Source organism: Globicephala melas, chromosome 3 (genome assembly GCF_963455315.2).
Source record: "Globicephala melas chromosome 3, mGloMel1.2, whole genome shotgun sequence".
Taxonomy (NCBI): domain Eukaryota; kingdom Metazoa; phylum Chordata; class Mammalia; order Artiodactyla; family Delphinidae; genus Globicephala; species Globicephala melas.
This window is the reverse complement of record NC_083316.1, coordinates 71,725,913-72,879,345: the sequence shown is the minus strand read 5'-3', so window position 1 is coordinate 72,879,345 and position 1,153,433 is coordinate 71,725,913. Positions and strand designations below refer to the sequence as shown.

The 1,153,433-nt window shown below is 37.4% G+C and overlaps 6 protein-coding genes, 2 long non-coding RNA genes and 1 pseudogene across 18 annotated transcripts; 6 read left to right on the top strand and 3 right to left on the bottom strand.

Annotated features, from left to right (window-relative positions):
- Positions 1–30,802: 30,802 nt before the first annotated feature.
- ARRDC3 (arrestin domain containing 3) lies at positions 30,803–45,160 on the top strand. Of its 4 annotated transcripts, none has more exons than XR_004037421.2 (8): positions 30,803–31,316; positions 35,248–35,329; positions 37,474–37,621; positions 38,686–38,788; positions 39,137–39,393; positions 39,723–39,885; positions 40,118–40,310; positions 42,415–45,160. XR_004037421.2 is itself a non-coding variant. In XM_030847613.2 (8 exons), the coding sequence occupies exons 1-8, from the start codon at positions 31,037–31,039 to the stop codon at positions 42,469–42,471; spliced, it is 1,245 nt and encodes a 414-aa protein (XP_030703473.1). In that variant the 5' UTR covers positions 30,803–31,036; the 3' UTR covers positions 42,472–45,160. The 4 variants fall into 4 exon arrangements, 3 of the variants coding, with proteins under 3 accessions (XP_030703473.1, XP_030703491.1, XP_060151991.1); XM_030847613.2 differs by having other exon boundaries at positions 40,156–40,310; XM_030847631.3 differs by lacking the exon at positions 37,474–37,621 and having other exon boundaries at positions 31,300–31,316; positions 40,156–40,310.
- Positions 45,161–206,511: 161,351 nt separating this feature from the next.
- On the bottom strand, positions 206,512–771,326 carry ADGRV1 (adhesion G protein-coupled receptor V1). Its single transcript, XM_060296007.1, has 91 exons — positions 771,216–771,326; positions 730,988–731,172; positions 728,604–728,753; positions 727,420–727,515; positions 724,568–724,672; positions 723,048–723,161; positions 720,197–720,762; positions 719,554–719,824; positions 718,855–719,184; positions 712,253–712,429; positions 709,832–710,055; positions 705,056–705,182; positions 703,902–704,087; positions 702,967–703,147; positions 702,082–702,245; positions 700,649–700,772; positions 699,352–699,618; positions 689,050–689,176; positions 688,190–688,407; positions 686,930–687,673; positions 684,080–684,453; positions 668,297–668,473; positions 664,554–664,734; positions 663,369–663,571; positions 655,675–655,804; positions 652,950–653,030; positions 651,401–651,540; positions 647,074–647,683; positions 643,354–643,569; positions 641,689–641,904; positions 640,738–640,982; positions 639,293–639,474; positions 637,656–638,467; positions 635,173–635,382; positions 626,924–627,054; positions 625,759–625,858; positions 624,937–625,116; positions 624,138–624,301; positions 620,488–620,581; positions 620,025–620,057; positions 617,297–617,375; positions 617,054–617,192; positions 616,267–616,408; positions 614,978–615,240; positions 612,710–612,885; positions 611,776–611,900; positions 608,949–609,106; positions 608,712–608,858; positions 608,270–608,377; positions 604,934–605,198; positions 604,064–604,186; positions 598,122–598,344; positions 597,585–597,789; positions 592,488–592,634; positions 590,011–590,266; positions 588,133–588,335; positions 586,891–587,067; positions 586,339–586,521; positions 584,042–584,221; positions 580,744–580,908; positions 577,600–577,717; positions 575,658–575,781; positions 568,126–568,264; positions 567,768–567,953; positions 567,268–567,500; positions 564,946–565,094; positions 562,902–563,103; positions 562,161–562,380; positions 559,873–560,112; positions 558,044–558,193; positions 549,211–549,684; positions 546,071–546,214; positions 543,453–543,627; positions 542,660–542,795; positions 540,158–541,194; positions 536,436–536,553; positions 535,409–535,580; positions 530,083–530,325; positions 525,728–526,135; positions 510,466–510,650; positions 505,193–505,442; positions 504,527–504,666; positions 502,838–502,998; positions 495,481–495,581; positions 376,571–376,687; positions 366,395–366,573; positions 291,246–291,403; positions 264,613–264,734; positions 219,055–219,246; positions 216,497–216,674; positions 206,512–206,965 (listed from the first exon to the last, which is right to left on the bottom strand). Exons 1-91 carry the CDS (start codon positions 771,235–771,237, stop codon positions 206,847–206,849), a joined length of 18,891 nt encoding a protein of 6,296 aa, XP_060151990.1. The 5' UTR covers positions 771,238–771,326; the 3' UTR covers positions 206,512–206,846.
- LOC115847586 (uncharacterized) lies at positions 291,596–376,682 on the top strand. 3 transcript variants are annotated; one of them, XR_009563421.1, is made up of 6 exons: positions 291,596–291,745; positions 296,665–296,744; positions 297,392–298,803; positions 299,787–299,867; positions 341,657–341,785; positions 376,486–376,682. It is a non-coding gene; the product is annotated as an uncharacterized lncRNA (long non-coding RNA). The 3 variants fall into 3 exon arrangements; XR_009563419.1 differs by lacking the exon at positions 376,486–376,682 and adding an exon at positions 357,961–358,317; XR_009563420.1 differs by lacking the exons at positions 296,665–296,744; positions 376,486–376,682 and adding an exon at positions 357,961–358,317 and having other exon boundaries at positions 298,695–298,803.
- A 19,081-nt stretch (positions 771,327–790,407) lies between the features above and the next one.
- Positions 790,408–854,708, bottom strand: POLR3G (RNA polymerase III subunit G). Of its 6 annotated transcripts, none has more exons than XM_060296002.1 (8): positions 854,589–854,708; positions 846,886–847,007; positions 844,512–844,641; positions 832,306–832,362; positions 829,660–829,710; positions 823,976–824,058; positions 819,912–820,058; positions 790,408–791,067 (listed from the first exon to the last, which is right to left on the bottom strand). In XM_060296002.1, exons 2-8 carry the CDS (start codon positions 847,000–847,002, stop codon positions 790,846–790,848), a joined length of 807 nt encoding a protein of 268 aa, XP_060151985.1. In that variant the 5' UTR covers positions 847,003–847,007; positions 854,589–854,708; the 3' UTR covers positions 790,408–790,845. The 6 variants fall into 6 exon arrangements, with proteins under 6 accessions (XP_060151985.1, XP_060151988.1, XP_060151986.1 ...); XM_060296005.1 differs by having other exon boundaries at positions 823,976–824,055; XM_060296003.1 differs by having other exon boundaries at positions 854,546–854,622.
- LYSMD3 (LysM domain containing 3) lies at positions 799,612–812,664 on the top strand. Its single transcript, XM_030847589.2, has 3 exons — positions 799,612–799,936; positions 803,922–804,187; positions 808,654–812,664. Exons 2-3 carry the CDS (start codon positions 803,933–803,935, stop codon positions 809,317–809,319), a joined length of 921 nt encoding a protein of 306 aa, XP_030703449.1. The 5' UTR covers positions 799,612–799,936; positions 803,922–803,932; the 3' UTR covers positions 809,320–812,664.
- A 140-nt stretch (positions 854,709–854,848) lies between the features above and the next one.
- MBLAC2 (metallo-beta-lactamase domain containing 2) lies at positions 854,849–865,793 on the top strand. Its single transcript, XM_030847536.2, has 2 exons — positions 854,849–855,767; positions 862,245–865,793. Exons 1-2 carry the CDS (start codon positions 855,314–855,316, stop codon positions 862,628–862,630), a joined length of 840 nt encoding a protein of 279 aa, XP_030703396.1. The 5' UTR covers positions 854,849–855,313; the 3' UTR covers positions 862,631–865,793.
- A 6,214-nt stretch (positions 865,794–872,007) lies between these two features.
- Positions 872,008–873,534, top strand: LOC115848497 (phosphatidylinositide phosphatase SAC2 pseudogene; annotated as a pseudogene).
- A 10,143-nt stretch (positions 873,535–883,677) lies between these two features.
- Positions 883,678–908,911, bottom strand: LOC132597082 (uncharacterized). The gene is made up of 3 exons (XR_009563417.1): positions 908,705–908,911; positions 886,151–886,313; positions 883,678–883,861 (listed from the first exon to the last, which is right to left on the bottom strand). It is a non-coding gene; the product is annotated as an uncharacterized lncRNA (long non-coding RNA).
- Positions 908,713–929,576, top strand: CETN3 (centrin 3). Its single transcript, XM_030847521.3, has 5 exons — positions 908,713–908,844; positions 910,668–910,803; positions 912,394–912,508; positions 918,665–918,856; positions 924,219–929,576. Exons 1-5 carry the CDS (start codon positions 908,828–908,830, stop codon positions 924,260–924,262), a joined length of 504 nt encoding a protein of 167 aa, XP_030703381.1. The 5' UTR covers positions 908,713–908,827; the 3' UTR covers positions 924,263–929,576.
- Positions 929,577–1,153,433: the final 223,857 nt, after the last annotated feature.

Below are 1,153,433 nucleotides of genomic sequence, written 5' to 3'. Positions count from 1 at the left end.
GAAGTCTCCCCTGAAACCACTGCTTTCTGGCTCTCCTCTGCCCACTCAGCCACTGGCCTCACACCCTACCTGCACTCAGCTTTCTCAGTTACATCCAGGAGAAGCACAAAGAGTGGAACTGGGAGTGAAAATGAAGCAAAAACTTTCCCATATACTACCTTCCCAGCAACTTCTTATGCAATTTATAAAAACTAAGAGGAAAAAGGCTGGAAGAAAATACACTCACAGAAGTAGGTGTACCACATAGAAATTTTATGGGTGGGGACATTGTTATTTCTACAATTTCCAAATATTCTAAAATGAATACACATGATTTTAATAAACAAGAAAGTTACATGTTGTTATTCATTTTAAAGCCAGCTGTTGGCTGCTCGTATGCTATTTTAAAAGTCTATGCTTATTATTGGCTGAAATGTGTCACAGGCTTTATAAATGATAAATAAGTTACTATTAAGATTTAGTTTCAATTAATTAGAATACACTTCTAATCCAAATTACTGAATTAAAGATGAGGATTAAAATGAGATCCAACAAATATTTCACCATAACATACCATAAATTGTTATAGATCATGATTGACTACAGATAATTTTATATAGATTTCAGTATTCAAGCATATCTATTGGAATTCCTAAGGATCATTCTGTTAGCAGTAGCTCACTTTCATAATTTACCAATGAAAATTTTCTATTTCAATAGGTGAAACAATATTTTGGAAAAATGTCTGCCCTGAGTGAATATTTACCTCTATATATTCTTAATTTTGAACTTTTTCTTTGCAATTAAAAAGTACACATGCATGATTTAAAATTTCAAACAGTACAAAAAGGTACATAGTGAGGGCTTCCCTGGTGGCGTAGTGGTTGAGAGTCCGCCTGCCGAAGCAGGGGACACAGGTTCGTGCCCTGGTCTGGGAAGATCCCATATGCCACGGAGTGGCTGGGCCCGTGAGCCACATGGCCGCTGAGCCTGCACGTACGGAGCCTGGGCTCCGCAACAGGAGAAGCCACAACAGTGAGAGGCCCGTGTACCGCAAAAAAAAAATAAAAGAAAGAAAAAGGTACATAGTGAAAATGAGGCTTATGGACCACTCATTTTGCCCCTCACCAAGTACTAACAGTTTCTTGAGTATCACTCCAAAAAATGTACATATCTCACCAGGTTCTAGGCTGGAGCGATGAGGGAAAACACTTAGTATATCATGATAAAATCTCTGAACTCCAATCATTAATAGAAAATGGTACATGACTTCAGGCAGAAAGAGCAGGTTCTACAAGGAGGAAAATCTCAGACTGATAACAGAGTTCTCTCTTACCACACTGGAAGCCAAAGTATACAAGTATACATGTGCTTATACATCCTTTTTAAAAATGCAAGCATACAGTAATACTGTCCTGCACCTTGCTTTTTTCCAAGCAGCAACATATCTTGGAGATCATTCCTTTTTTTCAATGGCTGTGTAGTGTTCCATTTCTATGAAATCATTCAGTGGGTTTCCCTGATCACCCACAAGGGTAATTATTATCTCCACTTTACTGATAAGGAACTGGGGTTCGAGGTTTCACAGACAGGAGAGTCAGAATTCAGAAAAGATTTGAAATATTGCAATATCCTATCTTAATTTTCAGTTTTATGCTTCAGAAATGTACTTGATTTAATCATTATGCTTCTGTGTTGAAAAAGATACTGCCAAGTGATTCTTTTCATTTCACCAACTGCTACTATTTCTGGTGTGATTTTGTTTTCCTAAGCAGAATTCCTTTCCAATTCCACATGCCTCTCTTGCGGGGCTGTAACCGGTGCACTGGTACTGGCCTGTAGAGGGCACAGCTGTTGAAGACCCTAGCAATACTTCCATCTCTCAGGCCATTTCCTCACACAGTCTTGATTTCCTTTTCCCCAGCACCGGAGACTCCTCCAGCTCTTTCCCTTTAACAGGACAAGTATACTGACAAACTCTTCTCATAGGGTGGTGGGTGCTAGACTAAGCTATTTGACTATAAGTTAAAGTAAATTTGGGTGGCCAGCATTTCTAGGTCTCATGCTTATTTTCATTGTGTTCTGCAGTTACCACAAGGAAAGAGCTGCAGAGTTAGCTACAGAAAGAGGCTTGGCGGTGGCTTCAGGGCCTGTGTAGCCCCAGGCAAAAGGAAAGCCACCACTCCTTATTCACCTTCCCAAGGTAGACATCAGGTATTCAATCCCTGCACTCTATGCTGCTGAGACCTGATTAGGATTCACAGTCTCTCAATACAGCATTCTAGGCAGGCACTCCCAAGTGATTGCCAATGACTAGGAAGATTACACTCTCCCAGGTTTCACCTAAAGCACAGATGAGGCAAATTCCATTCTTCCACAGTGACATGTCTTTCTCATTATACACAAAGTGATTCTTATTACCTCTCCTGGTGGTGTTTTTTTGAACTTGATTTTTGATGGGTATAATATTATTATTTTATTCAGTCCCCAATTATGAACAATTTGCTTTTTTTCGATTATCTGACGCTTTCAAGTGTAATATTAACCACCATTACAGTTTAATTACTGAGTTCTCATATCTAATCTAAATAAATCTATTTAAGTAACTGATCTGTGATCAGGGCTTTGCTGAATTTATCTATGATCTCATTGGTGCAATACAGCTCAGAGATGCACATTTACAAGAGTATCAGATGGGGTAGTTGCACTTGCTGTGAAATAATATTATGCATTTTTATATCTTACAAGGATGTATGCTTTTAGTTTATTGCAAGTATATAACGAACCATCTAATATACCCTGGATTCTGGACACTAGAGGATAATGTTCAGCCTAAAAAGGTGAATAAAAATTTGTTCACATTCTATTGTAACTGAAATGGAAACAGATCTACATGACAGGAGGATGTTAACTAAGTTTTAGCAAGAGGCCCATAGTCTAGAGAATCCTGGCTCCTTTAAGGCCCTAGTTTACCTTATAGTGGAGCTGCCTCTGCAAGGCACTTCCCTAAAAGAACGGGAAAGGGTGTGACCCTTGTCAACAGTTGAAAGAGCTGGGCTTTGGAATTAATCACTGCTCAGTGTCTTACCAGCTGTATGATACTGAGCAAGTTATTAATCTTTAAAAGTCTCAGTTTCCTCATATGTAAGAAGGAAGTAATATCTTCTAACTTGCAAGGATGATGTCCTAAAGATGAGAAATAGGTTTAAAAAGTTTTTAAGACAAAGTTTTTTTGGTTTCTTATGAAGTTGCTGTTTCTGATGTTTTTATTAGAATTAAAGCTGAGCAGGCAGTGTTGCACAGGCCTGGGTCTGGGAAGTGACTCCAGGGTTAATTAGCAAGAGGTCCACAGACTACTGAGTAGTTTTCCTCCTATGTGGTTTGGATCTCTGACCCAGGCTCTGAAACCCAGAAATTGGCTTATTCTTTCCAGGTAGACGTGATTCACCAGATGCTGATCCTTGGGGATGTATGCACAAAACATTTCTTTCCATTCTGTCACTGGGTACCCATTGAGGCTTCCCTGATGCTCTGGCACCTGTAACTGTAAATGCTGTCACTATGCTTTATTCTCTCTGTAGCTTTTTTACTACTTGAAATTGCATTCTAAGCTGATAGGTTAACTTGTTCATTATTTGACTCCACCATTAAAAATATAAATTCCATGAGGGGAGGCAATTTGTCTCTCATTTTTACCATTTGATCCTCAGTGTCTAGAAGAGTGGCTGGAATGTACAGTGATTTCAACAGATAATTTGTTAAATGAATAAATGATTTAAATAATTGTACTCACTCTGTGCAGCTGAACATAAAACTCAGCTCTGATTCAAGAACTACTAAATAATTCACTCATACAAAAATACTATTGGGCAATGTTGATTTTACTGAACATTTTGTATGGGAAATGAAGATAGGGTTTATATTGGTACTCTTCATTAAAAATTGCTCAGCCTAACTACAACAAAAAGAATATAAATTAAAACTGCACCAAGGGACTTCCCTGGTGGCACAGTGGCTAAGAATCTGCCTGCCAATGCAGGGGACATGGGTTCAAGCCCTGGTCCAGGAAGATCCCACATGCCACGGAGCAACTAAGCCCGTACACCACAACTACAAAGCCTGAACTCTACAGCCTGCGAGCCACAACTACTGAGCCCATGCACCACAACTACTGAAGCCCACACACCTAGAGCCCATGCTCCGCAACAAGAGAAGAGAAGCCACTGCAATGAGAAGCCTGCGCCCCGCAACGAAGAGTAGCCCCCACTCACCACAACTAAAGAAAGCCCACGTGTAGCAACAAAGACCCAACGCAGCCATAAATAAATAAATAAATAAATTTATAGGACAAAAAAAAAAAACTACACCAAGAAGCTTGAGGAGCCAATGAGGAGTGAAGAGAACTTCCTCAGGAGATGGGGGGAGGGAATATGGAAGGGGAAACAAAAAGCCCACGTGGAGTGTAGGAAGTCTTTATGTGGGAGAGAGGCAGTGATGTGAGATGCGTTACACACAGGGGAACGATCAAGTAAGTAAATATGTAAGGATAACGTGAGCTAGCTTTCTCACTGTCAGAGAAGGGAATTAAAAATATGGAAAGGGAGAAAACTAAAATCAATCATGTGGTGTGGTATAGGTATATGAAGGTATGGTATAGACTCATAATTTTAATATAGAAGTAAATAAACAAATATAGATGTAAATATGTGTCTGTTTATTAAGAGGGCCTGGGAACAGAGACACCCCAATAGGAAGGAGCACACCTAACGCCAGATCTTGACTTCCAAACACCATTCTCCACTAAAAGCTTCCTTGAAGAAATTAATAATTCCAAGTCCGAAAAAAAAAAGAAAAAAAATAATAATAATTCCAAGTCCGGGTCAGAAAAAGTACAAGATGACCCTGGGACATCTCTCTGAATCAGAATATAAGGAAATGCTCACAGAATGATGGAAATAAGTCAAAAGGACAGAGGAGCCAGCTTTAAAGAGCTCCCACTGACCAAATCTAGGATAATTTGACCAACAAAATAAATAATGATAATAAAAGATTATAATTCATTGAACATAATAGAAACTAATAAGTCCATAGTGATATAACTAAAAGAAACAAATTAATAAATCAAAATTTTAATACTGAAAGAGATAGTTACATAATTTCAAAGTACCCTACCACAAAACATTACCTATTACAAAAAGAAAAGACTAAATTTACAGTGGAGAATCCTAGCAGCCATGACTTCAATCAGATGGCCAGAATGAACATCATCATTAATACAATAATTCAAAATTATGCACCATCTGGGCTTCCCTGGTGGCGCAGTGTTTGAGAATCTGCCTGCTAATACAGGGGACACGGGTTCGAGCCCTGGTCTGGGAGGATCCCACATGCCGTGGAGCAACTAGGCCCGTGAGCCACAACTACTGAGCCTGCGCGTTTGGAGCCTGTGCTCCGCACCAAGAGAGGCTGCGATAGTGAGAGGCCCGCGCACCGCGATGAAGAGTGGCCCCCACTTGCCACAACTAGAGAAAGCCCTCGCACAGAAACGAAGACCCAACACAGCCAAAAATTAATTAATTAATTTAAAAAAAAATTATACACCATCTGATAGGTTACAATGAGAACACAGCATCATTTCTGTGATATCCCTGCCAAAGATGTATAATCTGAATTGAGTCAAAAGGAAACATCAGGCAAACCCAGATTAAGAGAAATTTTACAAAATATCTACCCTATAATTTTAAAAGTATCACGGTAAAGAAAACAGAAGGAACCATTTCAGATTGAAAGAGGTTAAAGACTCCCAGCAGCTAAGCACAACACATGATTCTCACTGGATATTTTTGCCATAAAGAACGTATTACAGATAATGAGCAAAACATAAATGGAGTCTGAGGGTTAGATGGTAGTAATGTATCAAAGCTAATGCCCTGAGATTGATGCCTTTATTTTGGTTACAAAAAGAATGTATTTGTTTGTAAAATATATACCCTAAAGTTTTCCAGAGTGCAGGGATATCATGTTGGCAACTTACTCTTAAATAGGGAAAAAAAGTTTTTTGTACTTGCAACTTTTCTATAAGTTTGAGATAGCTTGAAATTTTTGAAAAATTGAACTTGAGAATTGAACCTAGACACCAAGATGCCATTTGTTACCTACCAGATTTGTGGAAATGTAAAAGTCTGACAATATATTGTGCTGGCAAAGATTTGGGAAAACAGGAACTTTCATTTATTTCTGTCGGGAGTATAAATTGGTACAACTCCTTAAGAGGGAAATGTAGCAATGTCAATCAAAATTCCAACTGCATATATCATATATGTTGTCCAACAATACCAACACTGGAAATTTATTCTGTGGGTATGCATGTGCTAATGCAAAATAAGCTCTATATAAGTGTACTCAATATTGTAAATTCAAACCATTGGAAATAACCCAATGTCCACAAATAGGTTCAATTAATTATGATATATCAATAAAATGGAATACAGTGAGACAATAAAAAGAATTAAAAAGCTCTCTATGTGGTGATAGGAAAGATGTCCAAAATATACAGTATAATGAGAAAAAATTAAGGTACAGAACAATGTATGTAGTAAGCTAAATTCGGTGTTTAAAAAAAGCACAGAAGGAAAATAAAAAGCAATATTCATATTTGCTTTTATGTGTGTAAAGAAATTTTAAAGCTTACATAAAAAAACAATAACAGTGGTTAGCTGGTGGAGAGAGGGGTGAGCACTGAGGTACCAGGATATTAAGGAAACTTTATAGTCCGTGTTTCTATACTTCTGCTGAAACATGTGTTTCTATCTTCTATTTAAAAAATTAATTTTAAAAATCCCTCATTAAACATTTTTGTTTTTCAAAGTCTTTCTTTTAACCTAGTGGTTACTTCCCTTTACTCCTTCTCTAAAGGGTCCGGTAAGCTGGCTCTTCACTCCTCCCAGTATTCCTCAGAAACTCATATTCCATTCTCCTCAAATATACCCCAGAACTCAGCCCTCTCCTAAATTCTACCTCCAAACCTACTTACCAACTCTTTAGGGAAGTGACCAAAACAAAGGGCCCTATGTGGAAGGCAATGATGCTCCCTTAATGGTAGGGGGAGGAAGGCGGGTTCTGACAACTACTCCCAAGTAGTTTATCAAAGCATTTTTTTCTAAATACATACATTCTTTGCCCAAGAGAAACTCCAACGAATGGGATTTCCTCCACCTCATGAAGTACTCATTTACCCACTAGTGGTGACCCTCTGTCTACACACACAGCATTATTTGCCCCTGCTCTTCATTTTGGTGGGTCCTGATATGCATGGGCCACCATCCCTCTTGTCTAACATGAACTAAGTTTCATCTACATCTAAATAGGCCAAAGGCTCTACCCAAATTGGGAGAAACATTTAAGAACTAGTCAAAACTTAGGATTTGGGGCTCAAACTCAAGATGAGAAGGATAAACAAATCCTCTCCAAACGGAATCTAGTTCTGATATATTTTCCTGCTTTCTAATTAAAGCCAAATATTTCAATATATCCCAAACTACCTCTGATGAAATTCACTGCAAATTCTGTCTTTTAAAAGCAGATGAACTTATATGTACATTGTTAATAGATTTATTTCAATGCATGCTAGTTTTCAGTGTGTTTGTCACAGGGTGTCATGGACCTCTACCACAGATGGCCCAAGCTCTAATCTTTGATGGACTGACACATTTGCTCCCTGGACCACACACATACCAAAGAATTGTGGGAGCCACAAGTGGTCAGAATACTCTCTCACACAACATTTTACCATGATTTTTCTCCCTGCCAATGATACAGGGGATCCAGTGAAAAAGACTCCATGATATCAGGGGTTAGTTAACACCAACACTGGAAAAAGTAAAGTCCTCTGACTTGATCACATTTCAAAATAATCTCAAACATTTCAGCAGGGCATTAAGAATCTACTGTAGGTGTTATCCCATTTGATCTCCACAACTTGAGGTGGCTATAATTATCCTTATTCTCTGAGTCAGGAAATGAAGACTCAGAGATGATCACTGAATTTCCCCAGATCACACATCTAGGAAGGAACAAGGCTGTGAGGTGCATGAACTAGGCTTACCTTCAGTGATCTCAGAGTAAAGCTCTGATTATCAAGTGTAATAACTCTATCAGTAATGGGTATTTCTAAATTCAAATGAGTTTAAAATTTTATGAGACTAATGCCTCAAGAAGAGAGTCTGCAGAGGCTGGGAATTCCACAAAATAGAAGCTAAAAAGGTTAATTTATTCTGACAAAAGGATGATTAATATAAGATAAGATTACCTATCTCTAATTAACCTAGTCATTATTGAATCCTTAACAAGAACGATATGGATAACAGAAATGTCACTCAGAAAGAATTCAGCTGAGACAGTCTGAAGACAGTACCATTCTGGGAATGATAATCATTATATTTGTTGGCCACTGGGAACACTAAAAATCATCTTCATATTTAAGCCAGAACCTAAAATACTTCTTTATTCAAACCTCTCTTAAGGGGACTATGAGGTGTAAGATTAACAAGTACATTTTAACATCTACTTAAATAAAAAAGTGTCTTTCAAAGGTCTAAGCGAAGATCTATTTATTTTTTTTAACTGACGCCAATTCTACTTATTATATTCAAAGCCCTTCTAATAAAAATAGTTAAACATTGTTCTGATCTATATTCTTAACTGACCAGTGATTAATAATAGGCCTAACTTCTCTCCCTCATTGACCCCTCTTATACCTGCCATATTCCAATAGGAAGTCAGACAAAACAACTATAATATTATTCATTAATAATATTTCTGATGACTGTGGAAAATCAATGGTACTTTAAACATGCCTAACTAAAAATCTTAGGCACTGAAAAGATCTGGTTTGCCATATCCTATGGGCTAGAGTTTGTGTGTTTTTTTTTTCTTTTCATTGTAAACTGCAGAATCAAATAAGAATAAAGGTTATCATTTACTTTAGTTTTATAATAATAGAATGTTGAATGGAACTTTTTCTGTTGTCTTGAAATTAGTTATTCTGGCAGAAAAATGATGACAAAAAGGCACAAGGATTTCATGCTTTTAAAGGCCTCTCCAGACTCCCTCTTGTGAGAGCACCAGAATCATAACTAATTGCTGAACAATAATTGACAGGAAGACACTGGAATTCACTGAAAAAGATACCCCACATCCAAAGACAAAGGAGAAGCCATAATGAGATGGTAGGAGGGGCACAATCACAAAAAAATCAAATCCCAAAACCTCTGGGTGGGTGACTCACAAACTGGAGAACAATTATACCACAGAAGTCCACCCAGTGGAGTGAAGGTTCTGAGCCCCATGTCAGGCTTCTCAACCTGGGGGTCCGGCAACAGGAGGAGGAATTCCCAGAGAATCAGACTTTCAGAATTTGATTGCAGGACTTTGACAGGACTGGGGGAAACAAGACTCCACTCTTGGAGGGCACACACAAAGTAGCATGTGCATCAGGACCCAGGGGGAAGGAGCAGTGACCCCACAGATTGAACCAGACCAACCTGCTAGTGTTGGAGGATCTCCTGCAGAGGCAGTGGTTGGCTGTGGCTCACCTTGGGGACAAGGACACTGGCATCATAAGTTCTGGGAAGTACTCCTTGGTGTGATCCTCCCATAGTCCATGATTAGCCCCACCAAAGAGCCTGTAGGCTCCAGTAATGGGTCGCCTCAGGCCAAACAACCAACAGGGAGGGAACCCAGCCCCACCAATCAGCAGACAAGTGGATTAAAGTTTTACTGAGCTCTGCCCACCAGAGCAACAGCCAGCTCTACCCCCACCAGTCCCTCCCATCAGGAAGCTTGCACAAGCCTCTCAGATAGCCTCATCCACCAGAGGGTAGACAGTAGAAGCAAGAAGAACTACAATTCTGCAGCCTGTAGAACAAAAACCACATTCACAGATAGACAGACAAAATGAAAAGGCAGAGGACTATGTACCAGATGAAGGAACAAGATAAAACCCCAGAAAAAAACAACTAAGTGAAGTGGAGATAGGCAACCTTCAGAAAAAGAATTCAGAATAATGATAGTGAAGATGATCCAGGACCTCGGAAAAAGAATGGAGGCAAAACAAAGACAGAGAAGATGCAAGAAATGTTTAACAAAGACCTAGAAGAATTAAAGAACAAACAAACAGAGATGAACAGTACAATAACTGAAATGAAAAATACACTAGAAGGAATCAATAGCAGAATAACTGAGGCAGAAGAACGGATAAGTGACCTGGAAGACAGAATGGTGGAATTCACTGCCATGGAAGAGAATAAAGAAAAAAGAATGAAAGGAAAAGAAAAAAACCCAGGAGACCTCCGGATCAACATTTAATGTACCAACATTCACAGTATAGGGGTCCCAGAAGGAGAAGAGAGAGAGAAAGGACCCAAGAAAATATTTTAAAAGATTATAGTCGAAAACTTCCCTAACGTGGGAAAGGAAATAGCCACCCAAGTCCAAGGAGCACAGAGAGTCCCAGGCAGGATAAACCCAAGGAGAAACACACTGAGACACATAGTAATCAAATTGACAAAAATTAAAGACAAAGAAAAATTATTAAAAGCAACAAGGGAAAAATGACAAATAACATACAAGGGAACACCCATAAGGTTAACAGCTGATTTCTCAGCAGAAACTCTACAAGCCAGAGGGGAGTGGCACGATACATGTAAAGTGATGAAAGGAAGAACCTACAACCAAGATTACTCTACCCGGCAGGGATTTCATTCAGATTCGACAGAGAAATCAAAAGCTTTACAGACAAGCAAAAGCTAAGAGAATTCAGCACCACCAAATCACCTCTACAACAAATGCTAAAGGAACGTCTCTAAGTGGAAAACACAAGAGAAGAAAAGGACCTACAAAAACAAACCCCAAACAATTCAGAAAATGGTAATAAGAACATACATATCAAAAATTACCTTAAATGTGAATGGATTAAATGCTCCAACCAAAAGATACAGGCTTGTTGAATGGACACAAAAACAAGACCCATATATATGCTGTCTACGAGAGACCCACTTCAGACCTAGGGACACATACAGACTGAAAGTGAGGGGACGGAAAAAGCTATTCCATGCAAATGGAAATCAAAAGAAAGCTGGAGTAGCAATACTCAAATCAGATAAAATACATATTAAAATAAAGAATGTTACAAGAGACAAGGAAGAACACTACATAATGATCAAGGGATCAATCCAAGAAGAAGATATAACAATTATAAATATATATGCACCAAACACAGGAGCACCTCAACACATAAGGCAAATGCTAACAGCTATAAAAGAGGAAATCAACAGTAACACAATAATAGTGGGGGACTTTAACACCTCACTTACACCAATGGACAGATTATCCAGACAGAAAATTAATAAGGAAACAGAAGCTTTAAATGACACAAAAGACCAGATAGATTTAACTGATATTTACAGGACATCCCATCCGAAAACAGCAGATTACACTTTCTTCTCAAGTGCACATGGAACATTCTCCAGGATAGAACACATCTTGGGTCACAAATCAAGCCTTGGTAAATTTAAGAAAACTGGGAATTCCCTGGTGGCGCAGTGGTTGAGAGTCCACCTGCCAATGCAGGGGACACGGGTTCGTGCCCCAGTCCGGGAACATCCCACATGCCACGGAGCGGCTGGGCCCATGAGCCATGGCCACTGATCCTGCGCGTCCAGATCCTGTGCTATGCAATGGGAGAGGCCACAACAGTGAGAGCCCACGTACCACAAAAAAAAAAAAAAAGATTTAATGAAATTGAAATCATATCAAGCATCTTTTCTGATCACAATGCTATGAGATTAGAAATAAATTACAGGGGAAAAAAAAGAAAAAACACAAACACATGGAGGCTAAATAATACGTTACTAAATAACCAAGAGATCACTGAAAAATTCAAATAGGAAATCAAAAAATACTTAAAGACAAATGACAACAAAAACACGACGATCCAAAACCTATGAGATGCAGCAGAAGCAGTTCTAAGAGGGAAGTTTATAGCAATACAATCCTACTTCACAAGATAAGAAAAATCTCAAATAAACAATCTAAACGTACACCTAAAGGAACTAGAGAAAGAAGAACAAACAAAACCCAAAGTTAGTAGATGGAAAGAAATCATAAAGATCAGTGCAGAAATAAATGAAATAGAAACAAAGAAAACAATAGAAAATATCAATAAAACTAAAAGCTGGTTCTTTGAGAAGATAAAATTGATAAACCTTTAGCCAGACTCATCAAGAAAAAGAGGGAGAGGACTCAAATCAAAAAAATTAGAAATGAAAAAGGAGAAGTTACAACAGACAACACAGAAATACAAATCATCCTAAGAGACTACTACAAGCAACTCTATGCCAATAAAATGGACAACCTGGAAGAAATGTACCAATTCTTAGAAAAGTATAACCTTCCAAACTGAACCAGGACGAAACAGAAAGTATGAACAGACCAATCACAAGTAATGAAATTGAAACTGTGATTAAAAACCTTCCAGCAGGGGCTTCACTGGTGGTGCAGTGGTTGAGAGTCCGCCTGCTGATGCAGGGGACACGGGTTTGTGCCCCGGTCCGGGAAGATCCCACATGCCGCGGAGCGGCTGGGCCGTGAGCCATGGCCGCTGAGCCTGTGCGTCCGGAGCCTGTGCTCCACAATGGGAGAGGCCGCAACAGTGAGAGGCCCACGTACCCCCCCCAAAAAAAAATAACCTTCCAGCAAACAGAAGTCCAGGACCAGACAGTTTCACAGGTGAATTCTATCAAACATTTAGAGAAGAGCTAACACCCATCCTTCTCAAACTCTTGCATAAAATTGCAGAGGAAGAAACACTCCCAAACTCATTCTACGAGGCCACCATCACCCTCATACCAAAACCAGACAAAGATACTACAAAAAAAGAAAATTACAGACCAATATCACTGATGAATATAGATGCAAAAATCCTCAACAATATACTAGCAAACAGAATCCAACAACACATTAAAAGGATCATATACTGTGATCAAGTGGGATTTATCCCAGGGATGCAAGGATTCTTCAGTATACACAAATCAATCAATGCGATACACCATATTAACAAGTTGAAGAATAAAAGCCATATGATCATCTCAATAGATGCAGAAAAAGCTTTTGACAAAATTCAACACCCATTTATGATAAAAACTCTCCAGAAAGTGGGCATACAGGGAACCTACCTCAACATAATAAAGGCCATATACGGCAAACCCACAGCAAACATCATTCTCAATGGTGAAAAATGGAAAGCATTTCCTCTAAAATCAGGAACAAGACAAGGATGTCCACTTTTGCCACTATTATTCAACATAGTTTTAGAAGTCCTAACCATGGCAATCAGAGAAGGAAAAAAAAGGAAAAGAATACAAATTGGAAAAGAAGAAGTAAAACTGTCACTGTTTGCAGGTGACATGATACACTACCTAGAAAAACCTAAAGATGCCACCAGAAAACTACTAGAGCTAATCAATGAATCTGGTAAATTTGCAGGATACAAAATTAATGCACAGATATATCTTGCATTCCTATACACTAACAACGAAAGATCAGAAAGTGAAATTAAGTAAACAATCCCATTCACCACTGCAACAAAAAGAATAAAATACCTAGGAATAAACCTACCTAAGAAGGTGAAAGACCTGTACTCAGAAAACTATAAGACACTGATGAAAGAAATCAAAGGTGACACAAACAGATGGAGAGATACCTGGAGAGATACCTTCTTGGATTGGAAGACTCAGTATTGTGAAAATGACTATACTACCCAAAGCAATCTACAGATTCAATGCAATCCCTAGCAAATTACCAATGGCATTTTTTACAGAACTAGAACAAAACATCTTAAAATTTGTATGGAGACACAAAATAACCCACATATCCAAAGTAATCTTGAGGGGAAAAAAAAAAAACGGAGCTGGGGGAATCAGACTCCCTGACTTCAGACTATACCAGAAAGCTACAGTAATCAAGACAGTACGGTGCTGGCACAAAAACAGACATATAGATCAATGGAACAGGATAGAAAGCTCGTGCAGCTCAATAGTCAAAAAACAAACAACCCAATCCCAAAATGGGCAGAAGACCTAAATAGACATCTCTCCAAAGAAGACCTACAGATGGACAAGAGGCACATGAAAAGCTCCTCAACATCACTAATTATTAGAGAAATGCAAATCAAAACTACAATGAGGTAATCACCTCACACTGGTTAGAATGGGTATCATCAGAAAATCTACAAACAACAATTGCTGGGGAGATGTGGAGAAAAGGGAACCCTCTTGCACTGTTGGTGGGAATGTAAATTGATACAGCCACTATGGAGAACAGTATGGAGGGTCCTTAAAAAACTAAAAATATAATTACCATATGACCCAGCAATCCCACTATATACCCAGAGAAAACCATAATTCAATAAACACATGCACCGCAATGTTCACTGCAGCACTATTTACAATAGCCAGGTCATGGAAGCAACCTAAAGCCCATCGACAGATGAATGGATAAAGAAGATGTGGTACATATATACAATGGAATATTACTCAGCCATAAAAAGGCACGAAATTGGGTCATTTGTGGAGATGTGGATGGACCCAGAGACTGTCATACAGAGTGAAGTAAGTCAGAAAGTGAAAAACACATATCTTTTATTAGCGGATATATGTGGAATCTGGAAAAACGGTATAGATGAACCGGTTTGCAAGGCAGAAATAGAGACACAGATGTAGAGAACAAATGTATGGACACCGAGTGGGGAAAGCAGGGGGGGAGTGGGGGGGTGGGATGAATTGGGATTGACATATATCATATAATTGACACTAATATGTATAAAATAGATAACTAATAAGAGTCTGCTGTAGAAATAAATAAAATTTGAAAGTAGAAAAAAAAGGCTTCTCCAACCACTGGGGCCAAAAACCTCCTGAAGGACTAACTCAGAACCACCTCTGCTCCTCCCAATCAACATCTCAGTCCTAGGTCAGCCGAAAGGTATTTCCCATCAACCCTCCAGAAGCCAAGGGAGCATGGAGTTTCAATGGAAAACAGAAAGTGAGTACTGGCAAAGAGGGAAGGTTGACAGCCTGCTACCTGGCTGAAGACTTGCAGAGTCAGGTACCTAGAGACCAACCTGATGCCTGCCTTCAAAGTGCAGTGAGCCCCGTGGGAGAGTCTGGGGGAGAATTTGACTTGTGTCCTTTGGAATTTGGGAACATATGTGAACACCAAGAATTGTGCCTGCTTCTTTTCTGGAGATTTTGAAGGAAGAGGACTTACTGTCTGAGCCCAGGAAAGTGGAACAAAAAGAGACCATGTTATAGGGAACTTAAGAAGAAGGTGAGAAAACCTCCAACCCATTCCAGGTCTCCTCGTCTTTCAGAGGGTACAGACGAGAACTACCATATTTGACACCATATGAAGGAATGTAAAGAAGAGAGGAGAAATGGTTGGGATGTGGACCAAAGGCAAGACTACAGGAAGACATGGGTGCCCCCTCTGCAGGTGACCCAAGGTGAAGCTAAACAACTCTAAAAATTGCACAAAGTTATGAGGAGACCACCACATCCTCAAAGAATACCAGCAGCAACAGAATCATGTAGTCTTGTGGGGAGGGGCACTCTTCATCTCCAGTAAGCAACCCGTGCCATCTCTCATATTCCTCCTCCCCAACAAAGGAGTTAGATGCTAGTAGAGGGAATTGAGAGGATTACATTTGAATCAGATTTGAGATTGGATTTTTACACTGGAGTGAAATTAGTCTGGTTCTGCTTTGTTTTTTTAATAACTGAAAGTGATGAGAAAGTTGTGGAATGTACCCAAGAAATTGTCTTGGGAGATTCTATATAGCACTATCGGGAATTGTGATTGGGGAAAAATAAAAACATTACTGTGTTAATATGCACAATGTAGAGTCTACTCAATAAACTGTTTGCATGAAAATGTCGACTTCTGAAAGCAAGCTGGGAGGGGTTGTTTTAGGGGGGAAAGGAGGTTACGCATTGTCTCAAAAATAATGAATAAAAAGAACAAAGATAAAAAAGAAGTCAATTCTTTTTTTTTTTTTTTAAAGTCAATTCTTAAATGTAGGGTTTATGGAAGGAGATTTTAAAAGAATAAAAAATCATATAAATTTATTTTATCATATAAGTTGAAGACACATACTTACTTATGTCTTTTCCAAAAGGAGACATTTTTAGTAAAACCAACTTTGGATTTGTATTGACTTTAAAGTTTTCAATGCACTGCTTTGTACTTTAACTTATGAGCAAGAGACCAAACTCTCATTATGCACTTTCCTATCCACAGTACACCTGACAGACCTGAACCACAGAAAATGTTCAAGCCATGACTTTCAAATCAATCTATCACCTTCTACCCAGTTCTCCCCTTTGCTGTCATATCTTGGTCATTGTTACACAGTCACAAAAGACTTGGGGAAAAGGAGATATCTTTAATTATTTTTACTATGTACATTTATTATTTTTGTGATTAAGGAAAATAAAAGTAAAAAAAACAAGGATTAGTATTTTATTCATCATCTTCCCTTCTGTATCAAATCATGCTTTATCCTGCGTAAATTCAATACCACACATGCAATCTACTAGTGCTGAACATCTTTTGTTTTTGCCGGCATAGCATCCATTCTCCTCCTTCTCTTAACAGCACCTTTGTTTTCTTTTGAGGAACTACCCCTATCCCATTTCAGGCAGTCTTGGTAGAACCCTCAACCACCTAGCTGACCCAAGCAAAGCCATGAAACTTTAACCTTTCCCTCAGTATTTGAATCCTGAGCAGTAACATAAGAATAAATGATGATAGAGCAGATTCCTAAAACCTCTAACACCAAAGCTGCATGCTTCCTGTATCTTTGAGGCATGATTGTTCAGCCTGATTTTAAATTCTGTGAGTTACTCAATATACATATAATAAATCCTTTCCCTTCCCACCTCTACACACATACCTTTAAGTTAGACAGAGTTGGTTTCTTACTGTTTGGGACCAAATCACACAAGGACCTTGGGATAGGCATGACCCATCTACTGTCCCTATTCCAGAACCCTCCTTTCTTTCCTTACTTTTCTAACAGTTTAAAGAACTATTAATTTCAGGATAAAGAAGATGTGGTAATATATATACAATGGACTATTACTCAGCCATAAAAAAGAATGAAATAATGCCATTTGCAGCAACATGGATGGGCCTAGAGATTATCATACCAAGTGAAGTAAGTCAAACAGAGAAAGACAAATATCATATGATATCGCTTGTATGTGGAATCTAAAATGATGATACAAATGAACTTATTTACAAAACAGAAATAGACTCACAGACACAGAAAATACACTTATGGTTACCAAAGGGAAAAGAGAGGGAGGGATAAATTAAAAGAGCTTTGGATTAAAATATACACACTATTGTATATAAAATAGATAACCAACAAGGACATACTTGTTGCACAGGGAACTATACTCAGTATCTTGTAATCACATATAATGGAAAAGAATCTAAATATACATAATTATATATATAATTGAATCACTTTGCTGTACACCTGAAACTAACACAGCATTGTAAATCAACTACACTTCAATAAATTTTTCTTTACAAAAGAACTATTCAACATTCAATATTCATTTCCTTCATGTCAACCTCTCTCTAGCCAATATCCTCAACTTACTTGCACCATGTCTTTCTATTTAACTGTTTGCCTGATAAAAACTGCCTTCTCCACTCCTAGTGCTGGGACTGCTGGAGAAAATACTGCAACCGTTTGGGTTAGTGTCTTCACTCATTTTCAGTTTCTATTTTCAGTCAGATTTTCCATGCCACACAGAAATCTTCCTGTGTTTTTGCTCATTTCACTTCTCATTTTCCACAGTGATTTTAGAACCTTCTCCACTCTCCTCAAATCTCCAAGTAAATGACTCCTTCTCAAGAATGTCCATACAGAGAAAGTAAAAGCCATAGGATGGAAATTTACTCCTCTCCCAGGCAGGAAACTCTCAAACAAACCTGTATTAAACCCATTCTTCCCTCCTGGTCTCTGCTGGAGTGGGAACATGGTCTTTTCTCATACTTAAAACTAATCCTTAGGATTACGCTCTTAGATCCCATTCTTTTCTACCTTCTGAGAGAAGCAGCTTTATCAATTATCTCTGTCTCTTCTATTGATATATCTTTAAACTTACCCTCCAGATGGGCATCTTATAAAAAAACAATTCTTTCCTGAATGAGTCACCTTTTAGCTACTGCCCTTTCTCTTCTCATTCACAACTAAATTAAAGTAGTTGTATATCTGCCCTGCTTGTGGAAGGAAGGGCCCAGGAAGAAGAAACAATGGCAGCATGCGAGTCAGAGCCCACCTGGTACAGGGTGAAGACAGCATCACAGAAAGGTCAGTCCAGTGTGGAGAGGCCCAGCCTGAGTAGGGTGAGGATACATCCATGTAGAGGGGCAGTCTGATGTGGATAACAGAGCCCACACAGGAGAAAAGTGCATCTATATGGGAGAAGGGATGGCAGTGGAAAGGAGAGATTGATTACATACAGGGAGATTGGCTAAACAAGTAAATCTAATAAGGCCAAAGGGAGCCAGGTTTCTCAGCATCAAAAAAGGGGGTAGGGCTTCCCTGGGGGCGCAGTGGTTGAGAGTCCACCTGCTGATGCAGGGGACACGAGTTCGTGCCCCGGTCCTGGAAGATCCCACATGCCGCAGAGCGGCTGGGCCCATGAGCCATGGCCACTGAGCCTGCGCGTCTGGAGCCTGTGCTCCGCAACGGGAGGGGCCACAACAGTGAGAGGCCCGCGTACCGCAAAAAAAAAAAAAAGGGGGGTAACATATATGTAAAGGAAGATAATTAGAAGAAACTCTGAGGTACTAGATTAGAACTAATGGTATCAGTGTACATTCATGGCCAGATAGATAGATATAATGCAAAGGTGTATACATACATTCATATATACATGCATATATGTCCTAGCTCTCTTCACTGAGCCTTCAAGCACCATACTCCAAAAGCAAAGAGCACACCTAGTGCCCAGATCCTGTCTTCTAAATATTATTCGCCACTAAAAAGACTCAGGTCTAAAATGGCTGATTCCAGGGCTAGGGTAGGGAAAGTACAAGATAAACTTGTTAATATCTTGTACCAGAAAGAAAGAAAGTAGTCAAAAAGTGATGGAAACATGTCAAGAGACACACAAGCTACCTGGAAGGGGTTTCCTGTAGCTAAATTGGGCACAATTTGAACATCAAGATAAATAATGATAGCAATGAATTAAGGCCCAATAGTACTACAAATAAATAAATGAGTATACTGAAAGTTTGATTAGGAATGATATACTTGCAGTCTCAAAGAACTTCCCTGCAAAATACTTACTAGTTACCAAAAAAAAAAAAAAAAAAAACTTCATTGTTAAGAATCTTGACAGACACATCCTTAATCAAGTGACCATTAGTAATGGGACAAATCAAAATTGTATGTCATCTAATAGGGTTCAATGAGAAGAAAACATCATCACTTTCGAGGTATTCCTGTCAAAATCTAATAATTTAGCTTTCTTCAGCTGAGCCTGTGAACACAGTGACTATTTCCTCAACTCTCTCAAGAATGCTTCATAACTAATACTGTTTTAGGTGTACTGAGAGAAGTTAATTTTTTCATACAATAGATGCTCTAGGATGTTAGGGTTTCATTCCCTTCCAGAACCCAGGCTGGAAAAGGCCCAGAGGTATAGTCCATAAAACAACCGATCTGTAATCTTCAAAATGTCAAGGTCATTAAAAACCAGGAAAGATTGTTTTGCTGCTCCCAACTGAAGGAGACTAAAGAGGCATGATAACTATATGCAGCAGGTGATTCTGAACTGTATCCTTTTGCTCTAAAGGATAGTATTAAGACAACAAACTTGATTGGGATTTGTGGAGTAGATGGTAGTCATGTATAATGTCAATGACCTGATTTCCACGGTTGTGTTATGTTTATGTAGGCAAATGTCCTTATTTATAGGAATACACAGTAAAGTATTCAGGGGTAGTGGAGCAGCATACTGGCAAATTACTTCCAAATGGTTCAGGAAAAAAAGTCTTTGTACTTTTTTATGCCTGGAAATTTTCTATCAATTTTTAATTGTTTCAGAATTATAAAAATCAAAAAAATTTTAAATGAACAAATATGAAACTGAACAAATACAAATTCACTATCATCCTCACTCCTTCTCATGTTCCTCATCTCAGTGAATTCCTGGTTTGCCCAAACAGGTTTTGTTCATTTCTGTTGTACCAACACAGACATTATTGGCCTCCTTTTCACTCTCAAGTGTCCCAACCAGGACAATCATAATATAAATGTTCTCACTGTAAGGTTCTGAAAATCTGGCCTCTGTTTACTTCTCTAGCTTGATCATTAAGCACTCCCCCAATTTCCCTCTCCTCGCTAGTGAATCTCAACTCTTTTGGGAAAGCTCTGCCTGAACACTGGATCAGGCTTCACTATATTTGCTAGATGCTCCCTAACGCTATACTAATCCTACTAGTAACTCTGTCTATTGCATACATATCTCTATTGTAACTATTTGTTTATATTCCCTCTTAAACTGCATTTCTGTACAGATAACTCTGCCACTCAGGGTGTGACCTTGAACAAGTTACTCAACCTTTCTAAGCCTCAATTTCCTCATCTGTAAAACAAGGATAACTGTATTGTTGTTAAGATCAAATGATATAAAGCGCATGAAGAGCTTAGCCCACCACCTTCATCATTTTATGTTTTAAGAATTATGTAAATAGTCAAACGTATTTTTTCTCTCTAGAGCTCCTTAGCTGTCTTCTTTTCATACCTAATCTTTTTATGTACCCTATTTATCAAGCAAGTAAAGATTGTTTCTTCTTAACACAAATATCACAAGTCTCTATGATAGAGTTTTTTTTTTTTTTTTTTAAATTTTGGCTGCGTTGGGTCTTCTTTGCTGCGTGCAGGCTAGAGTTCTTTTTAATTTTATTTACTTTTTTAAAGAAAACACATGTTCTTACAGAAAGTTATCTTCTGGGAAATAATACCAGAAACTATTAGCTCTGCTCAGGCAATGGGATATTTCTTTCCTTCCTTTCTAGTGAATAAACACATGTAAGTCCCCACGGCAAATTCTACATATATATAGTATAGCAAATATAGTGTGTGTGTGTGTGTGTGTGTGTGTGTGTGTGTGTGTATATATATACACACAAATATATAAATATATATATAAGAAAATACACTTTTAACATATTACAAAACAATGAGTGCCAAATATATAAATTTGTGGAAAACAATGTTTTCAATCACTTAAAGAGTTGTTTATTAATAACTAAACATTGTTTTGGGAAAGAAAGCCCTCTTGTAAAAAGGAATAACCATTCAACAGTAACAATTAATGAGTCCTACATTGACAGACTGGACATTGAATATAATATATTTAAAGCTCTTTGGAGTCTCATAATTGTGAAGAAAAATATGTGGGTATTTTGAAGCTCTCTACCTTATATTGTGTTTCGTCTTCCAGAAGTGAAAATTCAGAATTACATGATTGTATATTTCTACTCACTGACTATACTTTCTCTAAATTTAACTATCATTGTTTTATCTTTGTTAATTATATGATTTAATCATAGATCCCCTTTGCTTAATAAAGCATATAAATACACTAACCACATCCCTAAAGCTTTTCTTTTCATTATTAAAGAAAAAGTAATTCATATTTTCAGAGTTAAATTTATACAAACAAATTTAATCCACGGTACTAACCATTGCTCATGCTTTGTAATATCTTGCAAGCATCTAGAATGTTACATCTCAAGTCATAAATGCATAAAAATCTGCTTCTCCACAGCAAAAATTGCACTATTTTCCACCTAATTGTTTCATTATTTTTAAAAATAAAAACATACTTAAAAATATAGGTGATCCTTGAGCAACATGGGTTTGAACTGCATGGATATGGGGATTTTTTTCCACTAAATACATACTAGAGTACTAGGCTATCCAAGGTTGCCTAGGGTTGGTTGAATCAGAGGTTGCAGGACCTTGGATTTGGAGGAACCTGGGAAATGGAGGGCTGACTATAAAGTTATACACGGATTATATGCACAGGGGAGGGGGAAGGTTGGTGCCTATAACCCTCAAGTTGGTCAAGAGTCAACAATGTATGTAGTCATTTTAAAATAATATATATTTTTAATGACCAGGGTTTCACATACCAGACTGATGAATTTACCAAACGTATGAATGAAGAAGTGTTTGTCTTCAGAAATGTTTTTAGTGATTTTATTTCTAAGAGAGATATCACCGATACATAATCTAAATATATGTAGCAAATAAAATATTACATAATTGAAATCTTTGAAATAAACCTATTACCTACTTGCAAATCTGTTCAGAATACTTTATTAAATGTCAGCTGTGAAACACTGTTAAAATACAGATAAACAATATTACAAGTTTCATTTAACTTCCCAAATTCTTACAGTCTTGTATTTTGCTCTCTGCTGTGGCACACAACTGGATTTTTCCTAAGCAATCAAAAGCAGGCTGGAAGACTCTTTGTTCATCAGTTGTAAACAATATACCAAATGTAATATAAGTAGAAAAATGCCCAAAGAGGATATATGAATTTTAATATGATTATTACTTTATAACCATAAAACTTTAGCAAATAGTAATCCTTATTTGCTTTAACTAGTATTGGATAATACATCATGATGGTGACCTTGTGGCAATCGGCATACTTTTATAAAATGATGGTTTGAAACTTAAATCTTATTTTTAATTCTTCAGTCTCATGTGGTCCTCTGGGAAAACTTCCCATAAGATTCTACAATCTTATAGGGGCTTCCCTGGTGGCGCAGTGGTTGAGAGTCCGCCTGCCAGTGCAGGGGACACGGGTTCGAGCCCTGGTCTGGGAAGATCCCACATGCCGTGGAGCAAATAAGCCCGTGAGCCATAACTGCTGAGCCTGAGTGCCACGACTACTTGAGGCCCGCGCACTCAGAGCCTGCGCTCCGCAACGGGAGAAGCCACGGCAATGAGAGGCCCGCGCACCTCAACGAGGAGTGGCCCCCGCTCACCGCAACTGGAGAAAAGCCCGTGCACAGCGGCGAAGACCCAACACAGCCAAAAATAAATAAATATAATAAATAAATTTAAATAAATAAGTAAAAATCAAGCTGTAAATTTACAATTTGTGCACTTTACTATGTGTATGTTAAAAAAAAAAGATTCTACAATCTTACAATGGAAAATTGCTTAAAGGTAACACTCCATTATCAATATATCACATATCAATAAATACTTATTGAGCGTGTATTATTTGCCAGGCACTACGCTAAGTGCTGGAAATATAAAAATGATTAACGCTTGAGCACTAGATAAGATATGGAGACTGCCCTTGAGAGGCTTGGAGTATTATGCAAGAGGCAATTAATGTACAAACTATATAAAAGATTGTTAAGGAACAGGGTCTTAAAAGGTGCTGTGTACAAAGAAGAGAAATATATAATCCAAACTAGGGGAGGAAAGGATGGTTACAGGAGCCTTCTTGGAGGAGTTATTAACAAATAAGCCTACTGACTTGCTTGCAGTATGGCCTAATGATTTAAGAGCACAGGTTCAAATCCTAGCACCACCTTTTACCAACTGTATACGTTTGGACAACTTACTTCATCATCCCAAGCTTGTTTCCTTGTTTACAAAATGGATATAATAGTATTCACTTCATTGGGCTGTTAAGAGGACTAAATAAGATAAGAGTAGAAACACCAAATAAGAGTAGAAAGCACAATGGCTGCTGTAAGATATGCTAGTATTCTGGTTGTTATAATGATGATCTCTTTCTCACATACACACCCCACTCAGTGAACCTGGTAGTTTCTGGACTTCTTGGCCAATGTATGCATGTGCCACACAGCTATAAAAGAAAAAACTGCTCCATCCTCACCCCCATCTTCTGTTATCATCCAGGCTTCCCAGTCCCCTGAAAAGTCTGCTTGACTTGCTGTCATTACCAGACATGACTGCGCCATGCCCATTCGTTGAACGTGAGTCTGACCACAGAGGCATCTCTGGACTACCTGTCCACCACCACTCTCCTCTCATCCTTCACTGTCCCCCATATCCACCAGGAGACAGATCTCTTGGCTTTCAGCCCCACACTAGTCTCTGATGGGTCTTTCTTACCAGTGTTTTGGTGATTTTTATGCATTTCACTTAATCAGCTTTGCCCTCTAACTATTGGCCACCACTGTCTCCAAGCCAGTGGCCAACATTTCATTTCATTTGGAGTTACCATCATTGCAGAGACAGAAAAAAAAAAAAAAAAAAATATATATATATATATATATATATATGATTAGAACAAAATCATCAAGCTTTGTGAGGTTGAGAAAAGCTAGTGCTAGAAAAAGAATAACATTTGGGTCTTTTGTTCTTTCCTACTTTATCCTCTTTAGGATCATGACTATTTTACAATCCAGTGTTTGCCTGCAATAATCTCCCACTGGCTAGTTTTCTATCAAGTGACCCTTTCTGAAAGGTTTTCTCCCTCCTATTCATTTGCAGAAAGACCTATGGGAGGGGCAGGGCTCAACTCAATTTCTTCTTACACATTCACCTTTCTGAGGGCTTTTACCAAGTTTCACCAAAACAGATTCAAATGATAGCAATAAATAATAATAATAATAAATGACAAATTAAAGTTAAAAGATGTTTCCCTATTCAAGTGGCTCACTGGTAGAACTAAGTGTTCCTTATTTCTAAGAGTGCAAAAGATATGATTTGGACATTATAAGTATTGGGTAAAAGGGCATCTACTCTAGCTTCCAAATTCTGTTTTTAACACATACCTTACAAAATTGTTTTGGCTTTATCTAAGCACTACTCCCACTTTCTAAAAACCAAGACACACTGTATTATTTTAATTTGTAAATTATTCATGATTTAATTCTGTTCTTCACTTTGGATACTTTGCTTTATACATCTTCACGACAGCATGTGTACCTCCCTGCCAACAAAATCCTTCATATATGTTTCAAAGTCCAAAATATTAAAGCATTAAATTTCTTTCAATCAGATTCTCTGCAGCAAAATAATTTGAAACTCTTACATGACCACAAAATGTTATAGCAAGTTGAGGAAGAAAATTTTAGTTGCCTCATGTTTCCACTGAAATGTATTAAGAAGTTTATACAAGAACTACAAAGATGTTTATGTTACAAAAACGAAAAATATAAAGCTAATTGCTGATGATCCACATATGAATTTACTATGTCATAGACTGAAACTGTGATTTTAAGGTTTAGCTATCACCTAACCTGTTCCATAATCCTGAAACAAGGTCATTTGAAATTCGTAAAATTCTGGAGACAGTGAGTCCTCAGCAAACTTTTAAACTTAAATTGCCCCTCCTCCTTACAGCTTTTCACATGAAACACTTCCTTCATCATAGCTACTTCTTCAGTGTGGTAGCAAGTAAAATTCCCCAACAACAGAAATGAAAGTAACATGAAAACTGAGCTGATTACAGATGGGTGAGGAGCAAGAATTCTCTCTTACAATTTTTAAATTACGATATTAATAATAATTAACCACAATAAATAAAACTAACCTTAGATGGCAGACCTTTGTAAAATGCTTCCATTAAACAGTATTGAAAAGGTAGTGGCAGTGAGTAACAAGTTTTGGGTTTTTTAAATCATTCATAATGATCCTCAACATCAAAAGAAAAAATGTAGATGACTGGAAGGGTAAAATTCTCCAAGTAAGATATTGAACATGAAATTCCAGTTAGCCAAATATGAGTTTTATGTAAAAAACTGAGAACTCGTTCCTTTCAATTATACTTTGCCACTAAAACCCAATATCCATCAGAAAATATGAGTTATTATAATTAGAATTCTTTTACCCTCATTACATAATGCTGTGCCTGGTCAAAAATCATAAAATAGTTCAGAAAAGAAATTTAGCGTTTCTGATCCTTCTTGTAGGCCTGATGCCACTTTGAGCCTGGATGAATAAAGTTTTTCAACTCATCTAACTTAGCAGGGCCTAAGTGTTACAAATTAATTAAAGAGACTATACCTTTGGAGCTACTAATCAAATCTGTTGTCAAAATAGCCTACTGGACTCAACAACGAGAAAACAAACAACCCGATTAAAAAATGGGCAGAGGGTCTGAATAGACATTTTTCCGAAGAAGACATACAGATGGCCAACAGGCAGATAATTTCCTAATTATCAGGAAACGCAAACAAAAACCACAATGAGATCTCACCTCACGCCTGTTAGCATGGCTACTATCAAAGAGACAAGAAATGACAAATGTTGGAGAGAATGCAAAGAAAAAGGAACCCTCATACATTGTTGGTGGAACTGTAAATTGGTGCAGCCACAGTGGAAACCAGTAGGGAGATTCCTCAAAAAATTAAGAACTACCATATGACCCAGCTATTCCATGTCTGTGTATTTACTCGAAGCACACGGAACCACTAATTTGAAAAGATACGTGCACCCTCATATTCACTGCAGAATTGTTTATAATTGCCAAAATATGGATACAACTTAAGTGTCCATAGATGGATGAATGGATAAAGGTGCGTTACATATACAAAGCGGATTATTACTTGGTTATAAAAAGAGAAGGAAATCCTGCCATCCGCAACGACATGAATGGACCCGGACAGCATTATGCTAAGTGAAATAAGTCAAATGGAGAAAGACAAATACCTTATGATTTCACTCATATGTGGAATCTAAAAAGACAAAACAAGTGAACAAACAAAATAAAATAAAAATAAACTCATAGATACAGAGATCAGCTTAGTGGTTACCAGAGGGAAAGGGGGTTTGGAGGGTGGGTGAAAATGGGGAAGGGGATGGTGGTGAATGGCAATTAGACTTGTGGTAGTGATCACTTTGTCATGTGTACAGGTGTCAAATTATAATGCTATACACCTAAAGCTTATGTAATTTTTTTAAAGTTTAAAAAGTGTACTTGATAAGAAGCACTATCATTGCTTAACTGGTAATGCTTTTCTTTCTTAGTTGTACATCTAGATGGAAATGTACCAAAATGTTAACAGTGGCATCTCCGGGTGAATAGTAGAATTACGAATGATTTTATATTAAATCGAAAATCAAAAATAAGAAGATTAAATGGCATTCACATAACACATACCACACTATTTAACGATGGAAAACAGAAACCAAATTTGGTACTGAATTTTATCACAAAATCCACAAGACATTAAAACATGTATTAAGTACAAAGAATGTAACAAACATATATAAAATTAACATAAAAAACAAATCTTACTCATTTTGCTAATACTATGTATAGCAAATCTTACCTCTAATCTCCACATCAAAGTCAAATTTGCTGCATCTTGAAGATGTTAGAGTTGAGCCAGAGTTGCAAAATCTTGAAAGGCAGAGTTAAGACTTAAAAAACAAACAAACAAAACCTCCCTTAGTTCTACAGCACTCAAGCCTGTCAGGTGTTAGTTAAAATAAGGAGTAAGCATGGATTTCATATTTTTCCTTAAGAAATAGGTTTCGACTGCTGATACAGTTTTTCTTACAACCACAAAGCAAAACTTTCAGTTGAGATGGATTGTTGGGTTTTTTTTAATGATACTGAGCATTTTGATATAATGTGAAAAACTCTAGACTTGGCAGTAATTTTCACATGTTGCCTCAGTATTATATACCGTGATAGCAATTATCATTTGTCTGTTTTTGACAGAGTTCTTGAGATTGAGTTTAAACCTTTATACAGTAAGGTGGAACAGCCATGGAGTTTAAAATCCAAGAAACAAATACCATAAGAAGAGCTTCCCATATAAGTTCTGAAGCAGCTATAAAAAGGGGAGGGAACTGGTTACTCTGCCTAGTCAGAGTTTTATTCAGTTGTGCCAGAAGGAGGGAGACAACACAGCCGTGGGATACTGTTCTGGGCACGGAAAGCAGCTTGTAACTGCATGTTGGCAAGGGGGAGACAGGCTAACAAAGGGGACAGAAGATGTACTTGACAGTAGAGAGGGTTAGCAGATGAGTAGGAGGAGATGGCATATGAGACGTAGGCTGGGGTGTGGTAGGAAAGAGCCTTGGTGGTAAAGATGAACAGCTTCAATTTCACGCAAAATACAATAAAGGCCCAGTAAAGCAAGTCCAGAAGCCGCAAATAATGGCTACAGTACAGCATTTCAAGCTGTTTACAGGGTAGATATTTAGATAAGGAGTCTTGAAAAGGGGAGGTTATAAAAGTCATGAGAGAAAACATTCAAAACTTAGTCCAAGTGTTTTCATGGAAATGAAAACACAAGCAGGGATTTAGAGGTGCCAGAGTTGGTTGTTTGTTTCTGATGTTTTCATAGTTTGAATAATAGGAGGAGGAAAACAGAATGAAGCAAGTAAACTCAAGTTTAGGTGTTTAAGAAATAGTCACATGACTGAATCCAAAGAGAAGAAAGGTGATAATTAGGGTAAGTGAGAAGGATCTTAAGTAAAAATTATAGGGGATAAGAATTTCTTGGCAACTTGTCAGTTACTAAAGTGTTTAGGAAGACATTGTAAAAAAAAAAATAAAGAGAAGTAGAAAAATAAATAATGATTTATAATATCCTAAAGGGTTCAAACAGAAGGAATAATGTAATAGAGTGACAGGGTTGAATCATTTAATGTGCTTAAACAATTTTCCAAACTACGAGTAAATCTCAAGTTTTTGGTTAAATGGAATTCTAGTTTGATTTAAACAGCTGATTCTTATTTTTTCAAAAATAAGTTATATTCCAACTGGAGAGATTTTACTAAAAATTCTGAAGAATTCAGCAATTGTTCACTAGCCCTTAATAATTTAAAACAGCTTTGGTAATAAAGGCATCATTGTGAACTGTGCTTTTAAATCCACACCCAAAGTTGTTTGAATGGTTAGTATATTTGACCTTAACGCTAACACTTTAACAAATTTACCACTAGGTGGCGAAAAAAACCCAAATAGTATCTGTTAACAAAGCTAGTACAAGATCCCAAGTACTTGAACAACTAAAATAGCCACCAGGTGTCATCCAAGAGAGGAAAAAAAAAAAAAAAAAAGACTATTCTCCCCACTCAAATACAAAAATTCAGTTTTAAGCACAACCATCTAAGCTCTATCAGAGGTAAATACCCTGTCCATTAACTGTCTAAATAGTTTGCATATTTATACGCTATATAATTTATACAATGCTCTTGACTCCAAGATACTGCCTTTCAACTAAAACCCAACTAAGTAAAATTTAATTTCTTTAAAAAAAACAACAAAAAAACCAGCAAGACCAATGAACGAGCTCAATGTATTGTGACTCATAGTTTCAACCTATCCAAATACACTGCACAAAAGAACCTAAAACGGCTTAGACACAGACAGCCAAGAATCTTCCAAAGTGTATTTGGTTATGTATATATACTTCCAGATTCATATTCTTTTCCCCTATATTTCTCTCCTATAAGCAATTTCATTGATTGCAAAAAAATCTAGATAATTATGCTGTTATGCCTTGAATCCCGGTGTGATTTTACAAAAGCACTGAAATTTGTTACCAAAACGTTCACAGTAAAGAGACAAATGTACCTGTCCTTAAGAAAGATGTATAATGAGAATTATGTTGAACAGTCCAAAGCTGAAAATTAAAATTAAAGCTTTACAGAATTAAGCCCTATTTATATAACAAACCATGCTTTTTAAAAAAACATTCTGCACTTCACTAACTTCTAACAAAGATTTTTCAACGCTGTTGTAAACATTATGTCAGCTAAAACACTATGTCATGCTGCCTTTTATAAGGGGATACTTTTTTAGGCCGAATCCTATTCTTAATCCTCTGGACACAGGTGTTGTAATCATGTCATACCCTGCAAATCTAGCGGTAGGTGGTGTCTCAAAAAAGGACGTTTTCTTCCTTCTAGGAAGTGGTCAAACCTTGTTTTTCCCTCGCAACTTGATTGTTTTTCGTTGCTATCGAATTAAGAGATGGAAGAGAAAGCAGTTCAGGAGAAAGCAAAATATACTGATTAAACTATACTTGCTTCTCTTCCTTGCTCCTTATAGTATTCTCTTTTAAGGTCTCGACCTGACCTCGACTGGGCTCATTTCCACCCTGCCTACAAAGCACTGGTTTTAAAAAGAAAAAATTCCAAGCCAAGAATGCTCTTGTCTATGAACATTATCTCTTCTCTGGTTTTTATTACATTTTCTTTTGAAATTCGTTAGATTATGTTCAACAACCAGCCCTTGCCCAACCGGTTTCTCCCCTTCCCCCATCTCTCTACACACATCACTTTTTCCTCCTCCCATCAGGGCAGTGGGCAAAACACTGCAGTGCTGGGAACGCATGTTTCGGGCCGGTCACTCAGCAGTTTATTCTCACTTGTCTTTGCAAACAGCTCCCCACCCAACCTTGTCCCCCAGTTCCCTCCCTCGGCCATTATCTTTCTACTAGACTGTGCTCAGTAAGGGACTCCAGCTTGCACGTCGAGGGTTTACGGTAGCCTGCCTACCAATAGGAGCCTACAATGAAGAGAAGTCAGGTTCAGCCTCCCGGCAGCCCCAGTGTCTTCTTCCCCTGGCTGTACACCTACTGTACCCGCGAGCGAGCCGGGCGCGGGGCGGGAGGGGGTGCGCAGGGAGGGCGGACAGCAGCCGCGGCGTGCGCATGCGCACTGGGGTTGTTTTTCACAAAGCTGCTCTTAAAGTGAGCTGGCAGCTTCCAGCCGCCCGTCTTTGTAAGGAGACCACTGAGACTAGCAGGATCGCGGAGCAGCAGCCTGTGTGCTGCCCTGAGTTTTTAAGAAATCTCAATGAACTATTTGTAAAGAATCACTGATCCTGCCTGCAAGCTCTTTGCACGGCAAAGACATCGATCAGTGTTAAGTGAAGATCACATTTTATATGTGATCTTGACTTTTTTGTCTTACATTATATTTTTTATAGATTTTGTTATAAACATGGTGCTGGGAAAGGTAAAGAGTTTGACAATAAGCTTTGACTGTCTTAATGACAGCAATGTCCCTGTGTATTCTAGTGGGGATACAGTCTCAGGAAGGGTGAATTTAGAAGTTACTGGGGAAATCAGAGTAAAATCTCTTAAAATTCATGCAAGAGGACATGCGAAAGTACGCTGGACCGAATCGAGAAACGCCGGCTCCAATACTGCCTATACACAGAATTACACTGAAGAAGTAGAATATTTCAACCATAAAGACATCTTAATTGGACACGAAAGAGGTAAGTTTTTTACATTATTCAGAAATTATTAGACCTGTTTTCTTTGGCAAAGTACCTTTTCAATTTTCCTGAATTAATATAATCCTACTCCTACCATAACGTATAGCTGTTTGATAAAGGTTGGAAAGGTGGAAGATTTGAATTCTCCTTGACATTCATCGTGTGTTAAGCCGTAATGCATGCAGGCATCTGCAAAGTGACTGCAAACTGCACTTATTCCACTACCTCTATACCCGGCTTGGTCTGTGCCATACACACTTGCAATCCATTTCCACCTTACGTATAAATTCTGCTTATGTGCGATTCAGTAATTTTACTAATATGTTTTCAAATGAATTGCTAAAAGCTGCAATCCAATATTAGGTTTTTCCCTTGTACTCTGCAACCTTAGATCTTAAAAACTAAGCTTCAGTGAAGAAATGGAGTAACATTTTTAAGTGGGTTAATAGGTGTATTTCATTTTTAATATTGACACGCAAAAGACTTAAGAGAATTGATCGTTGTTCTTTGATAATGGGTTTCTGTGGTTTATTTTGACATATGGTATCAACACCCCACGTGTTTTTTCCTATTCTTTCCAGTTCCTTTAGAAATTTACATCAAGCATTCTCTATTTTAAAGGACAGCACCTATCATTATGATATGTTTAAAGTCAGTTTTAGAAGCCATTTAGGGTCAGAAATTTTCTTTTCCAAGCATCATGCCTAACTTTGGAACGTGCATTCAATGAAACCCGTGCCAGTCAAATGGAATTGAAAAGTATTCGGCTCGTTGGATATGATTTTTGGTTAGAAACTGGAGATGAAGGGTTGTCAAAGGGAGAAGGGGTCCTGAGATTTCAAATCTATTGTTTAAATGGTTACATTGTGGAAATATAGCAGACTCTAAGCTTGTTTTTCTAAGTTTCCACCCTTTGTTAGAAGCGGTTCAATCCTGTTTCGGACCAGTTCTGGGGGGTGGTGAGGAGGGGCGCTTGTTCTGCTCTCAGCAGATTGGTTACACGCGTCAGGTGGTGGCGATGACTTAATTCCTAGCCCAAGAAGAATATAGTGTTAAAACTGGTTATGTAATTTTGTCCTTCTCCTTTTTAATGCAGTATTTAACTCGAATGTTGATGACTTTTCAGAGTAGAGCACATTTTTACCTCCATTTTTAATTAAAAACTACACATCCACGAGGAAGTGCTAATTGAACTAAGGCAAATGTAGAAACGTAGGGTGCTTTGAGTTACAGCATGAATGCATTATTTTTAAAATATTAAGATGAAATCAATCTTTAATTGGATTTTCAGTTACACATAGGTAATTTGCATCCTGAAATAATTTTTAGTTAACCTCTCTAAGCAGTGACAGTGATAAGAAATGCAACTGCCTAATGACAGTCCTGGTATTTGTTGAACAGGACACACAAGTTTGTATTTGATCCTTCCTGGACTGGCAGCTTTTTATAAGATGAGTGAGAAGAAACAAAGGTTTTTAAGGAGTTGAGGTTTGCAGTGGGGTAAAAGTACAATAACGACTTATGGGGACAATTTCATTAATTGCGCCACGATTTCATAGTAAAGAACACTACGTGCCCCGCACCCCCACGAGACACCCCTCAACCCCTGCAAGCTAGAACGAGCTTCGCTTGGAATAGTTTCAATGACTTAAAACTGGGACCTCTCAAACTAGCCTGGTAACTGAGACCCCGCCCCGGGCGGCCGGCGATAGGCGGAGCCGGGTTTGTTAGCCTGTTGCTAAGGCGATGCCAGGCTCTGATTGGATTGGGAGCGAGCGGGTGGGGAGAGTGGGCTCGCCGGCTGGGGCGAGGCTTGGAACCGGCGTGCGCCGGTAAAGGTTCCTCCTGAGCTGCGGCCCCCGCCCCTACTCGCATCCCTGCCCGGGCTTCTGGAGGCGCGCGGGGCTCATATCACATACCGTTCTGTTGTCCCTCACCTGGGCCCGCTTGCAGCACCGAAAGGAGCGTCTATAGGTTTCAACAGAGTGGAGAGGAGAAGCTTCCGCCGGCCTTACAGGTGCCGGATGGCCCTGGGCGCAACTTTTTAGCTGCCAGTTCTATTCACGGAGAAATTGGGTGGGCAGCGTTAGCAGGACCCCATTTTCCACGTTTTCGGGTGGAAGTTGTCAGGCAGCTTCTGTAAGCGCTTGTCTTCTTAGCTGAAACAGCGTGTTTCCCTTTCTATGCAGTCAGTAGACTGGCTACCTTGATGTGACCCGAGTGGGGAGAGAGCGCCAAGACTGGCCGGGACGGGGAAGGAAAAGTGACACTAACATTGAAAGCGGGGTGAGGTGGGGGCTTCGGCGAGTATTCCTTGCCCACTTGTCATTGTTTCTTTGGGGCTCTTGCACCCCGCGCACCATTCCCCGCCGCCGTCACCGCAACTGTAAAGGTGTCGGGGTGGCCCGAGCCAGATCGAACCGGTCACCGGCCGGGGCGTGTAAAGCGGAAGCGCCGCAGCGTGCTCGCCCCGCCCCACGTCAGCAGGCTAGGCTGCGCGGCCGCGAGCGCGAGCGCCGTGCGACATATGCCGTATGTATAGCGGGGCGCGCGGGCGGCGGCGGCGGCGGCGGCGGCGCGCGGGCGGGCCGGCTGGGATCTGCTCGCGCCGGTTTAGGCCGGTCCTCTCCTGCTCCGGTCTAGTTCTTGATTGACAGCCCGGCACTTGTTTACCACGGCGCGGCCGCCGCCGCTCGCCTCGATGAGACTGCTGAGCTGGCACAAAAAAGGGAGCGAGACGGGAAGAAAGGGAGAGGGAGACAAACTTTGGGCGCTGTCGGGGGGAGCGATTTTAAATGGCCCCCAGCTCGTCAGCGGGATTTCCGTGCTGAAATACCGTAGAGAGGATTTGCACGGGGGGAGAAGAAAATACTGCTGAGATAGAAGGGAGTCTTGGTGATTTTTTTTGAATACAAGTTTCCACATATAGGCGCTTTTTTCCTTTTCTCCTGCGGTGGAAGGGAAGCATCACGGTTTTTGTGTGAATTCATTACTTTGGTGAGGGAAAGTTAAATGATAATACCCGTTTCTCTTAGTCTCCTGGTTAATGATAAAGGTTTCTACACCGAGAAAACTGCGCTAGTAGACGTTTATGTAATTAAATTACCCGGTCGGAACGCTTTAGAAAATCATTTTAAGAATCCAGAACACCCTCCCACATTTCGTTATATTTGTTTTGGAGATAAACCTATTTGAGCAAAAGAAATTGGTTGTAAAATAAAGTCATCCCGTTTTTTCTAGCAATGGGAAACAAACCTAGTCTTCATTTTTCAAGGATGTGTGACAGTTGTTTCCCATTAAGCAGGCACCTTTTAAATCTAAGGTATATTTTATATATATGCGAAATTTTAGCTGTTGCTAGGACAGACTGAGATTGTCATAATTTTAGGTTCAATAAGAATTTTTATTTTTAGCTATGAAACTGACATTAAAATCACTGTTCCTTTTTTTTTTAATTCCAACATCTATTTGACAGAGTTTTCTAATGGTTTTAGAGCTTTAACATTCACATCTTCTGCATCAAAACTGACATATTTTAAAAGGCTTACATGAACAGTTTTCATTTTATATATAGTCTATTTAAGTAAGTGGATGAAGAGAAAGGTAACATCTTAGTATGAGATTTGAAATCTGGATCTTTTGTTGAGCCTGTATTGTCACACATAGATGCTTTACAGTTTAGGTTGTTTTCCATTGAAAAACCAACTATGGGGTATAAGTATTAATTATCCCCATTCTACAGATGAAGCAACTGAAGACAGGACTTTTATTTTACCCAGAGGAAGTGATGAAGTTGGAATTAGAACTCAGATCTCTCACACTCTAAAGTTTGTGGCCTTAATTACTATGTGAGCATCTTTAAAGTTCTGCCACCAGGAAGAGAGTGTAAAGGTTTAACAAGTTTTTTGTTTTCTTTTTCTGTTTGTTTTAGATGATGATAATTCCGAAGAAGGCTTCAACACTATTCATTCAGGAAGGCATGAATATGCGTTCAGCTTCGAGCTTCCACAGACGTAAGTATTTTGTAACAGGCATTTTTCATAAACATCCATTCTTTTCAAATGAAACATTCTAAATTTAAATATTTTTAGTTTAAAAAAAAAACCCTTTTCATTACTGAAACTTGCTAGAGGAAAACATATACTCAGAAAAGAAGCTATTTTTTTAATCTAGAGTGGCAATATTATAGAAAGCAAAGCTCAATTCTTAGTATGCTGTCTCAAGTTTTATATGGTTTTTAAAACTTGAATAGTATTTCATTTAAAGTGAGTGAATTGGAAGGTGCCAGTAAAATAGCAAGCATTTAATAGTTTATCATCAGCATTAGCAGAAAAGGTAGAACATAACAAGTCTCTCATTTAGTAGTTTATAAAAATTCAGTGATCATTTTCTCTACTGATGGTACCCAACAGCAGTAAGCTAAGAAAGTCAAAATAATTAAGAATATCCTCACTTTAGAAGTGATGTGTTTTTTCTGTTATGAATTCATTAGCTTCTGTGCAAAGAGCTATTGAGAAGGTCACTCGAGATATTATGACCTGTACTTAAAAGGAAACATCCGTCAGAGATACCTTAATATAAGGCTTGGAATCTAGTATGAAAGGAAGAAGGAAAGTAGTATATTCTTTTTTTTTTCTTTTTTGCGGTACGCGGGCCTCTCACTGTTGTGGCCTTTACCGTTGCGGAGCACAGGCTCTGGACGTGCAGGCTCAATGGCCATGGCTCACGGGCCCAGCCGCTCCACGGCATGTGGGATCCTCCCGGACCGGGGCACGAACCCGTGTCCCCTGCATTGGCAGGCGGACTCTCAACCACTGCGCCACCAGGGAAGCCTGTGTATATTGTTAATGTAATAATAAATCATTAGAGGAAATTATACAAAGAGTAATTTTTGAAAAAAATGCCTGAACAGATATTAAAACATGCAAAGTGGCACTTGTACTGTTTGCTCTGAAAGGTAAACTTGCATTACATAAGAACGTCAAGTGCCAAATGTACATAATTCTGTATTTTTTTAAATTTTAGTACTTGTTATATATGGATAGAGTTCATAAAGGGTATTTTTCAGAGTATCCTGTGTATCATATTGCTTAAGAACATGATTTTTAATATAATGCCCTAATTACTTTCTGAGAGAACTATTTTAAGTCTGAATACAATAGGACTAATACATTTGGGCCTGAATATTTTCAAAGCATGGAAGTAATTTAATATATTTTTTAAAAATTCTATCTATAAACCAGTCATTTAAAGTAAACTCTAGAAGACTAACATAGATCCTGCGTTTTATTTCTCTGCTATACAAGTTAATGCAGAAGTCTAAAATACAAAACAAAAACACCACTACTCCTCATAAAAAGCACTCTACCTTGTAAATAAATGAACCTTGTGCATTTTTCTAATGAAATTATGAAAAAGAGACTAAATTCACTAAAATAAAATCTTCCACAAGTAATAAAATCTGGGAGAGTTGAAAAAGAATTATGATTCTCTTGATACAGGTCAACAGAAAAAATTCTTTTTCTTTTTAAGTCTATAGTATAGTTAGAAAGCATGGCCAAAAAGAGTTAGAACATAAGTAAACTGGGAAATGTAAAAGCATTTTTTTAGAGCTTCAGTGGATTTAATGAAATGTGAAAAACTTTTGAAACTATAACGACTATTCCAGGCCTTTTCTAAATCTTAGTTAGTTACTATAATAAGAGATAATAATAATTCTTAGTTAATGAAAAATGGAACGCCATAGGGAGTCGTTTGGTCTGAGTGTTTAACCAGTGTCCAGAATATCTCAATAGAAATAGTTAAACCATTCTTAACTTTATTTTTAAACTAAAGTCTTGACCTTTTCAAGAATTGTTCATTTCCAGACTTTCGTAATTTTGCCACCAGCATTAAAAGTAGCCTCTTCTTAGTTTAAAGAGATTGTATTCTTCTGGCTTTTTTAACCAAATTTCTGTAATATTTAACAACTTTGTGTTATTATTTGGAAACAGAAGGTTTTTTCCCCAGTGACTTATCCCTTTGGAAATGTAAATTATGCCTTTGATAACTCATTGATGTATAAACTTACAATATATTAACACTTCTATGATGAGCTACTGTATAAATATTAAAAAGAGGTGTAAGATTAATATATTGACCTTTATATTCTGCACAGACCACTTGCTACCTCATTCGAAGGCCGACATGGCAGTGTGCGCTATTGGGTGAAAGCCGAATTGCACAGGCCTTGGCTTCTACCAGTAAAATTAAAGAAGGAATTTACAGTCTTTGAGCATATAGATATCAACACTCCTTCATTACTGGTAAGAACTAACTGAATTCTTCATTTTTTGTTTTTGGCATATAAATATTAAAGAATAATCACCTAAACTACATACACATTCTTTATAATTTTTAAATAGTAACTTCATTTTTGAATTAAATAAATACCACTTTCAAAAAAATAGTTAAGAGCACAGAAATTAATACAGGATATGCTCACATTTTCTGATACTGTAATAACTTTAAGTAAATTTTTAAAGTAAGACCAGTATTTGGTATGAAATATCTTCCTCAGAAGGTAACAGCAATAACAAAAGAATAGATCTGTTCCCTAAATAATTTTAGTGGAAAAAGAAGAGTAGTATCAATTATTATTATAACAATATCACTTAACTTGAAAATATCATAATCTAAAATTTGTATTATTTATTGCATTATTCCAATATAGGGATAGTTGTCAAATGATGGGGAGATAATTATTTTCATGAAAAAACTTAAATTCTATTTTAAAGGAAATCTTTTTTAATTGTATTTTTTCACAAGATTCAAATTTGATTTCAAAAACTTTACTTGGTTTAAACAAATAATAACATCTTTAAGCAAGTAAAATTAATCTTAAAAATGAGCAGTTTTCTTTTTTTATGTATTGAGTTTTACAGTCTCAGAGAAAGATGTTATCATTTGGGATTATAACCAAGTTGCTTTCCAAACTGCTTTTTTTTTTTTTTAAAGGCAGTTTAAATGGAATGTGGAAAGGGTTTTTTTTTTTTTTTCTGTTTTTTTGGTTGTTTTTTAATTATTGTGTATGTAAATAGCCTGGGCTAAAACTATGTTTATGAAATATGGTGTTAAACCCTGTACCCTTTTTTCTTTAATTGAATGGAAACTTGTATAAAGACAAAAATACTAATATATGTATAAAGACAAAAGTACTAATATAAATCAGAAGCCCATTGGTTAGTGGAAAAGTATATTTGGATACTGAAAAGAAAACAACACTACTTTTAATGTTAAATTCTTCAAGAATTTAAGATTGTATTTTAAAACATTCTATTACTGTCTCAATTCATACATTGATCATTTTCTATAAATTTATTTCTTACAGTCACCCCAAGCAGGCACAAAAGAAAAGACTCTCTGTTGCTGGTTCTGTACCTCAGGCCCAATATCCTTAAGTGCCAAAATTGAAAGGAAGGGCTATACGCCAGGTATGTATGAGGTGGATTCCCACAAAAAATGATCTTTCTTCACTTAGCTCTTGTGTATAAATTTACATTATTTCTACTAAATGAAGACATGATACAGTATTCTTTGGTAAAATATCATAAATTGTGCTTATCCAGTTTCCTTTTATAAATTGGAATGTAGTCTTCTTTTTTAAATTGCTACTGTAAATGTGTTTATTTTTATAACTATAAGTTATTTGCCACTCTTAGGATAGCTTTTTATCCATGTAGTTCATTGAACTTTCAGACTTTAGCCTGAGAGTCTACATTTGTTTTGGGGTTGGTTGGTTGGTTGGTTTTTAACAGTAGATATATTTTTTTTTCCTGTAGGTGAATCAATTCAGATATTTGCTGAGATTGAGAACTGCTCCTCCCGAATGGTGGTGCCAAAGGCAGCCATTTACCAAACACAGGCCTTCTATGCCAAAGGGAAAATGAAGGAAGTCAAACAGCTCGTGGCTAACTTGCGTGGGGAATCCTTATCATCTGGAAAGACAGAGACGTGGAATGGCAAGTTGCTGAAAATTCCACCAGTTTCTCCCTCTATCCTCGACTGTAGTATAATCCGTGTGGAATATTCACTAATGGTATGTATAGATTTAAGGGTTTGGGGTGGGGTTTTTTTAGGTTTTAAAGTCATAAGGGTATCATTTTGTCTTATCCAGGATTTGATTTTTTTTTATTCCATGTGTGATATATATAATTATATGTAATTCTTTATATAGTTTGGAATATAATTACTAATTTTACCTGAGGTAAATGTACACGATGGAGAAACTTTTCAAGTATATCATATGTATATAAATTAAAAAATGAAGTAAATGAGAGCCTCAAATAACATTAGATTGGGTTATTCATTTTTTTAGAGGAAATAGTACTTGGCATTCTAAACCTAACATCTCCTTTCATTGTTTAGGTATACGTGGATATTCCTGGAGCTATGGATTTATTTCTTAATTTGCCACTTGTCATTGGTACCATTCCTCTACATCCATTTGGTAGCAGAACCTCAAGTGTAAGCAGTCAGTGTAGCATGAATATGAACTGGCTTGGTTTATCCCTACCTGAAAGACCTGAAGGTAATAATTTGATAATGCATATCTAAGCTTAATCTGTTATTTTCAAGAACATAATTTTGCTTCTGATATTTTATGATTAAAGTTTGTCTATACTTGAAGAGAGAAGATGTGCCCCTAATGTTAGGTTTTAAATGTATATCCCCCTAGTTGTGATCACAAGACAGATTATTATTATGTTACCTTGACAGTCCTTTTTAATACCTTCTATTCTGTGTATTTTGACATGCATAAGAACGTGCTGTTCGAATTGCGTGTATCTTTTTCCTTCAGCACCACCCAGCTATGCAGAAGTGGTAACAGAGGAACAAAGGCGGAATAATCTTGCACCAGTGAGTGCTTGTGATGACTTTGAGAGAGCGCTTCAGGGACCACTGTTTGCATATATTCAGGAGTTTCGTTTCTTGCCTCCACCTCTTTATTCAGAGGTAAGCATCAAACCCTCAAGTACAAAATGGGCTGTGACTCTCTTAGAAAACAGTATTGCAGACTTTTTAAAAACACAGCTAGGTTTTGATTATCATAAGAGAAAAACAAATAATTTTGAACAACAGATTAAAAGTTAGATCATAAAGTTGTCACTATTTACTAAGTTTGACCCAGAGGTAGGACTGGTCTCTTATATTATTGGGGAAATAAAGATAATGATCTGACCTCATACTTCCAAAATGCCAGTTAAAGGAATAAATCATCTTTTAAAGCATCTATAGAACTGGCATTTTACAGTCATTGATTAAATAGCTAGAATTTATCTTATCATCCTTTTCCAATTTAATATTCATATTTTAATATTCTCAGTCATAAGGGAAAATAACATATGTAATAACATCTTAAACAGCATTCCTGTACTCTTAGATTATTTTTATTCATCTCAAGTAACTAAGCACTTACATGAATAAAACATGGCCCTTGGGAGAAGCGTACAGACTGGTGAGAAAAAACAAACTTAGAAGCAAAATATTACCTAACAATGTAATAGTAATGCACAGTTCATTTGAGGAGCAGCTTGCTGGGTCTTGAGAATCAGGAGGGGCTTCCCTAAGAAGGTGATTGTTAAACTGATTCTTGAAGAGTAAGTATTCTCAAAATGTAGAATGTTCCAGGCAGGAAGAAAAATATGTGCAAAGGAAAGGAGGTAGGGAGCAATACAGCAATGTCGGGATACTAAAGAATATATATATACATAATAACACATTGTAGGGACTTTAGAGTTGGCCTTGATACCAATGTTAATACCAAATGATTTTGTAAATCACTAGCATCAGCTTTTTCTTTTTGGTTGCTGTAGTTTAGATAGCTATTTTACAGTGAAATATTACTCCCAAGAAAGACATAAAAGGATTGTTTCACTCTTCAACGAATTGCTTTTATTTTTTTTCCCCTTAATACCATGACTAGAAGAGTTAATTTTCCTTTGGATATGATTAATATGAAATCCACTTTATTCATTTATTATAGGATGTTCAGAATCTGTTCTGTTCTCTGCAGATTCTTGATTGGACATAATTTTTCTATCCCACTATTTCAATTCATAAAATTATTAGATGCTAAAAATGTCCTCCCACTTTTTAGAAACATTGTCACTACATTTTTATTCTGACGTTTCTGTCTTGCTTATTAAGTCCCTCATTTGTGATTTGATCTGACAGGCATTTTAAAAGAATGGCAATCTAAGTATCCACTTTTAAGCAATTTGTCATAAAATCTACCTCCTTCTTTTAAAATGAACTAAAGATAATTAAGAGAATTCAAAACTTTTAAAACCCTATATTGGTTCACAGTGTGATTTAATTATTTTACATCTAGCCACATAGAGGGGGCAAAGTATTGTAAATGGGTCTTGTCCAAAAGATCTTTCAGTAAAAGAAATGTATTAAACCGAACAATTTGCCTTCCTGTGCCCATTCTCTTTGTACCTGAGAAGCAACTAAAATATGTTCACTTTTATTAAGTGTATGTGCATATGAAAGTCTCTACAGAAAGAGGCAAGGTGGGAAGCCTCTAGAGCATTTTGGGTTCACCATTCCTATTTCTTGATATACACTGTATTCCTAGGCCCTCCCTAGGGCTTTACACCCATGAGTTATTACCTCACGTAAGCACCAAGAACTTTGTTTACACAACTACATTCTTCCCAAAGCTCGGGAAAAGATGAGTTGACTTTTTTGTAACAGGATGAAATGGATACTTTACAGAAGAAAATCACCGCTATGAAAATGTTGGCCAATTGTGTATTTGAGTCTTAAGTATGACTAAGTGCTGAGTAAAACTCCATTCTCTGATAGAATGTTACCTTTAGCTTTTGTCAAATAAAACTATTCCAGCATACCTTTCTAAATTTAATTGTTAATCTAGTGATTGAATAGCAAGTACTTTATAGATGATACTAATACCCTTTCTTCCCCATACAAACTCTGTACTTTCTGATTACATTTCTCAACCAGTACTCAGAATATTAGTGTATTTGCTGCATTCTTACTAAACCTTATCAATTAACTTTGGTTTGGGTTTTTTTTTCTCTTTTCTTTCTAGATTGATCCAAATCCTGATCAGTCAGCAGATGATAGACCATCCTGCCCGTCTCGTTGAAGGAATACTTGATTAAATCAAGTTGATGTGGGTTCCGAACTGTATCTCTTCCCTTCCCGGCTGAGGACAGAGAAGTATCTTGGAGACACGTTTTCAGAGGAAGTGGAATTGCTTTTGCCCAGAAAAATGGCGAATACATGAAACAACCAGTGATCATGCTTTAGAAGCCTACAGCAACGTTCTGGGACTGCTCCAACATGCTTGAAGATCTAAGCTTTTTTCCTTTAAAACTGGCACATACTAAGAGCAGTCTTCTTAGCCTATGGTCATACGTGTCAAGACACCACGTTGTAAAGAGGGATGATTTCCTTCTTTTGATTTGAAAATTTGCACATGCTCAATGCTTACATTGTGCGGTTCCATGTCACTACAGCTTTTTTTTTTTCCATTTATGCCAGACTCTTGATACTCTCTTAAAACTTGTTTGCAGTGAGCACAACAAGGAACAAAAGAAAGCTTTGAAAAAAACTTTAACATGAAAAAAACGCACTGACATTTTTTTTTTTTTAATTTAATATAGCCTGGACTTTACCTGCGTATGCACATGCTCAGAATTGTCCTACTAGGCTGACCATGTATCACCTCTTCAGCTTGGATCCTATTGTGGATTTATTTACAAACATCAAATGCCTTCAAGCCAATCCTTCTTGCTGTATGTTTTGCAGCCTACTGTAGTAGATACGCAACAGATATGTGGGAAAAGAGATAAGAGGAGGAAGCTAATAAGAGACTGTCAAGATTGTATACCTTCTTGGTTTCTTTTAAGAATTTGTTGCCTTTCTACTATTACAGCAAAGCAGCATTTTGTTACTGACTGCCTAAAATCACTTAATCTCAGGTGAACGCATCACTTGCCAAACTGTTGGAATGCTATTTGTGTTTTGTTGCACTGTTGAGTTTTTTTGTTTGTTTGTTTGGTTGGCTTTTTGAAGAGGGAAATTTGGAAAAGGGACATACACAAAAGTGATAACCCACCCGCATTGCCTTTTTATCATTACATATGAGAAGAAACTAGCAGAGCTAAGAATGGAGTAAAGAGAGGCAGTATGGCAGGCACCAGCAAAGAGTTAAGGGCTGTTGCTCTTTAAAATTATTGTTATTTTTTATTATTATTTTAAAAGTATGGAAGTTTTCCAGTCACTGGAAAGGAGGAGAAAGTGCATTTATTTTTATACAGAGTTACATAATTACCTCCAAAACACATATGTTGGAAATCGTTTTTGCTGGTGCAGAGTATTTTCATGAGCAGGAATATATATGTTCAGATTATGATTAGAGAGCTCAATTTATACATTTCCTATCCTGCTCAAGCTTGACAGAGCTTGAAAACCCAAGTTTATTCTAAAAGTGTATAACTTCAAAATTACAAATACTAGAATATGTGCTGGAATAATAACTTTTATATTTTTGTGGTTCTTTTAATGAAAGTATTTTCTTCCATTACCTAAAGAAGATTTTGCTAAGCATGAGAAATCATACACTTTGAGTATATATAGTTATGAAGAACGATCACATCAGTAAATTATAGCTTATATTAAAGATAATTTACAGTTGGCTCATAAATATACCAGCATTCATGAAGACACTTATAACTGCATTTTCCAAGGTACCAAGCTGTACTGATTGTCTTATTCTAGAAGGAATTCAGCTCTGATGTATCTTAATGAAAATCAGCATCTCTGGTGTTGCAACATATGCGTGAAATGGGTCTTAACATCTATCCTGCCATTTAATCCCACAGTTAATAAAGTGGCTGAAAATAATAGTAACTCTGGCTTGGTGCTTGACCTGGTTAAATACTGTCTTAAAGCTTCATACAAAACAAATAGGCTTTTCCATAAGTGGCCTTTAAGAAAACATGGAAGACAATTCATGTTTGAAAAATGCTGACAGGGTGAAGAAAGCCCATGTAAAAATGAATCGCGTTTTAAGTGATTCGGTTAAAGGGTTTGGGCTCCCATAGCAAACTAATACTAGATAATAAGGAAATGGGGGTGAAATATTTTTTTATTGTTGTTAAATCATTTTGTGAATGTCCCCCTCAAAAGAAGCTAATGGAATATTTGGCATAAAGGGCATTTGGTGGTTTTATTTTTGTTGGGGCGGGGGGTGGGGGGATTGTCAGAAAATCCCTTTTCTCTTCTTATGTCTAACTGACTAGGGAACAATTATTGATATGCATAGCATTGGAATACTTATCACCATGTACTCTTTTAAATAACACATGAGGAAAGAATGACCAATATTCTGATAATTGGCACTGGGTTACAAAATGTGATAAAGTTTCAAATATATAAAACTTTATCCAATAAAGTTTTATTTTCCCCATTAAAGTATTCCTTTACTTTCTTACTTAGAGGCATTACTCTTTCTAAATATTGGTCAATTCTTGATATAAGATGTGAGGTTCACAGGTGTATTCCAGTATTCAAGATAGATTCCTGATTTTTCAATTAGGAAAAGTAAAATCCAAAACGTTAGCAAAACGAAGTGCAATATTAAATGTTTGCTTTATAGATTATATTCTGTGGCTGTTTGTAATTTCTCTCTTTTTTTCTTTTTTATTTGGTGCTGAATATGTCCTTGTAGGCTGTTTTAAGAAAACAATATGTGGGAAATGATTTAATTTTTCCTATTGCTCTTCCTTGTGGAAAATAAAAGTGTTTTCGGTTTTTTTCCTTTTTGTAAACTTGTTTGGAGATTTATTTGAATCTGATCATATCAGTAACTCATCATACGTGCAAACACAATTAAGACTACAATTAGGGAGTTCCCTGGTAGTCTAGTGGTTAGGATTCAGTGCTTTCACTGCCATGGCCTGGGTTCAATTCCTGGTCAGGGAACTGAGATCCCGCAAGCCACACAGCATGACCAAAAATTTTAAAAAAATAAAATGAAGACTACAATTAAACTCTTAAGCCATTCTGGGTAAGAATTGTTTCTAGCTCTCTGCTAAAGAAAATTACTGAAGGCTTACAGGAATTTTTAGTACAAATTATCGTTTTCCTTAATGATTCATTAAGCTATGGATTTTTTTAATAAAATTTAAAAGTTAGAAAAAAGATATATAAATTTCCATCTTATATATGAACCAAACTTAACCAGGTATAGTTTCAGGTACTAATTCCTTCTCTCTGTGATGTGTCCAAGTTTCTAATATTTTAAGAGCACATAAATTTAAAAGTTGTATTAATCTAATCTTAAAACAATTTTTCTAAATTTTAAAATGTCCTTTTTCTCAAAGAATGTCTGAATTTTATAGTGATTTGTAACATTAAGAAGTACGTTTGGAATCACATTTAGAAGTTATCTTCTTTCAGTGTTTATACATTCACGGATCAACTATCAAGTTGTATATGTGCCTTAGTATATGATTCTCCACTCTTCTCAAATGTATACACACATGGAAAAAACTGTGTTACAAAGAGACATTTAGAGACAGACATTTATATTGTATTTTATAGAAATACTATACTATCATCCTTGTTAACAGCAATCTACATAATATCTTAATACGATAAGAAAATAAAAATGAGTAGAAGAAGAGGAATCATAGCATGAGAAGGGGAGACCTAGGTTCTGGGTTCTATGGCTTTAGATGTAGCCTTGAACAAGATATGTGAATTTTGATTTCTTCATCTGCAAAGTGGAAAAGTAGCTATCCAAAGTCCTTTTCGTGACTGCAGATATGAGGTTATAATACATATTTAGGTAAAGAAATAATGCTCTGTCAATTATTAAAACATTGGAAATTAACCATGCTGCTTCTAAATTTGCATTTGAATACTTTTAGACAGTTCAGTACATGTCTCATTATATAAAAGACAGTTATCTCGGTCTAATTTTTGCCTTATATCACCTATACTCATCAAACTCCCTTTGTCATTAATTATAATTTATTGAATGGCCAACATTGGTATATTTATCAGGACTTTTGATTGTAAACAGAGGGAGAAACTCAGACTAGCTTAAGTAAAATGTATTAAATAGTAATTCCAGGGATGAAATATATTAAGCACATTTGGATCCAGAAATCCAAATAATCCTCTGGGGACACCCTCATCTCTCATCTCCATTCACTTACCCTTTTTCATATTAGCAGTATTTTTTCCTATCAGCCTATTCTTTCATGTTTGATGGGTCAGAAAAGATGACCTCAGCGTTTATAGCTCACTGAAGAAATACTATCTCAAGTCCCCAAATCACTTGTTAGGGAAAATCCTGGTTGGCCAATACCTGAGTCATGTTTCATGCTACCTAGAATGGATTTCCCAATAGAAAGAGTTCTGTTTCCAGAAGAAGGAAGAAAAGAGATCACTATATTCTTACTATTCAAGTGCTGTCCAAACCAGCAGCAATGGCATCACCTGAGAGCTCATTAGAAGAGGAAAATATCAAGATCTATCACAGAATATTGACCCAAAACACCTGTTTACATGATTCCCAGGTGATTTGTACAATAAGTACAGCAATGTTTGAGAAACTGCAGCACACCAAACAAACGTTATGAGACGAAAACAATAGGCAGCTGTTTTCATGAATCCCAAGGTTTAACAGAGCTGAGGATTTGGGCCACTTAATATGTGAAAAATAACCATGCCATTTTAAATCCCAAGGCATATTTACGGCTTGATATTTTTGAGATAGAACTTTGTAACTACTGAGATGGTGGCAATTTTTTTTCTTTATTTTTTAAAATTTATTTATTTTTGGCTGCATTGGGTCTTCACTGCTGTGCGCGGGCTTTCTCTAGTTGCAGCGAGCAGGGGGCTACTCTTCGTTGTGGTGTGCGGGCTTCTCATCGCAGGGGATTCTCTTCGTTGCAGAGCACGGGCTCTAGGCACACAGGCTTCAATAGTTGTGGCATGCGGGCTTCAGTAGTTGTGGCACACAGGCTCAATAGTTGTGGCTCGCGGGCTCTAGACCGCAGGCTCAGTAGTTGTGGCTCACGGGCTTAGTTGCTCCGTGGCATGTGGGATCTTCCTGGACCAGGGATCGAACCCATGTCCCCTGCATTGGCAGGCAGATTCTTAACCACTGCACCACTAGGGAAGTCCCTGGTGGCAATTATTATACCTTTGGAACTCCCATGTCAACAATCGGCATTTCTCAAAACTTCCATGACTGAATAACGAAATTTGCCTTTTCATTTCTTGATATCAAATCAAGACAGAGGGGAAATACATTTTTCAATTCATGAGAAAAGAATTATTGATATAAGAAATTTTATTTTTACTTTTTTTTTTTGACTTTTGAGGAATGTAAGTCTGCAATATTCTGAAGAAAAAAATTTTAGGGAAATAACCCAGAGATGTGGTAAACACATGAATGTGGAAAGATCACCTCAAATCTAAGACAACTAGTAGTTTAAAAATCCAAAAGCACATGCCCAACTGGAAATGGAACCAGTATCACTGTCTTTGACTGTTGAACAGCACAAAGGTAAACATAAAAGGATAAGATTTTTTTTTTCAAACTAGCTTCACAAATAACCAACTTAGACAAATAATGTCAAGGTAATATATAGAGCCAAAAAGCAACAGTTTATAGCATTTATATGTTAAAAGTGTATAGTCTAGGGACTTCCCTGGTGGTCCAGTGGGTAAGACTGCGCTCCCAATGCCGGGGGCTGGTGTTCAATCCCTGGTCGGGGAACTAGATCCCACATGCATGCCACAGCTAAGAGTCCACATGCCGCAACTAAGAAATCCGCATGCCGCAACTAAGAAGTTCACATACCGCAACAAAGATACTGCGTGCCACCACTAACACCCGACACAGCCTAAATAAATATTAATAGGGCTTCCCTGGTGGCGCAGTGGTTGGGAGTCCGCCTGCCGATGCAGGGGACGCGGGTTCCTGCCCCGGTCCGGGAGGATCCCGCATGCTGCGGAGCGGCTGGGCCCGTGAGCCATGGCCGCTGAGCCTGCGCGTCCGGAGCCTGTGCTCCGCAGCGGGAGAGGCCACAGCAGTGAGAGGCCCGCGTACCGCAAGGAAAATAAATAAATATTTATAAATAAATAAAAATAAATATATTTTTTGAAATTAGTTTTTAAATAAATAAATTTATAAAAAAAAAAAAAAAGAGGGACTTCCCTGGTGGCGCAGTGGTTAAGAATCCGCCTGCCAATGCAGGGCACACAGGTTCAATCCCTGGTCCGGGAAGATCCCACATGCCACGAAGCAGCTAAGCCCGCGCGCCACAGCTACTGAGCCTGCACTCTAGAGCCCATGAGCCACAACTACTGAAGCCTGCGTGCTCTAGGGCCTGTGCTCCAGAGCCCGTGCTCCACAGCAAGAGAAGCCACCACAATGGGAAGCCCGCACACCATAACGAAGAGTAGCCCGTCTCGCCACAACTGGACAAAGCCTGCGCGCAGCAACGAAGACCCAATGCAGCCAAAAATAAATAAAATAAATAAATAAATTTATAAAAAATTAGTTTTAAAAAATCATCCCTTTAAAAAAAAAGTGTATAGTCTAATGTGATTCAAGAAAACAAATATGTATGACACCTATATTAAGAACTTCTGATACATCATAGCTAATTCTAACTGGAAATGGATTTTTGCTAGTTCTAAATTCAAGACTTACATATGCTTTCAACATTAATTTCCAATCTAAACAAAATAATTATTACCTCTGGCACTAGTAAGTCTCTGGGAACACTAATAAAGTTAAAATAATGAGTTAGAACATCACTTTGTATAATTTAGAGGTCTGTTTACCAGTTACACAGAACAGTCTTAACAGTGAACAGAAGGTTGCGAAAAATTAAAATATACTGCCCTAATTTTTAACCTTATAAGATGATGTTACTTTTGCCTTGTAGGCAACTTGTAGGTCTAACAGTGATGATACAACTAGTGAAAATCAAAGTATTACACTGTTATTACTTTAGATGATAAGAATTTTTGTCTAAAGCAAAAGCGATCTGATTCTTACTGAGTATAGGAATTTGGATTTATTAGGTCAATTTTGTCACATGAATTAGTAGCTTAAACAATGATAGAAATGCAAAAAAATGTTAGAATAAGCAGTCAGTTTCTGCCTTTTAAAAAAAAAAAAATCAATATTTCCATCTTCTAGTACAAGGCCCACTTTGATAATCTAGACATCTTGACAGGTCTGAAACCCAAAAAGTAGTACTCAAGATGTTTAGAATATTAGGAAAATAATAGGAAACTCAAATACAGCACATGGATCTTGCAAACAAAACAGTATGCCAGCAGCCTATAAAAACATACCCAGAACCTACAACAAAATCACACAGGCATTCTCCAAACTGTCAATTCCAAAATTACAAAAGCAGCGCTGGTGGTATAGTGGTAAGCATAGCTGCCTTCCAAAATTACAAAAGCAGAGGAGAAAATGTTCCTTCCCCTTCACTATTCCTCCTCCCATTTGGAAAGCCAATTCTACAAAACCCTTGCGAAGAAACAGCCATAGGAGTACATGCTGTGTAGGGAAGCAGTAGACAAATGCCTCAGGCTGGTGAGTTTTTATGAGTGCCTTGAGCAGACTGATCTGAAAAAGCCAAATAAATTGCCTCGTTACATTGCCGTGTGTATTCGTTTCCTGCAGCTGCTTTAACAAAGTACCACAAACCAGGAGACTTAACCGAAATTTATTTGCTCATAGTTCTGGAGGCTAGAAGTACAAAATCACAGCAGGGCCAAGTTCCATCTGAAGCCTGGAGAGGAAAATCTGTCCTTGCCTGGTAGCGGGTGTCAGTCTTTGGCCTTCCTTGGCTTGTAGATGCATCACTGGAATCTCTGCCACTGTAATCTAATGACCATCTTCTCTCTGTGTATCTCCGTCTCTTCATGTGGCATTCTCTCTGACTCTCTCTTCTCATTAGGACACAGTCATATTGGATTAAGGACCCACCCTGCTCCAGTATGACCTTATTATACTAACTATTACATCTATAAGAACGGTTTTCCAAATAAGATCACATTCTGAGATGTTGGGGATCAGAGCTTCAACATATCTTTTTGGGAGATGCAATTCAACTCATACCATCTTCCTTCCATTCAAAAATGAAACCATAATAACAATGCAGTATTTATAAGGAAAAGCTACCACTTTTTTTTTTTTTTTCCTGATTAGATACTGTGGTAGGCAACCACTCATCTGGGAGATAAGAAACCTAAGTTCTGGTCCAGAGACACAAAGTAGCTGAATGAACTTGCACAAGTCATTTGAGTTTTCTGGGGCCCCCATTTCCTGTTTCCTCATTTAAGAAACAAAAGTCTTTTGGGGCCCTTCCAACAATACCTTTCTACTTGGGTTACCTGATATAATGGAGTGAAAATACCTAGCCTTGCGTTCAGGCTCTGGTGTTCAAGATTTTATAATTATTACAAAATTTATAATTTCCATATACTTAAACCAATACTATAGCTTAAAACTTATACAATTGAATTTCACTCTCAAAAATAATTTGTAGTAGTATGTAGGCCAATACTTTACTTCAAAACAGTAAAACTCACCATTTTCGTTTAAAGCTAGCCCAGGATATCATCGAATAGCCACTGTGTTTTAGAAAGCAGACTGCGTCAGGAATTGAGAATCCTAGATCCTAGTCCTCTAACTAGCTAGCTGATCATAGTACACACATCAGTAAACTCTCATGACCTCAGTTTCTTCATTCTCCAACAGTAAAAGTGAAACTTTTCCATGACTTCTGCAATTTCTTCTAGACATACCTCTTTCTTATTCAGTGGGTATGAAACGCAGGTGAGACCCTGCTTTCAGAGTACCACATAATCAAACTGTGTGATTTGGGATGGGTTCGATTATTAAGGCAAAAGTCTCTTTCTTACTAGTTACCTAGATTCTAGGTAACTAGAATCTTCCCAATTCCAGCACAACGATGTGTGTTTTTACCTAGCATTGAGCAATTTTTTTTTTTTGCATTGAGCAATTTTAATACGTATTCCTAATGCTAAGATAGGGATATCATTTTTTAAATTTTAGGATATGACTATTAAATAAGAAATATATTTGGTTTTATAAGATTTATGACAGCAAACATTAATTCATAGAAAGAGCCATTGAGTCTTCGTTGGTATAAGAGTCAGAAGAGAGTAAAACTCCCCGAGAAGATTTGGCTAGTACTCAGGAGCAGCTTCAAGGCCACCTGCCTGCTTATTTACGGTGAAGACACTGGTGACCCTGGCTTCCCTAAAAGGAGGGAGGAAGATGATAAGTCGAAACATTCCTTCTAAGGGAAACTGAATATTTCTCTGTTCACCTTAATGTAGATTACTTCAAAGATAATCTCCAATTTAGTGTTAACAGGAGATTCTTTCAAGAGGAAAAATTAACCTGGGACATTTCCATTTGGGACAATGTTACTATGGTACAAAGTAGAAAAACCTGGAAAAATGCAGTATAAAATTTGAGCTACAATGCCCCCTTATTACACAGCGAAATTTCCTTCCAAAATACCCTTGGCTCGGTGCTAATGGAATACAGCATAATAGAGTTTTGTTACCTTAGAGCATTATCTACACCGTTCTATGTCTCTTTGACAGTTAGCTTTCTTGATTCAATAAAGGAGAAGAAAATTGCTCCAATTCAAGGAAAATCTATTAACTCCTTTCATTCTCTAAGGTACTATTCTTCTGTATGCCGAAGCACTAGCTTACAAAAGAACATCATAGAAATCAAAAATCTCTGACCAGGTAGAGCCTGGAGTACATATTCCTAAATTAGGGGAAAGATTGTATGTCTGTCTGCCTTAATCTTCTTTTTCCTAAGCCTGTGTAGAATGATTTGTGAAGTGTAGAAACGGCACATGTGTGTTTTTCTTTGGCCTGTCTTGTAAATACCATCCTACGAAGCTCCTACAATGTGTCAGGTACTGTTCAAGGTCTCTTTATGTATATTTTCTTAATCATCCTTCCAGCCACTTTCAAAGATAATTATTACATGTAGTATTTTTTAGTTGGGGAAACCATTTTAAAGAAAGTTTGAGCAACTGTCTCAATCCACACACCTGTCACGTTAAAGACCAGTGATTCACATCCAGGATTGTTTGGATTTAAAGCCCTGGCATTTTGCTATAACACTACGTATATAATTAATTAACCCCTTATCTGAACCAAGGCTTTGTCTTCAGAAAGCTCCCAGTTAGAATTTATCCTCACCAGGAGCCCTGAAGAACTAGACACTAGAAGGGTGAATGTTGCATGTAGGAAGGCAGAAGTGGTTGGAGGATCTAAATGCTGGGGGCAGGTGTAGGCAGTCCTGAGCTCCTAGGGGAGGAATAGGAAGTTTAAGGGCAGACTACTACACACTGTCTTCACGGAGGGAACCAGAGCCTGACTGTCGGCAGCAGCTACTAGTACAGGAAAAAAGTCAGTGAGAGCGGAACTGCCAGGGGGAGAGACCACAGTAGGCCCAGGAGACAGGACCTGATTCCAAGGGGAAAACTACGTCACAGTGCAGTGCCGCACTGTCCCAGGCTCCCTGCCCGCTGGGAGTGCCTCAGTGAATGTACCTGGACTAGTCTGACAGTCAGATGACTCCTTTGAAAACTGAGCTAATTAATCCCTTCATGTGATGGCAGAACTCATCATTTCTTCAGCTAATTTCGAAAATGAATTTCATTTCATTCAGCTAATCATTTCTTCAGTGCAGGAGTAATAAATAATAAATAGTGCTCAGAACACTCAGTTCAATGGAGGTGGGAAAGCTGCTTGACTTCAAAACATCCCTGATGCCCACTAGGCATTTTGGATTTTAAACTTCTAACATTCACTCATTCAATCATCAAGCCAACCAACAAATATTCATTTTGTGTAGCACTAAGTGCTGTGTAGGTCCTGAGAAAAATCAGAACTAAGTCCATTGAATTTTCTATAGTTTTACACCACTACGTCATTTGCTATTGCTAGATTTTTCAGGGTAATGATGATGGCTAATAGCTCTTTGCTTTCCATACATCTCTCTACATATTTTCTCAAACAAACCTTTCATTTCCCTAGCTTCCATTATCAACTCTATGATAATGATTCAAATAACCATTATCTGTGGTCTCCATTATCTACTTTTTCTTATCTCTTTGCTCTTAATCTCAAAGACATTAAAGATATTTTACTTAGTAAATTCTTCAGTTCCTAAAAACTGATATTTCTCACTGATGTGTATAAAATTGATGACTAATAAGAACCTGCTGTATAAAAAAATTAATTAAATAAAATGAAAAAAATTAAAAGAAAACAAACCAAAAAACCCTGATATTTCTAAAATGAAGTCATCTTTCCCCAGGTAGCTAACCACCACCACTCCCCTACCCTCCCTTTTTCTGGAATTTCTGATCTCTCTTAAAAGAACTACTCTCCTCACTCATTTACTCCATGCTTCAATTACTGAGGTTTTCTGCAGGCCAGTCAGTTATGAAGTTTTCTCGGTCTTCTCGGTAAGACCAAGAAGGTCTTCATGGTGAGACGTCAGTAAGGTCCCTGTCCCTGTCCCTCCACTCACATTGCTACCCTCCTGGTCTAGGTTTTCATCGTGTCACACACTTCTTTCTTCCTTCTACCCATTTTAAAATCCCAGCTTATGCTTCAACTCCTTCATAAAGTTTTCTGGACTGTTCCAAACACTCATTGATCTCTGCTCCTCTGGAGTTCCCTCAGCATTTATTCTAGTTTGTGATTTACTGCTCTTACCTCCCCAATGAGTATTTCACCCCACCCCATTCCCAGCTTTCTCAATGCCTATTCCAGCCTGGTCCAGGACAGATGCTCAAAAAATACAAGGCAATGGTTAATGTCTGGGCACTGCTATGGACTGAATGTGCCCCGCCCTCTCCAATTCATATGTTGAAGCTCTAACACCCAATGTCATTATCTGAAGATATGGTCTTCAGAAGGGAATTAAGGATAAATGAAGTCCTAAGGGCCGGGCTCTGTTCTGATGGGTCTCTGGTCTTTTAAAGATGAGAGATCTCTCCCTGTGTCTCTCCCTTTCTCTCTCTCCTTCTCTCTCTCTCTCTCTCTTTCCCTCCTGCCCCCTTTCTCTCTCTCTCTGTACCATGTGAGGACACAGCAAAAAGGCAGTCTTCTGCAAACCCGGAAGAAAGCTCTCACCAAAACCCAGCCATGCTGGCACCCTGATCTTAGACTTCCCAACATCCAGAACTGTGAGAAAAAAATTTCTGTTGTTTAAGTCACCCAGTCTATCTTATTTTGCTACCCAACACCTTTTAGCCACATGGTATGAATAAACTAATAAAAAGTAAGCCTTGGTCAGCTTAGTCTTGTTACATTGACCACAGTGAATCCTTCAAGGATAAGTAAATGATCCAATACCAACTAGAGGGATATAACAAGAATTTTGTGAGAATTTTTGGGAAAATTCCTTGCTCTCAACAAAGAATTGTCAGAACAGCTATTCTTTCTTCACATTAAGTTGTTGTGTGTGGAATTACTTTGACTGTTTATTTACTGTGTGGGAAGGTAGGCTAAAAATGAAGCAGACCCAGAGAGAGGGGCAGAGCTGAGAGAGAGAAGAGAAGTAGAGCTGGAGCCTTGATCAGATGACACCTGAATCTTGACCTCCCCCTGTACTTTTTAGTTCTGTGAGCTAATAAATTTCCTTCATTGTCAGTGTGAGCTTGGCCTTCAAATACTTGCAACCAGAAATATCTTTCTTATAGAAAGGAGAGCTAAACCCATTACAATTGGGAAATTATTATTCACAGGAGAAAATTCAGACCTCACTTTGTATCTCAATCTGACCCAATTCATCCCCCAAATGCTTTGTAAGGACATTTGTCCTAACCCTCCAATACTGTATCTCTGTGAGTGCTGGCCCATCCCAGAGCCTGAGGCACTTTACTGAGTACACTAGATAGAAATTACATAAATTTGTCCTCTCAGAACAAACTAAAGTCTCTGATAAAATAAACAGAACAACGGAATGAACAATTGAAGAAGCAAAGCAGGGGCATATATTAGAAGAACCGAAACTCCATGAAGAAGAATTGAGAAATAATTGTAAAACCACTGAGAAAAGTCTGGGTCCCGCTTTCTTAGCAGAAGAATGGGAGTCAGCAGTGTAAAAACTGTGGAAGCCAATTGCAAACACAAGAGGTCCAGAGCCATATATTTTTGTCATGGTTGCAATAATACACTCTAACTAAACTCTGTTGCTGATTCATGGGTCAGACGCCTAATTTTTAAAAAAATAATAATAATTTTAAAAAATAAAGTCCAAAGAGGACCTAACGACTGCAGATTAAGATCTACGAAGGAAAGTTTAAAACTGGAATAATGTAGCTCAGAGATCACAAAAATCAAATGCCACCAGTGACCAGGCAGGTATTGCACATGAGTGAACTGTGAGCAGCGGGGAGTGCAGAGGGCTGAGGATTAGTGCTCTGTTCAAAGTGCACAGGGGCTACTTAGCTCTAGAACTTTGTTGCCCTATAGAAATGTTACCCTTGTGTTGTCGGATTTTCCATTTTTTTCAAGAGAAGCTGAAAATGTGTGTATATGGAGTGTGTGCGTGTGTGTCTGTAAAAGTAACTAATCAGAAAAAGAAAATCAGTGTTCATTCCAAAGAAAGGAAAGAGGGGGGGAAAAGAAAGAGGGGAAAAAAGAAAGTCAGTGAGCCATTTCTCTAAGTTATCCTTTAGAGAGGTCATCTTCAAGGAGCCTGAGGGGCAGATCATCTGAGCATGATTTTCAAACTATTCTCACATCTCCTCTCCCCCACACCTGAGAGTAGCCCTCCAGGTATCATTAGGCAGAAAATGGCCAGCCCCAGAACAAGGCTTCTTGACCTCCAAAGTGCAAATGAGAGTCACCTGGGGATCCTGTTAAAATGTAGATTCTGACTTGAGCCTGGTCTAGGGCGGAGACTGAGAGTCGCATTTCTAAGGAGTTCCCAGATGTTGCAAAACTGCTGGTTCACACTTTAGAGTAGGTTTTTCCAACTTTTTTGACCACAGTCTAAAATAAGAAATAAATTTTACTTGGCAACCTAGAACATATACAAAAAAGACATATAATTGAAACAGAGACAAAAGTTATTTTATGGAGTGTACCTTTATATTTTTATCCAGTTCCACTATTTTATTTAGCCTATTGTATTTTTTTAATTTTGATCATTACTCATTAAAGAGTTTTTTTGACCCACTAATAAGTGATGATACAAAGCTTGAAAAATACTTCCACTAAATTTGTATTCAAACCCCTTATATTACACTTTTTCAAATGTATCTTTCCATCTCTTCAAAGAACAAAACAAGAAGACAAAAAAAACCCGTAAATGTTGCTGGAGGAATGTAGATCAGCAGAGATGATAGTAATAGCTAACAGGGGTTGAGCATTTCTATTTTTTAGGAGTATGGTCAAGCACATGTGCTGTCGGACAAGACTGCAGGATTCTAATCCCAGCAAAGCCACTTAAAAGCTGTGAAACTTGGGCAAGTTACTTAACTTCTCTGTTTCCACATCTGTAAAACAGATATAACAGTAATACAAATGCCTCATGGGGCTCTTGTGAGGATTGCTGTATATATAAATCTGAATATGTGTAGGACAACGTATTGCACACAACACGTGTCATAGAAGTGTTTGTCATTGTCATTATTATTACTAAGTACTTCGTAGGAGTCGTATCACTTAGCTTTCTAATAATCCCATGGGATAGTATAGCAGAACTGTCAGGTGGTCCAGTTTACACCTGTTCCCACCTACTTCTTTGTTGACAGAATTCCAATCTACTCGGGGCATCCATTCCTTACAAGTGATTCAGGAGTGAATTCTAGTTGGTAAGGTGATCACAATAAACCCTCCTCCCTTGCCAGTGATGGGTTAAAGAAGAGCATGTGATTCATCTCTGACCAGTGAACCAAGAGGCATCTGGGAAATGTTTCCTCTCCCTTAAAGTAAAACAGAAGAAAGAAACATCCTATCTTCTTGCACTGTGTGGTTGTTATGTCTAGATGTGATGCCAGAAACTGCAGCATTCATTTGGCAACCATGAGGGAAGCCAAAGAGAACAAAGTGAAAGGCATGCACGTGGACGCAGGTAGGTACGGTTACCCTCTCCACTGTGAAAGGGGAAGGTGTGGGATCAAGCAAGTACAGGAAATTTCCAAAAGTCACACTAAGGAAGCCACCTATTCTTTATCCACTATGCTACCATAGCCTCATCTTTAAAAAATACATAATAATTTTCTTTAAACACCCTGAAGTTATGAACTGATACATTTGGAAAACATTTCCAGAATCAGTTGTCCATCTCAAGACCATTAAGGTGGGTTAAGATGATCATTTGTTGGGAGTAGGTAGGTTGTGATCTTGTTAATACGCACAGCATGTACATATTTACTTTGTGCCACACTCTGCCACTTGGTACATGTTTATTACTTTGCAATTATTCTCTTCTTATTACACGTCTATGGATTAGTTTTTCTCTAACTGGGCTGTCGATTTCATAATTATTCTGATAAACAATCTTAATCCAAGGTGTTATTGACTAATAATAGATTAACATATCCCTATTTTCAGACTGTTTATGTTCTTAACATGCATCTTCCCTAAAAGAATTTAAATACTCTGCAATTTCAGAGACTCTATCAGGGATATAAGAGATACTTAGCAGGCAAGGTGACCACTTTGATCCCTAAAATTAGCACCCCTCAAGGAGCTGCCTTGGACTTTGAGTCCTACATTTCTCTTCCAAAACCTAGCAGGCATAATATTCTTCATGGCAAACTCTCTTATTACTTCAGTGAACACAGGCATACCTAAATAAAAAAGCATTACAGAGACAGGATGTTTAACATTTACTAAGTCATTTTACAGACTCACAACAACTTCATTTAGGTTTTTAAATCAATATTTTGATTTTAAGAAACACACTGTTGGGCTTCCCTGGTGGCGCAGTGGTTGAGAATCTGCCTGCAAATGCAGGGGACATTGGTTTGAGCCCTGGTCCTGGAAGATCCCACATGCCACGGAGCAACTAAGCCCGTGCGCCACAACTACTGAGCCTGCACTCTAGAGCCCGCGAGCCACAACTACTGAGCCCGTGTGCCACAACTACTGAAGCCCGCGAGCTCTAGGGCCTGTGCTCCACAGCAAGAGAAGCCACTGCAATGAGAAGCCCACGCACCGCAATGAAGAGTAGCCCCCGTTCGCCGCAACTAGAGAAAGCCCGTGAAGCAACAAAGACTCAACGCAGCCAGAAACAATAAATAAATAAAATAAAATAATAAAATAAATAAATTTATTTTTAAAACATTAGGGGCTTCCCTGGTGGCGCAGTGGTTGAGAGTCCGCCTGCTGATGCAGGGGACACGGGTTCGTGCCCCGGTCCGGGAAGATCCCACATGCCACGGAGCGGCTGGGCCCGTGAGCCATGGCCGCTGAGTCTGCGCGTCCGAAGCCTGTGCTCCGCAACGGGAGAGGCCACAACAGTGAGAGGCCCGCGTACCTCAAAAAAAAATTAAAAAATAAAAAAAAATAAAGAAAAAAAGAAACACACTTTTATTTCACATTTTAGAGTCTTTGAAATTGGATAGTATCTTGCAATTTTTGTTGGCCAAGCAGGAACTGTGATGCAGTTGCCATTGACTGTGCACAGACTTTTAGTTATTTCTGATGGCAAGACTGGAAAAGTTCTAAACTCATGTCATTTTAGGCCCACTTGAGTTGTGCTTATTGTCTAAAAACTTTCTGTTGATGTCTTTTGGTAAGATGAAAAAAGCTACAGCATAAAAACTTGTAAACAGGTGTCAGAAGCTTGGGGGGAAGATGTATAATGACAACAGTAAAGCAGTCTTTTTGAAAATGCTGCATCAACATCCACAGGCATTGATAAATCTGATTCAAAAGTGAATCTGAAGGGACTTCCCTGGTGGCGCAGTGGCTAAGAATCTGCCTGCCAATGCTGGGGACAAAGGTTTGAGCCCTGGTCCAGGAAGATCCCACATGCTGTGGAGCAACTAAGCCCATGCACTACAACTTCTGAGACTGCTCTCTAGAGCCCGTAAGCCACAAATACTGAGCCCACGTGCCACAACTACTGAAGCCCGCGTGTCTAGAGCCCATGATCCGCAACAAGAGAAGCCACCGCAATGAGAAGCCCACGCACCGCACCAGAGAGTAGTCCCCGCTCGCCATAACTAGAGAAAGCCCATGCACAGCAACGAAGACCCAATGCAGCCAAAAATAAATTTTTTTAAAAAAATGAATCTGAAAGGCTGACTCCAAAAAACTTTAAGAATACCTTAACTAATTATCTGGCTTCTATTTTCCTTTTTCTATTTACAAGAGTAAAATATGACAAAAATCTATATCTAAGTCTAAAAGAACTCTTTAAACTACAAAAATAATAATTCTAAGTGATAAAAAGATTTCAGTTTAATTGGCATCATTTTTTTCCTTTCTTAATGAAACCTAAAATTATGATGCATCTTCACATCAATGACATCTTGAAGTCTTTGAATATGATATTATTCATAGAAGAACAAACAGAATCAGAAAAGCTAAATGATTTACACACACATACATACATGCACACACATGCACACAGTTTCCGCAGGACTAGAAGACGGGTCTTTCCTCTACACTGCAATATTTTGCCTCTCCTTTGGTGAGACGCTGAGCATGAAGCAGATTCCTTAAGGTTTCCTCTAATCCAAGGATTCAGTTTGGAGACAGTACTTGCCACGTGTGGAATGTTATGTGTATTTTTTCTCTAAGACCCAGTGCCGGTGAAATGTAAAATGACATAGCAAGGATCATGCTTTCTTTTAATGTACATCACTGTGAAGGAAGAACTTGATTGTCCAGATTGTAGGCAGGAACTGCAGTCATGTGAGACATAGACTGTATATGTTAAGGGGAAAGCCACATTGTACACACATGCTCTGCTGCTATCACATGTATGTTACCCCAGCAAGAGCATGTCAGCCCCTGGAGAAAATGACAAGCTTTTGCTAGGCTGACGTGCAAAACACATAGTGCAAAATGTTCTGAGGATCTCTAGATTATGTTTCAGAGTTTAGCTTCAGGGATCAAGGATGTGAAGGAGTGATCAAAATCTTCCCAAATTTAAAATCTGAAAGTGCCTAAAGGGAATTCTAGTTTGATCCCACAGTGTTTGTAAGCTCAGATTCTTATAAGCTCCTGCTGGACCACAAGTAAACATTTTCTTTGAAAGAAAAATACATCCTGGGAGAGAAGCTGGAAACCATAAAGGAGCTCCTGGACCGCGTGATGGTGCCGAAGTGCTCGGGGTTTAAGAAAGAGGTCTATCAAGGATTATACTTTGTAATCTACGTTCAGAATGCAGTGCTTTAAATTGAAAACAATAAATCTTTCTAAACTTCAGTTATCCGCCAGTAATGATTTGGAAACTGAAGCACAGATCATTCCGTTGAGCAGATCTGTGGAAGGGAAAGGACAAAATCCAAGAGAATTTTTCCTGCCGTGAGGCCTGTGAGAGCCGTCTGCCAAGTGGACAGTTTTTTGGCTGTGCTACTTCGGGAGAGGGCGAGGTAGGAGGCAGGGAGAAAGGAAAACCTTATGCACCATAAAAATCCTAACAGGTCCACTCTGAGTCAGACCAAAGATATTAAAATCCTTACACTGATCGAATGTTACTATTGTTAAAGCAAATTATGAACTATTTAAAAAACTATTTTGGGGCTAGATGTTTTCTCTCAATGCAATCTCAACAGCTAGTCAAATGTAGAGATTTTCAGATAGTAAGTAATGTATTCAACACAATTTTTTGCCAGTCCTCAATTAGAAAGTGTTAGGTGTAATCTCCAATGCCCTTCAGCCTGAACTATTTTTAGTGTGAATCTAAAACATCCAGGCCCTATGTTCAAGAAGGGGAAATAATCAGCAGCAGCAAAAATTCTTCTAAGTTACTGTCTGTATCTGTGTTTACAAAGTACCCACTTCCTCTTAAGGAAATGTTACGTAAGTAATCAGGAGCACATCTCAGTCATTCTTGGACATTATGTCGGAGGTGAAAGAAGAAAACCTTGAGCACTAAATTCTTATAAAAGTTAGGCAAAACAAGTTTTTTGGTAATTTTTCTCCTACAGTAATAGAAGGCATATAGAAAATTTAGTTTGAAAAACCAAACATAAAATATGCTAATAGACAAAACACCCCTTTTCCAAATCACTTTCCTTTTTTCCTTATTATTTGCGCAAACTGAAATGTTATTGTAGAATACTTCCAAACACATTCAGGTCTGCTGTGACTTTCATCTCAATTATTTTCAGAGAAGCCAGTTTGAAAATTTGTAACATTTCTGGGATAATTCCAAATAAAAAAATAGTTACGTTCATATAGACCAGCGGTTTGCAACAGGGACAATTGTGCCTCCTCCCACCCCTAACACTTACCATACCCTAGGGGAAATTTGGCAAAGTCTAGATTCATTTTTGGCTGTCAAAACTGGGGGAGAGGGGCTTCCCTGGTGGTGCAGTGGTTGACAGTCCGCCTGCTGATGCAGGGGACACGGGTTCATGCCCCGGTCCAGGAGGATCCCACATGCCGCGGAGCGGCTAGGCCTGTGAGCCATGGCCGCTGAGCCTGTGCGTCCGGAGCATGTGCTCCGCAACGGGAGAGGCCACGACAGTGAGAGGCTCGCGTACCGCAAAAAAAAAAAAAAAAAAAACTGGGGGAGAGGAGGAGGTGCTACTGGCATCTAGTAGGCAGAGGTCAGGGAAGCTGCTAAACATCCTACAATGCACAGCACAGCCCCTTAACAGAATTGGCCCACCCCAAATGTAGAGAGTACTGAGGTTGACTAACCTTGACATGACACATCTTTGTTTCTCTTTATTTGAACTTTGTGATGTGCCACAGGGCCCATGGGACAGAATTTAGTGCACAAGGAGCAAAAACAATTTAACACACACCCTTTCCGCCATGTGCACTGCCTGTACCTTAGACCATTCCACCATACGTTCTTGCACGGACTACTCCCGTAGCCTTCCCACTGGCCTCCCTGTTTCTACTTCTGCTCCCCCCTATTCCAGTCTTCCCCAGAGCAGCCAGAATGGCTTAAATGATGGGGGGTTCCCTTGCTGTAGACCCTACTGAGGTCAATGTCCTATGAGACCCTGCAGGAGCTCCCTCCTGCCCCCTCTCTCCTCAACACACACGGGCCTGCTAGTTGCTCCCATCACCTTGATCCCTTGCACCTCAGAGCCTTCCAGTTTTGCACACACCCCTCTTAATTCCTTCTTACCTTTCAGATCTAATCTCAATTCGAGGAAGCCTTCCTTAATCCATCTTCACTAGATAAAGTCAATCTGCTATAAACTCTCATAGCCCCCTGTACTTTTTCCTTAATACTCTACCTAACTGCATTATACACTCGTGTAAACCAGCTCTGCTAGTTGACCGTAAGTCTGTGACTGCAGAGTCACTTTGCCCATGGTTTCCTCTCCAAGGTCCAGCATGGTACCTGATATAGTAGCTCAGTTATACAACTGAATGAACGAATCCCAGGTTTTGCCTTCTAAGAGTTAATGTAACTGATGGTGATTGGAATAAATGTCTTTATCAGCATACTACTATGTATTGGCTTGCAGTGATAGTTTAGATGGGAAGAAAGTATTAAACTGCTTTGTATGATGAAATAAGAATTAGAAGATTTGGAGGTGGGGGAGGTGACTTGAGAGAGGAGAGACCTGGGGGCACAAAAGTATGTTCAGGAGACACTGAAATTCTCTGTGACAGGGACTAACTGCCAGACTTTTGGAGAGTTCTGGTAATGATTTTGAAGTTGTTTCCTATACCGTACAGCTCTGTAACATTTAATTATTAACATGAATTCCAGTAAACACTTTGCACTCTCAACCTTGTATTAGTGGTGCTCTGTGAAATGGGAGTATAATCCAGGCTGTGTCCAATGTTGGGAACAGGATGTAAAAAAGACATCAGAGAGGGGAGTAGCCTGAGATCTCAGCAGATAACAGAAAATTGGAGTAGACTGATGAGAAAGGTACGCCCCTCGAGGACTACTGAAGATATTGAGATAGATGCTGGGTTTTCCCCATATTTATATAAAGGGCTTGAGTCAATCTTACTTTAATATTAGAGGTCTAGTTGCTCCCAAGCAGGTGACACCTGGGCACTGGCCTCTGTGCTACATAACAATGTGGAATGAATAAAGGAAGGGTGAAGCTAGATGATATCTAAGGTCTCTTTTTCAAACATTTCCCCTCTTTATTCTTTCTAACATTAAAGGCTGAAGCATGAATCTGAGAATAATTGCTTTTGGTTTTAACATTTGAATGTGTATACATTTTCTCTGGCATGTCCAAGTATTATTTCTTTTGTTCCTTGAATTCTCATCTCACAAATTGGCAAATGGAAATCATACTTACCCTTTATTCTGAAGTTCCCAGAAAGGTTTACAACTTCCTAACTAAAATTCACCAATGACTCATTATGGAAAGAAATGGGAAAAACCAACTCCAATGAAGTGTGGGAATAAGAGATGCAACTTCTTCACAGCTAGTATTTAAATTGTTCTGTTTTTAAGTGCTTTCATATATCAATTCATTGAATTGCATCAACTCTGTGAGGTAGGTACTGTCACTATCCCCATTTCACAGAAAAAATATTTGAGGCACAGAAATGTTAAGTAACTTGCTCCAGGTTACATAGCTAGTAAGTGGTGAGCCAAGATTAGAACCTAGGCAGTCAGCCTCCAGAGGTTACACATTTAACCAATGTAGGCTTTTGAATACGGTACATTGCTAGGCAAAACACAGGATGACATCTCAGTTAATGCCACCTCTGTCCTTCCTTTGCTTAATCCAGAGAAACATCCTTGAATTCTGTCTTTCTCTTACATCCCACTTCAATTTGTCAGAAAACTTCAAAATATACCCAGATTCCAACTGCTTCTCACCATCTTCACTACCACCATCCTGGTCTAAATCACTGCCTTCTCCCCACTGGATTACTGCTCTAACCTCCCAAATATTTTCTAGGCTTGCCCTCTAACAGGCTGCTTTCAACACGGTAGTCAAGAGTGATCCTTTAAAACCAAAAGTCAGATCAAGTCACTTCTCGGCTCATAACCATTCGGTGGCTTCCTAATCCATTCAGAGTGAAAGCCAAGCTTGTTACAATGGCCTACAAGGCCACATACGCTCTGCTCTGCTCTTCCTCCCTCTTTGGAGGGACCTCGTCCCCTCCCACGTACACAGCCACCCTGCCACACCGGACTACTTGTTCCTCCTGTCCTCGAATATCCCACACAGGCTCTCTGTCTTAGGGCTTTAGCACTGGCCAGTCCCTCTACCCAAAATTCTGCATGGTCATTTTTCTCACTTCCTACAAGTCTTTTTTTTTTTTTTTTTTTTTGCGGTACGTGTGCCTCTCACTGTTGTGGCCTCTCCCGTTGCGGAGCACAGGCTCCGGACACGCAGGATCAGCGGCTCCACGGTATGTGGGATCCTCCCGGACTGGGGCACGAACCCGTGTCTCCTGCATCGGCAGGCGGACTCTCAACCACTGCGCCACCAGGGAAGCCCCCTACAAGTCTTTATTCAAATGATAAGCCTACACTGAAAACCCTAATTAAAATTATAAACTACTACTCTCCCTGGACCTGCTGAACCCCAACTCTCTCTTTCACTCTCTGTTTTCCCATGGCTCTTACCACTTTCTAATATAATATCTAATTTACTACTTACTTATTGTTTGTCTTCGCTACCAGAATTTAAGCTTGTCAACATTAATGTATCTTAAATGCCATACAGATTTGTTGAATGAATGAAGGAAAGAGTAAGTGGTCATAGTTAGTGGCCCTAAAGAATGAGTACAGCTGGTTTTTAAAGTCAATAATTTGTCTACGGAAGTATGTGAAATATATTACTATTGAGTGCATCCGTTTTTGGCATGCAGACATAAGTGTTTGGAATTTTAGGACTTAAATTTTTTCCCCATGAATCAGCAACATTAAAATATAAATTTAGAAGCAATGAATGTTACAGCTTTAATCATGAAATTCCACGTTCCAGCAAAAAATCCAAATACCCTCTTCCTATTCACCTTATAGGCCCCCAAAAGGAATGGGAACAGTTATAAAAAAAAAAATTATACATGAGCACTGTTTTTCAGAACCCTTCATCCTCTCAGTCTGTTCAGCATATCCTTGTAAGTTTTCCTCTCCCAGAGAATCACTCCATTTGTGCGTTATATCCTCGAGATAATGCATAGGAACATATTCAGGTGAGTGGTGAGGGCTCTATCAGCAGGCGTCACAGCTCCTCCAAGCTGGATGGCCATCCCATCAGCACCCAGTGTGGTCCAGGACAATCTCATCTGGGTTCCCGGTGCTCCAACTACTCCTACTAATTTAGAATCCAAGAGGTGGGGCTGGGTATTTGTGTTTTAGTTTGGTCTAGTGTGATACTTAAATCCCACTGATGTTTAAGAACCACCATCTTGGCCTAGACTTTTCCTGACCTTTCTCCCAGGTACAAATTTGCCCTTCCCTCTTCTCACTTCCTTGTGCCCAATTCTCTGTCAAAACTAATCTTCTGAGAGATGTTGAGGCAATAATTATGGATAATGTTTTAGTGTGCTAGTTCCCAAGATTTCCTTTCCATAATTGCATTCAATACTTTGACGCAAACTAGTAACCAATGCCACGACTGTGTAAACTCGCAGGCTCAGAAGGGGAGAGAATTTATGACAACATCTCTCTTATTCAAGGCATTTCTTTCTCTCTAATGTTCTGCCCTGGTGCAGGTTTGACTGAGGGGAAGGATGCTTCTCTCTGTAAGAAATAATCTTTCTTCTTTCCAAAATGTCTTTTCATTTAAGTCATATATTTGGAAATAAAAACTATTTTCTTGTACACTATGTTTATGCTTTATTTTTCCAGCTACCAGGTTGACAAGACAAAACCAGGGAAACCCTAGTTAGAGTGACATAAATTAAATTTGGCCTTGATCCTTAATATTTGCTGGGTTATATCAAATATTGATATAGGTAGGTACTTCTGGTATTTATAAGAATAAAGTTATTCTGAGAATTCCAGTAGTCTTGTTTGTGTAGAAGTCCACTAAATAGCAGGTGCTTTTTAAAGCCAGACTCGAATAGAGATATAGTTGATTCTCATTATTCTTGGTAGTTACGTTCTATAAAGTCACCACAAACACTGAATTAGTGAACATTGAAACATTGCTCTTAGAGGAGACACAGGGTTAGGTTCTACAAGACTTTGGTCACAATATTTTTATCAATTGATCAATATATAACTATGTTTACATGTTTTTCTGCTTAAATACAACTTAATAATAATGTCATGGTCATCAGCACTATAATTCATGCCTGATTGAAGCTTATCTAACACATGTATTTTGTCTGTAAGATACATCACAGCCTTCTTGCTCTTAGGAATAGCACTACTGCACAATGCTTGGTGGCCAGCATAAACACTGATATCGTCAACAAAAAGCACAGAAATGGGAAAACATGGCTAAACAGATCACATAAAGGACATCTGTTTACACTGTGAGAGCTGAAACAAGAAGACATAAGGGGGGCTTCCCTGGTGGCGCAGTGGTTGAGAATCTGCCTGCTAATGCAGAGGACACGGGTTCGAGCCCTGGTCTGAGAGGATCCCACATGCCGCGGAGCAACTAGGCCCGTGAGCCACAACTACTGAGCCTGCGCGTCTGGAGCCTGTGCTCCGCACCAAGAGAGGCCGCGATAGTGAGAGGTCCGGGCACCGCGATGAAGAGTGGCCCCCGCTTGCCACAGCTAGAGAAAGCCCTCGCATAGAAACAAAGACCCAACACAACAAAAATAAATAAATAAATAAATAGACAAATAAATAAATAAATAAATAAGAAGACATAAGGTCACCTTGTTTGACTTCAGCTGGGAACATGCATTTCAGGTAACAATTTGTTCACTGCTCTCTCCATGCACATATCTGCAAACAACTGTAGATACCACAAGTATTGATTTTAGGGTTACAAATAAATTGTAGCAAGTAGACAAATTCGTAAATATAGACTCCAAGAATAATAAGGATTGAGCATATTTTCAAAATAAAACACTAATAATGATAATATAGTTACCACTTATTGAGGGCTTGCATTTTACCAAGCACAGTCATTAAATCACTTAATTCTTAACCCAAGTATATACCTGAAGAATTTGGACTTTAGAAAGATTATTAATTTTCTCAAGATCATAGCACTCTAAATATCAAAGTGAGATTCAAGAATTCAAAATTTATTTCAGACAACTTAAATATTCTTTCAAAACATACAAGGGGTTTATTTGATTTTTTTCTTTTTTCTTTTTTTACATTTAAAACCTTAATTCAAACATCATTAGTTTGAAGTTAATAGACTTTAATAGACATTACTTTATATCAATGGGAAAACCAAAGCACAAAGACATTAAGTTACTAACCAGTCTCACAAATTCAATTTTTAAGAACAGCAGTTTCAACATCCAATGGCACAGCCCAGTCATAATGACAATCATACTCTGTGGATACAAACAGGATAGCAGTTCTACTAAAATAAGTGGCATGCCATTTAAATGTGCATTTGCCAAACTATTCCTATTCCTAACATCTTATTAAATGAGACTGGGTAATGCTTTTCCTTCAGAGGATATCTGAAGGATCATTGTAATCACAGCAGAACATAAGCTTCACAAGGTAGCACTTTTACTATATAAAACTACTGGATAAGCGAGTATTGGTTTTTGTTTGTTTGTTTTATACAGCAGGTTTTTATTAGTCATCAATTTTATACATATCAGTGTATATGTGTCAATCCCAATCGCCCAATTCATCACACCACCCCCTGGACAGCTTTCCCCCCTTGGTGTCCATACATTTGTTCTCTACATCTGTGCCTCAATTTCTGTCCTGCAACACGGTTCATCTCTACCATTTTTCTAGATTCCACATATATGCATTAATATACGATACTTGTTTTTCTCTTTCTGACTTACTTCACTCTGTATGACAGTTTCTAGATCCATCCACGTCTAAACAAATAACCCAATTTCGTTCCTTTTTATGGCTGAGTAACATTCCATTGTATATATGTACCACTTCTTTATCCATTCATCTGTTGATGGGCATTTAGGTTGCTCCCATGACCTGGATATTGTAAATAGTGCCTCAGTGATCATTGGGGTGCATGTATCCTTTTGCATTATGGTTTTCTCTGGGTATATGCCCAGTAGTCGGATTGCTGGATCATAAGGTAATTCTATATTTAGTTTTTTAAGGAACCTCCATACTGTTCTCCATAGTGGCTGTATCAATTTACATTCCCACCAACAGTGCAAGAGGGTTCCCTTTTCTCCACACCCTCTCCAGCATTTGTTGTTTGTAGATTTTCTGATGATGCCCATTCTAACTTGTGTGAGGTGATACCTCATTGAAGTTTTGATTTGCATTTCTCTAATAATTAGTGATGTTGGGCAGCTTCTCATGTGCTTTTTGGCCATGTGTATGTCTTCTTTGGAGAAATGTCTGTTTAGGTCTTCTGCCCATTTTTGGATTGGGTTGTTTGTGTTTTTAATATTGAGCTGCATGAGCTGTTTATATATTTTGGAGATTAATCTTTTGTCCATTGATTCGTTCACAAATATTTTCTCCCATTCTGAGGGTTGTCCTTTCGTCTTGTTTATGGTTTCCTTTGCTGGGCAAAAGCTTTCAAGTTTCTTTAGTACCATTTGTTTGTTTTTATTATTATTTCCATTACTCTAGGAGGTGGATCAAAAAAGATCTTGCTGTGCTTTATGTCAAAGAGTGTTCTTCCTATGTTTTCCTCTGAGAGTTTTATAGTGTCCAGTCTTACATTTAGGTCTCTAATCCATTTTGAGTTTTTTTTTTTTTTTTTTGTGGTACGCGGGCCTCTCACTGTTGTGGCCTTTCCCATTGTGGAGCACAGGCTCTGGACGCGCAGGCTCAGCAGCCATGGGTCACAGGCCTAGACGCTCCGCGGCATGTGGGATCTTCCCGGACCCGTGTCCCCTGCATGGGCACGTGGACTTTCAAACACTGTGCCACCAGGGAAGCCCTTGAGTTTATTTTTGTGTATGCTGTTAGGGAGCGTTCTAATGTCATTCTTTTACATGAACTGTCCAGTTTTCACAGCACCACTTATTGAAGAGACTGTCTTTTCTCCATTGTGTATCCTTGCCTCCTTTGTCATAGATGAGTTGACCATAGGTGTGTGGGTTTATCTCTGGGCTTTCTATCTTGTTCCATTGATCTATGTTTCTGTTTTTGTGCCAGTACCATATTGTCTTGATTACTGTAGCTTTGTAGTGTAGCCTGAAGTCAGGGAGTCAGATTCCTCCAGCTCCGTTTTTTTCCCTCAAAACTGCTTTGGCTATTTGGGGTCTTTTGTGTCTCCATACAAATTTTAAGATTTTTTGTTCTAGTTATGTAAAAAATGCCATTGGTAATTTGATAGGGATTGCATTGAATCTGTAGATTGCTTTGGGTAGTATAGTCATTTTCACAATATTGAGTCTTCCAATCCAAGAACATGGTATATCTCTCGATCTGTTTGTATCATCTTTAATTTCTTTCATCAATGTCATATAGTTTTCTGCATACAGGTCTTTTGTCTCCCTAGGTAGGTTTATTCCTAGGTATATTATTCTTTTTGTTGTAATGGTAAATGGGAGTGTTTCCTTAATTTCTCTTCCAGATTCTTCATCATTAGTGTATAGGAATGCAAGAAATTTCTGTGCATTAATTTTGTATCCTGCAACTTTACCAAATTCATTGATTAGCTCTAGTAGTTTTCTGGTGGCATCTTTAGGATTTTTTATGTGTAGTATCATGCCATCTGCAAACAGTGACAGTTTTACTTCTTCTTTCCCAATTTGTATTCCTTTTATTTCTTTTTCTTCTCTGATTGCCATGGCTAGGACTTCCAAAACTATGTTGAATAATAGTGGTGAGAGTGGACATTCTTGTCTTTTTCCTGATCTTAGAGGAAATGCTTTCAGTTTTTCATCATTGAGAATGATGTTTGCTGTGGGTTTGTCATATATGGCCTTTATTATGTTGAGGTAGGTTCTCCCTATGCCCACCTTCTGGAGAGAGTTTTTATCATAAATGGGTGTTGAATTTTGTCAAAAGTTTTTTCGGCATCTATTGAGATGATCATATGGTTTTCTTCTTCAATTTGTTAATATGGTGTATCACATTGATTGATTTGCATATATTGAAGAATCCTTGCATCCCTGGGATAAATCCCACTTGATCATGGTGTATGATCCTTTTAATGTGTTGTTGGATTCTGCTTGTTAGTATTTTGTTGAGGATTTTTGCATCCAAATTCATCAGTGATATTGGTCTGTAATTTTCTTTTTTTGTAGTACCTTTGTCTGGTTTTGGTATCAGGGTGATGGTGGCCTCATAGAATGAGTTTGGGAGTGTTCCTTCCTCTGCAATTTTTTGGAAGAGTTTGAGAAGGATGGGTGACAGATGTTCTCTAAATGTTTGACACAATTCACCTGTGAAGCCATCTGGTCCTGGATTTTTGTTTGTTGGAAGAGTTTTAATCACAGTTTCAATTTCATTACTTGTGATTGGTCTGTTCATATTTTCTGTTCCTTCCTCGTTCAGTCTTGGAAGGTTATACCTTTCTAAGAATTTGTCCATTTCTTCCAGATTGTCCATTTTATTGGCATAGAGTTGCTTGTAGTAGTCTCTTAGGATGCTTTGTATTTCTGTGGTGTCTGTTGTAACTTCTCCTTTTTCATTTCTAATTTTTTTGATTTGAGTCCTCTCCCTCTTTTTCTTGATGAGTCTGGCTAATGGTTTATCAATTTTGTTTATCTTCTCAAAGAACCAGCTTTTAGTTTTATTGATCTTTGCTATTGTTTCCTTTGTTTCTATTTCATTTATTTCTGCACTGATCTTTATGATTTCTTTCCTTCTGCTAACTTTGGATTTTGTTTGTTCTTCTTTCTCTAAGTCCTTTAGGTGTAAGGTTAGATTGTTTATTGGAGATTTTTCTTGCTGCTTGAGGTAGACTTGTATAGCTATAGACTTCAGTCTTAGAACTGCTTTAGCTGCATCCCATAGGTTTTGGATCGTTGTGTTTTCATTGTCATATGTCTCTAGGTATTTTTTGTTTCCTCTTTGATTTCTTCAGTGATCTGTTGGTTATCTAGTAACGTATTGTTTAGCCTACATGTGTTTGTGTTATGTTTTTTTTCCCTGTAATTCATTTCTAATCTCATAGCGTTGTGGTCAGAAAAGATGCTTGATATGATTTCAATTTTCTTAAATTTACAGAGGCTTGATTTGTGATCCAAAATGTGATCTATCCTGAAGAATGTTCTGTGTGCATTTGAGAAGAAAGTTAATCTTCTGTTTTTGGACGAAATGTCCTATAAATATCAATTAAATCTATCTGGTCTATTGTGTCATTTAAAGCTTCTATTTCCTTATTAATTTTCTGTTTGGATGATCTGTCCATTGGTGTAAGTGAGGTGTTAAAGTCCCCCACTATTATTGTGTTACTGTCAATTTCCTCTTTTAGAGCTGTTAGCAGTTGCCTTATGTATTGACGTGCTCCTATGTTGGGTGCATATATATTTATAATTGTTATATCTTCTTCTTGGATTGATCCCTTGATCACTATGTAGTGTCCTTCCTTGTCTCTTGCAACATTCTTTATTTTAAAGTCTATTTTATCTGATATGAGTATTGCTACTCCAGCTTTCTTTTGATTCCATTTGCATGGAATAGCTTTTTCCATCCCCTCACCTTCAGTCTGTATGTGTCCCTAGGTCTGAAATAGGTCTCTTGTAGACAGCATTTATATGGGTCTTGTTTTTGTACCCATTCAGCGAGCCTGTGTCTTTTGGTTGGAGCATTTAATCCATTCACATTTAAGGTAATTATCGATATGTATGTTCCTATTACCATTTTCTGAATTTTGGGGGGTTTGTTTTTGTAGGTCCTTTTCTTCTCTTGTGTTTCCCACTTAGAGAAGTTCCTTTAGCATTTGTCGTATAGCTGGTTTGGTGGTGCTGAATTCTCTTAGCTTTTGCTTGTCTGTAAAGCTTTTGATTTGTCCATCGAATCTGAATGAGATCCTTGCAGGGTCTAGTAATCTTGGTTGTAGGTTCTTCACTTTCATCACTTTAAGTATATCATGCCACTCCCTTCTGGCTTGTAGAGTTTCTGTTGAGAAATCAGCTGTTAACCTTATGGGAGTTCCCTTGTATATTATTTGTTGTTTTTCCCTTGCTGCTTTCAATAATTTTTCTTTGTCTTTAATTTTTGCCAATTTGATTACTATGTGTCTCAGTGTGTTTCTCCTTGGTTTTATGCTGTATGGGACTCTCTGTGTTTACTGGACTTGGGTGGCTATATTCTTTCCCCTGTTAGGGAAGTTTTTGACTATAATCTCTTCAAATATTTTCTCGGGTCCTTTCTCTCTCTCTTCTCCTTCTGGGACCCCTATAATGCGAATGTTGTTGCGTTTAATGTTGTCCCAGAGGTCTCTTAGGCTGTCTTCATTTCTTTTCATTCTTTTTTCTTTATTCTTTTCCACAGCAGTGAATTCCACCATTCTGTCTTCCAGGTCACCTATCCGTACTTCTGCCTCAGTTATTCTGCGATTCATTCCTTCTAGTGTAGTTTTCATTTCAGTTATTGTATTGTTCTTCTCTGTTTGTTTTTTCTTTAATTCTTCTAGGTCTTTGTTAAACATTTCTTGCATCCTTTCGATCTTTGCCTCCATTCTTTTTCCGAGGTCCTGGATCATCTTCACTATCATTATTCTGAATTCTTTTTCTGGAATGTTGTCTATCTCCACTTCATTTATTTGTTTTTTGGGGGTTTTATCTTGGTCCTTCATCTGGTACATAGCCCTGTGTCTTTTCATCTTGTCTATCTTTCTGTGAATGTGGTTTTTGTTCCACAGGCAGGATTGTAGTTCTTCCTGCTTCTGCTGTCTGCCCTCTGGTGGATTAGGCTATCTAAGAGGCTTGTGCAAGTTTCCTGATGGGAAGGACTGGTGGTGGGTAGAGCTGGCTGTTGCTCTGGTGGGCAGAGCTCAGTAAAACTTTAATCCACTTGACTCCAGAGTATTGTTAATGAAATCTTTCATTAATTGTTTCAGATCTAATAGACATGAGGAATCTCCATGTCACTCCCACAGCACTTTGCACTGATCTCAATTTTACCACATATTACATGGAATCATAATTATATGCTCACATATCTGACTGTCTTATTACAATATGAGATCCTCAATGGCTAGGACCCAATTTTCCTCACTTTTGCATTTTCTAGAACAGTGCTTAACTCATAGTACTGCTCAGTGAAAGTTATTGAGTGAGTTTCAGAATGCAAGGATGGATGAATGGATGAATGACTGACCGTGAGGTTTGCATATTACCATATTTGAGGTCTTGAAGAGTGAGACTGGGTCGAATGTTTTTTGTTTTCATTTTGTTCACACATTTAACACATTTCTTGAGCACTGCTATGTGCTGGCCACTGTACTAGGCATAGGTGTAACTCAGTACAAAAGATTTAAAAGGTCCCTGTCTTAATAAAACTTAATATTTTAGTATTTTTAGTGGACGGGAGGACACTAAATGACTTCATTTACATAAACATGCAAATTACTTCAAATAGCAAATAATGTAATAGAGATAGAAAAATTAAAAAAAAAAAAAGGGATCTTGTGGGTGGAGTGACTGCACTAGACGTGAGGAGACTCCCTGAGTGTGTGACATTTGAATCAAGACCAGAATGATAATGGAGAATTGTACAAATCAGAGAGCCCTTGGCCTCAGCCCAGAAGAAACACATCTTCCTTCTGCTCATATTTCACTGGGCTAGCACTGGTCACATGGCCTCAAATGACTACAAGTGAGCTGGGAAGTAGAGTCTCCTATGAGCCCAAGAAGGAGGGGAAGAGGATCATGGTGAACCCGTAGTATCTACCCAGTGGCTCAAAGAAAAGGGAATGGCTAAATGATAACTTACCTGTTTGCAAATGTAATCAGTGTTTAGTACTTAGTGTGGCTTAAAAAAACCAGAAGAACAATTGTTCCAAGCAAAGGGAGCAGCAAGTGGTTGGCATAGTAAAGGAACAGGGAAGAGCCCAGGGCATGGCTGGGACACGGTGAATGAGAAGCAACATGATAGGACATGAGGAGTTAGAGGATGTAGCACAGGAAGGCCAAGCAAGGGGTATGGATTTTTACTTTAAATGCAATGGGATGCCTTTGGTTTTAAGAAGAGTCAGGTAATCTGACTTAAATTTGTAAAATATCTCTTTGGCTATTGGGTGCTGAATAGATTTAGGTGGGGGTTGGGGGAGAGTATAAAGGTGGGAAGACAGGAGGCTCTGCACTAGTGACAGAAGATGGTAACTAGGCCTGTGGGAAAGGAACAAAGGAGATGAAACGTAGATCTTTATTTAGAATAGAAAGGACTTTGTGGTAGATTGGATGTGAGGAAGTGGAAAATACAGAAATCCTTCCCCGGTAAATAGTGCTGGATACTCGTTTTTCTTCCCATCCTTATTTCCATCTATAAACGTGAAGATGCCAGGATATATGCTGTACTATGTTCTTCACTGCAAAATTTTATGAACTGTATGAAATAACGCAGATGAGACCAATTTTTTAAAGGAATTATTATTATTATTATTGAAAGATGAGACCAATTTTTAACTTGAAAACAAAATAGACTTACTAGTCCTGGTCAAGCCAATAGTCATCTTTTAAAAAAATAGAGATTATTTTTGAGTTTGGATTTTAGAATATATCTTATAATTCAGGGTGCACAACCACAGAATGTGAACTTGTATTGAAAGTTTTCTAGAAGTTAGTTTATGACTGCCTGATGTGGTCCAAGTTTTAGTACAACAATTGAATTTTATAAACCTCTGCATTTGTTGTCAATGACAATCACACGCTACAAATGCAGATTCTTAACTCACAATAATCATTGGTGGCTTTGTAATTACACTGCAAGAGCAACGTGTCTAAACTTTTTATAGAAATGCTAACTCCAGCATTCTATCCTTTTACTTTCTCTATAGAAACACAGAAGTTATTTTTATAACATTTTTAAAAACATTCACATCTTAATGAATGGAGATGTAGGGAAAAATGAAATTTAAGCATTAGCTCTTCAGATATATTGAGGTTTACATGTGTGTTATGTTCCAAACAAGGTTGAGGTGCAACAGAATGGGTTGCTTGCTGTGTAAGCCACCAATATACGAGACTAGACTGCAGTAGAGATATGGAACTACCTGTTGATTTTGTTGTGTAACATGACCAGATGTGTTTAAAATACAACAGAAGCTGAGTCACATCTTCCATGAGGCTGAGCACCAGTGAGAAGGAGCTGTATGCTGTGGTCAGAAGACAAGGCTCACAATAAGAGGCTGCTTGCAATATTTTAGCTCTTTTTCCATATTTTAAAAGGGGATTCTCAGTGCCAGTTCTATCTACATACATTTTCCTGAATCACATTATACACTACTTTCTTAGGTGTGGAAATGGTCCCAGGAAGCTTGAGCGGGCCCCAATTTGATCCAGAGACCTGTGAACCTGTCTTGCCCTTTGCTTGTGAGAGACAGGCTTGTTCTGTGAGTGAGCAGGACTCATTCGGCTGGAGGGACAGACAACTCCCGGGGTTGCCTAGCCTGTATGGAGGAGACTAGACTGCTTTCAATAACACTGCCCATGGGAGAAAAGAAATTTTTTTTTTTAATTTAAAATAGTGAGGATGTAAGGGGATTTACCAAGATGAAAGATACAGTGGAGAGAGAAATGGAGTGCCAACATCGATGAGGAGAGGAACATTAGGGAAAGGGGATATTCCAGGTTTTGAGGGTTTGGTTTTGTTTTGGTTTGGTTTGGTGTTTTTGAGAAATGATTTTGTAACTTTTGGCATCGGGGGGCGGATTTTATATCTTCCTCTTTTTTAGATTTGGAATGTGTCTTTCCATGAGGTAAGGAGGAGTTACTGTAAATACATATGTCTATTTCTCCTCTTTCTGCTAAGAAAATTGCCGTTAAACACGCTGCTGCTACTCCCTTATTTTGCACCAAGTAAATGTTTAAATATTTTAAAATAAACATGTTTCAGCTGACTGCTGGGTGAGATTCATTACAGCCAGAAGGAACTCAGTGGAACTGTTCAAGGAGATCTGGTTAGTATCACCATGATTTATGCCTGTGGTGGAAATTGCACTAATATTTACACAAAGGGCATGGTTTGGGGGCAATGGTAAGGCCCGACTGAAGTGGGAATTTGCACAGTCAATGCTTACTAATGAAAATAGCTACAGTTCAGTGCTCTTTCCAAAAGCATAATTAGGCCCTTCAAATGACATGTTATTTTCACATTTTTACTCTTAAGCTACAAACTTTTTCTTGCCATCCTCTGCCTGCATTGAGATTACTCCTTTGCAAAAACAATTAAGCAAAATAATACTAGGCTACAGGATAACTTCTAAAAAATGTATTTTGGCTTTTTTTTTTTTTTTTTTTTATGGCTGCATCAGGTCTTTGTTGTGGTGCACGGGCTCTACATCGCATGCAGGCTTCTCTCTAGTTGTGGCACAATGGCTTAGTTGCCCCATGCCAATGTGGGATCTTAGTTTCCCAACCAGGGATCAAACCCACATCCCCTGCATTGGAAGGCGGATTCTTAACCACTGGACCACCAGGGAAGTCCCAATTTTGGCTATTCTTTGATAAGATTTACCGATGGAAAAAAGTCATGATTTTCTTGATTAGTTATATATATTTTTAAATGATCTATGAGTTATCTTTATAGTGTCTGAGTAGCATTGTAAAACTGCATTTCTTGGCACTGTGAACACTTAAATGAGTTCCACGTGGGTGGAGAAGAAATTTCAGACCAAAAATTACACTGAAAATACAGTTCTGCTAAAGTCCTGTGGGTTTCCTCATTTAAGTGACGAGTGAGCCAGTGGGAAATCTCTGACACTGAGTTTGCCAGGTTTTCACTTTTTCTTTATTCTTTCTTTCCCAGTTCAATGGTTTTCTAATTTGTTTCTAAAGCAGAACACCCTAGAAGTCAAGGTGCTCTTCGTGTCACGTGATGAAATACAGATATATTTATTCTGATTTAGTACAGAAAGACTGAACTATGTATCTCTCTCTAGAGACAGATCTCTACAGAGATATATAAAAAGTTATGCATTTATTTTACTTGTTTTTCAAGATTATTCAATGCTGGTGTTGTAAATAGCATTCTCTTGATCTTATATTTATAAATACAACAAGGCTGTTTCTTGGTTTCCAATTAGGGCTGCTTCCATCTTTTCCTGTTAGTTCTTGTTTGTTACTTGTTCACTCACTTTTGTACCCAGCAAATAAGATGGAATAGCTGATGTTTTAAGAAAAATTTATGAGAGAAAAATCTAAAATTTCTAAGATTCTATCTATTTTGAGATTTTTCTGAGTTGGGAAAATTCCATTTTTTGATTTTAGCACTGAAGACATTAGTCCAGCAATAATAGATTTGAGCATAGCTTGAGAACTGTTCCTCTAATTTTAAATTGAGACTGCATTACATCTAATTGCTGCTCAGAAGGTAGAGACAAGGTATTAATATAGGCCAAGGTTAACTAGAAGGCATCTATGGGCAGCTTCCTTTTTTTTGTTTAATCTTTATTGAGTGCTTAACTATGTACCAGGCACTGATTTAAACACTTTATGTGTATGAATATTAGAAGCATATAATATCATCCCTTCATTTATTAATACACGTATACTAAGTGCCTGGCACTATTTTTTGCCCTGGGGGTAGAACATGAACAAAACAAAGTCCCTGCTCTGCTATAGTTTATAATTCTCATCAGGAGTACAACTCTGTGTTTAAATCTCTGTGTTTAAATCTCTGCTATATGTGTTTAAATCTCTGCTTCACCTCTTACAAACTCTGTGACCTTGAGCAGATTATGTAATCCCTCTGTGCCTAAACTGCTTTATCTGTAAAGTGCAGAGAATAACAGTTCCTACCTTAGAAGGCTGATATGAAGTGATATGGTATGATATTAATGAGTCAATAGTTATAAAATAAAACTGGGTATGGAAAAGAGAGAAGGACTAGAAACAGATATGGGGGGGTTGTTCATGTTATACAGGTGGTTGGTTGAGAAAAGCCTCACTGTGACTAGGACATCTGAACAGATACCTGACAGAAGTGAGAGCCCAGATCACATGGCCATCTAGGGGAGGAAGGGTCTGGGTGGAGGGAACAGCAAAGGACAGAGGAGGAGGTGTGCGCTATATGTTCGGAGAACAGAAAGGAAGCCAACACAACCAAGAAAGGGAGTATGGTGGGAGATGAGGACAGAAGGAAGCAAGGACCGTGATCAGGAAGAGACTTGTAGGCTATGATGAGAACTTTCTATTTTAATTAGAACTTTAATCTGAATAAAGAGAAAGGCCTCAGAAGAGATCCCCAGTAAGCTGCCTCCCCCTTCCCCACCCAGTTTTTAAATAATTGGTGAAATAAAGCAAGGGATTTTTACCTGATTCTCCTTTTTTTCCCCCTCTCTAATGTATCACAAGCAGCAGAACAGTATCTGGCATAGAGTAGGATCTCAACAAATATTTGATGAGTGAATGAAAGAAGAAACTCTGTTTTAAAGTAAAGATGGAAACCAACACATCAGCTTTATTACTGATAGAGGTGCAGCTGTTAGATGCTGCTTTGGGTTAGTTAGCCAAGTGGACTTACTAATATTGAATCCCAGTATTGGGCAGAAAGAACCAATGATCAGTGCATCAACTGAAAGGGGCAGAAGTGAAACCATGCCACTCAGATTGGGACTTGAACCCACAGTCTTTTAACTGAGGTAACACACCTGATCTCAGGACTTAATGAAGCTCAGGTTCTTGATGTCTCCTCACAGAAAGAATTCAGTGAGAGACAAAGTGGATAGGTAAGAAGTGGATTTATTTAGAGAGAAACACACTCCACAGACAGAGTGTGGGCCATCTCAGAAGGTGAGAGTGACACCAGGGTATGGGGCTGTCAGTTTTTATAGCAGTGGGTAATTTCATAGGCTAATGAGTGGGAGGAGTATTCCAGCTATTTTGGGAAAGGGGTGGGGATTTCCAGAAATTGGGCCACCGCTCACTTTTTGACCTTTATGGTTGGCCTTGGAATACTGTCATTGTGCCTGTGGGTATGTCATTTAGCTTGCTGATGTGTAACAATGAGTGTATACTGAGGCTTAAGGTCTAGTGGAAGTGGACTTGTCCTCCTTCTTGGACCTATTAGGTTCTAATCAGTTCATGTCGTGACCTCAGGCTGTCATTCTTTTAAAGAATGTGCCCTGCCCCCTTCCCTCCTGTTTCAGAAGCAGCCTGAGGAAGAGTTATGTGATGGCAGAGCAGAGGAGAGAGCCCAAGGGGATGAAGTACCAGGCCTGGTTTATCAGCCCGGACTTATCAGATAAGTCAGTCCGTCTTCCCAGGAGCAGAGTGTCTAGAGACGGAAGCCAGGAGTGTGCTTAGTAATACTTCCTCCTTATGGAAACCAGGAGAGGGGAAAAAGTAGATCCTCAAATGACTAAGATAAACACACATTCGAGGATCTGGAACAGGGAAGGACACTTTCTGATTTACATTTTTGAGGATTCCTTCTATTTGCCCCTCCAGATCCACTCTTCACTCTCCTCCTCTGGCTGGGTGATCCAGGGTGAATGGGATTGGACTGTAAGGGGGGCATCAAAGAGCTCAGGCTGGGCGAGGTCTGAGTATTCCCCTTTCTGGATTCTGGTAACCACTTCCTGTGCTCTGAGATACCATGTCATTTCTTTCTGATTTCCCTCAAACCTGTCCTTACCTTTGTAAATTGTTCCTTTATTAAACTTTTCAAATTAGTTTGTTGAGTGTCATCTGTTTCCTACTAAGACCCTGATATCATTGAGATATAGTCGCCCTGGCTGTTTTGTAGGGAAAAGATTACTTGGCTGGGGGGGAAGGGTGCTGGAGGAGGCTATAAAAGCAGATCAGTTAGAAGTCGATGGCGACAATCCAGGTGAGAGAGGTTGGTGCTGGGCACCACAGTAGTAACAACAGATGTAGTGGGAAACGGTCAGAGTCCGGAATTCATTGAATGTAAATAGAACCAACAGGACTTGCTGATGCATTAATTACGGGCACGAAGAAAAAAGTGCCAGAAAAGACTCCTCATTTTATAAATCTGTGGAACAAAATGGTGCTATTTAGAGGCCTGACAGAAAGGGAATTGACTGGGGGTTTTTTCAGAGGTGGGAAGATACCCTCCAAGAATTTTCAAGATTGCTTTAGCAAGAGTTTTCCTATTGGTAGTGTTCATCTCAAAATTGGAATTCCTAGAATCTGTCCTGGGGCCTTCTGCAGTTTCTCCAATCATCTCTAGACTGTTGCAGATATTTCCACCCAAGGGAATGAATTTTAACCCATTTTAATTAAAAAAGCAAACCTGCACACATGTCACACAGCCTTTCTGGAAAAAGGAGGAAAAGGAATATTTTAAGCCAAATTACCAAGGGATGTTGCAATTGCAAAACCTAAATTTCTGAGCACTGAATCTTCTCACTTAGAAACACTGGCCATACAATCTTCTGACTACTACTGTCTACATATGCTGAGCAAATATGCATGGTATATTCAATAATACCTCAATAACATACAGCTGCGTGCGTGTGTATGATGAAGCAAAAATTGAAAAGATAAAAACCAAATTGCTAAGATTATGGGTAATTTTTAATTTTCTGCTTATACTTGTCCACATTCAAAGATTTCTGAGTTAATCAGGTATTAGTTTTAGAAACAGTTTCTATTTTGATATCGCACCCTTAGACTGGGCTTACTCGGCCATCTATCTAAAATAGTGATCCCTCCCTCCTGCCCTACTTTCACACGAATGCCTACGCAAAACACTTTACCCTTCTTTACAGCATATATCACAGATATATCATATATATATCATATATTATATATATCATATATAAGCCTGAACTTATATTATTTGCTTATTGTTCAATCCCATCAATAAAATTTAAGCTCTCTGAGACAAGTCCTTGCCTGACTTGTTTATTCTTCCGGTGCCTAGAACCAAAGCTGGCCATGAGGAAGAGGCTCAAAAAATTCTATTAATTCACACACACACACACTTTTATTTCAAAGGTATGTGATGGCAAAGATTGTCATGGTGATTTTAAAAAATCTACACCATGTGTAGAAATAGAAATTGACTCAAAATTTCTAAGGAGAAATTTTACCATATATTAAAAAATAAACAAGAAAAATCATGACTTTTGATTCAGAAACTCCACTTGTAGGGCTTAATAGAAGATTCATATATTTATTTACAAAAGTGTCTTTGCAGCATCTCTGTAATAGCATGGAAAATAAGGAGGCTTGCATAGCACAGGGAGATCAGCCCGGTGCTTTGTGACCACCTAAGGGGTGGGATAGGGAGGGTGGGAGGGAGACTCAAGAGGGAGGAGATATGAGGATATATATATATATATGTATAGCTGATTCACTTTGTTATAAAGCAGAAGCTAACACACCATTGTAAAGCAATTATACTCCAATAAAGATGTTAAAAAATAATAATAATAAAATAAAATAAAATATCCTATATTTGATTCAAAAAAAAATAAGGAGGCTTGGTTAGATATATTATGAAGAAGCCATAAAATATTAAATCATTATAGCAATTAAATTGCTGTAGAAAGAGGTATATTATATATTATTAAATTTTAAAAGTAGGTAACAAAGTAGCATGCTCAGTCTAATTCCTTACACATGGAAAAACTTTGGGAATTCCAGAATATTAACTGCGGTTATCTCTGGGTTGTGAGAGTATAGACATTTCAGAGTTTCTTTTGTGTGCTTATCTACACATTTTTAAATGTCTACAATAAACTATTGAAACAAAGTATTGCTTCATTTTATTTCATTTTTCAATAGTGTTAAAAATTATTATAAGCAATCCAGAACGGATTTCCTAAGGACTCGTAACTACAGCATATCTCAAAGTGGAAAAATGAAATTTTCAAGTGAGTTGGAATCACAAAAATGTCTGAATATTTTCTCTATTTCTGTTATCCAATATTTATCTCAAGTGGAACACATTTCTCTCTGGTCTCCAAAAGGGATTTGTAGAATTACCACCATCTGCCAACAGAAATTATTATTACAAACAATAATTAGGCTGACATTGAAAACCCTGGGGGGTAAATACAAAACCCACAATTCACCATTATCCTTGAGTGGAATCTGCGGAGGTTAGTGAAGACGTCCTCTGTCAAATTCAAATCAAATAAATGGTAGTAAGCACCCTGCCAATGCTGGACCCACAGAACTAAGCCCTAAGAAACACAGAACGTGTGTTGCAAAGTGCTTGCTGACCAGTGACTATTCTCGTGCAGCCGAGAACCTTCTCATCAGGAAGGCTGTTTTGAGTATGTGGGAAGGATGGTGCTAGAGATGAAGAGTGGAGTTGTGGATGGTGTGTGTTACTTCCTTAATCTGAGCCAAGGGTTGCAAAAATGTGATTTGAAAGTTGACTCAGTCCTGCAGGTATTTTAAACACTTAGAGCGCTTAAAAATAAAGGCTTGAAATCTTATTTAGTTCTTTTCAGGCATAGCACTTTGCAGCTAGTCCAATTCTAAAGTTTAATTTATGTGCTCCTATAGGTATAGTTTTTTGTTTGGTTTGGTTTGTTTTTTAGGTATAGTTTTTGATCCTTGTATCTGAGCTATTCTTGGATCCCTACTTGAAAAGTGACTAGCATCTGTCAAACAAAAAATCCAGAGAACACAGTTCTCTCTGACCAATATGAATAATGCTAACTTCCACAATTCTCAGGAAATAACTACTAGGTAGGATTTCCTCCCAGGCCTCTTTCTTAAAGCTTTGTCTTGCTCCTGTTTATCTGCCAGCGACAAAAACAAAGAAACAAAAAGTAGCAAGCCAGTGTTAAAGGAAAACAACAAACCAAACACTGTGAGGGTCTATGGTGCTGGGAAGCAGGGGCAGATCAGTTTCTGCAGGATCTCAATTGCCAGGAGATGGGATTTTGTCTTTACCCTGAAGATAATCAGAGGTCCTTGATAAGGAGATAGAATAAAAAAAAAATTTCGGAATCCGTTGATAAGAGTTCATTTGAAATAGGGATACACTTGGTGCATGAGATCAGGCCTGTCAAATAGTTTCTGTCAGTCTCCAGATTAGTAATGGGTGACTTGGCATCCAGGCAGATGGGCTGGCGAGAAAGGAGCTATATCAGAGACCGCCACAGACACCCGGGGCAATGTGATTTGTCAATTACAGGAGGAGGAAGCCTGAGAGTGTCCCATCGCGGCTGCTGAGTCATCCTACTCTGGTAGCTATTTAAACAGAAGCCTCCAGCAGACATACAATCAACACTCCACGCAGACAATGCCCAGACCTCCAGAAACCGTGTCCACCCTGGATTGCCCACGACAAGGACAATTTCCAAAAACAGTTTCCATCCTCTTTTCCCAGTATTGTCACGCTAGGGCGTTCTGACTTCTGGCTCCTTTCCTCAAAATGAGCCTATCCAGCCGATCCTCCAATGGGACCTTGGCCCCAGAGGCCACCAATTCCTGTTTCAAGTTTTTTCATAGTCTTTCTAATATTTCTGTCAAGTCAGCAGACATTGGTTGAGCACTTGTTATGGGTCGGGCACTGACCTACAGGTAAGGGCTGGTCAAAGGATAAACGAGACATATTCCTTGCCTTTAGAGGCTAAAGTGGAAGAGACAGGTAACCAGGCAACAACAATTTATGGAGTGATGGCTCCAAGATAGGTAAGTACAAGATGATATTTTGGGGAAAGAGGAAGGTACCACTACTCTTCTTTAAAAGCTATCACCCTCTGTGTGTGGCTCTCTGGGAGGAATTGAAGGGATGTGGGAGACATCAAAGCGATGTGGGAGGATGGACGTTTTAGAAGGGCTTTTCAAATCTGAGTGTATTTGCATTTCCACCTGTCTGCCAGCCATCACCGTGTTTGACCTGGGCCCTCACGGCTGCTCTGTCTGGCTGTGAGTACTGTTGATTCTTTTCCTTGCCCATCCTCTAGGTGATCCCTTTAGTGTGTCAGATGAGGACTCTCTTCACATTTGGCTCTCTTCTATCAGCCATGACTGTCCAGAAAGCTTTGGCTTTCAAGCCTGCTTCCTGGCTGGGCTTCTGCACCACTACATTAAGGATACTGTTTGGTATCACATGTGCTACAGGTGCTGTTGATGAAAGTGCTAAAGTTGCTGGATATGACTGACGTCTTTGGGAAGGACGGGACTGCGTGCCCATGCAGTTGTTGTGTCCAAATGCTGTCCTTACCTCCCAACAGAAAGGTACTGTAAATAAAGGGAAAGGGCACTACCTTATTTTAAACACCAAATAGGAACTAGGAGCTGTCCTAGGCACTATGTAAAAGATTTATTTAGTTCTCACAGCAATAGTGTCTGTATGTCAGAATCCCATTTTATAGATTGAGAAACTGTGGCTCAGAGAGGTCAAGAGGCTTACCCAAGGTCACACAGTTTTACAGTTTTTTGTTGAGCTTGAATCTGAACACAGGACTATGTGACTTTGACTCTTGTATTCTTTAAACTACTGGAAGAGTTCACAGAAAGAGCTGTGGAATATTAATATGGCAATAAAATTTCTGATTCCAGTCTGATTATCAGTCTTCTCAGAGTGATATAAATATAGGATGTATAGCACAAGTTTCTGAATCTTTGCTCTGAAACATGAAAACAATTGGAATAAATTGGAGTAGAAGGAAGCAAAGAACATAGAGTAAAATCTAATTCATCAGATGAAAATATGGATAAATATGTTTATGTTCGCAGAACTTTTAATATTGAAGAATGAAAGACCCACTGGGAAAAAGATGAGGGGAAAATATGTCTGTTTTTATGACTTGTTGATATCTATGGGGTTTTTCCTTAAGCCTCAAAACAATTTACAACATTGCCAACAGCATTCAGTACATTCAGAACAGGATCATTTCACCCACAGCTGAACTAGGGCCATGCTTGGGACAGCACTGAGAACAGCCTTCCAGCAGACATGCCAGGGAGTAATCCAGGGTCAGTGAGTGAAGTGGAGAGCAGGGCCATTTAAAGCAACACGGTTTATGTAAGTGTGATCTAATTGCTTCCACTGGAAATGGGTCATATTTGAGTCAAGAGAACCAGGAGCCTTAATGACCCCAGTGAAATCAGATTATGGCTTTTCTTTCCATCTCCTCAGAGACTATGGCCCTCTGATGAAATAATAATGCTTCAATTCATTATAATCTGTGAGGTTTCCCACTCCCTTCCTGCTTCCTTGTAGTTGACTTTTTTGTTGTTGTTTTTTTTGGTTTTTTCTTTTCAGTTAAACACACTAAACTAAACGGGATATATCATATGACAGACTGTGATAAATTGACTACTGGGAATAGGGAAAAAATATGGGATAAAGAAATAGGTCTTTCTCGCCTCTCACAGCTGTGATTCAGTTCTGACTCAAAAGGAAGTGTGCCACCTACTGAATCACGGAAACCACTTCCTGTAGCTGTTTGGTTTATTCTGGAGGGGCATCAGGCCAAGTACTGCCCTGCCCTGACCCTGACTGGCTCTACAGAGCCCAGGCGTTTACAACTTGAGGTGGTTTGGCCTCAGACTCTGAGAACACTGCATATTAAATTACAAGTGTTTCATTTCCTAGCAAGGAGTCTTCAGCAACATAAAAACGAACATGTGTTATTTGCAAACCAAGTGTGTCATTACTCAACCTGCATATCCTTACCACTTCATAGGGTATGTATTCTGGATGACCACTCTCAAGATCTGAATGTACACTAGTTCTGTTTTTCCTGAGGGCAACTTGAACAGTCTGTAGGGTGTCTTTACCCAGATGAAGTGGCAAGATTACCTTGCAATGAAGCAACACTAGACTTGTATTCATTCAATGTATTTTTGAGCACGTGCTCATTGCCAGGTTTTGTCCTGGGTAGGTGTAGAGGATACAGTGGCAAACAGTCCAGCTCCTGACCTCATGGTGCTGATACTCTATGCTCTACGGAATTTATACTCTCCCCTCTAGAGGCAGGGGCTGTACTTTGTATACCATTAAAAGGAACATCAACTAAAGGAAAACTGTTGTTTCCTCTCTACCCACAGAACATTTCTGACAGCAAGATGTGTGGGTTTTTCCACACCAAGAAATTCTCCAATTCTTGGCAAATACTGAGTATCCTACTCTTTAACTCAATTCTGACACTAAATGCCTGGAGTTAGCACAGACCCTTCAGGTTAAGGGCTCAGTCCCATAAGACTAGCCTCAACTTCAAACAGCAAGTCCCAGTTATCACCTGTACTTATGACTAAGTGGCTCTAGCAAGCATTCCCACGATCCCCTCCTCAGGTTTGATAAGTTGCCAGAATGGCTCACAGAACTCAGAAAAAAACACATATGTTCACCAGTTTATTATAAAGGATACAACTCAGGAACAGCCAGATGGGAGAGTTACATGGGACAAGGTTGGAGCGGGGTGGAGGGGTGAGCAGTGGAGCTTGCATGTCCTCTCTGGACACATCACCCTGTTAGTAACTTGACTTGTTCACCAACCTAGTACCTCTCCAAACGCCTAGTTTAGGATATTTATGGAGACTCCATTATGTAGGCATGATTGATTAAATCCATCTCCAGCCCTCTCCCTGCCCTGGAGGTCAGGGGGTGGGGCTGAAAGTTCCAACCCTCTAATCACATGCTTGGATCCACTGGCAGCCAGCCCCCATTTTCCAAGCGTTACCTTATTATCATAAAATCAAGTATGGTTGAAAGGAGCTTACCATGAATAGCAAAAGATGTTCCTATCACCACGATCACTCAGGAAATTCCAAGAGTTTTAGGAGCTCTGTGCCAGAAACCAGGGATGAAGACCAAAATACATATTTCTTGTTCTATCACAATCATGCAGTCTCAGCATCTAGCACTGGGCCTTACATGAAGGAGCCTCTTCAATACTTGTTTGTGGAATAAATATATGAAAGAAGAAAGAAAGAAGAAAAGAAATAAGGAAGGAAGAGAGGGAGGAGGGAAAAAAATCATCTCACTATTATTTTTTGCTGTATTTGGAAGATGAAAGCATCAGTTAGTTTTTTTTTTTTCCTTCTGTAATGAGAATTTCAAATAGACTACAGGTTTCTGCTCTTAGGTGGAGAGTCTATAGTGCCTCAGGACACTTGCAGCCTCTTAACCAGGGGCCTTCTGGAATCGAGGAGGCCCATTCTGAGATTAGGTCAACACTTAAAGTCCTGAGAATCCCCTCTGAGAGTAAAAGGCTCTTTGTTCTTCTCCTCAGAATGGGTCAGAATCCCTAATGGTAGAAAATCTATCATTTCTCTGATGGTCCATGCCCAACAGATGTGTCAAAGAATGGCTGCAAATCTGTGTAACATTAAGAAATAATTTACCCACCTCATAAAAGAGTTGTGAGAATTCAATGAAACAATGTTTAGAATGGTGCCTGGCACACAATAGGCTCCTTGTACACAGAAGCCATCACAACTGCAACTTCTCTTATTATCATTATGATCACTACTTATACTACTATTACTTAGATTGCCCGTATAAAGCCAGCAATTTTTCTAGGGTATGACCAGTGGTCTTATGTTTAATGATAGAATTCTATGGTTCAGTGTGTCTCATCCTTTCTTTCTCTTTTTTGGCTTCACTGCACCAGGGATCGAACCCGTGCCCGCTGCAGTGAAATCACGGAGTCCTAATCACTGGATGGCCAGGGATTTACCTCTCTCATCCTTTCTAAATCCATATTCTTCTCTGAACAATCATAAAAACTCAAAATTGACCTTCAGTTGAAAATCCCAGTCAAGAAGATATTGTCTGGGTTACTTACAACGTTCAATTTATGAGAGCAATATTTTTTCTCAAACATAAAATTATAATATTGAATTTTTCTAAATTACATGTAACTCAAATATAGTAGTGTTAAAAGATAAACAGAGGCATATTAAAAAGATTTAAAGAATTTATTTGAGCAAAGATTGAACTAAATGGGGCAGTGCCAAACCAGAAATGGTTAGGAGCTCTCCACCAACAGGAGCCAGGGGAAAGAGTTTTATAGAAAAGAGGTGGAAGAAAGCAAGGAAATTATTGGCTATAGATTAAGTGGTTGCCTAATTTGGAAAAGCCTGGTTTGCTGTTTGTGACTGGGTGTCCTTAGGTTTTGATTTCTTAACCTTGAGACATTTACAGGCTTATGTTTTGGTTTGTTTACTAGGCTGCTAAAGCATTAGAACCACCTCAGACTAACGACCTCCTAATTTAATTAAGGTAGTTTGTTTTGCCCCTGCCCTAAGGTCTATTCTCTGCACATTTGACCTAAAAGAAGAGGAAGGGAAAAAAAAGAAGAAAAAGAAGAGGAGGAGAAGTAAGAAAAGATACAAAGGGGGGAAAAAAACATCCCCAGCAAAAATACTGAAGAGAAAGGGAGGTTTTATTGGAGTTTTCTTAAGTACTGCTGAGGCATTTATACTGTACCTCACACCACAAAGATAATGAATACCTTGTTGAAATCTTGAACAGTTTTTCTCAGAATTTCTCTTTCTATAGAAATCCCTTGAGGACACGGGGAGGTAGCAGGGTAAGCTGGAACGAAGTGAGAGAGTGGCATGGACTTATATATACTACCAAATGTAAAATAGGGTAAGCCTGAACAAAGTGAGAGAGTGGCATGGACATATATACACTACCAAATGTAAAATAGATAGCTAGTGGGAAGCAGCTGCATTGCACAGGGAGATCAGCCCAGTGCTTTGTGACCACCTAGAGGGGTGGGATAGGGAGGGTGGGAGGGAGGGAGACGCAAGAGGGAAGAGATATGGGGACATATGTATATGTATAACTGATTCACTTTGTTATAAAGCAGAAACTAACACACCATTGTAAAGCAATTATACTACAATAAAGATGTTAAAAAAAAAAAAGAAATCCCAACATCTCCCTTCATATAGGTTCTTCCTTACCTGGATGACAATTTTCTTCCCCTGTTTCCTCCAAATTATCCCAGTTTGCCCCTCTGTTTTCACAAAGATCAGTTTAACCTCCTCTCAGCCTCCCTGTCATGTCATTTGGCTCACAAAGGACAGGAAGTTAGATCCCAAGTGAAGTTTTCCCAAAATCAAGACATTATAGTAGACAACAATTATTACAGCAATCATAGCAAGCAAATAAATTAGTTCACAAAAGAGTCTCAGAAGCCCAACAATAATTTAAACCCTCATTCCCACGTACAGTTTTGCTACTGGTTTTGTTCTGTTCACAGGTGTATCCTAAGTGCCTATAAGAACACCTGGCATAAACACGTATTGAATAAATAAATTAGTTTGAGAGTTAACATTTGAAGTAAAACAAAATATCATTAGTTCACCTTTTCTATTTTTTTCTCTTAATGTGTATGAGACAAGTTGTCACACATGCATCCATACGAAAGCATACAATTTTCTGTCATTAATTTTTTATTATGTCACTTTAGGTCAAATGTTACAGAAAATTATACTGAACTCTTGACCAATCTATCTATTGTTTCCATTGGAATATTGGCCCAGCTAAGAAATAACATCAAGGAAAAATTATTTTTTGGCAGAAAAATGTCCTCTCTAAACTCCTGTGTGTTTTGTTTTGATTTTTCCTTAGTGACTGGAGGTCAGTTTCAATCCACTAAAGCACAGATTCCAAATTTTCAATCTGGTTTTCTTGAGTACAGACCGAGGGCCAAGAATGAGGCAATGATACAACATCACTACCAAGGCAGACACAGACACAGAGTCCAGGGCATGTTCTGGTGACTTGCAAGCTTCTCCCCTCTGAAATTTACTCTCAAAATCATACACTTTAATTTCAAATGGATCTATTCTCTCTCTCTCTCTAGCCCATTCTTATGCAATTTTTTGTCTAATACCCTGGTCAGGGTATTCCAGACCCTAAAAGATATCATAATGGAATCATCTATTGACTAAAGGTAGTGTGTCCTCTACTTATCCTTTCTTGCTTCCTTTTAAAACTTGGATTTTAACATGCTTGGGAGTGAATCAATGAATATAAATGTAATTATTGAAAAAACAATTTTGTTTTAGCCCAATAAAAAAGGAACTAAAATTTTTTGGCAGCCCCAAAAGAATCACATGTTATTAAACATGTGATGTAGAGGAGGGGCAGGGCCCTAAAGGAAAGAGTAGCATGCCTGACAGCCAAAGGAACAGACGTCCCCTATAAGTAATATGAGTGCCAGGTTTGGATGAGAACCATCTCTGCTATGAGACTGGGGACAGTTCACTTAATATGAGCCTTAGTTTCTTCAGCTATGACTAAAGTATTGATATACTTGATTCATTGTATAACTCTCCTTACTAAAGTAAAGTTAACTGTGTCTGTTGTTTCATGAGCTGTCAATTCTCAGAATAATCTTTTCCTGTTCCAGCCACATTCTCTATCATTGACAGAGATATTCACCTGGTTATTTTGGCTTCTCTAATCCTGCTGGTGAGAACACCTCCAAGGGAGCTTTTGGTCAGTAGTTGACCATGGCATTTAAGGTCACTTGTGCTCTTGGCAGAGAAAGAGAATTCGAAAGGAAACCAGGGTCCAACCACCAATAATATACACTTTTAAAAATCTGGACCTAGTAACTTCCCTGATAATGATATTTAGCTCATATTTGTTATGTCCTTATTAAGGCCAAGGTTGCTTTTTTTTTAATGCATCACCTCATTTAATTCTTATAGTAATCCTTTAAGATAGGGTATCAGGGTGTTTGACTATAAGTGACAGGAAAAAAAATACAACCACCTCCAACTGACTTAAACAGTAAGGGCATTTGTTGGCTCACATAACTGGTAGTCTAAAGAGAGGGCAGCTTCGGGAATGGTTTATGGATCCAGTAGCTTCACATTGTCACCAGCTCCCCAGGTTCTATCTCTGTCCTGACATCCAGTGTTGGATTCCTCCTAGCACCAATTCCCCTCTGTAGGATGGCCATCAACAGGAAACCTGGGGACTTCCCTGGTGGTCCAGTGATTAAGACTCCATGCTTCCAAGGCAGGGGGCACTGGTTCGATCCCTGGTCAGGGAACTAAGATCCCACATGCCGGGAGGTGTGGAAAACAAACAAAACAAAACAAAACAGGAAATCTGCTTCCTTATTTATAACTAGCAAACGTGAGGTAGTGCCCGCACAAACAATGAAAAAATTGCTTTCTCCTCCTCACGATCTGCCTAACTAGTCAGCTGCTTAGCTCTGAAACAGTAGCTATTGTGGATGGAAGTCAGGGGAAGGAGGAATATTATCATATAATTAACTCATCTTCCTGAATCCAATTATCCTGATTGATTTGGATGATTTAGAATTTATTCCTGGAGGTGGGGAGATTCTCTGAACCACATTGCCTAGTACACAATGGAAGAGGAATAGAGCAGATTTGGGGGAGCCAACTACAATGTGCATTACAAGTAAATACTGCTAATTCCCAATTTACAGATGAGAAAATTGAGGCATAGAGGAGGAAGGTTAAGTAATTTGCCCAAGATCATAATTGAATCTTAAAAGTCTATCTCCATTCTAACAATTAAATTATCTTCCGTGTGCATTTCTTGAAAGCTTATGACGTATAGGAAGAATTAAGGGAAAGACCACAGCACTAGGCATCAAGAGATGAGATTACAATCTTGCCCTCCTTCCCACCACCGCATTACTAGCTGTATAACTTCTTTGAAAATGAGGATTATAAAGCCTACTTACTGAAATAGTAGCAAATATTCAAATAGAAACAATGCAGAAGAGTGGCATTACTTGGGAACTTGTTTGAAATGTAAATTCTCTGCCCTACCCGAGACCCACTTAATCAGAAGCTCTGGGGGTGGAGTCCAGCAAAAAAAACTTTAACAAGCTCTGCAGGTGATTCTGATGGTTGCTAAAATTTGAGAGCTGCTGGTCTAACACATTGCCTGGTGCCTAAGCTTTTATTTCTCGTTATTGTTCCAAAGACAAGTATATTGACTTCTATCTCCAAGAGTTCAAAATCTAGGGAAAGACAGAGTTCTTTATTAAGTTCTTTAATCAGGACCATACTGTTTGACAAATGTTCTAATACAGGTTTAATTTGCTTTTTTAAAAAATTTATTTTATTTTTTACATCTTTATTGGAGTATAATTGCTTTACAATGGTGTGTTAGTTTCTGCTTCATAACAAAGTGAATCAGTTATACATATACATATGTTCCCATATCTCTTCCCTCTTGCCTCTCCCTCCCTCCCACCCTCCCTATCCCAACCCTCTAGGTGGTCACAAAGCACTGAGCTGATCTCCCTGTGCTATGCAGCTGCTTCCCACTAGCTATCTATTTTATGTTTGGTAGTGTATATATGTCCATGCCTCTCTCTCACTTTGTCACAGCTTACCCTTCCCCCTCCCCATATCCTCAAGTCCATTCTCTAGCAGGTCTGTGTCTTTATTCCTGTCTTACCCCTAGGTTCTTCATGACATTTTTTTTCTTAAATTCCATATATATATGTTAGCATACAGTATTTGTCTTTCTCTTTCTGACTTACTTCACTCTGTATGACAGACTCTAGGTCTATCCACCTCATTACAAATAGCTCAATTTCGTTTCTTTTTATGGCTGAGTAATATTCCATTGTATATTAATTTGCTTTGAAAGCTCTTAAGGGGTTGAATTTATTTCTAACAAGATGAATCTCAGAAGGCTTTATAGAATAGATAAGAAATGGAAAAGGGGAAAATAGCTATGAACTAAAAGCAGCAGAGATAGTTAAACTTCTAGTAGTTACAGCAAAGTTCTATCTAGACAGTTAATTTAAAATACAGTTGACCCCTGAACAATGCGAGAGTGAGGGGCGCTGACCCTCTGTGCAAAGATCCAGGTATAACTTACATCTGGCCCTCTAGCAACTTAGTCCCGCATCCTCAGATTCAACCAATCCAGGATTGTGTAGTACTGTGGTGTTTATTATTGAAAAAATCCATGCATAAGTGATCCCTCACAGTTCAAATCTGTGTTGTTCGAGGGTCAACTCTATAACAATGCAAACTATCAATCATAGTAGGGGAATAACAACCCATCAGAAGATGAGGATTTTAGTCCTGATGTTACACTTAGCAGCTGGCCCTTAATGTGCTATTTCATAAAGAAGGAAAGAGGTTGGATCCTTGGTTCTTACCTAGGAGAAAATAAGGTGCAGACAGGGCATGTGTAGACTTAAAGATTCCACAGGGGAGTGTGGACACAGCCTGGTTAAGAAGCGCTAGACTCAATGGTCTCTAATCCGTGGCTGTGTATTAAAGAATTATTGAATATAAAGTTAATACGTTAAGGTAGAAGCATGTAAATGCCATTAAAAATCTATAAGCCAGACTCTGCTTTTTGTTGTTCCTGTTGTTTGCTTAACATCTCTGAAAGTGCTTTAGTACCTGAATACCCAATTAATCAAAGGGAAACATCGGTATTAGGTACCAACTAAAATGTCACCTTCCCTGCGTGGATCGCAAAGTCCTTGGCAATCACTTCCATACCAGACTAGTGAGTATTGTTGTTCTCATTTTCCAGATGGATAAACAGAGGATAAAGGCCTTGTCATGTGTCACACATTTCATGCACCAAATGAAACACAATGGATATCAGTCTTCTCATCCCTTTAACAATAAAGAGCTGTTAAGCTCTTGCCGTCAACAAGAACTTCTGGAAAGATTACACTGGCTGAAAAGGCATATATATGAATGACATCCACAAATAGGAGGAAAATCAAGTTAAAGCTGAGTGTCTACTCTCACTGACTCAGCAAAAGAGACGGAAGAAATGTAAAGTTTTAGCAAAGAAAGGTCTGAAAGAAAATAAATATAGCTGATTATTAAGTGCTATTTTTACACAGTAAAACAAGGGCAAAATTACTCTTTAAGTAGTAATTCTTAACTCTTGATTAATTGAGTCATTCATTTATTCATTCAACAAATACTTATTGATTGCCTTTTACGTGCCAAGTACTAATCTCTGTACTGGAAATGTAACAATGATCAAAAGCAGATGATAATAATAATAATAACAGCTAATGAGCAAGTACTAATAATATATCAATAAATAATAATAATAGTTTGCTGAATAAGATGTCAGAACTCAGTATGAACTAACATTCTTTTGGGGGCTGCATCCGTTGACTATAAGACAGCTAATCTACTTTGAACTTCTCCAGGTTTAGGGCCCTCTATCAAAAGCAGCTGTTGTTGGGCCTGCCTCTTGCTGGTGATGCGTCTACCAATGAGAACGGACTTATGCTCACTGTCCTTGGAGAGGCAACTGGAACTGAGTGTTGTGACTTTTTTTTACTGTGATTTTTTAAAATTACTAGAACCAGCTCTTCTAACTTTACTTCTTTGTTTCCTACTTACTCAAATACTGGAAGAGATATATAAAATAAAAGCCATCTTAACATTGTTTTAGCACAAAACAACAGTGTCCTTTCAACTCGGCTTGAGATGGAATAATGCACATGCATATTTGAGATTAACTTTTTTTAAGATTAATTAATTAATTAATTTTCTGCCACACTGGGTCTTCATTTCTGCACACGGGCTTTCTCTAGTTGCGGCGAGAGGGGGCTACTCTTCGTTGCGGTGCGCGGGCTTCTCATTGCAGTGGCTTCTCTTGTTGCGGAGCACGGGCTCTAGGCCCATGGGCTTCACTAGTTGTGGCTCGCGGGCTCTAGAGCTCAGGCTCAGTAGTTGCGGCACACGGGCTTTGTTGCCTGCGGCATGTGGGATCTTTCCGGACCAAGGCTCGAACCTGTGTCCCCTGCATTGGCAGGCAGATTCCTAACCACTGCCACCGGGGAAATCCTTTGAGATTAACTTTCAATGGTAAATTCATTCTATATATGGTTTTTAAGAGTAAATGCTTTGGGGGCTTTAAAAATCTCTTCATCTTTTTAAATGTCAGTTTACTCACACTGATGATGCTTTCAGATGTTAGGAAATCTTTTGAGACAGAAAGTGGGAATAAAGTGATGCAATATTTCTGAGTGTCATGTAATTTCACAATTTGTTTTTCCATCTGTTTGGACTTCCAAAAAGGAAGATTCTCATACGTCAACAAGCTCGTGAATTGAAGCTTAAAATGGTATAAACAAAGCCCCAGAGTTTTAATTATATGAATATATATAATCATGTTCTTTAATGGGATGCTGGCTTGCATTAATGTTCAGTCTCCTGAGAAACATTAATTTTTCTCTGACAAATTTACTAGCTTGCTTCATCTGAACACATGAACCATAAACAATGCCTAACAAGAAAACTTTCCGTCTTCTCCAAGGTCAAAATTGGAACAAGTAGAGGGAATTCAGTTTTCCTTACTTGACATTCTTCATCATTCTTGTAGTCAGTATTCTCATAAAGAATGCAAACCTCTTATAGTTAGTACAAAGATACAACAAATTTCCAGAGCTAATATATAAACTGATGAAATTGGAAATATGTAAAAAATGGTTATTAACTTCTTCCATTCCCATATTTAAAGTTTGAATTCTCTGCTCTCATCGTTGTGACAAAGCCAATGTAACTGTAAACAAGCAAACACATTCTTGTTTTCTCATGTTTTACTACTCCAAGCACCTATGAGAATTTTTGCTGGTACGTAAGCTGTTAACCTACTCATGCTTTCCAAGGTTCTATGTGTTTTTCCAACCTCTGTTGAGCATTTCTTTTACAGTAGAGATGGCTCAGTGATAACAGGTAAGTGAGGAGGAAAGAAAAAAAAATAAAGTTTCGAAATGGCATTAAGAATAGCAGCAATAAAACATAATTGCCTGGGAATCAGAGCCTTGGAGGCAGGTTGGTCAAATAAAATGCATCATATTTGTTTTGGAGTCAGGAGACGGTTGGAATTTGTCTCTATTGAGCATTTATTTGGTAAACTTTAGTCAAAGTTTCGTGACTCGATTTTCAAAATAAAGCAAAAAGAACATGAAGATATGAATTAATTTTTAAAAGTAAAGTTGCCAATTAAAATGGCACAAATAGATTATATGGAAATAAAATGCAAATTAAGTGTATTATTGCCAGAACCAGAAACAAGGCTTTAAGAAATCTTCATTATTATAATTGCAGAATCCTTCACTGCATATTCTTTCAATATTCTTAGATTTTTCTCATCTTTACTATACCACATTGTATTAATGGGTACCACAACCATGTTTATTTAGTTTAGTTGAGTCACAGTCAACTTTTCCAAAGAGATTAAGAATTATCCTCCCATACAGCTGTGGCCTGATCAGAGCATTTTAAGTCCCATGCATTTAACACTTCCATGTAAAAAAACAAAAACAAAAACACCACTACACTAGAATTGCAATGATGATATGATGAATTACATCAGTAGCAACTTATATGAAGTTTTAAACTTGTTAGAGCAGATATGGTAGTAAAAATAAAATTCCACCTCCCCTAAAACTCTTCTAGTCCCTAAGGCCGTCATTTTAAAATAAATGCCGTATGAATTTCTTCCACATCTTGCTAGTGTAAGAGTATTAATACACTTTACAAAGTGCATAACTCATTAGCAGGTAGTAACTCAAGCAAAGGAAGCAATCTGGCTGGATCAGTGATTTGTCAGCAAGACCTGAATCAAAGGAGGTTGGTCTCTAGTGTATCCTCTTGGTCCAGAAAGTGGGAGGCGGTGGTCCAATGAGCCAGGAATTGCCTGGCAGCATCAACATCCTGGCTGTTGCTCAGGGTAGGTTGCATTTTTTGGCTCTCACTCCTGAACTGGAAAGTTCAAGTGTGAAAACCAGGACTGAAGCTTCTTCTCTGCTGGAGCCAGGACATCCCCAGTTCAGCCAGAAGTTAGTTTGAGGGTGGAGTGGCCCAACATTCCAGGAGTGGCACATGTCAGCAGGAGGTGTGCCAGGGCTGTGTCCCAACTGCAGAGCTGGGCATGCCACACATCCTTCCCTTCATTAATATACTGAATTTCTGGGCGACTGGGCAGAGATGCTGTTGAGACAGAGTCAAGATGTGACTTACGTGCTGAGTCTATTATCTCAGCCTTGGGAGGCATGTTTTGGAGAAGAGTCAGGCTGTAGCCTGTAGATTTCAGCCCACCTGTCTACATCATGTACCTGAAAGTTTCTCCTGGACCCTTTTGTTTCATCATTCTTAAGAGTAAAGCGTTCATGTTTCTCCCTTGCTCCTTTTGTATAACCAAATGCTTCTACAACAGCAGTTCCCAGAGCTGACTCTGCATTTGAAGGAAGGAAACATCTTCTAACCTCCCCCTCTGGCATGACCTATTCCCTTATAATGCTGGCACTGATGTTCTCTTTCGTAAAATATACATATTAAACCATTACTAGGGGACTTCCCTGGTGGCGCAATGGTTAAGAATCTGCCTGCCAATGCAGGGACACAGGTTTGATCCCTGGTCTGGGAAGATCCCACATGCCATGGAGCAACTAAGCCCATGAGCCACAACTACTGAGCCTGCGCTCTAGAGCCTACAAGCCACAACTACTGAGCCCACGTGCCACAACTACTGAAGCCTGCATGCCAAGAGAAGCCACCGCAACGAGAAGCCCGTGCACTGCAACAAAGAGTAGTCCCCTCTCGCCGCAACTAGAGAAAGCCCACGCGCAGCAACAAAGACCCAATGCAGCCAAAAATAATAATAATAATAAATTAATTAATTAATTTAAAAAAGACAGCTATTGAATTGCGTTGATGGGTATAGTGGTGTTCATTGCATTATAAAAAAGATTACTAGACTGTACTTATGGGGAAAAAAGTCAGAATAGCCCAGAGTATACAAATTGAAGGTAGAAGTCCACCTTTCTGCCCTTCTGTACCCCCCAGTGTCTTGGTGTTTTCCTAGACTTTTCTCTAAATACATGCAAATATATACATATGTGTGTGTGTATATGTATGTGTGTATATATATATATATATATGTAGGTGATTCTATGAGTCTGCGATTTTGGGGGCTTATTTTTACAAAAATGGGCTCTCAATGTTCACTTTATCTGCTAAAATGTGTGTGGACAGCAGGTGGAAGAGACTCAGGTGCAATTTGCCTTCCTCCCCTCCCTCTCAGGCTTGCCCCATGAGCTGGTTCTGGGTGACCTCATGATAAAGGAGAGCTCTCTGGTGTAGCATCCAGGATCTGGCCGTGCAGCAGAGGTATGTCCAATGGCACAAAGAACATCTGGTTTTCAAATACAAGTCATGCAGCCAAGTGTCAGGTACTTGTGTTTCAGGGCCCAACACAGGCCAGCATCAGACCGACTTTAACCAGCCAGGAGGGAACATGCGAATGAATCCGTGATATGTGATTCAGCTGAAAATGTCAATGATTTGAATGCAGTGAAATTGTAATGAAACTTCCCAGTGGCTAAAATTTTATGGCTCACTTTTGCACGGGCTCTTAGCACAAAAGGCAATTATGATGTATGTGCAAAATGGTAGCCTGACTAGTTCTCACACACACAAATATAGTGCTTATCACACATCTTAACTGCTTTTCTGCTAAGGAAAGTGAAACCGCAGATCATAAAAGTGTGGCATCCTTCATTTAATTAACAGGTAACATATCCTGAATACTGTTGAAAAATGATTAAAAGACACACGTTTATAGGGAAAGTTGAGGTTAAGACACTGATGTCATAGAAGACAATTATAAAGTATTGTTCACACTCACAAAATACATATCTCTGTACAGAAATTTTATGAGTTACTATTTAGAGATAAAGTTTAAGGTTTTTAGTTTTTGCATTTCTCTTGTTTGCCCACATCGACCTGTAAGTTAGGGGAAAATATTGCCTCAGAAAGCAGGAAGATACAGACTAGAGTAAAAAAGTAAATTAAAGTACTCAGTAGCTTTTATGAATTTTCAGATAGATAGAATTATCTTGAAAGCCAACATTTACAAAAGAATAAAGGGTGTTTTAAGTTCCATAAGGCTTAGAGCCTGAAGGAGCCAGAGCCTCACAGAGTTTCTATGTAAGACATAAAGTGGGTAAAATGGCTAGTGTCCTTATCATTAAGATAGGAGATAGGGCTTCCCTGGTGGCGCAGTGGTTGAGAGTCCGCCTGCTGATGCAGAGGACATGGGTTCATGCCCCAGTCTGGGAAGATCCCACACGCCGCGGAGCGCCTAGGCCCGTGAGCCATGGCCGCTGAGCCTGCGCGTCCGGAGCCTGTGCTCCGCAGCGGGAGAGGCCACAACAGTGAGAGTCCCGTGTACCGCAAAAAAAAAAAAAAAAAAAGATAGGAGATATATGTTCCTCCAGCTTGAAGGGGTGAGAAATTCAAAGGGAGACCTAGTTAGTGCCTAGGTCCCTGAGAGGGGGCAGTAGAAGCCACATACAGACTTAGGAAGACTGGAGATGGAGAATGTGGGAAATCTTGCCTCTATTTGTAGAGTATGCCCAGAGGAGACTCCAGACATTTCAGAGAACTGTTACATCCAGCAAGGCAACAGAGTGGATGAGGGAGGGTCTGGGTGGTCAGAACTGAGGCAAGTCTCACCCTACACAGAGCAGGAAAGGACCCACCAGATCCCCCAGTTCTCAAGAGCACTGGGGTGGCTGAGAATAGCCAGGGGACCCAAAGGAGCCTGGGGTGGGATGAGGAGGATACAGAATGCTGGACATGACATCTGCAGTATATGGACTGTAAGCAGCAGAGGCCAGCGGGGCCAAGCAGATTGGGTTCGCCATCAACCAAGGCCAGCAGGAACAGAGAATGATGGAAGACCAAGGGCCCCATTCCCGTCAGATGTCAGGATGATGTATATGCTTTACTCTCCTCTCTTCAATATCTCATCCCCAGAAAAGGGGATAGGAAAGATAGAGAGAGTAATCTTGAGTTCAGTGAGAATTACTCAATAGAAAATGAGTTTTGAATTAGCAAAATGCAGTTTTCCACTGGCAGTGGAAGTAGGGCTAGGCTAAGATTAATGATAGAGAAATAAAACTACATGCTGTTACCATGGCTGTTAGCCTTCAGCTCTAACCCTCCCTCTTCCTCCAGGGAAAAATGTAGGCTGTGGAGAAGCATTATCCTTGTCTTACAGGAAACCACCAGAAATGAAAAACAAGAGTCCACCAGAACTGGTTGAACCAAGTAGGCCCAAGATGGCAGAAGACCTGACCTCCAGTTGACCTTGACCTCATAATAGACTCACTGTAATATATTACCATGCCATACAATACACCCACCAGTGCCATGACAGTTAATTGCCATGGCAACAGCCAGAAGAGCCCTACAAGGACTGTTAAGTCACGAATATTTCTCTCTCTTTACTCAGTTCCCTCCCTATTACCTGGACCCTCCTATGTATATGGTGTCTCAGCCCAAGTGGGGTTGAGAAGTTGATTTGCAAACTAAGTCCTCCTTCTCCATTCTCTGGCCATTGAATAAAGCTTGTACTGTTTCAGTCTCAGCAACGGTTTCCTTATTGGCTGTGTGAATCTGAACAGAGAAAGAACCTTCCCAGCTGAGGCAGGGGGCTTCTGTCGGGCTAGGGCCCAAGGGGGGGCGTCTATATGACCAATTCAGTAACAATGCTATACCTGAGTCTGTGTTTGGAATTTCATGCCCAGTGAAATATATATGCCCAGTCATAATATCATAGACCCTAGTGGCAAACAAATAGCTGGATAACATTGGGCAAATTTTTTGATCCAAGATTCTGCTTCTGTAAGACTAGGAATAATAGCGTCTTCTAGGCTTATTGCGAGGATTAAATGAGATATAGATGTTACCCTAAGATCTGGCATACGGTAAGCCCAGAGTAAATGTTATTTGTCGTGATCATGACAATAATTATCATTGTACATTTGCTCATTTTGACTGAGTATGAACTTTTGATTGGTAGGATTTAATTACCTGTAGTACACATAGCATTGCACATCCAGCTACCAAGATTGTAAATGCTTAGAGGTGAAGGGACGTTCATGCATGTGTCTTTAGTGACAGTATGTAATGTGCACCCCCTTTTACATGTTGGTTTATTGTTTAATTCCGTGAGTTTGTTCTGAAGGAGGGATATGTGCCTCTAGATTTGGGGACATTTGAGGTAAAATTCCTTTTGAGCCAAGATAAAAATCTAAATTTTAAACAAGGAAAGTCTGTTTCCAGCTCCACACCGCTCCCCCCACCCCCCCAACCACCCCCACCCCCACCCCCGCCATCACTTAGGTGGAAGTACGGTGGGTGGCCCAAAGGTTCACATTTGGTTTCCTCTTTGCCAAACTCATCAGAGGCACAGTGCCCTTGAATTTCACCCCAGCACACACTCGAGAGCACTGCTTTGCTCCTGGCATCCTGAAGGCTCCTTTAGGACATTCAGTCCTGTTGTGGTTCTATTAATGTATTGCCCTTATATAGTAACCAGGTATTTACTATACTTCAACGTGTTTGATGTGGCAGCAATATCCATGCCTCTGGGCTTCCTTCTGATTTGAGAAACTTCACGGGACAAAGCATTCAAGATGCCTCACCACACCTCTGGCCTAAACACCCTGCACCTCTTATTCAAGAGTGGGTGGGCAATCCTAGTTTCACCCCCTAAGGCTATCAAAGTACAAAGTCTGCAGGAATTGCCATGTCCTCAGGTAATAAAACAACAGCCGCAGGGGCCAGTAGTCTGTATTTGGCTTTGCTTGATCTCTGGGTGGCCTCAAAGCTTCCAATCTCTTGACTTAGTTAATTTATCTACAAAGGGAGGATAATGATATCATGCCAGTTTGCCTCAGAAGGGTATTATGTAAAACTAAAGATTGCACTGTCGCAGGACAAAGCACTATGCAAATGCTGTGATTATCATTAACCAGCACTGGTTAATGGTGAATCCATTTGTTTACTGTTTACTACAGCCATTCCCTATATTAATGTAAAGTGTGGATAACAGCATTTTCAATGTGGGTCTCTAGATTTTATTCAAGATAGACATAGAACTCATTTGGGCCTCTGAGTCTTTCTCCTAGATTCTGAAACAAAACAAAACCAACCTTTTCCATTAGAAAGGAGGTTCTGTCCCACAAAGTCTGAAGTTTAGAGGCAAAGTCTTGGCCATATGAAAGAGGACAAATGCAAGTGGCCAGATGTCAGCTGAATTAGGGCCTGCCCTCACACACAGATCTTTCATTTCATCTGATTATATTGTTGAAAAGAAAATATGTATATAGACTAACATTTGGGAAGTGCTTTAATAAGCAGAACTGTGCTTTCTGACAATTATTAATAAGAATAAACGTTCCTTGCCATATACATATGTTATTCAAGCTACCCAGAAGTTCATCTTTAAAACTCATCTGGAAATGTTGGTGAATCATTCTCCAGTCATACTTATAAATACACGTTATGTACACTTGTAGAAAAAACACACACAAAGTTGCAAATGATCATTTTTAACTCTAAGGGCAACGCTCTGACGTTTGAAGCCATGGGAGAGTCTGTTTTTTCACTATTACTTAAGTTTCCTCAGGGTCTGTCAAATTGCTGAGGAGACTCAAAACAAGCCCTGGTCTACTGGGATGAATGCCAGCTTTATGCTTTGGTCTGGCTGTGGAAAATCCCAGGGTAGCTCTAGGAATAACTTGGTTGGGACACGTGATTAGATCATCACTGTCATCATCCTTCTAGTGTTGATCTCTCCCTTCAAAATTGTTTCTTTCTCACAGAGGGCTCTCCAGAAGGTTTTTGTCACCTTAATGCTGCCCTCATTGACTTCAGACCTGAGAAACCAGAAGGCCTGAGATGCTGAGTGGGGCCCAGGCCTGCTTGGCTTCACAGAGCACCCAGCAAGGTCATTTCAGGGGACTTATTCAAAGGACAGAACGTGATCAAGGATAGACCTGTTAGGCCCTAGAATTCCTCTCTTACTTTGTTTCCTAAAGTAGATTACAAATTCCTGCAGGTGTGGGGGGGTCCATGCTTTTCTTTTATGTATTTCATGGGCTACACCCTGAGAGATTCTCCTTCCCTGAGGAAAAGTGGGTTCTGGGGTGATCCACATCATAGTTTGAACTTAGGGCAGGGAACCACGTTTATTCTTCCTTGGAGATAGAGATGACATAAACTAGGTCATTCCCTGTCGACGTGATTAAGAGGGAATATAATTTATACTCTACTCTTCTCAACAAACTGCCCGCAGAGGCTGTCTCCTATACTATAGTGATGACGGCCACCCCTCACTCTCCAGGGTGTTCCCACAGTTACTTACTGGAATCTATCAGTTACTTGCCTTTTCACTGACTTTGACATAGAACTGGTGAAGCATAGAGGTATTTTGTAAACTAGAAGATAAACTCATTTATTTATTCAACAAACACAATCGACTATGTTCATTGTTGAATTATATTCAATACCGGTATATTCATTGAAATAGGTTAAAACTACCCCCCATTCTGAATACTTATTGATAAAATTGATACCTGAAGCATGTTATAAAGGAAAGAGAGCTGGTGTTGGAATCCAGGCCTACCTCTACCAGTTCTTAGATGTGAAGTTCTGAGTAAAATATCTAACTTTTCTCAGTCTCTATAAAAATGAAGAGTGTAGAAATGAGGCAGCATAGCATTATGATGAAGATCTCAGCCTTTGCAGTTGGACAGGCCAGGATTCCAATTCAAATATATTCTGCTGCTTATTACTTGAGTACTCTTGGGCAACTTACTTAAACTTCCTATTTCTTAGTTTCCCAGTCTGTGAAAATGAGAATAGTACCGTCTCACCTCACAAAGTTGCTTTTACAAGAATTAAGTAAAAGCATGTCTAAAGTGCTTACTTCAGTATCTGGCTCATAACAATAGACAGTAAACTATGGTTTAAAAAAAAGAAATCCTAAAAGAACTTTTGGGGTCACAAGGTGTAAACTCCTTCTTGTTTAAAATGAGAAATGGAGGCCCAGAAGTAAAGGATCCCACTTAAGGTGACTGAGCCCACATGTTTGTGATGTATATTCCCAAACATTCTATGAGTTCTATGATCTGGACAGAGTACTATCTCTTTGTGACCTAATTTATTTACCAAATATATGGACTCTTAGACTGGGTGATCACCAAGTTTCCATCCAGGTAAAAATGCCAGTGATTGCATTGCTACTGAGCCCGTCCTATGTTCAAAACATGCTGCTGATACTGTGGGTGCTATAATGGGTGTATGAGAATCTGTCTCTGGTCTTAAGAGGGTTTAAAGTTCAGTTGGAAAGACATTTATATAGACATTTATGAGACATGTAAACCTTTGGTATAGCCATATGACAAGGCCAAAGTTCAAGTGTCAAGCGGATTGGACATGGACAGCAAGATCCATTTGACCTGGCTGTTAGTGATGGCTTCATAGAGAAAATAGGACTTTACCTGTGCATGAATATTGAGCTGGATTTGAATACACAGATTCAAAGGGGAGAGGAGAGGAGAGGGGAAGGTATTATGTGCCTTGCAACTTTATGTGCCTGGACAAAAGTACAGAGGTAGAGACAAACATCATTAAGTGTGGGGCATTCACTTAAGCGTTCACTTGGTCATTCCTTATGTGGAACTTAGTTCTCTAGTGGCAGTGGGAGTTTTCACAAGTGTGTATGTGTGTGTACGTATGAGCACACATTTCAGAACTCTCAACTTTAAATACTGGCGGGGAAACACCACCAAGAACTTGGTGACTCCCCAAGTGCTTAGTACCCAGAAAAGCAGAGGTCATCTTTGATTCCTCATGCTCCTGGCTCTCACTCTAATCTATCAGCTCATTCTGGCTCTCCTCCCTCCAGCATATATCTCAGATTCCTCCACTTCTCTCTATTTCCACTGCCTCAATATCAGCCTTCACTAGCCATTGTTGTACCAATGCTAAAGGAACCCCCATTCCACTCCTGCTCCCTGCGATGCATTTTCCACAGGGCAGTCTTCTGACAATGTAAATCACGTCATGGAACCCTCTGCTAAAACCTTTCAACCAGCTGCCAATTTTACTGAGCATATAATCCAGAATGTTTACTATGGCCTTCAAGGCTCTGCAGAATCTGGCCTCTCAAACCTAACGTCATGTTACTCATCCCCTCATTTGCAGTTCTTTGAACAAAGTGCTTTCAGGCTCAAGGTCTTTGTCTTTGTGATCCCTGTGCCCTCTGCCTGAGCTGTTATTCCCTCTGCTTTATGCAACCCTTCTTACCCTTCAAGCTTCAGCTTAAATGTCACCTCCTCTGAGAGTTCTTCTTTGATCTAACTATATAAATAATTTCCTTCTGGGATTCTAGATGGCAGCCTATGAATTTTCCTTTTTAGCACTTATCAATTTTTTGAGAATTTTTGATACTTACTGAATTTGTTAGTTTCTTAACTTTTAAAATGTTTGTTCTCCCTACCAGAACATAACCTCGACGATTAGGTCTTGTCTGTCTTGTTCATTTTTCAGTCTCCAGGATCTATACTGAAGATTGCAGAGAATACTCAATGGATTAGCAAAAGGAAATAAATGGAAAACTATTATAGAGAGTAACTATCATAAAATGCAGTTGCTTTCGTGACCATGTTCACCTCTTGATTCTGTAAATGTGAGACTACAATCATGTACAAAACAGTTGCTTTATTTGGGAGGGACGTAATTATAAAAGAAATATTTATTTTATTATTTCAAGAGAATGACTATTACGTCTTATAGGTGGGGGGCTCAGAGCTGCTTGGAGATTGGCCGCTAATCTCCATTAATAGCTAAGCTCATTACTTTATACGTGGAAAGAACTAAATTTCTGTCTCTGCAAAATAATGAATAATCGCATGTCAAGGGAGTTGATCTATAATTTAAAGGGCAAATGTTATATTCTCTTTGCCTAGTGACTGCTATTCTACACTGCCAACTTGTTCTCTCTGAGAACAGAAGAAAAGGGCTCTTGCTTGGCTATTCTGCATCACCTTTCTGGCCAACTGATGACTGTAGGCATTCTCTTTCAGCTCTCCTTTCATAATCAAAGAACATCAAACACTCACCCAGCTGTTTTACAATCTTACCCAAATATCTTGCCTAAGGTCAGTTTGTGATGTATATTCCCAAAGTCTTTATTAGTTCTGTGATCTGGACAAAATACTACCTCTTTGTGACCTAATCTATAGTTTAATCAAGTTCAATAACAATGACAGCAGGATGCAAGCATTCATTTACTGAAGGAATCTGTTTGTTTTAATGTGCCTAGCAGTGTGCTAAATCTTTTACAGGCATCATCTCTTTTAATCCTGTCTAACAAGCCCATGAAATAGTGATTTTAATCTCCATTTCACAGAGGAGGAAACAGGTTTAGTGAAGCCAAGTAAGTAGCCCAAGTTCGCACTGTTATAACGTGAACTTGGGTTTCAAACTGAAGTTTGTATGACTCCATAAAGTGCCAAGATAGTATCAATATTGATAAGGTAGTAAGAAAGAATCAGAACCATGCACAGTTTTTTAAACAAATGATGTACAGAGGATCCCCTACCTACAATGGTTCAAATTATGATGTTTTGACTTTACAATGGTGAGAAAGTGATACACATTCAGTAGAAATGGTACTTGGAATTTTGATCTTTTCCCGAGCTCATGAGCTATGAGGTGTAGACTCCCCATGACAATGGCAGAGGCAGTGAGTAGTAACCCCCAGTGAGCCACACGATCACGAGGGTGAACAACCAACACACTTACGACCATTCTGTTCTTTGCCTTCAGTATTCAATACATTACATGAGATATTCACCACTTTATTATAAAATAGATTTTGCCCAACTGTAGGCTAATGTAAGTGTTCTGAGCATGTTTAAAGTAGGCTGGGCTGAACTATGATGTTCAGTAGGTTAGGTATCGTAAATGCATTTTTGATTTATGTTATTTTCAACTTACAATGGGTTTTTTGGGATATAAGCGCATTGTAAGTTGAGGAAGATCTGTATATGCTTAGTTAAAATTTTAGATATTTTATACGAGAATAACATGCTTTTTTAAAAGCCTTGCACACAAGTATATCTCTGGTTATGAACAGTTCAAGTATAATAGATTCTACTTCTGGTTGAAACTACTCATTTTGCTTTTCTGGGCTCTCATATCTTCATGTTTCCTTATTATTTTTTCAGTTTGGTGGCTTTTCCCTCCTTTTAAAAAATTGGATAGTCATGCTTCTCTGTAACCTTGGTGAGTCAGTTCAACCTCTAATTACTTCAGTCTCCTTCCCTGCAGGAAAGGCTGTCAAAATACAAAAACACTCCAATGTTTTGCATCATCTTGCACGCACACAGGGATAAGGAGGGATATAATTCTCCCAAAGAAGCAAAACAACTGGCAACAGCCGGTACAACAACTTCTAAAGATCCAGTCTGACTCTGTCTTGAAAATCAGCCTCAAACTGCCCTTAAATAATAATTACCCCATCTGCATCAGGACTATCTCATTGACTAGCCACTCAATGACATAATACCTGCTATCAACTTTCAGCACAAATGCAATCACTGCCATATTTTGTAAGACCAACAAAGTATCATCTGTACCTCAGGACAGTGGGATATAATAGGATACACAAAGACATGGCTCCCCGTTCTTTGGTAACCTCACATCAAATCGCTACCAAACACATCTCCAGTCTTCAAAATAATTTAGTTATTAGAAAGGTGATTGGACAAACCAGCAAAGATTTTTTTTCACTAACAAAAAGCAAATCAGAACAGAGTTAGTCTTTTTCTCCAGTTACCCAGCATTCAAAGCTCTAACTGTAGTCACATTGTAATAATTTTAGACCCCAAAGCAGTGTGACCATTTGATGCATAATTTTCAACACATGTTTTATTAATCCATTCTTCCTGAGCTTCATTTAAAATACTGGAAACTATAAAAAGATCAGTGTGTTACTCCCCTGCCAGGAAAAAAAAAAAAAAAAAAGAAAAGAAATGAAAAAAAACTAAACACGAAAAAAGCCAGAGCAACTGGAATCTCCGTCTTGAGGAAACACATGGGATTGAAGCATCCGCCGGAGCTCTGTCACCGACTGTCATCTGTGACTCTTCGGTGCTGAAGTCTAGATGTCACCAGGCTGGGACGAGAAGGCGTGCGTGCAGGCGAGTGAGTGTGTGACGGCGGGGGTCCGGGATGGGGACCTGGGGGCAAACGGCTCGGGGAGGGTTTTCCAGGAAGCCCGGAGCTCGGCTGCGCGAGCGGCTGCGCGTCGGGCTGGGGCGCCTTGGCCGGCACGTAGCGCCCGGCGTGACTCAGCGCTGACTCACCGCACCCGCTGCCGGTGGATTTCCCGGTCCGCGCGCTCAGCCACTTCTCGAAGACGCCTGCTCCCCCGTCCTTTCCTGCACGCGGACCAGTCCTGGCGCTTTCAACAGAGCGGGACAGATTTTTATAGCTTTTGAATTCCGATCAAGCAGGGAATTAACTGGCTTTGTTGTCTTTGACTTTAAGAGCTCCATAGTCCACTGATGAAATTCTTTCAAAGGCTTGTTGGAACAAATCCCTAACGTCGTCCTTCCACAGTGACTTAGAGATGACCTCCACTCAGATTTTTGCTTCAGGCGCACCGAGCTCGCGTCTTATTTTGTCCCACATTTGGGGAGGTTATCTTTTCAATACGTCTGATAACTAGCCTTGGCTCAAACCCACAACTGTGGTGACGCAAATCAGGTTGGAACTTGGCATTATGTGTGGGCCTTGAGTGGCTTACTGTAAAAACCAGGGAACACTTCATAAAGACGTCCTTATCTGCCATCTCGCTTGTTGATTAGATGCCATGCTCATTTTCAGTCTGTCACTACCCTTTGCAAGGTCCTGGGATAGATTTAGATTGTTAACAGCCAGATTCTTGAGCAGTCATGTTCATTTCTTCCTCTGCAGGGTTCAGCACAGAGGGCAATAACAAGGCAGTATTTCTCCAGCTGTAGCCCACCGGCCACCTGTATGGAGAGTGCCAGCGGTACGTGGTCAAAAGGCATGTTCTTAGACCCCACTTCGAAGTGCCGACTCAGAATGTCCTGGGCTTGGGCCTGGAAATCAGCCCATATGGAATTCCAATGTACACTTAGGTTTGTAAACTACTAGGCAGAGGATGAGGGTATGAGATATTATTCTGTGAAGACTAGGAGAAATCTTTATAATCAAGAACGCTCTGTTCTAAAATTGATATTGAAGTTCTGATGCCAGGTAATCATATTTCTAAAATTAGTTTTATATATAATACTGTGTTTGCTTTAACTGTGTATTAATATAGGCAGATTTTTTTTCTTTTTAATTAGAAATTCAGGTATAGAATAAAATGAAGTACCTATTGAGTAAATTTTCTTATTTCGGACCAGTATTTCCCAAACCTGACTTTGCAACAGAATTACCCACAGAGCCTTAAAACATTCTAATCCCTGGGCCAGACTCTAGGCCTAAAGAACCACTATCTGAAGGTGAAGTCCAAGAACAGGCAGTTTGAAAAGCTCTGAAAGTTAGTCTCTGTTCCTTTGCAAAAGGCGACTATTCCCAAATACAATAGAAATGTCATTAACTGCAGGGTGGTTGGCCTGTGTTGTTCTATGGTGTTCACTCATCTCTCAGTCTGCACTGTTTGCTTTTTTTTTTTTTAATTATTATTTATTTATTTGGTTGCACTGGGTCTTAGTTGCGGCAGGCGGGCTCCTTAGTTGGGGCACGTGGGCTCCTCAGTTGTGGCAGGCAGCCTCCTTAGTTGTGGCATGCGAACTCTTAGTTGCAGCATGCATGTGGGATCTAGTTCCCTGACCAGGGATCAAATCTGGGCCCCCTGCATAGGGAGTGCGGAGTCTTATCTCCTGTGCCACCAGGGAAGTCCCCTGCACTGTTTGCTTTTGAAATCACCATTTAAAAAATAAAGTTAAAAGTGACCACATAAAATATCAACTTATTTTTATATTGGTAAATTCACTTCTTCAGAAAGCAAGTTTGAAATATTTGTATTCTAAATCTTTGGAGGGGAGCGGGTGGGGAGAATGGTGGATGATTGGAGAATAATCTGAGAGTTGATTTTGAAATTTTTCTTATTCTTTTTCTTTGGATATTCTATTTACTCATTTTCTTTTTGTCTCACTGGATAGATTTTTCACTTCATCATTGTTAGCATTGTGTCAAAAAGCTTAGATCTGACACACACCTGACAGAGGCATCTCCATGCTGACTTTCTTATATAGCCTTGCTTCTCCAAGTGAGGTTTCTGGACCAGCAGCATGTACATTACCCGGGAACTTATAAGAAATGCAGACTCTCAGGTCCCACCTAGAACTACTGACTTAGAATCAACACTTTAGTAAGATCCTCAAGCAATTTGTATGCATATTAAAATTTGGGAGGTGCTGTCTTACAGTAATGGTAAGAGTTATAATCTGGGGCTGGTGGAAGAAAAGAGAAGAGACAGAAGTGGGGTATATTTGTTTCCTAGGGCTGCTGTAACAAAGTACCATAAACTAAGTGGTTTATAACAATAGATATTTATTCTTCCACAGTTCTGGAGGCCAGAAGTCAAAATCAAGGTATCATCAGGGCCATGCTTTCCCTGAGACTGAGTAGAATCCTTCTTAGCTTCTAGTGATAGTCATGGTGGATCCTTGGTATTCCTTGGCTTATAGCTGCATCATTCCTATCTTTGCCCCGTCATAACATGGCATTCTTCCTGTGTGTCTCTCTCTGTCTTCTTATAAGGATATCAGTCATATTGGATGATGGCCCATCCTAATGAACTCATGCTAAATTGATTACATCTCCAAAGACTCTATTTCCAAATAAGGTCATACACAGGTATCAGGGGTTAGGGCTTCACCATATCTCTTTGGGGGACACAATTCAACCCACGACAGGAAGATGTGGAAATTCCATTTTCAATAAGTAAAATGCATTATGTGAAAAATAACATTAAAAATAATTATTGTTTTAAAATAACCTGATCACATTTTATAAAATAATTATAAACTATTCTCTCCCATTGGCTGTTATTTCACACTTTTATCTTGTATTCTCTCAGCTGGATAATGAACTCTTTCCAAAACCAACTTTCTTTGCCACCCTTTCTAATGATGCTGAGTTCATAGTAAGAACTTAGTAGTTATTAATTATGATAATCAAGCTATGAGATACTATTGGACAAATATACAAAATCTCACATGTTTTAATCTATTAATGGTACAGGGTAAGAGAAAATTCTACCACAAAGATTAGTTTGACCATAAAAATTAAGCCCTAAAATAAAGGAAAAAAAATACTTACAGCTAAAACTATAACCACATTGATGGGCAAACTGAAAATACCTTACGACCAGGGCAAGAAAATGAAGGGAATCCTTATAACCGCAGGAAAGGATAAGAATAGGACCAGAGAGGCAGCTCCAAGAAAGTGACGTCTTTTTAAGAGCCCTTGACAGTTTGTAGTGGGCACCTGATTTTGTTTGCTCATCATGCATTTTCCCTCTTTCCTTTGAGAAAGCTCTCGTCATCCACTCCAACATTTTTGTGCCGGACTGTCAACCGCAGGGTTTCCCTTCCCCCTTCCTCCCAAGGCTAAAACACATGACTGTTTACTTTCTGAATCTGAATCTGGGTGAGTCTCAAAACTGTAGAAGTGGTTGAAGCTGAGTCATTTCAGTGGTAGTGCTCAAAGACACCAACAAGGTCTTTTTGTTTGTTTGTTCGTTTCAGCACGGAGAATACCAGAGTAACCCTAGTCACAGTCTTCCCAAGTCCCAATTGTTTAACTCTTCCTTTTATTCTGAGAGCTACTCAGTATCTTTCCAAATATTAATTTATTTAAAAATGTAAAATTTCAATGTTTATTTTTAACTTACTCTTTTCAGTTCATTATTTTCTATTATTTCATTACAATTTATTACTAACTATTTTTTAATGGGGCCAAGAGTTAGCTCCAGCTGGTTTCTATTGCTTACAACCAAAGGAACATAACTACCATGAATATATTGATGGGGAGAACACATATTGCCTACAGCCGCCATACTAAGACAACCTGAAATAGTCGTCTGCATTCATGATGAACAAAATATGCACTCTTGAAATGTAATGAAGCTCTTTTCAGCTTATTTCAGTTGATTTTTTCAGCTATCATTATTGTCCTGTGTTTCAAGCTGAATCATTCTTCCCTTCTGGACCATCCAAATTGCCAATGGGTGCAAAAGGGAGAATCACTCTTGTTATGCTACTTGTGGACACCAATAATCTTCTTTATGTTGCCTCCAGCTCCTCACTGTGGTTTTCATGATATTTGCAGTATTAAGGAGATTAAAGAAGAGTACTCCAAAGTTTCTAATTAGAGCTCTTTACTGGGGGCTAACTGGCAAAATAGAAACAGAGTCCCTGTTATGCCAGATTAAATGTGATCTTTTCTTTGCAAGCTTCGTATTGGCCAATACTAAATAAATGTGTGTCTTTTGAGTTCTACAGATGAAATTTTATTTCATCAAGGTACATCAGCTTCCCAGAATCCTTAAGTCTTTACTCTTACTAATCTCTCTCCCACCACATGCTTGTATCAATAGTTGCATGGTGGATATGGTTTCATTTGGCTGGAGTAGGGAGTTTATAGGGAGAATAAGCCACCAAGGTAGCTGTTTTGAAATTATAGTGAATCATGAATATCATGGAGAGGTACGTAAACATAATTCTTTAATGGTTTTTGATCAAGATAGTGACATTTATTGAGTACATATTATATGCCTGGAACTACATTATCCATTGATTTCCTGCTTATGATAGGTGGATTTCACGCTCTTACACCACCTATGACTTTATGTAAAATATTTAAGACTCAAAAAATTTTTTTTATCAATGACAGACAATATGAATATTTACTTTGTTAGAAGAGGGTATATGCTCCGCATTCTTTACCTTTCTCTTCTTTCTGTTAAATTCTGTCATCTGTATATTTCCTTTTATCTTATTGAGATTGATAACATTTATATACTTGTTCTGAGGTTTGTCTATAGATTTGACACAACTAAAAAAAATTCTTAAACAGCATTTTCATTATATTATGACTGTATGACTAGTCACAGCAGAGAAAATAGTGTAGTATGATTACATATCCTTTTCTACAGTCTCTTGTTTTTCCTAAAGTTTCTTATTGTCTTGCCCTTTTATTTTTTTCTTCCATTATCTCCCATAATTTTTTTAAAAAATTGTCAAACATACTACCTGGTCTGTGGAAACCTCTTTTTCTAGGACATTTCCAGCCTCCGGTCCCCCTTCAGCGTCTGAACTGATTGCTCTCTAGGCCTGGTGCACAGCTATCCCTCTGAGACTCCTGTGCATTGTAGCAGTAGGTTACAGCCACTGTTTGCTGGATCTCATATCTTTGTTCCTTAACTTACTCCCTTCACTCTCAAATATCTTTTAAAGAGAGAATGCTTGGGAGATACATGTACTAATTCTTGCATATTTGAAAATGTTTCTATTCTGCCTTTACATCTAATTGATATTTAAGCTGGCTATAGAATTCTTGGTTGAAGATAACTTTTCTTCAAAAAGCTTGAGAGCACTACTTTATTTTCTTGTAATAATATTGCAGATGAGAAATCACATGAAAGCCAGAATCTCAATCTTTTTTTTCTCTTCTCCAACCTTTGAATCTCTTTTTATTCTTAACTTTCTGTAAGTTCATGGAGTTTGTAGGCATTTTCTCATTTATTCTATTTATCATTTAGTAAAAACTTTTAGTCTGAGGACTCACGGCTCCCTTCAGTTCTTTAAATACTTCCTGTTTCTATTTTCTCTGATGTTTCTTTATGAAACTGTTATTATTTAGATCTTGGATCTGGATGAACTCTCTATTTTTGTTATAACTTTCTTCTATCTTATGTTTTCTTGATTTTTTTCTATTTTCATGCATTTACTTAATTTTATCTTTTAATCCTTCCAATTATGTTTTCACTTTGGCAAATATACTTTTAGTTTCTGAGAACTTTTACTTAGTGTCTGATTGTTCTTTTATTATAACATCCTATCTGCTCGAATTTCTCTGATAAACTTATTAGAGTTTTTTTTTTTTTTTTAAGAGTTCTTTGTTCCCTGAATTATTTATGTTTACTTATGCTGGGTTTTCTATTGATGCATTTCTTTCATTTTGCAGGTTTTCTTCTAATGTCTAGGAATCGTTGATTGTGTTTTTGTATTATGAAAAGCACCAGAAATACATCAATTTAGGATACATAAGCCCCTAGGTCCTCAAATTCCAAAATGATCTTATTTTAGGGCATCGAGAATCCAGTTTGCTACTAGCTGTCATAGTTCTCCCAGGCAATGTTTGTTTTCAATGCCCCTAGATGAAAATCTTCAGTTTTTGCTTTTTGTTTTGGATTAGCACAAATGCCTGATGGTTACATGTTTTGAGCTAGATGGCTGGAAGTAGGGAAATGGGGAACATTGTTCATTCACTGTTCTCCACAGGACTTTCACTTTCTCTCGATGTTTTTGTCCCACTTTTCACTGTTATCCTTTCTTACATCTCTCAGTCTCTAAGAAGAGAGACTGTTTGGGTGGTACAAATAGGCAGCCTTCTGCATTTTCCTAGAAACTCTCAAAAAGTACAGATTCCTGGGCTCGACCTAGGGATCCTGATTCAGCACATCTGGGATGGGTCTAGATATCTGTATTTTTTTTAATACCTTCCCTGGCTCATGCACACATTCAGTTTCCGGCACTACCAAGAAGTTACTAGTTTCCTGAGGAGGAGGTAACTATATAAGATAAAGCAGATGTAGGAGGCTCAGGACTGGGCAAATGACTGGGTACAGAAAGAACAAAGAGGAAGGAATCAAAACTGTCTACTAGGTTTTAAGCCTGAGTTGACTCCCAGAGTGATAGTGCCATTAGCATAAAAAGGAAAGTGATCAGAGGGGTAGGTTTTACTTTCTTCCTGATTTTTACATCCAGATATTGTACTAAGTGCCACTCCCACAAAATATTACTAAAGTGCTCTTTTTGTAGAAAGATTACTAATAAGAATGATGTTAGATACAATAGAATGATGAATAAATAGATGTGTAAATACATTTTCAGGCTGGAGAACTAGTATTTATATGCACAAACAAAACAATCTATTCACTTTAAACAACTTACAAAGGTAATTAAAAAGCATATATAGAGCATTCTAAAACTAAATGTGAGTAAACTACTGGTGGGAAGTTCCTGCTTTCCTTTCAATCAAGTGTCTTAATTTTGCAAATGTAAAAGAGCAACATTCAAGTATACAATAACTCTTATACTTACTACATTTGAACACAAATGCAAAGAAAAAAAATCAACCAAAACCCACAACAGTATCTACAGCTATTTATGTCTTATATCCTTACTAAAATATTGCTATTCACACATTTCAATTTCTATTAATAGAACAGCCTGATGACTCATTTTGTACACTGACAGTCTAATGAGGATGTTTAGATATGTAATACCTATGATGACCATTAATAGCTCCTTCGCATTAAAATACATTTTTGGGGAAATAGTTCTAGGAAAATACTGATTTTTTTTCTTTTTAAAAATTCAGGTATAATTTACATGCAGTATTTTTTACCCTTTTTAGTGCACAGTTCTGTGAGATCTGACGAATGCATACAGACACACAGCCACCATCACAGTCAAAATACAGAACAATTTCATTATTCCTCAAAGTCTCCTCCAACTCATTTAAAGTCAAGTCCTACCTTCCCCCAGCCTTCAGCAGTGAGTGATCTGTTTTTTCTACATATAGTTCAGGATTGGTGCCAGTGGAAAAAAGTAATCTGAAATACAGATCTCAGGCCTGACATGATGAAAATCTAATGCCACAGCTATTGTCTCTCACAACTGTCACTCATCATGTTTTAATTTCACAGTTTTGATTTAATCTTTTCTAAATACGGCACTAGATAAGTACAGAACAAGATAACAAGAATTCCCAGCAAAGGAGCCAGGTTGGTATTAGCACTATCCCCCTTTCGCCACCTCCCCAACCTTTTGGGTTTTATTCTTTGTGACATTGCATCTCTAGGACACTGCTTTGTATGTTCACAAGGACCAGAGCTTCTGTACTAGCTCAGAAGCTTAACAGGAATCACAGCTTTGATTTCAGGGTGACTTCTTCACTTTTCTTATCACGCCAACTAGGATGCTTTTACCAGCCATCTTAAGTTGTAATGCACAGTGAAATTGTATTTGAAAAAAAGAATAAACATTTTCAATGATGTACCCTCAGATCCCCCCCTTTTCTAACATATATAGTTAAAAATACTGTTTTCAGCCATGGATTATATTCTTTTTCTTCTCATGAAGCCTCCTTTAAAAAATAAACCCTATATTGAGTTAGAGTTTACATACAATAAAATACACCCATACTGCGTGTACCATCTTGACAAATGTATATACTTGAGTAAACCATCACTACAAATAAGAGCATCTCCCCCCTCAAAGCCTTCCTAATACACTTTTCAGTCAATGCTACCTCCACTCCCAATCTCAGGCAATTGATCTGCATTCTAACATGATAGATTAGTTTTACTTTTTCCAGAATTTCCTACAAACAGCATGTATTCTTTTGGGTCTGGCTTATTTACTTAGCATAAATTTATGGAGATTTGTCAGTGTTGTTGCATGTATCTGTAACTTGTTCTTTCTTTTCCCCTCTGAGAAGTATTCCATTTTATGGATATACCATTTGTTTATCCATTTGCTTGTTGAGGGACATTTGGGTTGTATCCATTTGGGGGCTGTTATGAGTAGAGCCACTATGGACCTTTGTGTATAATTCTCTGTGTAATATATTCCTTTTTCCTGGGCAAAGTTCTAAGAGCAAATGGCTGAGTTGTATGATTAGTACCCATTTAAGCTTTTAAGAAACTACAACCTGTTTTCTAGAGTGATTGCATCATTTTACATTCCCACAAGTAATATATGAGAATTCAAGTAGCTTTGTATCCTCAGCGCCACTTGGCTTTGTCAACTTTTTAAAATTTTAGCCATTCTAGTGGGTTTATAGAGCTGTCTCATTGTGATTTTAATTTGCAGTTTTCTGAAGACCAAGGACATCAAACAATTTTTTCATGTGCTTATTGGCCCTTTGGATAGCTTCTTTAATAAAATGTCTGTTCAAATCTTTTGCCGATATTGTTTTGGATTGTTATTTTCTTACTGAGTTGTGAAAGTTCTTCATATATTCGGAAAACCAGCCCTTTATCAGATATATGTATTACAGATATTTTTCCTACCTTTTGGCTTGTCATTTCATTTTTTTAATGGTGTCTTTCAAGGAGCAAAAGTTTTTAATTTTGAGAAAGTTCAATTTATCAATTTCATTCTTTTATGACTTGTATGCTTTATGCCCTAAGAAAGCATTGCCTATCCCAAGTTTGCCATGAACATTTATGCTTTACTCAAGAAGTTTTATGATTTTAGCTCTTATATTTAAGTCTCTGATCAATATCCAGTTATATATATATATATATATATTTTTTTTTTATATGTATATATTTTTTGCGGTATGCGGGCCTCTCACTGTTGTGGCCTCTCCCGTTGCAGAGCACAGGCTCCGGACGTGCAGGCCCAGAGGCCATGGCTCACTGGTCTAGCCGCTCCGCGCCATGTGGGATCTTCCCGGACCGGGGCATGAACCCGTGTCCCCCGCATCGGCAGGCGGACCTTCAACCACTGCACCACCAGGGAAGCCCTCCAGTTATATTTTTGTTTACGGTATAAAGTACGTGTTGAGGTTCATTTCAAGTAGTATTTGATTAAAAGATAAGCTTTGTTGAAAATCAATTAACAATATCGTTTGAGCCAATTTTTTAAAATTTACTGTTGATTATATTGAAATATATGTGTATAGAATGGAATCATGGAATCATATATACTGATTCCAGTAACAGACTGCCTAAACTACTCTAGCTTTATAGTAAATGTTGAGATCAGTCAATAGAAGTCTTGAAATGTTATGCTTCTTTAACAGAAGTGTTTTCTAGGTTGTTTGCAACCTCATGTAAACTTAAAAATAATTGACTTTAAATTTCTACAAAAAGCCTGCTGAGCTATTGATTAAGATTGCATTAATTAATTTGAGGAGAATTTCCATCTTAACAATACTGAGTCTACTAATCTATGAATCCAGTATATCTTTCTATTTACCTAAGTCTTTTAAAACTTCTTTCATTAGTATCTTGAAATTTTTAATGTACAGGTATTACACATATTTTGTTAATTTTATCCCTAAGTATTTCATGTTTTTCTGTGCTGTTGTGAATATAATTTTTCTTTAATTTCACTTCCAGAGGATAATGACTAGCATGTAGAAATGCAATTGCTTTTTTATATTAACCTTGTATTATATAACTTTGCTAAATTCACTTGTCACAGTAGTTTATTTGTGGATTCCTTTTAATTTTCTATTTCTATAATCATGTTATTTGTAAGTACAGCGTTACTTCTTCCTTCCCAATCTTGTCTTTTACTTCTTTTCCTTGCCTTATTGCAAAGGCTAGGCCCTCTAGTCAAGGTTGAATATATGTGGTGAAAGCAGACATCCTTGCATTTTTCCTAGTCTTTGTGGGGAAATACTCAGTATTTCAATATGAAGTATGATGTTACCTGTAGGTTTTTTATAGTTGCCCTTCATTACACTGAGGATACTCCTTTCTTTTCTATTTGCTGAGAGTTTTACTATAAGTGGATATTGAATTTTGTCAAATACCTTTTTGGCATCTACTGAAGTTATCACATGGTCCTTGGCCTATGGAACTTACATTCTAATGGAGAAAATCAGATTATAAACTAATAAATAAATATATAATATATTCATTGAGAATAAGTGCTATAGAGAGATGTAAAAAAGGCCTAGATGATACATTGTTATTTGCAGAAGATGGTAAAAAAAAATGCTTTCTAGACATTTGAGTGAAGACCTGGAGGAAGTGAAGGAGAATACCATGAAAATATCTCGGGGAACAGCATTCAGATGGCAAAGAAAACAGCATGTACAAAAGAGCTTGGTGTGTTTGAGGAATATCAGGGAGGCCAAGGGGGCTGCAGTGGAGTGAGAGAGGAGCACAGGAAATGAGGTCAGAAAGGTAGGAAGCCCAGCTCATAAAGGGCTTTTAGGAGAATGAACTTTGGAATGAATGAAATAGGAAGTCATTTTAGGATTTTGAACATTAAAAAGATACAATGTGTCTTGTATTTTAGAAGGATCACTCTGATATGGGAAATAAATTATAGGAGGCAAGGGTTGATGTAGGTAGACCAGTTAGGAGGTTATTACAATTGCCCAGATGAAAGACTGGACCAGTATGGTAGCAGTGAAGCTGAAGAGAAGTAGTGGGGTTCTGGACATATTCTGAAGGCAGAGCTGACAATATACCCAATGGATTGGAAGTATTCTGTAAAGAAGAGCCAAACTCAGATCAATTTAATTCCAAACCTATACTTTCTCTAAGTATAGGAAAAAAATCTGTTTAAAGAAGAAAAAGGGAGAAAAAACCCACACAGTTGGTATGCTTAAAAACTGTAAGAAACTAAGTTGAAACTCATGGTCACTGGTGAATCCAAACCATTTTAATCACCCCAAATATTTTCAATCTAAATGGCTCATGGTGTCTGCCTAAAGTAAATTCAATGTTATGAAAAAATGTAATATACAGGTTGTATGTTGATTTGTGAATGCTTTAGAGTTCTGAGCATATAAAAATACTTTACTTAAAGTTTGGAAAATAACTAATAATAGAGTAAAATGAGAATCATAGCAATCCTACAAAATATGAGAAGAACAACTATTAGTCCTACTATTCTATAGGTTATAAATTTAAAAACGAGATAAATATATGGCCAAATCTAATGAGTCAGAGACTAGGATCAGAGTCTACTGATTCGAATTCTAGCTCAGTTATACTCTTTGATCAATTGCTGACTGCTGCTCAGGGCTGCCTATCATTTCTGCCAATTTTAATGAAGGATATCAAATATCAATATCTTTAATACCCATGACATATGTCCTGAAACCTCAATAGATGACTATGAGAAGATTCTACATGTTAGCTCATTTAGTAAGATCCACAAAATGACAGCTCAGTGAAGTACAAAGAACTTGGACAAACCAATTTCTAGGAAAACTATGATCTGTATCAGTAACTCTAAGTATTTTAAAACATCTAATGCTACTACAATTGTGTAGATTTATTTTGCAATGGCAAAATATGTCCAAATATGTGTGTGTTGCTGGTAGTGGAGTGAGGGGGATGTTTAGAAATCCACACAGAAAGAACATTTGCAAACACATTTAAACAAAGCAGGGTTGAGAACTGTAATTTTTACTTCTTTGATGCTGAGCATGCATTTCCCCTAAAATTAAAAATTAAAAATTAAAAAAGAGAGGGCTGTAGAATTTATCTGTACCAAAGCAATTGGGATGTGTGGATTCTTTTATTCCACTGTAAATATTTTGCATACGTTTAGAGCAAGCACCAGTAATTAGTCCATAATTGTAACTTGTCACTCTTAAACACAAGAGCTGTGTATATTTGGAAAGATTAAGGATAACTAGGTTAAGTAATTCTCAGAGCCTTGTTTATCAAAGCAAAGATGGCTAGCAAGACTCTTATTGTTTACTTGATATGATATAAACATATTTTATTAAATAGTGAAGACTACATAGTTTAAAATTTTATAAAGAAAGCTTTTTACCTAATTTTGGGGAAAATTAAAGGAGAACATTTCTTTCCAAGGCTGAATTTTTTTTTTTTCTTGGCCACGCCACACAGCATGAGGGATCTTAGTTCCCCAAGCAGGGATTGAAACTGCGCATCCTGCAGTGGGAGCACAGTCTTAACAAATGGACCGCCAGGGAAGTCCCTAAGGCTGAAATTTTAACCTTCTTTATATTACCTAATAATGTGCCACATACAATTTGATACTTGATCATTTTTTTCTGTAATCAATCATGACTCATTACATCAATACACACACATATATTTTAGTATTAAAATGGATCTTCTTGGTTATTCCTTGAAACTATTCAGGAGGTAGTATTTCTATTTTACAGACAGAGGTATAATTATTTAAATGTGGTACAACAAGCTAAAAATCACACAAACAGTAGAATGAGTACCAGAACATGATTCACTAATTTTAGATTTACAGATCAGTGAGCCCCAAATATCTCTGTTTCTGGGCTGTTCTTTTGGCAAAGATGTTTGCTGAATCTGCTGATGGAGAGATTACAAATGCACATTCTATACTGGTGTATATTGAGAGTGGAATAAATTGTTAGTGGGAAGGATCTCCTTTTCCAAATAAAATGCAGGCTTCTAAGAACAAGCAAAATTGGGATTCATGTAATTCTGGAATATCAGAATAGGCAGAATAAATAAAATAATAAGCAAAGTTTCTTAGTGACTTTTCTAACCTTTGTGCTGATTTAACATCAAATTCATTTTGCTAAACAACTTTGGAAAACTTACTAACCAGTAGAAATGTGAATTATAGCTCTTCCTCAATGAAGTAACAAATTAACATTGCCCAGGTAGTAAATTTCAATAAAATCCATTTAAAATTGGAAAAGATAAGCCCTTTTGGAAACTGCTTATTCAGCCAACAAGGGCATTGAACATCTATTTTATGTCCATCAGTGGTTTAGAGTGATGAAGAAATATGAGAGATAAAATGAAATTGTTTTTGCCCTCAAAGGATTTATAATCTAGTTAGTTCTTAGTGACGGTTTTGCTTCAGATTGGTAGATAAAAGCTTTAGGTGCTTCTTGATACCCTTCTTTAGAGAACCAAATTTTGTCAGAATCACAGGACTCCTTCAGACAATACCATGGAATAAATAAACAATATTGAAAACATTTGCTTCAAACAAGGTTCTTATTTTATTCAGTGAGTAAAGATTCCACATACCTGTTTGAAATATCTCAGTGTGGAAGAAGCCTTGACCAGCCAGGTGGCCTACGTGAACTTCTTCACCCTTAGAAAGAAAAAAACATTGAGTAATATTGGTTCTGCTACCTGGTGCTGGCCAGGAACACATGAGACAATGTGCAATTGTACACCAAGGACTCCAATGTCACTAACAAAGAGATTCCCAAAACATCAAAGAGGAAAGCTTTTAAGTTTTAGGAAAACAGCTTAAAAATAAAATTTGACTAACTATACAATCTTATTGGACATTCTGCCCAATCATCTCTCCTAATCCCTACATAGTCCGAAATGCTTCCTCTTGTTCTTTAGAAGGAAAAAAAATAATCATTTTTTGGTTCCAAACTTTTGGTAAAAATTACCTAGAGACTGGTAAAGGTTTAATCTGTTAGATTTCTTATATGTAATCCTGACTTATGATCATTATGCTGAATATCAATTGCACTTCAATAATCATTTATTGTCCAAGTTCGAGGTACAATTCACTGTGCTAGACATGGAAAGAAACACAAACATTAACCTATATTTGATGTCCAGATGCTTACCATCTAGCAGAGATAATCCCATAAATTCTATAAAGTTGAATTTATACTAAGATGTACCTGAAAACTGCACTTTTGAATATGTTATTGTCAAACTAAATAGACTAATATTACTTTTATCATTAAAAATTGAATGAGGACTGAAGGGAAAACAGTTTTTAGAGCTTGCTCATTGTTTATATGCCATAAAAAAATTATATATATGTTTAAGTATATATATATATATATATATATATATACACACACAGATATTTTGGTGAAAACAGATTTGAAAATATTCTCTTATGTTAGTGAAACAATCTCCTATTGAATTCAAAATATGGAGGAAATTATGTATAGAATAAATCAGTTTTAGGGCTTCCCTGGTGGCACAGTGGTTGAGAATCTGCCTGCCAATGCAGGGGACACAGGTTCGAGCCCTGGTCTGGGAAGATCCCACATGCCACGGAGCAACTGGGTCCGTGAGCCACAATTACTGAGCCTGTGCGTCTGGAGCCTGTGCTCCGCAACAAGAGAGGCCACGATAGTGAGAGGCCCGCACATCGCGATGAAGAGTGGCCCCTGCTTGCCACAACTAGAGAAAGCCCTCACACAGAAACAAAGACCCAACACAGCCATAAAATAAATTAATTAATTTAAAAAAAAGAATAAATCAGTTTTAGGACCTAGAAAATGAGAGGGGAACTTTTTCTGAGTCAATTTAAGAAATTCATAAACTGCTATAAAAGCTAATAATACTCAATAAAATTTTGGCGGCCAAATAGGAGTTTCCATGATTTGCCTAAATCTGCTCAATCTAAACCATTTAAAAGATATCTATCTTCAGATATTTTATATAAACCTAATATCTATAGTTTTAGGGTGCTTGCTATAAAAGCTAAAATGATGAAAAATTGAGATTAGACTTCTAGATAATGGACCAAATATAGGTACTTGTGTTTGCTTCCTTTCTATAATATCATCAAAATGATAGAGAGTGATTTAAAAAGAACAAAACCATAAAGACAAAGAGGATGGAAGAGGAGTCAATACAAGAAAATTCTAGAAACTGAGAAGCGGACTCAGAAGTGGTAACTGCCTATTAAAACTTTAGAAAGCAACTGTGGGGAAAGTCAAGAAGCAAATTAATTTACATTTCAGATTTTCTGAGGGCTCAAAATTATTGGCACTAGGTGATTTTGAACTGTGTTAAATGTGAGGCTACAAACAGGAGAATGGGTTGAATGTCAGTGGGATGCAGTTGGACACTTCCCCCCACAGAGCTCTCTCCCTATCTGTAAAATGGACCACTTGAGCATTCCTAATTAGTACAGAAGATCACAGGTTTATTCTAAAGAGGAGTTTTGAAAAGAAGGACACTAGGCAAAATCGTAGTTACTGGTACCTTGCTAAAAAGTAGAATTAAGTGAACTTTAACATATGGAATTCTAAGAACACCCATCTTGTCTTCTCACACTTGGTTCCTAAAGTGCTCGCTTCCACCCACTACTTCCTAGGCCTAGGAATGGAAAAGTCACCTCTGGGGAATCTGATCAGCCCTAGGATCCTGACATCAGGGTTCCTTCAATGACATGAGTCACCCAAATCACCCACCAAAAGCAAAGCCCCCCTCAGCATACTGTACCCAGAAGTGCTCAGAGCTTCCCATCAGCTTTCTAGTCCCCCCACTCTTAGAAAACCAGAGGTCACTCAATATTTGAGGGGAGCCTCTGTGTGAAAGACAAAGATGGAAACAATCAGATAAAAGCAGCATTGAAGAGATGAACATAGGCAAGGGAAGAAAACGAAAATACTGTCTTTCGTATCCCAGATCGACAAGAGGTAGTACGGCAGCCATAAATTAGAACAGGGTGACTGACTATCTATCTATCATCTATCTAACTATTTATCTACCTTCCTATCTATCTATCATCTATCTCATCTCTAAGGAGAACAAATAAAGAGCTCCTAAAAATTCAAATTATGAGAGTAGAAATTTAAAACAAAAATAATAAAAGGGTTGAAATATAAAGAGATAAGTTGAGGACATCTCTCTGAAAGTGGAGGAAAAAGACAATGAGAGGATAAGAAGGAAGAAATGATTTTGAAATCAGAGGACTACAGACCATCCAGGAGGTCCAATATCTGAGTAACAGAAATTTAAGAAACAGAAGTAAGAGAAAATGGCTAGAAGAAAATAATCAAATAAGTAAATCAAGAACATTTTGCAGAAATGAAAGATTTGAATTCCCCCATTAAAAGGGATTACCAACTATGCACAACAAAGATTACTAAATCTTCCAGTGGTTTTTCTGGGGGGGATGGGGGGTAATTTTTTGCCATATTCCAGTATAATGTGCTTATATTGCTGCTTCTTGATTTTGCAGCTTTAGGTATTATCTATTGACTCCCTAACGTGATAGATGTAGATTTAGTGTTGTTTCACCGTTACCTGTCTTCATCTGTCTCTCTCTTCTCATCCTCAAATCCACCTAATATATTTATATTGCAATTTTGGTTAAATCAATATTTACATTATTATGACTATGTACAAGCTATTCACAGCTGATCCCTGTAGCATTTTATAATTTCTTTTCTTCTTTCCTGCATAATTTTTTGTTTTCCTTAGAGTCGGTCTTTGTCTTGTTTCTTCATTTGTGAAATTGGGAAGTTTGTGGTTTGACCTACTTCAGATACAGAGATTCAGACATTGTCATTAAGAAACGATGTCACTCCTCTGATCTGCTCTGTTTTCTTCTGAGTTACCTTCGTTCTCAGGCAGGCAATCCCAGCAAACATACTCTAAGTAGCTCCAGACTTATATGCTAATGGTTTAGAAACCTCAGCAGATAAAGGGAGGTTTTTTTCTCAGTAGCTCCAGTGAGGGAAGCAATCTCTTGCCCAAGAGGATGTGCTATTCTTTTTGTTTTCTTGAGTCAACACTTTAGCCAGTGGTGATGTCAGTTTTATCTGAGCCTCATGGATTGAGAATGAGCAGAGTCTGGTCAGACAAAAAAAAGATAATAGGCTTGGAAAATTTTTAATGAATTTTGTATTTGCATCTATAACTATAGTATAACTCAAACTCAAAAAAGTCTTAGGATTGCACAGGCCAGAAAGGACAAGAGTTCATTTAATATTTTCCTCTGATGTAATCAGGATCATAACCAAATTATTCCAGATTTACCACCAAAATTCACTAATGTTAAGCTCTCTATAATTGATGCCTTCAGGTTAAGGAAGTATTATATAAGTTTTTGAGTTTAAACAGCATTATAATTTTAGAGTTTATTCAGGAATATTGTACTAATAGTCAAAGAGCAGAAATTGCTATATAATTAAAAATTAAGACAATATGAATTTATGACAAATTTTAGTACTACCAACATGTTTATATGCAGTTTACTTGATCTTTTTTTTTTTTTCTTTTTTCTTTTTTTATTTTTTTTGCGGTACACGAGCCTTTCACTGTTGTGGCCTCTCTTGTTGCAGAGCACAGGCTCCGGACGCGCAGGCTCAGCGGCCATGGCTCACGGGCCCAGCCGCTCTGCGGCACGTGGGATCTTCCCAGACCGGGGCACGAACCCGTGTCCCCTTCATCGGCAGGTGGACTCTCAACCACTGCGCCACCAGGGAAGCCCCGCTTGATCTTTTAAATGTTGTATTTAATATTATTTTTGATGAGTATTGTGACCTACACAACCTGTTATGAGGCAACCGTTGGCTATAGGAAATTTAGTATTTAGGCTATCCTACTGCTCTGTAAGACTTCAGCCAAACAATTCCTGTTTGGTAGAAATAATTGCAATTTTGGTTTCCAAGGAGGTAAGGCCATCTTCATTTATTCCCTCTTTTTTGGTAATATATTTTTTTAGCAAACCAAAAGTCCTTAGCTGTCCTTCAACTACCTTGCACTGTAAGAAGTAAAGAGTATTGATTGGGGAAAAACCCCAAAATTCCATGCTAACAAAATTATTTCAAAAGTAATGAACAGTGCCGTAGTTCAGAGAGACCCTTTTAGTACTGATGTATACCAATCTTTAGTGTTGTCATATTTATATTTGTCTTAGTATTATTTTATTGTCTCTCTGCAATATGACTATGTTTACATCTAAGCTTACAAGTCAAAATACTCATTATGCATTTATTTAACAATGTTAGAGAACTATGATGACCACTTTTAGTTTATGACAATACAACTCTGCCATTTGCAAATAGTGATAATAACAATAGCTAACATTAATCCTCACAAAACCCCTACAAGTCAGACACTGTTATTATTCCCAGTATACTGGTGAGGATACTGAAAAAGAGGATAGACACTTACTAAGAAATTTATGACTAAGTGGTTAGAACCCAGCTAGTCTACACAAGGTAAAAACTGTACGAACATAATGACAGCATTGCATGGATCATGACAGCCTGCCTATTTCTAGTGTAGAATACGGGAAGAAGAAAGACTCCAACATGAATTTTGAATGGCATATGCAAAAAGCCAAGAGTCAATAAGTTGATAGAAGAGGTCATGTTGTGGTTTGTAAGTGGAATAGACTACTCATTGAGTCCACTGCTTAGGATTACACCTATAAAAATGGTAAAGATAAGGTAGTAAGGATCAGAGCCCACCATGAAGAAGAGTCTTTTTATAATTCGGGACAGAGAGAACGTTCTTTTGGTGTGCTGTCACTCATTCTCTCACTCTTTCTCCACACCAGCTCCCCTCGAAACCTTTATTCTTTGAAAAAAATTTTTTTAATATTTTATCATAATATCTATTAAGTATACAAAAAGTACAGAGAATACCATAACACACATATACATACCCATCATTCAACTCCATCAAGTTCTTAAATTTTGCCTAACATTTTGTTTTAACATTAACATTACTTGTTCATTTTTAAAAATTATTCTTTTAAACTATGTGCTAGATTAGACAGTTTAAATAGTATATTTAAACTGACTTAAAGAGTAATAAAATGACTACTCATGTACTCTCCAGCAAGTTTAAAAGATAAAACATTACTCCTATCTTAGAAACCCCTGTGTTTCCCTCTCCAATGCTGATAGTTTGACAGAGTATAGAATTCTAGGTTGGAAAGAATTTTACCTCAGGATTTTGAAGGCACTGTTCCATTGCCTTCTGGCTTCCAGTGTTGCTGTTCAGACACCTGATGCCATTCTGATTCTTTATCCTTTGTATGTAACCTGCTTTTTGCTCTCTGTGGAAGCTCTTTGTCTGCAGTGTTTTGAAATTTCACAACAATGTCTCAGTGTGGCTTTATTTTTATCCATGTGCTGAGCAGTCTTTGAACCCTTCCACTCTGGAAATTCATGAACTTCTGCTCCATGAAATGTTATTAGATTACTTTTTTGACGATTACCTATGTTCCCTGCTCTTAATTTAAATTTTGGATGCGATGGGCTGGTGTCCTAACTTTTTAAACATTTTCTCTCTTTTTTTTTTTTTTTTTTTATCTCTTTGCCTTTTTGTTGTACTTTCTGGGACATTTTCTTAATTCTATCTTTAAGCCCTTCTAATTTCTTTCTATCATGTTTATAATTTCCAATGGCTCCTATGAGATAATAGAAAAATATATGTATTGGTCTCTGCCCCTGGTTCCTGGCACAGAGCTCCTAAAACCCTTGTAATTTCCTACGTGATAAGAGCACTAGGAGCATCTCTTGTTCTAATGAGGTGACTCTAGGAAAGACAAAGCCATGATTAGAAGCTTTAGAGTTTTCAGCCCTGTCCCCCACTTCCCTAGAGAGGGCAAAGAGGCTGAAAATGGAGTTAATAACTGATCATGCCTACGTAAAGAAGCCTCCATAAAAATCCCAGTAGTAAGGGGTTCAGAGAACTTCTAGGTTGGTGAACACATCCACATCAGGAGGGTAATGTACCCCAAACTCCATGGGAACAGAAGCTCCTGCTCTCGGACGCTCCCAGACCTCACCCTGTGTATCTCTTCGTATGGCTGTTCATCTGTATCCTTTATCATATCCTTTCATAAACTGGTAAACATAAGTTAGTGTTCCCCTGAGTTCAGTGAGCTGCTCTAGTGAAATGATCAAGCCTGAAGAGGGGGTCATGGGAACCTTCAATTTGTAGACAAACTGGACAGAAGTTGTGGGTAACCTGGGAACCTACTACTTGTGATTGGCATCTGAAGTGGGGTGGGAGCAGTCTTGTGGGACTGAGCCTTTAACATGTGGCATCTGACACTATCTCCAGGTAGAATTAATTTAAAAAGTAGGACACCCAGTTGAAGTCATGGAGAATTGCTTGATGTGGGGAAAAACCTCCATGCATTTGGTGACCAGAATGTCAGAAGTGAAGTGTTCTATGTGAGTAGTAAAGGAGAGACACAGAAGGGAAAATGGGGTGATTTTTCTTATACAGTGCCTTTTCCTCATCTGTTCTTTCACTAAAGTCTCAGATGCTTTTATGGCTACACTATCTTATTTATTTCTCTGAATATATAAGTAACTTGAAAAATATTTTTCTCCTCTTTGCGTGGTCTCTATTTTCTTGGAAATGTTTTCTGTTTCTTTGTTTTGGTGACTCTTTCTCACATTCTTCAGTATCTTATAGTGATCCTTGTCCTAAGAATGGGGCATTAAAAATGTGTTCAGAGTTCCATATTCATGTCTTGGACTTATTGACTGTGAGCTTATTTTAAGATGTTTTGGCTAAACAATTTTATTGGGGAATCTCTGACATCTTACCTATCAGTGTTTTTATGAGAGCTGGAAGATTCCCCAGAAGAGATTCTTCCTTTCTCCTCCCTTGCCTGTAAAACCTGACTGCTAACGTTTCAGAGTCAGGAGGATGGTGGGGGATGGTGGTATCTCAATAGCCAGTTTGTAAACATTTCATTTAATCCCTCTGTTTTCAGGGTGGTAGCCAGTTCTGTCCTCAGCTGTGCCCTGAGGCCTCCAGTCTAGAAACACTCTGTTCTATCCTTTCCAGGGGATAAACCTCCAGTGTTCTGCTGGGGTAGGAAAACAACAACCCCCTGGCTACAAAGAGCTGCAAGGCTCTAGGTAGCTAGGTCCTCCTTTTTTAGGCCTAACTTTACTCCCACTTCCAAAATGATCAGATACTAGCAATGCTGAGATATCAGTGAGTTTGGGGTATATACTGGATTGCTCTTTTTACTTTCTCTACTGTCATTTTAGAGTAGGAAGCTTCTTGAGTTCTGCTAAATTCATCTAGTTTTCTGAGTCCTATTTAGACTCCCCCCCCCTTTTTTTTTGTTCTTGGTGTTCTGTAATTTAAATACAAGTTTAGGTGTAGATTTCATTTGTCTTGCTTGGGGTTCCTTATGTTCCTGAATGTGAAGATTTGTATCTTTTCTCAATCCTAGCATATTCTCATTTACATCTTTAAAAATTATCTTCTACTAACAGTTTTAATGTACACAAAGCTGTGCACAATTCTGGGCAATTTCTTTAAAGTAACAAGCTAGCCCACTAATTCACCTTTCAGCTCTGTCTATAAACGGCTTTAAACTGAATGTGGAGCTTCTATTTTAATTATTATATAATTTCTAGAATCTATTTAGTTCTTCTAAAAATAATTACTTTAAATACATTAAACATGCTTATTATCTCATATTCTATAGCCTATAATATCAGCATCTTCAGCCTTTGCAGTTTTGATTCTGCTGTGGTGATGCCATTTTGTTTTCTTCTTCTTGTTTCTCCTGTTCAGAGTGGCCTCTTGTGTTATATGTTTTGAGATTTCTCATTTTGTACTCCTGTTCCTTGGAAATGTATCTGTAAGTACTCTTTGAGACCTGGATTTGAACCCCCTACATTTCCTTCTATCAGTGCTACCTGGGAACATTGTCAGCCTAGGACCACTTTGATGTAAATTTTTAGGTTGGGCATTTTGAGTGACACTGAGTATAAAGTTTGACCTAAACTCAGGTTGAGGGCTAGCTTGAGGTTAAATATTGTCAAGGAAGAATTCCCACCCTCATCCAGAGTTAAGATCAAGAGAGTCAAGTTTCTTTCTTTCTTTTTTTTCCTTGTGGAGTGTTTTAATAATGACTTTTTACTTAGGTAATAGTAATGAGTGCTAATTATAGAAATTTGGACAGCCTAGAAAAACTAGAATAAAAAATTTATCCATAGACTTACCACATAAAGATAATATTGGTAATCATTGCTATCTTTCATTTGTCCCATTAATATTTATTTTTGTAATAAGTGTGCTTTAAAAAAATTTTTTAAATTTATTTTTATTTATTTATTTATTTATTTTATACAGCAGGTTAAGAGAGGCAAGTTTCTTTATTATTTTCTTTTTTCTTAGTTGTCTTATTGAGGGGAACAAATTTTAATTGTCGGAGGAGTGTCTCATAAAAGAATTTCTATATTGAATGGATCCTATCTCTTGTACTAAACCATTAAATCTGAAGTTCTAGACTCTTTAGAATTAGTAGATCACAGTCTGCCATGCACTGCCCCGCCCCACCCAAGAGCTGAGGAAATTAACAAACTTCCTGGTCTATATCACAGCCCTGTTCCATGGTTCATATTACTGTGAATCAGATCACATGAGTTATAAGGGAAGAAAGATGATCTCTAACCTTAACCAGCTTTATCTCAAAAAGAGATAAAAAACACATCTAAGTGCATACACAAATATACAAAGAACATATTTAAATTTAAGTATACGAGTATTATTAAGCGTAAAGGAGGGAAAGACGGAGGCGACTGGTGGGGGAAGGAAATCTATGACGTGAGCTGAACATACAGAGGCAACTGTGACAGTGTACCCAGCCTGGCTGTCTTCATTTACCCCTCAGCTGCATGCTGACAAAATATTCACTCCCTCTGGCAGCTGGAACATTTTTAGCAGTCTTGGAGTCCAGACATGCACACGTTTAGATCCTCAATTCTGTTCCTGATTGACAGTCCCTAAAATGAAAATCGCTGGAAATCTGGTCATTTATGAGTCTAATGTCTTATCAGAAAGAATTAAAAAGCAAAGCATATTGGTCCTTTTTTCCAGCCGATGTTATTCAACTGCATTCTTCTATCACACAGCCTTGAGATTTTATGGTGCTAAGCATGGACTTTTCCATTAACTCTAATGTTAATCTCTTTCTCAATGACCTCAAATGGTGGGGAAGAGCATCACAATCTTTGGAGTCATAGTGGTGGAGTTAGCTACTTGTAGGGAAACAATTTTATCTATAGAGGAGTTGGATTATTAGAGGGAAAAAAGGGCATTTATTTTTTGTTTTTCTTCCTTTTGCCTGACACAAGTTAGCAGAGTAGCCCAAGTTTGTAGGTGTGGATCTCTCGACCACTGTACTTTACATGCCCCACAAAACCTCCCAATCTCTCTTCCCATTCTCCTTCCCAGTACACTTTTCCATCTTCCATTCCAATTCTAGCGTGTGCATATGACTTAATAAGCTGAGTCTGTAATTTCCATGAAAATACAAAAGGCCAAGTGTAAGTAAGACACATATGGCAAACAAGGTAAGAAGAATTCTACTCGACATCACACAAGAAAAAATATAATGTAAGAAGGGGGAACCCTCAAAACATCAACATTTAAGAAGGTAAAAGGAGAAAAGCATTCAAAGGAGATTTCATAATATATCCATAAAATCTGGGGGAAGGCTCTAGTAATAGGTTCTGAAATAAATGCTGTTTTCAACAAGTGTTATAAAATGCTTTGAATTTGTAGTTAAAAACAATCTGCACTTCAGTTCTAACTCATCACACATCACGAGTGTGTACGTGTGTAAATGGGAATAAAAATTCTAGAATCACTGGAGCAAACATTTCTAAAGTGAAAAGTATTAGTATTAAGCTCAGTCTCCTTTGAGATAAGACCAATAAGAGTTTTAAGCTAGTGATTTTGACAGGAAATTTTAGCTAGTTTGTGAGAAAAACACTTAAATTTTGGAGGGGTGATAGACCAATAAAATTAAATGAAAAAATTTTCCATTTTCAGATAATTTTGTAGGACATGTATAGATGGAAATTATCAAATGAATTAATGTCTGTCTAAAAATGTAATGGAAAACAAAAATACTGTGTTTTCGTCTACTTCCAATTCATAGTTCAAGTAATTAGTAGTTGAAATAAAAATATCTCATATATTTCTACTAAGTGTGATACTGATTAACAAACATTTTCTGAACAGTTTCTTCACTTCCAGCTCAGCACAAGCAACATTCTGCATGTATGTGTTGCTTGTGTTTGCATGTTACTATCAGTGATACTTGTGCAAAGGCCACTGTCAACTATATACTCTCTCCCAGGCATGTAGACAGACTGCAAATGGAAGGTCATGCATATCTGTGCAGTGACAAAAAATTGTGTGTTTGTGTGATTTCATGCGTAATTTATAAGCATGAGGTAGAACTTAATGTATTGTGTAATATTTCGAAAGTTTAAAGTGTTGCTATTTCTAAATTCAGTTTGCTGGAATTGTCAAAATACTTGTTATTGGAGACTGTATAAAATTTCAAAATAGCTCATTTTGAGTTATCTTCAAGAAAAACACACTTTTCTCCTTCAACAATGAAAGTAACCCAACATCATTGTAATTAAATATTGTTATGTTTATAATACTTTTTATGTTAATCATGAGCTGGCCAGCTGATGGTGAACTGGCTAGTATTTCTGTGTGAGGATGCCAAGAACAAAATTTCATAAGGCCTTTACCTCTCAATGAAAAATAATAGTTTTTTTTTTTTTTATCAAGAATGTATTTGGGGGTATTTGAAGATCAGGAATTTGTAATTCAAATAAATCTTTAGTTCTTTCTTTTGAGATGTAAAATTATCATTAATAATCATTATTATTGATACTAAAAAAGACTGTATCTTGGGCAGTTGTCTGGTTTATAAACTAGATACCAGATCCGAATATCTTATGCCCAACCTTCTCAACTACAACCCCCAAAGCTGCCTGAAACAGTTAAACAAAAATTTTCACAGGTCAAATTCTGTGTACCTTCCAGTGCGATATAAAGAGGTATGTTATGTCCATGGTGTGTTAGAGCTGGTGCAGACTGACTCTTGAGAACCAATGTGGGTGTTTTCTAACCCCACATTCAGTGACATCATACTGATAGTTCGAATCAGCCCTGGCAAGAGGAGTTATACCACAGAAATGGGAAAACACTATAAATCCGGTCTTCTTACCCTGGAGTATCAGCTGTTAAACATTGACCTGCATATCACTATTTAGGGGGGAAAAACGAAAAGAAAACATGGATGTGGTTTTAGTTGTAGGAAGGCAATGGAATTTGGAACTGGAGTTTAGAATGACTAGTCAGATTTAGAATTGGAGTATATTCAAAATGTCATGTACTTGAAGAATATTTTCAGCATTGTGAGATCAATTAGTTTTGGAAAATTTGGAAGCAGCTACTCGGAATTTTAAGTTATGGGAAGTTCTGAGGAATCCAGTATGTTTGTAAAAGGGATGTGCAATGTAATTAAATGAGTATCTTATCAAGCACCTTGGTTCTGGTCTGCTGCAGGTTATCCTGATTTGAAACAAGACTAGTCTTCCCTAGAACCTCAGCCAAACCTGATGTGGAGGACCAGAAGTCCTTCAAATGTAGGGTGTAGGTTGGTGTACACTGGAAAGTAAATGCATACTCATTGGCAGGGGCCAGGTAATTATATTCTTCACTTTGTAGAGCCAACAGAAGTCAGCTTTCACTTCAGAGCAATGAAAACAGACAAAGTTCTAAGATGTTATAATTTGACTCTGGTTGAGTTTCACAGTGGAAATTCACAAAGAAAGACTCATTCTTATAGTTATCATAGCTCAATTTCAATATGTAATTTGATTGATTATATATAAAATATAGAACCAGTTATTCTGAATATAATATGAACCCATAGGACATCCTAGCTGATATCAAAAATATTTATAAGTAATAAACAGATGTATATTCAAGTATGTGAAGCCACCGTGATTTCCAGATAATTAGGTCTATTCTTGTAATTACTGTTCTATTATTAATCACCATGCTGTATCTCCTTTCCTGGATTATTTTTTCTCCATGCACTTATCACATTACATAGTTTTCTGACTGTTCTTATACTATGTATTTCCATCCACTAGAATGTGCAGGCTTATGCAGGCAAGGGCCTTTTCTGTTTGCTCATTACTTTATTGCCACTGCTATGTTCTTATACCAACTGGCACATGATAGATAATGAATATTTGCTGAATAAGTAGATGAAATAATTAACACAGAGATTGATGAAGAAATTTCAATGATTAAAAATTTTCAGGATTCTACTCTATTTGAGATTCCACAGCAACCATTAAAATCAGAAATAGAGAAGATACACAAATAAACCCAGCATAAAAATGTTGCTCACTTGCACCTAGCTTACTAAACACTGAAAGTATGTTTCAGATGTCACATGTCTTTGTCGCTGCGCGTCAGGCTTTCTCTAGTTGCGGCAAACGGGCTACTCTTCGTTGCAGTGCGTGGGCTTCTGATTGAGGTGGCTTCTCTTGTTGCAGAACACGGGCTCTAGGCACGCAGGCTTCAGTAGTTGTGGCACACAGTCTCAGTAGTTGCAGCACGCGGGCCCCAGAGCACGTGGGCTTCAGTAGTTGTGGTGCATGGGCTCAGTAGTTGCAGCTCGTGGACTCTAGAATGTGGGCTCGGTAGTTGTGGCGCACCGACTTAGTTGCCCCGCATCATGTGGGATCTTCCTGGACCAGGGATAGAACCCGTGTCCCCTGCATTGACAGGAGGATTCTTAACCACTGGACCACCAGGGAAGTCCTAATTAACCTTGTTTTAAAGAACAAACTCAGTCATCCCTAAAAGTCCCAGAGATCAGACACTTTTCAACAATGAAATGAAATAAGATGATTTTCCTTCCTTATGTTGGAGATCCATATTCTCATTGAGAGTTTTTTTAAAAAATATTTAAAGGTGGTCTTAGGGAAATTTATTCCCATGTAGATATGATGCTGTCATTTTCAACAACTTTCCCTATTTACTTATTCTTACCATTATTATATTATAAAGGAAATGTGAAAAATCATTTTAGATCCACTGTAGAAACAGATTAAAATTGATAACTAACTAGCAGACATGGGTTGGATAGTGGGAAGATAGCCAACCCATATGAATTCAGATTATCCAGATTTACAAGATATGTAAATCCATTAGAAAATAGCCTATTTTTTTCGCTTGGCTTTGATTACATAAAGCTAGTAGAAAAAAAAAAAAAGCCATACTTCTATCTCTTTCTTATATGATACTTAAAAAATTGAGTTATCTGTGTGTTTGTAGGGCTTAAATTGCTGAATGGTTAACAAAAAGTCTCCATCTGATAGTCTGTGAGTTCCTTGGAGGGCAACGGCTTTGTCATCCTTAACACCTAGCATGGATCTGAGACCATAATCAGTTCTCAATAAATATTTATGGAATGAACGTTGCATAACTGATTTAATAATGAAGTATCTTTGCAACTAGGCCTATAACTTTGAATTCAGAGCTGGACCCGGTACTTTGGTCCCTACAACCCATTTTCTTCATGCATCTCACTTTATGCTTTGCTTGCCGTATGAGAGAAATGTAGAATCTGGAGCCAAAAAGGAAACAGAAATGTACAAAATAGCATTTTTAATACAGGAGTCCATGTGACCTTTAAGAAGAGTCCAAGCTCTATTGGCTGAAAAGTTTTCTGTGGGCAAAGCATTTTCCCAAGGTCAGGAGAGTTCAAAGAACACAGCAAACTTTGAGGAACATGCCAATGAATTTTGTAAAAGTTGTTTTTTGGTGTGTGTGAAGACACAGGGCTTGGCTGGTCATTCTGATCTCCAGATGGTCACAGGATGCAGCCAGTAATGACCATGGAACATCCTGAAACATTATTAGTTTAGTCAAGCAACATAGTCTCATTTGTTTGCTTGTAAGAGAGAATTTGTCAGAGATCTTGACTCTGTTCTTTATCATTCCTACCACCATGCCAGACTAAGTGACCATTGTTTTTCAGCTGGATTATTGTAATGACTTACTAACTGGTTGCCTCTTTAATAATCTTGCTTCCCTGAAGTCTATTCACACTTTAGTCTTAGAGATCATTTTAAAACCTAATTTGGATCTTGTCACTAGACAAGAGACTGAAAAGTTTTGCCTCCCATTGCAGTTAAGATAGAATGCAAAAATTTTGCCATAAGCTATAAGACCCTGCTTGATTAGGACCCTGCCTTCTTCAATTGTTTCTCCAGCCACTGTCCCTTTGACTCCAGGCACTTGGAGCTCTTGTGGTTCTTCCTTATCTTAAGGCTTTCCCCTGTGCTTTTCCCTCTCCCTGGAATATGCTTCTCATTCACAATTTAGTGCTGCATGTACTATTCTAGACATCTCTTTAAGGGTCAGGAGGCAGTGGTTAGTTTTACTGGGCCAGGCTGGTAATGCTTCATGACAGAGTGATTCTCAAACTTGAAGATGAATAAGCCTTCCTAGTCAGACATGTGGGACAAAAGTGTAATTTCAGCAGAGGGAACAGAATAGATAAAATACAGATGGCAAGAAACCTTTTGACATAGAAATATCACTGACATTTGTTAAAATAAGAAAAATAGACTGAGGATTAAGTTTTGAGAGATAGAATGATCTCTGCTTTGGACATGTTGAGTTTGATTTATCTGAGACTGCAGGATAGAGATTGATAGAGATAGGCAACTGGGTATGTGGGGAAGATTATGGGATGGATACATAAAAGGCAGGGAAGGATATAGAGATCTAGGAGTTATCAGCACATACAATTTCCTAGGAAAATTTGCAGAGTAATAAAAAAGAAATGCCAACATTTAAATATCAGGCAGCAGTAAAGAAGATAAAGAAGTGGTCAGAGAAATTGTCTCTGGAGACAAGGGAGATGAGGGTTTCAAAAAAGGATTGGTCCACTTCTTACCACAGAAACACAGAAGATAATTTAATTAAGGTGAAGACTAAAAGGACACAGGGATTTAGAAATAGGAAAGTCTTTGATGAGTTTTACCAGGAAAATATGAGAAACTGAGCCACACGGAAAGTAGCTGGAGATTGAGGAGGAACTGGGATATACAGAAGTGGAGCCAAAACAGAAACAGATTCAGATGTAGAAAACAATTTATGGTTACAAGAGAGGAAAGGGGTGGGTGGAGGGATAAATTAGGAGTTTGGGGTTAACAGATATACACTACTATATATAAAATAAATAAACAACAAAGACCTACTGTATAGCACTGGGAGCTACTATGTTCAATATCTCGTAAAAACCTATAATGGAAAAGAATCTGAAAAAGAATATATATATATATATATATATATATATATATATATCTGAGTCACTTTGCTATACACCTGAAACTAACACAGCATTATAAATCAACTATACTTCAATTAAAAAAAAAAAAAGAAATGTAGACAGAGATTGAAGACCATTCTTTTGTGGAGCTGGGCTGTGAAGGGTAGAGGAACAGGGCGGCCAGCTATGAAGTGGGTACAAAGTTGAGGAAGAGTGTTTTAATTATATTTTTTATAGTAGTGAGACTAAATCTGTTTTACAGGGGAAAGAAGTGTGATACTAAAATACAGTTTTTGAGGAAATAATTTATGAAACAAAATATTGCAAGAGAGAGTAGGGGATCTACTTTTTTTTTTTGCAGTACACGGGCCTCTCACTGTTGTGGCCTCTCCTGTTGCAGAGCACAGGCTCCGGACGCGCAGGCTCAGCGACCATGGCTCACGGGCCTAGCTGCTCCATGGCATGTGGGATCTTCCCGGACTGGGGCACGAAACCGCATCCCCTGCATCAGCAGGCGGACTCTCAACCACTGCGCCACCAGGGAAGCCCGGGGATCTACTTTTGAATCAAGAAGAATTGCCTTTTAGTGCAGGAACAAACTCTTGAGATGGGAAAAAAGGTGAAATGAGTCATGGGCTTCTTACACATCTGTTAACTGCAATTCTCCTCAGTGGGGTAGGAGATGTGGTCACTGCTAAGAGGCCAGAGGATGTGAGAGTAGCAACTTGATCTCAGTAACTTTACAGATATATCTCATGGTGCTAAGCCATAATGGTATTATATATAAATGGTTATGAGGACTTGACCCACACATAAAATAAAATATTCAAGGCTGTGACATTGCCGCAGACATGTCTCTCTTGGACCAGAAATAGGGATGCAAGGCCAGAGGAGGAGGTTCCAAGATCAAGGATGTGAAAGTAGCTGGGACAGAAGGTGAGATCCCCTCTGAATGTGCACATCAGACTGTCATAGAGACTGATTCTTTTTTGGTGTAGGCCTTGACACCACCTTCTTTTTGCCATTAGAGTGCATTTAGGAATCACTACAATTTGAGGCATTGTCTGATAATGCTTGACTGTACTCAAATTTCAACTTTTAAATGTTTTTAAACAACTGCTTAATTTTGAGAGGAATGAGAAGTTTGGGGGGAGGGGTGATGTATGGAATTTTCTATCATCAAAATAAATAGCTAGGCAGTTCCTATTGTTCTCAATAGAAATAACAAGCAAAACACTTAAAAAATATATATATATATTCATTCAATGCTTTTAGCATATGTTTGATAGGTACGTTTAGATTATAGCTGTGGATGATTCTTTTTTTGTGGCCTCTCCCGTTGCGGAGCACAGGGTCTGGACGCACAGGCCCAGCAGCCATGGCTCACGGGACCAGCCGCTCCGCGGCATGTGGGATCCCCCTGGACCGGGGCATGAACCCGTGTCCCCTGCATCGGCAGGCGGACTCCCAACCACTGCACCACCAGGGAAGCCCCGATTCTTTACTTCATGTATTTGTGAATATAATTATCTCCTACTTTTTAGTGGTACTAAAATTTTCTTCAGTGAAATATGATTTTCTATTCTCAGTTTTTGTTCCTTTGCCTTTTTGTTTTCTTGCCTCTAACTTTTTGCCTTGCCTGTGTTATCCTGCTGAGTTAATAGCCTCTGGACACCAAGTAAGCACCGGATAAATACCTGCTGATTCACTGACCCAAGTTCTGTGAGGATGCTTCGGTCACAGGGTCAAAGCAGGAAAATGATGTTGCCAATTTAAACCTGGCTTCCTGGTTGCTTCAAGCCACCCATTCCTGGCTAAGCAGGGTGTGTGAGCAAACTATCTTGCAGCATTGCTCATAGTGGCAGTGCTACTGCTGTTAGGAGAATTTACTAAAGTACAGAAATCTCTAGCTGGGTTTTTTTTTTGTCTCCAGCTGCTAATCTTAATTACACTCTCAACCTGAAAGTATCACAGATACATGCTATTTGGGTTTTTTTCCTTTTTTTTTTTTTTTTTTTTTTTACTATAGCTTCATTATCAAAAACAAAAATTTTGGGGATGAGATGAGTGGGTTAAAGCTATAACCACAGGTTAAGAAATTGTTCAAGGCAACTATATTTGAACACCTATTTTTCTTTTTTAAAATTTGTTTTATTGAAGTATAGTTGATTTACAATGTGTTAATTTCTGCTGTACAGCAAAGTGATTCAGTTATACACACACACACACACACACACACACATATATATACATATATATAGTCTTTTCCATTATGGTTTATTACAGGATATTGAATATAGTTCCCTGTGCTCTACAGTAGGACCTTGTTGCTTATCCATTCTATATATAATAGTTTGCGTCTGCTAACCCCAAACACCCAATTCACCCCTCCTCTACCTCCCCTCCCCTTTAGCAACCACAAGTCTGTTCTCTATGTCTGTCTGTTTCATAGGTAAGTTCATTCATTTTACACCTATTTTTAATAGTCCCTTAAACATAATTTTTAAGGTGTTTCTATCATAAATAGTACACCAAGGGCTTTTCCTTTCTATGGATTTCTGATGAAGTCATGCTATGCATTACTCTGCAGTGTTACATTTTTAGCACAATGCTTGACTTAAAATGTTATTGATTTTTCCTAGAAAGTTTTCATTACTCTGTTTAACATGTAGTTTTTAAAACTTTGCCTGTTGTTTCATGTGCAAAAGTTTTTTTTTTTTTTTTTGGACTATGCATGGCTTTTTAAAACCAATATCTGGAAGGCTAGAATTTTCAATAGGAATATGTACATTCCTATAATACACTAGTATACAAGACAGGCTACATTCTTGCCCCGATGGAGTTTATCTTCCAGTGGGGGAGATACTTTAGGAAAACAAGTAAAATGATAAATAAACAATTTTAGGTGGGGATTAGAATTACAAAGAAGAATAGAACAGAGTGAGAGGATAAAATGATGGAGCATGAGTGAAAATGGGAGTTGCTGTTTTAGATGAGGTGGTCAGAGAAGATCTTTGTGAAGAGAAGATTTTACACGGAGACCAAGTGAGGAACTGAGACATTGGAGGGCCTGAGGAAGCTGACTCAAGCAGAGGGGAAGCAAGTGCACAGCCCATGAGATGGGACTGAACTGGACATGGTGTGTTTAAGGAACATCGAGAGGGCCAGTGTGCCTGGTGCTAAGTCAATGCAGGAGAAGCTGGTCACAAACAAGTTAGGATAATGTTGGCCTCCTTTAGTAACACTGAGAATTCTGGATTTTGTTCTTCATGTAAAAGTGGGGAGTCGTATTAGTGAGCTGGGGCTGCCATAACAACATACTACAAACTGGATGGCTTAAACAACAGAGATTTAGTTTCTGACAGATCTGGAAGCTGGAAGTTTGAGTTCGGGGTGCCAGCATGGTTGCTTTCTGGTGAGGACTCTCTTCCTGGCTTGCAGACAGCCCCCTTCTCACTGTGTCCTCACATGGCCTTTCCTCCATATGTGCTTGCATGGGGGAGGGAGAGTCAGCATGTGAGCGAGCTCTGGTATCTTTCTTAGTTTTCCAGCTTTATTGAGATATAATTGACATAAAACATTTTGTGGGTTCAAGGTGTACAACATGATGATTTGATGCACTTATACATTGCAAAATAATACCACAATTGGATTAGTTAACACCTCCATCACATCACATAATTACCTTTTTTTTGTGGTGAGAACATTTAAGATCTCTCTTAGCAATTTTCAAGTGTATAATACAGTATTGTTAATTAGAGTCATTGTGTTATACATTAGATTCCTAGAATTTATTCATTTTCTAATGGGAAGGTAGTAACATTTGACTAACATCACCCCGTTTTCCCCACCCCCCCAGCCCCTGGCAACCACCATTTTACTCTCTGTTTAGGTGAGCTTGGCTTTTTCAGATTCCAGATATAAGTGCGATCATCTAGTATTTGTCTTTCTTTTTCTGGCTTATTTCACTTAGCATAATGCCTTCAAGTTCTATCCATGTTGTTGAAAATAGCAGGATTTCCTTCTTTCTCATAGCTGAATAATATTTCATTGTGTGTGTGTGTGTGTATATATATATATATATATATATAATCTTCTTTGTCCATCTGTTGATGAACATATAAGTTGTTTCCAGACCTTGGCTATTGTGAATAATGTTGCAGTGAACATGGGGGTGCAGATGTCTCTTCGAGATCATATTTTCATTTCTTTTGGATAAATACCCAGAAGTGGAATTGCTGGATCATTGTTGATAGCTCTATTTTCAATTTTCTGAGGAACCTCCACACTGTTTTCCATAGTGGCTGTACAAATTTACATTCCCACCAACAGTGCACAAGTGTTCCCTTTTCTTTACATCCTCACCAATACTTGTGATTTCTTGTCTTTTTGATAATGGCCATTCTAATAGATGTGAGGTGATATCTCATTGGGGTTTTGATTTGCATTTCCCCGATGATTTGTGATATTCAGCACCTCTTCATGTACCTATTGGCCATTTATGTACCTTCTTTGGAAAAATATCTATTCAGATCTTTTGCCCATTTTTTAATTGGATTGTTTGTTTTTTTGTTACTACATTATATGAGTTCCGTATATATTTTGGATACTAACCGCTTATCAAATAGATAATTTGCAAATATTTTCTCCCATTCTGTAGGTTGCTTTTTCATTCTGTTGATTATTTCTTTTGCTGTACAGAGCTTTTGGTCTGATGTAGATCCATTTATTTATTTTTGCTTTTGTTGCCTGTGATTTTGGTGTCATATCCAAAAAATCATTGCCAAGATGAATGTAAAGGAGCTTTCTTTTCCCATTTTCTTCTTCAGGTTTTACAATTTCTGGTCTTATGTTTAAGTCTTTAATCCATTTTGAGTTAATATTTGTGAGTGGTGTAAGATGGAGTCCAATTTTATTCTTTTGCATTTGATTATCCAGTTTTCCCAACACCATTTGTTGAAAAGACTATCTTTTGCCCAATGAGTATTCTTGGCACTCTTGTCAAATATTAGTTGACGGTACATGCATGGGTTTATTTCTGGGCTCTTGATTCTATTCTATTGATCTCTGTGTCTATTTTAATGCCAGTACCACACTGTTTTGATTTCTATAGCATTGCAATATAGTTGGGATCAGGAAGTGTGATGCCTCCAGCTTTGTTCTTTCCTAGGATGGCTTTGGCTATTTGGGATCTTTTGTGGTTCCATATAGGTTTTAGAATTATTTTTCATATTTCTGTGAAAAATGACATTGAAATTTTGACAGGGATTGCATTGAATCTCTAAATGGCTTTGAGTAAACATTTTAACAATATTAATTCTTGAATTAATATTAATTAATATTAATATTAATCCATGAATATGGGATATCTTTCCATTTGTTTGTGCGTTCTTCAATTTCTTTCATCAAAGTCTTACAGTTTTTAGTGTACAGATCTTTTACCTCCTTGGTTAAACTTATTCCTAATTTTTTTTGTAAATGCTATTGTAAATGGGATTGTTTTATTTCATTTTCAGATATTTTATTGTTAGTGATATCTCTTTTTATAAAGACACTAATCACATTGGAGCAGGGCCTCCATCCTTCTGACTTCAGTTAAATTTAATTACCTTTTAGAGGCCCCATCTATGGTATGGCCACACTGTGTAAGGCTTTAGCATATGAATTTGGAGGTGGGTACACAAACATTCAGGCCATAACAGGAATAATATGATCTGACTTAACTTTTAAAAATATCACATTGGCTCCTGTGTGCTGAATGGACCACATGGGGGAAAGAGTGAAAACAGAAAGACTAGTTATAAGTCTAAGGCAATGGTCCAGGTAAGAGATGATAAAGCCTCTGAACAGTATGACAGTGGTGGAAATTGGGATGATATGTAGATTCAGATTATATTTTGTTTGTTTGTTTGTTTGTTTGTTTGTTTGTTTTTGGCCGGGCTGCGCAGCATGTGGCATCTTAGTTCCCGGACCAGGGATCAACCCCATGCCCCTTGCAGTGGAAGTGCAGAGTCTTAACCACTGGACCGCCAGGGAAGTCCCAAGTTCTTTTTTTTTTTTTTTTTTTTTTTTGCGGTACACGGGCCTCTCACTGTTGTGGCCTCTCCCGTTGCGGAGCACAGGCTCCGGACGCGCAGGCTCAGCGGCCACGGCTCACGGGCGCAGCCGCTCCGTGGCATGTGGGATCTTCCCAGACCGGGGCACGAACCCGTGTCCCCTGCATCGGCAGGCAGACTCTCAACCACTGCGCCACCAGGGAAGCCCCCAGATTATATTTTGAAAGCAGAGCTGTAGAAACTTGCTAGATGTGGGTGGATAAAACAATGAGAAGAAGCAAGGAAGAAAAAGATCATGGTTTGGGGCCTGAGCATGAGGGAGCATGGTGGTATCATAACCTAAGATAAACAGGACTAGGGGAGGAAAGGCAGAAAAATCAAGAGTTACATTTTAAACATGTTAAGATTGAGGTGCATATTAGACAGTCATTTGGTGACTTGGAATAAGCAGTTAGATGAATATTCAATTTGTGGAATGTTGATTCATAACCAACTTTCATAAAAGCATCTATTTCAGGGAGGTTACTTATGACTTAGTTATAAGCACTTGAAATTAACTGTTGTTGAATTAAGCAGTTATGGTAGCATATTGGGTACCTCACGGCATTATTGGGAGGGCTGAAGAACCAGAATTTGGCATAATTAATCAAGAAAATCTCCCCCAAACACCCAAAACCAGAACTGGCCCTGGGAAGAAAACTGCTAAGTACATTTTAGGATGATATTGCCCCCAGCTGGGCTTGAACTACCAACATTTCAGTTTCCATACTGTCTGGAGACCAGCCAGCCTCCTGGTGGCCTGTTGAATATATTGGACTCCTTCCATAATGAAGAGCACAATTATTTGGGAATAAATGATTAGATGATTATTTTATGTTTGTATTTGCTTTTCCTGCCCATTCTGCCAGAATCACCATTCATAGATTTAGTGTATGTATTCTCCATCATGAAACACCATACAACATAACTTCCAATCAAGAAACTTACGGTGAAAGAAGTAGGAAAATGGACTAGTGTTTACAGTACTACTGGCTTTACCATGTATTCCCGTTATCCAGCAGCAGTTGACCTTACAGAATTTTGGAACAGCACAGGAAATACTCAGTTCTTATGTTAGCTTGGAAGTTGGGGTGCTAGTATATATGGTACACTATATACCATAGTATACATATGGTATGTGCTCTGAACCAGTAAACATTTATGGCACTGATGCTTCCACAGCCAGAATACATGAATCAGGTAAGCAAGGGGCAAAAGTGGAAGTGACACCTCCCACAAATTCACCTAATGGCTCATTCACAAAAATTTTGCATCCTATTCCAGTCCCTTTAGGCTCCATGGGTTTAGGGGTCTTAGTAGGCTCAGGGAGGCTGCTGCCATGAATCAAGTAAAGACTGGTTTAACTGAATTGGAAGCTGAGATTGCCACTTTTCTATTTCTGATTCTGAAACCACAGGATGAATAGTCAAAAAGAGGATTACGGTATGACAGGAATGATTGATCCTAGCTATAATGGGGAAACAGTGCTGCTATTACAAAATGGGATCACAAAGGTGTTAATGGAAACCCAGTGATCTTCTGAGGTGCCTTCTAATACTGCCATTTCCAGTGTTAAAAGTTAAAGGGGAGGGGGAAGGGTAAGCTGGGACGAAGTGAGAGAGTGGTATGGACATGTAAATGTAAAATAGATAGCTAGTGGGAAGCAGCTACATAGCACAGGGAGATCAGCTCAGGGCTTTGTGTCCACCTAGAGGGGTGGGATATGGGGAGGGTGGGAGGGAAACGCAAGAGGGAGGAGATATGGGGATATATGTGTACATATGGCTGATTCACTTTGTTATAAAGCAGAAACTAACACACCATTGTACAGCAATTATACTCCAATAAAGATGTAAAGAAAAAAAAAAAGTTAAAGGAAATCCACAACAACCCAATAGGGGAAAGATGGTCCAGGGGCCCCTTTTCTCAGGGATTAAGGTATAGGTAAACTCTTGGGTAAGGGCAAAAGAAACATGAAATTGATGATAGAGGAGGCAAGCCAACAACATAAATACAGCACCAACGATGAGTTGCAGAAATAAGGATTGCATCTACGCATATATTCTTTCAGGTGTGTATTTATATATCTTATCAGGTTTTCCTACATTTTCCCTCCATTTCTCCTGAGATTTATGTAGTGTATTTTACTGATGGTTAGCTTAAATATTAGTAGATATTTTATAGAATATTGAGACAAGACCATGGCACAACTCCAGAAGAATTGGACATCTTCCAGAAAGCCTGGATTTCAATTTGGATAAGACTTCAGCTCGTTCCCTTTATATGGGGAAAAGTAGTTACTTTAGGCTAAGTGCAAGAGAAGGCGTAAATTGATGTTGGGCTGCAAAAGGTTTGACTTATAGAGGACATTTGTGATTCATTTGGCTATATAGCAACCAAGCCCCTTTCTATATTTGGGGAATTCTCCACTTAGGAGTATTAGAGTGGGGCAAAGAGCCTATTGCTATAGAAGCTGAGAATGTTAGATACTTAGCAATTTCCCTTAAAGATAGAACACTACTATGAGACTTAAATTCATAGCTGGACTTTGACCAAGTAGTTAGTAATGCAAGAAACCAAGAATAGGAGGCTTTTTTCTGTGTGTTTGTGACCGTGTCAATGACAGCAGTAATTTCCTTACGAAAAACAAGACTGAGATTTAGTTTGGAGGTTTTCCTTTGGATTCTTAGCCTGAAATTGGGCTCCCTAGCCCTCCCAGTGTGTCTGTAAACTAGTCAATGTCCTTTTAATAAATTCTTTTTCTACTTAACTCTAGCTGGAATTGTTAGAAATCAAGAGTCCCAACTAATATATCATCTGTTGAGGTACTTTCCAACATTTTGTCAACCTTATGAATCACTTTTTAAAAATACCTTCAAAACAATCCTTTTAAAAAAAATCTGTTTTAAAAAGTCAGTCACAGACCTCATATTTTAAAGTATTTTAATATTAAGCAAAATGCATTTATTAAGTCTGTGCAACTTTAGCTCAGATGAAATTACACCATTCATCAGTTTAAAAATCCTAAAAATAAGATATATGCCTTCATCACTACTTTTAGATTGAGGATCACCAGGTTGAGATAATGTACACACTATGCAACAAAGCCTCATTAGTTCAAATTAAACAGGAGGAAGGACTTTCCATGTCAATGTAAAAATACCAATTTTTAAAGTAATGAACGTTTATAATTTCCAAGTATTTACAATAAGTAACTACATCTAAATACCATCAAAGCATTACTAGAGATGATAGAAATCTACTAGAAATTACTAGAAATCTGCCAAGCTAGATTTATAGAATACATGACCACACAATCAAGTTTTGTTGAGCGGGACCTGTATTTTTCAGGGTTCTTCCTGTTTCAAATAATAGAAACTCAATTCAACTGGCTTAAATTTTAAAAGGAAACGTGTTTGGCATACAGAACTGAAAAATCCAGTTAGTCTGGCTTCAGGCATCGCTGGATGTAGGGGCTAAACATCACTAGAACTCAAGTCTACTCTCCCCATTGTTGGGCTATACTTTCCTCTGTATTGGTTTCATTCCTGGGCAAGCCCTCCCCTACTGCTCGCAAGTTGGCTGCCAGAAGTTCTGGGCCTACGTCGTTTTCTTCCAGCAATCTTTTCAAAAAAAATTTCTTTTCCCCAATAGTTTTTTAAAAAGTCCTAGGTCTGACACAGATTTACCCAACATGATCCATGTGCCATTTTTGGCCAAGAATATGGAGGACACTGAATGCCTGTATTGGGATCACATTCCCATTGCTAGAACCCTAGGATGACTTCAGCTCTATCAAACCTCAAACCTCGTAGAAGTGGAGAAGTTGTTCAGCAAAGAATATTGGGATGCTACTACCAGAAGAAGAAGGAATGGGATGCTGACCAGGCAGAAATAACAGCCATTTCACTAGAGGACCTTGGATTCTAAGAACCACCTGGAGCATCAGGCTCCTCTCTAACACCACTGACTGTTACTCAGCTTCCACTTGTACACTCCTTGTGTTGATACACCTTTTTTCTCATTTGGCAATCCATTCTGTTGCCAATAAGTGATAAAGTTCTTCCTTATAATGAATTAAAATTTGCTTCCTTGGACTTTGAAACCATCAATCTATCTACGCTCTGCTCTCTGGAGTATAGCATTTGCCCCTTCCTACTTTAAAATGACGTTCTTGGGCTTCCCTGGTGGCGCAGTGGTTGAGAATCTGCCTGCTAATGCAGGGGACACAGGTTCGAGCCCTGGTCTGGGAGGATCCCACATGCCACGGAGCAACTAGGCCCATGAGCCACAACTACTGAGCCTGTGCGTCTGGAGCCTGTGCTCCGCACCAAGAGAGGCCGCGATAGTGAGAGGCCCGCACACGGTGATGAAGAGTGGCCCCCACTTGCCACAACTAGAGAAAGCCCTCACACAGAAATGAAGACCCAACACAGCAAAAATAAATAAAATAATTAATAAACTCCTACCCCCAACATCTAAAAAAAAAAAAATGATGTTCTTTCAAGTGTAAGAGGTCAGATACGATGCAAATCATGCTTCCCATCCAGTATTGTTTCCTCAGCCATTTCTCAAATGACACATTTTCTACTACCTTCATTGTCTTGGACACTTTTCCTCAAGACATTTTCTTATTTCTCTATGTTCCTTTTACTAGGGTATCAAAAATATGCTCCTATAAAAGAATGCTTTGGGAAAGGATAAATGAAACAACAAGAAAACAAGATTACACCATGAAATACAGACTGTCATTTTGTTAAATGGGGCCCATCTTTCTACAAGCAGTCCAGTTGGGTTAGGATACCAATCCTTGGACTTAGACATAAAGTGGCTGCAATAGGCCACTTCATATTTTGTCTTGACTAGAGTGACCATAGTCTGCATTGCCTAGGACAGCCCCAGTTATGCCTTCTGGGGTAGTGTAATTATGATTGGTGCCCTTTTCACTTTCAGAATCTCATGTTGGTCACCCTAGTCTTGAACCACTACCTATTACTGATGTGACAGGTTATTCCACAGGCACAGGTGCACTAGGCTTTGAGCTACTTGAGGGACTATGTTATATTTGACCTTGTATTCCTAGAGCTTAGCTCAGTTCCAGGATATAGTAGATATTTAAATACATGCTTATTGAATAAGGGGGTGGATAAATCTAATCATATTGTTTTTAGCTTAAACACAAAACTTTGCACTTGCCCTTAAAAATACACATATAACTGGCAGATGCATGCTTTAAAACAAGTGATATGTTTTGATATGTTTAAGTGCTTAAAAATAGTTTGCTACATATTTTTCAAAATAGCCTAAATATTTCATAGATAATGCCATAGAGAGTGAACAATGGCCAAATAAATGAAATTTAATTAGTAAAAACTTAACTACTAGAGTATCCATGTGCCCAGGACAGAGTTTCACAGATAGTAAATATTAAATAAATATTGCTGGAATCAAGACTAACTTCAAAAATATTTAACTATCCCATGTATAGATTATGATGGTAAAGTAAAGACTGAAAAAGTGAATTCAATAGATTTGGTTTTAGATATATATGAGCTTAGTTTAAAACAGTGCAGAAGTACAGAACTGGCAAAACATTGGTTAAAATAAAATGCTTAGAGAAAGTAGCAATGTAGACTGTCAGAATTGTCACTCAAAGAATGATAGAGACCACCTAGTTTAATCTACTCTTTTTTCAAAGGAGAAAACTTGATCACAAAGAATAGACTTCTTGTTCAAGGCCACGTGGTTAGTTTCTAGCAGAAATAGATAAAGAAAGCAGGTTTTAAGTTGAAAAAGTACAGGGTTTTTACTTTCGTTTAATGGGATCTTCTGTGTTAATGGAGTTAAACAGGAAAATATTTTAGAAATCTCTATTATTTTGTATTTAAAGAAGGAATATTGATCAGCTGATTGATATTTCAATGATCTTACTTTCATGTATAGCTATAGGAGCATTCTAAATATAAAGGGGCCACACTCCAATCATGAGTTTTCCCTATAATACTTGTAGAGGGAATGCAGATTGAGTGAGCTATATGTAGGGTGACCAGATAATTTATCACCCAAATGGAAACATTTTTGAGAATGAGAGAGGGTGCTATCAATAATTATGCTTGAACAATAGGCATAAACCAGGACTGCCCTAGGTAAACCAGGATGTATTGCCACCATAGACAAATGTGTACTTGTTTCATAGTTAATTGCTTTTTATTAGGGAGCTGTGGACAAGAATTCTGAAAATGGAAGTTGGGAGTAGGGGCTTTGTTGTATTTGCTGTATTAAGAATATACCTTAGGGCTTCCCCGGTGGCACAGTGGTAAAGAATCCGCCTGCTAGTGCAGAGGACACCGGTTCGAGCCCTGGTCCGGGAAGATCCCACATGCCGTGGAGCAACTAAGCCTGTGCGCCACAACTACTGAGCCTGTGCTCTAGAGCCCGCAAGCCACAACTACTGAGCCTGCGTGCTGCAACTACTGAAGCCCGTGCACGTAGAGCCCGTGCTCCGCAACAAGAGAAGCCACTGCAATGAGAAACCCGTGCTCCACAACAAAGAGCAGCCCCTGCTCACCGCAACTAGAGAAAGCCCGCGCATAGCAACAAAGACCCAATGCAGCCAAAAGTAAATAATAAATAAAATAATTAATTAATTTAAAAAAAAGAATATATCTTAAATAATAAATGAGTTTCTGGATTTGGATTTAGTCCAAGCAAATTACACATCTAGAGTTACATATCCAGAAATTATACATTTGCTATATCATTTGGGAGCATCAAAGTTAGTAAATAACATGAATCATCTCTCAAATAGGTTGGGAAAATTACAAGTTCTTTTGAGACACCTCAACCCCTCTCCAATATCATTACTAATCATGAAAGCGATGCAAATGTTTTAATTTTGTTCTTAACTTGGGTCACATTCCATTGTGGAATGATGTAAGAGTTTTAACCAAGCATAGAATAGTAATGAGCAATTTGGGAGATCCAGTTCTAAAACCTTGCCTTTGGTCACACAACTAGCACTTAGAATCTAAAAACATGGAACCTTTTGATTTGCAAGGTTAATCGTACACCTGTTTACTTTTGGCATATTTTCTAAGAGGTTAAACTGTAAAAGCAAAGAGTAAGTTATGGTCCACTTGTCCAAGAAAAAAAATAAGCCTATGAGTCATGTAGTATTTTTCCTAGCTCATTGAATTATACAAGCTTGGCCCTCATATCTCTCCTCCACAAGCAGTAGAGGGCTCTTGACTTTTGCTTGTAGCCGGTGGTTTCCAGCTTGGCTACACATTAGAATTACCTGGAGGGCTTCTTAGAAATACTGAGGCACAGGCCACACCTCAGGCCAATGAAATGATCAGCTCTGGTAGCAGAACCCCGGCACCAGTATTTTTAACACTACAGATAATTCCAGTGTGCAGGCAAAGTTGAGAAACACTACTGCAGACCCAGCTCCATCCCTAGCTCTGGAATCATTTAAGGGGTGATTTGAGGAGTGCTAGCACAGTGCTCTGAGGAGTCTGGAGAAGTCAAACTCAAGTTACAAAGCTAGTTTGACTTACTAGTTCCAGTAACTGATTTCCTAGATTTGCAAGTGGAAGTAAGAAAAAGAGGGATAATTAGCTTTAGACTGTAGTAGGCTTTATTTTTAAACCTGGGATCAGAGACTTAAATTAGCTGTAAGGCTTTGGACATGTTACTTATTCTCACTGAGCCTCAGCTTCCCCATCTGTAAAAGGACTAATAACACCTGTTGCTGATCTGCTACAATTGCTTGCCTTGTTAATGAAACCAAACCTCTTCTCCTGTTTAACCTAGCTTTGGAAGCTTCTATTCCTAAAATATCTAGAGTCCTGTCTTGATCATCTGATATTCTAGGACTTAGCCTCTGCCTTCTTTGTATGGATGCTTTCTCAATGACTATCTCTCCTTGACACCAGCTTGAGGTTCGGATTTTGCTGCCTGCTGACAGATTATCCTGATCTTATTTTTCCATGCACATATACATTTGTGTGCTGCCCCTTCTAGATTTCTTGTTTCTGGGCTCGTGCCACTCAACCACTGGCACATTCTAGAACTACTTTCTGGATATCACTGATACCTGTTGCCTCTAAGTACACGTATTTGGCACCAAGTTCCACCGCCCAACTAGACTTCTTCTTAGTACCTCTGATTGGGCTATCACCACAAATACTGCCTCGATCTTAGGGAATATATTGGATTTATTCATTAAATCAGTATTTGTCGAGCATTTGCCAAATCAAATCACTTTGGCTCTGCACTCACAATTTACAGAATTGTGGGGGAAGATGGACAACAGAAGGTGTAATAAGTACAGGGGCAGGGACTGTTGTAGGCCTTGATCATCCCTATATCCTCTTTTCTCAACAAAGCTTAACACTTTTACATTTGTTTATGTCACAAAATAGGATCGTTGTTTAAAAAATTATTTTAAATTCTTGTGGGGGGAGAATGGCAAGGAAAATGGTTATTGGCTATATTAAGTTATGTTGGATTCTCATGTTTTGCTCTACACGATCGGGATGATTTAGATTTTTTTTTTTTTTTTTTTTTTTTTCTGGCCGCACCACGCAGCATGCAGAACTTCCCTGACCAGGGATCGGACCTGCGCCCCCTGCAGTGCGATCACACCGTCTTAATCACTGGTCCACCAGGGGGAAGTCCAAGGATTAATTTTGTTTTGATACATTTTCAAAGTTCATTTCCTACTCCTTGACATAGTGCAAGCACACACTCAATTCTAATTCTGCGATCATCTTCGTGAATGTAAAGCAAACTCCATGCTTCTCCTTAGAAATAATTTAGTATGCGTGCAGATAAGGTATCCTTTGGCTCTCTAAAAACCAATCTGGCTTCATTTGTCAGTTTCTATAAAGAACTTACAGGTATGTGTGCAAACAGGTCTAAAAGAGAAAAGGAATTTGATGGCTTTTCCAGCAATAGACATTATGGAGCAATCAGCGAGAATGTTATCTAAGCTACCCTTTGACTATTTTCCCTTGACTGTGCTTATCAGTCCTGACTCCCCTCTGTGCCTTCTTAATTATCTTTCTTTATGTTTTCTGTGGCTGCCAGCAACTTTATATCACATACCAGAGGAATGAAAATGACTGATTCTACCAGAGGCAATTGAGAAGTTATATATGGCTCACAGGAGTGATGGTGATGATGATGATGATGACTGTTGTTATCTTAGTATTTTACAGAATTCAGAAGTGATTGGCTGCCTCCTGACCACTCTACTCATGACCATTTAACCTTGAAGTTGTCCAGTTTGCTTTGTGGTGATCAGGGCTGGCTTAGCAAAAATTACAAAGGAGAAAAAGGTTAGGTTTAGTAAATCTGTCTCCACTACTATATATCTAGTCTCCTTGTGTTGGTTTCCTAGGGTGCCCTCTGCTGGGCTCCAACCAGGAGTTCTAATTCTGGGCAATAGCCCATGAAACCCATGGCTCAACACTCATTAAAAACTTACCACTTTATGTCGTATGTCATCGGAATCTTAGATTTGTTTTCCAAGCTGACAATTAATCCAGGTAAATTAACCCGTGTCAATGAGTAATGTATTTTATTGTATAAATGGGAAAAAAAACAACACCCCTCCCAGATCACTTAAGTATATGTTTCCACAGTGACCTCATGGAGATAACACTTCAACTTAGAGTCTAATTTATTGGTGATTAATGGTGGGACTAGAGGCCAGGCATATGAAGAAGGCTATGTTCTGAGAAATCAAATTAAACTGTGCGGGCAGCTGTGCACTCCAGCTATCTATATGGCCAACCCTCACAGAGGTAATTTTTAATCTGCTAAGCAGGAAAAGATTGAACAACTTTGTTTACTTTTAATTTTTATGAAGAATACCTCTTTTAGAGGGTATTATCTAAATACTAATAATAGGTAAGTATGTGGCATTGTTTGGTGGATTAGTTTGTCCATAAAGATGTGTATAGGGTGTACATTCACTGGCATGACCTCTGTTGCCCTATGTACTTTCTTGTCTACTGAAATCAGTTGGGCAATCCCCGTCTGCAAGCACATTTCCCAAGAACCGGTTAGAGCCAGTCTTCGTAAGAGGAACCTATTATGAAACCAGCTCCAGAGGATATTTACTTCGTTGAAGATCTACTGAAAGATACACTTGCCTGAAAATGAAATTGCTTTCTTTTGGCTCCCACCCAGCCCCTTGAAAACCAGAGAACCTTGGGGCTCAATTAGAATTAGATAGAGAGGGGAGATGACAGCTGGACTTGATGTGCTTTTTTAAACTTTCTCATTGTTTAAGCTGGTATTCTCATAACTGTTGAATGCATGTGTTTCATGAAGATCAGCTAAATCCATAACACATTATCAAACTAATAATGTGCCTGAGATTGGGAACCTGGAAAACATAGCTCAAATTTTTTGAAGGCTTACCTTTTTTTTAAAAGTTTAATGTGAAAGTTGTATCTTTCTCTTTAACCTATCCGTGTTTAAGACAAAAATAACGTGTAGGTTGCTTTCAGGTAAGTTATTAAATCTTCAGTTAAATAAATGTTCCAGTAAGAAACATCACTATTAACCTGTGGCTCCTATGATCTAAAATTGTGTATCCCCAGGATTATATGTATTCAAATTTGAGAAGCACAAACTTAGAAGAATAGTGAGGGAGAGGATCTAGTCAGGGAAGAATGGGTATTAATGATTAATCTGTTGGTAAGGAGGATTAGCCCTCTGCTGTGGATGACATTCACAGGGGAACAGTGGCTTTTGATGATAAGATCTAGTACATAGTTGTAGGAGACAGGGATGTTAAGAGTATCTAGATAGCACTGGAGTTGAAGAGACAATAAAGTCAAAATACAGAGTCATAAAGATGGATGGGGAAGAGGCAGAAATGTGATTAAACCAGTGCACATTTCCTAGATTCCTTATAGACCTACGGCAATTGCAGCTGTACGAAGTCAATGGCATGGCAAATAAATAAAGGAGAAAATCCTGCATGTTAATTTTTGCATGATAGCATCTGAAATATTAAAGTACATATCTTTTTAATCTTCAAAGTGCTATATAGTTTTTGTCACTAGTGTTTTATATTTATTATCTGGAATACATTTGTTCCAGAAGTTAATTTGTCTATAGGTTTTTTGAAACTCAGAGCATGCTTTCCAATACAAAAAATCTTATTAACAGTGAGTTTTTCACGCCAGTCCCCAAAGTATTCAGCACATAGGATATCTGGAATAGATGAGGGGTAAGGGCCTGAGTATCTGTATTTTTTTTTTTTTTTTTGTAAACACACTTTGATGCAAGTGATCTGAACAATACTGTGAGAAACACTGTTATAAAAGGGTGAAGACCCTTGTGATAAGGGCAGGAGACTGAGGACATTGGCTGAGAGCCCAAGACAGGGTTACCAGGGGGTGTAGAAATATATTAAGTCGACTGCCTTCCCTACTACGATATCCAACAAGAGTAGTTACTTTGGCAATTAGGCGAAAACTGATGGAACCATGGGTGGACACATGACCTAAGGTAAGTCAACCAGATACTTTAACTTAAGAGTTTGCAAATGGGGACAGATACACCAGTTAACCCCTGCTCGTTATCTGAAATGAAGAGATTTCCAGGGGCTACAAGGGGGCCAGTCATTTCAATGGAATGGACCAGCAGGGGGCCAGCATCCATGGAAAAAGAATGAGAGACACAGAGAGAGAGAAGAGATGAGGAACCATGCGTTGTGGGTGGGGAAGGAGAGGGAGAAAAAGTAGACAAGGGAGAGAGAAAGAGCGAAAACAAACAAATAAAAAAAATAGAGGGAGAGAGTTTTCCTTGAAACCTGTCAATTTGTTGCTGTAGATGCCAGTCCCTCCTGTGGTCTGGGTTTTCTGTGAAATATCTTTTGTGTCCTTCCAGTTAATTCCTCTTTTTCACTTAAGCTAATTTAAATGTGCTCCTGATGACAGGACAACAAGGTTTTGGGAGAAGAGAAGACAAAATTGTATCTTATTCTCTCTGCTGCCTCCTCCATCTCACTTTTCTTTCTCCCTTTCCTCTTTCTCCAGCTCCTTGATTCTTTTGATGCTCTTCCTTTCCTACTATTAACATTCTTCTGTTCTCCCTTTCAAAGAGCAAGAGGACCTTTTTTCCTTTTCCCACCTCTGTTCTTCTACAAGTATTGACTCTTTCTGCCCTAAATAGAAATAAATGGCCAGGATGGAGAGGAAAAGAGCAGAGGGACATTCCTAGGACCACTCGGGCACAAATGAGAAAGTGACTGCTTATACTAAAATATAATACGTGGAGTATATTTATTTAAAATAGCCCATTTGTTAAGTACACTGAATTTAAGAAGCAGCTTCAGGCTGGCTTGACAGTCTTTATATGTAGCAACTGAAAATGCTTGTTACTATCTTTGAAATTTAACCTTTTGTAATGTTTGACTTGATGAAACACTTCTCTGGCTCAATCAGCTTCAGTGGCACTAACTGGTCTTTAAAAATTAGATGCTCTTCATTGAACTGAGAGAAAAAGAATTGCAGATGAGGAATAAAGGTCTAGATTTGTTATTAACTTGAAATATAATAGGTCATCTATAAGATTTATGACTTTAGATCATGAAAATCCTCACTATGCTGTGAGGGAGGGCTGAGCTAAAAATGCCCCAGTCACAATTCCCCTGGGTCTCAATTTTCTCATTTTATAAAGTGTGAAATCCTTTCTTCAAACAAAGCCACAAATAGGTACTTTGTGGATATGATGAAGATAGACTGCCCCAGGTCCAGTCGGGGTGGGTTGGGCTGACAAGGCCAGGACCCTCTTCCCCTGGCTCCCTTCCCAATGCCCCACTACTCTACCCATGCCCCACCCCCCCATCTACCTCCAGTCCTTGGGACTCCCATGGACTCTGACAGTTCTGCTGAGCATACCTGGAAATTCCCCAGACCAGATAACCTCCACAATTGCTTCAAGCTCATTAATTCTACAATTCTATGAGGTCTTTAATGAAAACCCTACAGAAGAAGAGAAAATATGTCTTTTGTTCCAGTTAGTGTTTGTCAAGGCTCTTTGATGACTGTGATAGTTATGATTTAAAGGACCAGATGATGTGGGAAATCAGGTTTTTATTGAAGCTGTTATTTTAATTGCTAGATATCAGTTAGTATATGTGTTTGTTGAAAAGAGAAGATTCCTCATGTATTTTCATTTAGATGGAACTTCAGGGGAATAAAATGTACTCATAAAGAACAGTTGATATTGACTTTCCAGTCAAAGCAAAGTACTCTACCTTGGTTTCCAAATATGTCTCTTCTAAGAGCTCAGTATCAGTTGTTGGGAAGGTAGTTTTTTTTTTTTTTTTTTGGTCATAGAATTATTTTATTTGTAGTTTTAAGATCCATAAGCATTAAAATAATACAAATTTTCTCTGATAATTCGAAATTATAAAATTTGAATAAGGGCTAAACTCACATTTTCTTGTACTGACTAGCCCTTTTCTTCTTAAATGCTTGAATTAATCCAAGCTACAGATCCATCATCAGAAATGATTCATTGTACTACATAAAAAAAAGAGTGCTTTATATCAGGTCTTCAGTATGTTTTATGCCTCTCTGACCAATTTGAAATTTGTACCAGACTTACAATGGGCATTTAGAGGTTTAATTAGTTCTGTTTCAAAGGAAGAAAGTAATCTGGGAAGGTTAATTCTTAGTATTGTTGTTGCAAGTGGGGCTTGTGCACTTGGTGTCAGGGTTGCCTTCCATCTCATCGTCCCTCTTCAGCTAGTAAGGTCCTTTGGAATCACAGTTTGCTCTTTAACAGAAAAGAGTCTAATCCAGATGGGGAGATTCTTTTTAAGTGTTATGTCAAGGTAAGGATAAATTGGGAGGCTAACACATCTGAACTTCACAAATATTACTGTTATCAGTTGAACTATGTCCTTCAAAAATTCACAGGATGAAGTCCTAACACCCAGTACCTCAGAGTGTGACCTTATTTGGAGATAGGGTCATTGGCTGCAGATGTAATTAGTTAAGATGAGGTTATATTGGAGTAGGGCGGGTCCTGATTAAAAGAGGAAATCTGGACAAAGGCATGCAGGGAGAATGGCATGCTAAGATGAAGGCAGAGATCAGGGTGATATAGCAGAGGCCAAAGAATGCCAGCAAATCACCAGAGCTAGAGAAGAGACATGGAACAGATTCTCCCTCACAGCCCTCAGAAGGAAGTGTTACCAAGGCTGTAGCCCCAGAATCATACTCCTGCCCCTCCCTCGAATAGAAACCAATCACTCTTATCTAAGTTTCAGAAGGAGGCTGCAAAGAGAAAAAAACAAGGACTGGTTAGAACCAGCTAGGTCCAAGATGGAGGAAGATTTGACTTCCAGTAGACCTTAAGCCTCATTGTACGCTCATTGTAATACATTAGCATGCTGAAAGACACACCCACCAGCACCATGACAATTGACTGTTGCCATTACAACAACCAGAAAAGCCCATACAAGGATTGAAAAGGAGAGTTGCCATGAGTTCCAGGTCCAAAACACACCCCTGTTCTCATGAATATTCCTCCCACTCTTTCCAATTCTCTCTCTTTTACCTGGTCCCTCCTATGTATTTGGTGCCTCTACCTGAATTGGGTTGGGAAGTTGATTTGCAGCGAACAAGCTTCCACTTCTTCATTCTTTAGCTGTTGAATAAAGCTCATGCTGTTCTAGTCTCAGCATCATTACTGGCTGTGTGAATCCAATTGGAAAAAGAACCTCCCTGGCCTATAAAGGGGGTCTTGGCCCAGGCTAGGACCCCAGCGTGGGTCCAGTTGACCAATTTGGTAACAGAACCAATACTGCCAACATCTTAATCTCACACTTCTAACCTCCAGAACTGTGAGACAATTTTTTGTTTGCTTTCTTTAAGCCACTCACTTTGTTATGACAGTGCCAGCAAATGAATACAACTACCATTACTGTTAATTTTCTAGAGGGGATTTGTTTTTTTTAAAATTTTATTTATTTGTTTATTTATTTTTGGCTGTGTTGGGTCTTCGTTGCTGCACACAGGCTTTCTCTAGTTGTGGCGAGCAGGGGCTACTCTTCGTTGCAGTGTGCGGGCTTCTCATTGCAGTGGCTTCTCTCGTTGTGGAGCATGGGCTCTAGGCACGCGGGCGTCAGTAATTGCGGCACGTGGGCTCAGTAGTTGTGGCTCATGGGCTCTAGAGCACAGGCTCAGTAGTTGTGGCACATGAGCTTAGTTGCTCCGCGGCATGTGGGATCTTCCCGGGCCAGGGATCGAACTTGTGTCCCCTGCATTGGCAGGCGGATGCTCAACCACTGTGCCACTGGGGAAGCCCCAGAGGGGATTTCTTAAATGTCATTTGAGTAACATTTTCATGACTTTTGCTACAGTACACATCACCGGTATTGTTTATTTTACATTTTCCTTAAAAAAAAAGTTTTGTTTTGGTTTTCTTTTTTAGGTAATTGGATAGAAGAAGACGTTTAAGTGGACTTGTGGTCTAAGTGTTCTTAAAAAACCATTAGAGGTACTGAGTTAAAATATAATAAATATCCTTTAAAATGCATAATTGACTTCTTAGGGAAATAAGAGAAATTTCCAGGATTCAAAAAGAACTTGTGAATCCATTCACTGTTTTCTATTTCCCCTGCATGCCTCTTTCAAGCCACCACCATCTTTCACTCTGGACCACTGTAAAAGGTCCTAACTCCCCTAATGACTCTTGCTTCCTCCAAACCACTCTCCTAGTTGCAGCCAGAATGAGGTAAATTTTTAAAATTTAATTTTCAAAATACAAACACAATCAATTAACTTCCTCGTTTAAATCCTTTCTATGATCTGCCACAGCTATTAGGATAAAGACAAAAATCTTCTCACGTCCCCTGCCAACCCCTTTAGCATAGCCAGATTCTAGTTATACTGGTTATCTCTGCATCTCCGAGCAAAGAGGTTCCTCTGCTTGAAACATACCCCACTTTGCTCTCTCCTGCCCCACCTTTCTTAATTAATTCCAGCTCATCCTTCAGAGCTCTGCTCAATGACACTTCATTTAAAGCCTTTCTCTGATCCTCCCAAACCAAGAGAGTCTCCGTGATTATATTCTATCAATTTTCTGTACTTCTTCCTAGCATGTCACAATTCCAATTAAACAAATAATTAAGGATTTCATTGTTTCATATATGTCTCTCCTTCTAAAATTTAAGCTCCATGAAGGGAGGGGCTGTTTCTATCTTGTTCTGTATAATATTAACCTGTACCAAGCATGGTATCTTCCATAGGTGATTAAAAGTATGTTGAGTGAATGACCTATAGGTACCCAAGCATAGAATTGATATTAATTTCTCTCCACCTCACTCTTTATATTCCACCCACTAAACATTTTAAGAGTAACATTAGCCTGTTACAGCTTTTCTTTTAGCCTTTCTTATAATGCCTACATAAAGAAGTTTTACTCCACACTCCCTGACAAAATTTCATCACTCTTCTGCAATTTGAAAGAAATATCCAGGGCGATATACTTCACATACTCCTAATTGTGGCCAGGGACCTATTATTTTAAGCTCTTATTATGAGTGAATATCAGTTGAAATATAGAAGTAAATTTAATTATTTAGGTTTTTCTCTGGCTAGTGGTTGTGGCTGATATAATTGATTTTACCTTTACCTGAAGCAAGTGTGGTTGTAACTGAAATATTAATTTTTGCATTATAAGCAGATTGTGTGTGTGTGTGTGTGTGTGTGTGTATGTGTGTGACCAGCTTCCCAATGTAGCAAAGCCTAATTTACTAAGGATTTCCTTTGCCTATAGTCCTCTTATTTTATCAATTCAGATATAAGACTTGAGATCTTTAAAACTAGAGATAATGGAAAAAAGAATCCTATAGAAACTGAATCTGAATGCCTGTAAAATTAGCTCTGGAATTAAATAAGCCATTCTCGTGTTTAACAATTACAATTAATGAAAAAGACATTCTTCGGCATTTAAATAACCCATTTTTCAATGTTATGGTTTTTTCTTTGTGAAAGTGAGAATCAAGTAACCTCTGTCTTGTGAGGTTGTTTGCAATTCAGTGTTCTTGGAGACTTTTTAAAAAAAATTTATTTGGTTGCACCGGGTCTTAGTCGAGGCTCATGGGCTCCTTAGTTGTGGCATGCGAACTCTTGGTTGCGGCATGCATGTGGGATCTAGTTCCCTGACCTGGGATTGAACCCGGGCCCCCTGCACTGGGAGTGCAGAGTCTTAACCACTGGACCACCAGGTAAGTCCTCTTGGACACTCTTTCATGCTAAATTATTTGCCCACAAATTAGCATCAGCAGCCAGATGAGTGCAGAATTGTTTTTAATACATATGAGCTTAAGTGTATAAGATAGTCAACAAAGGGCCAGGCCCTGAATTTAAAGCTTTATATCCATCATCTCATCTTACTTTCACACAAACTATTTGCAAGGCAGTGGGTCATTTTATTATACCCTCATTATCCTCATTTCCTGAAGCTTGGAGAGATTAAGTAACTTCCCCAATGTCACACATTTAGTATATGTTAGGTTCAGGAAGTAAACTCAGTTTATTTGATTCCAAAGCCCCATCTTTAAACCACTACGCTTTAGTGCTTTTACATGAAAAGCTCTATATTGCCTAGTATTCAGATACCTAGGACTTATAACCATGACACTTTTAGATGAATTCAATTTTATACTTATTAGGATTACACTGTTTATGCCAGAACTGGGAGAAGAACTCAGGTGTCCTGATTTCCATACCAATTATTTTCCCATTAGATTACGCTTCTTGCAATTATACAGCTTACCCATGTACATTTTAGTTGAGACATAAACTAGAGCAATATTACTGGGCTCTATGCTTAAAGAGATTATATATACCAAAAATAATTCCTGAGTTAAAGTTTGATGTCTTTGTCTTATATATTTAATTGTCATTCACATGGTTAACAGGAGGCAGATTTTTTTTTTTTTTTTTTTCTTTTTGTGGTACGCGGGCCTCTCACTGTTGTGGCCTCTCCCACTGCAGAGCACAGGCTCTGGACGCGCAGGCTCAGCGGCCATGGCTCACGGGCCCAGCCACTCCGCGACATGTGGGATCCTCCCGGACCGGGGCACAAACCCGTGTCCCCTGCATCGGCAGGCGGACTCTCAACCACTGCCCCACCAGGGAAGCCCAGGAAGCTGATTTTTAAAAGTGCTCCTGTCTAAAACCCTGACCATGATCTTGAAAAAAGACATCTTCTGCGACTAAGATCTCAACCTCAGAACTTTAGACCAACCAAAGTATCAGCACTCTCTTCATTTTTTCCTCCTCTCTCTCATGCAAGAGACAAAACTGCTAGTGAGAAGAAAATCACACAGAAATTCTACCCTAGTTCATTATGCCTAACTTTTCTGCTCTTATTGCACACGGTAGAAGCAAGCAGAAAAAAGAATCATTATACAGCACCAACAGAGTGAATTCCTATTCCAGATTTTATTTTTTAATCTGAAAACTTACTTCTTTTTCTACAATTAAAAAAAAGGTAAGTATGTCCCTACCTGGCATTTCCAAAGATCCACAGATCAGATGTTACTTGAGATTTATATATCATGACCTTCTTTCAGCAAATCTCATATCACCTGCACATTTTAAAAATTACCAAAGGTATTATCTCTTGTTAGAAATCCTAGTTATACCTCCCAAACTCTTCAACAACCAAGAAACAAAGCTTGGTGGTGGAATGATTAAGTATAATATTTGAAGTACTTTTATTAGACTGATAACTTTTAGGAACACAATGAATTTTTTTCTCGGGCTATTTTATTCCATGAATAACAATCCAGAACTTTTCATTGTTCCACAGATACCTATTTTCCAATTGCTTAGTAATCTCTTCTTGTTCTTCTCTGAATCTTTCCAGATTCTCCATGGGCTTCTATTTACGGATTATTGTACTTGTTTGCTCAGGGCTGAGAACTGGAAGCTCTATTACCTTCCAATCACTCACCCATTCAACTTCTACTGTCAGGCTTATGACAGGCACTGGTGATAGAGATAAAAAGTAGTGTCTAACTCCAGCAGAGACTGGATGACTGTTACTCAAGTCATTTGCTCTTCTTCCAGGGTGCACAGCTAGACCACTTTTCCCAGCCCCTCTAATTAGGTGTGGCCGTGCGCCCAAGCTCAGTGGCTTGTGGGCGCTAGTCAAGTGTGATGTTAGCAGGCCTGATCCGTAGCACTTCCTTCCCCTTTCTCAAAGTAAATATGTATTGAAACTGGATGAGCCACAAGATAGAACTTAAGACCCTGACTCCTGCTTGGAGAAGAGCCACCTGACAATTAGCAACATCTGTTTTGGACTTCTTATGGGCAAGAAATAAACGTCTATTGCATTAAACTTCTTAGATGTAAGAGTTTATCTCCTACAATAACTAGCCGTGCCCTAATTAATACACTGCACCCAAAACCAAACAGGATGACAGATTAAAAAAAACCCACTATATAGTACAGTGCTCTGATAGTGGTAAAACATGCTCTGATCCAAGAACAGAGGATGGCCTGGGGAGTCAGGGGTAGAGGAGATAACATCTGAACTGAATTTTGAAGGCTGAGTAAATGTCAGGCAAGCTAAGTATGGAAGGAGTGTTCAAGACAGACTTGTATGTACAAAGTCCCCCAGGCAAGAAAGAGTAATGTCAAAGGACTAAAAGACATTTGGGATGGGTTAAATGCTGACTTACTTTAAGGAGAATGGTGAGACAGGAGCCTAGAAGGGTAAAGTGGAGCTAGCTAATGAGAGAGGAATAGACGTCTGACAGGCAAAGAACAGGTGGGAAGACAACATTCTGGGCAGAGAAAACAGAAAGTACAAAGCCCAGAGTTATTAAAGAGCATAGTGATCTCTAGAGATTTAAACACTAATTAGCAGAGATGGAGTGAGGTAGGAGTGGGAAATAAGGTCAGTAAGAAATTGAGACGGGAGTGGAAGATAAGACCATCTAAGGAGTTTTCAGCAGGGAAGTAATGGAACTTATGTTCACCTTACAAATATTCCTCTGGCAGGGAGTCATGTGGAAAACACTGGTGTTCGGGAAGACTTTCAATATGGCAGTGTTTTGGTTTTTTTTTCCCCTATCAAAAATGTTATTGAGATGAGCTTTCCCACTGAATTCTACCTTATCATTTGATAAGAAATAATAGTTTTGGTGCTCGTGGATCACCATGGGGATCATCATGCACTGGTTTAGGAAACATTGGAAGTGAGGGGACAATTTAGGAGGCTACCAGTATTGTTCAGAACTCTGGTGCTGAGAGTCTGAGCTCAGGTGGAGTCAAAGGAAAGAGAGAAGAGGAGAAGAACTCGAGATGCAGATTAAACAACTTAAGGAGGGACCTTAGGTGGAAGCAAGTATCGAAGATGACTTAAGTTCTCGATTTTGAATGAACAGGGAGATGGCAATGCTATTCACCCAAGAAGGGCCCAAGACATAGGAAAAGAAAAATTGGGGGGACAGAACATTTGATTTTTGGAAAACTGATCCTGAGGTATCCAAGGGGAAATGTTGAGCTTTTATTTGGAAAGAAATACAGGCTCAGGCTCGCAAAGATCAGGGAAGTGGGGGATAAATTGCAGAGGGTCATCAGTATATAGAAGTCCCCGTAGAAGCCTGCATGAAAGCAAGAGAGATTGTCCACGGTGAGCAGAAAGAAAGGAGGGCCAAATATGGAGGCTTAGGAGCCACTTACATTTCAGCACCCAACTAAGTAAAAGGAGAGACTAAAGGAGAAGGAGGAAAGCAGCTGTGAAGCAAGCCTTCGAGTTCAGAGCAAGGCTGTCATGGCAAGCCGCCAGGCGCTTGAAATGCCACAACAGGAAGGACCAGAGGCTTCCATGCTTACTAATACAAAGCCCTTGGAGACCTTTTGGGGAAAAAATTTATTAGAATGGAGGAAAGCCAATTATGGTGACTGAGAGGGAAGTATAGATGTGGAAGCATCAGATATCACTATTCTTTCTAGAAATTTTGCAAACTGGCTGGAGATTGAAAGCAATCTATGATAAAGATGAAAAAGCCTGGGGATAAGGGGCAAACTCTTAAATGAGCCATGAGGTACATGTGAGGCCTCTTTCCATTACTCAGAATCATTCTGGCAGCTTCCAGTACTTTAGCTCTGAAATGAAACCATTTCTTGTGAAGGTTCTACAGAGAAAGTCCCTTCTGTACTAACCATTCTGTGCTCTTCAGAGCCAGTGGGACCTCTGGCATAAAACTGAAAGGGGGGAGACGTCACCATAGACAGAGCTGTAAACTCAACATATGCATTAAATGTTGATTTATTGGATATACCTGACTCATCTGAAAAGAAGCATAATATCAAAAGTTTGCAGTTAAATTAGCGTAGTGAGGCAAAATTAATGTTGAAAGGATTGTTTTAGAGGCTATAGCACAGTGTTTTTTTGTTGTTGCTGTTTTGTTGTTTTGGTTTTCTTTAATTCTCTAAAATCCCAAAAGACGTGTATCTGAAGTACAAACCAAGTGCATTTTATTTGCTTTTTTATCTTGTGAATTAATGGCAGAGAATAGAAGCCATTTCTCATGGGAAAAACAATTCTTTTTTAGACTATCTGTGGATCCATGTTGCTTCATTCCTACTTTTCAACTGGTTCTCTAAGAATTTTTTATTATAATTCATAATTTAAAGAAAATAAAATATTTTGTATTTCAATGCCACTAATTTTGTGTCATTTTAGTCAAGTCAATAAAAAACCCCTTTTCTCTTTTCTTTCTACTTCTCTAACGCTTATAATAAGTTACTGCTACTTATCTGCTGTGCTAGACAGTTAATAAGATAGTTTTATTCTAGTTTTGAATGCTACATAAAACAGAGGTGACAAATCTAGAGTCAGAGAAGTCAAGTTTGAGTCCCAGCTCTACCTTACACTAAATGTGCATAGCTTCCCTATCTGTACCATAGGAAGAATAAATACATGTCCTTTTTGGACGATTGTGAGACATGTGTGAAAAAGGTCCATACAAATATAGACTGCTAAGAAACTAGTGGGATAGTATCCTTATTAAACAGGAAATAACATCATTTCTACAGATAATATCTAGTTCATTAGGTAAACAGCAAAAATCACCCAGCAAAGAGAAGTGAGCTTTAAGAAAATGTCCTTTGAAGTTTGCCACAGGGATTGCTGCTATCTGGGCAAATGTAAGGAAAGTAAGATTTGGACAAATAGTCTCTATCCTTCAGTGAAATATTGACGCCGTTGAGAATTTAAAGCCCAAAGATAGAAAACGGACACACTGACCCAAAATTAAGTGTCTTTGTGGCTTGGCATTTTATATCTTTATGTGGATATATTTTACATAAACAAAAATTTAACTTTCAGTTTGCCTTTATTTCTTCTTTTTTCATATAAATTTAACACTTGACTCGATTACACCAGCTGCCCTAGAGCTCATTTAAACTTTGATCTTTAAACAGTGTATATGCTTCCTCTCACCTATTTTTTATCTACTTATTATCTGTTTCTTCTTTTGCTGCCTGGAATACTGTGTTTTTATTTTCTCAGAAGGCAATGCAACATCTGTGCTGTAAGCAACCTGATATATATTATAGAGTCTTAATGAACATTTTTTGATTGGTTTTATTTGCTCTGTTAGAAATGTTCACATTTGACTCAGTTAAATAATGATTCTGATTATTATAATAAAAAATAAGAATAGTACATAGGGCATCTCTCCAGGTTTATATGTTTAGGGACAATCTTTTCTTGAACTAAAGTGAGCTCATACTGACACACACTCTCAATATTGGGCTTTCCTGAACTTGTTTCGTTTTTTGTTTTATTTGGGACTGTACCTTAGACTATACCTGAAGATTCCTCAGATAAGTCCAACCCACATTGGCCTTCCCATACTTTGAAATTTTTCCTAAGAACCATTGTTATCTGTTTTATCTGTTAATTGTTTTATCCTTGTCTCTCACATAATCTCACTGAATATAGCTTTTTCTTTTTTCTTTTTTTTTGGGTGTTTCCCACAACTTTCACCTCACTGCTTTGTACATATAGTCAGCAATACATAATGTGCTTAACCGTAAGCATTTAACTGTTTTCCTGCCCACTAGTGCAAGCCTTAAGATTACTACTACTTGATCAGAATGGCCAAACTACAAGGTACGGAGCCTGGATACTAATTCAATGAGGCAGCCAGAAGACTATTTCAGTCAGGATTACCAATGCTGGCAGGTTTAACACAGACTCCTAAAATCTCAGTGGTTTAATATAACAAAGAATTTCTCCCTCACTTTCTGGTCTGATACAGATCTGGTGGCTTCCACCATTGTAGTTTCACAATTGTACCAGTGCCTCCAAAGGGGAAGGCAGGGAAGAGCTGGAGGGATGGGGATATTAAGGAGCCAGGCCTGGAAGTGACTGTGTTCCTCTGCCCTTATCCTATGTATAGAGCTAGCCACATGGCCCAGATCTACTGTCAGGGAGCCTGGGAAATGTGGAAAGCACATGGATATTTGTTGAGTACTATAATCGCTAGGCCAAACTGTGATTTTCTTTTTTTTTAACTAAAACTGAGAAAAACCTTGGCAACTTTGCCACTGCAGCTCCTTTAAGACTCAGGAACATTAGGAAAGGTCACATTCTGTGACCTGGAAGACAGAATGGTGGAATTCACTGCTGCAGAACAGAATAAAGAATGAAAAGAAATGAAGACAGCCTAAGAGACCTCTGGGACAAAATTCAACACAACATTTGCATTATAGGGGTCCCAGAAGGAGAAGAGAGAGAGAAAGGACCCAAGAAAATATTTGAAGAGATTATAGTCAAAAACTTCCCTAACATGGGAAAGGAAATATCCACCCAAGTCCAGGAGGCACAGGGAGTCCCAGGCAGGATAAACGCAAGGAGAAATACACTGAGACACATGGTAATCAAACTGGCAAAAATTAAAGACAAAGAAAAATTATTGAAAGCAACAAGGGAAAAATGACAAATAACATACAAGGGGACTCCCATAAGGTCAACAGCTGATTTCTCAGCAGAAACTCTACAAGCCAGAAGGGAGTGCCATGACATATTTAAAGTGATGAAAGGGAAGAACCTACAACCAAGATTACTCTACCCGGCAAGGATCTCATTCACATTTGACGGAGAAATCAAAAGCTTTACAGACAAGCAAAAGCTAAAAGAATTCAGCACCAACACACCAGCTCTACAACAAATGCTAAAGGAACTTCTCTAAGTGGGAAAAACAAGAGAAGAAAAGGACCTACAAAAACAAACCCCCCAAAATTCAGAAAATGGTAACAGGAACATACATATCAATACCTTAAACGTGAATGGATTAAATGCTCCAACCCAAAGACACAGGCTCACTGAATGGGTAAAAAAATAAGACCAATATATATGCTATCTACAAGAGACCCACTTCAAACCTAGGGACACAAACAGACTGAAAGTGAGGGGATGGAAAAAGATATTCCATGCAAATGGAAGTCAAAAGAAAGCTGGAGTAGCAATACTTATATCAGATAAAACAGACTTTAAAATAAAGAATGTTACAAGAGACAAGGAAGGACACTACATAATGATCAAGGGCTCAATCCAAGAAGAAGATATAACAATTATAAATATATAAGCACCCAACACAGGAGCACCTCAATACATAAGGCAATTGCTAACAGCTCTAAAAGAGGAAATCGACAGTCACACAATAATAGTGGGGAACTTTAACACCTCACTTACACCAATGGACAGATCATCCAAACAGAAAATTAATAAGGAAACAGAAGCTTTAAATGACACAATAGACCAGATAGATTTAATTGATATTTATAGGACATTCCATCCAAAAACAGCAGATTACACTTTCTTCTCAAGTGTGCACGGAACATTCTCCAGGATAGATCACATCTTGGGTCACATATCAAGCCTCAGTAAATTTAAGAAAATTGAAATCATATCAAGCATCTTTTCTGACCACAACGCTATAAGATTAGAAATGAATTATAGGGGAAAAAACGTAAAAAACACAAACACATGGAGGCCAAACTATACGTTACTAAATAACCAAGAGATCACTGAAGAAATCAAAGAGGAAATCAAAAAGTATCTAGAGACAGGGCTTCCCTGGTGGTGGGGTGGTTAAGAATCCTCCTGCCAATGCAGGGGACAGGGGTTTGAGCCCTGGTCTGGGAAGATGCCAAATGTTGCGGAGTAACTAAGCCCGTGTGCCACGACTACTGAGCCTGCGCTCTAGAGCCCACAAGCCACAACTACTGAAGCCTGCACACCTAGAGCCCGTGCTCTGCAACAAGAGAAGCCACCGCGATGAGAAGCCCGCACACCGCAACCAGAGAAAGCCCGCGTACAGCAACGAAGAGCCAACGCAGCCAAAAGAAAAAAATTAATTAAAAAAAAATACCTAGAGAAAAATGACAATGAAAACACGACGATCCAAAACCTATGGGCTGCAGCACAAGTAGTTCTAAGAGGGAAGTTTATAGTGATACAATCCTACCTCAAGAAACAACAAACATCTCAAATAAACAACCTAACCTTGCACCTAAAGGAACTAGAGAAAGAAGAACAAACAAAACCCAAAGTTAGCAGAAGGAAAGAAATCATAAAAATCAGAGCAGAAATAAATGAAACAGAAACAAAGAAGACAATGGCAAAGATCAATAAAACGAAAAGCTGGTTCTTTGAGAAGATAAACAAAATTGATAAACCATTAGCCAGACTCATCAAGAAAAAGAGGGAGAGGATTCAAATCAAAAAAATTAGAAATGAAAAAGAAGTTACAACAGACACCACAGAAATACAAAGCATCTAAGAGACTACAAGCAACTCTATGCCAATAAAATGGACAACCTGGAAGAAACGGACAAATTCTTAGAAAGGTATAACCTTCCAAGACTGAACCAGGAAGAAATAGAAAATATGAACAGACAAATCACAAGTAATGAAATTGAAACTGTGATTAAAAATCTTCCAACAAACAAAAGTCCAGGACCAGATGGCTTCACAGGTGAATGCTAACAAACATTTAGAGAAGAGCTAAAACCCATCCTTCTCAAACTCATCCCAAAAACTGCAGAGGAAGGAACACTCCCAAACACATTCTATGAGGCCACCATCATTCTGATACCAAAAGCAGACAAAGATACTATAAAAAAAAAGAAAAATACAGACCAGTATCACTGATGAATTTAGATGCAAAAATCCTCAACAAAATACTAGCAGACAGAATCCAACAACACATTAAAAGGATCATACACCATGATCAAGTCGGATTTATCCCAGGAATGCAAGGATTCTTCAATATACACAAATCAATCAATGTGATACACCATATTAACAAACTGAAGGAGAAAAACCATGTGATCATCTCAATAGATGCCGAAAAAGCTTTTGACAAAATTCAACACCGATTTATGATAAAAACTCTACAGAAAGAGGGCATAGGGAGAACCTACCTCAACATAATAAAGGCCATATATGACAAACCCACAGGAAACATCATTCTCAATGGTGAAAAACTGAAAGCATTTCCTCTAAGATCAGGAACAAGACAAGGATGTCCACTCTCACCACTATTATTCAACATAGTTTTGGAAGTCCTAGCCATGGCAATCAGAGAAGAAAAAGAAATACAAATTGGAAAAGAAGAAGTAAAACTGTCACTGTTTGCAGATGACATGATACTATACATAGAGAATCCTGAAGATGCCACCAGACAACTACTAGAACTAATCAATGAATTTGGTAAAGTTGCAGGATACAAAATTAATGCACAGAAATCTCTTGCATTCCTATACACTAAAGATGAAGAATTTGAAAGAGAAATTAAGGAAACACTCCCATTTACCATTGCAACAAAAAGAATAAAATACCTAGGAGTAAACCTACCTAGGGAGACAAAAGACCTGTATGCAGAAAACTATAAGACAGTGATGAAAGAAATTAAAGATGATACCAACAGATGGAGAGATATACTATGTTCTTGGATTGGAAGAATCAATATTGCAAAAATGACTATACTACCCAAAGCAATCTGCAGATTCAATGCAATCACTATCAAATTACCAACGGCATTTTTTACATAACTAGAACCAAAAATCTTAAAATTTGTATGGAGACATAAAAGACCCTGAATAGCCAAAGCAGTCTTGAGGGAAAAAAAATGGAACTGGAGGAATCAGACTCCCTGACTTCAGACTATACTACAAAGCTACAGTAATCAAGACAATATTGTACTGGCACAAAAACAGAAATATAGATCAATGGAACAGGATAGAAAGACCAGAGATAAACCCACCCACCTATGGTCAACTAATCTATGACAAAGGAGGCAAGGATACACAATGGAGAAAAGACAGTCTCTTCAATAAGTGGTGCTGGGAAAACTGGACAGCTACATTTAAAAGAATGAAATTAGAACACTCCCTAACACCATACACAAAAATAAACTCAAAGTGGATTAGAGACCTAAATGTAAGACCAGACACTATAAAACTCTTAGAGGAAAACATAGGCAGAACACTCTTTGACATAAATCACAGCAAGATCTTTTTTGATCTACCTCCTAGAGTAATGGAAATAAAAACAAAAATAAACAAATGGGACCTAATGAAACTTCAAAGCTTTTGCACAGCAAAGGAAACTACTAACAGGAGGAAAAGACAACCCTCAGAATGGGAGAAAATATTTGCAAACAAATCAATGGACAAAGGATTAATCTCTAAAATATATAAACAGCTCATGCAACTCAATATTAAAAAAACAAACAACCCAATCCAAAAATGGGCAGAAGACCTGAAGAGACATTTCTCTAAAGAAAACATACAGATGGCCAAGAAGCACATGAAAAGCTGCTCAACATCACTAATTATTAGAGAAATGCAAATCAAAACTACAATGAGGTATCACCTCACACTGGTCAGAATGGCCATCACCAAAAATGTATGAACAATAAATGCTGGAGAGGGTGTGGAGAGAAGGGAACCCTCTTGTACTGTTGATGGGAATGTAAATTGATACAGTCACTATGGAGAACAGTATGGAGGTTCCTTAAAAAACTAAAAATAGAATTACCATATGACCCAGAAATCCCAGTACTGGGCATAGATCCAGAGAAAACCATAATTCAAAAAGACACATGCACCCCATTTTTCATTGCAGCACTATTTACAATAGCCAGGTCATGGAAACAACCTAAATGCCCATTGACAGAGGAATGGATAAAGAAGATGTGGTACATATATACATTGTAATATTACTCAGCCATAAAAAGGAATGAACTTGAGTCATTTGTAGTAACCTGGATGGATCTAGAGACTGTCATACAGAGTGAAGTACGTCAGAAAGAGAAAAACAAATATCGTATATTAACGCATATATGTGGAACCTGGAAAAATGGTACAGATGAACCGGTTTGCAGGGCAGAAATTGAGACACAGATGTAGAGAACAAACGTATGGACACCAAGGGGGGAAAGTGGTGGGGGGCGATGAATTGGGAGACTGGGATGACATATATACAGTAATATGTATAAAATGGATAACTAACAAGAACCTGCTGTATAAAATAACAAATAAAATTCAAAAAAAAAGGAAAGGTCACTTCCATCTCCATAGGTTTCCTGAGCAAAAGCTATGGGAGATTGCTTCCATGTCTTGGCTATTGTAAGTAGTGCTGCAATGAACATTGGGGTGCATGTGTCTTTTTGAATTATGGTTTTCTCCAGATATAGGCCCAGGAGTGGGATTGCTGGATCATATGTTAGCTCTATTTTTAAGGAACCTCCATACTGTTCTGCATAGTGGCTGTACCAATTTACATTCACAACAGCGTAGGCAACCTAAATGTCTATCAACAAATGAATGGGTAAAGAAGATGTGGCATATATATATATATATATATATATATATAAAATAGAATATTACTCAACCATGTAAAAGAATGAAATAATGCCACTTGTAGCAACATGGATGGACTTAGAGATTATCATACTAAGTGAAGTAAGCCGAAGACAAATATCATATAATACTGCTTATATGTGGAATCTTAAAAAAAAAAATTTAAAAAAAGATAAAAATGAACTTATTTACAAAACAGAAATAGACCCACAGACATAGAAAACAAACTTATGGTTACCAAAGGGGAAAGGGAGGGGAGAGATAAATTAGAAGTTTGGGATTAACATTTACATACTACTACATATAAAATAACCAACAAGGAACTGTATAGCACAGAGAACTATACTCAGTATTTTTGTAATAACCTATAAGGGAAAAGAATCTGAAAAAGAATATATATACCTATATATATCTATAGATAGATATATGTGAATCATTGTTGCTGTGCACTTGAAACTCACACAACACTCTAAATCAACTATACTTCAATTAAAAAAAACACTCAAATTTAAAAAAAAAAGCTGCAGGAGATAACAGAGACACAGTGGGGTGGGGATACATTCATGGGTGATGACCATGTAGATCTCATCTAGGGCTCTGTGTTTTAGGGCTCCTTCAGGCTTTTCAGAGATTGCACTAGGAGAGCAAAGGCTGGGGTAGAATCCTACGTTTGGGGCTACTTGTAGGCTTCTCAGCTATCCCAGACCTACGATCAGTTAGCCCATGAATCTAGGCTGCAGGTTTGAAAACCTCTCATTCTTGAGGTCAGAGGTTCGCTTTGATGCAGCCCTGGGAAACTGATTAGAAATCAGTTGTCATTCACTTAATATTGCAAGGGTAGGATGCTTTTCTTCATTAATCTGAACTGAGAAATAAGACTGGACAGATTCAAACATCTGACAAAAAATGAGGGTTTTTTTTGTTTTTTTTGTTTTTTTGCAGGCCTCTGTGTTCCTCAGAAGGAAAAATAAATACTGAGTGAACTGTGAAACTGGTATCCTAGAAATAGTCTAGAATTAGTTGTATTAGGAATAGTGTAGAATAGTAATATATAATAGTAATAGATATATAATAGTAATAGATATATAATAGTAATACATCTGTGCCTCACTACAGCCTCATTACAGCCTGTTGCCCAAAGTATGGCCACAAAATTGGACAGGATAAGTCAGCCTATCTGCAATTTTGCTTCGTTGGGAAATTTAAATAATTTAAAGTTAACTGATTTGATTTTCAGTTGGATTTAAACCCACTGTTACATAGTCCAGCACAGGGACAGGCAGCTGGCACAGGTCTGTGCAATCGCTCTCCAGGCAGAAATAATCATCACAATATTACCTCTCGCTTATAGCAGGTGTCTCCAAGGAGCTCCAGCACCAGAATTCTGTTTAGCAGGTAGAAATACAGCCCTTTAATATGCTCAGTGCATTGAGAAACAATTGAAACATAACCATAATGATGGTAATCGTTTTATGACATGGCTATTACATTATCTCCATTGTTGTAATGGGGTATCATTGGCTACCATTCATCGGTACGTTCGTGTGGTTCACAGTGATCTAATAAATTGCAGCAGATGGCGTTTTGAGTCTCCTCGGAGAACTGACTAATCCTACATCCTGTGGAACTACTCTCTTTACATTTAAGTCTTGGTCTTTCTCAGAGACCGAAAATGAATATGACAGGGAAACTGACAGAAGGAAAACTAGCTGCCAGAGTGTAGAAGCTGTTCTTTTTTTTTTCTTCTTCTGCGGTACGCGGGCCTCTCACTGTTGTGGCCTCTCCCGTTGCGGAGCACAGGCTCCGGACGCGCAGGCTCAGCGGCCATGGCTCACGGGCCCAGCCGCTCTGCGGCATGTGGGATCTTCCCGGACCGGGGCACGAACCCGTGTCCCCTGCATCGGCAGGCGGACTCTCAACCACTGCGCCACAAGGAAAGCCCAGAAGCTGTTCTTTTGTCTGTACTGTTCAGGAGCTGAATTTTATTCCAAACCATAGTAACTTCCTTCCCATGCCAAGCACACTCACGACTTTGTTTGTTCACACTGGAAATTAGAACTCTGCATAGTACCTAGATTAGCTAATTCAGTAAGGGAATATTTCTGGACCCTACCACACCCCACAGGTCATTTTTCGCTTTCTGGTTGGTTCTGTCAGTCTGCTCAGACTGCCATAACAAATACCATAGACTGGTTGGCTTAAACAACAGGAGTTTATTTTCTCACAGTTCTGGAGGCTGAAGTCTACGATCAGGGTGTCAGCATGACCAGGGTTCCTGGTGAGGGCCCTTGCCCTGGCTTGCGGATGGCTGCCTTCCAGCTGTGTCTTCACAAGGCAGAGGGAGAGACACAAAGCAAGCTCTCCAGTGTCTATTCTTAAAAGGTATCTAATTCCTATTCTTAATTCTCCTAAGGGCCCTACTCTCATGACCTCATCCAAATCTAATTACCTCCCAAAGGCCAATCTCCAAATACTATCACATTGGGGGTTAGGGCTTCAACATGCTAATTTGGGGCAGGACACAACTCAGCGCAAACCACTAACATAATACATGAATAGGAGTATTCTACTAGTTTTCCTGATGGATCTTCCTCTTCCTCACTACACCCTATAATCTATTCTCAGAGACAGATTTTTGAAAAATATAGATCGGATAACATCACTCCCCTGTTCAAAATCCTCCAATGACTTCCAATCACACTTAGAAACCATTGTTCAGTGGATTACAAATTTCCATATGATTCAGACCCTCTTCCTTTGTCCAGTTCCTTGTTGTTCACCTCACTCGGCCACACCAAGTCTCTTGCCACTCCTCAGACACACCTACTCACTTCTCCTTCAGGGACTCTGCGATTGCTGGCTCCTTGCTCTGGAGCACACTTTTCCACATCTTTGAATGGCTTGTTTTCCATCTTCATCTTTACCTTCTTAATTGTCACCTTGAGGCACTCCTCTTTCTCTAGTTCTCTCTAACTGTATATTCTGGTTACTATAAGCACTGTGCCTTCAAAGGACTTCATATATGAAATTTTGCTTTTGTTTTGTTTCTCTTTATATCCTCAGTGACTAGAACAGTGCCTGGCATATAGTAGGTACTAAGTTAGCATTTATTACAAAAACTGAAATACGATGCACATGCCAATGTCTTACACATACATTGTCCCCCTTGACTCTTTCATAGACACCTCAAAGTGAAAGTTTCCAAATTGATTAATCTATCCCGTGAAACATATGTCTTCTCCCATGCTCCCCTTCATATAGTGGTTCAAACAAAATCTGGGAGTCACCTTTCATTTCCCCTTCTTCCTTGCCTCCCCACATCCAGTCAATAAGCAATCTTCTTATTCTATCTCCAAAACACATCATGACTCTGTCCTCTTTGGTCCATTTCTACCACTGCTGTCCTTAATGCCATCATCTCTGGCCTGGAGCACAGCTTCTTAACAACAGATCTTCCCACTTTTAGTCTTGGCACACCTTTCCAACTATTTTCTAAGCAGTAGCCAGAGTGATGCTGGGTATTTCATCACAGTAGTGAACGGGTATTGGATTCCACTATGTGTTACTCTACTGGCACTTGAAGATGAATAAACTCAACATGGGTTTGGGCTCCCCTGGAGATTAAAAATGCAAATCTGTTCATGTAACTACTCTATAAAAGTCCTTAAAGATTAGTTCTCATTGCCCTTAGAATAAAGGACAATATTCTTACCTGGCCACCAGGCCCTGTGTGGTCTGGCTCTGCTACTTCTACAGTTTCAGCTTGTAGAGCTCTCCTTCAACCTCTCTGCGTTCTGACTGCAATAGCCTCACAGCCCTTTGAAACTTCCACCTGCCTCTCCCTTCAGAGTTTTCATATAGGATCCTCCCAGTCTGGGGAAAATTCACTCTTGTCCTGAGTAACTGCCACTTCTTTTAGGCCTTGACTAAAATATCACTCTTCAAAGATGCCTCCCGTGAAACACCTCATCAAAACTGAGTCTCCCTGGGCTTCCCTGATGGCGCAGTGGTTGAGAGTCCGCCTGCCGATGCTGGGGACACGGGTTCGTGCCCCGGTCCGGGAAGATCCCACATGCCGCGGAGAGGCTGGGCCCGTGAGCCATGGCCGCTGAGCCTGCGCGTCCAGAGCCTGTGCTCCGCAACGGGAGAGGCCACAGCAGTGAGAGGCCCGCGTACCGCAAACAAACAAACAAACAAAACAAAACAAAAAAACCTGAGTCTCCCTAATGCATTCTCTTTACAGCACTTACATTTAATTTTATCATGGTTGGTAATTACAGATTTATCTGTAACTGCCCAAGAGCCGCCTCTGCCGTGAGATTGTAAACTCTATGAATTCAGAAGTCATGGTCTATTACTTTTTAACATATCTCCATATCTTCAAGGGCTGAGTTGAGTACCAGGTACACAGTGGGCAATCATTATTTATTACTGTAGCCAAAATAAATGGAACACTCTCCCTCACCCCAAAAAGTACCCTTCGGGCTTTTATCTCTGGTCCCTTGAATGGCTTAAAGTAAAATCCAATAACAGGTTACTACAAAATGTACAATACGCCAAGTAACTGAGAAAAGGGAAGGGTGTTTCAACCATGGCTTTCATTGAAATTGTTTCGTTTTTGGTTCAAGAAAACTTTCCTGTAAATAGTGTGAAAGAATCATGTTTTCTGGTAAGGAACTTACCTGCATTTAGTAATTATTTGTCATCAATTGTGCATTTGCAAAGCACACCCTTTTTTTTTTTTTGCGGTACTTGGGCCTCTCACTGTTGTGGCCTCTCCCGCCGCCGGAGCACAGGCTCCAGACGCGCAGGCTCAGCGGCCATGGCTCACGGGCCCAGCCTCTCCGCGGCATGTGGGATCTTCCCATACCGGGGCACGAACCCGTGTCCCCTGCATCGGCAGGCGGACTCTCAACCACTGCGCCACCAGGGAAGCCCAAAGCACACCCTTTTAGATCTATTCCTTATGATAAACTGCCAGTTTATTAAGGGAGGTGTTGGGATTTCATTATCAAAGTGAAATGCTGCTACACAAAGTGTGAGCAAACGTGTTCTATCCAGTGATTCAGTTCTTCTTTGCCAAAACTACTTTGCCATATTTAACATAGGGCTTTGACATAGATTTTTAAAGCCCAAAATACTATTTTGTTTTAACAACAACAATTATTATTACTACCACCACAAAAGGCCGCGTGTCTAAATCCAGGCATTTTTAATCAAAATAAAAAGATAAAGTAGCCAACCATAATAGAAGGCTATTCTGGGACCAAGTCTCAGGCAATTGGTTATAACTGATTGCATCAAGTTGAAAGTCAAAACCAAGAAGATATCTTAATCTGGGTAGGCAATCTACACAGGGCTCATGGGCTAATAATGATTTTATATATTTAAATGGCTGAAAAGCACAAAAGAAAATATTTTGTGATATGTAAAAATTAGTATGAAATACAAATTTCAAACACCGATGCCCATTCATTTGTTATCAATGTCTTCTTTCACATTATAATGGCAGGGTTAAGTAGCTGCAACAGAAACTTTCAAATTTTTGAAATTTGAGGACTGTAATCCTCAGTAATATATTTTATTTATTTATTTATGGCTGTGTTGGGTCGTCGTTGCTGTGCGCGGGCTTTCTCTAGTTGCAGCGAGTGGGGGCTACTCTTCGTTGCGGTGCGTAGGCTTCTCATTGCGTTGGCTTCTCTTGTTGTGGAGCACGGGCTCTAGGTGTGCGGGCTTCAGTGGCTCGCAGGCTCTGGAGCGCAGGCTCAGTAGTTGTGGTTCGCGGGCTCTAGAGCACAGGCTCAGTAGTTGTGGCTCGCGGGCTCTAGAGTGCAGGCTCAAGAGCTGTGGTGCACGGGCTTAGTTGCTCCGTGGCGTGTGGGATCTTCCCGGACCAGGGCTTGAACCCGCGTCCCCTGCATTGGCAGGCAGATTCTTAACCACGGCGCCACTAGGGAAGCCGCCTCAGTAATATATTTTACACTGAGAGCTATATATTGACACAGACACACAGCTGAAAAGTTTTACAAAACAATCTTTACACTAAGAATTGAGCAGAACACAGTAGAACACATTATATTTCAGTATTTCTAATGTTATTTCTGATTCTGACCCACTAATGATTGCTACTCATAGTTTGAGAAACATTAATTTATTTGTTTTATCAATCCTGGTTGCATAATAAATCACTTAGGAAGTTCTTTGAAAGCTACTAGGCTCCACTCCAGAGCAGTCGAATCAAAATCTCTGGGTACCTGGGTATTAGTCTCAAAAAAGAGCAAACAAACAGCCCCCTCAGGGTGATCTTATTGAGGAGCCCAAGTTGAGAACTAATCCCTTTGCTACTCAAAGCCTGGCCACCTAAAGACATTTCTCCAAAGAAGATATACAGACTGCCAACAAACACATGAAAGAATGCTCAACATCATTAATCATTAGAGAAATGCAAATCAAAACTACAATGAGATATCATCTCACACCAGTCAGAATGGCCATCATCAAAAAATCTAGAAACAATAAATGCTGGAGAGGGTGTGGAGAAAAGGGAACACTCTTGCACTGCTGGTGGGAATATGAATTGGTTCAGCCACTATGGAGAACAGTATGGAGGTTCCTTAAAAAACTACAAATAGAACTACCATATGACCCAGCAATCTCACTACTGGGCATATACCCTGAGAAAACCATAATTCAAAAAGAGTCATGTACCAAAATGTTCATTGCAGCTCTATTTACAATAGCCAGGAGATGGAAACAACCTAAGTGTCCATCATTGGATGAATGGATAAAGAAGATGTGGCACATATATACAATGGAATATTACTCAGCCATAAAAAGAAACGAAATTGAGCTATTTGTAATGAGGTGGATAGACCTAGAGTCTGTCATACAGAGTGAAGTAAGTCAGAAAGAGAAAGACAAATACCATATGCTAACACGTATATATGGAATTTAAGAAAAAAAAATGTCATGAAGATCCTAGGGGTAAGACAGGAATAAAGACACAGACCTACTAGAGAATGGACTTGAGGATATGGGGAGGAGGAAGGGTAAGCTGTGACAAAGCGAGAGAGAGGCATGGACATATATACACTACCAAATGTAAAATAGGTAGCTAGTGGGAAGCAGCCGCATAGCACAGGGAGATCAGCTCGGTGCTTTGTGACCGCCTGGAGGGGTGGGATAGGGAGGGTGGGAGGGAGGGAGAGGCAAGAGGGAAGAGATATGGGAACATATGTATATGTATAACTGATTCACTTTGTTATGAAGCAGAAACTAACACACCACTGTAAAGCAATTATACTCCAATAAAGATGTTAAAAAAAAAAAAAAAAAAAGCCTGGCCTTCAGAACAGCAGCATCAGCACTTGGGAGTTTGTTAGAAATGCAGAATCTCAGACCCCAATCCAGACCTACTGAATCTACGTTACAGGATCCTCAGATAATTTACACGCACACTGAAGTGTCAGAAGCACTCACATAAACCCAGAAAATGTTTGATTAAGCACTGCAGCGTTAGGTTATACTCTCCTCGTTGCTGTGGAAAAGACAATTAACATATTTGCCTCTGGTTAGTATTTGATTTGGACCAGCAAGGGCAAATGTGAAATGGCAAAGAATAAGATGTATCCAGAAAGAAAAACTGTTTCAGGGGTGGGAGTTTCTACCTGCAGGAGGCCATCCAAGTCCAAAACAGGGGAGTCTGGGAGCTGGATTCCAAGAACATAACAAGAGTGACTTTGATGTACCAAACCCAGCCAGACATCTAAACTGGATCCAAGTGTGTTCTAACCCTGCCTGCCTCTCTCCTGCTACTGCAGTGGGACCCATGACACAGCTTTCTCTAATCTCAACCTCTGCACCTGGGCCAGAATCAGACTGATTTCTAGGAATCGGAGTATTGGCTCTGCTACCATCTTTTTTTTTTTTTTTTTTTTTTTCGGTACGCGGGCCTCTCACTGTTACGGCCTCTCCCGTTGAGGAGCACAGGCTCCTGACGCACAGGCTCAGAGGCCATGGCTTACGGGCGTAGCCGCTCCGTGGCATGTGGGATCTTCCTGGACCGGGGCACAAACCCGTGTCCCCTGCATCGGCAGGCGGACTCTCAACCACTGTGCCACCAGGGAAGCCCTACCATCTGTTTGATCAGAAACATCCATGTTTTAGAAACCAAGCTCTCTGGTGCATCCCAGTGAGATCAAAGGCAGTTTCTGAGTTCTCTCTGGTTGCTGAATATGAGGCTTCCCAGGGACACAGGGAGTCACAGAGGAGCCATGGAGGGGTGAGGTCTCCAGCAACCTACACAAACTCCTTGGCAAATGGAACCTTGGACGGCAAGTTTTCCTGCTGTAATTTCCTCAGGCCTCTTCTACAGTTTAAACTATTTGTGTTCTCACAGCATTTCCAAATGCTGGTTTTACCCTCCACTAACCTGAGCGATTCTGTTTGGTGCTGTTGTTAACTTTTTAAGTTCTGGTAAGAGACAACATTCAGTTTAGATTTTTGCTTTGTTTTGTTCTGTTTTGAGTGGAGGGAGAAGATGTGAGTGGAGATACTGGATTTAGAAGCAGGCATCGATAGAAATTCGATCAAGTAACAAAAGAACTAGATACGAGTATTAGAAGCTATCTTTTTTTCCTTCATAGCTCCCTTCCAAGACAAATAATATACAAACGATAAGAAAGCAAACAAAAACCAGATCTAATTTAAAATGACCACATATGAACCTCTCTGGAGAAGTTTATACAACTTCCCTTGGATGTTTTTGCCCTCAGTCCCACTGGTGGGAGTGTGCAATTCCCAGGGCAGTGGTTCTCAAAGTATTGGTGCCAGGAGAATCCACTTCACCTGGAAACTTGATAGAAATGCACCATTTGGGGCTTCCCTGGTGGCGCAATGGTTGAGAGTCCGCCTGCCGATGCAGGGGACGCGGGTTCGTGCCCCGGTCAGGGAGGATCCCATATGCCGCGGAGCGGCTGGGCCCGTGAGCCATGGCCGCTGAGCCCCTGCGCGTGCGGAGCCTGTGCTCTGCAACGGGAGGGGCCACAACAGTGACAGGCCCGCGTACCGCAAAACAAAACAAAACAAACAAACAAACAAAAAAAAGAAATGCACCATTTGGGGCGTCTTCCTAGACCTGCTGAATCTGAAGCTCTGGGGCCCAGGTCCAGCCCTCCAGGTGACTGCAGGCATGCTAAAATTTGAGGACCTCTGTTCCAGGGAACAACTGAATTCACACCAGCTATAATTTAAACTGGTCTCAAACACAGGTTGACCTTTTTGGAAAACAGCAACTTGCTAACGCAAACTACTTTTGGAAAAAAGTTGAATTTGTGAAAGACATTCTTATTCTAAGCATAGATAGATTAAGGTCAACTTTTTATGGTCATCAAAGCACTTTTCCAATAAGAGCTTAAAGTTGTATAAACATTGCCAAACCTTGTTAACCCTCAGAGTCACCTCTTGGGTTGGTCATCTTTTGTTGAAGATTATGTACTCTGATGGACATGAATCTGTCAGAAGGAAGAGAACAAGCTGCTCTCACTTTGCAGTTGAATTTTAACTCCAGTCAATCAACTAGGTAAATTAACATCTATTTGGAAAGGATTAAAATACCTCCAAACAAGGAGGAGTTCACCAGTCAAGATTTAGTTAGCAGAAGGAAACCTGTTCCCACAACTAGTGCTTTAGAAGCCAAAAGATAAGCGAATCTGCATACAAATACAAAGACACAGGCAGTGTCCAAGATATGTTCGTCCAGTGAACCATAAAATATGGCCTAGCATGAATTTCTGAACAAAGTGAAGATAGAAAGTTCCTGCCCAATCCTTTGGGACAGCAGTATTTCCTAAAGGAGACCAAGCCCAACATCCACATAGGCTCTAAGTAGAAATATCTTGAGATTACACTGTGTGTATGAAGGGTTGCTAAACAACAACAAAGGGATAAGAGGCAAATGATTTTCCATTTAGAAAGATTTAAGAAACCAAGGTTAAATTTTGAGTAATGTTTTTTAAAAAAACAACCTACAGGTTTTAGTGGAAAGCAGGAAAAGTAAATTCCAAGTGGTGAGAATTTCTTTCTTCCTGTAATTTACATACCATGCATTCATTCATCAGTCTGTCATTTGTTCATTCCTTCCCTTGTCCTCTTCACACTTTGAGCTCTCCTTGCCTAAGGGATTGAAAATCATCATTGGTGGTAAGTATTCTGACTTCTTATTGACAACCAAAGAAACACAAAAGGTTTGGTTATTTACAAGTTGTGTGATATTGAACAAGTTATTTAAGTTCTCAAGGGCCTGTTATTTCTGCAACAAAATTATCATAGTTCTTTTATATGGTTCTTGTTAGACATCCCATAAGTCCTACCAACAGGATTTCCTCATAATGAAGTAAAATATTGTACAGAAGTCCAGCAAACATTCATTTGGGTATTTAGTTTTGCTTTGCAAACAATATCAATATATCAAGTATCTTGGTTTATTCTAGATATCCTTTAAATTCAAAACATCCAAAGAGGAGTTATTCCCCCACCCAGCAAAACCTCTACTCTTCAGTAAGAACCTAAATGGTTTAGTAACTAAACTTTGATGTGGGAAATACATTTATCATTTCCGTCTTTTTCGCTCTCTCTCAAAAAAAAAAAAAGCAGCCTGTAAAACAGTATGAAAATGGTGCAGTCATTTTGGAAAATAGTTTGGAGATATCTAAAAATTTTAAACATAGAGTTATTATATGACCAAGCATTTCTGCTCCTAGGTATATACCCAAGGGAATTGAAGACATAGTCACAAAAAACTGGTACATGCATTCACAGCAGCATTATTCCCAATAGCCAAAAGGTAGAAACAATCCAAATGTCTAATAACTACTGGATGGATAAGTAAAAAGTGGTATATCCATACAACGGAATTTTATTCAGCCAAAAAAGGAATGAAGTACTGATACATGCTACTCATGGATAAACCTTGAACACATTATGCTGAGTGAAAAAGTCAGTCACAAAAGTCCACATATTGTATGATTCCATTTATATGAAATGTCCAGAATAAGCAAAGAGACACAAAGTAGATTAGTGGCTTCCAAGGTCTGGGGGAGTGACTGCTAATAGATACAAGAGTTTATTTTTGGAGTGATGAAAATGTTTTAAAATTGATTACGATCATAGCTGAACAACTCTGTGAATTGTACATTTTAAAAGGGTAAATGTTATGTTACAAATTTTATGCTAAGGTAAATTATATCTTTAAAAAAGGCTAAGAAATGAAACATTGTATGTGATATGACTCAAAATTTTTGAAAAAAATAGTCTATGCATGGAATAAAGATTGAAAGGAAATTTACCAGAAAACAAACAAACAAAAAACCTCTACTCTTTTATCAATGTTTACCAGTTTATCAGTGTCGATTAATTACTATTAATCAAGCTAATCATATCTAGTGCCCTCTTTACAACCTGACAAATCCATGGAACATCACAATCCTACTATTTCTCCCTTTGTAACATTTTCCTTACTGCCAACCCCTTCCATTTGCCTCATCCTCTTGTGTCTGGACTATTGCAATAGTCAGTTACATCATTTTCCTGCTTTCAGTATCTTTTTCTAGTCAATCTAGTCTTGATAGTATAGTGGATGATCAAACAACCTTCAGCACTACTTGCAGAGGTTTGACTCACCTCCACCTTTTTATAGTTACATGAACTTGGACAAGTTATTTCAATAAAAATAGATCCTATTTTTTCACCTGGAAAATGGGTATTATAAAAGTATCTACTTTACATATATTGTTTTGAAAATTCAGTGATATAATCAATATAAAATACTTACTGTGCTCAGTTCAGAGCAAGCACTATGTAAATGTTATTTTATTCATTGCACAATCTTTCTAAAGCATATTTTATCATGTCATCGCTTGCTCAAAAAAATCCAAATAGGGCTTCCCTGGTGGCGCAGTGGTTGGGAGTCCGCCTGCCGATGCAGGGGACACGGGTTCGTGCCACGTTCTGGAAAGATCCCACAGGCTGCGGAGCGGCTAGGCCCGTGAGCCATGGCCGCTGGGCCTGCGCATCCGGAGCCTGTGCTCCGCAACGGGAGAGGCCACAACAGGGAGAGGCCCGCGTACCGCACACACACACAAAAAAAATCCAGAATAGCTTCCCAATACCAACAAGTTAGATTCTAGAATGTTCATAAATAACTGATAATTTTATTGGAAAACAGGTATTCCAGAAATCCCTTAGAGTAGTGCCCTTACCTTAAGCAACTGTGTCAACTAATGCAAAAATGGAAACTAATATTTGGATGCTAATACAGGGGAGAAAAATCGGTAAATTAAAGACACCTCATAATGCAACCTGGAGGACCCATGTGCTAGGAATCCTCTCCATTTCTTGCAGGTACCATGTCATTTTTGCCCCTAACTAGCCATTGCTTAAACCTCTGAATTTACCAGTTCTAAGCCCCCCTGCTTTCACACCCTCTGTCACAACCCTGTGATTGTTTTTTTTGTGCTCTACCTAGTTCCAAAGAATTTGAGAAAGCTTACAAAAATATGTACAGCAGGAGAAAAAATACATAGCACACTGTTAAATAAAATTAAATTGGAAATGTAGCCAAATAAGCCCTCTTAAAATCTAGGATGTTCAAACTGATTTTCCCTGTGTGTTTGTCTGACCTAGGCCCAATAGAATGTATGTATCTGTCTACCAATTTACCTGCGTATCTGTCTCTATATTTCTACATCTACATCTATATATAAACTAGGCAGGCAAGTGACCCATGGGGCGGGGGCTGGAAAATTAAACTGTAAATTAAACAGTAAACTGCTGATATACTCAGGTACCTGATATACTCAGGTACTCAAAGTTCCTCCCAAAGGTAAGTCCATTGCTCTACTAAATACTGGAGCATTTTAGGGAAAACCTGACACTTTACTTCCAAAATAAACTTTGAATTTGTTCAAAATAAAACTAAAATCTTTGAATAAATGTTGAAATCAGGGGAAGGACTTCAAGTATTTTAAAATAATCTTCTGAAGGGTTCACAGAAACTTATGTATGTGGGAAACCTACAGCTCAGTTTCACAGAAGTAAATTATACGATGAACAGATTAGTGGAGATTTAGAATGTAGGATTATTTTTCAAGAAATTAGAACACATCCACTTCTCAGTATAAAAAAAGAAAGTGAAGATCCTTGCCACACTCTACTGTAATAAAAATATTATTAGAAACAGAGAAAAACTGTTTTAAATATTCACTGATGGGTGGGTTGACCACATGTTCTATTTTGCCTGGGGCAGTCCAGGTTTGTATCTGTTGTCCTGGTGTGATTGTTATTAGTGGTCTCTCTTGATCTTAAGTATCTTGCTTTAAATGATAAATTTTATATTCACTCTATAAAAGTAAATATGTTTTATATATATTACTTTTATTATTATACATTTTATATGTTGACTGATTAAAATGCTTATTTGCCCGATTAGCAGAGCTCTAACTGAAACTACCTGCTTGAGTTGGAAACAAATCAGTTTACCTTTCTAAATGGGTGTTGCTTCTAGGAGCTGTGAGGGCTTCCCAAGTTTGTATTATATATAATGATAAAAATTCTGTGAGCATCTGGAAATTCCAGAGCCTGGTAGGAATTACCATTTGGTTCTTTCCATTGATAAAGCACCTCTAAAAGACCTCTGGGAAGGCCTGGGACTGCTGGCAGGAGTGCAGGGCTGCTGGGAACAGGTAGCTAAACAAAAGTCCCCTTGAGGTAGGGATTAAGGGGAGTGTATTAATCTCATGCCAGTGCCCTTCACAGATCCTAGAGACATCAATATATTGAAAGGTCACAAGCTGACTGTAAAGATTAATTAAACCCTTAGGTTCATTCTCAAAATCCAGTTTCTCAATTTTCCATAAAAATAAGTCTTTCCAAGTCTTTGTAACTTTAAGATCTCTCCTGTTCATGAGCTATGTAGAAAATCAGTGGAGGGGCTTCCCTCGTGGCGCAGTGGTTAAGAATCCACCTGCCAGTGCAGGGTACACGGATTTGAGCCCAGGTCCGGGAAGATCCCACATGCCGTGCAGCTACTAAGCCTGCATGCCACAACTACTGAGCCTGTGTGCCACAACTACTGAAGCCAGGGCACCACAACTACTGAAGCCCACAAGCCTATAGCCCGTGCTCCGCAACAAGAGAAGCCACCGCAGTGAGAAGCCCGTGCACCGCAACAAAGCGCAGTCTCCGCTCGCCGCAACTAGAGAAAACCCATGTGCAGCAACGAATACCCAACGCAGCCAGCCAAAAATAAAATAAATAAATTTATAAAAAAAAAAATCAGACGGCTTCCGGAAAGATGGCGGAAGAGTAAGACGCGGAGATCACCTTCCTCCCCACAGATACACCAGAAATACATCTACACGTGGAACAACTCCTACAGAACACCTACTGAACGCTGGCAGAAGACCTCAGACCTCCCAAAAGGCAAGAAACCCCCCACGTACCTGGGTAGGGCAAAAGAAAAAAGAATAAACATAGACAAAAGGGTAGGGACAGTACCTGCACCAGTGGGAGGGAGCTGTGAAGGAGGAAAGGTTTTCACACACTAGGAAGCACCTTCGCGAGCGGAGACTGTGGGTGGCGGAAGGGGAAAGCTTCGGAGCCGCGGAGGAGAGCACAGCAACAGGGTGTGGAGGGCAAAGCAGAGAGATTCCCGCACAGAGGATCAGGGCCGACCGGCACTCACCTGCCCGAGAGGCTTGTCTGCTCACCCGCCGGGGCGGGTGGGGCTGGTAGTTGAGGCTCGGCTTCGGTTGGAGCGCCGGGAGAGGACTGGGGTTGGCGGCGTGAACACAGCCTGCAGGGGTCTAGTGCACCGCGGCTAGCCGGGAAGGAGTCCGGGAAAATTCTGGACCTGCCGAAGAGGCAAGAGACTTTTTCTTCCCTCCTTGTTTCCTGGTGCACGAGGAGAGGGGATTAAGAGCGCTGTATAAAGGAGCTCCAGAGACGGCTGCGAGCCGCGGCTAAAAGCGCGCACCCCAGAGACGGGCATGAGACGCTAAGGCTGCTGCTGCCGCCACCAAGAAGCCTGTGTGCGAGCACAGGTCACTATCCACACCCCGCTTCTGGGGAGCCTGTGCAGCCCGCCACTGCCAGGGTCCCGGGATCCAGGGACAACTCCCCCGAGAAAACGCACGGCGCGCCTCAGGCTGGTGCAACGTCACGCTGGCCTACGCCACCGCAGGCCCGCCCCGCACTCCGTGCCCCTCCCTCCCCCAGGCCTGAGTGAGCCAGAGCCCCCCGAATCAGCGGCTCCTTTAACCCCGTCCTGTCTGAGCGAAGAACAGACACCCTCCGGGGACCTACACGCAGAGGCGGGGCCAAATCCAAAGCTGAACCCCTGGGAGCTGTGAGAACAAAGAAGAGAAAGGAAAATCTCTCCCAGCAGCCTCAGAAGCAGCGGATTAAAGCTCCACAATCAACTTGATGTACCCTGCATCTGTGGAATACATGAATAGAAAACGAGTCATCCCAAATTGAGGAGGTGGACTTTGAGAGCAAGATTTATGATTTTCTCCCCTTTTTCTCTTTTTGTGAGTGTGTATGTGTATGCTTCTGTGTGAGATTTTGTCTGTATAGCTTTGCTTCCACCATTTGTCCTAGGGTTCTATCCGTCCGTTTTTTTTCTTAATAATTATTTTTTTATTTTAATAACTTTATTATATTTTATCTTAGTTTATTTTATTTTACTTATCTTCTTTCTTTCTTTTTTCCTTCCTTCCCTCCTTCCTTCCTTTCTTCCTCCCTCCCTCCCTCCCTCCCTCCCTCCTTTCTTTCTTTCTGCTTGTACTAATTCTTTCTTTCTACTTTTTCTCCCTTTTATTCTGAGCCCTGTGGATGAAAGGCTCTTGGTGCTGCAGCCAGGAGTCAGTGCTGTGCCTCTGAGGTGGGAGAACCAACTTCAGGACACTTGTCCACAAGAGACCTCCCAGCTCCACATAATATCAAATGGCGAAAATCTCCCAGAGATCTCCATCTCAACACCAGCACCCAGCTTCACTCAACGACCAGCAAGCTACAGTGCTGGACATCCTATGCCAAACAACTAGCAAGACAGGAACACAACCCCACCCATTAGCAGAGAGGCTGCCTAAAATCATAATAAGTCCACAGACACCCCAAAACACACCACCAGACGTGGACCTGCCCACTAGAAAGACAAGATCCAGCCTCATCCACCAGAACACAGGCACTAGTCCCCTCCACTAGGAAGCCTACACAACCCACTGAACCAACCTTAGCCACTGGGGACAGACACCAAACACAACGGGAACTATGAACCTGCAGCCTGCAAAAAGGAGACCCCAAACACAGTAAGATAAGCAAAATGAGAAGACAGAAAAACACACAGCAGATGAAGGAGCAAGATAAAAACCCACCAGACCTAACAAATGAAGAGGAAATAGGCAGTCTACCTGAAAAAGAATTCAGAATGATAGTAAAGATGACCCAAAATCTTGGAAATAGAATGGACTAAATGCAAGAAATATTTAACAAGGACCTAGAAGAACTAAAGATGAAACAAACAACGATGAACAACACAATAAATGAAATTAAAAATACTCTAGATGGGATCAATAGCAGAATAACTGAGGCAGAAGAACAGGTAAGTGACCTGGAAGATAAAATAGTGGAAATAACTACTGCAGAGCAGAATAAAGAAAAAAGAATGAAAAGAACTGAGGACAGTCTCAGAGACCTCTGGGACAACATTAAATGCACCAACATTTGAATTATAGGGGTTCCAGAAGAAGAAGATAAAAAGAAAGGGACTGAGAAAATATTTGAAGAGATTATAGTTGAAAACTTCCCTAATATGGGAAAGGAAATAGTTAAACAAGTCCAGGAACCACAGAGAGTCCCATACAGGATAAATCCAAGGAGAAATATGCCAAGACACATATTAATCAAACTGTCAAAAATTAAACACAAAGAAAACATATTAAAAGCAGCAAGGGAAAAACAACAAGTAACACACAAGGGAATCCCCATAAGGTTAACAGCTGATATTTCAGCAGAAACTCTGCAAGCCAGAAGGGAGTGGCAGGACATATTGAAAGTGATGAAGGAGAAAAACCTGCAACCAAGATTACTCTACCCAGCAAGGATCTCATTCAGATTTGATGGAGAAATTAAAACCTTTACAGACAAGCAAAAGCTGAGAGAGTTCAGCACCACCAAACCAGCTTTACAACAAATGCTAAAGGATCTTCTCTAGGCAAGAAACACAAGAAGAAGGAAAAGACCTACAATAACAAACCCAAAACAATTAAGAAAATGGGAATAGGAACATACATATCGATAATTACCTTAAATGTAAATGGACTAAATGCTCCCACCAAAAGACACAGATTGGCTGAATGGATACAAAAACAAGCCTTTAATTGTTGTGTCATATGAAGAGGACTGCTGTACAGTAGAACCAGAAGATGATATACACATCACAGTCTTTGTGCATTGAGTGCCCTAAAGCTAAACAATTCAGAGCCTGTGTGGCAACACAAAATAGTGGATCAGATAGAGACAGAGACAGAAGACAGAGACAGACAGATGGATAGGTAGATGGATGAGCCATTCCTTGGGAATCTTCGTCGTGGTTGTGAGTTGTCTGAGGAGGCCAATGATGCAACTAGTACATTAACCTGGCTCTTTAAGTAGCTCATTGAGATTGTGTGTAATGTGCTACTAAAGCTGACAGCTAATCAGCCAGATTAATAAATAATTTTAGTTAAGGTGGTTGATTCATCATTGTGCAAGCTTACTTTTCCAGCCTTTAATGCTAACATTGTTCTTGCCCTTGTTTATTACTGTATATTGTGTTTTTCTTGAACTGTACCAGCAGTGCACCTTTAACCCCCATTTGTATGAAATGACCCAGCCCCAAATTTGATTGAATCAGAGGTTGAAACCCTGATTCAAACTGCAACAACCTGAGATTCATTTGCAGGAATTAAGAATTGGGACTTGATTGAGATACTTTCTTTTTTTAAATTTATTTATTATTTATTTTTGGCTGTGTTGGGTCTTCGTTTCTGTGAGAGGGCTTTCTCTAGTTGCGGCGAGCGGGGGCCACTCTTCATCGCAGTTCGCGGGCCTCTCACTATCGCGGCCTCTCGTTTCGGAGCACAGGCTCCAGACGCGCAGGCTCAGTAGTTGTGGCTCACGGGCCTAGTTGCTCCGCGGCATGTGGGATCCTCCCAGACCAGGGCTCGAACCCGTGTCCCCTGCATTGGCAGGCGGATTCTTAACCACTGTGCCACCAGGGAAGCCCGAGGTACTTTCCTAAACGGAGGATAGGTTGGTATATTTTGTCAGCCACATTTTCTCTCATAGCTACCCAGGAAGCACAGAAATCTAGTCTGAAGGGAGACAGAGGGGTAGAGAAAAGAGTTCCATACCATGACCAGTAATTTTATAATAAATTGTCAATTTCCTGTTATCACAGAAGCTGGTTATAGGTGGATCTTTCTGCAACCAAAAGAATCTATCACACTATTCATGATTTTACAGTTCAGACTTATTAACAATAAGAATGACTCGAACTTTGTCTCTGGCATATTATGATAAGGTCCCAAGAGCAAAGCATCTATTCTCTTGCGCTTTAAATGATTTTCTTTTTCCTAAATTGAATAACTTCCCAGAGAAATGGCACAAATGAAAGAATTTATAAACATCTGCCTAGCTCATGTTATTGGTTATTTGTGTAAAAATTTGTCTTATTACTCACACAAGCTTGTTTTTTTACCCTTTGGAAAAGAATAATCTATGATTTCCTGTACGTAAAAGAGCCAGGGAAAATTTTTTATTCTGATCTAAGTTGTTTCTTCACTTTTAATTATAATACCTACTATTGCCCCAATCAGCCAAGAAAAATCTGACCTGGTGTAAAGCTTTAGAATAATTTTGATCAAAAAAAAGTTTCAATAGCAACAAGTCAATCTAAATCAGAAGGACTGTTATACTCCCTTAAGTTATTCAAGAGATACAGATAAAGAAGTTAATAAGATAAACCTAAACAAAGTTTGAAAAACTATAAAATGCCTTATAACGAAAAGTCAAATTTGACTTATTATAAAGTCAAGTAGGAACATTTTAATTTTATTGTATATGATTAATTTAATGGATACAAGCAAAGGCTAGGAAATCCCTTAGTACCTCCCTCTATTTATTTTTCCAGCAGTGTTTGTATGATTTTGAATTCCAGAAGAGCTGTGAGGTCTTTTCATCATGGTTTTTTTTTTTTGTTTCCGGGGAAGAAAAATATCTGGTTTAGTAGTGACGTCTGGTGTAAGAGATTGTATTTCAGAATATTTCAACTCATCTTTGGGTCATTGACCTCAGGTCTGAAAATTGCAAGATGTTTCCTCATGTAGCTTGTTCTTTGGAGCACTTCTCTTTCATAACTCTAGTTTCTACCCCCAGGCATTCTATTCTGGCACTGAGGATTTACCTTTTCATCTCAGGGAATTTTGAAGGATTGTAGACCTGTATCAGAGTATCAAGTAATATTGTGTTAATCTTTTATGAAAAACTCTAAGTTCTTACTTCAGCTTCTCTCTTCTCTAGAATTTTCATCATAGCCATTTTTATTGTTTCTTATTCTTAGTATTAATAGTTTCCTATGGTGGCTGGTGATGATTCTACTGGCTTATTTCTCCATCATTTTTTTGTTCTTTACAAACACTGAAAGGATAAACACAAACTGAGGCAAGGATATTAGCTTTGGAAGTGTTTGATTCTTACCTGGAAATTGAAGTACAGTGGTGAGGGTTGGCAGGAAGGAATTTACTGGGATTGTGGGACGAATAGCTATGGGTGAGTTAAAATGATAGTGCCAGAGAGGTAAGACAGAGAAGGCAACAGGGTGGCTTGGATGGTAAGAGGAGGGTGTGCATAAAACATGTCCCAGATAAGGGTTGGTCACCTGAGATGGTGTGATTATGGAAAGAATTGAGTGGTATAGGCTCTTGGTGTTTACCTAGATACACTCCTTCATGGTGCACAGTTCAACATATTTCCTGGCCCCTCTTGTACTCAGTCATGTGACTGAGCTCTGGCCAATGAACTTGTAGTTCTGATCACAACATATCCCATGAAGATTTCTACTCTCTCTCTCTTTCCCAGGCCACTCTGCTAAAAATGAAGGATTCTGAGGGTCTGAAAGATGATGCTACCACAAGATAGAAGGAGCTGGGTCTCCTAAGTCATTGTTTGGAGGGGAGGAATATTGAATTTTGCAAAACAAGAAATAAACTTAAGCCACTGAAAGTTGCTATTTGTTTCTTACAATAGCTAACATTAATTATCCTGATTAACATAGTATCTCTTTGGTTATGATATTGTCTTTGATATTGTCACAGTAAGAGAATAAAAGAAAGAATAAAGAACCCGAAAAATATTACTCAGAGAGAGAATATTCAAGGGGAGGGGGGTGGGTTGAAGAGCAGGAGAAAACAGATGGCATCAGGCATGGAGGGCCTCCCTAGATAGAAAACACTTTGTGGATGTACTGATCTAATTTTAGAACTGAGCAGGACACCTCTCAATGGACCTCAATTTGTATAAAAGTAGACTGACTTATTTTTGACAACTATAATTAAAAGAATATCTATTTCATACAACTGTAAATGAAGCACAATCTATTAAGTTTATTTAAAAATATAAGATAGGAAAAAATCAAAGAACTATAAAGTTCTTAAATATAGAAAAAGATTTTTTAAAACAATACTGAGTTATGCTACATGTATTTCAAAATAGGAGAGGCTGGAAGCTGTGAGCTTGCTGAGTAGAGGGTGCTGTGAGGATGGGAACTGTATGAGGAGAAGGTGTGGATTGCATGCAGTTAGATATGAAGCATGCTGGGCCTGGGAGTCCAGAGAAAGTGGCAGAAGAGGACCCGTTTTTCCCTTTGCTTTTTAGTACTTAAATACAGTGACTTAAAAGTCAGTTTCTGTGCAACAAAAGAAATATTTAGTGATCAGATTTGGAGCAGTTATTTGAAATTTCCAAACATCTGAAGGGTAAAAAATTAGAGCTAACAGTTTCTTTAAAATATAGAAGTTTTTTGTTTTTTTTTTCCTGAAACATATAAAAAATCCAAACATCTAAAATAATACCCCAAATGTTCACTCTTCGGTGAATAACCACCAAATATATGTCATTATCTTTAAAGTATGCTAACATTGTGGCACGCACTGATTGGGATAAAAGCACTCCTTTGTTCCGTCTATAAACTGCCAGTGACAGACCTTTCCTGTGGGTTGGAGCTTCCCTTTTCTTTTCCCCCTTGCTTTCCACACACAAATTCAAGATTTCCTTAGGCTGAGAGGGAAGTCTAAGAGCTTATGAGTAGAGCTCCCCAAGACTCTAGCGCCCATGGCTCCAGTGGTCCCGAGGCTCATGGTGGTCACTGTGAGTCAATCACTGTGGTCTCCTAATATCATCTACGGAGCAGATTATAAAAGCAGGTAATTTCCTCCAGGAACAGGGTGTTCAAGGTCCTCACCTCAGTCTAAAAATCTCACCAGCCAGGGGTAGGGGTGAGTGGTGGAGAGAGAAATAGGTAGAGCACAGAAGATTTTTAAGGCAGTGAAAATACTATGTATGAGTTAATAATGATGGATTACATCATTATATATTTATCCAAACCCAGAGAATTACAACATCAAGAGTGAACTGTAAGGTAAACTTTGGATATTGGATGATTATGATGTGTCAGCGTAGGTTCCTCAGTCCTAACAAAGTACCATTCTGGGGAGTGATGTTGATAATAGGGGAGACTATGCAAGTATCAGGGCAGGAGGTATATGGGAAATCTCTGTCCCTTCCTCTCAATTTTATTGTAAACCTAAAACTGCTTTTAAAAAGATCTCACTAGCTATAATTGTTTCACTAGAAATTGAGCAAAAAAAAAGAGGTGTCTTAAATACCACCTGTGCTAAATTCAGGGCTAAAATAATTTCGAAAAAGCTATATACTTTCTCTGATTTCAAAGATAATACGTGTTCTTTGTAGAAAACTTGAAAAATACACGAAAACCTAAGAAAAAATGGAAAATCTCTGAACACTATTAACTTGTTTTATATATATATGTATGCTGTGTGTCTGTGAAGATGTGTGTAAATATATACTTACATTGTAAGTGTAATATATAAATGTATATGTTATATATTTATATACATATAATATAGAAATATATTTTTATATTTGCATATATGTAAATATGTAGAATTTTACTGTATATAACTTTGTTAGCTATAAACTTTGGTTGTATTATAAAAGTTGTCTTATTCATTCATATTTTTTAAATAAATAAATTTATTTATTTATTTTGGCTGTGTTTGGTCTTCGTTGCTGCGTGGCGGGCTTCTCTAGTTGTGGTGAGCGGGGGCTACTCTTCGTTGCGGTGCGCGGGCTTCTCATTGCAGTGGCTTTTCTTGTGGCAGAACAAGGGCTCTAGGCGCATGGGCTTCATTAGTTGTGGCACATTGGCTCCATAGTTGTGGCTCATGGGCTCTAGAATGCAGGGTCAGCAGTTGTGGCGCACAGGCCTAGTTGCTCTGCGGCATGTGGGATCTTCCCGGACCAGGGATCAAACCCGTGTCCCCTGCATTGGCAGGCAGATTCTTAACCACTGTGCCACCAGGGAAGTCCTATTCATTCATATTTTTAAGACACTCTAAAAATATTCTCTCTCAAGTGACTTCACAAGAGCTTTCTTCCTACATTTATTTCACTGTCCATAAAATTTGTACCGTAGAAGGGCACGTATCATGTGTAAATTTCTAATCTTACCCCTGTTACATTTTTCTTTAAAACAAATGATGGTCTCTTCTTTGAAATGAAGCTTTAGAGTTATTAGAGAAAACTGAACTACAGCTCATCAATGTCATCGAAAGAAAGCTTATAAAATCTTTTATTATGTGTACTTCTTCGCATGCCATGAACATACGTACTGCCAAGGTGGTCATTGTAGAAGCCATATTTTAAAAAGCCTACCTATTTGGGAAATTCATTTGGGAATGAATTTAATAGTTTGCACCATTGTCTATGATTCTTTTACAGTTCCTGAAGGGTCAATTACTGCCTGAGGGGAATCAGGGTTCTCCCTGTTTTTCCCATAATAAAAATGATAAACGATAAACCATTTTAATGGTTTCCTATTTTATTGGAAACCTTGGCACTGTCAAAATCTATTTATAAAGAATGCTCACATAAGTCACTTGTAAATATGTGATGACATGCTGAGCTTAATTTTTACTTTGCCTTGAAGCAGGCAGAGTGTGAGCAATTCCCCACTCTGCTTCACATTACACAGTTTAGTCCTAAAACAGTAACCAACTATTGTGTATTCCAAAAGCCATACAGGGCCTTGGTTTCTAAGATTGTACCATATGACAACTGGAATCGAGTTGATGAAATGCATGAAATTTATTATATATCCGATTGGCATTTTTCCACTCTGAAGGTCTAAGTCTTCAGCAACTATGCTTTGGAGGTGTGGATGCAAAGAGAAGTACAAATCACTGAAATTAAAAGGCTTGTCATCTTTGAGAGTTTCTAGCTTGTGGTCTCAGTGTTATTTATTGCGATCTAAGTCCTGCAAAGAATGGCTGTTCTCCAAGGACAGCAAAACAAATAGCTAAAGTGCTGGAAAGTGAAGGAATCTTTTAATTCCAAATGGACAACCCTGTATTCTAGAGATAATATTTGAGCAAAATACAAAATCCACTGAACTTTGCCTATAAACTTCTGTTGATTGGATGAGATAGGAGTATATAATCTCAAGTACGGTACCATGAAACCAAGAAAAGTAAGCAGTTGTATGTGTTTTAATAGAAAATATAAGCTACTCTCTTGTAGAAATGAAGCAGCAGGCTAAATCCAATAGAATTTTAGAAAATTTTGGGCGTTTGCAAAGAGAGCTTTTCAGAGTAATCACTTAGTGAATAATTCTGTTTCTAAGCTCACCTTTAAGTAAAATAGGCAGACATTAATCTGCCATTTTCCAACACAAATCTTTTGTGTTCCAAATTTGTCAGATATGTTATAGTGCTTTTGTCTTTTACTCCTTGACTTCAATAATTGTATTGCAAAATAAATCCAATTTACCTTGTCTTTAAGATGATGTTGGGGGTAGGAGTTTATTAATTAATTAATTAATTTTTGCTGTGTCGGGTCTTCGTTTCTGTGCAAGGGCTTTCTCTAGTTGTGGCAAGTGGGGGCCACTCTTCATCGCGGTGTGCGGGCCTCTCACTATCGCGGCCTCTTTCGTTGCGGAGCGCAGGCTCCACACGCGCAGGCTCAGTAGTTGTGGCTCACGGGCCTAGTTGCTCCGCGGCATGTGGGATCCTCCCAGACCAGGGCTTGAACCCGTGTCCCCTGCATTAGCAGGCAAATTCTCAACCACTGTGCCACCAGGGAAGCCCTACCTTGTCTTTAAAGCATGTTCAATTCCTACTTTATTTCTAATAACTGCATCTACTTGTGACCCTTCAAAAAATAAATTTCTCCACCTGTTGGGATTCATTCCTTTTATTGTTTGCTCTATTATGAAAATCCAGTATATGTTCTATACATTTTTCTTTAGTTGTAGAGTATACAATTGGTCATATTTATTTGTATAAGTTCCTTTCAAGTCCAAGAAAGTAATTTCCTTATAGGGTTTCCTAGCTATTAACAAGCATAGTCTACTAGTCTGAATGTCATAAGGAAACTGATCACTGTTTAAATAAAATAAATCATTATTAAACTTACTATGAATAATTGTTTGGACTTGCTAATTTGTTAACCCCTAACAACTACCTCAGAGAACCTAAAGGGAGGAGGAGGAAGAAAGGAGGGGAGGAGAGGGGAGGGGAGGGGAGGAGAGTATCCCCAAACCTCCTGAGCTGAGGAGAGAGCAAAGAGGTTCATCCCATCTCGCCTCTTGTCTCTATCTTATATCAAAATAATTCACCCACATACAGAAAAATCTTGCCTGTCTTTACCAAAAACACAACTTGCATTGAGAACACTTACAGTTAAGTGTCTTTCTGCCTCATCTACGCTGAAAACATAGTTTGTTGGTGAAAATCCTAGAAGGTAGAAAACACCAACTGCTTTTCACTTCCCTAAAGGCAGTAATGGAGTGGAGGTATTTATGAAATGAGTTTCTAAAAATCCAGTGTGGATTACATACCCCATATTTCAACACTCAGTGGGGAGGATATAGGTGGGAACGGTGAAAGGAAAAAAATTACCTGGTATTTCCAGCTACAAAGTGGAAGTGATGTGAGGTGAGAAGAACATGCTGACCGTTTTGGTCCTTTACTTGTTCTGAGCACGATCAGCACACAAAAGTGGGCCTTTCTGGCTCTCAAATATCCCCAAGCACCTGAGGCACAAATGCAGGTGCCTGCATCGGGGCAGCTGAGGTTGGGAGGGGAGAGATTCTCGTTCTGGGCTGCAGATCTCCAACGTCAATCTGTTCTCTGGGGACAGAAGACCTTCCTTGCTGTGAAGAAGTTAGTGTGATTGAATACTGTAACAGTGCCTCTAATGCAGTAGCTAATCCAATCTAAGGGTCAACATCTCTGTGTTAAGGAGTAAACTGCAATATTTTAGAGCTGCTATCAGCCTTAAACAAACCCTAACGATAAGATAAAAACACAAATAGAAACATTTTCTATTGCTCTGCTCTCCCTGTCTGGCTGTCTAGCCTCTAATGCATGCTTTTGTACTTGAGCCTACAGCTCATCTCCAGCAGATGAATCATGATCAGGTGGTGACTTAGGCTCTCAGGAGAACTGGCTGAACATCACCCATCTCCATTTTTTGTCTTTTTTCTCTTTTCTTTTTGATGAGCAAGCAGGTGCACTTCATCTTAATATAAGCTAAACTTTTATCAGAATCCTTATTTTTTTTCCTTTTAAAAAAAATTGAAGTCTAGTTGATTTCCAATGCTGTGCCAATGTCTGCTGTAAAGCAAAGCGACTCAGTTATACACATGGAGACATTCTTTTTTCATATTCTTTTCCATTGACTATAGTTCCCTTGTTATACATTAGAACCTTGTTGTTTATCCATCAGAATCCTTATTTATAATCAAACTTTCTCATATGGAGTGAAAAATGTGATATACTTTATTTAAATGCATGATTTTATTTATTTTATTTATTTATTTGAATGTTTGGGTTTTTTAAAATAAATTTATTTATTTATTTTTGCCCGCATTGGGTCTTCGTTGCGGTGCGTGGGCTTCTCATTGTGGTGGCTTCTCTCGTTGCGGAGCACGGGCTCTAGGTGCGCAGGCTTCAGTAGTTGTGGCGCATGGGCTTTGTTGCTCCATGGCATGTGGGATCTTCCCAGACCAGGGCTCGAACCCGTGTCCCCTGCATTGGCAGGCGGATTCTTAACCACTGCGCCACCAGGGAAGTCCAAAATACATGATTTTAATATAAATTTTAAGAAATTGTTTCTCATATAAAATAAGTGTGCCAGTATGAGGAAAAGGGGAAACGGTAAATAGGAAGACAAAGGGTAAAGATCCAAAACCTTCTTTACTATGTGAGCAGTCTTACAAGCTAAGACAAAAAGGGAGATTTTGTAGAATTAAACAAATGTTTTTTCTCTCTTTCAAAATATTTTATACAGTTCTAATTTACAGAGTTTTAAAATACTTGGACCAAAGATAAATTCAAATAAAATCTGTTCATCTTTCTGTTCATCCTTCCAATCTGGCAATTCTGTTATATAGTCTATAGCATCTACACAGGCAAACTGTGATTTTTGAGCAATTTATCAACTATTTTTGGCTGACTTTGAAATGTTTATTTAAAAAATTACTTGTTTTCTTCAAACATATTTTTGTCCTTTGCCAGAAAGAAAGTCTACTTTCCACAGATCAGTCTTTATCTTGGATAATGACAAGAAACAATGACTTTTGACTCATAATCTTTTGGGTTGTCTTGAGAAATCACGAAGTGGTTGAATATGGGAAGGTCTTGACTCTTATTCATAATTAGTTCTTAACAGCATGGGGTAAAGGCATGCTCAGTTATGAAGATGATAGTGTGTTCTTCTGAACCTTGGACACTAACAATTAATCTGGTAGACACTGACTTCTTAGCTTCAGAGTACAATTAGTCTTATTCCCTTGGCTCACTAAGATTAGAAATTATATGTTATCTAGGTTTGACTGTTACAATGCAGACCGTTATTTCAAATATATTTAGTACGGGCATAATGAATCAACCATGAAATGACACATATATACTTCTTTGACTTCCTACTGTGGAACCAATTAAGTATGAGAAAGATTGTAGATTATAACCCTTTGGTTACAAAATATTCATGCATATGTAATTTCCCACACAAAGCCCTTATGACTAACAGGTCATGGAATAACAATGAGATATGAAGAGTAAACATCACCTCTTGTTGTCTGTTTACTTTTGGTTTGGCCTCCTCCTTGCCTAGTAAGCCTTAAAAAAACTATCCTAGTTTGAAACTTGTTATATAGACTACTGCCAAAATGAAAATGACAAGTTTTTCATAGTCTTCAGTGGTTTTCAAGACTCCTTGGATGACTAGGAAGCAGCATGAATTACATATATATAATTCAACAAATTATAGCTGTGGAAATGAAAGCTGTTGGTAATGTGAAGATGATACGGCATCTGATTTGTGCAATAACTGCCATTCATTTTGATTCTTAAAGGCAAAACATCTGTAACTAAAACTATAAAAGATCAAGAAAAATTATTCTCTAATTAGCTATCCGAATAGGGTAATTATTTTTCAGTTGAACAAGTATTTATTGGTCATCAACTTTGTTCCAGGCATTGTGCTAGGTGCTCAGGATACCAAAACGAGTAAGACGTAGTTCCTGCTCTTCAGGAGCTTACAGGCAAATGTGCGTTTCTCTTTTGGGGCTCTGCAGATGTCATTAGGGGTTCTGTGACAGGTTAACTAGGAGTTCCAGAAGAGACTGGACAACATTTAAAAAAATGGTTTGAACTTCCTTCTCCATGCAATGCTAGCACTTGCAGTGAAGAACAGTGAGCAAGCAGTCCTGCTAACAGTTTAAAAAATTGTTTATTTTATTGTGGTAAGAACACTGAACATGAGGTCTACCCTTCTTATAAAACTTTAAATGTACAATACAGTGTTGTTGCCTATAGGTACAACATTGAAGAACAGATCTCTAGAGCTTATTCATCTTGCCTAACTGAAGCTTTATGTCTGTTTACTAGTAACTCCCCATTTCTCCCTGCCCTCAGCCCCAGGCAACAACCATTCCACACTTTGATTCTGTGAATTTGACTATTTTAGATAACTTATAAGTGGAATCGTGCAGTATTTTTTTTTTTTTTTTGGCCGTATGCGGGCCTCTCACTGTTGTGGCCTCTCCCGTTGCAGAGCACAGGCTTCGGACGTGCAGGCTCAGCGGCCATGGCTCACGGGCCCAGCCGCTCTGCGGCATGTGGGATCCTACCGGACCGAGGCACAAACCCATGTCCCCTGCATCGGCAGGCGGACTCCCAACCACTGCACCACCAGGGAAGCCCTCCCAGAATTCTTTTATTCTTTTTTCAATCTCTCTTTCTTTTCCTACTTTCCCTCCCTCCCTTCCTTCCTTTTTCTTTTCTGTTTCTCTCTCTCATGAGCATACACCCTTACCTTTGAAATAAATATAATCAAATAAGTGATATTGAAATGATTTGCATTGCCTCTTCCCTTCATTCTTATTATAAAACAAATGGTATCAATACATTCTTAAATTTTAAAAAAATATCAAATCTGTGATTTTGCTCAGACTCCTAAAGGCTAATCACAGGGAAGAACATAGTTTACCCTGCTTAAGTTGGAATCCTTTTATCTGTTAGAAAACAGTGAGTACTTATCTTTTCTCACAGGACTAACATACCATTTCATGCCCTGCAAATGCTAACAGTTTCCTTGAGCTGAGTCTTTCTAGGGACTTCAGCACTAACCCTGGTGCTCACAGCACTGCCTAAGCTATTGGGCCCCATTGCTGAGTCCCTGGCAGGGGCAGGCTGGGCACTGAACTGAAGCATCCCATAGTGCTCCCAAGGACCATGGCAACAGTGTTTGATAACTGCATCCCATTGTCATAGATGATGGGCAACAAAGTTATTCTCCATTTGCTTCTTTTCCTGAAACCATGTAAGTTACTTAAGTAAAAGATGTTTATTAACCATAATTGTTAAACTCTTTTATCTCCAGTGTAGTAATTTTTAATTAAGAGGGTTGCCAAACTTGTCAGGGTGATTTGAATAGTTACAGACCACAACAGAAGTAAAGTTTCTTCCCCCTCAGGGCTATTATTTCTTAAAAATACTGTGCATGTATTCATTGTATGTGCTAGTATGTGTTATAGTTTAATAAAGCATCTGGGGCTTTGTAGATTTTTGCAAAGGTGAGTTTGGTTTTCTATTATGATGCTGAAATTATTTTTATGAGTGAAAAGTTTAGGTACGTGAGATGTATTGAATAACAACATCAATGTACCAACTAAATCTTACCAATAAGAATATCATTCACCTTTATTTCACTAGTCAATTAGACTAAAAGAGATTCAAGATAATGGAAGAGTTCCAAGCCTCAGTCACTTGGTCCATTCTTTAAATATGTTACTTATAGGCAATGTGGTCCTTTGACTTACATCCTGCTAGAGCAGTACTGGGGAACTGAGTCCATGCCATTAACAATTAAAAACAACATGAAACACAGAATTTCCCATGTTGCTTTCTCTGTTCCTATCAAGGTCAGGCTGTCTAGAGGAGATCCACTCTGCCACCCAGCTGCTTTGAAAACTCAACATTACCTACCGATCTGATTGAGACCTACCCTCAAACGATCTACCCAGAGTACTTAAGGCTAAACTCAAGGTGGATCTTAAGTGCTGGTAAACACAAGGCTAAGTTGTTTGGGAGCTATATTCCTGAATGGCATTTTCTTTTTCCAGCCATACCCCCATTGCGTATTGAAACTTCTCTGGTCAGATTTAGGAACCATGGAAAGTATTAATTAAACCCTAAAACACCTCAAGAGATTGAAAGCCAACACAAAGATACAGTTCCAGGGTGGAATTCGTTCTGTGTTTTGCTTACTATGATTTTCATTTGCCTAGGCTCCTGTCTTGGTTGGAATTCTGTGGGCTCTACTGCTGCTCCATACCTCAAATGCATACCTGTCTGCACTTGCATCCAAATTAGGAAAATCCTTCTTTTTTGCCTTAACATTCTAAAAAAAAAAAAAAAAAAAAAAAGTTGAGAAAAAAACTAAAGCAACAAGAAAAACAAATTTTAAATAGTTACAAAAGTGCAGAAGCAGAGACATTTCCCAAAGAAATGTTAGGTGTCTACTGACAGAGGGAAGGAAATGTCAAAGAGATGGGATGAATACACAGTTTCTGTCTGAGGGTGATAAAAATGTTTTGGAAATAGAGGTAATGATTATACAACATTGTGAGTATAATTAATATCACTGAATTTAAAAACTACATTTAAAGATGGCTAAAATGGCAAATTTGGTGTTACACATATTTTACAACAATTAAAAAAACCCCAATATGAGAACCTACTGTATAGCACAGGGAACTCTACTTAATCCTCTGTGGTGACCTAAATGGGAAGGAAATTTTAAAAAAGAGGGGACATATGTATACGTATAACTCATTCACTTTGCTGTACAGCAGAAACTAACACAACATTGTAAAGCAACTATACTGCAATAAAAATTAATTGTAAAACCCCCCAATAATGAAATATAATCAAATACCACTAAATTGCACATTTTAAATGGGTGAGTTGTATTGAATGTGAATTCTATCTTAATAAAGCTATTTTAAAAATGTCATGGAGAGGGGCTTCCCTGGTGGCGCAGTGGTTGAGAGTCCGCCTGCCGATGCTGGGGAAACAGGTTGGTGCCCCCGTCTGGGAAGATCCCACATGCCCCGGAACGGCTGGGCCCGTGAGCCATGGCCGCTGAGCCTGCGCGTCCGGAGCCTGTGCTCCGCAACGGGAGAGGCCACAACAGTGAGACGCCCGCGTACCGGAAAAAAAAAAAAAAAGTCATGGAGAAAGGGAGCATAAAACCTCCTGAAAAAGAAAGATCACAAGGTGTTTTAGTTCTAGTCTTCGAGTTTTCATTTTTAAGACTTTGATTTGATCTGCTTCCTCCTACCTGGTACTATCCTTCCCTGGCTGATGTCCCATCTCACTCTACATTGAGAGGAAACCGGATGGCAAAATATTGCTGCTGTTGGAATATGAAGCTTATTTGTTTTCGCACTGCGGCTTCTAGAAATCTTGCCCTTTCCTTCTAATGTTTAAAGAATCATGCTGATCAGTGGCAGGAGTTTCTTTTGATTCTTTATCAAGACGGCGTTTGGGATAACAATAGAAATTCAGTAAGCTGAAGTAAGAAAGGTGTCTGTGATTGGTCATGTTTTTGGTCAGATTTTCCCAAATTCTGACAACACGTAGAAATGAAAATAGCTATTGACAATTGTCTTTGTTAGAGAATTCATTATGGTGTAGTTATAATCCATTTAGGCACTTCAAAAATGCTGATAATAACTTTACCTTAAGTGACAAATAGGAATCAAGGAATCTGCAAAAAAAATGTTATAGTAATTATGACTCATGGATTCCACACCATGAAATCTCACATTTCTGTAATCATTATCTTAGCCTCAAATTCATTAAAACCTATTAACAATTTTAAAATGCTTATTACCAATTTTAAAATTTTCATGTTAAATTTTTATTTTATAACCAATTCCATCAATTGCTTCTTATTTTGGAAGAGACTACAGTACAATGCTGTAGGTTGAGAGAGACACTAACTTATTTGTCATATAACGTAAATTCAATCTTATTAGCACCATTTCTAAACTTCCTAAAAAGGATTATAACTCTGCCAACGATGCTGCCTTTGTCTTTTAGGCTGTTTGATTTTGTTGTGCAGCTTCTGTTTCCTACCTAAAAAGTCACTGATCAAAGCTTAATATATGAGGAAATGGAAGTAGGGGAGGACCAACAGGAAGAAGAAAGGAGAGTCATTTTATAATTCATCAAGATCAGTAATGCCACCTTATTTTATAAAAAATAAAGCCATGCTTCACAGTGATGATAGAACACTTGGGTGTTTTAATTATGTTTTTAAGTGAAATGATTAACAGAACAAAATTTTCCCTTAGGCAGATTTTCAAATTTTTTCTTGAAATGACTACTGATTTTCCCCCAAATACTTAGGAATTCAAAAATAAAAGGTCAAAAAGGCTTTCTTAGAACAAACTTGTTCTGTTCTTAATGATTCCTCTGGAACCATAGTCAATGAAATCATCTTGAACATAATAGGGTTTGTTCTAGGACAGACTTGCTGATTTCTCATTCCAAGACAAAGACTGAAAAATCCAAACCAAGAAATATTTCTCCCAAACAAACTCTGCACTGTTTGGATGATCCTCTTCTTAGCTGTACTAAAATGCTTGATGGAGTTATTTTTAACCGGGAACAGAACATTCATTCTGGAAAATGTTCAGATCCCTAATTTCTTTTTTAATTTGTTTTTAATTTTTTTGTTTTTTTTTTGCAGTACGCGGCCCTCTCACTGCTGTGGCCTCTCCCGTTGCGGAGCACAGGCTCCGGACACGCAGGCTCAGCGGCCATGGCTCACGGGCCCAGCCACTCCGCGGCATGTGGGATCTTCCCGGACCGGGGCACGAACCCGTGTCCCCTGCATCGGCAGGCGGACTCTCAACGACTGCACCACCAGGGAAGCCCCAGATCCCTAATTTTATAATGAGCAGAAATACATACTTTTGATGAAAGACTATGTAAACTACAGTACTCCGTCGACACTCAGGTACAAAATCAACAGACAATACATTTTACGGTTTTTAGGAATGAAGGTGAAGTCTTCAATCTGGATCACCTGTATCAATGCGGGAAGAAATGGGGTGCTGGACATCATCTAGATAGAGTTTGTTTCTTTGCTCAGGCACAGTATTTCCTCATAAATAATGAGCCTGGGTCATGCCAAATGGATTCTATGGTTTTTATTGATTGTTATTACTTTTATTAAACAATGTTAGCCATGTAGCATCATTAAAAAACAACTAATACTCTTGGAATATGTACATTCTATTAACTGACATGCCAATCCTATTAACTGATACAAATCAATCCAGTCTTTCATTATAGCAGTTAATTTTCAGATTGCACAAAGATAAGTAATTTATATTCCAAACACAACAATCACCTCTGGGTTAGTCATCCAGTACAATTCACAGAGTCCTATTATACGGCTGCATGTACTTAGAAAGTTTTAGCACAGAGCCAATACAAACAGGGAAGTACCCTCATTCTAATGGTTACTGAGGTGCTAGAGGTGGGTGTCGGCGATGGGGATCCTTCTGAGTTCTACGATCTGGGAGTCAGTCAAGGTGCCTCCCTCCTGGCTGCCTTGACCAGATTCATTATCACTGACACTGATACCAGCTCCTGCAATAGAAAAAGAATAAACACAAAACGCCCAACTATTAGTCCAGCAAATTAACGGTCAAGTTACAGTAAGTCAACACACGTTTACTTCTATTATATTAGTAAAAAGTGAGCTATACATTTAGAATAAATATTATTAATACCTAGCAATTATAAAACTGTATTTTAAATTCCTTTTGGTAGTTTTTATAAGTACAAATTAATTTCTAAAGACATGAATTTGGCTTCTCAATCTTTTTTTCTGTTTCTACATGGCTGACAGGTATAACTTACTCCAAAGAATAGCATTTCTTAATGGGGAGATTACTAAAATAAAAAAGATCAGGCAAGTTATTAGAATTTTTCAGCAGGGGGGTAGGATTTGCTGTTAGAAAACATATAACCTCCAACCCTACATGTACCAAACCTAGTAAGTCCTTCAGCTGAGACTCTGTGGCAGGCATCCGAGAAGAAAACTGTGCATGACAACACCTGGTATCATATCAGTGCCCAGAAGACACTGGCTCTCAATGACTCAGATCTGCTCCTAAGATAAAAATAATTATGTAACACAGTGCCAAAACAGATCTGCACAAGAATCCCACAAAGCTAGCTGTTAACTGAAGATAGCGCCTGGAATCTCTGTTTTGAGGACGCTCCACTGTTTACTACTTTTTTCACGACTCAGAATAATTCAGAAAACTTGACACTATGTTAGACTAACACCTTGTTGTTTTCTTCTGTAATGTGCAGAGGAACACATAAACACACACACACACACTCTCTCATGCGCGCGCGCGCGCGCGCACACACACACACACACACACACACACACACATACACGCGGACTAGGTATGTGGTCACAGGGTGTGCTGTTGGCTGAATCACCAGAGATTACAGTTCCCAGCCCCACCCCCTCTGCTGGGCACAAGACTGCAAACAAGAAGGGAAGTGAAAAACCAGTTGCCTGGGCAGCTGAGACTTCCCTATCTGTCTGAGATGTAGGAAAGGCAATTCTGCAGTTAGTAGCTATGGGAAGATAGTGGATTAGCTTCTTCTTAACCTGTTCGGAGATGGAAGCAGGAGCCCACTAATGACCTCTTTCTAGCCAAACCCTCCTTCTTTTGGGTCTCTGTCCTTCCCACCCTCTCTCTGTTAAAGGCTGCTGCTGAAACTCCACTTCCTGGCTTTGTTTCTCTGACACTGCACTGGCCCATCTCATCCACTCATCCACTGACCTGTTGACTCTTTCTTTCTTTCCTTTTTTAAATAAATTTATTTATTTATTTTTGGTTGCGTTGGGTCTTCGTTGCTGCGCACAGGCTTCCTCTAGTTGTGGCGAGCGGGGGCTACTCTTCCTTGTGGTGCTCGGGCTTCGCATTGCAGTGGCTTCTCTTGTTGTGGACCACAGGCTCTAGGTGTGTGGGCTTCAGTAGTTGTGGCACGTGGGCTCAGTAGTTGTGGCTCACGGGCTCTAGAGTGAAGGCTCAGTAGTTGTGGCTCGCGGGCTCTAGAGTGCAGGCTCAGTAGTTGTGGCACATGGGTTTAGCTGCTCCGCGGCATGTGGGATCTTCGTGGACCAGGGCTCGAACCCGTGTCCCCTACATTGGCAGGTGGATTCTTAACCACTGTGCCACCAGGGAAGTCCTCTGTTGACCCTTTCCAAAGCTATTCTGCTTTCTTTTGCATCTCCTCCTGCGGTCTGACCTCTGGAGGGCTTGTCTTCAGCCCAGCTTCAAGGCACGATCCACCTGATTCTTGCCTGCTCTCTAGCCTAATGTCTCACTAGAGCTGTTGGTCACTCCCTTTCCCCACCGTGTTATTATTCAAGCATTTCTGCCTAGGATGCTCCTTCCCTGCCCCCTCAACGCTTTAGCTTGGCTGCTTCCACTCTTCCTATAAATTATCAACTCAGGTAGTATCCCCTCTGCTACCCTTGGAAACATGATGATTCTCTTTTAAAATTTCAGATTCTCCCATTGGATTATGTCTCTTAGCTAATAGGACAGTGCCCAGCACACTGTGAGTGTTCAGTAAATGTTTGCTCAGTGTATTAATAAATTATGCTCTGCATCCTAGTTCTTGAAAATTCCTCTTCCATTTGTATTGCCTGTTCTGTTCCTCTGATCCATTCTGCATTCCACTGTCTTCTCAAGAACAAACATTAGTTCCTATTGTCAACTGCGTCAGCCTGGAACCCTCTGCCTTGCCTTTCAAGATACTCCTAACCCGGCTGGACCTCACCAGATAGACATATTCCAACTTTTGCCCATTGGAGAGCTTTCTCAAAGTGATTTCTCTTGACTGGTCCTGCAGTGCCATGTAAATCCAGCCTGAGCGTCTTCCTACCTATCCGTCAAGGCCCATTTCCACACCCTTTCACAAATACTTCTTTCACTATTCCTTCAAGCAGGGAGCTGGAGGATGCAATATTTGAAAAGAAAAGTCCTAGTTTATACCTGAAAAAATTATTAATCACATCCCTTTTACTCTCTTGAATTGTCCTGGTATGGATGATAAATTGTAGGGTACCTCTATATATAATGTACATGTAAGTCATGAAGCAAAACCTGACAAACACCTGTGAACTCTTTCCTCAATTAAGAACTAGCATATTACCAATGACAATGTATATTCAAAAATTTAGTTAGTTGCCATGATTTAAAAATGAATACATTTAAAATAAAAAATCAGATTTGGGGGTTCTCTTTAAAAAGCAGAAGACAAGGCAACACTGGGCCAGTATTTCTGGATTATATAAAACAACCACCACCAAAACATGGACCAGGTACTACCTTTTGGTATGCCACTGTTTTTATCAGCTCTCTTGAATCAGTTATGGTGTTTGGCCCTACATGTGAGTAACATTTGAGTTTGCCACACTGCCTTTGAAGGACAAAGGGCCCATGTTTCTCTGCCAGGGAAGCAGAGGAACTGTCTGACTTAGAAGAACCTCCAAGTGGACCAGTGACACATTGCCATTTTATAAAGAGAAGGTGACTGAGGCCCTGAGGCCTATAGCAGCTTGATCTCGGTGAGTAACAGAGTTGCCCAATATGGGGTCAACTACAGAGAAACAGCGAGGACCCCAGCATTAGCACCAGGGAAGAGTGGGGTTTAATGAACAAATGAGCACCAACTTCCTCGGTTTCAAGGTTGGCCTGCTCTAAATGCCACTAGGAATGCATAAGCATCTGCCCAGCATGGAGACAAAGCACATTAGAAGTTCTGAACTAAGAGCCTGCTGAGCAGACTGTGAGGGACGAAGCACACTGGGCTGGAAGGTTCAACGTGGGGTGCAGCTTTACAAGCGACTGGGTGTCACCAGCTTGTTCAGTAGCCCAGAGCCCTGGAAGATGTCAGCAAGTTCTAGATACAGCCTCCCCTGAGTCACCACATCTGTATGATCCACCTCATCCTCCTTTTCAATTTCCTCCCAGTTGACATAAATGCACAATACCCAAATCCTAATCCCTTGCTGAGACTCAGAAAGGACACATTCTACATACAAGTATAACACGGCGGAACTGGGAACACAGCCCAGGTTTCTTGTCTCTTTGTAATTCATTCAATGGTCTAGGAAGGTATTTGGCAGTAAGTATCCTGATTTTCTGCAAGGTATTTTCATATTTAAATTTTAAGCCAAAAATTCACGAAAAATCCAGCAACTGTGATAACAGTTAACTCTCCCCCTTGGTAGACTGAACGGGCAATGTCAAAGGAACTACAAGTAATAATTCACATTCATCTAGAGTCTCTCCTTTCCTCAACATTTCAAACATGCTTTAATTAGGAAAGCATGATTATTAGTCCTGTTTTACAGACATAGGGACTGAATGGGGATCAGAGGTGTTCACTGAGTTGCCCACGTCACACAGCAGGGAAGTCACAGAATGAAGATATCCAACTGGACTTCTTTTCTTTTTTAATTTTTTAAAAACAATTTTCTTTGTTTGCCTGCGTCGGGTCCTAGTTGAGGCATGCGGGGTCTTCGCTGAGGCGTGCGGGATCTTTTGTTGTGCGGGCTCTTCCTTATGGTGCGTGGGCTCCTCTGTAGTTGTGGCGTGCGGGTTTTCTCTCTGTAGTTGTGGCGTGTGGGTTTTCTCTCTGTAGTTGTGGTGTGTGCTCCAGGGCGTGTGGGCTCTGTAGTCTGTGGCACGTGGGCTCTAGTTGAAGCGCGAGCTCAGTAGTTGTGGCACGTGGGCTTAATTGCCCCGCGGCATGTGGGATCTTAGTTCCCTGACCAGGGATCAAACCCGTGTCCCCTGCATTGGAAGGCAGATTCTTTACCACTGGACCACCAGGGAAGTCCCCCAACTGGACTTCTGACCCCAGATGTAGGGTGTTGTCTTTTACATCCTACAGCCTCTTATGGGGGCAGCTCTATTCGTGTGACTTCTTTGTCCCACAGGTTTCACGTGTTCATATTTGTCTATAGAATAAATTTCAAACTCCTTGGCACACATTCAAGCACGAACCTCCCTCACTCAATAGTTATGGTGCAGTGAACACCCAGGTGTTACAGAACACATTATGAATAGTTAAAACTGTTTTTAAACATAACAACAAATCGAACCCAACAAATAATTTATACCACATACTGAATTTAAATTCTGCCAGACACTGTGGTAGAATTTTCACATAGACAATCTCCAAACTTCATGAAAACTTACAATAAGAACACTTATTTGATGGGCTTCCCTGGTGGCACAGTGGTTAGGAATCCACCTGCCAATGCAGGGGACACGGGTTCGAGCCCTGGTCCGGGAAGGTCCCACATGCTGCAGAGCAACTAAGCCCATGTACCACAACTACTGAGCCTGCATGCCACAACTACTGAAGCCCGCGCTTCTCGAGCCTGTGCTCCGCAAACAAGAGAAGACACTGCAATGAGAAGCCCACACGCTGCAAGGAATAGTAGACCCCGCTCGCTGCAACTAGAGAAAGCCTGCGTGCAGCAACAAAGACCCAATGCAGCCAAAAATAAATAAATAAAATAAATAAAATTTTTAAAAAAGAACATTTGATAAATGAGGAAACTGAAAGGTTGAGTTAGTTACTGAAAGTCACACAGGTAGTTGACTGCAGAGCTAGGATTCCAACACAGAGCTCTCTGAACCCTCTTTGAGCCCATTCTTATTTTCTATGGCCTTTTAAAATGTGGCAGTGATACAAAGATCATACTCCTTCAATCTTCTTCTGAGGAAAAAAAAAAATCAAAATCTTTCCAAATTTGGGCTTCCCTGGTGGCACAGTGGTTAGGAATCCACCTGCCAATGCAGGGAACACAGGTTCGAGTGCTGGTCCAGGAGGATCCCACATGCCACAGAGCAACTAAGCCCGTGCACCACAGCTGCTGAGCCTGCGCTCTAGAGCCCACGAACTACAACTACTGAGCCCACGTGCCACAACAAGAGAAGCCACTGCAGTGAGAAGCCTGTGTACTGCAACGAAGAGTAGTTCCCGCTCGCCACAACTACAGAAAGCCCATGCACAGCAATGAAGACCCAACGCAGCCAAAAATAAAAAAAACAAAACAAAAAAACAAACAAAACGTTTCCAGTATGGAAAAGTTTACCATGACTTTAGTGTCATTGGTCTGAGGTAAAATAAGGAAGTTAAGGGACTAAGGATGATGGAGAATCAGATTAGTCCCTCTGGGAGAAGCCCCTGTGGAAAAACACCCTGTTTCTAAGCCCAACAGGCTCCCAGATTGACATTTTCTAGAGTCTTGTCAGCTTTGGATCAACATAAAAATGCCATGATTTAAAAATGAATACATTTAAAATAAAAAATCATTTTTATTACATTAAAATAAAAAAACACTTCTTGTTAGGGATGTAAATAGAGCACATGCCCCTCCATCCTGGACTCACACTCTGTGTAGGCTGAATCTGTTCTAGTTAGCTCTCTACCTTCTCCTCTTCCCTAAATGGAGGCTGTCCCAGGGTGACTGTTCTCATTCTCCCACAGTCCTGGCTGGGGACACTGATGATACATTGGAAAGTTCTATTAAAATAACTAATAATAACCATGGCATCACTAGTCTAGAACTGAGTGTCTCATTTGCCTGTGGAGAGGCTGATGCATTTCAAGAACAACTAATTGAAAGATATGATGTCCTCTTTTTAGAGTGAAATGTGAATTTCTCATAGAAAGATAATTTATTTTAAAAATGAAAAAAGGTCAAGTGTTTTCCTTTGTGTCCTTTTTTTTTTTTTTTTTTTTTTTTGCTTTAAGGAATTCAATATGGCTAAAATTCAAATGGAAAAACAAGTCCATGAGTGGCTTTGGGACAAGGGCTTCTATTTTATACCAATTAAATGAATTTCAAACATAAAATATATTACATTAGGATAAAATTCTGTGTCGGGAGTAGAATGGTAATACAAGTTCAAAGAGAATAGTGTAAAATCCCCAAATGTAAAAGAAGAGCTTTCTTGTACATATTTAAAATAAAATGAATAGCAGTGGTATCAAATTGCTCTGGTACTTAGGCCCTTAAACCCTAAAATTTATAATAGAAATGACATTGTTTGATTCTATTTAAACTTATGAAAACCTTTGGATGTTTATTTAGATATATGCAAAGGGTAATATAACTTTTCAAAGTTGTTTAGGGGTTCAAATGAAAAAGACTTGGAAGTCCCACTGTTCCCAGTAGTTGACTTGGTGTGGCCCGCAGTTAAGGTGGACCTGAGATAGGTCAAGGTTTGCAAACTCAAACATCACAGGTGCCAGGGAGGCTCACATAAATCATTGACACAGGTCTGGTGGGCACTGGACAAACTAAAGAGCTCATGTCCTGTCTAAAGGGGCAGCCATTACTCAGCTCCAATCAAGCAGTGTTGTGTTAGATTTTAAGCACTCTATTGGTAGATTTTGTTTTAAAACATATTCTGGATTTTTACAGGATATCTCTGAATTTTAAAATTTTGCCACAAAAAATTGTTAAAGTGCAATGAAGGTCAAATAAAACTCCCTGGTGGTCCACATCTGGCCTATGTATCAATTGTGAATTCCACTGTGGATGGAGTGGCAGGTGGACTGCTCCTTTGATTTGACCATATTGTATGATGGAAAGCATCTAGGGGGTGGAACTTGATTATTATCGTACCTTTTCTAAAAATAGAGGGGGCCAGTGTTAGAGACTGCTATTGTGGTCTTTTAAAGTATTTACTTCCTAAAGAGTTTAGTGAACTCTAAGGAATGCTAAACGCAGACTATAAGTAAGTAAGCCATTCCATACATTCCGGAATGGAATGCATTTAGTACTTGTTATATATATATAGGACCCAGATCTAATTTAATTACGTCGCAAGAATTCATTTTATGCTTCCAGTGCTGTAACATCAACTGACTGCATTGCAGTGCTGGGGACATAATCTACCCTGGGAACTATTTGTAATCTGAAAGCCCCCTTTCAGTCCTAGCTCGAATGGGCATTCTATACAGTTGTTCCTTCCTCCTTCATGAAACACTTCTCTCTAGTTTTCATGCTGACCATGCTACAGTGTCCTCTGTGGGACCCTCTTCTATTTACGCTTAAACGTAGGTATCATCTTAGATGTTCTTCTTGTTCCTTTTCCTTTCTCGTGTTTTCCCTTCTTCCCTCTCCCTCCCTCACTTCTTTTCTTCTCATCTCTTAGCTTCCACTCTTCCAGACTAAATTTATTCATCCCCATAGCTTCAAATGTAATCTCTGCATGATGCCTTTCAGACCATTACTTCCAACCCCGATCCCTCGCCAAAGATCCCAACTTGACTCCTGAAGAGCCACCAGGCAGAATGATCAAATTATCCAAGTCTGAACTCATCAGTTTCCCCTTGAAAACAAATAAACAAGCAAATGCTCTATGTATGATCCCTCAGTCACCTAGGTGAGAAGCAGGAGCCTTTGGTGACTGTCCTCTCAGTGTTTCCTCAGCATTCTTCTTGTCCTTTTTCTTTCCACTCACCAGATTTGAGGTCTAAACCTTATTCCCTGGGACCATGGTAAACACCTCTCAGCCTTTCTGATTTTGTTTCTAAATTTATTCTTCAGACTTCCCTAAGAGTTATTTTGCCTCAAAACCAGTGGGAACATGTTGTGCCTCTCCTCAAAAACCTCGATGGCTCACTGAGTTCTATAAAAATCCCATCCCTTAGCATGGCATCTGAAGAGCATTTTAATATTATGCAGGGTATCAGGAAGTCTTCTGCTCCCCCAAATGAATCTACCACTAAATGTATTCTGGAAGCCCCAAGTTAAATTAAGTGAAGTGGTTTTCTTTACTCTAGGACTTTTTAGAGCTGCTAAAATGCTCAAGTGAGTTGTGAATCTCTGCAGTTTCCCAAATATACTTGGTCAGGGGATCCTTTCACCAAGGATGTCTAGGAATATCCCAAGGAGGGTGCTTGCTGAAACCCAGTGGAGGAACTACAGTAACTTATTAACAATGTAGGTAAACTACTTTCTGGGCTTTTCTCCTGCTGCCTGGCTTTACTCACCCTCCCTCCCAGCCACACTGCATGCTTCTTCTCCCCAAGCAGGTCATGCACCTGCAGCCCTGGGCTTTGGCTAATTCTATTCCCTCAGTCTGCAATGCTTTTCTTCCACTCTTTACTTACTTAAGCTCTATATATCTTCAAGAATCAGCTGAGCAGGTTTTTAAAAACATTTCCTTGAATTCTCAATAATTAATAACTCTTTCCACTACTTATTTTACTCTTCTTTATGTCATGTTTATCTAATGTCTACTCCTCCAAGCAAACTCTAAGTTTCATTTTTCTTTCACTCATTCATGAAATGAATTCATTCATTCATTCTCCAACAACATCTACAAAAGGTTTACCAACTGCCAAGCACTGATCTGACATGGGAATATATATATAGTAGCATGCACTTTTGAATAACTATTTCAATAGGTTCATCTGAGCACGGACACATCTTCTTGCATGTTTGTACATCTAGAAATGAAAAAGTTCACTGAACTTTTTCTAACAGTGACAGTTCAACATTTTTCTGAGGGAAAAAAGAAAAGAAAAAAGTTGCATATTTGATTTGAAAACAACTCTCCATTGGGGTCACAGGTTGAGTGGAGTTGAACGTATAGGAAGAGCCAATGAAATACTATATATATGATGGCACTTTGAAAACTGTAGAACTATATGAGGCCCATTATGTTGCCTTTGAAAGTTTCTGCTCCAAAGATACTCCATAAGAAATTCTCTTTGGTAGGTCAGAGGCAACACTCTCTCAGGGAGATCACTACCAGATTCTTATGACTCAGCAGTATCTTGGTGTTCTAGCAAGATTCCAGTGCAGAGAGAGTTACATCTGGTTAGAGTATTCCTTTTTCTTAAAAGCAAATTGTCAATTATTTTTAGGTTGTCTCATATTTGGTGCCAAGAACAAAATATCCTAGAATTCGGCTAGGATTAGGAATGGGTCATGAGAATTGGGATGTGGTACGGGTGACTGATTGTACTTTTGCAACTTCATGGGAAGAAGATACAAATTGTAGCATAGCGAGAGTGCCTACTTCCAAGGGGGTCTGTGGGTTCACATACCAGTTTTTAATGCAAATATCAAGTCATCAAACTCCTGCGACTCCTCATCGGCTATTAGTGACCCCTGGCCATATCCTCCAGAGGAAGGGAACGTGGCGCCATTCTGTGGGCTTGGCTTTAAGTCAGGGCTGGCCTGGCTGGCTTGTCGGAAGGATGCTCTCTCCCAGTCAGGTGGCACCTTTTTGGGTGGGGGTTGGGAGAAAAGGAAACCATAATATGAGTACATACATACTTACCCTGAAATCTGTATGAGCTATTTATCTCTGCATCTCATTACAAAGACTGAGTGAAAGGGCTGTTGAACTGTTTAGAATTGACCTTTAATTTTACCTTTGTTCCTTAGAAAAGTAAGTCTCTCCATGAGACCGTCTAATCTGGCGATGCTAAACAATTTCTCTACGAGGATTACTTGTAGATTTCTAAGCTGTCATGCGTGGAAGAAGAGAATTATTTTTTAACCCAATCAATACGTTAAATTTTTTCATAGAATATGTGCAAACAAAGCTGTTAAAAATATAAGAACTGGAGAACCCTCCTAAATCTTTAAGATACAACATATAATTTTAAGTATAGTAGCTATCTATGAGGATATACTGAATTGAAAAGAAAAGCTCTTTGATAGAATGCTAAAGTCCTCCTTTTTAAAAATTAAATGATTAAAAAGATAGTTCTATCTTGAAATGAGTAAATGTATTTGCTTCCCTTGTGGTTACTGGTAAACACCCCTTAATCTTTCCTTTCCTAATGCTTTCCCTTCTCTGCGTGGCTTTCTGGAATGTCTCTGCCAGTGCCTCATTGACAGCTGGATCAAGGCCAATTCTAAGCCGCTGAGGAATGCAGAGCACACTTTAGGGTATGCCACTGCGCTCCACCCCCAGTGAACATTTAAGTAGTGGCTCAGGCCAGGAACTGAACTGTCACAGCTGCTGCCTCCCAATATAAGGTTCTCTGAGACACTGCGGGGATGCCTCGCACTGAAAAAAATGATTTGAGTGCTGGAGAAATAAATTTGAGAGAACATGAAACCTTAAAGGATTTTACGAAGAAGTGGAACATCTGGACTACCACTGTTCAACACAGCGATGGTTCAATACAGTTCAGTATAGCACTGTGATGCCACAAATGTTTTAGACATTTGTTCTCCATTACGGTAGCTACCAGATATATGTGGCTATGGAACACTAGAATGTGGCCAGGGTGACTGATGAAGTGAATTTTTTTTTTTTTTTTTTGCGGTACGTGGGCCTCTCACTGTCGTGGCCTCTCCCGTTACGGAGCACAGGCTCCGGACGCGCAGGCTCAGCGGCCATGGCTCACAGGCCCAGCCGCTCCGCGGCATGTGGGATCTTCCCAGACCGGGGCATGAACCCGTGTCCCCTGCATCGGCAGGCGGACTCTCAACCACTGCGCCACCAGGGAAGTGAATTTTTATTGTTATTTAATTGTGGCTAGTTTAAATTTAAACAGACATACATGGCTAATGGCTAATGTATAGTGTCGATCTAGACAAATGCTAAACTGGGTAGCCAAGTAAAGAGACAAAAACCATTATTTTAAAGATTTACTCCCACACTGCTGATCTTAAAAATATCTGTTTCTATTGTTACCACCTGGGATGTGAAAATAATTCAGTTTTAAGAGCTTATGGGATATAGAAATGGTACTAGATTGCTGAACCCTTTAGGGTACTAAACACATATCAAGATTTTTAAATATGGTACTTTATTTGTGATCACTTACCTTAATTTTCGCCTGACATGAATAAAGTTACTTTCTAAATTAACACGGAAGACAAAAAAAATATCACTGAGCAGGTAGATTATCTATTTACCTACTTAACTATGTATAAACTGTTTTCTTTTCAGACATATGCACTTTGATTTCCTGCCGTTTTGCAGGATGCAAACACAAATACTGTTCCCCTTGGCTCCTTCATACAGAGACACTAACATGGGCTGTGTAAGGAATGGTAGGCAAGCACATCTCAGGCACTGCAGAAATTGTCAGGGACCTGTTTACCATCTCTTCCTGGACAAATGTCTTCAGGTATGTTTCAAAATACAAGCAGTGGTACCAATGCTATGGGTGGCACTACTGAGAGGTTGGTGGCAATGTGATTTAGACACAAGAACCCAAAATGACGTGGAGGGAGAACATTGGGAGGTTTATTTGTTTGTTGGGATTGAAGTAGTGGATTGGCACGAGTAAAGGAAGAGAGCTGTGAAAATATTTTCAGGAAGAAACGGTATTTGAAAAACCATTTCTGAAGCAGATTCAGTCACTGCCGTAACCAATTAGGAAGCTTTTGAAGAAAGAGCTCTGATTTCCCGGTACAAACTGCAGGTTAATAGAGCTCACAAAGCAAGGAGGAAAAAGAATTAGATAACAGACATGATACCATGGTGAGCACAGCAAATACCAGAGATCAGAGAATGTCAGTAGGAAAAGGATTTAAAAGTTACATGGCACCATTTAACTTGTACTCCATAAAATGGAAAGGTTGTATATCAAAGAGTGAGAGAGAGAAACAGAGAAGGAGAAAGGGCAAGGGCAGGCACCTCCTCCATAGCGCTGATCAGATTCTGGGTAGACTTGCTGATCTCCCCTCCAACAGGAGGCATTCCACTCCCGGGTGTGAAGAAGGCTGTGCTGGGTCCCGGGTGCCCATTCATTTCCACTGTGTAACTGGCCTTCATAGGGCAACACGTCTGATTGTGCAGAATGAAATAAACCACAAAAACGTACAGTCCCTGCAAAAGAAGAGAACACTAGCATATTAAAGGAAGTCCTGCTACCATAGCTAAAGAATAAACATGATTGTAAGCATAGCTGATTTTCTACAAGTGTTCTCCAAATGCTACCCAAAGCTGGGAATGACAGAACATGTTCGAAGTCTACCAACAGGCCCCTGTAAATTTCTGAATGTCACAAAAGTTCTTCAGTGTCATTTGAGAAAACTGCTCTCTCACTTAGAAGTCTTTTTTTTTTTTTTCTTGGTTAGAACATCAGTAACTGAATCCAGCTCTACGAATACATGAAAACAGAATTGCAGAAGTATATCTGATTAGCTGTGTACATTTTGTTTTAGAGGGCAAACCTCTTGCCTTCTGAAAAATTACTATCTTTTCCCACCTATCTCACTTAATCTCATTTTTTTTCCTTAGCAAAATGGGGAGTAATGCTCCAGCCACCTTGGCGACTCAGGGAAGGGCAGCACTAATTAAGCCTTCTAATTCTGTTTAAATATCTCACCTACTTATCTCAGTTGGAAATAAAATCGCTGGGTAGGGACTCAATATGGATTGCTTAATATTTAGCATGCCTTGCTTCTCAGTAAACGTTACATGAGAATGACAAAGCTATCTTGTGCATTCTTAAACATCTGCAGGCCCTTTAAATTCTTTTGCAATCTAGTCAAACTCTTGACAATTGCTCTGCTTCCGTCACAGAGAGCAACTCACATTTTACAGTTGTGTTCCAGACACTGCCTACACTGGCTTTCCTTCATGATTTCTACAAGGGATCTACTGTATACTTCTAATGGTGCTTCTACAAAGCTTGGTAATTTTGACCTTTACACAGCCAATAAAATATGTTAAGTTGTGACTTTTGTGTCTGTTAATCCTGGTGTTTAAGTTTTGGAAGCAAATAAGAATCTCCTTAATTACTAAAATTTTAAAATTAATCCACAAAAATGAAAGCAAGACACTCAGCTTGTTAAAGAAAAAAAGGAGTTAATGTCAAGATCTTCATAAAACACAAATAAGTATGGTCATTTTTTTTTAAGTTTGCATTCTCCCATATCTCCTAATATTTCTGGCAGTGTAGAAGCAGTAAAGCAAACAATATTGTGGGCTTAAAACTTGTATCTGCTGGAATAAATAGTAAAAAGTCTATTAGAAAATCCTCAAGGCACAAGAATTACAACTAACTTTTAATGTAAAATGAAATTAGAGGACAGTCTGCAAGGTAGGAATGCTAGCATTTGCCATTTCTGGAATATTGTTATAAATTAGGCCTTTCTCCTCTTTCTACTGGAATGACCCCTTCCTGAGTTGGCTTCCAGTCTATGTAATTAACAAATATGTTTTAAAATCAGTGGTTTACCTGCTAAAAATATTTTAAAATGTAACCATTTACATTTAAAATGTAACCATGATATAAAATTAGTAACAGAAACATTCATTTCCTTTTGAATTGGGCTCGTTTTGGTTTTTTGGAAACAACATTAATATTCTAAATTATGTAGGGTAAGTGAATTACTTTCACATGCAAATGATGTCATGTACATTAGCAGAAACAAATCTTCCTGAAAATATACACATCCAAAATTTTTCTTGTACAAGTAATTTTTCACATGGGTATGACCTAATTATATTGGCCACAGACAAAACAGGAAAAAAATTAAACTGTCAGCCTTAAAAACTGTGAGAATGTCACCGATTTATTTCAGGATTTCTCTTAGCGTTACTAAGTGATAGGGTAAAAGCTGGATCAGGAAAAAAAAAAAGTCCTAAAAATCCATCTCCAAGGATCCATTTGTTAAAACAGCACTTCTCTCTTGTTTGTTTTTATATCTAGTCTTTTGTGTTTCAGAGAAGGAACTGTCTGCTGAAAACAACTTGCATGTGAAAACTGCATGTTTTTTTTTCCTTAAAAGCATATTTACATATATAGTAAATATTCTGAATCTTTTAGATGTGTGCCAGGAAACATAAACACTGTTAAAATGGAAAGAAAAGAATGTTTAAACGCAGATTGTATGACATTTGCCTGTGCCCAGCCCAGGCTGGGCGAATATAGAAAAAGGACCTTCATTAGCCAAAGTACTCAGCTGTGGAGGTTTCTGACCTCACAGTAAAAACAAGTCCCTACTCCAAACGCTGTATATTAAATCTCAGGCTCTCCTTTGTATGATGTTCCGTGAAAGAATTTTAAGAGAGAATCTAGAATCTCAATTATTCAATCCAATCTGCAGACCACCCCTATGTGCACTGCCAGATAATGAGATGCAAGGATAGAACATTGCCTGCTACTCCCAAGTTGCTCACAAAGACAATATCCTACAAAATAATAGGTTAACTGTTCCAGAAGCAGGACGTATATAATTCATCTGTCCTTCCTTTTCCTTATTTAGTGAAAGCTTACAGAGAAGGAAATTCTTTCTGTGCATTGCTGTTTTGATTATTTTGTTGGGTCTCCTACTTACAATGATGAAAAATGCTTTCAAAAGTCTTTAGTTAGATTGTATCTGGATTGGCCAACCTTGGATTCCTTTTGATTCAGGAATTTAAACCTATTAGCAGAGACACAAACGAGACCAAAATGATCTAAAGGAGTTAATAAATACTCTTAACATCTGAAGGAGCCAATAAGTACAGAAGATTTTGGCTGCCTATCTCAAAAATTTATGTTGGTTCCATATGAGGTGCGAAAGAATCAACATTGCCATTTGCCAAATTTACCCGAGAAGTGATGGCAGAGGAGAAGTGGGTAAAATGGGAAGCTGATTAAGCTGCCTATCTCTGAAGGAAGTGAAGTCTCAAGGCTTCATACTGATCTGAGTATCCCCTCTGAGGACTAAGATACAGCCCTTAAGTAAGAATAGTTAAGCTTCTCAGGACTTGTAAAAAGATCTCAGAGGAGGGTTAAACCAGGTATCAAACCAGGAATTTGGAAAATTCCTGGTCATCATTATAGTCACCTAATAGTTATGAGGATTACTTATGGATGAAGTTTGAAGTGACTTTAAAAGTTTTTAATCTTTTTATTATTTGTTTCAATTCTTTATAATAAATATTTATCATTTTTCCAAAAATAATAATGATTAAAAAAAAGTCTAAGCAAATTTGTCAGTATATTAGTAATAAAGGGAACATGGACACAGGGACCGTTTATTACTGCTGCTTTTCTTTTCTATGTTTTTAAAACTTTGAAGCACAAAGATATTAAAATAATAGGAATATTGTTTTTGGAGACCCAGGGAAAGTGTGCAATTTCAAAATCTCTAGGTATATGTTAATTCTGTTATGAAAACTAGTTAAGAAATAGGCAGTGTAATCCTACAAATGGCCTAATCAAAACCACCTATATTTTGGATAGCCTAAGAGCACAAAACAATGTAGGATAAAGGACTTAGAGGAATGAAATCTTCATTAAAATTAGGCTTTTTTTTTTTAACTCAAAATTTACAAATTTGGGATTACAAAAAGAATATCTTTCATTAAATTGTAACCTCCTAGAAAGTAAGAGATTATGTCCAGTTAGCTCAAAGTTGTATTTTTTAGTTTATAGCATGGTCCCTGGCACACAGGAGGAGCTTAAGAAATATCTGTTAAATAAGAAATTCTGGTGTTTAAGTTTCATCAGTGGGAGAGAGTACGATGGAGTGGGGACAGGCAAGTGTTCGTTTTAGTCCTCTAATTTTCTCACTATAGTTAGGTAATTTGGTAGTTGCTCAATAAAATTTTGTTTTGGCTCAGTCTTTGTGTTTTATACATTACATGTGCCAAGACTCTCTTATGGGAGAGTGAAGCATCCACTGTTGGCTGGGTCTCTGCTCTTCTGGGTCTGTGACCCTCTGGTGGTAGGCTTGTTTGGTGCTGAATCCCCAGGTGACTTCCTGGCTGTCTCTGCCTTCTCTGCTGGGACTGGGTTTGCATAATGCTGCTGCTTTTTCTTGTGACTACTTCTCCTTACAGGGCTTCACAGCTTCTGCTTTTGTTCTCCCTTGGTAGACACCCCTGTGAAGTCTCTGTGATTTCTTTTTTTTGGCTTCACACAGCTTTTGGGCTGCTGACCTACTGCTGTTTTGCATCACCAGTGACTAAGCAGCAAAGACTGGATGTCATGCCAATGACAGAATTGAAAAGACAAATGCAGTATATGCATTTGTACATTTTTTTCAGGTGTGAGAAAAGGAGGAATTTCATTTCTCATCACTTCATATTTTTTGAACTGCTCTTATTTTTCACAGTTTAAGTTGCTTTTGTTAATGTTCTTATTTACAGTAAGAATCTTCAATCTAACATGTGCATTAAATATACAGAGAAAGGAAACAAGTGAGTCATCTTGATGGCCATTGGTTATCAGTGCAATTGTAACATTTAGAAATCTCTGGGAACAATTATCACCCAACTGCTCTTAAAAATATTTGGATGGGATCAGTAATTACCTAGTGTTCACCATGAGCTATGTCAAGTTCTTCTAAAATTTCTTATTAACTTAAGGGACACGATTTATTCAGAACAAGGAGAGTCAACAGAAGTTCAGTTAACTTAGTCTGCTGGCTTCAGACATGTCTGTGACTGAAATATCTGGGTAGCAGGGCTTCACTTTCAAGGTTGGGGCTTCGAAAGACGTCTATTCTAAATATTGTTAAGTCCTAGGAGCAACAATTCTATGTGTTCTTTTTAATCATCAATATCCAGAGCATAGACAAGATATTTTTTCTTTTATACAACTGAAGTTTCTATCTGCAATTTAAGAACATATTTCTGTGTGTGTCACTTATGGACAGGAGAAACATTTGGTCAGTCTTTTTTGAGATTAATACTCATGAATCAAAAGACAATTATTAGGTTATGCCTCAGCAATTTCATCTCCAGATGGTATGGTCCCTTTTCCTTCAGCTTTTCTTCTTGAAACTTGTTCTACAGGACTTCATCACAGAGACTCTCAATGTTCTTTATGCTTCTGTTAAGTTTCAAAGCATGGAGTGCTAATCAATCATGACACTACTTATCAGGAGCCAGACTATTTTTGACAAGATAGAAGGAACTGAAAATTAAGGTTGTTTTTTTTTTTTTAAGTTACAACAACACAAACCCCTGATCCCACCAACACCCTGCTTTGAGAGTTCCTAGATAAGAAAATTTTCAGAAGTACAAATTGAGTTGGTGGTAGGACTGAGGGGCAGAGAAGGCTGGAAGTGGTCATGACAGTACTGGGATGGAACTAAATAATGGAGAAGAGGTTTGGAATCTGAGGATAATTTTTTTTAAAGGTTTTAATAAAAAGTGGAGAAGAGATTCAAGTTGGATTAAGCTTTGAATGTGAAAAATGTTTTTAACTTAAATGACAAAAATGCCAAATTGTACCATGACTATTTATTTAAATATTGTTATATTTATAAGTACTTAAAAAATAATTTGAACCATTTTTGGTTTACTCTGAGAAATCTCTGCCACAGGCACTGGAAATACCTAGAGTCTGCAGAATAATATTAATAATAATAATAACAATGACAATAGTAAAATAAAGTGAGCTGTTTCCTTGTCCTCTGGGGTGGTTTTCCTATGCAGAAGAGATTATTCAAAAGTTTACTATTTGTTTTGTCTAACAGTAAAAAGTCGGCAGCGTGTCCAACAAACTATGGTGATGGGTCAAATCGGCCCACTGCCAATTTGTACACTTATAGCAAATCACCAAGATGTACACTTTAAATATCTTACAATTTCATTTGTCAATTATACCTCAATAAAGCTGAAAAAAAAAACCCATAATAATAAAAAGGACAAACTACTGATACACATAACAATATGAATGAATCTCAAAGTCAGTATGCTGGGTAAAAAAAAGCCAAACATAGGGCTTCCCTGGTGGCACAGTGGTTGAGAGTCCGCCTGCTGATGCAGGGGACACGGGTTTGTGCCCCGGTCTGGGAAGATCCCACATGCCGCAGAGCGGCTGGGCCCGTAAGCCATGGCCGCTGAGCCTGCGCGTCCGGAGCCTCTACTCTGCAACGGGAGAGGCCACAACAGTGAGAGGCCCGCGTACGGCAAAAAAAAAAAAAAAAAAAAAAGCCAGACATAAAGGAGTACCCACTGTATGATTCTATTTATACAAAGTTCTAGAAACTACAAATTAATATACAGTGACAGAAAGCAGATCAGTATTTGCCTGGCTATGGATGCAAAGGGAGGGATGTTCTGCAAGGGGGCCTGGGGAATCTTTTGGGGGTGATGGAAATGTCCTGTATCTTGACTGTGGTTTCATAAGTGTGTAACCACCTGTTTTTTTTAAAAGCTGAAGAACAAACTAGAGTTTTGAATTTGTTGTTTTAATAAAGTGAACATTAATCTTTTAAACTAAGGGTCAGCAAACTTTTTTCTTGAAGGGAGTCACATAGTAAATATTTTAGACTTAGCAGGGCATATGGTCTCTGTCGAAACTACACTGAAATTTGAATTTCATACAATTTTCACATGTCTCAAAATATCATTCTCCTCTCTATTTTTTCCAGCATTTAAAAATGAAAAAACCATTCTTAACCCTATAAGGACTTTTTAACATAGTTTTGGTCAGCATCTTTTAAATTGCTTTTTCTAAAGGCCTTAAAAATTTAGCATTCAGGTATCTGTTAACAAGTCTATGGATTAATCTTGTTTGTGCAGTGATAGGAGACCAAAGAATAATGTTGATGATGATGAAAAGGGAAAATTAAATGACCCAGTGATAATAAAAATAAGAGAGGAGAAGCGATCATTTTGCTGTGGAAACTAAATTACATACCATCCATGCTGAAGTGAAAATAAGATTATTGTAAGTACTAGACAGGAGATCAGGAGAGAAGGCAAGGTTAGAGACATAAGTGTGCAAATAGCTGTGCAGTGGTAAAAGCTGAAGCCATATGGTATATAATTTTTTTAAGGAAGACACTATGTAGAGGAAAATGCTGAGTGCTCAGGATTCGGCACAGCTGGAGAACACGAACAGGAAGAGGAACAAGTGAAGTAAACAAGGAACGACCGACTGGTCAGGCAGGTCAGATGAGAGAACAGCCACAGCTCACTATATCAGGGACCCCAAGAGAAGACTCTGTTCCAGGAGAGCGAGGTGGTCCACATCAGCACAAACAGACATTAAGAAGAAGTGAAAAGAGGCATTTCTTCACTGCAGATGTAACTGATATCTTTGGGAAAAACACAACCAGATCATTCCCTAACCTAAGGGTAGCTTTTCCTTGATAGCACTATACATTATATATTGCAGTCTACTGTCACCCCTATCCAGAGAGCAATGAGAAGAGACTGAAATACATAATACACAGAGTTGTCAAGAAAAAGGTACCCTTAGGCTACGGAATGATCTGACACACGACATGAGATCAGCCAGTTTGATAACTACATGCTGACACTGGATGGGGGGTTTTCCTCCTTCCTCCTCATCTACTTCATTCATTATTATTCTTAGAGCAAAAGACTATATAGCACAGAGTTTAATTCCTTTAAACTACAAACTTCAGGCATTCCATCTGAAGATACTCAATGAACATTGAATATTTCACATTTTCTACGATGGGTGTGCCTGCCTGCCAATATTAAGTCAACTCTGATACCAAGGCCCCTTTGGGAAATGCCCAAGTTTTGTACTTTTGACTTATTCCTGTCCCACAGGTTGCTGAAGGCGGACAGTCAGCCAATGACATGTAACTACTGGGCTTCTACATCTTTTATGTCACTTTTGAAAGGAAAAAAATCTAGTAAGCTTCTAAGAAATTATTCATTTCATTATAACATGGTTAATCAAATATCAAAGGTGATCTAAATGGCCTTGTTTTAGAAACATTCTTGATGAGTCAATTCCAAAATAAGGATACAGTCCATAGAGACTTTTATAGAAATGTGGAACTCAACATCCTATGATTTGCTGTACTGAAACTCACAGGTTATAAATCATGCACTGAGGAGAAAGAGATTTCTTATAACTGGCAAAACTGGCAAATTCTGAGACATCTCACCAGCAGACAGAAACTCTGAGTTACCACACTTCTGGGAATCTTTGCCTTTATAGATTTGAGATAATATAGCATGTAAATGGATATCAATAATAATTCTAGATATTAAGAACCAGATTACATATTATCAAAATATTATTTGTTATTATTTTCAAATACTCTTTTCTGATGATTAATGAGCTACTTAATAGGGAGAAATCATTTAGTATCTTTTTATTGCAATTTTCTAGTCAGTGAAACAAGGACACTAAGATAGCTCTAGGAATGCTCTACGGAATAATTAATTTACTAACAAAACTCTAAAAATGTATGGATATTTTAATTTTAAAGAGCAAAAATTTAAAGCAGCCCAAGTTCAATTGTTAACATTTATTGCAGAAGGGGGAAGAAGAAAGAAAAGAAAATACAGAGAAGTCACCCCCCTGCACCCCAAATTTATACCAGATCTTAACACTCAGAAATACCACTCTATCTTGTCTATGACCTTTCTTAAAACTACAATTTCTAGAGAGGGTTTATTTTCCCCACGCTGTTAATTATGTAAGGACACATTTTTATATGTAAGCATTTTTGGCGGAAAGAGAGCTGAAGGTTGGATTTACAATTGGGCGATAGCTGAAGAAACCTCAGATCTCGGTTTGCCTGGAATAGTCCCGGTTTGCTTGGGATTCCTGGTTTAGCCTGCTGTCTCAGCATTTTTATTAACATCACCCCCTTTCACTCAAGTGTCAATGACAGTGAATTATATGGCAATTTAGTAGGGCTAGATAGGGCTCAAGAAGGATCCTGCATTGTGGAAGAAATCCTATTTGAAACAACAGAGCTATTGAGTATATCCTAATAAAAATCCAGATTCTAACCAGCCCTCTTTACGTAAGGATGGTCTGCAATTTAAATTCTCTCCTAACAATCTTCAATTCATTCATTAATACATAATAGCTGAGTGTCCACCAAGAAGTGCACTTAGGTTCCACACAGGCAGTGGACAGACAGGCTCAGTGCTTTCTCGAGTATTTCATGCCCAGTCTCATGGTTCAATGCTTGGAGCTCCACCAGGAGCTCCTCTGCTTCCTAAATCTCAGATCGCTGCCTGAGGGGGAAATAAGTGAAGTAGAAGATGGGTCCAGTGACTGGCCTTACCTAAATTTGGGGATACTCTTCCAAATATTTTATCTTTCTTACTCAAAATAATGTTGTATACTATTCTTTGAAAAGTTTTTGAGGGTCTAGTATAGGAAAATTCTGTGATTCGTAAAATAATATAAAAGATGTGGTATCTGTTTCAAAGAGTTTACACTAGAGTTAAAAATATGAGGCATATAAATTAATTAAGTCCTGTGGCCTAAAATGCTTCCTATGATGCAGGTCCACACTCCCAAACTTCTTTCACAACAGAAATTTTCAACTTTGTGATAGTCGGTAAGTTTAAAATGTGGGCATGTATTATCTCTTGTGATGAAAGTCAAAGGAAAAAAAGATTTCGTTTCATGTATTGATTCCATAGCCAATATTTCAGAACACAAATTTATATATATGTTATACTGGTAGTAAAAGATAAATTTTTTAGTTAGTGCCTCTTTTAATGACCATGACCTTAAGTCAATCACTTAACTTTTCTTTTTTTTTAAAAAAAGAACACTTTACATGGACATATATACACTACCAAATGTAAGGTAGGTAGATAGTGGGAAGCAGCTGCATAGCACAGGGAGATCAGCTCGGTGCTTTGTGACCGCCTGGAGGGGTGGGATAGGGAGGGTGGGAGGGAGGGAGACGCAAGAGGGAAGAGATATGGGGACATATGTATATGTATAACCGATTCACTTTGTTATAAAGCAGAAACTAACACACCATTGTAAAGCAATTATACCCCAATAAAGATGTTAAAAAAAAAAAGAACACTTTAAACAGAGCATTTCTCTTCCTTAGACCAAAACAAGTATACCAAGCAGCAAAGTGTGTATTATATTGTTTTATATTTGGAGTCCAAGAACACTATGTATTATCTTCTACTCTTTTAGGAAGTAGAGTGTTTAATTCTTACGATTGATAATTTAACAAAAACTTGAAATAAGGATTTTATTCTAGCCCTAAACTTAATTTTCTTGACTGGTTATAATCATTCTCTTGTGGAGAATGGGATTTAAAGTCATATATCTTAGAATTTAATGTGTAATAGGTAGTATTAGTAAATAAGTATAATTATATACCAATTAGTATAATTAGTATATGTTGCTTTGCTATTTGCTAAATACTGTTATATTGAGTTATATTTTATATGAACCTCAGTTTCTTCATCTATAAAATGGGAATCAATAACTTTTACTTCCATGGATTATTATAAGGCTCAGATAAAAGAAATGCAAGGTATATTTGTAAACTGTAAATCTGCTTTATAAATATAAGGTGATACTGTTTTTATGCTAAAAGGATTTGCACAAAGTTAGTCTCATCCTTAACCTGGTTGGTTTATTCCTTTGTGTAGCACATTCCTACCAGTTGAGGTGGCCCGCCACAAGGTCGTGTTCCGAGAGATAATGTCACACTATAAAGCCAAGCAGGCTCTTGGTGGCTGAACATTTTACATGGCTAAGAACCACTTCTTTCCCAGAACTGGTAGAGAATACAAACCGTGGTGCTGTTCTGCCTTAGTGTGATTACAGATACAAGTCTTGACCATCTTTCTTAAGGCATGGGCATCAGTTTCTTCACTGATACGGTTTATTCTTTATTGAGTCATTTCACAAAAATGTGAAGGTAGTGGTGAGGTGTTAATCCTTCAGTGGTTCCCAGTACCTTCAGAGTATACAATTTGTAACTTGGCTAATAAAGCCTTCCGCGGTTTGGTCCTGTCTGTCACCATTCCCTGACTCAGACTCCACACTCCGGGCAAAATGAACCACCAGGAACTTTCAATTCCTCCAAATGTGCTGCACTTTTTCTCAGCTTTGCCCTGTGGACTTGCTGTTCTCTCTGCTCCCTCCTCCTCCTCTAGCCTGGCTAAGGCTTTAAGTAAGTATCAGCTTCCTCCAGGACACTGAGATGCTTCTTTGGCCACCCCACCACTCCATTCTGGGTTAGGTAACCCAACACTCTGTCCCACACCCTGGGCATCACTGCCATAAGCACAGCACAGCACCCTGTGAAGACCAAGTTCTTCATAAATCTTTGTTGAGTGGGTGAGTGAATATATGAAGTCCCCCGCCAAATCTGTATTATCTGGGTCCTTGAAAAATAAGGGCAAGAAAAACCAGGATCCCACTACGAACAGCATTGATGCCTTAAGGGCTTACTCTTAACTAAGAAATGGGTATAGCTGTACCATCTATGCCATTTCTTTACTACACCTTCCCAGAAATTCTAGAAGACAAACTGGGGTGCTCTCTTTGGCAGCTGCTCTCATGACTCAGATCCCAAGTGAGTAGGGGGTATGAGGGTATGTAATCACAAATTTGTATAGGCTATTAAGTTGGAACAAAAACCACCTATAGTGGGAGAGGATGAAAGGCATGTTATGGGAAAGGCAATAAAAGCTGAACCCCGTGTGTGTGTGTGTGTGTGTGTGTGTGTGTGTGTGTTTAAAACCCTTGGGAGTATATGTGAAAGCATGATACATTTTACTATTTTGTTGGTTTAAAAATACTTTTAATTTAAGTATATGAAGCAATAGCTGTGTCTAAAATGAAGCTTTGCTAACATTAAGGAACTAAAGTCCAAACACCAAATTTTGTACTTTATGTACTTCTGCAAATCTTTCAATGCAGAAAGGGGTTTGTACCTTGACTTTAAATTTTACCACCCTTATAAGAGAATGCGTATTTTGCAACATTATTCTAACCTAGGTTGTAATCTTTAGAACAAATGAAAATGTGGGGAATTCCTTTGCAATCCAGTGATTAGGACTCAGAGATTTCACTGCTGTGAAACCAGGGTTCAATCCCTGGTTGGGGAACCAAGATCCCGCAAGCCGTGCGGCGTGGCCAAAAGAAAAAAAGTCTTATAAACAAATGAAAATGTGGGACTTACAAGACAAAGAAATGAAATCCCATATTCTCTGAAAAAATAATCTAAAAATTATAAGAAAGCATTCTAAGTTTGTATAAGGAAATGTTTGTACAGTCAATAAAAACAATCTAAAAATATTTATTTACATGTTATCGGTGAAAAATAATGAATCTATGTATTCTACCACATGGCAAAAGGATGACTGAGGTCCTTTATATTATTTGTCAATAATAACAAAATCTGGACACAGAGAAGCATCAGGCCATGCCTTGACAATACGTTACATGAGGTAAAACAGATTGCTGTAGGCTTGCCTATTTTTCTTTCCCTCGGGAATTTTGGACACGTATCTCTGCAGGTTACATATTGTTTCCTCGTTCCTACATATTTTATGCATAGATTTGACATTAACAGGCTTGAGATATTGGTAGTTGGGTCTTTTCCATTTTATTCAATCTTTAATATTGAAAGCTGAAGTCAGTGGCATCCTGAGCATTTATCTTTTGTTTTTTTAAAAAATTGTAGCTACATTTTAAAGAAAGGAGCAAGCACCCTCTTGGTGCTATAAACAGAGTTACTGCCTGTGATATTGTGATTTATAATAAGAAATATACGTTTGGTCTTCACCCTCATTTCTGGCACAGAGTTCTTAAAACCCTTGGACATTTTTGTAGCCAGGAGAGTGATAAAGGTGTCTTTGGTTAGGTTAATGAAGTGACTTTTGGAAAGCACCTAAGACGGGGGCTGGATGCCAATGGTGCCATTTCAGTCCCACCCCCTGACCTCCAAGGAGGGGAGAGGAGCTGGTGGTTGAATCAGTTGCTAACACCCAGTGATTTAAACAATCATGCCTATGTAATGAAGTCTCCATAAAACCCCCAAAGGACCTGGTTGGGAGAGTTTCTGGGTTGGCAAACACACTGAGATTCAGGGAGAATGGTGCACCTGGAGAAGGAACAGAAGCTCCTCACCCTTTCCCTACACCGTGCCCTTGTATCTCTTCCATCTGGCTGTCGCCGAGGTACATCCTTTAATGATAAACCAATAATCTAGTAAGTAAATGTTTCTTTGAGTTTTGCTCTAGCAAATTAATTGAACCTGAGGAGGGGGCCTTGGGAATCTGGTTTATAGACAGTCAGAAGTACAGGTAGGGCTTCCCTGGTGGCACAGTGGTTGAGATGCAGGGGAAACGGGTTCATGCCCCGGTCCGGGAAGATCCCACATGCCGCGGAGCAGCTGGGTCCGTGAGCCATGGCCGCTGAGCCTGCACGTGGAGCCTGTGCTCCGCAACGGGAGAGGCCACAGCAGTGAGAGGCCCGTGTACCACAAAAAAAAAAAAAAAAAAAAAAAAAAAATAGAAGTACAGGTAAAAATCTGGGCTTGCAACTACATCTGAAGTTGGGGGGAGGTGCCGAGATGGGCAGTCTTATAATACTGAACCCTTAACCTGTGGAATCTCATGCTATCTCCAGGTAGATAGTGTCAGAATTGAGTTGAATGGTAGGACATCCAACTGGTGTCCTGAGAATTGCTAGTTGGTGGTGTGGGGAAAACATTCTCCCAAACACATTGGAATCTGGCCTCAGAACACCTATTACTGCCTAATGGATAGCAAGTATGTATCTTTAATTAGCTGTGTGGTGGAGCTGACCTCTGTACAAGAACCTGATCAAAGAAGTGCTGTAGTAAAAACATACTTGTTTACTGTAGTAGCAAATCAGACAAGGTTAGTGGGGATTCTCAGAAGCATAAGATACAAGAATCAGCACAAAAAAGAGGAAAGGTAATCTCTATCTTATCGCATTCTGTGTGTGCCACGCACTGTATTAGGGGCTTTGCAAACATTGTCATTCAAACCTTTTAACAATGCTATGAAGCCTTCCTTCAGAGGGATTCAGTAACTTCCTCAAGTACACAGTTCTCCTTAGCAGGCTCAGAAACCGAGGTGTGAAGTGGCTGGAAGCACAGGAGTTTGTGCTTCCCTTATATTGGAGCAGTGAAGTAATTGGAGGTGATGGCAAAGTCCCGGTGGCGTCAGGTTGCATGAGTGGAGCCGGAGCGCACCAAGAGCTGTGTAGGGTGGATCACCTACGCATACTGAGGTCCCCAGGAGGGCCTGGGACACCTGGGAGGACACTTTCTCTCACCTCCTCCCCACTCCCAATCCAATTCATCAGCAAGTCCAGTCAATTTTACCTCCAAAACATTCCTTGAACCTTGGACTTCTTTCCAAATCCACTGCTCATATGCTGGTCAAAGTAACCAGAATCTCACACCTTCCTCATGGCAAGAATCTCTGTATCAACCTGCCCCTACTCACTTCCCTTCCTCTCCTACAATAATTAATTCTCCGTAAAAGAAAATGTCACTTGACTCCTTATAACCCTTTAAGGCTTACCACTATTTTTAAGATAAAGGCCCCAGTCCCACCATGTTTTATAAGCCTCTGCATGACCTGGATTCTATCCACTTTTCCAAGCTCATCGTCACCACCCAGCCTGCATTCATCACATCCAGCTCCACTAGTCTGATTTCAAATGCCCCACCTCAGGGCCTTTGCATAGTCCTTTTTTCAATCATTCCATGAGTGTGTATTACACAGGTAGAACGGCCAGGCACAGCTCTAAGTGCTGCTCCCTCTGGAAAACTCTTCTAAAACACATAATCCCTCCTGGGCCTGGTGCCACTTTACTCAAACCTCTGACCTCACTTCCTTAGGAATCCCCCAGATAAGACGACTTTCTTCTGTTTTTGCTTTCTTTCTGTTTACACTTTCCTTAATAGCACCCTGCACTGTTCTCTTGTAGAACTTATCACGATTTTTAACAATGTCTGTGTGATTATCTTATCAAAATATGCCTCCTACAGGAGAAGCAGCCTCTGTGGTTTTATGCATTCTTTTTAAGACCACTTCTGTTTGCCCTCAGAACCAGATGTAGTGGCCAACTTAATAAATACCTTTGAATGAATAAATGATGAGGGAAGCTACCTGTTGAACTCTTTTCAGTTACAACCTAAAATATGATTTGGAAATGTGTTACTGATGAAGGTAATAAAACTCAAATTTATCAGAAACTCCAGAGGACCTTATAATTAAAGACACGTTAATCGAAAGTGTAGACAGTTAAAATAAGTTTAACGGTTTGTTCTATAAAGACAAAACTTTTAGGAAATCAATGACAGGTGATCACTTAGGTAGCCAGTGAGAGGCGAGAATCTGCCAGAGATTCTCCATCACTAACCAGTGACCCAGACCCTTTATTTCTTGATGTCCTTTCCATTTTTAAATTTAGAAATTTACCAGTCCCCCCAACCCAAAGTGGAGACAAGGTGCTTTAGCAGACGACTTTAGCTTAATGGAAGTATTATTTTTGAGTTTTTTTTCTGTTTAATTTTTTTTTTTTTTTTGCGGTATGCAGGCCTCTCACTGTTGTGGCCTCTCCCGTTGCGGAGCACAGGCTCCGGACATGCAGGCTCAGCAGCCATGGCGCATGGGCCCAGCCGCTCCGCAGCATGTGGGATCTTCCCGGACCGGGACACGAACCCGTGTCCCCTGCATCGGCAGGCGGACTCTCAACCACTGCGCCACCAGGGAAGCCCGTCCTGTTTAAATTCACTAAAGAATTTCAACCATCTCTTGGTCCAACTTCTGACTACTCATTTCACTCTAAAATCAGGGAGACAGCAGGGGTCGTGAAAAGTACACAGATCTCTAACCAGGAGACCTGGATTCTCGTCTCAGCTCTGTCAACAAATAGTGCCGAAAACCTAGGGTCCCAGTTTCTTATGTGCAAAACCAAAGTGTTCTGTAGACCGGATTTTATATGAATCTTTCTAGAATGAAAAGTTTGATTTTTTTTTCTCTATCGTTGCAGAACATAACATAGTTGCAGATATTCTGTCTTCTCTTAGGGCTTATCACAAAGAAGGTTTGAATCTACGAATTTACTTTCTGTAGACAACTGGTCTATTTCCCAGCCATACACAAATCTCATTGTAAATTAATACATCATGAATACTTGAGTAGTGAATCAGCTTTCTGGAGCCTTGTTAAGTGTGAGTTTTTGAGCCTGCAAAGTTAAGGATCAAACTCTGATCTATGGTGTCCTGAAAGATAAAGGCAGTTTCTACAATATATTGATACTTGAGAAAAAGCAAGTAATTCCTCATCCTACATATCATAAAAATACTAGTGAATCCAATCACAGCAAGTCATGATAGAATTCATAGGAAGGGAAGAAGTCTACCTTCTTTCCAAAGTGCTTTCTCATTTAGCCTGGCTCATGGCCTGCATGACTGAGAGTGGTAATAGGGGAAGATTAAGAACCAGATCTTTAATAGTGATTTTTGCTCTTCTTGTTACGTAGATCCGCATTTATGTGTCAGAGAAGAAAGAGCATCTCTAGTAAATGTCAACCATATTTGTTTATAAAGAAAGGAAATGAATTTCAGAGTTAGTTCTAACCCATAAATAAAATAGCAAAACATTCTTCATATATCTGTCTAAATAATTTTGATCTTAAAACACCGACAGTAGTCTCCATCAATTTCTTAGTCCAGAGAAAATTAAATACTTTAAACTCAGGCTTTTCCTATTTCAGGCTGATTACTGTTTTTCTTCATCTATACTATAACTTTTGGTTTTCATTACAGAAGTCTTGCTTTATTTTTTTAACATTAAAGAATCCTTGCCTCATTGTTTTTATAATAATCCTCTAGGAACTTAAACAGAAGTTTTATTTCCCAGTAAATCCTCTCAGATTTGCCTAGGACTGACCAATGTTGATGATTTGAGTACTAAGTACTGGGAATACAGGATAGACCATTCTGGAATCAGTGTGGTCCTTATCAGTTCACTGCAAGAACAGCAGAATGGGCCTTCCTGTCTTTACTAGCTTCTCCCCTGTGTGTGTGTGTGTGTGTGTGTGTGTGTGTGTGTGTGTGTGTGTGTGTGTGTGTGGATGGTGGGTTGGGGGGTGGTAGAGAGCCATTTAAATTTAGGACACACCAATATAAGTCAACATGTTGGAAAGGTACAGTAAACCTTTCATTATTCTTAGCATTCATTCAAGTATTCATTAATTCATGGATCCATTCATTCATTTAATATTTACTGGGCATAGGCATTGTTAGAGCTTGGAACCAAGAGATAAAACACATAACACTTGTCTTCAAGTGGCCAGCAGGTGAGTGAGAGAAAAACAAAAGTAATGATATTATAGCATATGAATCAGGAAAGATAATCATATTGTAGGAACTCAGAGGAAATACAACAAAAAGTGGTTGGGGGCAAGCAGAGAAGACCCCTTGTAAGACTTGACTCCTAAGTGAGTTTTTTTAAAAAAACAATTAGGAAGCCAGGCAGCAGGCAGGAGGAAGGAGGAAGGGGCAGTAGAAGAAGGTACCCAAGAGGACCAGACAACATGTTCATGCTCAAGCAAGCAGTGGAGAAGAGCAGTGAAGCTTCAGATATCAGACTGAACCACATCTTCATGTAGCATATTACTTTCAGTGTACAACTAAAGGGAATCACAGATGGTTACTAAAGGGGCATTATTGTTCCAGTGAGTACACTGCAAACCCCAAATGAATCCTGTTGATTGTTCAAAATTATAGTACCAAGAAGTCTGATTAGATTTTAAACTATATTGTGGAGTGTTGCTTTGCGGGGGGCCTGAGGAATTCTGAAGACTTGTAAAGCTACTACACTTCCAGTGAGTGCAAGAATCAGAGTGACTTTAGGAAAGGCTTAACAAAGTTGTTTAGCTGGTGAATCAACGGCAAGACAGTCTGTTGATTTTGAAAACAGCCCAAATTTGTATTATGAAAATAGAAAAAACTTGAAATGGTGCAGGCCAAGTGCTGGTGTCACCTATGAAGTTAGCTTCCTAATTTCTTACCCAGGATTCAAGCTGTCAGAAAGTCTTGCTTTGGCTTTGTCTACTGTGTGACTACATGGACTATTTATCCAGCTGAGGAGAGATTTTTCTGAGACATAAACTGTTTAGTAGTCCCTTTTGTAATAAATCAAATCTCTAAGAAGATTATTATTAGTTAACAAGCTAAGTCTCAATGCTTTATAGGATGCCTGCAGAGTAAGTTCAAGGGATAATAACAGCCCTGACGGGATGGGCTTCCCTACTGTGATGGCTGGCTCACCTCTGGCCTGAGGCAGTTTATAAAAACCGTCAAACCATAATAGCTACAGCAAAGTGCAAAAGTGTACTCTGTCCAGGTTATTGGGAAGTCCAATGAGATGACCCCATGTATAACCTGGTTACTGTAATTCTGGAAATAAGTGACAGTAATCCACAAGATGGACACATGACTCTTCTTTAAGGTTGCATGCCTGCCTTCAGATGTTGGAAAATCAAAAACTTGGTTTTATGAAAAAAAGAAAAAAAAACAAACTTGGTAATATGGGTATATTGCTTATTGCCTCTGTGAGAGAGACAACTGTTCAAACAGGCATTTCTCCTGTTGCTTCCACACACCTTCCCTGAAGAAGTGGCCCATAAACGACAGAGCCAAGTCACATAACAAATCCTGTTTCCAGTTGAATGCTGCAAACATAGAGTAAGTCACATCTTGTAATTCTTCCACCGTGAAAACGTACAAGAAGCAAAGCAACTTTTCAAAGCATAGCAAAATCAACATTTGCTCCATGACTTAATGAATTTGGCACGTGGAAAATATGCACTTCCAGTAAACTTAGTGAGTTAGCTGAGGCACCGACTTCACCTTCCTGGTTGGTTAAGGCCACCCGACTGCCCTGGGAGGCTACTCTTACTCTTACTCCTAACCCCACCACTAAGTCTATGATTTGAGGCAAAGCATGTAACCTTTAGCTATTAAAATAGCTCTTAACTGGAACAATGCTGCTGTTCCAGCTATCACACAGCTCTTAGGGCCAATGTTTGATAATTAAATATGTTATTTTAATATAAATATTTTGGTGGTACATGTTGGAAAACTATGAAGCATGTAAATAATTCGAAAAGGTCAGCTTGGGATGAGGTGCTAAAACTTGTGAGTCATTTCAAGAGACTTCCCTAAATTGAGGAGATTTGTGGGAGGGAAGTGGAGACACTGGAAATTTCAAATAAGAGATTTAGTTCGACAAGAATTTACTGAGGACCTTCTGCCAGCCCTCTAATTAGGCATTCTGGGCAGTACAAAAGAAGTGGGAGAGTGGGTCTTCAGGGAACTGGTTGGGGAACACCTCCAGGGGGTGTAGGATGTACCAAGTGAGTGAAAATACAGAATACGATGTGGAGCGATCAGGAGATTATGGTAAACTAGGGAGGAACAGAAGATTTCAGGGAAATGGACGTTTAAAGCTGGATCCTTAAGGAAGGTAAGATTTGGGAAAAAATTTTAAAGGGGAACACAATTACACATGAACGTAACAGCGTGGTCGAAGGCAAGGAGATGGGAATGAAATAAAACCCCTCTGTATCGTAAACGACCATAACTGCTGTATTTGCTCATTCCAGCCAGTATGCCCTAGCAACAGTGCTTTTCATGCTTCGGTGACCTGGTTACCATGAAAAGCTCTAGCACAAAATGTATTTACTCAAAATAAATCTGGAGAATTATTTAAGGCCGTGCAACTCTTCTCTTCCTCTCTTCTTTTTTCCTTTTTTTTTTTCCCCAATAGTAAAACTACCTTTACTGAGTGTTTACTTATGTGCCAAGTGCTGGGCTAAGCACTTTATGTGTATTATTTCATTTACTGGGACTTAGGGATGGCACTGTACCTGGAATTCAAACTTGGGTCTGATTCCAAATCCCTAACTCTTTGTTGTAATCTATCAAGGCTAGTGTTGCCCGGATTCTCTCTGGACCTTAGGGATTTTCAACGCATTCAGGTTTTTCACCCTACTAATGCTGTGCTGTGCTGCTCCAGATTACAGCTTTCACTGTATCTTCTAACTACACTCCTGATCCATGCAGAGAAGCAAAGGAAAGCCTACTTTTGGGGCAAATGGTATTACATAACATGACCCACCCAGGGTGAAAGATATGTACTTTTAATGACCAGTGTTCACGGATCACGTCAGCAGCCCACAGTTTAAAATGCCTGGGAAGCAACACACTCAGGGAGCGGCAATGGTCGCTCTTCTCTCCCTGCATAGATTCAGGGGAAGCAAGTCTTGAGAGCTGACAATACCTCAACAGGAAGTAGAGAGAAAAGCAGTGCGTGACTCCCCTTCTTCTACTCTGTTGATTTTATCTTGGTCACTCTGAGGTCTGCACTGCCCGCAGCAAAACTGCTGAAACCCTGTCTCTGAGGGACCATCTCAGTCCCAGAGACTTTTCAACTTCACATCTGAAGTGAAACTTAATTTTAATATTAAATAATTAAAATATTTCTTTTGATGTTCATTATAAAAACTCATACAAATTCAAATATAAGAGAGTATTATGGAAAACTTTAGAGTCATATATTTTTATGTAATTTCCCTGAACTAAACCAATCTAAAATTTTTCTTCCTGTTTTTCGGGAATGCCGAAGTCTGTTATGAAGAGATATTTTTGAGGAAAACTCCATTTTACAGAAAGTTTGCTTTTGTCCCATCTGTTACCTTTTCTGTCCTTCATTAAGTTAACTTCAGGTGTCTGTACTAGAGAGAGAACGTTTTCTCCACAGCTGTGGTAAAGTCACCACTGGCACTCTTCAATCTCCAGATCTAGTATTTTAGTCCTACTTTGCCTCACATTGCACCTATCTTGATAAGTGATGTGAAGCAAATAAGTTTTAACTTCCTTTTGATGCAGCAATACTAGATTGGCCTAAGGTGAAATTGAAACTTTACATAATGAACCTAACATTTACCCTACTTACTTGGGAGAGAAAAACAAGACAAACATTTTTAAAAATTAATTTTGTGGTGCCTTTGGATGGATGAACTCAAAATACACCAGAATTAATGCAATGGGAAATTTTAGGATAAAGGCCAAAAAAAATAGATGAAAAGAGCTAGTCTAAGAGACACTTTGTGATACTAATAATGTAATGGAACTCACTAATGGCTACTCAGAAATAATACAAACAGGGACTTCCCTGGTGGTGCAGCAGTTAAGAATCTGCCTGCCAACACGGGGGACATGGGTTCGAGCCCTGGTCCGCGAAGATCCCACATGCCGCGGAGCAACTAAGCCCGTGTGCCGCAACTACTGAGCCTGCGCTCTAGAACCCGCGAGCCACAACTACTGAAGCCCTCATGCCTAGAGCCCGTGCTCCGCAACAAGAGAAGCTACCGCGATGAGAAGCCTGTGCACCGCGACGAAGAGTAGCTCCCACTCGCTGCAACTAGAAAAAGCCCGCGCACAGCAACGAAGACCCAACTCAGCCCCAAAATAAATAAATAAATGAATAAATAAATTAGAAATAATACAAACAAAAACTTCTAGTCAGGAAAAAATTTAAAAAATAAATAGACAAGGAAGTAAAAGCAACTGAAGCTGGACTCTGAGATCTTCCCTTGTTTCCTTTTAGATGTGGTCATCACTTGCCTTCTCAATGAGCATCCCCGACCATTAATTTAAAACTGCAGCCCACTTGCCTGACCCTCACTCTCCTGAACTTGGCATTTATCACCTTCTAACACGCTACCTAATTTCCTTATTAAGTTTATTTGTATTATCTATCCATCCCCCACTCCAACTCCCCACCCCCAAGTGCAAGTTTTTCAAGGGTAGGCATTTTTGTCTGTTTTGTTAATTGATTTATCCTAAGTACATATAACAGTTCTTGAAACAGAGTAAATTAATTAATTAGTCAATCAATTAATTAAAATTAACCATCTTCTAGTGCTAACTACAGAAAATTCATAGTCCAGGAACAGAGAAGCAATTATTACAAGTCAATTCAGCAAATGAGATTTGTAAAACAGGAGGTAACATTGAGAATAACAGTAAAAACAAAAAAGATGAACATTTATTGAATGCTTACTAGGTACTACCACTCTGAAATGCTTTACATATATCGTCTCATGTAATCCTCACAGCAGCACTGTGAGATCGGTACCATTTATCATGCTCACTCTACAGATGAGGAGACCAAGGCACAAGGATGTTAAGTAACTCATCTTAAATCACAGGACTAGCAAATGGTGAGCTGGGATTTGAACCCAGGAAGTGTGGTGGAGAGCTTGTGCCTGCTATCTGCACACGCTGGAAGGTGGACAACTGAGGTACATGGGTTTTAGGAGGTTGTTTCTCTCTGGCAATAGGAGAAATGGGAGGAGGTCTGGGCGGGGGGGTCCCTTTCTAAGATGCCAATATTCTGGCAAGAGGCACACCTGAGACTGGCACCTTGAAACTGTCATCGGGGTTTAAGTAACACTGAACCACACTCAACAAAAAAGCACAATTAGGGGGTAGGGGGTAGGGGGTAGACGGGGCAGGAGAAGGAAAACGACATGGGAAGCTGAGTGGGGAGATACTAAAGATAAACTTTTGCATACTCTGCCTTGAAAATGTTACTAGTATGTGTTCTGTCACTGATCGCAATGATAGTTTCCTGACCTGTATTTTGCCAGACTACTTTCAGCCATTGTTACAGGATCAGAAGAGGCAATTCAATAGAAATTTATGGCTTCTCACTGTTAAATAATGCTATTTTATTATCTTCACTTTTTTTCCCCCCCAAAAGAGGTTATGAGGTGGCAGTGCACCATGACCAGATCAAACATCGCTAATAAATAAAAATGGTTATTTGGAAATAACCTAGAACAGATAGTATTTTCTCTTTTTCTAGCCCTGTGTGTGTGTGTGTGTGTGTGTGTGTGCGCTCGGTTGTTCATCATCAATTATAAACAGGAGACGACCTCTCTGCTTGAGAAGCAAGTCCCTGGTTAGCATTTGGTAACTGCCTATGCAATGTATTCAGTAAAAGACTTTATTTCCACAACTATACTCTGTTCAAGAACAACAAAGGGTAGAAAAGCATAAGGGAAAAATTATGACAAAACCCACCCACATCACATGATAATATATATTCCACATATATGTACACACAGAGTAATCATAAACAACTTTTCCTGTCAAACTAGTTTTCTCCTTGCTTTTTCAGTGAAAGGCCCAGAAAGAAGAGGAAAGTAATACAAAGTCATTAACTTTATTGCAATCTAGTTCCTCTTGTTTCAGAGCCAGGAAAACATTTTTAGATTTAATTTTACTGGTAAATAAAACACTTCTGAAGTTCAATAACAAGTGAATGGTCCAAGTTTCATTTTTTCCCCTCTCTTTAAGTCATACTGACCTTTATAGAAGCACAAGAACAACATCTGACATTTTGTGGAAAATAAAGAAACATAATTTAGCAATTTTTAGCCAATAGCCACATGCTACAGAGCTTTAGAGTTGCTCAACACTTTCCAGACACAAACGTCTCACAAACATGCTTCATATTCTTCTTAAAATCACAAGTAAATAAACAAAATTTTAATTAGATAAGCTTGCTTCACATACTTGACTGATGTCAGCCTCGCCTCTCTGGGGAAAAAAAAATCAATTAAAAAGAAACAAAGGAACAAATACAAGACACAGATGACACCGTCTCAAATGCTGAGCTGCATTTTTGAAGTGCGGCTGGATAAAGCCAAAACTGCAGGTTCTGACTCACTTAATTAGACTTCTGGCCCAACTCTCACACACCATAAAGAAGCGTGAAGAAGAAATACACCCATGAGCCCAGGGGCTGACATTTCTTTTGCCTTGTCCCACATCTCATCTGCTCACATGCCCCAGTCCTCCACTTGGAACAAAAATCGTCTGTTGTCTCCATCCCAGCCACTGGACCACTGGCACTGCCTCTATTTTTGGTGAAAATTTCCAATAGCCTGGTGGATGGAGGGGCACATTCAAGGAACACGTAAGGAAGCAGCACAGAGCATGGTTACTGAGCTCCTCTACTTTTGATTTTCATGGCCTGTTTTTAGCTCCAGTTGAGGAATAGGAATGAGTACCATTCCCTGACACTCCCCATTCCATCGCTCCTTTATCTCCTCCGTCTCCCACAGCATCTCATTCCCGTATGCTCGGACATAACTGCAGGTTGCCAAGCACAGCTGAGGAGGTCCTGGCTTGACTTGCCAGGGGTGTGCTTTTCCCCATCTATCAAGGATAACTGGACTTGCGCCTGCTCTCGGGCTGTAGATCTGAGCAAGGTTGAACCACGTGTCTCGCAGTCATCCAGAAGGGCCAGCCTCTTCCCCTTCCCCTCTCGGATCAGCCACGGACTGGAGGTCACTTGAGGGAATGGACCATCCTGTGGCCACCCTGGGAGTTGGGGTTCGTTCCAGACTATGTTCAGAAAAGGGGTCCAAGAACTCTTAAAACAACTCTGATTTTTTTAAAAAATGTCTGGTATTAAAAAAAATGTGTAAATGACAGTGAAGCCGGGAAAAAGTTTCTTGTCCCTGATCCACATGGACCACGAGGGAAGAAGCCCTTCCATTAGTGCCTCCTAGGTAAAGCCAGAGGCCACACCCTGACAGCTGAGCATCGCCTGCTAACACGCTGTGATTGGCCTGTACACTATTTCAAGGTTGCCTTTACATTAGCTGCCAACATTAACAAGTTAGGAGCTTGCACATCAAAATCTGGTTTCTGGCTTCTCTAGAAAAATCATACGATTGGGCTGACAGCAGCTCTGCTTCCTGTCTAGTAAATGCTTAGTTGGAGCCAAGTAGCTGCTGCCCCTTTAGACAATGCACGCTGCCTCTTGACCGCAGGCCCGGCCTGTCTGCTCTCAGGCCTTGGAGCGTGGGAGTGTGTGCAGCTGCTCGAGAAAGCAGCCGAAGTTCCTAAGAGAGAACCTGGTGGAAGCGCTAGGCTGTTGTCAGCAGATATTTGGCAATTTGCCTGGTACTTTCTCTAACCTCTTCCTTCCCCTTTCTACCTGCCTCGGAGCTGCCCTGAAGCTGCATGCGGGCATTTACTAGTAAGAACCATATTCCTCTGCCAAAGGGTCAGAAGTTCAAGAAAGGCCCAAATTCCTCCCCTCTCTGATGGCCTTGTGTCTGTGAATCGAATTGCTTTGGCAGGAAAAGACTTATTAGTGAGGAAGACAGATAACTCGTATAACTGAGCCAACTATTTGTCAATAAAAAGATGTAACGTCATGCTAAGGGAGAGAGTGCTAAGGGCTAAAGGGGAAATGTGTGTGTGTGTGTGTGTGTGTGTGTGTGTGTGTGTGTGTGATTTTATTTTATTTCTTAATGCGGGCCCCAAATTGGAATGCAAAGTTGATAAACGTAAGGCCTGATGTCCGAAGTCAAGATAAGGGCACTCAAATAGTTTCTTTGCTTCAACCTGAAACTGTGGAGATTACGTTTAGACTCCGTATTCAGGACAGCTGCTAGTTCTCTCCTTAGAAAACAGCAGAGGCTAGCTTCTGGTGAAACGCAGCGTGAAACCTGCTGCAGGGCTAGGTGATAAGTTGGTAACACAGAGGCAAAAGACAATTGGGGTGATTTTCAAAGTGCTTCAGGGCCTGCAGCTGTAAGACGCCCGTTGACTGCACAGCGGTGAGGCAGCTACAGTTCTTTCTTTCACACAGCTCTGAAAACACAAGCAATCAACTCTGGGCTGACTTGGGGAATCCAACTGCCTGCCTATGATTCCTCACAGCACCGGCCATCATTAACTGCTACTAGGAATGTGCACTGGCTTTCTGAAATCGCGCACATCTGGATGTTTTATTCCGTCTTTTCACCCTTCCTGAACTGGGAAATTCAGCATGTCTCCTAAAACAAACAAACAAACAATGCCTTGCAGAACACTATTAGGTGGATTTCTTGGCTTTGTGTTTTCAGGGCAGAGATGGGTCCTTGTGTGCAGAAGCCTTGCTGTCTCAGACGATAACACACATAATTATCTTGAGGATTACGGACGGAACCCCGAATGTGTGAGAATGATCAAGACAGATTAAAAAACAAGGAGAACAGATGCAATCAAAAACAGATGTTGAAAGGGAAAGAAAAATGATAACAAAGTCCAGCTGATGGAATAGAGACTGAGATAAGAAGAGAAAAAAGAGAACGGCCAGTGGTTTTAGATGGATACCAACAGTGCGAAGTTCAGGTGCCATTCTCCGTGCCTTAAGGTTGGGATGAGGTTCTTTCACAGCAGTGCCCCTTGGTGCACTGTCCAAAACTGTAAGTGCTTTCTGGATTCAATTCAGCAGGTTCTCAACACTATCGGGAGGGCTGGGATTGTGAGATGCATGGAAGATTTACAAATCATGGTCCCTGATCTCAAGATTACACTCTGGATCACAATTTTATTTTATGCATTTACGTTTTATTTATTTATAATAAATTTCTTCCATGCTGCTTGGAGCTCATGCTGAGGCAGTGACAGTGGAAGGAGCAAGGGCATCCGTGGTTATGGTTCTGTGTTCCAGCAAAATAAACACCCTGGTGGCTGTCTTTGAACTTGCCTTTATAGATGGAATGCAAAAGAACTGAATTAAATATTTACAGTGGTTAAGGTATTTACAAAAGAATGATTTTTTTAAAGAAGTTTTAAAAAAAGTTCTTGAAACTGTTCTAATAGATAACAATGTGGCGAAAAGACTTTGCTCATGCCACCTCCCCACTCCCACTCCAGGGCCTTTTCAATGCTCTTTTTTTTTTTTTTTTTTTTTTGCGGTACGCGGGCCTCTCACTGTTGTGGCCTTGCGGAGCACAGGCTCCGGACGCACAGGCTCAGCGGCCATGGCTCACGGGCTTATCCGCTCCGCGGCATGTGGGATCTTCCCGGACCGGGACACGAACCCGTGTCCCCTGCATCGACAGGCGGACTCTCAACCACTGAGCCACCAGGGAAGCCCTCAATGCTATTTCTTTTTATTCTCCTACATAAGCGTCATTCCAGTTAGATGAAGATGACCATGTTCTTTCCCATCTTGTGCCTTTGACTGATCCATTTCTTCTATCTGAAGACCCTGAAGAGACTTTCCTCTCCTCCAAACTCATCCAAATTTGGAATCCTTTGCAGCCCAGCTCTAGGACCACATCTTTCATGAAGTCATCTCTGCCTTTTCTAGACCTTTCAGCGAACTTCTCTAATTATTATTATTGTTGCTAAGAATAATTACGAATAAGACTAGATCACAACCATCACAGTAAGAGTAACTAATATTTCTGAGCAGTCTTTCAACTCCACAAACTTGACCATGGTTCACATATGTTTTCATATTATTCAATCTTCAGGTAGGTACTATTATCATCCCCATCTTTCAGAAGAGAGAAACTGAGGCTTAGAGAAGTGAAGTACATTTCCCAGTGACACCTAGTAAGTGATAGAGCATTCTTGTCAGTATCATCAATTTAGCATTTAACTATGAATATTTGTGTCTCTTGAGCTGCTATTTGTTACTGTCATTAAACTATTTTATTTTATTTATTCTTTAAAATAAAGTTATTTATTTAATTTTTGGCCGCGTTGGGTCTTCGTTGCTATGTGTGGGCTTTCTCTAGTTGCGGTGAGCAGGGGCTACTCTTTGTTGCGGTGTGCGGGCTTCTCATTGCGGTGGCTTTTCTTCTTGTGGAGCATGGGCTCTAGACACGTGGGCTTCAGTAGTTGTGGCTCGTGGGCTCTAGAGCGCAGGCTCAGTAGTTGTGTTGTAAAGGCTTAGTTGCTCCGAGGCATGTGGGATCTTCCCAGACCAGGGCTCGAACTCATGTCCCCTGCATTGGCAGGCGGATTCTTAACCACTGCACCACCAGGGAAGCCCCATTAAACTATTTTAAATGCACTGTTTGGGAAAGGGGTTTTAGTATGAAACAAAACTGGGGTTTCAAATACAAAAGGTACTCTTCTGTTAATCTTGTGATTGCTCTTCAGGGTTCTGGGAGACTTAGGAGATATCTGAGATTGAGCAAAGAGAAGCGTGGAAAGCACCTATGAGTGAAGAAAGGGCAGTGACAGCACAGAAGAACACTGGGATGTCATCTGGGACCAGTGGTTGTTTGCTGGAAACCCGGGTTCAGTTCCCAGACCAACCCCTCATTGGTCAGTTACCCTAGAGCTCATCTTACTCTCTGAGGTCTCGGTTTTCCAACTGAAACAAAAGAATAGCTGAAAACATGTACTTGCACAAGTTATAAAAAGAACGAATGGAAAAAGCAATGTCTCTAAAACTTTTCTGATTCCTCACACAGAGCATCAGTCATTTTTATAAAGTTTTGGAAAAGAATCTTTAAGTTCCAGAGCTAGGCAAGATATTATTTGATTCTATTTGTTTCATAGATGAAGAAATTCTGCTCTCATGACTTGGTCAGTGCCACACAATTAGCTAGTGACATATCTGTGCTTCCTAATTCTTAGTTCAAAGCTTTCTTCATGGGTTATCACAGCCCATAAGTACAACCTATTGTATATGCAAGTCTATACATGTCTTTTTGTACTTGGGCGATATAGTAATACATTTGTAATTGATTTCTTTTTATGATGGTGTTCTTCAAAGACTATTTTGGCCCCAAATGAAAATAAAGAGGAAAAGGAGAAATTTTAGAAAGAAAACTTAGTGACTTAGCAAGTCAACCTCTCCAGCCTTGGCTTCTTCATCCATAAGGTAAAGTAGTTGATGCAAGATTACTAAATCAGGGGACTTCCCTGGTGGCACAGTGGTTAAGAATCCGCCTGCCAATGAAGGGGCCACAGGTTCAAGCCCTGGTCCGGGAATATCCCACATGCCACAGAGCAACTAAGCCCGTGTGCCACAACTGCTGAGCCTGTGCTCTACAGCCCGCGAGCCACAACTACTGAGCCCATGTGCCACAACTACTGAATCCCGCGTGCCTAGAGCCTGTGCTCTGCAACAAGAGAAGCCACCGCAATGAGAAGCCCGCACACCACAACGAAGAGTAGCCCCTGCTCACCGTAACTAGAGAAAGCCCGTGCACAGCAATGAAGATCCAATGCAGTCTAAAATAAATAAATAAATACATAAATAAATAAATAAGATTACTAAGTCAGTGAGAATCTGATAGAATGATAAAACTACTTTTGGTGCCCAAGAATTACCCAAGTTGTCATAGTGAAAGGAGCAAAAAATGCAATATATGTAATAGGAGATAATAATCCAGAGGAGCAGAAAACAAAGAAGGTTAGGCAGGGGCAGGTGACTGTTTTAAGCAGAAGAAGGGAATTATAAACAGTATGGATACCAATGGAGAAAAGGGCAGAATCTCTCAGAATTATGGTTGTATACAATGAGAAGGAGAGGTCTGCAGAAGAAGAGTAATGTGTAAAAGAAAGAACAAGCTGGAATGAATCCTACAGGTGTGTGGGGTAATAGTGGCAACCAGACAGGATACTCAGAAAATTCACAGTGGCAGGTAGAGGGGGAGCACAGCTATAACTATAGCACGACAGAACAAGTCTCTTTCCCTCAAGTCAGTAAAGGGAGGCAGGAGAAAGGAACAGAGTAGTGAGTGTCAAGGTCAGGGGTGTATAGGATTTTGTTAATTCACACCAATTAATGAACCCATTTGGTGATTCAAACAAAGCCAGATTTCAAACAGATTTTATATATGGTTTCAATTCACTTTTGCATTAAAAATGTGCATTCCATGCTTGAGAGAGAAGAGCACATGATGAAATTAAGTATGAAGGACTAGCGAAATGTGGTTTTGTTTTGGTAGAGATGACCTTTCTGTTTCTCTGACTCTACTTTTCCGAATAAAATGTTTGATTTATATGGTTTAGAGGCATAGAAAAACACTGTGGACTCTGTCCAAAGACGAAAGTACTAAATTATAGTGTACTAAGAGAACATACCAGTTACAAAACACTGTGGATTTTATCATTTATACGTAAGTAACATACTGAAGCATGGACGAAGAGGACGAAATAAGAGTTTTACAAGCACATCGTAATAAAACCTACAACAATTGGGGTGATAAACACAGCAAGTCCACAAAATTTGCAGCAATGATTTGAAGGTACCCATTCTTCAAGATAACTCTTGCACTGGCAGTACACATCTATATTATTCTAGGTTAATGTTTTTGAGGTAATTTAATTTTGAAGTGGAGCTCATGAGTGAAGAACAGAGCAGAGGTTCTCGTATAGAACCTGTATTCAACTAGTGTAGTCAACAGGAACTTGTCACTCTCTCTTTACCTGTAGTATATTATTTCATTTTACTGAAGACTGTACACACATAAAGTCACACTGGCACTGATGAGAGACATCCAAACACTTTACCTGAGGCCAGTATGCATTTAGAAATAAAAAATATTTTCTTGGATGTTTCTTTAAAATATTGAGACTAGTCTAGAAGTAACCAAATTTGCAAATGGACAAAATTCAAGTAGATGTGAAAAACTTTTGCAGATTTTTTTTCTATAATGGCTACTTAATTGGCTTCTTTGGAAGAAAGCAAACCTTTAAAATATGATGAATGAGATAATCTGAATAAAAGAAAAGCAAAAGGCTATCGCAGAAAGTTAAATTTCTCAAAAGTATCTCATAGGAATGTGATGTTGAAAAGTGTCCATGGGGATGACAACTTTTCTTAAATTTGTTTCAAGCATGTACATTTTTAAAAGACCCAGAGAAATATAAATGCGTTATTAATAGGAAAATTATTATAAATAAATCTATTACTAATACAATATTATTATGAGAAAATTAAAAAGAAGCAGATTCCTCACAGACTCAGAAACACCTAACTAAGTTTTCACACTTGGGATGAGAAGTGAAAAGGGAGGCATCCCTGTACAGTCTCCCCTTTATTTATTTATTCATTTTTTTGCGGTACGTGGGCCTCTCACTGCTGTGGCCTCTCCCGCTGCGGAGCATAGGCTCTGGACGTGCAGGCTCAGCGGCCATGGCTCACGGGCCCAGCTGCTCTGCGGCATGTGGGATCCTCCCAGACCGGGGCATGAACCTGTGTCCCCTGCATCGGCAGGCGGACCCTCAACCACTGCGCCATCAGGGAAGCCCTCCCCTTTATTTTTATAGCGATTCTTCTTGAAAAGTGGATAACTTAAAAGCATATCATCTGTAATTCGGTAACATTTACAACTATCGCAAAATTCATTTAGTAAGACTATACCCTGTCCAACTCATTGTAATAGCTCTGGTTACCCCATGAACTGTTAGACTTTAAAGGGGAAAAGTATTCGAGGGTTTTCTGATAAAAAAAACAATCATGGATAAATTTATTCAATTTTAATTTGCCTATCACTCTTCATTGAAAAAAGAAAAAAAAATTCCTTTGAAAAACTTCCTTTTAGCAAGTGATCAGGTCACTCATACAGCTCTAGTAATCAGGTTATACAGTTCTAGTAATCTTTTTTCCTGCACTCTTTCACTTAAGATTCTCCAACTCTTGCTAGTGCTGGGGATGGAGGTGGGCACTCAGTGATGAAACAAGAAATCTTCAGTGCAAAGTGCTGCGACCACATCAGCAGACAAGAGACTGCCTAAACCCTCAAAGAGGAGAGAAAGCAGAGAAGCCAAAGGGAGACAATGGCTTCTCAAGCATCAATTCCCTGACTTCATTTTAAGAGACCCAAGCACATCTGGGACAATCGCTCCTTGGATTGAATACAGCCAGTGAATCTAAAGTTTCCATTCCTTTCTTTGCAAGTCCATCATTTCAGATGGCTTGTCTAGCCCTAGTTAGTGCTAAGTTTACTATGTCTTTGTCTTCACTGTAAATATCAAGTAAGTGGAGAAAAATAAAGCCAGAGACTTATCATGTTTTCCTAGAAGAATGTTAACTGTACTGTGCTTTTGCTGCCATGTTTAAACTTAGTTGATATTCATTGAAAAGTAATGTGTTAGGGATTTCAGAAAACAGTGGAGTTCATAGATAAGAGTCTTACCAGAGGTTTGGGAAACCACTCCATCTGGCCTATTTAGCTCAAGGCATATGGTTTTTGGATCTCCTTTAAGGATCATCCTCCTAGATGCTTGGAGCCTGGGTCGTGTAATCCAACACTTGATTTCTTCTAGCCCTGTCTTAGTCTCTAATTGTGTCCCATATGTAAGTTTTTTCCTACCCAGTAAGGTCTATATGATATTTAAAAAGACAGACTAGGCAATTGGTCCAGATGGAAGGCAGTTCAGCTGCAGCAGCAGTTAAGAGCTTGGGCTTTGAGAGTGGCAGAGACAATGAGAGATGGGAAGAGAAAGCAAGGGATCTGTTAAGGAAGCCATAGACATACCACCAACATCACATGTGTTTTTAGAGCTCTTCCTGCCTCTGAAGGTAGGGATCATGTTTTTTTTTTTTTTTTTTCCCCCCGGTACGCAGGCCTCTCACTGCCATGGCCCCTCCCGCTGCGGAGCAACAGGCTCCGGATGCGCAGGCTCAGGGGCCATGGCCCACGGGCGCAGCCGCTCTGCGGCATGTGGGATCCTCCCAGACCGGGGCACGAACCCGTGTCCCCTGCATCGGCAGGAGGACTCTCAACCACTTTGCCACCAGGGAAGTCCCTTTTTTTTTTTTTTTTTTTTAATGTCTGTTTCAGCTTTCTCAGTGTTTACAAGTGTCCTAAGTAAGTCACAGGAACCTGACTTGCTAACTTAACTTGATGCTCAAGGTCACTTCTATTAAGACTGCCTAAATTACAGAACTAGGGAAATGAAGGATGGCAGATAACTTGTGGGCAGCATATTCACTGTGGAACTTCTGTCTAATCTGGAATCTGCTGTGTACGATACTGCTGCCCCACAGATCCCTCAATGAAGATCTTCAACTAAGCCAAAAAGACACTGTTCTTTGGGAGAATGTGACTTTATAGTGAACATCAACGTTAAAATAGACAAACATTTGTTGAAATGCATTAATTTTTATAAGTGAAAGATAACAAAACAATAATTCACATGTTAACTATGCTTATTGATTCATTTTAATTCATCTTGTCTCTTTATGCATTTTAATTTAGCAAAATTTTTAATTCAACAAGCATTTGTTGAAAGCTACTATAAGCACAGCCTTCTGCTAAGGTACTGTGGAATAAGGAAATAATAAGAGGTTCTACAGTCTTGCAGCATTGCAGAGCCTAGTGGGGGAACTGATCATAGTTTATAGAATGCCAGCTCATAAGTAACTGGGTGTGTGACCGAACCTAAATTACTTAACTTCTCTAAGACTCTGTTTCTCTGTATTTTTTTTTTTTTTTTGCGGTACGCGGGCCTCTCACTGTTGTGGCCTCTCCCATTGCGGAGCACAGGCTCCGGACGCGCAGGCTCAGCGGCCATGGCTCACGGGCCCAGCTGCTCTGCGGCATGTGGGATCTTGCCGGACCTGGGCACGAACCCGTGTCCCCTGCATTGGCAGGCGGACTCTCAACCACTGCACCACCAGGGAAACCCTGTTTCTCTGTATTTAAAATGGCAAATATAATAGTCTCTACCTTGCAGGGTTGTTGTAAGGATTAAATGAAATAAATACAATTCCACATAATAAGCACTTAATAAATATTAGTTACTATTGTTGTGATTTTTATTATAAATATATATTGAGCAGAGAGGCATGGAGATGTGTGGTCTAACATATACATATACAAACACATTCTAGATTAATGTTTTTGAATGGATGAATATAAAATTTCCAGTGTTATGATATTGGCTCAAACAATAAGGTAAAATACATGTAATTTACCATATTACCACTTTATAGTGAGAGTTTCCAAGGCTGACAGAGAATCTGAAGTGTTTATAGTTATACTCATAACTAACATTTTGGAACAAAGGACACCCTATAACTAACAGATGTCATATTTACATCACATTTATATAGTATCTATATACTGGGGTCGTAGCTAAATAAGATCATTGAGATGACAGCTTAGTGAATGTGGCCTGTGACAGCAGCAGGGTTCTGAAAAGACCGAATAATCAGCAATTAGAGAAACACTGCTAACTGATTTCAGTGGTACGCTCTGAAGATCTGACGCTCAGAGGTTTCATTTGTGTGGAAATAATCTTAAATGCGTATGCAATTATGGTGTCACATGAGGGAAAGAAGAAAGGCAGTTAATGTTACTACACACCTATTACATGCTAGAAATCTAAAAATATTTTTTGCTTGATGTCCACAGATGCCTTACAAAGTAAATTGTAGTATTCCCATTTTGGAAAAATTAAATAATTTGCCTAAGACCACAAAGCTGAAAATCTGTAGGACAGTATTTGTATTCCAAAATACGTTTACCTCACTATTTCATGGTATTTCTCAAGCTAACGAGAATGTTATTTAAATATTTGCAGAGGAAAACAGTAACATGGAATTGATTTATTCTGAAGGATGAAGAGAGAACTTCCTGGATCCATCTAGCTAAAATGATTTTTTTAAAAATTTCAGTTTATATTTGAATTCATGCCATTAAAACTTTTTTCAGTAGGAGTTTAGTTGGCATTTTTTAAAATCCATATTCTGAGAAGGCTGACCTGTTTCCTAGAGCAGTAACCTTTCAAAATATGCACCTCTAGCTGCTCCTCTGCATTGTTTGTCTGTTTGTCTTATTGGTGTATTTTAGTTTTGTGAAATAGGTATGAGGTTATTCTATAGCCAGAAAATCCTTTTTGAATCTCAGTCTTCAACTGATGGATTATAAATTCTAAGACCTTACTCAGTTTTTATTTTTCAAAATACTATATATATTATATATATAATATATATATAATATATATATATACTATATATATGTTTTGGTGATATAGAAGACATAAAGTACACCTCATCAGTTGACCTTAAGAAGCTGCATGTATAGGCTTCCTCATCAGTGTTCCCAGGAGCACCACCAGCCCAGTGCATATGTTTTAAGAGGTATCCACTGGATATCTGATGAACTGCAGTGACTCTAAATATCTTCATTTATTAATGTGCATTCTGTTTATATTAAACATTTATTAGATACTTGTTGAAATAAATTTGAGACTTTGGTTTCTGGCTCTGATAGAGTTTATATCAGATTAACTCTAATTGATTACAATTCTACAAGCTGGAGAATACACTTTCAGATACACATAGACAATAACAAAACAACAAATACAGTAACAAAACAGCAGAGGGAAGGCATCCAAACAGCTAGTATCTGAGGGACCAAGACCCTAGAGAGAAGCAAAACCCATTGCGTGGGGAGCCCTATATTCACTGCTTTTTTTTTTTTCTTCAGGGAGTTTTCCAATTCAAAGTGAGATGCCCAGAGGCTGAACAGAAAGTTGTAGCTGGGACTTGCAGCAATCTGACTAAGTTGGGGAGACAAAAAATAGAGTTCAAATCTACTAAAGCAACCAGGACTTGAGGGGCCAAGGCTCCAAAGAGAAAGGGAATGGTAAAGGCATTTGCCACTTCTCAAGCTGCATGGGGCTGAAAGGCTAAGAAACTAAGCAGAAAGCAGCTGCTCAAAGGCTCAAAAGCTAAGCAGAGAATTCAGTCGGCTCACAGTACCAGGGAATGAAACAACGGAGTCCAGAGACCGCGAGGAAGAGGAGTTCCAGGAAACACGACAGGCTTTCAGCTGAGTCACCTGGGTCCCCTGAACAAATTTTTAGTTTGCCCCAAGAGAGGGGGCAAAACATAACTAGAGTAACCATCGCAATGCCTGAAACCCAGTTTCTGCTGGACCAAAGAGGTGACCAGCCCGTATTCTCTTTTGGCTTCCAAAAGAAAATTGAATCCTCTTCAGAGAAAGAAATTTGAACTTTTTATATGGGAGTTGCACACTGACTGCCACCTATGAGAATTTACCTGCCAAAGCTTTTGTTTGGCCCACACAATGTTTGCTTTTCTCATCTGCATGCTTTGGGGAGGAGGCTCGACTGTCTGGTTCTTCTACAGTCCCCACCAATCCCTGCAGTCTCACAATAAACCTATTTTGCCCCCACAAGTTACTTACCTGAAACTGAAGGCATGTGCTACACATTTAAAAGCAGATGAGTGATGACAACAACCTATGTTGTAAGCCAAGCACTGTGAGTGTAATCGCAAGGGACTGCATGAGGCGAATACCCAAGAGGGGATGAGACCATTCAGGGGGAGAACCAGTGGCTGAAGAGAGGATTTAAAGACTGAGCTCCGACAGACATGGAGAACAGGCTCGTGGCTGTCAAGGGGGAGGGGGACTGAGGGAGGCATGGAGTGGGAGTTTGGGGTTAGCGGATGCAAACTAGTATATGCTGAATGGATAAACAACAAGGTCCTATGGTGTAGCACAGGGAGCTATATTCAATATCCTATGATAAACCACAATGGAAAAGAATACTTTTTAAAAAAGAATGTATATATGTATAACTGAATCACTTTGCTATACAGCAGAAATTAACACAATACTGTAAATCAACTATGCTTCAATAAAAAAAAAAAAGACTGAGGGGCTTCCCTGGTGGCGCAGTGGTTGGGAGTCCGCCTGCTGATGCAGGGGACACGGGTTCGTAACCTGGTCCGGGAGGATCCCACATGCCGCGGAGCAGCTAGGCCCGTGAGCCATGGCCGCTGAGCCTGCACGTCTGGAGCCTGTGCTCCGCAATGGGAGAGGCCACAGCAGTGAGAGGCCCGCATACCGCAAAAAAAAAAAAAAAAAAAAAAGACTGAGCTTACAAACTTCCTCTCTTTGGTCTCTCATTTGCCTTCATGTAGCTTCTGACAAACATTTCTTTTGTCCATTTATTCATTTATAGAACTTTGTATTTGTAAAACATTATGTAGTTTACCAATTACATTTTACACATATATTTTTATATAATACTTAGGACAAAACTGAGAGCAAGAATTCGCATGTCTCTCTGGAAAGTAGGTAACTAAAGCTCAGAGATGTCAAGTCATTTGGTAGAATAGAGGTTGCACGACACTTAATTGTATGCTTCTTCTACTATACCTAAACAGCTCAACATTAAAGAATGTTATCATAAAATATGCATATAAATGTATTTACAAAAAAAATGTATTCTCCCCACCCCAATGTCTGAGTAATACATGAGATAAAAACAAAATTTTAGACCCTGGAAAAATTATAAATTAACACCAAGACAAAGAATCTGAATGACTGAGTAAAAACTGGCTCAAACGTTAACTGCATTCTTCTCCCAAAACTGTTTTAACAAGGGGAGGTATGTGTCTCGCTTACTCTAATTCTTGTAGGTTTGATAATTCAGAATCAGAGCGTGCTAAATCCTTTCACAGGTAAAGTAAAGGCTCACAAAGCCCAAGAAGCCGTGTTACACGGTTAAAATGCAAAAAATGCAGTCATAGAGGGCACAGGAAAAAACTTTGAAATGGAAAAACCACTGAGTAAGAAACTAACATAGGATTAGGGCAGGAGAAATGGGGTACCTGTTTTGCAAGGATGCAGCCAGGTGTCAAAACGTAGTCTATTCAATCCCATCATTTCTAAACCTGTATTTGTAGAAGACATTCACTGGCAGATCAGATCCCGACATTTGTATTTAGAGAACCCAGCACAAACAAAAGTAAAAACCCTGCAGTCTGTCTTAAGAGTCCTGCTTGGCCAATCAACAGGTTAATGAGAAGGTAACGCTATCATTCATTGTCAAATGGAGTAAGAAGTTTATTACATGAAAACTCAAAGATATTTCATCAGCCCAGATGCTACTGAACACTGAACAGAGTTGCATGACCTAATCAAGACAATTTAAATACAGCTACTTGTCTTAGCTTCTGTATATTTATTTGTAAAGTTACAGAAATGTTCTGGGACGTTCTGAAGAGCACACGAGGCATTCATTAGTTTCTGAATTTCACTCTACAAAACAAGTGTAGTAATTTTTTTCCACTGAACTTGACATGGTTCTGGGACAAATCAATGATAGAATCCCAACCTCCTCTGGCTTCTACATGTTTATTCCAGGGTTTTCTGGGAACACTGGTTTTCCACTCTTCATGTGCTAGTCTCCAATGGAAACAAAGTGACATTTCTTATTACTGCTGGCCCTTGGAAAGCAATGGCAAAGGGAGTGCCTTGAAACAATTAGTCCTCTGTAACTGATTATTTAACAATGCGTATTTCCCAAGAGCTGTTTATCCTCAAAAGGAAGCAGCCAAGACTAAATAGGTACTGTATCTATGTAGATACCTGCACTGAAGCCCTCTGGATGCGAAACGGGGATTCTCACAGAAGAAAATTAATGGAGGATTATTTTCTTTTCTATTCCATTTGCAATGAACCCTGTACCTTTCCGTGAGCAAGGAAACATATTCCATTTCTCATGATACCTCAAGGACTATTTTTATTGGGAAAATCTCTTCATGAAAGATGGATTTCGTTTTAAAGCTGAAATTCAACATAGAACAACAAGAGAGACATGGAAAGCAAGGAAGGAAGAGAGGAAAGAAGGTAGAAAGAGAGGGAAGGAAGGAAGAAGGGAGAGAAAGAAAGAAGGAGGATAAAGAAAAGAAACTATTTTTTAGTAGAAGAAAAATGCTTTATGTGTTCAAGGCACTCTAGTGGCCACTAAAAAACAATAATTTTTTAAAATGTAGGAGAAACTGTTCCCACCTTTAAGTCACTTATTTCCCTAGCGATTTAGCTGTTAAAGATGCGGGGCTAGGAATGAAAATGATTTTAACTAGCTGACCTTAAATTTGAATACAGGCTATATATTTTTAGCTACAAATTCCATGTTGTAACTCCCTTCTCTGAAATAGGGAATGATTCAAAAACTGCCAGGGAACATCTCGAGACCAGATGCTCACATAAACGAACAAGTACAAGTCAGTTACAGGGAGACAGTCAAATAAGATTCTGAAGAATGTGGTCTCATAACTCACATACTGAGAAATGTCATATCCCCATACTATGTAAAGTTCCGCTCCCTTGCCAACTTATGCATTCCAAGAAGAATGCATTTCAGCTTTTGGAAAGGTTCTTCTCTGTATATGAATCTTCTCCAGAACTTATTTTTCAGCATCTCCAACAAGCTCATCCCTCTTTACTGCCGGCTACCCTCATTATCTTACCTGGGATTCCCTACATGTAAGAAGATTGTCAGTTAGTGAAATTTTGACGTAGTCAATGTGCGAGCCCTAGAGAAACCTGAAATAAATGCTGTACGTAAGTCTGAAGCTGAGTGGTTAGGTTAAAAATAGAAATGTATTTTAGAACATAGTTAAGCTAGGAGCGATGCACAAAACGTTTAGGGTGTGGCATAGGCACTGACCCGTCAGACTGCAGGTCTAGTGCCGGAGCAGGGTCCTGGCGCTCCCTGTCTAGCCAAGCATTAGCCTTTTAGCTGCTAGAGGTCTGTGGTGCTTCTAGCTTAAATAGCTAGAAGTCTGGGACACTTGCAGGGGGTTTAGACAGTACCTATTTCAATATTATGATGACTGATAGGGTTCTACTAGTGACTACCAGCTGAGTATCAAACTTAGTGATTATTTTCTTTAATTGTTACACAAACGTGGATATACCTTGGACTAAACATTTTAAGAAAGTTGTCATCTGTAAGTTTTAGCATAAATCTACTTAGAAATGACAAACTCAACTTTTTTTTTCTTAAAAAAATAGTGGTTATTGAGTTAATGGATGAGAAAATTAAGAAAAATAATGTAGTCCCTTATGACTTTTCTGTGGACAATACAGAGACATTTGGTTATATGATGGATCCCAAGGATATTCATAATAAACCTATGTCACATTGATTAAGTTTCCTAGTAGTTTGACAATAGCTGCCCTTGGCCTTGTCCAAACATATCGATGAACAAGAAAATTTAGAAAATATATATAATGGACACCTGTTACTTTGGTCTGCCTAGCATTGTTACCATTCTATTGGTAAGAGATTCTTTTCTTCTGGTGGGAATTCCATTCCATGTGGTTTTTGTGAGATCAACTCATCTTTCCACTGTTAGCGTCTGCTCATGACCCAGGCCTGGCCAGAGTACCTGCCACCCTGTGACTGGTTTCTGGATAATGAGTGATTCAAAGTGAGGGTAATTTAAGTCCTTCACAGGATTTTCCCTGCTGGGGCTGGAAAGCCGGTAGGAATTAAGACTGGTGGTGGCTACCATGCTCAGCGCACTCAGAAAGCCCATTTAGCAAAAAACAAGATAGAGCCCCAAGGCCTTTGGGATTTGGGATTGCTAAGCAAGTATGTACAGAACTACCTTTTTCTTTTTGGAAATTTTAGAGTCCCTCTTTTGATACAAAAGAAAGCGCAATGGAAATCAGGATTTGTTCACCTCACATCCACACATCAAGTGCATCATGGGGAAGTGGAAAAACAGCAGATACCATAAACATGCTGACATGCTAGCAAGCAACTCCTAGAATTAAAAAAAAAAACAACCCAGGAAATAAACTCAGAGGACATTTCCCCCTTTATTCTCTATGTTCTGCTTACTCGATACTCAACAGTTTAAATTTTTTTAAACAATCAAGAAGATGTAAATAACATGCCTAAATCAATAAAAATTTGAATTAAAGTTCAGTTCTTGAGGAAAAAATGTCTTAGAGTTCAAGGAAGAAGCAATAAAAATAACAGTAGACATATTTAGAATGATAACTTTTTTTACATCACTTTTGCATTTGCATCCATCATGCTTTAGAAAGTATTTCATACATGTTTTCTTAAAATGCTCAAACATATTAAAAGTTTGGTAGCTCAACCCTGAATCTTCAGAAAGTGATCAAGAAATTTCTGACAATATTTCAAATGATCAAGATTTTCTTTTTTAAATTGTACCCAATAATAAATATCAAATATCAGAATATTATAAAAATATAACTTTCATCTGTCAGTTTCAGAGCACCTATGGAATAATAATAATCTGGATTAAAAAGTGAGGCAGTAATCACCTCTGAGCAAAATATAAAAGCCAAGCGTAAGATATATAGTACACTTTTCCGGTCACAGGTGTTGACAAAAGCCAATAAGGAAATACAAAAGTCAGGGACTCCCCTGGTGGTCCAGTGAGTAAGACTCCGTGTTCCTAATGCAGGGGGCCTGGGTTCGATCCCTGGTTGGGGAAGTAGATCCTGCATGCATGCGGCAACTAAGAGTTTGCATGCCGCAACTAAGAGTCCACATGCCACAACTAAGAGTCCTCATGCCACAACTAAAAGATCCCACATGCTGCAATTAAAGATCCCGCATGCCGCAACTAAGACCCAGAGCAGCCTAAATAAATAAATTAATTAATTTTAAAAAAGCATGGAATCATGGAAATGCCCAAGTTGAAGATGTGAAGTAGTTTATAAATTAAATGAACTTTAATAAACCCTAGAGAAACCATATTTTCCAAGTGTTTCTTAACAGGCATTCCTTTTAGGACTGACTCACTGAGCACTGGTGCTAGGAATATGCCAGTGCACCAGATACCAGGCAACAGTGATACAAAAAGTCATTGCTTCAATGGTGCCGCATAGATGGAATTAAGCTCATTTAAACATGAGTTTGAAATATTTTTAGTTTTTACTTATACTTAGCTTGTTTTCAGTTCCTCAAAGAAAGAGATCATAACAATTCCTTTTTTATCTTCCTGTGAAACATAGTTTAATCCTCAACAATCCTCCTTTATTACCAAACCTCTAACCTCCATAAGAGCTCAATAAACCTTTCTCTTGTGTGTGGTTTGATAGGTTACAATGGCTACCATTTCAATCGTAAGGCTTAATTTATTTAATTACTGCTGAATTACAATTACAGATTTCAGGTGTCCAACCCGAATCCCACCAATTTCTCTCTAAGCAGTCATTTCTTTACCATCTTCCAATCCACTGTAATTTATTATTTACTTTCTGCTTAGAAACTGCTCCTTACCTTTTACTATTTTTACCACAAGCTTTTAATCCATTCCTCTCAACAAATGTCCTTGCTTTTTGCCTTTCAGAGATAAGAGAGAGCATTACATACAAACCCCAACTTTCCAGACTTTCAGCTCCAGAAGAGTTTTTCGTGTACTCCTATCCTTCCTTCTTTCCTGAGCCTCAGTGAAAGAAACATGTCTAACTCCTCCCTCAGACAGGCCGTCTGTCTCTTCTGTTTTCCTGCCCTGTCCATGATCTTGCCAAGGCAATGAGCGTTTCCTCCAGTTGTCAGTTTCTTCTTCTCTGTTGGTTCTTTTCACAAGGAAAGAAAACCAAACCCCCAAGTTTCCTTTGAACCAACCAACCTTCCTTCCTAAGCTATTATTGCTTTCTCCATTAAACTTCTTGAATAAAACAAACAAAAAAAAACCTGCTCTTTAACTGTGAGTTACTGTACAATTGCTTTATGTTCATTATGCCATTTAATTAAATCACACTGTAATCCTAAATGGTATTTATTCCCGTTTCACAGATGAAGAAAGTAGAACTGGGTAAACATCTGTGACTCAGCTGAAGTCAACCAGATAGTAGGCTGGTGGAGTTACGATCACTTACTTTAACCAATGGTTCTCAAGCTGTGGTCTCTAGAGCAGCTGTATCAGCATCTCCTGGAACTTGTTAGAAATGCAAATTCTTAGGTCCCACCCTGATCTACTGTATCAGAAGCTCTGGGTGTGGGACCTACAATCTGTGTTTTAGCAAGCCCTTCACGAGATTCAGATGACACTACAGTGCGGGGACCAGTGCACTAGACCACAATGCCCTTCTGTTCTCATTCTATTTAACTTCTCTGCTACACTTGACAGAGTTAGGTGTTTTCTTTTGAAGCCTTCTTTTCTACCAGAAACTCCAAACTACTATATCTTGATTCTCTTTCACTAACAATCTCTTTCACTAGCCTTCCTGCTAAAACATTGGTTAGCTTTACCAATGTCTCCCAAATCTCACCAACTCACCAACTTTGCTGCATGTTCCCTAGGACCTTCTCTTGTTGTAATCTCCATGTTGACCAAAGGAGTCAGTGCCCAGCCATTCACCACAGCCAGCATCTCTAGGTGATGTCGCTCTCTTGCCCCCTACATTCCTACATTTAATTGGCTAACCAAATTTCGTCAATATTTATCTCTAGAATATTCTCAAACCTGTCACCTATCTCTATCCCCAGGTGCACTCCCAAACATTATAGGCTGGAATATGATAACAGCCTTCCTGCCTGGAGCTGCTCTTCTTTTCAATACCATCCTAAACATTTCCAGTTATCCTTCTAAAAAGCAGGTATAAGCATGTCATTCCCATTCAAAATTTAAAAATTAAAAAAAAAAACCCTAACAAAATTTAAAAAACTAATCAGAATAAAACAAACAAAATACCCAACTTTTATGGCTTCCCTTTACCTAAAGGCTGAAGTTTTACATGCTATTCTGAGCATGGTAACATGGTGATTAAGCCAACCTAGCCTTCTGTCTCCTCTCCCACCACTAACTGCAAAACCTTTCTTCCTCCCCCAAACCTTTGGTAAATGTAGGCAAGATTAATCACGTTTCTTTTTTGCAGCCTAGGCTAACACTGTATTCTCTGCCTGGAATACCCATCTCTAACTATCTACTCATCACTTATTTAATAAACATTAAATATGACACAAACTCAGGGGCAGGTAAAATGAACAAATTGAATATATCGAGTATAATGAGGTAACGTGCCCCATCTAAAGAGGGCAGCATCTACTCAAGACTTGAAAATTGCTGCCATGCAAATACTGCCATTAGAGAAAAGCCAGACATTCAGGTTTTCATGTGAAATTTCTCAATTTAAAAATTGAGCAAATATTTATTTATTTTTCACATCTTTATTGGAATATAAATGCTTTACAATGGTGTGTTAGTTTCTGCTGTATAACAAAGTGAATCAGCTATACATATATATATGTCCCCATATCTCCTCTCCCTTGACCACCCCTCTAGGTGGTCACAAAGCACCAAGCTGATCTCCCTGTGCTATGCAGCAGCTTCCCACTGGCTATCTATTTCACATTTGGTAGTGTATATATGTCAGTGCTACTCTCTCACTTCATCCCAGCTTCCCCTTCCCCCCATCCCCGGTGCTCTCATGTCTGTTCTCTACACGTCTGCGTCTTTATGCCTGCCCTGCCACTAGGTTCATCAGTACCGCTTTCTAAAATTCCATATATATGAGTTAGCATACGGTATTTGTTTTTCTCTTTTGGACTTACTTCACTCTGTATATTAAAAAAATCTAAAACCCTGCTCTGTGTACCATTGTGTGTCCACCAAATAAAACACATCTACAGGCTGTCAATGTGGACTTTGGTGTTAGTTCTGCTAGGCCTAGGTATTCAAAGGTGACCAAGACAGGGCCTCTGACCTGAGTGGCTCACCTTTGGTGTCCAGCTCAAACACTAGCACAGGCAGGAGTAAACAAGTCCTCTACTCTGCTCTCATAACACTTTGTTTACATGGCACCTGCCAGAGTATACCCTTACAGCTAATTGTTTGCTTACTCCCTGAATCATCAGATCCTAGAGAAGCAGTGCTGTCATCTTCACCCTAGTAATGGTAGCACTGGCACACTGTGCTAGTAGCTGGTACTCAATTATAACTCTATTGGGAGGTGTCTATATATCAACTTGTATCAACTTGATTCCAAATGTTTAAGCCACTTTGTATTTTTCCCTCCCTAAATCGATATTATGTTTTGATTAGGCACCATGCTGTTAGATATGATCTCACTAATGAATCTGTCTCCTACAAAGCAAACCTAAATATGTTTTGAGTCATGTTTCAGTTTTATGCTATAATCCTAATATTTTTCCTACAGAGGTTTCTTGTAAGATGGTGGTCCAAACAAGGGCTGTTTACAGATATCCTTGGCAAATTCAATAAATTGTTTTAGTCTAGGACACATCTTTTCACTTTGAAAAATAAGAAAAAATGTGTTCATTTGTTCAGTTTGCTAATTTCAGGGTACAACTTTTTTTCCATTTAACGAAAGCACTAAAAAAGTCAGCTTTAACTTTTGTTACAGTTATATAATTCCTGGTTACGCTATCCAAACATTCTCACAAAGCTAATTTAAGCTAGGCATTGCCAGGCTTGGAGGATGTCAATCAGTTTTCAGTGAACCAAAACACCAAGCACCAGACTCAAGAGGGAATTGCTTGACCATCACTGTTATTTTACTCTCAGTTGATCTAATTTCTAGACACAGACCCACTCCAAATATGTGCATATGCCCTAGATGGCTGCCATCTGTGAAGTTTATAAACATAAATCCTATTGAAAAAGAAACATGTTTTTGTAGTTACTTAGGTGTTGTCAAAATGAAGGAGGGTAAATATTTTATGTCTTCCCTATTTGTATAACCAGCAGTTAGAGGATCCAGCCATATTTCAGGTGTTAAAAAATTTTAACATAATCTTTGTCATTTTATTCTAAAACTCTGCATGATGTTTTTGTGCATACGAATTCACCTACATGTGGACACTTGATTTCTTTACGTTGAAACTCCCTGCCTCGTGTTTATGTGTGCTGTAACCAAGCTGTAAGGCTTACCTGCAGACTGTTGAAAATGACAAAGAGGACCAGCATCCAGAAGTGTCTGTAAGCCATGTGCAGGCCTCCCCAAAGCCATGTCATTGAAATCAGGGCAAAGAGATACAAAACCAGTGGAATTTCTAGACACCATAAAATAAAAAGAAAAGAAAAAGAATTTTTGAACTTCAGAATACTGCATAATCATACATATACACAAAATTATTTTTAGCTACTTTCTGGAGATACTCTCTATGTCTAAGCACTCATTTTGAAAGAACAACCTTGGAAATACCAGTCTTACAACAGAGAAGAGAAGGCAACGGTAACGTTGCTGAGTCCACCTTCCTTCTGTTTTGCTGGTAGGCAGGGGACTGAAGAAGGATGAGAACTGTTCCTCTCCTAGACTACCACCTGCTGGACTGTTCAGGAAGTGCCACCAACAACTGGGGAGATGCAATCACATTTCAATCCCAGGGAAGACCGGGTATATAAATCTCCTTAAAAGAGCTCTCTACCAGAAAATGGTAGGCAGCACTGTGCTCTCAAAATTACTGTAGTCCAGTCTGACATTTTAAAACTTAAGTGACATAACTTGTTTGTATGTAATGGAAAAATACATATTTATCTCTTTTGCTGAGTGGACACCAAACGTCACAGCTATGGTTAAGAGCAAAGATGAAGTGAAGGATTCACTACTGACAACACTAAGCTTATTCTACCCATCATTTTATTGTGCAATTTGTTTTAATAGTTTCCAGAACAGATTTCTTCAGGGCCAAAGGACTTCATTACCCTTTCTACTTATTTTTGATATTTGGGATTTAGAATAACAATCTTAAAGAAGGGTTATTAATATTTAAATGGCAAGCTATAGAATATTTGGAAACTGAATCAGATCTTAGCAGCTGCACATAAACACATTTTCAAGCTACTGAAAGACATCAGGAAGGACCACACATCACTGACAACTCTCATGACAGACCTCAAAGTCCATATATATTCAACATCAATTAATGCCTAAAATCTACATACATTGTAGAAATCTGAACAGTTATTTACAATTTTAGCAAATTAAAAATCTTATTTTATTTTGAAACAATCTCAAACTTATAGAAGGGTTGCAAGTACAGTATGACAAGAAAGTTTTATTTTTCCCTGAACCATTTGAAAGTTGCCAACCTGATCCCCCATCACCTTCTGAACATTGTAATGTATATTTTCTACAAAGACATTCTCCTACATTAACACAATACAACCATCAAATGAGAAAATTAACACTGATATGTTACAACTATCCTCAGATCCCACTCAAGATCAGTCGATTATTCCAGTAATTTCCTTTGTAGCAGAAGAATCCAGTTGACTTTTCTGTAGTCTTCTTTAATCTGAAATGGCTCCTTTAACAGTATGGAGGTTCCTTAAAAAACTAAAAATAGAACTACCATACAACCCAGCAATCCCACTACTGGGCATATACCCTGAGAAAACAATTCAAAAGGAGTCATGTACCACAATGTTCACTGCAGCTCTATTTACAACAGCCAGGACTTGGAAGCAACCTAAGTGTCCATCGGCAGATGAATGGATAAAGAAGATGTGGCACATATATACAATGCAATATTACTCAGTCATAAAAAGAAACGAAATTGAGTTATTTGTAGTGAGGTGGATGGACCTAGAGTCTGTCATACAGAGTGAAGTAAGTCAGAAAGAGAAAAACAAATACCGTATGCTAACACATATGTATGGAATGTAAAAAAAAAGGTCATGAAGAACCTTGGGGCAACTAGGGGCAAGACAGGAATAAAGATGCAGACCTACTAGAGAATGTCCTCAAGGACATGGGGAGGGGGAAGGGTAAGCTGGGACAAAGTGAGAGAGTGGTAGTGTATATATGGACATATATACACTACCAAATGTAAAATAGGTAGTGGGAAGCAGTCGCATAGCACAGGGAGATCAGCTTGGTGCTTTGTGACCCAAGGGTGGGATAGGGAGGGTGGGAGGGAGGGAGATACAAGAGGGAAGAGATATGGGGATATATGTACATGTATAACTGATTCACTTTGTTATATAGCAGAAACTAACACACCATTGTAAAGCAATTATACTCCAATAAAAATGTTTAAAAAATAAATAAATAAAAATAAAATGGCTCCTTTGAGTGTCGTTGGCTTTTGTGACTCTGGCATGTTTGAAGATTACCAGCCAGTTTGTCTTGTAGAGTGCCCTTAAATTTGAGTTTGATATTTTCCTATGATTTAGATTATAAGCTTTGCCAGAAATCACAGAAGTGATCCTGGGTTCTTTTCATAACATTCTATTGGATGGCACAAGATTTCTATTTGTCCCATTATCTAGGAGGCTCATTTTGGTCATTTGATTAAGGTAGTGGCTGCATGAATTCTCCATCGTAAAGTTAGTCTTTTTCCTTTTGTAATTAGTATGTATCTTGCATGACATTACTTTGAAACTAGGTAACTATCCTTTCACTTATCAAATATCTGATTTATGCGTTTACTTATTTTTATAATATGGACTCATATATTCTCAACGTAATGGGTTATCATCTATTACTACCATTTATTTTGATGCTCAAATTGTCCTAAGTCTGATTAGTGGGAACCCCTTGAAGATGGTGTCTGTGACTTCTGTTATGTCCTCATCATTCTGCTTTGGCCCAACAAGATGTTTCAAGCTCATCTTGTACTTTCCCTGCCCCAGTCCTGGCTTCCTTTAGGGTAGAATGGCGTTCAGAAACCAAGATCTGGGGCTGGGTATGGTCATTGCTATTGGGGCGCTGCTGCTCCTACGTCCTCTCAGTAGACAGAGCTGGGGAATACCTGTCTGCACACATCTGCACACACACTCATTTCCATCTAGATTTCTATATCTATCTCTGTACAATGAAAATCATAGTATACCAATATTTCCAATTCCAATCCAATGCCACAAGGTTAATTGGAATTGTATCTTTTTCTGTATTTGTAACTTCCTTCTCTGTTGGCAAGAAATGTATTTCTCATTATTCTTAAAATATTTACCTATTTGATCAACTCTATTGATTGTAACCAGTCTCCCACTGCTGTTGTCCCTGCCTTGCACAGATGGCCTCCCAAATCCACTCAGGTTCTTAGGAGCCCCGTGAGTACACTCCACCCTTCACACGGATGCCCCCTCACAATGATTGGCTTGTGACACTCCATGCTTGACACCTTCCACTGGATGCATACCTGGCTCTGTCAAACTAAAGGCTTTAAGATGGAATTGTTCTGGAAGGGAAAAGAAAGGAAAGAAAGAAAGGAAGAGGGAACCTGAGCATTTTTTTTTTTTTTGAGAAGAAAAAAGGCTTTTGAAGGACACCATACTGATATCTTGTCAGATATCCCCTTTTTAGAAAAATGTCAATTGTCTAAGTTATTACAACTGCACAGAGAAAATAAGAATAATATAAGACACAGTTTCTGCAGATGAATAGTTCCTGTGTCATCGATGCCTTACCACAGGACAGGAGCAAATATATTAAGATTTACTTAATTTTTTTAAAAAACATCATTTTTGTTTAATGAAATCATACAATTTGATAAAGGGCCAGAAGGCTCTTATTTTACTTCTGACAAGATACCTTAATACTTAGGAAATTGCCTAAGCTATGCTCGTGAAAGTTTTCAGAGATTAGGTATTAGTCTGGCAATTGCATCCTCTGCTCTCACTGTGCAAGGACAAAATTCTATTTATGGCTCTGTGTACAGTGTAAAAGGACATGCATATTTTGTATGAACAGCTAGGAACCAAATTTTCAAAATTTGGCCCGCATGTTCCTGCGAGTGCCTAGAGCCAGACAAGTGCTGTGTTGCTGAAAAGCTCCCTGCGGAAGCCAGAAGAGCATACCGGAGCTGACTAGGAACACCCAGGGCTCATGCTTTTCTGGAACTCTGCAGAAAAGTGTGGTAGTTTGGCAACCCAGATCAGAAACTGCAAGGAAAGAAAGCCAGTCATAAATAACTCAGTATACTGCACAACAGACCCCAGGCTGGTTTTCCAGCAGTGCAACACTAACGAAGACATGATTTCAGATGGAAGAAACATATCCAGAGGTACATCCGGATTTTGTGGGCCTGAACTTTTATAGAATTTGGAAAGCCTTCTTTAAAAAATAAAAATTTCAAAAGCATAATTAGGTAGAAGATCTTGGAAGAGGTCCATGCAAGTAACAGGCCCTAAAACGTATGCCTCATCAGCTTTATGGTGAACCTAAAGGAGGTACCTTTCACCTCTGGGGCCTAGAGTAACAATGACCAAATGGAGAAGGGGTGTGAGAGTGGGTGATGGTGATGAAAGTGGGGAGGAGCATGTTGTTGTTTAAAAGCTACTATGAATTCCACTTGGCAAATTGAAAATTAATGTTCTTTTAATGAAAATCATTTAGTTATATATTTCCTAAGCTGATACTTCACGTTTGGTGAAATACTAGTAACTTTTCTGTTGCCTATATAAGTCACTGCTTACTGAAGCAGGCATTTATGATAGGTAATGTTAGAAATATATGTTTAGGAGTGAATTAGTTAATAGAAAACAGAATCATTTCGATGTTCCCGATAAAAGGGAACCCTAAAAACACAGTATTGGACCCATGGAATAAGGGTATCTATATTAAGACTGTGCTATCCAGAATATACAAGGAACCCCTCGAAGTCAACAAAAAATAAACAACCCAATTCAAAAATGGGCAATGGACTTGAACAGACATTTCTCTCCCAAGAAGATATACAAATGGCCATTGAGCACAGGCAAAGATGACCAACATCACTAGTCACTAGGGAAATGCAAATCAAACCCACAATGAGATATTATTTGTACCCACTAGGATAGCTATTGTCAAAAAACGAGAAAGTTACAAATGTTGGCAAAGATGTGGAGAAATTGGAACCCTTGTGCCTTGCTGGTAAGAATGTAAAATGGTGCGGCTCCTGTGGAAAATGGTTTGGTGGTACCTCAAAAAGTTAAACACAGAATTACCACATAATCTAGAAATTTCACTTCTAGGTATATGCTCAAAATAATTAAAACCAGGGACTCAGAGACTTGTACATCAATGTTCATGGCAGCATCATTCACAGTATCCCAAAGGTGGAAACAACCCAAAATGTCCCTCAACAGATGAAAGGATAAACAAAATACAATGTACACATACAATGGAATATTGCTCAGCCTTAAAAAGGAATGAAATTCTGACATATGCTACAACGTGGATAAACCTTGAAAACATTATGTTAAGTAAAATAAGCCAGACACAAAAGGACGAATATTGTATGATTCCACTTACATGAGGTGCCTAGAATAGGCAAATTCAGAGGCAGAAAGTAGAATAGAGGTTACCAGGAGCTGGGAGGGGGAAAAGAGGGAGTTATTGCTTAATGGGTACAGAGTTTATGTTTGGGATGATGAAAAAGTTCTGAAAATAGATGGTGGCGATGGTTGCACAACACTGTGAATGCATTTACTGCCACTGAATTGTACACTTAAAAATAGTTAAAATGGTAAATTTTATGTTATGCATATTTTACTGCATGCTAAAAAAGACAGGCTTGTGTCAAGATGAAGTTCCACAATGAGGGAGAAAACAATCCTCAAAGTACTTAAAATACTTACATTAGCAAGAGTCACTCATGTGATAAACAAAGTAATCTGAAAAGGTTTTAGTGAAAGAAATTACTTGTGGAAAGTATCAAAAAAAAAAAAAAAAAGCCCGACAAGTGGATTTGTTATTTAGTACTACTATCATTAGTAAAGTCTACTTATGGGAGTCAGGAGATTCCATAAGATCTCTTTACTTTTTAGTGGAAAATATGATTTCAATGAATTGCCATTTGTAAAGGAAGTATGGTTCTATATTATGTCTTTTCTTTGTAATTGCAGTCTTGGCTTTATTGCTATGCACCAGTGACAACAATAATGGCTTTATTATGGAAATCACACCTCATTTACATGAAGCTGAAATTTATTCTGTGTTTACAATCTTCTAAAGTACTTGTTTTAATTTTACTTCACTGATCTTCTGACTCTAACAATTTGGATGTGCTACTAAAACAAACTCATCAACGTAAAACAAGGAACACAACTGTGAAATAATGTGGATCTAAGATATTTATGGGTCTATTTCCAACAATAATCATGCATTATTTTTAAATTAGAAAAAAAAGGTAATCAAAAAAAGGCATCAAAAGGTCTTATTTCTAAAATATGGGCCTTTATTCTGAAATGAGCAGATACTTGAAGGTCAAGAAGTTTCATTGATCTGATCCATTTCCTGGTGAGAAAATATTAAATGTGCTCTTGAGCTTTCTTAACAAGGGTTAATACACAATGTATAGTCACCCACCTGTATTCTCAGCAAATAAACCTAATGTTGTAGAAGAGAACAAGGCACATATTTCACAGAACTGCCAAATCAGTATTAGGATACTGTGGCTGGAACAGATAACAACAAACTTATGGACTGGATTTGTAAATTGTTCAAAGAAACACTCCATACTTCATCTGGGTAGTTTGCATTCCTAACCTTTGGTCACTAGTCCTATACTTGGTTCTAGTTTTAAGAGTTTCCTTCTTGCCTCAGTACTTCAACACGTTCCCAAAAGAGCTCTTGAGAACCATCTGGGCAACAGGGAACCCACTCTGAGTCCTGTGGCTCTGGTGTCCAGACACAGCTGCAAACGTTTGTTGCAGCAGGCTAGACTGTGTGTATGTCACCTGGATGATGTGCCAGGCTCGTCACTTTATTTAGCCATCCTTATCAAACTCATAATCTCTAGTGTCACCTTCTTTCAATGAGCATTTTAGGCCAACAATATCCAAATATGCATCTCCATCTCTCCTGAGTTCTAGACCTCCAGGTCTGGAGATCCTCAAAGCATCTCAAATTCAGTTCATTCAAAGCTAAATTTGCTATCCTTCCTCTCAAACTGTCTCTTCCTTCTGAGTACAGGTACCACCCTCCAAATGCATTTACCCCATGACTCATTTTTCCTCATACACTGCACCAAATGGGGGGGAGGGGGAGAGAACCACGCACAGAAAGCAGTCAGCACAGAGCCTGGCACAAAGCACGTGCTTAAAGAGCCTTACCTCCTGTCATCTTCACCCTCATCCCATCATCCTCACCCTCATCACCACCATGACTTTAGTCAAGTTAGAGAAACAGCATATGGCTATAGATAGCCTTCTCTTGCATCTTTAAAAGGCCAAAAAATCATGTAATAAACACGTTTAACTTTTTTGTACCTGGATTTCCCAAACTTATTTGGTGTTAGAACACTTATGTTTATCCTGATGTAATATGATGATCACATAGAGAGGAGGGCTGCTTTCAATGTGCAGACTCTTAAGTTCCATCACATCCAAACTGTCACTGAAAACTTCCTGACCAACCTATTTAACATGGACCTCTCCGTATCCTCTATTCCCCTCTGTCTCTCTTTGATACTTTCTATTCTATTCTATTTTATTCTACTCTACTCTATTCTATTCTACTTTATTCTCTCCAATCCCCTCCCATCCCCTCCCATCCCATCCCGTTTCATCCCACTCCACTTTAAAATGCTGGCAATGAGACCCACCAATGTATTGTGACCCACAATGTGTAAAACTCTGCTCTAAAAGGTCATTTAAGTAGCTAGTAGGATATCTCAGACACAAGGTAGATAGAGTAAATGTAACTATCGTGGGAGGCCTACAGCCACCATGTTCGGACATGGATTTACCCTGACCCTTCCTGCTATACGAAGGAGGCAAGCCTAATTTGGAGGGATCTGTACAGGTGACACATTAGATCTGCAGGCAGAACAGAGAGTCAATACTGGCCTAGAGTATATTTTCCAGGGGTAAAGAGGAGGAATGTGAGCAAATTCTCAGAGGAGTCTCAAGACCGCTGGGACCCTAAATAGCGGTACTTTGTCAATGGCTGACTTGAGGCTCTCCTGGATGCTAAAGACAGTTCAGTGTCAGGCCTACTTTGAGGGTGATTTATTGGGATTGAAACAAAATGGCAAAAGCCTAGAATTATGGTCTCGCCTTGCAAAAACTATGTATAATTTTCAATTTGCAGGCTATAATTTTGAATCCAAGGAGAATAATCAACTTAGATGAGACCTACCCACATGGACCTTGAACGCACTGTTATTAGAGTAATACCATTTGAACCGTGTACTTCAAAGTTGCCAGAGAATATCCTACTGACGGGGATCAGATAGTTCTGTGATTCTTAAGGAAAAGGTTAAATGATCTGTTTTCTTCTTGTGAGGAAAAATGTCTTGAAACTATGGGAAGAAGAATTACCATTTGGTTTCATAGCCAACATAGTAATTTTCTACACACTTCAGAAATGTTTCATACAATCACATTATGACAAACGTTTTTAGAAGATCAGAGTTCTAAAACAACCATGAAGTCAGCCAACCAACAATCGAAGACTGGCTTAACTTAGCTTCCTAACTACATTTCCAGTTAATTAGCCATTAAGGAGTTCAGAACAGTCATCTCCAGGCATGCTCAGGCACCTAACAGCAATTCCCAACACACTCTGCTTTCGTAACACAATGAAAACACACAATGCATCTTTCAACCTGCTATATCTATATTTTAAGTCTTACTAGATGGTCCCATAATTTGGGGAATCAGGTTCCTATGTATTCGGCCATGACTAGCCAGTTATGTTTTAAAGATAGTTTGATAGTACATCACAGAGCAGTCATTACCATTTAATAGGCTCAAATTCAACACTGAAGTCTTGAATCAATTCTGACACAATGTCTCAGAAAAATTAACACTAAAAATAACTCTATATGTTCAAGAAAATATTTTTACAGTGTGTTAAGTATGTCAGTTCCCAGAACTGTTTCCTGGTAGAGACCCTCAATCTGGATAAATGCCAGCTGACCTCAACACGTTATTTCCTTTCTTTAATTGGGCTCTGTAGCCCTCACATTACAAAACTGTAACACCAATTTAAAACTTTATTTTAATTTCCTTTGCCATGTCACTATCCTAAAAAGTCTAATTGAATGAAATCTTTTGGTTCCTCTCTGTCAATGTGATTAATTGCATCTCTTCTCCCAAAAGATATTCTGGTATCAGATTATCAGGGCATTGTCTTGTCATAAAAATAATGTTATGTATTTCTCAAAAGCTTTGGGGATATTACTTACCCTCTGTTGTTAAATAACTACATCTGCAAATACAGAAAACTAGTACCAAACCCATATAGAGAGCTGTTTTCGGGAATATACAAGAACAGACCATAAAGTGGTATAATACCTGTGTTATATAAAAGCTTATCGTTAACCATTAAATAATGGCACAGTAACAGTTGTGCCAGGAAGGTCTATGCATATGGGAATGAACTAATATTTTATTCCTCATTCTTACTAAAAACCTTGGATCAAGCCCTTACAGAGAAAAGAAAGAGAAACCATTGTGCTAAGAAAGAAAGGTAATCCCCAGATTGAATGGCATGTGTATGATCTAGGGATGAGGCTGTCCAAGAAAACATCTACATTGACAATATTTCTATATTAATGATCAAAGTAATTTTATCGAAGTGATTTGGACCCAATGATAAACTTTAAAATTTTCTTTCTGTATTTGTTTGTCAATGTCATGTGTAGACCTTAAAATCTGTAAGATTTTAATTCCAACTCTTTCTCCTCTTTCATGTGGAATTAAAATTGTTAATGGTTACACTGTTTCACAAGTGTTAGATGTTAGTAGCAAATATAAGGTAGATACTAGAGCTTATTTTTGCCTCAGGCTCAAAATTATGTTTCCACTCCTTCCTTCCTCCTTCCCTTCTTCCTTCCTCCCTTCCTTCCTTCCTTCCTTCCCCTCTTCCTCCCTCCCTCCCTTCCTTGCTTCCCAAGCCCCCAACATAGAGCTATTTTTACTATTCAATTCCATCTTTAATAGGTTAGACAGATCCTGCTATATTTTTCATTTGTTTGTTTCTGTCCTGTTTTTTTTTTTTTAAACCAGGTGAAGTTTATTCTGTTACAAAGTTTGTGAGCCACATTTGTAAAAAACAATTTTTTTCATGGTGGCAAAGCAGCTTTACTATAACCATAGATTAAGTGTTTATTTGCAAGGACTCTGGCATTAGTGGGAAAATGATAGAGAGAGGGAGATCACCACACTTCTTGGAAACCATAAAATTAAATGAGTGTAAGTATCAACTATTGTTCATTTCAATTACTTGTTAAGTTACAACCACATGGATTTATACTGTCTTTATAAAACTGCACAATAGAGCTTCAAATTGCTCTTCAATACTTTTAGTGTTTCCTATGACCCAATTTCTACTTCTTTCTTGAAGTTGATGTATCCTAATTATAAATCACATCATTTCCTTTCCTGAAGGTTATTTATACTAAGTTTTCTAATTTCCTTCTGTTAAATTCAATTAAAAGAAAAAGATCTGTTTTGAATATGGGCAGTCAGTCAAATAAACTTTTTTAAAAAGCACGCACTGGGACTTCACTGGTGGCCCAGTGGTTAAGAATCTGCCTGCCAGTGCAGGGGACACGGGTCCCAGCCCTGATCTCGGAAGATCCCACATGCTGCAGAGCAACTAAGCCCATGTACCACAACTACTGAAGCCTGTGCGCCTAGGGCCCCTGCTCTGCAACAAAGAGAAGCCACCTCAATGAGAAGCCCGCGTACCACAGCGAAGAGTAGCCCCCGCTCGCTGCAACTAGAAAGCCTGCGTGCAGCAACAAGGACCCAATGCGCGCAAAATAAATAAATATATAAATAAATAAATGAAAAATAAAAAGCATGCGCTGAGGTTGACTGAGTGGGATTTATTCATCAAAAGGCAGAATACTAGAGTGGTTATGAGCATGGACTCTGGAGCCAGATTACTTAAGGGCCATTTACTAGCTGTGTGACCTTGGTGAGTTACTTGACTGCTCTGATGCACAATTTCCTCAACTGTACAATGAGAATAACACTAGTACCTCCTAAATACAGAATACTGAATTCAGTTAGGATTTAATGGTTAAAATGCAGAACACTTAGAACAGTTTTATATAAACTTTGGCTATTGCTTATTATTCAAGAAATATATATTTATTTAAGATTCAAAAATGTATTTGATAAAATGTGACAGGTAAAAGGATGAATTACGTATGGGTCTTCTTTTAAATATTATATATATATATAATATATATATCCACTATAATAAAAGGTAGAAGATCAATATTAGAAAAGAGGGATAAAGTTATACAAAAATTCAGGGAAAGCAGCAGTTACTTACCATTGATGGTATCAGAGAGGCCACTGGCATTTCAACTGGGACTTAAAGATGAGCCATATTTGAACATGTGGACTTTGAACTCAAGGTAGTGGAAAGAGAGGCAAAAAGGCAAATGCATAAATTAGTGTAAAATATCCCTTTTGATTGGTGTGAAAGGTCCATGAAGGTAAATAGTGAGAAGAATATTTGTAGCATGAGGTCATGAAGGGATCTTGAGGACCAGGTTAAGCAGTACAGAATTATTTTACAGGAAATGGAGAGACATTTAAAATTTCTGAGAAGATGTGTGGCCCAATCAAATCAGAAATTTCCTTAATCTCACAGGAAAGTAAACAGATTGGTGGAGAGAGTGCTGGTGGCAGGGATTCCAGTTAGGTAACTGTTGCAGTGCTCAACGTGAGACGTACTGAAGGCCTGGGGCAGTGGCGGAGGAGGGACTCCCACAATGGAAAGAAGGGGATGGACACAAAAATATTATAGAGAATCTAAAGGTGAAGTACCCCCAAATCAGAAAACAGTGAGAAACTTTAAAAATTATACAGATATTGGGACTTCATCTCTTGAGGTTCCAATTCACTGAGCCTCTAGAGAGACTCATCAAACAATCATTTGTGAAAGTGTGATTTTGATGATCACTTTTGACAACTATTGACCTGAAAGTCTAGGAGTGTGGAGTAAAAGAAATTACACTGGCATCAAAATTAGGAAAATGAGAAAAGGATTAAGAGGAAGAAGAGAAGGAAGAGGGAGAAAGAGTAACACAGAGATCAGAGCAATTGGGGTAGGCAAGTTGTTGACAAGTTTTGTACTTCCTGAGGACAAGATATTATTCCCAGGAAGAGGACAGAAAAGAAGATGGGAAGACAAGTTGAGCTCAAGTTGACAGATTTGAAAATAACTACTGTGATGTGAAAAAGGCAAAGGCAATCCCTGGAAAACACATACACTCCAGAGTTATGAGTCACAAAAAGAGTGAGTCATGGCCTGGGATTTAACAGGAAAATAAAAAAGAAGAGAGCATCATGAAAACCAAGGGAGATAGACTATTCAAGGAAAGGAAGTTATCGATTTACGAAGACGAGTTTAAGGATAAGGACATGAGAAAAGTGGTCAGTAGATTTGGTGTCCAAGGTTATAGGTGTTGAATGGAAGAGAATAAGCAAGATACTCTCAAGGCTTAGCAGTGAACATAAGGTGATGAGTATAGATAGCTCATAACGACTACTCTACAAGAAGTTTGTTGGTGAAGGAGACAGGCAAGGAGGTAACTTGATAAAGCAGCAGCATTATGAGTAAGTTCTTTCAGGCACTGAAAAGTGACGCATGTTTTTAGATGGAGAGGAAAGACCCAGAATAGAGAGATGTTTAAGATGTAAGGCAATTGTGGAAAATTTAATGAAACAAGTTCCAAAAAAGGAAAAAGAGATGGAGAGCACAATTGGGAGGGTTGGCTTTGGTGAGAATGAGTTATTTACTCCCTTCCTAAAATGGAAGGAAAAATGGCAAAGAAGGGAGAAAAAAAAAAAAAGAATCGATCAGATAATATAAGGAAAGTTGAGTGAGAGATCATCAGGTTGTTTTCACATCTTATATAGAGAGTGAGAATAGAAGATATTAAGCATAAGACTTACGGGCAATCTGTTTCAAAGATTACCAAAGAATCAATTAAAAATAATCCAAAGGATTACTGAGAAGCAGAGATGGCTCAGCTAAGATTACTTAGACTAAATTTGTATCTATTACAGAGTAGCATTAATTGGCTGGTAAAAAGAAGAGAAGTACGTGACATAGACTGGAATGGTGATTGGCAAAATTGCTTAAGGAGAGAGCCAAGTTGGTGAGGAAATCAAGGGAGCTAATGAAAATATCCTTGGATGTTCAATCACAAGGTCAAAGAGAGGGAGGTCACAGTGAAGATGAAGACCAGTAGGAGTGAGGAACTGGGAGAGGAGGGCAGGGAGAGATATGAAGAGGGAAACGTTGACCCAGGAAGGGAGGATATCATGAGAAATGGTAATCATGGTAATATGAATAGGAAAAGGGTGGTGTAAGCAAAATGCAAAAATTTAAAAATAGGAAAAGTTATTAAGCAGGGACATCATGACCTTGAAGTAAGTGCAAGATGGAACAAAAATATTTTGACATCCTGTTAGTTGGAAGGAGTAGCCTCTCACAACTGGTTGTAGGGAGAGTGATTGGTTTACGAGGCCACCATTTTGGTTATGAGAAGGCAACTGAGTCCTTTTATAAAAGGATCAGATCAAGTTTGTTACTGCCTTTCTGGCCCAACGAAATTCAAACTTCACCTTTGATATGGATGTCCTTTTCTTCCAAAAGGAAACAACTTATTATAAAGATGTCCTTTTTCACTATTCAACTTTCTGAGTTTTATAATGCATAAACTATTAAGTATACCATTGTGATCACAGATGTGCCAACTATACATTTTTAAAGAAATTTATGATGCAATTGCTGATTCCCCAGATTACTTGTCCCCACTGCCTATTTCCCTAGACCTATCAATGCTATTTTCCTTTATTTCTGGATCTTCTCTTTAATTCTGTACCAGTTGATTTATTAAAGTGTGATCAGACAAACTATTATTTTGTGGCTATGTATTCTTTAAAGAATTGTATAGGCACTGAATAATTGAAAGTATCTCTAAATAATGAGAATGGTAATAAATAATACATGAAAAAAGTTGCAAATCACAAATGGAATTTACACCTTAGAACTTGGGATTTGCCTGATTACAGAGAACCATGGAGTATCACAAGATCACAATGTTGACACCAACTGAGGTGGCTCACAGACCAGGTTGAGTGGGAATATAGTGTTTTCAATGCCATAAATATTCCAAGATAAAACAGGCTTGAAAAACTCATTTTTCTACTCTTCAGTAGAGTTTTATAATACATTCTTTGGCAATGGTCTAAATACAAATTTGAGAGACATGTTAAAAAAATCAGAAATTGTATTTTCATTAGCTAAGAGATGAATGGAAGACTTCAGTCACCCGTTAAAAAACTGAATGTGCTCTTAGATGAAAGCAATAAATATGAATAACTGTTTCACCTAATTTTCAAAAGAGTAGAAAGTAATGCCTCACTGTAATTTTTTTCAAGATAACTAAAAAAAGGATTTAAGGGGGGAAAAGTCCTTTGAAAGAGTGGAGTATGCCAGGAAAGTTAAAATGTAAACTTTTAATTAACTTGGGAAAAAACTGCCAAGGAAATATTTGGGAAACTCAGCCTATGCATAAAAATTATAAACAATGGGGAAAGTTTCACTGACCCTCTGGGTCAAGCTGAGGCATGGCAATGGTATTCGCATGGCAATGGTAAGCCTATGTCAATAAGAGATGAAGGGCAAAGAGTTTGCAGTGAATCTGAGCAGCAATGCCACTGTGATGCTCTTAGACACTGGCTTTAAATGTATATCATACTGACCACATCTTCCACTAACATTCTACTGAAGCCTGTTCATGATGGGTATCAAGAAATTAATTTCAATTCCATTCCTTCTCCTCTCCAACCACCATAAATGATGAACTCAGCAAGTGAGAGTGAATTCAGTTATGTTGTTTAAGTCCAGACTTATCAGACATCATGTCACTTTTAGGCAACAGCACTAGTTCAGTATGGCTGTGCATATGGAGAGTTTATGCAGGGAAGTATTGGAATTTTCCTTTTATCCTACAGTTTAAGGATTGCTATTGTCTTTGTTTGTTTTTCTGCCACGCCTCACAGCATGTGGGATCCTCTTTCCCTGACCGACCAGAGATTGAACATGTGTCCCCTGCACTGGAAGCACAGAGTTCTAACCACTGGCGGGCCAGAGAAGTCCCTAAGGATCGCTACTGGATGAATTAATGATGTGATCAATTTCACCTTTTAGATGTTCAATGTGGAATGGGGACAGACAAGAATCAAGGAATATCAGTTTAAGAGAGTTGTGAGATGATGGAGGATATAACCCAGGTGCTATGAACTGAATTGAGTCCCCCCCCCCCACAAATTCATATGTTGAAGCCCCACCCCTCAATGTGATGGTATTTGGAAATAGGGACTTAAGGAGTTAAGTCATGAGGGTAGAGCCCTCGTGATGGGATTAGTGTCCTTGTAAGGAGAGACATGAGACATTTCTCTTTCTCCCTTTCTCTTCCTCATTCTCTTTCTCTCCCTCTCTCCCCCATGTAAGAACATAGCAAGAAGATGATTGTCTGCAAGCCAGGAAGAGGGCCCTCATCGGGAACTGAATTGGCCAGCACCCAGATTATGGGACTTCTCAGCCTCCAGAACTGTGAGGTATATATTTTAATTGTTTAAACCACCCAGTCTATGGCATTTTGTTATGGCAGCTCGAGCTGATTAATACATCAGGCATAATCATGAAGAAAGGAAGAGAGAGGCATATCTGAGAGACATTTAGTAAGTATACAGGACAAAGTCTGAGTATATTCTGCACCAATTACATATTGAAAGAGTTGTTATGCTAACAAAAATACCAAAGCCTACTGACTGCTTACTGTGTTTCAGAGAGTGTGCTAAAGACTTTATATGAATTGACATTTAATACTTTAATCCTTCAAACAGTGCTATAAAGTTATATATTATTATTATGCCTGCACTACATATGAGAATAGTGAGGAAAACTAGGCATGTTTCAGTACCATAAAGAGAGGGGGCAGTCTTTCTTGGAAATAAGATGAAGAAATAATTTGCTAGCCTGGATCACTTCAAATTCTTTCTCAGGAATAAAATCGAACAATTCCTTTTATGGAATTAGAGCTCTCTAGGTTTAATTTAATGTTTACATGTTATTTTTCTCAATGAAAGTTTTGATAAAAAAATGGTAAACTGTGAAGCATTGGTGTTGGCCAGAGTCACCTGTGGTTCTAATCCAACTGCACAATTTAACGGCTTTGCAAATCTGGACACCTTCCTAAGCCTTTCATTTCCTTCATTTTCTTGTCTCACTATAGGAATAGAAATGCCTATTTCACAAGATTCTTGTAAAAATTGAGATATTATATACGAAATGCTTAGCCCGGTGTCTGGCATACGGTGATTGGTAGAGATGATGAGGATAATGATGATTGCCACCAGGGCCCAAGTCCTTTCATAGCTGCCACTTACATGTCTTCTACTCTCTCTCCCAAACCTACCACATCCATGCTCTACGCCCGCTGCCCACCTAGAAAACAAATGTAAATTGAATTTAACAGTTTAGTACTGAAATAGTCTGAAGAGAGAACCATCCTTGTCTCATCAGTTTTAACAGACTAGGTAAAAGGCAGTCACTGAGGTATAGACATTCAGGAAACTTGAGTTTTAGAAAGACCCAGCTCTGCCACAAATTACTAGTCCATTTTCTTCATTGGTTACATGTGTAAATCAGGAGTTCAAACAGAAATTCAAGCTTTCTCTCAACTCTCTGATTTTATTTTTTACTTTTTATCTTGAGGTTCCAAGCCTTAGGAAACTAATTCCTGATGCTATTGTTCTAGGAGTTTTTAATGAGCAATATCAAATCCCCAATGTTTTCAAAAACAATAATGAAAAAAACCAACACACACTGAATGACTACACATCATCTTTCAGGCTCAAAGATTTCTGATTTGAATCTTTGAAGACTGAGGTCATAGATATAATTCTAAGCAGAGGATGAGCATGCATAATGTTTTTAAAAATATTCTGGATTTTCCCCAGCACTATTGACAAAATGTGGGAAGACTAAACTGTGCTCACAAAGATTTTTTTAAGCTCAAGTGGAAGAGATTGTTCATTGTGTAGTGGGGAGCTCTGGGGTTTTCCTTAGGTCCCTAGGCATTGTTTTTTATTTTCTTTTCAGCAATGGAACTGGGAGTAGACTGCAAACAAGCAGCTTACTGCCAAGGACATGTGAAACCTGTTATATTGGTCATTCTGGATCTGATTCAAGTACATACTGTTGTTAGGTAAGATTACTTTTACTTTGCTTTAGTGGAAGCCTTAATTTTGGTTTAGGGAAAAAAAATCATATTGTGTTTTTCCATTTATATTTATAAACCATGTAAAATTTAAAATGATAATGACACACTTAGAATTCTGTAATATGTATTTGAAATGACAAGCAATAAAAACTAAAATAAAACAGCACAATAAAATCAGAATGAAAATTAAAAATGACAATGACATACTTAGAATTTTGATGTGAGAATAATAAGGATACTAGAACCAGAGGGTTTCAGCTATTGATTGCTACATAATAAACCACCACAAAACTTGGTGGCTTAAAATAATTTACAATCTGTGCTGGGCGGTTTTCTGATCTGTGTGGTGTCTACTCGGGCTGGAACCTACAGGAAGGCTTTTTACTCCCATGTCTGGAATCAGACGCCTGAAACAACTGGAGGCTGGTCAAATATGCCTATTCACATGGCCACTCCATATGACTAGCCTGGAGTTTCTAACATCATGGTGGTCTCAGAGTAACTGGACTTCTTACACTGTGACTGGCTTCCAAGAGAAAGGAAGCTGAAACTGCTAGTCCTCTTAAAGGTTAGACCCATTATGGGGCAGTATCACTTCGCAAGTCCAAAGAGTTAAAGGGAGGGGAAATAGACTCCACTGTTGTATGTGAGGAGAAGCACACATGTAAAGGGAGGGAAATAATTGATGGCGGCCCTCTTTGGAGAACACAACACAGAGTGTACTGCATTTACTAGGAGCTATTTCCTTTTCTTCTTTTTCCTTTGGCTTATACTGAGTTTCTCTGAACTCTTTTTGAAATTTCTAAGATGTCAGGAGAAGAAAAGTTACTCAACCTTAAGATGAAAGGGATGATACTTCATAATATTCATTAGAGCAAGTTTCCAATGATTTTCATAATAGCGATGGAATCTTGATTTACATTAGTATTGTTGTTCTGTAAATATGAAGACATGGAGACTCAGAAGAAGTGGAAGCATTCATCCTCAAATATATTACCAAGCACAGAAGTGGCCATTATTGTACGGGGAGATTCCAAATACCTCAGATTCATGTTATGCATGGCTAGCTGGATCAAGCCACCTTTACATTTTTTATATATCATATTGAAACATATGCATGGGATTTTTATAAGAAAGGGATTTGTAATCTGCTTCCTCTTTTTATTCAAATTAATTTTCCTTCCCTGATCCATGAATCACTCCTCACATAAGAACTGGCTGATGAATCAGAAAAGTCAGTAAATTCTAATGAGCCTAAAAGGAGAGACAAGCTTATCATTGCCAGAGATCAAAACCAAACCCTAAAATTACAGGCTTTGTTTAAAATGCTCTTTGAGACACTGAAGTTTAGTTCAGGGAACATACCTTTATCCTGACTCATTCTCACTGCACACTCACTTCACTGAAGGAGGAGGAGGCCAGTAAATTTCACTAGGAGCCACCGACCTTCGAAAATGTGGTTCATAGCAGTCGAGCAGCAAAAAGGGCACAGAAGGAAGCAAAGCTGACATCGCTGTCCCAGCCACGCTCAGAAAGGGAGGGACTGACAGTGGCTGTCTTTGGAGACTACAGCACAGAGTGTATTTGATTTACTAGCAGCTCTTCCTCTGTTCCCCCTTTCCTTTGGATTTCAGTGGAAATTTGAGTCTGAAATTAACGGATGTCAGGAGTGAAGAAGTCACTCAAAATATAGAGTATAAAGGGGTTGATACTGAGCAGACATAACCAACACACAAGTGTTGATGTAAAATTGCTCCTGTTGTCAGGCACATCTAATCTGCACCAGAGTGAACAGTCTAGAGAACAGTTCTATAGAAATATGGAAGATTCCAGCCCAAACAAAATGACTGATATAAGCTCTTCAGTTATTCAAACAGGGCTGATGCTGGTGTTAACTAATCACATCTGTTTACCAAACCTAAAACTCTAAGGTAAATAAATAACCATAATCATCCTAGCTACTAAAAACAGAAAACAGCTTGGCTATAAGGAAACTATAAATTGACCTTTCCTTCTCATAATGCATCGTACTCATTGTTAAAGGTAATTTATAAATAAACAAAAAACTCTTGACAAGGTTTGACCAAAAATACTCAAAATTTAACATAATTTGGAAAATTAGGAAACTGTGCTTCTGTAATAAAAGGGGATTTACTTTCAACTCTTGATTTATTATTTGAGAATATATTTCTCATGCTACTATCTAATACAGTTAAGCCTTGAACAATGCAAAGGTTAGGGGTGCCAAACCCCCTCACAATCAAAAATCCACATATAACTTTACAGTTATATATATAATAATATATATATATTTTCTGCATCTGAGGATTCAACCAACGGTGGATGGTATAGTACTGTAGTACGTATCTATTGAAAAAATCTGCATATAAGTGCATAGTTCAAATCAGTGCTGTTCAACGGTCAACTGTAATATCTGAAAATACTCATCCAATTAAAAAAATGCAGGGGACTTCCCTGGTGGCACAGTGGTTACGAATCTGCCTTCCAATGCAGGGGACACGGGTTCGATCCCTGGTCTGGGAAGATCCCACATGCCGTGGAGCAACTAAGCCCATCTGCCATAACTACTGAGCCTGTGCTCTAGAGCCCGAGAACCACAACTAATGAGCCCGCGTGCCACAACTACTGAAGCCCATGTGCCTAGAGCCTGTGCTCCACAACAAAAGAAGCCACCACAATGAGAAGGCTGTGCACTGCAACGAAGAGTAGCCCCCGCCCACCGCAACTAGAGAAAGCCTGCGCGCAGCAACGAAGACCCAACACAGCCAAAAATAAATAAATTAATTTAAAATAAATTAAAATAAATTTTAAAAAATGCAGGGCAAAATAAAACTAAACTATAAACCATCTCAGCTGCCATAGGAAAAAGGGCTATTTTGCATGTTTGGAATTGTAGAGAACTAAGCCAGATCTGCTTGAGACTACAGTCTTCCCTCTGTATCCATTGGGGATTAGTTCCAGGACCCTGCAGGATACCAAAATCCAAGGATGCTCAAAGTCCCTCATATAAAATGGCATACTATTTGCATATAACCTATGCACATCCCCTGGAATACTTAAAATAATACCTAATACAACGTAAATAGTTGTAAACACAATGTAAATGCTATGTAAATAGTTGCTGGTGTGTGGCAAATTCAAGATTTGCTTTTTGGAACTTTCTGGAATTTTTTTTCCCCAAATATTTTCCGACCCATGGCTGGTTGAATTGGCAAATGCAGAACCTGGTGATACAGAGGGCCAACTGTAATTGGAACTGCCCTCCTTCTCAGATACCACGTACACACGGGGTATAAAAAGTGCAGGAATCTCAGAGGAAAGAAGAGAAGAGGCCTGGTACCAGTCTGTGTTGCATCTGAAGCTTTGGCTTTTAGAGGACATAGTGGCAACTGCTTGCACTGTGGACTCAAACTCCTGAGTGGGGTTTGTGCCAATTATTCTAACAATAAAGAATATTAGAAGCAAAGAAAGGGTACTTACTATCCAGTTTTCAAAAATACAGATGTGGGAACTTTACTAATATAGTAGACTTTTCAGCATTCCCCTACCCCTCTCCCCCAATTTTTAAACAAGGTAGATATTTATGGGTAGTTATGTTAATTTCTTTAATTCTAGAAAATTCTCAACATTACCTCTTCAAATATTGATTACTCTCCATTCCCTGTATTCTTTTCTCCTGGCAATGTATTCTCATACTTCTTAGCTCTGTTTTCATATTTTCTCTTTTTTTGTATCTTTCACATGAATTCCTTAATCCTAGCTTCGGATTCTAATTAATTAATTCTCTCTTCTCTGTGTCTCATCTATATTTTATCTCAAATATAAAGATATTTAAAACTTTTGACTAGTGTTATTTTTCACTGTCAAGATTATTGAAATTTTTTCATTTTCATATTGGTCTCTTTTAATTTTATTTGCTTATATCTTTTTTTTTTTTTTTTTTTTTAGTGTTTAAGTGCTTTGAATGGATACATCTTCCTTTATGTCAGGGGTCAATGGTCAACCATTTTCTGTACAGGGCCAGATATTAAATGTTAGGTTTTTCAGGCCACATGGTTTTTGTTGCAAGCAGCCATAGAATATATGTAAACAAATGGGTGTGGCTGGGTGTCAAGAAAAACCTTTACTTACAAAAACAGGTCACTGCAGCTACTTTGGAAAACAGTTTGGCAGTTCCTCAAAATGTTAAACATCGAGCTACTGTATGACGCAGAAATTCCAATTCTAGGCATATACCCGAGAGAAACGAAAACACATGTTAATACAAAAACTTATATATAAATGACCATAGGAATGTTTTTCATAATAGCCAAAAGGTGAAAACAACCCAAATGTCCATCAACTGATGAATAGGAAAGCAAAATGTAGTATGTTCACACAATGCAATATTATTTGTCAATAAAAAGAAGTATGTACTGATACATGATATAAAGTATGGATGAACTCTGAAACCACTATGTTAAGTGAAAGAAGCCAGACTTAATAAAAGACCACCTATTCTATAGTTCCATTATATGAAATGTCCAGAATAGACAAATCTATAGAGACAGAAAATTGATTAGCAGTTACCTAGGCTTCAGGGAAGTGGAGAATGGGGAGTGACTGCTAACAGGTATGGGGTTTCTTTTTGGGGATGATGCAAGTATTCTAAAATTAGATTATGGCAATAGTTACACAACTATATAAATATAATAAAGACCAATGAACTGTACAATTTAAACAGATGAACTTTACGGGATGTAAACTATATCTCAATGAAGCTGTTAAAAAAATAAATAGATAAAATGAGGAAACAGGTAAGTGGCTGGCAGGGCCATAGTTTGATGATTCCTACTTTATATTTTTGAGGAACCTAAATAACTTGAGAAAGTTATTTATAGTTTATTCTATTTTTATATTTTTTTCTATGTTAAATTCATCTCTTTGCTGATTTTAAGGGCTATCTTTGTTAGTTTTCCTCCAATGTTTGGGACTTTTATATTGCAGCTAATCTTGAGTAGAAAGCATTTGCTTCCTTGCTTGTTCTCTCTCTCTCTCTCTCTCTCTCTCTCACTCACTCTCTGTCTTTCTCTCTGGCTACCTTTTTCTGTCTAATGGTTTTGTGGTGGCCTCCACTTAACCCTTCTCTCCAAAAAGGACTAGTTTGGTGTCATGGGTCTTCTGTCCCCATAATGACATAGACATATGAATATGGCAGATAAACTCTGTGAACTCTAGAGATTTTGGCCCAGGAACTTGGTGAGATGCTTCCTCTGCTTTCTCTTTGGGCTCCCAGATCCCTGAGCCAAAGCCCAAGCTACTATGGCAGCTCTTTTTCAGGTTCCTTTCCTACAGGTGCTACTGCTCCAGTCTACCGGCCTTGGGTGAGACCTTTAATTCCCAGCTTACCACCACAGCAGTTGAGATACTCCTGCATTCACAGGCTTGTGGACCCAGAAAACATCAGGTCCTTGACAGTAGCCCAGCTTATACTTTGTGCTTCTGCTCTTTCTGATCCACAATTCATCTTCTTTTTAATTTTCTCTTGTTATATCTTGTCATTAACTGCTATGTATATGGAGCAGGGAAATGGGCAAAACATGAACTTACAGTCCTTCTGGACTGGATATTTTTCAGGTCAATGCAATGGAATTCTAGTAGACAGATTCAAAGAGAGTATCAAATGCTCCTTGGTAGAGCAGATTGACATTTTTTTTCTTGAACATTTGAATTCGAGGTATGTGGCACATGTTCAGATGGAAGAGAGTTAAAGGAGGCTTCAAATAAAATGTAAGATATCAGCTTAGAGGTCAAAGCTGAACACATAGTTTTGGGAATCAGAGAAGTCAAGGCAAAAATGAGAGTCCTAATAATAACTTTTAAAGGGATACCTACAAACAGATCAATGAGATAAATTCTATAATTTCTACTTCTGATGATATGACAGATTCCTTTTCTTCTTAAAGCTGTATTTAGCTTTGGGATCCATTCCCATAATCATACGATTTTATGGTGCATTGATGATTATTAATTTATTCATTTAGTCAACAAATATTAATTATGCTCCTGCTATCTACTGAGCACTCTACCAGGCTCTGGTGATACAGAGATGAATAATAAATGGTCCTTACCCTCAAGGAATTCATAATTTATTAAGGAAATCAGCCACACACACCAAAACAAGTCACCATTTAATTCTGAAATAAATGCTAAGTGCTGTAATGGCTGTAGGAACAAAGTGCTTTAAAAGCATAGAAGAAGGAATGAGTAATGCTTATTTGGTGTGGCTCTGTAAAGAGGGAATTCCAAAGGCGTCACAGAAGAGGTAGCATGTTGGGAGCTTCCAAGATTTCTATAAAAGAGTGAGCAGTATCTTGCTGGAAGGGCTTCCTAGGGATTAACTTGTGTTTGTTCAGCACACTTCTTTTACTTAGATTATGAGTTTCTTTAGGACAGCTTTGGGGAGATAATGAAGATTATGGAAGGGTAATAAGCACCTTCCACCTCTCTTTCATCCACATTTTCTCACATTACTTACTAAACACATGAGTTTTATCAACTGATGATGAGGAGTTCATAGAGGGCGCCTTACATGAGCAAAGATGACAGTATCAGGCAATTTTAAGGATGAGTAAGAGTAGGGGCTTCCCTGGTGGCACAGTGGTTGAGAACCCACCTGCCAGTGCAGGAGACATGGGTTCAAGCCCTGGTCTGGGAAGATCCCACATGCCGTGGAGCAACTAAGCCCGTGCGCCACAACTAGGGAGCCTGCAATCTAGAGCCCACGAGCCACAACTAGTGAGCCCGTGTGCTGCAACTACTGAGCCCGCATGCCTAGAGCCCATGCTCCACAACAAGAGAAGCCCGTGCACTGCAACGAAGAGTAGCACCCACTCATTGCAACTAGAGAAAGCCTGTACACAGTAATGAAGACCCAACACAGCCAAAAATAAATAAATAAATAAATAAAATTTATTAAAAAAAAAGAACGAGTAAGAGGAGTAAATTGATGGCATGGTCAGAATGCAGGCTGAATGGTAACTAACTTGGGGACGAAAAGATGGCCCAAGGGTGGACTTATAGAGACTCTTGTGTTATAAAAAGACTGAACTTTCTTCTGGGCAATGAGAGAGACTTCGAATGACTGTAAAGCTAGAGAGTGAGGGGAGCCACTTTGTTGAAATATAGACATCTGAGAAAATGATACTGGAGAAGAACTAGAACTAGTGACCTATCAGGAAAACACTGTAAGAGTCCAAGTGAGATAATGACTATTAGATTGAGTGGGAATAGGGGAATCAGAACTGCCATAATTGTTTTTATTTGAAAAGCTACAATAAGAGCAATGCTTCTATTAATATTTCATTGCAAGAGAGGTTTCGCTAGTTGAGATAGAAGTGTGCTAGGGCTTTTAGCATTATGTTCAATGCTTGAGGGCTGTTTTTCAGATAATCAGAGCATTGTTTATCTACTGTATCCATGATGGATCATATCCAAAAAGGCACAGGGGTGATTCAGGCATGAAAGGACTAACTCGTTAGGTTAGGCCCTTATGATGTTATCATTATTGAAAACATGCAAACATTGGCACTTTTACATAATATACAGAACAAAATAAATCTGGTTATTTGGGGAAAGAAACAAACTTTTCCTTCGAAAGAGAATATGCATTTTAATAAAATGAATCTTAAGTTGAATAAAAGCAGAGCTTCTAGATAAATTCTATATCCCGTGAAAAAGGTGGATTTCTACATTGAATATTGTTTTTTTAACTGAAGAATCTAAGATTAATCATAACCTTAAATAATATTTCTGCCCTCATAATAATTGCATGCTAAATGAGAGAGAAGAGGGAAGAGTTGGCTAGATACAACTATCTACAAACTACCCCACAGACTAATATAAAAGAGTCCCTTCTTTTTGTTTTGTTTTTTGTTTTGTTTTGTTTTGTTTTTGCAGTACGTGGGCCTCTCACTGCTGGGGCCTCTCCCGTTGCGGAGCACAGGCTCTGGACGTGCAGGCTCAGCGGCCATGGCTCACGCGCCCAGCCGCTCCGCGGCATGTGGGATCTTCCCGGACCGGGGCACGAACCCGTGTCCCCTGAATCGGCAGGCGGACTCTCAACCACTGTGCCACCAGGGAAGCCCAAGAGTCCCTTCTTTTTACACAACAAGGAAAATCGTTTTGCATCTTCCCTTACACAGTTTAGGAACTACAGGCTTTTCTTATATTAGAATGAATCCTTTTATTAGCCTATAAATGACAATATCTATTGAGTCTCTAATAATGTATTAGACATTATTATATTATGTATTCTAGGGACTTCATATGGTATCTTGCTTAAACTCTGAAAAGCACTTAAAAAGTGAAGAACTTCTCCATTCATTTGGCTTTCAAAAGCTTAGAAAAGACTAGTCTTCCTCTTGGCCCAAGTGGGATTCCCCCACCCCCAGCTCATTAGATTCTCCCTAATATCACTCAAACCATTTTAGAGTGACTTTTCTGTATGAAGGTGTTTGGTTATTGTTCCTTAAAAAAATTCCTAAGAGACGCTAATCTAACAACAGAAACACATCATAAAAACCTGTGTTAAGTATGATTCAAAGGGAAAAAATGAGCTGTAGTGAAAGCCAATTTGAGCTGGAAAGACTGTACTCTTAAGTAACCAGACATGTGTAGCCACTTATGAAGCTTTCTGGTCACATATGTTTTTAAACATTTGTCAGCACAGTCAGAACTCCACATGCAAAATACAGCACTCCCAAGCATTATGGAGGTTTGTGAAGAAGTCTCAGAATCTGAAAGAAATGAACAGATTTCACAAGTTGAACACAGGTTGTTACTGCTTGAGTTGAAGAACACTTGGGGAAGCAGCTCCCAAAGGCTGTGAGTCACTTACTTGAATATTAATATCTCAGGGACAAAACTGGCATCAGAATAAAACCTACAGAGCCCTGAAGAAAGAGAGATGTCAGGAAGTCCCAAGGAGTGGGAGAAATTGGAGAACTATAATTTAACTTATGGCTTCAGAGCTGAAAGCTAAGTCAAACCTCACTCCTTTTCTTTCTTTCTTCTTTTTTTTTTTTTGCGGTACACGGGCCTCTCACTGCTGTGGCCTCTCCCATTGCGGAGCACAGGCTCCGGACGTGCAGGCTCAGCGGCCATGGCTCACGGGCCCAGCCTCTCCGAGGCATGTGGGATCTTCCCGGACCGGGGCACGAACCTGTGTCCCCTGCATTGGCAGGCGGACTCTCAACCACTGCGCCACCAGGGAAGCCCTCACTCCTTTTCTTGATAAAGAATATTCAGTGACCTTTTCCCTCCATTAAAAGTCCCCATCTTAAAATACAAATACAGTTTCTTTCAAACCTGCAGCATTTGTTCTTCCTCTGAAGACATCATCATATGCTTTCCACTGTGGCTTCACCTGGTAGGCATGGATGAACACCACAAATACTACCACGAGGCACATTAACGGAACAAGAGCTGCACTGAACAGAGCTGCATAGATGTTTGGGATGAAACACCTGGAAGAGACAAGAGAAGAGATTACTCAGCTTCAACACAAACATTTCTAAATGCACCATGCATTACATCACCGCTTTATACTAGCTCTTTGTATCTAAATGTTGGCAAAAGCAGCTTTCTGGCTTGCCAAATTGGAGCTCTGTTTGAGTAGAGGCTACATGACTAAATCTAACCCACTGCTTCACAAAGTAGGTTCCATGGAACATGCATATCCTGAGGTGCTCAGAAAACTTCAAAAAAGGTTACGGCCAAACAAATTTCAGAGATGCATATTTGCTTTTCCAGCTCTGTCTTCTTCGTCTAATGAGACCACGGTTTCACTAGGGACCACATGAGGGAAGGTAATTGTTTTCTTTTATCTTTTAAATTTTTTTATTGAAGTATAGTTGTTATACAATATTATGTAAGTTACAGATGTACGATACAGTGATTCACAATTTTTAAAGATTATACTCCAATTATAGTTGTTATAAAATATTGGCTATATTCCCTGTGTTGTACAATATTCTCTTGTAGCTTACGTTATACCTAATAGTGTAACCTCTTAGTTCCTACCTCTTTTATACCTAATAGTTCTACCCCTATGTTGCCTTTCCCCTTTCCCTCTCCCCACTGGTAACCACTAGTTTGAAGAAGGTATTGTTTAAAGGCAAATTTGAGGATTCCCAGGGCTCAACTCTGTAATTTCCACAATTTTGTTCTCTGCTTGGATGACAGTTTTGTCATTCCTAAGCTGTACATTTCCCTAGAGCCATTCATTCTGTTGAAAATGATGACAATTTTCCATTTAGAAGCTATACTGCATAACTGTATCCATTATTACTGGAGTTTATTTAGATCAATGAGGTTTAAGGTAAACTTAACATCATTTATATATTTTGGTAATACTGAAATTCCACGGAAAAAGGTTTTAGAGATGTAATTGGAAGATTTTACTCACGGGTTATAAAAATCATCTTGTTCACATAAAATCTTTCACAAAAAAATCTCAAAATGGAGGACTGTTAAATAGGTTCTCAGAATCTAAAATTGTGCTTCTGAGGTATTCTTATAGAGGACACACCTCCTACAACTTATAATGGCAATAATACTTTACAAGAAATCTTAATAGTAGAGAATGTCTCTTGTGAAATATTTTCCCCAACTTCGCCATTTTTTAATACATAATATCTGCAAACCTAGATTGCAATATAGCCAAAAATAATGGATGCTGATAACGCAAGGAAAAAAATATAACTTAAGAAGAAAACTTCAAAATCCAAACTATAGGTAATCAGGGGAAACACCCATTCTTGCAACTTGGGAAATCAGTCCCTTTGATTTATGTTTAAAAAGAGATACGTTATTAAAGACTTTACTCAGATATTATTTCTAATTAATATGATCTGCTAAATGTATTCCTCAAGTAAACAAGACACATTTCAAGAGATATTTCAACACACATTCTGCATCTGCAAAGAGATGTCAGAATGATGAATTTTCTGGCTTTTAGAATTTAATTTGGACAGCATAAAGCCTGAATCCTTTCCTGTATGCTCATTTGTATGCCATAAGACCCACATCTTCCAGGTAAAAGGTATGTGATTAAATAAAACAGGCAAACATTAATGGCTTTGATCTTGAATATATTTCTGCACTAAAAATAGGGGTCATGTTGGCTACTTGTTTTTATGTACATTGGCATTAAATGATTTCTTTTTTTTAAAATTTAATTTAATTTTTTTAACATCTTTATTGGGGTATAATTGCTTTACAATGGTGTGTTAGTTTCTGCTTTATAACAAAGTGAATCAGTTATACATATACATATGTTACCATATCTCTTCCCTCTTGCCTCTCCCTCCCTCCCACCCTCCCTATCCCACCCCTCCAGGCGGTCACAAAGCACTGAGCTGATCTCCCTGTGCTATGCGGCTGCTTCCCACTAGCTATCTACCTTACGTTTGGTAGTGTATATATGTCCATGCCTCTCTCTCGCTTTGTCACAGCTCACCCTTCCCCCTCCCCATATCCTCAAGTCCATTCTCTAGTAAGTTTGTGTCTTTATTCCTGTCTTACCCCTAGGTTCTTCATGACACTTTTTTTTCTTAAATTCCATATATATGTGTTAGCATATGGTATTTGTCTTTCTCTTTCTGACTTACTTCACTCTGTATGACAGACTCTAGGTCTATCCACCTCATTACAAATAGCTCAATTTCGTTTCTTTTTATGGCTGAGTAATATTCCATTGTATATATGTGCCACATCTTCTTTATCCATTCATCTGATGATGGGCACTTAGGTTGTTTCCATCTCCAGGCTATTGTAAATAGAGCTGCAATGAACATTTTGGTACATGACTCTCTTTGAATTATGGTTTTCTCAGGGTATATGACCAGTAGTGGGATTGCTGGGTCATATGGTAGTTCTATTTATAGTTTTTTAAGGAACCTCCATACTGTTCTCCATAGTGGCTGTACCAATTCACATTCTCACCAGCAGTGCAGGAGGGTTCCCTTTTCTCCACACCCTCTCCAGCATTTATCGTTTGTAGATTTTTTGATGATGGCCATTCTGACTGCTGTGAGATGATATCTCATTGTAGTTTTGATTTGCATTTCTCTAATGATTAATGATGTTGAGCATTCTTTCATGTGTTTGTTGGCAATCTGTATATCTTTGGAGAAATGTCTGTTTAGGTCTTCTGCCGATTTTTGGATTGGGTTGTTTGTTTTTTTGTTATTGAGCTGATTTATTTTCACCTGAATTATGGATTCACTGCCACAGGCTGGCTTAAAGCAGGTTAGACAAACACAGACACTGACAAAGGAAGTCACACGGGTTTCAGTGTTTTATTTTTTATCTTGAAAAATGTCATCACAAGTCAATTTCAGGCTGTAAAATGGGGATAATTACCGAATCTACTGTGAGCTGTTTTAGGATAATAAACATTTTGTACACAGTGCTATGGCGTATAGCTTTGGCTCTCCAACATCTACACTTGCCGGTGGCTGGCCATGTTTGGTTCTCACCTCTATCTGAAGTGCTTTCCTGAAAACTTTCCTTTATTATAGAGGAAAACATATTGAAAGGAGGACTTCAATGAATGCCGTGCGATCCTGGTCAAAAAATAAATTGGGCAAAGTGGACCTCTGGGAGGTTAGAAGTAATCAGGCATGTGTGCAGTGGCTTTGGGAAGAGGGGGAGAATTCCCAAAGTGTCATAGCTCTTCACAATCTCATTTGCAATTCTCCCTGTTTGTACAGTGACTTGGCCATGTTGGGCCATTCTTTCAGAGAAAGGGGCAGGAAAATTATCTAATCCTGAAGCAACCCTTTTCCCCTCTGTTTCTTCAGAGCCCTACAAATCGTGGCCTCTCATTAGCATCAGGCTGGTGAGAGTGCCCTAAGTTTGTCCTGGTCAGCGTGGGGCCAGATCATGAATGAGGAGGGCTTGGGCCCCCAGCGCGCCTGCCTTGTCTGCAGCCCCTTCTGCCTTCCTCTCCTGCGCAGGTACTACAGTCCGGCAGGGGCTTCCCTCGCCCACTCCTGTCCAGCTGGGACTCCATCCCAGTCTCCCTCCAACAAACTCTCTGCCTTGTGTACCACCTCTCTTAGGGGTTAGGGGGTCAGACAACTCTCCTGCAACAAACACTAACAATTGCAAATGAGACAGGGCTGAGAGGGTAAACCCACAAGCGCAGGCCGCAGTCAGGGCCCCTACTCATGTGACCTGGGCCATGGAATGCAGGTGGAGCTGGCTATGTCATTCTACATTCTATCTTATATACTAACACTTCCTTGTTTTAAATTCTCATTGAACTTTTCCTTTAAAGCTAATACGTATTCTAAGTTTCTGATCAATCTTTTCTGAATGGAATTTCTACTGATGTAGAATAAAACTTGCGACATACATTTAAAAGTTCCCAAGATAAATGAACTGTACCCTACCCTCAAAGGAAAAAAAAGCCTCACTAACCAGAATTTTCTTTAGTCCAATTGACTAAGATGTACAGTACATCCAGGTAGTCTGAAGATTAGATCACATGAAAGTGATGTGGGGAGTTAGGAAACTGAATATCATGTTCAAAACAGTTTTTGAAGTAAGGCTGGGAACAAATTCTTGGAAAAACAATGTAATGTAAGAAACAAGCAGACTGAATACTATGCATACACAGGGCTGTGGAAGCAGCTGATTAACCTGCTGGCAACTATTGCTTCAAGGACAGCTGTGGCAGTTACCAGAAAATGAGACAAAGGCCATGTGGATTTGCTGTCTTAAAAACGGCGAGGAAAGTTGTTCCTTGTAATTACTAGCTCAACCAGCTTCAAAGCATTCTGGCGACCCTTCTCTCTTTTGGTGTTAAATATTCTTTTGGGTTCTTGTAATCACATGACTAACTTTTGCTGTTCCCTTTTAAAGTTTCATGGGTAAATTTCCTTTCTTATTATAACCCTCAGACAATCCTACTTTATTTCAAAATCTTGCCAGGACTTCACCTTTTTCTCTATTTTAAGCCAGATGAAATAAGTAGATGTTGTTTCACTATCTTCAGTTTTTCCTCTTCAAGTCTACCCTGGAGCATTCACAACACCTTATGTCACTTTCTCATTTATTTTATTTATTTATTTATTTTAAAATATTTATTTATTTTGGCTGCATTGGGCCTTCATTGCTGTGTGTGTGCTTTCTCTAGTTGTGGCAAGCAGGGGCTACTCTTCGCTGCGGTGCGTGGGCTTCTCATGGCAGTGGCTTCTCTTGTAGTGGACTATGGGCTCTAGGCACGCAGGCTTCAGTAGCTGTGGCACACAGGCTCAGTAGTTGTGGCTTGTGGGCTCTAGAGCGCAGGCTCAGTGGCTGTGGCGCACGGGCTTAGTTGCCCCATGGCATGTGGGATCTTCCTGGACCAGGGCTCGAACCCGTGTCCCGTGCATTGGCAGGCAGATTCTTAACCACTGTGCCACCAGGGAAACCCCTCACTTTCTCATTTAGTAAGATTATTATTACCCCCTCACCCCACCGCTCCCAGGTAGTTCTTTATACTTATTGAAGTGTTTCTACTTGTATTACCCAACTTGATTAAAAAAAATTATGTGGGTGGTATACGGTATTTCAATTTTTTTTATTCTTGTATGAAATCAGCATAAGGAGGGGCTCAGAAGCAAAGAGTCCAGGAGAGACAAAAGCTTCACTTACAACTGCTAAAAATATTGGAAGAGATGCTGGGAACTCCCTGTACGTGAAACTGTAATTTGAGTCCATTTAAATTATATTTTAGAGAACAAGTTGACCCTGGCGCACTGGAGGACATGAAGCAATCCAGGCAGCAGACATGTGCGTTACATCTGGGTTACATAGGTAATGAAAAAGGAACTAGGTAATGAAAGAATAACAGATGTTTGTTTCTAAGGTCTTTATAAGTACTTCTCCTCAACAAGACAATGATGATAGTTATGACTCATAAGCTCATGTGCCAACCTCCCCCAGGAGGGGAGATTTCTTTAATGATGGCACCTATGTCACAGTTACATTTGCCACTGCAACCAGCTTTTTCTTTTCGACATGGAAACTCATGGTGATGCCCTACTTTATATGGGAAAAAAAGAGATGGTCTGTCAGTTTTATTCCAGAAATTTTAAAATGTATGATGGATCAAGAATTGTCCACTTATTGCAAACTGAGTTCTACTTTGTGTAGAAAGTACAATACATCGATGTACTGGCCCTATTAGTTGAAGAATACAGATGTTATTCATTATGTAGATACTTATAAATAATATCTAAGCCAATACTTATGAGTTCAATATTCCTTTCCTTGCCCGCTCAATTTACTTTCTTTCCAAAGATGATGTTATTATTTAACACACACTTTTAGTTCACCTGTGAATTTATGTATGTATGTATGTATGCATGTATTTCTGTGTATATGTGTGCATTTCCTGTCCCATTCAAAATGACTGGAGAGGTTTCGAGAGAGCCCTTTAAGCACATTCATTTTTTTCTCAGGAATAAATTTATGAAGACATTGGAGTGAAGAGAAAATAACTGTTTAACGAGCTGCAAGTTAGGAAAACAAATTCTTCTAGAAGTCCTTCTGTTGTACTGCACACAACTGAATTCTAAAATTCATCTTCCTTTAAACTCTAAACAAGAACAATATTAAGACTAAATTGCAGATAAGCCCTACAAAGTGAAATCTCATATTAGGATAATGTATGGACTCAGAGAAGAAGAGGAAGAGCAAAGTATTTTCTTAAACTGAATTAGCTAGTAATGAAAACAACCTTAAATATTACTACTACTGCTTCTACTTCTTCTACCACTACTAACAGTATTAGCAGTGATCATTTACTGTGTGCCAGGCATGAAACTCAATCCCTACATGTATTATCACACATAAATATCACAACAGTCCCCTTAGCCTCATTGTACATATGGAAAAATGACACAAAGTATATGAGATCAAATGCTATAGCATAAATAGGCTCATTCTGCTACTCCTACAATTCTAAAATTATTTCACAATTCTAGCAAAGACATATTAGAGTTAGTAGGACAGTGTTTCCTTGAGGACTTGGACTGTAATTTTTTTTAGTATTTCTCCTAGTCCTTTGCATAATCAGACCCTTAAGAAATGTTTATTTATTTCACTGATTTTTAGCAGTCTTTGAAACCACTCACTTTTTTAAAAAGTAGGCATAGAAAATCCTGTATTTCCTGTGTGCTTAGTTTACTCAAAATCCAAGCAACATTTGAATATCTACCACGTATCAGGTACGGTGCTGGCCATGGAAGGGCAGATGAAGATGCCTAAGGCACGGTCCTTCCCATCAAGAAGATCATAGTTACAATAAGTCAATCTAATCTTCTATTCAAAGCATTGTTAATTCATCAGCAACATCAACACTACCTGGGAGTTTGCTATACATGCAGAATCTCACACTCCATGACAGAGTTCCTGAAACTACATTTTAACAAGATCCCCACGTTTTTCATGTGCACATTGAAAAGTTGGAGAAGCACTCTTCTAGCGCACTCATGAGGCATAAAGTAGCTTAAACTAATTAACAAAATTAACTAATCTTTACATCTATTTGGCAGTGAAGCCAAGTGTAACCCCAAAAGGAGAATTAGGCCCAGAGATTTTGCAGCACATGGTGGTCACAGCAGCCTGAAGAACCAGAGAGGGAAAAGCAGCAGGAAGCAAAAGGGCTAGAGAAGCAGAGATGTGTCATATTTAGAAGTCTGGCAATTAGCTCCTGTCACATTTAGAAGCCTGTGATTCGCAACCTGAACATGCTCGTTACAGAAAAGGAGAGAGAGAAAGCAAATAAAGTGAGAGAGGACACAAGCGATCTGCAGACCGGTGGAACAAAACAAGAAGGGGAGTGCTGGGCTGTGACAGGTGTGGATGGCAGGTAAATAATCAGCTGCATCTAAACAACCCTTGAAGGAATAAGGATTCTGATAGTTGTGGGCACAATAGACATGTTCCATAACTGCTGACACTGCTCAAGGGTTCTGGAAGAGCCTGTGTTCCATATACCTCTATCCTCACATCCCACCCACAGATCACCCAAATACAGGTGACTAGCTCTGAGATGGATACCTGACCCAAAGACAGACATTCTTCTGGCTTGCCTCTGATTTATAACTTGGTGACTCTGCTCTAAACGTTGAGCTGAGCCAATGAGTTTTTTGGTCTTGAGAATTTCACATGGATAATTGCCAATTAGTAGTGGGCACTAGAACCATTCTAAGTTCAGGGCAAACAGCCATCTTGGAGTAAACACACAACGAATATCGAGTATAAATGGATAGAAAAATGGCAGGGGGAGGCAAGGGTTGGGAGGGGCATTGAGATGTTCACCACAACAAGAAGTGAGGCTCTGTGGTCCCTAAGAGATGAAGAGTGTGGTCTGGTCTTCAGCATTTTAATTCCAGGTCCTCTGAGGTCCAACTACACCTCATTTCCTGCCGATATCACTGCCATGTCTACCAGTTTTAGAGCTCAAATCTACTCCATGGTTATCATTGCTATCTACTTCTATGCACTGACAAGTGATCAAAGAATAAGAATCAGTCTCACCTTTTAGTATTTAAAATGTATCCACATGCTTATATTACTTGAAAAGATTGAGCTAAGAAAAATGTGGACATATCCAAGCAATACTGTTTCATCTGCTTCAAAAGCAGATATTTTGATTCACTGAATATTAAACTGCCTACAATTTTGAAGTAGTCAGATATACTACATACACTAAAATGCAGCCTTGTATTGTTCATAATTAGCTCATTAAAAACTTAAAGTATTAACAGCATAGAAAGAATTGATAAAAAACAGTCTGAAAATCATGATACCCCCAAATGACCTTTTCTTTTTGTTCTTTTGTTCTTCAAGTCTGAGCAGTCTGTCCCCTTAACAACTTGATGATACTGTTGAAATTGGTCCAGTGGACAGTGATTGTCAACTGCGCTCCAGGTAGGTTCCAGTGAATCAAGCCCCTTCAGAATTTAATCAGAATAAGGTCTGACTCGTTACTTTTTGCATGTACTAATGCTCTATGTCCTCATAAAACAAAATTGATAGGTACTGGAAAATGTCATTGTCCTAGAGCATTCAAAGGTGTCCTCCTTAACCTCTTGCTTACCAAGCCTCTGAATGGATGGCTAAAAAGTGTTTTTCTGACTAATCCTATCACCTTCTTGTATCTGAAAAGGTGATAGAGGTGACCATGGGAATACAAGATTAAAGTCCAAGAAATATTTATCTTTTTGCACCCCCTATCTTCATTCACAATTGTACTTATGGACAACGATACTCAGAAAATACTTATTAACTGTAGTATCATAGACCAGCTCTAACAACCACCCAGTATGAACATATTAAGGGTGTTTAGATACCTTAAAACAGATCTTTGATGTGCTAACCCATTACTCTGAAGACCAACATCCTTAAATATTTGTTCAATAAAAAATTCACATCAGATTGAACTGGACTCAGCAACAGAGTGAGGAAAGCAGATTCAGGTGAGGTAATCCCTCATCACACAGGCATGATGAAGTATCCATACTTTCTGATCTTAGATTGATGTTGGAGATACAATTTTTTATTTTTTGTGCTTTGAATCTGTGATTTCAATAAACTCAAAACATTTAGGGATAGTTTAGAAGAAGTTAGGGGCTATGTTTCATGAGAGCATAAATATTCTCTCCTTTTCCTGATTAAGACTCTGTAGACTTTGGAGTACTGCTCCCTCCACAAACAGTCTTAGAACACACTTGTAGTGTTTCATTTAGAGCCCATGGAAATTATGAGAAAGGTAGAAGTGCATGTCTGTGCATGTCTATGTCACTGTGGCCACTCTATTAATGATATAGGTGTTTCAAGTGGCAAAAAATCCTGAGAGCAATGGTACTCATTTTTCAAAAGGGCAAAATCACTTGGTAGAAGGATAATCTAACTTTTAATCGACTATATACTACTGAACAGTAGCCACATTACACTGTCCTGAAGATTAGGCCCACAGATTTCTCTGGCTTTATGTGAAAGTTGCAGATACTCCAAGAAAAAATGCCTAGAGCATTCCCTGTAGGAGTGAATGCTCAGTCATATCCACATCTTGTATCATTTATACTCACATTAACATTTATAACACATTGCAATAAGTAATGTTCCTAAATATTGACTTAAAATCACTAAGAAATTGTTAATTGAAGTTAGTCATACCCTGTTTAAAATACACTATACACTTCCTTGTGCTTTCTGTAAAATTTTAATCCTGGAAACAACAGTGTTAACTTTTAACTATTGAGAGAACAGGATAATGTTAAGTAGATGAGGTGATAACGTCAATTATTTCAAGGTCATTATGTCAAGTTGTAGAAAACATAGTTATGTCTCAACTCCAATACTCACTCTGTTGCTGAGTTCAATTCAATCTGATGTGCTAAATTTTTTATTGAACAAATATTTTAGGATGTTGGTCTTCAGAGTAATGGGTTAGCACATCAAAGATGTGTTTTAAGATAGCTAAACACCCTTAATATGTTCATACTGGGTGGTTGTTACAGCTGGCCTATGATACTACAATTAATGGATATTTATTGAGTATTTTTATACCTCCTGCACTGTTACAGTTACAGCTGGAAACTTAGCAAATGTGAAAGGCATAACTTCTTCCCTGAAGGGTCTTGGGGCAAGAGACGTACAATATAACAATGAGAGAACATTATAAAATCCCATAATACACTGCCAACATGTGAGGGATATCTAATAAATGCTTAAATGGTTAAGAAATACAGGCCAAAATATCTGGGGGAAAGGAGATAGAGTTTATGGATTAATTTCAGAAAAGGAAAGTAAAACTGGAAGCAAATGGAGGCCAAAATTCTGTCCACTCTATGGGGAATCCCCAGCTTTGATGGGAAATGACACATTTCACTTTCCTTGAAGTTTTGAAATCTTAAGGATTAGATCATACAGATGTAGAAGCAATATGTGAAAGTCCGAAGTTGGAAAGTCTTACACTAGATACCAGATACATAGATATAAAATGATCTCCTTTATGATTTATGTAAAGAATTTTCTCAAAAGAAAATGATGTTGCTATTGACAATTTATGTGCGGGAAGAAGGACAGAGTAGGAAAAAGTTTCTTACTGGATCAGGATACTGTCTACAAAAAAAAGAGTGTACTGTTAAGAATGAAGGCTCTGGAAGCAGACTGTCTTGAGTCAATCCTAGGTATACCTTTTACTGACTCTGTGACCTGAGCCAGTATTGAGCTTCTCTATACCTCAGTTTCCTAAAAAATAAAATGGAGTGAACAACAGCATCTGCCTCATAAGAGCAGAGTGAGAACTGAATGTAAAGCTCTTGGATGGGAGCCTAGAACACTGTAGGTGCTCAATAAAGATATTTACAATGATTATATATATATCATCTATTACTAAGCCCCAAATCCTCTTATGTCTATACAAGACTTGGCTGTATTTGAATAAAAAGAAGATACCAAATAGTACAGAGGGAAGTGTGAACACCTAGCACCTTTTTTTATCTGTTAGGGAAAAGTGCTGAATGGTACGAGTTTAATGATAGAAAAGTCTTTAAACTGGGGTAGTCAGGGAAGACTTCATGGAAGACGTGGGATTTGATAATCAGCTTTTTCCCTCTGGAATTCCTTGCCAATCAGCAGATACTTCGTGTGATTTAGTCATGCAAATAAGATGATCTGCCTTTGTCCACAGAGGCTCTGCAAGAGGGGAAAGAGGAAAACTTTCCCTTTGCAGCTTTTCCACATGACTCATCTGTGTTTCTGCAAAACTAGTTGTTGAAACTTGGTTCCAACTTGAAAAGTCAAGGTAATTATGGGTCGGTCATTCAAAAAGAGGTAGGTAACCCTCAAGGAAGTCCAACATAACATTATTGCACTGCCACAGGCTGACAAACCGGCCTGGTCCAGAAGTGTCAGCAGCAGGAGACAGAGCTGGGTTCAGGGGCTTCTCTAGGCATTTGAACAGATGGTTTCTTACCTGCTGTCCTCTAAGGAGAAGGCAAACAGTTCTGGAGGGAAAAGGCCAATTAGCTGATGGTTTTCTAGAAGAGGGAGAGTTTCAAGCCACTGGGAAGCCCACAGTCTGGATTGGGTGACTGCTGAAGGACGCCCAATGTTGACTATCAGAAAGCAAGGCATTGTGAACGTCCCATCAACCTGACCCGTCCACCAGAAAGATAACTGTACCTCCTCCTTTCACGAAGGCATTTTTTCTTCATGGAATCTTAAAACTAGAAGAAATAATAAAGGTCATTCCACCCTCCCTCTAGCTGTATGGGTGAAGAACCCAAGAACCAAGGACTTCTGAGGCCTGCCCAGAACCTGACTGTCTAAACTCCTAAGTCAGTGTTCCAAATGAGGGTCCAAAGCATAAGTCAGACTCAAGAAAAATAACCCCAATGTTTTCAGGGGCCATATTCTGCAAATAATCTAAAAATTCCTTTTTTAGGAAGTGTCTCCAGTGTTTTATTTTACCTTGCATATGAATTCCCAGGGGCTAGGGGACTACTAAATAAATCATAGAATGAAACAATAAACATGCATATTTCTGAATATAATACTCAATAGTAGTGACCCAAGCAGCTTAGACCTTACTTATCCCTCTCATGAAAGTTTTTAATGACACCACATATTAAGTTTTTGCAACATATAAATATTCATATAAAAGACTAAATTTCATTTAGTTAGAGATATAGCAAAGATACGAAAAAAGGCCAGTGAATCCAAAGATATGAAGAAAGGGCAGTGAATGGCACTCTGTCATTCATAAGCTCCCCTCCCACTGAGGAACTTCCCACCCTCCAAAAAAAAATTGGCTTCAGTTGAATTAATACTTTATCCTAAGGAATTTATTTTTGACAACAGGATGTTCCTGTTATTTTCAAGTCCTGTAGTTTCAACAACAGGATTTCAGGGCAGTGAAATGAAATGGGAACAGCAGAGTAATATTAATTTCTGAGCATAATCATGAATGTATGAGGAAAACCCAAGTAGTCTAAAACCTGTCTTTAAAAAAGCCTATCTCCTTCATGAATTTTCTGAATTTCTTTTAATTAAAAAATATCATGATCTGACATGCAGTAAAGATTTTTTGTTTTGGCTAAAATTCTTAACTTTTTCATTGTAGCCAAACTTCTTAAATGTAGAGCTGGGCCAGCTAAAGTCTTGAAAAACTTGCCTTCATGATGGTATACTAGTGTATTCTCTTCTTTATTTCTTATTCTCTCTTTCTTCAAATGAAAGTTCCATGTGCCACAAAATGGAAATAATTTAAAAAACATGCTGAAAATGCAAGAGTGTGATATACATGCTGTCTGGGAGGGTATCATGTATTTTTATGATAAAATCTTACCAAATGTCAAGACTGTTCTTGACCAAATGTCAAGGCCTATTACTCAGGTGTGTGGAGAGAGGAGTCAGGAGATATCATCTCCTCTAAATCAAACACTTGCTTCAAGATTCTGCTGCCTGTTATCACTAAAAACAGAGACTAATCTACCTGGCTTTGATCATGGGTGAAAATGCATCAAAACCCACTACTGTCTGGGACATTCTAAATGGAAGACAGGAAGAATATGATGATTTCACAAAACAGGGAGTGAGAAAGTGAAGTGCTTACAGATGTGGACTCTGAATCAGATGGGCCTGGCTTTGAACCTCGGCTGCTACTTAATAGCTGTGTGACTATGGGCAAGTGAAGTTACCTCTCTGAGCTTCAGTATCCTTGTTTATAAAATATGAATAAAATCTATTTTTTTCATAAATGTGCTGTGAGAATGAAATTAGATTAACTTGATTAAAGTGCTTAGCACAATGCCTAGCATGTGGTAAAGACTCCATAAAGGACAGCCGTTACCATTCACTTTAGCATGTGAATTGGTTACATTACTTTGCTGAAACACTGTAATGTGAACTTGTGAATAGAAATTATATGTGGCATTTAACTATACTCAGATTGTTTCATGTATTTGGTTAATATCACTGACTTTTTTGTTATAGCAAGCTTATCCACAAGTCATCATCACCTCTAACCCAAGGTCCAACACCATTTCTCAGAAGAGCAAGCATTTCCTTTAACACCCATAGCAGTGACTTGAATCAAAAAATTAAAAATAGTGCTACCATATAACCCAGCAAGAATTCCACTTCTGGGTATTTATCCCAAGAAAATGAAAACAGTAATTCAAAAAGATATATTCACCCCAAAGTTCACTGAAGCATTATTTACAATAGCTAAGATATGGAAGCAACCTAAGTATCCATCAACAGATGAACGGATAAAGAAGATGTGGTGTACACACACACACACACACACACACACACACACTGGAATATTACTCAGCTATAAAGAAGAAATCTTGCCATTTATGACAACATGAATGGACCCAGAGGGTATTATGTTAAAAGAAATAAGACAGAGAAAGACAAATACCATATGATTTTACTTATATAGGGAATCTAAAAAACAAAACAAACGAACAAACATAGTAAAACAGAAACAGACTCATAGAAACAAAGAACAAGCTGGTAGATGCCAGGAAGGGGGAGTGGCTGGGTGAAGTAGGGGAAGGGGATTAAATGGGACAAACTTCGGTTATAAAATATCAATAAGTCACAAGGATGCAATGTACAGCATAGGAAATATAGGCAATAGTATTGTAATAACTTTGTATGGTAGCAGATGGCTATTACAGTTATTGTGATCATTTTGTAATGTATAAAAATATTGAATTACTATGCAGTATTCCTGAAACTAATATATAGTGTGAGTCAATTATAAAAAAATTAAACTTTTTAAATTAATTTAAAAAAATGTTAAAGCTCTGGGTCAATATTTAGTCATTTGAAAGCTAAGACAGACGTGAAATCTTTAAAAAATGTATGTTTAAATCTTCAATTGGTACTGCTGAGGTAACCCAAAATTGTTTGCACTAAATCCTAGGTTTAAAACCACAGAAAGGTCAGGTGTGGTGAAGTCTTCATGTTGGGATATAGATTGCCTAACTGCTTAGGGATGTGTGTCCCTATGGTTGCTGTTTTGAAGGGTAAAGGAACACATGCCATCACAGTGGTCTCCTTTGTTATGACTAAGCTGTTATTTTCACAGCTATGTTACTGTCCTTGGAAGACATTTTCTTTGGCAGCTGAGGCAACTTTGTAAATAAGCTGCCTATCATGTTATTTCAATACCTGGGTAATAGTAAATAGCATTTTCAGGGTGTTTTTTCCCCTACTTTCCTCCTCAGCAAAGAGGTACTGGACCCTCTTTATGCTTCCTTATTATTCCTATAAAATACGAAAGTTTAACTAATGTTCTTAAAATTGTTTTAAGTAGTTTATAAAGACATATAATCTAGATAATATAAAATAAAAATGAGAGAAACGAGGCAAATAAAAAATAACCTAAGACTGCATCAGGAGTGGGGTATCAAAATACTATTGGCTAAAAATCAGCTATACATTCATTCCAGTGTGCTTTTTCCAGCAGATGTTTCAGAGACATGCGCACGTGTGTGCACACGCACACACGCACACACACACACACAGTAGTTCAAGAGAAGTACAACTCTTTCCAATATGAGAGCAACATGGTTACTGTGTCATACAATGGTCAATGTTCTTGCTACATGTTACAATGTTCATGTTACATGACTGCTATTCATTCATTCAACATACACCTACTAAGCAAAAACTATGTGCATTCTATTTGCCAAGCTATTCATCAGTGATGAATAATACATGCCTCTTGACCTGGAGAAGATCAGAGTCTACAGTGGAGGAGAGTGCCAAATTTTACTGCAATGCGTTAAATGTGACAGCACAGCCACCTGGAGGGTGGCGGGAGCTCAAAGGAAGGCGTGAGTTATTGTGTGCAAGGGGAGTTGAATGGTGAAATCATATTTGCCAAGAAAGAAAAGAGATGAGAATCGAGAAGGACATTTGTTACTTAAGTCACCTGATAGGAAAATGATTTGGACAGTCTTGGGAGAGCCATACTCCCTTTCCCGGACAATGGCAAAGAAAAGGCAATGCTCAGAAACTTCTCAGCTTTGTTTCCTGTTGCTTCAGGAATCATCTGTGCTCTTAAAAAGGAAGCATGGTCTGAGATTTTCAGGAAGATAACATAATTATGATTAATCTTTGTTCCTCTGGGGCTATAAAACTTTCAAGGACAAGGATTTGTGTATAGACCCTGATTTGGGGCATATGCAGGGACCAAAATTAATAACTACATAGAATTAAAACAGAGGCTTGATTGGTCCAAAGATACAAGGACTGTGTATTTTACTAATTTTAGAAAAAAGGCCCAGAGTAAAAGAGAGACATGTCATTTCACAACCCCTCCAATACAGTTTGTGTGAAGGATAATTATGGAAGAAAGTTCAAGAGAACTGCCATATAAGAATTTCAAAAGAAGCCCAGACAATCCAGAAATCACAGCAGCCTCAGGAAGGAAGCAGTTACTGAACCAATGCTCTCTTCTTAGGACCCTTCAACCCAATGGACATGACCAGATGTGATCCATAAGATCAAAGCTGAGCGGAGGGGGCTTGGGAAGTGGAGTAGAGGCATAATTCACCACCCCTTGAAACATTCCACTTTTGTTAGCTGAAAACGAATCCAAACTTAACAACTGAAGAATGTACTAATATTGGATAAAAAGTAGCAAACTGAAGAACACTGAAGAAGCAATATTTCTGGAGGGAGAAGAGGCCTTTGATACTGCTTTCCCCCCCTCCATATCTTTTCAAGGTAAATTTGTCCTTGATTGCTAAATAAAAATTTTTCCTAAGCTATAACTGGAATCTGACATAGACATCTTTAACAAGTCACAAGATATTTAAAATGCTAGGTCTAAAAGCTAGACTCTCCTGATAGCCTGAAAGAAGTGTCACCATCAGCATGTAAAGCATCTATCTTGTAAAGAAATACGGCAGAGCTTCTCCTGTATGTCAATGCTTTCAACAAGAACAGAGTATAAAACACTACAGTCCACCTAATAAATGCAATTACTATGCAATTTTGAAAAGTTAGATTCTAAGATGCATCTTTTTGAGGAGAAAGGATCAAGAAAATAAAGAGGCTATCAGCCTATCACACACACTAATATCAGATGTCTAATGCTTTGTAACTCCCTTTCTTTAATCCTTGTAAAATCTCACTGCAGAGGTCCTGATGTTAATATTTGCATTTGCTTAGAGTTCTAAGTGGAGCACTGTCTCTGGCCTTCCTTGATATTAACTTAAAAAAAAGAAAAGCAAAGCCAACAAATTCGTTCAGTAGTTTAAGTGTCATCTTTATCAAATGAACAGTGCCAAGACACCAGTCAAATAAAGATCATGAGTAGTTCTGTCTATGGTTTGGTAAAATGTTTAGGATACTATTTCGTCTTTTATAAGAGGGAAGCTTGTATAAACCAAACATAAAGCAAATTGCTAATGAAAATCATAATGAGCTTCTCATCATTATAAAAAAGTCATTCACTATAAAAATGAGGATGCTGAATATAATTTTCAGAAGTCAAATTTATTTGAAACATGCATTTAATCAGTATCAATATTTAAGGGCTGACGTTCATACACTTAAAGTCAGGTCTGGCATTTCTGGGTGCCACATCAGTCCTTTCAGGGTTTTTGGATTCCATCTCCTCCTGTATTAGGTACTTTTGCACACAACCTTTAGTTTAATCCTCATGACAAATCCGTAAGACTAGCAGTGTTTTCTCCATTTTTTTCATTTAGTGAGTACTTACTGAGCACCTATTAAATTCCAGAGACTATTCAAGGCTCCAGGACTAGAGCAGTGAATAACCACAACAAAAAGTCCTTGCCCTTCTGGAGCTTACTTTCTAGTGGATACTGCTTTTTCTTAATTCTTTGTAATCAACCTTGTCCTGAGCTAAGTTATTAGAAAGAAATTAAAAAGTAAAAACTTCCTCTTAGACCACAACTGGAATCTGACATGGATACCTGAGAGAAAGAAAATATGAAAAAAACTCATTCAAATAAATAAATAGATACTACATCTGATGGTGATAATGCCATGATGGAAAATAAAATAGGAAAAGGTCACTAGGAAGTTCTGGGAATTACTAATACTACATGAAAGAGTCAGAGAGATATATCTCAACTGAGATATGAGATTTTTCTATAAACAAATCAGTGAACTGAATGTCTCTTTCAAACAACAGGAAAAGATAGTAATATTCCAGTATTATTACCAACATGTTGTTGTCCTGAACAAATTAATGCTAAGTCTTGAAAAGGCAGAATATCACCCAATGAACACCTTACTCTACTGGAAAAAAATCCTATCACTTTATTTCTAAAACATAAAGATCCTCATTGTCACCATATGTACCCAAATGGGTATGGTTAATTATTTTTCTAATTCTTATCAGGAGGATCCGGAGGAGGACATCTGGAATTCTCCCTGACAGGCCAGCACGTGACCCATGTCAGTAAAATAGTTGCACTGACTACCTGATAAGTCTACAGATTTATATGAGGCATTTCGAGACCTCATACACTGTATTGTTTTTCTCACTTACCGTCAGTTTATATCTTTTGCCTGAAGCATTCTCCCTTCAGAAATGATCAGAAGACACTGGTGATTTGAACCTTAAATTTGCCTGAGGGTGACATTTTTTTCTATCTTATTAGCATCCAATTCATTTGATTATAGTCATCCCATAAATCCCAGTATTTGCCTGAGCACAAGCTATCCAGTAAATACTTTGAATAATAGTATTTGTTACAAGTCTGCATTAAGACATAGGGCAACGAGTGTCCATATGTGGCCATTTGATGTAGTATGCATGTATTTACCTAGTTATTTAATTTAGTTCATTTTGGAGTAATTGTGATTATTTTGTGCTTTAGAGAATTCTGCTAGAGAGATCCATGTATCTATAGAAATGTACTCTAATGTAAATATCCTTTGAACACAAAGTCTTCATTTATTCTGTCATCAAATATTTGTTGAGCACCTACTATATATATATATATATATATATATATATACACACACACACACACCAGACACCACTCTAGACTCAAGGAATATGACATTACACAAAAATCCTTACTGAGATTACATTCTTTTTGAAGAAACAAAGAGTTAGAAAGATGAGATAAATATAATATATAATATCGGGTGGTGATCAAAGCTATAATAAACTAAAGTAGCGAATGGAGATAGAGAGTGAAAAAGATGGTCAGGAAAGGCTTCCCTGAGGCGTGATAGTTGAAGTGAAAGAGCATGCCATAGGAGGCTTCCCTGGTGGTGCAGTGGTTAAGAATCTGCCTATCAATGCAGGGGACACGGGTTCGATCCCTGGTCTGGGAAGATCCCACATGCTGCGGAGCAAGGAAGCCCGTGCGCCACTACTACTGAGCCTGCGCTCTAGAGCCCGTGAGACACAACTACTGAAGCCCGCGCTCCTAGAGCCCATGTGCTGCAATAAGAGAAGCCACCGCAATGAGAAGCCCACGCACGGCAACGAAGAGTAGCCCCTGCTCGCTGCAACTAAAGAAAGCCCACGTGCGGCAATGAAAACCCAATGCAGCCAAAAATAAATAATACATTAAAAAAAAAAAGTTAAAAAAAAAAGAGCATGCCATGGGAGTATCTGAACGAAGAACATTCCAGACAGAAGGAACATCAAGTGCAAAGGTTTTGAGACAGGAATAGCTGTAAAAATATGTAACGCATAAGTGTTATTTACTAAATGCTAGGCACTCTTCTCAGTAGTAGAAGGGCAGAATGAGTGGAATAACACTTAATCCTTAAGAGGTAGTACTAGTATTATCATCTCCATTCTACAAATGGGGGAATCAAGGCACAGAGAGGTTAAATAACTTGTTTCAGGTTAACTCTAAGAGGAGGCAGAATCAGAGTCTGAACCCAAGCAGTTAGTCTACCTCCAGGGTCTGAACCCAAGCAGTTGGTCTACCTCCAGAGTCCCTTCTCTAACCACTGCACCACATTCCCTGTCTCAACAAGGGGGCTCTGGGGGTTGGGCACTGAGTGAAGTCTCCTTAAAAAGTTGTAGCAAGAACTTCCAGAGCTTCAGAGTATTGCTATCAAGATGTAAGATACTGGCTTTAATTTAAAAACTTAAGATTTATCAGCTTGAACCAACATAATACTTAATATAACTATATCTGGAATAGAAATTCCTCTAAAAGAATAATGAACACAGATGGAATTTTGTCCAGGCTAGGGACAACTCTACTGTATTAGAGTCAAAAACACTCCATAGGCTTACTTCTTTGATTACATCTGAAATAATGAAGCAGAGATGAAACTTCGGTGCTTCCTCTCAAAAGAGTTACATCTGGTTTTCCCAGATGGTGAACAGGAAATTGCAGATAAACATTGGACTGTGGATAAAACAACCACAGAAAGCTCAGCCTGTTGCTGAGCACACATTAATAAAAATGCTTGGGGGTTACTATTGGCTCAAACTATAGCTTGTTTGTTCTCTTGGGAAGGAAAAAAAAAAGCCAGAAATCAAGTTTTAAGGATCTCAATAAAGAGTTGGAATGAAACAGTGAATGCTTTCAGCACTAGGAATCCCATGTAAAAAAAAAAAAAAAAAATCAGGCTGCCTTCTAGGGTGCCTCCCATTTATGGATGTACAAGCAAAAGTTTATTAAAGCTCTGACATACATAACTTTAGAAATGCATAAAGGAAACAGGAAAGGGATTGTTTGCTAATGTGTAGGGTATTATTTTTAAAAGTCTGCTGTATTTTCTAATGCTGACATTTTATTCAGATTAAATTATCCTGATTTAATAGATAGCTCTCTGCACTATGATTGGCTAAAAACCAAAATGCATCATGCCGAAGCAGCGTAACATTTGCTTTAATGTCCAAGGTGGTAGACGTGTCTTGTGAAGTCCAAATGGACAGCTCTGGCCCAGCTGTGAATGAAATAAAACAGTTTTCTTTGTGGCTGTAAGAAAGGTGTTATTTTTCAATATATCAACTGTACTGTGATGCTTAATATAACCCATTGTCACTTAGGTGGCTCCCAACAGCACGATTACTGAATTACTTTATTATTCAAAATAAAAGCTATTGTCTGTAGCAAAGCACAATCTTTTCGTAATGCGTTAACTACTGAACTGATTTCAGAAAAGTTTAGGCAGAGCTTGGGGAGATCTTTGAACTGAATGAGCATGTTTTCCTGGGCCAGTGGTGTAATCAGATTGAAGGTAAATCGGTAAAATTGACTAAGAACCTCAAGTTTAAATGCAGTTAAATAACTTCCTCATTTCTTTGTTTTTGTTTTTTTGCGGTACGCGGGCCCCTCACTGCTGTGGCCTCTCCTGCTGCGGAGCACAGGCTCCGGACATGCAGGCTCAGCAGCCACAGCCCACGGGCCCACCTCCTGGACTGGGGCACGAACCCGTGCCCCCTGCATCGGCAGGCGGACTCCCAACCACTGCGCCACCAGGGAAGCCCAACTTCCTTATTTCTTTATCCTTAAAACCACCTTCTAACGGAGACCTAATTTTAAATACACAATTCTCAGGACTTCCTTGGTGGTCCAGTGGTTAAGACTCTGTGCTTCTACTGCAAGAGGCGTGGGTTCAATCCCTGGTCCGGGAACTAAGATCCCACCTGCTGCTTGGTGTGCACCAACCCCCCCCCCAAAAAAAGAAAAAAAAGAACCACAATTCTCAAATCTAAGATGTTTCTAAGAGAAAGGAAAACATATTAAGCCTGTATTTATCTGCATGTGTGGAATTTGTTTTCAGAGCATTGCGAAAAAGAAAATTACAAATCAATCTCAAGATGGTATTAAGGTACGGATTATATTAACCAATTGGAATGAATCTTTCAATGAAGAAAGAGCCTGTGAAAACTTTCCTCTGACTTCAGGAAATTTTCAGATTTTAAGCAGGTTCTAGTCCAGGTTCTGCCGTAAAGAGGTTATTTCACATTAGGCAATCATTTAACATAGTTAGGCCTCAATCTCATTATCACGTAAATAATGAGATGATTATAGAAGGAGAGGTTAGGTAGAAGATGGGCCTTCAGTTTCTTTCTGTAACCCAAATTCTATCACTCAATTCCATTTTAACCTGGATTCAATATTAAGTCTATTTATAAAGGTGCTATGAACATGTGCTTTTTATTTAGTATAATTTATGATATTAATAAGTGCCATCTTTCATAATTATTGTTAAAATGAACTCTTAGTTGATGACAATAATAGAGGGAGACTATGGACCAGAGGATCCAAAATTGCAAATAATTAGAAATTATATCGTTTCACATTGCCATTAATCTTTCACTTGGATTAACAGCATATCGTGCTTCTATTCACTGAAAACACAGCAGCTAGAAAATTGGCAGTCTAGGCATCTGTTGTGCATGATGACAACACCAGCATAAATATAATATTTATTTGGCAGAGCCACAAAACAGATTCCATACACAGATAATTAAGAATTGAGTATATTATACAAATTAGCATCGACACACATTTACTCAGCAAATATTTTAGGGTCTATTATGCTCCAGCCCCTGAGATGCAAATTTGCAAAACACATGATTCCTGCCCTCATGAAGCCTATATTCATCTAACTCTTCACTCTGACTCTGAACAGCACAGGGTCCTCACCAATCAAACATATAAGAAGGAACAGCTGTTTTAAAACATTTCAGAAAGGCTTCTGATTCATTCCAATGCTTTATTAACTCTTAGCTAAAAATTTTTCTATCTCAAATCCAAATGTTTCATGCTTTTTTTTTTTTTTAAAGAAGATACTGGAGGTAGGAGTTTATTAATTAATTAATTTATTTTTGCTGTGTTGGGTCTTCGTTTCTGTGTGAGGGCTTTCTCCAGTTGTGGCAAGCGGGGGCCACTCTTCATCGCGGTGCATGGGCCTCTCACTATCGTGGCCTCTCCCGTTGCGGAGCACAGGCTCCAGATGCACAGGCTCATCAGTGTGGCTCACGGGCTCAGCTACTCTGTGGCATGTGGGATCCTCCCAGACCAGGGCTCGAACCCATGTCCCATGCATTAGCAGGCAGACTCTCAACCACTGCGCCACCAGGGAAGCCCCATGCTTCTTCTCAAACTTCTTGTATTGTTTTTTTTTAATCTTGAGTACAGATGCATTATTTTCTGAATTAAAACTATATATATATAAAAGTATTCAATTTCTCTTTTACTGGTGCAATACTTTTACATATTTATTTATCTCAAAAGGCTTTGTTTTGCATAGACAAAGCACTACATTCATATTATTGATTTTTAAATTTCATTTTCTACCCACTACACATCTTCGTAAAACTCTTCTGAATCTTTTCCAATTTGTTTTCAGTCTATTTTTTTAGTTGAAGAGTACCAGCTTAGATACAAGCATCTCATTTAAGGGTAGTAAAATAGTAAAACTAAATCATCATTCCCATATTCTATACATAGTTTTTTTTTTTTAAATAAATTTATTTATTTATTTTTGGCTGCGTTGGGTCTTCGTTGCTGCACGCAGGCTTTCTCTTGTTGCGGAGCACGGGCTCTAGGTGTGCGGGCTTCAGTAGCTGTGGGTCGTGGGCTCTGGAGCGCAGGCTCAGTAGTTGTGGCGCTTGGGCTTAGCTGCTCCGTGACATGTGGGATCGATCCCGGACCAGGGATTGAACCCACATCCCCTGCATTGGCAGGCGGATTCTTAACCACTGCACCATCAGGGAAGTCCTATACATAGTTTGTATGCATCCTTGTACTTTCTTGACTTTAAAACTTTGGCACCTACTGATTCACATGCAACACAATATATAGTCTTTTCATCTTTTCATTTATATTATCGCATAATTACCTCCTCTTCATCTTACATTTATATACTTTGTTTTAACCTTTCAGGTCTGTAATTCTGCTTTTGGCCTTATTGAAATCATTCAGTGATGTTTCAGCACTTTTCCTATTTTCCTACCTGAAATGACATCTATTGTTCGTTAGTTTGCATGCCCATCCATCACGTCTTCCTCATGTTCTGGGATCACATCCCCCATTCTTGTGGAGAGGAGATCACATATAACACTGGTTAAGCTGATCAAGGCAAACAGGTGACTTCAGTTGGACAGTAAGTGCTTCATCCTTTGGCCACACTGATTGGTTCAGAGATAGGTACATGACTCAAATGGTCTTCCCTGTTTTCATGGTGGGTAAACGATACAGTTTTCCATTGGGAAACCAGAAGGACCACATAGGCTAGGAGCTGCCAGTGGCCTCTTTTCCTGCCTCATGGAGAAAGCCTGCCAATAATGAAAGTAACAAAGGAATCCAGAGGTGAGTCATGGAGTGAGACAGAACCCTGATGACTTCTTCTGTATTCATAGCTGCTGAATCCTACTCTGCTCTGAAGGATTTTACATACATGTGCTATATGTTTTCTTATGCTACTTTGAATTGAATTTTTGTCAATTACATTTTAAATACTCCAAGAATACGCTTCTAGGAGTTCCTAAATGCTAAGAAATAATTTACACATTGTGAACATCAGGCTCAATACATATTTGATATAGTTGCTTATCTACTATATATTCAGTAAATCTGAGCAGTAAGACAATATGAAAAAAGGACATAAACCTCAGAATTAACATGCTGGGAATTTAGGGAGCATTAATGATGGCATTATACCCTAATTTTAATTGTAGGAGTTTGGAAGGGATCATATTGGTAGGAAAATTTGAGGCATTATTTTTTACCAACTGATAGCATAAGGGTCTTCTTTCTTCAATGAACTTAAGCAAAAAAGCACTATATTTTGAGGTTAAGAGGTATATGCAATATCTCAATTCCCTACAGCTCATCTTTCATCCGCACCAAAGTTAGTTCTTAGAGCCCTGGAGAGAATCAGGTTCCTTATGTGTATATAGCTAAAATGCTTGCTGTCACTGAAATAGAAATGAATTTATGAGATAAATCCTCAAGAGGCTAGTTAATTCTTTCTAGGCACTCTGCCTGTGCAGTTGCCCATGCCAGAAATCTGAGAATCATCCATGACTTTATTTTTCTCTCTCTAAATCAAATCAATCACCCAGGCCTGACAACTATACTGTACTTTATAAATATTTCTTGAATCCATTCATTTCTTTTCATCTACATTGCCACTGTCTATAGACCAGATCACTATCACCTCCTGCTTGGCGTATGGAAATAAACTTTCAACTCCACTGTCTGCATTCACTATTCCCCTACAACCTGTTTCTTATACAACAATGGTTGTGAGAGGGAAGCTTTTAAAAACGCAAACATAGGGCTTCCCTGGTGGCGCAGTGGTTGAGAGTCTGCTTGTCGAGGCAGGGGACACGGGTTCGTGCCCCGGTCCGGGAGGATTCCACATGCCGCGGAGCGGCTGGGCCCGTGAGCCATGGCCCGCTGGGCCTGCGTGTCCGGAGCCTGTGCTCCGCAACGGGAGAGGCCACAACAGTGAGAGGCCCGCGTACTGCAAAAACAACAACAAGAAAAAAACCAAAAAAACCCCACAAACATAATAATGGCACTCTCTCTCTTAACCCTTCAGTGACTTTGCACTGTCATCTGGATCAAGTCCAAAATCCAATCTAGCCCCTGTTTATTTTATTCTGATCTAATAATCCTGGCCTTCTTGTAGTTCCTCAAATAACCTAGGCTTCCTTCATCCAGTAGGAATAGGATCTTCCTTCTACCTAGAACACTGTACGCCCTACTCTTAACCTGATGATTCCTACTACTCTGTTAGGCCTTGTTTTCAACTGTCACTTCCTCAGTGACACCTTCTTTGACATCATGAACTAGATCAAGGCCCCCCAGTATATAATTTCATAATTTAATTTTCTCTGGTAGAATTTATCCAAATTGCAATTAATCATTTTAAGGCCTACCTGTTTAAAACCTGTAAGCTCCCTGAAGGCAAACACTATGTGTATCTTGTTCCTTTCATATTCTTCCTATTATAATGAAGAGATCATTGTTTATTTATCCATATAACTAACTTTAATCCCCCTCCCCCAAAGAACATATGACAATACCTTTCTCCCCTGACTTGATGGGATAAATGCTGGGAGACAGTTCTCCATGGGTCTCTCTCTTTCTGGATGGCTTGCAAACAGAGGCACTGACAGCTTTTGTTCTGGACTATCTTTTGAAGAATGTACGGACAGCTTTGGAAGGTAGAGGTACTGCTTCCTTGTGGAGCAGAAGGCGGATTTAGTTACTGTCTGGTGTAATAAATATTTGTCCTTCCTGTGCAAAGATCAGATAGGTTTGCTTGCAGCCCATTATAAAAGATTGAGGTTTCCTAAACTTGAGGGTCTTCAGCTGGGATGCAAATCCACTCTGTGCACAGCATCCACCTAGGTTGCCCTGCATTGTCCCTGTGCATCTTGGGGCAGGGGGCAGTGGGCAGGGCAAAGGGAATTGCTATAAGGAGCTGAACTGCTGGCTGTGTCAGGAGTATTAAAGTTGCTTTGTCTCTGATCCAGAATTCTCATATCTGCCAGTATCCATGAGCTGTGGCAGGCTAGGAAGGAAGGTAAACTTTTAGATCCTGAGTTTCTGACAACAGGAGATCATCTAGTCTTTGTAATCCTTAACATTAAAAACAATGCTGGGCTTCCCTGGTGGCGCAGTGGTTGAGAGTCTGCCTGCTGATGCAGGGGACGCGGGTTCGAACCCCGGTCTGGGAGGATCCCACATGCCGCGGAGCGGCTGGGCCCGTGAGCCATGGCCGCTGAGCCTGCGCATCCGGAGCCTGTGCTCCGCAATGGGAGAGGCCACAACAGTGAGAGGCCCACATACCGCAAAAACAAACAAACAAACAAACAAAAAACAATGCTAAAACTTCTTTTGGCATCTGATTTCCTACTAGAAACTCTTATTTACTTTTTATATCTTTATTGGAGTATAATTGCTTTACAATGTTGTGTTAGTTTCTGCTGTACAACAAAGTAAATCAGCTATACGTAGACATATATCCCCACTACTAGAAACTCATTGAAGTATAGTAGATTTACAATATCATGTTGGTTTTAGGTGTACAGCATAGTGATTCAGTATTTTTTCAGATTATACTCCATTATAGGTTATTACAAGATAATGGGTATAATTCCCTGTGCTATATACACTATACCCTATCCTTTTTGCTTTTCTATTTTATGTATAGTAGTTTGTTAAGCCCATACCCTTAATTTGTCCCTCCCCCCTTCCCTCTGTAACCACAAGTTTGTTTTCTATATCCGTGAGTCTGTTTCTGTTCTGCATATAGATTCACCTGTATTATTTTTTAGATTCCACATATAAGTGATATCATGTAGTATTTATCTTTCTCTGACTTATTTCACTGAGCATAATATTTTCTAGGTCCATCCATGTTGCTGCAAATGGCAGTATTTCATTCTTCTTTATGCCTGAGTAACATTCCATTGTAAATGTATATCACATCTTCTAAATCCAATAGTCTGTTGATAGTCACTTGGGTTGCTTCCATGTCTTGGCTATTGTAAACAGGGCTGCTATGAACATTGGGGTGCATGTATCTTTTCGAATTAGTGCTTTTGTTTTTTCCAGATATATACCCAGCAGTGAAATTGCTGGATCATATGGTAGTTCTATTTTTAGTTTTTTAAGGTGCTGCCATACTGTTTTCCATAGTGGCTGCACCAATTTACATTTTCACCAACAGTGTATGAGCGTTCCCTTTTCTCCACATCCTCTCCAACGTTTGCTATTTGTAGACTTTTTGATGACAGCCATTCTGACAGGTGTGAGGTGATACCTCACTGTGGTTTTGATTTGCATTTCTCTAATAATTAGCAATATTGAACATCTTTTCATGTGCTTGTTAGCCATCTGCATGTCTTCTTTGGAGAAATGTCTATTTAGATCTTCTGCCCATTTTTTGATTGGTTTGTCTGTTTTATTGTGTTGAGTTGTATGAACTGTTTGTATAGTTCGGAAATTAAGCCCTTGTCAGTTGCATCATTTGCAAATATTTTCTTCCATTTTATAGGTTGTCTTTTCATTTTGTCGACTGTTTTCTTTGCTGTACAAAAGCTTTTAAGTTTAATTAGATCCCATTTGTTTATTTTTGCTTTTATTTCTTTTGCCTTAGGAGACTGATCTAAGAAAATATTTAAGCCATGAATACTTAAGCTGAGGTACCAGGATGGGCTTCATGGGAATAAAGAATCCAATATATAAGCACTATTGTTTTAACAGAATTCTTGAAAAGAGTAAACTGCTTTTTATTATATTTTCCAAAAGGCCAGAAAAAATGTTAAGAACAATTTAAGGGTGTATGCCTTATCTCCTTATGAATATTTTATATTTATTTATGATATACTAGAATAGGTTGAAAAACAGCAATGTTTTCATTAAGTATGTTTTAAATGTCAGATATCTGTGATACTTAATCTAAAAATCCCAATTGGTCAACCTTCTTTATATCATATTTTTGTTCTTAAGTACTTGAAATAATGTGTGTGGTGTGAATATGTGAATGTTAGCTTATATGGTGCCTGGCATTGTTCTAAGAGCTTTACGTGTATTAACTCATTTATTACTTACAGCATCCATATACGGTAGGTACTATTATTATTGTTATTATTATTATTGGATGTCACAGATGAGAAAATTGAAGAGCAAAGAGGTTAAATCACTTGTCCAAAGTCACACAGCTAGCAAGTGATGGAAGACTTGAAACTAGACAGGGAGATATATGAATTTATATATGACCTTCACACATAAGCTATATTAGCTTTTCAATTTGATTAAAAATTCAAGATCTTTTGGATTCCTTTTGCTGTTACATATTGGCCTATGTGTGCTACTTGATTTGATTTAACTAAGTTGGGCTAGTTAATAATATAACTATGAAATAAGAGCTAACCAATCACATTCTTGAAAATTACATTCTTATAATTTTTATTATTTGACAAAATCAAAGTTGGCTGAAGCATTTCAGAAAGTTGAGATTAAGCAAAAATGATTCTAAAACATATGTTGAGGAAGAAAAAAATCTGATTTCAAAATGTGATAAACAGAATTCTTCTTATGGATCTAATTTAGTTAGCAACACTTCTTAACAGGCCATTGGGAGGTAAATGCATGGGCCTCAAGAGAAAGAAAAGGTGAGACCAAGGGAAGATTGATTTGCTCTTCAGAGAAGGTGAGAAAAAACTGTTTCCTTTCCAGGGGCAGCCAAGTGGGAGGTAGTGAAAGCTTAGGACATAAAAGAGGGTGGAGGATAGAGAAGATATGAAAGCTGGATGATGGAAGATGGACTGGGCTGGAAGATAGAGCCACAGAGAAAGTCTCTATGTCGCAGAAGACAGGAGGATAATTAAAAGTAGGGATCTCAAGCAAGATGTCCATTATACTGTTTTGTCTCCTCTTTACCCTGACTTATGCTTGTAGAATTTGGCAGGGCACAAAAAAGTAAAAGAAGTCTATGTTTTCTGTCTTTATCGATAAGAGAAAGAGAGAAGAAAATTCATGAAAGAAGCTAGATGCAGAGTAGAGAGGGAATACAAGAAATGCAGGAATCCAAGCACAAGTGTTCATGGAGATACAGGTGAGGACACTGCACTCCTCACCTCTCCTGTGATGGGGAATCGGGTCAAGTTCTCAAAACCATTAAATGGAAGGGTGACCCCGGGAGGATGGAATACTTGATAAGTAAAAGTTCTAAAAGGATCCTTTTTCTAAAACAAAACAGATTAATTGATGTTAATAATGTCACCCTTCTTGAATCTCTCTTCAGATGTTCAGTAAACCTTGCTTCAGTGCAGTAATCTATGAATTTTTGTGTTAATTCTTCTATGAGTTTCGTGGCTTAAAGTTTGCATCCAGGTCTTATTGGATTGAAATGTTATGTGTTTGTATTTAGACTGACCTTGACTGGTTTTTACAAGTCTCAGAAAAATGTGTGGGTAACCTCCTAGCCTACCCTGGCCTCGGTCTTCCAGCTGCAGTTTGGAAGATTTAGAGAAAGCAATCACTGTTCCCATGTTCTTAGAAGCACTCAACCAAACATTAAAAGTTAAAAAATTTTTAAATTTTGGTATTCATATATAAAAACAAGTTATCACAAAACAGCAGCTGGTTGAGAATTTCTACATACTGAATTTTATTTTCCTTATATAAAGGAATTAAAATATTTGGTGACCCAAAAGAAGAAAAAAAAACTTTAAATGAACAATGTATTTGAACAATGAACAATGTATTAGAAATGTGAAACAATATCACTAATATTCTGAATGTCAATTTAAAGTAAAAATGTTGAGGTGGACTTTAAGTCAATATGGTTGACTATACTGAACTCCCCTCTACTCCAAATAAATTACTTTAAAAATAAACAAGAAAAAATAAGTAAATAAATAAGAATACTAAAAATGTAAACATATAGTCTAACCGAACATATAACACAACAAATCCTTACATGCCAAAATTAAAGCCACACATTGGTCAATGGGGGCTGCAAGTCCTGTGACACAGAGCAGTCAGAACCAGGGAGGTCTGGGTTTAATGCCTGTGCGGAGGTGGCAGGGCTTTGCCTGCAAGCTGTAGAACTGAGTTACATGCAGAAATCTAGGACCCGTGAATGGCTGCCAAGATCATGAAAGGGGAACCAGAAAAAAATCTTTGCTCACTGCCCTGAAGAAGTGAAAACAGTTACCAGCCAGAAATTTGAACTCCAACCCCTACCCTATGTATTTAGATGTGGCATCCAAATTCACATACTCATATAATCAGGAATATCAAGCTGAGAAATTAAGATAAAATTGGTTTGGAACATGTTAATTGTATAGGACCCATTAAAGTGCACAGAGAATTCCTGTAGAAAACAACCCTTGTCTAGCTAAACTTTAACTAAAAAAAATCATACACCACACAAGGAAATAAAGGTCCTTGTATCATTCAATAAAATGTTAAAGACATTATTAACTTTAAAAATTTTGCTAAGTATATATATTCAAAAACTACACAAACCTGTAAGTAAAAATTGAATTGCTTAATTAAAAACCAATGAAAGAACAGCAAAAAGAAAAGCTAACAGAAAGCTCAGATTCACAAAAAATACAAAATGAGTTAGTAGAAATAACTCAAAGTTTACCAACAATCACAGTAAATGTAAATGTATTAAACCCACTAGCTAACAAAGCTTAGATTTGATTTAAGCAAATACAGATACATACCACATGAGATTTACCTAAAAATCATACCCATAAAGTTTAAAGTAAAAGGTCAGGAAATGCCACAGTAAAACAGAAAACTGGGATAGTAATACTAATACAAAACCAAATAGAGGAGAAAGCTTATAAGCATTGATAGGGATACAAAGATATATTATTTAATGATAAAAAGAACAATTCCTCCCTGGAAGATATAACAATTTGAAACCTATATGCACCTAACAAGATAGTCTTGAAATACATAATGCAAATACTGATATAAGGTAAAATCAACAAATCTACAATCTAATTGGGAAATTTCATTCTTTTCAGAAACTGAAAGATCAAGTTGACAAAAACAAAAAAGTTAGAAAAACAATGAAAGAATAAACTATATAATTAGGGATTTGGCTAAATACAATGTTTAATTATAATTAGTAGAACAAAATAATTAAGAAGAAAGGGTGGTTAATTATTCAACTAAAGAAAGTAGAAGGAAGACAATAATAAAGATATCAGCCAACACTGCTAAAATAGAAATGAATAAACAAAAACAGCAGAGAGAGATGATTCCAAGTTCACCTCTGCAGTCCCATTGCTACCACCTTGGGCTAAGTGGTCATTATCTCTTGTCTCTATCATTGCAATAGCCTCTTAACTTCACCCTGCTTCCTTTACATTTGAAATCAGATCCTGTCATTCCCACCAGAGCTGTCTCAGTGTAATCACTCAGACCCAGAGTGATTACACTTACCTATTTCCCTAACTTCTCCTTTCCTCTTTCTCTCAGTCACTCTACTTGGGCCACACTGGTCTCTTTTCAATCTCCAGTCATACCAAGAATGCTCCTGCCTTAGGGCCTTTGCACTGGCTGTTCCCTCTACCAGGAATTTCTTCCCAGGTACACACATGGCTAACTTCCCCACCCCCTTTAAATCTGTTCAATTCTTGTCTTCTCAGTGACACCTCCGCTATCCACCTTCTTTAAAATTGCAACCCACATGCCCCCTCATACCCTATAGCACTTCTGATCCTGCTTACCCTGCTCCACTTTTTTCCATAGCTTTTCTTAAGATATCTCATATAATTAATTATATTTTACATTTGTTTTTCATCTCTGCCTCATAAACTCCACAGGAGCAGGGATGTACGATCTATTTATTTTTCACTGCTCTCTTTTTATCCCCATCCTAATCACTTAGAACAGAGTCTGGCATACAGTAGTTATTCAGTGGAGTTTACTAGTCACCTTAATGAAGCATAATTGTTTAAAAAGCTACTTCTTTGAAAAGACACGAACAATCATTGGCATTTCTGGTCATTAAAAAGAAAGAAAGCCAAAAAACACGTTAAAAATGAAAAGGGGGATATAACTTTAGGTATTAGAAAATAATATCAAGTACTTTATGTCAAAAAATTTGAATACTTAGGTGAAATAAACTGTTTTCTAGAAAAAAAGTTCTAAAGTGACTCAATAAAAATAGAAAACATGAATAGACTAAAAATTATTAAAGAAATTAGAGTCAAAACTCACCCCATATTTTCAGGTCATTAAGGTTTTACAGGTGAGTGTCAAATAAACTTTTATGAAATTGATAACTCCATCTTATACAAATAATATTACATAATAGAAAGTTCTCCACCTCATTTTTTGATGCTACCATAACCTGGGTATCAAAGGGCCAGAAATATATGAGAAGGATCATAATAAACCAATCTTGCTTATGAAGATGCATACAAAAAATCTAAATTAAATATTAGTAATTTGAATCCAAGAGTGGACCAAAACAAAGTAGGGTTTATCCAAGGATTTCAAAGATAGCTTAACATAAGGATATCTATAAATATAATTTATCATGCACAGATTATAGAAGAAATATCATGCAGCAATTAAAAGAGTATGATCTTGTTACAGGGAAAAGCAAAAGGAACAGAAGAAAGAGTCTACCCACATGCGAAGGGGAATTTTTTTTTTTTTTTTTTGCGGTATGTGGGCCTCTCACTGTTGTGGCCTCTCCCATTGCAGAGCACAAGCTCCGCACGCGCAGGCTCAGCGGCCATGGCTCACAGGCCTAGCCGCTCTGCGGCATGTGGGATCTTCCCGGACGGGGGCACGAACCCGTGTCCCTTGCATCGGCAGGCGGACTCTCAATCACTGCGCCACCAGGGAAGCCCAACGAAGGGGAATTTTAGTATATGACAAATAAATGGGGGAAGAATAAATTACTCAATAAATGGTATTGAGACAATTGGTGGCTATTTTTAAAAAAATAAATCCCTATTTGACACCACTCACAAAAATACATTCCAGATAAATAAAATATCTAAATGTAAAAAGTAAGACTTCAAATATCTTAGAAGACAATATAAAAGATTATTAATGGTATCAGGCTAGATTTTTTTCTTAAGCAAAGTACATGTTAAAGGAAAATATTGTTTAATATGACTACATCAACTTGAATATTCACTAGATACACAGAATTAAAAAGACAAGGGACAGACTGGAAGCAGATATTTAAGACAAATTATTATCATGAAAAAAAGTTATTCAAACTCCTAAAAATCAATTAGAAAAGGATAAACTATCTATTGGAAAAATGGGCAATTATTTGAAAGGACCAGTTACCAAGTGTCGGCAGAGCTATGGGGATATGCTCATATACGTCTGGTGGGGTATAAATGGCTGCAACCATCTTCAAGAGCAATTTGTCAATTTCCACTAATGTTTGAGATGTGCCTCCATTCATTTCTAGTTTAAGTCCCTGAGAAATTTTTGTTTATTTTCTGCATATGCACATTTTTGCATATGCAAATGTGTTCACTGAACCATTATTTATAACAACAAAAAATTAGGGAAAATCTACATGTCTATCTATTGATAGTTAACAAATTGGAGAAATAAATCATAGTCTATTTATACCTTGGCATATAGGAGAATAGTTTAAATAGGTAAACTAAAGATATATGTACCACGTTGGAATAACCTCTAAAACATTGCATTGATTAAACAACCAAATGGCAGAAGGATAGGTACATTTAAATAAATCAATACTCTATGTAGCTCATGAACAGTATAAAAACATGGATAGGGCTTCCCTGGTCGCGCAGTGGTTAAGACTCCGCCTGTCAATGCAGGGGACACGGGTTCGAGTCCTGGTCTGGGAAGATCCCACATGCCGCGGAGCAACTAAGTCCGTGTGCCACAACTACTGAGCCTGCGCTCTAGAACCTGCATGCCACAACTACTGAAGCCTGTGCACCTAGAGCCCGTGCTCCACAACAAGAGAAGCCACTGCAATGAGAAGCCTGTGCACCGCCACGAAGAGTAGCCCCTGCTCACCGCAACTAGAGAAAGCCCGCGTGCAGCAACGAGGACCCAATACAGCCAAAAATAAAAAAGCAAAACAAAACAAAACATGGGTAGAGGACTTCCCTGGTGGCGCAGTGGTTAAGAATCCACCTGCCAATGGAGGGCACACGGGTTTCAGCCCTGGTCCAGGAAGATCCCACATTCCACGGAGCAACTAAGCCCGTGTGCTACAACTACTGAGCCTGCACTCTAGAGCCCGTGTGCCACAACTTCTGAAGCCTGCGCGCCTAGAGCCCATGCTCCTCAACAAGAGAAGCTACCGCAATGAGAAGCCTGCGCACCGCAACGAAGAGTAGTCCCTGCTCGCTGCAACTAGAGAAAGCCTGCACGCAGCAACAAAGACCCAACGCAGGCAAAAAATAAATAAATTTATAAAAAAAACAAAAACAAACATTGGTAGAAAAGATATACAGTAACCTTCATAATATAGAGGATAGAAAGGGAAGTTGACCTGTACCTATGTAGTATGCCTTTAAAAAAGAAAACTAAGAAAAAAAGTCTAACATTTTCACTTGTTGGACTTTGGTTCAGTCATGTTCAATGAGTCTGGTAAGTCTGGGACAGGCTGTATTTAAAGAGTCTTGTCCTGGATGGTAGAGATGTCTTAACACTGGGGCAGGGCAAGGCATCACCAGATGATTAGGATGTTTCTAGTGTGTTAGATTCCGGCCATGTTTAAATGGGCCTCATTGCTGGGAGAATCGGCTTAGGAGCAGGATGTCAGTTGGGTCAGACAGACAAAGCGCAAAATAAAAGGAGACCAAAACCAACCTTAAGAATATCAAAGACAGCTTAAATTCTTTTGAAAATACAGCCACAAGTAAATAAGCAAGCAGTCAAGATGGAATGGTGAAGCAGACCTCGGTAAATTAATTTTCTGGCACAAACCCGGCCTGTAACCCAGGCCAGCCGTGGCTCTGTTTGAAACTCTAGGTTCTATGGGGTCAGGCCCTCTATCTAGGTTTATGTAGATAACTGGGTACGAGGGTGAAGAGGAATTTTGGTAGGAATGGATTTTGGTAGGAATCCTTCCCTACACCATGATCCAGACAGCCTCAGAACAGCTTCAAGAGCAGGGATGTATAACTCTTCTTTACTCATAAATCTGTCTTTCTACTCTTTTTACAAGAAACAAAAACAGAGAAAAGCTGAAATTCAGCCATTCATTGGTTTAAAGAATTCAAAACAAAACAAACCACTGGACCTGAATAGCAAACGGTCTCTAGTGTCTTCTAGTACACAAAGCCCGTTATTTAAGAAATCCCGATTTAGAAAACAAATTCCATTAACAACAAAAGAAAGTCTACTGGCCTGGTAAAGCGTAGAAACCAGCAGGCTCTTAAAAAAAGTTCATTGTAAGATTCAGTATTTACACCACCAACAATAGTGTCAATAAGTTAGACTTACTATTGTACAACGCAGGAAAAGAGCAATGTTCCTTGTTTATCTTTGGCTGCTGTTTACTTTTCGCTCTGCTGTGGGAAAGAGAACTCAAACAATGCTAAGCTTTTCCTTAATGAGATCCCGATTAGACAGTCTGGACGAAGGTATAAAGCACAGTACACCAAAGCAGTAGAGCAAAATTAAAATCTTTGTCACCCCCTCCCCTGCAAGCACAACTGTCAAGTCACTCCAGTTTATCCTCGGCAAAGAGCTGAGCCTTCTCATTTCAATGACCTCCCTCTTGTCACTGACTGCCTGTCCCAATTAACCCAATAACCTTCTGATGCCCTTTCTCATGCCGTTCCTATATCTTTCCATATTCTGGGGTGGCCTTACCTTGATCCCAAACAAGGAAACACACACACTGTATCTCAACTTCTCAGCATTACACCAAAGTAGGCACTGTAAAGAACGTGAGAGATTTAACCTATATGTTTTTAACCTAGGTTCTATGATGAGGTTTAGGAGCCAAGAACACCACTGAATTTATGCCTGCACGTTTCTCAAAAGAGAGAGTTCTGAGCTTTCATTAGATTATCAAAGAGGTTAGCAACCATTATTTAGTCCATTAATTATTTTATGGATTGGAAAATGAATAACTGAGAGATTGTTCCTTTCCTCCAGTCAGGCAGCTCGTTAATGGCAGGGAGGACTGATTTCTAGTCCTGTGGACTTTTGGTCCTATCCTCATCACACTATAAGAGCTGAGGTTAACTTGTCTTCATGAAAACATTCATTCTTACTGATAGACGAGGTATTTGACTAAGGCTTTCTGTGTTCCCATCTCCCACCTGCCAGGTCTCTTTGGCATGCCTCTAAAATCCAGTCGCAGCACAGATGGCTGTGTCACCTATGAGTTCAGGAATGTTCATGTTCAAAGTGCTATTAAACCTCCCTAAGAGCTTCAACATTGAACACATTCCTTCTATTAACTGAAATCCAAGGAGGCACCAATCCAAAGTCATCCCTAGTTAATAGCATATACTTATTTTCCTACTACTTCTCAATATCGAGCTCAGAGATTTAATCTTGACATTTTCCATTTTTCAAGACTTGTGTTCCAACATAGGGAAAGGGAATTGCACCAAGATAAAAAAAATATATAATGTAATAATTAAATTGCAGGCTTTTAAAATAGTAGTTTGGTTAATGTTTCCAAAGCAACACAGTGGTCAAATACTCTTTGACTGCTTTATTTTTAATTATTTTAATTTAATTAAGCTTAAATTAATGCACAGAAATCTCTTGCATTCCTATACACTAACAACGAAAGATCAGAAAGAGAAATTAAGGAAACAATCCCATTTACCACTGCAACAAAAAGAATAAAATACCTAGGAATAAACCTACCTAAGGAGACAAAAGACCTGTACTCAGAAAACTATAAAACACTGATGAAAGAAATCAAAGATGACATAAATAGGTGGAGAAATATACCATGTTCTTGGATTGGAAGAATCAATACTGTGAAAATGACTATACTACCCAAAGCAATCTACAGATTCGATGCAGTCCCTATCAAATACCAATGGCTTTCTTCACAGAATTAGAACAAAAAAGTTTACAATTTGTATGGAAACACAAAAGACCCTGAATAGCCAAAGCAATCTTGAGAAAGAAAAATGGAGCTGGAGGAATCAGGCTCTCTGACTTCAAACTATATTACAAAGCTGCAGTAATCAAGACAGTACGGTACTGGCACAAAAACAGAAATATAGATCAATGGTACAGGATGGAAAGCCCAGAGATAAACCCACACACATATGGTCACCTAATTTATGACAAAGGAGGCAAGAACATAAAATGGAGAAAAGACAGCCTCTTCAATAAATGGTGGTGGGAAAACTGGACAGCTAGCTACATGTAAAAGAATGAAATTAGAATACTCTCTAACACCACACACAAAAATAAACTCAAAATGGATTCAAGACCTAAATGTAAGACCGGACACTATAAAACTCTCAGAGGAAAACAAAGGAAAGACACTCTTTGACATAAACCACAGCAAGATCTTTTTTGACCCACCTCCTAGAGTAATGAAAATAAAAACAAGAATAAACAAATGGGACCTAGTTAAACTTAAAAGCTTTTGCACAGCAAAGGAAACCATAAACAAGACGAAAAGACAACCCTCAGAATGGGAGAAAATATTTGCAAACTAAGCAACAGACAAAGGATTAATCTCCAAAATATACAAACAGCTCATGGAACTCAATATCAAAAAAACACAAAGAGTCCAATTAAAAAAACGGGTGGAAGAACTAAATAGACATTTCACCAAAGAAGACATACAGATGGCCAAGAGGCACATGAAAAGATGCTCAACATCACTAATTATTAGAGAAATGCAAATCAAAATTACAATGAGGTATGACCTCACACTGGTCAGAATGGCAATCATCAAAAAATCTACTAACAATAAATGCTGGAGAGGGTGTGGAGAAAAGGGAACCCTCTTGCACTGTTGGTGAGAATGTCAATTGATACAGCCACTGTGGAGAACAATATGAAGGTTCCTTAGAAAACTAAATACAGAACTACCATATGACCCAGCAATCCCACTACTGGGCATATACCCTGAGAAAACCATAATTCAAAAGGACACATGTACCCCAATGTTTACTGCAGCACTATTTACAATAGCCAGGACATGGAAACAACCTAAATCTCCAATGACATTTGGACATTTAAATGGATAAAGAAGATGTGGTACATATATACGATGGAATATTACTCAGCCATAGAAAGGAACAAAATTGGGTCATTTGTAGAGATGTGGATGGACCTAGAGTCTGTCATACAGAGCGAAGTAAGCCAGAAAGAGAAAAACAAATGTTGTATATTAATGCATATATGTGGAATCTAGAAAAATGGTACAGATGAACCTATTTGCAGGGCAGGAATACAGACGGGGACATGTGGACACAGAGGGGGAAGGGGAGGGTGGGATGAATTGGTAGATCAGGATCGACATACATACACTACCATGTGTAAAACAGATAGCTAGTGGGAACATGCTATAAAGCACAGGAAGCTCAGCTAGGTGCTCTGTGATGACCTAGATGGGTGGGATGGGGGGTGGGGTGGGAGGGAGGTCCAAGAGGGAGGGGATATAGGTATACATATAGCTGTTTCACTTCATTGTACAGCAGAAACTAACACAACATTATAAAGCAATTATACTCCAATAAAAGAAAGTAAAAGGCATTGTTGTATGCCCTGCTCCAATGAAGTACTTTACATTTCATTTGTTGGCATCATACTGATTCTGCTTTAAAGCATTTGCAAATATTTAATCTTGTCTGTAAGTCACAGAAGTTTCCTAAAAGTTAGCAGAACGGTAGGCTAGGGGTTTAAAGCACTGACCTGGGAGCAGGTTTACATCCCAGCTAAGCTACTTGTTAGCTGGGTGAAGTTTTACGTCATTACTTTGTGCCTCAGTAGTCTCATTTCTAAAATGGATATGATAATAATAGTATGTACTTCATAGCAGCACTTTGTAGTAAGCATTCAATAGGTATTAATTATTATTATTATTGTTAGATGGCATTTTTTGGGTTATCATCTCATCAACATAATGTGCCCAATTCTTCAAATTTGTCATCTCTGCCTTATTGAGAATTGAGGTGCTTTCATGTGTTGAAGCTCAACTGCTGAGCTTTTCTACGTACTATGCCTTGTTTTTTACCAGTATATCCAGAGTTCCTGGGCCAACCACAGTGGGATAAGAGCACTAAAACAGTGTTCTTTCCATTCCCTGTTTGGGCTATCAGTGGAGGTACTGGCATAAATGCAGTGGCCGTTCATGGAAACAAAAATTAAGAGTTTGTGTGGTGTCTTTTCACTGCTTCTGACTGGTGATGGCTGTGGCTTATAGGCTGAATGTTGTGGCAGAAGGGAGGGGAAGAGTACACCACTGGCTCTGTCTTTTGCCTGTGGCAGTCCATTGAGAGATCAGCAGAAATAAACCTTATTTATCTCAGAGCTTGCCTTTCCTCAAGGTCTCTCACAACCGAAAAGATCCTACCTTTTCAAAAGTAATTATATCCATTGTTCCAACTCTGTCCACAAAGGTCAATCATTTTATCCTAAATTAATCCCAAGTTCTCTTAAAGGTATTTGTGCATCCATTTAGATAATTGGTATTAAAATGCTTAATCGTCAGGCTTAGGTAAGACACGGCCTCAAAATCTTCCTTCTGCCCTTGGGCAACTTTATTGTTTTACAATAACACTAGCTCCTGATTTTGTCCCTGACGAATTGTGGGATTTTTATGTAAGTTAGCTAAGTTCTGCATGGGGGAGGAGGTGGGGGACTGTGAATGGGAGAAAGAGTAAATGGAAAAACAGAACAGAGAACCAAGGGGATGCTAGAGAGAAGGGAGGGAGAATTATGCAGAATAGCGATATGTTACTTAGTGTGTAGTAGGTCTCCTACTTGCATGGATTGGGAATGTTCTCGAGGTCACTGGGGTTGGTCAGAGAACGTTGTTATAGGCATTCAACTTTCCTAGTCTAATGAGAGCTCAAAAAGCTGCAGTTTATAACTCAGAAGTAGCAATGGAAACTTTAAAGCCTTTTATCTTGGCACAATTCCCAGGGAAGTCGATGTGGAGACCCACTGGCTACCAACACCATTCTGTGCAATTTGACGCTTTTCGTTGGGTAGAATTTTGTTGCCAAGGCTATTGCATCAAGTTACTGAAATCTCAGTGGATGCAAACTGTCTCATCTGTCACTTAGCCTGGCGTGGAATTTAAAGGGCATGCTTTCTCCTTAAATGAAAGATTTCACCTCTTTAGCCCATTATGCAATAAGCAGCATTCTAAACCCTACAGGAATGCCCATGCTTTAGTTTGTGTCTATGAGAACAAACTGATTTTTTTTTTAACCAAAAAGTAAACGTTTTAGCGGAAACTAGTTGCCCTCATTATGAAATATGCACATATTCAGATGCATATTCTAGGGATTAGGAATTTAATTTTACATCTTTTAATCATTTTGTATAGTTGTTCAGTCTGTTAATATGTGTGTGTAACTGAGCACTGCTCTTAGTTAAATCCCAGGAGAGAAACAAATCGCTGCTGATTTATAGAGGATGTAAACAAAGGTTTAATGTTTTCAAACCCTAAATGTTGGCAGAGTAAAAAGAGCACTTGATAGAGCATTACCTTCGGGTTTATTAATCTACAAAAATAATTCAGGCAATAGAGAGATTGCTTCCCTTTCTAAAACAGGATATTACGAACATGAATTTCCTTTCTTCTTCTTGAGTGAAAATGCTCAAACCTTCAATTTCATTGCCATTCTTCTGTCTCAAAATCATCACACAGTAAATAAGGCCAGGAATACCATGGAGGAAATGGCTAAGATCACCAAGAGAACAAACAGCTGAGACAAAGCAATGCTACGTGGTTGGGCATCCAGAGATGAGGAATTCGACTCTGGCTGCATATTTAAATCAGCAGGGGAGTTTTTAGAACCTACTCACATCTGGGCCCTAGGCCTTAGGTGCAGAAACTGGTTTAGTACTAGTTTCAAAAAGTGATTCTAATGTATAGTCAAGGTTGAAAACCACTGGTTTATAGGATGAAAACCATGAAGGGATAAACTTTAATGTGTGAAGTTCTAGTATGGGTAGTTACTAGTTGCTATATATTAATTATTACATTTACTTTCTAAAAATAAACAAAAATATTTTAAAAGCATTTAAGTAACACTCTGTGTTTTTCATCCCATCTCTGTCAGTATAAACACTTGCATTTTCAAAAAAGGAAATGTAGCTCTAACAGCCTTGCTCAGGGCTCCAGGGGGAAGCTTTGCTAGGACTCTGGGTTCCCTGTCCCCTAAGCTACCCCTGTATCTTGGGGGTGGCCTAGGATCCTTTTGAGATTATGATAGAAAACATAGGTGTGGATATGATTTATTTTTGAACCTGATACCAGAAAGCATTTCCAAATATCTTTCACCCACAATTCTTGGGCAACTAAACCTGCAACAGTTCAGGAAAATTAACAATTCTCTAACTCAAAAACCAAACAAAAGAAAGGGAGAGGAAACTTACACTTTTTAATTTGAAAATATAGCAACAATTGTTATTTCTGGTGTCAGGTCCTTGTTTTCCATTCCATTCCCACTGCATCTCTAAGTAAGGTCTTTATCACCTCACCTTTACCACTTCTTTAGACTATCACACTTTTCCCCTGGGCTCTGATATCCCACCCTTAATTCAGCCTGTGAACATCTGCAGATTAATCTTAATGCTCTGAGTATGTAGTGCTTGTATTAAAGTCATAGTTTAACTACATGTTACAGTGTTTTAGTCATAAGACTGTTTTTAACATTTAAACACTGGCCTTATTAACTGTAAAACTGTAATATGTAAGTTTGCTTATAAGTAAGCGTTTCTGTTTAAGCATCGATCCCCTTTTAAAATTATGAGATCTTAAATTCACCTGCAGGATCTTCAATAGGGAAAAAGAAATCACTTCTAATTTAACTGCACAGAAAGGAAGTAAGACCTGAGACAACAGGGAGCTTAAAAATGACAGAAATAATCATAGGATCTCAAATTTCCTTTCAAAGGTCCCAGGATTTCACACCTAAATTTAGGAATTGTTAGCTCTTTTGTCTTCTTTAAATGTAACATCTTAAAACAGCAATACAGAAAGCTGTAGGCTAAAAGTGTAACTTGTAAACCTACTGGAACAAATTTAGGAACATTAAGGGAAACTAACTTGCTGTATTCATCTCCCCAAAATTGTATCTCTACCAGTAATCAAGCTTATCTGTGACCCAATTCTAGCTGCTCATAAATGGGGGTGGGGTTCCGCAAACCCCACAGTTGGAGACACTTGAAGGATTTATGAGCCTATAAATGGATGTTAGCCATTTCAAGAAAACAGAGGCCAAGCTAAACTCTTAGCTGTCTTTATTTAGCCTCGATTACAGGCATTACACAAATAAGAACCCAAATGTATTCAGGACTTAGAAAATTGCTTAGAGGCTTTCCTTTCCATAAATCTTAAAGCACAGGGGGTACTCTATGTTGAGCATCTGAATCAAATCTTTCAGTCAGATTTCTTTTTCCTGCTGCCTATTTTCATGGCAGGAAAAAAAAAGAAATTCTTAGAAGTCATAGAAAATTTTTATAGCTCAACTATTCAACTCTCTCTGATGGTAATCTTAGTGGTTCTTCACTCCTGAGCTCCATGGACATTCTATAAGCAGTTGGATGTAACTAAGCTTAAGTCTAGCTTTAGCAGAAATGTTTACTTGGCTACAAATTCTACTCATAAAGATCTGTTATCACAGAACTGAGACTGCATTGATACACACAGTGGATTGTTGAATTGGACACATAAGGCTACAAGACAGACAATGATTATGCTATTTTAACTAGTTCAAAATGGAATTGTTTTGAAGGTGGTGATTACCTTATGAACCATTCCACCATTTTTTTTTTTAATTTCAAAGTGTTTTGCATTGCGTGCTATACAACTGCTTGCACAACTTTACAATCTGTCACTGTATTCCCATCCTCAATTGCCATCGTGCTAACTGAAGAGGACACTAATAATCATGCTGCCCTATTCTCACGGGTAGGCAATCATTAAAAAAATGATCCTCACTGGCTCCCTCCCTGGATGTACGATACCCTGGCTCATATGAAGCACCTAAATCTGAATTCCGAGTGTTGCAGTTGCTCCAGGTGCAGATACTATTATGCTCTCTACCTAGACACTACCCTTCTTTTAAAATAACATTCAGAACTGCTGCAGGATTTTCTGAAAAACCAGGGCAAGGGTCACCATGGGCCTGTGCCACACAGATGTAATGATTTGGTGGTAGAACCACACTATATCTACCTGCTGCCAGCCTTTGTCAAGAGCCAGTGTGATTTACACTTACCTTGGTTTAGCACTTCCTTGGTAGAGATTCACATAAAAGCTGATGAGATGGCACAGGATTATTTCATACAGGAAATGTGGAAGATAAGCAGTCTCTAACCTGGTTCTCTGTGTGGGCTTAATTAGGTCTCTGATTCTTTCATGGGCACAGAAATTATCAGTCTCAGCTTTGATTTCCTCACCTAATATAAATAAAGTTGAGTTTATTAAACCATTTGATCTACTTCCAGCCACTCAAATTGGATTTTATGTGCTTAACTGTGTAATTACAACGTTGTGAGGAAATCGAGAGAAAAATAATACCACCAAGGGAAAGACAGTAGCCCTTGGTTAGAAATCAAGTCATATCTTACTTACTGATGAATGAAACTGACAAACTTATGCCATTCTGCATTATAGCCCCCCAAAATCAGTTGTGACAGTGGTAATTGACATTCTTAAAACAAGATAAAAATCAGGTAAGATAAAAGAAAATATTTTCTTCTTGCAATTCTAAGTCCCAACAATAAAGTAACTGACAGAAAATAATTGCCCTTAGGGATCCAAATCATTGATTTGTGTCTCTTTCTGATATGGAAATATATGCTCTAAATTTACATTAAAATTTGAAAAAATATAAAAAGGACTTAAAAGAGAAAAAGCATGCTTTTTCTTTTTGCATACTAGTAAACGGGATAAGTTTGAAAGAATTCAAAGTTAAACATTACATATTTCAAAATACATGACATTCAATGAAAATATTTTATTTGAATTGTGATACAAGCAGCACAAGAACTTATACGCAGTCAGTACCTTTTAAATAATATTTCAGAAATTTAGATGGCAAGGCAATGGCATTCAGTAGGTTTAATGTCCTTTAAGATGTCTCCTACTGGTTCATTCTCTTCCCAGTGTCTCAATTTCTCTCAAGCCCTTATGCTTGCCAACTGAAATTCCTCAGCCTTGCAGCCTTCCACATGAACAATGGCAGAGGGTCTTCCACACATGCTTTGCTTTGTCTCACAGTCTACAATGCCAGAATGGATTTCAGGCAACAGCATGATGGAAAGAATACACACTCAGTCCAGAGTCAAAGTCCTGACACTGTCATTTCCTACTTACATAACTTGGCACAATTTACGAAAGGTCCTCAAGCTCCAGTCTACCCGAAAATTTAGGAAAACGATACCTCATCTATTATGAGACTCAAGTGGGATAATGTACATGAAAATAGTTTCTAAAACGGAAAGTCACATACAAATGGAAGCTGTCTGGAAAGTTCTTTTTTCTGTGATCCACTGATTAGGTAATGCAGGCCAGTGCCTATGTCAGCACTAAGAAAGTCACATAGTTTAGAGGGCTGAGAATGGAACTGGACACATGTTGGATTCCTAGTCTCACTCCTTAGGATCAAGGCCAGCTTCCAAAAGCATATACCCATGGCAGCCAGATAAGAATGACTACTGGGACCTGCCCAGAAATAACATAAACCAGCAAATATTACACAGATGTAGCATCATATGCAATCTATGGGGAAGAAACCACAGTCATTGTGCCATAACTATAAGCCACGAAGAAATTACATTTAAAAACATCATCGTATTTTCTTTAAATTTTTCTTAAACATGACCGTTTTTGATCACCAAGGCCTAGCTAAGCCCAACTTATTTGATGAGAATTTTAAAGTTCCAGCTGCTCAAATGATAATTATACAACGAGGAAGTATTGGAGACCTGGGAGTGGGAGAGATGCAGAGAGTAGGAAATAGTTAGACAAATGAATAAGGAAATTCTCTGAGAAAGAAGAACTGGACCTCTCTCCATACATATTTAAATAGTTATGCAAATCTAAAGAGTTAATATGTGAAGAACTAAAAATAGTCATTAAAAAAATGTGCTTGGATGATGGTATTTTCACCAACAGCCATTTTATTTGGATGACATCTACCACAAAGAATCCTGGGTGTTTTATAATTAAAAATAAATAACAAAGCAGTTTCCTAATCATTAGACTCCTATGAAAAAAGTGAAGATCTAATGGCATCATTTCGAATTTTTCCCCAGAGAATGAGAAAAAAACTAAGTGAATTAATGACACAGCAATGGTCAAGCTACCACATCTATTACCATTAGACAAGTGTACTAAAGGGCAATCTTAAATTGGTTTCATTTTACACTAAACTGTAACATGCTTGCTTATTCAACAGTTTAAGGGAAGAAGAGATTATTAAAAGTATTCTATCTAAGAATGGTCATCTATACTAGATCAAATTAGACCGCAATCTCATCAGAAGAGTGGGGATCAAAAAGTCCACTGCTATTTCCCTTATATTTCCTAACCCTAGGATTAATTTCCTGTAGATTTTTACATATTATTACTTATGAGGTACCTATGTAATAGACACAGTTGCTAGTTGCCTGCCCAGCATTTATTCCTCCTTCTTCTGGTCATAGCACTTCAGAATTTCCTTTGAGATCCGTGTGATTTGGTCATGGCTTACCTCACTCTTCCTTGCTCTAAGAATGGACCTATGACCTGGCCAATTGATGTCACCTACTCCCCTGTCCACAGGGACAAGCTCAGAGCTGGACACTGACTCTATGAAGCCAATGAGACTCATATTTAGGACTTCTGCTAGAACTATTTTTATTTTTTAAATTAATTTATTTACTTATTTTTGGCTGGGTTGGGTCTTCGTTGCTGCGCGCGGGCTTTCTCTACTTGTGGCGAGCAGGGGCTACTCTGCTGCGGTGAGTGGGCTTCTCATTGCTGTGGCTTCTACTTGTTGTGGAGCACAGGCTCTAGGCACGCGGGCTTCACTTAGTTGTGGCATGCAGGCTCAGTAGTTGTGGCTCACGGGCTCTAGAGCACAGGCTCAGTAGCTGTGGTGCATGCGCTTAGTTGCTCTGCGGCATGTGAGATCTTCCCAGACCAGGGCTTGAACCCATGTCCTCTGCATTGGCAGGAAGATTCTTAACCACTGTGCCACCAGGGAAGCCCTAGAACTCTTGAAAAGAAAAATCTCTTTCATCTATATTGGTAGGATGAGAGTCTGAAGCCACCAGCTATCATGTTGCCACCATAAGGGAAGCATCTCGCAGTGATAAATGACTGAAAGACTGATCGCTATGACATGAGCTCCACCCCCGGATGGTGAAAGTCACAGTGCTATGACATCTTGAACCCCTGGATTCAGCAATGCCTGAAGCCACTCATTCACAGCACATCAATTAACATACATAATCTTTAAGGCTTATGCCCTGCCAGTTTGCACTGCGTTTCTGCAAACTTTTTTGTATTAGCATGAATTCTGAGTAATATAATCTTGCTTCATAAAATGTGGGGATTTTTATTGAATCGGTATCAATGTACTTTAGAAAACTGCTTTTGAAAGGAGTATCAATTGGACTATTGCAAAAAAGGATTTCAGACTCACTTCTTAATTTATTTGCATGAATATACAGTACATTTTTTCTATTAGCTGATTTAAAGCAAACATAAGATGCAAGACTTACAGTGTCTGTTACTTTTTAGAAGGGCAAAAGTTGCCTTTCACACCTAAGAACCCAAAACAAACACTGTTTGAGGTCAAGATGTTGAGTAACATAAATCTCAACTTTTCTATCAACACCTCTCTGAAGAGGCTCTGCCAAAACCTCTGTCCTACAAGCTAGTAAATCTCCCATATCAAGTTTACTTACGGCATCTCTCATGGAATCTACATCCAGGTCCTGGGACAGCAGACGGAACTGCTCGAGAAACGCAGCTAGCTGCCAGAACTGCCTGGAGCTTCAATTAACTCCAAGTAGTTAAGGGCAGGGAGAGCTGGCAGAGTATGAAATTGCATTCCAGAAAGCCCACCTGGGACTTCCTGCAGGACACCAGCTCTTAAAACAGACACGGTCAGAAGGGGCAGGAGATGGCTCAGAGGCTTGCAGAAAAGGTTTTCCTTTCCCTTTCAGGACCAGATTCTTTATTGGGTCTCTGGAGGTTGCTTTCTTTCTCTAAACAAATATGGGAAACCCAGCATGTACTTGGCAAAAACTGGGTGGGGCTGATTATGAACAGTTTCAATAAGATAAATTTGTTTTACATTGTCTTTCAGTGTATGACATATATTCTCTACTTTTGAACATGTAATTATTATAATTTTATTTCTATTAACCAGTTAGTTACATTGACTGACAGGAAAAGATTCTTTTGCTTCTAGGTCCCTAGCTTTCAAACTCCAATTTGCATTAGAATCCTTCAAGGACTTGTTCAAAGTACAGACTCCCAGGGCCTATCCCAGACCTGTGGAATCTGAATCACTGTAGGCAGAGCCTAGAAATCTGAATTTTCAGGTGATGCAAATCACCTGAGAACCACACACTGAGAAACATTATCCTGGGGGGAAATTCACATCCAAGGGCACACAGTCATTTGTCCTTTGCATTCATTCCTACTTTGTAAATGCAACAGCAATTTACATCGCTGGTGCCATATCTTCAACTTGATGCTTTTAGCATAAAATCTTATTTATCAAGAGCTACAGAGTTAATAATTTGAGTAGAATATTGCTCTGACTACTTATTTTGTCTGCTATCACCCCCAGTATTCATGCCATGGGAGGATAAAGTGTTCCTGACTCACGGCTGAAGTGGCAGCGCAATATAAACAAACAGCTTCAGTTCTCCTTCAGGTGACAAAGCAAGACATTTCATAGACTCCCATGGATCCACTGATACATTTTAATTTGAAAAGTTAACATTTTGAGGGGCGCTTATTTTTTCCTCTCATTTTAAACACAGAATTATAGGAAAGTGCCTGGTGTTTTACACTTTACATTAGAACACGTTCTGCCAATTGTGGTCTAAATGCAGTTTACATGGTTTGGTAGCTCATCAATCACCACTGCAAGAGAGAACATCTCTTAATGAGGAAAAATATGTATGTAAAATTGAAAATTTAGCAAGAGCATATAGAACAAGGCTCTTCATGAGCCACATATATACGTTTTGAAAGCCACACCTAAAGTAAGGCATGTTTGAAATACGTATTAATTCTTATAGGCTGTTAGGTACCACTGAATGCAATGGGACAATAGTTTCATAAATGGTTCTTCCATTGGAACTCCTCAAATTATAGCCTAAACATCTCTAGGTTTTACAATCATATGACAGTCTTGAGTGACAACAGAGTCTTCTTCTCTGCTCTCTTTTCTCTTTATCCTCCCCTTTTCATCCCCATACCCTCTCTCTCTTTTTACTATCACTGGGAATAATGTCAGAGACTACTTTCAATACCATACCTCCTATATCTATGAGAGTGCATGGCACATAAAAATGATTAATAAATACTCCTTGAATGAAGGAACAAGTGAATGAATAAATGAATTAAATGGCTTTTTCCCCCTTTGGTCACATTATCTTTTATTCCATCTTAACTTTACTCAGTCTCTGTACTCAAGGTGGAGTGGGTGAGAGTAATCTCTCATTCTTAGCATTTGCCACAGGACACCTAAAATCCATCAACCTTGCCCTTGGCAAGCTTATGGGATTGATGTCTGCGTTCTCAATGGATGATCCCGAAGGATAGAGAGGTTTTTATGGAATACCGGCCAGCATTTCCCCTCCCTCCAAAGTCCCAAGGGTTTCTTTTCTTTAATTAGGAGTCAGTTTAAGGAAATTCAGATAGAAAAAGAGGCCAAGAAAGAGACCAGGGTCCTAAGTCTGGATCCGTGGAGGTGGGAATTTGTCTCTGCATTTGTGTGTGAAACTTGCAGGGGCTGGGAGCTGAGGCAGTGACTAGACTCCATGAGAGAAAGAACCCTCTAGATTCTGGTAATTTCTGAAGAACTCCCCACCACACAGTGCCTGGGTCCAAACAGATAATCCATAAATCTTTGCTGAATGAATAGAAGGCAAAGTATGGCCCAAATCAGTCAATTAAAGGTTGATTAAAAATTACAAACAAGGCTTCCCTGGTGGCGCAGTGGTTGAGAGTCCGCCTGCCGATGCAGGGGACGTGGGTTCATGCCCAGGTCCGGGAGGATCCCACATGCCGCGGAGCGCCTGGGCCCCTGAGCCATGGCCGCTGAGCCTGCGTGTCCGGAGCCTGTGCTCCGCAACGGGAGAGGCCACAATAGTGAGAGGCCCACGTACCGCAAAAAAAAAAAAAAAAAAAAACTACAAACATGTATATTTGAGCGTCTCAATTTTAAGCATATTTTAATCACCTGCGAATATACTTTATCACTAATCCTTTGTCAGACAGGGAGAAATTATTTCTTGTTTGCCGTGGAAAACATCCCCATCAGCACACTACTTGACACACAGTAGATGAGTAAGTTAATAAGGAGAGAAAAAGCTACATAAATTATACAAGAAAACATGTGATAAGTGCCATAAGAGTGTTTAAATAAATAGAAAGGTATTCACAGAAGAGACTGCCTATAATGAAAATGAAGCAAGCCTTCTAGAAAGTCATGGAATTTAACCCCAAAGTATATATAAGATTTTAACAGACAAGTAGGAAAGGAAAACTGAAGGAGATTTATTAAAACAAATGGTATAAGCAAATGGGTGGAGAAAGGAAAGAGTAAGTTGTTCGAAGGAGAATAAAAAAGTATCCCAACTAGACTGGAACAAATGGAATGTCTAACAGTTACAGACCAAGCTGAAAAGGTGTCCAAGGATACTGAAAGTCAGGCAAAGGGAAATCAAATTTTATTTAGGCCTTAGTAGGAAACCAGTCACTAGAAGAATGGCAACAGGAGAAGGCAGACCAACCCAGCCCCAGTGTAAAGAGAGACTGAAGGCGACCAGCAAGCTATTGAGGTTGATTTTATTTCAATATTTCAGGTCATGGATTTAAGTGGTAGTAGCGGGAATGGAAAGAAAGGTCGAATGTGAGATGTGCTGCGAAGGAAGATCAAAAAGAAGGGGAGATTGTATTTGACGTGAAGAATGGAGGAGGGGAATGGAGTCAAGGTAAGTTCAGATACCTGGGAGAATTCTCAGAATTGAAGGAGATCATGGCTCATTTCCCAGGCAGGAAAGTGTTTCAGTTTAAATGGATAGATCAGCTAATTGCTACTATTTTCAAAGGAATGCCGTCTGAAGGTAATAAAGTAGCTCTACTACATGGGAAACCATGTCTTTTTAGCACCACTTTTTTTTCTTACCTTACTAAATCTGCACAGTAAAAGCCTTTGTGAAAGGAAAGCATAAACCATATTATTAACAGATAAATTGACAATGATACAGGGATAGTAAGAGGAAGAATACAGAAATTTAAAATTCGTCACTTTCTAGTTTTATAGATGAGAAATGCTGTATATGTACACAACATGCTAATATACTAATACATATAAAGGGTCCATGAAAGTAAATATTTTGAAGTTAATAGTGTTCTAAATGAATGAGGAAAAATGTGGAGTGAAATCTTCTAGGATACAGTGTTTTTTGCCACTTAGTAAGGCGATATGACTAAATGAGGAAACTGGAAGAAAGGGAAATGGATACAGAACTATGTAAAGAAGCTGAATCTGAGAAATCAGAAAAGAACTAGAAATGACACATTCATAATTATAAAAATGTTCAAATTAAAATTTTCTTCCTCTGGAAACAAAATAAATAGTAACAAAACTTTGTGAAGCCTCCAATATGAATGTAAGAGAGAGTTAGTTGCCAAGTTTTCCGTTCTATGAAGCTTTAAGGTGCCATAAGTTTTTAGCCTTAAACATTATTATTATGAAAGTAATAGAGCAAGTCTGTGATAAACACAATCAGAAGACTCCAAGGCAGAAAGTAAAGGCCTCCTGACCCCTTTCCCCATCTCCTTCCCTAGAGAAAACAACTGTTAGTGGTTTCCTGTACACTGTTACAGATTTGTTCTATGCATACTAACATTTGTAATATAAATTGAATTCAATAATATATGTTGCTATCTCTTTCCAAGAAATCATTCATTTATCAAATAGTAATTCTGCACTATGCTGAGAATCTAAAGTCAAAAAGTGTCTGGATTTTATTTTCAGGGAATTTACTATCAGGAAAGAGAGAGAAGTTAATTATTATAATACAGAACTTAGTAGTATGAGAATCATTACTTTGTCTAATGCATATTGAATATTTCAAAAATTTCAGAAAATGTTTAGAAATTAAAATTAACATATTTGAGTGAAAGGTGATTTCTAGGATGCAAATCTAGATTTTCAGAAAGTTTCTAATGCAAATAGTACAAGAGTTAGCCAGGCATTTTCAGATAAGTCAGGCAAAGTTTCTTTATATTACAGTGACTATCACTTAAGGTGTTCATTCTCCAGTGGTTTTAATTACTGAAAATATCTTTGACCTAAAAATTGTCATTTTACTTTTGCCCCATCAAAAATCCATTGAACAACTGTGAACACTGATTTCTCTATTTCCAAATATTTTAGGGCTCGGAGGAAAACAAAACTTCACTTACTATTCATAACTATGCCTGTACAAGGGCAAACAAGAGTCAATGAAAAGTGCCTCAGAGATCATCTGATCTCTGAGAACAAGACTGGTGTTTTAACTCAGGCTTTGTGTTCAGTCAAGCATTGCCCCTTCTTTTAGAAGATGGACAGATGTATGCTCATATTTAGGTGGTTCTTTGATCCACCCTAGGAACTGCGTATGTAACTACCGCTTCTCGGAAACTCTGAATGAGATCATTATTCATTACTTAGAAAGCCCATGTGTCATGCTGCATTTAGCTTTTATACATTCCCATTCATTTTGTTCCCCTACTAACATCTACTTCCTACCCCATCCAGCTTTCAGTAACTCACATTAAAAGACTATTTTGTTTGTGACCTACCATAGACAAATTTTTGTGAATGAGATGCTAAGACAATGGCAGTATTACTAGGGTGACCCTGATCCAGTGTCCCTTTGTTTCTGTAACACCTTAATGGAACTCAGAAATAAAAGCAACTTTCAGTGTTTTAGAGACACATGAAATGCATAATTATAATTCACATAACTACCCTTAAATTACTGATACATATTTAAATATATGGCCTTAATTTTCTGATGCTTTTAGTCTCTCTTCCTCCTTGACTCCAAATACCTGAAGGGCTATGATAGAGTGTTGTCAAATCCACCCAATTTAGTGACATAGGCATTATACCACAACTTAATAAACACATATTATATAACTTTAGTTCATGACATGACTGACTTGCCACTCTTTTGCCATTACAAAATGGAAAAAAAAAAAACTTAAATGGAATTCTTTTTATTAAAATCATACTCAAAAGTTACAGCTTTAACAAAAGAAAATTTGTAATTATTTTTCATTATTTGGCTCTAATTATCTGTCACAGACAGACATTTATGACAAAGCAAACATCACAGGTATGAACACTTGGAATAAAAAAAAGCATTCTGAAATCTCCCAGGAGTATATTATTTCATGTCAAGGGAAATCAGCAGGAAGTCATTCTGGGGACTTGCCAAGACTGTATGGTTCTCCTCGTCTTGTTTCACTTCTGTCCAACAGAACCAGTAGGTACAATCTGAGGACATGTGGCCTGATTATGATGCTGGGCTAGTAAAACCTTATCAGAGGAAATACTGACAGCTCTGGATACCACATCTATTCTCTCCATCATTTCCTTGATGAAAGATCATTTTGCAGAGATCCTAAAAGTAGAAGGTCATAGTTGCTTCCTTTCACCTCATATCTACATGAAGGGGAAAGTCACACTTGGAGGAACCTTAGGAAATAGTCAATAGTCTTTTCCTTAGTCTGTGATTCACCGCTATGGACTACATATTTTGAAGACTTTTATGAATTGAAGAGATAGCAAGTCACATACAAATGCAACAGATTATGAGGCTAACATCAGTTATCAACTTGGGGGAGGTATTAGCGTCCCTACTCCACTACCAACATGATTTTTTAATAGAATCCTCTGAAAATGATTGCTATGATTTGTCAACATTTGCTTCTAAGGAACTACAAACAGTGTTGTGCTAAGGTTGGCTTGTACAAGCTCATGAGAAGTGATTGTTAAATTTTCAAGAATTTTGTGAACCAGTTGTTAAACAGACCCATTATTAAAAATGAAATTATACAGACTTACAGTTAATTATATTAAAAGCAAAGGTAATAAATACTCAAAACTCACCATTTTCTAATTATTTTACTTCATTTTATTATTACCCATGCATCTATTATATTTGTGTGGTGGAAATGTCATATAATGGTGTGCTATTATGCATCCCTTTCCACCTCTGTTTTCAAGGATGGCACACTGATAGCTTGAACTCAGCCATAGTGGGAGCATTTACAACATGGAAGCTAACTAATGCTACAATCAGTTGTGCCCTGCTCCCATGAGCCACTTGTTAAACATTTACCAGCACAATACTGGCAGGGTGGGTTCCAGGATTACAAAGAAGAATAAGACCCTGCCTTCATAGAAATTATGACCTAATTGGGAGACAGGTAAATACCTAACTATAAGATTGTCTTGTAAGTGACAAAATAGGGGTTAAAGGTGTTACAGGAAAAGAAAGAGATGTAATTAATTTTGCTTGAGGTGTTCTTAGAAGGTCGCATAGAGTAAACAACCTTTGACTAGACCTTAAACATTGAGTAAAAATTCACTAGCAGAGAAGAAGGGAAATGCTCTTCCAAAAAAAGAACAAAGGGTAAAGGATGAAATGCCTTGGCATGTTTTGGAAAGGGCTAATAATTGAATATGTTGAGGGCAGTGAGACTTTCCCACTCAGAACCATTAATGGCAAAGAATGAATGGGTTATTCGGGTGATCTGAAGCTGCAGCTTGAAAAGGCTCACTACTAAGAGATATTTCTTTAATTTCATCTATTTTGCCTTTAAAATTCATCAAAAATTTCCATCATCCCTATGTATTGATATTTACACTTGGGATAGGGTTGGCCTTCTTCATCTTTTTTTCCACCTTGACCTCTCCACTAGGAGGGAAAAGGTCTTTCAACACATCAAGTATTTAAAGGCATGAGGGAAAATCAATATTATGAAGGGAAATATTCGTATTTCTTGTATATGCTATGCTCTGAGGGTGTAAGCACCCATTAATAATCTCCCAGGATGGAGAGAAAACTGGGCAAAGATGCAGTAGCAAGATGGAGCAGGGCCAATGAGATAGAAAAGGAAGTAGAGAGATCAAGGAGGGAAAGCTTCTTGGAATGATTCTAAGCACTGAAAGCTACACTGTAAAGATATGTTTTCGAACTGTCCCCTAGACTCCAAATATGTATATGATCAGGTATCAGCAGACTTTCCTTCTTATAACGAACCACCATTGGATGTACCAGGAAGCTAACGAAGCTTAAGCTTAAACTCTAGGACTACTAACTTGCATAAACCCTTTTCAAGGGCCTGGGAATGGCCCTAGCAGTATGTTCACCTGGTTATGAGTTTTTGTAAAATTTATGAAATTAAGATATTTTAATTGCAGTCAGTTAAGCCTGCTGTCTTTTCAATCCCAACTCTCCTTCTGTCACATTACCTCTTGCATTAGGTGATACTGGAATGATTGATAATTTAGGATGTGGCTAAGGGGAAGTTCAGATGGGAGTAAATTTCGCTGGAATGTGTGGGATATATTCATGCGGCATAGAGTCACTTACATTTATGAAGTTACTGTTAGACATCATCCATGGTACCACCTCGCTGGGCATCAGTGGTGAGGACATGCAGGGTCAGAGGTTATACAGAAATATGAAAATGTGCAAATGAGTGCAGCCTTAGAAGAGCATGGTGGAGGAACAAGGTTTAGAATGTATATACTCAGAAGTTGGCCTGTAGAAAATGCCTCCAATTATGATTAGACCCCTTTTCTCTTCTGTCAGAATATATCTAATGAATAAAATGATAAATACTCTATATACTTTTTTTTTTTTTTTACTAAGACTTGATTTTTTAAAAACGGTTTTAGGTTCACAGCAAAATTGAGGGGAAGGTACTAAGAGTCCTCATTTATCTCCTACCCTTACACACTCATAGCTTCATTATCACCATTCCCCATAGTTGTGGTACATGAGTTACAACTGATGAACCTACACTGACACATCATAATCACCCAAAGTCGATAGTTTACATTACAGCTCACTCTTGGTGTTGTACATTCTATGGGTTTGGACAAATGTATAATGATGTTTCCATCATTATAATATAATACAGAATAACCCCTGGCAATCACTGATCTTTTCAGTCTCTCCACAGTTTCCCTGGAATCTGGATCAGCCCCTGTAAGGCCCTGTGCCTGTATTCCCACTCAAATGTCAGAGAGCATAATATTATGTCTAGTATAAAAATAATATTTTAATTTATGTACCAACTAAACTATTTTATGTTTACCCTAGATATTTAAATAAAATTAAACTTCAGGAAGGTAAGCCATGTCTATTCTGAGGCTCTGTCTATGACTCTGGGGCATTCTACAAGTACTCTAGTTTGAAAAGTATAGAATCAGGGCTTAGCATACACAAGTGGATATGAACGGCTGAGAAAAGCATAGGCGTTAATGGTGCTGCTTGCTGTTTATAGGAGTTTGAATTTTTTTTTCCAGAGAGCTGCCGAAGGGTTTTAAGCAGAACTTGTATTAGAATAACTCTGGTGATAGTACAAGGAAAGAATTAAAATGGGGAGTAAATAATAAAATAACTGACTTTGAAGCTATTGCAATAGACTTTGTTCAAGACTATGAGGACCCGAATTAGACCTACGAAAGAGAACAGGACAGGAGGGAACAGGTTTCAAGTGCTATCAAAAGGATCAACAGCTCTGTGACTAACAGGATGTGGAAAGTAGGTGAGAGGAAGCTGCCAAAGATGACTCAATTTTCTTGCTTGAGCACCTAGAGGAATAATACGGCTGATAATAAGTTGGAGAATGCAGCATAAGCAGATTTTCACAACGTACGTAATAATGGCAAACAAATTAGAATTGTTGCCTTAAAAAGTTTTGTACACTTTTCAAATAGATTGGTTAAAATACTGTCAAATTTCTCCTTTATGAGTATCTTGGGCTGTCTTCTCCCCTTAGGAGAAGTCAATTTTGGGGTTATCAGTTATATCCTTGTTGATATTTTAGCAACAAATAGAATCTTAAAGCAAATCAAGTTAACCAAATATATTTATTGAGTATTTATTGAGCATTTACTCTAAAACCAGAACAGATAAGCTATAAAGTTTAAAATGAATTCTGAAAAAGCATACACAGTATGCTCTTTTAGTGGAGGATTAAATGTAGTATGTTACGTTTAAAAGCAATTAAAAAATACAAATCAGCATTTCAGGTTTATAAAAGAGAATCAAATTATAAACCATTGAGTGTAGAAGAACTTTAATGGTCATTTAATTAGCTTTCAATCAAAGCTTGACTCTCCCGGTCTCCCTTTTTGTTATGTCAGTCCTTCACACATTTAAAGAAAGCTGTATTGTGTCCCCTAAGACTTTTCCTTTATAACAAGGCCCCGCTTCTATTCATAAACCCCTACATAATGTCATTTGACATCCTCCTAACCATCATGGCCATTCTCCTCCTGACAGCCTATTGTTTTTTGCATGTCTCTCTACCTTCAGAATTCAAAACAAGTAATTAAATCAATACCCGTTAGATACATTTATTTAAGCAAGCATAAGACAACTCTATCATATCCAATCCATATTTTACCATCTTATCCTTAAAAAAATCATAGGAAAATATGTCACAGATTACAATATTTATAGGATTCTCTTGATATATTGATATACCCCTTATAAAGGAAACTGGTCTAAGAGTATATGTTATCTTTTAGTTTATCACCACTTTCTTTTTTCTAAGTGCTCCTAAGGAATCAATTTAAGAAGATATTTCGGGAACTTTTTTCAGGACCAGGAAGATTGAGAATACAATTTATGAAACTGGGGACAATATTTGCTTATTCTCCATTTGTTCCCTAACTGTCCTGCATTCCTCAGTGTCAGTTCAGCAAATTCTCTCATATTTGAATATTATCATTAATGCAGGAAGAGAAATGTGAAGTTATTTAGAACACTTAGGTGCTCTCATAAACAGTTCACCTCTTTGAGATTTCAAGTCTTTTACCAGCAGCCTTCTTTTTCCTTCCCTCTAGAGACTCTTTCTACTTAACAGAGAAAGGTAAAGCAAAATCTACCTTAATCATGTTTTCTTTTTCTAATATTAAATGCCTTCCTATAGTAGACATTTTCCTCACTGTTTAGTGTATCTTTAATCTGAACAATAACTTTAAATGGCCCCTCCTTCCCTTCAGTTGTCATTTTATCATTTTTTTTAGCAAGCCTCACGTCACTTGAGGTTTAAGCTTCCCTTTTTCTTATATTAGCCATTCTTTTTCTATTAATGATATATTCCTACTTTCTTTCACTATGCCTGTCCTTGTTTCATTTGAGCCCACCAGAAAGAATACATATACCCTATTGATTCTATGACTATCTTTCCCTTTTTTGTCTTTAAAATTATTTCAACCATTTCATTTGAATTTAATTTTTAAACTTTCTCCTCTAGTACTGTTTCCTTTTAGAGTCTCTGGTTGTGAAATATTAATATTGTCTAATTTTTATCTGAGTGTTTTAAAATTGAACTTCCTAAATTTTAGTGTGAACACATATCTAATTATGTTCAAGCTTTCCCTCTGTTTATCAAGGGCTCCATTTGGCAAAGGTTGATAGCTGCTGGATCTTATTGTTTCTATTTCTCGAATTGAACGAATTATGTCAAGTTTGCCTCACTGCTTCCTCTACCTTCTGAGAAATTGTCAGATATTCAAATAAAATATAATTAGTTACTCTGTTTCAAGCAGAATAGGATTTCCAGTGTGCATGTGAGAGAGCAGCTATGGACCTATGGATAATCAAACCCACTGGGTTTAATCCCGGCTGTGCTACCCATAATTTTTCTGACTTTCCACCTCTTTGCACCTTAATTTCTCATGAAGAAACAAGTTACCCAAAAATTCCCATGGCATTCATTTAGCTAATAACAGCCAGGATCTCTATCACTAGAAAGCTAGGCAGCTCACAGAAATTTCCTTGTGAGGTAGCCAGAGTTCTTTTCCTCCTGCCAGCAGTCTACTCATCCAATTGATACTAATGACCTTTAGCCACTGTTTCCAAGCCTACAGTTCACCAAATCCATAGGAGCAGTAGGAGTAAAGGGGACTGTGTTGGGCATGGTACTCTGAGAGGTATGGTAAAGATGTATTTCACAGGTACAGAGACAGGAAAAACCCTGGCAGCAACGTCTGTTGGGGTCTAACATTTTTCACGTATTTTATCGGTTTGAAGTGTCAGACAACTAGGCTATGCAGGCAGATGAAAATGCCACTTCTATCCTATAGACCTGCAGCAGAGGTATGCTATACATTATTGTTAATTGGGCTATTATTATGTACATAGACGTTAAATCAACCTTGATATTTAAAAAGAAGATTCTAACTAAGAACAAAGCGAACAGAGCTAACCATCACAGCTTCATGTACTGGACAACAGAAGGCTCCACGGAAATCTCATTCTAGGATGAGTAAATAATTTGTGAAAAATCAACATGGGATACATGAGAAGAAACAGTGAACCCCCCAAAATAAAATAATAAAAAGATACTGATTTTGAGAATTATTAAGGTGCCAGAAAAAAATTTTTTCTAACTGCTTAGAACTTAAATAGAATGTAAGAAGGCAAAGCCTAAGGAAAAGCAGCAAAATAAGGCCCAGACAAATGTAGTCCGAAGGAACTGTCAAAGAAGCAAAAGAAACGGGAAAAAAATGTGTAACAACTGAAATCTCCATTGGAAGCAGGGGTAAGCAGAATAGCAATGCAGAAACTCAGCTGACTAATAGAGCAGACAAACTTGAGAAGCTGTGGCAGGATGCATGGGAAAAAGTCAAAGAGTTGAAAACGATTAAGTGTGATTATTATGATCATAGAAGACAAGGTATAGTGATAAGTACTCATAATACTTTGTTATCTCTGATTCTAGAACAATGGGAAAATAGCAAAGAAAAGGTATATGATTGAAAAACTCAATGAAGCAGAACACGCTATGTCTGTGGAGTTAAGAGCCCAAGTACCAGACACATTTAAAGGAAAAAATAGCTATAACTATATACATTCAGCCCCAATTTTTACATTATAGAAATAAAATGTTAAAGATCTACAAGCATCCAAGAAGGTAAAGAATAAATTAACCTGAATGGAAAAACAGTATCAGGCTAATCTCTGTAACACGAAAAGCCAGACAATAATAATATATTATTTCCTGAGTTCTGATGTGAAAAATAATATCCAGCAAAAAATAATAAATTATTTAAGAGCGTAAGAAATAAAAAATACAGTATGCAACTGAATTAGCAAAAAGTAGAAAATGTTTGAGAGAAACAAAACACAAAGGGAAAAGAAATTAGGGAGAATATAATGCAGATACGGGAGATACAAAGATCCAATAAATTAACTGGCATTCAGGAAATAAAGAACCTCCCTAAATGGAAGGGAATAGAAAGGCATTAAAGATGTAATTGAAGAAAAATTTTCTGAAATTAAGGAAGAAATAAATCTTCATGCTGAAAGAACACAAAACTTTTCTAAGCATACAAATAATAAGCCAAGAAAAATGCAGGAAAAGGTGGATAGGTTTTACTACAATTTAGAAACGTGGATCACAAATTGTGACAAATATTTCACCAAATACTACAAAGGATAATGTCTTTAATAGGGACAAAGCTCTCGCAAATCTATAAAAAAAATAGAAAAACAACATGAACAATTTATAAGAGAAGTACAAATGGCCGAATAAATATATGATTGTATTCAAACTCCCTGGTCTCATGAAAGAAATAGCAATAGAAACAATAATAAATCACTGCATGTGATGGTTAATTGTATTTGTCAACCTGACTGGACCATGGGATGCTCAGATATTTGGTCAAACATTATTCTGCCTGTGTTTGTGAGGGTGTTTTTGGATGAGATTAACATTTAAATTGGTAGATAAACTGAATAAAGTAGATTGCTCTTCCTAATGGGAATTGTTCCTACTTCATGGTCTTTGAACTGAGACATTGGCTTTTTTCCTGCCTTCAGACTCCAACTGAAACATTGCCTCTTCTAAGGCCCCAAGCCTGCCAGCCTCTGGACTGGAATTACACGATTGTTTCTCGCAGGTCTCCAACTTGCTGACTTTCCCTGCAGATTTTGGTAATTGCTAGCCTCCGTAATCTCATGAACCAACTCCTTACAATAAATTTGTGTCTATCTATCTATCTATCTATCTATCTATCTATCTATCTATCTATCTATCTACCTCCTTACCTACCTACCTACATCCTATTGGATCCATTTCTCTGGACAACCCTAACACACTGCATTTACCTGTCAAAACCATAAAGCTCACAATCAAGCCTAGCACTGCTGTTGGGAGACTGGTACTCTCCAGAAACATCATTAAGACTAAATTTTGAACCTTTCTGGATGACAGTTTGGCAATATTTCTAAAAATTTCATATTTTTAATCCAGTAATTTCATTTCAGGAAATCTGTGACGTAGAAATGTGACACAGCACACACACTGCAGACCTTTTAAATATTAAAAATGAGGAAAGGGAAGAACTTAAATGTCCAATGCTGGGGAATGGTAAACACACTATGATAAAGTCCATCTTGAGACAGATATTGTGATGTCATTAAAAAAATGTGGAGGTATACCCAATGGCATGGGAAATTCTAATGATATGACATTAAGTGAAATAAGGAGGAGATAAAACTTTGTGACCTCAATTTTACATAATAAAAATCTATAAATCTAGATATAAACAGAAGTACTAATATTTGAATGATGGGAATATATCTGACTTTTATTTTTTAAATTATATTTTCTAAGTTTTCCATAATTTCTAAAACAATGATTAATTTTATAATTAAAAAAATATTATTTTAAGAAAAAAAAAAAGCAAGCAGATTCCTTGCTCCTGAAAAGCCACAAAGTAGAAAATATTACCCCCAAATCAACTGTCAGAAAATCTTTTTGAGCCAGGAATGGTTTTCTTAAGTCACTAAATATCCTGTTGGACAAACTGTTTATATTTGTGGGCATTTCCTTTTCCATTAGAGACTTCAACAAAACTTCCCCTATAAATAACTGATTTATTTCCTGAACTAATACACAATTGACCATTTGTGGTTGTATGAGCTTTCTTAGACTTCCAAATGAGAGTTTTTGATATATTGCAAAATACCTTGTAATGCAGAGCATCTGAAAATGAAAGCTGATCAATTTTTTCATTTCATCTGTAAAATTTTTAAAGAAAATAAGCAAGATGAAATGCAATTCACAAGCATCTCTCATTACAACTCCACCTCCTGCAGTTTTACAATTACCTCTTTCCTAATGCTTTATTCAGCTTGATATTTCAAATGCTTAAGTTCTTAGCACTCTGCATTAAAACATAATCATTATTCTTCCTGATTCTGCCTCTAGTTAATAAATTAGGATGAACACAGACTGAGATTCTTGTGGCAACACGTTTTCACCATTTTGACCCTGAGTAAATCACTTTAAATGTTCTCAATGTGTTAACTGTACCATTATTGTACTTGGAAAATTTAATTAGCACACAAAACATTTAAACTAATTCTCTGAAATAATCTGATATCACACAAAAGCTTATCTCATACATTAAAATGTAAATTTTCCTTACAAATGGATAGGAGAAAGATGTGTTAATAGAGAAATAAAAATTCAAGGGAGACAAAAGCTAATAGCCCTAATATAGTGCACCTCACCTCCAAAAAAAGTCAAAAAGAAAACAAGGAAACACTACTCTTCAAATTATTGGAAAACATGAACAATCAGAAACATTAATGGAGGAAGATGAACAAGCAAGTCACAAAATAGATAAAAATGGTAAATAAGTGTATGCAATGATATATAAATGAGACGTGTACTTAGGATGATGTCTGATACATAATAAATGATGTTATTAAAACATATATATAAAAACATATATCTGTATATACATATAAAACATACCTATCTACATATGTATATATGTGTATATATAAACATATATGTCTATATATACATATAAAACATACCTATCTATGTATGTATATATGTGTATATATATAAACATATATGTCTATGTGTGTATGTGTATATCTATCTATCTATATATCTACCTACCTACCTACCTACCTCACGTTGGCAAACACTGAAAAAAAACTTACAATGCCCAGAGTTGTCAAGAACATGGAGCAACAGGCTCTGTCATATTTTGTGATTTGAGTGTAAATAGATGTGTCCATTTTAGAAAACGCTTTGGTAATATCTTTTAAAGTAAATAATTATATATGTCTTCTTTGAATGAGCCATTCCACTGCTCAAAATTCACCTATGGCAAACAATAACACAAGTATACAAGTATATAGGGATATTCATTACAATGTTCTAAAGAAAAACTGGAAATAGTCCAAAAGTCTACCAATAGAAGTTTGGTGAAATAAATATAATAGAACATTACAGTACAAAATGTGATTGATATATACGGATATAAAAAATTGTCCCATAAATAAAAAGTAGATTGCAAAACAGAATATATCCTGTTTTCATTGTGAGTGCGTATTTATGTAGGTATGAGCATGTGCATATACATATATTAGAATATACATAGAGAAAAGGTAGAAAAATACATACCAAATACCTTTAATATGAAGTTATAGGTGAAGTTACATATTATTATAATATTGTTACAAGTATTGAGACTTGGAAAAAGCTATTACTAATACTACTGAAGTAATCACAAATAAAAATATTTATATGACACTACTGTCCGAAAATAATATTAGAATAAATCTAGTTGTTTCTGGATATGGAAGGATTCAGTTCCTCATCTTTCAACATAAATGAAGCTTATGTTCTCTTATTTTTTACAACTTGTGGCCTTACCAAAAAGGACTCCCTGGAACTAAATGGATACTTAATCTTTCACTTCAGATTGTATTTACATTTAGATAAACTATAAAAATACCAGCTATGGACGGAATGTTTGTGTTCCTCCTCTCCCCAAATTCATATGTTGAAACTCTAACCCCCAATGTGATATATTTGGAGATGGCAGCTTTGGGAAATAATTACTGTTAGATTAGGTCATAGGGTGGAGCCTTGTGACGGGACTAATGCTCTGAGATAAGAGGAAGCACAGGATCTCTCTCTGCATGCACCAAGGAAGGCCATGTGAGGACAAGACCAGCTAGAGGGCCCTCACCAAGAACCTGACCTTGCTGTCACTCTGATCTGGATTTCCAGCCTCCAGAACTGTGAGAAATAAATGTTTGTTGTTTAAGTCACCCAGCAGTCAATGGTATTCTGTTATATCAACCTAAACCAAATGAGATAGTATCATAGACGACTGCAAACTTTAGAGGCATTTTATTCTCATTTATGACAAACACAAAAGAAAGCAAAATAAACCAAAGTCCTGACTTTGCTTGATAAAAGCTTCTGAGTTTCAGAAATATTAAAGAGTGTATTATTTGTAATCCTAATGTCAAAGATGCAAAAGAAAATGATAGAAATAATTTAAATAATAGTTTCAGAATAACTGGAGGTAGTAAAATGATAAGCTGCCCTTCAGGAATTCATAGGGTCAATAACGTTTAGCCAGGCTTGTCTGACAGATTACATGAAATTATTACTTCACGTGTGACACACATTCACAGACCCATCACAAGGCTGTCATGAACTGACCCCCCCCCACCCCCATGCCAGGTACTGCACATGCATTTTCTCTACATGCATTATCTCACTCAATCCACATCACAATCCTATGACACACAGGTTTTATTATACCTGTTCCACAGATGGGGAACAGCAAACTCTCAGAGAGTAACCGGCTCAGGGTCACAGAGCTAGAACATAGGAGAGCCAGCAGTTGACGTCTTGTCTATCTACCTCCAAAGCCTCTGCTCTTTCCACTGTGTTCCGATCAAGAAAAATTTTACAGCCACCTCCCTACACAGAGTGAGTACAGTGAACTGGCTAAAGTACACTTTTTTTAGGTCCCTACATTTCAGTACCTGGGTGTGCCAAATATTAAGGACACTTACTTAAGAGTTGGATGCCTGTGTACTAGAAATAAGAGTCAGAGTTGCATCTGGCCATGGGTGCTTATTTGTAAGTGTCAACCAGCTAGAGTGACTAAATAAATATTCTTTTTACTGATAATGCTATTTGGTGATGCTATCTCCTTTACATAGAAGGATATTACAGGTGGATTTTAAATGAGTATTAAAAAATGTGTAATTTTTACTCAAATATAGGACATGGTAGAATTGGTTTTTTGGTTATCCTATATAGTATTCAATGAATGCTTATGGAAAGAAGGAGTAAGGAGGTAATCTATCTATGAATTTGTACAGTAATTAAAATGACTCAGGTCATTTAACTTAGAATATTAAATTGATCACAGATAATTCTCATCTTTTGTCTTCTAATGGCAACTTCTCTTACTTGACTAAGAAAACTTATTTTGCTTGTGTATCTTAAGTAATACACCACATCATGGGGACACAGGTACAGAATACAAAAACCCTTGTAATTATTATTCAAATTAAACTGAATAATGGCAAAGGTATGCTAGACACATTTTAAGGCTATTATATGCCTTCTCTTCATTATCCACAGATACAAGCAATTAATAAAGAACTCTGTCATGCTGTCTGACATTAGCCAAACTAGGTCACTATGGTGACACCATTTGTGGAGAACAGAATTTTATGTTTGTGGGTATATCATAAAGAAGTGATGAGGATTTTCAGTCCTCCATGCAGATGAATTTGAAAACCTACACACAATGGATAAAATCCTAGTTTAATACAGACTATCAAAATTGTTCCCGTTTGATTTAGAAAGCTTAAACAGACCAATTTCTACAGAGAACTAGAAAAAGTTATTGAGGGACAACTCCACAAAAAGAAACAGGCCCAGATGATTTCACAGGGGAATTCTACCAAACCTTTTGAGACCAGACTGTCTCATGCACTGTTAAAAGGAAGAAAAACTTCCTAAGTCCTTTTATAAAGCAAGTAAAACACTGTTACCTAAACCAAATAAAGGCAGTCCAAAGGAGAAAAAAAACTATAAACCAACATCATTCATGAATAGTGATACAATAATACTAAGTGAAATATAAATAAAGAGAATCCAACTCCATATTAAGAAATAATACGTCGGCTCGGTGCTTTGTGACCGCCTGGAGGGGTGGGATAGGGAGGGTGGGAGGGAGGGAGACGCAAGAGGGAAGAGATATGGGAACATATGTATATGTATAACTGATTCACTTTGTTATAAAGTAGAAACTAACACACCATTGTAAAGCAATTATACCCCAATAAAGATGTTAAAAAAAAAAAAAAAGAAATAATACAATGACCAAGAGGGATTTCTTCTAGGAATGGTAGGTATGCTCTATCTAATAATATCATACATCACATTAATATATTGAGGTACATTAATAAAATCATATGCTTGTCTCCAAAGATGGAGAAAATTGGTGAAATGTGAAGAAGGTTTGCCATTTAGTTAATAGTGTTTTATCATAGTTAATTTCCTGGTTTTGATCACTGTACTATGGTTATATAAGTATGTATATATATGTCCTTGAGTGAAGGATATATGTGAACTCTGGCAATTTTTTCAACTTTTCTGTGTTTAAAATTCTTTCCAAAATAAAATGTAAGAGAAGAAGATGGATATAGATGGATAGACAGAACAAGTTTAGAGGAGAGCTACTAAGATAGTGAAAAGATCCAAAACCATGCTATATGTGGAAATATTTGAACAAATAAGAAATGTTTAGCCTGGAAACAAAATAACAGTGACAAACTGAAGGATTATTTAATTGAAATGTTTAGGGTTTTTTCTGGTGTGAATCCAGCAATTAGATTTTGAGCCAGCATCTAAAAGATTTCTACTCTATGTGGAAAGTCCTGGGAGGAAATACATGCTTTCTCATAGAGGAGTTCAAATATAAAGTGAATGAACATTTGTCAGGGATTGCTGTAAAGATTACCCAAGGATTGTAAAGGAGACTGGATCCAATGCTTTATAAAGTTCTTTTTTCACCTAGATTCCATCTTGCATGTGAAGAAGAGGATCCAGGGACTTAAGAGAAGTCATGAGGGGTGTAAGTCAAAGCATCAGTTGGAATTTTTCTCGGAGAGATACGGCAGTAGTCAGAAAAGCTGAGGCTGGTGCTAGGAGAGCTAAAGCTAACATAAGCTAAGAGAATGAGGTAAGGGTAGTAGAATGAGTTGTATAATCAGTAGCTATAAAAGGTCATATAAACTGAGTATGTTTACAGTAAGAAGTTCAAGAAGCTAACAAGTCTTGGAACAGGGTTTTGAATCATGATATGCCTTTAAGGACATGCCTGGAAGTTTTCCAACCCTTTGATTCTATGATTCTAAGACTTTGTGGAGAAGCATACTCTCAATATTTTTTTATTTGGAGTTCTGAATAAATGGAAAATGCGAGTCGAAAGCTGCTATTTCTATTCATGTATTTGTGCGTGTGTGTGTGTGTGTACACACCCGTGTGCAATAACATACCACCCACCTGAGAAAATCCTTGAAGAGATCCTGACAACATCTCTCTTCCATAGATTTACTGCAATTTTCTCTAATCCTCAGACGATAGGTAAATAGGCTCCCTGTATTTATAAATATTTTTCATGATTCTCTTTTTAAGTAATTCAATGAAAATAAAGACTCTCATATGATATCATACTTCCCATACAGAGCTGTATCTCCTACTTAGTTCTAATTCAGAATACACAGATTTGTCCTCTACGTTAACAACATTTCTCCTAATATAGTTAGCAAAATTAGATTGTTTTCAGAGGATTGAGTTATTTATAAAACAAGTCATTCAGTTCAGGAGCAGGAAAATCAGAATAGGTTATAATTAAGATTTGTTAAGAGTATCTAAAATAAAACATGATGCCAAAATATTAAGAAACTAAAATACTGAAAAACTAAAAAACTGTAATAAATTTTTAAATTAAGTTATGCATTTTTTCATCATGAGCAAACAAATTCTTAGCTTAAATAGAAGAGAATTCACTTAGGCCTTAGCACATAATAGTTATTCAGTAAGCAATTTGCTGATATTTTCTTTAAAGTTGAATTCATATGACCTAGCAAGAAAGAGAAAAAAGCAACTGTTTTGGAAGTACAAAATAACCTATCATTTTTGTTATGTCATTTTTACTGTTACTGACATTTATTAATATGTCAGGGTCTTACAGCTCAGAGGTAGGAATATGGAGATAAGTAAGTCTTCACTCCCCTCCCCTCTGTATGACATGACTCTGCCACTCATTCTCAATTACTCTATCCTTCCATAGTCACATAACTGTGACCCCAGATTAACAGCATATTATCTATTTAGGGACAATGTCTCAGGGCCATATTCCCTTGGCTTCTACCCTGGCTCTTGACCCTTCTGTATTCTCTTTCCTCTGCATTTGGCATGATAAAGCTAGGGATTTTTCTTCAGATTGTTCCTTTTCCTAGAGCAGTTGAGAAGCCAACCCAAGAAAAATCGGTGGCTACTTCCAAAGACACTAAATATACACCACGCAATAGAGACTACCTCTAGGTACTCTCAACAGAGTTACTTCTGGTAACCAATGGAAATCAATTAAGGACAGACTTCATTTACTTTGGCTTTACTTTAGTTAAACACTGTTCAATTATACGATAAAAAAGAAAGCTAGAAGAATTTCTAGCACAATTTTCAAAAAGTGATGAAAATGTCTTTAAAATTTTTTAAAGGTATAGGAAGCCTTCTTCTGTTAACTTTGAGTATAGTACAGTTTTTCATAGTTTCATAGCATTAACCGGCTCAGTGACAAAGAAGCGGTAACAAGTCTATATTGGGTGTTCTACTTCATAGACAAAAGTAAATTTAAAATTTTATAGGCTCTTTAAAACCTTTCTCTAAATCATGTTGTGTGATTTAAATCTAGATTCAAAAATCCATTACTCTTGGTAAATTAGAATTTTATCTATTATACATGTATAAGAAGATTTTTTTCTCATAAGATATGACATGCCTCATGCAGTATTTAAAATGTTGAGACATTAGTATCATTTGGTGACTTCCAGGTATTTTAGATACAATTCGCTAACCATATTACTGTGTAAGATTTTATTAGGTATATATTATAGAGAAATCATGAAAGTTTTCTCTAAACCCACATTTGTGTAAACTTGCCTTGGTTGTTAAGGCTTTTCTTTTTTCCAGTTCAGATATTTCCATCAAGGGGTAAATTAAGCCCCACATTCTTCATAAATTTATTATTTTTACCATATATTCTGTAATTAATTGCTGACCTCCAGGATGAATTTCAATTTACATAGCTAACTTACTCAAGTATTCATAATATAGTATGATTGGCACAATCATAGGATTTATGACGGGTTCTGAGTCTACCAAGGTTATATATAAGAGGTAGTGTTTTAATCTGAAAATAGACACTTTAAAGAGTTGATATTTAAGTTGATGTTTAGAGGAAAAATAGGTATTTTTTTGGCAGATATAAAGAAAGAAAAGTATTTGAGACATAGAAGATATAGTTAAAGGTATATGCATAGGAGACCATGGGAAATATCAAGTGATTCAGTTACAAAGGATAACTGGAAAGGATGGGTGGGAAGGATGCTAAAAGAAGCTGGTTCAATAGTTTAGAGTCAAACCGTGGACAACCTAACAATCCATGACCTTGATGGTAATGAAAAGCACCTCCTGGGTTTTAAGCATCAGAGTGATATCGTTATTTCCATTTTTCAAAATTTAGTGAATGGACTGTAAAAGGAAGAAATTAGAGATAAGAACACAAGTTAAGAGGCAACCCAACAGACAAGACAAAGATGACACAAATGAACTGAAGAGATGGTGATGAAATAAGAGATGAAAATGAGAAAGTAGTAGGAAGACATTTAGGAGTTAGACTAGGAAACAATTTGTGATTAATAGGATGTGAAATGTAAGGGGAAAATAGTAGAAAAACTCTCAAGTTCACAACATGGGTACCTAGGTAGATGGTGGACTTTTCCTAGGGAATGTAGGTCAAAGCACACATTTAAGAGATTATTATTTATTTATTTATTTTTGCGGTACGCGGGCCTCTCACTGTGCTCCGGACACGCAGGCTCAGCGGCCATGGCTCACGGGCCTAGCCGCTCCACGGCATGTGGGATCTTCCCAGACCGGGGCACAAACCCGTGTCCTCTGCATCGGCAGGCGGACTCTCAACCACTGCGCCACCAGGGAAGCCCTAAGAGATTAATTTTAAACCTGTTAAATATAAGATAGCTGCATGTCATTCTGGTAAAGATGTTTATTGGACTTCTGAATAAATAATAGAAGTCCCTAAACAAACTCAACTTACAGAGATCTTCTCTGAAAAACACATTATAATAAAACTGTCAAAAATCAAAGACAAAGAAAGCATCTTAAAAGCAGTAAGAGAAAAAACTTGTAACTTACAAGGAAACCTTCATAATGCCATCAGTGGATTTCTCATCAGAGACCTTAGAGGTATCCCAGAAGAGAGTGGGATGATATATTCAAAGCACTGAAAGAAAAACCTACCAACCAACAATACCCTACTTGGCAAAGCTGTCCTTAAGAAATTAAGGAGAAATAAAGACTGAAGGAATTCATTACCACTAGCCCCACCTTACAAGAAAAACTGAAAGGAGTTCCTCAAGCTGAAATGAAAGGATACTAGTCACATGAAAACATATAAAAATATACAATACATGTAAAGGTAAGCATGTAGTCAAATTCAGAATATTCTGATACAGTAGTTAGGTAGTGTGTTCACCAGTTAACTCTACTAAAAAAGTTGAAGGACAGAAGTATTAAAAATAACTATAGCTACATTAATTTGTTAATAAATACACAATATAAAAAGAGGTAAATTGTGACCCAAAAAAGAAAAGGGGAGGAGTAAAAGAGCAGTTTTTGTATGCAGATGAAGTTAAGTTGACCAATAAAATAGATTGTTATATCAATAAGATATTTTACGTAAGCCTCATGGTAACCACAAAGCAAAAAACTTTCAGTAGACACACAAAAGATAGAAGGGAATCAAAGCATATCACCATGGAAAAGCACCGATTCAAAAAGGAAAATAGCAAGAGAGGAAAAAGGAAGAAAGGAACAATAAAATAGGCAAAAAAACAATTAATAAGATGTATTAGTAAGTCCTTATCGATAATTACTCTAAATGTAAATATATTAAATTCTTCAATATAAAGGCATAGAATGGCTGGGTAGATTTTTTTTAAAAAAGGGTCCAATATATGCTGCCTATAAGAGATTTACTTCAGCTTTATGGACACATATGGGCTCAAAGAGAAGGGATGAGAAAAGATATTCCATCAAGTGGAACTGAAAGTGAGCAGGGGTAACTATACTTACATCATACAAATAGACTTTAACTCAAATGGTGTAGCAAGAGATGAAGAAGGCCATTATATAATGATAAAGGGTCAACTTATCAAGAGGATATAATAATCATAAATATATATGTACCCAACATCAGAGAACCCAAATATACTAAGCAAATACTAACCAATCTGAAGGGAGAAGTAGACGAGAATACAATAATAGTAGGGGACTTCAACATCCCACTTTTAACAATGGATATATCACCCAGTCAAACAGTCAATAAGAAAATGTTGGACTTGAGCTATTCTTTAGACCAAATGGACCTAAAAGACATATAGAACATGCCATCCAACAGCAACAGAATATACATTCCTCTCAAGTGCACACAGAACATTCTCTAGGAGAGATCATATATTAGGCCACAAAAAAGTTTTAACAAATCTTAAAAGACTGAAATCATATCAAGTATCTTTTCCAACCACAATAGTATGAAACTAGAAATCAATTACAGGAAGAAAACTGGAAAATTCACGAATATGTGGAAATTAAACAATACACTCCTAAACAACCAATGGGTCAAAGAAGGAATCAAAAGGGAAATAAAAAAAATCTTGAAACAAACAAAAATGGAACACAATATACCAAAACTTATACCAAAACTTATGGGATGCAGCAAAAGCAGTTCTAAGATGAAGTCTGTAGTGATAAAAGCCTACATGACGAAAAAAGAAAGATCTCAAACAACCTAACTCTACACCTCAAGGAACTAGGAAAAGAAAAAACTAAGCCCAAAGTTAGCAGAAGGAAGGAAATAATAAAGATTATATACTTTCGGTGGGAACGTAAATTGTTACAACCACTACAGAAAACAGTATGGAGGTTCCTCAAAAAGTTAAAAATAGAACTATCATATCCAGGAAATGAAATCAGGATCTTGAAGAGATATTTGCACCCCCATGTTCACACCAGCATTATTCACAATAGCCAAGATATAGAAACAACCTAAGTGTCTGTCTATGAATGAATGCATAAAGATGTGAGATATATATTGCAATATATACAATACACTACAATATTATTCAGCCACAAGAAAGAAGGAAAGCCTGCCATGTGCAACAACATGGATAGACCTTGTGGGCATTATGCTAAGTGAAGTACTTTAGACAGAGAAAGATAGATATTATATAATCTCACTTATATGAGGAATCTTAAAAAAGCTGCACTCATAGAAACAGAGATTAGAATGGTGGTTGCCATGAACTGAGGATGGGGAAAGTGGGGAGATATTGGTCAAAAGGCACAAATTTCTAGCATAAGACAAATAAGTTCTGGGGATCCAACGTACAGCATGGTGACTATAACAATAATATATTACATACTTGCAAGTTGCTAAGAGAAGAAATCTTAAATGTTCTTAACCACACACACACACACACACACACACACACACACACACACACACAAGGTAATTATGTGAGGTGATGGAGGTGTTAACTAACCTTATTGTGGTAATTAGTTCACAATAGATGTGGGTATCAAAGCATCACACCTTCAACTTACAAAATTATATATGTGAGTCATATCTCAATAAAGCTGGGGAAAATTTTTAAAATAAACAAAATAAATACATAGTACATGGCACATAGTAAGCAAAGCAAATAAAATAAATAAGATAAATAGAATAAAGAAAGAGAAAAGTCAGATAAAATCCAAAAGTAAATCAAGAAGATAAGTCTAGAAATTGATGAAATTGAAATGAAATTTAAAATAAATGCACAATAGAGTATATCAAGAAGTCAAAAGCTGAATTTGGGAAAAAACAGTACTATTCATAAACACCCCAGCAAGACTGATGAGGAGAGGAAAAAATAGTGAAAGAAGACACTAATTGTCAATATCAAGAACGAAAAAAGGTTCATTACTACAGATCTCTTACAAACACTAAAAAATTTGAATAGTTAGATGGAATGGAAACATTCCTAGAAAAAAAGACAATTTATCAAATTGACACAGAAAGAACTGCATATGGAAAATATGAATAGTTCTATATGTTTACAAGAAAATGAATCTGTAATTAAAAGTCTTCCTACAAGGAAAAAATGAGGCCTAGTTGGCTTCATGTGTGACTTCTTCCAAAATAATAAAGAAGAAATATCACTAAATTTGCAAACTTTTTCAGCTAATAGGAAAAGAGCAATAACTTCCTGGTTTTACGAAATTATCATAATTTTGGTTCCAAAAGTTGGCAAAAACATTGTAAATATAACAACTTGAGCATATTAATACATTAGAGATCTACTTAAAGAAAATTCCTCACTAAAAAGGAAGTTTTATTACTGAAAACAACCACTGCACAACAGATGTCCAGTTATTTTACAACCACAAATCCTACCATCTCCAGAGAAAAGGCATGTTTTTGAATGATGATATAAGTATACAATATTTTACAAAAATAACACAGTAATTTATTCTTACATTGAGATTAAAGTAATATTAAAAATACAGAATTTCTTAAAAACTGGAATAAATTCACATGAACATTCTATGTGAATGAAGAAGAAAAGTAACCTATACTACTTACAAAGGTTAGTCACTTTTGGTTGAATAAGGCTATAATTTTAAGATTGGGTAAAGGTTAATGTATTTTACATTGCATTTATTATAGTTGAGCTGGTAATAAAGAACTTTCTGCAAAAGCCTCAGAAGGCAAATATTTTAAGAGTCAGTTGATTTGGACATTCTTGTATAACAGTTTATTTCTCTCTTAAAAATCCTTTTAGAAGCATCAAGAGGGAGTTTCTTCTAGCTAACATCACTTTCATTGGGTGATACACACCCATTTATCCAGACTGGGTGTGTATACATGTGATGCTAAAACTGCTGCCAAATAACCCCGATCTTGCCAGGGAGCTCATGAAAGAGATGGCTACTGGCCACCAGGACTTGTCTCATGGTTACTTTGTACTTGACAAAGAAAGATGCAGAACTTTCTGAAATTAATCCTGGCAGCCCAAGGTTTAAATTAATGCCAGGAGTAGTAATATGTCATAATATAACTGTGAAAAGACACAACCATTCCCTTCTAGAAGATCAGGCTTTTAGAATTTTATATCAACAAAATAGAATACTATATTTCAATACTATTGTTGTAATGCTATAAATTAATCAGTATGAGGGAATCTTACTGAATTGCAATAAAAAGACTAAATTATTATATATGGTATCTCAATGGGTGTGTGTGTATTACATAGCTCATCTCCTTTGGTTTAATGTGGTATGGGATATTCGTCTGCGATTGCCCACGTGTGAAGTGTATCTGCATACATCAATAACAAGTGTTGATTAATAGGCTATTCTTTCTTATTTAGAAATGTTACTTTTTCCTCTAAATCCTCATTACACCAAGGGAGTTGATTAAGCTTTATTACCCAAAGTTGTCTTTTTTTTTTAATGTGGAGTCAATAAAAGGGGCTGAGTGGTCCTCAAAGCTGTAAGATACCAGATTCAGGATTAAGGCGTGCATATATATGTGTGTATAAAGATCCGTTAGATTTCAAGACTACAGTGTACTTTAATAAGAATCTATCAGAAGGACCCAGCTGACCTTGCCTCCTTCCCATGTACTTTTGCAGACACTCTCCATTCACTCTGATTTGGTATTTAGGGATTTTATGAATGATGGTGCCTGCCGTGCTCCCCATCCACCTGCCCCAAATATCAGACTCCTTAGATAACATGCCACACTCAAAATTTGTCACTGATTCTATTCTTCACCAAAATTTTCATAGTTCTCTGATTTCACTAGGTATTTCTGTTTGCCCCAATCTAACAAACTAAATTATGGTAAAGTATAAATTGCTGTGAACTGTTTGATACACCAATTCACCTGAGAAAACTGCACCTATCAAAGGGACTGGAGAGGCAATAGTTTCTTATTTATAGAGATAATTAGAGATTTAGAAGGTGTGGCAGGAAGGCAAAGGTCTTCATGGTGCTCCTTCAGTCAGACCCCTTAGTCAACTGCTCCCACCTTCTACCAGTAAAGCTGCCTGGATACAGAAAGGCTGAGGAGGCAGTGTGCTCTGCCTGGATGTACTTACAGGTCACCGTGGATGAGTCCATAGATCTGCGACATGCTCTGATGATAGACTCCTCTCAAAATAACTATGAGGAGAATCACCACAAAAGCTGGAAGTCCCCAACTCAGAAGAAAAAACAGCAGATACCGCCTTTCTGTGTGTTCATCATTCATCACCAGCACGTACCAGAAATTCACAGACTACGGAAAGAAGCAGAACATGAGATGAACAGGCTCTGGTCTAGTGGCACAGGAAACACACTCACCTGGCTTAGGCATAAAGAGTGACAACAGATCAATAAAGGGGCAGGCTCTACTCAATAACTATAGTTTTGATTTGATTTTTTAAGTCAGTTCACACATTCATTTTTTTCATATACCCGAGAAATTCAGGGTATCTCAAAAGTCCGAAAACATTAGTAAATACTTAGTTTATTTACTGTACTTTATATTTTGCTTAATTTGTTTTGATTATGACGATTTGACTCAGTCATAATCGTCTGTGATTGTTCTGTCAATGTCTTTGAAGAAACACACAGATACTCAAACGTACTTTCTATATGAACAGCTTCATGATGATAATGAAGTAAATAGCCCTATGTCCCAGACTTTTAAACAATGTTTACTTATTGAGGGTTGATCACGTGGTAGAGTCAGACACTTGTTCCAGGGAATGGGGATATAGTTGTGACAACAGCCCCAGTCTCAGTCCCAAGTGGGAGACAGACAAGTAAACAGAAAATGTTTGCACAGAGAAAAATGTACTGTGATGGGGTAGGCTTTGCGGCCATTCTCCTTTCTCAATTTACACTCTCTCTTTTTCATTCATTCGCTTGATAAATGCTTATTGAGTGCTTACTGCATTTCAAAGGCCCGTCTAGGCACTGGGGCTATAACAGTAACAGAGGTGGTAGGGGTATTTACCTTCTTGAATCTTACTTTCCAAACAAATGGGAAGAAATCATTAAGGAAAACATTTAAATTTATATCATACTTTATATGTTATTTCTTATCTTCTTAAGATAAAAATATAAAAGGGGGCTTCCCTGGTGGCGCAGTGGTTGAGAGTCCGCCTGCCGATGCAGGGGACACGGGTTCGTGCCCCGGTCCGGGAAGATCCCACATGCCGTGGAGCGGCTGGGCGCGTGAGCCATGGCCGTTGAGCCTGCATGTCCGGAGCCTGTGCTCCGCAACGGGAGAGGCCACAACAGTGAGAGGCCCGCGTAACGCAAAAAAAAAAAAAAAAAAAAAAAAAAAAAAAATATATATATATATATATATATATATATATATAAAAGGGACAAGTGTATATAAAGAGTGAGGGGGATGAAGGGATATATTAGATAAATAGAAGAAGGAATCCGAGGCCTGGAAATGTTACTGTTGGCCCCAAATCACACCTAGCATGTATATAAGCCAAATCTAGAACTTACATATTCTGCCTTCTAGTGTTCTTTTCCCATGAGATCACTTATGTTTAATTATCTTTTATTACAGAAACAACATTGAAAGGCATATCATATATATTTCACACATGATGCTTATCCACTAGATAAACCCCCTTCTCAATTTCATATTGTGAAGTGTGAGTACAGATTAATCATATATGTATATTTTTATACATTAGTGACAACAATCCCAGAGCAAGTGACAACAATCTCAGTTTCTTCATGTGTACAACAAAGCTATTACAAAGATTACATAAGACACTACATATAAAGTGCTAAGCACATAGTCAGCACTAAAAAATGTGACCACCTCACTTAAATCTCCTATTAGGATGTCGGACAGTGTGAAAAACAAAAGATAAATAGAGACCAAAAGTAAGCAGTGATACAATGGAAACTCTTCTATGTGAAAAACAACATGCCTAATGTTCCTAGGAAGGCTTTCAGATAGTTTACTGAGGCTTCCAGGTAAGATTCTATCTGAACCAAAGTAGCCTTGAAGGATTAGTATTGATTGGCCTAAACCAGGAAAGGATAAAAATGTTTGGTTACTTGAAGATTTTTGTCTCTGAATTTTATTTCCCGTCAGCACTCCATATCTTTATGTACATCTGCATCTATCTGAAATTATGGAGGATGTTTTGAGTTGCTGCTTATGTAAATTTGTTCTAACTTCTTTTTAAAAATTATTAGGTCCAAGAGGCTTTTTTCCTCCTTTCTATTATTAGTGTAGGGACATGACTCAAATAGGTGGGTCTGTATCAAGTGTCTGATGCTGGAGTGGTCAATACTGCCTGTTAAGAGAATGAAAATTCATGCAAAGTAAGGATGATTAACCCATTTCCAAAATAAAAGTACGGATTATTTATTTTAAATCGATGTTGTATGTATCCTTATAACATGGTAACTCAGTGGTGCAGTCGGTGGAAGAATCAGGAAGGAGCGCACAGATTGGTAAATGACTTGTAAGTTGATTCATCATGATAAAGATTGGGGCATTTCCAAAATGTCCACTTTTACACTTTTTAGAATCACTGAACGTTTCAGCAACCGTCTGACCTTTACCACAGCCTCAGATAAGACTGAGACAAATGTAATTGCTTGTTAGATGTACACACACAATGCTTCTGCTCTAAAGAGCTCAAGGTACAGGGTCACTGATTCTTGAATACTCAGTTAAGCAAATCAAGCTCCAAATGTCATAAGCTTTTGTTAATTAAAAAAAAAAATCTCTTTCCTTCTCAAAAGAATCCAATCATTGAGGTATACTCTAGGGACAGTATTTACCACTATATGACTTTTTTTTTTTTTGCTAAAGAATGGAAACACTATGTAATGAAACAACATCTAACTATTCTGGAAATACCATATGGCCTAAACCTAAGACTTGTGTTGACTAACTCACTTCAAGTTTTACTTGAAATTTAAAATATTTTAATATAGTATGTATGGTAGGTATATTTTGGGATGTATGCCTAGGCCATCAGCACTCTTCTCTGAACCCTGTCTCCCTCCTTACCTTCCCCCACCCCCTGCCAACATATGCAGGGTGGGCTCATGACCCTGTTCCTCTGCCCACAGCTGTGGATCTGGCGACAAAGCCTGACCCAGGCTGAACCAATCATCTCTCACTGAGTTCCCTGAAATTTTGTGATAGTTAAGCTGGTCAACTGAGAAAAGAAAACATATGAACTTTCGTGGTAGGAGTAGCCAAAGGCACAGTGAAGAGAGAAAGTGTGTTTGTAGAGAAGAAGAAGGGACAAAGCCTTCCATTCCTGCTCACAGCTCCTTGAGGTCCAACTGTACTTACAGAACTTGGGTTCAATGAGTTAGCCTATATGCTTATTATTCCTTTTATGATTTGAAAGTTTGCTTGGATTAACTTAGTTTTTCTTCATTGTTCTAAAAACATTGAGGCATATATTGCTCCTCTGAAGCACTTGGGTTAAAAGCTCCAGTACTGCCATTCTCCACAATAAGGTGGGAGTGGAACATTTGAGATACATTCCTTTCCCTGTAATCGTGGTTCCTCCTTTGTAATCGAAGGTTAGAGTATCAAGAGACCATTATCTTTGCATAATATTTTTATGTTGCCAGATATATAGCATATGTGCCTCAGTATCTGTGTTTATCCAATGTTAGAACTAAAAGAATTATGAAAATTCAGTATAAGTTAAAGGTGTCACTCTCACCAACATGCTTCATACTGACTGAGCACAGCTTACCACACTTACATATTTATTGCTAAAGACTAAATGTGAATCGAAATTTCAGTACCTAGGTCTCCAGTTACATTTCTATCTCTAGGCTTTAAACACTTTGTTAGAACCCTCTTATGGACCATCTCAAGACATCTTATTTAGAGATAAGGAAGCTGAGGCAGCGAGAGAAAAACATAGCTTTTTCATATTTGGGTTAGTTATAGAACAAAGCATCTTGTGAAGGCTAAGGTTAAGATTTATTTCCATAGAAAGTCACACAAATGCTGACAATATTATTGTTTCCATGAGAGCTTATTTTTTTGTCCTCATTTTCCCGCACTCATTGTATGTGCCAGTGGAGATGTATTTTCCTGGTTCAAGTATGGAGATAACCCATTCTCTCTCCCTCTCCACTTTTTGCCAGCACTAAATGAGAACTTATAAAGGGCTTAATCAGAATAGAAATGGCTGAAACATATCTGTGAGCTATGGTAGATTAATGTTTGTATACCTTGTAGTACCTAGTAAAATGCTCTGCATACAATCTTTATTGAGAAGTATCAAATAAACGAAGATGTACACAATTTCAATATTTAAGTTTTCATTGAATTTAATAACAATTTCATAATTTGGTTTAGTTATTGAGTTTATTTATTTATATACTACCTTCTCAGAAAGAATTGTAGAATTGATTTGATTGAACTCCTAATGAAGGGGGTCAATGTTAAACTGGTGGAAACTTGCAAATGTTAAATACAACAGTTTAAGAGAATAAGAATGGAATCAGTATTTACTAATTGGTTAATAAATGTAGACCCCACATTAAGCTATATCTCATTTAATAAAGACAACTGCTCTCCTAAGTTTTATTATTATTATTATTAATACAGGAGGAAACTGAAGACAGGAGAAGCGTATTTCTCAGAATTGGGAATTGAGGCTGTTAGAATTTAAACTGATTCTGATTAAGATGCAAACCAACCAAATGAATTACCCAGATACAATTTAGTTCAAATATAGATAGGAATAAACTAAAAGATGGTGTGTCTATAAGCATATTTACTTACATTCGTATACGTACATGTCTATTTATTTTTAGAGTAACATTTTCGATTACCGCTACTATCTTCCAAGCGTCTGCACAGGAAAATTGAAGCTATACTGCGTTAACTGTTTGATGGTAATAAGTCATAAATGCTTTCCTATGCTCCATAAACACAGATTCATTAGTTTGCTCATATAATATATGCTAATATAATACATATTATATGTATAAAATATAAAGGAGAAATGCCTTTTCTTTTTTTAAGTTAAAATAGGCTGCTTGAATCCCATACATTTTTATGATGTGTGGAATAAGATTGGAATCTAGCCTGTTGTTTAATATTTGGTTATTAATTGTGTCACCAGAAACCATGCACTGATATATAGCATCAAGTTCAGTCAGAGATCACGGATGCTATTAATTCTGTCATCACCATACGTTCTTAGTCATTCATTTCAGAGGAGAGTCTAAGAAATGTTACCATGTGTCCTTGTTCCAGTTATCCTCCCTTTTAACAATTTTTACAAGGCTTTGTGAGGATTGGAGAATTCAGTATTTCCTGGATATATCATTTTTATCTTGATAATTACCAGTCTGTTTTCCTTATGAATGCTCAAGTACAACTGTGAAATGATTTCTAACTTTATTCTACCATTTAAGAAATATGTTCTTCAAGTAAGCTTTAGTTTCAAAATAAAATGTTATAGTTTTGAGTAAGCTGTGTCCCTTGGCATGAAATGAACAGACTGCAAGGACAATCCAGGCTTGGATACTGATCATAACTGAAGCAGATTATTATATAATTTAACTTGGTGACAGGAAATGATCATAAAACTGGGCCAAATGAATATACAGGCAAAATTAAGTTTCTATTTACCTATATTAAATACTAATATCTCAAATAATTTACTTGTGATTTATTTCCTGCATGAATTCACACATGGTCTGGCAATCCATCTGGCAGCATGTTTCACGTAGATGTTAAGAGCAAAGACATTAGTTCTAGGGATTTATTCTGTAAGTAGACAAATATTCAGAGTGTAAGGATGTTCGAAGAAACATTGTTTATAATAGCAAAAATAACTGGAAATAACCAGCATTTCATTAATAGGAATCAGAAAAAAATTATGGAATAACCATATTATAGAAGAGAAAAAAAAGTATATCAGTATGGGGTAAACTTATATATATATATTTATATATATATATATACACACACTATAAACATATATACACTATATACACACAAACACACACATGTGCTTCTTTATATATTTATAAATATTTATATACTTGTGGAATATATCTGGAGGCATACACAGGAAACCATTAACAGTGTTTAACTTTGGGAGTAGGGTTGAGGGTAGAGCAGAGAGTGGAGAGCATATGAAAGAGGGAGAAATAGATGTACTTTTCATTTAATATTTCTCTATAGTGTTTGATTATGTTTTGTACAATTAGTATATGCTATTTCTAAAATGAAAGCCAATCAAAACAGAAAAAAGAAACAAAAGTTAGAACAATAACTAGGAAAACAGAGCAAAAGTACCATGAGAGCTTAAATTCTCACTGTCAATTTTTCTTAGAGTAGACATAACCCTGCTGTTTCAGTAATTTCCGAGTGATCTTACATGAAGAGCAAACAGAAGGCTAACTCAATTTCCATGGGCAAAAAGGAATTTGTGAGTTGTATACTTCTAAAAAAATATGCAAAATAATTTGTTACTCTATTCCCATCATGCACAGTGTGACTTCCCTGTCAAAGAAAGGGGAAGCCTAAAGAAACACTCAGGAAAGGGGACGTCTAAAGAAACAGTAAAGGCCACCAGCTCTGGTCTGGAGCCTGCTATGAGCCACACGTGCACTTCAGTAAAGAGGTTAGAGGTTATCAGCTTGCTAAGGCTTTTCAGCTCATGTCTGCCTCACACTGTCAGCCCTCTCGTTCTCCTATATCAAGCTAATTCTCTTTTGCCAAAAAAAAAAAAAAAAAAAAGTGTAAATTATACTGGAAAAACAGAGTATTTCAACATGTTTCAAAATCTAAGAATTATTAGTCTACATATTTGCTTAGCCGATAATATGGGTAAATTCGTATGGAGTGTGCAGTCTGTACCAGGAATCATTCCAAGCTCTTTCCATGTATTCATTCATTTTGTCTTTTTACAATCCTCAAAGAGAGGTATTGTTATTACAAATCTAATCATTCAATAAGAAAATCTAGGCTCAGAGAAGTTATGTAACATGTTTACCAACAAAATTGCTCTTTACCTACTCTAAAATAGAATCCCTTTTTACTACAATGTATTAAAAGTATGATGTAAAAGTAAAATAACTTTTCAAGATAAATTCATTTAAATGTATTTATTCTAAGATTGAAGATATAATACAGATCAAAATAAATAATTCTTGCATGCTTAGCTCAATGATTAAAAGTTAGTGATTAACTTTTCATCATAAGCTATGCACACATACATATATCAATTTCTCTCCTACATTGCTAGAAATACAAAGTAGAATTATTGAAATGTTAATATTCTTTCAATTTTTTCAACTGTTTGACTAACAAGATTGGATTAACAGTAGTCTTATCTTTTAAATAATGTTTTAAAAACGAATTCTCATTAAAAAAAAAAGATTTTAGCAGACAGTATTTTATAAACAGGAAAACACAGGTTAGTAAAGGCGACAACCTCTGACCACAAAGTAACTCATTAGAAGTAACCTACCTAGAATCAGAAGTTATTGAATTTTTCCCTTGTGGTCACACCACAAACCATGAAAGTGTGTGGTGTACCATCTGAAACACATTAAACTTCACTGGTACTTTAAATAGTTTTCCTAAACCATCAGCCATACAGAAATCTAATTAGTTTACTAAATGTGCATCAGCCACAATCATATTTACTCAAAACTGGAAGAAGACATACAGAATACAGCAATCTCTATTAAGCTGGATGAAATTTTATATGCCATCCCCTAAAGCAGGAAATCTGTCTACAACATATTTGAAAGTTGGTCATTTCCCCCATTTTGAACATATTTCAGTGATTGGACGTTCTCTACTTTTAGACATAGCTTTTTCAACTTTGAAATTCTTACTGACTATAAAAGTTCTTAACGTGATTCAAAATTTGCTTCCCTAATTTTTGACCCATTTGTTCTGGTTCTTCCAGATGAAGCTATATAGTCCATTCTTTCTTTCCTGTAGCAGCCCTCCCAGTATCCGTAGACAGCCATCACATCTCACTAAGTTCTTTCCAGGTTAGTTGTCTCCAGCTGCCTCCAAGTTTCTTATAGGACTGTCTTCCAACTTCTCATTGGCTGGTTAATATTCCTGCTGAAAGTGGTTACAGGGAGCCAGGGTTGTCTGACTATTGTAGATTATAATTTAAACATGGCTCCCCCAGCTGCCTTCATACTGTTATTAATGTAACCCAGGTCTGTGTTGTTTTTGTAGTTACCGTAGTTGCTATGGTTTAAGTAATCTGGTCACACATTTGATTGCTACTGAGTTTGGGTTAAATTAAAATTTCAAGTTGTTTACATTAACCCCCATCAGATTATGCCTCTTGCACTCTCATTTTCAAGCTGTCGCAGTACAGGTTTTCTATATTTGTTCTACCTGTACTCTTAACACAGGCAGCTTGCTGTTTTAGCTTGTTTCAGCTCTGTATCATTGCATACCTGATAAGACAGCTCCCTGTGTTTTCATCCAGATCATTCATCAAGAACTGAATAGGTCAGGGACATGGACAAAGACCTTCAGCAAACCGCTATGGACCTCAGTTCAGGAAGATAAATGACAACATACACAGGGCACACATAAAAAGTTCAACTTAGATAAACTACTAAAGGGAGTCAGAGAATCTTGCAAATGCTATTGTAATTTCAGCAAGTATTTATTTTATGTTGTATGGTTTAGATTTATTTTTTAATTGTTTGGTGGGGGACTGGAGAACACCATAAATTTTCCATAATTAGAGCTGCTCAAAGAGCTATAAGACAATAATTCTATGAGGTAGGAATTATTATCTCCATATGCAGATTTAGAAACAAACCTTGGAGAGAGTCAATAACTTGATTAAGGTTACAAAGATAATAACAGAGCCAGAATTCAAACCCAGATGCAGGCCTCCAATTGTTCCAAGTAGTTCTATTAACTAAACAGTTCAGTTTTCTTCTGCTTCAGAGACAACTATAATATGATACTTGGGAAAAGATCCCTTCCTTGAATCTGTATGGTATTCTCTATTAATAGTATCACCTCACCTTCCTCCAATATTGCCAGATGGTAGACATCCCACATCCTTCTTATTCAACAAGAGAAAAGAATATGCAAGAGCCTGAATGCATCTGTTTACATAGTATACTTCACCTGCGTACTCAGAAACACATATGAAACTATTTCTATCACGTGAAAGATGGAACAATACCACCATGCAGAAATCACTTTCGAAGGCAGCATCTTAGTTGAGCTATTGAATTAGTGAAATTAATAGTGCTTAAGTGGATCCAACTCTCACATCACCTTCTTTATCAAGCAAATCAGCATTAGACAATAGAGAGAATTTGGGACTTTAGTCAGAAAAGGAGAGTTCAAATCTCTCCCCAGCCCTTACTAGTTCCTCAGGAGAGTATGCTAGATCTCTTTGGGTTTCACTCTGTACCCTCTCCCAAAGTGATCTCTTCCAAAGCAATGGCTCCATTTTCCAACTCTAAGTCAGTAATTGTCTAATGTATTTCTCTAGCATGGACCTCTGTTCTGGGATTTAGCTCTGCATATTCCACTTCTCCCTGAGTCTCCATTGGAGATCTCACAAGAACTTCACACTCAGCATGTCCTTAAAAATAACCCATCATCTTCTCCCAGTCTCCAGGGATCATTATTTTAGTTCAAGGCACCACTATCTACCCATTCATTCATGCCAGAAACTTGGGTGACATCCTCGGTTCCACCTTCTGCGTTCTTTATAACCAATCTCTACATCCTATAGTTCTAGTTTAAAAAAACAATTCTTAGAAGCTGTTCACTTCCCTTTGTCTCTTCTGCTCCCTTTGGTTCACACCACCACGTTCTTTCCCCTGAATACAGCTAAAGCTACTTAATTGGCTCCCATGTCAACTCTTTGCTGAACTCAATTCACTACAAACAGGGAGTTCCTTCTAAAATCCAAATCTCATCATGTCACTCTCTTGCTTAAAAATAATTCTATGACTTCTCATAGAAAAAAAGTTAAAATTTCTTACTGTGCCTTATAGGGCCTCATCTCCTACCATTCTCTTATTTCCAACTCTATTAGATTTCTTTTCATTTCCTCAAATTCACTACACTTTCTAATGTTGTACAGCTTATAAGGTTTCTCTTGCATTGATCTCCTGGGAATGCAGTGACGGATATATGGAATTGCTTCCATTTCAGTATAAAGAATATCAGATATAAAGGCCACTCCATCCAGACACATTGGAAAGCTGAAGGGGGCAGAGGGAGGAAAGGAGGTACCAACCTGGATGAGCATCCAGCTAAACTGGCAAAGATACAGGTAATGTATGACAGCAGCCACGGCTGAACAGCTCTCCTCCGTGAGTTGGGGACTTGCATATGCAGATGCCAGAAATACAATCTGTAAGAAACAAATACTTTTATTTTAAAATCATGTTAAAGTCATTCAAGAATATTAAGAAAATAAAACATTTTCTTATCTGAATCGACGATTCAATGACTCAAAGGGAAAAGAATTTGATTTGTTGCCCAAAATGAGATGACTAAGTCACTCTAAAAATGGCAATACATGGATTTTTATGTTTATAAGAAACAATGAATTATATGAAATTATGCTACACACTGCATCGGACTGTCAAGAGGAAATTCTCAAAGTAAACTCTGTTCTTACAGATGGACAAAAATCATATGAAATACATTTATTTTAGTTAAGTACAAAAGAGAAAATAGAGTGGAAATACCATTCCTTGTGTAAGTCAAAGCTAATAGGAGAGAAAAGAAAGAGAAGAAAAAAAGCTCTGAGGCTACCATCATCTGCATCCTCTGGTCAGGAAGTACACATATAACAAAATAGACTTAAAATAAATGTAAAATTTCAAACCCTATGGTTACCCTAATTCTTGGATTTTTATTTCGACTACCCTCAAGTCTTTCTTCAAAAGTAACCTTCACAATGGGACCTTTCTTGACCACACTATTTAAAATTACACCCTCTTTTCTTCTCTCCTTCCCACATATGTGATCTCCCTACTCTACCTTTCTGTTTCTTTTTTAAACAGTGCTTGTCATTTTCTAACATGCTCTGTCATTTGTTTATTTCTTATGTTTCTTGGTCATTGTTAGTGTCACCCACTAGAATGTAATCCCTATGAAGGCAGGATCACTTAATGTTTTACTCACTGGTATACCCCACACTCACACAGCCCAGTGTCTGGAACACAGTAGGTACTCTCAAAGTCTCTATTGGAGGTACTCAATAAATACTTGTTGAATAAATGGATAAATAAATGCAGTGAAACACTCCTGTGATTTCTATCTATCATTTTCTCTACTATATGACTACTATGTCAAATTTTATAATGGAAAGTATAGATGGCAAGGGAAAATTTGGAGCAATAATAGTGGACTGTAACCTCTCAAGGAATAAATTCCCTTCCTCTTTCAGACACAGACCAAGTCTTTTTAACTTAATGTTTTAATAAACTACCACTATGCCTGGAATATGCCTGAAATGTTCAATAAATAATTGTTGAAAGAAAGAATGATTGATTCCAAAACAACAGAGGGGTGCTGTAAGGAGAAAAGTAGCTGACTTAGGCCTCAAAATCTCTCAACTTCTAAAAAGGAAATGCAAATGTCATTAATGTTTCTTGGATTTTAAAAAATGAATACTGTGCTCAAAATCAAATCAGAATATTGTTTTTATTTTCAAATGAAATATACCCCTCCCCAAACCTTTTATTTCAAAGGTGTGTACGTTAAATCGTCTTGAAAATTTCTGCCCAGGAGTGTTCCCAGGATGGCATCATTGTGGCGAATGTCAGGATCTGGGATAAGAACTTGCATGCTCCCAGTATCTCTATTTCATGGGGAAAAACTTACCTTAACCAGTCTCCTTAGTCAATTACAGAAGAACCAAAATGCTAATTAATAAATTCACAATAATACATATCTCATGCCATGCTGACTTCCCTCTTGGTAATTATTTATTGAGTACTTTCTGTACCAAGTATAGAAGAAAAGGAAACCTTTTCCCTTTTTTTTTTCTTTTTCAAGCTATGGACTCTAAACAAGTCAGTTTACCCTTCTGGGACTAATTCCCTCATTAGTAGGAGGAGGAAGTTGGAAAAAATAAACTCTAAAGTCTCTTTCTACTCCAAAATTCCAGGATTATTTTTTAAATGAGAAGTACTCCTGACTCAACTTTTTGTTTATTTTAACTCTAGTTTTGGAGTATTTGTAACACACAATTTTAAAAAAAAAAAAGCAGACACTAGAAATGTATGTCTGGTTATATCCTAACAATCTGGTACAAATTAGCTCCCTGGAAAAAATAAAGCCAACAAATTTGCCTTTCCAGAATGTATCACAAATAGCTTTTGAATTATTAGAGCTTATTTTAAAAACACGCCTAGATTTCCCTAGATTTTAGCTTCAAACTTCTGAATTGTAATATATTATAGGTCATACATTTAAACTTCCTAAATTTCACAAAAATTCATTGAACACCTTCACCAAAACACTAACAATGAACACTAAACAACTGAAAACTATGCCTTAAAAGACCTTAGAAACACAGAACTGTGAGATTCAGCCAAACAAAAAAATCCAAAAAACAAAAAGAATAATTTTAACATTTTATGCTTTTTATTTGCACAAAGTGGCATCTTTTCATAAAGTCTTTATATGTGTACTTATAATAAATTTGAGCCTCTCTAATTCAGATTCTATAATATGGATTGTGTTGAATTTATTTCCTAGTTTTGTACGAATCAACCTGAATGGTTTGCTAGGTAAAACAATAGTGTAATCCAAACTGTAATTGAATGTGTTTAGTTTTAACTATGAAACTATTTATAAATGGTATGCTAATTTAAATAACTCTTATTCTTTTCAATATTTTTTCTTTGAAGCAAATTAGTACAAGTTATTGCTTAAAACTATATTTATTTCCAGAATACAGTTTTAACATCCAAAATTCCATTTTTAAGATATGGCTTCTTCATATTTTATTACGTTTTAATCTCTTTTTCTAAATCATAAGACCAGTTACATACCTACTTTTGTAAACTATGAACATTCTTCCAGAATGTTCTCTAAAATATGAGAAATGCTTCTCTCTGTATGGGAGAAGGCTGGTAAGCAAGACAAGGCTGAGCTCTCAATACACATTACTACAACAGGGATGAGCTAAGAATACTTGGAGAACCAGAGATTATGTGTCATGGGGCCTATCTAAAATTAAACTGAATTAAAATATAAATTAAATGGTTAAAGTAAAATAAAATAAGATCTCCTAGCATATTTAGTTCACATATTCTTAAGGTACATAACCAAGGAAGAGAGGAAGTTTTACCGTTGCTTTTTTACTCAAACACCTAGAGATGATCAGGAAAAAGGTTATTTTCAGTCAGTTCTCTGGATACACTAAGTTGAACACCATAACAGAAAGCAAGGAATTTTCCAATGGTTCTCAGTCATTCATGTGTTGATTCATTCAGTAAGCAAGTGTTGGCATACCTACTATCTACAGAGCATTATGCCACCTATGCAAGATGAAGAATGTTATGGTGGAAAATTGTGTACCATGTACCAGCATGGTGCTACATGTTTTCTTGGTTTTTTTTGTTGTCCATGTGTGTGCGTGCAGACGCGCCACATATTAATGATGTGAAGTCATTATTGTTTTATCCCAATTTAATTAAAGATGAAAGAAGGTCTGATAGGGGAACTAACTTGTTCAAGGGTCACTGAACAAATTTTAAAGTGGGATTCAAATCCTGGTGTTCTGATTTGAGAGGCCAGCGTTCTTTCTAGAACATCACACTGCTGCCCACCAAGCTACATCCAGCGTGAGCCCTGTCTCAAAGTGCCGAAATTCTGGTTCATTGTTTCTCAATCTTTTTTAACCCATGGGCCACCACAGGTTCACAATGGCAATAGAACATAATGCCCGTGGCAAATATAATACTACTCTTAATTCTACATTGATATAATATATGTACGTCTTAACCAAAAAAAAAAATATATATATATTTCCAGAAAAGAGTATCTGATATATTTTGTTAACAACTTGTAAAATTCTTTCTTCTTCTGGTTGATTAGAGCTCTACTATAATAACCAAGGGAGGAAATACCTAATTTTTTTTTCATTTAAAATATATACGGGGCAGGGCTTCCCTGGTGGCGCAGTGGTTGAGAGTCCACCTGCCAATGCAGGGGACATGGGTTCGTGCCCCGGTCTGGGAAGATCTCACATGCTGCGGAGTGGCTAGGCCTGTGAGCCATGGCCGCTGAACCTGCGCGTCTGGAGCCTGTGCTCCGCAATGGGAGAAGCCAAAACAGTGAGAAGCCCACGCACCGAAAAAAAAAAAAAAAAAGTATATATATATATATATATATATATACATACATATATATATATATATATGTATATGGGGCAGAGTTAGCGTCTCTCCACAACTAGGGTGCGAGCCGGCCGCTGGTGGGGTACCCTGACACCCAAGGAGACGGGAGGAACCCCCAAGTGAACCAATAGGATGTGGGGGGACTGAGGTGGGGAGAAGAAGTGGAAGCCAGACAGGATCAGCATCCCTGAGGCCGGGGAGATCAGGAGAGGCAGGCATGTGGAGCCATCCAGAAGAGGGAGAGGAGTGGAGGGCAATCGCCCCGCCCACTCAGGCCCAGGGAGCCTGCTGAATTCCCAGGCTGGTACACCCCCTCCAAAGTCCTGTGCAGGCCATGTGGGTCTTGGGGGCATAAGAGGGAGACCAAGAGAGATCAGGAGAGGCAGGCGGGAGGGGCCCACCCAGAGGAGCGGGAGAGGAGCAGAAGGCGTTTCCCCCATCCACTTGGGCCCAGAGAGCCTGTTGAGCTCCCAGGCCAGTCCCCTGCCCTCCAAGACCCCCCACTGCGCCCAGCCGCATTGGTCCTGGGGGCATGGGAAGGAGGCCAAGGGGAGAACAGGAGAGGCAGGTGGAAGAGGCCCTCTGGACTGGAGGGTCAGGAACAGAGAGGAGGGCATTTGCCCCACCCAGTTGAGCCCAGAAAGCCTGCTGGGCTCCCAGGTGAAGTCTCCCACCCTCTGAGACCAGGGGTGAGGGGCAAGCCTGGGCTCCTTCTGTTCCATTGAGCCTAAGCCCCACCCCTCACAGCCCCCAGGGCCTCTTCCAGCCCTGTGGGTCCGAAGCATAGGCCCTGCCCAGGCCCAAACCTCACCCTTGCTTAGGCCCCACCCTCCACAGCCAAGGGCCCCCCCCCCAACTTTTTTCTTTTCCCTCCTCCTCTTTTTTTACTATTGTGATACTGTTATACCTTCCAGTTGTTGATTCATCTATAGTTTTACTTTTATATTCTTTCTAACATACCTGTTAGTTTCCTAGTCTAATATATTTTTTTAACTTTGTTATTGTTCTTTTTTTCTTTTTCCACCCCATGTGGCTTACAGGATCTTGGTTCATGAGCCAGGGGTCAGGCGGGGTGGTAGCTCCAAGTTTGAACCACTAGACTAACAGAGAACCTCAGACCCCACGGAATATTCATTGGAGGGAGGTCTCATGGAGGTCCTCATCTCAGCATGAAGACCCAGCTCTACCCAACAGGCTACAAACTCCAGTGTTGGAAGCCTCAGGCCAAACAACCAGTAAGACAGGAACACAATCACACTCATAAAAAAAAAAAAAAGACACGACAAAAAATTATGTCACAGATGAAGGAGAAGGAGCAAGTTAAAAACCTACAAGAACAAATAACTGAAGATGAAATAGGCAGTCTACCTGAAAAAGAATTCAGAGTAATGGCAGTAAAGATGATCCAGAATCTCAGAAATAGATGGAGGCACGAATTGAGAAAATACAAGAAATGTTTAACAATGATCTAGAAGAACTAAAGAACAAACAAACAGAGATGAACAACACAATAACTGAAATGAAAAATACATTAGAAGGAATCAATAGCAGAATAACTCAGGCAAAAGAACGAATAAGTGAGCTGGAAGACAAAATACTGGAAGTAACTGCTAAGGAGCAGAATAAAGAAAAAAGAATGAAAAGAATTGAAGACAATCTCAGAGACCTCTGGGACAACACTAAATGCACCAACATTCAAATTACAGGGGTCCCAGAAGAAGAAGAGAAAAAGAAGGGGTCTGAGAAAATATTTGAAGAGATTATAGTCGAAAACATCCCTAACATGGGAAAGGAAATAGTCACTCAAGTCCAAGAAGCACAGAGAGTCCCATACAGGATAAACCCTAGGAAAAACACACCACGACACATATTAATCAAACAAACAAAAATTAAATTCAAAGAAAAAATATTAAAAGCAGCAAGGGAAAAACAAAAAATAATATACCAAGGAATCCCCATAAGGTTATCAGCTGATTTTTCAGCAGAAACTCTGCAGGCCAGAAGCGAGAGGCAGGATATACTTCAAGTGATGAAGAGAAAAACCTACATCCAAGATTACTCTACCCAGCAAGGATCTCATTCAGATTCGATGGAGAAATCGAAAGCTTTTCAGACAAGCAAAAGCTAAGAGAATTCCGCACCACCAAACGAGCTTTACAACAAATGCTAAAGAAAACTCTCTAGGCGGGAAACACAAGAGAAGAAAAAGACCCACAAAAACTAACCCCCCAAAATTAAGAAAATGGTAATAGGAACATACATATTGACAATAACCTTGAATGTAAATAGATTAAATGCCCCAACGAAAAGACACAGACTGGCTGAATGGATACAAAAACAACACCCATATATATGCTGTCTACAAGAGACCCACTTCAGACCTAGGGACATATAGAGACTGAAAGTGAGGGAATGGAAAACGATATTTTCCATGCAAATGGAAATCAAAAAAAGCTGGAGTAGCAATACTTATATTAGATAAAAATAGACTTTAAAATAAAGAATGTTACAAGAGACAAGGAAGGACACTACATAATGATCAAGGGATCAATCCAAGAAGATATAACAATTATAAATGTTTATGCACCCAACATAGGAGCACCTCAATACATAAGGCAAATGCTAACAACCACGAAAGGAGAACTCGACAGTAACACAGTACTAGTAAGGGACTTTAACACCCCACTTTCATCAATGGACAGATCATCCAAAATGAAAATAAATAAGGAAACACAAGCTTTAAATGACACAATAGACCAGATAGACTTAATTGACATTTACAGGACATTCTACCCGAAAGTGGCAGAATACACTTTCTTCTCAAGTGCACATGGAACATTTTTCAGGATAGATCACATCTTGGATCACAAATCAAGCCTTGGAAAATTTAAGAAAACTGATATTGTATCAAATACCTTTTTTGACCACAACACTATGAGACTGGAAATTAACTGCAGGAAAATAACTGTAAAAAACACAAATACATGGAGGCTAAACAGTGCACTACTAAATAACCAAGAGATCACTGAAGAAATCAAAGAATAAAAAATATATAGAAACAAATGACAACGAAAACAGGATGACCCAAAACCTATAAGATGCAGCAAAAGCAGTTCTGAGGGAAGTTTATAGCAATTCAATCTCACAACAAGAAACAAGAAAAATCTCAAATAAACAATGCAACCCTACACTTAAAACAAGTAGAGAAAGAAGAACAAAGAAAACCCAAAGTCAGGAGAAGGAAAGAAATCAGAAAGATCAGAGCAGAAATAAATGAAATAGAAACAAAGACAACAATAGCAAAGATCAATAAAACTAAAAGCTGGTTCTTTGAGAACATAAACAAAATTGATAAAGCTTTAGCCAGACTCATCAAGAAAAATAGGGAGAAGGCTCAAATCAATAAAATTAGAAATTAAAATGGAGAAATCACAACTGACACCACAGAGATACAAAGGATTATAAGAGACTATTAGAAACAACTATATGCCAATAAAATGGACAACCATGAAGAAATGGACAAATTCTTGGAAAGGTACAATTTTCCAAGACTGAACCAGGAAGACTTAGAAAATATTAACAGACCTATCACAAGTAATGAAATTGAAATCTTATTTAAAAATCTTCCAACAAACAAAGGTCCAGAACCAGATGGCTTCACAGGCGAATTCTATCAAACATTTAGAGAACAGCTAACACCGATCCTTCTCAAACTCTTCCAAACAATTGCAGAGGGAGAAACACTCCCAAATTCATTCTAGGAAGCCACCATCACCCTGATACCAAAACCAGAAAATGATGTCACAAAAAAAGAAAATTATAGACCAATATCACTGATGAACATAGATGCAAAACTCCTGAAAAAAACACTAGCAAACAGAATCCAACAACACATTAAAAGGATCACACACCATGATCAAGTGGGATTTATCCCAGGGATGCAAGGTTTCTTCAATATACACAAATCAATCAATGTGATACACCACATTAACAAATTAAGGAAAAAAAACACATATGATCATCTCAACAGATGCAGGAAAAGCTTTTGACAAAATTCAACACCATTTATGATAAAATCTCTCCAGAAAATGAACAGAGAGGGAACCTACCTCAACATAATAAAGACCATATATGACAAACCCAGAGCAAGCATCATACTCAATGGTGAAAAACTGAAAGCACTTCCACTAAGATCAGGAACAAGACAAGGATGTCCAATCTCACCACTCCTATTCAACATAGTTTTGGAAGTCCTAGCCACGGCAATCAGAGAAGAAAAAGAAATAAAAGGGATACAAATTGGAAAAGAAGAAGTAAAACTGTCACTGTTTGCTGATGACATGATACTATACATAAAAAATCCTAAAGATGACACCAGAAAACTACAAGAACTAATCAATGAATTTGGTAAGGTTGCAGGATACAAAATTAATGCACAGAAATCTCTGGCATTCCCATACACCAACAACAAAAGCTCAGAAAGAGAAATTAAGGAAACAATCCCATTTACCATTGCAACAAAAAGAATAAAATACCTAGGAATAAACCTGCCTAAGGAGGTGAAAGACTTGTACTAAGAAAACTATAAAACACTGATGAAAGAAATCAAAGATGACATAAACAGATGGAGAAATATACCATGTTCTTGGATGGGAAGAATTAATATTGTAAAAATGACGATACTACCCAAAGCAATCTACAGATTCAATGCAATCCCTATCAAACTACCAATGGTATTCTCCACAGAATTAGAACAAAAAATTTTACAATTCGTATTGAAACACAAAAGACCACAAATAGCCAACAAAATCTTGAGAAAGAAAAATGGAGTTGGAGGAATCAGGCTCCCTGATATCAAACTATACCACGAAGCTACAGTAATCAAAACAGTATGGTCTGGCACAAAAACAGAAATATAGATCAATGGTACAGGGCAGAATGCCCAGAGATAAACCCACACACCTATGGTCACCTAATTTACGACAAAGGAGGCAAGGACATACAATGGAGAAAAGACAGCCTGTTCAATAAGTGGTGGTGGGAAAACTGGACAGCTACATGTAAAAGAATGAAATTAGAACACTACCAAACACCATACACAAAAATAAACTCCAAATGGATTAAAGACCTAAATGTAAGACCAGACACTGTAAAACTCTTAGAGGAAAACATAGGAAAAACACTGTTTGACATAAACCACAGCAAGATCTTTTTTGACCCACCTCCTAGAAAAATGGAAATAAAAACAAAATAAACAAATGGAACTTAATTAAACTTAAAAGCTTTTGCACAGCAAAGGAAACCATAAACAAGAAAAAAAGACAAGCCTCAGAATGGGATAAAATATTTGCAAATGAAACAACAAAGGATGAATCTCCAAAATATACAAACAGCTCATGGAACTCAATATCAAAAAGACAAACAATCCAATTAAAAAATGGGCAGAAGACCTAAATAGACATTTCACCAAGGAAGACATACAGATGGCCAAGAGGCACATGAAAAGATGCTCAACATCACTAATTATTAGAGAAATGCAAATCAAAACTACAATGAGGTATCACCTCACGCTGGTCAGAATGGCCATTATCAAAAAAGCTAGAAACAATAAATACTGGAAAGCGTGTGGTGAAAAGGGAACCCTCCTGCACTGTTGGTGGGAATGTAAATTGATACAACCACTATGGAAAACAGTATGTAGGTTCCTTAAAAAACTGAAAATAGAACTACTGTATGACCCAGCAATCTCATTACTGGGCATATATCTTGAGAAAACCATAATTCAAAAAGAGACATGTAGCACAATATTCACTGCAGCACTATTTACAATAGCCAGAACATGGAACCAACCTAAATGTCCATCGGCAGATGAATGGATAAAGAAGACGTGGCACATATATACAATGCAATATTACTCAGCCATAAAAAGAAACAAAACTGAGTTATTTGTAGTGAGGTGGATGGACCTAGAGTCTGTCATACAGAGTGAAGTAAGTCAGAAAGAGAAAAACAAATACTGTATGCTAACGCATACATATGGAATAAAAAAAAAAAAACGGTACTGATGAACCTAGTTGCAGGGCAGGAATAAAGATGTAGACATAGAGAATGGACCTGAGGACACGGGATGGGAGGGGGAATATGGGGCGAAGTGAGAGTAGCATCAACACATGTACACTACCGAACATAAAATAGTTAGCTGGTGGGAAGCAGCAGCATAGCACAGGGAGATCAGCTCCGTGCTTTGCGATGATGTAGAGGGGTGGGATAGGGAGGATGGGAGGGAGCCTCAAGAGGGAGGGGATATGGGGACATATGTATGCATATGGCTGATTCACTTTGGTGTACAACAGAAGCTAACACAGTATTGTGAAGCAGTTATGCTCCAATAAAGATCTATTAAAAAATTTTATACACAAGAGACAACATTATATACTATTTACTGCTGGACAAAACTGTAATAAAGATAAAAAAACATAAAAAAATATAGCACATGTCTTTTCTTACTTGGGCTAAATAATAACAAATAATAAAAACTGGTTTTCCTATAAACCTCAATTCTCAGTACTTCTTAATATACACTCCCCACCCCTCCTCCACATTTTACTATGGACATTCTCACTCCTCTCTCTATGAAATGCTCTTCTCTCTACTCTCCATCTTACCCAAAACCTACTCAGTTTTTACAGGAGCAGTTCAAATTCCGCCTGCCTACTCTGATCATGACAGACTCCTAGACTTCCCTATTTTTTAGAGTGTTAACAGCACGTGTTGTCGAGTATTTATAATGGGCCAAATGTTGTCCTTTCTAATAGGAGAGTGCGTATGGGTGAAGCCAGACACACATGATGCAATAAAATGTAACAGGTGTTGTAATAGAATATGGGGTAAAATATCAGGGGAATGCAAAGTCAAGACTGAGTAGTTCTGCTTGTGGAAGTCAAAGAAATATTCAAAGAAACAGAATTGCAGTGGCTTTGTCTACAAGTCCCATCTGCCCCACCTTCTCTTCCTAAGCTTACCTTCCACAGGACCCTGCATACTCCAAACCTGCTACTCTAACTGCATTGACTGCCATTCCCTAAAACACGTTCCATCATCTCTCAATGCTTTGCCTTTGTTCTTTGTCTTCTGTGTTGCTAGAATTGTTTCTCATCTTTCTCTGTTGAAAGTCCATTTTTCAAGGTGTGGTTGAAATGTCAACTCTGTCATGAATATACGGCTATTGCTTTCAACCATAAATAACTCTTCCTTCCTCTGAATTTTTAAAACAGGATTTTATTAACATAAGGATTGATTTTCCTACCCAGTTCTCCCAACTCTTATACAAAAATCAGCCTTAATCTCTTGGAAAACTGTCAACTCCTTAAAGGCAACAATTCAATCATATTCTCTAGTATTATTATTTTGAAATACATTTTTTTAAGAAGGAAAACATAGCAAGTATTCAGTATCCCATACAGACCCTATCATGATTTTGAGCATAGTAAGTGCTATTTTAAAAAGTTTCATTGAAGTATGATTGACAGACAATACATAATGGCACATATTTGAAGTGTATGATTTTGACACATAGATACTCCCATGAAACCATCCTCACAAGGAAGATAATTAATGTATACCTCATCCCCAAATCTTCATCATGACCTTTGCAGCACCCCCCCCCACCACCACCACCACTCCTCACTTCCCCAGACAACCTGTTTTCTGTCACTACACATTAGTTTCATTTACTAGAATTGCATGCAAATGGAATCATAGGTACTTTTTTCTCTAGTTTATTTCGTTTAGTATAATTATTTTGAAATTCATCCAAAATAATGTATCAATGGTTCATTCTCTTTTTATTGTTGAATAGTGTTCTAATTACATATCCTTTCACCTGCTGATGTGTATTTGGGTTGTTTCCAGTTTTGGGCTTTTACAAAGAAAGCTGCTATGAACGTACAAGTCTTTGTATGGACATATGCTTTCATTTATCTTGAGTAAATACCTAGGAGAGGAATGGCTGGATCATATGGTAAGTGTGTATTTAATATTTTAAGAAACTGATCAATTATTTTCCCAAAGTGGCTGTAATATTTTACATTCCCATGAGAAATGTATGTATCCAGTTATTCCACATTCTCACTAAAACTTGTAATGGTTAGCTTTTAAATTTTTAGCCTTTCTAATAGGTACACAGAAGTTCCTCAGTGTGGTTTTAATTTGCATTTTCCTAATCAGCAATGATGTTGATCATTTTTTCATGTGTTTATTTGCAATCCATATCTCTTCTTTGAAGAAATTCCCACTTAACTCTTTTGCCCACTTTTAAAGTTGGTTTGTTTTTCTGTGATTGAGTTTTATGAGTACTTTCTATATTTATGATAAAAGTCTTTCATCAGATACTTGTTTGAAAATATTTTCTCCAAGTCTGTGACTTGTGTTCTCATTCTCTAAACACTGTCTTTTGAAAAACAACTTTTTAACATGGATGAAACCCAATTACGAATTGTGTTATACATTTTTGACCTTTTATAGATTATACTTTTGTTATCATATCTAAGGAAAATTTGCCGAATTCAAATTCACAAAGGTTTTCTCATGTGTTTCCTAGAAGTTTTACAGTTTTTGGTTTTAAAATTAGGTCTTTGATTAATTTTGAGCTATTCTGAATACAACACAAAGTATGGTCCAAAGCTTTTTGTTCTGCAGGTGGATAACCACTTTTTTCAGTGTAATTTTTTTGAAACACTACCCTTTCTCTACTGAATTATCTTTGCATATTTTCCTATATACATGGCGTTCCATTTCTAAACTCTCTAATCTTTTCCATTCATCAGTTTGTCTACGTTTACACAATACTACGTCATCTTGATTACTGTAGCTGTAGTTCTTGAAAACAGGTAGTACTAGACTCTAGTTTCTTCTTTGTCTAAGTTGTTTGGGTTATTACAAGTCATTTGCATTCCATACGAATTTTATTTTTTTATTTTATTTTATTTTTTTGCGGTACGCGGGCCTCTCACTGCCGTGGCCTCTCCCGCTGCGGAGCACAGGCTCCGGACGCGCAGGCTCAGTGGCCATGGCTCACGGGCCCAGCCGCTCCACGGCATGTGGGATCCTCCCGGACTGGGGCAGGAACCCGCGTCCCCTGCATCGGCAGGCGGACTCTCAACCACTGTGACACCAGGGAAGCCCCTCCATATGAATTTTAGAACCAGGTATTCAATTGCTACAAAAAAGTCCTGCTGGGGTTCTGATTGGGACTGTGTTGAATCTCAACCTGGGGAGAATTGACATGTTAACAATATTGACTCTTGAGGCTCATGAACATTTTATCCTTCCATTTATTTAGGTCTTTTCTAATTTCTCTCAGGAGTGTTCCGTAATTTTCTATGCACACGTCCTTCATATATTTTAAAAAATATTCATCCCTCAGTATTTTATATCTTGCTGTTATTATAAATGGTATTTCATTAAGCTTTAATTTCTGATTGTTCATTGCTAGTATATTGACTATACATATGAATTAATTTTGTATATTAATTTTATATATTGTATTGATTGTAAGTATTGATTGCATATTGATTCTGTATATATATTCTGCAAACTTATAGAACACACTTAACTAGTTTGAATAGTTCTTCTGTAGAAAACATTATATTTTCTACATAAAGGATCTCTGAATAAAGGAAATTTTACTTATTTTTTAAAATCAGAATGGCTTTAAGTTCTTTTTCTTGCCTTACTATACTCACTGGATATAGACAGATGAATAGATAGATAGACAGGTAGATAGATACAAATACAGATACAGTGTATATATACACACAAAGGTGGTGAAAATGAACATCCTTGTTTTACTTCTCATCTTAAGGCTAAACATTTGGTTTTTCACCATAAGTATTTTTATGAGCTGAACTGTGTCCTCCCAAAATGCATATGTCCAAGTACCAAAGTCCAGTATCTCAGAATGTAATTATATTCAAATATGATGTCATTAAAGAGGTAATTAAGTTAAAATGAGGTCTTGAGGGTGGGACCTAACCCAATATGAATGGTGTCCTTATAAGAAGTGAAAATTTTGGATACAGCAATCCAGACATACAGAGGAAAAAAATCATATGAAGACAAAGGAGAAAGATGAACATCTAAAAAGCAAGAAAAGAGGGGTCAAAATGAAATCAACCTTGCCAATACCTTGATCTCAGACTTCAGACTCTAGAACTGTGAGAGAATAAATTTCTGCTATTTAAACCATCTGGTCTGTGATTTTGTAATGGAAGCCCCAATAAATTAAAACAAGTATGAGGTTAGCTATGTTTTTTTTTCTGTAGATGCCCTTATCAGGTTGAGAAAGTTCCCCCTTCTATTCCTCCTTTGTTGGGAGTTTTTATCAGGAATAGATGTTGAATTTTGACAAAGCTATTTCTCTATTGAGATATTGAAAAATATCACTCTATTTTTGTTTGTTAATGATAAATTACATTGATTGAGACTTGAATATTAGACCAACCTTGCATTACTCGGATAGTTATCACTTTACTGTGATGTATTATCCTTTTGATTTGCTAAAATTGTATTAAGAATGTCTGTATCAATGTTCATAAGGAACATTGGTTGATAGTTTTCTTTTCTTGTAATATCTTTGTTTCATTTTGTTATCAGGATAACATTGGCTTCAGAGAGTAAGCTGGGAATCATTTCCTCCTTTTAAATTTTCTTCAAGAATTTGTGTAGAATTGGTATTTTTTCTTCCTTAAATGTTTGAGAAAATTTACCAGTAAAACCACCTTTGGACTATAATTTTCTTTGTGGGAAGATTTTTAAATATAAATTCAACTTCTTTAATAGACATAGAGATATTCAGGCAATCTATTTCTTCTTGAATGAATTTTGGTAATTTGCGTCTTTTAAAAAAAATTGTCTATTTCACCACGACTGGCAAATCTATTGATGTAAAGTCATGTATGATATTTCCTTATTATCTTTTTAAGATCTTTCCTGTAGTGATGTCATTTCTCTCTTTCCTCATATTGGTAATTTGGATCTACTTTCTTTTATTCCCCGATCATTCTGGCTAAAGGTTGATACTTTTATTGATCTTCTTAAAGAACTGGATCTTGGTTTCACTGATTTTCTATATTGTTTTCCTTCTTTCTATTTCAGTAATTTCTGTTCTCCTCTTTATCATTTATTATTATTTATTTTGAGTTTAAAAATTGTTTTTCTTTTTATGCAATCATATATTTCTTAATATAGGCATTTAGTTCTTTAAATTTCCTCTTAATACTGCTTTAACAGAATCTTTCAAATTTTTTTATATCGTGTTTTCATTTTCATTCAGTTCAAAATACTCTGAAATTTTCATACTGATTTCTTTTTTGACCTATGAATTATTTTAAAGTAAGCTATTTAGTTTCCAAATATTTGAGGATGTTCCATCAATCTTTCTGTTGTTGATTTCTAATTTAATTCCATTGTAGTCACAGGACGTGTTCTGTATGACTTGAATCATTTTAAATTTACTAGCCTATATTCCACGTGCACTTGATAAAAATGTATATTCTACTGTTGCTGGGCGAAGTGTTCTATAAATCTCAATTAGGCCAAGTTGGATGATAACATTTTAAAGATATTCTATATTCTTACTGATTTTCTGGGTCTTTTTCTTTCAGTTATTAAAGAGAGGTCTTTAAATTACCAACTGTAATTGTGAATTTGTCATTTTTTCCTTGTAATTCTATCAGTTTTACATGGTATATTTGGAAGCTCTGTTATTAAGTATGTGAATATTTAGAATTACTATATCCTCTCGACAAACTGACCCTTTTATTATTATGGAATAAACTTCTTTCTCTCTTATATTATTCTTTGCTCTGATATCTACCTTGATGTTAATACAGTCAATCCAATTTTTTTCCATCTTTTTATTTTTAACCTAAATATATGTGGCTTTACATTTGAAGGATGCTTCTTGCAGGCAACATATAGCTGTGCCCTGCTTTTTATTCATTTTGAAAAATCTCCATTTAAACAGCATATTTAACACCACTTGCATTTAATGTGATTTTGTGGGCTAAAGTTAAAATCTATCATCTCGTTATTTGATTTTTAGTTGTCACATCTGTGAAAATTATCTGGTGATAATTTTAGCTTTAATATATGTGAAAACATCTTTACTTTGAAAGATATTTTGGTTAACAGGTTTTTTTCTCCTTCAGTACTTAAGCATGGTTTCTACTATCTCCTCACTTACATGATTTCTGACAAGAAATCTGCTATATGAAATGATTTCTTTTTTGTAATTTTTGTTGCTTTTAATATTTTCTCTTTATCACTGGTTTTAAGCAATTTGATCATGATGTGCCTTGGTACAGTTTCTTTATGTTTCTTCTGTTTGTGATTCATTGCAGTTCTTTCAACTTCTTGAATCTGTAGGTTTACACTTTCAACAAATTTGAAAATTTGTAAATCATTATTTTTTCTTTTTCTTTCTTTCTTTTTTTTTTTGTGGTACACGGGCCTCTCACTGTTGTGGCCTCTACCGTTGCGGAGCACAGTCTCCGGATGCGCAGCCTCAGCGGCCGTGGCTCACGGGCCTAGCCGCTCCACGGCATGTGGGATCTTCCCGGAACAGGACACGAACCCGTGTCCCCTGCATCGGCAGGCAGACTCTCAACCACTGCACCACCAGGGAAGCCCTAAATCATTATTTTTTCAAATGCTTTTCCCCAAGTCCTCTGCATATCTCCAGAGTTCTTTTTTATAGTTTTTTCTTCTCCAGTACTCTGTCCTGAAAACTCTAGCTGCCTTGGTTTCCCAAGACTCTCATCTTGTCTCCTTAACTCTGTGGGTCTGGGAGGAGTGGCCAAGATGATGGAGTAGGAAGACCCTGAGCTCACCTCCTCCCATGGGCACACCAAAATTACAACAATCTACACAGTTACTATTGATGAGAAAGGCTAGAAGACTAGCAGAAAAGATCTTCTACAACTAAAGACAGGAAGAAGGAACAACATCGAGATGGGAAGGAGGGGGGGAGCTGCATACTCTCAGGTGGGCAACACACATGGAAGAGAATAATTACAATTGCAGAGGTTCTCCCCAAGGAGCAAGGGGTCTAAGCCCCACACAGGGCTCCTCAGCCCAGGGGGTCCTGCACTGGGAAGAAAGACCTCAGAATGTTTGGTTCTGAAGGCCAGCAGTGCTTAATTTTAAGAGTCCCAGAGGGCTGTAGTAAATAGAGACTTCATTACTAAAGGGTGCACACAAAATCTCACATGTCCTGGGAGATAGGGTAGAAGGAATAATTTGAAAGGATCCTGAGTCAGACACACCTGCTGATCTTGAAGAGCCTCCCAGAGAAGCAGGAGCAACTGAAATTCACCCTGGAGACATAGACACTTGTGGCAGCTCCTTCTGGGAGTTTGTTCTACCATGTGAACACTGGTTCTGGCAAGCATCATTTTGCAAACCTCACTCCAGCTTATTAGCACAGGGACCCAGCCCCGCCAAACCAGGACCTGGCTCTGTCCACCAGAGGGCCCAGGAACCAGCCCTGCACACCAGTGGGCTGACACAAACTCTGGGACCCTTCAGGCTCTGAAGCCAGAGAGCCTGGAATTCAGCTCCACCAACCAGTGAGCTGACACTAGCCCTGAGACCCCCTGGGCCACAGCCCAACCTACCAGCAACACAAAAGTAGCTGCAAGACCCCCTGGCCTTGCAGCCAGAGAACCTAGGACATGGCCCACACACCAGCAGGCCAGCATCAGCTCTGGGATATCTTGGGCTCCTCAGCTAGCTGCCCTGATATCTGGCCCCACCCACCATCAGGCAGACACCAGCTCTGGGATCCCCAGGGCTCTGTAGCCAGAGACTCTGGTACCTGGCTTTGCCCACCAGCCAGATGGCATGAGCCCCAGGACCCCATGGGGCTCTGCAGTCTCTTCATGACCCGGCCCCACCCACCAGTGGCTGGAAGCCTCCTCACAAGGCAGGGCCTGGCAACGAAATGGACAGGGCCAGCCACACTGACCAGGCTACCCACAGTAGGCAGCCCACCATAACAGAAGAACCCACACAGCCCAAACAGGGGGCAGCATTAATGCATACATCTCTGGTGACCAGAGGTGAATGTGTTTCTAGGACACATAGGACATCTCCTACAAAAGGCCACTTCTCTGAGATCAGGAAATGAAACAATCCTACCAAATACACAGAAATAAAAACAGCAAGTCACACAATATAGGGTGACATAGAAACATGTTCCAAATGAAGAAACAAGATAAAACTCCAGAAGAAAAACTAAGTATAATGGAGATAAGCAATCCACCCGATAATGAGTTGAAGACAATCATCATAAAGATGCTTAAAGAACGAGCAAGAAGATTGAAGGAACAGAGTGAAAAGTTATTCTTTTAAAAAGTTAGAAAACGTAAATAAAATAGAACCAAACAGAGATGAAGAATTCAATAATAGGTATAAAAAATACACTAGAAGGAATCAAAACGTTAGATGATACAGAGGAATGGGTCAATGAGTTGGAAGACAGAGTAGTGGAAATCACTGAAGCTGAACAGAAAAAAAGAATTAAAAAAATAAGGACAGTGTGGGACATCAAGTGTACTAACATTAGGATTACAGGGGTCCCAGAAGGAGGAGAACGAGAAAGAGGCAGAGAATATATTTGAAGACATAACAGTTGAAAACTTCCCTAACCTAGGAAGGACATCCACGTCCAGGAAGCACAAAGAGACTCAAACAGGATCAAGATAAAGAGCAACCCACCAAGACACCTTGTAATTAAAATGGTAAAAATTAAAGATAAAGAGAGGATTTCAGAAGCAGCAAGGGAAAAGCAACAAGTTACAAACAGCTGAACTCCCATAATGCTATAAGCTGACTCCTCAGCAGAAACTCTGAAGGTCAAAAGTGAGTGCCATGATATATTTAAAAAGGTGAAAGGGAAAAATCTACAACCAAGAATATTGTACCTGGCAAGGCTTTCATTCAGATTTGATGGAAAGATCAGAAGTTTTACAGACAAGCAAAAGCTAAAAGAATTCAGTACCAGCAAACCAGCTTTACAAGAGAGGTTAAAGAAACTTCTCTATGAGGAAAAGACAAGGCCACTACTAGAAACATGAAAATAACAAAAGAGAAAGTTTCTTCATTAAAAGCATATATACACTATAGGTAGTAAATCAACCATGTATAAGGATAGTAGGAAGGATAAAGACAAAACTGTAAACTCATGTGTATCCATAGTAAGTAGTTAATAAATACAAAAAACAAAAAGATGATAAATATGATGTCAAAAACAGTAAAAATGGGCAGGGGGAGTAAAAATGTAGGGTTGTTAAAATGCATTTGAACTTACGAGATCAGCAACTTAATCAAATATATATAGTATACTATATATACTATATACTCCCTTTTATCTAACCGTAACACTAAAGTAGTCATCAAATCACAAGGGAAGAGATCAAAAGAAGAAGAAAGGAACAAAAAAGAACCCCAAACAATTAATAAAATGGTGGTAAGTACCTATCAATAATTAATTTAAGTGTAAATGGACTAAATGTTCCACTCAAAAAGCACAGCGTGGGTGAACAGATATGAAAATAAGACCCATCTATATGCTGTCTACAAGAGACTCACTTCAGATCTAAAGACACCACAGACTGAAAGTGAGGAGATGTAAAAAGGTATTAATGCAAATGGAAATGCAAATAAAGCCAAGGTAGCAATACTTATATCAGACAAAATAGACTTTAAAACAAAGACTGTAACAAAAGAAAAAGGACATTACATAATGATCAAGGGATCAATCCAAGAAGATATAACTATTATAAATATATATGTACTCAACATAGGATCACCTAAATACATAAAGCAAATATTAACAGACATAAAGGGAGAAACTGACAGTAACACAATAATAGTAGGGGACTTTAACACCTCACTTACATCAATGGAAAGAGCATCCAGTCAGAAAATCAATAAGGAAACACTAGACTTAAATAACACATTAGACCAAATGAACTTAGTAGATATATACATAGAACATTCCATCAAAAAGCAGCAGAATACAGATTCTTTTCAAGTGCACATGCAACATTCTCCAGGACAGATCACATGCTAGACCACAAAGCAAGAGTCAGTGAATTTAAGAATACTGAAATTATATCAAGCGTCTTTTCCAACCACAATGCTTTGAGACTAGAAATCAACTACAAGAAAAAAAACCCTGCAAAAACCACAAACACATGGAGGCTACACAGTATGCTACTAAACAACCAAGGATCACTAAAGAAATAAAAAATTACCAGAGATAAATGAAAAAAACCCACAACAGTCCAAAATCTAAGGGATGCAGCAAAAGCAGTTCTAAGAGGGAAGTTTATGGTGATACAAGCCTATCTTAGGAAACAAGAAAAAAATCTCAAATAAACAACCTTAAACCTAAAGGAACTAGAAAAAGAACAACAAACAAAACTCAAAGTTAGTAGAAGGAAAGAAATCATAAACATCAGGGCAGAAATAAATAGAGACTACAAAAACAAAAGAAAAGATCAATGAAACTAAGAACTCATTCTTTGAAAAGATAAACAAAATTAATAAACCTATAGCCAGACTCATCAAGAAAAACAGAGGGCCCAAATCAATAAAATCAGAAAAAAGGAGAAGTTACAACTGACAGCACAGAAATACAAAGGAAAATAAGAGATTACTATAAACAACTATACACCAATAAAATAGCCTACAAGAAATGGACAAATTCCTAGAAATGTTCAATCTCTCAAGAGTGAACTGGGAAGAAAATGAAAATATGAACATACCACTTACCAATAACGAAACTGAATTAGTGATAAAAATACTCCCAACAAACAAAAGTTTAGGAACAGATGGCTTCATAGGTGAATTCTAGCAAACATTTAGAGAAGAGTTAATACCTATCTTTCTAAAACTATTCCAAAAAACTTCAGAGAAAGGAATGCTTCTGAACTTACTGGAATGCATTACTCTGATACCAAAACCAGACAAAGATATCACACAAAAAAAAGAGAAAACTATAGGTCAGTATCATTGATGAATATAGACGCAAATATCCTCAACAAAATACAATATATTAAAAGGATTACACACCATGATCAAGTGGGATTTATCCCAAGGATGCAAGGATGAATCAATATTTGCAAATAAATCAATGTGATATACCATATTAACAAACTGAAGAACAGAAAACATATGATCATCTCAATAGATGCAGGAAAAGCTTTTGATAAAATTCAACATCTATGTATGATAAAAAAACCTCTCAACAAATTGGTTTTGAGGGAACACACCTCAACATAATAAAGGCTATATATGACAAGCCCACAGCTAACAACATACTCAAGGGTGAAAAGCTGAAAGCATTTCCTCCAAGATCAGGAACAAGACGAGTATGCCCACTCTTATCACTTTTATTCAACACAGTATTGGATGTCCTAGATACAACAGTCAGACAAAAAAAAGAAATGAAAGGAATCCAAATTGGAAAGGAAGATGTAAAACTGTCACTGTTTACAGATGACATGATGCTATACATAGAAAATCCTAAAGATGCCACCATAAAATAGAATTCAACAATGAATTCAGTAAAGTTGCAGGATACAAAATTAAAATACAGAAATCTATTGCATTTCTATACATTAGCAACTAACTATCAGAAAGAGAAATTAAGAAAACAGTCCCTTTTACAATTGCATCAAAAAGAATAAAATGCCTAGGAACAAATATAAATAAGGAGGTAAAAGACCTGAAATTGAAAATGACACAAACAGATGGAAAGATATACCATGTTCATGGATTGGAAGAATTATTATTGTTAAAATGACCATACTATTCAAGGCAATCTACAGATTCAAATGCAATCCCTATCAAAATACCCATAGCATTTTCCACAAAACTAGAACAAATAATTCTAAAATTTGTATGGAATCATAAAAGACCCGAACAGCCAAAACAATCTTGACAAGCAAGAACAAAGTTGGAGGCATCACATTCCTTGATTTCAAACTACACTACAAAGCTACAATCATCAAAACAGCACAGTACTAGCACAAAAACAGACACAAAAATGGATGGCCCAGAATAGAGAACCCAGAAATGAACCCACACTTACACAGACAATGAATCTATGACAGAGGAGGCAAGAATATACATGGGGAAAATACAGCCTCTTCAATAAATGGCATTGGGAAAACTTGACAGCTATGTACAAAAGAATCAAACTGGACTACTCTCTCACACTATGCACAAAAATAAATTCAAAATGGATTAAAGACATAAATATCAGACCTGAAACCATAAAACTTCCAGAGAAGAACATAGGCAAGCTCTTTGACACTGGTCTCAGTCATATATTTTTGGATGTGTCTCCTCATTTGTAAGGGAAACAAAAGCAAAAATAAACAAATGGGACTACATCAAACTAAAAAGCTTTTGCACAGTGAAGGAAACTATGAACAAAATGAAAAGGCCACCTACTAAATGGGAGAAAATATCTGCAAATGGTACATCCAATAAGGTGTTAATAACCAAAATATACAAAGAACTCATACAACTCAACATTAAAAAAAAAAAAAAACAACCTGACTGAAAAATAGGTAGAGGATCTGAAAAGACATTTTGCCAAAGAAGACATATAGATAGCCAACAGGCACATGAAAAGATGTTAAACATCATTAATCATCAGGGACATGCAAATCAAAACCACAATGAGATATCACCTCACACCTGTCAGAATGGCTATCAGAAAGACCACAAATAACAAATGTTGGCAAGTATGTGGAGAAAAAGGAACCCCTGGGCACTGTTAGTGGGAATGCAAGTATGGAAGCTCCTCAAAAAATTAAAAATAGAATCACCAAATGATCCAGCAATTCCACTCCTGGGTATTTATCCAAAGAAAACAAAAACACTAATTTGAAAAGATATATGCAGCCCTCTGTTCACTGCAGCATTATTTACAATAGCTAAGATATGGAAGCAACCTAAGTGCCCATCAATAGATGGATAGATAAAGATATGATATATATTGGAATATTACTCAGCCGTAAGAAAGAATGAAATCTTGCCATTTGCAACAACATGAATAGACCTAGAGGATGTTAGGCTGAGTGAAATAAGTCAGAGGAAGACAAATATTGTATTATTTCACTTGTGTGTGGAATGTAAAAAAAAAAACAAATGAACAAACATTCATTCATCAGCATCTAGCTGCTGATTACACAAATGTGTGTGTATATGTACATATATACGTGTGTGTGTGTGTGTGTGTGTATGTATGTATATATATATATATATATATATATATAACTTCATCAAACTATATGCTAAAAAAGTTCTGTGAGTCTGCTGGACTCCACCTGGGTTCCTCCTCCTTCTGCCACAGGCTGGAAACTCTCATAAGGCAGTATTTCAGGACAATTGTTAAGCTCACTTTCTTTCCCACACCTCAGGAATCACTATACTTCACTGCTTGATCTCCAGTCTCTTGAAAACTGTTACTTCAGTTTTTTAATTTAAAATATTAAAATATTTTTTATTTGTTTCAGATTCGAGGGTAAATCTGATCCCTGTCATTTCATCTTAGCTTGAGGCAGAATCCAGTAGGTATTCAAGGTATTGGATCTTGTTATTAGTACACTTTTTTTTTTTAATTAAAATTTTTCTGTTGTTATGGTGCTCTGTCTTAAGCTCAACTAAAAAGCACTGAAATCTAGATTATCAATATAATCTCTTTTGTGAATTTTTATAGCTCACTTTTTCTAACATACTCAGCTTCTCTTGACCACAAAAAGTTTTACATTCTCTTCTTCCAAAGTTAGCTGGTAAGTAAGCTATTTTACACATTAGTTTCAATGACAAAAAACAAGATATTTTAAGTTTAAAAAAAAATCACAAAATGCTGAGCTCTGAATTATCTCGGTTACTTGTAAATCATTTATGTCTGCAAAATACTTATTCATGGAGAATTGTGTATAACTTTAATCTGATGCTAGAGACAAAGAGACCTCTGCATGCTGCTGATGCACTGGCCACAGTGGCAATGCCAAGTGTGTCATCACAAGTGTAATGACATTTCCATGACACTAATGCATTCTGTGGTAACAGACTCCCTTTTGTTTAACTTTTTATCAGCATTACCTGTGCAATTTTAAAAATTATTTGAAAAAACATTTAAAATTGTCTGAAGAACTTTAACACAGTATTAAACATAAAATATCAAGAGAACTTAGTGATAATCCTTAATTCCTTATGCAGTAGTATAGAAGCCAGAAGTGGAAAAGTAACTCTGAGGAAAGGTTATCAATTTTTTTTTTCCTGCTTGACTGTGCCCAAAAGAGGTTGCCAGGAGGATGTTCCTAAGAACACAGCACTTGGAATAATGTCTTAATTTCTTATATCTTTTCTTCATTACCTTGTGATCACACAGTATGTTTGCGACTATTTTTTTTTCTGGGCTAGCATATTTTTCACTTGTATTTCTACCCTAACCCTTAAGAGAGTGTTTAAGTGTCAGGAATGTTCTGTCAATACCAAATCTTAATTTTCACTATTATTAAAAATATCTGACTTAACATTCTAATTATTTTCACCGATTTCACACAGCTATTATTGTCGTACATTGGCTAGAAGACTTTAAACATTCTTGAATAGCTTTCTTATGGTCTTCATGTCAAGGAATACAAAATCTATTATGTTCCCTTTCACGACTTTCTCCCTTCCTTTCTTCCCTCCTCCCAACCTCCTCCCTCCCTCCCTCCCTCTCTTCCTTCCGTCTCAAACAAATCCCAACTCCCTGTACTTTATACTTACTTTGACTATTATATAAAATGCATGGAATCAAAGACCCTTGAATGATAAAGTAAATATGGCTGTGAATGCCTAGGTGTGTCAGGAAGGTGTTTTATGCAAGTTTCTGGCAACTACTGAATGTCACAAACTGGTCTCAACAGGTTTTTATAATTATTACTTTTTTATAGCTGTCATAGTGAAAATACAATAAAAAAATCAATCAACATATTTATAGTTTTCACATGGCACATTCTGTACATGTTCTGTCTTCAGTGTATCCTTGTTCCTAACTGCTGTAAATAACACAGATCTCCTACTCATGCTGCATGGTACTGTCAGAACACAAGTAAATCAGTAGTGCTTAGTCAGAAGCAGATGGAGATTGGGAGTGTTCACTCAAACTGTAGACACAGTCAGATTATCTGTTTAGGTGTATGAGTTAAAAAAAGTTGGTCTATAAAATGTTGTTAATTATCATTAAAAAATAAAAACCTTATGGCTTGTCTATAAACATCTTGGTCCTAGCTCATCTTTGGTAAAGTAGATTGCTTGGGACATATGCCACCGAGAGAAAAAGACATTTTAAAAGGCCATCTTGTAAAAGACACCAGAATTTCCAAAAAATCTAACACTCTCTTAGTTCCCTTTTCAGAACTTAGTTCCCTTTTCAGAATCTCTCTGAGAAACATATCTTTAGGAGTCATTCATTAACACCAAGACTAGTCTTTTTTATCTGGCACATAGCCAAAGAAGTAAAAACTTATTTTTAACGGTAATAATAACAATAATAATAATTTCCATTTAATGAATGGCTATTATGTGCCAGGTACTATGCTAAATGTCCTACAAGATATTATTTCATCCTATTCCTAAATAATCCATGCAACTTAGAGATCATTGCTTCCATTTTATAGAGGAGAATACTGAGGCTTTATAAAAGTTTAAAAAAACTTTTTAGGATTTTACATAGTTTGTGGGTATCTAATATATTGTTATCATTAAAAATCAATGTCAGCTTAACACTTAGTTACCCCAATATTTGTTTAGATATATGAAGTACTTTTTGTTTACTATTGATAATTATTTGATCAATCCACTGGCATAGTTAAAATTAAATGAGCATGGCAGAAATTTAATTCACAATTAGAAAAACTAAACACATTTTTAAAGACCTTTAAAGAAAGAAGCTTTTACCTTTCATCTAGATTTTTAAGGAATAAAAAAACGAAATATGGATTCGCCAAAAAGTTCATTCGGGTAACATCTTACAGAAAAACCCAAACAAACTTTTTGGCCAACCAAATACATTTTCTACAACCATTACCATACTCTTTCTTTCTTTCTTTAATTGGGGTATAGCTGTTTTACAACGTTGTGTTAGTTTCTACTGTACATCTAACTGAAGTTCTTATGTTACTCTTTGCACCATTTCCCCTTTTAGAATTATGCAAGAAAATTATAACAATTATTACAAAGGAAAGGCATACATTATTAATTAATTAATTAGTTTCAATTCATACTTTTACTTCAAATCAAATCAAATAGCTAAACTTCTATACACAACTTTTTAAACTTTTCACTTGAATTGCTATTCTTCAAATGCAGGGCAAGTTGCACTGACCTTATCCGTAATTTCACAGAGGTCATTAGATTCATTAGTAGCAAAATAGATGCATCTGCAGGGTCTAGAGCAACAACGGCATATCTGGAAAGTGACATGACTGAATCAATTCTGGTGAGGGATATGTATTATTTAGAAAAAGACAGCTCAAATAAATGAAGCCTGCTCTACGTGTAGAACATGTGGCCCTCTGGAAGAAACAGGATACCTGTGATACAGAGTGAGGGCTCCTGAGGTATTATAGCAGTTTGTAATCGCATTAGTCAGCCCACAAGAACTAAAGCATCTAATCACCTGCTCATAAGGAAACTGAGAAGTTGAGTATTATATGAACAAGCCATGTTCTTTTATCAGACAACATAAATCTATGATGAAAACAAAAACTAAGATTACACATTTTATTCAAATCAGAAGAATAAGTGTGTATACCTAGATTTCTCCACTGTACCATTAATCCAACAAGGTTGTGCTCTGGACACTGCAAGTAACAAAGCTCATTGCCTGATGGGATGAAGGAAAGGGCCAGAATTGTAGAATTTAGGCTGGCCTATTTTACTATTTCCAGTTCATAAAAATCTTTGGAAAAAAGTGAAGCCACAAATGCAAATTTCATCTGTGTTGTCATGAGAATCTGCTAAAGACATTTAATATTTGAAATTAAAGGGCAAGTTAAAATTAATTTCAAAAAATTGAAGTTAAAGAGAGTCTCAAATTGGAAAGTTGATGAACAGCTAGCAACTAAAGACTCCAGTTATTTCCAATCGGTAAATAACATGTTAGTTAATAAAATCATATTTTAAAGAAATAGAGGATACTATGGTATAAATGAAGTCACATTTCCTACAAGTTTCTCAGATTTTTCTCAGTTTGCATTGTGTTTTAATTTTGTATAATTGTTCTTAAAGTAGAAACATCAGGATGCTTATCAATTGTCGAGAGTCTTCATTATTTGAGTAGGTCAGTTAATACAAAACCAAAACCAAAACCTGCACTAAAAATAAACTAGTTCCTCCAAGAAGACCCAATATTCCTGGGTCTAGAAGTGAGTACATAAACCTCAGAACTGTCTGAAACTATTGAGTATTATGGGGACATTGGGCAATGTTTTTTTTAAAATTTAATTTTATTTTTGGCTGCGTTGGTCTTCAGTGCTGTGCGCGGGCTTTCTCTAGTTGCGGCGAGTGGGGCTACTCTCCGTTGCAGTGCGTGGGCTTCTCATTGTTGTGGCTTCTCTTGTTGTGGAACACGGGCTCTAGGTGCACAGGCTTCAGTAGTTGTGGTGCACGGGCTTAGCTGCTCCGCAGCATGTGGGATCTTCCCGGCCAGGGATCAAACCTGTGTCCCCTGCATTGGCAGGCATATCCTTAACCACTGCGCCACCAGAGAAGTCCCTGGGCAATGTTTTGACTCAAACAGGGAGGAAAGTAACCAACACTTACTGGGTTTCTCAGGTGTGGTGGGCTTTCTGTGGTTTCTGTAGATAGGTTATTTCATTTTAATCTTCATAATAGTCCTATTAGGTTATTACCCTTGTGTGATAGCTAAGGAAACAGAAACTCAGAGGCTTTACAGCTAACCAATGACAGAATTTGGATTGGACTTATCTGACCACTAACTCAATGCTCTTTTTGCCATTCTCTGCTGCTTTTATGCTGTTTCAATGATAACTGCTAAAATTCAGGCAAGGACTGCCATTAGTTCTTTGAATGTGGAGACAGAATTGAGATTTGCTGCATGGCTTTAAAGAATATTTCTGTTAATACCAGTGTTCTCATATACTTGGTCAAAGCTAGTGACTCTCACAAGTGCTTCAACCTGTTCTTTTCAATGAATAAATTTTATTAAACTGTTTTAAATTTATATTAATACTAAAATTTATATCTTGAACTGATAAACTAGGTGACATAATTATCAACATAAAATCCAAGTGCCTCTCTTTGAAAATTTTTAAAAATGAAGAATTCCTTCTATAGACCATTCAGCAGCATAAAGGAAATAACACAAAAGAGGGCTATGTATAAGAAAACAGGGCGAGTCAACATAAACAGGTCAAGATCTACATAAAAGTTTACTCCTGTATCTAAATGGTAGGCATTTGAGGGGATATTTTGGTATTATCCTCTTATTATTATCCAAACAGAGAATTCATGCCCCAAAGAAGAAAATCTTATTCTCCTGAGAGGGTTAAAAAAATACTATTTGAAATAAGACAAGGACTTAGGGAAGATGAATTGTACTTGATCATATTATACATGTTGGGTATCTACAGATCAGCCTTATAGCAGCTTCAGGTATCCAGGATGATTGAAACTTCAAAGTTGCTCACCTTCCCACATATCCCAATCTTTCCCATGGTCCCACCCTGAGGCACAAATGAGATTTAACACAATGACCACCCTTGCACAGAAAGTTGTAAGAAAAATAAAAAGGGCTCAGAGAGAATAAATGGTAGCCCATGATTGATCACAAGGAAAAGAGCATGCCAACTGCCTAATGATGTCCATAAACAGTCAGCTGTGTGGAACTAAAGTGAGGATTCTCTGGAGAAGTGGCAGAAACCAAAAGAAAACCAGAGAGAAAACACTGAGGTGGAGGGGTGGCAGCAGGACAGAAGTTAGAAGTGGAGCACTATCTTGGCAGCAAAGTCAGCACTAAAATAGAGAGAGAGAATTTTTAAAGATTCAGTGTAGACTATGGGCAACTATCACTTTTTTGTATAATGGAATTTTGGATGTGCATAAAAAATTTTCATTAATTTTAAGCCTGCATAGAAATTTCAACCTTTCATCTTTAGAGAAAATTTCTACTTTAATAATGACAATTGAGCTTTATCTATATTGCCATTGATTGGCATGAGAGTACTACAGCAAATAATCCATTGTGTGGAAAAATTAATATAGGTTTATATACAGCATAATATATATCCTTAAAAATAGCTCCAACTCCATGTAATTGGATTTAATAAATTCTCAGCTCAGATTTAAGCACTTTGAGGGCAGCAGGGCTCATGTCTTGTTTATTGAGGTAACCCTAATACTTAGTACACTGGCTAAGATCTAGTGAGAATTTATAAATACTTGTTGAATATTTATTATTTAATTTAAAGAAATATTTATTATTTAAAGCAATAATTTAGAGAGTGTCATACAGAGTGAAGTCAGAAAGAGAAGAGCAAATATCATATAATAACACATATATGTGGAATCTAGAAAAATGGTACAGATGATCTTATTTGCAAAGCAGAAATAGAGACATAGATGTAGAGAACAAACTTATGGATACCAAGGCGGAAAGGGGAAGGAGAAATTGGGAGACTGGGATTGACACATATACATTACTGATACTATGTATAAAATAGACAACTGATGGGAACATACTGTATAGCACAGGGAACTCTACCTAATGCACTGTGGTGACCTAAAGGGGAGTGAAGTCCAAAAGAGAGGGGATATCTGTATGTGTATGGCTGATTCATTTTGTTGTGCAGTGAAGGCTAACACAACATTGTAAAGCAACCATACCCTAATAAAAATTAATAAAAAAATAAAATAAAATATTTATTATTTAATTTTAAAATATTTGTTGAATTTATTTCATGTAGGATATCAACTCATTTGGAAATGTTGACAAATCTGTGATTTAGAAATTAAATTTGAATTGGAGACCTATTCATTTGATTGCTTGCACCATTTAAAGTTATTTGTTTTTTTTTTTCTAAATATTAACTGTGTCAATTTACTCACAGTCCTTGTTTCCAATAAAACAGAAATTGCATTAACTTAAGTAAAATGCTAATTTTTACGAGTAAGCAGTGACTAAAATAAAATAGAATTTAGTAGGCTTATGAGATAAGTAATGATAAATGGTACTAAATTTAAAACTTAAGATTTCAAGGAAATGTTTAAAATCATACAGTCTATTTTCAAGGATCCACAGTAATTGATGAAATTTCATTCATTCTTTCCTCAATAAAGTAGGAGGAACAGGCATCTTCAAAATTTTGTGTCACTTTAAAAAGAATCCATAATTCTGCCTTGTTTCTGCCTCATTGAAAAACTAGCAGTCTCATTACCTCTCTACAACCCAATCCAACTAGTTCTTACCTAGCAGGCAGAGAATAACTAGCATTGAGGTGGGCTCTATGGAAGAGATTAAAGATCAGAAGAAACGTTACTTAGTTGGGAACAGTGGATCATCTAGAAGCTAAGATGAGCCGATTTATATCAAGGCTGGGTCACACACCAGATGCCCTCCCTCCTACTGTTTTTATGTCTTAACCACAAACTTTATAAAGGGTTTATTCTTTGTTCTGCAAAGTAGGAATAAGGATATAAAAGAAGACTGAGGCTTATTTCTGTTGATGGCAGTAAAATGAAATAGCATTAATGTTTTATTCAATTAGCCTCTCATCTATAGAAAGAGAGATACAGATAAGAGAACATTATTTATAAAGTGATTATTTATGATTGTGGAATTAATGCAAGATATATACTCAGGTATAACCTCTCCCTACAATGCTCCACACTAAAATTTTGATCCTCTCCATCAAAAGTACTCCTACTACTCCAGTGTTCTGTGTCCTAGTCAATGGCTCCACCATTCAACCAGTTACTCAAGACCTTGACTCCTTTTATTTTTCATCCTGTGCAATTAATTCTCAAATTCTATCAGCTATACTTTTCAAGTACCTCTGGAATATGTCAATCCTTCCCCGTCCTTCTATTATTATCTTTCACCTGGACTACTTCCTCTCCATGGTGAACAGGGTGGTGTAATTACCTTAATGTACAGGAATATATACACTCTATACCTCTCTCTCTCTCTTTCTCTCCATATAATATATTCAATTTGATCCAGGAGATAAAAACAGTTTAAAATGAAGCATGAAACTTTTAAATCTATGCATTACTATATTTTTCATTGAGATAACTACCACAATTATGAATTGATTGCCAGCTCTCCTATATTCAGAAACATCTGACTGTTAAGATACTGATAGGAATTATGGACCAGCCATTGTACAAAGTCCATGTTTAACAATGCATTATTCTGGAAATGGTTAATCAAGCATGAGTGAAGTCATCCTTCCTTTGTCAAAGAAACTCCACATCAGAGCACCGTGTACTTTACTGAGTCACTTTCAAACAGTCAATGGAACACAATCCATTTTAAAATTAAGAGGGTTGGGCTGGATGCAAGCGAACATACCTTACCATACTGCTCTAAAATACCACGATTTTTTCCCTTCATTTTCTGACTTATATAAAAGCATCTCAGAATACTTGGGTCAGACTCTAAACCAAATCTAGCCATCATGTGCACAGGCATCTTATTATGCAAAGAACCCCTAGAGTTTCCCTGTAACAGGGAAAGGCATGTCCCATCTCTTTTCTACACCTGTGCTCATAACCAAATCCCTCTTCTGGTAACCTATTCTGGGACTCTGCTCTTCCATTTATTACCTCTACCATCTGAGCCCAATTATTTTTTAAATTCATTAAAAGAAATTCATGTACATGGTTAAAAGAAATTCATGTACATGGTTTTAAGAGAAAAATTGTTTTAGAAGGTTCATAACAGACCAGCTGCTCTCTAAGGCCTGCTGTGCAGCTATCATCCTGAGATTTCCCTTGCATTCTGGATTCCATATTTCCCTCTGTTTCCCTCCTTCTTTTAGTGAAGCACATCTCTAGCAGCTATGTGAGAGTACACAGAGATCATTTTTTGAGGTCTTGTATGACTGAAAATGTTTTACTTTTTCTGTCAATTGAATACTAATTTAGCTGGGAAAGTAGCAGTGATACAGAAACAATTTACTGTCAGAATTCTAAAGTTACTAATTTTTTGTCCTCCAGCACTGCTGTTAAGAAGTCTGACACCATTCCAATCCCCGATGTGCGACACTGGGCGTGGGGTTCTCTGGAAACTTTTACAGCTTTTTTTTATTACAGTGTTCTAAAATGTCATGATGATTATGTGCCTTGTCTGGTTTTGTTTGCTAAGCATTTGAAGGGCTTTTATGAATCACAGTCTTCAATTCTGGGAATTTTTTATTATTTCTTTGATAATTTCCTCCCCTCTATTTTCTCTTTTCATACTTTCTAGATCTACTATTATCCAGATATTGGACCTTCTGGCCTGATTCCTTCTTTCTTTCTTCTTTAAAAAATATATTCTCTTTATTTACTACCTCCTTGTTCCCCATCCAGCTCATGAGGATACCGTAAGAAAAATGTTCATTTCAAATTTTTAAAATTAAAGTCTACCTTACATACAGTTGATCTCAGGAATCTTTAATTGCAATTAGATAAAATTTTACATCTATATATACCCACAAACCACCACCAAGATCAAGATATAGAACACTTCTAACATCTTATAAGATTCACTTGTGACCCTTCCCTGTCAGTACCCTGCAGCTTTAAGGAAATCACCATATTCACCTGTATTACCATCCGTTAGTTTTGCCTGTTCTTGAACTATAGTACGTACTATTTCATGTCTGGTTTATTTCTCTTAACAAATGTCTGTGAGATTCATCCATGTTGTTGTATGTAATACTATTTCACTCCATTTTTAATTGTTGTGTAGTATACCACTGAGTGAATATACCAAAATATAGCCATTCTACTTCCTATGGACATTTGGGTTATTTACAATTTGGGAATACTATGAATAAAGCTACAATTAATATCTTACAGACTTGTCTTCTATGGCATATTTATCTTGGGTATATATTTAAAAGTAAAATTGATGGGTTGTAGGATAGGCATGTGATTTATATGTTTAGCAGAAATCCCCACTGGCAACACCTGGAATTGTATGTTTGTTTTTTTCTTAATTTTAGTCATTCTGGTTGATGAACAGTTGTATATCGTTCTGGTTCACATTCATTTTCAACCTTCTTTAATCTAGGTTCCATAGTCACCAAGTAGCCACCAAAACTACTTTTCAGTCCTCATCCAACTTGATCTGTTTGATATTTTATGTTATTGGCATGCCCTCCTTTGCACTTGCTTGCTCCTAAATTTCTTCCATATATAACATAAAGATTTCATTCTTCTGAATCAGAGTCCTGGATTCAAATTTTAATATTATCATCAGCTAACAGCGATGTCAGGGAAGTTATTCAACTTTCCGAACTTCAGTATCTACATCTTTAAAATTATATTTATTTTGTGGGGTTGTTGTGAAGAATAAGTTATAACACATTTAGCATATCTCAAACTTTTCTATTCATGTACCTCTTTTGGAGAAGAATATGCATGTCTGACCCTTCTTGGGAAGTCTGGGGCTGTATCCTTGACAAAGACTTCTTTTGTGTGTGTGTCATACTTAATCCTAAATACAATGTGAATTTACATGTTGCTTAATATCATCATGCTTATTTAACTTTAACTACATATTAATTTTATTATGCTGTAAAATAACATTGATAACTGATGATGTAGGAAGATAGGACAGACATATGGGTTCTCATTCACCCTGCAACACTGTCCTCCTTATCTGGGGGATAAATATACCTGTGACAAGAATAGACTACCATGACCTTCTCCATGCTGTTTCAGAACCTGCATTCTCTTCCTCCTACCTCTATTAAATATTGATATTTTAGGCCTCCTTAGAATACTAAAGAAAAAGAAAGAAAGAAGAAAAATCTGTCCTTTGAATAGGAAGAAATTCAGTTCGTTGGCCAGGTAAGGCCTAGTACCGTTTTGTTTAGGAATTTTAGAATTGCATTTTTAAAAATAAAAGGGGAGCTTGTGTGCTAGTTTGAATAGTGTCACCTCAAAATTCAGATCTACCTGAAGCCTCAGAAATTGACTTTATTTGGAAGCAGGGTCTTAGTTTAGATGAGGTCATACTGGCTTAGAGTGGGCCCTAAATCCAATGACTGGTATCCTGATAAGAAGGCCATATAGGGACTTCCCTGGTGGTTCACTGGGTAAGACTCCATGCTCCCAAAGCAGGGGGCCCAGTTTCGATCCCTGGTCGGGGAACTAGATCCCATATGCATGCTGCAACTAAGAGTCCGCATGCTGCAACTAAGAGTCTGCATGCCACAACGAAGAAGTCCGCGTGCCGCAACTAAGACCTGGTGTAGCCTAAATAAATCAATCATAAAATAATAAAAAATATTAAAAAAAAACCATATGAAGACAAATAGACACACATAGGGAAGAAGTCCATGTGATGATACAGGCAGAAACTGGAGTAGTGCAGCTATAAGCCAGGGAATGCCAAGGATCGCTGGAAATCAACAAAAACTATGAAGAGGCAAGGAAGGATTCTTCCCTAGAGCCTTTAGAGGGGAAACGGTCCTGCTGACACTGTGATTTCAGATTTCTAGCCTCCAAGTTGTGGTACTTTGCTACAGCAGCCCTAGGAAACGAATACAGGCTCCACTTTAGATGGGAAGGTCATGGGAGGCCTCTCTGAAGAAATGACATTTTAGCTGTCATCTTAAAGACAAGAAAGTGGCAGTCAGGTAAAGGTAAGAGACGTTTTGCAGGCCAAGGAAACACAGCATGTGCCATGGCCCCAGGATGGAGAAGAGTCTGGCCCCAGGATGGAGAAGAGTCTGTCAGGTTCAGTAAGCTGAATGATTTGTCCAAGGTCATAAAGCCAGGAAGAGAAGAACTGAGACTTGGTTCCAAGACTTCTAATTCAAAGACCAGGGCTTAAAGCTTTCCTACTACATCCCAGATCTCAGAACATCCTCAGAACAACCAACCAACCAGCCAACTCACCCACCCATTCACCCCTCGCTGTTCAATGTTATTGGCAATTAAAAGTGAAGTATGGCTAGAGGCAGGCAGTGCAGATATTGCTGACAAAGGACATTTTTATGAGGGACAGGAAAAGGCTAGTATTAAAGAGGTACTCTATAATTTTCCCTCCAGGCCAAGGCATCCTCAAGAAACACACATGAAAACTAGCTTAATCAGACTCCAAGTCTTGGTGATTATTTGTAGCTCCTGGTTGGAGAGGGGCAGAAAAGGCTTCCTGGAGGCTGTAGCTCTCTCCTATTCAAAACCACCTAGAGGCAACCATTGTGAAACCTTCCTGAAATATTCATCACGTTCTCTGGCCTGATGAAAAAGCTGCAAGGCTCACCTTTTCCTACACAAATTGTAGCTGTAGTGTCATAGGCTGAAATCAGCTTCCAGGTAGGTCTTGTTTGATCTGCTTATTGTTTTAAAAATCCGGATATTTGGGGCTTCCCTGGTGGCGCAGTGGTTGAGAGTCTGCCTGCCGGTGCAGGGGACACGGGTTCGTGCCCCGGTCCGGGAGGACCCCACATGCGGTGGAGTGGCTGGGCCCATGAGCCATGGCTGCTGAGCCTGCGCATCCGGAGCCTGTTCTCCGCAACGGGAGAGGCCACAGCAGTGAGAGGCCCGCGTACCGCAAAAAAAAAAAAAAAAATCCGGATACTTCACACAGCAGTTCAGATACTCAATTTTTCTTAAAAAGTCAGAAGTCGTTGCCATAGGGAATGATTGGTCTGAGTTGGAAAATGGCTTTCACTTAGGGCATGCAGTTATGGGTTACCACAGTCCCTAGAGACTCACTTAAATAGCTTTTCTGGTCTCTTGCAGGCACTTGGGTTTGTGAGCCTTGCTCCGTAAAGATTAACTTTACAATCTCCAACCTGACCCCACTTTATCTGTACACTTAAACTTCTCACTAGTCTCAAACTCAGAACCTACTATTAACTCTGAGAAATTCCTCAACTCTTCTGTAAATACTTCATATTCATTTCTCCTCCTCATCTCTCTTTTAGTCAAATCTACCCTCTGCCAGGGAACAACGTAAGTTATGGCATCTTCTCCAAATATACCTGGCCCACTATTTTTCTAGAACTAACTCCTTATTGTGTCTGCTACTTAGAGTTTTCTTAACTGAATGCTGACTGGCATTGCTAGTTAATTGTCAAGTACATGTATTTAAGCTAAAGATTATATAGGATCATCATGAATGTCTTTGCTATCATCTTAGCACTTAACACTTATAATACTCGTGGTTAGTTCCATAAACTGCTTGATGAGTGAATGGTGTTAGTGACTTGGCTAGTTAATAATTCTAATTATTCACACTTTGGATTAGATTAGCTAGGCTTTTGGCTTCACCCTCTTACTTCTAGACAATTCCTTATTTGATGGGCATCTATCAAAGAGTGGGGAGAATAAAAAGAAGGGTATGGTTTTCTCGTGACTGCTCTAACATAAGGCTTTATGAGGAGAAAGATTGAAATCGATGGATAAAATAAGATAATTAGATTACCTAGGATTTTTGTGATCACAATTACCATGGAAAAATAAAAATCAATTTCATCATCATATTTTAGCTTCCAAAATCGTTTTAACACTATGAGCTCATCCTGGATGGCTTCTACGAAATGCAATGTCAAGTTAGCTATGGGTTTTATTTCATATGCACCTGAATTTAGACCACCCTTGATCTGCATGAGAGTCTGCTCTGAAGTCACATCTTTAAATTCCTAAGATATGTGCGTGGCTGAGAATAGGGGTTAGACCGTTCTCCGAGTTCTGTCTCTTGTATTTTCAGTTGGGGGACCATGCTGGCAGTGACTCCTAGAGTGGAAACCGTCTAGCAGGTTTTAAATGGTTTTGGATTGTTGCCTAGTAGTAGTAAAACCAAAATTAATGAGACAGAACTGATTTGAGAATAATGAGTTTGAAATATACCAGAAGCCCCATAGCCACACTCTTGCCCACTCAATTTAACTCATTCCTAAAGGTCATTCTCATTTTAAAAAATAGCTATGTGTATTACACATTTTCACAAGACTGATCATTTACCATCAACCAATTTCATTTCCTTAAAATCTTCTGTGACTTTAATCCTCACAGAAGGTTATAAGTGATTTCCTGTCTGTTGATTGACGGCAAATGGGCGTCTCTGATGCACAGTCTACAACATTGCAATTAGACATCATCTGAAGTGAAGTTTCATTTGCTTTGCATGGTGACGTCTGCTTTTACAACATTTAAAAGAAGTGCTTTTACTTAGCACAGCCTGCTTAGGAATTCTCTAGAAGCAGGTTCTATTTATATTTTGCTTTTGTTTTTTTTTCTCAGGAAATGTTCAAAATTAAGGATTCCCTTTTATCAGTATTCATATTCTGTTCTAAACAGGATGGGGAGACAAGGGCAAATCCTGGGGGGGGAAATATAGACAGCTCTGCTCTAGCACAAACAGCTATTTCTGTGTTTCTTTCACAGAAGAATAAGAAGTTTGTGAGAACATGATGCCCGTAACCACACATTTAAATGAGAGCTTCTAAATGGCCTTCACAGCGAACCTTGAAACGAGCCCAGGCTGAATGAATGTAATTCCCCTTCTGCGCCTTCCTCCTCTCTGCGGGTCCCACCTCAGCTCTCCCTGTCATTACCAACTAGTGCCGGTTCAAACTGGCTGGCTCCAGTCTTTGCATCATCCTTCCTCTCTTTCTCTGGGCTTTTGTTTGAGTTAGAACAGAGCATGGCTTTTTGCTTCCATGTAGCCTGTGCAATTAACCACCAAACTGAAACACCTCATTAAATAACCTATTAATGTCTTAATTAGCTGAAAAGATAATATTAATCTAAAGCAAATATAACTGCATCTTTGCTGTTTATTATCAGACATATTTGTATTTCCTCTATTCTCCTGATTCTGTATAAGTCATTCAGTATAATTATTCTGTTTGGTTGCTTATAAAGTCCTACAGAAATATTTATATAAAGAATTTGAAAAGAATCCAAGGAAAATTCATTCAAATATCCTAACTTTTTCTGTTTTTCCACTGGACAGACAGGAAGAGTAAACAGAACAGTCCTGAATCATCCAACAAAGGGAAAACGGAAAATAGTCACTGATACAGTGGCATTATTTTAAGCAATGCACTGGTTTTAGAATCAATTATTTGAAGCACAGAATATGTGTCCATTCTGTAACAATACCCGTGGGAAGCAAACTCTGGCAAAGCAATTTCTGGTTTTGGAATAAGAATACGTCTCTTTTTTTTTTTTTAAACATCTTTATCGGAGTATAATCGCTTTACAATGGTGTGTTAGTTGCTGCTGTATAACAAAGTGAATCAGCTATACATATACATATATCCCCATATCCCCTCCCACTTGCACCTCCCTCCCACCCACCCTATCCCACCATTCTAGGTGGTCCCAAAGTACAAAGCTGATCTCCCTGTGCTATGTGGCTGCTTCCCACTAGCTATCTATTTTACATTTGGTAGTGTATATATGTCCACGCCACTCTCTCACTTTGTCCCAGCTTCCCCTCCCTCTCCCTGTATGTCATTATCAAAATTCAAAGGAAATAAAAGCAAGTTAAAGCATAGAAACAGTCTGCTCTGAGAGCAGAGATAAATGAAATAGAAACAAAGAAAACAATAGCAAAGATCAATAAAACTAAAAGATGGTTCTTTGAGAAGATAAACAAAATTGATAAACCATTAGCCTGACTCATCAAGAAAAAGAGGGAGAGGACTCAAATCAATAAAATTAGAAACGAAAAAGGAGAAGTTACAACAGACACCGCAGAAATACAAAGCATCCTAAGAGACTACTACAAGCAACTCTATGCCAATAAAATGGACAACCTGGAAGAAATGGACAAATTCTTCGAAAGGTACAACCTTCCAAGACTGAACCAGGAAGAAACAGAAAATATGAACAGACCAATCGCAATTAATGAAATTGAAACTGTGATTAAAAATCTTCCAACAAACAAAAGTCCAGGACCAGACGGCTTCACAGGTTAATTCTATCAAACATTTAGAGAAGAACTAACACCCATCCTTCTCAAACTCTTCCAAAAAATTGCAGAGGAACGAACACACCCAAACTCATTCTATGAGGCCATCATCACCCTGATGCCCAAATGAGACAAACATACTACAAAAAAAGAAAATTACAGACCAATATCACTGATGAATTTAGATGCAAAAATCCTCAACAAAATACTAGCAAACAGAATCCAACAACACATTAAAAGTATCATACACCATGATCAAGTGGGATTTATCCCAGGCATGCAAGGATTCTTCAATATACACAAATCAATCAATGTGATACACCATATTAACAAACTGAAGAAGAAAAACCATATGATCATTTCAATAGATGCAGAAAAAGCTTTTGACAAAATTCAACACCCATTTATGATAAAAACTCTCCAGAAAGTGGGCATGGAGGGAACCTACCTCAATATAATAAAGGCCATATATGACAAACCCACAGCAAACATCATTCTCAATGGTGAAAAACTGAAAGCATTTCCTCTAAGATCAGGAACAAGACAAGGATCTCCACTCTCACCACTATTATTCAACATAGTTTTGGAAGTCCTAGCCACGGCAATCAGAGAAGAAGAAGAAATAAAAGGAATACAAATTGGAAAAGAAGAAGTAAAACTGTCACTGTTTACAGACAACATGATAGTATACATAGAGAATCTTAAAGATGCTGCCAGAAAACTACTGGAGCTAATCAATGAATTTGGTAAAGTTGCAGGATACAAAATTAATGCACAGAAATCTCTTGCATTCCTATACACTAATGATGAAAAATCTGAAAGAGAAATTACGGAAACACTCCCATTTACCACTGCAACAAAAAGAATAAAATACCTAAGAATAAACCTACCAAGGGAGACAAAAGACCTGTATGCAGAAAACTATAAGGCACTGATGAAAGAAATTAAAGATGATACCAACAGATGGAGAGATATACCATGATCTTGGACAGGAAGAATCAATATTGTGAAAATGACTATACTACCCAAAGCAATCTACAGATTCAATGCAATCCCTATCAAATTACCAATGGCATTTTTTATGGAATTAGGACAAATCATCTTAAAATTTGTATGGAGATACAAAAGACCCCGAATAGCCAAAGCAGTTTTGAGGGAAAAACACCGAGCAGGAGGAATCAGACTCCCTGACTTCAGACTATACTACCAAGCTACAGTAATCAAGACAATATGGTACTGGCACAAAAACAGAAACATAGATCAATGGAACAAGATAGAAAGCCCAGAGATAAACCCACGCACCTATGGTCAACTAATCTATGACAAGGAGGCAAAGATATACAATGGAGAAAAGACAGTCTCTTCAATAAGTGGTGCTGGGAAAACTGGACAGCTACATGTAAAAGAATGGCATCAGAACACTCCCTAACACCATACAGAAAAATAAACTCAAAATGGATTAGAGACCTAAATGTAAGACCGGACACTATAAAACTCTTAGAGGAAAACATAGGAAGAACACTCTTTGACATAAATCACAGCAAGATCTTTTTTGATACACCTCCTAGAGTAATGGAAATAAAAACAAAAATAAACAAATAGGACCTAATGAAACTTCAAAGCTTTTGCACAGCAAAGGAAACTATAAACAAGAGTAAAAGACAACCCTCAGAATGGGAGAAAATATATGCCAACAAATCAGCGGACAAAGGATTAATCTCCAAAATATATAAACAGCTCATGCAGCTCAATATTAAAGAAACAAACAACCCAATCCAAAAATGGACAGAAGACCTAAATAGACATTTCTCCAAAGCAGATATACAGATGGCCAAGAAGCACATGAAAAGCTCCTCAACATCACTAATTATTAGAGAAATGTAAATCAAAAGTACAATGAGGTATCACCTCACACCAATTAGAATGGGCACCATCAGAAAATCTACAAACAACAAATGCTGGAGAGGGTGTGGAGAAAAGGGAACCCTCTTGCACTGTTGGTGTGGAATGTAAATTGATACAGCCACTATGGAGAACAGTATGGTGGTTCCTTAAAAACTAAAAATAGAATTACCATATGACCCAGCAATCCCACTACTGGGCATATATCCAGAGAAAACCATAATTCAAGAAGACACATGCACCCCAATGTTCACTGCAGCACTATTTACAATACCCAGGTCATGGAAGCAACCTAAATGCCCATCCACAGACAAATGGATAAAGAAGTTGTGATACATATATACAATGGAATATTACTCAGCCATAAAAAGGAACGAAATTGAGTCATTTGTTGAGACGTGGAGTGATCTAGAGACTGTCATACAGAGTGAAGTAAGTCAGAAAGAGAAAAACAAATATCATATATTAACGCATGTATGTGGAACCTAGAAAAATGGTACAGATGAACCGGTTTGCAGGGCAGAAGTTGAGACACAGATTCAGAGAACAAACGTATGGACACCAAGGGGAGAAAACTGTGGTGGGGTGTGGATGGTGGTATGCTGAATTGGGCAATTAGGATTGACATGTATACACTGATGTGTATAAAATTGATGACTAATAAGAACCTGCAGTATAAAAAAACAAACAAAAAAACAACTAATACTAAACTTTCTTTGGGTTATTTGTATGGAAATATGTTAATATAAATGTTTCAGACATTACATGAAATTTCTAAAAATCTTATATGTTCTGGTATAATGTTATAAGTCATAATTCTAGCTATTACTTTAAAATGTGTATCTCAGAAATAACTAAATTTCTTGTCAACTGCATTATTATGAACCTTCATCAAATCTTTAACCATGGTCATTTTTAAGTCTTTCATCATTTACAGACAGTTCTGGGTGTACTCTGATGCTTTCACAAAAATGTTCCTATAAAACGGTTTCATCTTCAAGGAATTTATGGAAAAGACTCTGACAAGTACAGGTTTCTGGTAACTGACTACACTGCTGAACTGAATGAATAAGCATTTTCAGAACTCTAATGGAAAAGTGATGAATTCATAAAAGTGCTAACAAAAGATCAAGATGAAAAAAAATTACATGGGACTGAGTGAACTGATGAGGATGATTATAATTTTTGTGACTTTCTGTTTGAATAATTAAAAAAAAAGAAATAGTCTGTTCTGATAAAATAAAAATTTGCATTATTTATAACACCAAATATCTGCCGCCCCATATTAACTGCAGTTCCCCTTCTAGTGCTGAGGATTCATACGCCAGCCTGTTGTGAGTGGAGTTCTGGCCTCAGGCTCCTGTATCTCTGGGCCTGTTGTGGCTGTGCATGGGCACTATGGGAAGATGAGGAGGCACAGAGGAACAGTAAGGACACTGTGACAGGGTCGGTGACTTTCAGTCAAGGTTCCAGAGCCCCTCAGATGCTAACATACACTTGACAGATCTAATGGGATCTACCACACTAACCAGCTGAGGGAACTGAACTTGGCCTAACAGCAGGCGTCACACGCTGGAAAGTGAACTTTTGCCTGCACGTGTGTTTTGTTTGGCCAGTACAGTGTTTTTAATAATCTGAATGTGAATGCCCCTAGGCAGCGCCTGTACTCCTCGGGTCCCCACTGTCACCATTCCCCATTGCCTTATATTTGTCTTCATTCACGTAACTGGCCCCTGAAGGCCTTAAACTTTGTGACCTCACTTCAGAAACTGAGTCCTATGCCCCAGCATCTCCACTGACCACATTCTAAAGCCAGCCTCCAAGGTCCTGACACATATTTTCCTCTCTATTTCAGGAATTTCATCTCAGAAGCAAATTCACTGTGACAACAGACACGACCATATATACATAATCCTACACTGTCTGTCCCCAGTGTACACGTTTACAATTCAACAGAGCTTTGTACTGAAACTTAGCCAGTTCACCTGTGTAGCGTCCCTTTGCCAGCAATGGACAAACTTGGAATAAGAAGTAACATCATCGAAATCATGGATGACTCATAAATTCAGAGTAAATGCCAAACTAAACTTGGCTTTTTGAATTACCTTGCATTCTTAGAGAAAACTAAAAATTGATACAAATAATGTATTTTCCCTTTGTGAAATTGTTTGAATGCAGAGTGTGCTTCCGTATGTCACAAAATAAGAGCAGCTCATATTTTGGATAAGACAGGATCAGATTTATATCCACGTCCAAAGGACCGTCGGCGGAGGGTGGTAGATTTTTAGCCTATTTTACATTCCTTGTCTGAAATAACTGCAGTTCTTCTGCTGTTCTGCTAGTCTGCAATAAATGCTAGGAGCTATTTACAGGAACAGGTCTTAAGAGAACAAAGTCAACAATGGTGTTTTGAAGGCCTAAGGAGAATCAGAATATCAAGTTGCATGCTTGGGAAATATGTTATTTCTGAACTCCATGAAGAGGTGAAGTGAGGTGAGGTGAGGTAAGAATGACAGGATCTCCTGGCTGTATGGGGAAATTCTAAAATGACATCAGTGCTGAAGGATAAGATAAATGTGTCCAGTCACTCTTAAGCTCTCCAAGAAAAGATTATTGTCTTTTTTTTTTCATGAGGCTATACAGAAATGGTCTAATTTACAGGGCTTTTGTAAGTATTATATGAAGTTAGGATGAGAAAGTACTTAAAAATCTAGAAATCACTATTCAAAATATTAGGTATTATGATTATTAAACAAACAAACAAAAAAAAACAGAAAGGAAAAGCTATTCTTCTAACCGTAGAGCACAGTATCTAAATTTCCACTGAAAAGTTGTTTATCAGTTCCAAATATTATTCCCAGGTGAACAAGAAAATTTTTTCTCTCTAAATTATTATTTTTTTCCACATGTACTTTCATACTACTTTATATCCTTGTCCTTTAAAGCATTTCATTCACAGTAACATTAATCCACAATATCTCTATAAGGCAGGAAGAAATTCAAATTGCAGGGAAAGTAAACAGTGAGCCTAGACAGGAATACACATTTCCTGACCTTCAGTTTAGTGTTCCATCTGTTAGGCCCTGGTATTTGAATAATGAACTCAAATTAACCTAATCGTCATTGCTCAAAAATTCGTTAATCACAGCAGCAAATCTGAACAAAATGAGTAAGTCAATGAAAACTAATACCCTAAAATTGCTTTTAAGTGTCATTCCCCACACAGCTAACTAATTAATGAGAGAAACTCTAATCCACATCTTGTACCTCATTAAAAATGGGACCCTTCTTTGACTACTGTTTTAAAACATAATACCAAGGCTTAAACTAACAATACATTTTTCTTTCATCGTCTTAGTTTAACTTTGTTTTTCAAGCTAGAAGATTTCAATGTGGTTTTCTAAAAGGGGCACGTTTAATTTTTAGACAAACAAAATATATTATCTATCTTTTCCTGGATTACCTTTAAGTCCATAACTTCCGTAACTATAGCATTGGAATAACTGATAGTCTTCTACCACTGTAGATTTACAATAGAAAATATATAGAAAGACACAAGCATGTACAGATTTGGGTAGTTATTTCTTTTGTCAGTGTTCTAGGCATGTGACAAGAAGAGTCAATTGAGTTCCTCTAGATATAGCACCTGCGTAGAAAGATAATAAAAGTAAACCTAGAAGCACCAACTGCACTTCTCTTACCAATACAGTACATAATAACCAATCCCAGAATTATAACTTTCCTCAGTGTTTAGTGATTAATAAAAATGCTGCTTGATCAAAGCTATTATTAACAATAAGCTAGAATGTAAGCTCCAAGAAGTTAGAGACTTTATATGATTTGTCTGCTGTCATATGCCCATATTTTATGCACAGAACAGTACCTGGCACATAATAGGCACTCAATAAAATATTTGTTGAGTGAAAAATATTAGGGAATTAAGCAGAGGCTCTGGCTGAGGAAGCAGAGTAATATTATCCAGAGTAGATCACAAAAAGCTTTAATAGAAGTGTTCAGTAGGGAAGCCTTTAATAAAATAATACCTCTTTTGACAGTGAAACATTGTGAGCCTTGCTGTTATACTTTCCCTCCAAAAAGCATACTCTTCAATACTTATGGTAGTGTATTAAATTTGGCAACAAATTACAAGTCAAAACCAAGCAGTTCTAAAATTGAGTCAATCTAAATAAGAAACACTTCAAGGCAATGAAAGTGAATTTTTCAGAGCAATGAATTCTACAACTAGAATGAAAACCAGTAAATAAAAAAGTTACTTTTGCCTTAACTGACATTAAAAATTACTGAATGACAACTCAAAATTATTTCTTTATTTCTTCCTCTTGCTCCAACAAGCTGTTCGGGACTTCCAATTCAAGATGCACAATAGCGTCACAGAGGAAAGTCCACTTTAAATACAGACCAACAATGGAGTTTTTTTTAAAAAAGGGTGGGAAGAGCAAAAATTACAGCCAAGGTCAAATATAATCGACTATTTTAGTGAACTGGAAATGGAACAAAAATCAAGGAACTGGACAGGTGCTGAAGTAGTGATCTTGTTGGGCTATGGGTCTGGAAGTATGCTGAGACATCAGAAATTTCAGCTCCTGTGGGATAAAGAGAAACTAAAATGTTTCACAGGAGATGGGGGACTGCACGTGGCATGTGTTGACGCCTCTCTAGCTCAACTTCCTGAAAACAGACTGAAACAGTTTCTGTCAACTGTCACCTGTGTTAGTGTTTTATGAAGCTGTAAGACTGGGTAAGTGAAAACACCAATACAGCCTCCTGACCAGAAACTGAGCCAAGTCATCATTTGGCTCCAAGATTAGACTGACCATATCCCCCGTACTACTTTGTTATTGTAAGTCTGAGTTCCAGAATGGGGGCTCTAAATTTTGGGTGGAAGCCACTGCAGTACTATTAGACGTGAAGAGATGATAGAGGAAGGGAAAAAGAGGAGGAGAAAGAAAACAAAAAACCTGCTGCTCAAAATGAGTCTGCCAACCAATATTTCAAAACACATGAATAAATCTAATGAAAATAAAGACAATCAATAAAATCAGCTATTTGAATATAAATGTGCTCCAGATGAAATTAATTTCATGAAACAATCTGACAAAGATCTTAAGAGAGTAGGTTAACGATGGCCAGAATTAGTGCAGACAAAATTATCAATAAAAACAACAAGAGTCTACAAAATATACACAGAAATGAAATATGAATAGTAAATGTGAAAAAATATAAACCTTGACATTTAAAAATACAGTTATTGAAATTAAAAGATGCAATAAATGGGATAATTTTAGGCTGGGATCAAAGAGTGAATTAATGAAAGGGTAGTAAATACTGAAAAACTCACCCAAAATGCAGCACAGAAAGACAAGGTTAAAAATTATGAAAGAATAAGTAAGATACTGGAAAGTATCCTAATATATCCTCCAGAAAAAGAGAATTGAAAAAGAAATTTGGGATAAGGCAATTGCTTAGAATTTTTCAGAATTAATGAAAAACATGTCATTACTTGATATGCACTTCAAGTATAAGTAGAATAAATAAGGATAAATATAGACCTAAACATATTGTAATAAAACAGCGAACATTAAAAACTACCCAAGGAAGCAATTATACTCCAATAAAGATGTTAAAAAAAAAAAAAAAAAAACTACCCGAGGGAGTAAAATACAAATTATCTACGTTAGAATGACAGATAGGCAGCAACAGATGTCAAGAAACAATGAAGCAATATTTGCAAGGTGCCAAGGAAATATAACTCTTAACCTAAAATTTCATACTGACCCAAACAGTTATTCAAGAACTGAGGGAAAAATAAATATAATTTAGACACAAAAAGACTGAAATACTTGGCACCAACATACTTACCAAAAGACTTATTAAAGTATATTCTTCTGGAACAAGAAAATTAAACTCATCAGGAAGGTATAATATAGAAGAAACAAAGATAAACACAGCAAGTGTTTCGGCCACAGCAAAAATGGGCCAAAATTTTTATCTATGTACTAAACAAATGATAATAATTCTTGTTGAAAAAATCTATAAACAAAACATTGATGACTTGTTTCAATTAGAAAGAGGACAAAAATAATAAATATAGATACTGTTAAAATTTTCACAATTAAATATACATGTTAAAATTTATGAGGAAACATTAATACAATCCACAATTTCTAAATTATCAAAAAAAAATAAGAGGCTGAAGAAGGCATTATCAGTTCACCAGAAGATAGGGAAAGAGAAAAATTAAGAAGAAAAGAAAAAAAAGATGATAAACAGAAAACATAAAATAATGTAGACGTCATCCAGTGTATCAGTAATCACAATAAATGTACATAGACTAAACTGACTTATTAAGAGAGAGAATACTTGAATTTATTAAAAAAAAATCAAGCTATTAATTGTTTACAAGAATCTAAAACAAAAACACACTAAAGGCTGAAAATAAAATATGAAATACACTTAAAACAAGAACAAGACACTACCTTAGCAATAAGAAAATTGGACAAAATATAATTTAAAAGAAAAAAGCATTAAAAGGATAAAAGGATATTTGTAATAGAAAAAACTATCAAAATACATGAAAAATATCAATGTAATCTTAAAACATATTTGGCAAAACTTGACAGAATTCAAAGGAGATAGTGAGAAATACCCAATCAAAATAAAAGATTCAAAACACTTTTATCAGATACTGATAGATCAAGCAGATAAAATAATAGTAAGGACAGAAAAGGTGTGAACAAACAAAAAGTTTGACAAGTTAACAGAAAATATTGATAAAAACTACTTTGTACAAGATTCCCACTAAAATCTCAAAAAAAGTTTTTCAAAATGATGTCATTCACACTATACTTTTGACCCAATATTACTAAATTAGGGCTCAGCAGGAAAATAAAAATAAAATATTTAAAACCTTTTTAAAAATGTGCTCTCTTGCACCTAAAGCAATTAGAGAAAGAAGAACAAAAAAAACCCAAAGTTAGCAGAAGGAAAGAAATCATAAAGATAGATGAGAAATAAATGAAAAAGAAATGAGGGAAACGATAGCAAAGATCAATAAAACTAAAAGCTGGTTCTTTGAGAAGATAAACAAAATTGATAAACCATTAGCCAGACTCATCAAGAAAAAAAGGGAGAAGACTCAAATCAATAGAATTACAAATGAAAAAGGAGAAGTAACAACTGACACTGCAGAAATTACAAAAGATCATGAGAGATTACTACAAGCAACTCTAGGCCAATAAAATGGACAACCTGGAAGAAATGGACAAATTCTTAAAAATGGACAACCTGCCAAGACTGAATCAGGAAGAAATAGAAAATACGAACAGACCAATCACAAGCACTGAAATTGAAACTGTGATTAAATATCTTCCAACAAACAAAAGCCCAGGACCAGATGGCTTCACAGGTGAATTCTATCTAACACTTAGAGAAGAACTAACACCTATCCTTCTCAAACTCTTCCAAAATATAGCAGAGGGAGGAACACTCCTAAACTCATTCTACGAGGCCACCATCACCCTGATACCAAAACCAGACAAGGATGTCACAAAGAAAGAAAACTACAGGCCAAAATCACTGATGAACATAGATGCAAAAATCCTCAACAAAATACTAGCAAACAGAATCCAACAGCACAGTAAAAGGATCATACACCATGATCAAGTGGGGTTTATTCCAGGAATGCAAGGACTCTTTAATATACGCAAATCAATCAACGTGATACACCATATTAACAAATTGAAGGAGAAAAACCATATGATCATCTCAATAGATGCAGAAAAAGCTTTCGATAAAATTCAACACCCATTTATGATAAAAATCCTGCAGAAAGTAGGCACAGAGGGAACTTTCCTCAACATAATAAAGGCCATATATGACAAGCCCACAGCCAACATTGTCCTCAATGGTGAAAAACTGAAAGCATTTCCACTAAGATCAGGAACAAGACAAGGTTGCCCACTCTCACCACTCTTATTCAACACAGTTTTGGAAGTTTTAGCCACAGCAATCAGAGAAGAAAAGGAAATAAAAGGAATCCAAATCGGGAAAGAAGAAGTAAAGCTGTCACTGTTTGCAGATGACATGATACTATACATAGGGAATCCTAAAGATGCCACCAGAAAACTACTAGAGCTAATCAATGAATTTGGTAAAGTAGCAGGATACAAAATTAATGCACAGAAATCTCTGGCATTCCTATACACTAATGATGAAAAATCTGAAAGAGAAATTACGGAAACACTCCCATTTACCACTGCAACAAAAAGAATAAAATATCTAGGAATAAACCTACCTAAGGAGACAAAAGACCTGTATGCAGAAAATTATAAGACACTGATGAAAGAAATTAAAGATGATACAAATAGATGGAGAGATATACTATGTTCTTGGATTGGAAGAATCAATATTGCAAAAATGACTATACTACCCAAAGCAATCTGCAGATTCAATGCAATCCCTATCAAACTACCACTGGCATTTTTCACAGAACTAGAACAAAAAATTTCACAATTTGTATGGAAACACGAAAGACCTCGAATAGCCAAAGCAATCTTGAGAACGAAAAACGGAGCTGGAGGAATAGACTCCTTGACTTCGGACTATACTACAAAGCTACAGTAATCAAGACAGTATGGTACTGGCACAAAAACAGAAAGATAGATCATTGGAACAGGATAGAAAGCCCAGAGATAAACCCATGCACATATGGTCACCTTATCTTTGATAAAGGAGGCAGGAATGTACAGTGGAGAAAAGACAGCCTCTTCAATAAGTGGTGCTGGGAAAACTGGACAGGTACATGTAAAAGTATGAAATTAGATCACTCCCTAACACCATACACAAAAATAAGCTCAAAATGGATCAAAGACCTAAATGTAAGGTCAGAAACTATCAAAGTCTTAGAGGAAAACATAGGCAGAACACTCTATGACATAAATCACAGCAAGATCCTTTTTGGCCCACCTCCTAGAGAAATGGGAATAAAAACAAAAAAAAACCAAATGGGACCTAATGAAACTTCAAAGCTTTTGCACAGCAAAGGAAACCATAAACAAGACCAAAAGAGAACCCTCAGAATGCGAGAAAATATTTGCAAATGAAGCAACTGACAAAGGATTAATCTCCAAAATTTATAAGCAGCTCAATAACAAAAAAACAAACAACCCAATCCAAAAATGGGCATAAGACCTAAATAGACATTTCTCCAAAGAAGATATACAGACTGCCAACAAACACATGAAAGAATGCTCAACTTCATTAATCATTAGAGAAATGCAAATCAAAACTACAATGAGATATCATCTCACACCAGTCAGAATGGCCATTGTCAAAAAATCTAGAAACAATAAATGCTGGAGAGGGTGTGGAGAAAAGGGAACACTCTTGCACTGCTGGTGGGAATGTGAATTGGTACAGCCACTATGGAGGTTCCTTAAAAAACTACAAATACAACTACTATGTGACCCAGCAATCCCACTACTGGGCGTATACCCTGAGAAAACCATAATTCAAAAAGAGTCTTGTACCAAAATGTTCATTGCAGCTCTATTTACAATAGCCCGGAGATGGAAACAACCTAAGTGTCCATCATCTGATGAATGGATAAAGAAGATGTGGCACATATATACAATGGAATATTACTCAGCCATAAAAAGAAACGAAATTGAGTTATCTGTAATGAGGTGGATGGACCTAGAGTCTGTCATACAGAGTGAAGTAAGTCAGAAAGAGAAAGACAAATACCATATGCTAACACATATATATGGAATTTAAGGGGAAAAAATGTCATGAAGATCCTAGGGGTAAAGACAGGAATAAAGACACAGACTTACTAGAGAATGGACTTGAGGATATGGGGAGGGGGAAGGGTAAGCTGTGACAAAGCGAGAGAATGGCATGAACATATATACACTACCAAAGGTAAAATAGATAGCTAGTAGGAAGCAGCCGCATAGCCCAGGGAAATCAGCTCGGTGCTTTGTGACCACCTAGAGGGGTGGGATAGGGAGGGTGGGAGGGAGGGAGAGGCAAGAGGGAAGAGATATGGGAACATATGTATATGTATAACTGATTCACTTTGTTATAAAGCAGAAACTAACACACCATTGTAAACCAATTATACTCCAATAAAGGTGTAAAAAAAAAAAAAGGGAGAGAGAGGGGTGTGAGAGTAAACTGGGCAGTGGAGTCAGATTATTCAGGGGATGATGGAAGCCCTTAGGGCTTTATCGAGCAGGTAGGGTAGTAACTTGAACAAACACAACTTCAAAAGATTTGTGAAAATCTTTTAAGGATTTAAGATAGCTTTTCTTTAACCAGAAAATTGTATCAACCAGAAAATCCCATCATCCAAACATTGGATTTGTAATGGATTCTTTACTACAGAATTCATAGTTTTTTTTACCACATAATAACGTTGAGATTTTGAAGATCACATGGAGGGGTCCTAAAAACATTAAAAAAAAAAAAAGTGCTCTCAAACTAATTAAAGAAGTTAAAATGAAAATCACAAAATATTTAGAACTAAATGAAGGTACCAAATTATATTGTAAAGCTGCTACAGTGACACTGAAAGCTAAATTTATAGCCTTAATTGCACTTATTTACAAAACAAAACTAAAAAGGGATAATTTAATTCAAAAGCTAAAGATTTAAATGTAAATAAATTAGGTAGAAAAATAAATAATAAAAAAACTTACTGGAAAAAAGCAGAGACAGTAACCAAAACCATAACCTTGTTCTTTGAAAATATAAATAAAATAGATAAACCTAGAGAAAGGCTTATCAAGAAAGAGGCACAAATAAACAATACTGGCTATGAAAAGGGGAAGATGTTTATAGGTAAATTGATAGCACTTTAAAAATCATACCGAGATACAAAAATTCATAAAGTAACAAATTTGAAAGGTATAGATGTAAATACAGATTTAGAAAACTACAATTTAAGCTGGAAATAAACAGATAATAAAATAATTAATAATCCAGTAACAATTAACCAAATGTTATCCACAATCCATAATATCCTGGCCCAGAAGAAATCAAAAGGGTTGTTTGGAAGAACACTGTCTTCTGGTCACTGTCTTTCTCTACAACTTACAGCGATGATTCAGAAAGTTTAGGGTACAAAAGAATCACCTTGGAAATTTATTACAAACTATCAATCTTCATCATGGGAGATTCTAAATCAAAAATTCTGTAACACCTGCATTTTAAACAACCATTCCTAGTAACCCTGATAGAGTCGGCCCTCCAGCCACCTTGTGAGAAACACTGCTTTAAGACATAAGACATTTGGACATCTATCTATAAAAGCTCAATATATCTTCCTAACTGTGGTGAACACATACCATAGGTGTGTGTATAGGGGTAAAGGTATAAATTCTGTGGTGCCTACAGAATTAGTAACTAAAAACAATAACAAAAGAACTATTAGAAAATCACATGCCCATGTTTTCCTGTTGAACATACAGACTATGAATTTCCAGAAGTTTCAAGAGCATAATCAATCTCTCCTCTCTATATAAGACAGCAAAACTTGCCCAGATAAGTTACAGCTACTCCCCTCAGTCCACTGCTAGCAGTTAGGGCCCAGGGGTTACAGAAATTGGGAGTGAGTGTTATAAGGAGATGCAAAATCCCAGTACTACTCACCCTTGAAGGGTGGTGCTTATAACTACACACTCTGAGGGAGCAGAAGTGAAGACCTTAGTCTCCAACTCTAGAGCAGCTGAATGGCAGACATCTCGGGGATGCCAGCCAGCATGTTATTGCCAATGGATCACCGCAGAGGACCAGAATGATGTCCCTGCCTTCCTTCCCCCAATGGCTTACAATTATTAGAGTCCCCAAGAACCTAAGTACAGCCACAGGAAAAAAGCCAAGGGAGATCAGAATTGCCAGATTAAGTTTCCACCTCCGCCCCAAGCAGAATGGGGCTCAATTCAGCTATGATCAAATAGAGTCATATTCCTTACATATCTGTGTGGGTGAACGGAGATTCACACCCTCGACATACCAGGCAGAAGGACCCTAAATAAAACAGAAGGATTGGAGAGCCGGGCATTTACAGGAAATAGCAATAAGTTTGGCATTGCTTAAACAGTGGGTAAAGGAAACTGAACACCGAAGACTTTCAAACGTTGGATTCAAAAGTTCTGATTTTATGCTAAGTTACAGGGAACCATCACAGGTTTGGGAATTGGGAGCATGCAGGCAAAGAAACACATTCTCAGAACTGTGTTGAGAAACACAATTCATGGTAAAATGTATTTGATGGAGAAGACAGGAGACTGAGAGAACACTAAGTTGACTGATTCTTGCAATAATCAAAGATATGATTTTGACTGGGTGAAATATATATACAATATATATGTGTGTGTGCACGTGTACCTGCATATAAAACTCAACAGATGACCTTCTACATGAATCAGTCCCACAAAGTCTTGGCCAAATTAACCCAGCATGTTCTGTCATTTAATCCTCAAAACAAGTTGATACATAGGTCTCGTTATCTCCCAGTAACAGGAGGAAACAGCCTCGACAAAGTTAAGGAACTTCCTCACGTTCACGGAGAACCATTATCTCTTGCCTAGACCACTGCAAAACAATTTAAACTAGTTTTCATACTTTCATCCCAGCCCCTTCTGAGATTCACCTCAGAAGTTAGAGTGACCCTCTGAAAAGTTACGTCAGATCAGCCCATTCTTCTGCACAAATCCCACCCGTGACATCCCGTCTACTAGGCCCTCTCACATCTCTCTGACTTCCTCTGCTACCACTCTCCTCCACACTCCAGGCCCAGGCTCTCTGACTCTTCCTAAAATAAACCACAGGACTGCTTGCTTTTCCTTTTATCCAGAATGTTATATGCATGACTTTCTTTCTCATTTCCTTCAGATCTCTTCTCAAATAATACCTTTTCAGTGAGACCCTTCTGGCCTCTCTGTATAAAGTAGCTTAGCTTCTACTACTCTCAACCTTTTACAAGTGCTTAACCCTTTTTTGTTGCAACCTGGAATGTACCCTTGTCCCTTGTCACCACCACTACCAAATACAAACACAGGTAAAGGGATTTTGTCCTTATGATTGCTGCTCTAAACCAAGTCAGGAACAGGACCTGACACAGTCCGCACTCAATAAATGAATGAATACCTGGAGCCAGGCCTCTAACTCTGATATAACAAATTTGAAAAATCATGCTTTTTAAGTAAACCAACCAATTTCAATTTGAAATGCATTTTAAATGTTCAGTTACAATCTTTGATAATAGAAATCTGAAACTATCTAAAAATTCAATAACTGCATTAATTACTATCTCTAAAACTCAGAGTGTGATTTTTTTTTCGGACATCACTAATAACTCTAGTTTAATTTTATATGCATCCTTATCACAAGGGGCCTGCCTATATCAGTCTGTGACCAGCAGTAATAAGACTGACCTTCACAAGCCACTAAGAAAATGTTCTCTATGGTCTGGTCATTCTAAACTGTATTTATGTTTGTGTATATATACTACACACCAATCTTACAGTCTCTGACGATTTTTTGAACCTGAAAGCTCTTTCTAACGCAAATCAATGTTTAGTTTTTGTAACATTGCATGCTATTGTGGCTTAATATCCTCAACTCTTCACAACTGAGATAAACTTAGAGATCTATATGTTTTTACCTAAGAGAAAAAAATACTGGGGAGAGAATCACTATTTTAAAGGTATTAATAGAACTTTTAGTGAACATGTGCTAACAAATAGATTGTGTTTTTCTAAAAATTAAATATCTCTGTCCAAAAACTAGCACCTAGAAAAACAGGCACCAACCAAAACATTTGGCAGTCTTTGTTATTGTTGCTTTAACAACAATAAAAAGACCTGTCTCCACTAGCAAATAGAGACTGCGTGCAAACATCTTTCGTTTAGAAACAGAAACAGAAAAGGTGAATAAATACCCACAAGGTTTATTGGGGAAGTTTTCCGGGTGCTTCGAAAAATAGAGTTTGGAAAGAGCGCCTCCTAGCGGGTAGACTTGTTCAATGTAGAAGTGACAAGATGGAAAAGTACCTTTCACGTGAAAATGAAATGGGATATTTGGGAAATCATACCAATAAAGAAAAAACAACTTACAGCCTTGCGAACTCATTTCCTAGCAAGTCACCACTTCCTTGAATTCTCTCACCTGTTAAAATGATTACATACAGATTTATCTACGAGGAAAATAATCTAAACTGTCCAGCAATGCTTGAGAAATCCTTTCTAGCAAGTGGAAAATTTATAACAATTTGTGTGATGAAGGAAAACAAAACCAAGTGAGTAAAGTGAAAACCTAAAGCCAGAGTTCTTTATGGTTCGTGCTGTTCTAACTTGGTACCTCTGCTCCTATGGACCACTTATTTTATGACCACTAAATATTCAATTAAGTGTTAAGATTTCAGGTGCTCAAATTTAGATCAGCAGTAAATTGCCAGTGATTTTTCTCAGTCAATATATAGCAAAGGTTTTCAAGCATATGCCTGCCCAGGAATAGTTATTTCATGTCTGCCCACCAGGTAGGAAACATACCTAATTATGAATTAATCAAAGAAGAAGGAATGGACAAATTATTAAAATATTTCTCTTAAGAAACTGTGTTATCAATTGCATGTTGTTGAATGGTCTCTACTTTCCATATTTCAATTTAATCATTGTATAAAATTTTGCTCAAAAGCACTGATAATACCAAAAAGTTATTCTTAGCATTTGTGATTTTAAAAGACTTACTAATTTCTAAATAGAACTGTATTACTCTTAGGAAATTAAACATTTTTGCCTAATGAAATTCATCGATTTAGGCAGCAATATAAGAACTGAACTAAAAAAAAAAGACACTTGTTTTACAGAAGCTCCATTAAGTTAGCTAGCTATATTCTTGGATAAATGACGAACTTTTGGATAATTGATTCCTTTCATATCACCCCTCTACTCTAAATCTGCACTGTCTCCCCATCGATGGTAAAATACAAGCTTCTTGGATACACGGACCTTCACGACTAGCTCTTGCTTACCAGTCTAGTTTCATCTCCCACTTTGGCCTAATTTTACTTTACACTCACTCCAGTCATCTTAAACTGAACTTTGATCTTCTTTCTCCATCAACACATGACAAATTCTGTCAGAGCTGCCTGCTTTTACCAAGGCTACTCTCTCTACCTGGACACACTGCAGCCAGTAGCTCCTCTTCCCCTCTCCTCTGCTTCACTTATCAAAAGTCTACTAAGCTAATTTTTCAGTGATCAGCTGGGATGTCATCTATTCCAAGTTACCTTGGGATCAATGAAGTAGCCGTCTCTCTGAGCTCTCATGGCACCTGTTCTTAAGTCATATTCTAGCACTGATACCCTGTAGTAAACCAATCTGTTTAGGGTTCTCCTTCTCAAAGTCAGGTTTTGTTTATCCCTAGCCCCCCGCAACATGCACTGCCCATAGTGGGTTCTCTGCAAGTGTTCATTGAGTTGAATAATCCATATTATATAGGGTCTCACATCATGAGAGAAACTTCTTCAAAACCCAGGAAAATTGTTATTAAACTTGAAACTACAATATATCCTCTTTTCCATTAAATGGAGTCATTTATAAAACTGCAAGACCGGACTTCCCTGGTGGCGCAGTGGTTAAGAATCCACCTGCCAATGCAGGGGACACGGGTTGGAGCCATGGTCCGGGAAGATCCCACGTGCCATGGAGCAACGAAGCCCGTGTGGCCATGACTACTAAGCCTGCCCTCTAGAGCCCGAGAGCCACAACTACTGAAGCCCGCGTGCCTAGGGCCCGTGCTCCGCAACAAGAGAAGCCCTCATAATGGGAAACCCGTGCACCGCAACAAAGGGTAGCCCCCGCTTGCAACAACTAGAGAAAGACCCCGCGCAGCAACAGAGACCCAACGCAGCCAAAAATAAATAAATAAAAATTTTAAAAAAAGAGTGCAAGACCAAGCTGATGAGGACAATAAAAATTAACACGTGAGCAAAGGAGAATTATATTACCCACTCAGAAATGTGGACTCATGTAAATCTAAAAATAATTTTCTAACATTTAAAAATTTGGCTAACACCAACATTTGGCCACTTTTTGGGGGGTAAGAAACTTAAACACACATGCATAAAACAATATTATTGCATTTAGACAAATTCATACATTAAATACTGAGTTATAAAAATCTGCATACAAAACTACCAGACAATAAAAAGGCATTACCACTTGGTTATTATGAATTGTGTAGAAGATTGTGTACGAATGTTCCTGGACAAATAAGCCCATAATGAAAACAATTTTTTAAGTTGGCATACTCCTTCACTATATTTGTTTTTTTTTCAGTTTGCCAAAAGGACCTTTGTTAAATTTTGTTAGACCAACACTGAAAGTAAATATTGGCATCAAGTGTATCTAATGAGAAAGTTGCACCTCACGTCCTATAGCTCAGGAAGCTGTCGAATCAAGAATCACACCATGATCTGTCCTTAAACCAGTACTGTTACGAAACATGTTTTTTTCCAAAGAATTTTAGGTAAATCATATTAAAGAAAACAGAAACAAACAACAAAAGAAATCTTAACAGGTCAGTCCATTCAATGGAAAACCAAAACCCACGGCTGAATTTAATGCATACTTAAATATAGACTGGCCACCTTAAATTCCTCTATTTTAAAGCAGAACATGGATGAACAAATAAGCTAAAATATAAACATAAATACAAATCTTCCTTGATTGTAGCCCATAGTTATCACCCTACTTTCCTTAACAAAATGTTTCTGTACAGAAAAAAATACTCATGTGTCTATATATTAGTCAACAACTTAAATATACTCAGAGCAGTATAATCCACATTGGACCGACTCATGACCAAAACCTATTTAGAGAAGATCTGCCTAATCATAAATAGCAAAATTAAAAAAGAAAAATACTAACAGTACCTTTCAACTTCCAAGTTGTGTGTGTGTATACACATACATATATATATACATATATATTCTAGTATATTTTTAAATTCTAGATTATGCTTCCCTTACTCTTTAAAAAAAGCAATTCCTTTTAAATTGAATTCATAGGAAATCTGTAACTTGTGATGGAATTTTATAGTACATATTAAATTAGAGGTGATTATCTTTTATATACAATATATTAAATCTTACCCTAACATTTGTGTATGAAAATATCCTTTTAGCTAATGGATCCCTTATAAGCATAGCAAACATTATGAGCATAACCTGCAATTTATTCTATCCAATTTATGTGACACATACATGTAATGCTCACAAGTTTAAAAGGACATGGTCTGGGTGGGGCAAAATATGCTTCTATTTCTCATGGAGATAAACAACTTGGTTGGTTTAGTGTTGAAAACACCCAAATTCCAAGCATAATTTCTTATGACAACATATTTCCAGAGAAGACAAGATGAAATACAAACCTGGTCACTCAGTATAAATGTACTGACAGCCACTATGTAACAGATGCTCTGTAGAAGTTTTTGAGGACTCCAAATCGAACAAGATACAGTTCCTGTCAATGCATCAAGAACCAAATATATAGATACTATTTCTAAAGCCTGAGCACCAGCAGTATCAGATCACATGGGTGCTAGTTACAAATGCAGGTACTGTCAGTTATAGGGTCCTAGGAACAAAACCAATGGAAGAGGAGGGTCCAACCAAAGGAGATGAGTAGGGGGAGTGAATGAGCAAATAGAAAACAGTGTCAAAGAAGTTTAAAAAAGCAAAAGAGAGGACAAATCTCATAAAACAATGTCAAGTAAAAAATACAAAAATAGGTGCTAAATAACACACACACACTTTCATATCATTTACATAAAGGTTAAAACATAAAAATGTGACATATGACATACTGAGGTAGGAGTACACACATACTCAGTAAAAGTATAAAAAATGTATGAGAATGATAAATACCAAATTTTGGTATAATGGTTACACTTCTGTCTGGGCAGGGAGGAAATTACCATCAGGGAAGAACACACAGGGACTTTGAACTCTGTTGATAATATTTTATTTATCAAACTGGTAGGGGGCACATGAATGCTCACATTTTTTTTTTTTTTTTTTGGTGCGGTATGCGGGCCTCTCACTGCTATGGCCTCTCCCGTTGCGGAGCACAGGCTCCGGACGCACCAGGCTCAGCGGCCATGGCTCACGGGCCCAGCCACTCCACGGCATGTGGGATCTTCCCGGACTGAGGCACGAACCCGTGTCCCCTGCATTGGCAGGCGGACTCTCAACCACTGTGCCACCAGGGAAGCCCAATGCTCACATTTTTAATAGTTTATATGCTTTATAATAAAATTTTGAAACTAATTAAAAGGGTGAAAAAAAAGTTTCACAAAGTAGGATGTTGTAAACAGTTTCAAAGATGAGAAATGGAAAAACAATTGAATTTGGCAGACAGCAGTTTGTTAATGACATTTATAAGAAAAATTTTAGTAAGTACAGAAGAACTTGAGTTAGATTTTTTTTTAGTTAATGGAGTAGAATTCCATGTTTAAATTTTAAACATTAGCTGCACTGTTTCTGTTGAGCTTTTCAGTTTAAAGGAAATTAAATAATTATTTTATGACAAAAAAAATGAATTTTGTTTCTTCAGTAATTAGAGAAAAAAATACTAACAAGATTATAACTTCAATTCATCTAACAAAACATAAATTTCTGATTAGCTTAGCTCATTATAGGAATAAACAATAAAGTGTTAATCATTCTCCATTAGCATATTAAAAATAAATCCCATATCTGATAAAATTATATAAATTCTAGGAGGCAGCAGAATTCAGAATAATGGAAAGTAAAACCTGACTCTGAAGGGAAAAAAAATATCTTTTTTATTCAAGTTGTTTTATACAAATAACTTTCAAGAGTACTGCAAAATAATCCTCTTTCAAAATATTTTTCCTATTTATTCTAGCAGTGATGATCTCAAGCTATTGTCTGTATTTCCTCTAATGGAACTAAGCTCAAAGCTTAAACTAAATCTCACCTGAATCGCAGATAAGTACATTAAGTAATTGTAGTATATTTTATCAAGGTAAGAGATTACTTTCAAGGAAGAACTTTAATTTTTCAAACTTCAGTTGTTTTTCTTCTTATTTAAAATTACAATCACTATAAGATTCTGGTAAAATAAAAGAAAGTGAACTTCTAATTTGAATCTGTAGTACAAGAATTTTATATATACGAACTACATTTCCCAACATTATTTTCTCTTATTGACTTCTTTTTGAAATTTCTAATTCCATCTAAATACCATCCCTACAATCATTAGAATAAATTGCTGTTATGACTGGACAAGATTTTCTATTTCACTACTATTTGTGAATATAGTAGAGAAGTGAATATAGTAGAGAAGTATATAAGAGATGAGATAGGAACAAGAGTGTAGACTTGGGCAAAAAGGAAATGATTGGACCAGATGAGTTCCTTGGTCCTTTATGATTCCATCATTCTAAATACAGGTGAGAGGAAGGATGCTATTAGTAGCTGGAAAATATTAAAAACTAGAAAAAGAGGTTTGGGTTTGATATTTGGGGTAGTGGGTAGTTCACAATGCTTTATGTGTAGTCAGAAAACCGAGGGATGATCTTTAGTAGGCAAATTAAAACAACAAAAAAAAACTTTTAGAGAAACTTAGCCCAAACTCCATGTTTGATTAATGAGCTTTCTGCCAGCTTTAAAAGATAAACATGAAATATTATGGTCCTTGAAGGCTACTTCCTCAAAGCCCTATGCTGCTACAAAGCGCCCAAGCAAAGGTTTATGCATTATAATCGACCCAGAAAGAAAAAGTTCTTATGCTTGTAAAAGTCAATGTGTAATAATATCTGGAATCAATCAAATAAAATGCTGAAGGGGATGGAAGAGGTGCTGCAGTGACTACCTGACAAAGTCAGTCTTTAAGATTCAAGAGGAGAAGGCTGAGAGGAGACAGAATCGACTATACAGTCACAAATATGGAAAGAATAAGCACAAATAGAAACTGGGAACTAGAAGGCATCAGTAAAGCCTAAAGGATTCACTTTAAAATAAACACTACTTTTTTTTTTTTGGCCACACTGCGCAGCATGTGGGGATCTTAGTTCCCCGACCAGGGATGGAACCCAGTCCCCCGCAGTGGAAGTGCCAGGTAAGTCCCCAATACTACTTTTTTTTTTTTTTAAGATCAAAGATGGTAAACTTTTAGAGAAGCTTGTGTTACGGCACAAAAAAGTGGTTATAGAAGAAAACAGATCTATAGCAATTAATGGAGTACAGCAATAAGGAGCAGTGACTATGTTGGGAAACGTGCCTTGTTTCCTAAGGCTGACAAAATGGGTTGGGATGAGTACTTTTAGACACAATATATATCCCTAAATCCCTATCAGAGAAAGGCACACTAGGCAGGATGGTCCAGTGTAGGACCTGGGGGCAGACTGATTAAGTCTCTGGGTGATGAACACCGAATTCCTAAACTAAGGAAAGACATAGTTAAAGGATTATTTGAGAAGATCCTGGTGGCTGGTATATGTATATGTTCCACTAACTAAGAAGTGAAGAGAGGGAAGCCTTGGCTGTAGTGATATTAGAAGTGGAAATGTAAAAGAACGGTTTAAATAATCATTGTGGAGTGAAAAATACCAGGGATAAAGAGCCTACATGTACCAGAAACTGTATAAAAAAATTATATACAGATATCTCATTTAACACTTGTTATATACATTTTTAAGAACAAAAAACCAGGGCACAGAGACATTAAGTAACTTAGCTGTCCAAAGTTACAAAAACAGTAAATAGTGGGGCTGGATTTCAAAATCGGAAATAGCTACATTCAAAATCTAGTCTTTCCACACTAATCTTTGTACCTACCTCTCCTACTGAACTTGGTGACTCACAGACATGGAAGATGCAAGAGATGAAATCACTGAAAATAGCCTCAAGATTTAAACTTAGTGATGTGAATGTTAATAAAAGAGAACTAGCGTCTGGGAAATAGAAGTTTAGATCATTTCTCTCTGGATCTGGGCCTTCATTTACTCTAGCAGATGTGGCTTGTCATAAAACCACTGCAGGATTCCTGAAAGTCAAGGAATGCTTCTGGAGGATGATTAGAGCCAGAGCTGGTCCAAAACTCTGGGACTACTTCCTATAGGAATTAGCACCTTCTATAGCCACCAGACTGTAATGATCTAGCACCCAAATCACAGCATCTGTGAGAGCCAAACAGTCTCAGAAAGTCCACTTAGATGTTTGATTGCAGGGATTAGAAGGATAGACTCTAGGATCTGATAGGCCTCAGTCAAATTCCAGCTTCTGCTCTTGCTGGTTGTATAACCTTGAACTGGGTGTTTATTCTCTCCATGCTGTTTCCTCATCTAAAAAAGGAAACCGTGAAATACATCTCCCTAACAGCTATGATAAAGACGAAATAAAATAAGGCAGAGAAAGTACTCAGTATAGTACTGTACAAATGCTCCTTTAACAAAAATGATGATGATGATAAAAATGATAGAGGACGAGGAGGGGGAAGAAGAGGAGTCCAATTCAAAGGTTCAGAGATATTCTCTTTACATCTGCTTTTCTATGTATTTGTTAGCCAATAACCTTCTTTCTACTCAGAAGCATGCTTTCTATAGTCAAGGGGTAATAAACAACGTAAGATGAGACGCTCTACGTGGTTTTTCTTTTAAGGAAAGAAGTTTGGTCTCTCAATTAAAGAGATTATTGGGTTTGAAACTTACTTCTTCAGCAGTGTGTCAGATTTAGAGCTTAATATAAACCTTAAGAATGTGAAGCCGATTTCACCTGTTCATTTTGTTTTGATTTACCACAATCTTGTTTGCTTATTTTGAGTATTCCAACTGCTAACACATGGCTAGCATAAGTCACGGTAGTTAATTTTCATCCATTCTTGGTTGCTGTAGGTAATTTGCATTTAAAAATTTTTTTGTTGGTAATGATTTAGAAAGTCACTTTTAAATTAGAATAACATACCTGTATCTATCTTTACAGACACATATTACGTACATCCCCCTACTCGTAGGGAACTGCCCATGGCTCTATTTGTAAATGTAGCTATTTGCAGCATTTTCCCCCCTTCTCATTTTTGGAGTCCCCAAAATAATGAAGATTTAACATGTGTTTAGTAAATGATAATTCCCAATTCCAGGAAATTTGTGGTGAAACAAGCACTCACTGCTGATAGTATTGTGATTGCTACATCCCTTATGAAAGCAATGTGGCAACCATGAAAAGCAAGGTTTGTTCGTTCTCTTTGATTTGGTCTGGAAATGATCCAACAGAAATCAAATGATACTGCACCATTGTTTTCTACTGGCTTACACGTGAAACACTCGACGTTGTAAGAACGATTTTAAGAAATTATGATATATACATATATGGACATTTTAATGAAACATTTGAAGACTATGAAGAAGCACTGAAAGTATTTGCTATAACATTAAGTAAAATAGCATATATATAAATAAAATATAAAATAATATATACACTGTAGTGAAAACTATGTAAAACATTGGTTCTTTACCGGGCTGCACATGAGACCACCTGCAGAGATTCCTAAATATTTAAATGCCAAGGCTCTATCACAAAAGGATCCTAATCAATTGATCTATTGATGGTGGAACTGTTGAAAATCTACATTTCTTTTAGATTTTATTTAGTGTAATGATGTTATCAATTTCAAAATACCTTCATACTTTTAAATGTTATTAAATCACATAGTTGATTTAAATGTTATTAAATCACCTTAATTGTTGCCACTTCAAATTAAATAAAAATTGTTATCTTAAATCTATGTTTTCAAAAATTGCCATTGCCTTATTAAATATAATCCTTACTTTCAATGAACTCACTAGAATGGGATTCCAGAAGCAATCCCATAAAAATATTACAAAGTGGCTACACTGAATACTTAGTGGGGAAGCCAAAAGCATCCCACATCCCAATATCCCCTCCACATCTCTCCAAGCTCTGGTGTTAGTCCACATTCAGAGAAAATCTCCTGGCAACACTGCAAGGAGGTCAAGATTCCTGGCCCACACTCACCTAAACAACAACCTGTCAACTCCAAATATAGGAGCATCAGAAACATTCAAGGGCTTGAAAGTATGAACAAATGATGCTGTTAAGGAGGGCCAGAAGACTTATTATTGGAGTCTGAATGTTTACACGTATAAATTATGAAATGCTGAACTGTTAATTACATGTATATTTACGAGTAAAATCAACCAATCTACTCTTCTGAAGTGATTTTGGTAATTTTTCTGCCTAAGGATGAAGCATGCCCACGTAGTACACTTACACGGGCAAAGCCAGTGATTACGAGGCTGGGCTCCTCCTCCCCAGAGCATCCCAGTGGGAGGGGGAGGGTCCACAGGCCAGCCAACAGCCCCTGGTGGGCAGCGCATTGATTAATAGTGGCTAATTTTAGAATTCGATGTGTATTTTTTACTTTGTTCCCACCCCTTTTCTACCAATCTCACAGCATTCATTTTTGCAGAGTGCTTTTGCATTCCTAGAAGAGTTTAGCCTTCAGACACAATGAAAAAAACAAACAAACAAGGTCATGGACTTTATCATGCTCAGTTCATGTGGCTCTTCCCCAGATTTCTGATCAAAGGTCACAGAGATTAATAAGTAATATTAAGTCAGAGAATTAAACAACCACTGAATTCTTAAGCCAAACTCCACACTCAACACAAATTTAAAAATAATATTTTAACGTCAATGTCCGTTTAAACCAGAATATTGATTATTTTAAATTATTTATTTCTTGTTTAAAAATGATAATATCCTATAACAAATAATTTTTTAAAAGTTATCCTACACTACATTTGAAGACATTATATTTTCTAAGATTACTTTAAGATTACAGTCTTGATAATTAGTCTTTTCTAGGTAATAATTCCCACCAATTAATAACAATGAATATTAAAAAAAAGTTTAACTATGTTTAAATTTCTCAAAGTTAAAAGAAAAACAAAGAAAGCAAAAGAAAAAATTATAAACATCACAACTTATCTGGAAGCAACCTAAGTATCCACCATCAGATGAATGGATAAAGAAGATGTGGTATGTGTATACAACAGAATATTACTCAGCCATAAAAAGAAAAAAAAAATATCACCATTTGCAGCAACATGGTTGGACCTAGAGATTACCATATTAAGTGAAGTTAAATCAGAGAAAGACAAACAGATGATATCACTTATATGTGGAATCTAAAAAATAATACAAATGAATTTATGTACAAAACAGAAATAGACTCACAGACATAGAAAACAAATTTATGGTTACCAAAGAGGGGGGTGATAAACTAGGAGTATGGGATTAACAGATACACACCATTATATATAAAATAAACAATAAGAATTTACTATATAGCACAAGGAACTGTATTCAATATCTTTTAATAACCTATAACAGAAAAGAATCCAAAAAAGAATATATATATAAATATATATATATATATACATATAATATGCTTTTTAAAAAAATTCCCAAGGTTTTATTTAGTTATTTTGCATTGCCACTGCAAAATTACAGCCTTTGGAGAATTTTTATGCATAATATACACTGAATGTTTTTACAAGAATAAATCACAAAACAGTAGTGGCCTATTGGGTCCAACTCATTATTGTATAGTTAGGAGAAATATCAGATCATTTTGCATTCTTCAGGATATCAGCAACGGACATTGCCCCTACTTATTAATTATGATTGGTGTCAGTTTTGTTAGCTAGGGCAGAGAAGTAAGGAGAGAGACAAGGACTCCAGGAGCCAGCACAGGATGGTGAGTGTGGCAAACAGCAATATATACAAACATATATATACATAAAATATGTAACTGAAAAAGAATCACAACATCCAGTTTTGAAGAGAGCATGCAGGCAGAGACTATAAACTCTCCTTGTCCATAAATATTCCAACAGTTACTTAGAGAATTTGTCTTTTACGAGATCTTGAAGGTAATTAAAATATCATGATACTATGACTACTGTTAAATTAGAAAAGGTTTCTTGGAAAACAGGCTGTTTTTGTTTTTATTGTTGTTAATAAATAAACGTATCTGGCAGATTTAAAGCTCTGTGTAAAGATTGTTAACCACTTGACCTATAAACTTAATGAAAAGAATCTAGCAGCTTCTGGTAAATGAAAACCAATGAGAAATGGGGGAAATATCTCCTTTATTAAAGGTTAATTATTAGATAAAATAATCATATTTACAAAATTTTTTCTTATATAATTTTTAGTAATACACTTGTACAATTATGCTTCACTATGTATAATATCCAAATTCGTTAGTCTGGAATTAAGGACCAAAGAGTTTATCACCACTTAATAGTGGTGTGACCTTAAACAAGCTGAATAAACTCTCTGAGCCTCAGGTTTATCATTCTTTAAATAGGGACAATAAGAGAAGCTCACTGAAAGATTTGTTGTGATTGAATGATATGGTCTCCAGGAAAGCTTTAGCACAGTGGCTGGCATAGAGTCAAGCCTCCCTCAATAAAGTTATGTTGTTATTCAGCTAAGCCTGGATCCACTACCTTAGTCCCACCCACTACCACACATACCTAACAAAGGATTAGATTTTCACTGTCAGGGTAACTGTGCTAAGAGGGTCTTATCAAAACTTTAAAATCTGTGCCATGTGACAAAACAGTATAGCATGATAATTCACCTGCAAAGATTTATGATGCTGAAGCAGGACAAAAGTATCACACATCTATGAACAACTAATTCTAAATATTTTCAAATAAAATGAACACGACAGTGACTTTGGGTTGGCTTGGTTTTCCCTGTGGACACTCACATAGAACTCATTTTAGAATGAGGTTCTACAGAAAGGAAGCTGACCCTTTGTGATATATTTAGAAAACTACTCTGCAACGGGAAGACATGCATGAATTGTAACAATGGGGCTTACAAGGCACACAGCTGAAAAACTCTGAATGAAGGATACCTAGGTTTCCATATCAAATTTACATTTCTTGCAATTGAGAAAAAAAACTTGACATTTCTTAAAATTTTAATATAATCAGTACTCTTCTAAAGTTATTTTACAATTCTATATCAGTCATTAAATCCAAAACTATTTTTATTTTCTTATTTTTTAAATTAATTAATTTATTTTTGGTTGCGTTGGGTCTTCGTTGCTGTGCGTGGGCTTTCTCTAGTTGCGGCGAGCGGGGGCTACTCTTCATTGCGGTGCGCGGGCTTCTCATTTCAGTGGCTTCTCTTGTTGCAGAGTACGGGCTCTGGGAGCGCGGGCTTCAGTAGTTGTAGTGCGTGGGCTCAGCAGTTGTGGCTCGTGGGCTCTAGAGCGCAGGCTCAGTAGTTGTGGCGCACGGGCTTAGTTGCTCTGCGGCATGTGGGATCTTCCCGGGCCAGGGCTCAAACCTGTGTCCCCTGCATTGGCAGGCAGATTCTTAACCACTGGGCCACCAGGGAAGTCCCCCCAAAACTAATTTTTAAATGCTACCACTTTCAGAAGTAAAACTTCTATTAGACCTAATTAGGTAACTTCTACCAAACCATAAAAATAAGAAATTTCATTAAGAAAATGGCAAACATTGATATAACAGGATAATTGCAGTAAAAAGTCTACAAATTCAGGCTTATGCTTTAGGTTAGGAGTGAAATCCACGAAAGTGCTAATTCTCTGATGGCTAGTGTAAGTGCTGCTACCATGTGAGATAGCACTTCATTCCAAGGGTGGACCCAGATCAATGCAGAGCACTGCTTCCACCGTGCCCTCAGTATTAACTCATTGAGAAGGCACTTGACCTTCATTTCTGCACACAGTTTGCCTGGGGCGCAAATTGCCCGGCAAAACCACCAACTCCTGGTTAAGTGCAGCACATAATTTTTACAGTGAGCCTTTTAATGATCAGAAATCTATGTGTATTTTATTAACACAGAATAAGGTTAAGAGAGGTGATGGAACGCAGAGGTCTGGGCATGAGCTCTGGAGCCTAGCTACATCCTAAGCCATTTAATGGATGTTTAACCTCAGGAAAGTTAAATACTTTGTGCCTCAATATCTTCATCTGTAAAATGGCAGTAAGTACCTAGGATAATTGTGAGGATTAGATAAGTTGATATATATATATATATATATGTATATATGTATATATATATATGTATGTATGTACAAAGGGACTAGAACAGTGCCTAATAAAGCATTAAAATGTGTTTCTAATAATACAATTGTGAATATTCCAGTTCTCTTCTTCAAAGGTAGGAATGGTCATCCTTTGATTTTAGGATTTGCTTCTGAACAATTTTTCTTATTCAATTCAATCTAGAAAATAGTTTTTCAAGACCTACTATGTTTATCTAGTCTTACTTTTCATACAGTATGAAAAGGAGTGTTACGGAGAATGAAAATATGTTTCACGTTGAAACTTCAAAGTCCCAAATTTCTACTCTACGGCAGTAAGCATGGACAATATAGGTTGAATAACTGGACTTAAATAACTTTGAGCAAAAGTTGATGCCGGCAGACGGTCAAGAGAAATGTTTGGTACTGTCATTTAAAATCATAAAGGCCACTGGAGCTACAAGTCTACTCAGGTCCTCCCATTCAGCTGCTTCTCTTCTTCCTTTCCCTTCCCCCTTCCTTCATTACAAGGAGACCTGGTATCAGCTTTCTGCTTTTCATCACTAGTCTTTTTGAGAAGTTAATTATCTCCTTAAACACCTCTGTTAAACAAGGTTCTCTCCTCTCCACAAACATGATGATAATAACAACACCTTTTATTTATAAGGTACTTACCATGTATTAGGCACCTTGTGAGGGTGTTTATATGCTTTCTTTTTTTTTAATTTTTATTTTATGCTCCTAACAACTCCCTGAGATTGGCCCCATTAAGTCAGCTGCCCACAGCAGGCATTTCAGAATTGGCAGAGCCAAGATGTGAACCCAGGTAGTTGCACTGCAGACTCAATGTTCTAATCATTATGGGGCTGCTCCCACAGGAGACTTTGCAATTGTTCTCCTATGTATAGTGTATCCTCAACCTGAGCTATAGGAAGACACTTTTTGTGGGACCTGAGACAGTTCCCATTTTAATTAACTTCCTGAGAGGACAAGGGGAAAAAAGTCCATGATACCATTTCTGATTCAAAAATTGTGTATTCTTTTGGAGATGCAGAAAGCTAAGAAGGCAGAAGGCAGAAGCCAAAATAAATACATAAATAAAGGGAGGAAATATTATATATCTAATATTTCTTATTTGAAATTCAGCTGTAATAATATTAAAACCACTAATATAACAAATGAGAAGTTTCAAGGTCAACTTTTGTGTGATTCATTTTATGTTTTATATTAATAAAAATTACCAAAAGCTAAAATAAACTTTATTCTCCTTCTAGATAAGCCAGTATGTAAAATAATATTATAGACCGATTTTTTAGTTTCTATGGAAATATTGAGAGAACAGATCCAAATCACACCTTTTAATAGATTTTGAATAAACAAAGGTTAACTGATCAGAGATTCAGCACATGAGGTCTGGATGAGAATGTCTGGATCAAGAGACAAACTGATCCTTCCTAATGTTTACAGAATACAAAAGAGTTCAAAAGGTAAATGCCAAGTTGTCTGTCTGAAAGAGTCACATATTGTCAATACATGAAAGAACTGACCTAAGTTAAAAATAGAATTCTCATTATGCTGCCTATCTCCTTTTCCTGAAGAACTTCACTTAAAAATAGAGCCACACTGATTTTACAGCCATCATTACTTTCCTTGGTAAAACCATTATCAAATATGTTTAAGATGCTATAGTTCTCTATTAAGACTTCTTCACCATGTTTCTTTGTAGAACAGACAGAAAACACATTAACTAGAACTCTATTTTTCTATATTAAATAAGATTTGGCCACTACTTAGTTAACAAAAGGACCATCTCAGATTAGGTTAACATTATCCTTCTTTCTCTTGTGAGTTGCAAAGTTCAAATATCTGACCAAAATTTTAGTAGGAAATAGAAATGCTGACAAAAGAACTTGCCATCACCACTGTCAAAAAATTAATTCCGGGCTTCCCTGATGGTGCAGTGGTTGAGAGTCCCCCTGCCGATGCAGGGGACACGGGTTCGTGCCCCGGTCCGGGAAGATCCCACATGCTGCGGAGCGGCTGGGCCCGTGAGCCATGGCTGCTGAGCCTGCGCATCCGGAGCCTGTGCTCCGCAACGGGAGAGGCCACAGCAGTGAGAGGCCCGCGTACCGCAAAAAAAAAAAAAAAAAATTAATTCCCATAAAAAACCAGATTTTTAGTCAGTAATCAGTTTATTGCTATTAAAGATTAAAGTAAAATTGTGAAATTATATACATATGTGTCTTTAAAAAGATTCCAAGAACCTGAAGATTGAAGCTACTACTCATGATCACATGTCAAAGCTGATCGATCTATCTATTATCATCATCATCTATCTATCCATCCACATATATCCTCTTCCTCAAAAATTAATTAGTTCACATTAAGCCTATACTGAGTATTCAGGAAAATGATACACAATTTAATTTTCCAAGAGAACTAAATTCTTTTGGGTTATGATTTCAAATGAGAACCTAACGATTCAATAAATGGTATATTCTCTTTTCAACCTCTTCAGAATAAACTTCAGGAAAGTCTAAATTCATCTTGTCACTCCCATATTGAAACCACCCCTCTCTGGGAGAACCTGTGGGTCTCCAAACATTTTCAATCAGCTGACCACAAAATAACCCCAATCACTAAAAAAATGTTTGGTCATATACTCAAAACATGACTATTATTTACGTATAAAATATATGCATCTATTCTCAGAATTAAATACATACATTACTAAACGTGGGGAAAAGTGGACATTTTAAAGGTTGAGTATAAAAATGAAGTAAACACTATTTTTAAATGATAATACCACACTCACAGTGCTTACTATCTCAAAACAGAATATACACTTAGGATGAGGTTCTTCTTCCAAGATACTGGTATATATCTACTTTTGTAATAGTCTACTTGGAAATTATCTATTTCCGTTGGTGGGGTTTCTGTGACACCTGACTAAAATACCATTGATTTTTTGCTCTAAGTGTAGTTAAGGAAGGGTCTGTATTAGGAGTATGAGTATCAGGAGTATTAGGAGTATTAGGAGCATAAGTATCAGCTTCAACATGTGACTGCATCATGAGTAGTAGCTTCAGTCTGCAGTAGTAGCTTCAGTCTTTAGTAGTCAGTGCTTCTTAAATGTCTCTTCAGTCTTCAGGCAAGAACCTTTTGAAGGCTCTTGATCACTTTGTGAGTGCTATTTTGGTTAAAGCTAGAAACACAATCTGTATATCTAGGCACATATAAACTGCAATACCCCAAAAAAGCTGTAAGTGAATAAACACATAAGGTCCCCACTGTCAACCCTTCTAGGTTGTTGAGTTTAGACTGCTCCCTCCAGAAAACTGTTACCACACTTGATACATGATTATCTAGTATACAGAGTAACTTGGGCCATTCTATAATTTAAATATTTGTATTTTTGATTTATTTTTATTTTAAATATTTTTATTTTGTATTTACCTTGTACTTTAATTATACTCATTAAAAAAATTTTAAAGATAAAAATACATTGAAGTAATCACTATAATAATATCTTTCCACACCCCAATGGATCATTCTGCATATTTTTCAGGTGCCAACACCCCACTTTGAAGACCGCTGACATAGAAATGTAAAATTCAACCTGTCTTGAAAGTTCCTTCACAGCCCAAATTTAACCTTTTTTCTTTCAGTATTTCCACAAATATTTTTCAGTATTCCCACAAATGAATCTTTCATGGCAAGCAAGCTGGTTGTTACAATAGAAAAAGAAACTGCACAGAAAACTGAGATTACAACAGTCTCTGGTTGGAAATGTAGTCTATGCAGTATGTCAGCAACTAGATAGATAGTAAGCTAACTATACTAACAAGCCAAGGGTCTGAGTGAGAACAGCAAGTCAGAAACCTCAGCCAGTCAGAAATTAGACCACACACGTCAGAGGAGCTCAGGTACCAAATGCAGAAAAGAAATCAAGCAGGCAGATGAGAACCTCAAGTCACAATGGCAAAGCTTCGGGGATGGTCAAAAGGTCGAGGAGTCAGGAATCAGGAGATCCACTTTAACTAGCACAGGGGCTGGTGAAAGGACAAGGAAACAGATGCAAGACCCAAGCAACAAAGCAATTTGATACTGAAGCAATTCTGTTATGGCCAGGAAGTTTCTTACACGTTTCCTACTGGATCCTTTCCCAGAACTTGGCTAGTGTGACCCTGTGCAGATGTGAGTGTATGGAGGAAAAGATGGAATAAGGAGGAGGGATCAAGGGAATATTCTCCATAGCCTGTACCTTTGCTATGATGCTCCCATCCTCCTGGAGTATTTGCCTCTCCTATTCATCCTTAAAATCACATACAAATCTTACCTGCTCTCTTAGTCCTTCTTTAACCATCTCAACATACCACTCTATGAATTCCTACAGCAATTATTTTATCCTCTGAGCATTTTGATACTACTCTGTGAAGCCTTGCACTTTTTTCTTGTTCCATGTGTCAGCATTCCCAAAGAGATTGCAAACAAGTGGTGAGCTATGAATTCACGGTACACTTTGACTTTTAGTAGTCAGTGCTTCTTAAATGTCTGAGTTCTTTGAATACTGTGATATCACTCTTTACTCACATAAATGCAGAGAGGGGCATGCACACACTATTTAATATATAATTATACAAGATCAGGTAATTTACCTAGTTTACCTGAGATAATTATAACAAAATTCTACCACTGAATTCAAAGTAAAGGTTATTTAGCAAATTTAAAAAAAAAAAGGCTTCTGTACCAAAATACAATAGATATAGATTTCTTCACTTCTGTGAAATATGAAAGATTAGAATAGGAAATATTAGACACTAGTCATTAAATCATTGATTACTATCCATTCAGGGAAAGATTACCATAACATTCACTTATTAATTTATTGACAAATTCCATAAACCTCCACAATATCCCTGCTATTGAATACTTTGAAGACACTGGGATAGATGCTAGGTGAAAAGAGGGGTACAGAGATGAATAAAGCATCATCTCAGCCTTAGAAAAACCTAGACAATACGAAATATTTCAAGTCCACCTAATAAAGCCCAGAAAGGCTGTCCAGCCATTTGATATTGGGCATGAAGAATGAGTGGTAACTCACTAGATAAAGAAAGGGGAGAAGCTGCACGTGGCAGCACAATCCACAGGGGCAAAGATATGAGACCACCAGAGTATGTGTGTGGGGCACGAGGGGTATGTGAGAAAGAGAAGGGATGGAATGTGAGACTGAAGCATAGCTTGGTGTCGAAGCATACACTGTGTTAAGGAGTTTAGGTTTCATCTTGGAGGCCCTGATGAGCCATGGCTAATTTTAAGTAGTAAATCAGTAGATTTCATCTGGGTTGGTAAACAAAAATTAAAATTTATTGATTTAAGTGATTGATTTCAAACTGTTACTAAGATAATATGAGAGTCAGAAGTGATACATAACGTTCAGGCTTATTCTTTTGTTTCCAAGTTAGCTATTTTTTTTTAAAAGCCAGCTGATTTCCAAACTATCTTTGAAAATAATTAAAAACATACACACTTTTAGGTTGAAAGAGAAATGTCCACAGTGACAGCATTTAATGTATTAATAATGACATGCCTAATAATTTGCTAATTAATTTAATTTAGACTATTTTCTAGTTGCATTTTCTAGACGTATCTTAACTTTGAAAAAATTAAGTCCTACCTGGACTATCATCTGGGAATCATGAACCACAGCAGAAGTCACTTGCTGAAAGGTCTGGTGGGCTACATGAGCATCTTCACACATGGAGATATGGATGAAGCAATTTATATATATATAAAAATATATATAATTTATTTACCCATTTATATATATGGAGTATTACAAAACTACTATTTTATTATTTGAGTTATTCATGTCCCAATGGATCATTAGTCTACCAATTCTGCCCTTTTTATATTAAAAAATGGAAACCAAAAAGACCCCCCCCAAAAAAACAAAAAACCCTGATCTGCTTGCCTCTCAGTTTAGGGTACATTCTAATTTCTTTGTAAAGCATATCTGACAATAATCCATAGTCCACAGTATATTCCAAACAAAATATCACTATTCCAAAATAACAGTGAAAGTTACTCAAGTAAAAGAAAGTACTGCTATTATTTAAACTTATATTAAAAGTTTAAGAAAAAGAGTTTAAAAGAAATTAAAATTAGTTTAAAAGAAAGCTAACATAATTGTCCCATTTCAAAGAGATAAACATTACTCAATATTTTTAAAAAATAAACTTTGGTGTGTATTATAAAATAAACTTTATGTTTATAAAATAAACATAAGGAATTTATCTCCACCTGAAATCATGCACGATATTATAATTTCGTGGAAATATTTTGGGGTAATGACTTTCAAATGAATACAGGAAGAATGTTATTAAAAAGAACAAAGATTAGGAAATATACTCTCGCGCATAACCCTGCAGTGGGGAAGGGAACAGTCTCTTATGATCTAATAGGATTTTTCCATTCTTAACTTGGTTAATCTTAGACACAAAGCAAATAAATCATTCTTGGTTTCTAAAAGTCCATGGTGAGTCTCAAAGGAAATTAATTCCCTTTGCTAACCATGGTTCATAAAAACATATTATTAAAGTGAACTCAATAAAAAAATCTAGATTTATTACTAAAATGAGGTGTCATCTTTTTTTTTTTTTTATAAAACAAGAGATTTTTCCATCCCTTTCCAAACAGTTTCTAACACAAAAGTGGCTTTCCAGTATTGGGAAATATAGGGTGAATGTGCAGATTAGCAAAGATATGAGGTTGGCATAATGGAGAGTATAGTAAACTCAGTGTGGTGAAGAGAACAGCCCTTGAAACCTGACAGCACAGAGCTGCCTTCTGAAAAACCCACATGTATCATCACTTAATATGTTGGGAGGGAAAGAGCCTGACTACTGGCAAAAGTGTGATTAAAATTCTTACCAAACACTGTCACTACAGTGGAATCAAAATATTATCATCACTTAAAACACATTTATTTAAAACCAAATTACACAAGTATAAGGCAGGAAGTGCCCTCTAGGTATTACAAACCAAAGACAGACACTTACACAAATGCACATATACTGAAACACAGAATTAAACTTGCAGAGCAAGTATATGAACGGAAAATGAGGCATTAGTATTTCTCTGTTACAGGTAGTGCGCACTGCAGCAAGGAGGCAACATATGTAACTGGGTCGAGGACAGAAAAGCTATGGAAATTCTTCCTCCCAACTGAATAAACTATGTGGAAATAGTCTGGTCTCTGGTCAATCAGAAGAGCTTGATGAAAGAGCAAGGATTTCAAAATCTGTTAGAAAGTTCACAGAACAGGTACAATCAGCAAGCTTCCAGAGGTGGGTGGTGACAGAAGTGATGAGAAGCAACTGAGTAATGGAGTATGGCTCAAAGTTGATTTCTCATAGGAAGGAGGAGCTTGGATAACTGGTGTGATGAAGAAAAGGAATCAATTAGATTAAATGACTCAAACCAGGGGTTTTCCTGAACTCCTCGTTTCCCCTTACACACATCTATCTCATCCAGTAAATTTACTATTTACCAATAGTAAATCCTATTGGTTTTACCTTCAAAGTATAGTGCAAACCCGAAACCTCTTCTCCCTACTATGGATCCCCTAGCTCAAGCCATCACTATCTTTCACCTGGACTCTTGCAAAGGCCTAACTGTTCTCTTTGTTTTCACTCTTCCCCATCATCCACTATTCACCACGGTCTATACCCCACCCGGCAGCCAAAACTTTATAGTGACTTTGCATCACACTGTTTATCATAAGCGACTGGACCTTACATTATCTGGACCCTACTTCTCCCTTTAAATTCACCCTCTTCCATTCTCTGCCCTGCTTTCACCAGCCAAGACATATTGGACTTCCTGCTGGTACTCAATTCAAAATCCCAGTTAACTGCTGTTTCATGCAGCACTAAAACCTGACCATGTACAAAATTGTTTAATCATGTGTCCTCTCTTAGCTAGGAGAATTTGCTATTGAATTGAATTGTACAAATCTACATCTGGAAATAACAGCAGTGGTGACTTACCTGATTACAGAACAAATAAAGCAGTACAGTACAGGCATTTTCAAATTTATCTTTAAGATAAGAACAATAAGCAGAAAGACACACAGAAATGGCCTATGGGTGAATATGTTCCTTGGAAGCATGAGATATGTTCACCAACACTGCATGCATGGGAGCAAACAGGAGAGAGATAGTAAGAAAAGAGAGACAGGAAGAGAGGTGTAGCATAGGTGCCAAAATGTGCCGTACATACTATGTGGAGCTGGGATAAGGGCAGGAGATAGGGCTCCAGTCTTAATCCCTAAGATTCCAGAGTCAGCAGGCAGTGACTGTTACATACACTTTTCCACCATGCCTAGGGGTTGTGGCCGAGTAAGAAAATATCCCAGCATCTTTGCATCCTTTTCTAACATGCTTAGTACAGAATGCACTTTTCCATAGAAACCATGCTGTGAGATGGCAAGGCTTCCCAAACAGACCACAGAATCCTATTAAATCCATTATACTGCTGGGACAGTGCACATTTTTAATAAGGAAGACACTGACCTCAACTGAACACCAATTAAATACTAAAGTGTTGAGCTCTACACTTTAATAACTCATTGAAAAATTGATTTTATAACCTTAATATATATGTATTTATATGTCACAGCCATACTATGGTTTTAAATTATCTTTTTGGGAGCAAGCAAAGGAGTCTAAATACGAATTTTTAAAAATTAGTTGCATCCTGAACACCTACGTATAAGTAAGGTAAACTGCTAAAATGCACAGCAACTATTCAATACAAATCAGAGGTTGATAACTGTATACGTAGTCTGAACAAAAGTCAAATGGGTTCACGTTCATTCCCAAGGGGAGGGCTTGCAAAGGTTTGCAAAGGTTTGAAGGCAATGCAGGTGGGGCTGGGGGTATCATACCACACAAGAATGGCAGCTGACTCTCCCAGTTTTGGTCCAGATGAATACTGGATTGTATTCATTTCTTCCATTGGCCCAAAGCTGGCCAGAATCTTTGAAAAACACACCTAAACAGGTGAGGTCAGGACTAAGATGAATCCAACTGCCTTGAAATATTCCACATTTATGAGTACTCACCAATTAACCTGTTAAAAGGACTCAGGGCTGTGCTGTTCACCATGAAACCAAGTGACAACCACATTTCCTACTTGCGCCTAGTGGCCAGAGAGAATCCTGACTGGGAACCATTCAAGTTCCTGATTTGGAGAACGTCTAATGCCCTAGTTACAAAGTGAATGGACTTTGCAAACCTGAGATTACTGAATCTCCTGAGGAAAAAGGTAGTAAAATCTTTAAGAACTGTGGGGAAACTTGTTGAGGGAGAAATTAAGCCCTGTACAGCATAATAAAATTCTACAGGATATAAAATGGTGCTGGACAGAAGGGAAAAAAAAAAACCTTGAACGCAAATTTCTCAGAACTTAACAGTAACTTATCCTGGGTTGTGGCAATACAAAAGACATTTTATTCTTTGTAATTTTTTTGTACGTTTTAATTCTTCAAAAAAAAAAAGTGCTGCCTGGTGGAAATCTATGCCTTTAACTCTTTGGTTCCAACGCTTCTTTTCCTTTTAAGACAAGGATCACGAACTCAAATGCCTCTAAGGCCCAGCAGCTAATATAAGGGAGTGAGGCCTGCAAGATGGGAATTGTGTCAGACCAGTGAGCATAATCCCATGTCAAGAGGCAGCTGTTCCTCAGTGCCAGGACACAGCTGCTGCAGAGAAATGCAGGTAGTGGAGTTGCCAGATTAAAAATGTTTTTGACACTGGAAATCTGGATTTTTGTTGAAATTTCCTGGTTTTTAAATCTTGGCAAATGATTTAAATTATAAAAAACAAAACACATAGCTCTCTTAGGGGCCAAAAAACTTAAGTGATTTTCGAGGGTGATTTTGCCCTTCAAGTATGAGATACATATTTGTTTACTTGCTTTGTATACAAACCCATATTCACTTTAAAGTCTGAGAAGCACAGTTCTAAATCAAAGAAAAGAACAACAGTAGTCTATATGCAGACTAAAAGAACTATTAAATCCCTATCTAAACGGAGACATCCCTATCTAACAGTAGACATTTCTAAAGTATTACTTTCTGCTAGTAAAATTCATTTCATTTTGGTTATCATTAAGTTTCTATCACATGTTAACAGATTGAACACGATTAGTGGAGTGATCGAAAATGAGGGCCAGGTGGTAAAATTTACTAAAATAGTAAATGAAAGAAGTACGTATGTTTCTTATATTGTGCATCCAACATGAAATTTGGGGTGAGAAAAAGTGCAAGGACAAGGTAAGTCAAAGAAAGGAAACCAGAGGGATCAATCAGGACAAATCCACAGTAAGAACTCCCTCTCCTAAAGAACCAGTGGCAAAGGGTGTCACCCTTGGTGGACAGAAGACAAATTGGTGAGGTCCATTAGATGGTGGGGGAACGTTAATTGCCCAAAATTCTATCAGACTGAGATGCAAGAAGCTCACACTTGATTCCAGACTGTTCAGGGGAGGTGGAATAGATGGGGAAACAGTGGGGGAGGAGTGGGAAGAAGGAAGAGTGAGAGTCTAGAAGATGTAGTGGACAGGCATACCAGGCCTGGGGAAACCTGAAAGTCCATTCAAAGAAAGAAGAAAAACCAAAGGTATCTGGAGTGTAAAGATTTGTGGCAGGGTACAAAGAAAGAGGGTGAAATGAGGCAGAGAGAGGAAGGTCCAAATTCATATACTAGATGCGTGCTGAGGTCAAGGACAGCGAGGAAGCACAGTGGCCTGAAGTTGGACCCTGGGAAACAGGAAGAGGCAGACTAATAACAGGTTTCCGATTCAGCCAAGTTTTTCCAACTTTGTTGCTTTTGGCCAGGTAAGGGATGTTTACCTATGAAGGGTCAAGATAGAAGAGAGAACACAACCACAGAGAGGTATGTGGGGTGATCTGTTCCCCAAGTAGACTGGAGGCCAGAAATACTGTCCCACAGGTCTGGACAGAGCGGAGACCCAGGACAGAGCAGTGCATCTTCCTTCACCGTGGGTGAACGAGGCCAGTGAGTGTGCCATATGAGATATTTCTGCTAAAACCCAAGAGCCAGCTAGTTCACCTGTTTCATTGGCTTTGCAAACAGGATATTATCAGGAAACTATTTAAAGAAAGAGTTAAAAAAAAGTTTTGTAGAAGCTAGTAATTTTTTTTTATATCATGTGATCCTTGGACTTTATGTTTGCATAAGAGAGAAAGGCAGCAGCAGAGTCCATTCTAATCTTTAACCATAACTGACTTCCAAGAATCAGTAACACCATCCCCAGTTCCTTTGATTCAGTTACTTTCAACCAGCTACCAGCATTTAAATTTATTCAAGCATGCTTGAAAGTGAGACACATTGAAAACGCTAACCTACATTTTTATTCAGAAGGAAGGTACTTCAGTATAACAAACCCTAATGATGACATTTTGCTACGGAAGTGAGAATACACTGATGACTCAAGACTGACTAAGCAAACCAAACCTTGGAACTTGTGTGTTTATGAAGCTTTAAAAACTAATTTCTATGACCAGTTTGAAATGCAGAGCTAAATTAAAATATGCCAACAATTTAAGACAATGAAATGACCACTGAAGACCCCAAAAAAGTGACTGAATTGCTGGATCCCTAATTCTTGGCCCAAGCATACTGATTAAAGTCATAAGAGACCCTTGTGTTCTGGTTATGAACAGAAAGTGTTATCCATTATCTTGTCTTTGTCTGCAAAGGGGCTTCAGCACCTAGGCACTTCACCGTCTACACCCTCTGTTGGTTCGCTCACCAAGATCACACCATAATGAAAGCTACATGTAGACCTGGCAGCTCCCTCTTCTGAATTTAATTCTGCTTTGTGCTGGTGCAGTAAAAAGGAGTTCATGACAAGGTTATTTTTTAATAGTTTTCTTCCTTGAGAAATCATAGTGCTTACTTTTTCATTCACATGGGATATATATTTTATAATATTAGTTTCACTTCTAATACATGTATATTGAAACCATAAGAATAAAACATAGCAGTCAGGGACCAAACACACTGAATAGGTATCAGCTGCCGGATATATTAGCTACAACAATACAAATTGTTTTCTACTGAGTTCTTAATAAATCCCGATGTTTATATAAATGAGTAACAAATAATTTCACTGTAACAGCCTATTTGTTTTCAAATTTAATCACCTCAGGCTAAACTCACAAGCTCAAGAAACAAAGAGATAAATTTCTTTCCATAGACTTTGAAATATCTCAGAAAGAAACTGCAGATCTACTGCATTTAAACTAATTTATGATAGTTTTAAAAAAGTATATGGTCCAACAATTTATATTTTCAACTGCAGTAAAGTCCGCTTAGCTTGACTATTTGATTGTCAGCTGTGTCAGAGGCTGGGGTTCAACGAGTTATTTGTCACTCCACAGGCACTCCTGAGCCTAGACAGATCAGAGCACATCTCATTCTAATGAGTCACAGATCTACAGATGAAACAACTTTCTGCACAAAATTAATAGAAAAATGCATGTTCAATTAAAGCAAAGTGTGGATACTACCTTCTTCTTTTTGATATGTCCCTCCTGACTGCTTGCTTACAAGTGTCTGGGATGATCTTGGCTATACGCTCACTCCATGTTATATAGTACATCTCCCAAGCTGGAGATATCGGCAAAATAAAAATTATTTCAACCCTAAATAGCCAAAATAATGACATTATTATCAGCTAGCCCTCTAACCTAAAATTTGCTGAAAAAGAGGCAGATAACCTATGCATTTACTGAGCTGAGAAAAAAGAAAAGAAATGTTAAGCTTTAAAGATATGTCCTACCAAGGCCCCGCCCACCTCCCGACCACATTTTCTAAGACTTCCCATCTTGTTCACTAACCAAGTGCTACACTGCCATTTCTACTGCTCAAGTATGCCAACCTTGTTCTAGTTTCTGGGCCTTTCTTTGCATTTGCTGTTTTCTCTGCTCTTGCCCCAGTCTCTGCATTTCCTCTCAGTTCACGTGTCACCTCTACAGTGATAATGTCTTCTTTGACCCCACCTCCCTCCAACTGATTTTCACCCTAACACTTACCAGTATGTAAAGTATGTTTATTTACCTCTTTACGTCTGTCTCAAATGTTATGATACTTACACACAAAAAGTAGAGACCTTGTCCTTTTTTGTTCACCACAGTGAACAAACTAAGAACCACTCAGTTCTTAAGAATAAACCCCGATGCTTATATAATGAGTAACAAATAATTCACTGTAATATCAGATTTGTTTTTAAATTTAATCACTTCAGGCTAAACTCACAAGTTCAGGAAACAACAAGATAAATTCCTTTCCAATGACTTTGAAATATCTCAGAAAGAAACTGCAGATCTACTGCATTTAAACTAATTTATGATAGTTTTTTAAAAGTAAATTATATTATTAGAAACTAATAAAATAAAATATATATCCCATGTGAATGAAAAATTCACCACTATGAACCTTGCCTGGCCCTTATCAGAAACTTGATAAGTAATGAGTGATTAAAATTGATCTAATAAAAGCATTTTAAGGACCAAATTTTGGAAATAAGACACTGTTCCTTAATACTGACATTTAATCAAAATCTACCTTGAAGAAATTCAAGGTAAAGAATGAATCAGGTTCCACATTCATTCTTGGAAATGATACTCAGTGCCCTATGCTCTGCCGTGTGCTGGGCTTGGTGCATCTATGCCAACACTCAGGGAACCTGCTGGAGTCTGAGAAACCAGTCTGCCTTGCAGAGTCTGTGACCGCTGCGCTCCGAACAAAGTCATAAAATATCAGTGAAATAAAGAATTGCCCTGGGAATAGAATAGTCAAGACGTATTAGTATACTCAGTTTTGTCAGTTAGTCAACAAATTCAGTCTCCCTCCTACCCTTACCACCCAACAAGTGAGTCTTCAAGTTACCAAGCAAAACGGGCTTCCCTGGTGGCGCAGTGGTGGAGAGTCCGCCTGCCGATGCAGGGGACACGGGTTTGCGCCCCGGTCCAGGAGGATCCCACATGCTGCGGAGCGGCTAGGCCCGTGAGCCATGGCCGCTGAGCCTGCGCGTCTGGAGCCTGTGCTCCGCAGTGGGAGAGGTCTCAACAGTGAGAGGCCCGCGTACCGCAAAAAAAAAAAAAAAAAAAAAAGTTACTAAGCGAAGGCAAGCTATTTTACCTACTCATTTTAGATGCTGCTTTGTTTTAGGGTGCAGTTAAATTACATCAAGTTGTGCAGGTATTCCTGATGTTTATAAAGTGGTCAGTAGGAGCGGAGGATGAGGAAATGGAACAGGGGTATGAAAAGAATGGTGAAATTGAATACAGACCTAGGAGTTTGAAGGAGGTCTGAGAATGATGAAAACCTTTGCCAAAACTTAAGCCTTAGAACTCGCTGCTTCTTCCTTGGGAGCAGCATGAGCTATAGGGTGGGGCAAAATGATTTTACTGCCAGATTTTTTGATGCTGTGCTCCATTTAGTTTCATTGTTTGCATTTGGGGGCCTATTTTGAGTCACATACTCTATTACTGTTAATATGTGAGAACATCTATTAATATTTTGAGTCTTTATTAGAGTTTAACTGTAAGCTATAATTTAATTTTAGATGATCTTTTAAAAGTATGCTGAATTTCTAAGTGGGGCATATTTTTACACTCAAATCCTCCTCTTTATTTCTCCCCATACCAGTTTTCAAAGCAACGCTAAGAAGGAATTTTAAATGTATCTACACCTAAGATATAGGAAATACATTGAAAAGTGTGAACAACACAATAACAGTCCTCAAAATGAACAACTTTTTGCTACAGTAGTGTTTGGGAAAAATAAATATTGAATTAGCTAATGTTTCTAATTTAATATTAATCCTTCTGAGTAAAACTACAAATAATAGAATCAGATTCTTTCATAACATGCTGCAGGTTTAATCAACACAAAGGGACAAAATACACCAGATTTAACAAAAAGTTCTTGAAATAGAGAGGATATTTAAAGGAAATGCAACATTGTTATTTTCAATGGCTATTAGTAAACTGTTAAATAAATATGTGCTTTTAAAAATTATTATTCAAGACGTTGTAAGACTGTTATGTAATCAGCCAATAAATATTAGGCAAACGGACCCTGCTAAAGTGGATTTTGTGGGCTGAATACACAAGAGCCTTGAAATGTGCTCAACAGACAAGCAATGGGAGCAAGTGGGTTTATGTGATTTGTTTCCTTACATCGGCAATAACATTTAACCTATTTTAATGATGTTATCTAAAACAGAAGTCATTCTAAAATGAAGAAGACTAGTACTTTTATAAGATGTCCAAGTATAATAACTGATAGTTAATTTTTGTAACTTATATTCAATAAAACATTTAAAATGGAATATTCTATAGGATATTTTATTATTTAATCACACCATAATCATCCTGTATCGTGAAGAAGCTGAAGATTTTCCCTTTTCTGATCCTATTACGTTCCAAATATATTTTCCATATTTTTTAATAAAGTGAACGTTATCGTTTTAATTTTACTGTTTATACTTTTATAATTAAGATTTTACTGTAAGTAACTGGTTATCTTGTAGTAACATGTACATACTAAATTTTCTTCATCAGTGATATTTAGAATATTGCTATCACTTAATTATTGGTTATCTACGGGAAGGTGATTTCATATAAAGGCTATTTTAAGACATTATCTTTCAGTTTGTGTTACATGACAGTGCATGACTACCTCTGTACACACACCTATTGCTAACTACTCTTTGAGATACTAAGAAAACCAATGCCTTCCACCCAAAAGTAAGAAAAGTATAAAAGTATGTCCAATCAAAAAGAGGGTTTGAATCTCAAACACATCATGACCTGGCTTGACAATAAAACCTAATTGATTTCTCTTTTAAAAATTATAAAATATTGAAAATGAAAAATAATGTAAACCATAACCAGCTACTCATCACCCAGATATAACTTAAATTTTTTCCAAATTTTCTTGACATTTTTGCTGTTTAAAATGTTCAGATACATTTAAGTCTTATTCTTTCATTCCATTCCTGCTCCTTCCTCCTAGAGGTAAAAAGTGATCTTCCTTACATTTTAATTTCATCTGCTTGTATCCAGCATTATACATGTTGTTTTGAACAAAGAATGAACAAAGAATATTAATTGGCGATTCCCAGAAAGGCCAATTAGAAAAGATTTTCAACTTCACTCTTCCTCAAGAAATGTAAATTAAAATAACAGAGAAATATCCTGTCACCTATCAGACTGAAAGTGTTGGTGAAGATGAGGAAAAACAGGAACTTACACACTACAAGTAGAAGTGTAAGTTGGTACAATGTCTTTAGAGAACAACTTAATAATTTTCAAGCACAACTGAAAATATTCCTATGCTATGGCCCAGAAATTACCCTTCTAGGCATTTACTCATGAGAAAGTGTCACCTTAGACCTCAGAAGGCATGTAAAAGAACCACGTTAATAAATGTTATAGCTAAGACTTGTACAGAGCCTTTTATGTGCTAGGCACCGTTCTAAGTCCTTCCTATGTTTTCACTCTATTACCCTCATAACATGCCTTCCTCAGAGGAAATATATCACATTTTACCGGTGAGTACACTGAGGCACAGAGGTTTATGACTTGCCAAAGTCACATAACTAGTAGTGGTGGGACCACAAACCCAAGCAATCTCGTTCTGGAGTCTGTTAATCACTATGTATGGGTCACTGAAGTACCACATGGAAGAGTGAAAGGGTTGAAATCATCCAAGAGCCCATCAGAGAGGAAGGAACAAACAACTGGCAGTACATTCACATGGAGCAGAAGAGACCAGCCAGTAAGATGCAAAAGCCAGACTGCACACAGTAGCTTGCATACATTCCAACAGCCTGGCAGGGAGGGAAAAGGCAAGGTGCAAAATGATTTGTACTGCACGACACCGTGTTTATGATTTATTACCAATAGCTAAAGAAGCTAAAGCACTCTTAGGCTATACATATTAATAAAAATACAGAATCAAGAGCAAAAAAAGGGCTCCTTTTCTTGCCCTTGGGTTAAGGACTGATAACACCTCAAAAAAAATGTGTCAGTTCCGGGAACCGCAAGATTGACTAACTAGATTGGGTTTTGGAGTGAGCAGCTGGCATGGTGAAGGATTTTGTAGCTGTTTGCAGCACGCACGTAAAGTCTTTCAAGTAATTAAAGAAATCTGCTTATGTGCAAGGAAGGAAAATGTTCTCTATCATCTCTCCATAGGCTTCTCATCAAATGCGTGGGCATATAATTATCTTAAGGCTTATATTCTTGATTTATGACAATTATCTTCATACAAAACTCAAAAACCTTAATAGTATAACAACTTTGCTAAGCTTTAACACACAGTAGACATGGTTTTCACAAATACATGGAAATGTTTTTACATACCAAATTGCATACAAAAAGTATTCATAGAAAACCATATAATAAAAAAGAAATCTGGTTACTTTTACATGACCAAAATAGATGAACAAATGATGACAAAATAAAATGTAATAGTTTTCATATTGTATAGTCTGAGAAGATAGGCCTATCAAGGAATTTCCCTCCTACTGAAATAGACTCTTAACAAAAAAGTATTTGCTTTAAGAAGATATACTTAAGGGAGATTCTAGCTCTGAAAACAATGATCTGTACAAGGTCATAACATGGAGCTCTTCTCCCTCACTCCCCAAATGAGACTTCTCTGCATAATGAACAAGGAAGGCCTGTCAAGAGATCACAATGTTGATGTCAGTTCATCTAGACCATCAGCCTCCACAGAGCAGTTCCATACTCTCTATGGAACAGCAGTAATACTAAAAAAAAAAAAAAAAAAAAAGGTTTCTACGGAGAAAAGACCAACCTAATAAAGACAAATCTTTGAAAGATCAAGAAGTTAAAGTAAGCAGTGACACACATGGCTAAAATGTTAGTTTTCATGGAAACTTAATGGACAAATAAGTGGGGCTATATTTAATGTTAATTATTCTTAATCTTAGCCGTTGAAAAAATGTTTTAGGTTTAGGTGTGGCAACTTCTTTTGAAAAACTTGTTGGCACTCCAGTGTACACCTTGCTATGATTTCTTTCCAACATTGGACACACCTTGTTCAAAAGACAAATGACTCATAAGAGGCCACAATCCAAGATGTGATATTCAGCATTTAACTCACTAGTGATACCCCAGATGTAGCCACAGCTTCTATTGTGAGAAAAAGAGTAGATGGGATTAGAAACTATGGTTTCTCTGTTTCACCTGAATCAGTTGTAAAAGTATAGTAAAAATACAGCTTAAGGTCAGATAAGGTAATAAGGAGAAAGGCCACAATGGGGGGCGGTTGTGAAAGTGTGCCAACATCAATAAATGTTACTCAATGTTTGTACCACTTAACAAAAATAAGCCAAGCATAGAAGGTGAAAATGGCTAGATAAGAAAGAAGAAAATTAATGTAAGAGTTGACTAGGCTAATCTGTACTACTATGATTAAAAACACCAAGTAACTGACACGTGATATCCAACATCAAATACTTTATTATCTACGAAAAAAGGCCAACTAGAGTCATTTCTTCCTCCAAAGTCCATAAGCATATTTGTGCATGTTTTAATTGTTCTCAAGTTTTTTGTGTATATAATTTGAACAGCTACAAGAAGTTGCTAATATATACAGGCATACCTCAGAGATATTGCAAGTTCAGTTCCAGAATACTGCAATAAGTGAGTCACATGACTTTTTTTTTGGTTTTCCAGCACCTATCAAAGTTATGTTTACACTACACTATAGTCTACTAAGTGTGCAATAGCATTATGTCTAAAAAAAACTGAACCTTCAGTAAGTCATAAAACTGAACCTTCAGTAAGTCATAATCTTTTTGCAATAGTGACATCAAAATGACTGGTCACAGATCACAATAACAAATATAATAATGAAAATGTTTGAAATACTGCAAGAATTACCAAAATGTGACACAGAGACATGAAGTGAGCAAATGCTGTTTGAAAAAAACTGCCAATAGCCTTGCTCAATGCAGGGTTGCCACAACCTTCAATTTTTAAAAAAATGCAGTATCTGCAAAGAAAAATAAAGTGAAGCACAGTAAAATGAGATATGTCTAAGAAGATACTGTACTTTTCTTTTTTTCTTTTTGTACAAATTGAAGGTTTGTGGCAAACCTGCATTGTCAGATGGTGGTTAGCATTTTTAGCAATAAAGTATTTCTGATTAATCTATGTACGTTGGTTGTTTAGACATAATGCTATTACATACTTCATAGACCACAGTGTAGTGTAAACATAGCTTTTATATGCACTGAGAAACCAAAAAATTTGTGTGACGCGCTTTATTGTGATATTCACTTTTATTTGGGTGCTCTGGAACCAAACCTGCAATATCTCTGAGGTATGCCTATATGTGGAGATCAGTTTTCTCCTAAAGTTCATTATTCCTTCTATAGGAAAAAAAATGATTTTAATGCTATCTAGTTCCACTAGTCAAAATAAAAGTGACACAATAGATCTCACGTATACTGAACTTGGATAGTGTAATAATCCCTCATGTATATATAATTTTAACAGAACCCCAGGGACAAGATAATATGCAAAATGGTAAAATTTCAGGCACAAAAATCAAGAGTAAAAGAATACTTTTTAGTTATTTTTGCTTTTATAACCTCTCTGAAGTTGGAGTATGCAGGCAGATGGTCATTTTCTACCTGTATTTAAGGTCAAGTCTGTATTTGTTCTTTTTCCACATAAATGAAAAAAATGAGTTACTGTGTCTGGAACGCTGTATGTGAAAAAAAAGTAGCACAAGAATCTTACTGTGAATTATACAAATAAAGGAAGTTAAGTGTTGGCTAGTTAATCTTGTTAAATATTTACACCTAAACTACATAAAAGCATGATAGATGACAGATAACACAGAGTTGAATTATTACAACTCCACATTAGGTTTTAGTCTGTAGGTATCCACTTTCAATATGAAATCAATAATTTTTAAAAATCTCACCCAGATTCTATTCCCCAGCTAACATTTCTTGGGCCTACATTAAATACAAACAAATAAAGCCTAAACCTTAATTAATTAATTTAATAAATGTGCACTGAATGCTTATTATTAGCCGGCCACTGTTCCAGGTACCGAATGTACAGTAGTGATGAACACAGCCATAGTTCTTGCCCTCATGGAGTATACAGTCTCATGAGAGAAAGAGCAATGAATAAATAACCACAACATGCTTAGTATTATAGAGGGAAGGAAAAATGAACTGAGAGAATATCATGTGCTGAGGATGAGGGAGAATTAAACAGAGTGAAGCAGAGTGATGAGAAAGGCCTCCTTAAAAAGGTAACATTCAACCTGATCCCTGAAGTGAGTGAAGGAATCTGCAATGTGAAGAGCCAGGGATCAAGAAAAAGAGCATTTCAGGAAGAGGCCACCGTACCCACAGAGGTTCCAAGACAGGGAACCAAGAGAGGCCAGTGTGGCTGGAGCCCAGTGAACAAGGGTCAGAGTGATGGAGGTGGGGGCTGACTGATGAGGCAGACTGAGCTGGCTGTGTACTGTCTTACCAGCCACAGTAAGATGTCTGAGTTGGATCTGAAGAGCAGCAGGGAGTCATTAAAGATTTTCAATAGAGGATACACATGACATTTTTAGAAGATGACACTGGCTCCTCAAGAGACAACAAATTGGAAGGGAGCTAGAGGTGAAGTAGGCAGACCAATTAGAAGCCAATTTCAGTAGTCACATAAGTTTGGGTGGTGGGTTGCACAGAAGGTACTGGATAGATCTGTAAAAAAGTAGATGAAGTCATGGCATAATTTGGAGGCAGAATCAATGGAACCTGCTGATAGATCAGATACTGTGGGTGATGCAGAAGAAGGAATGAATAATGCTCTTGAGAAACTCAAGAGACCCCAGGTGCCTGAGATCCGGCCCTCCCCACCAGAGAACCCAGGACCCAGTCCCACTGGCCAGTGGGCCAACATTAGCCCTGGGAACTCCTGGGCCCTGCAGCCTGCCGAGCAGGGACCTGGCCTGCCCACCAGCAGGCCAACAGCAGCACAGGACCCCCAGCCCCACAGACAGCTATCCTGTGACCCAGCCATGCCCACCAGCAGGATGGAACCAGGACTGGGACTCCCCAGGCCAAGCAGCTAATGGTGCCAGGTTCCAGCCCCACCCTGCAGGAGCTGGCAGCCTCCCCACCAGGTAGGGCCTGGCTACCAACTGGACTGGGGGCCAGTCACACCTACCAGCATGCCCACAGTAGTCAGCCCCACCACAGCAGAAGGGCCCATGCAGCTCACATAGAGGGCACCCCTAGAGCACATAGCTCTGGTGACCAGAGCAGAGTGTGCTTCTGGAGCCCATAAGGACATCTCCTACATAAGGCCACTTCTCCAAGATCAGGAAATGTAACTACCTACCTAATACATAGAAATAAGAACAGGGAATTTGGCAAAATGAGCTGACAGAGGAATGTGTTCCAAACAAAGAAACAAGATAAAGCCACAGAAAAAGAACTAAGTGAAGTGGTGATAAGGAATCTACCTGATAAGGAGTTCAGGGTAATGATCATGAAGATGCTCAAATAACTTGGGAGAAGAATGGATGAACCACAGTGAGAAGTTTAACAAAGAGTTAGAAAATATGAAGAAGAACCAAATAGAGATGAATACAACTGAAATGAAAAATGAACTAGAAGAAATAGTAGATTAGATGGTACAGAGGATCAAATTAGCCAACTGGGAGACAGAGTAGTAGAAATCAGTCAAGCTGAACTGAAAAAAATAAAAATAAATTTTAAAAAATGAGGACCATTTAAGCAGCCTCTGAGACAACATCAAGCATACTTATATTCTTATAATAGGGTCCCAGAAGGAAAAGAGAGAAAACAAAGGGGGCAGAGAACATATCTGAAGACATAATAGCTGAAACCATCCCTAACCTGGAAAAGAACACAGATATCCAGGTCCAGAAAGCACAGAGTCTCAAACAAGATCAACCTTAATAGGTCCACCCCAAGACACATTGTAATTAAAATGGCAAAAATTAAAGATAAAGAGAGAATATCAAAAGAAGCAAGGGAAAGGCAATAAGTTATGCACAAGGAACTCCTAAAAGGGTATCAGCTGACTTTTCAAAAGAAACTCTGCAGGCCAGAAGGGAGTGGCATAATACATTTAAAGTGATGAAATGGAAAAACCTACAATGAAGAATACTCTGCCTGGGAAGGCTTTCATTCAGACTTGATGGAGAGATTAGAAGTTTTATAAATAAGCAAAATCTAAAAGAGTACAACACTACAAAACAGGCTTTATAAGAAATGTTAGACAGACTTCTCTAAGCAGAAAAGACGAAGCCACAACTTGAAACACAAAAATTACAAAAGGAAAACTCTCATTGGTAAAGGCAAATATAGAGTGAAGTAAATCAACCACTTATAATGCTAGTAAGAAGACTAAAAGATAAAATTAGTAAAATCATCTATATTCACAATAAATATTTAAGGAATACACAAAACAAAAAATGTAAAATATTATGTCAAAAACATTAAATATAACAGAAGGACAGGTAAAAATACAGAGTTCTTTAACAGCATTTGAATGTAAGAAATGAAAAACTTCAAATAATCACATATACGTATATAGATTGCTATATATAAAGCTCATGGTAACCACAAACCAAAAATCTATAACAGATACACAAACAAAAAAGAGAAAGGAATCCAAACATAACACTAAAGTAGTCATCAAATAACAAGGGAAGAGAGCAAAAGATGAAGGAAGGAACAATAAAGAAGTATACAAACAACCTCAAAACAATCAACAAATGGCAATAAGTACATACCTATCAATAGTTAGTTCAAATGGAAATTGACTAAATGATCCAATCAAAAGACAGAGAGTGGCTGAGTCGGCATGAAAACAAGACCTGTATATATGCTTCCTACAAAGGACTCACTTCAGGTCTAAAAACACACACAAACCCAAAGTGAGGGGATGGAAAAATATGTTCCACACAAATTGAAATGAAAAAAAAGCCAGGGTAGCAGTACTTATATCAGAGAAAACAGACTTTAAACAAAGATTGTAACAAGAAACAAAGGACATTACATAATGATAAAGGGACTGATCCAACAAGAAGATATAACAATTGTAAATATATATGCACACAACATAGGAGCACCTAAATGCATAAAACAAATATTAACAAACAGAAAGGGAGAACTTGACAGTAATATAAGAAGAGTAGGGGACTTTAACACCCCACTTACCTCAATGGACAGATCCTCCAGAAAGAAAATCAGTAAGAAAACACTGGACTTAAATGATACATTAGACTCGATGGATTTAATATATATATATAAAACATTCCATCCAAAAGCAGCAGAATACACATTCTTTTCAAGTGCACATCTATCCAGGATAGATCACATGCTAGACCACAATACAAGCCTCAGTCAATTTAAGAAAACTGAAATCATATCAAGCATCTTCTCCAACGACAATGCTATGAGACTAGAAATCAACTACAAGAAATAGCTGCAAAAAACACACAAATGTGGAAGCTAAACAATATGCTACTGAACAACCGATAAGTCACTGAAGGAATCAACTAAGAAATCATATAACACCTGTAGACAAATGAAAACAAAAGCACAACAATCCAAAACCTATGGGACATAGCAAGAGCAGTTCTAAGAAGGAAGTTTACAGCGATACAAACCTATTCTAAAATAAACAACCTAACCTTACACCTAAAGGAACTAGAAAAAGAACAAATAAAACCTAAAGTTAGTAGAAGGAAAGAAATAATAGTTTTTTAATAATAAAGCAGAGCAGAAATAAATATAGTTTAAAAAATAGAAAAGATCAGTGAAACTAAGAGGTGCTTTTTAAAAATGTAAGCAAAATTGATTAACCTTTTGCCAAACTCATCAAGTAAAAAAGAGAGAGGGCCCATATAAGTAAAATCAGAAATAAAGGGCTTCCCAGGTGGCGCAGTGGTTGAGAGTCCACCTGCCGATGCAGTGGACATGGGTTCGTGCCCTGGTCTGGGAAGATCCCACATGCCACAGAGCGGCTGGGCCCGTGAGCCATGGCTGCTGAGCCTGCACATCCGGAGCCTGTGCTCTGCAACTGGAGAGGCCACAACAGTGAGAGGCCTGCGTACCGCAAAAAAAAAAAAAAAAAAGAAATGAAAAAGAAGGTACAACTGACATCACAGAAATACAAAGAATCATAAGAGATTACTACAAACAGTTATACGCTAATAAAATGGACAACCTAGAGCAAATGGACAAATTCTAGAAACGTACAATCTCCCAAGACTGAATCAGCAAGAAATAGAAAATATGAACAGACTGATAAACAGGAATGAAATTGAATCAATAATTTAACAACTCTTGACAAACAAAAGACCAGGACCAGATACTTCAGAGGTGAATTCTACCAAATATTTAAAGAAGAGTAAACACCTATCCTTCTCAAAATATGCTAAACAACTTCAAAGGAAGAAATGCTTTTGAACTCATTCCATGAAGCCAGTATTACTCTGATACCAAAACCAGACAAAAATACCACACACAAAAAATTACAGGCCAATATCACTGATAAATACAGATGCAAAAATCCCCAACAGAACCTTAGCAAACCGAATCCAACGATATATTAAAAGATCATACACCATGATCAAGTGGGATTTATCCCAGGGATGCAAGGATGGTTCAATATCCACAAGTCAATCAATGTGATACACCACATTAACAAACTGAAGAACAAAAATCATATGATCATCTCAGTAGATGCAGAAAAAGCTTTTGAAAAAATTCAACATTCATTCACAATGAAAATTCTCCACAAAGTGGTTACAGAGGTAACATACTTGAACATAATAAAGGCCATATATGATAAGTTCACAGCTAACATCATACTTAATGGTGAAAAGCTGAAAGCACTTTCAGCTCTGAGATCAGGAACAAGACAAGGATGCCCACTCCTGTCATTTTAATTCAACATAGTATTGCAAGTCCTGGCCACAGCAGTCAGACAAGAAAAAAAATAAAAGGAATCCAAACTGGAAAGTAATAAGTAAACCTGTCACTATTTGAGATGACATGATAGTATACAGAGAAAATCCTAAAGACACCACCAAAAAACCTTTAGAACTTATCAATGAATTCAGTAAAGTTGCAGGATACAAAATTAATATAGAGAAATCTGTTGTATTTCTATACACTAAAAACAAACTATCAGAATAAGAAATTAAAACAATCCCTTTTACAACTGCATCAAAAAGAATGAAATACATAGGAGTAAATCTAAGGAGGTAAAAGACCTGTACTCAAAAAGCTATAAGACAATGATGAAAGAAATTAAAGATAACACAAACACATGGAAAGAGATACCATGCTCATGGTTTGGAAAAACTGATATTGTTAAAATGACCATACTACCCAAAGCAATCTAAAGATTCAGTGAAATCCCTATCAAAATACCAATGGCATTTTTTGCAGAACTAGAACAAATAATTCTGAAATTTGTTTGGAAATAAAAAAAAAAAAAACCCAAATAGCCAAAAAAGTCATGAGAAAGAAGAACAAAGCTGGAGGTATCATGCTCCCTGATTTCAAACTATACTACAAAGCTATGGTCATCAAAACAGCACAGTACTGGCACAAAACAGAAACACAGATTAATGGAACAGAATAAAGAGCCCAAAAGTGAATCCACACTTACATGGACAATTAATCAATGACAAAGGAGGCAAGAATATACAATGGGGAAAGGACAGACTCTTCCATAAATGGTGTTGGTAAAGCTGGACAACTACCTGCAAAAGAATCAAATAGACTACTTTCTCACATGATATAAAAAAATAAACTCAATCATTAGAGAAATGCAAATCAAAACTACAATGAGATATCATCTCACACCAGTCAGAATGGCCATCATCAAAAAATCTACAAACAGTAAAGGCTGGAGAGCGTGTGGAGAAAAGGGAACCCTCTTGCACTGTTGGTGGGAATGTAAATTGATACAGCCACTATGGAGAACAGTATGCAGTCTCCTTAAAAAACTAAAAACAGAAATACCATATGACCCAGCAATCCCACTACTGGACATATACCCTGAGAAAACTATAATTCAAAAAGAGTCATGTACCACAATGTTCATTGCAGCTCTATTTACAACAGCCAGGACATGGAAGCAACCTAAGTGTCCATCGACAGATGAATGGATAAAGAAGATATGGCACATATATACAATGGAATATTACTCAGCCATAAAAAGAAATGAAATTGAGTTATTTGTAGTGAGGTGGATGGACCTAGAGTCTGTCATACAGAGTGAAATAAGTCAGAAAGAGAAAAACAAATACCATATGCTAACACATATATATGGAATCTAAAAAAACAAAAAGGTCATGAAGAACCTAGGGGCAGGACAGGAATAAAGACGCAGACCTACTAGAGAATGGGCTTGAGGACATGGGGAGGGGGAAGTGTAAGCTGGGACAAAGTGAGTGAGTGGCATGGACATATATACACTACCAAATGTAAAACCGATAGCTAGTGGGAAGCAGCCACATAGCACAGGGAGATCAGCTCAGTGCTCTGTGACCACCTAGAGGGGTGGGATAGGGAGGGTGGGAGGGAGGGAGACACAAGAGGAAAGAGATATAGGGATATATGTATATGTACAGCTGATTCACTTTGGTATAAAGCAGAAACTAACACACCATTGTAAAGCAATTATACTCCAATGAAAATGTTTAAAAAATAAACTCACAATGGATTAAAGACTTAAATGTAGGACCCAAATCTACAAAACTTCTGTAAGAAAACATAGGCAGTATGCTCTTTGACGTCAGTCTTAGCAACATTTTTTTGGATCTGCCTTCTCAGACATAGAAAACAAAAGCACAAATAAACAAATAGACTATATCAAGCTGAAAAGCTTTTGCACAGCAAAAGAAAACTATCAACAAAATGAAAAGGCTAACTACTGAATGGTAGAAGATATTTGCAAATGATATATTCAATAAGTGGTTACTGTCCAAATATGCAAAGATCTCATACAACAACAAAAAAAACAACCCATTTAAAAATGGGTAGAGGACCTGAATAAACATTTTTCTAAAGAAGACATACAGATGTCCAATGGGCACATGAAAAGATGCTCAGCATCACTAATCATTAGGGACATGCAAACAAAACCACTGTTAGATATCACGTCATACCTGTCAGAATGGCAATTATCAAAAAGACCACAAATAACATATGTTGGCGAGGATTCCCACTGTTGGTGGGAATGCAAGTTGGTGTAGGCACTGTGGTAAACAGTATGGAAGTTCCAAAAAAAGATTAAAAATACAACTACCATATGATCTAGCAATTCCACTCCTGGGCATTTATCTGAGGAAGAGGAAAACACTAATTAGAAAAGATATATGCACCCCTATGTTCACTGCAGCATTATTTACAATAGCCAAGATATGGATGTAACCTAAGTGTCCATCAACAGATGAATGGATAAAGAAGATGTGGTATATACATACAATGGAATATTACTTAGCCATAAAAAAGAATGAAATCTTGCCTTTGGCAACAATCTGATGGATCTAGAGGGTATTACGATAAGTGAAATAAGTCAGACAAAAACAAAGACTGTAAGATTTCACTTGTATGTGGAATATAAAAAACAAAACAAATGAACAATCATAACAAAACATAAACAGAGTCATAGATACAGAGAACAAACAGGAGGTTGTTAGAGGGAAGGGTAGGTGGGATGGGGAAGAAAGAAATAGGTGAGGGAGATTAAGAGGTACAAACTTCCAGTTACAAAATAAATGAGTGACAGGTATGTAGTGTAGTGAGAATATAGTCAATAATTATGTAATATCTTTGTATAGTGACAGATGGTAACTTGACTTACTGTGGTGATCTTTTTGAAATGGATAGAAATATCAAATCACTATATTGTACACCAGGAACTGCCATACTGTTCTAGGTCAATTATTCTTCAAAAACCAACCAACCAACCAACAAAAAAACTCATAGGAAAAGAGATCAGATTTGTGGTTACCAGAGGTGGGAGTAGGGGGAATAAGATGAAGGCAGTCAAAAGGTGCAAACTTGGGACCTCCCTGGCGGTCCAGTGGTTAAGACTCTGTGCTTCCAATGCAGAGGGCGCAGGTTTGATCCCTGGTAAGGGAACTAAGATCCCACTTGCTATGCAGCCAAAAAAACTAAAAAAAAAAGGGTGCAAACTTCCAGTTATAAGATAAATAAGTACAAGAAATGTAATGTACAACATGATTAATACAATTAAAATTGCTGTATGTTATATATGAAAGTAATTAAGTGAGTAAATTCTGAGAGTTCTCATCACAAGGAAAAATTTTTTTCTATCTTTTATTTTGTGTCTATATGAAATGATGGATGGTCACTAAACTTGCTGTGCTAATCATTTCATGAAGTCAAATCATTTTGCTATACACCTTCAATTTATACAGTGCTGTAAGTCAATTATGTCTCAATAAAACTGGAAGAAAAAATAAAATAAAAACAACAGGATACATTTCATAAAGCATGTAGATAAAAATGATAAAAGGAATAGACTGGTTGTCTAGAGTACTGGCTCTCAAACTAGAGGCAATTTTGGTCTCCAGGAGATATCTGATAATGCCTGAAGACATTTTTAGTTATCACAGTTGGGTGGCAGGGTGCTACTGGCATTTAGTGGGTAGGGGCCAGGGATGGTGCTAAACATTCTACGATGCACAGGATAGTCCCTCACAACTAATTTTCTGGCCCAAATGTCAATAGTGCAGAGGTTGGGAAATCTTAGTTTAGGTCCATAAAACCTTTATAAAAACCACTTAGTTAATACCAGTGACATTAAAGTGAATGAAAAGTATTTTTATTCTAGGAGTGTGATTGCTAGGTTGACAAAGGACAAGTATTTCTCCCAGTTATATCTGGAAGCTGTGAAAGGGAACTATGTATCATAAAAAGGACCAGTTGGTAAGGAAATCATTAATTAAAATGAAATGTTCAAAGTACTAACTAGGGATTTGCAGACCAGCATTTTCTATATAACTCAATATTGGACTTTATACTTATTGAAATAATATGAAAAAGAGGGGAAAAAAGCCAGATAGCTATTTAAGAATCAACACATATTTGCTGCCTCTTTTCTTCAAGGCCTGAAATACCATGCAGCTAGTCTAGAAGACAAAGCAAGATATGGCCTTCTTTCTGGTACCCAAAGATGAATATGTAATTTTTAGTATAATATCTCTATTACTAAAAATCTATTAGGGTTCATCCGAAAATATTTTAGAAAGAATCATGATTCTTTAAAATCATATTGTTGAACAAACAAAATGAATTCAGAGATAATTAAGGCAAACAGTAGTGTTAGGGACATATCCACTAACCTCTGAAGGCTCTCTGAACCTTCAAAGTGGAGATGGAATTTTTTCTTACTCCACTGCTATTTTCATAGAAATATTACTACCAAAATAAATCTAATTTACATATCTCTAATTACAAATAGAATAATATATAATATGGTCATAGACATTTTTTAAAGTAAGACTTTTTAATTCAACATGATTTTAAGGACATTGATAGAATCTTTAGAATTTTCAAATCACTATTCGTACACAGTAAAAATTATTTGTTATATATTTAGGTATTTACTGATTAAAAACATCTGTGTATTTTTGGATGTTGTCTCTCATTTTCCATGAACTTGATCCATATATACAAGTTTCTTTAGAAAAAGGAAAGGCATTTATTTTCTAGATGTGAAATGCAAACACAGTGAGCAGTTGATCATGTCTAAACAGGTAGGTAAGTGGTGAGTGTGTCCAAAGGCCTGTCTGGGCACAGGTGGTGTTTTCCCAAGCAGAACAATAGCTTTCTTGAAAACTTTAAATGACAAATAACACAGAAGTTTTTAAAAGTCTGTCGCGAAAAATATATATACAGTTATATGTGTAATAGAAAAAAAAATAGGCTTTGAAATGAGCCAGATACAAGTTATATTCACAGCTTCCTCAGTTACTTAGGCAGGTGACTGTGGGTAAGTCTGTCTCCACACCTGTAAAATGGGGATTTCAAAAAGATAAAATACCTGTTTCTCAACACAGTATTCAATATTATTTCCTATCCTCACCTCCAAAATGAATGAGAAAGACACACAAAGAAGCACTGAAGAGCTTTGTAAAACTGCTTCCAGAAATGAGAAGAATATTTCTTTTAAAATAATTACATTAAATCAAAATATCAAATTCAATTTTAAAATCCAGAAATAGCTTTCTGTGTGGAAGCAAACATATTAATGGAAAAGCTAATTGTTTTATGCCTGTGAGAAAATCTGCAATTTTCTCCCAAAGATGAATTTTAGAAGTTTTTCCATTGACTTAATTCTCAGTAAAAGTTAGCTTATAGTCAAATGTTAAAGATGAAATCCCCCCCAAATTTTATTCTTGTTATCTCTTCTTTCCAGTCACTAATCATTTTCCAGATTTTGTTTTCCACGATTTGCATTAATACCGCAGGGACATCTATGAAATACTACAAATTTTGAGCATCCTTCACACACAATACCCAATCTTTGTCCTTTACTGTGACCCACTGGCCAAGGTCCACCTCTCTTGAGCATGTCCAATGACATGAATTTTTTGGAAAAATACAAGATTAAAAAAAAAAAACTTTCTAAGACTTTTAATGAAGGTTTGTGATGAGACAAGTCTATTAAATGGTAGCACATTTAATGAGTACCTAAATAATATTATTAACACCCCAATAATTAGACCCCTTTGCCACATACACACAAAATGTCAAAGTAACAGGGTCATAATTTCCGGCAACACTAGTTATGGGTGCTCTGGTCTTAACTATTTTTTATTCTTTCTCCTTAACTTGATTAAGCCAGAAATAATGAGCAAATGTGAACCCTTCCTGGAACGCATCGTTTAATTTCTTTTTAAAAATTGCACAGGTGGAATCCAGCAGTTTCTTGGCAATGGACTGAGGTAGGATCCAAGAAACACAAAATATTCCATCAATTATCAACTAGGGATGAAATGTACAACAAAATTCTTCACATTGGTATTCACCCTCAGAGTCTGATTTGGCTAAAAAGCAGCTCCAAACATCATCCAGCTATGAAGAAAAGGATGCGTCACCAAGCAGATAGAGTTTAAGTTTCCCCAAAGAGTGATAGCAGGGGATGTCAGAACTCTAAGTGGCCAAGCAGAGCCATGGGGTTTATAGAGCAGTCATTGATCAGAAAAGGTCCTTGCTAAACTCTGTCCACTGCTCAGTGCAAGCTCACTTATAAGGGTAAGAGACTACAAAACAATGGGAAATTTGAGATTACTACCATATCGTAACACAGCAACAACAGTCTCCAGAAAACTGACAATTGGGATGGTGGCTGCCACTGCTGAGAGCTAAGAAACTGTTGGTGTGAAGTCAGTAACTCCATATGCCCAAAAAAGCTGAGCTGAGAGGCAGCTCCGGAACCTTCTGACCATGTCAGTTCTCTGACCAACACCTTCCAATGTCTGGAAAATCGAGCTTTCAAGGTCTCCCATAAGCTAATCTGGATCTGCCTTTCCAAGCTTTTCCCTCGACACCCTCATTCAAAGACCCAAGGTGTCACTGATGCTGCTTCCTTTACTCAAAATGCTTTCTTCCCACTGAAAGTCACCTTCTAACTCTGACTATTCCAATTTCATCTATCTGGCTAAAGCCTTCAGTAATTTCCAAGAAAAGGGAAAAGTACTGCTCTATATGATACACATTCATGTACTTGTGACATATGTGCATGTACAGGGTTTTGGGTAGTTTAGTGGATAAAAGAGAATCAGACACACACATGGGTTAAAATCTTAGTCCTGCTTCATAGTTGTGGTATCTTGGGCAAATTTAATTGTATTTTGTGAGCCTTAAACTAAGTCTCGGCTATAGAGTGAAGATGATAATGCCTACTGAGAGCACTATTTTGAGAACAGAATGAAGTAGCCATACTTAAAAGTCTCTGGATTATACCAGGAGCTCAAAAAGAATATTATTAACAATGCCATTACCTCCCTAAAAGTTATATAAATAAAATGGAAAAAATTCGGAACATAGACTCTTTTTTTTTTTTTTGCGGTACGCGGGCCTCTCACTGTTGTGGCCTCTCCCGTTGCGGAGCAACAGGCTCCGGACGCACAGGCTCAGCGGCCATGGCTCACGGGCCCAGCCGCTCTTGCGCCACCAAGGAAGCCCTAAACACAGACTCTTAAAAGAATTTATTTTAACAGAATTAAATTTAAAATTAAATATATGTCACTTACCATTTAGGAAAATGAAGGGAAAAAAGCAAGCAAATCAAAGCAGCACAATGAAAAATAAAATTGAAACTTCAAGAAACAAGGCTAAACCTTGAAAGGAATTGGGGGAAAGGCCACACTTCCTTTGATGAGGGGAATCGGATCTTCCACAATCAAAAGATCCATGTTGGGGGCTTCCCTGGTGGCGTAGTGGTTGAGAGTCCGCCTGCTGATGCAGGGGACACGGGTTCGTGCCCCGGTCCGGGAGGATCCCACATGCCGCGAAGCGGCTGGGCCCGTGAGCCATGGCCGCTGAGCCTGCGCGTCCGGAGCCTGTGCTCCGCAACGGGAGAGGCCGCAGCGGTGAGAGGCCCACGTACCGGGGGAAAAAAAAAATGTGCACATGTGTCGCCCTTCAGATGCATATGTGAAGTGGGCCTACTTGTGAGTGTAAGACCCATCTTTCCTGTCGCTCTCAAAATGATTTCTGGAAAGATAGTGGGGGCAGGGAATCTTGGGTTCCACTCCTGCGTTGTGAACTGTGGAAGTGAATTCGGAGTCCTCACCCTGCTTTTGCTGGTGGGTGCTCCCTTCCCTTCCTCCTGCTTGCAGACTGGGAGAACAGCAGCAAAAGCCTCCTTTCAAACAAGTCTGAGTCTGTGACCTTATTTCTACAACACTTTCCCCAAGTCATTCTCCCCTTGAAAGCTGAAGTAGGCTTATTCCAGGGAAAGAATTACTCACATGCAACTGGTCAACGGTTTCTTTTCCCATTTGTTCCAGTCTGTCCACCAAAAGAGATGTAACAAACAAATGTGGTTAGAGTCCTTACCCTCAAGTAAATTATCATCTCTAAGTAGCAAGAAGTATAAATGTGCAGCAACAAAGAATGTGTGACAGCTACACCACATTCATGTAGCTGATTTCATGCTCTCCTTATTTTCTCTTACTCCGTATCTGTATAAGTGGGCCCAGTACTTCTCAGATTACAGTCTTCTTGAGGACATGACTGTGACTACTTTGGTGTTTGCTAGTCAGTTTGATTATTTGTTTAATCTCATGCAGAATTTACAAATGACTATAAAGATAAGAGGTATTTATTAAAAGTATGTCTTTGACTTTTTGTAGTTACCCCCGAAGAAGTAGTAAGAAGGTGCCCTTCAGAATGAGATCCTAATTATCGTTTAGGACTGTCTGCTAAGTACATTTTTTAGATTTATACAAAGCAGTATTCCAAGGGTGCTCTAAACCACTTCCTTCTAAATTTCATGTTACACCGAAGTGGTAAAGAATCTTTTCTTCAAGTTGTTTCCTCTCTCATGGCCACCACTGACGCAGACATCAGCTGGAAGAGAGGCCGCCCAGGATTAGGCAGAGTGCGTTATATGTAACTTGTCAGCTACTTGTAAACCCCGAAGAGAGTAAGTCAAATGTCAGGGACTGATTGTGAAGCTGAATTGCTTCCTCTTTTCTAGTTTCTCACAAAACAATTTGAATTCAGCTTCCCCTCGCCCTAACAGCAGCCACTTCTGACGGAAGTCTATTCTCTCGGACTAGCTTCTGTTTAGGAAAAAATTGCTTATATTGTTGTTCTCAAGCCTGTTGATAACTTTGCACATGCTGAATTTTAAACACCACCACAAATACTTTCCTGTGGTATTTTCACTGCATTTCTCTATGCTCTGAATTCTATCTTTACCTCAAGAATATGAATTCAATAGGAAATTCACAAAGGGTAGTATCACAGAAAATATACACAGGATATATTTCCTACTGTTATACAGTTGGAGTTATCACAATTTCACTGTAGCTTTTTTTCTGGAATTTTGTCCCTAGGGCTTACTTAAAAGGGCATATAAAATGTAGTGTTGTATTAATATTTTTAAATAAGTTTAAATATTGCAATATATATGACTATATTGATTTAGGCCTTTATGGGTCTTTAACATATGATTGCAGATTATATTTGAAATAACATTGAAAAATACTTTATACCTGATCAACTTTTTCCTATTTCTTCACCAAAGCTAACAACAAAGAGTTCATTAGAATTGTTCTGAGGAATTATTCTTTAAAATATGAAATAGCTTTTTATCTCCATGCATAATGAATGCTTCGATTTCTAAAACATATTACCTCATGCATTAATAAACGACCAAAAAAACCCATCTGAACTTCTACTGACACTTTACAGAATAGAGACTTCTGATTTTTTTATGAGCCGTGGTATAGAATTGGATATGTTAGCCTTTTCAGGTTAGACCAGTTAACACACTTCTAAGAAAAATGCTCATGAGACACAAAAATGTATCTGTGGCCTCCAAATTTTTATCCTAGAAAAACCTATAAGAAATTCTCATTTCCTGTTTCTTCCCCAAATAGCAGTTCTGCTCAGGTCTGGAGACCACTCTCCAGCTCTTCCAGGTCTGCAGCAGAAGTAATTCTCCTTCTGTCACCATCAACCCTTAACCAGTGGAAACATCCCAAAAGCCCTGCGAAATAAACAGAATATAATCCAATGCAGAGCAATCCTGCCAGACACTGCCCATTCCTCTGCCTTTACTAAAGTCTGTATTTTAATTATATGTAGAGTCTACCTGGTAAAGACTTCTCATCTTTCAAGACAGCTTTAGCACTGTCACTGCTATAAAGATTTTCCTGACGCTACCCCTCATCCTGGACAGAATTAAAAACTCCCCTATTTTTGGTTCCCACTGTATGCTGTACAGACTGCCTATCACACTCTATTGCATTCATTTATTTACATGTTTATCCCCTTTGCAGTAGACTATAAATGCACCAGGGTCTAAACTATGTTTTATTTATCTTTATGTCTGCAGTTACTACCAAAGAGCTTAATACATTATATATGACAATAATATTTGCAGAATGGGAACAATGAATGGTGGTTGCATATACAAGGAGATAAATTTAAATTGGGTTTCCACAAAAACTTCACAAAAGGTCTTTTTGTTACCTACAGAATAAATATATTTTTCTGCTGCTCTGATTTAGACTCAAACACAAGGTAATAGACAGACCTCCCTGTCCTCATTTGACTTGTCTACATTCACACAAGAGCCTTCAATAATTACCCTGACAAACATTTTCAAAGAGCAATCCCTAATCCTAAGAGTTGAAAGTTGCTCAAGTAAGGACTGTTTGTACAATCTAAGACCATTTTTTATGGAGTCTCACAAGCACCTAGTGAGTTAACAATAGTAATGACCATGACCTGAGCTAACTCCAGCACTCCAGCTACTCTGTCTTCCTGGGGTTAATCTCTTAAACTCCTCTGGCCTTTGTACCTCTGTGGAGTGAAGAAACTGTGTAAGCAATACCTACACGCCTCTATTTATATAATTTAACATGCTTATATTGCCCTTCTAAAACAAATATTTATTGAACACTTTTCTAGGCAGATTCAAAGAGGCAAAGAAACTTAACCAATACTTTTACTTTTTTAATTAAAGATTTCCAAGGTACAAAACCATACTCCTTAAAGGCAAAGTCTCTAATTTTTTACAATATTTTTTGGGGGGAAGGAATGGGGTTTTGTGACTGTTTTGTCTCATTAACTCACTTGTAATACCAGGCATTGTAATGAATGCTTTACTCATAAGTTCAAAGGCTTTGGGGATGTTGTATTAGCTATATACAATAAGCTCAGAAACTAACATTGGTTTCATCATGACTCTAAACAAGGCAGGATTGTTCATTATGTGTAGACATATTACAGTATGTTGGGGTATTTCATCCCAGCCCTAATTCCAACACACTACCAATATGACAACCTTGTTACTTGCATCCTTATTTTTAACGGCCCATTTTAATTACTTTGGCACTACAGACATTTACTAGTTAACTATTTACCAGAAGTAGCTATTATAATTAGTTATTATCTATCTTGAGTGTCTACACTCAATCTTAACACAAAACGTTATTCCTATGGGATACAGAAATTTTACTGTGGAATATTGAAAAACTTTTTGTGTACTCCAGTGGCGGGTCTCTCATCTCTAACGTCGCTTCTCAATAAGAAGTTAATGAAGCTACTTTATGAGCCAGTTCTCTATCCTGACACTATGTCCCCAAGCTCCAGAAAACCTTCACATTTGCTATCCAACTCACTTGCACAAGCATCCACTCAAACTCAGGAAGCTGGTTTCAAGAAGTCTCCCTCTCCCCTCGAGTTTCCTCTCCCCTCTCCCTGCCCCATTCTGAGCCGTCATGTCTGCTTCTATGGAATTCTGAAGGAAGGCGACCCAGGTAACAGAGGCTGTGGAAGGAGGGAGGATTTTCTTGAAGTTCCCCACCAGACATCGAAATGTGTTTTACATGAAGAAAAATTACTAATAGAACCCACAATAGCTAGATTAAGAGTTAAAGGGCTTTAGTGGCTGGCTTGGGATCTTTAACTTCTCTTTATAACTACTTTTGGGGGAAAAGCTAATTGTGAATTGAACATATTTAAATTATAAACCAAAATTTATACTACAATTTATTTATAAGTTGTAGATCACTACAACATTACAATTCTTTAAGAATATGAATAATCTTTTTTTTTTAATTCTGACTTTTTTTAAGGAATTGAGAATACAGGAAGTTTATTTTCATGAGAAAATGGTGATAGATTAGTTTTTTGGGGTTTTTTTTTTGCCGTATGCGGGCCTCTCGCTGTTGTGGCCTCTCCCGTTGCGGAGCACAGGCTCCGGACGCGCAGGCTCAGCGGCCATGGCTCACAGGCCCAGCCGCTCCGCGGCATGTGGGATCCTCCCGGACCAGGGCATGAACCCGTGTCCCCTGCATTGGCAGGCGGACTCTCCACCACTGCGCCACCAGGGAAGCCCGACAGGTTAGTTTTAAATTGAAGACGTTCATTAGGAGCAAGCCTGCAATTTCCTTTCACCTCACTGTTTGTTCTGTTATTCTAACTAGTTTTTATTGGAAATCTAGTACGTGTCAAAAAGTTTTTTGTGAGTGCTAGAAACACAGCAATGAGCAAGACAGGGGAGTCCTGATCTAATGGAGTTTACGTTCTAGGAGAAGGGGAGTAGGGAGCGAGGAAGGGGAATTAATACAACAAATGAACAAGAGGATTCAGATACCGATATATGATATAAAGCAAACATAATGAGGATGTGATATTGTGGGGCGGGAGAGCTACTCAGGGAGGCTGTTCTGAGGTGATACTATGGGAGCTGAGTGTGAATGAAGGATGGATGAATGAATACATGAATGAGCAAAGCACTAGTATAGAACTTTCCAGGCTTAGAGACTAACTGGAACCCAGGACCCAAGACAAGAAGGAGGTGGCATGTTTAAGGCCCTGAAAAGAGTCCACTGTCACTGGTGCTGGGTGAACGGGTGGAGATGGGAGGAGGTGAGATCAACGTAGGCAGGGGTGATCCTCATGGTCTGTTGGATGCAGGTCAGAAGTTTCTCTTTTAGTGCAGTAGGAAGTCACTGAAGGATTTTAGGTGGGAGAGTGACTTGAGCTGATTTAGTCTTGCAAAGGACTACTGTGGCTGCTGAGAAGAGAACAGATTATAAAGAAAGGGGCCAAAGCAAAACCATGGGTAATAATTTGGACACTACTATAAAAGAGAGATGGCTTAGATGAGTACGATAAAGGCAAAGATTGACAGAAAAGGATACAATTGAGATATCCTCTGGAAGAAGAGAGATAAAATGCATTTAATTTCCAAATATGGTTAATCCTATACATATTTTTCAAAGGGGATATCCATACTAAAATAGTTTTAAAACATGCAAAAATTGAGAATATCAATTCAGAAGCTGACTTTCATTTAACTTTGATTTCTGTATTCCAGAAGGATCAAGGGCATAAATTGGGTTGGGGTGCGGCTTAGAGGTGAGCTCTGGGGTTGCTGTGGAATTTCTCCGTTTCCAGGCCCATAAAATCATTTGCACATGCCATCTTCTACACGTGAAACCTGACCAGGAAATGCACTTGGTTGTTGATATGTGACATGTAACTTTTTCAACTTGGCAATAACATTCACGCTTACAACCAAAACATAGTGCCTGAAACCAAGTTCCTCCTCATCCCTGGCAGAACACAAAGTACACGTTCCCAGGAGATGGGATCCAAATGGGGCTCTGCCAGAAAGGTGGTTCTGGACTCACACAACTAACAAGCCGATAGAAAACGTTACTTTACTTGTATAACTGCTGTTATTTTGGCCCTCTTATACACCTTTTGGCATAGTATATGATGTAAAAAAAAGAATAGTCGCTTTGCTCAGGAACTTAAAGTTCAGTTAGGCAGATAGGCAATTAAGTGTAAGACACTGTAGGTAAAGCAAGAAGCTAAAATTCAGGCACAGCTTCCTGGGACTTACAGATGTATATGGAAACATAAAAACCAATTTTGTGAGGGCCAGTCACTGAAAAGAGCCACAAAAGGAAGCAAGATGTTGAGGAGCAAAAAGATTAAAGAGAGGCCTACTAACATGATTACTCTAGTAGCAAATGTTAACTATACGTCAATAAAGCTACAAAAATAAAACTGATTGTGGAAATGGGTACACAACTCGGTGAATATACTAAAAGCCACTGAATTGTACACTTTCAATGGCTGCAATGTATGGCATGTGAATTCAATCTCAACAAGGCTTTTTCTTCTTTTTTTTTAAAGCTGTCTGCAGGAGACCATGCTGTTATGCTCCATGGAAGTGGAGGGGAAAGGCACCATTGAAGGGTTCTGAGGTGTCTTTCTCAGACAGAGATGGGGCATTGGGCCTGGGCAAGTAATGTAACCTTTTGGGGTCTCAGATTTTTCATGTGCAATGCAGAGGCAATCATAATAATACTGACGGTCTCACAGGGTGTCGTAAGGATTACATGGAATTACGCAGATCAAGGGCTTACGGTAGTCCTTAGCAGTACTGTTTCGTTAACTAGTGTCCCTTTGTTAAAAATATGCCTATTCCCAATAGGAATAAAACCAAAAATAAGTAAATGGGACGTAATCAAACCTACAAGCTTCTGTACAGCAAAGGAAACCATAAACAAAATGAAAAGACAACGTAAGGACTGGGAGAAAATATTTGCAAATGATGCGACCAACAAGGGCTTAATTTCCAAAATATACAAATGGCTTATATAACTCAAAAACAAAACAAAACAACAAAAAAAACCCAATCAAAAAATGGGCAGAAGATCTAAATAAACATTTCTCCAAAGAAGACATACATATGGCCAATAGGCACATGGAAAGATGCTCATCATCACTATTATTAGAGAAATGCAATTCAAAACTACAAAGAGGTACCACCTCACAACAGTCAGAATGGCCATTATTTAAAAAGTCTAAAAATAATAAACGTTGGAGACAGTATGGAGAAAAGGGAACCCTCTTACACGGTTGGTGGGAACGTAAACTGATGCAGCCATTATGGAAAACAGCATGGAGGTTCCTCGAAAAAAAACTAAAAACAGAGTTGCCATATGATCCAGCAATCCCACTTCTGGGCATATGCCCAGACAAAACTATAATTGGAAAAGATGTATGCACCCCTATGTTCATAGCAGCACTATTTACAATAGATAAAACAAGGAAACAACCTAAATGTCCACTGAAAGATGAATGGATAAAGAAGATGTGGTGTGTGTGTGTGTGTGTGTATCTATCTACCTATCTAGATAGATACACACACACACACACACACACACTGGAATATTACTCAGCCATAGAAAAGAATGAAATAATGCCACCTTCAGCAACATGGATGAACTTAGAGATTACCATACTAAGCAAAATAAGTCACAAGGAGAAAGACAAATACCATATGATATCACCTATATGTGGGATCTAAAATACGGCACAAATGAACACATCTACATCCTCACAGACACAGAGGACAGATGTGTGGCTGTCGGGGGGTGGGGGGGGAGGGAAGGATTGGGGGTTTGGGATTAGCAGATGCAAACTACTATATATAGCATGGATAAACAAGAAGGTCCTACTATATAGCACAGGGAACTATATTCAATATCCTGTGATAAATATTATTCAGCCATAAAAAGAAACGAAATGGAGTTATTGGTAGTGAAGTGGATGGACCTAGAGACTGTCATACAGAATGAAGTAAGTCAGAAAGGGAAAAACAAATACCATACGCTAACACATATATATGGAATCTAAAAAAAAAAATGGTTCTTAAGAACGTAGGGGCAGGACAGGAATAAAGATGCAGACGTAGAGAATGGACTTGAGGACACGGGGAGGGGGAAGGGTAAGCTGGGACGAAGTGAGAGAGTGGCATGGACTTATATATACTACCAAATGTAAAAAAGATGGTTAGTGGGAAGCAGCCGCATAGCACAGGGAGATCAGCTCCGTGCTTTGTGACCACCTGGAGGGGTGGGATAGGGAGGGTGGGAGGGAGATGCAAGAGGGAGGAGATATGGGGATATATGTATATGTATAGCTGATTCACTGTGTTATAAAGCAGAAACTAACACACCATTGAAAAGCAATTATACTCCAATAAAGATGTTAAAATAAAAATATCCTGTGATAAACCATAATGGAAAAGAATATGAAAAAGAATATATGTATAACTGAGTCACTCTGCTGTACAGCAGAAATTAACACAACATTGTAAATCAACTATACTTCTATAAATTTTTTTTAAAATACCTATTGCAAATTTCAAATGTACACACATCCACATTCCCAAGGTCAAACCATATACACACAGACACACATGCAGTTTTTTTTTCAAATATCTATCTATATCTCTACCGTTCTTAAGGTTCTAATAATGCAACACAAGCAATAAAGACACAACACTTAGAAGATACTTAAGATTAGGAGGAAAAAATCACATTTGAAAAATATAAACAAAGCAAAAATTAATATAGTGTCTAAAGATAATGCAGACCAACATAAAAACCCTTCTGGGAGAGTACAGTGAGAGGTGTGATAATAGGCATGATAGAGGCAATTATTTAAAAACGGTGGGGCTGAAGAAATTTTCACCTCCCTTGCTGTTGATTTAAGAAAACCTCCGGAAGAGAAAAGCAAGCTCAGCTCTCCAGAGGGCATTAGGAAGCGTTGGACTCAGAGCAGAACCCAACGGGCCTCTGCAGTGTTGTGTGGCAGCAGGAATCATCCTTACCCTCCGCCTTTGCCCCTCGTTTGTTCCCTAGGCCTTGTGTTTCAAGATTTTTGAACATGACCTATTATCCTCTTAACAACTCTGCAAGGCAGGCATTCTTATTATTTTTTTTTAATTTTTTTTTTTGCTGTACGCGGGCCTCTCACTGCTGTGGCCTCTCCCGTTGCGGAGCACAGGCTCCAGACGCGCAGGCTCAGCGGCCATGCCTCACGGGCCCAGCTGCTCCGCGGCATGTGGGATCTTCCCGGACCAGGGCACGAACCCACGTCCCCTGCATCGGCAGGCGGACCCCCAACCACTGCGCCACCAGGGAAGCCCAGGCATTCTTATTATTTTTCCAATGATTTTCCGATTGCAGCTCAGAGATATTCCCCCATTTGGTCCTCTAATTCCAAAAATGGGACTCTTCCTCCTACATTCCATATTTGTTACTTAAAGTTCTTTAGAGCTATCATTAAACTTTCATAAAAACATTTTTTCTCAGATGCTGATTTTCCTTACTTAGGGAGATCAAAAGAAGACTTTTAAAAGTCAAGGATAGTTTATATTTTTGAGGCTGTAACAGAAGATTCCAAACTGGTATTTTCTGGTAAAGTCTGGATTTGCTTCATAATTTTTCCTAGTAACAAAAGCCATGTTGCAAACATGATAATGTCACTGTAGCCTCATTCAGAATATTACTCACTCTTTCTGTTGCTTTGCTACTTCAGCACTTGGGAAAGTTTGAATTTCCCAGTAGTGTGACCATGATACTATTTTTGTATCTTCAGCGTCCACTTATTTTCAATTTAGTGAATCTACGGTTGAGCTGAATTTTGAAAGCTTGCTGGAAAAAAGGAGCTGGATTTTATTATTAAAAGATTTTAAGAATAAAAAATTTTGACACATAAATATGTTCTTAAGAAGAAAGCAAACATGAAACTTATTATTTCTTCAAATTTTCCTCCATTTAAATACCAATATCATCTTAATCCCTCAAAGCACATACTTGTGAATAGCATAATATTAATATTTTTGGTTGTAGAATGGATTATAACATTATTTGATAAACACTAGCTACAGATTTACTTCATGACTGACTGCAAGTTTACGTGAAATTCAATAATAATAATACCAAAAATGTAAGGTCATCAAAGAAAATTTGGATTCAAGAAATGCAGGGAAAAAACGAGCTCAAACTAGAGCTTTAATTGTCTCCTAGGTATAACATGATTAGGTTAGGCACACGAGCAGGAAGTTACTTGTCTTAGGCATAAAAAATGTCAAAGTAATCAAAAAGTATAAATAAAAACATGGATCACGGAGAAATTTACCAATTCCTATTACCCTTTCATCAAACTGCTAAAGAAAGTTCTATTTCAAGAAAATAAAAATACCAATGTGGGAGGGGGAGTGGGATGGGAGAAGAGGAGACCTACCCCTTTGGTGGGTGGTAGCTGATAGCCCCAGGGTCCAGCTTCCCTTCAGCGAGCTTTTTATATCAGAGGCGCCAGAGCTGTTCCCACTTCTTGTGCCCCAACAGGTCCCTTCTTTCACCGCCAAGCTTCTCTCAGGTGTGGTCTGAAACAACCCTTCCATTTCCTCCCGATCGACTGAACTCCCTAACCTTTTGTGTCTTATTTTCATCATCTCTCACCAAGGTTTCCAGTGACTTTGTTCTTGCCAAACTGGAGGACTAATCTCCCACTGATGCTAAATCCTTCCATTTGAAACATCTTTTCCTTCCTTGGCCTCAGAAACTTTAACTATGCTTTAGTTAGCTGCTTCTAACGATCCTTCTCATTCCACACAGCACAGTGTCTTAAAACACACAGATTTTGGAAGCAGATGGACTTGAGTTCAGACCCTTCCAGCTGCCACATTCTAGCTCTGAAGGTTAGGGCAGGTAACTGAACTTCTTAGTCCCATTCTTTCCATTTGTAAAATAGGGATGATAAAAGTACCCACCTCATCTGGTTGTTACAAGGAGTGAATAAAGCAATACATGTAAATGTTTTACGGCACAGTTCAGTGCCATAAAGGCAAGCCCTTGTGACATTAGTTACATGTATTCTATAATCAGGTTCTCTCCTCAACCTGTCCCAAAGAACTATTTTATAGTGTCAACACTTGTTTATGTAGCTAACACTGAAATCACTAGCTTAAATGTGCTATGGGAACTCTAAATTCCTAATGCCCAAAATTGCATGTATCCTTCTCCATCTATTAAAACTTCAAATGACTTAAATAAGAAAAGGCTATCTATCTCTTTGGTGATAGGGTAAATCTCATTAATTCACGATTTATGAGGCAGTATACGTAGTGGTTAAAGGGTGCTTACGCTCAATTTCCAGTTCTGTAACGTATCGCTCCATGACCTAGGACAAATAACTTAAAACTCTTTGTGCCTCGGTTTCCTCAGTTGTAAAATAGGAAGAGTACTAGTGCCGACCTCATATAATGCTTAGTAGGTATTATATTAATGTTTATTAACACGTTTATTAAATAAAATAAAATTTACAGTGTGACCTTTGTATTGATTTAAATAGAAAACTAAAACAGTAATACTTTCATAGCACAAAACAGGGTGTTTTTTATTAGTTCCTCTTCTTTCCTTTGAATTTTCATTGCCACTACCACTGTCCACTGCCACTGGTTACGTGACCCAACATAACCAGATGATGGTAGAAGCTCCCCACCCTGCCTCTCTAAACCCATCTCCAGGCATTCTTCTATTTTAATCCATTTTTTATTTAAACCCTAATTGCCAGATCAATCCTTTGGAACAATCCTTTCACACTGTGCCCTTTCGGACTACTCCATTGGTGACTCCCACCAATTCTCAGACAATATACAACTACCTCACCTTCGATGGCTTATCTAGTTCCCTATGCCAGGGGCAGGTCTTACCTAAGTGGAATTCCCAGGGTCACTAAACCCTTCAGGTCTTTATTCCTGTTCTTTTCCCCTGCCTAGAATGTGCCACATCCTATTTCTTCAAATCTTATCCATCTTTCAACAACCGAGTCTGATTCCACTTGCTCTGTGGAGCCTTTTCAAGCTAAGGCCCTCACCCACAGCTTATGCAATACTACCTAGTATCCTAGAGAAGAGGAGACTTTCTTCTACATACAACTTGGTTCTTACCATAAGGTTCATTTTCAGACTGTTATCTACGTGCTTCATGTGTATATATCTTGCCTGGTATTTCCCATTGCACAATCTCAATACTGTGCATATGGTAGATGAGGTGGAAGCAGATGAGTTCATAGATGAATGATGATCCTGATGGGGGATAAGTAGGGTTTGTTCAATTTTTTTTTTGCTTTAATTTCACTGCTGGATGATTGAATGGGCATTCATAGTCATGAATAGTGATACTATTTTGGCCACATTAATGAGCATACCTAAACTAGAATCAAACAGTTTAATAAGTTCAACTCAAATGTATATTCATATCTGTGTGCAGAATGCTCTTTATTCATGTTCACCAAATTAATGTCTATGTGAAGGAAAGGTACAGTTAAATACCTAACAATTTTTTGTATAAAAAATAAAAGCCTTACATACTCAATACTATTGAAGTGGAGGCGCTTACAAGCTCTTTATAGGAAAGACATGGTGGTAGAGGTGCTGGTTACACCTTCTTTCTAGTGGTTTATGTCCATGTACAATACCGAGAAGTTCTGCAAGTGTGAAATGCTATGAGAAAGACCAAAATAAAAGTCTGGTCTGCACTCTCAGTCCTACATTAGTTCCCATGTCTGAGGATCTTTTCTTAGTAACCCAGGAGGAAGAAAAGAAAGCCAGAAGGAAACGGTAGCCGAAGTTTTCCCTTCAGGATGGAAAGATAAATGTTTGTAAGCGGTTTCAAGGCAATGACACTTTAAATGAAGTAAAAATTTAATTAATGGAATTTCTTACAGAAATTATTTTTAGAGTAAAGAAAATAGGTTAGTACTATGGGTTTAGTAATAATAATAATAGTAATAATAAAAACAATAACAGCAACAGCAGCAACAACAACCAGAAATGTATCTGGGTCCTAACAGAGCTAACCTAATCTCTCAACTAGTGGGATCCAGAAACCCACCCAGACTTAATGATTTAGTATCTGAATTTTAACAAGATGCCTACATCCAACTTTAGGAAACACTTTCCTAATCCATTTACATCTACACGAACAAATGATCATAAATGTTTCACTGAATAATGATCCTTCATGCTTCCCAATCCTCAAAACAAGGTCCAATTTTTATTCTTGTACTCAAACTCTTAAATTCCTTTTTCTTAAATAACAAAAGCAGAAATAACAAAGGATACCCTGCTTAACAAGCAATTAACTAAAACTTCCAGCTAATGAAAAATCTGTTCTGAGTAATGAACATTTTACAATTTCTGTCTGACTCTGCTTCAATCCAAAAAGATATGCCTATAAGATACATGTTTTCAGACCCTTCACACACAATGACTTTCCTGAGCTGACAGACTCAACACAACAGTGCAAGCTGCCAGGAGAGAAACCAGACCCTGGAGTAGCCATAAGGAATCAGTACTGAAGAGGTCACAGTTGGCTTCTGGCTTCCTTCACGTACAGCCAATGATTCTGCATCTCAAAAATACTAGATACTCAAAGCTAAAATAACATAAATTGCAGATTAAAGCAGAATCTATTGGCAGGAGTATCTACACAGAATCCTACCCGGGAAACAAAATGACATTGCAAGACGACATCCCAAAGCATTACAGAATGAGGAAACAGGACAAGTCACTTACAGTCCAACTTTTTGCTAAATTCCAGAGGACTGTCCTCTGAATTTTAAGGCGATTTCCTTGTCCCTTCTTAAGGAGAGGGCCTATGGAAGCTAAAACTCCCATACATCCAGCGGCTACCCAAAATTCATATTTAAGTATTTCAAATTCTCAGATATTCGGTGTCATCTGAATTCAGAGAGTATTTTTACATACATTTTTTTTAGACTAATTTGCTCTTCAGTTTCAGAAAAAGGTGCTTAAGCCATGCAAACAAAAAACAGAGAAAACAAACAAACAAACGTTTCCCTCTGGTTAAGTTTATTAATCAGAGTAAATGCAGTTCTATCTTATCATCTTTCTATGAGGAAACTTCTGTTCTTTTTTTAGATTTGGAGAATTGCTTTTCCTGACAGAACCCCCAGAACTGAGAACCCTGAACTGCAAACTTGTCCTTTGTCCTAGTTGTTTACCAGCCTTATCAGGGCACACATGGGCTGGCAATGTGATTCTAAGATAAAAATTCCTAAGATATAATTAGATGTTTTTCCAAGAAATATCACCAATGCCATGAAAATTTGTTTGCTCTCTTCTCCTTCATATTTAAAGATAATGATCTCACAATTTCTTGCCATTTAATCATTTTCTTTTAGATGAGTGAGAAACATTAACTTGGCACTGAAGAAAAATACATACTTTTTTTTTTTTTTTTTTTTTGCGGTACGCGGGCCTCTCACTGTTGTGGCCTCTCCCGTTGCGGAGCACAGGCTCCGGACGCGCAGGCTCAGCGGCCATGGCCCACGGGCCCGGCCGCTCCGCGGCACGTGGGATCCTCCCGGACCGGGGCACGAACCCGTGCTCCCTGCATCGGCAGGCGGACTCTCAACCACTGCGCCACCAGGGAAGCCCCGAAAAATACTTACTTTTAAAATAAACAATACTGAAAACACAGATCTTATCTTAAAACTTCTGCGGCATTTAAACATACTCTTCTCCAACAACACACTTCTTAAAGCTTATACAACATAAATATAATGAAAATAATGTTATACCCCTGAATTTAACTATAAATGATAAATGACAGAAAGATATAGTCCAAGCTAGTGATGCACAAGCTTTCTTACCGTACCTTTCAGACTCATTAGTTCAATTCTGAACAAAGGGGATAAAAAGAGAAAGGTAGAAAATCACAAATGCATGTTTGCTAAGTTGCAGAAGAATACTCTCTAGCCCAGTGCAAGAAGTGCTGTGAAAACATCTTAAGTTCTCTACTGAACTCCATCTTTGCTAGAGACTAAAAACCGGTTTTGCAAAAAAAAAAAAAAAAATCTTTTACTGCCACCTGCTGGTAATTTATAGTCAGTGGTTCTCAAAGATGCTTGAACGACACAAATTCTAGATTAAAGCAGAATCTTTTGTCTTTTAAAGGAAGAACATTAGATACAATATATGTTTTGAGAAACACAGACTATCACATTTTCCTGATGCTGATTGCTTCCCTCACTGACACACTGCCCTAAAAGGAAGTCAGAGGCCATTACATTTTTATTCTTCCCCTTTCCACAAAAGCCATTCGACTTAGTCCTAGGCCAGCAATAAAGATTTAAAACCAAATGGTCTTGGCAGACCTGTCTACAGAGTATTCACAACTCAAACACTTGAGGTCAGCTAGAGAAATTTTACTCTTTTAGCCAAAGACCCACAGGCCAAACTGTATTTTTTAAGACTTCTCTACAGGAAACTTAAACTATAAGAATGTGAACATATAGTTGATGGAGGATCCCAAATGAGAGGTCCAAGACTGGAACTGGAATCCCCCCACTGGCAAGATTCTGTAACTGGAGATATAAACGTGATTTTAAAATTCATAAATGAAAGGGTAGGCCCAAGTTCCTGCAGTCAGCTTCATTCCTTTTTTTGGAGAGTCTAAGAATTTTTCAAAGGCTTTGCTAAAAGGTTTTAAAGGAGAAAATTATTCTCTTTAATTTAGAGAGTATTTTTAAAAATCAAAGTAGATAGGTAAAACATTTTGAGGAAACAGTACTTTCTATCCACAACCTATCAACAATTCTTCCTGCCAAAAATAAACTACGGAAGTTCTTTTTTAGTTACGTCACATGACAAGTCATACATTGTAGGATTTTTCATGCCACGTTGCTTTATCTATTCTAAAAATATACTGAATAACATGGATTTGACTATTTTCTCCAAAATTAATGTTAAGTATAATGTGACTCTGAAGGCAGTGTCCCAAGATATAAATCCTGTCTTTTTTTTACATCCCTAGACATGAGCAAATTTGTCTGCTAGGACACTGAAGAGTTGTCTGTAATTCTATGGTTCTATAATTAAGACTTGTACAAATTCTGCTGCCAAAAAATCACCAGAGTGGGTGGTGAATACAGCCAAGTAAACTCTAATTATGGAAGGTGGGTTTTCTAAGATCTTAAATACAAGAAGCAAAGGCAAGATCAGACAACTAAGATAGCTACCAAGGCAATATAAATAGTCTCGTCAAACTCAATGTAAGCCCCCCTTTGGTAACAGCTGTTACCTCTCATAGTTCATAGGTACTTTAAAAGCACAATCTGGAATCTTCTACTTAGAATTCAGCACTTCATTGTTCCCTAAAAAATAGAGTTATGAAATTTACTCATGTCATTTTCACTCCTGGGACCAAAAAAGGCAAGAGAAGTCCAATGTCCCAGATAATCTTCCATTTTATATTTCAGCTCCTCCTCTAGTATTATTTTTAAAGGTTCTGTTTGGAGTTCAATAGAATGCCATTAGCATTCTAAAATGCGTGCAACTCCTAAGTGTAAGGACAGCACAATAAATTTACGTAAACTGAACACATGCATACACCAGCACACAATCAGGCACCAGCATTTTCTGCACTTCAGATGTGCACCCACCTACCCAGAAATGAGGAAATTTTATAAAACAATATTACAAAGTTTTCTCAATAATAACATCATATAGTGTATTCTTCCGGTTGAAACTGTAATTACAGTCTTCAAGTAGAAGTGATTATGCTTTTTCCTGTTTGCTTATATAGATGTCTATGCCCATCTTACTCCTAATCAACAAACTGCACGAATTTCTCATTTGAGCCCATCCCAAATATCACCTCCTCTGTGAAGACTTCCCTTACCTTCGCAGAAATATTAAGTCCTCAACTATATTTACAAATAGTCTGTGTTCACACTAATTACACTGCATTAGAGTTATTTGTATGTACATCTACTGTTCCAGACTGTGAATATCTTATGGACAGAAAAGGCATTTAATTTCATCTTTTTGATCTACCTTCCGGGCTTTAAACTGTGTGCTTTAAAATGCATGCTAATGAATGACTCAATGCTTTTCACACTATTTCTTCTGCCATAGAAACGGTTTTTCAAAAAAGAATGTTCTACCAAACTGTATTCTATAATATTAAATGAAGCAAAATATATTATCCGGATGTCTTAAAGTATATATCATTTTGGGCTTCCCTGGTGGCGCAGTGGTTAAGAATCCACCTGCCAATGAAGGGGACACGGGTTCAAGCCCTAGTCCGGGAAGATCCCACATACCGTGGAGCAACTAAGCCCATGCACTACAACTACTGAGCCTCTGCTCTAGAGCCCGTGAGCCACAACTACTGAGCCCCCGTGCCACAACTACTGAAGCCCACACACCTAGAGCCCGTGCTCCACAACAAGAGAAGCCACCGCAACGAGAAGCTGCACAGGGCAACGAAGAGTAGTCCCCGCTCATCACAACTAGAGAAAGCCTGCGCACAGCAACAAAGACCCAATGCAGCCAAATATAAATAAATAAATAGTATATATCATTTTAATGCTCTCCATATAAAGGATCTGTAACAGAGCATATTTTATTCAGATTAAATTAAAATGTGCTCATTTTAACATATATACACATTAGTAATACATAAATTGACAATATGATGCTTCATGATAAGCAGCAGTTATTTTCTTGTAAGCGGTGACACGAAGGTATTTCTCTGTAGAAAGTTCACAAAAGACACTTTTTAGACCTGATACTCTCATTTCCTCTTACTGCTCTCCTTCCCCAGCCTCCTCCACTACAATTTAAACAAGCTTATTTCAACTAAATTGAGATTAAACTTTACTTATACTCAAGGATCACAGAAGAAGAAACATGAACATCACATGAAAGTGGGAAATCCCAGCGCTCTCCTACCTGTGTACCTAAGCTGGCTGCCATCATGTGAGTCAGAAGTTTAGCTGCAAACATGGAATACTTGGCACAGAAGATATGGGAAAGAACAGCCAGGCAGAGACCTGTAGAAACAAAAAAAGCCCATGTGTGGTTTTACAATCCATGAATAAACAGAAGCATGGTAAAATCTCTGGAAAGGGTAAGCACATAAGGCCGCATAGCACAACATCTCAGGGAACATTCATGTTCCAATTTTAATCCAGTCCACTTGACAAGACATATAAAATCCTCACAGTTATTAAGCCCAAGGGTAACTTTAAATTTCAAATATCTACTTGCTTATTTCCCTACTAAAAGGAAAGCACAAATTAAGCAGATTAATAATTTAGACAAGTTTTACTGTTTAAGAAAAGAATCAAATTCCAATCTAATTTTCCATGATCAGGTGGCTTGCTAAATAGAGATATTTAGGGAGGTGAATAGGATTTTTCAGGCATAAAATTGTGAATGGTGCTACCAAAACTCAGGTTTGGTAATTACCCGTTTTTGTCTACTAGAAATAATTATGTAATTACAACAGTGGTGATTATGAATTTTTAAAGCAACCTTATGCTCCTGGGTGCCAAAACCAGGAACAAAATGTGTTCTTTCTCACTGAGATGATTTTTAACCTAAACATCTACATTTCCAAGTAGTGTGAAGAACAGTATTCTTATTTTCTTTAAATCTACTTGAATTCACCTACCTATACTACTTCAAGGGGAAGATAAGAACCTCAGGACTAACGCATAAATCTTTTATCTTGCAATTTGTATAAATTTCTTTTAATGTTAGGTTTTAAATGTAGAACGTATATATATTTTGAAAATATTTCCTGCCTTTTAAAATTTAAATGTGCTGCACAAAGTAACCTATTTGCTTTATCACTTAAGCCTTTTACTCCACTCTCATCCTCAGTAGGGTTATTTTGTCTAAGAAGTGTTGAAACATAACAACTGGCTTGTGTATGCTGCTTTGCCCTGTACGCTGCATGTATTAGCTCATTCATCAACGCCTCCGTGGCAAGCAGGAGACGCTGCATTTGTTTGACATTTTGTTTCTTCATTATCTTTTCTGAAGCCATGGAACAAACTTCTCAAGTACGTACACCACACGTTGGCATAAGTGGACTGGGCATCTGCAAAATGCGCACATGGGGTCTGTGACTAATTGTCAGCACAGAAATGCCTCTCAGAAATCCTTCTGGGAAAAGCTTTCAATATGCTTAGGTTTGCGTTAGGTAGACAAAGTTCCACACAGGAAGTGAGGCTTTGCATTAGCCAAGGCTTTCAGCCTAGAAATTTGGCCAAGAAATCAGGAGTAATCCACTTTTAGGAAGGCTGCCATGAGGTGTTCTGGGACAGGTGCGCAGGTCCTGGGGCTGCCTGCCCAATCCACCCACACAGGTACACAGTATAGCCAGAAACTGCATTGTTACTTAGGTAGCTTATAAACTATTTAAGCTGTTGCTCCAAACTCACAAATGTACACTTTGAACTTCCTGTGATGGTCAGAGTCACCTTCAACTGAAGGTTCAGGTTGAGTGTGACAGTGTGTGTGGAGGGGGTCTGTGTGTGTTACCACACTGACTTAAAAGCAGGGCCTTGGAAGTCTCATTTCATTGCCGGCCACATGATCACAAATATGTGCTTTACTATGAGTTTACTGTGGTGGATGGTAACAATATGAGGCAAGGGGATTAGGGCTGGGCAAAGGAGAAATACTCCTGAGTCAGCTGTTTCTTTCTAGTTCACAAGAAGAACTTATTCACAGCCTTTTCCCCTAACTTGGTAATTCTCCACTATACTCCCATTTCATGATATAAATTTAGTACAGTTAAACTTGACCAGATCAGTAATATTTAATTAAGTCTATTAAGCTTCAATTAAAATGCTAGCATGACACCTGGTGGCAGTCCAGGATTCAAAGCCAGTGGCAGGAGAATGGGCTAGGTTCTATTAGCCTGTAAGTGTAATGTATGATGATTATCTAGATGCATTTTTTATTTAGGAGAAAAGAATGCGGCTAAAAAAACCTCAAGCAGCCTAGCCTCAACTGGCCTTGGGAGAGATACTGAATAGATTTAAAGAAATAAATACTTCAATTACCAAGTTCCTAAACACTATATAAGTATTTATCTTTTATTTTCTTATCTGATATTGAAGAGCTGTATTCAGCAAACATAATTGAAATTTACAAGTCAGTTTTTTAAAAATTGTAACTTTTTTTTGGTTTAAATTCCCTTAATATGTAAATCACAGGGTACAAAAAGGTATAATTATAAATAGAAATTTTTAAAAATAAAGTGTAACAATTCCAGGTATTACCTAAAGGTATACTCTAAACAGGTTTGTAAAAACTGATTCCTTGGCAATTATGTAGAAAACCAAGTTGCTGATTGAATAATTTTCATTTGCTTTTTCCCCTAGCACTATGTAGGTTACAGAATCCGTTGGAAAAAGGCAATCAATCAGTTTACTAACACAAATAACTTTTCTATATGATTAGACAGTAAGATGGAAGATAAATTACCCTTAACAAAATAATAACATTGATAATCTTTGATTTAGATAAGAAAAACTCTAAAGAACCGCTGGATTCTTTTGCTATTACCAAAGTGGACCAAAGATCTTATCTATCTATACAATATTCGAATGTTTGTATGTGTATATACATATGTACTGTTTGTATATGAATATAGATATCCAGTAAATAACTACTGTTTGGCATCACTTACAAACGGGACATACTGTCCAAATCACTGAAGTTTATCCCTCCACAAGCCAAACATTAACACTTTTTCCCAGGAAAATCTCTTTAAAATATTTATAAATTTTGTATTGCTTTACTTATGTATCTCTGCCTTCTCTACAGATCAATCTAAAACCCAAATGATCACTGGATTATTATATCAGTTATTCGCTTGTTAGCTTAGGTTTTTTTCTCTTCTCCCACCTAATGATAGCTGTAACTGTCACCTTTTTTACTTTTTGTTGCTCATCTCTATTGATTCCCATATTCCTGCAACTCTCCCTTCAGCGTGATGCCTCTTGATTACAGCTACTAATAAGCTAAGGACAGGAAAACAAAGTTGTCAATCCTGAAAAGTTTTCTAGGGTGAACAAAAGTCAATACGAAACACCTTAGAGTACACAAGTTCTGTGTATTAGAGGGAAGGGTTTACTCCAGAGGGAAGAGGTTGCCAGGAGACCAGCCTCTGGGTGACCTATGAAGTTCAATACAGTAGCCACTAGCCACATGTGGCTATTTAAATGTTAATTAATTTAAATTAAATAGAATTAAACATTCAGGCTCCAATTGTACCAGCCATATTTCAAGGGCTCAATAACCAGATGTAGCCAGTAGCCACCACACTGAAGAGGGCAGAACATTTCCATCATCGAAGAAAGATCTACTGAAGAATGCTGTGTTAAACTGTCCCAAGACTGTTTATGAAAGGTCACAGAACACAATTCTGGTCAAAGAGATGTGCAGGAAAATGCTCTGGGTGGTTTTCAGGAAAGTTTTCATTGCTCTTAAAACTGGATCCAGATAAGTGCTTTTCCCTTGGCAAGCCTAGGCAGAGTTGTGGGATACTTAGAGCTGCTGCAGCCAGCTCAAGACCACGTAGGGGCAAGGCGGAGAAAATAAAATAAAACCTTTGAGGAGAGCAAAAGAGACAAATGTAAAGAGGCTGGGCCCCTGATGATGCCATTGGGGTGCTGAACTAATCAACCCTGAAACTAAATTCTGCTTATTTAAGATATTTGACTTGCTTTCTGTCACTTGCAATCAGGGCCATCCTAAACAATACATGTTATTATCGATACATAGCTAGAGAAATCCAACATTTTTATGCCATGTCAGAATTAGACTAAGCTCTCTGACTTCTATCACCTGCAGTAACCCCTTAAAACTGCTTTTTTTTTTAAGTTCTGACATTTTTTCGATTCTTCTTGTCAATAACTCCCCATTAGATAGAATGAAACTGTTTTGATAATTATAATGGCTATCTTAGGACAACGATTACTGTGAATATGAACTTAATATCTTTAGAAGAATCTGACACAGAAATTGAGTAAATATCTCTTATATTTAAAAATAATTAAAAATGAATGGGTGGCATCTGATAGAGTTTTTTTTTCCTAGAAAAACAATTAGACTATCAGCTTGTAAAATATAAAAGCACAACTAGAATATTCTTTTTTTTTTTTTTAGAATAGTCTTGCAGTTTAATAAACCTGAACAAAAGAATAAGCATGCTTCAAAGTATTCTGGATTGGGCTGATTTACTTATCCTGTAAGTCTTAGTATTTAGCAATTTATAGACAATTATCTCCTGTTACTTACTGTAAACAATGACATTGTGTTGGCACTTAGATACTTAGTAATCTATAGAGTAAATAAAACTATTCATCATTTAAAAGGGAAAGCTTTAGTTTGACTAATGTGTTAAAGCATTTCTCCATCATAAGAGAACAAAAAAGAACAAATGTGAGGTCTCAGCTTAAAAGCACTTCAAAACAGGAGACTCACCCTCTTACAAGTACATCAAACATGACCTAGTTCATGTATTGATGTTAAAAACGAAGTGGATTATGGAACGTTACAGCGTCTCATTAAGTTCATAAGGCCATATGGATTGTACTCCAGAGTCAAAATTAGGATGATTTTAACCCAATGTCTACCTCTGATAGATCAACATCAACAGAGTTATGGGAAGCAGAGCAGGTTTCTTTGATATTATTCTCCGAATAGTAATAGTACCTCAAACCATGCTTAGGTTCCTCAATAACTATAAAATTATGGCATTATCATCTAAAGTTATTGTAAGTTGTGATTCTTCCAAATCACCTTTGAGGCGAGTCCCATAACGTTACACTGCTGTGCAGTTATTTACTCGTCCTTTCTATCTTTTTTTAGCTTCAAGGGATAACTTTAATTTCTTGGAATTTGATAAACTGGTTTACAATTTTAAAAGTCACAGGTATATAGCCTAGTCTTTCACCTTTCTAAATGGAGGATTATTAACTTCTTGGCCTACATGCCCATTTCATACACTTGGATCATTTTAGTTGTTCTGCTCTAGTAAAGTAACCAGAACTGTAAACTAGAATTGGAACAGATACACTGTGATCTATCCTGATTTTTTTTAGAAAGGGTTTAATTTCTGTCTAATTGTATGTTACCGCATTTCATGAAAAGAGTTTGTCAGATTGCTTCCAAATTCAGAGGGATATTTGGTGTGGCCTGACCTAAATTAGAGAATGTGTATGTAAGATATATAAAAGTCTCTTGCCTCCTTCCTGGGGGCCCTCAGAGTGATAGAATGTCATCCTCCCCGGAAGCTGAAACTGAGCACAAAGATAGGACTTTATGTCTCCTGATCCACAGAACGTGCAATCCATGTTACAATATGTCATGGACAGAGGGGGAAAAAAACCCAATAATTTCAAATATGAGTCCAAGTCAAAAGTAATAAATGTAGATATTAATATTTGGGTGTTGGTTCTCAAATACATGAGTAAATCTATGCAGACTTTTCAAGAGTTAGTTGCAAAAATGCATATTTATCAACAATTCTCTCAGGAAATATCTTACAGTCCTGCTAGTCTTCTAAAAAAAACCAAGGTAACATTCTCTCTTTAGTTTTTAAAACTCTTTGCTTTGATGTTTAGTATTTAGAACAAGCAAAGGATTTTTGTGGGTTATATTAGCACTTAGATTTATGTCTCTATGGAAATACATGAAATGATATCTAAATAGATTTTATTTCAGCATTTTACCTTTTGGCTCTATTTCATCAGTCTATGAAATTTCTGTAAATAGATTGCATCAAAGTAAAATAGGATGTCTCCATCTGATTTTGGAACTCTGTGTACCTAGAAGAATCTATTAAGCAAGAAACATCATTCTTATGGAAGATGCTATTAAGAATAAGAAATTATTAACTTTTGTTACTGAATCTAAGTTAGGTTTAGAATTAAGATACATTAAGGAAAATGTATAACTTTATAAAATGAAATTATAATGAAAATATTTTAACTAGGACACAGAACATTAAATTATAGTAGAAAGATTTAACAACCAGGACAAAGAAGAATAATTAATTACATGCTTCTACCTCCACAAAATTTTCCTAATCGATAAAGATTGCTAGGGGACTGTTTGCACACCAAGTAAAAGACATAAATTCAATGATAATCACATTTACACACAAAATATCATGAAAGCAGAATGTCTGAGTTAGTATATCTACCACCCTGTTAACACAATTTAAGCATATATATTTTTTTTTTTGCAGTACGCGGGCCTCTCACATGTTGTGGCCTCTCCTGTTGTGGAGCACAGGCTCCGGACGCGCAGGCTCAGTGGCCATGGCTCATGGGCCTAGCCACTCTGCGGCATGTGGGATCCTCCCGGACCAGGGCATGAAACCATGTCCCCTGCATCGGCAGGCGGACTCCCAACCACTGCGCCACCAGGGAAGCCCTAACACAATTTAAAATCATATATTGTGGGTATGGAAATGGAGGTATTAGGCCCAGGTCTCACAACTAGCCAATGGCAGGACCAGGATTTGAACCCAGGCCATTTGGCTTCAGAGTTACCCTATACCCAGTCCTCTATGTAGCATGTTGTTCACAGAAGCTGCTGTATGTCTGTAAAAGATGACTCAGGGCAGAGAATGGATGAGGGTGGGGACAGAAATATAGTGTAAGGAATTCTCAGACTCCCAACCACAAAATCAAAACAGCAAATGAGAATAATTCTATAGTTATTCAAAGCTAAGTTATAGGTAAATAGTTTGACAGACATTAACACAACTCAAGCTCCTATTCCTGCCAGAAATGGGACCTAGATGTAGAAGGTGAAAGACAATTTCTTTTTTAACACAGTGGTTAAGCCATATTTAGAGCTTCTAGACTGCAGAATACAAATCAACCCAAGGGATAGGTTTATTTTCTAATGAAAATACAAAATGCTTTGTTTATATTATCTCACACAATCCTGATATTCCACTGCAGAATCTGCCTTCTAAATCACAGCACTATCAACTATACCCTTTCTTACTATCTAGCTTCTATCCCACACTGTACTTTATATTACAGATGAGTTGGAACTATGTCTTGTTCTTTCCTTTCCCTCAGTACAAAGTTGGTCCTCCATAAACAACTGCTGTATGAATTAATGAACAAGACCATGGGAAAGTTTATTTTCTCCTTGTGTTGATGAATTACAGTATGCCCACATCTTGCATATATAAAAAGACTCCGGGAAAATGGGTTTTATTCTCATCGATATTTTAAATTGTTGACTCAAAAATACTGTAACTCACCTGAGATACATATAAATCCAGAAGAGAAAAAAGCTTCGTTGTATGAAGACAAGTTGTCAGTCTGGGCATAGACTGCATACACGGACATGTATGAACAGGCACATTCCACGTAGTTTGAAGTGTCCTCAACCACTTTGCAAAACTGACTGTCAGACAACCAGCTAGGGCAAAAACACAATCGTCACTACTCCTCTTTCATCAATACTTTAGGCGTTGAGATGGCTTTTAAAGAAAAAATAACTTACTGAACCTAAGTATTCTTTACTCAAGACGTAAGCAGACCACATTTTCAAGAAGAAACATTGGAGGGAACATCTTGTCCAAGACGTGACACAAAGATCCCACAGATACTTTAAGAAGCAGCCTAAATACTAACTAAACCTGCAGAAGCATTCCCAATACCAAAGAAGCTGGTCCTCTCAAAAGAGCAGTATCAGTCCCTACCTAATCTAAAGCAAACACACTCAAGGTGTTCAACAGAAAGTACTCTTCCCTAGCATTCAAGAATACCAAAAGGTCAACATAGCCATCAAATGTGCAGTGTTCACCCTTCCTCATTTTTCACAACTCCTTTATTTTGAGCCACATAAATTACTTACATGCTTTTCTAAGTTTCCTAGCTCAGCTTTTTTGGATTTTGAGCCAGTTGTATTATGTAAATGTTTCGCAGGGTTCTTTCAGGTGTTTCCTTCTATAAGGTTTGGCTTTTACCACAATAACTGTCATGATTATAGCAAATATAGTGTCACATTCCATGCCTTCCGAGCATCCCTCAGTGACTACCGAATGAGCCTCTTCCCTTCCAGTGCCTCTTGATCCCTTTACTTTTCTAAGGACATAAAACTTCTTAATCCCAACTGCAGATTCAAGCTTGAAACGTTCAGTATTAATTATATATTGAGGATTGTAGAGTGTATTAGGTTTAAGATGTGTCCTCGGACATTAGGAATTTCAATGGAAAATTATTTTCTCACAACGAGACTAAGGAGAGTTTTGGTGTTTGAAGGACAGTTGGTTACCCAACTAAGCTGTTGAACCCTCTTTAGAATTTTAGTTGGTGTGGCTGTAAGTCAGTAACAAACAGAACCTAGTGACTGATTTGAACCCTAAACCTTCTAAGCCAGCAATGCCTGACCCTGCAGCCCTGGTTGAGCTCCCAGAGAGAGAACTGCTCAGAAACATGTCTTAGGCCAAGGAGAGTTAAAGAAAGAATCATGCCCTTCTTCTCATTCTTGTGCATGGCTTTAATCCCAAAATGTACTCCAAGTCACATGTGGACTAGAATTATAAATCCCTACTACTCCCTCTAAACACAGAGCAGCAGATCCAGAACCACAAGCCCAGATGGAAGGGGTCAAAATAAATTCCTTCCCTGCTCAATATATTAACCAATAACCACAGGGAGGTTATCTGAATTGAGTAGAACTCACACTATGTCCCGTGAAAGTAGTAATAATAAAGGAGTACATAATGTGTTAAACACAGATTTAAATTGTTTGGTTGCGTTTGCCACCTGCACAAGGCTAGACCATTTCCTATGCTGCTTTGTCTCATTTAGTGTAGACGTTATTCTCCAGTCTAAAATCTCACCTGAGACCTCTATGTTCAGTACAAAAAAAAACACTGGGCTTAATGATACTGGAATGGGGAAGGAACAAATTCTGATTTTAAAGCATTATTAACAAGTACCTTGCAGCAGCCTGATTCCAAAGGAGACACAGAGATGTCTGGGGAACAATTCTAGGCTCAGCAGCATAAATCCTGTAGAGAATCTCATTGTTGTTGGTCAGGGGTTGTGAACTCTGGCCTTTCACACTCAAAGATAATACCTACAATGCCAAAAAGAATAGAAAATGTAATGATTTTTTCAAATTAATGTCATGACTGAATCTCCCATTCTGAACTTCGCTTCATTTTTCCAGTCATTTTAGTTACTTGCTTACTGTCACTATTATTCATAGCTTATGAATGCAGGCTGTCTGGTTGGTTTTCCACTGCAAACATTCTACCTCTACTCCAGCTGCTGAGCAGTCTCCAGCTGACAGACTTTATTGTCAGACTTCATCACAAGCGGGATATACAATACAATATAGCATTAGAGAAAGCTATGGGTTTTTTTTCACTTTCTCCACTTATATATATATTTTTTACTTAATAAAACATGAAGGAAATATTTCCAACTATTTTTGAGACTAAACATTCTACAACTAGCTCATAAAGATAGGACATGTTTCGTAATTAGCTCACCATGTCTAGCATTTACCACAAATGTGATCAAGTGAATGTATCCTGAGGAATATGTTTGCTAAGGAAAAATCAGATTCTAACCACATAATTCTTTAAATGATAGATTACCTTATTTTTCAGGGCATGAAGATTAGTTCCAGTTATAAACCACTGCTGGCTGCTATACTCTGTAAACTGGACTAATTCACATATACTTTCCCCGGCCATTATTTCTGCATCCGGAACATCCAATAACCTCTCTGGAATTCGAATATAATCACCTTCTTTTCCTTCAAACTTGTGCCCATTGATTTGCTGAGGGTACCAGTGAAGAGCCAGTATGGACAAATATGGGCAACTGTCAAGGATGGTTTTGCTTCTATGACAGAAAAGCAAAGGTTCTGCTAAAATAGCATGCATTTGCATATGTATTTGCAAATATTTGTTAAATTTTTTTAACATATTTGTTAAAAACATATTTGTTAAAATTCATCACCTTGGAGCTCCTTCCTTTATGTATAACCATGACACTACCTACCCAGGAGCAGTAAAGAGAATGTGCTTTCAGTTCTTTTATGGTGAATTGTTAGGATTTTCTGCACAGAACTTTCTGCATCCTCTTGCCTGATCCCCCTTATAACCTAAAACATGGGCTTTTGCAAGCTGTTTCACAGATATCAGATCTGTGGTTATAAAATGTACTTTTCTGTATTAGTCACATCAGCATTGGTGGAATAGGTTGAGGAAAGGATGCACCACTAAACTGAAACTCTGCTTTATATTCAAGAATATCATAAAACTTATATACCTAGAGCCATGTTTTCATCAAGTTTACCTCACCCCTTTCTAAGCCATCAGAGCATTTCCAATTTAACCATATTATCTGATAAAAGAAACAGCCCTGAGCAGGGATCTTTATCCATTTAACAACTGTTTTCAACATTCCCTAGGCACGAGATCCTGTGCTCAGTGAAATTGCTTCCAAACCTCAGTGTGTGTTGAAATCACCTTGAAGCTTGTTTTAAAACACAGATTTCTAGATCACATCCCACTCTTACTAAATCAGAAACCTTGCCTGGGGGAGGCTAGAGTTTCTACGAATCTGTATTTTTTAACCAGTCCTCCAAAAAATCTGATACATTTTTTCTGTGGATCTATCATGTTTGCAAACAATGAAGAGACACAAAGGTGAATCGTACCTGAAACCTGCCTCAAAAAGAATAGAGAATATATTAGGATAAAAATCATGCATTAAGTTTTAAAAGTTACATGGGCCACAAGAGATGCTGAGTATATATAAATGTATCATGGATACAAATACCTCGTCAAGGCCCCTAACCTGGGAAATGGAGTTGAGAATTTTAAACAGAAGATTTGAAAAAGAAAAGAAAGGGTAAGGGCTAACTTTTTCCTCTAGCTATATACTCTCTTTTAAAAAAATCTTTAACTACCACATTTGAATTGGTACCTTTAAAATCTATCTTTAGTCCAGCCATTCATCCAGGCTCTAGACCCCTGTGTCCAAGACTCCTATTAAAACAGTTCAATCCATATAGGCCATCTGCACCTCCACAACAGCTTATAAAAAGCTCATCTCTTCATCTTCCCATCTAGCTTCCTACATCTTCACTGGTGACTCAGAGCTAAAAAGCTGCCACTGTCGACCTCCCCACCCCTGACCAGGTACAATGTGACTGAGACCAGTGAACCTACGCCCTACCCACCCACCCTGGAATCTTCTGATATTTAACCCATCAGCGCTATCAGGGACCCCATTACGTTGGCATTCTCAGACGAACACAACAGGTACAGTGACTCTACCCAACCTTGACACAAGTGTGTCAAATCCCTGGCCCCTTAAGCGGGCCTGACGACAACTACACTCTCCCTGACACTTTAACCTCCTATATCCATGCCCTTCCAATGCACTTACTTTGATCAATCCCCAAATCTGCTTTACACCTAGGTTTAAATGAGGGGGAAACACCCACATTAACATGTAGATTGGCACCACTACAAATCCACAATGACCGACTTCAGTCAGACCCTCAATGCCACTTGACATTGTTTTTACTTGGCTTCCAAATGATTGTTCTAGATACCATCATTCTCCTCAATATCCCTGCTCTATTCCCAAACCCTTCACTCCCAGTAGATGCCCCTGAATACTGCTTAAGACAATGTATAAATAATGCATATTAGAATGGTCAACATCTTTAGAGTTCCCTGAGTTAAAAAAAACTCATCTTTAACATAGTCCTCAACACGATCGCTCTAAAATCCTAAATCGGATTCCTACACACACATACACACACCCTACCTAACGTATTCTATATTCAATATTTAAAGGTTGATGATCTCCCCAAGTGATGATTTCCCCAAATGTGCCATGCTTGCTCCTCTTGCCTGACTGCCATTATACATGCGAAACAGCAAGCCTGCAGGGACGATGCACATGGCCCAAAACATACTGATTCCTTTATTCATTCTATTCACTCATTATACCATAACCACTGAGAATCTACCATGTACCAGACACTGTTCTAGGCCCTGAGAACACATTAGGCAACAAGACAGAAAAAGCCACTCCTTTTGTGCATCTTATACCCTTTTGAGTTCTCACCAGGCCTTTGAGAGCAAAGATGGAATCAACATTCACAGCAGGGTAGATGGTTCACGTCTACCACTATCTCAACATCCTGGTGATCTTGCATAAATATGGAAAAACAAAGAGAAAGGACTGAGACTATACAAAGCTATGAACTATCTGACTTCACTGAACAACACTTTTAATCAGACATGTCCCGCTAAATAACAATAATTGCTTTTTAAATAACATAGTACTCTGTGAAAATTGGAGGGAAATATCAACTTCCAACCATGTTCTATTATGAGCTATTTTTATGTTAAGTCAAACAGAATTAAAACATGATTCAGGTCTTTGTACTACAATGATCCAATTTACCTTATGAATGTAATTTATCAATAAAACACCAGAACTGGAGAATATTAACATATAGTTACAAAATTAACTATATAGTTAATACACAAACCACATTTTACTTTTTCCTTTTCCTCTTACTTGCTCTCTGCCCTGAAACTCCAGCCATGAAACAACATTTCTGAAGTTCAGCAATATGTTCTAAAACAAAAGACTCTGAAGTTCAACAACATTCAGAGAACTGCCTCCAAATGGATGAAATTGAACCAAAACTCCAGGGAGAAACACAATTAACAGTATATTAAAGTATGTCTAAAAGTTGATATGGATCAACAGAACAGAATAGAGAGCCCAGAAATAAACATACACACCTATGGTCAATTAATCTTAAACAAAGGAGGCAAGAATATACAATGGAAAAAAGACAGTCTCTTCAGCAAGTGGTGTTGGGAAAGTTGGACACACACTTCATGTAAATCAGTGAAGTTAGAACACACCTTCACACCATACACAAAAACTCAAAATGGCTTAAAGACTTAAACATAAGACATGACACCATAAAACTCCTAGAAGAAAAGCATAGGAAAAACATTCTCTGACATAACTCATACCAATGTTTTCTTAGGTCAGTCTCCCAAGGCAATAGAAACAAAAGCAAAAATACGTAAATGGTACCTAATCAAACTTACAAGCTCCTGTGCAACAAAGGAAACCATAAACAAAACGAAAAGATAACCTACAGACTGGAAGAAAATATTTGCAAATAATGTAGCTGACAATGGCTTAATCTCCAAAATATACAAACAGCTCATACAACTCAACAACAAAAAAACAAAAACCCAATCAAAAAATGGGCAGAAGATCTAAATAGACACTTTTCCAAAGAAGACATACAGATGGCCAACAGGCACGTGAAAAGATGCTCAACATGGCTAATTATTAGAGAAATGCAAATCAAAACTACAATGAGGTACTACCTCACACCAGTCAGAAGAGCCATCTTAAAAAACCTACAAATAACAAATGCTGGAGAGTGTGGAGAAAAGGGAACCCTCCTACACTCTTGGCGGGAATGTAAGTTGGTGCAGCCACTATGGAAAACAAAATGGAGCTTCCTCAAAAAGCTAAAAATAGAGTTGCCACATGATCCAGCAATCCCACTCCTGGGCATATATCCAGACAAAACTATAATTCAAAAAGATATATGCACCCTTATGTTCATAGTAGCACCATTCACAATAGCCAAGAGATGGAAACAACCTGAATGTCCTTCAACAGAGGAATGGATAAAGAAGATGTGGTACATATATACAATGGAATACTACATAGAAACAAAAGGAATGAAATAATGCCATTTGCAGCAACATGGATGGACCTAGAAATTATCATACTAAGTGAAGTAAGTCAGAAAGAAAAATAACATACGATATCACTTATATGTGGAATCTAAAATATGACACAAATGAACCTATCTACAAAACAGAAACAGATTCACAGACATAGAGAACAGACAAAGGTTGCCAAGGGTAGGGGGACGGATTGTTTGGGGTTAGCAGATGCAAACTATTATATATAGAATGGATAAACAACAAGGTCCGACTGTATAGAGCAGAGAACTATATTCAATATCCTGTGATAAATCATAATGGAAAAGAATATAAAAAAGAATGTATATATATTATAACTAAATCACTTTGCTATACAGCAGAAGCTAACACAACGTTGTAAATAAACTACAAGTCAATTTAAAAAAACTTTTTTTAAAAAGGAGTGAAATTCTGACACATGCTACAACATGGATGAACCTTGAAGACACGCTAAGCAAAGTACACCAGACACAAAGGACAAATATTGTATGATTCCACTTATGAGGTGCCTAGAATAGGCAAATTCATGGAGACTGAAAAGTAGAATAGAGGTTACCAGGGCTGGGGGAAGGGAGGAAAGAGGAGTTACTGCTTAATGGGTAAAGATTTTCAATTTGAGAAGATGACAGTTCTGGAGATGCAAGTGGTGATGGTGGCAACAGTGTGAATATACTAAATGCCACTGATCTGTACACCTAAAAACAGTTTACATGGTAAATTTCATCTTATGTGTATTTTACCACAATAAAAAATATGGCCTAAAATATGTCTAAAAGTTGGAATCATCTTACTTTTTTTTCCATTCAGAAATGTATCTTCTACTCATTATATAAATGAGTAAGCAATAACACATTTTTATTTTTAAAAGAACCTTCAAAACAAGAGGAATATATAACTGACAGTATAAGTTAATTTCTCTTGATGTAGTTTCTATGTTTTCTTCAAATAATTAACTTAATTTGCCCATTAGGTACAATGTATTGATTGTATAATCCTGAGTTACATCAGTTAAACATCAATTTGCACTGCATATTACTTTGTAAACTGTGAAGGAATACATATAAGGTACTGCTATTATATTAAATGATACTTACTTTTCACCAAGAGAGCCACAAGTAACATCAGTCAGTAGAGAAAAGGCAAAATTCTCTGTCACTTCAGTAAAGTGACTGAATCCCCTAGTGTCCTTGCGTTTTGGGTTAACAAGAGCACAAAGAATCTCATAGAAAAGATTTCGGCTTTCAATGCTTAATGCTTGCTTCTTTCCTTCAACAGTTATCTGGAAAAAAATCCAAGTATGAAAATATATGTTCAAAAATAAACTGCTTAAATGATATATATGGTATAACTTGTTCTTTATTACCAGTTACTAACATTAACAAAAATGAAGATGAACCTATGAAGAATTTAAGAGAAGTCAGCATCAAAATCATATTTCAAATGCATCTGTACTTTAAAAAGCAATAAATAATCATTTTATAAAGAAAAGGCATAATCACCAAAATATCTTCTACTTAATATCTAGATAAAGCCCCAAACAGTTGCATTGGTCACTTAATTTTAACTACAATAATTAACATCACGAGTCAAATTAATCTCACTTTTACACCTACCCCAAGATTCTGTTTTCTTTCGACCAACAACTAAGGAAATAGACACAAGAATATATGTCTATAATAGAACAAAATTTATTCTTATCTGTTTTTTATTGGACAGAAGCCACCACGTATCACTAAATTTCTCAAACATCAAAGGAGAAAATCCTTTTCCAACCAAGAGTAGTCAAGAGCTCCTGATACTCTTGCCTTTATTGGTAAGTATGAGCCTTCCTACCTGAACGGACTGGGTTATTTGTTGTTTGAGGGACAAGGAGAGTAAGAGGAAAATAGCCTTCATGATTTAATTTTTACCCCTCACGTGAATGATGGGGGACACATTTTTACTGTCAGAGTAAGCATGGGTGTGAAGCCACTGACTTGTTATTCCACTACACTCTTAGATACCTGAGGAGTCCCTATTAATTCTTCAAAATCCAAATTAGTCATCACTTTTTCTGTGATTTCTACCCTATGCCCCAGCTGCTGGCATACATGATTACACTCTGTAAGTTGCACATACTTTTACTAATGAACTTATGACAACGTTGAAATGATTTTTCTGTTACTGCTATTAGTTGAGCTCACTGAGAAAGTGGCTCAATATTCTCTATATATTTTTTAATAACTTTGTAATCTATAGAGTGCCGAGATGATGGCTGAACTCAAGATTTAAGTTTATAAGAGTAACCATCTTAAAGACAATTAGGAATAATGGAGAATAATACACAGGGTAAAGATAAAAGGTACAAAATGAAATTTAACAAGGTAAAAACTACAATGGGGAGATAGGGAACAGCCCATTGGTTACTAAAACGATCAAACTGAATATGTTAAATGAAAAATAAGCTCAAGAAACACTCCCAGAACTCAGAGAAAATATTACAGACAAATGGGACAAACCTGTAAGATACAACAAGCATATAAAATATTAGGTAAAAGAAAAAAGCAACATAGATCCTTGATAAGCTAAAGAAATACGTCTAAAATGCAGAGTTTGCTTTCTTCCAGAGAAAATTAGGAAAAGTAACAACACCAGATGTATTTGGGTGATTTTTAAATATAATTTCAAGAGTTTTTAAAAAATCTTACCAGAAATCAGACAGGAAAAAAATTACTAACAGAGAAATAAAAATTCAGTCTGACATCAGACTTTTTTTGCTAATGAAATGACAGAAGCCAACAGAGCAACATAAGCAGTTTCAAGATTTTAAGGCTGTGATCCAAGAATTCTAGAGCCACTCAAACTTTCATACATATTCAAGGGTAAGAGAAAGTTTCTTTCAGCAAAGCACACAAAAAATAAAACAAGGAGGGAGACCTTCAAGATGGCAGAGGAGTAAGATGTGGAGACCACCTTTCTCCCCACAAATACATCAAAACTACATCTACATGTGGAACAACTCCTATAAGAAACCGACTGAACGCTTGCAGAAGACCTCAGACTTCCCAAAAGATGCCCTCAGGCGACCTACACGCAGAGACGGGGCCAAATCCAAAGCTGAACCCCAGGAGCTGTGCGAACAAAGAAGAGAAAGGGAAATCTCTCCCAGCAGCCTCAGGAGCAGCGGATTAAAGCTCCACAATCAACCTGATGTACCCTGCATCTGTGGAATACCTGAATAGACAACGAATCATCCCAAATTGAGGTGGTGGACTTCGGGAGCAACTGTAGACTTGGGGTTTGCTTTCTGCATCTAATTTGTTTCTGGTTTTATGTTTAACTTAGCTTAGTATTTAGAGTTTATTATCATTAATAGATTTGTTTATTGATTGGTTGCTCTATTCCTTTTTCTTTTTATATATAGATTTCTTTTTCCTTTTTCTTTTTTTGTGAGTGTGTATGTATATACTTTTTGTGTCATTTTGTCTACATAGCTTTGCTTTTGGCATTTGTCCTAGGGTTCTGTCTGTCCGTTTTTTGTTTGTTTTTTTTAATACAGTATTCAGTGCTTCTCATCACTGGTGGATTGGTTTTTTTGTTCAGCTGCTATCTTCTTTCTTTCTTTCTTTTCTTTTATTACTTTCCAATTATTTGATTTTTAATAATTTTCTTCTTTAATTTTAATAACTTTACTTCCTTTTTTTTTATTCTCCCTCCTTCCTTCCTTCCTTCCTTCCTTCCTTCTTTTCTCCCTTTTCTTCTGAGCCATGTGGCTGACAGGGTCTTGGTGCTCTGGCTGGGTGTCAGGCCTGTGGCTCTCACGTGGGAGAGCCAAGTTCAGGACATTGGTCCACCAGAGACCTCCCAGCTCCATGTAATATCAAGTGGCAAAAGCTCTCCCAGAGATCTCCATGTCAACGCTAAGACCCAGCTCCACTCAACAACCAGCAAACTACAGTGCTGGACACCCTATGCCAAACAACTAGCAAGAGAGGGACACAACCGCACCCATTAGCAGAGAGGCTACCTAATATCATAATAAGGTCACAGACACCCCAAAACACACCACAGGACACGGTCCTGCCCACCAGAAAGACATGATCCAACCTCATCCACCAGAATACAGGCACCAGTCCCCTCCACCAGGAAGCCCACACAACTCACAGAACCAACCTCACCCACTGGGGGCAGACACCAAAAACAACAGGAACTACAAAACTGCAGGCTGCGAAAAGGAGACCCAAACACTGTAAGTTAAGCATAATGAGAAGAGAGAGACACACACAGCAGGTGAAGCAGCAAGGTAAAAACCCACCACACCAAACAAATGAAGAGGAAATAGGCAGTCTACCTGAAAAAGAATTCAGAGTAATGATAGTAAAGATGATCCAAAATCTTGGAAATAGAATGGAGAAAATACAAGAAACGTTTAACAAGGACCTAGAAGAACGAAAGAGCAAACAAACAGAGATGAACACCACAATAAATGAAATTTAAAATTCTCTACAAGGAGTCAATAGCAAAATAACTGAGGCAGAAGAATGGATAACTGACCTGGAAGATAAAATAGTAGAAATAACTACGGCAGAGCATAAAAAAGAAAAAAGAATGAAAAGAACTGAGGACAGTCTTAGAGACCTCTGGGAAAACATTAAACGCACCAACATTAGAATTACAGGGGTACCAGAAGAAGAAGAGAAAAAGAAAGGGACTGAGAAAATATTTGAAGAGATTATAGTTGAAAACTTCCCTAATATGGGAAAGGAAATAATCAACTCCAGGAAGTGCAGAGAGTCCCATACAGGATAAATCCAAGGAGAAACATGCCAGACATATATATATATATATATATTTTTTTGCGGTACGTGGGCCTCTCACTGTTGTGGCCTCTCCTGTTGTGGAGCGCAGGCTCAGCAGCCATGGCTCATGGGCCTAGCCACTCCATGGCATATGGGATCTTCCTGGACCAGGGCACGAACCCGTGTCCCCTGCGTTGGCAGGTGGACTCTCAACCACTGCGCCACCAGGGAAGCCCCAAGACATATGTTAATCAAACCATCAAAAATTACATACAAAGAAAAAATATTAAAAGCAAAAAGGGAAAAACAACAAATAACATACAAGGGAATCCCCATAAGGTTAACAGCTGATCTTTCAGCAGACACTCTGCAAGCCAGAAGGGAGTGGCAAGACATATTTAAAGTGATAAAAGGGAAAAACCTATAACCAAGACTAGTCTACCCAGCAAGGATCTCATTCAGATTCGACAGAGAAATTAAAACCTTTACAGACAAGCAAAACCTAAGAGAATTCAGCACCACCAAACCATCATTACAACAAATGCTAAAGGAACTTCTCTAGGCAGGAAACACAAGAGAAGGAAAAGACCTACAATAACAAACCCAAAACAATTAAGAAAATGGTAATAGGAACATACATATTGATAATTACCTGAAATGTAAATGGATTAAATGCTCCCACCAAGACACAGACTGGCTGAATGGGTACAAAAACAAGACCTGTATATATGCTGTCTACAAGAGACCCACTTCACAACTAGACACATACAGACTGAAAGTGAGGGGATGGAAAAACATATTCCATTCAAATGAAAATGAAAAGAAAGCTGGAGTAGCAATTTTCATATCAGAAAAAATAGACTTTAAAATAGAGACTATTACAAAAGACAAAGAAGGAAATTACATAATGATCGGGGGTCAATCAAAGAAGAAGATAAAACAATTGTAAATGTTTATGAACCCAACATAGGAGAACCTAAATACATTAGGCAAATGCTAACAGCCGTAAAAGAGGAAATCGACAATAACACAATCATAGTAGGGGACTTTAACACCCCACTTTCACCAATGAACAGATCATCCAAAATGAAAATAAATAAGGAAACACAAGCTTTAAATGACACATTAAACAAGATAGAATTAATTGATATTAATAGGACATTCCATGCAAAACCAACAGAATACACTTTCTTCTCAAGTGCTCATGGAACTTTCTGCAGGATAGATCATATCGTGGGTCACAAATCAAGCCTTGGTAAATCAGAGAAAATAGAAATCATATCAAATATCTTTTCTGACCACAATGCTATGAGACTAGATATCAATTATAGGAAAAAATCTGTAAAAAATACAAACACGGGCTTCCCTGGTGGCGCAGTGGTTGAGAGTCCGCCTGCTGATGCAGGGGATAAGAGTTCGTGCCCCGGTCTGGGACGATCCCACATACCGTGGAGCGGAATGGCCCGTGAGCCATGGCTGCTGAACCTGCACGTCTGGAGCTGTGCTCCGCAATGGGAGAGGCCACAACAGTGAGAGGCCCACGTACCGCAAAAAAAAAAAAAAAAAGCAAAAAAGAAAAATACAAACACATGGAGGCTAAAAAATACACTACTTAATAACCAAGAGATCACTGAAAGAATAAAAAAGTACCTAGAAACAAATGACAATGAAAATACGATGACCCAAAACCTATGGGATGCAGCAAAAGCAGATCTAAGAGGGAAGTTTATAGCAATACAATGCTACCACAAGAAACAAGAAACATCTCAAATAAGCAACCTAACCTTACACCTAAAGCAATTAGAGAAAGAAGAACAAAAAAACCCTAAGTTAGCAGAAGGAAAGAAATCATAAAGATCAGATCAGAAATAAATGAAAAACAAATGAAGGAGGTCCTCACGGTGAGCCATAGCCACCCCCAACCTCCGCAGGAACCCTCCAACACTAGCAGGAAAGAGATCTTCATATAAACAGATTCTTACTGGCTGGTGTGAAGAGTCATTCCAAGAACCGCAATGTGTTGGGTTATCCACCCACCTTTCTTTCAGGTAATAACGTGCCAAATTCTGAGTCCAGGAAGATAGAACCTAATTAGTCTAGTTATCACTGATCAAAATGTCATTCCCCTCTCCTGTGACTGGAAACCCACTTCAGACCTAGGGACACATATAGACTGAAAGTGAGGGGATGGAAAAAGATATACCATGCAAATGGAATCAAAAGAAAGCTGGAGTAACAATACTCATATCAGATAAAATAGACTTTAAAATAAAGAGTGTTACAAGAGACAAGGAGGGACACTATATAATGATCAAGGGATCAATCCAATAAGAAGATATAACAATTATAAATGTATATGCACCCAACATAGGAGCACGTCAATACATAAGGCAACTGCTAACAGCTCTAAGAGAGGAAATCGACAGTAACACAATAATAGTGGGGGACTTTAACACCTCACTTACACCAATGGACAGATCATCCAAACAGAAAATTAATAAAGAAACAAACGCTTTAAATGACACAATAGACCACATAGATTTAATTGATATTTATAGGACATTTCATCCAAAAATAGCAGATTACACTTTCTTCTCAAGTGCACATGGAACATTCTCCAGGACAGATCACATCTTGGGTCACAAATCAAGCCTCAGTAAATTTAAGAAAATTGAAAGCATATCTAGCATCTTTTTTGACCACAACGCTATGAGATTAGAAATCAATTACAAGGAAAAACACATGAGAAACACAAACACATGGAGGCTAAACAATACATTACTAAACAGCCAAGAGATCACTGAAGAAATCAAAGAGGAAATCAAAAAATCCCTAGAAACAAATGACAATGAAAACACAACGATCCAAAACCTGTGGGATGCAGCAAAAGCAGTTCTAAGAGGGAAGTTTATAGCAATACAAGCCTACCTCAAGAAACAAGAAAATTTCAACTAAACAATCCAACCTTACACCTAAAGGAATTAGAGAAAGCAGAACAAACAAAACCCAAAGATTAGTAGAAGGAAAAAAAATCGTAAGATCAGAGAAGAAATAAATGAAATAGAAACAAAGAAAACAATAGCAAAGATCAATAAAACTAAAAGCTGGTTCTTTGAGAAGATAAACAAAATTGATAAACCATTAGCCAGACTCATCAAGAAAACGAGGGAGAGGACTCAAATCAGTAAAATTAGAAATGAAAAAGGAGAAGTTACAACAGACACCGCAGAAATACAAAGCATCCTAAGAGACTACTACAAGCAACTCTACGTCAATAAAATGGACAACCTGGAAGAAATGGACAAATTCTTAGAAAGGTGTAACCTTCCAAGACTGAACCAGGAAGAAACAGAAAATGTGAAAAGACCAATCACAAGTAATGAAATTGAAACTGTAATTAAAAATCTTCCAACAAACAAAAGTCCAGGACCAGATGGTGTCACAGATGAATTCTATCAAATGTTTAGAGAAGAGGTAACACCCATCCTTCTCAAACACTTCCAAAAATTGCAGAGGAAGGAACACTCCCAAACTCATTCTACCAGGCCACCATCACCCTGTTACCAAAACCAGACAAAGATACTACAAAAAAAGAAAATTACAGACCAATATCACTGATGAATATAGAGGCAAAAATCCTCAATGAAATACTAGCAAAAAGAGCTTCCCTGGTGGTGCAGTGGTTGAGAGTCCGCCTGCCAATGCAGGGGACACGGGTTCATGCCCTGGTCCGGGAAGATCCCACATGCTGCGGAGCGGCTGGGCCCGTGAGCCATGGCTGCTGAGCCTGCACGTCCGGAGCCTGTGCTCCACAACAGGAGAGGCCACAACAGTGAGAGGCCTGCGTACCGCAAAAAAAAAAAAAAAAAGAAATACTAGCGAACAGAATCCAACAACACATTAAAAGGATCATACACCATGATCAAGTGGGATTTATCCCAGGGATGCAAGGATTCTTCAATAGACGCAAATCAATCAATGTGAAACACCATGTTAACAAACTGAAGAATAAAAACCATATGACCATCACAATAGATGCAGAAAAAGCTTTTGACAATATTCAACACCCAGTTATGATAAAGTGTCTCAAGAAAGTGGGCATAGTGGTAACTTACCAACAACAAAATAAAGGCCATATACAACAAACCCACAGCAAACATTATTCTCAATGGTGAAAAACTGAAAGCATTTCCTCTAAGATCAGGAACAACACAAGGACGTCCACTCTCGCCACTTTTATTCAACATAGTTTTGGAAGTCCTGGCCACGGCATTCACAGAAGAAAAAGAAATAAAAGGAATACAAATTGCAAAAGAAGTAAAACTGTCACTGTTTGCAGATGACATGATCGTATACATAGAAAATCTTAAAGATGCCATCAGAAAACTACTAGAGGGCTTCCCTGGTGGTGCAGTGCTTGAGAGTCTGCCTGCCAATGCAGGGGACACGGGTTCGTGCCCCAGTCTGGGAAGATCCCACATGCCGCGGAGCGGCTGGGCCAGTGAGCCATGGCCACTGAGCCTGTGCGTCCAGAGCCTGTGCTCTGCAACGGGAGAGGCCACAACAGTGAGAGGCCTGTGTACCACAAAAAAAAAAAAAGAAAAAAAAAGAAAACTACTAGAGCTAATCAATGAATTTGGTAAAGTTGCAGGATACAAAATTAATGCAGAGAAATCTCTTGCATTCCTATACACTAATAATGAAAAATCTGAAAGAGAAATTAAGGAAACACACCCATTTGCCATTGCATCAAAAAGAATAAAAAACCTAGGAATAAACCTATTAAGGGAGTCAAAAGACCTGTATGCAGAAAACTATAAGACACTGATGAAAGAAATTAAAGATGATACAAACAGATAGAGAGATATACCATGTTCTTGGATTGGAAGAAGCAACATTGTGAAAATTACTATACTGCCAAAAGCAATCTACAGATTCAATGCAATCTCTATCAAATTACCAATGGCATTTTTTACAGAACGAGATCAAAAAATCTTAAAATTTGTATGGAGACACAAGAGACCCTGAATAGCCAAAGCAGTCTTGAGGGAAAAAACCGGAGCTGGAGGATTCAGACTCCCTGACTTCAGAGTATACTACAAAGCTACAGTAATTAAGACAATATGGTACTGGCACAAAAACAGAAATACAGATCACGGAACAGGATAGAAAGCCCAGAGATAAACCCACACACCTATGGTCAACTAATCTATGACAAACGAGGCAAGGATATATACAATGGAGAAAAGACAGTCTCTTCAAAAAGTGGTGCTGGGAAAACTGGACAGCTACATGTAAAAGAATGAAATTAGAATACTCCCTAACACCATAAACAAAAATAAACTCAAAATGGATTAGAGACCTAAATGTAAGGCTGGACACTATAAAACTCTTAGAGGATAACATAGGAAGAACACTGACATAAATCACAGCAAGATATTTTTCGACCCTCCTCCTGGAGTAATGGAAATAAAAATAAACAAATGGAACCTAATGAAATTTAAAACCATTTGCAAAGCAAAGGAAACTACAAACAAGACGAAAAGACAATGCTCAGAATGGGAGAAAATATCTGCAAACGAATCAACAGACAAAGGATTAATCTCTAAAATACATAAACAGCTCATAAAGCTCAATATTAAAATAACAAACAACCCAATCAAGAAATGGGCAGAAGACCTAAATAGACATTTCTCCAAAGCAGATATACAGATTGCCAAGAAGCACATGAAAAGCTGCTCATCATCACTAATTATTAGAGAAATGCAAATCAAAACTACAATGAGGTATCACCTCACACCAGTTAGAATGGGCATCATCAGAAAATCTACAAACAACAAATGCTGGAGAGTGTTAGAGAAAAGGGTACCCTCTTGCATTGTTGGTGGGAATGTAAATTGATACAGCCACTATGGGGAAGAGTATGGAGGTTCCTTAAAAAACTATAAATAGAGTTATCATATTACCCAGCAATCCCACTACTGGGCATATACCCTGAGAAAACCGTAATTTAAAAAGAAACATGCCCCCCAATGTTCACTGCAGCACTATTTACAATAGCCAGGTCAGGGAAAGCAACCTAAATGCCCATCGACAGATGAATGGATAAAGATGTGGTACATATATACAATGGAAGAATACTCAGCCAAAAAAAGGAACGAAACTGGGTCATTTGTAGAGACATGGATGGATCCAGAGACTGTCATACAGAGTGAAGTAAGTTAGAAAGAGAAAAACAAATATGATATATTAATGCATATATGTGGAACCTAGAAAAATGGTACAGATGAACTAGTTTGCAGGGCAGAAATAGAGACACAGATGTAGGGAACAAACGCATGGACACCAAGCGGGGAAAGTGGCGGTAGGGGGTGGTGGTGGTGGCGTGACTAAATAGGAGATTGGGATTGACATATATATACTAATATGTATAAAATGGATAACTAATAAGAACCTGCTGTATACAAAAATAAATAAAATTCAAAAATTGAAGAAACAAAATTTAAAAAGAAATAAAATTTAAAAAAAGAAATGAAGGAAACGATAGCAAAGAGCAATAAAACTAAAAGCTGGTTCTCTGAGAAGATAAACAAAATTGATAAACCATTACCAGACTCATGAAGAAAAAAAGGGAGAAGACTTAAATCAATAGAATTAGAAGTGAAAAAGAAGTAACAACTGACACTGCAGAAATTCAAAGGATCATGAGAGATACTATAAGCAAATATATGCCAATAAAATGGACGACCTGGAAGAAACGGACAAATTTTTAGAAAAGCACAACCCTCAGAGACTGAACCAGGAAAAAATAGAAAATATAAACAGACCAATCACAAGCACTGAAATTGATACTGTGATTAAAAATCTTCCAACAAACAAAAGCCCAGGACCAGATGGCTTCACAGGCAAATTCTATCAAACATTTAGAGAAGAGCTAACACCTATCCTTCTCAAACTCTTCCAAAATATAGCAGAGGGAGGAAAATTTCCAAACTCATTCTACAAGGCCCCACCATCACCCTGATGCCAAAACCAAAGATGTCACAAAGAAAGAAAACAACAGGCCAATGTCACTGATGAACACAGATGCAAAAATCCTCAACAAAACACCAGCAAACAGAATCCAACAGCACATTAAAAGGATCATACACCATGATCAAGTGGGGTTTATCCCAGGAATGCAAGGATTCTTCAATATACACAAATCAATCAATGTAGTAAACCATATTCACCAAATGAAGGAGAAAAACCATATGATCATCTCAATAGATGGAGGAAAAGCTTTCGACAAAATTCAACACCCATTTATGATAAAAACTCTCCAGAAAGTAGGCATAGAGGGAACTTTCCTCAACAAAATTTAAGGCCATAAATGACAAACCCACAGCCAACATTGGTCTCAATGGTGAAAAAATGAAACCATGTCCTCTAGATCAGAAACAAGACACAGTTGTCCACTCTCACCACTATTATTCAACACAGTTTTGGAATTTTTAGCCACAGCAGTCAGAGAAGAAAAAGAATTAAAAGGAATCTAAATCAGAAAAGAAGAAGTAAAACTGTCACTGTTTGCAGATGACATGATACTATACATAGAGAATCCTACAGATGCTACCAGAAAACTACTACAGCTAATCAATGAATTTGGTAAAGTTGCAGCATACAAAGTTAATGCACAGAAATCCCTTGCATTCTTATACACTAAAGATGAAAAATCTGAAAGTGAAATTAAAGAAACACTCCCATTTACCATTGCAACAAAAAGAATAAAATACCTAGGAATAAACCTACCAAGGGAGACCAAAGACCTGTATGCAGAAAACTATAAGACAGTGATGAAAGAAAGTAAAGATGATACAAATAGATAGAGAGATATACCATGTTCTTGGATTGGAAGAAGTAACATTGTGAAAATGAATATACTACCAAAGCAATCTACAGATTCAATGTAATCCCTATCAAACTACCAATGGCATTTTTCACAGAACTAGAACAAAAAATTTCACAGTTTGCATGGAAATACAAAAGACCCCGAATAGCCAAAGCAATCTTGAGAAAGAAAAACAGAGCTGGAAGCATCAGGATCCCGGACTTCAGACTATATTGCAAAGCTACAGTAATCAAGAAAGTATGGTACTGGCACAAAAACCGAAATATAGATCAATGGTACAGTATAGAAAGCCCAGAGATTAACCCACACACATATGGTCACCTTATTTTTGATAAAGGAGGCAAGAATATAAAATGGAGAAAAGACAGCCTCTTCAAAAAGTGGTGCTGGGAAAACTGGACAGCTACATGTAAAAGAATGAAATTAGAACACTCCCTAGCACCATACACAAAAATAAAATAAAAATGGATTAAAGACCTAAATGTAAGGTCAGACACTATCAAAGTCTTAGAGGAAAACATAGGCAGAACACTCTATGACATAAATCACAGCAAGATCCTTTTTGACCCACCTCCTAGAGAAATGGAAATAAAAACAAAAATAAACAAATGGGACCCAATAAAACTTAAAAGCTTTTGCACAGCAAAGGAAATCATAAACAAGATGAAAACACAACCCTCAGAATGGCAGAAAATATTTGCAAATTAAGCAACTGACAAAGGAATAATCTCCAAAATTTACAAGCATCTCATGCAGCTCAATATGAAAAAAAACAAACAACCAAATCTAAAAATGGGCAGAAGACCTAAATAGACATTTCTCCAAAGCAGATATACAGATTGCCAACAAACATATGAAAGGATGCTCAACATCACTAATCATTAGAGAAATGCAAATCAAAACTACAGTGAGGTATCTCCTCACACCAGTGAGAATGGTCATCATCAAAAAATCTACAAACAATTAATACTGGAGAGGGTGTGGAGAAAAGGGAACCCTTCTGCACTGTTAGCGGGAATGTAAATTCATACAGCCACTATGGAGAACAGTATGAAGGTTCCTTAAAAAACTAAAAATAGAATTACCATATGACCCAGCAATCCCAATACTGGGCATATACCCTGAGAAAACCATAATTCAAAAAGAGTCATGTACCACCATGTTCATTGCAGCTCTATTTACAATAGCCAGGACATGGAAGCAACCTAAGTGTCCATCAACAGTTGAATGGATAAAGAAGATGTGGCACATATATACAATGGAATGTTACTCAGCCATAAAAAGAAACAGAATTGAGTTATTTGTAGTAAGGTGGATGGACCTAGAGACTCTCATACAGAGTGAAGTAAGTCAGAAAGAGAAAAATAAATATCGTATGCTTACACACATATATGGAATCTAAAAAAGAACAATGGTTCTGAAGAACCTAGGGGCAGGACAGGAATAAAGACGTGGATGTAGAGAATGGACTTGAGGACATTGAGAGGGTGAAGGGTAAGCTGGGACGAAGTGAGAGAGTGGCAAATGTAAAACCAACAGCTAGTGGGAAGCAGCTGCATAGCACAGGGAGATCGGCTCACTGCTTTGTGACCACCTAGAGGGGTGGGATAGTGAGGGTGGGAGAGAGACGCAAGAGGGAGGAGATATGGGGATATATGTATATGTATAGCTGATTCACTTTGTTATAAAGCAGAAACTAACACACCATTGTAAAGCAATTATACTCGAATAAAGATGTTTAAAAAATAATAATAAATAAATAAATAAAACCAAAAAGGCTATTCATGTAACCCTTGGTTTGCAAGGGTGCTGTTCTCAGCACATTATACTAACTTCTCTAATTCTCACAACATTCCGGTGAGGAAGATGCTAGTGTTATTTTGCTTTGTTTCCAGATAAGGAACCTGAGGCAGAAAGAGGATGCCTAGCTTTTCCAGGGAGACAGAGATGATGAACAGTCAATCCCAGGAGGCACCTGTGACAGCCACCCTTCCCTGACTCAAAACATCCCCCCATTTGCTCGTCCTAAAATAACAACACAGACTGACTCAGTCTGCAGACAGTTCAGTCAAAATTATTGCAAGCATGAAACACAAAACCAGGTAGGAAAATACAGAGCCAAGTCTATATCATCATTCGTATGATTATAAAATAAATCAAATGTAAAAAGTAATTATTGAAATATAAGATATATAATATTAAAAAGTATATGATAAAAAGAAATATGCTGGATCTAAGTAGCCATTTTACATAAACAGCAATGAAAAGAACTCCCCAAATTATCAAAACTGTCTTTCGAAAAAGTGGAAAACCTGAATCAACCATGGGGAAAACTTTAAAAACTGTCAGGAGAAAAACAAAAAAGTGGGGGACGTTTATGGAAAAGGAGGGTCTATCAAAGTCTCACAGAAGAAATTATTCCTGTGGCTTTTCAACACAAAATTAGAGGCAATGCCTCCTGACTTGTGTTTTACCAAGCTTCAATGACCTGGAAACCAAAACCCAATGAAATTAAAAATTTGCATATCAAATCCAGCAGTCTTAAAAGACAAATACTATTATTAAAGCAAATGACAGTGTTTTAAATAATTTTCATTGCACCATACCTAGGAAAATCAAGGGATAGACTATTATGTCATGACAAAAATTTGCCCAAACCACAGCTGAGTTTTATCCAGAACATCTTTATAGTGAGTCATTTAAGGCTGTTGCTCTTTTTAGCACAGTAGCTGTTTCTACTGAACATAAATAAGTAGTCACTTCTACTACTAACTAAACAATAACTAAGATCTGTTGAGCTCTTCCTATAAAGAAATATATAGCATAAAGCAGATTCTGTTTCAAAGAAGTTAGAATCTGAGGGATAATAAAACTTACAAATATGAAACAATTTCACATAAAATACAAGACCTTATAGAATGACATTGTATCAGTACTTGGAAGTTCTATTCTGTATTCCTGAATTCGAGGATATCTTAGAGCACATATGAAGTACATATGGGACATAAGAATGGTTGCCAGATAAAGTATAAGTGACTCTATTTGAATTTCAGATAAGCAACCAATAACTGCTTGATACAAGTATGTCCCAAATACTGCCTGTAAATAAAAATATTTTTATTTGTGATATACCTATAATAAAAAATATATTCATTGTTTATTTGAAATTCAAAGTTAATTGGGCATCTTGTATTTTATTGTTAAAATTTCAACCCTACCATGTGATTATCTACATTTTCAATGCCGGTTTCATTATTGTCTTATTCTAATTACTATATGTCTAAATCATGAAAAAGTTTTACATTTTATGGATATGCCAGGCCCCTCTTAATAGCTATTTTTCCCAATTTTTGTTATTATAAGTAACGCTGAAATAAACATTCTTATTATATATATAATTGCATAAATATTCCCCACACCTATTAGCGCTTTTCTTCTTACTCCCCCCCCAGTTTTATTGAGATATAATTGATATATAACCATTAGGTGTCTTTTGATTTTGCTTGTGGTATATGCAAAGAGAAATTTTGTTTACATTTTATGTGGTCAAGTTTATCAATCATTTCCTTTATGACTTTGGGGTTTTGTTTTATGTTTAGAAAGAACTTCCCCACATAAAGTAAATTTCTATGAAAAAAAATGTATGAAGCAGTGTTGCAACTGCTAACATTTGCGAGGGCTTCTTACCTTGTCTATTAAATACATCACAGCGCTGAGCTGTTCATCTGTGTTCTCCGTTGCCACTTTCACACTGATGCTGTGGAGCACCCTGTTGAGAATGTCATCATCCAGGGGCTGCTGCAGCTGATCCGCAAGCCCCCAAAAGGCCTGAGAAGCCGCGTCAGAGACAAGAGTGATGTTAGCAGTCCCATACACTTTATCAATTCTGGCACCACCTTTTGGGTCAAAAAGCACAATCTGGAAGCGTTTAGGAAATGGATTTAAAGACCCTGTCTCTGGTGTTAGGATGACATCCAATATGGTGTTTCTCTGGCCAGGTTCAAAGATCAACATGCCTTCAGTTCTCACAAAGTCTTTCCCAGAAATAGCTGGAGATATGAGAGTACGACCAGTTGTCTCAGCACTCCTTAACTCCTAGAAATTAAACAACACCACTTAAGTGAAACTATAAACCTCTGATCTAGTCCTAAACAAATTTTATTTCTCCTAAACAATCTGATGGGCCACAACAATGTTACTATTAAAACGGGAGGTTTTATACTTTTTCTAATTTCCTAAAACAAATTAGAGAGATAAATACACATCATACAGTGATGAGATCAGGAAAGACAGATGCCTTAGAATAGATCAAGAAAGAGAATTAGAAAAGAAATGTCACTACTGCCTCACAGAATTTCTCCAATTGTGAGCTTACTAACAATTTGAAGATATTCAGAGGCATATATGCCCAGGGGTCAGATCATGTATGTCCATCATACAAAGTATGGCAGGAAGACACTGGAGGATTCCAGCAGGAGAGAGACACACTTTATTTCATATTTTCATGAGTATTCTGGCTCTTGTGGATAGTTAGGCTGTAGAAGGGGATGAGGATGGAAGCAGGAAGAAGAGATAGAACGTTTTTACATTAGTTCCTGCAAAAAAAAAAAAAAAACGAAACAAACGGTAGTTTAGGTTGTATAAGTAGAAAGAGTAAGAAGTACTCAGACTGGGAATATATTTTGAATGTAGAGTCAGCAGGACTTTCTGATTAATTCAGTGCTGGATGGAGAGGCAAGGAGAACTCCTGGCTGTGTGCCTGAATGAAAGGCAGTAAACTGGGGGAAAATAGTGCTAAGGGAGAAATCAAGAGTTATGTATTATATGTACTAAGCCTGAGATGCCTTTTAGACAATTCAAATGAAGATGTCAGGTAAGAGCAATCAGATATATGAGTCTGGATCCAGGGCAGTGAGGAGGGTAGTGATAAAAATTCAGGAGTTCTCATTTTATAGATGATGTTTAAAGAAAACAGGTATGGATGGTCTAGCCTAGAGAGTAAGTCTAGGTGGACCCCAATATTTATTGGTCAGGAAAACCAACACAGGCAACAGGAAGGAGCTGCCAGAGAGAAAAGGTTAAGAGTAGGAAAGTGTGGTGCTCCAGAGGCCCAAAGGAGAGCACACATCCAGAAGGAGGAAGTGATCAAGTGTCACAAAAAGTGAAAAATCAATGAAGAAAAAGGGTTTTCAAGAGCCTCTGCAGCATAATGATAGGGAAAAAAAGCCTTGCTGAAGGAAAAAACACAAAAGTCTATTGGCCTCAGAATGGAGAAATGAAACTATCCACTGGAATACCATATAACAGGAAAAATGAAAGAACTATACACATTAGCACACATATTTCTCAAAAACACTGTTGAGCAAAAAAAGCACACCATAAGACAATACAACTGGAAGAATCTCATCTGCATAATTTCCAAAACAGGTAAACCTAAACAGCATATGGTATGTGGTAAAACTATAAATAAAAACAAGGTAATAATTCATCACGTAATATAGGGTAGAGGTTATCTGCAAGATGGGGAGAGGTTATTCTGCAAAGGAAACAGCAGGATGGCATCAGAGAAGAGGTCATGGCAGCTAAGATTCTGATTAAGTTGGATTTCTTAAGGTAGGTGGTGATGATTTTATTACTATAAACTGCACATATACATTCTGTTCACTATTTTCTGGTAGAAGTTATTTCACAATTCAGACATTTAAAGGAAATGGAACAATCAAAATGTTCTTGTGTTTATAAAATACATATAACAAACACAAACAAGAAGCACTATGCAATTGAAAAGCAACAACGAAAATCAATACAGAAATAGCCTTTGATAGAATAAGCAATGTGAGAATAAGAAGGAAAGGCATATTCTTTCTTGAACTTGTAGGGCTTTGGTCTAGTACACATAGATACAAATGAAATATCTGGAATTGGTTTTCAAATTTGGCTTAGCTATAGGCCTATTTAATTTAAAGATAACTGGAATGAGTGATATTTTCATTATCTCAAATCCTTATATCCCTTAACTTTAGATCACAAATATGTAGATATAAGGGAACTTATGTACCACATAGTATTTATGTACCAGGAATGCTGACCTACTGAAGCGTAGGTATGCTACAGCTATTGTTTTACCTACATTATTAAAATCTGTTTAAAGTAAAAGCAAAATTAATATCACTGTAACAGAATAGCAACTTGGTCCATAATTATTTTCTCATCCTTGTCAGCTACTGGAAACTAGAATTGTATGACTTTCTCTTCTAACAAGGTGCCTAGCATTGAGAGAGAAAATGCAGGGGCAATGAAGCAACAGGAAAATAAAATCATACCAGAGAGGTAAAACTTTTATTTCTAATTTTTTAAATGAAACTTTTTATTTTGAGATAATTATAGATTCACATGCAGTTATAAGGAATAATAAAGAGTGGTCTCCTGTGCCCTTTACCCAACATCCCTCGCTGGTAACATCTTGCATTATAATATATCACAAGGATATGGACGTTGATAGAGTCAAGATACATTTTCATCACCAGAGATCCTCTATGTTGATTTTTATAGTGTTATAAAAATGCTATGAGTTACATGCTAGTGACAGCATGTATTTTGCAAGGAATCATTTGTGGATAATCTAGAAAGAATATAAATAAATATGATAAGAGATATTGGCATTCACAACTCTTATATTGGCATTTTCATCTCCCCTTTCAACTGAGTGTGTGAACTAAAGTATGCCTCAAATCTTTTTATCCCTTCTTCCCGTCTTCCACTCTACAAAGTAGTGAGCATATGATGATATATATTTCATGGGAGAAGAAAGAAGCACAATTTTTTTTCTCATTTCTCTTACGATATTAAATGCTTAAAAGAAAAAAAAAAAGCCAAAATCTCCATGAATCAAAGTACTTCTTTTCATGTTCGTACTATTTCAACGTTATTTAGGATGGAGTTGATTTCTAGAGTCTCATATGATATAGAGTGTCTTCTCACCTGCCAAGCTGTAGACTTTGTCATAAAGACAACTTTTCTTCCTGGCAAGCTTCCAGGACAGCTCACTACCCACAGCTCCAGTCTTAACCTCCTATCCCTGACTCACATGATTGCTACAGCAAACTGGCTGCACAAATGTTGTATTTTATATACACAGAATGTTCTATGTGTTTGAGCCACTCAACAACCAAAGACATACTAAACAGCACTTTGTATAAAAAAACAGAAAACAACTTTGATACCTTGAGGCCTAAAGTGTCATCAGCTTTGAAATCTTGAAACCGGGGAAATGGTAGCACTGTCCGGAATGGTAGTTTCCAAATTGTGGGGTTTTGGGAGTTATATGAGTCAAGGGGAAATAAGAGAGGGCTAAGGTGGGCAAGCTCCAACCTCTACAATCATGCTTGAAGAAAAGTAGATGCACACTTTTGCTTTAATATGTTAGAGTTTTGCTCCTAAAACAAAGTTTAAAACATAATGTTCGGAAGGTATAGCATGTTGTGTGGACCAGCCCCAGGCTCTAGTTGCTTAGCGTTTCGTAGCATTACTCTTCTGAATCCCTGGATACCCACCTGCTCCTTCTCTTTCACTTGATGTCACCTAATATGATGGATGTGAAAAGTGGCTGTGAGACCTCATGAACTCATGGATTTAAAGAAACATAAAGATCAGTTACTGTTTGAAGTCCTGAAGAAGATTTTCAACTAGTTCAGGTAAAAATCAGAACAAAGACCCATACTTTTTGTTTCTGGTCTTATACAGTTTCATTCTGAAGAAATTTCAACTCTCTACAGATTTTATAGAACAGATTTATGTAAGACGCTTTGCACTGTATAATCAACTTTTCCAAAAGATAAAAAAAGACAAAAGACTATCATTTTAAAACATGATCTAAGTGAAAAAAATCGAACTGTTTCAAGGATAAAGCTTAATGTAATAAACATAATGTGAATTATGATGGTAATTCAGAAAATAATACATCAATTCTTCTCTGTTTCATTATACATGCTACAGTTAAAGAAGAAAACCTTACTGTGTGATAATACATACTGCATGCTTACCTGGGTGCTGAAGTTAACAGACATCATTAGTCCTGTCCCAGAGTCTCTGGCCACCTGCAGACTGATTAGAGTGGCCTTCTTATGAGCCACCGGCAGCCGAGAACCCACAGAAAAATACACGAGACTTAGAGGTTTATCACTCTGTAATAATTTAATCTGTGCAAATCTGGCACTATTGTTTATGGCTGCTCCAGCAGTTACTTCATACAGTTCCACAAAAAACTGCATTCCAACTTGACGTATCTGACAATGAGATAAAAGGAAAAAAAAAAAAAGGATGATTACTAATAGATTTCTATTTTAAGATAATTCTGATATTAAGAAATAGTATTATTCATATACATTATTACAGAAATAAGTATACATATAGAGATACATTCTGTATAATTACAGAATTAAGTTCTTATGTTAGATTACCATGAGATTATTTTTGGTCTTTCTTTAATACCTTTACTCTCTCTGGGTGAGCTTCTTACTAGAAAATCAATGTCAGGAAGCAATCTATGCATACTTCAATAAGCAAAAGGATACATAAGATATATTCGTACAATGAAATGTTACCTAGTAGTTAAAAAAAATGAACTATTTCAATATTTTTCAACATGGGTGGGTCCAAAATCATGATAATGAGTAACAAATCAAGTTGCATAATGATATGTATGGCATGCTACAATAAATGTAAAATTTTAAATTACATAAAGCTTACTACACTTTGTTAATGGATACATATTTATTTAAAGAGTAAAAAGGAAAATAAGACACCATGATGGCAGTTATCTCAGGTGGACGGGTGGCAATGCGGGTAGGGCAGGGTGTGGAATTGAAAAAACATGGGATAGGAGTGAAAGGGAGCTTCAGTTTTGTAAGGTTTTATTTTTAAAGGGTTTTACATAAATATGACCAAATATTGATGAGTTAATTTAGTGATTTTATGTATTTTTCAAAATTTCCCTAAATTCTGTATCAAGAAATCTAAATTTAGTCTGTTGGTTACAGTTTGCTCATGTTTTACCTTGGTTCTTTCTCAACAATCTCAAATAATGTTTCAAAGCCTGAATTCAATTCTATAACATACTGTCAATCACCTGTTTTTACTTACTTGCTCTTACACAATAATCTGAAAATCTTAGCAGCATTTTTAGCTTCCTAGCATAACTCCAAGAGCTAAGCTGAAGCATTTTCAACTGCATGTATCATTGTCTAATTTGTTATAATGCATCATTTTTATTTATCAGCAAGGACCTTATTCATCATTTGTTTTGTGATCATTTTAATGAGAATCATTATGTCATGAAGCAATACAACAAATTCTTTAGTATTATTCAAAATGAGTTGCTTCTTAGTAGCACAATAAGTGAACTTAATCTCTTTTTATTGTCTAAAGAAATATATTTAGTTTTCCTGTGGTATATATTATGCTTTACTTTTGCTGATCAACTGTCAGTAAATATTGAAATGAAGGTAAATGCACTCTTCCCGCTTTTGAGAAACTAAACTTGGCAAATACAATAAACTGAAGCACTAGAAAAGTATGGGTAACTATATTCAATAACTATTATTCCCTAATGGCCAATGAGCTTGAACTCACAATAGTTTCATTTAACTAAGGATTTCAATATTACATTCCAACATACTCCTGTCTTTGTTTTTCAGCATAATATTTCTTCTCATTGTGATGATGATTAAAACATTACTTATAACTACTTTGAGTCAAAAGAATATGTTATAATCTAAGTAAGGAACCACGCAAATTGAACAGTGTGCAGATGGGTGCCAACACATAATTAGAAGAGACAAAAGGAATCTTCCAGTCTTACAACAAAATACTCTCTTCAAACAATATGCCTGAAGTGTATTGGGAAAGCAAAACTCACAGATCATTATCTGAACCTCTCTGGACCTAAATATGACTGGAGACCTCACAAGAACTCAAGTTCCTTTCCTAGTTAGGGCAGCAGCATTCCAGGATGATGTTTTGCCCAACTAGTATAAAATAATTTTTCCTGGGCCCAGACCTGCTCAGAAGCAAACAAAATAATAATGAAATAATGTCTTACTTAAATACTTTTAAAAAATATTTGCAACAAATGTTTAGACAATCTGTTTGGTTTAAACAGATTTTGTGGGCTAAGAAATGCATCCTAAGTTAATTAACTATGACCTTTATACATTTTGCTAATACAGAACCATAAGACAGAACCACAGAACAGTAAGATACCCAGCAGAGAAAGGGTAAATGGACTGGAATTCAAAAGATGAGTTCTAATCTTTGCCAAGTAATTGACCTGGGGAAAGTTACTCAAATTCTTTATAACTTGAAAATGAAAATTTTGAATAACTATAGGGACGATAATTAGAGATATGATAGAGTAGAAAAACTTTCAGTTGAGTGTCTTTAGGAGAAACCACCATCAATCACTGGCGTAACTCTACAGATGAAAGTGTGCATTGTGTTTGCTGTGTTGTTTTGTTGTCACTCCCCTGCCACCAGGATTGATGTGGCTACTACTCAAGTCACTGAATCACCTCGGGCTCTGTTCCCATCCATTCGGAATAATAGTAACCCTCCCTTGTGAAGGGCCAACTCCTTGCCAAGAACCGTGTGAAAAAACCTCTTAGTCATTATCTCATTTAATCTAACAGCCCTATTATTAACTCAACCAAGTCTGGGAAGCTCAGGAAGGCTAAGCAACTTGTTCATTGCGGCGCGCGGGCTTCTCATTGCGGTGGCTTCTCTTGTTGCGGAGCATGGGCTCTAGGCGCACTGGCTTCAGTAGTTTTGGCTCATGGGCTCAGTAGCTGTGGTGCACGGGCTCTAGAGCTCAGGCTCAGTAGTTGTGGCGCACAGGCTTAGTTGCTCCGCAGCATGTGGGATCTTCCTGGACCAGGGCTTGAACCCGTATCCCCTGCACTGGCAGGTGGATTCTCAACCACTGTGCCACCAGGGAAGCCCCTTAAAAACTTTTAAAAAGAAAATTCTTGGAATTTCCCAAGTTTAAAAAAAAATCAGCGGGAACTCAATATTTTAAAAAACATATTTTCTAGCTCTGTCACTACCAAGATGGCTCACAGAAGCATCTTTGTCAACCATGACCTCTCATGCCTATCTCCAGAACATACACTCAGATCTCTGAAACTCTTTTTGATGAAAGAAATCAAGTTCTTAGACAACAGTCGATTGGATGTCTTAGAGCAGGAAAAATCAAGATGGCTCTAGAACACAGGTTATTGCTATAAAGCAAATAAGCATCCAGAGATTTTTAAAGCAATATGAAAAGACAAAAGACTAGCTTAATAGATCTTTCAGTGTCCATGACATGACTATTTGAGTAGCAAAAAGAAAAGCATTTAGTAAGCAATTAAAATTAGTTGAATTTGAATCTATAATGGTACTTAAAGGAGAAAAGTTATTGTAATGTATTAAAAAATGGTTAAAATGAAAAATGTGAGTATAATAGTGTGTACCTAATATTTTATTAAGTTTAATGTGTAGGAGAATGTTAACATATCAAGACAGTTATATCTTTTATTCAGTATATATTCATTTATTAAGGAATGATAAACATTCTTCTCTTTGTATGTTAGTAAAGAGTTAATAAAAGATGTTAATAAAACAATTATTCCTAGAAAAAGTAAGAATTGCACCAAAAATAGGAATAAATTATTAGGACCTGTGAAACACATACAAATGAAGATGAAAACAAGTAAGAAGTTAAAGAGTACTGTTGGTCACCCAGAAGTTGAAAGATGATGCAATTGTATGTTTGTCTGAATACGACAGAACAGATGAACTGCAGAGATGCACTAAGATCACAGATTTGTTATCTCATTTCTTATGAGGTAAAGCCTCTAGGTTGCCTTCTTAAAAATTAACAAGATATTAACAAGGCAGGTCTATCTTTCCAATACCACTAATAGACCAGCTCCATGTTCAACAGTGACAGGGCAATGGTTAAGTTAAAGCTGGCACTGCAAAATTTAAAGAACAAATCATTCTGAGGAAAACACATGGTGCTGAAAAAATTAATTTGTAAAGCATGAACTTAAAAAAAAAATGTTGATCTCACAAGTCAAGTCATAAAATGAACCCCAATCAGATGACCAGCAATTCGCATTTGAAACAGCTTCAGAGAAGCACCAAGACCTGTGGTCCTAGCAAAGAACAAAGAGCTCTTGATAACCAAGAGCATGTAACCTTAAGTGATCTGGGACGATTATTCTTTCTCTTCTGGAACCAATACAATTACTACAGTTCTGGGAAGGTATGAAAATATGTATCATTGTAATCTTAGAGAAGATCAATATAACTGTTTCAGTAATTCTCAGAAAGTGAAAAAACAGGTAGAGAAAAAAATGAATAAAGAGTTAAATCTACAGGACTGCTATTTAGAATGAGTTTAAATATAGCTATACATCTGGAAATAACTTTATTTGTGCAATGCTTTTTCTGCTGTTTGAAGTGTTTGGCATGTACAAAGAAATCATGATACTTTTGAACATTCATAATATTATGGCTAGTTTTTGTATAAATACTTGAGTTTAATAAATTAAGTAGTAGACAAAGAACAAATACTACTGAGTGCTCCTTAGGCATTAAAGTATCATGAAATAGTCATTTAAAAAAGCCACACATGATTACTAAATGACTAAAGCTCTGTTAGGTCATCAGTGACCGATACCGTTTGAATAATGGAGGTTCCTTTAGAAAGAGGGGGGAACACCTGGCTCCTGGGTGCCATGTGCAACATGAACCAATAGAAATGTATCCAGAGGCTCATCAAGCATGGCCTCGGTGCTTCTTCAGTGGGTCAGAACTGAACTCTCTAGAGAACGAGAGAACTTTCATTCTGGATGAAATCTATGGATATAACACGATGTGACCAAATCTATCAATATGATAAAAGCAAAACACTAAACATTCAGAGTAATCAGAGATATTACTCTGGCTGAAAATGACTCAAGGGATCATTCACACAATGAGCAGGTGGGCCAGGAAGAATCATGGAAATGACAAGAAACAGAACAGAGAAAACTGATGAGCTGTTATTTTTAGCACTGAGATTCAAGCTTTTTTTTATTACTGACTTACAACATTGTGTAAGTCTTAAGTGCACAAGTGATAAGATTATTTACAAAAATTCATAATGTAATAAATTCTAAGTGTGACATCTATTGCTCATCTAAGAGATTTAGACATTACGGCTACGCGAGACACAAAGAATCTCCACATAAGCAATGTGTAAGTTTCAACAAAGTGGCTTTAGAATGATTAATTGTAAAGAAATATAATCAGAATTTGCCAATACTGTGTCTCATAGTGTCTTACCTTCCCTGGTTTGGGCTCAATGGTGATAAAGCACTTTGTTTGACCTGCTGTACAGATTGTGGTCCCTGACACAGACAGAAATTCATCTCTCAGGTTCACACCATCTTTTTGGAGCACAGCAGCTGTTTTGTTAAACGTGATTCGCCAAAAGATCTTGACATCTTCAAAGGCTCTAGGAACAAAGCAAAACCTATGCAAATGCAGTCACAGAGTGCATTATTCCTGTAGCTAATGCAGAATGTGTTATCACTGTGCCTGAGTGTACCTCTACATCCAAAGCAGAGCACTTACTCTCCCACTGATAATGTCAAAAATAACCAATTCTCCCCACTACAGTTAAGAAATTAAGGCCAGAGTTTACATGGCATTTCTTTAACCACATTTTATTCAGTACTAATTAAGTATTTATTGAACTATGATTCCTGATGCTACGTACCAGAAATATGAAAATAAAAATTATAGAGAACTTTTGCCTTCAACTAAGTGTTCCTCATTTGTCTTTTAACAAGAATCCTTCTAAAGGAAAAACACTACTGCCAAAATGGTTGTTACTATAAAAATAAAGGGCAAGAGATGACTTACATTTTCAGAGAATATTCAGTCCCAAAATGGAAAAGGTAATACAAATACATGTACATGTGTGCATACCAAGTGCATGTACATGATGAACACTCATGTACACTATACTGTACTAAGTTGCAAGCAAAACGAAGGTAATCCAAGTCTCCCTAACAGTAAATGGTTGGGTATTCAGAGTGATCAGAGAAGAGTAAATACGATAAAGTGATGACTTACATAATCTAACATCTGTATGGTACTTTATAAAGTACAAAATGTTAAGGCAGCCCCAAGTTATGTTCATAAACCAAGTGTGTTAAACCACAGATTAGGAACTACAGCATCTGAACACTGACATGCCAAATTCCACCCTACCTTCTTCTACCAACATTTCATCCTGCCTCTACCATTTTATGAATTCAAATTGGATACACAGGATGTTACTTCTTCCACATATATATAAACATACCTGTTTGGCTGCCTTGTGACAACAAGATGCAGTCTGCTCATCTCAGCTCCTTCACTCAACTCCAGTACACTCTGGGACTCCTCACTGAATCCTATGATGCCATTGTGAAGATCACTCCCTGAAAAGAAAAATAGAAGATTATAATATACTTAAGACTTTAAACGATCTCCAATGCTTCACTAATCTTTCCAGCTCGGATGGTATAAAACTGAGACATTCAAAAGTGAATGGGGTGGGCGGGAGATACAACATTTAATGATCTTTACTAAAAACAGACTAGAATCAAAATGATCACATCAAGGTAGCTGACACTTTGAGAACAGAAGATGAAAAGGAAAAAAACATCAAATCCTGCTTCCCATAATGACAACATGCTCATCTCTCTCTGATGAGGCTCTACTTTTTATTTCATAGTCCTTGATACTACTGTTTAAAATCAGTGCATCCTGACAGAATATAAGTTCTTCTCAGAAGCAACTGTTTTATTTACTGCTGTATCCCTGGTACCAAAACAGTGTTTAATAAATATTTAGTGAATACATGAACTCCATCTGACTGTTTACTTTTCTATAAGAGAGTTGACCCGAAAGACCATTTATGTTTCACATTTGGTTATTTTCCCCAGAGAAAAACAGAACTATTAAGGAACTCTTGAGAACCTCTGAGTAAAAGAAACTCCTCTGAGCAACTCTTGAGGTTACAGGCAGCATCATTCTACAAAATTGTGTTTAAACTGGAACAAACCTAGGGCCCACACTACACTGAAATAGTCACTCCAAATCCTTGCCAAAAGGTAAACTAGCTTCTCAGACCAGAGAAATACCACTAAACAGTTCCTGCTGCTTTCTATTTCTCAATGACTCAGTTTTGCAAAGTGATCCTAAAAGCAATGATCCAAATCAATCAGCCTCAAAAACCATTCGTACCCCTCACCCTGAAACCTGACTCCTGAGATTCCAAGTAGACAGAACTTCTGTAAGGAAACAGAAAACCACTGAACTGTCCCGAAAGGGGAAAGCTGGTGGTTACCAGCCCATATTTTGCAGGTCTGAAGTGTGAGCAAATGTGGAGCCCATGGCTTAGGGACGTGGAGGTGATGGACGACTTTTATCCTGGTGCCTCATGTGTGTTTTGTCTCAGCCAGATGCCCATCCTCATCCTCACCAATTAATCACTACAATCGCTTCTTAGCCCTGCGTCAGAACCAGACCTCAACTTTTTTTTCTTCAGCAGCAACTGTTTTCTTGTCACTTTTAATGGGAATTTGGTCTCTCAGTTAATAATAGATTATAAGCTTCCCACAGGCAGAACCTTCGTTTTCTTTTTCAATGCAATAGCAACTAGCATGGTTCTAATGAGTATAATACTTCCCTTGCCACATCTACAATAATGAGGTTGATGTCAAATTTCTAGTAAGATGAATCAAAATTTCTAATGTGCCAATGATCAAAAACAAAACAAAATAAACTATTTTCCCCTGATTTATCTTGAAAGTTTGTTCTAAAATCTAAATGTGAGATTATGAAGATTAAAGGTAAGACAAATAAAAATAAGAGGAATCAGCAAAATTAATGATAGAGTTAAAACAGAAATACTATGTTAAAATAAAAAGCCAGGTGAGGAGGGACTTCCCTGGTGGCACAGTGGTTAAGAGTCCGCCTGCCAATGCAAGGGACACAGGCTCGATCCCTGGCCCGGGAAGATCCCACATGCCGTGGAGCAACTAAGCCAGTGTGCCACAACTACTGAACCCACACACCGCAACTACTGAAGCCCACACGCCTAGAGCCCGTGCTCTGCAACAAGAGAAGTCACCTCAATGAGAAGCCCATGCACCGCCATGAAGAGTAGCCCCTGCTCGCCACAACTAGAGAAAGCCCACAGCAACGAAGACCCAATGCAGCCAAAAAAATAAAATAAAATAAAGTAAAATAAAATATTTTTTTTAAAAAGCCAGGTGAGGAGAAAATGATAGGAACATTCACAGACAGAGTAAGGGAACTTAGGGTACACGACATGCAAAAGTGCTGGTGAATTACATCATGTGACACTAAGAGGAGCCAATCATTTGCCAAGTATGTATGATGCCATGTGTTAGGTAGGGAAGTTCTCATTAGAGAACTTCATCGAGGCTCAACTGAGTGACTGGTAAGTTAGGCTCAGAGCTGATAAATGGGAATTTGCCTGGTGAGTTAGGCTCAGAGCTGATGCATGGGTAGGCACTGGTACGCCACATTGATATAGTATCAGCACGCCATATTGGTATGCGTTGGTATGCCAAACTGAACTGAGGAGCACTTCCATTCCAGTTGGAATACAGCTGCTGTCTTGAGCCCCCAGAGAACCCTCTGTCACCAGCCTAACCAGTATGAGATCTCCCTGTGATCCAGTAACTAATGGGGTAATGTTTGGGACAGCAAAAAGCCTCCAGCAACCATTGTGATTGGTCTGTGCCTCTGTCAAACTAATTGCTAAATACTTTGTCAGCTCTGGTCTTATTCAAATAAATGTAATAAAATATCTATTTCATGGAATGGGGGAGGAGGCTGTTGAGTGCCAAAACAATTTTAATAGAAATATATAGATGGCATTAAGCTAACGTGAATCAAAATCAGTAAGTAATTTGGAGAACAGAATTTGACTTTACAATATTCAATAAACTGAAGGAATAGGAATAAATGACAGTTCTTATTGGTGTAAATTTGCAGGGTAGCATAAATGAGATGATGCTGGGTATAAAAGTTCCACAATTGTAAAATTATGACTGAATTATAACTGAATGGCTAAAATAAATAAAATTCTAGGAAGCACCAAATCCTAAAAGGGGATCATAAACATGTTTATTCTAAATATTTCCTTTTATAAAAAACAAAGCATAAACACTAAATGATTTATTAATTCCTCAATTAATGGTTGAGCTGGGTCAAAATATAGGCTTCATAACTTTTAATTTTCTTTTTACTATGTTTTACCATAGTGTTATCTGAAACTCTAAAACACTGTGTAAAACTCATAACTGTTTGTATGAAAGAGTGGAGTAGGTAAGAATCATGAGACAGCCTTGTCAATACTCTAATTACAGTAAGGTACTGACAAGCTGAGCTAAGCCACTTAAAGAAATATAGTATGATTTCAGAGGAAAACTGCAAATTATCACCAAAAAATTTTATAACGTGCATGAGGAACTCTATATATGCACACACCTCCCTAATAGTCCAAAACTTATATAAACTGCACTGGTTCAAAAGCAGAACAAAAGGAAACAGTTTTAATATATTTCCCAACAGATATAAAGAATTTTCTGACAATGAAATCTTAGACTCTGGGATAGATTAATGAAAGTGGTTGGGAAATTCAGAATGAGGTTTCAAAACAGGACAGGCAATCATGTTTGGGTGATTAAATATATTTCAGAAGAAGTACATGAACTTAAGTATTTTTAAGGTTTTCCCTTTATTGTGAAAGTACAGATTTATAAATTGTGTAATTGTTTAGCTGGCTCTGAGCTAAGTGACATTTACAGTCCATTAAACTCTAGCCTGGCACCTCCGAACAACATCATGAGTTTATATTATGGGTTCATGCCATAGGAAAACAAAATTTTAATGATTCACTATGGGTGAGTCAAGTAATTCCCCTTCTTAAATTAAAGATAGAATGATCTTATTACAAATTCTGTATCACAAAAGTACATTTTTAACTCCATCACTCCAAATATATACCTGTAATGATGATCATGGCAAAAGCTGCAAACCCACTGTCATCCTTTCCCTTCACAATCTGTGCTCCCCCTTGTGGGTCTGTGAGAAACACGTAGAAGAATTCTTGCCCCTCAGGCTCATCATCATCCAAAATTTGAACAAATACTTTACGTTCTCTTTCTCCATCTACAAATGTAAGGATAAGAGTTTGCTCTTCAAAATCTTCTTCTTCAGTTGCCCATCTTAGGTTGGAAATCCCATGGATGTCAGGAAAGGGCAATGCATTTGGTTCCTTCTGAGCAGATCTTTCACCAAAAGTCTTAACTGTTACACTGACATCGCCAGTAGACCCACCAGTTCTTCGGACAAGAACTTCTGCAGCGTTAAACGTGCCATTCTTCATTTCTTCTTCGACATAAACAACAGATGGCCCAAGACTAAATGTTCCATGAGGGGAAACATCTGCAGTTACAGTGAGCACATCAGGCTTCTCAGACATAGCAGACGTACCAGTCGCAACCACTTCGGCAGTTATCTTGGTTGTGTCAGGGTGTGTGGTAGAGGAGTCAGTTTTTAGAGGAAGAGCTGTGTCCGTTGCTATAGCCACAGTTGTCTTGGGGAAAGAAACATCCATTCCTGCCAGGTCATCATTATCCAATATTGTGATCACTGCCACACTGAAATCTAGATTCAGGCGAGGTCTCTGATTAGCATCAAATTTTTGTGATCCTTTAATTTCTACTGAAGTTAGATTAATGTAAAAAATTTCTTCTATCTCAGGAAGCTCATCATCAATAATAGTTATTTCAAAATCAACCTCAGCATGGAATTTTTGGAAAAGCAGCCCCCCATTCTGAACAGGCTCAAAGTCTTCCAGGGGCTTTGCCATTCCTGCAGTTGTCTGATAGGAAACTTCAATAAGATCCCCGTGGAACCCAAACAGTCTTTGTACGTGTAATCTGATCATCTGTGTATCCTCTGACACTATGATATTTCTTGAACTAGGGGAAAATTGAAAGACTCCCATTGGTTCAATTTCAGCAACGGTGAGACCTGATCTGGAAAAAAAAATTAAACCATGAGAGAACTGATGAAAAACAGGAATACCACTATAGAGATTCATCTTTCACACACTTAAGATACTGCTCATGAGGACATCTTAAAAATGACATGCCCTTTCAAATTCCATAAAACCCTATTTACTTATTGATGAATATACCAGAGCACAAGAAAGATAAGAACAGGAGCTGCACAGGTGATAGGACCTAACAAGGTCTATATATATATATATATGTATATGTATATATATATGTATATGTATATATATGGAGAGAGGAGGCAGGCAATGCCTGGCCTAGGGTAAGCGCTATAAAACTGTTAGCCTGAATCACTTTGCTGTACAGTAGAAATTAACACAACATTGTAAATCAACTATACTTCAATAAAATAAATTTAAAAATAAGAAATAAAAAAAAACTGTTAGCTATTATTGTTATTGTTAAAGGTATGTGAATTTTTAAGCTAAAATACGTTGTGTCCAAACACTTTTTGAATGGCATATGTATAATCAAAAGCCATATTGGATTCCAACCAATATCTCCTATACATAAATATGTATACAAACACACTTGAACACACACTGGTTTTGCCCACACATTTTTCCCAGTTTCCAAATAAGTAAACTAAAGAACAGAAAGATCAAGTAACTTTCCCAAAGTCACACAGAAAGTAAGTGACACAGCCAGGATTAAACCCAGGGTCTGGCTCTAAGATCAGTCCTCTGTTGTTCTGATCAAATCCATCTCACGTATGAGAAAAGTCAATTGCTTTTGACCAGGACATATTTATCTGCAAATATACTGATATAAATTAAACTCAAAAGAACTACTAGTTCAAGTCACATTATTATCCTACTGTGATTTCTTATTCTTATTCTTTATCTCTTGGAGAAATCAGGTATTTTTGGCTACCTTTCAGAAGACAGTTTCCTTTAAAAATAGTGGCTTTGCAATTTTAAGTTAGACTCCTGTGGCTTTCAGTCTCTTGGCTCCTGGATTGAAGGGGAATCAGAATTTCCTTTCCTCCTGAATTCAGCAACTTGAACCCCAACTCAGCAGCTCATAGGACTGTTCTTGAAATAACGCTGTTCACCCAACCAAAACCATGGAAAGCTGCCAGACCCAGGTTGGAATTCTCCCTGTAGAAGGAGTATTTTAAACCATGTGTGTCCCTGAATAAATGCATTTTCAAAAAAAAAAAAAAAGGTGGCTTTGCCATCATGGTTCTTTTTGGAGGTGTCACCTCAGGCCAACATTCTTGAGTGAGAGGTCATGAGAAACGCTCTTCAAGCAAGCAGTGGGTGGTGGCATCTTTGGCAATGCAGGCCATATATTGCTCTACACTAAAACTGTTTTCGCCTCTGCTTCAAGGAGAGAGATCCTTGTGTCTTTTTTTTTGTTTCAACAGGTAAATTCCAGCTTATTCCTCAGAGACTTTCTTGGCTGAAAATCAAGTTGGTCTTACCGAAGCTGAGCCCCACCAGGGGCACTGCTCTGCACTCCTGAGAGGTGAATGACAAAGGCCTCTGGCCGACCAGGGCTAGGAAATGTCCACAGCAAGACTCTTTTACTTTCTTCTCCATGGGAAAATGAAAGACTCCCTGACAGGGAACATGAAAAGGGAAGCTGGGTTTCATTTCTGAGTTCTTAAATTGGGATTCAACTCTTAAAAATAGAGTGAAATCTTTCCTTTTCCAAAATTCTATGACAGTCTACAAAAGGTAAAACATTTAAAAAGTCAGTGGGGGAGGGAGTGTAAATAGAGGAAGCTCCGTAGACCACACACACCTTGCCTTTAATCATGCCTCCTTTACAAGGTAGAGGTCAAACCACCTAACTTTTGCACCTCACTGATCCTCACAGAGCTTATGGTATAACTAAAAATAAAGTAGATGAAATAACAGCTGCTCAACTGTCAGAAATATTCAGATGAACATGTAAATGGATATAAAGGTGTGTCTTTTTTGATTATCGTATGGGCCACATTAGGTTTTTAGAACTAACTCCTCAGGTATAAACAGAGTAGTCTGCTTAGTGACCATTATTTCCAGGTGAGGTATGAAGTTTTCCATTTGAACGAATAAAGTTCCTCTCATTCTCACCAAGCAGCCTGTGAAATTCTGATCACTTAAATCTGAGAGGACTGTATTAGGAGGCAAATAGCTCACTGTCCAGAGTAAAGAGGATTCAGGAAAATTAGTGGCCAATTACACATTTCCATGTTCTATAGGGAAAATCCTAGAAAAGCCACAACTCACCCACTTTGGGGGTCATATTGCCAACAACAACGAATTCGGGGATTTTTAACCCAGGAACATATCCAGCCGCCCAGGAAACCTTGAGAGAGCCATACGTGCCTCTCCTAGAAATCACAACTTGGCTTGTTCCAGCGGTGATGTCCAGGAGTGGAAAAGCAGTAGACTCAAATCCAACCTGAGGAAAAACATGCTTAGAACATTTTATTTCTCTCTAAAGGTTCTTGTTTTCTGAAGAGTGGGTTAAAAGTCAACTTTCTCTTTGTTTACACAGTATATTTCCTGTTCTAAAATATAGTCAATTAAAGAGTAGTAGTTAAGAAATGACATGTGAAATTTGAAAATTTATTCTATTTTATAATGCTGATTATAGTTTACAGCTTTATTTTTTTATCAAAATGTAAACCCCTGAATTAACCATATCTAAAAATATAATGGTAATTATGGTTAAATGAAAGGAAAGATTAAACATGGCATTTTAATATGATTTGTTGACGGGTCTTTATAGAACCTAATTTGTCTAGAACTGAAATCTGACTTCTTTCTAAGGTATAATAATAAATTCTTTATTTATAAAGTGAGTACCATGAACTAGATTTTCTATTAAGGTTCTTTTCAGCTCTTTGATTCAATACAATATCTTTTTTTTGAGGATCAGAAACCCTCAAAGATTTTTTTAAAATAACAATCTTTTTCATCCACACCAAGTAAGATCTGGTTTTCAGGGCAACCTTCCCAGGGTACCCTGGGATTCATAGATGAAATAAGTTCTGGTCAAAGAATAAGAATAAAACCAGATTCCTGGATTCACACTGTTATTTAGACAACTCAGTTTACCTCTTTGGTCCCAATATCTATACATTTGGAATACCATAGAATCAACAGTTCTATATTAAGACTCATTCTCCCCATTTTAAATTGGAATGGAGAGGAGCAGAAAGTGTGAAAGGGGCCACAGGACAGCTTCTGAAGCCACAGAAAAGAAAAACCAACAACTTCAATTTGACACCCGCCTAGATTCCTTATTACAGTGAGGCTTCTGGTTAGCAACTGCCAAAATCTTTGGCATATCTGAGCTCATGCTTGCCAAATGGCTAGAGGCTGTTTGAAAGTGTCCTAGGCACATCACACACACACACACACCCCCCACATACAAATACTGGTAAGGAGTACAGAGGATACACCAAGGACAGGAATACTCCATGACTGGCCCTGATCTGGCCCTTTGATGTGACATAATGTTGTGACAACATGCATGGAGAAGGAGAAGAAAATAGTTTACTACACCAAACAAAGGATTCAGGTTGAAAGGAATCTTTGTTATTAACAACCTGTGAACAAAAAGAAGGTAACAAAATGTCAAAGCATTAAATTCTATACCCTCTTTCCTTCTTGAAAAGAGGAGGTGCAGAAAGAAGACAATTCCTCTCAGTTAATTTTAATGCTGGTGGATTCCACTTTAGGGAGCAAAGCAAATTCATTCCCTGGGGAGAAGCAGCCTAGGTGGGAGTAACTGGAGAGCATCCCCTTAATGGCCAGAGACCCTGTTACACAAGCTAGTGGCCAGATCTGCCCACACTCCTGCCCCTCCTGCACAGATTCCACATCCTGGTCAAGGAACTGAAGGAACTCCCACCTGAAGGAGTAGGATGCATGCTTATCCCTTATTATGGTTTATAAAATACACACATTACCGTAGCCAGAGACAGGAGCCCTGTCTTGTTCCTATATTGACAGAATTGGCCTACACAGGAAGCAAAGCCCTCAAGGTATTCTTTGTTCTCATGTGAATTTATAAAGTGATTAGGGAACAATCTTCCCTAAAATGAATTCAGGTAGAAGGTTCAAATACTTAGGTGCACCACTAGCATTAACCTATATCAGAACAAACTTGCCACAGTGAAAAGAGCCCCACAAGTTAAATATTTACAATCTTAGTAAATGAGAAAGTCTGAAATATGAACTGAGGTTTCATTCTAATTTTAATTATTTAGCATAAAATATCTCAATGTTAAATATTCATTTTCAAGAAAAAACCTGAAGTTTTGACTCTAGGTGACTGTTATTTTAAAAACTCTAGGACTTCCCTGATGGCGCAGTGGTTAAGAATGCGCCTGCCAAGGCAGGGGACATGAGTTCGAGCCCTGGTCTGGGAAGATCCCACATGCCACAGAGCAACTAAGCCCATGCGCCACAACTACTGAGTCTGCGCTCTAGAGTTCGTAAGCCACAACTACTGAAGCTGCAGCGCCTAGAGCCCGCACACCGCAACGAAGAGCAGCCCCCCCTCGCCGCAGCTAGAGAAAGCCCGCGTGCAACAATGAAGACCCAATGCAGCCAAAAATTAATTAATTAATTAATTAATTTAAAAATTCGACACCTTACATTCTACAAGACAGAAACTTTCTAAAACTCCAGAAAGGAGATATAGTTTTCTATCTAATGTTGAAAACTGACAAATTATTTTCATATAGTGTATCCACAGTGTCTACTTTGATATTCATAGGATTACTTAGATTTAAGGAAATAGTGAATCTTAAGAAATTCTAAGAATCTTAGTCCTTCCTATAAGAGCTGCCCTCTAGTGGTTCCGGGGTAGTACCACACCCAGGGCCAATTACCTGAGAATTGGCAGCTTTCTCAGGGACTGGAAGGACAGCAGATTTTGCTTCCTGGAGAATTCTTGGCATGCCATAGAAACTTCCACCAACAAGCATCACAGTCACCAGTTGCAAGGTGAAATTAGAGCCCAGGGGTAGGAAGACCTATATACAAACAGTATCAATGACTTTTTTAATAGTAAAAAATAATTTTCAAAGAAAAATACTGACAATTGAAATGAGTCATTAGCATTTCCTCCTTTTGTATCAGTTTCATCAGTATATGCCCTTTCCCCCATGTTACAAAACAAAGCACCAGCAGGAAGACTTTGACGCTAACACTGAGAGCCATACAGTATTAAAAAAAAACACAAATCTGCAAATACTCTCTGTGTGCCCAAATGACCTGAAGAATGATGAGAATCTCAGAAGTAGTATTAGTGATAGAATCACGTGCACAGGAATGGAAAGAGCTCACTGGTGAACAGTGTCAGCTCCTAAAACCAGCAAAACTCACTTTCTCCCTTTTCATTGTGTAGAAACTAAGAACTCTAATGACAGTTACTTAAAACAGATAATGATTTAGGTGTACTGATTATTTGAATACTTGGGACAAATAAAGACTACTAACACCATTTATTAGACTACCAATTTTCAAAGTTTTAGAATCCAACAAAATAGGGAAATCCTGAATTTAAAACCTGGTATTACTTTAAAAGATTTTTTAACACTTATTGATATAATACATTTTTCCATAGAAACCTTGTTACTGATAATGGATAAGCCCCCGTAACCTGGAATATTACTAACAACTCTGTACATCTTTATTGAATGTACAAATAACTATTTCTATGAAGTCTGTCCTTCTTTTAAATGTAATGTACTTAAAACACAAAACACACTCTGAAATGTGTAAAATATGTACTATAGTGGTTTCAAATGTACAACATGAGGGGAACAGATGTTTTATTCATTCAATCAACCTTCATCTTTTCCAAATCACATTCACTGAACATGAAGCATAGATCAAGTGCTGAGGAAACAGAAATAAATCATGGTGTCCTGACTTCAATCATGTGCCTCCCTCCTCTCCTTGAAGGGTGTGCCCCTTCCCCATGCAGTTCACTGGCTGGGCAGCTAAGGATTTTTTTTGTCCCGATTTCCTAAAGAATGAACGGCCAGATGTCAGCTCAAAGCTCCCAGGCATTTGTGCCTTCCTACCCAACTCTTCTGTTCACGGGCCCGTGCAGCACACATACTTATGGAGTGTGGCAGGTCCCCAAGGTGCAGTAATTAAACATTAAAGTTGAACAGGAGTAATGATGGATTTGGAGAAACGCTGGTTTGCCTACAGAAGAAAAGCGGGTAGACTAATTTGAAAACGACCTTGAAGGTTTTTAGGAGTTGAGGGTGTTCTGTTTTGCCCTTCCATGTCCCTGATCCAGGACTGTATCACCAATACTATTCTACATATTTCCCATCATTCTTGATGGCTTTGGGCACAAATGGAGTTTACAGCCCCATAATATCCTGTGTGCATCTTGAACACTGCTTATCTGCTTGCTTTTATAATTGGCTGTTCAAGGGCCTTCTCCTGCACTAGACAGGGAGCAACCTGACAACGGAGATTATGTCTTTGTGATCGCTGTAGCTGCTGTGCTTCTCACAATGACTGACACATAGCAAGTGCTCAATAAATATCTGAATAAATGACAGCCGTGAATATAATCTTATCTTGCATTCTAACTTAAATTCTTTTAAACGCAGACTTGTTTCTTTATCGTGCCAATGATTCTTACCATCAGTGAGTACTTCATCTGAGAAGCCTGTTGTTACCCAGGTGAGGTAACTGTTCACTCCCTGGTCCTCATGTTAAACCAACATCAAGAGTCTTCTAGTTTTCAGAGCCTAATGGAAACTCATTCTGTCCCAAGACCCACTTGAAGGTCCTTCTCTGTGGCGGACCTGTCCGAAGTCCTAACTTTTATCAGGGCGGTAGATCAGGTAGATCTATATGTAACTTGTAATTAACATCCCAAACTTTAAAGAGCAATGCATTACACCCAGGGTGTGAGGGGAGAAAGGGACCGCTGGAAAAATCCTCCCCTCAGTTTATGCGCATGTCACATGTTGCCCTAAATAGTCACCTTGGAAGTCTAACTCACATAATAATCTATGTGCAGTCTACACCACACATAGTGGAATGTAAGAGACAGAAGGAACCCATGCAAATTTAAATACACTAATGAAAGATGTTAAAGTAAACAAATAAGAGGAAGCTTTCATAGATGGGTAAGCTAGTAAACTTTTGTTACTCTTTATTGAAAATAGAAATCATAAAAATAATAGAGCTTCAAAACAGTTATTAAGAAATCCATAGATAATTCAAACAGGTATTAAGAAAGCTAAGTATCTTTATCAACTATACCATTAAGTTTTCAAAGTAAAATGACAAGAGGACTACCATCCTTCAAAATGTCCCAGGTACCACCACAGGAGATAATCTAAAAGTGTCCTCTGGTACAGACTTTCTCAACCATGAGATAATTAATCCTCACAGCTATAATGCATCTCATGCATGAAATAAATTAACTTCTCTGCCATGCATATGGAATGATACTAGTTATCTTCTTGGGAGGATGAAAACAGTTGCTCCAATCACTTTCTGTGGATCACACTGAGAAAGACTGCTAGGTATCTATTTGACCCACAGAAAATCCATGTATTCCTAGCACTCTCACCTGATATGTCGGCAGAACAGTCTGCTGTCCTAGGAAGTCTACAAATATCTTCCCTTCAACAAGCATCCAGAGTGTGTGTGTGTGTGTGTGTGTGTGTGTGTGTGTGTGTGTGTGTGTGTGTGTGTGTGTGTGTTTATGTAGCACTTGGAACAATTTCTGGAACTCTGAAGTACTAAATAAGTGCCTGCTACTATCTAGACAAAAATATTTTATCTCCAAATAAGAATATACTTACTTACTTATAATCTGAAAATACTTCAGTATATGTATTATCCAATAATTAGTATGCAGTTTCTAAGGTATTTTCCATGGTTCCATTTAAATATCAGAATAAGACTTTAAACTGATCATGAGATTAACTAGGGCTTTCCTGAAGGAGTTTTATTGGAATGATCAGGAAATTAAAGAAATGCTACAAACCTGACTCTTGACTGACACTGTGTCCACTTTATATCTGGTGCCATCTTTGACCACCAGCTGCCTCTCTGCATCTTCAGTAACAACAGACTGCTTCTTAGGATCAGATGATATTCGATATCCAACAGTCACATCTCCAAATGTTCCAGCAAGCCGGGTTACATTAATTTGGATGAATCTACTAAGGTTCTGCCTAATAAGTATTGACTGGTGATCTGAATACAGGGCAAATACCCCATGTGGGTCATCATTTGCAGAGACAGAGAACCGTGTGATGCATTTTTCTGGATCAAGTTCTGCTCCTCCCTTTACAGAAACAAGCTGAATCACATAAACTTCCTCTATCTCAGGTACATCATCTGGTAGCAAGTTAACATCAAAGCTGGCCTCACTTTCTCCATCAGCAATGGTGAAAAATCCTTTTGTAGATAGAAAGTCTCCAGTAATATCAAACTCACTGCTTAATTCCCAGTAAACCTAAAATAAAAGGAAAAAAACCCCAACAAAGTTATACAATTCAGTATACTGAATCAAAAATCCTTTAAATTAGTTTTCTTCTACTATATACAAAAAAAATTAAGTGTGCATCATTATATTCCAAGTGAAACTTTCCAAGTAGTTAGGTAATTTAGAAAGTATCTTAACTCTTTCAGGCTGTTGTATGCAATTTGCAAGACAGGATTATAAAATTTCATTTCACCTGCTTCTAAAATAACGTAATTTGGAAAGATAAACAAGTTAACTTTAAAATACCAGTACCACAAATACATTCAATAGTGAACCACAGACAATATTTGAAGGTAAAAAGTAAGTAGATAATCTGACATTCACACTGGAATTTGTTTTTGTTTGTTTTTAATAAAAAGAGAATATCGAGGAGGAGCTTCCAGATGGCGGAAGAGTAAGACGTGGAGATCACCTTCCTCCCCACAAATACATCAGAAATACATCTACGTGTAGAACAACTCCTACAGAACACCTGCTGAACGCTGGCAGAAGACCTCAGACCTCCCAAAAGGCAAGAAACTCCCCACATACCTGGGTAGGGCAAAAGAAAAAAGAATAAACATAGACAAAAGGATAGGGACGGTACCTGCACCAGTGAGAGGGAGCTGTGAAGGAGGAAAGGTTTCCACACACTAGGAAGCCCCTTTGCAGGCGGAGGGCGGAAGCTTCGGTGCCGCAGAGGAGAGCACAGCAACAGGGGTGCAGAGGGCAAAGCGGAGAGATTCCCGCACAGAGGATCGGTGCCGACCAGCACTCACCAGCCTGAGAGGCTTGTCTGCTCACCCACCAGGGCGGGCGAGGTCTGGGAGCTGAGGCTTGGGCTTCAGAAGTCAGATCCCAGGGAGAGGACTGGGGTTGGCTGCGTGAACACAGCCTGAAGGGGTTAGTGCACCACAGCTAGACGGGAGGGAGTCCGGGAAAAAGCCTGGACCTGCCTAAGAGGCAAGAGACTTTTCCTTGCCTCTTTGTTTCCTGGTGCACGAGGAAAGGGGATTAAGAGCGCTACCTAAATGAGCTCCAGGGACAGGTGTGAGCCACGGCTATCAGTGTAGACCCCAGACAGGGGCATGAGACGCTAAGGCTGCTGCTGCAGCCACCAAGAAACCTGTGTGCAAGCACAGGTCACTCTCCACACCACCCCTCCCGGGAGGCTGTGCAGCCCACCACTGCCAGGCTCCCGTGATCCAGGGACAAATTCCCCAGGAGAACACACTGCGCGCCTCAGGCGGGTGCAACGTCACACCGGCCTCTGCCGCCACAGGCTCGCCCCGTACCCGTACCCCTCCCTCCCCCCGGCCTGAGTGAGCCAGAGCCCCCAAATCAGCTGCTCCTTTAACCTCGTCCTGTCTGGGCGAAGAACAGATGCCCTCAGGCGACCTACACACAGAGGCGGGGCCAAATCCAAAACTGAACCCCAGGAGCTGTGTGAACAAAGGAAGAGAAAGGGAAATTTCTCCCAGCAGCCTCAGTAGCAGCGGATTAAATCTCCACAGTCCACTTGATGTACCCTGCATCTGCAGAATACCTGAATAGACAACGAATCATCCCAAATTGAGGAGGTGGACTTTGGGGGCAACTAAAGTCCTTTTTCTCTTTTTGAGAGTGTGTATGTGTATGCTTCTGTGTGTGATTTTTGTCTGTATAGCTTTGCTTTTACCATTTGTCCTAGGGTTCTGTCGGTCTGTTTTTTTTTCTTTTTTTTTTTTTTTTAGTACAGTTAGTGCTTGTTATCATTGGTGGATTTTTCTTTTGGTTTGGTTGCTCTTTCTTTCTTTCTTCCTTCCTTTTTTTAAAATTACTTCATAAACATTTTTTTATTTTTAATAATTATTGTTTACTTTAATAACTTTATTTTATTTTATTCTTTTCTTTCTTTTCTTCTCCCTTTTATTCTGAGCCATGTGGATGACAGGGTCTTGGTGCTCTGGCCAGGTTTCGGGGCTGTACCTCTGAGGTGGGAGAGCCAAGTTCAGGACATTGGCCCACCAGAAACCTCCCAGCACCACGTAATATCAAACAGCGAAAATCTCCCAGACATCTCCATCTAAACACCAAGATCCAGCTCCACTAAACAACCAGCAAACTAAAGTGCTGGACACCCTAGGCCAAACAACTAGCAAGACAGGAACACAACCCCACCCATTAGGAGAGAGGCTGACTAAAATCATAATAAGGTCACAGACACCCCAAAACACACCACCAGATGCGGACCTGCCCACCAGAAAGACAAGATCCAGCCTCATCCACCAGAACACAGGCACTAGTTCCCTCCACCAGGAAGCCTACACAACCCACTGAACCAACCTTAGCCAGGGGCAGACACCAAAAACAACGGGAACTACGAACCTGCAGCCTGTGAAAGACCACAAACACAGTAAATTAAGCAAAATGAGAAGACAGAGAAACACACAGCATATGAAGGAGCAAGGAAAAAACCTACCAGACCTAACAAATGAAGAGGAAATAGGCAGTCTACCTGAAAAAGAATTCAGAATAATGATAGTAAAGATGATCCAAAATCTTGGAAATAGAATGGAGAAAATACAAGAAATGTTTAACAAGGGCCTAGAAGAACTAAAGAGCAAACAATGATGAACAACACAATAAATGAAATCAAAAATTCTCTAGAAGGAATCAGTAGCAGAATAACTGAGGCAGAAGAATGGATACATGACCTGGAAGATAAACTTGTGGAAATAACTACCACAGAGCAGAATAAAGAAAAGAGAATGAAAAGAATTGAGGACAGTCTCAGAGACCTCTGGGACAACATTAAATGCACCAACATCCTAATTATAGGGGTCCCAGAAGAACAGAAAAAGAAAGAAACTGAGAAAATATTTCAAGAGACTACAGTTGAAAACTTCCCTAATATGGGAAAGGAAATAATTAATCAAGTCCAGGAAGCACAGAGAGTCCCATACAGGATAAATCCAAGGAGAAACACGCCAAGACAGTTATTAACCAAACTATCAAAAATTAAATAAAAGAAAAAATATTAAAAGCAGCAAGGGAAAAACAACAAACAAGGGAATCCCTGTAAGGTTAACAGCTGATCTTTCAGCAGAAACTCTGTAAGCCAGAAGGGAGTGCAGGACAACATTTAAAGTGATGAAAAGGAAAAACCTACAACCAAGATTACTCTACCCAGCAAGGATCTCACTCAGATTTGACGGAGAAATTAAAACCTTTACAGACAAGGAAAACCTAAGAGAATTCAGCACCACCAAACCATCATTACAACAAACGCTAAAGGAACTTCTCTAGGCAGGAAATACAGGAGAAGGAAAAGACCCACAAAAACAAACCCAAAACAATTAAGAAAATGGTAATAGGAACATACATATTGACAATCACCTTGAATGTAAATGGATTAAATGCTCCAACCAAAAGACATAGATTGGCTGAATGAATACAAAAACGAGACCCATATATATGCTGTCTACAAGAGACCCACTTCAGACCTAGGGACACATACAAACTGAAAGTGAGGGGATGGAAAAAGATACTCCATGCAAATGGAAACCAAAAGAAAGCTGTAGTAGTAATTCTCATATCAGACAAAATAGACTTTAAAACAAAGATTACTACAAGAGACAAAGAAGGACACTACATAATGATTAAGGGATCAATCCAAGAAGATATAACAATTGTAAATATTTATGCACCCAACATAGGAGCACCTCAATACATAAGGCAAATGCTAACAGCCATAAAAGGGGAAATCGACAGTAACACAATCATAGTAGGGGACTTTAACGTCTCACTTTCACCAATGGACGGATCATCCAAAATGAAAATAAATAAGGAAACACAAGCTTTAAATGATACATTAAACAAGATGGACTTAATTTATATTTATAGGACATTCCATCCAAAAACAAGAGAATACACTTTCTTCTCAAGTGCTCATGGAACATTCTAAAGGATAGATCATATCTTGGTTACAAATCAAGCCTTGCTAAATTTAAGAAAATTGAAATCACATCAAGAATCTTTTCCGACTACAACGCTATGAGACTAGATATCAGTTACAGGAAAAAAATCTGTAAAAAATACAAACACATGGAGGCTAAACAATACACTACTAAATAACCAAGAGATCACTGAAGAAATCAAAGAGGAAATCAAAAAATACCTAGAAACAAATGACAATGAAAACACAATGACCCAAAACCTACGGGATGCAGCATAAGCAGTTCTAAGAGGGAAGTTTATAGCAATACAATCCTATCTTAAGAAACAAGAAACACCTCAAATAAACAACCTAACCTTACACCTAAAGCAATTAGAGAAAGAAGAACAAAAAAACCCCAAAGTTAGCAGAAGTAAAGAAATCATAAAGATCAGATCAGAAATAAATGAAAAAGAAATGAAGGAAACGATAGCAAACATCAATAAAACTAAAAGCTGGTTCTTTGAGAAGATAAACAAAATTGATAAACCATTACCCAGACTCAATAAGAAAAAAAGGGAGAAGACTCAAATCAACAGAATTAGAAATGAAAAAGGAGAAGTAACAACTGACACTGCAGAAATACAAAGGATCATGAGAGATTACTACAAGCAACTATATGCCAATAAAATGGCCAACCTGGAAGAAATGGACAAATTCTTTGAAAAGCACAACCTTCCGAGACTGAACCAGGAAAAACAGAAATATAAATAGACCAATCAGAAGCACTGAAACTGAAACTGTGATTAAAAATCTTCCAACAAACAAAAGAACAGGACCAAATGGCTTCACAGGTGAATTCTACCAAACATTTAGAGAAGAGCTAACACCTATCCTTCTCAAACTCTTCCAAAATATAGCAGAGGGAGGAACACTCCCTAACTCATTCTACAAGGCCACCATCACCCTGATACGAAAACCAGACAAAGACATCACCAAGAAAGAATACTACAGGCAAATATCACTGATGAACATAGATGCAAAAATCCTCAACAAAATACTAGCAAACAGAATCCAACAGCACATTAAAAGGATCATACACCATGATCAAGTGGGGTTTATCCCAGGAATGCAAGGATTCTTCAATATACACAAATCGATCAATGTGATACACCATATTAATAAAATGAAGGATAAAAACCATATGATCATCTCAATAGATGCAGAAAAAGCTTTCGACAAAATTCAACACCTATTTATGATAAAAATCCTCCAGAAAGTAGGCACAGAGGGAACTTACCTCAACATAATAAAGGCCATATATGACAAACCCACAGCCAACATCATCTTCAATGGTGAAAAACTGAAACCATTTCCACTCTGATCAGGAACAAGACAAGGTTGCCCACTCTCATCACATTATTCAACATTGTTTTGGAAGTTTTCGCCACGGCAATCAGTGAAGAAAAAGAAATAAAAGGAATCCAAATTGGAAAAGAAGAAGTAAAGCTGTCACTGTTTGCAGATGACATGATACTATACATAGAGCATCCTGAATATGCTACCATAAACAACTAGAGTTAATCAATGGATTTGTTAAAGTAGCAGGATACAAAATTAATGAACAGAAATCTCTTGCATTCCTATACACTAATGATGAAAAATCTGAAAGTGAAATTAAGGAAACACTCCCATTTACCAGTGCAACAAAAAGAATAAAATACCGAGGAATAAACCTAGCTAAGGAGACAAAAGACCTGTATGCAGAAAACTATAAAACACTGATGAAAGAAATTAAAGATGATACATAGACGGAGAGATATACCATGTTCTTGGATTGGAATAATCAACATTGTGAAAATGACTCTACTCCCCAAAGCAAACTACAGATTCAATGCAATCCCTATCAAAGTACCAATGGCATTTTACACAGAAGTAGAACAAAAAATTTCACAATTTGTATGGAAACACAAAAGACCCCAAATAGCCAAAGCAATCTTGAGAAAGAGAAACGGAGCTGGAGGATTCAGGCTCCCTGACTTCAGACTATATTACAAAGCTACAGTAATCAAGACAGTATGGTACTGGCACAAAAACAGAAACACAGATTAATGGAACAGGATAGAAAGCCCAGAGATAAACCCATGCACATATGGTCACCTTATCTTTGATAAAGGAAACAAGAATATACAATGGAGAAAAGACAGCCTCTTCAATTAGTGGTGCTGGGAAAACTGGACAGCTACATGTAAAAGAATGCATTTAGAACACTCCCTAGCACAATACACAAAAATAAACTCAAAATGGATTAAAGAGTTAAATGTAAGGCCATACACTATAAAACTCTTAGAGGAAAACATAGGCAGAACACTGCATGACATAAATCACAGCAAGATCCTTTCTGACCCACCTCCTAGAGAAATGGAAATAAAAAAAAAATAAACAAATGGGACCTAATGAAGTTTAAAAGCTTTTGCACAGCAAAGGAAACCATAAACAAGACAAAAAGACAACCCTCAGAATGGGAGAAAATGTTTGCAAATGAAGCAACTGACAAAGGATTAATCTCCAAAATTTACAAGTAGCTCATGCAGCTCTATATCAAAAAAACAAACGACCCAATCCAAAAATGGGCAGAAGACCTAAACAGATATTTCTCCAAAGAAGATATACAGATTGCCAACAAACACATGAAAGGATGCTCAACATCACTAATCATTAGAGAAATGCAAATTAAAACTACAATGAGATATCATCTCACACCAGTCAGAATGGCCATCATCAAAAAATCTACAAACAATAAAGGCTGGAGAGGGTGTGGAGAAAAGGGAACCCTCTTGCACTGTTGGCAGGAATGTAAATTGATACAGCCACTTTGGAGAACAGTATGGATGTTCCTTAAAAAACTAAAAATAGAACTACCATACCACTCAGCAATCCCACTACTGGGCATATACCCTGAGAAACCATAATTCAAAAAGAGTCATACACCACAATGTTCACTGTAGCTCTATTTACAATAGCCAGGACATGGAAGCAACCTAAGTGTGCATCAACAGAAGAATGGATAAAGAAGATGTGGCACATATAGACAATGGAATATTACTCACCCATAAAAAGAAACGAAATTGAGTTATTTGTAGTGAGGTGGATGGAACCAGAATCTGTCATACAGAGTGAAGTAAGTCAGAAAGAGAAAAATAAATACCATATGCTAACACATATATATGGAATCTTAAAAAAAAAAATGGTCATGAAGAACCTAGGGGCATGACAGGAATAAACACACAGACCTACAAGAGAATGGACTTGAGGACACGGGGAGGGGGAAGTGTAAGCTGGGACAAAGTGATAGAGTGATATGGACATATATACACTACGTAATGTAAAATAGATAGCTAGTGGGAAGCAGCCGCATAGCACAGGGAGATCAGCTCAGTGCTTTGTCATCACCTAGAGGGGTCGGGTAGGGAGGCTGGGAGGGAGGGAGACGCAAGAGGGAAGAGATATCGGGATATATGTATATGTATAGCTGATTCACTTTGTTATAAAGCAGAATCTAACACACCATTGTAAAGCAATTATACTCCAATAAAGACTTCTTAAAAAAACCAAAAACCTTGAGAGAAAACGGAATGTTTTAAAAAAAAAGATATCTAAGATTTCAGAAATTAAGAATTCCCCCCTCCCAAAATCTGTAAAAAATTATCTTCTAAGAATTTTTTTACCTCCAAACCATGAAGTTTCAACTGAAGAAGTAACAATTAATCACCAATACAGGAAAAGAGGTAAGTTTATAGAGAGAGTTCACAAAATATGTTTTGCTAGCAAACAGATAACCTTGATCAGTTCGATGAATATACTCATGATTTACAAGAGCATCTCGATTATATTGAAAATAAAGAATATATGCATATTGATCTATGCTAATAGAGTAATAGATCTAGAGCAGTGATTCCAAGCCATGTTTTCTTGAAATGTTTCAAGGATTCCACAAACATTTAACTCAGTTCAAACAATGTTCTAAACTTCTAAAATAATAAACACATTTAAAGAGGTATATCCAAAAAAAGGATATATTAAGACTATATTAAACAATTTATAAAAATCATGGATAGGCCTGTTCAGTAGGAAAAGCTTCACATTATAGCAAACAAAAAATTACAAAATAGTTCAGTCATTTTCTTCATCATTAAATATGAGAAAGATCTTTTTAACTTAATTGTAACTGAATTTCGAAAGACAGCCAGAGGCTGGTGCCGGCTAGAGAGTCCAAACGTGCTCCAATGAGCCTTCTCAGAGTGTGTGAAAACTCATGTCACTTCAGTATATCTAAAACTTTAACTCTCCAGCACACGCAGTTTCTCTGTTCCTCTCAACCGCAGTTGTTAGGCAAATTACTACTCTACTTAAAAATCAAAGGAAAAATGATACCATAATCTCTCCCAGAGTGCCCTTGACTCTTTTGACAAAGAAAGTAATGATCAGGGGCCCTTCCAGAGCTAATGGCTCCAAATAGGTCTCCTCAGATAAAGAGTCGGGAGCAAACTGAACCACTCCATTTGGATCACCAAACTTTTGTATCTAGAAAGAGAAACAGAGAGCAGAGTGAAAATGTATATAACAGCTATGGATGAAATTACGGTATCCAATATATCAACACACTGATGTATTGTGTATGTACAAGATAAGCTGAGGAAATGAAAGAAACACAATCACGATACTTGGATATAATCCACCTAGCTACCTGATTTTTAAAAACCTTCTTTATTACGTTGATTGTTACCAAAACAGGTAGATTCTTATCCCCCAAGGATAATGGGAATAAGTGTTCAGAAAACTACAATTTGTAGAATCACCAAAGGATAATACTTCAATGACTGAATTTAGCTTTATTCACCTCTCATTTGCTTCATTTAACCAGTTAAGTTTAGCTAACCTCTTTCTACTCATTATGATATAATACAGTATGGAGAGAAGCAAAGGCCCTGTGACGGTTAATTTAATGTGTCATCCTGGCTAGGCTACAGTGTCCAATTGTTTGGTCAAACACTAGTCTAGATGTTGCTGTAAAGGCATTTTGCAGATATGATTAATATCTACAACCAGCTGACTTGAAGTCAAGAAAATTATTCTCAATAATGTGAACGGACCTCATCCAGTCAGTTGAACCTTAAAGAGCAAACACTGAGGCTTCCCGGAGAAGAAGGAATTGTGCCTCAGGACTGTAATTTAGGAATCCTGTTTGAGTTTCCAGCCTGCTGGCCTGCCCCACAAAATTCAAACTCAAGACTGCAACTTCGGTTCTTTCCTGGCCTTCCTGCCTGCCAGCCTGCTTTATGGATTTTGGACTTGCCAGACCCCACAATTCCATGAGCCAATTCCTTAAAAAAAAAAAAAAAAAAAAAAACTCCTTCTTCATATATATTTCCTAATAGTTCTGGTTCTCTGGAGACATCTGACTGATACAGACCCCAGACATGAGTGTTTTCCAAACTTAAAAAAAAGGTGCATCTTTCAGTCTTTTTTTCAGTAACCTTGGTCCCCAGTACTTTCTTCCCCGATGGACTGGGTGATTCATGCAAAATATGCTGAACTCGGACCTGATCCACACCATCATTGCCCTAATTGTACAAGTACCATTCTTCCTTCCAACAATCTGACTTGTGACATCTGTGAACTTTTATGTACTTTAATGGCAAAGATATCCAATGCGTATGATATGACAAATGCCTCCTCTCTAAAAGTGCCAAATATCCCCAAAACATCAGGTTTCCTCAGAAAGTGTAAAATAAGTATTTCTCATTATCTTAAAGCCTTTAAAAATTATCAGTTGGGGCTTCCCTGGTGGCGCAGTGGTTGAGAGTCCACCTGCCGATGCAGGGAACACAGGTTCGTGCCCCGGTCCAGGAGGATCCCACATGCCGCGGAGCAGCTGGGCCCGTGAGCCATGGCTGCTGAGCCTGTGTGTCCGGAGCCTGTGCTCCACAACAGGAGAGGCCACAGCAGTGAGAGGCCCACATACCACAAAAAATAAATAAATAAATAAATAAATATATATATATATATATATATAAATAATAAGGCTATGGAATAAATTAATATAACAACCAGAACATCTGACCCACAGGAATTACTATGACTTCATTTGGTCTTATAACTTTAAATTCATCATAAGCCCATAGAGTTTCAACAAATGTAAATGCATTTTCCAATAAATCGTTAAATCCAAAATTTTGTGGGCAAAACACATTCGGACTTACTGTTAATGTAACATCTTTAGCTCTGGAGTCTAATTTAGCTTCTCCTTTCACAAGTTTAAGTTTAATAATGAAAGTCTTTTCAACTTCAATGTCATCATGAGGATAGACTATCAGAGTGATGCTTCTCACTCCACCTTCCCCATCTCCAAAGGAGAAGGACCCGCTCACCGGGTCAGCGATGTCTCTGTTCTGTGATGGTAAGGCTTCCTGAGAATTGGGTCCGACTATCTCCCAGTTTACCTGCAGGGTGTTTGTTTTTTTTATAGAAACGATCAGCTTTAAACAAAGAATTACTTAGCAGGATATGTAGTATTAAAAATATATATAATACATGTGAAAATTATTCTAGAATATCTCCAGCAAATTCCTATGTTATCAACTCATGTTGTTTAAAACAATATTTGCAAATATAAGCTATGTATCTATAGAATATCTGTTTTCATGAATAGCAACGTCTAACAAGTAAAGAAAGATCTGAATACCCAGTCATTTGTTATCACCACAGGATAACAAAAACATAAAGGTACATATTCTAAATATATATATTAGAGTAATATGAACTTTAAAAATATGAGTACAAACTGTCTTGCTAGTGCACAGCTTCTGTCCATCAAAACCTATTTGAATCAGACTATAAAACCATGTGAAAGGTCTGCTGGGCGTGCAGCAATAAATATACTTAAATTCCTAGTGTAAGAGGAACAGAAATTTTCATAAATTGTTACAAGAAACAAAAATTTTATATTGCAACAAATGCATTTTTTAAAGTTTCTATAATTTAAAATTGTATTCTTTTCATATGCATAAAGAAAGAAAACTGGGCACTTCTCTTTGCTTCTTTCATCAGCATTGGACACAGCTGACCGCTTCTTTTTCTTGAAACACTGTGTCCTGTCTTCCTTGGCTTACATGTTACTCACATAACACATACCTTCTTAGTTTTCCTTCTTTACTTCTCAATCTTTTTGGCTGGCTCTCCCTCCTCAGATCCCTCAATGTTGGGAGCCCGCGCTTGGGTCTATACCCCTTACATCCCTGTCTACACTCCTTAGGCCACAGAGTTTCAAATGCCTCCAGGTGTGTCAACATCTTTTGAATCTGTGTGCAGTCCTGACCTCCCCACAACCCACACTCGAACTTCCCCCTGCCTACCTGCCCCTCCACTGGGATGTCTAGTAGCTACCTCAAATCAACAAGGCCAAAACAGAACTCTTGCTTTTCCCCCCAAGCTTCGGCATCTCCGTAAACAGCACTACAATTTAACCAGTTGCTCAACTAAAATTCTAGCAGTTATCCTTGATTACTCTCTTCCCCTCTACAAGCCCAGTGAATTTTTCCTCCAAAACATACTCGATGCCCATTCTCATCTGGCCAGCTCCATCTCCACCCTTGTCTGAGCCATCGTCAGCTCTGCCCTGGGCTATAGAGGGCAAGAGCCTTCTAACTGCTCTCCCTGCTTCTACTCTGGCTTCTTGACAACCCATTTTCCTCACAGCAGTTATAAATGAGCTGACAACCTGGTGACACTGACATCATTCCCCTGCTTAAAACTCTCTAATGGCATCCTATTTGCACTTAGACTCATCATCTTTAACCTGGCTTAGAAAGTTCTCTGTGGCCAAACACCTACTGGCCCCTCTGATCTATCTTGTGCTGTTACCCCTTCATTTCCAAGCCCATCCACCACATGGACCTCTGCATACCGCAAACATGCCAAGTTTGTAGATCTGCACTAGCTAATCCCTCTGCCCAAATGCTCATCCCTCTAACAATTACTTGAGCACCTCTTTCTTATCATCTTTCAGCTTTAATATCACACCCTTACCATCCAATCAACAGTGGCCAGCAGGTCACTTATGATCGTGTCTCCTGATTTTACATTCCTGCAAAAAACTTAGTGTTATCAGATCATTTTCTTTTCATTTTTTTGTTTATTGTTTGAAAACTTTATGAGAACAGAGATGAAGTCTGTCTTGTTCACCAGTGCGTTCTCAGGGCCTATAACAGGGTCTGATACATGGAAAGCCCTCTACAAATACTTGTTGACTTTTACCAGAATCCTTCATTTAATTTTTAACTTTCTCTCAAGAGTGTCCTGAGGACAGCTATATGCCTTATGCATTTTTATGTACTTCAAAGGATTTTAGAAGCTGCTTTATACCTACTAGGTAATTAATAAGTATTACTGACTGTGAATAAATAAATGACTATATTTGAGGAATAAGAAAATCCAACAGCATATCTATCAATCCAAATTATTTTTTAAATCATGGGAAAAATAACTCTACCTGAATCTCTCCCAAGAGTCCTCCAGTCCGCTCCAGCATCAAGGGTAAAATCATTGTAGAATTGGGATTAGGAATAGAAATTTTGCTTTGATTGAGAAATCTTACTACACCAAAGGGAGAGTCACTCTTGGCAATCGTGATTCTGCACACTAGGTGGCGCCCAAGGACCGCTCCACCAGTAGCTCCAATGAGCAGGATTTCAATGGGCTCCTCAAATTCGCTGCATAGCAAGAAGGAGCAATTCTGTGAGTCTAAACATATTAAAATGCTTCTAAAATCCAAATAACTAGTCATTTTCAAAATTGGTCATACATATTCAAGGCACAGTAGTCACACACCAAGTGGTAAGAAGAGGGTGCTTAGCTAAAAGCACAAATGATCACTTCAATATTACATAAACTGGGATAGTTATTAGACTTTCTTCCCCTCTTTTTAATTGATTAATGCATTAAGGAAGTGATCTGCAGGATGTTTCCACATTCTGATTAGACTTTTCAAATCTAGAAGAATAAAAATTATTATTTCTTCTTCTGTTTGAGAAAAAGTGAGGCACAATCACAATGGACTCCCAATCCCTTTTTCCCTATCTCAGCACCTCCTAAAGTTTCTCACTCATTTTTCAATGGGTACAAGTATAATCTAAAATTCTATTATCAGTGCAAAACATAGGTAAGGACTGGAGCACAATACTCATGCTTTACATATGCCCATGTTATTTCCAATATCACTAAGTAGTTTTACCTTTCATTGTCATCAATGATGGAAACATTTATAAAACTTAAGCTCTGCCCATGCTGAAAGGTGACTGAACTACCATGCAGTACATAATCAACACCACCAGGAACTGCAGAAGAGCTCTGAGAGATGACATCAGCTGTCACACGGCCGTAAGTGCCATGAAGCCTCACCACTGGAATCATGATCATCCCTACGTCCTCCTCCACTGTAACAGGAGTTTGAAATTAATTGGTACGCCAGACAAAGCAAGTGACTTTTATAAGATTCAGTCAAATCAAACATGACAATTAAATATAACAGTACAACACAAGCACTCAATTCTTCCACAGTTCATTTATTGCTTTAAAAAACAATTAGTGAAAATGTCATGACTTATTTTTTTTTTTTAGGAGAACTACAGTATGTCACAAGTTGAAAATTATAGTGAGCAGTGTAAGTTAGAATTTAAATAATCGATTTAATCATTAGCATAGCCATTCTTTCTCTGTGTGCCACATATAAATAAATAACCCTTGCTTTTTTGACAATGCTAGATGAGCACAAAAAACACTTAAAATATGTGTACTCAAAGGAAACCATTCTGGGGGGCTTCCCTGGTGGCGCAGTGGTTGAGAGTCCGCCTGCTGATGCAGGGGACACGGGTTCGTGCCCCGGTCCGGGAAGATCCCACATGCCACGGAGTGGCTGGGCCCGTGAGCCATGGCTGCTGAGCCTGCGCGTCCGGAGCCTGTGCTCCGCAAAGGGAGAGGCCACAACAGTGAAAGGCCTGCGTACCGCAAAAAAAAAAAAAGGAAACCGTTCTGGATTGTTTCTGCATATTTAACTGAAACATCAGTAATATAAAAAATAAGGTGTATGTTATTTATATCATATAAGTGTTTGAAAACTCCAGATATAAAGATGATTCTGTTACATTTTCAGTTCCTATGAAATCTCCTTGTAAATCTGAAAATGTTTCCTCAGTGCTTGATTTCAACTTAAAATTTCTATTCATATTTTATTTCTTCTTCAGCTATGCTAACATATGTATATTAAAATATCATTTAATAGAGTTCACACTAGCCAGAGCTAAATAGTACTGAACTTACATTGTAATTATAAATGCATTGTCCCAAATATCCCCAAAGATAGTGAATCAAACAGAAATCAGTGAACAAAAAAGATCCAAGTCCCATTTTTCTGCTGGTATAAAAATGCAGCCTTTTTTTACTTGCTGTAGACTGAAGTTCACAAAATGGTGATGTTTTCCAGGACTTTACCCATGAAGTCAATACAAATCAACTCCTAAAGTGATTTCTGATGAACTTAAAAAATGGCTAGATAATGAAAGAATTTCACGGAGGCAATGAAGCCAATAAATTAATTGCAACAAGAAGATACCATGTTTATTTTGAAAGGTATATTCATATTCTGCTTTTGAATAAAATCAGAAAAAGCAGCCACCTCCTTCTACCAGGAGGAAATATAACCATATATTCTGCATTCTGCTTCTACAAGAGGGGAGAATTGGCAAGATAAGGCAAGCTGCTATTAGATACTGTTTCAAGAAAGCATGATTAGGAGTCCAGATACTACTTGCACCTGCGGTCCAGTAAAATATTTCAAAGGTGATTATTCATTAGGAAGTGAATATTCACTGATTTCTAATCACAAAGGAAATTAAGCATTACATAAATTAGAAATATAAGTGTTCGAAATATAAACATTTCAACAATCTTAAAGTTAAACATAATTTCTCTAAATGCCTTATTCCCAACCATTCCACTTTGCCATACAAAAGTGAGATTCAAGACTGCCCAAAGGTAACTCAAAATATATTTTTAAAATAAATATGTAAATATATATAAAGGCATATATAAATACATACAAAGGTGTATATATGTGTACACACACACACGCACGCACACACACACACGCACGCACACACACATGCACACACCCCAAATCAGGAAAATTTGCATACAGCAATTCAAACTGACAATGTCGTGCTGAGGTACTCTAATTCAGAAATTGGTGGCAAATTTATAAGTAACGTTACTGAACCTACCTTCAAAGTCAGTATAACTTGGGTCAAATTCAATGATTCCCTCTGCATTATCATTTTTCATTATGATGATTCGGACGATGGAGATGTCTCCTATTTCAGGAGGCTGATCCACCTGAAGTCCATTTTCTTGGATGGTAAAATCATACCCCCTTTCAGAGTCATAAAAAATAAATAAAATAAATTGAGTATAATTGTTTAGCATGAATTGAAGAAGGGTCCTATTAGCTCCTATAATTTAGTCCTATTAAGCTTTTTCATCCTTTTAAAGATCCCAACACGAAAATACTTTTCTTTTCTGAAATGATGTTTGAAATATATTTCTGTGCTGTTCCCAATTATCACCGCCTGCATAAAACCAAAACTCATATAAAGTTATTAAACTTAGGCAATAGGAAAAGATAATAAAACTATTAGGAAATTGGGAAGAAGTTGGAAAATGAACCTCTGGGGCTAGGAATGTACTGCTGAACACATACTACAGTAATGGGTCACGGAAGGGAATGTACATTAAATTGTAGTGCACTCAAAGATGGAAACCAGCTTGGTTAGAGATCTACAGTGTTAGGTTGAGAGGATTACTTTATTTATTTATTTTTTTTATGGAAGAGAGAGTTACTTTAAGGATATAATGAGTGTCATGCCACTAAAGAAATTTTAAGCTAAACCATCAAGATTCAAGAAAAGATTCCAGTTTCTGTGAATATCAATTAAATCAATGCCTCTATTCTTTCATACAGATGGTAGCTTACTTGTCTAGCAATGTATTTCTGCTGAGAAAGTCTCTTTTACAGATTGCTATTACTCCCATCAAAGAAAAGTTTTGACTTCCTGGGTTTTACATCACTTTAATTCCTGAAGCTACCAAAAAAGATGGCACTAAACCATTTTAGTCCTTCCTTCAATTCCCAAATTCTATTTACCTAGTATTTTTAACCTACCCAGTTTGGAAAGGTTGAACGCTCATTAATTAGATTATATACAAGACAAAATTAGAAAACTGGGGGTTAAAACATTAAATGATAAGAGAAACCGTTATCAGTAGTCTGAGATGGATCATGGTTTAGCTGCTTACCGTAACTGAGTATCAAGGCAGTAAACTTTCTAGCAACTAGGCAAACTGGGTTTATACTACTCTCCTTTTCAGATCAAAGGAAGCCTAGAAATTTATCTGGAAGGAAAACTTGTTTCCTCAGAATTAAGCTTAAGTAGGAATTGCCTTTTTTAAAGGGCAGCAGCGAGGACAAATGCCTCAAGCCCCACTTAGTCAAAAACACAGATATAATCTCACACATAATGAGCTACATTTACCAAACTTCACTCACTCAATTAAAACAGTCAGTGACCATCTCAAGTTTTAATACATTTAATATAAGTACAAATTCATTCCCATCGTCAGACACAGAATCATACCTGGGAAATTTAAGAGTTGAAGTGTTAGTGAGCCCACAATAATTTTTCCCAGGGGAATGAGATACACTCTGCCTAAGTCATTCAGTGAAATATTTTAGTTAAAAAAAGCTTTAAAGCATTGCATTAATATCACAAATGCAAAAGCATTTTCATTGCATGCACAAGTAAACTTCCTTTAGGACATATCTAAGTGCAAACATTATTCCAGTTGAAGGTTGTATGTAAGCCATAGGTACAGAGGTGCTTCTTGAGCCACTTAACCTGTAGGTATTCCATCTATTTCATCATGTAACATGTGTTTCCCACCCTTGTTAATCAAGTCACTGCACTAAATCAGAGAATGAGAGGGACTCAATATGGTTAACTCTTGATTTTCAGTGAAAACATGGTGCATTAACTACCAACCATCTTTTACTCAAAATTTTCTCCCCTGCTTTAAAAATGCCATTGGGCAAACATCTACCTCATTCATCACAAAGAAGACAATATTGTACAGCCTTCAGAGACATCAAGGAAAGAAATCTCTCAGTCCAGCCTGTTCCCTGGTGTAGAGACAGAGATGGAGGAACCAAAATCTGTCCCACCAGCTGACCTTTGACCTAGAGAACAGCTCCTCTCTCTCCTCACCAAATTACTACAAGTCCACACCATGTTCAATTCCCCTGCTGCCCAGAGTGACTTCACACAACAGAAACACATACTTTCAACTTTCAGGAAAAAATTTTATTTAGAACATTGTATAATTAACAGTCTTTGCCACCACTGTCCTGGTCTAGTGTCACATAAATGTGAGACAAAGCAGGGGAAGACTGTTTTACAGTCAGTTCAGTATTAATCCCTGCACAACCTAGCTTTCACTCATCCTTTCTCTCTGTTTTGTTTCCTTTTTCCTATTTTTCTCTTTTACTTTACCTTCCCAGGAGTTCCACCTTTGTAATCACTAGGGAAAATTCCTCAGGGCCTTCAGGAAGGTTGTCATCAAGGATTTCAATGTGCACACTTTTCACCGTCTCCCTCGCTTCAAAGAGGAGCTGCCCTGGTGGAGGGATGAAATCCACGCCGGCCTCAGCTGTCCCACTCACAGCCTCAAACCAGAGCCTCACGGGGCCAAAAGAGCCACCCGAACGGATGATTGTGAGGTTAACCTATGCAAGAAGCAGTTTTTTATTTTGGATGAGTACTCTACCAGACAAGACTTAATTTTGAGTGTCTCTAATCCTATTTACCAGGATTATGTCGAAGTTACACGTAAATGTATCAAAGTATATAAATTCTATGTTAAAATGATATCAGGAACACATTAATCAGTTTGTGAACACTTTGGAATATGAACAGAGAAACACATTTTAAAGATCACTCACGATATAAAAACTAAAAATGATATTTAACATTTTAAGCATTTCATGCTCCACCTTTTGCACTTCCTCTGACACTCGAAGTTGTTCTTGTGAAAAGGCGAATCGTCCATAGGGAAAGTCACTAGCCACCACTGTGATGTTGGCAATGCTGCTGGCTTCACGCCATACACCCCCGTCGCTGACTCCAGTGAGCTGAAACTCATAGAAACACTTTTCCTCGGGAATGTCATCATTCAAAGCCTAGAGAAGGACAGAAAGAGCCATGAGCAGCAGAATCTGAACATTTAAAAAAATATATCTATCATATAAGCAAAACAATGAACTCTCTAATACTGACCACCTCCCACCACCCCACCCCCCAACCACACACACACACAGCAAAGGGCATAACAGCAATCAGTAATACTGATACCTGTAACACTACAATTGCCGCAGACTGTCCATCTCGCATTGTTAGTTTTCCTGAAGTTTCAGCAAATTCCCCCATGGAAGGAGGGAATATCCTCCAGTACACTGTGACCTCCCCAGAAATCGCTGGGCCACGAACGAGGCTATAACAACACACAAATGTATATTTCATTTTTTATTGAAAAGAGCTTTTCCTAAATATTTGCTCTATCCTTCAAAAATAAACAATTTTCAATTATTTCAAGAATATTATGAATTTCAATAACCCTATCTATCAACTATAAAGCAAAAAAAGTCTTTTAATTCCAAGACAGTAACACCCAAAATACTGAGCTTGTGTAAATCTGCTTGACAAGAATACTAGGAAAAGCAGAACACTAAAAGTAGAAGGTTTAAAGGAATAAAAAAAAAGTACGTATGGACATTCCACTTACTACACAAGATACAAAATACGAATAAAGAACAGTAAACACTTCACACATGCAGTGCTAATGAAAAAACTACCAAAAAGATAAAGTTTTGACACAAATTCAGCTACTTTATTGATAACTGCTATCTCACTCCTCATGAGAAAATTTATGATAAACAAAACTGCCTATGATCATACTACCCTAGTTAAATAATAGGTCCTAATTTTAGAACAATCAGAATCATCAAATCTTTGATCCAGATGATTTTTTAAGGGATGATTCTGGAGCTGAGGCACACAAGCTTACAGAGATGAAGTAACTCCTATTTTACGTGGTTAGTGACAGAACAGGGCTGAAAGCACAGATCTCTTGATGTTACTCAGTGTGCTCTCCTTGGCATGGGGTTGTGCAAATAATCTAAAGAACAGTCAGAAACCTTCTCATGGCCTACCCAGCTCTTCGGTGGGGACAATGGTGGACTCTGGGAGGGCTCACACCAAGGAGTACTACCCAGAATTGCTGCTGCAAGTGTCTTTGTCCCCACGGGGAGCCACAGCCACCCCTCCACCTCTGCAGGAGACCCTCCAACACTAACAGGTCCAAGGCTGAAGGCAGAAGGTACACACTCCCATTCCACAAAGAAAGAGGTAGAGGGACCTTAAAGTAGCATTTTTTAAAAAAGCTGTGTGGTTGACAGGGTCTTGGTGCTCCAGCCGGGTGTCAGGCCTGAGCCTCTGAGGTGGGAGAGCCGAGTTCAGGACACCGGTCCACCAGAGACCTCCTGACCTCATGTAATATCAAACGGCGAAAGCTCTCCCAGAGATCTCCATCCATTTCAATGCTAAGAACCAGCTCCACTCATCGACCAGCAAGCTACAGTGCTGGACACCCTATGCCATACAACTAGCAAGACAGGAACACAACCCCATCCATTAGGAGAGACGCTGCCTAAACTCATAATAAGGTCACAGACACCCCAAAACAAACCATCAGACGTGGTCCTGCCCACCAGAAAGACAAGATCCAGCCTCATCCACCAGAACACAGGCACTAGTCCCCTCCACCAGGAAGCCTACACAACCCACTGAACCAACCTTAGCCACTGGGGGCAGACACCAAAAACAACGGGAACTACGAACCTGCAGCCTGCGAAAAGGAGACCCCAAACACAGTAAGTTAAGCAAAATAAGAAGAGAGAGAAACACACAGCATATGAATGGAGCAAGGTAAAAACCCACCAGACCTAATAAATAAAGAGGAAATAGGCAGGCTACCTGAAAAAGAATTCAGAATAATGATAGTAAAGATGATCCAAAATCTTGGAAATAGAATGGAGAAAATATAAGAAACGTTTAACAAGGACCTAGAAGAACTAAAGAGCAAACAAACAATGATGAAGAACACAATAATTGAAATTAAAAATTCTCTAGAAGGGATCAATAGCAGAATAACTGAGGCAGAAGAACGGATAAGTGACCTGGTAGATAAAATAGTGGAAATAACTACTGCAGGGCAGAATAAGGAAAAAATAATGAAAAGAACAGAGGAGAGTCTCAGAGACCTCTGGGACAACATTAAATGCACCAACATTCAAATTATAGGGGTCCCAGAAGAAGAAGAGGAAAAGAAAGGGACTGAGAAAATATTTGAAGAGATAATAGTTGAAAACTTCCCTAATATGGGAAAGGAAATAGTTAATCAAAAAATACACTAGAAGGAATCAAGGGCAGAATAACTGAGGTAGAGGAACATTCTACATAGTGGAAATAACTACCGCAGAGCAGAATAAAGAAAAAGATTGAAAAGAATTGAGAACAGTCTCAGAGATCTCTGGGACAACATTAAACGCACCAACATTCAAATTCTAGGGGTCCCAGAGGAAGAAGAGAAAAAATAAGGGACTGAGAAATATTTGAAGAGATTATAGTTGAAAACTTCCCCAATACGGGGAAAGAAATAGTCAATCAAGTCCAGTAAGCGCAGAGAGTCCCATACAAGACAAATCCAAGGAGAAACACGCCAAGACACATATTAATAAAACTATCAAAAATTAAATACAAAGAAAAAATATTAAAAGCAGCAAGGGAAAAGCAACAATTCACACACAAGGGAATCCCCATAAGGTTAACAGCAGATCTTTCAACAGAAACTCTGCATGACAGAAGGGAGTGGCAGGACATATTTAAAGTGATGAAAGGGAATAGCCTACAACCAAGATTACTCTACCGAGCAAGGATCTCACTCAGATTCGATGGAGAAATTAAAATCTTTACAGATAAGCAAAAGCTAAGACAATTCAGCACCACCAAACCAGTTCTACAAAAAATGCAAAGGAACTTCTCTATGCAGGAAACACAAGAGAAGGAAAAGACTTACAATAACAAACCCAAAACAATTAAGAAAATGGTAATTGGAACATACATATTGATAAGTACCTTAAAAGTAAAAGGATTAAATGCTCCAACCAAAAGACATAGACTGGCTGAATGGATACAAAAACAAGACCCATACATACGCTGTCTACAAGATACCCACTTCAGACCTAGGAAAACATACAGACTGAAAGTGAGGGGATGGAAAAAGATATTCCATGCAAATGGAAATCAAAAGAAAGCTGGAGTCACCAATTCTCATATCAGACAAAATAGACTTTAAAACAAAGACTATTACAAGAGACGAAGAAGGACACTACATAATGATCAAGGGAGCAAACCAAGAAGATATAACAATTGTAAATATTCATGCACCCAACATAGAAGCACCTCAATACATAAGACAAATACTAACAGAAATAAAAGGGGGAATCGACAGTAACACAATCATAGTAGGGGACTTTAACACCCCACTCTCACCAATGGACAGAACATCCAAAATGAAAGTAAACAAGGAAACACAAGCTGTTAATGATACATTAAACAAGATGGACTTAATTGATATTTATAGGACATTCCATCCAAAACCAGCAGATTACACTTTCTTCTCAAATGTGCAGAGAACATTCTCCAGGATAGATCACATCTTGGGTCACAAATCAAGCCACAGAAAATTTAAGAAAACTGAAATCATATCAAGCATCTTTTCTGGCCACAACGCTATGAGATTAGAAATCAATTACAGGGAAAAAAACATGAGAAACACAAACACATGGAGGCTAATCAATATGTTACTAAATAGCCAAGAGATACTGAAGAAATCAAACAGGAAATCAAAAAACACCTAGACAGAAATGACAATGAAAACATGACAATCCAAAACCTGTTGGATGCAGCAAAAACAGTTCTAAGAGGGAAGTTTATAGCATTACAAGCCTACCACAAGAAACAAGAAAATTTCAAATAAACAATCTAACCTTACACCTAAAGGAATTAGAGAAAGAAGAACAAACAAAACCCAAAGTTAGTAGAAAGAAAGAAATCATACAGATCAGAGCAGAAATAAATGAAATAGAAACAAAGACGACAATAGCAAAGATCAATAAAACTAAAAGCTGGTTCTTTGAGAAGATAAACAAAATTGATAAACCATTAGCCAGACTCATCAAGAAAACAAGGGGGGGCTTCCCTGGTGGCGCAGTGGTTGAGAGTCCGCCTGCCGATGCAGGGGACACGGGTTCGTGCCCCGGTCCGGGAAGATCCCACGTGCCGCGGAGCGGCTAGGCCGACGAGCTATGGCCGCTGAGCCTGCGCGTCCGGAGCCTGTGCTCCGCAACAGGAGAGGCCACAACAGAGAGGCCCGCATACCGCAAAAAAAAAAAAAAAAAGAAAGAAAACAAGGGAGAGGACTCAAATCAATAAAATTAGAACTGAAAAAAGAGAAGTTACAACAGACACTGAAGAAATACAAAGCATCCTAAGAGACTACGACAAGCAACTCTATGCCAACAAAATGAACAACCTGGAAGAAATGGACAAATTCTTAGAAAGGTATAACTTTCCAAGACTGAACCAGGAAGAAATAGAAAATATGAACAGACCAATCACAAGTAATGAAATTGAAACTGTTATTAAAAATCTTCCAACAAACAAAAGTCCAGGACAAGATAGCTTCACAGGTGAATTCTATCAAACATTTAGAGAAAAGCTAACACCCATCCTTCTCAAACTCTTCCAAAAAATTGTGGAGGAAGGAACACTCCCAAACTCATTCTATGAGGCCACCATCACCCTGATACCAAAACCAGACAAAGATACTACAGAAAAAGAAAATTACAGACCAATATCACTGATGAATATAGATGCAAAAATCCTCAACAAAATACTATCAAACAGAATCCAACAACACATTAAAAGGATCATACACCATGATCAAGTGGGATTTATCCCAGGGACGCAAGGATTCTTCAATACATGCAAATCAATCAATATGAAACACCATGTTAACAAACTGAAGAATAATACCATATGACCATCAAAATAGATGCAGAAAAAGCTTTTGACAAAATTCAACACCCAGTTATGATAAAAAGTCTCCAGAAAGTGGGCATAGAGGGAACCTACCACAACATAATAAAGGCCATATACTACAAACCCACAGCAAGCATCATTCTCAATGGTGAAAAACTGAAAGCATTTCCTCTAAGATCAAGAACATGACAAGGATATCCACTCTCACCACTATTATTCAATATAGTTTTGGAAGTCCTAGCCATGGCAAACAGAGAAGAAAAAGAAATAAAAGGAATACAAATTGGAAAAGGAGAAGTAAAACTGTCACTGTTTACAGACAACATGATAGTATACATAGAGAATCCTAAAGATGCCGCCAGAAAACTACTAGAGCTAATCAATGGATTTGTTAAAGTAGCAGGATACAAAATTAATGCACAGAAATTTCTAGCATTCCTATACACTAATGATGAAAAATCTGAAAGAGACACTCTTTAAGGAAAATCTGAAAAATCTGAAAAATCTGAAAGAGACTCTCTTTAAGTGTTTAAGGAAACACTCCCATTTACCACTGCATTAAAAAGAATAAAATACTTAGGAATAAACCTACCAAGGGAGACAAAAGACATGTATGCAGAAAACTATAAAACACTGATGAAAGAAATTAAAGATGATATAAACAGATGGAGAGATATACCATGTTCTTGGATTGGAAGAAGCAACAATTGCAAAAATGACTATACAACACAAAGCAGTCTACAGATTCAATGCAATCCCTATCAAATTACAAATGGCACTTTTTACAGAAGTAGAACAAAAAAATCTTAGAATTTGTATGGAGACACAACAGTGCCCAAATGGCCAAAACAATCTTGTGAAAGATAAAAGAGCTGGAGGAAACAGGTTCTGGACTTCAGACTATACTACAAAGCTTCAGTAATCAAGACAGTATGGTAGTGCCACAAAAACAGAAATATAGATCAATGGAACAGGATAGAAAGCCCAGAGATAAACCCATATACATATGGTCACCTTATTTTTGATAAAGGAGGCAAGAATATACAATGGAAAAAAGAAAGGCTCTTCAATAAGTGGTGCTGGGAAAACTGGACAGCTACATGTAAAGAATGAAATTAGAACACTCTCTAACACCATACACAAAAATAAACTCAAAATGGATTAAAGAGTTAAATGTAAAACTCTTAGAGGAAAACATAGGCAGAACACTGCATGACATAAATCACAGCAAGATCCTTTCTGACCCACCTCCTAGAGAAATGGAAATAAAAAAAAATAAACAAATGGTACCTAATGAAATTTAAAAGCTTTTGCACAGCAAAGGAAACCATAAACAAGAAAAAAAGACAACCCTCAGAATGGGAGAAAATATTTGCAAACGAAGCAACAGACAAAGGATTAATATCTAAAATACACAAGTAGCTCATGCAGCTCTATATCAAAAAAACAATCAACCAAATCCAAAAATGGGCAGAAGACCTAAACAGACATTTCTCCCAAGAAGATATACAGATTGCCAACAAACACATGAAAGGATGCTCAACATCACTAATCATTAGAGAAATGCAAATCAAAACTACAATAGGTATCAACTCACACCAGTCAGAATGGCCAACATCAAAAAATCTACAAACAATAAATGCTAGAGAGGGTGTGGAGAAAAGGAACCCTCTTGCACTGTTGGTGGGAATGTAAATTGATACAGCCACTATGGAGAACAGTATGGAGGTTCCTCGAAAAACTAAAAATAGAACTACCATACGACCCAGCAATCCCACTACTGAGCATATACCCTGAGAAAACCGTACTTCAAAAAGAGTCATACACCACGATGTTCATTGCAGCTCTATTTACAATAGCCAGGACATGGAAGCAACCTAAATGTCCATCAACAGATGTATGGATAAAGAAGATGTGGTACATATATACAATGGAATATTACTCAGCCATTAAAAGAAACGAAATTGAGTTATTTGTAGTGAGGTGGATGGACCTTGAGACTGTCATACAGAGTGAAGTAAGTCAGAAAGAGAAAAACAAATACCATATGCTAACACACACACACACACACACACACACACACACACACACACACACACACACACACACATATATATATATATGGAATCTAAAAAAAAAAAGAAGGTTCTGAAGAACCTAGGGGTAGAACAGGAATAAAGATGCAGATATAGAGAACGGACTTGAGGACCCAGGGAGTAGGAAGGGTAAGCTGGGATGACGTGTGAGAGTGGCATGGACATATAAACACTACCAAATGTAAAACAGATAGCTAGTAGGAAGCAGCCGCATAGCACAGGGAGATCAGCTCGGTGCTTTGCGTCCACCTAGAGGGGTGGGATAGGGAGGGTGGGAGGGAGACACAAGTGGGAGGAGATATGGGGATATATGCGTATGTATAGCTGATTCACTTTGTTATACAGCAGAAACTAACACACCATTGTAAAGCAATTATACTCCAATAAAGGTGTAAAAAAAAAAGAAAAGAAAACTTCTCAGGATCTAACATCAAGATAACTCAAAACATACCTTCAGTTTTTATCAAAAATATGTTCTACTCTCCACAGGATTTTACAAATATATAAAAAGACAATGCCTGAAGAATATGTCTGTATTCAGAACAATGTATTTAATTAATAATACTAATTATTTAAATAAAACTTCAAAACCCTCACCTAGGCAAACAAAAATTAGAAAATCCTTACCTGATGATAGCAGTACCATTATATTTTGCCGTGGGTTCCCCAATGAGGACGTGCCTAGATGATGGAGCTATCCCAACTTCTCCTGACACTCCCTTATCTCCTCGAATGATTATTGATGCGCTACCTGAGTTGAAGATGATATATACACCACTTATGTAGAAAACAAATGGATTCACTTAGTACATGCCTGGCAATGTTCTAAGGACTTTACATATACTAATCTTGTGAGTTAGTCCTCATGACAATCATATAAGTTATCCTCATTTTACCAGCGCAGACATTTAAGCACATAGAGGCATTGAAGACACTAAGGCAAATGACTTGCCCAAGATCACGTTTTAATGAAAGGGATAAAGTGGGCAGTACTTCCACTATCGCTCCCATGATAAGTAAGTACTCTTCTACCATGTGCATTAATCCACTTCTACCATTTTGTAGCTCACTGAAATGGGTTATGTGGCTGTATATATTAGCTATGTAGCAAAAACTAGAATTCTTGGGGGCCCTTTTTTATTTTTAATTTTCTGACTCTGCCATTTGCTTCTAAGTGTTCCTACTAAAATTGAAATAAAAACCATATCAAGTAATTTGAGTATTCATATCATAATTTAGCAGTAACTTAAACAGAATTGTTTGCAGAAGCACACATAAAGGATTGGATTACTATACTATCACTTTCTTTGGCAATGGATTAATGGGATCAAGAGTGGTTTGTCAAGTGCAAGTATATCACAGTTAGAAATATATTATGAATCTTTTATATTAACAAATGATTTACCTTGATCCACTGGTATATTCTTGTTCTTGCGTCTAATTAGTGTATATAATATCAACCCTGACTTTTAACACAATGTAGACAACTGAGCTGACTTAAGACTTATGGAAGAATATAATGCAAAGATATGATTCCCTCAAATGCGTGCTGGAAGTACTCTATATATAAATACAAAAGGAATAACTACCCTAGGTGATTTCATAGGTGACAGTACACAATACTCTACAATTCTGTGAATTTCTTTAGCCACGGAATTCTGCTTCTTTGACCACGAACCCTTGCATGGGATGAAGTTCTTGATGGCAAAAAAGGACATGCAACAGTAACTAAGCTTTCATATCAAAGTTGCTGGGCCATTTTTTATGGTTATTACTATTTGTACTATAATGAAACCATTTTAGATCCAGTAATCCTTTCTCTCCAGACCGAAGAAACAAATTTTCACATGGACCACAGGCAAGTGAGAATTATGATGCCTGTTTCTGAAATGTCAAAATCTAAGTAATTACTTTCTGATCAAAATAGGCAATAGATAGGCTGAAAGAGACATAATAAGATGCTAAGTTTTAAAATAACATTTTATTAGAAAAGTAACGTGATCATTGTAAGTAGGTGTAGAAAATATAGGTAATCAAAAACAACTATCAACATTTCAAATAAATAATTCCAAACATGTTTATGACATGCACGTGACAAAAACGGGATTACACTGAACATGTTGTTACAAAGCCTATTTTATTAATGTAACAATTATCCATGTAATGAAGTGTTCTTAATTTTAATGTAAGTAAGGCTTTTTCTGCCACATTTTTTGAATAGTTGCATAGTATTCTGTTACATTTAACCAGTCTCCTACTGTAGGATCATTTAAGAAGCTTTCATATTTTACTTTATAAACACTGCTAAAACAAACATCTTTTTCTTTTAAAAAATCACACAGCTAAGTAGTATGAAGTCTTTGGCATATGACCTTACCAACATTGGGTATGGTAATTTTAGCTTTAAAAAGTCTTTAGCTGTTATACAAGTAGGAAATAACATCTTTATGATTTAGAAAATGTTTTAGGAATTATAAAAACTAATACTACCTATCTTTGTAACTATTGAGTATCTGGTTACATTTTTCTAAAAATCTACTTTTTTTCCAAAAATGTCGATTTCTCTTACCTTTTATTGGAGATATTTCTACCTCATCAACTGGTACCAGCTGAATGGTGAAACTCCTGTCCTCCTCCAACATGGAGTCTTGAAGTGTGTGCAACACAATGGTCTTCTGGAACTCAGTCTACATCAAATGAGGAGGAATAACACATTTTCCAGATTGACCGAAGTTTTGAATTCTCATTAGCAGAATAACATTTATGTTCATAAGCATTTTTTAAAGTGTGTCCTTTCTGTGCCCTAGAATTATGAGTTTCTGCTAGAGAGAATTACTATGTAAAAATTAGCTCTGAGCATAAATCCAATTAAGGTTCGTAATAGGAAAAAGGGGGGGAAATGTTAACACAACTTTTAAATTTCCTGAAAATTTTCAACCATTCAAAGTTCGATCACTTAGAATTAAATGGTCATAGCATGACGTAAATAGATGAACGTCATAGGTTTAATACTTATAAAGGTTATCTTTCTACTACCCATTTTTACTCCTTGCCCTCTACCCACTCCTGCTTCCTTCCCATTCCTTCCATAGGTGTTGATCTCAAGCATTTTCACTATTATTCCTTCCCTCTCTTGGCTTAAACTTAGCTCAGTAATTTCTTGGAACATGGGCTAAGTTTTCAGTCTAGGCTGGAAGAGAAAGAATAAGGAAAAGCAAATATATAGAAGACAACCAGCTTAATACTTCGAGACATAACCGTGACAGAAATCACTTTTATCTTCACCGCCTCCTCCGTATACTGATAAAAAACCCTCAAATTTGTCCTATGCATCACTGATTAATTTTCTATAGTTTGAATTCTGCCGTTTATTGCTTCTTATGTACATCTTAGTTCCGCAATCGCATCTCTTCTTTGAGATTTTTATTATTAAAAGCATTATTCTAATCTCTTCACTCAAGCTGTCCTCTCTTCATAAGAGTCCTTTTTTTATATTTTACAGTAACTGTACTTCTTAAAAATTTTACAAGAGCTGCTAGGAAAATGTATACTTCCTGCCTCAGACCTTATTAAATGCACTCATGGAAAATCTATAGTTCCTGGGATGCAATTAATCACTCCCATCCCTTTTACTCTCTGCACATTGTCAATTAGCGGCTCTGAACTATATGCTTAGGTACAAAGCCATTTGTTAGAATGGAGACGTAGGTATGTCAGTAGCTGAGTATACAAGAACAGTAAAGCTATTATGCAGAGGTACATGGAACGCACCAGGTTGGTAAGCAAAGAACAAGACGGAGAGGGTCAAGTCCAGGGTGACCCATAAACTCACCCCTCCTGATACAGTACTCTGAACAAGGATGGCCTTATTCCCTGGGGTAAAAGATCAGACTATTTGCCATTTTGGTACAGATATCCTGCTCAACATCAGAAAATCTTTCTAATCATCTGGGAAGTAGATCTAGTAACTGGGAAATGACTGCTCATTATTACTATGGAAAATCTTTACAGAAATTTCAAAGTAATTTCTAAATTCTTCTCATGACAAATGAGAAGTTTATAGAGGTTTAGGGCATGCAACCGAAATGTTTCTTGAGGCACTGCATATCAGAACCTAAGAAATGAGTGGATGAAATATCTGTGCCATCTGGCTTGAGATCTTTAATTCTATTAGAGTAACCAACACCTCAAAAATGGTGGCAGAATGTCTAAGTGGCAAATGGATTGCCAGAGGGCATCACCGATTAATTTATTCATCACCTATTAGAAAACTGAATGAAAAAAAAGTATTTGCTTTTGTGTTGTTTGGTGTTGAAAGCTCTGATAAAAGGTCAATAGACTCAAAAAAAAATAGATTGACCATGTTTCATTGGGATCATCTTACCTTTACATGTTTGGCCAAATTTCTTTTAGAAAACCACCTTGGGGACCTTCTAGTCTCCTATTTAATTTTTTAAATTCTATTTCGTTTACAGAAATTCATCTGCTTAGACTTTCTATATCTACTATTTACCTATTAGAGTCAATTTCATATAGATATTTACATTCATTTGTCTAGATATGTACAAAGTAATCTCTTAAAATTTTATACTTTCTCTTTTAATGGTTCTTTCTTGCTTGTTCTTATTTTGTGAAGTTATTTTTTGTTGCTTTTAAAAAAACTTATTCATCATGTTTTCTGGTTTTTAACTAATTTCCTTTTGCTTTCGTTTTTACTAATTTAGGAAAGATTTATGAAAACATGAAAGCAAAAACCATAAAAGATTGATAAATCTGGACTCTCCAGTTTCTTCTCTTTGGTCTATTTGTCTATCCCAGAGCCAATATCATACTGTCACATTTACCTGTGCTACATGTTATCTTAAGTTTAGTTAGGAAGGAGCACCCTCCATTCTTCTTTGTGAGTTTCTGAAACTATTCTTGGTCTTTTGCATTTCCATATGGATTTAAGAATCAGCCTGACAATTCTCTTCCACCTCTCCATCCCTCCTTCCAGGAAAAAAAGAGTTCAGAGTTTGATAGATAAATGCTCCTTGGTTCTGGTTACACTGCATTCACAGTGAAACTCTGTGCTCAGATTAACTGGGAGGAAGGTACAGCCTGTATTCCCTCCGAGAGGCTCTGTGTTCCACATTTCAGAGCCTGAAGTTCTGTGGGTAAGACGCTGCCACTGGATCATTTTAAGTAGGGGGTGGCATAACAAGATCTTCCTTATAGAAAAATAACCCTACTCAGTGGCACGGATACTGGACAGAAAAGGGAAAAGACATGGAGTGGGAATATCAGTTAAAAGACCATCCAAGGAAAGATGGTGGAGGCTCGGATTGTCACAGCCATGACAGAGTATGAGAACAGAAAGGGTATTTAAAACGGAAAAGTGACTAAACTCAGCTGTCAAATATATGCAAGAGTTACAGAATGGGTAGAGATGGGGATGACACCCACATGTCCGGCTCAGTTGACTGGTTTTGCCCTCAATCAGGGGAGGATATGTCAAGAAAAGAGCAGTTTTAAGGGTGGGATGTAAGTAGTGCCTGAAATAAATTTCAGACATCTTGGGGTGGTGTGTGTGTGTGTGTGTGTGTGTGTGTGTGTGTGTGTGTGTGTGTGTGTGTGAGATTTTTCTCCACGGTGCATATGATTTCAAAAAATTCAGAAAATCAAACAAAGACAAATTAGAGAAAAACTACAGGAGTCCTGATGACGATCATACCTCATCAAAATGAAGTGTCCCATTCAAAGGACTGAGGTCGTCTTTAGCCATCTCATCTATGGTCCACTGAAGTCGGATGGCTCCTTTTCCTCCTGGGGACCGGACAACTGTCAATGTCACATATGAATCAGGGTCATCAGACAAAAGGGATTCATCAACCATTACCTGAAAAAAAGAAAATCCAGTAAGGTTAAAAAAAAAAAAAAAAAAGAGTGAAAAGCAGCAGGAAGAACAAACAGAATCTCATTTCTCTTCTCAATGATGGCAATTTTTGAATTTAGAACTCTAATCACAGCATGTTACAATCATGTGGCAGAAAAAAAATGTTTCACCAAATCCCATTCCCTTTTTGCCCTAGACACTCAGCTACTTGGCATTTCCTAGCCCCTTCTTCAATTAGGTGGAGCTTGTGACTGAATTCTGGCCAAAATAATTCAGGCAGAAGTGAAGTATGCTAATCATTGTCTGGCCATCAACTTCACACAATCTTCCACATTCCCTCTTTCTCCATTTGCTGGATGACTAGAGGAGGACAGAGTCACAGATGGAGAGACTCTGGTGCCTGAGATGCCAGTTGGAGAAGAGGTGTCCATAAGACCCCAACTAGGAACAGTGATGTAGGACTTTTGCATAAAGAAGAAATAAACTCTTATTAGATTAAGAAACTGAGATTTGGGGGTTCTTTTACGGCAGTCAGGCTCCCCACATAATACAGACCTAATATGAATTACACATATTGACTCTGTGAAGCAAAGTCCAAACTGAGCCTATACTATGCACTTGTTATGTAAATACAAAAATATAACACAATGCTTTCCATTTTCAAGAAAGACACTTAACGAGTGTATAATTCACTCTTGTTGGGTTTTTATTTCATGAGATTTTTGCCTTGGTGCCAAGAGTAGGGATTTGGAGCCAACCGATATTTGTTGAGCTTCTATTATGTGTCAGTTCTTGCACATACTTTATCTTATTTAAGCCTCACAAAAACTCTAAGAAAGCTGAGGAGCACAGATATACATGTATTTGGAGAAAAGGAGCCTGCGATTTAGTTCAGATGTTGACTCCACACGCAGTGCTGTTCAAAGCACTCCTCAGACACCAGAAATATCAAGTAAGAAAAAAGCAAAGTGAGAAAGAAAAAAAATCCATTATAAACAAACTGCGTATATAAGTCCTTTTCGTTTCCATAGATAATAATATTCTAGTTTCAGTTTCACAAGCATATTTCCAGGAGTCTCTGCGATTCCCAGTGATTTGGTATACTCAGCACATTTCCCTGTGAGAAGCTTATTAATTTTGACAGATTAATACCAATAATCCTTTCTCAGTGTTCTTCAGTTCTGAATATAATCTGTCTCACCACATAATGCTACCAGAATGTTCACTATGTGCACAATATTGTGTATCTTAGATACAGGTTAAAAGATAAACTCCAAGTTATCAAGAGCTATCGGCTATAAGAAAGATAGGATACAAGGAAAGTAGCCACAAAGGGTTGAGCCACAAGCTACTACTAATACTATCAACAATTAAAACAGCAATTGACACCTATTGAGGGTAAAGCCCAATTATATGTGCTTTACATGTATCAACTCACTCCTCACAACAAGGGTTTGGGTACCTTAAATCTTACTTTTAGACTATAAGACAAGTTGGAAATCTGAGGCTATTACAATAAGACAGTAGTTCCCAGATCAAGGATGCACTAAAGTTATTGCAGTAAGGTTTACGACAGCAGTTAAGATAAAATGAATAAACAGAAATTATTTATGGATAGTAGCATAACTCCTTCATTTTCTCAAAAGGTGAGAGAAACCTGTAAATATACCATCCAATGGCTAAGTCCAAAAGTGTGACAAAGTTAAAAGCAAAAACATTATTATAACATTTCATCAGTTGGAGGTTGGACTACTTAAACCCTGAACCTTTTATTTAACCTCAGAAGGTAACAGAGAATACATTTTTAGTACATTTAGTACATTTTATAAAAATAAATTACATACTCGTATATATTAAAATATTTCTCTGCATATATGCAAAGAAGGCCTGGATGGAAATATGACAAAATACTAACGATATCTATCTTAGAACAATAATATTATGGGTACTTTTATACTTTTCTTTATACATTTTGTATTTTCCAGACTTTTTAGGTTGCCTAGAAAACATTCACAGCTACTCTTTTGTGAATCTACCACTCTTTACATTTATTTCTGCTCATTCCTTTCTCAAGGAAGAAAAAGAGTCTCAAATAGGCTACAGCAGTAGAAGGGTTCTGTTCCTTTTATAGTTTCCATTTTCTTATGAAGTTGAAATTTCAATGATCAAATAATTAGGCAATTATTAGGGTTTATCTAAATTTTGGAGCATCTAGGAAGCCCAGCCCTGATATGCAAGTTGCAGGTCTAGCCTTGCATCCACTGAACAGTAAAGACAATAGGCATTAGACAATTTGCTATTATTTAAAATGATCTATGGTGAATTACTGATTACCTATAAGTGATTAAATAAAGGGAATGGTGACAAAGGAGCCAGAAAAGTTGCTGTGTCTATCGAAATTATCTAAATATTTGTATGATTATTTCATCTTGAAATTTCCTTTGAAAGGTAAAGTCATAATGATGATGATATAATCATTATGTCATAATAATTATGATATAGTTTATAGCACCTCATTGTATAGTTAAGGTAGAGAGATAATTTTGTACTAGCCAAAGCTTTTTTTTCTCTCTCAGGGGAGAGAATATTAATAATAATATTTAGGCTCACTCTTGCAGGTCTTAGAAGTAGGCAGCCCATGAGAAGTAAGAGGGGAGAGAGAGAAGAAATACATAGAAACACAGGAGCTGGGGCGACTGTAGTGTTTTGTTCAGTATAAATCAAGATAGAGGGCCTGAAAGGTGGGGAATATAAATCCCTCCTCAGCTAAATCCATTCCTGGGGTGTAAAACTGGAGCATGACAGAATCCTGCCTTGTAACCAGGATGGCAGTCTGGTAGCAGAGCCGGTACAGAACAGAATGTATAGACAAAAAGTACCTCATAGTCTATTACACCCCTTTGTAACTGCCTGATGTTAAGAGCTCTCACTATTACAAAACTGTGTGCACAGGTTAGCAGATTGGCCCCTAATTCAATAGCCAACTCAAAAGAGCCTTGAGAAAAGAACTGTAAGTAAAGAGTAATGCAGAGTATTTTTTTTTTTAAAAAAAGAAAAAGACCTTTCTACTATAAATTACATGAAAAATTAGTTTAGGGGAAGGCACCCCCCCCCCTTCCTGATATATTTCACTTACAGTCTTTTCTTCAAATCCAAACACTCCAAATGGAGAATCATTCTGTGGAATAACAACAGTTACCACAACGTCTTCTCCAAGTCTGCCACCTCCAGCCACCCTGATTAAGGAAATATTGAATATCTCCATGAGTTCAAATTCAGCATCATCAATTATGGTGATTTCTATCACTGCGATAACCTATAAAAGAAAAGAAGGAAAGAAGGAAAAGAGGGAGGGAGAGAAGGAAAAAGGGAGGGAGAGAGGCAGAGAGGGTAAAATGTAATAGCAGTTTTTGATCGCATATATTTTAACTTTTTAGTTGAAACTTAGAAACACAGTACCAAAGAAAAAAGCAGGAATTTTTGCCTGTGGTGTTCATAATACTATTTAAAAGTCAGGGAATTCCCTGGCAGACCAGTGGTTAGGACTCTGTGCTCTCACTGCTGAGGGCCTGGGTTCAATCCTTGGTCAGGGGACCAAGATCCCAGAAGCCGTGCAGTGTGGCCAAAATTTTTCTATAAAAATTTAAAAATTAAAAAAAAAAAGTCACATATTTATAGTATTTCAAAGTCAAAACTTTTCAGTCTATTGTTTCCAAGATAGAGGAAATTATATATGTAATAAAATATAGGATAATTTATAGATTCAAAAAAACAATGAAGGCTTATTCTTGAAGAAAAATATTTAAAATGTCATGCAGGCTCTAATTACCATTGCACAAACATAAATTTTAGTATACTTAGCATTAATACGACCTGATATAAAATGGTACCGTATAAATTATTACTGTCTTCTGTAACTAGAATAAATCCCTTCGGTTTCAAATTACTGTTCTTATAATGTAGGGAAAAAGGCAGGAAGAAAACCCAAATTTCATGTTTTTAGAACTCTGTGATCAGGAGTTCATTCATCTGTCTGGATCTATGTTACAAGTTTTTATAACTTATAAATGAGTAAAACTTTGGTCCAGCTTGTGATTTCACTATTAGTCATAAAAATATCCCAGCTGTATGTCCATATTTAAAATATTTTCTATATCCCAAAGGGAAATGACACAGACATTTATCAAAAAAAAAAGTTTTCCTATCTAAATCCACCTTTAATATAGTAACAGAGAAAAGTGAGAAATCTGGACGTCACATTCAGAGAAAGAGAAACCTGAACAAAATCAAATGCTAAAATACAAGCTTGTCAAAATGTCTGCACCTCAAATCAGTACTGTAGAACACAGAATACTTTCCCTACAGGATGTTAAATTTAAGAATGATGATGATCCTAAGGGTGCTGCTAAGTGATGGGACTTTAACTTCATGAAAAGAATAAAGTCCTGATAATATAAAGTTGGAAGGTTACTTCAATGAAAAATCAATTTATTTGTTTCTACTTTTAACATGAAAATCTGCATTTCCCCTCCTTTTAGTAGGAAATGTTTTAAAGTCTTAAATTTGTTAAAATCTCATGATTTCAAATATTAACAATAGACCTTTATGTGTAGGAAAATCTAGATCTGTATGATTATCTTTTAGCAGTATTTACTATCCCCCTAACGGCAACTAATAAGTTGATGCACACTGTGCAGATCTGTGCAGGCAAAATCAGACTGCATGTAAACAGATACTGCTATTTGAAGTTACTAACATTTTCATGGTTGTTCACATGCTTTTTCCACTTACTGATTTAAAAATTTATCAAAAATTCTTACATATTGCAAAATGCCCAGTTCACAAGCTTACAATTCTTAAGGAATATTTTGTAATTTTTAAGATTGGTTGGCCCAAATCTAGAATACTGTTTTTCAATTTTTTCCAGTTTTAACTACTTTGTTCCTTTTCTATCATTTTAGTGTTTTTTAATTGTAAAAAAATCTTTGGGTAATAATAAATGTACATAATAATAAATGTCTTTAGTAATAAATGCATACACTTCTACTGCAAATCCTAAAAAAAAATTATATTTATAATCATTAAGAAACAAATAGAATATAAGAACCTAAAGTTCATAGGAATAGTCTAGTTCATCAGGCAGTATTTTATACATTCTTAGGCACTTCCAAGCCAGTTATTATCATTTTATAACTTCTATTTAAAATAGAGTAAGGTGGGGAATTTCAGAGAGGGTAAGATTCTTGCCTATTTATATTCTCTTCCCATGTCCATTAAAAAATTATACATTAACTAACGATACCTCTGTTGGCTTGACATGGAAATTTAGAATTTAATACATTCAGCAATCACTACTGCACATTCATTTGGTGGATGCCTATAAAATGTTTCAAGTACAACCAAAAAATGTTAATATGTCTGTAACTAGCATACTTGTCTATCTGCAAATTCAAGAATCCCGTGAGATGGCTTAAAGTCTTCCAGGCCAGCACTGTCCAGTGTTGCTTTCCAATAAACAGTTACTGCCCCAAAGCTTCCAGCCAGCCGGACTACAGCAACTTGAAGAATGTTCAGGGGTGGAGGTACCTCATAGGCAGTAATAACTCCACCAACATCCTTTAAATAAAGAATATAAGTTAAAATGCAAGACAAAAGTAACTCATGTAAGTCATCACTTTCTAAACTTATTATTTCTACTATTAGTTCTTATACTTCACTCTTCAAAGTAGAAATCAATAGTTGACTATAAGTATGCATATTCGGTCTTCAGAACTCTTACATTTAAATGTAATGTAAATAAACTTGCTTAATCCTTTGTTCTAGCTCAAAGAGAACTAAGAATTAGTCTATAAGAAAAACTTCAAGATGGGTATTTATTAATACCTACAAGAAAAGTCAATTATTTTTCAGAAAATATATGATACTGGCCAAATCAGCAGATACAAGCTTTTGTTATTACTATAAATGTGTGAAAGTTCCTCTCACTCTGGTAACATGAAAATTAAAAATTCCTCTGGGATCATCATTTTCTTCAATCATTATCTCAACTATTTCCATCCCAGGCCTCCGCACACTTGGCTGTCCTGCAGAGAAGTCAGAGTTCACCAGGTACACCTCAGTGATGTTGACAATAAACCCTTCCTCCAGCTCAGGGGCATCATCCTGGGGGTAAGGAACAGGGGGAGGGGAGAGAGATGGTGTTTTATTTTTTTTAATATATTTGATTTGCATTGGAAATACAATATTTTTCAGTAAAGAATGACTGTCCACAGGCACGGGCAGCTCTACCACACATATAAAAAAAGATTCCTTTTTATATTTTAGTACATCCCCACTGACAACTTCAGAATCTTAGGGGATATTCAAGCTTATTGGTGATGTTTCAATGGAAGCCACATACTCATGAGCAAGTAAAATAATTCTTTAAAAGTATCTATCCTACAATTTTGATCACATCCTACTGAATATGTTTTACATATATAACATCCCCTCAATTTAGGAGAAACTGGTAAATGCTACATACATCTTAAAAAGTGAAAGCTCTGGACTTGTAAATCTAATTATAATCCTATATTTTAATTAACTTTTTAAAAATTGTTACCTCATTTTTCAATAGGTAATAAAAAATTTCAAAAGAATGATAATGAATATATGTAGGACTATAATATATAAATACAATATTTAATTATATATTAGTGATAATACTATTAACAAATTTCAGTTTCTTGGGCATCACTACAGACGTATATACACATTCTCTTTAGACGAAGGAGAGAAAGAGAGTGAGAGCACTAAAACCAGATCTAAACCGCATCTGAAGACTAATCTTAATTCAAGTGATTGCATCATGGAATGAAAACACTGTCCTGTAAAAGCAATAATAAAAATAACCAGATTAACTTGGGTATTTTATTCATTCAATCATTAGTTGAAAACAACTAACAAAGCAACAGAATAGAGGATCCAACCAGACACATAATCAATCCAGATTCAATGCTTCAAAGTTCATTCAAACAATATTCCAGTTCACAAATAAATATAAACAATTAATACACTTGTTATTTTATCTTTCAGTTATTAAATAGTCATTCATTATTAAATATTAGGGTGGGTGGGAGCATTAGAGTACTTGTATCTTTATATTTAAAAGGCACCCTTTTTAAAAATTTTACCTTCAAGAGTATTTTCCTTTATTTTACATCACATTCATTGCAGCCTTAGACTCACCGGCAAAATGGCAACTTTGACATAAGTTTCTTTTATGTTTTCTTTCATTATGATCATTGGTTCTTGTAGCACATAATCTTCATTCTCAGTGGCTTGATTACTGACGTGCAGTAAGAAATTGGGTTTAGCTACCAACTGAATGGCTATGTCTCCAAGTAGTCCTTTATTTCGAACAATTTGTAACTGAAGAGTGGTGATGTTCTCTGTGAGACAGACATGCCTTAAGTAAGTAAGCTTTTCTACTTGCTGTTTATGCTATTCCAAGCACTTAGGATAGAATGTTCTGCACTACCCCTTTCAGACAGGTAAAAAAGAGAGGTAAAACAAAGACAATGTATACTCCCAAGGAGTATTTAGTGTTTTATCCCTTGTCTCCAAAGTTGTGGTGAGAATCACCACACGCTGTTAGCATTATATCCCAGTTCTAAACCCCCACTTCTGGTACTCTAATTCACTCTCCTATGTTGCACATGTCATACACTTTAACAGAAACTGCTGAAAATCTTAGGAAAGTGCATACCTGCTGGTTGAGCAGAGGGGCTAATTATAAATGCCAGGAAGATTCTTTGAAAATGAAAAATTAAGCACACAGAGTCATCATTTAATAACTAATCATTAGAAGAAGAGCAATTTCGTTCTTACAGCAAAGGTGGCTATCACAAAGCTCAAAGTATTTCCCAGCACATATTTTTTATTTCATTTCTTAGATTTTTAAAATTTAGTTTGCTATATAAATGAAAAAAATGCTTGTCAATTTCCCTACCAGTCTGTGAATTTCTAATGACGAAATACCGTGTCTTTGTTTCCAGAACACATAGCACAATTTCTGGTACTTACTAGGTGCTTCAAAAATGACTGTTGAATGGATAAATGAACAGATCATTTTATTTTAAGATTACTCTTTCTATTCCGATATGTACAGATATATAAAGACCTAGATGCATAATTACACGTCATTTTTTTCCATCAACTATTTAAATAAAAGGTCCTTGAAAGATGTCCATGTTCCTATCTGAAAATTTTAGAGCCTTCGCATATTCTTAATACATATATATTATATATAACCTTTTATTCAAATAAGTCAAATGACCTTTATCTATAAAAATCTATTTATTCTACAGTTGATAAGAATAGTCATTTAGACAAAGATGTCAACACTAAGCTCAAAGGAAACAGGAAAAGAGGCACTGATCACTTATGCTTCACAGAAAAAATATTATTCTAATTACTGCTTTGGGTTTAATAATTAACACCTCGAGTACCACATGCATTTCTCTGTGCTGCTCATTGTTTTCTATAACTATTGAAAATCTATAGCGGAGAAATCTGAGTGAGGAAAGAGAACAGATATATCAAAAATGAAAAAGAGAAAGTAAAATAAAACCCAAACACTTCTACTATAATGATTTACTAAAATATTATTATTTCTATTATGACAGTAATGTCTCAAAAAGTAAAAGTACGGCTTCCCTGGTGGCGCAGTGGTTGTGAGTCCGCCTGCCGATGCAGGGGACACGGGTTCGAGCCCTGGTCCGGGAAGATCCCACATGCCGCGGAGCGGTTGGGCCCGTGAGCCATGGCCGCTGAGCCTGCGCGTCCAGAGCCTGTGCTCCGCAACGGGAGAGGCCACAACAGTGAGAGGCCCGCGTACCGCAAAAAAAAAAGTAAAAGTAAAAGTATTTCATATAGCCATATCACTGTGTAACGACAGGATCAGAAAATTTAATAGAAACAAACAAAAAGTAAAAAAGGATTGAGTATGACCTGTCAAACTGAAAAATATCATGTAAAAAAAGAAAATTACATCCCTAGTAAATATTAGAATTAAGTCATCCAATAAAACTTACTAGAACCTGAAAAATATTTAACAAGATTTACCTTTAGGCTCTGCTACTCTGACGAAGAGAGACTCGGCATGCCAGCCCACCGAGCCATAGGGCGAGTCATTGGGCAGAGTGGTTATCACAGACTTGCTTCTTTTCTGATCAATAGTAGCACCTTTTGATGGGTCCTCAACCCCTTCTGTGATAATACGGATGAGTGTTACAATCACAATCTCTGACAACTCTGGTAGGTCATCAGCAAGAACAGTCAGAGTAATTGTAGACAGTGCCTGGCCTTCAGAAAATGAAATCTAAAATTTTAAAGAAAGAAGATTTTATTTATATTCTACTTATCACTGTGCAGTAAGAACACCAAAAGGTTAGATTATCTTTTAATATCGACCATATCTTAAATAATGAGATATTTAAGCAACATAATATGATCCTACAAATCAATCAAATGCCTTTCACATGAGAAGTAGAAGATTGTTAGGAAAAAGAAAAAGTAAACCACTACTAAAACTCAGCTAATAAAACATGTAGCCAAACTGTCCTATCCTGAAACCTACCTTCTTAATAAAATATTGAGTACATACTCTTTCTGGAAATTTAAGCCCTGGATACCATATATAAAAATCTAAAAACATAAAAGAAGGTGGCATATAGTTTAAACATTTTTCTCTACAAAACTTTTGCTAGGAGTGCTACTTCCACTTCCCTCACCTAAACTCTGAATAGATGTATTATTTAACAATGAATCAATCAAAATAGAAATAGAGAGAGAAAGATAGGCAGAGATACAAATCAGAGTCTCTCTCTCCTCCTGGGTCTCCACTGTCTGAAGAGTCAAGCCTAAATTTGCTAAAAAGCATCTGAAGTCCTTTCTGATAGGGCTTCTGTCTTCTTGAATGTCATTTCCCTTTTTTCCCCATTTCAGACTTTATTCTCTAGTAATAGGGATACATACTATTTAAAACAATTCAAACTAGCATTACAGGCCTATTTTGCTGACACTCATCTCTCTACCTAAAGAAGGCACTTCAGGATATAAACTCAAGAGCTTTATTAATAAAATCAAGAGTCAGAAAACTACTGCCCTTTGGTCAAATCCATTTTTTATAAATTAAGCTTTATTGGAAAACAGAAAAGGTCATTTGATAACATCGCTGCCCTTGTGCTACAAGGGCAAAGCTGATAGCTGGGAAAGAGAACATATAGCCCTCAATGTCTAAAATATTTACTATCTGGCCCTTTACAGAACTTACTGACCTTTGGATAAGATAATTCTCTTCCAAAATACACTCCAGGGCTTCCCTGGTGGCGCAGTGGTTAAGAATCTGCCTGCCAATGCAGGGGACACGGGTTCGAGCCCTGGTCTGGGAAGATCCCACATGCCGCGGAGCAACTAAGCCCGTGTGCCACAACTACTGAGCCTGCGCTCTAGAGCCCGTGAGCCACAACTACTGAGCCTGTGTGCCACAACTACTGAAGCCCACGCACCTAGAGCTCATGCTCCGCAACAAGAGGAGCCACCACAATGAGAAGCCCGCACACTGCAACGAAGAGTAGCCCCTGCTCGCCACAACTAGAGAAAGCCCATGCACAGCAACAAAGACCCAACACAGCCAAAAATAAATACATAAATTAAAAAAAAATACAGTCCATACCTAAGATATTATTGTGTATTTAAATTAGAAATCATTTTAATCATGCTTATATAAGAAATATTAATTGGGGAAGCATATTATAATTCAGAACACACAGAACCTGAGAGATACAACTTGCAGTTTTGGTAGCTTGAATAAAGTAAATATTCACTGCAATAAAATTTGCCATAATATTCTTCACCCCAGGTTATGCCTCAACCAAAAAGTGACCAGAAGTCAAGGACAGCTAAAACAGGATGCAACATTATATCCCCTCGCCCCAACTGGAAACAACTCCAGAGGACAAGCTCAGCTCCAAAACTCCCTCATAAACTCCACCTCAGGGACAACTGTCTGTGGATCAACTTCTCCCTCTGCTCATGATTGCCTTCCTCACTTCCTTATACGTGCTCTTCCCAATGAACTTTTGGCCCACAACTCTCAATCTCAGAGTCTATTTATAGGAAACTCAACCTACATCACTCAGCAACTCTGGTCTACTCTTCCATACTTCCTGTTATTTCACTGGACTTGTTCCCGATTTACTGCTTCTATTCTACCCAAATCTCAAAACCACATTTCCAGCCCCAGCTGGATTACTTTTATCTTTCTGACAGCGTAATACATCCATAATCTGGCCAACCAGTGTACTGAATCTCAAAAGGGATGATGTTTTTACAGATAATTTTGGTATTATAGGGAAAAAAGAAGAATCACAACAATAAAACTAACCTTAACTTGTATCCCTCTCTATGGTGATTAGGAGGAATCCAATGCTGACATGGTCAAACTCAAACACTTCACCCACAAGACAGGGTTTGGTCCCATGCATCAAAAGTAACCATAATTTAAAAGTGACTCTCCTATAATTTTGTAAATTACATACCACTCCTGAGGTAGGAAATATATCACTAATACTTCTGTCAGCTTCCCACGCTACAGTTATACGACCATATGTTCCTTTTAAGCGTTCAACGTTCAAGGTTACTAGGCTATCTTGCTCCATTTCCTCCACCTGTTTATATAATGAATTCTGAAAAATACACAGGAAGTCATAAGGGGTTATTTGAAATCATCTAGGCAGACTTTTAGGTCATGCTATTATGCATTTGCAAACTTCACAGTACCAAGCAACATGACATATTATGTTAAAAACAATATTTAAAAAACAGTAATATAGGATGACCATGATTTTTACTTTAAAACATGCGTGTCTGAATAAGTAAAAGACTAAGTTAAAGTAAATGAAAAGGTTAATTTTTATAGGATTTTTTTCCAGGTTCTATATTTTTCAAATTTTCTTCAATAAACATATTATTTTTATACTCAGAAAGCATACACATTTTTAAAAGGAGTATACATAGCATGTAAATAGCTTATACAACAGAAGTGTCACAGAGAGAGTCAGGAGAACAGAGAAATCTTCTTCCTCCCCTATGTTAAGCTCTGGCAATCCCTCTAGGTCTTTGTTTCCTGTTTGTAAAATAAGTGTTTGGTCTATGTGGTCCCCAAGGACCCATCCAAATGTAATGACATCATGAGAAGCAGTGAGCTCTTTCTGATCATTTACAAAAGTCTCTTATCCTTAAATTCATATCCTCTGAAACATTTCTATAGGCTGTGATGTTTCCATGGATGATGTTTCATTCTTAGCTCATGGTCTTTACAACTGTTTTTCCTGCCAGAACGATCCTTTTCCCTCATGTTAGATCCTTACTCTCTTCTTCTCACCTATACTTCTGAGCCTCTTTCCTTTGTTCCAAACTGATTTCTGCCTCTGTGTGACTATAACATTCTTTGTCCAAGGCCTGTAGACTTCTCTTGCCAGCCATTTAATGAATGCTTCCTCAAAATTAATACTCCAAAAACTCTCTTCTTACAATAACTTTTGTTTCTCCATAGGCAATACAGCAAGAACACAGAGTATAAAGATTTTTTAAAATATTTCCAGTAATATTGTTCTCGTCTTTTTACTTACTTTTACTTAATCTAAAAAAAAAGACTCCCCTATTAATTTCTTAAATAAAATTAAGAAATTTCATTTAAGCTTATGTAAGCTTCCAGTTAGAATGCTAACTTGAGTAGATATCCAATCCTATAGCGTTTTACACAGCATTTTAACACATTGCTACAGATGTTACATAGTAGTAAAATCTTGCTCAAGGCAATCACACATTCCTACAGAAAATGCTTTGATTTTAAAATATGCATATAATTTGCTCACAAAAGACAATGCCTTTAAAAAAAGAAAGAAAGAAAATGCTTTTTAAAAAGAGAAGCCTCTCTCAGGCTTCATGCCATCTGTTAACAAGGATTAGTAAAATGAGGATTAATACAGCCAGAAGATATTCAAGAAATTCTCAACATCTAAAGTCCCATCTTGGAACCAGGCTGTCCAGACACGAGAGGCCTGTATTGAGGAATTTTCCTGAACGGATTGAAGAAACCTAGGATACTATATCTATTGGCAAGGATCAGGCCACGGTGACTTCGTGTCTCTAGAACAATTGTGAAACAGGCTTCATAAAGCACGATCTATGCTTAAATAGTTGAGGAACAGAATGTACTCCCCATCTGCAGCACAGCTTCTGGTGAGAAGATGAAGCTGAGCTGCAGAGCATTTGGGTTCTGCCCCAGGAGCCCCAGCTCTGCCCTCCATAGTTGTATGAGATCCTGAGAAGGCCCCGTGAGTCTTCTGTTTCCTCCCCTGCATAATGACAGGCTCACAGGAAGCACCTACAGAGTGCCAGGCACTTGTCTGGTTCAGGGAAAGCTGCGAGGAAATCAGTATGCCAGCTCTCATAGTCTTTAATTCTAGTAGAAAAAGAAACTGGCAATAGACCAATCAGGCCATTGTAAGTGCCAATAAGGAAGATTAAGGTGTAATAAAGAATGATGGTGGGAGTCACAATGTTCAGCAAGAAAAGGCCTTTCTGTAAGATGGCATTTCAGCAGAGAGGAAACAAAGTGAGGAAACAAGTCATGTGAATACCTGGTGGGGAAAGAAGTTGTCTGCTTTCTTTCTAACCCTACCCGCGCAGCTCACATCTTAGAGCTACTCTGTCCTACACAGCAGCTCCTGGCCACATGTGGCTACTGAGCACTTGAAATGTGACTAGTCTTTCACTGTAAAAATGCATACTGGATTCGAAGACAAAATACGGGAAAAAAAGGATGTGAAATATTTCATAAGTAATTTTACATTGATTACATGTTGAAACAATAATATTTCAAATAGATTGGGTTAAATGAAATATAACATGAAAACTGACTTCATCTGTTTCTTTTTACTTTTTTAATAGGGCTTCTAGAAAACTCAGAATTACCCAGGGGCTCATATTATATTTCTATTGGGCAGAGGTGCCTCAGAGGAAGCTGACCTGCCTTTGGCTCCAGAGATGGGACAGAGCGGGTAACAGGGTGACCCTACGATCCTTGCAAGGAGTTGACTCAGGGTATTAGTAAGTCCAATCTTATCCCCCGCAAACTGCTCCTCTTACAGTGGTTGTGTCTTGGTGAAAGGCACATTCCTGTTCCCCATAGCTCTATCATTTGCTGCTGAATTACTGCAATATCCTCCTAGTCTATTTCTGTCCTTGCCCACTTACAATCTAGTCTCAATTCTATGAAGAGAATGTCCTTTAAAAGTGCAAGTTGGGGGCTTCCCTGGTGGCGCAGTGGTTGAGAGTCCGCCTGTCGATGCAGGGGACACGGGTTCGTGCCCCGATCCGGGAAGATCCCACATGCCACGGAGCGGCTGGGCCCGTGAGCCATGGCCGCTGAGCCTGCGCGTCCAGAGCCTGTGCTCCGCAACGGGAGAGGCCACAGCAGTGAGAGGCCCGCGAACCACAAAAAAAAAAAAAAAAAAAAAAAGTGCTAGTTGGATCAAATTTCTCTTTTACCCCAATCTTCCAAAAGCTCCCAGTTTCCCTCAGAGGCCAAATTCATGAAAACACTAAAGGGCCCATGCAGGAAAGAGTTAAGGTAGCAGGCCTGACCGCTATACTTCAAAAGGCCTATGGGGTTCCTTCTTGGCTGATGTCTGGGAACCTGGAATATCGGGAGGGTTCTCACCACCCACAGAACTGATAACCAGCTTCTTGTGCCTGAACTGTTTGTACACACAATGTGGTTGATACTAAACAGTCCGTTTCCTTCTGGGACTCTGGAATTTTGTTCTATGCCAGGTACAGGGTGCCTATGTGATCAGCCCCCAGTTAAAACCTTGAGCGCTGAGTCTCTAATAAGCTTCCTTGGTCAGCAACACTCACATGCGTTATCACAAGTCAACTTGACACTGGGGGGAATTTAAGTGTGTCCTGTGTGACTCCACTGGGAGAGAGGGCACCTGGTTCCCTCTGGAGTTCACCCATGAGCCTTTTCCCTTGGCTGATTGTGCTTTGTAACCTTTCACTCCAATAAATCAAAGACATGAGAAAGACTAAATGTTGATCCTGTGAGTCCTCCTAGCAAGTCATCACAACTGTGGGTGCTGGTGGGGACCCCGACACAGGGCCCTGGCCCTTCATCTCCCCTAGTAACTGGCTTCAGCCACAGTGGCCTTCTCGCTGCACCAGAGGAGCAAGGCTTCACGTCCAGGCCTCTGTCCTTGCTGATGGGTGCCCCTGCCTTGAATGTTCTCCCCTGAGATATGCACAAAACTCCCTCCCTCATCTCCTCCAGGCCTTTGCCCTATGTCACTTGCTCAGCGCAGCCCTCCCTGATTTTTTTGATTTCCCAGCACACAACCTCCACCTCCTCCCTCACTCACCATCTGCCTTCCCTGTCTGTTTCTCCATGGCACTTATTAACATCAGCTATGGTACAGATGTTTCTTTTGTCTTTGCTTATTGTCTGTCTCCCCTTGTCCACTCTAGAATTTAAGGACCAGGAGGATGGAGATTTTTACTGTTTTATTTTCTAACATATCTCTAGTATCTGAAACAGCATCTGGTACATGGAAGGTATTTATTAAATACCTGCTACATGAATGAATAAATGACTGAGTAAGTGGGCCTGTTACCCAGTTCTGGCCAATGAGACATAAGAAGAGGCTTTTGGGAAACTTCTCCCTTACACAGAGAGCCACATAAAGCATCTCTCTCTCTGCAAATGGACATGAACAAGAAAGCAGTAGCCCTAATGATAGCATCAGCTTTCAAACAACAAAGCGAAAGGTTAGCTTTTTGCTGGCAAAATACACAGATGCAAAGAATCTGAGCCATAGTGACACAGCAGAGTATCCAGTCAACCCCAATCCCACCTTCTCTGTGGACACGCCCTAGGTGTTTTAAGTCAGTTTCAGTTCAGTTTTCCTTATCTGCAGAATATTTCAGAGAAAAACACAAGATACCTGCAGCTGTAACTCTAACTAAGAAATCGTGATACATTTTGCAAATAGGACTAAATGATGCAATATGAAGGTTTGTCCTTTTGCTCACTGGTAAAGGAATATGAAGTCTGGGTATGGAAGTCAAACTGGAATAACTGGATAGCTCTCTTTCCTCAGGAGAAAGCATCTCCATGTGTACAATGCACATACAGTTACAAACATCTTTCTCTCTCTTTTTCTTAATACACAGAAGTAACAAAGGCGTAAAAGGACAGTAATATATTTGTAGGTGATGTGCGTGACAAGACACAGTGTGTAGTGTGTATTTGGAATCTGCTTCACCATTACCCTCTAGAAACAAGGATAAGAGCAGAGCCAAACTCCTGGGCCAAGGCCAACTGGTAACATTATAAATTCAATCTTAGGAAAGGAATCAGTACCAAAAAAAAGTTTAAGACAAGTTGACTCAAGGGTCCATTGTGCAAGTCTGTAAATTTCAATCATCAGTAGAATTCACCTTATAATGCAGAGTTCGGAATGAAGCAGGGAAAGGAAGAGAAGAGAGGCTTAAGACACTCACTGAGTGTTGATAGCAGCTAATAAATAAATACAATGAATAAATCATTTGACGTCAAAGTGTGGAATCTTTACCTGAGCAAATCCAACCACTCCATAGGCATCATCATTAGACAGAATAGTTATTTTTACATAACCATTAATACCAATCTCTGCTCCTCCTTTGGGATTTTTAAGCTGAACTCTGAAGTATTCATCTTCCTCTGGAACTGTATCATCAAGGATATTTACCGCTATTATAGCTTCTTTATCTCCAGGTTCAAATATCAATTCACCTGAACTAGCATAAGAAGTATATATAAAATAAGTCAACTACAACAAATTAAAGACATATAAATGGTAGATTAATCATAAAATTCTCATAATACTGATTACTATTAAAAGTTTGCAGAAATCACATTTCGTAAGTAAAATTTTAATCCAAAATGTTCATATATCACTAATTAACTTGGTAGAATAGATATTAGAAATATGGATAATAACTGAACTTCTGGCTTATTAATAGTTCTTGTATTTTGTATAAGCTTCCATCACTAGATAAAGACTCAGAAGTTAGGTACCATATAAAATTATGGTGAGACAAAGACATTCAGCATAAAGTGTTGAACCTACCTAGGAATGAAGTCAGACTGGCTCGAGACATAGGCCAGTTCATATGTGTGTGAGTGGATGGGTCCCGCAAGAGCAATTAAATGCTTGCTTGAATTAAGGGACTTTACTGTAACAGAGGCTGCATCATGAGCAGATGGTGCTTCCAGAATAAAAGAGAATTGATTCAGCTCTGAATTCCAGCAGTAAAGAGCAGACACAGCTTGGCCAACAAGAAGTATGTGGACTAGAGGAAGAAAAGAAAAGGCAGCGAGAATGAAAAGTGAATGTCACCTCACCAGCTCCCCACAGCAAAACCCTCCCACCTCTCAAAGTTCCATTTTGATTGCTGCAGTAAATAAATATGATTCAATTTCTGAAATAACTAGATATAAATAATAATTTTTAAATACTGTGGAAGGTACAAGTCAGCCTGACAGTGTACCCACAATCCACTTGATAAAAAAAAAAAAAATCACTGGATGATAAAACCGAAATGAATTTTGAACTCTTTTGTATTCATCTTAATATTTATTTATTGGATAGCATGGTAGGATATTTTTAAAGTGAAAAAGACTCATAATCCCACCACTAAATGTTTCATTTTTATATTTTCCTTTCCAGTCACCATTCATATGAATTCATAATCGACACAGTCTAAATACAAAAAATCTTAATTAAAAAGCTTAATGCTATATTTATAGTATACATTTTATACATATATATAGCTTTATATTTTGCTATACAGCATTCAGATTTATAATTTTAATATACAGATACTAATCTACAGTTGATTTTTTAAATATATTTAATTATTCCCCTACATTGGACGTTTATTGTTGTATTCTATTTAACTTGTGAATATTAATTAGAGACAGCATTCATCATTTTATTTATTTCCACCTGATAAATTCTTAAAGGTGTCCAAAGGATATTAACAAATTTATGATCTTAGAGTATATTCTGCCAATGCTTTCTGAAATGTTAGTAGGAAAGCATATATTTATATATGCATATATTTATATCTGCAGAAATTAGGAGGGGAAGGGGGCTTACTACTCTGTGTATACCATTAAGCAATCTTCAGACTTAAAACTGGGAAGAAAAGTAGGAAATCATGGAGAAACGTACAAATTCCAATACTTGGAAACACACATTGGAATCTGAAGATATCAAATAAGTTTTACTGGGCATTAAAATAACATGTAGAACCAGAAACCATGAGACTCTTCTAAAATTTTAGCCAACAGGCTGAAATGGAAAATCCCATATCCTTACTCTTAAATATCAAAAACTATTGATAATGTTTACTTATGGTAATTAATTTAAGTACTATTTCAGTTTAGTAAATATTACATAATAAAGATCAAAAAAGATTGTTATTAATAAACTTTCATTTTAAAACTGATCAAACATTTTTCACCAAGTTTTATAAAGTTATATACATTCAGTAAAGAGCAAATTCCTCAGACGAATCACATCTCTCAAGTTTAAGTGATGCTATAGTCTAACCAAAATCATAAACTAAAGTGTTCTGAACATCACTGATTATTTATCTTAACCCTTAGAGATATACCCTATTCAATTCCTCGCAATCTGATCGGAATGACAAGGCAGCAAATAGATAATCAGACATTCAGAGCAGGACCTGTAGGGGCTCAAATCTACATATATGTATGCAGAGAGTACTTTCTCAGAAAACAGACATTCATATTTGTTCAAGATAATATGAGACAGGGAATTTATAAGGGGAAAAAAAAAAACCTCCCTAAATCTCTATCTACTCTGGGGAACAGGATTTTTAACTAGTACTGATTACAGAATTCTCTTCCATACAGCACAACTATTTAAAAAAAAAAAAAGAAAAGAAAAGAAACAATATCCCAAAGGAAGGAAACTGGATAATATTATTTAAAAAGTGAGTGCAGACAAAGAAAAGTTCCATGATTAAAATGCAAGAGCAAGCATTCCTAACATTTAGAGATCTGGGAATATAAAAGGAACCAGTAAGAGACAGAGCAGCCAGAGAGGGCTGCATGAGAAGCAGTGTCCTCAGGAGAGTGCTGAGCTCCAGAGCACTGAGATGAAGGGAAGATTCTGACAAACGTTTGAGATACAATACACAGGGCATCACGGAAGGGGAGTTGGGGGAGGTGCGAGTTGAGCATCTGGTCTGGAAGTTAGGGCTCATATGGTCTACAGCATGCATAGACCACATGGGGAAGACAGTCTCTTTATCCCCAGGGGGCCTGGTCTTCTTAGGATGATCAAACAGGGATGAAGAGAGTGATGAATGAATACAAATAATCTCCAAAGGCCATGATTTCCAAAGGTAATCGTTTTGAGGAAACTGAGAGTGCTCAAGGACTAGGGAGGGAGGGGTGAATTTTTCCAGCAGCATACAGAGCTTTGAGGATTAAATGAGATAAAGTAAAGGACTAGAATAGGACCTTGGACATAATAAACATTCAGCATGTGTTAGCTATAGATTTCCATCTTTCCTGACTCCTTTATCATATATTCTCTTTAAAAAGTGGAATTCAGCAAAACTTGGTTCAAGGCCCCCTTCTCTCATACATACTACACAGTCTCTTTCTAGACAATTTCACCTCTGTCTGTAGTAAAATGACCCTCCGTACGTATAAAATGTGTAGCTGTGGTCTAGGCTTCTCTTCTAAGCTCCAACCAGTAACACTTATTGGTATCTAAATACCAAGACTCAAAGGCATTTCAAATTACCCCAACAAAACTCATTATCTCTGCCCCCAAAAGCCTGGTTTCCTCCCCGTGATCACCATAATAGTTAAGGGACTACCACTCATCCATTAGTTGTAGAAATTAGGGCTCATCCTTGATATTCACTCTTACCTACCCCCATATGCAATCTATCATCAACTCCCAGGATTTTACTTGAGAGACAGCTTCTGAATTAATCTACTTCTCTGATTTTGCACCTGTATCACCGACCACTTTCCAAGCTCCAGCATTCGAGATCTTCAGCCTGAACTGTGCTAAGAGCCTCCAGCTTGACTACAGACATTTTCTCTTACCAGCCTCTAAGCTTTTCTCCTATTGGCAGTCAACATTCCTTTTTTTTTTTTTCTTTGCGGTACGCGGGCCTCTCACTGTTGTGGCCTCTCCCGTTGCGGAGCACAGGCTCCGGACGCGCAGGCTCAGCGGCCATGGCTCACGGGCCCAGCCGCTCAGCGGCATGTGGGATCTTCCCGGACTGGGGCACGAACCCGTGTCCCCTGCATTGGCAGGCAGACTCTCAACCACTGTGCCACCAGGGAAGCCCTACATTCCATTTTTAAAACACACACACACACACACACACACACACACACATATAAACACTCACTCACTCTCACACACAATATCTGTTTCTGTGTCTGTCTCCCTCTCTCTTTCTCTCTCTGAACCCTTCTATTTTCCATCTCCTCATTATGTTCTCATAAAAGGCACCCTAATACTTACAGGATAAAGATAATAGCCCTTTAAGTCCCTATCTGGCCTATCTGATTACATCTTCAGTTATACCCTGGACCACTCTCCCCTCACTGCCACACTGGCCTCTTCCTGGTCCTTTGCCACACTCTGACCTCTTTACCCCTGCAGCTCCTTGTGCCTAGAGGCTGCCTCATGCTCAAGTCTTTGCCTCATTAACTCCTACTCATCCTATAGTCCACAATTAAATGTTTCCTCCTTAAGAAAGCTTTCTGGGCATCCCTCAGACCAGGTCATTCATCTCCGCTCCATTTCGTGTTATGCAAGTACTTTATTCTTTCATAGTAGTTATCTGTTTGTACCTAAAAACTTACTTGTGTGATTATATATAATGGCCTTCTTCCCTATTAGATGTTAAACTTCTTCAGGGCAAGGGCTATACCTGATTTTGCTTACCCTTTTTTCCTTGGGGTCTACCACTGTGCTGGGCACATAACTGGCACTAAGAAATATCTATTAAATAATGAAGGAGAAAAGGGAGAAGGGGAAGCTAGGTTTATATGTCTTGGCAGTCTCTGTCATATTCATTCTTCCTCTGCCATTTAAAGAATTCAGTCACTACCCAATAATCTCTGTCAAGCCATTAACCAGAATAAATATGTAAGCCTCACAGTCACGGCTCTAATCTAATACATTTAATAAAATATTTGACACATTCAAAATAAGAAAGTCCTTGAATATTATTTAATGCATAATTTCAGCTTTCAGGGGATCTATAATAAGCCATTCTAAATAATTACCTACAATCTTTTCATATTTCTACATCCTCAAGTCACAGAAACAAAAGAAATAAAGGGAACAAGCCTTTGGCAGAATTTTTCACAAATTCTTTTAGAAAGAGTGCCTATTCTATTTTTTTAAGCCTTTAAAGAGAATTCTATAACTTCAATTAATGGCCCATTCAGGCAGCACTCTTCATCCTTAAAAACATTCATTAAGCAACTATTTTGAATCATAATAAGTGACTCAAGTAGATATAGTTAGTCCACTTGAAAACCTGAGGTATAAGGAAAGCAAAAATGATAAAGGCATAAAATTAAAGGACAAGTAAACAAAAGCTAAACAAATACATGATGAAGGATACATAATTTATTCAGTAAATCAATTGTTGAGTGAATGATAAGAAAGTCACAGAGTTGGAAATCACAGGGTAACATCACAGGTTTATATGGCCTGTCAGAGGCTAACAATGTAAAGGGAAGTTATTTAAGAAGAGGATGAGCAGAGCAGAGCAGAGACAGACACAGGACTGTCAGCAGAGTAAACTTGGGGTGGAGGCTGGAAAATGATGTAAGAGTCCAGAGTGAGGGGAGCACGTGGCATGAACATCTGGGAGGACGCAGGGCTAAGGAGGGGGGAGTAGGACACATGGAAGCAAAGTACAATGAGATAAACAATCTACTATGAAAAATGAGGTAAATAACCTCTGAGTCCTGGTCAGCAGTTGAGATGACTGAAGGTGACTAAAGTATATAACACCTGATAGAGAAAGCAGCAGTGCGGCACTGAGAGAAAAACCCAAGAATAGATTCCTGTATTTGTGCAAAATCCTCTACTCTTCTCAACAGCACTTCCTCTGTAGATTTTTAACTTTTGTGAATTGAACTACCCCCATGCATCAACATGTCCTCTTACTAATGTCCTCCTGATTTCAGTCCCTCACCTCTAACCACACACAAAGCCTTCTCCATTGCTCTTGCCCAGACAGCTGCAAACTGCACCCAGCATGTTCTACACACTGAAGCTAGGTGGAGTTGGAAAACACGCCTTGGATCATCACCTGCCTTTGAAATGCCTTCAAGGATTTCTCTACCTCAGTAATGCTCAGAGTGAGTCCAAGGACCTTTAAGAGTCCTTGAGACCCTCCAAGAGGTTCTGTGAGGTCAAAACTGTTTCCCTAATAATACTAAGATGCTGTTTGTCTACTTCACTCTCCTTCTCTCATGAGTGCACAGTGGGATCTTCCAGAGGCCAGATGACTATTATTGAAAAAGGCTGAATTACAGATGCAAACATGAGAATCGAACTATTAAACCAGACATTAAAGAGATCTGCAAAAACAAAAAAGCAATGAAAACTCTTCTTACAAAAGGTTTTGTTTTTAAAATTAAAACGTATGAGGGCTTCCCTGGTGGCGCAGAGGTTAAGAATCTGCCTGCCAATGCAGGGAACACGGGGTCGAGCCCTGGTCCAGGAAGATCCCACATGCCGCGGAGCCACTAAGCCCGTGCGCCACAACTACCGAGCCTGCGCTCTAGAGCCCACGAGCCACAACTACTAAAGCCCGCACGCCTAGAACCTGTGCCCCACAACAAGAGAAGCCACCGCAATGAGAAGCCTGCACATCGCAACGAAGAGTAGCCCCCACTCACCGCAACTAGAGAAAGCCTGTGCACAGCAACAAAGACCCAATGCAACCAAAAATAAATAAATAAATTTTTTTTTTAAAATGCCCTTACCTATTCCTGAGGCTGGTGTGAAGAAGTGGATCTTATTAACAGTAGCAAAATCCAGGGATTGAAAATATCTGAAAGAAGACTGTCCTCCCTCCCAGATGAAAATTTCAATTGAATTCTGATCTCCTACAATAACAGAATAAAAGGCAAATCTGAAGGCAAAAGTTACCTATAAAATGACAAAATTACACAATAAAACTATAATAAAAATATTAAACTTAATTAAAGAAACAAATTTAGGACATTTCTCAGAATTCATTCAATTAAACAAAAATACAATTTAGTAGGAAACACTTTAAAAGTCTTCTTGCATTTACCACATGAAGTATATATTGATACATGGTTTAACCATTAATCATGATCTGATATCAAAAAAAAGAATAGTAACAAATGTTTTATTTTTCAGGAATGTTGAAATTTTACCTATGAAAGTCCTACTAAGCAGAAAAAAGCATATTTGTATTCAGAGAACATTTTTAAATGGTCTTATTGAATGTTGCTTGGCACTATTTATTACCACTGCAGATTATCCATGGCATCCCAAGTACAGCCATATAAAAAGTTACCTGTTTGTACCTTGGGTGTAAAATCTTCAAAATTCTTTCTACTTTACCCACCCATCCCCAATTTTATTTTAATATCTTTAAAGTAGTGGTTTAGAACACCCACAGGTTATGGACATAACACTTAAAATGTTTTTCTTTTTTCCCAATATCCATCTGTTAGCTGACAATCAATACTTAGATCCATCAAGAAACACACTATGGATTAGCTAAAAAATTATTACAAGAGCATTTTCATATGCACATAAAATGAATGGAAGATAATTTCGATAACAGCTATGTATGCATTGCAAACACTAAATCGTCTTACCTGGAAAAACAGTTTTGGCAAAAATTAAGTAAATATCATCGCCTGAAGTCAAGGCTTCAACTTGTGTTGTTCCACTGATGGGAACTTCTTGAAAGTTAATAAACTCATTTCCAGACCACCTGAGTAAAAGGGAGTTTGACCTGACATTAGCCTGCGAAATGGCTAAGAACATAGCACCTCCTCTGGTGAATGAGGCCATGCTCAGCACACCTCGGACACGGAGTGTCTGATGCAACACAAAGCTTCCTCCATTCCATCTGAAGACCTGCAGGGAATGTTCAGACACAAAACACTCATGACTAGGAATTCAGCACTTGTGAGAATTTAGCCAATATCACATGTTTACCCTCCTAGACCCCTTAACTTAGTTACGAAGATACTTTCATAAATGAGAAAATATCAAAACTGATCCTCTCTCATTGCTCTCTCCCTCTTTTTATCTGTGTGTGTATGTGTGTGTGCCTGAGTACACACACAGAGAATGAAAGAGAAGTTATTTGAAAATAAATCAATTTCAAATATACATCTGGGCAGGGGTGGGTGACAGCAAGAGAAGGGGAAGCCAAAAATAGGAGAAAATTTATTTAAATATGAAAAATTCAGAGTGAGATAAGAAACTTTCTAATGCTGTATTATCATTACCCACTGCTCAAGCAATAGAATATAAAGAAAAACACCTAAACTTTTTAGTCCTGAAGGTGGCACTGCATACAAGGTTTCAGGTGAGTGTTCATGTATTTTAAACTGAAAGAAAACCCTGAATCTACCTGATTTCTTACGCCAACCAGTCAATTTCACAAAGAATTATATTTATTCAGTAAAAACTGGGAATCTTATATAAGCCAAGCATTATGCAAGAAGTAAGGGACAGAATCACTTCTTCCTTTACGGATCTTATTAACTACTAGGGAAAGGCAAACAATAAATACATCAATCATTAAATAAATGTATGACTACTAAACTGAGACAAGTACTCAACAATTAGGAAGGTATGATAGAGAATTATGAATGTCCTAAGAAATAAAATTAGAAAGAATGACATGACAAAGTTTCTAATGCAGAAAAAGTTTGTCATAACCTGAATGAAGACTGGTGCAGCTAGAATGCAGTTGACAGCACTGGGGGAATGAAGATAATACTGGAGAGGTACCTTTTGTTAAGGTGCCCATATAATTTAACACAGGGATGCTTTAGAGAGTGAAAGAGACAGTCCTAATCATTGTAGGACAACAGGCACAACCCAGCACTGTGGTGGGCAAATAAGGACATATGGTTACCTTATTTACAGTCCATATTAAATAATTTAGAAGTTATTCCAAACATAATTGGAAATCATTGAATAATTTCAAAATGAGGAGCAACATGAATTAATATTTTTAAAAGACTACTCCAGCTACTTGAAACATGGATCTGAGGAGATCAGAGAATTTTGGAGACCAGCTAGGAGACTATTCTACTAGCACGGTGAGAAGTGATGGGGACCTAGATTAGGGAAGAAGAAGCAGAGATGGAAAGAAACATCTGTACTCAAAATAGTATCAGGAGATATAATCAAAAACACTTAATAATAAATTAGATGGGAATGAATAATCAGCAGAAATCAAGAAAGTTATGGACTTCCCTGGTGGCACAGTGGTTAAGAATCCTCCTGCCAATACAGGGGACATGGGTTCGATCCCTAGTCCGGGAAGATCCCACATGCCGTGGAGCAACTAAGCCCGTGCGCCACAACTACTGAGCCTGTGCCCTAGAGCCCACGAGCCACAACTACTGAGTGCGCGTGCTGCAACTACTGAAGCCTGCACGCCCATAGCTTGTGCTCCGCAACAAGAGAAGCCACTGCAATGAGAAGCCCGTGTACCGCAACAAAGAGTAGCCCTGGCTCACCTCAACTAGAGAAAGCCCGCGCGCAGCAACAAAGACCCAACGCAGCCAAACATAAGTAAATAAATATTTTTTAAAAAAGATACAACCCAGCACTCTATCTCAAGCAACTGCATTTATGAGGTTACTATTTCCCGAGATGAAAGCAAACACTTGAAACAAGTTTCATAGAGAAAATCTACAGTTTAATTTGAGATATGTTAAATCTTAGATACCTAGAACATATTTATGTGTACATGCCAACAGGCAGTTAGACACAAAATCTAGAGTACACAGGAAAGGCTACTGATAAATTTGGAAGACAGCCTATAGTTGATATTTAAAGCCATAGGACTGATAAAAGTACTCAGAGTGAGTGAAGAGAAAGAAAAAAGAAATGTGAACCAAAACTGAACCTGAAAAACTTCAAGATATCTAAGTTCAGAAAAGGGAGAAGGAAGTGGCATTGGAGACTGAGAAGGAGACACAGAAAGAAAGAATGAAAATCTGTGTGGTAGTTCAAAAATCAAGAGAAGAGATGGTTTAAATTTGAGGATGAGGTGACTGTCAAGTGCAGATGGGAAGCAATGCAAAATAATGACAGAAAAAAACACCCACTGTATTTGCAACCCAGCTGTCACTGGTGACCATGAAGAAGTTTGCAAAGCAAGCAGAAAATTCTTTCAAGGTCTCAATATAGAGGGGATAAAAGAAATGAAGCAGGAAGAAAAGGGGGATAAGATCAGAAGAGAAATCACTTTTTAAGCTTGGAAATCCTGCATTTATGCTGACTGTAATAATCCTACAGAGAGAGAGAGATGCTAGTTACAGTGGCACTAGAGGGAATAACTGACCCTTATGAAGGCAAGAGGGGAGCCTATGTTAGGCGCCTGTCTTTTATAGAAGAAACACTTCTGCCATTGTAACAGGAGGCAGGAATAAGACTGGTTTTCAAGACAGTTTCTGAATTTGCTGTTGGGAAGATGAGTAATCTTTCTGGTAGCTTTCATTTCAACAAAGTCATGAGCTGAAAGTGAAGAGATGAGAAGCAGGTATGGGAATCTGAGGAGTGACGAAAATTATCAAATAAATATTATTAAGACACCGTGATATAGTTTACTAGAGAAATACGGGATTTCTGGAGTGACGTTGTGTGTCCATCTGGCAATGTTAATCATGAATTTTTAGTGATACCATCTATCCAGTTGTGTGATTTTTCTCCAAGTTTTCCAATGCAATTAAAATCTAATTAAATGTTCATGCTTATTATTATACTTGCTCTGGTTCTTGAAGACAATATAATATTCAAAACTCTTATCATTTAAAAATTAGCTATGACTAATCAATATCTATATTCTTTTTACTACGCTACCATAATCAAATTATGGTTTTCTTTTATACTAAACCTACAGACTACATCTCTGATGTGTTTCAATTATGGCATTAAAAAAATTCATTTTAAAAGAATCAAACCTGAGTTAATTCAGAATAATCCCTTTGACTTGCAACAATTACATAATCTTGACTGTCTGAAGTAAAATATCTTACTTGAGAACTTTCTGAAATAGTGATTGTTTGTACCTGCAAGGAAGACAGAACAGTGAGAATAAAAAATTTAAAGGAAAATTTAACTAAGAAAAGCTCTGAATTACAGTTAATAGTCTGAGTAAATATTTGAAGTTCAAAACTTGAAAAATCATTCTGATCCCCAGGTATGCACATCCAGATGTCATTTCAAGAAAGACCAAAATATCCCTGGATTAAGACACCTTGCTAAAATGTGTATCAATTTGCCAAAAACCCCTTATCACATTAACATAGAACATACACTATCTTCTATTTAGCTCAATCTCAAGAATCTGATTTTTCTTTTAAATAAAGCAATCTACCAAAAAAAAGTGAAGTGTTTTTTTACCAGGAATAATTTGAATCCAGATGTGAATGTATACACACTGTTAACAGAAGGCTTTTCTTCATTTCTTTCTTCATGAGTAATCACAATGTAGGGGGAAAGACCCATATTAAAGGCCTCACAAGTTTTAGGATTTTCTATATGTAAATCCTAGGAAACAAGGAATAACAGTAATTCACAGGGCATCCAAAATCTATATGTACATTATAGTTTGTGTACCATAAAATAAGTGATGTTTACCTCAAGTGGAACAAAAATCCCTTGCCATCGGTAAACAGTAGAAGACAATTTTCTTAACATTATACCATATACTGAATCTTCCAAAGTAAAGAAACACCAGCCAGAAGCCGATGCATCCAAAAAACTTTGAAATATAGAAAACTTAACATCCATTCCCCCTGAAAAACATAAATCGTGATTTGCTTCTGTAAAATCCTCTCAAACTTTATCTATTCTGTTTATTGTTTAAATAGTGAAACTAGTGAGTTTGTTACTAGAAGCGAAAATGCTTCCATGGTAAGTGTATGTGTATGAGAAAGAGAAGAGACAAACTAGAGAACTTCAAAATAGATAGTAACTAAAAATATCAATACCCAAAGACAAGAAAAATTGTTAACACTGTGCTCTAAACCCACAAAGACTTTTCCAGGGTATATTTATAAATAAATACTGAATTTATACTTTAAAAGGAAATATGTTCAGTATGATTTTTATCAGCTTTCATAAAGATGATGAAAATATAACAGAGAAATTTAGAAATAATAAACACCTTTTATGGAAACATGCTAAATGATAGGTTTTTAAAACTTACACTATTAATTTGAAGCTATCCCCATCCAATGATTTCTAACTTTACATGTTGTATATTTTAAGAATGCCAAAACAGATTCACCTACTACAAGTAGCTATCAAGTTTTATCAGCCTGCTATAACAGGTACATGTCCTAAAATTCTGTGCTACAACTAAACAAAGACAGAAACAAAAACTTCCTGCTTAATGAAGAATACCTTTAAAACACCTTGTGTGTCCTATTATCATGACAGTTTCCCATAGAAAGTTAGTTCTTTTTAAACTTTAGTTAATGGTGTGAACGTGATGCACCAAGAACAAATGTCAAAGTTGAAACCTAGGCTCCTTGTAAATTATTGATCATTTTTAGATTACCAGTTGATGAAGTCATAATGTCAGTGTCTTTTATGTACTATCCATTGGTAATATCCTTTCCTAGAAATCCAATATTTTAGATTCCTGCTTTGCCACCTTTTAAAGGCACACTACAGCTTTTGCATTAAGAGTCTGAATGTTTTGCACTGAAGTCGACCACATGGTCAAATCCTGCCCTACCGTAATTCCAGAAGATGGTGAATGAAGAATAAACAATGCTTGCTGACATTTAAGAACCTCCAACACATACTCCCACAAGCACGTCCACAAAACACACGCAGAGCCCAAACTATAATGAGATAACTCTGAATTAGAAAACATAATCTTTCTTTTTTAGATCCCATCTCTTCCTGGCTTCCAGGCCATTGTCCCACTATTAATTATCCCTTCTCTTCTAAATATTCAGTCCTTCTCTACTTACCAGGCCTTTTCCATCAGCATTTACACATGCTTAGTCTCTTCAAATTACACAAATAAACAAAAACCCTGACTCCTACACCCCATCACTACTCTTACTAGATCCTACCCTTCTCAGCCAAACTTCTTGAACTAGTTGTACATATTTGAGGCCTGCATTCTCTCACTTCCACTCAAAATGTTATTCGGTCCACATCCCTCTATACAAATAGCTCTTGTGATTTTATGTCTTCTACATTGCTGATGACAATGAGTATTTTTTCAGTTCTCATCTTACTGGACTTCTCATCAGCAATTGACACGATTTACCACTCCTTTCTTTTTAAAACGCTCTTTCACTGCTGCCTGCAATCCTGCATTCCCCTGGGTTTCTCACCAGGTCTCTGAAGTCCCCTTCTCCTCTCCCTGGTCATTCAATTTGACTCAGTCTGAGTCCTCTTCCCTCTCTATCTTCATCCTCGCTTTCCAGGTTTTTACGTCAACTTCCATGACTTTAAAAACAATATGCCTGCTAAAGGCTCCCAAATTTATCTCTCCAGCAGAGATCTTCTTTTGAGTCTAGAGAAATTTCTTCTAAAAAGTTAACTCAAATTCAAATATTTTACTCCCCTCACCAAAGTAACACCTTGTTTCCATTAGGCACTCCCTTTCTTACTGAACGGCATGAATCTCCATCCAACTGCAGAAACTAGAAACATAAGAGTCATCTCAGGTACCTTCTTCACATCCAGTCCATCACCCAGTCCAAGCTACCATCATCTGTTGCCCTTTTGTTTGTCTCCCTTCATCCTCTAATTTCTCCTGTGCCAATCCATTCTTTACCTGGCACCAAGAATGATACCTTCAAAGTGCAAATGTGATCAGACCACCCCACATCTATACATGGGAACCCTTCCTCATGCCTAGACCACTCAGAGACTTTCTATAACCCTAAGATAAAGACTAATGTACGTGATATATTCTTCAAGTTCTTGAATGATCTAGTCTTATCTAGCTCTCCAAACTCAGCACTCCCCCTTATTTCTAAACCCAGTGCCCACTCTTCAGTTCTTCACTTATACGCTCTAGACTTCTGCCTTGATAGCTTCCCACTTTCTCTTCTATGTTCCTCCAACTCAAGTCTTTGCATAATCCCTACTCATCATTAAGTCTTAGTTCAAACAATGATTCCCCTCGAAGGCATTCTTTGATGTTCTCACAACACTTAGAACTTCACCTTTAAAACATTTATTATACTCAAACTACACATTGATTTTTACTTATTTATTTCTGTCTCCCCCTAAATTCTAAGTTCCATGAGTTCAGTACCATGCCTGTCACAGGACAGGCATTCAATAAATATCTGTGAATGCAGTAAAAGAATTAGATATCTGTTCTCCATTTTCAACAGATCTGTAAGATACAATTCATGGGGGAAAATGTAAATCTTATGCATGCAATCTTTCTTGGTTATAGAATTTTGTTTTTATAAGAAACTAAACGTACTCATGCCAAAGGCTGTTTCAGAAACTGTCTCCCACTCCACACTCACAGCTAAATCAATGCCATTAGTACGTGACACATTTAAATATACAGTCCTGTTGGCTTCTTCAGTGTCTATAGAGGTGGCTCTAAAAGAAACAAACAGTTGCAGAAAGCAGAAAAAGCATGTAATTTCTACACGTTAAATACCTACATCACATTGCTAGTATATATTTAATACACTTTTAAATTTACGCAAGTCAAGGTGACATCCATCCACAAATTTTATACAGGAGAAAGGCTAGACTCTAGAGCTCAAAATTATTCATTTATGAAGACATTTAAAAAGCACTATTATCTGATACTTATGACAGTAAGAAAATACTGAGGGTCAGTAACTTCAGTAACTTTACCCTACATATTCTAAAATAAATAAAGCTTTGTCATTCTTAAGTTTCTTCTCACATAAACTAAAAACATTTTACAGAGAAAAAATGAATCAGGAAATTCTTGACATATTAATAAAACTAGATCTATTAGAATATTTCTAAGACAAAAAAAAAACAAATATTTGTCAATTTCCAGAAGGAATTTTTTAACTAAAATCATGTTAATATATGTTTGAAGAGTCATTCATTTGGTTTGAGCAGCTAAATATAAGTTAAACTATTTCTTGCTTTTTATTATTACTGAAAACACAAAATAGTGCTTTTACCTGAAAGTGTGGATTCTGAGAAAATAAGAATTCTAATGACACCATTGCACAGCACATGATTAGGTTTTTGATGCTCCCTGTTATGAGAGGGCATATGGCCTCTCTCGATCTATCTGCTAGAGCTCATTTTAAAAGTCCCCATTACGAGAGTCAGAGATCAGTTTTCTTCTGCATTTTCTTTACGTCAAAAGTTACTTCCTACTTAGCTTCAGAAGTGACAATTTCCTTACGAATAAATTATACCTATTTGCAACTGCAGAGATACTGAATAGCCCCAAAGGGGCCTGGTTTTGCAAAACTGTTATCAGGGTTTGAACACGGGCCCCTAGTCTAGCACCTCCAGTCGGATTAAACAAGGTACAGACAAAATGCTCATCCATCTCTGGTTCCGTGTCCAATATGGCTGATATGTGTAGGGCCTGAAAACACAATCAAAAGATAAAGTTACTAGAATTCAGCAACACACATACAGAGTAATTTGCTAAACATTTATGACAACAAAATAGTATTTTTGGAAAACAGTACCTCTTTTTTACTTTAATACTGATCCTCATAAAGTAATAGTTACAACTGTTTCAAGTTACAACTTTCAAGATTATCAACACTGTGACACAGTCTAACTGAAATGTCTAAAAATAAAATCTATGGCATTTGAAAACATCACTGAGATTAAAAAATTAAATTTAGATCTTCATTTTTGCTACTTCTTTATCCTGCCCTGGCTATGTAACATTGTCTCTTTCTAGCCTAGAATTCACTCTTAAAAAGCAGTTATAGCCACAGCAGGCACAAATCAGAAACAACCCACATGTTTATCAACAGAAGAATGGATAAACAAACAGTGGTCTATTCAATGAAATGCTACTGAGAAATAAAAAAAGAACCAACTACTCATGTGTGCAACCAAAAATGATGTTGACCAAAAGAAGTCAGACATAAAAAGAATACATACTGTATGGTTCTATTTATAAGAAGTTCAAGAATTAGCAAATGAGTCTTCAGTGACAGAAACCAGAAAGCACTTTCCTCTGGGGAGGGTAAGAGACAAGAAGGAAACTTCTGTGTGATGGTTTGTTTAATGTTTAATATACTAATCCAAGTGGTTGTTACACTGGTGTATACATATTTTTAAAGTCACTGAGCCATACACTTAAGATTTTTATATTTTACTGTTTATACCTCAGAATAAAAACATGTGGAGAAAAAGATAATTATGTGGGTGAGAGAAAAATCGATTTAATCCAATTTGCTCTAAAATTTAATTTGCCTAATGAACTGAAAGGTCTTTAAACACACTTTGAAAAGAAGTCTTTTAAGAATAAAACACAATAGAAATATAATAAATTTAAAATATACAAAAAATTAAATGAAATAAAATGTAAAACTTTTTTAAAAAGGCATGTGAATGTAAAAAAATAGCAAATTCATAAAATACTTCAAATTTGAATTCTTTATATCAAGATGTAAGCATCCTTGAATAAATCAATTAAAGGTTTTAAATTTCCAGAAACATGAAAAAAGTAGACATGCAAATGAATACGAATTCAAAAATGTATTGAAGTTTATACAAACTGATCATAAATAAAATTAATAATTAGGTGGACTGTTTTTAGATGAAATAGTTTAAAGTATATTATTTTAGAATTATACTTCATATAGCTGGCTTAAAAAATATCTTAAGCTAATACAATTAGTTATTTTAAACTTAAACTGTGTCTTAAAAATAAAATTTAGTAGTAGGAACAAAAAATTACTAATATACAGAAATTGAAGTTTCAGAAGGTAAACTTCTACAAGTATAGTTCACATTTATGATTAATCCCAAATCCAGTATTTTTCCCCCAATAAGCTATTCCTGTTTACATAGGATATTTGCTCCTCAAATAAGCAGTCTGAAGGAAGCAGTTGTATTTTGTTTAATGAAAATGTGGCAAAAGAATGACTGGCTATGGCTTAATGACTGCAATGAATTGCTTGGAGTTTCTTTTAGTTTATGATTTATAGACAATATAAAGTGAAGTATGCCATTTAAGTATACTTAACATTTAAAACAGCAATATGCATATTTTCTTTATTATTTGCGCATTCCACTACTCTATTAATGGAACAAATTTCTCCGGTTGCACTCTATGTAGACAATACAGCACTAGAGCACTTTCACGTGGTAATCTAATCACGCCTTTACCTATCACCTAAGCTGGATTTTTTTTTTTTTTTCCCGGTACTCAGGTCTCTCACTGTTGTGGCCTCTCCCGTTGCGGAGCACAGGCTCTGGACGCAAAGGCTCAGCGGCCATGGCTCACGGGCCCAGCCGCTCCGCGGCATATGGGATCCTCCTGGACCGGGTCACGAACCTGTGTCCCCTGCATTGGCAGGCGGACTCTCAACCACTGCGCCACCAGGGAAGCCCCTGGATTTTTTTTTTTCTTTCTAGGATCTAGGGTGTTCCTCCAAGAGAAAATTATTTTGTAACTATTAATCATTCATTCTTAGTAAAGGTTCATCCTGTACCTTGAAACGAACACCTTCTTCTAAAACAATATAGCCTTTGGAAGGAGTCAGATCTTTCGACTCCATTGAAGAATTCACTTCTGTCACAATGAACTGAACTGTCACAGTTCCGAACAGTCCCTGTCCAGGTTCCCGAACAATGTACAACACTGCCACACTCTCCTGGATGTAGAGAGCTGTCGGTTCTCGTAGGAAAAAGTGCTCACTGTTGTTAAATGCTAGAATTCCAGGGCCATCATCATTAGCAAGGACAGTGATTAAGGCTGTCAAATAAAAATATTAAAACAATAAATGAAAATAGAATGGGTTGTAAGTAGTGAGAAGCATGTGCATGTTTCATTGTAAACCAGGCCAACTCTTTTCTAGATCATCTTAAAAACAGAGAAATTTTAAAAGGCATCTAATGAAATTCTACATTCACTCATGATATAAATAAAAACACTTAGTAATCTTGAAATAAAAGACAGCTTCCTCAACCTGATGAAGTGATATGTCTCAGAAGCCAATAGAAAGTATTAAACTTAATGTTGAAACATTAGAAGGGTTGCCACTAAAAACAGAACAAGACAATGATGCCTGTCATCACTGCTACTGCTATTCAGCATCGTCCTGGAGCTAACAGGCCGGTAACAGGTATAAAAGCAATGGAAAGGAATTGCCAAGACTGTCACTATTTTCTAGACATCATGATTGTCTTCTTAGAAAAGGCAAGAGAAAAAAATTATTAGAACTATTATAAGAGTTTAAAATATAAGGTGAGTAACCTTCAGAAATCAAGAGCTTTCTACTTTCTACCACCACTACTAATAATGTTAATAATAATAGCCGAAACAACAACTAATACTACTGAGATCTTACAAGTTGCTTAACCTATATTATTAACTCATTTAATTCTCACAATAACCCTATGGGGTTGATTATATTATCATTCTCATTTTAAGAACTGATGATTGAAGCACAGACAGGCAATCTGTGGAAATTCACAAGTTAGGATGTGGCAGTACTGGCACTCAAAGCTAGGAAGTCTGCTTTGGAGCATGCATTCAAAAAGATTATTGTAATACCTCTATATATCAGGTATAACCATTTAAAAATATAATAAAAACAGACCTCGTTCATAATAGCAACAATACCTAGCAATCAAAGTAAAAAATAAGACCTACATGAAAAAAATTGTAAAATGCTAATGTGTGACTGCGGCGGATGGTGTCAGTGCATCACCCATAGCCTGTGGCTCACTCAGGAGTGAAGGGGTGAAAAGGAGCTGTGTATAAGAAATCATTAATTACCTATTATATTTTCCCCCAGCTCCAGTCCAGGAGAAGGATTTGTTAAAATCAGCTGAAATGCTTCATCTCCTTCCGGAATGTCATCATCAAGAATCATGATGTCAACATGTTTATACCTTTCTCCATTAGCAAAATGAAGAATCTGGTCAAAAAAGTAAAAGTAGCAGTATTATATTTAAATACACTCTGAGTTTTTTTTAAATGTTTGGAAATAAATACAATATACTTTTGAATGTGAACTAACCTATTTACAGTATTTTTCCCTTACTTTTTCATGACCTCTTTTTATTTAAACTGACAATATTAAGTTTAAAAAGTAGAAGTTGTGGAGGAAGAAAGGAAACATTTGACTAAGCAGTAAAAGGCACGAAGAGACAAGATAAACATTTTCAAACACTAAAGGTGTTTCGGTAAAGTAAAACAAAGAAATGGAAGAGTTAACATTTTCAAGAAGCGTTAAGGAACACTCTGGAAAGGTCATCTAATGATATAAATTGTGTAACACAATAATGTGTGTTCTCCAGTATCAAATACTACAATAAGGTAGCAAATTAATAAGAAGTGGGTATCAAATATTACAATAAAATAATGAATGAAGTAAAATACAGAAGAATCTTTAAAACAGTACTGAAAGTTTAATTTATATAATTTACCAAAATAGTGAAGAGCGCTATTCCACCATGTGGAAATCTTCTGCCCTAATTTACTATGGAATATACAGTAGTTTATTATTTCAAGATTAACTTATTTACAGGGCCTAAATCACTATAATTCTCAATGAGTTCACCATTGCGGTAAAGACGTAATCCAGCCCCAGCTGTGCTTCCAAATTCTGGGCATATACAAACAAGGAAACGTGGCCAAGAGTCCCTTTGCTCCTCTGGGCTACCAATGTTAAACTTCTTTGGGTTTCGTTTACTTCAAATCTATAATAAAAAGAATACATTCATTTTTCCTTATAAGCTTTTATTCAGTAGATAGTAGAGAATCTGAAACTCAGAAAAGGGCTCTTACGCAGGCTTCGGTTTACCTGCTCTGTTGCCACTCAATCATGCCTCGAGCACCGTCATTGGCATCAATAATAATTTGTGCAGTCAAGCCCTCTGAATCTGAAAAAGCACAGAAACATACCTTTAAATAAATATAAGTAGTTAAAAAGAGAATTCGTTGATATAGAATTTAAAGACCTTTGGTATTATATAATTCCTAACATAGAGGTATTGCCAACATTACTCAAAAGATGTTTAAGAAAATAAGACATAAATACTTAATAACATGTGAATGAGGAAACTTCTGCTAACAAGAACCACTGACTTACAGAAATCTAATCAACTGAGAACAGTATAAAATAAGCAACTGAAGTTACGGTTAATTTCTATTATTTTAATCCATTTCAAGAGGAAAGGAAAATGGGGATAGTTGCAAAGAGTAGAAAGAGGAGGGAAAAAAATGGGAAGAGAAAGGCAGAATGTGCTGCAGAGAAAAATACAGGTGTGAAAAAGAGACAGAGATACAGGGATACAAACAGAAGTTGAGAAGGTAGGAAAGATGGGGGAAGGTTAGGTGGAATAAAGACTAAGCTTAAAGTAAATTTCTCTTATCCCTTTTTATTCTGTATTCTGTCCACCAAGCTCAGTATGTTACCAATATCCATTATTCAGTCCTGAAATAGTAACTAACCCTGTTACTGTTTTGTTCTGTTCTTTAGTATGTTCATCCTTTATCTTTTAAATTTCAGAAGGTCCACCTTACTCTCGGATACGTATGACAGCTGTCTGGGTGAAGAATGGGTAAGGAAAGTGGAATTCTCTCTGAGTGAAGGGATCAACAACGTTGAAGAAAGAATATAAAATCAGGATTTGTGCCCATCAAGCTAGAAGCTACAGAGCACAAGCCCAGCCCCACCAGTTCCTAGCTGTTTGACCTCGGCATGGCACTTAGCTCAGCTCCCCCATCTATAAAATGGGCAAACATAAGGAATAATGGTACTAATATACAAAGCACTTGAAACAGGAGCATTAGAAAGCACTTACCAAAAGTTAAACTATTCAAATTACCTCTGAGTGTAAGGAAATATGATGTACTCTGTCAGTTTTCTTAGTGTGAACAATAATTAACTTGTAATAATTGCTTGATGTAAACAGACTAGTTGTTGGAATCATATATTTCTTTTGCATAAAAATGGAAACTTTCCAAGTAATAATATAATAATATGTTAAAAACTGATTATTCCCTTTTGCTATTTTCAAAGTTGTCATACTGAGCCTCAGAAGTGAGTGAGGAACTCCCATTCCTCAGGCCCCTGCTCTGGGCCATGCTTCTCCCCCTTTAACTCAGACTAATTTTCCCTCTGCCCAGAGCACCTTCTAACCCAGGGGTCCCCAACCCCCAGGCCACAGACTAGTAGCAGTCCGTGGCCTGTCAGGAACCAGGCCACATAGCAGGAGGTGAGCGGCAGGCAGGTAAGCGAGTGAAGCTTCATCTGTATTTACAGCCGCTCACCATCGCTCGCATTACCGCCTGAGCTCCACCTCCTGTCAGATCAGCAGCGGCATTAGATTCTCATAGGAGCGCAAGCCCTACTATAAACTGCGCATGCGAGGGATATAGGTTGTGCGCTCCTTGTGAGAATCTAATGCCTGATGATCCGAGGCGGAGCTGAGGCAGTGATGCTAGCACTGGGGAGTGGCTGCAAATACAGATTATCATTAGCAGAGAGGTTTGACTACACAGAGATCATAATAAATCAATTGCTTGCAGACTAATATCAAAACCCTATCAGTTAAAGAAGATGTGGCACATATACAATGGAATATTACTCAGCCTTAAAAAGAAACAAAATTGAGTTATTTTTAGTGAGGTGGATGGGCCTAGAGACTGTCATACAGAGTGAAGTAAGTCAGAAAGAAAAAAACAAATACCGTATGCTAACATATATATGGAATCTTAAAAAAAAAAAAAAAAAAAGTGGTTCTGAAGAACCTAGCGGCAGGACAGGAATAAAGACGCAGATGTAGAGAATGGACCTGAGGACACGGGAAGGGGGAAGGGTAAGCTGGGACGAAATGAGAGAGTGGCATGGACTTATATATACTACCAAATGTAAAATAGATAGCTAGTGGGAAGCAGCCACATAGCACAGGGAGATCAGCTCGGTGCTTTGTGACCACCTAGAACGGTGGGATAGGCAGGGTGGGAGGGAGATGCAAGACGGAGGAGATATGGGGATGTATGTATATGTATAGCTGATTCACTGTGTTATAAAGCAGAAACTAGCACACCATTATAAAGCAATTATACTCCAATAAAGATGTAAAAAAAAAAAAAACCGTATCAGTGAGTGGCAAGTGAAACAAGCTCAGGGCTTCCACTGATTCTGCATTATGGTGAGTTCTATAATTATTTCATTATATATTACAATGTAATAATAATAGAAATAAAGTGCACAATAAACGTAATATGCTTGAATCATCCCAAAACCATCCCCACCCCCGCCCTGGTCCTTGGAAAAATTATCTTCCACAAAACCGGTATCTGTCGCCAAAAAGGTTGGGGACCGCTGTTCTAACCAGGGGATGGGGAGCAGGCTATTTCAGGGCAACTCACCACCAACCCCCACTAGGCCGTCACACCTAAAACTTGCAGACAAAATTTCCAATATCAAATGTCCAAATTGTAAGCAAGAGTTTGTGTTTTAATAATAGGAATATATCTTTTAAAGTAATCTACATAAAGTTGTACTAAGGTTCAAGTTTTACCTTTCAGTCTGTAATGAATTAACTGAGTCTTTTCTAAAGCATGAAAAGAAAGAGATAAAAAGTCAAAAAAGAAGCAGAGAACACAGCAAACAAACACCCTACTCAATCTAAGAGAAAATAAAAACATCTGAGAGTTTGGAGATCTAATGAAAATAGCAAATTAAATATTAAAAGGAAAATGCCTTCATAAGAACTAATTCTATTTTGAAGATTACAAATTTGGTTATAAAATAACTGTAATGTTTAAAAAGCATCACACAATTTTTAAATTTCTTTATGCTGTCCAATGTACAAAGCTACAATATACGATGGTCTTTAAATTTAAATAAATCTAAAAGCTCACATATTTACACATATAGCTGACATTAGCAAACTTCACAATGATCACTTCTGATTAAAAAATGAAGAAACTTTACTTCGTTTGCAGTGAGTAAACAGAAACAAACAAAAAAGCCCATCATACCTAGTCTAGGAGGAAATGAAGTTAAAGGAGCCATGATAAGTTCCACATAAGTTAAATTCACAAGGAAATATTCTTCTAGTTCTGGTACATCGTCCTGCAAAAATTACACCCATTATATTATCTATAATTATGCTCTCAAATTAATTATCTTACAAGCTGTTTTGAAAAATTATCTTTTAAATATAAATATATATATTTAAATAGTATACAGAAAAGATAAAATGCAAACATAGAGTAGAAAAGATTTAAATCAGAAAAAATAAACATGTCTTGGCAATGATTTTTCGGATTTAACACTAAAAGCAAAAGCAATAAAAGCAAAAATAAACAAGTGGGACTATATCAAACTGAAAAGCTTCTGCACAGCAAAAGAAAACATCAACAAAAGAAAAGGCGACCTACGGAATGGGAGAAAATATTTGCAAATCATACATATCCAAAATTTATCTAAAAAAGTCATACAACTCAATAGCAAAACAACAAATAATCTGATTTAAAATGAAGAGGGACAGAATAGAAATTTTTCCAAGGAGGAAATACAAACGGCCGACCTGTACATTAAAAGGTGCTCAACATCACTAAGCCTCATAGAAATGCAAGTCAAAACCACAATGAGACCTCGCCTTACATTTATTAGAATGGCTATTATCAAAAAGACAAGAGGTAAGTGTTGGTGAGAATGTGGAAAAAGAAGAACCCTTCACACTGTTGGTGGGAATGTAAATTGGTGCAGCCACTGTGCAAAACAATATGAAGGTTCCTCAGAAACTTAAAAATAGAACTACCAGCAATCCCACACCTGGGTATTTATCCAAAGGGAATGAAAACACAATAGTGAAGCGGTATCTGCACTCCCATGTTCACTGCAGCATTATTCACGGCAGCAAAGTTATGGAAACAACCCAAGTGTCCATCAACAGATGAATGGATAAGATGTGGTATATATATAAAATGGAATATTATTCAGCCACAAGAAAGAAGGAAATCTTTCCATTTTTAACAACACGGATGGACCCTGAGGGCATCATGCTAAGCAAAATAAGCCAGACAGAGGAAGACATACTGCATGGTGTGGAATCTAAAATAAAGTCATACACGTAAAAACAGAGCGCAGAAAACTGGTTGCCAGTGGCTGGGCTGGGGTTGCAGGGGGAATAGGGAGGGATTGGTAAAAGAGTACAAACTCAGCTGTAAGATGAGTAAGGCCTGAGGATCTAAGGTAAAACATGGTGACTATAGTTGACAACACTGTACTGTACAATTTAAATTTGCTGGGACAACAGAACTTAAATGTTCTCACACACAAAAAAAGATAAATACATGAGGTGATGGATGTGTTAATTAACTAGATGTGGAGAATTCTTTCACAATGTAAACATATATCAAATCAACAGAATATACACTTCAAATATCTTATAATTTTATATATTTTTTAGATTCTACATAAGTTTACCATACAGTGCTGGTTAATTATACTTCAGTAAAGCTGAAATTTTTAAAGAAACATAAAATTATTAAACTTACACCTGGTTGTATAGGTTATTAGGTTGAACCACATGAAACTGCTAATATTATATCATTTTTTACCTGGACTAATATAATATGTAAACCAATTATATAAATACACAAACTTAGTATACCTTAAATATAATAAGAGCTAAATATTTTTAATTACCTTAATTACCTTTTTAATTACCTTAAAAAAATGATTCTAATCCAATGATTAGAATGAGGAATAGAATAATACTATGGGAAAAATATAGGCTTTGCAGTCAAAGAGAACTGGTACCAAATTTCTGTAATTTTAGGTGAGTTACTTAAATTTTAAGGCCTCAATTCCGGCATCTTTATAATGAGGGAAGTAACTGCTACTTTGGGGATTTTAATAATGATTAAAAATAATGTGTATGGAGTACCTGGCCTAGAGAGAGTCCCTACAAAGTGACAGATATTTGTGATGGTTAATTTTAATACAATATTACTATTAATCACTAATAAGGCAGCTGCTCAAAACATGAGGACGAGCAAAACCCACATCAGTAGTAACCAGACAGCCAACAATATTGTGACATAGAAACCCAATGTATATATATGAATATATAATATTAGTACATACACCTCTCTCTTCATTGTATTTAATGGAGATGTGTTGGCATGTGAAAAAATAAGAAAATGAAGGTCACAGTTTCTATCTTCTGTAAAACAGGGACAAATGTGAGTTACAGAATCAGCGATGTAAAAGGGACTGTCCCCAACCTACCCGCACTGTTCCCCACCTCCATGCAACAACTCTCCCCTATCATGCCCCAGGCTGGCTTATTTCTGTAAATACAGGCTTACAGTCTCTTAATCTTGTGCTACTCTGAGAACAGAAACGACTGCAAAAACCTGGGGAGAAAAAAGGAAACTTTGAAACCGTGTGTTCATAAAACAAGACTGTAAACCAGACCTCTGAAGGTGGCTATATATTTTCTGCTTTAAAAACTAACGTATCGGGCTTCCCTGGTGGCGCAGTGGTTGAGAGTCCGCCTGCCGATGCAGGGGACACGGGTTCGTGCCCCGGTCCGGGAAGATCCCACATGCCGCGGAGCAGCTGGGCCCATGAGCCATAGCTGCTGAGCCTGCGCGTCCAGAGCCTGTGCTCCACAGCGGGAGAGGCCACAACAGTGAGAGGCCCGCGTACCACAAAAAACAACAACAACAACAAAAAAAAACTAACGTATCTAAGGAATAATCCATTTATTTGTATTCAATTACATTAATAGATTATATATTTGGAAGAAGACTTACCTTAAAGTTTTATGGAATCTTGTGTTGTATGTCACGTACTGAAATAACATTACCCTTCATCTTACGGCTTTAGAGTTCTCATACTACCATATTAGGTCACAGTGCCACAGTAATCAACAAAATAAGAATTACTGATTTCAGATGGTAGATGGTTTACAGTACTTATAATTTTGTAAAAGTAAAAGGCCTCTGAGAAAATTAAAACTTGAAAAAATAGAACCCCAAAATACATAGTAACTGAAAATTATTTTTCTAAGGCAATATTCATTCTCTTTCTCCCTTCCCCTACCCCTCCACCCCACACACCATGTCCTACCCTCTCCATATGTACTATTTTCATAAACTTCTTGGAAATGAATTTAAGTAGTTGAAACACTAAGTCCCAAAACAACACAAGATTTCCCAACATGAAAAATCATTTAAAACACAATTTCAGTCAGAAATGACTACTTTAAGTTTGACCATAATCACATTTTATACCATCAGCCTCTAGTGAGTTTCTCACTATCTCTAATTTAACCGGTCCTAACAACTAAGTCGCTGAGCTACATGGCTTTGCTGGTCCAATGAATCCTTTGGAGTAATCAAAATGCTCCTTTGGAATCTCTTAGGCCAATGACATCTTAAACGGGACTGCCCTAAGGAAATTTTCTTTATCACAAGTTGTTTCTGTGATAAAATACACAACAACAGACCAGCCTATCTAGACAAGAAAAGAATCCCCTGTGTAATTTAAAAAAAAAAAAAAAAAGTCACAAAAAGAAATAAGTTGATTTAAAGACACCAGAACATTTAATCAACTTCTACTTTTTATCTGGTTATTCGCGTTTAATACAGTAATAGCAAAATAAGCGTTTTACCTCAAGTATAGTAATGTTGATGGCTGCTGCTGTTGCCCCTTCTTCTAAAATCAGAAAGCCAATTACTGGGACAAAGTCAACATTTGGCTCAGCTAGGTTTCCTTCTGTTTGGTTCTTTAGACTCAACATTCCAGGAACTGTGGTATATGTGACATTAATGTCTCCTAATTGAATTGGATGGGAAGGGATTTTTAAATTATTTAAAATTAAAAAATAGTATCTCATTATGAACTTGTTGACTTTCCTAAAAGCACGTCAGTAGCTGTATTATTGGCCCCAATTCTTCACCCCTTCCTCTGTTCTTGGCCTTTACCATGTAATGGCTCAGTGATGTTGCACTGTGGGCAAGGCATCCCTGCCTACCTCTACTTTGAGTTTGACTGTGTGACTTATTTGGGCTACAAGGTAAAAGTGATGGTGCGCTAGTTCTGAGCCTAGACCTCATGGGGTCTGGCGTGTTTTTGCTTGCCTTTTTATGCCTCTACTGGTTCCAGGAGAAGAATGAGAGACACGTGGAATACAGCCACCCTAGCCAAGCCCAGACTCAGTGGACCCACAGCTGGCCCATTACCATATGCTGCTGAGAGTTTATGATTGTTTGTTGCACAGCATTCTGTGACACTAGATAAATTCGTTTAATCTTTCAAAAATAAAGAAGCTATAAAATCCTGTCCTGAATTAAGAAATATTAATTGTTTTCCTGTCCCTGATTTATTCTAGCAATGGCTTTCATCCACCCTAGTAGAATATTAAAAAAGCACCTGCCTGGAAACTCCATTCATTCTAGAGTAACACAAACCTAGAGATCCAAATTCTCTGTTGATGAAAAGCTGAATTGTCATGTTAGCCTCCTGTAGCAAAACAAATCTTGATGAAAGAGCAAAACTTAACACTCCATGTGGTTCATCACTGGCTTCTACGGTCAGAACAGCTGCATATCCTTGAGCATCAAGCAGAGCAGTTCCTGCTGGTGGAACTCCTAAGAAAGTCAGGGACCACAAGAAATCTAACAGTGACTTGACCTTAACTTCTAAATACTTAAAATATAACCCCACTTTTTGAAACATATTAAAGTAACCAGAAAGTGGTTACTTTCACTCCTCTAACAGAAATCTTCAGTGTGAAAAACAGAAGTTACCTTTTAGTTTTTTTTTCTTCTTAGATAGCAAATTTTTTTTTTTTTTTTTTTTGGCTTGACCTATTATTGTCATTATGTGCTATACTGGTCATCTGAATTACAGAAATTGATTAGAAACTGAGGAAAATACCCAGATAACTTGCTCAAATTAGTAAATCTAATTTATCCATAAAACTGATCCAGAATCCAAATTGGTCAGCTTAGCATAAAATTAATTTCATTAAATTCTACCTTTGGAAATATATTTTACTCCATAGGAAATATTCAGCAAAATTTTTAGAGGTTTTAACTTGAATCCATAAAGATAAGTATTTTCATTCTGAGCTGATTCTTTTGGATCTAAATGTTATGGGGCAGACGATATTTAAATAACATTTTTAAAATCGCTATGCATCTAACTGTTAAATATAGAGACAGCAACTATTATTTTTTTCTGAAAAGAATAATACACCGGAAAAATAATTTAATTAAATTCTGCATTACCTTGTGTCCTGACATCATACAGAATGACCTGGTATACTTCTTTCTCCTCAGGAATATTGTCATCCAACAGATGCACAGATATTGTTTTATTCAATGACCCCTATGTCAAACAGAAAGAAATTCATCCCTCTACTGTCACTGAGCACAAACTAACTCCTGCTTTTACTGGCCTTATAAATTGTGCATCCAACTATATTTTCACTTAAACAAAGTGTTCTGTGGCTTAAAAAATAAATTAAATAAAAAACCACTGACTCATAAGAAAACAGGCTTAAAGTAGATAGGGAACAACTGTGGAAGATTTTGAGTGCTGAGCTCATGAATATAGATCTTATCTAGTGAGCAATGTAGCCCTATTGAAAATTCCAGACAAAGCAATAAGTTGGAGAGATTTCTATGTGGTTAATGGGAAAAACTGGAGTATGGAAAAGAAGACCAGTGTTGTAGGGAAACCAGTTATTAGAAGTCAAATGTAGTCCTCAAGGCAGAAGGTTATAGGGGTTAGGCTTAATATTGAGGGAGTGAAAATGAAGAGAAAAAGAATGAAACAATTTACCAAACAGGAATTCATATCAAGTGAGCGTGGAGAAGAGAAGACGAAGAGAAACAATAAAGTAGTGCTAACTTTCTACCCAAGAACTGCTTTCTTATAGTTATTTTCCACCAATCATCTTCTTTCAAACTGTCAGCAAGAGCTTTTAAATGTAACCTCAAAAATACTGTGTGAACAGAAGATAAAAAGACATTTGTTTCTCAGGCTATATTTGCTGTTTCATAGCAGTGAAACATTTAAGTTCCAAGTGCATTGAAAGTTCCAAGACAGTGAGGGGTAAGAGAAGAGGGACAAGCAGTAATCATCTTCTTAATGACACAGTTGACACCAACAGTGGGAGGGCAAGAAAGCAACAAGAGGGCTTGTCTCAAATACAAAGTCAACTTTTTCTGTTTCCTTAAAGGAGATCTACCTAGTACATATGGAAAAACAAACCCCCTCCTTAGGTCTTAGAAATTCTTTGAGTAATGTTCTTCCTTTAGGTTTCTAAGGAAGCAGCTCCCTCATGGATCTCTATTAATCTTTGTATTACATAATCAGAGTTTTCCCATTTTCCTCACAAAACACAGTTACCTCCAGATATTGCAGTAAAGCTTTTCTTGGTGGTATTACCTCAGGAAAGAAGAGTTGTCCGGTAAAGTTAGCAAAATTGAGTTCTAGGTTTTGCCCAATAATTTTCCAGTTAACAGTAACATTTCCTCGACCAGGGGGTGTTCTCATCACATGGAATTGTAAAATTTCTCCTGCAGGTGAAATGTACAGATTGATGAATGTTTAGTGTAAAATGAGCTTAACATTTGAAGTCAACAAAACCCAAATCCCAAACATGCAACTACTACAGTACCTTTTCTAAGAATATTACAAAGCTGTTCTGTTTGCAATTTTCTAGAAGCTTTATACATGCTTATTGTTTATCAACACATTATTGTTTATTCCACTTCTAAATACTTCCATTTAGTAGAACTTCAGGAAGTTTAACATGTAAAAGTTACAAAAGCACATGCTAAAATGGAAAACACAAACTTTTATTCACTCCAAAACATGCACCAGAACATAAATGTTCTGTAAATTAAAGAAAATAATTAAGTCCTCGTGGTCAAAACTAGTAATAACACAAGTAAATTCTTCCTTCACTTCCCAAAAGGACAAAAATTCCTTACACTGGTATGCAATGTGATTTTACATAATGCATGCATAAAAATGCTTGCAAATACCTGAAAATCACATTTCTTGAAATTGTAACTTACATATACCATCAATGATTTTGTTTTATAGAAAGAAATACAAAGGAAAGGTGTCAAATCTGTATATCAACCTCTGTAACTTCACCAAAGTTACAGCTATCCTTCCTGGATAAATGAGGCATTTTAGATACTTTCCATTCCTGGCTTTTATCCTCATGTAATATTTTGTAAAATTGAAGAAAATCATAAAAGTCATTTCTTCTAAATTGCTGGAATTGAAAAGTAAGCTCCTAGGGAGTACTGGTGATGGCCATGTGTCTTGCTGAAAATATGCTGAATTCAAAAATTTTATGATGATGAACAGAAGTGGAGGTACATTAATGAACTATATTACTAAAAACTAATAATTGTTAAAAGATAAATGAATTCATGTTTAAAAGGCTTTAAAGAACACATCCTTATAGCATAGACGTATAGTTGAAATCCATGCATGTTCATTAAAAATATCACTTTTACTTAGTTATCCAAATAAATACACACTTCTGACACTTTTAAATGAGGAGAGTAGCAATAACACAGTAAAATATAAACACCCTTTCCAAATACGTTTTAACTACCACAGTTTTTTAAATGTTTTAAATAATAAAATTAAATAATTATTTCTAATAGAAAGGTTTCTTAAAATATCATAAATTCATTAATTTAGAGATTATCTTATTTCAATTACTAAAAAACAAAATAAAATTTTCATACTAAATTTAAGCATACATAACTTTAATACATTTATTACATAAATTATTTTGGGACAGCAGAAAATATAAGAAAGCAAAAACAGACTTCTAAATAAAATTTCCTAAAACAGTTCAATGTTTAATGTATACATTTTAAAATATTTCAGTACAAAAAAAAAATTTTAATTGCTATCACAATAGCAGACTATGACTTGGATGTTTTTATATTGAAACATAAAGGAAATGTTATTAGAAATAAGAGTGTCCGAAGATAGGATATAACTGAAAGAATGGGTACAATCAGCCATAATTGCCATGCCATTTAAAATTTTTATACTTATATAACTCATATGAATAAAACACAGGCACTACAATGAAACGCTGGAGTCTCTCTATTGTATACCAGGCAGAATTTCTCAAGGGTTTATTACTGAATGGCAGAGAGAGAACCTTGGAGTTATTAAGCTCTTTCGCCAACAGTGTTGTCTGGTGACCCACATAAAAAGGTATAGAGTCATGGTTTTCAATTTTTTTTTAAATCACAAAACCCAGTAATATTTCAAAATGAAAATTATAGAAGTTTGAACAAGTGCTAAAAATGCAGTGGGAATACAAGTGGCAAAAAAAAAAAATGTAGGTCAATGAAAATCCATATTGAAGGGGAACCTGTAAATATCATAATAAAAATAATTATGGTTGTAAGATGGTACATAGAGATTTGGGAATAAATACACCATTAAAGGCAAAACTAAAAATGAAATGCTAAGGAGAGAAAAAAGTAAAATCCTCCTACAAACTTATTACATGTAAAAACGCTCAGTCTAGGGCTTCCCTGGTGGCGCAGTGGTTGAGAGTCTGCCTACCAATGCAGGGGACACGGGTTCAAGCCCTGGTCTGGGAGGATCCCACATGCCGCAGAGCAACTGGGCCCGTGAGTCACAACTACTGAGCCTGCGCATCTGGAGCCTGCGCTCCACAACAAGAGAGACTGCGATAGTGAGAGGCCCCCACACCGTGATGAAGAGTGGCCCCCCGGGCTTCCCTGGTGGCGCAGTGGTTGAGAGTCCGCCTGCCGATGCAGGAGACACAGGTTCGTGCCCCAGTCCGGGAAGATCCCACATGCAGTGGAGCAACTAGGCCCGTGAACCATGGCCGCTGAGCCTGCACGTCCGGAGCCTATGCTCCGCAACGGGAGAGGCCACAACAGTGAGAGGCCCGCGTACCGCCAAAAAAAAAAAACAACAAAGAGTGGCCCCTGCTTGCCACAACTAGAGAAAGCCCTCGCACAGAAACGAAGACCCAACACAGCCATAAATAAATAAATAAATAAATAAATAAATTTTAAAATGCTCAGTCTAATACCACTTAATATCACCTTTGAAAATTTAATGTTACCATGCAAGAATTTAACTTGCAAGAAAATATTACAAGAAACACAATTTGAAGCACAACACACACACAAATAAAAGGTAAACCAAGTATTCCTTAAACACATAATTTCATGAGCCTATTAAAAATCACGTCAACAGCATAAATAGTGTGAAGATTTTCCTAAGAATCAAAATAGAGGTATTAACTGCCTCTTTAAGGCAGACTGCCAAGAATCAGGTCCATTTAAAATGCCTTCTAGGGACTTCCCTGGTGGTGCAGTGGTTAAGAATCCGCCTGCCAATGCAGGGGACAAGGGTTCGACCCCTAGTCCAGGAAGATCCCACATGCCATGGAGCAACCAAGCCCGTGTGCCACAACTACTGAGCCTGCGCTCTAGAGCCCGCGAGCCACAACTACTGAAGCCCACGCACCTAGAGCCCGTGCTCTGCAACAAGAGAAGCCACCGCAGTGAGAAACCCACACACCATAACAAAGAGTAGCCCCCGCTCACCGCAACTAGAGAAAACCTGCACTCAGCAACGAAGACCCAACACAGCCAAAGATAAATAAAAAAATAAATGTATTTATTTTTTTTTTAAAAAAAAAAGCCTTCTAGGAAGAATTACCAGAAAGCTACCTTCTACCTAGAGGAGAAGTCAAAGAACATAGGAAAAGGAAAAAATTAGAAACAAGTGCTCAGTCTTCTAAATACGAGGGAAGGACAGAAGATAGGTCCTAAAGAAGGAAGGTAAAATTTTCAGATAGCCAATATTTTACCACACTGCCTTCTAGTTTTTGCCCAGAATGAAGACCTAGAGAGGGCCCTCCCCCACTAAAGAGTCTAATTCCTGTAAGATCATCTTGATATGAAATCTAGAGTCCACCAAAAAATCGGTGATACATTTTAACTTTAAGCAGAAGATCTAAGACCAAAAACAAAAAGGATTTCCCTGGCAGTCCAGTGGTTAAGACTTCACACTTCCACTGCAGGGGGCATGGGTTCGATCCCTGGTCTGAGAACTAAGATCCTACATGCCACGTGGCGTGGCCATAAAAGACCAAAAAAGAGGAAGATCTATCATATGGGTTCTAGACCTAGCCTAACACAAATAATATGAATATAAAATTAATTTTAATAACCCAGAGTATTTCGTGTATTTCTTCCTAAAACAAATCAGGATTGTTTTTACAAAGATAAACGTCAACTACAATGTGTACAAAAATAATGGAAAACTAAAATACAGGAAATATATTTTAATAGATTCATGTATATGTGGTATACAGGAACCATCCAAACTGATTGTGCTCTACAATTAATAGAAAATGACTTAAAACAATTACAGGGATAATATGAAACACAAACTGTCAATAAGAAAAATAGTTGAGTGTTTCTAATACAGCAGTTCGATATATATTTTTAAAGAATTACATCTCTTGTTCAAATCTTTACCTAGAAAAAATACATGCTGTCTCTGAGAAAAGGAGAAATTTTAAATCCATTGAACATGACATAATGATTATGATGCTGCAGAGATGTGTGAAGTGAAACGTTTAACACAGATTTATAAAGAGCATATTTATACATACTTTGCAACCACAGTAAAAATCTATTGTCCTATATTTCTAAAGTCTGCCCATTACATTTGAAAGAAAGTAATATTTACCACTGGGCATCTGTCCAATTGCTTTAGGACAAAAATGTAGAAATAGGATTCTACAGAATTCAAAACACTGTTAAACACTAAGGCAATTCCTCCCCATGAAATGAAAATGTATTCTAGAGCCAGAAATTCAGCATTGTCCACATTTTAAATCTAATCACATAAATGAAACTCCAACACTAAGTCAAAAGCAATGTTAACACTGTCAAAAGCCTACATGGCATGATTTTTTTACCCCATTTCTTTAGCAGTTATCTTTGAAGAAACACCATGAAGTTTTCATTTTTGTAAACATCTGCTTGATATACATTTCTCTATGCAATTTTGCAGTAATACAAAGAATACATGCACAAAATACTGAATTCTTGAGGTTAGACATAATGTTTTTGAAAAAAGAAAATTAATTTAGACTCTAGGAAAAGGTTTAGGAGAAAAGGGAAAGAAAAGTAAATTTAAAAAAATAGAAATTCCTACCAATTTTTATTTAAAAAATGTAAAAATTCTAGGGAGTACTGATTAATGAAAGCAATTCATTGTTCTATTTCCTGTACCAAACTCATGCTCATAGATTGATATGATGAAGCAGATAGGATATGCTTTTGATATGATAAACCAATAACACGTTTGGACCACGTGTTTTAATGACTAATCATTTTTTCTCTTTGCATCCCCTGCAGATATTTAGCTGTTGGAGACTAAAGAGACCACAATCTGGTTTTCAGGTGTTAAGTTCGTTCCAGTGAAAGAGAACACAGGTGCCAAGACCCTGCAGTTTCCCCAAGATGACTTGGTGCTCAGCACAAGAGCCTGGGTTTCTTCAGAGCCTCCAACCCACCACCACTGTCACCACCCAGACCTCCATAGGATGCATGTAATGACGCTAGATCCTTTACGGTTAAAATGCCCTTCAAGTGATCCTGGACATCCAAATACTTTTGTATTCTTAAAAAAAAAAAAAAATCCCATCATATTGCTGAAAATCACATACCTAGTCCAGCTCTGTGTCCTCCCTTAAATCTAATCCTTTCTGGTCCCTGAACTTATTTATTCCCACCCCCATGCCACTAACACTTTTCTTCTCTTCTTCTACATTGCCTTCTTCTCTATATTTCTTCAACAAAACAAAGCAAGTCCAAAATACTCTACGCTTTAATCTGGTTTCACCAATTTTTCTCCTTTCCTTGCTCACAGAGCCAACAAACAGAATATCCCCTAAGGCAGTGCTTCTCACCCCTAATGCAGTGAAGTACGAGATTTGGTTTTGTTTTAATACTTTTTTTTAGTTTTCTTTTATCTGAAAATATCTTTATTTCACTTTCATTCTTGACAAATGTTTTCACTAGTATAGAATTCTGGGTTGCCTTTATTCTGCTTTGAGCACTTTTTTTTTTTTTTTTTTGGCTGCACTGGGTCTTTGTTGCTGCACACAGGCTTTCTCTAGTTGCAGTGAGCGGGGACTACTCTTTGTTGCGGTGTACGTCATTGCGGTGGCTTCTCTTGTTGCGGAGCACTGGCTCTAGGCACATGGGCTTCTGTAGTTGTAGCACGTGAGCTCAGTAGTTGCAGTGTACGGGCTCTAGAGCGCACGGGCTTAGTTGCCCTGCAGCATGTGGATCTTCCCAGACCAGGGGTCGAACCTGTGTCCCCTGCATTGGCAGGTGGATTCTTAACCATTGGACCACCAGGGAAGTCCGAGACAAGGGGTTTTTGTCTGTTTTTTGTTTTGTTTTGTTTTCTTTGATCTATCATAAACTGACATTTTTGTAAAACACAATAAAATAAATGACTAGATAAGTTAAATGGCAAAAAGAACACACATACAAAATGTAAGCCCATAGATATCACTTTTGGATATCACAGCAAAATGAAATCGTTATAAAAGTCTCTAGAAAAGATTCTTTCCATTTTCAAACTTATCTTGTCACAAACAAAAAGCAAACACTTTGTGTGCAGATGTCAGCTTGAGGACCGTACTTTGAGGAGCACTGCCCCCAAGGCTTCTACAGTCCTGTCTTTTGTTATCCTTAGTTATTTGCTTTCCATGCCAAGTTTTCCTTTACAATTCCTCTGCAGTTACTACTGTTCCCTCTAGCCCATTTGGGAATCTAATCTCACTTGTTGCCCATGTAGTACGAGACACGCTGGTTACTTTCTTCTGATAACTAATGAAAACACATTCTTATTTTGGTCTCTTCCCACCTCTCTGGCAGAGCCTTCTTTCCCCTTTCCCCTTTGCCTTTTGCCTGTCCCAGCACCTTACCCTGGTGCCCCACATAGCTCCATCCTTGACAACTTGCTTTTCTCCCTCTATCCACTAAGATCTTAATTTTAGATCTTTAATTTTCCTGATTTCAACGATTATCTCTAAAAATCCAATTTCCACCCCTAGCTTAAGATAGAGTCAGCTTCTTTCACCAAATTTCCTCCTCTCACATGGACACTGTTACTCAAATTCATTATTCTTCCAACTCAAATCCTGAAATATTTACCCAACGTTCCTGCATTGTCAGGTTCTGCAGTAGATGTAAGTTCAAGCAAAACAAGTTTCTTCTCACAAGGTGCCCTATAGCGTAAGCTCTGGATTCAGACAGCACTAGGTTTAAGCCCCACCATGAATAACTATGTGCTGGGTAATCTCTCTAACATTCAGTTTCCTTGTGTGAAAAACTGGTGTATATCGTCATACCCACTTCATAGCCCTGTCAAAATTAAGTGAAATGATGGATGTAAAATGTCTGGCATGCAGAAAACACTCAATAAGTGTTATTGTTGTTTTCATTATTATTGAGATTAACTTATCTTCCAGTGACTTTTTACTTGTATTATACTACAAATAATTTTTCAAGAGTTGATGATCTGTCTTTAGATTGACTTATAGCAATTTGTTAGTCACTTTTACTCACTATTGCTATGACAGCATGAGCTTTTAAACCGTTAATAAAAGGAAAGAGTATTGGAAAATGGCTCAGATATTTGCATTAAGTTAAATAAACTTGCAAGTTGGGAGTACAGTAAGGTAAAAGGTGATGCACACTAAAATGCATTCAGTTTCCAGCACAGTCACTAACTAGCTGTATGATTCTGTCCAGTCACTTAATCTCTCTGTCTCAGTTTTCTCATCCATAAAGTCGAAGTCCAAATGCATGATCTATATCCTTTTCATTTCTTAACTCTTTTAGGTACAATTATTTTTTAATTTTAAACACAAATTATAGTGAAACAGACTATAAATAACAGTTTTATCTCAAACAGACTTATTCAAAGACAAAAACACTGCTATAATGGTTTAAACAAAAAGTAGCCTATAAATGTAAACCCTATAGATGATGTAAAATATTAAGATTCATGGAAATTACTGTTTTTTTACGGGAAAAGAGGACATTGTATAATTTTTTTCTAGTTTGGCACTTTGTTCATAAAATATACAAACATATAAAATCCAAGCTAAAATATTCACTGATCAGAAACTGCTATTTTTTTTTTTGAACAGAGAGCCAATATTTCACCATTTAACATCAACAGCTACCACTGAGCACATATACACTATGTGCCCAGAACTATGCTAAGCACTTTACATTTATCCACTTAATCCTCACACAGAAACCTACGAAGGAAGTAGTATTTCCCTTCATTTAACAGATGAGAAAGCTGAGCATCCTAGGTTTGACCAATTTCATCAAAATCACACTAGTGGGGAGCGGCAAGCTAGAACACAATACCAATCTGCGAGTCTCCTAAATCTAGTTAAACAGTTCCCTATACAGCCCTCTCCCAAATAAGCTCCCTGTACATTAACACACCCAGCTGTACAAAATAATGGAAGACTTTTTAAAATGGGAAACTTTAAAAAACTAGACAAAAAATGACATCCATGGAAAAGAGAATGAATGTGCTCAACAAAGAAAGGAACCCACCTTCATGACCTATGACAGATCTGGAAGCAGTCTGAAAGCTAACGACTCCTGCCACATTGTCGTTGGCCAAAATGTTCACTCTGACGGTGTCGGAACTGGGCAAAATTCTACTTCCGCCTTCGGTGTACACCAAGCTGACTATGATGCTTTCATCATCCTCTGGCTCAGAGTCATCCAAAATGGTTAAAATGGCTATCTTTTTGGTTTCACCTATAAAGAATTAATGGAATAAAACCCAAGTAAGAAAATCATCAATAGAGAATTCACAAAGGTCCAAGATAACTTCTTTCAAAGAAAAAAGTTAAGTAAAAATACATGAGTGAATTATAACAGTTCAATACCATGAGTAATATTAGTGCCACTATAAGCAAATGTTGTATGTAAGTATGTATACCCTTTCACCTATAAAACACTGTAAAAATTTCATTAATATGGGCAGATTGTGGAAAAGGACATTTTGAATTATGGAAAGTTAAAGGGTAGAATTATTTCAAGGAATCATGGTTTTACTTCCTGGTCTTTAGCCTAGAACCATGACCTAGCTAGGGGAAGAGGTTCTGAAGCATCTACTGTTTAGAAACTGATCCCTCTAGAAAGTGGGGTCTCATTCTCATTTTGGCGTTACCATGAATGATTTTCAGGTAATCAAACCAAAACTTCCCTGAAAGACCAGGAACACTTAGGGAATAGTGGTCAAAATGGGAAACAGAAAAGGATGGTAAATTCTGAGCAAGAGAACCCACATAAATGGGATAAGTCTTCGGGGAGCCAGATGAGATGACAACATCAAATACTAGTCTCCAGGATTCGGGCAATAAGGGAAGGAGGCAGAAAAGGAATTCAAAGGGACACATAACAGCAACAAGGGCCAAGCAATCTACTTTGCAATTTGGTCTAGGACCCCACTAGTAGATAGGGCATCACTGAAAACCCCCAAACCCAACACTGCTTCTGCTGTTCACCTACAGTGTTCCCCATCTAATTCTTTGCCACTTTCTGGAAAGATGTTGAAAGGGTGAGAAAAGGCAGGAGAAAGGAGAAAATGGATGTGAATGCATGTTCTCTCTCGCGCGACCCTGGTATATTTTATCAATTCAGTGTCAAGACTGCCTCAAGAGAGTGTATGTTATCTGAGAATCTAGGTTAACTATAAAATATAGTCCATTTCGTGTGATTCTAAAGTTACAATTCAAGGTAATACTAATTTGTATAATGCCACTACTTTATATGATAGCTTCTTTATTGTTACCAAAGCCATTAAAAAAACCTAACTTTAAATTTTCATCTCCACTCCCTCCTCAAAGTTCAATATTTCCTTTGAAATAGGGAGAAATGTTACCAGTTACTAACCTGTGCACACACACAAACCCATACATCAAGCATATCATTATTCCATCGTTCCCAAAATCATTTACTAGGAAACAATCATTTTTGAGAAGTTTTATACTATTTTAAAAATTTACTCTAAAATATAATGCTTATTAGATGTTTCAAAAAGTATGTAATCTATATGTATCATGACCCCTGACTACTGTTTCCAAAAAAGTATATGCATTAAAATTAAATGATAAAAGATGCAATGAATGAATGCTCTAAGATATGGAATTGTGAGTAACATTTACTTCCTTCATTTTGTTGTATAACCTGAAGTTTTCATGAATAAATATTACTTTTCAATCAGAAAAACACTATGTTAAAAAACTATATGGAATTTATAATTGCCTAAATCAGGATTTAAATAATGATCTCAGTAAAGATATCGTTCTTCTACCCAAGAAAACTATTTTAAATATATAAACTTTTGAAATTTTCAAATATAAATGATTCAACCAACCCTGGAAAAGAATCAGTGAATCTGACCCTAATTCTAATTATCGTCCAAGTTCTCTGTAATTTCATTGTTCATGAAAATTTTAAATAGTGGTCCCATCCAAGTCTAAGAACAGTATTATAAGTTGATCTACCACTAGTCTTAATTTAATATGAATCAAGTCACCAAAGTTTATGCTATTTATACTTACAAATTATTTTCTTTGGAGGTTTATCCTGGTTTGTCTAGTGCATATGACAAAGCTTCCTAGTTAGTACCCATTTTCCTAGCTACCAATACTTCTTACCCACATTTGGTTGTAGCTACCCGGCTCATTCTTGTAACTTCCCTTACAAAATTAAAAGTTGCTTTAGAGCTGCCTCTACACTTCCTTGAAGGCTCTGCTACCACACATAAAAGGGATAAAATTCTCACATTCCCTGAAAATCTTTTTAATAAACTAGAAAAGATACACATGTAGGGCCCTATGCCATGGGCCTACATATGTCATGTCAACCATTAACAAGCCAACTACTACTATTTCAAAACCATCATTCACTTGTACACATTAGCAAGAATGTATACAGTAAGAATTCATATGAATCTTGTCATAAAAACTGACTATAACGACTTTACCAGGGGGAACTGAAATCCATTTAGAACCATAACTCACCTTCAGCAAAAGTCAGAATGTCTCCAGCACCTATAAAATCTAAACCTTCAATAGCTGTTCCACCAACAACACGCCATTGGACTGTCACCTGACCTAAGCTGCCCCCTGTCCTGTGGATCATCATCTCCACTGTGGTTTGGGGCCGCTCCTGAACTTCAATATATAAGCCATCTTCTGAGGTATTGGGACTAATACCGTAGATCACAAACACTCCAAAGGCATCACCATTTAATGCTATGACAACTGTAGAAGTATTTGGCTGTCCTATGGTTGGTTGGTTTTTAAGACTGGCTGTGATGTTCATAAGATGAACTTCAAGGAGAGAAATTAGGAAACTCTCATCCATCTCTGGGAAATCGTCGGGAAGAATAGAAACTGTGAGATTTGCAAATTCATCACCTTCCAGCATTACGGCCCATTGCCTTGTCACAGGCTCGTAGTCACTACCAGCCACAGCCTGACTGCTAAAAAGAGACGCTACCCTGGTCATGTTTTTCTTGTAGGTCCAGAAGTCTGAGTTGTTCATGGTTGGGCTGATCCACGATGTCATCCAAAAACATTGGGGGCCTTCAGAAGCACCGAGAAAGGAAAACGCTGAGCATGCGTGTTCTTTGAGGCACAAAGTGGCACAGGTGTACTGGGGTTCCCCCATTGCAGAGACATTCACCCAAGTTCTCCAAAGTGGGTCAGGCACCCCTTGAATTGGCGATTCATAGTAGGACAGTAAGTCTTGACCCTCCTCAACTGCAAGAGCCACTACATCAATATCGGAAGTACTGTAGAACAACAACAGCCGACCAAAGCGCCCTCCGCTAAAATGTGGAGTGACAATTAAAAGACAGGTTAAGCACTCAAAGCCATCTGTGGATTACATAATAGAGAAGAGAATGCTGATGGTGGTTTTCACTTTTTTTTTTTTAAGTGGATAAAGTACTAGCGCAAACACAACCATGTTTCTTAATAACATTTGTCTTTCACATTATGTTTTCTCATGTAAGGAAATCTGGCTCATTTTCAATCAAATACTACTTATTTTTAACCAAGCTATGAAAATATCTTGCACCATATGCAAATCATATCCATTTCAGAATTTTCAAAGACTTAGAAAATGAATCTTCATTACTAGCTTTCACTGAAACAAAGTAACAATGATACCAACATTGAGTACATTTTAAGGAAATGTAACTACTTGCCACAAGGTCACAAGCAAGACCAGCTATTTTCTATTTCTGAAGGAGCTCAGTGAACTGGATGCTGTCTCACAAGAGAAATCCAGACAAAATGGAACCTGAAAGTCAACCACTTCATATGGCATCTGAATATTCTTTAATTTAGAAGCCAGTTGTATTCAAGTTCTAATTCAAACACATCACCAATTAAAGCAATAAGTGTCTGGGGCTACAAAGCCCAATGATGTATAATCCATTTCACTAATAAAAGGTATGATAGATACAATGAGCTCTTTATATTAATAGGCATAATTCAATTAACAAATTATAACAACCTATAAAATAATTTACATTCTACAAAAACTACCAAATTTTATTTGACTGTGTAAGAGATCCTTTCCCACCACCCCACAAGTTCCATCACCGCCCCCCTCCCCCGCCGGATACAAGCAGCCACATCTCATATACCTTCTCCTGACAGTTATGTTAGCACAGGAACTTCTCTCCAGAGGCTCTTGAACACGATAAACCGACTGAACAAAGGCTACTGTACCATAAGGATTATCATTGGCAGGAATAGTAATATTTGCCACTCGATCTAACCCAATAGTACCACCACCAGAGGCATCAGTTAGTTGCACTTGGATAACCTAAAAATACAGTGAAAACTTCCTTAACAGAATCCCGGTTCTGAAATTAGAATAAAAATGATGCAGGAAAAAAAAATCAAAACTATCCATACAAGTACAAGAACAAAATGGAGTAAAATATAAATGGACTCAAAGAAACTCCTCCATTACATTTACAATCCCAACACGTAACAGAACAATCCATCACCAACTTTTAACGATAGAGCATGATGGCACAGAAGAAATACAGGCTGTTTAAGTTCCTTAATATTCTGTTATACAATCTTGTGAATCAATTTTAAGAGGCCTGTTTATGTTTACCACTTCAATAATATACTTTTAACCCCTATACCTTTTTTTACTTAGGGAGGATACTGCATATGTGTTTTATGAATAGTTCATTTATTATGCTTTATTTCCCACATTCTCATAAATGAAAATTCTCTGATAAAACGTAAAACTAAAAACATATCATAAATTTAGAGAAATTTATGATAAGTTTTTAGGTTTTCATACCTAAATTCAGAGAAAAGGAAAGAGAAATGTTGTATATGTATTAACTAATATCTAATATTTAAGAAGTGAGTAATGACACAATTAGCACCCAAAAAGAAATTTTATGGATTTCCCTTCTACAAAAATTTGACACTATTACAGAATAAATGCTATTAAATGTAATTTTATGAGCTCCAGCTTTTAATACTTGAATTTAATAAAATAAAATTATCTTCAGCCAATATATGTTAGTGATGAATCAATTTCCCCACTGAGACTCTATCTTTATTTGCCACCTTGCCTCTTCATGATGAAAAATAAACATCAGGCAGATAAATCTAGCATGGTATTTGTCACATAGTAAATCCTAAAGAATAAACGAATGAGTGGAAAATCAAAATCTATACTTAATTAAGACTGACTGGCTCACACTCAAGTCAAAAGGAAGTCTGAATACAAACAAATTAAGAGTTTATATGAAACAATACAGCAAAACTTATGACAGACTATACATGTTTAATCATTTAACCAAAACGTAGAAAAATATTACATAACTGTACCAAAAAAATCTTATACTAGTAAACTAGTATGTGTATGAGACCTATTTCTAGAACATTCTTGTTTTTTGTTATCTCTAAGGATCACTTTCACACTAACATATTTTGAACATTCTTGCAGAAATAATTTATCAGACACCTCTATAAATGTCACAATAACAGCCATCTGTTCTAGTCACTATAAGACAAGATATGTTTTACAGTGTCATTCTAGAGTAGCCATTCCTCTCACCTCTTCAATCTCCGGAACGTCGTCAGCCAGGACCTCTAACAACAAGGTTTGAATGGTTTCCCCAGGGGCAAAGGTCACATTACCTGAGACAACTCGCAGGTCGCCAGTAGCAAGCTGTCCATTAATGGTGGCAACCCACTGAACAGTAACATTGCCGAGTGTCCCAGAATTTCGAATTATTGGCAGGTTTACCTTCACTGAGTTAAACTCAGGTTCCTCTACAATAAGTTTAGTAATCTGAAAACCTAAAGGGCAAAGCAGAGATAATTTCAAATACAAAGTGAAACTAAGTCAATGTAGAACAAACCAATTGCCGTCCTACAGTTGATTCTTTTCTTCCCCTAAGCAATCTAAGAAGCTAAACCCTACAAAATCAGAGAAACATGCTGTGATACAAATTGGTCAGGCCTGCCAAATTTTCCAAATTATTTTCATTACGATAGAAGCAGAAAGCATAACTCAGATGTCCACAGAGGTCAGGAATATACCAGGCATAAGTGAAGTAGGTCTAGTGAGTTCGGGGGCCAACTGCATGGGACAAACCTGGCAGTTGCGATTTTTCTCCTAAGACTGATACTATGAAGGAAAGGGGCTTGAGGTCACCATATTTTTCTACTATAAAGATAGGCCAGAAATTCAGATTTTTGTACAAATTTCTGTGAATTAAATTAGTTTTTTAAAGAATCGTCTAAACTTCACAAAACACATCTAGGAACCAGATCTGACCTAAAAGCCTAAAAGTGTATGATTTCCAGATTTATTCTGAGAGGTTGATTTCTAACCACTGCTAGGTTTACTAACCACTGCTAGTGAACACACATAGGTGTCCTATATATCAGCAATAGCAGGTTAAAACGGAAGAAGATCAAATCAATTCTGAGTCTCTAAAAATAAAGAAAGGTATGAATCTATACAGACAAGTAAAAGAGAGACACAAACTAGTCTCATTACCAAATAATCCATAGGGGTCATCAGAGGCCTCAATAATAATGATCGCCTCTGTTAATGCCCCTAGTTTGGCTCCTCCTGTTGTTTCATTCAGCAGTTGCACAAGAAAAGATTCTTCCAGCTCAGGGTAGATGTCATTAATGATATATATTGGCACGGCTTTACTTGTTTCCCCTTCTAGCAAGACTACATCCGATGAAGCTATGCTATAATCTTCACCTATAAAGACAAAAAAGAAAAATGCTAAGACTTATTCCAGTATATGATAATAAACATCCCATACTCTAGGGAAATACTATGACATATCACATTCCATGGACATACTTTGAAAGACTTTTTCGAGGATAGTGACTACATTTATTCTAAACAAGATTCACCTCTCTTGCAAGAAAAAAATGGGTTTGATACAACAAAATAACAAAAAAGACATCTGGGTTGTTCAAGTTCATTTTTAGAACAATGTATACATAATGTGTTCTATTTGCCATATACACATATAGATGATACAGATATAGACACAGACATATAGATAGGGACATGGATATGCACATGAACATAGAGAGCCATTCATTACCGCAAGATGGCCCCTTATCTACAACAGTAAAAAAAAATGTGTATGGTACCTTAAAACAAAGAACAAAACTAGAATTCTGATCTCACTGGGGAGATAAATTACAGTGCTGCACAGAGACGGGCATGTCAGCGTCATCAATCTTATGGTTGGAAGCTATGAAATTTTCTACAAAGTTGGATTAAAAGCTGCTACTGCATACCACTCGGGGTGGCTTTGTCTCTGGTCAAAAAGTGAATGAGGAAAAGAGAGAGGCTTCCTATGGAATTTGGGTGCTAATTTTCTAGAACAGTGATCAACCCTCACCATCTGTCAATGTGTAAAGCCCTCTACAGACAGGCACTCCTCTGAGCTACCCTCCTCACCCCACCCCTTACACACATGTCATTTAAGGACTAGGTGAGCCTGGTTCATTGTCTTTTCAAGCAAGTATCACATCCAGATGATTTATTTCAAAAAATCAATCATGTTATCCCATCCATTCACACTCATGTCCTTTGAGTGCACACTAGAGAGGTTCTGATTGAATAGCTCTTAGGCAAATCTCCCTCTAGATGCTGTAACTGCACTACCAAAGAAGGCTGTCTCCTAATATTTGCACTTGACAATGAAATCCTTTTGCTAATACATAAAATAGTTAATGCTAATCATTGCCTCTACCATGTTCTTCATAAATAAATAAATAAGCAAGATGAGTTGAGAGACAAGACTGTTGCCAAGCACTGCAATCATATGGCTGCACATTTTATCCTGTATTCTTCAGCACTATTTACACATGAATCCCTTCCAAAAACCTTAAAAGTACACACGGAGAAAGCCTAACAATGCTTTCCTGGGTTTACTTTTCATTGGTTTGTGCATATTTGGGTCATCAAAGCTTTTAAATTCATATACAATTTGCCAACAGTTTTCACAAATTCTACAAAATCAATGTGATAAATATATAATAAAAACTCTAGGTCTGTGCCTTAAAAACATTCAAGGGTATTATTGCTTTCTAGTTGATTTTTTTTAACTACATCTTTAAGGGGCTTTGTTAATCAAGGATACAATTTCCCTCCAAAACACTTCACTGCTCCTTAGATGTCTTTTCTCACCGGCTATTGCAGTTATTGGCACAGCTTTAAACTTCACAGAAACATCTGCAAATGCTCCTCCTGTTCTAGTCACATTGATAATGGGTCCAACATGATCTTCTGCAACTCGAACGATTGGGGCTGAGAGCTGAAGAATTCCAAACGCATCATCATTGGCAATGATAATTAGATGAGCAATAGTTTCTACCTTAGGCCCAAGGCGTGGAGAGTTTGGAACTGAAAGACAGAAGAAAAGCTAATATATCAAAATTCTAAGAACTGGCCAAAAAGTCATCAAGAAGCCTCAGCCAATATACAGAATGGATAAACAACAAGGTCTTACTGTATAACACAGCGAACTGTATTCAATATCCTGTGACAAACCATAATGGAAAAGAAGATGAAAAAGAATGTATATATATGTATAACCGTGTCACTTTGTTGTACAGTTAACACAACATTGTAAATCACCTATACTTCAATAAAAAATTAAATTAAAAAAAAGCCTCGCAAGATCCATCAGCCAAATGGGATAATCATTTTGTGTTTTCTACTATTTTTAGCAAAAACATATTTATCGTTTACTATGTACCAGCACTAATCTAGATGTTGGGGATACAAAAATAAACTAAACGGAAAGTCCCTACTCTCCTATAACTTCTAGGGAGATTTTTATTATAGCAAAGGAATAGTTACCCTACAAGAATTATTTTAATAACTATTGGAAACTTGTAAAAAGGCAAAAAAATGAATAGAGTATATTTAATCATCACTTTGCAAAATATAACAGAAAATGATGAAACCTACAGAATTATGCTCTTTTAATTAGTTACCAGCATGCCACAAATTTTTTTAAAGGCACTACAGTTACAAAATTGAGTAGGTAAGTAATCTAGTTACTTGCCCTCAAAGAGGAGCTGAAAATCATCACACTCTATTTCAATTACTGCCTCTCTCCCTGCTTCACTGTCCTTCCTCACAAACCTGTTCCCCTTGCCCCATCTCAGTTAATAGTCATGCAACTACCTCATCCAGAAAGCGGAGTCATGCTATCCCAACACTGCTATAATAGAGTGTGCTCACTCAGGCTTTCAAGGCTATACTTTAAGGCTATGCTTTTAAGCCTACTTTTAAGACTCTCTTCTTACTTGCCACTGATTTTAGAGAGAGCAAAACTTATTTTGAAGGCATGTAGGACCCTCCACAAACTCCCTGACTTACTTTCTAGATTCAATTCCAACTGGCACCCTTGTCTAAACAAGTAATGACACAATTTAATTTCAATGATACAGGCCCAGACTGCACTAAATTATATAGTTAAAAACACAAAACTATAAATCAATATAACAATTAAATTTAACTACATTGGAAAAAAATGGCAGTAACACAGAGTTGTAGAAGCAGATGACATTTTCTGAGTATGCCCTATTCAAAAGGCATTGTTCTAAGCACTTTTCTTGCATCTAGGAATTTAATTCCCATACCATCTCTATGTGGTGGGTAGCACTGTCCACATTTTACAGATGAGGAATCAAGGGCACAAGGATGTTGAGGAAGTAAGCTAAGGCATTAGACTAGTACCTGCTGGACACAATTAAGAGGCGTCATGTAAGGGTTTGTCTAATCTCTTGCTCCCTATATGCAATTCCTCATCAAACCTTCAATTACCCATGACTGTTCATCCTGCCCTGTGCCTGTTCATCACCAGTCTTCTCACACGGCTCTCCTGAAGGTTGATGATTATACTCAGAGCAGAGTACAGAGACCCTATCAGGTCCTACACTGATTTTGCTATTAAAATTGAAACAATATCACATAGATTTGCACTTAATTGTTCTTTTTTTTCATTTTTAATGACATTTACTGTTTTCTTTCTAATGCACTTAATTGTTCTTTCATTATTTCACATCATAGCTTATGCCTATTCTGAATCGCCCCAAGTATGCTGCATGGTTCCAGGAACATATCAAGCATAAATACATGTTGACTGTTTCTCCCATTCCACAGCACATTAATATTTTGCAGATACCATTTTATTAATAATAATCGTTCACATTTATTGAATGCTTACCACGTGCCAGACACTGTATTCATTTTCACATATATTATGATATTTAAGCCCTATAATAATTCTGTATTCTAGATTAGGAAACTGGGGCTTTAAAAGTTTATGGGCAACAATTTATTACTATACACTTGAACCTAAGTTATCTGCACCAGCAACCATCGCTCCTAGTCACTGCTATACGTGATCCTCCCTCCCGGTTTTATTTCCAGCTCACTCAATAAACTGTGAGTTCCTTGAAAACAGGGCTATATTTTATAATTCTTACTTAATAAGACTAATTATTGGGTTTTATTTCAATGTATTTGCTATTATAACTGATGCTAAATCTTGCTAAGAAAAAAAGGGATGGGTTATTGTGTGAGAATTTTAACCTTGACTGTAACCTGAAAATTTAATGCTAGCAGTTGTCCTAGAAAGTAAATTTCCTTCTATAACCCTGGACTACAATTACACTGTGGGCAAGAATGGGGCTCACTATACAGTATATCAGTAAGGTGAAGAAGTTTACTTGTAAGAAACCTTAATCTATATGGCAGAACACAGTCAACATGCAGATCTTAAATTGTACTCTTTGGACTATTTAATTCCAATTTCCTTAAGAAAGTTTTATTATATTGTTAGATATATAATATTTATTTACTGTATTACATTTACATATATTTACAAATATTATCCTAAAACTGATATTAAATTAATATCACCATTCTTCCTTTCCTTGTTGTCTTGTTCCAGGAAATCTAGATTCTTCTCTTTATTTCAAACCCCCTTTCTAAAGTTATACATCTTCGCAGAGAGATGTGACTAATGAACAAGCTATAGTGCAATAACTACCTTTAGCTCCCCAAGCTCAGGCCCTGCTCTCAACTAGTAGCCCCCCTCTCTCTACAAAGCTACTGAGCCACAACCCCAGGGGTAGAGGCTGCTATGTTCCAACAGAAGCCGCTGCACCAGATCCTCTGCCCAACACGGGTCACTCTGCATTCCTCATTCTTATCCCCAACCACTGCCTTCTTCTCAGCTCTCATGGTGACCCACAAAATTTCCAGGATTTCCAACCCCAGGGGTAGAGGCTGCTATGTTCCAACAGAAGCCGCTGCACCAGATCCTCTGCCCAACACGGGTCACTCTGCATTCCTCATTCTTATCCCCAACCACTGCCTTCTTCTCAGCTCTCACGGTGACCCACAAAATTTCCAGGATTTCTTACTACTACATAGCCCTGTCCCCCAACTTCCCTCATGCAGTTGCCAAATCCTCACTCATGCTCCTCACTAATACAAAGAGACTCTGTTGGTTAAGGAATCTTCCAGAGTGGATCAAGGCAAAAGAGACTCAGGATCTTGCTACCAGGACTGTCCTTGGAATCCCCAGATTGATTCCAGAATGTTTTGGAAGCTACAATATCAAGTACAATAGTACTAGAGATCAGTTACACTGGATTACACAGACACTTCTAAAAATTTAGTCTGGGAATATAACAGGCTTTTAAAACATGATTTCATGTTTTCAAGTGTCCCACTTCCATTTGCCTTATCGACAAACTTTTGTAAGAAGATGCTTTCAAAGTTAGAACTTATTATTTTTATAGAATTTTCTACTATACCAAATTCTTAATTTATTGTTTCAGGATTCTTACCTCTAATAATAATAACAACACACTAATGGTTACTTACTTGGGCGATTCTGTACTTTCTCTATTAAAGTAGAGTTGAGCAGTTCAATAAACAAAGACTCCGACCTTTCTGGTTCATCATCATCCAAAATTGAAATAGTTATTGTTGCCTCGCTCTGATTGGCTCTGAAAAGAGCGAATCCAGAAGCTGGAATATAGTCTTTTCCTTGAGTTGCTCTGGCTAAATTAGGTGGAAAATAAGGCAGTTTTTCCATATCATCCAGTGTTGCATATGTGACTTTGACTCTTCCCAGGAGGCCTTTTAACCTTATTATTGACAAAGTGATGTTCTGGGTAGCTTCCTCCACTTCAATAGGTCTATTTTTCTCAGAAAAGATGAAGACCCCATAAGGATCATCACTAGCCAAAACTATTAATGTGGCATTAGTATGAACTCCCAAAGAGCCACTGGAGACACTGAGGATACACACAGAGAATGCCTTATCCAATTCTGGATCTTCATCAGGCAATATTTCCACTGTGATGTTGGCGCTCTTCTGTCCAATCTCAAATGTGACGTTGCCAGAGGTGAAGGCCAGATCGCCATCAGGATCAGAGTCTATGCTCCAAAGCAAAGTCACTCGAGACAGAGTCCCATGATGTCTCATAATCTTTAAAATATTTAATATTAAAATGTATTAAAAGAGGAATTAAAACCATTGACTTAGAGGTCTGTAAATACAGAATGATAACGGGATATTAATTTTTTATTTTATTTTATATATAAGCTGTTCTCAAGAACATAAAATTCTTGAAAGCAATGTACTACCCATATTTGAAGACCCTCAGGGAGTCCCACTTAAAAAGTGATTGTGGCATGAAATGACAGACTGAACATTTTTAGCTGCTAACTAAACTATAGCTCTATCACTTCTGCAACTATAACATACATTAGTAATAAAGCAAATGTAATTAACAGTGTATTATATTTACGTATATTCATGAAAATGTTTACATTTCCTTCAAAGAAGGTATATACTTTACTGTAAGGAATAGATGACTGATAATTTTTCTGAAAAGTTAGCCATAAAACTCATTTTTAAAAGCAAATTATATTTAATTGTATGTTCAATATAATATAAAAAACAAAAATTCGGGCTTCCCTGGTGGTGTAGTGGTTGAGAGGCCGCCTGCCGATGCAGGGGATACGGGTTCGTGCCCCGGTCCGGGAAGATCCCACATGCCGTGGAGCAGCTAGGCCCGTGAGCCATGGCCTCTGAGCCTGCGCGTCCGGAGCCTGTGCTCCGCAACGGGAGAGGCCACAACAGTGAGAAGCCCGCGTACCGCAAAAAGACAAAACAAAACAAAACAAAACAAAACAAAAAATTCACCAAAAAAGTACATAACCCAAGGTTATATAAAACACATTTAAGAAGCAAGAAATATTTTGTCAACAGTATATTAAAAAGAATAAAAACCCTAAAAAAATCACTTCAAGTTAAGTCCCAACTAAAAGTAATTTTTATTTATACTTAAAATATGAATGTTGGTTCAAAATAAAGTTAGAGACAGGAATTTATAAAACTTGATGCTTTCCCGTAATCCTTTTTTTTTTCTTTCTTTGGTATTGGGTTGGCCAAAGAGTTCGTTTTTTTTCCGTAAGATGGCTCTAGTAGTGCTTAGTTGTCTTTAACTTCATTAGAAACAATTTTGTTAGATTGTATTGTAACGGCTATCATATCAGCATGCATTAAAAAAAAAAAAAGAAACTTAACAAAATTGGTGAATTTTTGTGTAGCCATTTTAATATTGAAGATGGAAGAAAAAAGCAACATTTTTGGCATATAGCTGTATTATCTCAAGATAGGTAAAAACGCAACTGAAATGCAAAAAAAGATTTGTGCAGTGCATGGAGAAGGTGCTGTGACTGATTGAACATGTCAAAAGTGGTTTGTGAAGTTTCATGTTGGAGATTTCTCACTTGGACGATGCTCCACGGTTGGGTAGACCAGTTAAAATTGACAGCGATCAAATAAAGACATTACTTGAGAACAATCAACGTTATACCACACAGGAGATAGCCGACATACTCAAAATGTCCAAATCAAGCACTGAAAATCATCTGCAGCAGCTTGGTTATGTTAATCGCTTTGATGTTTGGGTTCCACATAAGTCAAGGGAAAAAAAACCTTCTGCATTTTCGCATGCGATTCTCTACTGAAACGTAATGAAAATGTTCCGCTTTTAAAACAAATCGTGATGGACGATGAAAAGTGGATACTGTACAATAATGTGGAACAGAAGAGATCGTGGGGCAAGTGAAATGAACCATCACCAACCACACCAAAGGCTGGTATTCATCCAAAGAAGGTGATGTGTATATGATGGTGGGATTGGAAGGGAGTCCTCTATTATGAGCTCCTTCCGGAAAACCAGACGATTAATTCCAACAAGTGCTGCTCCCAACTAGACCAACTGAAAGCAGCATTCGACGAAAAGCGTTCAGAATTAGTCAACAGAGAACACAAAATCTTCCATTAGGATAACGCAAGACCGCATGTTTCTTTGATGACCAGGCAAAAACTGTTACAGATCGGCTGGGAAGTTCTGATTCATCCGCCATATTCACCAAACACTGCACCTTCGGATTTCCATTTATTTCAGTCTTTACAAAATTCTCTTAATGGAAAAATTTCAATTCCCTGGAAGACTGTAAAAGACACCTGGAATAGTTCTTTGCTCAAAAAGATAAAGTTTTGGGAAGATGGAATTATGACGTTGCCTGAAAAATGGCGGAAGGTAGTGGAACAGAAGGGTGAATATGTTGTTCAATAAAGTTCTTGGTGAAAATGAAAAATATGTCTCTTATTTTTACTTTAAAACCGAAGGAACTTTTTGGCCAATCCAATAATTAGTTACTGGGATTTCCCTGGTGGCACAGTGGTTACAAATCTGCCTGCCAATGCAGGGGACACGGGTTCAATCCCTGGTCCAGGAAGATCCCATGTGCCATGGAGCAACTAAGCCCATGAGCCACAACTACTGTGCCTGCATGCCACAACTACTGAAGCCCATGTGCTCCAGGGCCCGCATGCTGCAGCTACTGAGCCCGCTTGCCTAGAGCCCATGCTCTGCAACAAGAGAAGCCACTGCAATGAGAAGCCCGCGCACCGCAACAAAAAGTAACCCCCACTCAACCCCACATGCTGCGGAGCAACTAAGCTCATGAGCCACAACTACTGAGCCTGAGCGCCACAACTACTTAAGCCCACGCACCCTAGAGCCTGCGCACCACAACTACTGAGCCCATGCGCCACAACTGCTGAAGCCCATGCGCTCTAGGGCCCACATGCTGCAACTACTGAGCCTGCACGCCTAGAGCTTGCGCTCCGCAACAAAAGCCACCGCAATGAGAAGCCTGTGTACAGCAACGAAGACCCAAAGCAGCCCAAAAAATAATAATAAAATAAATTAGTTATCCCTTCTGAAGTTGTTTAATTTACTCCACGACAGTTTACTGAAGATCTGCCATGAGAATACAGAAAGGATATATTTTGAGTGATCCTTCATATCACTTGTATAAAATCTGAGAAAGCTGAGCAAGTTTCTAGCTCCTCTAAATTATTTAACCATAGAATCCTACTTAATTCCTACTGGATGAATGCAGAGTAGACACACACAGACATACACACGTGCGCGCGCGCGCGCGCGCACACACACACACACACACACACACACACATATAGAGTTGTTATTATTGCTGTTCACAAATGTTTTGGATTTTCATTCCTTCTGGGAGAGATACAAGCCAGGAATGCACTTCTCTACCTGGTTACATTAGCGTTGTCATGTGACTTGCACTTGCTTTGACCAAAGAAGTTAAGTGGAAATGCTGTGAATCACTTCCAGAAAGAAGCTGAAGAGCCAGTGTGCAGTTCCTCACATTCACATTTCCCCACTCCGTGGAGAAAGAAGCACCTGTTGAGATGTAGCCTCTACAATCCTCAGTCCTAAGTCACTGATGACAGCCCACTTCAGATGGACATAAACCATGAGTGAAAAATAAATCTTTGTTGTAGTAAGCCAATGAGATTTGGAGATGTTTGTTTCCACAGCCTATGTGAATCAATATAAAAATCTATGTAGGACAGATCCACTGTATTCCTTAAAGAGTCAGGAATCCTCAGAGTCATAAGATGAATTTGTATGCAAAGTGAAAGACAAAGGCAAGTGCCAAATCGCTGTTTAAGTATCAGTTTGAATTGTCTGTGCCTCTAGGCTCATTCCCCTCCACTTAAATAGAAAAAAAATTAACAAAAAGTACACCTTAATAATACAATAAAACAGTGTTAAAAGCAATGTCTAGGACTGGAGGAAAACGTACTCACCGTTAATATAACAGTGCTGTACCCATCTTCTGGTTCAGTTCCACTGACAAAGAGTGACTCAGGGCTAAATTCAAATACACCGTGAGCATGGTCAGAGGCTGCAATTGTCACTAGAATTTGGGAAGCCACTCCTAGACTGGCTGCATGGATAAGTTCCAACAAACAGAAGAAAATGTCAATCAGTAATTTACAAACCAAAGGGAAAAGCAAGGAACAACTTTTTGAAAAGAGATGTACTATTCACTGAGCATGTTCTAATTTGCTTTAGAAAGAAAGGCACACACAAATGGCTGCCACACATATTCATGCTTTTACGACCTTCCTCTGTCTGGGCACTAACGTGATATACAAGTGCTGCATGAGCACTTGAAGATGAATAAGGAAAACTTGTTTTTCTTTTTCTTCTCTATGAAAGAGAACATTCTTCCACATGGAGCATATGAGGAAATTCTCCCATGACCTTTGCTAACCTCAGAAGAACGTGAGCCAAAATGATTCTTACCCTTAGGAAACAGTAGTTTCCCTACGATTTTCATCAATCTGACTGCACAGATTCTTGGTTTCCAAATGTGCATTAATTCTAGGCCTATTTTCATCATATTATGATATTATAGATCTACCTCTCCTGGTCTCATCCAGTCCTATAACTAAAAAGATGCCAAGATCTAAAGAAGTATTTAATTTTTTCCTAAGAAGTATGTTCAAGTTTTATGTTCCATTAATGGATTCGAATGAGAAAATAAACAATCCCAAAATTAGGAGAGTAATTAAATACAGAAGTTACATGAGGCGTTGATGGAAGTCAGGAATGAGAGGGGTGGGAACATGAGTTCTGAAACTAAAATATAAAACCTGACATGGTGAAAAAGGAATGTTTTGAGGATTCCTCAACAGGAATCCTTTTGAGGGTTAGTAAGAGTGCTCCCTAAAGAAAACAAGTATTCTATGTATTCTCCCTTAATATGAAAAATATTTGAGGTAAAAAGCTGAATCATGTTTGTATATGAATATGATTCAAAAGGCATCCTCTTTTCAATATTCCCGCCCATTAACTGGCAACTTATTCTCCCCATTTGTTTTCTTCTTAATTTCTCTTTCCCATTTGTTCTGATTAAAAGTTACATATAAAGACCCGTTTGTTTTCGTAAAGAAAATCAGTGTGATACATTTTACATGAAAGTATAAATGTTCTATTTATCTCTTTCAGGTACTCAAAGCGATGTAAAATCTTTTTCAATAATCACTTTTGTAAATGATACCAAGCAAAATTTCTGTTATAATTAGAATCAGGAAACTGCATTAGGTTCACACAGGGAGGAGGAGAGTCTGGGCTTTGGAGGCAGACAGGACCTGATTGTGACTTGATCACTTTCTAGCTGGCTGACAATAACATGGAACAAAGAATACTTCTTAAAGCTGTGCTGGTTAATGAGATGAAATACATAAAGGACCTGCATGTAGTAGGTATCAATAAATGGTTAATTTTCTTGTCTCTAAAAAGAAAAGTTAAAATGTAGAATAGTAAAGGGGCCTTGGAACAGCTGCTTACCACGTCTGTGAATAGCTGGAAGGAAGAATTCCATGTTCCCATCACCACTACCACTGCCATCAACCCTAAAGAGTTCAGTCACTTCACAAGGAGAAACACAGAGACACAACCCACGCAACACACGTTGACACAATGAGAAAATTGAGAGCTCTTAAAACATATCCAGCAAAGAGGAAAATACAGTAATATTAGACATGCATTCTTCAAAAAAAAAAAAAACAACAACAACATATTAGGTGGTAATAGTATAATATTAGTCAAGCTACCAATATATAAAACTTTCATTCATAGCTTCAGGAAATATTCCCTGTAGGCTGTAATTGGCATGTCCCATTTCTGCCAATTTAACTAGTTTTATTTTTAAATTTTCACTTTACAACAGTGTAAATTGTTTTTAACATTTTAAATATGTTTTAAACATCTGCGTGCACGTATCAGCTTACACTTAGTCCTATATACCTTTGACAGTCACCTTACCACTTAACAACCACCAATTCAAAATAAGGGAGAGGCATCTAACATTTCCCTTCAACCACATGCTTAAATTCCCACCATATGTACCATTCTCAGGCTTGATCACCCTTTTGCCACTGACATTTCTCAAAGAACCCTGGACAAGCAGCCTAAAAACCTCGGCTTCAGCCCTGGCTGTGAGAGACAGCAGTTGTAAAACCTTCAGCAAGTCACTAAACCTCTTGGTACCTCACTTTTCTCACCTATGAAAGGTGCCTGCTGCCTTTTACAGAACTACTGTAAAGATCAAATAAATAATATTGTAGAAAATGAAGTACCCTGGCAATATATAAAGATTATAATAAAGAGAAAATGATTCTAACTTTACTTCCACTACATCTCACAAGCCAACCATTATTTTGCCAAATATTTGCAAACACAGAAGACAGGAAGGGCAGCGATGGCAGCAGTGGAAAAGGAGTAAGAGTAGCAAGACCACATCCACACCTATGTGCTTCTACCAGTATCCTTGATTGACATGCCAGTCTAAGATCTGCTCTGCTCTTCTGTGCTTCCCCTCCAAAGGACTGGGATATATATGAGAATTTATGGCGCCCAAAACCTGAAATGATCTTAGAGACGTAAGAGGCAAAATGGATTTCAGGGACTATACAGTGCATGGCTTGGCTTCCATATTAACCACAAGTTGTGAGGAAGAGGGGTGAAATTTAACAGCAATGTACCCTGGCTAGCATAAAACATCTACTCGGGTGGCTATCATATGTAGAATTAGTCTTATAGGCAAAACAGTATGGAATAAGGGTTTCTCCTTTGATCCTCAAAAGAATTTAGCTCTACAGGCTATTTCACCTCTTAGTCCCAGCTACGACTCGAGGAATGGAGGCCAGCATCTAGATTCCTCTACCTCCAATCTGCACTCAGAGCGGGAGGAGAGGATCAGCTTCTCTGCCAGTATTGCCCACTTACGGTGCAAGATTGGTTTTCAAATGAGTACTCATGCCCAATTAATACATAACGATGCATATTCTAGAGATATAGGAGGAAGTTTCTATATAAAATCAGAAGTATCACTATGATCACAAATATCATTTCTGAAGAATATTTGATGCTCCTTATTAGTCAATATTAGGTAATGCTCACTAACAGTTTCTCTATTACACAAGTATTTTTAGCTATAAGTAATACAAAGAACAACTCTTCAAATACTTTATAGTGACCTCTGATTAATGAAGTCGTTTCATGAAAATAATGATTTGGAAATGAAAGGACTTGTCTCTAGAAGACAAGTAACACTGGTATTGTTACATGACACCAGCCCAGCAGGTTGTCCAGCATACTTTCACTGTTTTATGTAGTCAACCAAGCTGTGGCGCTGTTTAATCATTTCCCTGGCTTGTCCTCCTTTGCTGCCACCTGGGCTTTGGGAGAACAAGGAAGGGAAACATGGGAAAATTTTGTCATACTCACGCCAAAGTCTCACTGCATACTAAAAGACAATCTTAGTATTTCTGTCTTACCCAATTTCTCCCTTTGGATGTCTTATTCACTACTATGACTTTCTTCATCAAAACGTAAAAATAATAATAAGCTAATAATACCAGCTTTTGTAATGGAAGAGACTGACCTGATGAATACCATACCAACTCCCAAATTCTTACATTTATAAAGGTAATATGGTACACATCTCATGTATACTGTAACACCCCCAGTAGCACCTGATAATGAAACACAGTGATACTTCTGCAAAGAAACGTATATAGTTAATCTAAGTGGGATAAATAAAGATTATAAGTAGCCTCTCTTCAATACAGATGAGTTTTGCCACAAAATGGATTTCTGACTCCAAAAATCTGTGATAATCATAGTTTTCGGCATTACAGAATTGAGAGTAAGGTATTATTAACCTGTTTTATTGATAGTCACCTCATAATGGATTATCTAAAGAGATTAACTTTGACCTGTTCTACAGCTGGAGGTAGCTCTAAAGGAGCTACTGTGAAAACTGAAATAAGGAAGAAGGTAGAGAGGTGACTTTAGGGGCACCTGCTCTGAATGATAGCTATAATTTGGTGATTCAGTATAACTAAATTATTTCATTGTAAAAGCACACCTACTTTAGGAAAAGACCAATGGGTAATGAAAGGGGGAAAACCAGCACAATAGGTTAATTCAAAAGAACCTATTTCCTTAATAGAATCTACTACCACCATGCTGAGTGTACAAGTAAATATTTGACATTTTTGAGTCTTACCTCCTCCCTCCAAGTTTAACAACTCAACTTTAAAGGATTTTTCCAATTCAGGAATAGAATTATCAGTGATGTTAACAGAAATGTACTTAAATCTTTCTCCTGGTTGAAATTCTAAGGTACCAGCAACACTCTGAAATATAAATAAAAGATTTATCCATTAGATTATAATTATTCTGTATGTGAATGTGTAAAATGAGAATGTTTACTATATCCCAAATTGTTATAAATACTGAAACAGATGAAGTAAACTATAAAATTGAAAACATTGAAGTGGATATGAATAGTGTTCAATATGAATTCTAAACAAATATCCTCAAACTAAATAAAGCAGATGGATTTTTATCTCTCTTATTTTCCTATTCATCAAAAAAAACCTGTTAAGGCAAATGAGAAATCTGAATAGGTGACATCCACAAATTCCTAAAGAATTAAGTCAACGAGATGCGTGGAATTCTTTTGATTAAGTATATTGAGAACTATTTGGTTTATGTCATTGAGTAATTTAAATACTCACTGCATAATAATAATGGTATTTTCATTCCAAAAATTTCCCCTAGCAATAATAAATAACAATCCACTGGGCATTAATTTTTCCTTGATTATATCACAACTGCAATTCGCGATACAAATCTCCCATCAGAAAAGTTCATAGCTACTAGAAAAGTAGTTTTTTAAAGCCTTAAGGCCCTTTTCCTCCCACTATCTAATATAAGCATTTTCTGCTCAAGTCATGAGAATAAATAAAGATGTTTAAATTTTTTCCAGGGTTAGCTTTTGTGGACAAGTATATTTCATCCTGCGGAGCAATTAATGATCCTAAAGTTAAACTGAGGAACCCAAGTACCAATGCACTTAATCACTCACTTACTAATTTTTTTCAATATTTTCAAACACATAGCATGTGCGTTGCACCCTTTTAGATGCTTGGGATTCAAAAACAGCCAAATCATATCTGTATCTCCACGCAAACATTCCCTAAGGAGTATTAAGCACAGGATAGAAAACAACTGCTATAAAAGACATACAGCAGCTCAAGAAAAAAAGTAATTAACCTTGCCTACAGTGCAGTCATCAAAGGAGTAATTCTACAAATCTTAACAGCAGAAACAACATCTGACTGTCTTAGGAAACCATATTATTTGACCTTAGCAATATCTTACACAATTGGCCACTCCCTCTCTCTCTGGTATTCCGTGATACCACATTTCTTATTTTTCCTACCTTTTTAGCTCATCTTTGTGTTCTTTGAATTTTAACATTCTCCTAGGACCTGGAAAAACTATTTTTCATCAGATTCCCTCTAGATCCTATCTCTAGACAAGGCTACCATATTCTAGGCTTTTAATGTCATGTATATGTTGCCAACTTCCAAATTTCAACAGGCAAAACTTATTTCATTGCACTTCGCCTTATTTCACCTTGCAGATGTTGTATTTTTTACAAATTAAAGGTTTTAGCAACCCTGCGTAGAGCAAGTTTATTGGTTCCATGTTTTCCAATAGCATTCCCTCACTTCTTACCTCTGTGTCACATTTTGGTAATTCTCACAATATTTCAAACTTTTTCCTAATTTTTATATTTGTTAACGGTGATCTGTGATCAGTGATCTTTGATGTTACTATTGTAATTGTTTGGGGGCACAGGGAACTACACCCATATAAGACAGCTAATTTAATAATTGTGTGTGCTCTCTGACTGCTCCACTGACTAGCCATTCCCCCATCTGTCTCCCTCTTCTGGGGCCTCCTATTCCCTTAGATACAACAATATTGAAATTAGGCTGATCAGTAACCCTACAATGACCTCTAAGTGTTCAAGTGAAAGGAAGAGTCACATGTCTCTCACTTTAAATCAAAAGCTAGAAATAATTATTAAGCTTCGTGAGAAAGGCATGTCCAAAAGCGAAGACAGGCCAAAACCTACACCTCTTGAGCCAAACAGTTAGCTAAGTTTTAAATGCAATGGAAAAGTTCTTGAAGGAAATTAAAAGTCTACTCCAGTGAACTCATGAATGATAAGAAAACAAAACAGCCTACTGATGATATGGAGAAAGTTTTAGTCGTTATATAGAAAATCAAACCAGCCACAACATTCCCTTAAGCCAAAGCCTAATCCACAGCAAGGCCCTAACTCTCTTCAGTTCCATAAAGGCTGAGAGAGGTAAGGAAGCTGCAGAAGAAAAGTTTGAAGCTAGCAGAGGTTAGTTCATAAGGTTGATGGGAAGATGCCATCTCTATAACACATAAGTACAAGATGAAACAGCAAGTGCTGATGTAGAAGCTTCAGCAAGTTATCCAGGAGATCTAGCTAAGATAATGAATGAAGGCGGCTACACTAAACAAGAGATTTTCAATGTAGTTAAAACAGTGTTATATTGGAAGAAAACGCCATCTAGGACTTTTGTAACTAGACAGGAGAATTCAATGGCAGGATTCAAAGCCTCAAAAGACAGGCTAACTTTCTTATCAGGGGCTAATAATGCAGCTGGTGACTGTAAGTTGAAGCCAATGCTCATTTACCATTCCAAAAATCCTAGGGCCCTTAAGAATTATGCTAAATCTACTATACCTGTGCTCTGTAAGTGGAACAACAAAGCCTAGATGACAGCACATCTGTTGACAACATGGTTTACTAATTATTTAAGCCTACTGTGGAAACCTACTTCTCAGAAAAAAAAAAATTCCTTTCAAAATATTACTGCTCATTGACAATGCACCTGGTCACAAGAGCTCTAATGGAGATGTACAATGAGATTCATGTTGCTTTCATACCTGCTAACACAACATCCATTCTGCAACCCATGGCCTGAAAATTCTCAGAAACATCTCCAAGGGTATTAGCTTTCTGAAAGTTGTGAAGGATACATACATAGATTTTTGTTTGTTTCATTTTGTTTTAGTTATTAAAGAAAATGATAATCCAACTGGAGATTGGGGATGGCCATATATGACAAACCCACAGCTAACAACATACTTAATGGTAAAAAATTGAAAGCATTTCTTCTAAGATCAGGAACAAGACAAGGATGCCCACTCTCACCACTTTAATTCAACATAGTATTGGAAGTCCTAGACACAGCAGTCAGACAAGAAAAAAATAAAAGGAATCCAAATTGGAAAGGAAGAAGTAAAACTGTCACTGTTTGCAGACAACATGATACTATACATAGAAAATCCTAGAGACCACCAGAAAACTACTAGAGCTCATCAATGAATCTGGTAAAGTTGCAGGATACAAAATTAATATACAGAAATCTGTTGCATTTCTATACACTAACAACAAAGTATCAGAGAAATTAAGGAAACAGTCACATTTACAATCGTGTCAAAAAGAATAAAATACCTAGGACTAAACCCACCTAAGGAAGTAAAAGACTTGTACTCTGAAAATATACGATGATGATGAAAGAAACTGAAGACGCCACAAACAGATGGAAAGATATACTATGTTCTTAAATTGGAAGAATCAGTATTGCTGAAATGACCATACTACCCAAGGCAATCTACAGATTCAATGCAATCCCTATCAAAATATTAATGTCATTTTTTTAAAGATTTTTTTGATGTGGACCATTTTTTTAGAGTCTTTATTGAATTTGTTACAATATTGCTTCTGTTTTATGTTTTGGTTTTTTGGCCACGAGGCATGTGGGATCTTAGCTCCCCAACCAGGGACCAACCTGCACCCCCTGCATTGGAAGGTGAAGTTTTAACCACTGGACTGCCAGGGAAGTCCCTTAATGTCATTTTTCACAGAACTAGAACAAATAATTTTAAAATTTGTATGAAACACAAAAGACTGAATAGCCAAAACAATCTTGAGGACAGAGCTAGAGGAATCAAACTCCCTGACTTCATAGTACACTACAAAGCTACAGTAATCAAAATAGTATGGTACTGGCACAAAAACAGACACTTAGACCAATGGAAGCAAAAGCAAACAAATGGGGGCTTCCCTGGTGGCGCAGTGGTTGAGAGTCCACCTGCCGATGCAGGGTACACAGGTACGTGCCCCGGTCCAGGAAGATCCCACATGCCGCAGGGCGGCTGGGCCCGTGAGCCATGGCCGCTGAGCCTGCGCGTCCGGAGCCTGTGCTCCACAACGGGAGAGGCCACAGCAGTGAGAGGTCCGTGTACCGCAAAAAAAAAAAAAGTAAACAAATGGGACCTAATTAAACTTCAAAGCTTTTGCACAGCAAAGGAAGCCATCAACAGAATGTAAAGACAATCTACTGAATGGGAGAAAATATTGGCAAATGATATGACCAACAAGGGATTAATATCCAACATATGTAAACAGTTCATACAACTCAACATGAAAAAAAAAACCAAATAAAAAATGGGCAGAAGAACTGAATAGACATTTCTCCAAAGAGGAAATGTAGATGGACAACAGACACATGAAAAGATGCTCAACACAGCTAATCATCAGGGAAATGCAAATCAAAACCACAATGAGATATCATCTCACACCTGGCAGAATGGCTATCATCAAAAAGAGCACAAATAACAAATGCTGGCAAGGATGTGGAGAAAAGGGAATCCTCATACACTGTTGGTGGGAATGTAAATAGGTGCTGCCACAGTGGAAAACACTATGGAGGTTTCTCTAAAAACTAAAAATATAACTACCATATGACCCAGCAATTCCATTCTTGAGTATATATATCCAAAATAAACCCAAAACACTAATTTGAAAAGATACATGCACCCCAACGTTCATAGCAGCATTATTTATAATTGCCAAGATATGAAAGCAACCTAAGTGTCCATCAACAGATGAATGGATAAAGAAGATATGGCATATATATATATATATACACACACACACAATGGAATATCACTCAGCCATTAAAAGGATGAAATTTTGCCATCTGTAGCAACATGGATGGACTTAGAGGGCATTATGCTAAGTGAAATAAGTCAGACAGAGAAGGACAAACACTGTATGATATTACCTATGTGTGGAATCTAAACAATACAACAAACTAGTGAATATAAGAAAAAGGGGGCTTCCCTGGTGGTGCAGTGGTTGAGAGTCCGCCTGCCGATGCAGGGGACACGGGTTCGTGCCCCGGTCCAGGAAGATCCCACATGCCGTGGAGTGGCTGGGCCCGTTAGCCATGGCTGCTGAGCCTGCACGTCCAGAGCCTGTGCTCCGCAACGGGAGAGGCCACAGCAGTGAAAGGCCCGCGTACCGCAAATAAATAAATAAATAAATAAATAGGGTTGAGGGAGTGGGAGGTACTATGGGGTGTAAGATAGGCTCAAGGATGTACTGTACAACATGTAGAATATAGCCAATATTTTATAATAACTGTAAATGGAACATAACCTTTAAAAATCGTATAAAATATTTTTTAATTTTTTTTTTTTGCGGTACGCAGGCCTCTCACTGTTGTGGCCTCTCCCGTTGTGGAGCACAGGCTCCAGACGCGCAGGCTCAGCGGCCATGGCTCACGGGCCCAGCCACTCCGCGACGTGTGGGATCTTCCCGGACCGGGGCACGAACCCGTGTCCCCTGCATCGGCAGGCATATTCTCAACCACTGCACCACCAGGGAAGCCCTAATATTTTTAATGAATAAAGGACCTGAATAAACATTTCTCAAAAGACGACGTAAAAATGGGCTACAGCTATATGAAAAGGTGCAGATCATCACTAATCATCATGGAAATGCAAATCTAAAGCACAATGAGGTATCACCTCACACCTGTTAGAATGGATACTGTTAAAAAGACAAGAGATAACAAGTATTGGAAATGATGTGGAGAAAAGGAAATGCTTGTACACTGTTGGTAGGAATGCAAATTCATATAGCAATTATAGAAAACGGCATAGAGGGTACACAAAAACTTAAAAATAGAACCGTCATATGATCTAGTAATTCCACTCCTGGATATATATCCAAAGGAAATGAATTCACTATGTTGAAGAGATATCTGCATTCCCACGTTCATTGAAGCATTATTTACAGTAGCCAAGATATGAAAACAACCTAAATGTCTTTCAGCAGATGAATGAAGAAAATTAGATAGTAGATAGAACAGAATATTATTCAGCCTTAAAAAAATATGCAACAACAGGGATGAACCTGAAAAACACCATGCTAAGTAAAATAAGCCAGACACAGAAGGACAAATACTTCATGATCTCACTAATACGTGGAACCTAAAACAGTCAAACTCATAAAAGCAGAAACTAGACTAGAAGGGTGCTTGACAGGAACTGGAAGAAGGGGAAAATAAGAAGTTATCGAAGGATGCAAAGTTTCAGTTATGCAAGGTAAGTTCTGGAGCCATACTATACTGTACACTTGAAATATGCTAAGAGAGTAGATTTTAAGCATCTTGAAGGAAAGAGAGAAAGGAAGAAAGGAAGGAAGGAAAGAAAGAAGGAAGGGAGGGAAAGAAAATTATATCTATGTGAGGTGATGGATATGTTAGTTAGCTTATTGTGGTAATCATTTCACAATGTATATGTGTATCAAAATATTAAGTTGTAAATCTTAAATATATATAATTTTTATTTGTCAATTATACCTCAATAAAGCTAAAAAAAATTTTAAAGACCATCAATATAAGGACTAAAGTATTTCTTTAACAGAACACAGAGAAGACAATACTAAGCCGAGCTGAGATGCCCTATGAAGTATACGACATACCAAACTAAAGAAATAAGTGTCAGGGCAAGAGAAATATAACTTGCCCAATAAAAGCGTTTGAGAAAGAAGAAATCATCTTCTTGCAGTTAGCAAAGAAAACTCTGCTAACTGCAATACAGCCAAAATTAATTGAATTCAATTAGCCAAGTTTTCTGGGGTTTGGGAGAAAAAGTATGTACAAATTACTGAAGACTACACCCTTGTACAGGTCTTCTTAGGAATAAGAGGAAAATCAAGAAAACTAATATTAAATTTAAAGAGAAAGATTCTTTGGGAAAACAAATGTTGAAGGATATAAAATACTTCCTGAGAAGTATAGCTGAGAAGAAATTATGAGCATTCACTTAATATGAGTATTGGTGATAATACGACTAGGCAACAGTTATTGAGGGTTACTATATATGTTCCACGTACTATACGTGACACTTAAAATGCTGCCATCAATCCTCAGAGTGGCCTGGCCCAGCAGATATTATCTCTCCTTTACAAATAAGGAAACTGAGGTCAGGAAAGACTGAGTCTCCCAAGGCCACATATTTAGAAGGTCAATTTAAACCCAGTTCTGCCCAGTTTCAAATTCCAGGTTTTTTGTTTTGTTTTGGTTTGGTTTTTTTGCCAGTACCACACTGGTTCTCATTTGGAGAAAAAAAAAATTTTAATTGAAATGACATAGACATATAATATTTTTACAATTTTGGTGTTGTTCAATGGACACAGACAAAAGGATTTAAAATGTGTAAGAAACATAATTTTAAATATATATGATTAAAACCTATAACTTAAATAATACAAATGAAGCCTACGACAAATATAAGGTACAAGAGAAATCAATATGACAGCTATTTAAGTGTCAGGCTTTAGTGGACTGAAATACTTTAATTCACAGAAATTTAAAGGCTAAAAAGCCATCAATGCTTCTTTTCCTTGTTTAGTAAGTTCCAGGTACAGTGCCAAGTCCCTTCAAAACCCCCAAGAGGACTGTGTCTGTTTTATGAGCATAAATACTGCTTCAAAAGGATTAAGTGATTTACCTGGTAGTCCTCAGGACTGAATGCCGTCAGTGATACTGTTCTATATTCCGCCGTAACCCTCCCCAGGAGCCCTTGAGCACGGACGACCAGCAACCTAACTTCTCCATCTTCCTCCTGCACGGTGATGTGTGGAACACTGCTTGCAGGCAGGGTCATTGTGTCCTCAGGCTGGGGAGGCAGCCCAGTGGAGAACTGTAGCAAGCCTGGCAGGTACAAAGAGAAGCAGGGCATTCTTGCCCCAATTATCTGTGGAAGAATCTCTTACTCACTTGAAACAATCTTACACAATTATTTTGATCACCAGGATAAAATTCAGAGGGCTCTCATTTAGAAAAGACTTGAGTGAAGATTTGACTAACATGCTTTTGACAGAATATGTTAGTAAGTTTTCAGGATGTTAAAAATTAAAATGCTAATTTTCCTTGTCTCTACTCAAAGAAAGCATTTTTAATGGAAGCATCAATAAAAAGAATAGTGATGGAGTTTTAAAATATTATTATCAAATATTTACTCATATATGACTCTCTAGAAGTCATCCTTAAATTTATAGACAAAATTAATGGCACCCTAAAGGATTTGCAACACGCTTTTTTGAAAATTTAAGTATGAAAATCAGAGTTGAAGAACTTCCCAGGTTTCCTTCACAGATCCTTTATTGGATGGTCTTGCTTTATTCCTACAAAAGAACTATTACTTTTCAATGCAGAAAACAGTCTCAACTTATTATGACAGACATCTATGATAGTTTCCCAATTAAGAAAATTATCACTTTTTAGCATAAGACAAAAAGAAACTAATATAAACAGACAGTGATAATGCTACTTCTTGAAGTTAAATAAAATATAAATTACAAAGTATTCCAATTAGGTGTTAACATATCACAGTAGGACAATTTTCAAAATTAAAAAAAATTTGATTACCATGAATAAAAATACTTTTTTCATTTAAAATTATCCTGCATTTAAAAATACTTTTCAAAATATATTACTAAACTTTAGAAATTGATCCTTATATGTTTTTCACAAGCACTGTCCCTCAAAATGGCAGCTTAGAAGTTCCAAGAGCTTGGAAGTTAGAGCATCCGAAGGAGTTCTACTTCAATCATGTGCAGAAGTCCCTTAAACCCTTAGCGAGATCAAGTACACCCAGAGAGGGAGGATTATTCTTGCAAAAGGGCTTGGTTACCATATGGATGATCACTAGCTTTGATGGTGATATCTGTTGTTTGCTTTTCAGGGTCTATGCTTGCACCACTGGTGGGAGTTGAACCTAGTTTCCCGTCTCCAGGAACCGCAGAAACCAATGTCACACGGAAATACTCATTAAGCTCTGGAATATCATCATCAAGGACATAAAGATTCAGGACCTATAAATATAAAAATCCAAAGGCATTAAGCAATGAGGCATGTAGAAATTATTTGCCACTTATCAGAAGAAAATAAAGCAGCCAAAGTTACTTTTTAACATGACAGATTTCTACAGAAACTTAGACATAAAAATAGAGAGCGAGAGAGAAAGTAAGAGAGAGAGAGATCTGAGAAATTAATTCTTTAATCAATAATGGGTGCTGAAGAGTAATACTTTCTGTTAAAAATATCCTAGTCATGTATTAATATCATACCATATATTATACATTGATATAGCAATACAGTATCATATATTCTTTGTACCAAAGACAGTGGTATTACCAACCTCATGTATAGAGTTCCTGGTTAAGGAACTGCACGTTATCTGACAGAATGTGGTAAGGCAATAGGAAAGGACAATGTAGCCATGTCTAGTTCTGGCCTAAGGAAAGCCTGACATACCTAGCAGCTGCATGCTAGAAAACAGATCCACAATAAATGCTAGAAAACAGATCCACAATGAGCCCTATAAGTCTGGCATACACAAACTGCTCAAAAAACATTAGCAAAGGAAGTAGCAATAACTCAGCCATGCTCTACAATATATAAGTCAAAATTTGAAGTGAAAAAAACCATTCCTCCTCCTTTTATTAACTGAACAAGCATGTTTTGACATCTACAATGTGCCAGGGCTAGAAATGGCCCCAGTCGCTAAGAGACTCACTGTCTTCTGTAGGAGAAAGATCTGTGGAAAAACATTTAAAATGCAATGCAAAAATGTCATAATAGAGTTATGTACAAAGTAAACTGAGAACAAAACAATCAATTCTATCTGGTAAAGGTTTTACAACAGACAAGTGTGAAACAAGTCTTAATGAATTAGTTGTAGTTATGAGTAATAATGAGGAAGGGCATTCCAAGTAAAAGAAACAACAGCATGAAAGAATAAGACATCTGGGTAATTACAATTAGACCACTAAGGCTGGAGTGGGAGAGAAGTCTGGACAGATAAACAGGAGTCAAGGTCATAGGGACCGTTCACGCTATCATTAAAAAAATGAACTTCATTCCATAGACAGTAAAGGAAAATGGAAGAATCATAAGCAAGGGACTGACAAAATGAGAATTCCATTTTAGAATCAATACCATGGCAGAATGTAAACAGAGTGGACAGAGCAAGAAAGGACGCAAGGTGCTGGGTCAGGAGGTGACTGACCAGAATTAATGAGGTACTGAACTAATTCAGTGACAATGGAGATGAGAAAAAATGGATGGATTTTAATTTGTTCTGGAAATAGAAGACCGAGGCCTTAAAGACTCAGCATAGGGAGTGAGGGACAAGAAGGAATGATGTATGATTTCCTGGTTTCTTCCAGAAAGGAGGGTGACAACAGTCTGAAAACAAACTGTAACTCCAAATGCAATCTCCAAAACACTAGTCATTAGGCCTAAAAGCATTTGAAGAACTTTTTTTTAATGTAGGCCCAAGACAGAATTTGAATTTGGTTTCAATGTTCATTTTAATCAAAATTTTAATTAATAAAGTAATACATGGCATGGCCAATGTGCTCAAAGTATAAAAATGACACTTCTACCCAAATCTTGTCATTATTTTTGAACTAAAGGGAACAATAGCGGTCTGAAGATTTACAATATCTTGCCCCTAGAAAGTAAGCTGACAAATGTTGCTATGAAAAGCAATACCAAAACATCAAGATGTACATTAAAAATGAAGCAATTAATATTTTTAAAGTATTGAAGCATACCAAAGTACTCGCTCAATTCAATTAGTGAAATGAAGAGTCTGAAACTGAAGACTCTATCAAGGTATAAATGTATCTCACATGGTGACTCAGTACACAAAACAGTATTTACCTTTACTATATGTTATACACTCTGCTATTTTCTATTCTCTTTTGAAACTCTTCCTCATAACTCACTGAATTGATTTCATAACTAATGCGCCATTTAAAAACACTTGAAAAACACATTTCGAGTATACATTCCTGTATTGCAGCAAAACACACACACACACACACACACACACACACACTCACACACACACCCTTCCCAGACTGTCTTGCTGCTAGGTTTCTAGATGTGATTTAAATGTACTCCCCAGACATCTGGAAGGCAATAGCAAAGTGGAGGTCACCTGACTGCTATCTGCACTGGAAAGCATAGTCACGGAGCATCAGCAGATACCACAGTATCCAGTCTCTGGCTTAGTAAGACTGAGAAGCTAGTGTAGATCCAGCAGGCACAGCATTACAAACCAACCCCAGTATTCAGTGTTATTGTTGCTTTAAAGGTCAATTCGTTTTTAAAGAAATTTTTAAATGACAGAAGAAAATATTTTAAATAAATCTTGACAGGAGCGTATACGACTATTTTCCTGACCAAACTTTTATTAAGTCTTAGCTCTTCCAAAATATATATGAATACTCTTTATAAAACAGTGGTTCCCAGCTATATTTTTATTTCATAGAGGGTAAATTTTCCAGGGGAATATTTTGAGGATCAACTCTGTTTTCCAAGTGGGAACATTAAAAAGTTATCACATATCATCACTGTTACTTGATAAAAGAAATAGCAATTTAAATCCAAAAAAGAAGTGAAAAAGACAGGATCAGAATAAATTATAGTCCTTTAAATGGAATAATTTCAGCCTTACGAAAACTTACTCATTGTCCTAATTTTCCTCATTTTACCAAAGACCAGTAAAACATTTATCATGGCTCTTATTTACAGACTGCTATTGGGAACTTCTGTTGTAAGTTATTTAATTTGTTTCCTTCTTACCCCAAATTATAGAGATTTGATCACTTTTCTTTAGCTTGAACTCTTTAAATCTTAAGAATATTTTAAATTTTTCCTAATTTTATCTTTTTCATCCAATCAACTCCTAAGTCCCTTAGAAATGTCTTCAAAGATATTTGCAAGTCTTAAGTTATTTTACTATTTATCCCTGATGACCTATAAACTATTTACATTTCTAATGAAAAATTATACTGATATGAATATTCCAACATATCAGACATTTTAGATTAGAATGTAAAAAAATTTATATAGGAGAAGGTCTCATCTCAATTTCACTTACAATAAGTGTCACTTATTTCTGGAGCATCTATTCAGAAATCAGACGATTCACGGAAAGCTTCTGATAAAACTGGTGATCACTTGTACTTTCAAAACAAAGAAAAATTACCTATTTTTTCCAAATTTAAAAATAAAATATTACAGTTTTAGGAATTCCTCTTGGCTGACTGGAAGAGTACCATTAAGAATTCTGCAGTTTCTCATTGTATCAGTAATAACCAAAAACCCACAATGATAAATCTTCAAGCTATACCACTTTTATTATATTGAGATTAAAGAACAGATATAACAGACATTATTTAACATCCTTAATTTTTCACTGCAGAAATAAATACAAAAATATTTTATGCCATGATATATAACTAATTGCCTAAATATTCTAAATTGCTTAAAAAGCAGGAAGCTGCAAATAAATTACAGAACAAACAGATCAGGAAAAGCTTTCCAGGAGGCTTTCAAAGAAACAGAGAAGGTAGAGTTTACCTCTGATCTCTGCCAAGGAAGGAATGTGATAGTTCCACTGGCATTAGCAAAATCGTCAACAAGGTAATTAACACCATCAGATTCGATCTGTGAGATGGTGTAAAAAACATGCACGTAATCCAGAGCTCCTCTGGTTCGCTCCACCACACATGAAATGGTGGATCCCTCCTCTGCAATCTGAAATTGAACATAAGTTCTTTATAAGTATACACCAATTCAAATCAGTGATAAAATTACAAGGCTTTACTGAAATCCTTTTACCATAAACTTAATTCTATAACTTTCTACCTCTCTAAGGCGGCCTCTACATTCCTCCGGATATATTTTTGACTGCTAAAAAGTATTTACAATCATTGGTTTTTCCACTCATTCCTTTAAAGGGATAAATAAAAGCAGAAACAATCATAATTAATTAACTACAAATGTAATTCATTCATTGAAACCTCTTGTGTGTCAGCCACTATGCTAGATGCTACAGTTACAAACGATTTTTTTAAAAAAAGCACAATCCTTTATCTGGGTAAGTCTAAAGAGGAAAACAAACTCATGATTTTATGATGAGTTCAGCACAAAAAGTAGGGTGTAAAGAGTGGAACATGACATCAGGGAGAACTTTCTAGGCACAGACACAAGAAGTAATCGAGTGGATTTGGTGAAATCATTTTGAGGGTGGTTATTATAAACTATCCAGTGGGGACAGCCTGGAGAAACTTCTGGTGGGGAGACAATAGTCAGGTAAAGGAGGGCACTGATATCATGCTTAATATCTTTTTGCTATTTCTGACATATATACGTATGTATACATACATGTGTGCATTTTTCATGTGAAAAGTATTTTTATTTACATAATTTAAGATAATGTTTAGAAATTACATGGAGCAGGAAATTGGAATATCTTTTAGAATAGGTCTTCCTATTCTTAAATTCTCCATCTCTCAATTCTATTTTTATAGTATCTACCATAAAATTCATAGAAAAAAGAACTAAAACTGAATAAATAGAGCTCAAAATACAAATCTTAATATATATAGTGTCATTCTCTACTTTTCACATCAATCATAAGCACCTCTGATCAGCATTAAATAGAGCTATTTTGGTGCCAACATCAGAGCTAGAAAGAACAGATTTGAAATTTGTCTGCGAACAGGCAATAGTCAGAACAGTTATCAATGAGCATGGAAGCACCAGGAGTTGTTCCAGTAAATCCTTCGAGTTTCACTGAGCATCAGCATTCCTACTCCAAAATGCAGCAGAAACTCTACTGCCTCATAGTACACAAGATCAAGGACCCCTGGGGCAATATAACTCCTTTGTCCGCTCGTCTGCCAGCCTAAGAAGCCCAAAATGACCCTACGGTTGTTCAAAAGAGCCTTCAGTCTGTCTCTGGATGGAAATGTTCCATCTCCAGGTCCAACCAGAACTTCTAATCCAGTGGAACTTAAAACATGGGAACAGGAAACACAAATTCTGACAGTGGGTCACTGGGGGTGATGGAGTTAAGAGTCTCACTTCTACCTCTTGCTTCCTGAGCTCATGTGATCTAATTACTGGGGGCAAGGAATTAGGTATCAGCCATTGGGCACACATGCTGGATCTTGGAGCACAAAACTCCAACACTTCAAGATGTTGTCCCTGAGCTGGCACCTTGGCTGAGTCTTTAACAGGCAATCCCATTGCTGCACTAGGCCAGCTGCTTCAGGTGATGTCATATAATACACACACACACACACAATGGAATATTACTCAGCCATAAAGAAGAATGAAATATTGCCATTTGCAGCAATATGGATGGACCTAGAGATTATCATACTAAGTGAAGGCAGACAGAGAAAAACAAATATTTGCTATCACTTATATGTGGAATTTAAAAAATAATACAAATAAGCTCACTTACAAAACAGAAACAGACTCACAGACATAGAAAACAAACTTATGGTTACCAAAGGGGAAAGTGGGGGAAGGATAAATTAGGACTTTGGGCTTAACAGATACACACCACTACATGTAAAATAAACAACAAGGATTTACTGTATAGCACAGGAAACTATATTCAATATCTTGTAATAACCTGTAATGGAAAATAATCTGAAAAAGAATACACATATATATGTGCGTGTGTGTGTATAACTGAATCACTTTGCTGTACACGTGAAACTAACACAACATTTTAAATCAACTATAGTTCAATTTAAAAACTGGTATTTCCAAACAGCTCATGTAACTCAACAACAAAAAAACAACCCAATCAAAAAATGGGCAGAAGACCTTTACAGACAGACATTTCTCCAAAGAAGGCATACAAATGGCCAGTAGGCACATGAAAAGATGCTCAACATCGCTAATTATTAGAGAAATGAAAATCAAAACTACAATGACGTACCACCTTACACCAGTCAGAATGGCCATCATTAAAAAGTCTACAAATAACAAGTACTGGAGAGGGTGTTGAGAAAAGGGAACCCTCCCACACTATTAGTGGGAATTAGGTTGGTGCAGCCACTATGGAAAACAGTATGGAGGTTCCTCAGAAAACTAAAAATAGAATTACCATATGATCCAGCAATCCCACTCCTGGGCATATACCCAGAGAAAACTCTAATTCAAAAAGATACATGCAGCCCTATGTTCACTGCAGCACTATTCACAATAGCCAAGATATGGAAACAACCTAAGTGTCCATTGAGAGATGAATGGATAAGGAAGATGTGGTACATATATACAATAGAATACTACTCAGTCATAAAAAGAACAAAATAATGCCATCTGCAGCAACGTGGATGCAACTAGGGATTAAGTAAGTCAGAAAGAGAAAGACAAATACCATATGATATCACTTATATATGGGATCTAAAATACAGCACAAATGAACCTATCTGCAGAACACAAACAGACTCACAGACAGAGATCAGACTTGTGGTTGCCAAGGGGAAGAGGGGGAGGGAGAGGGATGGACTGGGAGTTTGGGGTTAGTAGATGCAAACTACTACATTTAGAATGGATAAACAACAAGGTCCTACAGTATAGCACAGGGAACTATATCCAATCTCCTGGGGTAAACTATAATAGAAAATAATATTAAAAAAGAATGTATACATGTGTATAACTGAGTCACTTTGCTGTAGAGCAGAGACTGGCATAACATTGTAAAAATGTTATGGTATTTAACATATGGCCTGGTATTTTAAGGCCATATACAAATGGTATATTTTAAGGCCATTACAATAAATTATATTTAAAGACTGGATAAGACAATGAGGGAAGTAAGTATAGATAGAAAAGGACCAAGTACAATCAGTTCTGCTGTAACACTGGTTTTGAAATGAAACTGTTCCAATTCAACTGATACATCAGGGAGCACTTTGAACATATTTCACATTTGTTTATGTATAATTTCATCCACAAGAAACATGGTGAACACAGAAAACTGTACCACCTGAAACAAGCCACATGGGAATACACACACACACACACACACACACACACACACACACACACACACACACTCTCCAAACATCAGTTACCTCAGTTCAACGCATGTGTCACCAGCCACATTTATCTGCAGTGAATGTGGCAACGTTCCCTCTGATTTCGAATAAACCTCCTTCCGTCACTTCACAGTAGCATGCAAGCTACATTCCTCTGATGCCCACTTCTACAAGCAAACTTAAGGTTTTTTCAAGGTATATGCCATATTTATTATCATACTTAAGAATTAAACACTTATTGTGTAAACCTATTTTTTATTAGGTCCTTACCTTTCTTTTTACATATCACTGACCAAATTTTTGGATAGCGTTCGCCTAACTCATCTTTCCCATAAGTTCTTGTGTTTTTCACTATGCAATTTGGTACAGAGTGGTGATTTTTAGGAACACATCTATCATGTTACGGCAGAATTAACTGTTCTGAAGGTGGGGCCCTCCAACCCTAAGAGGCTGGAGAGAAGAGGAAGCAGCAAAGACACAGGTGCTCAATACAGCAACTAATTTAATTTCCACTTAGACATTTACATCAGCATTTTCATCATAGCTGAATGGTATACAAACATACGTGTGGTGGAAACAGCATGGCTTTAAGATCAAACAGTTCTGTTTGACTGTTTCACTCCACCACTTACCAAAAGTCCTCTGTCTCAGTGATCTCTTCTTAAAATGAAGATCACAATGTCTCATGGACTTTGGTGGAGGTTAAATAAGTGCTTTACATGGTACCTAGTAAAATAGTAAGTGCTAAACAAATCTTATATTTCTTCCCCTTAAAATACAGATACACAGGGCTTCCCTGGTGGCGCAGTGGTTGAGAGTCAGCCTGCCGATGCAGGGGACACGGGATCGTGCCCAGGTCTGGGAGGATCCCACATGCCGCGGAGCGGCTGGGCCCGTGAGCCATGGCCGCTGAGCCTGCGCGTCCGGAGCCTGTGCTCCGCAATGGGAGGGGCCACAGCAGTGAGAGGCCCGCGTACCGCAAAAAAAAAAAAAAAAAAAAAAAAAAGATACACAAACACAGTAACAAAAAATGCCACATAAAAACATTCCCTTATTTTATCAAGAAACTTAAATGCTTGCATATTTAAAAAAAGCAAATTCCCATGTATTTAGATTCCTATCAGAGTGGGGACATATTTGCTCCCTTTTCCCACCCCAAATTTTAATCAGAATGACTATTTTGAATGAGTTAAATTAATAAATCATTAATCCCAACATATGAGTATTCAGCCTTTCCCTTTCAGCAAGAGACATAGATTAATTAGATCCAAAGACACACTAAGGAGTGTGATGTTTTCTTATAGCTTTTTACCAAGTCAATGATATTACCATGCAGCGTACAGGACTAAGCATTTTGCTTGCAGGAATCACATGGGGAAAAGTTATCCAACCACACTTTCATTTAGTAAAGCCTTCATTAAAATCTATCATCTACTAACTATTTTCAGTTTGAAAAAGAAGAGGAAAAAAGACTATCCATATTCAATACAAATAAGTGCAGACGTGTGGTATATATCAAAATTGCATAGAAATTTTAATGAATTAATAATTTACACAATAAAGTAAACTCTGTAAAGTTTTAACAAGGGAAGAAGCTTCAAGAGCCAAGCATCCATTAAAAAAAAATGACATAGGATGCTTGGTAAAAATCCACCTTGTATACTTATGAATTTACAGAGAAATGACGTAATGCATGACATTTGCTTTAAAAATTATTTCAGCCAAAAAATAAGAAACAAGACTGGCAAAAGGCTAATAAATGTTTAAGCTAGGTGATGGGTCACTGGGGTGACTATTCTTTTTCTATTATTCTGTACGTATGATATTTTCCATTGTAAAAGATTTTTAAATTTCAGCTTTTTGCCTCCCATCCCATCCCCCAATAGAGATTCTGACTCAGAAATGGAATCTTGATTCAGGAATGGTATCCAGGAAAATGCGTTAGATATTTCCAACCAAGGCCATCCACACACAGCACTTTGGGAAATAGCAGACCAGAGGATGGAATTAGCAATACAAGAAGGGGATTAAGACATGGAGAATAAATAATTAAAAGATCTTTTCCACTATTAAAATATTCACCTAATTGACTTTATTTATTTATTTACTTATTTATCTATCTTTGGCTGCGTTGGGTCTTCGTTGCTGCGCGCAGGCTTTCTTTAGTTGAGGTGAGCCGGGGCTACTCTGTTGCAGTGTGCAGGCTTCTCACTGCGGCGGCTACAACCAAGATTACTCTACCCAGCAAGAATCTCATTCAGATTCGATGGAGAAATCAAAAGCTTAACAGACAAGCAAAAGCTAAGAAAATTCAGCACCACCAAACCAGCTCTACACAAATGCTAAAGAAACTTCTCTAAGTGTGAAACACAAGAGAAGAAAAGGACCTACAAAAACGAACCCAAAACAATTAACAAAACGGTCATAGGAACATACATATCGATAATTACCTTAAACGTGAATGGATTAAATGCTCCCACCAAAAAACACAGGCTCACTGATTGGATACAAAAACAAGACCCATATATATGCGGTCTATAAGACACCCACTTCAAACCTAGGGACACATACAGACTGAAAGTGCGGTGATGGAAAAAGACATTCCATGCAAATGGAATCAAAAGAAAGCTGAAGTAGCAATACTCATACCAGATAAAATAAACTTTAAATAAAGAATGTAACAAGAGGCAAGGAAGGACACTACATAATGATGAAGGGATCAATCCAAGAAGAAGATATAACGATTATAAATATATATGCACCCAAGTAGGAGCACCTCAATACATAAGGCAACTGCTAACACCTCAAAAAGAAATCAAAAGTAATACAATAATAGTGGGGAAATCAACAGTAATACAATAATAGTGGGGGACTTTAACACCTCACTTACACCAATGGACACATCATCCAAACAGAAAATTAATAAGGAAACACAAGCTTTAAATGACACAACAGACCAGATAGATTTAATTGATATTTATAGGACATTCCATCCAAAACCAGCAGATTACACTTTCTTCTCAAGTGTGCACGGAACATTCTCCAGGATAGATTACATCTCGGGTCACTAATCAAGCCTCAGTAAATTTAAGAAAATTGAAATCATATCAAGCATCTTTTCTGACCACAACATTATGAGATTCAAAATGAATTACAGGGGGAAAAATGTAAAAAACACAAACACGTGGAGGCTAAGCACTACTTACTAAATAAACAAGAGATCACTGAAGAAATCAAAGAGGAAATCAAAAAATACCTAGAGACAAACGACAATGAAAACACAACAATCCAAAACCTATAGGATGCAGCAAAAGCAGATCTAAGAGGTAAGTTTATAGCTATACAAGCCTACCTCAAGAAACAAGAAAAATCTCAAATAAATAATCTAATCTTACACCTAAAGGAACTAGAGAAAGAAGAACAAACAAAACCCAAAGTTAGCAGAAGGAAAGAAATCATACATATCAGAGCAGAAATAAATGAAATAGAAACAAAGACAACAATAGCAAAGACCAATAAAACTAAAAGCTGGTTCTTTGAGAAGATAAACAAAATTGATAAACCATTAGCCAGACTCATCAAGAAAAAGAGGGAGAGGACTCAAATCAATAAAATTAGAAACGAAAAAGGAGAAGTTACAACAGACACCGCAGAAATACAAAGCATCCTAAGAGACTACTACAAGCAACTCTATGCCAATAAAATGGACAACCTGGAAGAAATGGACAAATTATTAGAAAGGTATAACCTTCCAAGACTGAACCAGGAAGAAATAGAAAATATGAACAGACCAGTCACAAGTAATAAAATTGAAACTGTGATTAAAAAGCTTCCAACAAACAAAAGTCCAGGACCAGATGGCTTCACAGGTGAATTCTATCAAAAATTTAGAGAAGAGCTAACACCCATCTTTCTCAAACTCTTCCAAAAAATTGCAGAGGAAGGAACACTCCCAAACTCATTCTCTGAGTCCACCATCACCCTGATACCAAAACCAGACAAAGATACTAAAAGAAAAGAAAATTACAGGCCAATACCACTGATGAATACAGATGCAAAAATCCTCAACAAAATACTAGCAAACAGAATCCAACAACACATTAAAAGGATCATACACCATGGTAAAGTGGGATTTATCCCAGGCATGCAAGGATTCTTCAATATATGCAAATCAATCAATGTGATACACCATATTAACAAACTGAAGAAGAAAAATCATATGATCATCTCAATAGATGCAGAAAAAGCTTTTGACAAAATTCAACACCCACTCATGATAAAAACTCTCCAGAAAGTGGGCATAGAGAGAACCTACCTCAACATAATAAAGGCCATATATGACAAACCCACAGCAAACATCATCTCAATGGTGAAAACCTGAAAGCATTTCCTCTAAGATCAGGAACAAGACAAGGATGTCCACTCTCACCACTATTATTCAGCATAGTGTTGGAAGGCCTAGCCACGGCAATCAGAGAAGAAAAAGAAATAAAAGGAATACAAATTGGAAGAGAAGAAGTAAAACTGTCACTATGTGCAGATGACATGAGCATAGAGCATGACATAGAGATGACATACATAGAGCATCCTAAAGATGCCACCAGAAAACTACTAGAGCTAATCAATGAATTTGGTAAAGTTGCAGGATACAAAATTAATGCACAGAAATCTGTTGCATTCCTATACACTAATGATGAAAAATCTGAAAGAGAAATTAAGGAAACACTCCCATTTACCATTGCAACAAAAAGAATAAAATACCTAGGAATAAACCTACCTAGGGAGACAAAAGACCTGTATGCACAAAAGACACTGATGAAAGAAATTGAAGATGATACCAACAGATGGAGAGCTATACCATGTTCTTGGATTGGAAGGATCAATATTGTGAAAATGACTATAGTAACCAAAGCAATCTACAGATTCAATGCAATTCTTACCAAATTACCAATGGCATTTTTTACAGAAGTAGAACCAAAAATCTTAAAATTTGTATTGAGACACAAAAGACCCCGAATAGCCAAAGCAGTCTTGAGGGAAAAAAGCAGAGCTGGAGGAATCAGATGCCCTGACTTCAGACTATACTACAAAGCTACCCTAATCAAGACAATATGGTACTGACACAAAAACAAAAACACGGATCAATAGAACAACATAGAAAGCCCAGAGATAAACCCACGCACCTATGGTCAACTAATCTATGACAAAGGAGGCAAGGATATACAATGGAGAAAAGACAGTCTCTTCAATAAGTGGTGCTGGGAAAACTGGACAGCTACATGTAAAAGTATGAAATTAGAACACTCCCTAACACCATACACAAAAATAAACTCAAAATGGATTAGAGACCTTAATGTAAGACTGGACACTATAAAACACTCAGAGGAAAACATAGGAAGAACACTCTTTGAAATAAATCACAGCAAGATCTTTTCTGATCCACCTCCTAGAGTAATGGAATAAAAAGAAAAATAAACAAATGGGACCTAATGAAACTTAAAAGCTTTTGCACAGCAAAGGAAACCATAAACAAGACGAAAAGACAACCCTCAAAATGGGAGAAAATATTTGCAAACCAATAAACAGACAAAGGATTAATCTCCAAAATATATAAACAGCTCACGCAGCTCAATATTAAAGAAACAAACAACCCAATCAAAAAATAGGCAGAAGACCTAAATAGACATCTCTCCAAAGAAGACATACAGATGGCCAAGAAGCACATGAAAAGTTGCTCAACATCACTAATTATTAGAGCAATGCAAATCAAAACTACAATAAGGTATCACCTCACACCAGTTAGAATGGGCATTATCAAAAAATCTATAAACAACAAATGCTGGAGAGGGTGTGGAGAAAAGGGAACCCTCTTGCACTGTTGGTGGGAATGTAAATTGATACAGCCACTGTGGAGAACAGTACGGAGATTCCTTAAAAAACTAAAAATAGAATTACCATATGACCCAGCAATCTCACTACTGGGCATATACCCAGAGAAAACCATCATTAAAAAAGACACATGCACTCCAATGCTCACTGCAGCACTATTTACAATAGACAGGTGATGGAAGCAACCTAAATGCCCATCGACAGACGAATGGATAAAGAAGATGTGGTAAATATATACAATGGAATATTACTCAGCCATAAAAAGGAACGAAATTGGGTCATTTGTAGAGACGTGGATGAATCTAGAGACTGTCATGCAGAGTGAAGTAAGTCAGAATGAGAAAAACAAATATTGTATATTAACGCATATATGTGGAACCTAGAAAACTGGTACAGATGAACCGGTTTGCAGGGCAGAAATGGAGACACAGATGTAGGGAACAAACGTATGGACACCAAGGGGGTAAAGCAGTGGGCGGTAGGGGTGGTGGTGTGATGAATTGGGAGATTGGGATTGACATGTATACAATGATGTGTATAAAATGGATGACTAACAAAAACCTGCTGTATAAAAAACTAAAATAAAATTCAAAAAAAAACTAAAAATGTCAAACAAGAAAAGAAAAAAATGGAAATGGTTTAACTGCTCTATATTTAAAAAAACTGATCAAATAATTTAAAAGAGGGCTTCCCTGGTGGCGCAGTGGTTGAGAATCCACCTGCCAATGCAGGGGACATGGGTTCGTGCCCCGGTCTGGGAAGATCCCACATGCCGCGGAGTGGCTAGGCCCGTGAGCCATGGCTGCCGAGCCTGCACGTCCGGAGTCTGTGCTCCGCAACGGGAGAGGCCAGAACAGTGAAAGGCCCGCATACCACAAAAAAAAAAAAAAAAAAAATTAAAAGAAATTCACCTAATTGACTTTACTTATGTATTTATTTATTTTTGGCTGCGTTGGGTCTTCGTTGCTGTGCTCAGGCTTTCTCTAGTTGTGGCGAGCCGGGGCTACTCTTTGTTGTGGTGTGCGGGCTTCTCACTGCGGTGGCTTCTCTTTTTGCGGAGCATGGGCTCTAGGCCCGTGGGCTTCAGTAGTTGTGGCTTGCGGGCTCTAGAGTGTAGGCTAAGTGGTTGTGCGCACGGGCTTCATTGCTCTGCGGCATGTGGGATCTTCCCAGACCAGGGCTCAAACCCGTGTCCCCTGTATTGGCAGGCAGATTCTTAACCACTGTGCCACCAGGGAAGCCCCCATCTAATTGACTTTAGAATAATAAATCAAGCAAAAGTACAGGCCAGTATATATGAAGGGGCATAACATCAAGTAATAATCATCCGAACCATCATCACTCAGTTTTTCACAAGAAACAGTAGCAGCCGCTACTGTTTTCTCTTTTGAGTCAGGAACTTGACACATCTTCAGACCATCAGAAAAGTAATTATAAAGGTTAACAATGAGAAGAGTTTCTGAAATACATTTTCCTAGAAAAAATAATATATTATTCCACATGAATTTGGCTTTCTCTACTGAGATAGAAGATTAAAGCTAAACAATTACACATCCAATTAATTTTTTATTTTGTTTCATGCTTGGCTGATGATCTGGGATATCAGATTATATCAATATCACTTATATCTAAAGGAATCTATTCACATAACATAGGGCAGGCACATAAAAACAAACACAGTCCAAGTTAAATAATATTCTCGTTTTTACAAAGATCCTCTCAAAATATCTCTAAATTGATTCTTAAGCCATGAGTTTATAAATATAAAACATAATCCAAATAGTAGTTGTAAAAGTAAAGTAAGACTAGCAAATTCTATGAATCATTAGGAAAAGCAACTCTATAATTATGTGGTATACAAGACTGCCAGACATTAAAAAAACAGTGCAAAAAGAAGGTGGAGAGAAAATAACATTGTTAAGTACGAAGAATAACAAAACACAGGAAGGCAACATGATAATGTGACTACTAGGCAATACGTCCAACAAAAATCAGCCATCTGTTCAATACAGAGCCCACTAGGAATCCAAAGAATTATTTGGCATACCCCACCAGGGCTCTAAACTACATTTGTTCATTCTTTCAATTAAATTTATTAAGCACCTGCTATTTGCCAGGACACGATGTACCTGGTTAGGAGGAAACAAATCACAAAATAATCTCATCTCTTTCAATATGCCAACAAGTAGACTATGTCATATTCCACATATTTTCATTATTTGTTTAAGATCTTATTATGCTTTCATTTTAACCTTAATATTACTTTATGTCATATGAATCTATGAAAAATGTAAAAGCATAACATAATTCAGAGAGAAGTCTTTAAACGATCTCTATCGGCTTCAGCATTTTTGGAAGAATAAGAAAAAAGTTAACTTTTCAATGTCACTGAAACATCACAATGCAGAAGAACCTATGGAAGTGACAGTGGTTTTTATTTCTGAAAATGAAGCAAATAACCATAAAATTTAAATTCAAGATAATTCCAGGTATAAACCACCAGTTCTCAAATATTTTAGTTTCAGGACTCCTGAGCTCTCATAAAAATGACTGAGAACCCCAAGGAGTTTCTTGCTTATGTTGGTGAAATCTGCTGATATTTACCATTTTATGAATGAAATTTGAAAAAAAATTAAATACTGATATACTAACTCATTTTAAATAGCAATAATAAACTCATGTTAACATAAGCAACGTATTTTATGAAAACTAACTATAGTCTCTAAAACAAAAAAATAATGATGGGGGCATTGTTTTTACATCTTTGCAATTCTCTTCAAAGTCTAGCTTAATAAAAGACAGCTAGATTCTCATATCTCCATTTGTAATCAATTTGTCTGTTGCTATTTGTTATTTTGGTTGAAGTATATGAAGACTATCCAGCGTTACATAGATATATGACTGGAAAAGGAAGAGGATTACAATAGTGTTTTCAGACAGCTGTGGGTATTCTTCCTCAATATTATACCAAAATTGGACAAGTGGTAGTTTAGTTGCAATGTGGAATCATACTCTAAGACATTAAAATCCATTGGTCTACCTTGCACTTTAAATCGGTCTTTACCCATGCATGATTTTGTAACAATACACGTGGATTATTTGGAGAATATTGGTTCACTGAGTTATACACATCTTCCAAATGTTGATGTATTTCATTATACAAAATAAGTAAATCACACTTGCTAATAATATCACTATCAATCTTACCTGAAAAGTCTTTAAGTATTGGGAAACTATCAAGTTCACTTTGGCAGGTAAAATGTCCCAACAACCCTAATTTTTGTTTGAAAGCTCAAATTTTTATCACTGGCAACAAATACTATCAGTTGTTTTCCAGGTAGTCACTGACTCACTTCATTCATTTCCATGAAAATGCCTGCCAGATACCCAAGTCTGAATAACCAAACTTTGTTGGTCATTTTTCAAGTAAAAATGGTGTTCCACGAAAAGAGCAGCCAGTTCAGCTCACAACTCAGTATCTGCACAAACGCTTTTCTTCACAACTATCATGTTTTGTTAATGTAGCAGAAGTGCTTTATTTGTGCTTCTCATTTCACAATACGGAATGTTAAAAAGGTGGGTATTCAAGGGTAGAAATTTTATCAAATTAATGTTTTGTATTGTTTCATCAAAGATACTCAAGTGAAATATTCACCTTTTAAACTACAGGTGTGTGGTGATAAATAAAACAATGACAACTGGTACAGTTTTGTGCCACTGCCTTGATTCATACAAAGGCACTAGCAGCTAGCAGTTTCGGCAACCATTGCTTTTGCAGGGCAAATGTCAATAAAATGAAAAAGAAATCATAGCATTTTATAAAATTAGGTTTGACTTTTGTAGAACTCCTGAAAGATCTCAGGAACCCCTAGGGGTCCTTGCGCTACACTTTGAGAATGACTTCAGTAAGCAATCAATAAATACTGATGACGGTCATCACGACAAAAATATTTCATATCACTCCTGTCTTCATATCACACCAAGATGAAAGTACGAGTTTTATACTTCAATTCTTAAGACTTTCAAGAATGAAAATTCTGTAATCTTCCTGACAATCAAATTCCAATATCTGATCTTTTAGACACAACACTTTCCCTATATTAACCATCTAAACTTTACTCTTTCCAGTATAGATGTATTCTATTTCTCTCTCAGGTGGGCTTAGAGAATAACCAGTCAAGTTTTCTTTTTCTTTCCAGCGGTTATACAACTATAGATGCTGTGGCTCCTATAAGGAAGTTCTCTTCTGCAATCAAAGGTTGACTGGCCCTGTTCAAATTCTGAAATATCTGGGAACAAAGGTGGAATATCTAGGTGGAACTAAACCAACACCAACACAATCTATCAATGGAAATTGTGAGATAAGCCAGCACTGAAGACTTACTATAATGTCCCAGAAAGTCAGAGAAACACTCAAAAACTACTCATTTTAGGCAGGTTTTAAAAACTTATGTATTGTTTTGTTTTGTTTTTCAGTTTGGCTATTTATGCAGCTTAGCTGAATCTGGTTGTGTTTGTTATTTGAACTATGAGCCTTTTCATGTCTTGATATTAAAATACATTCACAAGTTCAACAAAGACTTATTGAGTACCTACTATGTGCCATGCTAGGTCCTAGAGATACAATAATGAACAATAATAAAACTTTCACCTTTGTGGTAGAAAGTGATAGCCAGTATATAAGCAGGCTTATTAATAACATACGGAATTGAAGCGTGTGATCAATGCTACAAAAAAAAAGTAAAACTAGGTGAAGGGATGGAGAGTGGCCAGTTAGGAGAAGTGGGAGGATTACTTTAAATTAAAAAGTCTGTACTGAGTAGATGTCTTTGGAGCTGAGACTTGAATGACTAATTCTGAGGATGTGGAGTAAGAGTGTTCCAGATTGAAAGGCTAGGAAGTGCTGATGCCCTGAGATTGGAACTGAAACAAGGAAAGTCTGAAACATACTGACCAAAGAGGAGAATTACACAAGAAGTCAGAGCCATAGGCAGGTGCCAGGTCATGAAGTGATATGAAGGGAAGCTGATTTTAGATGGCACAGAATGGTTCTCACAACCTGATGGAAGTCACTTCGTCTTTTTAAAAATAGAGATGATGATATCAAACATACATGGGGGAAAGACAACAGGTTACAATTCACAAGACATAAGTTCAAATTCCAGTTCTTCCCACTGTATCTTAGAAACAAAAGAAGGCAGGGGGAGAAAATTAGTATTTATTAAATACTAGCAATTGTCACACTTTGAATCAGGTATTTGATCCTATCTCATTTAATTCAACTAGGGTTAGTTATTTTCTCAGGTCTCTAAGCTGCCGTTTCTAACCCTTCGAAGTGGAGAAGGTAATAATTAATATTTGTTGCAGCTACATTATGAATTGTCAGAAAGGTGCATAAAAAACTAACATGTAAAGTTCTTTGACAACTAAGTATCTAAAAGTATTATCATTATAGATAAACATATTTCTCTTTTAAGTCATAGACTTGTATGACATTTGTCCTCCCTGTCTAGAATATTCTATTTCTGGTATAGAAAAAGAACACTTATTGAAGATCTCTTATGATTGTCACCAAACCAAAGAATAAGAGGGGCAATAAAACACTCCAGAGAGCCAGGCACCCCAATTTGAGCTATTGATACAATGAGCCCTATGACCTAGATATTTTTTTCAAGCTCTACCCATTCATGTTTTTCTTAATTGCTTCAATTTACATATGCACCCCTCTAAACCTACAAGAATCAACTTGCAAAAGGAAAGCCTCTCTTGTTCGTTGGCATCCTTCCATGGACACTGAGCTGTTGCTTCACACAGAACACCTGTGAAGCGGTTGCATAAGATCTCACATTACTGAACAGGAAACCAAGATGATTACGAATTCTTGAAAGCTTGGAAAGGACTGATAAGGGCAGTAAAACTGCCTAATGAATTAAGCTGGCCAAGATGGGTGATAAGAAAGGCATTTACATCCAACATGGAAGAACACTGTAACTACTTAAGAACGTTTCATATGTGGGGAAAAAATCCTCAAAAAATCATATTTTAATAAAGTCTCAATTACAATTATTCATAGAAGCTTCAATATATATTATTTCATTTACTTACACAGTAGCCAAAACGTAAATTACATGTGGAGTACAATTATGCATTCTGTGAAATGCATTAACTTTAAAGATAACTGCTAAAGTTTCATTTGCTAACTTATTACTACTTCTCTCAGTTTATTAAGCTTCTGATTCAAACTGTGAACTTATAAGAGAAAAGACCTTATAATTTACATTTGCACCGCTGGCTATAGCATACTTCTGGGCCTAGTGTCAATACTCAGGCAATCTTACCAAATGAAAGAAAGCCCACTCCCGAACAAATCCACGAACTAACTCTGAAATTCACCAGACTCACTACTTACCTCTGGTATACAGGCTCCTGTGAAACCAAACAAGCCATTGGCATTGTCACTTTTTTGTATTATCAATCTTGCTGTAGTATTCTCTTCAGAAATGCGAGCTCCTCCACATACAGAGACTAGTTTAAGAATGAATAATTCTTCTCCTTCCTCTTCATTGTCATCTCTTGCAGAAATAATGAATGATTTGTTAGTTTCTCCCTGTCTGAATTCCAGATATCCAGAAACAGGGTGTAAATCACTCTTTGCTGGCATGGCATGAAGTTCGTAAATTTCTTCAAGGGTCAATTTCTGCTCATAGGCCCTCACATCCTGCATCAGACCTGTAAATCTGTCATTGCCATTCACTCCTGCCCCAATTCTCAGTGTTCCTGGACCTGAAATTAGAAATGGGTTTAAATGCTACAATAACCACAATTATCCTGTCCTAAATTACAAGTGTGATTCAGAAAGTGAAGCGATTTTATTAAAAAGTCTTATTAGGTAAGTAAAGCTTTCACATAACTAGAACACAATTAAATAAAGGCTATCTATTATAATGAAAAATGAATCAGTAAAGTAATCGCTGGGATTTAAGATATTTTGTACCAAAGGATATGTTGTACATGTGTAGGTATGTGTATATACGTATGTATATGTATATATTTGGATAGACATTTCTTCTGGGAAATCTAAAAATTTCCTTGCACATCTAAGAATGGAATGATTCAATTCAGTCACAATTTTAAAACTTTAGTATTACTATTCTTTGAGAACTTCAATTCTTGATCTGTTAGAAATTCACCTTGAGTTAAATGAAGTTGTGAGGATTCAGCAAAAGGAGTTTTTGTGGACCAAAAATAACTTTTAATCCAAACAACTAATGCAATATATGTAGTAAAAGAAATATTCCTTCCCAGGAACAACATTATATGAGTTTTAAGGACTTTTTCATGATAGTAACAATATGCAGCTCAACTCTTTACTATGCATCAATAATAACCCTTTTTAGGAATTCACCAATTCTTATTACTTTACTTATTGACTCTCCAATAACTCAACTAAGATATTTATGTAAGATGAGAGTTTGGCAGTGATTTGGGATTGCCTCCATGCCTTCTCCAGAGGTTCTGGACTGACTATATAGTAATGAGAATGAAATATCTACAATAGACAAAAATACAGATGAACTTCACACACAATACTGAACAAACCCCAGACACTCAAGCGTACGCACTGCTCAATTCTATGTACATAAATTTTAAAAACATTTAAAACTAATCTTATGCTCTTAGAAATGGCAATCGTAGTTGGGCATGGTGATGAGTCAATGAGCCAAAGAGGGCTTTTGGAACACTGTTTCTTGATCTGGGGGCTGGTTACATGGAGTGCTGAGCCTGATGAATTTAAAATGAATTTAAAATTTTTAAAAAATTTTAAAATTTTTTAAAATTTTAAAATTCATCTACCTGTACACCTATATACACTTTTGTATATTTTATAATATACATAAAATATCCTATATTTCATTAATAACCTAAAAAATATATATATACCTTTTCAATTTTATTTATAAGTTACAAATTATATAGACAATATAAGTTCCTTGCAGTAAGCTACATAAAGAAACACCAGCTCTTACTTTCCCCAATCTTCCCCATTCTACCACCATGTCATCATGGTAGTTAACATCATGTCAAAAAAATTGATGTTAACATCAATGTTAACAGACATATGTATATATTCACACAATCAAAAGATTAATAATTTGGGCTTCCCTGGTGGCACAGTGGTTGAGAGTCTGCCTGCCGATGCAGGGGACACAGGTTCGTGCCCCGGTCCAGGAAGAACCCACATGCTGCGGAGCAGCTAGGCCCGTGAGCCATGGCCACTGAGCCTGCGTGTCCTGAGCCTGTGCTCCGCAACGGGAGAGGCCACAGCAGTGAGAGGCCCACGTACCGCAAAAAAAAAAAAAAAAAAAAGATTAATAATTTAATGCCACAGATTGTTGTAAGCACGGTTCTACAGGCTGAAATCAGTAGTGTGTGTATGTTATTCTTTTGCCCATCTTTTTTCCTACTAGGAAAGAAAAAATACAATCAGATATTTAATGCAGGAGGTTCAGAAGGAAAATATTCTGTTAAGATATAACCATATAAGCTCTGCTCTACTTTCCTACTAAATAAAAAAACAAAATCAAATTATAGGATAGAGGGGCTGGGAGGGAACTGGTGATTATAACAGAGATAACTGATATTTGTACATAAACATGCACACAAGTGTGTTTCTCAAGGAAACAGCACATAATTCAGCTTAAAGATAAGGATTCTCTCTCTTTAAAGCACACCATAGAATTCATCAATTTAACTCCTGATACTATAAACCCCTGCAATTGCTGGATTGTTCAATATGATTTTCTTTTAATTTCTCTTTAACCTTATCTCCACCACCCTTTACCTCCAGAACACTGAGCTGACAGCAGTTCTCCAGATACAATACTCTGCTTCACACTTCTACACCTTTGTTCTCTTTTCTACCTGGAATTATCACACCCATCCCTCCTACTATCACAAGAGGAATTTTTTTCTTTCTTCCTTATTAATTTTTTCTTTCTTCCTACAATGTGTTGAAGTGATCTGTTTGCACACCTCTCTCCCAGAGCCTATTTCAGGTACTTTAAGGGCAGAGACTCTGCCTGATTCATTTCTGCAACACTCAGCACAGAACTTATGGTCTTGGTAGACGTGTAGCTTTATTTAAAAACATAAACCAATAATACATGAGCAGATTTTTAAATACCCACTAGCCTTTTTAAGAAGTCAAAATTTTTAAAAACTCAAAATTCAGGGTCCTAATTGCAAAGATAACACTCACCATCAGTAATGGCTTCTCCTTTTAGACTCTTGATTCCTCTGGGCATTGCATTTCCATCAAGGTAGAATTCAATTATACCATCATCGAGGATAATTAGAAGATGCAGCCAAACATTTTCTTCTAAGTATTTCATGACTGTCGTCTTGGCAATATATGTAGCATCAGAACCCAGAGTTTTGTAATGAAGGGAAAGTGTCACATGGGATTCATCTGTTTGAATTTTTACCCCATAGTAGATGCTTCCATTACCATCATCCTTTGCTATAACAAATCCATTCGTATTGGCATTGGGCATTACCCAAGCTGAAAATGTAAAGTTGGCAATTGAGTTGTTCCTTGAGGGATGGTATTTTGGATTAACAGTTCCAAATGCACCCTCTAGTCCACTGAAGTACAAAGCATCTGTTCCACTATGGTGACGCCTCATGTGCGGTTGTGAATGCACAGTGCTGGGAAAAATTCCAGCCAGCAAAAAATCTATCATTGGAGGCAAACCAGCAGTGAACTCACTAGACAGTATTTCCCAGCCTACTCGTACATCACAGAAGACACCCTGCTGCCTCAGAACAGTAAAGTTGGTGATATAAGACATATCATCTTCTGAGAGGACATCTTCTGCCACTTCTCTCTCTAGGCACTCTGGATCAAAGATAAAAACTCCAAAGGGATCATCATTGAATGGAATCATTACTGTCACCTGGAGGTTGGTTCCTGCTAGTTGGCCCCCAGGACCTGGGGACCCACCTGTAATAAGATAATTTATAAGGAATGAAAAACCAGAATTGGGAGTACTTTCTAGTACAAGATGAAGACAAAAAGAATTTGTTTAGCAAACTTCTCATTAAGTAATTTACTTGTTTATCAATGAACAATAGTGTCACCATATGGCCTTCACCACATTTTCAAGGGTATTCTGGTTCAGTATTTCATTAACAACCAGTTGAGCCTGAAAAGAGGATACTAACTAGAAAGGTTTAATTCCCATGCTTAAAACCAAAAGTGATGGGAAAATTGATTATTTAAATTATGGTATGAAGATCAACTTTAAGCTACCATGAATCTGTACTTCCTAACTACCATTAATGTTTTGTTTGAGATACTCTATTTGGTGTGGAAAAAAAATCTATTTACAAGTTTGAGGATGGATATGTCTCCATCCATAAAACTTCATTTAACTGCATTTTCTATACAGCTCTAATTATTCCAGCATAAAATAGTAAATTTTGGTGGTAAAATAAAAGAGATGAGAAAACACAGCACCTGAAATGTTCACAAGCTTTAAAATATAAAACTCATTGAATTCAGGAATTTTGTCTGGAAAAGCATGGAGAATTATTGGTTTGGCTCCTTCTCCATCCATAAAGTTAACAGTGCCTGAAGTTTCGTAGAACTCTTGTCCAGGTTGCAAAGCAGAATCATTCTGAAAGAGCTGCCAAGCCACAGAAACATTGCCAAAGTGTCCTCGGTGCCTCAAAATCCTGTATAACAAATTAAAGAAAATTATTTCTTATGAAAAATGTATAAGTAGTAACTCTACTGAGAACTTTCTGTATTATCTCAGAAATACACTTTGTCTATTTATCATGTTTAATATAAACCAGCCAGCCAGTTCTTACTGAGCAACCAAGAAGAATTTCATGGAAAAGGAAGTAGAACTTCAAATAATAAAAAGAAGCAGTCTTAAAATTCATAATCTTCGAAGTCCAAACTGAAAGATAAAGTCTAAGATAAATCCAATCGAAAAATATTTAGATGAGAATTGGCAAAAGTTCTTCAAAAGCAAAGCCTAGGGTGAGGGTAGTCACATATCATTTAAAAGAAGAATTCCAGAAGACCTTGAATAATTGAAGTCTCTCAGTCTTGACGAGGAACAGAAGTGGGGTAAAGGAGGGTGGGGAGAGTATTTTCTGCTTTCCATCTAAAGTGTCAGGGTTTTTTTTAACAAGTGGAAACAACATGAACAAAGTTTACAATTCATTCAGACTACCAACTTTGAAATTATTCCATTCTTAACCATTTTTTTAATTTTGAAAGATTAACAATGTTTCAAATTTTTGCATACATAAAGATTTTATTTTATTTTAACCAATTTTGAATTTGCCTTGTCCAAATATACTTACCAAAATGAATTAGTCTTTCCTTCTTCTACTGCTTTGTCTATGGGCTCCAAGGAAAAAATACCATTTGGGTCATCATTAGCTTCAATTATCACTGTAGCTATTCCAAATTGATATACTACTGTATCACCTAAATTAAAAATGGAAAAGTCAAAATAACAAAAAAGTACTTGACTTATTGTTAAATTTGTATTTTTAAACTAAGAAACAGTTTAAAATAAGGTTCAAATTCCAGGAAGAATTTCCTCATTGAAGGTCATAAATAAATGAAAGAGATGGCTAAATAAGTTTAATGTGACCTGTCTCTGAAGAAATGTTTAATTACAGAAGAACTACTTTACTGAAAAACATACATATTTTTCTTTGCAATAGGGATATCACCTCAATAGTTTAATTAGAAATTAAAAACATAGCTTTATCAAATTTCAACATTTTGAGGTAGATTCTTTCATTTCATAAAAATTAAAGTATTACCCCATAAGATATATTAATTAGAATCACTGGCTTAAATATTGGATTGACCAAAAAGTTCATTCCGGTTTTTCCAAAACATCTTATGGAAAAACCTGAACGAACCTTTTGGGCAACCCAATTATTTCCCTTTAGATCTCAGCCTTTAGGCAGCAGAGTCTGATCTGGTCATACATAGAACAAAGCAATCTTTATGATGTTTAACTTGATTCCTTTCTACTCCAATTGTTTCCACAGTATGTTAGCACCATTACAGCCAATAAATTAGGTCTCTTCTCATCACTCCCCTGAGGTCCATAGCTTTTCCTCTTACTGGAGCTGTTCCCTCTGTGAGCAAAAGTCTTCCCAACCTTTATTCACTTCTTTTCACTCCTCAGGACCCAGCTCAAGCAACAACTCTTCCGGGAATTCTTCCTTGAATTCCCAAGTTAAGTGCATCCTCCACTGTGTTCCTACAGCACTTTCAATCTGGCATAGTGATTATCACCTTATATTAATACACACACACACTGACACGTACACACACTCAGGCACACACACACACACACACACACACACACACAATATTACTGTTAAGTCCTTGTACAAATGCTTCTCAATCAATTTCATCCCCTAGCAGGGTAGATGCTCAGTTATTGGTATTTATCAAAGTTCGCTGAACTGATACAAATAAAACTTTGAAAATTAGACGAGGACAACACCTAAAACTAAAATTAGAGAAAAAGAAATACGTGGCAAACCAGCACATTAAAAATAATTTATATAAATATACAATTGTACTCAACCTTACTTGATGATTAGCAAATGGAAAGAGGAAAGGAACATAAAAAGACAGTAAATCACTATAGAAAATCCTGACATTATGGAGTAATAAAATAACTTAAAATATATCATAAAATCTAACAAAAACAAATAAAAACAAGAACGCCTAATTTTGGCAGGGTTCTGCTATAATGTGCATTTGTTATGCAACATGTCATAGGTGGTATTGAAAATAATGGAGAGGAAGGGGAATAGGAAGAAAGACACAAAGAGAAAGACAAACGAATAGGGAGAATGATAAACACAGCACAAACAAAAATTAAGTGATCTCTTTCTTTTCCTCTTCTTCTTTCTTAATATTTCAGTCTAAGAGGTAGAGCACAATGCAGGCACGCTGTGAGTTAGGGATACGATACCACAGTGACCCAACACAAGGTTAGAGCTCACGCAGGGTAAGGAAGGCATCTCCAACAGAGAAAAGCTTGGGGTTCGATGTTGGAGTCTGAGTGGTGTGGGAGGGCATCCACATGAGGGTAAGAGGTTGGCCTAGAGCAGGAAGCTAGAATACTACTGCAGTAAGAAAAGCAGACTCATTGTGGGAAGAAGGTAAACAAAGCAATGGGAAAGTGGTTACACACAAGGTGAATTAATCAAATAAGTAAATATATTGATATTAAAGATAATCGGAGTTGGACTGCTCATTACCAGGGGAGGAAGGGATAAATATGAAAACGAGAAGGAAACTTGTGGTATTGGATAGAAATGGAGACCCTAGGTGAACTAATGGTCTTCAATGTATACAGTTGGGTACAGAACTACAGATGTTAATGTGCATGTGTATATACATAAATTCATACATACATACATATATTCTCTATCTCTGTAAGAGGGCCTAGGAGGACCATAAACTCAATAATAATTAGCATACCTAGTGCAGAGGTCCTGGTTTCTACATAACATTCTTGGGCTTTCCCTGGTGGTGCAGTGGTTGAAAATCCACCTAACAATGCAGGGTACATGGGTTCAAGCCCTGGTCTGGGAAGATCCCACATGCCGCGGAGCAACTAAGCCCGTGCACCACAACTACTGAGCCTGCGCTCTAGAGCCTGCGAGCCACAACTACTGAGCCTGTGCACCACAACTACTGAGCCTTTCCTCTAGAGCCCGTGAGCCACAACTACTAAGGCCTGCACACCTAGAGCCCATGCACTGCAACAAGAGAAGCCACCGCAATGAGAAGCCCTTGCACCGCAACAAAGAGTAGCCCCTGCTCACCGCAACTAGAGAAAGCCTCCACGCAGCAACAAAGACCCAACGCAGCCAAAAAATAAAAATAATAAAATAAATAAATAACATTCCTCCCTAAGAGGAGTCAGGGCTTCTTGAAAAAATGACTGATTTCAGGGTTTTGACAGGAAAAGTATAAGATGAGTCTGGAATAGCTTGCTGTTTCAGGAAGTAAGAAAATGCTCACAGAATAATAGCGACAGGTCACAAAGACAAAGAAGTCATCTTGCACAGGCTACCACTGGCCAAATCTGGGACAATGTGACCATCAAAGTAAATAATGATAGCGAAATAGGGCAAGTAGTTAGTTGTTAGTGTCAGTTGCTTGGAGGTGGCAGCCACAGTCACCATGAAAGGTACTGGACGGCAGGCGAAGGTAGTCACCCTGGCGGCGTGTGGGCCCCTCAGACGATGAGGTCATCTGCAATAAATTTCCTGAGACACCTTCAAGATGGTGGAGGAGTATCATGTGGACATCACCTTCTTCCCCACAAAAACATCAGAAATACATCTACATATGGAACAACTCCTACAGAACACCTACTGAACGCTGGCAGAAGACCTCAGACTTCACAAAAGATATGTACTTTTTTTTTCCTTTTTCTCTTTTTGTGAGTGTGTATGTGTATGCTTCTTTGTGTGATTTTGTCTGTGTAGCTTTGCTTTTACCATTTGTCCTAGGGTTCCATCTGTCCTTTTTTTTTCTTAGTATAGTTCTTAGTGCTTGTTATCACTCGTGGATTTGTTTTTTGGTTTGGCTGCTCTCTTCTTTCTTTCTTTTCTTTTTCTTAAATTATTTTTTAAATTTTTTTATTTTTAATAACTTTTTTATTTATTATTTTTATTTTTTATTTTAATAACTTTATTTATTTTTTCTTTCTTCCTTTTTTTTCTCCCTTTTCTTCTGAGATGTGTGGCTGACAGGGTCTTGGTGCTCCGGCTGGGTGTCAGACCTGGGCCTCTGAGGTGGGAGAGCCGAATTGAGGATACTGGTCCACCAGCGACCTCCCGGCTCCATGTAATATCAAGCAGCAAAAGCTCTCCCAAAGAGCTCCATCTCAACGCTAAGACCCAGCTCCACTCTACGAACAGCAAGCTACAGTGCTGGACACCCTATGCCAAACAACTAACAAGACAGGAACACAACCCCACCCATTAGCAGAGACGCTGCCTAAAATCATAATAAGGTCACAAACACCCCAAAACACACCACCGGACGCAGTCCTGCCCACCAGAAAGACAAGATCCAGCCTCATCTACCAGAAAACAGGCACCAATCCCTTCCACCAGGAAGCCTACACAACCTACAGAACCAACCTTAGTCATTGGGGGCAGACACCAAAAACAATGGGAACTACAAACCTGCAGCATACGAAAAGGAGACCCAAAACACAGTAAGCTAAGCAAAATGAGAAGACAGAGAAACACACAGCAGATGAAGGAGCAAGATAAAAACCCACCAGACCTAACAAATGAAGAGGAAATAGGCAGTCTACCTGAAAAAGTATTCAGAATAATGATAGTAAAGACGATCCAAAATCTTGTAAATAGAATAGACAAAATGCAAGAAACATTTAACAAGGACTTAGAAGAACTAAAGATGAAACACACAATGATGAACAACACAATAAATGAAATTAAAAATACTCTAGATGGGATCAATAGCAGAATAACTGAGGCAGAAGAATGGATAAGTGACCTGGAAGATAAAATAGTGGAAATAACTACTGCAGAGCAGAATAAAGAAAAAAGAATGAAAAGAACTGAGGACAGTCTCAGAGCCTCTGGGACAACATTAAATACACAAACATTCGAATTATAGGGGTCTCAGAAGAAGAAGAGAAAAAGAAAGGGACTGAGAAAATATTTGAAGACATTATAGTTGAAAACTTTCCTAATATGGGAAAGGAAATAATCAACTCCAGGAAGTGCAGAGAGTCCCATACGGATAAATCCAAGGAGAAACATGCTAGGACACATACTAATCAAACTATCAAAAATCAAATACAAAGAAAAAATATTAAAAGCACCAAGGGAAAAACAACAAATAACATACAAGGGAATCCCCATAAGGTTAACAGCTGATCTTTCAGCAGAAACTCTGCAAGCCAGAAGGGAGTGGCAGGACATATTTAAAGTGATCAAAGGGAAAAACCTATAACCAAGATTACTCTTCCCAGCAAGGATCTCATTCAGATTCAAAGGAGAAATTAAAACTTTTACAGACAAACAAGCAAAAGCTAAGAGAATTCAGCACCACCAAACCAGCTTTACAACAAATGCTAAAGGAACTTCTCTAGGCAGGAAACACAAGAGAAGGAAAACACCTACAATAACAAACCAAAAATAATTAAGAAAATGGAAATAGGAACATACATATCGATAACTACCCTAAATGTAAATGGATTAAATGCTCCAACCAAAAGACATAGACTGGCTGATTGGATACAAAAACAAGACCCGTATATATGCTGTCTACAATAGACCGACTTCAGACCTAGGGACACATACAGACTGAAAGTGAGGGGATGGAAAAAGATATTCCATGCAAATGGAAATCAAAAGGAAGCTGAGTAGCAATTCTCATATCAGACAAAACAGACTTAAAGATTATTACAAAAAAGAGACAAAGAAGGACACAGCATAATGATCAAGGGATCAATCCAAAAAGAAGATATAACAGTTGTAAATATTTATGAACCCAACACTGGAGTACCTCAATACATAAGGCAAATGCTAACAGCTATAAAAGGGGAAATTGACAGTAACACAATCATAGTAGGGGACTTCAACACCCCACCTTCACCAATGGACACATCATCCAAATTGAAAATACATCAGGAAACAGAAGCTTTAAATGATACTTTAAATGAGATGGACTTAACTGATATTTATAGGACATTCCATCCAAAAAACAACAGAATACACTTTCTTCTCAAGTGCTCATGGAACAAACGCCAGGATAGATCATATATTGGGTCACAAATCAAGCCTTGCTAAATTTAAGAAAATTGAAATCGTATCAAGTATCTTTTCCAACCACAATGCTATGAGACTAGATACCAATTATAGGAAAAAATCTGTAAAAAATACAAACACATGGAGGCTAAACAATACAGTATTAAATAACCAAGAGATCACTGAAGAAATCAAAAAAATACCTAGAAACAAATGACAATTATAACATGATGACCCAAAACCTATGGGATGCAGCAAAAGCAGTTCTAATAGGGAAGTTTATACCAATACAATCCTACCTCAAGAAACAAGAAACACCTCAAAAAAACAACCTAACCTTACACCTAAAGCAATTAGAGAAAAAAGAACAAAAAATAACCCTAAAGTTAGCAGAAGGAAAGAAATCATAAAGATCAGATCAGAAATAAATGAAAAAGAAATGAAGGAAATGATAGCAAAGATCAATAAAACGAAAAGCTGATTCTTTGAGAAGATAAACAAAATTAATAAACCATGAGCCAGACTCATCAAGAAAAAAAGGGAGAAGACTCAAACTAATAGAATTAGAAATGAAAAAGGAGAAGTAACAACTGACACTGCAGAAATACAAAGAATCATGAGACAGTATTACAAGCAACTCTATGCCAATAAAATGGACAACCTGGAAGAACTGGACAAATTCTTAGAAAAGCACAATCTTCTGAAACTGAACCAGGAAGAAATAGAAAATATAAAGAGACCAATCACAAGCACTGAAATTGAAACTGTGATTAAAAATCTTCCAGCAAAGAAAAGCTTAGGACCTGATGGTTTCACAGGCAAATTCTATCAAACATTTAGAGAAGAGCTAACACCTATCTTTCACAAACTCTTACAAAATATAGCAGAGGGAGGAACAGTCCCAAACTCATTCTATGAGGCCACCATCACCCTGATACCAAAATCAGACAAAGATATCACAAAGAAAGAAAATTACAGGTCAATATCACTGATGAACACAGATGCAAAAATCCTCAACAAAATACTAGCAAACAGAGTCCAACAGCACATTAAAAGGATCATACACCATGATCAAGTGGGGTTTATCCCAGGAGTGCAAGGATTCTTCAATATATGCAAATCAATCAATGTGATACACCATATTAACCAACTGAAGGAGAAAAACCATATGATAATCTCAATAGATGCAGAAAAAGCTTTTGACAAAATTCAACACCCATTTATGATAAAAACCCTCCAGAAAGTAGGCACATAGGGAACTTACCTCAACATAATAAAGGCCATATATGACAAACCCACAGCCAACATCGTTCTCAATGGTGAAACACTGAAACCATTTCCTCTAAGATCAGGAACAAAACAAGGTTGTCCACTCTCACCACTATTATTCAACATAGTTTAGGAAGTTTTAACCACAGTAATCAGAGAAGAAAAAGAAATAAAAGGAATCCACATCGGAAAAGAAGAAGTAAAGCTGTCACTGTTTGCAGACGACATGATAATATACATAGAGAATCCTAAAGATGCTACCAGAAAACTACTAGAGCTAATCAATGAATTTGGTAAAGTAGCAGGATACAAAATTAATGCACAGAAATCTCTTGCATTCCTATACACTAATGATGATGAAAAGTCTGAAAGAGGAATTAAGGAAACACTCCCATTTACTACTGCAACAAAAAGAATAACATACCTAGCAATAAACCTACCTAAGGAGACAAAAGACCTGTATGCAGATAACTATAAGACACTGATAAAAGAAATTAAAGATGATACAAACAGATCGAGAGATATACCATGTTCTTGGATTGGAAGAAGCAACATTGTGAAAATGAATATACTACCAAAGCAATCTACAGATTCAAGGTAATCCCTATCAAACTACCAATGGCATTTTTCACAGAACTAGAACAAAAAATTTTACAATTTGTATGGAAACACAAAAGACCCTGAATAGCAAAAGCAATCTTGAGAAAGAAAAACGGAGCTGGAGGAATCAGGCTCCTGGACTTCGGACTATACTACAAAGCTACAGTAATCAAGACAGTATGGTACTGGCACAAAAACAGAAATATACATCAGTGGAACAGGATAGAAAGCCCAGAGATAAACCCACACACCTATGGTCACCTTATTTTTGATAAAGGAGGCAAGAATATACAATGGAGAAAAGACAGCCTCTTCAATAAGTGGTGCTGGGAAAAATGGACAGCTACATGTAAAAGAATGAAATTAGAACACTCCCTAACATCATACACAAAAATAAACTCAAAATGGATGAAAGATCTAAGTGTAAAGCCAGACACTATCAAACTCTTAGAGGAAAACATAGGCAGAACACTCTGACTTAAATCACAACAAGATCCTTTCTGACCCACCTCCTAGAAAAATGGAAATAAAAACAAAAATAAACAAATGGGACCTAATGAAACTTAAAAGTTTTTACACAGCAAAGGAAAACATAAACAAGACAAAAATACAACCCTCAGAATGGGAGAAAATATTTGCAAATGAAGCAACTGAAAAAGGATTAATCTCCAAGACATACAAGCAGCTCATGCAGCTCAATATCAAAAAAACAAACAACCCAATCCAAAAATGGGTAGAAGACCTAAACAGACATTTCTCCAAAGAAGATATACAGATTGCCAACAAACACATGAAAGGATGCTCAACATCACTAATCATTACGGAAATGCAAATCAACACTACAATGATGTATCACCTCATACCAGTCAGAATGGCCATCATCAAAAAATCTACAAACAATAAATGCTGGAGAGGGTGTGGAGAAAAGGGAACCCTCTTGCACTGTTGGTGGGAATATAAACTGATACAGCCACTATGGAGAACAGTATGGTGGTTCCTTAAAAAACTAAAAATAGAACTATCATACAACCCAGCAATCCCACTACTGGGCATATACCCTGAGAAAAACATACTTCAAAAAGGGTCATGTACCACAATGTTCATTGCACCTCTATTTACAATAGCCAGGACATGGAAGCAACCTAAGTGCCCATTGACAGATGTATGGATAAAGATGATGTGGCACATATAGACAATGGAATATTACTCAGCCATAAAAAGTAACGAAATTGAGTTATTTATAGTGACGTGGATGGACCTAGAGTCTGTCATACAGAGTGAAGTAACTCAGAAAGAGAAAAACAAATACCATATGCTAACACATACATATGGAATCTAAAAAAAAAAAATGGTTCTGAAGAACCTAGGGGCAGACAGGAATAAAGACGCAGATGTAGAGAATGGACTTGAGGACACGGGGAGGGGGAAGGGTAAGCTGGGACTAAGTGAGAGAGTGGCATGGACATATATACACTACCAAATGTGAAATAGATAGCTAATGGTAAGCAGCCACATAGCACAGGGAGGTCAGCTCGGTGCTTTGTGACCACCTAGATGGGTGGGATAGGGAGGGTGGGTGGGAGACGCAAGAGGGAGGAGATATGGGAATACATGTATATGTATAGCTGATTCCCTTTGTTATAAAGCAGAAACTAACACACTGTAAAGCAATTATACTCTAATAAAGATGTTAAAAAAGAAATGATAGCGAAATATAACCCACTGCATTAAACATAAATCATGAGTCCATACTAATAAATATATCAATGAAAAAATTGGAAATTTGATGAGTAACAGGATATTTACATAAACTATCTCCCCCACAAAATATTTATTAATTACAAAGGAACAGAAAGTACAGTAGAGAAGCCTGGCAGTCACCACCTAAACTGTGGTCAAAGTAAACATGGCAGTAAAGGGACAAAACAAAATCACGTGCCAACAGAAGAGATATAATAAGAACACAGAATTACAACTATGAAATTCCTGCCAAGGATGCAAAGCCTGAATCTAATCATGAGGAACATCAAACAAACCAAAATGAAGGACATTCAACAAAACAACTGCCCTGTAATCTTCTATATTATAAAGGTCATGCAAGTCAAGGAAAGACTCTATTCCAGACTGAAGAGATTAAGAGACACAGCAATTAAATGCAATGCATGATTTAGGAAAGGATCATTTTTGCTAGAAAGGACATTGTTGGGAAAACTGGAGAAATCTGAATGGGGTCTGAGGCAATAATTGTATTAATGTTAACCTGATTTCAATGGCTATATTGTGGTTATGTAGGAAAATGTCCTAGTATATAGGAAAAAACACACTCGCGTATTCAGGGGTGATGGAGTATCATGTCTTCTTAATCTAGAAGATTAAGGAAAAAAATAACTCTATGTACTCTTAAAAGAATAAAATAAATACCAAAAGAAGCTATAATCCCTCTAATTTACTAAAGATGGGGTCAAAACATTCTCAGGACCCATATAATGGGGACAAAACATCCTGCTTCATTTATAGCATGGAGAAGAAGGAATTTCCCCTCCTGCAAATTGTCATGCATTGTGGCTGTAGAGCCAATTGGGCTCAAGTCACCCACAGAATGCAGCTTCCCAACCACCATGCCCAGCACCCTGCTAGGAGGGAAGAGACTACAGATGCCCTAAGCCCTTGGATGACTAGAAAAGACTTAGGGTAGCTTTAGCTAAAAGATTTCTATTCCTCATATAATAATAACATAATTTTCTATGTGTGCTATATTGTGAAAAAAGATTAAGAATAATGACATAGAGTATACCAGGTACACGAAGTCTCAACACATATATTCCTCAGCCCTTCCCTCAAGAAAGCAATGAAATAAACAATTTTGCTCTTGAACAATCCCAGGTGACAGTTAAATGCTTAATGTCATCTCATAAAAGCACTGAAACAACAGATATGCCATAAATGTAATTTATTTACCTGTTGAATTAAAGAGAATTATATAAAAGAACTCATCTGTTTCTGGGATATCATCTTCATTAATGAATACAGATATGTTCTGCTCTCTACTTCCAACCGCAAAAACAAGCATTTCTCCTTTTTCAATGGGAACAAAGTCCCCCTCTCTGGCGGTAGCATTCCCATCCATGGTAGCATATTGGACGGTGCAGGCAACATCAACAGATCCATTTCTGAGAACTATAAAGTCAGCAGTCTCACCTTCCCGAACCCTCACTACACGAGGTTCTGAAATATTCATAAAGATAAGAAGAAACGTGTGAGCTTTTCTGATTCCATCTCCATATTTTCAGATCACATATGTTTCTCCCTGCCCCCCACAAGAAATGAACTCCACTGTGTCTTTACTTAAAGACTCAGCTCTGATCCCAACGCCTACATGAGGTCTCCTCTGATTACTTCTAGTCAATGGCCTTCCTCTTGCCTTGACTCCTATGGAATCCATTGTCTTCAACACCCAATTTGTCAGTAAATTACATACTGTCTGGAATCTTCTGACTACTGTTTCATACACTTTATTTTCAAATTTAGACCATAAGTTCCTTGACAATAGGCCCAGATATCTTAGGTTTTATTTTTGCCACTTCTTCTACAGGGTTAGTAGAAGACTGAACACAGGACTAACTCATTAAGTACATGTTAACTGAAGGTTAAAATATAAATCAATAATACTCAAGAGGTTTAAGAGTCCTACAGTTGTAAATTGAACATCTTGCAAAAATGATTTAAGAAAGAATTAGATACCAATAGATTAGATACCAAATAAAACTAAAAGATATCTCAGGTGGAAAAGACAGTTCTAAAGAAAGCATTAAAGTGGCAAAAATGGGGAGACCTTAATTTATATGTTAACTTATATGTCCCTTAAGTAATAGTAATTATAGTAAGTAACCATTCATCAAGTACAATATGCAGACCTTGAACTGGCTACACTGTGTACTGGAAGAGGTTATGTGGAAGTGTGTTCATTTTTGCACAATGGAAAGAAAATACCTTGGAATTTAAAAGTGGGAGGAGAACAAAGCTAATAAAATAGTAGTTATTTTATTTTCTTTTTCCTTCAGAAGATCCTTAAAAGTATTTGTTAAAATGTCAAAGAAATTGAATAATGATCATCCAAACAAATTATGAAATCCTATTTAAACAAGCAACAATTGTGCTTTATTGAAAATGTTCACTTAAAACAATTATTGAAAAAAAGTATTTTTATACTGTTCAAGAAAGATGTGAACTCACTCAAATAAGAAAGCAATACCACCTGCAAAATAAATGGGGTCATCATTTCTTCTAATCCTCAGAGTTGCAGTAGTTTTATTTCCTATTTTAGCTCCTCCAGTGGCATTAAGTAGGATAATGGTAAATTCTTCCATTTCCTCTGGAATCTTTTGGAAAATGTTACACATGCTTTTAGTCTGGTGATTTGTATAAATAATTCCACTACATATTCCTAAATTATTTTTATCTTTTTTAAAAAAGAGCGTTATTAATAACGGTACTAATGTTTGTTTCTACTTCTGAGGCAGAACCACTCTAAATTATTCAAGTAGGCCTCAGAACCCCCCAAAATTTTAATGTACATTCATCCAAACAGTCACTTTATTTTGACTCACTATAAAATTTAATGGAAATAGAGATATTATGCCTTACGTAAGTTAAAAACAGAAATACTACATAGCTTAAGTTATTTCTATAAGAAAATAGGATATATATTGTTTTTAAGGAAAAACAATGGAACAGAAAAATAACTTTATGACACACTTAGAACAGAATTCATAATCATAACAAAAGCTCAGCTAGCTCTCAAAGGCCCCTTACAAACCTTACTTAAGTTTCACCGAAGTACATCACAAAGACCTCATTCTCCTGTCCTAACAAGATGAGACTCCCCACATCTCTGAGCCTATATGGCTCCCCAGATGGACACTGTTTCTCTTTCTCATCCATGTAAGCCAGTCTTCTCCAGACCCTAAAATGGAACAGTGTTGGAATTTTGTCTCTCAAGGCACAAGTGTGAAGGAAAGGAGACAGGTTTCCATTCCTATTCGAAGCACAGTGTCCCTCAGAAAGGTCCACCCCATTGTTACTAACTTCTTTCTCTGCATTATCCTGAATCCACCATCCATCTGGTCCAATGTCCTGATTCTGAGAGTGCATCATAGGATACCTGGTAGATGGTGACCTCATCCTCAAAGGGCCTAAGTACAAACCAAGTGCTTAACCTCTCTCACAAGTATGAATCCCTGATATTTGGCACCTACGCAGTGTCACCAGCGACTATCAGTTCTAAGAGTTAAAAATGCCTTCAGGGAAACCAAAAATAATATTTCTATTTTGGCTTATAGTCAAACATTATCACACATGAGTTCTTTACAGGGGTCCCCAACCCCTGGGCCGCGGCAGCCTGTTAGGAACTGGGCCACACAGCAGGAGGTGAGCGGCAGGTGAGCAAGTGAAGCTTCATCGGCCGCTCCCCATCGCTCACATACCGTCTGAACCATCCCCCGCCCCCTGCCCACCCCCACCCCCATCAGGGGAAAAATTGTCTTCCACAAAACCGGTCCCTGGTGCCAGAAAGGTTGGGGACTGCTGCTTTATCACATACTCTCATGACAGAGTAAATTACCAGATGTTTAATTATTTTAAAAAATAATTATTAAACAAAAAAAAGAGAGTTATTTGTGTAACATTTACCTCATCTGGAAGGGAGTAAATGGTGATATTTTTTGAAAATTCCTGATCTCCAAAGAAAATAGTCCCTTGGACAGGAAATACATCTTGCGTAAAGTCTGGACTAACCACCCATGATACATTAACGTCACCAAAGTTGCCTCGATTTCTTATTACACCATAAACAGCTGTGAAATACAAATGGGTATAACATATATGAGCATATATTAAACAATTTTAAAATGATGAGTGAAGAAATTGTTCAAATAAAAGTAAAAATAAGCCCTCTTTTTAATAAAAACCAATTATTTCCTTAGCCCAGCCTCAAGGTATATATATAAATTAACCTAGTCTTCCCTCTGTAGGTATACAATTGATAAAATAAATGGACTTGATCTTTTCTATCACAGTTTGCAATTTTAAAAGTCATTCAGCAAAAGGAGCAGAATGGTGACTAATTAGGTACACCTATCACAAAGTCCTATAAGGATAGTTGTTAAGGGCAGCTAGAGGAAGCTGCATACTCAAAAGTGATTTTCTTACCCAGAGAGACACAGCTCTAAAAATAACCTATCAATACATCTCATTTTGTGACACTGCAATAGTTCCCTAGCAGTAACTCCTAAAGCTTTTCCTATTTGACTCAACTCATTCTTTTGAGTGTTTGAGTTCTACCACATATGGTTAACTGAAATCAAAATATAACTGAAGTCATCATCACAATACTATGTAAGAAATAAAACTAGCAATCTTAAATATGATTTTCTAAAACACCAATTTCTGTACTACATGTAATTTCTCAGCAGTTGGACAACTAAAAATAACTATTTACTAAAAAAATAAACTAAACACATGACTAATTTCTTCTTTAGTAAACAGTAATAGAAAATAAAAAGTAGAATAAATTACCACTATAGGTATCGTCTCCTTTACTTTCATTTATCGTAACAATTAGATCATCAGAAACAAATTCTATAATCCCATGAGGATCATCATTTTTTAGAATCGTTATGTTGACAACTGTAGCGCTTCCCAACTTGCTTTTCCGTTCACCATGGCTGCTGAGGACCACCCAATAATGTTCATCCAACTAAAATGAACATGTTAAATTAGGAAAAATATAAAGTTGAAATTTTCAGAGGAAATTAAAATATATATATTCAAGAATCAGCTTTTCACAAACATGCCACTCACTGAAAAAACAAAGCTGATTTTTTTTTAATTTTTAACATCCTTCCATCAATTAAGAGAGACATCAGATATAAGTATACATTATTCAAAAAGGGAAAAGATAAACCATGATACTATATTAAAATTGTAAGAAGACTTAACCTTATCACTGATGATCTAGTCATTTAAAATAATAAGAGTAAATAAAATTAATGTAAAAGCTACATATGCAATGGTATGTAAACATAATGGAACAATATCTGATTCCCTTAATATACAACTAAAATTTATTTCCTTTAAAAGAGTAATTTTACAGAAAAATTTCTTCAGTTCAAAACTGTATCACTGAAAGTTCAGTCAATACAGATTACATAAAATAAGGTTTAACATATATAAACCTAAAAGGAGATGAAAACTGATTACACACTGAACGTTTCAGATTGTTTGGTACTGCTTTACGTACAACAAACATGGACAATTCAAATTGTAATAAGTCTTACTTTGTTTCTTAAGCTTGTTTTTTTTTTATTTTCCAAACATAAGCACTTCTCAATCCTTTCTTGCCCACTTCCTTTCCTGTATCTCCTTGCCAGTGTTCAAAATATTTATATTCATAATATACAAGATACTATCAACTTTCCACAAAAGCACACGGAAAAAATAAAATCCCATACCTCTGGTATTCCATCCAATCTTGATAGCAAGGTGATTACAATCTCCCTTTCCCCAGGTTTAAATTCCAGTACCCCTGTGTTCCCATAAAATTCATTGCTATCTCTTGGCTCTATTCGGTAGTGTAGAAACTGCTTAACAAGAGCTCCCCTGGAACGGATGATGTGGAGCTCTACAGATTCTCCTTCCTTAAAAAAATCCACAAAATTCAAAAAGATACATGCACCCCAATGTTCACAGCATTATTTATAATTGCCAAGATATGAAAGCAACCTAAGTGTTCATCAACAGGTGAATGGATAAAGATGTGGTATGTATATATATATATATATATACACACACATATACACACACACATATATATACACACACATACACACACACACACACACACACACAATGGAATACTACTCAGCCATTAAAAAGAACGAAATTTTGCCATTTGAAGCAACATGGATGACTTGGAGGGCATTATGCTGAATGAAATAAGTCAGACAGAGAAAGACAAACACTGTATGTTATCACTTATATGTGGAATCTAAAAAGTACAACAAACTAGTGAATATAACAAAAAAATAAGCAGATTCAGATACAGGAACAAACTAATGGTTACCAGTGGGTGGGGGGGCAACAGAGAGGTGGGGGAGAGGAGGTACAAACTATTGGGTGTAAGACAGGCTCAAGGATATATAGTACAGCATGGGGAATACAGCCAATATTTTGTACTAACTGTAAATGGAAAGTAACCTTTCAAAACTGTATTTAAAAAAAACAAAAGAATCACACACCCTGAATTTTGGACTGAATAGGTTTGGCATCACAACTTTAAGCAGTCTGTCTAAGCCTCAGCTAGAAATGCCAATGTGTCTCTTTTTCACGTTTGTAAAATGTGAAATAGAGCACAGACCTCTTTAACTCATTGTGAAGAGTAAGGGCTGTGACTACAAAGTGCTTAGAACAGGGAAGAGAATATAGAAGGCCCTCATTATATGCTATCTATATGATTATAACAATAATAGTGATAATAACTGTGTTCTTGTCAGTAAAGTACCATATATAGAACAGGAAAAAAAAAGTCCACAAAAGCTTAAATCTTTCGAGATTGTTCTTTTGAAGCTGTGAGTACAGAATAGATTGAAGTTTCTTTCATACTTACTTGTATAATATAGGGTCCTCTGGAAGCAGGAGAAAATTCAAAAATTCCCCCAGGATCATCATTTTCCAGAATAATTAGGTCACGGCTTGTATATCCAGATTTCAGCACTTGGTTTTCCACATTGACCCTGGGGAAGTCAGAGGGGAAAAAGTTTTACAGGCTTTCTAAGTCTTACAGACTACCTATAGTCTTACTTCTGAATTTTGAAGTCTTATTTAAAATATTTACAACACTTCAGATAATGAATATGAAGGTTATTAGGAGGTAAAATTTAAGTTGAATTTAAGTATATTAAAATCACTTCAGATCAAAACAGTTTTACTGATAACATTTATGGGAGAACTTCTATTTCTGAATTCATTGGTTCTTTCATATTTGACTGAAACCAAACACTGCATGTGTACCTTAAAAATACATTAATCAAAGGTTTAAATATATTTTATAAAGTAGTATCAAATTCACAAATTTGTTTCCAGTTTTAGCAAAAGTTAATTTGTAACATGTAGTTTAAAAATAATTTAAATAAAATTGTTTTAACTTTACATACACATGAATTTCTTTAAAAAAAAACTCATTACGTAAGATTATACTAACTGAATACAAGTTGGTTAACTGCTTGGACTAAAGCAAGACACACCAAAAATAAAATTGTGATTAGATTTTAGAGATACTTTGTGACCTTTAATATGATTCTATTCACCTTGATTTTAACCTCACGCATTTTCTTTTGTTTTATTACAAAAGAAAATGCGTGACATACATGAAAAATAATGGAATAGAATAGATCTGAGATACGTGACATGCTATAGCAATTCCTATACAAATCTCAGAAGAACATATTAAAACAAGATGTTTTTTATTTCTGGTTTTTATGTTCAGCCTATAATTAGAATGATCAAAGGGACTAGGACTGTAACGCTCTGAGGGTTTAAAAGCCAGCATACTCTTTGAGAATTCTCAATCCTGCAAGCTGCTCTAAACCTTTCCAAATGTCACTTTCTATTGAATCAAAACGTACTGCTGATCAGACCTCAAAATTACAATGCAGTCACAATTAATATATAAAAAGGACAGCACACTTCCTGTGTAATAGAGAATCTGAATTAACATCTTTCCCCAGCTTTTGGAAATCTGACAGCCAATACCTAGCATACTAGTAGCCACAGAAGATATAATCCAAATAATAAGATAGTTATCCTTTTTGGATTATTAATGCAGTCATATGATTTTCATTGCAAATTTGTCCATATTTCATTTACATTGATATTTTAATCAATTAAAATTTCCTATGTCTATATAAGCTAAGAGACAAAAAAAACACGATCAGAATGTGAAATATAAAAATCCATTCTGAGCATTAAACAAATGAATTTATTTTTAATGTGCTACCCTTTTGGAAAAAGGCAAAATTTTGAAAAGTTCTTTATACGACAACTGAGAGAATGTAGGCAAGAAATTGCTTAGATGCACTCAAAAACCAATGGAAGAGATGAGTGCCCTGCTTCTGAATTCTTTGTTAAACCACAAGATTCATAAAAGATGTTAAATAAGAATCGCACAAGCAAAGGACACTAATTGTTCTCTTGGTTGTATGTACACTATAAGGAAAGTTAAAATTTTTAAGTTCTTCAAAACATGAAATTACATAAATTCTCAAAAATTTTATCAGATATCTTAAATGCATTCATAATTTAAAACTCTTAATACAAGAAAAAAAACTCTTCATATAAGCTTATCATTAGAAGATGAAAGGACACACAAAGCATGCACAGGCAGGTGGACAAGCAAACTCTCTCAAGACTGGTGGTCATGCAGAACAGCAGCCTTGTCCGAAACACTGACTTGCAAAGCAAAATGTTGAATCACCAAAAACAAGACATTCTTTAGCACACTTACCCAAAATACACGACAAACCTTTCGGTTTCTACCCTGTCAACACAGAAAGAAGGGGAGGCGTGGGGGGGCGGGTAAGACAGAGACACTATTTGCCAAAATCTCACCAATACTGTTAGAAATGTGAATGGCAGGGTAAAAATAAAGCTAAAGAAAGCTCTCTTTTTTCCCTCCCCCCGCACAAGCTAGTCATATTCACTTTAAGGGAACTCTGCACACCGGGTTCTTTGCTATTCACAAATGCTAGCAAAAGGTTCGGCAGTTCCCACTTAGGCAAGATGACCCCATGACCAGCCAGCACGTCAAGACCCATTGAAGACATTCCTTTCCAGGCCTGCTCCAAGGCGCTGGAGGCTGCCAAGCACTGTGCACGCTCACAAAACCACGGCAGCTGAGCAAATTTCATTCAGCCCGACTTTTAATTACTTAGTAGCTTTAATTAGGTTTCAAAAAAATAAAATCCCACATCCTCAGATCTAACGCCAGTTATTCTTTGAAAATATAAAAACTCTATCAGCAGAGAAAAACATATCTTTCATCATTTGCACAGGAATATACTCAAGAAGCCAAAAGATATCGCTGTATCTTTTAATTATGACAAATATTACTTAAATATAACTTCATATCAGGAAATCTAAACACTTTGCCAAATTCCCAATGTGCTGTATTTTTAAACAGCCTTGAGAAACATGTCAGAATGTAGAGTCCTAGTGCTTCATTTTTCAAGTCAAATAACACTATAAATAAGGAGTTGTATACTACATATATTACAATTTTTTCTGAAATAAATTGGCATAATAATATTGTTTCTGATTTGGTGAGAACTAAACAACAAAATATTTTTAATTAGTATGGTATTAGAAGCATCATAAATCACTCAGTACCAGGGTAACTTTTATCTCTATTTAATTGAAATATAGAGAATTTTCATTTGAATTTGACATTAAAAGAAAATCGTAAATGGTATCACAGTAAAATGTTAATTATTTTTTGTTGCAATATTTTATTGTAACTTACTGTAATCACAGTAGCATTCATTCATTCTTTCATTTTAGTTTTGTTAAAAATTTGCAAAATTGAGACGGAGATTTTGATAAAATAGGAGATTGTCACATTTATTTAATTAAATGTCTTAGAACACTGAATTGTAATTTGTTCATGCACAACTGAGATAATACAAGTATGCACTAGTTACTAATTGCATTAAAACATTTTAGTATAAATTTGAACTAATTTCTTCTGCTTGAAAAGAGAGGAACCATTAATTTCCGAAATTCTCTGCCCCATGGTTTATACTTTCTTGTGTACTGCCTTAACCCAGAGGAAAGAGAGAGAAAATACTTTAAAATTATATTTAGTTAATTTCGAAGACTTACATGATAAGGTTGAAAATGACTATTTTGAAAGAATATGAAGAATAGTCACTTATGAACTTGCAGAGGTATAATTTAAATCATTCTTTAGACATTTAGTTCAGAGCAGAAACTTGCAGCTTAGCTAACAAAGTTCCTATAGATTGCTACCTCTTTGGTTTATAATTGCTGTTCATTTTTCTTTAGTTTGTTTTTAAGACTGTCCACTGATTTAATAAGTACTCGAATCTAACTTAAGGAAAAAAAGCACACAAGTGAAAAACTAATAATTTTCAGTTTACATTTCACCAATTTTTTCATCATATGAAATATCTTTCCTTAAGATTTAATGGAAAATATATATTAAAACCATAAGTCATTTAGACTGTGCATGTGTGTTTGTGTGTGTGTGTGTGTTGTATTTGGTTTTTGCTTTTTTTGGTTTGTTTGCCTATTTTGTTTTGTTTTAATTTTTATGTTAAGAAAAAGGAAGAAAACACAATGTGGTACTGAAAGCACACAAAATGAACAGCAGACATTCAACAGATTTGTTCCCTATATTCTGAATTTTTCTTCCACATAAAAATAAAAACAACTACTCATAAGGTTTATAAAATGTGTTTACACAATACACCAACATAGAAAAACCTACAACAGACTGAGAGTAAAATTTGGAGAGGACCAGGGGTTACATAAAATAATTATTACTACTTCAGTCCTCATTAAAACAGTATAAAATAACAGGTATTGATTCATCTATGAATTTTATTGTTTCTAAAATAAAAATTTTGCAAAGCCATCAAGTCACATATTAACCTTCTCTAATATGTATCAACTTTAATATAGAGACCTGTAGTAGATAAGCTTGGTTTCAATTTTTTTAATTAACATCAATTATGCACAGTAGTTTTTTATTTTTGGAATTTTCTGAATCGCTGAAAAAAATTTCTCTTTGAGAGATTGTGATATTTTCTTGATATAAATTACTTACTGAGAAATGTTAACTAAATCCTTATTATTACTTAAAAATACCCCTTAAATTTGTATTATTTTTTATTCTCTGGAAAATTAGTATTATTTAATGTTAAATTCCATGTAAAAAAGAGAATTTCATTATATGAAGATTAACACTTTCTTTTTACTCACTGAAACAAGCTCTAATCCTCTTCCCTGATGAAAATGAAGCCAGCAGAGATGTTTGCCTAACCTAACATTTTGGGTTTGCTGCTGCCTATTTTTTGAACATAGCAACATATTAGCTATGATTAAGATGTATCTAATACCTTCTATAAATTCTGTATGTAATGTTTCTTCATGATAAATAGCAGGGTAAGAGTTCACTATGTTGTAACAGTCTAACCAAAAGCCATCAACAAACATCAGAAAAGTCAGAAGAAGGTCAGCATGACATTATCTAGTTAGTTTTTTCTTTTTACTTTATGTGAAGAAAAGAATTAAAACAAGAAACAAAATTATTTCAGAGAACGTGAACATATAAATGTCACTAAACATTACCTAAATGGGTTATTACCTGTCTAGAGAAAGTGTTACCGTCTCATTCATTTCCGGTATGTCATCAGCTTTGACAGTAATGTTGATTGTTGTGTCACTTTGCCCAGATAAAAACACAACAGAGCCATTAAAGGGTCCTATATCATCCAGGGTCACTGCTTTTGAATTAAAGCCAGAGGGCTTCAAACTCCAATAGACAGTAGCCTGGCCATCAGTTCCATCCCGATGTAAGGGAATGCATACCTTATAAAAAGAAAACAGAACAAGTTCTTCTGAAATACATGCTCACAAATTACGTAAGCTTTTCAGTTAGTGCATACACTTGTTATATTAATATGTTTAGGTATTGTGCATAGAGAAGTGAACAATTAAAATGATATTAAAAGCACAACTGAATAAGCTTTCTTTAAGTATGATGATAATTTCAGATTTGACTATTTTATATTAGTTTTTGCTAATCAAACTTCTCTATTAAATTTCCCCCACCCAAAAACCCGCCTAACCTGGGATTTGTCTTAACAAAAAGACTTCATTTTAAAAGCCAAAGAACCATGAAAAACACAGAACAATGGCTAAAGAATAAATTTCCATCAGAGGTTCTCTGAAAAAAAGAATTAATTTAATATCACAGTACAAACTGAAAAATAAGCTTTTGTGACTAAATCTGGGAAGTACACAGTTATGTCAAATGCATCCTAACGTGATAAGGGGCAAAATAAGAAAATAATAATACAAATAAGAAATGTTTCTAACCAACACAACAAATGCAGCAGAAACAAAATCAGATGCTCAAATCATGGCTCTGGGTTACCCTGGGCAAGTTACTTAACCTCTCTGACCTCAATTTCCACATGTGAAATGAAGCTAGTGGTTCCCTATTTTGCAAGTTCCTGGTGAAGATTAAAGTGTCTCTCCATAGCATGAGCTAAATAAATGTAAACTATTATAATAATTCTGAAACAAATTGTATTCGGTAGTTTTATTTAAGTGCAGCACACTTTAAATATGTATAAGAAAAGGATCATTGAAGATCATAATGAAGTTTTTTTCAAACAAAGAATGTAAACAAATATTTAATAGTATATAATGCTATTCTTTTTAAGTGGCTAAAAAAGGTATCCTCTGCTCTTTGCCCTTGAACATAGGCTGTCTTGAAAAACATGGAAGATATTTCCTCACTAACCATTCTTCTAATTTGGCTAGCAACGGTCAAGTCTGTAGACTAGCAAGCAAAGTAAGATTCTTAGAAAAGACAAAAAAAAGTAAGAAAGGACTGGGCCCTTAAATCACCCCAAGAGGGTGGGCGTGGCCAGGCTGTAGATGGGGACAAAGAGAACAAAGGGAAATTCTCACTCTTTCTGCTGTTTCCCAGGATGGGAAGAATGCAGGTTTCACAGAGCCCAAAACTTTCCCTAGAAACTAATTTTCCTCTAGGGAAAAATATGAAATGGTAAATGTACAGCTTTGTAAGATAAATGAATAAAAACAACCCATTCTTTCAGAAAAAACTGAATACTTTTTAGTTTTTAGAAGAAAAATATTAAAATATTATGAAAATATAAAAAGTCAAAACCATCTTGAAAAATAGAGCTTCTCTGCCAATTCACAGAATCAAATATACAAACAAAGGAAGTTGTGGTCACCATATTTTGACATGAGGCTTTGATAACAAAAACAACTCTCCACATTCCTGATCTCAACTGCAACCCAGTTTAAACCAAATCTAAGTGTAAGAGACTTGGAGAGGGTTTTAGGGACAGACTGTGGCTCAGGGAATGGTAAGGTCAAAAACAAGTGTGGTCCCTATATAGATGGCAGGAAAATTCAACCAGGGTGGGGGGAGGCAGGGAGACGTGCTGTATATGTGAGCATGTTTGTGTGTGTCCGTGTGTGTGTATCCAGAAATTTACATATATATGTAAATAAAATTTTATATATGTGTATATATATACACACATATATATATATATATATAAAATTCCGAAGATTTGGCATCCACTACTTTACCACCATCACCTCCACCACCAAGTATAGGACGTCACCTGAATCCTGCCCAAGGCAAGCATGAGGAGTGCTCAGAAATAGAAAAGGTCAAGGATTCTTGTGGTACATGTGACTTGGCCAATAAAAAAAAATTGTGTTTGGCTATTACTCTACCAAATGTCATACCACTAGCTGAACGCAGCGTCATCAAAATATCCTACTTTTGCTGTGAGCAATTAATTCTAATTTTATTCTATCGAATATGGCAAAAGATGATGAAAATCACACATTCATCAGTTACTTATGTCAAATTACATATTGAAGGCTTGCTGTAAATGGTGAAGCTTTTCAAGATCTGTTAACTCTATAAACTAACCCGACCTCCCCCTCAAAAAAACAGTGTCTTTACATTATCTCAAACTCATTAGGCCCCATCAATAAGAAAAAGCCTACTTACCACTTCAGCAGCAAAATCTTCTGGTTCATGCAAAATGATTGGAAGATTGCTAATAAAGCCAATTTCTCCATTTGCAATGTCTGGAGTAACCACTAAAGAAATATTTCGGATTTTTCCAAATCTAGGACTTATGGGTGGGATTGGGGGAACTATATTCACCAACTCCAGATCTTCCAACTATAATAAACAAAAAAACCCATAAAAATGGAAAGAAAAGACATTTTTAAGAAAAATGTTAAAGTCTTAATTGCATGGGAAAACAAAATAAGCATGGGTAAGGCCACCAATAACTTGGCAACTTCCTTCTTCATTCACCATCTGATTCAACCTCCCACACTGGCTTCTTGAGCTCTTTCTGATCCTCAATTATTATTATTCCCCAGGGTTCTTCCTAAGACCTTTATCTTATAATTCCATACCCTCTCCATAATAACCTCTGGATCTCTCTTTCAAATTCCAAATCTTTATAACCAACTGCCACTGAATATGACATAAACATCACAGAGACACCTTGCAGATAGAACGTGCCAAAGAGAAATCACTATCTCTGCTCCATGTCCTCTAACCACTATTTTCACCAATATCACCATCCGCTTTTCCTCCTTGTTGCCTATACCCAACTACCTTGATGTAAAGCCAAATATTGGCGAGTTGCCCACATTTCCCTCCTCTCTTCCACTGACCCACACCTCCAATCAAATCACCCACCCCCCTTCTCTGCCAGAGAAAATTCACGATCAGAAGACCATTCAGAACTCCAAATGTGACTTAATATGTCTTTATGTTTAAAGAAATGTGACACATGTATAACATATAATGTCCCTGTGATTAATGAACATGACCTTCAGAGTAACTTTCACAGTTTCTCCTCATGTAGAATGGCCTCCTTCCATCATCTCACAAGTCAAAATGTACTCGCTCTTAAAGACTAGTTAAATATCCCTCTCTCCCATGAAGATTTCCTTGGATTCTCCAGCCCTCTTTCTTCTACCTCTTCCTGAACTTCTACTGCTACACTCACTAAACGTGGAAATTAACATTAAACTTCACATATTGCTTGCTTATCAGCATTTTGTGTGTTCTAGACTTTTACTTCCCAACAGGACTATAAACCTCTTGTGTGTCTGTGTCTTTCTCAGTATTTTCCTGCAACATGACATTAAGTACAGCAGCTACACAATAGACTTGTTGATTTATCCCTACAAGACAAAATGAGCTCTATAAGAATCCTGATATATCAAAACTTTCAACATCTTAATATTCTAACTTTTCAAAATCCAACTTATCAATCCTCACAGTGTTCACATGAGTATAGGCATAGACAATCATTACAGGACTGCAAAAAGCATAGAGATTTTAAGTTAAAAAGCAACTGTGAACTTAACAGGGCATTATGGATTGCCCACTCTTCAGAGCCCTCTGTTAGGCTTTGTAATGTGGAAACAATGATACTAAGTAACCACCTGTAGAGACTGGTGATTTAAGTTGATATTGTGGACACCTGTGGACAAGGACTGTACTAATCCTGCACATACGCTCACATTTTGTGATGAACAATACATATTTTAAGGGTAAAAGTGAATGCCTTTTTAAATGTAACACACTTTGCTTTGAAAATAATATACAGGACAAGAATATCAAAAATTCCATGACTGGTAAATAGTCACTCAGGTAAAAGAATAAAAAAGAAATCAGACTGACCAATTTTGCTAAATACTGGTATGTGGACTAAGTCAAGTAAAATATAACATGCGGTTCTTTAGGATACTGCATTTACTTTATAAAATAAATGAAACATAAAGATACATAGTTAAAACCACGTAAGTATAACTGTCATTCCTTCTAGAGAAAAAGAATATACATACCCATATATATGTAGTTATCTTTAAAAATAGCACAAGAAACTAAAAATATATATTTGAATGGCATATAAATATAAAGTGTGCATTGGATGGAGGTGAAGACTTTTTAAAATACACTGGTCTTGTGTGAGTTAGCACGTGTTTGTGAATGAACACTCTCATTCTCATGCATTCACAAAGAGTTAAACTGATAATACTGTTGAATATATCAAGTAAAATAATGATTTATTTTTACTTCAAAACTTTTCAAAAAGAAAGGAAGAAAATTCATATTCTACTTACATTTATCAAAACAGTTACAGAATTAATTCTAAATATAGTATTTTTGGAAAATATAGATAAAGAAGATATAGAAGGCTACGGAATGAACTGATCAAAAGAAAAATGCTAATTTCCCATGGCTTATTTCCTAGTCTCTAAGCCTTTTTGTCTGGGTTCCTTAAGCATCTGCTAAATCAAACTACTCCATTCATAAAGAGTCGTTCTTTGCTTCCAGACAGTTTGCAACTGAGACAGCACATTAGTAACCCCATGCCTGCCAAAAACGGTATCCCAGACTAACGTATTTTAGCTGAGAGGCTTTCTGAAGAATGAGGAGCTCATGTCTCAGATTCTCCTTTCTTCAGCCTCATTCAGCTTTCCATGCAGAGTCTGATGCCTCCTATTCTTGAGTTGCTCATCCATTACGTACTATACAAACTACACAACCTTCTAATTCCAACTAGCCTTCCAGAACCTACAGCTGTTTTGAACTTTAAGGAATTGTGTCAGTGACTAATAATGACCTTTTGTCCTAAAGCATTAAATTGACTGTCTGCACTGTAAGACCTTTGTTTTTCAACTGAATACAGAGATAGATAAAAAATTGAGTCTGGAATTAGTGGTGCAAACAGATTTCTAACCTGGGATCACCAAAATTCAGATATTACATGCTTCTTCAAGCTTTTCCTTTCTTTTCAAGTGTTGTCTAAAATAAATTCTGTCATATTCATATAGAATGCTGAAATAAAATAGTTAGAATAATATCTGACCGATTGAAGGTTCTTAATAAAGTTTTGTTTACAAAAGGATTCTCTGCAGCGACTTGGATAGAGATACTGGATATTTTCAAGAGACTGAAAGCTTAATATAAAGGTTACTAATATTGGCATAGATATACGGGGTCTCTATCCACAGTAAAAACTGGTTTTGAGGTAGAGTAAAAAAAGATATCAGAAATGTAAAACAGAAAAGTTCTCTACAACTCAAAATCAATCCTTCTGCATCATCAGTTCTCAAACTCATGTCATGTCACTGCAACTACTACAGGAATTCCAGGATGCCCAGGCCTCCATGAAAGCAAAAGCAACTGTGTGAAACCTTTGCTTCATTTCACTTGTTTTAATAATTTGTTTCTTATATGAGTTTTGACCTATGCAGGATAGGAGACAGAGGGAGAACTGAATACTGAGGTTCTAGGGACAAAAGCCTTAAACATATATGCTATGAATTGAATGTTTGTATCCCCAGACCCAGAATTCATATGTTGAAACCCTAATGCCCAATTTGATGGTATTTGGAGATGGGACCTTTGAGAGGTGATCAGGTCAGGAGGGTAGATCTCTCATGATAGATCAATGCTCTTATAAGGAGAGACACCAAAGAGCTTGCATCCTCTCTCTCTCTCTCCACCATGTGAGGACAAAAAGCAAAGACATCAGTCTGAAAACCAGGAAGAGGGCTCTCCCCAAAACCCCACCATGCTGGCATTCTGATCTCAGACTTCCCAGATTCCAGAACTGTGAGAAGTAAATGTCCGTTGTTTAAGCCACCCAGTCTGTGGTAGTCTTTATAGCAGCCCGAACTGACCAAGACAATGTCTACTAATAAGAATGCTCTGAATACAGAGGACACCAACCACAGAGAAGGCAAAGGAGAGCACTGATGCCAGAAAAAAAAAAAAAAAACACAAAAACCCACAATAAACTCTGACACTCCTCTCAGCAAGTTATTTAAATCTCCCAGAGGCACCTGAGAATTCCTAAGTTTGGGAAATGCTACCCTAATTGCAAACTGGTGAAATTAGTATGTATTTCCATATATTAAAAGGACCAACTTTAAAAAGTAAGTTATGACACGTTTTTTAGAAGGTCAAACTTAAAGCTTTTTAAAATTTTCTAAATATCTCTCTAAATGTGCTCTGATGGCAGCATTCTAATTGCCTTAACTTCTTGCTCAATGGGGTCAGGGCCATGGGCTTGACCACTTGCTCAATTCCACTTCACAGACCCAGATCCCCCACCATTTGGCCAGTCACCTCATAAGAGCATTCCACAAGCTGCAGGGGGAATGGAAACAACTGTGAATGACACCATGTTCTGTTCACCCATCACCCCAAGAAGAGAATTCAAGGGTCCTCCATAAAAGTGGGTTATCCTCATAGACAGAAGGATGCATCGTATCATAATTTCCCCATTTCGAGGAGACACAATAGAATAATAATAATAGTTATAATAATAAAGGTGAAAAGCAGATCTCCCACCACAAAGCTTTTGGAATGCTGACAAAAGGTCTCCCTATATGTAGGCATATTGCAAAAAGGCATCCCTACGTACCGACAAATCATATATCCCCATAACGGGCCACTCACTAGACACCTCCACTAGGAGTCCGCAATTAATGCACAAACCATACAAGCGTGAGCAGTGACTTAGCCCAAAAAAAAGACAAAAGTCTTCAAAATAAAAGGGCCCACCCCACCAAGTGCTAAGCAAGGTACGACACAGCCCTGAGAAATTCAGAATGCCAAGATTTAAAAAAAAGCTTTCAGAGATAAAGAGCAAGTTAACCTAAAGGTAAATGATTTCTTTCCCCTCAAATTTCTAATCGCAACTCTGGAAGCTAAAAGGCAATACCTTTCAAGTTCTGAAGAAGTTACTTTAATCTAGAAATTCTACGAAGCCAGTTATCAATGTATGAAATTTCACTTTCAGTGCTCAAAGACTCAAAAAGTTTACCTTGCACATACTTTTTCTGCACATGTATTTGAGGATAGATATATTTCAACAAAACTAAAACACAGGGCTTCCCTGGTGGCGCAGTGGTTGAGAGTCCGCCTGCCGATGCAGGGGACACGGGTTCGTGCCCCGGCCCGGGAGGATCCCACATGCCACGGAGAGGCTGGGCCCGTGAGCCATGGCCGCTGGGCCTGCGCATCCGGGGCCTGTGCTCCGCAACGGGAGAGGTCACAGCAGTGAGAGGCCCGCGTACCGCAAAAAAAAAAAAACTAAAACACAATCCAAGAAGTAAAAGGCAAGAAATCAAGAAAACTGAGGAGTTCAGAAAAAAACAGTCCCAAGTAGCAGGCGTGAAGCAAGTGAAGAAAGCAGTTGGTACAGCTAAACTCAGCATTCAACACATCTAAGACAGGTGGAAGACCTAATTTGGTAAGAATGGCATATAAAAAAGAGCAAGGCTTCCCTGGTGGTGCAGTGGTTACGAATCCGCCTGCCAATGCAGGGGACACGGGTTCAAGCCCTCGTATGGGAAGATCCCACATGCCGCAGAGCAACTAAGCCCGTGTGCCACAACTACCGAGCCTGCGCTCTAGAGCCCACGAGCCACAACTACTGAGCCCGAGTGCCACAACTACTACTGAAGCCCGTGTGCCTAGAGAGCGTGCTCCACAACAAGAGAAGCTACCGCAATGAGAAGCCCGCACACTGCAAGGAAGAGTAGCCCCCACTCGCCGCAACCAGAGAAAGCCCGCGTGCAGCAACGAAAACCCAGTGCAGCCAAAAATAAATAAATAAATAAAAGGGGCAATTAGAAACTCCAGAGAAAGCAATAATAAAGTATAAAACAAAGTCTAGGCGAAAATATGAAACAAATTTAAATGCAGTACTATTCAAAGAAATTAATGGAATATGAGATTTCATTTCATATATATTCCACTTAGCAAAATGTATGGTGACATAGATCATACATTCTTTCTTTATTGATCTATTCATACTATCTGATTCTGCATTAAATTTATTTACATAACCAAAATTTGATAAGCACCCTTTATTGCTTTCTAATTTTCAAAATCAACCAATACCAACCATATGGAAAACATAACCATGGTAGCATAAATAAGTACAGATGTTTCAAACTTTGGCAATAAAAATATGCTCTGGTTAATAAAAGTTAAGAAATAAAAGAGATAAGATGGAGAAATATAGAGCCCTTATTTCTTCTTACTAAGTAGATAGAAGTCCATAGATTCTATCTACAGTTAATAGATTTTTTAGTATACTATTTAAAGTTATATACACAATTTCTCTCATATTGCTTTTTTTATTTCTGGAATGCTTTCCCTGCAGCATCCATCATGAAAAACATATTTATTCTACAAACTATATTCCTACGTCAAATTTTCCTAAATCAACTCAAAAGAATGGCTCACTCTCTCCTGGCCCTCCCCCACTCACAGTTCATGAATTTCTCCATTACATCATCCATTATATTCTGACCTACATTTCATGTCTGATCTACTTTTATTATCACATGATTAAAACAGACTTTAATATAATCCTTGTTTTATTCATCCTTATATGTGTTGGGGCAGACAGGCTCTCTTTGGACTCCCTACATAACTTCTAGTAAGCAACAGAATCCAAAATATAAATGAAGGCAAAATAATGACTGGTTAACTCTCTCACACAGATAAGCACACTTGTAGTTTAACCAAAGTTGAGATTATTTTAATCATTCAAATACCTGTACTAGGAAGTGGGCCCCATTTTGAAGGAATGCATCATTTCTTAGTGGTAATTTTACAGTGACTTGGGTTTTTTGTTCTGGAAAAATGAGGCTGCTTCTCCTGGATATATTTAAGATGCCATCTTTTGCTCGCAAAGGGTCCACATCTCCAGCAGGAATATAAAGTGCAGAATAAAACATATTCACATCTCCTTTAGTTCCTCCTAGTCTTTTAAAACTCAAGGATAAATATCGTTCACGTGGGCTACTTTCAATCTTCTGGTTTTCCATAGGAAAAAATGTTATTAGGCCATAAACATCATCACTATCCTGAATGTAGAACAAAAGCTGCAGATAAAGGAATAAAATATTAAAGTGCAGAATTCTCACATCTGAGATTACCAAACGGTTTATTTTCTAGGCTATTTTGAATTTTAATATTTACTTATGTATCACATCTAAAAATGATTACTCTCATAGGTAATAGAGTAACAGATGAATCAAAAACACATTTGAAAACTTTGTGGAATTTTTTTAAGAGCAAACTTTTTATTTACAGAGGGACAACCTTCAGCAAGGGAAGTAACCACCATTTCTAAAACCAGTGCTCTTCCTGTCACATCAAACTAAACATAAATGTGCTTTGTGTGGTCAAGTTCTTCAGCTGTTCTGTGACACAGAAATATTCCCACAAGTAAAGCATAATGAGAGATCTACCTCTGCTGGTTCGCTCACTTCTGCACCTCCTCGTATTGTATGAGGGAGAATCTTAAGTAGGTAAGCTTCTGCCTCTTCTGGAAGATCATCATCAACCACAGTAAGAGGAATTGATGCCAACATCTGCCCTTGTGCAAAATGGAGAACTCCAGAACTTGGTCTGATATCTGCTGTTACCGGTGAAGGATCACTGCTATTCCGTGTCAATACCCAGTTCACAGAAATATTCCCATGAGTGCCACCATTTCTAACCACTGTAATTTCTTCAAATCTAGAATTAAAAAAATATATATATGGTCATATAATACACTCTATTTCCCTTAAAATGGGCATTTTCAATGTCAAGGTGGCCACCAGACACTGGTAAAAGCAGAATCCAAATCATAAAGAATGACTGTTTTTAATATGAAGGAGTAGATATGTAGATGTGCCCTAGGAAACTACCATAATGTGAATTAACTTGCATATTTAAATATGTGATTTAAATATCACTCCCAAAATAGAAAAAAAACAGTGAAACCATGGTCAAGGAAATGACACATACACTTAACAGTTCAGCACTGTGTCCAACACCACAAATATTAAATCTTGGAATAACATATTAAAATAATTGTAGCAATACAACATTTAAAATAAACCCTACCTTGATGTTGTATCTTCATCAATTATAACTGTCTTTTCAAACAAGATACTGCTGAATGAGAGGACACCATAAGGTTTGTCGTTTGGCTTAATGGTGACTTGTACAACAGAAGGGACTAATAGCACAGCATCTCCCTGTAAGGTATCTTTTAGTAACATAACATGAAATGATTCAGCAATCTCTGGTATGGCATCATCAATTATTTGAAATTTCAGGTGTGATTCATAAATAAAAGGTGGAAAAACAATAGTTGTGTTTGGCTGAAGATCAATGAAGTCTAAATTTTGCTGGGCGTGTGCTGTTGAATTCCCAGTTATAACAACATAATTGATCGAAATTTCATATTCATCAGATCCAATCATATTTCCCTTGTCATCTTTTCCACGAACCACTGGAATTGTGAGTATGTGGTCTTCCTCAGGTACCAAATAAACACTCTGAACGAATCTCACAGGACTGTCATTTTTCTTAATGATGATCTCAACTGAGCTCCTGGAGGTGTTGATTTCAGCTCCTCCTTCTACACTTTTCAGCTGAATCAAAAATATTTCATCATTTTCTGGTACCTGTCAGAGAAATATAAACAGTGGTAAAACATCAATAACCAAAACACCTGCAAAAAAACCAAAGTGTGAAAAGTCCCTCTGTTTCAATGCAATTACATAGAAATAAAAAAATCTTTACCTGAAGGGAGTAGATAAAGAGGCTTGTTCAGTGTCTATTTACTAAAATATTTTCCAAAGGTAAACAACATATTTTAGATAAAGCAATGATAAGAACAAGTAAGCAAGTATCAGTATAATGGCTTTCAACCTTGATCAATCTTTAGATAACTAAAGATCTGACAGCAAAAACTAGTTTCATCAGGTGGGTAGGGTCAGAAGCAGCATTCAAGGTCTGATAATAGATAAGAATCTGGAAAACTACATTAACATCACATACAAATTGTTAGTTTTCAATCATGTCAAATTATTCTTGCTTCTCTCTAAACAGTTTCTATCTCAAGATTTAAACATATGATACCAATCACATGATTTTCAAAATACATATCATGTCTCTAGAGAACAAGCTACAAGAGTCACTATTAGGCAAAATGATGACACTGTTAAAATGAAACTTTTTAAAAATAAATAAATAAATAAATAAATTTATTCATTTATGGCTGTGTTGGGTCCTTGTTGCTGTGCGCAGGCTTTCTCTAGTTGCGGCGAGCGGGGGCTACTCTTCATTGCGGTGCATGAGCTTCTCATTGCAGTGGCTTCTCTAGTTGCAGTTCACGGGCTACAGGCATGCACGGGCTTCAGTAGTTGTGGCTCACAGGCTCTAGAGCACAGGCTCAGTAGTTGTGGCGCATGGGCATAGCTGCTCTGAGGCATGTGGGATCTTCCTGGACCAGGGCTCGAATCCGTGACGCCTGGATTGGCAGGCGGGTTCTTAACCACTACATCACTAGGGAAGTCCCGAAACTTTTTTTTTTTTAACTACACAGAAATCCTAGGACTTATCTCTACTGTGCTATTTGAGTTTTTACTTCATTATAAATGATTGAAAGTGAAAAAATATATAGTTTTACCTCCATCAATAGAAATATAAAAAGTAAAGCTATTTATCTCAAAAAAGAAAATGTAATGAGTTGATTGATGATCTTTTCCCCCCAACTTTATTGAGGAATAATCGACAAATATAACTAATATATTTAAGGGGTACAACATGATGATTTGATATACATATACATTGTGATTACAAAGATCAAGATATTAACACATCTATCACCTTACATAGTTAACTCTGTGTGTGTGTGTGTGTGTGTGTGTGTGTGTGTGTGTGTGTGTGTGTGTGGAGAGAATACCTAAATCCTACTCTCAGTAACTTTTAAGTATACAATACCATACTATTAACTATAGTCACCATGCTGTATAGTAGATCCTCAGAAGATGATCTTTTAAATTTATAATTAAAATGTATAATTAATCATTGCCCCCAAATTATAACCTGTTAAATGTTCCAGGATCTATAGACAAAAGGATTTTGTTAGCTTTCACAACCAGATGAATTAAGAGTTATCAATGCTACCTAATATTTCATTTTTTTAAGAGAAATACTTTTTTCTAATAATGTCTTCTAATTCATTTTTCTTCTCTTGTGATTTGGTTTCATGATTTTTTTTGTGGGAAGGTAGGGGGATAAATTCCCAGCTATTCCCTTTTTTTCTGATAATACTACTAAGTAATACTACTAATAATAATACTAAGATTATTTTATTAAAAGTCATGTTTTCTTTTGGTTAGCTCATAGGGGACATCCTTGTACATATTGTTCAAATTCATTCTTTCCTTACCAGTTAAACTAGCTGTGTAATGTATCTCAATCCTTGGTAGCTTCAATGTGAAATTAAAAATAACAAAAGCCTTCCTATGAATGTAAACATTTAAAATATCTAAAAAAATGAATATCATATGCAACCAAATTTTCTTTGCTTTTATAGTAAAATATTTATGCTGGGTAAGTAGTACCGTACCTGCTCAAAACTGAAATCACGAGCAAAATCAATCATCAAGGTTTACAAAATGCTTAAATGTTTGTATTAAGTGTGGTTGTCAGTTACATGCAAGTTCATCACCTTTTAGATACACAACTTCATGTGAATTAAATAAGATAAATATTAACAAGATATATTCAAAAGAGATATTTATAGCTAAGGCATAATTGGCCATAATACACTAACTTCACATAGGACTATGTTGAATAATTTTAAATCCTGAACATAATTTAATACTTGACATAATATTCTCTAACATGTCTGTAACACAGAGAGAGGCCTTGTCCCTTTTAAGCACTTAACACATCCTACCTCGTCATCGAGAACTGTCAAGTTATAAACTACTGTTCCACTGCCAGGAGGAACAGTGATGTTCCCTTTAACTGGACTTAAATCTTCTTCAGGTGGGTTTGGGCCACCCTCTACCTGCAAGGAAACACAGTGCCATCAATAAACATGAAATATTTCAGAAGAATAAGAAAGCATTATTGTGATATCAGCTGACATATTTAGTTAAAAATGTTTTGCAAGAGGAATGATACTTTAAAAAAAATTTTTAATAAACAAATATATCCTGGTACTTCCACCAAAAAGAAAAAAAAAAAGAATAAGAAGAAGAATGATACTAACCTATATTAAGTCTGCCCTTCTAACTGATAGTCAAGGCCTGTAATATAATTACAGATCTTGACTATAATTACATTAAACTACATGGTTTCTAAGAGCTTTCTCTTTTTTTCTCAACCGTACTATTAAACCTGACAAAAAACTTATAAGTACTTTTTCTGGAGCGGAATGTATTCACAATTAGTGTACTCTCTTAAGTAACGGAATCAAATACCAGTTCCACCACTGGCGGTGTAACCTTGGACAAGGTATTTAATAACTCTGTCCAGCTTTTTCCTCATCTTTAACATGAGCGTAATAATGTCCACTTTCCAGGCTAGATATGAATATTTAATAAAATCATATTCCTTTTGAAAAGTATTAAGTACTCTGTGTCTAACCCTTTTTTAGGTACTAAGGATACAGCAGTGAACAAGGCAAACTTTCTACCCACCAGGACCTTACATTTAATGAAAAGGAACAAATGGAAGATAAATAAATGTGTGTCCGATGATGGTAAGTACTATGGAGAAAAAATTTTAAAGGGCATGAGGGAGATTGAGTGCTGGGAAGAGTTGCAGTTTACATGCAGCGATAATCAGTGTAAAGCACTTAGAACAGTATACGGCAATATTAAGTGCTCCACAAATGTTAGCTGTAATTATTTCAACATAACAGAAGGCTCAAGAGCTAATAAAATAACTTCAGACATCCATAGAGAGTTGAAAACACTATAACCTGATGATGCCTCATCGTTTCTACAGCCAATTTTCTTCCAAATTCTGGAGTACAACTGCTGTTAACACCATCCATTAAGTATATTTTTTTAAAATGGGGAATGTATATGGGGGAAGACTACATATTAAATAATTTTATATAAGCCTAAGGAACCCATGAGCATTTTAAAATTTTATATCCTTGAAAAGATTTATCATAAACGTTCTATGAATTTTATAGAATTAACATTATTGTTCAATTTGTGGTTTATTATTATCCTGTAATCTAAAATGATACGTTGTGTTTCACATAAGCACAGTATATCCAAGAAGCAAGGAAAACAGTTTTATATTAAACATGAAATTTATCAGATGATCAAAGTATTTACTTTTATTTTATTTTCATTAAGAGTCATGCTTATTATACAAAGGACCTTGATTTTAAAAGTACAGCCATCTGGTATGAACTCTGAAGCGTTACCATTTAAAATGATTTCAGAGTAAACTTACCTCAAAAGTCACACTGACCATCCCATAGGTTCCTTTTTCTCTGATGAGAGTAAGAGGCACAGTTTCATTTCTGCCCGGGGGCTCACTCACTGTGATTGAGAAAGGCTATTGGAAGAGCAAAGACCATTAGGTGCTGATCACTCAGAGACAGGAGCTCATGCAAACTGTTACCTTAGAAATCCTAATTTTCCACAGACAAATCAATCTACATTGTGCTCTAAAAATGTGGGGTTTCCTAGCATTCACTAACTGTAGCTAATAACGCTTGAAAGGTTAAAATAATAGTATAAAGGGAACATAAAACTAGTCAGGCAAAAGACGTAGGTTCTTGTCCTGCTTCCAGCAACAAGCAGCTGTTCCGCTGAGGAATCTTAAAGATTATCTCATTGAAAGATGATGAACTCAAATGCTCCCAGGGGCCCAGGAGGTCACAGAAATGAGTTGTGCCTCCAAGCCAGGGCAGCTCATTGGGACTACGGTTCAGCCTTGCTCCCAACCACTGTTCCCTCCTCATTGGTCAGTTAGCCACTGAAAACAGACATCTGCTAATGACTTTTTCAGGACATGATCACTGAGGGGAAGAAAAAGCCAGGACTTCAAATGTTGCACAGTGTTGGCATGGCAGGGTAGAAGAGATGAGTGGGCAGGTACACGCTAGCTAAGGCCGCAGGTGACACTAAGTCTCAGTATCCCCATCCATCAACAGGAATAGGAATGCCTGTCTCAAACAGTTGTGATGAGGTGTCAATAATGCACGTCTAAGTGCTTATCCTAGTACATGTCACACAGTGAGGACCCAGCAAATGTTGGCTATAATTGTTATCATCATCATCATTACCTTCATCATCGATATAATCATCATGCAGTCTGGAAAACAAAGCCAGCCTATGTAGTAATGACTGTGAGCTCAACAGTTACTTAGTTTAATTTTAATCACACAGGGCAGGTGCCTAGTCAGAGGCTTCCTGGCAGCTCTGAGATCACAACACTCAGGGACCTAGGACAAATGCTAGAGACTAGGACTCACTCCCAGCGGCTAAGATATTTAATTTAATGTCAAAAGAAAGAAGGAAAGAAACCTTTAAACAAGTCAGTATGAGGTGCGGGATGAAAGTTGGGAGTGAGTGTAGAGGAAAAGAAGTAGGGAGAAAAATTAAGCAATTAAGGGAGCCTAGTTCATAATTAACTAAAAATTCCAGATCATTCAAATAGAAGCGATTGATTAATTAATTAATTTTTGTAAATGTTGATATAATGGAAGTTACAAAACGTCTACTACCTTGGCATTATTCACATATCCATTTTAATAAAGATACTGCAACTATAAAGATCATATTTATCTAAAGCTCACCTTGTTTCAAAGATAATTCAAGGTGCTAAGAAAATGACATACAATACACCAACTGAAGTAGCAATCTAAATTGGAAAATAAATAAAAAGCTGGGGAGTGTCACATTACCTTTTAATAATGATAATTAATAACATGATTCAAAAAGACTCCACACCAGGAAGTTTATTGTAGACTAAAACTTACTTGCAATATCCAATTTTACTTGAGATAAATTTTCTTTTATTTCAGAGCTGAAAACAATTTCTCTCAAAGGTGGGGGGGACCTGTGTTGTGTGTTTTTTTCTAAAGAACAAAACCCTCTGAACACAGGACTGGCCAGGGACACAGGAATTCGGTGATAAAGGAGAAAAAAATGAACTGTTGAGCAAAACTGAGGAAGATGACATGGAGTTTTAACCTTCAAGAAATAGTAATTAATAGGAAAATCTCAGGGTAGGGAATAAATATAGAATAACTATATTTAACAGCTATAACATCTGCTATTCAATTGTAAGTTTACTATAGGTTTTTTCAGTGTTCTTTCAATATATTTTTCTTGTCTAGAATCACTCTAAACTTTCAGAGGAGGCTAAGAGACAATGCTTTTTGAAGTGCCAGTTGGGGACATCAAGCACAAGGAACTGTGTTACATCTGCTACAGACTGAATGTTTGTGTCCCCCCAAAATTCATGTTCAAATCCTAACCCCCAAAGTGATGTTATTAGGAGTTGGGGCCTTTGGGAGGGGAGTAGGTCATGAGAGCAGAGCCCTCATGAATGGGATTAGTATGTTTATAAAAGAGACCCCAGAGACCTCTCTTGCCCCTTCCACCACATGAAAACACAGCAAAAAGACAGCTGTCTATGAACCAGGAAGTCAGCCTGCACCAAACACCAAATCTGCTAAAGCCGCGATCTTGGACTTCTCAGCCTCCATAACTGTAATAAATTTCTGTTGTTTTTAAGCCACCCAGTCTATGGTATTTTGTTATAGCAGACCAAACTGACAAGGACAACATGTGAGTTAGAGACCACCAGAGGAGGTAACAAATGAGTCAGGTGAAATGATCAGCAGAAAGAGATTAGGGCAAGAGATGACCACGATCATAGGGGTCCCCTCATTTCACAGAAATCTTAGGTAAAACAAAAGGACAGTCTACAGAATGTGGAATACAGATGGAGTTAGACCAAATTTTATTTATATATCAAAAGACAGGATGATTCTAGGTAGCATAGAAAGTAATCACAAAATTTAACAGACGGTTATCTAAGCAACCACAAGATTCATCAAATTATAACCATAGGGCTTCCCTGGTGGCACAGTGGTTGAGAGTCTGCCTGGCGATGCAGGGGACACGAGTTCATGCCCCGGTCCAGGAAGATCCCACATGCCACGGAGCAGCTGGGCCCGTGAGCCATGGCCACTGAGCCTGCGCGCCCGGAGCCTGTGCTCCGCAACGGGAGAGGCCACAGCAGTGAGAGGCCCGCGTACCGAAAAAAAAAAAAAAAAATTATAACCATACCATATTAAATGAAATAATTCCAAATGCATTGTCATTTGACAATATTGTCACAGTAACAGTCCTTGGCCATCCAAGCTTCACATTTGCTGAAGGTTTCTAAAATAAAAGCCCAAAAGTAAATTAAGCAATTAAACATAAGAGGAAAAAAGAGATTATTTTAAAAGGATTTTGGTCTTTATGTAATCATTCAGAATATGAATAAAAATACAAGTATATTTTTAATGCACAGATTAAGAAAATACATTAAAACTAAGTCAACGTGGTTAAGTTCTAAACAAGAATTCTTCAAAAGAGTTTTGAAAACCATTAATCACTATTAAAATATAAATTGTTATAAATATAAATAATCACTGGCTAGTAATATATTCTAATTTCATTACCAATATAACAGAGAATTAAGTAACAGTATGAAATTCTATTCATATGTGATTTTTTCTTACACTATAGAAGGTACTGAAACTTAAGAATTAGTTATTCCATAAATCATAGAACCAAATTAAAGCTAAAATATTAAAGCAATTTTTCTAATAAATATGGGAAGAGTTTGCTACATTTCTATTAATATTCAATAGCAGCATAAAGAAATACGAAAAAAGAGTGTCTTACAAAAGTAAAACATGACTGCTTCAAGTGCCATTTTCACAAAAATTTTAATCACACCAACCCAGTCATTCCAAAAAAATTCTCAGTTCACTTCAGAAAAATTAAGTAGAGCAGTGTTAGCCATCACTGCCTCAGCCATAAAGGACAATTAAACCTTAGGCTAGTCAAGCATTTTTCCCAGGGGCGCTCCAAATTTATTCTAAGGCACAGGGACCTCCCACTGCCAAGCCTGCTTTTTGTACCCTTCTCCTTTGAACTCAGAAGTCACGGTCATTCTTTGTGCATCTGGTAGCAGAAGAGGGATAAAAGAGAAAAGGGCCAAAGGGAAGACAAGGTTTTCCTGAGCATCTGTCATGGCAATTCCTAAATAAGCTGAATTAATCCAAAAACTAGCTGTAGAATCTTCTAAACAAGATTGTCTGAGGAATAACCAGACCATGGAATTGCCAAAGAGACTGTCAGTTCTGGCTTCTATGAAAACCACCACCAGGCACTTAAATTGGCTCATCTCTAGAGAAAATGATTTTTAAGCATTGTAAGATTTTTATGAGTTTAAGCTTACTGGGGAAAAAAGGACTTACCTGTAAAATCAGGTGAAAAATAAAAGTTTCATCCGGCTCCGGTAAATCATCATCACATACTGCTATGTACACTGTCCTATTTGTTTCTCCAACAGGTATAAAAGCTGCAGCATATGTGTCAAAAAAGTCACCGGTGTCATCTCCATACAGCTATCAAATGCAAAACACAGTTCTTACATAACACAGTGTCAGGACAAGCAAAATTGATGCTAATTAGAGCAATTAACAGGCAAAACAAACATGAATCATCAAATGACACTGATGTTTATAAACAGGATGTGGAAAAACAAAACGAATATCTAACAACCAAAAAAAATCACCTTAAAAAAAGCATTATAAGAAGAAATGATTCTATATAAAAACATTTGTTTACGCTCTAGAAGGTAAAGGAATCATTAGATTCCTCACAGAAAAGTAATAATTATAAAGGAAAGTAATGATGTGAAATTTTTTTCTCTGCCTCTTGATTGATGTGAAGTGGATTACAGCAAACCTAACAGGGAAGACAAATTGTAGTTAAAACTCTCCCAAAGAAGAGGTGTAAGTAGCCAAAATACATCAGGAAAATCAATTATTTCCCTATCAGTTTTAAAGAAACTACTCTTTCCAAAACTTTAAACCTGAAGTTTTATTTATATTCTCCCACAACACCAATAAGGACCCAATTCTTTTAGCATACCAAGTTATTAGTCATTATAAATTTTTCCTCAAAACTTTTTAAGACCTCATTCTGTAACATCAGCATTGCTAAGATTCTCAAGGGAGCAATAATTATGAAATTATAATGGAGCAACTTCTTGTGCAAATCCAAATGAGATTTCTTCTGCCAAAGAACCCAAAATGAGTAACTTAGCTACTAGAAAAAAAAAAACCATTTAGTATAAACTAAAAATGAAGGATGTCTATAGGGATATTGTAGTCAATTTCTAGTTCTCATTTACAAAATAAAGTTAGTTTTAAATACTTGAAAAATCCAAGTAAGTTGTTAAGGGTGTTGGAAAACTTGTTCTCACACCTTAATATAAAAAGTGACACAAAAAGTGGCACAGTCTCTTTAGAAAGTATTAAATATCAAGAGACACTGATACAAATAAAGAGTAAAACCACAGTAATCCAACCCAAAAAATCATTTAACAATCCAAAATATACAAAAATTGATATGTACGTAAACAGTTTCATCAGAGCAATATTTACAACAGCAAAAATTGGAAGCAACCTCTATGAAAAACTGCTGAGAAATGACTGGGAAATGATGACCCCACCATCAAGAAAAGTTGTGAATACGACAGAGCAACCTGAAAAAATTATTACGATACAATCAAAATTATATGTAAAAAGTTATTAAATATAATATATACTCAAACTAAAAATAAATTCAATAAATATATATACATGTCATAAATTAAAAACTAAAAGCAATGCACCAAATTATAATACTGTGTTTCTTTCATAGATAGTTTTTCTTCTTTGTGTCTTTTTACAGTGTGTCCCAATGTGACGATTTAACCTATTGTTTAAAAACTTATTTTGAGGGGCTCCCCTGGTGGCGCATTGGTTGAAAGTCCGCCTGCCGATGCAGGGTACACGGGTTCATGCCCCGGTCCAGGAGGATGCCACATGCCGTGGAGCGGCTGGGCCCATGAGCCATGGCTGCTGAGCCTGCGCATCTGGAGCCTGTGCTCCGCAACGGGAGAGGCCACAACAGCGAGAGGCCCGCGTACCGGGGAAAAAAAAAAAAAAAAAAAACTTATTTTTTAAAATAAAAATTCCAAGTAGTTTGGGTCTCAAATATATCAATGTCCTTAGTGGTCATATGACATGATTTTCTGGTTAAACACAAATATATGTACATATAATCTATCTACTAACTAAACTGTGTGCAAGATAGAGCAATAGTTTAACAAATTCCATCTAACTTCTACTTAATATACTTAATTTCTCCCAAAAAAGGAGCTCTCTGACATAAGGGTTTTTTTTAATTGCCATTTCTCTACATTTAAATATTTCATATATTTTCTCTAAGCCACCTGATACTAAGTAATAAATCCAAGCAGAGATAATGAGAATTCAAGTTATTCAAAATAAAATGTTCTTTTACTTAGAAATACTTCTTCATATCTTGGGGGTTTATTTGTTTTAAAATAAACATATGAACATTTTAAAATAATCAGCCTATATCTTTAAAATACTGTATCTTTACTGTCAAATGCACATGCTACCTTAGAGCACTCTATAAACCTCTAACAGATATAAAAGGAATAAATCGTTTATCTGCAAATTGTTTATCATAATGGAACTACCCAAAGAGTTAAAAAATTCTTATCACTGAAACTAAAACATTTCCTATCTACTTCTGTAAAAACAGAACTATTGTCATTTCTTACCGATACAATTGCAGTGACATTTGCTGGGTCTCCTATCCTTTCAATGACAAGACGAATAACTGTTGTACTTGTTTCATTAACTACAAATTCTGTTTGTCCGGCAAACCTTACTTCTGTTTCTCCAAACACAAAAGGGATGAATAAAGCTGAAAGAAGATTTACTAATAAAGATGCAGAGGGCATCCCTACAGGGAAAAAACAAAAAAAGATTTCGTTCACAAAATATATCCAATATATTTTCATTACGTTGCATTACCTACAGATAAGAGTGAAGAGTTAGTAAGCAACTAAGACATAAAAATCCATCAAATATTAAGCCACCCAATGCAGATGTGTGATCACAGAAATAAGTCAAAAATCACAACCCTCTTCGGTACTGTTTACTATCCATAAGTACTTTTTGTTCTTTAATTTACATATTAACATAATAGTTATAACTTGCCTTAAACTTATCTATTAAATTTAGTTTATTAAAAAAATTTGTCCCTCCAGGGCTTCCCTGGTGGCGCAGTGGTTAAGAATCCACCTGCCAACGCAGGGGAGCTGGGTTCAAGCCTTGGTCCGGGAAGATTCCACATGCCACGGAGCAACTAAGCCCGTGTGCCACAACTACTGAGCCTGCGCTCTAGAGTCCGTGCTCTGCAACAAGAGAAGCCACGACAATGAGAAGCCCGCACACCGCAACGAAGTGTGGCCCCGCTCGCCGCAACTAGAGAAAGCCCGCGTGCAGCAACACAGACCCAACACAGCCAAAAATAAAAACAAATTAATTAATTTAAAAAAGAATAATCTTAAAAAAAAAGTCCCTCCAATTTATTCTAAGTAAAACCTAAGCAACAACATGAAAGTTGAGTTAAAGCCCATCTTCTCCCAAATCAAACCGTAAAATACAAGTCAAAACTAAAAATTACCAAATGGATTGATAATCTTAATGGGACATTATTTATTTGATGATTATACAAATATGAGCAAACTTTTGGAACTGTTACATAAAGCAGCTGAAGCTAAAAGTTTATATCTTGTTTATATCTACTTTTCCCATAGTTTTGTCTTGAGAATGTTTTTTAATTTTTTAGTTATTGCAAGGAAATGCTAATCCTTTCAAAGAACACACAAATTTCCAGGACTTAAATTTCTCCCATTTTCCTGGCTAAAATACTAATATCACTTCTTAGAAAATGTCCACGTTGCTTTAAAACTAAGGAAATTTGGCAAAGTGTTTTTCTTTTCCATAACTCTTATAGTTTTCTTAGTACAATGTGTGTGTTTATGAGTCATCAACATTGTTCCTACTTTTAACACTGTGTAATTCAAGTTTTCAAAAGCCTAACAGTGCAGTGGCCTCTCGAAAGAGCTGCTATTTTGTAATGTAGATGTACCTCTAAAAATGTGAACAATTTATCTCACGGATCATTAAGATTCCAAAGGATTATGTGATCAGTCACACGAACATAACAAGTTCATGCGTTTTAAAGAAGAGTTGCATTATGTACTCTATGAGCCAAAATGCTTCCTATTAATCTTTACCTTGGTCAAGAAGTAATAAAATTCTCATGTATCTGGCATTTCCACATGGCGAAACATAGCTTTCTATTTAGGAACTACCACATAAACCAGCCCTTGATATATTTTAGGGTTAAAATGCAATTTTCTCAGTCGAGTATATTCAAACAGTGCAGTCTGGGATTGCCTAATGATGTCTCACATGTTTATGGCTGCAAAATCCATAGACAGGGATGCAGAGTTCAGATAGAGTCCAGGAAACAGACGTAGACCAACAGGGACAGAGATTCTGGAGCACTGAGGCATTTTTTACACCTGTGCCTTCTCTCTTAGAAAGCTGCCATGGGGCTAAGGGACCTGGGAGAAGAAATAAAATAGTTCACCCTCACCAACTGCAAACTCTTCCTCGACTTCTAAGCCAAGAGTGTGTACTGAGAGAGAAGGAAAGAAAAAAGATGAAAGAGAAGGAAAACAGGAAAGCCTAGGTAAGGTGGGAAACTGGGAGCTCTGGGCTAAACCAGAGACAATTGAAGATCTTTTGTGGAATTCTAAAGCCAGGATGATTTTACATCTCACTTATGACAAATAGTGGGAAAGAAAGAAACTAGGGCCAAGAAAGAGAATACAGAATGGAGGGGTGAGGAGGTAGCAACCCAGGCCTTGGATGTGTAAGAAAAAGACAACTTTGGTCTGTTGCAATTTTGAAAGAAAAATCTCAAATCCTTGAACATGAGATGTAATAGAACCATGAGTTGAGAGAAATAAGATGACACCTGAAGTTCTAAGTAAGAAAAAGTGAGACTGAGTTATAGCATGAGAAGGGCAAATCATGTATGATTGGGAACATAAGTTCTCAAAATCTGTCATGCATAACAATCAACTCCAACATTTGTTAAAATGCTGATTTGCAAACCCTGAAATTCTGATCCAGTGAGTTTAGGGTGGGGCCCAGGAATCTGCATTTAACGGACAGCCCTATCGATTCTAATACAACTGATCCTTGAGACACCCTTTGAAATACATTATCCAAGAGTGTGAGAAATTATGAGGGATGTGTCTTGGAGGAGACATGAAATAGATCACATTTGTAGCTTTAAGTTAATTACTGAATTTTTCAATGCAATACGCTTGAACTTACTGCAGACGTCCTCATATATTTTTCTACATATTACTATATAGCATTTTAAGATTCCATATATCCTGAAGAAAAAATGTCATGACCTATAGAACGAAATCATAACAGCAGATGCTTATATAGTGTTGTTCTATGTACTTTATACACAATAACACAATTAATCTTCACAACACATCTGTGAAGAAGGTGCTGATATCATTAACCCTATTCTATAGCTCAGGGAACTAAGTCACAGACAGATTAGTTAACACAGGCAGTGTTACTTAGCTAAGTAACTGGCTACGCAGGATTTGAACCCAGGAGTCTACCTCCAGACACTCTACCCATAACCACACTAGACTGCCTCTTACACATTATTCCTACAAATCACACATCTCTGTCTTTAATAACATGGTAGGTAATTTATGCTACATGTTTCCAAGCTTTCTATTATTTTAAACTCATGCACAATAACCAAAACTACCATAAAACTGCATACTTAATGCAGCTCCTAAAGGTCTGCACCTTATTATTCTGATAAACATGAAATTTACTTAACTAAAACTACGGTTCTCTTGACTACTTTAAATATTTAACGTCTTTTAATGTCAGGACCAATGAGCTCAAATGGTGCATTCCTGCAGTCTCCCAGGCAATTAGATCTTGTGGTTAAGTCAGTAAACTCATTTTAAATTGACTCACATCAGTGAGTTTTGAGATTATGCAAAATGAACAAACAAGCATCACTGGAAATGCCTCAAATTCTGTGACATCATTGATAATTGAATCTCCTCTGCTTTCATCTTTTCAACTTGTAAGAAAAGTTGTTGAGGCAAAGTTGGCATTCAATAGAAGTTAGAAGATGAAGAAAAAGCTTTGAAAGTGAAGTTCCCATTAGAAGACAGGCATAATTACACAAATGATGAATAGTTTCTTTTTTAGGGTAACTAGGTACATTTTCCTCTATCATACTAAAAATCTAGTCTTTGGAATTCCCTTTATTAAACTCAGAAAACTAGGCATTAGTAACTGACACAACACATAAATCTTATGTCTATTTCAGGTCACTTTTCTCTTATTAGATTTAATGAATGTTTTACATGACCCACAAGACCACCTATTTTAAACGTCTCTATGAAATGAATTTCAAACCACATATGTTTAAATATCATTATGTGCTTAATTCATATTCTGTCACAATTGTGAAAGAATAATTTTAGCTTCACTGAATCATTCCTCTGCTCTGCAATGGCATGATATTCCAATATTCAAATCCTCTCATTTCCAGCTATCACCCATGTTACCCTCACACCTCCCACTCCTGATCAGCATGATTCAAAAAAAAAAAAAAAGAAAATTGTTCCTGCCAGTAGATCTCTTATCTCTTAATCAATCTCTTATTGTGTTAAAACAATATGAGATTTAGGTTACTTTCTTATTTCCTGGATTACACTATGAAGTTTGCATAGAGTCCTGATAGCATGCAGACACAAAGTCTCAGGTTCTTGCATATTCAGCCTAACCAACTAGTCACCTAATTCTACAAAAATTACTTCAAAACTAAAATCAGGAATATATTAGAACAGCTCTAACAATGCAAACTGTTTGCTTTCAGAAGAGCAGCTTACAGTTTGGTATAACATCTGTATACTGAGTGCCTACTATACACTGTATAACACCTGTGCTAATCACTGAGGACACAAAGACCCACAAGAGATGGCCCTTGGTTCCAAGATACTCACAGGAGTGGGCAAAGGATTTAGATCGGCCATCAAAGCCAACAAGACACAATTCTGATGAAATAATGCCATTTGCAGCAACATGGAGCCTGGAGATTATCACACAAGTGAAGTAAGACAGAGAAAGACAAATATAATATGATATCGCTTATATGTGTAATCTAAAACACAAACAATGATACAAATGAACTTATTTACAAAACAGAAACAGACTCACAGACTTAGAAAACAAACTTATGGTTACCAAAGGGGAAAGGCTGGGGGAGGCGGGATAAATTAGGAGTTTGGGATTAACATATACACACTGCTACATATAACATAGATAACCAACAAGGACCTAGTTTATAGCACAGGGAACTCTGCTCAATATTTTGTAATAACCTAAATGGGAAAAGAACTTGAAAAAGAATAGATATATGTATATGTATAAACTGAATCACTTTGCTGTACACCTGAAACTAACACAACCTCGTAAATCAACTATAGTCCAATATAAAATTTAAAAAAAAATTTTTAAAGACAATTCTGAGACTTTTGCTTAAGCATAAAGATGCAGATTCCCTCTACTGCTGGACTCAGGATCATGTTGATTGGGGCCAGTTTTCTCTGAAGTCTGAAAATGAAGCCAACACAGCCAAAGACAGATCTAAGAGGTGGAGAAGAGCCAAGTCTTGATAATCGAGCTCAGGTTCCTGAATCCAGTTTTACCCTTGCCTTTTCAGTTGCTGAGGCAATAAATTACATTTTCTGCTATAGCCAGCTTGGTTTGGATATTCGGTCACTTCCAGCATCAACATTTATCCATTAAATTCAAACCTGTAATATTGTGAACTCATGTCAGGATACACCAAGTGGAAGATCCCTCCTCCTCCCCTCTCACACTCAACAGCCATGGTCTTTTCTAAACATTTGTGAAAGGACACCACACCAGCTATCTTTCCTGTTCTCATGCAATTATTACCACCATCTACAATATTATCTCCTCCATCTTGAAATGGACAATTACTAGTGAGGAAATTTAGGACACACAGACAAACCAAAAATGCTTTCACAATAGAACAAAGCAGGACAGGAGTATACCACAGTGATTCAGCATTCTGAAAAAGTTAATGCCCTTCTTATTGTCCTAAGGAACCCCAATATCATGCTTCTTCAAATTAGCCAGGCATTATTTCCTTTCTCTTGCTTTTTTCCCTTGATGCCTAGCTCTTCTTCCCTTCTAAAAATCTACTGGTATTTGCTAATTTCATTCCTCACTTGTATTACTTAGCACAGAAACATACTACATTTCATTTATAAAAAAATACCTGCCCCCACAATAAGTTATAATAATCACTGAATTCTAAATTCTGTTTATCTAGGATATTACCTTCCTCCCACCTTGCCTCTTATTAATAGGTACCTCAGGAAAGGTAGCAAGTATACTATATTTTGAATAAATGGGAATAGTCTTCTACTTTAAGTTTCGATAAGTCTGTATAAACAAAATAGAATAAAATATATAAATGAGAATCAGAACCCAATAGACGACAGTGTAAAGAAAAACAGGAGAATTCAACTGATTTTGATGATTTTGAAGTGATCAACTTTCATACATAACCCTTCATCAATGTGAAAGTTAACTTGGTCTTTTTAAGTTTCACAATAAAAACTGTACAACCTCTGTGAATGACAGGAGAAGGTGAAAAGACAAACATTACTAGTGATGAATTGAAGAGATACATTGACCTTTCAGCTTCAGCTGTTGCCTTGTCAATGCCATAGCAAGCATCTTCCCACGGTGTGACCACCAGGTAATTCATACTGAAAATATGATCCTAATGGAGCAAGGTTTTCAAGTTTAGAATTACTTGAATTCTATTACATTTACTAAAGAGCATTCTAAAACTATAGAATTACTCCTGTGGAACAAGAGAAGTTTCATCATTCATATCATCAATTATTCAGCCTCTAAGAATTCTTAATCTGTGTTACTGGTATTTGGCGAGTACTACAAAAAATTAGCCGTTTCCTTCTTCCATACCAAAATAGAATTTAAATGTGCAACTTGCAAAAGCAAAATAATCTAATGTTACAAATTGAGGAAATGCTAAATACTTTTAAATGATAAAGGGAGGGACTTCCCTGGTGGCGCAGTGGTTAAGAATCTGCCCGCCAATGCTGGGGAAAGGGATTCAAGCCCTGGTCCGGGAAGACCCACATGCCGCGGAGCACCTAAGCCCGTGCGCCACAACTACTGAGCCTGTGATCTAGAGCCCGTGAGCCACAACTACTGAGCCTGCATGCCATAACTAGCCCACACACCTAGAGCCCGTACTCCGCCACAAGAGAAGCCACCACAATGAGAAACCTGCACACCGCAATGAAGAGTAGCCCCTGTTGGCCGCAACTAGAGAAAGCCCATGCACAGCAAAGAAGACCCAACGCAGCCAAATAAATAAATAAATCTTAAAAAAAAAAAATGATAAAGGGAATAGTCTCATAGTTATTCAGACTATAAATGATGTTTCTTACCTTTTTTACTTACTTCGCAATTTTAAGGAATATATTTTTATTCATCTTTAACATACGTAGAGGTGGTACAATATTAAAAAGGAACAAAAATTAAACAATAAAAAGTCAGTCTCCCTCACACCAGCCCCCACCTGCCAAATGCCTCTTCTACCCACAGTCCATTACAGTTATCAATGTCGTCTGTCTCTCATGAGAGAATCTATCATACACGTATTAAAATGGATGTCTAGGGACTTCCCTGGCGGTCCAGTGGTTAAGACCTCACCTTCCAATGCAGGGGATGCAGGTTCAGTCCCTGGTTGGGGAGCTAAGATCCCATATGCCTCCTCGTGGCCAAAAAACCAAAAACATAAAAACAGAAGATATATTGTAACAAATTCAATAAAGACTTTAAAAAAAAAATGGTCCACGTAAAAAAAAAATGTACGTCTATAGGAGAAAATGCCTGCAATGAATTCTGTTTTCTTCTACATACAGACTACAGGAATCAACACATTTTTTCAAGACAGTGGTTAACAGAGAGGTAAATACTAGGCTTCGATGTAGACATTCATAATGGAAACATATTTATCGTCTCAACTACATCCCCGTCAATATTGTAGATCTCATCAATAAAATGATGGTTTCTGCTGACTTTTACTATACCTATCAATTCACTCTCTAGGGAATGGTAGACACAAATCTGGAAACCTGCACCTTCCTAGATCACACATTATAAAACCTACGTTAATTAAGACCTACATTAAGCATGATCTCTACACCTGAAACACAAGAGTCATCTTGAGATCCCCTTTAACATCATCCTGGGATTCCCTTTGATTCTTCCCTGTGTTTGATGTCCTGTTTGCTGATTCCATGTTTTCCTCTTTTTTGGTTTACTTGGTTTATTCCCTTGTTTTGATGGAGAACATCCTCCAGTAACTTCCCAAGAAAGGGTGTGTAGAGATAAATGTTTTAGGTCTTGCATATTAGAAATTACCGTAATATTAATCTTCCACTTAATACTTTCACTGGGTATAGAATTTTAGGTAAAAACAGTTTTCTTTCATTATTTTGAAAGACTTGTTCCATTGTTTTCAATGGAACAGTGTTGCTGTTAAGAAATCCAAAATCAATCTGATTCTGAAGTATTATATGTGTTTGCATATTTGTGTCATCCCCTCTCTGGAATGTTCTCCTCTTTGTCCAAAAGTGTTATGAAATTGCAGAGGATTTTTCTTGGAATGGGTTTATTTTTGTCCATTTGGCTAAGCACTCAGTCAGTTCCTTTCAATCTGACACACATCCTTCAGACCTGGAAATTTTTCTTATATTATTTCACAATGATTTATCCTCCTTCCATTTTCACTGTTCTTTCATCCTAAAACTCCTATTATTTGATATTGGTATTCTCTGACTAACCCTCTGATTTTCTAATCTTTAATTCTAATTTCCAATCCTTTGATTTCTGCCCTTTCAGAGAATTTAATTCATCATTAAATTTCAATTCTTCTACTAATTTTTTTTAATTTATGCCCCTCTGTTTTCAATTTCTAAGAATTTAGTGGTATCCTGTTCTTCTTCCTTTATCCCATTAAACGTTCTTTTACCTTTCAGAAAGTACTTATTTTTTAAAATTTTCTATTCTCTTTATAGTCTCTGTTACCTCCAAGTTGCTTTGGTATTTACTCTGGAATCTATCTTCTATGTAAAATTTCTTCATTTTCCACGAGATCATGTACTCTCATTTTCATAAGTCACCAAATAAGCATATCACAAAAACCATTCAAGCTGCTCATATCTGGATTACAAATGCCCATCAAGGAAAAAGGATGAACAGTGTAGAGATGCTTCAGTTCTAGAGCACATATGTGGAGCTCTAGAAGATTATGGATTTCAACTGTGCTCTCTCAACGCCACTTTGGCAAAACGCAAAATGAAAGATTCACTATACTAAACCCTTTGAGACAAACTCAGAAGCAATAAATTAAGTCAAGATATGTTCACGCAGCCGCCAAATCTGAGTGTGTGAAAGGCAGCTGTCAAGGAGCAGTAAGACATACTTGCCTTTTTGCTCCTTTGAAATACAAGGATCCTGTGTCTAAAGGAAGGTTTCTTGAACCACCATTAGATGGCACCCCTCCATCTTCCAAAACAATCTATAAACCATTTCTCAAATTATGAAAAGAGGTTATGAGAATTTAAAGATAGATTTTTGCCACCCATAACTCTCTACAAATACGATTTTTAATTCTTCATAGAACTCAAAGACAAAAGTCACAAGAGTAATTTTCTTGAAATTAAGATCTCACTATGAGAGCTCTAATAGTTCTCATCTTTCCTCTTAGATTCAGTATTAACCTAAAGAAAAAAGGTGGGGAAAGGTTCTCTTAGTCACTTTGTGTGAGTTTCTTTCTATTCTGTACCTAGTTAATGAATATCAACTGTTTTTACTGAGCAGGTAGGTGCTTGTATTTTCTAAATGAATTATTTGCACTCATGGCAGGTAAGGGAGAGAGGTTCATGATATAAACCCAGAGGTTTCAACCCAAAGAAGCCTAGAGATGTGTGTTTTTTAGTCTAAACTGTGTTTACAAAATAATACTGCAAGAATTTTTGCCAAGATCAAATGTGAAGATTTTGCATTTTAAAAAATGGATTTCTAGACTATTTTGAAAAATTACAGAACTGGCAAATCTGAGTCCACATTTTTACATGACATCAATTGGCTGGATCTGTCCAGCAGCTGTTATTTAGACAGACAATTTGCTCTCCAGTACCCTGCCAATGTCTCCTCAGACTATTTATGCCAATCAAAGGTAGAAAAACAAGCACAAGTGTGTGCCCACACATACATATGGATACACACACTCACACACTTTGCAGACTGCCTCCCTGCAGTTTCAGGAATTTGATTTTATAAGACAACGGGAAAGCATTCCTGTTATACCTGAAGATCCTGCTATAGATGCTATGAAGCCTGTAGCTGGACACTGCCAAGGCCTCTGGGGGGTATGAGCCCCTAGATGCCTCTAAAGCAGGAGGTAAGTACTGGCTCTGGAGTCAGACATGGGCTCTACTCTAGTCTCAACCATCTTCCCAGCTGGGTGACTTTGGACAAATCAATTCCCTTCTCTGGGCCTCAAGTTCCCTCAACTGTTAAAGGGAGGAAAAACAAACAGCTACAGCACTAGGGTAGTTGTAAGGTTCAGGGGAAAGAAATCATCCCAGCATGCCACCAAGTGCCAGATTCCAGGCTCTAGGCCTTCAACGTCCATATGGTCAAGAGACCAAAGGAAATAGATTGGGTATCCTAGACTGCCCGTGTAAAGCCCATCCTCCCACCCACTCACCCTCGCAGCAGCAACAATAGAATGAAAGGAGGATGTCTGTGGTAAATGCAAACGTTGAGAACCTAGGAAAGTTCAAAAAGCACAATGAAAACCCATCATGGGTTCTAACTTCAAGGTCAGAAGGGGAATGAACTGCAACACAGTATTTGAAGAACAAAATAATGGGGTTCCTGATGTTCCTGGATGACCTGCAAAACTTGAACCACAGTATCAACTTACCTCTACAACACTGTACCTGGCATGGGAAGCATAGGTAGAAGGGAGGTCTGGGAACGTGGGAAATGCCCACCCTCCTGGTCCAACCTATCAACCCAGAAAGAGAGTACTTTTCAGAGTTAGAAGAATTGGTTTGTATTCTATCTGTAGTAAAGTGAGGTTCCTCCTGAGGAAAAAAAAAAAGGGTAGAAAAACAGAAGACAGACCAAGAGGCCCTGACGGTGTCTTGAGGTCAAAACCCCTGCCACGGCCGCTTTGTGCCAGAGCCCAGTGATATCTTCAGGCTTAAACACTACACGCCTTTAACCACCTGGCTTCTGCTGGGTCATCACCATGACTTTATATCATGGTTTCGTAAATAAATATTTATCATTTTCATAATGAAATAGAAAAACAAAACACATATTTTAACTAATTAAAGTCAACACTTTATTCTGATTTTCTTTAATTTTTACCGAATGTCTTTTTTCTGTTCCAGGATCTCATCCAGGGTACCAGGTTACATTTAGTGGTCATGTTTTCTTAGGCTCCTCTTGGCTGTGACAGTTTCTCAGACTTTTCTTATTTTTGACGACCTTGGCAGTTTTGAAAAGTACTGGCCAGGTATTTTGTAGAATGTTCTTCAACTGAAATTCCTCTGATGACTTTCTCATGATTAGACTGGGGTTATGGGGAAGACTTCAGACATAGTGACACTCTCATCACATGGTGTCCAAGGTACATTCTGTCAAAATGACATCACTGCTTCTGCCACCCTTGATCGCCTGACTGAGGTACTATTTGTCAGATTCTCCACTGCATAGTTACTAGCCCCTGCCTCTGCCCCTTTCCATACTATACTCTTTGGAAGGATGTCACTATGTGCAGCCAACTACCCTTTTATTTTTTAAGCTTCTTATTGCTTTCCTTTAAATCAAACAAGTTCAACTTCCTTTCATCCATCCATCCACTTATTAAAAACTATATCAAGCATCAGGGCTTCCCTGGTGGTACAGTGGTTGAGAGCCCGCCTGCCGATGCAGGGGACACGGGTTTGTGCCCCGGTCCGGGAGGATCCCACGTGCCGCAGAGCGGCTGGGCCCGTGAGCCATGGCCGCTGAACCTGCGCGTCCGGAGCCTGTGCTCCGCAATGGGAGAGGCCACAACAGTGAGAGTCCCGCGTACCGCAAAAAAAAAAAACTAAATCAAGCATCAAAACATTTTCTAGATATAGTATTGTAAATCTGTAATAACTTGTCTATGGAATCTAATTGAAAGATGCAGATACTTCCATATGTATCCTTGGAAGATAGGTATCTTTCAGGGATACATATGGAAGTCTAATAGAATAAAATATAGGGTCATTATGAAGATATGTAGCCAAATGGTTGATTAATTAACAATTTCAGATTTTGCTCCTCAATTTCTTTGAAGTTATATGTGCATAAGCTCATTACTGCTTCTGTTAATAAAACTCTTGAGCCACTTCAGACAGTCACTTACCCTTGTGAGTCTACTTTCCTCATCTGTAAAATGAAGTAATAAGTCTACTGACTTTATCTGGCTAATTTGACCTTGGATTTATTTACCAAGTCCACAAATTTTCTGTTTTTGAATTCACCTATTTTTTCTTTAATCTTTATCAATTTCTCTCCTGACTGGTTTATTATAATATTTTTTTAAGATTCATAAATTAAAAATTATTTTAGTTTTCATTACTCCTTAGCCTCTACAGCTATGGTTTTGCTACAGGAATAGCTGTGGCTGCATCTCATAGGTTTTGATAAGCTAAGTTTTTGCTGTTATGATATTGTAAAACTTTTGTTACTGCAGATATTAGTTCCTCGGTAAAACAAGGATTACTTAGAAGAGTTGGGTTTTCTCTTGTTTCCAAGCAGAAGGGAGGTTTTTTAAAATTTATTATCATTTTTACTTTTGTTTTAATAAAAAGTAGGCTTTTATTTAATTTTGTTCATAACATTCTGTTTTCTGTTAATCCCTTTCACTTATTAAGTTTGAAACAAAACTGAATTGTATGAGCTAAACAATATATGGGGGGAAAAAAAGAAAAAAGGGGGAAAAAAAGCCTTTAGTTCTTTGGTTTCACCAAAATTTTGTTAAGGTAAAGTAAATAGCTTCTTTAAGGTAACTACACTGCCTAAATATGTAATGTTCAGATGAATTAGGTAAAATGATAGAAAATCACCTATGGTCCAGATGAGTAATTCCTCTTTCCCATTTGTAAGGTATTACGTGCCATGCAATCTGTTACAACTGCCAGGAGTCCTCTTCTAATTTAAACAAATTTAGATACCCAACCCCTTCAATTAACAATTTTCCATAGGGCCTCAAGAACTGTTCAAAATTTTAATGTTAAAACAAAATTAATCCGAAACCAAAATGTCTGAACACCTTCTACTCTTCCTTCAACGCCCATAGCCCTCAGCAACTTTGAAACTTGTAAAATTTAAGACTGGATTACAAACATTTCCATCCCAAAAAGTTTGAAGCCAATGACCTTTCAATATTAATTTATTTCTCCATCTGTCTCACACACACTGTACTTGTGAGAAATAGATTTAATGTCACCTCAGTATGCTACCATGTTTTGTCTATATACTTGTATCTCTAAGGGAAATCACTGAGATTAAGCTTCTCACACTGTCCAATTACACAGAATGGTTTACAAATAAAAAGCAGCACGATAAAGCCAAAAATCCATTTTGATAAATCTCTAGAACACTTTGTAGATTACAAAAGTATCCCTATCAAGCAGGTCAAAACTTCCAAATGCTAAAATACTCTTCACTGAACTCATTATATACTGTTAAGCACCCTCCGGAAGTGCCACTGACTCCAGAGTAAACTCATTTCAGACTGGATTTTGACTAATGTTCTGACAGATGTTATTAACGTTATAACATCTATCAAAGCATCATTTCAAAATTCTATGTCAAAGTTTGAAATTTTTCCAGTTCAGGGAAAGCCCAGGAGTTTATCATTAATAGATCGTTGAGATGGGTCTGAGCTGTATAAAACATTTTGAAAGATCTTCTGATTTTTCATTATAAATAACATATTTGTTAGGTTTGATTTAAACTCATCTTTACAGAAAAGTAAATGCCTAATAACTATATTGACTTTACTCTTTCTTGCTTTCATAAACATGCTTGGTAACTATATCTGTGCTTTTCTCAAAGCATTCTTTCTTTTTTTTTGTGGTACGCGGGCCTCTCACTGTTGTGGCCTCTCCCATTGCGGAGCACAGGCTCCGGACGTGCAGGCTCAGCAGCCATGGCTCATGGGCCTAGCCGCTCCGCGGCATGTGGGATCTTCCCAGACCGGAGCACGAACCCATGTCCCCTGCATCGGCAGGCGGACTCTCAACCACTGCGCCACCAGGGAAGCCCTCAAAGCATTCTTTCTAACTCATCTAATCTTTTTCTTTTCTTACCTTAAATTTCCACTCTTTTGGGCCTTTCATGGCCATGATCCACTGCCTACACGTATTGCAAAATTAAATATTTCTCTTCTTTCTTCCTCTTAAAGGATATAGTGTTTGTTGTTTGAAATGTAGCCCAAACTCTATTTCAGCGCTATGCTGGGCGTTGGGAGGATGACAGAGTTAGATTTGATTAAAATTTTCTTATGGCTATGATATAATGAAAATTATTAATTCCTTGGAATCCTTAGTATGTAATAAGTATGAACTAGTCCAAAACAACCATGGTGCAAATATGTCACCATGCCATTATTTCTCCAAATTAAATTAAATCCTACTCAAGGCTCCATGCACCATGCTAAAAGGAAATCCAGTTTTACCTCTTGGAGGCTCTTTACTTGCATGCTCCAAGAATTCGAGTGGATTATGCATTCCTAAAAAAGGTCTGGTGGGGCTTCCCTGGTGGCGCAGTGGTTGAGAATCTGCCTGCTAATGCAGGGGACTCGGGTTCAAGCCCTGGTCTGGGAGGATCCCACATGCTGCAGAGCAACTAGGCCCCTGAGCCACAACTATTGAGCCTGTGCATCTGGAGCCTGTGCTCCGCAACAAGAGAGGCCGCGATAGCCAGAGGCCCGCGCACCGCGATGAAGAGTGGTCCCCACTTGCCACAACTAGAGAAAGCCCTCGCACAGAAAGGAAGACCCAACACAGCAAAAATAAATAAATAAATTACTAAACTCCTACCCCCAACATCTTCTTTAAAAAAAAAAAAAAGGTCTGGTGTCTCGCAGACTCGAGTGCTCCAGCTGCCACTGAGCCTCAGAACCCTGTACACTGTCTGAACCTGGTCCTCCTCCATCTGCCTGGACCTGCTGCCTCAGGCTGTGGCCCTCGTGCCACACTGCTCCGAGCTCCCAGCACAGGTCAGCACCACCTTTCAGAGGAGGGCCACTGCACGGACTGTACCACTTCTTCAGCCCACAGAGTCCCTAACCAGCTCCCTCCAGCAACAGAGTTTACTGTCAAGTCCTCTCAAGAGCTTAGTCTTTTCGTTCATGCACACAAGTTTGAAAGAGCTCAAAGGAAACCCATGTGCAGCACGTGGACCCTATTGCTGTACTGTGGCTGTGTCTAACATTCATTCATCACTCAACAACATTCAAAAAATACTTACTGAGTCTCTACTATGTGCCAGGCATTGTCTAAGGCCTGAGCACACAGCAGTTAACGTGACCAAAATCAAGACATTAAAATAGAATTTCATCTTGAGTTTCTTCCTAGGTAAAGGAAAGGTAAATGCTCTTTAGATCAGTTTTTGCCTCCCAACTATGCACTCTACATGGATGTGTAAACAGTAACTGGAAAATGGACTGTACATCTTAGTAAATTCAAAATTAAACTAAGGTTTATTCTTCTTTGCTTTCATTACTGCATCAGAATGCCTATTAATACTAACTGCCCACATTTAAAATTTTATATTTCAAACACTTTAGGGATTTTATTTCCCTTCCCTCAAAAATCCCTCTCTTCCTCCATCACCAATGACTGTCTCCCAAAATGGAACACCCATACTGCTAAGAATAATCCACCACCTATGATTCTGACCCTATTCGTTCATGCTTCCTTAAGACTTTACCCCTATTAGTCTCTCTACCTATTCTCTACCTTTTCTCTTCTCCCTCTCCTTCCTTCTCTCCAGCCCTCCCTGTGCCCCAGACGCAGTCAAACAATACCTAGTCCTCAACCTTGCTTCCTCTTCAAGCTTCTACCTCAACTCTATCCTTCCCTTCAATATCAAATTTAAACTTTCCCTCTTCTAATCTCAACTTTTCCTAACCCCTACAAAAGACTCCCAAGTCCAACTCTTAAATTCTCATGTAAGCTCCAACCAATATTCCCAATATGCTATGCAATGCTATGCCCACATTTTGATCAGACTAAAGAAACCTGTTGTGAATTATGTTTAGGAAAAAAAGTTGTATAGATACTATACATACCTTCCTAAATATTCAAAATACTTAAAGCAAACAACAAGCACCAAGATGACCTAAACACAGCAGACTTAACTTTATTTAACCCATCATCTCCCAAGCCTATAATGACCACAGAACAATTCACCCCTACTGGTATCTATGTACGTCCTGAAGAACTAGACTCATATTTTCAACTACCTAGACACTTCCATCTAGCTACTCTTAGCACACTGTCTACTTTAGAGTAACTACTCAATAACTGTGCATTACTGTTATTAATTCACCCAAATAATACTAACAAAACCATAGCTTCTATAAGGATGTATCAAAAAGTAGTAATTCCACCAGGTTGAAATTATTTTTAGCAACTGCGACAGGAATTCACTTTAAATGTCTCTGATTAGTTGACTTCCTAAATCATTTACAGTTCCCTAGTGGCCAGTTATGTAATGAGCCATCAGCAGTTATACCTTTCCTTTAGCAGATCTCTAGTTACTTTAGCCCTTTATATTCGTTTGCTTAACCTCTCTGCAATTTAGAGTAAACAATTTAAACTATTTTGTCATTAATACAGTAACACCAGTAGATAATCCTTGCGCAAAGACCTATTTTTTAAGAAGTACTGCATCAGAGCAATAAGAAGCCCTTAAACATTTTTTATAAAAATATTTATAGGCATGAGAAAATGTTCAAGGTTAAAAAGTAGGATGAGGGCTTCCCTGGTGGTGCAGTGGTTGACAGTCCGCCTGCCGATGCAGGGGACACGGGTTCGTTCCCCGGTCTGGGAAGATCCCACATGCCGCGGAGCGGCTGGGCCCGTGAGCCATGACCGCTGAGCCTGCGCGTCCGGAGCCTGTGCTCCGCAACGGGAGAGGCCACAACAGTGAGAGGCCCGCGTACCGCAAAAAAAAAAAAAAAAAAAAAAGTAGGATGAATACAATATTACACTGAGAGCATTTTTATTTTTAAATGTCCGTGTTCACAAACAGTAGTTAGATGAATACATACCATGGCTGGTATGAGTCTACTATCATAGAAAGTTGGAACTGAAGTGCATTATTCCACTTTAAAATTGGATGAGGGCACTTGCAGCAGGTTACAGATAGCTGCCAATTCTTTGCCACTCCTCCTGTGACAGTGGAATCTAATTCCTCTTTTCTTGAATCTTGCCAATAAAATGTAGCATAAATGTGACATTCTGGATCTTCTGAGGTTAGGTCATAAAAAGTTTTGAAGCTTCTGCCCAGTCCTCTTGGAATGCTTGCCCCAGCAGAAGCCAACCACGATTTAGGACACGTGCCTCCCTTGAGACTGCCATGGTTTGAGGAAACCCAAGCTAGGCACATGAAAAGGCTGCAAGGAAAGAGAGATACCTAGACAGCTTCTAGTTGTCCACACATGCCATGTCCAGACCTCATAAGTCAGACCAGATATGTGAGTAATTAAGCGTCAGAGGACTCATCCTCAGTCACTATCTGGCTTTAATTCTGTGACGAATCCCAAGCCAGATGACCCCTCAGCCCTTCAAACCCCAGAGCTGTGAGAGATAATCATAAATTAATTTCAGCCACTAAATTTTGGGATGGTTCATTTATGCAGCAATAGACAACTTGAATATCTCTGTTCATGATCCTACCATTTTAATATATATTAATTCCCCAAATCAAATATAATGTGTCACTTTAGTTCTTATTATATAATTATTTAAAAGAATGAAGAACATCATATTATGAAATATTATAGTCTATTTTAACTGAATTTTATGCTACACTATGTTAACCTAAAACATAATACTTTATGTAAAAAGTAAATAGTAAACATACACACACATTTATGTATACAAGTGAGTATCCACATAGAAAAGTACTGAAAGAACAGTGGTCAACTTCAGGTAAAAAAAATTTGAAGTGATTTTGCTGTTTCTTTGTGCTTTTCTACATTTCCCATAGTTACCGCATTTGAGTATGTTTTACTTTGGTCATTTCTGATCCTGTTTTTGTTTTTTTGGGCTTTTTTAAAAATAAATTTATTTACTTATTTATTTATTTGCTTATTTACTTATTTATTTTTGGCTGCGTTGGGTCTTCGTTGCTGTGTGGGCTTTCTCTAGTTGCGGCGATCGGGGGCTACTATTCACTGTGGTGTGCAGGATTCTCACTGCGGTGGCTTCTCTTGTTGCAGAGCACGGGCTCTTGGCACACGGGCTTCGGTAGCTACGGCACACAAGCTCAGTAGTTGTGGCTCGTGGGCTCTAGAGTGCAGGTCAGTGGTTGTGGCGCACAGGCTTAGTTGCTCCGCGGCATGTGGGATCTTCCTGGACCAGGGCTCGAACCCATGTCCCATGCATTGGCAGGCAGATTCTTAACACTGCACCACCAGGGAAGTCCCTGATCCTGTTTTGAAAAGCAAAATATAGATCTCTGAAACTAAACCCGAAAACTAAGATCATTTAATACCCCCATCCTAACACCTGAATTGTGGATATAAATCCCCAGGGCTTAATTATAATCCAAGAATTACAACCTTAGAATTCTGTGAATGTATTCTCAACCCATTATCAAAATACGGAACTTCTAGATATGTTTAGTACCCAAGTGTGTTTATAAAACAAAAAAGGCAGAAACATCATTTAATCAAAATAAGAATACAAACAAATCTCTCATCATCTTTGTACCTTTCCTGTTTTCTTCCTTATGCTCCATTCTCCATTTTCTTCTTTCAGCTGCATTACATGACTTGAGAAGAGAACACAGTTCCCCCCACACACATGTATTTCACATCCTTCTATGAAATCCTTTATACCCAAAACTTACCTTTGAAGAAAATTCACAAATGAAAGGAAGCCTTTAATAGAATTCACTGTGTGTATCAACTACAATATCTTTCATCTCTTGACTTTGCCTTAGGAGATCTGGTGTCACGAATTGAAATACAGGGAGTCTTTTTCTCGTAATGCAATGACTCCCTCAGACTTGCTCCTTTTTTTATGTTGCCTTTGATCGATGTGTCCAGGGTACAGAATACTCTGAAGTTATACTACCCACTCGGCCCTCACTTTCTAGCATGGTAATTGTCCCTTCCTTCCATCATAAAATTTATCAGATTAATTGGCTTTTTTAAAAAGATGTATCACTTTTCTGTCTGAATTTTTTTTTACAACTGAAAGACAATACTTTCTTTGTTAATTCTTATTCTTTCAACTTTAAATTTTAACTTCATCCTATTTTAAATCTCAAGTGCCATTTACACTTACAAAATCCACTGAGAAGGTTGAGGTTGTGAGAAGGTAGTTAGACGAGGTGTGAAGGGTTTACAAAAATTGGCTTACTTGAATTTCTCTTCTAACTTGGACTTGCTTTCCCATTATCAGAGCACAACCCCTCCCACTCTAAATATCTCCCATTTCCCTAAGTTCAGCAACCTCCTATAACTCTTTAAATACGCTCTTGTGGTTTAGGATATACTAGAAAGCTAGCAATACAAAATGTGACTGAAAGAGCAGGTGGACACTTCCTGCTTCTTGAGTCACCTTCTCATGCAGCTTCCTGACGCCACATACGTCCGGTTTTCCTTCTCACTCACTAGGTACCCTTCAGCCTCCTTTGCTGGATCCCTATTGTTTTCCTGATGTCTGCGTGACAGAATATTCCAGTTCTCAGGCCCAGACCTCTTCTCCATCTACACTCACTCTCACTGTGATCTCATTCACCTCACTGCTTTAAACATAAGTCTTCCAAATTTACACCTCCAGCCAAACTTCGCCCTAAATTTGGGGCAAAGATGTCAATCAGACTATTTGACACCTCAAGGTGTAGGTAATCTTTTAATCTAATTTTAATTTTCAAAATATATAACTCATTTCTATGAATACAAGCTCAAACCTATAGTATAACAAGGTATATTCAAAGAATTCTCACCTCCGTCCACCTATTCCTTTCTTCTCCCTATAGGAAACCATTTTTACTAGCCCTGGAATTATGTTGCTAATGTTTCTTTGGCAAACATAACTATATAGAGACAAACAAACTGAAACAAAATAAGGTAACTGTATATCAAGCGGTGATATAATCACACAGACAAAATAATTATCTCTAGTGTGTTTAGAACATAGTATTTCGACTATCTGCCCTAAGTAGAATAAATTCTAAGGACAAATACACCTGCAAAGAAAGCTTATACTTCATTCCGTATTCTTATTGTCAGTGGTAATAGCAGTATTATTTTGTTTAAATTAAATTTTTATATTGTAGAATATACATTTCAGGACCATACTTTATACATTGTAGAATATATTTTGAAACTATATATGTTGTAGAATAGAACAAATAATAAGTAACTACATAAGAAAAGAAAGAAACGACAATAAAACCAAAGAAATTATGCCAAGTCTATATAAGGTTAAACTTAAGTTGGAAATAGCAGTATCACTTCATGAGTTTTCTTTGTAAAAATAGGTATTTCCTGACTATTGAGCATTAAAAAGGCTTAGAAGTAATGACAAACCCAAAACAATAAGCATCACTAGTGACCAGATTTTTGTCTCTAAACACCATCCCCCGCCCCCCCGCAAAAGGAACCAGGGCTCTTTAGAGGAATAACTGATGTCTGGGGAGGGAAATACACAAAATGAACCTCAACATCTCATACCAGCAAGGAAGCTACTGAAGATTAATGAGGTCATGCCAATGGGACACAAGAGGAACATGAAAGGATTCCCACTGATCAAAGATTAAAATTTTGTGCATCTAAAAGGGTAATAACTGCAATTGTTTCAAACACATTGAATATATAAATCCTTATGTTCAAAAGGATACTAAAATCAATCTATCTGTCTGTCTCATTGGTCACCACTGAAAGCAACTAGGGCAACAACTCCTTACTCTGAAATTAACATTTAAGAAGAACAATTAAATATTTATCCTGTCTATCCTGGGTAAATTCCTTTACATAGTAACCAAATAGCCTAGTTAAGGAAAAAGTTTTTCCTTAAAGAATTCCAGCTAATGTGGCAAGAATGACAGAGTTAGAAAAGCACCTTTTTGCAACTCCTAAAAAAATAACTAAAGAAATGATCATTCATGGATGAAACAATTAGATAAAAATCAAAAAATAAATTAAAGACTAGAATATAAGACCTGAAACCATGAAACTCCTAAAAGAAAACATAGGGGGTAAGCTCCTTGACATCGGTTTTGGCAATGATTTTTTGGATTTGACATTAAAAGCAAATTCAACAAAAGCAAAAATAAGCAAGTAGGACCATATTAAACTAAAAAGCTTCTGCTTAGCAAAGGAAACCATCAAAAAAAATGAAAAGGCAACCTGTAGAATGGAAGAAAATATTTGCAAATCATATATCTGATAAGGAGTTAATATCCAAAATATATAAAGAACTCATAAGACTCAATACCAAAAAAAAAAAAAATCTGATTAAAAAAATGGGCAAAGGAACTAAATAGACATTTCCCAAAGAAGACATAAAAATGACCAACAGGTACATAAAAATATGCTCAACATCATTAATCATCAGGGAAATGAAAACCAAAACCACAATGAAATATCACATACTGCTAGAATGGCTATAATCAAAAAAGACAAGACATGTGTTGAGAAGGATGTGCTCTGTTGGAGGGAATGTAAATTGGTGCAGCACTGTAGAAAACATTAAAAAGTTTCCTCAAAAAGATTAAAAATAGAACCACCATATGATCCAGCAATTCCGCCTCTGGGTATATATCTGAAGGAAAAAAATTAACTACATCATAGAGATATCTGCACCCCCATGTTCACTGCAGCATTATTTACAATAGCCAAAGCATGGAAATAACCTAAGTGTCCATCAATGAATGAATGGATAAAGAAAATTTATACATATATATATATAGTAGAATATTATTCAGCCATAAAAAAGAAGGAAATCCTTCCATTTTGACAACATGGATGGACCATGAGGACTTTACGCTAAGTGAAACAAGTCATACCTAGAAAGATAAATACTGCACAGTCTTACTTACACGTGGAATCTTAAAAAACAAACTCAGAAACAAAACACATCAGTGGTTGCCAGAGGGGGGTAGGGGTGGAAATGGGTGAAGGTGTTCAAAAAGTATAAACTCCCAGTTATAAAATAAGTCCTGGGGATGTAATACACAGCATGGTGACTACAGTTGACAATATATTCAAAACTTGCTAAGAGAGTAGATCTTAAAAGTTCTCATCATAAGAAAAAATATTTGTAACTATGTGAGGTGATGGATGTTATCTCAACTACTGTGGTGATCATTTCGCAATATATACATATATTAAATCAGTTTCCTGTACACCTTAAACTAATACAATGTTACATGTCAATTATAAAAACTGCCGGGGGTCAGAGGGCGGTTAATGGGAAACTTGTGAATGGAGGGATTGGGCTTTTACCACCCAAACCCACTGCTGACTCCTAGTATCGCTAAAGAGAGAGAACCAGACATGACCATATAAATATCATATAAAGTTCAGAGCACCACTTATGTTGCCCAAAGTACAGAACCTGAATCCAATGGAGGCTTGAAAGCTAACTCCAAGTTTACCAGGAAAGAAAATAAAACAGGGAATAAAGAAACATTAAGTATTCCAAAAAGAAAGAAACAATCAAATCCAGAACATGGACATTCTAGGGGACAAATTACCAAGTTTCTTCAACACATCAAAGGTATGGGGGAAAGGGGAGATTCAAGGGGACTTTAAGAGGCTGTAAGATAGAATATCTAAGAATTATTTACATAATAAATAGAAGAATCAAACTCTAAAAAGACATTTTTGAGACAATCAAGGAAATCTGAATATGAACTCATTACTGAATGAGACTATGGAATTATTGTTAACTTCGTTAGGTAAGATAATAGCATTGTGGTTATGTAAGAAAATAACAACATTTTTTATAGCTTCCTTCTGTGATATGTTGAGATACATGAAACAAGTATGGCAAAATCTTGAAAACTGCCAATTCTGGGCAGTGGTTGTAAAGGGGTCCATTTTACTATTCTCTTTATGTATGTGTATGTTTGAAAGCTTTCATAATAATACATATTTACTGGCAAACCCACATAACAATTCAAAGCTCTAATTAATTTAACAGTAACTTTTCTTTTACCCCAACTAGGGCTGCCTGAAAGCGGTCCTCTTAGGCAAGATCTCTTTAAAATGACCTCAGGCTAACATCCCTACTGTAAGTGTCATGGCTGGCCCTTAAGGCTTACTTCCCTTTGCCCTGTTGTGGGAGGTGATGCATTCAGCCTGGACACGTCCCTCCATCGTGCTGAGCCCTCTCAGAAACTATTCAGGAACTTTTTTGCTATGGTCCTCATCCACAAATCAAACTCTCCAAAGGGAGCTGAAGTCCTCCTCACCACATTTAAGATAAGGCACAGATACACCCAGGAAAGGGGACAGTCACAGCACTTCCACGGTTCTTAAAATATACACTCTCCTCAGAAAATCCTCTCTCAGACTTCACTCTTTTGAATTTTTATACACTTTATACGAGGAATTTTTTTAATTATGCAATAAGTTTGTTATCTTCTTTGAAATTTTGAGTCTCAGCAATTTCTCACAATTTGCTTTGACATTTAATATGCATATTTTTTGGTGCCTCAGTTGAAAATTCCAGTCTAAAAAAATGCATGAATATACTGCCATCGGGAAGTCAAAGTGGCTTTTTCCCCTTTTAAATAACCCACAAAACACACCCTCTGCCAAACTGCCATCACTTCAACAAAGCACTCCATGAGAGCTACTTTTCTTATTATGTTTTTAGTAACAACAGCAGTGTGGTAGTTTTCAAATATGGCTCCACAACTTTTTGACCCTTCTCCATTGAGAGATGGGCTTATATGCCCCCTCTTCTTAAATCTAAACTCTGTGGCCACTTGCCCGCAGAATTCAGTGGAAGTGAATACTGTACTAGCTTCCAGGCCCAAACCTTAAAACACTGACAGCTTCCACTTCCTGTCTCTTAAATACTGCTTGCTCAAGGAACTTAACACCATGCTGTGAGGAAGTCCAAGTCTCCTCATAGGGCAGTCCACGTGGAGAGGAACCGACAGCCAGCATCAACTCGCCAGCCACTGGGAGGGAGACTCCTTGGAAGAGGACCCTCCAGCTCCACGTAAGCTGTCCCAGAAAACACTGTGTGGAGCAGGACAAGCTGTGCCCACCAAGCCCTACCCAAGTTGCAGATTCATGAGCAAAATAAGTGTTTATTTTAAGCCATTAAGTTTTAGAGTGGTTGGTTGTAACTGAAGCATACATAAGCGAGGGCTCCTCTGCAAGTAAGGGTACAAAATTAAATACAAAATTGTCAGGGGTTGTTATCTCTCTTTGCATTCTCTGGCTTTCCACCTTTTTATGTCCTTACGTTTATTGTGTGTCTCTTGTAAACAACATATAATTGATTTCTATATTTTTTGGTCATTTCTGATAATCTCTGTGTTCTTACTGAAGAGTTAAATTTATATTCATTTATTACAATTAGTCTTATATTTAGATTTTTTTCTGTCATGTTATTTTGTGGTTATTTTGCCCTGCTCTTACAGTTTTATTATTTCTTCTCTTTCTTCCCTTCGCTGTGCTTGCAGATGTGTTTGTTCTTTGAGAGATTTCATTTTCATCCTATAAACTTTTAAAGGTTTAAAGTTAATATCTTCGGACCAGAGGGCAGACAGCAGAAGCAAGCAGAACTACAATCCTGCAGCCTGTGGAACAAAAACCACATTCACAGAAAGACAGACAAGATGAAAAGACACAGGGCTATGTACCAGATGAAGGAACAAGATAAAACCCCAGAAAAACAACTAAATGAAGTGGAGATAGAAAACCTTCCAGAAAAAGAATTCATAATATTGATAGTGAAAATGACCCAAAACCTCAGAAAAAGAATGAAGCCAAAGATCGAGAAGATGCAAGAAATGCTTAACAAAGACCTAGAAGAATTAAAGAACAAACAAACAGAGATGAACAATACAATAACTGAAATGAAAACTACACTAGAAGGAATCAATAGCAGAATAACTGAGGCAGAAGAATGGATAAGTGACCTGGAAGACAGAATGGTGGAATTCACTGCTGCAGAACAGAATAAACAAAAAAAAATGAAAAGAAATCAAGACAGCCTAAGAGACCTCTGGGACAACATTAAATGCAACAACATTCACATTATAGGGGTCCCAGAAGGAGAAGAGAGAGAGAAAGGACCCGAGAAAATATCTGAAGAGATTATAGTTGAAAACTTCCCTAACATGGGGAAGGAAATAGCCACCCAAGTCCAGGAAGCACAGAGAGTCCCATATAGGATAAACCCAAGGAGAAACACGCCGAGACACACAGTAATCAAATTGGCAAAAATTAAAAATAAAGAAAAATTATTGAAAGCAGCAACAGAGAAACAACAAATAACATACAAAGGAAGTCCCATAAGGTTAACAACTGATTTCTCAGCAGAAACTCTACAAGCCAGAAGGGAGTGGCATGATATACTTAAAGTGATGAAAGGGAAGAACCTACAACCAAGATTACTCTAACCGGCAAGGAACTCATTCAGATTCGATAGAGAAATCAAAAGCTTTACAGACAAGCAAAAGTTAAGAGAATTCAGCACCACCAAACCAGCTCTACAACAAATGCTAAAGGAACTTCTCTAAGTGGGAAACACAAGAGAAGAAAATGACCTACAAAAACAAACCCAAAACAATTAAGAAAATGGTCATAAGAACATACATATTGATAATTACCCTAAACATGAATGGATTAAATGCTCCAACCAAAAGACACAGGCTTGCTGAATGGATACAAAAACAAGACCCATCTGTATGCTGTCTACAAGAGACCCATTTCAGACTCAGGGACACATTCAGACTGAACGTGAGGAGATGGAAAAAGATATTCCATGCAAGTGGAAATCAAAAGAAAGCTGGAGTAGCAATATTCATATCAGATAAAACAGACTTTAAAATAAACAATGTTACAAGAGACAAGGAAGGACACTACATAATGATCAAGGGATCAAACCAAGAAGAAGATATAACAATTATAAATATATATGCACCCAACATAGGAGCACCTCAATACATAAGGCAACAGGTAACAGCTGTAAAAGAGGAAATTGACAGTAACACAATAGTAGTGGGGGGACTTTAACACCTCACTTACACTAATGGATAGATCATCCAAAAAGAAAATAAGGAAACAGAAGCTCTAAATGACACCAGACCAGATAGATTTGATATTTATCAGACATTCCATCCAAAACCAGCAGATTACACTTTCTTCTCAAGTGCACACGGAATATTCTCCAGAATAGATCACACCTTGGGTCACAAATCAAACCTCAGTATATTTAAGAAAGCATCTTTTCTGACCACAACGCTATGAGATTAGAAATGAATTACAGGTGAAAAATGTAAAAAACACAAACACGTGGAGGCTAAACACTACTTACTAAATAAACGAGATCACTGAAGAAATCAAAGAGGAAATCAAAAAATACCTAGACACAAACGACAATGAAAACACGACAATCCAAAACCTATAGGATGCAGCAAAAGCAGTTCTAAGAGGTAAGTTTATAGCTATACAAGCCTACCTCAAGAAACAAGAAAAATCTCAAATAAATAATCTAACCTTACATCTAAAGGAACTAGAGAAAGAAGAACAAACAAAACCCAAAGTTAGCAGAAGGAAAGAAATCAATAAGATCAGAGCAGAAATAAATGAAATAGAAACAAAGAAAACAATAGCAAAGATCAATAAAACTAAAAGCTGGTTCTTTGAGGAGATAAACAAAATTGATAAACCATTAGCCAGACTCAAGAAAACGAGGGAGAGAACTCAAATCAATAAAATTAGAAATGAAAAAGGAGAAGTTACAACAGACACCGCAGAAATACAAAGCATCCTAAGAGACTACTACAAGCAACTCTATGCCAATAAAATGGACAACCTGGAGGAAATGGACAAATTCTTAGAAAGGTATAACTTTCCAAGACTGAACCAGGAAGAAATAGAAAATATGAACAGACCAATCACAAGTAATGAAATTGAAACTGTGATTAAAAATCTTCCAACAAACAAAAGTCCAGGACAAGACAGCTTCACAGGTGAATTCTATCAAACATTTAGAGAAGAGCTAACACCCATCCTTCTCAGACTCTTCCAAAAAATTATGGAGGAAGGAACACTCCCAAACTCAATTCTATGAAGCCACCATCACCCTGATACCGAAACCAGACAAATATACTTCAAAAAAAGAAAATTACAGACCAATATCACTGATGAATACAGATGCAAAACTCCTCAAAAAAATACTAGCAAACAGAATCCAACAACACATTAAAAGGATCATACACCATGATCAAGTGGGATTTATCCCAGGGATGCAAGGATTCTTCAATACATGCAAATCAATGTGATACACCATATCAACAAACTGAAGAATAAAAACCATTTGATCATCTCAATAGATGCAGAAAAAGCTTTTGACAGAATTCAACACCCATTTATGATAAAAACTCTCCAGGAAGTGGGCATAGAGGGAACCTACCTCAACATAATAAAGGCCATATACGACAAACCCACAGCAAACATCATTCTCAATGGTGAAAAGCTGAAAGCATTTCCTCTAAGATCAGGAACAAGACAAGGATGTCCACTCTCACCACAATTATTCAACACAGTTTGGAAGTCCTAGCCTCAGCAATCAGAGAAGAAAAACAAATAAAAGGAATACAAATTGGAAGAGAAGAAGTAAAACTGTCACTGTTTGCAGATGACATGATACTGTACATAGAGAATCCTAAAGATGCCACCAGAAAACTACTAGAGCTAATCAATGAATCTGGTAAAGTTGCAGGATAAAAAATTAATGCACATATATCTCTTGCATTCCTATACACTAATGATGAAAAATCTGAAAGAGAAATTAAGGAAACACTCCCATTTATCATTGCAACAAAGAGAAAAAAATACCTAGGAATAAACCTACCTAGGGAGAAAAAAGACCTGTATGCAGAAAACTATAAGACACTGATGAGGACTTCCCTGGTGGCGTAGTGTTTAGGAATCTGCCTGCCAGTGTAGGGGACACAGGTTCAAGCCCTGGTCCGAGAAGATCCCACATGCCGGGGAGCAACTAAGCCCATGCGCCACAACTACTGAAGCCCACGCGCCACAACTACTGAAGCCCACCCGCCTAGAGCCCATGCTCCACAACAAGAGAAGCCACCGCAATGAGAAGCCCATGCACCGCAACGAACAGTAGCCCCCACTCACCACAACTAGAGAAAGCCCGCGCTCAGCAACGAAAACCCAACACAGCCAAAAATAAATAAATAAAATAATTTTTTAAAAAAAAGGAAAAGACACTGATGAAAGAAATTAAAGCTGATACCAGCAGATGCAGAGATATACCACATTCTTGGATTGGGAGAATCAATACTGTGAAAATGACTATACTACCGAAAGCAATCTACAAATTCAATGCAATCCCTATCAAATTACCAATCGTGTTTTTTATGGTACTAGAGCAAAAAATCTTAAAATTTGTGTGGAGACACAAAAGACCCCAAATAGCCAAAGCAGTCTTGAGGGGAAAAAACAGAGTGGGAGGAATCAGACTCCCTGACTTCAGGCTATACTACAAAGCTACAGTAATCAAGACAATATGGTACTGGCACAGAAACATAGATCAATGGAACAAGATAGAAAGCCCAGAGATAAACCCACGCACCTATGGTCAACTACTCTATGACAAAGGAGGCAAGGATACACAATGGAGAAAAGACAGTCTCTTCAATAAGTGGTGCTGGGAAAACTGGACAGCTACATGTAAAAGAATGACATTAGAACACTCCCTAACACCATACACAAAAATAAACTCAAAATGGACTAGAGACCTAAATGTAAGACCGGATACTATAAAACTCTTAGAGGAAAACATAGGAAGAACACTCTTTGACATAAATCACAGCAAGATCTTTTTTGATACACCTCCTAGAGTAATGGAAATAAAAAGAAAAACAAACATATGGGAGCTAATGAAACTTCAAAGCTTTTGCACAGCAAACGAAACTATAAACAAGACGAAAAGACAACCCTCAGAATAGGAGAAAATGTTTGCAAATGAATCAACGGACAAAGGATTAATCTCAAAAATATATAAACAGCTCATGCAGCTCGATATTAAAAGAATAAACAACCCAATCCAAAAATGGGCAGAAGACCTAAATAGACATTTCTTCAAAGAAGACATACAGATGGCCAAGAAGCACATGAATAGCTGCTCAACATCACTATTAGAGAAATGCAAATCAAAACTAAAATGAGGTATCACCTCACACCAGTTAGAATGGGCTTCATCAGAAAATCTACAACCAACAAATGCTGGAGAGGGTGTGGAGAAAAGGGAACCCTCTTGCACTGTTTGTGGGAATGTAAACTGGTACAGCCACTATGGAGAACAATATGGAGGTTCCTTAAAAAACTAAAAATAGAACTACCATATGACCCAGCAATCCCACTACTGGGCATATACCCAGAGAAAACCACAATTCAAAAATACACATGCACCCCACTGTTCATTGCAGCACTATTTACAATAGCCAGGTCATGGAAGCAACCTAAATGCCCATCAACAGACGAATGGATAAAGAATATGTGGTACATATATACAATGGAATATTACTCAGCCATAAAAAGGAACGAAATTGAGTCATTTGCTGAGATGTGGATGGATCTAGAGACTGTCATACAGAGTGAAGTAAGTCAGAAAGAGAAAAACAAATATTGTATATTAACGCATATATGTGGAACCCAGAAAAATGGTACAGATGAACCGTATGGACACCAAGGGGGGTAAGCCGCCGGGGCATGGGGGTGGTGGTGTGATGAATTGGGCGATTGGGATTGACATGTATACACTGATGTGTATAAAATTGATGACTAATAAGAACCTGCTGTATAAAAAAAACAGAAAAAACCTATTTATTAAATAATAATAAAAAATAAAGCTCTTTCAAAAACAAAGTTCTCATCTCATACACACACAAAATTGTAACTATGTGAGGTGAAGGATGATAACTAGACTTATTGTGGTGATAATTTCACACCATATGCAAACATCAAATTATTATGTTGCACTCCTGAACTAATACAATGTTGTATGTCAATCTTACCTCAATTTAAAGATCATTATGTACATCTAAAACTAATACAATGTTATATGTCAATTATATGTTTATTAAAAATTAAATTTTAAAATGGAAAATAAATAAAGTTAATATCTTCAGGACTTCCTCAGTGGCACAGTGGTTAAGAATCCAACTGCCAATGCAGGGGACATGGGTTCGATCCCTGGTCTGGGAAGATCCCACACACTGTGGAGCAATTAAGTCCGTGCACCACAACTACTGAGCCTGTGCTCTAGAGCCCGCAAGCCACAACTACTGAAGCCTGCACGCCTAGAGCCCGTGCTCCGCAACAAGAGAAGCCACCACAGTGAGAAGTCCATGCACCGCTGCAACTAGAGAAAGCCCGCGCGCAGCAATGAAGACGCAATGCAGCCAAAAATTAATTTTTAAAAATAATAATAAAGTTAATATCTTCACCTTACTGTTGAACAATAAAAATATCTTAGAATACTTAAACCCAACCATCTGTCACACAAACCCCACTATCATACTAATTTTGTTCACAACATAAGCTATATCTTGTTTTACTTAACTCTCAATATTTAACATTAGAATATAGAATTTAATCATTCTTATTTTCTTCATTTATCCAAATGTTTACTCTCTACTTTAGTCAACATTCCTTATACCTTAGATCCTTCTGGGATCATTCCCTTCTTTCTGAAGTTCATGAGATAATAGGCAAATACTACTGAAATATTACTGTTGTCTGTTACTAACAGACAAAACAGACTTCAAGGCAAAAAGCATTACTACAGATAAAGACAGTCATTATACAGCAACAAAAATATCAATTTACCAGGAGATACTACAAGCTAAAACATAGCTTCAAAATATATAAAGCAAAAATTGCTAGAACCCCAAAAAGAAGTGTGGGATTTCAATTCATATCCTCTATCTCTCTCTCCCTCCACCTCTCCCTCCCCGCTCCCCGCCCCCGCTCTGTAGTTGCTATATCAAGTACACAAAAATTAGGAAGGATTTGGAGGATTTGAACTACACAGTTAATAAGCTTGACGTGATGATCCGATGGGCATATAGAATACATCCCCAACAATCAGAGAACACAATGTTCTTTTGAACACACAGGAAAGGTTTATAAAAACTGACAGTAAGTTCCAAAAACTGGTTATCATATTGAGCTTGTATGCTGAATACAATAAAATTCATCGATAAATTAATAATACCAAAAACCAAAAATAGAGCAGCATTACTTGTAAATTTTTTTAAAAAAACAAGTTCTAGAAAATCTCATGGGTCAAAGCAGCAATCATTATAGACACAGGACCCTGAATGATGTAAAACCTAATTTGAGGGTTTGTGGAAGACTTTCTCAAGGAAGTGCTTATATTAAAAAATAGAAAAGCTAAAGATTAATGTTCTAAGGATCCAAAATAAGCCTACAAAGTAAAAAAGAAAAAAAAGTTAGGGCCTGAAGCTTGAGCTCCAGTATCTTCGAGGTAAATTTAAATCCTCCTCAGGGATCTAGAGAAGGCAAAAGGAGCTAAGGAAGAAGATATCCCTAGGCACCTTAATCATCAATAATTTGGATTTCATGTGTGACAATATTAGCTAATAGCAGCTAACTTTACTAAGCTAGGTAATGATGTTGTTCTAATTGCTTCACATGTGTTAACTCATTTGATCCTCATAGCAACCATTTGAAATATAAGATGGGTACTATTATCACACTCATTTTCAGACGAGGAACCTGCGATACAGAGAGATTACATATATTTTTCAAGACTGTACCCTGGAAATGCAAAGCCAGGTTACAAACTCAGCCTCTCAAGGTCCAGGTCCTATGGTCTTAAGTAAATATTAGATTACTATTCTCTATTAACAATAAAATCTTGCTAACAGTCATACAGGGAAGATAATTTTTTTTCTTTTTTCCGGTACGCCTCTCACCGCTGTGGCCTCTCCCGTTGCGGAGCACAGGCTCCGGATGCGCAGGCCCAGCAGCCACGGCCCACGGGCCCAGCCGCTCCGCGGCACGTGGGATCCTCCTGGACCGGGGCACGAACCCGCGTCCCCTGCATCGGCAGGCGGACTCTCAACCACTGCGCCACCAGGGAAGCCCCAGGGAAGATAATTTTTAAAGTCACCACTCCATACAGCCTACCATATAAAAAAGCCATGAAATGAAAAGTGCACATCTTTATTCTCTTCTCTCTATAGTCAAACTCATCCTCTTACTGGCAGCCACAACCTACTCACTCTCGTAGTCTAGTGAAGAGAACAGCCCTATACCCAATGCTTAATGACGTAATAAGAATGGTCACATTATGTACAATTTCACACCCAGAGTGACTGGCCATTTGCAAGGTAATTAGTTGTGAGTATAGATTTTATTTGTAGCTGACATGATACTTTAATAAGAGCAGAAGCAATGAAAGAAGGCAAATAAGCAGCCCTAATTCTTTCCATGGCTACATTCATCTCCTGTGCTGAAAGAAGTGAGCCTGGGGGCGGAGGGGAAAGGTGTTGGCTGCCTAGAAGAGTAGCATTAGGATTTCTAAACACGCAGTGCTATGAAATCACTGGAATTTTGTATCATTAAAAATCACTATAAAATCGAAATAAATTTTGAGGTCAATAGATATAATAAAATATGAAAGTAGACACTACCAGCTCAGTGTGTTTTCCAAGTCCATGGTAGAGTGCTTCAGGGAACAATGAATGCATGAATGACCAACCGCCAATATAATATCTTTCATGAATATTAGTAATAAAATTCCCTGCAAGCTAAAACAGCTTTTGGAAATTCTATTAATCATATTATTCCAAGGTCTCAAGTAGTAGGTACAGCACTGACTTATAAAAGCTAGGGCATTTTAGTCACCTAAAAACAAGAACAATTTTCAAAATTTGCCGACTTTCTCTAAGAAAGGTATTTACATACTATGTAAAACTGCTACACAATGATCAAATTGCTTTACACTGGTATGCAAAGATTATCTCCAATTATTTATAATTTTGGTAACAAATGTTCAAAAGAAGTGAAGTCTTGGCTGAGGTTTTCCTTATACTTTTATTACACTGAGGTTTTTAGTGTAATGCTACCCAACGAAACAGATTTGTTTATATTAGGAGATTTAAGATAGGAAGTCAATTCATTTTAAAATTAATAGAAAAATGTTTTTGTGAGACACCAAAAATAACAAAATATTACAATACGATCATTACTGTGATTATTATTAATGAGTGGACAACTTTTGGACATTAAGTTGAAGATCTGGGTTTGTTGTTGTTTTTAATTAATTTTGTTGACCTTTATGAATCTTCCTTTCATCTATAAAGTAAAAACAGTTAACTTACAATGAAGTGGTTATTAAGATGACATGAATTAATTTATGTGAACATATGTTCCAAATCATAAGGCACTAAGCAAATATATTTTTTAGGTTTTTTTCAAAAGTGCTTAAAATATTTTGCCTCAACCAAAATTAGACAAATTTGTTCAAATGTCAATTTATTTTATAAAGTACACCAGACCCTTTCAGGAAACTACTTAAGGTTTCAGATAAACAAATACACGAATGCACACACATACACACACACACCAGAATTAGTGATATCTAGCAAACTATACATTAGTGAATTGGACATGTCTTTTACTTAAAGCCCAATTCTCAATCAAGCGATTTAATGAATTACCCTCATTAACAAAATAACATTTTAAAGCTTCTGTAATTTGTCTTAGTAGCAAAAAAAAATTATCTCATTTTGTCAATTCAACCATATCATTTAGATGAGTGCCTACCAAAAGGAAAGAAGTCATCAGAAAACTGAATTCAGTTGCATCAGATAATATACAATCATATTTCCGATTTCAGCATATCCTAGATAGGTCAAGCATTATGCCAGCCATCACCATACTTCCCTTCCTAAGAAAACCTACAGCCAGTGGTGAGGGAGAAGCTGCAAATTGTTCCTTTTTTTTGTTTTATCACAGTTTGGTTGTATTAAATGTCTTATAATTGGCAGAGATCTATGCAAGCAGAGTTCTAAGTGATAAACCTTCAGGCCATACTTGATGCATTTGCCTCATAATGCGACCCTAAGCTTAACAGAATGTATAGAAGGGATAAAGTTTTTCTAAATGCATCCTGGCTGTTTTATTTACCTCTCTATTGACCCAGCAATTCCACTCCTAACCAAGAGAACTGAAAGCATACGTTCACTCAAAAACTTGTACACAAATGTCCATAATATTTAGTCAAAACATAGAAACAACCTAAATGTCTATCAATTGATGAATGGATAAACAAAAAGTAGTATATTCATACGATGGAATATTATTCAGCCATAAAAAAGAACAAAGTAGTGATACATGCTACAACATGATGAACCCTGAAAATATCATAGTAACTGACAGAAGGCAGACACAAAAGGCCACGTACTGGATGATTCCATTAACATGACATGTCCAGAACAGGCACATCTATAGGGACAGAAAGTAGATGGGTTGCTGAGGACTTGGCGGTGAGGAGAGAATGGGGAGTGAAAGCTAACGGGAACAGGATTTCTTTTTGAGGTGATGAAAATGTTCTGGAATGACAGTGGTGACAGTTGCACAACTTTGTAAATACATTAAATACCACTGAATTATCTACTTTGAAAGGTGATTTTTTTGTTTTGTTTTAAGTGAATTATATCTCAATTAAAAAAAAAATCCATCCCACCCTGTACATTCAGTCGTCTTTTTCTCTTCTGTCAACAGTTCCAGTCAAGTTGATATAATGTGTATCTGGGACAAGACAGCCGGAACATTCTTATCTCTGCACCTTTGATCTGAGATGCTCCCCAGGCCCTTCTTCCTACCTCTCCCCACTCCTTCTCCTTTACCACTCTGCAAAGTCCAGATCAAGTCCCACTTTTTCCAGAACACTTTCCATCCTTAGTTGACTAGTCTGCCAGAGGACAGGCAAGCCTTCTTTGTTTCATTCCTAATCATCAACACTGCTGAATTTAGTTGAATAATATACAAATGACTCTAACTGTAGCTGCAGATAGGGCTTTCACTTTATATCGCAGATTGGAAATATAGAAGCTCAGGCAATTTTTTCATATATGTTCTCAATTATAATGATCACGTGCAAGGCTTGTATCTAATACATGCCTTCTTTCAGTTAAACATTATTTGAAAAAAATGAGAAATGTATTATTTTTCCAAATAATTACATAAGCACTTTGCAAAAACAGGACTGCATTAAAAGATGAGCTAAATTGAATTATTGCCACATGACATGGATTAAAGGATATCATTCCACTTATCCTAACAAAAGGATTATCATAACATACAGTGGTTCCTTCAGAGGGATATGACTATATACATGAAATATATCAACAGTACTATAATTATCAGAATTCATGACTAAAGAAGCTAACAAAATCTTATTTCCAATTAGCACACAAATACAAACTGTTGAATTATTTCCACAATATGCCTCAGAGCACTTGTTCATTTGTTATAACCCTTAAGAAAAAAATTATTTTCTCTTTTACACATATTCCCCACAGAATTCTTTCTTGCAGAAAGGAGCAAAGTCAATATAAATAATTAAGAATTGCTTCTTCTTTGTTAATTTTGAGTCATCTTAATTAATTCCAATATATATACCCTCTGTTTATTGCACATACTACATGCAGAAATAAACTATTAAGAGTATCACACAATGCCTTTTTGAAGTTGCATTCGATTTGAAGCTATTCAGTATCTTTCAACCTGTGCCACACTTCAATAATGACTATTTAATAATTACAATCATCCCCTTAGTAGCTTGGCATTTCATTTTCCTTGCCCTATAGCACCCTACAGCTGAAGGCAAGGAACACTCTCCGTTGATTAGTTATTTAAGACCAGCAACAATAACTATACTGGAGAGAAGGCTACTTGGAGAGGATTACATAAGAGCTGGAGCTCAACAGCCTCAGACAGAGAGCAGCAAATTATAAACCCAAGTACTTCGTTGCATGTAACCAAATTGGCTAGTTGAAATGCTAATTGCCTTTCAGCAAAACTAAAGACAGACAGGGGACCTTGTGCTTCAGAGAAAGAAGTGAATTTTTATTCCACTTCTGCACTATTGTCTTGCTGAGAATCACTGGAAATCTATTCATAAAAGTAGCTCTTTCCCTAACCTTTAAATTGTGGGAATTTTATTCAGCCTGTACCACCACCTCCAACCTGATGTGCCAAGATGCGAACAGATGGTTGGATTTAAGCCATGTTAAGCCCCTAATAAAGTAAAGCATGAAAGAATTCTACTCCCAAATACATAGTACAAATCAAAAAAACATGCCTAGGGAAAAAGAATTTTGAATAACAAATACATTTATTAAATTTAAATAGTCAAATAATAGAATCTTTAAAATGAATATTTTCAACGTAATTACATTCAAATGCATATGGAGAGCTGGCATTGCCTCTCTCAAAGAGAACCCACCCCCGCCACCGGCCCTCCTTTTTAACTAATAATTTTGTATTAGTTCAAAACTCATTTATGGACATCTATTCCAACAGTCAGTTTTAGCCCTTTATATGAAAGAAGGTCCATTCTGGGTTTTCAGAATCCTGAATAAATGAATGAGAAATGTCCTTTCAGCATCTTGCCCTCATTCTGAGGTACAGGCAGACTTACGCTTGACTGCACCGGAAAGGGCCCCCATGACCACCTGCCCAACAGCTGGGGGAGGGACTTGGTGTGGTACGTTTTAAAGTGTATAGTGTGTCACAGTGCGATCAGAAAACACAGCCTTTGCATTACCACAGCCTCCTGTGTCCCAGCTCCACCCTCCTCCTCCTCTGCCACACCTCTATCAGGACAACAGAGCTCAGCTTCCTGTGTGGCCTGAGATCCTAGCATATTGGGGAACCCTCCGAACTTGCAAAGATGCCTCCTGTCCCCCCAGTCCTGCCTTCTGAAGGGAAAAAAAACAGGCCTGCATACGTGGCAAAATCAACTTTCTGTACTACTTCATTCTGCATGAGAGGGAAAGAGTCTGGTTTATTAGCAGTATGTTTATCTTCATTTCTCAACAGATATCTTTGTTTATATAATGTTTGAGCTGCCTGAGAGTGAGAGAATACTAAGACTAAATAGAGCTTTAAACCGTAAACGGTTAAATAAGTAATTCAGTTCTCACCCTGATTCGGCAGGATTTAAGGGAAGAAAGACATCTCTCTGGCTGGATGTTCACCAAAATCTTTGGATAGTGGAGTTCCTGGTAATTTTTCTTTTTTCTGTACTATTTGAATTTCCTACATGACTTTGTATTATCTTTACAATTGGAAAAAAAAAAGTTATTTGCAAATCAGCGAGAGAGAAATGTACACTCAAATGTGTGTAATACTTAGCTGTGTGACTTTTTTTCTCACAACATCAGAGAAATGCCCAACCACATCTCTCCAACATACTATATTTCATAGTCAAATTAAACAATCATGATCTAAGCAGCTTAATATGCTTTATAAGCAAGTGTAAACTGTCTAGTTACCCTCTACATGAAGTCAAAGTGGTAATGGCATAGTGCTTCCACTATGCAGATTTTGGACCCAGTACATAAAATAATCCCTTGTCACAGGTAAATAGTTAACAAAGCCACTTGTTCAATATATTAACCACTTTGTTAAACCCTAGAGATACTAGAGAAATATATAATACAGTCACTGTCCTCAAAGATTTTATATCCTAATTGGGGCAACTTTGAAATCTTCAATAACAGTAAGACAGCAATATAAAAAAGGGCATGGGGCAGCATTTGGTTGAGCGGCAATAAATTCAACATTTAATGACCAAGTTAACGGTAACATGCTTCTCACTTATTAGTTTCTAGGAATGTACAGATGACTAAAGTCATAAATGGGAAAATAGAATATAAGTCTTTAAGTGAATCTCTTAACTTTTCTAAGTTTAGTTTCCCCAAATATAAAATAAAGGAATTGGTCTAGTTTGGCTCCTAGTCTCCTCCCAGTACTTGAGGAGTTCAATGATATATTCACCGCCTATGAATTTCTGAACAATAAAGGGTCACACACCTAATCTAAGTCAAAATGTATTTTCTTTGTGGACTCTCCCAGAGCATAGATCTTTCTGCCTCAGTTTCTTCATCTGCAAATCAAGGAAATAGTATTTGACAACTAAATATAAAGTTACTCTATTTAAAGGGCCTAGTAGAATTCCTGGTATATAGCGGACCTTCAAAATATGTGGCATACTATTATCATTCATTGTGGGAATATGTACAAAAGGATTTACTCACAGCTGATTCTTCTATGAACACTTTTTCTTTGAGTGTAGCATAGGCAAGGGCACCTCCAAGTAGAAAGATAATCTGAAATACTTTTGTGTAACACTAGCCTCTGACTTCCCATATTATTTCTAATTGTTACTTTTTATTACCACAAAAGCATTTGTGTTCCAAATATACCTCATGTTATCATTTTGGGACAATGAATACAATTAGCACTCAATATTTGATAAATACATATACATTATAAACTATAATCATTGTTATTAAAATATAATAAATGTTGACTGATACATCATTTCTATATGTGATGATATCGAGATTCAGTGTTGTTTCATAATTTACTTTCACTCCATTATGAACTTACATTTTAGTCTAAGATTATTTCTTAGCTGGTGTTTATGGGTGGTTTCAGCTTTTAATCTTCACATTCATTATAGTGTAGATGCTCAAAGCACTTGGGAAAAACCCTTGATCCAGCTCTTATTAACTTTGGACAAGGAGCTTAAACTTTCCGTGCCTCAGTGCCATTATCTGTAAATTGGGATAATACTATTTAATTTATGGTCTTGTGAGTGTTACATAAAATATCGCATATAAAGGCGTTCTCAGAATTCATTACATAGCAAGCATTCAATACTGGGTGACTGCTATTGTCATTCATCATGGAGATAGGCTTCGGTCAAACTTATTTTTAGCATACACAGTTTGGTTGCTCCTTTTTAAAAAGTTATAATCTTGAGACATAATAAGTCTTTCTAAGCACCTAGTCCAATCCCTTTACTTTATAAATGAAGAAACTAAGGCACAGAAGGATGGGTGAATGTCCAAAGTCACTGTAAGTTAATGGCAAAGCCTGCATGTTATACCTAAACGCATATATTTAAAACGTTTTATTGCAACACAGTTCAAGATGTATTTGGCACGTCCCAGCATCCTAGGAAATTACCCCAAAATAAATAAATTGTTGGTGTTCATTTGTATCATGACTAGAACATAGAACATCTTTTTTTCTTTTTTCTTTTGTGTGGTTCCATCTGGCTCTTTTGATAACTGACACACAGCGGAGGAAAAAGAACTTTAGTGATGTAAGGTAATAACTTCTGCAAGAATTTGTATATAATGCTGAATGCATCAGTTACAGTACACTTTTTGAGCTTTATCCTAATTGTCAGTAATTATGCACCTTCAAGATTCGATGTTAGTAATCTCTAAAACAGTGTGCATCTAACATATAAACACATTACACAAGTTTTTAAAGGTTTTGGGTTTTGTGAAATTTTTGTTTTACTTTAAAACAATAGTTACACAGAATTAAAAAACACTGCACCTTAAAATCAGCTGCACCCCGATGAAAACTGCCATAATTTGTTTTAGCTTTAAGAAAAAAATCAATTTTAAAATAGCTTAAAACATTATAAATGTGTAAGTTTTTAATATGTATTATTCTACAGCTCCAGGCTAATTTCTAATTCCCTGAAATCAATTCCCTGAAAGTTCTTCGACGTAGCGGTTATTCTGGAACATAAGACTCCTTAAATTTATCTCAACCTTCCCGTTATTTATTTCCTGAGGCGCGCCTTTCTTGATCGGTTATTTTTCAGGCAGACTTTTTAAAATTAAAGCTAGGATTCGAGTTTCAAACAGGCAGAAAGAGAATAAAAGAAACTTTTCCCTTTGCTCACTCTCTTCTCACCTTCTTTGAGATGAGGTAGCTGTGGAAAAGGCGGGTGACAGGAACGCCACGCTCAATGCACCGCCGCGGCCGTAGACAGGGCGGACGCGGGCGGCGCGGCTGAGTTAGCCGCAGCCCGCGGCACGCTCGCCGCCCACCTCCAGCAACAGGTGCTGGCGAACGACCCCGTGCCGCCGAGGATGCGGCGGCGCTCCCGTGGGCCACCGAGATGTCCGCAGCACCACCCCGCAGCCACAGCCTACCTGGCCCCGGGGACACCGACATCCGCACGCTCCCCGAGGTCCCCGTCGGTCCTCCCTTCGCACAGTCTCGCTCTGCCTCTCACTCGCGTCCCCACGCTTCGCCGGGGCTGCCGAGTCTTTCTCCCGCTGTCGGCTCAGGAAGGTGGCTCCATCCTCCCCCTCTCATCCTTCCCCCGCCTCCTCCCCCTCCATCCTCGTCTGCTCCAATAGGACTCGCGGCTCCCCGGGCTGCGCTCACCTGACCAGCGGAGTGGGGGTGGCCACCCAAGGCAGCGCGCCCTCGTTTGCGCAGCGGGCAGCTAGGTCCGCGCTCCGGCAGCGGGAACACCCTGTCTTGGCCGTCCCTAATGGACTCTTCCAGCAGCTAGGCCCCCGAGCTGACCTGCCTGCGCGCAGGAACACGCGAGTCCTGCAGCTGCAGCGCGTCTTCGACCTCAAGAGCGGACTGCGCTTTCTGGTAGACAGCTTTGACGAAACTTGCTAGTTTGACCCCTTGGGTACAAGAACCCCACACACGCCTAGACAGCGGGGTACTCCGCCCTACGTACACCACTGTAAGCAATTGCTGGTATTCTTTCCGGAGAGAAAAAACATTTACTGAGTCTTGTTCCGTTCCTAAAAGGACATTTGTTTTAACGTTGAAGCACGCCCTGAGATGTTCACCTCTTGAGAATTTGCACGTCAGTTGGTGAAATATTAAAAATGAGGAATCTACTCTCACATACTCTTATAAGCACAGACTGAGGTCAACATCTGAGTAAGTTATCTGTCTCCTCGTTTATAAAATACGAGTATTAATTCTTACCTAAGAAGGCTGTTGGAAGGATTAGATGAATGAGATCGTGTGAGGTGCAACTCTTTACACCTGGTAAATCCTCAACAAATGTTGGCAGTTATTTCCAAGGCTTAAAAGTAAAGCCCCCAAGGTCAGACCATCTCATCGGCAACGTGCAAATCACCATCTGCATCAGAGATTTTTAAAGCACATGCAGCATTCTTAGAATCATAGACGTTTGTAACCAGGAGGGAGATTGAAATTAGCAATTAGCAGTCCAGCACCACCTCACCGCTGATTCTATGGTCGAAAAAATTAAAATAAATGCTAATTGAGTGGCTTAAAGGCATAGTTAGGACTAGGTCCTAGGTTTCCTATTTCCAAGGTTCCCTTCCTAAGGAAGGGTGTAGGAACAGGAATAACCAGAATGTTACTTTGAGTTCCAAACTGCTATCCAGGAGTATTCATTTAGCATTATTATGAGCTGTTACTAAGTGCATCATCTCAAAGCTGCAACAGTCAACAAATGGCATCAAAGCCGAAAGTTACTCAGGCAAAAGGGTTCTGATGCAGAAATGGTGTGGGACTGCAAATGATGCACTTCAAAGCTTAAGAGAAGTTTGTGAGAAGAGCGACCTAAATGATCTAGGGGATTGAACAATTTCCCTGTGAGGCTCAGCTGCAAAGGTGGGTCTAGAAGCTGTAAATCCATGAGGCCTTATTAACAGATTCGCTTATTTACATTAGTTATTGTTAATATGTGTTTACTCTGCTAATACACCCCATGAATTTACAGCTTCTAAATTATTTAAAACCTCTTATAGCTTCCAGATTATTTGAAATGTCTTACTAAAATACATATTCAGCCCACAGGTTTTGTTTGTTTTTAATTTATTTTTAGCTGCATTGGGTCTTCCTCGCTGCACACGGGCTTTCTCTAGTTGCAGTGAGCAGGGGCTACTCTTCGTTGTGGTGCCCGGGCTTCTCATTGTGGTGGCTTCTCTTATTGCAGAGCACGGGCTCTAGGCACTCGGGCTTCAGTAGTTTGGCACGTGGGCTCACTAGTTGTGGCTCGTGGGCTCTAGAGGGCAGGCTCAGTAGTTGTGGCGCACGGGCTTAGTTGCTCCACAGCATGTGGAATCTTCCCGGACCAGGGCTCGAAACCCGTGTCCCCTGCATTGGCAGGCGGATTCTTAACCACTGGGCCACCAGGGAGGTCAACCCACAGTTTTATTGTATTATTAGGATGCTTAAAGGCTTTATTTGCAGCTAAATGATACTTTACTGAGACCCCAACAAAGTCAGTGTTTATCAGTGAACTCTTCTGTCTTTTTTTTTTTTTTTTGAACTATTCTGTCTTAATCATTGTTTCACCAAGTTCTGTGATTAAAGCCATTCTGCACAACTGGACTTAGCATGCATTTTCACTCTGTGTGACACCATCCTAGGCCCCGTGTGGGTCAAAATGAAAACTTAACACCCACTGTCTTTCTCAAAGCTACCTCAGGGAATTAAGTAATTCATTAACAATTATTACTGAGTGTTTAGGAAGCAGAAAACACTGGAAGGCACTGTGGGAAAAACAAGATCTCTAAATCACAACCCTGAGTTCACTGAGGTTGCACTCTCTCTCTGGGTAAGAGTTTAATGAACCACAAAGCAGAATATGCCAAGCAAAAAAATGAGCATCCCAGAGAGTAGTAGCAATGCTTCGAGAGGAAGAGATTATATAGAATGCTGAAAGCTTCTCCCAAGAGCTGAAAATAAAACCACAGCAAACAGTATAGCTGATATTTTTAGCTAAATCATGTAGATGTTACCAACTGCTGAAAGTATTCAATGCATGTCTGTCCATTGCACTTAAATCCAAACTCCTCACCTGGACTGCAAGAACCACATGATTCTGTCTTTTCTTTTCCAGCTTCAACTTGTCCCATTCTCCCTCTTTTCACTGTATTCCCATCACACTGACCTTCATTCTTTGGCTCAAACACAGCAAAATCATTCCTGCCTCAGAACCTTTGCACAAGCTTTCCTGTCTGCCTGGCACGCTGTTGTCAGAGATCTTCATATGGCTGGCTCCTTCCATCATATCTTTCATTTGAGGGGTGTCCTTTCCTTGGAGGTGTCTGCCCTGATTACTTCTGTGGGCACTCTTACCTACTACTTTGTTTTATTTTCTTCATATTATTTATCCCTAATAAAGATCTTATTTGTTTATTTAGGTGTTTTTGTCTGCCCATAGGAATGAAAGCTCCAAGAGGGTAGGTTCCATGTCTCTCTCATTGGCTGCTCTATAGCTAGTAGCTAGAATAGGCTCTGGGATATAGCAGAAAGTTAATATGTATGGAAGAAACGGAGGGAGAGAGGAAAGGCCTATATAATAAGATTGTGTGAAGAACCTGGAAGCTATCATATCAAAAGGATTCCCAGAGCTTATTTTCTTGTACTTCACAATCCAGCCTTAGAAAACATGACTTGATCCCATGTTAAAGTACAAATATGCTGGAATCAGAGATATTTTAAACTTCTTCCATCATTTACAGCTTAGAGACCTGGTTCTTCAAGTCATGCTTTGATAAGGAAAACAGAAAGGAGGGGGATTACTGGGCATCTCGAAGTGGGAGGTGGAGGGGCCACCGAGAGAGAAGGGTGTTGAAAGGAAAGTTGAAAGATCTGAAGGCAAGTTGGCCTAATTCCCAATTCTGCCTAAATGCAGCACTGATGGAGTGTAAGTCTTTTTCACTATTGTAATCTTCATGAAATCAAATCAATCACTAAATTTCACACATTAAAGAATAATTAGTTTTCTTAAACTCTGTAAGGAAAGTATTGATGTCATACAATTTTTCTTCCTTCTCCAATTTAGTTAGTCTTGCATACTAATAAGCCTTGTAAATCTTCTCCAAAGATCTCTTCAGTTCCTTGAAAAAGGTGTTTCTCATACTTGACATTCTGAGTTTAGATATCTAAGTTTAGATATGCATAAGGGAATTTCATCAAAGGAACAAAACCAAGCTTAGGCAGTAGCTACTTCTCCTTCCTTCCAAAAAAACTAGAAGTAGGATGTTACTGCAGGAGTACCCAAATCTGTCTGCCAGAGGCTTCTTCTGTTTGGGCCCAGACAGGAAAAAATTAAGATTTGTCAGGAGCTTGCTACACTCCTGGACTCCTCTTTCTCTAGGTTCAGACCTGCCTAGGCTACTAGCCAATCAAATTTCCTCCCTTGCACCCCCAATATGTCATAAAGTTCTCAATAAATTTTAGTGTTTATCATCTTAGCACTTCATAATGGAAAAACAAACAGAGCTTAAATCCAAGCTCTCAAAGGGCCTGGCGCACTGTAGTAGCTCATTAAACATTTGTTGAATGAGTGATGTGACTGGACAAATACGTCAGAAGGAGGCCCCACTGTCGGACCCAGAATTTCATTTCGTGAGCCAAAGGAAACCATTCTCTGCCTCAAAGGGACCAGTGAATTCATTTAATAACTGAGGATACTTTAAGCTTGAGGTGCTTCTCCCAGTTTAGAAAAAGAAAAATATTCTTGGACATTTTGGACATAAAAATCTGAGCGAGTCCCTGAAATATAGCTATCCCTTGGTGTTACTGCTTCCTTGAACACTCTACTCCAAATTCATTTAATTAATCTCTTGCTTACTGATAATTAAAAGCCATCTGCCTCTGAGCTGCCAGACCTTGCTTTTCTTCTTCTTCAGAGAGCACCATAATCCTGCTAGCTACTATTCGTCTTCTAAGCGAGCACCTACTTAACCAGAAGCATCGCTAGACCTTCAGAATATGAACATGGACAAAATGCGGCCTCTGCCCTCCTATAGTCCACATTGAATAGACGAAAGAAGACATAAATCATGATAATCAAAAGTACCATGTGACCATCAAAGAGATTACAAAGATGGTTCAGAGAAGGGAGAGATGAGATTACAGGACTGCATCAAGATGACTTTCCTCTTGGCTCTGATAGATCTGTCATATCCACCCGGCTCTGGTTCCCAGGGCTTGCGTTGTCCTGTCTGACAGAACAGCCACCTGCTCCCAGTGACCTCTGGACCTGAGTTAACCATGCTGTGACTGAGTCACACTCAACAGGAAACATATAGAAAAACAATTTTAAACCTGTATGCCAGGGATCAGAAAACTTTTTCTATAAAGGGCCAGACAGTAAATATTTTAGACTTGCAGGCCATGCGGTCTCTGTTGCAACTATTCAACTCTGCCATTGTAGTGTGAAAGCACCCAAAGACAATATGTAAACAGATGAGCATGGCTGTGTTCCAATAAACCTTATTTACAAAAGCAGGCGGTGGCCAGAAATGGCCAAAGAGCCATAGTTTGCTGATCCCTGCTCTATGCAGAAGCAAAAGTTATTTTAGTTAGCAGGTTTTCTTTTATACTGCTATACTAAATTGATTAATTCACTCAACAAACATTTATTGAGTGCCAAGGATCTATGATGTTTCAGAAATGTAAAGATGAATAAGGATATGGTCTCAGTCCTTAAGAATATTTCTGTAGCAGAATTTGCTGTCCTGTTCCACAAGGTCCCTCTACATATTCCATTTATAATGTATTCTAGCCCTGAGTCTTTGCAAGAAGTCTGGACTATCCCCTGTCCTAGATCCACATTTTTATAATCTGCTGTTTCTTTTTTCTCTACCTAGTTTCTAATCAATGTTTTAATCTGACCTTCACAACAACTATATGTGCAGATTCTGGCTAAGTTCTTGCTTGTTCTGATCTAAACTTCTGACCCTTAACAAACTTGCCTTGAGTTCTACATTCTCACTCTTTAAAAAAAAAAAGAAAAGAAAAGAAACTTTAAAAAAGCAGCTAACAACTATTATCAACTTATGCATCAACTGGGGCTTCTTGTCCATCTGCTGTGTACATTGTACAGTATTAAAAATCAATGTACTGGGGCTTCCCTGGTGGTGCAGTGGTTGAGAGTCCGCCTGCCGATGCAGGGGACGCGGGTTCGTGCCCCAGTCCGGGAAGATCCCACATGCCGCGGAGCGGCTGGGCCTGTGAGCCATGGCCGCCGCGCCTGCGCGTCCGGAGCCTGTGCTCCACAACTGGAGAGGCCACAACAGTGAGAGGCCCGCATACCGCAAAAAAAAAAAAACAAAAAAAACAATGTACTGAATGGGCCATTTTCTGCTCCCATAGAACTGTTGATTTGGCCTAAGCCAGGAACAAGAGACAAGCACCTGACTTCTAAAGAAAGGGCCAACCATTGAGACCAGACTGTGCCTCCAGGGCTTTTTAAGAGGTGGAAAGATAAATATAGGACAATTACCTACCTCCACCCTCACCTCGGGGGGAAGAAAATCATCCCTGAGTAGTCAGCCTATGGGGGAGGTTCTTGCTTTTCTCTCTCTTTCAGAACTGTGTTAGAAATTGGAGATCATAGTAGAGAGGCAGGATTGGCTACTCATTCCAGCGTTGTCTGCTCAGGCCAATAAATTTGTTGATCTGCCCTGACCCTACCACTAAGAGGAAAGAGAAATGGGAAAGAAAGAAGGCAGAACAGAGAGAAAGAGGGTAAGGGAGCAGCCTCACTGTCACCTTTGTACAAAAATGTGTAGATCTCTCATGGATTGTGATACCATGGAGGGTGCTCTTTGGTAAAATCTTGTCAATACTTGACCCAAGAGAACAGCCCATGAAGTGGGAAGATCCCAGGAACAAGAGACTATGTACTTCTGGGAAGTAGCTGAAGGAGGCGATTAAGAAAAAACTGATTTCAAGGAAACATGCAATGGGAAGGGCTCGCAGAACCCACCAGGACATACCCATGTGCCTTTGAGAACATCAGCACGCCAGTCACACAGAGGATAGCTAGTCTGTATTATCCAGAGAAGCAGCCACAGCCCTAAAGGAGGGGGCTATGCCGACAAGCAGTCAAAGAGATGTTTGTCCTTCTCCTAGTCTCCCTCTCAGCTCTCAGCATCAGAAGAGTTAGACCTTGAAAAGGAACAGGTAGAAAAGACAGGTATTCTAGAACCAGAATCACCATACACACACACACTACATACTTCAACACCTAATCATGTCTCCTTTCCATTTCAGGTCCCTGGAGCCATTGGTCTGGCCTGTAGCTAGGAGGAAAAAGCTTTGAATCCGATTTGAGTTTGGCATATGTTGAAATTATGGAATCTCCCCAAGAGATTTGCTGCCCAATGAGAAAGAATAATTTGACATAGGACACAGAGGGAAGAGACTGTAGACAACAATATTAAATCATATTTATGTTTGGAGTTCATGTTTGAACCCCACTGAATTAAAACTCCTCAGTAAACCAGCTATATCAGCATTTCCGAAAGCATGTACTGTGGATTTCAGTTTCCCAAATTTGCAAATGGCAAAAGGCTCTGTAATCAAACCATAAATGTGGGAAACATTCTTAAAAAAACATTAAGCACTTTAAAATGTTAAAGCATCTGAATACTATGGTAAATAAACCAGTTTAAATTTGCTTAACTCACTGTTTTATATATTTATTTGATCATAGAAACTTTCTTTTTCTATGAGATTCTTATTAATATTCTTCAAAATACACCTTTGAAAATTCTGTTCGAAAAAAATATCAAAGCCTGGTTAATAAGTCTAAACTCAAAGTCATATGAATGCCAACTGGGCAATTAATGGAAAGAAACCTGTTTCTTTTGGGTTTGGGTTCCTTGCCTGTCTGCGTCACTCCCTCCAGGACTGCAGGAGCTGTGCAACTCTTGGCAGTATCATTTACATGGAAATCTATGTGAGGGATGCCCCCTGGAGTTGTTCGCACCAATGAGGACCACATGAGAAAACATGTAACTTTATGAGGGGGTTGAAAAGCCGAAAAAGGTCTTGGAAAACTGAGAGGAGTAAGCCCTTCTGGGGAGTGTAAGGCTTAAGTCAGGAAATAAAGTTGGAAGCCTAGAATAAGTGGAAGGTTATCAATACCATAGCTCCCGAGAGGCATTTTTCATGTCTTTCCTACCCTATGCAAGACTTTCATGATCAAACTTCTGCAGACTGTAAAAAATTAATAAACAGAAACCTCAGTTAAAATGGGGTCAGTGGGGCTTCCCTGGTGGCGCAGTGGTTAAGAATCTGCCTGCCAATGCAGGGGACACAGGTTCGAGCCCTGGTCTGGGGAGATCTCACATGCCGCGGAGCAACTAAGCCCGTGCACCACAACTGCTGAGCCTGAACTCTAGAGCCTGCGAGCCACAACTACTGAGCCCCCGAGCTGCAACCACTGAAGCCTGCGCACCTAGAGCCCATGCTCTGCAACAAGAGAAGCCACCGCAATGAGAAGCCTACGCACCACAACAAACAACAAAGTGTAGCCCCCACTCGCCGCAGCTAGAGGAAGCCCGCACATAGCAATGAAGACCCAATGCAGCCAAAATTAAATAAATAAATTAATTAAGTTTATTTTTTTTTAAATGGGGGTCAGGGGACTTCCCTGGTGGCACAGTGGTTAAGACTCCACACTCCCTGTGCAGCGGGCCCAGGTTCGATCCCTGGTCAGGGAACTAGACCCCACGTGCATGGCACAAATAAGAGTTCACATGCCACAACTAAGGAGCCTGCGAGCCACAACTAAGACCCAGTGCAACCAAATAAATATATATATATATATTTTTTAAGTGGGGCTGGGAGACAAGAAGAGGGAGCTCTCGTGCCTTGTGGCAATAGCAGAGCCCAGTAGGGAGAAAGACTCCTCTCCTTTCCTGGCAAAGACTCAGGCAAAGAATAACTTTTGTTTACTGTAGTCCTTCCAACTTCCTTTTCCTCTCTATGAAAGTGTTCTCCTTTCCTTGCTGTGGGGGTACTTGCATGTGGCTCACCATGGTTGCAGGTCCTGAATTGCTATTCTCTGCTCATCCCAAAGAAACCCATCTTTGCTGGAAAACTATTTGGCAGTCTATCTGGTTTAGATCAACAAGACAAAAAACAAAACAAAAATGATACCAAAGCCCCAGGAAAGTTGACATCTGTACAGTCATATGAGGGAGGAGCCAGGACAAAGGAGTATGGCAGAAAGGGTTCATACACAGCTTCAGCTAGAGATGGCTTCACACCTTCCGGAGAAAAGACTTAGGCGTGAGGAAAGGCTTAGTCTCGAGCCCTGGTTGGTTCTAGTTGGGCAATGGGGCTGCTAAAAGCTACTGGTCAGTAGCCAACAGAGGAGGGCCAACTGGAAGAGGCAGAAGAGCTAGCAGGAGCCATGGTCCCCATATTTTCCTGTCTTGCCAAAGCCTTTGGTTACCCTGGCTCTTACCTATTTACAGGTTGTCTAGAGGTGACTAATTTGTCATGATTTATCACAATTATTTTCAAATCTCTAATGTGCCCTGTCAGAACCTTCTCTGTAAAAGATTTGGTTCCTACAGAGATGAAGTGTACAAAGAGTAGTTCCTCCTTAATTTAAGACTAGTTGTTTGACAAGGTAGCAGTCAACACAGACCACAACAGAAGTTGAGGTGGCATTTTAGAATCAGAAATGTGATGCAAAAAAATAAATAAATAACAACATTAAAACTTTTTCTCTCTTGCTTTTTTCATGTGAAATTAATATTTCAGTTTTTCTGTACTTGGTATTATCTCCCTTTTCCAAGTTTCTCATACTCTCAATATTTAATTTTTCTAAAATTAAGTAAAGGATGAATTAAGTGTGATTTTTATGTTCCACTACAAATGCTTTAAATCTTTATCTTCCCAAGTTAAAAATATTCTTCCTCAAGAAGTCCATTTACAAAACCTGATAGTTGTGACTTTGTGAGAACGGTAGCACTGTTTCTATTTCTAAAGGCACAAAAGAACAGGGACTTCCCTGGTGGCGCAGTGGTTAAGAATCTGCCTGCAAATGCAGGGGACGCAGGTTTGAGCCCTGATCCAGGAAGATCCCACATGCCGCGGAGCAACTAAGCCTGTGTGCCACAACTACTGAGCCTGTGCTCTAGAGCCCGGGAGCCACCACTACTGAAGCCCGTGTGCCTAGAGCCTGTGCTCTGTAACAAGAGAAGCCACCGCAATGAGAAGCCTGTGCACCGCAATGAAGAGTAGCCCTCTACTCGCCACAACTAGAGAAAGCCCGCGCACGGCAATGAAGACCGAATGCAGCCAAAAATAAACAAATAAATTTATTTAAAAAAAAAAAAAATAAAGACATTGAAGAACAAAAATAAAAGCATTTCTCATAGTTAGGTCCAGATGATGCCAAGGGGTAATGTAACGTAACTAGGTCAAGCAAACATAAATTTATTAGTCTTTCACACTTTTACTTTCCTTATCTGCAAAATGGAGGTTTTTTTATAATACCTACTGTACAGACTTGTGTGTGGATTGAAAGAGAGAGTGAAGTCTGGTACATAGTGAGATTTCAATAACTGACAGAAAAGCAATGAAATAAAAACAATGATTTCCTACTCTAGCTCTATTTTAGATGTAGTTGACAAAGTTTCTCTTGTGAGTTAACCAATCCAATATTGAAAGCACTATGGTAATTATACATAAATAATTTTGCAAATTTATAATTATATATTTAAAAGCATTTTCCCATTAAAATTTTTAAACAATTTCTTTTCATTGCTATGATATGATGGCATCTGTCTTTAATATATCTGTGTATATTTTATACCAATGAAGAATAGAATGTATATGTAATTGCTAAATAGCTCCATCAAATGAACATTAAGATCAAGTAATAGCTGAGCATACATATCACTTTCTAACAAATAGTCTCACCTCCTTATAAATCTAAATATACACAGTAGTAGTATTTGGCCATATATACTGTTTTTTATTATGGCCATATGCAATATCTATTCCATTATTTGGCAAAGAATGAATTAAGTACAATTTTATGTGCTGTAGAAAATATTTTAAAACTTTATCTTGCCAAGTTAAAAGTGTTTTTTCCTCAAGAAATCTGTTTACAAAACATTTACAGAAAATGCTATCTGAGACTTTTTTTACATTAATAATAATTTCTATTTCTTAACAAGAAGCATGTCTCAGAACAGTTTTTCTCATATTTTAAAAGGAATTTGCCCATAAATTAGATACAAATGTGTATGGAATTTTTAATCCTTTAAGAACAGCTAATTAAATCTTTTTTCCTAGTTGCCTCTGGTTTAGGCACGCTGTGTGTGGTACTTCCCGTGGTTTGTCATTTTGCTTTAATGGCAGGGGAAGAAACCAGCAAACCTCAGTAACCACACTGCATATCAAAATGTCGCCATGGCAGCATTTGTCCACTTGTCAGAGTCGTTCTGTGTGACTCAGCCATTCATTTTGTTGAATCAATATTGAAGCTTTTGAGATTTATTACTTGAGGTTTGGGAGCAAGCAAGGCAAACAAATCCTTCGTTCCTAATATCAAGTTCTATTTGGGTCAAGATTATGATTTCTGTCGACACTTTATTTATGAGGATAGACTATAAGGTTTCCTCTCTTTGCATAATTATCTTGTAATAAGCTTACATTTACTTGCCTGATAATACAGTGAAAAAGAATTTAAAGTTTCTAAAAACATTCTGTGGACTGTGGTAAGCTTGTCAAATGCTGAATTCAAATATCTAATTTCCTGGGCGATATGGGGGAGGAGGGCAGGGAGGAGAGATTTTCTTTTGATAGAAAACCTTTAAATCTTTAATATATGATTCCTTAAATTCCATTTTTATATATCCCATCTAGAGGCATAATTAATAAGAACCAGGACAAGCATGTTAACTACTAAATCTTTCTGTTTATTAAGGTCCACTTTCCCCCTTCAACAAATACAAAATTGTAAAACTCATCTTTTCTATTTTCAAATACTGAGATTTCTTCACATTTTTTTTATAATCACATAAGTTTCAAGTGGATAGGGTCACAAAATGAGTCTGATTTCTCAACCTAAATACTCCCTGTGTGTATTTTCAGTTATCACGGGGCTAAATTCAGTGTAGAGCTCATCAATACTGTCCAACAATGAAATGAGAAATTTTTACATGTATGGATCTGCCCGGTGAGACCCTGAAATGTCTTTGAAGCTTCATTGACATATAGGGCAGGCTAATGTGAGAGAGGGCAAGGTTCTCTTCAGTATTCCTCCTTTATACATCTTCCCAGACCCAAGGAGTCTCCCATTTAACATCTTCTGACCTAAGCCAGTCCTACGAGGATCCACACAGGACGCTGTGATGCAATTATCTTCAGTGGGGCGAGTCTACACCAGATAAAATTATGACGTCATCGGGGTTGGGCCATAGGATCTGCTATCCCAGGACCCCCAAGTTCTACCAAGAACTTCTTCAAACTGAGGTAATGTTTATTTTACCAATGGCTGCAAGGAAACAAAGCCACTGCAAACAAAGCTCCCGCTGTCTATTCCCCACATGGGTGGGAAAGTCAAGCCCAGTGGGAAGAGAGGTTTGACTGATGCTATGTTTGGAGATCACGCAGGGCCTTGCAAAGTATATGTATGCGTGGGTGCTTGTCTACTTAAAACAGACATCGTTGCCAGCAGCCTTAGACTTAAGTTTGGAGGGCTTTACGTTCCAAATATCCAGTCAGCTTTCTTAACTTAAACAATTTCATACAGCCACAGGAATTTCAACTCATACTGAAATGCATATGAGTACTCTTTGCAGTTTCTGGCTAAGGTAATGAAAAAGTTTTTGAAGTGGATCATGATGATATATAACATCGTGAATGTAATTAATGCCACTGAACTGATGCTTCAAAATGATTAAAATGGCAAACTTTATGCTATATTTATTTTACTATTACCTTTCAACATTAATAACGTTATATATCAAAACCATTGAATTGTACATTTTAAATGGATGAATTGTATGGTACATGAATTATATCTCAAGAAAATGGTTTAAAGAAAGGAAAGAAAAAAAGAGTATTCTGCAGAAAGCTTCCTTGCTTTGTCTGTAGCTTGTATTGTAAGTCAGGTCATATCAGAAAATTACACTGGAATTGTCTCACTTTTCAGAAAATCTAAATTCTTTTGAGTTTTTCTCTTTGTAGGGTTCTGAAAAAGAAAAAAAGGTTTTTAAGATTATGCTTGAAAGAGTACTACGCAGACAAATACAGCCTTAGCATTGCATTAGAGTAATCCCACATGGAACACTCCCAAAAAAAATGTTCACTCATACTCCTTAGTTTTTCTTTTTTCTCTTTTTCCTTTTCTTTTTTCTTCTAAAAGCAAAGAAGTGAATTGTGAATATTTCCTATAAGAAATGCTGAGCTGGTTAATTTTTGATAATTATAAAATCACGGGTGGTCACCAGTTCAAAGAAAATCTTTCCCAAATAAAACCAATTATGAGCAGAGATTTTAACTGTGTCCCTTAATCCACTGCCAAAATGCGGTGTCAATAGAACAGAATGTGAAAGCTGCAGCTTTGATATGAAAGGTACTGAAAGTATTCATCTTTTGGTAGTTGTTCTGCCACCATATGGAATGGAATAAAAGAAGAAAGAATTATGCAGCATCAACTTGAATTATGCAATTGGAGAAAAGGAAAAGCAAATCATAACCAGATGTGTCTAAGCATACATTTTTATTATAAAAATTTCCTTTGATATCACCAGGCACCCAACACACTCTGCTGGCAGTGTGAAGTAATTGAAAATAATATAAAAGAAAAAATTTAGACTAACATATATTATCATTTATTTACACCAGAGAAATACTATCAGAAATGCCTTTAAAACATCAATATTAGGCTGAACCACATGAAACTGATATTTTCTTACGTTAAAATGGTCAAACAATGGCAAAATTGTTGAATAGTAGCAATTTTATATAATTTAATCTAATACACAATTTTGCTCCTAATTTAAAATGGCAGCCCATTCAGTTCTTTATCATCATTCAATAGAATAAAAGACATTTATTTAATTTTATGCAGTTTGTTTAATTTTAAATTATTTAACATTTTCAGCCCCTTTCCCTAAACACATGAATGAATTAATGTTCCTTTTTCCCCCTTGTTTTTTTTTTTTGGATTTATTTTTTTGTCTGCCTTGGGTCTTTGTTGCTGCACGCAGGTTTTTCTCTACTTGTGGAGAGCGAGGGCTACTCTTTGTTATGGTACACGGGCTTCTCATTGCGGTGGCTTCTCTTGTTGTGGAGCATGGGCTCTAGGCATGCAGACTTCAGTAGTTGTGGCATGTGGGCTCAGTAGCTGTGGCTTGTGGGCTCTAGAGCACAGGCTCGGTAGTTACGGTGCATGGGCTTAGTTGCCCCACGGCATGTGGGATCTTCCTGGACCAGGGCTTGAACCCATGTCCCCTGCACTGGCAGGCGGATTCTTAACCACTGCATCACCAGGGAAGCCCTTTCCCCCTTGTTTAATAAATATTTTATAAGTTGGATATACTTACAGTTACTTAAAATTTTTCACTCGTCCTTCTGTTAGGGGTACTCTCAGACAGTCGTGAGGCACTTCAGTGGAGGCCCTTCTCTATTTGAGATGATGGTAGGAGGAGAAAACTCTTTTCCATATTGACTCTGCTCCTATAACCGTTCTACAAAATGGGGACTAAATAATGTGCCAGGCTTCCTCCCTTTGCTACTTTGAGGGGCCCAGAAGCAGGTAGTATGGGTGCGTTGAGGGATTGGAGGAGCTGAGAGAGAGGTGTAGGGCTGCTGGAGTGGGACTGAGTGGGATTTAACCCAAATGGAACTAGAGGGCAAAAGCAGATCCTACTATGGATGACCATCCTACCTCCAATCAGAAACACCACATCTCCTCTAGGGTCTCGAGAGAAAGCCTAGCGCTGGAAAACGGAAGGTAAAGCCAAAGATGAGAAGCTGGCTCATCTTAGGAACAGTGTGAAAGGAGAGAAGAATGGGAAGCAAGAAGAGGGGCAGAATGGGACTGAGTTGAAAGAGACAAAGAACTCTGCCACTGAGCGCTGCCTGCACAACCTAGTTTAAAGATGTAGTACTGGGAGTTGGATGGGGAAGTGGACAAGCACTGTCCATGTTCCAGGCTCAATGGCCAGAGCAGAATGGGTTTCCCAACACATGCTTGGCCCATGCTCAGACAGCTGTGGTTGGCTCCCGTTGTAGGGGCAGGATTTGGGTGGTACTACTGAAAAATATTATGTTGTCAGTGATAATCTCCTCCATTCAACAACTGGAAAAGTTCTGTTTGCAGTTCACACTGTTTGCAGTTCACAAAACTGTGCTTAGCACACATCTCTGGACATTTCCCAGGAGAATAACCATTAAACAACTCTTCCTAAATTAAAGTCAAAGATGAGAGGCAGTCTGGCAGTGATGGAGGATGACGCTGTTTTCCAGAGTTACCTGAGGAGAAATACTGGAAAGGGGTTCCACACCAAAGTAGCCAGTTTATTAAATTAACTCAGTTTTGTTCTTTCCCACCACTGACTCATTAAAGCTACGCTGCATTCTTCTCTGTCCCAGGATGAAATCTTGGTTGGATCCCATGTTTCACATTCACTTTTCAATTACTAACAAATGATCTCATGCTCAGATAGTATAAGCAAAGCTTAACCTCCCTCCCATTTACGCTTTGAGAGTCAGTCTGTTCTTGCTTGTGTCTGATCCAGGTGATAAAGCCTACAATGGAGAAGGAGGGCGTGGTCATTCTTTTTCTCGATTCCTCCCAACTCTTTTTTTTTTTTTTTTTTTTTTTTGCTGTACGCGGCCTTCTCACTGTTGTGGCCTCTCCCGTTGCGGTGCACAGGCTCCGGACGCGCAGGCTCAGCGGTCATGGCTCATGGGCCCCGCCGCTCCATGGTATGTGGGATCTTCCCGGACTGAGGCACGAATCCGTGTCCCCTGCATCGGCAGGCGGACTCTCAACAACTGCGCCACCAGGGAAGCCCCCTCCCAACTCTTAAACTTATCCATTTTACTGTGCTCTTTTATGGGTCCTTCAGAGTTGGAAGGAAGGGAAAGAGATATACAGAGGTAAAGAAATGTTCTTTCCTAAATGAGTTCTTCGAAGAGTCTCATCTATGGGGATCTCCGACATGGGAGGGCTATGTTTCCCTGGGCAGGCCACTTACAATTAACCTTTCAGCCCCTGCCTTCTCACAGTCTGTCACAGATCCTGAGGGTAGGGGTAGCTTCATTCTTCCAGATATACCTCTTGAGTGTGGTATCTTTAAAAGATTTAGACTCTCTCTCATGTCCACAACTGACCCTCAGAACACACCTTTCCCTTGCCATCACTCTACCTCAGAGCAGCGTCAAACTCACCTTTTGACTTTTTTAGGATGAGTCAGGTACCAGTCTATCTGTCCCTCAAACTCCATGTCAAGTTCTCTAAACGATTCTCTGACTCTCTACCACTCTTGCCTGGGCGTGGCAGAAGTGGAATGCACAGCACAATGACAGCTCTCTCCAAAGGAATTCTCACGACAAGCCTCAAGATCAATCTCCTGGATTCCACTTATATACCCTGTAGGTAAAAGATAAAAATCACAAAATCAGTTATCAGTCTCTTTACAATGTTAGTTAGTGGTTAAGTTTGCAGATTCTAGAACAACTGAGCTCAGAACTCTGCTCTATACTATTTACTAGATGGCTGACCTTAGTTAGACAAGACACAATCTCTCAGCATCCTTACAAAGTACTGGAACCCATAAGAAATAAAAGAAATACCTACAACAAATTGTTTTAAAATTAAGTGTGTTAAGTACTTAGAAAAGTGCCTGGTCCCCAATAAGGAGGCAAATCTACACATTGTGTGTCTTTTGATATGATGCACTGAGAAGTACCCAACATCACCCATGTAGGATTCTTGTCCCCCAAAATTTAACCAGAATCTAATCATGAGAAAACAATCAAACAAATCCAAATTGAGGTACAGCTACAAAACAACTGCAGACTAGATTTCTCAAAAATATCAAAGTTGTGTAAGATAAAGTAACTGAGATGGGGGAGGAGAGCTGGGGGACTCTTCTAAATTAAAAGAAACTCAAGAGGCATGAAAACTAAATGCAATGCATGAACCTTGATTAAATCTTGGATCTTATTTTAAAATAAATAAATAAAAACAAAAAGAAAACAGATAAAGGACATAATCAGGACAATCTTGGATGTCTACATGTAAACTGAATATTAGAGAATAAGATTTTATCATATTATATTTCTTGAGTTAATGTCCTCCTCAGGAAATATAACATATGCTGAGGTATTTAGGGATGAAGAGTCATGAAGTCTGTACCTTATTCTCAAATTATTCTTCAAAATATTATATTAAAAATAAAAATAATAGTCCAATACACATAACAAATCTCTTAGAACAATAATTGGCACATAATCAATAATCAGTAAATTATGTATTATTAGCATAGCTACCTAGATAACAGGAAAAATCACATTTGAAATTATTATACATTTGTCAAATTGAAGTACTGTACTGAATTATGAATTTCCTAACATCTTTCCTAACATTCCACTGTACATATATACCACATCTTCTTTTATCCATTCATCTGTCGATGTACATTTAGGTTGCTTCCATGTCTTGGCTATTGTGAATAGTGCTGCAAGGAACATTGGGGTGCAGGTATCTTTTTGAATTATAGTTTTCTCTGGATATATGCCCAGGAGTGGGATCCCTGGACCATATGGTGTCTCTACTTTTAGTTTTTAAAGGAACCTCCATACTGTTCTCCATAGTGGCTGAACCAATTTACATTCCCACCTACAGTGTAGGAGGGTTCCTTTTTCTCCACACCCTCTCCAGCATTTATTATTTGTAGACTTTTTAATGTGGCCATTCTGATTGGTATGAGGTGATACCTCATTGCAGTTTTGATTTACATTTTTCTAATAATCAGTGATGTTGAGAATCTTTTCATGTGCTTGTTGGCCATCTGTATGTGTTCTTTGGAGAGATGTCTATTTAGGTCTTCTGCACATTTTTTATTGTTTTCTTTTTTTATATATATACTAAGCTGTATGAGCTGTTTGTATATTTTGGAAATTAATCCCATGTCAGTAGTATCATTTACAAATATTTTTCCCCCAGTCAATAGGTTGTCTTTTCATTTTGTTTATGGTTTCCTTTGCTGTGTAAAAGCTTTTAAGTTTAATTAGGTCCCATTTGTTTATTTTTGTTTGTATTTCCATTACTGTAGGAGACAGATCCAAAAAAAATTTGGATTTATGTCAAAGAATGTTCTGCCTACGTTTTCCTCTAGGAGTTTTATAGTAGGCAGTCTTACATTTAACTCTTTAATCCATTTTGAGTTTATTTTTGTGTATGGTGTTAGAGAATGTTCTAATTTCATTCTTTTATATACAGCTGTCCAGTTTTCCCAGCTCCACTTATTGAAGAGACTGTCATTTCTCCATTGTATATTCTTGCCTCCTTTGTCATAGATTAACTGACCATAAGTGTGTGGGTTTGTTTCTGGGCTCTCTATCCTTTTCCACTGATGTATGTGCCAGTACCATATGGTTTTGATGACTGTAGCTTTGCAGTATAGTCTGAAGTTAGGGAATGTGATTCCTGAAGCTCTGTTCTTCTTTCTCAAGATTGTCTTGGCTATTCAAAGTCTTTTGTGTTTCCTTGCAAAATTTTTAAATATAATATTTGTTCTAGTTCAGTGAAAAATGTCATTGGTGTTTTGATAGGGATTGCATTGAATCTGTAGATTTCTTTGGGTAGTATGGTCATTTTAACAATACTAATTCTTCCAATTCAAGAACACAGTATATCTTTCCATCTTTTTGTGTTTTCTTCAATTTCTTTCATCAGTGTCTTATAGTTTTTTGAGTACATGTCTTTTATCTCCTGAGGTAAGTTTATTCCTTTTGCACAGCAAAGGAAACCATCAACAAAACAAATAAACAACTTACTGAATGGGAGAAAATATTTGCAAATGATATGATTGATCAGGGATTAATATCCAACATATGTAAACAGCTCATACAACTCAACATCAAAAAAAATTTTTTAATGGGCAGAAGATCTGAATAAACATTTTTCTAAAGAGGAAATGCAGAGGGCCAACAGGCAGATGAAAAGATGCTCACCATCACTAATCATCAGGGAAATGCAAATCAAAACCACAATGAGATATCATCTCACACTTATCAGAATGGCTATCTTCAAAATGAACACAAATAACAAATGTTGGAGAGGATCTGGAGAAAAGGCAACTCTCATATACTTTTGCTGGGAATGTAAATTGGTACAGCCAACTAGAAACAGTATGGAGATTTCTCAAAAAACTAAAAATAGAATTACCACATGACCCAGAAATTCCACTCCTGGGTATATATAAAAAACAAAAACACTAATTCGAAAAGATACACACACTTCAAAGTTCATAGCAGCATTATTTACAATTGCCAAGATATGGAAGTGATCTTCTGTCCAGCAACAGAAGAATGAGTAAAGAAGATCGGTAATACATACAATGGAATACCACTCAGCCATAAAAAAGAATGAAATTGTCATTTGTAACAACATGGATGGACTTGGAGGGTATTATGCTACATAAAATAAGTTAGACAAAAATAGACAAATACCATATGATGCCACTTATATGTGGAATCCAAAAAATACAACAAACTAGTGAATATAACAAAAAAGAAACAAACTCACAGATATAGAAAAAAAAACCTGATGGTTACCAGTGGGGAGAGGGAAGGAGAGAGGGGCAATATAGAGCTAGGGGATTAAGAGGCAGAAACTATTATGCATAAAATAAGCTACAAGGATACTATACAACACAGGGACTATAGACAATATTTTATAATAACTATAAATGGACTATAACCTTTAAAAACTATGAATGACTATATTGTACACCGGTAACTTATATAATATTGTATATCAGCTCTAACTCAATTAAAAAAAATTTTTAAAAAGTTAAAAATAGGGGCTTCCCTGGTGGCACAGTGGTTGAGAGTCCGCCTGCCGATGCAGGGGACACGGGTTCGTGCCCCGGTCCGGGAAGATTCCACATGCCGCAGAGCAGCTGGGCCCGTGAGCCATGGCCATTGAGCCTGCGCATCCGGAGCCTTGCTTCGCAACGGGAGAGGCCGCAGCGGTGAGAGGTCCGCGTACTGCAAAAAAAAAAAAAGTTAAAAATAATTTTAAAAAATCAATAAAAGAGAAAAAAGAAATTAATTGATTATAGATGTATAGGTTTATTCCTGAACTCAATTTTATTCCATTGAAAATATTCTGTATGTCTATCCTTATGCCAGTACAACACTGTATTGATTAGTTTAGCTTTGTGGTAAGTTTTGAAATTGGAAAACATGAGTCCTCCAACTTTGCTTTTTTTTTTGTTAAGAGTGTTTTGACTGTTTGGAATCCCTTGCCATTCGTTATGAATTTTAGTATTAGCTTTTCCATTTCTAAGTCCATTGGGATTTTGATAGAGATTGCATTGAAACTGTAGATCACTTTTGGGGAGTATTTCCATCTTAAAAATCATAAGTCTTCCAGTCCATGAATACAGGATGCCTTTCCATTTATTGATGTTGTTTTAATTTTTTCGGCATTGTTTTGTAGTTTTTTGTGCACAAGTCTTGCACCTTCTTGGTTAAATATATTCCTAAGTGTTTATTCTTTTCAGTGCTATAATAAATGGAATTATTTTCTAAATTTTCTTTCAGATTGTTCATTGCAGTGTATAGAAATACTAGTGATTTTTATGCATTGATCTTGCATCCCACAACTTTGCTAAAGGTATTTATTAGAACTAATGACAGGTGGATTCTTCTGTTTGCTCTGCATTTGGTCTGTTGTTATATATTGTTTTGGTAGAGGTATATGAAGAAAATCCAGCTTCTCATATTTATTTAGTTAAGATAGGAAAAAAGAATTTTAGCAAGTTTTTCAGATAATTATAGATATTTGTCTTTGATAACTATATCAAGTCTCAGTAAGTGATAGTTTCTTAAAGGTTAGCTGCAATGTGGCATGTGAAATCATATCAATAAGCATTTTTTATTTACTCACATTAAAATCCCTTGGTCTTATACTTTACATTTTTAAAAAATATTTATTTATTTATTTGGCTGTACCAGGTCTTAGCTGTGGCACGCAGGATCTAGTTTCCTGATCAGGGATGGAACCCGGGCCCCTTGCATTGGGAGCGCAGAGTCTCAGACACCAGGGAAGTCCCCCTTGGCCTTATACTTTAAATGCATCTTTTATCTGTGCATGATTTTGTAACACTGTACATTTGGAAAATATTAGGTATACTGAGTTATGAACATTGTTTAAGAGTTGATACTTTTCATAATATGATATTTAAAACACCATGTTATTACAATATCACCACCAATTTCATCACAAAATTCTTTCAGTTTTGGGAAGCTGCCAAACTTATAGAGGCAATAAAAGTTTTCTAAAATCTAAATTTTGTTTGAGATAAAGCTTGAATTTTATCAATGGTAGCAAATGCTGTCTTGTTTTCCTTGAAGTAACTGGCTTACTCTGTCCATTTCCAAGAAAATGTCCACCAAATATCCAAGTCTTATTGACCATAGTTTTTCTATCAGTCATTCTTTCTATTAAATTTGTGTCCGATGATAAAAATGGCTTGTTCAGCTTCCAACTCAACTCAAGGGCTTTTCTTCCAAACAACCACTGTACTTTGATATGTAGTAGAAGAACTTTATGCAGCTTTAACATTTCATCAGAAAGAATAATACTAAGTAGTCAAGGGTTGAAATTTAATAATTAAGGAACATTCTCAAGTAAAGGGTTTTTTTTAAAAGAAAAAATGAGTATGGAGAATTCCCTAGCAGTCCCGTGGTTAGGACTTGGCCCTTTCACTGTTGCAGGCCCAGGTTCGATCCCTGGTTGGGGAACTAGGATCCTGCAAGCTGTGTGGCACGGCCAAATAAATGAATAAATAAATAAAATTAAAAATAAAAAATGAGTATGTAGCAGTGAGCAATATAATGACTACTAATATAGTTTGATGCCACGGCCTTGATTCATTCACGCAAGTACAAATGATACCACAGTGAGCAAGGCAAATAACTTAGAATTATTGCAAAAATAGTTTTGACCTTGAGGACTCTATGAAGGAGTCTTGGGGATTGGTAAGACCACACTTAGACAAGTTTGGCAGACCACACTTTGGCAAAAGCTGGTATAGCTATTGAAATGTCAGTTTTGCATAAAACTGCCTTAATTCACAAATGTTGAAAGAAGTAGATGTTACCATTCTTATCATAATCTCCTTGTTGAAGTTTTCCAGTCTACTAGCAATGCCTTTAGGTGCTCTCATTACACACACCCAACCAGCAATAGTAGTCCCCACTTTCAATTATTATGAAATTGGAATTTTAATGGGGAAAGGACAGATATTTAGAGAAAGGTGAATATGGCTCATGGAAGGTAGGACAAGGCAGGAAGAAAAAAGATTTAGTATAAACCCTTTCGTGTATTCACATCACATTCACCACCAAACTCTATCCCATCCAGTTGCTAAAACCAAATAAAGCAGAAAAGCTAGCATATCTATTTTACCAGACTAGATTATGTAATGGTTTTAATGGCTTTTGTCTTATGAGCAACCATAATTTTTTATTTTTATTTTTGGCGGTACGCGGGCCTCTCACTGTTGTGGCCTCTCCCGTTGCGGAGCACAGGCTCCGGACGTGCAGACTCAGCGGCCATTGCTCACGGGCCCAGCCGCTCCGCGGCATGTGGGATCTTCCCGGACCGGGGCACGAACCCGCGTCCCCTGCATCGGCAGGCGGACTCTCAAACACTCTGCCACCAGGGAAGCCCAACCATAATATTTTTATACAAAGAATTATTCTTTCTCAAGCTAATCCCTTCTTTTGCATCGGCATTAATTATAAAATCTATATAAATTGTCTTTCACAAAGCCAAGAGTAATACACAAGGAATTTTCTTTTGAGGACTGCTGTAGTGAAGCAATAAGATTTAGAAATCTTTATAAACAAATTATTCATTTATATTATGTTATGCTATAGATAAGCAAATCTATAGTGTAACCTTAAAGGCAAGGTAATAAAAGGGAAGTAAATCAAGTTTCTATTAATACAAATCGATTCTCCTATAAAATAACAGATTAGATTTAGAATATTAGAAAGGAAAATAAGTCCTTTTCAAAATAACAGATCCAAAAAAAATGAGTTTCAGTGTGTTTCTTCTTAACAGACTGTTCACTGGTCAACATATACTATTGCCAAACACACTATTCTGTGGAAAGGAAGGAAGGTTCCACTACTCTCGTTATATGCCGCAGCGGGTAAATCCAAGTGTGAAACCCTCTTTGAAGTCAGCAGGCATTCTTTGCTTCAAATAATTCTGAAAGGATTTAGAAGCCCGATAGGATTAAAGCTTGGAAAAAAGAGGAAAAAAATCAGCTCAACCTTAACTGTAAATAAAAGAAAACATGGTGAGAAGGGAGAAGGGAAACTTAGATGCAACAATTGCTACAGTGGTAAATCTGCCTTATTTAGTATTAACAGGGAAAAGAGACTCACTAATGAAGGTATACAAGAAGGAACCAGTGAAAAATATCTTAAAAACCAAAATGGAGCAACCTCACGAAATTGGGTGCTTTGAAAAAATATTTTTAAACCAAGTATTTTTAATCCAAATCAATCTGATATATTATGTTCTCTCTGATTCACTCCAACCTCTTTCCTGCTCTAGTTACTGCAATAGCCTCCTAACTGATCTACCTGCTTCTATCCTGGCTCTCCTAAATGATCCATTTAAAAGGTAGATAATGTCCTCCTCTGCTCCAAACCCTCCCATGGTTTCCCATCTTGCTGGGAGTAAAAGCCCAAGTCCTGGGAATGGCCTACAAAGTCCTATCTGATTTGTCTCCCTCTAAACCTCATGTCCTGTTGCTCTCTGACCTTGTGCAATCCACTCCAGCCACACCGGCCTTCTTGCTGTCCCTCCAATACACTGCACAATTCCTCTAGACCTGGCACTTGGCTGTTCCTTCTGCCTGGCAAGCTCTCCTCCCATGTGCCAACATGGCTCACAAACTGACTCTCTTCAGGCCTGTGTCTATCACTTTTTCAATCAGGCCTTTCCTTACCTACCCAATTGCAAAAGCAATGCCCACCCCACCCAAAACACTGCAAAAAAGAATGTCTATACGTATATAACTGAGTCACTTTGCTGTACAGCAGACATTGGCATAACATTGTAAATCAACTTCAATAAAAACAACAAACTACGGCAACCTCCTTCCCTACTTAGTTTTCCTCCATTAAATTATCACTATCTAACATACTAATGTTTCATTTATTTATTTTATCTCTCTTCCACCACAAGAAACTCAGCTCCATGAAAACAAGGATTTGGGCCTGATTGTTTACTACAGATCCCCAGTGCTTAAAACAGAGCCTGAAATCCAGTAGATGCTTAGTTAATATTTGTCAAATGAATAGATGTAATTTCTGTCTATATTTTGTCAGATGAGCACTACCTTCTCATTAGGTATATGCACCTTGCTGTTCTATGATTCTTTATATGGGCATGGAAGCTTTGCTTTGAATTTCTATCTTGTCTTTTCAAATACTGTTGGTTAAGCTAAGGACTGTCACAGGAGTGGTCTCTTAACTATCTAGAAAGACCTAGACTAGAACAAGAAAACACTTTTGTGTCTTCATTTTGGAGACCTTTCCAGGTATGTCTTCATTTTTTCTTTATGCTTCCCCACCTCCTGATCTTCCTGACTCCATGAACACATTACTGAATACCTAAGAAATCTAACTGGATATCCACTCTCTGGACTTTATTTTGACTTGCCCTCCAATTCCAGATGCCCTCACCCAGTTCCATTGACTGGGTCATCTATCACGTTTTCCTTTGGTGAAGTGGACTCAATTAATTCTGTCTGACCATCATAGGTCGTTGGAGGAGTAGGCAAAGCAATAAGCAGGTTATAGATCCTAGGGCATTCACCTGCCCCAATTTACTTATGTGGCCACAGTAATTGTAGAGCTCACAGGAAACAAGGCATTTCAAATTATAGTCTACTTGGGACTTCCCTGGTGGTGCAGTGGTTAAGAATCCGCCTGCCAATGCAGGGGATATGGGTTCGAGCCCTGGTCCAGGAAGATCCCACATGCCACGGAGCAACTAAGCCCGTGCGCCACAACTACCGAGCCTGCACTCTAGGGCCCACGAGCCACAACTACTGAAGCCCGTGTGCCTAGAGCCCGTGCTCCTCAACAAGAGAAGCCACCACAATGAGAAGCCTGCGCACCACAACAAAGAGTAGACCCGGCTCACCGCAACTAGAGAAGGCCCATGTGCAGCAACGAAGACCCAACACAGCCAAAAATAAATAAATTTATTAAAAAAAAAACTATAGTCTACTTAATTGTAAACATATATAACTATTGCTTTCTATGTGTAACAACTACCTAGCTAAAGAATTTAAGAATAGTATTTTGAGTCTAGTTTTCATCTAGTAACGTCTGTATTGATAGAGACTTTTGAAGTCATTCAAGTCACAGTTAATATCCCTGACATTTATTTGCATTTATATTTGCATATATAAATGCATTTATAATTGCATTTATAAGCAACTCTGAACTCCTGAAGTATACTTGACTCTTCTTTTATCCACGTTATGGCAGAGCTGTGATTATGATAATCGCTATGCTTTAAAATCACAGGGTGAACAGCAACTAGGGAGCTCATCTGGTTTATCTCTAGCAGAACATAATCTGAATCATGCAGTCTGGTTTGTTGGTTTTTTTCAAGACTTTTGGAGAAGAGACACAATAATTTTTTCTACATATAGTTTGAAGATCAGAGATGAGGGGTTTTTTAGGTTTCCTCTCATAATCCAGTTTTAAATTCATTTAAGTATTTCCTTGGTGTACTACAGTTTTTTACTTCTAGAAAGTAGAATGAGAAGGAACAGCTGATAAAAAGATACAAGAAGGAGCAAAGATTTAAGAAGCAAGGATGAAAGAAACCTGGCAGAGGGAAATAAAGAAGAAATATAAAAATAATTAAATGTTCCATTACTCTTTCATTTTTTTGATTTCCAAGAACCAGATTTGATCTCGTTCTTTTTTACAGACACTCACTACTTGAACACAAGGTACAAAGAGACTCAGGAATGATTAAGGAGTGCATGGTTGACTATTGGTTAACTGTGGATAAAACAAGTCCAGTTATTCATCAATAATATGTGTTCAGTCTTAATATTTTTAAATAATAATAAAAGCACATGGTAATAAAAATTCAGTCTATGTAGAGAGGTCTAAAAAGAAAAGGCAAAGTTTCCTGCCACATCTAGTCCTTTCAGTCACTGTTAAAAATTCCTTTAGTAATTTTCTAGAAAGAAAAATTAAATGCATTTTCCTATATAGATATATGAATGTGTGTGGGGGGGGCGATGAGGGCTGTGCATTTAAAATTTTATTACAAAAGAATAACATACCTCCTATGTGGCAGCTTACTTTTTTCTCTTTAAAATACGTTTTGGAGACCTTTCCATGTATCTAGTCATGGAAGCTCCATGAATAAGGAAACTTTGTCTTTTTAAGCATTGTACTCCCAATGCCTAGAACAAAGGTCTCACAAATACTTTTTCTCCAGAAAAAATGTGTTAGGTAAATGAATGAATAAATTAGAAAATAAGAAAAACAACTTCATTGTTTTGAGCAAAGGCATAATATTGCATTATTTAAATGTACCAGAAGTTTCTAGTCTGTTATTGATGAACATTTAGAATATTTTCAGATTTTTGGCTATTACTGTAGTAAACATTCCTGAACCTATCTGTTAAATCTTACACGTTTATCTGTAAGTGAATCCAAGGTAATTACTTTGCAATGTACTAGTTCAGTCAATTGCATTTTTAACTTTCACATTTCCAAGTAACACTCCTAACTGGTTGCATCACTTTACACTCTTATTAAAATACAATTTTTATTCTGGGGCAAACCACAAAACCTAAATGTTTAATGTCAGAAATACACATTCATAGAAACTACATATTCTTTCATCTACAGCCTTTTAATAAAAACTGTGTCAGATGAGATCTAAAAAAACTGAAAATCCTTGTGGCCTTGCTCAGCACTAGGGACATCCTTTTTCTCAAGGACAAAGTACTTGTTCCTTCTGGCCAGCTTTTTGGAACTTGGCCAAAATTCATGGCTAACTGCTTCCTTTGTATATTCTAATAATAAGATATAATTCTATTAGTGTCTTTTTGTAAAAAGCTCAATAACTGCACCTTTGTCAAATATAAATAATGGTTCAAGAGCATGCACATGTCATTGAGAAAGTATTTATACAAAGGAAACAGGTAGCAGTCCTGTAGAAGTGCTTGAAATTCTATCTCTCGGGCTTTCACATGGATTCCACTGCCTATTGACATTAAAATAAGAAAAGTAACCTATATGCAGAAAGAAGGTTGTATTCACATTAACATTCATGAAGGCTGAGTAGCTTGAGCCCTACACATCAAGTAGGGAATATATCCTTTGTTTACCGATGAGAAAATGTCTCAGTGATAAATGGTTACAGACAGGGGTGTCACAAGGGCAACAGCATACAGAACAGCTCCGACAAACTTAAAAAACATTTTTTTTTTAAAGTCTTCTTCTCCTCCAGTTCTTTTTGCAGATTGTGGAGCACAGTGCCTATCCCCTCAAATAAAAGAAAAATATCGCAATGCAGAATTCCTAACCTTTACTGAGGCACCTCCCAGAAAACAAAAAACACACTCTTTGAGAATAATTTGAAACAAAGCTTCAAAGGTTTCATGATGCATAAATATTCAGACATTCTGAAAAGAAGTGCCCTACACCCTGCACCCTGCCTGTTTGGGTCTAAAATGTATATTGTTATAAGACAGCACGGTCGTCAAAGTGCAAAGTCTAACGTCAACACTGGGAGACGTTAGGCACATCGTTAAAACGCTTTACACTCATTTACATAAATTCAAACACATTATCATACTCATTCAGTAAATTTCTGAGAAGAATCATATATGAGGTCATGAATTTGTCATTTTTCAAACTAATATCTTATTGACTCCAAAACTGACTTGGTAGACTTTCAGTTAATTTTCAAAACAAAATAAGTTATAACTTGTAGACAGCCTTGTCTCATTGAGAATAGGAAGCCTGGAACCAGGGCTCGAGGGCAATTACTTCCCGGGGCCTAACTCTAGGTGGCTCACTTTCCTCACCTAAAAACACAAAGGCTGAAACAACTGTCTCCCGCAGCCCAAGGGTTTTTTCTCCAGCATTTTGTCTTTTCTGCAGGAGTCTAGAGGATTCAGCAGGAAGAGTTAGAAGCACAGAACAATCTAAAACATGGATGTCGATACTATGCTTTGGGGAGTCCTTCCCCATCACACAGAAACCTCCAGATGCAGAGCAAGAGGAAATGCACAACAGCCGCCGACAAATCCCCTGCTAGCACCTCCCCACTCAGTGTTTTCTAGCCAGCCTTTGCCAGCACTGTGAGAACGAAGGACAAAGGCGCAGCCGGAAGGTCGCCCCGGGCCGCCGGGTTAGCCCCGAGCCTCGGCCCTGGACCTATTACTTACTGGGGATGACGGGGCGGGGCCCAAGGGGAGGAGTCAGGGGCGGGGCTGGAACCGGACCCTACTCCTGGGCTGCGGCGGAATCTCTGCGTCTGCGCGCCCGCGTAGGCCTGTGGTTGGGAAGCCCCAGGTTCTAGGCTCGCCCCCGCGCCCCGGCCTCCGCCTCCTCCAGGTCCCTTCCCACCTCCGCCCACTTGACGCGATGACGCACGGCAGGTTTGCGGACGTGGCGGCGGCGCACTGCACGAAAGGCCGAGACGTTGGCGGCGGCGGTGACGGTCTACAGGGGCAGCCAAAAACGGAGGCTCGGCCATGAACTGGCCCGGGACGGCCTCCCCAGCGGCGGCGGCGGACTTGGTAGCCGTCTCCTCGTTGAGTCCCGCCTGCTAACGGGACAGGTAAAGATCGCGGTGAGAGGTCGGGGGTGGCCGGGTCCCGGCCGGCGGGGTTGGGCCCCAGCTGCACCCTCGCTGGAGGCGGCGCGGACCCCGCGGCCGCAGATGTGGCGAGGCACCTGGTTGGGGCTTGGACCCCAGCCCGCGTTGAAGAGACTCCGAGGCAGGGGAGACCTTCGAGACCAGCTCCACCAAAGCCCCTTGTTACACTGTCGGGGAAACTGAGGCTCAGAGGAAGGACTCCTACTTGCCCCAATCCCGGAGCAGCGCATTTCCCACCTAGACACACTACATTTCTCCTACAACTTCGTGTCTCTGTTGAATATTCGTTGACAGCATCTCGTCCACATCGTCCAAGTGTGATGGTGTAAGATAGAGATCTGAGATTTAATTCTCGCAGGGGTAACAGGGAAAGAAAAAACAAGACGTGTGGAAAGGAGGAGGGAAGTTAAGTTTTTAGAAACTGAATTGGCCCTGGCAGGTACAGTCCCTGTGATACTGTCCCAGTGCTGAACTGGATTGTGACCTGTGGCCCTTTTATTGCTCTCTGCTTAAGGAGTGTCAAAGCGAAACACCCAGCAGCATTTATGCAGCACGAAGGCGTTTGGGAAATCATTTTCAGTCAGAAAGTGAGCTGATGAGTGTTTCAACACGGTATCCATTGTGTTACTCTTGTCATCTATGTAGCATGCAGGCTTGTTTTAGTTTTCTGAAGGGGGTATTTGTGCTTTTTTTTCCCTGCCGTAAGATAATTATGACAGGTGAAGAGAATTCAACCAGATGACTTGAATACTGGGTACTTTCTTATCTCTATATACTTGGCTCAGATAATTATATGCCTGGGCCAGAGTCTACCTTTTCGCGTCAATTAGGGACACAACCAATTCTTGATTATTCAGAAACAGACTACACAGTTTGTGGTATTCTACTGCCTGCGTTTCATTCCAAGCGGAGTGAAGAGATCGTGAAACAGATGACATTCTAGTCTTTAAATATTATTTAGCAACATATCATGGAGAGACGTTGATATAAGTATCTAAAATGGCTTTGGGGCATTGCTCAGTGAATTTCAGCTGTTCTAAGCCAGTTTGGGGTTCTAAGACCAAATTATCAGGGGAAAAACGTCTAAAGGGCAGCATAACTGAGTCAGTATAGCCATGGGTAAATCGCTGTATATTAAGTGGTTCATAACTTTTTAAACTTTTTGAGAATATGAAAACAATAAATATTATCCTCAGAAAAATGTAAATATGTATAAAATTTTGCCTAGGAATCCACAGGATTCACAGACATTCCCTACATTAAAGACAGGAAAGACTGTAAAATAAGTGGAAATTATCTGTTTTAGATGAAGGTGAGATACTCTACTCTTTCAACTTTTTTGAGAACAGAATAAAAATAAAGCATCCTTAATTTATTATGGTATTAAAACAAGTTTAATCTTTAAGCTTGTTAGAGTTGTCACTTGTTAGAATTCCTTGAAGGAACAGGTGTGACTTTAAAACTGCTTTTAAGATGTAAAATGTGGTAGCTTTCTTTAGTTTGGTGGCTGTTGAGTTAGGAATTCCAGTTCAATAAATAATGTAGCTCTTGGGGGGACAGGTGAAATTATCGACTTAATATATAGCTATTAGTTATTTATGTTATCTGAATAGAAACCTTTGAGTTTTTGAAGCATTACAGTGTTGCCACAGAACAGAGTCAGAAACTGCTTTTCAAGGGTTCTATTCAATGATATGAAATAGTTCCCAAAATTTTAAAGTATGTCCCGACATAGAGAGTATGTAATCTATTGTCATGTATATTACAAACTCAGACTTTTGGAGTTGGTCTTTTTCGATTTTTTTCTTTTTCACCTGGTACTTGTCCATAGTATTCACAACTGGCTTTGATACATCATTTAGTCTTGGCTTCTATGGCACAACATTTTCTTGGTTTCCTCCTCCTCTGAACACTTCTTTTCGTCTTTGCAGTCTGATTTTCCTTCGTCTAGGTACTAAATGTAGCAGTTCTTCAAGGGTCAGTCTTGGACCCTCTTATTCTGCGTGCACGCTCTCTCTTCCTCCCTCCCTCTCTCCCTCTCTCCCTCTCTCTCTGTCTCTCTCTGTCTCTGTCTCTGTCTCTCTCTCTCTCTCTGTAATCTCATCTACAGAGCTTCAGTTTCCACCTATGTGCAGATGAGTCATTAAATTATATCACCCAGACCTTTCTGAATTTGACCACATAGACCACTTGACTACCTGACATTCTTTTTGGTTGTCTTAAAGGAATTTACAGTCAGCGTCACCAAGCCCCCCCGCCCCCACCAAGCTCTTTTTCCAGTGTTCCACATCTTAGAGAATGGCACTACCATTTACTCAGGGATGGAAATCACAAGTCTTGGTGTGATCCTTAACTAACTTCTTCTCTTTATATCTGAGCCACATCATTAAGCCTTAAGTATTTTATCTCCCCAAATTCCTCTTACGACCTCTCTACTCTCCATCTTTCACAATAATTGAGGATAATCTACTATCCTTTCTTATGTGAACAATTAATATGAAGCTAAAACTGTGAATGTGGTCATAGTTTTGTATGTTCTTGTATTGTTTTTTGTTTTTAACATTGACAGACTTTATGGGGGTGGGGATCTGGTTTCCACCTGGGATCCTACCCTCTTAATATAGATAAGAAGGGATTTAGAAACCTTTGTACAGTATCTATTCTGGGCCCCCAGGGCAGGAAGGGGGTGATTGCTGGGTGGGCGGGCTGGAAGGGTGGAGGCAGGGCCCTTACCACCTGCATGCCCACATCCACCCTGAACATGAGGGTGGGGTGAGATGCTCTGGGAGGGATGAGGGAGTCCCCAGGCTAGGGGCAAGCTGGCAGCAGGGGCTGTGACAGGTAGCCATAGCTTCAGCAGCACTTGGCACCACAGTTGCAGGGCAGCTTGTTGCTGGCATCGTCAGTGGTGCACTTGTAGTCATAGGTGAGCTCCTCACCATGGAGGGTGCAGTGCAGGGTAGGTGAAGATGATGATGGGCTTCTGGCCCTCCACGTGGGTGACTTGAGAGAAGCAGTTGGGCTCACAGGAGTGGTTGATGACACGGGCAGCATTACCATGCATCGTGGCATCCCCACATCAAAGTCATCCATTCGGAACATGTAGCACCCAGTGCCCTTCCCATCGGAGAACTTCTCCCGCTTATTGTTCTTTTTTAATGAGGATAGATTAACTTGATGAAGGTGAGTTGAGAGTGAGTACACTTAGGTCAGCTCTCATCTCAGTCAGTCTTAAGATGTCTTTTCTTAAGTAGAAATGAATGTAGAACTTATAATCTGTTCACAATATTTATAGACTATAAATTGAGTTTCATGAGGACTTTGTTAAGTTAAAGTTTGGTGAAAAGCTGCCAGGGAAGAAAAATCCCTGGTTGAGAGCAAAATTATGACCTGTATAGAAGGTACATACTATACTAAATAAAAATACTGAAATCAGCGTGATCCAGGGAAGTAGGTAGGGAGTTCAAAAGACAGTTCAATCCCATGGAACTTAAAATGCAGAACAACTCAGAAAGTTTGGGGTTCATAAAAGTGTTGTGTGTGCACATATAAAACATGTACTTTGATTCTATCAGATCTGTAAATTGTATATATGATCACACGTTTTTAAGACATAATACAAAATTATTTCTGTAATTTTCTTCACATCCTCAGAATGGGGAAACTTAATTTTTTGACCTAAAAAAATATAGCAATTTGCCCTTGTTAAAATGTAATCATCACCATGTTTTGTGATATATGGTCTATAAGAATGGATTACTTCTTCCTCCCATCCCATTGTCTCCATTGCCAAATACGTTCATTGTACTTCAACAACTATAAAACTTGAACCTAAAACCATTCTTTAAAAAACAAAAGATAAAGTGTCCTGAATATAAGATTCATGTAAATTAGTCAAATGGATCAGCTACATTCCAAAGTTTTCTCTGCCTTCTTTCCCTACCAGATTTTGACATTATGGCAGGGAGGCATCAGAATCGTAGTTTTCCTCTTCCAGGAGTTCATTCAAGTGGTCAAGTACATGCATTTGGAAATTGTACAGACAATGATATGTTGGAGGAGGATGCTGAAGTGTATGAGCTTCGATCCAGAGGAAAAGAAAAAATCCGAAGAAGTACATCAAAAGATAGACTTGATGACATTATAGTATTAACAAAAGATATACAGGAAGGAGACACTTTAAATGCAATAGCCCTTCAATACTGTTGTACGGTAAGTTTTAATTTGATTTTGCATAATGCAGCCCCAAATAAATTATTCGTTCATAGCACAAAATTGAAATAAATTCTGTGCCCTTTTATCTTGTATTCCCCCCCCCCACTTTTTTGTCTTTTCACAGAAATCAGTATGATGTTGGTGGATGTTAACTTTTTAAATTTTTAAGTGAATACTTGAATTTCTGTTTATTTCTAAATCATGATTCTATTTTCAGATTGAAAAACACTCAAATGTGTTTATTTTTCTCCTTATTCAAGTTGTAAGGGAATGTAGAAATATATAAGGAAAGTTTTTTTCCTGCCCCAATTTCCTGAGATAACACACGTTGGTGTATTTCTTTCCATACGTTTTTTGGGGGGAGATATATATGTGTATAGTGATTTTTTAAAAATTGGTTTATATTATACCTATTACTCTGCAAGTTGCCTTTGACTTTTTCATTTCTTAGTATACCATGGATATCCCTCATAGCCTTATAGATCTAACTCATTATTTTATGTAGCTATATGATGTTGCATAGTATGGATGTACCATAATTATTAAGTTGTTCTCTTACTCATTGATAGGATTTTCTCCATGTTTTGCATTGTGCAGTGAATATCATCACAACTGGTACCTTATTTCTGTGAAATAGATTCTCAAAAGTGGGATTTATAGATGAAAGGTATATTTTTTATTTTACTAGGCATTAAACTCTGTTTAAATCCATTTAATGTCTGTGTCATGTCCATTTTGTATCCATAGCATGGAATCTGTTTTCATGTAAACACATTGATATGGAAACTGTTGATATCTTTCATTTTCAAACTTTTTATTCTCATGCTTCCAAAAGAATATTGAAATGTATATACTGTGTACCTCCTTGCACCTTTTAAAGTGAACATCTTAAATACATCCTGACTTAAAGTAGTTATAAAGGATTTAATTTCCAGAATGTTGTCAATATTGATATTTAAAACTAAGACTATTAGAATATTCTTTAAATATATGCATGGAATCCTAAATACCACCAGGATTTGCTACCTAAAATTATTCATTTAAAATATATATATGAGCTCTTTTTTTAGTAGCATGAAATTTTATATTTAAAAATTTTTTATATATTTAAAAATTTTTTCTCCTTGATTAATATTTTCATCCCCCCCAAAATCTTTCATAGTATAAAATATTTTTATCTTGAAAACCTTTTATTGATTACCTGTCATAGTTCTCTCCAATAGAAACACACACATATATTGATAAATTTATATATATATATTATTTAATTTTAAAGTCTCTGATGACCATGAGGTTCTATGTATTATTTTTCCTGAATAATTATTGCAATTATTCACAATTGATCAAAACAAACATTATAAATTTTAATTTAAATGTTTAATAAATATTTTATTGAAATGCATTTCTTGATGAGGTAAGAAAGCTGGGTTTGGGTTTTTTTTTTGTGACTTGTTCATGTATGGCAACATTATTTATTGTTAAATCAGAAAATATCTGATTTCATTCTTTAATGCAGATAAAATTGTTAATATGTGTTCTGTAGAGAAATAAGACCACTGAGAAATAAATTATAGAATGTGCTTTAGAAGGATGATAATGGAAAGTAATCAAGACTTTAAAATTAGGGGCAAGACTGAAAATATCAAGGTGAAGATCCAAGAGAAGAGTGTGGTCCAGCAGCTTTATTAGAGAAAGACATTAGTTTTCTTTTAATGAGCCTAGAAAATTTTCTTAGAAAAAGAGAAATTTGAAGTGCCATCTGAATGATTAAAAATAGATCATATTTCCAATGAAGTGAGAAGGAGAAAGTATTTCAGGCATGACAGTGATGTGGAGATTTCAAGGAGGAAATAAGGTGGACAACGGAGGAAGTTTAATAGCTGTTTCAGAAATGAGTGACACAGACTAGGATGAAGTGATTTAATATAACTGAGGGAAAGTTTGATATATAGTAAGAGAACATCATTGTAAGATTTTAACAAGAGTGCTGCAGAATGGGGTGGTGGGGGGTGGGAACCTGCTGGTGAATTAGAGGGAATCCAAGAAAGAAGTTACTGGAAGATGATCCAATGAATATGATTCAGGCTTAGGCTAAAATATTTATAGTAAAGAAGAGAAGAAGCCAATAGAAAATGTATTGGGGGGGAAATCACAGGGTGTATCCGCTGTTTCCTTAATTAAAATGAAGAGTGATGAAAGGCAGCTGAACGTTAGGGAAAAGATGGCATTGGCCACAATAATGGGAAAATTGATACAGCAGAGATAGGGAGTTAAGCAGTGCTCCCTTTTGACAGAACTCAACTAGCAAAAAAAAGATTAACCTTACAAAAGGATTTATCATTTAAAAATATGGTAATTAGTGCTATATTCCACTTGTAAATATTCAGCCTTAGGAATTATTAAAAACATGCCTGTTATAAAACAGTGATAAGAGGAACAAAAAGCTCAAGGTTACATTTGGAATCCTAAATGTAACCAAGGAAGTTAGCATAACAGAGAAAATATTATAGGGATATTTAGAGAGATAACCTAGTTAGATGCTAAACCTTGGAAACCTGGTTCAGAAAGATTATTGAGTAGTTATTAGTCAGAATACACAATACCAGGCAAAAGAGCATTTAAAGAGAATAGGATCAGGCTTTGGGGTTTGTCAGTGAATCTTCATTTGCCTTAAAAGAGTCTCAAGGTAGTAAAATGACAAAGCACCTTTTAACATTACACTCTCATCTCCAAGTTACTGTTCAGTCCTCTCTCCCTTTTCTTCCCACACATACACTTCAAAGGAATTGATTTTTCCAATAAGAACTCTCATTCTTCATCAGTAATATGCAGTTAATCCAGGTCACTACTACCTCTTAAAAACCCTGACAACCTGGATTCTGACTTTCCTACTATTAAAATTTAATAACAGCTATTAAAATTTAATAACAGCTAACATTTACATAACATACTGTGTGTCACTACTGTAGATGTTCTTTGGACATTTTAATACATTAATCTTCACAGTAGTCCTATGTGGTAGGTAGTATTATTACTGTCATTTTACATATGTGAAACTGATTTGCAGACAGGTTAAACAACTTGCCCCAAATCATACAGCTAGAAAGTGTCAGGACCATGCTTCAAACCCAGATAGTCTGTGCTTTTAACCACCATCATATAGTGCTTTCCTGGGCACTGTTTCTTAATCTCCTTTGTGGATTTCTCTTAACTCAGCATACCCCTCAAATGTTGGCATTCCTCAGGGATCTTTCCTATGTTACCTTTTTCTCCTAGACTTTTTCTAGTGAATCTACTCTTGTGACTTCAATTACCATTTTTGCTGGTAATCCACAAATCTATATCTCTAGCTGAGATCATTCTTCTGAATTTCAGGCATACATTTATAACTGCCTTTGGACATCTTCCACTTGGCACATTTCAAGCACCTCAAAGTCAACATGTGTGAAATCTGCGTTCATTCTCTTTTATCCCTCTACAGTGTTCCATAATCTCAGTGAGTGACATCATTATCCATCGAGTTGGCCAAGCCAGAAATCTAAGTTTTATCCTAGACTCACTTTACCTCTCTGATATCAATCAGGTGATAAATGATCAGTGCTTGGTTTACAGCATTGATGGAAATGGTGGATTAATAACTTAAAGGCAGTTGGAGAGCCTGGCATAGTAATTGGTAACTTGAGAAACACTCTCCTGCTCCCCTTACAATGGCAGGTGGAGAGAACATGTACACAGGTTGAGGACTATATAAAATGTATAGGGAAAGCTTATAAAAATGGCTGATCTGGGGGATAGTTGAATAATGCATTTACACCAGAGGTTTGGGGAAAAATGGCTTCAGGGGACAAATGAAGGAGACAAATTATCATATTTTATCAATTCTAAGGTGTATTTTTTTTACACATTTTAACATCTTTGAAGTTAGAATGGTGGCGTCTTCAATATTTGTTGGGGTTTTTTTTTTTACCTTAATGATACATAAAATATGGCACATCTTAGAGTGGATTGCATCTTGGTTTTGATAAAATATGGTACTTTTAGTTCGGTAAGTTGACATTTGCCTATACTCTAATCACCACATTAGAAGAAGGAACGTAAGTATCTGTAATCCTTCCTTCACAAATTGTTTACAAGCGGCAGAAGTATGATATTTGCGCATGATATAGAAAGAGAAATACCAAAAGATCCTAGAATCTACTTAAATAGCTAGGATTAGTGTTAATATTGATAATATGTGGGTGATTATAGAATGTAACTGGTGATTTCTTAAGACTGGTAGATCAAGAATGGTATAGAACTGTTATCCACAAATAATATAAAATCCTCTCTGGATGTGATAACTTACTACTTCTAATAATTAAGCTCAATTTTTTTTCCCTCCATAAGTAACTGGGATGAATGAATATTACTACTTCTATTTTGATTTAGAATTTAGTTGAATTTTGCTTTTTTTTTCTTTACAGGTAGCAGATATCAAGAGGGTTAACAATCTCATCAGTGATCAAGACTTTTTTGCCCTTAGGTCTATCAAAATTCCAGTAAAAAAGTTTAGTTCATTGACTGAAACACTTTATCCTCCAAAAGGAAGACAGACTTCACGTCCTTCATCTGTCCAGTACCTTTCAGAACAACAGGAAGTTTTGTCAGCTAATGATTTTCTTTCTTCCAGTGAGTCAGCTGGTAGCTTTTTAAAAGAAGTAGACCGAGACATAGAACAAATAGTAAAATGTACAGACACCAAAAGAGAGAACCTTAATGAGGTGGTGTCTGCCTTGACAGCACAACAAGTACGTTTTGAACCTGATAACAAAAACATTCAACGTAAGGATCCTTATTATGGAGCAGACTGGGGAATAGGGTGGTGGACAGCTGTAGTGATAATGTTGATAGTAGGCATAATAACGCCAGTATTTTATTTGCTGTATTATGAAATTTTAGCTAAAGTGGATGTTAGTCACCATTCAACAGTGGATTCTTCACATTTGCATTCAGGAGTCACACCCCCATCACAGCAGAGAGAAATGGAAAATGAAATTGCTCCAACTAAAGGAATACCCTTTGTCCCACAAGATGACCATAAGCTTTATAGTCAATATTCTCAGTTACCTGCTGCTCGACACAAAACATAGCAGTTAGTTCAGTTACAGTGTTAGCGATCACATGTGTATCTGGAATTTGGTGGGTGAATCAGTTATATTAAATAACCACTTCAAAGGCAGAATTTAGGGAGATTGAAGATGCTTTGTTTTTCACCTTTTTTTTTTGTTTGTTTTTTGGAGCCATTTACAAATGGATTGAGTATAAAATCCCTACAGTTGCTAGTTGTTGATTCTGAAAGCAGTACATCTGTATATCTCTTTTATCAATGCTTAAAGCAGAAATGAATTTAAATATGTGTCTCGGAAGTTCCTGGAAAATGCATTTTTTTCTTATTCAAGACTGGTTATGTTCAAATTTTATTTTTTAAGCAATTGTTTTTGGTTTGAGATTATTAATAGTAAATTCATTATGCAGAATAATGATAGCATCAGATGTCTGCAACTGAAGAAAATTTATTACTAACCATCAAAATATTTAGTTGCAGAAAAGTTTGATTCTAAAATTATTTGATAGGACTTAAAATTTCATTTTGAAACTTAAGAAAAACCCCACATTTAGTACATACGCTATGAAAACATAAGTAGAACAGAAAGGGGAAAGAAATGTATAATGTCTGTAATAGAAGCTGAGATATATTATTATTTTTAAGCCCCCAAATTAATGTGTTAACTGTTGGGAAGTTGCCATTTGGTCACTAGAACACTGGATTATGTCAGGACCTAAAAGTTATCTTTGTCTCTGAAAGAATGCTGCCTCTGCTTCTGTGTTTTAAGTGATTATATTTGCCTCTGATGTTTGAAAGCACTTTTGTTGTTCTTTGATGAAAAGTGTTATACATGTACAGATTAGTATTAATTAGGAAATATTTCCTTACATACTGTGATAAGTTGTTGCTGTGTTACATGTAATAACATGCCTTAATTACATTTAATGCCTTATAATACTTTATGTAAACTAGTATAATTTTTAGAATTAAAATTAAGCATTATTTCAGATGGTCCGATAGGATTCATAACATAGGCTGTATAAATTTGTCTCCACCTTCACTGTCAGGCACAAGTTAATGGGATAGTAACATTTTTGTTGTCTGTCTCTGAGGTCTGTTGCAGAAAAGCAAGGGCAAAGAGACCTTTTGCATTAGCAAAAACAGACAAATTGTTTTGTATATTGATCCCTTAACCTCTGTTTTTCAAAGAGAAAATGTTCAGCTTAGGTCTTTTTTCCCTGAACTAGAGCATCAAATTGGAGAAGAGAGGCCAAAGGTGTATATGGATTGGTCAAAAGAGTGCCACTTTTAAGAGCTGTGTGGATCAGAGTCTGGCTAAATAAGCATTTGCATACTGATTCCATCATTTAGTTTTTAAAAGTATGTGTTTTTAAAATGCTATCAAAATGATTCATTTGGTGGAGTCTGGCTTGCCTGTTTGTGTATAATAAAGTATGTACCTTAAGATATATTATACCACCTAATTTTCTGGGCATTATTTCCTAACTTTGAATGTTTCAGCTTTTTGACCAGTCATTTTATATTTCAAACTTCAGTCTTGATACAAAGTGGGGTGAATAAATATATACGCTTAATGAGGTTTAATGTCGTTTTAGGAGCAGTGTATCATAGAAAGACAGGACAAAGATGTCAAACATTAAAGCCCTTGCATATATTAGAGGGCCTTAGACAATTACCAAAAAGTGTTAATATGGAGGTTTGTAGCAAACTGATTTTTTGAGTTAACTCTATTAGTTTAAGATTTAAAAAATTGTTTTAATGTGCTTTGGGCATCTTGAGAAAAGTATGATCTTTCTAATTTATGCTCAGTGTTAACTTGGTCAGTTTACATTGTATTTATTAAGCCTGCTGAAAATCAAGTTTCAAGAAAGAAAATACAGATTATTTTAGGGTAGAATGGGCTAGATGTCCTTTGAAGAACTTTGTTTACATCAAATTGATGAAATTACGGAGTCAGGGATTCCTTTTTGCTAGCAGTACTTTGAAATTGTGATAGAGAAGTCTGATTTATAAAATAAGTAACTTTTTAAAAAGTAATGAGGTATACCATGTACTTGATTAGAAACCTTTTCTGTCTTGCAGAGTGTCCTATTCCTTGAAGGCAGTATAACATATCCTTATGACACAGGCAGTTTCCTTTGTCCATATATTTGAATTACATTGGGCTGGCCAAAAAGTTTGTTCGGATTTTTCCATAACATTTTACAGAAAAAACAGAGGGAACTTTTTGGCCAACCCAATATATTTTTTTACTTAATTGAATATAATTTGAATTATATATAATTCTATATATATGTATAACATATATAGAATTCTGTTATATATATAGAATTCTAGATTCTAATCCTTAAATGTCATTTGTAAAAGAAAAATTTCTTAAGCATTTAATAGATTTAGAATAATTTTAGCTTTTAAAAAGTACTAATACATCAAAATTTGTAACAAATGCAGATTACTTTGTAAAACTTAATAAAACGAAAAGTTATTTGATTTTGTGGCTTTTGTGTTGAAACGCTTATTTGAATTTACTTTGAGGCTTTACATTAGAAGATATATACACAAACACACACATACATGCAGATGTAAAAGTAACGGAACTGTGAATCACTGCATTTGGTTCACTTAAAAAGTTGGAGTTGCAAGTGAAGAAAAACCTATTTTTAAAAAGGGCAGATTCTTAAAGTCTGGGTACAAATGGTTAAGATTGTTTCAAACTAATGGATGCCATTTAAATATTTTTTGCCATCGTATTTCTAGAAAATTATAGGATTCATGTCCCCAAAAGATATATTAAGATCAGTTATAGAGAGTCTGGTGGCCACGTTAAGAATTAGAAGACAGTAATGTTAAATTAATTTCTCCAAAGACTTTTGTTTTTTAAAGCTTATCTTTTTCTGGACTCTACTTACTTGTTCAGTGGCCTGAAGAGTTCTTTAAATGAACCATTATTTAGTCATTAGTTCTTTTTAAAGTACTACAAAAATTACCTACTTGGGAATATGAAGGATACAGTTAGAGTTTTAGAAATATCGTGAAACAAAGATCCAGTCAAAGTGTTACAGAGTAAAGGTGTAGTTTTTAGGAGTCTGTATTTAAATGGTACATTATGATGGGAATCATTCTTATTTTGAATTACAAAGTTGCTCAGGAAATCAGTATTTTCTTCCAAGTATGTGCATATTGCACTGTTAGATCATAGAAATCTGATGCTTTATTTAATTCTTTTTATGTATGCAAATTATATAAGTCTTTTGTATAATGTATTTTATACAGAAGCAGCATGGAATTGTAGAATGTTATGTTAGCATGTACATCTGTAAAACTGGTTTTTAAAACTTCTTACCCCTCATTTTTCATATTTTAAAAGATCTGCAAAATGCAATAAAGTTTCTATTTTATTATTCAATCGAAAATGGAATCTGGTTAATTTAATTGAATAAAGCAAACCTTTTCTCCTCCTCTAACTATTAGAGATACTATGTAAGATAGACTGAATTGCCAAAGATTTACCAATTCAGATTCCCCTTTGTTATACTGAAAAAATACACTGGATTATTTATAGTACATAAGTGAAAGGAAATGAAAAAAATTTCAGATGAATGTTATTTGTGGGGGGATCTCTGATCTCATGGAAGAAGGCCTCATGAGACCTGGTCCACACCTTCTTGGCAAGTTACAGATTGGTTGTGTGACAATATGCTCTATTTATATGTAAATTTTATTATCACGGAAACAACCTTTCCATTTCAAAATATTAATTTTTTAAAATACCAGTAGCAAAAAGAATTGAGACAGTTATTTGGAGTTTTTATTTATTTAATGGAGAACTTGTGGTGTAATCCTTGTTTTCTCCATTTTTAAAAGTATCTTGATCTTAAAATTGTATTTACAGTTTTTCTTATAAGAAGTTTTTACTAACTTAAGAGCATTTAACCAAATTAAGGAAAGCCATTGATACTGTACATCTGAAGGTAGTGGGGAAGGAAAGGTTAACAAGGTCATCTGAGTTTCTTAGCATTCTCTCAATATCCAAATCTCTTAGTTTGTTATCACAACTTTAATCACCTAGAGTTTGGTTGTTGATGGTGGTTTGTTCAAGAACATTTGATACTGGCATCCCTGCTCAATAAATACACAGTTATTTTACTAGGTAAAATAAGTTAACAAATTAGTTTTCTCTATCGAATATATTTCAGCAGGGTCAAAGAAAACAATATAAAACAAAAGGATACTATTGTAAGAATTTAATGTGTAAACAATACAGAAAAATAAGCATTAGCGCAACAAAACAGTTTTGCATCTTATATAGAAATTTTAAAGATACTTTACCAACAAGTAGGAGGTTAATCTCTGTATTAAAGCTTGCCTTCTTATAGAATAATTTAGCATTCTCTGAGATTTTAAGCCAGAAAAACAAGATTCATGCTGGTAAAGCAACCTGCAAATACTTTCTGCCTGTTCTCACAATTAGTCTACTTTAAACATAAGATCTTCCAAAGGAGGAAGACGATGCACTTAACGGGGATGGCTGGGGCCTTCCCAGGAAATCCTTGCCCATAGGAGATGCTTTAGCATCTGCAGGACTAAAATGGTGGCAACAAATTGAAAGCCAGGGAAAGATTCCTGTATCTTTGGTGTATTTGCCCAATTTAACTGTTATCTTCAGATGTATAATAAAACAAGTAAACAGAACCATAAAGATAAGCTTTCTATAAATTAAATGGTATTTGGCTATAGTACTAAGGAGGTGAGAGATTAAGAAACTTCTGTTAATTATCAATCCTAAATGACTACTTGCCCATTACAACTGAAAACTGAGGATTCTACTCTAAGAAGTAGAATTGCTAATACTAGCAATTACTAATCTACTAATTAGTAGATTGCTAATACTTTAGAGTGTTTTATTCATGTTTTCCATTTAGAATCTTTAGAATTATTGATAAGCTTCTTTAAATAAGAAATCACATAGGATCAGCACAATACTGAACTAATAATGGCCCTCACACACATACTGAATTATCTGAGAAATATTACAATTGAAAGTGGTCTTTTTCCTGAGAAAGCCATGTTACAAAATGGCACAAGACAATACACATTTTCTCCAATTTTTCCCACCAGAAAATAAGATGGGAAAATCAGATTATAATATATTTTATGAGGAAAACATGTTTGTTTCTCAAAACTGTTTTCAATCACTTTATCATCTACAATTTTTTAAAGGGTGAGAACTAAATTTAAATTAAGAATGATCATTTCTACAAGGTGAGAGAATGAATACATATGGTAAACTTTGGTTAGAGTTTAAACAATTTTTATAGAAAATTGTTCACAAGTGAAGAAACTAAGGCACAGAAAACTTAAGCTCAATTTCAAGGTTGAGTTTAATAGTAAAGGTAGAAATAGAATCTAGGGCTCTTGATTCTCAGAGGGTAATGGGTGGTATCTTCCCAAGAGGGAAAAAATTTATTTCTTTTGGTGGGTAATGTTCATAAATCATTTTTAAAATATATAATATGAATTTCCTTGAAAATCTTTGGCATATGTGAGTCATTGGAGGCTGAAGTTTATAGATATCCTCTCCCCCACCCCAATACAAAAAGGCAGGGGAGCTAGTTTTTAAATGAATCAAAAAAGATTAATCTAAATTTCAAAGTGACCTGAGTTTCATTCTGCATTGTTATATAAATCAATTGGAGAGGTCAGTCTTGTGAAACGTAACAGAGGCCACTACACCTCACAGATTACACATACATGCATACTGCAGTGAGATTTATATGACTAGAATTTAGTCAACATTTTTATAAAGTACAAAATTAAATCTCAGTCTAATTTTTCATAAGCCAATGACTCAGAGATATCAAACTTGTTACAGTGGGATGATTCATTCATATATTGTATGGTATGAAGTTAGCCTCCAATTCAGGTATTTTTAATATGCATCCCAGGCCTTTGTATTGGTTGAGATGTAAGCTGTGAAATTTACTTAGCTCAGATTGGCATTTTTCCCTGTGCATGTGCTTCCAATCACGAAATTTTTAATCTCATAAAATGTGCACTTGTAAGAGCTCAGGTAGGTTTATGTAGTCATAATATAGTAGCACAGAACATAACATGTAAAAGTAAAAAATAAAATTATTTTCAAGTTTCTTTGTATTTAAAGTGCTCCATGTGCAGTATTAAACCAACTTTCAGATTATAGAAATCCGTTATGATGACTAGTAGTTTTAGAAAAGATCAGCAGTTAAACAAGAAAAAATTGTGTAAGTATGAATACATAGATTAAAAGATGCAAAAACTCTTTAGGTACATTGTAATCCAAATAATACCAAAAAAAAAAAATCCACTTGAATACATTAGAGAGATGACAGAGGTGTTGAGAAGGAATGTCAGAGACTAATTGGTAAGGTAACTAGTATGTAAACTCAAAGTGGTTCTGAATATTTTGGTAACAAGTATCTTTCCAACAAAACAGGAACAAAAATAAAATACTCATTCCTTATCAGAAATAAAATAGAAAACAAGTCTGTTCAAATGTTCAGAAGCTGTATCATAAAAATATTTTTTGAGAAATTTCATAGCTAATAGGTTGCTTCATCCATGTTGTCATCACTGTCTGCACCAAAATCATCTCCATCTTCAAAGTAGGAATTAATGTAGTCATTTTCCTAAGTGAAATGATATATTCCTCAGTAAACATTAAAAGTATGAGTAGTAACATTAAAGAACATAATGTAGGCTGTCCCTTTAATATAAGTTTATAAATATCAAAGTTAGGTAATTAGAAAATATGCCACGCTTAAAAGAAGTCTCTGTTATTTCAATGCTTGAAACACACATTAACTTTCACATATCTAACTGTGCTTTCTTCCTCAAGACCACCATCTCCTACTATTCTCAGGCACCAGCTAGCTGAGAGAACATAAACGGATGCCCATTACACCTTAATAGGATTATACATCTCATTCATTTTACTTTAGTGGGATGATACATGGTTTAGTTAGTTAAACCACTAAACACTCCAAACAAATGTACAAACACTCAAGAAACGAGGCCAATTTATACTAACATTCATTCGACTACACCAGAACTGAGGTTTCCGGTTACAATGCATAGCTGAGCATAAGCAGAGTGATTTTTGCTTCCTACCAAAAAACAAACAAACGAAAAGACCTCAAGATACTAAATCAAATGCAGAAGATGCCATATTATATTACATCTAGGGCCCCTCAGTTTATTTTTTTTTAATTTTTATTTGTTTTATTTATTTTTGGCTGTGTTGGGTCTTCGTTGCTGCGCACGGGCTTTCTCTAGTTGCCGTGAACGGGGGCTACTCTGTTGCGGTACGCGGGCTTCTCATTGTAGTGGCTTCTCTTGTTGAGAAGCACGGGCTCTAGGTGCGTAGGCTTCAGTAGTTGTAGCACGCGGGCTCAGCAGTTGTGGCTCACGGGCTCTAGAGCGCAGGCTCAGTAGTTGTGGCCACACGGGCTTAGCTGCTCCGCAGCATGTGGGATCTTCCCGGACCAGGACTCGAACCCGTGTCCCCTGCCTTGGCAGGCGGATTCTCAACCACTGTGCCACCAGGGAAGCCCCTCAGTTCCATTATAAATTAAGAGGGATTAAGCCCCTGGGAACATTCCAATTCTTATGGCTGAGTAAGACTACTATCTGTGTAAATGACTCAAGATATTTCTGCTTTCTATCAAAAATTTAAAAATCCACTTTGGATATAGATTAAAAGAAATTTAAGAGCGTTATTAACCAACTGCAGTGTATGGACTGCAGCTGGATTCCAACTGGAATAAGCAAAAATTTTTTTTCCAATCAAAACTATTTGAACACTGGTTTAATAATTGATGATATTAAAGAGTTACATTTTATTGTGTTAGGTATGATAATGATATTGTGATGTTGTTAAAGAGCCCTTATTTTTTATTTTTTTATTTTTGTGGTACGCGGGCCTCTCACTGTTGTGGCCTCTCCCGTTGCGGAGCACAGGCTCCGGACGCGCAGGCTCAGTGGCCATGGCTCACGGGCCCAGCCGCTCTGCGGCATGTGGGATCTTCCTGGACCGGGGCATGAACCCGTGTCCCCTGCATCGGCAGGCGGACTCTCAACCACTGTGCCACCAAGGAAGCCCGAGCCCTTATTTTTGAGTACATACTGAAATATTTATGGATGAAATGATATAATGCCTGGGATTTGCTTTAAAGTAATCCAAGGCAGCTGCAGGCTTGAAGTGGGGAGGAAAGGAGCAGACTGGGTGGATGAAAGAGTGGCCGAAAGGCTGGCTATGAATTGATCATTGTTAAAGCTAGGTGATGAGTCTGTAGGTGTTTATATTACTAGTCACTAGTTTTTGTAAATGATTGAAATTTGCCATAAAAAAATTAATTTCCAGGATACACAGTTTTGAGGGCATTAGCCCACTGTGACCTCCTTTGCCTAGCAAAGCAATAAAGCTATTCTCTTCTACTTCACCCCCCCCAAATTAATCTCCACATCTCTACTATCTACAGCAGAAATTATGATAGAGTAAGAAATAGGGACTATTCTCAAAAGGAAGTCTCCTGGATATCACCTTTTTTAGTATCTGCATGGTGGGATTTTATATATAGATTTATATAAATAATATAAGAAAGGTAACTTGTATTATTCAGATATGTATTTCATTACTTTGTCCTCCCTAAACACTTTAATTTTCTGTATCCAGCTAAGACCCTAGGAAGTTGGCCTGGTTTCTCTGGTGCAAGAAATCCAATAGTCTGGAAACCTGGCTGAATCTGGAGGCCATGTACCAGGGACGAGTGGCATGGTTGAGAGTTCAAGTGAGTCCATCTTGTAAGTGAGATCTTGGCAAGGACACTTGTGTGAAAATATAAGCTAGCCAATTTGTACATACAAGTGGAAATGAGTAAGGAGGAGATACTGTATTTCAAATTGAGCATATGCCACTTGTGTTTAGACATGAGCACCTCCAAGTATGTTCAATGATGCGCATTAGGTAATTTTGTGAGATTAGTAATCTTGATACAAAGATTGGTACAAAGTGAGAACTTGTTGAAATTGATGGCTTAAATGGTTCTTGGCTTCATTTGGGCCCCTGCTTTTTTCTTTAATTGTAACACTCAAAAGACTGCAGAAAGAAAAAAGTCTATATTTTCTCAATTTTATATGTAGGTGTTACATAGATAATTCGCTCCACTTTACTCTTCAAAACAAAATGCTCTTTAAATCCTCAATATACATCAGGTGAGTCAATTAGCAGTAATTTTTCATTAATCAGTTAATTGCTAGAAAGAGCAAAGAGTAACTTTAAATCTGGAAAGGCTTTGAGCTTGCTTATACCCAGACTCACCCAGGCTCACACTCAGAATATATATCCTTTCTTTATTAAAGTAGAAAGTTGGTTGTTTTTTTTTTAAATGAAATATAGTTACATAAACCCACTGGTGGTGTTTTGGACTCTGTTAAGACCCAATACAGAATTCTGAAATTACTAGAATCCTAATGTTTGCTGTTCTTGTTAGGACAGATCTAAATTTCAACACAGGTCAACTCAAGTAGACTTTATAAACAGAGCATTTCAAAAGCCAAAGAATATTCAGGAAAATTCTGAAAAAGAAGGGTAACATGCTCTAAAAATATTAACAAATAATCAGAAGCTTCTATTAATTGGAACATCTTAGTGATAGTTCAGAAATGGATCAATGGAACAGAGTCCAGAAATACATCTAAGTAGGTGAAGGAATCTAATAGCTGATAAAAGAGAATTTCAAATCCATGCAGAAAGAAAATTTAGTACATGAGGTAGGCAACTGGCTAACCACTTGGAAACAGATAAAAATGCTTCTGTACCCCCTCACTGCACACCAATATAAATTTTATAGGAATCCAAAATTTAATGTAAAGTACTTGTAGCATATAATAAAGATTTCTCAGGTGGAGCAATTCAGGTGAAAAAAAAAGATTCAGAGTGTGGTGTGAGAAGCTGAAATGGAGTGAAGACAATGGTCACTTGCAATGCAGAAGAAACTCTCAGCCTAGGGTTAATGCATGAGACGTTTACAAAGTCCCAAAGAGGCCGTGACCAACAAACTTACCCTGCTTGACTGACTCCAGCTTATTTTGAAATACACCATGTTTCTGAAAGTTGGAAATCCCAAATCTAAAACACTGAGTTCTGACTGAGATACTTGAGGTTGGATTATGAATGTTCTCTGATAGTGTCCACATGCACGTTGGGATTTAAAACCTGATGGTATTGCAGAGTACCCCCTCAAACCTATGTGACTAAACCCTTAATTCCCTTATTGCTGACTTAAAATTGTATGTATATAGATCTTAAACTAATCTGATCAATTTCCTTAACTTGTGGACTTCCACTTTCAAATTTGCCTATCAAGTTACTTTTACCTCCTACATTCCATTTGGTATCACTATAATTTCAATGCTATAATAATTCTCCTGGTACCAAGAACTTGATGCCAGTGATAATAATATACCCCTGGTTCCCATCAACTTGGTTTTGGTTTGTTGGTTTACTTTAATTATATACCATATTAGCTCATCCTTAAGCTTAGTTAGCTTTGTTACTCTCCCAGAATAGACCATTACCTCTTCTTGCTCTTCTTCGTCATATTCCTCTTGTTCTGCAGCATTGTCATCCTCCTCATCATCACCTTCTTTACTTTTCTCTTTGCTTCCTTCTTTCTCTTCATTTTCTTCATCTGATTTTTCACCATCACCTCTCTTTTCCAATTCCTGGTATAAATGAACTTCATTAATTTAAATGGAAACCACTAGACTCTGACTTGCCTGCTCAACCTCAAGAGAACAGCTACCTATCACCCTAATTCTAACCCTCCCTTACCGACGCCTCCAGGCCACCACCTAGGACACCGTGAGTTAACTCAAGAAAGATGGGACTAAATGGCCTGTCATTACACTGGTATTTTCTCTGAGTTTGCTACTTCATAACTGGGTCTTGAGTCATGCTGTGATATCAGCTCTGCTGCCCAATGCTTTATTTTTATGATTCCTATACTACCTCCTTATAAAATATTGAGTTGATTCTGTTTATGGAGAAGCACTTTCAGAATGTTATTTTGTTTTCCTTGAAACATGAAAGGAGAAAAGAGAATGGAATGGTAACATTTCAAAATGTCTATGTTTTAGTTTCTAAGTGAAACTGTTTAAAATAATATCAAGCCATCCTATTTGCAGATTATCCATGTTCTTATCTCTATTCTCCCTCATTATTTACTTCCCATTTCCAAGGATTTTTGTTTCTTAATGTATCTGGCAGGTACATTAAGAAAAGAGAGATTAAAACTCAAATTTCAGTAAATATTAGCAATTATTAGCAACTCTAAGAATGCAGGCAAAGAAGAGATGCAGAGTTAGAGAAACTTTGATTACCTGATGGCTCCACTTATCCACCTTGTTAAAACCACTGCCACCTTCTCATAAGACAGAGATTTAACTTTAAGATTACATCTTTATATTTCTATTGTGACTACCAATAATTTTTTCCATTTGATAAAAAGTGACCTGTTTTTATTACCATTACTATCCATTTGCTAAACTGTTCTAGGCTTAATTTGCACAAGTGACAGAATTTCACCAGTTTTCTAGGAGGTGGGGGACAGCAATAATTTCATATATTAATACTCATAATTAATGCATAAGATCACTTTAACTAAAACACTATTATTCTTAATCAGTAATCAGAACACTAATTCATAAATCTGTAAATACTCTACCCTATTATAAGATATTTGCTCTGTAGATTACATACAGAGAGAAAACATATTTTGTATTTGGTGTGACTACAACTTAACTATTCCATTTGGTTCTTAAATATTTTTTTAATCCCTTTAATTACATTCAAATTTGAATTTAAGAAAACCAAAGGCAATGAAAGACTACATCAGATAGTCTCAATTTTTAATCAAAATTCAAACTCTACCCTTCCTGTCACCTTACCCCACTTAGGTAGAACAAATAAGACCAAGGTAATAGACATAAGATGATTTATCTTCATACTGACCCATGTTACCTTATATGAGTTATTCCTACAATATAATGTGTGCAATTTTTAACACTTGGCAATCCCTTTGGAAAACTGCATGTAAAGAAAATAGTATTTACAGATTTTTTAAGTGTTTATAAAAACACATACATATAATGATGACATATTAATGTTAATTAAGATATGAAATTTTTTTCTTTTCTATTTTAATCAAACCCTAGTAAAAAGGCCTACAACCCACAAGATTGTATAGTTAAAAGGGAACTGTAGTGCTATACTTATTTAACTCTGTGCAAGGTATACGCTACATCTGAAAAAAATCATGCTATTAGCTATTAGTTAATAATTAGCAACAGAGTTATTTAAACCAGTTATGTAAAAATATTTTTAAATATAGAATTCATTCAGTGCTATGTAGGGACTAGGAGGTCTTGATTTCCACTACTGCCACCTCAATTATCTTTAAATAAATAACTTCAACTTTATTTCTACTACATAGACCTAAATCAAACCAATAAAATACCTAAATCAGTTAACAAATATCAGATTTATGAAATTCAGAAAAAAGATATCATACACACTGTCTCATCACTTTATTCCTTTTGTGTTAAGATATTAGTTTTAATTCATCTACTTAATAGTCTCCATTTTCTCTTCTGTGAGATACAACTATTTACCCCTACTACTTTATGGATTTATTTAAAGAACAATGTGAATAACACAATGTGAAAACACTTTGAAAACAGTTGAATTATGAACAGTTAACAGTTCTAGCTTAAATACCATAGACCACTCACAGAGCCACCTGTATGTCATACAGAAATAAGCTCAAATATTAGTTTACTGCTGTCTGATTATTCACACAATAACCATGAGATTTGACTGGATGTCATCCCCTCTCCATCACAGAAGTTTCATTAAAGAAAACTTGCAACTACTTTTGCTGAAGAAATGAACAATAATGGAGTCATCTAGAAGCTAACTTTGCTCTATTAAATAAAGCTGCTAACTCATTGGGATTTCTAGATTTAAAATTCCAGTTTTAACAAAGTGTGTAATGAAAAAAGGTGTTTAAATGTAGGGAATAAGGAAATACAACTTGTTCTGATGAGAAACCACATCCAGAGGTCCAGATCTATCTTCCTTATAGCCCATGTCATCTTAGCAACTTCTTTCCAGGAAGTTTTAAGAACAGTCAGAATCTGTGTTCAATCAATACAAGATGGCTAGTTCTGCAACTCCATCCATCATTCCACCACAGTAAAACCTGACAGTTATTGCTATTCCTTCAACAATCCTCCTGGCTTGATTTTCAGACCTGTTATCTTCAGCTCAAGTACTGGTCAAAAGTAAAATTTAAAAAGATGAGTTTCTGTTACCAGATAGCTATGCCAACTTGGCCAGGCAAGTAAAAGTTTTAAAGCTTGACGTCCTCATCGGTAAGTAAGGAATAATAATACCCATCTCTCTTTGTTGTTATGAAGCCTTAAGCACATAATGGATGTAAATAGTTCATCAAAGAGCCTGCTATTTAAAAAGTTCTCAAAAAGCGCTAGCTGCTATCATTATCATCATCATCATCATTACCATCACCATCACCATCAATGCAAGGTAATTCACGCATTGATAGTGGGAATAAAGGGAATAAACTGGTATAACCTCATTGGAGAATGATCTGCCAATATTTATCCATATTTTCCATATTATACAGTACACATAACAGCTGACCTAACAAGTCTACTTCTAGAAATCTATCCTAAACATGTGAAATCACATACTTAACATGGATTCACTGCAGCATTGTTTATAATGGTGAAACACTAGATGAAACATAATGTCCATCAATAGATTACTGATTAAATAAATTATGGTTCATTCTTATAGTGTAGCCAAAAAAAAAAAAAAAGAAGAAAAAGAAAAGAATGAGGGAACTCTTTCACAGACTGACATGGAAACATTGCCAAGATATTTTAAGTGATAAGGTGAAGAGGCAAAACAGTGCAATATGCTGCTTTTTTGTCATTAAAAAGAAAAAAAATCTGTATTTTCTATGCATAAAATGTTTCTGGAAGGGTATATAAGAAACTGGTAACACTGGCCATCTAAAATAGAGGAATTTAATGGATGGCTAGGGACAGGGATGGGAGGGCATATTTTTAGTTTATTCATCTTTTTAATTTTACATCTTTTTTTTGAAATATTAAAAAATAAAGATATAAAAATTAGTGCCATAAGATAGGATTTTCCCTCAATTAAATCTTCTACACTTAAACATAAAGCAGAAGAAAAGCATTAAAAATACACATATACCAATAAGAGGAAAAAATGAGAGATCTTTAAAGATATACATTCATGTTTCTTTCCCATGCATAATCCAAATGCAAGGGGAAAAGAAGAATAGAGTGGGAAAGGAGTCAGGTGACAAAAGGTGAGGCAAGCTGACAGGTGAGTCGTAGAGAGGACAGAATGGAGCCCCCATATCTCCCAGCCAACAATGTTCAAACCTTGCTAGTTACCCTGTATGCTGGGCTTGGCTCTGCCAAGTGTACACGTTATTTAAAAGAGAGAGAAGGTGTTAAGGTGGAAGAAGACAAAAAGAGGTATGACATTTTTTCAGTTTGTTCTTATAATAAGAAGAAAACCTTACCTCAATTTTCTTCAATACATCTGCAGTATTAGTGAGTGAAGTGCCTTTGCCTGTATCTTTTGCCTTTTTGGATTTGGGGCCTGCTGAAGTAAAACCACTGTTAACACATTTTTCTATAACAGCAATTGTATATTAAATGTCTTCGCCTTTTAATATGCCATCTAGCATGCTGGTATGCCATACCAGGCACACATAATTTGCAGGATGAATTAATTTTCCTAAAGAATGAACAAAATAAATCAGCACACATCACCAATTTTCCATGGTGAGGAGTAAACGATAATCACTTAATAGGATATTTTCTAAGACTGCAACCAGATATCTCTACTGAAAATTTGGATTGGCATTTACTGTCCTCAGGGCCAAAACTGCGACAATGTTCCCTCAGGTAGAAGCACTAGAGGGCCAGTGAAAGGCTCCCACAAATGTATCATCTGCACTGGCTTCCTGTTCACTCATCAGGAAATTTTAAATAGGGCAATCGTACCAGGTTTGGGAAAATAAAAAACAAACTTCCAGTTATAAAATATATAATCACGAGGATGTAATGTACAGTGCAGGGAATAGGTCAATAATATTGTAATAACTTTATATGGTGATCGGTGGTAACTAGACTCATAGTGGTGATCATTTCATGATGTATAAAAGTTATCACAACACTATGTTGTACATCTGAAATTAATATAATATGTAAGTCAACTATACTTCAATTAAAAAACATACAAGTGTAGAATAAATATGTATTTGCCAGTGGTTAAAGAGATGAGAAAGAGGTTATATTCAGGGCAGCATAGCATTATCTTTGTAATGAAGATTAAAATAGTTAAATGGAACACACCCATCATATGAATCTGAAAACTCAAAGCAATATAAATAAAATGTTTTAATAGCTTTGGGATACAAAATTTTTTAAGCTGTATCAAAAATATTGCATTTTGAGGCTAATGTGAAACTGCAGGGTATAAAGAATTGTTTCACATATAGATCCTGCTAGTCAGTTACCAAAACACTATGATATGTTACAAAATTGCCCCATGGTGATCAAAAAGTATTACCATTCTTTCCCAAAATCAAACTAAATACCTAGAAATTACTTGGTAACAGAGGAAAATATGGCTCAGAAAGATGTAATTTTGTTAAAGATTAACATTTAACCTATAGAAGAAGAAATTTTTAGATTGTGGTGCATGACCCATAACTGATGGAATTTACAATTTATTATGTGATACCAAATTGCCCCTTGGGGAGTCACTGAGTTCAGACCTCCCAAACATACATAGTAGTGAGGTTTTGCTCAAACAAAAGTTATAAAAAAAATAGTTAGATTTAATGACGGGTAACTATCTCTGTTCCCCTTGAGAGCAAAGACTGTTTAATCTGAATTGTAGCACATAAAATATCATATATGAACAAGCTCTCAATATATAATATTGATGCCAGAAAACACTAGCTAAGAATGTAACTTACATCAAGAAGTCTTTTTCTCTAAGGAGTTTTTATCAAATTATTTAAATTTCATACACATAAATCTGTTAAATGGATATTATAGAACATGGTCAGGTAAATAAACTTATAAAAATTATTAATCTCTTAGCCAAGAAAGTCAGTTGCATATTCAAGTCTACTCAGCAATTCTGGCTATGTATTATTTATAATTGAGAAAGAAGTGTCTAATTATGAAAAGTTGTTAAAAGACTGTTTCAACCCCAAAACATTTACATGAATTTTTTTTTCATCTTTGGCCAAATACACGCATATATTTGAATTTTTTTGTTTCTTTCAACACCTGCCAATAGCTGGTTCTTCAAGAAACAAACTTTTTCAGTCTTTGGCTCTTTTGGTATTGGCTACTTTCATGTAAATCAGGGGAGGCCATTTTAACAAAAGAGAGAGTATAAGCTTACCAGGAACATAACACAAAAATTATACAATATGAAATAAAAATATTAAGAAGAATGGAAAAAGAAAGTTTTGTTGTTTTCGTTTTCAACAAATGAAAATCCTGATGCACTGGAAGCTTTTACAAATCATCAATGTATATATGTGATTCTAGGGATGAGCAGCTGGTGGGATGTATTTGAACATTAATTCCTCCAAATCAGATATATTCTTTTCAGCTCTTTAAAGTCTGCTAAAAATTTGTGATCCACTAGGACGTGACCAGTATCATTCAAGCAAATGTTATTTTATTGTGAAAATAATATATTTGTCTAAGAAAAGCCAAGGGTATAAAGGACAGCAGGTAAACTATCAGATCTCAGTATATAATAATTCTGTTCTCAATCAAGCTAAATATTCTTATATGTTGTAGCTTTGAAATAAAACAAAATAAAAATACTTCCATTTAAAATATATATGTCAAAATTCACCAAATTGTATGTTTCGAATATGTGCATTTTATTATATGTCAACTATATCTCAATAAAGCTGTTAAAAAGGGGAGGGGGATCTCTTTCAAAAGACAGAAGTCGAAGAAGTACTTCCTAACTCATTCTATGAGGTCAGAATTACCCTAATGTCAAAATCAGACGCATATTATGAGAAAGCAAACTAAAGATCACTATCTCTCATGAATAAAGATACAAAACTCCTCAACAAAATATTCTCAAATCCAATCCAACAATGTGTAGAAGGAATTATACACCACAGTCAAGGGGGATTTACCCCAGGGATATAAGGCTGGTCCAAAATCAATTAATGTAATCCATCACATTAACAAGCTAAAGAAGAAAAATCACATGATCATATCAATAGATGCAGAAAAAGCATATGACAAAATCAAACAGCCATTCATGATAAAAACTCTTAGTAAGTTAGGAACAGAGGGGAAATTCTTCAACTTGATACAGAATATCTACAAAAACACCCTATAGTTACATCATACTTAGTGGTGAAAAACTTGATATCATTAATAATAAAAATCTGACATTCTGCCACTAAGATCAGGAAGAAGGCAAGAAAGTTCCCTCTCATCACTGCTTTTCAACATTTCACTGGAAGTCCTAGCTAATACAATAAGATAAGAAAAGGATACAAAAGGTATGTAGATTGGGAAGGAAAAAATAAAACTTCCTTTGTTCACAGACGACATGTAGAAAATCTGAATGAACTGGCTAAAAAACTCCTGGAACTAATAAGCAATTATAGCAGGGTTATAGGATACAGGTTAATACGCAAAATCAATAGATTTCTTATATATGAACAATTGACAAGTAGAATTTGAAATTAAAAACATAGTACTATTTACATTAGTACCCACCAAAATGAAATACTTAGGTAAAAATCTAACAAAATGATCTATATGAGGAAAACCACAAAACTCTGATTAATGAAATCAGAGAACTAAATAAATGGAGAGATATTCCATATTCATGGATAGGAAGAGCTAATATCTTCAAGGTATCATTTCTTCCCAACTTCATCTATAAATTCAACGCAATCTCAATCAAAATCCTAGTAAATTATTTTGCAGAAATCGACAAACTGACTCTACTGTATGTATGGAGAGGCAAAAGACCCAGAATAGCCAACACAACACTGAAGAAAAATAACAAAGTTAGAGGACTGGCACTATCTGACTTTAAAACATACTATAAAGCTATTGTAATCAAGACAGTGGTATAGGTGAAAGAATAAATACATAGGCCAACGAAACCAAATAGAGAGCCCAGAAAGAGACCCACATAAATACAGAAAAAGGCAACTGGACTTCCACATGCAAAAAAATGAATTTACACAGACTTTACACCCTTCACAAAAATTAACTCAAAATGGATCACAGACTTAAATGTAAAACACAAAACTATAAAACTCCTAAAAGATAACAGGAGAAAATTTAGATGACCTTGAGCTTGGTGATGACTTCTGAGAGGCAAAACCAAAGGCAGGATCCATGAAAAAAGGAACTGATAAGCTGGACTACATTAAAATTAAAAACTGCTGTATGAAAGACACTGTCAAGGAATAAGAAGACAAGCTACAGACTGGGAGAAAATGTTTTCAAAAGACGTATTCGAAAAAGGACTGTGTGAAATAGAAAATAATATATATTGGTCTCAGCCCCTGGTTCCTGGCACAGAACTCCTAAAACCCTTATAACTTCCTAAAGTGACAATAGTGTGTCTTTTTGTTGTTGTTCTAATATGTGTCTAAATCCCTTGGAATTTACTGGGTGATAGGAGTGTCTTTTGTTCTAAGGCGGTGACACTTGGTGGGCTGCTGGGCAGCTTCAGGATGGGGTGGGTTATCATAAACATCAAGCCATGATTAGAAGCCTGGAACTTTCAGCCTCATCTCCCATCCCTTGGAAAAGAGGAGAGGGGCTGGAGATTGAGTTAATGATTGATCATGCCCATGTGATGAAGCCTCCATAAAAATCCCCAAAGTATGTGGTTCCAAGAGTTTCTGGCTTGGTGAACATATCCATGTACTAGAAGGTGGCACATCCCAATTCCACAGAGACTGAAGTTCCTGCACTGGCGACCTTCCAGACTTTATCTTATGTATCTTTTCACCTGACTGTTCATCTGTATCCTTTATCATAATCTTTATTATATAGTAAACTGGTAAACGTACGTAAATGTTTCCCTAAGTTCTGTGAGCTGTTCTAGCAAATCAAATCCAAGGTTGGGGGTGGAGGGCATGGGAACCTCTGATTTGTAGCCAACTCAGACAAAAGTCGTGGGTAACCTGAAGACACACTATACTTGTGATTGACATCTGTAGTGAGGAGTAGTCTCCTGGGACGGAGCCCTTAATCTGTGGGGTCTGTGCTAACTCCAGTTAGTGTCAGAACGGAATTAAATTGTAGGAGACACAGCTGGTGTTACAGAGAATGGCTTGATGTGCAGGAAAAAACTCCATACATCTGGTGTCAGAATTGCTGTGAATGTGGTAGTGGTGTGACAGGAAAGGACAAACACCCAGCAAGAGTGTTTTTCCTACAGACTATCATCCAAAATATACAAAGAACTAAAACTCAACAATAAAAACACATTAAAAAACCCAATTTCTCCAATGTCTCTCCCACAACCTCATCTTAGCAAGCTAGCACTCGTCCTTCAATCTGGAGTTCAATTGTACCTCCTCAAAGAACCCTTCCCTGGCCTCCCAGTGAAGACAGTGTGTTACGTTTAATGTCTTTACTCCAACTGACTGTGAGCTCTGTGAGGGCGAGGATTACTCCTACTTTGCTCACTGTTTTATCCCTCTTAGCACAGTGTCTGGCAATAGTAGATGCTCAACAACTTTGTATTCGGTGGAATTATGAAAGAACAACACAACAGAAGGTTTCACTGTGATATTTTATGTACATCATGAAGTTCTATTCGACAGTTCCCAAACGTTACCAGTTCCAAATGTTTTAGTTAAAAATTTAAAATATAGCCAGTATAATCATTTTAAAACTTTCAAATATGCAAATGAGAATATCTACATAATTGAAAAGTCTTTCCTAGCACATCAAAATTCCATAATTAAAGGAAAAACAATTAAAAAAACAAAGAAAACAAAACAAAAAATCAACAGCAAAAGGCTCCAACAAAATAATCATAATGTCAAAAATATTTTAAGAAAAAGCATTCAGAACATTGAGTGTAACATTAGATTGACAGTTCCATATTAAATGGAAGTTAAGCAATAACCTTTTCCCACCTGGATTATTATTATTATATTAGTTAATGTACCTTTTTTGCATTTTTTTCTTGGCATCAACTCTCTAGGGAGTCTTCTCCAATCTGTGTGTACAAAAGGAGAAATATAAAAATGGCAGTTTCCTCTAGGAATTACTGGCACTAGCTATAACTATTTAAAGAACATGATAGTTGCTCATGCAAAGGAAATAAAGTTTCTTAATATCTGACTATACATATTTAGCTGGGATCAAATTATAACAGTGATATATTTTCTCCTATGAAGAAAAAAAGTTTATTAAAATAGCTTTGAAACAGTGTTATAAAATTTCTACAACATTCTTTTAACAGCTATACAGTATTTATATAATTAATTTCAAATACAGAAATTTTCATAACAAAAAATATAGAAAAATATTTATGGGCATGAAAAGTTATTCATGATATACTGGTAAATTAAAAAACTTCTAAAACAATACATACAGAATTCCATTTAAAAAATAAACCTACCATATAAATATTTTTATATATATTTGTGCAGAGAAAGCTCTAGGTTGGGGACAAAATATTACAGAAATTCCTTGCAAGTGTTAGGATTACAGCTGTTTTTCTTAACTGTTATTTATTTAACTACTCTGTATTTTGTAAGTGTTCTGTAGTTGATATGTATTTTTAAAAAAATTTATTTATTTAACTTATTTATTTTTGGCTGCATTGGGTCTTCATTACTGCGCGCTGGCTCTCTCTAGTTGTGGTGAGTGGGGGCTACTCTTCGTTGCCGTGTGTAGGTTTCTCATTGTGGTGGCTTCTCTTGTTTCGGAGCATGGGCTCTAGGCTTGTGGGCTCAGTAGTTGTGGCGCACGGGCTTAGTTGCTCCGCGGCATGTGGGCTCTTCCCACACCAGGGCTCAAACCCGTGTCCCCTGCATTGGCAGGCGGATTCTTAACCACTGCGCCACCAGGGAAGCCCTGTAGTTGATACGTATTTCTTTCTTTTTTTTTTTTTTGTGGTACGCAGGCCTCTCACTGTTGTGGCCTCTCCCGTTGCGGAGCACAGGCTCCGGATGTGCAAGCTCAGCAGCCATAGCCCACGTGCCCAGCCGCTCCACGGCATGTGGGATCCTCCCGGACTGGGGCACGAACCCGTGTCCATTGCATCGGCAGGCGGATTCTCAACCACTGCGCCACCAGGGAAGCCCTGATATGTATTTCTTATGTAATAAAATTTTTTTTCAAAAGTTAAAATATGTGATCACAATCCTAATACATGCAAAACTAAATAAACAATTCTAATAATTATAGGAAAACTTTAAAATTAAAAATACAAAGAACTATGGAAAAGTAAATTCCCTCCAATTAATAATTTTGCCTGCATTAATTAAACAATTCCTTTAATTTGTCACTTCCTTTTCATTTTTAAGCTTAATCAGAAAAATGATGCAACATGAAAATAGATAAAAATGCTGCCTGCTAGGGCTTCCCTGGTGGCGCAGTGGTTGAGAGTCCGCCTGCTGATGCAGGGGACACGGGTTCGTGCCCCGGTCCGGGAAGATCCCACATGCAGCGGAGCAACTGGGCCCGTGAGCCATGGCTGCTGAGCCTGCGCGTCTGGAGCCTGTGCTCCACAACGGGAGAGGCCACAGCAGTGAGAGGCCCACGTACTGCCAAAAAAAAAAAAAAAAAAAAAAAAAATGCTGCCTGCTAATAAAAGAAAAACTCAGTGTCTTTTGCAGAAAACATTTATATCTCAAGCTATTTTAGCCGAACTAATAAATTTTGCTTTAAATATGTTTCTTTTTATAAACAATACACAGGTGATCATAAGAAAGTATTTAAAGAGAATCATTTAGAGATGAATGTTTATGAAGTAGAAGAAATGAGAGACCTAAGACAGTGTTTTCAGAGGGACACAACCTTATCAATAATCGGCACTGAAAAGAAAGAGCACTGTAAGTCAGGAAAACAATAATGCTGTAAATGCAACTTATGCATTTACATACAGGCAGTTTCTATAACACACCAAGGACAGAGATGTCAAAGGAAAGTGAGTTAAAATGAGGAGACCTGGGTTTTAGAAGTATGGTCCATGTCGTCCTGACAGGTCTCTTCATTTCTATGGCAACTGTTAATTTTCTATAAAATGAATGAACTGGATGAGTTCTCTGCAGCCCCCTTTCACCTTGTCTCTATCCAAGGTAATTTTGTGAATGTTGGAAAAAAAAAAACCCTTAGGTATGGTTCTGTTAAAAAGGCATCTTAACAATCAAAAAGAGTCTATGCCTGCTGGAAAGAAAGGAAGATACACAAACTTGGCTTAAAATATTCATAAAAATAGACTTGATTTCTCCTCAGAAGCTATAAAATCACGCAGGTGCACAGCAGTGAGGACTACTGGTATTAGAGACTAAAACTGTGATTGTGGCAAAAGGAAATGGAAAACCCAATGGTTCTGGTGAGCCCCAGTTTATAAAAAAAAAACAAAGTATCCTAAGAATTTCCAAAAAAAACACTTCAACCCTTCTGTGTTACAATATAAAAATCTTTTCATCTTAGTTTTCAAAAGATATATGTTGCTAATTAATTATAGGAAAAGAGCCAGACTCTATTTTCCTATGGTGAAAATACAAAATTTGTCCTAAAAAATATGGAGTAGGGAGATAGCCTTTAAAGATTATTTTAACATTTTCAGTTTTACAATTACCTGGTATCCACTCTTCTTTGTACACCTTCATATATCTTTTACTATATCTTTCAATATCTAGAAAAAAGATAGAAAAAACAAATTTTAAAATAATTGAAAACACCAGGTAACATCTTTTATTTCACATACAGGGAGTTTCTTACATTTCTCCACAATGTGTCCCTGGACACATACTGAACAGTTCAATGAGTACTACATGTTTAGGGAAGTGGCAAGAAGCACCTGGGTATGAATGACTGGGGGTGAGCAGAGACCTAAACCCTAATTATGGTTCTTAGAATCAGACAATCTGACTCATCTCTAAGAAAATTCACAAAAGCCCAAATGCAAGTCAGGAAGCCACTTACACATAAGGGCAGGGGGTCTACTTGGCATCTTCTATTTTCTTCTTGTGACACTGGCCTCCAGCTCCCAAACTCTAAACCTTGTATAACTGGAAGGTATTAAGTATCTAAGTGAGGATGGAGGGCCGTTTGCTTACCTCCAGTAAGGTAAGCAAATGCTTAATACACACATTTACTTAGGCTTCTCAGTGAGCTACTTTTCACAATCCATTGGGGAAGAGAATGCGGAAAAGGGTAGGAGTAGGCAAGGCTGGACTTGATGGGGCATGAATGAGCAAGCTGCAAGCCTTCCATGTCACTGCTGAGAACTCTGCAGGGACCTTACGAGCTCACCAAAAACAGGACTGTGGCTGTGGCTCTTGTTCTGCTTTGCCCACTTTGCCACAAGAAATTCCCTCGATGAGGGCTCAAACCCTTTCCCAACAGCACAAGTTAGCAAGTGACACCATTATACAATAGCTTGAAACCATGGTTCATCATAAAAACTGGTTTAGGAGGATAGTCATGAAAAGCAGACGGTAATATAAAAGATGAAAATATAAAAATCAAGACCCAAGTAGACACTGATTTTTCTTCCATGTTAAAAAAAATGCTTCCACAGATTCACAGATACAGGGAACAAACTAGTGGTTATGAGTGGGGAGAGGGAGGTGGGTAGGGGCAATACAGCGGTAGGGGATTAAGAGGTACAAACTATTAGGTATAAAATAAGCTACAGGGATATATTGTACAACACAGGGAATATAGTAAATATTTTATAATAACTATAAATGAAGTGTAACCTTTAAAAATTGTGAATCACTATATTGTACACCTGTAACATATAATATTGTACACCAAATAATACTAAGACCATGGTGTCAGACAAAGATAACTAAAATAAAGAGTAGATCAGAAACTAAGAGACAAGGTTTTTCTAGATATTTAACTGTTTGACTTCAATCTTGCTCTCAAGTTTTTCATCTGTAAAGAAAAGGCAAATGAGAGATTCCCAGCATCTGCATTTTAAATTTTTCTCCAAAACAGATTCTATATTTTGAAAAAATTTAACCCTCAATTTACCAAGAAAAAATTATTACCATTTATTAATAATAATGGTTACTACCAATGAACCATTTTTATATTTTTAAGTTACTTTCAAATAATTTACAGAAGAATAAGAGATGTTGAAAACCAACTACTGGAATTCAATTTAAAAAAGCAAAGGATACAAACAGACGTTTCTCCAAAGAAGATATACATGGACAAAAAGCACATGCTAAGATGTTCAACATCATTAGTCATTAGGGAAATTCCAACCAAAACTACAATGAGCTACCACTTTATACCCAGTTAGATGGCTAGAACTAAAAAGACAGTAATAAGTGTTAACAAGGATGTGGAGAAATTGGAACCCTTATACATTTTTGGTAATGTAAAATGGTGCAACCACTTCAGAAAACATTTTGGCAATTCCTCAAAATGTAAAATAAAGAGTTACCATATGACCCTAGATATGTACACAATAAAAGTGACATATGTCCACACAAGAACATGTATATGAATGTTCATAGCAGCATTATTCATGGTAGCCCCAATGTGGAACTGACCCAAATGTCCATCAACTGATGAATGAACAAAATGTGGTATACACATATAATGGAATATAATTCAACCATAAAAAGGAATGAAACAGTGATACATGGTTTACTGTGTATGAACCCTGAAAACATTATGTTAAGTGAAAGTAATCAGTCACCAAAGAACACATATTATGATTCCATTTATATGAAATGTCTAGAACAGACAAATCACTAGAGACAAAGCAGATTACTGGTTGCCATGGGCTGAGGGGGGGAGGGGACAATGGGGAGTGATACTAATGGGTATGGGGGTATCTCTTCAGGATGATGAACAAGTTCTAAAAACTAGATAGCACTGTTGGTAGCACAATTCTGTGAGTACACTCAAAGGCACTGAAATATTTTAAAAAGTAAATTTTAGATATGTGAATTTTATCTCAATAAAGCTGTTATTTAAAAAAAAATTAATTACTGGGAACTTTAATAACAAAGTATAGTAAACTCATTATACTCCACTATTTTCCTGGTTTTGAAGGTATATTCACCCAAAATGGGCTACATCCTTTGAATGCAGCTAAGTGTGCATCAACTGTGCATCATGAGTTTGTCATGTACAAGCCTTAAATATAAGCATTTCATATATCCTGATTCCAGATTTCAAATACATCTTTAATAAATTCTAACTGATTATTTCTGTTTTTTCTCACACCTGCACCACCCAAGTGATTCTAGATTACAAATACATTTCTATTAATAGCTTTTAGCTTATCATTACTTCCAATTCTTCTTGTATTTGCATCATCAAAATGTAACACTTTAAAAAACTGTTATGGCTCACACTTTTGTTGAAGAGAGGATGGCCCAGCCATCTTCTTTGATCTATAATTGTAAAACATTTTCATTATTAAATTTATAATTACCAATTAATGTGATCAATCCAATAAATTGTTTCATTTCTACATAATCTATTTCCTTTCAATCATCTTTGTCTTTGCCTTTGCCTTCAGCAGTTGTCTGTTACAAACTATATGAAATAAAATTTGGTATATAAATACCATCAAAAAAGAAAAAAAATATGGTCATGTCATTTTAGCAAACAGAATTTTCAAGGTTCCTATCACAAAATATTATGCGAAAGATTAACTGTATGAAAATACCATATGTCCTTTTCATTCTTAGAGATATACTGTTTACTCATTGATTCATGAGTTCATAGTAGAGAACAGTTAATGAAAAGTGATGAAATAATATCTATGATGATGAAACAGTAAAATATTTCAAGAGGCAAGAAAAATAAGATCACTAAGATTCCAAAATGTATTTTAGATTTATGAAAGGGTCCAATTGGCCAGTATGGTAATGCTAAGATAATATGAATTTTTTTTCTTTTCTAAAGCAAATTCTCTTTGTTCTTTGGAAGATGTCTACGAAAAAATAAGTAATGAATATCAATCATTACATAAAATAGTAAGCACTGCTCAAAAAGAAACTAAAACATTAAAATGGACCCTGACAGTATATTGAGAGTTAATAAACCAAACAAACTCCATTTGTTCAATAACAGCCCTTGTGGTCATAATGCAGGTAAATGTATGATTTCCATTAAGCTTCTGAAAATGGCTTACAGAACCATCACCACTGTCACCCCTGTTTCTAGCTCAGAGGACCCCAGTGGTTCAGGAACCTGAGCTGGGAACCACTGGACCAGATGCTCTCTATGCACCTTTGCAGCTAAAACTCATTAAAATAATAAAATTCATTGATTCATTTCTCTTTATTAAAAAATAATAAATTTCATTGCAGAGAAACTACCAATCATTTCTATAATTCTACCTCAGAACACTATAAACAAACCTTGAATCTATCACAACATGAAATATGTTTATTCTGTGCCCTCCGTTCTTTGTGAACAAATCTCAGTGCCCTAAGCCACCAGCCATTTGATGATCAGGAAGAGATCTCCTACCTTATTTGTCAAAGTCTGTACAGCTTTAGTTCTTTACATTAGTCCATAAATCTCTCTTTCCTAAAGCACATAGGTAGTGAGTGATGAGAGAAGGCTGGTGAACATACAGAGATGGAACACTATCTAGAATATGGCTCCCTATGACAGTTGTGTACTTCTATTCAGTCTGGCCAATTCTTTTCCATTCAAGGTGTGTATATGCACACTATATGTGTGTGTGTATGTGTGTGTGTGTATATATATACAACGTATATATACAGTGTATATAAACCTGTACTCATATATATATTATGTATTTTTAAAAGCCTTTACTTTCTTTTCATTTATTAATTTATTTCTTTATTTTAACATCCTTATTGAAGTATAATTGCTTTACAATGGTGTGTTAGTTTCTGCTGTATAACAAAGTGAATCAGCTATACATATACATATATCCCCATATCTCCTCCCTCTTGCATCTCCCTCCTACCCTCCCATCACATCCCGCTAGGTGGTCACAAAGCAAGGAGCTGATCTCCCTGTGCTATGGGGCTGCTTCCCACTAGCTATCTATTTTACATTTGGTAGTATATATAAGTCCATGCCACTCTCTCACTTCGTCCCAGCTTACCCTTCCCCCTCCTCGTGTCCTCAATCCTCAAGTCCATTCTCTATGTCTGCATCTTTATTCCTGTACTGCCTCTATGTTCTTCAGAACTTTTTTTTTTTTAGATTCTATATATACGTGTTAGCATAAGGTATTTGTTTTTCTCTTTCTGACTTACTTCACTCTGTATGACAGACTCTAGGTCCATCCACCTCACTACAAATAACTCAATCTCATCTCTTTTTATGGCTGAGCAATATTCCATTGTATATATGTACCACATCTTCTTTATTCATTCATCTGTTGATGGACACTTAGGTTGCTTCCATGTCCTGGCTATTGCAAATAGAGGTGCAATGAACACTGTGGTACATGATTCTTTCTGAATTATAGTTTTCTCAGGGTATATGCTCAGTAGTGGGATTGCTGGGTCATATGGTAGTTCTATTTGTAGTTTTTTTAAGGAACCTCCATACTGTTCTCAATAGTGGCTGTATCAATTTACATTCCCACCAACAGTGCAAGAGGGTTCCCTTTTCTCCACACCCTCTCCAGCATTTATTGCTTGTAGATTTTTTGATGATGGCCATTCTGACTGTTGAGAGGTGATACCTCATTGTAGTTTTGATTTGCATTTCTCTAATGATTAGTGATGTTGAGCATTCTTTCATATGTTTGTTTTCAATATGCATATCTTCTTTGGAGAAAAGTCTATTTAGATCTTCTACCCATTTTTGGATTGGGTTGTTTGTTTCTTTGATATTGAACTGCATGAGCTGCTTGTAAATTCTGGAGATTAATCCTTTGTCAGTTGCTTCATTTGCAAATATTTTCTCCCATTCTGAGGGCTGTCTTTTCGTCTTGTTTATGTTTTCCTTTGCTGTGAAAAAGCTTTTATGTTTCATTACGTCCCATTTGTTTATTTTTGTTTTTATTTCCATTTCTCTGGGAGGTGGGTCAGAAAGGATCTTACTGTGATTTATGTCATACAGTGTTCTGCCTATGTTTTCCTCTAAGAGTTTTATAGTGTCTGGCCTTACATTTAGGTCGTTAATCCATTTTGAGTTTATTTTTGTGTATGGTGTTAGGGAGTGTTCTAATTTCATTCTTTCACATAAAGCTGTCCAGTTTTCCCAGCACCACTTATTGAAGAGGCTGTCTTTTCTCCATTGTATACTCTTGCCTCCTTTATCAAAAATAAGGTGACTATAGTTGTGTGGGTTAATCTCTGGGCTTTCTATCCTGTTCCACTGATCTATATTTCTGTTTTTGTGCCAGTACCATACTGTCTTGATTTCTATAGCTCTGTAGTATAGTGTGAAGTCCGGGAGCCTGATTCCTCCAGCTCCATTTTTCTTTCTCAAGATCGTTTTGGCTATTCCGGGGTCTCCTGTGTTTCCATACAAATTGTAAAATTTTTTGTTCTAGTTCTGTGAAAAATGCCATTGGAAGTTTGATAGGGATTGCATTGAATCTGTAGATTGCTTTGGGTAGTATAGTCATTTTCACAATGTTGATTCTTCAATCGAAGAACATGGTATATCTCTCGATCTCTTTGTATCATCTTTAATTTCTTTCATCAGTGTCTTATAGTTTTCTGCATACAGGTCTTTTGTCTCCTTAGGTAGGTTTATTGCTAGGTATTTTATTCTTTTTGTTACAGTGGTAAATGGGAGTGTTTCCTTAATTCCTCTTTCAGATTTTTCATCATTAGTATATACAAATGCAAGAGATTTCTGTGCATTAAATTGTATCCTGCTACTTTACCAAATTCATTGATTAGTTGTAGCTTTCTGGTAGCATCTTTAGGATTCTCCATGTATATTATCATGTCATCTGCAAACAGTGACAGTTTTGTTTTTGTTTCTTTTTTTAACAGTGACAGTTTTACTTCTTCTTTTCCAATTTGGATTCCTTTTATCTCTTTTCCATCTCTGACTGCTGTGGCTAAAACTTCCAAAACTATGTTGAATAGCAGTGGTGAGAGTGGACAAACCTTGTCTTGTTCCTGATCTTAGAGGAAATGGTTTCAGTTTTTCACCATTGAGAATGATGTTGGCTGTGGGTTTGTCACATATGGCCTTTATTATGTTGAGGTAAGTTCCCTCTATGCCTACTTTCTGGAGGGTTTTTATCATAAATGGGTGTTGAATTTTGTCAAAAGCTTTTTCTGCATCTATTGAGATGATCATATGGTTTTTCTCCTTCAGTTGGTTAGTATGGTGTATGATTTGCATATATTGAAGAATCCTTGCATTCCTGGGATAAACCCCACTTGACCATGGTGTATGATCCTTTCAATGTGCTGTTGGATTCTGTTTGCTAGTGTTTTGTTGAGGATTTTTGCATCTATGTTCATCAGTGATACTGGCCTATAGTTTTCTTCCTCTGTGACATCTTTGTCTGGTTTTAGTATCAGGGTGATGATGGCCTCATAGAATGAGTTTGTTCCTCCCTCTGCTATATTTTGGAAGAGTTTGAGAAGGATAGGTGTTAGCTCTTCTCTAAATGTTTGATACAATTCGCCTGTGAAGCCATCTGGTCCTGGGCTTTTGTTTGTTGGAATATTTTAATCACAGTCTCAATTTCAGTGCTTGTGATTGCTGTTTATATTTTCTATTTCGTCCTGCTTCAGTCTCAGAAGGTTGTGCTTTTCTAAGAATTTGTCCATTTCTTCCAGGTTGGCCATTTTATTGGCATATAGTTGCTTGTAGTAATCTCATGATTCTTTGTATTTCTGCAGTGTCAGTTGTTACTCCTCCTTTTCATTTCTAATTCTATTGATTTGAGTCTTCTCCTTTTTTTTCTTGATGAGTCTGGCCAATGGTTTATCAATTTTGTTTATCTTTTCAAAGAACCAGATTTTAGTTTTATTGATCTTTGCTATTGTTTTCGTCATTTCTTTTTCATTTATTTCTGATCTGATCTTTATGACTTCTTTCCTTCTGCTAACTTTGGGGTTTTTTGTTCTTTCTTTAATGGCTTTTGGAAAAAGGTTAGGTTGTTTATTTGGGATTTTTCTTGTCTCTTGAGGTAGGATTGTATTGGTATAAACTTCCCTCTTAGAACTGGTTTGCTGCATCCCATAGGTTTTGGGTCATCGTGTTTTCATTGTCATTTGTTTCTAGGTATTTTTGACTTCCTCTTTGATTTCTTCACTGATCTCTTGGTTATTAAGTAGTGTATTGTTTAGTCTCCATGTGTTTGTAGTTTTTACAGATTTTTTCCTGTAGCTGATATCTAGTCTCACAGTGTTGTCGTCGGAAAAGATACTTGATACGATTTCAATTTTCTTAAACTTACCAAGGCTTGATTTGTGACCTAAGATATGATCTATCCTGGAGAATGTTCCATGAGCACTTAAGAAGAAAGTGTATTCTGTTGTTTTTGGATGGAATGTCCTATAAATATCAATTAAGTCCATCTTGTTTAATGTGTCATTTAAAGCTTGTGTTTCCTTATTTATTTTCATCTTGGATGATCTGTCCATTGGTGAAAGTGGGGTGTTAAAGTCCTCTACTATGATTGTGTTACTGTCGATTTCCCCTTTTATGGCTGTTAGCATTTGCCTTTGTATTGAGGTGCTCCTACGTTGGGTGCGTAAATAGTTACGATTGTTATATCTTCTTGGGTTGATCTCTGGATCATTATGTAGTGTCCTTCTTTGTCTCTTGTAATAGTCTTTATTTTGAAGTCTATTTTGTCTGATATGAGAATTGCTACTCCAGCTTTCTTTTGGTTTCCATTTGCATGGAATATCTTTCCATCCCCTCACTTTCAGTCTGTATGTGTCCCTAGGTGTGAAGTGGGTCTCTTGTAGACAGCATATATATGGGTCTTGTTTTTGTATCCATTCAGTCAGTCTATGTCTTTTGGTTGGAGCATTTAATTCATTTACATTTAGGGTAGTTATTGATATGTATGTTCCTATTACCATTTTCTAAATTGTTTTGGGTTTGTTATTATAGGTCTTCTTCTCTTTTGTTTCCTGCCTAGAGAAGTTCTTTTAGCGTTTGTTGTACAGCTGGTTTGGTGGTGCTGAATTCTTTTAGCTTTTGCTTGTCTGTAAAGCTTTTAATTTCTCCATTGAATCTGAATAAGATCCTTGCTGGGTACAGTAATCTTGGTTGTAAGTTTTTCCCTTTCATCACTTTAAATATGTCCTGCCACTCCCTTCTGGCTTTCAGAGTTTCTGCTGAAGGATGAGCTGTTAACCTTATGGGGATTCCCTTGTATATTATCTGTTCCTTTTCCCTTGTTGCTTTTAACATTTTTTCTTTGTATTTAATTTTTGATAGTTTGATTAATATGTGTCTTGGCATGTTTCTCCTTGGATTTATCTTGTATGGGACTCTCTGTGCTTCCTGGACTTAATTGACTATTTCCTTTCCTATATTCGGGAAGTTTTCAACTGTAATCTCTTCAAATATTTTCTCAGTCCCTTTCTTTTTCTCTTCTTCTTCTGGAATCCTTATAATTTGAATGTTAGTGCGTTTAATGTTGTCCCAGAGGTCTCTGAGACTGTGCTTAATTCTTTTCATTCTTTTTTCTTTATTCTGCTCTGTGGTAGTTATTTCCACTATTCTATCTTCCAGGTCTCTTATCTGTTCTTCTGCCTCAGTTATTGTGCTATTGATTCCTTCTAGAGAATTTTTAATTTTATTTATTGTGTTCTTCATCATTGTTTGTTTGCTCTTTAGTTCTTCTAGGTCCTTGTTAAACGTTTCTTGTATTTTCTCCATTCTTTTTCCAAGATTTTTTATCATCTTTAGTATCATTATTCTGAATTCTTTTTCAGGTAGACTGCCTATTTCCTCATTTGTTTGGTCTGGTGGGTTTTTATCTTGCTCCTTCATCTGCTGTGTGTTTCTCTGTCTTCTCATTTTGTTTAACTTACTGTGTTTAGGATCTCCTTTTCACAGGCTGCAGGTTCGTAGTTCCCGTTGTTTTTGGTGTCTGCCCCCAGTGGCGAAGGTTGGTTCAGTGGGTTGTGTAGGCTTCCCGGTGAGGGGACTGGTGCCTGTGTTCTGGTGGATAAGGCTGGATCTTGTCTTTCTGGTGGGCAGGACCGCGTCTGGTGGTGTGTTTTGGGGTGTCTGTGACCTTATTATGATTTTAGGCAGCCTCTCTGCTAATGGATGGGGTTGTGTTCCTGTTTTGCTAGTTGTTTGGCAGAGGGTGTCCAGCACCATAGCTTGTTGTTCGTTGAGTAGAGCTGGGTCTTAGTGTTGAGATGGAGATCTCTGGGAGAGCTTTCACTGTTTGATATTACCTGGAGCCGGGAGGTCTCTGGTGGACAAATGTCCTGAGCTTGGCTCTCCCACCTCAGAGGCACAGGCCTGACACCCAGCCAGAGCACCAAGACAGTGTCAGCCACAGGGCTCTGATATTAGTAGTGCCAGAAGGCTCTTAACGGCGGTCTCAGCCACAGAATCTCAGCTTAGTGACATGCTCTGTGCCTTTGTAGGAGCCGCGACACCCCCACCCCCCCACCGGCTGCATGCTCTTCCGGCTCTGCACCAACCCTCCTTCCTCCATGTGCCTCTAGGTGGTGCCCTGGGCCTTGTGTGCCTTTTACACGTGGTAAATGGAGGCTCAGAGTGCAGGTCAGCCGAGGTCATGCCCCAACCCAAAAAGCCTTTACTTTCAACCATAGTTTTTTTTAATAACACATTATATCAGGAAAGAGAGGTAAACATGAGTATATTCAAAGAGAATATACTTGTATCAGTTTAGAAAATTCTATGCAAGAGGTTTCTTCTGGAACAGTAACAAAAGATTCCTTATATATTTAAATACTTTATTATGCAGTTATCAAAGGTAAAGATCTGGGATTCCCAGGTGGCGCAGTGGTTGAGAGTCTGCCTGCTGATGCAGGGGACACGGGTTCGTGTCCTGGTCCAGGAAGCTTCCACATGCTGCGGAGTGCCTGGGCCCGTGAGCCATGGCCGCTGAGCCCGCGTGTCCGGAGCCTGTGCTCCGCAACAGGAGAGGCCACAACAGTGAGAGGCCCACGTACCACCAAAAAAAAAAAAAAAAAAAAAAAAAGGTAAAGACGGTCTTGATCCAGGTATAAGCCAGCTGCTCTCCGAAACCATGAACAAAATTATGTTCCTGGTTTAAAAGACTCAAATAAATGTTTCCATGGTATGACATACTTTTAAATTGGACATGTACTTTAATAACAACCACATTTAAGTAAGTACATCCCATAATCTAGAGAAGAGACTAATTTTAAAAAGCCTAACTAATTTAAAAAAGCCTAAAGTATATCCTACACTATTCACTAAGATTGAATATTTATTAGTTCATTTAATCTTACTTATTTAAATCTTTAAAATGAGATTTAATTTCATTTTTAAACTCAAATAGAGAAAAGCATGCAACATAATCATGAAAGTAAAAAAATTCAGTATTTTTGAGATAAAAATATCAAACCATTTATTACATAACTTCAAGAAGCTATGTTTTGAAAAATTAAATAAACTTGTCTGAAATGTTTCTTACAATTATAAGCACGTGTAGTATTACTATATAAGCCTTCCTTTTTGATTCTTATCCAATCTAAATCTTTTAGAATAAGGGAAAAGGGTATGCATTTTTAATACTAATGGAATGAAATGATACTATATGAATTTCTCATGTTTTAATGATGTTGTTTTGAGAACTCAAGGATGATATCGATCTCTCTAATTTCAACATTCAGGGGCAGAAACTGAAAATCAATATAGTTCTACTGTGCTAAATAACTACTCAGGAATGTGTTCTCTTCCTCTAAAACCACTTTGCACTTCCAGTCTGAGACTGTCAAGCCTTCTCCAACTGTAATTTCTCCTCTCTGTCCTTGGCATAACCAGTGAATATATATTTTATATTTTATATCTGATAAATGGTAAGCCAAAATACAGTCAAGCCTTTCAAAAATTTTAACCAAAATATTAAATAATCAGAGACCTGATCAAAGATTTACGTATAAGGATAGTACTCATAGTATTATAGATATGAGGAAAAAAAACTAGAAACAATCTTAAATCTTACAGCAGGGAACTAGTTACAATTAATAATGTTATATCCACACAATGGAATACCACATAGTCATCAAATATCATATTTTCTAAGAATGCTAAGAATATGTGGATAAAATAGATAACTAATAAGAACCTACTGTATAGCACAGGGAACTTTACTCAATACTCTGTAATGACCTATATGGGAATAGAATCTAAGAAAGAGGGGATATATGTATATGTATAACTGATTCACTTTGCTGTACACCTGAAACTAACACAACATTGTAAATCAACTATACTCCAATAAAAATTAACTAAAAAAGAATATGTGACAATGCTAATATGCTATTGAGTAAAAAAGGAAGATACAAAGTAATATGACTCCAATTTTATAAAAGGAATATACACACAGAAGAAAAATCTGGAATATATAATAAAATATTAATAGTAGTTCTCTAGACATAAGGAATACAGGTGATTCTTACTTTCTTAATACTTCTGTTTTTCATAAATTTCACTGAACATATAAAACTTCTATTTTGAAAGATAATTTAAAAAATAAAATATCAAAAAGTTTAAAATATATTTTCTGCTAAATCAACATAAATATGCTTTTTCAAGGTAGTTGATTGAAATTTCTGACTGAATCAAATCAATCAGCATTAAAGGTCATATATCTTATGCTGAAATGCTATTTCATCTGTAGACAGTGAACCACATAAAGAGTCCAATACGCACCTTGTTTTTCTTCAGGTGTTTCTACAAAATAAGGCATTCTTTTCACTGTTTCTCTCAACTCCTGTTTCAGGGCCAGCACATAATCTTCACCCTCTCCTGTTTTCAGTGGCACTGGTTTATAATCTGTATCCTGTTTAAATTAAGAGGCAATTTTAAAAAATAAATTAAATATTTTAATATCCTTTTTGTCTATATTCTGAAAAATGTTAGTTTTATTGAAAAACTACATTTTACAGGTATTCAGTTTTACCATCAACTTAAAAGATTTTGAGCTTTTATAATCTATTAAACCTTTCACCCATCTCCTATTTTGCTCTTCTTTTAGAAGTAGAAAAGATACTTAGTTTTCCTACCTGCCTTAATTTTTCTACTGATCACACCAATAATCATTTTGCTATATAGTCTGTTGATTGTGATTCTATATTTTAACAATCAAGGCACCCAAATAAAAGCAGCCGCTGTAGTCTCCTATTAACCTCAGTCAGTGGTGGTGGTATTGGTGGGAGCAGCAGCATTAAAAAAAAAAGTAGTAGCAGCTACCATTTAACAACTGGTTACTACATACTACAACCTAGATGTACTCAATATTCAAAATCCATGAACTCATCTAAAGTATCAATATCTCCCCTTTCACAGTGAGGAAACTGAGAAATGAACAATCTATATGCCCATATAGCACAAAAGTGGCAAAGCAGAAATTTGAATCTGTATCTTCAATTTTTAAAAATTACATGCACACCCACATATGTATATATATTTATAATATATATATTCATTAAAATGTGGGTCCTCAGGGTACATAAAAAAGATATTTCTGGTTTCACAGGCTAAGTATAGGGTACATTTTAAAAATTTCACTCTGAATTTATTCATTCTACAACTATTTATTGAGTGCCTACTATAAGTCACAAGGGGTTAGACAACAGGAGATGAACTAGTCAAACTTCCTACCTACATGGAATTTACATTCTAGGGGAGAAAATAAGTAAACAAATGAGGTAATATATAATTTCAGATAGTGATAAGTGAAATAGAAGGGCTGAAGCCAGGAAGAGGAACGAGTGACTAACGGAGTACGTGGAGATTGGAAGTGGCTGGTCTAGACAGGGTTATGCACGCATTATCTCTCGGGGAAGTCATCTTTGAGCAGAGATCTGGATAAAATTACGAAGCCATCCATGCAAAGAAATGGGGAAATCAATGGCTCCAGCCAGGGAAACAAGCAGAGGAAAATGCCTAGGGGAACAAGGAGATCAGCATGGCTAAGGAATGAGGACAGTGGTAGGAAAAGGGTCAGAGAGACATCAGTAAGGCCAGATCAGACAGAGCCTTTTAGCCAGTAATAAGGAATTTCATTTTTATTCCATGCAGAAAAAACAGTATGTACTAATATTCCCAAGCTTTAGAAGTAACCTCACACATGAAGAAGAGCTTGTTTTAAAAGAAATCAATGTAAAGTGACATAATGTCTATACCTGAGATATTTACCTTTGTTTTTAGGCTATAATGAATATCAGAAAGGCAAAATACCAAGAGCAAAAAGTAGACACTCCCCATGTGAGACATCTAGATCCCCAATACATTTATCCAGGGTCCTCTACTTACATAAATCTTTCAACAAAGGATGTTTCCTTTTAAAAGAGGGAAAAGATTCCTGGAGGGAGTATATGGTTATTTATGATTTTTTCATATTTTATACTACAGCACATGTGCATCTGGAAATGTAAGCTTACATTTTAAACTTAATATAAAGCGAAAACATTAGATTAAAAATTACACCAATTAAGTCTGCAGCATACTCATTAAATTTAAAAGCAACACTAAATGTAGTAGAAACGCTTATATTCTGAGAAAGAGTAACAAAATTAAAATTGACTTTAATAAGGAAATAAGCAAAAATAAAGTTCAGTGGGTAAAAGGTCAAGTGGTATACTAGGGAGCAAAATTAAATTCTATAGATACAAGATGAGAAGAAAATCATTAGGTGAAGATCTGGCACAATGGGAAGTGAGGACCACTGTAAAACCTGACTTTACTTTTAAAAATATTATTTTAATATTGGAATATATCAATAACAGCATTATAAGATGCAAGGATTGAAAAAAAATTCTTTCTTGGTTCAAAAAGTACTGAATACATTCAGGAAAAGGTGTATATAGTTTTCTGTATTTTAAGAAAGCAGTTTGAAAATTAGAAAAGTTTCAGAAAAGAACAGTGGAAATATTTACATTAAAGGTAAGTGACACACTCTCTTTTACTTTCTTATAGTTGGGATATCGTAATGATATCATATATTCAAGTCTTATACAGAATTTAAATTTTCTCTGAAACATGAAAAAACACCCTGAGAGCATTTTGTTGTTAATGTACTTACAGGAAATAGTGGGGGTGGCTTCAATACCACATCAGGTAACTTTTCACCTCTGCTAAATCCAACTGCCTCAATATTAAAGGTGTAAGCAGCACGTCCTCTTCCTTTATTCCCAGCCATCAGAACTAGTTACATCAGAAAAAGTGGGCAAATTAAGACACTGTTAATGATTAAGATTCACTGGATCAAATGATAAATGAAACCAACATTTTAAAACAAAATACACTCCACTCCTTAAATAGCATGGCCCATTTAAAACACTTCTGGAAAGCAAAACCTGTAAATAAATAAATATGTGATAAACTGACTCCTGAACCCGTCACATCTAGTCATGTTTGGCAAGTAAAGTGATGATGGGCTCAACTACCTCACCCAGATCCTGGGTGGAGGGCTGATCCTGGGGCTCCTTTGCGATGCTGCCCCAAGCGCTGTGCAGCCAGCTGATGCAATTCTCTCCACCTCTCTGTGGTCTGGCAACAAGATCTCAGATAGATATTACAAAATGTGGCCAAGGAAAGGTTGTGCTGATGAAGAGGGGACACCTCGTTTTTTTAATCAACTTGAAGACTATCAGCAGTCATGTATACTTTAAATTTTTAAGTAATTTTTTATCCTAAAATTTGAGTGTTAGAATCCTTGAGATCCTCCAATGTCCTCCTTTTAGAAATGGGAATGGGCTCAGTAAAACTTTGAAGAGGTCTGTCCAAGCAAAAAAAATTTTTAAAGTTCAGAGAAAAAACATCTCAAATAGTTAAGTTAAAGGTAAGATAAACCTGTACTCTTTAACTTTAGAGATAATGACAATGTCATTCTTAAGTCCTGAACTGAATTTCTGAATTGTCTGAAATGTGATTACACTATACAGTTGATGCTTGAACAACATGGGATTAGGGGCACCGACCCCCCATGCAGTCAAAAATCCATGTATAATTTTATAGTCAGCCCTTTGAATCTGTGGTTCTGCATTCTCAAATTCAACCAACCTCAGACTGTGTAGTGTTAGTATTTATTGAAAAAAAAATCCATATATAAGTGGACCCATGTAATTCAAACTTGTGTCATTCAGAGTCAACTGTAATGCGAAAACAGGATTCCAACACTAGGGCTCTTTCACTACAACTCTGTATTGGACTGTAGTGAAGATTATAATGCACATTCTTTAAATCTTTCCCCCAATGATGCTACTGAGTATCATTCAACTCTGTAAGCCCAAGAAAGCAATAATATGCCCTCCATACCACTGTAACAGTTCCCTCCCTTTTATCCCTAATCATTTATGTGTTGAAAAAAACAAGGTCATTGTCCTTTGCAATGCTTCTCCAACTTTAAGGCATGTGCAAATTACCCAGGAATCTTGTTAAAAGGCAGAATCTGAACCAGCTGGCCCAGGGTAGGCCTGAGAATCTGCATTTCTAACAAGCTCTCTGAAGCTATCAATGCTACTGGTTTGCAGACCACACTTTGAGAGTAGGAAGGCTGTACAATTTCCCATATTCTGGATTTGCATGATTGATTACACAAGATGTGGTTTAATACATTCCTCTACTCCCTGTATTTTCTATAAACAGATGGAATAGAGGCTTACTCAAATTTGGGTTTGATTTTGTACAAGAATACTTAAAAGAGATGCTCTGTTTTTCCTACTGCATCACAGGACGCACATGAAGTCTTTCTCAGTGATGTTCTCTGGTCATTGGGTTTAGGTGCTGTCAGTCTGTTTCGTCCAGTATGAAGTTCCTATCAGTTTTCACTTAATGATTTTAAAATTGCAGCCATTGATGATCATAGCCTAGATTCACGGTTCCATTACGGATTGTAATGTGGTGATACACAAATATTATCATTCTTTCTTTACTAACTAGAATCCCACCAGTAATCAATTCCCCTCATCTACTATTTAGTTACTATGAAACACAATTCATACAGAAAAGATACTTACTTTAATTACCAAGCTCATTCCGTTTGTCCACACTAAGAGAGGGAAAATATCCAAATGGCCTTGCTTCAATTGCGGAGTCACTAAAACATATGCTGAGCCTATAGAAAGCAGGTCTCCCAAGTACAAAAATTGCTGAGCAGAAGAGCTCACACCCTCACTCTAAGGAAAACCCACCCTACAAAAGAGAGTATATCAGCTGCCGTTGCCTGATGGAATATCCCTTGAGAAATATCAACTCTGCTGACTCTAAACTTTCATATTTATCAAGAAACCTTCGGGTGTATAAACTGATTACCATTAGTGAATGTACTGCCCTTGGCAGAAAAATCAATCCTAACTATTGAGACACTCTTAATAGTTACATGGCTTTCTGGCCTACAAATCCATTTCTTTTTAGTTTGGTTATCATGAGTCAGTTCTCCTGTACCTGGGGAAGCTGCTAAATTAATTTTCTTCTCTTGCAGAGCTGAAAGGTAATCCCTGGACTCGGGTAACCATCTCATGGAAAAAGTGGCTCACAAGTGTGGCCTAAGCTTCACTGTTTGAAATCCTTAAAGTTGATTTAACCATTACTGTGGTCCTTTTTCATCCTGCTAAACTTCTTGAATGAAGAGTCTTTTTAACCAGCTTTTCCCATTTTCTCATTATTCAAATCATCCTCTACTTCATGTGGGCCAATTTCATCCAACTAATATTGAGCATTCCAGGCACTGTAGTAGGACTCAGAGAGCACTGAACAAAACCAAGTCCCTGCCTTCAGGGCTTATATCCCAGTGGATGAAAGAACGCAAACAAGCATAAGTATGTAGCATAATATTATGTGCTCCTATAGTGTTGAATTATGTCCCCCCACCCCCAAATGTGTTGAAGTCCTAACCCCCCGGGGACCTGTGAATGTCACCTTCCTTATTTGGAAATAAACTCTTTGAAGATGAAATCGAATTAAGATGAGGTCATATGAGATAAGGGTGAGCCCCCTCCTAATGACTGGTGTCTTCATAAGGGGGAAATCTGGACAGAGAGAGACACACACAGGGGAAACATCATGTGAAGATGCAGGCACAGACCTGAGTGCTGTAGCAGCAACCCAGGAACACCAAGGAGTGCCAGGAACCACAGAAGCTGGAAGAGAGGCACTGAACAGATTCTTCCTCAGAGCCTCCTGAAGGAACAAACTCTGCTAATACCTTGATTTCAGACTTCTGGCCTCTAAAACTGTGAGAGAATAAATTTCTGTTGTTTTAAGCCACCCAATTTGTGGAAATATGTTATGGCAGCCCTAGGAAATCAGTACAGCTCTGAAGAAAAATAAATCATGGTAAAGGGGTAAAGAATAACAAAGGGGTATGGTACTGACTTTTTCACATAAGGGAAGTCTTTCTGTGGAGGATAAATCAGAGCAGGGTGCTGGAGAGGGGCTGTGAGCTTCAAGATGAAGGAATGAGGTGAAGATGGCTATGGACAGAAGGAAGAACAGAGGCAAAGGAGGAAGCCACAAGCTGGGAGCATCTGAGGAACATGAAGCTCATGCAGCTGGTGAGGAACAAGGAGAGTCTGGTTAAGACCAGATCTTGTGGAGCCCTGAGTGAGCTATGGTAAAGGGTTTGGCTTTTATCTTACCTGTGATGGGAACTATACTCAGGCAGATGCTGAAATGCCAAGGTCCCTAATGGTCCTCAATGGCAAAATCCACAGGCCTTTTTCCCTTGTTCACGCTCTTGAACTTCCAAAGCATACCACTCATTATTGCCTCCATCCTTATGAAACTGTCTCTTCTCTAGGTTTTAATAAAATCCCAGGGACTTCCCTGGCGGCGTAGTGGTTAAGAATCCGCCTGCCAATGCAGGGGACACGGGTTCGAGCCCTGGTCCAGGAAGATCCCACATGCCATGGAGCAACTAAGCCCGTGAGCCACAATTACTGAGCCTGCGCTCCAGAGCCCATGAGCCACAACTACTGAGCCTGTGTGCCACAACTACTGAAGCCAACGCGCGTAGAGCCTGTGCTCCGCAACAAGAGAAGCCACCGCAATGAGAAGCCTGCACACTGCAATGAAGAGTAGCCCCCGCTCACCGCAACTAGAGAAAGCCCACACAGCAACGAAGACCCAACGCGGCCAAAACTAAATATAATTAATTAATTAATTAAAAAAAAAACACCTCCCTATTACAAGTACTGGGGGCCCTTTTAAGATGGCTGCACTGATCCTCCTGACTCACTTGCCTATAATCACGTCTTGACTAGCATTCTCTCCACTGGAACCCTCTTCCTCCTTGCCTGGCTGCATCCCTTTTTACCTTAAGATCCAGTTTAAGTCCCTCAACATCCACAACTGTCATTTCATCCCCTTGCTCTTGGAAAGATCCTCTTGCTAAAATAAATGGATTTTTAAAAATTGAGGTAATACATACAATGCAGCAGCATTCTTCAATTCTGAAAGAAATATAGACAATGCCTCTTTTGGGAAATGGACCTGTTCCAAAGAGAAGGAGTTTCACTTCCATTTTTTTTGTTTATTTCTTCAACTATATTAACAGTAGAGATTTTATATCCCCCACTGTTCAGTAGAATACTCTCTATACAACAGCTCTGTAATCAGTGTTAGGCTTTCCTTATTTACTTACTATGATTTGATAAGCAAATTTACCCACAGAAATACAATTCAGTCAGCCTACTATTAAGGATTTTTTTTTTTAAACTTCTAGAACAAGTTTGCGACCTGGCTGTACACTGGGATCATCAGGAGAGTTAAAAAAACAAAACAAAACAAAACAAAAAACCCTCAAGCATCACCCTAGAACAATAAAATCAGAATCTCTGGAGGTAGGATTTAGGCACTAGGTCTTTTTAAAGCACTCCAGGAGATTCCAGTATGTAACCTACATTAAGAACCACTGCTCCAGGGCTTCCCTGGTAGCGCAGTGGTTGACAGTCTGCCTGCTGATGCAGGGGATGCGGGTGCGTGCCCCGGTCCGGGAAGATCCCACATGCTGCGGAGCGGCTAGGCCCGTGAGCCATCGCCGCTGAGGCTGCGCATCCAGAGCCTGTGCTCCGTAACGATAGAGGCCACAACAGTGAGAGGCCCGCGTACCGCAAAAAAAAAAAAAAAAAAAAAGGAAATGTAAAATCAGATGCACCACCCTTCCATTTTGGGATGCCTCCTGAAAATTCCTATTCAGAATTGTTCTGAGATAGTTTGATGAGTGTAATTCAAGTATCCAAGAGCTGAAATGCAAAAGCCTATTCTAATTAACAGTGGAAACAACTTTGTGGCAGAGATTTAGCTCATCTCTGAAATTCCTCCTAGCTCTAACATTTTATGAGTTATAATTGTGGCTTAACTGTATTGTCCTCCACATCTCACACAGTCTCTTGCACATATTACCTTGGTCAGTAAACATACAAACAGATATAAGCAGGCATGGAAGCTAGGAGAGGCACTGAAAGCCAGGTCACAGTTTCTTTCCTGATGAATAGCACCTAAATTGCCCTAATTAGAAACTAACAGTCATGCTGACCTTGTCTCCACCTCCCTTGATCTCCTCATCTAATAGTAGAAGACTATCAGCTCTGTGTCCCTTCTTATATGTTTGTCTTTCTTCACTTCTGCTTTAGTTCAGGCCTTTACCATCTCTTGCCTGGACCTCTAATACAGAACAAATAAACTTCTCATGGCCAGACTCCCCCTTTCAATCCACTCTCCAGTCATCTCTCTAGAACACAAAACTTGATGTATCACTCTCCTTGACTAACAGAGCTTTGGAGACTAACTTTCCGCTTCTTGCACCTTGCACCTCCCCTTCCCCCCACCCCAGCTCTAACCATTCCCAACTCTGCTACACCAGCTGCTGCATGTCACGGTTCCTTCTGCTTGGAAGGCCACACCCATGTAAGCAAGCCCCCATCATCATTTAAGATACTATGCAAATGCCACTTCTGACCATTTACTCCATCCGAAACGGAGGTAGGCCTATCTCTTTTCTGTTTCCCAAGTACTACACTGCTTTTATTACCCTTTTAAAAATCATGTTGTAATTGTCAGTTCTTGCCTGTCTCCCCAGTAATTTCTTCAATTATCCATCCTTCTAGTATTTGTTAAGCAACCTCTGTGTCAGACCACCTACATAATGAGAATATAATAGCGAACAAAACAAAATCCCTGGTTTCGTAGTGCTCATAGTCTACTATGGGAAATGGAAAAAAATATACTTTATAGAGTGCCAGGTAGTGATTAGTGCAAGAAAAAATAAAGGCAGGAAACATGGGTGCTATTATGGAGAGAATGGTTGAATAAAGTCCTCCTGTATTTTGTAATATTTGAGCACAAACCTGACAAAGAGAAGGAAAAAGCCAGGCTGAGAACTAGGAAAGGATATATAGGGGAAAGTGTAATACAAGCAGAAGGATCTGTAAGTGTGAAGGCCTCTTTATTTGAAGACTTAGTCACCTTTTCCTGCCCCATTACCAACCAGAGCCTGGCAAAAGTCCAATAAAAATTGGGAGAATTATTGCTGAGTTCATGGCCTAGTAAGGATATTACTCCAATTCACCTCTCTTTGCCTAGAGGAAAAATAAAACTGCAGAGAATTCTGTACTTCCCTGTTGAGAACATCCTAACCAACAGTGGTCTTTTAAGGCCAGCTCAAATGCCACTGAACAATCCCTTCCATGCATATTCTCACAGCACCTAGTTTTTACTTCCTCTGGGGTACATATCTCATTTGCTTTACATTGCAAACATTTGTGTACAGTTATTATCTTCCTTCAAATTGTTGGGAACCCAGATCATGACTTTTTTTTTTTAATTCTGTTTTTTTACACATCTTTTAGCTTGGGACTTGCACATAAGAATAACCCTGAACAGAGTGTCTGGATAAATTCTAACTAGGTTAGGCAAATATTCAGAAAGGCTACATCCTCATCGAAGACTTAAGGATTGTAGGGGAGGAGAACACACCTCTCCTTCTAAGAAGGCTTATTAGCAGCTGCCACAATAAGTGTTTTCCTAATTATCTTTTATAATGCTGTCTCATGGGTCTCTTTATAATTTTTCCTGGCTGAGCAAGGAGGTTAGTCAAGTTCTCAAGGGAATTTCTGAAGCCTAAATGGATGTTTCAACAGTGGGGAGATGCAGGATGGGGACAGGAACCTGGTGTTAATAGTGGGGGTGATTTCTGTGGCTGTTGGGGCCACGCCCAGGCATTATCCACTTTTCCCGTCCTCTCAAGGTGCGGCTGCCTCCACCTTTCCTCAGTTGAGCCTTTTTCCCAACTTTGTTTGCTCTCTTCCAAGAGCGGACAAACAATGCAAAACAAAGGAGGGTAGGGGAACGAATATATAATTTAATTTTTTAGAAGACAGGAAAAATCTTATCAACAACACCTCTCCCCCATGATACAGGGTAAAGTGCTAACAGTTAAGAAAACATACTGAATAGTCTGTCCTTAGCTGCAAGTCTGCGGCAATGACTCGTGTTTCAACCAATCATACCAAAGGAATTGGAAATCTACCATCAGTAAGAGTATAAATTCCATTCTCACTGCAAACAGTCCTAGGAAGTGGAGACTAGGTAAAAATTGGAAGCGACAATTTTAAACGATTGTGAAGGGATTAGGAGAAGGGGACGTAAAGCTATCTCCCAATGCCCCTCAATCCAGAGGCTCTTTAATCTCCACTCCTGACTTCCCCCACCTTCTCCATGTGCCCCTTTAACTCCCCACTTACCCTCTCCAACTCCTCCCAAGCCCTCAATTGCCTCCTCTGTTACCTGCTCACTAAGTCTCGAGGCTTGGAAAACTGTGCAACCGAAGTGCCGGCCGGCAAGGAAGGGGTGCGGACAGAACGTTCCGACGCTCCGGTGCTGGTTCCACCTCTGGAGAAGCACGCTCCGCCCTCCACGCGGCCTCAGAGCCGCGTTCAAACCCAACCAATTAGCCCCACCCACTCCCTAGCTAGGCCCCGCCCTCCTGGCAAAGAGCTTTTTAGCCCTTGGCGGGCGCCGTAGTCGTCCAACCCCCTTGGCCTGACTCTTTCTGCGCCAGCTGGAAGTGCGCAACATAGCGCGCGGTGGGTGGGCTGCCCTGCTCCCTCCCACGCTTAGCTCTCGGCTTCTGCCGTCAGACCCCCAGAGGTGGGAAGAGTTATCACTTTCTGGATCTCTCGTCTACTGCATTGGCCCCTGCGTTAACGCTCCCTTGTGCTACGGCCAGTGAGGCTGCGATTGTTCCAGCGCCCCGGTACGAGGAGAGCAGCTCCTGCTCTCTGCGGACCTGGCAGGAGGGTGCGGGCGGACGCTGCAGGCAGAGTCTCCGCGCGTCTTTCCTTCTTCTGGTTCTCCCCGCAACCCCATCCGCATCCCCCGCCCCCTCCTTGCTCTGCGGTTTCTCCCGGGCTGCGGGCAGACCGCTCCATACAGCTGCAGCGCCCGAGTCTGGGCAGCCTGCGGGAGGCACACGCCCACACCCACTCCTCCTGGCCGCATCCTTGCCCAGCATGTCTGCGCTTGAGTGGTACGCCCACAAGTCCCTGGGCGACGGCGTCTTCTGGATTCAGGAACGCTTCTATGAGTCTGGCAACCGCGCCAACATCTGGCTGGTGCGCGGCTCCGAGCAGGACGTGGTGATCGACACAGGCCTGGGGCTGCGCAGCCTCCCGGAGTACCTGTACTCCTCCGGCCTCTTGCAGGACCGCAGGGCCAAAGAGGATGCGGCGTGCCGGCCACTGTTGGCTGTGGCTACCCACGTGCACTTCGACCACTCCGGCGGCCTCTACCAGTTCGACCGGGTGGCGGTGCACCACGCCGAGGCCGAGGCGCTGGCTCGCGGGGACAACTTTGAGACCGTGACCTGGCTCTCCGACAGTGAGGTGGTGCGGGCGCCGAGCCCGGGCTGGAGGGCCAGGCAGTTCCGAGTGCAAGCGGTGCAGCCCACCCTCATCCTGCAGGATGGTAATGGTCCCTCACGGGCGCGCGTTCTCTCATAAAGGGAAGGGACTGGGGAGAAACTGTCCGAGGGGTGCTTGTTGCACACCTGCTTGGCTGTAAGGTGTCATATCGCAGAAACACTACTTCTGTTTCTCCCTTCCCTGAGTCAAAAGCCCACTCGACCATAGAGTCTGTGGAAGGCCACTGCAGCCTTCCGTACCAGGGACAAGCTCCGGCACCTTGTAGTAATGCTGAGTACTCGACTGAAAGCCGGCCCCACCCCCTAGTCAGTTTCCTGTGTAACGTACGGTATGTAGTAACGCTATAGAGACTTCTGACTAGGATTCCCATTCTTTTCCCGAACACAAGTCTGACATTTCCAGGCACTTTTCTAGCGAAAAGACTCTTAAGGAATGGTGCCTCATGGAGAGTGCATGTCATGTTCTATGCTTTTGAGAACTGCTGACTTCATCGGCCGGGTACGAACAATTCCCACCTGTAGGCTTAGAAAGCCGTTAGAGAGCAGTGGTTCTAATCTGCTCATGCATCTTTATCTTTCAGTTCTTGATGTTGCCTCACAAGAGAAAAAGCTTGATTGTGAACATAAAAAGTAGAATGTGTCTGAGTCTTATGACAGCTCTCTATTCTGGTTGAAAGCAAGGCCTGAGAAAGATTAATAAGGAGGCTATTTCCCGTAATGGTGAAGTATGTGGACTAATGCTTAGATAACCCTGAGCCTCTTTGGCTCTGTGAAAAGCAGGATGGGGTTCAGAAAGAAACTAATGGAATAAAATAGTGTAGGGTTCCAGCCCTTCCAACCTCACACAGTCACTTAAATAATTAAGCCAGTTGGTCACAGCAGTGATATTTGTATATTAATTTCTTTTTTGTTTTTAGAATGCTTCTGTTGATTTTAGCCTCACAACACATTTGAAGTGAGGCTACTGACCCCCAATTAAATGGCTTGTCTAGAGTCCACAGAGCAAGATACAGATAAAAGCTAGGATTGCAACCCAGGCACAATAGATCAAAGCATGCAGATCATACATAAATCCTACCCCATAAATATATTATGGTAATCCTGAGAAGGAGGTGAAACCCTCTTTCCTTTCTATCTTGAAACTCTTTTATTTGCCAAATTAGTTTATTAAACCATTCCCCTACGAGGCAGAAAAATCCAGTTGCTGCAGTACAATAAGTCTCACTTTTATGACCAACCAGTATGACAAATAATGAAGTACTTTACAAAAATGAGTTTATCTTACAGATGAGATCTTGATCACTTGAGGCATAAGAAATAGAAAGCAAGATTCTATACCTCACACCCCACTTAAACAGTCTTTTCATTAAAATTTTAAATCTAAAGATTAAAAAAAACAATGGTTTAGATGGGAGTCTTACATTACCTGACAATTTGAGATGAAAGAAAACTAAATTTACATTAAAGGTACTTTTAATTGCTGTATTTCTTGATGGAATTGATACTTCTAGAGGTAGGATTTCCATGCAGTTGATGGGTATTCAGACTAAATTAACACCCAGCCCCCCCCAAAAAAGTTTACATTAGTATTTAAAATATATTTAAATTGTCTAAATGAATAAATGACTTTTGATTTATTTACTTTTGCTTCTGTGCCAGAAATAGGAAATGATGAAAGAACGATAGGAATTATTGTTTTATAGATGAAGAATCCACATGGGCTTGAATATCATACCTGAAGTCACATAGTTAGGGAAAGAGCTCGGACTGGAAACCAGGTTTCCTAAATCCCAGTTGATGCTGAAATTACAGGATTTTGGAGTTGCAAGGAACCTGCAAGCTACCTTTGTGGTGCTTTAAGCCTTTGAAAGTGTGAAATGAAAGGTTAATATTTACTAAAAACTTTGAAGGTGGTAATACTGTGTTAAATTAAAAATTGTTTTTCATTAGGAGCTGGATGTCTCACTCTCTCAAGTAGTATCTAATATCCTCTTTTCTCAGGAATATTAATTTCCTGTCTCTTCTGAATGGTGTGGCCTGCTAACTTGATATTATCATAATCCAGGTACCTGGAAGGAAATAGAAAATATTTATATTAAAAACTCATACACAGTTACGTACACACGAACCGTACATACCTAACAGCATGAAGTCTTCATTGTTTTGGTTAGAAAATAAGGAGGCTGAATTCGTTAGCTTATTACATTTCATTTAGTGGATTGATGACCACCTGTCGTGGAGAAGCATAAATCTGTGCAGTGTATCACTAACCCAAAAGCTTACTTGTGTATAAGGGACAAGGAAGACAAGGAGAGGTCATCATCCAGTGCATGCATCATTTTTGATGGAAAAACAACTCGCCCTACTAATAGTGAAATCATATCTTCCTATAAGAAGATAGCAATAAACCCTAAACTGATACAGCACATTCTTCTTGAATGGGCACACATCATTCTGCCTGTTTTTCACAATAGGCAGGCATTTTGGCCCCTACTGTACATGTTTAAACAATTTGCCTAGAGTCATCAAGATATTAGAACAGTTGTTTCAGGTAAACTTAAAAATCATTTGGGGAGGTTAAAAACAAAAAATGGATTCCAGAAAGGTAGCAGATTGAACGAACACGTCTAATTTGACTCCCTCTCAAAATCCCACTAAGATTACAGCAGATGCACCATGGTTTGTCTATTTGCTTTATGTATAAATCCACATTGAGGTTCTGTTTTGGATGCTGGAGAGTAAATGTGATGACTGAGTTAGCAGTTTTATCCTATGCCAGCAATAGAAAATTGAGAGCCAATCCAGTTTGCACTGCAGGAGGCTTAAAAGGCTCAGGAATTAGCAGTAGCTGGTACCTTAGTTGGGGCAAAGGGAAGAAAACTAAAATAAGTAGAATTGGTTGAAAGCCATTTAAGAAGCTGTTAAAACTCTGAACTCTTCTCCCTAAGTGAATGCTCCTCTCCCCGGAGTTAGTTTGTTTCCTGGCAAGAATAAAGTAAAGGGGTTTCTTTTTTTTTTTTTTTGGCTGCGCCGTGCAGCATATGAGATCTTAGTTCCCTCACCAGGGATTGAACCCATCCTGCAGTTGAAGTGAGGAGTCTTAACCACTGGACCACCAGGGAAGTCACAAGCAAAGGGGTTTCTTGATTGAGGGATGCCAAGTACTCATGAGCTCAGGAGTTCAGATGGAAAATAGGGATAAGTGTATGTGTATGTATATATAATTTGCATTTCCCTAATGACTAATGACATTGAGCATCTTTTCAGGTACTTATTTGCTATTCAAATATCTTCTTTGTTTAAGGGTCTATCAAAATCTTTTCTCTTTTTTAAAAATTGAAAAATTGTTTTCTTATTGAGTTGTAAGTGTTCTTTATATATTCTGAATTCAAGTCCTTTATCAGATATACATTTTGCAAGTATTTTCTCCCAGTGTGTGGCCTGCCTTTTCATTTTCTTAATGGTATCTTTTTAAGCAGGGATGTTTATAACTTGGATGAAGTCCAATTAGTCTCTTTTCCTTATGTTTTATGCTTTTTGTGTCATATCTAAGAGCTCTATGACTAGCCCAAGATCACAAAGATTTTCTTCTGTTTTTTTTTTTTGCTGGAAGCTCTCACATTTAGGATTATGATCCATTTTGAGTTAATTTTTGTTAATATTGTGAAGTAAGTGTTGAGAGGTGCCTATTGTTTATTTGCATATATATATATCTCCAAAGTATTCCACTCTAATTTGTTGAGGAGACTATCCTTTTACCCAGTGAATTATATTAGTTGATACTTTTGTCAAAAATCCACTGACCATGGGCTTCCCTGGTGGCGCAGTGGTTGAGAGTCCGCCTGCCGATGCAGGGGACACGGGTTCGTGCCCTGGTCTGGGAATATCCCACATGCTGCGGAGTGGCTGGGCCCGTGAGCCATGGCCGCTGAGCCTGCGCGTCTGGAGCCTGTGCTCTGCAATGGGAGAGGCCACAACAGTGAGAGGCCCGCGCACCGCAAAAAAACACTGACCATATATGTGAGTGTTTTCTTCTGGACTCTAGTCTCTTTCAATGATTATGTCTATCATTTAGCCAGCACCACACTCTCCTGATTATTGCAACTTTGTTATAACTCTTGAAATTAGAAAAGTCCTCCAACTTTATACCTCTATTTCAAAATTGTTTTGGCTATTCTAGGTCATTTGCATTTCCATATAAATTTCAGAGCCAGATTTTCAATTTCTGTAAAAAAGCATGTCAAGGTTTTGATTGAGATTCTTGAATTTATAGATCTACACTGACCATTAAAGTAGTCACTAGCCACATGTAGCTATCTAATACAAATTTAAATTAATTAAGATTGATTAAAATTAAAAATTTAGTTCCTTGTTGCACTAGCTTTATTTCAAGAACCATTAGCTACACATAGCTGGTGGCTACCATATTGGACAATGTTGATACAGATAATGTTGTTCCATTGTCCTAGAAAGTACTATTAGACAGTGCAGTTATAAGAAAAACTGGATTTAATTACCATCCTAACAGCTTTGAGTCTTCCAATCAATGGATATGGCACGTTTCTCCTTTTGCTTAGATCCTCTTTAATTTCTCTTGAAAATATTTCTGTAGTTTTCAGTGTACAAATATAACAAAACACCTTTTTCATGTGCAATTGAAAAGAATGTGTACTTCACTGTTTTGGTGTAAACTATTTTATATATGTTAGTTAGGTCAAGCTGGTTGATAGTGTTGTTCAGGTCTTCTGTATCCTTACTGATTTTCAATCTACTTGTATTATGAATTATTCAGAGAGGACTATTCAAATCTCTAAGCACAGTTGTTGAACTGTTTATTCTTATTTTAATTATGTCAGTTTTTATTTGAAGAATTTTTAGTCTCTATTTTAGGTACATATGCATTTAGAATTTTTTTTCATGTATTGACCTAATGTATAGCCTCATAAAATGTACCTCTTTCCTCTAGTAATATTCTTATATAAAAAACCATTTTGTCTGACAGTATTGCCACTCTAGTTCTCTTATTGTTAATATATTTTTTAAAATTAATTTATTTATTTTTGGCTGCGTTGGGTCTTCATTGCTGCACGCGGGTTTTCTCTAGTTGTGGCTAGCAGGGGCTACTCTTAGTTGCAGTGCACTTCTTCATTGTGGTGTCTTCTCTTGTTGCAGAGCTTGGGCTCTAGGCACGCGGGCTTCAGTAGTTGTGGCGTGTGGGCTCAGTAGTTGTGGCACACGGGCTTAGTTGCTCCATAGCATGTGGGATCTTCCTGGACCAGGGCTCAAACCCGTGTCCCCTGCATTAAGTTAAGGCGGATTCTTAACCACTGCACCACCAGAGAAGCCCTTATTGTTAATATTTATATGGTATAATTTTTCAAACTATTTTTGTCTTTGATTTTATAGTTCCTCTCCTGTAGACTGCATACATATCTCACTTTTTAATCTAGACTGACAATCTCTGCCTTTGATTAGAGTGTTTATCCCTTTCATATTTAATATAATTATTGATATGGCTGTATTTAGGTCTGCCATTTTGTTATCTGTTTTCTATGTCTCATTTCTTGTATATGTCTTTGTTTTTCCTTTATTTTCTTCTTTTATGTTAACAATTCCTGATTATTACACCATTTTAATTTCACTATTAATTTTAGCTATATTTCTTTGATTTTTTTCTGTATATGTTTGCACTAGAGATAACAATATGAATATTTTAACTTATTATGATTTACCTAAGTTAGTACTGATTTAAATCCAGTAAAACAGCAATTTGTATTCATATAGCTCAGTTTCCTCCCCACTGTCAAATAACTGAGAAGAGTGTGAGATTTTACCGTACTTGCAGGTTAGTAAGTTATCTTGCCCCAGTTTCATGGATTCTGACAGAAGACATGAGGTTCCTGGGTCAGAGACTAAGAACAGTTTATTACAGCAATACCAGTAGCCAGAGCATCATCATTTGTACCGATTCCTCAGGTCTTAATTTCCACAGAGTGACAAAACAAAGGGCAAAAATATAATACTGTTCACTAGAGCACCATTCATGAATTGTGTCACCAGATACTAGTACAATGGATATTCTGAAAAATGAGGTTTTTGGTCAAATAAATTTGAGAAACTATACAGCCACATCTCCCTTGTGTATATCCACAATGTACATTAGCGTATTAAATGTACATTAGCATATCTTGCAGAAAAGAAAGCTGCTTAATTTTCTTTGAAGGGTTTTCAAAATTATTTGACCACAGAATCTTCTTTTCTTCTTTTCTTTTATATATTATAACAACCAGCAGAAATTGTGTTTCCCTGTTTACTTTGGCAAACACTGGTCTAGCAAACAACAGAAGTGAAATATAGGCAACTTATTTTAAATCATCAATAAGAAGTAGGTATTTTTAAAATAAAACTAAAATAAGTTCATCCTTCCCAACATCTTTGAAACTGTTGTGTTCTTCTATTCTTTAAGCGATTGAAGTCAAATATATAACATGTTTATCTGTAAATTCTGTTTCCATTTTTAGGGGATGTGATCAACCTTGGTGACAGACAGCTCACTGTTATGCACATGCCTGGTCATTCTAGGGGCAGTATTTGCTTACATGACAAAGACCGGAAGATTCTCTTCAGTGGAGACGTCGTGTATGATGGATCACTGATTGACTGGCTCCCATACAGCAGGATAAGTGACTATGTTGGAACCTGTGAACGTCTGATAGAATTAGTGGACAGAGGTCTGGTAGAGAAGGTGCTTCCTGGGCACTTCAATACCTTTGGTGCTGAAAGGCTTTTTCGATTGGCTTCTAACTATATTTCAAAAGCTGGGATATGTCACAAAGTTTCTACTTTTGCCATGCGATCTCTTGCAAGTTTAGCCCTACGTGTAACAAATTCTAGGACCTCGCCCTAGTATTTAATTCTATAAATTAATACAATTAATTCTGTGTTGTTTAAAATAGTGAGCATTTTAAGAAATGCTTTTTTACTACTATTATGTATTAGAGAAAAAAAGGTTGAGAATGAATAAGCCAAAAATGGAACTTCTTAAATTTTTTTCTTTTTTCCAAATAAGAAACCACTTAAATAAGATTATAATTTGCCAAAGCTTGTAATTTGCCATCATTCTGTAATATTTGTTCTAGAAATGATATAGAGGTATATGGGGAAGCAAGGAGGCATTTTGCAGTAAGAAAAAGAACTACCTTGCGTCTCATTTCTCTCATTTTATTTCCTAGATGACCTAGAAAAAAGAGCATAAAGAGTTTTATGTTTATACTCTGAACTCGATATTTTTAATATATTATTTGAAGATAAAGGTTTTTGGGTTTAAAGTACATTAGAACTCAAAACTTAAACTAACATTTAGAATGACAGCTAAAACAATCCATTGTTACGGTACAGAATTTTTTTTTTTTTTTGCCTCTCACTGTTGTGGCCTCTCCCGTTGCGGAGCACAGGCTCCGGACGCATAGGCTCAGCGGCCATGGCTTACAGGCCCAGCCGCTCCGCGGCATGTGGGATCCTCCTGGACCGGGGCACAAACCTGTGTCCCCTGCATCGGCAGGCGGACTCTCAACCACTGCGCCACCAGGGAAGCCCCTATGGTACAGAATTTTTATGCTTCATTTTATTTATTCTTAATGTAATTATAGTGTACATTATGTGTTATGTAATTTTACGTACAAAAAGTACAATGAATTTTGTTTTATTGTGAAGCTTTAAATATAAATTGCAGAGTGCTTCAGTAAAAAGAAACTACTATATATTGTTGTTTGTTATTATGTAAGTGTAATACTTTCAATTGTAAAAGTGAAATTCAAATGTCTGTAATCTAACTATAAATTGTCAGATTTCTCAAAAGGACACTGTCAGGGAAATTTGAAAATATACACATTAAGAGTAATTTTAAAATTATATCCTATTTTAATAATAACAGCTATAATAAACAAAATTTTTCTTTTTAAATAGCAGCTTTAGTATATGTGTCATATTTTATAGTACCAACATCCTAATATAAACCATTCTTTTACTTAACATAACATACATATTTGCCACAGAAGGCTTTTCAAATCAATTGCAAAATGTGCATTAGATATTGACTTAGAGTGAATTGCCTTTTTTATCCTGATTCACAACACCTATTCCTGTTCAGTATTCTTTGTCTTGAATGAAAAGAAGTCTACATTTATAAAGATATAGGAAAGATTATCCCACTATTTAGTAAAATGTTTTAGTTTGGTACTCTTAATAATTTATTGAAAAGCCTTTTGGAATATTTCATGAGGGTTTTTTAAACAGTTTTTTCACTGCCTTTTTATTATTGACATAGCCTAAACCAAACTCAGATAGCTTTGGAAATCAGATTTTTTAGTATTAAGAAGGTCCAGCAATTTTGATTTCTGAAAAAATATGAAACTTTTCCTACCCAACACCCCACTCAGGTTCTTTAGTCTTTTATTCATTCAACACACACACACGCCCCCCACATGCATACACACAGTCACATACATACATGCATACATTGTGCTAAACACTGTGGAAGCTTAAAAAGTCAGAGACTATATCCTAGCTGGAAGTAGAAGACAAACAAAACTTGAATAATAGTATATGCAGGTTGAAGTTAATACAAATTACACATGAGTGTCAGGGACATAAATGGAGGGGTGTGAAGTTTGGTTAGGGAAAGGTTCCTGGAGGAGGAGTTTTTGAGTCAGATTTGGAAGGATGATTTGTTGGGCGGTGAGGGTAGAAAACAAGAATGGGGTTATTTCTGCATCCTCAGTGCTAAGAATAGGGATGGAAGTATTGCTGTCTAGAGTAGGCTATTCCTTGTGTCAATTCAATTTTCCGGTGTCTTAGATCTTCTAAACACCAAGCATTTAGCATGAGAAAGATGGGTCTGTGATTGTATATATAAGAATCATCCTTATGACAGACAAACTGTACTGCCACATGCCACAAAATGAACTTACTTAAAATCAGCAAGGAAGCCATGGTTGTTGAAATGAAGAATATCATGGGAATTTCTCTCTGACAGTCATTCAAGGCAGTAGGTCTGTTTTAATTGATAGTGTAACATCAAGAACATAGATTTGGTTCAGGGCAACTACAAACTATATCACTTAATGAGCCTTAAATATAGCCATTATTTTTATATCAATAGCACAAGAGAAAACCAAAAGTCCTTAACCATGGACCATTTTATCATATTTTAGGACTTTTTAAAAAAATCAGGTTATAGTAGGCACTAAGTTTTATTGAAAAATATTTAAACCTGATGAAGGCTTTCCTTATTTCTTAAAAGTGCGATTTTTTCAAAGCACATTGCACATTGATTTTATTTTTAAATTTCCCAGTTTTTTTTCCTGGTTTTTCAAATTGTACCAAAACATAAGACTGTGATATTTTGCTATGGCTTCAATGTGGGTAAATTAGGGAAAGGATGTATCATTCATTTAGTGCCCATGCTATGCATTTTAAAATAGGCGTTATTTAATTTAATCCTGGCCCCAGTGCCAAGAAGTAATTGACCAGCCTAACACGACTTTGGACAAAGCTGGTAACTGAACACAGGTCTGTCTGCCTCCCAAGCTGAGCTCTTTCTCTTATACCTGCACAATAACATAAAACTGGCAAAGTGTATTTTTACTTCTCAAGATGCCACATGTGCCAAGAATAAATCAAGTGATGTTAAAGCATAATAGCATATTTTAAAGAAGCTTTGAAAATATATATTTTCACCCTGACAGTGACCCTTGTTGTAATTTATGGTTTGGGGAAATAATATTATGTAAGTATAATTCAAAGTTGTCAAAACCTAAGACATTTAGAAATAATTTTTATTATTCATTTTGTTAATAACTTAATTTTTGGAAATTCAGTTCCCTTATTTGGTGTTTCCTTTTAACTGAGAAGTCTAAAACAAACAAAACCTTGTGTGTTATCCTGATATAGTTGAATAAATGAATATGTGTCGTTGTTCTTATATGGATAGTAATATGAATGTGACATGCACAAATTGTCCTCTTATAATTTTCAGATAAGTGTAAGTAAACATTTATGTGATAACTATTAAAGTGGACATTTTATTTCAATCTATAGTTGGTATTTTTTATAATGTTAGCAAATTTCCATTTAATGTCTTGCAAGGTTATTTTCTATGTGAAGTGCAGTTTTGAAAAGCTTGTAATAAATAAGCTGTAAATCCCTAGGCAAGGATAGAGAACCCAGAAACTGAATAATACCTGTATAAGCCTTAAGTAGTTAATAAATATAGCATTTCAAATAAATGGATAAAAGAGGGACTATTTAATATATATTTCAATTGTTGATGTGGGAAAAAAGGCCCCTGCCATCATAAAAATAAATTCCAAATGGATTAAACATCTAAATGTAAAAAGCAGAATCACATGTGTATTGAAAGAAAATTTTAATCATGTTTAAGACATTAGGATAAGGAAGATCTTTTCTATATAGAAACAAAAAGCAAAACTATATCAAAATTTAAAATGTCTTAGAACTCGGATGTCATAATGAAAGTTAAAGAGGGAGAGAAATTTAAAAATATTCCTAACTTGTGTAACAGAAAAAAAATTTAAAACAAATACAAAGCATGCCTACAAATCAACAAGAAAAAGGTAAACTAATGTATGGGAGGAAAAACCTTTCCTTTACCCTCTTAGATTCTGAGGCTGGGCCTGAGAATTAAACTTACAAAAGAGATTAACAGGAGCAAAGCACACAAATTTTTTTTGACGTTAATATTTTTACATGTACACAGAGGTTAATATATATGAAATATAAACCCAAAGGAATGGATAGGCTTGAGCGCATGTATACCATTTTAGCAAAGAATGACAAACTGGAGAATGAAGAGACAGGAAAAAGGGGCTTGAGCTAGGGTTGGTAAATTGTGGAAACTAGTGAAATACAACTTTTTTTTGTTTTTAATTTTTGGCTGTGTCAGGTCTTTGCTGCTCGCGGGCTTTCTCTAGTTGTGGCGAGCGGGGGCTACTCTTCGTTGCACTGCTAGGGCTTCTCCTTGTGGTGGCTTCTCATTGCAGAGCGTGGGCTCTAGGTGTGCGGGCTTCAGTAGTTCTGGCATGTGGGCTCAGTAGTTGTGGCTCGCAGGCTCTAGAGCGCAGGCTCAGTAGTTGTGGCGCACGGGCTTAGTTGCTCCACAGCATGTGGGATTTTCCTGGACCAGGGATCAAACCCGTGTCCCCTGCATTGGCAGGCAGATTCTTAACCACTGTGCCACCAGGGAAGTCCCAGGGTTATTTTAATGGATTTTTTTATACAGATTAATCTTGATGTTGGATCCCTATCTCCAGTGATAAGAATGTTCTCCTCGTCCTCGTATAGGGAGGGCATCTTTCTCAAGGGAAATTTTATGCCCTGCTTTGGGTAGTAAGGGGGAAGTCAGAGAGCCTTTCCTGTATTTGCTTTTTCTCAATTGCCTTCAGCTTAATCAGCATGCCACAGTGATATTTTGGGATGGCATGTTCTGATACCCTTCACTACCTATTAGAAAAATGGGTAAATTATATAAACAGGTTATTCACAGAAGAGGAAATACAAAAGGCCAATAAACATAAAATTATCCTGAACCTCACTAGTAATCAGGGAAATGCAAATTTAAGCAATGAGATAGTTTAATCAGATTCAGAAATGTGGAGGATATGGAGTGTTGGCAAGGGTAAGGTAAGTGGATATTTTCATGCTGTGCTGCTAGGAGTGTAAAGTCCTCCAGCCATTTTGGGGGGCAATTTTGGAGTGTGATATGGCACATTCTGATTTTGGGTTAAGAATGGCAGGTATAGCACACCTTAACTTTTGCCCCTTTCCGAAACTCAGTAAAATGACAAGAAAGACTTTTTTTTTTTTTTTTCAAGCGGCATAAACAAGAACAGCAAGAATGTAAAGGACCAAACAGCATCAACATTTTGGACATTGGAAAGCTGATAGAGAAACAAAAACTAATTTGGCAAACACAAGAAGGCTGAAAACAGGAATGTGGAAAGCAAAGAAGCAATCCTTTCCAACACAACTCCCCCTAAAAAGGCTTAGAAATTGATAGTAGCAGGTACCTCTAGGACTTGGAGTGAAGTCTTTTTGCTTCAAAGTTTGTTTGCAATTTAAATCAAATCCCCCCTAATTCTATACTACTAAGCAATTTCCTCTCCCCCCACCTCAAGGAAGATTGGAGGCTAGTTTAGATTTACCATGAAATTAAGTAATCTTTAGGTTCAGAGCCTAGCACTGTCATGGGTCCCTTCCAAGGCCCTGGGAGGGGCCCAAGAAATGTGTTCAAATGGGTCATTTTTTGGTTGGTTTTAATTTTTTTAACTAAGTTATTTTTTATTCTCTGTCTCAAAGCCCCCAAATTTCATAAGTTTCAGACACTGCAAAACTGGGATCTGCTGCTGACTAGAGGATTATTATGTGAGGAGGATAAAATAGGATCTCTACTCAAAAGAAACTAGACATTGTTAAGCCAGGGTCCTATACTAAAAAGAGAGGGATTTAGCAAAGCTTTATGTACAGTGAAGTTTGTATACTAAAAGTTCACATTCCCAGACTCCTCTAACCTAGTTTAAAGAATGCTGGCAACCAAGATTTACCCTCTAGGCAGTAGATTTTAAAAGCCGTTTCTTAAAAATTTGACTCCCCAAAGAAAAGACCTAATGATACTGAATCTAGAGTCCCCAAACAAAGGTTCCTGTGAGATTACCCTACAATGCAGTGCACAATTGCTGAGCCTCCTTTCCTTAGCACCTTCACACATGGAATTGTAAAGTCTTCTACTCTTAAGTTTAAATATATACACCAAGAGCCAGCATCTTATGGAAAACTAAAAGAATAAACTAAAAGAATAAACTAAAAGAATAAAACTAAAAGAAATAAGTGGAAAAAAAAGCCCTCTTAAAGTAGTAAGAGAATTTAACAAAGTAGCAGGATATAAAATTCACATAAAAAATATACAGTCTTCACCAAAGAAGATATACAGATGGCAAATAAGCATATGAAAAGATGCTCCATATCATATGTCATCAGGGAAGTGCAAATAAAAGTGAGATATCACTACAGACCTACTGGGATGGCCAAAATCCAGGACACTGACAACACCAAATGGTGGTGAGAATGTGGAGCAACAGGAACTCATTCATTGCTGGTGAGAATGCAAAATGATACAGCCACTTTGGAAGAATATTGGCACATTCTTACAAGACATATTCTTACCAAATGATCTGCTTGTGCTCCTTGGTATTTACCCAAATGAAGTAAAGATGCATGGCCACACAAAAATCTGCACATGGATGTTTATAGCAGCTTTATTCATAATTGCCAAATCTTGGAATCAAACAAGATGTCCTTCAGTAGATGAATGGATAAACTGTGGTACATCTAGACAATAGCGTATTATTTGGTGCTAAAAAAGAAATCAGCTATTTGGGAGTGGCCAAGATGTCAGAGTAGGTAAATCCTGAGCTCACCTCCTCCCATAGGCACACCAAAATTACAACTAGATTATCTACAGAGCAACTATTGATGAGAAGGACCAGCAAACTAGCAGAAAAAATATACAACTAAAAATGTAAAGAAGGAACCACAGTGAGACAGGTAGGAGGGGCAGAAATGTCGTATAATTAATACCTGTACCCACCAGTGGGCGATTCACAAATAGGAGAATAATTACAACTGCAGAGTTTTTCTTCAAAGAGTGAGGGATCTGAGCCCTGCATTGGGCTTCTCAGCCCAGGGCTTCTGCACTAGGAAGACAAGCCCTCAGAATGTTTGGCTTTGAAGGCCAGCAGAGTTTACTTTGGGGAGACCCTTTTGGGAAATAGAGACTCCACTCTTAAAGGGCACACACAAAATCTCACATGCTTTGGGACCCAAGGCAGAAGCAGTATTTGAAAGGAGCCTGGGTCCAGACCTCCCTGCTGATCTTGGAGAGCCTCCTGGAGAGAAAGGAGGCAATGGGAGATCCCATTGGGACAGACACTGACTGCAGCCATTTGGGGGAGTCATTCTACCATGAGGACACATGTGTTGGCAAGATGAACTTAATAGATGTATATAGAACATTCCATCCAAAAGCAGCAGCACCTACTGCTGCTTTTCAAGTGCACATGGGACATGCTCCAGGATAGATCACATGCCAGGCCACAAAACAAATCACAGTAAGTATAAGAAAACGGAAATATCAAGCACCTTTTCCAACCACAATGCTGTGAGACTAGAAATCAACTGTAAGAAAAAAAAAAACTGCAAAAAATACAAACATGTGGAGGCTAAATAATATGCTGCTAAACAACTAATGGATCACGTGATGAAATCAAAGAGGAAATCAAATAATACCTGGAGGGACTTCCTTGGTGGTGCTGTGGTTAAGAATCTACCTGCCATTGCAGGGGACACAGGTTTGAGCCCTGGTCCAGGAAGTTCCCACGTGCCGTGGAACAACTAAGCCCGTGTGCCAAAACTATTGAGCCTGCGCTCTAGAGCCCACGAGCCACAACTATGGCGCCTGTGTGCCACAACTACTGAAGCCTGTGTGCCTAGAGACTGTGCTCCACAACCAGAGAAGCCACCGCAATGAGAAGCACACACACTGCAACAAAGAGTAGCCCCTGCTCGCCGCAACTAGAGAAAGCCTGTGTGCAGCCACGAAGACCGAACACAGCCAAAACTTAAAATAAAAAAATTTTAAAAATACCTGGAGACAAATGAAAAAGCAGTTCTAAAAGGAAAGTTTATAGCCATGCAAACCTACATTAGGAAATAGGAAATATCTCAAGTAAACAACCTAACCTTATATCTAAAGGAACTAAAAGGAGAATAAACAAAACCCAAAGTTATTAGATAGAAAGAAATCATAAAGAACAGAGCAGAAATAAATGAAATAGAGACTAAAAAAAAATAGAAAAGATCAAAGAAACAAAGATCTAGTTCTTGAAGAGATAAATAAAATTGACAAATCTTTAGCCAGACTCATCCACAAGAAAAGAGAGAGGGCCCAAATCAATAAAATCAGAAATGAAAAAGGAGAAGTTACAACTGACACTACAGAAACATAATGGATCATAAGAGATTACTACAAACAGCTACACAGCAATAAAATGAAAAACCTAGAAGAAATGTACAATCTCCCAATATTGAACCAGGAAGAAACAGAAAATACGAACAGACCAGTAATGAAATTGAATTAGTAACAAAAAAAAATCCCAACAAACAAATGCCAACACCAGATGGCTTCACAGGTGAATTCTACCAAACATTTAGAGATAAGTTAACACCTATCCTTCTCAAACTATTCCAAAAAATTGCAGAAGAAGGTACCCTTCTGCACTCAATCCACGAGGTCAGCATCACCCTGATACCAAAATCAGAGAGAGAATGTCAAACAGAGAAAGGCAAATACTGTATAATTTCACTCATATGTGGAATCTTAAAAAACAAAATAGGCAGTCGCTGCAGGTGTTAGCTCTGGTGCAGGCAGCTCTGACTGAGCTTCCACTCGTGGACGGACCGACGGACTGACGAGGTGCCGCGCTCCCACCGGCCTCCTCCGACCGCCCAGCGGCAAGCGACCGCCCTGGGCGATGCAGCCGGCAACGCTGCAGAGCCCAAGCCCGCAGGCGGCCGCCTGGCGATGACTTTTCAAGATTTTTCTCCTTTTTGCAGGACTTCTGGTTAAAGTTCCCGTGGGGTTGTATTCTTCCTGAAAATTACTGCTTTTCCAAAGCCTCCTGTTAATGTCCCCTGAGGACAGTGGCTTTTGCGCGACCATTGTCGCGGTGGTGGGCCTGCATGTGGTGCTGGCGGGGTTCGTGTTCATCGTGTGGAAGGAGGGGATGCCTGAATGGCGGGAAGAGAAAAACGAGCAGCGCATCCCTTGCTTCCAAAGCTGCAGGCGTGGGGGGCCGGGAAGTCCTGAAAGGGGTTTTCTTGTCCGTGTATAAAAAGAAAAAGTGTGGGGTTTTTTTTTTTTTTTTTTCTGTTTAAGAGGGGAGGGAAATTAAGTATTTACTGCAGCTTACACTGGTAGAAATGCGGGCGCGGGGAGGGCTGACATTTTTCTCCACTGCCTGTTAAGGTGCCAAGTGCTTTTCGTTCTGGACATAATGCTTTTGACCGAGATCATGTCTGACTAATGTAAATATTAGTGTCAGAATAGAAGCTAAGATAAAGTAACACTAATTAGTAGGTTTAGAATTTATTTCATATTAAAATACGTGTCGTGATGTAATTTTTCTGGCTTGGCTCGAGCGACAGTTTTAAGGGTGCACCCTCATTGATGCTGCTCACAGAGACGTGGATGTGTTGTTACTGCTTTCCAACTCTGCCTACTACGTGGCCTATTATGATGATGAAGTTGACAAAGTAAACCAGTATCAACGACTAAGTCTAGAAGACCTGGAAAAAAATTGAAATAGGTCCTGAACCCACTCTTTTTGGTAAGGCAGAGTTCTGCTGCGTGCGACTGCACTACAGATATAAAGAAGCAAGTGGCTATTCCCTAACCCTGAGAGCTGTAATGCTCAATGCAGAAAAGGATGGAAAAGATACCCTTCAGTGCATTGCAGAGATGCTGCAGATCACCAAGGAAGCCATGGGATTAGATGTACCTATAATAGAGAAAAAGCTTGAGAGGAAGAGCAGTAAACCTCATGAAGACATCATTGGCACCAGATCTCAAAACCAAGGCTCTTTGGCCCAGGGGAAAATTTTTTAATGAGCAAATTTTCATCTCTAAATCAAAAAGTGAAACAGACCAAATCCAATGTAAATATTGTCATTCTACGAAAGCTAGGAAACTTTACAAAACCTGAAATGAAAGTTAACTTTCTGAAACCAAACTTAAAAGTAAATCTTTGGAAATCAGATAGTAGTCTTGAAACCATGGAAAACACTAGTGTGATGGATAATGAAGCCCAGGCTGAGTCAGACGGGGAAATGTGTTCAGATAATGACTCATACCACTCTGATGAATTCCTTACAAATTCCAAGTCTGATGAAGACAGGCAGCTAGCAAACTCTTTAGAGAATGTAGGGCCAGTAGACTATGTTCTTCCTAGTTGTGGTATTATTGCTTCAATACCTCGATTAGGCGGTCCATCCCAGTCTATTAGCAGCACTGATATTAGCGTTCATGTTCCTTCAGAGGTTACGCTTGCTCATGAAAGTGGGCTTGGAAAAGGCTATGCGTCTTCTTTGAAGAAAAGTCCTTCCGCTGACGACATACACACATTGACTGGCTTTACCTAGCCTGTGGATATTTATTGCCACAGATTTGTTCAAGATGCATAAAACAAGATGACCCAGCTGTCAGAAACCAGGTCTGTTTCTTAGCAGGCTAGTGAGGAAGGAAATCAAATGACCAATCGAGTTTCTAACGAAGAAACTCACTTTGAATCAACGGAACAGATACCTTCTCGACCATCTCAATTAGATGTGTCTTTTTCTGCAGCAGGCCCACATCTTTTGTCAGTCGAACCAGTGCATTCAATTGTATCTCAAAAGACCCCCAGCTCCGAATCTGGCACACCTGAACTTGAGAGAAGGCTTCACGTAACTCCTTCTCCTTCAGAGGGCTGTAGCAGCAGAGCAGTCTCTCCCTTTGCAAAGATTCGAAGTTGCATGGTCCAGGTTGCTAATATTACCCAAGCTGGATTAACCTAGGGGATAAACTTTGCAGTGGCAAAGGTTCAGAAGAACGCTGCAGAACCCGAAGTAGTTAATGAAGTCCCGCAGAATGAACTTAAAAATATGTTTACTCAATGCCAGACACGAATAATTCAGATTTAGTGTTTAGCCACACAGAATCATGTGGCTTTTATTTAATCCAAAAAAAAAGGAGGAGTCATATAACCTGTACTGTCTTTGAATCTACGGATCCCAAATTCTAATTATGTTTATTTGGAAAGGTTTTAAAAAGAGACTGAACCTGAGCAGATTTCCAAATTTGAGAGCTAGGACAATGGAAGTGCATCACCCTAGAATGTGTAGACCTAAATAGGTTATACACTACAGAGCAGTTTGTCTCTCTTAAAGTAATTCAAGAATACATTGCTTTGGGACATAATGACCTGAATCTTTTTTGGAGTGGGGTGGGTGGGTAGAATGTATGAAGTAGACACAAAGGGTGGACATGGATCCATTTAGGTGATTAGCATTTTTCATAATTTGTTTTTTTCTGTTTGTCAGTTAATTTCTGTGTGTTTCCTCTACAAGGTAAATACTTAGTTTTTAGTGACTTCAAAGTGTTACTAGTATGGAGAAGCATTTTAATATAAAAACTATCGGTTTAGTTTTTGATGGCTTAACCATTCCCTATAAAGAGTTAATTGAGGGCTAATGGCACTACAGTCAAGAAATGAATGTCCATTTGATCCTGATCTTCCCTACATTCTACCTAAACAAATTTAAAATACTGCTACCTTGTACACCCCAAAGTCTAGGAGCATTAAGACTTGCCAGTCATAAAACCTGAGATGTGAATAGCAGCACCTATTAATTTTGCTCTATTTTCAGAAATGTTAAGAATGTATACATATTGGATACTGGTAATGCATTCCATAACATCCTGTGTAGATGAGCACAACTATCGAAAATTTAGTCTGAAGCACAATTGTGCTAAAATTTTAGGTTTTATGACTGTAACCTTTACCACATAGAATCAGGGCCTTGTCTGTAAGCCTATACAATAAGAAAGTTGCACACCTTCTTCCAAACAAATATTGGTCTGTCTGATATCTTAAGAGCTTTACTCTGTTGAAGTGATTCTCAGCTAAACATTATGTCTGCTGTAACTTTGATATTTCTACTTTTGTTATTTATTAGTGGTATCTTTTTTTGAAGTGTCAGATGTTGTGACTATTTAAAATAAATATCATTATAATTTAAGTGAAAAAAAATGAAAAAAGAAAACAAACTGTGTTATAGTTACAGAGAATAAACAGGAGGTTCGGGGTGGGGGGAGGAAAGGGAGGAAAGAAATAGGTGAGGAAGATTAATAGGTATAAACTTCCAGTTGCAAAACAAATGAGTCAAGGGTATGAAATGTACACTGTGGGGAATATAGTCAGCAACTTTGTAATATCTTTGTGGTGACATATTGTAACTATACTTATCATGGTAATCATTTTGAAATGTATAGAAATATCGGATTACTCTGTTGTGTAACAGGAACTAACGTAGTGTTGTTGGTCAATTATACATCAAAAACAAGCAAACTAACTAACTCATAGAAAAGGAGATCAGATTTGTGGTTACCAGAGTCAGGGAGTGGGAGAGGGGGAATTAGATGAAGACAGTCAGAAGGTACAAACTCCCAGTTATAAGATAAATTATTACTAGGGATATAATATACAACGTGATAAATATAATTAACACTGCTGTATGTCATATATCAAAGTTGTTAAGAAAGTAAGTCCTAAGGGTTCTCACCACAAGAAAAAGTTTTTTATATTTCTTTAATTCTGTATCTATATGATATGATGGATTTCACTAAACTTATTGTGATAATCATTTCATGATGTATGTAAGTCAAATCATTATGCTGTATACCTTATACAGTGCTGCATATCAATGATATCTCAATAAAACTGGAAGAAGAAAAAGAAATGAGCTATCAAGCCATGAATAGATATGGAGAAAACTCAAACTGATATTACTTAGTGAAAGAAGCCATTCTGAAAAGGCTACATACTATATGGTTCTAGTCGTATGACATTCTGGAAAAGGCAAAACTATGGATAAAGTAAAAAGATCAGTGGTTGCCAGGGGTTGGGGTCCGGGGCAGGTATGGATAGGTGGAGCAGAAAGGATTTTTAGGGTTGTAAAAATACTCTCTGTAATATTATCACGATGGATACAAGTCATTGCACCTCTGTTCAAACCCATAGAATGTACAACACCAAGATAGAATCCTAAGGCAAACTATGAACTTTGCATGATTATGATGTGTCAATGTAGATTTATCAACTGTAACAAATGCACCACTCTGATGGGGGATGTTAATGACAGGGGAGGCTATGCATGTGCTTTTCTACACTAACTTTTTAAAAAATGTTTATCATTGAGGTATAATTTACATACCATAACAATCACCATGTTAAAGTGTATAATTCAGTACTTTTAAGTATATTCACTAAAGTGTGCAACCAACACCGCTATCTAATTCCAGAACATTTTTATCATCTTAAAAAGAAACTTTGTACCTATTAGTAATCATAGTTTTTGACAAGGAGACTCCATATCATAAAGATATCTATACTTCCTAAGCTATTTATAAATTTAGTGTCATTCAAAAAGGCATAAATACCAAAAGAATTCAAAGTTAAATAAATTGTAAGTTGGTGCCTACAGAGTCCTTTCAGGAAAGTTGGCGTGTTCCTGCCTTATGGGGTCTCTGATATACACTGAATGTTTTTGCCCCCCCAGATTCATATGTTGAAACTGAATGTGCTGGTATTTGGACATGGGGCCTTTGGGAGATGATTAGGTCATGAGAGCAGGGCCTGCATGAATGGAATTTATGCCCATATAAAAGAGTATCCAGAGAGTTCCCTTGCCCCTCTGCCATGTAAGGACACAATGAAAAAATGACTATCTACGAATGAGGAAGCAGGCCTTCACCAGACATGGAATCTCCCTTGATCTTGGACTTCCCAGTCTCCAGAACTGTAAGCAATAAATTTCTGTTGTCTATAAACCACCTAGTCTATGGTATTTTTGGTATAGAAGGCTGAAGGGACCAAGACAGCTCCAGACTGACAAATGGTAAGGAATTTTCCTTCCTGGCAGTCCAGATATACTCTTATATTTTGGAGACCTCAAGAATGAGGGATTTCCCCAAATTTATAGGTACTGTCTATGAAACCTGGTCAGAGAGTTGCTTGGGTTTGTTTTCTTAGCCTTGGAAGAGTAAATAGCAATGTATAAAATCCTTGTCTATAGAAGTGTAAATATATTTTTTTCTGGTGGAAGGACAATAGGGACCCTCTCACCCCAAAAAGCAAGTTTTAAGTCCCTCTGCAAATTCATTTCAGTATTTCTGATTTATAAATATCTCCATCCCTGCTTGCTGCAACTAGAGAAAGCCCACACGCAGCAACGATGACCCAGCATAGCCAAAAATAAATAAAATTAAAAACTAAACAAGGGCTTCCCTGGTGGCACAGTGGTTAAAGATCCACCTACCAATGCAGGGGACACAGGTTCAAGCCTGGGTCTGGGAAGATCCCACATCCCGTGTGCCACAACTACTGAGCCTGCACTCTGGAGCCCGTGAGCCACAACTACTGAAGCAGGCGCGCCTAGAGCCTGTGCTCCACAACAAGAGAAGCCACCTCAATGAGAAGCCCGTGCACCACAATGAAGAGTAGCCCCTGCTCGCCGCAACTAGAGAAAGCCTGCATGCAGCAATGAAGACCCAACACAGCCAAAATAAATAAAATAAAATAAATTAATTTTAAAAAAAGCTTTTCAAAACAAAACAAACACCTGATTTTTCACCACAGATGGTTTAAGAAGCACTGCTTTAAATAACATGCTTTCTTCCATTGGGAAAGGAGGGGCCGAGCTGCAATGAGTTTCTGTTCCACAGAAAAAAATAAACTCTGACTAACATGTTAAAAAAAAAACAAAAAAAAACTTCATTCTTTAACTTTGTCTTTGAATCAGTTATGACATTTTCCTGGTTCTCTCATTAGGAATAAGTTAAGTAGAACCTTTGATACATGTATACTTTATAGCTATATCAGAGCTTGATTTTAATTTTTTTTTTTTGGTTTTTTTTTTTTAAGTATTTATTTATTTGGGTGCACCAGTGGCTTGCAGGCTCTTAATTCCCCGACCAGGGATCGAACCCATGTCGCCTGCAATGGAAGCGTGAAGTCCTAAACACTGGACCACCAGGGAATTCCCGTTTTTAACTGTTTTTGAAAATTATCTTTTAATATGACTTACTCCCATATTTGCCTGCTTATACAAAATTTATTTTATTTTTTTACAGAATTTATCATATGCCCAACTCTGTTTTGTTTTGCTTACATTATTTGTTCCTCACAACAAAGTACATAAAGTAAGTATTGGTGATAGCTTGCCATCCTCCACTCTTCTGTGGCAGATGGGGAACCTGAGACCAAAAGTTCACAGATGAATGAAATAGGATTAAAATCCAGGCAGCTTGATTCCAGAGTCTACACTCTTCACCACTACATTATACTCCCTATACATAGAGAAAACTGTCTTGAGCCTCTAAGATTTCTTAAGATGAATCTATAAATTAGTTTCTAATTTTGATTTGGCTTCCCTTGGAACTTGAAGATTAGCAAAAGCGTGCTAGGTTAACATCAGTATTTCCAGTGTGAGAGAGTTAGAGTTACAAACTTGGCATTCTTGTACTATCCCTCCCCCCAGTGAGTATGAGTTTAATCTTATATGATCATGGCTCTAGGCTATGGTAAAAACAAGACAACAGGCCCAAAATGGAGTTGCTTATTCTAAGCCCCATGTCACCAAACCAAGACAATTTAATTACAGTTTCAGCACTACCAGAAATGGAATCTTAAATCAGTCAATCAGGAATTGCCTGATCACCACTAGTTAGGTAATCTGCCTGATAGATCCCTGTAATCCCCTAAAAAAAAGCAACTTTGCAATAACCACCTGCTTTTTTACCTAGTATAACTTCTTTGTTCCTGCTCCCTTAAGGCTATAAAAGTCTTTCATTTTGTATAGCTCCCTGGAGCTCCTTTCTATCTGCTAGATTGGATGCGGCCTAATTCAAATTGAATTTTGCTCAAATAAACTCTTAACATTTTTAATATGCCTCAGTTTATCTTTTAACACCTATGATAAGAATGATTCTCTGGGCCTTCAAGTTAGAAAGCAGGTCCTATTGACCTTGGATAACCCTGGCTCACCTCACCATTTCTACCTTTCTTTACAATTTCTTGACTGATTACTCCATAATAGTTGATAATGATTAAGAATCTGTATTAAAAAGAAAAGATTAAATTATACTCAATAAAATTCTTAGGAAAATAGTAAGTCTGTAACACAGTTGAGAACTATTTGTATCCCAAATGATTAAAGTAGGTTTTAAAGCTTAAAGGAAGAAACAAACAGCTATCCAGAAAATTGCCACCCAAAATGCTTTATTTCCCAAGGTGTCCAAGTAGTTGAACTTTTATCACATCAGTTAGTGGCCTTCCCAGCACTGCATGGAAGTCCATTGACTATTGTTAAATAAAATCCTGCTGTTCTTCACCCTGGAGCATGCTGTGCTGCATAAGCCTTCTTTAAAATTGTGTGAATCAGCTCAAAACATACTGATTTCTGTAGCTGTTTTGCAGATGGCTGCCTATCTTTCTCAGGTAATCACAGGACTCACCAAAAGTGAATTGCAAGTCTACTATTAACTCTAAAGTTTAAGTCAGACCATCCCAGACCTGCCCTACAATTTAAAAAAGAAAAAGAAAAAAAAAAATCCAGAGGTATTTGGGTGATAGAAAAATAGATATTTTAATATCTTTATATAAAAGTGAGAGAAATAACAATTCTCAGCCTGACTGTACATATAAATCATGTAGGAGTGTTAAAAATATGAATGTCTGGGATGCACACAAACCAATTAAAAAAGTATAACTGAAGGGCTGTAATTTTAAAAGCCTGGATATCTGAGTGCTTAAAATTTCCAGAGGTGATTCTGACGCTCAGAGAATGGGTTAAGAACCTCTGCTAGAAATATTATTATACTGAAATTTTGAATGTCAGTTTAGGTAACTTTAAGCAATAGATCTGTTGACTCATATTTTCTTTCCATCATTTCCAAGATATCCACGGTCTTTTGGATTGAAGTAATCAACATATTTTTAAATTTAAAAAATCCAGTTGTGACAAATGACGATTTGGTCGTCTCCTTTTCTTTTCTTAGACTAGGCAAAACGCCCAAAACATTTCTCCAAGCTGGCTTCCTTTATATTTGGGACTGACAGTGACAGTCACCTTGGCTGGTTAGAGGATGAAGAGCAGCCTATGCTTGAATGAGGAAAAAGTAGCTGGTGAATGCAGATTAGAACCAGCTGCATTTCTAGTGATGTAGTCTGTCAAGAATTTTTTTTTTTTTTAAACTTATCTGCCACCAGTGTTTTTGTTTCACTGCCAGCTTATTTTTAACTTTATGTTTTGGTGTCATCCATTAAAGATTAAATAGTTCAAAACCTGGAATTCCACTTAAGAGGCTTTTCTGACAAGCAAGGAAGTTGAATTTCTTTGTCCTGTATTGCAAATTGTGACTACAGAAAAGCAGTATTAATCTAGATTCCATCAAGTCACTATATGTGCTTATTCAGGTATGTGTTTGGCTACTTAATAATTCTATATGTGTATCTTAGCATAGGTATTATCTGCTGGGAACTAAGACTTTATGTGGGAGTTAAAACTTGTGATTCACATTTGTATTCCAGGACTATTAGCTCAAGATTTATCATGGTTTTGTTTTCTCCAGCAGACAAAGTACAGTCTCAAGACTGATCTAAGGTTTTGGATCACCAAAACAAAAAGTCTGTTCAGAGGACCAGCTACTTAATTTGTGGGACTCAGTGCAAAATGAAAATGTGGGGCGCCTTGTTCAGAAATCATGAAAAGTTTCAAGATGGCAATGGCAGAGCATTAAGCTGAGTGTAGAACCCCTTCTAAATGCAGACCCTTCTACACGTGTGTGTGTGTGTGTGTGTTTTCCATGTGAATGTATATATACACAAACAAAACTTTTATATAAAAATTAGATTTTTAAGGAAAAATCTCAAATATATATGCTTTTATATATACATATATGTGTGTATGTATACACACACTCATAACTATTTCTCTTCCTTAAAAATTTCATCTCCTCTTAAAACTTGAGCTGTTACTTCTGGGAAGATGACTACAATATTTGTGTCTCTATCGTATTCATTCAACAAATATTTACCTTTTTGCCAGAATTCTGTTCTACGCATTTAGAATGGATATAATGATTCAGGTCCAAAACCCATCTTGGACCATAGAGGAAACTTAGGAATGAAAAAACATGGTGGAGCAACAAGATGAAAGGATCCTGGGTGACTGACATAGTGGGGCCATCGTGCCAACTCTGGACTGCCTATCTCAGACCTTTATGTGTTAATGTTATGTAAGCCACTGATAGTTTGAATTTTTCTGTTATTTTAACTGAATCTAAACCTAACTAGTAAAATAGACATCACAAATTTAATATGTCCAAAAATGGACTTTGGATTTTTTTCTCTCAAACCTCAGTAATGGCATCTTATATCCTTCCAGTTGCACAGGCTAAAATCCTTTTGGAAAGGGGTCCTTAACTTTGGGTTCATGAAGGCTCAAGGGGTGATGGAGTCTATAAACTTGGAAAAATTTACACCTATAATACCATGAACCTATAACTAAAATTTAATATTTCCTTCATTTATGATCACAGGCAATAAACCACAGTAGTGTTAGTAGTATCTGTGACATTGTCACCAATAAAAATCACAGATATTTTTATATCATATACAGTTGTTGCAGAAATTTCAAAATATCTTTAATACTTATCATTGCTTTGAATTATAGGAGCAATTATGAAGAAGCATGTATATCACATATTTTCTAATATTTTGATAACAATATTTCAATATAATTGGCTTCCTTTGTAATCTTAAGCATTTCATTTCATACACTTAAAACATTGTTCTAAGAGGGTGGTTCATAAGCTTCACCAAGGGCTAAAAGGGTCCATGCCATAGGAATGGGAAAAGCCCTTTTCTTCTGGTCATCCTTGACCTCTCAGTTTATCTCATACCCATGTAGCAGAAGCTGCTAGGTACCACCAATATCTATTCTTCCTATTTCCTTAGTATCAGAACCTCAGGGTTTTTTGGCAGGGAGCAATAATATTCTCACTTGAGAGACTTCATTTCCCAGACACTCCTTGTAGTTAAGCATAGCCTTGTGACTAAGCTCTAGCTAAGGAGTTATAAGTCAAAATGTTAATATTTTGTAGGACTTCTGGAAAGGTTGTTTAAAAGGTCCGACTTAGCTGGATAGAAGACACAGAGAGCCACCGCACCTTTTTGAATGGCCTACTTCTGGGATTATTTTACATTAAAAAAAAAAAACAGTCTAGGTAGAGTTCTGTTCCTAATTGATGAATACAGTTTCTAAATTCCTAACTGATACACTCCACTTATAACAAATCCTATTGGTTCTGCCTTCAAAATCTAATTCAAATTCAGAGTTTGAGTACTTCTCACTATCTCCACCACTGTTACACTTGTCCCATCAAATCTCACCTGAGTTATTGCAACAACAAATTCTAACTGGTCTCCCTTCTCCTGCTTGGCTCCCCATGGTGTTTTCTCAACAAGTGTCCAGAGTGACATTTTAAAATTCATAAGGTGGATCACATCACTCCTCTGCCCCAAACCTTTAACAGTTTTTTTTTTCTCATTTCAAATGAAAGTTAAGTCCTAATGATGGCTTATGTAGTTTTATAAGTTGCTACCAGTCTACCCCCTTACTTCTCTGATCTCTTCCCATTCTACCCCAGCTCACATAATTCCTGTCCCATCTGCCCCCTTGTTGTTCTTTGAATGTGACAAACATGCTCAAGGTAGGTGCTCAGTAATATATTTATCTAATGAATAACTGAGGGAAAAAAAAAAGAAGGCTATTTCAGAGCAATTTTTGCTCTAGGCTAGAATTATTCAATGTAGGCAGACCTGATTATTCCAAATGATTGGATTCTTATGTGTAATATTGATAAAATAACTATTTATGGTGCCAATAGTGTAGAATATAACAATAAAAGTTGTCACCGATCATGAAAGGAATAGTTGTATCATCACTCTGACTTAGACAGTCTTGCCACAAAACCAACTCTCTCGATTTCCCCATTTCTCTCAACAGGTAGTCAGATTCAAACACTCAGTTATCCTGATTTTTCCCTATCAAAAATGCCATCATCTTCATGATGTCTCTCAAGCTGGCCTTTTGTTCTTCATCCCTTCTGCTTCCCTCTGTTTCAAGGTTCTTTCGTCTAACACATGGATTTTACTGCAGGAACCTCCTACTGTGCTTCCCATCATTTCTCTCTCTCTTATCCTGAGTACTACCATTAGAATAATTTCCCTAAAAGACTGGTTTTAATAGATCCTCTCCAGCTCAGTATCATTTAATATTTATATATTTATTTACTGATGGTAAAAACTAATGTACAATGAAGCTTGTTACTAGAGGTAAAGAAGCTGAGGAGTCTATTTGTTCTTATCGCTATACTGTAAGTTCATAGCAAAATAATAATAATGAAATTTAATTATCCATAACATAACTGTCCACATAGTTGGTATAATTAGATATAATTACAAAGCTACTTGCCAGTAAAAGACTTGAAAAAAGATGTTTTAAAAAACTATGCTTTATGCATCTTCTATAATTCATTTCAATTCTTGCTTATTTAACATTTACAAGGTACATAGTACTGAACTATATGTTGTACTATGGGAATAGACAAATGAATACACAAATAGAGAATATTGGGAGTGTGTTCTATATTATCAAGCTACGTAGAAATTCTGGTAAGGTATTGGGAAAAATGAGACAATGGGAAAGGGGTAAAAAGGTAATTGAACCATTGATCAATGAATCAAGGAGAAATACATTTGTTTTTAGGTGATTTGTTTCCATTGAACTATTTAGGTTATTTCAAGTTTTTAGAAATATCTGACCATTAAATAGACAATAAGATGTACTAAATTTTAAATATTTAAATGATATTTCTTATGGCAAAAACTGCAAAAATTACAACCTTTAAATGTAAGCCTAGCAGTCATCATGATATTTTTAACAGAAATGTATTGTGTTGAGAGAATTACAAAGGAAATGCCAAGGAAGACTCAGTTTGACGCTGAGGTTCTATTTCATGTCTCTTCAGCAACACTTTAATTTAACCTCAGAATCAAAACTATAAAAAGTACTTGAGAATCAACTGTAAGAATCACCATGGAGACCACACCGTGTTCTCAGGTCACATTAATGAGGTCTCTCCATTCTGCCAAAGACGAGTTCCTTGCATCTGGCAGTGCTGCATCTAGTAGACAGAAAATTGTGTGGTTGCAAGTATAACAAATACACACTCAAATCAGCATCAGTAAAGAGGGGATTTATCAAAGGGATAAAACTGGCCATTTGAAAAACATTTGAAGAATAAAATACAGTTGGGTCACCTGGAAAGTGGAAAAAGACTATTATAAACCCAACAACTTCCTTTCACCTCCCTCAGAGTGTTATGGACTCTGTTTGTCTCTGTTTACTTGTGGCATCTCTGCTCCCCCATAAATTATCTTGTTCTTAGCTTTTATTTGTTGTCCTTTCTCATGTTTTGCCCTGACCTTTCAGTTCAAGCATTTAGCATCTTCTGACTCATTGGCTCAGTATCTGTATTCAAAAGTCCGAGAAAAAGAATCTGATTTGTTTAGTTTAGGTCAGGTGTCTCCAGGTGGAGCAACAGGGTGTGGAGGCCTTAGTATATGGCCTTACAGGGGCTGTGACCAGTTAAAATACACATCATCTACAGTTTTGTGAAACCCTTAAGGGGTAAAGAGGCCGATGGCGATAGTATATTTCCAGCTCCATTTTGGAATCTTACCATTAATTCATTCATGCTTTTCTTCCCCACTGAGTTTAAGAAATTAAGATAATACACACACACACACAGAGTCTAAATTATCGAACAGCTGACAAAAAATTAAGGTTGTTATTTTGATCCTTCTGTTTGACTTGTTATTTGAATGAAAACTCAGTGAGGAAATATTTATTGATTCCCTTCAGTGAGCTCAGCACTGGACAATTTGGGGTGGGAGAGGTGAGGAGGACAATAAGTGATAAAAGTGGTCTTTGACGTCCTAGGTTTTTCTAAGTTATGAAAAGTCTAAACCCTTAAAGGACCCTCCATTTCTGGTAATTACCAATGGGCTCATAGGTGTGTAGTCTACACAAACTTATTGTTGACCTGCTCATCCGTGACGCTCAATTCTTGCCACTACTTCTGCAATCATACTCTCACTTCTCAGAACTTGCCCCTTCAACAGCCTTCACATGAGAGAAGGATTCTAGAAAATTCCCTTAGGCAAATTATGGGGGAGGAAGGGAAGACACATGATGTTTATTTATTTATTTACTTTGGTTAAGTGGCCAGCATCATTAAAAAAAAAAAAATCAGGGGAATTCAAATAACAATATGGTTTTCTTGCTTCTCTTGAAAAATCTGAAAATCTGGCCTTTGGGGATCTGTATTTTCATACAGCTGGACCCACATAGTAGTCTCCCTCTTTAGATGGGGCATGAGCTTCCCAATTTGTCATCGTTCCCCTACTGTGTCCTGTACTATATCCAGCCTGCTTGACTCATTTTACTTAAATGCCCTGCCCTTGTAGGCATTTGTGTTTGCAAATCTTGATCTTTCTTAGTTCACGAAATTTACTGTATTCTTTTATTTTTTTCCAAATCTAACTTCGGGAGAAATTGTGACACATCTCCAGATTTGAGAATATTTTGTGGTGCCACATTACACTCAAAATTGTGAGCCAAGTCAGAGACAAGTAATTTCTATTCTTTTACTTTAGGGACAATTCTTTGCTTACCTCCTCTGACATCTACTTCCAGAGCTAAGGAAACCCATTGTCTGCTTAATTTATTACAAAACTTAATGACAGTATGCCTGATTTAATCATTGGTCCTGGTCACCATCTGTGCAGGGAATCTAGTGCAAAAAGTGCCTCCTTGTGGTTTGCCCTAAGATTGCAGCACATGGAATAAGGCTCTTTCTGCAACCGTATTGCTCATCCCAACAATATAATTATTTTAAAAAGTAGTAATGTTAGGAAAAACTGTCCACTACTTGGAAATAGGCAAAAGAATTAATTGAGTTTAGCAGACCTTCTGGGGATTATCTGATTATATAACGTTGTGCATCTTTGATTGACTTTCTACTGAGGAGGCTATTTTACATCTCAATATCATAGAAATTAACTTGTACAAAACTAATCATAAAGCAAATAATGCTTGTGCATACCAAGGAAAATTAATTAATTTTGTGTCATAGATATAAAATTTATTTCTGCCTCATAGGAAAGATTACCACAAACATTAAATTTTATTGCCTTATTGGTAATTAACCAGTTTTGCATCTATTAGCAAGTTCTTTTCAGCATTCCTGATTGAGTGTGTATGCATGTATGTTTTTGAAATTTTATTTTAAACTGATTCTCCCATTACTATTAAGTTGAATAAAATCTTTCATATGTGTTCATTTTATATATACATAAAAGTAAAAATATATTTTTTTCTTTTTGAACATAATACTTTAGCAATTAAATACCTGCTGTTTTGGGCTTCCCTGGTGGCGCAGTGGTTGGGAGTCTGCCTGCCGATGCAGGCGACACAGGTTCATGCCCCGGTCCGGGAAGATCCCACATGGCGCGGAGCGGCTGGGCCCGTGAACCATGGCCGCTGAGCCTGTGCGTCCGTCCGGAGCCTGTGCTCTGCAACGGGAGAAGCCACAACAGTGAGAGGCCTGCGTACCGCAAAAAAAAAACAAAAAAACAAAAAACCCTGAGATTTTGATTATTGTATTTCAATAGCTCCAAGTGAAAAAGAAACTCAGACAGGTTGCTAAATATGTAAACCTAAATTATACAAAAATTAGTTGTAGTGAAAATTTTAGGTACAGAATATTTTAGGTATAGTGACTATAGTTTTGGCACTCAGTATGTAAACTTTTCTGTGGTAAAGGAATCTCCTCCACAAAGGAGTATTTTTTAATCCATAAAGGGGAAAGAGAAATTGGCTGTATTTTTTAATCCATAAAGGGGAAAGAGAAATTTTAGAAATAGTGAAATCAGATGAGAAAGCAAAAAAATTAGTGGTAAGAATGAAGACAGATTCAAGACCACTGTTTCAGCTGTCTTTCTGTACAGAGTATCCTTACAGGCCTAAAATCTTGGAAGTTTGTGTGCTCCAAAGTGAAGCCAAACTTCAAAGTGAGTTTTCACCTCAGTGACCCAGGGACACCTCCGGTTATTAAGGAAGGACGTTAATTTACTACCCAAATACAATAGAGTCCTCTTTAACTGGACTGGAGTTTTCTCCTCTGTATATTTCTTTCCTTAGAATTGAACAATAGCAATTTGGTAGCTGAGGTCAGAGCTTTAAAAAAATATGATAACTGAGTGTTTTCTTCAAGAGATGTTTGTCTAGTGGATTCATAAAGAAACAAAGATATTGCCATCTAGTGGTTTAATTGAAAAAAATTCAGTAAAAATTTTTCTCATGAAGATTCACATTAATAGTTTCTTTATGTGGCCCTAAGTTAAAACAACAACAAAAAACTTGCTTTTAGAAAGCAACTATTAATATACTTTTAAAAATTACTGTTTCAGATTTTGTCACTCTTTTTTTTCATGTTATAATCCCTAATTATTAAGCTCTGTAGAATATGAATTAGAGCAGGCAAAGATGTTTTCATAATTTGAAGAAAATATTAATAAAAGACAATGTTCCACTGAATAAATTGTCAGATGTTACACAAACCACAAACCAATGTTAAACCAAATCATAAAATCAAATTAATGATAAAATTAATAGTTCAAATCAAATTTTAAAAAGGAACCATATAAAGTAAATAGGTGTACATTACATACAATTATAATAGCGTGTTCTCTAAAGTATGGTCTAAAGCTAGGCTCTTATAACAGGAGCCTTTGCTTTTATTAAATAGCTTCATTACAGCAAATTGGCTACAAAAGAGTATTCCATTAAATAAATATTATTTTACCATTCATTTTGATTATAAGAAATGTATTTCTATAAAAAGCTCTCCAACCCCCAAACTTTGACATTTAAACATAAAAAATTATACTTAAAAGTCCAGCAAAATTTCATTTAGAGGTAAACAGAAAATTCACAGATATTATCATTTATTTTCTGCATTGGTATAAATTTTTACACTCCTGTGTAAAACAGAATTACTCTGTTGTACTATAGAACTATTTCATTTCTTTTTTTAATTTTTTAATTTTTAAAAATATTTATTTATTTATTTGGCTGTGTTGGGTCTTCGTTGCTGTGCATGGGCTTTCTCTAGTTGCGGTGAGCCAGGGCTACTTTTCGTTGCTGTGCTTGGGCTTCTCATTGCAGTGGCTTCTCTTGCTGAGGAGCATGGGCTCTAGGTGCACAGGCTTCCGTAGTTGTGGCTTGCAGGCTCTAGAGCACAGGCTCAGTAGTTGTGGTGCATGGGCGTAGTTGCTCCACGGCATGTGGGATCTTCCCGAACCAGGGCTCAAACCCGTGTCCCCTGCATTGGCAGGCTGATTCTTAACCACTGTGACACCAGGGAAGTCCCAAGAACTATTTCATTTCTAATAGCAGCATGAGAGACAATAGCTCCTGCAGATATTCTGACTGCATCTGGCTATGATAGGGATTTTTCCAGGTTCCCCTTGGATTTTCAGATCATCATGTACCCAGGTTTCTTCAAAGGGAAATTTTTAAATAAAAATTTCTGAGTACTCTGATGCCACTTTTAAAGCAAACTTTATACTCTGGGAACCATAATGTTTACATTGAACTTAGCAGAGCCTTCTCGTCCTTGGTCAGGAAAGTATCATGATGGAATCCATCCAGCCTGGGACAAACAAGAGAGAAGATGTCTTTTCATGGCATCTTCTAGGGTACATAAAAATCTAAAGGAGAGACACAGAAACTAGACAGAGGGACAGATAGAATCCATTTATGATCCTTGTGTGAAATGATGAAACCTTCTATTCCAAAAATGGTTCAGGGGCACAGATTGCCATATAACCCTTGAGTAGTGTTTAGAAGAAAGGAGAAGTTTATTATATACAGTGAATAAACAACAAGGTCCTACTGTATAGCACAGGGAACTATATTCAATATCCTATGATAAACCATAATGGAAAAGAATATAAAAATAAATGTATATATATGTATACTGAATCACTTTGCTGTACAGCAGAAATTAACATTGTAAATCAACTATACTTCAAGGAAAAAATATATATAAAAGAAAGATGACTGACAGTAGATGGTAAAAACAAACAAACAAAAAGAAGGAGAAGGAAGTAGTATTACTGTGTATACTCCTTCTCATCCTGCAGGCCCCCAACCGACCCACACACAATTTTTGTCAGGGTTCAGGTAACTACAGATCCTGTTGTGGTTCTAATGGAAAAAAGCACAAACTCAAGGTTTGGAGAAAGATTTGATTCTGGCATCTAGTAAGAAGGCTACATGCAGGAACGAAGCCATGTGAGCACACACAAGCCAAAGCTGGGTGACCACATTCCTAATCCTTGACTACATTTCCAATTTTGCTGTCATGGAGCTATTTAATAAAAGCAAAGGATCCTGGTAGATTAAGTATGTAATCTACATTTATATCTACTAAAAGCAAAAGAAAAAAATTAGACAATGTATTTTCTTTAGGTACGTTAAGTTACCAGGCAAGTCAATCAAGGCAAAATATTATAGAACTGCTAAACTTCAAGTGCTATTTGTAAAGTGTGTTGACAGTCTCTGCTGAAACAGGTCACACTATTTGTCTAGAAGAAATAAAACATGTGTCTGTCAGTTTGTAGAAATGTCAGCCTTTTCTCTGTCTATATAATATGTAGATCTATTTGTTATAGGGGATAGTTTCTTCTTCAAGATCTTATTAAAAATATAGAGCCTTGCCCCTCCTCTCTCAAATACTACTGAGTTAGAATCTATGAGATTGGGGCCATATCTATTTTTAACAAGCTCTCCAGGTCTTTATGATACATCTTAGTTTGAGAACTATTCTTCTAGACACCATTAACAAAACCAATAAGACTAAATACTTTCCATGGAAAAGGTTTAAAGGCAATCAAGGGTGAAAAAGTGGAACAACAGGTCAAATTTAATAGCCACTTAGCTGGAGGACTGGCAGATCACCAGTGAGATTCCCACTTTATAATACCATTGGTACAGGGAATAATTTTTTAATGAGTCATATTACCATAGAGGGCAACCTGATAAAATCTCTGTGAAAGAATGGAAATTCTCAAAATGTAAACAGTAGTATTTATTAAACCAGGAGTTGCTTATTGAGTACCAACTACATGCCAGGTGCTATAAATAGGCACTAGAATTACAGAGAAAAATGTTTTCCCTTAAGAAGCACTTAGTATAATAAATTGACTCCTAGACTTCAGTAGGAATAAAAATCACCCTGGGTACTTGTTAAGAATACAGATGCTCAGTATCTGATTATGAAGCACATTGGTCTAATTAGTAAGTAAGAAAGTAAACAGACATTTATAATACACGTGGTAAGTTTTAAGAGATATACAAAAATGTTATTGGATCACTGATCTAGATCAAGAGGGAAGGGTAAATGTCAGGGATAGGCTTTTATAAAAAGATCCCAACTTGAATTCCTGAATAAAAACTAGTAGTTTTCTAGATGAAGAAATGTGGTGAAGAGCATGAAAAATGGCATTGAATTATGAGAAAGTGTGGCATATATGAGGAACCAAGGAAAGTTTCTTACATCTGGAATTTAGGAGTTAAGAGTGAGGCACAGGTGAAATGTGATTGGAGAAGTAAGCAGGACTAGATCATGAAGAGTCTTGTATCCTAAGCTGAAAAGTTTTATTTTCACCCACAAATAAGTGGTGAATCATTGAAGTAGAAGGTAACTCCCTCTGAATTGGGTTTTAGAAGAAGCATTCTCATAGTCCTGAATGAAGGGGTTGAGTGGGGTAGTGGTGGGGAAAGAAAGGGAGCCTGGCAGGAAGGCCAGTTAGAAGGTTACCTGATAATTCAAGCAAGAAATGTGAAATGCCTGCTTTAAGGAGTGTTGCTGGGAGCGGAACATGTTAAAGTGATTAGATTGATGGAATGAGAGGAAGGTAGAGTGAAGGATGACTTCTAGGTTTTGTTTTGAGTCCATTCATCTCATCTCCTTGGTAAGAGTGCTTCTTCTTTTTAATTGGGAAGACTTTCCCTTTGGAATCTTAGTATTTTGTACTTTAAGTAACTAATGTCATTTGCTAGGGCTGGTTATGTTCCAAATGCTACCATGACAAACACATTATCTCCCTACAGAAGATGCTGTCAATGCCCTTCCCATATCCTCTCAGCCCCCTCCAGAGGTTCTGTAGTCTTCACTGACAGTTCCTGGAAAAATCCAAAGCTTCTTACTTCAAGCCCTGAACCTTTCTCTGTGAGGGCTTTCTCTGACCCTGGAGTGTGCCTGACCTGTGCTCAGGGTAAGCCAGAAGTGTATAACAGTTAATACCCCAGGGGCAACCCTCAATCAGTGGGGAATAGAGGTCATGGTCCTTCCAAGTTTCCTAGCCCATTAGTGGAGGATTCCCCAGCAGGATTCCCTTCCTTGTCTCACTTTATCACACCCTCACCATGTTTCCTGGGATCACCTCCCAAATAAACTACTCGAACCCAAATCCTCGTCTAAGAGATCGCTCTGGAGGAAACCCAAACCAAGGTATTCAATTCTCAACGAACTCAATGAGAGTGGTAGAAATTATTCTTATCACTGTTTTATATATGTGCAGTCTAATGCTTGGAGAAGTTAAATAAATTGTTCTTATCACTTAGCTGGTAAATGCTAGAGCCTGGATTCAAATCCAAAGCCTGTGATCTTAATACTATGCTATACTGCCAGTCTCAAATTCCAAGATGTAAACCAGGCATCACTAACTTGGAGTGAAAGCCAGAGGCAGCCTGTCAGTCTCTTTTGAGCAATATTGAGACTGATTACTATTTTCAGATTCTGGTCCTTATTATTATAAAGGTTGAGCCTGAGACTTGGCTGCCAGCATATGTTTCCTCTTTTCATGTCCACTTTAGAAGGTTGAAAATTCATTATGTAGTTTCTTCCTCTTACTGAGAATAGTAGTCATGTAGAATTTAGAAGTTGAGCTGATCCCTTTGGAATGAGGTAAATATAATAATGTAATGGCAGAAAGTGGTATGATACATCAACTATTCTTAACCCTTCGTTCTTCTTTCAGATTCCCCTAGCACTTTCATGGTTTAATTCCTGGTTAAAAATTTGAAGTGGAAGTGAATGATGAAAGGAAAAGGCAGCTGCTACTTGAGGTCATTAAAAATAATATATCCAGAACTCAACTCATATTTTCCTCTCCTTGCCTATAATGAAAATAACTCACGTTGAAGGGAAGTATGGAGGAAGAATATCAAAAATCGGAAGATCTAATTTCAGATCCTTCACCAATTAAGCAAATGTGACATTAAGCAAATCACCTAGCTTTTCAAAATCTTGGTTGTTATCTGTGGAAAGAAGGGCTTCAAGTACAGATTACCTGTGAGTTCCTTTCTAGTATTAACATTTCTGTGATTCCATCCAATCCTGATGGAATACTAGAGTTACTGGAATGAAGAAGTCTCAGCTTTAAATATACTAGTCTGCCATCCTAGTCCCTCCACCTGTTTTGTACTTTCCTAAATTCATGCATTTTTCCTTTGATTTTCCTTCCATCTGAAATGCTTTTGACTCTCTTATAAAATTTCAACCCAACTTTAAAATTCTTTGCCTTAATGATTGTAGAAATTATTGTGCCCTCCTCTGGATCATCAAGCATTTATTATTATACCACTCATTCATATGGCACTTTACATTTATAGCACAAGAAAACTCTGCAAGAGACGTTACAATAGGCATAGAGTACAGGATTAATGGCTAGACGAGTGGTTTGGACTATAGTTCTCAACATGTGGTGGACAAATCACATTGTTTCTATGACTATATTCCTTTCTCTCTCACTGATCAGACCCACACTAGTGTGTCATAACACTCCAAGTTGAGTATAATTAGTATATAAATGAACTCAAATAATTATACAGGCCATAATGACAAAGTGAAGCAGTTCATTTGCAATAAAACGAGTGAAGGGGATTCCGGCATAAAAGAGCTCAAGTCCCACAGAAACGGGGCAGCAGTACCTTGGCTGTGAGCGGGGGCAGCATCTGTAATGCTAAATCTTCGATTCTTTAAGACAAGCTAGAAATTGCAAATTTTTGTTCCTTGTTCCTGGTTTGTAAATATTCGTAGCAAAATCAAACATTTTAAACATACCTTCTGTAGGTCTTATTAAGCTAGTAGGTGGTCTCTGGTCATCTCTTCCTTAGCCCATTACTTCCTCACTCTGGCTTTTCCAGTGAGATTACTCACCCAGAAGTTACCAGTTACCAGCTTTGTGACCCAAGAAAAATAACTTAACATGTCCTAGCATTAATTTTGTGTGTGTGTGTATGGCACTGACCTCACAGGATGTATGAGCAGTAAATGAGAAAACACCTGTAAGTCATAGCACACAGAAATAAGCATTCCATGAATGTTTGTTCCTACTATGCTTGAATCATGCTACAGTCTGGCTTCCTCCATCAACACGGTATAGCCATCTCTGTCAGTGCACAATCTCCCCCCTTTACCTGCCAAGTTTTAACTCTTTTGAATAAGGTCCTTCTCAAGTTGTGTGTAAGTTTTTTGATGGTAAAGACTATCCTTGCTCTTCCCCCACACTTAAAAAATCTTTTTATTCTGGAAAATTTCAGTCATATACAAATGTAGAAAAATAGTACTATAATCAACCCCTGAGTTGATTATCCTCACAATTTTCAACATGTGGCCAATTTTGTTTCATCCACACCCTCATCAAATCCCTACTCTCCTACCCTACACACATACTGGATTATTTTGAAGCCAACTGTAGACATCATATCATCTCATTTGTAAATACTTCAAAATTTATACAGTGTCCTAAGGAATGTATGAAAAACAGTGGTCTTGTGGGAAGATTCTTAGTGATGATAGGGAGGGGAAGGGCAAGCAAGAAGGGACGGTCTCATAATAGAGTCAGGTTAAAGGAAGAAATTCTTTCTCCAATTATCAGGTAAACCTATGTATATAAGTAGTTTTCTTTCTACCTTATAGTTCTCTTACTTAGGAGAAAATTTCAAAATACATTTTGCATAAATTTGATCAACAATAGAAATGCTATGACCATTTTAAATTAATCCAGTCTGGCCTCCAACAACAACCTTTCACTAAATGTGCTCTTGCTGAAGTTACCAATATTGCCAAGTCCAACTGAGTTGACCACTTCCTCCTATTTGGTTTTGAGCACAACATTTTCTCCTGGTTTTCTTTCTTTCTTATATTGACCATTCCATTTCACATGCCCAGGATTTCATCTTGAACTTTATTTTTTTTTAACACATGCTACTTTTTCTAGTTGATTTTATCTAGTTATATAGCTTTACCATTTAAATACTGATGACTCAAATTTATTCCTAGCTTTCACTTTTTTCTGAAGCATCATACACCCACACATGTGTTTATACAAAGGTTCATACATTTTAGAATAAATTTTAATGATATAAAGAATATGTTGCACAAAGCTGTAAATATTAGTAAAAATAGAAAATATTCTTTATTATAAATTCCATATAGTATATCAATTATTGTGGAATTCTCTCATTGATTTTTGTCAAAACCTTGTATCTGTATTCAAACTGTGGTTGCAACTGATAAAACAAATGTAGTTCCAATATGAATGTTCATTAATTCTTTTCATTATGTCGATAAGTAAGATAACACTAGCCAGCTCTAGTACTCCACTAATATTAGAATTCTCTCTGTTCCTGGATTATGCCAAGTTTCTTCCTTTTGCATTTACCCTTCTTCTGCTCTTTTTCAGCTCTTCACTAGACTGGCTTCTGACCCCAGTTCAAGTGTTGTAGAGAGGCTTTCCCTGACCACCCTATCCACGCAGCTTTACATACTTTACTCTCTATCTTATTGTTCTCCTTTATTTTCTTCATAGATATTTAGCAATGATCAGTTCTAAAAAAGCAAGGCATGTATCTACGTAGGTTTTTATTTATATGAATGGATGAGTCACGCTTTGAATGAAACAATTCAAGCAGTGCAAAAAAATATCCAGGAGATTTCCACTTCCCGGAAGACGGAATAGCTGTACTATTCTGATAGGTAAAGAGAAAGCAGAGTAGCTAAGGACTTCAGGATCTAAGGAACAAACAACATGGTGAGTTGCCTGGATTTTTTTTTTTTTTTTTACGCACATCATCCCAGAACGAATACCGGAGAAGCCGGCAACCTGAAAATGACAATGGGCGCTGACAAAGGCCCAGCAAAAGCCTGCTCCCTTGAACCAAATGACCAGAAAAGGGTAGCCTAGCAAGACAGAAAACTGTTAGAAAATAACCAATTTACCACAGAAGAAGCTATGGCCCCATCCCCACCCATGCCAGCAAAGGCCAAGTGGGGAGCTGAAACTTTATCCAATTATATCTTTATCCTCCTATAGGTTGTCCTCTCTATAGATGAAATTTGTTCAGACACCCAATCCTATAGCTCCCCCTGCTTCCTTGGACCCTCTCAAATTACTCAACCAGAGACAAGTCCTTTCTTACACTCTTTTTTTCTGAGACACCTCACAGTTCCCTCATGGTGTTTGCAGCAAAAATAAATAAATAAATAAACTCACTTGTTCAACTACAGTTATTTCTCTTAGTCTTTGGCTGAAGAGCATTGACATTGTGAAGTGGGCTTAATCTCTCTTTATTATTATTGTTATTATTATTTTAACTCAAATAATAGTATGTTATATACACTGGTTTGTACTTTCTTTTATTTCACTTAAGGATATATTTCAAACATATTTCATATTAGTATGTACAGATCTGCCTTATTCTTTTAAACAAGTGCATAATAATTCCATGCTATGGATGTAAATTAATATATTTAACTGCCTTCTGTTCATGGACATTTAGTGTTTTTCCAATCTTTTTCTAAATGGCAATGAATAGTTTTGCACATACTTTTTGCACAAGTACATCTACAGGATAATTTCAGGGAAGTATAAATGTTAGTTCAAATGGTATGCACATTTACAATTTTGATACATATGAACTCCAAGGCTCTCCAAAGAGGTTGCCCCAAATTACGTAACTATCAACAATGCATAAGGAAGGCTTTTCCTGCTATTTTCCATAGTAAGTTTATAATTCCAGACTTAGACATTTGCAAATCTAGTAGGTGAAGATTTATATCTCAGTGTAATTTATTTGAGTGCTTAACTTATTTTTAGAAAAGCTGAGCAAGTCACATGTTTAAAAGCTATTTATATGTCTTTTTATGTGAGCTGTCTTCCATATATTTTAGGTTCTAATATAAAAACGTATTAAATGTTATATATAACAATATATAATATACTATATAACATGTAAATTTTGATCTTCTCATTTCATATGGTATTTTACATTCTATTGAATTTGACTTGAGGGTTTATTTGGAAATATAAATATATTTCCCACCCTATCATATGCAAGCTACTATTGTGTTTCTTTTATCTACATTCAGAAAGTTTTTCTTTACTTTGATATTCAGATATTGAGTTGTTCAAGCCCTAAACATAATTATTTCAGTGTTGCGTTTCTATTTTAGTTACCAGTTACCACATTTTACTCTTCAGTCAAAACACTTTTTTCTTTTAATCATTTTTTTTGTATAATAGCCCAATCCTCCCTCTCTCTCTCCCACCTCCCCTTCTTTTCCCTCTCTCTTTTTCTTTCTCTTCATATCTTAGCTGTTGCAACAGTAATCACTTTATATAACTGGATGCCCCAAGTTTGGGAGGAAAGAGAAGACTTTTATTAGGAGCATTATGATTTATTAAACTAAAAGAACCATTATTTCCCTCCTGCTCTTGATATTGTCTGCCTATAGTATGTAGGTGGTAGCTAAAAATAACTCTGTTAATCTTCTTCTCTATATTGTATTTAGTAGCATGTTTAGTGACTCATTACTAATGAGAATTCATCCAAAAAATGCAAAATCCTATGTTTCTAACTGTTGTGATAAGAACACAATTTGGGTTCAAAGACAGCCTATGAATCTACAATCATGAGTACCTAAATACAACTTACCTGGTTTTTAAGAAATGTAAAGCCAAACAAAGAAGCCATGACATTTTTTTGCTTTAAGCCAAGGCTCCCCAAAGCGGGTTACCAGACCACTGCTGGTGACTAAATATTCTGATCTGAAGAGATCTGAGATCAATAAGTCATTTTCAATTTTATGCAGTGCTTCACAGGGAAGCTTTCAATCCATCACAATAACTCAAAAGGCTAGATGGCTTACTTTGTAAGTGGAAAGCAGCCTCTTAAGGATGTATATGTTCCACTTTACTTTTATTATATTTTTGAGCATATTTTGATCTTAAGTTTTTTGTTCTTTCTAGTTAATAGTATTAAAGTCTATGTGTTTTCACTGCTAGAAGCAGGAAGTGTGGCTAATCCTAGACCTAAGTGTGACTAGCTATATTGCCCTGAGCTCTGGGCACAAGAAGTCCCTACTCAGGGCACCACACTTTGGAACCCACTCTGGCTCTTTCTCAGCTGTACTTCATACGAGGTGAGGAGTCTCAAGGGCCTAAGATATACCTGTCTGAAGAGTAGCAGAATACGCTACCTTAAAATGTGCCTCTGACAAAAAAAAGGATTTTGAGCCAAAGGCAATTATGAAGCAGCAAATGCAGAAAAGCTCTCTCTACCCACGCCCTTCAAAGGATACAAATCCTCCCTTTATTAGAGACAGACCCTTATTAGCCCAGAGGGGTAAACATGTTAATAAACTTCTGTTTGTTTTTCTCTTGTTAATCTGTCTTTTATTACAGGGATCTCAGGCAAGAACTCAAAAGGGTAGAGGGAAAATTACTTTCCTCCCCTACACACCCAAAGCCCACATACCCACTTCACGACCAAGTTCCAGATACTTGAGACCACAGAATTCCCTGTGCAAATGGCTCTGAGCCTGCCTCTAGGGTTTTTGCACAAGGACCTTGCCATTGGAGTGTATAACCCTAAGCACATGGGTGGCCAAGTGGCCGCTATTTGCCAAGGGTGAGAATGAAGATTGGGCTTCCAGGCTGGCGTATCCACACATGTACACTACAGGCCCCTCACAGTGTGGGGTGGAGTTGGAAGAAGGAAGGAAAGGCTGAGTTGGTCTGGATCTTCCCACATCACCAGGATTCAGTATGAAACACTAAGGAATGAGAATTCTAACTTTGAACCTGGACTTCAGGTCATTATGAAGCTATACTTGTCAAAGTAGGAGGATAGAACATATTTTATTTAACAGCTTGCCAGCCTGATTTATAACTTTAAAATATTTGTATGTAAGGTATTTGGAGTCTCATTTGCACCAGCCCTCACAAATGTTAAGGAAGTGCTGGGGACTAGGTTCCTTGTCCTCCACTGGGTCTTTTATCCTGACTTCAGATTATTCAATTTGTTTTTCAAACTACTCATGAAGAATGATTTTCTGAAACTGTGGTTCTTTTTTTTTAAGGGGAAACTAACATTTATTGTCTTAATGGATACTTTAGATTAATTAATTTATTTAATCTTCATAACAACTCTGTGAAGTAAATGTAATCTCCATCACAGGGATGAGGAAACTTAAAAAGTAAATAACTAGTCCTTCACAGCTAATGAAATAGCTAACTGGCTTCATCAAACCCTCCAGTCATCATTTCATCCCACCTCCTGACTTTTAGTAGATGTCCTGACTTCCTATTTTACTAAGAAGTTTGAGAACAGGTACAGTAAAAGTCCTCAAATTATCTTCCACCTCACGGTCTCTGAGTATCTTCACCCTACCTCTCTTTTTTCACTCTATCTTCTTTCCCTTTATTTAGATAATCCTCCACTTTTGACTCCAAGGCATCTAGTGTTATCAACTTTCTCTTCTCCTACCTCACGCCTAACTTTGACCTGTACCTCTCAATTGGCTTCTCCCCTGATAAAGCATTCCCTATTCTAAAGGAATTTTTAAAACTTCCTTTGACTTGTTGAAATCTTTATTAATTCCTTAATCTTCTCCTCCTCTTGATAGCCGAATTTCTTCAAAGTGAAGTTAATCACTGCTTCATCATTCTTTAACCCTTTACAATCTATATTCCCTAATTCTACAAGACTTTCATCCAAAGACCCTGTGAAAAACTAATATTTTTAATGGATAACATACCTAATAAAATGCATAAAGTACAGTAATCTTAACTGTGCAGTTAGAAGATTTTTACATATGCATACACTCTTATAACCACCATGTAAATCAAGATATAGAATATTTCCACCACTCCATAAAGTTCCTTTGTGCTTCTTTTCAGTACATACCATCGGCTACTACCTACCCAAAGGTAATACTGTTGTGATTTAGACAAACATTGATTAGTTCTGCCTGTTGTTGAACTTTATACAAATGGAATAATGTGCTACAAATTCATTTGCATGTACTCTTTTGTATATGACTTATTTCACTTAAAACAATATCCATGAATATCCGTCTTTTTGTTGACTCTATGAATAGTCCTTTATTATTTTTCTTTTAACACTGGTAGTATCCCATTGTATGACTATACCTCACTTTCTTTGTCCTTTAACCTGTTAATGGAAATTGGGGTTGTTTCCAGTTTGGAGTTATTATGAATAAAGCTGCAATAAACATTCTTGTAAAAATCTTTCTAGGGAGACATACTACTTCACTTGGGTATATACCTAGGAATGAAATTGCTGTGTCATAAGGTAAGTGAGCTTGACATTAGTAGAGACAGACAATTTTACAAAGTGGCTGCTTTATTTTACACTCATAGCAGCAGTATTTAAGAGGTGGCCCACATCCTTGCCAGCATGTGATATTGTTAGTCTTGCAAAAAACTTTCATTTTTTAAAATGTTAGTCATTTTGGTGCATGTGTGATAATATTTATTGTGGTTTTAACTTGTATTTTCCTAAGAACTAATACTGTTGAACACCTCTTTATACGTTTATTGGCCACTTAGATACCCACTTTTGCAGAGTGCCTATTCAAATATTTTATCCAATGTTCTTATTTGGTTTTTGTAGTTTTATAATTGATTTGTAATGCTTTGTCAGATATATGTACTGTAAATGTCTTCTCCCAGTCTGTGGCTTGCCTCTTCACTTTTTTAATGGTGTCTTTGATGAGAGGAATGTAAAATTTTGATGATATCTAATTTGTCAATTTTTAATTTTATGATTAATGCTTTTTAAGTCCTATTTAAGAAATCTTATCTGCCCTAAAGTCATGGAGATATTCTCCTATATTTTCTTTTAGAAGCTTTATAATGTTTTCTTATATGTATAAGTCTATGATCCATCTCAAATCAATTTTTGTAAGAATCAGGTTCATTTCTCTTTTGTGTGACATCTGGTTGCTGCAGCACCATTCATTGCAAGATCTTTTTCTCATTGAATGATATTAGTGCCTTTGTAGTGAATCAACTGACTGAATGAGTAGGCCTACTCCACTGATACATTTGCCATTGATTAGGGCTAAAACTGAGTAAAATGTTAACTTGTAGATTTTTGTAAGTGATTTTTGTCTGGTAGAGAATGTAACACCAAAGGCTACAGTTTATTTTGACCTGTAAAACATTAACCTGCAGGACATTGTAACCTAGCAAATTTATTTCAGCACACCTTTTGTGACGACCTACGTACACTCAGTTTCTCTAATTTTTCTATAAACCAGCTTTATCATCTTGCTGGTTTCCTGATTAAAAAGTTAAATAGATCTTAGAAACATATTCATATTCATTCTACATTTGTACGATAGTCATATCTTTAAATTTTGAAAATTATACTTTGACAACACTGAGGCGTTAAATGTTATTCCAATGAGTTACGTGAACGGGGTGACTAGCGATGCCATTATCCAATGTAGAGAATACATAAGAAGTCTTTTAGGAGAAAATATTTTTGTTTTGGTATATTATTTTCCATTAAGATGGACATGCATAACATGCAAATGGAAAGACTGAGAGTAGAGGGCTAGAGGAAAAAATCTGAGAAATTTTGGAGTTGTTAGCATGTTATGTGATTATTGGAATTTAGGAGATGAGAGGGCCTAGAGATAGCATGGAAGTACTAAGGATATAATTCTGTAAAAAATAAACATTTAGGGAGTAGGTGAAGAAAAGCCATCAAAGGAAACAAGGAAGGAGTAGTAAAAAGCAGCCATGAGAGCAATTTTATGGAGTAAGTGGTCAATGTGCAGATGCAACCCAGGGGACAACTAGGATGGGAATTGAAAAGAAGCAATTGAACTTAGCAATTAAGAAGTCTTTGGTGACCTAGTAAAAGCTCTTCCAGTAGAGAGGTAAGGATGTAAGCCAGATTTGCTGTGGGTTCGGAGAAAATGAGATATGAGGAAATGGATGCTGTATAGATTGTTTCAGGAAGTTTGGCTCTAAAACCTAAATCAGATCATAATAATTCACTGCTTAAAACATGCTGATGGGTTTCCATTACACTTGAAATAAAATTCATCTCCTTATCATAATCTGTTAGGTTCTATGTGATTAGGACTCTGTTTATCAATCTGCCTTTCTATACCACTCTGCCACTCTCATTGTGCTTCAAACTTATTGAATTCTTTTTTTCCCTTGAACATGCCAATCTCGTTCCTATCTTAGGGCCTTTGTGCTATTGCCTCTTTTTGATACACTCTCCCTCCAGACCTTTGCAAGGTTTGTGCAACAGTAATGAAGGCATCCTGGTCAGATCTCCCTTTAAAAGAACCTGCTGTGAGGATCATTAGTTAACACCTTCGAGCTGCTCTACCTTCAGATCCAATTACACTGAGACCACACTTACCCTGAGATCTAGCCAATGAGTGAGTACTGCAGGGATATCAGAGCTAGTGTTAGGCTATTTCTGCCTAACACAGGACTCCTTGAAAGGGCAATTCTTGCTTTGGGGCTCCTCATTGGCCTAAGATTTTCTCACAACTACATTTCACTCTGAAGCTCTTCCTACCTAATTTTCCTTCCTTCCTGCTCTCCTTTCCCATGTGTCACAACTGGATTGTTGTTTGAAGACTCTCTTGTCTTCTTCTTGCCACACCTTGTTCTCACAGATGTTTCCTAGTCTCTGTCACACCCAATTCTATCTTTTCTTCTGGACTTTACAGGACCTGAAATAACACAGCTGGCAATCATTTTATATCTCAGTATGAATGTCACTTTCTCAGAGACCTTCCCAAATTTGTAGTACTCAACCTCTGAGTATTCAACTCACCTCGTATCTCACTCTCCTGTCTTATTTTCGTCATAGGATTTATCATTGCACTAAAAAATTTTTAAACTGCTTTAGGTATGCTATTTTAAAGTAAACTACAAATATTTTGAACATTGCACCTCTAAACATTTTAGTTTGTATCTCTAAACAAGAGAACATTTTCATAGATTGACAAAATATTATTAGAATGCCTGACAAAATAATTTGCTTGTATCATCTGTCACCCTGTCCATCTATCACCCTGTCCATATTCAAATTTTCTCAGTTGTCTACATAATGCCTTTTATAGCTGCTTTGTCCAAACCAGTATCTAATTCAGGACAAGGCATTCTATCTGGTTGTACTCTCTTCTAAGACCTTTTTGATCTAGGTCAGCCCCTTTTTTCCCGTGCACTGACTTGTTGAAGAGAATAGCCATTTGTCCTGTAGAATGTTTTACTTTCTGGACTTGTCTGATTGTTACCTCATGGTGCCTTTTTTTTTTTAAAAAAAGACGTTTCCTTATCTCCTATATTTCCTATAAAATGGAAGATTAAACATTATAATTTAATAAAATTGAAGTTAAACATTCTTGGCTAAAAGATGTAAGAGGTTGGGTTGGGTACTTCATATTAATTACATTAGCAGATATTTGATATCTGGTAATACTCCAAGTTGCTGATGCTAACTTAAACCATTAGATTAGACTGGTGACACCCTGTGGTAAAATTACATATTCCCCCTTGGGACCAGAAAGTCATCTATGTGGCATTGCTTTGGAAATATATGAAGATACAATTCTCCAACACAAATCAATTTTTTTAATGCAGTTATTTTATCTTGAATTCAATGCTTTTGTCTGCTTGTTTACTTTGCTTAATGGAGTTTTTGCTGTACAGAAATGTTTCATTATCATATAGTAGAATCTGTCAATCTTTGCGTGTTGTATTAATCTTTTAGGGCTGCCATACAAAATATTGGGTTGGCCAAAAAGTTCGTTCAAGTTTTTCCATAAGATGTAGCGAAAAAACTTGAAGTTTTTGGCCAACCCTGTACAACAGACTGGGTGGCTTAAACAACAGGAATTTATTTTCTCACAGTTCTGGAGGTTGGATGTTTAAGATCCAGGTGCCAGCAGGATTGGTTTCTCTGGAGGCCTCTCTCCTGGCTTGCAAATGGCTGCCTCCTTGCTGTGTCCTTACATGATCTTTTCTCTGTGTGCACATATGCCTGGTTTCTCAACCTCTTCTCATAAGGACATCAGTCCTGTTGGATTAGGGCTCCACCCTTGTGACCTCATTTAACCTTAATTACCTCTCTAAAGAACCTACCACGAAATGTAGTTACATTGGGGGTTAGAGCTTCAATATATGCATTTTGGGGAGACACAGTTCAGCCTATAACACACTTACATAGCATCTGACTTTTGTGTCGCATTTAGGCAGGACTTCACCACTCTTAATATTATAAAAGCACTTCCTCACACTCTCTTGTAGTACTTTTTTAGACTTCATTTTTATTATTAAATCATTCATCCATTTGAAATTTATCCTGGTGTTAAGTTTGTGGTATGAATCCATCTTTATCTTTTTTCCACAAGGCTACTCAGTTCCAATACAACTTATCTAACTATTAGGGAAAAGCAATGGACTAGATGTGATTTTGCCATAGACTAGATTGGATGTTTTAATACCAGAAAGGAAATCATAATTATAGAAATGGGACTTATTCTTATAATCAACCATGAAAAGAAAGCTATAAGATATGCCTTAGACAGAAAGCAACCGGAAGGAGAGATTGGGTAAAATATACTTGAAAGCAGTATTGGAGAACAAGAAAATAAACTTCTTTCTTGTTTGGAACATGTCAAGGTCAGATTGCATAGTAAACAGTTTTCAATTATAAAAAATAACACCTCCTTGTCCTTCATGTATTTTGCAAATATTTTTCCTACTTCATTATTTGCCTTTCAATTTTTTAATCTTTGTATTTTTGGGGTTTTATTGGTTTTATTATCATACTTGTCTTTTACACATATATTTTTTCTATCTATTGCTTGCAATCCATTCAATTTTTCTTCTTGAAAACATTCTAGGTGTCCATCTATTTATTTTAGACTAATTGCCTTCTAAGCCTTTTGTATCTCACCTTTTCTCTTTTCATTGAATTATGAAACATACTAGTTTTCTCTTGCTGCCATAAAAGATTACTACAAATTCAATGGCTTAAAACAACACCCACTCACTATGTCTCAGTTTTATAGGTCAGAAGTCTAGGTACAGTGTGGTTCAACTCAGTTATCTGCTAGGGTCTCACAAGGCCTAAATCAAGGTGTCAGAAGTGATGTGCTCCCTTCTGAAGGCTCTGAGGATGAATCTGCTTCCAAGCTTAATCAGGTTGCTGCCAGGATTCAGTTTCATGCTTTTGTAGGACTGAGGTCCCTGTTTCCTTGCTGGTTGTTGGCTGGAGGTTGTCTCAACTTCTAGAAGCTGCCCACATTCCTTGACTCATAACATCATTTTTTCTTTTTAAAGCCAACAATGGTGGATTGAGTCCTTCTCATTATGCACATCTCTCTGACCTCTTCTGCCTCAATATGGAGAAAGTTCCCTGCTTTTTAGGGCTCATTAGATTAGACTGAGCCTACTGGAGAATCTCCCGATCTTAAGGTCAGTAACCTTAATTACACCTGCAAAGTTCCTTTTGCCGTGTAATATAACATATTCACAAATTTCAGGAATTAGGGCATGGACATTTTTGGTGAGCCATTCTACCTCCCACACTAGGTTATAATTCTTGTCTTTTATGTCTATCTTATTTTTTTATTTCACTCATTTTTATGGAGTATACCTCTCAGAGCATAAATGATGACTGAATTTTCTGAAATCTTTATTATGTTCTCACATTTGATTTTTGTCTTGACAGGGAATAGAATCCTAAATTCAAATAATTTCCCCTTACAATTTTGACGGTATTGTCATCTATCTAATGTTTCTGATAAGAAATCTAATGCTAATTCAATTATTATTCTTTTATAGGAGATCAGATTCTTGTCTCTGAAAGCTTTTAGGCCTTTTTCTTTTCTTTTTGATTTATGAAATGTCTTGTTGATGTGGCTAGGTGTGGTTTCTTTACCATTTATTTTGTTCAGCGCTAGGAATATCTATCAATCTGGAGACTTGTGCTACTCTTCAGTACCTTGAAATTTTTCTTCAAGTATTTATTACTTTGATAGTTTTCTGCCTCTTCTCCAGTTGTTGCTCCCTCTTTCTGGAATTCCTATTAATCATATGATGGACCTATTGAATTAATCCTCCACATTTTTTCAATTTTTCCATGTTTTTGTCTGAATGCTATATGTTCTGAAATATTTCCTCAATTAAACCATCTCACCATTGTATTAAAATTTTAATTTCTGCAATCATATTTATTTTCAAGTCTTTTCTTACTGTCAGGATGTTCCTTTTTCAAAGTATCCCATCCTCCAATACAGTATTTTCTTGACCACCTCTTAGAAAGCTTAATATTATTAATTTATTATGAATTTCTTTTGGTTCCTAAGCTCAGTCTTCCTAGATAGCTGTTTGTTTTCCGTATTTTTATCTTTCATGCCATTGATTTTCTTCCTATCTCTGATGGTTTTTGATTTTTCATTAATTTTTTTAAGAGTGAGGTTCTAGACAGAGGTGAAGAGAAAGAATAATGAGGAGGGGAATCTGGAGAAACTGAAGTACAGTGGTTTCCTAAAGAGCTTCTAAATTTACATTTTGTATTTAGCCCTCTTCTCATTTCCACCCTCTACTGTATAACTCTAATCCTAGGGTCTCTCTGGGACTCTGCCAGTCAGATCAACTCTCTCTGAACCTTTAGTCATCTCCTGCAAATTCTGAGATGCCACTTTGATGATCTGTGTCATTTGTTAACAGGCTTCCATGTCTCTTTAGATCTTTCAAATATTTTTCGAAATATCTTGTCTGCTGATGGTTTTTCTCCAGGTCACTTCAGTATTAGAAATTAATTTCTCAACTATTGTTTCATTAAGCTTTCAGGAGGAAGACTAAACAAATACTAATGCTACTATCTTCTTAAATCAGGAGTTTTATCTACTTTTGGCTCTGGCTCTGGACCTATCATTCTGATTACCATATTCTATTTTCCCAAATTATTTGCCCACAAAACCCATTCTCCACGAAATGACCGTAAACATCTCACAAAATTCTAGCGTTTCAGAGACCAGGTGTGAAAAACACTAACATTTTATTAGGTACATTACTTGTCATGTTAAAAAAAAAAGTATCTTTTATACTTGGTTTATTAATATGTATTTTGTTAGGAATGGGTATTGAGTATTTTCCAGTGTTTGACATTTGAGATGATCACCTTAACCTAGAATTATGATAAATTAGTTATGATTAATTATTACAGATTTACATTTTGAACTATATATTTTAAAAATAAACACTACTTGGTTATAGTGAAATGTTCCTTAAGACAATGCCAAATTCATTTTGTCACTATCTAGGACTTTTGCACATATGTTCACTAATGAATATCAAATATGAGGCCAACACATACAATGGTGAGCAACATGCACACACTCTCATCATGGAGCATGCATTCAGTACTTTAAATGCTTTTTAAGATGCTAAGCGTTGTGCTAGTTTCAAAAATTAAGCTAAGAAGCTCTCCATCATGCTTTGGATTTAAAGCACAAGAATTAGCTCTTTAAGAATTTTTAAAACTCACCCATACATCTGAGTAGGCTGGATGCCTTTTTATTTTGTGATACAGAACTTTGGCATCATTTTTAAGTCCTGTCTATAGCTATTAACCTAAATCAGTTTTCTACCTTTTTTGAGTCCTTATCTTTGTTTTCCTTGAAAAGTGACTATTTCATTTTGGTATTAATATTTATTGGCAGAATGAAGTTGTATAAAGTATTTTAATAATTTTTAAACCTCCCTTTTAAACTACCAACTTTATTAGTGACAATATTCCCTTACCTGTTACACTTCTCTGTCAATTTTATTGGTATTGCCAAAAACCAGTTTATTATTGGATTATGAGAATATCTTACCAATTTACTATTTTGACACTTTTCTTTTTTTTTTTTTTTTGCGGTATGCGGGCCTCTCACTGTTGTGGCCTCTCCCATTGCGGAGCACAGGCCCCGGACGCGCAGGCTCAGCGGCTATGGTTCACGGGCCCAGCTGCTCCACAGGATGTGGGATCTTTCCGGACCGGGACTCGAACCTGCGTCCCCTGCATCGGCAGGCGGACTCTCAACCACTGAGCCACCAGGGAAGCCCTAACAATTTTCTTTTTAAAACCTGTTTTCTAATTCTTTTGTTGTCATTTTATCTTTAGTAATTTCTTCTTCCTAATTTCAATTAATTTTGTTCTTCATTTCTAAAATATTCAAATAAATGTTTGGTTTATTTTCATTCGTATTTAATAATAATTTTCTTCTATAGCTTGGTCTCTATCTTACAATTTTAATACATAATTTTTTCATTGTCATTATGTTCAAGTATGTAATTGCAATTCTACTCTCCTTTTAGACTCAAAGGTGATTTACAAAGACACTTTGAAGTTTTCTACTTTTGTTTTTTCGGGGGGCTATCCTGTAAATATTAATTTTTATTTAGCTTTATTCCATCATACCATCTTTACTTAACCAAATTTAGCTCATCCTTCTAGGCCTAACATATATGTCATCTCCTTCAAGAAGTCTTTCTTCTACCCTGCTGTGTTCTCTCCCTTCTCTAAATCTGTACATGTATCCCTTTATATTTATACCACAGGGTTTATATATCTTCCTCCTTCCCCGGCTCGACACCTACCCTCAGGCAATTTCATTCCTTTATGAGATTTTCAGTTTAGCTCAGTACTTTGTGAGTTTTCACAGCAAGATTCCATTCAGTGCAACAAATATTTATTGAGCATCTAGGAATAGCGTTAAATGAAAGGTATAATCCTGGCCTTCAAGATTAGTAGGAGAGATGAACAGGTAAAGATATTAAATACCCAAGTGAGCTTCAAGAGACTTGGTTAGGTAAGTGAAGGTAACATCATGTGTATAAGTAGCTTACAGACCTTGAAAATAAGGACAAAAACGTTCAAAGGAGGAAGAGGGGAGCAAACGGCCCTTTAGGTACAGCTCCACCGTAAATTGCCTAATAATTCAACCCAGTGCTTATCAAAGTATAATCCATAGCACCTGCCTCAGAATCACTTGGCATTTGTAAGGAAAAAAAAAAACTTAAGATTCACACCTACTAGAATCAAAATGAGGGATATTTAAATCTGCGTTTTAAACAAACTCCCCATGTACTTAAACCATCCAAAAATGTAGAACACAAGGCAGTCAAATTTCGCAGACCTCTTTCGTAAGCCTCTCCCTCCTTCTAGCCAGAGGACAGCCTGCGGCGTCTCTCTTCCCTTCCCGCCCCGTCTCCGGACACTGGCCCACAAGCCGCAGGCCTTCTCTCCTGAGGACTAGCTCAGCCACCGTCCGACCGAAGAGCCAAACAGACACTCAAATCCTCGCTTCGCAAAGGATTAGAGAGAAAAAGCAATAGGCCAATCTAAAGGGCCGGAGGCGTAGCGGGGCAGGCCGGCAGGGAGATCTCTTTGATTGACGCGAAATTCTCCCAATGAGAGCAGAGGACTAGTGACGCTTTCGCCTCAATGGGCAGGACATTAGCGATTTCAACCAATCCAGCTCAGACACGTCTACCTTGTGGGAGGTGCTTGAGGCCGCGGAGGTCGTTGGTGTCTGTTGAACGGCTCGTGGAAGTCGTGCTGCCTTGGGTAGGGGTTAAAATCGTTCTCGAGAGGAACGTCTCTGTCCGAAGAGAACATGAGTTTAGCTCTGAGGTCGGTAATGAGCTGGCGGCAATGCTCTCCACACCCCGCCGCGGGCCCCAGGGCGGCTGTGTGTGGAAGGGAGGCAGCTTGGGGCCGAGGCGAGGAAGGGAATGCAGTTTGGGACGAGAAGAGAGATCTTTGGCCAACCTTCCCGGGCCCGGACCCCTCATCCTGGAGGCTCTGGTGAGCTCCGCACACTTCTGCTGAGGTGGTCATTTCTGTCAAGGCGTTGGGCTTTGGACCGCCAAAAAGCTGGGCTGTCTTAGTCTCGAGGAGGCAGTAAAATATCGCGAGGTTTCTATGCGCGGTGTTTGCGGGAAACCAGGCCTTGGAGCGTCCCTTATTTCAGTTCCTTGTCAGCGGCTTCCAGCTCGCAGACCTCCTGCTAACATACTTACCCATAAATTTTGGAAATAACACAAAACCCGCTCCTCGCTTTTCTCCTGTGGCCATGCTTTACGGTATAATCGGAGACACATTTTAGTGATTATAGTTGGTAATCTCTTAGTTTCCTAAATGTCTTCAGCTTCTTTACCTTTCCTTCAGTTCCAACCTCTAACGCACTTTTTGTTGCCTCCGCCTCCAACCCCAGCTAGAAGTTTTACCTTAAAAATGTCTATGTATTACGTCACACTAAAAAGGTACCGAGTTCTAATAAGGGATAATCGTGGTATCCTTGGATGGGGTCAGCTGTTGGTGGGTTGCGAACTTGTCCCTTCAGAATCTTGGGAAGAAAATGACCCCCGGGAGTTGCAAGTTTGTGTGAAGTCAGGTCTCTTGTGAAAGAACTTCCTCAGCTTTATCATACCTCTTTTGGTCATTTTTAGTCGTCTCTTGCCTTTTTGGGGGTAGTTTTCAGAGAACAATACAACTTCAAATGCAAATAAATAAACTCCACTGGGTTTTACATTTTTTAAATTTATAGAATTCTTCCGTTACCAAACTTGTTCTTATACAAGTTTTGTAGCCCCATTTGAAAATTTGGAACACTTAGATCGGCACCTCTTAAGGAACACATTTCTGGCTTTTACAGTAAATTACTTTCTTAAAGTTTTTTCAGAGTTTATGAGAAATTAAGTCTAGATGTATATGTTAAGTGAGATTTACAAGACTATTGACTCTTCACATTATTATATAGAATTAGCACAAATATTATGTACTTTTTTTGGTGTTTAGTATTCATGGTATGCTTAGGTTCATTATTTTGGCTGATTTGTTAATATTAATGGGAGAAATTACAAAGAAGTGCCAAACTGTTAAAAATGTGTAATCTAAAACCATTTTTAACCCAGAATGCCAAAATAGTAAGTTAATTGATGAATTAGATGTTTTTTACAATGATTTTGATAATTATAAGCACTATAAAAGTAAACCTAATCTATAGTGATCATCAGTTGTGAATTGAATTCTTTTTTTTTTTAACAGTCTATATTGTAGAATGATGGGAATATGGTTGCTTTGTTTTTTGTTGGGGTTTCTGGCATAAAACTAGTGTTTCTTATTCACAGTTCTTGTTTCTTCCACAGTAATATTAGTGGGAATAAATACAAAGCTAGGAAGAGGGAAAGCTAGGTCCTCATTTCTTTTAATAACCTGTAACACTTTTCAGTTTAGGAAGTACACATTTATAGCAGCCTAGACTATAAAATGAGTAGGGCTTTGACTCACGTAGGGAAAATTTCTTTATATTTTTACAAAATACTTCCTTTTTCGAAATCTAGAAAATTATTCATTGGCTAATTTTTATTGCATTTTTGGTATTTTATTATTTAGAAGCCTAGGAGAATAGGATTAAAGTGGACTAAATAGACTTTTTTCTTATCATTTCATAGAAATGAGCTTGTAGTAGACAAAACAAAGAGGAAAAAAAGAAGAGAACTCTCTGAAGAACAGAAACAAGAAATTAAAGATGCTTTTGAACTTTTTGACACAGACAAAGATGAAGCAATAGATTATCATGAATTAAAGGTAATATACTTAAAATATATCTTTTTCTGTTAAAATGATTTGCATTTTTGACAGTTGATTAAAAATATATTTTTAAATGTTTTAATTAAACTGGTTTTGGAAATATGAAACCATTTTAAACATTTACCGTTAAGTGCTATAATAAAATTGAATAGTACTCAAAACATATCTTTTTAGAAACTCCTTTTCACATGGTAAAATGAATAATATTTTAACTGTAAAAATATATTCCTATGGAGGGGCTTATTTTCTACTCACATACTTAAAAAATTTGAAACTATAGGTTTTAAACAGTTCTAACTATATTCCTCTTCCCACTGTGTTTTGTTTTGTTTTGTTTTGGTTTTGATTTTTCAGATTGAGGGAATGTTATTTGTTTTTTAATTTGAACATGTTATTAACAGTCTCAACCTATTTTCTCTGGTGCAAACAACATAAGTGATGTCTGATGTTGACACAATGCTAATGGGGGAAAAATGTCAATTTTAGGTTTTAGAATTATTTATAAAGAACCAAGGGGAAATTGGTGTTGAAGGTAGTTTGGGTCTTAAACTCAGCACAATGCGAAAGATAGTATTTTTGTATCTCTTTAGCTCACTTTTCCCCTGTTTCTTTTAGTTACCCAGCTTCAATCCATTCTTCCTTTGTAATGTCTCTTCCATTTGTTGCTATTCTTATTATCTTGGTTTGGGATCTTATTTTATATCTGGGACTTCCTAAATGGTTTCTCCATTTCCTGTACACTATCATTAGATTCGTCTTTCTAAAATTCTTTCATCATATTATTCATTGCTCATAAACCCTTAATGGCTCCTCATTGTACACTGGATAAAGTTCAGATTTTTTTCATTTGTATTGAATGCCCTCCACACTTTTACTACCACCTACTTTTCTCATTTGCTAGCTGCTTTCTTCCGCCTGATCTTTTCCCATTCAGGTAAGGTAAACTGCTTTGTTCATTGCATTTAAGACTATTTTTTATTTCTGTGTGTGTTTTAATACTAGTCATTCTTTTCTAAATGCCCTTCTACTCTACTTCATCCATATACGATTCAAGGAACAACTTGAATCTCTCCAAATAAGACTTCTTTAACCAGTAACATCTCTCCTTCCTGTTACTAGTAACTAGATCTCTTCTTTCTCTAAGGTCAGGTTCTTAGACCACCTACTTGATAACTAATCATGTTGAGTTTGATGAAAATTCTTATTTTAATTTTTTTAATCTCTTCTGTGATGTAACTTTTTAATATTTATGGTGTGCCTTTTTTTGGATTTGTTAATCCTTTGAGAAAAAATAACTTATTAAAATTATCTGTGCACTGAAGTCAGTACATTGTAGAATGTATTCTATAAACACTCACTGATTAGTTTGTCATTAAAAAAAGGATATATAAATGAAAAAAATTGCTATTTAATTTCAGTAATGAAGAAGAACTATCACTGTTACTTTAGAGACATAAAACATGCAAAAGAGTGTGTGCTTTATTGATGTGTTGTCGTCTTTTAAGTAGTAAAAACTTATTTAAGAACTGGAATTCACTTCTTTTGTAAAAAATGTTTATAATTTGCTTTTCCCTTTTAATCCAAAAGGTGGCAATGAGAGCCTTGGGGTTTGATGTAAAAAAAGCTGATGTACTGAAGATTCTTAAAGATTATGACAGAGAAGCCACAGGGAAAATCACCTTTGAAGATTTTAATGAAGTTGGTGTGTATTTTACAATATTGTAAAGACTATTTTACAATAGTCTTTGTAATCAGTAGTTTATTAGGAAATTATCTGGTTACTATCAATATTTTTAGAAGTCTCTGGGTTATGGAATTTTGCTATTGAACATTGCTGTGTAATGTGGATCTTATTTTGGGGTTTTTTTGGTACTCTTTTTTTTTGCTAATTTTCAAAGAAAAAAATAAGATTTATAGCTTCACTGTAAATGGGATTTATCTTTTTGTCTTTTGTTCTGAAGATTTTAACCAAGGAACTATTGTGTAGCTTCTCCTGGGAAGATGTCTTTCCATGTAATATGTACCTATATTATGTGATAAAACTAAAAGAGTGATCAAAAAATTATTTCTCACAGTAAAAGATAAAATTTGGTATATTTTTGTTTGGAAAATATTTCCCAGCACCATCCTAGTATGTGATTTTTGTTGGCAAAGTGGAAGGAGAGGAAATTGGTAGCAGTTGGTATCTTTAGCTGTATATGAAGTGCATGCCTTCAGGTTGACAAAGCTTATGAGGGGCTACCTACTCTGGATGACCTTGATCTCAGTGAATAAAGTCATCTCTTTAAAGTTGCTGGTGGGGAGAAGATTGTAGTAAGGGAGGCAGTTGGCAGACTGGGAGCAGGAGAAAACATTTTAGAACAAGCCACTGGGTTATAATATCAGCATATTATTTAGTTATTTTTAGATATTTAAAAAATCTAGGAAAATTCATTTACACACAGACATACAAACCCTTTATTTTAAATATTCAACAAGGGGCTTCCCTGGTGGCGCAGTGGTTGAGAGTCTGCCTGCCAATGCGGGGGACATGGGTTCGTGCCCCGGTCCGGGAGGATCCCGCATGCCGTGGAGCGGCTGGGCCTGTGAGCCATGGCCGCTGGGCCTGCGCGTCTGGAGCCTGTGTTCTGCAACGTGAGAGGCCACAACAGTGAGAGGCCCGCGTACAGAAATAAATAAATAAATAAATAAATATTCAACAAGAAGTAATATGAGAAACAAAAAGAAATGGCAGTTAGTATGTGTGGAAAAATAGATTCATATCATTAGTAAGTTCTTTTAAATCTGAAAATTCAAACCAAAAGGAAGGAAAAAAGAAATTAAAGAACAAATAAATCTAAAAGACAAAAAAAAGCACTGCACAGAAGATCCCCAATTTATAAACTAATAGATGACTATTTAGAGAGGCAGCTTGTCCCTTTGGAGAGGATATTCTTTTTCTTTTTCTCTAGTTCATAGAATTATTTACTTGAGAAGAGGTAGAGAGCCATCTTTATTTTCCCAGTATTGAAGCTTTCTGGGGTTTATGATCTTAGTTCAAGTTTCAACTTAGATTGTTTACAGAAACAAGGATCAGCATACAGTAGAAATGATACTACTAGGAAAGAGCTATAATTCAGGTACATTTGGTACAGTGTAGTGGTTTAGCATGGACATTTTGGAACCAGGTTGCCTGGGTTTAGATCTTGGTTTTGCCACTTACCAGCTGTGTAACTTGGTCATTTTACTTCTCTGTGCCTCATTTTCAGCTATAAAATGGGGATAGTTGTATTATCTCATAGTGTTCTTAGGAGGAATAACTAAGCTAAAACTATGTAAAGTATTTAGAAAAGGGCCTAGTATGTAGTAAGTTCTATTAAGTGTTTGTTGGTATTATTATTTCAAAAATTAGTCTTTGTTTCAATGGCTGGAAAATATATATATCACTGGAACATAAAAATATTCTGCTCCATGTATTTATATTTTTCTCATTACCCTTTTCCTGTAGTTGTAGGTTATTTTAAGCACTATTTGCCTCTAGTAATTTTACAAAACACATTATTTCATCTTAGGTGAATATAGTTTTAAAATTTTGATTTTATTAGCAGTTGAAGCCAGAGTCCCATGTAATCTCTACCTTTCCTGACCCTGCATCTCTTCTATGTTATTAACAGAACAGAAATACTGGGTTCCTTCTAGAATAAATGGTCATGAGTAAACTTCAGCCTGACTTTCAAAGATCAACCATTTGGTAGGCTTAGTACATACTTTAACTATCCTAAGGTTACCTATTGAGAATATCAACTGTCAAATAAAATTTTATTACTATTTGGGAATCAAATAATCAAAAACTATTACTTTCCCCATTTTTTAAATCATTTTAAAATAGTAACTGGCCACAGATGAATATATGTTTTATAGTTTGGGACAAATAACTCTAAATCAGAATATTTGAATCTTACTTTTTATCTACTATCTATTACTGTTTAAGGATATTGTTCCACAGATATTTACAGGTATTTCTAGATAAAGTTTGGCACTTCATATTCTTTCCAATGCTAGAAAAAAGTATTAAAATATACTTAATGTAAGTTTAGAATTTAGACAGCCTGAGGCTTGTGAGTTACAGGTGTTTTAGGAATTGCTGCTTTAAAGTAAGACCAAGATAAGTCAGCTATTTGTACTCATCTATTTTTGGCATGTACTATTTATTATTTTATTGCCTATTTAGAATAGAATATTATATTGTTTTTTGTTTTGCTTAGCAAACATTTGCTGAATTTTTTGGCATTCAGTACTGTGCTGGGGTGAGGGAGGGGAATTAATCACAAGTTACTAAGAGGTTCTTTCAAGGAGCTTACAATTTAAATGTGGGTGATAACAAGCTATGATGCTCTGTGGTGACTTATAATTTTGTATAGGGCAGTAGTGGCATACTGCAGCCCTTGGGCCAAATTCAGCTGTTGCCTGTATGCTGCCACATCCATTCTTTTTTTAAAAAAATTTAATTAATTAATTAATTAATTTATGGCTGCGTTGGGTCTTCGTTGCTGCGTGCGGTTTTTCTCTATGTGTGGCAAGCGGGAGCTACTCTTTGCAGTGGCTTCCCTTGTTGCAGAACATGGGCTCTAGGCATGCGGGCTTCAGTAGTTGTGGTGCATGAACTTAGTTGCTCCGCGGCATGTGGGATATTTCCCGGACCAGGGCTCGAACCTGTGTCCCCTGCATTGGCAGGTGGGTTCTTAACCACTGCCCCACCAGGGAAGTCCCTGCCACATCCATTCTTTTATGCTGCTTTTGTGTTACCATGACAGAGTGAGTGGTTGAGACAGAGACCTTATGCTCCCTCGCCCCCCCCCAAAAAAATAGCCTAAAATATTTACTGTCTGGTCTTTGGCAGGAAAGTTTGTCAATTCCTGATCTAGAGCAATTGAAGACTTTGCAGAGGGGATTTTTAATTTAGGCTTTGGGAACAGGAATAGGATTTCATCACAAGGGGAAAATTGTGGGAGGGGTATAGAAAGGCATTCTAAGCAGAGAAAACAGCAACAACAAGGAGTAATAACAGACATGTAGCACGTTCAGAAAACTTCAGTTAGTCTCCTGCTCTAGAGGATAGGGAAATAACTGGAAAGGTAGGACTGGGCCAGCTAGGTAAAGTCTTGCATAACACAGAGTTTGGACTTTAGTCAGCAAATGATCTATGTCAGTTTTTAAAGAAGAGGAGATAATATGTTTTAGAGAGGTAACTGTTGAGATTATTAAAGATGTGTTGGAGGGAAGAGATTGCAGGCAGAAGATACAGTTGGCCCTCCCTATCCCTGGGTTCTGCTTCTGTGGATTGAAAATATTAGGAAAAAAAAAATTCCAGAAAGTTCCAAGGAGCTAAACTTGAATTTGCTGAGTGCCTGGCAATTATTTACATAGCATTTACATCATATTTACAACTATTTACATAGCATTTACATTATATTAGGTATTATAAGTAATCTAGAGATGATTTGAAGTATACAGGAGGATGTACATAGATTATATGCAAATGCTATCCGTCCCAGATTTTGGTATCTGAGGGGAGTCCTGGAACCAATCCCCCATGGATACCATGGAAACTGAGGGATAACTGTAATAGACTTTTTATGCTGAGGGTAGTGAGAATAAAAAGAAAAGGGGTACATTCAAGAGTAAAAAAGGTGGTAACCTCAGTACTCTAGGATATAAGTAACTGGGTTTAAAGTTTTAATGTGATGTTTTTGAATTTGCTTTATTAAGTGATTGTTATAATGTATAAGGGCTATCTATTTTGAGTAAGTACATTTTTGAGAGCATAATTAAATCATTTGAAAATTGAGTTACATGGACAGAAATTTGTGAAATAGATTGAACCCATCTTTACTGCTTGTATGTCAGTCGATTTGTTTTCATTGAAAAATAAATGTATTTCTTATAATTCTACTTTGTAGAATAAGAATAGAAGAGTAAGGCATGGAGGATAGTCACCATAAAGTTACAATGTTTTAGCTGTCCAGAATGATGGGTATTTATAGTTCCAAAGAAAAGTTGCATTCTAAGGCAAAGTATTGATAAAAGATTATATAGACACATAAGTCTGAAGTAACTAACACAATTAAAGCACCAGTGGGATAGGAATTTATACATCTTGGAGCCCCATCTGTTCCCCAGATCACCCTGTTGCTTCTTTAAATACATTAATATTTTCAGCAAGCTGCTTTTTTGGTTCACCTGTCATGTAAATTATTTAATTGGTGAAGAAAATTTCTTAACAGTTTTTTTTCCTTGTCCTGCTTTTTTGTTGGGACTAAATTCAAAATAAGTTGAGTATGAGCCATAGAGTTAAGTGTGGTATTTTATTTTGGTGTTATGGCTGTATATATGCCAACTCCTTTTTAACTGAATATTTATGAGCTTTGATGATTTGCATACTTATAGTAATATACTTCAATTAGTTACTTGGAAGACTTTTTGTATAAAATTAATGGATAAAAGAAAACTATTGAATATATGTGCAGATGATTTAACATTAGCTTGAATAGCTGCTTATTCTAAAGCTTATTCAACCAAATATGATGAAAACAGCAGCAAAACAACTATTTGTGGGGGTCTTGAATTGTATTTTTCTTTTGGGTACATTAAATATTCCAGTATTTTCCATCTATAAGCATTTGCAAATTTTTAGTGATTCTGTAAACGTCAACAGGACTGAGTTATTTTTATGTTTTTGCCGTACACGGGCCTCTCACTGTTGTGGCCTCCCCTGTTGCGGAGCACAGGCTCCGGATGCGCAGGCTCAGTGGCCATGGCTCACGGGCCCAGCCGCTCTGCGGCATGTGAGATCTTGCCGGACTGGGGCACGAACCTGTGTCCTCTGCATCGGCAGGCGGACTCTCAACCACTGCGCAACCAGGGAAGCCCAGGACTGAGTTATTTTTAATGGGACAGTGAAGGTCATAAATACGTCTTGTTGTAGTGGTAGACTAGCATGTAGAATTACTTCAGAGATATTTCCTTTGATATTTTCAGAATTTTATCTAGTAACTTAAAGAATTTTATACCACAGATTTAAAAATTTCTGTTATTATGGCTATTGATTAAAGACTGTGGCTATATTGAAAGTATTAAGTTGACTCTATTATTATATATTATTACATTTAGTATTTTAAAATAATTATTACTATTGAGGCTTGAATTTACTCACATTTAATTTTAATTAAGCTGTCTGATAGTTATTATCTTGATGAACAAAATGGATTTGACTTTAGAGAGATCTCCTTTTCAGACCTTTTTTTTTTCTTACTACAGTCAGATTCAATCCTTTTAATAACTACTTTTGAGAAACCAAGAGGTTCTTTTAAATCATGAGGATATGAATGGAATTTTCATCTACTGTCTGAGATTGTGGTTGTATTAAATTTGAAGAACAATCAGTATTACTATTAAGTTTAGCCAGCAAACAATTTTTATCTAGTTGGTTTTAATTGTTTTGTTGGTATATCATCTCTACAACTAGGTTACTCCTAGACTTGTGTGCTTGATGTCAGTGGAGCCTAGTACAATTCTTGATAATAGTAAACCTTAAATAAATATGGTATAAATGTAGTTTTCAAAATTTTGCTTATGTGTGATATAGTTATACTTATAATAGGATAAATTGTTGATAATGTAAAGGTTAAATTCTAAAATATGGATTTGGTTTTTCTAATTTTCTGTTTATCTCTTTGGGCTTTTGGACTTTGGCATTTTTATTGTCAAACTAAATGTTGACAGATTCATAGCTTTAATTCTCATCTAATAATTAGTTGATTTCACAAATGAATGCCTTTGAGACTATAAAGGTTTACTTTTCATATTTTTTTAACTATAGTGACAGACTGGATATTGGAAAGAGATCCACGTGAAGAAATATTGAAGGCATTTAAACTATTTGATGATGATGATTCAGGTAAAATAAGCCTGAGGAATTTGCGACGTGTTGCCAGAGAATTGGGTGAAAACATGAGTGATGAAGAACTTCGGGCTATGATAGAAGAATTTGATAAAGATGGTGATGGAGAAAGTAAGTTTTAAGTAAAACATATATTCCAAATATGCCTACTGTACACATATAGTAATTTTTTCTAAAACCAAATGATTTTCAAGACCCTTTGCAAACTATGTATTTAGTGTAAATGTTTTTCATCCTATAATGGGATTTTTGCATAAATATTTCACATACTCAGTTTAGAATGAAGCAGACCTTTAAAACCAACTGTACAGATTATAGTATGAGCTTCCACACTTCAAGAAACTGCTTTACTTTTCTTTGAGGTGAAATATCTCCAAAATTTCAGCCACTCAGTAAAGTCTCAGCCTTTAATGTCTTCTTCCTCAACCTACATGCACGTCTAAGTTCTGTTGAGTCTACCCTCCAAATATTTTTAATCTGTTTTATTTCTTTGTTTACTGCTACTGTCCTAATTCAGGCCCTAATTTCTTTGTAGGAATGTTATCATAGCTTTGTTCATTATTTCCTTGAATGCCTGCTGGGTACAGTGTTCTGTGTGCTGACTGGTGCTACCCAATCAAAGAGGCTGATGTTGTCCCTGCTCTCACTGACTTTACAGTCTCTTGTAGCTTCCTAATTGCCCTCTATGCCTGTAAGCCTCTTTTCTCTTCCTAATTTGTTCTAGCAGAATTCTTTTCCTAAAATGCAGGTTTGGTGATGTCATTTTCCTGTTCAAACACTTAGGATGATTCTTCAGTGCCTATGGAGTAAAGTCCAAAGTCTTCTATGATCTGTCATACCATAACTATCTAGTTTTATTTCCCACTGTATTCTTCTACTTTCTACTTTAACCCTCACCTCCCATATAGTATACACACTTTGACAAAATATACTCTGTCCTATCTTTTTATGCTGTGCCTTTCATCTCATGCTATTCTTTAATCCTAGAATGCTCTAATTGCCAATTGCTGTCTGCTAAAATGTTAGTCGTTCTCTCAGGTTCATTTTAAACTCCGTCTTTTTCTCAAAAGCCTCCCTCAGTGGTCTCTGTTTATAAATTATGAGATTTCCATTAAGAGCCCATAACATTTAGAGAAATAAACTATTTTGACCTTTTGTACACTGCCTTCTGTTAGTTATATACATGTGTGTCTCTCCAGTTATATTGTGAGCCATTGAAGAGCAGTTTGGAATCATATAGTGTGAAAGGCCTGAGGCTTTAAAATCATACAGACCTGGATTTGAATTGAATCTCTACCAGTTACTTAGTAGCTCTGTAATTTTGTGCAAGTTTTTAACATTGTCTGAGTCTCAGTTTCCCTATTTATAAAAATCAGAATGGTAATACCTTTCCGGATGGTTGTGAGTATTAAATGAAGATAATTGAAGGTGCCTAGCATTAAATGTAAGCTTGTTTTCCTTTTTCTTCTTCGTCTTTATATTCTCCTGCATTTTCTTGAACATGATGAGTACTCTGACGTTTGTTGACTTAAGCAGCGAGGAGTGTGCGTTACAGTAGATATATGTTGCTATAGTACCAACTATTCATTTTTACATAAAAAAAATATATATATATCTAAAACCTTGGAAATACTGGATGCTTCAATAAGGAAATAAGACAGTAGCAAATAGTTATCAGCTCAGATTGTCCATTAGAATTGCGCATTATTGTGCTTTCTCATTATATTTATGTGACTATTATTTAAGCATTATACAACTTTTCTATTTTTAGTACTAGCTCTTTGAAGGGTATCGATATAGTTAGTTATATTTTAAAACAGAGATGATTAAAACTTGAGAAAACTTAAAGGACTTCTTAAGCTGTAATTCTAATATTTGGATTTATAATCCGCTGTCTTCACAGTTAAAAAATGTTTGTGTCTTCCCTAGCTGTTGATTATTACCCTAAATTAGCTTTAAATGAGTTCCTTTATGTAAAGGTACTCTCTTCAGTGGTAGAGAGGATCTTGGTGTGTCTTTTTCATACTCCAGCTACTTAATATGTGTCAAACGACCAGAGTTATAAACAGTTTCTTTTTCCTGTACTAGGCTCATGCAAGTTAGGTTTTAGTTATTAGCTTCATTTGACATTAGAATGAAATACCAGTTAGTAACCTGTTCTTAAATTCAAACTTCATGTGAAACTTTTCTTAGAAAATGTGTCCGTTTCTTGCATACCTTGCTAGACTGCTCTACCTGCTGCTTTTGAATTTGAGTTCACACCTGTGCTCCATTGCTGGGAGATTTATTTTAGTACATCCTTAAAACATTTCTTTGGTCCTCACTGCTTGCATTATTCCACTTTAAGTCACTGTACAACTGTTGCTTGGGCATCTTACTGTCATTTATTCACATGACTAACAGGCAAATAACGCTTTTTTTTACTTTTTTCCAAGTGATTGATTACAAATAAAATAACAGGCAAATAACACTTTTTTTTCTTTTTTCCAAGTGATTGATTACAAATAAAATACACCTGACACATCTTTTATTGTTAAGACTTGTCTTTTTTGGGGGGGATAGGAGGGTGGTCTTATCATATTAAAGTAGTCTAATCCAGTAGTTTCCAATCTGAGATGTGGGTATCTAGGGGTGGAGGCCTTCTGAGGTATTGTGCAGGGTCTGGGAGTTCATGTATGCATCAAATATTGTCTGTAGACCATACGAATAATAGCATTGCACATGCATACATATACTGCTTTTTTCAGTTATATTTAAATGCTATTGTGATTGATTGCAGAGTTTATATAGCTATTTGACATTATCTACTTCTCAAACGAGATATACTAAGGATAGCTGTTATTGTGGCAAGTCCAGAAAATTATTATTGAAAGGCATTTTCATATTCAGAAACAATGAGAACTCCAACCCTAATCTATTTAGTGTGGCTTTGGGTTACTGCCTTAATTTATATTGGGTTTCTGTAGCTATCTAAAAATCTGCCCATTTTTGAAAAAGTAGGAAGTTAGATTTTATAATAATTTATTAATCTGATCACTTAATCTGTTTTTTTTTTTTTGGACTGTAGGCAGAATTTTTCTTAGATATAACTAACCTGCTTTCTTTGTATATGTTAAACTGGTAAAGATCGTAAACTTTGCTACCTTTTTTGGACTTCAGTAATTGTTCTGTTTTTACGAGTTTTTCACACTTCAGTATTTGAGAGCAATGAAAAATTTTTTTTTTATTGTATGTATAGAATAATAAACATGGTGAATGAGGAATTAAAGGAAAAGAAGACATAATACAAAATATAAATACAGCTGTGGTAATGATATAGAAAGAATCCCTCCCAAGATATATAAAATAAAATATAGTAAATCATTTTGGAAAAGTGGAAGCAACATTTAAAAAACCAAAGTGGACCATCTTCTAAATAATTATGATGAATGTTAACATTTGTTTAGTACTTTATATATGTTAGATTCTGTGCTTAGCATGTTACATTGTGGATTATGTCGCTTAATTTACATAATAGCTTTTGTGAAGTGAATACAATGTTATACCCATTTATGCATAGGATACATGCATATATATAGATGAGGAAACTAAAGCTCTGAGAGTTTAATAACCTGTCCAAGGTTATTACAAAGCTAATACATGGCAGAGCCAGACTTAAACTCATACCTCCATAATGACAATATGCTTTTAGCCATAACACTGTATTGCCTCTTGTGCTATAAAGTAAAATATTAATTAGGTTTCTATGTTTATGGAATTTTTAAAATTGCATACTATTATAGGAAACAGTGTGTTAGTAAAATATTCAACTGACACTTCAGATATTAAAATTTGTTTTTTCCCCTCAAAGCCAGATGGTCTCTAAGGTACTTAATTTCTCTAAAATTTTTTATTTTAATGGCATGTAATAAGATTTACCCTATGAAATGATTGATTTATGAAAATATTATTTAAAAAGGCAGTGTAGAAAAAAATGAAGTGTCATATTTTTGATTCAATATATATTTTATCAAATGCCTATTTTAAGGTAGGTATTGTGTTCCTTACATCAAGGAACTTCATATAAGTATGATTGATAGAGAAGGTTATAAAACCAAATGTATAAAGGCATCACAGATTCTCCTAATTGTCTGAAAGTCTCACTGACGATAAAGGACCTAGTTTAAATTCCTTAGCCACTTTCTTCCCTTCAGCTTTTAGGTTCACTTTTTTGGACTTAAGTATTTTGTTTTTAGGTATGAAATTATGGAATAGTTTAAAATACTTTTGAAATGCTACAGTGCTTTAAAGTGTTTACATATAAATAACATAAATATTGATTTGCTTTGTTTTAGAACTATATGAAGCTTAATTTGGAATTTGAGTATTGAGAGTTTACAAATTGAGGGAAAAAAGTTTTAGATCTTTAAGTAACAAAACATAAGTACTTTTCAGATTTTGAATATTTTAATCATGGCTTTATTATGCTATTAAAATAATGTGTAGTCAGATCATTCCAAGGCTGCTTTCCTTATGTTGTTTTTCTTAAAAATATACCCTTGTTTCCTGTTTTGGTCTAGATGCCTCACTCTAGATTTTTCTAAATCAGGGGTTCTTAAATGAAGGTACATATTGATGAAATTGTTTAAAATTTTTATATATTTTGATTTTCTTTTTTTTAACTAGGGAGAGAGAGGTCATAGCTTTCATAAGATACTGAAATGTATTCGTTTAACTGCAAAGGTTAAAGATCAGTACTACAATTTATAAAATCACTGAAAGTATTTTCAGTTTTGTATTACAGGTTTTGTATTCTGTTCTGTGTCTATCATAGTGTCTTGTAGGTGTTTCATATTGAATGCATGAATTCTTGGTTATTTATCAGCTCCTGGACAGCTCATTCCTCTTAACTCCTTATAGCTTATTTTTTGCAGTATTTTTTTCTTTAACTATGTTTCAATTAGTTTTTCTTTAAAATAGGCTTTTAAATATATAAAAGTTCCAAAAAACAATGATTTGACTTTTTTTCTAATTCTAATACATTTTTATCCTTCAGAATTCTAACTTACGTGTGTGATATATTTAAGCTTATTTATTAAGAAAGGGTTTGCTAAATGAACTAGTACAATAACGATTATCAAGAGAGTTTAACTATCTAAGAAATTTAAAATTTTAAGTTTTTAAAACTATTTTCTTGTGTATAAATATTATGATTATGATGGATTTTTTGTAATTTATATACTAGTATGTCTTTTTCCTAGCTAATACTATAGAATATTAATTTATATTATTATATTTTATGTATTTTTGTATTCATGAAGTTCAATTTAATTAACGTATTCAACCCCCTACCAAAGAAGTAAAAGCAAAAAGCTATGTTTTGGTTTATTAAGAATTTTGTATAATATAAAATTTAAAGTTACTTAGTAAAATAGTAATAGTGTTCTCTGAAAAAAATTTGTATTTCTGACTTACATTTTCTTTCTTACCACAGTAAATCAAGAGGAATTCATTGCTATTATGACTGGTGACATTTAAAGAATTACAAGGATAAACACTAAGAATGTTGCAGTTATCATCTTATATTCTATTTTTGTGCCTGAAGCCGTGTTTAAAACAAAAAACAACTTAGTTCTTTTTTCCAAAAGGACCAAAAATAAGGATCTTATGTATTCATATTTTACTACTGTTAAGTTTCTTTATATGAACAGTATTGTTAGTACTCTAATAGTTTAGCTTTGTATTTATAATATAGCTTTTATATATAAAGTTTAAAAAATTGAATCATGTGGTACACATTTTTTGAAGGTTTTTTATTTAGCATTAGTAGTCACTTTTGGTGCACATGTTTTTCAGACTTTCCTTAATAAAATGTTTATTTTTTAGTATTTCAAAATTTGGTAACTTTTCTGTTTATTTTGATTCCAAATGTCTGCTAACCCTCAAGAGTATCTTTCTTAAATCTTTTCTCTATACACGGTTGGTTTCAGAAACGAAAATTGAAATATAAATTGCAATAGAAGAGTACATTTTTCCATTACAAGTTTGACATTTGATGTTTCAGTACAAAATGATGACTCCGTATAGGCATAATTCCTTTTTCATGAGTCATGTCTTTCAGTTTGGAGGGAAACAGTATTGTGCATATAGACTCATTTATCCTCATGTATTCAATATTATGTTCTGTAACACTTTTGGTGTCTTAAGTTATGACAGTTAAATCTGGATATTTCTTTCTTAAACTAATTGAATATAGTTTGAATCATCTAACTTCTTGACAAAGTGAAAGATTTAAATTTTGGAATTTTGATCTGTTAAGATAATTATCACTCAATTAAACGTCACAGTGATGAAAATAGGAAACTGTAAGCCACAGAAATCATTTAAGGCTCTGTTTTAGCTGTATAAAGGAACGTTCTGTGATTCACCAGGTAACAGTGGAGACAGATTTTCCAGATATTGGTGGGTTCTTCTTCCTTGTAGAAGTGTATGTTAGGGGGAAACACGTGGTTAGGGGAGATAGGTCATAGTAATAATTTGAGGCACTTTAAATGTTGTGAGCCTCCTAGAATATTACAGAAAGAGTTATCCACTAGAAATTTAACAAAAAATCAGTAGAGAATAATGTAACAGTGGTGATATTTCAAATAGTTATCTAGAAAGCAAGTTAATTGTTCACCATATTAAAATTCAGTTTTGAATATGAAATCAGTGTTCACAGTAATACCAATATCCAGGGCAACAAATAGACTGTGAAATTTAAAAAATTGTATCACGTTTACTGATGAATTTGCCTTCTATATCTCAATCACAAAATATGTTGATTTCCAGGAAATTGAAGAATAAAGAAAATGAAGAATAAAACACAAACATGTATCTAGGCTTGCTAGTCTTCTACCACTTTATTGGAATAAGTAACCTAAGCTACTTTTTTGTCACTTACAGAGATAACTTCTTTATTCTTAATATAAATGGTTACTCCTTGGGATGCCAGCATTTTGTTTCTTCTTACTGTGGGTTGAGGGAAGAGTGCTCACTTCAGTTCTTTATGTTTGTGAAAGCTTTCTCCTACAGAAGGGTATGAATTATTTTCAAGTTTTTTCCAGTGTTAATAACCGTAGAGTCAGAGGCTTATAAAATTGGCTAGTAGAGGTGGCAATAAGAAGAAAGGAGTGAATTTGCTTTAAACAAGAAGGAAGTGGAGGTGGGTATTAGTCATTTACTATTATAGTTATATTTATTATACAATGGCATTTCATGATGTAAGAAAATAACTTTCTTGCTAAACTTACCTACTGCATCTGCTGTTCTGGTATCCTGGTAAGCTTTGATAGTTTGGGATTTGTCAGCTAAGATCTCTTCTTATATGTAAACCATCAAAGCCTACTTTAAGTTATGTGCCTCTTAACAGCTCCTAGATTAGGGTCTGGCGGTAGGTAGTTGGGGTGGGGAGGAAATCAAAAACATATTTGTTATGCAGTTAATATGTGGTGTGGGTACTGCACTAGGCTCATTTAATCGTTCGCTGCAGGAAATTCATACAGCACTTCTAATGGAAGACTTTCAAATTTAGTTGATGCGCCAGTGTTAATGGTCTTGCATTAGCAAACACCATGATGAGTTAGATGATCCAGTTGAGTTGCTAATTTCCTCAACTCCCTAAACTATTCTGTCTGATGCTAATCTCTGGATGTAAATTCTCTTGGGAATTGCTAGTGATGTGTTCTACACTAAAGATAATTTCTAATGTTCTGAAGACCAATGTGAAGAAGGCAAAAGAGTTTCAAAAAATCACTTAAAATATGAAGTTAAACAAATTACATAAGTAATATATAAAGTAAAAGTGAAAATTCTTTTTTTTTTAACTGCCAGCTCCACTCCCATTCCTCTGAATAGTATCAGTTTCAGTTAGACCTCAGACATCAAGAGGAGCACAACTGGATATTTTCACAGAGTGTAATATAGGGAATAGGTTAAATTGGTGCTGAAGAACAAAAAAAAGAAAAAAAAATCAGGAAAGGAACACTGGGATAGCTGAGGGTAAAAGTTGTAGTTACTGGAAACTAGAAGCTGGGAGGAGAGGTCCTATGGAGCAGAGACTCGGAGATGGTTGAGGAAGGGGGCACTGGTAGGTGGTGCTAATGTTGATGGGGAATGATGAGGCTGGTTTGGGGAATCTTGAGAAAAAGCTGGAGGATGGAACCAAGTGCTGCTCCTGGAAGGAAGAACTGTTGCCCTGGGGATGCTGACGGGAACTCCAGGCAAACTGGAAACAGCAAAAGAGTCTTTTCCCCTCCTGCCTTCCTGTTTTATTCTTCTAGTCCTCTTTTTAGTGGAGCTTAAAAAAATTCAGCTGGCAAAGGGGACATGTAGTTTACACAGTTCCAACCCTACTGTTACACATTTGAATACAGAATAGTGGTTTGGAGCTGTGGGGAAAAAAGTTTAATGACCAACACAATTGACCATATATTTTATGATCTAAACCGGGTTACCTGAGAGTGAAGGAGCTTAGGGGAGACTATTATAAATCTTGGCACAACAGGTGTAATTCAGAACTAGCCTGGGCAGACTAGGACATAACTGTCACCTGATCTCTAGGAATAGTAACCATTGTTATTTTAGAGATTCATTCAACCTGTTTCCTTTGTATTTACATGAAATTATAGAAGTAGTTTCTTCCACATGAATATTCTATCCATTCTGCAGCTAAGTTTTATAAAGGAAATGTCTTTAAAAATTTAGTAACTTGGGCTTCCCTGGTGGCGCAGTGGTTGAGAGTCTGCCTGCCGATGCAGGGGACACGGGTTCGTGCCCCGGTCCGGGAAGATCCCACATGCCGCGGAGCGGCTGGGCCCATGAGCCATGGCCCCTGAGCCTGCGCGTCCGGAGCCTGTGCTCCGCAATGGGAGAGGCCACAACAGTGAGAGGCCCACATACCGTAAAAAAAAAAAAAATTTAGTGACTTAAGTGCTGCTGTGTTACAGGCACACATAGGTATTTACATACATTATATATTTTAATCTCGGTAACCTGAGGTAGATACTGTTGGGTTGTCTTTATTTTACACACAAGAAAACCAAAGCTTAGGCTTAAGTAACTTGTTCAAGGTAATAGGCATTGGAATTGGAATTGGAATATGATCCTGTCTTCTGACTCCATGGCCCACTCATAGCCACTAGATTGTATTATCTCCTTACAGTGACTTTTATAAACTATCTCAAGGTGTAAAGGATCAGACTTTTAAAACTACAAAACTAAGAGATAGAATCTGGAATTCAGAGGCTCAGCAGCAAAAGCATTAAACATTTATGCATAATCTAGCATGGCATTTGTTGTATTATCTATTATTCCATGTGAGTTAACATTTGGTGCCAGTCCTCTGGAAGCTAATAAGCTTAGATAGAATGTTTTTAAAATCATGGAGTCAACACATTGAAAAAGTAGATGTTTGGGGAAAAAAAATACAATATTAAGCAAATGCTTATTGATAAAGTGCATATTATTGAGTAGTCATAAAATATTTTCATTTTGAGGAAACATTTTTTCCACTTACCCTTTGTGAAGAAGATTTTATTTTAGGGGCTGTTTGAATGAAGAAAGAACTCTTTAAATTCTTGGTAGGAAATGGAAGGAACCTGGAGCTTAGGAGTATGTTTGGTAAAAGGGTGTGTGGGAAGATCTTTGAGGCACCTAGCTGGAGAGGAGGAAGGTTTATGGACCTGATAGTCTAAAGCAAAACTCTTGTCGGTCTCAGTGGTCAGAGAAGAGGGTCAGTAAAGGTTATTTTAATGGTAGAATGATGACTTGTTTAGGATTTGTGTTGCAAAGAGAAATTCTTGGGATGAAATGAGGCAGTCATCTGGATGGCAGCTTAGTTGGGTCTTGGAGATCTTGATTAAACAGCCTAGGCTTACCCATTCAATTGAGATAGGTAATTTGCCTACATATCCTGATTCTGTGTTAAGTCATATGTCATTCTACAGTTACAGCATTCATTGAAAGCTTCATCTAAGACTCTACAAAAGATTGCCAAATACAGTCTAAAACTAGTGAAATCAAGTCTTTTTTTTTTCTGAGATAATATATTTATGTTAGAGTTACCTTTGTGAGTTGTACTGTAAATATTGAGTATAATTATAATAGTATTATCTAATTGTCTACAAAAATCCAAATTGTCTTTTTCTTTAGAACTTGGGAAAGCTGTATGTCTTGTGCTGTTCTGAGGATACGTAAAATATTTTTTCATTATATGATAATTTTGGGAAGATTACTGACATTTTATAGAATCAAAGATCAGCATTGTTACTTCCATTTTTTACTTAATTAAAAATATTTTAAAATGGGTTTTCTTTATTCCATAATAAAAGAAATCAGGGATACTTAATAGACTTCTGGGGTCCAATATTTCTAATTTTAATATGATTGTAACATTTGTCCAACATACCACTGTGTTCTCTGAAAAGAGCAATTATTTTCTCCGTGTGGCATCATCATAGACTGTCTATCCCCAAGGTCTTCCAAAAGGTCTGTGTAAGCCTGACAGCTAGGAAACGTGTACTGTTGTAGAACATAAATTCTGGTGACTCATTGATACAAGCCTACTCCTGATGGTTGTCTCTTTAGAGTAAATAGCATTCAGCATACATTGGCTAAATGCTAAATGGTTAAAATATTTCCAAATCATATTTCGTATCATGGATGACCTCCTTAAATTTAGCAGCAGATTAATGATTTGTGTTTGGCTTACTGAGGAGCAGCCTTTCCTTAGAAAACATGCATTTTGCTTGTGTTGAAAATTCAGGCATTTAAAGTCCTTGCCAAGCTGGTAAACTTAACCATACTTTAAGCAAAATCTACATTTTTCTTTTTCTATTAAGATAAACATATTCAATTAAATGTGAAATAGCTGGCCAAAACTAAACTTTCCAGGAGACTTTTTCTATACCAATCCTGCTGAGAGAGAATTATTGCTAACCTAAGTCCTAAGAGATGATGTGATGCTTTTCAGCATTGGCAATAAAAACAAAATAACTCCCTCATAGAAAAAAAAGCAGCAAGGTATAGATTCTAAGGATTTTCTTTACGAAAGAAAACTGTGTTCAAATCTAATTGGCTATTTTCACTGCTATAGCAAAGATTAAAAGAAAAAAATAGCTAGGAAAGATTTTTAAAAACTAGAAAATGTAATATCTGTTGTAACTAACTTAGTTGGTTTTGGGAAAAATTAAATCAGATTATACTTGTGAAAATGTTTTGTGAATTGCGAATTTTATTAAAATACAAAATTTTATATAATTAGGCATGTACTTTGGTTGGAATTATTGATCTATGGGCCCAGGTTACTTACAGTTCTATAGTCTGATACTGGAAATTCTGGGATCTCCAAGGCCCCTAAGGGACTCTCAGGTGTACCCAGACCCAGGTAGCTACGAGATTGCTTAGAGGAAAATTTTAAACCCACATTAGTTTCTTCTTTGGAATGTTCATAAGCATATGAGCAAGCACAGTGTTCAGTCCATTTGAAGGAAGTATATTCTTAGGGAACCTGGGGTATCTCAAAGTAGAGAATTATATAAATCATATACTGTTTACATTTGGTCAAAACAATAATAGTGTTAACTATTTCCATTTGGTTGAAATAAGCTTAAAATCATAACAGTTTATATTTCTACTTAAATTATTATGATCAAAAGATATTAAAAAAATTATTGTAAAAAGCTAATCTTAATTCCTAGCAGCTATTAGGGTCTTCATTTCTAAAGGGTATTCATTTCTTCATTTCTAATTCATGTGAAAAAGAGAAAAGGCAAATTTTTTTCCTTAAAGAGTTCTTTGTTTCTATTATTGAGAATTTATATCTCATCTTTTTCCAAAGAAAAATTTATAACAAACGTCTCCAGCACAAATACAATAAGATTTTTTTTTAATTAATTAATTTATTATTTATTTTTGGCTGCATTGGGTCTTTGTTGTGGTGCACGGGCTTCTCAATGTGGTGGCTTCTCTTGTTGTGGAGCATGGACTCTAGGCGCGCAGGCTTCAGTAGTTGTGGCTTGCAGGCTTAGTTGCTCCGCAGCATGTGGGATCTTCCCGGATCAGGGCTCAAACCCATGTCCTCTGCATTGGCAGGCGAGTTCTTAACCACTGCGCCACCAGGGAAGCCCACAATAAGATTATTTAATGAACAGTAATGGATTACAAACCAGATGGAAGGAAGAGACAAATCAGAGTCAACTTCAGTTATTCAGTGTTAATTTGAAAGAGTTTTCAAATTAACTGGCTAGCAGAGACCTGGGACAAGGCTTATCTCCCTATCACAAATAGCTGCTTTTTACCCCTTTTAGTCTCTCCTTCTTCCTTTTGTCTCCCTGGGATTGGAGAAGTGCTGAGTTAACTGAGAAGCATCTCTGGTTGAAGTGGGGGTGAGAACCTACAGCAGCCTCCACTACATGCCTCCAACTCCTAGACTATAGGGGAGGGAAAATACTGGATTCCTGCTATACCTTAGTGTTGTTAATCTACAGAGTAGTTAACCTGTTCCTACATAATCAAGACATTTGTTCCAGGAATCCAGACCAAGGTAAAAGGTGAGGGCTAAGAGGTAAAAAATATATAAGCTTGATTTAGACTCTGACTTAACTGTGTTGATGTAGCAGTTTCCGAAGTGCAGAGTAATTCACAGACTCTTTGTTTGCCCACTGACATATCCCGTATACTACTTTCTAAAGAAAGTCTAGAAACATGAAATTAAAAGAAATTAGGATTGCTGTAATGTATGGCCCAGTATCTTAAAACATGGCTCAGGATTCTGATAAATTGGGCATTGAGGAATGCCCAATTCAATAGCTGCTAACCATATCAATAGCTGCTCAGGGGTTCCTAAGCCTCAAGGAAGCCAGAGATTTAGGAGTGGTGTGGGAGAAGCTGGAAGGAGTTGTCGGAAAAGGATGGGTGGCCGAGAGACACTGATGGCAAAGGACTGCTCAGTAGTCATTGGCTTGTGCATTTACAATCTGATCTTGGATGTTCTGGGATCTCCAGGACCTCTAGGGTGTGGAAAACAATATCATCCAAATTTCTGTTTTTGTCCTGAGACTGACTTTGCTTGACCTCAGTTTTCAAAAGAGCACAGAATGAAATCTTAGTTCCGTACTGTTCAAAGGTGACTGGGTGGGAATCCACTGATGGGATTGAATGGGAACACCTGGTTCTGGTTTCATTTCAAAAACTTGTTTCATTCATGCATAGAAGAAGTTGGCACACTTATTTCTCCCATTTTGTATCACTTAGGGTATCATCCCATGTAACCTAAAAGTGAGAAGTGTAATAACTCTTGGTACTTCAATTTGGTAATATTCTTGTGAGTTTTCAGTGAACAGTGATTGCACTTTTGTCTCTAGGGAACCATTTGCCTTGTATACATTAATAGATGTAGACCAATAAGAGGAGTCATTAGCTAGATTCTTGTAATGTATGGGTCTGATTTTTTAAAGCTTCATCTTGTTACATATTCAACTTTGTTAATCTCTATTAACTAAATCTTATGTTTTGAGGATGTTCTTTTTAGGGGGAGGGATTTTGATTCTTGTAATTATGAATGTGTTAAGAACAAATTTACATGTGGTGCAATTGACAGTTAATTCACAGGCCTTCTAACTTATTTTAATCAATGAGTTCTTCTCTTACACCTTTCTCTATGCATTTCTTCAAGGAAGAATGTAAATGTACTTAATCTGTTCAAATTAGAATAGTATTCGGAGAGAAAAATAGGACAAAATATACTTTCAACCTCCACCAGGGGGACCTATTACTGCAACTAAAAAATTGAATCTGAGGAAGAACATGCACTTCACAGACAGTTACATGACATTAGTTTTTTTTTTTTTTTTGAGGTATACACACATTTGAAAAAATGCTTTTATATTCCATATGAATATTTCTCATAATTTTATTTTTACATTATATGTAAAAATATAAAAATAGGGAAATAAGATGAGGTTTTCTTGATTTAACAAACTTTTTTCAGTAAATAATTGTAAAATGAAAATATAAATTCAGTCTTTATTTGAGAATAATTTGTATTTAAAATTATATATAGGGTGACCTACATAAAACAGAGAAAAATCTTTTTCACAAAACACGTTTCTAAATTTTGCCAATTCAGTATATTTTATTCCCTACTCTACTGGCTTTTGTCTGTGATGTAAAGGCTTATAGTTTTTATGGAACATTTTAATTTATACTATAATATTTATAATCATAAAATGGGTAAGTTATGTAATCGCAAAATTGGTAAATCTTTTTGCCTCATTTCTAGTGAAGACATTCTCTTTTGTGCCTTCAGATTATACATACATTCTTAGCATCAGGTACTATTCTATTTGTTTATACTAATATTTCTTAATATTCCTTAATTTTTTTAATGATTCAAGTAATTCTGTTTCTATATTCTAGGTGTTTTTTACCTGACTCATGTTACTACCTCCTTCCTGAGTTTACTGATTAGAAGTAATTTACATTAATGGTTCTCAGTGGTGAACAGTTTACAAATTCTGTGGGGCAGATATTACTATCTCCATTTTTCAGATCAGGAAACTGAGGCTGAGAATGATTACATCACCTGACTAATGTAATATACTGTGCCTTCTGATTCTAAGCCCAGTATTTTCTCCACAATACCACAGTTGATTTTAAGGTATTCCAGATACGGACTAACCATCTTTCCAAGCATATTTCTCAACCAAGACTAGTGAACTCATAATTTGAGTTAGTGTACCTTCTGACTAGATATGTTTTTCTTTATGAGAAATGCCTTGCTCTAGATAAAGTATTTGGATAATTTCCATTGTCCCTAGAAAATACCAGCACATGGTGTTTTAGTTGTAGCAAGAGATATTTTTTGTTCATACCATAATAATACGTTTGACTCAACAGTGTTTTAAGGATGCCTTTGAATTTCTGTTTACAGACACACACACACACACACACAACCATTTTTCTCCCCAAAGAAAAGTTTTAACTCTACGTTATGAAGAATTGAATGCAACTCAAGCAAAATGAGATGAAAACGTATTTCAGACATATGAAAAGTTTTACTCATACTAAAAGACATGCCAGGTTAAAGTACTGTGAGATACCGTTTTCACCTATTCAGTTATTTTTGTAATATACTCTGTTAAACACTAGAAGGTGTGTGTGTTGGGGGGTGATAAATAAATAAATAAACTAGACATTCTTCCACTGCTGGGATTAAAAATTGGTACAACCACCAATGGATAACATCTATCAGCCCTATAAATGATAGACACTACTTGTTCCAGCAACATGTTTCTTGGAACTTAGCCTGTGGATATACTTGTGCACATGCAAAATTATTTATGTTTAAGGTTATTCATAGGTTTATTATAGCAAAAGTTGGAAATAAATGTCCCTTGATAGGAGGTTGGATAAATAGGATACTACACAGCTGTTAAAGAGAATGAGAAAGCTTTACACTGATATGCAAAGAGCTTTAAGCAATATTAAATGAAAACTGCAAGATGCAGAACAGTCTTAAGCTACGTTTTGTCTAAAAAGAAAAGAATAAGAATACATATTCATATTTCCTTTTATATTCATAAACTCTTGAAGGATACACAAAGGATTAATACAAGTGATTACCTGCTTGGGATTAGAGGCAAAAGAGGCAACTGGGTAGCTGAGAGATGGGTAAAAAAGACACTTTCTTTAGAACCAGGAGAATGTTCTACCTATTTTAAAAGTATGTATGTGAGAAAGAGGAAAGAAAAAGAGAATATGTAAGTCAGAGATTAAGTAGACACATATACTTTTGCTTCCTAAAATGACAAGAGGTATTTTTGAAAAGGCATACACCAACAAGGACAGAGAGATTGGAAGAGGAAGAAATAGCGAATTTCTGAAAGCTGGAAAGCAGATGAATGAATGGTACTGACTCAGCAGACCCAGAAAGCCAAATTCTTCGCTGACAGTGGGAAAAGCTGAGAAGCTTTCACATTGCAGAATATCCAAAAGGTTCAGGAATTGGCTTCTCCAGTTACCTCTGGAAATGCGATTGAAGGTGGGGCTAAAAATAGGAAGAATGGTTGAAAGCCTGTTTAAGCAGTTAAGTTCCCAGTTTCACAGCCAGGCAAATTCCCTTCCCCAATCTTCTGGTTTAGTTTCTGGACTGGGTTAAAAAAAGAAAAAATCCCACAAAACTCTTTGGATTAAGATGTACCAGGAAGAGGTAGGGGAGGGGTAAGTAACTTGCTGAAAGCAAAGTGCTTAACTGAGCATTTGCATACTGAGTATCAAGACCCTTTCTCTCATTTCTCTTTTCCCACTTGGTGCGCAGAGTGTTCACAGTCCAGTCTAGGCTGAAGATGCTTCTTGATGAAATCTGACCAGTCAAGAGAAAAGACATCTGGGGAATCCAATGGAATGACCGGCCCAAACACAGTACAGTAAAGCTCACAGTTGACAAGTGCTAACATGAACTTAGAGCTTTCAGTGTTTTAGTACCTCACTCTTAAATATGAAAAACCAAAGATCACTAATTAACTGAGGAAAGTTTTTAACCTGAAAGATAAAGACTGTAGTAGATGCTGTGTTGCACTGTTCAGATTGGCCCTTCAAGCTTTCCTCCAGCTGCTGGTAATGTTGACTACTGAGGGCTCACTTTCAGCTGAGTGGCTGAAAAGTGTCACTTTGCCTAGGGTTACATCCTCTCCTCAGAGCAGCCCACATCTGGTTGAGAGGTAAGATATTGAGTTGCTGTCACAAAGACATGGTTCCCTTGCCTCAATTGGGGACAAAAATGGGGAACAACTCTAAAGGGCCATTCTGGCTTCAGAATTCCCTGTGGGATTGGCTGTTGCAACTGCATCAGAGGTCAGCTTCTCGGGTCGGCCCAATCCTGCCTTCCTCACTCACTTAAAGGTATTGTTCCTGAAGGCACTCCCCAATTAACCACCTGCCCCTAAATCTCAGCCTCAGGAAACCCTATCTATTACAGAAACTAAAACAAACCAAAAAAATGGAAAGAAAAAGATTAATAACCTCAAATAAATACGAGAAGATATTACATCCATGATACAAAAGCAAGACACTGTAAGAAGAAAAATTGAAAGAATAAAAAAGAGCTTCTGAAAATTAAAAAAAAAAATGTGATGGTAGAAATGTAGAAAACTCAATAGATAAGTTTAAAGTTTAGGAAATCTCAGAAAGTACAGCGAAAGGTGTTCTGAAGGTGAGTAAATATCTGGCATCTGAATAAAAAAAGCTTCAGAAAGAGACAGTAGAGGAAATGGGTGTCATGGGGGAGAATAAGGGGAAAGCAATCATCAGTAAAATAATAACATTTCTAAGAACTTAAGGATATGAGCTTCCAGGTTGAGTGCTTGGCCCAGTTGTGAATATAGGGCACCTCACGGCAAAATTTCAGAATACTAGGGAGCAAAAACAAGATTCTGTAACTTTCCAGAGAGAATAGATAGGTCATATACAGAGTATTAAGTATCAGAATGGTTTCTTGGCACACTGGAAGCTTAAAGACTATATAACAATAGGTTCAAAATGGTGAAGAAAAATGACTTCTAATATTCCACAGCCAGGCAAACTGTTAAGTGTGAGATAGAATAGACATTTGAAGACCTGAAAGTTCTCAAAAAATTAACCTCCCCATTTGTCTTCTTTGGAAGCTCCTGGAAGATATACTCCCGTAAAATGAGGACATAGTATAAGAAACTATAAGATGTATTGTCCATGAAAGAAGAAGCAAAGCAAAATCTCTATGATGTGGATTAAGCAAATACCAAGATGTTGATTGTGCCTTAGGCTTTAGGGAATGACCAATCCAGATTTGAGTAAGTCCGAAAGCTCTGGCAGAAATTATTCAAGATGAAATCACTAGAACACCTACCGTGAATAAAAAATTGAGAAGAGATTTAATAATTTTCAGAGAGTTTGGGGTTAAGTTGGTGATAACTACACATAAAACTAAGTAAATGTAAAAACAAGATTGCTATTAACTCCAGGGAAATGAAAACTTATGCAAGAAAGAGAAATAATGTCTTTACTGCCTAACTGTAAAAACATACATAATCATAAAAGGTAAATGTTGAATATTGATCTAACCAAAATTAATGAAATAATATTGAGAAGATGAGGGAAGAATGGGTGTGTGTGTGCACATGCGTATGTGCATGTGTTCATATGTCTGTATTTGCTGTCTTAGAGAACTAAATGCTCATCTTCTATAGAGAGAAGTAGCAATATAAGAATGGAGCATACTTTAGTATTAAGAACATGAATTTTGGGTTCAGACTGCCTAGGTTTGAAAGATAGCTCTGCTGCTCTCCAGCAGTGTGACCTTAGGCATGTTACTTGACTTCTCTGTATATCAATACTCATCTATAAAAGGGAGATATGATGATGCACATCACACACAATTATTGTGAGGATAATATGTAAGTGAGCTTAGATCACCACTGTACTGCTATGTAGTAACTGCAATATAAATATTTTCAATTTACATTATTTGTTATGGACTGAACTGTGCCCTCCCCCACCACCGAATTCATATGTTGAAGCCCTAATTTCTAGTACCTTAGAATGAGACTGTATTTGGAGCTAGGGCCTCTAAAGAGGTAATTAAGTTAACATGAAGCCTTTAGGGTAGGCCTCAATCTAATCTGACTGGTGTCCTTATAAGAAAAGATGAGGGCATACACAGAGAGACACCAGGGATGCATTGGCACAGAGAAAAGGATATGTGAGAAGTGTGTCCTTCTCACAGATGGCACACAGAGAAGGCAAGCTAAGGAGAGATGCCTCAGGAGAAACCAAACCTGCTGACACTTTGATCTTAGACTTGTAGCCTCCAGAACTGTGAGAAAATATATTTTTGTTATTTAAGGCACAATCTATGGTATTTTGTTATGGCAGCCCTAGCAAACTAATACATTATCAAATTCCAGAAGATTTACCTTAAAGAGCTAAGAGTGGTTGTCTCTGGGAAGCAGTACAGAAGAGAGATGGCTTTTTTTTTTCCTAATGAAAACTTTGTGGAACTCGTTGATTCTGTAAACTATGTATATTTATAACTGAAAAAAAGCACAAACAAAAAAAAATGGAAGGCAGCATCTGATAAATCAGAGTTATCTCTTGTCTTTTTTTATCTGAGTCATTAAGAACACTTTGGAGTTCTCTTTCAAGCACTGTAGACATCTGGGTCTCTATCAAAGATGCCACTAAATAGGGACTAATAACTTTGGGCACTCTTTTTTAATGCAGGCTAGATTAAATCTAGCCTCTATAATGTCCAGGTAGCCAACTGGGACTCATTACTCCTGGGTAGGAACCTGAATTCACCAATAACTTTTTTTTTTTTTTGGCTGCATTGGGTCTGCGTTGCTGCGCGTGGGCTTTCTCTAGTTGCGGTGAGCAGGGTTCTCATTGCGGTGGCTTCTCTTGTTGCAGAGCATGGCTCTAGGCGCGCGGGCTTCAGTAGTTGCAGCACGCAGGCTCAGTAGTTGCGGCGTGCGGGCCCTAGAGCACGCGGGCTTCAGTAGTTGTGGTACGTGGGCTCGGTAGTTGCAGTGCACCGGCTCTAGGGTGCTCAAGCTTCAGTAGTTGTGGCACTGGTTCAGTAGTTGTGGCTTGCGGGCTCTAGAGTGCAGGCTTAGTAGTTGTGGCGCACGGGCTTAGTTGCTCTGTGGCATGGGGGATCTTCTTGGACCAGGGATCGAACCCGTGTCCCCTGCATTGGCAGGCGGATTCTTAACCACTGCACCACCAGGGAAGTCCACCAATAACTCTTTTATAGCTGAGCCCCCTCAGAGAGAATTGTGAAATGATACTACATATCTCTCACCTCACTTGACAACAGCGTATTTGTTATGGGTACAAATTTTTTTACACTATATTTCCATACAGTTTTCCTTGTCTGGTCTCTGATTTCTCTCTGTGTGGCCGTTCTGACATTTTTACCCCAGAGAAGATATAATCACTCAGTATGCTTTTGGCTGCAAATAATAGCCAACTAGTAGTGTTTAACCGTAAGGAAATAGTCTCTCACATAAAAAGAAATCTTGAGATGACTGGTTCTAGGTAGGGTGTCTAGCTCAATGGCCCAATGACATTATTAGGGACCAGATTTTTTGTTTTTATTTTGTGTGCCATTCTTAGCATGGTGGCTACTCTTGTCATAGGTACAAAATAACTGACTGCAGCAGTTCAGGCCTTATGTCTTCATAAATATCCAAAGGCAGCATGGGAGAAGAAGACATTCACATTTGAACATTTTGCCAGAAGCCCCAGGGTGTCTCTTCTCATATCTCAACGATCATAATTGCATCACGTGTCATTCCTAAACTAGTCACTAGAGTAATAGAATTACCAAGGTTGGCTTACTCCAAATAATGCTCTCTGAAGTTGGGAAGGGGCTCAGGCTCCCCTGAAACACATCTCTGACTCATACCTGAATATAGCCAGGATTATGCTAGCAAGGAATAAGGGAGGAGAAAGGCAAATGCCGTGGAATAGAAAAGAAGAAATATACATTTTAGCAATATTTCTGGTGAGATAGGAAGGGAAAGTGGACAATTCTTTCACTGAGAGGAGAGGGAGAAAGGCAGTGAAAGGTCAGTGATGAATGTCTTGACTTCACACCTTAGGGTTTAAACTTGGGAAGGGGCCTTGCAGGCAGAGGTTAAGGGTGATGGAAACACACAGGTTCCTAGTGAAGGGACCTTTAGTCTTGGCTTCTTAAAACATGGTTTAGGACATTGCAAGTCTTTTAGAGAAGTCCTGAAATTGGAATAAAGCCACATCCAACATGCCACTGTGTAAGAGATTAGATCGCTGAAGAATGGGGCTAGTGAGAGGTGTCTGAGAGGGTATGTGAGTGCCATATAATTTGAAGTTCCTGTAGAAGGTGGATTTTTATGCCTGAAGACTGGTTGAGGCCAATAACTGGGCTGCAACCAAAAGAACTGACAAAACTGCAAGGATCACAGAAGAGCTTCCCTACATCACTGCCTGAGGATATGAAAGCTTCACACTCCCTCTACTGTTTCTGGAAGGGAAAGGGGAAGGAAGAGGAAAAACAGATCTAACAGAGATTTTGAACTTTGCATTGACTGAATATTCACATTTCAAAACGCAAATAGACTGAATTACATTTAATTGGGAATTCTTTTTCTACTGGAATAGGGCTTCAGAATAAGAAGAGATAAGTTATAGAGAAAAATTACCATTTTTCTTCACCTCAAAGTATATAAATTTTGGCCATGCAATGTTTTACATATTTCAGTATTATCTTCTTTTTTTTCTTTTTTTTAATCTTTTGGGGCAATATTGTAAAAAGTGGAAAAGGAAAGAAGAAATGTAAAGATGGAGATGCGTAGGGCTCTCAAGAAATTGCTACATGGTTTTACAGAACAATTAGGATTATGTAAAAATAGTGCAAAATTATTTAGCTAACCACTTTCTCCAAAAAGTTAATATGGTTAATAAAATATTTTTAGTAAACCTAATATGATATCATTTAACTGGGTTTTAAATACATGCATTAACTTTTTTTTTTAATGTAAGGATAACCATGATTCAGTACAGAAACAAGCAAGCAGGTTACCTATATTTATTTTGTTTGCATTATGTTTTCTCTTTACTACCTATGTTTAACCAGGTGGAAAACAACAGAAATTTTCCATTTTTTAAAACAAATATAACCTGGTCAGGAATTGCATTTACATTCTAATTACATTGTAATAAATCATGAATGTTTACAGTCACATTTAGCACTCAGTGAAAACTCAACACATGTATAATAATAATAGGAAAATTAGTTGGCCAAAATGTTGTAATAGCTACTAAAAATACGTGAATAAATTTTAATATCCAGACCGGAAACCACAGACATACAGTGTGTATCTGAGGCACATGCATCATTTGAACAGGTGCCAGAGTTATGTAGCTAAAGATTAAAGTGTGGTTTAGAGATATATTCCACTCTGTATGCACATGCATTGCCTCCATTAACATTAATAGAATTTACATGCACACAGAGGAGAGAACTGAAATTTGTTGAAAGGCAAAGAAGGAATTATTTTTAACTTTGTAATTCCAGGAGCATGGGACTGTATTATTAAAAACTCTGTGAAAGGTCTTAGTTTAGGAATTGAGATATAGAAACATATCAAACTACTACATGTATACTTCGTTTGTATTATTAGAGAAAAATGAGCCAGGCAAGCTAAAGAATTTGTTAAAATCTGATCTAGCTGAGATCATAGTACTGTTTAGAAATGGAAAACAATATATGCATTTTGGACGTGGATTAATTTGAAGAACATGAACAATTTTTTAAAATATTTTTGCATCTGAGGCAAAATGTAATTGGTGTTATTGTGTCCATTAGTGGGTGTACACACACACACACACACACACACACACACCAGTAATTTATAGTATTTATATTCATTCAACTATAAGCATCTATCCCCTACCCAGGCTTTAGGAAAATATAAATATTTTCCTATGGAGTGTATTTCTTTTTCTTGCTGAAAAATTGTCAAATAAATTGTTGAATCCTAAGGTCTCAGGGAAATTTGGGGGAGGACTTAGAGGGAAAAGTAAATTTGTATCCTCTCATTTACTACTTCCCAGGAAATGGCTCTCATTAAATGTACCTATTCCTTTTGTGAGTATCAGGAAGAAAGAACTTAGCTAAACAACGAATCAGATCAAGATGGCAACAAGTGATAGACTTAACTTTCTGTGGAAAATAACATTTGAAAGTACAGTTTATTTTGGAAAGTCTTTTTGCAATATATTCATTCATTCATTTAGCACATTCTTAGTGAAGGTCTACTATGTGCCAGTCACTTTTCTGGCTCTGCTGACCCAGGGGCAAATAAGACAAAGTTCCTGACCTTATGGATTTTACAGGTGAGCAATATGCATTAAGAACTTAAAAAAGGTCCTCACTTTTTAATTTAGTTATTATATTTTTATTAATCTAATCTGATACTTAGAGATTTGTACAAAGATTGATGCACACAAATTCCTATTGCATCATTATTTGTAATGCATAAAAATATATTCTCCTTAAACGCCCAACAATATAATGCCATGTATCAAATGCTTAGATACTTTTGAATATGTATTGAAGTTCTCCATAATAAGAAATAGATATCTCTAGGTAGTGAAAAGGAGTACGTTTAGTTGTCTTGATTCTTTCCTACGCTTTCTGAAATTTCTGAGCATACATTGCTTTTTAAATTTAAAATAATTTTAAGGTCCTTTTAACCTAAAGAGGTAAAACTGATAGATTTTGGGGGTAGAAGATATTTGTGAGAAGCAAGGCTTCACTATTTCTTTTGCTTACACAAATCATCTTCCTCTTATTTCTGAAAGGTTGCTAGTGCCTCTGCCAGAATCCCATAGCAAATTCTTCTATATCATAAGAAGCTAGTTCAGAAGTGTTTGAGGTGCTGTGTATGAATTGAAATGTTTGGGTCAGACTTGAACTTTAAGTGAGAAGAGGCTATGGAGGTGAGGAGGAGTGTTTTCTACTTCTTACACAGAAATGTGAACTGTCAGGTGCTCCAATGCAAAACATGTCATAATGAATTCACAAGTATTACACTCTACTTTTAGGAGTTTGAAAGGAGTGAACTTCCCACCACCTCTGAAGTTAGGTGGGCTGTATTATATGTTTTGGATGATAAAACTGGAGCAGAAATGATATGTGTCAACCAGTGGTAGGAATATTAAGAACCCATGTGCAGTCTGGCATTCCCTTGCTGTGATGATCCTGAAGCTATATGTTAAGATGGAATTTCCATAGCCTGGGTTTCTTAGTGACTTAGTGACAAGACTGAAATCTCCTATGATCCACCTTTTTTTTTTTTTTTTGGCGGTACGCGGGCCTCTCAATGCTGTGGCCTCTCCCGTTGCGGAGCACAGGCTCCGGACGCGCAGGCCCAGCGGTCATGGCTCACGGGCCCAGCCGCTCCGCGGCATGCGGGATCTTCCCGGACCGGGGCACGAACCCGCGTCCCCTGCATCGGCAGGTGGACTCTCAACCACTGCGCCACCAGGGAAGCCCCTGATCCACCTTTAATATTTAGCATGGAAAGAATTAAACTGGTTGTATTGAGTTGCTATGTTTTGAAGGTGTTTTATTATCACATCATAATCCAGTTTTGTTGGATTGATAAAAAAGTAAACAAAAGTATAATTTTTTGATATCTTAACAACACAGATTTCCATCCACAGATTATTCACTGAATAGTTGGTTTTTCAAATGAATAGTTTTTTTTTTTCTTTTTAACCCAGATGGCTATCATACACTAGTAAGTCAGGAAGAGTTGAAATCTCAGACACCGAATAGCTTGTATTTTCATCCACCCCTTGTAGGGCAAGGAGTGTTTGTAAGTTTTACCTTTAGCTTTCTCTGCAGGTCATGACAGTCACAGGTAGTTCAAAAGATGGTGGAAGTTGTTCCAGCAAGGCTGTGAAATTTTTTTTAAAATGTGGTTCCTGACACAAAGCTCCTAAGACCATTGTAATTTCCTGAGTGAAAAGAATGCCTGACACTGAGATCCTTGAGACTTCCTTGAAATTCCTGGGTGATAGAAATGTGTTTTGTTCTAATGAGGTGACTCTAAGTGGGCTTCTGGATGGGGTCAATCACGAGAAAGACCAAGCCAAGATTAAAAGCTTGAAACTTTCAGCCCTAATCTCCATTCTCCAGAGAAAAGACAGAGTTAATATTCCATTTTGCCTACATGTGCCAATAAAATCCCCATAGTACAGGGTTTAGGGAGTTTCTCAGTTGGCAAACACATCCATGTACCTAGAAGGTGATACTTCTCAACTCCATGGTGAATGAATTTCCTGTGTTAAGATCCTCCCAGATCTTGCTCTATGTATCTCTTCATCTGACTGTTCATCTGTATCTTTTATCATATCCTTTATGATAAACTGGTAGATGTAAGTAAATGTTTCCCTAAGTTCTGTGAGCTGTTTCAGCAAATGATTGAATCCAAGGAGGGGGGTCATGGGAACCTCCAATTTATACTAAGTTGGACAGCAGTTGTGGGTAACCAAAGGTCCTACTACTTATAATTGACATCTTATAATTGACTACTTATAATTGACCTTATAAGGTCCTACTACTTATAATTGACATCTAAATTTGGGGACAGTGTTGTAGGACTGAGTCCTTAACCTGTGGGGTCTTCACTAACTCTGGTCATAATTGAATTGAATTGTAGGACACCCAGCTGGTGTCACAAAAAAATTGCTTGGTGTGAGAAAAAGCCCCACACATCTGGTATCAGAAGTGTGAGTGTGGTAGTAGTGTGAAAGCAAAGGAGAAACACACAGAAGTAAGTTTTTCCTTACAAGGGCCCGTTACCTAGAATCAAATCTGTTGATAGAAGAACAGAGAGCAGCCTTTGAGTTCTGTGGCTCAGCTACAGAAGCCATTTATAAAAATAGGGCTGCTGCTTTAGATGTGGGTAAAGGATCTTTGAAAGCTTGACCTTGGAGAATGGAGAATGCTTAGTGTTTTTATTTATTTGTTTCCTTATTTTTTAATTTATGTTAAAGTAGAAGTTTCTAAGTATGGTTCTGTGACCGCAATTTACCTACTACTTTATAACCATTCTATTGTGTGTATTTCATGTAGGTTGTGACAAACTGAAGGGACTTTTCTTTGTTAAATCTGTAAAGCATCCATTATAAAGACATGCCATGCTTTTACAAATAGAAAATTATGAAGCACCTTTCTAAGGTCATACACACTTTCCTTGGTGTGTATGTTTTATTGGTTTTCTTGCAGATTGATTTTTCTTTTCTATTTTAATAGTCATCCCACATGTCCCCCAATTTATATGGACTCAGTTTTTAACAGCAGCAGAGACATACTAGAATTTCTTATTCCTAAATACAATTTCCTGGAAAGAGAATCTGATTGAACAAGCTTTAGTTGAGTATCCAAATCTGGCCCAATTAATTCTGGTCTATGGCACCAGGACACATGGGTATCAGGACCCATCTCTGAATGAGGTGGAATATTTGTTCTCAGAGAATGAGGTTGACAACCTAGAATGTGTATGCTGCAGATAACAGTTGGAAAACAGTATAGTTGGAAATCATTGTTTTAGAGTATTATCAGTACAATTATATAGATTATTAGTATACTCTCAAAGGATTTGACTATCACAGTCAGTTTATAAAATTGTTTCCTTGAGCTGTTAAAATATTTCTATATGTTTTTTATTTAAATTAATAACACAAGGGGAAAATATTGATGTGATTTTGGGCATGTAATTTTAAAAACTAAGTTGTACTTTATAATAAAAGAATTACTTTGTATATAATAATAATATCAATGAACATATAATAATTATGGAGTTGGGAATGAGTATGGAGTTAAGTTTATAGAAAGTATATGAAATAATGATTTAAATATCACTAGAAGACGTATCTTGTAAAACAAAAAATTTACTTAAAATTTTAAATTAAAAATTCAAAGTAAAGAAATTGTATAAGAATGCAAGAGATTTCTGTGCATTAATTTTGTATCCTGCAACTTTACCAAATTCATTGATTAGTTCTAGTAGTTTTCTGGTGGCATCTTTTGGATTTTCTATGTGTAGTATCATGTCATCTGCAAACAGTGACAACTTTACTTCTTCTTTTCCAATTTGTATTTTTTATTTCTTTTTCCTCTCTGATTGCCATGGCTAGGACTTCTAAACCTATGTTGCATAATAGTGGCAAGAGTGGACATCCTTGTCTTGTTCCTGATCTTAGAGGAAATGCTTTCAGTTTTCACCATGGAGAATGATGTTTGCTGTGGGTCTGTCATATTTGGCCTTTATTATGTTGAGGTAGGTTCCCTGTATGCACACTTTCTAATAACGAAAGATCAGAAAGAGAAATTAAGGAAACAATCCCATTTACCATTGCAACAAAAAGAATAAAATACCTAGGAATAAGCCTACCTAAGGAGGCAAAAGACCTGTACTCAGAAAACTATAAAACACTGATGAAAGAAATCAAACATGACACAAACAGATGGAGAGATATACCATATTCTTGGATTGGAAGAATCAATATTGTGAAAATGACTATACTACCCAAAGCAATCTACAGATACAATGCAATCCCTATCAAATTACCAATGGCATTTTTCACAGAATTAGAACAAAAAAATTTACAATTTTATGGAAAGAAAAAAGACCCCGAATAGCCAAAGCAATCTTGAGAAAGAAAAACGGAGCTGGAGGAATCAGACTCCTGGACTTCAGACTATACTACAAAGCTACAGTAATCGAGACAGTATGGTACTGGAACAAAAACAGAAATATAGATCAGTAGTACAGGATAGAAAGCCCAGAGATAAACCCACGCACCTATGATCACCTAATCTATGACAAAGGAGGCAAGAATATACAGTGAAGAAAAGACAGTTTCTTCAATAAGTGGTGCTGGGAAAGCTGGACAGCTACATGTAAAAGGATGAAATTAGAAAACTCCCTAACACCATACACAAAAATAAACTCAAAATGGATTAGAGACCTAAATGTAAGACTAGACACTATAAAACTCTTAGAGGAAAACATAGGAAAAACACTCCTTGACATAAATCACAGCAAGATATTTCTTGACCCACCTCCTAGAGTAATGAGAATAAAAACAAACAAACGGGACCTAATGAAACTTAAAAGCTTTTGCACAGTAAAGGAGATCATAAATAAGACCAAAAGACAACCTTCAGAATGGGAGAAAATATTTGCAAATGAAGCAACTGAAAAAGGATCAATCTCCAAATTTACAAACAGCTCATGCAGCTCAATATCAAAAAGCCAAAAATGTAATCAAAAAATGGGCAGAAGACCTAAATAGACATTTCTCCAAAGAAGACATAGAGACGGCCAAGAGGCACATGAAAAGATGCTCAACATCACTAACTATTTTAGAAATGCAAGTCAAAACTACAACGAGGTTTCACCTCACACTGGTCAGATTGGCCATCATCAAAAAATCGGCAAACAATAAATGCTGGAGAGGGTGTGGAGAAAAGAGAACCCTCTTGCACTGTTGGTAGGAATGTAAGTTGATACAGCCACTATGGAGAACAGTATGGAGGTTCCTTAAAAAGCTAAAAATAGAGCTACTGTATGACTCAGCAATCCCACTACTGGGCATATACCCTGAGAAAACAACAATTCAAAAAGACACATGTGCCCCAATGTTCATTGCAGCACTATTTACAATAGCCAGGACACGGTAGCAAGCTAAAATAAATGTCCATTGACAGATGAATGGATAAAGAAGATGTGGTACATATATACAATGGAATTTTACTCATCATAAAAAGGAACAAAATTGGGTCATTTGTAGAGATGTGGATGGACCTAGAGTCTGTCATACAGAGTGAAGTAAGTCAGAAAGAGAAAAACAAATATCGTATGATAACACGTATATGTGGAATCTATAAAAATGGCACAGGTGAACCTATTTGCAGGGCAGGAATAGAGACGCAGATGTAGAGAACGGACGTGTGGACAAGCAGGGGAAGGGGAGGATGGGATGAACTGGGAGATTAGGATTGACATATATATTCCCATGTGTAAAATAGCTAGTGGGAACCTGCTGTATAGCACAGGGAGCTCAGCTGTATGCTCTGTGATGACCTAGATGTGTGGGATGGGGGTGGGTGGGAGGGAGGTCCAAGAGGGAGGGGATATATGTATACATATAGCTGATTCACTTTCTTGTACAGCAGAAACTAACACAATATTGTAAAGCAATTATACTCCAATTAAAAAAAAGAAACAAAGTAAAGGAATTGTTAAAGGTTTACAATAGACTGTTGTTTACTAAAGTGTTAGCTTTACAAGCTGCTCCTTTAAAAGGTTCCATATTTTCACATTAGTGTATGTCAAAGGCTCTGATATGTTCATTAGGAAAAAAGGCTGTTCTACCTTTTAACCCACAATTGTTTGAATACAGATTTTTATCATTTAATTAATTAAAAATGCTACAGAATTAGTGTTATGAGCTCAGCAAGTTGGCTGATTTTGACGGCTTCATATCACTATCTGTTAATTTTCCTACACTCCTGTAGTCAGTTGGAGTTATCATATTCTAATAATACATATTTTAGAAAGGAATGATATGAACAAGTGTCAGGCAAATGTTAGCATTTGTCAGGTTCCTCAAGCTCTCTTTTTGGTGTTCAAACACCAAATAAGGTCCCTAATAAGGACCAGGGGACATATTGTACATTACTGATAATTGATGGACTTCATTTTGTGTTCTACAACTCCAAAAGCCACCAAAGTGAGTGTCTGTGTGAAGTCAGGCTTAGTCATTTTAATCTCTACTTTTATATACTGGGAGCATCTCATTTCCATGGATATCATAGCAAACATGATATTGGCTGAAGTCAATTTAAAAGAGTTCAAGTTCAAGTGATGATAAATGGAAAAGAAAAAAGATAAGACTTCATTTTAATCTTCACTAAACAATGGTTGTGTATTTAGTTATTCATGTATTTATCCAAGTAATATTTATTTAACATTGACTATGTGCCAGGCATAATGTGGAGATAGGCAGATTCTCTGCCCTTTCCGAGCTGATGTTTTGTCATGAGAATGAAGCGTGTCAGCAATCTGATGCTGAAATATTATACCATATTCCAAGAATAAATACAGGTTTCCCTGGAGGTGAGGGCTGGTATTAAGGAGGTTTGAGGTTTGTTAACTGTTAGCCAAATTATTGAGGGCTTAGCATAGTGGTTCCCAAACTTTAGTGTACATTAGAATGACCTAGGGGCCGTGTTAAAACACAAATTGCTGCCCCGCAACTCCAGAGTTCCTGATTCAGTAAGTCTTGGGTAGAGAGTGAGAATGTGCATTTCTAACAAGTACCTAGGAGATGCTGATCCTGCTGGTCTTGGGACCGCATTTTGGGAATCATTGACGCAGGGAGTGTATTGGTTAACTATTGCTAGTATAACAAATTATTCCAAAATTAGATGACTTAAAACAAATGTTTATTATCTTACACAGTTTCTGTGGGCACAGGTCTGGGAGTGCTTTAGCTGGTTCTGGCTTGAGGTCTCTCATAGGGTTGCAGTCAAAATGGCAGCCAGGGCTGCAGTCATCTGAAGGCTAGACTGGGGCTGGAGGATCCACTTCTTATGTGGCCCACTCACTTGACTGTTGACAGGAGGCCTCAATTCCTCACTGGCTGTTGGCAGGAGGACTCAGTTCCTTGTTATCTGCATCTCTTCATAGGTCTGCTTGAGTGTCATTATGTCATGGCAGCAGGCTTCTCCCAGAGCAAGTGATCCAAGATAGAGGGCAATGAGGAAGCTACAGACTTTTATGACCTAGTCATATACCATCACTTTGCCACATGCTATTCATTAAAAGTGAGTCACTGAGTCCAGTCCAACTTAAGGGAAGGGGAATTAGGATCCACTTTTGAAGGGAGGAGTGTCAAAAAAATTCGTGGGCATATTTTAAAATCAATTTACAGATTATACTCTATAATTAGTATTTAACTAAGTAGTTATTAGTTATTTACTAATATTAGCAATTAATTAATTAGTTAGTGATTAGCTCTTCAAAGATGATAATATGATAAAGGAATAAAGTAGAAATGCAGAATAGCCAGAATTCAACAGCTAGAATTCATTATTAATATACTTTCACTTTTAGTGATTTTGAAAGATTTTGAAAAGAATCATAATATAATATTGTTGCTAGTATTTTGAATATTACTCATATCTTGAATATTCCTATTTTATAAAAATGTATTTTGCTTAAATGTAGATACTAGGATGTCTCTTTATTCTATGTATGTATGTATGTATATATGTGTATATGTCTGTATGTACCTATTTAGCTGTGAACATAAGTTTGATCTAGTAATGGTTTGTATTCCAGTACATCATTTAGTAGCTTTCTGACCTTGAGTAAGTTATTTAACCTCTCTAAACTCAGCTTACTCATCTGTAAAATGGATTTGATAATAGTACCTTCTTTATAGAATTGGTCTGAAGATTAAATGAAATAATAAATATTGAAGAGCATAGTACTTGAGTATTATCTCCTTTTTATGAATATATATGTATACATTAAAAATAGAACAATTCAGAAGGGATTAAAATGAAAAGTATAAGTTTAGAGAGTAGTGGACTTCAGTGAATGTTTGGAGAGAGAGAAAAAGTTTATATCTTAGCCAAAACAGATAATTTTAAATTGTATTGAACATTGCTGTGCTTAAAGAAAATGAAAAATTTTAGCTATTTCTCATAGCTTGTACTCTAACCTCCTGCCATACTGCTTACCTTTATCTTTCTCCATTCTTTCTCCACTCTCAAGGAAGATCTTTCCCAAATTTCTTGCATTTTTCATCCAGAACAATTTAATCTTCCCTTTGTTCTTCTGTTTTCTTCTGATCTATATTTTCCCATCCAAGTGGCTCATCAGGACCTTTTCTTAAACAAAGACTGTTCTTTCTCTCTTTAAGAAGAATATTGGTACCAGCTGTTTAACATATCATTTAAATTCTGCTACTTATAGACTAATTCCTAATATATCCATTAGCAACCCATGGCTATTGACCATGCACTTTGTGTTGTAACCATGAATATACTAAGCCTATGATCTATTGAAATAGGAAGGTGTGAAATAGTTGATCTGGTGTACACCATTTTTGCCACACTGGCATAGTCTTAGTAATTCCTGAGGTATGATGTATCATGAACATTGTTTTTAATAATCCCAAATATCACTTTGTATTCCATGTCACATAAATCTAATAAAAATTTCAAAACCTCAATTTACTAGAAGGCAACTAACCTCAGTTTGAAGTTCTAAAATATAGTTTCCTTAGAGGACAAAGGTAAAAGCCAGGGTTAATGATTCTTAGATTCTTGTCCAGTATTCTGTGCCTTCAACCTCTAATTTCAGAGGTTTGGAAAAAATGATTAGTGGTCAGGATGATGGCTGAGGTACTGTCAAGTCTTGCCATCAAAAAAGGTTTTATTATGTTTTGTATCCTTTACTTAATGCTTCTTAGTTTCATCTTAAGATCTGAATAAGAATCTCTCCAGACATACATACCAAATAAGACTCTCTTGAGGTGGGACCTAGGAATCTGCATTGTAGCAAGTCCTCCAGTGCTGCTTCTGTACAATAAAATTTGCTCTGCTTAGTAAAATAGAGTTGGAAAGATTTCCAATGGCAACCTTGAACCTACAAAAAGGATTTTCTCATTTATGGTTAATTAACCAATGATTATATTAATATGAACAATCTCCTAATTGAAACTTTACTATAATACAGTTTGTTGATTGATTTTAAGAATTCTATTTGTACCTTGCAGTCAGTGGATGAGGCAATGAATATTTAATGACTGGTTTTGATGAACTAGGTATTAGAAGAGTGAAGAGGTGTAAAGTGAGAAATAATCTAGAACCCAGGTCTCCTTACTTCTAGTCCAGTGCTATTTAAGTTGCTTTTAATTTCTAAGGTTGTTTTTGCCTCTCATGCTCTGTTATTAGTTTTAATATAATTAAAACTTCATTTGACTATTTTGATTTTATCTTTTTCAGATTTTATTAGAGATGTTTCTTTTTGTGATATAGTAGAAAGATTATTTGCTTTGAAATCAAATTGAGTTGTGAATTCTAGTTCTGCCAATTACTAGCTGAATGACTGTGAGCAAATGTAATAAGTTCTCTGAGCCTCAGTTTCGTCATCTATTAAGTGAGGATAATAATTCCTACATTATTATTGTAGGAATGAAACAAATTCCTACAATATTAAGAATGTTGTAGGAATGTATTAGGAATGTTATTGTAAGGATGAAACAAATAGATGCTTACAATCCTATTGTCTTTACTTTTTTTAAAAAAATATTTATTTGTTGAATTGGTTCAAGATGGCAGAGTAAAAGGATGTGCTCTCACTCCCTCTTGCGAGAACACCAGAATCACAACTAACTGCTGAACAATCATTGACAGGAAGACACTGGAACTCATCAAAAAAAGATACCCCACATCCAAAGACAAAGGAGAAGCCACAATGAGACGGTAGGAGGGGCTCAATCACAATAAAATCAAACCCCATAACTGCTGAGTGGGTGACTCACAAACTGGAGAACACTTATACCACAGAAGACCACCCACCGGAGTGAAGGTTCTGAGCCCCATGTCAGGCTTCCCAACGTGGGGTTCTGGCAATGGGAGGAGGAATTCCTAGAGAATCAGACTTTGAAGGCTAGTGGAATTTGATTACAGGACTTTGACAGGACTGGTGGAAAGAGAGACTCCACTCTTGGAGGGCACACACAAAGTAGTGAGCACATCGGGACCCAGGGGAAGGAGCAGTGACCACATAGGAGACTGAATCAGACCTACCTGCTAGTGTTGGAGGGTTTCCTGCAGAGGCGGGGGGTGTCTGTGTCTCACCGTGAGGACAGGGACACTGGTAGCAGAAGTTCTGGGAAGTACTCCTTGGCATGAGCCCTCCCAGAGTCCACAATTAGCCCCACCAAAGAGCCCAGGTAGGCTCCAGTGTTGGGTCACCTCAGGCCAAACAACTAACAGGGAGGGAACCCAGCCCCACCCATCAGCAGGCAAGCGGATTAAAGTTTTACTGATCTTTGCCCACCAAAGCAACAGCCAACTTTACCCACCACCAGTCCCTCCCATCAGGAAACTTGCACAAGCCTCTTAGATGGCCTCATCCACCAGAGGAAAGACAGCAGAAGCAAGAAGAACAACAATCCTTCAGCCTGAGGAACAAAAACCAGTAACAGTAACACAAAAATAAAAGTCGACAGTAACACAATAATAGTGGGGGATTTTAACATCTCGCTTACACCAATGGACAGATCATCCAAACAGAAAACTAATAAGGAAATACAAGCTTCAAATGACACAATAGACCAGATAGATTTAATTGAAATTTATAGGACATTCCATCCAAAACTAGCAGATTACACTTTCTTCTCAAGTGTGCACAGAACATTCTCCAGGATAGATCACACCTTGGGACACAAATCAAGCCTCAGTAAATCTAAGAAAATTGAAATCATATCAAGCATCTTTTCTGATCACAATGCTTTGAGATTTGAAATCAATTACAGGGAAAAAAGCATAAAAAACACAAACACATGGAGGCCAGGCAATACGTTATCAAATAACCAAGAGATCACTGAAGAAATCAAAGAGGAAATCAAAAAATTCCTAGAGACAAATGACAATGACAACACGATGATCCAAAACCTATAGGATGCAGCAAAAGCAGTTCTAAGAGGAAAGTTTATAGGTATACAGGCCTACCTCAAAACAAGAAAAGTCTCAAATAAACAATCTAACCTTATACCTAAAGGAACTAGAGAAAGAAGAACAAACAAAACCCTAAGTTAGCAGAAGGAAAGAAATCATAAAGATCAGAGCAGAAATAAATGAAATAGAAACAAAGAAAACAAAAGCAAAGATCAATAAAACTAAAAGCTGGTTCTTTGAGAAGATAAACAAAATTGATAAACCATTAGCCAGACTCATCAAGAAAGAGAGAGGACTAAAATCAATAAAATTAGAAATGAAAAAGGAGAAGTTACAACACACACCGCAGAAATACAAAGCATCCAAAGAGACTACTACAAGCAACTCTATGCCAATAAAATGGACAACCTGGAAGAAATGGACAAATTCTTAGAAAGGTATAAACTTCCAAGGCTGAAACAGGAAGAAATAGAAAATATGAACAGACCAATCACAAGACTGAAATTGAAACTGTGATTAAAAATCTTCCAACAAACAAAAGTCCAGGACCAGATGGCTTCACAGGTGAATTCTATCAACCATTTAGAGAAGAGCTAACACCCATCCTTCTCAAACTCTTCCAAAAAATTCAGAGGAAGAAACACTCCCAAACTCATTCTATGAGGCCACCATCACCCTGATACCAAACCAGACAAAGATACTACAAAAAAAGAATATTACAGACCCATATCACTGATAAATATAGATGCAAAAATCATCAACAAAATAGTAGCAAAGAGAATCCAAAAACACATTAAAAGGATCATACACCATGGTCAAGTGGGATTTATCCCAGGGATGCAAGGATTCTTCAATGTACGAAAATCAATCAATGATACCCCATATTAACAAACTGAAGAATAAAAACCATATGATCATCTCAGTAGATGCAGAAAAATCTTTCGACAAAATTCAACACCCATTTATGATGAAAACTCTCCAGGAAGTGGGCATAGAGGGAATTTACCTCAACATAATAAAGGCCAGATATGACAAACTGACAGCGAACATCATTCTCAATGGTGAAAAACGGAAAGCATTTCCTCTAAGATCAGGAACAAGACAAGGACGTCCACCCTCGCCACTGTTATTCAACATAGTTTTGGAAGTCCTAGCCTCGGCAATCAGAAAGAAAAAGAAATAAAAGGAATACAAATTGGAAAAGAAGAAGTAAAACTGTCACTGTTTGCAGATGACATGATACTATACATAGAGAATCCTAAAAATGCCACCAGAAAACTACTAGAGCTAATCAATGAATTTGGTAAAGTTGCAGGATACAAAATTAATGCACAGAAATCTCTTGCATTCCTATACACTAATGATGAAAAATCTGAAAGAGAAATTAAGGAAACACTCCCATTTACCATTGCAACAAAAACAATAAAATATCTAGGAATAAACCTACCTAGGGAGACAAAAGGCCTGTTGCAGAAAACTATAAGACAATGATGAAAGAAATTAAAGATGATACCAACAGATGGAGAGATATACCATGTTCTTGGATTGGAGGAATCAATACTGTGAAAATGACTATACTACCCAAGGCAATCTACAGATTCAATGCAATCCCTATCAAATTACCAATGGCCTTTTTTACGGAACTAGAACAAAAAATCTTAAAATTTGTGTGGAGACACAAAAGACCCAGAACAGCCAAGGCAGTATTGAGGGGAAGAAACGGAGCAGGAGGAATAAGATTGCCTGACTTCAGACTATACTAGAAAGCTACAGTAATCAAGACAATATGGTACTGGCACATAAACAGAAATATATATCAATGGAGCAGGATAGAAAGTCCAGAGATAAACACACAGACCTATGGTCAACTACTCTATGACAAAGGAGGCAAGGATATACAATGGAGAAAAGACAATCTATTCAATAAGTGGTGCTGGGAAAACTGGTCGGCTATATGTAAAAGAATGAAATTAGAACACTCCCTAACACCATACACAAAAATAAACTAAAAATGGATTAGAGACCTAAATGTAAGACCAGGCACTATAAAACTCTTAGAGGAAAACATAGGAAGAACACTCTTTGACATAAATCACAGCAAGATCTTTTTTGATCCACCTCCTAGAGTAATGGAAATAAAAACAAAAATAAACAAATGAGACCTAATGAAACTTAAAAGTTTTTCAAAGCAAAGGAAACTATAAACAAGACGAAAAGACAACCCTCAGAATGAGAGAAAATACTTGCAAACGACTCAACAGACAAAGGATCAAGCTCAAAAATATATAAACAATTCATGCAGCTCAATATTAAAAAAATAAACAACCCAATCAAAAAATGGGCAGAAGACCTAAACAGACATTTCTCCAAAGAGGACATACAGGTGGCCAAGAAGCACATGAAAAGCTGCTCAACATCACTAATTATTAGAGAACTGCAAATCAAAACTACAATGAGGTATCACCTCACACCAGTTAGAATGGGCATCATCAGAAAATCTACAAACAACAAATGCTGGAGAGGGTGTGGTGAAAAGGGAACCCTCTTGCACTGTTGGTGGGAATGTAAATTGATGCATACACTGTAGAGAACAGTATGGAGGTTCCTTAAAAAACTTAAAATAGAATTACCATATAACCCAGCAATCCTACTACTGGGCATATACCCAGAGAAAACCATAATTCAAGAAGACACATGCACCCCAATGTTCACTGCAGCACTATTTATAATAGCCAGGTCATGGAAGCAACCTAAATGCCCATTGACAGATGAATGGATAAAGAATATGTGGTACATATATACAATGGAATATTACCCAGCCATAAAAAGGAAAAAATTGGGTCATTTGTAGAGACGTTGATGAATCTAGAGACTGTCGTACAGAGTGAAGTAAGTCAGAAAGAGAAAAACAAATATCACATAGTAACACATATATGTGGAACCTAGAAAAATGTCACAGATGAACCGGTTTGCAGGGCAGAAATTGAGACACAGATTTAGAGAACAAACGTATGGACACCAAGGGGGGAAAGCAGTGGCAGGTGGGGGTGGTGGTGTGATGAATTGGGAGATTGGGATTGACATGTATACACTTATGTGTATAAAATGGATGACTAATTAGAACCTGCTGTATAAAAAAATAAATAAAATTAAGTTAAAAAGAAAAGAATGGAATGTGCCGGGAAAAAACCCCATTAAAAAAAAATAAGATTTATTTGTTTATTTATTTATTTATTTATTGGCTGCTTTGGGTCTTCGTTGCTGTGTGGGCTTTCTCTAGTTGCGGTGAGCGGGGGCTATTCTTCGTTGCAGTGCATGGGCTTCTCATTGTGGTAGCTTCTTTTGCTGTGGAGCACAGGCTCTAGGCATGTGGGCTTCAGTAGTTGCAGTGCATGGGCTCAGTAGTTGTGGCTCGTGGGGTCTAGAGTGCAGGCTCAGTAGTTGTGGTTCATGGGCTTAATTGCTCCGCAGCATGTGGGATCTTCCCGGGCCAGGGCTCGAACCCGTGTCCCCTGAGTTGGCAGGTGGGTTCTTAACTACTGCACCACCAGGGTAGTCCCTCCTTTACTTTTTTTCTAAAATAACTTTTGGCCATTTAAAAAATTGCTTAGATTAATTTAACTTGACTAAAGGTATTTATCATTTTCAACTTCTCATTTGTATTTACGTTTTTCTAATAGACAGTTTGAAGATGATTAAAATTTTTTTTTCTTATTAATTGGTTGTCCTTTCTATTCATAGTATGTAATATTGATCTATCTTCCTTTGTAAAGAAAGCGTGTATCAAAATTGCAAGGTAATATGCACTCTCTTACTGAAACTCCCTCTCCTTCTTTAAGCAAATGCTGTGATACATGCTGTAGGGGGTGTAAAGAAGAGAATTGTAAGATATAATCTGTGCCCTCAGGTATCTTTGATTCACCAGTGGACAGACATCAGAAACAAGTGGAAAAGTAAATAAAAATAGAAGATTTAAATAACATTCAAAGCAACGTTAGAAGAGATGACCCAGGTAGTACCTGAGTAATTGTCCGAACACTCACCATTAGCATAAATATGTGCTAATGCAACTCTCTGAAGAATGGTCAACTTTCATTTGAAATAAAAGCATTCATCTGAAGTTGATATTGGCAACCAGAATTACATTTTTCCCTTTTCTGTTTCCGGGGTAACCCAGGGAGGTCAAAGAAATACTGTCTATAGTTATTTACCAACTTCTATTGTAGGGCCATGAGACATAAAAGTGGATCTTTATTCTTACTGTTGGAAATTATTCTTGAGAATACCATTGAAGTATGCAGTATTTAATCTTTATTTGTAATGACCATAATAGGTAAAGAGAAAATGGATTAAAATGATCAAGCAAGTGGAATGTTTTCTTTTTCCCATTTATGGTATTAGAGCACATGATATAAAATAATTGCTTATGCTTTCATTCTAAATACTCTTCAAAAAGTGGCTGGAAAAGTTGGATACCTAGACAAAATAAAATAAAAAATTAAACAAGAGTTAAATTAATTAATTAGTTTTAGGTACCTATTTTGAATATTGCCCCTATAGTTTTTCTCTACACTCCCTTGCCACCAGTGGGGTTTTTTTTTTTTTAAAAAAACTTCATATATTTTCCACCTTCTTTATTTCATTTAGGTTTTGTGAGATTTGTATATTTGTGTGTGCGTAGGGACTATATATCAACATTACCTATTTGAACACTTCCATACTTTCTGGTTCCACGAGATGTTCTAGGCTCATATTGAACTTTCTCAGCTCCAGCCCTTGAATCAGTCATTTCTCCAAGGAGTCCTGGTTCATTGTATTGATACCTTTAGAAATCAAGATCTGGGGGCTAAGTGTGTTCATTACTACTGAGGTGTCATTGCTTCTAGACCCTTTCAGTGGACAGAGCAAGGAAACATTCTCTCTCTCTCTTTCTCTGTATAGATAAAAACCACAATTTCATACTGATATCTCTAATTCCAATCCTACACTACAGGATTCATTCTAGCCTTCTCTCTTTCATTATTTGTAAATCCTTTCTCCAACAGTGAAATAGATACCTGGATTTTATTATCCATAATATATTTATTTGCTCAGTTCTAGAATGTATTTAGTTTCAGAATAATTTATTAATTAGGGTATAATACTTATGTACAGTTTTTATTGTCTTTAGACTTAAAATATATATTAAAATTTTTTTTTCCAAAGTTACTTAGGTTAGTTCTTTTCTTCTTTGTCCTCTTAAATAGGGTTATGTTATTCCTTTCTAACACAGTTAGGCTCACTTTTTGCTATTTATATTCCATTTTGGGTTTTCTCCAAGTCCTGGTTGATTTTAATCATTTATTTATATTCTTTTGTATGTGAAACAATGTCATTTTTCTAAAAACCAGAATTATACAAGAAGATGTACTTAGAGATATTTCCCCTTATCCATTCTATCCTGTTCTTATTCTTCCTTCCTTCCATTCTGTTCCCACCCCTTGTAGGTAGTCAATTTTATTAGTTTTTGGTTTATCCTTTATATGTATATCTTCTTTTATTTCCCTTTTCTTTTTCTAACACAAATGGCAGAATACCATAGATACTCTTTTGCATTTTGCTGTTTTCTCTTAACCAAGTATCCTGGAAATCACTCCATATCAGCTCATAGAGATATTCCTTATTCTTTTTTTTAGCTGCATAATTCTTCATTTGTGGATGTAGCATGATTTATTAATCATTATTCTATTTATGGGCATTTAGGTTGTTTCTAGTATTTTTCAATTGTAAACAATGTTGCAATGAACAATTTGGTGTATATGTCTTTTTCTATTGTAAGTGAATCTTCAGGCTAAATTCCAGAAATGGAATTGTTGGGCTAAAATGTACATGTGTATGTAGTTTTGTTAGTTGCTGTCAAATTCCCCTCCAAAAGGGTGTACCCTAAGGTACAAAAGTGCCTGCCTTCCCACAGCCTCACCAACAGAGTTCATTCCCATGTTTTAAAAGTTTTATTAACCTGGTTTGTGTAAAGTTTAATTTTAATTCTCTTAAATTTTACTGTTGATTTGGAACTAACACTTTGAGAATTCCTTTTTATTTTTTAGGGTCTATCAGATGATTTTTTTTTGAGATCCTGTCAAGTTTTATAATTTTTTTGGTCACAGTCATAAGGTTTTATCTATCCACTCACTCACTGCCTATTCAAAAAATATCTTGAGTGACCTCTATTTCCCAGACAATGTGGTAAGACATGGTACTTGCCCTCAAGTTGCTTACTGACAGGGAGGATGGGGTAAGCAAGTAAATGGACCATTACAATACAATGTAACAAGAACCTTATTATTGGGGATGGAGTTGGCTGATGCAAATAAGTACAAAGTATTAACGGAGCACTAAAGGGGAGCATTTCCCTTATATTTGCAAGAGGCTTCCTGGAGAAAGATCCAGCTGAGTGGATCTTTAACATGAGTAGAATTAACCAGTGGAAAGAGAAGTAAAGGAGTGTTGGTGAGTTTTCCAGAAAGCCACAGCTCTGCACAGAAGAGAACTTTCAGTGAGGGAAGAGAGAGCCAAATGTGTCCTGGAATTGCAAGTAGTTTAATGTGATTGGCATATAGAATTCATGTATGAACTCATAAATGTAGAGAAGTGAGAGAGGAGCAGAGGGAAATACAGTTTAAGAGGCATGTTGAGAAGTTTAGTCTTCATCCAGAGGACAAAGGAGACTTACTAAAAAGTTTTAAGCAGAGTAGAGATATGAGCAGGATTTTTATTGTGGAAATGATGATGAGATGTTTCCAAAGAACTTGAGGTTTGTCCTCAAAGTGTTGAACTATGTTGTATACATAGAGATATGTTAAGTCACGTAAAGGAAAGGAATGGTCCCAAGAACTAACTGTGAGCTTAAAGAAGTAGCTTCTTTAAGAAATAATGGATCAATCTGAATTTGGTAAGCAATGACAACAAGGTTGAAGGGAGGTGGCATCTGAGAGGAGACCATTGTCTGTTTTTGTGGCTTAAAGTGAGTCCTTTTCTCAGAAAAGGAGCTGCTCTTGGTATGCTGGGCTTTTCCAGCTGAATAACAGTTGAGAAACAAAACGATCTCTACCCACAACAGCCTATGGTTTGCACTGACATGACTTTACTTACTATTTCAGAAAATTCTTGCCCAAAAGGATAAAGTTGACAATAACTTTATTGTTCACTTCAGAAAATTCCTGGGAATCCATTTAAACCAATGTTAGACAACTCAAACTAAAGAAGCATTAAACAGTTTTTTACTTTTCAAGATGTGCTTTGAAACCCTTTTTTTAAAAAAAAACTTTCCCCTCCCTCTGTCTACCAGTCCTAAACTATCAGATCATAAATTTGCCTAATTGTAATCAAGCCATCCAGTATATCCATCTTAAACTAGATCCCCCAAATCTTATATGTATCATGTCTTTGCCTTTCCTCTTCTGAAACACCATCATGATTCTTGTCAAGAGAATTGGCCTCTCGTACTGTGGTAAGCAATAAATTCAGGTTTGCTTTATTAAGAGGTTGTTTTGGTGGTGTTTTCAGGGAGTAAAGTACATACAAGATTTATTTCTTATTCCATCTACAAATGCTTTTTGTATAACTGGTGACTCATAGTTTAGACCCATAAGGCCTAAAGTAACAGTTCAAGAAATCTGTTACCTTTCTAGTTTTTTCTCTTTCTTTTGATATATGACATTTACAGTCAGAGAGGCTTCAGGGAATAACACTTGTGGTTCAGTCATAATTATTGTTTTTCAAATTAGTGAATCTGGAAATGTATTAGGGATTCAGGAATAAATAAGTGAACTATGAGCTCTATCCAATCAGCCTAAATCAACCAAGGAAGACTTTTGAGAAAAGCTATATAGATTTTATGTAAATTTGGTATTTATGAGCACCAAACTTTTAGCACTGACATCTGCCTTAGAAGAAACTTCATTTACAGCAGTGGCAGAAATGAAGTTCACTGCGAACTAGTTTTGGATACCATATGTTTTAACATGCTGAAGAGGAGGGGGAAAAGAGACATTTTAAAAACAGATTTTTCTTGCTCTCACTGTGGATGATGTTGCGTGACAACATTGTGACATCATAACTTACGTTATTTTATTTGCTGTTGCACCAATATAGCATCAAGGCATGTAACAGCACCTTGGATGTATATAGTACTTTCTTTCCATGGAACTTAAGGCACTTCACAGACATTTTCTTTCTAAACCTCACAACATCTCTCTAAGGTATTGCCAAACTGGAGACAAATTTCACAGTTTAATCATGTGGAACACATTGGTAAATATAGATGTGCCTTTTAGAAAGTTGCTTCAAAGTGTATTTTGCAGCTCACGCGACGTTTCTCAGGGTGTAAACCACTGGTGTAACGCAAAGATTTTGGCCCTCTCTGACGCGACTGGGAGGGGAGATGTGCTTGGCAGTACACAGTGGCACAGGAGGAAAGGAGGGTCTTGGGGAAAGGCAGGCTGACTATGTTGTTACACGTCCTCCCCTTTTCTCCATGTCTCCACACAGGGGTGCCTCCTTTTCCTCCATCTAGTTCTTTTCTTTTCAGCATCAAAAATGAAAACAGAGTTATAAAATTTAACTGTGATTAAGAGTCTGCTTAGATTTTCAGGGCAGAACACAAAAGTCCATTTAACTCACAAGGCCTGTTGACTATAATCCTGGTAATCTAACCAGTACTTACACTTTTCATGGAAAATGAGTTCTTCTTATGACATGAGAATGTGGCAACATTGCAGACGAGCTGTGATATTTCTTGCTCTGATCTCTTCAAATCCACTGTGAAAGGGAATGGGCTGTGTCTCAGAATGCTTCTGCCTCCTAAACCCCACCTTTTTCCTTCCTAGAGCCCCACACCTCCCAATTCCCTAGAAAAGCTCTCTCGATATGGAGCAGAGACTGGATGTGAGTTCTAGCTGTGTCCTGGAATAGCTGTGTGAACCCTGGGTTTTTAACTTCCCTGAGCCTTCCCCCCATTTGTGTTTTATACATACTACCTAAGTCACAGGTTTGTTGTGAAGACTGAATAAGACAATGTGTATGGAAGAGCTGCAGAGCTGTGCAGCAGATAAGATTAAGGCCAATCAGAAACATCTGACTGTCCGGTTTTCTGAGGGTGTCCAGTTTTCCACTCTTTTGGCTATCATCCAAACCAGAACATTTTCTGAGAGTGAAAGAGGGAGCTCCAGGACAATGACAGACAGAAACTGGGACTGTCCCAAGCAAACCAGGATGTCTGATCAGTCCATACGTAGGGAACATTCAGATGGGAAGTGTCTATGCCTAATTGTACATATTATTGTGGAAACAGGTGCCTGAATTTTATGAGTAAGAATATCATTCATTGCCCACATACAAGATGAACCTGTACCACTTATATTTTATTTTCACAACTCCTTGTATAGCTTATATTTCCCAAAGTTTGCTACATGGACAACAGGTGTTACCTGAGACCATTTCAATTGTTATATAGCAAACATTAAATTTTTTAAACTAGCATGTCAAATCTATATTTTTGGAAGTAAAGTTTTTAATTTTAAAATAAATTTATTTAGACCAAACTTAGAATTGATTTAAAGGAAACAAATAAATCATTATAAATGGGTTACAGAATGACTGATATGTGTGAAGCTCTGCTTGATAGGATACAGCCAGGAGAATGAAAGAATAAACTATTCAGTGTTTGAATAAACAGTATTATAATATATCACCTTTCATTCCAGGAAAAGTGCTTTGCAAGAGTTGGAGAAAAGACAAATACCCAATTGTGGCTCAGGTGAGAGGAATAGAAATGGAGTATTTGCACCTGAAGATAAGCCTTGGTTACATTTCCTGGTAAGTCCTGGGCCTCATCAGTAATTTTGTATGTTATTAATGGAAGCTATGTATGAAGAATTGATAAAACTTGGCAAAATTTAATACATACACTGGTTTAAACTTTGTGGGAACATTTTATTCATGTTTATTCTTTGAGATACATGATTTAGGATGGAGACTTATTTGATCTTGTCTTGAGAATTTCAGGAATGAATACTCTTCAAACTCTTTGAGTAATTCATATAATTCTCTGGTAATCAAAAAGGTCTTCCTGATATCTAGTCTCAATCCCTTCTATTTTAATTGCAGTCTCCAAAGAAACAGAAAAATTAGGAAGGTGTTACCATTCTGTCTCTCAGTATGTTACCAAGATCTGACAGCAGTGGACTTCCTAATGCTCACCTTTGTTTGCACTCAGTTTTCTTTTTGTTTGTGACTTCCGACAATAGAAAGCATGAATGCTTGTTATTGCTTTTGTTTGTTTGTTTCAAATGGAGACAATTTAGATAATATATCAAGACACTTTGGTATGAATGATAAGAGGTCAGCCATTAGCAATTATACTCTTTCCTAAAACACATCAAAATATTTGCGAGATGGTCATTCAAAGATATCTGTGTGCACTCAAGCTCAGGATTTGTAAAGGTTTACAAGTATTTATGTATGGTTTTATGTGTATATTCAGAGTTTTTTTTTCTTTGTGGAACTTTGAAAAATGAAGAGAATTAAGTTGTTTCTAAAAAGCCAAAGCAGCCTGCCATCTCTTTTTCTTTTCTGGGCTACGGTCCAATTTGCACAGCAGTTGCAAAGAAAAAGCAAACGCATCGCTAGATTCAGCGAGAAATATTGTAACAGTATGTAATCTCTGTCAAGATAAAATTGCTTTGTGATTTACATTACAATAAATCCTGACCTTTAAGTGCTGCAGACTAAGCTAATCTGTGAAGTACTTTATTCCAACACTGAATCAGCGAGTGAGGCTCAACCAAATTGACTGCATTAGTCCCACTGTGGTGTGGGTAAAGAACCTATATATATCGAAGCAGATTACAGAGCATTGTTCTATGTGTACTATAATAAGTAGAATAATTGAAATATTCAATCTGTTTCATCACTGTGAAATAATAGAATTATTTTAACCTCCCTTCTCTTTGCCTATTATGGGAATTACAAGTAGCTTCATTTAAATATCATTAGGGCCTCATTTAGATAGATGAGAACAAGGAAATTCAGAATTAAGGGTAAAATACCACATGGCATTTCAACCTTAATTCACTTCCTATGGCTACTATTTATTTTCTTTTTCTTTCTCTCTCTCTGTCCCTTTTTTTTTGATAAAAGAGTTGAGATGTTATGTTGAATTTCTCAGTACTAGCTTTGAATTTTTGACGTTTTTATCTCCCCAAGTTAAATATTAGGCTCATCAATCACTGGAGAATGGAATTTTCTTAGAGATAGTATGAATTTAAAAAATAACTAGAATTTACCAAATTTTGGAGATTTCAAACTATTATTTATTCATATATTTTTCCCTCCTCCCCTCTCTTGGCTTTCCTCTGGATTTCGATTACACATATATTACACAACTTTACATTGTCCCCGAGGTCAGTGATACTTTCTTTCCCCAGTCTTTTCTCTCTATGCTTCATTTCAGGCAGTTTCTATTGCATGTCTTCAAATCCACTTTTTTTCCCCCCTGTAGTGTCTAATCTGCTGTTAATTATATCAGGATATATTTTTAAAAAATTTCAGGTCCCAAAATTTTCATCTCTAAAAGTTCCATTAAAAAAAAATCTTCCATTTCTCACCTCATCACCTCATGTTTGCCAATTCTATCATCTCTGTCATGTACTCCTCTTTTCCTGTGTGGTGAATACTGATTGGATAATGGATATTGTGCTTTTGTTTTTTTAGGTGAATTTTTTTTTAACATCTTTATTAGAGTATAATTGCTTTACAATGTTGTGTTAGTTTCTGCTGTATAACAAAGTGAATCAGCTATATGTATACATATATCCCCAAATCTCCTCCCTCTTGAGTCTCCCTCCCGCCCTCCCTATCCCACCCCTCTAGGCGGTCACAAAGCACCGAGCTGATCTCCCTGTGCTATGGGGCTGCTTCCTACTAGCTATCTATTTTACATTTGGTTGTGTATATAGGTCCATGCCACTCTCTCACTTTGCACATTCACAATGGGGGTGAGGCTGAGTTTTAAGCTTTGTTAGGCAGATCCAGAACAGCCTTTAGTCTAGGGCTAATTTGGCCCTGTGGCTAAGGCAGTACCCTCTGAAGATTCTTCCTCAAGCTTAGTGTATTACATGTCTTCCCACTCTGCCTGATGGGAACATGGGACTATTTCCATCCATGTAGGAGATGTGAAAATTGATCCTCTTACTGCTTTCTGCTGCTTCTTTGTTTGGTCAGAGGTACTACCTTCTCTTGCATGTACAAATTAGTGCTTAGCCAAAGATCTGTGGGACACCCTCCACAGAACTCTGGAAATCTCTCTGTAGCTCCCACCTCTCTGGTACTTTGCCCCAAAAAGTCTACCTGTCTTGGCCTTTCTGAATTTCAACTTCTGTCTCTTCAACTCAGCAAGATCACCGGGTTCACTTTGGGCTCCCTCTCCTTCCCTGAGGACTGTTAACTGTCTTCATGCAGAATGCTGGAGGGCTGCAGAGCTCAGCATCTCCCTCTCCTCAGGAACCATACTCCTATGCCACCTATTATTCAATGTCTGAAAACAGCTCTCTCCTATATTTTGGTCAAGTTTTGTAACTGTTTAAGGTGGAAAGCTCCCTGTTACTCTATCACAGTCAGAAGCAGATGTTGCAAATAACTAAAGTTTAAAAGGTAGTTTAAGACTTGGATTTAACTATTTATTCAGCAGTTCTTGCTAGGATCCATTTCTGGAGACATTAAAGTGAGAAGGTTATTAAAACAAATCCTGGATTTGTTATAATAAACTGTAACAATTGTCAATGCTCATTGTCTACCCACAAAGCAATGTAATGATTGCAAAGCACGGAAGACACTATAATCACCTCAGCAACTTAAAATCAGATTTTTAAAAACTTCTTTCAGAGTTATATACAAGTGCTTTTTGAAGTACTGGAGGCCTCCTCCATTGTTTCTTATGGCAGCTGTTGCTCTGCTCTATTTTAAAGTTACATTTAGTTCAGGGGAACAGTTTTCATTTTATTAAGGCAAACTTTTTTTGGGTTTTTGTGTATTTTTTATTTTAGATTTTTATAATAAATTTACAGGGTGCCTTGAGGGCAGCCCAATTTGCATTGTAGGGGGCCACCTAAGAAACTCACCTGGGACAGACCACGCTCTTCTGCCTTGGAGCACTATTGCCTAGAACCAGAATTGTTCATGAGATACCCCACATTATAAATAGAGACATCCTCAGGGCACCATATCAATGTATACTGGAGGGTCTTCTCATGCATTCTAAGGGAAAATAGCAGATTTGATATCCCCAAAATAAGAGTAAGTATTCCTGATGCTAAAAGGATACTTCAGCCCTTAGCTAAAACATTAGTATTTTTAAAGGTCAATTTCATAGTTTGAAACAATTTTAAAATCAAGATATAGTGATTTTCTAGAATATTTGTTTTAGTACCAAAAAAAAGAGTACAAAACTAATAGTCTGAAGGAAAGATTATATAAAAATATTGATAGATTGTTATAGATAAGGTCACACACACATACATGAATAGTCTTTCAAACTGCTATTTATTTAACTACAAATTTTTAAAAACTGCCAACTAATGTGACTGTTATAACCTGATAACTTTCCAATATTCAAATTTTCTGTGACCCAACCTGCAGTCTACAGCATAAGAATAGCTCACCGATCTTTTGTGATATCAATTAAATCAACATTTACCTCTAAAACAGCAATTTTATTTTTATTAGGAAGAAGCCTTGACTCTTAGCCTGAAACACTTTCCAGTGATTTGGGGGTTTTGCCATCCTTAGGTCAGTCAGACACCTCTCCACCTCCTTATACAAAAATGCCAACTCCACACAGGTCATGTAGATGCTAATGTTTTGTCCCTATCTTCTTGATTTGGGGATTCAACAGGGTACCTTATCACTACTTTGTTTTAGGTCTTGGTCTGTGGGTTTTGGTTTTGCTGTTATAACTGTTTTCTGTTTTTATGACAGAATTTAGGGAGCTTCAAAACTACCCCACTGCCACCACTGTCTTCCCAGAGTTTCTCCCTACCTTGAATTCTTAAATCTTTTGTTTCTTCATCTGTTAGAATAAAGAGAACGAAATGATCTCCTAATAGCCTTTCCAGTTCTGAGAACTGTGACTGTATAAGGTAACCCAAAATTGTGAAAGAAGGAATACATGAGGTACAGCCTCACTCTCATATTTTCAGACTGCATGTCTAAGATTAGGTGTGTGCTATGATCATGTTTTGTCCTCTTAGTCAGTACTCATCCTTATATCCATCCAATTATCCGTCCATCCTAATAACAAACACTGAGCCTCTGCTCTGGACTACTTTGTTTCTCCAGGTACTTATCAGGTTTGCTATGTTATTTGAAGCTGTAAATAGCCACACTATAAATACCATTTCTCAAATATATAATCACCTAAGCAGATCTGATTGTTACTTGGAGGTGAAATGTGAGTGTTAAATGATTTTTTTTGTTTTTTGTTTTTGGGGTGGTGTGGGGTGGATAGTGATAAATTATTCCAACTTTTTAAAAAAAATAAATTTATTTATTTATTCATTATTTTTGGCTGCATTTGGTCTTTGTTGCTGCATGCGGGCTTTCTCTAGTCGTGGCGAGCGGGGGCTACTCTTCATTGCGGTGCTCGGTGGCTTCTCTTGTTGCGGAGCACAGGCTCTAGGCACACAGGCTTCAGTAGTTGTGGCACATGGGCTCAGCAGTTGTGGCTCGAGGGCTCCAGAGCGCAGGCTCAGTAGTTGTGGCGCACGGGCTTAGTTGTTGCATGGCACGTGGGGGAATCTTCCCAGACTAGGGTTCGAACCCGTGTGCCCTGCATTGGCAGGCAGATTCTTAACCACTGCGCCAAAAGGGAAGCCCAAGCAATACTTCAAGACTCATGAGAAATAGCTGGCCCCTGTTTTATTTTTCTCCTCTTCTGATTCCCTCTCTCCAGAGGCAACTACTTTCTTTTTTCTTTTTTTTTTCCAACCCAGCTCCATTTTTTTCTCTCCATGGGTCCAGTAGATAGTCTATCTTTTTTTTCTCTTTGAATTTTATTTATTTTTTTATACAGCAGGTTCTTATCAGTCATCATTTTTATACACATCAGTGTATACATGTCAATCCCAGTCGCCCAATTCATCACACCCCCACCCCCACCCCCCCAAAGCTTCCCCACCTTGGTGTCCATATGTTTGTTCTCTACATCTGTGTCTTAACTTCTGCCCTGCAAACTGGTTCATCTGTAACATTTTTCTAGGTTCCACATACATGCGTTAATATACGATATTCGTTTTTCTCTTTCTGACTTACTTCACTCTGTATGACAGTCTCTAGATCCATCCACGTCTCAACAAATAACCCAATTTTGTCCCTTTATATGGCTGAGTAATATTCAATTGTATATATATACCACAACTTCTTTATCTGTTCTGTCGATGGGCATTTAGGTTGCTTCCATGACCAGGCTATTGTAAATAGTGCTGCAATGAACATTGGGGTGCATGTGTCTTTTTGAATTATGGTTTTCTCTGGGTATATGCCCAGTAGTGGAATTGCTGGATCATATGGTAATTCTATTTTTTAGTTTTTTAAGGAACCTCCATACTGTTCTCAATAGTGGCTGTATCAATTTACATTCCCACCAACAGTGCAAGAGGGTTCCTTTTCACCACACCCTCTCCAGCATTTGTTGTTTGTAAATTTTCTGATGATGCCCATTTTAACTGGTGTGAGGTGATACCTCATTGTAGTTTTGATATGCATTTCTCTAATAATTAGTGATGTTGAGCATTCTTTCATGTGTTTGTTTTCAACGTGTATATCTTCTTTGGAGAAATGTCTATTTAGGTCTTCTGCCCACTTTTTGATTGGGTTGTTTGTTCTTTTAATATTGAGCTGCATGAGCTGTTTATATATTTTTGAGATTGATCCTTTGTCTGTTGATTCGTTTGCAAATATTTTCTCCCATTCTGAGGGTTGTCTTTTCGTCTTGTTTATGGTTTCCTTTGCTGTGCAAAAGCTTTGAAGTTTCATTAGGTCCCATTTGTTTATTTTTGTTTTTATTTCCATTACTCTATGAGATGGATCAAAAAAGATCTTGCTGTGATTTATGTCAAAGAGTGTTCTTCCTATGTTTTCCTCTAAGAGTTTTATAGTGTCCTGTTTTAAATTTAGGTGTTGAATTCATTTTGAGTTTATTTTTGTGTATGGTATTAGGGAGTGTTCTAATTTCATTCTTTTACATGTAGCTGTCCAGTTTTCCCAGCACCACTTATTGAAGAGACTGTCTTTTCTCCATTGTGTATCCTTGCCTCCTTTGTCAGAGTAGTTGACCATAGGTGCGTGGGTTTATCTCTGAGCTTTCTATCTTGTTCCATTGATCTATGTTTCTGTTTTTGTGCCAGTACCATATTGTCTTGATTACTGTAGCTTTGTAGTATAGCCTGAAGTCAGGGAGTCTGATTCCTCCCACTCTGTTTTTTTCCCTCAAGACTGCTTTGGCTATTTGGGGTCTTTTGTGTCTCCATACAAATTTTAAGATTTTTTGCTCTAGTACCATAAAAAATGCCATTGGTAATTTGATAGGGATTGCATTGAATCTGTAGATTGCTTTGGGTAGTATAGTTATTTTCACAGTATTGATCCCTCCAATCCAAGAACATGGTATATCTCTCCATCTGTTGGTATCATCTTTAATTTCTTTCATCATTGTCTTATAGTTTTCTGTATCCAGGTCTTTTGTCTCCCTAGGTAGGTTTATTCCTAGGTATTTTATTCTTTTTGTTGCAATGGTAAATGGGAGTATTTCCTTAATTTCTCTTTCAGATTTTTCATCATTAGTGTATAGGAATACAAGAGATTTCTGTGCATTAATTTTGTATCCTGCAACTTTACCAAATTCATTGATTAGCTCTAATAGTTTTCTGGTGGCATTTTTAGGATTCTCTATGTATAGTATCATGTCATCTGCAAACAGTGACAGTTTTACTTCTTCTTTTCCAATTTGTATTCCTTTTATTTCTTTTTCTTCTCTGATTGCCGTGGCTAGGACTGCCAAAACTATGTTGAATAATAGTGGTGAGAGTGGACATACTTGTCTTGTTCCTGATCTTAGAGGAAATGCTTTCAGCTTTTCACCATTGAGAATGATGTTTGCTGTGGGTTTGTCGTATATGGCCATTATTATGTTGAGGTAGGTTCCCTATATACCCACATTTTGGAGGGTTTTTTTCATAAATGTGTGTTGAATTTTGTCAAAAGCTTTTTCTGCATCTATTGAGATGATCATATGGTTTTTATTCTTCAGTTTGTTAATATGGTGTATCGCATTGATTGATTTTCGTATATTGAAGAATCCTTGCATCCCTGGGATAAATCCCACTTGACCATGGTGTATGATCCTTTTAATGTGTTGTTGGATTCTGTTTGCTAGTATTTTGTTGATGGTTTTTGCATCTATATTCATCAGTGATATTGGTCTGTAATTTTCTTTTTTTGTAGTACCTTTGTCTGGTTTTGGTATCAGGGTGATGGTGGCCTCATAGAATGAGTTTTGGTGTGTTCTCTGCAATTTTTTGGAAGAGTTTGAGAAGGATGGGTGTTAGCTCTCCTCTAAATGTTTGATAGTGTTCACCTGTGAAGCCATCTGGTCCCGGACATTTGTTTGTTGGAAGATTTTTATTCACAGTTTCAATGTCATTCTTGTGATTGGTCTGTTCATATTTTCTATTTCTTCCTGTGTCAGCCTTGGAAGGTTATATCTTTCTTAGAATTTGTCCATTTCTTACAGGTTGTCCATTTTATTGGCATAGAGCTGCTTATAGTAGTCTCTTAGTATGCTCTGTATTTATGCAGTGTGTGTTGTAACTTCTCCTTTTTCATTTCTAATTTTATTGGTTTGAGTTCTTTCCCTCTTTTTCTTGATGGGTCTGCTAAAGGTTTATCAATTTTGTTTATCTTCTCAAAGAACCAGCTTTTAGTTTTATTGATCTTTGCTTTTGTTTTCTTTGTTTCTGTGTCATTTATTTCTGCTCTGATCTTCTTTCCTTCTGCTAACTTTGGGTTTTGTTTGTTCTTCTTTCTCTAGTTCCTTTAGGTGTAAGGTTTGATTGTTTATTTGAGAGTTTTCTTGTTTTTTGAGGTAGGCTTGTATAGCTATAAACTGCCCTCTTAGAACTGCTTTTGCTGCATCCCATAGGTTTTGGATTGTCATGTTTTCATTGTCATTTTCTCTAGGTATTTTCTGATTTCCTCTTTGATTTCTTCAGTGATCTATTGTTTATTTAGTAATGTATTGTTTAGCCTCAATGTGTTTGTGTTTTTTACGATTTTTTCCCTGTAATTATTTTCGAATCTCATAGCGTTGTGGTCAGAAAAGATGCTGGATATGATTTCAATTTTCTTAAATTTACTGAGGCTTGATTTGTGACCCAAGATGTGATCTATCCTGGAGAATGTTCTGTGCACACTTAAGAAGAAAGTGTAATCTGCTGGTTTTGGATGGAATGTCCTATAAATATCAATTAAATCTATCTGGTCTATTTTGTCCTTTAAAGCTTCTGTTTCCTTATTTATATTCATTTTGGATGATCTGTCCATTAGTGTAAGTGAGGTGTTAAAATCCCCCATTATTATTGTGTTACTGTCAATTTCCTCTTCTATAGCTATTAGCAGTTGCTGTATGTATTGAGGTGCTCCTATGTTGGGTGCATATATACTTATAATTGTATGTCTTCTTCCTGGATTGATCCCTTGATCATTATGTAGTGTCCTTCCTTTTCTCTTGTAACATTCTTTATTTTAAAGTCTATTTTATCTGATATGAGTATTGCTACGCCAGCTTTCTTTTGATTTCCATTTGCATGGAATATCTTTTACCATCCCCTCACTTTCAGTCTGTATGTGTCCCTAGGTCTGAAGTGGGTCTCTTGTAGACAGCATATATATGGGTCTTGTTTTTGTATCCATTCAGCAAGCCTGTGTCTTTTGGTTGGAGCATTTAATCCATTCACGTGTAAGGTAATTATCTATATGTATGTTCCTATGACCATTTTCTTAATTGTTTTGGGTTTGTTTTTGTAGGTCCTTTTTTTCTCTTGTGTTTCCCAGTTAGCAAAGTTCCTTTAGCATTTGTTATAGAGCTGGTTTGGTGGTGCTGAATTCTCTTAGCTTTTGCTTGTCTGTAAAGCTTTTGATTTCTCCGTCGAATCTGAATGAGATCCTTGCTCGGTAGAGTAATCTTGGTTGTAGGTTCTTCCCTTTCATCACTCTAAGTATATCATGCCACTCCCTTCTGGCTTGTAGAGTTTCTGCTGAGAAATCAGCTGTTAACCTTATGGGACTTCCCTTGTATGTTATTTGTCATTTTTCCCTTGTTGCTTTCAATAATTTTTCTTTGCCTTTTATTTTTGCCAATTTGATTACTATGTGTCTTAGCGTGTTTCTCCTTGGGTTTATCCTGTATGGGACTCTCTGTGCTTCCTGGACTTGGGTGGCTATTTCCTTTCCCATGTTAGAGAAGTTTTCGACTATAATCTTGAAATATTTTCTCTGATCCATTCCTTCTCTCTTCTGCTTCTGGGACCCCTATAATGCGAATGTTGTTGTGTTTAATGTTGTCCCAGAGGTCTCTTAGGCTGTCTTCATTTCTTTTCATTCTTTTTTCTTTATTCTGTTCCACAACTGTGGATTCCCCCATTCTGTCTTCCAGGTCACTTATCTGTTCTTCTGCCTCAGTTATTCTGCTATTGATTCCTTCTAGTGTAGTTTTCATTTCAGTTATTGTATTGTTCATCTCTGTTTGTTTGTTCTTTATTTCTTCTAAGTCTTTGTTAAACATTTCTTGCATCTTCTCAATCTTTGCCTCCATTCTTTTTCCGAGGTCCTGGATCATCTTCACTCTCATTATTCTGAATTTTTTTTCTGGAGGGTTGCCTATCTCCACTTCATTTAGTTGTTTTTCTGGGGTTTTATCTTGTTCCTTCATCTGGTACATAGCCCTCTGCCTTTTCATCTTGTCTGTCTTTCTGCGAATGTCACAACTACTTTATTTTTAACTATTTATTCTTATATTTGCTTCCATATATATAATAGCTTTTATTGCTATTTCTTGATTTGTCAGTTTTAAATATTATTTATCAACTTCCTGCTCTAGAAGATTGCAGTTTAGCTCTCTTATATCCCCATCCCTTCAAGACAGACGTATCTCCCCTTCCTCATTCTTTCAGTAAAATTATATAACCATTTTTTATTTAAGTCAATGTTTGTTTACATTGTTATCATCATATAAATATTATACACAGATAGTGAACCATATATTTTACTCTATTTCATTTCCTTTCAGATGTAAGTTATATTTTCTTTGAAATTTAAAAAAATTCTTTTTTTGTTCCTTATTTTTCTATGTAATTATCATTAATTCATCCCAATTCTGCAACAGAGCTGAAATCCAAACACTTTGGGTAACCATCATGTTCACTATGTGTGAGAGGTATCCCTTCTAGAGGCCTGTGTTCTCCTGCCCTGATCTGCACTGGTTGTTCTTCAGGCCTGCCACATAGCTGTCATCCTGAGAGTTCCACTCATATGTCTGTTACACCTTTTTACTGTGTCCCATTTGACTCTAATGCTGTTTCTGATTTTTCCATTCTTTTAGTCTCCTTATATTTCTGTTTTGGATTTTTTTCTAATGAAATATTTTCCAATTCATTAATCCTTTATTTTGCTTGTCTAATCTTTTGTTACACCCATCTATTGATTTCTTAAACTGTTATTTTCTTTTTCAGTTTTAGAATTTTCATTGGATTCTTTTTAATATAGAGTGCAGTTTTGATGAGTTTTTTCATCTTGCCATTTATTTTCTTGAATATATTTTTATAGTTATTTTGAAGTTCTTATTGATAACTCTAATACCTGTGTTTCTGTTTTCATTTTTTCTCTTTGTTTTTAGTCATTCTTGTCTTCCTGGCATGCATAATTTTCGACTTAATGCTAGACATTGTAAATTAAAAATTATAGAGGTTCTGGTTTTGTCTTTTTCCAGAGAGAATTCTTTTTTCCCCTCTGGCAGGCAATTAGATGGATGGATCAACCTCCGTATATTTGTGGATAGTTATTTCCAGTCTGTTCTTGCTCTTACAGTACTTCCATTTGTAAATCTCAGCTAAAAGTCTGGAGGTGTCTACCAAGACCTCTTATCCTTGGCAGGCTTTGAACTCCAATTTTTGTGTTTTTGACGCTGTGGTCAATTGAAGACTCTACTTCATTTTTAGCTTCTAACTACAGATTTCTGCTTGGTTTCTTGGCTTCTACTCTTGCACATCTTAAGAATCTGCAAATGCCTTGAGGAGGGAAAGTTCCAAGGAATGTCAGGTTTACTTCTTCCTGTGGTCCCCTTTGCTTTAGGATATTGGATCCTCAAATTTTGGAAGCCTGGGTATCCCTGAACTTAAATTTGGGTCTCCCCAAACCATGGAAACTGACACACACTCTAGGCCTACCCTTTTTGTTCAACTTCAATGCCCCACAATGCAAATCAACACATACTCTGAGGGGAAAAAGCACCAATGAATGTGACACTTACCTCATTGAGATTCCCCTTTCTCTGTGATTTTGGCTCTTCAAGTCCAGGTTGCCTTAGCTGTTACCAGTGCTTTAAAAAAATCTATCTTAATCCAGCTTTTAGTTTGGAACTTATGACTTTTAGGATTTGAAGTTTTTTCTTGTATTAGTTCTATAACAATTTATGTCCTTCCATTTTTCTTTTTTTTTTTGTCCCCCCCCCCCCAGAAAACCCTGATATTTTCATATTGAACTTCCTGGATGCATCCCTCAGTTCTTTACTTCCTTCCCTCTTATTTTCATTTCTATGTCCTTTCCCTTGGGCCAGTTAATTCAGAGAGGAATCTTCAATCTTCTGTCTTGGGTTATGGGGTAAGAATGGCTGCTGGTGTTCTGTGAACAAAGTAGGGGTTGAGGAGGAAGGTTGTTCTAAATGTAACCTTGCACTCAGTGCCCCTGTTTTCAACTTGGTACTTTACTCATGCCTTCACTTGTAACTTCTGTCCCTAGTTCCAGAACTTCCCTCATTCATTCTCCCCAGATAGTAAACTTCAGTCTTCAGCACAGATGGAAGAGAGAGATTTGTCTGTAATTTTTTCAGTCCTACTCCACATGTAGCTTCAGAAATACTTGGTGCTGTGAGTTCTTGAGACTACCCAGGGTCTGTGGCATAAGTAGATTGTAGACAGGTTTCAGCTTTCTCTGACATGTTAAGACACTTACTTTTCACCCATTTGCTTTCCAACTATTAAAATTATCTTGTCAAATCGTGTCTCCTACATTCTTCTCTCTTATTTTTGTTGTCCTTGTGGATTCATACTTAAAAGTTTTTTTTTTGTCTTGTCTTGTTCTTTTTTAATCTAGGGCTTTGGGGAAGGACCAGAGAACAGGTGTGTTTAATCCATCATACTTAACAGGAAGTTTTAGGTGCTTTATATACATCATAACACATTTCCACAGCAGGTATTAATATATATAAAGAAAATGCTGAAGAAACATAGTAAATGACAAAGTTAGAATTAAAACTTAGTCTGTCACTGAAGCCCTTATTTTAGAATGAGTTTTTCTTTTTTTACTTTGAAATTCAGGTTTTACTCACAAGTATGAAGAAATCCAATCCTTTTCGAAATCAAGTGATTCATGAAATAAGAATTTTTTGCAACATATGTTCACCTGAAATAAGAATTTTTTGCAACGTATATTCACCTTCTCTATTTAGCAGTAAATTCTTATATTCTTATCACACTATAATGCAGGGGTCCCCAACCCCCAGGCCACGGACCAGTACCAGTCTGTGGCCTGTTAGGAACCTGGCCACACAGCAGGAGGTGAGTGGCAGACAAGTCAGCGAAGCTTCATCTGTATTTACAGCTTCTCCCCATCACTCTCATTACTGCCTGAGCTCCACCTCCTGTCAGTTCAGTGGCGGCATTTCTGTGAACTGCGCATGCAAGGGATCTTGATTGCACACTTCTTATGAGAATCTAATGCCTGATGATCTGAGGTGGAGCTGAGGCAGTGATGGTAACACTGGGGAGCGGCTGCAAATACAAATTACCATTAGCAGAGAGGTTTGACTGCACAGAGACCATAATAAATCAACTGCTTGCAGATTCATATCAAAACCCTATCAGCAAGTGAAAACCAGTTCAGGGCTCCCACTGATTCTGCATTATGGTGAGTTGTATAATTATTTCATTATATATTACAATGTAATAATAATAGAAATAAAGTGTACAATAAATGTAATGTGCTTGAACCATTCTGAAACTATCCCTCCCTCTGCTGGTCCGTGGAAAAATTGTCTTCCACAAAACCAGTCCCTGGTGCCAAAAAGGTTGGGGACTTTTGCTATAATGAATTGTAAATTTTCAAAATCTAATACAATTTTACTAATATTTTTCTCATTGTAGTTTTTATTTTTTATGTAAGAACTAGTTGTAGATTCCATTCCAAATGGTGAATTAGCCTAGCATACTAGACATAGTCTGCTGTTTTGCAAATATGGGTCCAGTTATATTCCCAAGAAATCAATTCAAAAAGAAGCTTACCAATGTCATCTTATTTTTAAATATAGCATGTTTTCATCGGAGTTCAAAGCAATCTTTAACTGCTTGTCTTTTCTTTGCTCTAGATACAAATTTTTCTTCAATTACATATACTCTAGTTGATTATGCAATTGTATGTTTCTTGTAATTGCCTCTACATTTATATTAGTATAATCTTCCTCTGTATTACCACAGAAAATTTTGAGAAATAGCCAAAAAAAATCTTACCTTTAAAGTACTCCACAATAAATAGAGAAAGAACCACAACTTTAGGTTTTCTAGTTATTGGATTTTAACTCTCCTATTTTTAGTAACATCTCTCCAAATCCTTGTATGAAAGGGCTATAAAATGTGAAGTATTATTACCACAACTTATAGCAACAAACTACCTCAACATAGGTATAATCAAAAGGAAAATTTTTATAAGCACATTCATATTCAAAGATCTTGTGATATAAGCCAACTCCTGTGGGGGTATTATTTTCAAACATAACAGGTTGACATTATATAATTACACACTGCTGGATATTGAAATATCAAAAAAGGAAAAAGTGCTTATAGTAGTACAGCACACTATTATGAATATTCACATTTATCCACACATCTTTAGAGAATTATTTCTAGTTACATATTACATACTTTAGCAAAGATTTAGTGATTTATTTAATATCAATATTAGGTTTTGACATTAATGTTTTAGCAAGCATAGGGAGGCGTGGTCCTAAGACTCACTTCCACTCAACAAAGGGGCTCCAAGGTGAACCTCTTCTCCATTGTTCTACAGTTTGTTAGATAGACATTTCATATATGTCTGTGTATGTAAATATTTAAAATTCCATGCAATTACATTTATAATTTCTACTCCCAATCTATTTAGCTTTTCCCTTTATTGTTGTTTCTACTTTTGATGATGATATTTTTATTTTCTGAGCTAAGTTCTTTTATTTTAAATGTCCCACTTTGCCATCCACTTCTCCTTTATGCATCTTCCATAGATATGATTGGGATTTGCAGCATTTCTGATTTCTTTCTATTTTCCACTCTTCTCAATGGTACCTTCTTCACAGTTCATCTCTGGATTGTAACCAACTTTTACCTTTCTCCTTTCAAATGTCAGGTTTCTAAGCTTTCCATTCTCTTTGCTTAACATGAGGTTTTTAGTATGTGTGGTGCACTGTGAGATGTTGTTTCACAATATTTAGGGCCAAAATGCCATCATTCTTGGAGCCTTACATTGTCTCTCTCTCAAGTTGGTCAGCTTGATAATCTTACATCTCTTCTTCCTACTAGGTTATGTAGGTAAAATCTATTGGCTGCTTTTGAATTTCTCTCCTTTCTAGACTTCTAAAATGAGATGCATATAATTATAGGGTGCATCATTTCATATTTAATACTCTTAGCAATGTTTTTTCTAAAGAGACTTACCTATGTGAGAGTGGGAGTGAGGTAAAGAGGAGAGATAGAGAACTAGAGCATGAGACAGAGACACAAATATATCTTGGGGGGAGGATTAAGGTGGCATATAAGGACAGTCACTATTTAAGAGCAAATATTAGTAAAGCAACAAACTGTAGTATATGTACTAGTCTAGGCAATAGTAGTATAGGGAACTACTCTCTCCCTTGTTAACAAAAAACACCCAGTCAACCAACCAACCATGCAATAACAGAATAAGCTGTCCCAATTAACATGCTTGGATTTAAGTAGGTAGATACTCAATAAAGGTGGACCAAGACTCTTCATGGTGGTTATAAGAAGCTCAAAGAATTTACTAAGCTAACTTCGTTGCCAACTCTGTCATCTTTCCTTAGATCTCTTGCTCTTTCTTTCTATTGACACATGCCAAGGATGCAGTTGCTAGAATACAAGATGAAAGTCTTTAACTACAGTTCTTCAACCTCCTACCCCTAACCCATAAAAGGCCTGAGTGATAACCACAATGGGTTTTCAATAAACATTTATAGATAGGAATTGTAACTTGCAAAAGAAATTCAGTTAACCTAGTTTGTTTTTTTTGTTGCTTGCTTTAATAAATTATATTTGGAGAACTCTTATTAGGGACAACTTTGCTGGCTTTTAAAAGCTTCTATAGGTGTCCTCTTGAGATATGCAGCTAAAATAATTATTTTTCAACAGAAATAAACTTGGAAAATCCTGTTATCACCAGCAAACTAGAAATAAGTGAAAATAGGCATCAAATTAAAAACAAATGCAGGAGATTGGTTGAAGATGGTGGAATAGAAGGACGTGCTCTCACTCCCTCTTGCGAGAGCACTGGAATCACAACTAACTGCTGAACAATCATTGACAGGAGGACACAGGAACTCACCAAAAAGGATACCCCTCATCCAAAGACAGACGAGAAGCCACAGTGAGGTGGTAGGAAGGGCAAAATCACAATGAAATAAAATCCCATAACTGCTGTGTGGGTGACTCACAAACTGGAGAACACTTATACCACAGAAGTCCACGCACTGGAGTGAAGGTTCTGAGCCTCACGTCATGCTTCCTGGGGGTCCAGCAATGGGAGGAGCAATTCCCAGATAATCAGACTTTGAAGGCTAGCAGGATTTGATTGCAGGACTTTGACAGGACTGGGGGAAACAGAGACTCTACGCTTGGAGGGCACACACAAAGTAGTGTGAGCATTGGGACCCAGAGGGAAAGAGCAGTGACTCCATAGGAGACTGAACCAGACCTACCTGCCAGCATTGGAGGATCTCCTGCAGAGGCAGGGGACAGCTCTGACTCAACGGGGGACAAGGACACTGGCAGCAGAAGTTCTGGGAAGTACTCCTGAGCATGAGTGTCCCAGAGTCCACTGTTAGCCCCACCAAAGAGCCTGTAGACTCCAGTGCTGGGTCGCCTCAGGCCAAACAACCAACAGGGAGGGAACTCAGCTCCACCCATCAGCAGACAAGCAGATTAAAGTTTTACTAAGTTCTGCCCAACAGAGCAACACCCAGCTCTACCCACCATCAGTCCATCCCATCAGGAAGCTTACACAAGCCTCTTAGATAGCCTCATCCACCAGAGGGCAGACAGCAGAAGCAAGAAGAAATACAATCCTGCAGCCTGTGGAACGAAAACCACAATCACAGAAAGATAGACCAAATGAAAAGGCAGAGAACTATGTACCAAATGAAGGAACAAGATAAAAACCCAGAAAAACAACTAAATGAAGTGGAGATAGAAAACCTTCCAGAAAAAGAATTCATAATAATGATAGTGAAAATGACCCAAAACCTCAGAAAAAGAATGAAGCCAAAGATCGAGAAGATGCAAGAAATGTTTAACAAAGACCTAGAAGAATTAAAGAACAAACAAACAGAGATGAACAGTACAATAACTGAAATGAAAACTACACTACAAGGAATCAATAGCAGAATAACTGAAGCAAAAGAATGGATAAGTGACCTGGAATACAGAATGGTGGAATCCATTGCTGCAGAACAGAATAAAGAAAAAGGAATGAAAAGAAATGAAGACAGCCTAAGAGACTTCTGGGACAACATTAAATGCACCAACATTCACATTATAGGTGTCCTAGAAGGAGACGAGATAGAAAAAGGACCAGAGAAAATATTTGAAGAGATTATAGCTGAAAACTTCCCTAATATGGGAAACAAAATAATCACCCAAGTCCAGGAAGTGTACAGAATCCCAGGCACGATAAACCCAAGGAAAAACATGATGAGACATATAGTAATCAAATTGACAAAAATTAAAGACAAAGAAAAATTATTAAAAGTAGCAAGGGAAAAACAACAAATAACATACAAAGGAAGTCCCATAAGGTTAACAGCTGATTTCTCAGCAGAAACTCTGCAAGCCAGAAGGGAGTGGCACAATATATTTAAAGTGATGAAAGGGAAGAACCTACAACCAAGATTACTCTACCCAGCAAGGATCTAATTCAGATTCGACAGAGAAATCAAAAGCTTTACAGACAAGCAAAAGCTAAGAGAATTCAGCACCATCAACAGATGCTAAAGGAACTTCTCTAAGTGGGAAAAACAAGAGAAATAAAGGACCTACAAAAACAAACCCAAAACAATTAAGAAAATGGTCATAAGAACATACATATAGATAATTACCTTAAATGTGAATGGATTAAATGCTCCAACCAGAAGATACAGGCTTGCTGAATGGTTACAAAAACAAGACCCTTATATATGCTGTCTACAAGAGACCCACTTCAGACCTAGGGACACATACAGACTGAAAGTGAGGGGATGGTAAAAGATATTCCATGCAAATGGAATTCAAAAGAAAGCTGGAGTAGCAATACTCATATCAGATAAAATAGACTTTAAAATAAAGAATGTTACAAGAGACAAGGAAGGACACTACATAATGATCAAGGGATCAATCCAAGAAGAAGATATAACAATTATAAGTATATATGCACCCAACATAGGAGCACCTCAGTACATACGGCAACTGCTAATAGCTATAAAAGAGGAAATTGACAATAACACAATAATAGTGGAGGACTTTAACACCTCACTTACACTAATGGACAGATCATCCAAAATGAATATAAATAAGGAAACAGAAGCTTTAAAGGACAAAATAGACCAGATAGATTTAATTGATATTTATAGGACATTCCATCCGAAAGCAGCAGATTACACTTTCTCCTCAAGTGCACATGGAACAGTCTCCAGGATAGATCACATCTTGGGTCACAAATCAAGCCTCAGTAAATTTTAAAAAATTGAAATCACATCACGCATGTGTTCCAACCACAACACTATGAGATTAGAAATAAATTGCATGGAAAAAAAACATAAAAAACACAAACACATGGAGGCTAAACAATACGTTACTAAATAACCAAGAGATCACTGAACAAATCAAACCATACTTAGAGATAAATGACAATAAAAACACGATGACCCAAAACCTATGGGATGCAGCAAAAGCAGTTCTAAGAGGGAAGTTTATAGCAATACAATCCTACCTGAAGAAACAAGAAACATCTCAACTAAACAATCTAACCTTACACCTAAAGGAACTAGAGAAAGAAGAACAAACAAAACCCAAAGTTACTATAAGGAAATAAATCATAAAGATCAGAGCAGAAATAAATGAAATAGAAACAAAGAAAACAATAGCAAAGATCAATAAAACTAAAAGCTGGTTCTTCGAGAAGATAAACAAACTGATAAACCCTTAGCAGACTCATCAAGAAAAAGAGGGAGATTCTACTGAAAAAGCTCTTCACCAACATCACCTACTTCTCTCCCACAACTCAGTTAGACTTCAGCTCAAATGTCACTTCCTCCAGGAGATCTTCCCTGTCTCCTGTCTTCCTCTCTTCACCAGCCTGCTGGGGCCATGGTAGGCCTATCCCAGGATCCCCAAGGACCTTGTAGGTTATGTTAAGGCATTTACTCTTCTTTCTAGAAGAGAATAGGGAGCCACCAAATTGTTGCCAGCCAGGAAAGATAGGATCAAATATGCTGGTAGGTCTAGGACTCAGAGAATTTTGAACAGCAACAAGCAGCTTACTTGGGACACAGATGACCCTTGCTCAACAAACAGTGGCCTCATCCTACTTCCCCAGGGTACCTCCAGTAATTCCCTATGGTACTGCTTTCCAGAATGGGGCATGACTATCACTGGGGGCTCTAGGAATAATTTTAGTGGCATATAACCAAATATTTTTCAAAGATTAACATATTTATTTTAATGGGGATTCAAAAATAAAACTTGCATTCTAAAAAAAAATAGAAAAAGAGGGAGAGAACTCAAATCAATAATATTAGAAATGAAAAACGAGAAGTTACAATAGACACCACAGAAATACAAAGCATCATAAGAGACTACTACAAGCAACTCTATGCCAATAAAATGGACAACCTGGAAGAAATGAACAAATTCTTAGAAAGGTATAACCTTCCAAAACTGAACCAGGAAGAAATAGAAAATGTGAACAGACCAATCACAAGAATGACATTGAAACTGTGAATAAAAATCTTCCAACAAACAAATGTCCAGGACCAGATGGCTTCACAGGTGAATTCTATAAAACATATAGAGAAGAGCTAACACCCATCCTTCTCAAACTCTTCCAAAAAATTGCAGAGAACACACCCAAAAGCAATCTATGAGGCCACCATCACCCTGATACCAAAACCAGACAAAGATACTACAAAAAAAGAAAATTACAGACCAATATCACTGATGAATATAGATGCAAAAACCATCAACAAAATACTAGCAAACAGAATCCAACAACACATTAAAAGGATCATACACCATGGTCAAGTGGGATTTATCCCAGGGATGCAAGGATTCTTCAATATACGAAAATCAATCAATGCGATACACCATATTAACAAACTGAAGAATAAAAACCATATGATCATCTCAATAGATGCAGAAAAAGCTTTTGACAAAATTCAACACACATTTATGAAAAAAACCCTCCAAAATGTGGATATATAGGGAACCTACCTCAACATAATAATGGCCATATACGACAAACCCACAGCAAACATCATTCTCAATGGTGAAAAGCTGAAAGCATTTCCTCTAAGATCAGGAACAAGACAAGGATGTCCACTCTCACCACTATTATTCAACATAGTTTTGGCAGTCCTAGCCACGGCAATCAGAGAAGAAAAAGAAATAATAGCAATACAAATTGGAAAAGAAGAAGTAAAACTGTCACTGTTTGCAGATGACATGATACTATACATAGAGAATCCTAAAAATGCCACCAGAAAACTATTAGAGCTAATCAATGAATTTGGTAAAGTTGCAGGATACAAAATTAATGCACAGAAATCTCTTGCATTCGTATACTACAACAATGAAAGATCAGAAAGAGAAATTAAGGAAACAATCTTATTCACCATTGCAACAAAAAGAATAAAATACCTAGGAAGAAACCTACCTAAGGAGGTAAAAGACTTGTACTGAGAAAACTATAAGACACTGATGAAAGAAATCAAAACTGACACAAACAGATGGAGAGATATACCGTGTTCTTGGATCGGAAGAATCAATATTGTGAAAATGACTATATTACCCAAAGCAATCTACAGATTCAATGCAATCCCTACCAAATTACCAATGGTATTTTTTACAGAACTAGAACAAAAAATCTTAACATTTTAAATCTTAAAATCTTAAATTTAAATCTTAAATTTTAAATCTTTAAGTCCAATCTTAAAATGGCAACACAAAAGACCCTGAATAGCCAAAGCAGTCTTGAGAGAAAAAAATGGAGCTGGAGGAATCAGACTCCCTGACTTCAGACTATACTACAAAGTTACAGTAATCAAGAAAATATAGTACTGGCAAAAAAACAGAAATATAGATCAATGGTATCGGATAGAAAGCCCAGAGATAAACCCACACACCTATGGTCAACTACTCTATAACAAAGGAGGCAAAGATATATAATGGAGAAAAGACAGTTTCTTCAATAAGTGGTGCTGGGAAAACTGGACAGCTACACATAAAAGAATGACATAGAACACTCCCTAATACCATACACAAAAATAAACTCAAAATGGATTAAAGACCTAAATGTAAGGCCAGACACTATAAAATCTTAGAGGAAAATATGGGAAGAACACTGTTTAACATAAATCACAGCAAGATCTTTTTTGATCCATCTCGTAGAGTAATGGAAATAAAAACCAAAATAAACAAATGGGACCTAATGAAACAAAAACTTTTGCACAGCAAAGGAAACTATAAACAAGATGAAAAGACAACCCTCAGAATGGGAGAAAATATTTGCAAAACGAATCAATGGACAAAGGATTAATCTCCAAAAGAGAAACAGCTCATGAAGCTCAATATTAAAAAAATAAACAACCCAATCCAAAAATGGGCAGAATACCTAAATAGACATTTCTTCAAAGAAGACATACAGATAGCCAAGAGGCACATGAAAAGCTGCTCAACATTACTAATTATTAAAGAAATGAAAGTCAAAACTACAGTGAGGTATCACCTCACACCAGTTAGAATGGGCGTCCTCAGAAAATCTACAAACAACAAATGCTGGAGAGGTTGTGGATGAAAGGGAACGCTATTGCACTGTTGGTAGGAATGTAAATTGATGCAGCCACTGTGGAGAGCAGTATGGAGGTTACTTAAAAAACTAAAAATAGAATTACCATATGACTCAGCAATCCCACTACTGGGCATATACCCAGAGAAAACCATAATTCAAGAAGACACATGCACCCCAATGTTCATTGCAGCACTATTTACAATAGCCAGGTCATGGAAGCAACCTAAATGCCCATCGACAGATGAATGGATAAAGAAGATGTGGTACATATACACAATGGAATATTGCTCAGCCAAGAAAAGGAAAGAAATTGGGTCATTTGTAGAGATGTGGATGGACCTAGAGACTGTTGTACAGAATGAAGTAAGTCAGAAAGAGAAAAACAAATATTGTATATTAACGCATATACGTGGAATCTAGAAAAATGGTACAGATGAACTGGTTTGCAAGGCAGAAATAGAGACTCAGATGGAGAGAACAAACCTATGGACACCAAGGGGGGAAAGCGGGGGTGAGGGTGGTGGGATGAATTGGGAGATTGGTATTGACATGTATACATGTATAAGAACCTGCTGTATATATATATAAAAAAACAAATGCAAGTATTCTAGATATGTAGTGTGACTATTATGCTTTATCTCCCATAAAATCTGCTCTTTACACACTTTATGACCTCTTTGGGGTGTTGGTTTTCATGAATAAAGATGTTACTTTAAAAAAACAAATTTCTTTGCTCTAATTAAGGAAAATGAAAGCCTTCTGTTACAATTTATATTGTTAAAATTTTGACATTTTCTAATGGCATAAAACAAGTTCTATTTTTAACAAAGTCCTATATTAGAAAAGTGCTTGAGATTTCCACCTTCTAGTGAAGTTTGAGTTTTTGTAATTATTTGATACCAAAAATTGTGGTGTAATAACTTTGGTTGTCTCTGTTCCATTTTAAATAGTAATTGACCTCTAGAATTATATGCACCCAGAATAACATGACCAGTGATTAAAATTTTATTTATTTGTTTACTTACTTAAAGGTGGAGATGGGAAATTTTTAAAATAATATTTATTTAGGCTGTGCTGGGTCTTAGTTGCGACATGCGCACTCTTAGTTATGGCATGCATGCAGGGTCTACTTCCCTGACCAGGGATCGAACCCAGGCCCCCTGCATTGGGAGTGTGGAGTCTTACCCACTGTACCACCAGGGTAATCCCAATTAAAAATTTAAAAAGTTAATAATTATTAAAACTTCATACATAATAAAAATCATCATTTCTGGGCAACAGAATCTTTAGGGTAAAACAGTCAATTAGGATTTACCTACATCAAAAATACTTGAAAGGACCCTTTAATCTGGACCTTTATGAATACTACAAAATTGTTGAGAATGACTTAAGTATATAATTGTACTTAAGAACAATAAATGATAAAGGACATAGAATTCTGATCTCCATGTTCAATTATTTCTCATTAAGGAACTGATGATTACTCTAGACAATCTAGCCAAGGGTACTGTCTCTGCTATAAACCCCAATTTTTTTTCTTCCCTAGTTTACATAGCTTAAAAATATAAGTATATATATATGTATATATACACACATATATTTATCTCTTATAGCATAAGATATATTTTCTTTTTGCATCAGGGCCTTTAATAAATTTTTTGAAATATGCAATTACAAATGCTCAGAATTCACCTCAAAGAAAGTCTTATTTTGGAAATTTTGCTTTTTCCAAAATAATTCCTATTCAATTTTCTAAAAGGATGGCTATTTTATGCTGCAACTCTAGGTCTTGTTCTATTCAAAGCATTCTGGGCCTATGTTCATTCTGTTAATGGTTATTGAACACCTATGATGAACAAACATTGGGTTAGATACTATGGATGCAATAGTGAATTGGACATCATCCCAGCCCCAGGGGAACCTACATGCTAGGGGTGAGTACAAACAAACAAAAAGGAATTGCCATATAGTAGAGAGCTGGGATTGGGGTAAAAAGAGAATGCTATGGAAACAAATAAGAAGAGCATCTAGTCTGGGGTTCATGGGTCAAAAAGGGCTTCCCAGGAGAAGAGGCTATGGTATTGAACCCTGAAGAGTGAGTAAGACTCAGCCAGATCAGGTAGAGGGGAAGAGTGGAAAGACTCCTTCAGGAAGATGAGATAGCATGCAGGCTTTTAAACTAAGTTTTCTCTTCATAAATAATTTTTGTACACTGTGGTGATGAGAATGTTGTTTTTAACAACTCCTAGCAGGGAAGAGTCACTACTTGTTTTGTGTTAGTGCTAAAACTGATACCTTTGTATGGAGATGCATGAAGCATTTTTACTGTTCCCTCACCTCTCCAGCCCAGTAACAGCAGCTAGCTGGACTAATCACTTGCATACAATACAATGAATGCAAACGTACGTGTATGAGCTTACTTGTACCTACCTAACAGGTCTACTCATTAATTAGCTGCACAAAATAAAAGAACACTTGGAAGGAATATGTCTGCTAACAGTTACAATGTGTTTGGCTGCAAGTAGCAACAACAACAAAAATCCAACCTAAATTGGTTAAACAATTATGACATTTATTTTATATAACTGGTTAAGTCAGAAGTAAGGCAGGCTTCTTGTTATCAAATGGCTGGTGTGAAGTCATTGAGGATCCAGGTTTTTTTCTACCTCTGTGCTCTAGCATACACAGCATCAGCTTCATCTGATTCCTGTTTCTCTCCCTTGTGGTTACTGTCAGGGCTATGTGATTTCTTGTTCACATCCAACAGGAGAGAGTGAGATCGCCGCCCTCAAGTATGGAATCATATGGAATCAAGTTGTTCCCTTCAGTCTAATCTGTGTACCTTAGGACACATCCTACCTTAGAGCAAAAGCAATTTTGAGAGTTACACAATTTTCTATTTACTCAGTGGAGAGGTACGCTTAGAGAGAGTGAGGAGTCAGGAGCTCCTCTCTTGAGTCATGGAGGGGAGACATGGATACCTAAAGAAAACCATCTTTCTGTTAGGAAGGATGAAGGGAGACTGGATGTGGGATAGACGAACAACAGTGTGTCCAAGCAAGTTGTTTGCTACTTCTTCATATTTGCTTAATTTAAATTCAGTCTCCTGACCAGAGAAAAAAATACTTCTATATGTTTGGGAAAAGAGCATGATTCTAATGGACTCTAACTCTTTGAACTATGCATGGATTGGTAATTAGGCAGAGATGAAGTAAATGTTGAGTTGTGGAGACCACTATTTTATCTTTCCTTTCCTTCGCTTCCTGAATTGTACTTTTGAATTTCTACATTGGTTTTTGTGGTCCACATTTACTATAGAGTAGAAAGAAATTGCAGACACTTATTTTGCTGTAAAAGTATTTTTAGATGTTTTGTGGGCTGTGTATCAATTACTGTATAACATAGAGTTAGGAAGGAATGTGCAAAATATATTTAGCAACCTTTTATAATATTTTAAGAGCATTTGATTCTGACACATGCTATATAATTTATAGAGATGCAGGTTACATCATTATAAGGTTACATATTGGGAAATCTACAAAAAAATCCTTAACAAAAATACCTTCTTGAAACACAGACTGAGGAATGTTCCCTCAAAGGAAAAATATGTGGTGATTGCTCAGGTTTTTCTTTTTTTCCCCCTTCTTTATTTTTTATTTATTTATTTTTGTACTTCCTATGCAAATATAATTTTGTGGCTTCTCATCATTACAAGTAGATGACTGAAACACAGTAGTTTTTGTCTATTGAATGATTGACACTTATTTTTTTATTCAGGACTATTCTTTCACTTTGGCTACACAGGGTGGAGTGATATGCTTGCTAGAGGTTGGGCGAAGATAAACATAGTCTCCTATGGAAGTGGCAGAGTGCAATTGCATAAGAAAATGCCAAAGGTTTTTTTTTTTTGTTTTCTTTTTTTGTTTTGTTTTGTTTTGGCTGTGTTGAGTCTTTGTTGCTGTGCGTGGGCTTTCTCTAGTTGCGGCGAGTGGGGGCTACTCATCCTTGTGGTATGTGGGCTTCTCATTGTGGTGGCTTCTCTTGTTGTGGAGCATGGGCTCTAGGAGTGTGGACTTCAGTAGTTGCAGCACGCGGGCTCAGTAGTTGCAGCCCGCAGGCTCAGTATTGCAGCATGCGGGCCCTAGAGCGCGTGGGCTTCAGTAGTTGTGGCGCCCAGGCTCTAGACTGCAGGCTCAGTAGTTGTGGCACACAGGCTTAGATGCTCTGCAGCATGTGGGATCTTCCTGGACCAGGGATCAAACCCGTGTTCCCTGCACTGGCAGGCAGATTCTTAACCACTGCACCACTGGGGAAGTCCCACAAAAGGGTTTTTTTGCAAGTTTGTTCAGGGTAAACTTTGATGGACAGAAGGGAGAATAAAATTAATAGGTTGAAAGTAAAAAAATAATGATTTCTATCTAATATTTGAATAGTGATATATTTTTCAGAGTGTTTCTGTACACGTTATCTCACATAATGGAGTAATCCTGGGTTAAGAGAAGGGTGGTAATGTTATAAGCATCTGGCAGATTAGGTAATCAATATATATGAAGGTTAAATGAATTTGTCAACAATCTCAGATTTAAGAATGAGGTACATGAGCTTAAACTTTTTGTTTCTTTTCTGTGTGTGTGTGTGTGTGTGTGTGTACATTTTCTAGTAAATATTTTACTCCTCCCTCTTTTTTTTTCAAGAAAGAAAACAAAACAGAATACAAGGAAAACAAAAGAAAAAAAAGAGTTGAACAAAAAAACTCCTGCTATGTTTTTTTTAATTGCTTCTAATATTCTCCAATTATCTTTTTTTTTTAATTAATTAATTAATTTTTGGCTGTGTTGGGTCTTCGTTGCTGTGCATGGGCTTTCTCTAGTTGTGGCGAATGAGGACTACTCTTTGTTGTGGTGCATGGGCTTCTCATTGCAGTGGCTTTTCTTGTTGCAGAGCACAGGCTCTAGCGTGTGGGCTTCAGTAGTTGTGGTGCATGGGCTCTAGAGTGCAGGCTCAGTAGTTGTGGTGCACGGGTTTAGTTGTTCAGTGATGTGTGGGATCTTCCCAGACCAGGGCTTGAACCTGTGTCCCCTGCATTGGCAGGTGGATTCTTAGCCACTGCGCAACCAGGGAAGTCCCATCCCTGCTATGTTAAATATACATAATAATTTTTAAAGGCTAAATTTTTGCTAGATTATGAGCACAGTATCAATTGTCAATTTCTAGAAATTGAATGACTTCAAATACTTATAAAAATACCCTTTAAAATACAATATTTTCATTTTTACTCTTCATTTTTCTATCAGGTAGGGGTCTCACATATCCAGTTTAATCTCTTTCAAGTGTTTTTCTTATGCTTATGCTCTTATCCTCTTACTTCCCGCTCTCCCAAACCTAAACTCACCCCTCTTATGAGGGTGTTTGTGGCTGAAATTACTTGTGAAGCCTCCACTCAAGACCTAGAGACCATTAATGGACCCTCTCGTATTATTTAGAGGCATCTATTTAGGAAAATACATTCAAGGGAAGGACTATTGCTAGAAGTCTTTGAAATCATATATGTCACATGGTGGTTTACCCATTCCTGGTAATGCTCCCAGATACAGTCTTAAGAATTTGATGGTTGACACATAGTTGCCTCTCAGTAAACAGCTATAGATAACTATTGAGTTTGCTTCTGGGGTGACTGGGTTGCATGATTCCGTGCTTTCTGAATACAAAATAAGTCTTTGAGTAAGGTATGCTTTTTGACAGCTGCTGATAACGTGTGAAATATAATTTAATTCATCTTCAAATAAAGCAGCAGAAAATAAAGAAAGCAAACAGGCTACATCACTACTCCTGCTTATTTGATGAATATCAATAAATATGGATGAAACACCTGAAGGAGCACACGAATGCCTAGTTAGCAAATTTGCCAAGTATGCAGACAATGGGTGTACTGCATGATTATGTTTGTTGAAAATAAAAAAGAAAGATACATAAAGAGGGCTAGTGAGAATGAAGATTCAGTGACAGCATCGCATAATGCTCATAAAGTATCTTTCATCTTGGGTAGTTGAAAGCATTTTAAAAGTGTCCTCATGACACCCTTCTGGTGCTAGTAGATGGTAAAGAAATATCGTCTCCATTTAAATTAAAACGGGTGCTGAAATGGGAGTTGAAAAGTGAAGTGAACTGCTCAATGTCTCGGTCTTAGAAATGGAGGCTGTGTCTTTCTGTGGCAAGTGTATTGTGTCATTTGCCCCCAAGCAATCTTTTTCTAGCTCTGTATAAATTATCTACCTGGCAAAAAGAAGACTGAAGCTGGGAGCAAAAATATACTTCTGTGGGTGTAATTGTATTCGTGGCCAAATAGAATTTGGACTTCTTCCATTAGCAGGAATGTCTGGTGGTAGTACTAACTTTAAAACCCTGAGTTGTCAACAAACAGAAGGAGCCTAGCTGAACAGGATTAGAGAGGAAGAAATGGAGAGATGGGATAAATACACAGGCACATCTGAGGATTTAACCTCAAACTTCCTTGAGGAAGATGAATTTATGGGAGAGATCCTTTCCTTAGGACTGGGCTCATTTCTTTCTCCCCCCTTTCCCAACTACTTTTCTTGTCCCCTTTTGCTTCTTGGTCTCCCTGAAGTACCAGAAGTCAGAATTGGGAACAACCAGCATCCAGGGCAGGTTTCTTCCTAGTAAGGAGTAGAAATACTGACGATATTCCTTCCTCCTGCTGAGGACACTGAACATTTCCCTGAAGCGCCACACTGGGTCATACTTCCATCTCATTTTTTACTTCTCTCACACCTTGCTCACACCAGCTCCAACCACACTGGTCCTTGGTTTTTGCTCAAATAAACCAGGCATGTTCCAGCCTCAGTCTTTGCACTTTCTGTTTCCTCTATCTGGAATGTTCTTTTTACTCAAATAATATTTTCATGGTATGTCTTTTCTGGACACTCAGTCTAGATTTAGAGTGATAAGTATCCTGTTTTGCCTGGGACTAAAGATTTCTAGGACGTAGGACTTTAGTTTTAAAACCCGATCAGTCCCAGGCAAACTAAGATGCCTTTGTCACCCTATTTAAACTACAGCTCCTTCTAACTGGCTTCCCTCCTTTACTGTTTCTCTTAGCATTTATCACCATCTATTATACTATACATTTTACCTACTTGTTTTTTATCGGTTGCTTTTCTTCCTCCCCCAGTGCTATCTCCGTGAAGGCAAAGATTTTTTCAATTTGCTATTTTTTTTCACTGTTGCATCCCTTGTGTCCAGAATGGCTCAAAGTAGGTACTTAGTAACTGTTTTTGAATGAATAAATAAATTAATGAGAATTTTAGGAAGTGTTAATCATATATGAAGAAATCATATATGTTGGGGATATATTTCCTGAAGTAAATTATTGAATCCATAAAGTTCTTTTTTTCTTTTTATATGGCAACTTTATTTTTAGTTTTTTGAGGAACCTTCATACTGTTCTTCATAGTGGCTGCACCAATTTACATTCCCATGTGGTGCCATTTCTACTCTCATCTCACGTGATGAGTCAATCTTTCCTGGTTGAAGAAATTCCCGAGGGAGGAGGTTTATGACAACTGAGTTACTTTTGGAGGATTTGCCTTTAGGCAGGTAAGGGGAGTTCAGAGAAAGCCTGTCCCTGAATTTTCTGTTTTTTAAGTACCTACAGCTCAAAATAATCAATATACCATACCAGCATAGTTTGGGGTGGGGTGTCCTGTCCCGAACTCCTACGATCATATTTTGGGGTGGCATATTCTGCTACCTTTCAAGTGCTACCACATTAGTATATTTTGTTGTCTTTTCTGACTGGAATCTATAAAGTTCTGGTCAAAGGTAATTTGACTCTCAAAACAAATGCAATATTTCCTAACGAATGGTACATTTCTTGAGAAATTTAAACTTTGTTGTTCATAATTTAAAATCAAAGAGTTATTTAGTTTTTAAAATAAATTTTTGTAAAAATAGACTATTAATAGAATGTAGTATACTTAAATATCGTGTTGGTGGATCATTTGTGTGGGTTTAGGTCAACTGATCTTAATCTATTGGAATGTACTTGTAATGGAAGTTCAGCTAGTTTTTTTTTTTTTAATGTTGAGCCTTCTTTTAATTTATTTATTTTTATTTTTGGCTGTGTTGGGTCTTCTTTTCTGTGCTAGGGTTTTCTCTAGTTGTGGCAAGCGGGGGCCACTCTTCATCACGGTGCGTGGGCCTCTCACTGTCGTGGCCTCTCTTGTTGTAGAGCACAGGCTCCAGACGCACAGGCTCAGTAGTTGTGACTCACGGGCCTAGTTGCTCCACGGCATGTGGGATCTTCCCAGACCAGGGCTCGAACCCGTGTCCCTTGCATTAGCAGGCAGATTCTCAACCACTGAGCCACCAGGGAAGCCCTGGAAGTTCAGCTAGTTTTAACCCATGTAAGCTTCTCATTTGCCCCGGTGAAAACTTAGACATATGTTTGATTAACATACATGACAGTCCTTCTCTTAATACCCAGTTATTGTTGACTGGATGGATGACTTCAAAGGCAAATATACAGAAAACTAAATGAATTTGTAACCTCTCTACTGAACAAGAAGTCAGAAGTCATGAGCTGCCATATACTTAGGATGGCATTCTTGGGTATCTGACTGCTGATCTTAGACCTAACGTGGAAAGCCTGGCTAAGTTGTCTCATTGCTCTATTATTTGAAAGCATTTGGATTGTCTCTCACATGTCCATGTTGGTAAAGTGCTATGGGGAGAACATCGAATCTGGGTGCAGAAACCCTGGGTCCTCATCCCCTTTTCACTTAACTTTTCATGTGGCCTTTCATGATCACTTACCATCTTGGAACTTGAACCTCATAATCTGTGAAATGAGGATGATAAAGTTCTACCTACCTTACCGGGTTGGTGTAAGCTCAAAATAGGAATGGAGATGCTTTGAAAATTATTAGATGCTGTGTAACAATGTAAGGTGAGGTAAGATGAGAGGTGAGATGATCTCCAGGGTGCATGTGTTGCAGGTGATTGCGCAGCCACTGCTGGATGGTTCTGAGCTTGGCTCTTGGTTCATACTTATCTTCCACCTCATGGGTGAAGGTTCTCCCTTTCACCAATGATATCCAGATAGTACCAGGAATGGAGCCTGCACTTTCCCCTTAGATCTAGAGAGTCACTTAAGTGACTCTCATCACTTCATTAATGAAGTCTCATGACGTCATTGGAGAGCTACTCTAGTAGTTTCTTACACAGTTTAATCAAGTCAGTTATAGAAGCAGGTCACCCACTGGAAGCAGGCTTTCTTTCCTTTAAAATAGGCATCAGTCCTCCATTTTCAAACTAGATTCTATCTTGGTAAATTGGTGAATAGCCACAAAGAAGCCAAATGATATAGTGGTTAAAATGTACTCTGGAGCTAAGCTGTTTATGATCAAATCCCACCTCTGCTATTTCTGAGATATTTGGCATTGAATAAATGACTTTTTCCATAAGTGTCTTGGTCTCCTCTACCTCATAATATGTATGAGAATTAAGAGTTAATAACATAAAGTGCTGAGAAGAGCTCCTGGTGTGTAGGGAGTGCCATGTAATTGTTATTATGTTATTATAATTATGTTACTCTAACTGACCCCTCACTTAAATGGGATGACTTATGCCTCACTCCCGGCCTGGTTTCTATTATTCTTTTTGTAAGGATCCACCAAGAGCACACTGATTACGCTTCACTTCACTTCCATGAGCTTTATGACACAATGCAAATTAAGTATTATCTCTAGGGATTGGTACCCTATAGTCAGTCTCTCCTCTCCCATCAGAAAAATCCACCATGGACTTCAGGTTTATTTTTGGATTATTTAGGAGTGATAACATGCAGTACAGGCCAATCACGTTCTTACCAATTATTGCGCCATCTAAGGGAGATTGCTTTGCTTAAAGCAGCACCCTGTTGAGGGTAAAGCCATATGTATTTTCTTACCCATATCTTGCTATGATGACATCATCTATTCCGTCTTATGTCACTGTGGTTGACTCAAGGAAGGACAATAAACTCAGTGCAGCTGGTCTTTAAGCTGTCTACTGAATGGCCTGGTCATTTTGCAAGGTGATTTTGCAAGTAAGTTCTGTCAAAGTATGGATGTTTATTTAGGCCAACTTAGATGTTCTGTTTGGGTACATCTTACTGAAGATATATGGAGAAAGCAATGGTTATTTTATTAGCAGCAGTAGGGCTGAGTGAGCTGAAGTGATGAGTAAGCAGTCTTTACTTAGAGACTAAGCTATGAGCAAGCAGAAATCATTCATAAGCAGAAGGCAAAAGACATACTACAGCACGGAGTGAGATAGTTGGCTTGGTGGTGGCTAGAGCAGAAGCACAGGAGCTGGTAACAGAGGGAGATCGACAAAGTCCTTCTGTTGAGGGGGTGATAGGCTAATTAGCTCCCATACCTGCTTCGAGTCCTTCAATTTTTTTTTCTTAACATCTTTATTGGAATATAATTGCTTTACAATGGATTGTTAGTTTCTGCTTTATAACAAAGTGAATCAGCTATACATATACATATATCCCCATATCTCCTCCCTCTTGCGTCTCCCTCCCACCCTCCCTATCCCACCCCCCTAGGTGGTCACAAAGCACTGAGCTGATCTCCCTGTGCTATGTGGCTGCTTCCCACTAGCTATCTATTTTACATGTGGTAGTATATATAAGTCCATGCCACTCTCTCACTTCGTCCCAGCTTACCCTTCTCCCTTCCTGTGTCCTCAAGTCCATTCTCTACATCTGCATCTTTATTCCTGTCCTGCCCCTAGGTTCTTCAGAACCTTTTTTTTTTTTTAGATTCCATATATATGTGTTAACATAAGGTATTTGTTTTTCTCTTTCTGACTTACTTCACTCTGTATGACGGACTCTAGGTCCATCCACCTCACTGCAAATAACTCAATTTCATTTCTTTTTATGGCTGAGTAATATTCCATTGTATATATGTGCCACATATTCTTTATCCATTCATCTGTGGATGGACACTTAGGTTGCTTCCATGTCCTGGCTATTGTAAATAGAGCTGCAATGAACATTGTGGTATATGAAGTCCTTCAATTTTTGACCTGTTCCAAATTCCAGAAGTCCACCTCATGGCTGTTTCTGAGTTTTCTTAAGATTATGTCAGTGTGCATGCTCACAAAATATCCTTATTATTTGAGGTAATTTGAATGAGGGTCTGTTCTTTTTCAGCCAAAGAACTTAAGGATCATTTCAGATGCTATTGTGTTTCCTTTACTTATAGAAGGAAAAATAATGAAATTTAAGATCCTGATGGCAGGAAATATATGACATTTATCACTTTAAGTCCAAATTTAAATCAATTATATAATTATACTAACTTTACTCAAGAAATGTTTTTGAATAAATAAGTGAAAATGACCATTGTTAATTTTTCCCTTTTTATTTATTGAGGGATATTCTCTTACAATAAAATACACATATTTTAAGTGTTCAGTTTGATGAGTTTGATATTTGGGTTCACGTGTATAAGCACCACCACAATCAACATAAAAAACATTTCCATAATCTCCAAAAGTTTCCTATGTCCCTTTTCAGTCACTCTCCCAATGCTTAAGAGGGGATCACTTTCTGATATCTGTCACCACATATCACCTATTCTTGGACTTCAGATAAAAGAAATCATACAACAGATATTCTTATGTATTCTGTTTCATTTGTTCAATGTCATGTTTTTGAGATTTATCCATGCTGTGTGTTTCAGAAATCATTCTTTTTTATTGCTATATTAGTATTCCATTGTATGAATACAGCATAATTTATTTATTTTTTCTCCTGTTGATGGATATTGGATTGTTTCCAATTTGGGGGCTGTGAGTATTCCTGTATAAGTCTTTTTGTGGACATACGTTTTACTTTCTCTTGAGTAAATAGCTGGAGTGAAATCACTGGTTGACAGTGTAGATGTATGTTTACCTTCACAAGCAACTATCAACCCGTTTCTCAAGGTGGTTATACCATCTATACCTCTATGGGCAGAGAATAAGCATTCCAGTTGTTCTACATCTTTGCTGCATTTTGCATTGCCATTTTTAAAAAATTGAGGTAAAACTGATATGTAACATTATATGTTTCAGGTGTACAACATTATATTTGATATCTGTATACACTACAAAGTGATCACCACCAAAGGTCTAGTTACCATCTGTCACCATACAAATGACCCCTTCACCCATTTCGTCCACCGCCAACCCCTTTCCCCTCTGGTAACCACCAGTCTGTTCTCTGTATCTATGGGTTTGTTTTCATTTCTTTTGTTTGTTTGTTTTGTCTTTCTTTAGATTCCACATATGAGTGAAATCATATGTTATTTGTCTTTCTCTAACTCATTTTACTTAATACCCTCAAGGTGTACCTATTTTGTCCCAAATGGCAAGATTTCATTCTTTTTCCCTAAAAATTCACAGTGTTGTGCACTTAAAAAAATCTTTTTTAGTGACCCTTTGCATACCTTCCTCTGTGAAGTGTTGAAATCTTTTGCACATTTTTTATTAAGTTATTTTTCTTTTTATTGTTAATGTACAAGAGTTTTTATATACCCCAAGTCCTTTTCAGATATATGTACTGTAACTATTTTTTTCCTAGTCATTGGTTTGCTTGTTCATTTTCTTAATGATTTTTTTTGAAAACCATTTGAGCAGAAATTTAAAATTTTAAGGTTGTGAATGTTTCTCAAAAACTTTTTTGGACAGTTTATTATATGAATCAGAGTAATCATTTTTAGGCATCTCTGAGTAAAATATTTCAGGGAAATCAGCTTTCCTGAAAATACCTTTTTAAAAAAAAATTTGGAAAGTCAGATTTTAGTTTGGAATTAAGAACACAAATTGTCTATGCGATGTCTATATTCTCTAATAATTGTGACACTAACTCATCAGTGGTGTTTGGTACATTCTGGTGGTTGTTAAAAGAGTTCTCTTTTTTTAGTCATGGGACCATATTCAAGGAAGCAAGATTGCATGCCATACATAGAACACAAATGAAAGATGTCATTTTAGCAAACAGAGCAAGTATGGTTTTTAATTTGAAGAGGATTTATTTTTTAATATTAGTTTGATTTTAAAATGAAATAAAATTACAGTAAGTCCCCTACATACGAACCTTCAAGTTGCAAACTTTCAAAGATGTGAATGTGCATTTGCATGTTAGTTCACTTGCCTGGCGTACATCATCACGTGCGTGTATCCTCTACAAGTGGTTGTGCTTTTGTGTACTTTATTGTACAGTACTGTACAGAGTACAGTAGTACAGTATCTTTATTTCAAGCCCAGGATGTCGGAAGCAAGTTTAAAAGCAGCGGTGATGTAGCTGGTACTGTATAGCCGATTGTGTTAGTTGGGTACCTAGGCTAACTTTGTTGGACGTACGAACGTGCTCTTGGAATGGAACTCGTTCCTATGTAGGGGACTTGCTGTAATCACATTTTCTATTTACAATGTGGAGCACATCAAATCATTGCCATCTGAAGTAAATCATTTACTTTCTCACTTAAATAACTATCTTCCAGATTTGAATTTTTACCCATTGGTTTCTAAAGTACCAGAGTGATATTTGTTCTTAATATATATGTGCAAAGCAAAATTTCCCTGATCTATTCATTGGCTCATATGTAGTCACATTAACATTACTGCTCAAATTATGGCGGCTTTGGGCATATGTCCTAAGAAACTGAAGAAAGTAGAGTCTTATATTTAGGACACCTTAAAAATCAGCTTTTCTGAAGATGCCTAATTTTTTTGAAAAAGATTGACAGGTATAGATCACATGCCAGTCAAGAGCATGGCATTTGGAGCAGAATGGGTTTGAATTTCAGCTCTACTATTCACTGGCTGTGTAACCTTTGGCAAATTACTCATACTTTCTGTGCCTCAGTTTTCTTACCTGTAAAATAGGGAAAAGAGCAGTAACCATCTCACAGTGTTGTGAGAGAGAAATGTAAAGCATTGTGAACAGTGCCTGGCACATGGGAGGCACTCTGTGTTAGCTGTTATTGCTGTTATTATTATTATTATCCCCCACAGGAAGTTGTGAGGGTTCTTGAGTGTGCCTACTAGCTTCATAAATAACACATCATGTGTTATTTTGGCTGTTTCAACACTGCAGATATACTCTGATTTTTAGCTTCCCTCTGCTCAGCATGCTTTCTCTAGTCTCAGATGGCTGACCATCCTTCGACTGGAAAAGCTCTTCTACACCTTCTGTTTGATGCTATACGTGAACACAGATGCTTCTGAGTGTTCCACAATCTTCCAGAGACATGGCTATTAGTTTTATCAAAATTTACTAAAGCTTCTTGGATAACACAAGGTAAGAACAACAGAGATAATAACTTGAAATTTGTACTAGAGGAATCCTGGGTTCCAGTAAAAACAACAAAAAGCCACAACAAAACATACAACTCCCCACACCCTACTCCACCAACTCTAAATAAAATATAAGTTGAGGAAAGAACATATGAAACCAGAATAGCTTGGGATGCCAAAGGGTGCTGCAGGATGGCAGGTGCTGCAGGATGACAGGTGCTGTGGGGAAGAACTTGGAGTAAGATTTTTCTAGCAGGAGCAGAACACACACACAAAATCAGCAAATATTCACCCTCCAAAAGAGGGAGGGTCCTATCTGAGTGAGAACTGCTGAGGGCAGGACTGAGAACAAGTAGGACAAGGCATTAGGGCTTGGGGAAGCAGTGAGAACGATTGTGGAAAGATGCAGTGGAAGATAGCAAAGAAAATACCTGTCACAGTAACAACAGAAGGCAGATTCCTTGATCTAAGAAACTGGGAAAGCACCCTTACCTCTCTTCTCGCATCCAACAGGTTCTCTTGATAATAGGTAAGCCAAGAAAAAGAAACTCATTCAATTATGAATAAAAATAGTAAAAGTGCTACATCCACATACATAAGGAATTACAAGTGAGCTTGGCAATGGAAGAAAACTCACTAGAAAACAGCACCACAATCAGAAGAAAATTGCAAATGATGTTCTTAGAAAGGAAAATGTGTATATATGTATATATATAAAATATATATAATATGTATATGTATATATATAATATATATTATATATATATTATATATATATCATACAGCTATTTAAAAATCATGAAATAGAAATAAAGGAACTCGGAGAAAAGATGGCCAGACAATAGGAATGAAATGACAATAGGAATGAAATGAAAATGGGAATTGATAGCATTCAGGAAAGAAATTGAAGTTTCAGATAAAAAGTGTAGAACAAGTAAGAACTTGAAGATGCATTTTCCCATCAGGATGCAGTGACAGAAGGACTAGCAGTAAGCAATACATAGATATAAATATAGCACCAAGAATTTTAAAAAACGTCCAAAAGGTTAGGGGTGAAATAATAGTATATAAATGTTATATGCCTTAACAATGCAAGAATTGAGCACCTCAGAAAAATTTGGGAGAAGGAGGAGGTCAGATGGTAGAAAGTAATGTAAGTTCAATAGTGCTTCCTTAGTAATAACCAGAAGTAAAGTAATATCACTTTAAGGTGACAAATCAAGTGGTAGATTCCCAAAATAAGTATTCTGAAAAATAATTATTGACTAAAATTGGATGATGGAGGAAAAGGAAGATGGGTTTAGAAAAAAAAGAAAAATTGGTCAAAGTGTTATCCCTTAAAAATATCATAATAGTTAGGTGTTTCCTATGCTATTTAAGCTGTTCCAGTTTAATAAAGAAAACATAAGAATATGTCCAAATTCATTTATGAAGGGAGTATAATACTGTTACCAAAACAACTAAAGTTTCACAAGACAAAAAAACCCTACAAATCAGTATCACTTCTAAATATTGAGGCAATTACTATTTTAAATAAATATAAGCAAACAGTATTCATCAGTATAGTAAAAAATAATACTCCTTAGCCAAGTGGGGTTTATCCCATAAAAGTAAGGATGGTTTGATATTAGTAACGTTAGGAGATTTAGGGGAAAAAAATCATATGATTATGTCTATAGATGCTGAAAAGGTATTTGACAAAATTCAGTCTCCATTTCTGATTTAATAAAAAAACACTAAAATGGTGATTGGTAGATTAACTATATCTATATATCTATCTAAATGGAGAAATACATATACACACATATGTGCATATTTGTGTGTCATCATCCCCCAAACAACATCTTACATAATAAAGGAAGCATCAGAGGCATTCTCAGTGAAGTCAGGAATAAGACAGTGACACGTGTTTTTGGCACTACTATTTAAAATAGTATTGGCAGTGTTCGCTAGCACAATTAAATAAGAGAAAAAATTAAAGTGTTAAGAATAGGAAAGGAAAAGACAATCTATGAATGGATAACTGGGAAATTCCAAGAAAATCTGTTAAAAAGTAATTACAAACAAAGTCAGAAGGGTAACAGGATATGAAATTAAAATATACAAAAAATAGCTTTAATAGACACAAAAATTAGTTAGAAAATATAGTCGAAAACAAGACCCCATTTACAATAGCAACATAAAGATAAAATAGGTACCTAGAGAAAAGTTAACAAGAAATATGCAAATCTTATAAGTTGTTCTATATATTTAAAGCAAACCCAAGTTGTTCTCAAGTTTTTAGAGAAAAATAAACAAGAAAGAAGCATCCAAAAAAACCCAGCACTTCTTATTTCAGGAAAAAAAAAAACTGTTGGCATTTTTTCTTGGACTTATATTAAATCTATAAGCTAATTTAGGGAGAGTCTTACAAATCTTAGAAATTGAGAAGAAAAAGACCAGAACTCAATAGAAAAGTGAGCAAAGGGCATAAACATACACAACACAGAAAAAAGTACATGTGATCCTTAGACACATGAGAAGATAGTCAACCAAACTCATAACAAGTGAAGTTAGGTTAAAATGACACCAAGGTGTATTTCTCATCTCTCAGATTATCATCACCCCAAAGTTTGGTAATATACTCTTGTTGGTAAGTTTGTGGAAATAGGCACTTTCTTACATTTCTGGGGGAAGAGGGTGTAAAATGTACAACTCCTCTGGAAGGAATTTTGCAATATTTAACAAAATAACAGGTTGACTTTTCCATTTTTAACCAGCAATAGGAATCTTATGTATAAATATGTATGAAATTTTAGAATCTTTCTGTAGCCACTGCATCATAGTATCAGCACATTCAGCGATGAGTCTTTTACCAAAAAAAGGAATCCAAGGACCCTTGTGCATTATATGGCACAAAAGTCATTAAATATTGTAAATCCTGCACGTTTCATTGCAACATGTTAGTTTTCTGAGCCCACATGCAGGTATTACCGTCATACACTTTTCACTTACATGAAATACAGTCTCATCACTGCTAGGCAACCTGCAAAGTCGTATCTATTATGCATGTGAATCTGAACATGGTAGCAACAATTGTTGTTGCAACATATTTCTCTCTGTCAGGGCCTGGAGCATGTGCTAGCATTTAGATTTCATCTTGAGCTGCTGATGGAGAAGAAGTCGGATGCCAAGAATGCCAGATGAAACTTTTCTTCTCTATTTGTTTGTCCCAGAGGCAGAGGATGTTTTGAACTAGTGATGATTTGTAATATCTTAAATGGAGTGATCTTTGTACTTTAGCACAGAACCAAATTTAGATAACTTTAACACACACACAAAAAATGAGAAATAGATGGGTAACTCGACAATCTTGTGCATAATTCATGCACAAGTACAACCTAGCTCCTGAGTGTAGGTGAAGCTGTCAGTGCCCTGCCTGTATTCCCTTGGCACTTGCCATTCCCATGTGCTTTCTAGTCTGGCTTTTGGTCTGCTTCCACGAGTGAAGTTCAGCTTATTCCAGGAGCACCGTCTAGTATACTTGATGCTCCAAGGTCCTATACTCTGAACTATAAGGCTGAGAAATTTTTACCATCCCAGTCTCACACGTGCAGTCTCAGTCTTGTCCCTGGATCTTCTCACTTCCACTTCTTTTTAGAAAACCCTCAGTCTTAGAACATTCCTGGTGTGTCTTTGCTCCAGTCACATCAGAACATAATAGCCCAACATCAGATTATTTTCAAAATCTCGGTTTTTTAACCTTAAATTAGACCATGAGAGGGTTACCTACAATCCATTGTAGAAGGCTTTTCAAGCCTGACTGTGCTTCAGAAGCATACATGGAGCTTTCTAAAATATACATGTGCAGGCTCCATCCCCAGAGATTCTGACTCGAGTTCACTTTTCTATCCTTGAAACTAGTATAATATCAGATATCTTTGCAGTAGCTCTAAATCTTAGTTCTAGCTATTCTGTGAGCAATAATTAGATTTATCACACATCCTCACCCACAAGAAAAGCAACAGTTTGGAAGTATGCTGCAATGAAAACAGATATGAAAAAGGAATTTTTCTTTAAAGGAAAGAGTCTGCGGAAGTTGAACTCAGCCTTTTCCATGATCTCAATGAACAATTTAGCTCTTAGGAGTCACAGCTTCCCAAACATCGCTGTTTTATATCTATATAACAAAAGGACTCATTGTGGTATTTTTCTAAGGACAAAGGAAAAAGTGGTATATGTTTTCACATCTTGGAGGACATAAAGTTGCTCACAGTATTGAAAAGGTAGTTTTTCCGGCTTCAAGGATCCAAAGAGCTTAGAGCCAGTGTGGCTCAATATACCCATGCATCTCTCCTCTTCCTAGCCATCCCTGGACCAACACAGTATCATGCTAAGAAGATGTTGGGGGAGAGTTAAGTCAACAAGAATCACCCTTCTCTGTTACACAGTTAACATCCTACACACTTTATGCAAAGTGGCACAAAACATAAATAGGAATAAAAATTTTTAATGCTTATAATTTTTAATAAGGGGGAGGAAGAGCAAATAATATTGCCTTTCAAATTTGTAGTTGGCAGAACAGTGCAAGTTAAAAAAAAATCAAGTGATTTTCTTAATGTCAAGGGAAAAGATCCAAGAAAAGAATGCACATTAATGAGAAATCTTATAGAATAAACTACTTTTCAAAAATTGAGAATATTCTTTAAAACTTTTAGATTGCCCTATAACCTGAAATTTTAATGACCAGAATTGCTTTGTGAAACCAAGTTCATCTTCACCTACACAATGTATAGCATTTTAGATCAGTTAATCTCTACATAGTCTACTTGTATTATAATTAATGTTTTCTTATAAGGTTATGTCAACTCAATTAGTTTTTTCTAGAAATCTATTCATCTCAAGTTTATTTTGTTCCCTTGGGGAAAAAAGTGTTTTGCATTAGACTCATCTGTTATAAAAGGAATATTTTTAAAATAATTGAAGAAATAATTTATATCATTCTTACAACTTTAATTAGGCCTTCCAAAATGTTGCATGTAGCCAGACCACGGTCTCTCAACTGGCTTATGTTTCTGTATTAGTCCACAGACAGGATTTTGAGGGGTTTATCTTTCCCTACTAAAAATCAAAAATCTTTTAGAATAAGTTAATCAAGTATATCCAAGAACTTGTGTGAAAGATTTGGGTGGTATGTCTCAAGTCATTAGTGTACCTCTTTCCCACTGCTTCTGTGCTTCTTTCCTTGGTGAATTTGCTTTCCCACCACAAGTCACTTAAGGAAAGCATTTATACCCTAACAAAGAGAGCTTCAAGGTCAATTTGTTAGTAGACAAAATTCTCACTCCTCCTTCCCTGTCTCTCCTTCTCTCTACTTATTTTTTATTCATTAGTTCATTCACGTGCTCATCCTAGATACTATCATAACCAAGGAGGAGTATCTTGTTCCTAGACTCTTCCTCTATTTGCCAAGAAGGTAATAAATGTTGACAGAAGAGAAGCCACTTAAAACAAACACTCATGCAACTTTGGGTACTATTAATAAGATAATAGTTTAAAAGAAGACTTTTCTCCAGACTATTTTATGTTATTACCACATTGGAGATAAAACTGGATAGAACTCACCTATCCAGATTCAACTGGAACTGAGTAATCATACCATATTTCTACTTTTTTCCCTTGACCACTCTTAGTAATTTCACTAGTGTTTTAAAAATTGCACACTCCATAACAGTTGAATTCCAAATTCTAAGGTCATCTGTGGTGGACAAGAAAAATTTTTTGATGAGAAAATAAACTTGTACATGGTATATAGAAATGTGAAATGTAATCTCTGGGTGGCAGCATGTATTCACCAGCAAAAAGTCCTTCTTAAGTAATGCCATTTCCTTTTTTTTTTTTTTTTTTGGATTGTGAAATTGATGCGTCAGCAATATTCCATGGTACAGAGTGGCTTGGTCATTTGACAGCCCCTCTTCATGTACTTTTTGAACAGGTTATAAAATGTAGAATTGGTGATAATGTAATTAACTGGAATTGCGTATGACTGTGAACTAAATGCAAAAAAAAAATATGGTTAATTAATGCAATGATGTCAATTTTTAAGACTTTCTTTAGTGAAGTTTCATAATGCGCTAGTCTTCTTATTAAACATTCTTTTTAATGCCTTGGAAACAGTATCCAAGCTTATAAAAATTACAACTAATATGAACTTTGAGGTATAGTGAATATACTAGATAACAGAATCAATACTCATTGGAAAGATGAAATCCGATAAAATTTTGCCAATATTAATATAAAGTCCTAAGATTATTAAAATTATATAAAAGAAATCAGAAAGTATAATATGACAAAGACCTTAGCATTATGGTTAATCCTAAATGCAATATGAGACCAAAAAAAGTGGTATGACTGTTAAGGCATACAATTACAGGCTGCATTCATTGAAGCTTGGCATTGTTCACATCAAGAGACTTTTCCTGGGGCACTGTCTGCTGGTTAGACTAAACTTGTATTACACTCAGATCTAGGTGTCACACTCCAAGAGGGACACTGACATATGTGAGTATCAAAGAGAATCGGGGAAGGTAGACGGTAGAGAGTCTGGAAAGTATGTTATAAGAAAACACTGGAATGGCTTCAGGATATTTGGTTTGGAACCTAAAAGAACCTCAGTACATGGCAGCAGTGTTTGAATAATTGAAAGGCTGCCATGTAGGGGAAAGAGACTTTGTTTTGTTTGATTTGGAATAATTGCTATAAGGTATGGAGGCTAGTTGTTGGAATAAGGAAAGCTTTTCAATAAGAATTAGAACTATTCAACAAGGAACTGCTTGCTCGCTGTTAATTCCTCATCTCTGATAGTGCTTACCCAGTTATCCAGTGTGAATGATCATCTGTCAAGGGGTGTTGAGGAAGAAGTCCCCTCTGTTACTAAAAGCCTCTTAGAGCCTTCCAGTCCTTAAGAGTTTTCACTTCTACTTTTGGATACTTAGTGACTTAGGCAAACTATCAAGATGAGCGACTGCACTTTTGCTTTTGCATTTGGATTGATTTGATTGATTGATTGATTTTGGGTCACAGTATAGCATACCCAAATTGTTAAACAGGGCCTTTTATAAATGTTTTAAGTTGCAACTACTGATAACTACTTGGGTATAAATTTTAATGAGGTTAGACAAATGAAACAATGTCATCTATGATATACTGTGGTCTGGATTGTAGGAAAGATAACTGATTTAAAACAAACCTAAAAACCATGTATAGAAATAAAATAACTTATAATGATAATTTGTTGAGACATGTTTTCCCCTTGTTTTTCACCATAGTTTTTCATACATCTGATACTTTGCAAACACTGTGGTGAAATGACACTCAGATTATCAACTCATGTTTGTGCTTCTATGAGTTATTTGGAGAGGCTCCAATCTTATCAAGTGTATTTTCACTGATTTAAAAAAGTGACTTCATTTTCCAGTGAAAGATTTTTGTGTGAATTACAATGTGAAATTATTTATCACTATCAGAGAATATTATGCCTACATTATATTGATTTATATTTATAATTAATATCTCTAAATTAAATAGCAAATATAATAATGTTAGCTGGTTTATCACTTATGTTCATTGCATTTTTTAGTGTAATATTGGCTTATTTCTCATTTAATCAACATTAAAAAGCAGTGGCCATTTTCTTTAAACTTTTTTTTTTAATAAGAAAAGAGGGTAAAATGAAGGCAACAATAGTACTTGAATTTTTTGTTTTGTTTTGTTTTGTGTTATTATTGAGGGAGAAGGACCCATATTGCCTTGGCAGAGGACCTAATACAGCATTTATTTCCCCTACTACCATAAGTGCTTATTTTCAAAACAATTGAGAAATAACAGAAAATAAAGATACAACAAAAGTTTTTTGGAATTAAGTTAAAACTTTTAACAGAGGCCTTTAGGCATTTATTTTTTGACTAGATTGTATCCTCAACAATTTATTTTCACCAGGGGCAATGGGCAGAGTTGCCCTTATCCACACTTTTATTTTCTATGGTAATAGGGCCTTTGGGTGATGCCAGCTATATATTCCATAAATATAACTGTTATTGATGTAAGTGGAGTGGAGAATATAAAGCAGCATTCATTGTTGAAGATCTTATAATGTTTGTCACTCACCTAGACTTCTTGTTTACAGTCTCTGTGGACAAAATTGAGGTTTTAGCATTAGTCTGACTGAGTATTTTTCTTTCTCTAAATTGTAGTCATTCCCTTGTGCATTCAGTTCTCCCCCTGAGGTTACATCTTTCATTTTACATTAGCAACTCACCATTTCAAATATTTATAGATTCTGGTTAACAGCTATCTAGGGAAAAATAGTGTGTTGTATACTTACATCCTTCTTACCTGCTCCAATTTTTTATTAATTTTTTTATTTTTTGAGGCAATCAGGGTAGGAAGCATGACCTTCTTTTGTAATATTTGGAAGAATGTATTTTTAAAAATCGTCCTAAAAAGAAATTTGACCTGTTTAATTAATTTTAAATTTTAATAAAAGTTTAAAAGGAACTTAATTTAAAATGTTTTTAATAGTCATGTGATTCAAAATAAGAAACTATGAAAACCTACACAGTGTAAAGCAGTCCTTCAATTCTTTTCTCACACATGACCAGTTCCCACTTTCCCCAGGTAGCTACTGTGAAAATTTTAAATATGCCCTTACAGAGTTTTGTTTATGCATATACTTGCTACTAATATAGATATTTATCTTTCATTTATTCTAAAACTGACATTATATTATACGTACTATTCTGTATTTTTTAAACTCAGATCTTTCCATAACGATGTAGAGCACTTTTTCATTCTTTTTTATAGCTACATAGTATTCCATTGTGTTGATGTGCTATAAGTGACTCAAATGGTCCCCTATTGATGGGTGCTCACATTGTTTCCCATCTTTCACTATTACGGTGCACAATGACTCACTTTAATTTTACACCCGCTTCACACTTGAGCAATGATATTTGTAGGATAAATTCCAAATAGGATTTAAAATTTTTTGATATTCTTTTTAAGAAACAGGTTATTATTATTTCTTAAATATTCTACAAGATTGACACTAGCCCTTTCCCTCTTTTGCAACTTGGACATGTGGAATTAAAAAGTTTTCTGTCCATTTTTATAAGTGCCCAGACTAACCTTGCACACTTGTGTTCTATATCTGCTCTAGAGACTGGGCCTGCCAAAGCAGAACCACTGGCTGGGTTCAGCTGAGCTTTTACATTCTGAAACTATCTTTCTTGTTCACAGAAGTACTACTTTTACAAACTAACTCTCTGATGCTACATGTCTTCTTGAATTACCATTTCATTGTTTAAGAACAGGTCTCTTCTAAGCATGAGAGGAAGAGTTCTTTATTCTTTTACTAAATTGGTCAGCCAAAGAACAGCTTTTGGTGAATAAAAGATATTCTCATTTTAGCAAATGAAGGGGAAGTTCTATTCCCTCCAGTCCAATGCAAAATGTTGTTATTCCTTAAAAATGTTCTAAGTGCTCAAAGTGCTGGAAACTGTTCAGAACATACCACAGAACCCAGTTCCTCCCTACATTCAAAATGTTTACATTCTAAAAATGACAAGAGAGGGAAGGTTGGGAAGGTAGCTAGATCCGGAACAGATGGGCACATATGCCCTCTCTCCTTACCAAATGCAGTCCTATGGATGGCTCAACAGTTAATGTAGATTTCTCTTTACTAAGTTTTATAAGTAACTCTGCTGTGCACAGCCAAATGACTTGAAATGTGAAGATGTAATGCCTCTTTGCTGTGCCCTGCTGTTCAAATGTTCTCAGCTTTGACAATTTATCTTGCTGGAAAATGTCTTCAGAATGTCAGTCACTTCAGTTTCTATGCTTGCCATTTGCATGTTGCACACCTGCTGGTATCTTTAGTTGTGATCTATTGTTATTTTTCTGTGGGGGTGGGGAAGGTACAATATTGCATTTGCAGACTTGGAGTTCAGTTTGTGTGCAGTTTGGAAATGATTCTTATGAGCCCAGCTATTCTTTTTAACATCATGATCACCTACAAGCAAATGTTTACTGAGAGCCTGGTGAAATTTTAGTGCTACATTAGCCACTTAGGAGACAATCATAGCTGAATGAAAAGACAAGTTCTTTGTCCCAAAAGGATTAGGTCCCATATGAGGATACACATAGATATATAGGCACACAGATTGACAAAGGAATACTCACAAACAGTATCATCTGGGCAAACATAGGTGCAGATATTCCAGTTAATTAAAAATGTGTTAATAGTGGATGCATCTGATAAGGAGTGGGAAATGGGGTGGGGGGGAGCATAAAGAGGAATAACTTTGTGCCCTGTTTTCTTCTCTATTGTTTGTTTATTTTTTCAATGAGCAGGCAATACCTTGTTTAATTAAAAATAACAGTTTAAAAAACAGTAATAAAATAATTTCATATAACATTGTGCCAATTAGGATAATCTGGCTGCAAGTAATAGAAAACCCATTTTAAAATTAGTTGAAATAATAAAACATTTATTACTTGACCTACTAAAATCACACAGTAGGTTGGTGTCAGAGCTGGTTAATCCAGTGGCTCAATGATATCATCAGTGACTGAATTTCTTTCCCATTTTCTGCTCTGCCATAAGAAGAGGTGCCCCATCAGGGTCATTGTAACGTTCAGAATCTGGAAAAAGGAAGAGGGTGCATCCTTCTGTGTCAGATTTTTCCCATGTTTCTAAAATCTTTCAATTTTGGAAAATTTCAAGCATACACCCTCCTCCCAGCTTTGACAATTATCAACATTTTGCAGATCTGCTTCATTTATTCCTTTCCTCCACTTTTTAACCTTGACTATATTACAACAAATATCGTATATTTAACCCATAAATTGTTCAGCATGCATTTAGTAAATATGGACTTTTAATGAGATCATATACTTTTATCACATGTAAAAGTAATAGTAATTCCTTAAAAACATGTACATACTAATCTATGTTCAATTTTCCCCAACTATATAAAGAAAAAAAAAGAATCCAGATAAGGTCCACACACTGCATTTGGTTGTTACATTTTTCTAAATCTATTTTTATCTATAATTGTCTCTCTCCATTTATTTTGTTGAAGAAACTGGATCATTTATCCTGTAGACTATCCATATACTGGGTTTGGCTGATTGCTTCCTTGTGATGCATTAAACTTGATCCTCTTCCTCATATTTAAGGTATTTAAATATAAAGAGTTGAACAGATTCAGATTCACTTTTGTTTTATTTTGCAGGAATATTTCATAAGTGATACTGTGTACTTCCTAAAAGTTCAAATCAGAAGACAGTTAATATCTGGTTGTTCTACTGTTAGTGATATTATGATTCATCAGTGGATTCAGAAGTTGTCAATAAGATCCATTCTTTATAAAGTTCCACATCAGCTTTTGCACAGTATTTTGGCATGCATTGGTACTTGTTGCCTAGATTCATTATTCTCTTGAAGGTTGCATTTATTAGTTGGAATTCTTGAATAAAGAAGATTTTTTCCTCATAAACGATTTAGTTACTCAAAGGAAAGAGAGAATAAATGCTTGATACTTCCTTTCCGTTTTTAAAATTTTTTAAATTTTCTCCTGGCCTTTTTTAAGAGTGATAAAACTTGCACATCCATCCATCTTCAGAAGTTTCCCTTTACTTCTTATTGGCCACTTTGGTAGCACATGTCTATTCCTGAAGTGATCATTTGCAAGGGAAGTAGAATTATCACAATAGAATTGAATTAGACAAGCTTACCTTCTTGGGGTTGAATAGAAGCCCAGTTTTTTGAGGAGAAGATGCTGCTTTATATTTGAAAAAACTGAGTGCTGTTAGTAATTAAAAGGCAGAGAACTTGCTAGTGGGTAGGCAACTACAATGCCTGGTGGAACATAACTTTCTATATGTATGTCATTGTCACTCCTTACTTTTTGATCACTAACAAGCTAACTGAATTTACTAAAATAAACCTTGTCCTTTACCTGTATACTCTGAGTACTCTTTAGTTTCCTTGAACCTTTATTTTTATGTCTTAACAAAATCCACTACAACTTTTAATGGCTGATCTACTTCCTTCCCTCTCTTTCAATGGCTTGCCATTGCTTTATGATCCCATGACCTGACTCCTTCCCTGGGACCAATCTGAGTGTCACTGAGTTCTTGCTGTCCAAGCCACCTTGTTAGTATTTGAAACATTTATGTGAAGTTTAGGCATAGAAGAATACTATAAAGATAATTTTTAGCATAGATGAGTGAAATTTCCAGAGTATAAGATTTTATCCCAAGTTACCTAACTTCATTGGTGGTTTCACTACTAAATTGATGCTCTCCTAATTACTGTGATCTTCTTTTCTAAACAACATGAGGGTGATGTCTTTTTTTAAAAAATATTTATTTATTTATTTTTGGCTGCACTGGGTCTTCACTGCTGCGCGTGGGCGCGGGATTTCTCTAGTTGTGGCAAGCGGGGGCTACTCTGTTGCAGAGCACAGGCTCTAGGCGTGTGGGCTTCAGTACTTGTGGCATGCGGGCTTGGTAGTTGTGGCTCGCAGGCTCTAGAGGGCTGGCTCTGTGGTTGTGGCACACGGGCTTAGTTGCTCCGCGGCATGTGGGATCTTCCCAGACCAGGGCTCGAACCCGCGTCACCTGCATTGGCAGGCGGATTTTTAACCACTGAGCCACCAGGGAAGCCCCAAGGGTGATGTCTTGAATACCTAGGGTCAGCTTTTTCATTGGTTTGCTGACATATTTGGAGTCATAAGAGATCAGACTAAGAAACTGATTATGGGGGCAATATGTGGGTGGGAAAAAATTAGGTCAGTCCAAAAGGAGTGTTCTCTGTTGGTTTTCTGAGAGATGAGGCAAAGGAATATAGTCTGGGGGAAAGCCAAGACCATATTCCAGAGACACAGGTATAAATACAAGCTTAAAGCATGAGGGGTGACTGTAATGGTAGAATTAATAACAGTCCTATGTCAGGAGAGTTGGGAGAATAATATCCAGCTAATTTTTATTGAGCATTATGATGTCCCAAGCCATGTTCTAAGCACTCTACATATATTAACTTATAAGAACTTTATTGCCACTTTTTTTTTTTCAGATAAGTTTTAGGACAAATACTGTAGATTTCAACTATATGACTGAAAAAGGCAAAACTGTGGAGATAGTAAAAAAAAAATCAGTGGTTCCTAGGGGTTATGGGGAGGGAGGGATGAATAGGTGGAGCACAGAGGAGTTTTAGGGCAGTGAAACTACTCTGCATGATACTATAATGGTGGATACATGTCGTACATCTGTCAAAACCCATAGAATGTACAACACCAAGGGTGAACCGTAATTTAAACTATACACTTTGGGTGATAATGGGGGAGGCTATGCATATGTAGGGACAGGGGGTATATGGAAAATCTCTTTACCTTCCACTCAATTTTGCCATGAACTTAAAACTTCCCTAAAAAATAAAGTCTATTATTTTTTGTTTTTAAATGGAGTTTTATCATTCTTTGGGAGCTTCCTAAGTATTCTGAACATTAATTCCTGCTCTTGAGAGCTCATGGTTGGCCATCTTCTTTTTTCCGCAAGACCTGATTGTTCAGATTTTTAAAAATTCTATGAATTATCTTTTATCTTTCATTAAGTTACTTTTCATGCTTAAGTTAGACAGAGTGGGATTCTATTGCTTGCAACCAGAGAACCCTAACTGCATACCCACACACACTGATCCATGTTTTATGGCTCATTTTTTGAAAAAGCATTTGACTTACAAGCTGTAGTCACATCTTGGCCAAATGCAAGGAAGTTTTAAGGTTATTCAAAACCAGTTGAAATTTCAACACACTTTGAACATGACTTTTCAATGTTACCAAAGTGAAGTTACCTTCACTTTTTACAAACTCAGAACAGTAAGAGCATTAAAAGATATTTGTAATATTTGTAGGTAGACATACTGTTACATACTGTATATTTTTGTGTCTATAAATTTTACCTATAAAATGACAATTTCATGTGGTTCAACTTATTACACACATGAAAGAGAATCAATACTTTTCCTCTTGTTTTCATTTTTAAAATTTCTGCATTCTCAGGAGCAATATGTGTAGGCAACAGGATGGATGAAGGGGAACTCATGAAAATATAGGAAAAGAAGAAAGGGTGAAAGTAGGATTTGGGTAGGAAGAGGTCAAGAATGCTTGAAGAAATAGTCAAAAGAATGGGAAAAGTGAAGTGCGAAATGGAGAGAAAGGACATGTGCAAAGTTCTCTGGCATGCTCACCTGGCTTCTTTCTGCACTACCAGCATGCTGTTTAGTCTCTGCTATAGGGATCTCCTCTTATAGGGTCCAGTTCTTAAAATTTGCCTAGAAATATGCTAATTTCTAAGAGGAAACATGTTTTCAAGTAGGAACAGATGATACTTTTTTTCTTCTAATTAATTATCAGTAAAAATTTCAAAGCCTGTTATGGATAACAACATGGTTACATTTACTCCCTTTGCTGAGAGTCAAACATAGGCTAAGAACTCACTTAATCCTCCCAACAACCCAGTGTGCTAGGTTTTATCAGTCTGATTTTACAGATATGAAGTCTGTAATTTAAAGGGTTTAAATAACTTTCCCAAATCTTTCTGCTGGTTAGTATCTCAGTAGAACTGGAACCCTGGTCTGTATTTTCATGCCTACCTCTCTCACCAGTAGCTGCCTCAACAGCTTTTCTCTCTATCCTCTCTTTAAATCGAGGGGGATGCTCAAGAAGCAATGCTAGAATTTTTCAGAGTAAGGCAAAGAGACTATGCATTTTCTTACGTTGTTTGCTCCTGTTATGTTTGCTTATGGATTTTTTTCATGATTCTAATCTTCACTGTTTTCAACTAATGACCTAATTAAACATTTACAACTTTACTATTTGTACCCCAGTGTTCTTGTTTTCTATGTATTTTGATAACTGTTTCATTTTTTACTTTAAAGTGGTAAATAAATGTATTCTGCGTTTCTCAACTTTTTTAGAACCACACGAAGCCCTTTTGGTAACAACACATCCTAGAGCAAACTGTCAGGTATTTATTTAGCGCAAATAACAATGGGCTCATTCCTATAGTCAGTATTGTGGGGAGGCAGACGTTACGGAAGACTTGTTTCCTGCCCTCAGGAAGCTTGTAAGCTAGCTAGCTAGGATTATAAAATTAACCAAGGGGAAAGAATAGCAAGCAGTATAGAACAATATTTGCTGAAGTATGAGGTGGAGATTAAAAAAACTGTAAGAATTTATGGAAGTGAGAGGTTGTTGGGGTTTGGAGTTGCCATGAGGCAAGTGGGGTTTCAGTTGGGTCTTTATTGAAGAGCATGCCTTGGATACATGGAGAGGAGCCACAACACTCCAGTCCAGGGGAGCGTAAGTAAAGGCTAGGAAGCAGAAATGCATAATACCAGGGAATAAGACTGACGTGATAGATAGAAATCTTTCTGTTTCCAGGCTTGTTGGTCCAATGTTCAATGTGTGCCAACAATTGTCTTTCTATGCCGTATACATTTTGGTATCTGTCAGCCATAGTTCTCTTGCTTTTCAATGTGATTTTTATTATTTCTAACTTGTCTTATTACTGTATAGGCTACATACTTTGGACTTTATTATCTACTTCATGGTCATGAAATAATAAATAATATTTTTGGTTCATAAATCGTTCACGTGTATATCCCAGCATGCAGCACATTACCAGGCATATGATTGGTGCCCAGTTAATGTTATTAGTAGGATGGTTGATTGCATGTGGTATGAGCTTAATCAGGTTAAAAAAAATTCTTCTGAAGTCACCTCTTTTGTATTACCAGAGTGGTGTAAGAAGGGACAGACTCAGGTAGATATCACCATCCCAGTGATTTGTAAGAGTGGGTTGAAATGTTTCTTTTTCTCCAGTGTATGTGGAAAAGAGGGAAGGTGAGGGCAAGAAAACATTCTGTCACTTTAGACAAAACACCTTAAGCCTCTAAGCGTGAGAAGTTTTCTAAGTGATAGGAGGGTGCATGGCTTTGCTTCCAGTTTGCTAACACTGCCCTGTTGTGACAAGATCCTAGATACCGTGGCAGACCTGTGAATGGCCTCACTTGCAAGCACCTCAGAGATGTGCTCTCCTTGTAACCAAGCCATGAAATCAAATTTTGTTTGCAAACTGACTGGCTTATATGTCCCTTTGAAAGTAAGCATGTCACAGGTATTTATTTCCAGCACAACAGCTTCATCGGCCATAACTAATAAATTCTTTACACAGAGACCAACTTTACTAAGCACTGGCATGGGTAGGAAGTGCTCCTGGAGTGAAGACATTTCAAAGACATTTTAATACAGTGGCACCATGCAGAGGGCATTAATCTGTCTCGTGATTTCCTCTTATTGTAACAATGGAAAAGGCTTCTAATGTGCGAACCTCGTTAAATCAATCATCTTGGGAATTTAGATGCACAGTGTGATAAAAGCAACAACTTTCTTTACCTTACGGCAATTTTCCATATGTTTTGGAAGTTGGGATTTAGGGAAAATAAGCTCTTTGATGGATTTATGATTCTGCTTCAAATGTTTCATTTGAATTATTCACTCTATTAGCCAAAAGAAATAGAAAGTCCTAAAAAGCTAATAAAGGGTGTTTCATTTTTAGATAATATTTATTGTTTACACAGCTGCTTTGGACCTTCCTTTTATATCTTTTAAGCTGTAACTACACTGACAAAATATAATAGGAAATGTATTAATTTGGAGCAAGGAGCTGTTTATACTGTTCTTTATTTACAATTCTCTGCTATTTTTGTTTAAGAATTTAACCAGTATTATCTGACAAAGCAGTTTTATGAGAAGAATAAAAAACGTGAGGAAAATGGTTAAGACAAAATGTCCTAAGAGATACAGATTTTGTCTAGACTTAACTTCTTCCTGTTTGTATATAGATAAGTACACTGAAAAGGAACACTAACTTCCAGAATATATGCACATGGGTTATGCCTACACAACTACAACATTAGTACTGGCAGGTGGGAGTGACGAATTTGTAGGAGGCACTGTTTTAATGCTAGAATAAGATTGACCAGAAGAAATGCACAATTAAAGCATTTGCTTTAAATCTCTGTCGCTATATTAGGGAAAGAAATTGATTCAAAATGTTAACTTTGATTTGCTTTTATTAAATGCCATCCATTGTTTACCTGGCTGCTGGAGTATATCTGGACATTTCACAGCAAGATGGATAATATGGGCAAGTCCAAGGGTTCACAGGAGAACAATGGCATGATTGTTTGTAGACCTGTAGCTAAACCATGTTAGAATTAATTTGGTCAAACTTTATTTATATTGCTAGATCTCTCTTGAGCTCTCTGCCTGAACTATAGATATTCGTTCCAGGAATACCTAGACTGGATCTATAGACCAAGTGGGGAACTCACGCTCTGGACTCAAGAATTTGAAAAATCAATATTATATTGAACCAGTTTTCTCACTGCTTTCTCATAGTCCCTGGTTTGGTATTTTTGGCAGTTATATTAACTCTTTCAGAGACATTGATGCTGTATCTTTAGGAGACAAGTGTTTTCTAATTATATCATATTCCATTATCTAGTTCTTTTCCAGTTTGAATTTCATTTATTATGTGGTACTCAGGTTTTAAAAACAGAGAAAAAGCATTTACTGAAACAAAACTGTTTAAAATTAATCCGTGCTTAGTATTAGGAAATTTTAAATATCATGCAATTATATTTCAAAATTTATATAATCTATGTATATATACATATATACATATACTATAAACATTTTTCAGAGCTGATATTACATTCTGTAGTCTCAGAGGAGTGGAGAGCCATTTAAAAAATAATAATTGTATTACTTCCCATCCCGAAGGGTCACTGACTCTATAATCTTTGAACACTTGTTAAACACTGATTTTCCTCAGAAAAACAGAGTTTAATTAAGCATGATAGCCTTGAAAGAGAAGTACAACATTGTAAGTATTTCTACATGGTTAAAAGCTTACATGACATCTAGGTAAACTTACACTATCTATTAATTGACAACTTAGATCTCCATGGCTCAGAGGAAAGTGACAACTGTGGGAATGAAGTAAGCCATCAGGATGAGTGGTTATCTAGGGTCTAACTGAGCAGTGGTCATTTTCCAAATATACTTATCTTGTAAAAGTGGTGGTATCTTATGTGTTTTCGAATACTGTTTCTTTTTCCTTCTCCTCCTCTTTGCCCCTTTCTATCCTGCACCATCTCCTCCGTCTTCATACTTGTCTGTCTTCCACAAGGTTCGGTCTTAGTAAGCTACCCCCACTAGGCTATTGTGTGGTCTTTGCTTGCCATCAACTGTTTCACAATATTTCCCTCTGTGATGATCTATCTACTAGGTACTAAATGAAGTGGCTTAGGATGCAGCCTGTGTTTTTTGCTATAGATCTCTGGGGGAGCTGGAGTGGGCAGGTCTCTGATCTCTGTTTACTTGGCCTTTGCATACTTTTTGAGATTTGAAAAAGTGAACTGATGTTTGCCTGGTCACGTCCAGGGGACTCTGAAATAGAAGCTTCAGTTCTATTAGAAAAGCTTTGAGAGAAGATGAGATAAATGAGAAGAATATGTCCCTGAACACTGATGCTTGGATAATAATGGGGCTGGAGAAGGGAAAGGCAGTAGGTAGCCTGTAGCCTCAGTGGCTACAGGACTGGCTTCTTTTCTGGGCAGTGCAAAGAGCAACCACAAAGCAAGACCTTCACTGAGTGGAAGGAAAAATACTTTCACAGTCGAATCACAGATAAGGAGGAGTGTGAGCAATTTAGGAGCTAGCCAGAAGTGGAGAGAAGAAGGTCGGTGCTTTGGTGGAAGGCTTGGAGACAAATACCCCTTTATAGTATTGAATATTATGTTATATTATACCATATATTATGTAATCTTTGTTATTATACTACATAATAATAAGAAAATACTATACATTATATACTATTCATTATTATAAAATTAAGTATTTTGTCAAAATGCATTATGATAAAATGCTATAGATATAATAGTGGCATTATTATTATACTCTTAAGCCTTTCCCCTGAAAGGCTTCCCTATAGAGTACAGAATATACTTGCTCCATGCATTGCATGTAGTTCTGATTTAAAATAGGATAAGAGCAAATTGTGTAAGAGTGTGTGTCAATCTATAACAATTAAATTCTAAACTTGTTTTAAAAGAGGAGCATGATTTGTTCATGTGGTCTTATCTCCTCTCTCCCCATCTTCTGTGAGAGCAGAGGCCTTGGCACTTGGTTCTCAGCTGGTCAGCTCCCCATTCTACCCTTGTCATCATACTGTGTTGCTGTCACTCACAGCTCAGCTCCATCTAAGGAGAGATGTGCTTTCACTCCCATCCTGCTCTATTTGCCGGGCCATCCTGGTATATGCATTCTGCTTGCTGCAACTTGTTTACTCTGATGCTTTTCCTAGTGACTGATGCTGGCTTTCACATCTTCCTTGATGAGTATTTAAAACATTTTCCAGGATCCTCATGAGCTCAGTTTGGTATCTGTAACCCATTTTCTCCATTGTGACTTTGATATTTATACCCTTTCCTTTATTAAGTTTTTCCATCTACTTCAAATAAAACCAATTTAACCAGCAGATCTTCAGATAGGGGGCTTAGGTTTGGAGACCACCTCGTTTCTGCCATATTTGCAAGGATTCCGCCAGTGGCCTCAAGTATTAAGGCTACAGAAAAACATTGCAAACTCAAGGCATTTCCAAACTCAGCTCTTGAGAAACTGGTACTTGCCCCCTGGGATGTTAAGAAGTCAACGGCCTTAATATTGTTGAATGACTTTGGAGTGACAGATAGAGTAGAATATCTACTGCAAATAAGGGGTGGAGTGTTGGGCAGCCTTCTGGAGACTTGTAGAAGCTGGGAAGAATACAGAAGGAAATATGATAAAAATTAAACCAGGAACTGGAAAAAAAGATTATCAAACAGTGTTGAGGCCTAAATAAGTTTGAAAAATGTTCGGAATTTACCCCCTATCTGGAAGAAGCCAGGAAGAAGGAGCATCTGATTTGGTAGTAATTTTGGGGTAGGTATGGGAACAGGTTACTTCAGTGGCTGCTCTTGTACTTTTGTGTGTGAGAATCAAAGGTGATTAAGACCTATCCTCAAAGAGTAGTGCTGAAGTCCTTCCCTGGTGGTCCAGTGGATAAAACTCTGTGCTCCCAATGCAGGGGGCCAGGGTTTGAACCCTGGTCAGTGAACTAGATCCCACATACCACAACTAAAAGACCCCACATGCCACAATGAAGATCCTGCACGTAGCAACAAAGATCCCGTGTGCTGCAACTAAGACCCAACACAGCTAAATAAGTAAATAAATATTAACAAAAAAAAAGAGTAGTGTTGTATTTTGCACTGAATGATCATCAATAAAAAGCAAGTCTAAGTACAAATAACTACAGTTCAAAACACAGCTCAAATCCAAGTGGCCAGGCAAGAGAAGGAATCGATATAAGGAACCAAGGTTATTAACAAACACAGATTATCATGAAGAAGGCAGGGGGAGGGGATGTAAAAAGATGGGAAAAGAATGACTCCAGTGCTGACAAGTGGACAGCTGCTGTTGTTTATTCATTGATGGCAATCTTGTAAGTTAAAAACAATTAGGGAAAAAAACGTGTGGTAAGAGTTTGTAGAAGCCAGTCCACATGGCTATCTGACTTCTTTTAGAAATGGTCTACAGTCTCAGAAGACGCAGAAGAGAAGAGTCAGGAATTTCAGGCAGAAACTGGAATTGTCCTGGCAGACAATTGGAAGGGTTTGAGGTGGAGAGATTAAAGAGATTAGTGGATTAGAAAGACCATGGTTGTTAAAATGAGGTTCTGACTTTCTAGGAGAGACTAATTGCTAGGAAATAATTCTCACAAGGGGGGTAAATGATGTAGACTGTCATGGTATAAATTCTTAAATAAGTTCTAATAAGATAGTACCTTCCTCTCATTTGGAATCTACCCTCCAAAAATCACATTCAAAGTAATTTGACCCTCCTCTCTGTTTTATTTCAACTTTTCATTTCTTCCTTTATACTGTAAAGGAAGTTTGCAGCATTAACTTTTCATTTACCTTTATAATGTAATGTAGCTCTGTGAGAGAGGTTTAAAGATATGGTACATGTGAGAAACATATCCTCTACATTATTCATGTGACAATCATGAGCTAGAAGAAATCTTACATTCTTGATACACAGAGAGCTGTATGAATACAGCAAAAATGATTGGTCAGTCCAATTTGATGCCTGCTTGGTGACATCCCTGGGGCAGTACATGAGTGAGAACCTGGAGCCCTAAATTTACCAGCATTTTTGTATAAACATGAATCATAGTAAATCATGTTTTATGGTTTCATTCATGTTCAATTCAACCACAGGATACAGACAGGGATTATTTTAAATATAAATAAAGAAAATATGTGGAAAATTTCTCGTCTGTGTGCTCATTGTAACTAGCTCATCTATACAATTCAGAAACATGATTTTCGGCTGAACTAGCTAGAAGTTGACTTGTATCATCTGAGTAATTTCCTGATCCCTTTTTCACTTATTTCTCATAATCTAAACCACCAGTCTACACAAGTAGCAAAATTATATTTGGATTAGAAAGCATGATATACTTTGTCACAAACTTTTACAGTGAAATTTGGGGGTATGTTATTGTCTTTTTATTGTTGTCAAAACAAGTGTGAGCCATAGATAAATGAACAAACTGCATGTCTTAAATGCTGTTGTATGAACAAGTCTTAAAATTTACTGTCTGCAGGCTATATCTGAAGAATAAATATTGCTTGTGAAAATAATCATTGATCTTTAGAGGTCATATTCAGTCTCTACACATAGTTTATAGAGGAATATCCCTTAAGTTAGAAAGTGGTAAAGCTGTCAAAAATTTAAGGTGGTCTTAAATGGCAAAGGACAAATTTGGACTAGTGTCTATTTGTGACTATTGAAAAATTCTTGAATTTTATCCATCACCTACACGGCACACAGTGCCACTCAGCTAAGAATGACTCCTCCTGTGTAACCAGCTAAATTACTTTGGCTACCAGGCCTATATTTTCTGCTTGATACATGGTAGTTCTTTCCCAGGTGCCTGTTCTTTGTGTTTTCTACAGACTTTTCATCCTCAGTGGCCACCTGGCTTATATTCCCTTTGTTTGATTCTAGCTCCCATCTCCCTCCATTCTGAATAGTTTTGCAGAGATCAGCCTATTCTATTTCTTGCTGAATGCCTCCCTTTCTCTGCGTTACATTTTGTTGTTTTTGTACTCTCATTTAATCTTTTTTCTCGCCTCTTTTCTAATTAACTCCATCTTGCCTCCTTCATTATGCTTGTAATGAGGTCACAGAGGTGTTCTGAAATTTCTGCTTTTCCCATCTGCTCCAGGGTTCCAATTAGTTTTCTTTGGAATTCTGAAGTTTTTCTTTTGCTTAGTAGAAGCTTCCAATAAGGCTAAGTCTAGGATGGCCTCTTTTCTTTCATCAGTTCACATGAAAACTTTCAAGATTATTCAGGCTCTCACTAGTGTAAAAGGCATCATTTTCTCTAGCATAGAAATGGAGTTAGAGACAACAACAGTTGAGCTACACAGAAAATTTAAATATCTTTTGAAAGAGTGTGAAGTCTGTTCTTCCAGATTGCAAGTAGATGCAGGTGAGAAATTTCAGAAAGACACTTTTATCCACACTTGGACGTGAAGGGTATGTAGCTAACACAACAAAATGAATTTTAAAGGAAATTTGCAAATAATATATTTTAAGGAAAAAGTTTCTTAACTTTAGTATCTTGCTCCTGGAGCATTATTTTCATATAGAATTTTTCAGTAGACTACTGTTTAGCCTTTGCTGTGGACTAAATTCTCTACTCCACTCCCCCCAAATTCATATGTTGAAGTCCTAACCCCCAAATTCATATGTTGTATTCAGAGATAGGACCTATAAAGACGTAATAAAGGCTATATGAGATCATAAGTGTGGGCTCCTAATCTGATAGGATTGATGTACTTATAAAGAGGGAGAGAAACGAGACCTTTCTCTCTCTTTGCATGTGCTCTGAGGAAAGGCCATGTGAGGATAAAGTAAAAAGGTGGCCATTTGCAAGCCAGGAAGAGAGTTTCTATCAGAAACTGAACTCAGCCAGAGCCTTGGTCCTGAACTTTTCAGCTTCCAGAACTGTGAGAAAATAAATTTCTGTTGTTTAAGCTACCTAGTCTATGGTATTTTGTTATGTCACCTAAGCAGACTAATGCAGTCATTAAAAGTAATTCTTTCAAAGAGAGAAGCACTCATGTAGTTTGTAAAGCACTACACAAAACTAAATACACTAAGATTTTAATTCAAGGAGTATAGGAGAAACTGGAATCCTCATACGTTGCTGGTGGGAATATAAAATGGTATAGCCACTTTGAAGACAGTCCAGCAGTTGCTCAAAATGTTAAACGTTGAGTTACCATTAACTCAGCAGCTCTACTCCTCTGTATATACCCAAGATAAATGGAAACATACATCTACACAAAACTTGTACATGAATGTTTATAGCAGCATTATTTCTAATAGCCAAAAAATGGAAACAACTCAAATATCCATCAATTGATGAATAGATAGATAAAATACAGTATATCTATTCAATGAAATATTATTCAGTTATAAAAAAAGAATGAAGTACTGACACATCTACAACATGGATGAGCTTTGAAAATGTTATACTGAGAAGCAAGTCACAAAAAATTCATAGACTATGGTTCCATTTATACAAAATGCCCAGAATAGGCATTTCATAAATCCATAAAGACAGAAAATAGATTAGTGGTTGCCTGGGGCTGGAGGCTGGGCCACTGGAGAAAATAAGGAGTGGTTGCTAATTAAATGATGGTGGTGGGAGGAGGGGAGAGTGGAAGTTGGGGGAGGACGAAAATGTTATAAAGTTAGATTGTGGTGATGGTTGCACTACCCTGTGAACATACTGAAAAACATGAATTGTACATTTGAAATGGGTGAATTGTATGAAGTATGAATTATATCTCAATAAAGCTGTTAGAAAAGTGTACATACCCATACATAAACACATAGAGAGAAGTGTACTGTAAGGAAATACATCAAAATATTAATAAAGGGTTTATGTATGTTTTCAGCTGATTTTCTATTTGCTTCTTCATGTTTTTAAATTTTTTTTCAAATTTTCTGTATTGAATATACTTTTTAATGACCAGAAAATGAATAAATATTATTAACAAAGTAAATGTTCTCAACTCTCATGCCCAATTGGTAAAGAATCTAAACAGAGTTTGGGCTTGGGGTAGTAAATTAAAGAAGTAACAAGGTGTGTTTACATAGGCTTCTTGTCTCCAAATTCCCTGTCTTTGGTGATGAGTATCCTTCTACCTCCAGATGTAGGAGGTGCTCTTTTCACATGATAGAATTATTTCCTGCTTTCAGGGAGACAGAAAGGAGAGTCAGAGTGTCCCTCTTACGTTGGCTGTTCACTGAGAAACTTTAATTCAAAATAATTAATATGCCATTGAGGAATATTTTGGGATGACCTACAGTAGGCATTAGACATGGTAATACCAAATAATGTTAATGCCAACCCAACAAAGTTAAGAGGCAGTAATCAAGCAAAAGCATTTATTTGGGATCAAAGAATTGCAATTTGTGTTACACAGATCTGGGTAGCAACCCCAATAGTGTCTCCCTGGGGAGACAAGTCGTGAGCTTTAAAAACCAAAAAGGCCAAAAAATAAAAAAACAAAAAATAAAGGAAATGTCTTCATAAATTGCTTATAAAGAATTTTCATTGGTGTTGGCAACAGAAAGTTATTCTTGGCTAAACATGATTGGTTGCTAAGGCTATCACTAAGCTAAAGTCTGTTACTGGAGCAAGTTGCAGGTGTTCTTGCAGAGTTCTTGGAATATTTGCAGTCTGGTCCAGTTCTAAAGTTCATGTTTCACCCAGTGAAGGCATAAGGTCCACTTCCTTAATGGCTCCGGGCTCCATTTAAAAACGCTTTGACATAAGTGACTCCATTTTATTTAATTTTTCCCATTAATAATAATAGAAAACACAACCTGCTTTATTTTGTGCCAGACATTGTACTATGTGCTCTACCAGAGTTATCTCATTTCATTTCTTTAATCCTCACAACAGATTTTTGTGAGTCAGAACTCCATCACTGATCCAGATACATACGACTTTGACTTTCAGAGTGCTCCAGCTCACCTTCTGAGCGGTTTTGGTCATCATCATATTGCTTTTCCATCAGTTCCATCAACATGCCTTGTTCCTCCTGACTCGGCCTTTGTGTATGCTATTCTTACTGTCCAGAATGTACTGTTACCCATTCCCTTCTACCCCCAACTCAAAAGCAGTTTCCTAGTTAACATTTACTTTTAGATCTCAGTTCAAAGGCCCCTTCTTAGGCCTTTCTTGAACCCCAAGTCCAGTGAGATCCAATTATTTCATGATGTTATAACACTATGTACCTTTCTTTCCAACAAGAATCTCAGTTATACATTTATGTGCATTTGTGTGTTTATTTGGCTCATTGTGATTTCTTACACTAGATTATAAATTTATGGCCATAGGAACTATGGCTAGGTTTCAGTTTTATGCATTATTTATCTTTGATCATTATTATCTTCCCAGCACTTAGCACATTGTATGGCATATAGTAGTCATTCGTTTAATATTGTTTGGATAGATTGTGAACTTGGGGACTTTCACTTTCCCCTGTTTACTTTTGAGAGCCCATCAGTTTACAGTGCTTCTCTCACTACATCTATGTCATCCCTTCCCAGTACTTAAGAGTGACCACGGGCACTCCAACAATTTATGGCACTCAGGGTTTTTCCTGAACAATAACAGTCATCATGCTACTGTGACTGTCAGCTTCCATCAGCCTCCAGGATTCACTCCTCTCCCTGTTACTAGCATTCCTCCAGTGAGAACAAAATCTTTTAATTTTGTAGATTCATGATCAAACACAGAAATGTGTGCCTTTGAGTTGACCACTATGCGAGTCAAAACCTGGAATAGTTATTTTTGAGACAAAAGGATGAGAAATGATCAAAGGTTGGGAATTTTTAGTGCAAATAAGGGTTGGTTCATACATTTTAAAGGCATGACATTCATAATATCGGAGTGCAAGATGAAACTGCTAATGTAGAGATTACAGTTCAAGAAGGTAGTAAAACTTTTGGCTTCAAAGGCAGGAGAGACCAGCAACTTGAACACTTCTCTCTGTCTTCTTGAGGGAAATTTAAAAAGGAGACAGAAAAGGAGACATCTCTGAATTGGGTTTTCAAAAAGTCAAGAAGTTACAAAATTGAATCTACTTTAGGATTTTCATTATGTAAAAATATTCCATGTATATAAAAGGGAAATGACAAGATGAAATTGTTTTTTTGAAGTAACAAGATTATAGGTGAATGTTTTCCTTTATTTAATTTTGATTTACTTTCATATTGTCATATGCAATATATAACATATTTTTTAAGGAACTCCAAATCTTCTGTAGTTCTAAGTTATAATTACTGTGTATTTCCTATGTGCCGAGTTCCCTGTTATATCATTTTCGTTGTTCCCAATGACAACCCTGAGAGGAAGATGCTGAAGAGGTTACAAAAAAAAGATAGAAATTTGCTCCAAGTCTTCTACCCTGTGAGAGGTAGAGCTGGGATTTCAGCCTTGCTGGATCCAACTCCAAGCTTAGTTTTGATCCATTGTCCTACTCTATCTCCTTTTCAAGTCACTTGACACAATCTCCTCAAAGATTTTACAAGTTCCCTGACACTGGTAAAAGTATTTCTTCCTCTGCTGCTTTGTTACAATTAACTAATTATTTCAATAAATATTTGTTAAACATTTGCTATATGCCCGTGATTGTTCTGGTTTCTGGATGAACAAAAGTGAACACAATGGACAAAGTCCTTACTCTTAGGCTATTATAGTAGAAGAAAGATAATAAACTCTCAAAATAGCAAATAAGAAATCTATGAGATCATATTGATATGTAGAGAATAAATGTTGTTATCTAATAGTGACTAGTTAATGGATCCCAGAAGCTGTTTATTAAATAAAATTAATGTGAAGCCCACTGTGAGGAGGAAGCATTGAAGCTGAGACCCAAATAACAAGAATGCTTCCAGCTGAGGAACAAGTTTTTCCTAAGGCCCTGTGGCAGAAACCCGCATGGTATGTTCAAGTAGTGAAAAGAGAACAGTGTTGCAAGAACATGAAAGATGGAGAGAGACGTGGTTGGAGAAGTAGGATGTAGCCAGATCATATAGGGATTTGTAAACCAGAGTAAGGAAAATGGATTTTTGTTTAATGGACATAGGAAGTCATTGGAGGATTTCAACTCAAAAAAATATTATTCTGGCTGCCGTGTGGAAAATGGATGGTAGGGGAGCAAGTGTAGAAGCAGAAAGATGAGTCAGAAGGCTGTTAAGATATTTCCACACAATGACACTGAGAGATGATTGTGGTTTTTGATGGAAGCAGTGGTTCTCAGATTGAAATGTTCAACAGAATCACCTGGAGGGCCTGTTAAACCACAGGTTGAGGCCCTTTTTCTTCTCCCTTCAGTCAGGTATCTGATTCAGTACATCTGGGATGGGGCCTGAGCACAGTCCAGCAAGTTCCCAGGTGAGGCTGATGCTGACTCTCCAGTGGACAAAGGTGTCAACAATACAGATAAAAGGGGAAAGATTCAGAATGTATTTTAAAATTGGAGTGATATAACTTGTTGATGGGTTGATTTTAGGAAGCAGAAAAAGAGAAGAATCAACACCTAGAATTTTGGAGAAGTAGGGGAGGGCTTTTCACTGAGAAGAGAAGGAGCAGTTTTTAGTGGGATAGGAGTAAGGGAAGAATCAAGATTCAATTAAATTAAAGGAAAATTATGAGGGCATTATATTTTATATCTTTATACTGGATTGTATTAAATATATGATGATTATGGTGATTCAAATCCTTTCACTCAGCTGAAGTTGGGGGAGTGGTTGGTACAGGGGAAATAGCTAGCTTGGGCAGATCCCAACTAAGTGTTGGGGGCCAGAATAGGGCTGGAGCTAAAGAGGGCACAGTGTGGATATTGGGAACCAGAGGTATGGTTCAAGCCAGGAGGAGAAATGACTGAACCAAAACCACGCCAGAAATAACCATGGAAGATTCTACATTACAGGTTTGGCTGGTGTTTCTGTCTAGGGCATGTGAGTTGCAAAGTGCTTTGATGAACCAGGCCAATTTATAAGATGAGTGGAAAGACAGGAGCCTGTTTATTAATCAATACATGTGATAATGATAACAACTAACATTTATTGAGTGCATAGTGTTTGATAGGCATTGCTGAGTACTGTATATAGATTACCTAATTTAACTCTTTCAATACCTTATACCAGAAAAACTCGTTTCCTCTACTCTCATAACACTTCTGACATCAAATCTGTGGGGCTTTCCCACCAAGTCTCCATTTCTTGGTGGATGCCAACTGGGTGTCCTACAATTAATCCAATTCCGACACTAACTGACTAGAGTTAGTGCAGACCACACAGGTTAAGAGCTCAGTTCCAAAAGAGTGCCCCCCACCTCAGACACCAATCGAAAGTCCCGGGTTGTCACCTGTAATTCGGACAGACCTACTATAAATCAGGGGTTTCTGAAGCCCTCTTTTCAGGTTTGATCATTTGCGAGAATGGCTCACGGAACTCAGGAAAGCACTTTACTTAAACTTACTGGTTTATTATAAAAGATCCATGAATGGTCGGCCACTCAAGATGGCTGTTCTCTTGCTCTGTACATTCCCTGCCTGACCAGGGCCTGCATCACCTACTCCCTACTCACCTGACTGACCTTCCCACTTACTTGTCCCAGGCCTTAGCTAGTGATTGTCCTGATCTTTAGATTAGAACATCTCCACCATGATAGCTTATCAAAAGGGTGGTGAGGGACATGCCCCTCTGCTGGTTTCCCTGGTAATTGATGAGCCAATCCAACATCAAATCTCCCTGTAACTGGTAACCTCCCCCTCCCCCTGGGAGTGAAGACTGCCACCATGTCCACCCTGCCATCTGCTGCACACCATGGTGTGTTGCTCCAGAACCTTGCTTCAGACATGTAGATCCCCCATCCATTAAATCACTGATGGCTCTGTTGCTGACTCCAGGCTCTTTCTTTGGTCCTGAAGTTGGGCAAGTCCAGGGCTTGCAGGCCTGCGGGGTACAGCCCAATAATACAATTCAGGAGCAGCCAAATGGAAGAGATGCATAAACAAGATGTGTGGGAAGGAGTGGGGTGTTTCCATGCCTTCTCTGGATGCATCACACTCCAAGCAACTTGTGGTCACCAACACCTCCAAGACCCCTTTGGTTAGTAGAGCTTTTATGGAAGCTTCATTAGGTAGGCATGACTGATTAAATCATCGCCCAATAGTGGTTAACTCAACTTCCATCCTCTTTCCTCCACCTTGACGTTGGGGGGTGGCCTAAAAGTTCCAAGTCTCTGATCACATTGTTGGTTGGTTCCCCTGGTTCCCCTGGCAGCAAGCCCTCCCATCCCTAGGGGCTAGCCTAGGTCCCCGCATTAACATAAACTCAGGTGTGGTTGAAAGGGGCTTGTTATTAACAATAAAAGACATTACTTTCACCTTTATCACTCTTGAGCTACTTCAGGAGCCAGGGACAAAAACCAAACATTATAATAAAAGACACTGCTTTTACATTTATCACTTAGGAAATTACAGGGGTTTTAAGAGCTCTGGCCAGGAGTCAGGGAAGAAAAGCAAAATATGTATCACTTGTTATATCACAATATCACACCCTATGAGATAGGTATTATCTCAATTTTATAGATGGGGAAACTTACCTGAAGTCGCATAGCTAGAATGTGACAGAGCTGGGATTCATACTTGGGGGCTGTTGAATTTCAACATATTTTAGGTTTTAATCTGTACAAGTTTAAAACAAACATTTTAATTGGGGGGATTAAATAGCTTTTTGCTGTCTAGTCTATAAAATGTTTAATATCAGCATTAGTTGGGGACATACTCCCCCTATCCTCCTTATGGCATTACTTCTATTGAAAAATCTAGACCCAATTATATCATTGATAGCTCCTCTTCCAGGAATGTAATTCATTATATGCTTGCAGACTCTTTGCATGGTCTATGCCTGAAAACAGTATCTTCAGTATAGAATTAGCTACAGTTGATATCACTATGTTTTTTTAAGTGTTAATACATTAATTATATGCATGAAAGTGTTAAATTTCCTTGAGAAGACATTTCTTTTTTTGCTTCCCAGAGAAGAGAAAATCCTCACATTCTGAGATGCCAGGCCGTGTATCTACTTCCCCTCCCTTTCTCTTGCCTGATATCTTTCATCTTGTCTCCTGTTTCTCATACCCTCACCTTCCAGAATGATGTTTCCTGAGGACACAGGAAGAGAACAAAAGATAGTCAAAACACACGACCCCTTAAAGACAGGTGTACCTTTATCTTCTGCGCTTGCTCCCATGCCACCCTCTGCTTATGACACGTCAGTCTCCTGAACCTTGGCTGCTGGTACCGTCCCTGATTGTCTCCTATGCAGACAAATAAGGGAATTCGACAGGCTTGCTTGGGGGACCAGAGAAATAAGAAAGGTATTTTCTTAACACATTAAATTCCATGGGATTTTTTTTTTTTTCTGCCCAGAGAAGCTTTCCAGGGTTGTTCACTTGCTATTTTCCCCAAGTCTCTTAATGAGTTATTCATTTGAAAACTTGAGAAACTGAGCGAGGATGGGAATACGGAGGAACTCATGAACTGAATATAGGTTCTTTGAGGGCAGGGAGATTAAAGAGATTAAAACTTCTTTCATTAAAGAAGTAGATTATTTTACAGTACTATATTATGCTAGAGAGTCATTTAGTAAATCTTATTCAATTATTTAAACTTCATAGAAACCACTTTGCTGACTGTGCAGCAAAGACCACAGATAATACAGTATGCTTTATCACCTGCTTTCTGGCCTTTATTTCCACAGAAAGGACTTTCAAATACACTTTATGCTTACAATTCTAAAAAATACTTAAAAAAAATCAGACTTTATTGTATGAATTTTGTACTTTGAAACAGTGTTATGGAAATGTAAAGCAAAACATGTTTTTTTTGGGTATTGATTTGAATTAAATAGAAAAGCAAGAAAATTCCGAGTTAGTCAAGTAAATAGAAGTACGATATAATTGGGGGCTAGGAGATGCTCAGCAGTTCTTGTCTCTAAATATTCCTCTAATAGTACAGATAGGCTCCCAATATGTCTCCGTTAGCTGTGAGGAGTCACTAATTTAAACATAATCTCCTGGGAGTAGCATCAAGTTGTCATTAACAATTGATGTTGGAAATATTTGATATCTAATTAAGAGTAGGAGTTAATGAGTATAGAGTCCAGGGTAGTTGGAGCAGGGATGGAGAAAAAGCATGTTCACAGGGCTAGCTTTTCATGGAGATGGACTGAAAAGAGTGATGAAAATACAAAAGAAAATCTGCCCCAGGTGGGTATACCAAATCTCCCATTCTGAGGGAGATTCCCTTGCTTAAAATCCCTGCCAACAGGGAGGTGGTGTGCATTTTAACTATGCTACATGACCCAGCCTTTCTTCTCTGACCAAAACAATTTATCTTGGTTGGGGGGAAGGAGAGGGGGTGGTGAATCTGACACAAGGGCAGCTATTTAATAGGGGAGTCAATGACCTATGGCATGGCCTAATACAAGATGATTTGGCCCAATTATATTCTCACTTTTAGTTATTTGAACTAAATTAGTGGACAGAATTAGGAGCTGGAGCTCAAGGTATGCTATGGAGTGAAGTTGGCACCATGGTGGGCCATAAGGAAAGTGAAGATTTTAGGGAACTTACATTTTGAATAAGCAAAGGAAGGCAGTAGTTAAGACCACCTAGCCCAGGGAAGGTTGATGCAGAGAGTAACTGATTCTTCAAGACTGTGCATAATCTCACAATAAACTTCCCTTCTCTTAAGATGTTCTATGTGAGCTTCTGTTGTAGTCAAAGGAGCCCAACTAAAGTATTGCCTGATTAATTTTTGTTTAGGATAATCTTGACAGAAAATACTGAGGTATGTGACCATTATTCCACTAAATTCCTAGAAGTAAGAAATTTCTAGATGTGTTAAGCAGACATTTAAACGAATGCATTAAATTTGATATGCTTACTAGCAATGTAATTTGAAAACCTCTCAGCCCATTTCAGACTTTTCAGCCCGCTTACTTCTCTGATCTAATCTTGTATGAAGATAAGTCCTAAGACTATGAATAAATTAAAAGAAAAAGGAAGGATGGCAACTTTTTACCTAGAGGAATGTTAGTAAGCTTTGAAAGACAACCATGAAATTATCTGTAGCACTTGGTCCCATCAAATAGGTGTAAATGAAATTTCTTCCAGATTTAGCTCAACACTACTATTCAGTAACACCAGGGTCTACCAAAACTGAGTATATTAAGACATTTTCTTTTCGGATTAACCTACTTTTGAAAGTATATCCTACAGAAAAGTCTGCTGTTGGCATCATTCCTAACATTTTGGTTTTCACAAACGATTAGCTCTACCATAGGATATGAAGAATAAATAAGAGCAAAAGATCATAAAATGAGACCATATTGTCCAAACATGCTATGTATGCCTTGGCAAACAGAACGCATATATTAAGACAAATCATATCTAACTTGCCAGAGAACTGGATCAAAGCTGGCACAAAAAAGACTTCTGTTGGACAGATCAGGAAGGGAAGCTTAACAGTGGTCCCCTTGAAGTAGGGAGACCATATAATTTATCATCCAGACTGGGACACTTCTGAAAGTGGTAGGGACACTACTAATAATTACACTAGGTCAATAGATGTGAACTAGAAGTTTTCCAGGAAACTGAATGTATGGTTGCCCTATAAGGAAGCCAATTCACCACTTCCTATGCAAAATATCTTTTATCTAATGGCCAAAGAGCTAAAAGGCGGAAAGTCCTTAACTTGGAAAGAAGAATGTTCTAAAATCCAGATCTCCTGAAAATGCATACTGTTAAAATGACTAATAAAAGTCAACAGACCAAGGATTTTATCTTTAGGACCACAACTGCCACATTTTAAGAGAGTTAGCTTAGGCACTGAGGTGTTGTTGTGGGAACTTTGTCCAACGTGAAAACAGTGCACCTCCAGTATTGCTGTGAGGAGTCTTGGCTGCCAGGGTCTCTTACTCAGTTGCGCCAGGCACACCAAACCTGAAGGCTTTCTGGGCCAGGTCACGTGCACTGAAATTATTATTATTTAAATTGAGGTAAAATTCATAAAATTTAAAATTCACCATTTTAACTTACAATTTAGTGACTTTTATTACACAGTGTGTGCAATGATTACCATTATGTAGTTGCAGAACATTTTCGTTACCCCAAAAGGAAGCCTCATAACCATTAATGAGTCAGTCCTCATTCCCCACTCTCCTCGGTGCCTGGCAACCACTAAACTACTTTCTGTCTCTATGCATTTGCCTTTCTGTGTTTTTTCATATAAATGAAATCATATAACATATGGCATTCTGTGTCTGACTTCTTTCACTTAGCATAATGTTTTCAAGGTTCAACCATGTAGCATGTATTGATACTTCACGTATCAATTACTTTTCACGGGTGAGTAATATTTCATCGTATGGGTATATGATATTTATCCATTCATCTGTTGATGGAAATCTGGGTTGTTTCCACCTTTGGGTTATTTTGAATAGTGCTGCTGTGAATATTCATACACAAGTTTTTGTCTGAACAGCTGTTTTCAGTTTTTTTGAGTATATATCTAGGAGGAGAATTGCTGGATTAGATGGTAATTCTATGTTAAACTTTTTGATGAACTGTGGAATTAGTTTTATAGGCAGGACAGCTGTAAGAGTATTCTCAAAATGGTCACTCAGGAGAGAGAGTTGGGGGTGGCCATCTAAGTATGGGAACATTTCCTCCAAAGATTGAGGCCCAAAGATGTACATCACTTTCTAACACTTAGCGGGAGTACATTGGTCTGGTTATTTCTAAGGTAGGGAGACTCAAGAAGGAAGTCTTAACACCCAACCCCTTACTCTACCAATGGATTTATTTATTCAATAAAACTAAGTAGGAAATTTGGCAGTTTTTGGTTAAGAATTTTCTCTGTGCACTACATTTCTCTTGGTGCTACTGAGACCCTCTTATTTCTGAGGTTTATTTTGAGTTTAGCAATCTTCAAATTTTACAAAAGGAAAAATCACTATGTTTTTTATTTTTTATTTGTCAAACACCAATATCCTTCAGGGGCTGATCTTTCAATATCTTAAGAACAGTTTATTTCTTGTTTTGATAAGAAACTGCTGATATAAAAAGAAACTATCTTAAAATAGAGAATATAAGCACACTGCCATTTTTCTCTCCTCAGAAGTATTATTTTATCTTTATAAAATCATTTTTATTGTTTTTTTTCCCATGAAATGTTTTGTTTACTAGAAATAAAACTTTTCTTTGCGTAGGAACAGAGGAACCACATGTCTTTGAAAAGCTAACAGATAGGAGTCTGTGATTCTATTTTACCAATATTATTTCAGAAGTTTAAACAGAGGGTTGACTAGCTTCCAAAATTAAATTGGAAATTCTGTGAGTTACTTTGGTTCCTTTTGGATGGAGGGTCCAAGAAACAAGTTTTATTCTGGAGTTTCTTGTTTTTCATCTAATGAACTGGAATGGAATACCTAGAGGAATTACCCATGCAATCACTACCTATTATGATTAGATGGTACTTATAAATTGTTTTCTAGCTTCACAAAAGTTCTAACTCTCTGCCTGTCTGAATGTTCACTCAGCAGATTTATTATAGGTGAATCCTTTTGCCCTCTTATGTGATAATTTCTTTGCTTTTAAAGTAGCCTTTTTGGGGAGGTGAATATATAAGAAATATTTATAATCATGATTATACATGTGTCAATTGATTATATTTTAATACTCCTTTATTCCAAGATATCAAATGAAAATATTCTTCATGCTGATTTTTAGTAAGAGAATTTTGAATACTTTTGTCTTTCCACTATTGTGGCATTTATTTTGCAAAACAAATTAACTTCCCATTTATACTCCCAAGCAACACACCTTTATTGATTAAATAAGACAATTACGATTTTTTAAATTAAATTTCAAATGTTTCCTGTGTTATAAAACTGTCACAATCTATAAATAATAATAAAAAATTCAAGATCATGATTAATAGAATGATCAGAGGCAATGACAACGAGAGGAATGAACAAATGAGCAAGACCAGCACAGGTAATGTTTCATGTAGACCGAAAATGTGTATCATATCCTGGACACCTTGCAAAGATGTTGGAGGTCGGCACTCTGGTCAGATAATTAATTTTTAACATTTCAGAGATCCAGGTTGGCCATGTTGTGTGTGTGTGTATTTATATATAACTAAAAAAAAATTCTACAGGATCAACCATGGAATGCAGATTGTAATTTGTTCAAGTTTTTTCTTTTCCCAGTTTTGTTCAAACACTATCATTGTAAACCTTGAGGTCTGAACATAATACTTTGGTATTCAATGTTGGGTAGAAGATGGTTAGCAAAGAAAAATCACCCTGAAGTTTCAGACTCTTTTGACTGAGAAATAAAGAAAAATAACCAGGAAGAGAGAACAGCAGCAAAGGGGCAGCATCTGTTTCATTTTTTTAGGAACTGCATCTCATGGATCCATTCATTAAAATTCCAAGGTACCTATGCTTGATTTCTGTTAAGCTGCATTTTAACCCTGTTGGATTTGGAGTAGAGAAATAGAGAGAGGGAGAGCAAGAGGGAGGGACTAAGGGGGAATGTCCCTGCTATAAGTGTTTCATATCAACTACATTGGATAATAACTACTATGGGGATTGCAACTCTCAGGCACAGTAATATATTTTTGAACATCTGAGATACTTACTACACACTGAAAACACCACGAAATAAAAATAATCTCTTCACACTTCCCAACTGGCTGTTTATCAACTTTTTCCTTTCCCACATTTATGCATGAAGTGTCCCTTCACAGCCAGAAACCCTGTGGTGTTTTTGGCTCTGTTTTGGACAGTAACTTGCTTATTTTCAGAGTTAATGGCAGAAAGCAAAGAAAAATGTAGTCCATTAGTGTGTTACATTATATAAAGAAAACAAGATTGCTAAATACTGCCATCCAGTATACTTTCCAAGCATTTATTTAAACCTTTTGATTTCAAATCAAACATCAAATCGAACCGCTCCCCAATAATAGAGTTGAAAAAGAGTTGTCTCTGTATGTCTTAGAGCGATTGACCCACTTATTTAAACTTTCTGTAAACCCATCCTCTATCAAGCAGCCTCCAAGGGGAAACACACACATATGTATACTTAAATAACCACAGCAAATACTGAATATTGACTTTCCTGTTTTTCTTTCCTTTTCCCCACTAAGGGAATAACAGTGTAGGGTTTAATTCTTTCCATGGCTATGTTTATGAGTGTGTGTGTGTGTGTGTGTGTGTGTGTGTGTGTGTTGCGAATTTAACAAGCAAGACAATAAAAGATGAGCAAAGTCGGTTGCTGGACCAAAAGGGTATGTGATCCAGAAACTTTGAGGTTCATCAGGTACAAATTTTTATAATGGGTACATTGCTCGCTTATAGATGAGCCTGAAGCCAAATATATGTTGTCTGTCGGAGGGCTGCAAAGAACATGATAGGGCTACAAAAGCAGATTTTTCTTCCTTAGGTAGGGGATTCTCCTGCTTATATGCTATTTCAGGAGCAAAATTCAATGCTAGCTCATAGGCCAACGGTTCTAAGGAAATGTTTCATTTTGCCCAGAACAATTAATCAAATTATGCAATCCAAGAATTAAAAGTTATTTTCTCTGTGTTCATGTAAAACCAAGCAAATACTATATCCGGATTCTCTCTCTCTCTGTATATATATATATATATATATATATATATATATATATATATATATATATATATATATGTGCAGTTGTGCACTTATTCTATATATCTTTATAAATGCATAGGAAAGAGGGACTTCCCTGGTGGTCCAATGGTTAAGACTCCGTGCTCCCAATGCAGGGGGCATGGGTTTGATACCTGGTCAGGGAACTAAGATCCTGCATGCTGCACGGTGTGGCCTTAAACAAAAATAAATACATAAATAAATGCATAGGAAAGAGTTTAGTAGAAGACACTTGTAACTGGTCACAGTGCTTACCTCTTGGAAGCTGATTTGGATTAGGGTGATGATCAAGTGGAACTTCAGAGTTCTTGTAATGTTTGTAGTTTAATGCAAATGCATAAATGTGTCACTTAAGAAACTAAAAAGTGAAATAATTTGAGAAGTTATCTTTTCTAGGTGCTTGCCCTTAAACAGAATATCTAAGCTATTTAACATAGCATGTTCCTTTTTATGTAAAAATTTTTATTGATGGAGAGCTTCATTTCTAGTCACTCCAGTGTTTTGTCTTGTTTTTTTTAAACATCTTTATTGGAGTATAATTGCTTTACAATGGTGTGTTAGTGTCTGCTTTATAACAAAGTGAATCAGCTATACCTATACATATATCCCCATATCTCCTCCCTCTTGCGTCTCCCTCCCACCCTCCCTATCCCACCCCTCTAGGTGGTCACAGAGCACTGAGCTGATCATTCCAGTGTTTTTTTAAACTCTAGGGTTGAAACTTTTTCCTTTATCTCTAAGCTAAATCAAGAGAACATAAATATACCAAAGTATTTCTTTTAGTTCTGTTTTCTTTGTAAGGTAAATATAAGTGAAGAATGCTCAGCAACATATTATGAAACAATAGGGCAGTGCTGAAAATTTCTAAGAATTAATGGCAGCATTTAGGACAATTTGACAAGAAGGATCCCTAAGAACATGGATTTATTTATGGAATAAAGTACAAGAGCAAGAGTAGGAACAATACTAGATTTTATGTATAAGGCATTTAGTTGTAAATATCATAATCCAAAAGACTAGGGGTGCAGGTGAAAAATGCAGAATAGATCAAGAGTTGTGCAGTGGGGTTTTCACTTTCACCTGCACATGTAGCAGTTACTTCCAGTAATGATAGTTTTAGAATAGAAGGGACAGCAACACAACACAATATTATATAACTGGGATAAACCATTTCCCAGGGTCTTCATGCAAGGACAGTCACATAGTTTTTCCCCTGCTAGGTTAAATTTGGACTGGCTCAAACCTCCACATGCCTGATTGGCCTGAACCAACCAGTTTACCTGCTTACCTCCTTAACTTACTGTCAGGCTCCCTGACTACCACGGCCCTTTGTCCAGTATGACACAAAAAGATCTTTCAATTATATTAACTAACTGTTTAACAAGATGAACATCTTGAATTTCTAGTAATTGAGAATTCCAGTGATTGTGTCCCATGAAACAAATAATCACTAAGAAGAATGAGATCATGTATTGTTTAAATTTCATAACGAAATTTATGAAGAGTTGATTTATATTGAAAAGGGTTTATGTATAAAAGAAGCCTGACTTAATACCATGAGCATCACTAGTTGTGACATTAATGTGGCCACATCATAGTATGAATGGACCACCACCTCCTCTTTTTGAAAAACATACAATTAAAAATATGTTGGAATACCAAAGGCCATATTTTCAGTTTACACAATCTAACAATTTAACACTCACATGTCCATATCATCTTAGAAACTTTCATGTAACCTAACAATAGTTGAACATATTAAGGAGCAACATCTTTTTTTAAAAAAAAATAAATTTATTTATTTATTTTTGGCTGCATTGGGTCTTTGTTGCTGCGCACAGGCTTTCTCTAGTTGAGCCGAGCAGGGGCTCGTTGAGGTGTGCGGGCTTCTCATTGAGGTGGCTTCTCTTGTTGCAGAGCATGGGCTCTAGGCGCACGGGCTTCAATAGTTGTGGTGCTTGAGCTCAGTAGTTGTGGCTTGCGGGCTCTAGAACACAGGCTCAGTAGTTGTGGCGCATGGCTTAGTTGCTCCGCGGCATGTGGGATCTTCCCGGACCAGGGCTCGAACCCGTGCCCCCTGCATTGGCAGGCAGGTTCTTAACCACTGCTCCACCAGGGAAGTCCTGCAACATCTTTATATATATTTTGTAAATGATTTCTTCCAAAATATACCAATACAGTATTACTTAGAGTATATTAGCATCAACTTAAACTTGATAATATTGCTACCCCTCTGGCTTTAGCTCTGCTTAGCTGGCTGGGATTTCCCTGGATAGCAATTACGGCTCACAGTTCAGAAAGTCTAATAAGGTTGCCACCATTCCTAATAGCTATATTGTTTGGGCCACTGTTTTTACCTATAGGCAGTAATCCTTTTGTAAAGCTTAAAGATTATTCTCGTCTTCCCTTTATGTAGCCTGTAGATCATCTTAGCTTGAATCTGTGTGCATAATGCTCTATTCATGTCACACTATCCCGTGACCCAAATCTCTCTTGGAAAAGCCGCTAAAACTAAGAAATAGGGGGAAATGGCAATTATTAGTTGGCCATGACACATATTTTCCTTTTCAGACCTTTGAATCATGCTTTTATAGCAGATCTATGATAAAGCAGTGCAGTGAGGCTTGCACAGCTGTGGTTTAACCTCAAGTGCTTTTGTCAAATTTTGTTTTTTTATGAAATGTATTTCACTTTTGGCATTTAGAAGATTGCAGCTTTGAAGAATTCGCATGGACCTTCTGCAAGCATTTTATTTTGCTAATGAACTAAAATTGATCTCTGTAATTGAAAGATAATGATACTATTTGACTATAATGACTAAACACCAAGTGAATTTTTACACAGTCCTGGTTATAAAATGACTGCTTTATCTTAATTGTGAAATCAGATTGTATAGCTCCTTGAAATTGTTTAATTATTAAAGAAAAAAAACAGATGAAAAGAGCAGTCAGAAGGATGCTGGACTGGATGTCTGCAGACTTGAGTTTTATGCTGGACTTTTTGCAAAAGCTTGGGCAGATCACTTAATTTCTTGGGACTCAGTTTTTCACCTATAGAACCTGGTAGAACAAGGTTATTTAAGGTCTCTTCCAGCTCTTCTATCTCTAGAATCTGAATCCCATCAAATTGATTTTTCATAGTAAAAAGTATGAACAAAGCTTAACTGTGAAATATTTGACAAGCATTATCAGGATTGAACATGTTTTAGATGTTCAGTGTTCTGTTGGAGAAAAGAACAGTTAAGAACGACTCCTACCCCTACTCCACCCCCTCATAACATGTATTTCTTTAAATTTGAAACACTGTGCAATTGCCAGTTGCTCTAAACTGGTTTTATACTTCTTGTGGTAAGGATGGAGAGAGAATGATTCAGCCTATAATTTCATGGGGCATGTTGTGCTTTATAAACTCAGTAACGAACAGTGGGTTGGGTCGGAGATCTGGATCAGCTTAGGTGATTTATAGTCCAGACTATGCTTTACTAGATTTATGCTGGATAAACAGGGTCATTAGATTTCCTTTTGGGGGTAGGAAAAAGAGAGACAGAAAAGCAAAACTGCCTGCAATATCAAAGCACCTGCTTTATTAAACCTTCCCCAGGGAGGTTCATTATTAAGCTCTGAAATATAAGCTTTTACTATAAATGGCAGATAGGGACCCGAACTCTCTTAATTTTTAATATGCATATTTTACTGATTTCATATTAAAATCAAATTTGCCAATTGGCTCACACACAAAAATATACTTCTTTGTAGAATTTTATGGGTGGATACAGATTATTAAATTGTATGGAGAATGTTCATATATTCATTTAAAAAGATTCCCCTATGAGACAAAACATATTCATTTTTATTGCCTTTGCATTTCTAGAGTCTGTGTAAGATAACTGTCTTAAAAATATCAGAGAGACGATTTTAGAAATAGGTAAAACAGACTTGCTTAATATACCAGAAAACATCTAGTTTTATTTTTACTGAGGGATTAAAAATAGTATATGCACATATATTTTGAAATGAAAAGGTATAAATAAAAATGCAGTTATAAAGCAGATAACCTGAATTAATAGAGTCCTATTTTTCTGCCTTAGTATTCACATGTGGCTAGCTTTTAGCCATTTACATTAATAAACTTTTTGCCAAATAACCTCTGAGTTACAATACTTGGGCTGAATACATTTTTTAAAAAAAGACAATTTTTTTTCAAAGCAGTACATATCTTATTGCCTTGTAAAGAGGAATCATATTCTCATAGTCTTTTGTTCTGAACAAATTCCATGTTTGCCACTCATGATTTTATTATTATTATTTATTATTAATGATAGAAACACTAATTCAGTTTAATTCAGACAGAAGAAAATAAAGTTTTTGCTACAATTCAGAAATTTCAAAACATTCAAGGATTGTGGTAGACAGAAGGTCTATTTTATCTAAACCTGAAGAAGAAATGAGAAAGGAACCACCTAGAGTGGGAAAGATTTTGGGATTCAGAGTCTATTAAAGGAAGGCCGAGGTTAAATGATGGTGAACATAAAGTGTTGGTTTAGGCAGGGAGTAAGCCCAGAGACACCCTGGATGCACCTGTAATTATGGCAAACCTATGTTAATTTTTCTGGCATTGGTTGGCTTATCTGAAAAATGGGGACAGTGGTAGAAAGTGAATATAAAGCAAAAAGAGTGAAATCTGCTTATAAACCGTTTATATTTGAAAATTATTCTAAAATGGAAAAATTATTTTCTGTAGACATTTAAGTAATATACTAAAGCAGGTTTTAATGTAATAACTTACTAAAGAGCCCCAGAAATAGGGGTGTTATTTTTTGGGGGAGGATTATCAATGTTCAGAACAGTGCTATCTTATTTATGGTATGAATTGGAATCAAACCTATTCCATGAAATCAATTTTTTAACAAAACTGATAGAAGGTAATTTAATTAAAAATCTTATGAAAAATGAGGTAGTTAAACCCCAATAAAAATGGGAGAGAGAGCACAAACATATCAAGGTTTATATATATAATTAAAATATTTTTACACCATCAGTCACTTTCACTTTCCAAACTGAAACTATTTTACAAACTGTTTTATTTTTGGTGGTATTCTGGTGATTACCTTCATCACAGTCATTCTCCAAACCAGGAGAAAAGGCAATGATATCACAACTGTGAGACCATGGTGCTGAACAGGTTTGTCGACTTCTGTACAGGAGACTAAGGAACCGGCAAATGCCTGAGTGAAATTGCTCTTGAATATACTCCTGCTCCTCTGAGCTGTTGCTTCAAGCATGGCAATTTCAAGTTCCCTTATTCAGGGGCTCTTTCTTTCTGGTTCTTCTGAGATAAATTTGCTAATACTTTATAGGCAATGATGAGTTGCACTTTGATTCATTAGGTCTATGGTTGCTATTCTGTTTTAGAGACTGAAAAGAAGGCAAACGTCTGTGTTGGTGTAAATATTGCTAGCTAGTGGGGGAAGGCAGCAGAGGATAAGGTCATCTTCTCTGTGTTTGGCTTCTGACTAGATTCTGTTATGATTTAAGACAACTGCAGCTCAGAGATTATTTTGGACTCACAAAATAGACACGTGATAATGGTAAGAGATAATGAAAAAGGGCAACTTGGAAATGATAGAAGTAGAGCTGCCTTTGGTATGATTTGATAATGCAGTAGGAAATTCTTAGGATATAAGTGACATAGAGATTTCTGAGGATGGAGAGAGAGAGAACATTTTAGGGTGTCGTTTGTCTCTTTTACACTGGATATGGCTTAATATTGCTTTTTACCTTAAGATTTAGGTGGGTTGGGTTGGGATAGTGATTCACCTCAGTGGCCATAATCTTTTTAGTGTTTAGTGCCCCTACAGTCCTTAATCTTGCTTTAATTTTTTTTTCTTGTACCCTTCCAGACTCTTCACACTGTAGGTATTACCCCAGACCTCTATTAGAGAGATTATAGCGAAGTAATGTGGTATTAACTTGAGTTTGCTTTGCTCATTATCATGAGAAAAGTTATTAGGAATAAGATAACAGCTGTTTACAAAAACTGGTTTAGAGACCAGTAGTTCTCAAAGTGTGATCCCTAGACCAGCAAAAGCAGTATCACCTGGAACTTGCTAGAAATGAGAATTCCCCCCTTCCTGCTCCAACCCCCCCCCCCCATATGGAATCAGAAACTCTGGGTGTGGGCCCAACAATCTGTTGTAACAAGCCCTCCAAGCGATTCTGTTGTGTGATAAAGTTGGGAAGGAATGTCTAGAGATCAGGGTTCCTTTTTTTCAGTTCTACCACTTTCTAGCCATTAGATCTTGGTTAATTTGATGGACTTTTCTGAGTCTCTGGTTCTTGTGTTTGTAAAATGATGATCAACATCGGCCTTTCCAGACCTAACATATTGTGAGCCTTGTATTCTAATTACTTGGTGAAAAAGAATGTGGTAGGGAAAAGCACTGCCTGTACATACATTTATCTCTGCAGGTACAGAGATAAATCTGATATTGCTCAGTTACATGCTCCTTCCACATGTTTAATGTACAGTTACTCTTCTCAATCCTCATTACCTCTGTATCTTTCTTGTAGCAGTGACTATAAAATAAAATGAGCCTACTAAGTCACGTAAGACCAATTCAGGTGCAAGTAGGTAGAATAGATGACAATGATCTTACTTCTAATTGTTGAAGATGACACAAAACATCAATGATATTATAAAATGTAATTTTAAAGTACACAGCTTTTAGTGGAATGGCTTTCCCCAAATTCATCATAAACTGAGTACTCAGAAAGTACATAATTAAGTTTAGAAGCAATAATAGTGTGACACAACCCTCTTTTTACATTATATAATTTATTCAAAGTTTAGAAAGTGAAAAACATAGTTTTACATAAGGCTCTGCTAAAGCACACTTCTGGTAGCCAGGTGGGGACTAGTTAGTTCAAGTGGCCAAAGGATAAACTTTTACTTGTGGATTTTCTATTCTCCTAAAAGCAATTTTTAAATGGTAACCTCCTTTTCAGTTTATTCAAAGGTATGTTTTCATGGTTTGGAAAGCTATGTCTTCTACTGCAAAATGCTAAATGTATGTCTTTATAAGTATTAGTTACGAACGTGAGTAGTTATATAAACTGAGATCTGGGTCTTCTCTAAGAGACTGTGAACCCTGGATAGTAAGAAGTCCAGGGGTTGACGTTTTGTACATTTGGTTTTTTTCAGTACTGCAGACAAAGTTAACCCCTTTTATCCCATTGTTATACTAATCTGAATCATTATTTATATACATATATGGCATGCTTATTTTTAAAAGGCACACCAGTGATAAATCTGCTTTGACTAATTTGAAATAATTTGGCAGAAGATTCCGTATATTAAAAGAAAATTTAGTCCACCAGATACATTTGGCACAGGTATAATCTGACTTTTCTTGTCTGTGTATGTTCATAATCTCATTCAACAAAGTTGAATACAATATACACTTGGTTGCTTTGTTTAAAAGGCTCTGTCTCTATATATGCATGCTTTTTTCTTTATACAATTGAATGCTAATAATTGTAAGCTTGTTTATGGCATCATGAAAGCATATGAATATGACAATTTTTTATTATTATCTTGTATTTTGCTTACTTTCTTGGTATATATAAATCAGGCAATTATTTTTTAAAAAGATACTTTTAAATGAGGTCTTGGAGTAGCTTCATATAATATTATACAAGACCAACTTCAATTGAGGGTGGCTTTTCTGAATTTTGTAGAAGGTAATAATATACTTTCATTTACAATAAATGATACCAAATTACTTTCTTTTGGCTTTCGGTGGACACCGACATTTTTTCATCAGAACCTGTTGTTAAAAATATAGAAAGAAGACAATAAATGGTCGGGCTTTCTTTTAGAGTGGCAGTTTCATTTGTCCAGAAGGGGGAGCTCTCAGTCCACATGCCGCAGAGCAAAGCAGACAGTCTAGTATCTTATCTGCTGCTTGGAAATTGTCTGACAGGAAAATATCAACATAAACCATGCGATTTGCCGCTGGAGCACGCTGGACCTCATCTGCTTAAAAAGATGCACGGATATAGTCATCACAGTTCATAATTTAATAAACTGCTAAAAAAACCACACATTTTCATTTTAGCAACTTTGGTCTCACAACTAAATTCACATTGCTACAAAGACATTTGAATTTTGCACTAATATGTCATGAGCACTGCACCCATTGCAAATTAATGAGTCTCTGAATAGCACTGTGCATTTGTCATTTGAATTTATGCTAATGCAATGAGGTCTCCTGGTGATGCTGATAGTCCATAGCAGCTGCTCGAACCACAGAATGTACCGGCACTTCCCTTCTACCTCATACTGCTACCTCTTTTCTTAGCTTTTCTGGCCTGTCACTTAGGCAGCAATCGTGTAGCTGGTTATTGATAGGGCTGCTAATTATCTTTGACTTTACACTATTGGCCTGACCCCCAACACTGAGCAGAAGTAATGGATCAGTGTTGAGAGAATTATGTACATCACACAGTGACAGCCTCAGACCAGAAGGTCAGAATGAGTTCATTGAGAACCAATGGTATTTACAAAGAATGTTGGCATGGAAACTGGTAATATTTTTCAGTGATACTGTGTAATTAATATCAACAGATCAATCTAAGAAAGTGTAATTTTTATAATCATAATGAATAGCATTTGTATGTGTGTGCAAAAAGAGAGGATGGTCCTTTCAGTTTTTCCCTTTTCTATCCAATCTATGCTATTGCAATCTAAGAAAATGGTTATGGCAATGCTGCTGGGTTATCAGGGTGTCTGAATCTTTATCATGGTTGTACAAATTGCCAGTGGGTCAAAGAGATGTGGTGACACAATTGGATCTAGTGGAGGGATTGTTGACATAGGGACAAACGTGTGGGAGGGAGGCACACAAGTAACTATTTTCACCAGACCAAGTCAGTGAAAAAAGGTTCGCAGTGTCTGTTATTTTCTTTCCCCAAGTCTTAATTATGAAATTAAAGATTGTTTTAGACTAGTGTTTCTATTTGACTGGCTTCTAGAATGAAGAATGAAAGTATGTAGAGTTTATTCTAATAGATTCAGGAAATTAGATATGGTGTTTAGAAATGTCATGAAAAAATTAGGCAGAAAATTAAAACTAAAACCAAAAGTATACATTAGGTTATGGACCTTTTGAAAATTGTTACTGAATTTAAGAAATGCTCTTTTTTTCCTGAGGCCAAAGAAAAACATGTAAACTTTTTCTTTCAAACAAACACACACACAAAAACACCACATTTCTTAAAAGGGACAAATAAATACACACCTGGTAAAATGTAGCACTGTTAGCATTCATTTTTTAGATTGTTAAAGAAGCTAAGTAAGAGTCAATTCTTGAATTATCTCCAGGGGAAAAAAACATTCCAAGGCAGATATGTGTAATTATTTGTTAAGCGATATGAAGAAGTACTGAGTATAGAAGTAAAAGTGACCTATTAATCTCAAATAGTACCCAGGAGCAAGAAAGATCTTTTCTTACAAAACTCATAAAAGGAAGAGGATTTTTTATCCTAACTCCACAGCCTAGTAAGCTGCTCAGATCACCAGCCCCAGGAGATGAAAACACTTCTGTTTGTCTCTACCTGTTGGCACCAGCCTAAGGGTTAAAGGACCACGGGAGAGAAAGGAACTTGTCTTAGAAGGCAGCACATAGGACCTTTACTACAGTGCCTCCGTTTTCTATCAAGGCGGGGAGATGGTTTCACTCTTCTTGGAAAAACTTTGAAATGTAAACTGTTTCGATTGATGGCTCCTTCTGGCCCTGGCAACTCTTTTTGGTAGCTGGTGCTCTTTCTGTAATACTTGTTAAAAACGTCTCCGTAGCAAAGATGTTGTTTTTTATGTGATTTTTTTTTTTTTTTTTAAGTCAGCGCATGTGTGAGTACAGACAGGCTCTCATCTTGCTCGGCGGAGACTGGCAGGTGAACACCTACTCCTGTTGCCCTTATTCATTTGCAATACTTTATAAGATTAGTCTCTTTGAAAGCTGTTTTCAGTCTAAACTGTCAATCCTCTTCGAATGTGGTCCCTCTCACTGGGAATGACTTCTTCGAACTCATGAGAATGCTGTGGCCTGAAAGTCCCTTTCTTAGCCCAGAGATACTTCCATGAGTGTCTGATAACCTGCCCCTAAACCTTCTACAGCAAGGATGCCTGGGGGAAGCTTTAAAAAACTGGACACACTTATAAGGTATCATATGTTTTAGAGCAGTCTTTCAACTGCAAATACAACTTCCAACACCATTCATATAATTGTATTCGTTAATTCCATTTTTGGTCAATCACCTATGAAATGACTGTGTGTATGACTTTTTTACATTCTTGTAACAGTCTTAAACTACATCCATGTGAAATTGATCAATCTGCTTAAACAGATTGATTTAGAGAGTGAAATTGGCCAAACTGCATAAACCAGTGTGAAAAATACCCATTTTAGTCTAAATGTTGACTACTGATTTTGATCTGATGGACTTATAATAGTTAAATTATTTCTTTATCCTGTGCTATATAGAGTCAGGTTCATGAGTTACATATTATTATTCACTGGGGTTATTTTTCTTTGTCTGATCATATTAGATGCATTATACTAGTCTTCTCTGTTTGGCTGCCATTGCTTTTCTGAAAGATTGTACTCCCTTGAATGCACCATGAAGAAGAAAGCACTGTGACCTCTTTCCCAGTGGAGCCAACCTCTCCCCCAGTGTTTTGCATTCTGAATTCTCCCACTTGCCAGACACTCTACTCACCAACAGCACATTCTGAGGCAGTGAGGCTGCAAATCAGTAGAGATCTGACTTGCAAGTGTCAAGGCAGGTGCTGACTAAGTGTATGGTCTTAAGGACAAGACGCCATGCTGGTTGTAGTCCTCTTCAGTCAAGAGGCTGCTCAGGTGCTCAGAGATGCTTCTTTCCCTCCATTCTCTTATTATGCACATACACACACATACACATTCCCTCATACACACACACACACACACACACACACACACATGCATAGAAAATATATATACACATAACTTCACATATGCACACATACACAAAGACTGGAATTATATTCTGTTGTTTTTAATTTTTAAAATTACAGGTAAACAAGAAACACTTCTGTAAAGTTATAAAAATTTTCTCAAACACATTTTTAAATGATTTACTAAAATACAGATAAATTTAATCCCTCATAACTCAACATGAAACGTTTAATTTCTTATGGCACTAAAAATTTAAGTGACGATAGATTCTGTTTCATCTCTGCATTCAAGTACGTATGTACTTGGTGCACTGTGGTTCCTGAGTGGCGTGTACAAGCCCTACTTCAAGGTCCCTGCCTTCAAGAAGCTTATAATATAGTATGAAAACAAATATAAACAATATAAATATATATAAAAGGTATAAACAATATAAAATTATTTTTTGTATTAAAGTGAAAGTGCTAGGTTGTATTTACTTTTTAGAACAACTTTGATTTCTTACATTTAATTTTCATATTCTTTGGTTTTCAGAATACATGGGAAAAATGTAAATCAGAAACAAAATGACATAATGGTTTGCCAGGTCAGTGCTTAACTTGCTTTTCTTTCCCCCATTCCCTCCTTTTTCTTCTCCTTCATCCTATTAGGGACCTCAGGGCTAAGCTGAGACCCTATCCCAATTCCCATGGCCAATATTTGAGCTAATTAGAAACAAAACATAGTATGAGACCTCTCTACAGACCCAAGTGGAAGTCCTGGGATCATTGGCCTTCTTCAGCAAGGATTCAGTTTTCAGTAAATTCCTGCCCTTACAAGCTTTCTTTCTTTTTTTACAATGGCTTAAATTTACTGAAGAGAATTATATCAAGTCACTCTCAGGGAGGCCTTAATATTCACATTTGTTAAGTGAAGATAAATTTGTAAAAATTGTAAACGATTAGATGATACCTAAGAAACATAAAGAAAAAAAATCTCTTCTCTATACTTCCAAATGGTAGTGTCACAGAGTTCCAATTTTGATTACTTCAGGATCCTGGAGACTAATGCATAGTAAAACAAACAAAACAAAACAAAAAACAAAACCTAAAAGTATTTAAATTAAAATATGTTTTGAGTTTGACTAAAAAGTAGTGGAAAGAGGAGAATCAATTCAACCTGGTAATTTTATGTTAAGTATACCAGGTTGTACAGCACAACCTGGAAATTAGAAATTTCTCTAGAACTTATTCATCCCATGTAAGTGAAACTACATACCAGTTGAACAACGCCTCCCCATTTTCCCCTCCCCGCACCCCTAGCCAGCACCATTCTACTCTCTGCTTTTATGATTCAGCCTTAAAAAAGTAAATCCTGCCATATGTGACAACATGGATGAACCTGGAGGACATTAGGCTAAGTGAAATAAACCAGTCACAGAAGGACAAGTACTGCATGATTCCACTTACATGCGGTATGTGAAAGAGTCAAACTCATAGAAGCAGAGAGTGAGAAATGTTTTAGGGAGTAGATGAGAGTGGAAGTGGAAAGGGAAGTTGTGTGTAAATCACTTCTCTTAGGTGCCTCAATGAATCTCTGGTATCATCTTCTAAGTTCTTTAGCTCGGTTTGCTTTTAGTGAATCACTCACCTTTCTGCTTCTTTCTGCTATAGATGCTGGGAGGTAAAAGGAAAAATACTCCTGAACTCCAAAAGTACAGAACGAGTATGCACCATCCCAATTGTTTATACTATATAGGGGGAGGGGCAAAGATATTTTAAAACTTACAAGTGCACTGATAAGAGAGAAATTATTGAAGAGAGGAAATTTGAGACTGTCATCTAGCATTCATTTAAGGTCACTTGAGAGAGTTCTTTAAATCATAAATGAGAAAGAGAAATTAAAATGCCAAGAATATTATTTGAATAATATCTGCATAATGTAACGATAGGGTATTTGTGGGGCCTCATCCAATTCATGTGGGGACATTAGAGTAAATTTTGACACTAATTTTTAAAACCAGAGAACAGGGTGTTACATGTGAACTAAGGCCCTATAAGGGGATGCAGCTGACCTTGGAAATATGATCCATGGCCCTTAATTTTTGGTTAGGTGACTAGAAAACTTCAAATTCACAAGCCTGTCAGGCCCATGTCACATCCTTTGGCCTCTTTGTGTTCCCTTAGGGCCCAATTTAAGGGTATGGTCTCTGCAGGGCAGGACAGGCATGTAGAAAGTGCTTGCCAAGTGATTTATTTCACTAAAATATGATAATCGGCTTAGTAGGACTTGGTAGCTTAAAAAATCATAAACATTATTAAAAAGATGTCTACATTTCTGCATCTTTCAAAAAAAAGAGAGCCTTCAAAAATCTTATCTGGCACTATGAAAATAGAATCCACAGAATAGTCTTCCCCTTCCTCCTCCCACTCCCCAATTTAAATCAACTAATTAAGAAAGACTGTAACTAGAAGGGAATGATTAACTCATTAACTTAATCATTGTCATACTTGTGAATATGGACTTGTACCAGAGTTAAGAGGTTAATGAATTCAAATATATTGTCAGAACTGTCTATGGTTTTCACAGAGGAGGATTTTATGTTCTGTAGTTTATGTGCTTAGAAGTTAGAACTCAACTGTGATAAAGTTTGACATCAAAATAAGTTACTGAAATTGTGCAGAAAATGGTGGGTAGGAAAAAAAATTTCTTATCGTTGTTGGCAACACAAATGCTACCTTCACTGCAACTGCCACCGATACTACCATCATCTTCACATAAATTTTTCTTTCTCATCTGGGTAGCTGGGAATTAACTTGATTGGGCATAGGCTGTCCACACATAGGGATGTTTGAGATCCCCAGATTTCTGTCTTTGGTCATCTTCTCTTCTTACTATGAATGTTTTGTAGCACTTTTATGTCTAATATATGCTGAAAATTTCTAAAATTATGTATACAGTCCAGCTCTCTCTAAGCCCATTGCCCACCTTGTTATTCATCAAGTATAGCAGGCACTGAGCTAGATGCAGTGGATCCACCTGTCCTGGCAGTGCTTACAACTTGGGGAGATGCATTCAATAAATGATACAAATAAATATCTAATTATGAACTGTGATTAGTGTTCAGTAAAGCACAGAAGATGATGAGAGATTACCACCTCTCATGATGGAAACTGATTTAGATTTTGAAGTTCCTCTAAGGAAGAAGCAATTGTGTTGCAACCTGAAGAGTGAGCAGGAATGACCTAATGAAAGATGGGGAGGATGAGAATTCTAGGCAAAGGTAACAGGGCATCCAAATGTCCTGAGGTAGGAAAGAGGTTGGCACTCTGACGAAACTGAAAGAAGGCACATGTGCCTGCAGGATAGTGAGAAAGAGTGGGTGATGTAAGATGAGACTAGAGAGGAAGACAGGAGAAGACCATGCAGAGACTTTGATGACCATGGGATTTAGGATTTTATTTTAAGAGAAATAGAAAATGATTGACAAGTTTTAAGAAGCATTGACATGATTAGAGTTTTGTTTAAAGAATATGACTATGGTAATATTTGTGGAAAATGTGCTGGATGAGGGAACATAGCAGAAACATGAGAACAGTGGTCTAGCTGAGGGAGGATGGTGCCTCAGAAAAGAAGGTGGAGATGGAGAGAAAGACATGGACTCAAGACAGAATTGATTGATAGGTTATGGATATTGACTAGATATTGAATGGATAGGTAGAATTGATAGATCAGATACCTGCTGAACAATATGTATTTGGGAAGGGTTTGGGAGGAGGCCTCATTTGTCAGAGATTTCCCACCCTATACTCAAAATTGCATGCTAATTCCATCCTTTGGGAAGAAATACTATGCAGGATAGCCATGTGGCACAACTCCAGGGAGACCATCATGATGTTTTCATGTGCTTGGTATCCCCTAAAGCTGTACAGTGCAATGGCCCTGGGGATGTGGAATATTGAATGTGCTCTGTTGCCTGTAAAGATTATAAAATAAGATGTTATTTGTGTTGAGGGCTCCGATGTATGATTATGCTCTCCTTAGAGGCTGACTGAGGACTGGAAAGTACAACCTGGCATGGAATTGTGTCAGGCATAATTTTTGGGGGGGGCACCTTTTGTTAATTGGCCTACTCCAAGTAGGGGGGCATTTAATGATTCACTGTCCAAAGTGTTGCTCTTGTATAATTTGTATGCCTGAAAGAGTGATCTTCTTTTAATTATGTATTCCATTAGTCAGATATTATATGTGTACCACAAATTCATCTCTTCAAACCATGCAAGATGGTAATTCACTTCTTCAGATAAATCGAATGTACTTTTAAAAAGTTGGTTACTCTGCTATACAATTTACTGCTTTAGCAAAGTAGCTGCTCAAAGTGATAGGTTATCTTTTTCCTATGGCGGGCCAATAATCATTAGCCAAAACGAGAAAAGAAATTCCCCAACCCCCAAACCAAAGCAGTTTAATCTATTTTCTAATGAAAATAGTTTCACAAGTCATACAAAAATACAATTTTATATCATGGCTAGTTAAGGAATGAGACACTGAAGGGAAAGAGAAAGAGGAAGAGTGTAAGAACATAATCTTTTATTCATTGTGCTTTGAATCCTTATATTTCTTTGTTCCACTGCCTAAGCCCTGAATTTCCTTTCCAAAGACTTGGAAAATCATCTTTCTCCTCCTAACAGTTACTGAAAGCCATGACTGTTGTCTGGCCTCCAATATCTCTTTCTTGGCCACTCTATTATTGTTACAACCCATGCCTATGCTTCTCCCTCAGCCCATCTTTATCTGAAGGCCAAGATTCTCCCAGTGCCCATGGTGGGAATATGGGATCCAGCACCTCCTTAAACTATCTCTCTCCTGGTGATTTAAGTCCTGTTGTTTTTGCAATGCTCATGTTTCCTTCTCACACCCAATCTTAAATGCTGAAACCAACTACTTGGGACTCATCTGCCTCTTTCTGAGAATCTCAGAATGGAGTGCTGTATGGGATGTAGGGACCTCAACCATACAATTAGAATTCTATTTTGGACATTTGCACAACTGGATGAGCTTATCAGTCAAGAATGGGATGTTGGGTAGGCAATTAATAAGGAAGCTTGCCAGGGGCTTAATGAAATGAAGTTCATGACTGGTTTCAGTTTATTGTCTGGTTCTCCCTCGCCAGTCTAATTAAAGCACAGATTTGAGAGCTAGAGGGGAGAATTGAATTCTGATTAATTTTCATGCTGGTAAGACCTTAATCTGATTTCTTACCTTCTCTGGGCTTTAAAGTCTGTAGTAATTTGGCATGTGCAGAACAACTGCCTAAATGCTGAGTCATTTTTGCAAGAGAACAAAGCTTCTAGAAAGCTCAGTGGACAGTTTTTCACTTCATGTAACCTGGAGTGAACTTCAGATTGGAGGGCTTACCATGCCTCAGTTGGGACAAAAGCCCAATGAATGACAAGGACCAGCACAATGTATGCTTACAGACTGTTGCCGACTCCTCACTCAGGCTGCTGGTATTGAAGCAAATTCCATTTGGAAATAGGCCAGATTCTTCTGTGTTTCCTGGGGGGCCCAAGAATTTTATAGTGTATGTTTCTATTTGTACAATCAGCAAATTTTCTAATTAAGTGAGAAGTAGAGTGTTTTACTAAATATATTTAAAATTATTGCCTTTAAACACCAAACTGGACTGTAAAGTATAACTTCCAAAATTGTGTGTAATAATAATAATATATTGTATAGTGTTCACTCTGTGTAAACACTGTTTTAATTGTTTAACTTATATAAGTTCATTCTATGCTCACAACTCTATGAGATTAATTTTCTCTTATTAACCTCAGTTAACATATCAGGATATTAAGGCAAACAGAGGTTAAGTGTTTTGCCTAAATTACACAAAAACTCAAGGTTATACAAAAGCTCCCACTTTTTTTTTTTTTTTTTTTCTGGGAGAGTCTGGCATAAAAAAATTCATCAGAACTCTACATGGGCTGCTATTTACAGCTATTTTTGTAGGAGGAGGCAAAACAATCAGGAGATGGATACCTGCTCTAGAGACTCATTGAGTTGAGACTTAGTGACCAGGAGAGGAGATTGGAAGACTCAGATGGCTATGTAGAGGGCAGTATAGATAGTGAAGGAGCATCATAATATTCAAGATACAAGGAATATATCTCTTGGAATTTTATGGGGATAATTGATAGATAAAGCAGTGAGTAAAGATGGAAAATAAAATAAGGAAAAGCAAGAAAGGTTAATTCAGGGAACTTAAGAGGACAGAGTACAGTCCTAATGCTGATCCATGCTTGAGTTGTTCAAAGAAGACAATTTTGATGTTCCATAGAAGAATCGATTGAAACCCTGACTGAATAAGATCGGGCTGCACTAGTGACCAGAGAGAACCTATACAATTGATTCAGTCCTTGGTTTTGGGGGAAAATAGGGCCAAACGGTTGAGGAATTTACCCAAGCTATAAGATACATGTACGACAGTCAATAACTGTATGCGTTAAGACTGGCTTCAAACATTACACATTTTAACGCATATCTCAATCCAAAGGAACTGTCTAAGAATAGGGAAGTGATCAATTGGATGCAAAGGTATTATCTTCTTTTAAAATACCAACATTTTAAAACGCTTACAAGAATTTGACGGGCTCCAGTGGATACGTTTTTCCTTCAGAGCTCAATCATCTCCAAGCCAAAGTTCTCTTTTTACAATATATATTTAGTAATGTCACCTCTACTTTCCTGAAATAAACTCCACAGATAATATAAAATCAATAATACCACAACATTTATAAAGTAAAAATGAATAAAAAGATTAATGTTAAAATAGTATGTATTCCCATACATAAATATTCTGGCAAAGTGACACTAGAAGATATCATGAGGTAGTCAGATGTGTGCCCCTGTTTGAAGAATCCCTGTGGATTTGATGGCATAAATGCAAACTGACACAGTTGTGTTATACCAGCAGCCCAAATACCATGAGTGGTGTTGCTGTCAGTGATGTGATTTTCCAGAATGATGAACAACTATAGGTATACTTTCAAACAAAATAAAATACAATCTTCTCTCACTTTTCATAGTAGTTACATTCCTCAAATATCATGGATATCAAAACAGCATAAAGCACACTTTGTGTTTATACGTGAAAGAAACTTAAGTTGTAGGCTCAGGTTTTCCCCCTGATTGAATGTCTGGCATGATATTCCAAAGTCAAATGAGTTGCTGAATAATTTCTTGTGGTGCAAGGTATGTAGCATCCCTGAGACCTATTCACTAAATGCTAATAGCACCCTCCATCATTGTGGCAACAAAATAATTAAATAAACAAAATAATTATTATAGTTTAAATAATTAAACTATGAGTACCCAGGTCCAATCATGGGTACTCATAGTTTTTAGTCAGCAAAAGCATAGAAAATCAGGCTCTTATGTCAGTAGTGTGTTAGGATGATCAGAAGACCATTTTTAGCTCATCAGCACCTTGGCCAGGCCATGCGAAGGCAAAACAACAAAGTACCCCAAAACTGAATGGCTTAAAACAACAATGATATATATCAGTTTTCACAATTTGGTCAGTTGATTGGGTGGTTAATTCCTGTGAATGCCAGTTGAGCCTCTCCAGTCATGGTGACAGTCCAAAATAAACCCCATACATTTTCAAATCTCTACCTGACAAACTTCTACTCACTCTCCGGATCGTAGTTTAGATACATTGTCAAGGAGACTGTTTCCTGATTCCACATACTAGATTGAATTCCCCTTGTAGTACTCCCACAGCATTCATTTCCTGACACTCACCACATTTTTAATTGCTTGGATATTTTCACGGTCACACTGAGTTCTGTGAGGGCAGGTCCTATGTTTTATTCATCATTGTATCCTTGTTACCTTGTCCCAGATAGTTTCTTAAAAATTGTTTTTGTATTACATTGCACGGAGTTGATTTGAAATTCAATTTGTGGATCAATTGCCCAAAAAAGTGTGACCTAATACTTTTAGAAAATATTGGTGGGTTATTTAAAATGTCATTGTTTCAACTTAAAAAATTTACCCTTGGAGATTAAATGAAATAAAATTTTTGATCAATAGAAAAATATCTATACAACATAATGTACATTCACTCTTCAGTGAAGTATTGCATCATTACATTCTTCACTGTTCTGCTAATGGGAGATTAGAATCTTCTTTGCATATGCAACATTACCCATCTGGATTTCTAACCACTTTCTGTCCTTTATTTCTTGGGTACATACTTTGAATCTTGAACTTGGTTTGAGTCTTCAGCTATTTGTATGCAAACCCTGGATATCTTTTCCTCTTAGGGATTTATCTTCAGTTTTGAATCACCCACCTGTCTCATTACAGCACACTCATCCATTAATGGTTGATCCTTGTCCTGACTCTCATCTTGTCCCTCATAATCTAAACCTGATCTGCACAGATGTGAGTCTCAGTCTTCACCCATGTATCTAACTCTATATTTTGTCCTGAACCTTGTGAGAACCCGTGGTACTCACAGAATTGCTTGAAGGAAAGAATCTAGAACATGACTTCATATTTCCGCTTTCGCAGTGTGGGCTCTCCAGGGAAATGAAAATGGTTTATTCATATTAACAATCTTTTAAAATACCTTCTTATCACCAATTGCTGAGCCCTTTCATGGTTCTCGAATGACAACTTTGGTAAAAATCTGACTCTAGTTAACATAAATTCCATTTCTTCTCAGTTTCCTAGGATTCAAATCACAGCAATTTTATTGTAATATTATGTTAGCTTAACCAGCACAATGTACTTGAACGAAGACTGGAGGTCTCCCTCTGAAAAATAGGGGTTGGGTTAGATTATTTCTAGAGCCCTTCACAAATGCAATACTGAAATTCCTCTCACATTGCTTCCTTGTATGAACCCCTGAATTGCTGGTTTCTCTCTGCCTCTACTTGGTGAATATCAATTCTTAGATAAGAAGTTGAAACCTGGGAGAGTAAGGTGGGACTTGAGTAGGTAATTTTTTATTTGCATGCCTGCTTTACACATATGCTTAATCAGCCTTGCAGTTTGAATAAGTAGAAGAAGCAACGCTATGTATTTGAGCTATTTTGAGACATTGAAAACATTGTGTCTCTTTCAAAATTGGCCACATCTTTTTTGATTTTCTTCCCACTCTGAACATAAAACAGGTGCACGAGCAAGAGTTGGCACAAAGTGAAAAAGTTTTTGCACTGAAGACTGATCATTTCTTGTAGTTCACTTTTCTTAGTCATCAGTGTTGATTCAGAGATATTAAGTATGGTAATAACTTGAAGCCAAATTAGTCAAGATTTGGCCAGCGCTAACCAGGGTTTGCTTTAACTGTGGGAGGAACTTGCAAAAGGCAATATTGATTATGTCTGGGATATGCCAATTATAATTTGACATTCTGATTTCTGCTTTCTGTTTAACTTAGGAGCAGATTCTGCTTTGCTCCTTTTGTGAAAGACAACTGGATGAGTGAAGATTATTACTTGCAATAACACTAGAAATTTATGTGAAATTAGAGGCAGAGCAAAAACAATATCTAATTTTTGTTCATTCTGACTCAAAATGGGTGGAAGTGAGGAATATTACCGAACAACATTTTCTAGGTAAAAAGAGAAAGATTAAAAGAGTACAAATGCCAAGAGTGATGCTTGAGATGAAAATTAAAACAAAATATAATTTGGTACTTGGTAGATTCTAAAAGCGATATATAGAGTGGTGAGAAAAGTGAAGAAATTATGTCACCATGAAAAAATAATTGGGAACTGAAAGGATGCAGAATAAGTAAATAGAAAATGGATATTTTAGAGCAAAAGTTGCCACTTTGGGATCAATACAATCTATAACCCATGACAGAGATAATATTCTGTCTGAGGTAATTGTCCTTTAATATGCACAACAGGATGTTACAATGGGACTCATCCTCTCAGTTTTGGCTGAGGCATAAAGACATTGGGGGCTATATTCAAGAATGAATTATGAGAGTGACCCCCTATCTGAGAGCTAGAGAGATGACTCTGAAACCCATGTTGAGGAACCAAGAAAGTGGAGACAGAATAGGATTTTGTGGGGAGAGTTTTTGAAGAGAACTCTGAGTGCTATGAATATCACCCCTCCTCCTTGACATGGGAGTGATTGGAGTCTTGTTGAGAGAGGTTCAGCTCAGAGAACTAGGTGTGTGTGTTCCTAACAATCGGGAACAGAGTAGACCGACATCCGATTCATACCTGAGTAAGTTAAAGCAACCTTTAAAGGAAAAGGACCATATTTGCAAATTTCTGTATGTGCCTCTGTTAGGGGGACAAAAGTACATGAATTGTAGCCATGTGGAAAATTCAGTAGGAATATTAGTCTGAAGTCATTTAAACATGGGAACTGGCAAAAGAAGATGGTGTATAAGGGTGAGGGGACCCTAGAGTAAGAGGCTAAGAGCTATGTCACTGAGGTCAGAGACCACAAAATGATTAGGAGCAGCCAGCCACAGCATAGTCAAGGGAATTGCATTTTCAGGTACCCAGCATGAAAGTCTCCAAAGAATCTGCAAAAGCACCCATGAAAGTATGAGTCTGCTGGGCCTAAAGAACATTCCATGGTACATTTTCCTGACTTACAGTCAAGGAATAACTTTCCTATCTCTTTTACCTCTCCTTCCTCCCACCACACATTTGATCCTGGAAGGTCAAGAAACAGCAGCTATTGAGTAAGGGAGGAAAAAAAAAATGAGGGAAAGAGAGAAGAAATAGACCACATCTCACTCCTGAAGGCAGGTGGTCATCTGCTGCCAGGACTAGCTGGAGAGCAGTGGGGAAGAGTCTTACTTGTGAATGACGTTTGAGGGGTTAATTAATATGTTGGATTAAATATTGTAATTTCTGAATGAAGGGCTAAAGTGACCATAGGAATTTCTATTACCAAAAAGAGCCTAGGCAGCCCTGGGGCTGCCTAACTTTCAATCCAATGAGAAGGATAAACCTTGCCCCTGTGATCACATTTTAAAGGACAGAAGAAGACAGAAATCATCGAGATAACTTTTGATTATGTGCCATGAGTACTTTTTCAAAGTACTGGCTCTGGAGGAAAAAGCACAGGTCCTTTCTCGAAGGAGATATGCCTTTGAGCTACAGATCATGAGCTTTAGATGCTGCTCTGTTTTAAAATCTCTGATGTGCCATTACTTAGCTATAACCTTCAACAATTTACTTAACTTCTCTGAATCTCATCTGTAAAATAAATCAAATAATACTTAACCTTGAAGGTTGTGAAGATCCAGAGTTATGCTCAAGAAATATTGTTTTTTTCCTCCCTTTTACTCCTTTTTCTAGATAAAATCTGAATCTATAATTTTATAAAATATACCTCATGAAAGATGTGTGGTAAATGGTATGGGGGTATACAAAAAAAACCTCTCACAGTTCTTGGCTACTGTTTGTGGATATATAATTCTCTCTAGAAAACAGTTTGTAAATTCCTTGAAGGCAAGGAGCAGTTGTTATGATGAATGTCATAAAATATGATAGTCAATGGGGACTATCTGAGTTACAGAGGAGAGATCACTGACATGGGTTATTAGACAGTTGTGAGGTAGTCAAGTTCAGCTGTAAGGATAAAATCAGACTTAAACTGGATATGATAGGATTATGAATAGCATTTAAGTATGGGAAATAGTGTTTCCAGGTAGGAAAAAAATAGCTTGAGCAAAAGTGGAAATGGGCAAAGCATAACTAGGGAGTAATGAACTTATATTTGTGATGGAACAGAGAACTTGCATAGTTTTGGGAATCCTTTTGTAGAAGGAAAGAAGCCAGTTGGTGGAAGAACCTTATGAACTAAATACTTTTGTTGGCATGTATACTATAGGCAAGGTGAAGACTCTGAAGGTTTTGGGTGGGGAAAAAGGCATTGCTTTGGAAAAATTAATCAAGTTTGGGTTATAGGATGGATGAGCTGGGAAAAAGAATACAAACTGTGAGACTATTTACAGATGATTATAATAGCTAAATCATGAGAATCCTGAACTTGGAAGGTGATAAATACTTGTGAGAATGGAGAGAAAGGGATGAAATATAATGAGAGAAGAATTGACAATTCAGAAAATATTTGCATTTTTAAACATTATACATGGAAAGGTGTCTAGACCAACACTATCTGAATTTTTTCTGTGATGTTGGAATCTCCCCTGCATTGTCCAAAATGGTAGCCATTAGCCACATGTAGCTATTGATAACTTGAAGTATGGCTAGTAAGACAGGAATTGAGTTTAAAATTTTATTTTATGTTAATTATTTTAATTAAATTTAAATCATCCCATGTGGTTAATGGGTACTGTATTAGTGCAGCATCTCTTCCACAAGAAATAGCAACATTTACATTTGAGTCAACAATTAGATGGTTTGAGAATTGCATTGGCACTGTTGCCTCCTAGCTAGTGATTTGAGTTTGGCACTGTTGCTGTCTTTGGCAATTACTGCAACAGTTTGAATACTTTATTACATTTTTCTCTGACCACTTTGTGGAAATAGAAAGATGAAAATGTTATTACTAGTCTTAATAGATGTGGGTCTCATAAATTAGGTTTAATTAAGGCATAGATAGAAATCGTTAAGTGTCCTGAAAGTGGTAAAACTTCTTTCTCAACTTAACCTGTGAAGTCAGTTGAGGAGAAAATAAAGATAAAGACTGCACATAAAAATGATAGAAATATATTATAAAACATAATTCAGGATTTAGATAATTTTCTCATTATTGTTAAAACAAATTTGTTATATTCATTGTTATTATTCAGCAGCAATTCTTGTAGATGCAATGACAGGCAACATTATCATTTACTTTTCTCACATTACATTTCTGTTTATAATTTCTACAATGTATTCTATATGAATGCAGGCATTTCTTCTATATATTGCTTCTCACAACATTGAAAGTTATTACTATCTTTATTTTATTAATGAAGAAAAGTGACTAATTTTTCTACAGTTACACATCTAGTAAATGACAGAGTTAGATTTTGAACAGATCCAGCTGATTCCTAAATTTCCAGTTTTGAATATAGATGAACATGGAACACACAAAAAACATCCTCCAACTGTCATGTGCAATAGTCCATATTTTAACATTTAAAAAAACATTTATTTAAATATTTATTTTTTATTTATTTATTATTTATTTTTGGCTGTGCTGGGTCTTAGTTGCGGCATTTAGGATCTTCACTGTGGCATGTGGGATCTTTAGTTGCAACATGTGAGATCTTTAGTTGTGGCAGGTATGTGGGATCTAGTTCCCCGACCAGGCATTGAACTGGGACCCCCTGCATTGGGAGTGTGGAGTCTTACTCACTGGACCACCAGGGAAGTCCCCCGTGTTTCAACATTTTTAACTTTGGCTGTTTAGATCAGGTTTATTCTCTCACCATTAAAGCTAGACCTAATCATATATTTGAATTGTTAGAGATTTTATGATTAACTACAAAACACAATGCATTATTATATTAGTAAATAATAATTGTGTTTATTAATGAAGTAAAAATTAATTTCTTTAGACAATCCATATATTTTCTCATAAAATGTATTAAGAAGGTGTCATCTAGAAGAAATTCTACTTGACCATAACACCATTCCTGATTTTTTTCTGAGGCCAAAATGTTCCTATTCTTCAAGTTTGTGAAAGGAAGTAAAAGAATGTTGTTTTTTGGTCCTAATCCCAGTTGTTGACAAAGTAACACAAAACTAGTTCTAAATTTTTCCCAAACAATCAGCAGCAGTCTTGCCCTGGTACCTACATTTCTGAAAACCAGACAATCACTAAACTCCACACTGAAAGTCAGCCACTGCCTATATACTCACTCCATTTCTAAAATTCAGCCAATCCCTGAACTCCATGGTTCCTCCAAACCCAATGCAAAATCAGGTTTGTGCTTTGTTCAGGAGACTATGTTTTGCCTTCTCTTAGCCTGGGCAATAAATTCATCACTGTTTCATATATAGTTGAGCAGTAGTCTCTTCCCTCAATATCTCTTTACTATTATACTAGGTGAATGATGCCCTCCTACTATGACTAGTTGTGTTTGGTAGGGGACAAATGACGAAGAGGTTATCTAAAAACTGAGCAAAAACATCTTTCTCTCCTTACCTCCCAGTTTTTGTACCCCTCCTGGGGAGACTCAGAAAGATACATTGAAAGATGAATAGAATGACTAATTACAACTAAACCTCATAAACTAATAAATATTAAATGTTCTTCTTCCTCTGTCTTCACCATCTCTTGGGGTTCCTCCATTACCTCCATTACTGTAAGAATGGGCTAAAAAAAAAAAAAAAAGGAATGGGCTGAACTTACAGAAGATCCAAGTGATTGGGAATTCTTTCCTGACTTCAAAAATAATTTATGAAAAGCATGATTTCTTTCATTATATAAAATACATAATATTTATATAAACAAACATTTGGTTGTTGATGAACAGTAAATTTCATGGTTATATGATTGATCTCTATTGTAATTTATGTTACAGAATATCCTTCTGCCATTTGTAATTCCTAATGAGAGATTGTGGAATGTCATGCCAGCACTTACCACTGTGAGAATAGCACTGCCCCTACTTGATGGAGTGGTCTGTAAATGAATACATGGGCTTTGTGGTTGTTCCCTCAGGGCTACAAAATTCTTGGACGTGCAGAGCTAGGACTAGAAATCTGACAACATTTGGTGCAATGTAATACCACAAACCATGCCCAAATTAAAACCACGGAGTTAACATTTATCTTAATAGTAAATGAATGAGATTGTTAATGTGATTCCTATGAGGGCCTAGAAATGGGGCAAGTGGCATAAAATAAAGGGTATAAATCTTGACTGGAGAGTTTTTCCAGGTCAGGTCTCCTGTAAAATGCAATCTCAACATATTTTGGCATTTGTGAGGAGATAATGATCACTTCTATGGGATCAAGCTTTTAATACATATACAGCAGGGAATAGGTAAAATAAACTAGACACTAATAGGCAGTGGTGTACTGAAGTCTACATGTATTGTTTGACCAGAGCCAACTGTTACATTTTCAGGAATTTTGCTAGCTGGTTGACATCACATTTGTAGCTTGAACTCTGCCATGATGAGAGTATTTACAAGTTGGAAATTGACAAATACTACAATTTAAGGTTCCTTCTCACTACCCCCCATTGTGCTTATCTGTTTAATTATAGTTATCTTTGTCTGAAGATAGATTTTTACACCAGCTTATCTCTATGAGCCACATGGGCCCCATACTGAAAATGGCAATATTCTTATTTCTTTGTGGAAAAGGGATAACAGTGGATAATGTATTTTCTGACTAAATTGAAGTCATTTATAAATTCTAAAATGAGGTTTAAAGGATAAGTCCTGATCCAGTTAGCTTTTCTTTTCTTTTCTTTTTGTGATCACATAAACTGTAGGCTTGTTGGCATCAGAAGTGAAGGTCTGTTTTCCACCGTGGCCGTACCATTTTACATTCCCACTGACAGCGTACAAGGGCTCCAATTTCTCCAATCTCTCCACCTCTTTGACACTTACCTTTTTTTTGTTTTGCGGTACACGGGCCTCTCACTGTTGTGGCCTCTCCCGTTGTGGAGCACAGGCTCCGGACGCGCAGGCCCAGCGGCCACGGCTCACGGGCCCAGCCTCTCCACGGCACGTGGGATCCTCCCAGACCGGGGCACAAACCCGCGCCCCCTGCATCGGCAGGGGGACTCTCAACCACTGCGCCACCAGGGAAGTCCCCCTTTTTTTTTTTTTTTAATAATAGTCAGCCTAGTGTGTGGTTGATATTTCACGGTGGTTTTGATTTGCATTTCCCTCATAATTAGTGATGTTTCACATGCCTGTTGGCCATTTGTATGTCTTCTTTTGAAAATGTCTATTCAGGTCTTTTGCCCATTTTTAATTAGGTTATTTTTATTATTGAAGCTGAATCTGGCCTCTGTACCCTGACACTGAATTAAATCTCGGAGACAAGAGTTTTGGGTGAAGTAGAAAAGAATAGCTTTATTGCTTTGCCAGGCAAAGGGAGCCACAGCGAGCTAATGCCCTCAAAACTGTGTGTCCCAACCTGGAGGTGGTAGTGAGAAGTTTTATAGTAATGGTTCAAAGAGAGCGTGATCAGCTCGTGAACATTTTTCTGATTGGTTGGTTGTGAGGTAAGTGGGAGTCAGTGTCATCAACCTCTGGTTCCAACTGGTCTGGGGTCTGCATGCTTGTGGGCAGCATACTGTTAATTTCTCCCACCTGGTGTGGGTTTCAGTATCTGCAAGACAGCTCAAAGATATTGTTATTTATATCCCTTGATGGGGAACCAGGACCTTGCCCCTAAACAAAAGGTTGCACTATTTTTTCTCTTGACTGTACCTCCCTTGTCTCTGCATTCCCTCCCTTCCCTAATTAGCAACTGTTTGAACCTGCTCCTTGGAACTCCGGGAAGGTCCTAGAGGCTGAATGAAGCCTGTTTCCTGTAATCAAGAAATAGGGGACACAGAAAGGCTTTTGTGCCCAGAAGCCCCACAGGGTCCTGCTCAGTATCATTATTATTATTATTTTTGCTATTGAGTAATAGTTTGGCTACTTACCCTTTATCAGATATATGGTTTGCAAATATTTTCTTCCATTCCATAGATTGCCTTTTCTCCTCTGTTGATTGTTTCTTTTGCTGTGCAGAAGCTTTTTAGTTTGATGTGGTCCACCAAAATTAAAAATAGAAATAACATATTGTAAGCAGATAGGGTAGGTAATTCCCCAAGAAAGAGAACCAGGCATGCTTTTCTGACATAAGGGAAGACATTTTTGGCCTAAGAAATTTTGTGATCTAAGCTTGGCCACAATGCTTGCCCTTGAACAAGTATCAGTAATTAATGATCTTAAGGGAAGTAAGAGAATGCAGGAACAAAGGAAAAGCAGTCAAGAAACAATAGTTCCATGGTAAAACAGAGTCCTAGTTCCTCCTCAGGGAATATACTTAACAATCTGATACATATCTTTGAGCTCTGCAGGAACTAAGGCACCCCATCCAGGTGGAGGATGGAATGATGATGTTGACCTTTTCTGACTCTTGTGACTTCAGTCAACTAAAGCTTGGATTCAATCAACCTTTGCCCCAATTTTATGCAGAATTCTCCTCTGCTCAAGCCCCTGCATGAATATGCACATACCCTTAGCTTAAAGCTTCCCCAGTTTTGCTGTTCTGAGGGACACTGCTTTGGGAAAGATCCCGGGTGTTCTCCTTACTTGCTGCAAGTAATATATTCTTCCTTCTCCTGATCTTTGTCTTGGTTTTGTCTTTCAGCTTGACACCCAACAAGAGTCAAACCCAGTTTACGGGTAACAATATGGTCCAGCAATCCCACTTCTGGGTATATACCCAAAATAATTGAGATCAGGATCTCAAAGTGATATCTGTACTTCGATATTCATTGCAGCATTCTTCGCAATAGCCAAAATAAACAATCCAAATGTTCATCAACAGATTAATGGATAAGGAAAATATAGTATATACATACAATAAAGTATTATTCAGCCGTAAAAAATAAGGAAATTCTACCACATGGAGGGACCTGGAAGACATTATGCTAAGTGAAATCAGTCACAGAAAGACAAATACTACATGATTCTGTTTTTCATTATATGAAAAATCTAAACTAGTCAAACTCATAGAAGCAGAGAATATAGAATGGTGGTTGCCAGGGGAGGGGGAAATGGGGAATTCCTGTTCAATGGGTATAAAGTTACAGTTCTGCAAGATGAATATGTTCTAAAGATCTGCTGTTCAACATAGTGCCTAGAGTTAAAAAATATGATATTGTGTACTCAAAAATTTAACAGGATAGATGTCATGTTAAATGTTCTCACCACAAAAAACCAAACAACCCTCTCCCCACCCCACCCCCCGTGCCCCCCACCCCCGGCAAAAATCCCAAAGGGATGCAAGGAAACTTTTAGAAGTGATGGATACTTTTATTACCTTGATTGTGGTGATGGTATCATAGGTGTATACAAATATCCAAACTCATCCAGTTGTATATATCAAATATATGCAGGGGTTTTTTGTACACCAACTATACCTCAATAAATCTTTGAAAAAAGAAAAGGTCTAATGACTACACCTTGTTTAACTCATTCTTTTCCCTCCCATCCTAGCATATTGGTGTCTGTTACAAAAATGAGAAATTCTGGATATTTGAGCAAACAAAGGATTCCATTACCTCAAATAATTGTAAAATCTTAACAAATTTTCAGTAGAGATGATTGTTTCTTTTTGTAGGCTAATCTTTTAGGAAGTGCTTCTAGAGTTTTATCAGCATCGTCATAATAAATTAGCAGTTAATGATTGTCTCCTCTGTGTCCTCTGTGATCTCTAGCAATTTTGAAGCCAGAATCAGTCCAGTTGGAGTAGCAATGAATGAGGGAAAAGAGTTTCTTAGTACTCTGTGAAAGGGGGTTTATGAGATTGTGGTGGGGCTGGAAGGGATAGGCAACACTTTGGAATATTCACCTCTATAGAAACATGGTTGGCTGCTGATCATTGTTAAAGTTAAATGGCAATTTGTATGAACATGTATTTTTTTGGTTGTTTTTTTTTTTGCGGTACGCGGGCCTCTCACTGTTGTGGCCTCTCCCGTTGCGGAGCACAGGCTCCAGACGCGCAGGCTCAGCGGCCACGGCTCACGGGCCCAGCCGCTCCGCAGCATGTGGGATCTTCCCGGACCGGGGCTCGAACCCGCGTCCCCTGCATCGGCAGGCGGACTCTCAACCACTGCGCCACCAGGGAAGCCCTGAACATGTATTTTTAAGGCTCTTTTAATTTTTCTTTTCCTTTGCTGTTTATTGCTGTATTTCTGAGAAATTATTTGGAGTTAGATCTCATTTCCCATTTTAGATTTTATTGTTAATGTAGTACATTGATTCCTGTATCTGGCTGCACATTAGAATCACCTATGGAGCTTAAAAAAAAATTCCTGATACCTGGCCCCTATCCCAGAACAATTAAATTTGAGAGCAATTGAGAACCACTGCTCTGGAATGTAAACTTTTAATAGGGTCAAGATAGCCTAATTTATTTTTGTTCCATCATTTGAGTTAATTTCTAAATTGTTTTTTTAGCGATTACATTTTCATATGGTCTCTTAACTTTCTTTTTCGTGTATATGAAATATGTTTGATCAGATGACACCTACTGGATAAGCTGCTGTTTTGTCCTGGACATCAGTTTTACAAGCTTGTAAATCTGATAAGCAGTTGTAATGCTTTGTTTTCTTTGATTTAAAAAAGAACCTATTGAGACATCAGCACATCTGGAGGAAAACATGCTTTTAATATTTAGATTGTTATTCACTTTGAATAAAAGCTATCAAATTGACATGTATCTTTAAAAAATAGAAATGAATCCTTATGGGTAAGGATTTGATGTGATGTTAGGAAGAAAGCCAAACTAGGCAGAGAGCCTTAAGGAGTTTTCCTCATTGCCACTTTATCACAGGAAAGGACCTTTGAGGATATTGAAATTTGACTCTTGTCTGTTGATCTCATAAGAGAAACAGCTCCTGTGAAACATGGTTGCTTTGTTTTTTGCTTTTCTTCTGCTGGCTTATGCAGCAGTTTGTTGATTTAAAAAAAAATCCTCAAGGCATGAGGTAAAATGAATGCCATGTTCTGGTGACTGGTATATACCAAACTAGGGGCAAATTCACATGAGAAAAGTGCTCGACAAAAATATTTCATCTAAGATATTTTCCAGCTGAGTTGCCTTCGCATTCTGTTCCCACCACATTCTCTGAATCGCACGGTGGAAAAGCTGAGACTTTTAACTTATGCTCTGCAAAGTACTGGGAACTTGGGCACAGAAAACCAGGTCATTTTTTTTATTGCTGTCTTTCAGGGAGGGTTTAATTCTTTTTTATATTGTTTATGTAAAGGAAGAACAAATTTAGGTAGAATTTACTGAATTTCAGAACTATCAACTACTCCAGTTTTAAGTTCCCATGCTGTATAACAGTGTACCTTGTTATCATTGATGAATTAATACAGATCAAATGATAATAGCCTTTGTAGTCCTAATTTGCATTTATATGTGTTGCAAGTATAACAATATAGAAAGTCTAATATTGTACTTAATAAAATGTTTATTAATAGCATATGTGCCAATCAACAGAGACCAATGTATTTTATTGAGAGCACGTTGCCTAAATTTTGGCTGTTATCAATATTGATTATTTATTTCTTGCCAACAATATGTTCAGATGTCTACAGTAAACATAAAGTTTCTTTCTTAAGAGCTTACTGTCAAAATTATATATTACTCAGCAGGACTATCCAGGCATGAAATGAGCATATTACTAGAATCTTCTATGTGTATATTCTACCTTCCTTTCTAATTTAGGTCACGAACCATTTGCCAAGGACCATGCTTAATCCTATCTGCACTTATAGAATGGTATGTGAAGGAGATCCCTGCAAATTTATTGAAGAATTCCATTAGGGGAGACAAACCAACTTTACCAAAGAGATTGTACAGTTTTGAAAAATGGCTGACCTAGAAGAGTAGTTGGTCATTCATGAAATATTTATTGTCACCAGTTTTATAAAAGCCACCATCCTCTCTCTCTCTCTCTGTCTCCATATATTTATGTATGTATGTGTATATATATATATATTTTTTACCTTACTCCTGGCTCTACTATTAACTAGTTTTGTGACAGCAGGAAGATCATGTAGCCTTTCTGGGACTTAGTTTCCACATCTGTAATATAAGAGTATGATCTACTTTATCTCCAAGAACATTTCCAGCCCTTAAATAAACATTATTAAAAGAGGGCTTCACTGAAAACATAGTCATTCTTTAGCAAGAAATTATCATTGAAAAGTTGATAAAAATTGAGTGCGTTAGTAAGAGCTAAAGAAGGCTGGCACGTGAATCAGAAGATGTGAGGAATCAGGATAAAATTCCTACCTTGGTACTCTTCTTTTCCCCTCGTGGAATGGTCTTCCCCCACACTTACCCCTGGCTCTCTCCTTATCATCCCCCAGGTCTCTGCCAACAAGTCATGTCTTCTGAGAAGCCTTTCACGATTAACCTATTCACAAAAGTCTCCTTACCCACATCTCTCTATGCCATACCCTGCTTATTTTTTCTCATAACTTTTATTACTACCTACCATTACAGTATATTTTGGTTTATATAGTTAATTACCTGCCTCTCTCTTTAGGATATACACTCTATTATGAGAGAAATTTTACTTATGTGGTTCACTGTGGTTTCACCAGCATCTAGAACAGTGTCTGGCACATTGAAGGCATTATTAATATTTATTGACAGAAAAAGTAAATTTCCTTACAATGACTCCAATTTTTGAACAATAGCCTTTCCTTTTTTTCCTACAATATCTGTTAATTTTCAGAAGTAGTATATTAGCTAAATAGCTTACTAATGTGTGCTAGCCTTTGTAGATAAAATTTCAGTTTTATTTTCTCCCTCCCTCCCTTCATACCTTGGTTCCTTTGTTCCTTCCTTCCTTCCTTTCCTCTTTTTCTTTCTTTTGAAATGTGGGACGGAATTTGGAGTTAAGTAGTAAAAAATGTGGAGACTTTACTTTCCTTTTTCCTAAATATCAAACTAGAAACTTTATGATATTGAACATTCTCATGAGTTTCATGTTACTTCCAAGCTTTATCAAAACAGATATAAGAAATAATTCTTGCAGATTGTTTCCCGTTTTATTTTTAGGATAACCTGCATGTACATGAATACTAAATATATATATATTTATATTTATTGTTAATATTAAAATTAGCTTTTTGAACTTTGTAAATTATTTGTGTCTCCTCAGGTCAGAACAACAGACTGTACTTTTATTTTTGATTAATTCAAAATAAAGCGTTCATACAGTGAAAAGCTGAACTGTATCTAAATTTGGTTCCCATCATGACTCATTAGAATACTTAGACAGTTACATTGTCACTGGCTACAAAGTCGATGGGAGCAGCTGCATAGGATGAGATAACTCTATAAGGAGAATCTCCTTGGGATTCTGTAGGTGAAAAATGGTTTCTTTTGTTATTTTGGGAAAAAATGGAGTTAAATTGCTTACATCAAACTTCTCCTCTCTCTAAACAAAGACTGTAAAACTCCAAATAAAATAAAAGAAGTTGATTGTTTGCTTATATGAATCTAAATAATAAATGTATAGCAAAAGCTTAAATTATTTTAATGAAATAAGGAAAAAAAAAGCAACCATAGTTATTTTATAATGGCTTGTGTTTCCAGAGTAACTGACACTGATTTAAGGCTTATATTTTGTATTACATCCAATCATATTTATGAGTTCTTGCTTTTTATCAATTATCACTAGTATAGCAAATGTACTTCCAACTACATAAATATACTTTTAGACATAAATTTGGGTGTTTGCACTTTGACTTCATGAGTTAATGTAACTATGAAAGAAAATACCTTAAACAAATTGGAATATCAGTTTTCATCTTTGGATATAGTCTAATTCTAACCTCTGATACACTACATATGTATTGCTGGTCTCTGCTCAAGAAGGAAGCCAGAGACAAAGGCACTTTGTGTAATTTGGTGCTACTTGCTGCTTGACCCACTATTGTTTTACTGTGGCTCCTGGCAATGGGAGGCTTTGATGGACTATGTTCATGTGACAACTGTCTGCTGTTAACATGAGAGAAAATGAAGGACTCCCAGTTTCAAATAATATGGGCTCCTTAATCTTCACAAGCACAGAAAAGTCAATCAAAATATAATACTTGTTCACCGTCAGTATTAAGCTTGTATTTCTGTTCTTTCTGAAGCTGAGCAAATGGATATATATCTAGGTTGTTAGGTTTATACAACCAAAACAATCGTGTTTGTGCTGGGCAGTGATTGCACTTGTAGCTCTGCTCATTTTAAAACTGACTTATGGATGAATTACGAATCGGACATTGGCCTAGAATTTACAAAAGAAAAATTTTGTGCCAGTGACCCCTGGTCTCAGCAAAGGCAGATTTTACCTGTTTTTGGACTATTGGTAAGTACAGTAGGACAAGACTATTAAACTGTTCATTTCACTAGTTAACAAAATTGAGAATTTGTACTTGGTGTGACTGAGACCAGTATAGCTAGATTTTGCCAGGTATAACCTGAACTTAGGTCACCATGTGGCATGGCTACAGATTCCTCTGTACCCTTCTGGGCTAGATTCGTAAATAAACCTTCTCAAGACATCTTGGTAGCCACTGCCACATGAACCCTCTTGAGTTCCAAAACATACTATTTTTCAAAAGTAAAGTACACAGTAGTCATTTGATACAAATCTAAATTATGCAAATCCATGCTTGGGGGTCTATAGAAATTTATTTGATTTATTGAAGAGTTTCAACCACGTGGATTATTACATTTAAAAATCTGCCTTCAAGGGTACTGTTAAGAATATTTCTGTCTAGGTTGCGGAGCTCATAGACACATCCTAGGCAAACTGTATAATTTTCTGGGCTCATTCAATCTAGTTCAGTTAAAATCTTAAATTCATTAACTGATTTGAATTGTATCACCATGTCTGCTTCCAGAGCAGGGTTGACCAGAAGTGAGGAAGGGAGTGAGGTCTCTTCTTTCATTCTTCTCACTCTGGCATGTTGAAAGGGAGGGTCTCACACTGTGTGTTTTGAATTTCTCATCTTCCTCCTTATGCTGGGTCTAGCTCCCCTAGCATTGTGAGAAGGAGCGGGGAGGGATGAGGGGGAAGGAGAAGGTTCGTTAATTGGTTTTCATTTAGTTATCGCTCCTTTTTTGGCTTGAATTTTAGTGATCCTGGCATGGCAGGTGTCTGAAAGCTGGCTCTTTTGAGGGCATGTGTCCAACTTCTTCAAAAAGCTCTGGGGGAGGGGAGGTGCCTTACTCTTCCCTGCTCTATGGGCTCACGTTTGAATGGTAGTCTCCCTCTTGGGTGGAATTCAGGTTAGATAGCCCAGGCCTAGCTAATCCTTGTAATCTTCACTTGAATGGTGGAAAACTGATGTGAACCTGCCAGCTGTTCCTACCTTGCTCTCCATCTCCCTAGTTCTCCTTTTCTCTCCTGAAATAGACACTGAAGCAGACTAGCAAGTCTGCTGCCTCAGAAACCCTCACAGTGAGGAGTGATATTCTAGCATCCTCCAAGTAGCCTCCTCTGAACTTCACGAGTGATTCTCTTGGATTCTTCCTCTTTTATCCAGTAGAGGGAAGGCAACCCTTTCCCTTACCCATGAGGAGGCAAGAGAATCTATTATCACCATGAAATCTGAATTTCCCATAAGGCTAACGATCCCAGTGACTCTTTCTTTCTCCTTTTCCCTGGCCATGGCTAATATAGATGGCAGAGGCAGTAGTAGGACAGCAGTAGTTAATTGGGTAGAATCCTCTCAGCTGACTCTTACTAAGCCTTGGGGAAGGTGTCTCTCTCTAATCATTGGTAAATCTCTTTAAAATGTGGAAGTATTAAGCTTGTCCCTTTCCTTACCCTTGAGCCCTAGTTGCTCATTTCAGGATTATAGAAAAACCCAACATCTGTTAAAAATATCAGTAATTTCTCACTTTATGTTCAAAATCGGAAGCAACTATTCTTCCTGCATTAAAAAAGAATTGTGCTAACAATTCCACATTTCAAATCTGGTAGGTCAAGTAGATCAAGCAAGGAACCTGTATTTTTCTTATTTCCTCCTGGAGATTACATTTAAAATGTAAACAGTAATATTCCTATCCTTTGTAATATATGGATTATGTGACTGTTGAATTAGGTAAGGTTTTCATTCATCTTGTACATAAAATGTGACCAGTGTATATTTTTCAAGCATCATAAAAATTAGGGTACAATAGAAACAAGTTCCCTGCAATGTTTTATATAAGTAGATTCCAATGAAATGAGCATTTCAAACAGAGTAATTCCCAATCTGTATGGCCCTGTATGATTCTCTGGCTCTAGCTTCAAAATTAATACGGTTATTGGTATTAATGGCAATTATTTTCCACATACTTATTCAAATATTAATTTAAAAGAGAATTTATTATTGCTTATATTTAGTCTTTGTCCATGTCATTTTAGGGCTCTGAACAAAAACAGAGAAGTGATTTGACAAAGAAAACTCAATGCACTTGAATAGGATTTATGAGGACAAAATTATATGGGGATTATTTCTTACCCATGAGTAAAATATGTACAGAAGGTGGAAAAATATTGGTGTGTAAGGAGGCTAGGAAACTCGTTTAAGAAGGAGAAAGGTAAATTGCATTGGCCAGTGATAGAAGGAAGAGAGTAGAAGATAGAACACATAAGATGGTCAAGACCTGTATTGTAGGTGTGGGGGACAGGTGAGAAGAGAACAGAAGTCATGTAAATTATGAGTGCTGTCAGGGAATATATAGAGGGGTAGTCGTGTTGCTGAGAGGTGGAGAACATGAGAATGTCTTCACTGATGAGTGAGGTTCCAGTGGGTACTGTGAAAACTCGAATGCATCATTATTATATATATGCATGATGTATAATATACATACATACATACATATAGGTGCACATATACATATATGAGTATATTTCTGTATTTTATATTCATGATTGTATTATGATTATATTAAATGAACAGAATAACAAATGAGTACAGTTTAAAACACAAAGATTATAGGTTACATTCAAGAGAATATACTCTATCAGTGTGGGAATGTGGCTCCTTGTCTTACACTCTGTTGAGAGAGAGGGGACTTGGAGCCTCAATTGTTGCCTGTTAACCAGGTCCTTTCCTATTCCTGTCTCCCAAGCAGTTCTTGTTCCTCCATCCTAGCTCTCTGTGATGCTAAAATGGAGTTGGTTTGGTGGTCAGTAGAGCATCACCAGCCACCTCATTGTAATTCTTCCTCCGTTATGAAAGGCCATTCTGGTTACAAATTCAATTTCTTTTCACCTCACACCTATTCTGAACTTCACAGATTCCTAGAGACCTTTGTTCCTTTACACCTTCCTAAGAATGAAAAATGATCATCTCTGACCTTTGTACCATTTGAACCCCTGAGACTAGCTTAGAGGCTTGATCTCTGGATGGTGGTGGTGGGGGTTTGCTTGTGTAGGACTGGGGTTTCATTTGCTTAGTACCTGGCTGTAGAGCCAACCTAAGAAAGGTGTGCAGGAGTCCAGTCAGTGTCTTAGGGACTGCGCCTACTGGGCCTGATCTGGTTTGGCATCAGTGTTTCAAAGTGCTCACAGTAATCTTTGCCACTGAGTGAGGTCTGACTAGATTAAAGCAGGAGTCTGGTCGGTATGTACCCAAGAAAGGAGATTGATGAGAGATATACTGCGGTCAGAGTCCTAATCCAGTAAGACTGAAATGGCTCCAGGAAACCAAGATGATCCTAGCCGTGAGAAAGGAAGGGGATATGGTCAGTGCTGAGGGGCTGTAGTTCAAAAGACACATGAGTGTTTGGGACCTCTCCCAGGAGCCTTTCACACTAATTTAGGTCAGAAGGACTAGTCTTTCTAGTCTCAACCTCCTGGCTGAGGAAGTGATGCACAAAACACTGCCAAAGTTTGCTGTAACAGTCAACCTGTAGAGGTGGAAGGTCATCAGTACATTGCTGGGCAGTCTAGGGATGGCAGGAACCTACTTTGCCCTTTGTTTTTGTCCACATTTGGGTCAGAGACCTTTATTTATTTATTTATGGCTGCATTGGGTTTTAGTTGCTGTGCGCTGGCTTTCTCTAGTTGCGGGGAGCAGGGGCTACTCTTCGTTGCAGTGTGCAGGCTTCTCATTGCAGTTGTTTCCCTTGTTGCAGAGCGTGGGCTCTAGGCGTGTGGGCTTCAGTAGTTGCAGCACACAGGCTCAGTAGTTACGGCACGTAGACCCTAGAGCATGTGGGCTTCAGTAGCTGTGGCTCGTGGTCTCTAGAACGCAGGCTCAGTAGCTGTGGCGCACAGGCTTAGTTGCTCCTCGGAATGTGGAATCTTCCCGGACCAAGGCTCGAACCCGTGTCCCCTGTGTTGGCAAGCGGGTTCTTAAGCACTGTGCCACCAGGGAAGCCCCAGAGATATCTTTAGAGGGCATGGTCTAGTGTGTGTGTGTTTTGTCATTCTTTACATCTAACTGAAAAGCAAAACTTTTAAGGTTTGTATGTGGGTTTTCTAACAACACATACATTTCCAAAAAGGAGGTAGGGATATGTGGGTAATCTATGGCACAGAATCTAGCAAAGATAAAAGGTTTAACTTCTTTAAGATTGGAACATAATGTCTTTAAACGAAAAGTGGGAGTAGATTCAGAAGCATCCTCTGGTGGTTTCTTTTTTCTTAGGATGGTTTTTCTTGCCTGAGAAATTAAAAAAAGTTCCAGAGGTTTGGATCTGTATTTTATTTATAGTCGGTATCTACACTTTTACTCTGAAATGCTCTGGCTCAGAGCTTGGAAGGAGGATTTGCAATAAAAAATGTACAGAAGTGAAAGCTATAAAGAAAACTCACGACAAAGGCACAAGCATTTGCATTTCATGTTTGTAAATGACTCACAAAATAATGAAACCCTTTATGGTGTTTCCCCACATGAAACCAATCAAAAGCTTCTAATGAGGTTTGTCCTTAACTGCATCCTCCAAAAATTTTATAAGGAACTTTTTGTTTTCCCTAAAAGACAGATGGAAGTATCTATTTGGATCCATTGTAATGGTAGGGAAAAATTAGTTAATTGTCTTTATATTGCATAAAATTGGAGGTTGCTGTAAGGACAAGTGCAGGCGAGTGGCATGCCAGGACTGCTGGCAAAGAAACTCATATGCTTGGGTTCAGTGTTTGGCCTCAGGCCAAAGGCTGCAACTAACAGGAAAGTGTCAGCATCTCAATATAATTGCATGTCCCAGAACCTATTATTGCACTAATAAAAATGCTTTTCAATAAATCTGAGAAAGGAAGAGGAAAAAAAAACCATGAAGAAAAGAATTGCCTGAAATATTATATTTAATAAAATTCTCATTAATGGAAAGAGTAGCTTTCTGCTAAATAAATGTGCTTTAATTTTATTTTCTGATTAATTTGATTTTGGGGAAAAGTCAAGTTATACTTTTCTTCAGTGTCCTTTCTTAAGAGTAAAAGGCAAGTAGGCATCACTGTATGTGAATGTTTTCTCAAGGTTAGGGAAAAGGTAGGAGGACCAGGGCACAGGAAGCTAAGAGTTTAGCTAGTAATTAGGTCAGTGATGTACTGAGTGACCTTGGGCAAATGATTTAACCTCTCCATCCCCCTATGTAAAATGTTAATGTTTCATGCTTACAAAAATCTTTGAAGCAATAAGAATGTCGAAGGTATTTGACATGTGTACTATTGTTTATAATGGGTAAGATAGAAAGCACGTGTGCCCACTAACAATGATCTTAATCACACACAGCAGTTTACCTGAGATATTTTTCTCTTTTGGCAAATTTCACATAAATAATGAATATTCAAAACACCTTTATGAAAAAAGCCACCTGGGTATCCTTATAGGAATGATCCCTAATAATGCTAGTATATGAATGTAATTTATAAAGAGTTTTCTTTTTTGCTTCCTATATGACAAAGAAATACAAATAAGAAGAATAATGTTAACTAAATTTTGTTGCTCACTTACTATGGGCAATGTTCATAGTCACAAAGGGAAGGAAAAGGAAAGGATATTCTTGTATATTAAGCTTCAATCATGAACCAGATGTTTATATACATTACCTTTTAATGTTTAGGAAAATTTCTGGCACATAGTAGGTACTCAGTAAATATTTGTTGGGTGAACAAATGCATCTTTTTTAATTTTTAAAATAACCTTATAAAACAAACCTTATCTTCCTTTTACAGAAGAGAGAAAGGTTAAAAAAATATATATATATTTGGTTAAGAACACACAATTAGCAAATGCCAGAGCCAGAATTTTAACACTGGTTTGTCTGACTCCAAAACGAATGTTCTCAATATCAGGACTTTGGAAGCATTTTGATTAGCTGAGTTTACCATTTCAAAGTTTTTCAATTATTGTGATGACTTTACTGAGTGAGGAAGAAGTTGACAGGATGAAAGTGTTATTGAACCAGGTTCGTTTTCCCGACACGCAGCAAGCCAAACGCTGAGACATAGAAGTTTGCAGCAGAGAAAGGGTTTCTTCACAAGGCAGCGAAGCAAGGAGCGGAGATAACGGATCTCAAATCTGCCTCCCCAAAGGCTCAGGATGTTTATGGGATAAAGCTGAGGGATGGGGAACCCAGAGAAATGTAATTGGAGATAAGAAAAAGGTGAGACAATCATTCTGCGCAGGTGCAACTGATCTGTAGACGCTTGGCCCCAGCAAGTTCTGGGCGTGGAATTCTCCGCCCTCTGACGTCAAAAGGTCACGCAGTGGACGCCGGCGCATGCCCAGTTGGAAGGTCGGTGGTCTTAACCAGTCTTAGCTGGCTGGAGCTAGACCTGGTTGCTGCTGACTCCAAGTCTCTGAAAAAGAACTCGAGGAAACACCTTACTGTTTAGGCTACGTGGCGCTTGGAGGACATGTAAGTTTTTGTAAAAACAATTCGTGTGAGCTTGACGAGTGAAGGAAAGTTGCGGGTGTATGGCTCTAACTGGTGATTACCCTTGGTTTCAAGATACCCTGCGCACTTTAGACTCTGGGTAGAATCTGGGTAACATCTTACATGCAAGAGCTAGTTCCGAGTGAAAGTGTGAGAGAAAGGGAGGTGTTGGATGCCTCTCCCTGGTGGAGGAGCTCATCAGCTGGTATGGCCTACGTGGGGCCTTATGGGCTATAACCAGGCACGAGAGCCCTTCTTATAGGGATAGATACGAGGAGCTGGTGAGTGCAAAATGTGAGTCCTGAAAGAAGGAAGGCTCAGGTTCTCTTCTGAGCTGGGAAGCTAGGCAGATAAAACAAAAGAACAGCAGGTGAGAGGAAGGTGGTTTGGGAAGATACTGGAAGGAAACTGCGGCTCATGCCTGAGCTTCTCTGTCCCAGGGACTTTGGTAAACGGCCGGGGGGAAAAGAACACGTTTTGCCAATTGTGAGTAGATTGCGGCCTTTGCCTTGTGTGCTAGTTATCACTTACTGCCTCTCTGTTTCTAGTCCACCGTCTTTGCCCTGCTTTGTACTGCTGGAGTGGGAACCTGTAGACATTTTTCTTAGCCAGCTGGCACAATGTGAAGCTTTGTTGGTACGATGGGTTCTTTCCCAGTGAGTTTTACTAGTGCCCCCAAAGGTAGCTTCCTGGCCAGTTTAGCCAGAAGCAGCAGTGCGTCCTGGAGGGTCTTACCAGAACCCCTGGGCACAGCTTCACAGAGAGTCTTCCTGGCGTTTCAAAGGACGGCTTCCTCTTTGGCCCCCAATAGGGCTGGCCAGCAGGAAACTGTTGACACTCCAGCTGACTCCTCAGCCATCCAAGGGCCACAGCCACACCCTCGCTAATGAGGTTTGACTCTCAGCCTTGGGGAGAGCCCTCTTCCAAATTTATTCCTGCTTTGAGTACTTTTGTCTTAGCCCTAGAAGCAGCGGCTGCTTCCTTTATCTGATGTACTCATGTTCTTTTTTTTTTTTTTTTTTTTGCGGTACGCGGGCCTCTCACTGCCGCGGCCTCTCCCGTTGCGGAGCGCAGGCTCAGCGGCCATGGCTCACGGGCCCAGCCGCTCCGCGGCATGTGGGATCCTCCCGGACCAGGGCACGGACCCGTGTCCCCTGCATCGGCAGGCGGACTCTCAACTACTGAGCCACCAGGGAAGCCCTGTACGCATGTTCTTTACCATTCTCGTACCTCTTTGTAGTTAATCCTCTGTTAAAATCTAAAAATTCTTCGTTACATTTTCTCTCTCAAAATTTTTGGCGTGGTTTCTGTTTCCCTACTGGACCATGATTAATACACCAGCTTACCCACCGAAGCAGAGCCTGAGGCAGAGGCCTTTGTGAGAGTTGTTTGTTTGGGGATGTAATCTTAGGGAGCCAAAGACAAGGACAGAGGAATGAAACAGGAAGAAGGAAAAAGCAGTACAAAGATGTGTTATCAAGTTGGTCATGCCAGCAGGCAGTAGATTTTCTTTCTTTTTTTTCATAACCTTTATTTTTAAAAAATTTTTATTAGAGTAGGTTTACAATGTTGTGTTAGTTTCTGTTGTACAGCAAAGTGAATCAGTTATACATATATCCACTTTTTTAGATTCTTTTCCCATATAGGTCATTACAGAGTACTGAGAAGAGTTTGCTGTGCTATACAGTAGGTCCTTATTAGTTATCTATTTTATATATAGTATTGTGTATATGTCAATCCCAATCTCCCAGTTTATCCCCCCCCCCCGCCCCCAGCTTTCCCCGCTGGTAACCATAAGTTTGTTTTCTATATCTGTGACTCTACTTTTATTTTGTAAATAAGTTCATTTGTACCATTCTTTGTTTAGATTCCACATATAAGCGATATCATATGATGTTTGTCTTTCTCTGACTTATTTCACTCAGTATGACAATCTCTAGTTCCATCCATATTGATGCAAATGGTATTATTTTGTGTTTTTTTAATGATTGAGTAATATGCAATTGTATTTATGTACCACATCTTCTTTATCCACTCCTCTGCTGATGGACATTTAGGTTGCTTCCATGTCCTGGCTATTGTAAATAGTGCTGCAGTGAACATTGGGGTGCATGTATCAGTTTGAATTATGGTTTTCTCTGGATATATGGCCAGGAGTGGGATTGCTGGGTCGTATGGTATCTCTATTTTTAGTTGTTTAAGGAACCTCCATACTGTTCTCTACAGAGGCTATACCAATTTACATTCTCACCAACAGTGTAGGAGGGCTCCCTTTTCTCCACACCCTCTCCAGCACTTATTGTTTGTAGATTTTTTGATGATGACTTTCCTGACTGTTGTGAGGTGATACCTCATTGTAGTTTTGATTTGCATTTCTCTAATAATTAGTGATGTTGAGCTTTTTTTTTTTTTTTTTTTTTTTTTTTGCCGTACACAGGCCTCTCACTGTCGTGGCCTCTCCTATTGCAGAGCACAGGCTCCGGACGCGCAGGCTCAGCGGCCATGGCTCACGGGCCTAGCCACTCCGTGGCATGTGGGATCTTCCCGGACCGGGGCACGAACCCGCGTCCCCTGCATCGGCAGGCAGACTCTCAACCATTGCGCCACCAGGGAAGCCTGATGTTGAGCATCTTTTCATGTGCTTTTTGGCCATCTGTATGTCTTCTTTGGAGAAATGTCTATTTAGATCTTCTGCCCATTTTTTGCTTGGATTGTTTTTTGAAATTGAGCTACATGAGCTGTTTGTATATTTTGGAGATTAACCCCATGTCGGTCACTTTGTTTGCAAATATTTTCAAATGAAGAGTTGTCTTTTCTTTTTGTTTATGATTTCCTTTGCTGTATGAAAGCTTTTATTTAGGTCCCATTTGTTTGTTTTTATTTTCACTACTCTAGGAGATGGATCAAAAAAGATCTTGCTGCAATTTATGTCAGAGAGTGTTCTGCCTCTGTTTTCCTCTAAGAGTTTTATAATATCCAGTCATACATTTAAGTCTTTAATCCCTTTAATCCATTTTGAGTTTATTTTTGTGTGTGGTATTAGGGAGTGTTCTTTTTTTTTTTAATAGATTTATTTATTTTTTGGCTGCGTTGGGTCTTTGCACACGGGTTTTCTCTAGTTGTGGTGAGTGGGGGCTACTCTGCGTTGCAGTGCGTGGGCTTCTCATTGTGGTGTCTTCTCTCTGTTGCGGAGCATGGGGTCTAGGCACACAGGCTCAGTAGTTGTGGCTTGCGGACTCTAGAGCAGAGGCTCAGTAGTTGGTGGCACACGGGCTTAGTTGCTCTGTGGCATGTGGGATCTTCCGGGACCAGGGCTTGAACCCATGTCCCCTGAATTGGCAGGCGGATTCTTAACCACTGTGCCACCAGGGAAGTCCCAGGAGTGTTCCAATTTTATTCTTTTACATATAGCCGTCCAGTTTTCCCAGCACCACTTATTGAACAGACTATCTTTTCTCCATTGTATATTCTTGCCTCTTTTGTCCATAGGTGTGTGGGTGTATCTCTGGACTTTCCTGTTTCATTGATCTATATTTCTGTTTTTGTTCCAGTACCATACTGTTTTGATTATTGTAGCTTTTTAGTATAGTAGGCAATGGGTTTTCAATACCATGGGCCCTTCTAAGAAACCTATGAAATCTATCTCAGAGCAGATAGGAGAAAGATTGGAGTAAACATTTATCCACTGGCTTTCCTCTCCCATTGTTTAGAGTGAAAGCCTGTCAGATTTCATCAGCGCCAATGTGGTTGAAGCCTGCATAGAACTGATTGCTGCTGCAGTGGTTGGAATAAGAGGTGAAGGCAGCAGAATGTGTAAATTCGTGCATAAGACATGTTTGGCATAATTGCCAAAATAAGAAATGGATATTTAAAAATCTTTTCTTGAATGTCTTATAAAAATTTAGCTAAAATTTCAAGGTGAGAAAATTAAGTTAGTAATTCAAAAATATGGGAGCTGCAGCTTGGTTCCTCCATTTAAAGTGTCTAGATCTAATAGGGGTGAAGGTGAGTGGGAGATCGGCCCTGTATAAAATAAACGCTGAGCAGGGCAGTGTGCAAGTGAGGTTAAATAATGGCATGTTCATATGAGGATTTACTAGGAGACATTGCATTTTACTGGAGCAAGAGGCCCACTAGTCCAAGAAATGGCATTATCTCTGCCAAAGCCAAGAGGTCATAGCAAGGAAGAGGAGATGCTGTCAGAAATTCAAAAACTATCAAGAGATAGGTCAAGTTGCTAACAATATAGGGAGCAAATTAAAGCAAAGGCTGGAAACTGAGTGTCCCATAATTTTGTTATTCCTTGGGCTGCGGATGTGATTAGAGAGAGAAAACTGTGACTGCAGGTGAATTCTGAAACTGAATGGGGGAAGTTTTGGAGGAATAGTGATACCCTGTATTAGGTTGCCCTTGCCAGTAGACATCTCTTGGTGTCCTCCCATGCACTTTCTACCTTCTGTCTCAACTCAGTGGAAGAGAGGAGAAGAGAAGTCAGTGTCTTCCTTATTCTTCCTTCAGGCCACTTCTTGACCTCATGCGTATAACCTTCTCCCATCCTCATCATCTGAGGCCCATGGTATTTTTTTCTACGACTGGTCTTATTTCCATTTTCTAATCTGTAAGCAAAAATTACAAGGCTTGACAGTTATTTTGAAAATATTTATACTTTTTGACTTAGAAATCTTCAAAAATATTTTTGAATTTTTTTAGAGAAATTTTTAAAAGATTTGGCATTTTTGAATTCTAGTAAGCTAGAAGTTTATGTGAATCATGGCAAAAAGATACACAGTTTTCTATAAAATGGTTTATTTTTCCAAATAATGTGAAAAGTAAGAGTGGAAGGAAATTGGAAATTATGGGAGATGACAATAAGAACCAACATTGTTTGAGAAGTCAATTTTTGTGTAAGTGCCTTCATTTGATCTGCTTTTAAATACTACCAGAAGGGCATTATCTTCGATTTGTAGCTGAAAAAACTGAGTATGGAGGGGCATGATTAACATACACTTAAGTCATGTAGATCAGCCCTTCCTGGTCTCTTATGTCCACAATCATTTCTTCCCTCTCTGAAATCCTGTTGCATGCTTTATATGTAGGGTGCTTTTTGTCCTCCTGATATTCAAGACTTATACTATCAAAATGTTTTTAAGCTTAGCTCATCAGTTATGTTAAAGACAAGGGATATGTATTTAATATCACTAGTGCCTGGTGATGCTAAAAGGATGATGAGCTCTGAGTGGTATAAGGAGAAGAGGATATATTTGGTGGATTAATGCCAGTTCTGCCACTTCTAGCTGGTGACTATAGGAAAGTCACTTAAACTTCGTGTTTCAGCTTTATTATTTTGTAAAGTGGGCACAGTACAACCCATCTGCCAGGGGTTTTAGGATGATTAAATTAGATGCTATAACTCAGCAGTTCCCAAAGTGTGTTCTTTGAAATACCTACCCCAAAAGGTGCTCCTCTGCAAGAAAACTTCTTGCTTAAATTACTTCGTGAAATGTAATTTACTGAATGAGACTTTTAATGAGTCACTGTGCAAATTAGTACATTTAGGAATCTGGAAAATTCAGCAATTAAGAAGGCTATTTACCTTTTTTTAACCAAGTGTTTCTCATACACGTCTGACCAACCATTCTTTTACTTATATTGAGTAGGTAGAAGATGCACTAGGACTAACACTTTGTGCAGTATTATGGTATTCAGATTTTAAGATTTGATCATTAGATTGAAAAGATTGCATGGCCACTAGGATTGAATGGAAATTTAATCCAAAAATATTAAGTGAAAAATGCAAAGTACAGAAGATGCTCCATTGGTGTTTAAAAAAAAAAGAATATATATTCCTATACTGTATTGAAATTTCAGGAAGGATGCAGTAAACCATTAGTAATATGTAGTTTCTTCTGCGATGGTGTCTGTTGTGGAAGGGAGTCATATATATATGTGTATATATATATTTATATATTATATATACCCTTTTGTACTGTTTCAGTTGTTTACTATAAGCAGATATTACTTGGCTGAAAAAATAGTTAAATGTAATTATGAGGACAGACTAAGAATAAAGCTTAATTTTTGATAGATTAAAACTTTAAGAAAGCTTTCATAGTATTAAGTCATTTGTTAATCATTATTTTTGTACAAAGGTATTTTAAGATCAGCAGGCCAGTCTCTGTTATGTGAGCTTGCCAGTTTGGTGATGTAAGTGTATAACATTTCTTTTACCTTGTTATGTGCAAGCTTCAACAAAAATGATAATCTCTCGACTTGGAATATTACCACATCCACATCTCCGACACTACAGAAACCAATACTAGAGATCCTTAGTAATAGTGACCTGTAGAGTTATGTTTATGGTTGATTCTTTAATCCAGAATATAATGCTATTTTTGCAAATTGCAAAAAAATATGTGAAAATTTTAGTAGCTGTATGAGATTTCATATTTCCTGGCTTAAGAAGTTGAAACTACATTTAGGCTAATAGGCTCATTCAGAAAGGTCACACTGTGGCATCTTACAGTTTCAAATCCAAATGGTACAAAGTGTTATAAAGTACATCCTATACATCAATTTCTTACAAGGCAGAAGAGGTGGATTTGAATATGCAGTGATCGATAATATAAACAGGAAAGAAAGAAAAAGCTTCTGTTCCTCTTCACAACGTAAGGAAGGTAATTTGCAGTGTATTTCCAGTACATGAGGTGCTTAAAGCACATTTGGCAACACTTAGCAGTAAGTGGAAAATCATTGTTATGTCTCTTGGTACTTACACACCCTCATCCATCCGGTGTTGGGGCATTAGAACAGTTCTGTTGGCTGTATCTGCTCAGTGGTCTTGCCAGTCTTTTGAGTTTTGAATTTTGCCTGAAATCATCTGGTCTGGTTTTTTAAAGTTGTTCCTTAGGGATAAATGGAAGCTACTGGTTTCACTCCTAGTAGGGGAAATACAATAGAAATAGCCTCTTGTTTTACCAGTATCCATCCATCCTTCCCCTCCCCAACTCCCTGGTTCATTCTTCATCACTAATTTCCTAATGGGCCCCACCATCCAATCTCTAGCTAGAAAATTCACCATTTCTTAGTGGAGTGGAATTTCCTGTTTGATAGCTATCTAAAAATAAAGTCAGAGGAAGAGAGGAAGTTAAGGGTCAAAAGGAATGCTCTTGGGGATATTTTTTTGTTCTTTAGTAGTGACATTATCATTTAAACCAATAAAGGAGGAAACAGAATAGCAATTTCTTCAGGTACTTTTTAGTCTTGTTTCTTTCCCAATACCCACAGTTTGAGAACTAGTAGGCAACTAAGAATGTTTTACCAACCCCAAACCATCACTACTAAAGAACAGTGTGCTGAAAGCATAAGTGAGGATTCCAGTGATCAGTTAGATGAAGTTTGTAGTATTGGGAGCAATCTCATCTTTATTCCCCACAGTTGTGAACATTCGTTGAACAATTATACATATCTACCAACATTAGGATGAATCTTGATTGATATTTAAACATTTTAGAAAATTGTAAAGCAGAGATATGATAAAGATAACCTTTATTAATTTGTTTTACCGTGTGTTAGGCACTATCTGAAGTACTTTACATGTAGTAACTCATTTAACCATCTTGTCAACTTTGAGGTAGGTACTGTGGATATTATTTCTAACTTAGGAAAATGAGACATAGAAAGGTTAAATAACTTGTCTACAGTCTCACAGCTAGTGAGTGATAAGGATTGGGTCCCAGGGCGACTAGTTCTAGAACTAGTGCTTTTAACCATTAATAATGCAACACAATCTCTTGATGAATGTAAAGAATTACAGGTGTAAAAAATATGATTTTATTTAATATTTGCATATTTCACTTGTTAGTTTTATGTACTGTATCACAGAATCTTAGGGAAGGGAGAATTTAGGCGAGTGATAGTGAGAACTAATATTAATTGAATACCTGCTAAGTGCCAGGCCATTTACATGCATGAGGAAGTTAAGAGAACCTCTGTTTGGTTGCCTTAGGGGGTCAGCAAACCTTTGAGGTAAAAGGCTAAATAGTATATATTGTAGGTTTTGTGGGCCATGTATGTCTCTTGTTTCCTCCCTCTCCTCCACTCCTTTTTTCCCTTTCCTCCTCCCCTCCTCTCCCTCTTCTCCCCCCCTTCTCTCTCTCCTCCCCCCTCCCTTCTTCTTTTTTCCTACACCTTTTAAAAATGTAAAAATTATTCTTAGTCTGGAGCAGTACAAACCAGATTTGGCTCTTAGGTCATGGTTTTTCCATCCAGCCTCAAGAGTTAAGCTGAGCTTTCTTGCTTATGTGTTGAAAATGTAGGATATGTTTCAGAAGGCAGTTCATCAGAGTTCTGGTTCCACTCTGCTGAGAGTCACTGAGACCCTCTTTGTATTGGATTTGTCTTCATCATTGCAAGATGGCTGTGCAGAACAACTAGGGTTTTATGTTTCCTTATTCATATTTGAGGGATGGTATGATGTGGAAGAGAGGGCCTCTGCTGATAAACACAAAGCCCAAATACTGAGCATCACTCTGATTGGACAATCATTGCATTGTCCACATCCTAAACCGATTCCTGAGACCAAGGATTTATGGCACTGGTTGGCTTAGGCATGAATTGCATGAATTCTCAAGGATTGTGCGGCAAGAGAGGTGGGGTTATCTGTGGCTCCAACTCATTAGTCGGGAGTGGGTTCTGAGATTTTGCGTTTTTAATGATTTCCCGGGTGATGTTGACAGTTTCTGGTCAGTGGACCACACTTTGAGTAACGAGATTTATCTAAACCTAAACAGAGTAACTATTTAATAATGAGTGATTGAATAAATTTGGAGGGGATAATCACAATGTCTAAAAGTTTTTAGAATTATGTTTTCTGTAACTATTAAATAATGCATGGACGATGTGTGGGCTAGAATCAAAATATGAGTAATAGCTATTGCCAAGATTTTACAGTAAGAGAAGATGTTTTTCATGATAGAGAAAAAAATTAGAGCTCCCAAGCCAGTTCTGGAGGGAGGCATGGAAAGGTAGAGATAGATGTGGGAGAGGAAGCCAGGAAGAGAGAAAAAAGTACGAACCACCCTATGTGATCACATTTTTACTTATAAATGCTTGTGAAAACTGAAATAAGTATACTGACTTTTATGTGGAGTGAGGCAGAGGTAAAATTTGGGGAAGCCAGAGCCTAAAAGACAAAGGGTGCCAATGTTTGTAATTGCCTTGGGGATTATTGGAAGTCTTAGAGGTGTCACTTCAAAGGACTGCGGAGTTGTTACAGCCCAGGGAAAGCCACCCAATTTTTAACATCCCAGTTATATGCAGTATTTTATTAATCACTGCAGCAACTTTGCCAGTTGGGTGTTATCCTTGGTTTTAAAATGAGGAAACTGAAGCTCTTAGATGTTAAAGAACCTGCCCAAGGTATCATAGAGAGCAGATTAGGAGTTGGTGTCCCAAGTGGTCTAACTATAAAACCCAAAGCTCATTTGATTTGGGTCATTTTCCTTCCAAATTGAGCAAAAACCCCTCAAAAACCTTTTATAAAATGAAATAGGACATGGGTCCTGCTGTGGTTTAAGAATGTCTAAATGTAAGGATTTGGGGGTAACAACCTGTTTGCAGGTATGTTGAGGCTGGGGGGCGTGTCTTTTGTGAGGTTATACATTTATTTGAGATGGCTTTTTGGGAGTCAGATAAATCCCCTCCAACCCACTCTTTCATGATGTCCCGGTGTGGGACCTCAGTACATAACAGAGACAAAATTGAGCTTCTCTCTTGCTGTCTCTGAAGCATCTCTAAGGAACCTTAGAGTGAAAACCACTGAAATATATACCTTCTCTCATAATTTTGTAAGTGAAAAAACTGAAATCCAGAGATTTAAAGTGAACTGTCCAGGGTAACATAGCAAATAAGCAGTGGAGTGACTTCAAAGATTATTAAACCCCAGTGCTTAGATAGAGATTGATTTCTTCCATTTGTGTTTAAAGTACAAATAAAAATTAAGACAGTTGCCTCAAGAGTTGAAGTATTTTGAGGTTTGTGGAAAGTAGACTATTTTAGATTTAGAATTTGTTTACTCTATAAAAGCAGGATCAGATGAGGCATAATGGATTGTACTTTCAGCGTTTCCCTTATATTAATAGTTCCATTTTTGTTTTATAATTTTTTTGTTATATTATTATAATTTATAATTTAAATTATTTATATTATTTGTTATATTATTATAATTCTGAATATTTGGTTAATGTTTTATCAGAACAATGTTACTTTTAAATATTTGATTCTATACAACTAACCACATTTTTAGTTATAACTGCTACCAGATATGAGAGCTTTTTTTTTTTTTTTTTTGCCTGGAGAATGTGTATCCGAATTTAGATGAAAATCAATGACATTTTAAAGGAAATTCACTTTACATAAGAATGTTTTTTAAGCATTACTTAAATGATACATGCTTCTATGTTATTTTGATTTTATAACTGTCAATTATATTAGTTAATTGCCAGTAGGGCCTTGTTCTAAAAGTATCTTTTAAAAAATATTGAAGAATAAATTCATCTGAATTCAGTATTGACTCTGCCATCTATTAGGCTTTTAGCCAAAATGTGACTTAATAGGGTGAATACAGTAACTGGAGCAATATAATAGCTTCACCCTTGGAAATCCTTTGGAGTAAAATGGTAACCACAAGGGCAAAGGGGAATGTCTTGACAACAGTGCCTTTCATTGGTGCAGACGGTCAACTAAAGGACAACACACAGTGTTACAGGCTAGATCTATAATTCTAATGGCTCAACTATTTGGCAGGAAGCATCATATACATAAAAACTCATGAGACTAAAAAATATTCATGTTCCCCCAAATCTTATTCCCCTAGAGAAAAAAAAAAAGACAAAAAAAGAGACAAAAAGCAGGTTATAAGAAGAGGAAGGGAGAGAGAGTGACAGAGAAAGAAGAATGGAGAAGAGGGGAGGCAAGGAGGCTGGAGGCTGTAGTAGTTGGCTTGTGCTCTGTAAGGTTGTTCAAGATTATCTGTCTTTGTCACAGTTTAATTTGTATCCTTGAGTTCTGTTGCTCCTCACTTCTTCCCCACTCATCACCAGAATAAGCAGAGTACTAACTCTACTGGCATGAAGTGAAAAATCAGATAAGCTCTCCTCTAATACTTCCTCCGGAAAACATTATTTTTTCATTATTGAATTAGGCATTCTTATTTTTCATAAATAGGAAAATGCTACTCATTCTTTTTTTAGGTATATTAGCAGATATAATAAATGAGAGGACCATCTTGCCAGTAATATTTACTGATAGAGCACAAGCACTTTCTGTTTGAAGGTTTCAGGTCCCAAATATTCATTTATATAACTACCTAGTGAGGAAAATAAAAATAGTAAGTCTTCCAGATATGTGATGATGGATAGACAATTTAAGGATTATTTGTAGTTTTTTAATTTCTTGATTTACAGTTTCAAGCCTTATGTTCTGTAGAATCAAATATGATGCATATGATATGAATCAAATATCAGTTCACACAAAGTGAAATAAGGAACCATCACTTTAAAAGACTTTTCCCCTAGATCCAAGGCTGGATGTATTCACATCCCTACAGTTCCCAGTGCGCATGGCCTTTTTCCTCATTTCATTCTGTGCTGAAGGAAATCAGAATATGCTACCTCAAAACATGGCACTTTGGTGTTAGGATCATTTTGAACTGAAGGCAATTAAGAGCAGACACAGGAGGAATTATCTGCCCTCTGCATTTCTACCTAAAGGTGGAGCATAAATTTCCTTTGTGAAGGTATGCCCTCCTCCTCTCTCCTGTAACAGGAGCAGGAGAACAACCCTTCTCACTGGAGGCAAAGAGTGGGCACTGAGATGAATCTCTATAAACAAGCCTTACTGACATAACTCTTATCTTCCATTAGTTTCCTCTCATATTTAGCTTCCTACAATTTACCACCCTTACAAGCCCAAATCCCTTTTCCTTTGTTTTATCATTTCTCCACAATTGATTGCCCTTTGTTAAGATGGTATATAAGCCTCCAATTCTAACTACTCCTTTGAGTTCACTTGTATCTATGCTCATTATATGTGTACATAGACTGTTTTTCTCCTGTTAATCTGTCTTTTGTTAGTTTAGTTTGCTGGGCCTGTCCAAATCTAGGAGGGTAGAAAAAAAGTTTATTTTCCTCTCCTACAATGCCTATCTGGGAAACTTTCTATTGCACAAGAAAGTTTGTTGTTTATTTGTACTGAATAGCTCTATGTGATTAGCCTGTCCGATGTAAAACTCAAGTTATGATAAATTGGTCACTAATAATTTTTAATTAAAAACTAAAATAAAAGCTTAGTGCTATATTTGGTTAATTGAAAGACTATATATAGGGAAACAATATTTTTTTGCTCTGTTAAGGTCTTCTCATGCTGCCTCTCCCCCCGCCCGACTAGGAACTTGCTATCTTGATTATCCTTTTCAATAAGATAAATGAGAGCATTTACTGAAAAGACAGTGAGTCAGTGAATCTAATGAGAAGAATGATTGGTGCATTAGTAGTTTGGAGATCTGGGTTCTGTTTGCTTCTTTCTGTTGGATCTAAGGAACTAGGCAGTGTGTGGATCTGGAGGTCAGGGAAAGGATTTGTATCCAAGAATAAGATGGAGGTGATAGGGACTGAAGTTCCATGGGGAGAAGCAGTCTACAACCAGGGCATCTCTTCAGGAAAATGAAATAGGTAGAGGACAAGGGAGTAGATTGAGAAGTCAGGAGCACTGAGAGTGTAGAATGTTGGAGTGGATGAGTGGGAGGCAGGTTTTGAGAAAGATGGGGAGAAGAATCAGGCCTGTGGCTTGGACCAGTGTGCTGAGTTATAATGGGTTATAGGCAAGGATGGCACATGCTAGTCCTGGTCTTATGTCCTGTGTGATTTTGGCCATATTTCCCTTTTCATAAGCATTTATTATTTCAATTCAGTTTTCATCTCTGTAAAAACCAGATTACCAAGGCTCTTTACAATTTCATTCAGTGATCGAAGTTGATTTTTTTGCTTAAAAAATAGGACTCTATTTTTCTTTCTAAATTCAAGTTGAGTCATTAAGATACACTAGAAAAATAGAGGAAACTGAGCAGACAAATCTATCAGGCAAACACCAGGTTTAATATCACTTAAAGGAAGACTCATGTCGTTTTTGATTGCTTAGGGCATTATTTCCCAAAGTGTGTCCAGAGGAACACTTGAATATAGTAAAAAGTACTCACTGAGAATATATAGAGTTCTTTAATTCATGACTTCTCAGAACCATTACCATGCTAAGTAATGTTATGTTCTGTATTGAAACGATTTATTTCTTGAGGTCATTTCCATCTTGAAGTTTAACAGAGCTATTAGGATCATGTTAACCCAGTATGGGATCAAGAAAGGATAAGAAGTTACTTTTCAAATAATTTTTGTTCCTCCTTTTCACAGATAGTTATTTCCAGGAGAAAGCATCAGGAGGATAATTCCGAGTATTCAGTGGTAAATTACCTTGGCGTCTGTTGAAGTAATAGTCAGATCATTATGTGGGGGAGAGATTATTCCATTCTTTTCTGCATCCATAGAGCTTTAAAGGCTTTTGCAGCAAGAGACCTCTTGGGAATTCTGACTCCTAGGGTTCCCAAGGTCCCACCTCCTTGGGCCAACTCACCGTTCAGCCACTGGAGATACCGGAAATTACCTTACCTCAGCACCTTACCTCAGTTTCAGATTTTCTTTTCTATTCTGCTTCAGAAAGCGTCTTTGATTTTCATCCTGATGGGTGAAATGCTTTTCTAACCCAGTAAAAAGCTGACACTAAGCAGGAATGAAAAAGGAATCACTTTCTCTCCAAACTTGCACTGCTAGTTGACTGACAGACAGTCCTCTGCTTAGGCATTTCCTTCAGAAAGGCCAAACCACTGTGAATTCCAAATATAAATTTTGCTCTGTGAGGTAACACTGTTAACAAGAAGCTCTTGAAAGGTTTGGTTTTTCTTCTTTGACCCTGAGAACATCAGGGTAACACCTACTGACTGAATACAATTGGACACTTTCGTTTTGTTTTATGCCTAATTTAGTAGAGGTCTAAATACTGTTTACTGGTAAAAATTTAATCTACAAATATAAATATGTGTTTATTGACATGTCCAAGAAAACATAAGTACACACTACTTTCAAAAAATCACAGTTATTAGTAGGGAGAAAAGGGAATCCTCCACTTTCCCTTATGTCTTTAAAAAGTAAAGAATACATTAAAACCCTGTAACAGTTTTTCTTTTATTGGTAGCTGAAAGAAATCTCAAGGAGAGGTGGATACTTTAAAAATAAAAGGAGCAACATGAAAAGGTGCTCATCTTTCTGAAACCTCTATTGTTCAGTAATGCCTAATGTTAGACATTAAAGGTTTGCATGTTCATCATCATATTTTATTGAAGTTGGTAATAATTTACTTATTATCTGCAATGGGTTTCTGAAAAATATTTCTCTTTCCATTAAGGATTTCATTTTCAGCATTTGCTTGTCAGTTAAATCCTCACATCATTAATGTAACTTCTCATCATAGGCAAAATTGAATATTCATGCCTAGCTCAAATCACTGTTATTTTGGCCTCTTACTTTTTTTTTTTTCCTCCTGAAAGTGTAGATTGTTAACCCATCACTTTACAGCTAAGACTGTTAAATTTCCTGAGATTGCTTTGGTTTGTCAGTGTAACTTGAAGTTTACATTTGGTCATTTTTCCATGGACAATAATTTCTGCTTTTAAACTTGACCAGGTCCAGGCATGTCATTTATCCTTTTGCTCTTGGCTAGCTACTTTATTAACTCTTTGGTAGTGTTCCAGGTCCTGAAGCCACGCTAACCCAATCCTTCATACAGTGCCTTGCCTGCTTGTGCACATGGCAAATAAAACCCTTTAATGACAGTTATCCTCTCAAATGTCTGACATTCACCCAAGGAATTTATTTCCTTGTCTGAAAGACACTTGAAGAGTATTTTTAGAGGGTCAGCCTTAGACTAGATGATCTCTCAAGCCCCTTCCAATCCAGGATTCTATTTTTCTATTGATTTATCTCACTTTAGGTGAATCAACATTTATGAGGCTCGCCTTCAAATACATTTTTTGAGGTCAAGGATCACATTTTCCTTAATCTGTATTATGGCAAGATAGAGTTTTTCCTCCTCTAACCACTCCCACCCCCCACCTCACCATTGCTTCCTTGCGCATACCCATCTGCCTTCTGCGGTCAGGTTCATATTGAGCTAGGATAATAGAAAGAGGCCTTCGGTAACGTATCACAAGGGAAAAGGAGAGACAAAAACTTGTTTTGCATAATAACTCATAGGAATCATGATATTCTGTGAACTGATGACTCTTGGCATTTTAAAAGACGTCTGGTTGTCTTGTAGCTGCTGGATTCTAAATCATAATAATTGAAAGAAACTTTCCTTCATCTCCTTCAGAAGGGGAAAAAACCCAACCTTCAGGGACAAATAACCAAAACTTTCTTAAACTGGATGAAACATTGGCAACTAGTCCAAAATCGAGCAGGCGAGGATATGAAGTTCGGCTGAGAGGTAGGGTGGATGTTGGTGAGAAGCAATGGTTTTTAAGGAACTACAGGACCTGTCATGGAGGAGAGAGGGAAGAGGTTCTGGGGAAATAAGACAGAGAAGATGGCAAGCCTGGTGTACCTGTTGAGGAGGGGCTGTGGCTGGAATGAGCTGAATATGATGTAGAAGCTGTATGGGTTACAGTATATGACTTGAGCCTGAATATGCTTAGGGAATTTATGCTTGTTATTGCTTGTTAATAACAAGATATTATTTTGATAATGGATTGTACAGTTTTAGCTTTCTATGTGGGCAAAATATAAGGGTTATATTATTAATATGCAATTAATATTCATTTAGAAGGTGTTTATGCTAAAAGCTGTATGGTGTCAATGATGAATGCCAGGCTTCAGAATGGAAGCTCCTAGAAAGTAAACACCCTACAGAATATGCTGTTCATAAGATTCAGTTAATCCAGTTCTCCTTTTGCATTACTCCCAGACTGCACACATATTGTTTCAGGGCATACTTAGCCATTTAGTGGTTGCCTAACTGTCAGAGAATTATTTGGAGAAGTCACAGGGCAAGAGAGAGCCTAATTAATATTCAGCTTCAACAATAATTTGGGCTTGTTTTCACAGGTTTCACAGGTTGCCTGGTAGAGGAAAATACCAGCCCTGGGCTATCACTAGAATTAATGGTGGCTTCTGCTGCTGCTGGACAGAATCACTATAAACTGTTTAGCATACAAATTAATATGGATAATATTTTTGACATAGTAGAACTTGACTCATTCATTTCACTAATCTGCAGATCCAGTAATTCTCAAACCAACCTCACCCTTCCCTTCTCTCTATACTCTCAGCAAAGTTTATTAATAGCAGAGAGCTGTCATGAAAATCTCATATTACAGAGAATTCATTAGTTATGCAAAAAAGTGCTAGACTACATTTATTTATTGGTCTATTACTAAATAATAAAAAATTAAAATGCAAGTCTATTTGTCAGGTAAAAAGAGCAGTACACTTTTTTGTTATTTGAAATCATAGCAGTTCATCCTGTCCGTATTCATAGAAAGTACTTAGGCTGGTTAATTTGTTTTGGACTTTAATAAGATTCTTCATTAATATGATAGGAAAACTTTAGAAGAACACATAACTAGTAGAAGAATTCTGTTACTAGGAACATTCAGCAAAAGTAGGAAGAATGATAAGCGTCTTACGAACAAACATAAGATTACCATGTGTCTAATTTTTCTGTCCCCACCCTCCATAATAATCCAATACAATTTCTTACCACATTTACAGTTCATAGAACAGACTGAAAGAGAGTCTATAAATGGCAAACTGTAATAAATTTTCCATACAAATGATGGGTTAACTATCTGGGGAAAAAAAAAGCAACAGGCCAGAATAACAGTGATTTGAGCTAGGCATGAATATTCAATTCTGCCTGTGATGAGAAGTTACATTAGTCATGTGAGGATTTTACTGACAAGAAAATGCTGAAAATGAAATCCTAATGGAAAGAGAAGTTTTTTCAGAAACCCATTGCATATAATAAGTAAATTATCACAATTTCAATAACATATGATTATGGCATACCAGCTAATTCATTATGTGCTACTTGAGCTTTGGTTGAACAATAGTGTTTCATTATTGACTGTAACTCAATTCAGTAATTCACAATTTGAGTGCCTACTATGTGTATCCTGTGTATGGATATCTTAGTTAAGATTGAGAAGAAATCCAATTCCATTCTAAGAGCCTTCCATTTTGTTTTAATCAGTTGATGGAAGTGCTAAATAAATGCAGTAATACCACATTCATTCATATTTACAGAGCATCTGCTGAATTTGCCCTTATTGTAACTGTAATAAGATGTTAAATGGGAAAATTTGACTCAAGTATCAAAATATGGTAATATAAAACAGGGAGAGGTACCACATGATGCATATTTTCAATGAAAATGATTGAGACCTGACTTTAGGACTCGTGAGCCCTTTGCTTATTTTGAACATGTAAAAGGTGGAGGTTGAGAATTTGATGTGATTGGTGAGTAAGGTTTCTTTGGAAAAAGCTGAGTTGTGATTCCTTTCCTCTCCTGCACTGCCATCCTAGACTGGTAGGGGAGTGTTTTGTAAGTGTGTCCTAAAGTTGAAGGGACACAGTAGATGAGGTTTACAACGAAAACACGACAACCCAAAACCTATGGGATGCAGCACAAGCAGTTCTAAGAGGGAAGTTTATAGCAATTCACTCTCACCTCAAGAAACAAGAAAAATCTCACATAAACAATGTAACCCTACACTTAAAACAACTAGAGAAAGAAGAACAAAGAAAACCCAAAGGCAGTAGAAGGAAAGAAATCGTAAAGATCAGAGCAGAAATAAATGAAATAGAAATGAAGAAAACAGTAGCAAAGATCAATAAAACTAAAAGCTTGTTCTTTGAGAAGATAAACAAAATTGATAAACCCTCAGCCAGACTCATCAAGAAAATAAAGGAGAGGATGCAAATCAATAAAATCAATAAAATCAGAAATGAAAAACAAGAAATCACAATGGACATTGCACAAATACAAAGGATTATAAGAGACTACTACAACTATATGCCAATAAAATGGACAAACATGAAGAAATGGACAAATTCTTGGAAAGGTACAATTTTCCAAGCCTGAACCAGGAAGACTTAGAAAATATAAACAGACCTATCACAAGTAATGGAATTGAAACTGTAATTAAAAATCTTCTAACAAACAAAATTCTATCAAACATTTAGAGAAGAGCTAACACTGATCCTTCTCAAACTCTTCCAAAAAATTGCAGGAGAAGCACTCCCAAATTCATTCTATGGAGCCACCGTCACCCTGATACCAAAACCAGAAAGAGATATCACAAAAAAATTAAATTATAGACCAATATCACTGATGAACATAGATGCGAAAATACTGCACAAAATACTAGCAAACAGAATCCAACAGCACATTAAAAGGATCATACACCATGATCAAGTGGGATTTATCACAGGGATGCAAGGATTCTTCAATATATGCAAATCAGTCAATGTGGTATACCACATTAACAAATTAAGGAATAAAAACCATATGATCAGCTCAGTAGATGCAGAAAAAGCTTTTGACAAAATTCAACACCCATTTATGATAAAAACTCTCCAGAAAATGGGGTTAGAGAGAACCTACCTCAGCATAATAAAGGCCATATATGACAGACCCACAGTAAGCATCATACTCAATGGTGAAAAACTGAAAGCATTTCCACTGAGATCAGGAACAAGACAAGGATGTCCACTCTCACCACTCTCATTCAACATAGTTTTGGAAGTCCTAGCCACAGCAATCAGAAAAGAAAAAGAAATAAATGGAATACAAATTGGAAAAGAAGTAAAACTGTCACTGTTTGCTGATGACATGATACTATATGTAGAAAATCCTAAAGATGCCACCAGAAAACTACTAGAACTAATTTATGAATTTGGTGATGTTGCAGGATATAAAATTAAAGCACAGAAATCTCTGGCATTCCTATACACCAACAACAAAAAATCAGAAAGAGAAATTAAGGAAACACTCCCATTTACCATTTCAACAAAAAGCATAAAATACCTAGGAATAAACCTGCCTAAAGAGGCGAAAGACTTATACTCAGAAAACTATAAAACACTGGTGAAAGAAATCAAAGATGACATAAACAGATGGAGAAATATACCATGTTCTTGGATTGGAAGAATCAATATTGTGAAAATGACTATACTGCCCAAAGCAATCTACAGATTCAGTGCAATCCCTATCAAATTACCAGTGGCATTGTCACATAATTAGAACAAAAAATTTTACAGTTCGTATGGAAACACAAAAGACCCTGAATAGCCAAAGCAATCTTGAGAAAGAAAAACAGAGTTGGGGAGGAATCAGGCTCCGCGACTTCAAACTATACCACAAAGCTACAGTAATCAAGACAATATGGTAGTGGCACAAAAACAGAAATATAGATCAATGGAACAGGATAGAATGCCCAGAGATAAACCCATGCACATATGTGCACCTAATTTATGACAAAGGAGGCAAGAACATACAATGGAGAAAAGACAGCCTCTTCAATAAGTGGTGCTGGAAAAACTGGACAGCTACATATAAAAGAGTGGAATTAGAACACTGCCTAACACCATACACAAAAATAAACTCCAGATGGATTAAAGACTTAAATGTAAGACCAGACACTATAAAACTCTTAGAGGAAAACATAGGAAAAACACTCTTTGCCATAAACCACAGCAAGATCTTTTTTGATCCACCTCCTAGAGTAACAGAAATAAAAACAAAAATAAACAAATGGGACTTAATTAAACGTAAAAGCTTTTTGCACAGCAAAGGAAACCATAAACAAGACAAAAGGCAACCCTTAGAATGGGAGAAAATATTTGCAAATGAAACAACAAAGGATTAATCTCCAAAATATGCAAACAGCTCATGGAGCTCAATATCAATAAAACAAACAATCTAGTAAAAAAATGAGCGGAAGACCTAAGTAGACATTTCACCAAAGAAGACATACAGGTGGCCAAGAGGCACATGAAATGAGGGTCAACATCACTAATTATTAGAGAAATGCAAATCAAAACTACAATGGGTATCACCTCACGCCAGTCAGAATGGCCATTATCAAAAAATCTAGAAACCATAAATGATTGAAAGGGTGTGGTGAAAAGGGAGCCCTCCTGCACTGTTGGTGGGAATGTAAATTGATAAAACCACTATGGAAAACAGTATGGAGGTTCCTTAAGAAACTAAAAATAGAACTACCATATTAGCCAGCAATCCCACTACTGGGCATATACCCTGAGAAAACCATAATTCAAAGAGTCATGTACCGTAATGTTCATTGCAGCAATATTTACAATAGCCAGGACGTGGAACCAACCTAAATGTCCATCGACAGATGAATGGATAAAGATGTGGCACATATATACAGTGGAATGTTACTTGGCCACAAAAACCCGAAATTGAGTTATTTGTAGTGCGGTGGATGGACCTAGAGTCAGTCATATAGAGTGAAGTAAGTCAGAAAGAGAAAAACAAATACTGGATGCTAACGCATATATATGGAATCTAAGAAAAATAAGTGGTACTGATGAACCTAGTTGCGGGGCAGGAATAAAGATGTAGACATAGAGAGTGGACTTGAGGACATGGGGTGGGAGATCAAAGCTTGGGCGAAGTGAGAGTAGCATCAACATACATACACTACTGAATGTAAAATAGTTGGCTGGTGGGAAGCAGCAGCATAGCATAGGGAGAACAGCTTGGAGCTTTGCCATGACCTAGAGGGGTGGGATAGGGAGGATTGGAGGGAGGCTGAAGAGGGAGGGGATATGGGGATGTGTGTATGCATATGGCTTATTCGCTTTCTTGTGCAACAGAAACTAACACAGTATTGTGAAGCAATTATACTCCAATAAAGATGTATTAAAAAAAAAAGCAATAGTAAAAAGAATTCAAACAATTCAATTAGAAAATGGGTAAAAGACATGAATAGGCATTTCACTGGAGAGGATAAATGGATTACAAATAAATACATGGAAATATATTGATCATAACTAGGCATTAGAGAAATGCAAATCCAAGACCATGATGAGATATCACCACACACCTATTAGAACACTGAAAACACAATGATAACACCAGAAGCTGTCTAGGGTGAAGAGAAACTGGATCTCTCATATAGTCCTCCTGGGATTGTAAAATGGTACAGCCATTTTGAAAAATGATTTGGCAGTTTGTTAAAAAAAAAAAAAAAAAAAGACATACATTTACTGTATGACCCAGCAGTCCCAGAGAAATGAAAACTTATGTGCACACAAAAATGTGTATATGACCGTTGATATCTTTATTCATCATACTAAGAAACTGGAAACAACCAGAATGGCTCTCAATAGGTGAATGATTAAACAAATTGGTACATCCATATCGTGGACTACTGCTTAGCAATAAAGAGCAATAAACTATATATGCAACTACTTCAGTGGATCTCAAGGACATTATGCCTAGTGAAAAAAGCCAATCTCAAAAGGTTACATTAAATATATTCTTGAATTTACAAAATTATGGAAATGAAAAGAAAATTAGTGGTTGTCAAGGGTTAGGGGTGCTGGTTGAAGGGCATTGGTGTGACAATTAAGGGGTAACGTAAGGGAGATCTTTGTGGTAATAGAATAGTTTGATAGTGTGATTGCAGTGGTGGTTACACAAATCTACAAGTGATAAAGTAATGTAGGACTCTACACACAGACTGTATCAATATCAGTTTCCTGGTTTTGATACCATACTATAGTTACATAAGATGTAATCATTGGGGGGAGCTAGGTGAAGGGTACATGGGGCCTCTCTGCAACCTTCTGTGAATACATAATTATTTCAACATAAGAAGTAAAAAAAAAGAAAAAGGTATTTGTGACTTAAGGTGATTGTAGTTTCTATTACCTGAAAATAAGCAGAAAAGTCATAAGATTTATAGATTTTTACCAAGTGGGAAAGACTTGCAAGGTTCACTGAGCAAACTTAAAGGGCCAATCAAGAGACAAGATCAAATTATTTATATGATTGCATTCCATGATGTCTGCTTGCTCAATGTGCTCCCAATTACTTACAATACTCTCTTTTTCTTAAAATGCTTTATTCCCTTGTTTTTGATGACATGACACTCTCATCATTTTACGCATGTTTCCTCTCTCACAATCTGCTCTCTTTTTTGTATTCTCTTTTTCATTTGATGGAGACATTAGCCAGCTAGTCACCCAAGTCATAAACCTTTGACTTATTACTCTTTGTTTCTTTCCCATCTTCAACACTCCAGTTCCCCTTCTGCACCATATAATCACTCACCAAGACCTGTTGACTCCACTTTTTAACATTTTTCTTACTACCTCTTCCCTGTTTTTGCCTTCATTTTCCCTCACCTGAATGACTGTGACATCTGCAACATCCACTTACACATCTTCAGGCCTGTTCTTCCTAACACCATCCTCCAACGACCAGCCAGAGTGAGCTACTTAAAATGCATTCAGCCCTGTCATCTCTAGCCTGAAGCCTTTCAGTGGTTACCCATTGCTTACAGGAAAATTTGCAACCCCTTGACTTGCCAACCAAGGTTCCTGATTGTCTGGTCTCTCCCAACCTCTCTAGGCTAATTCTTCTCCACAGCCTGACTCACGTTTGTTACACAGATTCCTGCTCTGTGTATGCATTGTTGGTGCTCTCTCCTCTGGCTTGAATGTTGTCTTTGCTTGGAGTACCTGTACACGCATACACACACCTATTATAAATTTAAAGACTCAATTCAAGACTCAAGGCTTCCAGGAAATCTTCTCTGACCCTCTTAGGCTAGGTCAGGTTCCCGTCTCTGTGCTCCCCAAATTGCTCTGTCACTTAGCTGTGCCTATTGGTGTAAGTATAATCTTACTTTATAAGTAGAGAACTGGATTAAGTTATCTCAGGGTCTTTCAAGGTTTGTTTTTTTATGAACTTATAAGGTACCCTGTGTCATCTGGCATCTCTCATTCATCATTCATTAAAATTTAATAAACACTAATTGCTTCTGTGCAGGAATTATGTTAGGGATGGAAGATGCAAAAGGAAGTGAGGCATGGCTGCTGCCTTTACTTACCTCAAAGTATACAATATGCATTTTATGTTTGTGGACAGATGGGGAAACCAGGGTAAGAGTCTCCTGAGTAAATTAGCAACCTGATGGCACTGTGTTAGCCTCCAGATGAGCCCTGGAGAAGTGTGGTGTTGTGCAGTCATGCTGTGGGAGGACTCATGCTGGTGCAGAGGTTTCCTGTGGTCAGCACATCCACACCACTTACCTCTTTCAGAACGTTTGGAGCCACAGACTCTTAGGGTCAGTTTGTGCCAGTTAATTCATCCTGAGTATTTCAGTAGTAAGATCAGTTTTAAGGTGAGGCATTTGGAAATCTGATCTTTCTCAACAGCACTATCCACAGCATAATAAAAGACCTTTCTGGAGAGTAAGAGGATTTATGGCAGTCGTCAGTTGGTAAAGTCAGAACTTAAAATTTTTCTTTCATCAGAGACTCAGACTGCTTGCTTTCAACCATCATTTCCCCCTTCTCCCATCTTGATTCTAAATATTACTCTGTTTTTATTGTTATTTTGGTTGTAAAGGATTAGGAAATGTTATAGTAAAATGTTGTAGGAACTATAGAAGACTGAAAGTACTTGGTATAATGCCTGGTCCTTTGTAGTATTAAACAATCAGTGTACAGAAACAAAAAAGGGTGTCTTGGCAATTTTGTTAGATATCAAAAGAACCCTTACAAGACAAATTAGAGAAGCATTGGCTGCCTCTCTTTTTATAATATGACAGAGAGCTAATTCAGCTTCTTTAACAGAAACTCAAATAAACCCAGCCTTTTCAAAAAGCCTTTATATTCAATGTAAAGGAAAATGTGTCTTCAAATCCTAAGAGTTCAGCTTCCACTGCTTTCAATGGGAGCTGTACATTCAGAGCCAAGGGCTAATTTTGGTCTATGTGTTTCCCCAATAAGTTCCCTTGGGTGATCATTTTAGCTTCAGCAAAGTGTTTCCTCTAGCTATAAGAGCCAGTGTTTAAAAGTTTAAAGCAATGCGAATAGGCCAAAATCTAAATCAATATTCTGTAGAACAAATAAAGAGAAAAGAGATTTAGGTGGCAGGCACGTGGTATGTGCTCCAATTCCCTGGTAGGCAGATCAAGGAGTTTTCAACAAGAACTTAAAAATAAAAGACCTAAAAAACAGATGTTAACAAAACTGTTCTTTCCCCTTCAGTGAGAAATGACTGGTTAGGTTTCCAGATCAAGACACGGGGGTCACAAAGGGAAATGTCATTGTGTGGTGTCAAATGAGAACCAACAGGCAAAAAGGGAGTCAGATCAATAGGCAGCAGCTTCCTCAACGTCAATTATTTTAACAGCATTTGTAACTGACTTTGTTTAGCTTTTAGGTATATTATTTTGGTTCATATACAAGTTTATATGGAAATTACATGGTATGAGGGCTGTGTTTCTCCTCTTCTCCCCCTACCCTTCCTCCTTCCAACTCCCCCAGCTTGCCTGTCGATCTCTAGGGCTATGAAGATGACTCATTACCTTTTGCCCTTTGAGGACCTTGAGTGATTCTTGCTTCAAGCTGATGACTAGAAGGAAATACTACATTGAAAGAGCATCTGAAAGCAAGTTCATCGCAGGCCTAGTTTAACATAACATTTAACTTCACTGTAACAGCAATTTGAGATGTGATAGGAGAAAACAAACCATGGGAATGTATAGGACCTTTAATAGTCTTTAAAAGAGGGTTTAGTATAATTGCCTAGATGCCAAATGCATTTTATTATGAGGAAAATTAACCTTTTAAGAATACATGAGAATAACTGCAGCAATAATAAAAATAAATGGAATTGTAGAGTGGTTTATATTTGAAGAGTATATTTTTACATCTTTTGTCCCCTGAGCCTCTAAAGCAGTTTGTAAAAGGATTCCCCAGTTTTTTCCCAACATATGTTCCTAATAGGTAAGTACAAAAGTCCAAAGAAATAAGTTTTTTTATGTGAAAAAGGAATATTCAGTGAGGAAAACTAAGGAGGTCTGAATTACAAAGTAACCACTCTTAAAATACACAGTGATACACACACACACACACACACACACACACACATACACACACACACACACATATATATATATAGCCACAATAAAAAACAAAGAAATATGCAGTGATTTAACCTTAAGTTACAGAAAATATGCCAGGGCAGTATCTCAGGAGGTGGATCCTCCTTGAATTAAGTATTACTGAATCATTAAAAAGGTATTATAGGTACCCCACCTTACAATTCCACTGCCCTTTCTATTTTCTTATACTGTGGAAACTGTGAGAGTTTCCTGAATTTTCTGGCTCTATTTTGAGATAATAATACTTTACTCAATGAGAAAATGTATGTGAAAGTGCTTGAAAATGTGAGTTATTTTTCATTCTAGATGATATTTCAGAATTTATTTTTCTAGTAATTTTTGTAGCTTTTTACTTTCTTCCCGTTTTTCACCTCTCGATTAGTATATTGTATTTGGAGTTATGTAGGATATACAAAAGTGTAAAGTTCCATCCCTATTCTGGACGAGTTTGTTGCCATATTTGGAAGAAGGAATACACACACATGGAAAGTTAAATTATAAGATAGTATATGTCTGGAACAGAGAAAACTTAGGAAGGAAATCAGAGGAATTCTTCATGTGGGGCTGGAGTAAAAATTGAGGTCTATAGAGGTTTCTAGAAGATTTTGAAAGAGGGAATGGAGAAAGCACTGGTGCAGGGGTGGCTGAGGGAACAGAAGTGATAGTAACAGAGAAGGGGGAGGCAAACACCAAGACTTGAGGCATGGAGGCAGTACTAATGAACGTGTGCATGAGCAAAGGGCTGATTAACCTGCTGGTCAGCTTGACAGGAGAGGAAGGTTTGTGTTAAAGGGCTGGTGAGAACCGTGGTTGAAAAGAAGGTTGGGGCCCATGTCTGGAAAACAGAACATTAAGCTATGGAGTGTGAAAATTCTTTGGCAAGATGAGCAACTAAGGTTTCTGAGAAGGGACATGACTCAGTGAAAGAAGTATTTTACACAAATAAATCTGCCAGGAATGTTCAGAAAGAGAGTAAGACTAGTATTAGAGGGAGCAATTAGGAGGTGGCCCCAGGAAGCCAGGCATCAGGTGATAAAGGTCTAGACTTATTCCAGCGATGTACGAAACTCACATGTTTTGGGGACACAAACTTTTCTAGTGTTCTCCAAGAGTCCATCAATCTCAGTAGATTCAAACCAAGTAGGACACTTAAAAATTTTCTGTAGGGATTGTGGATGTATCTACATCATTAACTAAAGAAAGAAAACTGTTGTGGAGTCCATCTTAACTGAAAGGTAGAACTGCACAGACTAGGAATAGCAGACACTCAATTTATATAACCCTTGACGACTGAAAGCAAAAATTACTACCTTATCTAGGAGGGAAAGGATTTTTATTTCAGTGTTTTAGAGACTGACCAGACTTGCCGCAGTTCAGATACTCTTTACTTTCCCTCAGGCCTTAGCTTTCCAAGGATTAGTACAGAGTTCATATCGCCCACCTCCTAAACTCCTTCAGTGGCTCACTCATTGATGAGCAAAGACGAATTGTTGCCTTTTTTGAGAAAGCAGAGGGGCAGCCAGTCAGTGTCCAGGCCTACAACTTGGTTAACTGGCAGCACATGGCTTCTTGCTTACTTTCCTGGGGCTGTTTTTTCAAGGAATTATTACAGAGCAGAGGGGTTTAAACAGGAGCTATGGCTTTTCTAAATACTGGCAAAGTCAAATTCTACTGAACTTTGGGATTAGTAGCAATCTGACTGGATTTTCCTTTTGGTTCTTATTATACTCTCTGCAGCTCTATTTTTTGTGATCCTTGCTGTTCCTGAACGTCTCTTTAAGTTAAGATGTTGTTTAGGAGTTGGTAGAGCTGGCAGACTCTGACATTGCATGCTGTATTATTCATTGTTTGGTGACTAGACTTCATATCTGTGGTAAAAATAAACGTGATGCCTCTCAGCTTGCTTCAATCCATTCAGTACTCTTGTGAATGGTTTCCTGTAACTGTGCGACTCCCTTTAAACAAAGTATGGAGGAGGAAGAGGGGGAAGGGAAGGGTCAGTCTCAACCATGAACTACGTGACATAATTTTTAGAAGCAGGCTGAATGGCAAATTCAGTTTACAGAGAAGTGTAACAGTTGCCTTGGTGGCACTCTAAACATCAAGTTATTTTTCTTCCACAGCTGTAGTTTTCCTTTCCATTCTTTTGTTTGGAAGCAGTCGTTTTCATACATAGACATCTCAGGTAAAAATCAGGTTGTAATTTTTCTCATTAAGATGGAGGAACCGATTTCTGGTCGTGATGGTTTCAACTTTACTTCATAAATGTACCAGTAGGTGTTGCTATGCTAGCACTAATCTAGACTCCATAAAAACTAGCTGGTCACTTTGCGGTGAGTGGGTCTCCAAATAATTCTAATTTGTATGTTCCTTCTCAAAGATCAAAACACTGCTACCAAATACTGAAGCCCTGATGGGTTTATTTTGACTGCAAAAGATTTTAAATGGAGATCTCCTATTCTGCTGTGTCAATTCACAAAACTGGAAAATAATTTCGTTGACTTCCCAGTAGTTACAGTATTTTGGTCTTTGGAGGAACAAGCAATAACCAATTTGTATTATAACTGGAAAAATAATTTTTCTCCTTCACTCTTCCAAATTTCTGTACTTCATTCATAATACATATTATCATCACCCCAGGGTCCCAAACCCACATTTAAAAAAAAAAAAAAGAAAAAGAAAAATCAGATTCTTTCTGGTATAAGCTTCCAGGCATAGACAGCCTTTGAAACATGCTCTTGTTTGTCAGGCAGACAAGTGAATTTACAAAAGACCCACAGTTTAAGTCCTCACAATATACCTCAGCATCTCAAGTATGTTTACATTGAAAAGTGTTTTCATATTCCTATGTGTAGGAAGAAACAAATGATTTCCTTGTGTTAACCTTTGTAACCCTGCAGCCTGTACTAATTATTAGGCAGAAACAACAGACGCTACTACTTCTGTTTTTGACTTAAAGTTCATAAGCAAAAACTAAAAACTTAGAAGAGAAAAATATTTTCAATTTTTATATTCAAAGATGAAGTTCTTAAAATTAAAAAAATTCTGATAATTGATTCTTAGGCAATCAGCCAACCATTTCAATGTGTGATTTGATGGGAAAAAATAGTTTGTGTACATTGTGCTGCTTTTGCATCTGAAGTTTCTTCAGTTGTACCTAGTAAGTGAAATTGAACAGTGAAAAATATGAACCTGTCAAAGCTGCTTTTTTCCTTTTTTTTTTTAACATCTCTATTGGAGTATAATTGCTTTACAATGTTGTGTTAGTTTCTGCTGTATAACAAAGTGAATCAGCTATATGTATACATATATCCCCATATCCCCTCCCTCTTGAGCCTCTCTCCCACCCTCTGTATCCCACCCTTCTAGGTGGTCACAAAGCATCGAGCTTAAATTGCTAAACACAGCAGAAACCTATACAGTTCAGATGAAAACTTGTGCTTTGATCTGAAAACACTGTTTACAGAATGTGAATGCACTGATACATAGTGAAAGTAAAGATGAAGGAAGTAAGAATAAAGCTTTAGAAGGAGATGAGAGAGCAGGCTGGGGGAAATGTGAAGAATGAATGGAAAAGTGAAACATTTTTGTTTTCACAATTGCAACTATTCAATAATATGAAGCAATAACAGTTTATTGAACCTTTCACAGGTAGGGCTGAATCACATGAGCCGAAGAGAACATAGATTTTTCTATAAATTGCTCAGTGCTCATTTAAAAATAATCTTTAATAAAATAGTGAAGTACTTCTATTGTAGAAATCTCTTAGCACTTTCTAAACAGCAAAACTATTTAAAGCACCTTGAAGAGTAGGGTTCAGAGCAAAGTAAATAAAACTAAACATTTTTCTGTATTATTTTATAATGAATTTTCATTGATTTTTATAGTTATATGATTTGTGGCCTGTGATCTCTCCCCCTGCCTCCTTCCTTCTCTCACTCCTTTTCTTTCATGTTCCCATTTCTCCATCTTTCTCAATGGTGTCATTTGGGGGCAACTTCAGTATATGTTAGTTAGCTGAACGAGATTACATAAGGTGAAGGAAAACGCTCAGTTTTTCTCCCTGTTGAGTTTCATAATTGAAATGCTCTGAAGTCATGGGTAGTGAGTGTGAAAAGGAAGAGACATAGATTGGGTGGTAATCAACTTTATGTTTGTAGTAACTGGAGATGTAGCATTCTAATCATTCTCTGTACCATCCCATGGAAACTGGGTTTAATTCAGCTAAATGGCCCATGATACAGACTCCCCTTCAATTTGATTTCCTCCCTCTGGTGAATTCTTAATCAGAATTTGCTACTATTTAGTAACTAAATTAAAATCTGTAAATTGTAGACAACTACATATAATGTGAGGATATATCCATAAGCATTGAAATTACTTAGAGCAGTTTATGTAACGAGCCTTCTAACATAATAATGCAGTTAAACTTTGGGATAGGGAAATAATCTGGTTAGATATAGCAATATAGCGTAAAGGATCACTTTATTTCTGAAGAAAAGATTTAAAAGATGGATGCTTTTTCTCAAGAAAATTCTGATTTAAAAGGAGTTAGGTATGAAATTTTCACTTAAATAATAATTAATTTTATTTATGAACTGATTGCTTAATATGTGCCAGATGTTTAGCTAAACATTTTACATACCTTCATTTAATCTTCACAATAACTTAATGAGGTAGGTACTGCTATTACTCACTTTCTACATATCAGAAAACTGAGACTCAGAAAGGCTACTAATTTGCCCCACATCACACAACTAGATGGTGCTAGGGCTAGGATTCAAATCAAGGTATGCCTGACTCTAGAGTTTGGACTCTTCACACTATATTATGGAAATATAATCAGAATATATGTATACATCTAGTTTTTATTATTTTCATTTATTTTGTATGAAGTGTTTGTCTTAAAATGTGATCAAACCAAAGAGATAATTGAGAGTGGCATATTTATTAAGTTGGATTTCCTGCCCTGCTGGCCTTTGTAGTGGAAAGTCAAGCACTGATACGTGAAACTGTAAAATAGTAAGTCAGTAAAACATAAGACTATAGAAGATTAGAGCAGAGAGAAATAGGTGGAAAACTTCCTGAAGGAGGTGAGACTTTTAACTGAATCCTGTACAGATACTGAGGTGTCTGGAAATCACCAAAATAGATAGGTAGAAGATTGTGAAAGTATTTTTAAAGATGAATGAGTCACTGTCAGGAAGAAGTGAGGCAAATACACTAGCTCAGCATTTCTTAACCATGGTTGCACATTAGAATCATCTAGATGCTTTTTAAAAATACAGATGCCTAGGCCCCACCCTTGATCAATTAAAAAAATCTGTGGTGGAGAGACTTGGGCAATGGTATTTCTTAAAAGCTCTCTAGGGAATTCTAATGTACAGCCGGTGCTGAGAATCACCGATAAGGCTGTATTGTTGTATTTGTGTTGGGGTCAAGCAGGAAATAAAGTGGAATAGGCACTATGCAGCTACAAAAGATGGAAAGATTCTGATGTTAGACTTGATGGTGTAGACACATGGGTATAACTGGATACTCCTGAACAAGAGAGGTCAATTCAATTCAGCTAATAAGAACTGAAAGTTAATGTGTAAGGTACTATAGAGGGACATGACAAGATGAACAAAATCTGATCTCTGCTCTTTAAAGTTTCATAAATATAGTAGGAGGTATACTGATAGTTCTATTAAAGAATGCACATGTTAAGGACTATAATAGAAATTCAGAAATGCTCTGACATAGGAATATTCTGCTTCTGGTTGTAAATATCTAAAGATTTCAAAAAGGAGATAACTCTCATTTGAATTTTGACCCAAAAGTAAAGTGGGATTTTTGAGAGACGCGAAGAGAAGAGCATTCTTGGTATAGAAAGTAATGGAGTTCAGAGGCTCAGAGCTTATGTGAATGAGGGCAGGGTGGACAGGGGAAAGGAGCTGGGTGTGAAGGGGAAAGAACTCAAAGAGAAAGAAAGGCTGTGAGTCCAGTGTGCTGAAATGTCCACCTGAAGGCCGAAGTGTGGCCCCTGACACTTCATGTAATGAATTCCACCTTTGTCCTAAGAAAGTCTGCATGTACTGCTCATGAAGTGCAGCTCAAGATTGTCTGGGGGAGGCGATAGTAAGAGAAGGAGGGGCCGGCTATTACACGATGTTGAAAGTGCTGAAATAGATTATGTTTAACTTGCTACCCATTCTTATGACTGTTTGCATTACTCTCTTCCTCCCCCTTTCTAGATGCTGATATTCTACCAGTTTTTGAATTCCACCTTTTCCGTTAAGCTTTTCTGTAAGACTTTTTAAGGAGCTTTCTTTTCATTCTAATAGCACTCTGTTTAAATGTGTTTCAACATTTATTAAGTTTTTATTAGTGTGTATTTTTCTATTAGATTGTGAACTTCTTGAAGGCAGAACCATTTCACTGAGTTAATACAGTGTGGACACAAGTGTATGAAAGGGTAAGTAGATTGGCTTGTCTGGATTCTAGAGAATATAAAATTTTTTTTTAAAACTATACTATTTTAAAATTATTGAGTACTTATAAACTAAATTCCTTACTCAAATTAATCCTTTCCATAAACCTGATGGGTAGATATTATCTCCATTTTTTAGATGAGGAAACCAAGAGTGGCTAAGTAATTTGCTGAAGGTCATGTAATGAGTTGCCAGGTTCAAAGTCTGGACTGGAAGCAGTATACCATGCAGCAGTGATTCTTAGTCTTTAGCAAGCATCAGAAGCACCGGGGGGTCTCACCCTGATTCAGTATTGCAGGGTGGGACCCCAAAATTTAATTTCTAACAATTTCCTAGGTGACATTGATGCTGCTAGTCTAGGCACCACATTTTGAGAACTATTGCCCAGAGAGTTTAGTTTGAGATGTTGCCCTAAAATCATGTATTTTTTAAAAGTATCCCTAGATGATACTAATAAGAAGTTAGTAATGAGAACCACTGACCTTGATCATAAAGAGTCCTAAATGCTGATTTGACTTTATTATGGAGAACAGTACCATGATAATTATGCTTTATGATTATGGGGCAAAAATGAACTGGTGGACATGTTAGACCAGATATATTAGATAGACTAGGAGAGAGACTGAAAGTTGATTCTTTCCCTCCCCTCTGGCATTTTGCACACTAGAGCCAATCAGATTTTTCTAAAACATTGCATTCATGGAAGTGTTATTCAGGTATCTACGAAAGCTCTCAACAAACTGCTGGCCTCAGTAACTTAGTCCCACCCTTGCTTTCCAGCTGTGTTTTATGGTAACACTTCAACTCTGACCAGCCAGGCTTTTCACTGAGCCCAAGACTTCATTTCTCCTTGGTGATTTTAATGTGCACTCTCACCCATCAGTTCTGCCAAATCCTATTTACCCTCCTAAGCCCTTAATTAAAAAAAAAAAAACAACTTAAAATGCAAAATTAACACTCATATGGTAAAAAAGCAAATATCATAGAAAGGCTGGTAAAAAAAAAAACTCTACCCTGCTCCTTGACTCCCCAGTCTTACTCCCCAGAGGAAAAAATCTTTAACTCTTTTAGCTGTTTAACTCTCTATGCTGGTATTTTGTGATGAGCAATTTTAGAAGCTCTTACTTCCTGCCCTGAAGATAAGAACACAGGCTTCTTATACTCCTCATTTCCCTACTTTATTTCTTTCTATATAATCTGTTTTCATTACTATGACTGTGTGAATATTGTTCTCTCCAGATCAAGTCACATTCTCATTTTTTTTCCTTCTACAGAGTTTTTCTTTTTTTTGTAGTTTCACGTCTTCCTTTTTTTTTCTTGCTATGGCTTCCTTTTTAATAACTCTTCACTCATTTTTCAAGCCCTTTATCGTTTTGAGCATTTGTTTTTCAAGTTTTTAAAATGTTTTTCCTGGTGACTTCTTCACTCAATCTTCATCTTTTTGTTCCTATGTGGGATGGTTACTACCAAGCCTGTTATAAAGTAGTAATCTTAGGACTTCCCTTAATACCTTCCTGTTGGAGTCAACTCTGTCTTTTTGAATTTACTTTTTTGGCTCATGTCTTTTGGTTTGCTCCCTCATTCTGCTAGAGCACATTGCCAAATAACTTCCTAAGAAAGGGTATGTGTGAGAAAAATTGTATGAGTTCTTGAATGTCTGATTAATGTCTTTATTCTTGACATTTTTCTTCTTGCAGGAAAATTTTTAGTATTTCTTCTTTTTCATAGTGTTTTGAAATATCTCTAGGGCATCTCCTGGTATGAATATTTTCATTTGTTTATTAATATTTCTGTTCTTTTAGTGGGTTACTTGAAGCTGGAAACCAATCTCATAAACTGTGGAATTTTATTCTGTGCCTTTACTTTGATAATTTCCTTCTCTTCACTGTTTTGTTTTCTCTATACGTCAGATGTTGAACTTCCTAGATCAAAACCTTGTATTTTATATAGTTTCTATCAGACTTTCCATCTTTTCCCTGTTTTTTGCTTTATCTTTTGAGAGATTTATATTTTATTTTCCAACCCATCATTTGAATTTCTCATTTCATTAATATTTTTAATTTGAAAGTGCTCGCTCTTGTTCTTTGACTATTCGTTTTTTTCAGAGCACCTTGTTTCTGTGCAATATAATAACTAAGGGCTTTAAAAAAAAAAGGCTTTCAGTCTTTGTTTTCTCTGGGGTCATATATTCTGATTGATTTTTACCTCAGTCTTTTATCTTGAACATTTTTCTCAAGTCTGATTTTGTCCATATTTAAAAGTAAGGCCTCAAAGAATTGAATGGGAAACCTGTGTTTTTCCATGTGGCTCACGGACTGGAAGGGATTATTTTACAGTTATTGTTTGGGAGGCTGATGCTTATGCTAGAGAAGTGCTGTGTGTCAGAATGTGGTGTCTTTCTCTAGGCTTATTCAGTTTTTCCAGAGGAAAAATATTCATTCTTCTTCTAAGGGTATAAAGACCTAGTTGCTGGTATTTTCTGTAATATGTGGCACATGAGTCCAGAGTTTGTGGGAGGTAATTGACATCTTTATTAACTGTATCCTTCTGTGAAACATTCTAATCTGTGGTTTCGTTCACATCAGTTATCATTCCTCTATCTGCTTAACATTTACCATAATTTTGTTGCAATCTCTTATCTGCCAGTGGACCCTCTCTGGATTCCATGCTGGGTGCCCTAGGCAGTGTAGATAGTGTCTTTGCTGGACATTCCCTCTGTGTTTTGGGCATTGTTCCTGAGTAAGTAGTACTTGTTATAGGTTCATAACTTTCTATTTCTTCACTATTATTTTAGTGAGGATTTGGGAAGAATACAGGTAGATTTGTGTGCACAATCTCCATCTTTAGCCCAAACTTAAGGCCTGATTGGATACTAAATTCTTGTACAAAACCTTCCTTTCTTGACTTCTTGATCCATGCTGATAGATCTCTTCTCAAAATTCCTATTGTAATAAAATAAGTGTTTTCATTCACCACTTATAATTATTTCATTTTCTTCTATATGTTTATTACAGATTTTTGGCCATATCATGGCTTATATTTCTTTTGAATTTTCCCAGTACCAATAATTACAGTGGACAAGTAGTAGATGGCTTGAAAACAATTGTTGATTAATTGGATTTAGGAAATGAAGGATTAAAAAAATTGCATACATGACTGATAGTAGAAGCCTTGATGGTAAAATAATAGTAATACTGGCAAAGATAGAGAAATTGGGAAGGGAAGCCAGTGAGTGAATGTAGTGGACATTTGTCAGACTTACGGTTTGCACAGAATCTTAGAATATGCTTTCAAATTTGATGATATTACTTACCTTTTTAATCTCTCTCCAAAGCTGAGGGCAATAATTCACTTTCCCAGCCTCCCTTGCAGATATGGTACAGTCATGTAACTGAAGTATTACCAGTCAGATGACCCTCACCGAGACTTCAGTTCAGAAGTGGGCAATGGGAAAATGTATATGAATAACTAATTGCAGGTGAAGGTGATGGCAGAGACATCTGGCCTTCCAGGTTAGCAGTAGAAGAGTTTCCAGTGTCCTGTGCTGGGTCCCTTGGGCAGTGTAGGAGGGGTCTTTGCTGGGTAGTCCTTCAGTTGGTTTGGGTATTGTTCCTGACTGCATAGCCTCTAAGCCTGACACTTAGGTGATCTTGGGCACTCTGTATTCATTCTTTAAGAATCCTTTTGTGTTTTTTGTATCTAAGAACTCTGAATGATAAAGCACACAATAAAAAGTATGCATGTGTGAAATAAGGTATGAAATGAGGCAAAAGTAGGTCTCATAGTCTTTTTGAAACATGTAAACATATGTATCAAATCAAGATAAAAAGGTCTCTGCCAAAAGTGGAAACAAAACCAAGAGGACGATAGGTAAATTTAACATCGACCATAGAAGAAGAAAGGAAAAAGACATGTAGCTTCCCATTTTTTTAATAACATAGAAATGGAAGGAACCAGGAGTACTCATATAATTTGGTTCTGGAGTAAAACGCTTTTAAAAACATATTCATCTAAGTCTGAATATTTGAGAACTCTTTGGAGATTGGGCATATTACTTCTTTCTCTAATGATTGTCAGGTTAATGTTGGTAGTAAATTATGTAGCTGTTTATTGACATTCCTTCGTTTGCTCTCCCACCTACTTGGCACTACATGGAAGAAACCATGGTCTGAGGAAAGGTAAATGCTTGCTCTTCTGTTACCATGAGTGAACTGGCCTGAATTAAAGCAGCCAAGGAAATAATGTTGCTTTGACTGGAACTTCTGTTACTAATATTGTCTAGGAAGGCTTGGCTAACCTGTATAGGGAAAGAGAAAGAGGAGACAGTTAATGTACATGTATGTAGGAGAATATACTAGGGAAATAGGTAGGGTGTGGAGATGGGAGTGTGTGTAAAGAAAATTAGTTTAGGTTTGAACATGTTGGGATTTCAAGGGTAGTGTGAGGTATAATTGGGAATATGAAACTGAAGCTTGGGTGGAAATTTATGCCTAGGGACAGATAATAATCATTTTAATTGAAGCCAGGAGAACTGATGCTATTTCCAAAGAAAGAGTAGAGAGACAGAACAGAGGACCTGGTACTGAGCATGGGAGGAAAATCCTGTTAAGGGGTGCTGGAAGAAGAATAGTCAAGAAAGAGAATGGAATAATCAGAGCAGTAGGGTGAGAAGCAGAAGAATGGTATTTTCATGGAAAGTAAGGCAAGTTCAAGGAGATTCTTTAAAACAGCCCAGTGGTATGAAACTGTGGGATCTTTAGGCACTGTGATTTGTATCCTAATTCCTTTATTTCATGATACATGAGAGAGGCTCAGTAAATGCTTGTTGGATGTATAAACAAATAGTCCAGGAACATAAGGATTGGGAAAATAGAGTATATAGTTATCTTCTGAAATTTTAGTAGATTTGGCAGAGGCAAACACAGGTTTTAGGGATTTAAGGAGAGAATGAGAACGTAATATACACACAGATGACCTAGACCACATGTTTGACAAGTTTGGATGGAGAAGGTAATATATAAAATAAGATACTTATCAGAGGGACAGCAGAATCCAATGAAAGGATTTAAAAAATTGGAATAGATATTTGTGTGACTAAGGATAAAAGGAAGGAAACAGTAGGAAGAGAGGAATTAAAAATATTGCAGAAAAGTATTAAATGAAAGAAATGCATGTATGAAAAGTTCTCTTATCTGAGGAATTATAGAAACAGCATTTACAGATTTTTCTCTTTTGATATAATGCCATGAAAAATAATTCAGATCTGATCTACTTCAAGTCATAGTACAGTATAGAACCTTAGACCATAGGATTTTGAAATTCCAACAACCCTCATCCTCCTTATTTTATGGAACAGAACCCAGGAACTAAGTTGGATCTTAAAGACTGGTGTAGATTCAAGGATTAGCAAGAATGAGGATTAGCCTAAGGTCACTTTCTCTTTGGTTTACTAATGAACTGAACAATTCAAAAGATCTATCCAAAATCAACAGCACAATGAATAGATGCAACTTCTTGATCCTCCCTTTGTTTGTATCAGCTGAGGTGCAGGCTAAACTACTGTAACAAAGTAGATCTGATCTATAGTATCTTAAGAGTGATAGAAGTTTATTTCTCTCTCATGGAAAAGTATATAGACAAATAGTACGAGGCTGTCAGAGAAGCTCTTGTCACCATTTCACAGACAGCAACAGGGAGACAGAGAATTCAAGGCAAATAGTCTATACAAAGGTGACTCAGAAATTGTATGCATCCCTTCTATACACCTGCTGTAGGCCTAAATTTTGTCATATGACCACATTTAGCTACAAGAGAGGCTAGGAAATATAATCCGTAGCGGGGCACCCGTTGCTATTACTGCTTTTTTAAATTCTTCACAGTCTTGGATAAACATTCCTCCTCATAGCATTAGTTAGGTGTTTCAGATGGGAGAATTGAGGCAATGAAACAGACAAGTGAAATGAATACTTAATGAAACATCACAACATATTGAATAAATATGAGAGAGATTAAATACAAATTTACAGAGACATCTATTTAAAACGACAATTCTATTTGGGTGCCTGTTTGAGCTTCTACCATGCAGCATTTTCAGCCAGTGTGTGTCTGTTGTCTCTGGGCAATTAAAATTATTCAGCATCAAAATCTTAGCTCTGGGACTAGAAAAAAGAATCTAAAAAAGCATTCACTGATAGTCTGATTCAGAACAACTGCTTTTCCCTTTGGTCTATTCATGCATATTTCAATTGGCATTAATGTAAAGTACCTCGTGGGCTCTCTTCTACATGAAACCCTTGTTCTCAACTTGGCAGCAATCCTGGCACTAGGTTTTAAATGGTCATTCTGGGATGGTAAATCAGCAATCCTCAGCTGATGGGTCTAACAATGAGGAGATTGCTGGAGGCGGGTGGTGTTGTGAGGCTTAAATCTGTTGGCATTAAGTGACAATTCATATTTGCTACAGGAGCAGTAAATTGCACTGTTTTAAAACAGGAAGTCGGAGTTAAAAGCTGTGTAAAACCATTATGCTGTAGCCAGCACTCCAGGCTTTTCTAATTAGGTCATTTGGAAAAAGATGACCTTTTAGTTTCTGTGCCTCTTTGCTGGGGACACATGTTTCTAATTATCATTTGTATTTTACTACGCCAAAGCTGTTGACAAGCTGAGCTTTTTGTGTGTGAGTGCATGAGTGTATGTGTGTGCCGGTGTGTGCACTCTTTGAAGTTAATAACATTTTTGTTCTAGCACTGGGCAAATGGAAGAAGATGGAAACAATGTGAACAGTAATTTTAGTGTGAGGGCCACCAAAAATCATATGGATTTGAGTGAAGAACACGCTAAGGGACATTTTTATGTCCGCAGTGTTTTAGGCCAACTTGACTGTAACTTTGTCTGAAATCACTGTATCGATATTTCTTCTGTTTTGGGCTGGCAAGTGTGAACCCACTGTGCAAGATACAAGGGAGAAATGAACTTTAGTCCACACTGTTACTGGAAATATACCTGCTGGTCATGTTTGAAATTCTAAGACCAAAACCAAAAATCTCATGATGATCTTCTAAGGCTCACTAGTCCTTCGGCATGCTGTTTTTAGAATGTTTACAAATGCAAACAAATACTGTCTTCTAATGACAACTTATTCCGAAAGAAGTTCTGAATAAGGGCACAGCATGATTATCTATGGTTTAAAAATATATTCCATATTTTAAGAGATAGCCCAAGAAGCGAGGCATTCCCTAAGGCTGGCTATTCCGCTGGCTTCCTTTTCTGTTGTGGGAAAAGTTTCTCAATGTGCTATCAGGTTCTTCATCTGATTATCACAAAATCATAAAATCACATTGCCGGCAGGGCTTTGAGAAGTCTTCTAGCTCACGGTCTGCCTTGAGGCCTTTCTGAACTTAAACTCTCCTGGAATATAATGGTCTACTCTTCACTTAACAATCTCTCACAAGGGAGACTTGACAAGGAAGGATGATACTATCTAAATGTTTAATATATAAATTACCCTGGCAGTTTGAGGAAAATGTATGGAAGATGATTTGAAGTTTATTATGAAATTGCTAATAATTTATTCAACTCAATTTTCTCTTAGAAGTTCTGTAGTGGGTAATGATGGGTCTCTAATGGAGCAGTTTCAAGTCTGGAAAGCGAGTTGGCAGTCATTGTATGAGAGAGGTTGGCAAGTTACTAAGGCACCCTGAGCTGGAGTTCTGAGCAGCATAGCCATATGTCAGTCCTAGGTGAAGCTATCATATAGGTGAAGGCTTTCTAGCGATTATGGAAGATTTGGCCTTTCCTTTTCTTTGTTCTTTGTTGGTTGGAAACTATTTATCGTTGAGATGTTTATCAGTAATTAAAGCATCAATTGCAAGTGGCTGAAAGGAGGGCATTTGAGCAGATGATAGGGTTGAGGGTAGGTGTCCAGGAGACAGATACTTTGACCAGTCCAATAGTTGGTTATGGTCATATTTGTGAGATGGCCATGAGAATGCACATAGTAGATCTCCAGGTACAAGGACTGTAATTGACCAAACTTCCCCCAGATGTTGCAGTCTGACATCTATCCCCCCACGTTTGCACTAAGGCCACACTTCCCAGCCAGTATCTGAGCCAGGCAGATTTACTCAGGCAGACTCATCCTGGAAGACACACAACTCCTCTGAAAGCCATCTTTGGTTCCTGGACTTTCCCACTGCCTTGCTGAACCTCCCTTAGGCTGCTGAATAGTCTAGGAGGCTTCGATCCAACCTTTCTTCCTTCTTTGCCTCACTCAGGGTTTGGCTTGCATGTGGATCTCACTACTCTTCTGGTCTCTCCTGGTGTCCTTCCCACTTTTACCTGCACTTGCCCTAATTAAATCCTCGACTGGGTAATCATTATGCCCTGAACACAACAAATACTAGGCTGTGATACTTTACAAAACTTCTTTTGAGGGCTTGGGGGTATTATAAGAGGATGACAATGTGAAAAAGGAAAACTTACCACTGGTTCAAGTCTCATCAATTCTGGTTGCCGTCTGCCATGCTCATTACAGGGAGCATATTTTCGACTGGCTCTTCTTAGCCCCTTGCTTACTGTGACATTGCTGGGAGTCATTTTATCTCCTTTAGAAGGGGTTCCCTCAAATCAGTTCTTCCTGGAAATCTGGGCCATTTGTCCCTGCCTCCTTCCTCATTGGTTACTGAACCAAACTTGGGTCCACTTGCCCATGCTCAGTAAAGCCAGTCTGCTGACTCAGTTGTGGTGAAGGAAGGCGCAGCATTTATGTAAGGCACCAGATAAGGAGTGCAGGCAGCTAGTGCTGAAAAATCTGAACTCCCAATAGGTTTCAGGAAAGTATTTTAAAGGCAAGGTGGGGGAGGGGGGAGGGTCTTAGGATTTGTGATCAACTCATGCACAGTTCTCTGATTGGTTGATGGTGAAGTAACAGGGCTGCGTCGCAGGGGGGTAACATTATCAGTCCTCAGGCTCCAGTAGGCCTGGGGGATATGTGCTCATGGTCATCAAATAGTTAACATCTTCGCTTTGGTAGGGGTTTTCATAAAACAACTCAGGAAATGTGCATCAGATACTGTTATCTAGGTACTTCAGAGAGGAGCTAAAGCAGAGGTTATGGGGGAGGGGTCTGTCTTGGAAAGGCCCCGTTGGGTCCTGCTCAGTTAAAATTCTCACCCTAGCCAAGGAATTTAAAAAGGAAGTTAACACTGTACTGGTTTCTATAGAAATGCTGTTCACAAAGCCATTATTAGGCCTTTGAGTCTGAAATTCCCTATTTCGGAATAAGACTTTGGTTTTTCTTTTGCATAAAACAAAGAATCATTAAAGTAATTCCCCCTCCCCACCCCTGCCTCCCCCCCCACCCCAAAAGAAGAAGCACACTTTACCTAAGATTATATATTGCTTTTACCCCTAGAGCAGAAATTCTCTAACTTGACACTGTTGACATTTTGGACCTAATAAGTTGTTGTGGGAGATTGCCCTGTGCATTGCAGGGTGTTTAACAGCATGCCAGTCGCACTACCACCACCCGAGTCATGCAACCCAGACTGTCTCCACACTTTGCCAGATGTCCCCTGGGGGCTGCATCACCCATGGTTGAGAACTGTTGCTCTGGAACAACAGGCACAAACTGAAGGCAACTTTTAAAATAGCATTTTGCCTCTATGTGAATGACCACCTGCAGTGCACATTAACTGTAATGTTAACCAAAGAAAGTAAAGTCCAAGGAAGATGGTGTGGGTGTGGGTGTATGCACGTGCAGCCATCTACCTCTGTTATGCTGAGAAGAGTGAATTGATTTACCATCAACAATAGTTTTGGTTAATACAGATAAAATACTGAAAATTTCCCATTCTCTACTAAACCAGCCACACAGCCAAAACATTGAAATATGTATAGAACTATATATATTGGATTGGCCAAAAAGTTCGTTCACCTGTAAGCTGTTATGGGAAAACCTGAACGAACTTTTTGGCCAACCCCATATTCCAAAAGTAATAGGAGTCTACTTCCATCTTGTAGTTATAGTGAGAAACTTGCATATATGACATAGGTGCATGCCTTTTCAAGATCATATCTCTTGGATGTGTCAAGGATGCCTGTGCTCTGTGGCCATCTTTGTGATGCAGGCTATTTCTAGAGGTAGCTTATACCTGGAGGGAATGAGGGCAGTGTCTGCAGGTGACAGTGGCTAGGTGATTTCCTCTGGTTATGCATGACACATCACTACTGTCTGCTGCTTTGTAAACTTCCTGCCACCTGGTCTTGTCTAATGTGTTAGTCTCACTGGTGAAGCAGTCCGTTTGCTAGATTGGCTCATCAGGGTCATCTGAGTTTTGGCCTTCATTTTAGTATGACTCCAAAGGGCAAACAGTTTTGGGGGTGGCTGTTGTGGTAGGTGGGTAGAGGTGAAGTTTTGTCTGCCTCTTTGGGTCATTGTATAGTAGACCTAGAACATTTATAATGATCTAAGAACTGGGCAATATATGAAGATCTTATTTGCCATGTAGGCTTTTCCTCATGTATTTCGTTCTCTAGCTTACACATATTTCCTCCTCTCCATGACCTTTTGATCACATCAAAGAACCAAGACACATGCATGCAATCTAGCAGTTACGTGATGATGCAGAACAGAATAAGACTGAACAACCGGATGAAGTGCAGGCACAGCAATTGCTGTCAGAATTCACAGAATTGGATTATTGTTGAAGGTAAATATAGAAAGTGCTCCAGGAGGCTTTGGAATTTGGATTAGGTTTCAAAGGTTGAGCAGGATTTAGATGGGCGCAGAGAAAAGTTTGTGCAACATAGACATGGGATATGTTAAAACAGTATGAGTGAAAGCTTAGAAGTGGAATGCTGCTGGGAGGTGGCCCTGGCAGAGAAGATTTTGGCAAGAAGGAGTGGAGGACAATTTGGACAGGTAGAATGGGGACCATCCTGTGGCATTTAGTTTGGGAGCTTTTGGAAATTTCTTAAAGACTTTCCTTCTGCAGCTGTAATGACAATAGAATCACTAAAATCTGACTTGGGGTGGTACTCACTGTTCTAGAGACAAGTTTCATCTACAAAGCATCACAGGAAAAATCCATTTATTGAGAATACAACAGGGAGACAAAAGTTCATTTGTGAGAGTTATGCTCTCCGAAAATAAGCAGGGACTTGTGCAAAAGCAAAAGAAATTACTCTTTTGTGAGTGATACGCATGAAAAACAAGCAATAATGTGATTCAGTGCTCATGGACATTGCATGGCATGGAGTTTACATGGCTTATAGCACCTCACAATGCTGAGCATTCAGTAAGGTCTGTAGTAGAAATGGACCACACTTAAAACAGGTAGAACTTGAATATTGACTTTTATAAGCTATTGATCTTAAATCATCATAGGCTGATTTTATAGATACAAAGAATGTTGGCTAAGTTGCTTCTAGAGTTTCAGATCAAGTTATCTTACATATGTATTGTTAGCTCTGAAAGACTGGGAATAAGGGTGTGTTATGATTTTTAAGTCATTTTCTTTGCTTCCAAAGAATTCTCCCAGTTGAAAACTCAGTTTCATAAAATTCGAAGAGTCTGAAAAAAAAAACAAAAACAAACCTATGTTCCAACCTAAAAACGAAAACATAAATATTACTTTCAAACATTACCCAAGATAATACTTTAATAATGATCTGATACTAAACTGACTGTAGAGGGTTATTTATTTAACCCCTGCCTTCTTCTAAAGACACCTATTAAAAGAGATTGTTTAGCACTGAGGAACCTTCTCTGAGGCATATTAAAAAAATAACTCATTATATTTCATGAGCCCAAAGTGGAGACAGTTGATTAGATTACAAAGATCAAAAGCTGGAAAATCTTGGAGGCATGTAGAGGGAGGGGAAGGCAAATCTTTGTTTATTTTTTATCTTTCCATCTATGTAAGGTGAGGAGTTGGGAAAGAAAGGAAAGCAGAATATTTGTTAGATATCTCTCTTTGTGAACAATTGACGGTTTGATCTTGAGGTCAGCCACCTCACTGCCACCAGTATAAGCAATCACCCGCAAGTGAATAGTGAAGATGCCTGGTTCTTACATGAGGATCTGTCTCTCCCCTTGTGTCGTTGGGAACACCAGGAGAATCATTTTTCTACACACCCAAGGTGGCAAAAGAGTTTTGGAATTGGAATAAGCCAACTTGGACTACATTAAGTGACACTGGATAAGTCACATAGGTTCTCTGCACCTCAGTTTCCTCTTCTGTTCACTGAGGCTACTCCTCTCAAAGATCCCTCTTCTGATCTGATTACTTGTTTCATCCTCTAAACCTATGCCTCCAAAATTCTTTGACATTTTCTATTCTATCTTAAAACTGTATGACAGGGCTTCCCTGGTGGCGCAGTGGTTGAGAGTCTGCCTGCTGATGCAGGGGACGCGGGTTCGTGCCCCGGTCTGGGAAGATCCCACATGCCGCGGAGCGGCTGGGCCCGTGAGCCATGGCCGCAGAGCCTGTGCTCCGCAACGGGAGAGGCCACAACAGTGAGAGGCCCGCATACCGTAAAAAAAAAACAACAAAAAAACCCCTGTATGACATTTTGCACTCATCTGTCTGTCTTAATATAAAATAACATTTTATTTTCTCCACAAGAGATCACTTGATTATTCCAACTTTATTGAAATATAATTGACAAAACATTGTGTACATTTAAGATATACAATGTGTTGATTTGATACACTTATATATTGAACAATTATTACCACCTTAGCGTTAGTTAACACCTCTGTCACGTCACATTATTACCATTTCTTTTTTGTGGCGAGAATATGTAAGATCTACTCTCTTTGCAACTTTCAAGTATTAAAAAAAATGTAATATTAACGAGCCCAGTGGACGCTGTTGTAACATGGATCTTTCTTATCCTGTGGCTTCTATAATCTCCTGGAATATAACGATGTAACCCCAAATGTGCTTCAGTTTAGGGGGTAGGAGATTAAACACTGTGAGCTTATATCTGCTCTTATCAATTAGAATAGGGTAGGTTATACTGTGGCAAGAAATAATCCCAAGATTTTAGTGGCTTAAAATAATAAAGGCTTATTTTTCCTCATGGCAGATAGCCACTACTGGTCAGCAGGAGAGCTCTGCTTGTTCTTACTCAGGGCCTAGGCAGAGGGAGGCTCCATCTCTGGGCTTTTGTGATCCAGGCTGGGCAAGGGAGGACAACGGACATGTGGTGAATTTACTGGCTCTTAAATCAAGCACATTTCATTGGCCGCAAGTCACAAGGTCATACCCAACTGCAAAGAAGAATGAGGGAATGCCATTCCACAAAGCTCCAGAAGGCAGCCAGAAAAATTTGGTGTACAGGACTAATGATGACCACAGCAGCTAAGATCAAGGATGGGCCGGAAAGAATTGCCTAGGACAGAAAAATTTGGTGTACAGGACTAATGATGACCACAGCAGCTAAGATCAAGGATGGGCCAGAAGAGGTGCCTAGGACAGTTTTGGAGGTGTCATCAAAAGGTGACCAGCTGCCCTGGAGCCTCTTCACAGAGTGAACTCACACAAGGAACTCATCACTAATTTGTGTTTCACTTTACTCTTCAGACACTGTGCTTCACAATATCTTTCTCCAAACAGTATATGGGGTTTTAGACTCCAGTACAGTTACATTCTTGTCCTGCTTCCCTGAGATCACTTCTAGAGACTACCTTGGCTGAAGTTGTGGGGTTTTTAAAAGAACCCTTTGGCCATACATGATAGTTTCCTGCATGGCTTTCTCTTGAAACAGGTTAAATATAGCCATTGTCTCTGGATTTTACTGGTTAAAGTTTCAAAGGGCCACCTTATCTCTAAGTTCTTAGAGGGTACTCAGTGTCAGTAGAAGAGGGTATCTTTCTTTTGGTACTAATGTTATTGCTTCCTACAGAAGGAGGAAAGACCTGAAGACACAGTTGCTTTGGAGGTGGGAGCTAGGCAGTCTAGCTGGGCTCCTTTTCAGTTGCCCTGGGCCTTTCACTTCTGGTGGCATAGGAAGTGCCATGCCAGTTTTATGCATCTTCCTTCCACCTACAGAAATGTCTGTTGACCATTAGGGAACATTTTCCTTATGAACATATCTTTTGTAACATGATGCCAGGCACTACAGAAAATCTGAGGTAAACCAAGCCATTTCTCTTTTTTTGAGGCTCCTAGATTATTAAAAAAAAATAAAGTAATGCCAAAAACGATCATAGAAACTGACGAATTTAAAGTTGTTGGATGAAATGCTTTTTATTTTTTATTTTATTTATTTATTTATTTGCGGTACGCGGGCCTCTCACCACTGTGGCCTCTCCCGTTGCGGAGCACAGGCTCCGGACGTGTAGGCTCAGCGGCCATGGCTCACGGGCCCAGCCGCTCCGCGGCATGTGGGATCCTCCCAGACCGGGGCACGAACCCGCGTCCCCTGCATCGACAGGCGGACTCTCAACCACTGCGCCACCAGGGAAGCCCTAAATGCTTCTTTTTAAAACTCTTGCCAGTATATCTATGAAAGTTTAGGTATAATTTCATTTGGAGATACCAAAAAATCTACATTTGAGTTTTGTTTTGAATATGAGACTTACACCAAATGGTTCTCTTAGATCCCCCATCCCCACTATCCCCGTGATAGGTCCTGGAAGTAAGTGTAAGACATTCTGTCTGCCCTTGAGACACTCAAAATCAATCTGGGGAGTCAGTGTTAAAAATACTAATACAGGTGGGTATATAATAAAAGTGCTTAGTTGGCAGCAGATACTGGATGTATTTCTTAGAGTTCAGAGAATGAAGGGATCATTGTGGGTTAGAGTTAGTTGAGAGTGCTTCCATGGAAGACTTGGGATAAAAGAATTTTGGGAACAACAACAAGAAGATACTGACTTCCTTCTGTAAATTTACATTCAAATAAAATTGGCTCTGCTTTACCAGTTTTACTTGTTGGTCCATCCTCAGCCCCCAAAGCTCTGGATCTGAGCTCTTCTGAAATCCTGTATAATTTAAGCCCTGTGTTGCTGTCCCTTTGAAGTTGGCTAATATGTGAAGCAACAGCCACCAAGGATGCAGATTTGAGAGTAAACAATGGACTCTTCTCACTCTTCTTTGAGTCCAGGAGGGAGCTAATAACTTTCCTTCCCAGGCATGCAGAAACCTAGCGGGGGATGAGCAGCGTGGATGGCAGCATTGACGCAGACAGGCCTTCTGGAGGGGCTTCTAAAGCTCTCCTGTCTTTGAAGTGAGTCAGGATACCTCCTGTGGAGCCATCCCAAGCATGGTGGGACCAGATCCACAAAACATTCTCGCTGTAATGGGGCTGTGAGCACCCCCTACAGCCTCCCTTCTGGACAGCAGGAGCCCAGGAGCACATGCCATGGAGTCACCAAGTCTGCAAGAGCAGGAAAGAGCCGTTACCACCCATTGAATCCTCTTCTCCAATGTGGTGCTGACTGGAGTGGGAAGGGGGTTGCTCATCAGACTGGACTTTCTTCCCTTCTAAGAGAATTTTTTTTTCCTGTTTAAACCAAAGTCAGAATTTTTGTTTGAAAATGAATTCTTAGACTCTGGTTTTAGTTAGAAATTTCCATAGGGAACAATAGAACTATAGTACATTTCTAATTTAAAATTTCGCATTGTTGATGAAGTCTTGAAAATAACAAGACTAGGCAACCCAAACATCTGTTACTTTTCGATCTTTTCTCCCTCAACTTGCAGCAGAATTGTGGCACTCGTCTTGGAATGTGGGCACTGTCTGTGATCAGTATTTTAAGGGGTTTTGGAATGCACAAGGAAATATAGATAAGATTCTCTGCTCAAAATTTATAATGCATTGCAGATTGTACTGTGGGTTTCTGAAACAACGAAAAATCATGGTGGGTTTTAAAGCACTCTGGAGGAACAGTCCCGCTCCTTGATGTAGGGTATTTAAATTAATGTTAGTCACAACATAAGACTCAAGTTCAAAATTTGTGTCTCCCTCTGATTACTACACATCAGACTACTCGAAATGGAGGCAAAACTGAATTTCCCTGGGGGAAATGCAATGCTATTTTGATAATCAAATGCGTTGGGAACAAAGGTTCTTATTAGCCACGTTGGTTGTGGTGCCAGGAAGTTTCAGCCAGCTTGGCTGTGGACTAGTTGTGGTGGCAGAGCAGGGTGCCTCTTGCAATCAGCAGCCTCTGGTGGGGAAGGTGAGGTCTAGGCCTGGTAGAGGCGAGGATCAAACTCCCTGCACTCACTGAGTTGGGGCATGGAATGCACTAGCTGCCCGGACATGGCTTCTGAGTCACAGAGAACTGGCAACTCACTCTGCATAGGCACAAGAGAGCCATAGAGACACAGCTTACTTTGGTGTTGGTAAAGCATTCACATCCTGGAACAAATCCCTCTAGGCCACTTTTAATATTATTATTATTTTCTGGCAAAGACTTCTTAAAATGAATGCGACATTGAGATGCTTACTGTTTAACAAAACTGCTATTCCAGTACAACCTACCAAGGAATTATCATCCCACTCAAAATATTAAAGGCCATTTTCTTCCTTTTAAAAAAATTTCTTTCTGATGCACCTGTCTTGGGCAGCCTGCAGCCTGGTGGGGATGGCGTGGTGCTGGGAGGAGACTGTTTATAGGGGAGGAAAGACTCTTCCTCTACCGTCCGAGATTTGACGGCTGGGTCTATGAAATAAATGGACAATAGGCAGATTAATAAGAGAAAATTTATTCAAGCTTATTAATTTTTAATATTACATGCAAGGTGGCATCAGAGGGGAAAAAAAAAGTAAATACCTCCCCCAAATGGTAAGATTTAAGAGCTTATATATCGTATTAATAGGGGAGGGGGGAGGGGAATGTAGGCTACTTAGAGGAGAGTAAATGATTTTTGGGAAAGATATAGGGCTCTTTGAAGAATAGATGGGAGGGTATGATAGTTTGTGACAAAGTTTGTCTGGGGGTGCAGTGGACTTCTAGTCTCTTCTCCCATGATGAGTCCATCTTCCTTGATTGATGAAATTCCTGTAGTGGGGGTGGGATTTATGAAAATGGAATTCTTTTTGGAGGATCTGTCTTTAGGCAGGTGAGGGGAGTTCAGAGAAAGCCTCTACAAGGCTTCAGCACAAAATGATATACCAAAGCAGCATATTTTGGAGTGGCATGTCCTGAACTCCTTCTGCACCCAGAAGGTAGTCTTATCTGGCTGTCTACAGTGAGGTCCTGGGCTGGTCTGAGTGGGAATGAAGGACAGCCAGGTGAGCAGGCTTGGTCTGGCGCTCTCTCTAAACGACAGGGTATAGAGATCTTGGGCTTTGAAGTCAGATGCTCCCTGGAAGCTTGGAGTTAAGGGTGGTAAATCAGTTGTTTCCAAGCCTGTGAGCTTCTGCTGAATGCTTCTCTAGACTGACCACGTTCTACTACTTTTCAGTGCTCCATCTCTTGGGGAGACTTTTGAGTCTTAAACAGTCATATTTTCCTGCCTCCTCGGCTTCACAGTGGGCCGTTTTCTCTTGTTAAGAGGAATGTTGGACTCCCTGGGAGCAACAATGGAGAGAATATTCTGATTTCCTTTTTTTCCCCTGCATTGTATCAGATGTCATTCTTGCCACTTTAAAACATAAACTGTTCCTTCTTGATTATTAGAGCCAAGAGTTTTTTCCTACTTACTTCTCTTATGAATTACTAACTTCTGATATGTGTGCATCTTATGTCTAAATCAGAATTAAAAACTGGATTGCTATTAGTTTGGACATCTAGAGTGACTTTTTAAATGACTAAGTTGTTTTCATCTCTGCAGAAATTACTGCTTAGTATTCTACCATGTTGGATTTCCTTTTACTGTATTATGATGGCCATATCCACCTGCTAACTCAAACATGATGGCCTTTGTTACTAGAGGATTGCTGTGTGAGTGTAAGAGCATTCTTTATCTCTGGTGTCACTGTGAGTTGTTTCCCACATGAGCAGCATCTCAGATCTAGTTTACTAATTTGGTACCTTGTTTTATGGATATTAAAATAGTTGAAATACAGGTTTGCCAGAGAGTAAGGAGAAAAGTTAATGGTCAGCCCTTACTTTCTCTTACTTTAGAAGTGAAAACAGTGGTTTTCACCATTGATATCTGCAGTCAAAAACCCCACAAACTTAAGCAGTCTTCCATGCAACTTCAGAAATATTTTAAAATAATTAATTTCACTTCAAAAGGTGTAGAGAATTCCCAGTTTCAGTAATTGCTCTTCATCACTCATGGAGCATAGCTTATCTTTTCTCCCATTCGTTCCATGTCCTGTCCCAAGAGCATGTGTCTCTCCATCTTTGCCCACCACTGACATTTTCTATGCTCTAGAAGGATATGTGTCTATGCTCTTTTCTCATTTACATTCCCATTATGATCTCTAACATCAACCTTTATAGCATTCGTGTACACATAACCTGCTTCAGAGGACCTTACTTGCATGGTTCTTCCCTGCCCTTAGGCCTTGTCCTTGGCTTTGGTTTCACAGATACCTTCACACACAGGGTTATATCCACATGATATATACATGTTCATACACATACCTCATATGTAAATTAATTTACATGGCACTCAATAAAATTGTGTTGAATCAATTAATAAATGTACACTAGTGTGTGTGTGGGCGTGTTTGTGTGCGTTCGTGCATGGGGGTGGTTTATTTTGCTTGTGCTCTATAGAAGCAGGCACTGAAGATAGTTTCCTTCTGTTCCTGAAGTTTCTATTGTGTAGCTTCAGACATTTTCCTTTCTGGATAATTCCTTTTCAAAAAGTTTGAAGAAAATTTGTGCAGTAATTTTGACTTACCTGTAGGTGGAAAAAAGGATAATTTTTACACTTAAAGCAATTTTGGACTTTTCACATGTGGATAATTCTATGAGCTTTCAAAGCAAACACTTCAAAATTTCCTATTCTTTAGATTGAAATGGTTGAAAGTAATACTACTGTAATGTATTTTTGTATTTTGCTTTTTATAATTATTACTATATATACACATTATTATATTTATATAATTAACGTCACTAGGAATTTAATTGATTAGTTGCTTACTTAATCAGTCCTTCTAAAAAACCTTTCTGAATCTATGTATAGCTTAGGCACAAAGGAAATATTTTCTTTCTTTTTGAATCTCTAGAAAATCTACTTGCTTGCTTTTAGCACTGGAAAAAAATTTATTTTTTGTTCAAGTAGGCATTTATTTTAAGCTGAGAGATAAAGCATACTTCTTTTCCAAATGTCTAGTCTTTAATATCACCTTCAACTATGTGCAGTAGGAACTGGGTCACTGTCTTCTTCACCCCACCCACTTTGCCCCAGAGTGGTTAGCATTTAGGCAGTGTTGGTCCTTCATGTAGGTGACAGCATGTCCAGGAAATTTATGATAGTGTAAAGCCCTGTGGAGGGGATTAGAAATTCTCTCCCTTTGAAAGTGGTTATGTCCTCTGCTAACTGGTAAGAATAAGCTTTTTTTTTTTTTTTTTTTTTTTTTGGTATTGGGAGAACTTCAGGGGTTCTGAAAACTAGGAGGGAAAAAAAATCTCATACAGTCTGAGAATACTGTGTTTAGGAAAGTTTGGCCACCAAGTGAAAAAAGACCGTGTTTCAGGATTTTAAGGCTGGTATGTAGCTGTTTTAGTGGGCTATTGAAATCTAGAATGGCCTCCTTTTATTTCTTCGAGAAATAAATCAGCTGTAAAAAGGTAAGACTTTCAAGCTGTAATAATAAAGACTGAATTTTAACTTAAGAGGTCTTTCTGTAGTACTCAACTCTAATTCATTATTATTCTCAAACTGGATATTAAGTATTATTTTAGAGTGTAGTGAGCAAAACATGTAGTACACAGGGAAAATATTACATGAACCTCACGGTTAACTTTCCCCTTCTTCTCTGTGTAGAATTTGTAACTCTTACCCTAAGCATTGCATCCCTGCACATGTGTGTGTGTCCCCAAATTATTTGAGACAGGGTTGACAAACTAGGATCACAGGCTAACTCTGGACCACCACTTGTTTTTGTAAATAAGGTATTATTGGATATAGCCGTGCACATTCATTTAAGCCTTGTCTGTGGCTGCTTTCAAGTTAAACAGCAGAGTTGAGTAGTTGTGACACATACTGTATGGTTTGTAAAGTGAAAAATATTCTGGCCCTTGGAGAAAAAGTTTGCCAACCCCTAATCTAAAATATCAATTTTCTTATCTTTTCCTTCACAGATGGTATCACAGAAAACTTTATATAATGTATATTTTTCTTCCTATGGCTAACCCTCCTCTTTTTGAAAACAAAACTAAAAGCAAAACAAAAACACCAAACCAATCCACCCCTAAAAACAAAAATTAAAGAGTCTTTACAAAATGTAAAAACTAGTGACGTGAATTAAACTCACAGGGTCATGAAATAGGCTTATTAAAATACACTGATTTTAATGAAAAATTTTATTCTTGTCTAGGCAGCATAGTGAAAAAAGAGTACTAGTATATGAGTCAAAGAACTTATGTTCCTGTTTCAATTTTGCCATTCTCTGACTCTGAGGTTGGCAGTTTTTTTAGTAAAGGGCAAGATAATAACTACTTTAGGCCATCTTTATTTTATTTTGTACAAACAGGTGTTGGGCTGAATTTGGTCTGCCGGCCTGTAGTTGGACTTCCCCTGCTCTAACTCAAGCGCTACTGATAAGCCACAACCTTCATGGGTGGCATTTTCAGGAGACTGAAATCAACAGTACCTTCCAGTTTTAATATTTTCCTATCTTCTTATGAATCAAGGCCAATGTTTATATTTGACTACATTTAACATGGATCATTTTCTTACCATGTGGAAAGAAGAGTCAGAATAGGGACTTCCCTGGTGGTGCAGTGGTTACGAATCTGCCTGCCAATGCAGGGGACATGGGTTTGATCCCTGGTCCAAGGAAGATCCCACATGCCATGGAGCAGCTAAGCCAGTGTGCCACAACTACTGAGCCTGTGCTCTACAGCCTGTGCGCCACAACTACTGAGCCCATGTGCTGCAACTACTGAAACCCGTGAGCTCTAGGGCCCATACTCTGCAAAAAGAGAAGCCACCGCAATGAGAAACCTGCGCACTGCAATGAAGGGTGGCCCCCCATCGCCGCAACTAGAGAAAGCCCGCACACAGCAACAAAGACCTGATGCAGTCAAAAAAAAAAGAGTCAGAATAATATGTGAAGTGGCATGTGATAAGGAACTCAATTTTTACATGTCTTGGTATATGAATTTCTATTGCTTTGCAATGCATTGATTTCAAACTTAGAAGTGCAAAACAACTCTTTAATCTTACTCTCAGTTTTGTGGGTCAAATTCAGGAAAGGCTTGATTGGACAGTCTTCACTTGTGGTTTCTCATGAACTGCCATAGGCTGACATCCAAGATGGCTCACGGTTGATGCTGGTCATCAGATGGGAGCTTAGCTGGGACTGTTGATTGGAGCACCTACACATGGCCCCTTCACCATGAAGTCTCTGAATGGTCCAACATTTTACATGATACTTGGCTTACCCCAAAGTGAACATCCCCAGAGAATGAGGTGGAAGCTGCATGACATATTCTGACCTAGCCTGGGAAGGTTGTACTCCATTAGTTAAAGCAGCCACAACTTTCCCAGATTTAAGTGGAGGACAGGTAGACCCTCCCTCCCGAAGTGAGAAATGTCAAAGAATTTGGGGCTATATTTTAAAATCACCACACCCAGCTTTGATAATTTTTAAATTTATAAAACTAACACTGAATTAGTAGAATTTTTGTATCAGCTATTGTATAATTAACCATAGTTATTAAGGGTGAGATATCTTAATTTGGATCTTCCAAATGGAACTGAAGTATATATATTATATATATATATAATATACACACACACACAGACATATATAGTTGTATATATACACACACACACACACACACATATACAGAAACACACACACAATGAATTCAGCCTTGACGAAGGAAATTCTGCCATTTGTGACAATATGGATGAACCTGGAGAGCACTGATCTATGAAATAAGGCAGACACAGATAAATACTTCATGCTCTCACTGATATGTGGAATCTAAAAAAGTGAAACTCTTAGAAATGGTGGGGTAGAGGAAATGAGTTGTTGGTCAAAGGGTACAAACTTTCAGTTATAATATGCATAAATTCTAGAGACCTAACGTAGAGCTTAGTGACTATAGTTAATAATGAATTACTGTATACTCAAAACTTGCAGAAAGAGTAGATCTTAAGTGTTCTCATCACATACACAAAAGAAGTAAAAAGATAACTATGTGAGGTAATGGATATTTTGATTAGCTTCACTAATCATTTCAAAATGTAATCACTTCAAAATATGTTTATATATGAAAACATCACACTGTACATCTTAAATAGTGCAATTTCTATTTGCCAATAGTACCTCAGTAAATCTAGGAATAAAACAGAGAGATGAGGTTAGAGAAGAAGTGGTGTTGGTGGGGAGCTCATGTAGGCCGTATCAGCCATGGGAAGAAGTTTGGATTTAACTAAGTGGGAAGTCATTACAGAGCTTTGAGCAGAAGAGTGATATTCTCTGACTTAGATTTTTTCTTTTTTACTCTAAACTTTTTGAGGTAAAATTTTTAATTGAAATGTAGTTGATGTACAGTATTATGATAGTTTAATGTGTACTGCATACATAATGATTTGACATTTGCATACATTATAAAATGACCGTCACAATAAATCTAGTAACAGTCTGTCCCCGTACAAAGTTATTATACTATTATTGACTGTATTCCTTATGCTCTGTGACATCCTCATGGCTTATTTTTGTATAAATGGGGTTTGTACCTCTCTTTTTTTTGCTATTAAAAATTTTTTTTAATGAAGTATAGCTGATTTACAATGTTTTGTTAGTTTCTGGTATATAGCAAAGTGGTTTAGTTATAAATATATAGTTATATAGTTATGTATATACATATCCTTTTCCATCATGGCTTATTACAGGATATTTGAATATAGTTCCTTGTGCTCTACAGTAGGACCTTGTTGTTTATCCATTCTGTATATAATAGTTTGCGTCTGCTAATCTCAAACTCCTAATCCATCCCTCCCCTATCCCTCCTTGCCCTTGGCAACGGCAAGTCTGTTCTCTATGTCTGTGAGTCTGTTTCATAGATAGCTTCATTTGTGTCATATTTTGGATCACAAGATAAGTGATATATATGGTATTTGTCTTTCTCTTTCTGACTTACTTCACTTAGTATGATAATTTCTAGGTCCATCCATGTTGCTGCAAATGGCATTATTTTATTCTTTTTTTATGGATGAGTAGTATAGTATTCCACTGTATATATGTACCACATCTTCTTTGTCCATTTATCTATCGATGGACATTTAGGTTGCTTCTGTCTCTTGGCTATTGTAAATAATGCTGCTATGAACATTGGGGTGTAGTATCTTTTTGAGTTACAGTTTTGTCCAGATATATGCCCAGGAGTGGAATTGCTGGATCATATGGCAACTCTATATTTAGTTTTTTGAGGAACCTCTATACTGTTTTCTATAGTGGCCGTACAAATTTACATTCCCATCAACAGTATAGGAGGGTTCCCTTTTCTCCGCACCTTCTCCAGCATTTGTTATTTATAGACTTTTTATTTCTCTATTTATTTTAAAGATTTTTTTTGTTTGTTTTTTGATGTGGATCATTTTTAAAGTCTTTATTGAATTTGTTACAATATTGCTTCTGTTTTATGTTCTGTTTTTTCGGCCATGAGGCATGTGATATCTCATTGTGGTTTGATTTGCATTTCCCTGATGATTAGTGATGTTGAGCATCTTTTCACATGTATGTTAGCTATCTGTATGTCTCTGGAAAAACGTCTATTCAGGTCCTCTTCTCATTTTTTGGATTGAGTTGTTTTGGGTGTTGGTGTTTAGGTGTATGAGTTTTTTTAATATTTTGCATATGAACCCCTTATTGAATATATCATTTGTAAATATCTTCTCCCATTCAGTAGGTTGCCTTTTTGTTTGTTAGTAGTTTCCTTTGCTGTGCAAAAGCTTTTTATTTATTTATTTTTTGGTACACGGGCCTCTCACTGTTGTGGCCTCTCCCGTTGTGGAGTACAGGCTCTGGACACGCAGGCTCAGCGGCCATGGCTCACGGGCCCAGCCGCTCCGTGGCATGTGGGATCTCCCCGGACTGGGGCACGAACCCGTGTCCCCTGCATTGGCAGGCGGACTTCCAACCACTGCGCCACCAGGGAAGCCCGCAAAAGCTTTTTAAATTGATGTAGTCCCATTTGTTTATTTTTGATTTTGTTTCCCTTGCCTGAGGAGACAGATTGAAAAAAATATTGCTAAGGTGAATATCTAAGAGAATGTTGCCCGTGTTTTCTTCCAGGAGTTTTATGTTTCAGGTCTTACATTTAGATCTTTAACCCAGTTCGAGTTTATTTTTGTATATGGTATGAGACAGTAGTTCAATTCTTTTGCGTGTAGCTGTCTAGTTTTCCCAGCACTAAAGTTTAGAGAGGCTCTCTTTTCCCCATTTCCCTCCTTTGTCATACACTAATTAATCATATAAGTGTGGGTTTAGTTTTAGGCTCTCTATTCTTTTCTATTGATCTATGTTTCTGTTTTTGTGCCAGTACCATACTGTTTTGATTTCGGTAGCTTTGTAGTATAGTTTGAAATCAAGGCTATGATACCTCCACCTTTATTCTTCTTTCTCAAGATTGTTTTAGCTCTTTGGGGTCTTTTGTGTTTTCATACAAATTTTAGCATTATTTGTTCTAGTACTGTGAAAAATGCCATTGATACTGTGATAAGGACTGCATTGAATCTGTAGATTACCTTGAGTAGTATGATCATTTTAACAATCATTATTCTTCCAATCCATGAGCATGATGTATCTTTCCATTTATTTGTGTCATCTTCAATTTCTTTCTCCAGTGTGTTATAGTTACCCAAGTACAAATCTTTTACCTCCCTGGTTAGATTTATTTCTATGTATTTTATACTTTTTAATGCATTTGTAAACGGGATTGGTTTCTTAATTTCTCTTTCTGATAGTTTGTTGTCAGTGTATAGAAACACAGCAGATTTCTGTATATTAATTTTGTATCCTGCAGCTTTATGGAATTTATTAGTGTTAATAGTTTTTTGATGGCATCTTTTGGATTTGCTGTACATAGTATCATGTAATCTGTAATCAGTGACAGTTTTACTTCTTCCTTTCCAATTTGGATTCCTTTTATTTTTCCTGTATGATTGCTGTGGCTAGGATTTTCAATACTATGTTGGAAAAAGTGATGAAAGTGGGCATCTGTGTCTTGTTCCTGATCTTAGAGGAAATTCTTTCAGCTTTTCACCATTGAGTATGATATTAGCTGTGGGCTTATCATATATGGCGTTTATTATGTTGAGATATGCTCCCTCTATACCCATTTTATTGAGAGTTTTTTATCATAAAAGGATGTTGAATTTTGTCAGAAGATTTTTCTGCATCTATTGAGATGATCATATGATTTTTTTTCTTCGTAAGATTTTGTTTGTTAATGTGGTGTATCACATTGATTGATTTATGGATATTGAACCACCCTTGTATCCCTGGGATTAATCCTTTTGATCTTGGTGTATGATCATTTTAAAGTACTGTTGAATTAGATTTGCTGATATTTTGTTGCGGATTTTTGCATCTGTGTTCATCAGTTATATTGGCCTTTAAAGTTTTTTCCCCTTTTTTGTGGTGCCTTTGTCTGGTTTTGGTATCAGAGCGATGCTAGTCTCATAGAATGAGTTTGGAGGTATTCCTTCCTTTTCTTTTCTTTTTTTTAATAGTTTGAGAAGGATAGGTATTAACTTTTCTTTAAATGTTTGGTAGAATTCACCTGTAGGTCATCTGGTCCTGGACTTTTGTTTGTTGGGTTTTTTTTGTTTTTTGTTTTTGATTCCTGATTCAGTTTTATTACTGGTAATTTGTCTGTTCTTATATTCTATTTCTTCCTTATTCAGTCTTGGGAGATTTCTTCTAGGCTATATAATTGTTTGCAGTAGTCTCCTATGATCTTTTGTATTTCTGTGATGTCAATTGTAACTTCTCTTCATTTGGGTCCTTTCTCTTTTCTTGGTGAATCTGGATAGAGGTTTCTCAATTTTGTTTATTTTTTCAAAGAACCAGCTCTTAGATTAATTGATCTTTCCTATTTTTTTAAAAGTTTTTCTTTCATTTATTTCTGCTCTGATATTTATTATCTCCTTCTACTAACTTCGGGTTTTGTTTGTTCTTCTTTTTTCTAGTTCCTTTACGTATAAGGTTAGGTCATTTATTTGTTATTTTTCTGTTTTCTGAGGCAGGGTTGTATCACTGTAAACTTCCCTCTGTAAGTGGTTGACCTACTTCCTTTACTCTATGCTTGCCTTTACCAGTGAGATTTTTCCTTTCGTAATTTTCATATCTCTAGTTGTTTTCTTTTCTTTTCAATTTAGAGAAGTCCCTTTAGCATTTCTTGTAAAGCTGGTTTAGCACTACTGAACTCTTTTAGCTTTTGCTTTAGAGTAAAACTCTTTATTTCTCCTCCAAATCTGAATGATAGCCTTGCTGGGTAGAATATTCTTGGTTGTAGGCTTTTTTCTTTCATCGCTTTGACTATATAATTCCATTCCCTCTGGTCTTCAAAGTTTCTGCTGAAAAGTTAGCTGATAGACTTATGGGAGTCCCCCTGTTCATAACTAGTTGATTTTCTCTTGCTGCTTTTAGGCTTCTCTCTTTATCGTTAATTTTTGCCTTTTTAGTTGTAATGTGTCTTGGTATAGCTCTCTTTGGGTTCATATTGTTTTGGAATCTTTGTGTTTCCTGGACCTGGATGTCTGTTTCCTTTCTTAGGTTAGGGATGTTTTCAGCTATTATTTCTTATAATAAGTTTTATGCTGCTTTCTCTCTTCTCCTTTTGGGACCCTTATAATGCAAATGCTAATACACTTGATGTTTTCTCAGAGGTCTGCTAAAGTGACTTCATTTAAAAATTTTTTTTCTGTTTAGCTTGAGTGACTTCTCCTACTCTGGCTTCCAGTTCACTTTTCCATTCCTCTGCATCATCTAATCTACTGTTAATTCTTTTTGTGTATTTTTTTATTTCAGTTATCATATTCTTTAGCTCTGTTTGGTTCTTCTTTATATTTTTAAACTCTTTGTTAAACTCCTCACGTGTTGATCCATTCTTCTAAGTTCATTGAGCATCTTTGTGATCATTACCTTGAACTCTTTATTAGGTAGATTGATTATCTCTACTTTGTTTAGTTGTTCTTCTGAGATTTGGTCTTGTTCAATCATCTGGAACATTCTTCTCTGTCTCCTCATTTGTGCCTGAATCTCTGTGTTTATTTTTATGTATTAGGTAGGTCAGTTACAATTCCTGATCTTGGAGAGGTGGCTTTATGTAGGAGACATTCTATGGGGCTCAGAAGCACAACCCTTCTGGTCACTAGAGCTTTATGCTCTAGGGGTACCCTCATGTGAACTGCAGGGGCACTTCTCTTGTAGTAGGGCTAACTGCTATGGGCACGCTGGTAGGTAGGGCTGGCTCCTGGCCCTATTGGCTTCCAGGCCCTGCCTGTCACAGTGGCTGCTGATCCATTGCTGGGTGGGACGGAGTCCTGGCATGGCTGGCTGTGCAACCTGGGGGGTGGGGGATGTTCCAGGTCTAAGCCCTCTGACTTAGACTTTAAAAATCACTATGGCTTCTGTGTAAATAATGACCTATAATTTTCGGGGGTGGGGTGGGCAAGAATGGAAGCCAAAGTCTCAGTTAGAAGGCTTTTGTATTATTTTTATGCAGAAGATGTTTGAGGATTGAATAGAGTATTAACAGTATGGATGACAAGAGAAAGTAAAAATAGATGAGCGACTATTCCCATTTTCCAGGTAAGTAAATAGAGGCTTAGAGAGTTTAACCAATTCTCCTAGAAGTGGTAAACTGGTATTCTATTCTACATCTAATTTCACAGATTAACTTCAGCCAAGTGCCATATAGATTTGTCACATTTAAAATTAATGAAGTTCAAATAAATTAGGTTTTACTGTAATTTAGGTGGATTAAGCTAAATTAAGAGATGTTAGCCATGGTCCTATTTTTAGACATTTTCATTGATCACACCTGTTCACTGTCTTCATGTAGGAGACGTTTAAAACATAATAAACAGGATGAAACTTGAATTATATCACCATTTTTACAGGATTTTTTATGGAAAATAAGGAAATCACTGCAGATATAAAACCCCTAATCTCATTCAGACATTCTGTGTAATTCTGATGAACAGAGCCTAAGAGTCAATCTGAGAAAGTTTGCTGTTGTAATTTCTGGGAATTGATAAGTGATCATTGATATGTCAGAAATTTTTTTTTTCTGCCTTAGGTTCAATAAGGATGGAAGTGAGAAATGTAGATAGTTATTTTGGGAGTAATTTAGAAGCAAATCAAAGGAGTGCATACTTTTCATTGAAAAGTAGATGTTACCAGAACTAATCATTGTGATACCTTAACAAGGGAGAGTCTCCCTTGATTAGATATCTTAACAAGGGAAAGTCTCCCTTGATTAGATCTTTTCTCCCTTTGGGCAATGAAAGGACACTCTGGTTCTATTCTTGCTGTAGTACTTTTAAAAAAACAAGTTTATTGGAGAAGAAATTGACTCCTTTGTCATCAAGGTCATAGAATCTTTTCTGTATTTTTTTTCCTACTACATTTCCCTCCTCTGTGATCTCTCTGAGTTACCAAGAAGGTGATTTACTTGTGGCTCTAAAACTTCTGTTCCTCTCTTCCACATAATCAAGATCTTCAAATAAGCATCTTTCAAAGAGCGACAAGCAAAATACAGCTGCAGGATCAGTAACTCCCTTTTAAGCAGCTTTGCCTTCTGTCATTGTTGACTGCTGGAGGTGGTGATCCATGTCAGTCACTGAAACCACACCTTGGCAAGACTGCAATCTGCTCCTGGAGTTTTTGTGTATGGGAACACTTTTAGATAATGAGATTTTCATATATTCCAAGCACCACACACACAGTGCCTGGAACATAGTAGGTATCCAGTAAATATTTATTAATATTGTCAAATCATATTTTCAAGGCTTTGCTAGCATGGGATAGGTAAATTTGTTGCAGAATGGAGCAATGCAGGAATTTCTTTGTCAGTCCTGGATAAAGTTTATTAATACTAGGATAAATAACTCTCCAAGCAGCAAGAGACTTTTAGCAAGACTCAATGGATTGATATAAACTTATATTTTTAAGCCATCAAACTAAGAAGAGGTTAAGACTAACGTTTACTTATTAAGATAATTTCCTAATCATTCTTATAAGAATTTAATGAGTGACAAACTGACGCTGGATATAAATTTATGATTTCCCAAAATAACATTTGATTGGTTTGAGTGATGTCTTACATCAAGTAATCATAGTTAATTTTTGCTTCTGGAGAGATTTGACTTTACCAGTCTATCATGTCATCAGATGTATTTCAAGAATGATTTCTTTGTCTGTTGATACAAAGTTAAAGAATTCCTATGGAGATTCTTAAATCTATAACTTGTATTTTTATCAGGGCAGATGGGACAAGTTCAGAATAGTGGCAAAAAGACTACATCTTCTGAAGTATACTATAAATACATAAAGAATGATTTTACGTTAAAAATATTTTTAGTCATAAATTAAGGGCAAAGTTAGGATTTTTCTCATATATGAATTTTGGTGCAGAAAGCAATGGGTGGGGCTTCCCTGGTGGCGCAGTGGTTGAGAGTCCGCCTGCCGATGCAGGGGACACGGGTTCGTGCCCTGGTCCGGGAAGATCCCACGTGCCGCGGAGCGGCTGGGCTCGTGAGCCGTGGCCACTGAGCCTGCGCGTCCGGAGCCTGTGCTCCGCAACGGGAGAGGCCACAACAGTGAGAGGCCCGCATACCGCAAAAAAAAAAAAAAAAAAAAAAAGCAATGGGTGACTTATTTTAAGATCAAAGAAAGGTCAGTAAATGCTGTGGCCTCAATTCTATTGTAAATATCAGCAGTTAAAACAATGAGAGAATAGGAGTTTTAAATATACTGCTAAAACAAACATGAAAGTTATTTTTCTTATTGTATTTATTTCTTTAACATTCAATATCTGTATTTAAGACTGATGTTTGATTCTAACTCACAAAATAATCTGGTCTAAAAGAGATTTCAGAGAGTTAAAAAAAGGATATATAAAAAACAGGGATAAAATTGTAATGTTTTACGTTTCCATATTCTTTTCTGAAGGATAAATTTTGAATGATTTCCTCTTTTTTTTTTTTGGTAATGAACCAATCACCCTAATAAGCAAAGCTTTAACAACATTAACAGCACAGTCACAGAAGGCACAATGAAAATTGGAAGAAGAGTAATCCTTAATGTCTAGAAAAAACTCAGGCAACATATGGAAATGGAGAGCTTAACCTAGGTGAAGAAAAGGTTTCCTGTATTATTACAGCACTTGCTGCCAGGGCTGATATGAGGAGTCTGGATCTGGCTGTCTCTTGACCCAGATTCCAGTTTTGTCACTGGACCAGGCACAGCACCATTCTTTCATTATTAGAAGGTCTCTGCCCTTCTTCATAGCAGCGGTGGGTGCTTATTCTAAGAGCCACTCTAGTTCCCCAATTTATCATTGCCATTGAGATGTGGCATTTAGCCCAGCTCTCTGGTTCTCAAACCCTGACTGCACATTGGAAGCACCTGTTAGCTTTTATAAACTACTGGTATCCTGGCCCCTCCTCAGATATTCTGACTTAAGTGGTCTGGGTGTGGCTCAGGCTTTGGGATTTTTGGAAAGCTCCTTGGTTATTTCTAAGTTGCAACTGAAGTTGAGAACCACTGGTCTAGTAAAGTTTGGAAGAAGGAAGAAAACAAGTTGTGAAGTTCTGTCTTATTTCTCATCCTCAATTTTGTGTTTTCTCACAGGTCCCTCAGCCTCAGAAAACCCAGTGAAGGTAATTCATGTTTTTTGACTCTTTCCTAAATTGCTTTCCGGGTTCTGTTTGCCCAGAATCTTTCCTAGATGGGAAACTCAAAAGAGAGGTCAGAGAAGGATAAGGAATTCTGATGATTCTTGGCATCATATTGTGACATAGGGTGGAATGGATTCTTTTTAAATGTTCAGTAAGTGAATTGGGCAGAATGGAAGGTAATGGATTGGCATACCAAAATGCATATATATCAAAATCAATCAAAGCAAACAAGTTTAACCAATGGTATTACAGTAAATAAGCATTGGAAAGTCTTACTTGGAAAGTCTTATTTGGAAAGTCTCAGATTCAAGTGCTGACTTCATCGTTGCCAGCTGTGTGACATGTCCAATTTACCTACCCTCTTTGAGCTTTAGTTTCCTTATCCATAAGATAGAAACAGTATCTGCTGTACTTGGCTTACATGTTTGTTGTGAGGATTAAATTAAGTTACAAAAGTGAAATGACATTTTATAGTTTTAGATGTTACACAAATGTTATTACAGTGGGTTAACCTGCTTTAATATGTATTTATGTAAATACATTTTGTGGTTCATTTTTTCAACAAGAGAATAATTCTGGGGAACAATGGTTCTAAAACTAATTAAATCAATGTGTCATAGTCTTCAGCTAATCTGCTTGGGTGGCAAGCTTATACAAAATGAATGCATCTTTTGTAAATCTGATATATTAAACTTACATAGGATATAGTTGGTTATTGGCTTTGAAAAAAAAGTTCCATATCATTTTCTCATACTTAAAAGGTTTTTATCCCAACAGCTACTGAGCCCATGGTACCCATTAAAAGGAAAAAACAAAACAAACAAAAAAGACCCTATAGGAATAGAAAAAATTGTGATTCTGTTAGGTCATAGAAGAAGTCTTAGTTTTGTCTTAAACTGTAGTGTCTCAGTCAGTTTGAGCTGCTCTAACTACCATGGACTGGGTGGCTTAAACTATAAACATTTATTTCTCATAGTTTTGGAGACTAGGACGTTCTAGATCGGATGTCAGCATTGTTGGGTCCTAGCAAGAGCCCTCAGGTTATAGACTGTTGGCTTGTATCCTCACACAGTGGAAAGAGCACAAAGTAGCACTCTGGCCCCTTCTTATAAAGGCACAAATCACATTCGAGAGGGTTCCACCTTCATGACCTAATTGTCTCCAAAAGACCCCCCCTCCAAATACTATGACATTGGGAATTAGATTTCAAAATGTTAATTTTGGAGAGTCACAAACGTTCAGTCCGTAACATGTGGCTGCTCAAAATGGAGTGACAGCTGATGTCATTCCCACCATTTACCAAGCCAATGCTATGTGCTGGGCACTGTGCTATCTTTCATATACTTCATCTCATTTAGGCCCTCAAAACTTCTGTGTGAATTAGGTTCTATTATTATATCAATTTTATTGCTGAAAAACAAAACCAAACAAAACTGAGGGACAGAGGGGCTGTCACTTTCCCCTTAAACCCACATCTTCTGATTCAGATCCCTTACTTTTAATGACTGAACTATACTATCTTCCAGTAATCACTGTTATAAGGGTTTATTGGCAGGTTGATTTGGGGAGAGTTGGTAAAAGGAGCTTGGAAGGGAGTGGAGATGAAGGATAGCCTGGGGTTTCTTTCAAAAAACGTTACCTTGGCTTAGTGCATGGAGCCATAGTTGAAATGTATGGAGGGTGGGCTACGCACACTAGCTGAAAAAATTGTTCTCACAGAAACTGTGCATGGCTAGTATTCAGTCACCCTGCTTCCGGTGATGGAGTGTGACATCATTGGGGCTGTAGTGTGCTGGAGTTCTGAGAATGTCAGAAGGCAACATCTTAGGCTCAGACACAAACACTCTTAGCAGCAGCAGTGACAGTGGTCTTCTCAAGCCATAGACCTGGGATGTCACTCACGTCATTGGGCAGGTTAGGAAGAACATGATGGATGATATACTGTAGTAGACTCTGCACTTGATCATCAGGACAGGCAACGTTTCCTTGCAGGCTCCAAGAAGAAACCTGTGGGGCACTTTTCGTTCTCAAGGGGAGACAGATCCCAGTAAAACAGGTGATTCCTATGGATGTGCCTTCACAGTACCTCTAGGCTGGAGTGGCCCGAATAACAGTAGCAGCAAGAAGGATAACAATAAACTTACCATATGCGCTTATAAATGCTTTACAAACAGTTTTCTTAATCTCTAAAGCACTTTGATGAACTAGAGATTTAGGAATTATAAATATCCTCATTGTACAGGTAAGGTTCTTGGAGATAAATAATTTCCCTAAGTTCACACAAGTTAATCAGTGCAAGGTGAGATTAAATCAGGTGTTTTGATTCCAGAGCCTATACCATATATTATACGTTGTTTTCTTGTAAAAAATATAGTTTAAGAGGGTGTTGTACATTTTTTTTATTAGAACCAACATGAGTATTGGAAGTGGTTGAAAGTCAGCCAGGCTGATATGCCAAGAGCATGAACACCAGTATTGGAGTCATGAACATAACAGGACACAGCTGGGGCTTTTTGTTCGGTATGGCTCATAGTTACTTTGATCCTGTGACTTGCAGAAACTGTGCTAGTCATTTAGGAACAACAAGTGAAATGAATTACCCTCTAAGCGCAGATTAAGTCAGAAAAGTGATTTGAATAAAGGGATTTTGATGGTTTGTTTTGCACTAGAAAGGCCATCATTGGCCAGTGATTCCAAATTACAATCACAGATACGTGTTGATCTCAAATATCAAAGAAGTGGTTCTCTAATCCTGCTGGAGGACACCTCAATGTAAGATTTAGGTCTGGTTAGGAATATGAACAGATTCCATCTAACTGTAAAGGAGAAGAATGTTGAACTATTGAGAGCCATATATCTACAAGCACTGAGAATGATAATAGGGCAAAAGGGATTTGATGATTTTATTGGAATAGTAAGTTATAACATGACCTGGCACACCACACTATTATCATCTATTTCCAGGATACATGGGCCTGCCTGCTTTATCAGTCTCAGAAACTGCCTTCTTTTTCATCATCACAGTCCAACTGACTCCTCAACACAGACCTGGCCCAACATTTTGGCACTCAGCATGAGGTCACCTATACCTGCCAGTTTTTCTCTAAACTTAACGTCTAGTTATCATTTAAACTTTTTCCTCGTTCTTGTGACTTGGTCCTGCTCTGTCTGCCCTTGTCTCTGAATGCTGACATTTTCTTCTGTGGTGGAATCCTGGCTTGATCATTTGTCCGGGACTGCAGTTCCTTTCCTTGTGTAACTTGACTCTGTTCCAGTACTCCAACCTGATGACTGGGAAACCATTCAAGGTTCTCTGTTGCTGATCATCTTCCTGTGCAGACCTGTGATCATCGTCAGCTCCTAAACATTGGCAACCACCAGCATGAAATGGCTGCTTGCTATTGCAGTGGTTCTCAAACCTCAACTTTCATCAAAATCACTTGATGAACTTTTATAATTCAGAACTCTGGGGTATACCCACAAGAAATTTTGATTTAGTCAGGCTAAGGTGGAGTCTAAAAATCTGCATATTTAACAGTTTCCCTAGGTGGGACTCTGCAGTTGGGTGGAAGAGCACACCCAGGTAGAGAAATACTGCTCCATTGTCTGTTGCTACAACAATGATAGCCAACATTGGACTTCCTTCCTGTTCTACCAGATGGGTCACTCTTCCTCCAGGGTCTTATCACTTTACCTTACTTGAGTTGTCCTTCAGATCTCATGTTAGATGTTGCCTCTTCTTGCCCTGTAGACTGTTAGATGCCTCTCGTATGTACTATTGTACATCCTGTCCTTATCTCTACCTAGCACTCAGCTCACTGTATTTCTCTATTTACTTCTTCATATGAACTGTTAGACTATGAACTCTAACAGGAGAGTTATGTCATGTTCACCTCTGAATTCTCATTGTCTATGGTAGTGTACCAGGCACAGAGGAGGTGGACAAGAAATCTACAGTGGTTCTAGGTGGTGATCGGTCTTAGTCTCTTGTTCAGCTGAGTCATTTGGACTACTCAGAGGTCTCAGTTTGAATTGCTTTAGGGGTGCTGGTCTAGACAGGTCCCTAAGATGTATGAGAACTGAGGTTAGGGTCAAAATCTAGCCTGACTTATCTTTTTAATTGCTGGACTATGGCAAGGCTTCCAACACTGGTTCTCATTCAAGGATCCACCTCAAGTAAAAATATGAAAACAAGCCCATGTGATATCTTAAAATTCAAAATACTCTAATTTTCAGTGCACAATAACATATTGTGGACATAAGGCACTTAAACATTAGAGAAAATGGGAAGCTTTCATTTTGATTCTGGAATGGATCTAGTATTTTGAGAAGACTGATGATAAATTTCAGAGAGCAGAAGTTTCCTAATATTTTTTTCCCCTTCTAATTGTAGTTAGTCTCTAATTCCATGAAGTGAAACCTAAAATCTCAGAAGCCATGCATACTAGTTCTTGAAAGGACTTTTGAGATGATCATTTTTACAGATGAGGAAAGTTGGGTTAAATATTAGTGTCTACAGTGTGCAAGAAAACGAAACAACAAAAACTCAGACTGGAGTCTATCACATGCTCAGGCTCACATAGCTACTTAGTTTTACATTTCAGCTAGGTATCAGATTCCCAGATCTCTCTGACAATCCCTGGTCTGTCCAGAAATTTTCTTGCTGAAGTAGAATCATGGATACTGCAGTACATACTTGTCTGATTCAGTCCTGCCCTGCAGCCAGTTTATTTCACTCTCTACTGGGTTTTCATGATTTGTTTTTATAATGTATTTTTTTCCTAAGGTCTTGTATTATTTTAATATTTGGCCTGTTGAGTGTGTGTGCTTCAGGGCTAATTATCTTATTACTTATTTAAGACATATCTGGAGTTGGCAATAAGGGAACATTTAAGTGGTCCTTAAGAAGGAAGTGGAGGGCAGTTGAGAATGGCCATACTGAGGCAGTTAGATGTTTTTTGGCTCATGTTTTATGAACATAGATTTTATGTTTTTGTATATGTCCTAAAATACAATTAAACTATTGCCAACTGCTGATGATACCTCTAATGGAAGAAAGCCGATGTTTGGGTAATATAAAATGGAGGATAGTCCAAAAATGATTAATATTTGGCATTTGAGTGTTTGTCTACTCATTTTTTTTCCAGCAAATCTTTGCTGAGCATCTTTGTGTGTCAGGCACCATGCTGGGCACTAGAGACATTTTTATACATCTGAATAAAAGCATGGATGCCAATTTAGAATTTCATCTTAGATAAAATGTTAGAGGTACAATGTAAACAGTAGAGAAGCTATTGAGAAGCTATTTTTCATCCTATATTTCACTCCTCCCAGAAGTCTACTCTTGGTGGGGACTTGATATTTTCTTTTAGGTTAATCTAAGGTATAATTTCTGTCAAGCTCCACTTGGAGGAATCCTCCTGGATTAGTTGGTATCTTTGTATGAAAACTGCATGGAGGGTTTGGGATGTCCACAGAGCTGTCATTATGTAAATGTTAGCTGATTAATTAAGATAAAATGTTAGTTGCTAATGTAATTTCTGAGATACATAGTCAGCCCTCCATATCCTCGACTTCTGCATCTGCAGAATCAACCAACCACGGATCAAAAATATTTGAAAAAGATTCAGAAAGTTCCAAAAAGCAAAATTTGAATTTGCTGTGCACTGGCAACTATTTATATAGTATTTACATTGTGTTAGGCATTGTAAGTATTTTAGACATAACTTAAAGTATATGGGAGGATGTGCATAGGTTATATGCAAATACTATGCCATTGAGTATCCCTGGAATTTGGTAAGGGGGTACCTGGAACCAATCCCCCTTGGATATTGAGGGCCAACTGTAAGTAATGATTTATATAGAACAAGTGTTCTCAATGCACCAGGAGGCAAGTTCTGCCTTTGACAAGCCATATTGTCTGGTCAGATGATTAAAATTGAATTTTACTATAAAGGAAAATCTCAATACATATGAAAAAGATTTAATGAATAGGAATTAGTGCTCTTTTAGAATAGACAGGAAGTCACATGCAAACCAATAAATGGTATTGTGTAACTCTTTTGTCTCTTGAAGCTAATACTTCTAAATGGTTACAGTAATGATGCTGTTGATCATTCCAGAACTGCTGTGGATTAGTCAGTTTTCTTAAAGATGGAAGCACAGAGTTTCAGGTATCCCCTCCACAAAACAGTAAATAGAATATCTGAAACGCAAACTAATACCTAAAATCTAAAAGTTAAGGAAAACACAGAGGAGGTTAGAGTGCCGAAGTAGAGACCTGGAAAGTAGTAGTCTTAAAGGGATACACACACACACACACACACACACACACACACACACACACACACACACACAATGCATATATACACATATACTTCTTTTAGATGATAAAGAAGAGTGAGAGGTGGTTAAGCTTCATTCCTATCTATTAGTTTACTTTTCCACTGGACAGACCCAATGATTAGGTAAAGCCTACTAAAGTCTAATGTCATTTAAGGGACATTCACCAGATCCTCCTGCTTAAAGTATCATTCTTTCTATTATATTTGTATTAAGATGTTATCTTCCTAAGTTCTTTGTCAAAATATAAATAGAAGGGTGACATGTAGGGCATCGTGACTGTATAACACAAAGACATTTCTCAGATTAACTCAGTATTGCTCAGCATAAAGGCAAAGACATGGGAATTAGAAAGATGAGCAATTTTGGTTGGGGGCTGAGGGACGAGGGATGATAGGAAGCTCCTGGAGATGGGATGCAGCCCTAAAAGAGGTAACTAAGGGTGTTGGGGAGATGGGAATGGATAGAAAGACTTGGGCAGATGAAGCTCATGGAGAGACTTCTCTTCTCTGGATGGTGGCCTGTACTGTCGTGAGCCACTCTTGGTAGTGCTATCCTGCACACTTTCCCACTCATATTAAGCAGGACATATAAAATTGCAGAGCAAATTGTTCTACCTGCCTTAAATAGCTGCTTTGAAGATTACTGAGGTAATACTTAAAAACGCTGGGGATAAAAGGTTCAATATAAATGTTTGTGTACCCTGCCAAAAAGAGCTTTTTTTTTTTTTACATCTTTATTGGAGTAAGATTGCTTTACAATGGTGTGTTAGTTTCTGCTTTATAACAAATTGAATCAGTTATACCTATACATATGTCCCCATATCTCTTCCCTCTTGCATCTCCCACCCTTCCTATCCCACCCCATCCCACCCCTCTAGGTGGTCACAAAGCACCGAGCTGATCTCCCTGTGCTATGCGGCTGCTTCCCACTAGCTATCTGTTTTACGTTTGGTAGTGTATATATGTCCATGCCACTCTCTCACTTTGTCCCAGCTTACCCTTCCCCCTCCCCATATCCTCAAGTCCATTCTCTGGTAGGTCTGCATCGTTATTCCTGTCTTGACCCTAGGTTCTTCATGACCATTTTTTTTTTTTTAGATACTATATGTATGTGTTAGCATATGGTATTTGTTTTCCTCTTTCTGACTTACTTCACTCTGTATGACAGTCTCTGGGTCCATCCACCTCACTACAAATAACTCAGTTTCTTTCCTTTTTATGGCTGAGTAATATTCCATTGTATATATGTGCCACATCTTCTTTATCCATTCACCTGTTGATGGACACTTAGGTTGCTTCCATGTCCTGGATATTGTAAATAGAGCTGCACTGAACGTTTTGGTACATGACTCTTTTTGAATTATGGTTTTCTCAGGGTATATGCCCAGTAGTGGGATTGCTGGATCATATGGTAGTTCTATTTTTAGCTTTTCAAGGAACCTCCATACTGTTCTCCATAGTGGCTGTATCAATTTGCATTCCCACCAACAATGCAAGAGGGTTCCCTTTTCTCCACACCCTCTCCAGCATTTATTGTTTGTAGATTTTTTGATCATGGCCATTCTGACCGGTGTGAGATGATATCTCATTGTAGTTTCGATTTGCATTTCTCTAATGATTAATGATTAATGTTGAACGTTCTTTCATGTGTCTGTTGGCAATCCGTATATCTTCTTTGGAGAAATGTCTATTTAGGTCTTCTGCCCATTTTGGGATTGGGTTGTTTGTTGTTTTGATATTGAGCTGCATGAGCTGCTTGTAAATTTTGGAGATTAATCCTTTGTCAGTTACTTCATTTGCAAATATTTTCTCCCATTCTGAGGGTTGCCTTTTCGTCTTTTTTATGGTTTCCTTTGCTGTGCAAAAGCTTTTAAGTTTCATTAGGCCCCATCTGTTTATTTTTGTTTTTATTTCCATTTCTCTAGGAGGTGGGTCAAAAAGGATCTTGCTGTGATTTATGTCATAGAGTGTTCTGCCTGTGTTCTCCTCTAAGAGTTTGATGGTGTCTGGTCTTACATTTAGGTCTTTAATCCGTTTTGAGTTTATTTTTGTGTATGGTGTTAGGGAGTGTTCTAATTTCATTCTTTTACATGTAGCTGTCCAGTTTTCCCAGCACCACTTATTGAAGAGGCTGTCTTTTCTCCACTGTATATTCTTGCCTCCTTTATCAAAGATTAGGTCACCATATGTGCATGGGTTTATCTCTGGGCTTTCTATCCTGTTCCGTTGATCTATATTTCTGTTTCTGTGTCAGTACCATACTGTCTTGATTACTGTAGCTTTGTAGTATAGTCTGAAGTCTGGGAGCCTGATTTCTCCAGGTCCGTTTTTCTTTCTCAAGAATGCTTTGTCTATTCGGGGTCTTTTGTGTTTCCATACAAAATGTGAAACTTTTTGTTCTATTTCTGTGAAAAAATGCCAGTGGTAGTTTGATAGGGATTGCATTGAATCTGTAGATTGCTTTGGGTAGTTGAGCCATTTTCACAATGTTGATTCTTCCAATCCAAGAACATGGTATATCTCTCCATATGTTTGTATCATCTTTAATTAATCTTTAATTAATCTTCTTAATTAATCTTTAATTTCTTAATTTCATCAGTGTCTTATAATTTTCTGCATACAGGTCTTTTGTCTCCTTAGGTAGGTGTATTCCTAGATATTTTGTTCTTTATGTTGCAGTGGTATATGGGAGTGTTTTCTTAATTTCACTTTCAGATTTTTCATCATTAGTGTATAGGAATGCAAGAGATTTCTGTGCATTAATTTTGTATCCTGCTACTTTACCACATTCATTGATTTGCTCTAGTAGTTTTCTGATAGCATCTTTAGGATTCTCTATGTATAGTATCATGTCATCTGCAAACAGTGACAGCTTTACTACTTCTTTTCTGATTTGGATTCCTTTTATTTCTTTTTCTTCTCTGATTGCTGTGGCTAAAAGTTACAAAACTGTGTAGAATAATAGTGGTCATGTTTGAATAATAGGGTGATGGTGGCCTCGTAGAATGAGTTTGGGAGTGTTCCTCCCTCTGCTATATTTTGGAAGAGTTTGAGAAGGAATAGGTGTTAGCTCCTCTCTAAGTGTTTGATAGAATTAGGACTGGTTTTCTTAAAATAAGTGTAAACACCTATTGTTCCTGATACCTTCATCCCATTATTAGGGAGCTACCACATTGGCAGCTGGACGAAACATTGGTATTTGATCCTCTGTGATGTTTTTTCTCGGAATTCCCCTGAGACATTCTCCACAGGGATGAGCCATATTAGGTTGGGTCAGTCATTTCATATAGATGTAAAGTCAGAGGACAAGCACCCAATCCAGGAGCCTCAGGCAGGGCTAGGTCACTCACTGATGCTCAAAACCACAGTGGTTAAGAGCCCAGCAAAGCAAATGCAGAAAGGTGCATATACACATTAGTAGATCTAGATAGAACTTAATTTCATTTTTGCATAAATATGAATTTGGTCTAATTTCAAAAACTATAAAATAATCATTCATGGTTTGCTATTGGTTTTGTTTCTAATAATGCTTTTGGGTTAGGAGTAGGGGATCTGTAGAGTTCTTAGGGCATGGAAGTGTCACAGTCCTGTCCTAGCTAAGAGAAATAGCAGCTGAGAGCCATGAGTGCTTCCTCTTGTGGCTGCAGGAATAGGTCAGTGATTCTAAGTGGGAAGACTGCCTGAGTATAATCTGTAATTTTGTTCTCGCCTTTTTTTCTCCACGTCAGAGACCTATGCTTTATATAATTGAGTGCTCAAAGAGTAAAACCTGGATCAGATCACCAATTTGTATCTTATCCTGCAGCATGGCCTGATGGAACAGCAATGGTGTGATTGGGGAATTTCAAAGGGAGTAGCAACTTACAGGGGAGAATATAACAGATAAGGTAGACCTGGACCATCTTCCTATTTTATTGGGCTATATTGAGTAGAAAAGAGGAAATTGAAGGGAAGGATGGGGGGGGGTCCCCATTTCTATAAAAGGGGAAAATAAAGGTTCAAATATTGTATGGGGCAAGAAACAGGGCTTCTAGAAAATAGCTATAAGTTAGCAAATCTGTTTCTTCTTTTCTCCTCAGGGTGGGATCTGTTTTCTTTACCACTTGCATTTCTCCCCACAAATGGTGGACTTTGCCTTTTAAATAGAACACTAGAAATAGTATACCTGAAAATTCTCCAGAAGGAAAGAAGGAAATTTATATACCTGTCTTGCCTGTGCAGGATCCTAGGTAATAGATATGTTTAAATATATGACTAATGATATGCTGTAATTCCAAGCAGTTGGGCTTCAGAATAGGAAAAAGGATTTTTCAGAGAATGAAAGAAGATGGAGATGGAGCTTAAAGATGGTAAAGGTCTCCTGATACTGGGGTTGTTTGGAGGAAGGAAAGTGGATCTCTAACTCTTCCAGGAAACAAAACTAGAAGGCCAGAACCACCTTTCCTTTTGTTCTTGTCTGTTTGCAAGAACCTCTGCTTGCCCACAGAAAGAAACTTGACAACACTTTGGCCTATAAACACCAGCATACCAACTGTACTAAATCTCTGCCCATCTATTTTGGGTAAGCTAGAGGAAAAATAGCAGACTGCTTAGGAGGAAGCTTGGGGGCCCGCCAAGGCCATGACGTACAGGTTTCCAAGCAGAGCTATGGCTGAATCAGAAAAAGCGTGTCTGAGTTGGGCCCGGATACAAGGACTACTCCTCTCAAATTTCTCAGCTTATCTCACAGGAAGAAGAAGTATGGATTCAGTGTAACTCTCCACTTCTCAGAGGTCATCCAACAGGCCATCAAACCACATTTTGTTGAAGTTTCATGAAACTTAGAAGGGGATGTTGGTGGCGGTGGTCTCTGTATTCTTTTTACTTTGCCATTTGGCCATCTAACAGCTCATATACCTTTTTCAATGAAGCCACAGATTCCCAGTGGAGAAATAATTAAAATAACTGGTATTTTCCTGAAGCTGTTTGATGTTTCAACAGCTCCAGTGAGTGGCTGCACATCAGTGGCGTTCACACTGCTGTTAGCATGGAAAATAAAGAGACTTTGAAAAAGAGTATTTTCCTTATGTTAGGTTGTTCCCAGTTTCTGGACCTGATAGCTAGATGAGTGGTTTATTTTTCTTCTACCAGATGTGGATTGAATCGGTAACAGGGTCATCTATTGGATATAGAATAAAATAACTCAGAAAAAAATGTCACCAAATTTCAAACCCACATGTAAATAAATCTAGGGGCCTCTCTCTTCTTGTTCTTGTTTTTCATAGGAAGGATCTAGGTTACATCTGTCAAAATCTGTTAGCTTTTCAGAAAAATAGTTTTCTGTCCTAACTGGCCAGGTAAATCTTGGATGTGATTTTAAAAAAATGCATGTTTTAAATATAAGCATTTTAGGAATATGCTGCTTCTTTGTCCTGGAAACGACCAAGGCTCAGTAAGTTCAAAACTGTTCAGTAATGATGAGAATGCTCATCTTGAAATCATACTGCTAACATTTTAAAGTATGAAATTTTCACATAAAGAAAAGCCATACTTTTAAGACTAATTGTATTAGTCAGCTTGGGCTGCCATAACAAACAGCATAAATTAGGTGGCTTAAATAGTAGAAATGTACTTCTCACAGTTCTGGAGGCTGGGAAGTCCAAGATCAAGGTGCCCGCTGATTCAGTTCCTGGTGCGAGCTCTCTTCCTGGCTTACATACAGCTACCTTCTCCCTGTGTCCTCACATGGTGGAAAGAGAGAGATATCTGGTATATCTTCTTCATTTATAAAGACACCCGTTCTGTGAGATCAGGGCTCCACCCTTTTGACCTCCTTTAACCTCAGTCACCCCCTTAAAGGCCCTATCTCCACTACAGTCACATGGGGGTTAGTGCTTCAACATAGGCATTTTGGGAAGGACACAAATCAGCCCACAGCAGTAATTCTGGGTAGGGTGAAACCTTTTGATGTAAGTAAGCCTTGATTCAAGAAACAGATCATTCACGGGCCACGTTGAAGTAAAAATCTATATAGTTTTGATTTTCTTTTCTGGGGGAAGAGACATAGCTACATAAACGCGTACCTCCTTCTCTCATACTGCGAATACACTTTAAATTCAAAACAGGTGATATAAAATAGAGTCATTTTAAGAACTTATTCGAACTCCATATTCAGTTTGATTTAGAGAAAGGGAGGGAGGGAGGGAGATGGAAGAAGGTTGTTGGGGGAGAAAAGAGAAATGTTGAAAAAAGAGGAAAAGAAATAAATGGAGACAAAAATGGTCTCAGAGAAGGACAGACACTCAGGAGAGAGAATGAGAGACTGTGTAGAAGGGTAGGTGATGGAGGTTCACAGAAGGATGGATCAGTGAGGGGTGAGATTGGAGGATGAGCCTATCACTGTCTAGTACAGGGGTTAGTAGAGGCTCTGGTGTCAAGTGCCCGGGTTCAAAACCTTCACCGTATCACCAGTTATTCACTGTGTGGCCTTGAGCAAATTACTTCATCTCTCTGAGCTCAGTTTTATAATTATAATGCTTTCCTCATCAAATTACCTGCTGTTCCTGAGGTAAGGATTAAATGAGATAATACTTAGCGCCTAGCAAATAGTAGGAGCTCAGTAAATGTTAACTATTCTCATTAATTGTTTCCCTCTGACATGTGGTCTGTAGCTATTGTTGATAACTCCTTACATGGGGAGCTCATTGAGGTTATTTTGCTCTGTGCCCCTGAATCCGTTCCCCATGCTGGTTATGGATTCTGAGTTTTCGTGCATATCACATTATGGCAGGCATCTTGATTTAATGTGGAGTCCCCGTACAATCTCCCCCACCCTGGATTATAGATATTAAAGATGGTATCCTTAATGGCAAGCCTCTTACTGAGGCTCATTACAGTTGAGGCTCAATAAAGATCTCTTAATGGATAAATGTCACTTGATATACCCATTCATGTATTTAAGAGAATGAGTTGGATTTGAAGTCATTTGAATCTATTTGTGTTAAACATGATTTGGAAAAATTACAAATTTTCTTAATCCTAAATTTCCCCTTTATTAAAGGGATATTCAAGATGTTTGTGGAATCTGATTCACCATGTGAATGGAAGCTCTAAATGTGTTCTTGTTTATCTTCCTTTCTTGCCTTTTGTTAATACCAAATTCCTGTGTTTGGAGAGAGGCAGTTCCTTTGGGGACTTTATCTTGTGACCAGAAGCAGAAAGTGTTATCAGTAACCTGCTTTGAGAAATTTGCAATTCAGTTTAACAGATGATGCAGCTGGGAAGAGGGTCAGCTAAGACAGATTTGAGAGGTGCCTATTCCTCAGCCTGGTGTTCCTGAGGCTGCAGTCCTGATTAATGTGGCTCTGCGTGTGTTTTAGAATTTGTGAAAGGTGTATAGGAAACTGAGGCATGACAAAAAAAACACAAAAAAACAAACAAGCCCTGGTTTTTATTCATGTCATTCCTTCTTTCTGTTCTCATTTTTATTTTTTCATGTTTCCTCTTTCTCTTGGCCTTCTCTTTTCCTGCTTACTGCCACATTTCAAAGAACATGGCCTGTTTGGATTTTAACATTAGTTCTGAGAAGAGACTCGTAACACAGGCCATGGAGAG

What these genes read in the sequence shown, in the direction of transcription:
- LYSMD3 (XM_030847589.2), top strand. Translation starts at nt 803,933, where the DNA reads ATGGCAGGGAGGCATCAGAATCGTAGTTTTCCTCTTCCAGGAGTTCAT. An exon ending in CCCTTCAATACTGTTGTACG is followed by an intron (nt 804,188 to 808,653) that starts GTAAGTTTTAAT and finishes TTTTCTTTACAG; the next exon opens with GTAGCAGATATCAAGAGGGT.
- ADGRV1 (XM_060296007.1), bottom strand. Translation starts at nt 771,237, where the DNA reads ATGTCGGTGTCCCCGGGGCCAG. An exon ending in GTCGGTGTCCCCGGGGCCAG is followed by an intron (nt 731,173 to 771,215) that starts GTAGGCTGTGGC and finishes TTTTCCCTGTAG; the next exon opens with GGATGCCCTCTGCATCTTTA. An exon ending in TGGAATCAGGCTGCTGCAAG is followed by an intron (nt 502,999 to 504,526) that starts GTACTTGTTAAT and finishes TTTTTGCCCTAG; the next exon opens with CTGGTTGTCTGACAGTCAGT.
- POLR3G (XM_060296002.1), bottom strand. Translation starts at nt 847,002, where the DNA reads ATGGCTGGGAATAAAGGAAGAGGACGTGCTGCTTACACCTTTAATATT. An exon ending in AGCCACCCCCACTATTTCCT is followed by an intron (nt 844,642 to 846,885) that starts GTAAGTACATTA and finishes TAATTTAAACAG; the next exon opens with GATACAGATTATAAACCAGT. An exon ending in CAAAGAAGAGTGGATACCAG is followed by an intron (nt 829,711 to 832,305) that starts GTAATTGTAAAA and finishes TTGTACACACAG; the next exon opens with ATTGGAGAAGACTCCCTAGA.
- MBLAC2 (XM_030847536.2), top strand. Translation starts at nt 855,314, where the DNA reads ATGTCTGCGCTTGAGTGGTACGCCCACAAGTCCCTGGGCGACGGCGTC. An exon ending in CACCCTCATCCTGCAGGATG is followed by an intron (nt 855,768 to 862,244) that starts GTAATGGTCCCT and finishes TTCCATTTTTAG; the next exon opens with GGGATGTGATCAACCTTGGT.
- ARRDC3 (XM_030847613.2), top strand. Translation starts at nt 31,037, where the DNA reads ATGGTGCTGGGAAAGGTAAAGAGTTTGACAATAAGCTTTGACTGTCTT. An exon ending in AGCTTCGAGCTTCCACAGAC is followed by an intron (nt 35,330 to 37,473) that starts GTAAGTATTTTG and finishes TATTCTGCACAG; the next exon opens with ACCACTTGCTACCTCATTCG. An exon ending in GTGTGGAATATTCACTAATG is followed by an intron (nt 39,394 to 39,722) that starts GTATGTATAGAT and finishes TTCATTGTTTAG; the next exon opens with GTATACGTGGATATTCCTGG.
- CETN3 (XM_030847521.3), top strand. An exon ending in TGAAGATTTTAATGAAGTTG is followed by an intron (nt 912,509 to 918,664) that starts GTGTGTATTTTA and finishes TTTTAACTATAG; the next exon opens with TGACAGACTGGATATTGGAA. An exon ending in TAAAGATGGTGATGGAGAAA is followed by an intron (nt 918,857 to 924,218) that starts GTAAGTTTTAAG and finishes TTCTTACCACAG; the next exon opens with TAAATCAAGAGGAATTCATT.